Consider the following 1,153,433-nt stretch of genomic DNA (forward strand, 5'->3'; position numbering starts at 1 on the left):
AAAACTCTTCATTGTTAAGTGTTTCTTTTATTTTTTTTCCAAACAGGCATTTATGCACTTATTTAAGCACATGGAGTTTTGCTCATAATAACTCAAGTAGAGTTCAGTGCATAAAACAGATTAAAAGGGATTAATCCAGATCACTGCTTTGATTAGAGACAGCTCAGTACAATCTCATCCAAGATACTTTTTTTTGCCATTTATCATGGCTCTGAAGAATATAGATCAGAATGACAGGTTATGGTGACTGATGCTCAGATATAGGCCTGCTACATTAACATGTGAAATGTCAATGCCATTCTTTAACCTCAGTGTATGACACACTCTAAATACAGCAAATTCCAAATTGAAAATATCAGTAGTGTATAAATCACTTTCATCACTGGCTTAAACAATTTCACCAAATGACATTTTTGTGTTTCTACATGAAATTAATATTATTCTTTCAAGTCATCAATCTCATTCCATAGACCATGTTCATCTTTCAATCATTTTTCAAATTATAACTTTTTTTTCTGATCAAGAATATCCTTTTGGGGGTTTTCATTTTCATTTTGACATGGCTGGCATCTGCTTCAGCATTATGCGTCAATACAAGCTCATAACATTTGAATATTTAATAATTCATGGAAGCACTATTATTAAGAGCAATGCTTTGAAAAATATAAAGCTCTTTTCCTGGTTTCTTTTGTAAATGGTTTAGTCCACTTAAAGGCCACATTAATGAATTCTATATATTACATATTTGGGGAGTATTTAATAATAAAATAACTGTTATATAGATGTGTGACTAGAAAACATGCTAACACATTGTTTTTCCAGGTGTCGCTTTTCCTAACCATGGAATTAAAATTACAAATTTATCTATCTGGGAAATGTTTTAAAATTTTCCAACTTGACTCTTCTGTGACAATGCTTTAAAAGCAAAGGACAGTTGCAGAATTGTTTGAATGCCTATTGGTTAGAAATATAGCCACTATTTCAAATATCTAAAATTTATATGTAGCTATTAAAATATTTTCAGTGTATTAATTGATTTAAATTACATAATTTTGTATTTTTTAAATCACATAATTTCTAAATTATATAATTTAAAATTACATAATTTTTTGAACTGTCTTTATTCATTTCCCATCTTCTATAATATTAATTCAAGTTATTTAGTATTATGGGCTTGGTCTGTTTGCTTGTATTACTCAATCTATAAAATGTGGAGTGCTAGACACTATGTTTAAATATTTTCGCCTTTTTCTTTGGGAATCTTTTATCACTGCACACTTGATTACTATCTGAAAGAAGCAATTTCATAATCTTTCTGAACTGACAAACTGTACTCACTATATGGTGGTTGAATGTGTTTGTAATTTGGAAGCTCTGTAATTGCTAAGATTATCATTATAGGGTGAGCATGACATTAAAAAAACTCATTTCCTTCTGTCTTTAGCATATAATTTTGATATATGGCTATTTTCTGAAAGTCTCTCGTTGACATTTCTCAGACCCAGGAAGTTGCATCTATTAACATATATTACGCTGTATTGTGACCCTTATTTTCACTTTATGAGAAGGAGAGAACACATACATAAAAGAAAAGCTAATTCAGAAGTGGAACCCAGGGCAGAGAAGTAACTAAGCGTCAGATGTGTGTTTGCAGTTCTTGGCAAAGTTATCAAAATTTTCCCCAAAGCATATTGGAAAACATCACTCATGCTACAAATCCCTCTTTCCCTCATTCCCACTTTCTAAACCTCTGAAAACCACAGCTGTTCCTCACTGATAGCTTTTAAAATGTATGCCTTTAATGTTTCCTAACAGGAAGTGGAAATTGGACAAAGTCTGTGTTCACCAACATTTAGGAGTCATCCTGAGAGCCAGGCAGATGATTCTGTGGAAGATTCAGACCTGAAAAGTGAAGAAACATCTTTGCACAAGATGTCACCCAAGAGTGGCCATAGCCACCGTGTTGAAGGTTAGCACAAATATCTTGATATATTTTCTGATATTCAACTCTGCAAAATGAGAGCTTGATAAAGGAGATATAAAAGTGTTTCAAATAAAATTTATCAAGAAAAATGATGAAAACATATATAATAAAAACATAATTTAGGGATAAGCAACACTATATACTTATGCTTCAATATCCATTGAAATGTATTTTTCAAGTCAACATTTTATTTTCAATATTAGGCTTTGAAACTATGAATTTTACCATTATCTGGCTTTTCCTTTTGTGAAAATATAAAAATCATATTTTTTTCTCTGGGTTATAAAAAGGTAAAAATGTATGTAACTGTCAGTGCAAAATAAAACAGTAAATAACAATGTCCCGAGTATCTTTTCCAGATAACTAGATTAAATATGCCTAATGAACTTGGAATAAAAAGAGAGATGACATTGTCACATTGTAGGAGAAAAACACATAAATTTGGTAAATGATTTACAAATGCTATTAAATATTAGTAGCTCATATGTTAGCAATTGAACTACTAATATATTTTTAACAATGATAATCATTTATTTAAAAGTACAGTTGTCATTTATCAGTTATGATGAGACTTGTTCGGGATTTTGTCAGCCTTAAATCTATAATCCACAGTAATCCATACTGTGGGTTTTATACTAGTTATTGAAAGTCATAATTATTTTTGCTTTGAGACTGACAACTGGAATATGTATAGCAAACCGTCACATTTTCAGCTCCCATGAGCAATAGAGACTAGTCTACAGAATGTTCCACTTTATAGTTTGGAGAAAGCTTGACAGTCTTTGCTTGAAAGCCTTTCTCTTTAAAAAATGTTTTTTGTGAGTTACTCTATAAGCATCACCTAGAATGTTATTAGAGATGCAGAATTCTTGGGCACACAATAGTCCTACACGATCTTGAGTGGTCTTCGTGCACATTAAATCTTAAGAAGCTGTATTTTGTGACAGTACAGGCTGATCCTTAGGGTAATTTACATATGGCTCAGCCCATTATGTTTCCATTTAGCTTAAGTATGTAATTTAGAGTGGGCAGTGGGTGTGGGAAGAGGAAAGGGAGGTTTGCTAATGATGGATGGGTATTTAAATGCATACAAATTGGTATCTCCATCTCTATTCATTTTAAGTTCATTTTGGTATACCCAAGTGGTATCCTAATTCAATTAAATATCAACCTTTAAGACTTTTCTCCTAGTATATTTAGCCTGTGATTAAACTTAATCTGCACTAGGTTGAATGCTAGTGAAAGACAAGAAAAATAGATTAGCAAAGGTTCAAAAAGGAAGCTTTGGGGAGTGGGGCAGGTTCTGCTATTGCTAGCCTATGGAGATATTAGCATGGGAGGGAAATCTGAGGCTGACTGGTGATGGAAATTATGAGACCGTGAACTCTGCTCACTCCATCTGCTCACCATTGTGTTCTTCACTTCCCAAGCAAAGGCTTTCAATAATGTCTTGATTTTATAACCTTAGAGATGGCATTATGCAGGGTTTTATTTGTTGTCAAGCATGACAAATGTGCTTTTTAGTATATTTGATTAGTTCTTCAAGGATTTCATATAAGATGTTTGATCCCTCTCCCCCCAATTCTTGCCAGATCCACTCTCCTTCCTACCATACCCAGCTTGTGTCCTTTTTTTTTTTTTTTGATTGCATGAAGTCCAGTCTGTGCTGCCTAAATATTCTTGGGTGTGTGGCCTTCTGCTGGAGTGTAGTTAACTTTCTGGAGGCTACACTCTTAGAAGAATCTCTACGCCCCAGAAGCTATCAGGTGACAATAGCTATCTATCTAGAAGTGTTACTTCAGGCCCAGTTCCTTCGCCTTGCTGGGGTCTGAGGTCATAACAAGTTTTGTGTTAAAATTTCAAATATATTGAAATATCAAGAACTAAACATTAAAACCCAAAGAGTTTAAAATGTAATAAGGGTAAACACTGATAATTTTGATTTTATTTTATTGTTACTGCAAAAGAACCTCAATCTTATATGCTACTTTTTTAAATAAAGAACTTTCTGTCATTACGACTTCCTTTGAATACTTCCCTGGTGTCTATAAATCTGACTCTGATGTCATAGTTATAAATTGTTTTAATATCTAACTCATTTTACTTTGATTAGCATTACTAAGATGGACAAAACCTACACTATTAGAGTCTATAGTCAATGCTTCCCTGATGTAAAGAGTTGTTTTATTCCACGCACATAAACATATTTGCCTGGATAGTATGAAAATGGACACTTTCCAGATTTTGACTGCGTGACTTACTCTAAAGCAGCTGTTTTCAACCTGGGGCTCACAACCTCTTTGTGGATCAAACAACCCTCTTACAGAGGTCACATGTCAGATATCCTGCTTATCAAATATTTACTTTATGAGTCATAACAGTAGAAAAATTACAGTAGAAATAAAATAATTTTATGGGTTGAGGTCACTACAACATGAGGAACTGTATTAAAGAGGCACAGCCTTAGGAAGGCTGAGAATCACTGTTCTAATGTGTTCAGAAACTATTTAAGCATGTAAGTAATTAGGCATAAAGATGCCATGGTTAAATCAGTACTTACTTATTAGTCTTGCATAAACTTTTGTAATTATAATTGCATAATTATATGCATATGTATGTATACTTGCAACACAAAAATGATATTGAATACCTGTAACTTACAGTTTTAAATTTTAGTAAACAATGACATTAATAACTCCATCACAGAATGATCAATACTTGTTGGATTAATTCCAAACATCTACAGATCCTGAGAAGCACAGATCTGTACTTGTTCACTACCCTCAATTTCTATACTTAATGCCCTCCTGGATTCCCAGCATGTATTTCATTTCCTTCACCGTCTATTCAGTTTGTTCCACTTTCCTCACTTATAAAATAAGGTGAAGCCAAGTGTTTGTGTTGGTACATTCTATTAACACTTTCTCTGAGGCAGACTCTATCAGCTAGTTTTTGTAATGGCTCTCAGAAGATTTAACAATAAATTTAAACATATAACTTGAAAAATCTGTAGTTTGATGAGTTTGGGCAATGATATAGATATGGGAGAAAAACAATTAGAATGAATTCTTTCAATTGTATAGAAATAACATGTTTTTCTTTTTATTTGTGAGATTATAATGCAAACATTTTTCTCTTCTTTTCCTCCCTTCAAACTCTCCCACATATGCATACTTTCTTTCAAATTCATGGCCTCTTTGGTTTTTAATTGTTGTTACCTGCAAATATATAATATACTGAGTGTGTGTGTGTGTGTTTAAATCCATACATGTATACAAACTTTTGTAATTATAATTACATAATTATATATATATATATATGTATACTTATAACATAAGTGTGATATTGGATATCTGATATCTTATAGTTCTAAATTTTAGTAAGCATTGTAATTGATAACTCCAGCCCAGAATGACATATATGAATATATATATAATATATACATATTTGTGTGTGTGTATAAAACCTGATCAGTATACATAATATTATTCCTACACATGTTTTTAGAGCTGACCCTTTGGTACTTGATAAGCAATTGTGTGCTCTTCTCTGGGGAAGGTTATTCCTCTGACTCCCAGCATCCCTTAGTTGCCCCTAATTCTTTGTGCAGGGTTAAGTTCTTTTGAGCTTTTGCTCCCATACACTTCGGCATGTCTGTTGGAGTCATTCTTGTCCAGCTCACATTTGGGAAGCCATTTTGGTGAGGCATTATGAGAGTAGCTTCTGATATTACTAGAAGACACAATCTCACAGCAATCTCCCTGGTCCTCTGGTTCTTAAATTCTTTCTATCCCCTCTTCTGTATGTCCCTGAGCCTTCAGTACAGGAATGTAGATGAATTTCTAAAATGGTCTTATTAAATAAAAAAACACGGAGCCAGAAGTTTGGGTTGAAGCCTTAGAGAGATCAGGGAAATACGGAAAGCCACCAGCTAACCTCACCAACTCCGCAGCTTCCAAGGAGAGAGTGACTTCCTGTCTACCCAAGCTTATATGCCTTGCCTTTCTGCCCTCTCACTGGCTCTTAGCCCAGCTACATCATTTCCTCTTCCTTCACAGCTCTCTCACTGTCTGTCTGTCTGAATAGACCTCCCAGTCTCTATGGTTGGTACTGGGATAAAGGCCTGTGTCACCACACTTGGCTCTGTTCCCTAGAATGGCCTTGAACACACAGAGATCCTGCCTGCTAAGGGATTAATGTGTGTGCTGCCTGACTTCTTTGTTTATTTAAAATGGCTGGCCTTTCCCCCCTGATCTCCAGGCAAGCTTTATTTATTAATGCACAAATAAAATATCACCACATTTCAGCACAAATAAAATATCACCACACAGGAATATTTTCTAAATGTGTCTATTCGTTGGAACTCTGCTCCACAATACTACATCTTGATTGCATGTGGCTTTCTATAGTAGTCTCTGTCTGTTGGAAAGAGAAGAAAATTAAACATCCTTAATAAAACTTTCTAAAACCCAAAGTGCTTCACATTTCAAATTTTCAAATGACCAAACATACATTTATTGTTTACTTTTCTGTCTCTAACTAATGAACATAGTCAACAAATAAATAGTACTATGTTGAGTACTATATGATAGATACTATGCCATCTTTTATTGTTGTTTGACAATGTTATTAATTTACATAATGAATTTTCACCCTTTTTAACCTCTAGTCAATCCCTCATGTCCCTCTGTCTCCCGCTGAAACCCTTCTGAAGAAGTCTACCTCCTCCTCCTCCTCTGTCTTCGTTTCATGTATGACCCATTAACTTTAATTAACATTTCTTATCTGAGTGTGGATAGAAAGTTATTCTCTGGAGTAGGGCGAAATTATCCGTGTCTCCAGGGTTGAATAAAATGTCATTTCTCTATCAACTATTATTGACAGCCAATAGTTCCCAGGGATGGGTGGGACTTCATGGACCTTCTCCCATCCATTGAGTGCCACAATTGCTTGATGTTTCCTGGGCAGATGGGAAAAAATATCTCTTATCCCAGTTCAGTCACCAATGAGAGCAAAGCAACAATTCCACCCAAGTGTATCTTAATGAAGCAGTGACATTACTAGGTTTACTTACAGCCAAACATGAATGTATGAATGATTCAAAAAGCGGAATCACTAAAACCCACACCAGTACACATGAAGACTCGCAAAGCTGCATCCCTAGAGCCCCTGATCCAGTTTTCAGGCCTTTCCACCAAAGAGTCTCCTTTCTCCCATCCATGATTTACTGCTTATTTAAACATAAGGTGGGGTCTCATTAGTCTTGTAAATTCAGTGAGCTTTCTGAAACTTGTGAGTTTCATTCCCTTAAGGAAATTTAGTCTTAAAAGCTTCCTTCTTTGATCTAGGCAGTAATATTTTAATTTGGAGGAAATATCTCCACAGAAGATACTATAAGTGGAAGATTCAACAACTAACCTCATGAAAACATTGAAAATGTTTGGTAAGACTATTTTCAAAAGTGTGTATAAAAATGTATACAAAACATAAAGACTTTTCTGCCTAAATTTTGGTCCTATATCTAAGATGTCTAATTATGTACTTGCAAATGTTTTAAAATCTGGGAGAATCTTCCCTATTCCACAACATTGTAGTCTCTAGAATTTCAACAAGGGTACATAACCTTTATTGTGATAATATAAAAATCTGTGTAGACTATCTTTTAGACGCCTTCAACTAGCAAGTGGAACGGTATATAGTGCAAGTCTGAAAACTAAAATTTTATCTGTCTGTATGTAGAACAAAAATGATTCTATAGTTTTACTGGTGGAAGTGGGTAATGGTGGCATGCTCCCTGGGAGACGGAGAAAAATGTATCCCATGGGCCCAGACATTTTAGCCTAGTTTAGAAAATGTCAGAAAATGACCATCCAAGAGACAAATGTTTATCAAACAAAACTTTCTAAATCAAATGATACTCCAAATAACATGGGTAATTAAATAAACCTCATCAAGCTTATATTATCTGGCATTATTTATATGACAATTGCTTTTTACTTTTATTCTTTAAATCATAGTTTTAACTTTAATCTTCTAAATCATCAGTGTGAAATGCTGACAGATAAAATATATATTCAAAGCCACTAACTCGGGGCTTTTGTTACAAGCCTTGGGAATTACCTGCTGCATTTCTTTTTATTCTGCTTCATTACAGCTAAACTAACTCATCTTTATTCTTATAATTGCCATTCATCTCTGAATGATTTTGCAAACTGAATATTTTGTTCTTGTCAATTTTACTCTACTTTTTAAATAATGGGATTCTTCTAGGTATTAATGTTTCTCAGACACTTAAACAAAGGTTTTTATTTCATATCTTGTTTTTCCTTTAAAACCATATGTTTTATAGGAATACTGATTAATAAAAATTTACTAAACAATTATAAGAATAATTTTTTATTTCTTTGTTGGTGGTAACTGCTAGTCAAGTAGCTATGATGCCTTTGAGAAGTAGATCATACTCAGATCCCTTTATGAAACCTATGACCTTCCTAGTGAGAGTGCATGATCAGCATTGTTAGAGGTCAGTGTATTTCCAAGGAACTCAGTGTCCATCTTCCTAAATGAAGTCAGTAAGATGCTAGTTACTCATCTCATTTCCTTTACACGAAAAATGTGCATTTAAAATTGTATGCAGGACTCCTGGAGCTCAGCCTGGTGCTTCTCTCATGATGGGGAAAACTCCAAAGACAACCAAACCAAACTAGTGGGAGCTCATGAATTTTAGACCAACAGCTGTAGAACCTCTATAGAACTAGACTAGGCCCTCTGCATAAGCAAGACAGTTGTGTATCTTTGTCTGCTTAAGGGACCCCCTAGCAGGAGGATCAGGATCCATCCCTGGTACAAGAGCTGGGTTTTTGGAGCCCACCACCTATGGTGGGAAACCTTGTACAGCCTAGATGTAGGGTGAGGGGCTTGGTCCTGCCTCTACTGAATGTACCAGAAGCTCTGCTGACTCCCCATGGGAAGCCTTACCTTGTTAGAGGAGGGAATAGGGAGTGGGTTGAGGCAGGGGGAGGGAAGGCTAGTGGGTGGGAGAAGGGAAGAGAAAGGGATCTGTGATTGGTATATAAAATGAAAAAAAAATTGTATGCAGGTAAGTAGAAAGAGAACTCTTCAGTAACATGGATAAATAAGTAGCAGCAATCCATATATTAAAATGTTGCTTTAAGTATTGCTGATAATAGTCTCTTCTCTATAGTATTTTCTAATTCTAAAGTCAAGAAAAGAGAGCTTTCTCTGAGTTCCATTTGCAATACACCAAAACCCAATGGTTTTATCATAGGAAGAAATACCCATTGTCAGTCTTTGCAGTTCTCTGTAGCACCAATTCTACAGCTTATTGTCTTGATTATGTGACTCTGTGGATCAGAAAGGAAACCACTTCCTAAACACTGAAGGTCAAAACAAAGTTAAATGAAATTGAGTAATAGGATATGTGAAAATTAATAACCACAACTTTATTAAAAAGACTTCAGTTGGAAACATAAATAAATCAGATACTGAGTCATAGAGCAGCTTCGGAGAAAACCACTGGCAGCATTTGTTCAGTACTGACTGATTCCCTCCTCTCAAAAACACCCAGAGCACAGGCTTTGAGACACCACTTCTGAATATAGTGTATTTGATCCAACACCCACCCCGTACTTATTTCAGGATATTTTCCTTAACCCCTCAGCTTTTATTGAAAATCTCAGATAGTTTCCTGTCTTTTAAAATCCACATCATATATATTTTAATAAGAAAAAATATTGTACATGGGTCATGCAAAGTAAAGATTGTTTTTTTCTTTTCAGTAATCACATTCAATTGCTTTGCTTGGCCAATTTTGTTTATTTCCCTCTTTCCTTTTTTTCCTCTTTGGTGGTTCTGGAGATGGAACCCAGGGCCCCGGCATGCCAGACAGCAGTCTATATCCCAAGCCCTCTTAGTGCTTTCTTAAAATGGATACACCTGAAGTTTTTCACTAATTTCCCTATGTACTTTTTAGTCACTATCAGACATAGTCAGTGAGTAAATGCAAATTTCAGAGTGAAATCATGGACCCAGTCAGAGGAGTAGCTGAGAGATAGCTATTCCTAGCAATAGGTAATGAAAGGACTATTCATAAAGTATTCACATGGTAACTACAAGTCAGTACTTTGGAATGCTGGAAAGTGTCCACTGGTTAATAATCAAAACCCAGGAACTCATTCTGAGCATGTGCATGGTCATACTTAATTTTAAAGTATGATGCCATCACAACAGGGAACACCCATAAATATCTCTTGAAACCATTCATGTTTAAAGTTACAAAAAGCTAAATATATTTTCAATATTCTGGTGGAAGAATATAAAAATTAAACATTTATTTCACAAAATGATTTAAGCATGGCATCACTTGTCAACTCCCTGACCGCTCACTAAATCAACATTTTCAGTACCTACATATGCCAGGTACTGTGCTAGGCGTTTGGAAAATGAATGACTAAAATAGAAAATGCATAAAAGTAAACCCCCTTTTACGTAACTTATACTTTAACAGTAGAGCAGACACAATGGATAACAGCAATAAGAAAAAATGATATACCGAAATGATAGTAATAAAAAGAAAGGAAGCTAGGAGCAAGGGGAAGAGGCAGCATTAAAATTAGGACATGATAATCAGCCCCAGTGAAAAATAACATTTCAGCAATGACTTAAATAAAATATTTTGGTTTTGTTCACTTAAAAAAAAAAATGTGACTTCATATGTTGTTGAAAACAAATATACCCAGTGAAATTGGAAGAAAAGTCTGAGCAATCACTTCCCTAAAATCGGATTGAGCTTATTCTTGGGTTCTTTCAGTCACTTGAGATTAGAGCAAACACACAGCTATAGGATCCTTATAGCAACCCCGATCCCCAATGCCAAGTGTGGGAAACTCTTCCTTCCTTGGTTTTCAACTCTGCATCGTGAACTACGGGGTATTGTTTAGTCCTGCCATAGAAAGAAGCCACTGAGCTAGGGCGACAGAGAGCAAAGATTTCAGTCTGAATCATCAAGCTGGCTGAAGATTTGGAAGCCACACTTGGGAACCACAGCAGGGTTGGTTATTCTAGGCATGCTTACATGGGAGTTTCATTGCATAATAGTTTTGAATTTAGAATGTCAGTACAAAGGTGAAACTCAAGATGTCTGCATCTTAAAGTGAATTTATGACTCCATGTGATTACCCAGACTGGCATGGCTCACGTGACTATCAGTGTTCCAAAATAACACAGCAGAAGAGGTAATTGATCTACACAGAGAAGTACAAGGAGAGATATTAATGATGCAAACCTAGCAAGATTAAGTTCAAGAGAAGAAATCATAAAAAAAGAAAGGAAGTCCAGTAATGAAAATTAGGAAACAGCTAAAAAAAGTTACCACTCTGACGTAATGAGTTTTGAAAGGATGCAAAGTATGACATGGAAGGAGGGAAGGATGAAGAATGAAGTAAAAACATGCAAAAACACAAATTAAAGAAGTAATGTAAAAGTAACTAAAAGATAAGGTCTTTCTGCAAAGCTTTAGAGAAGCAGTAGAATCCAGTTGTTACTAAAGAATTGTGATCACCTTCTAGTGGTACACACCTGCAACTCCAGGCCTCGGGAAGTGTAGGCAAGAGGATCAGGAGGTATCCTTCTCCACTTCACAGGAAGATTGAGGCTATGTTAGGATAGAAAAGAAGGGGAAAAACATGAATGAAATGGAAAGAAAAGAAATATTATTAAAGACAAATAAACGAACACCAGCCATAAACTTAGAAACATTTATGGAGTATATACTCTGAACCTGCCTCTTAGTACTGGGATAGTAAATATTTGAAGACAAAGGCTGTATCCGTGAGCCGTTTATCTTTTAAGCAAACTTTCAAATGCATAGAAAACAAGTAGCAGATAATAAACACCATGGAGGGCAACAGGAAGCACACTCCTATGCCTGGACCCAGAGACATTTTAGAATATTAACTGGGGAAGGGTGCACATGTCCTTGAAATGTGAGTGAGAGCCAGTGAAGAAGAGGAAGAAAGGATTTGTGAGGAGAAGAAGAAATAGGAAAAGGAAAAGAATTCTAGATACAGAGTCAGTAAAGTGATGGAGGGACATCAAACATAAGGAATTGGGAGAAATAGGAACCCTTCCATATGTCTCAGACTTAATGGCTCATTTCAATAAATATTCATGTATCCTAACGAGCTGCAGCCAGAGTGGGCACTGGATTCTAAGCTGAAGGTGAAATAATTAAGGCTGAGGTTAATTATACTCTGCTTCTAAGTGAAGAATACTGAACTGAGTGAAATGAGAATTACTCTATCTTGGGATTTTTCTAAGTTGATCATAATGTACGTTGACATATTTTAGTAATTTTTAAGAATTGGAGAGGACTATTTTGGCTATTTTTCATCACGGTTAAAAACGCTCCTGCTGTAGAAACAGCCTTCAATCTGAGGCATTTCAGATATGAAGAGTGGGAAAAAATTGTTACATGTGTTTGCTAATTAAAAATGTTGATTTATAATTTCAATTGCAAAAACTTTGAGGTTTTAAGAAGTCTTTTCCAAAGTTAAGTCAGGTAGTTTATTTTAAATACCTATTTTCTCAGTCAGTATATTAACATTTAGTATTCGATATATACTATTTAAAAAAATCATGAGCACACAAACAATAGGGCATGATCCTTCCTTTTTGTGAAGTTACATTTACAAAGTCATGCACTTGTACATCTATAAATATGGGACAGAGCTAAAATAATGTCCTATGAATAAATTCTGCATGTCATAGCTATGATTCTTCATTTAGAATTTCCAAGATGATGAAACAGTGTATGAGCACTCAGTTAGAAGGGTACACAAAGTCCTAAGCAGAGGCACTTAGAACTTCATGAACAATAGCACAACATCTCAATATTGCTGTGACAGGAAGCCATGTCCACAAACTTAGCATTGTCCTAAAAAAATGAATATTTTGTCAAATGGAATTGGAAACTTGTTCAGTTAGTAGTTTATTTGGCCTAATACTTCACTTCAAACTGTCCTAGTTAGTTTCAGACTGATTACTGGATACATGTTTATTTCACAGAAACATGACAGGACCACCGATTTTTGTAATTATCGAGGAAGAACTTGACACATCACCTTCAAACTCACTCTGTGTCAATGCTTCACAACGCTAAGAATCGTTATTTCAATGTCTTCACTGGACATTCCCAAATAATGCTGTATTTCTCTTTCAGAAGATAATATCACATTATATAGTCCATGGCTTTACATGGTATTCAATATCGAGAAATAATAAATTTTATTACCTCCTCCCAATTTCACATGGAATAATTTATATTAAACTTTAGGAAAGGAATGAAAGGTCATATAACTATACATTTTAATTAATAAATTTGAGTGTTCTGGTGAGTGTAAATAGATACTATGTTTTAAATTGAAAGGCTTTCACTTGATTTTTTTTTTGCTAAAATTTTGGTAATCCTTATCCTCACATAAAGCAGCAAGCTATCTTATATTTATTTATTTTTGATACTTTATGATGATGCTATTCCATAGAGTGATCTATCTGTCCTGGTAAACCACTTCTAAATAGCTGTTTTTCTAACAGGAAGATAGTTAAAACTGTGGGAAATTATGTTTTGAGTATTTGCAGGAATAGATCTTACTTAAAACAGTAAGTTGACATTGTTACTGTATTTTCAGGAAACAAATAGATAAAACCAAACCAAAATTTAGAGAATAGCAATTTTAAAAGTAATCAAGAAACTATAGTTTTCAACAGGCCAGGCTTTCAATCTCAAAATACACCAAACAAATTAAAAGATTCACAGAATTACAAAAATTGTGTAGCAGAATAATCAAAATGTTTTAGATATATGTTTAATAAATATCAGTTCAAGCAATGGAAGCAAGTATATAAATTCCTCAAGGAACATAACAAATCATTCTAATGTTTTGATCCTACAGTGATGGAAACTAACAATGTGTTAGGATACCAACTACCAACTTGAGGTTGTGCCAGAACCATCTGGAAGCCTGTTGTGTTCACTTCATCTGACGATGTAGAGTACTAGGTATTAAATTACATCCAAAACTTTGCATTTCTCTCAAGTCTAAGATGACAGTTTGCTGGCCTTGGCTAGTTTAAGAACTATTATTCAGGGCTATAAGGAAACTCTCAAGTATTTCAATTAGATGATCTCATACAGAGCATATAGTAATTAAATAAGATAGAGAATGCTTACTATAAAATACATTTTCAAAGCTTTAAAAATGTCTCTTTCCTGAAAATAACATGGCTCATACTTTCTGAAATTGTTGTTAAGTACCAAAATATTAATTAATGTTTGTACAGCTAATTCTTTGGAAAATATGGGGCATTTTTTTGAGAAATATTTGGAGACAGAATAAAAGTACAAACCTAGGGAGACAGGAAGAATAGAAGCTGTCTATTTCTCTATTTACGTTAATAGCTAGAATTTTGATTTCAAAGATGAGTGCATGGAACTGATTTAGGATACTAGGCTCCGAGCTCATATAGAATGAGGAGCTGGATCAGTAACAAGTTACAGAGCTGAAAGTGCAATAGGCTATGCATGAATCAGAAGGCAGACTAAATACATGGTTGCCTCCAAGCATTCTGCTGGAATAAACAAAATAATTTCATCTTTAAGTAATTCTTGAAGCAAGGAGTCATGGCTCCCAACCAAATCCTATCCAAATTTGAGGTCTTGGAGATACACCAAAACCATACCTCCACTCCTGAATTTGCAGTTAATCCTGTACACTGATGAAAACAGCAAAATAGTAAATTTCTCTGGAGGAATAAAACTAAAGTCCCATCATATCCCTGAGATTAGTAATTGGAACTTAAAGAAAGCAAAATAACTTCTCTTTGATTGTACACAAAATTTGTTTCATGTGGTTTTAAAGTTAAATCTAAAAACTCAAACCTCCACACTGTAAGAAATAATTGGAAAAAAACGGCAAAATAATGTTGCACATCATAGAGCGTTTACAAGGAACACTAGAAAAAGAAACTCCAAAGTCTTAAGAATAAATTATCATAAATGCATCTAAACTTCTGCTCCATAAATAATATATTAACTAATATTAAAAGACTAGAAAAATAGAAAGAATAAGTTCACAATACTTCCAACTATCAGCATATTAATATGTTCCTATCCGGAATAGAATCAAATATAAAATTGGGCAATGATGAAGAACCAAAGTAAATTAGAAACAGGTAAAAATCACATGAAGTGTGAACATCACTATTAATAATTAAGGCAATAAATATTATCGTAATACTCAGACGTGAGCTTCCTTATTTGAAGAGCAAAGACAATGGAGTGTCTAACAATGTGTGGCTGTGGAATGTATAAAGATAGGTGCTTGTACTAGAACAAAAATAGTGTAGTCTCTTGGGAGATATTAGTTTAATTAACATCCAAAACGTCATTCAATTGCACATCAACTTCTATCTAGTTAGCTAAAAGAAAGACTGCACCTGAGTATAATATTAATAATGCAGGATGTATATTATACCACTGATTTTTATGAAGAAAGGTTAATACAGCCTATATGTCTATCATACCTTAGAGTGACTGGATAACTTGGCTTATCAATTATAATGAAATATTCTATCTATTTAAAAACAATGACCATGTTCAGCTGATATAACACAGAAATTTTCTAAGACGTATTAACTTAGTGTGTTCTTTTAATGTTGTATAGAAAGAATTAATTGTATCTGTTTTACTCAGGTGATTATATGTGTACCTTCATCCCGAATTATTCCTTCTGGATTTTCTCCACTTTATCAAGACAAACCATAAAATACATATCTTTTCCCCAATTATTGAGGTTTTCATTTCCTTACAATATTTCCGGTTCCCAAAAAAAAAAAGAAAAAAGAAAGGGGGGAGTTAAATTAATTTGTGTACTCTCCTCTTGTTAGTCTCTTTTGTTTTTATTAAAAATAGATTTTTCTCATACAATATATCCTGATTATAGTTTCCCTCTCCTCCACTCTTCCCAGTCCTTCCTCACCTCGTCACATCTAAAGATCCACTCCCTTTCTGTCTCTAATCAGAAAAGAATAAGAGATAACAACTAGACATGACAAAATAAAACATAGTAAGATGAAACAAAAATGATTTGTATTTGTTCTTTGAAAGTTTCATATTCAAACATTCTTCTAGACATCACAAATTATATAACATAAAAATGTTTCTAGTAATGTCACAGATTAGGCTATAATTTCTTCTTAGAAGGTAGTAAGATTAATACTATCTCTTAGGCATATTGTGAGGAGTGATTGAAATATTATATAACAATGACTTGTCACACTGTGTAAATCCAAAACTATATTGATTTTAATAGAAATTCAGAATGTAGATTTTGCTTCCTTGAAAGTTTGTTTTTGGAAAATTTCTTCAAGACGCAAGTAACTATGGTGAATTATTTTGTGGTATGTCTCTCAGATGTGCCCATGTACTCTGAGTTTGTGAACTGTAAGTTTTTTGGATGCAAGGCTTTATAATTCACACTCAGTACCTAATAAACTATCAATGCACACTCAGTGCCTACCACATACCCATGTGTGTGACTAGATGGCTTCCCAATTTCAAAAACAACTGACTGGATATGGATTATGCTTTACAGAAAAAAATCTAAATGGTGCATCTGAAAAATATTATCTCAAATACATGCCATATTTTTATGAGCTCTTGAAAAAATAACTTGAAAATGACTGGGGCTTGGAATGGGAAATTAATCTATCAATGTAAAATGATAACTGAAACAGCATGTAAATGCGGCTTTTGTTGGTTAATAAAAATGGATGAGGAAATAGTTACCCCTTAGCTAAAGGCTTAGTGGTCATGAACATGTTTTTCATTTCCCTCTTCCAAACACCCTGGCTTATTTTAGGCTCTCATTGCCTTCTTTTTCCTCCTTATTCTGTGTAAAAATACCCATATTTAGCATTTTCATGGTTTCTTCTTCTTTTTATTTTTAATGATTCTTTGTGGATTTGACATCATGCATTCCAACCCCACTTATCTCCCTGTTCCCTTGTCCCCTTGCATTCGTCCTCTGCCCTTGCCAACACTCCTGTCGCAAACAAAACCAAATTTAAAAGAAAAACCAAAACCAAAACTAAACCAAACACACACACACGCACGCACGCACGCACGCACACACACGCGCACAAGAGAGAGAGAGAGAGAGAGAGAGAGAGAGAGAGAGAGAGAGAGAGAGAGATCTTACTGTGAACACTGTAGAGTGTCCCATTTAGTTACACAGTTTAACCTTTAGTCCCTCATCTTTACTTGAGAAATGTTACCTAGAAACATTTGGTGTACTGTTTTATTGGCAACAAAAGGAATTGGGTTCACTAAGAGCACAGAATTTGGCATTGTCAATAATGATACAGCACACTATATACCATCCGCATGGTGCTCTTGAAAAAGTAGAACTCACAAGGACTGGGATACTTACTTATGCAGTGTTGTTCTACTCCTTACATCTTTTCCACTTTCAAGAATTAAGTCACGTGACCCTTTGTTAGTTTGTTTTGTTTTTCTATTTGCTGTTCTATTTATTCTGTCCTCTATAAATAAATGTTTTACCTGTATTTTTAGCAAAATTCATTATTCTTTATAGGATATAATTTTAATGTTGCTATGTTCACTGGGATGTTCCTCTATCTCAAAGTCAAAATCAAATTTGTACTCATAGTCTTAATCTGCATTGAGCAGAGTGAAGAAGTCTATGCAAACATTATAACATACATTAACATGCATAGCCCTTTGGAAGTCGGTTTTTCTCTCAAAACATCAAATAGATAAACACTACAGAGAAAAGGGAGACACTAAAATAAAAAGCATTTGATATTTAGGACTCTTCGTCATTCCTGCCTCCTGCAAACAGTATTTTCACAGCACTATTACTTTAATACACTTTGAAAGGAAACAACAAAGTTTAATAGAGTAACTGAGGATCATTATTAACATAATTGTAATAGACAAATGCACATGAAGTGTATATACACATGTTACTGTGTAGTCCCATGTACTTACAGAAAAAGAAAAACTGTAATTTTGTCTTTGCCATAGTAACACAGTTCAGCTTAATATCTGCTTGGAATTTTGGTAAAGATAGTCTAGAAGAAGTTTTTAAGTTCAGACAAAACCCCATGATAGGTATTTCTCTTCCCTGAAAATAAAGTTATTACATGAATGTAAAGCTATTCATCAACATGAAATGCTTTAACAAACTGCTCTGCTTATGCTGTAACATAAACAGTGTTTGCTTCTAGAATCTACTTTTGAAAGTAACAAAAGAAGAATTGATAATTGTGACTTCCTTTGTTACAATGGGTAAATACCTTCACAAACTGTAGCTGAAACAGCTAAGTGAAAATGCACTAACGTACTACTGTCTGAAGCGACATAATTTTCTCCATATTTTCTTTTATTTTTCCCTTACAGCTTTCACAGTATGAAGCAGTTCCCAAAGTTGCTTTCCCACAAAAGCAACTTAAGAGAAAGGGGGTTTACTTTGTTCCGGGTTATAGTCCATTCTGCTGGATAGTGGCAGCTACAGGCACTCAAGGGAGCTGCTCCCATGCCACTCCCAGACAAGAAGCAGGAAGTGATGAGTGCATGCTTTCTAGTGTCCAGCTCACTTTCTCTGTTTTATACAGTAGAGGATCATATTCCCAGGATGTGGTATCTTCCACAATTAAGATGGGGCTTCTCACATCAATGAACATAATCAAGATTTCCTTCTACACTGCTGATTCTAGTTCCCATCAAACTGACAATGTTGACCATCACATGCAACATACAGTGCACAGGAAAAAGAGTCTACAAAAGGACTCTTTCATCCAATATCAGAGTACCAGGCTAGATTGGAAAGGGTTCAATGAGTGAGGAAGTCCTCCTCTGGGAGCCTGTACTAGGCAATTATCCTTCAGGATTCAAAGGAGGTACCATGGAGAGCTGCCAGATGCCAGTAGTCAACTCACACTGCAGGGGCCTCTAAGAGACACTTTACAGAAACCAAGAGTCATTCCTCTTCTGGTGTACCTCTGGGGCCCTTTCCTAACTCCATGAAGAAGCTTATCGTTTTGCCTTCTCTCAGAGGAGCAATGTTCTAATATCACAGGCTGAGTCACAGAAGGTGGCTTCAGAGCAGAGAGTGGTGGAAAGACAACCAGTACTTTATTATTTATTACTTTATTGTATACATAATGTAATGTAATATAAAGGCATTGTGTCATTTAGTTGCCGAAATGTAGTATAAGAACACAGTTTATCATATCTCAAATGAAGTCATTTAAAACAATTTTATGTAATTATTTCTAAAAGATAATGTAAAGCTTAATGCTTTCTCCATTACTACAAAGAATAAAGCTGATAGTCTAATCGTTGAAAGCATTGAATTTGGTGTAAGCCTGTTTGGCTCAAGTTTTTGACTGTTAAACTTTGAGTAAATATTTTGGCCCATGTACTTAACATTCTTGTGTCTCTGTTAATTCATTAATCAAGCATAAAAAGCAATGGCAAACCATCTATTAATGCATATATTTCTTCTGCAGTTTAGATTATATTGATGATTTCAATAAGCCTGGAATGAGACTGGCACAATACATAATACTCACTTCTGTATTATTTATTGTCATATGTAATTGTGCTACTTTTCTCATTAAAATATCTTAAATATCTAGAATAAAGAATTAAAAAGCTACAAGAATTTTGGAAAGAAAAATCAGCTACCTACAAATCAAAAAGGTCAAGCAGTACTCAGAATATGTCTGTGTCTTATGAAATACAGAGCAAGGATGACAGATGAGAACATGGAGAGGAGATGATTAATAAATCACCCCATAAACAAGCTAGGCCTTTCTTATTCATGTCAAAAATACAATAGAGAAATAAGACATAAAAAATAACAGTCCACAGTAAGTCCATCTATACTGCACAGTGCACACTGTCGTACCTAGTGACAAATAACCACGCATTCCCTACTTGAAAAGAATGTATTTATTCTGCTTGTTCTGTTGTTCTGATTTTTTTTAAACCATTAGAATCATTCATCAGTAAAAGTTGGGCTTTGGTAATAAGACCTTCTATAGATTCCAAAATCCACAGATGCTCACGTCCTTTGCATAAAATAGAAGAGTGTTAACATGTAACCTATGGATATCATTCCATATATCTTTGATTTTTTTCTCTAAGATTTATTTATTTTTATGTTACATGTGGGGATGTTTTGCGTGCACATATGTATGTGCACTCACACAGATGCCAGAAGAGGTTATTAAATCTCCCGAAACTGGAGTTAGAGACAGTTGTGAACCCCTATGTGGGTGCTGAGAACCAAACTAGGTTCTCTCTCCACAGGAGCCGTCAGTATTCTTAACTGCTGAGCCATCTCTCAAGCCCTCGGGTCCCATATGATTTAATACATTTCAAGGATACTTATAATAGCTGCTAAAATGTTTTATCTAAATAGTTGCTATATTGTATTTCTTGGGAAGACAGTCATGCAAATGCAGCTTCTCTCTAAATGATTCTGAAATGCAGTTGACTGACGCATAGATCCAGTTCTTGAATACAGGTCAACTGCATATCACCTTCTACTGAAATACAGAGAAAAGTTTAAGCATGCATCATCACAGATACTTCTTGCAGAGGAAAACACCAATTTATTGCCTCCTAATTTTTTTCTCTATTTATGTGTATGTTACTAAATCCATAGAATTCTGCACTGTTTAAAAACTGTTGGGACACTGGAGAGATAATTGTTAGTGCTTGCAAGACTAAGGTCAAACCCCAGGACCCCTGGAATGTCAGTGGGAAAAATCCACAGTGGCCAGACTTGTAATCCCAGAACAGGAAACTTGGAAACACACTAGTGGTCAGTAATTAGACATCTAGTCTAATTAGTGAGCCTCAGGTCCCACCGAGTGACTCTCTCTCAAAAATCAAGGGGAAGTGGCATACAAGCTTGACCTCTGGGCTCCACAAAATAATGCACACACTTACATATACAGTTACACATACACACAAAAAAAATAGTAATTTTTCCTATGCTATCCAACTGTTTTTGAATCATAATTTTTACTACATTGATACTTCTACCCACTTTTTGTCAATGTGTAATTTAAATAAAGTGACAGACAAAACTCTAAGCAAAAACACCTACTTTAGACAACTTTGCACCCCTGAGACAACATATGGGAAAAGGAAGTGAAAGGGGGAAATGTATTTTAACTGGCAGTTCTGAGTGAATGCATAGTAAGGTAGTATGTCACCATGGGGTGATGCTGGATCAAAGACTCCTCTTAGGAGTTAGGAGATGGAGAAAGACAGGATAGGAAGGGCAAAGGGAAAAGACAGATGTTACAAAGTCACCCCTCCAGTGACCTATTTCTTTCAGCCTAGCTGAGCCTCCTAAAAGTCCATTCAGCTATGAATTCATCAATAGATTAATCCACTGGCATGGTTAGATTCCCCCATGATCCACTAGGTGCTAAACAAGCCTTTCACTTACAATAAATTCCATCAACGTTGACAGCCATTTCAACCAGGTTTGTTGCCTCAGAACGTTCTCTAGTGCCCACTCCCACTTAATGAAATCTAAGACAGAAGTAACTACAATTTGATTTTAATCATATCTATTGGTTTTTCTTATTCTAGAATTTTATAAAATTAAGTTGTCAATTCTCCTTTCCTTCTGTGTGATTTTACAATGTGAAGTATGCTCATATCAGCCCTCCCTTTCTTTTCTAAATACTGTAATACCACTTTTTTGTGAACACCCAAAATTGATATTTCATTCTCTTGTTTATTGATGATCAAGCTGTTTCTTGTTTGGGGTCATTAATAGCTAAACCATTATAAAATATGTTTTGTAGATTTGGGGGATCTGGATTTTCATGTCTTGTATTGGACATATGCTAAGATACTGGTTAATAGTTGGGAAAACATGAAATCCTTTTCCATCATGGCTTGGCCATTTGCTCTCTTAACAGCAATGGGAGAGAACTTCATTTCTTTTACATCTTCCACATCATCTTCTTCTACATCTTTCACATCATCTTTAATCACTGCTTCTGGTATTTAACCATTTTAGTAGGAATGTCTCATAGTTTATTGTAGACTTAATTACCATTTCCCTGCTAACTAATAATAGTTCCCATGGTTGTGGAGTAGCATTTTTTGTTTGTTTGGGTTTTCAAAATATTTTTTTGTATATTTTGCAAGTATCTGTTTAAGTACTTTTCCATTTTTAATTGGCTACTTCCCTTTTAATATCTTACAAGATTCTGTGATTTTTTTCTCCTTCTTTTCAAGAGATACTAAGTCTTTGTTATCTTGATGAATCATCAATTTTTTTATCTCAAGTCTTTCTTCACCCCCAAATCTTTATCTTTTATTTGAGGTTTAATTATTTATTTCCTTGCTATTTTTCTCTTCCTCAGAAATAGTTACATTTCTTTGATCATGTCTCTGTCCTTTGTACACACCATTATCTAGGTCATCTTTTTCATCTTTGACTTTGTTTCTATGATATGGAATTTAAGATTTTCCCACAGTTCATTGAGTGAAATTAATTTTTACACTCTTCTCTATCATCTCAAGTAGCCTTTCAATTTTCTTACTGGACTTCACATTTTTCCCAATGTAGTTTACTTTTATTTTTTTCTTTGTGTGTGTGTTTTCAATCCATTCTATAATTTTTTTAGTAACATCTAATATGGTTTCAAAGAAGCTATTTTTAAGAATCTTTTTAAAAAATCAGGTTTATGAAAATTATTAGGTATTTAACAGTGTTTTGATTTTTTTTTAAACTAAGTTTACCTCTCTCATAAAAACTAAACTTACTTTTATGAGGTATTCTGTAACGTTTTTGTACCTGTTTAAATTGAACTATATAATTTTTAAATCACAAATAACATTATCTTTATTGAACCATTATCTATTTATGGTGAAACTTTCAATATACCTTTTCTTTCTTTTTCAAAGCCTATTACAGTCATATATAACAAATTGAGTATACAGTCTCATACCACATCTTGCTATTGTTAGTAAACACAGACAGCCGCTCATGTCATGAGTGAGTACATGTCCACCAGCTGCCTACATTCTCCAGCCGTTCTACTCCCAGCCTTTCTATGAGATCAGTTTCTTTATATTTTCCAATTACTTCAGAATAAGCTAATTTTAAGAGCTATACTATCAATTTCCATCATCAAGCAAACCAGCAATGATATGTGAATTTATGTACAATGCATCAAGGATAGCCTTTAAGGCACCAACATGTGTCAGCATAACATTACAGAATAAAAACTCATCACTTCCCCTTGAATCAGTCTGATCAAGAATGAGCCCAAGCTTTACTCTTCTACTTCTCTCCCAAAGTCTTCCTTCTCTCTGTGGTCTGTGGTATCTGACTTGTCTATAATCTTTCTGTTATGTGAATATGATCTGTTCCTATTCCCTGTGTGTCTATGGTTGCCTCTACTGTATCAAACTGTACTTTACATTTTTTGGCTTTACATTTTTTTTTACTTTACATTTATTGACTTAATATTGGTTTACATGTGATCTTTCTTTCAGATGAGTTGGATCAATTTATATCTGTATCTAACTGTCCTTTGTAGTCAGAAGTTTCTTTGTGTCCTGCCCAGCCCCTCGGTGTGGCCGTGGCATTACCGGTCTGTTGGCACATTGTTGCTCCCTCTGTGGTGGAGTCATGTCTCCCTTGGCTCTACCCTTCTTCCTGCAGTCTTCAGTTTGAATATACCACCTAACCTTATTCTGCCCTGCCATAGGCCAATGCAGCTTTATTTGTTATTCAGTGGGGGCCACACATATTCACAGCATACAGAAAGATATCCCCGAGCAGTTCCCCTTTTCTGTCTAACAAAAAAGGAAGGTCTTAATTTTAACATAGGGAAATTATATATAATCTCACCACCTGCAGTTGCTATTGTTAATGCTGCCTCTAACAAAGAGCTTTGTTCTGTATTTATTGACCATCACAGAAAATACCTCATGGGGAAGGAATGGGGAAATAGTTTACAAAATATTTCACATAGTTTTACAAAGGATTAAATTACTTACTCCAACTGATCCCAAAACACTCAGTAGTAAACATATTCTTTCATGCTATATCTATATGCTGTTTTTAACATATGTGCCAGATATTTGTTGTATAAGTTTGTTTTTCAAGCCATTTGCTCTTTTCAGCAAATGTTTACCATAATACACACATGTGCGTGTGCACATGCACGCGCGCCGCGTGCACACACACACACACACACACACACACACACACACACACACACACTGCTCTCTGGATCAGGGTATGGAAGAGTGCATAAAGACTTAAGCTATATGTTAACTTAGGTTATAATGGGTGATTATGGGAAATTCAAGGCAAGTAAGAAGCAAGTTTGGTTTTTAATATTGTTCTCTTAAAGGCAGGTTAAACAAACAGCCTGAGTACACAGCAGGATATCAGTCAAGTCTTAAGTGAGCTTAAGGTATATTATAAACTAGACTGTGAGATCCAGAAAAGCTCCAAGTCTCTTTGAATGCAAGAGATATTTTCATATAATTGCATTCCCATACCTCTTCATCTGTCCCCTCTCTGTCTCTGCCTGCCTCAAGCAATCCAAGATCCTATATGAGTACTTTTTTCTATTTTAATTGGTTGCTAATAAAAACACATCCAGCATGTGTGTTCCTTGTCATCTTTAACCAAGAACCTTCCTCAACATATTATTTCTTTCTCATGAATCAAAATAAAGTATTCTCTAGAGTTCTTTCATACTTCATTGGAAGATTGATATTTAACCCTATTTAAAGGATAGAAATGATCTACACTGAAGTTCTCAGTACAAAAACTGCTTTTATTTTATTGTTTTATATTGAGAGATACATCATTTGAAAATCCCTCAATGTGTACTCACAAATGAGTCAAGAGGATCTACATTTGGCTTATTAGTCAAGTGTTTACCAATGCCTTTGCCCCAGACAGCCCCAGCTCACTCTGTGTGTTGGCATAGTTATTAATAGTGTTGATTTCATTCTCCGAAGTTCCCTAGTCTGCACTGTCAAGTGCATCATCACCCTGCATAAGATTATGAGATATGATTTAAATGAGTCATATACACATAATGACCTTATCATGCTTCCTTAATATCATGACATACTTTTAACGTGATTAAAATTTAATAGGTAAAGGTTATAATTAATCAAATTCAGCCACAATTCATTTTACTAAGACTTTATTCTTGCTCAAGAAATACCCAAGTGGGTCACTGTGACACCTATAGTATTCAAAGCACATTCTTAGTCCTAACTGGTAGGCAAGTATTTTAAATATGCTGAGTAATAAATCATTTATTCAAATTATAAAGATACTAGATGGGTCCCTTTGGTCCAGAAATTACATATATGGTAACTGAAATATAGTTGGCCCCACTTTAAGTCAGTCCCGTCCTATCTCTAGAAGGCCCCAGTAGCTTACCTTAATGCCCTGCACAGAGAGCCTAAATACTGAAGGCATGCACTGAGCCTTCATCTCAGCATCTATTAATAGGGGGAGGATTTTGTCCTTCTCAAAGCTTATTACCGTGGCACATAATAATGTTTGAAACTTTTAAATTACAGGCAGGATAAATAATGTCTCCAAAAATGTGAACCTAGAGAGCCAACAGAGTTAAGTTCAATGCCCATTTTCTGCCAATTATTAATTTTTATCTTTGAGAAGGTTATTTAACTTTCCTAATTATCAGTTTTATAGGAAATAGTGTCAATGTGGTTTTTTTTGAGAGCAAGAGAAAATAAATGTAGATAACACAATCAAATCTATGACATAATCCTTTTATATAGTCTAATGTTATTTTAAGGAAAAATTACAGAAATAAGAATGTACATGGCTTTTCTTGTGAACATTAATGGACTCTTTTTAGAATGGCTTTAGAGTCATAACAAAGCTGAACAGAACATGTGAAATTTTCTGTCCATCTCCCCATGCATAGACCTTCTCATCATCAATGTCCTCAAGCAGAGTAGAACATTTCTTATGATTTTGATGAATCCACACTGACACACTTTGATCACATAAAGTCTATACATTAATATTGATTCACTGGGATTGACAGGTGTATGATATCACATAGCCACTAATATGGTGTCATTGAGAAAGAGCCTCTATTTTAGCCCTCACCCTTAAAAACTTTTATTTTTCCACAATTTTCTTTTTCCCAGAATGTCATAAAATTGAAGACATATATTATGTAGATCTTCATAGTGGACTTAAAATCTATTTTTCCTCAATGTCTTTTTGTAGCACTGAGTAGTATTCTCATTTTTAATTGTACCAAATTTTATTGATCTAATGAAGAACAGGTAAGCTGATTCCCAAGTTTTGGAAAATATCTCTTAAAATTCTATCTATATCCATGTCCAGGTTTTTTTTTAAGTGTATGTGAGGTTTTAACTTCGTGCTGGGCTACATGTAATAATGTGTTAGTTTTTTTTATAAGCAACCACCAAGCATTGTAGATGAATTTCTAAACAATCTTATTAAATAAGAAACACAGAGCCAAATACGGGGGTAATAGCCAAAGAGATCAGAGAAATAGCAAATAGAAATGACTAGCCTAAGCTTACCACCACACCATAGCTTCCCCAGAGAGAGCTTCTTCTTGTATAACCTGCACTTTTATTGTCTTCCTGTTCTGCCTTCTCATTGGCTCTAAGCCCAGCCACACCACTTCCTCGTCACTACCTGTCTATACAGACCTCTAGGCCTCTATGGTTGGTACTGGGATTAAAGGCATGTGTCACCATGCTTGGCTATGTCCTTGACCACACAGAGACTCTGCCTGCCATGTGATCAGACTAAGGGTGTGTGCTACCACCACCTGACTTCTGTTTATAGCTCGCTATGACCTCTGATCTCCAGGCAAACTTTATTTATTAACATACAAATAAAATCACATTTCAGCATAAATAAAATATCACCACAAAGCATCTTCCACATTGGCTCTTCCTTTTGAATTGTTACCGGCAGTGGATGAGGGTTCCCAGTGCATCGGATCTTTGTAGACATTTGTTGTTTTCATGTACTGGATATACCAGTTTTTCTAATAGTTATGTATTCACACTTCACTGTTGTTACCTGCATTTTTCTAATGAAAAATGGTGTGGTGTCTTTCACAAGCTTATCTGCCATCTATAACCACCTCAAGTAATGAATGTGTTAACTAACTTAGCTCGTTTTAAAATTTTAATTAAATTATTTTAATCAATATATATAAATATGAAAATTGTACTACTAGTTACCATGTGATATATATATATATATATATATATATATATATATATATATATATATATATATTACATTATTCAAACCAGGCTAAATATATCTACTTTAATCATTATTTTTTCACATGTTATATTTGTATTTAAATCAGAAATGTTTTCCTTGAAAGCCAATAATAGAAATTTTGAGAGGAGAACATTGTGAATGAAACTTGAAAAATCAAATCAAGAAACTAGTCAGTAAAGTAAAAAAGAGTGTGTTTGAGTAAGAGAGATGATGAAGCCAGACATCAGATATTTGAGCAATTTACCATATTTCAAAAGAGTAACCAAATAAAAAATAAAACAGAATAAAGTCTACCTAATTTATATTTCAGGTCCGATCTCATAACTATTATGATTTTAGATCTACTATCATTTTCTTATGAACATAGTGCATTAACATGAGTTACTGAGAAATAATATACTGGAGTAGTAATATAATAAATGTAATAATTAATTTATTGTCTCACTTAATCTTGGCAACAGCTATACAAAGTTTCTTGAACTTACTCTAGTTTAGTCAACGTTGAGTATATTAGAATGCATAAGGATGTGGAACTTGTCCAGGTAACAGAATAGAACACAGTTTGTGGAAAACTGTGCTGAGACCCTGGGTGACCTGAGCAATGTCCAGTGATAAAAGCGTTTCTGAGTGATAAAAGCATTCTCAATCCCGAACCCCATGCCACAAGTGGGGACTGGGTACTTGAAACGTACTTAGTACAACTGAGGAACTGAATTTTAAAATCTCATTAAATATTAATCATTTAAAATTCAAATTGCTTCATACATCACAGTGACCACATATACTCATCATTAAAACTTCAAATAGATTACACTGGAAAATCTTGTGGATATTCAGGACCATTTCATAAACTTTATTTAGAGCTAATAAACCTCAATATCACTAATTGTACTACTTTAAATGAAAACTAATGTTGTATATGAAAAAGCATGTGCTTTTTCCTTGAACATAATATGTTTAGACATTTACTTGTAAATTAGATGTAATAAACAGTGTATCAGTAAGATGCTTTCTTCAAGTTGGGGGACAAGTTGGCCTTTATTTGGGTTTGTTGTGAAACCAGCCGGGTACACAAAGGATACCACTGTATGGAAGTTATAGAAGAGATGAATGTTGGTGAGCTGGGTAATTTATATTTACTTAGAATGTGTTAGATGCTGGCAGTGTGGAGTTTAAGGGTAACACTAGTTGACTTCTATCCATCTCCAGTTGGGCTAGCAGAGTGTGCTGAGAAAGGATGGTAGCAATGGGTCTTTAACAGAATTCTCTCAGGAGCATGTGAAATGACTCTGCCTTGTACCAGATAATTTAAGGCAAATAATATGTTTGTTTGGTTTTTTTATTCTCTGTGAAAAGCTTCTCATCTCTTTCTTCCTTCCAATGTGCCACCAAAAAAGAAAGAAAGAGATCTTCCTTTACTTCTAAACACTGCAGTATAATTTTGTTTTATGAGTGAACACTTGAAAAAGTTTTACCTATCAAGAGTATGTAAATTGTAAATTAAAAATAAAAATTCTATGTTAATCCCTGGGTTATCCCTCTATAATTCCAGCCTCCTGAGTCTAAGGAAGGAAGATCCCAAATTCTTTGCCAGCCCATTTCACACAGAAAGAGCCAACCTCCCAGACAAAAGAAAATAAAACAAAAATCAAAGTTTATCCTCCAAAGAACCCAAGTCACTGATTACTATCCCAAAAGAATAAATAGGATTTATTTCTACTTGCTTTATTTTCATATCCCTAATTCTTAAATTAGTAAAATGATCTTTAAATGCAGGCAATTGAAGGCTCTAATAGCTGCACTTCTTTCGTAATTTATTTCTTACACTATGTTGAGTTCAGACTTTGCTGCGGTCATGGCTGCAGAAGGGAGTTTGATTGACTGCACATGTGTGAGAGCCATGCATACATTGCCCAGGACATTACTTAGCAGTGCGCCCTTAGAGATTCACTTCCAAAGAGAGTGGTTGACTCAAGCCCCACCTATACAGAGCTCAGTTCCTAAAAATAGGTGCTAAGTTGTATCCTTTGGACACAGGGCTAAAATAAATTCAGCAGCCCCATCTCCTTGCTTCATAGACTTCAGTGGAGCTGGTCTCCACTCTGCTAGTAGCTTTCAGGGGACTGGGAAATGTGCTGTATGTGAAACAGGGAGGGACCTACTAAGAGAAGAGTTGTGAGTCTATAGATCACTGCCACGGAGTTAGGGTGGATTCTAGTACAAAGGTATGTGTAATATAGTCATGTGTGTGTGTGTGTGTGTGTGTGTGTGTGTGTGTGTGTGTGTGTGTGTGTGTGTGTACGTGTGTGTGTGTGTGTGTGTGTGTGTGTGTGTGTGTGTGTGTGTGTATTAAGGTTAAAAAATGTTCGGCTTTCACTGAAGAGCAATGAAGACTAAAAGTCAATTGTCATCATTGTAAAGGAACATGATCAGTTTGGATTGGTTCTTATGATTGTGCTTAGTCTTATTGGATATGAAATTTAGGATCTCATATGTTAATTTCTTTACAATAAATTATTTTCATGTTTAATATTAAAGAATAATAAGCTTAATAGCCAGTCCTGAGTTAAGTTATTCTAAAGTTTACAGCCAGAAGAGAAACTGAAAAAAAATATGGTTTGTCTTTTAAATTAAAAAAAAGTAAGAAATACAAATGATGTCATGAATCTGATGAGGAACAGAAAGAGTCTGAAGTAGTTTCAACTATTTCAGCATGCTCAGAGAAATGTAGAAAAGTTATTCTTTTCCAGGCATAGTTTGATTTTGTAGTTTTTGCTCTAGCTGTGGGCTTATGTCCTCTGGGAGTCTTATTGGAGTAAGGATTAAAGAACCAGGTTCTTACATGTTTTTCAGAATTAAGGAAAGCATTGCCAGTTGGATCTGCCAGCCCTAATTATGGTAACTACAAACTCAAATAGAGGAGAGGGAGATTGTACTTTGAAGGTATCATGCCCTATATACACTTTCAAATGGATTTTTTTCTGTCTTCAATTGCCTGTGAACACCTTAATTTGGTCCTGTTGTGCTGTGTTCAGATGTTAAGAGATTGAAGTGGTTTGGGAGAACATTAGAAGAGAATCTCCTAAGACACGGTGGAAAAGCAAGGACACTTTAAGATTGCATAATGCAGGGTTTAAATTTAGCCAGCTGGTGCTGAACTGAAAGATATTTTATTTTTACCAGAGCTCTATTTGGTCACTGACAAGCTGTAGGTTATTTGAAACATTTTAAAATTTTGTGTTAAAGTGCCTAAGGACAAGTAAAATATTTACCTCCACTGTACTCAGAGTTATGGATTTTTTAAATGAAAGGACACCTGTTGAGAGTTTTAGATGATATCACAAAGGAGTGGAAAAGGTTGGGGCAGAAATTAGAAACTCTGCATTGTATGTTTAAATATCTCTCTGCTTCTTTGCTTGATATTTGAATATTTTACCTTCCTGGCATCAACACATCAGCTAAGAACTAGATCCATTTTTAAATATCACTCAGTGTTTCAGGTGTCTGCAATTTGGCAAGCTGCCAGCTGCTTGGTGGGAGAAAAGCAGTCTGGAGTATAGATGGAATGGGGGTTCTTTCATCCAGCATTGGGCATCTTTTAGGTGCAGCTTCCCTCAAGCTCCTGAAAAAATGAAAGTCGACATTCTGTAACGATCACGGGAGGCTTTGCTTCAGAATATGTCCCCACAAAAATGCCAGCACAGGCCTGCTGCCACCTGTGATTATAGAGAGCAGGAGCATTACCTTTATGCCAGTCTGCTTTTGGAGAGAAAGCCCACCAAGTTCATGGATAATTTACTGTTATTTACAGAAGTGCTGTCCCTGCTGTTTAATCAAGAATTCCAACTCTCACTCTGGATTTGCTACAATTGAAAAACTTAAAAACAGCCATGTTTTTACTTACTTGAAAACTGTTAAGCTTAATGGAATAATTTCAGGTCCGCAGTTGATCTTATCTCCCGGACCTGCTCTCTCTCTCTCTCTCTCCCCGTCTCTCTCTCTCTCTCTCTCTCTCTCTCTCTCTCTCTCTCTCTCTCTCTCTCTCTCTCTCTCTCTCTCTCTCTCTCTCTCTCTCTCACACACACACACACACACACACACACAAAAAGACTCACTAGTATTAAAAGAGACCATTGGTAAGATCCATTCCATACCAAGCAGACATATAATTTATGAGGCAGGGTTGACAAAAAGTGCATGACAAGATAGTTTCAAGATTTTTTTTTTCATTAACAATCTGTGTGAGACTGGACTTTATTCTAATTACCATGTCCCTTTTTATTTGCATTCCACTCAATCTTTTGAAAATATTCATCACCCTTTGAAATTCAATGAAGTTACAATTTACTTTTTCTCATCTCTGAAAGAAACATTGGTTCATTCAATTTATGCTTTTATCCCCTGTAGAGTGGTGGGAAACATCACCCTTTACAGATCCAGAAAAGCCTTTTCTGGAACACTGATCTATTCCATGTAGATACCTGGTCTCTATATATTTTCATTAGGTGCTCTGTTGTTCAATTCCTGACACTGCCTCCAAGACATATATTGTATCCTTTCCCCAAATAAGCAGTTCTCCTATTCCCTGATTCCAACTGGACGTCCTACAGACTCAGCACAATTCTGATGCTAGTGCTTCACCTTAGCAAGGTCCCCAGAAGACATAGACTGGATCACACAAGATTACTGTGCCTCTGGAACCGAAAGTTCAGGCTTCTGGCCTTTTCTCCTAGCAAAGTACTGGCTCATGGGTTGCGACTGACCCTCCTCATGTCTGATAATTAGTGAAAATGGCTCATGGCACTTAGCAGTGTGCTCTGCTTGCTACCACTATCATGCTGTGAAGGTTGTAATTATACTAATATAACATGGAAGAGATGGTCGTGGCAACGCATTGATAAAGGTGAGAGTCCCTTACCCAGGCCACTCCCAAGACTAAGGGATCTCTGGAGCAAACAGGTTCATTGAGGTGGTAACAGTGTTAGTCAGAAAAGGACTAAGCCCTGGGACAACTTCCACAACCACCAGCAGCAAGCATAGACAGACATTGCAGAATGTCTGTGGAAGCTAGAGCAAAGAAAGATTTTAAAGGAAAATCTCAGGGAAAGGAAATTGTGGCTTGTTTCTAAACTCAGCCTACACTGGTGACAGGTGGCAGGGCCAGCTTTGAGACAGGACAGACCACAAGGAGAAGTATCTATTCCAGAAAGGTTGAAGCATTAAGTAGCTCAGATGGATGACTCCTTAAGGGTTATCACCTGGAGTTTGGAGTCAGGCTTTATTATTTATTTATCTATTTATTGTCATTATTAATTATTTATATTACTAATATAAATATTAAATGCATAATGTATTCTATATATTTATATGATAAATATATTACCTATATATGGGGATATAAAATATATTTTATTGGTATATCTCAGAGCTGTTAACTGATTAACTGTCCTTATCTTTACTATTTACATCCTCCATGTGTGTGATTAAACTTAGAACTTTCACAATTTTTCTCCTATTATCACTAACACAGAAACTTACCAAGTCCTTCACTTGAAGTTTCTATGGTAGAACTCAGTTGGAATCCTTTCTCTCCTATGGAGAACTAGGAGGGGGCTGTGGAATATACTAATCTTCTTTTCCCTTGGTCGGGTTTCTGGGCAAGCTGCTGCCATCTGAAGCTAGGTCCCACTTTCCATCCCAGATTCTCAGGCCATCCCATGAACAACACCACCATCAAGGACTCCAAAGGTTTCAATGACAAGAATCAGAAATAAAGAACAAGTATTTGTTTCAAAATATGTGATAAATGTCAGCAAGAAGCCCTTCTCCTTTAAAATCCTTCCTGTAAACTGCAGATTTAAAAACTTGGAATCCTTCTCCTGCAAATTTTATTCCCCAGGGTATTTTTCCATTTGTATCTGTAAAAGCATAAAGGAGCAAAAACAATCAGAACGTGAAGGCAGCGGAGATTTTATTTCCTTAGAATCAGCAAATACAGAAGTTTGTGTTTCTTTGGATACATAAAATGACAGTGAGTTCCCATTTAATGCCATGTGAGATTTGGGGAACCTCAATGATAGTAAGGAAAATAGACTAGAGCAGCGGTTCTCAATCTTTCTAATGCTGAGGCCCTTTGATCCAGTTCCTCATGTTGTGGTGATCCCCAACCACAAAATTATTTCTGCTGTTACTTCATAACTGTTATTTTGCTACTGTTATTGATCGTAATGCAAATAGTTTTGGAGATAGGGTTTTGCCAAGGGGTCATGACCCACTGGTTGAGAACCACTGGTAAGGGGACAAGGGAGCACAGTAAATAAACCAGTAAGTAAATAGTGCAGTTGTACCTCTTAAAATATGGCTAAAAATAATAGAAATTTAAGTTGATAACACAAAGAACCTTGTGGGTGTTTCAACAACTTAAAATACTGATTTACAGAAAGAGAGGCCCTGGAATGAGTGACACATGCAAAGCCTCAAGACACAACCCCTAGAAACCCACTCCCAGGAGCTCAGCTTAACCGCAATGTTACTGCTCTTTCCTGGAGTCTTCGTGGAATAGCTGCCCTGCCTATGTACCCATACTGAGTACATTTGGAAGGATGTACATCTTGATAAGTCCTTTGTTTTGTTTTGTTTCTTTTTTAAAACAGAAGCAGCCTTTTGTTACTTTTCATATTGTGTTCCATGTTTCTCTTGAAATTAAAACAAACTGTCTAAAAGGGAACATGACCACGAAGTCTACAAACACTCAAAAAGCGGCCGTCACCTTCCGCTCCAGTGCACCCTCGTGTTTTTCTTGCTTCTCCTCCAGATGGGAGGCGCTCTCTCACTGGGCTGGTTTGTCTTTGTGAACCTGTCCCTTTCCACTGCTCTTTCGGGCAAGCTGTCAAGTCCATCTCTTCCTTTCACGTTTTTCTGATTGGACGCAGGATATTGCTGCATTGCCCAGATATGTCTGGTTGTTGAAAAGTAAAAAAATTGCCAAAGTGCTTCAGGTATACATATAAGATTAAATAAATACAGTGCAAGAATTAATTTTGGGGACCATTTACTGTTTTTTGTGGGGATTCAATGGCATCTTCTCCCATTGGCATAGGTGTTCCTATGTGGTCATTAATAGATCAAAAATAATCATGTCAAAGTCTAAAGTGTTTGAAGGCATGCTTTAATATTATAACTTCCATCCACAGGTTTGATATGTGTCAGAAGTTCAATAAGGTTGTTCTGAATATTAAAAAAAAATGTTCAGGTAGCAATTGTTATTCTTGTTTTTAATTTATAAGAACTTAATTGTGTTGAAATAATATGAGGTGGACCTCATATCATAAAGTACCTGGGATTTTGATAAGCAGAGTCACATTTAAAGGACTTAATGCATTAACTTCATCAGCATCACTATTTGGTTTTCGCTTGTTTTAAGTCAACACTGACATCATAATAAGAATTCAATGGTTCTAGTGAAGTGGGGGTATTCCCGGAAAGGGAGAGATTATAGTGAGCTCGTTCATATTAGTCAAGGTTCTCTACTGCAGCTGCAGGCTTCTCCTAGCTGCATTGTCTCTGCTTCTGCTGCACACAGAGGCATTCCCCTGCACACTACAGAGGGCGGAAAGCAGAAGGCAAGTGTTTCTCTCCTGGGCAATGTCCAGCAGGAGTCTCCACTGGAACACAGGAGGCAACACAGCAGGAATGCCAACAGCAACAGTCAGCACGCAGACATTTCTCTGCTCTGCACCTCCCCAAGGTGCTTAGAACAGAGGCAGGACCCCGTGAGAGCCATGACTTCTTTAATAGGCAACATCCACTGTGTCCTGCAGGAATGCAAAACACTTATTTTTAGGGGTGGAGTTGTGTGAGAGCATGTCCACTTTCAGCCACTGACTCATTCTGGAGCAGAAATAATTTTAAGAATCACCATCTCTCCACCATACAGAGGCAGACAACAGATATGCTTTGGCTCTAAAATTTCAGAGAAGTGAAATTTGGAAGGCATGTGTCCACATCTAAGATACTCCCTTTATTTCTCAAAAAAAAAAAAAAAAAAAAAAACCCTAATCCATCTCTGGCTATTTTTAACTCAAAACTACTGTTTGTAGCTCCCCAGCCTTCTAAAGATAAGCAATAAATTATCTCTTAAAATTTCATCTTTACCCCTTTTATTTACTTTGTCACCACAGTTTAACCAATCACAGTTTCTTGGCCCTGTCTTTTCTGTTATTTCCTTTTCTCTCAGTTAAGCTGAGTTATCCTTACATGTGCACACAGCATATGTGTTTTTATATTTTGTACACATTCTTTTCCATAAAGTATAGTAGTACCTATGCTTCCATATTTTTCTCTTTTTTTCATGTTCTTGATAAAAAATCATTTGGCTGTTCAAAGAGCTATGGGTAGTCCTCAAATAACAACCAGTATCTATGATATTGTAATAATACATCATGTTACTTTGTGTAAAAATGAGGGAGTCTGACATACATTTGTGTGAATATTTGCATTGATAAAGCTTAAAGTTAAATATTAATAATAGCAACACAATTCCTACAGGATTATTCTAAGGACATATATGGAAAAAGATTCCAGGGTTGGTATATAAAATAGCATTTATGAATACAGTCTTTGCATTTTAAACACTTGAAGTTAGAAAATGTTTGTAAATGATATGCTTCTCACTCTCTCTCTCATACACACACACACACACACACACACACACACACACACACACACACACACAACTGTCTCTTTCAACCTCCCACCATTCATTTCTAAAATGTTTATGAAAGACCTCTGAAATATGTTCCTTGATTCTAGAACTCTAACCACCCTTGAAGTGTGTGAAGTTCATTCACTTGACCAGAGTCACACAAATGCTGTCACCTAGAGCCATATGAAGTCCACATCACATTGCTATAGATACTAGAAATGCTAATGGGTTTACCATAACAGATCAAACATGAACTTTAGCACCAGCTCCTTGGGTTTCCATTCTGGTTCCTACACTGACCAAATGTTGATATTGAGTAAATGGACAACTCTACTCATTACCTAACTTGAAAACTGACCAAGTTTTTCTCATATTACTCTGAGGATAGATATACCCATATTGTAAAGTGACCACATTCATTCCTAGAACAAAGTAATAAGCTTTGAGCTTTCATACCATGATTAGTATTTAATAGTAACATTATTACAACATAGTAATCATTGCCAGTAGGTTCTCAGGGAGCAAGGTTAAGAATATCAACGTTGTAGGTTTCTCTGTATGCTTGACCTTCAAAATAGCAATGCTCCAAAAACCTGTTTAAGAAAGAATTGACTACCTGATTGAATAGATGGTTCTGTTGTTAAAGCAATCCTCTCTTTTCACAGACACACTCTTCAGTTCAAATTAAATTTCTGTGCTTGCTGGAGTTGCAGAAAGCTATTAAGTACCCTCTTTCCATTATAATTATCCCAGCACTTTAAACAAATAACCTCTCTGTTATTCCTTGTGTCAGCATCACATTACTTCAAGAAACTAAACTGCACTAGGGGCTCCAATCTTTCATCTCAAAGAACCACCGTCTTAGTCACTGTTCTATGGCTGCGAAGAGACACCATGATCATAGCAACTCTTATAAAGGAAAGCATTTAACTGGGCCTTGCTTATAGTTTCAGCAGTTTAGTTCATTATTATGGTGGGGAGTATGGTCCCATGCAAGCAGACATGTTGGTGGAGAAGTTTCTGAGAATTCTATATCTGGATCCACAGGCAGAAAGGAGAAACTCTGGGCTTGGCTTAAGCTTTTGAAAATCTAAAATCCCACCCCCAGTGACACACCTCCACCAACAAGGCCACACCTCCTAATCCTTTCAAATAGTGCAACTTCCTGGTGGCCAAGCATTCAAATCTATGAGCCTATGGGGGCCAGTCTCATTCAAACTACCACAACCACCCATAGCCACATTGGATCTTGTCAATATTATGACCTAGTTGTTGCACTCAAAACATCCTCAGACCAAATTTGAGTAACATTACATCTTCCACTCCTCATTCTGAATGGGAACTGATCATGTTCCTCAGGCCACTCTACACATCCCCAGCCTGCAGTACCATTAAACCTCCTGTCACCTTGTGCTCTTCTTTTTCTCTGTGTTAGATCCACTCACAGTAACTGAAAGATGAAAAAAGACTTCTCACTCAGGAAGTAGGAACTAATACAGAGGGCTGGGGTCCAGACTTTGGGTATCTTTGGGAATCTACGGTAGACTAGGCAAAGCAGAGTCCAATCAACCACTTAAGAGAAAGCAAAAGACGATGAGCTCATGAAAAGAAGAAATGCACTGGACATGAGGCAAGAAAATCATGAAGAGCAAAGCAAATCATAAAAGCAGAAATGAGTGGGATGTCAGGTATGGTTGCTCACAGCTGTACTGCTAACAGAAGCTGAGACAAGAAGATGGCCAAATGTTCAAGGCCTGTCTGGGTTACAAAGGGAATTCCAGGCCAGCCTGTGTACAGACCAAGATGTGATAGAGGGTTTCTGGGGGAAATTAGGGAGAGTTAGGACTGGATAGGATCAAGATACAGTGTATACACATAAGAAAATTTCCAAGAATAAAGGCAATGAAAATTAAAGAAACAACCATAAACAAGAAGTAGGAAGACAAGATGTGACAGGACACTCAGATCATGTCAAAATGGCACATGTTTCTTAATGAAGGTCAAGATCAATTTAGAAGTCTTGGAAGTTCTCTACTTCTGATTTTGGGAGTCATTGTGAATGTTCAAAGGAGCCATGCTAGATCTAGTGGCCACCTATTCAGCCTGGGCCTGCTGCCAGTGGTCACAACTGGTTTCTCATTCACAAGTCTCATCTGGTCTCATATTTTAGAATGTCTACCTCACTGAAACCAAATTCAACTACATCCCATCTACATTTCCTGTGTACATTTCCATTCCCAAGCTACAGCTTTGTGTGTGGGGAGACTTAACATTAAATAAGTGCGCACAGGTTTATTACCAATAGGTAACAGAAAATTAACAATAAGTTTACTCATATTTTGCCGAATTGTACTACATTTATCATTATTTCTAGCAATTCCACAACTGGAAAACTTGAGACTTGAAACAAATTTGTGAGGAATAAGAAAATAAATGCCATGTGGTGTTTTTAAAGTGTTGGTAACATAGGACTAAGACATTAGTTAATTTTTATTGCTAAGATAAAGCACCATGACCAAGACAGCTTACAGAATGGTGATGAAGGTGTGACTGTGTTTCAAAGACTTAATTAGCAACATTTTTCTAATAGCATTCTATGGCTATATAATAACAGAAAAAATTCTGGCAAAAAATTAAATTTGGCAGGAAGACCAACATTTCCTGGGTTTTCTTTTCCAGCAAATATTTTTTGCATAATTTTATTTTTCACATGCTCATGTGGTATGTTCATTTCCCCCATACTCATATATAGCAAATTTGGGGTGATAAGCTGTATTTTATTGTGGGAAACTCATGGTTTCCCAAGCTAAGCATTTATTATTACTTTCCTAGAATAGTCAATTTCAAGTTTCATATAACTTCCTGTTTTATTTTAAAACTTCCATTGCAGAATTTGACTCACTTTCTGGAAAAAAAAAATACAGAAAAGAGAAAAGAGAAACAAGGCAAACCAATAAATAATGGGCAATTGATTTCTTAATGTCATTTCAAGGTAAATGCAGGATACTCACTGTATGTGTTATGCAAAATGTTAAATACTTGTGAACCTGGGCTATTTTAATTAGAAACACCACTTTGCTTCTTGGCAATCAGGGAATTTTAGTCCCAGGTAACAGTAAAAATTTAATACCCCATTCTGAAAAACTGTTTGGATAACTTTGCTACTCACTGTTAGGAAAAACATCTGCTTTTGCCTGCTAGAAATAATTTTTACTTGTCCCATGCCCACAGAAAGACATATAAGGAGCACTTCTGGTCACTGGCCAACCATTGGAATTGAAAAATATATGTGCTGCCATTTGAAAATAGATCAAATTGAGATTATTGATGTGAAACCATGGTGGACATGGTTAACCTACAGATCAGTAAGCTATGAAACAGAAAGTGATATTGTGTTGCATAGCAAGTAGTTAAAATCTACAGTGTTTCAAATATTAAAAGTAAGCTTGGAAAAGAAAAGAAAGGATTCCTAACTTTATAGAATAAGTTCTCCTTTAGGGTCAATTCCCTAAAGCAATGGGAGAGCAAACCAAGTTGAAGAGATCCACTGAAGGTTTTTGGTGGAGAAAATCAACTCATATTAGAAAAGAAATACAAAGTTGTAAATATATGAAGACTTTACATGGAATTGTGTGAAGAAGTTCAATATATTATTATCATTACTGCTTCTTACACTGGCACCCCAACCTCTCATATTTTCCCTCCCTCTTTTACTACACTTGAATTTAAATAACATGAATCCAGAAAAACTTTGGCTTGAAAGTGTTAATTATGAAGTAGAGCATTGTTCTTTCAAGGTCTGTGAAGAATTGTGTTGGAATTTTTATGGGGATTGCATTGAATCTGTAGATTGCTTTTGGTAAGATGGCCATTTTTACTATGTTAATCCTAACGACCCATGAGCATGGTAGATCTTTCCATCTTCTGATATCTTCTCCAATTTCTTTCTTCAAAGACTTGAAGTTCTTGTCAAACAGTTCTTTCACTTGGTTGGTTAGAGTTACACCAAGATACTTTATATAATTTTTGGTTATTGTGAAGGGTTTTATTTCCCTGATTTTTTTCTCATCTCATTTTCATTTGTAAATAGAAGTGCTACTGATTTTTTTTTTTTTAGTTAATCTTGTAACCAGCAATATCACTGAAGATGTTTATGAGCTGTAGGAATTCCCTGATAGAATTTTTGGCATTAATTATTCATACTGGCATATCATTTGCAAATATGATACTTTGACTTCTTCCTTTCTGATTTGTATCCCCTTGACTTTTAGTTATCTTATTGCTTCAGCTAGAATTTCAAGTGCTAGATGAATAGATATGGAGAGAGTAGATAGCCTTATCTTGTTCCTAATTTTAGTGGAATTGGTTTGAATTTTTCTCCATTTAATCTGATGTTAAGGATTGACTTATTGAATATTGTTTTTATTATGTTTAGGCATGTCCCTTGTATCCCTGATCTCGCCAAAACTTATCGTGAAAGGGTGTTGGATTTTGTCAAAGGCTTTTTCATCACCTGATGAGATGATCATGTGTTTTGTTTCTTTTGATTTTTTTATACTGTGAATTACATTGACAAATTTTCATATGATGGACCCTCCCTGTGTCTCTGGAGTGAAGCTTACTTGATCATGGTAGATCATCTTTTTTATGTGTTCTGGATTCAATTTGCAAGTACTTTATTGAGTATTTTTTCATAGATGTTTGTAACACAAATTGCAAAATGGTCTTTTAATAAAAACCCAGAGCCAGATATTGGGGTAAATGCTGAAAGATCAGAGAGACAAAGAACAAGCCACAGCTACTTCTTACCTCACAAACTTCACAAATCCTCTGACTGAATGTCTCTGAGTCCTCAGCCAAAAAGGGTCCAGCCAAAAAGGGCTTTAGTTCCAGTCTCCTCAGGCCTTATATACCTTTCTCTGCCCAACCATATCCCTTCCTTCCTAGTGCTGGGATTAATAGTATGTGTGCTTCCCAAATGCTGGTAGCAAAGGCATGAGATCTCAAGTGCTGGGATTAAAGGTGTGTGCCACCATTGTCTGGCTCTGTTTTTCTACTAGACTGACTCAATCTCATGTAGTCCAGGGTGGCTATGAACTCACAGAGATCCAGACAGATCTCTTCCTCCTGAGTGCTAGGATTAAAAGTCTGTGCCACTACTGTCTGGCATCTATGTTTAATCTAGTGGCTTGTTCTGTTCTCTGATCTTCAGGCAAATTTTATTAGAGTATACAATATATCACCACATTTTCCCTTTTTGTCTAAAATAATAAAAGAAGGTTATAACTAATATAAGAAAAACTACATACAATAAGTATAGATAATATATACACTCAAGAATTACATTAACAATGTCCAGTCCATAAACATTTGACAAATTCAGAGAAAATACTCTATCCTACTTTGGTGAGTCCAAAATGTTGTACCTAATTAACTTTCTATCCTAATTTACATTACCAACCCAAAACTGTCTTTTGATGTCTTTCAAACTTATAAATTATACAACCCTTCAGTGAGTTTCTTTTCTGAATTTGTTAACAGGGAAAACTATAACTGTAACTGTCTAATCTTCAACTCCCTCAGAGACCTGAGATGAAAATAATATTAACTGAGTAAGCACGAAGTGCAAACAAGCAATTTCCAAAAATATGTGAGAAATGACACCCACCCAAGGTTCCTCTGCAAGGTTGGGGCATTCATCTTTGGCCTACAGGCCTAGCATAACTGACAGACTTACCTGTGAAGCAGGATTTTCTAAAGGGCCTTCCTACCTTGTCTTGGCAAGGATGGGCAGTCCTTTCTTTTGTGTCCTGCTTGTCCATTTGGACAGCATACTGTCAGCAGTTGAGGCAAGGGCACTTTCTTGCCCAGTGCCTAACTTTTGCCACAAAGAAAATTAACTCCATATGGAGTTTCTTCTATGCCCATCATCTTCTATGAAGTAGATTGGTGCTGCCAGGAGCAGACATATCTCATTATCATAAAGAAAAAAATCTATGTTATTAAAACATTAAATGCCATATTCTGCAGATCTCTGAAGATATTTGAATATGACCTGTCTATCTAAAATATATCTCTATTTGACTTTGAAAACATACCTAACCTGACTACAAGTTCAATTGTAATAAGTGACTATTAGCCTGCATTTCTTTATTAGCCTAAATAGTTTGTAATAATAAGATTCAAGGACTAGCAATTTGTATTACATTATTAAATGAACTGTATAGGTACAATACCTTGAACAAGATTAGAAATATATGTACAGTATATTCTAACAAAATTAATCTCAAATTTGTATCATATATAAAATTTGTATACAATATACAAAAGTCCAATCCAATATAAAATATTTAAAACTAGTAGTTGCCTTCTAAAAGTAGATTCAATAGTCTACCTTTTTATCTTATATCTATATTCCTGTTATTTCTTTTCAGAGTAGATTCAATAATCTGCCTTTTTATCTTATCATATCCATATCTTCCCTTTTTCCTTTTCAGAGTAGATTCAATAATCTATCTGTTTATCCTATCATATCTATATCCTTTGTTCTGAGTAGAGTCAATAATCTACCTTTTACCTATATCCTCTTTTTTTCTTTTCTTTTCTTCTTTTTTAACAAGAACCCTGCATTCAATCTCCTTTGTTTAGCTTTTTTCCTGACCATTATCAATTAAAAACTTTTAACCAACCATCCTAAACAATGACAATTATCCATAACCCATTGAAAAGCCAAAAATCACCCATCCCACCTCTTGGGAATGTAGGCATTGTGTTTTTAAAATTACATGCTGTCTGGGGGCGAAAGCATCTTTAGGGAATCCTGAAAAGAAAAATTTTGGGTTAATTGTCAGTTCATGGGAGAAGTAGCTGTATCATTTGTTGTTCAGTCTCAGGATAATGAGAAAGTTTAGGGCTTGTCTCAAGTACTGGTTAGAGTAGTCTGTGAGGCTGGATCATCTCAGCTAGCCATCCCGAAATTGTCCTGAGCAGTTTGTAGTCCAAAGCTGATCTTTGGGTGTTTGTCAACTTAATAGTGTTATCATGATCCATGTGGAATCATCTTTGTGGGATTGCATCATCTTTTCAAAGATTTCAAAACTCACTATTAGGCGTGGTCATGGTTTACTGCAAAAAATCTCTTTCTTGAGAAATTTTTTTCTGGATGATTTGTGCTTTTTCTTCAGATGTCCCATTTGTCCAGTGTTCTTCAGATTCCTTAGCCTTCATTCTCCTGAAAGACAAAAAAAAAAAAAAAAAAAACCTTCCCCAACCCTACCTTTGGGGAGACTCTTTTTGGCAAGTTATATCTGATCAAGAGAGGTCTCTCTTATTCAAATCTAATCTTTATCAATTTTGATGGTAACCTTAGATTTTCTTCTTCTGTGGAAGCAGAAGCAGATGTTCATGATGTTCACAGATGTTAATGAGTAAAATTTGTTTATAATTCTCTTTCTTTTTTGAGTCTTTGTGTGGTTTGTGTATCAGGGTGATTGTGGCATCGTAAAATGAATATGGCAATGTTCCTTCTGTTTTTATTGTGTGGAATAATTTGTGGAGTATTGGTATAAGCTCTTCTTTGAAAAGTTTGGTAGAATTCTACAGTAAAACAGTCTGGCCCTGAGCTTTTTTGATTGTGAGAATTGTAATGACTGTTTCCTTAGGAGTTATAGGTTTATTTAAATTGCTTATCTATCTTAATTTAACTATGGCAAGTGGTGTCTATCAAGAAATTTGTCCATTTCTATTAGATTTTCCAATTTTGTGAAGTACAGGTTTTTGATGTATGACCTAATGATTCTTTGATTTTCCTTCCCAAATTAGGCACATGACTTTTGACTTGCATTTGTCTGGTCTGCAAGATGTGCTGGGGTATAAGTAGCACGGAAATTGTAAAAGTGGTTAAGCAATGACTGGTCCAGCTTGAGACCGATGCCAGAGAATGTAACCCATCTCTGATACTGCCTGAAGGTCCAGGACTCAGAGGCTGGATAGTCCAGAAGCCTAGGATAGAATTAAACATGACTGGCAAAAAAAATATTTCTAATATTCTGCTATACTCACAGATTGGTGCTTAATCAAAATGTCATCAAAGAGGCTTCATCTAGCAACTGATAGAAACAGATGCAGAGACCCATAGCCAAATATTAGGCAGAGTTTGAAGAATCCTGTTGAGGAAAGGAAGGAAAAATTGTAGGAGCCAGAGGGGTCAAGAACACCACAATAAAATCTACAAGGTCAACTAACCTGGGCTCATAGGGGTCCACAGAAATTGAAAAACAACCAGGGAGCAAGTATGGGACTAATATAGGTCCTCTACATATATGTTATATAGCTTGGTCTTCTTGTGGGACTCCTAATAGTGGGAGCAGTGGCTGTCTTTAACTCTTTGTGCTGGCTTCTAGGACCCTTATCCTCATACAGATTTGTCTCATCCAGACCTCAACTTGATAAGCCATGTTTGCTTGATATCCATGGAAGGGCTGCCCTCCTCTGAATAGAAATTTTAGCTGGAATTTTCTTTGGACCACCAACCAGCTCCCAAATAAAGACGCAGAGATTTATTATTAATTATGAATGCTGGACCTTAGCTTAAGCTTGTCCCACTAGTTATTTTTAGTTTAATTTAATCTGTTTCTATTCATCTATATTTTACCTCAGGGCTTTTTACCTTTTTTTCATTCTATATGTCCTCCTTTCCTGATTCCTCAGTGTCTAGCTGGCTGGCCTCTAGCATCTCTCTTTCTTTCTTACCCTGCTACTCTAAATTCCTTCTCCTACTTACTCTCCCTGCTCAGAAGTTCCACCTATATCCTCCCTTGCTATTGGCCATTCAACTTTTTATTAGACTTATTGGGTGACTTAGGCAGGCAAGGTAAAACAGCAACACATCTTTACATAAGTAAACAAATATAGCACATCTTTATTCAGATAAACAAATGAAACACATATATGCATATTTAAGCAAATATTTCACAACAGAAATGAAGGGGGCAGAGGGAAGTTGGGAGAGACTGGGGGAGAGGAAGGAGGGGAAACAGCAGTCAAGTTTTTAAATAAATAAACAAATAAATAAATAATATTTCAATAACAAACACACTTAGAAAGAGATCGTAGACACTCCTAGTTACAATAGCACAAAAACAAATAAAATATCTTAGAATAACCTAAAAAGGGTGTTAATTAAATACTTCATGCTCATGAATATAGCTATCTTAATAAATATGGGAAAGAGCAGATTTCAATCAGATAATATCTAAAGATGGACTTATACATCCTCCTTGTAAAGACAGGAGTCAAAGAAGCCATGTGTTCAGAGTTCCTCCAGTTACTGACCACTTAAAGGATAAATCTTTGGAGCTGAGGGAGAAGAAACAAAGGTGAATGCCACAGCTTTAAGGATAAATAACTATAAATAAATTAAAGACAGGTGAAAATTACTAACTATGCATGCCATATGAATCTTAAGCATGGAAGACTATCAAATTGCTTACACTCTTTAGACTGTTTCTAATACTGTATCATTAGGAATCTGGCATCATAGATTTCTGCTGAAATTACATACTGAAGTTGGATGCAAAGTGTATTTGGGTCATGTTAAGAGTGACAGGGAGACTTATCTAGTAACTGATTAATTCAAAGTTGATACCTTGGAGTTTTTGTAGCTTCATCTGCTACTGCAATGATAACTGCTGACAAAGGAAATATCAGTTTTCCTCCAGTGGAGTGTCACTGGGTCTATCAACCACACTCTAGGGTAGGCCCCTTGCCAAGGAGTAACTGGCCAACACAAAATGATCTCAATGATATATTTGTGCACTTTTAGTTTTGTTTTACTTTATTTGGGCATGTGTGTGTGTGTGTGTGTGTGTGTGTGTGTGTGTGTGTGTGTGTGTGTGTGTGTATGTGTGTTTATGTGTGTGTATGTATGTATGTGTGTGTTTATGTGTGTGCATGTTGTGTATGTTTGTTATTGGTCTCTTTTACCTATTTGTTTTGTTTTTCATTTTTGTGTTTTTGTGGGGTTTTTGTTCTTGTTCTATTTTGTTTTTTATTCTTTATTCTTTTTCAAGAGAAAGAGAGAAAGAATATAAAGTTGGGTGGGTAGGGAGGTGATTAGGATCTGGAAAGAGTTGAGATGGGAGATAATGTGATCAAAATGTACTGTATAAAAATTTTAATTAGAAATAAAATAAATTATTATAGCTTTAATTTATAAACATCTTCGCTTTAAAATTTTAAAATATATTGGCTTTAGTGTACACATTGTCTTCTCTTTCCCCAGATGGGAACAATAATCAGAATGCAATCTTGACAATACATACAATGGAACAGGATGCCAATTACCTCTTATTTTATTATAACAACCTACAGCTTTTAAGAAAAGTAATATCCCACAAGGGATTCTTTATATTTCTACTTACCATTAATAGTTCTAATATCCTATCCAAGAGGAGGTAATATAATAGGCATACTGTTTGGGATTTGTTCAAGGCTTTGTGCAGATTTTTCCTGAACACATTAGTGCTTTAAAAGAGTAAAATGATTTCCAGAAGAATAAGTTGTTTAACAAGCAATGTTTCATTATTTAAGTGTGTGTGTGTGTGTGTGTGTGTGTGTGTGTGTTGCTTTTCTCCTTGATTGCCTACCTTTACCAAATAGTGTTTAACAGAGAAATTTTATGGAATCAGCATGGTTTTTCTGCTATTATTAAGTGTATCAGTCATTAATTTCAAAAGGAAAAATTATCGAAGTTCACTGCAGTTTGTGGACTTGATGGAGAAAACATTTTAAGTTAAAACTTCCCATCATTAAAAAGTTTGTTCAAATTAAGGGACTGGATTTCTCTAAGACAAAATTGGACTGATTGAAGTACATTTTACTTTTCAAAGGAAATGTGTGATTAGCTGAAGAAAAGCCACCATAGCATGGCTAAGTTAATGAGATTTATAATTTGGTGAGCCGGATCTTCTTTATTATGTTTCAACAGAATAAACTTCAGTTTTTTGTCTTAACAGATAGGTGAAAATTAAGAGAGAGAAAAGAATTGGAAAACTTCTGAAAAGGGAAGAGGTTCTTGGGGATCCAATATGCACTTAGCATAAAAATTGCTCCACTAGACAGTAAATAACTAGTTTGCTAATTTCTGCCTACATTCTGATGACTTTAACTTGTACTTGGCAAGAAGATGTTGTCAAAGCTGCAAATTATTAAAGTCTCATCTCTATTACACTGCCACTGCCTGTTTTTAGTCTCTGGACACATTCCTGGTTAATCATGTCATTTGATTAGACTGGGAACATCCAGATTTGGAAAATATAACTCTGAATTCTGTCACAAAGCTTCCTGAGACAATTAGATCACAAAGGGTCTGAGCTAGTGGATGAATCAATTCCTTGATAGATTTTTATTATCAGAGGGAATGAAAGGTGGGTAGCAGAGCCTCATTAGAGGAAATAGGTCACTGGAAATGTCACTGAGGACTGCGTCTTGCCATTTTCTCCACTTCTGATGCCAATATGAGCTAGTCAGTTCTACCAAGCCTTTCCCACCATGATGGACTGACACTTTGAAACTAAAGCAAAGCAAGCAGTGCCTCTTCATCAGATATTCTCTAATTTGGCCACAGGAACAAAACTGCAATCAGTCCAAATGCTGATAGCACTCTTGACACTGAACAAAACACTTCAAATGATCGGTGGAGTTTCCCCAAGCCTGTGAGAGATAATGCTTAATTGTTTCAGGAAAAGACACATTCTAAGTTGTTATGTGTAGATCATCCTATCTACCAATGATCTGTGTATGCCCAAAATGTCAATTTCGTGTATTTTAGAAATAACAAAGACTCAAGGGGTACAGGTATATATTTTAAACTATTTAAGAGGCATGACATTTTCTTTTAAGCATAAGTAGATCTTACACATGATCTCTTCATGGCCAAAGTATGAATATTGGCTTCCTGATTTTTGTTTTGTTTTGTTTTTCAAGATGGGGTTTCCCTGTGTAGCCTTGGTGCCTGTCCTGGATCTTGCTCTGTACACCAGGATGGCCTCGAACTCACAGAGATCCGCTTGCCTCTGCCTCCCTGAGTGCTGGGACCAAAGGCATGAGCCACCACTGCCCGACTGACTTCCTGATTTTTAAGACTCAATTTCTAGTCTTAAGATATAGAAAGAAAAGAAAATTCTTCTCAGAAGACACAGAAACAAACACAACATATGATTAGGAGAGATGAGACTCAGAACAATTTAGGAGGATCATAATGAAGCAGCAGTATGGGTAATATTTCAGAAACAAAGTAGACAGGAAGTTACATCGAAAGGCAGAAACTCTGTAAGAGGTGGACAGTACAGAATGATAGGAATACTAAAATTTTTCTAGAACAAAGACCTAGGAAGAGCAAGATAAGAATCAATTTAAACAGAAGAAATCCACAAATAGAAAGAATATCTATAGCCAAACTAATAAATGCAGCAACATCTTTTTATTTAGGATATAATTCTTTTTTTACAATTAACATTTTGAAGCACATGATCACTTAGTAGGCAACAACACAAACAATATGATGGATCATATATAAAGGACAGCAGTGTCTTCTATTTCTTTTTTTTTTTTTTTTGGTTTTTCGAGACAGGGTTTCTCTGTGTAGCTTTGCGCCTTTCCTGGAACTCACTTGGTAGCCCAGGCTGGCCTCGAACTCACAGAGATCCGCCTGGCTCTGCCTCCCGAGTGCTGGGATTAAAGGCGTGCGCCACCACCGCCCGGCTGTCTTCTATTTCTTTTTAGTGGGTAGCCACAGGGAAACAGGGACTTAAAGAGTTTATTTATTGTCATCTGGTCTACTCCAGGACAAGGTGCACCAAATTCCCTGTCAGTGGGCCTTTGGAAATTAAAGCACATGAACAATTCTTTAGAGCTATTGAAGTGAACAGGAGAGAACATGTAAAGTCGTTTGGGGGAAAGCATGGCTCATCCTTGAAGTGTATCCTAGGATATCTCTGTGAGCCTTCTATTTTCATATGACCTGTGGTGCTTGTTTGTGCAAACTTGGTTCACCGTCTAGTAACAAAACACCAAAAATCCCACAAACTTTTGAATATCATATATATTTGCAAAGTAACTTTTCTCTTTTATATTCTTTTCTTCAGCAGTATAGTCATGTGTGTAGGATGATTCCTTGCTATAATCCTAACTCTAAATTATCCAATATGTCATGTCTTGTATTCTCCTTGATTTGGGCATCAAGATGTAAAGAAGAATGTGATGTGTTCTTTAAGGTAAAAGAAACATGAAATTTAGATAAATGAGCACCAATCCTACCTTTGCTACATACTAATTTTGCTATTTATAATGTTTCTTATTTCTCACCCTAGATCTCTGTACCTGTACACCTTTTATGAATCTATGAATCCATATGCCTTCATCTAGGGTGTATAATTATACTTGGATGGTTGGAAGACATAAAAAGCATTTAATTTTATCTATGACAGGTACTATGTGGAACTCTTTCATTTTGCAAGATTACATGCAGTCTCCACAGGCAACTGTCTATATCCCATTATATAGGTAAGAAACAGGAGGTTTTAAAACATTTAGTGATTGATTCAAATTCAAACATTATTTGCAAGAGGAAGACTAAAAATCACAAATTATGAGTCCAAAGCAGATTGGTAGTCTCCTTGTATTCTGCCTTTTCAAAGTAGGAGGTGCAACAAAGACTAATGGAGTCAGATTTATAAAATTTTTTCTAGAGTGAGTTACATGCTGGTGCAATATGAGAGGAATGGGAATAAACAGGGTCTAACATAGACTACACAAGGAATAGAATATATATTTTAGAGTTACAAAATACTACCACATACCCAAGGTTTCAGAATCAGGATCTTTCTGACTCAGCACCCCTAACACTGGAATTTATTGTGTTCCATCATTTCTGAATTAGAAGTATAGTTTCTAAATATTAAGATCCGTTATCCAAGTTAAGTGGAGAAATTGGAAGAGAAACTGAGTTTCTTTTAGACTAGTGATATTTTAATTCCTTTATCATATTGGGCTGTATTCATTTTAATCTATTTTATATGAAAATCAATGGGGTTTGGGGTATTGGCAAAGTTGTATGAAGCATATGCCACCAACTTCCTAATGATAAGGCATATAATGATGACTGCACATGAATGTCTTCAGAGAAGCTGGCTTCCTCAACAGGACTGGCCATCTGGGATTTTTTTTATTTAATTCAGAAGCCAGCAATAAAATGACATAATGTGTTTTACTTCTGGTTTTAGAAACAAGGTCAGATGAACACTTCTTAGGATACCATATTTCTTGAGGATTTCCTTAGTATTTTTCTTTCCAAGAAAAACATGACCAAATATAATGACGATAATTTGCCCCTGTAGCACTGACTGGCCAGTGATTGACTGCCCTGCAAGACAGAGTATCAGTTCCCCTCAGTGGTAGGGGAGGGTAGATTTAAGCCAAGGGAAAAGAGAAACATCATTCCACCCTTCATCTGGGAGACTAGAATAAATCACTAGACGATGACAGCCATGACCCCTGCTCTGCATTTTCTCCATCTTGCAGTGAAGTCCATTCCTTTCCGTGTTCTCTTTGTTCTATACCTAACCTTCCATTAGTGTTATCTCTGTAACTACCAAAGCAATGCGACTGAGCAATCTACTGTGATGTTCACTTCTGAACGCAAGCTTATAAGAATGAAAAAGGATCCACTTAGAGCTGCAGAAACTCAATGTGCTGTTTTTCCTTTAATCTGCCTTAGATTAGACTGAAATCAATACCTAGAAAAGATAAATATGTAGGTATTTGGGGAGGAGGAAGGATTCATATCCTTAATTAAAAATTTACTTGGAAATGTAAACATCGTATTTTAGTAAAAGTATCTTTACATAAGAGAATGTGCAGAAAAAAACAAGTGTGTAAGCTGAAACTCAAGTAGGTTCAGCCATTGTGTATTTGGTTGCATTGTTGTATGTATATGTGTATGTGTGTGTACAGTGTATGTATGAGTGCATGTTTGTTGTGTGCACATGTGTATGCTGGTCTACATGCATTTGAGTCCCAGAGGTCAACTTCAGATGGCTTATTACTCTTTGTTTTATTTTGAGAATTGTCTTCCCAGGAACCCAGAGCTCACTGATTTGCTTAGTCAGTTAGCCAGTCAGCTGTAGGGATCCACCTGTCTATCCCTTTATTGTTAGGATTTCAGATGTGTGTGCCCAGGTTTTTAAAAATATTTTAACTTATTCTTGAGACTTTCACACATATACAGTTTTGATCAAATCCATCCCCAACTCCCTTCCCTCAAACTCACACTAGAATAGCTCTATCATTTCTCCCGCTCAACTGTGTGTTCCATTTGCTAAACCTACTGAGTCTGTTAGCACTGCCAGTATATGCATGGGTATATATAGGACCATCCACTGGAACATGGGCAACCTACAAGGACCACATCCTAGCTTCCTTCTCAGCAGCCATTAATTACCAACACCCACTCAGCTGTGGGTGGGGCTTTGGGAGTCCCTCTGTTCTTCTAGAATTTTGGCTGATTGAGTCTTATACAGGTCTTACGCATGCAACCACAGATCACAATGAGTTCATGTGTGTAATGGCCTTGCCAATTCTGGAAATCACTGTTCTAAGCAGTCCTCCAAAACTTTTGACTCTTAAACTATTTTATGTGTGTTTGAGTGATCTAAATTTGGGTCTCCATGCTTACACAGCAGGCACTTTACCACGGCAATGTTTCCCCAGACCTTGATTTTTATCGTGTGTTCATTTCCTCATCAGTAAAATAGGAATAAAATCCCTACCAAATATGGAAGTCAATGTATAATGCAAGGAAAATGATGAGCACATAATAGGCACTCCTTAACTGGCAGGTTATTATGGTGTGAGAGGTTTGATTGGTATAGAAAAGAAAAATGGCCAACAGGAAGCTTACACTGAGAAATATAAACCATCTACAAGCATTTAATGGTTCAACTTATTTGACCATTTCAATGAAACTTAAATCACTTCATTCAATTATTGATTTTTTTAAACAGGCCAATTCTCTAAGCTAAGCAATTAATTAAAAATGTTTAATAGCAATGTGATTAAATTCTCAAATATGCCCAAACTGGCAATATTTTCATTCTAATGATTATCAAATTTCCTTTTAAATTCTGTTCATTCGTAATTGCTTTTTTACCAGAACTCATTCCCATAGTGTGTTAGGATCTTGAAAAGGCATATGGAAAATCTATAGAGCAAGTTATTGTTAGGTTATAAATGAAATGGACATTTCACCCAAATGTGCTCTGTTTCTGTCTGTCTGTCTGTCTGTGGTGTGTGTGTGTGTGTGTGTGTGTGTGTGTGTGTGTGTGTGTGTGTGTGTTCTTATTTGGACAGCTATCTGTATGTGTATAATGAATGATTATGTTGGTTTCTTTCATAGCTAAGGTTTAAATTGCTGTGATAATCACCTTGACCAAAAGCAACTTAGGAAGAAAGAGTTTATTTTATCTCACAGCTTGTAGTTCACCATCCAGGGAAATCGGGGCAGGAATCTGGAGGCAGGAGCTGAGGCAGAGGCCATGAAGGAACATTGCTTATTAGGTTGTTTCCCAAGGCTTTTTCAGCCTGCTTTCTTATATACCCCAGGACCACATTTCCAGAGGTGGCACTACCCATAGTAGACTGAGTCCTCCCATATCAATTACTAATTAAGAAAATGCACAATAGGATTACCCACTGGCCAATCTCAAGAGGGTATTTTCTCAATAGAAGTTCCCCCTTCCTAAATAAATCTAGGCTGTGTCAAGTTGACATAAAACAAGTCAATACAATTTCCTATTGCTTTAGTCACAGATGACCACAAACATTAGAAAAAGCTGTTATACTGCAGTTGTAGGAATTCAGTGTCTCCAAGGAGATTCATTGTGCAGAAATCAAGGCAAAGCTCCTACAAGGAACCTCACAGGAGCATCTTTCTCCTGCTTTTTCTACCTTTCAGAAGCCAGATCCTGCCTGTGTTACTTTCACCTTCAAAGCAGTGCAGAAAATCTCTCTCTCTCTCTCTCTCTCTCTCTCTCTCTCTCTCTCTCTCTCTCTCTCTCTCTCTCTCCCTCCCTCTGCTCCTCCCCCCTTCTCTTCCCTCCCTTCCTTCCTCCCTCCTCTCTTTCTTCCCTCTGTCTCTACTCTGGTAATCTCTTGCATCTCTGTTTCACATCTGAAGTTCTTTGGGATTGCAATTCACCTGTATGCAGAATCCAGAGAAATCTTCCCATTTCAAGATCCTTAGTTCTACAGCAGCTGTACAAATTACTTTGTTTTTGTGTAAGTTAATGTATCATATGTTCTAGGGTCTGGGATATAAGCATCTTTAGGTCAACTCATATTTTGTCCAACTTAGGCTGAATCTTCTCTTCTTCCTCTCCTGGGAAACTTCATTTACAGGCTCCCTTCTGGTATCTGGTAAACAAGACTAGTTGGAGAAGACATGATAAAGAGACAAGAGCCAGTCCTCTGCATTGCAGTGAAAAGACACACCTTTGTGAATGAGTAAAGTTCAGTACAGTTGGAGGCTGGGATGGAATTAGTGGAAGTTACAAGTATACGTGTAACAGCATATTGTCTTGGGGGGAGGTAAGATAACAGGGTGATGAGTTGAAGAGACAGTCTGTCCCCATCCTAGAAGGATGCTACAAGGTAGTTTCTGTGCTACTGTGGCATCCGTTGGCGCTCATCTTATTCCTCTGCCCTCCTTCATTGTGGTTAATAATTGTGATTTATGCAAGTCTGGGTTGGACACTTGCTCTTTCACTTTATTATCTATTTCCTGGTTTTATAATATTCAAATAAGGATAAGAATATAAAATCTCAAATTGACTACATATTTGGCAGGGCAGGAGTACTTTGAATGCTTACAGAGAGAGATATGCAAATATTAAAATTATAGAAAAATGTATTTCTGCTAATGGAATGCTATGTGGTGTTTAATGGTATCATATTCTGCACACAAATCCAAACTTGGTTATAAGTCATCTATTTAGATTTGACAGAGTTTAGCTCAGCACTTTCTCCATTTACTTCTAAATCAATTTCCCAAGTACTAAACAGTTGACTTCTTTATAATACATCCAGAATAAAATAGCAAGGCAACTGCTGTATCACTGAAATGGGAATTGCCTTCTTGATTGTGGTTTCTAAGACTTCCTTGGCCTCACAGACATCCATTGGACCCACCATCACATTCTTGCCTGCTTCTTGCAACAAAATTGAGGACTTTAATACTGATATCAGAAAAACTTCATAGAAAAATAGTTGATATCACTTTTTCCTTCTAAACAACTTTACTTGCTTTTGAATCTTAGAGTCTCTTTTGAGTCGTAATTATAACTGTGTTAGCCATCTGGGAGTATATTAGATGTTTTATTGTATCTGTGATGTGAATCAGTTCACAACAGAAGGACATTGTATTAGTCAGTATTCTGTAAAGGAGCAGAAGTGATAGAATGAAGTTTTATGTATTCAAAGGGATTTATTAGATTGACTTACAGGCTGTGGTTTGGCTAGTCCAACAGTGTCTGTCTCATGGGTGAAAGGCCAAGAATCGAGTAATTATTCAGTCCAAGAGGCTGGATGTCTCAGCTGGTCTTCAGTATATATCAGAATCCCAAAGAAGCAGGCTCTAATCCCAAAGAAGGAATGTCTCAGCAACAGAACAGATGAGTGTGGCGGGAAGAGTGAAGGCAAGCAGACGAAAAGCAAAGTTGTCCTTCTTCTATGTCTTTTTATTTATGCTGCCACCAGAAGGTGGAACACAATAAGGTGGGTCTTCCTACCTCACATGATCTAGCCAAGAAAAATCCCTCAATACGTGCCCAACTAGTTGGGTTTTAGTTGATTCCAGATGTGTTCAAATTGACAATGACTATCAGACATCTTTTTGAATTTTCCTTCAAGTGCTAACTAGAGAAGCTAATAGTTGGCTGGTTTCTGGATACCTCTCCTTCCTGACAGATTCCTGAGAATTGTGACTAAGCCAGGGAACTAGACACAGAGGGCCCAGCTATTCCTCCAGCTCTAAAGCTCACCAGCCGTGTGACGAGGAGAAAGCTTTATAAACCTTCTGTATCTCTGCTTGCTTACCTGAAAAAAAAAGTCCTTCCCTCATAGCATGATCAAGAGTATTAAATAAAATTGTCTGACTTTACACAGGTCTGCTCTTGTTTATCACTTGTAAATCATTTCCAATTCTTCTCCCATATTTCAATGATGTTGGCATTTTGCTGGTTTATCAGTATTCTGTATTGAAGTTGAATACTTGAACCCATTGCTTAGTCTCTATCTCTAGTTTTCTTTCCTCCTGTAAATTTAGTCTAAATTATTTGACCTTGAATTTTTTATGTTCCTCACATCCAATTCCAGTTTTCTTCCCACTATAAACTTTGCATAAATGGTTTTGAGGTATTTATACATCAGAACATTCGATTGAAATCATTGTATAAACTACCCATAGTCTTCTAAAGATTTTCATCACTTGAAAAAATATTTAACACTTCATCCCAACCTGTTCTTCATTTACCACATGTGGTGTCTGCAAAGTCACCACCTAGTTTTTCCCACACAATTTATTGGTGTTGCTGTTTTTTCATCCTTTCTGCATATCTCTCTCTCTTTCTCTCTCTTCTCTCTCTCTCTCTCTCTCTCTCTCTCTCTCTCTCTCTCTCTCTCTCTCTCTCTCTCTCTCTCTCTCACACACACACACACACACACACATAGAACAGCAGGTGTTTCAGATGCTGTCCCCAACAACACTCCCTCAACATCACATATGTGCTACGTGTAAGCTCCCAACTTACCTTGTATAAGCACACTACCATTTGGCACTATAAATATGTTTTCCTCCAAGAAGGTGAGAGATCTGGAGGATAATGAAGACATCCTATGTTCTTTGTACATGTACTAAAGTAAGTCTTATTAATTACATTGTTGAAACCATTTATTTTTAATTTATTCTGGCAAAATGAAAGGAGATAATTATGGGCATCCTTTACTAAATGTCTTTTTTTTCTTTTTGCTGATGTTATCTTGTATTTCTGTACAATGATAATGAGCACATGGAGATTCACAGGTATTAGACGGGTAGTGTCTTTCATCAATAGAATGATCCTCTATCTTCCCCAGTGTAATTTGTTTCCATGAGGATTTTGCCTGCCACGTATATATCTTAGAAAGCTTTTTTTTAATTCATATTTATTTTGTCCAAAATTTTCTTTCTAAATGGCTTTAGGTTCATTTCCCATTTCTTCTGAGTTTATTCTTAATCTCTGCAATATGAAGTTTAATCTGTTATTAATTCAATAACTAACACATTTGGTCATATATATATATATATATATATATACATATATATACATACATACATGTATATATATATATCTTCATGTGGAAGAACTATCTAAGAAACTTTCCTTGTTTTTGACTGGTTGCTGTTGCTACATGGCTAAAATGGATGCTTTTATTCTTTTTCTCATGGTTATCAGTTTAGATTCACACAGACTGTTTGGGTCACACAACTACCTTTTCTTTAGCCAATATCTGATTATGTAGTTCCTCACAATGTTCAATGTACAAAAGGAATAACTAGAAGTGTCTGGATATTGTTATTTCATCACAGAAACTCTTCATTTGTCTGGATAATTATAAATTTCTGATTGCATCTTAAACTTGAAATGTTCACAAATCTTTACCAACAAATTGGTATGGTATTTGATTAAGGTAATTCCTGAGTTACGGTAACTATTTCCATTTACATCAAAATTTCATTTTCAACAATATATTTTCTCTACTGTATCTTACAATGTGAAGTGTGTGGCTTAAATTTTTCTCTGTTCTCTGTGTCTGTCATCTACTTCATGCTGTTGCTAATATGTCGCTCATTTTCAATCTATGACCTCCCCTATTACCTTAGCATTTCTGGTGTTTTTCTCAAATCTTGAAGCTCTCTTGTCTTTTGATTTCACCTTGATCTTTGCTGAGAATTTGGCTTGCCTGGTATCGATTCCATGCAATAATGGGTTTCATTGTGACATTTCAATCTATTATAAAGTTTTGCATAGTCTGTGTTTAGTAGACAAAAGGCCAAAAAATGACATGATTCACATAAATTTAAATTATATATAAATAAGTCAGTTTTAAAGTGTCTAATGTTTAATGTTTGTATTTTAACCCATAGAATCTATTCTTTTATTATGCAGTCATCCTTTGACTAAGACTTTTTTCCAGAGCTAAAGTCTGGAAATATGCCTCCCATATTTCAAAAGCAATGAGAAGTATTTGCGTTTAAAAAACATGCTGACAAGAAATCTGGCTTAATAAATGAGACAGTGACAAAGCACTTGTCGCTGTGAACCCTGCCACACCGGGCATTTTATGTGCGGACATTTTTTATGATCCTGGCAGCATTTTGTAGTAACACACTGACCCTGGATTTATGTATCAGGATGCTGGCCTTTATTTTACATTGCTACTGTATAAAGGCATTAAGACTGAATTTACAACATTTAATATTTTAGGATAATTGTTTGATGAGGCATGTCCATCACCTTTGTTTTGTTTTTTTTTTTTTTTTTTTTTTTTTTTGCTAATATGTAACTTGTATAAACTGTTTAAGTCCAAATTGGAAACTTTCAAAATGGGTACTTCACACTAGTATAGTTCGTACTAAATGTGCAAATGACCCTTCTGAGATGTTTATTGGTGGGAATCGCTGCATATTGCTAAGAACTCTTCTTTTGACAGCAGACTTGTGGAAGCAGAAGAACCCAGGCTGAAATAAACTCATTGACTGTACGTTGTTACAGTTAGTGTCTGGCCACTGAGATTCATTATTGTCTCAGTTCTGAGAAACACAGACTGGTAAATCCACAATCTTCTTTGATTGATTGTGCAGATGTGAATAATTGGACAAGAATTCTCAGAGCAAAAATATCACACCAGTGTACTTTAAAAACTGCTTTAAACATGAGCAATCTATAGAAAGGAAACTGAGAAAAGTATAATGAATTTCTGTGGTGTGGGAAAAATTGTCAGTTGATTGATTTAATTTGTTTGTTTGTTTCTAAAAGTTGTAGAAGAAAAGCATATATGTAACCTCTAGTTACATGATGTTTTGTGAGGTGATAAAATAAGAATGGACATAATAACTAAGTTTTATGTTTTATAGAATGAATTATATTACAAAAATGATCATGTACATCTTTTTCCTAAGACAAATAGAACACTTAATGAAAGGCATTCTTGTCTTTGGTGTCTGAAACTTGTCTTTATGATAGATTGTATTTTTTAATATTTAATTTTCTTTCAAAGTACTTCTCTGTATGTTATTTCTTTTTATGTGGTTTATTATGTTACATAAAGAATTAATGTTTTAATGAATTGGCAATTGCCTCGGTATAAGCAATAAAGGAAATTGTGTACTTAGAGTGTGGTGGATTCTAAGCATAGTGATGCCATGAGCTCAGGAAACAACAGGGGATCCATCCTCCTGTGAATGTAACTTTACTTATCCATACAATGAATTACCTGTAGAGGCACATAGACAGAAAACTTCTAATAACGTCTTTCTGTGATATTAATACTTATGAGGTTTCCTAATGGTATGTCTAAATATTTGGAATTTTCTCTTCTTCATGGGACACTTTTAGTTTATTCTCCTGTCTTATTCACAGAAATCATTTTCATTATTTTCTGCTTTTCCACGGGTATTATTTGACAACAAACATATTTATTTCTTCTTTTATTACTGTCTACTTTGAATAATATTCTAAACTCGTTTGTGCTGTTCTCTAAGCTCAGTGACGCTCACGTGTTTTAGAGCAGGAAATGGTGAGATGCAGTGACTCACCCACACATCTTTTTCCCCACACATCCCTAAGGAAAGAGCTGAAGTCAAGGATGAAATACTATGTCATTTGTGATCAGCACCATGTTAAGAGGACCCGGTGCCTGGCTTAGAGAATAAGGAAAGGATCATTATTTTATTTCCCCATAAAGAAATTAGCAAGTGTTGATTTAAACGATTTGGAAGCACTGTAGTTTCCTGTTGGTTCATTTTGATTTTTTTACTCCATGTCCCTAAGAAAGTATGCAGTTACTTATAAATGATAGAAAGAAAGGTTGGAGAACCCATCAAAAATGCAGTGGTTTCTTACCAGCCCACAAGGCTATGAGGCAATGAGATCTAAAGCTCTGAACACTCAGACCAGTGATTATTTTAATAATAATATTGAACATTTTCCCAGAAGGTGAAATATGATAAGAATTAAATACTGCCTACATAAACAATATCTGTAAATTTTATCAAAAATAAACAGGTTAGGTTAGGTTAGGCTAAGTTTAATCACAAAGGGATGATATTTGTAACTAGTATGCAAAATCATACTTACATTATGAAAAATGTTTAGTGAGTCATATTCCATAAAAAATCTATATGGTTCTTATTCACAATGAAGTGAGACCAGGTCAATTGACCATAACAGAACGTTTCTATGAAGATAGGTTATATACAAGGAAAAATTAGGACATCTATTCTTTAGCATGTGGAAGACTTATGGTGATTGTGGCAATCTTTTTATCAGAAATATCACAGTCTTACATAGTATAAGAATTTGGATGGCAGTTGAATTTCAAGATAGCTGATCTTTGTGAATGTATCAGTGTGGTAGAGTCAATCACAGTGCTTATAGAACCCAACTTCTTGATATTCTACAGTTTGTGTTTTAAAAATATGTTAAATAAAATACTTTCATTAAAACCTACAGAATATATACTTGTACAAGTCACAAATACCTAGACAGGGGGTTAAGATGCAAGTTGTTGTAATTATTGTTGAACCACAGAAGTTGTGTTTATCAACCACTGTGTACCTAAGTGAAGCACACAATAAGGTGTTTTAATATGGAGGCTAAGGGTTGAGGAGAAAGAGGGAAAGAAGGAAGTGGCTTGATATATTATTGCTTGTAGTGTTTAAGGTCTTGGTCTAGTGTAGTTATATTAAACTACCTACACAATAAAATGCACCAGAAGCTACAAGTCCTTTTAGCGAGAAGTATGGGGTGTATGCTTAAGGGGTGAATACACACTTGTACATTCACACACACACACACACACACACACACACACACACACACACACACACACATCTTAGAGTGAATAGTAAACCATCTATCAAAGTGGTAGCATAAAGACACTAGATTAAATAAGAAAACCTAGCTTTGAGACCAGTTCTGGCACATGTGCGCTATCTTATCTACCAGTGGACAGTCACATAACCACAGGAGTCCTCATGCTCCTTTCACTGAAAGTTAATACTGAGGCATATGTTCTCTTATGTCTAAGTATGTGTTTAGACTGGCTTAGATTTGCTAAGATCCTTCTGCTTCTAGCTACCATCATTCTGTAAATTTGCAATCAGTCAATTGCTCTGCTGAATTCTTCTGTGCCTGGTAGATGGTTTAATAGGAAAAACAACAGACAGAGTTGCTTCTAATGATGCTATTGCTCTTTCTTATGGGGCATCTGCCTTGCAAATAAAAGGAAAGGATCTACAGTCTGTAATCTTCAGTTTTAGCTACATGTACCTCCTTCAGAGTTGAGGCATAGGAAAAAATGCAAAGAACAATGCTTTACTTGCTCAATATTCATTCCAGGTATACTAAAACTTGCCCCTTAGGAATTGTGTGATCCTGAGGAGCTTTTGTTGTTGTTGTTTTAACTACTATGTACTTCTTTCTTGCCCATGTAAACCTCAGGAAACAGCGTCTACCAACAAGGTTGTTAGAGAAGCCAATGGGATGTTTATGCAATATTTAGCATAAATGAAGCATATAGTGCTTGAAGAATGTTAATTATTTAGATTATGTCTCTATTAATAAATCATCATTTTTCAACATACTAGCTGCAGAAGGGAGGGATGGGCAATAACGTTTCTATAAGTATATCCTCCTGTGTGGGCAGTTTCTAGCTTTGCCCAGAAGCTTGGAGAAAAGAAATTGACAGAGAAGCCTTGAAAATGTTGTAGTACTTTACAGTCTGGGTTAGGAGACCAAGTGCATTAGAATCCCTCGCTGGCCATAACTGTTTTCTTCTCAAGTTGACACCTATCTGAAAATCTTTCACTTGTTTTCAGTGACCTCCAACCTTACAAAGCCAGGAGAAGCCAGTACTGCTGGGAGTGAGGGCGGCGAGGGCGAGACCGAACTCCTCGAGGCACTCTCCCTGAAGGAGCGGATGGCAAGATACCAGGCAGCTGTTTCCAGGGGTGACGCCCGCAGCTTCTCGGCTAATGTAAGCAACTCTGCAGAACTTTGCATGAGGTGATATGCATGCTGTCTGTACCTACTTCTTCCTTACTTTTGAAAAACAAGAATAGTATTAGGGATTAGGTTATTTCTTACAGAAGAGCAAAAGAATTTAAAAAAAAGTAAATAAATAAAAACGTGAATCTAATTCAGACCTTCTGACTTGAAGCACGGATGTGCTGTTTGATGGTTGAATGAACCTGAACTATTCTCTCCACCCCACCCTGAGCTTCAGTTTCCTGCACTGAGGAATGGGAATAATCATCTACCACATAGGGTCTTGGGGAAGAACCAAGGAGGTAATTTATGTGGAAGCCAGGAGGCACTGCATAAATGTGTTATTATTGTCATCATTACCACTTAACCTATAGCTATTCTCCTCAGGAAGGTTGAGAATTAATTTCAAATTTTAATAATGTGGGCTTATGTGTGCCCTCCTTTGCCTTGTGTATCATTCATTTAAATTCTCTTGCAGTGTAATTCTTTTGCTTTTCTCTGTATGCACTGACTCCATTAGGAGAGGCTTAATCAACATAGAAATGAGAGAGATTATCAATGCAGGCACTTTACTAAACCAATTATGATTATGGGAAACTCTGAGATTCAGAAGGACCACCAATTTTAGAGCCAACCCATAATAAAGTGATGTTCAAAAGAATTTGTTGGATTCTGTATTTTGTGCCCTTCAGCTTAATGAAATATGAGAACATTCTTTTATAATTATAATCCCCAAATTAGCCATGGTGTGTGTGTGTGTGTGTGTGTGTGTGTGTGTGTGTGTGTGTGTGTGTGTGAGAGAGAGAGAGAGAGAGAGAGAGAGAGAGAGAGAGAGAGAGAGAGAGAGAGAGAGAGACTGTGAGTGAGACAGAGAGGTTCCCAAAGGTAGTATTTAAAAATAGCTACTCAACATTTACAAATTATTTAGAGACAAGGCTGACTGTGCCAAACTCATTAACAGGCCCGCAATTGCAGATGACATTTAAGTTTCTACATAGTCATTAAAATACATTTTAGATACTGCACAGATTTGGAATGAGTGTAGAGAAATGACATGAGTAACTAGATCACTTCCAAAACAAACTCTTACCAGTTCAACATGGCTTTCTGCTAGTCTTCATAGTGAGCACCCCCTGCTGGAGCATTTAAGAATGTCATGCCACAGTACTAAATTACTAGGGGAACAGTCAACATCAAAATGTATAGAATCCTAGAAAAAGAAATTCTAAGCTATCTGATAGTGTCTAAGATGAGAAAATGCCTCACTAAATACTTTCTATTTAGTAAACAATGGTTTTACTTAGAAAGACTTAAATCTTTTCCCATAATTGGGTAATATGTCATAAAACAGATTAGTATCATGGTATGATTTATAAATCTAAGGTGCGAAAAAAGCAAATGCTAAAAATAGGCACAAAGCCGATGATTTACAATACAAAAGAATTCTAATGATTGAAAGTAGTCCTATAAAAGATGTTAACTCTATTTAGTCACTGAATGATATTTCTCTAACCTTAACGTTTTGTGATTTATTGACCTCTGCTACATTTATTTTATTCCCCTCCCCACTATGTAGCTGTTAGGAACACCAACATCACTCTAGTGTACTCATACTTGGTGCTGTGTTTACTACTGTTCATTGTGGTGGGTTTCACCACCATGTTTGGTTGTATCTTCAAATTGGCAAAATACAAAATGTTATAAAGAAAAATAATCCCTTGACCTTAAGGGATTCTTAAGAAACAACAAGAAAAATTCTTTTTGTATTGGAAAACTAACTCTTTCTTCTTGAAAAACATTCTCATCAAGGATTTAGTGAAAGGAGGTGTATTTCAACCATTTTTTATTTTTGTTACTATTTTCAAACAATGTGCTTGAACCAGAATCACTTCTTATGGTTCATACACCCAATGCTCTTATAGTGATCAGAAATGAGGTGGAACTGCCCAGCTCTGCCTGCAAGATGTAAGTCAGATCTCACTGTATGCTGTAAGGAGTTCTTCCCCAATGCATGAGTTGTGAAGAATGAGCTGCTATTGGGTCTGATTAACTGTTCATGGACTATGCTGTATTGTATGTGGAGGCTATTGAATGCTTAACTAAAATGGACACAGATAAATTAGATGATTCTGTTCAATAAATAACAGAAACTGAGGCAGAAATTTTCTACATAAAGGAATATAATAATTGTTCTCATTTCTGCCCATGTTATAGGCCAAACTTTTAGTGAAAATTACTTATAAAGGATTGGACAATTACTAAGTTCAATTCTTAGATCCATATGCCAATGTTCTTTTAACTATATTTAATGTTCCATTTTCATACAAGAGTGTGTTTTGACCCTCAAACTTCAATGTGTCTCAAATATTATGATGGAGAAAATATTGCAATGAAGAAGAACATTTATAAGCACACACAAAAAAATCCAATAAATAGAGAAAAACAAAGTAAAAGGAAGGTCTTGTTTGTCAGCGGCATCAAGTGCTTCAGCACTTAGCCCAATGAAGCTACTTGTGACTCTCTACACAGCTGACACAAACATTGCAAGTGGAAAATCTAGAAGTCACAGATTCAACCCAAACCGAGTCCAATATGCTTGAACAGCTAACAGTGATCCACAATTTCCTGTTGTGCTGACTGCCAGCTGGCAATGGTAGCTCAGGATTCACATCTTGCACATGGAACAGCAGCAGTCTGCAGACGGCCCAAGAAGAGAGAGTGAAGTAATGTGTACTGACCAACAAATTACATGCCAGATTCTACAGGGTAGCTTCATTCTCTTTATCTTTTTTAGCACACACCATAAATTTGTAAAAAGACATATTTCCCTGTCCAGTTCATAAAACAGAAGCTTCAGGAACTTTAGGTCAGGTTTTTATCAGAACTAAGATTGAAAAATCACTGTTTGTTCAACTTCTCAAATTACGCGATGTAACTGAAGTTTTCTCTTGTCCTGCCCAGCCCCACGGACCCCACAGCTGCTTATAAAATAATCACTCAGAAGCTTATATTAATTACAACTGCTGGGCCATTTGCTCAGGCCTACCACTGACTAGCTCTTACATTTAAACCCAGCCCATTTCTGTTAATCTGTATGTTGCCATGTATTCCGTGGCTTTACCTGTGTACCATTACATGCTGCTCCCTGGACAGCGAGCTGGCATCTCCTGCCTCAGCCTTCCAGCCTTCCCACAATTCTCCTTATTTGCTTATCCTGCCTATACTTCCTGCCTGGATACTGGCCAATCAGCATTTTACGTATCAACCAATCAGAGCAACACATTCACAGCATACAGAGCTATATCCACAGCACTGCTGTTTCTTTTTAGTCCTAGTAACCCAAAACCATTCTTGGTCATTGATTAGGATTTCCATCTTATATTGGTGACGGGTAATAAATTTGCCTAGGTTTAAGTGTTGAGCATTTAAATTAACTCATTATTATTGACATATCCATCAGATTCCATTAGATCTTATTTCCAAACCCAAACTTCAGGTATGAGGTCATGAAAAGCAGTACACATTAGTTGGAGCACTCAGAGCATGGTACTAAACAAAGCGAGACCACTGGAGTGACCTGTGAGCAGATGTCCCTCCAGATACGACTACAAACTGCAATCCTGCCATTTCACTTGGATAGCCTTTCCTCTACAAGACTAGGTCAAGGCAATCTTAGCACCATTATTATCCTCCTTTGGGGATATGTATCTGACCCAATTTGGCCAACAGCTATGGTGTGTCATAGTGTCACCAACCATAGCAGGGATACTAATGTTCACAAGGCTATGAAAAATCAGCAGCTCTATGCACTTGAGTATGTGTAATGTGTCTGATCCCAGAGTAGATGTCAAAGGAAAGGGATGGCTATAGCTGTTTTTTAATCCACATGGTAGGTAAGAGGCAATCGGTACAGGCAAGCTGAGAACTGATACTTGTTTGAAGAGTATCCAATTTTTGATATTATCACTGAGGCTTAAGAAATTAATTTGCATATGATTTTGCATTGCTTATAGTTATTTAAATAGTAAGGTTCTTGACAATAATTACTTAATTCCTAAAATCTAAAACTTATATTTTACTTGCAATATTATCATTTCAAGGAGGCCACTTATACAAAATATTGGTAGATGGGGTTAGAAGAAATATTGCAGCCTTAATTCACATTTCTGTTTCTTTACCCTCTTTCATTTCAAAATGGATCTCCAACTTTCTCATGACCTTCACATATATCAAATGTCTGTAATTAATTAAGAATTGCATTTATGGTTTTTAATAATTGGAGAGTATATATGGAATACATAAGATATATACAACCATTTATCTTACCATTGAGCAATTCTGAAATGATTGAGAAAGCATGAAGCCAGAGAAAAGTTGTTATGGTAATACAAACACTCCAGTGTTTGATAGGAATTCATATAACTCTGCATGAGTTCAGACTCTAGCACTCCCATATTAGGTCCTGACATAGATGTACTTCTCACAGCCTTTCAAGAAGCCTCACATTTTGGGTAAAGATTCCAGGACCCTGAGTATCCAGAGTGAGTAGGATATGAACCTATCTGTCAGGACTCCTGTGACTCCTGTGGCTTATACGGCCCTGGGCTCCCAGGGCTATTTATGTCATCCCTGGACCAGACATCAGAAGTCCTGCTGTAGCTTGAAATGTCACTGAATCTCCACCGACTCACATGTAGGACTAGAAGCTTCTCAGGCAAAGGGCTGACATGGGGTTGTGTTGCTTGTCACTTGGCATCCCATCCTGGCTTGAGTGTCTGCTTGGCTATGGAAGTTGTTGAATCATCTAAATGAATGCCCTAGGCTCTTTTGCACTTCCCTGTGAGTCCTATAATCTGACAGGGCTCCTTGGTACCCAGCAAGTTGTTTCCCAAGCTATGTACAGAGATCAGTTTTCTCATCTAAAAATATGCCCTTCTAGTCAAACCTCCTATTCATGCTACTTGGTTCTGACATGCCGGTGCTCAAAGCCAAATTGAGATGTGCCAGTTCTAGTGAAGAGTAGCTGTTTCCCTGTCTATTCACTGAGGCTATGATTGAGACAGACAGCTGTGATTCAGATTTAATGCCTTCACTTAATGTCCTACATTTAAGGACATAAGCTGTTTCACATCTCTAAATCTCAGGTTCTTTAGATTAAAATGTAGATAATTGACGTTCATAGCTCGCAAGATACCTAGAGCCAACTGATGGAAATATAATGTGTGTAAAACTCACCTAACACTGTACCTCCAGAAGCTGCTGGTTTTACTGACAGTTTTAAGTCATTTTGCATAAGGTACTTTATTTTGTTCATTCAAAATGATTGAAATAATACTTGATGTTACTAAAAAATATTTGAATTATTATTCTTGATAATGTGTCTGATGCCTGTACAGATGTTTGAGATTTGAATGACGGCTTTACTTTGAGTTATAATTCATTTCATTATTCTCATACCCACAAGGCATCTAGTATATTATTACAGGAACATAGTATTCAATCTAATATAGACATCACGATTTATCTCAAACAGTAATAATAGTCAGTGTTTTGAAGATGCATTTTATAAAAACTCTGGTAAATGGCAAAACAACTGGACAGTTTACCTTACAATCATTTTATTTATTTATTTTTATAATTTTGTGTCAATATCTCCTTTTGTGTTCCATCCACCAATAATTGTCAGTTATAATGCAAAAATAGCCTGAGCATACTGACTATTTAGATGAAACACTGAATTGTCCTCTTAAATCACTGTAGGTCATGGAAGAATCTGAAGTGTGCACCGTGCCTGGTGGTTTAGCCAAGATGAAGAAACAATTTGAAAAGGATGAAGTGACTTCAACCTGTAATGGTTTCTCTGAGTATCAATACCAACACCAGAGCAGATCTGAACAGGTAACGCCACTGTGGGTGATGGGTAACTCATTTAGAGGTGAATTTGCTCTCGCCAATGTAGAAACACTCCTTCTCTGGTGGTAGAGTTATTTTCATTGCCCATTTAAAAAATTGTCATTTAGAAAAATCATTAAAGCATATTGGTGTGTTGATTTATTCAGTTGAAAAAAATTGCCATGTGAGCCCTGTTGGAATGTTCTCCTTCAGCATCTTATGTTTCAGACATAAATGAAAGTTAAATAGTCTAACTTAGTCAGCAAGTAAATAGACATGCTGAGAGCAATGTTTGCATTGAGCTTCTGCTTCTAGGTTGTGATTCATGATAAACTACCTGTTGGTTGTTTGCATAGTTGTGATATGAAGCATTATTCAGCATTTGTTGTGGGGAGTCTTATTTTGTTTTCTTTTAAATCATCAAACATCAAAGAGTAGGACCCAGATGTTACATAAAACCACATAATATGACTTCTGGCATATAAACTTTTCCTATTTCGCTATTTCAGTAACATATATCACCAAATATTTTCATGAGATACAATGGTTTTTAAATGTGAAAACCCATCAGACAGAGTTCAGCACTCAGAAAATTCACAACTTCAGTGGAAACAGCTGTACTTTGAGCTTCTGTTTTCCATAAGAAAAGAATAAACTAGGATATGAAATTTTGCAATAGGAAATAAAGTGGATGTGTCTTATTTAAAAAAAATGTAGAGCGAAATAAATTTTATAAATATGAAACAGTCAGGTGCTGTGTGTGGCAAGTAAGTAAGTACTTAAGGCATCGGGAGCAATGATTAAAAGTCTAATACCTGAACAATAGTTATCTTGTTTTAGCTTTGTCTAGAGGGTGGAAAGGTGTAATACAATTAGCTAAATATACTTACTGCAGTAATTATAATGATGCCTAAGCATGTATAATGTGAACAAGAAAGTAAGACATGGTATAGCTGTGATCTCACATATAATTGTTGGGACATAGGAAACGGAGTAAGACAAGTATAGATGGGATGTTTAACTTAAATTTGTCAAAAATATAGGTATGTTAATAACTTAAGTAACCAATTCCTCACAGAAGTAAGTATATATTTGTAGATACATTACTATTAGGAAAACTGTGTTATAAACTTCAGACCACAAGTTTTGGGATTCACAAATCAGAGTTCAGTTCAATCTCTGATACTCACATTTTGAATGGCATAGGCCTTGGGTATACACATTTTTGCCATTGCATAAGGCCTTCCCACCATGCTTAGAAGGACCTGTGCTTAGTTTAACACTGTACTCTCCATTCTGAAATTTGCAATAGCTTTTAAGCAGTTGACTCCATGTTTTCTTTTCATCTGATTATAAATATGATCTTCAGTATCTACATTATTGTGAAGTTGCACTCACATCTGGAAGCATAAAATAAATCCATGGTACACCCAAATCTCATTCACAAATGAGGAGTTGGTTTAGGCTCCTGTGGTGTATAAGAGCTGATTTGTACAATTCTCTATCATTAAATTTGGGGAAAAGTTTGAAAAAGATGATGGTAAACTAGTAGCTGGAAGATTGGCAAAGCATGGTGTCTTTGCAATAGTCAGAGGCACAGACATTAGAGTAAGAGCAGGGCTCAAGTGTCTACTCCCTTAGTGATCTGTGTGACACTTAGCAAGGTCCTTAACCTCTCTGTGCCTTGAGAATATAATAGAATCTAGCTTCTGGGTTTATTTACAAAAATAAGTTGATGTTCATAAAGATTAAAACAATGCCTAGGGCTTGAAGTGAGGTAGCTCAGTGATGAAGAGTATACACTGCTCTTACATTCACATCATGGATCACAGTCACCTACTTTCCAGCTCCTAGGGATCCATCACCCTCTTTTGGCTTCCACAGACACTGTTCAAACAAGTGAACAAACTTACACACACACACAGAGAATTAAAATTAAAAAGAAAAATTAAAAGATAAGCCAATGCCCATACCATCGTATGAACTAAATAACAGTTTGTTTGTTTGAAGTACCACTTTAATTATGTTTCTTCTTATCATTTGGTCTTGTTTCATCTTAGTTCACTCTATTATCACTCAGATTGACTGACAATCCTTTTCCTGGGGTTCAGACACACACACACATATATCATGCATACATTCACACACACACACACACACACACACACACACACACACACACACACACACAAAGAGAGAGAGAGAGAGAATACACACAGACAGACAAACAAACAAACAAACAAACAAATAAATAAATAGCAGCCTTCAGCACCCTACCTCTGAATGAAAAATTTGCTGTGGAAATAGTCTGATGACTGGCTTAAGTACCTGCACCTGATTTACCTACGTAGAAATTCTCAGCATATGTTTGTCAGTGAAGATTACATCCTGTGGAAACCAAGATAAAGGAAACACAGGACCACTCTGAGTTACTATTGGATTCAGACATGCTTTGTGACTCTGGGACACCGAAGTACATGAAAGCAACAAAAACAACACACTGAATAAATATCCAGCTCGAGAACTGCAGTGGCCTGCCTAAGCTTCGGTTTCGTTATCTATCTTTAGATAGAGTAATGTTATCTGACAATTACCTGAGGACAAACAAATCTAAGCTAATACAATGCACTTTATAATATAAAGCAATCACAGGCAAAATTAAACTAGTAAGCAGCATTTATCAGATGCCTTTTGCACATAGAATCCTGTGAGAAAATGAAATAAGTCACCTCTACGTTTAAAAAAAAACAAAGGCTTTAATTTGAATCTTGATTAGAAATCTGAGATAAATGTCAAATTTGATTCTAAAGGGGGAAGAGACAACTATCTTAGATACCCACTTAGACTTTTTAAACAATCCAAATGCATTCTAAAAATGTGTACTTGTATCAAGAGGGATGAAGGACAACATGCATGCCAATAGATGGGTAGTTAATTCTGTTCTTACATAAGATATTGCAGCTCAGATGACATTTGCAACCCTTTGGCTTATTGAAAGTACTTGAGATCTATCTTCCTGCTCAGTCCTCCTTTGGCCAAATATATTTAATTTGATGGCATGCAGTAACTAATATTAATTTGGAAACCAGTTTAATTAGGGTAAAAAGAAAGAACATTTGTGTTGGATTTCTGACAATATTTAATGTCACTGTTAGTAATGTTTTCATTAGTTGTAATAATTAAGTCTAATCTGCCCCTTTCCTTTCTAATGTATTGAAGTCAGAGTTTTCAAGGTAATTGGCTATTTGGTAACAGTTCGTCTTAGAGACCAGCAATTGGAGTAAACAGGGCTTGAAAACAGACGTATCTGTGAAATTTAAAGTCCCTTATACTTGCTTTATACCTACAGGAAAGAAAACGCTTAGTTATTTTTCCTGTGACAAAACACCAAACAGAAAGACCCTAAGGACGGTGGGGCTCCTTTTGCCTCAAAGTTTCAGGGGATTTAGTCTCTTAAGGTGGAGAAGGCAAGTGGAGTGGCCTGGTCTGTGCCAGCAGATTGCTGCTCCTAACGTTGTGGGAGATCAGGAAGCAGACCATTCAGAACTGGAACCAGAATCTTAATACGAGCAATAAGCTGCCCTCTGATCCCATCAGCAACCTTCGTCTGCCAGCTAGGCAACATACCAAAGATTTCCTACTCCCCCAAAACAGCACCACCTGCAAGGAATGAAGTGTCCAAACCCATGAGTCTCTGTGTTACACTCAACCAAATGAGGGGAACCAAGACTTAGGAACACCCATTGATGCCAGAGTTGTTAAACAAGATGATGTCTAATCTTATATATGGGACTAGTCATGCTATATGGTTCTATTTAACAGTAGCATCACTGATGCCCAGTGAAGTAACCACAGGAAAATCATTAAAGAAAAGAGCCAACCTCAGTTACTGGGAGAAGAGTGATTAGTGGTGGGACAAACACAGATCTTCAGAAGAACAGAGTTGGGGCTGGATGGTAGAGCATGCCTATAATTCCAGCATTTAGGAAATTGGAACAGAAAGATCACAAGTTTGAGGCCAGCCTTGTCTACTAGCCTGGACTGCATAAGGAGATGGTTACTTTAATATATATATATATATATACGTGTGTGTGTGTGTGTGTGTGTGTGTGTGTGTGTGTGTGTGTGTGTGTGTGTGTATGTGTAAACTTTGTAGGGAATCTTGATTGGGTTGCCCCACTGATTAGTACTAGTTTTTAACAGCATTCATGTAGATGTTGCCTTTCATAAAACCAGTTTTGCTTCTAGCAGGCATGATTGGCATCTATCTCTCTCTGGGGATATTGAGCCACTCAGACTACCTCCTGTTTATTATTTTTTCAGGTTTATCCTATCAACCTTCAAAATTGTTTTTCATTTTAGGAGTGAGTCTTCAGCATTCTATACTAGAAAAACTAGTGGATCCTTCACGCTAAAAGGCAAATATCACTTAAAGGGACACTTTTTAAATTTTAATTGTTATGCTTCAGATTTGTTTATTTTATGTGTATCAGTGTTTTGTCGGCATGTATGTATATGTACTTCTTGTGTGCCTAGTGCCTACAGAGCTCAAAAAAGGGCCTCGGATCACCTATAACTGGAGTTACAGATGGTTGTGACTGCTATGTGGGTTTTGGGAACTGTTCAGGCCCTCCGTGGAAGCTGCCAGTGCTCTTAACTCCTGAGCCATCTCTCCAGTCCAAAAGGACATTTTTTATTATTATTATTATTCATTCACTGCAACAGCCTCTGGGAGGAACATCTTAAAAATTCAGTTCTCTCAACCTCAAATGAGGACCTCAAACTACAGTATGGAGCAGCTGCTGGAATGAACTATTAATGGGAAAGGAGCTCCCATTTGTCCCCCTCCCCACCCTGTGTTCCTGCCTGTGTGCCACTCTACAGCTTCTGTCTGGTGTTCTTAGGGTTTTCATCCTCTTGTTCTATTTTTCCTCATTTAGAAGATTCATTCACATATCATTTATATGCCATAATATCCACCCACTCTATGGGTACAGCTCAGTGACCACTTCATACACTTGCAGAGTTATTTAATGTTACTGCAGCCTACTTCTACAATGTGTTCAGCCCTCCAGAAGAACTCTCAGATCCCAAAGCCGTAGTCTACCACACTGTGCCCTCCTCTCAAGCTCAACATTTGCCTTCCATCTTTTTAGGTGAATTGTCTCTTCATTCTCTTTCCTTCATCTTTGTGCTCCACTGAGGAGGTCTGTAATTGTTGAGTCCCAGAAGCTTCTGCCTTTTGGGAGTTGCTTGGTTTCTTCCTGTTTCTTAATTAGTCCTGTGGCTTCAATGAAAAGGAATAGGTGGGAATACACACATTTTGGAAGTGCTCCTTGCAGTGGAGCACCCAGGAAAGGATTTTTCTATGGAACAGCTACCCTGAACCTCAGCAAGAGTTGAAAGTATCTCTGTCCGCCCCTCTACTGCCCTCTCCAATGTGCTGGGTGATGGTATGGACTTTCCACATACATCTGCTGTTGCAAAAATGCAAATGTAAACATTCATACTCTGAAAGACTTCATGGCTTTGGAAGGATCCCTGGGCAATTTTAGGTCCACAGAAAACATTTATGACAGTTTGTGACAGATGATATCTGACATCTGTGTGTTTTCAATTCTATAAAGGTGACCTGCAATCATTTTCAAGCAAACTAAATATATTTTTATCAGCGGGATGTGCACAATGCAGTTACTCATATTTTAAAACTGCCTGTAATTTATGCCACATACATCATTTTTCAAGGTCATGCATTGATACTACCAGATCTGCCCTGGCCCAGATCACTATCTAAACAAAAGGTTATGGCCAAGAGTGTCATGTAGTGTATTTTAATTATATGCACTATTTTAAACAACTATTATAACTGAAAACAATAGCCCTCAAAATAAAGCAGTCTGGAGTAACTCTTAGGTCCCTGGCTCCTGAGTCAGACAACTTGGATTATAATCCCTGAGTTAGCCACCAATCCTAATACCACAAACTGGTTCATTTATAATGATCCAAAAAGTAGAAGCTCACATTTCTGGGGGCTGGTATCTAACATCAAGGTTGTGGAACCCAGTAAGGGTTTTCTAACTGTATCTTAACAGGCAAACAGTAAGAGGAGGGGAGAGAGGTATAGATACAGATAGGAAAGGGATGGGGAGGAGGTGCAGGGAGACCCAGATTAACTGAGCAGTTAATGCATGCTAGGCATTTTACTGAGGATAATCATTCTTTACTTAGAATATGATTTTTAAATCTTTATGCATGTGTAAGGACATGAAGAAGTTTCCTTTACAACTTAACATTCTTGTCAGTTCTTTGCTTAGCTCTAGGTAACAACGGTTTCTTAGGAGCCTCTGAAATAATTAAAAATTAGCTTAAAATGAGCATACCTGTATGTGCTTTGGGCATATGTTGTTCTGGAATCGTCAGAAACACTGCTGAGTGCACATTCTGAAAATTAGAATAGTAAGCAAGTCTTCCTCTGAGGAAAAGTGCTTAGCCTCATCTAAGAAATGAAAAAGATGATGTGTCAAACCTCTCAGAACACAGAGGAGAGGAGAAAGAATAAAGCCCCTTTTGTGCAGGCATTGCATGTCTCCGGGAAGTCTTTGAGAATGGAGTTTGGTTTTTAAGTGGAAGCAATTGAATAGGCTGGCATTGGCTTTTGGAGACCACTTTGTTCATGGTATTGTGGCAAAATGTATGAGAAAAAGATGATTTAGTTAGTGTATGAATCAAACCAGGCAGAAAAGGGAAAGCTAATACTACTTGAAGAAATGAAGAAAGGATGATGGAGAGAAGGTGTTGGTTTGCCATTTCTAATACTGAAACTCCTACAGTGAGTGTTACAGCTTCTCAGCACATTTTACTTGTTGGGTGGAAGGGAAAGAAAGTAATTTGTAACTGGAAGAAAATTAACCTGTGACATACTATGGTTTGTACAGTTGGAACAACCAATAGAAATATTACCACATAAACAGGGTCCATATACCTTTATCTGTAACAGGCTTGCTTGGTTAAAAATGAAAACTAATGATAAGTCGTCCTCTGTTTTGCCCCCACAAATCCAGCCATTTAACCTGTTTATTCACTACAGCTCTTCCTCAATGTCTCTGGCTGAAGTGATAAAAGATTAACTTAGTGCTGACTCAGAATCAGAAGACCAAGCATTTCTAGATGGTGCTCTGTGGCCTCGTCAGTTCCCATCTGTCATACTCACATGACCCGATCTGCAGGAGTTGCTCTATGCAGACTTCAGTTGGCTGACTGATTATTATGTGAACATTCCAGTTGCTAACTATGCCTTAGCCAACCAGGGTTGATCTTCACAGTTCTTCACTCTTCCCTTCAGTTTAGAAAAAAGTGAAAGTGCCAACTTCAATCCCATCTTGGGTTGATAGATACATGTTTAATGGTTGATTGTTTTTTCTCTACTCTTGCACCAAGAACATTTTTACCAGGCTCATGAGTGTCTATATCCATGGTTCTCTCGTTGTACCACATTGCAACTGGTTGTCACAAACTGTTTGTGAACAACAGTCTCTCTGCCCTTTTCCTGCTTCTTGTATCTCTATAGGGCGTGACAGGACCCAGCACTATTTTTAATAGAAATTGAATCCCATAAAGTTATATTCTAAGAAAAACTCCTTTGTTCAATGTGTAAGGTATATTTAGTGAATTTTGTACTTCCTATACCAACTATGTGGAGAAAATCACTAATCAAACTGCAATAGGACTTGTATTTCTCAAGATGGAAGACAGAGTCACCTTTTCTATGACCCTCTACAAATCACTAGTTTTGCCCTTGCCTGTCTTGGGGCATGCTTGAGAATGACCTGCCCCACTACTTCTTGGATTGAGTCCCAGATGCAGTAGTTTCTAGGAGACTGCTGTCTGGGGTTTCTGTAATCCTCTAAGCCTGAAGAAAGCTATCTGTCTAGCCATTCAGACTTCCTGAAAAAGCGCTTCCTAATCCTACACCTAAACCCACTGTATAAGAAATTAGAATCAAGGCATTTTCCCTATTTGTCGAAGTCCATTTCTACTTGGACCTACACAGTGGAATTCCCTGGACACTCTGGGCTGGTTCTGATATATTCCTTTGATAGATCAAGGGTTGGGAAGTATATATCTCTCTGAATCATTCTTTGCCTATCTGTGTATCTGTTTGTTTATTTGTTTGTGAACAACCAAGTCTCATATAGTCCATCCAGGCTGGCCTTGAACTCACTGTGTAGCTGAGACTGTTTTCAACTCTTGATCCTTTTTCCCCCCACTTCCCAAATACTGGAGCTACAGGGCTGTACAGCCTGCCTGGATTTCTCGGAGTCATTCTAGTCTGTAACAACGAATATGGTACATTTCTGAGTCAAAATTCATTATTTCAAAACTGACCCTTCTTTCTCTCTCCTCCCTCTCCATCTCTTTCTTTCCCTTCCTCTCTCTGTCCCTCCTTTTTTCTCTCTTTCTCTCCCTCTCCCTCTCTCTTTTTCTGCAACCTGAGGCTTACTTTCTGTCTACCACTATGACCTCTCCTGGTAGTTGGGCCTTCTTGCTCATGTGGACCTTTCTCTTGAGATGCCAAGGGAAGTTCAAGAACAGAATATGAGGCCATGGAAAGGTAAACAAGGCGGGGCTTTAAAGAAGCTATGGTTAAGTATAAAAACATGTATTAGACAAACAGCCGATTTAAGAGAAGCCCAAAACCCAGTTAATATTTTTCTTAGTAAATAAACTGTATTGAAAATAGTATATTTGTGCATCTAGATGATGCATTAGAATTTTAAAATACATTCAATAATATGATATAATTTAAATGTATGTTAAAATATTAAACTAAACTAGTACAACAAAAATCCAAATGAATGAATAAATTCATTAGTTTATTAAATTGTATTCTACAAATTGATTAGAACTTAGATTTAATGAACTCATTATTTCCTTCTGTAGTGAAAAAAAGTATTTGCCATGTTATATAATCTGTGCACTTAATGTCCCTTGAATGCGAACCTTTGATATTTTTATACCAGTAACAATATTTTGTGAATGACACAGAGCTTTATTTAATTATAAGTGTAAAGCTTTATTAGCTAAATATGTAAAGGTGTCTGTAGACTTTTAGAGCTTCACATGACTAAACCAATATGTAACCTTTCCCTGGGATACAGGGTATGCTCATAAAGTAGGATAAGATAGACTTCTGTGATCTACTCACATCAATCGCATTGCTCTGTAGTCATGCATGATAATTTGCAACCTCTGCCGTCCTCAAATGAAGTTGATGGTAATTGCTAACTGCCTGCTGAGGCATGACTGTAAAGTCTTGGTCACAGTCCCTTCATAATGTGCCTTTCAGTTTTGTGAGGTGGAACCTTTCGGTATATGAGTTATCCTGCTGGAGCATAGGAGGGGCGGTCTCCTCCCTCCTCCTGGGAACACAGCAGCACATTCTGGTACCTCATTATAAAGTGAATCTCATCTCTCCCTGCACTATGGAGAACACTGGCCTGAGTCTTTTATGGAAACTCAATCTTCCTGGTAAAATAGTGCCGTCAGTATGAACATCCATTCAGTGTCAGTTTCTCTTCTGTTTAAAGGGGGCAGGCATGGAATAAATGAACTGATCTCGGTGGCCTCAAGGGGTTTAGAAATGTTAATATATAGAGGATACAGTGGATGAGACAAATAGACTTAAGAAAAGCTGTGTCGCAAAAAAAAAAAAAATCTTGAAACAGTTGCTTTTCTTCCTGAAATTTATTTCATTTATTCTTTCAAGCAGAATTTGTAGGAACAAGTGTTCACCCTAATTATCGGAGTCTTACTGCTATAGCGCCTCTACTTCTTAGTGGTATTGTGGGTCTGCTGTTTCTACAGACCTACTTGTGTTTATAGAAAATGGTTTTGTTTTCATTTACAGAAGACAGGCACCCTTACATTTATATCTGTTACTCTTTTAAAGTTAAATGTGTCAGAATTTCTTTATAAAGGAAGTGTGGAGATATTCTCACAGTGCCAGGACCAGGCAAGCAACACTTGAGTCTCCTCCCTAAAGACAAAAAATCGTAACAGAATGGCCTCTCCACACTTTACTAGGCACTTTCAAAAGTGTTTACAGTTGATAATTATGTGAAATACTTAAGGGAATTGTATGTCTCTTATGAGAGGTAATGGACATTTAGGAAAAGTTAAAATGGTATTTTACTGTTTCTTCTACCAGAAAACTCAGACTAGCTTAGAAATATGGGTTATCCGTTTTTTTATAACTGTACTGATGATAGCTCTCAAGTATATGGATGACATTTCCTAATATGCTCGTTGAATTTGCTGTGTTTTCCGGTTTTATTTTTATTAACAGAATAGCAAGCAATACAATTTTCGGTTCTTGCATTTGTGTATGTTTTAGGAAGCAAGGAAAACATAACAACAAAAGAAAACATTCACATTACAAAATCATTATGTTTGAAGAACTTACTGAAATCTGCAAAATGTGCTTTTCTCACATGGTTGCTTTTATAAAAATAGGTGTTTGTTGTAAGTACTTGAATTCAGAGGATATTATTAGCTGTTTCTGGTATACTTCTCTGACTATAGCTCTCAAAATAAACCCTTCCTCATGGGTCTTTGAAAATGATTGGATTGAGGCAAGCTTGTCTATTCTTTGAATGTTCATTTGGTTATTAATTTGCATAATTACAAAGAAATTATTATGCTGAAAAAGAGCTGGGAGAAAACAGGCCTGAGAAAAGGAAGAGGCACTCAGTGGTTCTGTCCTTAAAACGACGCTGTTGCAGAAATACGTTTGGAAAATTTTTCATTTCTCTAGTTTCTTCATAAATCTCAGCATTTCAGAACAGAAAATATGATTGCATCTTCTAATGGACTCTCCTTGGATTTTTCTTTTATCTTTCCTTCCTGAGTAATCCACCTACAATAAAGACCAAGTTGTTCACCTTGTTTGTAACAATGAGTAAATGGAGACCTTTCATGTCCCTCCTCATTGATAGAACAGGCTATAAAATATACCAGTCACCCAATCATTACCAACAAGAGAAGTTAAGTCCACTTGGCATATCTTGTTCTGGGGTAAATAGCAATGTCCTGTAGAGATATGAGTACATCCTGCTGTAGTGTACTGAAATATATTCCCCTTCCTTGGCGTATGAATTGCAAAACATATTAAAACATTTCAAAACATTTGGAGGAAATATTGCAGGCTTCAATGAGGTCATGATTATAGTTTGACATTCTGTTTATGAATCTTTTAACATAAGAATTGTGCATTATTATTTGAAAACTATATGAACCATCTAAGTCTTAATTTTCTTCTTTAATTATCAACTAAGGTTTTCTTTTACCCTGTAGTCTCTTCTCATTTTTACTCATTTCATAATGAGAAGTTGTAACAACAACTCTGTAGTTTAAGAAGATTGCAAATTCATATTGGCTACTTCATTTATTGCGTTTAAGTGTTAAAATATTAGTGTAGTGGGCTGCAGCTTAATGTGTTCTGTTCATAACATGCCTTTGGATTTTTCTGTTTGATTTCTTCATAAGTATTTTTTAGACAGTGTCATACTGTATAGCTAAGACTGGCCTTGAACACATGATCATCATGCCTTAGCCTTCAGGTATTTGTCATCAACCAGCCACTTTTGTCATTTTTTTAATTGTGTGTTTCATTTCTCCTTTCACTCCCTTTTCTTGTTAAACTGATGTGTAATCAATGCATCTAAAATTAGAATGTTCATGAAGATGGATATTATACAGCATATTGGGCCTTCTACATCAAATGATATGTTCCAACATGCTTTCAGTAGCAACTTGGTCTCCTTCAACCCTTCTACAGCTTGTGACTCCAAAGCTTAGTAACAAGGATTCTATGTGTGCTGTGGATATCACTCTGTATGCTGTGAATGTGTTGCTCTGATTGGTTAATAAATAAAGTGCTGATTGGCCAGGCAGGAAGTATATGCGAGACAAAGAGAGAGGAGAATTCTGGTAACAGGAAGGCTGAGTCAGGAGTCGCCAGCCAGACACATAGGAAGCAAGATGTAAAAGTATTGGTAAGCCACAAGCCATGTGGCAACTGATAGATTAATAGAAATGGGTTAATTTAAGACATAAGAACTAGATAGCAAGAAGCTTGCCACGGCCATACAGTTTATAAGTAAAATAAGTCTCTGTGTGTTTACTTGGGTCTGAGCAGCTGCAGGAGCCAGGTGGACACAAGAAAACTCCAACTACATATGTGAGGTTGAAATTAATTGTGACTTTATAACATCATTTCTCACTTCAACTGATGGTAAACTCCAGGCACAAGGCAGCAGTTCCGTCTGTCACTCGAAGCTTTTTTCTTTTCTCCTTGGGAGTCTCCAGAAGGTACATTCACCCATGCAATTGAGGGCAATCACATTTGCAATGCCCTTTATTTGAAAGAAAACCCAAGTGATCAGCCTAATTCATCTTTAATTATAATTAGTATTTACAATGAAATGCTTTGTTTGCACAGACAACCTAGGGTACTTATATGAAAGCCAAATCTATTTTCTCCTTCATCTTTCTTGTTTGGGTTTTATACAAAGATTAAAAATGTCATTTTACCCAGTGAAAAAGACTGATGGCCATACAGACTCAAAAGGGGAATGCAGTCAGGCAGGTTTGTGTAGGATAAACTCCTAGTGACATGCTTAGCAGGCAAGGTGTGCTATCAAAGTCTACATGCAATTCTTATAAAATTATATGAAATTCATTTCAAATAAATAAGCCTCCCTCAAATCAACTCCCTCAAAGACTTGAGTAGTACTTCCTACTGTGTTATCTGATGTCAAAAGTGAATGTCATGGATTCTCTTTTGTTTTTCACTGGTTTCCATTTGGTTAAGAGTATGTCAGAATTCACTATTAATATTTTTTTAGCAAGAGAAATGAATGATCACATATTTGAGCATCCAAACTTCCTTCAATTTCACTTTTCAATGAAGCAGAACCTATCAGCACGAGGAGACACTGAAAATATCACATATTCACTAGCCTTCTTGATTTCCTGTATCTGTATCTGTGAATTATACTGCACTGGTTAGACCTCCACCTGATGACTGGCATAAGAAGTTAATGATGTAAGATGGAGGATCCATCACCATAAGGTATGACAACTGTATTCTACATTGTTAATGGATACGGATTTATTTCTGCTTTTCTAGAGAATCCTGAGATGCACACCACACCCCTATTGATAAACTCTTTAATAAATTCCTTTCTGTTTATGCCATCAGTCAATTTCACTTGAAAATGAGAGGTATGTGTGATAAAGACAAAATATTTAAAAATTTTAATACTGCTTAAAGTCAAGCTAAGAGTCATACAACAATGAATTTTATTAAAGGAAAAAGTATGGAAATCAGTCTGTAGATACCCACACATTCTTTTTACTGTGAACTGACTGTTCACTATGTAGCAATTTATGAAAAAGAACAATAGACCCACTGACTAGGTGGTTACATGGCCAACCTCTGGCCATGTATTTAGAGATTGTTTCTATGTCTGAGGAATCACAACAGTTTGGAAGGCTCACAATATGTAGAATTTGCCCCTCTCTCTTAAAGAAACCCCTTAAACCCACTACTTCCTCAGTAGGGGGAAAGAAGTGTGCATGGTACTTGATTTTTCTCTTGTTTCTGGACTTTTGATAAACTTCAGCAATAGAAGATCAAGGACACCTAAGGTGTCAGTTGAAACTCAGAGTAAGCTAAGGGAAAACTCCACATGCAACATGGAATTATACATTTGGGTAAGAATATCATAGGCATGATGGAGGCATAAACAAAAATGAAACTATTAGGAAAACATGACATGTCATGTTGAAGAATTGTCACCTTATTCTCAAGCCACCAAGGACCACTGAAATTTTAACAGGGGAGTAAGATGAACAGATATGCTTCCCAGAAAGATTATTATGCCTGCAAATGATTGATATAAGTGATGTTAAGATTAGATAGGATAGGATCAGTTGAAGTATCAAAACAGTTCAAATTCTGCAGATTTTAAGAGTTAAAGAGGTTGGAAGAGAGAGCTCTAGCTGAAGGAGTGTTTACATAGTGTTAGCTAGCTTGTGCTAAGTAAACTAAGGGCTATTGCTGAGCAAGGGGAAGATGCTTCTATCTCGGCTTATATTAATTGATATAGTGAAAACTCTTGCTTCAGGTTATATTTTTCTTGGAATATTTCAACGTTTTTAAATTTTTAATGGATAATTTTACTGCTTTTACAGTTTTGGCCACTTTCCCTTTGCTGTATTATTATTTATAACCCTAGTTTCCCTTTGATTGTAAGGTGTTTTAGTTTATGTGGAACTGAAATATTGCATATGTATATATTTTAACATATTTCTACATAAAACCTCTAGAGAGAATCTTTTATTTATTGTAAGTTGAATGTTTATAGTAGGCTGTTTTTTCCATTTGTCAAATAAATATTGTTATTTATGTAGCTAATATGTTTGATGACCCAGTTGAGAGTACATATTTCATATGCTGCTTTTATGAATCTTCAGCCATTTTAGACTCAGGCATGATGGCTCTATAAATAAAATGCTTAAAGAAGAGGACAGTCAGTGTTTAAGCATCGAAACTTAGCACTGAGTATTCAGAATCCACCCTGAGGAGGACAAACATTCCTTTTCACTTTTAAACTAAGCATCTTTTATTTAAAATTACTATTGATATCATATTTAAAGAGAATCAAAATCCAATTTGATGACAGAGTTAAAATTAATTGGATAACAGACCTTTCCATGATCTTTGCAATAAACTTTCATAATCACAAACACATTTGAATGTATTTAGTATTTTTGTCTAAAGTTGAAACATTTCATATCATAAATATGAATACATATATTTGCATCTACATATATAAATCAAATATATAAATATATATATAAATGATAGGTAGATAGAGAGATAGATAAATAGATAATAAATAGATACATAGACAGATGATAGAAATATGATCACAGAAGCTTACTATCATAGTGTTCTCAATGCTTAGCACAAAATATCTCTAGATATTTTTGCAATCTATTTAGTTGAGCAAAAAATGCACATGTCATCATGTGAGAAAGCAATGTTTTTCAGAAGAAAAAATCAGTATCTCAAATTTTTTAAATATTTTAAATCGTTAGCCCCTTAAGATATAATACGAGAGTTTTGCTGGCAAGTTCTTGCTGTGGGATGTCTTTCTGTATGCCATGAAGATGTTGCTCTGATTGATTGATAAATAAAATGCTAATTGGCCAGTAGCCAGGCAGGAAGTATAGCGTAGGTGGGATAAGGAGAGGAGAATTCTGGAAAGTAGAAAGCTGAGTCAGGAGTTGCTGCCAGCTGCTGCCACCATGAGAAGTGAGATGTAAAGATACCGGTAAGCCACAAGCCACGTGGCAAGGTATAAATTAATAGAAATGGATTAATTTAAGATATAAAAACTAGATAGCAAGAAGCCTGCCTTGGCCATACAGTTTATAAGTAATATAAGTCTGTGTGCTTACTTGGGTCTGAGTGGCTGTGGGCCTGGTGGGACTGGAGAATCTCCAACTACAAAAGGCGCCCAATGTGGAGCATGAACCCATGACCGTGGAATTAACAGTCCCATGCTCTACTGACTGAGTTAGTTGGGCACGAATTATTGTGTAGGTGGGATAAGAAGAGAGGAGAATTCTAGGAAGTGGAAGGCTGAGTCAGGAGTTGCTGCCAGCCACCACGGTCATGAGAAGTAAGATGTAAAGATACAGGTAAGCCATGAGCCACGTGGCAAGGTATAGATTAATAGAAATGAGTTAATTTAAGATATAAGTACTAGATAGCAAGAAGCCTGCCACGGCCATACGGTTTGTAAGTAATTTAAGTATGTGTGTTTACTTGGGTCTGAGTAGCTGCGGGTCCAGTGGGACTGGAGAAATCTCCAGCTACAAGTTTTTATAATTTTAGGAGTGATTATTACTAGAACAAGTAAAATTTTGATTCTGAGTATATTGAGTCACACAAAGAATCAGGACTTAAAATTGTCATAACATTTGTTTTTCTCTAATTTTTATAAATTTAAAATCAAACAAAGCATTTCTCATTATTATAACTGTCACAACCTAGTTTTCACATCACAATAATCTGGTCAATGCATTCTAGTACTGCTTATAAGTGGTGCTTATCAGCCTATAAGATTCATCAACTCTGTGAGTAAAAGCAGTTTACTAAGACGATGAATAAGAACGAATTTTCTCAGCACCACTAATGTATTTTTAAGGGGTAGATGAAATGTTTTTTCTTGGTTTGAAGATTCTTTACCTTTGTTTATTTTTTGTTTGTGCATTTACTGTTTTTTGGTACAGCTTCTTTTCCCTCTAGTGATGCTCTCAATGCCTTTCACCTTACTCCTGCACTATCCAAATTATCCCATAGACATTTTGATCACTGAATCAAGCATCCTTTCTCTGAGTAGGCTTTGTAAACTGATTCACGTGTTGATATTATATACATTAACTTCAGTAGCTTCATTTACTAATTATGCCTGTTAAATAGCAGAGAAGTACAACAGCTTAATAACAAAGATGTGAGCACACTGTTGCGGGAATAAAAACAACAGAGAAGCAAGAATTTCTAACTATATGAAGAAAAGTCATAAATACCATAAAATAGAAAAAAATTGAACTAAGCCTTCAAATAATATATAAATATGAAAAATATTGAACCATTAACGCAACAAGTATATGTCAGTTGCATATTATGATTTTTAGCAGACTTTTTTAAATATTTAAAAAAGAAACATTAAAGGAAAACATTTTATCTTGAATATAGGCAAATCAAGACAAATGCCTGATTCAACCATAGGTTTTTAAACTCAGACCTGAAAAGAAAGAGCTGCTTGCCCTATCAATCTTGAATCCACAGGATAATAGGCATGTTTTTGTATCGTTTATGTCTGTTTGACAGAAATGCAGCTAAGTTAACATGCCATAACCCTTTCTACTTTCATTACAAATGAGATTAGTTGTAGGTAAAATGTCTCAGCTGATGTCTAGCATGAACTATTTTTTCACTTTGAGAGACAGGTAGCCATGATTCTGCTAGTTTTTCTTCATTTGTTTTCCTTCTAGAGATTTCTAAGCTCATACTAATAGTGAGTTAGCATTTTTTAAAAGACTTTTTTTTTTTAATTCTTCTTCTCTGAGAGCCTTAGAATGAATATAAATCGTTGTCCGTGAAAATTAACAATGCCTTTTCCTGCTTGGCGGTGGTGGCGCACGCCTTTAATTCCAGCACTCGGGAGGCAGAGCCAGGCGGATCTCTGTGAGTTCGAGGCCAGCCTGGGCTACCAAGTGAGTTCCAGGAAAGGCGCAAAGCTACACAGAAACCCTGTCTCGAAAAACCAAAAAAAAAAAAAAAAAAAAAAAAAAAATGCCTTTTCCTATAATCACAATGACAGATTGGACAGGCAGAACATGGACATTCTCCTTGCTAGAAAAATTTTCTAAAAGGTTGTGCATAATACACATGGCTAATATATGAGCTGACATCAAATATGTGTGGGCCATGCTTACACCTTAATAATGCTTAAATCTGTCCTTCAGACTTCAGAGTTCAAATATTTATATTTTCTCTTATTCTTCCTTTTAATGGCAACATGAAATGGAAAGGCTGAATTTAAGTATGATTTAGTGATTTGGCAGAAGATTAAAATGTATCCAGTCCAGGGGGAAGTTAATATTGACTCATCATTCTTAGCTATTGGCTAATCTACCTGAGAACAAAACAACATCTTTTTTTTCATTCAGCCTGGTCTCTAGTTGGATTTAATTTCAACAACCAATTTCATGAATCGTTTCATGTGAACTTATGTGTAGTGTTCTGACTTGAATTCTTTATTATATTTTATTTGTGTAATTTGAGTTCTGCTTGTGCATTATAATGCTATCTCCTTTAACCTAATCCTAAACTCTAGACAACAAAAAATTAGAAAGAGAGATCCAAATTTAAAATTCAAATTATATTACTTGCAATATGGAAACCAGAATAAATGATAGAAACACGATCTTGGAATATTTTAAGAAAGATTTTGTGTGAGTTACAGCAACCAGGGGACAGTAAAATTGATGCACTGAAGCTCACATATCAAACTGGTGTAGCAATTACAGTTCTACTTAGCAATGGCACATAAATGCTGAAGTTGAAACCTACAACTATAAATAAAATTGATGTGCACTTGTATTGCTGATGTTGTTCCATCTCCTATAAGAAAATGCACTTGCAGGTGATAAGAACTGGCTTACTGGCTAGTTTTTTTCTTGAATATGTACATGTTCACTATAAATTTTCTTCTCTGGAAAGTGATAAATTTTAAGTCATGTCAAAAATTCATTTATTTCCAGTTTTTATCACAAATATTTTGCCTTTGTCTTTTATACAACAGAGAATTTTGTCACTTTACTCTCAGAATAACAATTGGTGACAGGTACCAAAAGCTATAGTTTCTATGGGTACCAGAATAAAAGCATATTTTAAATGTCATTTTGACAAATACGGGAAAATCATAGGGATATTGGCTTAATAGTACATGCACCATCTAAGATTAGCCACTACGTTGTGTTGGCCAGATACTGCTGTGTCAGATATTCACCTTTCAAATGGAGAAAGAAGCATTAATTTTTGCAGTGCGAACTAATCCAAAACTTTAAAAAAAAATCACTATGTAAGACAAATACAGTGTGCTAGGAAGCCAGCATTGGCATACAGGCTTCCATGGACATGATCACTCTGCACCTCAGCTAAGACTTGGTGCGGGTCTGGTTCTCAGTCCTCTTTGCTGTTTCAGTGTCCAGTTGGCTTTGAGAACATTACAGGAAGCTCTCCCTATTTCTCAAAAGACGGAAAGCTCTGTTGCTAATCGAGAGAGTTACCATTGTGTTTCCTGTGTTTTTCCCACCAGCTGTCTTTGGTGGCTTTTATCACTCTGCCCTGCACAATGCTTCCAACACCATTAGGTAAACCCTAACTATGCAAGGCATCTCATCACATGGAATTCTGATTCTTTGAATTTACAAGAAACAACATGGATCGCCTATTTTCTATACTCCTCCTTGAAGGAATAAATATTTTTTTCTTCCTTCTCATTGTTCCGTCTTTCAGTATCTACAACACACCTGGGAAGTGAGTTTAAATAAAATTAATCTATTAATAGGATTTTGCTATTTTATTCTTTCTTTCTGTTCTGATTCATTCATTATGTGAACTTGTCTTTAATGGAAATTATGTGACAAGCATATACCTAATATCATTTGAAGTACACAGTCCCTTAACTAGGGATGTGAAACTCTTCTCTTTAGAAAAACATATTCACTGATCTGCTTTATTTTAATAAAAAAGTCACATGTTTTAAAGTAGAAAACCCAGATTTTCCATTATATTTTGTGGATTTCTGGGGCAACTTTTTCTTAATTCTCCTACCTGGAAAACTATGATGGAATCAGATTATCCCACATACCTCAAATTAGCAATACCTGTTGCTTAGCTTATCAGATATCTAACCTTGCCTCCAAGTGCCCTTATGGGAATGGGAAGCCACATGTAACACCCTATGTGTATGATGTAATTTACAAAAGGTATAATCAAGAACAAGATGCCATGAAGTAATTTTATATTTTAAGAGATTAGAAATTGACACTTTACAATTATTTAACTCATTGTAAAAATATACCGTAATTCTTCTGTTCACTTAAGAAAAGCAATATACCTATACTCTCTAGATTACTCTTTTTTTTAATGTGCATTAGTGTTTTGCTGAGATTCATGCGCCCTGGAACTGGAGTTAAATACAGACAGTCGTGAGCTGCCATATGGGTGTTGGGAGTTGAACCCGGACCGGAAGAGCAGTCAGAGTTCTTAACATCTGAGTCATCTCTCCAGCCCTAGATTATTATTATTATTAGCAAATAATTTTAAAAATATTAAATATCAAAAATAATATTAATCACTTAGACATAAATATAAATATGAGATTTCAACTTTGCATAATTCCCAATACATGCATTCTTATAAGGCCAGCTGTGCATATCCCCATTTTCTATTTTGTTCCAAGTTCATATTATTTTATTTATGGTATGTCTAAATCTTTAAATCAGTTTCATAAGCTTTTATTTTATTATTTAAATTATTTTCCCTTTTTTTAAAAGCAGATTTTTTTCCTACAATATATCCTGATTATAGTTTCCCCTACCTCTCCTCCTCCCAATTCTACCTACTTCCCTTTCATGTGAATCCATGCCCTTATGTCTCTCATAGAAAAGAACAGGCTTCTAAGAGATAACAAAACATAACAAAATAAAATAAAATAAGATCAAACAAAAACCATCAAATAGAAGTGGCATAAGACAAACCAACAAAAGGAAAAGAACCCAAGAGAAAGGACAAGAATCAGAGACCCACTCATGCACACATTCAGGAGTGCCATATAATACTAAGCAAACTGAAAACTCTAATATAAACTCTTCAGCAGAGTGTAATCACTTTGACAATCAGTCACCTGTGTCAGAACCATGTTCTATGTTAAAGGAAGGGTTAGAATTCCCAAGATTATCTGGAGCTTAAATTCAGTTGGGCTTTCTATGCTAACTTAAATAAAATAAAAAATATTCTCATGCAAATACAGACCCTGTGTGGGTCTGAGTTATGTCCTCCACAAACACCTAACAGTTGTATAGCTTGTGTTCTTGTGGGACGACCAACAATGGGTGGGGGGAGTGTCTCTGACTCTTTTGACTGTGCTTGGGACCCTTTTCCTCCTACTGGGTTGCCTTGTCCAGCTCTGATATGAGGATTTGTGCCCAGTCTTATTGTATCTTGTTAGGCCATGCTCTGTGGATATCTGTGGGAGGGAGGCCTGCTTTTTTATTTTTTGAAGGGAAAAAGAAGGAGATGATCTGAGGAGAAGAGAGGTGGGGAGAGGGACTGGAGGCGTGGAGTGAGGGGAAACTGAGGTCATGATGTAATGTATGAAGCAAGAATAAAAATTTCAAAAATATATCCACATGCATATACTATCATGATGTGGCTCTTTTATGCTGGTTATAATTAAAGGCTTCATTTTAATTAAACTCTGTGGGTCTCATCATAATTGATAATCAATGTAAAAACTATAGTAGGTTGTGGACCTATGAAAACATATATAATAAACAAAAAATCTATTATTTTTCATTAAGAATTTGCATTTTTTGTTTCATCCTCATTCACACACTGGAATAAACTACTTACAGGAAGAAGTAGATAGTACAATGGCTTCTAAAGATATCTACATCTTCACTTTCAGAATATATGAATATGTTAAATTATTTTGCAAATTAGAATTAGGATAGAAGATTAAATAAAGCTACCAGTCACACGGTTTTATGATGAGAAAATAAATCCATGTCCATTTGGGTCAGTCCATCATAGTCACAAAGGTCCTTTGAAGTTGAAGATGACATCAGATAGGTGGTGATGAGAAAGAACCTCAGCTAGATGAAAGAAGAGGCCATGAGCAAAGGAGAGTGACAGCTTCTAGAAGGTTCCAAAGATAAAGGAATGAGATCTCCCATAGGACCTGAAGAAAGGAGTTGATACCTTGTAACACCCGTGAGACCCAGTGAGACATGTTCAGAATTTCTGAACCTCTTAAGTATAAAACCACTAGATTACGCCATTTTAAATAACCATATTTACAGCATCTTGTTTTGACAGCCAAGCATGAGGAGGAAGACTGTGCTGCCACTGCTCCTGCTCCTCCTTTTCCTCCTTTTCCTCCTTTTCCTCCTGCTCCTCCTTTTCCTCCTGCTCCTCCTGCTCCCCCTGCTCCTCCTGCTCCCCCTGCTCCTCCTGCTCATCCTGCTCTCCCTCCTCCTCCTGCCCCCCACTCCCCCTGCTCCTCCTCCTGTTCCTCCTTCTCTTCCTCCTCCCCCTGCTCCTCCTGATCATCTTCCTCTTCCTCCCCTTCTTCCCTTCTCTTTTCAGAAATATCTGTCACAGAAATTAATAAAAGTTCATTTTTTCAGACATTGTAAAATAAATTGTCTGACTGTTTATATGTCTAATTGCTCATTTTCAGGAAGCAATCCACAGCAGTCAAGAAATGAGAAGGAATGATCAAGAAGTTTCTAAAGCATATGGAACTGATGTCTTCAAAACAGAAATGGTAATTGCTTAGGAACACAATAATTTTCAAATGATCTCCAGGACACTGTAGAATTTTTGACTTTGCTGTAAACATATGCTTTTACTATATGTGCTTAGTATAAATATACAGCAGTGAGTCTAACTCTACTTTCCAGTTAGAACTATTTCTAAAAATGAAACAAGCAGCCTAAAAAATGCCTGCAGTTAGGTGCTGTTCACATATGTTCTGTTATAATTTGAGTACACATTAAAACAAACAATAGAAATAGTAGCTAGCATCTCTCAACGCGTACCAAATTCTCAGAAGAAAAACACTGTAAAACGAAGATTATTTTCATTACTCAAATCACTGACTTCTTTAAAACAATTATTCTTTTTAAATTTCCTTTAAAAACAGATATCACATCTTGAAAAGCACACTGAGGAAATAAACCAAGCTTCACAGTTTCATCAATATGTTCAAGAAACAGGTAACGGTCTGAGACTATTGGTCCCACTCTACCTCTGTCCTTCGTGTGTATGTGGGTTTGGAGAACTTTCAAAAGCCAGTCCTCCCCACAAGTAACTTTAGTAGCTGTGACTCATACTCCCAAAGGGGGCAAGATTGCATTTCTACATATAATTAGATTTTGCCTGTGGTAGTACATGTAATATTTTTTAAAATAGCTCATTGCCCATCACACCTATGGTAAATTCAGCCTAAACCCTGAAAGGGTAATAAACTAACCTATACTGAAATTTTTATCCTTGAAATCTAGAAAAAAAATCATTGCTTATAAAACACCCTGAAAATAAAATTACCTATATTATACTAATATTAATAACAAATTTAGGAAATAATATGTTCAATTCTCAACCAATAGATAGGAGGTTAGATTGTATGGAAGTTTCTAGATGCTTGCAGAAGACAAGGTGCAGCTTCTACTTGTACAAGGGGGAAAGGCTTGCTTCTCTGATTAGATGAAAGGAAAGATTTCACCCCTGCTGTGGCCTAAACAGTATTTGAATCTTGCTGTGTAAGAAATGCAGCGTTCTTCTTGCTGGGCTCAGTGACTCCTGTTTGTAATCCTGGCATTTAGGAGGCTCCAACTGGAAGACTGATGCAGGTTCAACTATAGAGCAAGAACTTTTCTCCAAATATCCAAACCAACTAACAAGAAAAGTGGCCTCCATAACACTGTCTTTTGTTCTTTGAGATGCATTATTTTTCCTGAGTGTAGAATTAGAACACAGTTGCAGAAATTCTGAAAATATTTCTGTCCAGAGATAACCACTCCAAATTCTTTTAAGGTTTATTTGTATTTATGTATACTGTGTATGTGTATGTGTGGGAGAGAGAGAGAGAGAGAGAGAGAGAGAGAGAGAGAGAGAGAGAGAGAGAGAGAGAACACCCAGAGGCAATAAGAGGGCATCAGATCCACTACAGTTGGATTTCCAAGCTGTTGTGATGTTGTGATTTGCCCAACATGATCCTGGGAACTTAACTTTGTTCCCCTGCAAGAGGTCTCCCAACCACACCATCTCTCCTGCTCCACCACCAAAAATCTCTTTTCTGCTTCTTCCTTAATATTTCTTGCTTCAGTTCTAAATCACTAGATGAAATAATGTCATGTGCATAAATTTGTCCTTTGAGTCTTATTCACTAATTTACATTATAAGTAGTTTAATGCTGCATAGCAATTTTTTCTCAAATACCATTTTATTCATTGTAAAGTATCCCTGGTATCTATTTATCTTTGTAGTCATTGATACACCTGAAGAAGAAGAGATTCCTAAGGTTTCCACTAAGATTTTAAAAGAGCAATTTGAAAAATCTGCCCAGGAAAAGTTTCTCTACTCTGACAAAGAAACAACTCCATCCAGGTGTATAAAGGTATGATAATTTCTCTATACAGGAATGTATTAAGTGTTAAAATCATACTTAAATTTTCTTAACAAAAAATTTTGAACTAGCATTTATTCTGTTTCAAAAGGAGGGTATTGATCTGTGAGATAGAGTAAGTTCTCCCACCCACTGGAGAATACGAATGAAGAAAGTTATATATACTTTAAAGTCTATAACTAATATCGAATAAAGTAACTAAGTCAATTTTAAATGACAGATGGTTGCCTGTTTTATTTTAAATGACATAGAAAACAAAAAACCCACAAAAGTACTTCAAGACCCTTTCCCCCCATAGATTACTCTACACATCAAGTAAAAAGGGGCAAATTAAGAGTATGTATAAATGTTAAACCAGGCGTAGTGGTATATGCTCTTAATCTCAGAGGTCAAGAGGCAGAGACAGGTAGATCTCTGTGAATTCCAGGCTCACCAGGACTATGAAAAGAGACACTATCTCAAAAAAAAAGGTACGTGTAAATATGTGTAAATGCTCAAATACTGAGTCATTTATGGAAGAAAATTATTATTAAAATAGATTAATATTTATTAACACATACTGAGTATTCTCCCAAGTAGGTTTAAACACAGTGCATACCTGTTTTCCAAGGAAGGCATCACAGCAGAATCCTGGTTGTGGACAGAGGAAAGGTAGGGCCCAGGAAATCTCCACACTACAATCATCATTATAAGCTTTGGTTTTCTTTCCCTTAAAGATTAAAAATGACAGTGAAGAACCCTTAAAGCCATCATCAGCTGTGGGTACCTCTTGTTCTTACACTTCAACCAGTCAGAGGAAGGAAACGTCAACCTCAAGTTACAGTAATCACAGTGTCACTTCAGCATCCCTGGCACAAGTTAATGGCACTCCTTCAGGGAAGGTGGAAGAATTTCCTCCTCCCCCACCTGATGTGCTTCAAACACCAATGGATGTGACAGCATTTTCCCAGTCCCCTGAATTCCCCAACCCTCCTAGAGGACTACCAATCCCCAAAGATTTATATTCTAAACAAAGAAATTTGTATGAATTAAACCGTTTATATAGACATATTCATCCCGAGTTAAGAAAAAACTTAGAGAAAGACTACATCAGTGAGGTTTCTGAAATTGTTTCTAGCCAGATAAACTCAGGAAACTCAGGTTCAGCAGATGTACAACAAGCTCGGTATATTTTTGAAAACACAAATGACAGTTCTCAAAAGGATCTAAACTCAGAAAGAGAAAACCTGGAATGGGATGAAATTCTGAAAGGAGAGGTGCAGTCAATGAGATGGATTTTCGAGAATCAACCATTAGATTCTATCAACAATGGTTCTGCAGATGAAGAGTACTCTCCCAAGACTGTTGCTGACCAAGAACTCATTGCTGGGGGTGATGTGAAGTATACTACTTGGATGTTTGAAACTCAGCCAATAGATGCACTGGGGGTCCCTTCTGCTGGCACTGAAGGAAACACAGGGAAGATTCCTGAGCTAGCTAGAGGAGATGTTTGCACAGCAAGGTGGATGTTCGAAACAAGGCCTTTAGACTCCATGAACAAAATGCACCAAAGCCAAGAAGAAACAGCATCTACTGCTATAAATGACATAACTGGGGGAGACGTCAAGACAGTAAGATACATGTTCGAGACTCAACACCTAGATCAACTCGGACAGCTTCACTCCGTGGATGAGGTTCACTTATTACAACTCAGATCTGAACTCAAAGAAATTAAAGGAAATGTTAAGAGAAGCATAAAGTGCTTTGAAACGCAACCATTGTATGTCATCAGAGATGGTTCAGGCCAAATGCTAGAAATCAAAACCGTACAGAAAGAAGACATCGAAAGGGGGGATGTGAGAACAGCACGTTGGATGTTTGAAACGCAGCCTTTGGACACAATTAACAAAGATATCACAGAAATTAAAGTTGTTCGAGGAATATCCATGGAAGAAAATGTCAAAGGTGGGGTGAGTAAAGCAAAGTGGTTATTCGAGACTCAACCCCTGGAGAAAATCAAAGAAGATTCAGAAGAGGCTGTCCTTCAAAAAGAAGCAATCATAGGTACAGATGTTTCTAAGAAGTGTTGGATGTTTGAAACACAGCCATTAGACAGTCTAAAAGAAGTTCCTGATGCAGATACTGTATCAGCTGAAGAGAGAATAGGAGGTGACGTAAAAACCACCAAACATCTATTTGAAACACTTCCAATAGAGGCTCTAAAAGACAGTCCTGATGTTGGAAAGCTTCAAAAAATCACTGCCTCTGAAGAAGAAAAGGGAGACGTGAAGCACCAGAAGTGGGTCTTTGAAACTCAACCTTTAGAAGACATTAGAGAAGATAAGAAAGAGTATATAAAAACAGTGAGGCTGGAAGCAGTTGATAGAGGTAATGTAAAGAACTATACACATATCTTCGAAGCCAATAATTTAATTAAGGTTGATGCAGCACATCAAATTGAGGTGGAAGGAGTCACCAGAGGCACTGTGGAGTTGAATAAATCTCTCTTTGAGACAATCCCACTGTATGCTATTCAAGACCACCTTGGAAAGTACCACCAAGTGAAGACAGTCCAGCAAGAGGAAATCCTAACAGGAGATGTAAGAAGCTATAGGTGGCTTTTTGAAACAAGGCCCATTGACCAATTTGATGAAAGCCTTTGTAAATTTCAGATAATTAGAGGAATATCTGCTGAAGAAATACAAGCAGGGAGTGTGAAATCTGCTAGATGGTTGTTTGAAACTCAGCCCCTTGATTCAATTAAATATTTTAGCAATGAGGAAGAAACAGAAAGCAAAACTGAACAAACTACAGATATTGTTAAAGGGGATGTCAAAACCTGTAAATGGCTATTTGAGACCCAGCCAATGGAGTCTCTTTATGAAAAGGTTTCCTTGATGACAAACACTGAAGATATCCACAAAGGTGATGTCCGAGGCTGTACCTGGCTTTTTGAAACTCAGCCACTTGATACTATAAAAGATGACTCTGAAGCAACAGTCAAACTTCAAACTGTAAAGCAGGAGGAGATCCAAGGTGGGGATGTTCGGAAAGCATGTTTTCTCTTTGAGACAGAAAATCTGGACAACATACAAGGGAATGAAGGGAAGGAAACCAAGCCTGTGGAGATGGATATACAAGCTGGAGATGTCTCTGGCATGAAGTATAAGTTCGAAAATCAGCCCTTAGATTCAATCAGTTGCAGTTCAGAAGATGTTTTGAATAAGATCAAAACCCTAAAAACCGAAGACATTCAGAACGGTAATGTGTTACATTGTAGGTGGCTATTTGAAAACAAACCCATTGATAGGATAAAAGAAAATCAAGAAGGTGATGGATTGGTTAAGACAGTGACAGACATACAAGGTGGAAATGTGAGAAAGGGCTGCTTCGTTTTTGAGACATTTTCTTTGGATGAGATTAAAGAAGAATCTGATGGCATCAGCACCAGGGAAACAAACACTGAAGAAGTAATAAAAGGTGACGTAAAAAGCTACAAAATGCTCTTTGAAACACAGCCACTCTATGCAATTCGAGATCAAGAAGGGTTTTATCATGAAGTGACAACAGTTAAAAAAGAAGAAGTAATTCATGGAGATGTACGGGGAACAAGGTGGCTCTTTGAAACCAAACCATTAGACTCCATTAACGAATCAGAAGATGTATATGTCATTAAAGCTGTCACCCAGGAAGACATTCAGAAGGGGGATGTGAGTTCTGTCAGGTACAGATTTGAAACTCAGCCACTGGATCAGATTTCAGATGAATCCCATAATATTGTGCACACTGTTGACTATATTCAAGGAGGCAATGTGAAGATGGGTAAACAATTCTTTGAGACTGAAAATGGTGACAAGAAGAATTATATCAGAACAGTAAGTGTCAATGAAATACAAAAGGGCAATGTTAAGACTTCTACTTGGCTCTTTGAAACTCATAGCATAGATGAGCTGGGAGAAGGATCTGGATATGAAAATATCAAGACTGTCACCCAGGAAGAGGTGCAGAAAGGTGACGTTAAGAATGCAGTGTGGCTTTTTGAAAATCAAACATTGGATTCTATCAAGGAAGTAGATGAAAGTGCTGCAAAAATGACCAAAGAAGAAATTCCTCCATCGAATGTCAAAACAACGACATGGCTGTTTGAAACAACACCTATTCATGAATTTAATGAAACCAAAGTAGAGAAGGTAGAAATTATTGGCAAAAGCATCAAAGAAACACTGGAAAGCCTCTACTCTCAAAGAGTTATTGAAGCTCCTGGAATTATCATCGAAGCTGATGAAGTTGGGGATGTCCGAATGGCAAAATACAAGCTCATGAACCAAACAACTCCAGAGATACAGAAGGAAGATGTTATCAGAGCTGATCTCAAAAGCATAATGATGAATTTACTTTCCCAAAGAGACTGTACAAAGAAAGAGATATTTGTCAGCGAAGAGGAGAAGGGAAATGTCAATTTGACTAAAACTCAATTATTAAACAGATCAACTGAATTTCATGCTGAAAAGGAAGAGATAGTGAGAGGGGATGTAAAACAAGCAATAACAAATCTGTTCTCAGAGGAAAGATGTGCAAAGAAAGGAATATTAATTCAAGAAGATGAAAAAGGAGATATTAACATGACTATCTATTGTCTTCTGCACGAAAATGCTGGTGACAAGATTGAGCGTGAAGACATAATAGGAGGTGATGTAAGACGTACCATTCACGACCTGTTATCTTCTACATCAAATGCTAAAATACCTGAAAGGACAAAAATTGATGCCTCAGAGAGGGGAAACGTTCAGTTCTTCACAACATGCATAGAAACTGGAGCTTTGGATTACCTCAAACAACTCCAAACAGGGACAAATGAAACTCTCACAGATAGGAAACAAGAGGGAGGGGAAGAAATAATTGGCGGTGATGTTGAGGGCACAAAACTGTTACTAAAGAAAAGGCAGTCTCTGTTTGAACGTACTGTTAATGAAACTGACATAATCTCAGGAGATGTGCATAATACAATTAAAGTCTTAATGACAGGGCCTCAGAGTTCATCTAATAAGACACAGAAAGAAGAGATTATAAAAGGTGATTTGAAATCAACCCTAAATTCTCTCAACCAGGCCATGAATCAGAAAATAATGGCTGAAACAGAAGAAATTATAAAAGGTGACAGGCTGGACACACTGGAGTCAAGTGACAGACAGAAGGAATCTAAACAATCTGGTAGCATCCCTAGTGATATTGAGCAAGCTATTGAGTGCCTGGAGAAGGCTACAAATACAAGGACTGAAATACTGAAAAAAGAGTTGATACTAGATGATCTTGAAACATCGTTAAGGTCTTTGAAAGAAGCACAATGGGGTTTCAAAGAAGTTGATAAGGCAGGCATAAACAAAGAAGATGCACTGCCTGGGACAGCAGGATTCTCAGAAAGACAAAAAACAGGGATTAATCCAGCAGCTGTCCAGAGAGACAAAAAAAGTCTTCTTCAACCAATGCCAGGACCCTTTGAGCCAGTAACCAGGCAGCAAGCAGGACCAGGCACTCTCAATGAAACTACCCAGAAATCCTACCACCGGTCTTTAATAGAAGAAAGATCTGAGGCTAATCTTCCCAGAGCCCCTAAGGGCACTGTAAAAATTGTCATTGATCGTGAACAAAACAATGATGCTCTTGAGAAAAGCCTTAGGAGGATGTCTAACTCAGAACACAGAGCTATGAAAAGTGTCTTAGACATGGGTGACAGAATTGGCATCTGGACTGAGAGCAAAGAGTATCTGTGTGGTGGCAAGGATATGGGCAAACAGGTAACTGCAACCACGTCAATGAAGGAAAACCTAAAAACCAAGGAATCAGAGGATGTGATAGATTCGAAGGATGATATCTTTAACTTCACCCAGTCTGTGGATAAAACGTTTAGAAAGCAGCAGACTCAAACTTGTGAACTAGGGAATGACCACCAGAAGTCTCAGTTCCAGGATTCCTATAGGAAGAGGCAAAATAATACCAAAAACATGAATATATCATCAGTGGTACAAAGTTATACACCAAATCCCACCCAACATCTTATCAACAAGACAGCTGGAGAAATGCATGGGATGACAAGGGACTTTCAGAAGCAAACCTTCCTAAGCCAGGAAACACGGTATTCTCATAAAGATACAAAGAAAAATGACACGTGCCTTCAACCTTTGCCTGCAGATAAGGATGTACACAATGTAACAGGAGTAAGAGTCTCTGGGAAAAGCCACAAAAAATTTCAGGCAACTGACAAAGAACAGAAAATTGATGTTTGTCTAGAAAGCCAGGACTTTCTAATGAAGACAAATACTTCCAAAGAGTTGAAAATGGCAATGGAGAGGTCCTTTAATCCAATCAACCTTCACCCCGAGTATAATATAAAAGAAAATGAGGACTCCCTTCCACCTCCATCTCCCCCTCCTCCTCCACCTTCCAATGCATCATCTGAAACTGAATTTCCTCTCCCCCCTCCACCACCTTTAATGCTGTTGCCTGAAAAAGATGAGTTTCCTCCCTCATCATCCACAGGGAAGACAAAGACTGAATTTGAAAGCTTCCCAAGTCTCCCTCTTCCTCCACCACCAGTAGATGAGAAATCTGAAAGAGAATGTTTGTCAGCATCCCTACCACCTCCTCCAAAGCCATCACAAGCAGCACATCTTCTTGCCTCCTCTGTCCTAGAAAATCAAAGTGAAGCATTCACACAGCAGTATTCCCAAAGAGAAGCCTCAGGCTCTCAGCAAATTCATTCTCAGGCTAACACCCTAACAGGGAAATCACCACCTCCTACACTCCCCAAACCCAAACTTCCCAAGAGAATTAAAAATAAAATGAGCCAGCAGTCCCCAAATGATGAATTGGGAAGATCTCTGTCAGATATGGAAATTAAAACTACTCTGTCAAAGAATCAGAAAAGATCAATGGTGGCAATGGGCAGTGAGCACACAGAGACACAGCAGGAAGTATCAAGAAAAGGTCTTGATGAAAGAAAACAGCTGTCCATCCACTCTGCAAACTCTCTCTCTCAGACAGCTCCAGAAATCCCAGCACTCAAGGGAAAACAGACAGTGCCCCTTGTTAAATCCCACTCATTTCCATCAGGTTCAGAACAACAAAGTCCAAAGCCTTATGTGAGAAAATTTAAGACGCCTTTAATGATAGCTGAAGAAAAATACAGACGGCAAAAGGAAGAGATTGAAAAACAGAGACAGGAGAATCCTTGCCACAGCATTGTCCAAACAGAAACCTACCACCAAAACATATCAGAGAGAGAGAAAGAATTAGCATCACACAAAGCAGCTGAGGCAGTCCCCATACCCAGAAAGGATTTGGATTTGACTAGGGCACAATCCAACCTGGACTCTAAGAACAGGGCTGTGCTTGCAGGCATGAGTTCTGACAGTCAGCTCTCCACAGCTTCTGCATTGATGGTTGCTACTGAGAGGCTCCAGCATGTTCTAGCAGCTTCAGAAGATAAGTGTACCATTAGAAAGGAAGGCATACAAAGCTCGAAGGACATGCTGCAATCGAAATCAGCTTGTGAAATTAGCCAGAGTCACAATGAAAGTAAGACACAACAAACACTTGAGCAACATATGGAGTACTTGCCCTTTCCCCAAAGCAAACCAATTTTCCCAAGTTTCAAAGTGAAAACTATCAAGCTTCCAACTCTAGATCATACATCGACTGAAACAGATCTCAGTTCTGAAAGTCACATAAAGCAATCTGAAGTTGACATCCAAACCATTGCTAAACCAATGAATCAGGAAATCAAGAAAACCCAAGCAAGGGCACAATGTGATAATAAGCAACCTGTGCCTGAAAAATCTTCTCAATTACCTAAAACAGAGAAAAGGGTGACAGTGCAAATGCCTGAAGACTACTCAGAGAAAAATCAAGAGAGTAAGCTCAAAACAGTTCCCAAGAGACAGAGGGGATTTGGGGAGTTTGACAGAGGGAATATCCTAGGGAGTGAAGAAAGGAATCAGGACTTATCAATGAGCAGGTCAAAAGAAGACAGATTAATAGTTGAAAGAAAACAAGAAGATCTGCAGGACCAGCGAGTACCAAGGTTAGTCCAGCAAAAGATTATAGATGTATGTCTGGACTCACAGACTCAGAATTTTCAGCAAACACAAATACAAGCTTCTGGAAGTACAGTTGAGCATAAAACATTGCCCCAGTCACCTAATGACATGCCAGAGAAAAAATGTCTTAGAGCCAACGGCATGCAACAGAGACATGTCTCTCCTAACACTGAAGATTCGAAACAAGAGATTACACAGAACAAATCTCCATTTTCCTCTGTGAAAGGATCCCAGCACGATGATGGAAAATGTGGCATAAATATATTGGAATTCTTGAGAAAACGTGAAGAACTACAGCAGATTTTGTCTAGAGTAAAACAGTTTGAAGCAGAGTCAAATAAAAGTGGCCTTAAAACATTTCAGACACTGTTAAATATTGTTCCAGTATGGCTGATAAGTGAAGAAAAAAGAGAATATGGAGTTCGTGTTGCCATGGAGAATAATTTAGAAAAAGTCAAAGAAGAAATAGCACATATTAAAACTCAAGCAGAGGATATGCTTGTGCACTGTGAACATATAATTCAAACAGCCATGATGGCCTCGCAAACAGGAAAGCAGAGAGATAAGCCTACCCATCTTAATGAAATGTCATTGAAAGTGTCTAATGTTAATGCCAGCTCTAATAAATGCACTGAACAGAAAGAAAATAAAATTGTAGAAGAAAAACTATCTTCACACCACCAAGTAGCAACGACTCATAATCCTGCTAGCACACATCAGGAGACTAAGGGAGGAGATAATAAGATTGCTCCTCCCTCTTTGAAAACTCGCCCGCCATCACCAACTTTCATTACAATAGAGTCCACTGCCCGACGAGCAGAAGCCTCCACTAAGAGTGAGCTTTCGCAGTCCCCTAAAAAGAACAGTTGTACTGAACCTCCACCCCGAAGACCCACAGAGCAAACATCTAGACTTCACAGAACATGTACCTCCCCATCCCCACCAAGGAGTCGCTCAGAACAACTGGTTAAACTCAAAGACACCACGGCCAGATTAGCCAGAGGTACCGTTCCATGTTCACCAGGGACCCCAGTTCCAATTGTGGAGAAGAGATCTGAAGTTGTCATGTCTCCAGCCACACTCCGCAGGCAAATTAAGATAGAAAGTCATGCCAGGGACTCTCCACCCACCATTACAATACCTGTTAGTGTAAACCATGTCGTTAGTGGTTCCTTCAGAGACTCTGTGGAAGCTCAAGAGGCAATGAGGAAGATAGAGCAAAAGGAGACTTACATTCATAAAGATAAAATGAATTCGATCAACAACACAATGCCAGCGATGGAAAGCTATGACGCAGTTGAGATCATCCGCCAGGTGGGAGGGCCTCGCCTATCAGAACGCACAGAGAGATTTGAAGCCGCCAATCAAACAGTTCAGATGGCTGAACATTTTCTGAATGGCCATGAAAACGAAATAAACAGATGGTTTAGGGAATTTGAGAATGGCCCAGTTTTCGGAGCGAAGACAGAGAGAAGAGCTTATGCAAATGGTGAAATAAACCACAACATGAAACAAGAGAGTCACACATTTCGTAAGGAGGAATTTGGATTAGCATCTTCTGGAAATGCTAATTTTACAGGCTTTTCATACAGACATCCTAGAGAGCGCCAAGAAGAAGCTGCAGCTATGCAGCCCAGGGTTCACTCTGAAGGAAGGTCTCTGAGTGAGCATTTCTTAGGTTTGGATGCATTTAACCATCAGATTGTTGGGTCAAAGGTGGCAACCTCATCCTCACGTAGCTCAGAAGCTGGCAGGTCTGGCTTCGACTTCAAGCATGCCCCACCAACCTATGAAGATGTGATCGCTGGCCATATCCTAGATCTTTCAGATTCACCTACAAATCTCAGAAGAGATTTTCAGAAGACATGGCAAGAGAGCGAGAGGGTTTTTCAGCGCTTGGGATATGAAACTGCAGCTGCACAAGCACCTGAAATGAGCAGGGCCTTCCTGGAGGAATCTGCCTTTATAAGTGGTAAATGAGATTGGAGAGTGTGAAAGAAGATTAACCCATCTGAAAGCATGTGTGCCAAAGCGAAATGATTTGCAGTTAAAACCGTGTATGGCAATAACCCACTAACAATCTAGGACTAACAGCTACCCCCGGAGGCTTGTGATTCTTTGCTGTCCCTGCTTTCGTTACTTTCTTTTTTTTTTTTTTTTTTTTTTTTTTTTTGGTTTTTTCGAGACAGGGTTTCTCTGTGTAGCTTTGCGCCTTTCCTGGAACTCACTTGGTATCCCAGGCTGGCCTCGAACCCACAGAGATCCGCCTGGCTCTGCCTCCCGAGTGCTGGGATTAAAGGCGTGTGCCACCACCGCCCGGCCTCGTTACTTTCTTTATTAACAATAACATTTAATATGATTGATCTGCAGTATGCATGACCGAAACCTGTTCTTCAAACTCAAGGTAAATAGGAGTTTGAAGAAAGCATCAGACATAACAACTATAGTGGTTTTAGTAGTGGTGGAACTCTTTGCTTGCTATAGAACAAACTCATTATTAAAATTTTATAATAAAATTTGCTTCATTCAATAGTTTATGGTGATATCAGATCAAAATCTTTGGCCTGGTATTGACTAATTTTAACTGCATACTTAAGTAGCCTCTACCGTGAATTCAATACACCTTAGTGATAGCCTCAGACAGAAGTCACAGATGCTATATTTTCATCAATGTGTTAAAGGTATATATACAACTTTAGACATTTTATGTATTTAGCTATTGTAATTGAATTGAAGTGATAACATCCCCTGATATCAATGTTTTCTATAACTGATATTCTCATCTTTATGAACATTAACCCTCAAATCACAATTCAGTTGATCTCATTCATAGATGAGGATAAACAATACATATTAAAACTTGATTATGTTCGTATGATGAGAGGTTTAGATCATGAGAACATAGTACATGATATTTTTAACATCAGAATACAGCTTACTCCATTTTATTTTCCACACTTTCTACAATTAATGAGGCTTCATGATAAAAGGATTGGACATAATTAATAGGCATCATTAATATAGTCCATTCTTTTAGACAGATTGAAAGAAATAGCAAACTTAAAAATAAAAGCCACTGAAATTAATAATTATGCCTTTCATATTTATAACATATGTGTCTAGTTTATCAAGTTAATATGGTTTCTTAATGTGCTTGCCTCTGGCATAATTAAGCAAAGCTGTCTAACTAATTTCAAATGCTCAGTTTTTGTTAAGACAGTTCAAAACCATAGAAAACACAAAGAAGCTGGTGTTAAATATAGAAATATGTCCGTACTGGAATCAAAAAAGCAAAGGAGTCCTCTCAATCATGGAGAGGCAGAGTGTAAGCACTAAAGTGATTTTCACATGAAGGACCTTGACATACCTGCTTTCATAGGTGACAAATTTAAAAGCTTAGTTATTCTTTTGAGAATGTTTAATTGATGTTTCTGTGTTCAGTGTAAGCCACTAGGAACCCTGGTTAGTGACGTAACAACTGTTATTTATAAAGACTGCTCTCCACAGGAGAGTAATGGGAAGAAACTGTAGGTGCTGAGTAAGAGAAGCAGTGACAAACAGAAAGAATAGATGTAAGGATCCAAAAGGCTGTAAAATCTGAAGTTGGTTGGGTACAGAGTAAGGGTCCCTCCCTGCACATTTCATGGATGGGAGAATACTATTACAAGGAAGTTAGCAGTATCATGTTATAAGTAAACCTGATATAGATCATGAAGTAAACTTGATATTATTAAGATAATATTTAATCAAATACTATACAATGTCTTGGCTAATAAAAATCTGTGTGCACTTTAGAATGATTTATCCATATGGTTTTAGAAATTAAAATTTTATATAAAACTTTATATTTATGGAAAGCTTAGTTGCTTCAAATGATACATTTGCTTAAGGTTCCCCATGACTGAGTTTACTGTATATATTTAATGGATTAATGTAAGTGAGCATAATACACATTTATGTGTTTATTATATAATAATTCAGCTTCCATAAGGTATCATGGTAGAGGCATTAAATCTTTGTACCAGATCCTCAAATTCCATGCTAGTGTACACTGTCTAGAGAAAGAGACATAAAAACAATTATTGGGGCATTTTCGCTTTTTCTGCATGTCCAGTTACCATATTATTTGTTTTCTGATGCTATTTCAATTGTGATGGAAAATAGAAACATATAAGCCTTTATAAATTTTTATTTTTAGAAACTGCTGGTCCAAGACAAGGAAACCTGCATAATTTGTCAAAAGACAGTTTATCCAATGGAGCGCCTCGTAGCAGACAAGCAGAATTTTCATAAGTCTTGTTTCAGATGCCATCACTGCAGCAGTAAACTGAGGTAAAATGTCATGCTGTGCCACATAGATTGAAGAACCTTGGAGCATATGTATAATATCTAGTCTCTAGAGTTCTCCAGATCCCACAGCTGCCCTCACTGGCCACAGTCACACAGTGGGATGCTGCCCTGATCTATTGCGCATTGTTCAGGTTGACCCTCAACACGTCCCTTTCCCAAGCTGCCTTTCTAGTTGTGAAAATCATGTGGGTAAGAAAGCCTCCCGAGTTACTGTGCAAGTTAGGATTTTAAAGTTAGTGCTGTTGGTTGAATATATTAGCTCTAGACTAGAAGCTGGTAAACTCTTTCCATAAAGGGCAGATAGTGAATATTATTATTTGGCAGTCTGTTCTGTTCCTATCAGGACTCAGGTTTCCTTGGAGTCCAAGAAAAGCTGGCTGGAGAGAACAGGTGGGTGTGGCTGTAAACGAATAAGCTTGGTTATGTTCCAGGGAAACGTTGTATCCCACAGCAGGTGATGGTACAGAGCTTGTCTGTTTGAGCTATAGTATAGAAGTTAGGAAATGGAATTGGGAATACTATTAGTGACAGGTCAGGGAAAAGCTGTTTATTTCTGAAGCAAAGGCAGCATGCTAATCAACACAGTGGCATGAGCTTTCCTTTTCCACGCCTCTCAAAATAGATGCATTTAAATGAACGTGACATTTGGTAAGGCTATAGTTTGAAATGCTGAAATAGAATTTATTTTGCTGAATCTAATGTGCACCTCTCAGACTATCACTTTCCTGATTTTAATTGGCAGTGTCAAATATTCCTCATTGCTACATTATTTTTCCTTGGTTTCCATGACAATATAACATAATGATTCCCCTCTATTTTGGAGGTGCTCCTTCTCAGGCACCTGTGCAAGTAACTTTTCTTCTGACAAACAATGAGAGAGATGTTAGAGCTCTTCAGAAGCTGGCCATTTGAATCTAGTCTTCTCATTGTATCTTTTTTTTCTTCTGGTGAATCACACACCATCCTGTAACTTCCATGTGAGGAATGACTCTGAAATGTGCATGGCTGGGCCAGATTGCACCTTTGCCCATTAAATGCTTACTACCAATGACAGAGAACTCTGTAAGACAGACAATAACAGTTCTTCTCACTGTTGCCTTCATTCTCTGAGTGTAGTTTCTATCCCTCTGTAACAGAAAGTGACATTAACTCTGGCCTCTTCATGAAATTATCTTTCACTCATCCTTTCTATTCATTCCAGCCATCACCCATTTCTTCAATTACAGAATTCATAATTCCCTCTTAAGTTGTGCTCACTTCACCATCCCCATAGCCCAGCTATCCTTCGAGCAAGTATTGTTTCTCACTTGGGCAAATGCCACACCCATTATAGCTAGCAGTGCAGTCTCCCTGTGTGCATATCTCTTACCAGCACCATTATCAACAATCCGTCCTAAGACTATATTCTATAATGTAGTAAAATGATCCTTCTGAAACACAAACTTGGCGTAACTTCTCTGTATAAAATTCAGACTAGCTTCCCCTGTCCATTAAAAAATATTTAACATTAAAACATTAATTAACCTACAGTTCAAATCTAGCCCTTGTTTCTCTGCAATTCTTCAAGCATCCCTAATCCATCCCAGTTACATGTTACTCTCCATGCAGAATTACCTCCTTCTAGTTCCAATAAATATTTTTCTCTCATACTTCTAGCTAGTGCCAGATGCCATCTCTACTCTTCTAGGAGTTTTTATTATCCATCTTCTGGATCTCTATTAGTTTAATGTCCATTTGTCCTTCAGAACACAACTAAGGCTATCCCATCCAGGAAGCTTTTTTTTTTTTTTACTTCCATGGACAGGACAGGCATCCTTCCCAATTATTCCTCAAAGCTTCCCCTGCACTTTCCCCCCACTGTCAACTTGACATAATATAATTATCATTGACATTAATTGTGGTAATGTTTGCTTTCACAACATCTAGTAAAGGCTGACATATAATGAAGAGTCAAAATTACAAAATCAAAGACTGATACTTTTAAGTGAGGAACCAAACATACAAAGAAAGTCAAACAAGCCAAATGCATGACACAATAAACCATTTCAGCATGAACACTTGGTAACCAATAACCAAGATAAAGAAATAGAACTTTGCTAGCCATGTTGGAAGACCCTTTTCACGTATTTTGTTTTTACAAACAACCTCCACTCATTGCCATAACTGAAACTATCCATATTAATGAGCATGTCCTTTCATTTAATTGTTGCTGCCCTTGTATACTTTTATAGTGCTGTATCTTACTTTTATGTTTTGTTGTGTCTTGTAAATTCTTTTTTAATCTGTAAACTTCCCCTGCATTCCCTTCCTGTTTCACCATTTATTTGTTAAGAGCACAGGATATTTGGCCAGCAGAATGTTTCAGTCTCAAGTTGTTGATTGCACACACACCAAGTAGTTCAGCCTTCTCTTTGTCCTAGATACTTCCAAACTGTCAGATAGGACTAGATTTTGGATTAGACCTGCAGGTGTACACTATTTCTGGCCATGTGATCACTTTTTAGGGGAAAGAATGTGGTCCTCATAAACTTACTTATCAGGAATGGTTGATAGGCTTCAATAAATTGCATTGACTGGTGCTCATCTCTCCTTCCCTTGGTGAGAGGAATCTCCTCTCTTTCCATTGTCTGCTGGGTACTTTTTCCATGACCTAAGTAAACATTAGGGACTTTCTCATTGTGTGATAGATGCATGCTCTCTTCACTTTCCCTGTGCAAGTCCTGATTCCATCATTTCTGTAAGGCTTCTTTATTCTAATGACATGTACTACTTCAAGTCAACACTCTCAGTGCCCATTCTACTTTTTCAGTTTTCTTTTTTTCCCAAGCCATTTTGGCGGGGAGAACTAATAAATATTTACATATATTGTACACTATAAATTCAATGATATTTCTAATCAAATTCAAAACTTATCTGCATTGCTGCTTCCCTTCTGTGTCTGTAGGTCTTTTCCTCCATCCTTCAAACATAAAGATGGAGCCAGGTTTGGTGGTACAGACCTGTGTTCCAAGCTACTTTGAGGCTGAGACATTACAATAACCTCAAGATATCTTCGAGGAAACTAATGACACCCTATCTGAAAATAAAATGTGAATGCCGGGCGGTGGTGGCGCACGCCTTTAATCCCAGCACTCGGGAGGCAGAGCCAGGAGGATCTCTGTGAGTTCGAGGCCAGCCTGGGCTACCAAGTGAGTTCTAGGAGAGGCACAAAGCTACACAGAGAAACCCTGTCTCGAAAAACCAAAAAAAAAAAAAAAAAAAAAAAAAAAAAAAATGTGAAAAGTGTGGTTGGGATACCGCTTAATGTCAGAGCATTTGTCTAACATGTGTATGAGTCTAGACACAATAGCAAGTACTATGAATAATTATAACAGATTTAGAATATCTTATATTCATCTTAGTAATAGCCTTGGATTAGAGCTGGGGGTATAGCTGAGGTGATAGAGCATTTGTGAAACACACACAAGGCCCTGGGTTTGAAATGGAGGACTTCATCTAACACGGACAGTAGTGCAAGCCTGTGATCCCAACACTAGGTTCAGAGTCTTCCACAGCTACATAGTGAGTTCATAGCCAGCCTAGGAGACATGAGACCGGCAAACACATGACTGCTCACAACTGCCCTTAAGGCCAATGTCAGTAGAAGTGACACCTTCTTCTGGCCTCCTCTTGCACCAGGCACTCAAGGAGTGAACATACATACAACAGGCAAAATACACAGTTTTTAAAAGTTTAAAGTCAATTAATAATAAATCCACTGATAGTACCAATCCATGAACCAAAATTTTATAAAATTTATATTTGACTTCTCTTACCCACTCTACATTCTGTAAAACAGTTACTGTGTCATCCATGCCAGATCCTTTAGACATCTCATTGCACATTCTTCTCTCTCTGCCCCCTTAACCTTTCTTTACATCCTCCAAGTATCGTGGCATTAGTGCCTAGTGCTGAGCAAAACATCAGTTCTTTCGATATTCTGGTTACTCAAGCTTACTTCCTATGAGACTCATTAGAGCATGATTTCATGGAGACAGTATTCCCTAAATTCTAATACGTTGGTAATATTCAACCTGTGTTCTTCATGCACACCATCATGTCTGACAACCCAAAGAGTTCTTTTTCTTTGTATTTTTTTTTTTTTATTAAAAGTTTGGTGGTTTTGGCAGAACATTTCTTAGAACTGGTCATTCTGGATCTGGACTATAGTATCAGAAGTCATTGAGTTGGCACAGGTTTGGGCCCACCAGTTGAATGGCCTGGACTGCATCTGAGAACACCTATTACATCCCTGGTGATATGCAGGAGTGAAATTCTAAATACTGAAAAGCACAATCGCAGTGGGTATTGGCGATAATTCGCCTAACAGGAACTTCAATTAACAACCACTGCTGTTGGTAGTCAGTGGGTTACTGAGTTTCTGATTCATTAATAAACTATTTCTGCAATTCCCTATGGATTTGTAATAAGTACACAGAACACTAAATATTATTTCTTTTCTTCTGGCAGTTTGGGAAATTATGCATCACTCCATGGACAAATATACTGCAAGCCTCACTTTAAACAACTTTTCAAGTCTAAAGGAAATTATGATGAAGGTTTTGGACATAAACAGCATAAGGATCGATGGAATTGCAAAACTCAAAGCAGCTTAGTTGATTTAATTCCCACTGAAGAACCCACTGTGTGTGAAAACCCTGGAGCAGATACCCTCTTGTTTGGAGACCTTACTACACAGGCAGATGTTTGTAACAGCAAGTGGCAAAACAACGATTTGAGAAAATGGGGGGAGAGGGGAAAATTAAAAATCGTTTGGCCTCCTTGCCAGGAGATGTCTAAGAAAAGCTTTCCCCCTGAGGAAGAACTCAAAGTGAGTAAACCTAAATGGCCACCTCAAGTGACCATCCCTGTTCCCTTGGAATTTAAAAGGGAGTCGCTGACAGAACATGTGAAAAGTTTGGAAAATCAAGGGCAAGAGCAAGAAAGCTTCCCTGTTCTACAACCATGTCAACATGTATGTCAGAAAGAGGACAGCACGGGAGTTGAAGAAATAAAGGTGTATGAGACAAGAAGAGAGGGGAGAGAAGGAAAGAGAAACGGGAAAGATAAGCTGAATGAAGCTGAGGGTGTAAGGAATAAGAGAAAGAGTGGGCTGGAGCTTCCTGACAGTAATGTGTATGTGCAGAGGGATGAAAAGGAAAAGAACGGACGTGCTAATGAACCTGATGGCGCAGACGTTTTACAAGTTACAGACACCGATGCAGAGGAGGGGCCAGAGACCCGCAGAGAGAACTTCAATAACAATAACAACAACAATTCTGTAGCTGTCTCCTTTCTGAAAAGCGGCAGGCAGGAGACATCTGTTTTAGAACGTCCTCATCTCTTAGAGACAGCCAGTGAAGCAAACTACTACACAAGTGAATACCAAGTCAAAAAGTTAAAACATGCGTCTAGGATCTCAGAGTTACTTGGCATATTTGAATCTGAAAAGTCTTCCTCCAAGAATGTCCTAGCCATGGCTCTGGAGAATAAGGCTGCCCGAGTGACTGCAGGCGGTCCTGTGCAGTTCGCTCTGGAGCCAGGCTTCCAGCAGGGCTCATCAGCTAAAGGGGAAAGCCTTGCAGCCTCTCCTGATGGGAACCTCTTACACATTAAAGAAAACCATGAAAACAACAAAAACGTACACCTTTTCTTTTCTAACACTGTGAAAATCTCTCCTTTTTCCAAGAAACACAACATCATCCTTGGGTGTGATCTAATAGAGTCTGTTGATCAGCTTAAAAATATGTCATGCTTGTGTTTAAGGGAACTTGGAAAAAATGTTAAATCCTGGCATGCTGAAACCTTGGAAGCAGCTTGGAGTGAGGGGAAAATGAGTTTTGATGCTCCAAGCCCAGGGTGTGCGGCTAAGCCTGTGTGTCCCAGAGTGCTGTGCCAGACTGGACATCTGACCGTGGAAGAGCAGATCAAGAGGGACAGGTGCTACAGTGACAGTGATGCTGACTGAGACGTCTCTGGCCACTTGAAGTTCGCACTCGAGCCCTGAGAAAAGATGTTCTCAGATAAGACCTTGGGAGCACTGTTCACCTTTTGATTATTGTAAAGATAATCTTTCATAATCTCATCTTTCACAGCACATTATTTCTTGTATCACACTCCCTAATTCTTTTTCACAATTCATTTGAGTCTAGCTTTGATCTGAATGGGATGAAACAGGGTGGCCATGTGTCCTTCTCAAACGGTACATGTGCTACCTTTTTCTATGTTGTATAGTGGGTGAGAGTCTGTACTGATGGTGTTGATGTCCATTCTTACACCTTCTCTATAATTTCAGATGAAATAAAACTGAATCACCTGAGATACAAACTCCTATAAGTCTGTGTTTCTGTACTATATGTTGCCATACCTACTATTAAGTTTTCCAACATTGGAGAAATAGGAGGAGGGGTATAGTTGCTCATGCCTTTAATCCCAGCACTCAGGAAACAGAGGCAGATACAGCTCTGTAGATAAAGTACTTACCATGCAGACATGAGGCCTGGAATTCAGATTTCCAAGCACCTAAAGAACGTTAGAAGCTACACCCATAAATTTTTATCAAGAAGGCTGCCTAAACATAAGGTGATTGAGGATAATACCAATAGACATGCCAATATGGAAATGGGAATGCTTCAGGCCTCCACAGAACACAAGAACTACAGATAACAGTCTTTCTCGGAGAAGAGAACACCAATTGGTTACCCATACAAAATAGCCAGCCCTGGAAACTGTCATATTAACAAACTATGTTTGTATTAATGTATTTAGGAACACACACACACACACACACACACACACACACACACACAAATTTTGGAGGAGCAAATATGTTACCCTTGTCTTCCTACCTCAAAATATAATATTAAAAGGCTAAGTCAAACCTATATTAACAGGAAATTGTTCTATTGGTCTATAATTTAAAGATATAATTATTGAGGTTGTTTTTAATAATTACCTAAACTATCATATTGTACACCTATAAAGATTCAGTGAAATTTTTGAATTTTCCTCCAAAATAATGTGGATTGCATACTCAGAAATCAAGTCAACTGAAAAAATTTAAGAAAATTACCTAAAGAAATTCTACACATTTGTATTTTCTTGCTTACTCTAAGAAATACGTTAGTGTAAAGATGTATGACTACAGATTGTCAGGCTTTTAAAAATCATATTTGATGAGGTTTTTTTTCCTGTTATACAAACACTCTTTTGAAAATTTGGCTTCTAAATTATCTGCTGATTTTGTCTTTCCTCAAATACATCTGATGATTCTGAGAAAAAATAGCACGAATATAAATGAGTGGCTTTGCATAAATTTGGAATGTACATGTATGAAACAGACCTTATCCCATATTCTCCTACATAAACACAAACCGTTGATTTTCTATAAATATGAAACCAAAAGGCAGTCTTGAAAATGTCTCTTTAGAAAATGTAACAAATTCCCTCTTGCAAGTAATTTCTCAGCCGTTATCTGAGACCAACACAGTACTAGTTCCATGAGGCCTCCACAGCAAAGTACCATGGACTAGGGATTACATTCTTTTAAAGAACAATTAAAGTTTATTTTTAAAAAATATTAAGCTTAGGAATGGACCAAAAGAAATACTCTCTAAAAGAAAGACATACTTGACTACATGGGCATGGGCTTCTTAAAATTTTCCAAGACTCAGGATTTTAAATAACAAAATTTTTCTTTCTCATGGTTTGATAAGGTCAAGGTCCAGGTAGAGTCAGGCAGAGATGGCTGTCCTTTAGGCCTTTCTCCTTGGTGTGTTGGTACTTGTCTCCTCATCGTGGTTCCTACATTAACTTCCCTCTGTGTATTCACACCCCAGAAGACTCTCATTCTTCTCATGAAGCATCAAGTCTCCTTGGGTCAGGGACTACCCCTCTGACTCGTGTAGCCTTTATTAAATATTTAAAGTCTTATTTCCAAATATAGTTACTGTGGATATCAGGTTAGGGCTTCAAGAGATCAATTTTATGAGGCTATAATTCAGTTCATAACACACATTTCCATCCAACTTAATAAAATATTGTGAAATTCTGCCAAGTAAATGGTTAAACTATGGGGCAATCACAGCAAATTTTATTTAAATTGAATTATCATACTTTTCATTGTTCTTCATTAATTCTTAATAGCACAGCATTATTTCTAAAATCATTTATGCTAAGATACCACAAAAGTTTCTGTAGAAGAAGAAATAATTTATAAAAACATGAGTCACAATTTACAAGTCCTCTTATGGGACTTTGCCCATTTAATCTTGGTAGTAGAGGAGTTTTTGTGCACTTATATTAAAGTTTAACATTAAAATAGGCTAACATCTACATCACTGAAAGTGTTAAATCTTCTCTTTATTTTTCACATAAATATTGTAATGGCTAAAATTGTATTTTAAGATTAAATTACTGTGATTTAGAGATCTATAAAACAAACTGCCTCAGACCTGTAAGCCTCACTTGCCCAAGGATAGATAACTTCCTGGAATGCTGGGGAGTGTTGTTCATGTAAGATAACAAGCCATATGTTTTCACTTCTGTAAACAAGCATGGTTCTACTAATTTCACAGGATGTACTTGATCACATTCGTGGGGAGGTGTATGTAGGCAGGAATTACATCAGTACGTATGCTTGCCCCTGATTGGACAAGGGGGTCGGTACAGAGCCTTGAGGGTTCTGCCTTTATAAGCCCCTGTCTAACTTGATTTAGGGCCATGCGCTGGGAATCCCAGGTATGAACCTGGTCAATATCCATGGTCCTGGCCAGTATTTAATAAATCTTCCTTCAAATTTGGCTAAAAAATTGTGGTAGTGGTCTTATTCTTGCCCAGAGGGATTAACAATACCAAAGCTTTTTGTTGTTGTTGTTGAAAAACACTCCTAAATTAGAAATGGCATGCTATTATTATTGTTTGCTATGCTGCCTTTCCTGGATGACACACAGAAATTTTCAGTATTTCAAATATGCTTTAACAACCCAAATACCGTTTTATTACTAATGAGATCATCTGTATTATGACAAAACCTTTCAGCTAAATATCAAGCTTAGTAACTAAACAAGAAGATTCAGAGACTCTTTCCATTGTTACAGGGAGTATATTATTTTGTTTTGGCTGTCAAAACAAACTACCACAAACTGAATGACTGAAACAAAATAGATATATTTAGTTCTGAAGGCTTGAAATGTGCAAGATCAAGTTGTCTACAAAAGTGGTCTCTATTAAGGCCACGTTCTTCAAGTCTTTGCTTGGTTTCACTTTGTATATATCTGTGTCTAACTTCGTTACCCATGGTCAGGGTTGAGTAAGGTATTTCCAGGCTCCTGCCTTTTGTCCAAAGAACTGAAAATAAGGGCACATGAAGACTTACAAAAGTACAGAGTTGACTTGATTTGAAGCAGAGAAAAGGCACAAGCCTAAAGAGTAATAACTGTCTAGAGCGGCCTGAGTAGGGATACTCAAGGGTCCTAAGCTACAGCCTCTGGTCTTATTTTTATGGGGTATAAAAGGAGTTGAGGCAATAGTGTGGAATGATATGCTCTTTGGAGCAGATCAAGAATGCTATGCTTCTAATTCAGAGACACCCTTTTTAATAGAAAACCTAAAGAGTAGCAAAAGTGATGTTTTCCTTTCTAGTGTGACCAGGAAAATGAGAGCTGAGGTCAAAAACAAACCATAGCGGGCCTCTAAGGCTACTCATGCCTGTTTACTTACCTACAACTATCGGTTACAATTTAACTATATGACTTATTTTTTTATTTTTGTGTGTGTGTGTGTGTGTGTGTGTGTGTGTGTGTGTGTGTGTGTGAGAGAGAGAGAGAGAGAGAGAGAGAGTCCATTTAGTATTGTTCATAGTTACATGTGTTTAGAGCTGACCACTTGGGACAGAATAACCTACAGGGGGCTTATGTGCCTGGATGAAACTGAATCTCCCTCTGTAAGTAGCTGTTAATCTGATCACCTGAAGCTCTTCATCTAGACATGGGGCTTTGTAAAAGTTCCTTTATCATTTTAACTTGTGTTGCCATGAATTGGTGGGGAAGGAGCCATAAGAGGAGTAGGAAGGGGAGAGGGGCTTGCTGTGGGATGGTCTGTTTGTCAAGTGTGTTGCTGATTGGTCAGTAAATAAATCACTGATTTGGCCAGTGGCTAGGCAGGAAGTATAGGCAGGACAAGGAGGAGAATAAAGCTGGAAAGTGGAAGGCTGAGTCAGAGAGACACTGCCAGCCACCACAATAACAAACAACATGTGAAGATGCCGGTAAGCCACGAGCCACGTGGCAAGGTATAGATTTATAGAAATGGATTAATTTAAGCTGTAAGAACAGTTAACAAGAAGCCTGCCACGGCCATACAATTTGTAACCAATATAAGTCTCTGTGTTTACTTGGTCAGGTCTGAGCGGCTGTGGGACTGGCAGGTGAGAGAGATTTGTCCTGACCGTGGGCCAGGCAGGAAAACTCTAGCTACAGGGGCTGGAAACATTAAAAAAAATATATAGTACTTATGTGTGAAATGCTTTTTTAAAAATAAGTCACACAAAAAAAATCTTAAATGTGAATCTCAGAGTGGCACAATTCTTCTCTGTAACTGTTAGTTTTTAAATATATAACCATTAGCATTATGAAATAGTTTTCTAATAATTTTTGTTTTAGGATTTAAATCACAGAACAATGTAAAACAGAGATATGCTATGACATTAATATTTTTAGCAACATAATTCTCTTATCAGTGTAGATGCCTGATGGACCAAGGGCTACATAGAGGAGACTGTACACAGGCAGATTTGGCGGATGAGGAGCTTCACGTTATTTATTCATGACGTGGCCTCCCAATGAATCTTGGAAAAAAAATGTTCCATCTCCCAGAAAATTGTGCTGAATTGTCTTTTGCAGCTTTCACACAATCAATCCTTGTGACAGATTTGGGGCTCCAGGCAGCACATTCTCTGGATGGGGACAATGGTTTTCTCACAATGCAGTGAAACCAAAGAATGCAAACACACCACCCATTCCCAAACGCGCAGTCACTGTGTGCATCTGGAATCTTCTCCTCCAGACAAGGAATTTTCTACAGACATCTCTAGAGTAATTTCTAAGAGAATATTAATTTCTCAAAGAACCTGAAGTAAAAGAATATGTCTTGGTTGTTTTGCTAGCTTCTCATGACTGGTCTGTGGCCAGCTGTAGAACAGGAAAATTTCCCTTCTGTAAAACAAAGCTTCGAAAAGATAATCACAAACATTAAAGTAAAAGAGACTTCTCCTTACCTCCCTTTCTCTCTCTCTTTCTCTCTTTCCCCCTCTCTCCCTCCCTCTCTCTCAGATCCAAGGATGATTTCCAAACTTTTTTTTTTAAATTACAAACATTGTAATTAGTATGACATCTGTTTTCCAAAATATTGACATGAATATAAGCTGACTTTTCTTTGGGCTGCCAGCTCCCAAGTAACAACCTGGAGACATATTATTAATTATGAAAGCTCTGCCTTAGTTTAGGCTTGTCCCACTATCTCTTATAACTTAAATTAACCCATATTTTTATTAATCTAAATCCTACCACGTGGCTTTTACCTCTCTACCATTCTGTGTGTCCAAATCATTCAGTGTCTACATGGCATCTCTCTCTCTTGGAAGTCCCACCAATACCTCTTGCCTAGCTATTGGCCATTCAGCTCTTTACTAAACCAATCATAGCAGTATATCGTCACACAATGTATAAATATCTTACAACACATGAAGACTGTAAACTATCTACAGATAGTCATATTCAAGTAAGTGAAGCCAAGGAAACATTGGAGATTGCTAATAAATGCTGAGCCACAATCTCCAGGAAGTTAATAAAATATAGTTTATGATAAATATACTCAAAATTAATTTAGCCTCATTGTATCAGTGCATATTGGAGTCTGCTGAATACCATCAAGATTTCCAAGTTTTTGTATTCTGGAAAAGGTACTGGATAGGGGCTTATGAATAGTAGCACAAGAAGATATGGTTTATTTAAAAATATTGTACTTCCAAAGACAGAAAGTGGATCAGAGCTAGGATGAAGGTTCCAAGCTCAATTGGGTCATTTGCATACTGTGAGTTTTCTTGCTCATTTGCATAGTACCTACTACCTACACCTCTCTAGGCTCTAGCTGGTACAAGTAGATCTTAGTGGTTAGGCTCTCAGTATTCCAACTGGTTTCTTTCATATGCTAATCTCATAGGCCTCTTGAATATGTAACTCGCCTGCATCATCAGCACTGATTTAATCCTGTGGCTAATTTAAGTTGCCTACCATCATTCATTACCTACGAATATTTTCTCCTAATTAGTTTGGGAAAATTTTAAACTCACAAATGTTTGTATATAAATGAAGTTGTAGGGGGAAACAATGTTAGAATATCTATAGGTTGACATCATCGTTCAATGTAGCGTTTTTTATAGACAGTAAAAACAAAGGGATATGGATAGAAAGCTTGATGAGCGTTTCAGTGTGGCATCACCCAGCCATTTCACAAACATTTATAGATCCATTGATATGTGTAGGGAAAGTGAATAAGAAAAGAAAATAGTTAAATCATTCTCTCTCCCACATGACTCTCTCAGACAAGAAAGAAGCATTCAAGTAATGAAAAAAAAATTACTGTGTTTCATATGAATCTCAGAAAGTCAGGAAAATATATAACTACAGAGGTGTTTGTTTGTTTGTTTTGTTTTGTTTTTAACTGAAATATGGATAGGGAAAAAGGAAATGGGTAGGGGAAGTGTTTGGGGTTAACAACCTCAATTTGCCTTTCTTTACACAATGTTTTTATTTAGTCTTTGAAAATTCCAAGCAATATATTTTGATCATTTTCCTCCCCCAGCTCCTCTCAGATCCTACCCCCACCTCACTATCCTCCAAACCACATTCACACACATTCTTTAAAAATTGTCTTTTTGGGGGTGGGGAGGGCTAGATCTCACTCTGTAGCTCTGGCTGCCAAGGAAGGAAGTCACTATGTAAAGTAGGCTAGTCTTAAACTCATAGAGATCTGCCTTCCTCTGGCTCCTGAGTGCTGAGATCAAAAGCACAGCCATCATACTTGGAGGTCTGGGCATAACTTAATCATAATTTTGTGACTGTGGCATCCATGGTGCACAGCAAAAATTTCTCTTCAAAACTAAAGTCTCTCCTTACACAAAGGCTGAGGTTATGGCTCACACACACCCTTACCTCTTAATCCCTTACAGTATTGCTTCTGCTAACAAGAACTGTCTATCAAGTATGGGCTTTATGGGAATTAGGATCATTGTAAGGACAATTCAAGAGAACTCAGCTCAGATGCCCCTGTGGGGTTGGCCAAGGCCTGACTTGAGACCCTCTTCAGCTCAACTTCAGTTCAATCTCTTCCTCTCCCTTTATATCAAGAACACAAGTCCAAGAAACTTTCTTTGCATTCATCTCTGGCTTAAAACTTGTCTTTGGAGAGCCAAGCATGGGCCTACTGCTGTCAGATGTGATCTCAGAAAGCCAACATGGGAATGGTATTCTAGAAAACAAGCTTTGTCTGCCTGGCTGACGATGGGCACAAGGTGGCAGTGTTAAAACTCTTAGTCATGCACTCAGCAGTTAGACTGGTTGAATAAATGCTACTTGGTGTCATGCATCAAATGTTTGAGATAATGAAGAAAGTAGCAGTTCCAAAAAATAAAACAAAATGGGGTTGAGTTATTGGCCACTGTTGAACCTTACTAAAGAGAGAAATTAAAAACCCATTGTGATCATCTGATAACTGAAAGTTGAACAAACGCAATTTGATAGTAAGAGCAGTTGAACACTGTGACAAATAAAACCATTTGTTAATATTAGGGAATATTTTTTAATGAGATATACAATAAGGATAGAAATAAATGACTGAAAACCAAAAATCCTGAAATCGGAGTCTTCAGAGCTCTTGTGTTACCAGAACTTTCCTCCAAAACCTCAAATCCTCACAGGCCCAAACTCCCAGGATCTACAACCCAACCAATCAGCCAATTAAAGAGTTAAGTAATAGTGAAAAGTAGAGAGGAGAGATTTAGTCAAATTGATCATCTTGCAAAGAAAAAAAGATAAAGGGGCCAATAACCCAAATCTAGTTCCAGGGTGTTGACTTGAGCTTTAGGTATAAACAAAAGAAGGGATACGCATAATTAAGCAGTCCTGAGAAGGTGTGGTCCCACCTCTCTTTATCCTGTCCTTATTTCTGCTCCAGCCCTAAAAAAATGGCTAGATAATTGTTAAGGGATGCTCTCAAGAATAGTTGCACTTACCTGGGGTTGAGGTGGCTGGATGGGTGGGTGTGTCTGTTCCTGAAGTTTTGCCCTTCAAGAAACTCAAGATGACTCAGCGGAAGGAGTTAAGGACAATACATCATCCCTGCCTCCAGCTCTAGTCCACACATGATGAAGACAGAGATACCAGGTCTTTATCCTGCCTTTTGTTACTTTATAGACTCAGTCTGTTTCAGAAAAAGCCCCCATAGAGTGCCTAGTTCCTTACATATAGGTGACTCTCTTACTATATTTATATTGTCAACCCTTAGCATAAACTGATACATAACGCTGTCACTGCCAAGTCAGGTCTCAGTGCATAAAGAAGAGGTGATATGTGGCTCTAGAGCACTCAGACAGAAACAACACTAGGCTAAGTACTAGAAGGGCCCAGCCTATGGTGGATAGTTCTATCCCTGGGCTAATATAAGAAAGCAGGCTGAGCAAAGCCATGAGAGCAAAGCCATGGGAGCAAGCCAGTAAGCAGCAACCTCTCCCAGTGAACTCTGCATCGGCTCCTGCCTCCAGGTTCCTGCCCTGTTTGAGTTCCTGTCCAGACTTCCTTCAATGGTGAACAGTGATATGGAAGTGTAAGCCAAATAAAACCTTCTCTCCCTAACTGGCTTTTATCTGTGGTGTTTCATCATAGCAATAGAAACCCTAACTAAGACAATACAAGATCAGGGACATACAATTTGTGTGACTACAGTGCCTTGTGGACCCTCTCTGAAATTGAAATTAGTGACATAACTGCAGGCCTCCACACATTTCCCTCCTTGCTGCAGTAGCTAATATCAAACCTGGACCATTGGAATCTGAAATTTAAGACACTCATGGGAGCAAAAAGTGAAAGACACACATAATACACACCCAGAGCTAAGTGGCTCCATGAAAGTTTTATCCTGTGCCAAATACAGAGAGTGCCCTGGTGTCCTGGCTGGCTTTTTCTAAGCAATGTGCTCTGTGAGCTGCCTGCACCTTCTGTACCTAGCACAGCCTGTCATGACAACACAGAGGAACCGTAAAGCTACACTGACCCTTCCCTCAAACCAACATTTTGACTTAATATCTTTCTTATTGAAGACTTAAAGAGATTGAAAGGGGGTAAAAACTGGGTGGTGGTGGTGGTGGTGGTGGTGGTGGTGGTGGTGGTGGTGGTGCACACCTTTAATCCTAGCAATCTGGAGACAGAGGCAGGAGGATCTCTGTGAGTTCAAGGTCAACCTGGTCCACAGAGAGAGTTCCATGACTACATACAGAGAAAAGAAACCCTGTCTTGAAAACCCAGGGGAGTGAGAGAGGGGTAAAAATTGGTAACCACCGATGGTGATAAATGACAAATTTGTATGGTGTCTATAGTCTTCATTAAGTCATTTTTCTTTGAGACCAAGGCAGGTGAGTCAAGTAAAAACATCTTTCTCATTGCCTTTATTTGCTTCCATAGATGTTTGGCTTTTTTTTCTCTCCAAAAAATTAATTAAAAAATTGAATTCCAAAATAATGCATTGTTTCTTGAACTCTATCTAACCTAGAATATTTATTGCTCAATAAAAGCTTCAGTGATTTTATAATTGAGATGATATATAAAACACAATTAACACTAGCAATCTCTAAGAACAAATAATGGAAAAATTATTAAATGTCATGCCCTAGCTCATTAACTGATTTAAAAAAATTAACTCCTGAGTTTAATGCTGTGTATATGTTTAGATATATGAATGTGACTTACATATGTATTTAACAGTTCGTGTCAAAAACATGAAAACATCAATATTAGCAATTTCCAATGCTATTCTGCTTGTTTCCAGCAAACCAACACATTTGTTGTGGACGTCATCAAGTTACTAACTCTGAATACAGATTTCTTATAAATGAATAAGAGCATTCGTTCTGTGTGTTTTCATCAAGAAGATAAAATTTTATCTTCTCAGCTGCAGTATTCAGTTTGTACACTTTATTCCTCTCAATCCAGGAGATTCCTGCATTGATCTGCTGTTCTTGGTTTAGTAATTGTGCTTATGTACCCAGATAAGCATACTGCACTTGTTCAGCATGCCCAACTAATCTCTAATAATTCCACCCATGCCCATGGTGTCAAGTATCTCCTTAATATCAATGGCTCCTGCATATCCATTGCTTCCCTACTCTAAACTCTGGAATCATGTAAATAGTTTATACTTGATAGTCTTTCTTGAATATTTCAATGACATCTTAAACACAGTGTGTCCATATGAAAGCATCACCCTCATCTGACCTCAAAATGGTCCCTCTTCCAATATATCCCAGTCAGACACCAGTGACTGTTAGTTGCTAAAAACACACAGAAACCATACTTTATATCCTTGTGTCTTTTTTTAATTTATTTTAATTTATTTTGCAATACAATTCAGTTCTACATATCAGCCACGGATTCCCTTGTTCTCCCCCCTCCCGTCCCCCTCACCTTCCCCCCAACCCCCCCCCCCATTCCCATCTCCTCCAGGGCAACCAGGTTGACCTCAGTCTGTGGGGAAGGCTTTGTCCTTGTGTCTTTTATATACTTCAAGAAATATTTATACTTTTTTGTGGTTTTATAAATTACTTCACATGTGAGAGACTCCTCCCACTTTTATACTAGCTGAAACTTTGCTAAGGACTGGTTTCAGAGTTCATAATTCAGGTTTTCTCAATTCCTAACAGAATCTTTTAACATATGCCTTCTACATCTACAGCTTGAGTCTCATTAACACTCTTAGAGCAACACAAGGACATCATAAGGCTATGACTGGAATATTCTGTGAGATAGTAACCACAGGCTGTGCTGATATTACATGCAATCAATAGTTCCAAAAGAACTGCAGTTCTAGATGGGATGGCAAATACAGGTATCTCACCTTGGGCTTAGGAGAGCTGGCTTTGCCCCTCCCCTAAGGGGGCAGTCCTAGCATCCCAGCCTGACCAGCTCAGCTATCGCCCAGGCCAACATCCTGGGCCTTGGGTTAGCCCACCCTAGCATCTACCCCATCTAGGACCAGCTGGAGTGCTTGAAGAGAATGGTCCTGTAGGACAATCCTGGCAGGATCTCCATGACTCAGGGCAACAGCAGGATGTCCAAAACCAGTTTCAGTGAGGGTCCAGTGATGATGGTGTGCCAGAGGCCTTGAACCAGACCAATGACTTCCTGCAATGAACATTTGCGGATGGGGCTGATTGGACAAAAGGGTGTACTGTGTGACACACCACAGTTCCCAGTGCCACTAGGCTGAATGAAGAGGTGTTGGAGAGGCAGGAAAGACAGAGGAGCAAGGTGGTGTTTTTGTTTGTTTTGTTTTTAATTAATTTTGGGGGAAGTTTGAGGGGGACACCACAGGGGTGAGGGAGCAGATATTGAGGGACTGTGAGGTGAGTAGGATTGGGGTGTGTCATGTTAAATTCCCAAGGGACAAATAAAGAATTATGTTATATAAAAATAATTAAAACCAAAAAAAAAAACCCAAGAACCTGAATATTCAGATTGTATAACCAAATGCTAGGCTGATGGTTAAGTTTTTGACTCGAAAATTTCAAAAATACACATATTAACAACCTGGTGGTATATGGAGAATTTTAAACAAACCAATCTTTCACACGTTTAAGTTATAGTAATTCATATGATAATACTTCTATTATTTTTATTGGCTAGAGCTACTTATTATATATGACATATTTATGATTATCTAAATAAAAGCTTAAAATCTTTGAGCTCAAGAGGTCTGGGAAGATTTCTAAAAAGTAATGAAAAGGAAAATAAAAAGTTGAGATTAACTTATTTAACTAGAAATTTCAGACATACATGGAGTCAGTTGTAGTTAGATATTAACTGTCTATGTTCATATAAAAATAATATAAATTGGGATGAAAGCATAACAAACAATAAAGTGTTATCCTAGCATGCACAACACCCTGGGTTTGATCCCTAGCACAGATACATTTATAACTACATATACATAGAGATATATATACATAGAGATATGTATGTATATATATATATATATATATGTATATATAGAAACAGTGGCGTATATTTGTCCTGTGCTGTGTTCCACGCTCACAGCAAGGACAAGCATCATGATCCTCGGTTTCCTTTTCTTCAGGAATATCCCATGGGTATGATATAAGGGTTTACTATTCTTACTAGGGATCAGGTCCAATTACTTGATCAAGTTTGATTGCTTGACAGATTAACATTAGTTCTCATTGACATTAGTCCACCAAATATGACTTCTTTATGAAAATGGCTTAACAGTTTATTATATCCACAAATATATGCAGATACTTGTACATAGAAATGTATATAAATATCTCCCAGTATTATCATTATATATATTCACACATATAAATATCTTCCAGTATTATCATTATATATATTCACACATACAAATATCTCCCAGTATTATCATTATATATATTCACACATATAAATATCTCCCTGTGTTGTCATTATAAATATGAAGATAGATACGTAAATGCACACATACTGCATTTTTTAAGATTGTATTTGTGCTTGTGCATGCATATGGAAGTGTTTCTGTGTGTATGTGTGTGTCTGTACTCACACACATTATGCTATAAACATTGTCAAGTGCCCATGCCAGAGTACTCCAAAGGCACATGTGTGATGCAAAATAAGAACAACCAAAAGAAAAAAACGTTCTTTATTGAAAATGTCATCAACTGCTGGGAATGGATGTGAAGGAAATACATCAATTCCTCTGCCTCCCTTAAAGGCAGGCAGAAAGCAGAACTGCTCTTTTTAAATCGATGAAATTAACAAAAGCAATTGAATGTGGCAGAGAGGAGATGTCAGGTAGGAACCAGCACATGTGAGACCTGAAGGCTGTGAATAACTTAGAGAAAGACATCAATGCTTCTGCTGTTAGTGATTACCTCACTCTCCGTGTGGCTGTAAAACACGGCAGCAGTTTGTCCCTGTGCCAGGAAACGTCAGAACTTTAAACATTCAGTCCTAGTTATGTGGAATAGAACAGGAACTATTTGCCCTAAATACTAAGCCTTTTAATTTTAAGAGTTATGAAATATTTAATCCAGAAATATTCCCAGGAAGATGTTTAAATGGCTGCTTTAGAAAGAAGAAAGGGAGAGCACATGCCTATTTTTTAATTCATAAGAAAATTATTAAATCACTGGCTTTTCAAAGAGCCCACTTTCAATTACCCACAGAGAGATCGCCTACAGAAAATGTTACACTCCAGGCTGGCATCTCCATCCGGCCCAGACCACATCGTCCCTTCAGCTTTCACTCCTGTCCTCGGGGAATAAGAACGAACTTCAATATCAGCAAAAGTAAAACATAATGACCACATTTATAGAATAATTCCCACTGATATTTTCATTCCGGCACAGAGGGGAGTCACGAGCCTGCCTGGCTCACCTGGATGTCTGCGGCTGCCATCAGCAGCAGCCTTTTGCAAGACCCATGATCGCGCATCACAGAGTCTTCCCTGACCAGGGCTCACCTCCCACACCAGCCTTCCTAGCTTCTGTCATTACTTCCGGACTCTGTCTACTTTAACACTAGAATATAATGAAGACTCAGTGGATGTTTTGGGGGAAGAAAAAGACAATGAAGGAAGGGGTGCGGGGGGAGGGGAGGAGGACATGCCAGATTCTTAAATGAAGCAAGTGACAACACTTCACAGAGCAATCAGTTCCTTGTCCCCAGTGCAACCCATTGAGAGACTCAGGGACCATTGAGGGGAAGGCAGGACCATTTGATGGGATGCTTACATTTTGTGCAAGTTCAGACTAAAAATATGATAGTTTGATATTATCTATTCAATACTTGGGGTACATGCTAGCATCTTTTGTGGCTTACACGATCAAGTTTTGAAATATTCTTGAGAAAATATTCCAAGCTAAAATATTTTCCCCAGTTCATCCTTTCAGAAATAGGAAGACAACAGGGATATGTGGCTTATCATGGGGACACTGGCCAAAATTAGAGTCCTTAAGCCTAATTGGGGATATCTAAAATGTAGATATACACAGGTAATAGAAAAGCTATCCAGTGAAACAGCATATGTGTGTGTGTTTGTGAGTATGTGTTTATGTGTATACATATGTGTCTATTTGAATATATATATATATATATATATATATACAAACAGACATGTATATGTGTGTTTCTGTGTGTGCCATGTTTTTGTATGTATTTATGTATGTGTGTACATGTGGGTGTATCTGTGTATGTATGTGTTTTTGTGTGTGTTATGTGTGTATGGACGTCTGCCTGAATGCATATATAGATGTGCATACGCATATATGTGTTTGTATATGTGTATTTGTGTGCATTTTGTTTCCACTTAAACAGCACTGGTCAGAAGCAGGTTGAAAACATTTATTTATTGGCAGTATCTCACTGGCTGGCCTAGAACTCTCTGTGTAAACCAGGTTGACCACGGACTCACAAAGATCCCCTGCCACCACCTCCTGAGTGCTAGGATTAAATGTGAGCACTACCTCAACCAGCTCTTCCTTTGCTGCCTTTAAATTAATATTATTACTATTTGTAAGCAAAGCAGCAATAATCATGGATTTGAAAACATGACTATATTGGATATTGAATTCTATGACTATATGCCCAAGAGTGTAACAGTGTCTGAATATGTCCCTTAAACTGGCTGTGTCATAGTTTTGTTTGTAAGTTAGTTCAAATAGAGTGTGTCAAATACATAAATATTGTTTAAAGTTTGTGACTTTAGGATGGACAGTCTCCCTTTAACAGGATCCATAGACACAGTTGAGCAACACTGATCTAAAGGAGCATACAACTTCAGGAATTGCAGTAGAGGGGGTAGAGCCTGGCAGGCAGAACAGAAGGTAGGAGGGAGGGAGAAGGATTAGCAGAGTCCTCAGGGGAACTAGGAGTTGAAAGTAGCTATAGAAAGCTTAGGAAAGTGTCAGAGCCTGCCTACAAGTCTACTGGGTATTTGGGTGGAGGCGAGCGGATTGTAGAGACAATGAAAAAGACAGAAAAGAGTCAAGAGGACTGCCAGTCAATGCCGAACAGCCCTGAGTTTATTTCACAGCCAGCTTATATACAGTCTTGAAGGACAGAGGTAGAACAATGCATAGCCCAGGCATTCAACCACTGTCTATCCTGTCTTGAGTCAAGGAGCAGGGAGTTAAATGTTCTATCTCAATGTACCTCCAGCTGGCATCAGCAACCTGCATCTAGCTAGGTAGCATGTTCCTTCCCATGGGCTAATCAGGACTTTCTCATGGCCCTGGAGCAAGCAAGCCTGAACTCTATTGACTAGAATAGACTTCGGATTCAAACTGGGAGTCAGTTGTGGGTTCCCACAGGAAAGAAACAATCTTCAGTCTCTCAGCACAACAGGAAGGATACAGAACAACTATGGGCCCTAGCCTGAGTGCTCAGGATAGACTAACCTGTTACTGTTCCCAATATTGACATATAGGAGTCTTTCAGAATTCTCTTCAGACTTGGGACATTGTTATTAAACTTTCAAGTGTATGGAAAGTTGGGTAATAATGAGGACAGAGCTTATAAAGTGTTAACCCAGCTATGGCTCCAGCCTCATATTCTGAAGGGATCACAAGTACCTAGATGACATACCAGGGGAAAGGCATTCTAAATCCAAACACGGATGGCTGTAACATTGGCACTGTCTCCTGCTTTGTATTATCTGTGACCTCTCTCCCTTTGCTGGAGCAGATGATGGGAAATTGCACATTTTTGGAGCCAGGCAAAAAGTGCCTGACAAATCCATGTGTCACCTAACACTGCTGCTGCTGTGGCCACTGCACTGGTGCCGCTCTGTCCCTCTGCCCTCTGCAGAGACACGTCTGAGTGTTCTGTCATCTAAGACATTTCAATTTAGTCTTATGATTTCTGTCCATATTTCGAGTGTCCCCTTGTAATATTCCATGCGGTTATTCAAATTGGGTCCCTAGTGAAGCTTAATAAATATAAAAATCTGGCGATATTTTTGCAGGTGTGAACTTTACCTTCAATTCATGTTTCATGTGTGTTGAAAGATGTATACTTTATTCTTGTTAAAAGAACAGAAACATAGTCTTTCCTATCCTGGGTGCACGGAGCAGAATATATTGTTAATACACCGATGACTAGTTTTCTTGTTCAAGAAATAAAATGTAGTAGTATTTATAGAGATGCCTGGCTTTGATGCCTAATAAGGCACAGATGTTTTTGAAAGCCTCTTTGAATTCTAATTGTTGAATTACACTTCAAACATATTAACTAACAAGTTAATCCAGCTCTTATTAGATATAAAATTGCTAGCACCTATTATGCATAGTAAGTTGGAAGAGTTCAGGGAGACAGGAAAACGGCACTGGAAGAGGAGGTACGAGTTTATTTATCCCTATGAAATAAATAACTTAGGAGACACTAAACAGGAACTCAGTTGATACATCCATCCTCTGATGGAGCTGACTTCTTCACTGCTGATTCTTGAAAGGCACCATTGACCTGGCATTAAAAATGAGTCTGTATTTTGAGCACTTTATTACACTGTGTTTAGAACTATATGTGCTTTGCATAAGCTCGTCAAAGTGGTAAAGCAGTGCTCACAGTCTTCATTTGGATTTTACTTTGTTGCATTTTTATTATGGACCAGATGGAAGAAGTGGAAGTTTCTGTTTCCCCATATCAAAAGTTCCAGAAACTGAGTTGCTGTTCAGCCATCTCCTCCTCTGCTGCCCCCTCTGGGTGCTGTTCCTTCAGTTCTGCTTCATTTTCCACGTAGACCTTTTCCTTTCTCGCCCTTTCCCATCATATCGTTCTTAAAGCAAAACAATGATCTCTAGACCTGGCATTTTCTTTTACCTACTGTACGGATCCTCTCTTTCAAAGTAAAGCTGCCTGAAAACATTTTTCTTAGTTGCAGCGATTCTTCCTCATTTTCCCTACACTGTTCCACCATGGTCTTTATGCTAGAATCAGCCCACCCTGGCATGTGCCAACCTTGTTCCTGAACCTACAATCACTTTCAACCTATTTCTTTCTCTTTCTCTCCTTCTCTCCCTCCGACACTCTCTCCCCCTATCCCCTCCCCCCCCCCCCCCCCCCCCCGCACCCTGTTTCTCCCTTTTTTCCAGTAATCCCAGTACTCACAGTACTGGGCCTCATGAATACTAGAAAAGTACTCAGCTGCTGCCAATGTTCTAAACACCTGACTCTGGCCCTTTAATCTTCAGTCACCCTGTTTACCTCATTTGTTCTCTTTGGCCTCCTGACTCTGTAGCTGTATATTCATACCCTCTATTGATCTCCCTAAATCTGACAACCTTATTTGTCTTTCACTTGGAATCTTGAGCTACTTTGATCTTTGACTCTTCCTCTCCTATTGTCTTGGGGTTCATTGTTCATGCTGTTCTCACTGGCCTAGTCCCTGAGTATAGACATTTTCCCAAAGCTGGTCATGAGATAGTAACCCCTAAAGTAAGGGGACCATGTGATCATGCCTGTTTTCTACTCTATTAACACTGTGGATTATTCTCACCTTGTAACCACCTTCTGTCTTCACATTTCTGGCTTCTGTTCTAGTTGCCCAGGCTCCTCCTCCTCTGTCCCTGCCTGGAAGATCAAATTCATGGACTTTTCTCTTTAAAACTTTCACCTCCAATCATGCACTGCTCAAGTGATTCATCCACATCCATGTTCACCTTCTGTGGATAAACCTCACTGGTGTTTCCTGTCCCTCGAGGCAGAACCAACCCCCAAAGAGCTCTGGCTCTTTTTTCTCTGTGTTCATGCTTGACAAAGACCTCCAGCACAGGATGTTAAAGTCTTATCTATAAACATTCCTTTCTTGTGCATGTGTTTATGACTCTGCATATTATAAAGTTGGCATATTAACTAAATGAGTCCTCTCTGTGTCTATCTCTTCTGCCTCCTCTTCTCCCTTTCCTCAACTCTTGTCTGTTATTTTGTCCTTTTTTCCTGGATGACCCTTTTCTTGTTTTGACTATGTTGATATATATCACATCTCTGTCCCGTAAACATCAATAGAAACATCATTTCATTTTGAAAGCATTCTTCCTCCACCCTATACTACCTAGGATGCTTACCTTCTTTATAATGAATTTTCAAGGATATTTAGTTCATAAATGTGTTTTAGCATGTTTATATCTTTTGCTACTAGTATAAAGGTGATTAAGGCTAGAAAGTCCAAGGCATAGACTAAGTGCTTCGGCATAAGAAATGTGTGTGGATGTAGATGAGATGCCTAGGCAGAATGCATAAGTGCTGATGGATTCAAAGTATCAGGATAGTGGACAAGTATATTATATGTTGAGTTTGCAAAGAGAAAAAATTAAGGCAGGTAGCAGCTGATGTAGATAAGCTAATAAACAATGAAACCAAATAAAGCAGAAGCATGAAAATGCATTCTCACCAAGTACCATAATTCATAAACAATAAGTATGGCCTCAAAGCTCTTAAACAGTAGTTTGTTTTAACCCCGCCAAAATAAGAGTGGGATTTTAGATTTTTTTAAAAGAGCTGATATGAAAATTAAAGTAGAATAATCAGATAAATAATAAATTTGCTAAAATGAGGACACCAGAGGCATAATGGGACTGAGGCTAAGAAAAGAGCAATCTGATTTGCATATTAAAAAGAAAGAAGATACTGTTGGTGGTGCTATTTTCCTCTAATGACTAATGTTGATATTTGGAATACTATGAGGCTGTTTTTATTTTGTACTGCTGCTATAGCAAGTTACCAGATACTTAGTGACTAAAGCAGCATAAACTCATAATGTTACATTTCTAAAAATTGGAAACTCTTAAATTAAAGCAAAGCAAAGTGAAAATTATCTTTCTCAGTGGATATAAGAAAGCATTAGTCTCCTTGCTTTTAGCTCCTGGAAGCTCCCAGAACTCTTGACACCTGTGAGTCAACAAAACAACACTTTAGGAACATGAGTCTAGCTCATACTTTTCATACAATTGCATGCATCTCACTTGAACACAGTAATTAATATATCAACAGGTCCTAGAGATGAGACCTGTCTATGCATATGTTTGGAGAGATACCAGTGAGAATTCTCACGTTTTGTAAGGCATTTTCACTCATAATGACACTTTGATCTACTCTTTGAGGGACACAGGTAAAACAGGGCATCCATCCTGTTAGACACACATGTGCTCCTGGGAGCATTGTGAATTACTCACAAGAGCAACGATATTGAAGAACATATTTACAAAACAAAACAATGTTTTGGGTTTTTATGTTATTTTTTCTTTTTTAAATTGATACACACAATCATTAAAATGTATACATATTACAGGGTAATATTTGATGTTTCAGTTTACATATGTATTGCATGATGATTGAGTCTGATTAAATATATCTGTCTCCTCATTCATTACTTCTTTATAATAAGGGCTTTGTGAATGCATTCCTGAATTTTGGAAATATATTGTTACTCTCTTTAGTCATCCACTGTCCTGCAACACACCCCCACTCCATACTCAGATCAGCATGAGAGAGGGCCCACTGACTGACCCTTCTATCCACACAACCCTCTTCTCCTCAACCTTTGGTAGCCATCTTTCTGTTTTCAACTTCCATGTGATTCAGATTCCACATAAGAACAAGATCATGCAATATTTGTCTTTCTGTGTTTGGTTTATTTTGCTTAATATAATGGTCTCCAGTTCTACTTAAACTGTTGCAAATGACTATTTCATTTTTGTGGCAGAATAGAATTCCCTTGTATATACATATCATGTGTTCTTTTCTCATTTGTAATTTAATGGGCACATAGATTATTTCTACTTCTTGGCTAATGTGGATCATGCAACAGTAAATATGGAAGAGTGGATATTTCTTTGACATATTGGCTTCATTTCCTTTGGATGCATACCTTGTATTGAGACTTCTGGATCACATGATAGTTCTACTTTAAAAAAAATTGACAAACTTCCATACTGTTTTTCATAATGTCTGCATAGATTTACCTTTGCACTCACAGTGTATGAAGGACTCCATTTTCTCCACATTCTCCTCAGATTATCTTTTGCCTTTCTGATGATACCCATGCTCACTATGGTGAGGGGATATTTCATTATGATTTTTTGTGTGTTTAATTGGTTTTCTTAGTTCAGGGGTCATGCTATGTAACCCATGCTGGCCTAAAACACATGACTTTGTATCTTTCCAGTGCTAGGATTACAAGCATGCATTAATTTGCCCAGGTTTGCCATAATTTTATTAACATTTGATTGATTATTAATGATGCAGTTATTGGCATTTGCATATTTATGTTTTTAAGGAAAGGTCTCACTGCATTGTTCAGGTTAATCTCAACTCCTAGGATCAAAGGAAAAACTTTTCCTAGTCCCCCAAATAACTGGAATATAAACACCTGCACTAAGATATGTATCTTCTTTTGAGAAATGTGCACTTTTAAATCTCCCATTTTAAAAATCATATTATTTGGGGGTTTTGCTATTGAGATTTTGGAAAATCTCCATATATAGTCAAAATAGTAAGACGTTGTTTGATGTGTAGTTTAAAAAGTTTCTCTTTTTTCTTGTTCCTTTTTTTTTTTTCATTTGATGACTTATTTCCTCACACTGTTGATGATTTCATCTGCTATGATGGATGGATTTCCACTTGTGCATGTTTTTCTCATGATTGGGGATTTGTGTCCAAAGTTTCTTTGACCATTCCCATAAACCAAAGGTTTCCCTATTATCCATTTGTAACTTCACAATCCCAGACATCATATTATGTGTAATTCATTTAGCACTGATCCTTATAAACAGTGAGGGGGGCTTTGAGCTTGACTCATCTACATATGGGTATCCAGATTTTCCAACATCTCTCTCCAGCTCTTGTCATTGGCACACTTCTTGAGAACAGCTGGCTAGGAGGGTACGGCTTTACTTCTAGGATCTCCTCTGTTGATTGATCGACATGTCTGCTTTATGCCAAGATCAAGCTGGCTTGACTACCTTAGCTGTGTGTTGTATTTGGAAAGCAGTGTTCCCGGAGTATAATGCCTCCTCAAAAGTGGCATTGCTTTAGCCCCAGGTTTTGTGCTTTCTTATGAATGCTAACATTGTTTTCTAGTTCTGTGAAGAAGGTCAGTATTATTGGATAAGACAGGCATTGACCCTGTAGACTTGGCATAGTAAGGGCTTTTTAATAATATTTATTCTTTCAATAATTGGATGTATAGCATTCATTTTTTTCTCTTGTATGTCTTCATTTCCTCTCATTAGTGCTTCATGGATTTTTTTTCTAGAGACCTTTACGTCTATGGTTAAATTTGCTCATATATATATATATATATTATAAATGGAATTACTTTCTTCATTTCTATTTCAGATAATTTACTACTGACATGTAACAACACTACTGATTTTTTAATGTCGATTTTATATCCTGCAACTTTACTAAACTCATTTATTAATGTGAATAGGCTTTGGCAGAAGTTGAAGTTTTTCTACATATAAGATAATGTCATTTGAGAATAGTGACAATTTGGCTTCCTCATTTTTAATTTAAATACTCTTTATTTTTCTTCTCTTGACTAATAGCTCAGACTTGACTCCCAGCACTTTGCTGAATTAAAGTGGTGAAAATGGGCATTCTTGACTCCACTTCCTAAAGACAGTTTTTTAGCTTTCCTCCATCAGCAACATATAAGTCATTGGCTTATTGTTAATCGTCTATGATGTTAGGGTTCGTTTCTTTGATACTCATTGCTTCAGTTTCCATCAGTAAGTGATGTAGAACATTATCCAATGTCTTTCTACATCTACTGGGGTCACCATGTGAGTTCTGAACTCAATCTATTGATACTATATTATGCCTATTAATTTGCACATGTTTAGACTTATTTGCACTCTAGATGAATTTAACTTGGTCTTGGTAAAAAGAAAAATTGTAATGTGCTCTTAGATTTAGTTTGCCAGTATTTGCTGAAAAGAATTCCTTTTTTTTTTTTTTTTTTTTTCGGTTTTTCAAGATTGTGTTGTTTTGGTGCCTGTCCTGGATCTCACTCTGTAGACCAGGCTGGCCTCAAACTCACAGAGATCTGCCTTGCTCTCCCCTTCCCCAACCCCGCCCCCCCCCAGTACTGGAATTAAAGGCGTGTGCCACCAGTACATAACCTGCTAAAAAATTTTAACATGTATTTTCATCTAGTGTATTGATCTTTAGCTTTCTTTTTTATTGTTTTGTTTTTTTAACTTGTTTTATATCAATATATTGCCACAATTACAGAACATCTTTGGAAGCATTATTTCTTCTCTATGGTGGTTTGATTAACAATGACCCACATAGCCTCATATTTGATTACTAGATCTGCAGTTGGTGGAACTGTTTCAGAAGGATTAGGAGGTGTGACCTGTGGGGCGTTTACCCAACCACCCCCACAGTTCCCCAGAGTTTTCTTGAGTGCGAGCAGCAGGAAATATTAGATAGAAGGATTTATTGCGGAGAATATCGCGGAGATAAACAGATAGAAAATAAAGGATAGCCTCGAGAGGGCCTGAAACCTATTCCAACGGGCCCTGACTGTCTCTGCCCCAGGGTTTTTATAGAGACGCCAAGGGGTGGAGCAAAAAACCTCCTCCCCCAGCACAGACAAGTGCAGACCATTCCAGACACCTGCACTTAGGCCCGTGATCTAATCATCCTCTATGCAGACCTGCCGGGTAAAGCCACGAGGAACCTGAGAACGGGCTCCCACAGTGACCTTGTTGGAGGATGTCACTGAGGGCTGGTTTTGTGACTTCAAAAGGCCATGCCTTTCCCAGTTAGCTGTCTCTGCCTTATGCTTATAGACCACAGTAGAAGCTCTCAGCTATTGCTCCAGTGCCATCTCTGCCTGCCTTCTGCCATGCTCCTTACCACCATGGTCATGAGTTACCCTTTAAAACTTAAGTCCAAAATAAACTCTTCAAAAGAAAGATTTCCTTGGTCATGGTGTCTTACTTACTACAGCAATAGAAAAGTAATCAAGACATTTTCCTATTTTTGGAAGAATTTAGCCAGAATTGGCATTAGCTACTTTTTAGATGTTTGGTAGGACAGAGCTACAAAGAAATAGAGGTTCAATGTTTTTTTCTGTTTAATAGGAGATTTTTCTTTCTTGCCTGCCACAACTCCCAACTCAATCTCATTGTTTATCATTAGTTTGTTATGTTTACAACTCAATGATCCTTCCTACCACTTTATAACAGCAGAAACAAGGAAAAGGGGGCATATTAATATTAATCTAACATGATACCTTTATGGAATACATTCTTCACTTTGAATGAAAATGAGCAAGTTGAACACATTTACACACATTTTCAACTTTGTATTAAAGTTGGAAGCATAACCTGATATCAGAGGCAGAGGCATAAAAACTGCTATAGACCTTGGGCACTGCTTTCCACTCCCCTCAGTGGTTACCTGGGAGCCCACCCAAAGGCTGGCCAGTTCAAATGGGGGTTGGGTAGAAGAGTAGAACCTTGTATATAAAAAGTAGCTAATACTAAACTACCAGAACAGGGGCCAGAAGGGATTGGCAGAGCCTCTGCTTTCCATCCTTGGAAAGAGAGGACATTTTTACTAAGCTGTGGTTGCTTTCTAGTGTTTACAGAGAACATCTATTCACATAATGATATTCCATAAATTTAGAATTCGAACTCTCCCTATATAGGGAGAGTTATAATTTAAGACTTTAAATGGCTAGAGAAAACTGGTATGGGGGTCAGAAATAGCCTGTTCATGACTTCTACCATCAGAACATTGATTGTATGGAGGGTTACCAATGGAAAAGAATACAACACAATATTGTCTACACTGTTAACTTTTTCATATTCAAAAAGGGATATCATCCACTTTAATACTCACTTCTAATCTTATTTAAGGAAATCCTTCATGGTAGCATTAACAATTATCTCAAACAAATAGAAAGACAAAAGGTAGACGATGTGGTTCCAACCACAAAACGAACATTTCCCACAATTTTATTTCAGAATTATTTTGTTTTCATTCATGTGTCTGTGTGTGTGTATATGCACGTGTGTGTGTGTGTGTGTGTGTGTGTGTGTGTGTGTGTGTGTGTGTGTGTGTGTGTGCTCGCAGGTGGGCAGGAACAAAGAGAGGTTTTCATTATTCTTGAGCTAGAGTTACTGAAGGTTATAAGCTGCCCAGTGTAGGTTCTGTGGGTCCTTTAAAAAAGAAGCAAGTATCCATTTCTCCAGCCACATACAATTTTATAAAAATATACTGGAAAAAAGAAGTTCACATCACCAAAATATTTGGCTTTAGAGATGTGGTGAGAGATCTAGAGCAATAGATTACTCAGTACACTGTGAAGGTGCTCTAATATTCTAACACAAACAAAGCCACACCATTTTTAAACACTGAGAGTTAAATAGAAGCAGTACTAAGAATTGTGTGCACTGTAAGCCAACATGGAGGGGGAAAAAAGAGAGAACACTGAGGATTAAATGAAGTTCTTCTGTGCCAACAGCTTCTGAGCAGGCAAATCGCAGCAGAATGGTAGCAGCTCTGATGCCAACACAAACTTGGATGGCCTTGGCAACAGCTGTTTGCTGTTGTGCCATCATAGGAAGCTGGGGGCCTAATCAGAATCTACCTTCTAGGATGTAGGGGAGGGCGTCAGACAGAGGGAGTTGGTAACATACAATAGGAAGAATTTCCTTCTTGATGTACAAAAATCTGAGGATATGGGCATAAATGAGGGAGGTAAGCATGCTTCTAAGTGTGGGAACTCACTGGAAGTGTGTTGGTCTTGGTAAGGAGTGGCCTTAAAATGTCTGTTTTTGAATGTCATGGGATTGGAAGTCTTTCTAATTTTTGAGAAGAAGGGACTCTGCCAGCCAAGAAAAGTTTCAGGACTTGAAATTTTGATATGAATACCTACATCTACTATTTTTATAATCACTATAACTTTCATAAAAATAATTTAATCTCATCATCAAGAGTTAATAACTGCCACCTACAGAATACATAGTGGATTGGCTTAGTTAGGGTTTCTATTGCTGTGATGAAACACCATGACCAATGCAGCTTGGGGAGGAAAGGGTTTATTTTGCTTACACTTCCACATCATTGTTCACCACTGAAGGAAGCCAGGACAGGAAACCAAATAGGGCATAAACCTAGAGGCAGGAGCTGATACAGAGGCCGTGGAGAGGAGCTGCTTACTGGCTTGCTCTCCATAGTTTTCTCAGTCTGCATTCTTATAGAACCCAGGACCAACAGCCCAGGAATGACCCCATTCAAAAATGGGCTGGGCCATCCCACTTCAATCAGTAATTAAGAAAATGGCCTACAGGCTTCACTATAGCCTGATCTTATGGAGGCATTTTCTTAATTGAGGTTCCTTCCTCTCACATGACTTTAGCTTGTGTCAAATTGACATAAAACTATCCAGCACATGGATATATAATATATGAACACATATTATCAATATATTGTATACATCATATAGAACATAAGTTTTATTTGAGAAGTATATGATTTTAATTTATTTATAGAAAGAAAACCTCCATATATTTTCCTAAACACACATTCATTCTGTCAACCTCACAAAAATTGTCTGTAGCTAGAGTTTTCCTGCCTGTCCCACAGTCAGGACAAATCTCTTTCACCCGCCAGTCCCACAGCCACTCAGATCTAACCAAGTAAACAGAGACTTATATTGGTTACAAACTGTATGGCCGTGGCAGGCTTCTTGCTAACTGTTCTTACAGCTTAAATTAATCCATTTCTATAAATCTATACCTTGCCACATGGCTCGTGGCTTACCGGCATCTTCACATGCTGTTTGTCATCGTGGTGGCTGGCAGTGTCTCTCTGCCTCAGCCTTCTATTTCCCAGCTTTATTCTCCTCCTTGTCCCGCCTATACTTCCTGCCTGGCCACTGGCCAATCAGTGATTTATTTATTGACCAATCAGCAACACACTTGACATACAGACCATCCCACAGCAATTGTCTTCTAGTTTTGTACATAGTTAGCTTCCCTATTTTTGTTATAAATTTGTTTGGATCCCGAGAAATAGGTCTTGTCATGTAACCACTAGTGCTTCATGTGGCAGAGTTCACTACTCTAAGAAATCCACAGAGACCCACCCATTTAGCAATCCCAAATGCAATCCTTGGCATCCATTACTTGGTCACTTTCTCTGTCCTCCTGCTTTTGCTGCAATAATATAAATATAGAATAACACAGCATCCAACCTTTGCAAGGTAGCTTTTTTTTTCAATTAGCTTGCATGGTTTGAATTTAGCCATACGTTTGTACAGTCTAACAGCTTATTCTGTCTATTTTTTTGCTCAGTATAATGTCCCATTTCATACATTAAGGTAGCTTGTATTCAGTATCTCACTGAAGGGCATCTCAGCTCATGTGAGGTTTTTGTGATTAAAAAAATAAATTACTATAAACATGTATGAGGATAAACATTTTGAAGCCTAAAGTTTCAATAAATTGGGCAGACACAGAGAAACATAACTTTTATGCCATTTAATCACTGAAAAAATTAAAGATGGTTGGGTGGTGGGGGTGGTGGGGGTGTGTGTGTATGTGCATGTGTATGTTTACTTTTGGGGTGTGTAGTGTATGCATTTATGGTGCATGCACGAAAATATGTGGCAAACACAATGCACATGCAGACGTCAGAGGAGAACATCAGACCTCTTCAGCTATCTCCCTCCACGTTATCGCCTTCATTCAGGGTCTCTCTTTGAACTGGAAACTTGCCATTTCACCTCGGTTGGCAGGCCAGTCGTTGAGCTCTCTATCTGTCTGTTCCCTGTGGAATTCTGTCTGTATTCCTTGAAGGGGAGAGGGCTCTTTTCTGCTTCATGTAGCCCATCTGTGTTACAGGAATGGTGCCCTAATCTGGGTTACAGGCATGTGCACATTCAGATTTTTACATGGGCTGAGATTTGAACTCAGGTCCTCATGCTTGCAGAACAAGTACTTTATCTCCGCAGAACAAGTACTTTATCTCCGCAGACCCCAGTTCTGTTTTTGTTTTTGATACAGGGTTTCAAATAGCTTAGGCTGGCCTCAAATTCCATATGTGGCTGAGGGTGACCTTGAACTCCTGATGCCTCTGTCTGCATCTCCTGAGTGCTGGGATTACAGGTGACCACACATTTCTGTAGACAAGGATGCTGCTGCTGTTGGCTTCAGGAAGCTCTTTGAGGATTTCTGCTATAGAATGACCTCACGAGAAATCAAGCCTGCTTCTTTCCTCTGCCCCAGACCTGCAGCTGCTGGGAAGTGCTGGCTCAGATAGACTGCAGGACTTGCCTTCAGACTGCAATTAAGTGGGGGCCCTTCGGAGCTGTCATTCACAGCTGTGCTAAGCAGAGGGAGGGGTGTGGTGAAATATGGTTCCTCCCTCACAGTCATCTGGATGTTTAACTAGCTCCCCAGGTGGTTGTCTTGCCTTGCACTGTTTGGGAATCTGGTTCTAAATGGCTCCAGTGTGAAAGCTCAGTTTCTGGACTGGGGATGTAGTTCAGACAGTAGAATGCTTGCCTAGTGTATTAGCTACTTTTCTATTGTTTCGATAAAATGTCATGATCAAAAGCATCCTGGAGAGGAAAGGGTTTATTTCACCTTGCAGTTTGTAGTCCATCATGAATGGAAATCCGGGCAGAAATTCATGGCTGAAACTGGAGGCAATAGCTGACTCAGAGGTCACGGAGGAGTGCTGTTTATTGGTTTGTTCCCCATTGCTTGCTCAGTCTGCTGTCTCATACAAGGAAGAACAGTGGGCTGGACCCTCTTACATCAATCCTAACCAGAAAGTACCTCACAGACTTTCCTTCAGGTCAATCTACAGGGGCATCTTCTCAGTTTAGCTTCCCTTTTCTCAGGTAACCCTAGCTTGTGCAAACTGAAAAAGAAACAAGCAAACAAACAAACCAGCCAAAATACATGTTAATTCATTTTTTTCCCCAGAAACTATTCAAAACAGATATTATTAGACCTGCTTTGCTAGCAAGGAATCTTGGACACAGGTAAAAAACAAAACAAAAGAACTTGCAGGATCTCAGGTCCTATGTAAACTGTACTCTGAGTTTAAACTGATACTGGCCTTTTCCCAGAACCCACATTTGAAATCTTATTTAGTATTACTAAATACTGTTGTTTAGAAAGAAAAACAGTCTAAAATTCCTCTGACACTCAGTGGGTTGATTAATTAAGTAAATAGGTAAATAAATAAGGAAATAATATGGAAGCTATGACTTTGGGATGGAGATGTGATGGGAGATCTTGCCTGAGTTGTAGTAGGGAGTGAGGGGGTGGATTAATACATAATACACACATGCATGAAATTTTCAAATAATAAATTAAATTGTAAAAATCTCTTGATATAACCTATTTGATAGAAATGAAGATATGCATACACTGATGAACATTCCAAGGTTGAGTTCCTAAAGTAATCCAAAATATGATTTTTAGCAAAATGTGCTCAGTTGTCCATTGAAGGTGGTATTCATTTCACTGTTTCGTTTTTCAGTCAGCTCATATCCAGAGAACCTGCAAGGTTACCTATGATCATGTCAATTTACACTCAGCACTCCACTGCAGCTAATATAGATCTAATCCAATGGCTAATACTCATTAGATTTTATGAAGTTAAACACAAATTTGGCTTAGCACATGTTAGTTCTTTGTTTTCTCTTTTGACCCATCTGAATTTGTGCTTCATGTAATTATTCTGTTACTCTCTAGAAATTTATGATCCTCTTGTCTCCAGAAGCTGGAGCCCAACAAAGAGGATCTGTATTCCAGTGCCAATACCAGCTGTTACAAATTATCTTCCAGCTCAAATTTCATCCGTGGCTTTCAGATTTCAGGGGTTCCTCTTGAATTCCCAGAAATAACATTTTTCCCAAGGCTGAAAGACACTAATTAGTTACCTTAAAGAACCTGACTTAGTGTACTATTCAGGGACTCTCAAGTTGCTACAAATCTTGAGGACTTACACAGCATCTAATAGGTAGTCTTGTTATACCATTTCTGGTGCACTTGGGCAGGGGATGTAACTCCGGGGTCCTATTAGTGAGGCCTGAAATGGCATGTGGCTTAGCAGTGGATTTATTCCAAGAGATTTACACTAAAGACTTAAAAACCAAAAGGAAGTAGCTGTTTGGGAGCTGAGCAAGCAGAGGCCGTGTGCATAGACTAGACAACATAGTCTAGCACAAGTAAAATATACTCATATCTATTTTTCTTCTACAAAATAATATTAATTCTAAAATAATGTATTTCTAGAGTAGTTAAACCCTATAGAGATCTTAAAATTCACCATGTTGAGAAGCCAATTCATGCCCCCATATGCATCCATGGTTTTCTACTTTCTTATTGTAAATATTTATAATTAGTGCTTCAGTAGAAAGGTATTTGATGAAAATGTGGATTGCCTTTCCAAGAATGGAACAGTTGAGTCAAGACAAGCACTATACAGGTCTAACTACTGAGTATAATTATGAAAAAAAAGAATGCACTGTGTACACAGAGGGAACCACAGCCCCAAAAATGTAAAAGCCAAAATCATTATTAATATGATTAAAAAGGCATTCTCTGTGTATGTGTGCATACTAACATGTGTGCAAGCACATGTCCCATGGTGCATATGTGGAGGTCATGGAGAGTTTGCTGGAGTCAGTTCTCTCCTTCCATAATGAGAACATGGAGATCAAATTCATGTTATCAGGCTTCTTAGCAGGAGCCTTTGATCACTGAGCTATCTTACCAGCATTGTTATAATTTCTAAAGGTTAAGTGAAATAATGGGTTTTGATTTTTGAAATCCTGCATCACATTGACACGAATTCACATCTCTTGGAGAGAAAAAAAGAAGTCATCCATATATTTTCAGAAAGCTTTATGAGCTTGAAATAAGACAATCTAGAAGATAAACTTAAATTATTCTAATTGTCCTATGCCAGAATCTAAATAAACTGAAATGTGAAAGTGGATTCTTCACTTTGTGATTACACGAATATTAATAAATAAGTAGGATTTTCTACCACTTTAAAAACTATTACTTCCACTTTTTCTTTCTGGTCGCAACTGAAAATCTTTTCCTGCTGCCAGCTAAAGGAAAGGGGGCATGGCTGTGCCCACCAGAATGTACCTAGTGCTTTACATGTTATTAAGCTCATGAACATGCTTTCAACTTCTTGATTTCTTTTAAGAGCCTCAAAAGTTCTTTACCTAGCAAAGGCATAAAATATTTGCTGGGTGGTTTTACTTTAGGGTTTCAATGAGGTGATGTTAAAGGCTCTATCCTCAGTGGATATAAAATGCATCCCACAAAAGCAACAATGGCCTTGCATGCTTCACTTACCAACTAAACAACCTACCTGCCTCCAACTGGCATCACCAGGCCAACACCCACTGTGCTGGGAAGCTTTACAAAGGGTACTGGAGCATTCTTTCTAACATGGCACTATAGACACTTAGAAAAGTGGTTTAGAAGAGGATTATTGGGAGGTGGCAAGAAATGATAATTGGATACTGATAAGATCAAAATTCATCATGTACATAGATGAAAATATCATAACGGAACACACCACGATATACAATTAATGTATGCCAATAAGACATTAAAACATTTTTTAATTAAAACTCAATCCTGATATAAAATATGAGTGTTTCGAAAATATACAATATATTATCTCAGGAAAGTAAATTGTGCTTGTGGACAATAAACAATAGAAAAGGAAATGGCTGAAGAAAAACACTATACTCTTTTCTTCTCTTACAGGTACTAAGTCTCTCGGAGTGGAGGCTTTCAGAGCAGAGAATAATTTCTTAAGAAAAAAGCTTTTCAGACTTGATTTCTAGAAAGTAATTATCAAACTGCATGGTAGCATAAAGTCCTATTGATCTAAATTTCTGTCTCTGTATGAACTTCACAGACTTGCATGACTTGGCATCAGTAAAAGCTAATGATGATTCATGCTATTAGCTTCAGGAGCCCAGGTCCCTAGGAACTCAGTTTTGACCTTTTATTATCACTTTTCTCCTGAGGCAAGTCAGATCATCCTCCAGACACTCTCTAATCACCCTCCAATACCTGGAGAATTCGTTAAAAGCCAGAAAGGGTGATGGGCTTGAATGCTGCAGGAAAGTAAAAATTAGGTCTAAGAAGAGAATGCATCTGATGGTATCTCTACCTAGCCACCCAAGGAAGCCCTAGAAAATAAAATTGTGTGTTAAAACTTAAATTATATAAAACTCAAATGGGCAAAATTGTAGGAATGCATGTTAAATGATACAGTGGGTTAAATCTCTAAGATCATTTACCTTCCTCTTCTCAGCAACCCCATGGGAAGGTTTACAGGTTTGTTTACCCTTGATAAAACATGAATTGGGCTCCCAGCACGGTGCTAGGCACTTAAATTACACTCTGGTATGGCAATATAGAAGTAATTAGCCTTTTAAAATTAGCTTTTCAGTGTCCTATGCTGTAACTACTTCCTGATGCAAGTGTTGATTAGCGAGGTCACAAGGAACAGGTGCACAAATACCTAGAAAACTCCTGTTATCTCCTTCCGACTTCCTCCTCCTCTCCAACACACACACACACACACACACACACACACACACACACACACACACACACACACACTTTTCTTTCCATGTTTCCATTTCAAGTTGGACCAATGTGATGTACAGCTTCTCTTCAGTGATCAAGGCAAATAAATAAATAAATACATTAAAAGAAACTTACTAGAAGAGATTGAATTCTCTTAGTCGATCACGTGACATTTTAAATACATTTTGTTTAGTGTTTGTGCATGCGTGCGTACGTGCGTGCGTGCGTGCGTGCGTGCGTGTGTGTGTGTGTGTGTGTGTGTGTGTGTGTTTGTGTGTTGCCACAGGAATAGAGGTCAGAGGACAACTTGAAAAGGTCAGCTCTCTCTTTCCACCATATGGATTCCCGGGGCTGATGTCAGCTTGTCAGGTTTGGTGGCAGGTGTCAGCCTGCTGAGCCATTTCAGTCCCAAATAACCTATTTTTTAATTACAAAAATTGAAGGCAGAGTCTAATAACGTAAAGGGGTACCTTTGTTATAATTTTAGTAATAGTTTTATTTCCATAAAATTATAAACAAATACTCATTGAAAGACTAATACCACTAATAACAGCACCATTAAAGAGATTTCATATTAGTTCAAATCCATTAAACAGTGTAGAGTCTTGTAAACCTAAAATAACATAACTCATCCCTAATATAAAAGAAACATCTTGCTTGGCTTACTTTTTATTCACTCTTTGTGGGATCATATGGCTTTTCATGCCAAAAACCCTACTATATTCCTCTTTTATCTTTTCGCAATACTATGTTCTTATGTCAATATTCACAGCCCAGATTTTAATAGTCAATTTTCCACTATTTTTTAACAATTATATATCCAAAAACTGTTCAGTAATATTTTTATCATATAAATAGTATCAATTGTTCCGAGTATTTTAACTTTAAATATGAAGCTATTTATGCTTGGAGTTATGGAATTAGTTATATTATTTGGGTGAAATAACACCATTAAAAGTATACTTTTCAAAAAAAATAAAACAAGTATCACCCTTTACAATGTTTAAGCCTTTGAAGTCTCACATTTTAATTGTACTGGATGTGTCACAGGGAAGAAAGTCCATGAAAAATTCTTGCCAGGAAACATCTGCACAAAAAGGATAATGTTACTTGATAACCAATCTATCTTAGCTTTGGCAAAAGAGCCTCTTCAGAACTCAATACAATCACGTGTGGAAATAGGTATTTCCCACCCATGAAGAGCAGCTACTGTGAGAATTAAATTAGTTCACATCTGACAGAGGGTAACGTTCTTATTAAATTCATGTTCTCCATCTTTTTACAACTGTCTTTTATCAGAAACCTACCATGGCTTGTAGCACTAATTAGAAGTTAAGCCTCACACCTGAGAAAAGCAGCTATAGGTCTGATTTTGTTTTCAATCTCTATTTTAAGATAAGGAGTCCGGTGGAAGTTTAATGACTGACCTGAGATCACTCAGACAGAGGGAGCACAAGGTAGAAGTATCCAGATGTCTCTTGCTTGCTTTTCTGCTTTCATCATAACTGACCCCAAAAGATTGCTTGCATTAATTAATATGAAATTTCTTGACCAACTCTTTGACTAGGTGAATCCTAATTGCTTTAAATAAAGAGTAAAGTAACTCCTTCTTTAATAACACTGAGAAAAATCAGACATGTGTAATTAGAAATGAAAAACAAACAAAAACTCCTAAAACAGTTTTCAGTGAAATATAATCAGTTCATTAAATAATCATATACCATTGGTCTTTCTTCCCAACCTATGCTGATACCCATCGAAATGCAGGGGAACCTAGCACCCTTTCAGCTACTTTTAGAATTCCTTCTTTCTTTCTTTCTTCCTTAAAACAAACAAACAAAAACAAAAAACTCTTCATTGATCCTAAATATTTCACAGTTCTCCCCATCCGATGTTAATTTTGAAGATTTTTTTCTCCTCAGAGCTGAATATACGAAGCACTAATTATATGAGATATTAGTGTTTTATATATATGAGGATGTTGATTATTTTTTAAGCCTTTTATTTTTCATGATTGTTCTATTATCTTAATCACTAAGACTATGCCACGTAGAACTCATCATCTTTCAGAAGTAGCAGCTGTAAAATACTAGGTAGCACAGAAAAATAATACAAAATCACATATATGGTAAGATATACAAAGGAGTTATAAAAATTGCATAGCTATTTGTGGACTTTAGCTTTCAAGACACTAAAGGGCCTACCTCTTTCTTTAGCAGAAAAGAGTTTTTTTATTAAAGTTCTTCTTAAACTTACCTTTTAGTTAGATATTCTAAATTGTACCTGCTTTTGTAAAAGATGAATTCTTTAACAAAACAGCACTTATTTCTATTTTTAATTTCATGTGTATCCATGTGGGTTTGTGCATGTGGGAGCAAGTATACTTGAGAAGATCAATTCTTTCCTCCTTCTAACATGAGCGTCTCAAGGGTCAAACTTGGATGGTCAGGATTGGCACCTGCTTTGACCCTCTGAGCCGTCTCACCAGCTTCTCACTGTGTTTTATGAATTTTTTAAAATTCATTTTACATACCAACCACAGATGCCCTTCTCATCCCTCCTCCTGTCACCCCCCCAGCCTTCTCCCCTACCCCACCCCCTATCCCCTACTCTAAAAGGGTATGGGCTCCCATGGAGAGTCAGCAAAGCCTGGTACATTCAGTTGAGGAAGGTCCAAGCCCTTCCCCACTGCATCAAGGCTGAGCATGGCTTCCAGCCATAGGGCTTTTTGACTTTCTAACTTTAGGATTTGTATGTTTTACAAATATCAAGTACTCCTGCCAAAAAAAATTTTCGAATAAATCACACATTTTTTTCCTTCCTTTCCTATACTTCATTCCTATATGGATTTTCTTGAACAGTCCATGAAGATACTGTTTCTTTCTCATTATGCAATAATAATGCATACATGTATAATTAAAAAATTAACATTTTGACATATTTGCACTAGAAAATTAAAACACTCTACAAGGAAGAATTATTATCGTCAAGACCTCCATGTTAAAAAATAAATAAAAGAAATACGGTCTACATTTCATTTTTTAACTGTTTAAAAAAGGGAGTGGTTTACTGTCTGTTAGCACAACCAGTTCTTTAGAAAGAGATACCTGGCTAGATGGATCAAATGGCTGAGGGCAAGGAAGCCATAGAAAACACTGATGGTCTGAGAATATTCTCTATAGTGAAAACCTGGTGATATAATGCAAGGCTACATTTCCTTATAAAGCCCAAAAAGTTTGTGCAGGGTTTGTTTTGGAAATCAAAGAATACACCTTTTTTTTTTTTTTTTTTAAAGAAAGGTAAATGAAGAAACGGATGTTGAATACAATAAAAACTAACGAGCCACTTAACAATTAGTAAATGGAAGAGCGATAGAGAAATAAAAATAAAAGACACACTGAGTTCAAGTCATTTATCAGAAAATGATGTAGCTAAAATTTAAACATTTGATTTTTTTTAAACACTCACAAAAAGCCTTGTGAAGTGGCTCTTACTATCTCCATGGAGAGCAAGGGTCATTTGGGGGGTGTCTCTCTCCTGTTCAAACCGTTGTGTAGATGTTTTGTTTTTGCTTTTCCTTTTCTTTGTTTCTAGAAATTAAGTGTGGAGGCTTTTAAGTAGTCCTCTGGGTCCTTTTGATGGCCATTTTGACATATTTGCACTAGAAAATTAAAACACTCTACAAGGAAGAATTATTAGCGTTTGCAGGAAAGAGTAGAATAGGCTAGGTTTCTTTTTTCGTGCTCTGCCAAACAGTATCCCTTAGTGTTTAGACACATTCGCATACGCACTCTTAAAACCTCTTGGATCAGATTGACTTGATGGTCCCCAAATGAGTGAATAAAACCAATGTGCAAGTGCTAGGTAATTAAGTCGTCTGCTTAAACCGGACTGGCTGTCTCTGTGTGGTTTCTGTTGTTTTCCTTGGGTGGTTGTTTTACCGGGTTGAAGTTTATATGGAGAGCAGAGAAGGAAGGTCCACTCTGCCAGGAACTTTGAAAACGTTTCTCAGTGTGTCTCTTTTCTAGGTTGGGCTTGTCTAGGCTGATTACTACTAGAGGGACCACTTTCCAGCTGCCAAATCAAGAAGGAGGGGGGCGCTGTCTGGTGACTTCGCTTGCTTCCTTCAAGGCAGTGACCACCTCCAGGGATTCAGTCTCCAGAAGCGCTGCTTCTACTTGGGTTCCCAGACCGTTGCACAGTGATGCCAGGACGCTGAACCTCCGTGCCAAGGCTCTGGGGACTGTCACCAGGAGTGTCCGGTCATGCCAAGACGCTCTCCGATGACAGTCAGAAAGCGCCCCTGGCCCAGATTTGTGGGCTGGGCTTCTTCCCTGAATCTTGGTCTCCCGGCCCTGAGCCCCCAACCCTGCGCACCAACCCTGCCTTCCCCCATCCCACACCCCAGCAGCATCCTCTCCCGGAAACAAGCCTGCTGAGCAAAGGCGGAGGCAAACCTTGGGCCTTCCGCTCTGATTGGTCTCCCCCCGCCGCGCGGGGCGAGGCGACGATTGGCTGCCGGGCGTTGTCAGTCGCCGAGGCCGGAGCCGTCGCCGGGGAAGCGCAGCCCGGCTCCGGTGCTCCGGCTGCCGCCGCGGCTGCTCGGCTGGTGCAGCTGAGCGAGCCCGCGCGGGCGCCACCGCCGCCTCCGCCGCTGTCCACCGCGCGCAGCCAGCGCCGCGGGGCTTGCAGGAGGCCGCCGGGAGGGGCGGGCGCGCGAGCGGAGCACGAGGAGGCGGAGGCGGGGGAGAAGTGATGCTGGCGCCGGGGATCCGGGCAGCGGCAGCGGAGAATAAGCATCTTTGGGACCCCGGCTGCAGCGTCCCTGTGGCCCGCGGGCCAGCTGAACGGCCAGAGACCGTGCGTCCCGCGGGTAAGGTGCGGCTCCTTAGCCCGCTTTGTGATCTTAGGGTGCTTACGAGGCGCTTAGCGTCCAGTGCATCCGGACAAGGATGTTTGGGACCTGGACGGCGAGTCATTTTGCCTGGCCAGGCTGATGCTCGTGCCGGTGCAGCTTCAGCTCCTGCCTTCTGGCTTAGGCAGTGACAGACTTTGACAGCGCGTGGATGGCATTGTGTGTGTGAGAGAGTGTGGGTATGTGTGTGTGTGTGTGTGTGTGCGCGCGCACACACACACACGCACGAGGTTTGGGGCACTTTGCAAGGAGAGGAGTAGGTCCCCTTTATGTGGACCGGTGTCCTTCAAGGATCCCGGCTAGGATGGAGTGAACAGGGTGTTTTTAGTTTGGCTGGAGGGAGAACACGGTGCACTGGAAAGTCTCCCCTGGCTCAGAAGAAATTGGGCAAATTGAACTTTATTGCCTTAATGAAAAGGAGCCCTTGGGTCTGGCGCGCCAGGGGAGAAGCGCATTCACCGAGGCTCCCCTGAGTCTCACTTTACGCCAGGGACTTTGGAGCAGAGAGTAATGGTTGGTCCACCTTGCTGAAGAGGAGCAAAACGAAGTTGATGTGGGGCGAGGGTCAGAGGCTAGGCTTGGGGACTGATCACTTTTAGGTGGCAGAAGCCGCGCATGGGAGGCTCAGTACACTTTCCAGGAGCGCAGATTTGGGGTGGAGAGAATTCGATTCCAAAGGTTTGGCGCCTTTGGGCTCAGGTGGACGCGACGGGACCACAGGGCAGAGGTGGAGTGGAGCTAGTGTGCATGTCGGAGGAACGTCCTGGAGGAGTCGCTTCCTCCTGGGCCGCTTGACAGGTGTGCGGTCCCAGCTTGGTACTGGTGTGTCCTGGGACAGATGCTGTGAGAGCTGCTATGCACTTGAAAACTTCAAGCCTGCTGGGATCTGGGCCACCAGACTCGGGAGCACAATAACTAGCAAAGCTAACCAGGTTTTTGTATCCAGCTTCTTTCAGGGCGTATGCTGTTTTTGTTTTTGTTTTTCCCACATGTTCCATATTGTAAAGCCATTGCGAGTTCCATGTACACTGCAACCCTTTTCCGCAGAAGATGAATTTTATGCGCCGCTGCAACTGGGTATTGCTCTCCGGCTGAGTCCCGATCTCTAAAGCTCACTGCAGTGGTTACCCCATCCCTGTTTAGGACGCACAAACTTAAGAGTTAGCGACTGTTTTCTCCGAGATCCGTTGTCTCCACAGGAATCTCTCCTTTTGAAACTTCATTAAATATTTCAGCACTAAGGCACTTTGCGGGGACAGGCTCTGTCTGTGACAGGAGATGGGATTGCAGGGAGCTGTTGGGGTGGGGAGGGCAGCTCCTCTGGCTGGCAGTGTTGCGAAGAACAAAATTGGCTTAACACAGGGAACTGGATCTTGAACTGGCGAAAGCACTTGCCCTGTTTGAAACTGTGTTATCTTTTACATCGGAGGAATCTGTTGTTCAAGCACAGAACAAACCCAACCCAGCAACAACAACAAATACTCAGACTTAAGACCCAGAAACCGCTTTGTTTGGCTTCATTTCTGGTTTGGTAGAACAGTGAAAATGAAAGTAAGGTAGGTACCTCACAGGAATATTATAGGCAGCAAGGAGAGAGCTGTTAAAAAACCCCAGGCCTTCGCCTCTAGGTATCTTTGTAGTTTGCAAAGTAAAGATTCTATTTTCCCTCAGTTTAGTAACTAAGTTATTCTAAAAGAAATGAGCAATTTGCAATGAAGTAGCAGTGACACTTGTTTGTTTTTTTTTTTTTTTTTTTTTTTTTGGTTTGATGGTAGTTGCTTTAGTAGAAATTGCTACTGAATATTTGTTTTTAATACATATGACTTCTGGCTCCAAAGTCTGTTTCTCTGATATATTTAAAATATACATTGTTAGATTTCTCATCAAGATTCACCTATCTTCAGGTGATTTTTTTTTATTATACCAAATTCTAAGTTACTGTAATGTTTGGTACTTTGTGACTATTATTAACATATTAAATGGTTGATTTTAGTTTTGTGGGTCTTTTTATGCAAACCTGTAGACTGGCAAAAAATATGTTTGTATCCACTATGGCTTGGTATGAAAGTATAAGATTAAAATTTGTTACATACTATGAATAAATAACCCCAAATAAACTTAAATTTAAAGGAAATAAGTAATAGCAACCAATATTAAAAAATGGAACTTCTTAGGAGAATTTTGACAATTTGGCTAATAAAGTGCCCCTTGAGTTGCTATCTAGTAACATCTAAGTAGACTGCATTATATAGTAGGGTAAGTTACAAGTCTTAAAATAGAATAATGTACTCACTTTATGGTGGCCTTTTTAAAGGGAAGCTTATACTTTGGAAAAGAATCCTTTTCAGGTCAATACACCTTATGAACAATTAAAATAAATATATTAAAATTTAGAGAAAGGTGTGCATGCCCATGAATTAAGATAAAAGCAGAAGTATGTTTATGTGTAAGCCCAGTGAAGCTAGCCTGTAAGAGTCAGGAGGAAAGGGCAAACTGGTTGTAGGAAGTAATGGGTAGAGTAGCCACTTAGTTTCTACAAGCAGTTCAAGCCTTCAAATTTCCTTCAAGTATGGCTTATTTTTCTGCAGGGTAGCCCATGAGCTTAGACTGCCTTATATTCTACACAGATTTTACTAACTCAAGTAAATGTCAAGTTGTCAAAGCTCCAGGTCACTAAATGCACGTTTTGACCTCTACTAAATTTTAATTTCAATATTTGCTGATTAATTCTTCCAAAAAGGTAATGACTTATATGACAAACAGTGCAATAGGTCCAATTACATTATGAAACAGATCATACATGTCAAGTAATTAAAAATAAGAATGTATTCAAAAAATGTGATAAAGATAATTTATTTTGTATAAATTTATTTTTATCTGTGATGAGATCATTCTTTTTATAAAACTAAGAAGTTTAGGGTAGTTGCAAATCTCAACCAGTAGTAAATCAGAAAGTTATTTTTATCCTGTCTTTGTCACTCTATCCTTTTCTCTCCCCATGCATACACATATATGCCATACACACACACACACACACACACACACACACACACACACACACACAGAGAGAGAAAGAGAGAGAGAGAGAGAGAGAGAGAGAGAGAGAGAGAGAGAGAGAGAGAGCAAGAGCGCTAGGAGGACTTGATTGCTATGCATTTGAAACAAGTTAACAAGTCTATTCTGTATGAGAAATATTCTTCATTTGGCAATATTGTCAACCCTCTTAGTAATCTGTTATTGACTGTGATGCTGGCTTAATAAAGCAAATCTTAGCAAATTGAACTTTGTTCCTAATGCGTGGGTGAATGTTGTTGGGGGTTTTAGAACTTTATCACAGAATAAAGACAGAGACAGCTGCCATTATGTGCTATTCAGATAAATAGATCATAATAAATAAAACAATAAAAACTAGTATACTGTTCTTCTACCGATGTGTATTTTTCTACACCCTTCCTCCATGGCTCCGTTTTTCCATTTAATTATCTGTTCAGCTAATGCACAATAATTTGTATATCCCTCTCAAGTACTTGAGTGAATGTTGAAACTGTCAAGCAGTCACAAAGATAACTCCATGTTTGCTGGTCTTGCAGTTGTGTATGAGGCCCACAAGAACATCCACTGGACGTGAGTGTTAAGGTAAAGGTTGGTGCCCCCAAGACAATCAACCAATGAAAGTATAAGATATCTATCCTTTAAAATGTTTAACATTCTGTCAGGTGTGGTGGCATGCACTTGTTTTCATTTGTTTATTTATCAAGAAATTTTTAATTCATTTTACATACCAACCACAGACCCAGCTTTCATCCCTCCTCCCACTCCCCTCTCAGCCTTCCCACCCCAGTCCTCCCAATTTCCTCCTCCAAAAAGGTGAGGCCTCCCATGAGAAGTCAGCAAGGTCAGGCACATTCAGTTGAGGCAGGTCCAAACCTCTCCCCCCTGCATCAAGGCTATGCAAAGTGTCCCACCATAGGTAATGGGCTCCAAAAAGCCAGCTCATGCACCAGGGATAGATTCTGGTTCCATTGCCAGGGACCTCTTAAACAGACCAAGCTACACAACTGTTTTGTTTATGCAGAGGGCCTAGTCCAGTTCCATGCAGACTCCACAGCTGTTGGTCTAAATTTCAAGAGTTCCCATTAGTTTTGTTTGGTTGTCTCTGTAGATTTCCCCATCGTGATCTTGATACCCCTTGCTCATAGAATCCCTCTTCCCTCTCCAACTGGAATCCTGGAGCTCAGCCTGGTCCTTGGCTGTGGATCTCTGCATCATGGCACACACTTGTAATCCTAGCCTTGTTTTAGTTAGCTGAGGCATGGGGATTGTGAATTTGAAATCATCCTTAGCTACCTAGTGAGACCGTGTCTCAAAAATTGTAAATCAACCCAGAATATTTTTCAGAGGAACTAAGGAATGAAGCATTTGACCTTTAGCAAAATTAATTTAAATCAATAGTTTTTAAAAGGCATTTATGACTATCCAAATTCAACTTATATATAAAATGTCGTCCAAAGGAATTGAGTGAGTCGATGGTGGCTAAGGATGGATTCAAAGGCATAATTTTAATGAAAGAAATTCTACTTCTGCGTTGAAAGTGTCAAATCCATGGCATTTGTAAAGGCCAATCACAAGCCCTGAATTTTGGAGTCAGTATCACCATTAAGATTATGATCAGTAAAAGACTTATGATCCAATTCTCTGGTAGAAATGCCAAAAAAATTGGAAAGCTGCCAAGAAAGTCTGTCTTTAGTTAAAAATCAAGTTGGTTATCCAGACAGTTCAGTTACAAATAAAACTTTTCAAAATTGTGCCCTGACTTTGTTCCGTTTCAACAAGTGTGTGTGTGTGTGTGTGTGTGTGTGATTATGATTTCAATTTAATTTTCTGTGCTTCCTTCCATTTCATTATTTTCCTTAAAGTTTAGCCTATATCTAAAAGGATCATTATCACTTACCCCCTGTGAACAGTGGATCCAGCTTAATTTTTCAGAATCTAGTTTGTAAATAATATATTCATATTAAGGAAAGTGAAGTTTGTGTGCTCAAGAAGCTGTACTGCAGAATAAGTGATTGCCAGCTTGCTCTGCAGCCCTAGTGTGACGGAGAACTAGTATGACATGTGTCGTGCTAACAGTTAGTTCTCAATGGTTTTCCATTATCGAAGAAAACATTCAAAATTTTAGTGATCCAGTCTAGGTTTATGAGATGTAGAAAGCCTTCTGATATTACCACCTGAGTATTTTATTCTCCAGAGGCAAAAATATGTAAGTATCACTCATTTAGTATTTCATCCCTTTGATGCTATTTTTTCCTCCTTTCTTTCTTAACTACAAACTTTAGAAAACTGGTGTTTTAAAAAGGTTAGCAGATGATCATATCTAGCGCACCCAAGCTGATGGCGAAGTTGTTTGATAGGAACTGCGCAGGAATCAAATGTTTTAACCTGGGAAGAACACAGATCCGTAGCCCAAGGGTCCCCTCTGTGTAAGGGTGACTTTTACTTCAGGAAGGTATCTAAAGTCAGTGAAAGTGGAGCTAGGTTTAGAAGCAGTGTTTGAAGCACAGTCTATCACCATATCTGTTTACCCTGAGAGTTAACATTTTGTAAAATATGCAGGAAAGAAGAAATGAAAGCATCTAATCATTTGTACATATAGCATCTCAATATATGACTTAATATTACATTGTATTAATACTATAGTAGAGCCAAAAAAAAGTGATAAATTGTGGTGCATTGAGAGATGTCATGTAAGATTTATTGGGTTGTACATAAGTTTGCAATGACGTCAGTTTTTGTACCTATAGAATATAGATGTATATGATCTCTAATGCTGTATTTATAGACTCATAGAATCTGATCTACATGCTAGAATCTCTAAACTGAAATATCTCCCTTTCTGGGGTCTCTGAAATTCAGTGATTAATAGATGAATTCAGAGACGCTGAGAAATCCCCAAATTGTTGGCCAGCTCTTATTGTTTTTGTTCTTAAATGTTTTAGAATAAGGAAACCATGGCAGATAAAACTTTAACAACTACTTTTCTGTTAGCTTCATAAAATGAGAACAGTGACAGCAGTTCACCACACATGCCACAAAAGGAAATTTCGGAGCACAGGGGGATAACGTGAATGAGTGATGAAGGAATTTGAAAGTATTAATGTCTGCCTTTTAGTTCTCATAAAGAAGAAATAAGAAACTGTGGAATTCCATCATAAGACAGCCTGTGCATAGTAAAATCATTGTCATAAAAAAGTTTCTGGCTGAAGAGATGGTTTATACTATATATAGTAATGCTACATACTGATTGTTGTCATTGACTTATTTTTGATTCTTTCATGACCAGTGGGTCCCTGCCATATATAAATGACATAATGGTTGAGTCAGTTCCCTGTGGAGATAGACTTTCAGGCAAATTTCTTTCTGTCCTATTACTCAGTGAGGACAAATCCCAGAGGCAGTTTCTTTCTTTCTTTTTCTTTTTTTTCCACATCTTCATCAACATTTATTTTCTGAATTTTTATTTTATTTTTTTAATTTTATAATTTGATTTAATTTTATATATCAGCGATGGATTACCCTGTCCTTCCTCCTCCCGCCCCCTTGCCTCCCCCCAGCCCACCCCCTATTCCTGTCTTCTCCAGGGCAAGGACTCCCCTGGGGATTCAGCTCAACCTGGTAGATTCAGTCCAGGCAGGTCTAGTCCCCTCCTGCCAGGCTGAGCAAAGTGTCCCTGCATAGGCCCCAGGTTCCAAACAACCAGCTCATGCACTAAGGACACAGGTCCCAGTCCCACTGCCTGGGTGACTCCCAAACAGTTCAAGCTAATCAACTGTCTCAATTATTCAGAGGGCCTGATCCAGTTGGGGGCTCCTCAGCTATGGTTCATAGTTCATGTTTTTCCATTAGTTTGGCTATTTGTCCCTGTGCTTTTTCCAACCTTGGTCTCAACAATTCTCGCTCATACAATCCCTTCTCTTTCTCGTCAATTGGATTCCTGGAGCTCCACCTGAGGCCTGGCTGTGGATCTCTGCATCCACTTCTATCAGTTTCTTAATATGCAATCAACTGTAAGTTTAGATGCCATTAGACAAGAAGGAACATACTAAATATACACAGATGTGCCACGGACTCATGCATACTATGTAAAGATTACACCGAGGCTGTCTTTATATCAGTAGTAAGCTAGTAAATATACATTCTGGACCATCACTACTCTACTCATGTCTATACAATGATGCATTAATAATTCTTGTATTTCGATATTTGAGAACATACACAGATTAAATATGAATAATACTTGTTCATTTCTCTGAGTTAGCACAGCTATCTAATTACAAAGGGGACAGGTGCTACATTTTAAAACAAACAGCAGCTAACAATGGACTGCATCTCTGAAACTATTTTAGTAACTATTTTGGCCTAATTTCCTAATGATAATCTTTTAGTTTCTAAACTTGCTGACTAAACGACAAAATAGGCCAATCCTGAAATCACTTGGTGAGCTAAAAATAGTCATTTTGCCCCAATATGATGTTGATTTTTCTCTTTGATACACTTCTTCCCTCAGATGACCTCTCCCCTTCTTTCCCCTCCGCTCCCCCCTCCCTTGTCCTCTCCTTCTTCTCCTCTCCTCTCCTTTGCCCTCCCTTCCCCTCCCTCTCTCTCTCCCACATACACAATACATACATATAAATTTATATTCCAACTCTTTATATGTTAAATGTTACAGTTATTCAATACTGTGAAATTTTCTCCTTTATATGTCACATGAAGCCAATCTCAGAGGATATTAAAACTGAAAACTACATTAAATGATATTTGCAATAAACGTAAGTAAATGTGTAGGAGCCTATGTGCACATAGGCTCAAGTGGAATTATGTGGAGACATCAGATTAATTACAGAGAGGCCATCGAGAAATTTACAGAGATTCTGACACTTACCTGAGACTGGAGATGAAGGTAAGCCGCAGAAAACTACTTCTTAGCATGTTGGTTGCTTCAGTCCCAGGCACAACAAAACTATTTTTTAAAAAAAGAAGTAAATCTATCTGGAATATCAAGTGGATTTTATTAGCAAAAATGTATAAATATAAATCACTCTGAGAAGTTAACCTGTCAAATCGTTAAGGATATCAAAATTATAATAATTTCTCTACCCTTTACCAGTGTATTATTAACAAGCAAACATGGAGAAGAGAATGAAGGCTGCAGATAAAAACTTGAAAATAAAGCACACTCTTAAATAATTTCAGATCTCTGTGAAATTAAAAAAGTGTGATTAACATATGATTACAGGAAATAGAGTACTTTTTGAGACAATATGTGACCATATTGCATTCTAAATTAAAGAGCACATGAAGTTAATAGTTAGCATAGAATGGTCTGAAACTAAGCTAAGCTAGAGACTTATTATGCATAAATATATGGAGAAAATATAAGGTTTTAATTTTGTACAAGTTAACATTTCACCTGTAAAAATGCCTTAAGTATAATTATAAATGAATTAAACAAGAAATTTTCTTAGCACAAATTACTAATAGTGATTTAATATCCACCCTTACAGGAGCTTATCTGTGTTTTCTGCGAATAGAGGGCTTTTCACTGTTATAATTCTCAATTCCTATTTATCCCCCTCCAGTGGACTGAAAATTAATTGAAGAATGGGATTCATGTTCGTTATTTATGCAGGAACATTGAATGTAATTAGGCACAATGAGTATCATTATTATACAAAAACTTTAAAATATCACAAAAGCAAGAGTGGACAGAAAATGTTTTCATAATTTGCAACAAACCCTGTAAGCATTTAAGTATTAATAAATTTTTAGTGATAAAAAAAGGTAAATTTTTGATGAGACATTTCTAAAGCTCTTGCTGGAATACCAAAGTTTTTTTTTTTTTTTTTTTTCTTTTTGGTTTTTTCGAGACAGGGTCTCTCTGTGTAGCTTTACGCCTTTCCTGGAACTCACTTGATAGTCCAGGCTGGCCTCGAACTCACAGAGATCCGCCTGGCTCTGCCTCCCGAGTGCTGGGATTAAAGGCGTGCGCCACCACCGCCCGGCGGAATACCAAAGTTTTTAATAATGTTGGTTCATTTATAAAGATTGATCAAAACAGTGAGGACGAGGTAGAGTACAAAGACTCCTGGACTTCCGATAATGCTGTTCATTGGCGTTCATACATTTCTTTAGCTCTGTCCAACAGAAGTCACTCATGACTACCTTAAGGAATCGGAAGCATGGGAAAGGGATGACATTTGTAGCTTACAGAATCAGAAGCAGTGGGGAGAAGCAGGGTGGTTTACGGAGATCCTTTGAGAAACCGATGAGTTCTTTTCCAGGTCCAGTCACCAGTGGAGGAATCATCAAGTCTCTGTTTTCCTTTGCTTCAAGCCAACATTCCTAGACTGGGGAATGAACCTGGATCACTTCAGGTTGCATTCCCATGCTTTGCTCAGAGTGCATCTTGAGTTTTAGCACTTCAAAAGCACATTTTTTTTTTTTTTTGGTTTTTCGAGACAGGGTTTCTCTGTGTAGCTTTGCGCCTTTCCTGGGACTCACTTGGTAGCCCGGGCTGGCCTCGAACTCACAGAGATCCGCCTGGCTCTGCCTCCCGAGTGCTGGGATTAAAGGCGTGCGCCACCACCGCCTGGCCCAAAAGCACATTTTAAGGAAAACCAGAGAACTGTTAATCAACAGAAGGGAAAGTAGAAGATACCAGACAGGTCAAAACTTCAGATATTCGCTGTGTATGTGAAGAGCCTTAAAAACTCCCTTTGTTTCAGTACCAAAACTTTATTAATATATATTACATTTTACTTAACCAGAGATAAACACAATTTCATTGAAGTACTCTTTGAAAAATGTGGACATAGAAATAATCTGTTATCCAGTAAAGAAGGAATGGGTAAATTGTGCTTCATACACTTAAGTCTTAGTTTTAATTTGGATCTGTTGCATTATTTTGAAGGATTAGCAATTACATTAGGCCTTGCTTATGAAATAAAAAGATACAAAATGTATTATGAAGGATGATCTTAAATCCATTATGTATTTATGTAAGCTTAGATAAAATCATAGAATTTATTATTTTGGATAGTGTAATTGTGGATATTGTAGTTTTAAGTATAAGAAATAATTTTGATAGGAATTGGCAGGACATTATAATCGACTGTTTCATACCTATTGATGATAAATAATAACTTCTAAAGAAAATTATATGGTGGCTGGAGTGGAGATATATTGTGTTCCCCAATATATTGTGCATCTTAATAAACTTACCTGGGGTAAGAGAACAGAACAGCCACTAGATATAGAGACCAGAAAATGGTGCCCCCCCCCACCTTTAATCCTAGCATTCTGGAGGCAGAGATCCATCTGGATCTCTGTGAGTTCAAAGCCACATTGCAAACAGCCAGGCATGGTGACACAGGCCTTTAATCCCAGGAAGTAATAGCAGGAAGCAGAAAGGTATATAAGGTATGAAAACCAGGAACTAGGGTCGGTTAAACTTTTAGGCTTTTAGCAGCAGTTCAGCTGAGATTCATTCTGGATGAGGACTCAGAGGCTTCCAGTCTGAGGAAACAGGGATAAGGTGAGGAATTGACAAGGTGAGTTGGCTGTGGCTTATTCTGCTTCTCTGATCTTCCGGCATTCACCCCAATAATTGGCACTGGGTGTATTTTTATTAATCAGACCTCCTAACAATTTGTGCTACAGGCTGGGGATATATGTTAGTAGTAAAGCCCTTGCTTAGAATGTTCACTGTCCTATAGAAAGATGAGAATCATCCTGACCTAAGCAGAGAGTATTTCACTTTTCTTCAGCCCTTTGTGTTCTCTGCAGGTCCGCAGAGGATTGGATGATGCCTACTCTTAGTGAAGAGGTCTTTACTCTGGCTTCCTAATCAAGTTCCTATCCCTTCCACCCTCCAAAATGCCAGGAAATAATACTTGCCTCAGCCGCCTTAGCATCTACAATCCAAGCCAAATGTTGGTGTGTAAATTAAACATGGCACTTCTTCAAAGATTGCCAATGCTTATACAAAAACTATTTTTTAAACTTTTTTTCTAGTTTTTATACTGATGTTTGCCTATTGCATAAATGCTTTGCTTTTTGCTTTTGAAACCCAACATTTGAGCAGACTGACAAAGTTTGCACACAGAGTGCCTCCTTACAACTCTGTGCAACTGCATTTGTGGAAAGCACTATACTGTGTTTATCATGAGATAGTCCCTTCTTGATGAAGAGTTATGTGAATATGTATTTGATCCTTTGGTCAGCATAACCCAGGCCTAGTCTCAGACAAGAGGTCATAGGAGCTAGAAAAGGAGTAGCTGGTTTGAAAGGTGGTTTTGTCTTGATTATGAAGTGTGGGTGCCTGTGTTCATTTTCATACTTGCTCATGTGCCCTCTATTTCAGTTGTTGTTGCTGGATAGGACGGGATCAGAGACTTGGTTTGTGACATCTCCTCCACACATTTCTCTGCTCACATTTGCACTTATCTATCAGCATGCTTTATGTGCATGTAAATTATTGTTAACTGATCTCACTTGGTGATCCCCTGGGATCTGTGAAGTCATCTTGATCACAGGATAGCAGTAGAATATTGAGGTTTTGTCAATTTTCCTAATTTTGGATGTCCTCCTTTCCCATCTTGTAATTAACTGGACTAAATAAATTATATGAACAATGTGATGACTATTCACCTGCTAAATGACAATATTAAAAATAATCATGTCTCATGTTGGCAGGCATAAGTGGATCTGGTGCTTTCAGACAGTTCATTGCAATTAAAACTGGCACAGCCCTTTTGGAAAGCAATTTGGCATTGTATGGGGGAAAACCTATAAAATATTCATATTATCTAATCTATTAATACTCCTTCTGGGATTCTGTCCTAAGGAAATGGCCCCAAGTAGGGAAATGGTCATATATTTGGAGACATTAGTAGATTCAACATGCGTAACAAAAAGAAATAGGTAATCAAATGACCAGTAATGCATTTTTATCCAGAAATCAGAGGCAGATGCACAGCCATGACAAGCAAACACGAGGATTATACTAAGGTGAAATGTACGTAGTAGGGTGTTTCTGGAGGAAGGAATGCAGCACACAATTACATGCAAATACTTTTACAGTATAAAAGCTGGTAAAACATGTATGATGAAGTGAGTTTTAAATGTGTTATAAAATACCCCCCTCTCCCTGTTTTTCTCTGATTTTAGAATGTATTATGGCCTTTTGAATTTAAGGGAAATTTCCTAAAATCTCAGATATATACTTTGCTTCTTTAATATTCTTTCAGTGAATGTTGGCCATTGCTTTGGGGAGTTATCTCTTTTTCTTTACTGCTCGTCAATGATCTGGATGATTTCTATCTCCTCTTTCTGTAACGGAGAGACCATCCCGGTGTTTGTCATGCAACACAGACTGCCCTCAGAAGAAAATTCTTCCTCGTGTCAGCACACGTCTAATCACCACCCTCCCTTTCACCCCTTTCTACACACTGTTCTTGTAAGAGAACAAGTTCAAATGCACTGGCCTCCTGCCCACTTTTCAAATCGACCTTCCAACCTCCTCCCCTCCACATGCACACTAAGCTCTCTCTAGAAGGCACTTTTGACTTCCTCAAGACCAATAGGCATAATGTTCTAGTTTGTGTCTCTTTAAATTAGTGTTCTTAAAAAAACCCAAGTAATTAAAATAAGGACAATTATGGATACTTTTGCAGAAGAGTTCACTCACTTTGGACTAACTCTTAATCCTTTATTGTATAAGTTCCAGTAATTAAATAGGATAATTTAATAAGATGCTAAAATAGCATATACATTAGGTGATATTGCCTGAGGCAGTGAAAATAATTAAAATGTAGTGACAAAATACCCATTTTTCATGAGTTAATTTATTATCTTGACAAAAACAGGAAGGAAGTGTATGAAGTTTGTATCTTCCCCACTAAATGTATGAAGAAAACGCAGTCATGTTTTTTTTAATTGAAGATTATTTTATGTCACAGTCTATCTTGTTATTTCTGCTTGCCAATTATCGTATTTTCTTCAAAGTATTCAGTTCACAGTTAATCTCCGTGAGGCTACAATGAGTGCAAGAGTGCCATGTTGTGTGGGAAGCACTACATTTCACAGTTGTAAGTACTTACCTTTCTCGTCAAATAAGCTAATTCTTAATTTCTGCATCATAAAGATTTTTTTCTAAGACAGATAGGAGGAGGAGGAGGAAGAGGAGGAGGAGGAGAGATCCTTGTGAAGTCATGGTGGAGGATGGTGCGGGGCTGTCCACAGGTCTAGCTGAGCTACCACTCCATTCCATTGTTTTCCAAGACTGCAATAGAGAACACAGATGAGTGGAGCTAAAGCTTCCTTTTCCCTCTACTACAGCTTCCAGGGTACCACTGACAGGCCTTTCTCTTCTCTTTTCCGCCTAAACTCACACATTTCACCCTGCAATTCCAGCTTCCCCACCAACCAGTTGATGGTGAAATAGTTGTGGACTTTTAATGGCTTCCGAAACTATAGAAACATTTTCATTTGTATTTTAGGGTTCAGTCCATTATTATGACTAGGAATAACATAACAAAATTCGAAAATTAAGTAAAATATCACTTTAGTAAATGGAAAAATTATTCTTGTCTCATTAAGCTTTATATTGAGAATAATAAAAGCTGGCAATTTTGGAATTACATTATGTTCTAGATACAGAATTGCTAATCAGTTTACAGCCATTATATTATTTAATACTTAACAAAACATAAGGAAATGGATGGTAACATTATCTCAATTTTTATGGATACTGAAACTGAGGACAGGAGATAAATCATATAACATTTTTAGTATGGAATCATGAATTTAACACCAGAATTTAAACAAAAATGTCTACTCCTTTGTCTTATGTGCTTTCAGATATAGCAATTGGTTTTCATCCCCCCCACCTTTTCTGAAAACTTAGCAATGAAGCAAAATATTAAATACTCATAACTGCATGTTTACGTACATAGACATTAGAAAGATTTCACACTGACAGACTTGGAGAAATTTAATCAGTAATGAGAAACCCCCATAGTCCTCAGATGTTGGAAGAAATTTCTGTCTGCATTACTTATATATTCTATCATGTGCCTTTTGTCATATACAGTACAATTTCGCTACTTCACACTGCAAGTTAAATCGTGATATACAAAATAAATGACTTTTTTTGAGAGAGGGTCTTATGTCCTTAGTATCTGAAATGCTTATTTATTTTTGCACATCTTAAAGTAATTAAACTGTATTTTGTATTAATTTTAATTCTGTAAATGGTTATAATTTGTTTAGTGCTTTCTATATACCAAGTATATATTCGGAATATAGCAATGAATAAAACAAAGCCTCCACATTCTTGGGACCCACATTCTGAAAGAGGTAATGGAGAGAGGGAGGGAGAGAAAACAAAATTAAACAGTATCACACTTCAGGAAGTGTGTGTCCTGGTTATGAAAGGAAGACAATGGATAGGTAAAAGCACTACAGACTGTGGAAAGTGCTTTAAACAGGGAAGGCTGAGAAAAGATATTAGAAGATGTAGTATTTGATCAGAGACCTGGGTTAAATGAGGGTCAGGTCATGTGACTAGGGGAAGAATTTGAAGAGCTTTAGAAGAAATCAACGTGGCATGCTACAAGCACCTTAATTAAGCATACCCAGTGTCACTAGAGTGTGTAAGTGAGGAAAGTAGGGGATGGGAATGGAGTGGTAAAATGAGCCCCCAGTGTGCCCAATGGATGAGGGAGAAAGAATTTAAGTCTTCATTTGACTGGGTTTTGAGTTGCAAGGTGGCTGACCTGGTATAATTCATGATAGGGTAATCCAAAAAGCCCCCGGGAGACCACTTAGAAGCCAGTGCAGAGTCTTGCTGGAAAACAAGATAGTTGAGTCCTGGCCGAGCAGCTTTGGAGTTGTGTCCAACATGGCTAGATATAACTCCCTTTTACTCAACATCATATAGAATGGAAATGGCAGACACAAAGGTTTTACCTGAAACAATTTTATGTGTTTATTATGTGTGTGCATTTTCTTTTTCCTGATGCTACTTATTAGTAATTAAGATCTTGAGCGACATTACTATTTAAAAATGAAATATACTAATTAGCGTTTTCATTTTTTTCTATGCCATAGATTTAACTCCTATCATACTATTGTTCATTTTATATGCCTTCTCTTCCACATTAGGTTATTGTTAGCTGACCTGAAAGTATTCTATAGTTACGTGCATAATTTTATTGTGAGCATAGACTTTTAATCTTTTGTAATCACTACAGAATACATAGTGTAGAAAACTAATATAATTCAGAATTACTTAGAAAATGTAACTACCTCGCTAAGCTAGTCAGTCTCAAACATTATTTGAAGCAAGTCAGGATCAAAGGTTCAGGTAATAAACCTGTCTCTGTCTGTCTGTCTCTCTGTCTAGATCTATCTCTAATGATAAGGGATGCTTCTTCACCCTCAATCATTGTATTCTGTTTATTGTATTTGACTTAAGTCTCAGATATTTTGATCCTTATTTCTCTATTATATAGAAAATGCTCATAAATAGAAGTGTAAAGCAAAAGTTGGAAATGTTAACAGTATTTGACAAGTAAGGTTATGTATATTCTACACATTGTTCTCTTGCAGCTTTACTGGAATTTTAAAATATTTTTAAAATGGAAAGTAAAAATAGACCCAGTAAGACTTAAATTATTGAAATTATCACATATAAAGTATAATACTACTACTGTAAAAATGGTAATTTATTTTTATTGAAATAAAAACAAAACATGAAAATTTATATGAAGGCCACATAGCATATTTGAAAACTAATCATATTGAAATTATGAATGAAAAATGCAATCATTTAGACTAAGACCCATCATGAGTTTAATATCAGATTACACAACAAGAAGAGAAACTTGGTGAGCTGAAAGTGGGGCAGATGAAATGGTGATCATAGCATAAACACAGGAAGAGGAGAGCGGAGGGCTTCATGATTTGGTCAGAGTGTAGAGCAGAAAAAAAGAGCATAAGTGGTATTTGATGGGCGAATGCCTGAAAACTTTCTAGAACCATTGAAAAAGTTCAATGTAATGATCCAAGGAATCATAGGAAGACTTAATAAAAGAAGAAAACAATGGAGAAAGTGGATCACACTTAGGCTCAGAAATAAAAGAGAAAAGAGTACACGTTACCTTCAATAGACATTTTTTCATATTTTCCATTTATTTTTGAGATTATAATTCCATAATTTTCCCTTCTCTTCCTAGCATCCAATCACTCTCATATACTTCTCCTTGCTCTTTTTCAAATTCATGCCTCTTTTTCATTAAACATTGTTATATACATGTATGAGAAAATATTTATAAACACAACCTGCTCACTCTGTATAATGTTGCTTTTATGTAAGTTTTCAGGCAGACCATTTAGTATTGGATAACCAATTGGTGTGCTCTCCCCTTGGGAAAACTGTTTCTCCTTCTTACAACACTTCTTTGTTGCCTGTAGTTCTTTGTATAAGGTTGAGGCCTGGTGGTCTTTTCCCCTCCCACTTTGGCACGTCAACTGCTGTTGTCCTTGTTCAGCTCATGTTTAGGCAGTCATGTTGGGGATACTTTATCAGTATCAATCATGCTAATGAAAGCCATGATACAATGAAATGTATTCAGTACAGCAAATGAAAATGACAACTAAACCATACCTTTCTAGTCAGCGAAAATGTCCTTAAAGCAAACCACAGAATGTAATCAGTTTTAGAAAAAAGAAATACAAAATCCTCCAGAGATTGTTACTAGCAAAACTTAAGGAGAATATTATGTAAGGAGAATATTAACCCAGAGAATTAGGAAGCAGTAAAGAGCAATGAAGGTGTTAAATGTGTAAATAAATCTAAATGAAATTTGGCCTCATACAATAACACTGAAGTTGAGTGAATTGAATGGAGGGATGTAATGTACAGACAAAAAAACTGATAAAATGGAATATTAAATGGAGTGAGATTGACTCTTTATTCCTACAATTATCAGAAGAAGGTCATCAGACTTTGACAAGTTAGGAATGCATGGTGTAAGAGAAGAAAACTATAATCATAATGATATAATTGAAATGCTGATTAAAAATAACACTTAAATGTAAGATTGTGCAGTCAGAGCCAAATATTCTGTTAATGATATAAAATAGAAACTGATAAGCCTCCTTGTTTAGTGACAAAGACTGTCAGACTGTATTTTAAAAATCCAACCGTGTCCTAGTTTTAAAGGATTATGTAAACATTGGGATGTACAGAGTTTCAAAGAAAGAGCATAGGAGATGATATCACTACTTCTGTTTGTTCCCGGCAGGTAGTGACAGATCTCAAGACAGCATGACAATATTTTTTTCTGTAACAAGTAGTAACTGTATGAATGGGTTTCACCATGACACATCCACACACATATGTATTACACATTTATTGTGTCTAACTTTATGTCTCTCTTTTCCTTACTTCCTTCTGTCTTTCTTTCTGCCCATTTTCCAGTCCCCTGTTGTCTCTTCTCTACATTCAGGTCACTTAAAAAAAAAAGAAAATCAGTATTCTGCACACTGAGAGAAAACATATGATAGTTTTTCTGTGTCTTATTTTTCCCAACATCATCCTCCAGTTTCATGGTTTTCCTAAAATGGCAGGACTCCATTCTTTATGGTGGAACAGTAGTCTGTTGTATAGACTTTGTTTTTCAATCCATTCCTTTGTTGATACCTAGGCAGATTCCATTCCTCTTGGCCACTGTGAACAGTGCTGCAGAGAGGTGAGTATGTAGGTGTCTCTCTTGCATTCTGATGACACGTCCTTCAGATTTTGACCTAGTAGTAGAACAGCTGGATCAGATAGATGATCCTTTCTCTTCAGCTTCAGGTTGCTGATTTTATGGAACATTCATGCTGTTTTTCTTAGGAACTATAGTTATTTGCATTACCACCAACACTGTGAATACCTTTTGCTCCAGAATTTATTATTTCCCGAGAGTTCTTTAGATAATAGTCATTCAGTGATGAGATGTAATTTCAGTGTGGTTTTGGTTAGTATTTCCCTGATGTCTAAATTTGATTCATACATTTGTTGGCCATTTGTATTTCTCCACTTGAGAAGTGTATATTCATTTTTTGGTAGCTTTAAAACTGAATTACTTGTTCTTTGTTGTTTATTGTTTTTTTCAGTATGATTTTAACTGAAATAGAATTGCATTACTTTCCTCTTTCCCTTTATTCCCTTCAGCTCCTACCAGGGTCTCCTTAAAACTTCTCCCATGTGCCCTCCCACTCTCAAGTTGATAACCCTTTTTCTTTTATATATATATATATATATATATATATATATATATATATATATATATAAAATCTTTGATTATATAATATACATATATATATATCCATAAACACATATTTTTGTGTGTGAGTGCAAATATATAAATATATAAGCTACTGAGTCCATTTTTGAGCATATATATATATACACACACACACACACACACATATATATATATATATATATATATATATATATATATATATATATATATAGAGAGAGAGAGAGAGAGAGAGAGTTTCAGGGCTGACTACACTGGACAACAATAAGGGGTTTCATCTCTGGGAGAGGCTAATTCTACTTCTTCCACTTGTTTTTAGTTGCTTTTAAGTTTTTTTTGTCTAGGGGTGGAATTCCTCAAAATTGTGTCTTTCGACATCAATATTTACATGAACAGTTCCATTATTCCAGCATTGTTTATCCAGCTCTTTCTAGGAGAGACTGTTTCACGACAGACTTGCTGGCATTCTTGCTTTTACAGTCTTTCATCCCTCTCTTCTGTGATGGTCCCTTAGCCATAGATGCAGGGACAGTGATACTGATGCATCCATTAGATCTTTGTTATTTTTAAAAAGCAGGTTGTACTTATGCATTTAGTAATGTGTGTGTGTGTGAACAACTAATGAAAAAAAGAGACTGTGAATTTGTAAAAGAGTTAAGAGGTGTATATCAGAGAGCTTGGAGGGAGGAATGAAAGGGAGAAATGGAGTTACTACAACAAAACACAACACCAGGGTGTCAACTCTCCTTTAATCATTTGCTGTTTCATGAATGCTCAAATAAAAAATTATGAGTATCAGATCTACATAGATATATTCCACCCTCAATATTATATAAGTAACATGGATTACCAAAAAGTGCTACTATGTTGGCCAAGAATGATATTAGTAAATAATTTTAGACCACCTGACTTTATATAACTGTATCATAATGTGATGCAAAGTCCATTTCTACAATAAATGTTGATAAAAGAAGAAAAAATGGACTGGGGATATCGCTCAATAATAGAGTAATTGCTTAGCATACACAAAGCCTTCAGTTTAATTCCTAGTACCACATACATTCTTTTTTCAAATACCTCATGTATTGATTTCAGTCATTACTGCTATACACATGGGAACTTTTTCTTCATCGATGTAATATATTTTGAGATTGTCATTGGAGTGATCGTATTTATTTATTGGATTATGTCTTGCAATGTGTTTGAGAATTCATGTTTAAATATATTATTATTAAAATTAGATATGTGAGTAAAAAACTAATATATATTTATTTATCATTTTATATATTTATTTTATATGTTACTATAAATTCTGGATCTTAATCTTCTATTAGAGGTACAGGTTTTCGGTTATTCAATGCACTATCTCTTCATTCTGTTGTTTGCTTATTTACATATTCTGGGTATTAATCCCCTGCTAAGTTATTATCTAGACAGTATTTCTCCTATTCAGTGGGCTATCTGTTTACTCTGTCATCTGCTTTCCTGTGCAGAAGCTTTAAAAATTTTTTTTAAATTTATTCTTTGTGTCTTTCACATCATGCCTTCAGATCCCACCCATCTCCCGCCCTACCCCCAAATAAATCAAAATAAAATTTAAGAGAAAAAGAGGGAAAAAAGAAAGAAAAAAACAGAAGAGGAAATTTCCATCATAGAAACTTCAGTGTGACACAGTTGAGTCACACAGGAAACTCCTTTATCCATATATTTTTACATGCAGGCATTTATCAAAAAGAGCCATTGGTTTAATTTGAGACCCCCTGGTCTCTGCTGTACCATCGAAGCAGGGTCCTCACAGGAACTCTTCCTGGACATCCCATTGCTGCCCTGTGTGGTGAAGGTACTGCAGCCCTGGGTCTGAAGGACTGGCCACCCACCCCCATCCCTCCACCCCCACCCCTGCACACCAGCAGACCACAGATAGAGTGAATGTTAGGGTGGGCCAACACATAACCCTGGTTCTGGGACTGAGTAGTTACAGGGTTTGTAGAGGTAACACCATTGGTCAATTTTAATTTTTATTACCTAAGGTTTTGGAGTCATTTACAGAAGCCATTGCCTATGCCAGTATCTTGGTGTGTCTTCCCTAGTAGCTTCAAAGTTTCTGGTTTTATATTAAAGTCTTTGATTTAAATAGCCGTATCTAAAAAGGTAACTGACAATTAGTAACTATGGTCAAGATGTTAAATTACTAACTAAATCAAGATGTTAGTAGAACTCAAGTAAATTTAAATTCCAACAGATAGTTGATATAGAAAAATGAAGTTAGCTTTGTTATCTGTATCCAGTCCAGCTATTCAAGTACAAGGGGGCTTTGTGAACTGTGGTCTTTTGACATTCCTAGTCTGAGAGGTCACATAATGACCACCCAGTTTGGGCTCTGGTTTGTTAAGGCAGTGAGAGAGAACAATTCTCACCTGGCTGCTTGGACACTCTCATATAACCTCGATTTATTGGGTAGTGCCCATCAATGGGAAGAGGCGTCTGCTCTAATTTCTGTCAATCAATTGTCTTCTCCACTCTTGCGTTTCTGACAGATACCCAGCAAGTGATTCTTCCTAACAGAAAATAGTCTTCCTTTTTTAGATGTGTCAAAGCCCAGGTCACTTGTATTCATTTAGATTTTCCTTCTTTAAAAAAAAGTCATTATTGTGTTTGTGCATGTATGATGTGTGTCTCTGTGAGAGAGAACTGGTGTGTGCAGGAAATGGCACACCTGTGAAGGTCGGACCAAATGTAGTGGAGTAGTTTCTTCTGTTCTACCTTTGTGTTGTGTTTCAGGGATCAAACTCCAGTTGGCAGGGTTACACAGCAAGTGCCTTCACTCTCTCAGCAATCTTGCTGGCCCTTTCAGGATTTTTCTTGCTGGCTTTCCTCTTTGACCAAACAAAAGTGCACTTGTCTGTTTCGATTACTCTTCTTAAGTCCTGCAATATGTTGAGCATCTCTTCTTGTTCTGCTTTCGCTAACAGTAAGGTGGCTTTGTGGCTGATCATATCCCATTATGAACTTCACTGCTGGATGATCTGAGGATCTTAATCCTCAAGAATAAAAAAAATGGAGAGGGAGGTGTCACCAGTGTTCGTGTGTGGCATTTTTAACTGAGCTTGTCAGCCGGACATTTAAAATGTGTTATATGTGTATGTGTTGTGTAATATATTATTGTTACATATATGTTATACAATACATGATTATTTGTATGCTATATAATATATGATTGTTTAATGTGTATATATGTATAAAAACACGCATATTATATATATATATATATCTATATATAATATAGGCTGCTTGCTTAACATTGGCATTAATACTAAAATGATGAAAGTATTGAATATAAGTTTGGGTAACTTTGCTTATACATTGAGTCTCTTGGGATGGGAAAGAAAACCATTTAAAGGATGCATGGCCTGCTAACATATTAATCCGGCTTCCTACCCACAGCAGACACAGAGTCACTGTGACTGGCACATGCGGTTTTTACCTTGACTTATATGGATATCATAAGCTAGGTGGTATGTGCCAATGTGTTCTTTAGCAAATACCCCTTTGGTTGCATGTGTTTACCAGCCCCTCTAGGAACATAATTTGTTCCTAGAGTGCCAGTGCTGTGCCATAATATGCCAATCATGGTTATGCCAAATTAACTGCTAGTGAGGGATCACACTATGGATGTATTTGGTTGTTATCAAAAGCCAAAATACTATAGAATGTGAAAGGCCATTTAGCATTCTAAATGATCATTTTTACTAAGAAGTTATGTTTTATCCAAGCTTATATGTGATTAGTATATATTTTTCGATGGAAGCATATTTTTTTCTTTATTATGATCAGGCTCTTCAGTTGGACTGCTGAAATGTTTCAGTACATTTTTATTGTATAAAATAATCATTCCACTTTGTATTTTAAAATATTTCAAGATTTTTGGACCTTTTTCCTTTTCAAAACGACAACCATATAAAAGATACTTTGCATAAATTTTGTGGCTGTATATGCTCATATCCTAATAAAATTCTCTTAAATCTACATAAATAGGTCATTAAATGTTGACTGTTTCTAATTAGAGAGCTGTTACACAACTCCGTTTTCTCTATGATGATTGCCAAGTAGCTGTAGAATAGGAATACTTAATATACTTGCTAAGTTATATTTCCTAAGCATTGTTAGAGTAAATCATACAAATTTGACTAGAATCTTTTCATGATAGTGTGATATGCATCCTTTGATTCTTTAAACGTAACTGATACATTTACTACTTAACTCTTCCCAGATAAAGGGTTTGTTCTTTTAATAACATGGAAGCCGGTGTGTGGTGAACTTCCCTTCTCTCCACATCAACTCATATTTTAAAAACATCTTTAATGTCACAATGATTCCTTAAAATACTAATTGTTATGAATAAACTTCTGAAAGAGTTGTGAATTATGACCGAAAAGAAAGTGAAATTTTATTTTATACATATCTTATATGTAAGATGTTCTCTATCAACAGAAAACATTGCACTTTCTCAATTGTTGAACTCTTCTTGTCAACCAGTGGCCTGTGGTGTGAGATTTGGTTTTCTTTACACAGTTAGAATGAGCAATAGCAGCTGTCCTCAATTCCATCATCTACTGCTTTTAGTTTCTGTTTTCAATGCCTGGCAGAGAGCTTCACAACTCATAAAACTTTCTTTCTCAAATGTGAAGAGAAGTAGCTCCTTACCTTGTCCAGAACAATTTCAAGAAAAAGAAACAAGTTATTAACATCTTGAAAGTTGGACTGATAGAATACTTTATAATTTTTATGTATTTCAAAATATCTCCCCAACCCACCACCTGTGCCATTTAACTGGGTAAGTGAAGCAGAATTAACTCCACCTTTCAAGTTTTATTTCAGAGTGGTTCAAGTTACCTTAAGGCAGCATGTTTATGTCGGGAGGAGATCTTTTCAAAATATAGTGATAGTTTTTATTTCCACACAAGTTGAAAAAAAATGTTCTGCTTAGCTTGATGCAATAAGGTGTATTTTTGAAGCATTTCTAGCCATTATTTCACACTTCAGAGTATATCTCGTATCGATTACCTACTAATAAATTGCAAAGGGTTTTCAACAGATAGCCATATGTAGACAGATTTTTCTTTGGGTCGCCAGCTCACAAAAAACTAAGGTGGACACTTATTATTATATTATGAAAGCTTGAGCCTATACCTAAGGCTTGTCCCATTAGCTCTTATAACTTAAATTAACCCATTTCTATTGATTTACTCTCTGCCTTATGACTTTATTACCTAATCTCTGCTTGCTCTGCATTCCCAGGCGTCTCTGCCCTTCTTCTTCCCAGAGTCCCCTTTGCTTGGAAATACTGCCTAGCTATTGGCTGTCCAGCTTTTTATTAAGCCAGAGGAACACATCTTCACAGTGTACAAAAAGATTATTCCACAACAGTCATATATGTTTATATATAATTTCTCATAAAAGCCACTTTAGGAATTTGGAGGTTCCAAAAGCTCATCGTTCACCTTTAATCAAACTTGGAAATAAACATTTAAATTCCTGCTAAAATTCTAGTAGTTTCTTGCTTTCTGTTAATTCTGTGAATTTAGAGAAGAAGTTGATACAACAACTAGAATTTTGGCTTAAAAAGATGCCACAACAACATCATTTCAACATTTTCCCCTTTGATTGGAAATATCAAGGAATTAACCTGCTTAAAATAGGAAGCTGCACGTCCAACAAGCAAAGCACAAGCTGCACAGGGAGCTGGGGAGTTGATTCTTGAGAAAACTTTCGTAGGGTTTTTACATAGCTAGTGATTTCTGGTTAATGATAGGCAATCGAAAAATAATTACTACATAAAGATTGGTCTTGTTCATTTCATTTAAAGAATGACGTAAAATATCTGGGCACCACACAGGAAGTGTCATGAAGTATGGTGTCTAGTCTTCATTCTATTTTTGCTCTTATCACTCAGCATTGTCCAGGCTGTCATGTGTCGTTATTGTAAGTCTTGTGATTGCATCCCATTTTCCCCTCAGCACCTTGCAAAGCAGGTAAGATGCCTCAGAGGTTGCTGCCTTAGCCAATGAAATGCTCAAGTTCGAAGCATTTCACTTCTTTACTTCCAAAGTGGATTCACCGAAGCATATTCTAATTTTTTACTCTTTTCGTCCAAGTAAGCAATAGCCAGTGTTAGTAACCTGTCTCACCCCCACCCAGCCACATGCTGACTTTAATGGTTTCTTCATCTCCTCTCAGTTCTCCTCATCAGTATTTCACGAAAGCAGCTTTCACATAAAGCTATGTGTACTTTCACCACAGGATCTGATTCTTTCAGACTCCAAAGTGAACTATTCACATTCTTCACAATTCTGAAAATAGAAATATTAATGGGACAAAGTTTGAGTGTTGTTTTGTGTGTATTTTAAAAATTATTTTCAATTTTGTCACACTTGGAATTTGATCAATAGAGACTTTATTTATTTATATATTTTATATATATATATATATATATATATATATTTATTTTGCCCACCAAGAACTGATTGTGGCTTGAAAAGAGCAAATGAAGAAGAAAACAGCTCTAATCATTTTATTGAGAAGCATTATGCTAGGAAGGAAATGTGGATTTGGTTTACTCCTGGAGTTCTTAGTCTAGTTAATAAAATGATTTAAGCATGGACTCAAAAGGAAGCTAATGAGCAATTTTATTAGAGTTTAAAAGAAAATAAGTGAAACAAAACTCTAAAGCAGGCAAGCTGCCAATCTCCTCAGCTGCCTAGAGGAGGGAGATAGAAGTGGGAGGGGTGAGGACTGTACCATGTAAGTTAGGAAATGAGGTCAGAAGTCTTTTGGATATGCAGCCAAATGGCATCAGAGAAAGAATAAAGGAGCTCAGAGTACCTGAAAGAGCATTGGAAGGCTTTGGTCAGCACCTGAAAAGAAATACAGAAGAGAAGAAAAATGAATACTTACATCTTTCTGAGTCTTTAAAGGGATAAATTTCTCCATCTCTTTAGCATGGCCAAGGTGGCTCTGCCTCCTGGAGGCTAGTCCCTGGTGATTGACCTGCAAACTGGAATGTTAAATCTTCACAAAGGCCAGAGATTCCAGTCTCTTTAGCAGAAGGGATTTATTTTCCTTTAATGGGTCTTTACTGCCTACTGTGGCAATGATAGGACACGATACATATGTTGATGTCAGGAGATGAACTGAAGTATGTAGGCTACTCAAGCTTTGACAGAATGGCATATGATGTTATAGAATCCAAATAATAAGGTCAGTAACGTGAAATAGAGGTTAAAAGACAAATGACAAAAGACATATCAAACATTAAAAAGGGATATGTGTAATGGGACTTGGGTGTCCTCAAGTGGCCTTGCTTGGTCTCGAGATATGAAGAAAGAAAATGAGTTTGCTCTGTAACACTGCCTACATAGCACAGTTACATTGTTCCTAGAAGTACTTTCAAGTAGCATGTAAAAGTATGTGTGCTGTGGGATGTTCTGTATGTCAAATGTGTTGCTGATTAGTCAATAATTAAAACACTGATTGGCCATTGGCTAGGCAGGAAGTGTAGGCGGGACAAGGAGGAGAATAAAGCTGGGAAGTGGAAGGCTGAGTCAGAGAGACACTGCCAGCCGCCACGATGAGAAACAGCATGTGAAGATGCCGGTAAGCCACGAGCCATGTGGCAAGGTATAGATTAATGGAGATGGATTAATTTAAGCTGTAAGAACAGTTAGCAAGAAGCCTGCCATGGCCATACAGTTTGTAACCAATATAAGTCTCTGTGTTTACTTGGTCGGGTCTGAGCGACTGTGGGACTGGCAGGTGATAGAGATTTGTCCTGACTATGGGCCAGGCAGGAAAACTCTAGCTACATATGTGAGCTTCCACAGTTCCCCTGCAAGATGGCCTGTGAGCTGCTTGCAAGCATAATAAAGAAGCTTAATTACAGGTTCTCAAAGGAAACTTGTATGCTCTCCTTTAGTAGCTCCATTACAAATTTAATGCATATATATTTTCTATTTAAAATCTAGAGTGTATATATTCTTTTAAAAATTTTACTGGTATATTTTCATTATGCATAATGATGTGTTTCATGAAGACATCTTAATACTAGTATATAATGTACTCTAACCATATTAATCCATCTCCCACCTTCCTTTGTTCTCTCCTCTCCCCTTTCCATTATTCTCACTCATCCTCTCATGCAACCTCCATTCTACTTTCATGTCATACATATTGGATTTTTAACTAAAAGTCTATGGTCCACAAATATGAAAAAGTTTGCAGTATTTCAGATTCTGACTTACGTTGCTTTATATGATTATCTCCAGCTGCATACATTTTCCTGCTGTACATTTGATAGAGGACAATATCTAGAATACATAAAGAACTGAACAGACTAAATACCAATACAACTAACAGTGCTGTCAGTAAGTAGGCTGATGAAATAAACAAACTGTTTTCAAAAGATAAAGTACAAATGTCCAGTGAATGTGAAAAAAATGGTCAACATCTTAGTTATTACAGAACTATAAATTAAGACATTTAAAGTGTTAATCTAATTAATCTCATTAATTAAAAAGCCAGGAGTCAGATATTGAGGTAAAAACCTGAAAGATCAGAGAAGCAGGGGAGCAGCCATAGTGGCTTGCTACCTCTTGGCCCCTTCATCCAAAAAGGCCTTGATCCTCTCTTTGCCCTGCCTTACTATTTCCTGCCTCCATTGTGTCTATAGTCCTCCAAACTTCTATGGTGAGTGTTGGTCAGCTAGTGGCCAGCCCTGTGACTCCATACAAGCTTTATTTTTTGGAACAGGATCAAAGTATCACACAACAAACATTTAGAGTTCGTTTCACCCTAGTCAGAATGGTTCACGAAGGAAATAAATCTGGATTTTTGAGATGCCTTAGTAGATAAAGATGGTACCTACTTAGCCTAAAGACCTGAGGGTTTGATCCCCAGAATCCACATGATGAGAGGTAAGAACCAACTTTCCTATGTTGTCCTCTGACCTTACATATGTGCCCTGGTGTAGTACCTCCTCCCCAAATAAGTAAGTTTTCAAAAATTTGAAAAAACAAATAACAAATATTGTCAATGATGATGGGGAAAGGTAACACTTAACAACTGTTGGTAGAAATTTACTTAGTCCAGCTACAATGGAAAACAGTGTGTTTTCTCAACAAACCAAAAATGGGCTACAATATGACAGTAATACCACCTATGAGTACATACCCAAAGGATTCTAAATCAATATCCTACACTGCTATTCGCAGTAGCCGTGTTATAGATTAGCCTAGAGGTCTAAAGCAAGATGAATGGAAAAAGAACATGTTTCATTATACAGACAACTTAGTTTTATTTTGCTTTAAGAAAGAATGAAATCATGTTATTTGTTTGAAAATGCTAGGAAAGTATAGGGAAAACCACTTCAGGGTGTAAGCATGATGAAGACTTTCTGAATAGGACTCTAATAGCTTAGGAACTAAAACCAAGATGTGACCAGTGGGACTGCAAGAAGTTGAAGAACTTCTGCATAACAAAGAAAACAATCAAGTGAATGAAGGGTCAGCCTACAGAATAGGAGAAAATCTCGCTCACAAGTATACAGTGTAAAATATCAGAAGTCAGATAATTAAAGGGAACTATCATCAGAGAAGTTAGAAAAAGTGTTTCTTAAGGTTTTTAGTGCAAAGATTGCTGTTGATTGTGCATAAAGGGAATGGCAGATTTTTCCCCTAAATAATTTACAGAATTTAAGTGCTGAGATAATTTTTTTTCAGAATTTTTATATGATAAGCTTACACATAGCACATATAATCAATTTTGACATAAAATATCCCTGACATTCATTAATAAGAGACTGTGGTTAGTTACTTTTTACACAATAAAATGCCTGATCAAAGCAACTTGGTCTTTACATTTTTTGGAGATCCAGTCTGTCCTGACTGGGAAGGCATGACAGAGCTCATGACTGCAAAAGTGTGTCCAGGAAATGTCACAGTTGGAAGATCAAGAAGCAGAGGGCAGGGAATGCTGGGAGTCATCTGTTCCCCTCTGATTTTGCCTGGGACTCAAGCCATCCTGGGTAGATCTTTCATCTTTACTGACTTTGAGAAGCTACCACAAAGACACACCTATGTTCACCTAGGTGATTCTAACTACCATCAAGTTGCCAGTGAAGACCGAGCATCACAGGTCTCGTAAAACCGAGCTGTATAAGTATGAAGATGAATAGAGTATTTAAGGCCAGCTTCTGAATTAGCTCAGATGCCTGATTCATTTGTGCCCTTAGTGTTCCCATGCTTGCATTAACAGTACCATTCCCTAACAAGTCTGGCTGCCTAATTGGATTTCTTGTTAGTTACTTTTATCAGATAGATGACTGAGTGTGTTCTTACCTCTGGATTGTTCTTTAGTCTCCTGCCAGAACACTAGTGTTTGGGAAAGGAAACTAAAAGTTAGCTTAGGTTTCAGTACTGACACACACACACACACACACACACACACACTCTCTCTCTCTCTCTCACACACACACACACACACACACACATATATATGTATATATATATATATGTATATATATATATATAAAGTTATATGTTTCCTTTAGTTTATTTTTATTAGTTTTTAATTTTACATGTATGGGTCTTTTGTCTACATGTTTGTATGTGTACCACATGTATGTCTGGTGCTCTCAGATCCTAGAAGAGCGAGTTCGACTCCCTGGAAGTAGAGCTAGGAATGGTTGTGAGCCATCCTGTGGGTGCTGAAAACTGAATCAGAGTCTTCTGGAAGAGCAACCGACATTCTTTCCAATTTTAGCATATGTGCTGCTGGAGCACCAAGCATTCTTAACTACTGAGCCACCTTGCCAGCTCCTATATGTTCCATAAAAAATGAACCCTCAAGGTTTCATAAGTATTTAAAGTAACCTTTGCATCTGAATTATCCTCTTTGGTTCAAGAATGTAAGCCACTCCAATGTCACTCTTTTGCTCTGGAGAAGAAACACACTCTGGCTCCAGCATTCTGGAGTCCCTTTGTTTCCTGGGCTCTAGGCCAGGATCCCTAAGAGTTATGCTTGGTGAACATGACCTATAGCCTCCCTGAGTACAGAGGCTGTGAAAAAAAAATCTCTCTGAAAATAAGCCACAGAAGGAAAGCCAGTTAGAAACAGGACAGTGGGGTCTGAGCAACTCAGAGGATCTGTCCTTCAGTCTGCAGGGTGCCAGTTGCTGTCCAGAATACTTTTTTGTTACCTTTGCTCTCCATAGAGCCCAGACCAGTTCTATTTATAGCTTAGAAGAAGGAGGCTGACTTGAAGACAGGTCAAATAGGCACTGGAAAACCTCAGCATTAGAAGCCATTGGCTTGTTCTATGATGGTTTTAGGACTCTCTGCAAAGAATAATAATGGCCAGGGCAGGCTGAAGGTTGACCTCCTTTTGCTCCTGATGCCAGTGTGGAGTGCATTAGGAACAAAGCCAACACTAAGCTCCATGACCTTGATTTCGTTTCTATAGTAGAAAAATCTGCATGTAACCATCTCTAAACTTTGAAGGGAGTTCTTCTAAACCTTTCCTTTTTCTGCATGCTAGTTGGGCAGAAAAAAAAATGATTGCTATAGTTTCTTTTCAGAAAGCCTGGATTGAATTTTCCCATTGGCTGGTAAGGATAAAGTAACCATGTACAGATTCAGCAAAATCTGAGAATGGATTTCTATCAAATGCCTGTGCAGGGTAGCAAATTATGATCATAAACATTTCAGAAAACAATCGTCATTGTAATCAGAAAACAGGGATACAAAGAAGTCACACATTGAAGTTTTAAATTATTCTAATACAGACCATACAGGAATAACAGCCTCATTTGTTTTTGTCAAGAAAGACAAAAAGAGGTGCCAGGAGAAATAACACAGTGGTAAAAAGTGCATACTCTTCTTGCAGAGAACCAAAGTTTGGTTCCCAGCATGCATGTTGGGAGTCCTGCAAATTCTGTAGCTTTAGCTCCAGGAGATCCAATACCTATGAGGGTATAGCATTCACACACACACACACACACACACACACACACACACACACACACACCTTTAACAGAAAAAAAAGACAAAAAGAACACAATGTTAATATATTCTTAGTTACATCTCAAAGAAGTGTTTAATGTTATATTTTCCTTAAAGAAGCACCCATGTGATATTGGTCATTACTCAGATATGCACAGACAGTGTAATAATTAATGAGGATTAATCAACCAAATGTCATGACATGCCAAGCACAGTGCTGATCCCCTTGTTAGGATTAGTGCATTGGATCCTCCAGACAGTGCAGTGCCTCAACCCTAGTTGGCCAGGTAACTCGAGTCTTTACTTGCCTTGGGTTACATGTCTTACAGTTGAAGGAATCAGGTTTGAAGTCAGTACAAGTAGACTCCTGTGATTAACCATGAGTCTACACTACTCATTTTGTGATGCAAACACAATAGTACCTGTCCTTCCCAGTTGGCTTTGAGATTGCCCTGACATTGTGAATTCACTCAGTACCTCTCTATTTATACAGTTCCAGAGCCTGAGCAATTGTTTGAGACTCCATCTCTGCTGGTCTAGATCAAGGCTTCCATACGCAGCCCAGAACTGGGCATGGTTAGATCTGTTATGTTCCTTATCATTTCAGTCTTCCTCTCTTCTTAAATCTCTCACCCAACATGTACATGCATAAAACCATTTTTGAGGCACATTAATATTGCCTGTGAAAACTATAGCCTGATGTCATTTGACTATAGTTTTAGAAAACAGCACTTAAAAAAAATCAATTGAAAACATTAAAGTAAATAAGTGAGAGTCATGGAGTCACACATTGTAGCTATCTAGGAACACTTTAAGAAGTTTTCTACATCATTGGTGTTCAAATCTTAGATGGTCTTTTAATAAAAAACTCGGAGCCAGATGTCAGGGTGAAAGCTGAAAGATCAGAGAAGGAAAGTAAGCCACAGCCACCGCCTATTACCTCACCAACTCCACAAATCCTCTGACTGAAATCCTCTGAGTCTTCACCTAAATGGATCTCAGCTGAACTGCCTTAGCTTTATTGGGATACACAATATATCACCACACATCATATTTAAATACATTGATACTCAGAAGTGCACCCTTCCTCCTAAAGATTCTATACTTTGAACACTAGCAAGTCATCTTCTTCGGGATTATTAAGTAAGACATAAAGAGAAGAAAACCAAGACAAAAGCACTTAGGTTGTGTAACTCCTTATTATCCATTCTTGCCACCATCTTCGCACTTCTACTTTCCCCTTTCTCTTCTCTAATAATCCCCATTCTGCTGTTACACACACAAATACTTCAGAGAGGACATGGTATATTTTTCTGAATTAAGCTTTCTTTCTATAAACAATGATGGTCTCTAATGTATTTTCTTGCAAATACCATTCTTTATGGATGAATAAAATTCCACTGTATGTATTGATACACAGTTTTCTTTGCCTGGTCATCTATTTGGGGGCATCTAGATTGATTTTATATCTTGGTTACTGTGAGCAGTGCAGCAACAAGCAGATGTGGAGGTGTCTCTGAGAGAGGCCAGGATCCCAGTGGTTATATATCCAACAAGCAGATATGGAGGTGTCTCTGAGAGAGACCAGGATCCCAGTGTATATATATATCAAGAAGTGGTTATTGTTGGACCATGGTGTAGTTCTACTTTTAGTTTCTCAGAAGACTCAATACTGATTTTCATAGTGACTTGATTGATTTATATTTCCACCTGCAGTGTAAAGGGTCCTTTATGAGGGCAATAAGCTCAAGCCACCCATAAAAAGCTAGGTGTATCTGACATAGTATAACAAGCCTATGTTAAATCCCATTAGATTGAGCTATGTGGAAAAAAACCCCTACATTTTACAAGTTCAAAAATATGAACCACTTAATATTTACAAACAGTTAAATAAGAGAGAATACTAGTATTAAGGATCCTCGCAGATTGTATAATATGATTTTTAGAATATAAAAGTTTGAATGGATCAAGAACCCAAGCAATAATTTCCCCCAGTGAGACAGCCACACAACAGTCTCTTCTGTTTACTGTCTTTTGGAAACAGAAACATAGTTTCAGGCAAGTCAGAAACAGGTTATTTTGAGCATTGAAGCACACCAATGCTTGTGAAATTGCCTCACTTTTATGAATAGAAATACTTAGTGTAGGATACAGTCTCCTCTAGTATATTCTGAAGAGTTAACATGTTACATGCTTGATTAGTAGTTGTCTTTCCAAACCTAACTCCAGAAGATGAGCATCATAAATGAGATTCAACTCCCAGAAAGTAGAAAATACAATCCATAATTATTGCCAGGTAATAAAATTCAATGGTATATGTTTTTTAAATTCATAACATTTATGAAAACTTTATAGCACATGTTATTAGTATATAAATAAATTCATACCTAAAATAATGGTATGTAAAATGTACTTCACCAAACAGAAGATATCATGTCTTCTATAATGAGTGACAGAATTCCAGAGCTTACTCTAGTTGTATCTAGGAAAATTACAGTAAGTGACTTGAATGTTGAAAAATATTTTGTAGTTATTTTGCAAGGGAAACAGTGAGGGAGCCTGGTGGTCAGAATGATGGAAGCATGTCTGCTTCCCTGAAGCGTTTGTCAAGAGAGAGTTGCAAGTTTTCTTCTCTTCATACAAGGCCTGTGTCAACTGTGCAGCTGCCACACTGGGAGACTGATGCCCATTCTGAGACCTAATTACTGACATTCTTTTTAACCTGGATTCTTAAACTGATAATTTAAAAGTACTAGTTCATTTATTCATCAGTAAAATGGGGCGTTCCAGACGAAATTTTCAGTAGTAGAAATCGGGCAGCTCCTTAGGCTGAGGTAAGATTGTGTTGTATTTCCTTGCAGTTGAAACCAGAGCCAATCAGTGAAGAATTCATCATTTTGGCAAAACTACTCATTTCCATTTTGTGCCAATTGTCTTATCTTCAAAACAATGCTTTTATTTTCCATTTTCTGGTCATTTTTTTCTTATTGCAAAATGAAGGCAAAGGAAAATGAAACATTATTATGGTTCCTGAAACAATCATTGCTGCATAGGAAAAAAATTTTACATGAGGCATTGGCATGCATCGCGAGAAGGCAGGAAGTTATTCCCTCTGTTCAATTGTTTGAAATATTGCTCCATCAGTGGAGGTTATAGAGGTCAGCATCTAGCAAAGGAAAGAAAATGTAAGTATTTAAGGTATAAAAATGAACATGGAATGTATGTTGGATATGGGAAAATGGACTTTTAGTGATTAAAGTGTTTCCAAAATGAAGATGAGAATGTGTCCTATAGCATCTGATTTAAAAGCCGGTGTATGCTTCATTTATTCAGAAGAGTTCATTGAACTGTTTTGAGTAGGTTGGTATTTGTAGCATGTTTGTTTAGTGTATGTGTGATTAAGTGGAAGAATGGAGGGCTCAGGGTGGGGGTCTTGTTGATTGTTTTGAGACAGGGTCTCACTATATTCCCTTGGGTGGCTTCGAACTTGCTGTGTAAACTAGATTTGCCCTGAACTCATAAAGATCCCTTTGCCTCGGCCTTCTGAGTGCTGGGAATGCCACCGAGCAAGATATTCATATGCTTCAAGGACTGAGGTTTCTTTTCTTTGATTACTTCATTACTTTCGTTATTTGATTATACTCACTGTTTTCTCAGCCTTAATACTGAGCCTTGGACCCTCCTTCCATCCTTTTCTTCCTTCTTTCATAAAATAGGAGTGGTTTTGTGTTTTCCAATCAGCTTCTGTGTAAACTGTTTCTTCCTTCATGCTTTCCCTTGGCTCGTCACTCTGGAATCTGAACATTTCTTTCCTGACTTGCATATTCATGCCTTTCCTTTGCATATGACATCTGTGACCTACTTCTCCAGAGTTCCACATTGAGTCTGGACCGTGACATTGGCTCAGTCGCCGATTTCTTTTGTTAACATGTGGTCAGTGATATTTTCTTGCTGGTGAGAGGTGGAAGAAGCAATGCAGGTTACCTACATATTCTTCAGGGCTTATTGCACAGACACACATGTAACTAGGCCTGAGGAGTGGTCTTTGAGTATAACTTTTTCTACAATATTCTGGCTAGAAATGTCCTAGTATTCTGCTTCAACATGAACATTAATATTGATTCCAAATATAATTAGCCACCAACCTATACATTAACTCTCCTTGTAGCTCCTCTAGACTAGGGCCAGAATTAACATGCTTATAGGTCTTTTACGTTTTATAAGCTTAATATTTGGAATAGACCATAGAATTTGTGTAAAATAAATTCTCGATAGGTAGATGGAAAAATCTTTATCTCTGGGTTTCCTTTCTTGTCCTGACTACTTCAGTTCATGACATTCAGTTCACAGTGCAAGGTATACTACATTATAACAGATAATGGACTGTCAGGTTGATAATGGAGAGTAATTATTTATTCATGGATTTCCTCCATGGCATCAGGAATGTGCCTAGTATTTTCTCTGGCTGCTACCTTGTCTTCATTATCATTGTTAAACTTTCTGTGTATGTCAAGATTAACTAAGAGCATTTTTTATGACTCACACCCAAGGCCTTTATCATTCTATCATCTCAAACTAAGGTAATTAATTTTATGAGGTAAACGTAACATACCAACATGCTATATAGAAATTGCTGAAATGATATCATGAAAAGGTGTAATTATGTCATCATTTGCTGCACTTCAGGTGTAGTTCAGTGTTATTGAAGGAAGACTAACAGGATCGAAAATGACAAGTACCCAGGTTTATAATTTATTGCAGGAGAAATGATAGGACATAACAGCAGCATTCTGTTAATGATTTACCTGACCTCCATACTGGCTACTTACCAGGAAGAGGCAGGAAAGGTCTGGTCCAAAATTCCATTGCCCTCTACAGGCCATTATTAGATACAACTTTTCTTTAGGATCCAGAATTGAAAATAAGCATAAAACATCTTGAATATGTGGTCCTATAACGGAGTTCTTGCCAGGTAACACTGCTGGTTTAGCAGCCTTGTTTTCTACAGGACCAACAGCAAACCCTCTTAGGTCTCATGAAGAGCAAATGAAAACCATTGTTGAAAACCATTTCAGAGCTGGGAAGCTAATGCAAGGCTCTTGGAAATTCCAAGGATTCCTAGCTATGATGCAGTGTTAGTCAGCAAATTGCATGATTTAATGAGGTGTCAGTACTGTTCAGGTACACTTAAATTTCAGTATCACAGCTCAGGCCTGTTGCAGATCCACTGGAAATAACCAGATGTTATGTGTTTCCTGAAATGGGTTGAAGAAAACGTCACTCTAGGTAAGATAGAAAAGTGGATGTGTTTGTTTTCATTTCCCCCCTAAATTCTGTTGCAGTGATAATATGGACAAGTTTTTCAACTCACTAGGGAAAAAAACAGAAGAAGGAACAACAATCTAATTTTAGAAAACAAAAGTCAATGAACAAGAGTGGTAGCCAACATTTCAGTCCTAAGAAAGTAATATCTCAGTGATTATTCAGAATAGTACAAGCTATATAGCTTAAATCATAGACCAAAGGCTTTATTAGGATAACTAGAAGTAAATATAAAAATGGGCTAAAATCAAGAGAATTCATCAATAATCTATTGAAATTTTGGTGTCTCATACTGCCTCTGGTTGGTAAAAACTATATATATGGATATAGGGCCTGCAGTTATGAAGGCCAATGTCATATGAGTATTTGAATCATGCCGAGAGCTGCCTCTCTTAACTTGCATGGCACTTAGTGATGGAGGTATCACTAGAACTATGTTCAAGTTTCTTGTGACCTTTATAGAAACTGCCTCATAGCCTGGATTGGCCCTATGAGGGACCCATAGAAGTAACAGCTCAAGATTTGGACCTAGATAAAATCATGAGACGTGATTCATTGGTAGTTTATAGAAGAAACTAAGGAAAACTCAGATCATGTATATTTTCAAGATTTCATGGATAATGTCAACTTCATTATCACAAAGCGTAGTAAAATTGGTAAGGACAGAGAAAAAAGAATTAATAGAAAATTACCTGCCTTCTGAGAGTTGTATTTGCTGTCCTGGAGAAAACTTCTTTAGATGTAAAGAGCCTTTTCAAAACTTTGCAGCATGAGAGCATTGTGGCTTTTGCTCACTATGTCCATACTTTCTAGGTCAGGCTTGCTATTGGTTTTTATTTTGGTGCTTTTTTTATTACTTATGTTAGTTATCATTAAATAATATATTATAATTAATAGAGGTTAACACATAACAAAAAGCACATGACACTTCAAATAGTTTGGATTATATAATTATTATTTGTAATATATAATAATTATAGTACTTATAATTAGTCTACTAGTGACCCTCAAAAATGACTTACACAGTATCCAAAAAGTTGCTTAATGGTAGCATGGACCATTTGACATTTGACTGCCTTTAAGATTAGTATAGATGGAAACCTAACCATCTGTTATCTCCTCCTAATCTTCTTCTAAGAGGAATAATAAATAGGAAAGTAAAGGGACTTTATTCACTTTTAAGGAGTCCCTGCAAGGTGATTTAACCATGCTTTATAATTCATTATGTTAAAGACAGTTGACGGAGCATGAAGCAGTCATTTCTGAAGTTAGTTTTCAAGGAGGTCATGGGCGATTTTCAAGTTTTCAAATTCTCTGTGAAATCAGCTCTGAACTAAAAGTGTGTGTGTGTGTGTGTGTGTGTGTGTGTGTATGACTTCATAGTAAGGAATATTTTCTTATTACTTAAATGTTTATTGAAAGAAGAATAAGTAGAAATGGGCAATACAAATAATAAAGAGAAGTCTATGATCCTTGAGTGAAATGCAATTTTATCTCCTCTTTAAAAAATAAAATTTTAGCATAATTTCTATGAAAAATTTATAATTTTGTTTATAAAAATCAGTTAAAGTATGCTAATAAGGTGAATACTGGGTTGATTTTATAACTTAAAGTATTTCAATATAATCAAAAGGTTATTTGTGCAAACTAACACTTGAAGCATCTCTTGCAAATTATATTACAGATATGAGATTGGATTTCTTTGATTGTGGCTAAATAATTTTCTTAGAACTATTTTCTCTTTGGTTCCAAATGATTGGATTCTGTAATTTCATTTTTTTAAAGTATTTGCCCTTAGCTCGTGTTCTTGGTTTATTGGATTCACTGGTGCAACTCCACTACACGGTTGTCTTGCTAGGGTACTCACACTTTTTATTTCTGGCTTTATATTTCAGCTTTAGGTATAATCTGTATCTTTCTTTACATAATTAGTTCTCTAGGCCAAGCTCCATTCTCTTTACGTAGCTCCAAATACATCTCATTACCTCTTAATTCTTGGTTTGTTTTCCCTAAACCTTCCCAAAAGGAAAAAAAAAGTGAAATAGCTGATTCTCTTCTAAATAATGAACTGGATATCTATATTTCTAACAACAAATATATATTGACCATCTCTTATTTTAATATAGAAGTTTTATTCATATCAAAAACTACTCCTCAACATATTACCACTTTCTCTAGCTTGACGTGCTATAAATAAGTACTGATAAATATTTCCTATGTAGTCTGTAATCACCATTTTAATAGATAGCATACTAAAATGTGTGTAATTCCTCTTTATCTTCAAAACCCATAGTGTTTAAGTGCTGTAATAATTTTTAAATATCTACTAACTTAACTCCTTCATTTTAGATATGAGAAAATGTGGACTTAGGGAAGTTTAGAATTTTAATAAGAGTTCTCCAGCTGAATAGTAACAGGCAGTGACTAGTTCATTAATTTATTGATGATAAAAATTAGGAAGTAAAAATTTTGACTTAAAGGGAAGCAAGGTGTTTTCAATTCATTCATTCAGGGTTCCCACTTAACTGGGTTGTTTTGTCAGGCAATCCACTCTGCTAGTATCTTGGCAGGAGTTCCAGCAAGAAATCCAGTGGGAATTTAGCTCTACAGATTTATGGCCATGGAGTCCTACATATTGAAGTAGTTTCCTCCATGCCAAACATCTTTTTGGAGGTCCATCCTGGTGGATAAGGTGTGATGAGCCTTTCAGGGTTTATGCTGTAAGGCGTTTCAGTTTCAGGAGATACTTCTTCTCATGGTCATCAACAAAGATGCTGATCCAATTAACTGATGAGCTGGTATTCAGCCTCACATCTACATGACCTTGCTGGTGCAGTGCTGTGAGCTCAGGGTTAGGTCAAAGATACTGTCATAGGACCAGTGCATCTCCATTAGGAAGAGCAGGCTCTTCTTTGCTCACAATTGACTGATGGTTATTTTTTTCTATTCCTTTAACTGGGTATGCAAATTATGTATGATAGTCTCATCTATTGTAGCCTTTTCTTATCACCCTTTAGAGTATAGACACTTATTAGCCATTACCCTGTGTCTTTTTACCTCTAGTTCATTACTACAAAACCTATAATGTTAAATTCAGTGAGAATAGTAACTTGAATGTTCCTTAAATCAGCAGATAATCTACAGAAGTCTTTACACTTTAAACCTTTCCCTTAAGGACTTATATGGAGGAATTTGCCCAGAACTTGGCCCAAGAGGCCCAGCCAAGGTTAACTTCTGACTGTAGACAAACTGCTGGAGTTCCACCTGGAAATCATTCCTTTTTCAGACATGAGTGCATTAATGTGAACAGTAGGACTTCCACAATTCTTCTCAGGCTGTCTCAGTTTTACTCTTTTCTCTGAACCTCCCCTTTCCATGGATACTAGCAGAGTGAGAAGTCAGCACTGGTTAGAGTTCAGAAGGCTTAATGACCGACTCACTTGAAGTCTGACTTAAAAGTACAGTTGTGTGTAAATTTTCCCTTTAACTTTAGTTGAAAAATATGCTCCAATACTTTGGAGTTGAAGTACATTATTTTTTTTTGTGTGTGTGTGTGGCTTCTCATTAGGCAGGTACTTACTGGCAGAGGGTAGGGGAGGGATCTAGATGATACATTGTAAGGATTTCAGTATTTAAGAGTTCTGAAGATAGACTGTCCTTCTATCACTCTTTAGTATTCAAACACCCCCCCACACACACACATTGTCTCTCCCCCTTCACACATTTTCTCAAAATACTTGAATTTTGAAGAAATACCTGACCATCTAGATTTCCTGTGTAGTTTGACTTACTTTCTAGCAATAGAAATTATCACTTGGTGTGTATAAATTTTTTCAGACTGTTGAAATAGATTTATGTATTCACTTGATATTATGCTAAAAATGGGAAAATGACAGAGTGCACTTCCGTTAGTTTTAGATGTACTTTCCTTGAGTAATTTATGCCCCTAGATAATGTGGTGAGTTTCATAGTTGCTGCATTGGATATCTGTTTTTAAGTTCTCAATTGCAGGTACTTATTTATAGCTATGTAAAACTGATATCCCTTTGTATTCGGTGGTTTTGGAATAGTGTACTGAAAGCTGTCACCTATACACAGTGGTTTTATTAAGTTATTAATGTTAAGGGACAATCAGTTTTATTAGTCTCATTGGAGATGATTTTCTGGTTCCTTTGGAACCAATTAGAGGGACCTTCACAAGCATCCCATTTTTCTCCTCCTGCCATGTGGGAAAACTCTGAAACCCAGCAGAGAATGGGTTTCACAGTTCTATTGAGTTCAACTGACTGCTATGGTGTGGGTCAGTGCCTGGCTTGGATATTTCCAAGATTGGTTTGAAAATATTCCATACCCATTTAACTTTGTGCCCTCATTTAGTATGTTCTTTAAACCCATGGAGTGCTGCCTATATACTCTTAGGTGTATGGCCATCCATGGGAGCATGTTAGACCCATCAGGGGCCACATCCTTGAAGAAAACACCTGGCAATCACCAATAGCTCCTTAGCTGGACACTTCCTGTCCCCCTACTCCTTCCATGAGGTTTTATCTGGTTTAAACTTTGCATATCTTGTGCCAGATGTCACCACCATTGTGAGTTCGTAGGTGCAACATTGTGTCAAAAAACAGAGCAGAAGAGAACAGAGCAAAACAAAAAGCCATGGTTTTCGTGTAGTCATCCACCCTCTCTGGCTCTTCCTTTCTTCCCTTCCTCTCTTGTAAAGTTATCCCTGAACTTTTGGAGGAGGGGCCACCTGTGGGCATATCTTGTCAGGCAAGCTATTATTGTAGCTTTGAGGGCTCACAGCTGGATCAGGAGTGCTTTTCTCCTCCAGGAATGTGCACAGCACTATGAAAGCTAGCCCACATGAAGCTTCCAGATATCACCAACTTGCTTTCTGTGTGCTCTGAGGCTCCAGCATGTGATGCTGTCAGAAGTAGGATCTTCCAGTCAAGTTCTGGGGGATAACCAAGGGCAGTGGAGTTCAGAGGCAAGCCTATGAGCACCTGAGAGCTTGAAAGATACAGACGGCTCGGCAGAGCAGTGAAAGACTGTCAAGGACATTGACTCCTCATATGAAAACATAAAGTTAGATGCATACTCACACATTTTTAGATAATCGCTGTGGTTAGGTAGAAATAAAATATGGTTAGGTAGAAATAAAATGCACAAGGTAAGAATTTTTAACTTTTAGAAGAAAACAATAGAGAGGAATTGTTACATTACTTTTTGTGTTTTGTGTGTGTGTGTGTGTGTGTGTGTGTGTGTGTGTGTGTGTGTGTGTGTGTGAGAGAGAGAGAGAGAGAGAGAGAGAGAGAGAGAGAGAGAGAGAAGATGTCACTGTGCATGTGTGAAGGTCAGAATATAACTTGCTGCAATCTGTTCTCTCCTTCAACCATGTGGGTCCTAGAGATTGAACTTAGCTCATCTGGTTTCAGGGCAATCATCTTTGTCTGATGAACCATCTTGCAGTCAAGGAATTATTCCTTAACCAAGACAAAACTGTGTAATCTCTGTGACTGCAATTATAAAATGAATACATTGAAAGTTTATGTGCCCACGTTAAAAGGTCTAGTAAATGTAAAACACAGAATGAAAACTGATAATTGTAGTACGTACAATCCAAAAAAGCATCAATATTTAGCACATGTAAAAAAAATTGATTAAGTAAAATACTGCCAATATAACAAAATAATAGGTCAATGTCATCAAATTGGACAAAATATAATGATTGATTAATGTATTAGTAAGGGACTAGAGTAAAAGAAGCCCCTTAAAATGTCAATTTTGAGAGAATTTGCTCAAATTGTAGATGTGGATAATTTTCCCATTGCAATTCTACTTTCGGTGTACTCTCTAAAAATTCTTACATGTGTGAAAAAAAAAGAAATTCCTATGAGAATACTCTAATGAGGATATTTATAATAGGATTGGTACAATCAGCAAAATAATAGTAACACAGATAATCCATTAAAGTATATAACAAAAACTACATGTATCACTACCATTAAATTTCAAAACAAGCATTCTGAATTTTAAAAATCATTTTGCTCAGGGTATTTCAACATACAATATCATCTGTAAAATGTGTATATACAAACAATATTACTGTGCAGTGAATTACAAATTCAAATCAGTTTTTAGATGAAAGGAACAAATGGGTGTGGCTAAAGATCATTAAGATGGCATAAGAAGTAGGCTGTGCCACCAGGCATTCCCACTGGCCTTGGGCCTCGGCTTCTCTTGTCGGCCTCCACTGGGTCATTCCATATACAGAATAATTCCTGCTCCCCATTGTAGCTGCTTCCACTGGGAATAGGCACTTTCTTCTTTAAGATCCTGCTGCATTCCAGACCATGAACACCAACTCAGGATGGGAAAAAAAGACGTGTGTTTCTCCATTGGAGCCCTGGAATGATGAGTACTAAGTGCAAGCTAATAAATATTCTTATAGCGAGGGATGTGTGTACAGGAGCTTTCACTTTTACTCATACTGCCCGATTTATTGACTTGAGTGAACTTCCAAACTTCTTAAAATAGGGGGAAGGTACAGTGGTGTTTGATAAGTACTTTATGTCTTTGGTTATTCTAAAATAGTTTGGAAGCAAATGAGTTTCTATAGGAAACTGAAAATTCAGAACAATGAAAATGTTCCAGAAAGATGAAATAGTTCATGATAGGTCAAGACTTTTACTAAAAACCAATAGAAAACCAACTTGTAAAGAGTAAGAGGGAACTTCGAGAGATGAGATGAGGATCTGCAATGGTCTCTGGATGAAGTTACCATATCTGCATGCATAATACAAGATGTAAATATGGTAGGCTCAGAAAAGTGGCCACTACTAGCAATTTAGAAGCAGCTAACTTATTGTAGTCCATTGAGCTTAGAAATGGAGATGGAATTTGAAGACTCAAATGCATGTCAAGTTTCCAGCTCTGGCTTGGTTTCTGATGCCACATGAGAGTTAGGCAAAAGCTTTGGGAAAGCAGAACAAGTTTCTTCCCCATGCCTTTCAGTGTCAATAGTGGGTTTGAGAAGCAGAGCTTGAGGATGACTGGTAGAATTGATGACAGTTGACCTGATGATTGTGTCTTCTTTATCCAAGGGACCATAAAAAATTCCGGACATAGTGAAAAACCACTCCTTTCCCCTTGAAATACTGCAGAGAACACACAGTCTGTTTCTGAAAACATTTTTCAAAATATGAAGCTACCCAGATGCAGAAACTGAAAGAAAAAAAAACTAGGTCAAAAGAAGGCTAAAAGAACATTAAATATTTGAAGAACATCAGCACCAAGTAAACAAAAATTCACAAGTGTTTCCACAGAGATTCATAAACATTAACTTTCTAAATAAAAGGCAATAGAGTAGGACACTGAGTCTACCAAAAAGGCCATCCAACTGCATTGAGGTTATCCATGTTGTCTCATACTCACAGTACCAGCTCTAACAGAAGAAAGAGAAAAAAATATGTTGGTAGTCAAAGGGAGCAACTTTTGGAGACTCTACCATTTCATAGTTGAAGTATATAATGCCTACTACTTAAAAATTGGTAAATATGAAAAGAAAAGCTTGGACTTGATACTGAAAAAGGACAACAGACAAGGCAGTTATTGGGCAGCCAGTTTCCATTTGCCAGAAGCTCTAATGTGATTAAGCTGTTCAAGGTAGAGGTGGACACAGGAGGGAAATGAGATGATAGATTCCTGTCTGATACTTACCTATCAAAACAGTGCAATGGAAGCTACAGCTAGAAACTGGCATTAAAAGCTCAGTGACTGGGTTTAACAAGCAACACAATGCAATGTAGACACCAGAATCTGAGATGGGGCATTAAATGAGTCCAAATGGAACTGTTTTGGGAAATGAGATAGGTAGATGAGAAAGACATCTGGAGTGTGGAGAAAATGAATAACATTCAAGCAGGTCAATAATACTGACTTACTCAGCTTAGCCCCAGAGCTTCTGTGGGATGTGAGGGTGTTCTGAACAAACATATGATCCAGAGTCTGATACAGTTAAAATATTTGTTCACCATTTTCATTTAGAAGAGAGGGTGAGTACAGGGAAAGTTAAAAATGGATCTTTCAGCCCTTTCTGTCAGAGAACAATTGAGCTTTATCACCAAAGGTGCGTTCTTTGTTCAGTTCTGTGCTGGTCTCCATTCCACACACTTTGCATGGTCAAGACTCTGTTGATACTTTAGTATAACTCCTAGAAAACTGTGAAGTTTTAAATTCTAAGGTTCTGAGGGCAAAATGAAGTGAATAACATGAAACAAATATTAAGTAACAACAGCAGAACATACTTTGATTGACAAAGTCTGCATAGCGTAGAAAGAACTTGGAATCAGTACTTCCTGACATGAAATAGTTTTATTAGGAGGGAATCACTCTTGTAGAATAGTGTTGCCCATACCCATGTCACATTGCCTCTTCCAGACCTTTTGACAGCTGTGCACAGTCCCAAGTCCACTGTGCACAGCCTGGTTATGTGGTGATGCTGAGGGTACGAATGGCCTTAGGTACACCTTTTATGGACATCATCACAATATGTGAAGCCTGAATTTTATAATTATATTCATTATCTCAAAACTATGTCTGGACTCATGAGAACTTACTGAAAAGAGCAGACAAAAGGTAACAAATGAGGTCCTTTAGTGGTCCAAACCTGGACTACCTCTAGGAAACATTCTGATTTATTCATAGTTATTTGCGAGAACCAGTTTCTTGTCCTCACTGGATTGAAGCACCATGAATATTATACAGTCTGAAAATTCTCTTGTGTGTCATTTTTATATATGAAGGCTGCTGATTTTTTTAAAGTTAATTTTGTATCCAGCTACTTTGCTGAAAGTGTTTATCAGCTGTATGAGTTCACCAGTGGAATTTTTAGGGTCACTGATGCAGACTATTTCATATAATCAGTAAATAAAGATACTTTAATCTTTTCCTTTTCAATTTGTATTCCCTCATCTCCTTCAGCTGTCTTATTGCTCTGACTAAGACTTCAAGTACTATATTGAATAGGTGTGGAAAGAGTAGACAAACTTGTCTTGTTCCAGATTTTAGTGGAATTTCTTGGTGTTTCTCTCGATTTAAGTTGATGTTGGCTATTGATGTGCTGTAAACTGCCTTTATTATGTTTTGGTATATACCTTTTATCCCTAATCTCTCCAGGACTTTTATTATGAAAGTGTGTTGGTTTTTTGTCAAAGGCCTTTTCTGCATATAGTGAGATGATTATGAGTTTTTTTTTCCTTTCAGTTTGTCTATATAGTGGATTACATTTATTGTTTTTGTACATTGAACCATCCCTACATCTCTAAGATGAAGACTACTTGATCATGGAGAATGATGTTTTTGATGTGTTCTTGGATTTGGTTTGCAAGTATTTCAAACCATGTGGGAGTAACCAACCAACATTTGATTTGACTTAAGGTCCACTCCATGAGATATAACCCATACCTGACACTGTTTGGTTGAACAAGAACCAGAGACTTGATATCCCAGAGAACTATGGTCAAAGCAAATACTACTGGTAAAAAAAAAAAAAAAAAAGTAACAATAAAATGACTCATGATGATATTCTGCTATAACCATAGATCAGTGCCTTATTCAACCATCATCAGAGAGGCTTCCTCTTACAGCAAATGGGAACAAATACAAGACCTCCAGCCAGACATTATGCAGAAAGAAAGAGACATTGGAACACACAATTCTAAATGACACATCTCCATCAAATCCCACCCTTTAGAGCTCAGGGAACCCCGTGGAAGAGGAGGCAGAAGGAGTGGGAGAGACAGGACCATGGAAAGCAGAAGAGCAAGGCGGCTGAACAAAGCTCATATGAATTCACAGAGACTGAAGCAGCATGCCCAGGGCCTACGTGGGCCTGCACTAGGTCCTCTGCAAAGATACTGTTGTTTTCATCTTAGTACTTATGGGAAACCTTAATGTGTGAATGAGTGGGTCTTCTTTGATTCTCTTGGGGCTCTTCTACTTTTTGCTTGGCTTGGCTTGTCCAACTTCAGTATGATGGTTTCTGTCTTATTATATTTTATTCTTATGTTATGTTAGTATCACTTGGAAGCCTGTTCTTTTCTAGTGAGAGACAGAAAGGGAGAGGATCATGATGGGAGGGAAAGGAGGAACTGGGAGGATAGAGGGAGGGAAACTGTATTCAGATTACATTCTATGCAAAAAGAACTTATGCTTAATAAACATATATATAAAGAAAATCCTCCTGTGGCCAGAAGTATTATCATATTTTTGTTCTGTCTTTTTTTATATTATTACATGAATCATCACACAGGTGTGAAACAGGGTAACTGAAAAACCAAATTAGTATCTAAGGAAGCAAAAGAGGAGACTTAGGACCTTAGACACTGCCGTAGATTTAGAAAAGTGTTTACTCTGATACAGCTTAAAAATTTGGAAAGATCTTGCTATAAAATGACGACGAGGTGATATATAATGAATGCTAAATAAAGATCGTATATCTGAGTGAATGTGTTTCCCTGTATTTGACATTTCAAATGCTAAAGAATCAGGAAAACAAAGAGACTCAACCCTATGGAGTCATTTTAACATTCCCAGGTGAACATGGTGGTTTGGAGATGTAAGGAGGAGCCCACCCCCTTTGCTTCTTGAGCAGCTCGTATCATGATTATAAGGGTGGAACATTTTTATTCCTGTTAGAATGGTATTTGGCTCTCTTTAAGTTTATATTGCCTTTTCCACCCTTAGCTGCCCATTGAAAACATTCACATTAATTTAGTTTTAGCATATTTTATTAGTAATTAAAACAGGAAAAATAATGATATTTGAATATATGGAACTATTACAGTTTTTATCATTATGGCTGCAAGAGGAATTCTGAGTCTTCTGCTGTCTGTTCTCTCTCTTTCTCCTCTTTTTTTTTTTATTTTGGCTAGATTAGGAGGGAAGCAGATGTAGCTAAAAGGCAATGCATAAAAGGAGATATGTTTTGAGAGATGCTTGCCAAAGTTACATTTCCAAAATTGATTTCTGTTTATGTTGTACTGGCAAATGCCAAATTACATGTACAGTTCTTTCATGTACAGGAGAGGACAGAGAGAAAAGGGTATTGGGTGGCCAGTTGGTGTCTGCATTTATCATTTATTGACTTTTTTTCTTGGTTTTAACAGATGATTAAAAAGGAACGCATGGCAGTTGTAACTAAAGAACATGTAGCTGCATTTAGTGAGGGATGTGGCTATGACTGTAATTGGTATAAGTGCCTTCACTCTGAAAATGGGAAAGAAAAGATGAGCAAGTCTGTGTCACTGTGGATATTGGGAATTATTTAAATTCACTTAGCATGCAACCACACTGATATTTTATTTTGATCGTGTGCTCATAATCAACATCCTTTTTCTTCTTCCTGGTGCTAATCAAACACTCTGAAATCAAATTATGCTCAGGGCCTGGGTAGATGAATACAGTGACAATTGAGTAACTCTCCTTGGGGACGTTAATCTAGAGGCAGAGTGTGTGATAAGTGTGTGAGAAGAACGAGAGGGGGTGGAGGGAGAGAGATTTTCACTGAAACTGTGATAACCGACAGATGGGAATAGGATGCAAGTTTAAGTAAACTTCTAGCCAGCAGCAGTGGCATATATGCCTAGGACCCTAGCCTGTGAGGCAGGAGGATTGCAAGTTCGAGGCCAACCTGGCCTACATAGCAAAACTCTGTCCTGAAAAGGACTTCTGTATCAAAATGCATCCTTCACTGCACCATCCAAGTGTAATTATTGTTTCTTTTCATGTGGAATAAAGATTTCTAGTTGAGGCCTCGTAAGAAATATCACATCAAAGTTAACAAAAAGAGAATTTAAGTTTATGATTTATTGAAATACCGAATAAAATTACACAAAATTTATATTTAGGTGTTAAATGTGGAGAAATTATCTAAAACATCAATATTTGATCTAGAGGACTCTGAAAGTATTAAAGTCTAATTCAAAATTTAACTTCAGTGAAATATTTGTGTCAACTTTAGGAATAAAGAAAGCTTTTATTTTAAAAACATTGTAATACATAGTTCCCGTCAAATGTTAGAATATTACTGGAGACCATTCCTTAAATGCCAAGACTATTTAAACACTCTAAGCTACTTACTAAATTTCTAAATATGCTTTCTTCTTTCATAAGAAAATATATTAGAGGAAAGAATAATTTTAATTATAGACTATTTGAAGCAAAACTGTTGTTTAGGGGAGAGACTTTGGCATTTACTCATAGCTAGGTGTAAGATACTGTGTCCAACAGTCAAACTTTAGGCCCAGCTTGGGGAATCCTGCTGAAGAGAGGGATGGAGGACTGTAGGAACCAGAGCGGTCAAGGACATCACAAGGAAACCCACAGAATCAGCTAACCTGGGCTCATAGGATCTCCCAGAACCTGAACGGACAACCAGGGAGGCTGCATGAGACTGACCTAGCTTTACATATATGTAGCAGTTGTGTGGCTTGGTCTGCTTGCAGGACTCCTAACAGTGGAATCAGGGGGCTGTCCCTAAGGCTTTTTGGCTGGCTTTTGGGAATCTATTTCTCAAACTGAGTTACCTTGCCCGGCTTAAATACAAGGGGAGGTGCTTAGTCTTACCACAACTTGACATGCTATGCTTTGTTGATGTCTATGGGAGGACTGCTCCTTTTTAAACAGAAAAGGAGGAGGAGTGGATTGAGGGGCCAGAGAGGAGGTGGGGGGAGGGAATGAGAGAAGTGGAGGGAGGGGAGACTGTGGTCTGGGTGTAAAATAAATATATAAATTTAATTAGTAATAAAAAAGATACTGTGTCAAAGTTTGTTGGGATCTTCCTGTAGTAGTTTAAATAACATATATTCCTGATAGTGCCTTGTCTTATATGAAAGCAGAGCTGGCCTTAGTGATTTTTGAAGAATACTAGATATCTGAGAATAACAAATTCACGTAATGGCAATATTATATATTTCTCCCACAGTGAATGCCCAACTCTTTCACTGGCATCCATTCTTTCACTAGGTTATATATTATGAAGTTGTCCAAGTTAATGAATAGACTACCTGCTTTCTCATAGGATATTTTGTAAGAACTTACCATATGCCAATTATTAATGTAAATACTAAGGATGAGCTACCCAGATTACTAACATAATTTTGGAGTTAGTTATTAGAGTATCATACAGGAAAAAAAAGGTATATCCTGAAAATGGACTGAACTTCTTCAAAGAATTTCTGAAAGGGAATTATTTAAGTTCTCCATGTTGTTCTGGAGTCTTATGGAGGGGAAGGGTTTTCAATGATAAAATTGGAAGCTTTACAGCAAGAGCATAGCCCATGGGTATTAGGCCGAGTGAAAAATATTGAACAATGACATTAAGGAGACTGAGAAGAATTCATTGTAACTATCAATACATCACAAGTAATATACAGAGGGAGAAGGAAAACAATTCTTGTATCTCATAATTATTTTATTATGAACTCATCCAAATTGAGGAATTAACAAATCAATAAAGTTGGAATGGGAAAATCCTCAGTAGATTTTTCATCTATTAGCATCTATTAGGTCACAATTGGCTTTAGGGAGATGAACTTAAAGAGAAAGGATATTTTGTATGTGTGAAAGACTTAAGCATGACTAATTCCCGAGAAGAGCCTTTTGTGGTACATGGGAGGAGATTTAAATATGTGACTACAGTAGAAGAGACTGATAGATCAACCTTCAGAGCTGTAGCTACTGAAGGACAATAGTCACAGAAATAACTTATTAGTATGTGGTACTTGATATTGGACTTGCAATTGAGCTTGGGCAGGCTGGATATGTGCTCTGGTTTAGCTTCAGTCCCTCAGGAGAGGCCTAAGCTCCTAGTATCATGTAGGATCACACTGTCTGTCTAAATACATATAGAAAGAGGAGCAACCTGAAGTCCAATGGGATAACAAAATTGACTGTTGATCATGTAGCAAAGGGTCAGCTCCAGCTCATTCACACAAACTAATGCATGCCTTTAGGCTTTGTATCCCTATGCATAGATGTATCAAAGTGTGAGGAGTATCAAATTGTAAATAGGCATAGAAAGAGACAGAGGAAGAAACCAGGGTGTGGGAATATAAAAACGTTTGAGTTATTGCTGTATAGTATTTTCTATTTAAGTATTCATTATTCACTATAAATCCTTCCCTATTTTATATGTATACCTTAAACTAAAAGACAACAAAACAGCAAAGCTGATAAAATAGACAGTAAAAAACTATGTAGAAGACTGTGAAAGCAAATAAAGTTCTGCATCGGTGACTTTTTTTTTTTTTTTTTTTTTTTTTTTTTTTTTTTAGTTTTCTAAGAGGTAAGATTCTTTTTTTAAAGAAACTATATTCAAATTTGATGGTAAAAAATATGTCTGTTGGTTCTGGAATTGAGAAGATATTCCTGTTTTTAAAGTCATCCCAAAGATAAGCACTAGTTATGGATATGTTGCCTGTGGTGGGACAAGCATGGGGAAGCTCTTCCACATTCTTCCTCAACCTTTCAAATAAGCATGAAAGTTGTGTTTCATCCCATGTAGAGGAATATGAAAGTGAGACTTAGAGGGTATCACACAGTGATCCAAAGCCACTTGAATACTTAGTGAGAGAACCGAATTAATTATCAAAATCTAATTTACCATCATATGATTATTCAGTTTAATAATATTAAGCAAGATAAATGATGGGTTTGAGTGCTGGATTTATATAAATAAAAATAATTTTCATTTAGAGACATGTAGAATTTTGCTAAGATAAAAAGAAATTAAATAGTCTCATATTTATTAACAAGTATTTGTTACTTGCCTACTATGTGCCAATTACTATAGAATGTGAAGTTAATGATCTTTAATCAAAGATCTTGATCTTGAATCAAAGATAAACATCTCAGAGGAATAAGAGGAACTCTGTTCATAGGGGTATCTCTCATCAGATTTTTTTCTGTAATTTGGGGTCAATTGATAAGAATTGAAAGGTGCCATTCTTCCAAAAACAAGAGTAACCTATATTCCAGGTATACAATTGATTTTTACACCAAGAAAATAATGAAGCATAAGTGACCTGGTTAGTTTTAGCTTTAAAATATCCTAAAAAAAATCTAAGGACAACCATATCTGTATTGATGACCACAGCATTTTTCCAATGGAGATTGGTTCTTGCCATCATAAAAAGGAGGACTAAGGTGAGGAAAAAAGAAAAACTGATCTATTCATGGGTATAACAAGTGCTTGGTTTAAACTCCAGAGGTGTGCCTGCAGAGCTGAAGAAGAACTTAATCACATCATTTCTTCTTTGTGTTTTTCTGGCATTGAGCTTCTCTGTCTCACATTGAATCAGTACAGAGGAGTCAGCTGCAAAATATATTTCCAACAATATTGTCAATTGAACCAAATGCTAAATAGTTAAACTAGTAGTTTGAACTTGAATTTTGAAGTGAATTTTAATGCAGAATTGATGAGAGTTACAAAATAGTGCTTTGAAATGATTCCATTGAGCACAGTGTTAGGTTTATAATTTTGCTTCCCTTAATTTCTTCAAGAACAATTATTGTTCAGCACTTCTCCTTTTCCATTCTTTTGGAGGAAGTAATAGATAAAGTTGGCATAGTGACTTTGCTTGGAAAATAGAGAACAAAAGCAGGTGCTTCTTCTGGCCACTCCACTAGAGGCAATGCTTGTATTCATATTTTATAATGGAGAAGAAATGCATCCACATCATCTAAAACTGTAAGAAGGTATTCAGATGGGAATACACACACACACACACACACACACACACACACACACACACACACACACAAACACACACACACATACATGTCTGATAAAATCTTTGTACTGGAAGAGTTATCTTATCTTCCCGTGTTATCTTATGTAAACAAAATTAAGTGAATACTGTACACATTTTTGATTTTTCAATTCTTGACAGTTTAGTTTAGCACTGAGATAGAATCCTAGCCCTAAACTTCTCACATATATATACTTGTTTGTTGTTTTCCTCATTTAAAAAAAGATTGATAATTCAAAATGATATACATTAATTCCTGTAGACATTTTAGTGAAACACATTGTATAATATGTTGATTTTTCCCCCTATCAGTTTCAGTGGAGAATAGCTCTTCTGTTATTTATGGCTAGGGGAATGTACATAGTATGTTGGCATATTCCTCGGAAATCAACATCACTCTAAATTACTTCTCCTATTCAGAGTATGGATAGGTGCTTCATTTACACATGTATTTGTATTTGTATAGTGTATATTTTCTTACATACATATTTCTACTCTGACCTAAGGCAAGAGCACTTACTGCTCTGTCAGAGGACCAGAGTTTGGATGCCAGCACCCACATTGGAAAGCTCACGACCATCTGTAATTCCAGCACCAAAAGATTACACACCCTCTTTGGGCTTCCTCGGGCATCTTTATCTACAAGTGTGATGTACACACATACACAAATAATCTCATTAAAAATTAAGATGACCTATCATCAAAACAAGTCTTCCTTACAGTTTTATAGAAGGTCTCCTAGATCTAACTAGCAAGAATGTCTAGAATGTTCTACTGTTCTGTTGTGTCCATATAGTAAAAAATGCTAAGATGTTTGAGTAATAAGAATTTGCATAATTGAGCTTTTTGCAATTAAGCAACTTGTTTGTATAATACCAAAGCATGTTGAAGTGTTGCTTCATTATATACAGAGTTAGAAATTTTAAGATTATCATAGCTTGATAAACAACCTCAAGAGTCTGTTTGTATGTATATAAATACAATAATACATGTAATATCAACTGCTTAAAGAATTTCTGAGTGTTTCCAGAGAAAGCCAACTTATGGATATATCTAACCAGACTACTTTTTATGAAAGGGATATAAACATTTTATGTGTAGCTAACAGTTAAGATATTTATTGGGCATCATCACTAATGCTCTGATCTACTTTTCATTATGCTAGACAGAGAATTATAAGACCACAAATAAATATACCTGTTCAGTTTTTCCTTTGAAATTTAATTGCATAATGATGTTATTGACCCATGGTATCTGAATGCAGTCATTAAACTTCAGTGCAATTATTACCAATTAACCTATTAGGTAACATTGACCAAAATGTTCGTTAACTTACAATCATTCCAAGCATATGTATTCTATAAAAATTATAGGAACTTTAGGCACTGAGAAACAAAGAAATTTGTGGCAGAGTCTCATGGATCCAGTGTACAGCCACTTCATATGGGCTGTTACATCTTTCTGAATCACCTCAGTTTCTGTTTGTTTGAACATTGGGGATATCTTGAATAGAGTAGAACTGACTAGTCCTGGTTGTCCCTACTACCTGGTGAGGAAGAAGTGCACTTAGTCACACAAAAACGTCGGGAACCTTTCTCTCTTCTGTCATGGCCTCGGAGAAGTTCACAAGCTCTCACTGCTAGACCTGTCCTTTCTGAAGGTGGATGTGATCAGCGTGTCTCTCTAATTATCTCATTATTATCTTTCCTGGTTTCTGGGAAATGTGTTTGAAGTTCTATGCCAAAAGGTTTCTTTTTATTTTTCATAGAACGGGAAAATTAATTTATGTGTACACACTGTTCCCCACCCAGGCTCTCTGTGATTCAGGATTTACAAGAACTGCTTGACTTCAGAGTAGCTTGACTGTCTTCCATATCTGAGTCAGTATTAGTGGTCCATTTAAACAGTAAAGTGGAATGAAATCCTACAGAATCTATAATTCTGTCTTGTTTTTGTTTTGGTAGCCATGAGCTTTGCACTTTTCTTTATAGATGCCCTTTATTTCTGTGACCCAATGGAAGGATATAGAGTAGTCCATGTATTTTTTTCAACCTGGAAAAGCTGATATCTAGAAAACCCTAATGTGCTCATATCTTTAGAAACCAGTATTGTGTTTATTTTACAGACATTTGATGTTTAGGTTAATAGAAAGACATTACACTAGCTTTAGAGCTGAGTAATCTTGTTATGTCTAGAATTTATTTACAGTGTAGCCATGGACATTTCTTTTCTAATCTTTCATCTCCTATGGACTAGTTATTCTCAAGTTTTAGAACCAAGCATATAATATATATTCAGGAAATGTTAACACCATGCAGTACTTTCATTAGAAATAATCATTTACTCTGTAAAGACCTATGATTTATAGCTCACAAGGGCATGCTTAATGTATATTTATGCAGTTTCTGTGGTTTTCTCTAAAGTTTTACATTGTCTTGTCTATATTATATAAGGTTTGATGTTTCATCAAGTAAATGTTTTTATATTAATATTTAGTTTGCTTTATTTTCATACAGAACTTTAGGGAATAGACAGACATTCATCTGGTCAGTTTGATTGTTAAGAGTCTTAGGGCATAAAGTCTGCTCGAAAAAGTAGGCATTTGATAGAATACAGCATGCAAGCCTATATTAAGATATCTAAACTAAACATTGATTTTTGTTCCTCGTTTTATAAGGATTCATCCCATTCTGCTGCTTCAAATTTAATCTCTAATCAGATTTTCCAATGTAGGATAAACTTTTTGACATTATAGAATATTTTCATTTATTCAGGATGTGAAGTATTGCCATTTATTTCAATATGTTAGCATCTTTATTCTAAAGCGGTCAAATACTGAAGGTTTTCCTCTGTTGCTCCATCTGAAAGTACTGTGCCCCCACCCCCAGAACTGCCTTGTTGTATTTCTGTACAGGTTTAATAATAACTTCCTTTCTACTTTGAAATATAATGGTGGGACCCAAGTCCTATCTTTCCTAATATATTGAAAGCTCTTTTAAAGTGGGGCACATACTTGATTATTGATGTGTCTCTGCAGTAATTGGCTGTACAGTTTTGTACCTAAGAGTAAGACATTCTATAGTGTTTTTCTTGAGAAACTGCTTGTAATTCATATTTTCAGTCCAGAATATGGGTATTGAAATCAAGATCCCATTCTTTCAGTGCATATAATGCAGTCAGTAATGGTAAGTTTTAGAGATACACTCCTCTCTGTGTAACCTGCAACACATTCATAAGCAGCTATTGACAGCTGATGTCTTCTGGAGGTTTTCCTTAACAGTGTGGCCCTTGGTAGGACAACCATGCTTTAGAGGATCACTCCACATTTGTACATATATGGGCAATACAAATTAAACTTGGTGGATTATTAAATAAGGATAGAACATGAAATTGAAAAGGGGAGAGAGATGAGAAATGGATACTGGTGGGGTTAGGGTAGTAGTGGGAGTAAATATGTTCAAAATGCATTGCATGAATGTCTGAAATTCTCAAAGAATTAATAAAAATATTATGTTAAAAATCTTAGTGTATTAATAATGACTAAAGAATGAGAAAAAGGAAGTGAAACACATGTCCAAAACCAAAAATGATATGATCTATGTTTTGGAACATCATGAATATATCCCTGTTTACTAAACTCTGTATAAATAAAGAAACATTCTGGCTGCTAGTCAAAAAAATCTTAAATGGTAAGTGATGAGATGGGTAAGTTCATAATTAGTATTTTAATTCTGCAAAATTCTGCAAAAGCATTTCTGTACCCCCTTCATATAGTAATTTTTGTTGGAGCACACACATAATTACTGGAGTTTATATTTCAAACTTGTTATTTTCCTGTATAGATTATGTTGAAGAGATGAAGTTTGAAATCATGAGATAATTCTAATCAATATATATTATAAATGAGATATAAAAAATAGAAGTACCTTTACAAAATAATTTTTATTAAAGTTCATATAAATACAATGAATAGTAAAATCATTTCTATGCTAGTGACTACAAATTGAGTACTAATTAGCCTTTTCGTAGGAATATCAGAAACATTTTGATTTCCCATATTTAAACCTTAAGCAAAAGTGAAATCTAGAAAAGCATTTAAATGTTTTTAAAGCTGACTAGAATCATAATATTCAGGAATACAATGACTCGTTTATGATGGATTTTTTTGATATATCCCCGATGGTTTGAATCATCATTTATTCCTCGTTTGAAAGTGAAGGTAATAGCACATGGTCTGCCCACTCTGTGAGTTTCAGGATTAGCTAGCTGTGAATAAGTAAGCAAAGTGACTTTCAGACTCTGAATGCTTATGTAATACAAATATCATAACTGGCAATGTTGCCAGTTTCTAGTCTAAGAAAAATAGATCATGTGTCCGAGGGAAGTGTCTTCACAGCCCCATGCGTCTCCTCTGTTCCAGATAAGAACTTTGTCCTTGAGACAAGTTTGCTGAAAGCTTCATAAAGCTCATAGCATTCAAAGACCTGAGCACAGGAGGCATATCCCTGTCCCTTTAGTGCCTGGTACATAAAAGCTTTTCTTGCAAATGCTTACTATGTGTGCAGCAAGATTGGGTGTACCACCCCCTCTGATGTTTTGGATCATGTGGCATATAAGTTAGGGTTAGTGAATTACAACACAAAATGGTTATATGTACCCATGCTAGATCCACTAACCATGGTTGATCTCTGCTTTGTTGAGGATGCATCTTACATTTTTCGACTTGTCTCAAATAGACATTCTACCTTTTAAGTGGACAAGGCCTGTTTTCTGTTATTTGTTATGTTGATTTATGGACCAGCCTCTTACATGATGACTCTCATGTGCCTTTTAATATTGACTGCCCTTATATAACATTCCTGCTGGTTACTCAGAGAACAATGCCAGCTTACATTGATAACATTCTGTTATATCTTCTTCAATGTTGTGCATGGTTTAGTACAGTCTGTGTTACAACTTGCTCATGATATGGCAGGTTTAGACAATATTCGTGTATTTTCTTCTACAGTAAAGATAAAATGTACCTTATGACAACAAAAATAAAACTTTACCATTGTACCTTAACTTTTATTTAGGGCAAAAGTAAAAAAATAAAAAGCAATTCTGGCCGAAAACTCAGGCTTGGATTTGTAAAAATCTTTTAGTGTGGCAAGTTAAATAAGGATACAGTATGGTGAAGGAATGATTAAGAGAAATGTGTTTAGTGTTCAGTGACATGTTTACTTTTCTGAATTTTTAGCATGTAATGAGTACCATGCTGATAAAAAAATATGAAAGGTGAAGGGGATGAAATCTTGAGGAACAGGAAATGTTTGACTTTTTTATTACTATTATTGCTTGCCTTTCAATATTACAAAATGAGGCTTTTTGAATTTTTAAAAAATCTATTGTTTTTTCTTTACTACTTTATTAGTTTGTTAAGATATGTAATTGGCTTGTTTCTCTACTTGGTATAGACTGTCTGTGGAGTTTGTCATTGTATTAATATATTGCATGTGTGTAGATTAGTTCAGGATATCTGGAAACTGCCAAGAACAAGGGAGACTAATTGGATGATAACACCACAGGTGAATATTGAAAAAGTGAATGAGAGAGTATGATGAAAGTGATGAGTTGCTCAGTACTTCCCAGAGGAGAACAGGTCAAAGGAGAGGGATAACTGCCATGTACTAGGGTCAGAACAGAACTATCATTTTCTGAAATGAGTCACAACATTTTCAAGAGTGAACATTGAAGATGTTATGTCCCAAGAATGATCACTTGATGATACTGGAGAATTTTAAAAAGTTCTGTGGGGTCAGATGGTCCAGTGAATAAAGGGACCTGATAACATGTCCGACAACCTCAATCCAATTCTCTAGGACCTACCTTGTGCAATCAGAGAATTTTCTCCAACAAATTATTCTCTGACTTTCATATGAGGTCAGTAGCATGCCCATGACTATACACTTACATGCAAAGTAAATAAATAATAATAATAAAATAAAGTTCTATGGAGAAAGTGTAAGGAAGCAGAAAAGATAAGGATGTGTAGTTGCCCTTTATTGCAAGTACGTCTGACTTTCACTGATGCATTCAATCTTGGCCAAACTCAGGTGGTAAATTTCCTTTGGAGTTTTACTCCAATGATAATATGATAAAAATAATGCCCACACTTCATTTTCTCTCCCAACTAAGGAAGGAAACTATATAAAAGATGACTGAAAAACATTTTATCTCTAGATTTTTTTTTTTTTTAATTTGAGGCTGGTGATTTGAAGTCCTAATGTGGTTGGTATATTTGAGGGTCCAAATATATGGACTCAAGAATTTTTCAGTCGCTTCCACTAAAATTTGAGCCACTTTTGTGTTAAGTGATCTGAGACTTATTGTTTCACAGCTCTTTCAAAAATCATTTTATTTCAAAGGTCCAACTGACGGTCTTGTGATATCTAGTTCTTTGTACATAAGCTTTCTCATGAAGTGTCTTACCAGAGTCAACACAACTCAGCTAACAGAGAAGATGCAAGAATCATAGGAGATAGTATTTTTATTACTGTTTCTTATGTCTTTGCCTAGCCCTAATACATCCAGCAAATAATACATAATAATATAAAATTCATGTTGAATTTTAAAATCAGATTGAAATAGTTTAGTTTATGGAACTCCTATATGTTTTTCCAATTCCTTTCTTCTTCACTGTATTCTATCAGAGTGGATATTCTTGCTAAGTCACTTGGTAATAATTAATACCTGCCTTGTAGATGGTTTGCCTGTTGATTAGCCAACACCACCTGCAGGTTTGGGGAAGGAATTTAATGTTGCCATTTTGAGTCATGGAATGTTAAGCTTTTGTTTATTTCTTGTAATAAAGGAGAGGATATATATGATTCATCTGTTAATGGTAGTGAAGTCTTAAGTGTATTATTTGTAAAATCATATATATATATAACATTTTTAAAGTTTTTTTTTTTTTCTGGAGAGATGATACGATTTTGGCATCCATCACTCCTACAGTAAAAGCATTGATGGTTTTCTACTACCTTACCATCAGTTCCTTTGTCTGATATGCCAAGATATCCAGTCCTAGAATAAATTTCCATCCTATACAATTACTTACCCTGTCTTATCATTAAGCCAATATTTTGATCTCTGTAAAATGGCTAAAACATTGAATTACTACTCTATGTTACTTCCTCCTGTATCAGGGTGGTATATCCAACAGGCCATTGTTTCTTCTTTGATAATACTGACCCTTTTTTTTTTTCTAGTTCCATTTCCAAAGTAGATGCCAAGACCCTGATAACCTACTACCCAGTTTACTGAGAGCCACTAGCTGGACTCTGCCATTATGTCTCCGGTAGTAATTCAAGTTGTTCTTCACTCCTTCAGAATCCTTGAGTTGTTTCCTAGTGACTGCACTTCAGTTACTATCTGCTTGCCCAGGTTTATTTTAACTTGCTTCCCCCTTAAACAAACAAAAAAAAATGCTGCCATTTTATTAACATTACTTTATAGCACATTTCCATTTTGCTAACATACTTCTGTGACTAGGTACCTCCTTTTTTTTTTTTTTTTTTCCGTCTTCCTAAAACAGATGGGTTAATTCTTCCAGTCCTTCATGGCCAACTTCAGGTTTTATCTCCTCCATTACTGCTGTCTTTAAAATAAGCAATGTGAATAATAGACCCTGAATAAAAGAACAAGAGGAAGAAACCATTTGTTATCTAGAAAGTGCTAAGCATAAGTAGAATTTCTTCTTCCTCCTTCAAACACAGTTCAAGATGATAATTATATGCAGTTGAACTTTGTGGGTAACTCTTTCAAGGACTTCTCAAGGTTCAAAAAGCCCAAAAGGAGGTAAAAAATTATAGTTTGTCTAGAGATGAAGAATAGTTCAGCTGACCTTTCCAGATCATTACTGTGGAAACTGGAGTGATGCAAACTGTATTACTTAGGACAGGACTTTGGAGCAGATTGAGTTCTAGGATTTCATGGGGGTTATCCTAACTTTAAATAGAAGGATATGACTAATAACTGTTAAACACGTATCTGTGTCTCATATTTAACAACTTGAAGGGTCATAAGTTTAGCACATTTTCTATAAATAATATTTTGTTTTCAGGGATCCAAGAAACCAAAGAAATAAGGCACCATTATATCTGTACCCCTATAATTCTTGTTCATATCAGTCTTCCATTGTTTATTCCATGAAAAGCATTTAATAAAATTCATACCTGTCATTATATTTTGTATTTCTGTAGTTGAGACCATCTTTCAAATCAAATGACTGATTTTTCTCAACCCTTAAGTTTGAAATGTGTGCAATTATTTTGAACATTTTTAGTGAATACCAATCATGGACATTTTAACTAAAAGTAGAAAAATCAACAGTGAGGTTTTGCTTTTCTTCAAAAATTAAATAGATTGAGATTTGCAATTAGAGTAATCAGGGTCTGAGGGTACCTTTGTTTTCCAAGTGGAGGAAAGAGATGAATCCTTGTTCTAAATTTGCTTCACACAGTACAATTTAAGAGTGCTCTGCAGCAATGCTTATAGCACTGAGTATATCAAGCCCTGTTGCTAGAGTTTTCCTGCCTGGCCCACAGTCAGGACAAATCTCTCTCACCCGCCAGTCCCAAGCCGCTTAAACCCGATCAAATAAACACAGAGACTTATATTGGTTACAAACTGTATGGCCGTGGCAGGCTTTTTGCTAACTGTTCTTACAGCTTAAATTAATCCATTTCTATTAATCTATACCTTGCCACGTGGCTTGTGGCTTACCGGTACTTTACATCTTCCTTATCCTGATGGCGGCTGGCAGTGTCTCCCTGACTCAGCCTTCCACTTCCCAGCTCTATTCTCCTCCTTGTCCCGCCTACACTTCCTGCCTAGCCAATGGCCAATCAGTGATTTATTTATTGACCAATCAGCAACACATTTGACATACAGACCATCTCACAGCAAAGCCCTTTTAGAAAAGGAGGAACTTGCACAGCTAGTAGACTGTGAAGGCCAGGATTGGCCAAATCTTCCATCAAGAGAATTACTACCCTTAACCCTGGTCCTACAGTGATTATTCTCTGTTGTTTTGAGAGTCAAAACCTCACTTATAATACATCATGAACATTAATGTCTGAAATGGTGATATTTTGTACATACCTTGGAACCTACGGTCTCTTTACTTTTAAATTGACTAAACAGTGACAATTAGAAGTTCTTTAATATATGTCTTTGTTCAAAATTTTTATGATAAAACTTTAGAAGAGATTAACATTTTGTGGTTTTTTTTTTTTTTTTTTTTTTTTTTTTTTTGGTTTTTTGAGACAGGGTTTCTCTGTGTAGCTTTGCGCCTTTCCTGGAACTCACTTGGTAGCCCAGGCTGGCCTCGAACTCACAGAGATCTGCCTGGCTCTGCCTCCCGAGTGCTGGGATTAAAGGCGTGCGCCACCACTGCCCGGCCATTTTGTGGTTTTTTTGGTTTTGAGTTTTGCTTGTTTTTGTTGTTGTTATTTTTGTTTTTCTTTTCCAGACAGAGTTTCACTGTGTAGCCCTGGTTGTCCAGGAACTCACTCTATAGACCAGACTGGCCTGGAACTCAGAGATCCACCTTTCTCTGCCTCCTGAGCACTGGGATTAAAGGCATGCGCCACCACTGCCTGGCAACTTTTGATGTCTTAAGGCATCATTATTTTGAAATTGTAGAATAAGGTATGCTGTTTTTTCATGGTGGGTAAACATGTTTCAGTATAATTGAGCTAATTTATATCTCTTGCTTTTATGATTCCAAGTTAAAATTTTGGCTCTGAAGCACGATGAATAAGTTGTAGTCTATGGTAGACACTATGTGTTATATCAGACTTGATATCTAATGAAGAGTTGAAAATGTTCTTATGAAATGAAAATTTTTCATGATTTGAATATAAGTAAAATTTGATAATAAGTAAAATTTCAGACTTCTCTAAAAGCTTTCCTCAAAACTTCTATGGTAATTGATAAAAGTTTGCTTTTAATAAAATTTAGGTTGGCATATATAGTCACTAAATATGCTTGTGTTTTTATATGTATCATATATGTGTTATTAAATTTTATTTATTTATTTATTTTTTTTGAGACAGGGTTTCTCTGTGTAGCTTTGGAGCCTGTTCTGGATCTCATTTTGTAGACCAGGCTGGACTCGAACTCACAAAGATTCGCTTGGCTCTGCCTCCTGAGTGCTGGGATTAAAGGAGTGTGCCACCACTGCCCGGCCAATTTTTAATTTTTATGTCTATTCATTTTATGGTTATTAAAGATATGCATTTAAAGAGCAAGATGTCACTACTTTCCAAATAACAACCGAGTTAGTACTACTAGGGTGGAATTTGATTTCCTAGATGGAGACAAAACAATCATCAAATGTATGATTAATTTAGATGTAAGTAAAGAAATTATTAAAAAACACTAAAAGCAGAAACATTCGTAACCTATATTTTAATAAGAATGCTATTTATAATTTGCACAATTTAGTTTGTTTGCATATGTGTGTATATGCTAGTATGCATATACATTTTCTCGTGCTTTCTAGAATCTTGAAAAGGTGTATAAACTAGAACTTCTGATATGGCACATAAAAATTTATGCTAAACAACAATCAATATGTGTTTAATACTATTTAGATATACTTATTAATTTTTGTCCTGAGATTTATTTTTCTCGAGTTAACTTTTGCTTAATTTATAGACATAGCTATTAAAGTAGTGTGCTTAATTGATTTATGGAGACAAAAAAGCTAAGGTTGAATTTGCCAAGCATAGTGGCACACATGCCTTTAATCCCAGCAATGAGGGCAGAAGCAGACAGGCCTCTGTGAGTTTGAGGCCAGCCTGGTCAACAAAGTGAGGTTCAGGCTGACCAGGGGGCTACGTAGTAAGCCTGTCTCAAAATCATGAAACAAAACAAACAGGTAAAAACCAAAAAAACTGAAAAACATTTTATTGATTTAAAAACTTTTTAGTCTTTTGGAAAATCATTAATTTGTTACCATTACTTGGGAAGAAAAAAAAATCTCTAAGTTAACCTTACTGATACATGAGCCTTAGTTTTTCTTAAAATAGAACATTTGATTTATTGAATTGTTTGGACACTGTTTGTTACTAGGTATTTTGGGTGTTTTTTTTGTGGAGGAATTTTCTTCCTCTTAAGTCTCTGCCACTACAACTTTGTGTCAAAAAGCCAATCAATTCTCTCAGGGTCTGGGACAGTGCTTAAGAAATTGAAAACATTTCTGCTGGCGGGTTCACTATTCATTTCTGACACCGGCTGGTACAATATCGAGCACTTTAATTTATCGCAGTTGCTATTCAGAAAATAAAAGCCATACATTCTCCTACATGAAACCTATTTCAACATTTCTTTTTATCTGTTTGGACACAGTTCATAGCTTTTTAATAAAACATTGAACATTAATCTTTTTAAACCTCGATATAAATGATAGGTAAAACTGTAAACTAATCTGAATTCAAGGCTCATTTTTAACATTTACAGAAATCATGGACTGTCAAACTAATAACATTTAGAAAGTGAGATTAAGTGAAATCCTGTTTTATTCATTCTGGCCATATTTTTACAATTTGGATGTTTTGAAATACAGTAGCTGGTGTCTAAAAGGCCACTTTGAAGGCAGAGTTATCACTTGCCACCTTTTGCATTGGATACAATCTATAGATGTAGAGATCACTTGTGTTAATTTTGGGGACCAGAGTAGGAATGGCTAGAGACTAAGACTGTTGAATTAGCTGAGAGTCCTCAATGCAACCAAAATAATCTCAGAATCTTGGCAGCAGAAGTGTGTGCTGGAAGCACAGACATTTATCTGGAGATGGATGGGAGAAATCTGAGTGATTCTGATGTACTGATGTACGGTGAAATTCGTGGTTGACCTCAGGAACCATTGATTAGAGACATATGGGCAGATTAGGCTAAAATGATTGTAAAACATCAGGCACCATCTTGTTGGATTTGTTTTATCTTGTTGGAAATGGTTATCCACATTTTCCCCCACAGGTATTTTTTTTCATTAATGAATGAAGCTAATATCTAATAAATGTTGTAAAGAATGTTTGTGAACACACTCACAATTTAAATGTTTTACAAAATGTTCAATTTGAAATTGTCAAATTGTGTATTCATTAATTCAATACCTTTTAGTAAACCATTGCAATGTGATGTTTGGACTAACATGGTACACTATATACTATATATGGTATTTAAATTATTAATACAGTTTGCTACAACACAATTTTAGTAAACTGCACGTATACAGATTGCTTGTTTCAGATGATGAATTATACACACACACACATTCTTGTTCAGGTAAGGCAATTTTTTTCTTTCATTTTTCTTTATTAAGAAATTTTCTACTACTCTACATACTATCCACAGATCCCCCCTCCTCCCACCCCCAGCCCTCTTTCCCAAGCCACCCCGCATCCCCACATCCCCCAAATCGAGGTCTCCCATGGGGAGTCAGCAGAGCCCAGCACACTGAGCCTAGGCAGGTCCAAGCCCCTAGGCTGTGCAAGGTGTCACATCATAGGCACCGAGTTCCAGAATCCTGCCCATAGAACACGGACAGATCCCGATCCCCCTGGTAAGGCAATTTTTTTTAAAGATTATATGCAAATATATTTCTCCCTTCCCTTTCCTCCTTCCAAACCCTTTCATATAGTGCTCCCTGGTCTCCTTCAAATTCATGGCCTCTTTTACCAGTAACTATTTTTGCATGCATATATGTATGTATATTTATATAAATGTACATGTATGTATAAGTACACTCATATATATTTCTAGATATAACATGTTCACTCCATATAATGTTACTTGTATATATGTTTTCAAGGCTGACCATTTAAATATTTTTAAAGCAACGGCAGTATTTTTATGAGCCATATTTCATACTCAGACATCTATTAAAATATCTTCCTTGATAATGAAACAAAAAGGCTGAGAACATAACATTGCTACTGTTATTTGTAAATTTTTTTTTAATGAACACTGTGTCTTCACAGTAGATTTTAGAATATGTGAAGCAAAACCTAAATCTATTGTAATAACTTGATGATAGATAAACATCCTAGCATGTGCTAGGCCCTGGATTCTCTATTACTGCAAACAAAATAAAGCACAAAAAATCTGTTGAATTAATATTTAATACACGCCCACAATATAATATACCAGGTATATACTTTGCCTTGGTAAATGTACAGTAAAGGTCTTTGTCACCTATAACTACAGTATGTCTAGGTTAGAATGCAGACTTTCAGGTATAGTTTTAAAATACCTATTGCTGATGTTGCAGGACTTATAAACACACATGTTTTATACAAATCCCGGGTAATTCTCTGCAGGAGATCCATGGACCACATTTTGATACTATCATATTCTCACCTACAATTCCCAACTAACCTGACCTGCGCCATCAGCCTCTCCTTTTGGCTGACAAAGGAAAATTTCAAGCCAAGTCTGAGCACTTAGTACTTCTACCATTACGTGTCTAAGAAAACTACCTGCATGCACTTCCCAAAGCATTTGGCCAAGTGAATATTAACAAAAACATTGTTGGGTTTCCATCATCTGTTCTATAATATTTTGCTAATCGCATGAAGAAATCATTACCTTCTAGGACTAAAAACCAAAAACAAAACAAGAATTGCCACACCTAGGAAGCATATGAAGCAGAGTTAATATTAAATTAGGAAAGAATAAAGCTGTGTTTCTCAAATGAATTAAGAATTAATACTAAAATATTTTCATGAAGAAGCACTTAAAATTCTCTTTCAAAGTTCAAGGAACTTCTATCTATTCTCTCTACATACCTCAGCCTTCCTTGTAAAGATAATAGAAAATAAAGGTTAAAATCCTCCAGATAATGATTCATATTCTCTTTATAGAAAGTTCTCTTTTGTCAAGATCCACTGGGATGTTACAGAGATACATGGGAGGCAATGTATTATAAAAAGTAAACTTACGATGTTTACATAATTTGTATTTTTACATATTTTGATACATGGTTTCTTATATTCTGCTGCATATAGATAAGTAGATAGCAGACAATTAGTTTTCTTGTTGATAATGGTGAAGAGTATTTTCAATGCGTTTTCCAGTCAAAGGTCTAAACATACATCATTGTTGTAATAAAGGGATTTTATGCCCATTTGCTGTTCGCTTACTCGCAAGCACCAAGTCCTGGAGAAAGTCCATTTGGTGTGAGTGATCACAGCAGCAGGGCAACCTGTGGTCCCCAGACCTGCAGCATCAGTGTCATCTTTAAACTTTGAAACACAGTTCCTGAACCTCACTCCAGTTGACCGAGCCAGAAACTAGATGAAAGCGGGCATCAGCCTCCATCGTGATTTTCAGATGATTCTGATATGCAGAACTGCCACTCTGAATAATTGGAGACATCACTGATGACGGGAGAATGTGCCCAGTGTACAGCCAGAAAGCAGGAAGATTATCTAATCATTAGAGTCTAATGAGTCATCTTTCCTTAATGATACAGAGAAAAGTTTTTATTAAGGGAACAGCGAAAGCTAACAATGCACAACTGTGTGAGAACAAGAGACAAACAGAACAGTGCTTGGAGTCAGGTGTTAAATGTCCTGGCACTAACATGAGGCCGATCTGCACAGGGGAGGAAAGAGGAAACTGAAGCAAAACCTCACTGCCTCTGTCAGAGAATCTCACTGTTTAGCATGCATGGTGACTGTTCACCTGTCTCCTTCTTGTCAACGTGCTGACAACCAGCACCAATCGGCAGTTAGTCCTGCTTCCTTGTTTCTTTCCCTGTGCTTTCCATTTGAAAGCCTTCTTTGTCCCAAATCGAAGTTTCAGATCCTAAGAAAATTACCTGTCACTGTAGCAGATATTAAAAAAATACATATTCCACAGTTCAAGGAAATATAATATTTTGCAAACCCTCTGGTGCGCAGGGGGGGACTGTTGTTTTTCTATTTTTGACTTAAAAAAAAAAGTCCTTGGAAGCGTCAAGTCTGACGAAGCTAAGGTGATGCCTAGGAAAATGAAGAGGCTTCAGTGCGTTGAACCTAGGTGCACTTCCCCCTTGCTCTGTGCTTCTTCGTTCCTGTTCTCACCTTCTTTGTAATTTCCTCACTTTTACTTCTTGGCCTCCTCAATGTTATCTTTCATTCTCACTTCATCATAGCCATTGATTCTGCCCCTTTCAAACCTTCCATTTTTAACAAGAGAATTCCTCTGAGACTCAAGCATGGGCTTCTTTTTCATTCATTATTTCATTGACTAACTCCCACCTTCAATTTTTATGTCTCTGGGTTCATTTATTCACTTGTCTGTTCTTTTATGTGCATTGCTTTGTCTCTTCCTGCTGTGATCCACCTTCTTTCTGATTAGTTTTTCTTGGCTGTCTTTGATCTCACTTTTCTGAGAACTTTCTACTTCTTTTTATTTTACCTTTTAGATTCTCTACCAGTCTTTTTCAATAAAGTAGGTAATGCTGTGAGTAAAATGGCTGTTGTGTGTGGGGGTCTCAATGGATAGTTCTCATAGCAAGATGATAAAGTCCCAAAGAAGGCAGCATTCTCCATAACTTATGCCTATGAATCATTTTCACATCCATTACCAGCTACTCCTGTTCAGCTCACTTTCATACTTACATCCTTTTCTTTCATCCAAGACTTCTTTCAGTCTGGACTTTTCCTTGAGCATAATTGTTAATATGAGCTCATCTATGTTTATTTGTTACCTTACCCTCCAGTTTGCAAACCATGTATAATGTTAGACTAGGTGGAAGTGAAAATATAAAGGAAGCTTCTTATAACCCACTGTAATTTTGTGGATATTAAATATCTGACCCAGAGTTGTATACTTAATATATTTATAATATAATAGTCATATATTTAATATGACCTAGAAGCCATATACTTCTAGTCAAATACGTGACCTAGAAGCTCCTCAGCTGAGTAATAATAATTAGTAACCAATTTCCCCTGGACTTTAAAAGTCTAAAATGTAACAGAAGCAAAACTATATGCCTCAAAATCTGCTATTCTGGTGGGCAAGTTCCCATACCTGATTTACGATAATTAGCTGATGATATATACAGTCTCCATAACCATTTAGGGTTTCTTGATATTAGAGACATGTCCAAGTTTTACAGAATAAACTACAATCTAAGAAGGAACCAGAGACTTGAATTTAGCATCTTTGTTCACTGTTTTTCATAGATCAGGAAGTGAAGTCTCAAAACATTCTTGGGATGAGAGGAGTTCAGAAATAATTGTGTTCTTTCTTCCCTTTCAGAATAATTATCTGGTAAAGTTGCTTGGAAACTTGCTCCAAAGGTTAGTCGTAACACTGCTGGGTAGCTTCATTTGTTCTCACTGTGTGAAGAGCTTACTCCACTATGAAGACATTAGAGCTAATGGTTCTCAAATGTATGTTCTGTTGTTGTTGCCACTGCATATATAGTGATATTTTCCTTTTCTTTTTTTTTCTTGTGTGTATTTTTTGGACAGGGTTTCTCTGTGTGACAGCCTTGGCTGTCCTGGAAAACTTCCTTTATAGAACATGCTAGTCTCAAACTCACAGAGATTTGCCTTCCTCTGCCTCCCAAACACTGGGATTAAAGGGGTGAGCCACCACACCCAGCATTATATTTTTCATAACCATTCCTAGTTTGCAAGGTATAAGCAGGAGATAGAAAACAGGTCATTTTCCCAGGGGGATTCTTATTTATATTAGAAATATGAACATATGCTAAATGAGTGTATACAAACAAAATACACAGGGAGATAGAGAGGGAAAGACTTTCCTTTGCTGAATTTTCAAGGAGAAATGATTTGTGCCTTGTGATGCTGTTTTTGAAGACTATTTTTTCTTCTTTATTATCTCTGACTAAGGATATAAAAGTAGATTGACTTAAAAAAAATCTCTAAAACATAAATGTGAAGGCACATGTGCTAACACATTAATGAAAAGAAATCCAGGTGATTATGATTGTCAGCTGACATTCACTAATTACCTCTGTAGCGACTCTGATGGTAAGTACTTAGAGAAGACACTAAGACTGTGAGTGTTCAGCCATAGATGGGACATCTGTCTCAGCATAGCCCTCCAAGGCTTAGGGACTATCATGCAAGAAAAGGTGGAAAGGATGTAAGAATTCAGTGTTGTCTTCTGGACTTTGACCAGTAAGGCAATTCTGAAATAAGTTTCTCTGTTCTTTGTCCATTGTGAAGAGAGTTTTCCTTGGTGAAGGGTGATATCTACACTTATCTGTGAATCTAAGGATAAGTATTTAAAATGCAGTTAGGAATTATACAGGTTTAGGAAAGTGGTGGTTGTAGCTTCTCCTCTAGGATCCATGACTTCACTAGCCCTGGGTAGTTGGCTAGGGTTCTAGTACCAGGCACGATTTCTCTCTTGATAAGCAAGTCTTAAGTCCAGTTAGTGAGCTGCTGGTTACTGCAGAGCCAAGGTATGCATGCAACTACTGCACCCTTGTCCTACCATGCTTGTTCATTGTGGTTCATAGGCATCATAGCTGTGTAACACTGTCAGTTGCTTTCCTCCTTTGAAACCCGCTATGGTGCCGATGGAAAACCACAACCAATCAAAATGCAGAGCTGTGGACTAGTCCCAATGGATCCTTCTACAAAACAACTCCTGTACCGAAAGCTTGGGGAACATTTCAGAAGGGCCAGCCTGGTCTACAGAGTGAGATCCAAGACAGGCACCAAAACTACACAGAGAAACCCTGTCTCGAAAAACCAAAAAACAAAACAAACAAACAAAAAAAATAGACTAGCCATGAACATAAATGTGCAAGTACCTCCGTAGTAAGATATGAATTCCTTGGGTATATGCCTAGGAGTAGTACTGGGTCATGTGATGGACCTATTATTATTATTTGTGGAGACGCTGCTAGACCATTTTCAAGTGTGTCTGCACTAGTTTGCACTCAGCAGTAGTGTCCCTTCTCTCCATTTGCATGCCCACAATTGTTGCCATTTTTCTTCTTGACGATGGTCATTCTGACGGGGTTAGAGAGAAACTGAAAGTAGTTTTAAGCTTTGTTTCCCTGATGGATAAGGATGTTGAACACTTTTTGAAGTGTTCACTAGCGAGTCATAGTCTGAGAACTTTTTGTTTAGCTCAATAGCCCATTATAAAAATCATTTCTCAAAAACATTAATTCTTGGATCATTTCATACAATGTATCTTAAACATATTCACCTGCCACTCCACCTAATTCCCCTCATATCCACTTCCCAACTTCATGTACTTTTTTCTCTTCTTCCTTATTTTTTTCTACTAAGCTATTGAGTCCAGTTTGTGTTGCTGTCAACTCCTGGGTCTAGAGCACGGATGGCCTAGTCACCAGGAGCCACACCCATAAAGAAATCGGTCTCCCCCCCCCCCCCCCCCAAGGAGGTCATTAACTGTGCATAGCTCAACAGATAGGGATAAGGGCTGGTGAAACTTTCCAACTCAGTCACATTTTTAAATTGAGTTGTTTGTTTTCTTGGTGTTTAGTTTAGTTTTGTTTTGTTTTGTTTTTGATTGGGTGTATACTTTAGAAACTAAAATCACTGACAAAGATTTTCTCCCATTCTCTGGGCTCACTCTTCACTTGCTTGGCCATTTCCTTTGTTGTAAGGAGCTTTTTACTTTCGTTTAATCCCATTTGTTCATTGTTGGTTTTGGTTTCTGAGCTGCAGGAGCCCTATTTTGGAAGTTCTTGTTTGTGCCTGTAAGTTGACGTTTACTCCTTACTTCTTGCTCTTACGTTCATTTAGAAACAGATAAGGAAACGGACTTGAGAGTTAAAGGAAAATGTTAATAGTAAATAGATTCAAGTAAATAGAATAATTTTGAATACACTGGAATGTATTCATACACCCTATAGAGTATCAGCAGGCACAGTAGATAAGCAACCAGATCATAAATGATTCGCCTTGGACTAGGATCTAGATATCCTGGTGTCTACTCTATTGTTCAGTGTGTGTGTGTGTGTGTGTGTGTGTGTGTGTGTGTGTGTGTGTGTATACATATATATATATATATATATATATATATATATATATATATATATGTATGAAGGACTAAATGGAGTGAGAGATGGGAGGGCAAGGTAAAGAATAGAATATAGGGAGTGTTATAAACTGAAGACTTTTTGAAAAAGCCATATGGAAACCTACTGCTGTAGAAGCTTTTTAAAATATATACTTATATAAAAAATTTTTAAATGGAGTTGATTTATAATGGGGGAGCACAATCCCCAAACTAGACACCACATGCTAAAAATAAATATCTCAGTTTTTATTTAACCAGGTATGAGCTACTTCTGTTTGAGTTGTTGGGCAGTGGGCTCTTACAGATGCCCCAAACGTTACAGCCAGTGCTCTTGGTTTCCATTCAGACCTTGAAAGTAAAACTCTATTGCTCTAAACATCATACAATTTGAGTCTCAGAACATGGGGAAATCAAGCTAGTACTTACTGACCTGGAAGATTCATCACTGCTGGCTAGCTTTCATCGTGTTGGTAGGTACTGTGCATGCTATGGGAGTTTAAAAGTAATAATTAGTTTGATCTAGTTATGAATCCTACAAGCTCTTATAATGACATAATGATGAACTTGATAAGACATTGCATCTGCTGGTCCAATAATGGCATAAAGGTTATGGGAGTAACCAACCACTTTCTAATTGTATCTAAGGACTGCTCTATGAGATGGGACTCATACATTTCACTACTAACAGGACCAAGAACCCATTGCTAGATATGTCAAGGAGCCTAGGGGAGAAGCTAATACTATTATTCTTCTGTGGGCATAAAATTACTAGTACGTACTGTGATATGCATAGATCACTGTGTCTCTCAACCTTCATCCAAAAACTTTCCTCTTGCAGGAGAAGGCAATTAACAAAGAGACTGTCAACTAGTCAACATGCAGAGATTGGGGAGCGCCCATCTATAAATGGCACAGCTATATCATGTTCCTCCCTGAGAAGGCTCAGGGATCCTTGCTGAAGAAGCAGTAGAAAAATTGTAAAGCTAGAGGTTGGAAATGACTTCAAGGAATTTGTGTTTTCTGGAACCAGCAGGGAGGTTGTATATGTGAATTCACAGTGATTGTGACATGCACAAGACGTAACCAAGCTCAAGCCAGGAAAAATCCCAGCATATGTTGGGATGGGAGACAGAGTCTCATCACAAGCCAAGAAGATACTGATATATTTGTAGCTGTTGGGAGAGTGATAATAGTTTTCTTCAATGGTGTGCCTCCTGGTAGGTTTATTCATATTCCAGGCCAAGTCTGATACCCAACAGTAGTTGAATGAATCAAAATTGAACTACAAGGTTTAAAAATAAATAAATAAAAATGAGAACTTGGATATGCGCAGGTAGAAAAGTGAGGATGTATCTCGGAGAAGTTGGGTGAGAGGGTGTGAATATGATCAAAACATATTATGAAACTCTCAAAGAATTAATGCAATTAAATATGATGACCATTAGTCACAAGGGAAAAATCAATGGTTCAGTTGTTTGCTACATCAAAACAGATTTAGAACAACAGAAATTGTTTATTTTCTCATTCATCTGAAAATTGTAAAAGACTCCAGGGGTAGCTCATTTTTTTATTTCTGTGCAAGATGACAGCTGGTTCTGCTCAGCTGGATTTAAGGAACCAGTTCTAAAGTGCTTCTTGCATGTGTTTGGCAATTTGGTTCTAACTTGTGGCTGAAAAGTCCTCTGGAACTGTCAAAAGAAACTTCCCACACCCTCATCCTGGGATTCTCCATAAGGTTCAGAACACAAGATTTTTTTTGCCTGGTAAAATACAAAGGCAGAGCTGCCAGGCTTGAAGACTTGGTGCTAATGTCAAATCACTATATTCTGTTGCTTCAAAGTGGCCATGGCATAATCCAGACACCAGGATAGGAAAGCACACATGTGAGTAAATAATGGGAATTGTAGGCCTTTGGAAACTAGTGATGTTACAGACACCATGATAACTTTAGAATATTCAGAGTGAGCAGGGAAGAGACATTTTACACAAATTTGAAAGATGTTCAACAAGTCATGCATATAAACATAAATATCAGCTAATATAAATATTATTAAAAACAGAAAGGAATCTATTATATGAAAAACCCTCTAAAATAGAATTTCACCTTTTTTTCCTATTTAGCAACATAATTATAATCTGATTTCAACTGCCTATTTTTGGGAAGGGTATGGTGGCATATATATATATATACATATATATATATATGTATATGTATATATCTATATATATATATATATATATCTCCCTTGTTTAACAATGAGTTTTCTTTGGGCATGCATTCTACTTTCTATGTATTCCCTACTAGACAGAGACCCACAAAAGATTACTCATTCATGCTATTATAATACTTTAGATCAATGCATCAGATTTCACAGATGCCACATTTTTAGGACAATTAGCTTATTAAGACAATAAGCTGTCTTAGAGATAAGATTTATGGGTTCTGTATAAAGCCAGAGGTATTTACAATTTTACCAAGAATTGGAAAACCAGCCACTGTCACCAGTTCTGTGTCTGGGAAAGATGTAAAATTACTTGGATAGGAATTCTTTTTCATCAAATTCACAGACCGAGTCTGAAAAGACTTGATCAAGAATTTGAATTGTTACCTCCAAATTAAATAAAAAAAAAAACCATATTCCTCTCCTCTGAACAAAACTAGACTCCTTCATAGTGTGTTTATCAAATGTTACGTCTCTCTGTCTCATGTCTCATTACACTTTTCTGTCCTTCTTAAATATAAATAAGAATCTCTGGAGTATTTCAAAGCACAGAAAATCAAATATAACAGGACTTCGAAAAGTATGCACTTTTCCCATTTGATCTTCTACCAGTGTTGTTCCCAGGAAAGGGAATTTTCTTTCTGTGAACACCAAACTCTGCCAGTCTGATACAGATGCTCCCTCATGTACCCACTGGACTGAAAACAAGAGGGCCAAATAGCTGTAAAGATGCTTCACCCCTAAGACAAAAGACTGTCTGACAACTTCATCTCACATAATCGAGGGGCCAGAAGATGTGAAGATCCTGGGAACAGTTAAAAGGGAGCTGAGAAATAAGTAATTTAAGAGAAAAATTGTTTTCTGGAGTTATGAGAGCAGAGTACTCAAGTTCATGTAAGTTTTCCCCTTGGATGCCCTAAATTTTATATCATGTGTTTTTCTTTTGTCACTAAACAATATAAGTAAGAGATGTGTACTCTTAAGTCCAGAAGACTTTCTGTTGAGCCATTACTTGTGATGAAATGTACATCCTGAGGGTTATATTAAAATTTGGGAATGCCAATCCACCTACCTCCAGCCTGCTTCAGGGGTAGTGGCAAAGATTAATCTGATCACGTCATGGTTATACAGAGATTATGAAAATAAAGCAAATTTCCCCTCTAGCTCATGATGCCAACAACCTCTCTAGAGTTTATGCATAGATTCCATGCTTTTATTGAATCTGTCTAGATAAGTTTAAAGAGAGGAATCACATCCCTCGAAACATCTGATTAGGAACTGTTAATTAAGACTTCTTATGAGTTACAATTAAGTCTCTAAATTTAGCCGTGTGTGTGTGTGTGTGTGTGTGTGTGTGTGTGTGTGTGTGTGTGTGTGTGCATTCCATGTCTTTGAAGAGTACAGGGTTTGGTCTCTTTTACATATGCCTGATTTTGGACACACTGTGGTCTCTCTGTATTGACAGGAATAATGCAGAATATCATGAAGCTAGGTTGGAGGTTTTACCTTCTACTGTCTCCATATTAAGAGTAGTGGGAGAGAGTGAGGGGTAGAATATACTATGAGTTTTGAGACACAGTCAGGGGAAGTCAAAGCAAACGTTGTTAAGAATGACATTGTTTGCAATATTTAGTTTTAACTTGCCATGCGATCGATAAAGGGATGAGCTTTTTCATGGAAAGGGTATAACACAGAAATGCTTTATTTTAAATGGTAACAGGCAAGATTAAAGTTTGAAATATTACATTAAATAAATGTAGAGATATTTTACATTAACTCTACCAAATCAACTGATCTGTGAAATAGTTGAGTAAAAATATATACTTTCCCCAAAGAAGTGATCACAATGCTCAATTTTGTTTGAACCATTCAGGCATAGATTGGAGTATATTAAGTGGAGGAGCTGAAGCTGGGGTGATTTTGTCATTCTGGAACAAGATTGCTTTTAGTTTCAATACAAAATGTGCTGCAGCCAACATGAAAAGAAATATGCGATATTAAATATAATAGTGGTTATGATCAAATAAAAGCCAAGTCTTAGAGTATCTTAGCAGGATCCCATCAGACTAAAGGCAAGGGGAACTCCAGCATGGTGCAGAGAGATACAATTAACCTTCCTGGAAGTTCTTTTTATTTGTTTTGTCTTGGGAAGGTGCTAAAATTCTTTTATTTTCACAGTTCATTAAAAATAATCATTCAGATTTTGGCATCAAAATAAATAAATAAGCTAGAAGAGAGACAGTCCAATTAGTGAGTCTCAGTTATCCTTTATTTGCGTCTTTGCTTATATTATTTTAGTAATGGAAGCAGTGACGGTTGAAATTAACTGTACTTTAAAGTAACTACAAAACAAGTCACTGCTAGTTTTTTTTTTTTAAGCCAGAGTTTCTATTGCTATATAAATGTTAGCATATTCTCTTTGCTTGTATTATGAGATTTTAACATACTTTACAGTGGATATGCAAGTATTCCCTTACTGCGTGCACACAGAGCATAGGAGTTTTAGTTTGGGGTGCAGTCTCCTAAAAGTCCAAGGAGAGACATTTAGCTCCTGGGCCTGTGCTCACAAAGGTTTACTATGCTGAGCTCTTATCTTGCAGGGACACTAATGAAAGGCGAGGGTTGAGGGAAAGAGAGCTTGGGGGAGCGGGAGATCCCAGCTGGATCAACAACAGAGAGGGAGAACAAGGAATAGGAGACCATGGTAAATAAAGACCACATGAGAATAGGAAGAAGCAAAGTGCTAGAGAGGCCCACAGAAATCCACAAAGATACCCACACAACAGACTGCTGGCAGAGGTCGAGAGACAGCCTGAACTGACCTACTCTGGTGATGGGATGGCCAAACACCCTAATTGTTGTGCTAGAAACCTCATCCAACTACTGAGGGATCTGGATGCAGAGATCCATGACTAGGCCCCGGGTGGATCTCTGGGAGTCCAATTAGCGAGAATGAGGAGGGTTTATATGAGCGAGAATTGTTGAGACCAAGGTTGGATAAAGCACAGGGACAAATAGCCAAATGAATGGAAACACATGAACTATGAACCAATGGCTGAGGGGTCCCCACTGGATCAGGCCCTCTGAATGGATGAGACAGTTGATTGGCTTGATCTGTTTGGGAGGCACCCAGGCAGTGGGACCAGATCTTGTGCTCATTGCATGAGTTGGCTGTTTGAAACCTGGGGCCTATGCAGGATTGTTTGGCTCGGCCTGGGAGGAGGGGACTAGACCTACCTGGACTGAGTCTACCAGGTTGACCTCAGTCTGTGGGGAAGGCTTTGCCCTGGAGGAGATGGGAATGGGGGGGGGGGGTTGGGGGGAAGGTGAGGGGGACGGGAGGGGGGAGAACAAGGGAATCCGTGGCTGATATGTAGAACTGAATTGTATTGCAAAATAAATTAATAAAAAAAAAAAAAAAAAAACAAAAACAAAAAAAAAAAAAAAAAAAAAAAAAAAAAAAACCTCAAGCAACATCTGTAAGATCTGAATGATATGTCAAGATTTCCTTTATTTCTTTCTTTGAACAGATGTTTGTTAAATACCAGCACTATGGTAAAACTAACAATGCTCGGCCCTCTAGGGAGAAAAATGAGGGAAATGCCTGCCCTCTGATGGAGTGGATGCAGATCCGAGCTCCATCTTATTGGCTCTGCAGTAGAAGCATTGGTCTACTGGAAGAAGGAGAGAAGTAAGGGTTGGCCCCTTCTGGTGGAAGACTGGGGAAATAGGCAAGGAGATTAGAAAGCACTGGACAATTAGGCAGTGATATATTGATTATTTATTTTGGCTTCATCTATATAATGTACCCTGGTTTTTAAAATAAAATATCATATTGGTCAATTGTAAGAAGCAATGATAAAGCTGTATCATGAGCCATGAATTACAGAATTTCCATAGATGTAAAATTATCATGAGGAATTGAGGAAATGGTAAAATGTGGCAATTGTTGGGGACTAAAGGAAGAGAAGAGGCAGCGGAAGCAGATATTACATATTTCTTCCGTGAATCAGCGTCAGTGTTCACTGGCATACACAAGAATATGTGTTCTAGGAGGACAAGATGTGCATGTGTGAGTGTGTGTGTGTGTGTGTGTGTGTGTATGTGTGTGTGTGTGTGTGTGTGTGTGTGTGTGTGTGTGTGTGTGTGTGTAGTGTCCACTGCTCATCTCCAGTATCTCATACACAGAAGTTTCAGAATTATTTAATGTAAATTTACAGGATATGATATAAAATTCTTCATAAGTCACACATCCTTTATTGTTTTGAAAGTTTAATAAACATGTGATTATACGAAAGAGCAGATAATACTGTATGGATAATATTTATAAAGAACTTAAAGATATATTTTCCCTGGAATTAAGTATAAGACTAAATAACTAATACCAAGTTTCCATTCCATAGATAATGAAAAAGTCCCAAATGCCTAAAATTTTCTTGTGGAAGCACTTTAGAAACTCTCAAAAGTAGATCACATTATTTGTGGTTTTAAGTAAAGAAATTTTATTTAAAATCTACATAAATAGTTTACTTTTTAGCTAACAAAGAAATAACAGAATTCGTGCCCCATAAGCTGTTGGATTTGGATAAACTTTTTTTTTAATTTCTCAATAAGGCATTTTTTTTATTTTTTATTTCCATTTTTTATTAAGAATTTTTAATTCGGGCTGGAGAGATGGCTCAGAGGTTAAGAGCACTGGCTGCTCTTCCAGAGGACCTGAGTTCAATTCCCAGCAACCACATGGCGGCTCACAATCATCTACAATGAGATCTGATGCTCTTCTTCTGGCCTGCAGGGACACATGCAGGTAGAACACTGTTTGCATAACAAACAAGTAAATCTAAAAAAAAATTAAAAAAAGGAATTTTTAATTCATTTTACATACCAATCACAGATCCCCTTCTCTTCCCTCATCCCACCCCTCTAAACTTCTCCCCACAACACACACCCCATTTCCTCCTCTGAAAAGGTAATTCCTCCCATGGGGAGTCAGCAGAGCCTGGTACATTCAGTAGAGACAGGTTTAAGCTCCTCCCTCTGCATCAAGGCTGTGCAAGGTATCCCACCATAGGTAGTGGGCTGCAAAAAGCCTACTCATTCACCAGGGATGGATTCTGATCCTACTGCCAGGGGTGCCCCTTAAGCATATCAAATTACACAACTGTCTTGCTTATGCAAAAGGCCTAGTCCAGTCCCATGGAGATTCCACGGCTGTTGGTCTAAAGTTCATGAGTTCCCACTAGCTTGGTTTGGTTATCTCTGTAGATTTCTCCATCATGATCTTGATCCTTCTTCTGTCTTCAACTGGACTCCTGGAGCTCAGCCTGGTGTTTGGCATTAGATCCCTGCATCTGCTTCCATTAGTTACTGGATGAAGGCTCTATGATGACAGGGTATTCACCAATCTGATTACTGGGGTAAGCCAGTTCAAGAACCCTCTCCACTATTGCTAGTAGTCTAAGCTGGTGTCATCCTTGTGGATTCCTGAGAACTTCCCTAGCACCCTGTTTGTCCTATCCCCATGATGTCTCCCTCTATCATGGTATCTCTTTCATTGCTCTCCCACTCTGTCCCTGTTCCAGCTTTATCATCCCATTCCCTTATGTTCTCAACCCCCATCCCCTACCCTCCATTGCCCCCCTACCTCCATTTTACTCATGGAGATCTCATCTATTTCCCCTTCCCAGGACAATCCATTAGTCCCTATTAGGGTCCTCCTTGTTAGCTAGTAAACTCTTAAAGGGGCCTCTGCTTTATAAGTTAAAAATTGAAAGAGCATTAAATTGTGAATTACCAAATTGCATGCATTCATAGACAAACAAGCTAACTGATTTTTGTAAGTTGTATAGTTCAATTCCAAATATCTAATAAGAGAAATATTTTAGCTTTGTCAACTATAAGGTTTTAAGTAGGGATAAAAATTTTGGAAATTAGAAACTTTACAAAACCTGGTTGACATCAAATGAGTTCAGCTCTCTGATTTTTAAGATTATAAATATATTTGCAGTGAGATTTTAAAAATTAGCAGTAATGTACTTTAAAATGTAGTTAAAAGAGATTGTTGAATTTCTAAAAGAGGTTAAATCTAAAGTCTAGGATAAGTTATATTTCCATTATAAAGAAAAATTTAATAATAAAATTTCCAATGAAGCCCAGATTGTTTCATTGTTTAATTAAAAAAATAACATGGAATATGTATAAAGTCATTCTTATGAGGTTAGGATAGCAGTTACCACCAAGGCATTATAAGAAAATGGCAAACCCTCCTCACTGACATAGAGAGATGGTCCTTATTACAATATTAGCAACCGAACAGCAGCATACTGATGCTAAATACTTTTAATCCCAGAAATGAGATGTTTTAATATCCAAAAATCACCTGCTATAGTCACTGCATTTACAGAATAAAAAACAGAAGCTGTCAGGTTATTTTAATATGTGTAGAAAAGAATTTGAATAAACTTGACATTTTTTGATGATTAAAAACCATCAGAAAGTTTTAATAGATGGAAATATTTTTAATTTACTTAAGAGAATCTATAAAAAACTGTTAATAATATAATACAAAATGGTGGGATAAACTGTTCTCCTAGTATGGAGCCATAGCAATATGGTACATTTTGATCACGTCCATTCTCTCTTTCGTTGAGAAGGCTAGCCAAAAAATAAAGGGAGAAATAAATACACAAATAACAGGCCTTCATACTGTAAGTGAAGAAGTGATAAACGTATGACTCTCTGTTTAGAAAATGCTGAGGAACATAAAGGACTCATAAATTTTTTTTGCATGTATTTGAAAATATTGCAGTTGAGTAAGTACAAAATAATTATATTAATTGTATATAATAAGATCAAACACAGTGAAATTGTAAGAAATCACTTATAATAACATTGAAACAAAAATAATGAATAAATTTAACAAAATTATGAAAAACTGAGAAACTAAAAACCACGATTTATAAACTATTTCTAAATAGTGCTAAGGAAGGCTTGTCTTCTGTACACAATGAGACATATTGGGCCCCTGGATCATAAGATCTCCCCAACTTATCTTTCAATTAAATGCAATTTCCAGTGAAATTGCAGCTGACTTATGTGGATTTATGAGCCTAAAATTATATGAAAATAAAAATGACCTCACCTAGAAAATCCAAAACAGTATTAAAAAAGAAAAAATTATTATAATACTCAAACTACCTAATTTCAAGACATAGTTGAATCTGTAATAGTAAGATGGAGAGAATGAGGTTTGAATAAAGATTAGCACACATATAAGTGAAATATAATGATAGATGGTTCAGAAATAGACCTATGCACATCAAAGAAATTAGTTTCTTAATCATGTTCTAAGGCAATTCCACTGTAAAAGGACCATATTTGGAACAACTGGATATGTTTTATGGGGGAAATTGAGCCATAGCCCCAGTACACATCATACACAGAAACTAATTACAGATAACTCAAGAGTCTATATTTAAAATCTAAGACTATGGAGCTTCTAGAAGAAAACACAGGAAAATATATTTCAAACTTCTGGGACAGCTAAGAAGTAAAACACACCAAAAAGCAAAATTAATGAGTGGAACTTTACCTAAACTTCAAATGCCTTTTCTCTGAAAAACCAAACGAAAACAAACAAACAAAAACACAACAGTGTTATGAATGAACATAAAAATCATTTTCAGACTAGGAACAAATATTCTGATTCCGTATACCAGGAGGAAAAACAAACCTGAATATACATCAAGCAAGGGATTGACATCTAGATTATGCTGAGAAAGCAAACAGGCAACAAGTTTTCCAATATCCCCCTTTCTACTCTCCAGTGTTTAAAAAAAAAAAAAAGCCTAATTCAACCAGACATTGGTTGGCCACTCCCACAAGTTCTGTGCCACCATTGTACCAGCACATCTGGCAGGCAGGACAGAGTGTAGCTCGAAAGTTCTGTAGCTAGGTTAAGACATTGCCTGGATGGCCAGGAACTGGAGACTGGATAGCCCAGAGACCTTGGATAGAACCAAACATGACTGCCCTGCCCCCAAATCAACAAAATGACTCCTAACGATACTCTTCTGTACTCATAGATCAGTGCCTTGTTCAGTCATCATCAGAGAGGCTTCCTCTGGTAGCAGATGCAGAGACCCACAGCCAGACATGATGCGAAGTCTAAATTGGAGGTCTCCATAGGGTCCCTCCTCTCAGAGCTCCTAGAATCCCACAGAAGAGGGTCAGAAAGATCTTGGGAGTCAGAAGGCACCAGAAAAACATGGTCCACTGAATCAACTAAGCAAGGCTTTCATGGACTCACAGAGACAGAAATGGTAAGCACCCTTGAAGTGATAAGACCCTTCATGGGTCTGCACCAGGTTCTCTGTGTATGTGCTATGGCTGTTAGCTTGGTGTTTTTGTGGGACTCATAACAGTAGGAGAAAGTGTGTCTCTGATTCTTTTACCTGATCTTCAGACTCTTATCCTCCTATTGGGTTGTCTTGTTGGTATGAGGGCATTCACCTTGTTTTATTGTATCTTCTTGTGTGATATTTGGTTGGTTGTTGTTTCTTGGAGGCCTCCTCTTTTCTGAAGGGAAACAGAGGAGTGGATCTGAGGGAGAGGGGACATGAGAGGTGGGCTAGGAAGAGTGGAGGCAGGAGAAACTGTTTGGGATGTATTGCATGAGAGACAAATCTATTTTCAATAAAAATAAATAAAAATAAACTTTTTTGAAACTTCTTTTTAAATGAAACCTAGACCTGAATTTGAGAAAAAATCGTGATATTCATCTTTGAATCTGGTGTATTTGGCTTAACATGATTACCAATTCCATTCATTTCTCTCTCTCTCTCTCTCTCTCTCTCTCTCTCTCTCTCTCTCTCTCTCTCTCTCTCTCTCTCTCTCTCGTGTGTGTGTGTGTGTGTGTGTGTGTGTGTGTGTGTGTGATACACTTGTTGGGGTGGGTGCTTGTGCAGGTGCACGTAAGTTTGTGGAGGTCAGAAGTCAATGTTAAGTTTCTCCAATCTCTCTTAGATTTAATGTTTGAGACAAGGTCTTTCATTGATCCCAAAGCTCATTGAATTGGTTAGTCTGAGTAGCCAATGAGCTTTAGGGATCTGGCTGCTTTGTTCTTCCACACAAAAAATGGTTACATGTACATGCCACTGTGCTTGGCTTTTTACAGTGTTGCTGGGGATCCCAATTCATGTCTTCATGCTTATGTAGCAGGTACTTTACCAGGGAGTCATGTCCCCAGCCCCTCATCCATTTATTTCTGTAACTGGCGTAATTCTATCCTTCTTTATGGCTTAAAAAACATCACCATGTGAATACATCACCCTCCCCCAATTTTCTTTATCCATTCCTCTGTTGGTGGGAATATGGACTGATTCCATAACTTGTCCGTAATAAATACTGGCACAGTTAAGATGGTGTGCAGGTATCATTGTGTGCTGACTCATATTCTTCACATATATTCCCAGCACTGGTATGGCTTGATTATATGGCAGCTATAGTTTTTAAGGACTCTATTCTTCTTCCCATGGTGGCCGTATAAATTTACACACTCTCACAAACAATGTACAGAGGTTCCTTTAACTCATATCCTACACAGCTTTTGTCACTTTTGTTTTCTTAATGATAGCTGTTCTTACTGGGGTGACATAGAATCACAGGTAGGTTTTGATTTTCACTTCCCAGATAGAATCCTGGCAGCATGAGCACCAATCCTTAGCCATGTGCCAAGATGCAGTCTCTGGCCTTCACCAGCGTCTTTGAACTGAGGATCCTAGAGAAATCAGTCTTGTCTGAAGCTTGGTGGTTCTTAACCAAATGTAGCTGGTCCTTACCTGCTATTTAAAGAGAACTTGGGTCAACTCCAACAAACATGTATGTGATTCATCATTGCCAGCTTCATGAAGATGTTCTGGATTGTGTCATAAGAATTTACAGGGAGAGAGAAAGCAGTGTCAGCTGTTAACTGGACAGAGACCATTGTTTAAGGATTATACAAAGCCTTAGTAATGTTAAGTGCCAATGCTAGCAGTATCGATCTCATTCAGTGGCTTATTTACCAACAATTTTGATTAATTATCTTCTTACTGTGATGATATCGATAACAAAATACTTTTAAGTTTGTATCCATTATATTGAGCAGAGTCTGTCTTCTCAGTAGCCACGGCAGCCCATTGCAGCCAGAGGTTGATGCTATTAGCTTGGTTGAAACTGGAGTGTCACAGGTAAATTACTGATCTTAAATTGAGCTCTTCATGTTATAGACGGAGGGTGTCTTGTATCATCTCCCTTTATAAATTTTTCAAGTCTTTAGTTTTGTTATATAATGTCAAGTTATTCCATCACTAAACAACTTTCTTTCACATGGAAATACTTCTTTGGCTCAAAGTTAGTGATCCAATCAGTTTTAGATCTGCGACTCTTCCCTTTTCCCAACCTACTCATTTTAGTTTTGTTTTGTTTCTACCCTTATTTCTATTTCATGAATTTTAAGACTTACTCTGGGCCAGAGAGGAGGCACAGCAGGTAAAAATACTTTCTTTCCCGGCGTTCTGAAGACCTTGTTCAGCGCTTGAAGGCCTCGCTCAGCGCTGGTGGCCAAACACTCCATAGTTGTTTTAGTATAAATTTGCAGTCAAAGTGTGTTTTGACATTTTCTTAAATGAGCTTCTCTCAGATTTCAAGTTTTGTGATTAAAGTTTTATATTTTTTCCTGGCTAAAAGTTTACTGTGCATTTTAAAGCATAGTACAATACTAACTACTAGACTTTCTCCAGTAGATTTCGTATTCTCAAAGTATAAGAACCCTGCACATATGCATTTGCTCATACATACATAAAAACATTAAGATACAGCCAGGGCTAGAAGCAGAATGGGTTTGTGTTGAGAGCACTGGCTCCTTCAGTAACCAGCTATTTGGAGTAGAGCAAACGTTTCCATTTTACTTTTGAAATGATGACAATAAAAGCCGATCCCTTTATGGATGTGACGTGGAGTTCAAGAGCTATAAAGATGACACTGTTAGCTATTAGTGAAATGGTGCTGTCTGTCTATTCTGGTCCTTGAAGATCAGAACCATTCTAGTAAGCATCCTTCCCCCCTGCATGGAGCAGGTGTATGCTAGATAAGCCTTGTTGATTGACACTGCACTTTTCCTTGGAGAGGCTAGCACAGCAGGTGATGAACATTGGGTGCTCTCAGAATGCTCAGGTGAGCCACAGGACTCCTGGGTAGCTTAAGATTTAAACTCCTAAATTTGGAAACCCTTTCCTCATATACTCATTTCCTTGTACACTTTTGGTATTTAGTATTGCATTAAGCAGAAATCATTATCCTGGCAGCTGTCCATTCTACAAACCTCTGCATTTCCTCTGTCTCTCCCCACATGTCACCAGATTCCTCCAAAATGTTTGTCATGTTCATTTTATGCTCTCCTATGTGTACCGAAGTCATCAGAGAAAAATCTACACTTTTATTTAAAAATTTAGAAGACTGATTGACTGATAGGAACTTTGTGAAGAATTGGAATGCTGCAGATCCAGGACCAAGTTATCTTGTCCTATGTTTAATCTTATTAATACCCATTCTTTGTCCAACCCTGTGTCTGCTCTGGCATCATTTTGAGAATTAGTAAGATTTGGGGATGTATTGACTTAATAGCCCACTAGCTTCTACCAATACAAAAGCTAAGATTGTGTTATCAGATAATATCTGAAACCTCTATCAGAGATTTCTGTTTCCCTGCAACCAACTTACCTGATGTTTCTACCAATGTATTTGAGTAAAACCCTATATGGCCTTTATTTATGACTCCTTTTTCATTCTGTAGCAATGAAAACTTAAAGAGATCGTGTCCACATTGGAACATGCTTTTCAAAGTAACCCCATACCAATTCGAAGGGTTGTCTTCCAACATTGGTTGATTGAATAGAACTGCAGAAATGGGGAGGTTGGAATGTTGAAGGTTGAGGGTTATCACCTTATCTGAGGCTAGCTTTAGCCCCTACCCCACCACCAAATAGTATTCCTTGCCTTCCCCCATGTTAGATCCAACATCCTGTGACAGATAGATAAAAACCCTTTTGAAATCTATTAACTTAGCAGACTACCAACTTTCACCAACCCCAAAGCTGAGAATGTCATCCAATAACATCAGAGTCCTATAGGAGAGTGTCCCCATTTACTATAAACACCTCTCTGATGTTTCCACCAATGTATTTGAAATGTAACTTAATTTATGACTTTCTTTGTTTTTGTTACTATAAAAAACTTCATGAAACTGCTTTCATGGAATTTAGAGTAACACAAATCTGTGTACTTGGGCCATGGTCACTCAAATTTGGCTCTAGAGTAAGTTATCATTTATTTGTTTTGAGGCAATAGCTGTAGATTTTTCGATTGTTTGTTTGTTTTATGAGACCTGAATCTTTTTTCCAGAGCTTCGGTTGCTTAGCTAAGATCAACTGCTTGCTCTTGATCTATGCTTGTATCATCAGTTCCTCTGCAAGTCTCTCTGCACTATTGTTACCTTAACCTCTGCTCAGGCTCCTCCTAAGCACCTGGCCTTTCTCTTCCAGGATTCATACTCTCATCCCTGCTCAGGCTTGTTTGATATTTTGTTGTTATGGTAACTATTGTTCACGTATAAAACCTTTATTGCTGCATCCAGAACTGCTCCAAAGATTGACCTGACTGGCATGGCAAGGGAATGATAATGGACAGACCCAGGGACATAGAAAAGCTGGGATAACGTGGGCTGGGCTGTCTGACAAAAAGCCTCAGGATCCTAGACGCTCAGGGTGTTTATTATATAGAGTTGAATAGAGATACAAGAGGCAGGGCTATTGCATAAGGCTGAACTGAGGAGGCTGGTTTAGCTAATCTCAGTAGGAGCAGTCTCTGTTAGCGAGCAGTATTCAGGCCTACACTTTGGCAGTAGTTGAAGAAAGCTACAGTGGGCATCTTCTGTACAGACTGTCAACATCCAACACCAAGACCAGGAAAGAAGTCTTTTGCCATTTCTCTGATCCTAGCCCAGGGAAAGTTTGGCCAGATTCTCATGGTTCTGAGGCATTGGGATTTTTGATATTCCCTTAGGACATCACTTGCTCTCTACACTTCATCTCACCAACTTTTGTAGACGAAAATCTCAGACGTTTCTAACATATTCCAAAATCTCCTGGAGGTCAATGAGTCCTTTTTTTTTTTTTTTTTTTATTTTGTGTTTTGAGCCCTGTCTCCTTCCAGATCATCAACAGTGTCCTTGGTATCATATCAGACACCATAATGGTAGCAACTCCCTGAATGCTGAGAAGCAGTCATCTCACTTAGTCTTTGCCAAACTGAAACCCAATGATGCTACAGAGTAGGAAGTGGAGAATATCGGAGCTTTTCCACACTGCCTCAGTGCCATTCTCCATAAGGAACCAGCACTCTCCCAGCCTGTTTGGCCATGTTGATCTTCCTGCCTTGCTTCCCCTATACCGGTTTACTTCCAATTCTGCCATTTAAGACAACAACCCACTTCTACCCTCCTCACAAAGTTTTTCCTTTAGTAACTGCAAACACCACAATAAAATTATTTATTAACAGTGCTTAGTCTATCATTTATAATTACTTACCTTTCTTCCTTTCTTAAACTGAATGGTCTCTTAGGCATTGTCACCACCTTCCCTTTTGCTTGTCACCAGCGATGTGATCTTACCTCTTATGTATTGGTAAACATGCATTGAGTTTATTGCATCATCTTGATGGTATAACCCAGGTATATGGTGGAATGACTATCGTACCAATGGGAGGAACAGTAACTAGCATCTACTCACAGCTTTTGAACCAGGACACTAAGGGTTAGAACGGTTGTAGAGCTTCCAAAAGCCACATTACTAGGAAATAACAAAATTGATCTGGGAAATAAAAAAAAACCCACAATTTCAGAGATACTGGTGTGTCACACAGCTTTCCAGTGACCAAAATAGTGATACCAAGAAAAGCTTGGACGTCTATTTGAGACAAGGCCTTGATGGCCATAGACTTCCACACTACAGCTCAAACTCAGCAGGATGGCTGCCCCAAGAGCAACTGATGCATGTCCCAATGTTCTACTTACAAACTCAGTAAGTAATAGAACTATTTATAAACTTCAGTTTATGTTTATGGAAAAACACTCCAAGTAAAGCAAATGGTACTGGGATCTTTTGGTCTTTCATTTCCCCCTCTTTCTTTGTCACGTTGTTCGCAGTGGTGAAGTGAAAACAAGTTCACTCCCTGCACTAAGCCTTGATTGGCTTTACTAATTGATGTAGACTGCAATAGAAGGAGAATCACAGTGGGGATTCTGCTTATCATTTCTCCAGCAGGAGTCTAGCACAGCCATTCCTCTGTAGATGCTAAAGAAGTTCATCCAGGTTCCTGAGCTCTCCTGGTACCTGAGCAGGCCATTTTGTGCTCCACCGTACTGTTCATGCCTTCTGAAGAAAGGAAGGGTGAAATGAAATTCTTTTTCCAAACCTACCGTATTAGATCACTGCAGAGACCAATCTTGGATTGACTATCTCATAACTGAAATGCTTTGGACCACAAGAGATTTCCATTGTGGATATTTTGGGGTCTTGGAATGTCTGAATAATAATGAAGTAACTTTGGGATGGGAGCCAAGTCTAAACATGAAATTGATTTGCATGTCACGTACACCATATGTACATAAACTTAAGGTAATTTTGTACAATATGTTTACTTTTCCTGCTTTTTGACTACAGCCTGCCCTATGAGACTAAGTAGGAAATTTTCCATTTGTGTCCTGTGAGTATTTAAATTTCAGATTTTGGACCACTTCTGATTTTCATATAAGGCAGGTTGAAGCAGTATTAATTTTATATTGGAAGATTAAATTGAAGACTGAGGAATGAAAACATTAAAAATAATGCAAATAATGATTCTTAATTGAGAATGAACAGCAGAATAGCTTGAGAACATGTTCGCAAGATGTACACCAACACATCCATCTCCCTTTCCCCCAGATTCTGGCTCTAGATACATGGGTTATTGCCAGGTATTAAAAGTTTTCCAAGTAATTCTGATGTACCAAACTAGATTAAAAATGGGACTGATGGTCTCAAACTGTATAACTCTCCACACACAGTTATTATCTAATATTAAAGTTTGAGACAATATTTTCTGTTGACATGTGAATTTTACTTCCATGAGGCTAGGATATATCATACAGGAGTTGACCTCCAATTGTAAAAGTGCCTACTACTTGAAATCAAACAAGTTGCTGGTCTATTCTTACAGTGATTTTTCAAAAAAGATCATGTTTTTACCTTTTGAAATTATAATGTAATTACATCATTTCCCCCTTCCCTTTCCTCCCTTAGAACCCCCTATCTATCTACCTCCTGCCCCAGTAGACATTCTTTTTTTTAAATTCATGGACTCTTTAGTTGTAAAACCAGATTTTAAAAATAAATCTTCCATTTCCACCCAACTAAAATTAGCTCAATTATAAAATAGATGAATGAAGCGTCAGATTTGATGAAGTGGGCCTGCTTAACTGCTGTCCAGATCCTATAGCCCTCTAGTTACACTTTTATTATCTGAAGGCTCCAAAGGGTGCAGTTTTAAGCACAGACTGACTGTCTAACACTCATTTCCCAGGGTGTGAACCTGAGGTTAAATGGAATGAAGTCCCTGGCCTCAGAAACCACGGTTAGAACAGGAGTTCTCTCTGCGAGAAACATGCACGCACTTTATTGTATTTATTTGCTTTTGCCAAGAGAGGGCATTAAAAGATGCAGTGGGAAGCCACTGTCCCCATTAACATCTGAACAACAATATGCCATTCCTAAACTTGGGTATATAATTACTCACATAAATGGAATAATACATGTAAAATTAAATTAGCTTTATTATCCCATTAACGGAACCATTTGATTTTGTCAGTTGGGAAAAAATCTTATAAAATCAGATGTTGACTTAATTAAGTAGAGTAATATAATGAAGCTTCAATGTGTAAAATCAGATCCGGGTAAGATCCTATAGAGGAGGCAATGTGTTAGCTCACTCGAAAATCTCATAGAGCTTCTCTAATAAACATCAAACTGCAAAACACAGGCTATTAGGCATTTCATTCCTTATATTATTGTATGAACAATCCCCCATGACAAAAGGAATGATAATAGCGTCAGGGGGATGGAGAGATGCCTCAGTGGGCAAAGTGCTTTCTGAGCAAGCAGAAGGAACTAGAAGGTCCCCACAACCCTTTAAAACTAGGTGTGGTGGCACTTGTCCCTAATTCTAGGATGGGAAGCCAGTCTGTCTAGCCGAATGGATGAACTCCAGGTTTGGTGGCAAATTCTGTTTCAAAAAACAAGGTGATTAAGAATACTTACTCACTGCTCTTTCAGAGGATCTGAGTTCAGTTCCCAGCACCCACATTGTAACTCTCAACCATGTGTAGCACATCCAATTCCAGGGAATCTGAAGCCACTTTTCCCATCTTAGCATTCCTGTATGCATGTGATGCACATACATGTAGTCCTGTGTGTGTGTGTGTGTGTGTGTGTGTGTGTGTGTGTGTGTGTGTAGTGACACATTAAATGACTCCTTAAAAAAAGGAGGAGAACAATAAACAGTATTCAGTGTTGACCTCTGGCATGCACAGTCGCACATACACACACAGACACATACACACACACACACACACACACACACACACACACACACACACACACATACACAAATGCAAACCTATAAATAAACTATCTAACTTAATGTCTCCTTTAATAATTACTAGACTTATCTTTAATATTTCCAAAGAAACTTATTATAAAACCTTGCACTTAAGTTGTCGGTAAACTTGCATATTTCATTTTAAATATACCCATTCACTGGCTGAACAAAAGATTATGTTAATTCACCTGCATTTATCCCTTATAATATTGTGGACCTATTTTGTTTGGGAAAGGAGAAAAGTTGTTAATGTAAATCACTACCAACTCTCCCCAGAAAGTATTAAAATGCTTTATTTTTTGCAGTTGACAGAATCCAGATAACACACTTGAAATTTGATTTTATTTCATGACAGCATTGAAGGATATTTGAAAGGAAAATATGTCACTTAATGGGATAGCATTTATTATATCACCAGTGGCATTTCCTAAAGAGCAAAACTTGAATAAAAACATAAAATAAATATTGAATATTTTTAAATAGCAGGTGGCATTGGGCAGAGAAACAGTTTTCCTGTCAGCAGCATTCATTTTTAAAAGGCACATTCTATTTGGAGGAGACCTTTGGAAGGATTATAAAATGAAATCCTGCATTTATTGAAGGATGTAAAATAATGAGATAGATAGCTCTCCCAAAATGAAGCAAGGATGAATATCGCCACATAACACGCTGACAAGGGCGGTGTCTGCTTTACCTGGCAGGAATAAGTTTGCCTTGAAACCTCCTGAACAATTCTGTGCAGTCTGGGAGAAGACTCTAGCCTCAAATCATGAAGTGAGTTAAAAATAGCAAAATGTTTTGTTAAGACAAGCCATCTGTTCTGAAGTATCAGTAGTCGGGAGACCGAGGCTGTCTCCAGGAAAGCTCCTTGGGCTCACAAGTAGAAAGGTGGCTACTCTACAATTGATAGTCTTCTGGGTCTCTTCACGTTTATCATTCCTTCCAGCCTGTTCAAGAATTGGAGGGAATAGTGATAAATACTCCATTCCAAACGAGGTTATGTGCCCAATCTTGAGGGGAGACAAAGACAAACTGATCCTGTAGCTATAATTTTCATTGTGGACTGGGAAACTTAAAAAAAAAGAATAACCTTTCCAGCTCAGGCCTCTCCTTGTGTCAATTAAGTGGAAGGAAGCCCCCCCCCCCCGGGGGGGGGATAACACTCACTTTGGGAGGATGTGTTAAATGCTCAGCAGGTGATTCAGTGTACAGCCAGATTTGAGAACTGCTGTTCTATGTTAAGAGGAGTGGTTCTCTAGATCTAAGGAAAGGCCTCCCCTAGTAAAACCCATGGTAATATTTGGCAAATTGGACTCCAACCAATTTAACTGGAGGCCATGGAGGTCTTGACCCATGAGGTAAAATCCATCCATTTCTGCTGTGCACAGAATAATTTCCTAGAGTGTAAATGATCTTTTTATCTTCTTTTTAAAATTTGGAAGACACATTTCCAAGAACATGTCAGGTTTTTGGCTGGCAGGAAGAAGCCACAATCTGGTGAGAGAGATGGGGGAGAAAGATGGAGAGAGAGAGAGAGAGAGAGAGAGAGAGAGAGAGAGAGAGAGAGAGAGAGAGAGAGAGAGACAGAGAGAGCACCAGTATGTTATATAAGAAGAACATCTTGTAGACTGAGTTCTGGGATTTCGGTGTGCCACGAATATTTTTCATGATGGAGCCAAGCCTTAGCATATTTTCTCCCATAGCTTTAATTGCTGGATGAAAATTTTTGTGTGTTCAGTATTATAGTTCTTCTACTTGCAAGTCAAATAGGAAGTTCGGATGTGTAGACGTTAGTGCTATCATAAAATAGTAAGCAGGAAATAAAAAGAAAAGAAATGTAATTGCAGCATCCACAGGTATGGCCCAGGTTGTTGTCAGTCATGTTGTCTCACTGTGTTCCTTCAGGGTCAGTCTGAGAAGCTGAGAGTTCCTGGAGGAACAACCACAGTGCAATGAAATGTTCTGTAGGAACAACCACAGTGCAAGGAAAGAGCTGAGCTCTCCGGCTTGCTGATGCAGCTCACCTCTAATGAGGCTGACCAGATGCTTGGAAACTTAATAAAGATCAATCCTGTATATTCAGACCTTGAGAATGACCTGGAAATGGGAGGTGCAGGGAAGGGCCAGGGCTGGAAATGAGAAATTTGAGGTGGCAGCACAGGGAAGCACAATTACATGGTGGTTTCAGGAAATAAGCCTATTCACAAAAAAAAATTCTGGTCAGAAACCAGTGTTATAATGAGCGAAGACCACCCACCTTCAGGAAAAGCCAGCAGTCATGTGAGTTATCAAGAGAGATTGAACCTACAATCAGGGAGCCTACATGGGACTGACCTAGGCACTCTGCATATATGTTACAGTTGTGTGGCTTGGTCCTCTTCTGGGACTCCTAACAGTGGGAACAGGGGCTGTCTTTAACTCTTTTTCTGGCTTTTGGGACCCTACTCATCAGACTGGGTTGCATTGCCCACCCTTAGTACATGGGGAGGTGCTTAGTCTTACTGCAACTTGATATGCCGTGTTTTGTTGATATTCATGGGAGACCTACCCTTTCCTAACAGAAACCTAGGAGGAGTGGATTCACAGGTGGGAACAGAGTGGGGCGGGGGAGCGGCGAGAGGCTGGAAGGAAAGGAAGTAGGAGAAAACTTTGGCTGGAACATAAAATAAATAAATAAATAAATTTATTATTATTATTGTTATTGTTAAAAAGAGTGCAATTCAATGAGGAGAGGTTCTGGAAACAGTTCCATTCTGAGAGATATATAAGCTGTATCAAGGAGAAATCATGGCAGAAGCTTGTGGTATGTCCCAGACAATGATAAAGAGGAGGAAATATTTCAGCTAAACATTTCCCATACTCCATTGATAACCTCCAAGGCCCAGTGGAACCAGTAGAAGATGGTACTGATGCCTAACTGCATGATTCCGCTAGGGTTTGTCCCAGTCCTGGGGCTAAACTGGTGTGTTGGTTAGGAAGAATTGATGATTCAATTGTAAGGAACCAGAAAGATACAGAAAAAATGAGTCTGTGAGGCAGTTGCTCTTGGTACAGGTGATCCTGATCTTGCCATTTCCGGAAATTGCCATCTGTGCTCCATCACTGTTCTAAAAAAGGAAAAGAAAAGAAGAGGGAGAAAGAAAGAAAGAAAGAAGAGAAAGAAAGAAAGAAAGAAAGAAAGAAAGAAAGAAAGAAAGAAAGAAAGAAAGAAAGAAAGAATCACCCCCCCTGCCAGAAGAATTCTTTTTCTTCTCTCTACTCTCCCCACTGTTAATGGAGATGAAACATCCACGCTTTTTTGGAGAGCTCTCAGCTCAACTGTACTTATTCGTACCACATTTGGAGCAGTCCCAAGATAAACAACTTACTTTCACTTCTTCCCATAGCTCCCAAGAAATGTTGCTATGTCCTTGTCTCCCCTCTCTCAGCTTATTCCTTTCCAGGTCCAGAATAAAATGCACAAGTCAGATCTTCCACATCCTCCATGACCTTCATAGAAAGTGAGATGTGCCGCTGACTTCTGTGAGGGAAAGTGCTCCATATCTGAAGCAAAATGGAGACATTTAGAAAATTCATAAATGGAGGTGTGCGCTGAGCTTGCTGGGCTCCTAGTCTGTGTGCCCCGCCTGGCCTTGAGGATGTCTTCCTGTGGCTTGGGGAGGAGGTGGAAGGGGCGGAGAGGGGAGGGGAGGCAAACCTTAATGGGTTTCGCTGAGTAGGGGCGAAACTGGGGAGGAGGAATACCTGGGCCTGATCTAGCTAGGGTCCCTTTGCTGAGAGACAGGAGGCTTTGCCTTGCTCGCGATTGCTACCTTGTCCCACAAGGGCTCGTGGTGTGTAACTCCAGCTAACAACTCTACCTACCCTTTGTCAGCCGCCTAACAGAGTGAAGAACACTCGGCGAACATTTTAAAGACGTTGAGGGCGGGGAAGGATACTTTGTGACAAGAAAGGGGAAAGATATAAGAAATTCGCATTTCACAATGCAGTTGATAAAGTTTTACTGGAGTGCCTCTATTACAGATACGCTTTTTATTAATTGATGGGGATGGGGCACGGGGACACGTGCACCGCAGCGTGCCTATGAGGTCAGAGCACAGCTTGAGAAGTCATTCTCTCCTTCCACCGTGGGTTCCAGGAATTGAATTTCGATGTCTGTACTCGCTGAGCACTCTGCATCAGTCTGTCATAAATTAATAAAAGATACAGCCTTTCCTTTTAGCCGCATGTGATGATCCTCACCTTTAATATCCCAGCACTAGAGAGGCACAGGCAGGTGGATCTCTGGGAGTTCAACTCCAATAGGTTAGTCTATATAGTGAGTCGCAGGCCAGCCAGGGCTACCTAGTGTCTCAAAAAACAAACAAGCAAACAAACAAAATCCATAAATGGATTCATTTCTAAGGTTTTTTATTATATTTATCATATTGTTGTTACTTAAAGCAAATTTTAATTGTACATGAATTTTGACCATATTTTTCCCCTCTCCCAAGTCCTTCCAAATCCTCCCCCTCCCTATTCACCCTACTTTAAGTTTTTTCTCAAAAGAGGAACAAAGCCAGACGGTGGCGGCACACGCCTTTAATCCCAGCACTTGGGTGGCAGAGCCAGGTAGATCTCTGTGGGTTTGAGACCAGCCTGGTCTACAGAGCGAGATCCAGGACAGGCACCAAAACAACGCAGAGAAACCATGTCGAGAGAGAGAGAGAGAGAGAGAGAGAGAGAGAGAGAGAGAGAGAGAGAGAGAGAGAGAGAAACAAAAACCCAGTGCAACAACAAAGGCTCCCCAAACCAAGAAAACAAAATAAATCACCACCCAAAAAGGAAAAAAAAAAAAACTGAAAGGAAACAAACAAACAAGTACAATTAAATAAAAACACACAAAATAACTGCAGTCCGTTATTTGTTGGTCAGCTACTCCTGAACACGGGCTTGCCCTGGAGTGGTTGGTATACCCAGGGTCATTCCCTTGGAGAAAGCTATTTTTCTCTCTCCCAGTAGGTATAACAGTCTGGTTGTTAGCCTTTACTGTAGTGGCGACTGCCTGCCTGTCTGCCTTGCTTCCTTCCTTCCTTGCTTCCTTGCTTCCTTCTTTCCTTGCTTCCTTCCTTCCTCCCCCCCTTACTCTCTTCTTTCCTCCTTTCCTTCCTTCCTTCCTTTCGTCTGCCCGGCCTTCCATCTTTCCTTCCTTTAAAAAATATAACAAAATTAAATATAATTAAAAAACCCAAAAACTACCTCATTGAATTTGAACAAGACAAACCAGCAGATGGAAAAGAGCACAAGACAAGACACAAGAATCAGAGACCTACTTGTTTGCACACTCAAGAATCCTATAAAACCACTAGACTGGAAGCCATAATATAAGTGCAGAAGACCTGGTGCAGATCTATGCAAGCCCTGAGCATGCTACTTCAGTCTCTGTGACATTGTGGGTTCACATGAGCTTTGCTCATGTTGGTTAAAGGTACTTTTTTTTTTTTCTTTTTTTTTTTTGGTGTCCTCCATCCTCTCTGACTCGTACACTCTTTTAACCTCCTTTCACTTTGTTTGTTGGTTGGTTGGTTGGTTGGTTGGTTGGTTGGTTGGTTGTGGTGACAGAGTCTCACATATCTCCAGCTGGCATGGAACTCTTTTTGTAGCTGGTATGACTTTGAAGCCCAGATATAACTCTAAAGTACTGAGATTCTGTGTATCACTGTGCACAGTTTCTGCAGTACTACTGATGGAGCCCAGGGCTTCGTACATCTTAGGCAAGGACTGTACCAACCAAGAGCTACATCTTCAACCCACCTACTTATTTTTAATTCAACACATTCTCATGCTTTTCTCTTTTTCTTTTCTTTCTTTCTTTTTTTTCTTCTTCTTCTTCCTCTCTCTCTCTCTCTCTCTTTTAAGACAGAGTCTCACTCTGTAACCCAGGCTGGTCTTAAATACTTGACTCCTTTCTCTCATGCTGGGATTATAGGAATACACTATTATCCCGGGTGTATGAAATATTCTAGATCATCCTCCATGCTTTGCCATTCATACCATGCATACAATCCAATTCTATCTAATATATATATATATATATATTATATAAAATATATATACAACATACAATATAATATATAGTGTATACTATATTATAATTATTGTGTATATTATATACTATACACTATATAATTATAATATAGGCTGTATATGTTAAATATATACAGTAGATATAATAGAATTATGTATATTAAACCTTAACCATCATTCTTAATTTAAATGACTTGAGATAAAGGACCAAGTAACAGTTTTATATATATTCCTATCTACATTAAGAAATTTATGGTAATACAAAATTTCTCACATCTGTCAACTAAAACTGAAGGGAGACAAATGGATTCCTGTTCGATGGATTCTCAAAGATAGCACTCTAAGTACTGTAATCTACTCTTGAGGGCATAGTTATGTGCCCTCATAGTTACGTGTGTTTCTGTATTACAGAAGTTCTGTTTGCTCAGAACACAGTGATGTGCAGACGAATGTGTGAGGTAGATAACAGTGTCCATGTAACAGCTTTGACTGTCCCTGCAGAGTTACTGAGTCCTGATTGGTTTTGAGCTATGTGAACTCCCTGAGGCTTCTTTGTTGTTATTCCTCATTTGTTATTTAGACACTTTTACATAGCAGCTTCCTTGCTTTGATAGACTTAGAACTCCCTGATAATATTATGATTTGGGTCTAGTAAATCTGTGAAGTATACTTACAAAGATCATGGGAATAACTGATGAAAGAGTATTGAATCCTCTTGCACCCACTTCTGACTACCTTAATGATAGTTCTCATTAAAAGAGATGTGATTTTGCTATAGCTCAATCCCAATCAATGTAATGTAAAAAGACTTTTATGGCAAATTTTAGCTTTAAAGTTTTCTAAATTTTTGGGATCAACAATATAGGAACATTCTCCTCCCAATTCTTAGTACACCATTTTTACTGCTGTTGTTATTTGTGTATGAAAATTTTATCAGTATTTCCTACTTCAATGTATTTGTTTGCCTTCCTACCAGAAATGGACTGTACCATCTATAATGAGAGCAGGTGGCTGGCCTGTCTCAACTTTGTGCCTCCAGGGACAACAGTGGATACATTAATTAAATACCCACTGAACCCTAGATTTGTGTGATCTTAATTACAACCCACACTGAACAAGGTGAAGGTGATTGTGATTGGTGATTGTATGCATTTGCGATGTGACTGTGTGGTGGATCTGTTCTCCAGCTCTCCTGGGCTGGGCTGTGTGGTCTCTGTAGAGCCCTGTGTTTTCCACTAGCTCTGCAAGGTGTTCTCTGCAGTGTTTGCATTATCTAGGTGAGATAGAACAACTGTTTTTATCTTCTGTGACTCTTCTGCCCTTTGGTCCCTTTGATTTAACCAAACCAGAAATAAACTCTTCCTTCAAAGGACTCCAATAAAAAAAAAGTAGAAAGTCCCTCTGCTCCAAGGACACTGTGTTGGAAATATTAAAGGACCCAAGAGAAGAGAAGATAAAAGAATACACTAACAACCCATCAAATATGGCAGTCTTCCGGTTTGTGGGACTGTGCTTCTTGAACTGATCACTTGGTTCTTTTCTAAATCTTCCACTGGGGAATATTGTAATAGATTATGTCTAAAACTTCTGCAGAGGATTTTAATAATTAATTAATGTTATAAATAACACAACTTGAATTACTCTAATACTACCCATGATCAACAGACTCATTAGGGGTTTTAGCTTCTGAAATGTCTTAGAATATACTAAATTATGTACTGTATTAGTATTTTATTTATTTTTATTTTTGAAATGTTTGTTTATTTTATTTTTATTTTATGTGTATGTGCTAGTATCTATATATATGCGTGTGCACCATATATGTGCCTGCTGCCCTCAGAGGCCAGAAGAGGGCATCCAATCCTATACAACTGGAGTTACAGGTAGTTATGAACTGTCTAATATGGATGCTGACTGGAATCTGAACCCAGGGTTCTGCAAAAGCAGTGAGTGCTTTTAACCACTCTAGGCCTATTTCAGTTTATATTTAAGAATATATAAGATAGAATTAAATCTCAGTAATAAATATTAAGTAGTTACTCTATGTAAGAAAAAAGTGAAATAACACAAAATAATAAGACAGTATCTCAATGAAATTTAACAATATACATTGTATCTACTGAACACATTATTATTATTATTATTATCAGATTGATTTATTTATTATGTATACAGTGTTCTGCCTGCATGTATGCATGCATACCAGAAGAGGGCGTGAGATCTCATTATGGATGGTTGTGAACCACCATGTGGGTTCTGAGAATTGAACTCAGGACCTCTGGAAGAGCAGCCAGTGCTCTTAACCTCTGAGCCCTCTTTCCAGCCCACAGATTATTATTTTAACTCAGTATATTCAATGGTACCAATAAATACCCTATATTGGTACACACATTGTAACATACCTTACTTGTGAATAAACATTTCTGACAAACCACATTTTAATTTGCTTCTATTATTAAAACTATTTATTAGAGTGGTCAGTGGTTAAGAAAGGTACTCTGAGGCTCTTCTCCTGAGAGGCGCAGCAGTGTAAACAACTTTTCACACAGCAAACTATTTTTACAAGAGGACTCAATACAGGTGAGAGACCATAATGTTGCATTTTCATGTAATAAAGAGAAAACACTCGAGGAAGTAGGCAGGAAGGAAATGGCTGCTGATGTTTCCTCCTGAATTCCAAGCAGCTTTGAGGGTGATGCTGCTGCCTCTTCTGTAGTAAAACCCCAGGCTGAGCAGAGCCCTCCCTGTATTACCTACCTCTGATCCAGTGCATGTACCTGAGCTACTGGACTGCAACACCCAGCTGGAAAAGGGACAGCTGCCGCCTACATCCCTTGTGTATGATGATAGGAAAGCAAAACGCTTCAGTCTAGAAAACAGGGTATGAATTCAAACACAGGAATTTGTTTGGGTTTTCAATGTCATACCTACATTGGTAAAATGCCAATACAAGGCATAAAAACCAAAATCCAAATCTGGCAGACAGGGCCTTGAACCTACCTAGTACCAAACTGAGATCTGTGTGTCAGGCTGAATCTTTGTCTATCTTGGGTGGTATGCCTAGCATATCCTTTTCTCTATACTGTAAAGATAGATACCTGTGGCCATGAGTCTCATGTGACAGGGTATAGCATTAATCTTTTTGTAGAGATAGTTTATAACATCCAACTTCAGCTGTAGTGGTACATTTTCCTCAAGCTATGATCTTCAAATAGAGCTTTCAGACCTACCTCAGCACCAAGAAGAGACTTATAGTCTAGTGGGATGGACTTGTGTTTTGACCTGTATCACTTTGACTGGGACATGGGCTGTGAAGCTAGAGCATGATCCAGATTAGTGACAATGGTAGTGTTCAAGAGGTTACCCTAACAGATATGATTCCTCTTGTACGTAGTGTAAACCAAGACTACATCCACTGGGATAGAAACGAGGCTTGAGCATAGAACTTTGTCTTAGAACTTAGTGTCAGGGTGGTATTTTTGGCACTGGGATGATCCCACAGCCTGGAAATCCAGATTTGTTGGATAACTGGGGCTTCTGGAATAGCCATGGTTTCAGTGATGGACATGTAGCGCCCTTCGATCACTCATTGCCCAGCCAGGATCATGTATGGCTGATTGCTGGGGTTTTAAATCCGCTTTAGCACTGGGCCACCCTCTGTGCTATGGGGAGGAACTGTGAGCCATTCTCTTAACTACCTTTGGTTGCCTGTAAGCCCAAGATGTGACATAGTTCTAGGACATTAGTGACCTCAAATGTGGCATAGTGGTCTCTGGCTGGTACTTCCATGGTTATTCTGTGAAGAGCCTGATAGTGACTGACCAGAAGATGTCTGTGTGAACTTGGGACCAATGAAAAGCCTTGTAGAGACTGACTGGCCATTAAGGTACTCTTCCAGTTTATGCTGAACAACACACCAACTGCGAAACTGAAACGGGGATTAAATTGTCCTCTAAAGGGAAACAATAAGAATACCCCCACAGTACACTTTCATACTATTTAGACATAGGAGGTGCCATCTGGTGCTAAAATGGTGAATTGGTTATAGGTTCAAAAGTATTAATCAGCCCGATTAGAACTGTAAAAAAGCAGAAAACCAACAAAGTAAGGTAATGGAGAAAAATTAAAATCCTACTCCTATAATATACTGATTATCTTGCATACCAACAAGAATCAGGACTTTCGAGAACACCATGACATCACCTAATTACATCATAAAAGTAAGGTGCCAGGAAACAACCAGGTACAAAGCAGTAGGGAAAGATCTCAATGGGATAATTTGAAATGATTGTTTTAAGGAATCGCAATAAGCTTCTAGGAAGAACTGAGAAATGACTCAGTATTCTGAGAGGAAAACTTTGAAGTTGGAAGCTGTATTAAAATTTTAATCAGAAATCCTTGCACTGAAGAACATACTAACTAAAACTAAAAATGTGGTAAGGTCCAATGGCAGGGTGGATAAGATAGAACAGTGAACTTCTGTGCTTGGAGACAGACAGAAAATGTACAGACAAAGGATGAAAAAGAAAAAAAAATGAACAATGATTGTGGGAACAGACAGGTTTTGGGCATTCAAGAAAGACTTAAGAATGACGTGGAGTAGAGAGATCATTCTAAGAGAAAAATCATAGAAAACTTTGTAAACCTACATAATGATAGAAATATCCAGGTACAGAAGATCAAAGGTTACCAGACTGAACTCACGTAAATCTAACCCAAGAGATTAAAATCCAAGCATTATACAGTGAGAGATAAAGAGAGGATTCCAACAGTAACAAGAGAAAAAAAAGCTCAGAAGGGAGCCATGGTTCAATTGACAGCTAACTTCTCTCCTACACCCTCTTCCCAGATTCGTCATAATTCTTATAAAGTAAACTCAGTTATACATGTTCATTTTGAGAGGGTAAATAGTTATAATAAAAATATCTTGCATCCCTCCCTTTTGAAGTTGGCTGTTTTGCTCTTGATGGCACATTTCTATTTCTAACCTCCGAAGGTTGTCTAAACACTGACTTTCAACATAATGTACCAAGTTTTTCAGCTGAAAAAATTTGTCAAGTCTGGATGCTAATCACATGGTGCAAGATTTAAAGAGAGTAAGTAAGCCGAGCCAGGCTTCCTGTTTGGTGATTGTCTTAGTTACTTTTCTGTTGCTGTGACAAAACACCACGACCAAAGTAACTTACAAGAAACACGTTAAATTTGGGGCTCACATTCCAGAGGGTTAGAGTCCATGACCATTGTGGTAGGAGGTGGGGCAGCAGCAGACAGGGATGGCACTGGAGCAGTAGCTGAGAGCTTCCATTATGATCCACAGGTAGAGAGAGGCACAGGTACGATCCAGGCAGAGAGAGCTAACTGGGAATGTCCTGGGCTTTTGAAACCTCAGAGCTTGCCCCGAGTGACACAGATCTTCCCACTGTGCCTCACCTCCTAATGTTTCCCAAACAGTTTCACCAGCTGAGGACCAAATATTGAAAACTAGGAGTCTGTGGAGGTCGTTTTCATTTAAACCACAGTAGTCCTCATACATTTTCTGACTTTGTAATAAGTTACCAAAATTGGCAAGAGGTGAGTCTGCCCTCAATCATTGTGTTTAAGTGTGAAAATTAGATTTTTAAACTTTTTTGACTCTGCAGATCTCATCTAGCCAAGTTTCCACCTCTGCTTTGGGAGCTGAATTTGAGAATTTGATGGTTCACATTCCAAAGACCTCACAATTTTTTTTTCCAGTGAGAATCTTTATTTAAAGCAAACAATCCATTCTTCATATTCATTTGGGTTTTTGCTATGAGATTAGTATTGAGTAAATATCAAAACAAATTACTGCTTTTTGCATTCTTTTAACAGTATGATCTTGATGGACCTCTGAATCTTACAGATTTTCAATGAAGTTGTATAAAACACAAATTTGGGTCTAAGCAACACCCTTAGAGCTAAGCTGTGCTTCTATTAATTTAAACACTTTGAATTTGGAGTCACATTTTTTTTATGAAGTTTTGTAAATTTTCTAAATTACATCTGTCATTACACAAATCAGATTATCTTGAGGTAATCATTGTATCTAGCTCAGAAATAAAACTACTCTATCCAAGTTTTCCATTTTTGTGAAATGTACTTAGCTATATTTAAGAATAATACAGATATCTAAATTTTTTTATAATATTACTCCAATATTTACATGATAGTTTGATGCTGTAGCTTTGATATTATACTAGTAATATTGGAGTTATATGCTATAATCCCTTGAATTAGTTCTTTCAATGGGAGTGATGGAATGTGAAGATATTTTTTTAAAAGAATTATTCATTATTATTAAGGGAGAGGCAGTGCATCTATCTTCCTTCAATTCTGAGGCACACCATACCCAGTATTCTTTTTACTCAGTGAATTGGGAAGGTGTGTGTGGCTGAAGTAAGGACCTAGTAGTTAAAACTGCATACTTCAAGATATTATCCTCTATTATTGAAGCCTATTGGAGTTTGATCTGTTGGATCTGAAATTGTTTAGAAACAGTGATTCCTTTCTTCTTTCATTTTCCCCCCTTTACATTGCCAGGCTCTACTATCATTTTGTTTCGAAGGCAAGCCATTTGTTCTCCAATTTTACAAGTCCATATAGATGGAGGAAATGTTCCTCAGAATGGCATGCACCTGAAGTCTAAGCCACACCTGATTTAGATGACTGTTGGGGAAATTTAGGGCCTGAAAAAGGACTTTGTCTTAGTTTAGGGTTTCCACTGCTGTGGTAAAATACCATGACTAATGGCAACTTGGGGAATAAAGGGTTTATTTCATCTTACAGCTAATAGTTCGTCATCCGGGGAAGTCAGAGCAAGGACTCAAGGCAGGAACCTGGAGGCAGGAACTGACAGAGGCCAAACAGGGCTGCTGCTTATGGCTTGCTTCTCATGACTTGTTCAGCATGGTTTCTTTTAACACTTAGGACCACTAGCCCAGTGATGACACCGACCACAGCGAACTGGATCTGGCCAAATCAATTATCAATCGTGAAAATGTATCACACACTTGGCACAGGCCAACTTGTTGGAGGCGTTTTCTTAACTGAGGTTCTCTCTTTCATAGTGCCTCTAACTTGTGTCAAGCAGTTGGCCTAAAACTAGCCAGAACAGAAACTATTAAAACAAAACAACAAAAACCAGTTTTTACTTTGAATTGATTTTATTATAGACTGAGACTATAGATGATATGGGAATACAGGGAATGATTTTCACATATGTGATGGGTATGAATCTTTGGGAACCAGAATGTAACTGAATAATCCCTCCCAAGAAATGGCCATACCTTACTCCTAAACTTAAGGTTTCTACAAAAGAAACTTCTAGTGATTAGCTTAAGGTTCTTTTGATGGATAGAGTATTGTGGGTTATGTTAATGGGCCTGATGATATCACAGTGGTCCACAGGAGGAGACTCTGGAGGAATCTGGCTGAGAAGAGATAGAGCTGTTGTGACAGAGACCAAAGTCCAGTTTTAGAGATGGAGGAAGGAGGCATGGTCATAAATATAGTAAGAGTAAGGAAGGAATATGGAAAAAGGTGACCCCATTTGAACTTCAGGAAAGAGCCCATGCTTGCTGACACCTTAATTTAGCTCTCTAAAATTAATTGCAGGATTCTGACCTCCAGAACTGCAAGATTATAAATGTGTTGTTTAAACCAATAAAAACATGATAACTTGCACAACACCTAGAAAATAATTCAGTTTGTTGTCATGAATGACTTATAATGATGAAATTTTAATAGAAGACTGATGGTCTCTTCTTGAATAATTAAAACAAATAAAAATATACTGTGTAATAGAGTTGAGAGGCAGAGCTCAAAGGCCAGGATTATCTACCATACACATTTCTGGTTACAACTGGACAAGGTTATTTTAACAATAGTGCAAAACAAACAAACAAACAAACAAACAAAAACACTACATCAAGAATCCTTACGTTAGTTTTTCTGGGTGTTTGATCTTTGATGCCCTCACCCTAATCTTGCCAGAAGATTTCAAGTTGGTTTTACAGAGACGCTCTAGAACAGTGGTTGTCAAGCTGTGAGTCACAACCCCTTTGGGGTCAAATAACCCTTTGGCACGTGTTACCTAAGATTTTCAGTAAACACAGATACTTACATTATAGTTCACAACAGTAGCAAAATTACAGTTATGAAGTAGCAATGAAATAATTTTATGGTTGGCGTTGGGTTACTAGATTACAGGGTCACAGCATGGGAAGGTTGAGAACCACTGCTCTAGAAGGTTAAATGAAGTGCGAGGGCTGCAGTTCCTGGTTTCCCCACTGAGACAAAAGATACACTAATTAATGGCTTTTATGAAAACTTGGATTTACTGCAAATAAAATCAAATAATTCCTCTGAAGTGTTCATTACTAATTTCTATTTAGCATAATTTGATTTGAATTTCTTATGGAAAACAACTGAATAGAAACAGAGTTTATCATTATGAGTTCAAAAGTTTCTTCATCTTAGTCACACTATAAAAGCAACATAGCCTTTGTAAATTTTGTTCTGAGTATATTCCCTGTTGTATAGCACTCTGCTCAGGGGAAAGCCTACTAACGAACATGAGGCTTAGAAGAAATGTAGGGCTTAATTCATCGAGGAGACATTTCTGAAAAGTAAAATTGTCAAGACTGAAACTTTTTTCCTATAGGATTTCTCATATTAAATATCTCTGTGCACACTTGCATGTATGTTTTCTTTTTATTTAAGCATTTTGGATGGAAACCCAATATATAATTATCAATTCGCATGTTTTAAACACAAGCTTAATCTTTCCTAAGTAATGACATATTAATAATAACAAATCACAGGACAAGGACCTCAGAGCCTATGTGACAGGGAAGTGTTCATAGGGTCCAAGGTGTAGTCAGAAAGCATCATTAGGATGCAACAGAGCTTTCCAAAAACATACGTATAGAAGTCATGTGGGTGAGCGTGTGAGTGTAGCTCTGTCTACTTAAACATGAGGGAAACAAGGACAACAACAATATGATATGTCAATGTGGATGAGGGAAAACCGTGACACCTCAATCCTATGCAAAGAACTATAGGCAGCTAAGGAAAACTAAGAGTGGGAGAAGTAGTCTTCTCTCAGGAAGAGTATATCAACTGGGTAACCAGTCCCAAGTGGTCACCCCTACACGTACATCCGAGTAACTTTATACAGACAGAGCAGGCTGTATTTAGGAATGTATATGTGTACATACACAAATACATATACACATGTCATAACAGTTAATGAAGACAGAGGGCATGCAATTTAAAGATAGCACGGAGGGATATTTAGGAGACATTGGAGGAGGAAAGGAAAGGAGGAAATGTTACAATTATATTGTAATCTTAAAACTAAACTAAAAAAGGAGGGAAATCCTATTCACTAAGCTATACATTATTATATTTAATGTTTTATTACATAATAAACAAAGTTTTGTTTTCAGCCTTTAGTAATATAATGAGGTAGCTTTATGACCAGTTAGTAGTTGTGCAATTGAATGGATCAGAGCACAAGGAACGACCCACAGTCTTGGCTGGTCGCCACACTCTTGGTTTAGTTTTCCTGAGAACAAATTCTAGTAATGAGAGACAATATTTGATTTAATTTTGCCTCTCATTTCTTTGCTTTCTCTTCTTTATTGCTTGCTTTATGTTAGTATCTCTGGGTTCTTTTTTATTATCAATATCACTACTGTATTAATCTGTAATTTTAATATGATGCTCAGTTACAAATCTGAGTACTGAACAGGCAGGCATGTGATCCCAGCTACTCAGGAGACTGAAGCAGAAGGATCCCAAGGAAACTGAAGAACAGTCTGGGAATTTCAGTCAGATCCTTTGATAAATAAGCTGGAGATATATACCTTATAGCACAATGGTCGAGGACTTGTCTACCATGAGCAGCACCCTAGTTTTCAACTCCAGTACCACAAAAATACAGAAAATCTTTATGGAGAGTTGACTGGGTGTCATGTGTAAATCTTGCAGTCCTCGACTGTTACTTGGATTCAGAGTCATGGTAACAATAAAGAGGAAAACAATTGCAGCACTTTATGTCATTAGAAAAGATATACTTTATATATGCAATATTTAAATGTAAACCACTCATGAGAGTAATAACCACCAAGGGTATTCACGACAGGAATATCCACTGAGGTCATTGGTCAGTCAGCAAAGCTGATAAAAATATGTTTATTCACTTAATCTCTTAAATTTGTCCTTTCCTCACTTTATTCAGCAAATTACTGGGGGCTTACTCCATGTCAGAAGTAGTACAAGTAGGTACAAAGCAAAAACTTCAGTTTAATGCACCACAATCTGCCTGGTCCTTTGGAAGATTCCATGTTCCTGTCCTGGAATACATTTTCTTCTCAGCCAACCCTGCTTCCTCAGACTGGAAGCCTCTGAGTTCCCATCTGAATGGATCTCAGCTGAACTGCTGTTAAAAGCCCAAAAGCCCAAGGGGATCCAGTTCCTGGTTTTCACACCCTATACACTTCTCTGCCTCCTGCCATCACCTCCTGGGATCAAAGGTGTGTGCCACCATGCCTGGCTGAGTGTTCAGTGTGGCCCTGAAATCACAGAGGTCCAGATGGATCTCTGCCTCCTGAAGGCCATGACTAAAGGCGTGTGCCACCACTGCCCAACCTCCATGCTCAATACAGTGGCTATTGTGTTCTCTGACCCCCAGACAAGCCCACTGGGGTGCACAATATATCAACCACACCTACCCCCATTTTGTTTAAAATAAAAAAGTTGTAACTAATATCGCAGTTGAATGTTAGAAAGCATAGACTCAAACAACTCTCCTCTAGTATTTGAACGTGTCATCCCAGTGTTATCTAGCATTTATTTCTGGTCATCATCAGTCTTACAAAAGGCATTTCTCTTCAGCTGATCTGAATTTTAGTCTCTATGAGATTTTCCATTTTTTCACTGAAGTTGTAGTATTGTGTATGTATTACGTGTAAATACTTGATCTCATCTGTTCTTAAGTCAATAATTTTCATCTTAGGAGTTGATCTCACCAGTGCTGTGTAATATTTTGGCCACATTTTTTGATGTTTCCTGTCCCTTTTCCTTGAAATACTTTTAGTGATATCTGTGACTTTCGGGGAACTCTATTCTTTCTTATATTTCATTCATGTTTTCTGTCTTAATTTAAATTTCATTATAAAGTGTTCAGTTCCCTTTGTTAGTCACTACATCTCTACTTACCTACTCTTGCAATGCTTTGTATTAGGCTTTTCATCTGGGAGAACAGCTGGGAGATTGTCATACTTTACTATATCTTCTTTTTTTTAATTTTATAATTTAATTTAATTCTACATATCAGCCACGGATTCCCTTGTTCTCCCCCCCTCCCTGTCCCCCTTCCCCCCACCCCCCCCACCCCCATTCTCATCTCCTCCAGGGCAAAGACTCCCCTGAGGATTGAGTTCAACCTGGTAGATTCAGTCCAGGCAGGTCCAGTCCCCTCCTCCTATAGCCAAACGAATGGAAACACATGAACTATGAACCAATGGCTGAGGGGTCCCCACTGGATCAGGCCCTCTGGATAAGTGAGACAGTTGATTAGCTTGATCTGTTTAGGAGGCATCCAGGCAGTGGGACCGGGTCCTGTACTCAGTGCATGAGTTGGCTGTTTGAAACCTGGGACTTATACAGGGATACTATATCTTCTTAAAAATTGGGGGACACTCCCTCTCTGAAGATTAGGTACGGTATGTGGCCAGAAGCATTTCTGGCAGATATATTTTATAATCATTACAGCCTAGCTTCTTATTAAAACTATGATTACATTTTTACTTTCTGTGTTTCTGGGGGGGGCATTATGCTATATTTTATGTGCAGAAATCAGAGTAAAACTTAGGGGGCACATTTCTTCATTTTTATTAATCATGTAGGTTTTGGAGATGGAGCGCAAGTCATCCAGTTTGGTGGCACGTGTCTTTACCAGCTGAGATACCTCTCCCACCTCTCACTTCTGTTTTCTTCTGTGTTATAGAGGGGTTTTGTTGTTGTTATATATATATATATATATATATATATATATATATATATATATATATATATATATATTTTTTTTTTTTTTTTTTTTTTTCCTCGTAAGACTTCACAGTTCAGTTTGGTTTGGAAAGGACTGGAAAAAAAACCCATATGACAATCTGGCCACAGTGAGCTGACTAGGATATACAATTTTAATAGCTTAATTAAGTGAGTAACTAACTTAAAAATTTGGCTTCCCATGGAAAATCTATCCCAAAAGACAATTATAGTCAGGAAATAGGAACTGCAACATGAACTCACATAGAGATGAATCACACAGGAAAGTGTCTGACTTAGTCCTACAACTAGAATTTCTGGCCAAATTCATTTTGCTTCAGTTGTCTGTTTTTCTAGCTTTTTTTTTAACTCCCTCTTGCAAAGACATAATTAACATAAATGACTATGGAGATTTCATATAAATAATCACTATTTTTTGCTCTTATTGCCTCCCTAGTCTACTCACTGAAGGATGATTGTATTTTACTGGTACTGGAAAACCTAGACCGAACTATCAATCACTTAAAATTCCCCAATGACTATATAACTAAAATGGCTCAGAGAGTAGTAAATTTTCTAATTTTTATTAAAAAAAAATTCATTCTTTGCCCCTCGTTCCTCAGCAAAATAATCTCACTTTCTCCTCAAGTGGGGCTAGTAGAGAGCAAGGAAAATATAGTTAACTTCTCTGAAATTAGCAGATATTTTAAACCAGGTCTTTCAATGGGAAGGTTGGTGGGTTTGAGGAAGAACCTCCTTTGGAGTTCTCTGACCTCCTTTGCCTTCAGACGGGCATTGACTTAATTAAACAGATTTCTCCTCGATACACCTACTGTAATACATCTCAGCACACTTAAATCTCTCTCTGAGTGAGACCACACATCTTTAGTGAGATAATTTCTACAAGGTTGTACTGCATGTTTAACTGGAAGGTGCACATACATGTCCAGGTATCCAGATGACTCCTTAGGAATCTTTGCCACTTTGATTGATTTAAAAAAACAGCACCCTCTTGATACCACCCACTCAGAAGATAGATTCCTTGCCCTGCCCCTTCAAAAGAAAAAAAAGCTCCCTCTTAAAAGGCAGTCATCATCATGCTGTCTTTCAAAACTGTCCAGAATCAACACTGTACCTTCATAATGAACCCAAACTAGAAAAAAATCACGTTTGAACAACACAGACAAATAGGACCAAGGAAAAATTGAATTACTTTTATGAGGCTCTTTTCAATAAAGAAAATTATTCAGACTTGAATTCTGTGACTTAGAATTTCATTAAAAACAATGGATTAAATGAAGGTGGTGTTGGTGATAAACATTTTGAGGAAGTCATCAATTTGAGCACAAAATCTCAATGAAAGCTAAGTTTTGGACTACTTTTTAAGTCTTGGGACTCTTTTCTTCCTACTGGGTTGCCTCATCCGGCATGGATATGAGGATTTGTGCCTAGTCTTAGGAAATCTTGTTATGCCATGTTTGGTTGATATCCCTGGGAGGCCTGTTCTTTTCAGAAGAGAAATGGAGGAGCAGTGGATCTGGGAGAGAGGGGAGATGGGGAGGAACAGGGAGAAATAGAGGGAGAGGAGAGTGTGGTAGGGATGTATTGTATGAGAGAATAATAAATTAAAAGAGAAATTTAGGTAGCACAGTTTTGAGAAAAAATAAGGATTAAGTTTAATGATGAAAATATTATAAACAATTCCATTAACAGACCTAATGGCAGGAGATGTTAAAATATCTACTGACCAATTTTATCATTAATATGTTTTGATTGCTAGATTAAATTCATAGGAAACTATGCTTTTTGGGTTTGTATGAATTGCAAAAACCATCAACTTAAACACCTCAGAAGTACACCAAAAACGTTGCCTTTTCTGCCTAATGAAATTGATTTTTAAAAGAAGTAAAAAATATCTGTTAATCTGGGCGGTGGTGGTGCACGCATTTAATCCCATCACTTGAGAGGCAGAGGCAGATGGATCTCTAGATTTCTGTGAATTTGAGGCCAGCCTGGTTTACAGAGCTAGTTCCTGTAGCATGAATCTTAAAAGGTCTTATTAATAAAATCAAACCCGGAGCCAGGTATTGGGTTAAAGCTGGAAGATCAGAGAAACAGAACAAGCCACAGCCACTTCACCTTGCCAATTCCTCAGCTGCTCCTGTTTCCTCAGACTGGAAGCCTCTGATTCCTCATTCAAATGAATCTCAGCCAAACTGCTGCTCAAAAGCCTAAAAGCTTAACCAGGCCAAAAGCTTCTAGTTTCTGGTCTTCATGCCTTGTATACCTTTCTGCCATCACTTCCCAGGATTAAAGGCATGAGTCATCATGCCTGGCTGTTTCCAGTGTGGCTTTGAACTCACAGAAATCTCAATGGATTTCTGCCTTCGGAATGCTAGGATTAAAGGTGTGTGTGCCACCATTTTCTGGCCTCTGTATCTAGTGGCTGTTCTGTTCTCTGATCCCAGATAACTTTATTAGGGTGCACAATATTTTGGGGAACACAGTATCACCACAAGTTCCAGGGCAGCTAGGGCTGTTACACATAGAAACTCTGTCTTCAAAAACAAAACCAAAAATCTGTCAAACAAGGAAGAATCTGGAAATGTATATGTGATCCAAAATAAATAACTTCTGGAAATTACTTACATAGACCCATCAATGACCACCAATGTCAATTTTAAGAATTGATTACAGGTTCATATATTAGATCCTTCTAAGTAATTAATGGATCTTAATCAACTCTAGTAAGAAGTGCATGAGGTAGGTAGTATAATTTCTATTGTGCAGAAAAAGAAACATGCTTTAAAGAGTCTGGAGGACTCCAGAAAATCTCTCTGTCAGTCAGTAAGCAACAGAACTTGAATTGACCATTAGTCCAGCTAGTGTTGGAGTTATGCTCCGAATCTTTTCTTTTCTTTTTTCTTTTCTCTTCTTTTCTTTTCGAAACAGGGTTTCTCTGTGTAGTTTTGGTGCCTGTCCTGGATCTCTCTCTGTAGACCAGGCTGGCATCGAACTCAGAGAGATCTGCCTGACTCTGCCTCTGGAGTGCTGGGATTAAAGGCATGTGCCACCACCACCTGGTGTTATGCTCTGAATCTTTAGGCTGCTAGAAATGATCCTTTGAGAATGTGGAAGCCAGCACATTGTTTGATTTGGTCATCAGATTGAGATCAAACTCAAGATTCCTGAAGTTCCATAACTTGTCATGTTCCTAACCCTGAGGTTGAAGGCATTAGGAATGTTTTCAATATGATTCAGAAACAGCAATAAACTTTGAGAAAAGAATACGGTAAGAGTAAGAGGAAGACATTTCTAAACATACATCCATTACATTTGCCAATAAATAATAAGCAAGACTTAGGTGAGTAGGATATTTGAAGAGAAATAAAGTAATTGAGACAGATATTTGAATGTAAAAATGTTGCTGGGTATGAGACCAGAGAGATATATGAAGAGGATTATGATGTGGCCACATCATTCTTTTGGGAAAGGGAGTAGCAATTTATAGAGAATGGGAGTCCTTTGTAGTCTGCACTGATGGAGCTGCACTGGAGTACTGCACTCAGTTGTACCCATGCTAATCTATTCACAAGAGAGAACAGGTTGAATGGAAAGGACCTGAGAACTGGTAAATAAGAATGATCTGATTACAATCTTGGAAAAGTACAGGAAGGGAAAATGATTGCATTGTTTTTTGTTTTTTTTATGCTCAAAGAGAGAAGTCTATTTATGAAAATGCATTATCATATTTGTTTGTTTTTATGTTTGTTTGTATTTTGATTTATATAAGAACAAGGGCCGGTGGATACAAATCAAAAGCTTCAGGGAAATATAAGAAAGTAACTACTGAGAGCTGCCAAAAAAAAAAAAAAAAAACCTTACTGAAGGTTAGAGACTAAATATTCATCTAGAAAAGATTCAGTTAATCAACAAATTGACCTATTTCAATGGCTTTTTTCTTTTCTTTTTTGTTTGTTTTTTGAGACAGGGTTTCTCTGTGTAGCTTTGCGCCTTTCCTGGAACTCACTTGGTAGCCCAGGCTGGCCTCGAACTCACAGAGATCTGCCTCCCGAGTGCTGGGATTAAAGGCATGTGCCACCACAGCCCAGCTTTCTTTATTTTTAATAGTGCTTGTTTTCCTGGTATTTTTGGCTGATATTCTCACCTTGATGAATTATTATGAAATTGTGAGGATGTCAAACAGTCGGTGTAAATATGTTCGCTATAGGTTTCATCCCCTTTTCATTGTGGGAATTTATGCTCGATGGCACAGTCGTTCTCCACTCTGTATGGTTTGCTCAAAGACATCTCAGTTAACAAGAGTGTCTTACCTTCATGTAGACTTCAAAGGATGGGCTGATTTGTACTGTGGTGAAATCATGTGCATCTTGGCATAAAAATGAATGGATGCCTCCTGGCACTGTGTACACACAGTCCTCAGAGTTCATGATAATTGGCATGCTTGTTTAATTGCTGTGCAATTTATTTCTGCTAGATTGTGGCAGCTAAAGGGCAGCTTGCAAGCCATGTGTGTTACTTACACAGGTAAACAATGAAATCATTTTGATTTTGTAAGCTTTCCATATGTTTTTCTCCATTTCCACAGGGGAAACCTTCTGAATGCAAGTCAATATATTAACCACTGAGGGTACATTTTTTTTTTCAGTTTTTTTTGGACAGGATAATTCTACTTCAGGACTGTCTGGGTCATCTGAAACAATATATCTGCTTTTGAGATTTATTGTGGGTTCATACAGTTTACAAATAACTGTTTAATATGATATTACAGCTGCCAATCAAATCAGGAAGATATTTTGTGTCTATATCTATTGAGTAATTATTACAATTTAAAGGATTGTTTTAACAATCTTAATAAATGTATGTTAAGAATGTTAAAGGATATCACATTTCTGAGAGTTGCTAATATTAACTGTTACAATACAGCAATTATGTCCCCAAAGCAAATTTTATTATATCATGTTTTGTTTGTTTGGTTTTGTATTTTGATGAACCCAGGTTCCTGGGAGTCTTACTGGTTCAGAGTGTGTCAGAAGCTGAGATACTATCATTCTTATAAGCAAATGCACATTGAAGGCTGGATGTGATCAAGGTGACAAATCTACCTTTGTTCTGTTAGCCGGTGAAAGGATTTCTTTTTGTATATCATTGGAGTTGTAGACTTATTTATTTTTAGAATATGCATGTTTATCTTTTTTGTCTGAAGTAGAATATAAAGCAGAATGTATAGATTTATTTAATCCCATTTTTTTTCTTAAAACTTATTTTGTTTTTGGCTATGATTTAAATTGAACTTCTCCATAGAGAGTCATTAAATAGACAAATCTGACTATTATCTGAAGATGTGCAAAAGAGCCCTAGAGTATATTATACACTCTAAGGACTCAAAGAGTGGAATTATATTCAACAAATATGACAAAATAAATGAAGCGCGATGACACGAATGATAGCTAGGCTGAATGAAAGACGAGTTTGGAAAGAAATACTGGGCAATGAAGCAGCTGTTTTATAAAGATGAATGATATTTGGGAAAAATGTTATTTTGCTAATTTTTGAGATAATTGAAATATGTTAAGTAATCACTCAAAGTGGGCACCCAATACAATTTCTTGACATTAAGTAGAATGCCATCAACATATTCAAGGAGAAAAATAAGGATGAGAACTAGAAGGAAAGGTCTTGGCAGAGACCTGGGTTAAGAAATGCGTACTTGCCGGGCGGTGGTGGCGCACGCCTTTAATCCCAGCACTCGGGAGGCAGAGCCAGGCGGATCTCTGTGAGTTCGAGGCCAGCCTGGTCTACAAAGTGAGTTCCAGGAAAGGCGCAAAGCTACAGAGAAACCCTGTCTCGAAAAACCAAAAAAAAAAAAAAAAAAAAAAAAGAAATGCGTACTTTTCCTGCTAAGTCAACTGGTACCCAGAATCCTTTTTGTTTCAGTTTGAAAATGGAACCACCTAAAGGAGCGAGTAACTCACTCTGTCCAATACTCTGCAGCACATCACTGCTCAAGGAGCCACACTGAGGGGCTGGTGAGGTGGCATTGTGGTAGAGTACTTGTCCAGCATGAAGGAGGATTTATCATTCATCACTGCAAAACCAATACAAAATAACAAACAAACGAACAACAACAAAACATTAATTGAAACTTAAAACCATCCAAACTAGAATTTCTGGGATTATCCCTAGATTTAAGATAGAATGTAAAGCAGTTATACATTGGCGACACAGTCCATCACTGCTTAATGTGAAACTTAAGGTGATAGCTGAAGCTGTGACACAAACTTCCACAAGATAAACCTATGGAGGTGTGATCATTAATTAGTCTTCTTGGTGTCTCTGAGGTGCATTCCTATTAGTTTAGGAGGGCACCTCATAATTGAGGGCCTTGGAATCTGCTTCAAGTGATAAGTGCAAGGGAACAGGAAGGGTGACTTCCCTGCTTTGGCTGTTTTCTCAAACTCACTGTACATATTTCAGGCACCCGTGTTAGTAATCCTCTGGTCACTGTGACAAAATACCTGAGAAGTCAACTCTAGGATGAAGGATTTGTTTAGCTCACAGCTCTCACATTTGAATCCATCACAGTTATTGTCGTGGTGGACCAGAGCAGCTCATATCAGCAAAGGAGAGTGTTTACCCTCACAGGTGGCTTCCTACCCTCACCTTTTATTCTATCTGATCCCCAGCAAATGAGATGGCTCTATAGCACAGGACTTCCCTGCTAACATATTGTCTTCTAAATGGGCTTCCAGATGCACCCAGAGATAGTTATATGTTATTGTCTCCTTGTTGCTCTCTAATACAACTGTGTTGATCATGAAGATAAACTACCCCCCAGCTTATGCAGAACCAAATTGATTTTTTTTCTTCTACTACAAAACAGTTCAGTAGCTGATGGACAATACCATTTGTCAATTTAATATTGATACATGTGCTTCTGGACTAAGATGAGAAATGTGTGTCTCACTCCGGCTGATCAGAGATATTGAAGGCCATGAATCTAATCTATAGAACCTTCTGGAAAAATCTGTTGTAATTTTTAGAATAGCAGGTTATTTCTCTGTCCTAGGACATCCCTATGATTTTCTTTGTCTAGTTCTTTCTGTGGCACACATTCAGTAAACAATGCTTCTCAGGAGGTTGAAAGGAAACTTAGGCATAAACTTTGGAATGTGATATCTGCACAACCAACAGTCTCTATTTCTTTAAACAAGTTCCTAACACCCTATGTGTCATAGGAAATCATGCTAGTGGTTAAAAATTATTTCAAAGTGCAAAGAAATGGATCAAATGTTATTACATTATGTGTTTCTTTCGGGTAAACTGTCTATTTTGGTTATCGGATAAAATTTAAAACATATAGCTACCATTCTCTGCCTAATGTTATGGCTAATTGCAAGAGGAGGTAAGAATTAGGAGGTAAGGCTGTCCTTAAAAAATTAGAAAGATTCCTGGTGCCTACACTGATTTTTCAGTCAATGTAACTATTGTGCTCACACTGATTTTTCAATCTAAAATATAATTTCAAACTCTTATTGCAGCTGGAATGTCATACTTTTATCTATATTATCTATTATTGCGCTGTATACACAGAATTCCTTGAGTTAGAAATTAGAAAAATAAATTTAGAAATGGAAAATAACATTTTTATTGATGAGTGGAAATTCTAATCATGCAAAGCTGATAGGTATTTGTGTTTATTTTAATTGGTCAGTATTACATATGCTTAATTCCCTTCATTAGGTCTTGGGATATAAACCAGTGGTAGACTGATTGTCGGGCACATATTTACAGAATTAGGTCTAATCCCCAACAGTAAAATGAGAAGAAGAGGAGGGAACCAAGGAGAAGGAGGCAGCGTCGGGATGAGAGATAAAAATATTTTCATTAACATATATTATTATTAAAATTTGGCTCAACAAATTTAATTTTTATAATATCTTGTGGCTTAGGTGAAATTCACATCATTGAAAACCAAGGAAAAGGGAAATGTCAAGCTTAAAAAGCAAAACAACACTTTGCTTTCATTTAAACAATACAACAACATGAAGAGACTTCATTCTTACCCAATTTTGGAGCAGTGAACATCCACAGTTTCTGAGAAACACCTGAGTACCTCTAGCTTCCTCTAAAACTTATGCTGTCACAGCAGCAGGAGATAGTGTAACATCCCATTACAGAGATGTGAACAGGCATCCTCACCTGGCAGTTGACTGACCACTTAACTAACTCTGACTAAAAGACACTTGGTGACAAATATTGTCACTTTGGGTAATTAGTTAAAATTTATAGGGCACCAGTGTCCAATTAGGGTATAATGCTCACTTTGTGGTAGTCACTTTTGTTAAGTATGTGTTGTGTTACTTCTAAACTGTCACATAATTAGCCATTTGCCCCCTTCATTGCTGACAGCTTCTTAAAACATTGACAAAAATTTGAAGGTTTCCTTGACTTCAATGCAAAAGAGTAAAGTGAACTTTCTTTATAAAAAGCTGTTTATATGAAATATAGAATCATTTGGTTCTGTGTAGCCAAGACAGAACTCAAGCCTTCACATGTACTTTGTAAGTTCCATTAAAGTTTCTTCCTAGTACCTATGGATGTGAACTCAGTGTATGCCCCTTGGAAATACACTTGGCCAGTATCAAGCAAGAACTCTTTTTAATGTCACCCATGATTTGGCAGTGGTCTTGTTCATTCAAATGTGCTTTTATCTTTCATAAATATTTTAAAATGAGTACACCCGTCTGATAGTCATTGGAGTGATTGTGATGTATAGTCTTTTCCTGTACACATGTAGCTCAAACTTCTATTTTGATGTAACATGCATTTTTCAAAGTTAATAAATATTAGTGCTTTCCAAGTAGGAAGGAACCCACATTTAGTGCTGATTAGATGTCTTACCTGCTCCTTTAATTGTGTATTAATTTATTGAGATACACATATTTTATCCTTTTTTTGTGCACACTGAAAACTATGTGTCAGAGTAGTTTTATGGTTTTACTTACTCTGTTACATCGCATAAATTGCAAACCATCAGATTCATGGTCACTGGAGATAATGACTTCTCCAGCAAATACTAAATTCTCCAAAAACACATTTTCTTAATGTGGCAGTGTTTCTGTTGCTATAATGAGCCCTGTGCACATTTTATCCAGTAATTGCACGGTATGAATTTTGAAGCACTATCACCTCGATGTATTATAATAGTGGCTCTTGAGGTTAAGCACTATTTACTGGGCTTCAAAGTTCCCTTTTTTCCCCCTGTAGTCTGTAAGTTTTGTAGCTTTTTAAAGTAGCAAACATTGGTCATGGTTTAACAGTCACTTACAGTTGGCCTATTATTTATTTCCATCTTGGTTCTCTAACTTATAACCACTTTAGCCTCTTCTGATTGAAACCAATTTTAAAATCACTTATATTTATTGTTTTCATCAAACCATTGATTCCCAAATTGACACACAGACCACAGTTCTTGTACTTTCCTGGCATTTCTGAAATGCTCAGATCTCCATAAATCAATGAATTAACCTTCTGTCTTCTATTCTATCTCACATTCTCTTCTTCAGTGAACATATAAAAGCAGTAAGTTAAATAGGAAAGAGAGCACTATGCAGTGACTAATAGTGTCCCCAACCCTGGAGAAATCAGACGTAGAAATAAGGCAAGAATTTGGAGAAAGGATTGTGAAAACAGCAAGCTTAATTTTTCCTTTCCTGGTTTAATGCACATTATTAGAAGAGTATCCAGTTGTCTTGCTATCATAGAAAAACCAAGTCTGCCTGTCTTAGGTGTTATTGAAGAGCAAACTTGGATTCCAGTAATCACAAAGTCAACTATAGAATCACATGTGTTCTGTAATGGCTGTTCAACATCCTTTCACAAAAAGTACTCGGGTTGTATGGAAGGCCATAGATAAAGCTGTTTTCTGAATCCCTTCCTCTTCTTCTTCTCTCTTTTTATTTATTTGAATAAAGAGCTATTGGAGGCTGGCTAGGATGCTTCTTATTTTATTTGCAAGTATATCATGTTGTGTTTACCTTTGTTAAGTAGCTGTAGTATCCCAGACACTGTCTTGCCTTGAGATATTGAGGTTGTCTCCATTAGTGTCACATTGTAGGGATGATTAGATGTTGATATTACCCTACTAGGAAACAGGAAAGCTTTAGAAGAGTGGCAGTGCCTTCTGGTTGAGTTAGAAGTTCACACGGAAATGATGATGGCTAATATTTATTATCACAATAACAAAATGTAACTAACACATAAGTGAAAAGTTATATTTTCTTGAACTGGGGTGTCCACAGTGTTATTTAAAATGTTGATAGCATTGCATCATTAAGGGAAGTATGAATATTTAATACCATCCATAAACATAATACACATCCTTTAAATTTCATTGACAAGAATGGTTGGCTTCACACATATTACTAAAAAACTGATAAACATCATTTCCTAGATACTGTCTATCTGTCTAGCATATTAGGGGATGCTAGTAAACACAGATGGCGTATGGGAGACAGCTCCTCTGCCTGTAAGTAGAGTAGATATGTAAGGCAAATATAGATGACATTGCTAATTGGCCAAACACAGTGACAGCAACAGATGCCTGAGAATTCAGAAAATATAAAAGGCTGACCTGAGGTTAAGAACTGGAATGGTCTTCAGGGAAGGATCAGGGTGGAATTACTTTATTCATACTACCATTCATATTTGGATTGATGCGTTTTAATGCACTAAGATGTATCTGATAGCCTCTTCAACTATGAAATGCAGCAAGATAATTGCATTTGCTGTTTTAAGTGGTTGTTGTCTTTATTCACCACCTTTATTGAAAATGTTCCCCTGGGCTGGATTGTGTAACCATCAGTGTGTCTGATAACACCATTTCCCAGCAGGTTCTAAAAGTACTCTATTATATAAAGTTATCAGACTGGACTAAAGCCACTGTTATAATGAGCATGACTGGTTTCAAGCAAAACATATTTTTCCCGTTGGAGTTTGTTTTGAAAATTTAAAAGGCAACCTAATATCAACTTGATGGGCTACCTCTTCTGAGATCAGGTCTAGCAAATTGTTATCTGGCTTCTTCCCATCACTTAGAGCATCAGTCCAAATGAAGCTTTAAAAGGAACTGAATGTTATTGCAACAGTCTCAAGTGCTGGATATATTGCTAATTTAGAAGTGATTCAAATTCACAGGTGACATTGTCCATTCACATGAACAGTCCCTCTGTGCTGCTCATGAGTTCAAATTGCAGGGTAGAGAAGAGCAAATCCTGAGTTTGCCCATAATGTGCCTAAATCATTAGCATTTCACTTAAATTGGTGAATAATGGATAGCAGCTTAGCAGCTAGAAGTTTTGGCAAACTACTGAGTGGTAGTTTAAAAGAAGAAAAAAAAGAAACATGAAGAAATAAGCTAAATTTACTAAATCAACTAAAAGGAATCTGGAGGGTTCTCCATAAGCCCTAAAAATAGCCAGTTCAACACCAGGCTTTTAGAAATGTTACTCCTTTGTGGTTCTTTCCCATGTCTTTTGCAGCTCTGGGATGTTTCAAAAGTAATCAACAAAGAACAAGAAAGACATCTAAGTAACCCCACATCGAGCATGCAAATGAAAAAGCATATTATTCATGATGATTTGCCCAAAACCCCTATGAACCAATGCATTTGCAATGACATTGTCAGATGTACATAGACTCAGTCTCAGATCATGAGAAGTCACTAATGTAAAATTTCTTCTGTCAAGAACAAATGATACATGTATATACATGTGTGGCTTTATAAATGTAGGCGGCTTCTAATATCATTACCAGACATGATTAAGTGATACCATTTCCTAATGTGAAATAATAAAATTATAGATCTTCATTATTTACTGAGTTATACACCAAAAAATGTATTGCAGGTAGGATATTATTCTGAATTTTGTGCAAAGAAAATAGAGATGAGGATACTAATTTTCCCTTGCTGAGCTATCTGAAATTGTAGAGTCCAAATGATTGTAGTTTTTTAACTGAACTCTAAATTTATAAGTAAAATTAAAATGTTTGCTCTTTAGTTGCACTACTCATACTGCAAGGAAGAGGTGTGTATTGACTCCCACTGCACAGGGAAAATGTTCATCACCTACAAAAGTTCTTGAATAAGTGGTTGAGTCTAGGGCTCAGTGGTTTTGGTATACATGAGGAAAATAGAAAACACAAAACAAATACAAATAGTTAACATCATATCACAAATACTTAACTAAAATATTAGGTTCAGTTAAACTTTAGTTATTGCTCATATGTAAGATTTGTCTTCAAAGACTGCATGAAGGCAAATAGAAATATTACAATTACAAAAACTGAGAGTAATCTTTACAAATGGAAGAGGTCAATTGTTAAAGTATTCATATGTTTAAAAGTATTTTTCAACTTTTCAGTTAATTCACAAAGCTTAACCTAAGTATCTCTCCATAGAAGAGTGTTCCTAAATTGCAAATATAATTCTTCAAAACAAGTAACAAAATAGAGTTTATCCACTTCTACCTATCACAGAATTTTATTATTCCTCAAATTCAGGTGCAAAATATATAATACTTGGTGTCAAAAATTTGCAGATGGGTTTTGAGGAGGTAAAGTTTAGTTGATGAGATTGGAGACTCCAAAGTACCTCTCCCTCTGTGGTGAGAGAGCAGTCTACTAGATAGTAAGAAAGCCTTTCTTGGGGGATTGGATCTTGGCCTTTTCAGCCTCTAAAAGTGTGAGAAATCAACAGTTGTTGTACAAGCCAACCCCAATCATCTATGGTTCTTTGATGAGGTGAGTGGAGTGAGACATTGCCCTGGTTTACAGGCTCTAAAAACAGGGACCTATAGACAGTATTCTGTCAGAAATACGTTTGTGGTGGTAACACGTGTTTTATCTTTGAATGTAGTTTGCCTCTTCAATGTATTTCCTGAGTGAGGTAATTCCATGGATATCTTCAATAGTTTGAGTCTCCTGATCCCTGGAAAGATAATTATGAATACCTGACACATGCCTGTAAAACTAAGTTCAATGGCTGTCAGGTGGGCAGGATTTTGTGCTACCCTGGGAGTTAAGACTTGCTCTGGTAGGATCTCCTATCCAGGGATAAGGTAGGCAATCATACATTTCCCCATGATCCTGAGTCTAGTATGGGATCCACAAAAAGAGAGACAGGCTTGGGTCATCCTGAAGTGGATTCCAGTTATAAGTCATAATGTGAATCATCTTTGGGGATGAAGTAATCTTACTGAGGAAATCATACAGGATGGACTACTGCAAAACAGGACCAAGGAGAGAGAGACCTGTCAGCTAGAGAAGACATCACTGTGTTAGAGATTTGCATCTGGGAGACCCTTAGCACCAGGAGTCTGAAAGTCCCTCAGAAACAAGTCAGCATTTGGGCATCAAAATCTGTAGGACACAAATATTAGGTTATTAGTCAAGTGAAGTTTGACTGTTTTCTTCACAATGAATTTTTTTTTTTCCTCATCTCAGTCTGGAGCATTGAAAATCAACATCCTGAGTGAGGGAAAGGGGTAGAGGAAAACAGGACTAAAAATAAAGGAGAAGTTGACAAAGCCTACTGTGTATATGGTGTACTGACCCTAGGTTGAGCCTCAGCTGGTAGAAAAGAGAAAAGAACAACAAGATTTCTTGTTATATTAAATTTGTCTAATCTGTGAAATGTCAGGAAGTGAGCTTAAAAAAATCAAAGGAGAAGAGGAAATATATTGTAGACATTCCTTACAGAGGCCTTGGTGAGAAAAAAAAACTTTCTGTCCACAATCTACTATGAACCATCTATCCAGTCAGACACATACATTAAATTCCCACTTCCCCTGATAATTAGTGTTTTAAAATCTTTTATAAATAAAGGGTTCACCAAATGCATATGAAATATCGTGACATACAGGTAATGTTTCCAATTCAAGTTAACAGACAATTTATCTGTTCAAGGTTTGTTGCAATTGTTCGTTGACGGAATTGGTATTCAAAGAAGGTGATTAAGGGGGCAAGAAACCAGAAGCAGGGCATGGAAGACTTGATTAATGGACACATCTCTTTGAGTGCTCATGAGAGGCCAGTTTCCCATTTTGCATTTTTACATCAGCCATGGAAACCTTTATGTAGAGTAATAGCACCGCCCCCCCCTGCCCCCCATGACATGGGGAAGTCTCTCTAAGTTCTTTTCTCCCTGCGTTAAGAGAGTGCCTGGCATATATAATATACTCAGTACATACTTAAACGCCTGGCCCCAGGAATTCTATGCAGATAAGATGAGATGGTAGCCATTACAACAGGTGTTAAGTCTCACATCAAAGCCAGAAGTGTCCATGTAGTATAATTACGTAGGATGCAATTGCCCTGAAATGTCCAGATGTCATCTTCCTGAAGTAGATTTGGCCTCTTTAATCATTCAACTATAATACATTGAACACCTAGTATATTAAGCTGTTGGCTTTGACAGCCAGGTCCTGTCTGTCTGAGGACCACAGGTGTTATAAGTGAAAGAGTCCTTAAAGGAACCTAAGAGGTGATGAGAAAGAACTTTCAGGGCAGAAAGAGTTTTCCTAAGAGTACAATAGAAGGGATTCAAGGATAACTCTTTCCTACAAATGAGGGAGGATGCTGGAAGACCTAGTTTTTATAGCACCTATAAATGACAGTGACAATAATGTAATTCTAGATCAGTGGATTGGCAACCACATAACACACTGGCATGCACAGATGCTGGGGCTTCACTGATCACTGAGATGCCACCTGCTGATGCCAGAAGGAAGCATAATTAAAATTACATAATCCAAGGAAGAGCTTTTCTCCAACTTGAATCTCTCAGCAGTGTTCTCTGAAGTAATATGCATGTGTGTGTGCGCTTGCCTCTGTGTGTGTGTGTGTGTGTGTGTGTGTGTGTAGCGGTTTCAAAAATGTTGAAGCAAAAGTAGTAGGTGTACCATATTTAGATAGAGACAAGTCTGTATGACCTAGGGCACTATTATTCCCACTCACTTTTCTTTAGCTGACACTGTAACAGCCATCCATTTATAGCCAAGGGGTTGTTGTGAGGGACTGTAAAGTTACAGCAATAATAGAAGCCTTACATATACTGTATCTGATTTCTAGCAGCAGACAGACAATGAAATTGGAAAGTATCAGGTTTAAATTCTCTGCCCGGAGGTGAACACAGGAGGAAAAAGAGAACGCTCTTCCCATCATTTTGAAGTCAACATTGCATTTTAACCAAATGTACATACATATGCCTGCTCTTCTCTCCCAGCTGCTCCTTCTGGTTAATTTGTTTACTTCTACAAGCTACATCTTGTCCGTAGTTTTATCAGCTTCCCCTGCTACTATAAATCTACCCCATTACCTAATATCTAGCTGAAAATAATTTGTTTTGTGACTGGAAACCGTGCCGGCACCCTCTCTGGTTGATGGGTGCTTGGCAAAGCCTGCAACCTTTCTTTATCCACTGCAGACAGAACCCTGCTGTTTGTGTCTTGTGCTCAACACAACCCACCCAGTGTTAACTTTGAGCATTCCTCTGGCAGTTGCTGCTTAACGCTTTCATTTTGAGTACAACTCTTTTTGGGGGTTGTTATTTTGCAGGTGACTCATGTTTTCCTCGTGGTTTCTGAAGAAGTAATGCAGGGACAAGGTGCAAAAAAAAACAAGCAAGAGATTCTGCATTGTGGAATATTAAAAAAAAAAACACACACACACACATGCTACCAAAGGGAGAAAACATCTATTTAAAAGAAGCATTCATCTCAAATAATATGAGGTTTAATGGATTAAGAACACCGTGGTGCTATGCTTGAAAAAAAAATCACTTTTACATACCTCTCCAGATGATATGTAATTCTCCCGTTACATGCTGTGCAGACCACTGCTAGACTTGGATTATCTGAATTAACTCCTCTGGCAAATTAGTATGGGAATAAGAGAATTGCTATGCTGCATAGCCTTTTCCTTGGTATTCAGTGCCAGATTTTCTCAGGTTCTTTCTTATTTTCTTTTTATTCTGCCTTATGCACACAAATGTATATTTGTGCGTGAGTACTGTAGCTCTAATGATTCAGGGCCTTTGAACATGATTTACATGCACTAATTTGGTAATTATGAGCACAGTAGATGTGTGTGCAAAAGCACAGGCATTCAGAAAGGAGTACTCATTGAATTTAAATGAAATCAGAATTCCTATTTAAAAACTAAACTGATTAAACATTATTCTGACATCAAGCATAATGCACCACTCCTTCCTGCTTTGAGACACCTTTACTTAATTCAATCAACACTTTATCAACTTAAATACCTATAACCACAGCCTACAAAACAACAACCTAATTAATTTTTCCTCTTACTTTAGAAAATATTATGTATAGGTATTACACATTTAAAGCCAATAGAAGGAAAGAGTTATGTGACCTGCTTTTGAACATGATCTCTCATCATCCCCAGAAAGATGCATTCAATTCTGTGCTGCCACATTGACACTCTTCTGTAAGAAAGACTCTTCATAGTTTATGACTATCTAAACCCTAGGGGACACCTGTTTCTCACTCTTCAGTCTCTGTTGTGTTCAACTTATATCCTGATGACTAGTATAATACCACTGACAGACAGTTTAACATGTTAGTGATGGATACATGAATTAGTAAATGAAAACAGTAGCCTACTTAACCTGCCAAATGTACATACAGTTGGTGGAAAGGCCATGTTCAAAGTGTATAAGGATGTAAGCATATAAATTTGTGAGACTGAAAATGATGTAGTTTTAATCTAATTATATCCACAGTATGCAAGTCCTAAATCCTTGCATTCCCACATTTTTCTTCATTCATTACACATTATTTCAGATATCTCTAAGCTGAATTCAATCTAAATGCTCAGAATAGTGGAATATATAAACAATTGTGATGTAATATTACAATAATATTGAGGGATAATTATGGCTCGTATTTTCAATACTTTTTAGCAAACCTGAAAAATTCAAAAGAAAAAATCATGAGTTCACTTGCTCAAAGTTAAAAATTAAAACATAGTACTTTGATAAATTACAAAGAAGTACACAATTTCTTTCTTTGGGAAATTAGACAAGTCTACATAGTTACATAAAAGAAGAAAAAGAACATTGTGATTGGAGATGGACATCTATGATGTAAAGGAGACCTGTGCATTACTGATGTCCTATGTTTGATTGCTGGTAACACTCTATAACTTTTATAAAACTTTCAGTGAAGGTTTTCTGTAAATATTTTTTCACACAGTAAGAAGGTCAAACAAATACAATTGTTCAATGCAACTTATGGCAAGACGTTCTTGCCTCCAAAGTAGCAGCCGATCTTTAATAACTTTGTTAAAAATAACTTTATAGTCGGGCGGTGGTGGCGCACGCCTTTAATCCCAGCACTCGGGAGGCAGAGGCAGGCGGATCTCTGTGAGTTCGAGGCCAGCCTGGGCTACCAAGTGAGTCCCAGGAAAGGCGCAAAACTACACAGAGAAACCCTGTCTCGAAAAACCAAAAAAAAAAAAAAAACTTTATAAATATTAAGGATCATTTGTGATGTCAAAATCAGAAAATACTACTGTCAGCAATAAATACAGTCCAACTCTTTATGTCATTTTCTAAAATTCATTGAAAAAATAATTGGCTAGAATTAGGTAAACCTGTGTAATAAAAGCCAAATATGAACACAGTTTGTCAGACAGTACTTCTGTGGCATGTTTGTCCTAAGTTTTTCTATTGGCAATACAGTTATTAGAGAAATGCCACCATTTTTTCACATATGACTCCAGATGACTACTCTTTTTGGCCAGATGGCTGTCTACTAACCTTATAATATGTATCATTTTTCCAAGGCTTTTCCCTCCAAAGTCTTGTTTCAGGAGGCTTACTTGGACAAGGTTGTGGCTTCATAGCTTTACTAATTACTAGGTGAATTATGTTAGGCACAAAATATATCTGAATTTTGTTTTACTGAAAGGGCATAGATGAAGATTTTGCTGAAAATTGAAAGGTGTTAATGTTCTCAAGCCACCATCATCGTGCTGAGATGATTGAACTGTAATTAGATCCTTCCATATCTCTTTACTATGGTTAGTAGTTCACTTATATGTTTGTCAACTTGACATAAAACTAAACATATCTGGGAAGAAGGAACTATCAATAGAGCAATTGCCATCACCAGATTGGCCTCTGAGATTGTCTATGAGGCACCTTCTTGATGAATGATTGATGTGGGAAGGCTCAACACACTGTGAGCAGTGCTTTCTCTATGCAGGCAGTCCTAGGTTATATAAGAAAACAGGCCTAGCAAGTCATCGAGAACAAACCAGGAGAATCAACTAAGCAGAACTCCCTATTCTTTGCTTTAGTTCCTACCTTCTGGTTCTTGCTTGAGTTTCTGTCTTGACTTCCTTAAATGATGGATCATGTCCTGGATGTGTAAGCCAGATGAAACCTTTTCCTTCCCAAGTTGGTTTAGGTCATGTTTTTTAACCACACCAATAAAAAGGAAACAAAGACACTCCTTTCTTAAAGAGTCATAGGATTCTGAACTGGTGTCAAGTGAAACACATATTAGGTTTAGTTGACATGAAAACATAATGGATTGAGAAACTTCATAAACTGAAGTTTCTTAGAAACTGAGCTACTCAGAATTTTAACCAGACATTTTATGGAGGCATTTTAACTTGAACAATTTAGCTTGTTCTTTATTAGTGTGAATTTTCACTTACCTTGTGTAGGTAGTATATTATTATATAGATATAATTGTTAGTGTTTATAAAAGGCACATATAATTGAAGCTACAAAAACATCATCTTCTACTGCAATAGTTTCTCAAGCGTTTATAAATAATTGTGAGAGTTTAAGCCTACACTACACTTTTTGGTTGTTTAGATGTAATCATGTAGCCATTATGTAAAAAGAATTTTTGTTAGCCATTTAGTAAATTAATATTTAATCTTAAAATGATTAAATTAACTCTGAAATGTTATTATTTTTAGCAGTTTCTGGAAACTGCTTATCAATGCAGCATACTTTGGAAATACTGCAGTAGGCAACAGATCTCAAGTTTCACAGGAAATTAGCTATGCACATGAACAAGAGGATGCTGCCACACCACTGATATCTTCCTGTCCTAAAACCCTAAGGAGAGCCACAGTAGCAAAGATATATTATCCCTCAGAAACAGTTAGGAAATAACTGTATGAAAAGTCAATTTTATTTTATCTCTTTCCTGGGAATTTAATCCTCTGCTTAACAAAAATGGTCCAGATATTCGTTATAACATGTAGACCCCCAGCATCACAAGAAGGAGATTGTGGAAAGCATTAGAGGAAGCGACAATCCTTTGCAAGAATAATTTATCTACCCATACATGGGACTAACATTTATATAAGCATGGGAAGTTAATATAAGATAGAAATTAGCTAAGAACCCGATTGAGATAATTGTCATTCTTTTCCCATATGTTATGCCTGTCAGCCAAACAAACAAAAAACAACAGAAACAAATAGGGGGAAATGATGCCTTAGAATCCTGTTTCAAAATTCATTGTATGGAACTAAAATTATATTATCATAATAGTGACAACTATTTAGGTATTATGAGGTATTTTACATCGTTATTAATTGTTCCTCACAACTGTGTTAATATGTATGAATCTTGTAGAACCAGAAATTTGATAGGGCTGTTTTTAATTCTGCCCTCAGGATATTCAAATAACAAGATTCTCTGAAAAGTGTTTAGAAATTATTCCTTCAATGTAGGTATCTAGCTCTAAATCTCAATCTCCCACTCATAGCATATTTGTATGCTTTCCCCTTAGTTTAGTGTTTATTGATTGATTAATTTGTTTTGCATCTAGGGACAGAAATAATCTGGAGTTGTTTTTATAGGTTGGGAACATGAATATTAGTCTACAAATTCAGGCTTGTCAAAAATTATACTCTAAAAGAAATTATTTTCTATGATTCAGTTCTGTTTCTGACCCTGGAAATTTGGGGGCTGCCAAAAGTCCACTCCAGTCACTCTTGGAATATTATCCCTGAATCATTGTTCACCTCCGTAGTAGCCATTATTTTAAGCCACCACAAAATAAAGGCTAAAGAGAAGCATCACTGTCTCTGGCTTCATTACCAGATTGACAGATATCTGTTGCTCTTGAGTTGATTTGGGGTGTCTGGGATTTTCTGAATGGCCAGAGTGATCCAGCCTGCCTAGGCATGGCACAGAGCCTCTTCAGGGTTCAGCTGCCCCTCAGTCCCTCCAGAGGCAGAGTTCATTCCTACTCTCAGGTTCTTCTTAGCCATTCTCTTCTTTCGCTCATCCCATTATGGCCTTTGCCCACAAATATATTCCTTCCTTCTTTTTCCTCCTCCCACAAAAAAATATTTCCATTCACTTAAACTCATGGATCACTACAGCACGAAAGAAATATGTGTAAGCTGTTTCTCTTCCCTGTCTTGCTCCATGCTTTCTCAGACGCTCCCGGAAACAGTCTGCTCCCTGCTAGAATGGAGGAGAGAGGAACCTAAAGGTTGAGAGAGAAAAAAGAATGCCATTAAATGTTCACCACCCATACAAAGATGTGGATAGCAAGTAAAGAAATATGAAAAACTGACCCAAGGTGTGGAAGAATGTGGCACTAGAAGCAAGGTCAGCACGTTTTATGAGATATTCCATGGCTGTTAGAGGAGGTCAGAAAAAAAACAGGTTTTGAAAAAAAAATCAAGACACATCTCTGTGAGTGCTCATGAAAGAAATTCTTCTTTTGTTTTCTTCCCTGGATAGACTGTAGGATGTGAGAGATTTGCTGTCACTCATCATCATCCCACATGTATTTATGTGGAGTAGAAAAGATCCCAGACAGCATTCTTCCTCTGTGTTGAGTACCCCCAAGGTGTGACTTGCCTGTTTGGTGCTGTTGGTTTGTGTCAGCTGTTCCTTAAGTCTCATTCACAGGACAATGAGAGTATGATCCTGAAGAAGAAATTTGAAAAGGTGATTTCATAACAGTACAAAATAATTAGCTACCAGAATACAATTATTTGTATTTAATTAACATGTCTGTTGACCTACATTGCTATCCTGCTCTAGAGGCAATTTTGAGGACATTATACAAACACTATACAACCTAAATAGAAAAGGAAAGGAAGTCAGGAGTAAATCCAAGCTTAATGTGGCACTCAACAGTGTATGGTACAACTTAACTGGGGGCAGGGGAGAACAAGTCTTAGGAACTTGCTAGTGAAGAACGCAGAAGGAAATAGAACTATTTTGATACATAACCATACTGAAATTATATAATGAATGGGAGAAATGTAGATTGAAATGAGAAAACTTTGTTTCATGAGTCTACATAGAAGGTAAATGATTTCAAATAGTGAAAAAAATAAACATTTGCTTAATAAAACTAAACACAGCAGCTGTCTTATGATTGTCCAATGAAGGCACAGTGTGTAGTTGAGGGGATAAAGGTGTATCCAGCTCAGCATTTTTCTCTGTGTCGTATCTGATGAAATTTTCCCTGTGAAGAGCCTCAGTTTCTTCTTTCAGAGAGTAAAATCACAATCTCCACAATCTCATAGGGATATGAGATAGAATTATTTATAGAAAGAGCAATGTCCACCCACAATGAAGTGCCAATTTATGTTAGTTTCCAATGTTACCCTTCTTCTCCTTCAAGGTATTTGTTGAATGTTTCTTTATGTAGTACACTCTTCTAGACACTGAAGATAGTGCAGTCTGCAAACCAAATTGAAATCACTGCTAAAAGAGAGCTTGACTAAATCCAAAGGGCTGTTCCACCTGCAGCAGAGAGGAACAAATACAGAGACCTGCAGCCAGACATTATGAAGAGAGAGAGAGAGAGAGAGAGAGAGAGAGAGAGAGAGAGAGAGAGAGAGAGAGAGAGAGATGTTGGAACATACAGCTTTAAAAGTGATTTCTCTACCAAATCCCTTGCCTCAGAGTCAGAGCTCAGGTAACCCTGTGGAAAAGGGGATGGAAAGAGCATAAGAGCCAGTGGGGATGGACACCAGGAGAACAAGGTCCTCTAACACAACTGAGCAATACTTGTTGAACTCACAGAGTATAAACTCACAGAGACTGAAGCAGCAAGCACAGAGCCTACACCTGTCTGCACCAGGTCTTCTGCATTACACACACACACACACACACACACACACACACACACACACACACACACACACACGTATGGTGTGGGAGAAAATGCAAGGAATAGGATAAGGAGTGCCAAGGATGGATGGTATTAATTTAAATAAGACGTTGAGGAGTTCCTCTTTTGAGTGGTTATAAGCATGAAAATATCTGGAGGAGAGCACTTCAGACAAGAAGCAAAATGTGGTGCTCAGGAGAATTTGGGAAACAACAAACATCAGATTGGCTGAAGCAAGATGATAAGAAGGGTGACAGGTGGTGAGGTCAAAGAGGAGAAGATTTGCCAGGCTTTGATGGACCTTGCCTTCCACTTGTAGCTGCTTGAGTGAGATAGGAGCCACTGGAGAATCTGTAAAGTATAACTTAATCTGACTTATATTTTAATGGGATCATCTGATCTCTCTATTTAGTACTGTCTCTCTATAAAGGACAGCAGGGGAATGAAGAGGAGTCAAGAGGCTTTTACACTTATCTGATTGAGTCTAACAGTAGTTTTCGTCCTGATGGTAGCAAGGGAAACAGTGAGAAATAGTCAACAGCTATATGTATTTTATTTAGTTTTAAATTAATTAATTTTCTTTTATGTCTGTGTGTATGTGCTTGAGTGTTTGTGTGTGCACCATGTGCACACAGGAGCCCACAGAGTTTTAGAAGAGATGTTGGGTTCCCTGGATGGGGTGCAACAGAAAGACTTGAGCCACAATGTGGGTGCTGGGAATTGAACCCATGTCCTCTGGAAGATGAGCAAGTGTTCTTTACAGTGGAGACATTTCTCCAGCCCTTATTTATATTTTTAATGTTAAGAATACAAATGGGTATCAGTGTTAAAGATGAAACAGTGATAACACAAAACTATGGACATAAGCAACTAGAAGTTTCTACTGGCACGGATACTAAAGGGATGACGCCATGGAAAAGCTAGAAGTAGATTCTGAGTGGAGCCAGTTTGAGAGAGAATATGTGACTCATCATGCTCACTGTTGTTTTTTTCTAAAAGCAAATTGAGGATATACCCCAATCCACAATGCCGAGAACAAACACAAATGTGCACCTTATTAACAGTCAATGACAGTAATGAAGCTAAGGATAGTAGGAGAAATGGAGGAACTACTTTTCCTTTAGTAGTCTTCTGTAACCCTTCTTGCTATTCCAATTTTGATGATATCTGGACAACAGAGATTTCTTTGGCACAAAGCTATAGCATCCTTTGTGCTACCACCTAGAGAGAATACACATACATCAGTAGTCAGTTGAGTGGACAGCACAATTAATTATCTGCAGTGAAATGAAAAAAAAGTCTGGATTGAATAATGACATTACCTTTACAGAGAGAGAGGTGAGAGACTAAATGATCAGGAGTAAATATTTTTCTCAGAAAATAATATTGAGGTAAACAAAGACTCTGAAATTCTTTTCCATGAAACATGGTTCTAATAAATTTAGCCTGGTCAAATTTCAAACCAATTTACCAGTCACCATCAAAGAATTTTTTCAACAATAAACTTATGGAATTTTTATTTAAATTTTAATGTAATATCACTTCTTTATTAATTCTTCAGGAATAAATTGCAAAAGGTACATGAGTGAATAATTAGGTAAGTTTACTAACTAGATTATTCCATGCCTTTGAGTACTTGAAGAAAACCTCCCACAATTTAAAGACATTTGCTTTTCACATATTAGTTCTTAAGTTATATTCCTACAATAATTGGATATCTCATTCACTTGTCTATGAGGACTGCTCTTGCTTTGACAAAATAAACATGTATTATTTACATAATTTTGTTTACTATGTTAGAAATGTGTAGAGGGAAAATTGGTTCAAAGCACGGTCAGGTCATTAGATACATATTGAGGAAGGATTGCCAAAGCATGCTACCCGTCTGATCAATAAAATATCACCTGAAATATGATCAGTCTTTCGGAAAAAGAAGATACCTTGGGATGTTATTTGCATGGGGACTGTGCTCCTTTATGGTAAGAAAAATATCAAGTAGTTAAAAAAAAAAATAAGGTGAACTCTACAATACAATTCTAGCTCAAGCCAAAATGCCATAAATCGCTTAAAATGCTTTCTACATGAATCAATGTCAATGACTACACAACTAATCTTTTACTCTTAAGTACATGGCCAGGAGAAGCATTGTCTAATAGGAAGTATACAAAATAATGGAGAAAAAAGAATTCCAAGACAGGTGACACAAACACTAGAAAAGGTCACACGGGCCAACAGGTCCTGTACATTGTGGGTGCTCTGGAGCTGCAAATTCATGGTAGCAAAAATGGAATAGATATAGCAATGAAGACTGCAGCGAGTTGGCTAAATTTAGGGGCTTTCAATATAGATTAAACTAATACACCAGTAACTGTTGATCTATCTAGGAAGCTTATTCTGGTATTGACCAAGAGATTTGATTGATGGACATAAGCCATCATATTAAGAAAATAGCATATTGTAGGAGTCTATTTGATTTGTTTGGCAAGGAATTTCAATCTATATTTCCTTTGTTCTCCTTATAAAGGAAGAAAACCAGAATATAAAGGGAATGACTTGAAAGATGGAGATATTATTAAAATGGAGGTGGCTGAAAGACAAACAAAAGATTGAAGATATTAATAACATGGGCAAGTAAAGCTTAGAAGCTGGGAAAGAATGTTTAATTGTTTCAGAAGTAATTAAAAACAGAAGCTATAGAACAAAAAATACAAGCATTTTAGATCTTAGGATGCAGACAATAATAAATGTTAACTGAGGAGCAAAAATATGTTTTGTGCAGAACAACACAGAATGCCTGAATAAATCAGAACAAATTAAACTAAATGATTCTTAAGCATGCAATAGGAGAACATATTTCAAAGCTAAAGATGTAATTTGTCACATAGCAAGATTTATAACATTAATTTCCAAAGACCAAGACATGGCCACAGTGAAGATATTGAAATTTAAGCAAAAGGAATCCAACAAGCATTCTGGCAGGAAATAGTGAATAAATAACGTGTTTTCTTGCCAAGGAAACAGTGTTTTTAGTTGTCCCTTACACATTTGTTGAAAAAATAAATAGCTAGCCTTTTTTTCCCATTTTGTTCCATTATGAAAAATTTCAAATTTATATGAAAATGGGGGCACTCAAGCATGTAAATCAAAATCCACTCCTCCCCAATCTCAAGATTCAGCAGCTATTGCAACCTATTTTCTCTTGTATCTCCATAGACTCCTCCATCTCTAATCCTATAAATCCATGACACTGCTGCCTATTGATTTTAAACACCTCAATATATGTCTTTATTAAAAACTTTCTTTGTATTTATTCTTTGTGTTTTTCACATCATGAATCTCTATCCCATTCATTTCCTGTCCCTATGTACCACCCTCTGCTCTTGCAGCCACCCCCAAAAAAAAATTTAAGAGGAAAAAGGAAAAGAAAAGGAAAGGAACCATATCTCATCATGGAAGCTGTAGTGTGACATAGTGAGTTATGCAGTAAACCCCTTTATCCATGTCTCTTTATTTGCAAGTTTTCATTGCAAAGAGTCATTGGTCTGGTTCAAGGCCTAACTATGCTGAGCTCTCACTGGAACTCCTCTTGGTTATCCTGCTGTTGCCCTGTGTTGTGGAAATCCTACAGCTTTGGGTCTGCAGGACTAGTCCCTTCACTAACATGTACCAGCAGATCACAGATGGGGTGGATTTTGGGGTGGGCCAACACATAACTCTCATTCTAGCCCTGAGTAGTTGCAGGGTTGGTTAGACTGCCAGCTCTCCCTTGTCCTCACCATCAGGGTGAGCTCTCCTGCATTGCCTTTTCAAATTCACCTTCAATGCCAATTCATGTCCTCAAGGTCATATCACACCTACACCTTCAGGTTCTGCTCTACTGTGTTGCCCGGGCATAGGGTAGAGACCACACTCCTGAGTGCTCAGTGTGGGAGTGAGGGAACATCTCCCATGCTGCCACATGACAGATGACTAATGCAGATAGCTCTCCCATGCTAACAATGTCAGGGTTGACTCACCCACACCTCCACCAACAGGATTGGCTTTATTGTGCTGCCCAGTCAATATGTATTTTTTAAACCCAGGAACTGTCAGAAAATTTAAGTACACATCATTACCATACCTAACACCACACACTTCCATAAAATATTTCAAAAGCCAATGAGAGTTCTTATTTCTATATTAATTTTAGTTTATTCTAAATACAATCCTAAAAACATGGATTTTACATGCTTTGATTCTAAAGCATATATAAGTCTACAGATGTCCTCTCTCATAATATTTTTTCTACAATTTAATTGTTGACACAAAGGGTTATTCTTACAAAATTTTCATGGAAATACTGTAATTTAAAATGTCTACATCGGCTCCACTTGTCACTTATTTGTGCAATTAGAAAATATATTGCCTTAGAATGCTAGCAAACAACAGCATGCATAGAGCCCATGTCTTTAATCCCAGCACTCAGGAGGTAGAGGCAGGTGGATCTCTGAGTTCAAGGTTAGCTTCGTCTAAAGAGCAAGTTCCAGGACAGCTAGAGCTACACAAAGAAATCCTATCTCAAAATGAAGGGAGAGGAAGAGGACGGAAGAAAGCAATATGATCATATTTTCCTCTATAACTCCCCCATATTCTCCTCAGCACACCCCCTCTCAAGGTACACATCTTTTTAAAAAAAATTATATTCAATTATATTAAATTTACATTTAATTTGTGTTGTCTAATTGTGCATGGATTTGTGGTCATCCCCTGGAGTGTGTGGATTCTCCTAGTGGACACATCCTCAAAAAGGAGTGGATTTTCCCTGTGTCAATAACTGTTAACAGCCAATAGCTCGTCAGTAGGTGATGGAGCCTGGGAATCATCTGCCCAATCAGTGCCAGAACTTTGGCTGGCTCAGGCTTGTGCATGTCTTGTGTTAGGAATTCAGTAATTTTGATAAAATGTAGCTACACTTTTAAAAAAAATTACTGTGGGTAGAAATGTTTCTTTACCGTTCTCAACATGGATAATATAAAAAGAAACTGAAAGCAGATTTTCAAGAAAAAGAGACTCTTGCTTTTTGCGTGTTACCTAGTGACAGGGACAAAATTATTGAAAGTTACTTACCTAAGTTTTGAGTACCTGTTACAAAATTCTTGGTTCAATACCTTACATTTTCAATATTTCAATAATTCAAGAAGCCTGAAATTCTTTTTAATCAGTTTGCTATGAAAAAAATTATACAAAGCATATTCCTAAAAGAATATGCTCATGTGAGCTCCTACTGAAGATTATCTCATGTTGACTGTTGGATTTGTTTACATAGTGTGACAATGCACAGTAAGTGGGTCATTAAATGGGCATCTCACAAATGCTACTCACGGATAATGGACTTCCATATTGGTGCCTCTGGATTTCTTCTCCAGAAAAAAATCTTATGATTTTCCCCAAGAAGTACCCTTCTGCAGGCAAAGAGAAAAGGCCTGTAGCTATGGAGGAAGATCCTTTAGTAATTCTTCACCCTTCTAGCAATGTAAATGAATTCATACCTGACAGAATGAATGAATAGACTCAGGTGTGTAAGAAACCTTACATTAAACATGAGAAAAAAATTTTTTTTTTATGTGAAAGAACCTTGGATCACAGTGATGACCTTTATGTAGTTTAGTGAAGTCATGTGAAGACTCTCTAAAGCTTTCATTTACCATTGGTTCTTTTTTTTTTTAATCAGGTTTATATTACAAATGTGATTTTTTATTGTTTCTTTTTTTAAATTTATTTTATTTTATTTTACAATATAATTCAGTTCTACATATCAGCCACGGATTCCCTTGTTCTCCCCCCTCCTGCCCCCCTCCACTTCCCCCCAGTTCACCCCCCCATTCCCACCTCTGGTTGATCTCAGTCCTCGGGGGAGGCTTTACCATTGGTTCTTTAAAGTAGCTAAGATAAAAATACTGGGTTGAAACTGTATGAATATATGGAAAAGCCTGTAATGCATACTGTCATTAGACAATATCAGAGAGAGAGAGCCCACACAATTGCCACAAATGTGGAAGAGTCTTCATCTATATTGGGCACCTATATTGAGAGCAGAAAATTTAAATGGTGTTTAGGGGACTATGCAAATGTTACCAATGAGGGAAGAACTTAATCCAGGAAAATAATGTTTATTCTCAAAAAAGACCACATGGTAAAGAAACTGTTTATTTGTGGTCATCTTAAGAAGATGTTCCTCAATAATTTATTCTGTAAAAATTATGGACAAACTCACTTTCGTCCACTCTGGATTTACAGTAGGAGGCTTTTAGTCATAAACTGTGGACCTAATACATAAGAATATTGTAGACTGAAACATCATGCAGAATAGGAAAGAAATACTTTAAAGATGTATTGGCATAATGAAAACAATTTATACTCGAGGCCCGGTGTAAGGAGATATTATAATAATACCTAGAATCAGAAGGAAAAGAGTTCTTAGATCTGTATCTTATTTATTTATCTAATTTTAGAATACAGTTTTCCCTCCCTCTAATCCTGCCAGTTCCTCCCTACCTCTTTCCACATCTGGAACCATTCCCTGTCTGTTTCTCATTAGAAAAGAACAGGTTTTTAAGAGATTAAAAAAAAATAACAAAATAAAACATAATAAGACATGATGAAAACTGTCATATCAAAGTTGGACAAGCTAAGCCAACAAAAAATAAATAAATAAAAGAGCCCAGTAGTACGCACAACAACCAGAGACCCACTTGTTTACACATTCAGGAGTCTCATAAAAGTACTAACTGAAAGCCATAGTACATACACATAGGACCTGGTGTAGACCCTAGACCTGTGTAGGCCCTGTGCATGCGGCGTCAGTCTGTGTGAGTTCACAAGAGCTTTGCTCAGGTGTTTTAGAGGGCCTTGTTCTCCTGGTCTCTTCCTCACCCTCTGTCTCTTCCACTCTTTCTGCCTCCTCTTCCGCAGAATTCCCTGAGCTCTGAGGGGAGAGAGACATCTCACTTAGGGCTGTGTGTTCCAAAGTGTAGACCTGTATCTTAGAAAGTTCAGCTTCCAGTTCTGTAGTCTGAGTTTATCTAGACAAATAAGAAGACTGGCTATATTGACACTAATTTAGTGAGAACTATTAGGGTTTAATCTCAATTTACAAAGAGACTTGAAATATTGGTTTCAGTGGGTTAAATTTGTGGTTCATCGATTATCATTAATTTTGAGTTTAGTTTCACTGTGATTGAAGATTTATACCTGTATCCATTCTATTTTTTACAATTATTTGAGTTTTAATTAATTTCTAAGTATTTCATTTTTATAAATGTCTCATAAGTACTCAGAAATCAAACTATGAACTCTTCTATATGTGGGTTGCTTTTTCTGTCTTGTTCTCTGTCTTTCTTCACCACTATCTTACATTCATGTGCATACACACAGGCATGTGCACCGATCCACATATAAACCAAGTCAGCACAGTCCATTTTCTAATTCCTGCAGTTAACCTTTAGTCATTTCCGTGACTGGCATAATATAACTTGTAGTCTGCATGGTCAGAATCAGATATCATGTGCCTTCTCTATGCAAAACGCTGGTCTCAAAATAAAATTCAGGTGTTTGCAAAGACCTGCAATAGCTTAAACAGTCTGGCCTTGGATTGCTCTTCTGACGTCACCACTCTGCTCCTTCCTCCAACTGCTCCAGTCTCACTGTGCCTTTGGTCCATCCTCGAAGAGTAGACATGCAACAGGACTTTTCCATGTGTTTTTCCTGCACCCTTGTACAGATAAGTGTATAATGTTCCCCGCTTGGAATTCTCAGGATTCTACTCCTATTTGTGATTACTGGAAGGAGTAAATTGCTATTAAATACATGCAAATACCAATTCTTGTTCTGTTACAGAACAGCCACTAGACAGACATAGAGGCTATGAATTCCCTTTTCTTTTAAAGATTTGTGTGTGTGTGTGTGTGTGTGTGTGTGTATATATATATATATATATATATATATATATATATATATGAGTGTGTGTGTGTGTGTGTGTGTGCGCGTGTGTGTGTGTGTGTGCGTGTGCGTGTGTGTGTGTGTGTGTGTGTGTGTGTGTGTGTGTGTGTGTGTGTATCTGTGTGTTTGTATGTGAGCCCTCTGGGACTGGAATTATCAGGAGGTTGTATGCATCTTGATATGAATGCTAAGAACTAATCTTGGGTCCCCTGCAAGAGCAGTTACCCTCTTAACCTCTGAGCCATCTCTCCAGCTTCCAATTTATTCCTCATTACATCTAGTCACTGTCTGGATCATTGATGATTTATATTTATCATCTTCCACTGGCCATTTAATGTCAGCTGTGTCATATTATCAGTTTTCAGAACAGTGCATGTGCAAAGTGAGTATCTGGTTAGCAGCTAGGACTCATACTCACTCCCTGCTTTCTGTGAATGTCAAGTTCATACCACTCCAAAACGAGATGTAGTGTGGCTTTTAGCAGCCTTCCATTTCACCCTTACCAGTAGTTTCTTGGTTCAGGAGTAGAACTAGTGTTCACTCTGACTGGGTACCATTGTTTGTGTAGCCAAAACACCACTGAAAGACAGAAATTTTCTTTCTGAAATTTGTCTGAAGCTTTAGCTTCAAGCTGGTTTCTGGAAATCAGATCTCCATCATTTATGCTATACAGAGGCACATGTATGTAGCTAGAGTTTTTTTTGCCTGGCCCATAGTCAGGACAAATCTCACTCACCCTCCAATCCCAAAGCCGCTCAGACCCAACCAAGTAAACACAGAGACTTATATTGCTTACAAACTTTATGGCCATACCAGGCTTCTTGTTAACTGTTCTTATATCTTAAATTAATCCATTTCTATAAATCTATACCTTGCCACGTGGCTCGTGGCTTACCGGCATCTTCACATGCTGTTTTCATGGCGGCGGCTGGCAGTGTCTCTCTGACTCAGCCTTCCACTTCCCAGCTTTATTCTCCTCCTTGTCCCACCTATACTTCCTGCCTAGCCACTGGCCAATCAGTGATTTATTTATTGACCAATCAGCAACACACTTGACATACAGAACATCCCACAGCACATGTACAACAGAGGTATGGTTTGTCTAGTTTAAGAAATGGATAAGACTTTGAACATGTCTTGTGAAACTTTGGAAAAAGCCATGTTTTTCTGTCGGGATAATAGGTTTTCACCAAATTTTTTTTTTTTTTTTTTTTTTTTTGGTTTTTCGAGACAGGGTTTCTCTGTGTAGCTTTGCGCCTGTTCTGGAACTCGCTTTGTAGCCCAGGCTGGCCTCGAACTCACAGAGATCCGCCTGGCTCTGCCTCCTGAGTGCTGGGATTAAAGGCGTGTGCCACCACCGCCCGGCTTAAATTTTCTTTGTTAAAAGTCTCTTTGTAGATAGCAAGTGATTGTTCTGAATTTCCAAACCCCTGTGAATTGCATCTCTTTCTTTACCAAGGGCTTCCAGAAATTCTACATATAAACTGTTGGTTTGCACTTTCTCATCTTAGGAGAGCAAGCTTCGCCATAAAAAGTGATGTGTTTGTCCACAGCAAGTATTTTATCTGACTTCTGACCACTCTTTTTAAAGGGCAATGACATATGTATACTAACACATCCTTTTGAAAGGAAATGCCTACTTATCCAATGTTTCCTTTTGAATTGCCCTCAACCTATGATTCCCTTGTAGAAGAACATACTCCTAGAGGCAACAGGCCTGTGTTGTCTATATAGATTTGATAACTTCTGCAATCTGAGGATGAGGAACACTAACTGACTTACTTTTAAAATTTATCTTTTCACTATTCATATATCCAAACTTATCACTTAATAGTCTCAAAATCATGGTAGTATTCATGGACACCAGTAAAAGAAGACACTAAGAACAGAAGGGAGCTGGTCATTTGTGGGGATATTGTGTTCCCAAACCTATTGTGTACCCTAATAAACTTATCTGGGGTCATAGAACAGAACAGCCATTAGAAAGACATAGAGGCCAGAAAATGATGGCACACACACCTTTAATCCTAGCATTCCAAAGGCAGAGATCAGTCTGGATCTCTGTGAGTTCAAAGCTACACTGGAAACAGCCAGGCATAGTGATATACACCTTTAATCCCAGGAAGTGATAGCGGGAAGCAGAAAGGTATATAAGGTGTGAGGACCAGGAACTAGAGCCTGGTTAAACTTTTAGGCTTTTAGCAGCAGTTCAGCTGAGATTCAGAGGCTTACAGTTTGAGGAAACAGGATTGGCTGAGAAATTGGCGAGGTGAGGTTAGCTGTGGCCTGTTCTGTCTCTCTGATCTTTCAGCATTCACCCCGATACCTGGCTCCACATGTGTCTTTATTAATAAGTCCTTTTAGAAATTCGTCTACAGTCATTCAAGAGAGAATGTCTTTGTAAGAAGTTATACTTCTGTGACACATCCCCATATAAAGGAGTGGACTCTACTCCTTAACCTTAGAAATACTGAAGGAGGTTTGCTATATACAGTTTGGAAAATGTGACAATTACATGAGGAATGGCAGCCTTGATTTATGTCCAGCGTGCCTGCTACAAGCATTCCTTGGTAACACAGTCGAAGCCACAGTTAGAATACCTGTCGTTTTCCCAGTATTTCGTCAAATACACCTGTTTTCTGAGCTTAAGCAGAAAGCAATTTCTATTGTCTTATTGACATCTTAGTTTTTCCTGCCTGAAACTTGAAGCTTCCATGGAATTGTGAAAGAGAATCTCAATAAACCTGGCGAGAGCTTCAAACCTGAAGTTGAAGTTGTAGGGTCAGCACAAACAACTTGGAAATACCTGAAACTTTCAATGAAAGACCCCAAGCAAGGAATGTTCTTCAGAAAATTCCCTAGTCAACTTAGGAATAGAAGTCAGCACTCAACCTAGCTGGACTTACTACTTCCTGTTCAGGCAGCTCTCTGCTTCTCCTGACTTCCCTGCCCATCTTACACACTTCAGAAAGCTCCGGCATCTAGAGCTCATACTTGTTCAACCTCTTTCATGACTGAGAAAGATAATGGTTTTTCTTTCTTATCCATCTGTTCTCTTTATTTCCCTTTCAGATTTTTGTAGTGTTTCTTTACAATTTTGTCACTCACGTACAAGAATGTAGAATAATTATCATTATTCCTTTTATGGGGCTTTATGTAATAAAAGCAGGGTACTTCAGAGCTGCTTTGAAAACAGTTTTATCCAGGCAAATAGGCATCTTCCTAAATTCTTGAAGTGTCTCTCCTTTATCTGTGTTTTGGCAGTTATCGGTTCAAGTCCTTATAAAGGCTGAAAATGGTAACATTTTGAAGCTTCATAGTACACAAATATGAATATTGGTTCATTCAGTGTACTTACTTAACTAGGTGTAGGTGTTGGGGTTTGAATTTTCTTTAGCCATTCAGTTTTTAATTAGACTTAGCTGCACCTGTATTTGCTTCCTTTCTTTTTTTCTCACCATTGTTCTTTGCTTATTTCTTTCCCCTTATTAGCTGCGATTTGCTCTCAGCATGGTCTTAGCTTGCTCTTAGAACTATTAAATTGATACTTCACATCTCAGCTTCTTTCTTATAAGTTTCTTTTTATTGTGCTCTGAAAGAGTTTCTGGTGTTTTTTTTTTTTTTTCCTTGCTGTCTTTGATCTATATTTTTCTCTGGATGCATGGCTTTTATTCTACTTAATCCTCTGTGAGCTTTTGAAAATAATTACTATGTATAATTTTTGAAAATTCTAATTAAGCATGATTGCTGATTGCCATTTTAAAAGATAGAGTCTAGGTTGAGCTTACTAGATGCTAGACTTGATTTATTTATGTCTAAGGACATTCAGGGTCAGTTAATCCAGATTCTGATGAGAGATCCTTGGCTCTCACACATTGTACTGAGCATGTTTGGCCAAGACAATTCTTTTTAATGTCATTAAACTAGAGGGCTAGTTAAATGTCAAAGTTCACAGAGAGATCCAGTTGCCTAGGGCTTGATTTTATTTCTGTTCAAACTCAGAACCCACAGGAGAAATATGTGGAAAAAGATTGCTTTCTTTAGAGATCAATTTTTTTTCATCATTATCAGAGGAAAACACTACAGCCAGTAATTTGGGGAGCCAAGCAATTACTTTCGTAGCCATTTTATTAACAGGTCCACCAGTCAGTCAACGTTTGGTTCTTCTCTGAGGTCATGCTCACTGTGGCCTTGGTATCAAAAGATCTTCCAAGAAAGTTCAATCATGGCAGTCCTTTTTTTTTCTACTATAATGACTTCTTAAATTTTACATAATATTCCCCCTACCATTCTTCTAACATACTAATTTTTTTCTGTGATTTATTCTACAAAATTTTATTTTATTAGATCTATTTGCTAAGCATTACCAGTCTGGCTTTACCTTTAAAATTCTTCTCTATATTAAAATTTCAATGGGTATTGAGACAAATGAATATGTTTACATTCCTTCTGTTTTTTAATGACCTTCATTATCATTTTAGACATTAGATTATTAAAAAAAGAAATGCATCCTTTAAAGAAAATGTAATGTGCCCTGTAATATCTACAAAGTAAGCATTTGAAGTCCTCGTGATTCTAACGTCTACTTGTCTGAACAGCTTGACTTCAAATAGTCAATGTAGGGTAGTTTGCTAATGATGACTTCTCTTAATCACATTTATTAATTTAACTAAATATATAAGTGGAATATCTGCCAAAAAATAGCTCATTCAGGGGTAGAGATACTCAAAAAAGATTAGTTGCCTTTGTCTTGACTTCTTGAACATAGATCAAAGTGTTTAGTCAGATGCTTTCAGCCTTCTAAATAATGAAGGGCACCAGGGAGTGAGTGGTGGAGAAGTGTCTTCTCCAACACCATTAGTGACTAACAGCAGTAGCCTTACCTATGTCTTCATTTTGTGGTTCATTAAAGCAAGCAGATTTGAAAGTTGTGATTTAAGATGGGAATTCCAACGGCAAACTGCCTGGCAAAGCATCCTAAGAACAACTGTTCTGAAGTGATAATTTCTTCAAAATCATATCTGCAAAGCTCTATTTCAAATCATTCTCCAATGGTAGTTCTTTCTTCCTCAGATACATGATGAATCAGGAGCCTGAATATTAGTGACTGGGTGTTTTCTATCCCTTACCAAAATTGATGGAATCTTTATGGCCTTGCTATACAAAGAAAATGAATGTAAAGGCACCTGTTATTATTAAAGGAGAAGGAAAGAATATATATGTATATATTGAATATATGTGAAAATATATATTCAATATATATGTTGAAGGAAAGAATATACACACACATATACATATATGTATATGGCGATTTTAAAATCCTTTGTCCTTTGTCCTGGGAGATTTTTTTGTCCAGCTTTGCAATCTACAGAATGTAAACAAACAAACAAACAAAATGAATGAATGATTTATCAGTAGTATTATTTTCAATTTTGATGTGACTTATATAAAGTGAAAGGTATTCAGAATATCTTTTTCATTCAAATTAATCTTCCCTGGATCCCTCATACATTATTCAGGACTCTGTAGTGGACTGAACAATTTTGAATGAATAGAGTATTTTTTACTTCTTTTTAAATAGGGCCTTTGCAAGCTGCATAAATAGCCATACAATTTAAAACATCTATAATATTTTAAATATCTGAAAATTATATTTTTCTAGGCCTTTTTAGCAGCTACATTTATCACCACCCTTGTACCTTAGTCATTAAATTACATCACACTCATTGAGGAGAGAATTAAATTTAAAATGTCTTGTTTTGTGACCAATCCAACACCATGATTGTCAGCTTCTCTTGGGAGCAGTCACAAGGCCTGGTGACAAAAGAGATGTGGCAAGATAGTCACAGTGTAAAGTTAGAGTTGGCTGGCTGCATACCCAAGGGATCATGATTTTCAGCCTGGTTTAGACCAAGAAACATACATTGTAGCATTATTCAAATATGTAGAAATAATTGTACACCTTGAGACACATAAAGCAGAGTGTTTTAGTGGGAATAATGAAATAATATAAGTAGCTTGTTAATATATACATTTTGATGCAGCCAAATGTAGATTCTTGGATCTATCCTGAGAATCTACATGTCTAAAACTCCCTAGACAGAGATGGCACTTCTAATTCAAAGAAGTACCCTTCAAGAAAAAAAGTGCTAGAAGTTTCTGCGTGTCCTTGAAAACCAAACTATCTCAACTTGACCAACTCTCACATAAATAATGCACCATAATCATCGAGATAAGAGGGAAGAGTGTGTAAGGCAACTTGTTGATTTACTATGGAGTCAGCTCTTAGCCCCATGTATCATTAGAGTCACATTTAGACGATTCCTGCTTAGACCTTTCCTCAGGGAATTCTGAAGCAGTTGGTCTGGAGCCATACTAATTGACATCAGTGCTTATTAAAATCCTTTGGTTCTTGTGTTGTCATACTGAGGCACACTGAACTGTACTGAGAATTTATAATGCTGAACATACAGATTGTTGTCATTACCTAATTACCCCATTCTTTTTTCTGAAGACATGTCTATGCAGGGAGCCTGCATAAAGTTATTTGTTTGCCCTAGGAATGTGGAATCGGAAACATGATGCATACATTGCCAATAAAATACAGTTTCAGCCATTTGAGATTCTTCTGTTGAGAATTCTCTGTTAAGCTCTGTAGCCCATTTTTTAATTAGATTGTTCAGTATTTTGAATTCTAGCTTTTTGAGTTCTTTATATATTTTGGAGTTCTGTCCTCTGTCAGATGTGGGGTTGGTGAAAATCTTTTCCCATTCTGTAGGCTGTCATTTTGTCTTATTGACCGTGTCCTTTGCTCTATGAAAGCTTCTCAGTTTCAGGTGGTCCCATTTATTAATTGTCGCTCTCAGTTTCTGTGCTATTGGTGTTATACTTAGGAAGTCTCCTGTGCCAGTGCATTCCAGACTACTTCCTACTTTCTCTTCTATCAAGTTCAGTGTAACTGGATTTATGTTGAGGTCTTTGATCGACTTGGACTTGTGTTTTGTACCTGGCAACAGATATGGATCTATTTGCAGTCTTCTGTATGTTGACATTCAGTTATGCCAGCACGATTTGTTGAAGATGCTTTCTTTTTTCCATGGTACAGTTTTGGCTTCTTTGTTGAAAATCCTATGTTCATAGATGTGTGGATTAATGTCAGGGTCTTCAATTCGATTCCATTGGTCAACGTGTCGGTTTTTATGACAGTACCAAGCTCTACTATAGCTCTACAGTAGAGCTTGAGGTCAGGAATCATGATGCCTCCAGAGCTTGCTTTATTATACAGGATTCTTTTAGCTATCCTAGGACTGGACTAGGCCCTCTGGATATGGAAGATGGTTGTTTGGCTCGAACTGTTTGGGGGCACCCAGGCAGGGGGATAGGGATCTGTCCCTGGTGCATAGGCAGGCTTCTGGGAATCCGGTGCCTGTGGTGTGATGCCTTGCACAGCCTTGGTGCAGTGGGAAGGAACTTGGATCTGCCTAGGCTCAGTGTGCTAGCTTCTGCTGACTCCCCATGGGAGACCTTGATTTGGGGGATGTGGGGATGCAGAGTGGCTTGGGAGAAAGGGCTGGGGGTGGGAGGAGGAAGGAAGGGGGATCTGAGGATGGCATGTGGAATGAGTAGAAAATTTCTTAATAAAGAAAAATGAAAAAAACAAAACAGTTTCTTTTATGGCCTCGTCCACTTGGTCTATCCCTGTATTTCAAGCTCCTATTGTGTATATGGGCAATGCCACCCTTACTACATTCTCTCATGAAATTGTACTTTCAACATCATTTCACGTGAAGATTATAATCCACTTCATTCCTGTTAAATACTTCTTCCAAGCTTCCTTAAATTCTTTGTCTCCTAGATGCAAAGTTGATGTTCCACTACTCCCCTACCTTCACTTCTTAGTTCAGGTTTTAGGGTGTATTTTCTTTATATAAGTCAAGCAATTCTGGTTATGGTTCCTGCTGTTAAACGCTCCCACCCACCCCAGGTTTACTTCTAGGCTTGGGAACATCTTATTGACTTTATATTGCCCAAGCCTTATATTTAATATCAATTAAATGAGTATGTGAATTTAATGTATATATTATACTGTCACATAGTTAATAAAATACTTGGGTGCAAAATTGAGACATCTTTGTAGAAGATATCTTGGTTTAAGATGAGAAAATAATATGATGTGTTTCTGCTATTAAAGTTTAGTGTTTAGTATAACATTGTAAATACACATTCAAACGCACTTTATTGCAAAGTCACTTCAACCTGAAAATAGACAAGTGCTAAGTAAATGTTTACGTTTCTGTTTTCAGTGAGAAGATGGTGGTTCAAGGCTTTTTTTTTTCTTCTGGGTAAACTTTTACTATCATAAGCTCAGTGGCAATTTTACCAACAGATCATTTTGAAAACATGTAAAAAGTAGGAGGCAGGATTCAGGATTCTTTGTCAGGTCTGTCAGACTAATTGAATTTTCCTCTGTCAGAATGATAGGCCTGATACATCACTTAAAGTAGCAGCCGTAATTTACCTTGACTTTAAATGAGTTCTGGCTTCACCTTGTTTGGCATACAAATTACAGACGCTTTACAATCTGTCAGGGTTAGAATTTTATTCTTCCCCATCTGAGAGATTTTCTCCAAGCTAAGATTTGTGTCTCTGTGCACTAAGGAATTTTAATTATAACAGTGTCCATTTCATAGCTACATATTCTCTACACACAACTCCAGGTGAGCCGGCTCTCAGACATACTACGATTAGGAAGGGGTGTGTGTGTGTGTGTGTGTGTGTGTGTGTGTGTGTGTGTGTGTGTTGATATAATCTTTAAAAGAACACCAGTGGACTGGGGACTGATTTGGAAAGGCCAAAATACAGACAGAGAATGGATAACGACCCTTGTCTCCTCCCTTTCTAAATATCCTTCCTCTCCACTAGGAAAGGTAAAATAAACTTCATTCTGTTGGCCCTGAAAAGTAAAATAAATTCCATCATTGCACAAAGGTGAAAATAAACAGAAGAGGAATCTGGGGAACTCTATCATAGGACAAATATTTTTAAAGTACAGGGACAAATGTCTCAGACATCACTAATACAGCAGGAGAGGTGTGGTTCCGATTATCCTTAATGCTAATTTCATCTGCCTATTTAAGTGTCATCCTTGTTCTGGAAAACAGACTACAATCATGAGAGGTGAGTAATGAGAGATATAACAACATTTATAGTAGGATTCTGTCTAAACAAAGCCCATCTGTTCTCATTTCCTACATGGAGCACCTCTGCGATGGGATGACCATCATCGCACAAGACTGGCTTTGTATGAGAAAATGGAACCTCTAAATGTGAGTCTACCATGCCACAGACAATAATTTCACATGCAGGCATTGGATGCCTGCCATTTTAGAGGCTATATTCATACCTCTCTCACTCTGAGGATCCAGATAGATGTGGAGGCATACCCTGGGCCTGCAGATTGTGCATTCTTGAGCCTGATACCAAGCAAAGAGTAACCTGATAGGCCCTCAGTCTCTTCCCTGGAGAACACGCTTCAGTGTACTCGGGTTATATTTCTGCTTACTGGCCAGGTGTGGGAATTTCACAGACCCAAGATTGACTTTTCCAGATTAAACTCATGGATGAGATTCCGCACATGGGTATGCTACCCTTCTTCTGTGCCACAGGGGATTCCTAGATGGAGAAATTTTTGGTAGGACCGCACCATGTTGCTTGCAGGATAATATTTGCTCTTAGGGGAAATAAACAGATGAAAGTTACTTTTTAATGATTTTCATAGATTTTAATACAAGTTTTACTGTATTTGGAAAATGAACCCAATTTTGTCATAAATATGTGACAGAATTTAATTTTGTCTTCAAGGACAGGAATAAAGCAAAAATGTCATTGCTCTATCACCATGAGGCAGAAATCTCCATTCCAAATGCAAAACTATTTGTAAATATTTACTCATCTGTATACACGTAGAAAAATATTAAAGTACATATAGCTAAAGGTATAATACACAATTATATATAGATTAAATATAATTATGTATAGGTTTCTCTGTATAAGTTTTACATAGGTATAGAATTGTAAAGAACAGAAGGCCACATTTCTTTAGAGTTAGGTCTAATGAACACTTATGGTCATATAAGTTTTTCAAAAGATCTATAATACAGGAAAAGTGTTCTTTAAATCAAGAGTAAAATGGACATAAAAAAATTAACATGACATATGTAGTGTGATCTATATGTAATTCTTTAAACAATAAAATTACGTGAACAAAAATGAAAACAAATCAATAATGGAAAAGCAGGCTACTTAAGGGACAATCGTTCTTTATGATTAAGGAATAAAAAGATAATATGACCACATAAAGTTGAAACTGTTCTTCTATCACACAATACAATGACCAATGAATATATCAGTGGAAAATATAAAAACATGAATATTTTAAAGCTAAATTTGATTCTTCAAAACACACAAGATACTAAAAAGATAATGCACAACCTTGGACAATAAGATAGAGAGATAGACAGACAGACAGATAGATGAAAGAGTAAGAGTGTGAGCCTGGAAACAAATGGAGGGAAACTTTATGTAGCAAAAAGCGTTTTCTCAAAGATGTAAGAAGAAAGACAAACTCTAGAAAGACTGGTTTGTCATGAGTAATCCCACCAGGCATTGCAATGGGAAAGATATCTGTGCTGTTCCCAGGCTTGCCATACTTAATGTGTCCATGTTAAGAAATCACATTTTCTGAAATGAACATCATGTCTATTAGGGTCGTGTAGCTTCAGGACCCAGTGTTACAAAAGTTAGAGGGTAAGTTCTTTTAAGAGAGAACTGGCAATACTTAAGTTTTCATTCATTATGAGGACTTCCCCTAGCTAAAATAATATTTCATTGTATGTATATAGTACAGATCACAAGTCCATATATTCATCTGTGAACATGCCTGTGAATTCAATGTTTTCAACTGCTCTGAATAATGCTGCTGTGAACAAAGGCATACCAGTATTTCCTTGAGATATTTTATTTTTAATTCTTGAATATATATCCATGAATGAAATTATTAGGTTCTATGATAATTCTATTTTAATTATTTGAGAAATTTCCATGTTATTTAACACAGTAGTTATCATTTAACATTGCTACTAGAAATTTGCAAGGAATCCAGTGTCTCCACTCTTTCACCAACATATGTGAGCTTGTATTTTTTAAATGGTTGTCTTCCTAATGCTTCTTATTGGCATCTTACAAACTCCTGATTTATGTTTTCTCAGTAACTAGAAATTTTGTGTAATTTTCACAGTGAGTTTACTCAACAGTTTTTTATGTTTGTAGAAATATCAAAATGCTTGCCTGTTACTTAACTAACCAGACTAAGTGATTAGTCTGATTAAGTTATTAATTTTTTGTTCTTGAGGGTTTTTTTTTTTGTTTTTTTTTTTTTAAATTTTTTATTTTTATTTTGCTATACAACTCAGTTCTACATATCAGCCATGGATTCCCTTGTTTTCCCCCTTCCGCCCCTCCTCACCTTCCTCCCAGCCCACCCCCATTCCCACCTCCTCCAGGGCAAAGCCTCCCCCGCAGACTGAGTTCAACCTGGTAGACTCAGTCCAGGTAGGTCCAGTCCCCTCCTCCCAGGCCGAGCCAAGCGACCCTGCATAGGCCCCAGATTTCAAACAGCCAACTCATGCAATGAGCACAGGACTTGGTCCCACTGCCTGGATGCCTCCCAAACAGATCAAGCCAATCAACTGTCTCACCCATTCAGAGGGCCTGATCCAGTTGGGGACCCCTCAGCCATTGGTTCATAGTTCATGTGTTTCCATTCATTTGACTATTTGTCCCTGTGCTTTATCCAACCTTGGTCTCAACACTTCTTGCTCATATAAACCCTCCTCATTCTCGCTAATTGGACTCCCAGAGATCCACCCAGGGCCTATCCATGGATCTCTGCATCCAGATCCCTCAGTAGGTGGATGGGGTTTCTAGCACGACAGTTAGGGTGTTTGGCCACCCCATCACCAGAGTAGGTCAGTTTGGGCTGTATCTTGACCATTGCCAGCAGTCTGTTGTGGGGGTATCTTTGTGGATTTCTGTGGGCCTCTCTAGCACTTTGCTTCTTCCTATTCTCATGTGGTCTTCATTTACCATGGTCTCCTATTCCTTGTTCTCCCTCTCTGTTGTTGATCCAGCTGGGATCTCCCGCTCCCCCAAGCTCTCTTTCTCTCGATCCTCGCCCTTCATTAACCCCACTCATGTCCAGGCTGTTCATGTAGATCTCTTCCATTTCTCTGTCATTGGGCGATCCCCGTGTCTTTCTTGGGGTCCTTTTTTCCAGGTAGCCTCCCTGGTGATGTGAGTAGCAGTCCAGTCATCCTTGTTCCACATCTAGTATCTTCCTATGAGTGAGTACATACCATGTTTGTCTTTCTGAGTCTGGGTTACCTCACTCAGGATGATTTTTTTTTCTAGATCCATCCATTTGTCTGCAAACCTCATGATGTCATTGTTTTTCTCTGCTGAGTAGTATTCCATTGTGTATATGTACCACATTTTGTTTATCCATTCTTCAGTTGAAGGGCATCTAGGTTGTTTCCATGTTCTGGCTATTACAAGCAATGCTGATATGAACATAGCTGAACAAGTGCTCTTGTGGTGTGGTTGAGCATTCCTTGGGTATATGCCCAAGAGTGGTATAGCTGGATCTTGGGGGAGATTGATTCCCAATTTTCTAAGAAAGCGCCATATTGATTTCCAAAGTGGTTGTACAAGCTTGCATTCCCACCAGCAGTGGAGGAGAGTTCCCCTAGCTCCACATCCTCTCCAGTATAAGGTGTCTTCAGTGTTTTTGATCTTAGCCATTCTGACAGGCGTAAGGTGGTATTTCAGAGTTGTTTTGATTTGCATTTCCCTGATCATTAGGGATGCTGAGCAATTCCTTAAATGTCTTTTAGCCATTTGAGTTTCCTCTGTTGAGAATTCTCTGTTTAGTTCTATAGCCCATTTCTTAATTGGACTGTTGGGCATTTTGATGTCTAATTTCTTGAGTTCCTTATATATTCTGGATATCAGTCCTCTGTCAGATGTGGGGTTGGTGTTCTTGAGTTTTAAGAATTATTTTATGTAGTTCCCATGTCAATCTGTTATTGAAGGTATGACTCACAAATATTGCCTGTAATACTGAAATTTTATTTCTTGCACTTTATCGCTTGGTCTGTTTTTGTTTTCTTAGACTCAGTGTTTAATTAGATTATCTTTCCTATCCTTAGGTGTTCTGAACTCCTTTTTCTTTTATTCTTCTCTCATTCAATACACCCCCACCACAGTTTCCTCTCCCTCCACTCCTCTCAGTTTCCTCACACACACCAAGCCTCTCCCCCAGATCTACTCCCTTTTGAAAAGTGCAGACACTTTTCAAAAGAAGGATTACAATAACTTCAAAACAGCCTGGTGTACTTGGGGAGTTCCAGCAGAGCCTGTGTGGAAGACCCTCTGCCAATAAACTCTGTGTGTGTGTGTGTGTGTGTGTGTGTGTGTGTGTGTGTGTGTGTGTGTATTTGGGGAGTAGTAGAGATAAAGTTAGGACTTAGGTAGGAAGGGAGAAAAGGGGGGGTTAATTTCATTGGGTGCAGTTTGTTGATTTTTCTAAATTTGTATGCTATGCCTTTGACATCATTTAAAAGAAATCTCAGTTCCAGTGACTATAGCTATAGTTAACGTGGGTGCTTATGTAGTCCATAGGAAACCCTACATGTGGTCCTGTATTGTTCCAGCACTTGGAGCATAAAGACAAGAAGGTCAGAAGGTGAATGTTGTCTTTGGCTGTATAACAACTTTCAATAGCATCCTGAGATACATAAGACACTGTCTCAGAAACAGACAAGCAAGAAAATCAACTCCACAACTCCACATAAAATAATTATAATCTTTCTCCCAAGGAACTTAGTAGTTTTAGGTCTGTGATCCATGTCTTATTCAGTTCTCTATTGCTTCAATGAGACACCATGGCCATGGCAACTCTTATTGAGAAAAACCATTTAATTTGTGTTTGCTAGCAGTTCCAGAGGTTTAGTCCATTATCCTCATGGCAGCATGTAGGTGACATGGTAGCTGAGAGTTCTGCATTTGGATCTGAAGGCAGCAGGAAAAGAGAGCCACCAGGCCTGGCCTGGGCTTTTGAAACCCCAAAGCCCACCTCCAGTGACACACTTCCTTCAATAATGCCGCACCTACTCCAAGAAAGAGCGCTCGCTGCTCCCTAAGCAAATAGATGAGCCTATGGGCACCCTTATTCAAACCACCACAATTGATTTTAAATTAATTACTGTATATGCTTTTAGAAACCTGTTCAGTGCCATTCTTTTTCAGGTGACATGCAGTTTTCTTTGCATGTTTGTGTCGACAAGTCTTTCCTATCCCATTGAATGGCCTTGATACTTTTTTAAAAATTCTCTTCTTCAGTTACACAAGGATTTGTGCTCTCTGTTTGCTTTTATTAGTCATTGCCTGTATGTTGGTCAGTTTTTGTAAACTTTTTCACAAACAAGACTTACTTGGGAAGAGGGAAGCTCAACTGAAGAATTGCCTCTCTTGACCTGTGGGGCATTTTCTTAATTAATAATTGGTGTGGGGAGATCCACCACCCCTGCGTGTGGGGGTGCTCCTGGCCAGGTAGGTGGCCCTGCGTTGTAAAGGAAAGCAAGCTGAGCAAATCATAGAGAGCAAGCCAGTATTCCTCAGTGATCTTTCCTGCCACCAGGTTCCTACTATATTCCTTCCAAGATGGCACCTAAGCTGTGACATGACATAAACCTTCTCCTTACCCTGTTGTTCTTACTCATCACATCTATCATAACATCAGGCAGCAGTCAAGGCTTGCCTGTCTTTGAGCCTGTACTGAACCCTGCAGAAGTTCATGAATCTTAAACCAGCAGCTCTAAGACCTCTCTTTTTTGTTCTTTTTCAAGGTGGTTTTGATGTATTTTAAGTCCCCTGAGATCAACATGAAGTTATTTCTCAAAATAAGAAAAAAAAATCAGGACTGGGATTTTGTTAGGGATGGATTCTAGTGAATATCATTCACTTTGTGTACTTTTAACATCTCAACCAAATTAAGAAAACAAGATCCATGGACATTGGATTTGTTTCTGTTCATTCTCTAACTGGCAGTTTTCATTTCATAACTCTTATCTCTTCTATTAATTTATAAGCACTTCATTCCTTTGGTGCTGTTTTGAATGGTATTGTTTTCTTCGTGGATTTTTCCTTTCAGTGTGTAGGAGGGAGGCAACTGCATTTCTCGGGTTTTTCTTGGTGACCTTCTATTGTGCGTCTTTCCTCCTGTCATTTGGCTTAGCCTGGTGTTAGCGTGCTTACTGCTATGTTCTTTGTGTTAGTGTTTACCTGGAATTTCCTTTGCATCCTTTCATGCTCTTTGTGGTTTTCATTCCCTTTGATTTTGTGTTCCTTTGTTTTTATATCATTAAATGTTGAAGTTATTTTTCTTGTTTCTTCAACTGTCTTATGTGAGGTTGTGGTAGAAATTGCTCATGGCCCAAATTTTAAAACTAACTTAAATTTATGACCACTTAAAATCACTAACATGTTTCTTAGGCTTTTACAGTGTTGCCCTCACCCCTTTTAATGTTATTGATGACATAAATTCATGTTTTATTTTACGTATGCCCAAACATAAACTAAGAATTTCCAATGTATCAGCCTGTCTATTTCAAATATGGGTAAAACAAATGCAGAATTACACATCAAAGTTACAACAACACTTGGTTTTAGGATAATAATTGAAGTGCATTAATCTCTTAAATATCAGAGAAAACAAAAAGTAGATTTAAAAACACTTTACAATAATCGTAGCTTCTATAATACTCTATGCATATGCTTTTAGTCTCTCTTTGGGTGGTGTATGTGTATGTTTGTGTTCATGTTGTTATGTACATGAATGAGGTGAATACCCATGTATGAATATATGGAAATCAGAGTTCAGTATTGAGTATCTTCCTTGATATATATCCACCTTGTGTTTTTTAAATGCGTTTTTAATTTAAATAGAATTACATTACTTTCCCTCCTCCCATTCCTCCATCTAGCCTCCACCAGCTACCTTTCCTTAAACCTCTGCCAAGCCTCACCCACACTCGAGTTGATGCTTATTTTTCTTTATTATTGTCACATACATATGTATATTTATGTGTATGCATATTTGCAAATTCACCTTGCTGAATCTATGTTTATAGAAAGTGTAAGGTATGTGGTGTAAGTGAACCAAGTGAGGCTGGGCTCCTGTGATCTATTGTGTCCAGTTGTGATTTTTTGGAATGGCCTCTGCTGTAAAGAGAGGCTTCTTTGATGATGGGTGGGAGTTATACTTATCTGTTTGTATAACAAGAAGATTTAGATCTAGTAAAGTGGTGGTAGTTGATTATTTTCTAAGCTTCACTACTTTCCTACCCTGGAGAAGCTGACTAGGATTCCAAGACCAGAAATAATTTCCCTTCAATTGAATGGACCTTAAGCCCAATTAGTCATCTGTTGATTGGCAGGGCCCAGTTCCACCTTATCCTTTGAGATAGTATCTGTCTCCAAACCTGGTGCTCAAGGATTTTGCTGGTCTAGCTAGCCAATGAATTCCAGGAATGGGTCTCTGTGCACTTCCCCAACACTGGGATTACAGATACACACTTCTGCACCCATTGTTTTTCCTGTGGGCTGTAGCAGGAATCTTACTTAGATGGTCTTATTAATAAAAATCAAACCTGAAGCCAGTATTGGGGTCAATGCTGGAAGATCAGAGAAGCAGAACAAGCCACAGTTTCCGCACCTCGACAATTCCTCAGGTGATCCTGTTTGCTCAGACTGGAAGCCTCTGTGTCCTCATCCAGAATGAATCTCAGCTGAACTGCTACTCCAAAACCTAAAAGCTTACCCAGGCCAAAAGCTTCTAGTTCCTGGTTTTCATGCCTTATATACCTTTCTGCTTTCTGACATCACTTCCTGGGATTAAAGGCTCGCTTCCTGGGATTAAAGGCATGAGTCACCATGCTTGGCTGTTTCCAATGTGGCCTTAAACTCACAGAGATCCAGATGAATCTCTGCCTCCCAAGGGATAGGATTAATGGCGTGTGTGCCACCATTTTCTCACCTCTATATCTAGTGGCTGTCCTGTTCTCTGACCCCAAATAAGTTTATTAGGGTACACAATATTCTGGGGAACACAATACCACCACAGTGGGCACCAGTGTTCTCAAATTTGTTCACCAAATAATCTTTCAACTGATCCATGACCCCTTCCCCATGAATATGCTTTTATTGACAGTTTAATTTCTTCATATAGTTTCAAATTGCTGTCTAGTCTCCTTTCATTTTCTGCTTCAGAATTCCCTTGATCATTTGTGTGTGTGTGTGTGTGTGTGTGTGTGTGTTTTAGATCTTATGGAAATGAATTCTCACAGCTCTTGTTTATCTGAGACTGTCATAATTTCTCCCTCATTTATGAAGGAGGGTTTGGCTAGACATAAGATCCCTGTTTGGCATATGTTTTGTGTGTTTGTTTTATTTAGCTCTTTGATGTATCTACTGACTGCCTTCTAATTTCCAAAATTCTGATGAGAAAACTGATGCAGATACTATTAAGGATCTTTTGTGATGAGCTGTTACTCTACGGCCTCTTTCATTACTCTATTTTATACTTTGTATTGAACATTTGGTTAAACATAGCAGTCTGTCCATTTCTCTGAGTTCATCTGACATCATAGATGCCTGTAGTCTTATCTTTTGTCAAATTTGCCAATTTTTTAACCATTGCTACTTAAAGTATTTTACTCGGTCCCTTTCTCTCTCCTCTTCTGTGAGCTCTGCAATACACATGTTGTTCCTATAATGGCCTCCCACAGGGATCTTAGGTTCTCTTCACTTCTTTTTTTCGGTGTGCTTCTCTTTGCATTTATCAAACTTGGCAGAGTCCATTGTCCAGTGTTCACATGTACTGATTCTTTGGATTGCACACTCCTTTGAAATTCCTTCAATAATGTAACTTACAGTTTCCAATTACTTTGTTTATTTTTAAAGTGTTTTCAAGTTGGTAATGCAATTTTGTTTAGTCATAATTTTCTTGAAATTTTCCGTATCTTCTTTTAAACATATGAGCTTTAAGCACATTAAAATCTTCAAGTTACAAGTGTACTATCTGGTGGCCTTCAAGAAGAGTTTCTATTTGTTTACTTAATCTTACTGTTTACATTGTACTTAATCTTATTGTTTCCACTGAATGAGCCCTGCTGTAAGCTCTCTTTGTATCCCTGCAATTGTTTAATTGTTCTGGCTGAAAACTGGGCATTTGAACTCATTAGTATAATTGGAAATCAGTTTTTTCTCTACCATAGGAGTTATTTTTTCCTGAAATTGCTTTTGTTTATTATTTTGGGTTTATTATTTATTTATTTCTGTTTAAAGAACCAGACTGAGTTGTAAACTTAAAGTCTTCTGAGTCCTCTGGAGTCTATACTCTGCACCTAACCTCTGCAGTTGCTGTTAATTTTTTTCTGAATATGCAATGGCTTTTTCATATCCAAGTTAGTAAGGATATGTTCTTATTTTGGTTTGTTTACAGCCTTTGGTTGAAACTGGGAGGTATGATCCTTGTGATTATATTGTTACTTTTCAAAAATGCAACTAGATTTTTAATATATTGAAATGAATGTAGAGAGTAGAACTGAATAGAAAAAAAATGGAGTATAGCATTATGACATTTCATCTCTCATGTATATATTTACATATATGAAGGTATATATTTTACCAGACTGCAATATGAAATGTTTACCACCTCTGTCTTGGAGCAAAGTATCCTATATTACAGAGTTTTCCAGTTTCCATTGAGTAAATTACCTGCCCCTGAATAGATAACCTCAAGATATCAATGTTCCCTATATATAAAGAAATTGTACAATATGTACAATACACACATCATCATGTCCTATTTCAACTATAAATGAAAGAACTTGACAATGCAAATAACTTTAAAGTCATTTATAAAATTGTAAATAATTAAAATATGATATTTTGGTTCTTTAGAACTTTTAAACATAATTGATTAAATTTAAAATTGCATAGCTTAGTGTTTAAAATTGGCTAACACTATCTCATAGTGTTGCTGGGGATTTAACATCATCTATTAGGAACTGGTATGGCCTACACCATAAATTTGGAAGTCACCAGCTTAAGATATTCACCATGCTCCTTACTGTTGATTCAAAGATCATGAGGAAAAGTGGCAAATGTAATAAAGCAATTCATGACCCTTGTCATTTCTCTGGACTGCACAAGATTGTCTATAAAAGAGGAAAATCTGATTTTCAGCCACTCAGTTTTTGCATAATCAAATCATTTTCTCTCTTAAAACCACCAACTATATCTATCTTTGTCTAGTACACAAGGTGCTAGTATCTCAAAACACAATGCATTGAATTGGGTCCCTGAAAGGAACAGAAGCGTTGAAACCTTCCTGATTTTCAAATGTCACATAACATAGTGTCATTAGCTTCAGCTAGGAAGTAGGAAGTAGGAATACTTGTAATTTTAAGGAGGTCGGCCTCTGTTTTTGAATTCACTTCCAGCATACTGAGAATTTAGTCAAATGAATTTTTCTCATATAAATCTATGGTTCGCTATAGTAGATTCTGTAACTTAAAAATTGGAGGTAACATTACCCTTTCAATCTACGTATTATCTTAATGCCTGCATGTAAATGCTGTCAATGAAAGCACTTGAATTGGTGAGTTAAGTTCTAAATGGTAAGTGGGTAAGTGACATATGGATTTATTCTATGATTCTTTTCTTCAGAGAATTTTTTGCATCTTAATTATAAATCAAAGGACAGTTCATTCTGAATGAAACCCAATTTCCCTTTAGTCTCCTGGAATGTAACAGAAGCCTTCCCCTAGAGCACAACTTTACTCCTACTCGTCCTTGCAAAACCTTTCCTAAAGACTTGCCTGGATTTACTTACTTTTCTTACAGTTGTTTTCTCTGTGACAAAATTAAAGTTGAGTTGTTCTCACACCATTATGTTTTCTGAGTTCAATTTTGAGATAATTTAGAACAGAACTCTTAAGTTTTTCTGTAAATCCCATTATGTAGAGAGCCGTGCACGGCCGTGCCTCAAAGATGGCGCCGGCGTCCGGCTTCTGCCTTCCCGATGGCAGGTGCTCCTTATTTGGCTAAGGCTAGGATCTGGCTTGCTTCCGCACACCTGGACCTAATCTGGCTTGCTTGCGTATGTCTGACCCTATCGGCATTGTCCACGTGGCACTACGGGGTTGATTGCCCAGTGGCTATAAAGGGTGTGGGCTGGCTTTCCCCAGGAGGAGATCAGAGTGAGAGTGAGAGTGAGAGTGAGAGTGAGAGTGAGAGTGAGAGTGAGAGTGAGAGTGAGAGTGAGAGTGAGAGTGAGAGAGAGAGTGAGAGAGAGAGAGAGAGAGAGAGAGAGAGAGAGAGAGAGTGAGAGTGAGAGTGAGAGTGAGAGTGAGAGTGAGAGTGAGAGTGAGAAGATGGCTTTCCCCAGGGTCAGAAGATTGTCTCAAGGTTCCTGAATAAACTGCTTGGAGAAGAGCCTGGTGTTGCGTCTTCCTTGCTGGTCGAGGCAACACCATTACTCCTGCCATTATTCATAATGTACAGTGTGCAGTGCCTTTTCAAGTTTTTTCAAAATGCCAAATTCTGTGCATATGCACAATTATTTCACTCTAATAATATTAATAGCATATAAATAGCTTATTTTAATATTTACTAAGCACTATTCCATGTATTTATATGGATTTCCCACATAATTCTCCTGACAAACTTTAAGGAATAGTGTATAAGTACAAGTATAAGATCAAATGTAAGAGAAGATATGAAAGGAAAGTCTGCATAATGCAGACATTAGATTTGAGCATTTTAGAAAGTGACATGCAAGAGATGGTTTACTAAAATGACAGGCAGCATTTGTAAGACCAGCCTTACCCTTACAGACTCTAGTTCATGATTCCTCTAGATGGCCTTAGCAAATGCTCTGTTTCCAGTGTGGCCTTGAACACACAGAGATCCTACCTGCCAAGTGATAGGATTAAAGGTGTGTGTTAATATTGCATGACTTCTGTGTTGTGGCTAGTTTTTTTCTCTGATCTCCAGGCAAACTTTATTTATTAAAGCACAAATAAAATATCACCACATTTCCCCTTTTTTGTCTAATAAAAATTAAAAAAATAAGTTATAACTAATATAAGAAAAGCTATATACAATAAGTTTAATAACTATATATAATATATACAAGCAATAAATACATTAACAATGTCTATTCCATTTGTGTTTGACAAATTCAGTGAAAATATTCCATTATCTATCCTGTTTTGGTGAGTCCAAAATGTACCTAATTCACTTTCTATCCTATCTTGTATTACCAACAAAAAACTATCTTATGATGTCTTTCAAACTTATACATTTTACACCTCTTAATGAGTTTCTTTTTTGAATTTCTTAGCAAGGAAAACTGTAACTACAATTATCTAATCATCAACTCCCTCAGAGACCCTAGAAGGAAATAGTATTATCTAGTAAAACAGGAAGTGCAAACAAATGACCTCCAAAAAAATGTGAGTTATGACAGGAAGAGCCAGCTTCCTGGACAGTCACCCGAGGCTTCTCTGCATGTTGGGGCATCATCTTCAGCCTACAGGCTTAGCATGTCTGACAGACTCATTAGTGAAGTAGGATGTATGCAAGGCCTACAGTTTGACCTCACACTACTATTTCATCTTTAATCTTTAATTTACTTTCCAATGGAAAGTCTTTGTGAAAGTGAAAGTTTCAGAAACATAGTTAGCTTAAATAATTTTTATGAAGAATTTCTAACAAAAAAAAAAAAAAACAGTTGTGCATTTTTCAGTAGAACATTTGGCTATGAAGTGCCCTGGGTTTGATCCCTAATGAAGCAAAGCCAAAAGCATCAAAACCCAACATATCAGGGGTGTGATCATGTATGCAATTTTTATGCTTGCTGTGAGTTGATTTTTTTGTTTTATTTTGTTATGTCTTCTGAATTTGCTGAGAATTGAGTGTGCTGAGCAAGCACCCTACCACTGAACCACATGCCCACATGCCCCATCCTCATATAATATTCTTGTTACATTGTATCAGGTATGTCTTAAAGAGAGTGACTTGAAAATAAAGCAATAGAAAGAAACAAGAGTTCTATATTTAAATTTACTTAGTAATTTTGGTCTAAGACAGTTTCATACCTGTAGAAAATGTATTATGATTACTTCTCTGGCCCCTTTTTTAATCTCTCTCCAACTCCTATCCAAAGCCTTTCTCCCTACATACATGACTGTTACCATGGTACAATTAGTTGAACCAGGGCCATTTGTGTTACCTTTCGATTGGGGATATCCTATGGAGCATGATGTCACCAGTGGGTCCATAACTGAAGGCATTTCCCACTCCCTGAATCTAATGTGAGAGGAGTTCAGTAGTGCTGGCTCAGGCCTCTGATCCCCTCCTAGATCTAGCTCTGACTGTTGATAGACCCATTCTTATGCAGACCCAGCGGCAGAGTCTGCAGCTGCAGGGAGTTAGTGATTGCAATGGTTGCCTTATATCCAGAAGATGACATTTCCCCAGTCCTTTTCTGTATCTCCTGATTCTTAGCTTTCTTCAACTCCTTTGGCATTCCTCCCTGAGTCTTAAAGGGGATAGCAGGAATGCAAAATTATAGAAGTTTGGGATTTTTTCCAATGCTGAACAGTTGACCAACAAACAAGATTTTAGATTTCTATGAAATAATTATTTTACTTTTCAGAAGAAAATGGAACTGATAGCACTTTAAATTAAGGACTCCTTTTGTAAAACATTAAAATTACTGTTTCTTGCATCTGTTTTTATTTGATCAACTGAAATATCCATCATGGTACAATTAAGAAAAAAAAAGCAGAATCCAATATATTGCTAGAAAAAAATGTATATTTTGAATGCTGTCAGTCAGCACCCCTTGCCTGTTTAGTATAGTCAGAATAGCTCAGATGTAAAGTAGAGCAAAGCAATATGATGCAAGGGACTAAGGCCAGATATTTTCAAACTTAAAAATCTGGTTTCTGATTTTTAGCCCAGTGACCTTCATTTATCTACAATTTGTGAACCCCCCACTTTCAAATGAGACAAGGATGTGAATGCAGGATGTTTATGGAAACAAACTAATAGGTATGGGAGGCAGAGCGTAATGAGTAGAAGTGATGGAGTTAAATGTAAATGCAAGAGTCCACTTTTCACTCATGGATTATTCACAGCACATTTGATCACAAGGATATTTTTCAGGTTGATGTTGGCACTGTGGTCCATTCTACTCAATTCTTCATGAGTTGACATAAATAACTCACAAATTTGTGAGTATCCACCTGGCTCTGGAAAGGCCTCTTCTCCTGCTAAATAAATAAATATGCAAATGCATTGCTCTTCTGGATAATGAATCCTACAGAATGTTCCAGAGGTAGCTGCTAACTGCTCTATTTCAATCCTTTCTATGAAACTATTTTTTTCCCTTTTTTCCCCCTCTGTAGCACATAGAGTAAAGCATAAGATAGTCCTGGTGTTACAGACCTGTAATAGCAGCTTCCTGGAAGGCTGTGCAGGAAAATAGCAAGCTCCAGGACTACCTAAGCTACAGAAGGACTAGAAGGAGCCTAAGCAACTTAAAGTGCACTAGGCAATATGTCAAAAGAAAAAGCAAAGTGAACAAAAGGGAAGGTGTTAGGGGGTGATGAGAATGTAGCTCAACGATACAGTGCCTGCACAGAAGGCAAGAAGCTACAGGTTCAATCCCCAGAAACAAAGAGGCAGATGGGAACAAAGAAAAGGAATTAATGACTAATAAAGGGAAGGTTCTAAGAAAGACATAAACCAGCCATTTGAATTTACATGGGTACATTTTAAATATTGCTTTACAATGCTCATAAAATGTCCAAAGGTATTGCCTTACTCTGCTCCTGCAGGAAGAACAAAAGCATCCTAGACTTGGTAGTTTGGTAGTTTATAATGAAAAGAAATTGACGTCTCTTATTTCAGGAGCTGGATAAGTTGATCAGGTTCAGCGTCTACTTTATAAATGCTCCATAGGTGATGCCTTCCTGCTTTATCCTCACATGGCAGAATAGCAGAGACGTAAATGAGTCCCACATAGCTTTTGTTACTAACTCATTACTCCCATTTAGATGGGCACCTCCTTCCTAAGTTAATCACCTTCTAAAGACTCTATCTTATAAAATTACTTGAAAAAAAAAAAAAAGAAAAGAAAAGAAAAATGACCAGACCTTCTAATCCTGTCCCACGGGTCATGAAATTCCAGCCTGTGAATTTATGGTCACATCCAAACTACAGTAAATAGGTATGTTCTTGTGTTTTTTTATAAAGAACCCTTATTCTCAGATAGGAATTATTTATATTTATTTCAAACATGACCCAGTAATTGAGAGAAAACTATAAAATGCAATGGTACCAAGTAATAAACTGTAACTCCATATCTCTAAAGGGAAACTGGCCAATTTAATAAAGATGTGACTGGATTTTTTTCCCTTCCCTTCAATGAGGTTATTTCTTTCCATCTCCAAGGGCATCTTTCATAGTGACCTTTGTGAAAGAAAAGTGCGATGACATTGCCTGCAGAAATCTTCTGCTGCTTTTCATTCAGCCATGAGTCTTGCTTCAGGACAAGAAAATGCATTGCTCCCATTAGACTGGCGTGTGGCATCTTCAGAAGACTCACCTTACTATAGATGCCAGTTCTATTTCTTTCTTTGTATGGATTTTTAAATAGAAATATGATGGCAAGATTTCAAAAAGAAACTGATCAATTTTGTTTTTAAATACGAAGATGAAACCTGTATGCTATTTATGAATATTATAAGCTGGTTGGTCAGAAAGGAGAAAAGAAAAGAAAAATCATTGACTTAGTCTTGGTAAGATGTGTATACCCTGATTGTATAGTTAACTGTTTTTATAGTCTTCATATGTAAAGAATGATGCTACCATTCTGTAGCTCTTGGATGCATATAGACTCATCCACAGTTTTCCTCAGCCCATCTACTGCTGAGCAGGGATAGCGAGCTTTCACATTCTGGAGATGAATGTTGTTGAAAGGAAGTTCATTTTGCCTGCTCAGTAAGGAAAGATCAAGGTGCCTATTCCAGCCAGGGTGTCATTAATACCGGAGTCTTTAACTGACTCAATCTGTAACTATCTTTGTTCTCATGAGAAAATATGAAACAATATTTACAGAACCCCAAGTGATTTATGGGTTAATAGTTAATGTAAGGTCTTGCCTAGGTATTACGTTGATACTTCAACTAGGAGAACAGAAACTAAAGAATATTGATTGTACTTTGAAATTCTTAAAAAAAAAAAACCTGCCGTCACCTTTTAATTATTATTACCTGCTTTCAAAATCCCTACCCATAAACTGTTGGCTTGTAATATTTTTGTTTTGTCCTGTCTGCCACAGTAGTGACATGATGACAGATGATTGGCGGGGGGTTATGTATTCTGTAGAGGATCAGGGCAGAAGGCTGCTGTAAAGATGATGAGGGGATTATCCAGTTGGCTTTTAAATTAAAATGCCATTTTGATATTTTGTTTGTCAAAAATGACTGTTTTACATCTGAAAAAATCAAGTTATCAAGTCAACTCAATATACACTGTATGAAATTAATACCTTATGTGGGTATAGATAAAACCTTGAATACATAAATGAGATTAATATATGTACTAATTCATTAAAAATTATTAATACCCATGCACACACAGGCATACTCATGGAATGTCTTAAGATATGTTTGAGGCATTGAAGTAAACCACAGACCGTGCTTCATGGAACTTATAGTCCCCTAGGTGAAAGTAGACAATAAGCCAAGCAAATTACATACATCATATGTTCACTGATGCCAAGCACTTAGGGAAATTATAAGGTGATGTACAGGGTGGAATGGGGCAGGTAGTGCTGCATTTGGGGCTCTGAGATAGACTCAAGGTCTGTGGACTGTGAAATGGATATTTTTCTGAGGTAATACCAATTTCCTGAGGATTCTGTAGCCTACTGATTTATACTGTTGAAGGACCGTGACTATATTGCACAGAATCTTATGGCTTCAGGCCTGTGACAAACAGTTTTTCAAGGTAAATAAGTTTTGAGAAAGGGCTGTAAAATGTCTTTTAAATCAAATCTAATCAGCATTTGGCAGACACATTATATAAGAAGATAGTTGCTGAGTCTTGTTCCCAGAATGTAAATGGAAAATATGAAAAAAATTACCTAAAATATTCCAAACCAAATTCAGTGCTACAATAAATAATAATAGCCACAGTGATCCAGTTGGGTTTATCCTAGTGTTTCAGGTCCCCAAAGTTACTATTACCTGACAAAATTTAACAAATAAGTGTTCCTTTAAATAAATACAGAAAGCGAGTTTGTTCAATTTTACCATTTTTAAGCATTTAAAAACAACTCTAGCTAGAAAAAAAAATGGATTTTTCTAATCTGACAAAATTTCTGATACTGGGCTTAATTTTGAATGACTTAAAACTAGTCTCAGGTTTCTGGCCTTAATAACAGTGTCAGGTATGGGTTGTATCTCACGGAGTGGGCCTTAAATCTAATCCAAAGGTGCTTGACTACTCCACAACATTTGTGCTGCTACTGTACCAATAGGTATATCTTGAGGGCAGATCACTATCATAGCTGGCTGGGTTTGTAACTGGGTGAGACTGAGGTTTGGTTTTCTACTTTCTGGCAGAACTTTCTGTACTATGTCTGCCAGTCAGTAGTAGTAAAGCTTCTAGTTGAGTACCAGCTTGATTTCTCTATGTTCAGTGGTTTAAGTATGTGGGGTTTTCTGCAGTAAGTCTTACCATCAAGTTGTGGAGGTTAACCATAGCATTGGCAATGGTCTGCAATGTCTGGGTAAGGGTTCAATGGGACCCCTTTGGCCAACTACTCAAAAGATGTAACAGTTTTATGTGATAGCATATGTTGTCTAGTTGGGACATTGTGTACCCAACTGTATGCTAATTACATTTAAATTCTATCCATATATGTATATATTTTATGGAGCCTCTACAATAGTAGGTATCCATATGACTTTTCAAAAGGCCTTTAGTGTTAGTTATCCTTCCCATATTCCCTTCTTTACCCTGCTCTTCCATCTACCCACTCACTTATTCTTCCTATGTGTCACTTTTATTTCTCCATAATACTTTATTTTATTCCTCCTTCCTTGGGGGGTTCTCCCCTACTCCCTGGTCCCTTAAAACTCAAAACCAAAGCAATAACACATCCACAAAAAAATAAAAACACAAAACAAACACAGAAAAAAAGAAAAAGAGGAGAAGCAAACAAAAAATATGGAGCCTTTTTGTGAGGGGATAAGAAAAATGAAAAAATAGTAAGTTGCATGTGTAGGAAAGGAGTAGACCTGGGAGGAGTTGAGGGAAGGGAAGAACTATGACCAAATATAGTGTATGAAAAAAATTAAAATATTTAAAGAATTATTGAAAACTAACTCCGTATGTGATTAAGGAGTAGCAGTGTACACTCTTTTATCAAACACTGTGCTAGAGGACCTAGCCGGCTATAAAAAGGGACAAATGTCAAAGGATTGAAAAAAAAGACAATTTGCTTGTGCATAAGAACTAATTAAAATCTTCAACAGAAAAGGCACTATATTAACAACTGTCCGTAATAAATTTTCTGAAGTCAGCATGAACAGATTAATAAATATGATGCCATGGTAGATTATTTGAAAAGATAGCCAATAGGCATACAAAACACATGCGTAAGAATTTTTGTTGTTGTATTGATTGATTAAGAAATTATGACCTTTTAGACTAGAATTCAGAATGTAACATTATTCAAATGTAGATTCTCACACACAATAAAATTAATTTCGTCATAAATGTGATCCAATAAGATGCTTGTCAAAAGGAAGGTTTGAAATAATACATGCACACACACATACACAAGCACATACACACATAAGCACACAATCATAAACATTCATGCATACAATCATGCACATGCATGCATACCCACATACACCCACAAAACAGACGCACACAATCATACACACAGACATATATAGACACACAGGCACACACACATACATACACTCTTGCACACACATGCACATATGCCTGCATGCATACGCACAGGTGTGTACAAAGAGCAGATAATAAGAATATATCAGAGAGAACACAATCATGAGAAACACAGGCAGCCAGCAAAGGATCAGAGTCCAGGAAGGTCCAGAAAGACTCAAGGACAGTTCTCACTGGACCCAACTCTGGTTAAACCTCTATAGCTTGGGGTGACTTGTCTTTAAGCCACATAGTGTGTGGGTCAGAAAAGCAATGCAGTTTCTGTTAACATTATTTGTCACAATTACAATGTCTGGAAACAATCCAGTTGTCCATCAATGATCACTTAAGATTTTTTAAACTACTGTCTGTGCACACAAAGGGCGTATGTGTATTCTTAATTACAATAAAAATAAAAATGAACAAAATGCTGCTGTGGCAGATATGTAATAAAAATAGACAGACCTTGTTGTATAACATTTAGAAATAAGCTCGTTTTAGCAGTTAGGATTCAGAACAATGGCTGGGACAAAGAGAACAGTGCAGAGGTCTGTGTGACTCCACGCTACTTGAAAGAGCTTGAAATATTCATTCGAGTCTGAGAGAACTGTGGAAGCCAGAGATGTACCACAGCTGACTACTTATGTCTGAAATTGCATATTGTAGTGCATAACATTTTGGAATCTGGAGCCAATCTATAGAAATGTAAAGTCTTCAATGTATTCCTTTTACTTGCAAGCTACAAGTATTGGGTTCTCACATACTTCTGTCTGCTTCAGCCTCTTATTTGTGACGTGGGAATAATATCCACTTAGTGAGGTTTTTAAAATTAGAGGTATATAAAACATTCAGAATATTTCTGATATAGATTTAGTGTCCATTTATCTAACACACAGTATATAGTAAAACAGACAATTTGGTTTATGATTGTTTTATATTAGGATTATGTTAAAATGATTCTTCCATTTGTATTTTTCATACATACTAGTCAGCAGACTACCAAATACTCAAGCGCTACTTGTGTGCCAATGCCATCGTATGGCTTTATAAAATGTTTGTTAAGTCATTAGGATGGTACTGACAATGTTATCTAACAAATATCTCTTATTGTAAACTAAAGGTAAAAGTAGTACCTGTAAGAAGTTGAGGGACTTTGAAGGCATTGGACCATCCTAAGAAACAATCATGATCACCATCCCAGGAAAATAAAACTACATTGAAGTCTCATTTTATTCATATTTTAATATCATCACAAAATTTAATTCATGCACACGTGGGGAGTGGTCATTAAAATGCACAGAAGGTAAGAAAAATCTATTATTATCTTTCAAGTGACCCTTTCATTTGCCAAGAGCCTATGCAAATTTGTCAAGTATTCTTTCCTTATTAATAATAAATCCTATCAGATTATTTGATAGAGTTTGCAATGAAAGACTCTCACACATTCTTTGGCTTCTAGAACACATGTATTCCCAGCTGTCAGTCCAGAGTCAGTGAGCTCCATCTAGCTCTGGTCAGCTGTCTCTGTGGGTTTTCCTGTCATCATCTTGACCCCTTTGCTCATACAATCTCTCCTCCCTCTCTTTGACTGGACTCAGAGGGCTCTGCCCAGTGCTTAACTGTGAATCTCTGAATTTGCTTTCATCAGTTGCTGGATGAAGGTTCTATGATGACAATTGGGGTATTCATCAATCTGATTACAAGGGATGGCCAGTTCAGGTGCTCTTTCCACTGTTGCCTGGAGTTTTAGCTGGGGTCGTCCTTGCATGGGACCAAACTAGGCCCTCTGAATGTGGGTGACAGTTGTGTGCCTTGGGCAGTTTGTGGGGCCAGTGGCAGTGGGACCAGGATTTATCCCTAGTACATGAACTGGCTTTTTGGGGATACCTTGCTCAACCTCAATACAGGGTGGAGGGACTTGGTCCTGCCCCAACTTGATATGCTAGACTTTTTTGACCCCCTCATAGGAGGCCTTACCCTCTCTGAAGAGTGGATGGTGGGTAGGGGGTAGGAAAGTTAGGGGGTGAGCCAAAGGAGGGGAAGGACGGGGAACTGTGGTTGGTATGTAAAATGAAAAAATAATAATAATAAAAGAGGAACACATGTATTCATTTTTGAACACTCATTTTCTCTGTTTTATATATATGACTGTTTTGTCTGCATGTATGTTTGTACAACACATGCATGCCTAGTGCCTGTAAAGGCCAGAAGAGAGCATCGAATCCCCTGGATTTAGAGTTATAGACAATTGTGAGTCACCACGTGGGTGCTGGGAGTTGAACTTGGCTCCTTGGAAGAACAGCCAGTGCTCTTAACTGCTGAGCAATCTTATCCCCATTAATGATTATTTTTTAATTTCCTCTTTTTATTTAAAAAAGCTTTTTTCATATAGTATATTTTGATCGTGTTTTCGCATCCCCATGTATTCCCAGATTCACCCCCCTCCTCTTTCTTTCTCTCCCAAAAGAAAACTAAACAAACAAACAGACACAAAAAAAACCCAAAAAACAAAAAGCACCAAAACAAACATCAATAAAACAGTAGCAAAAAAATAAAAATCCTAAAAGAAAACAGAAGTCTTCAAAAACAAACCATGGAATTCGTTTTGTGTTGACTAACTACCCCCGGTTATGATTATGAATCCTACACAGGTGTAAGGTTGATATACCCAGTGAAACTTCGTTGGGAAAACTGATTTTTCTTTTTATTTATTGTAATAAGCTAAATTAGTTTTGTTGTTTGAGCATTTCAGTCATTCCTTTTCTCTTATCTCCCAGAGTTTACCAAGGAGAATAACAAGAGTTTGTCTTGTTTTGGAGCCTGAGGCATTCCTAACTAATTCATAATTAATGGGATCATAACTGGAGATGACTATATCAGTGAGCAGAGTGACTTTTTCTGGATTATTAAATGTAACAGATTCTAGGAGAGAGACATGGAGCTCAGCATGCATCTACCCAATTGTAACCCCATGTCTCTGTGTAAGATTCCTGCTATAGTTCAAAAGAAACATATTCAATGGTATTTAAAAATCCAGGAAAGACTCTATGATCCTATTAATTATATTTTGCTGTAAAATCATTTTGGAAAACCCTAAAAATCTGTTAACTTGTTTTCTAAGTTTTAGCAATTAAAATTTGGATAGGAATCATCATTTTTGTATGTTCCATTTTCTGTGTCTTTAATTATGTAATAGATTTTAGCCTCAGCTTCCTAACTCGTGTGTGTGTTTGTGTGTGTGTGTGTGTGTGTGTGTGTGTGTGTGTGTGTGTGTGTGCATACATGCACGTGCTTTCACACATGTGTAATTAATATAATTCACTGGACTTGAGTAAAGACTCACAGTTTAAGTAGTATTTTAAAAGGGACTATGGGGGGGCTGGAGAGATGGCTCAGAGGTTAAGAGCACTGACTGCTCTTCTAGAGGTCCTGAGTTCAATTCCCGGCAACCACATGGTGGTTCACAACCATCTGTAATGAGACCTGGTGCCCTCTTCTGGCCTGCAGGCATACATGCAGACAGAACACTGTATACATAATAAATAAATCTTTAAAAAAAAAAAAACAAAAAAAGAGCCGGGCGGTGGTGGCGCACGCCTTTAATCCCAGCACTCGGGAGGCAGAGCCAGGCGGATCTCTGTGAGTTCGAGGCCAGCCTGGGCTACCAAGTGAGTTCCAGGAAAGGCGCAAAGCTACACAGAGAAACCCTGTCTCGAAAAACCAAAAAAAAAAAAAAAAAAAAAGGGACTATGGGGTTGCTTTAATAAGAATAATAAACTTTAAGTTGTTTTTAATGTTGATGTCTAAATTGTAGTTGAAACAGACTGGAGTAACCAAAACCAATTTTGAGATTGGGTCCACTTCGTAGGCTCTTGATCTCACCCTTGACCTACTACACAGAAACATCAGCCATCCAATCTCTCTCGAAGACTTTTCAACATTGCTGTTTCCACCACTCTCGACTTTTTGTGATATGTAGTACTTTCTGGAGGCTTATTGCTTTTCAAAAGAACTTTGAAAAACATGGAGAAAGTGAAAAATTAAAAATAAGACAGGCACCTACTTTTCCATGGAGCTGGGTCAGTTTCATGCAGTTATTGTGGTGGGGGCATTCAGAGGTGTTGTCCTGAGAAGTCTATGTAGGAAGGAGGCTTTGTGGCTTCTGGCAGCTTAGTGTTTTGTTATCCTCATGCAGTTGGGAAGATGAGTGGGCTGATGGAAGACATTCATTACAGTATACTTCTAGCTCCTTGATCCTGTCCAATGAGAAAAAGTGAAAACGAATCTGCTAAAAATAGATAAGCAGCATCCTGGGTAAACAAAACGAGGCAACCCTGTCTTCTTCAGGCTTGTTTCCTGAAAAGGCCGTTGGGAACTGTTATTTCTAAATGAGACTGGCAAGCTAATTAACACATATTAAATATCTGTGCGATTTGAAAATAAAAACTGGCATTTGGCTCGTTTTTACCACATAAATAGAGAGGAAACTCAGTGAAGATCCAGTCTTACACACCAGCCACCCTTTTATGGATGGCATATTTTATCCTTCAAAGTTAACAGAAAGGAAGAAAAATCTATACAACAAACCCAATCCTCTAAATTACTCCCGTTGAAAATGAAAAATAGATTTGGAGTTGAAGATTTAAAAGAACAGATGTAGAAACTGAGATTTTTGGTAGCCTGTCTGAGAATTAATGAGCTTTGGGGAAACCCAGCTGATGGAGAATCGGGGTAGATTACTGTCAAAGCTTTGGGGTCTAACCCCTGCAGTGAACCAGCTTCAAAGTAGTTCATGGAAAAGGACCAGGGCAGGCTTTCAAATTACTTACAGGATTATCCCATATTATCAAAAGCTTCTACTGAATGTGTCAGTCTACCTCACATTAGCATTTTTATTTTTTTTATCAATATATACATGACACATGCATTCCTTCAATGAAATCTTGATAGTGCCTTAAAGTTACAAAACCAATCAGCCCATAAAACTATGCATGACCTTTCTTTTGTGCTCATCAACTGTGTGGATAGTACCCAGTCTGAGGACTCAGAATCTTGGAGCCTTTGGGCAGATTGTAGAATAATCTGGGGAATATTATGAACTACTGTATGAAAAGAATGTGCTAGCAGGCCATGGAAATTCAGGCTTCTTAACTGTGTAGTAAAGAATTCCCTTCTCTGCCACTGGCTCCCCTAATGCTTTTGTAGATCCCTTCATTTTCATGAATGACTATATGCTAACTAGGTAATTTCAGAGTGTTGATCCTAAATATAATTAGTACTTATATGGCTCATCTATTCCCACACATCTGGATGTAGGTTTTCCAGGGATATACAAATTAAGCAGTCCCTATCTATATGTTGTTGCTGATAAGATGCTGTTATGGGACTTCGAGTCAGAATTCATACATAAACATTTTTTTTTTTTTTTTTGGTTACTCAGTTCTGCCACATTGATCTGTATGCTTGCAAAGATTTGAAATAAAAGTGTACGTGGAGTATTTTAACAAGTGTTTGTAACAATCCTTGTGCCGAAGACTGTCACTTCATAACTGGATGGTGGTGGCACACATCTTTAATCCCAGCACTCATGAGGCAGAGGCAGGCGGATCTTGGTGTGTTCAAGGCCAGCCTGGGCTACAGAGAGAGTTCCACGATAGACTCCAAAGCTACACAAGAAACCCTTGAAAAACTAAAAAAAAAAAAACATACTGTAACTTCAGGTTTACTGTGCTTTCTAAGTCATCTCAGGTTCTACCAGTAGCCTCCCAGCCAATGAGCCTAACCTAGTGTTTACCAGAAGTCTGACCTCACCTCCAACGCTATCCCTTGAGTGTCTACCGATTCGATTTCTACCCTTGAGTGACTCCATTAAATGACAAGAAGAAGCTTAAATCTCTGATCATAGTCTTAAAAACTGTGCAAACCCCTGTCCTTTCAATGCACAGTGTTGTGCCCAGGTCTCCTTTCTCTTCTCTAAAGGTTCACTCTTCCCCCCACAGAGCCTTTGCCTCATTCTTCCATCTGCTTGCTGGACTCTTCCTCACTCTTCATTTTCGAAGGGGAGTAGTCTCTATTTGGCAGCATCAAAGGAGCAGAGATAACAAATGTGAAGCAAAACATGGTGAAAAATGGCAAGCACACATGTGATACCGGTATTTTCATTTGTTTGAAACTATCTAGGGCAAATTGTCATGTACTTGTGGGTTCGCCCTAAATGACCTTCTGTTTTTCAGGAAAAAGTTAAGGAATATTACATCATTTTTCCACTTGGAACATTAAAGCTCTGTAAAGGCAAGTTATCTTGGATTTGGTGCTCGAATTATATAACAAATCATCAAGTCTGTAGTGAACACATTTTTATTGAGAAATATGTAGTGGTTTCTGCATGTGCCTTCATATCTATTTGAAGAGGCTTATGATCTACAAGTACAAATTTGTGAGTTGATTATTTCAATCAGTAATTTTTATTGAACAATGGTTGTATATGATATGTCTTTCTGTAAGCTAGAGTGCTAAATTCCCAATATTCGTGTTGATTTTTACTTTAAAAAAATCAAGAAAAATAGTCACCTTGGAAATATCCAGTGAATGCCCTTCATGTCCTTGCATATTACCTTAGCTGGTGGCATGTGCTTGTCACTTCACCGAACTTTGAGGCTGAAGAGTCCCTGATATCACCATGCTCATACTCTAAGGGATACAGATTAGAAAAGAATAAATTTGTATGTTACTATGAGAAGAATATTAACAGCTTGTTATAGTATGGAGTAATCAATTAATGGTGAGAGAGGCATCAGAGACACCTTATTAGGTAGGCTTTCCGATAGTATGTGTGTTTTCAAAAACATGGATGATGCTTATCCCCATAGAATATCTCTACATAGCTGGAGGTGGTCACCTTAGTACCTTTCCCGCCACTTCCTTCTTAGCCACAGTGTGCCTTTAGCTGATCAGTTTATTCTTAGGAATATCAGTGGCACTAAGAAATGGACTGCGACCTGCAGCTGGGAGAGCTTACTAGGGATAATTTAGGATGGAAATTTGAGCGAATAAAATTAAGAAGTTAGATACTTTAAAAATACGGCTCTTCAAATGTATGTGTCACATTTATGGCTTTAGAAGCTTAACTATCCTGAAGTAATGGTGAGTACTATAAATAAATATCCTCAACCCCTTAGTTTATGTCCTGGCATTGACTATACAGGGCACAGAAAGTCGTCTGCACCTTTCCTTGGAAGAGAAAGTGGGAAATCAGAGTAGCAGAGATATAAATTCAGTACATGGACTTAACTAGATTTGTTTCTTAGAAGCTTGATATTGACCATTGCCAAGGGGGATAGGATCTGTCTATGAAATGCAGATGTCAGTACAAGAGACCATGCATTAGCCCACTAGAAGATGGAAATCTTCTAGTCAACCAATGAATTCATAATTCCAATGTCATTTAGACCTGTTCATATCAAATTGGCAGGTTGACCACCTAAGTGACTTCTTATTGACAATATTTATGGACAAAAAAATTGCTGACATGAGAAAAGCTGGATTGAGCCATCTAGAACATTCCTTATACAGTTTGGCAATTCCATTTGTCTTTTCCTTTAGTTCAATTGGTTTCACAATTATGATCTAGCAAAATGGCATTATTATAAACATCTCTAACTCTGTGAGACTAGCTGTATTATATCTCAACTTTATTATCACTATATTCCATACCAGGACTAGAGTTAGAGGGTATCTTGGAGAAATTTAGCTTCTGGACCTATTACTTGCAGTGGCTCATTCTATATTAATCTGACATTTGACATACAGCACCGTCTTTGTGCTTTTGAAAAACAAAAATCCCAATATTCTATAAGATACAGGCCCAGTAAATCATGCTTTTACTCCTTCACTTTCCTCTGATATAAAATCTATGGTCCAAGCTAAGAAAGTTGTCAACAGTACTTAGTCAGCTCTTGAAGTTGCAGTGTAGATTCTCACTGTCACCATTTGATAGACTACTAAAATTTGATGTGACTTTCACCCAGGTTTTAAAATGAAAATTATTCAAAGTGTAGTTTGCTCTTGGAGCTAGTACATCAAGGTGATTCTGAAATGATTCTAAAAAACAATTTAGTTCACATTTCAGTTATAATGACCAGATGATTAAATGTTTTATCACATCATAATAACTACTTAATATACCTGCTGTGCACTGTAAATATTAAATCAGATTTTGTACACTCCTATAAACCAATGAGATTACTGTGTTCTAGAGATCAGATAATAAGGTACCAAAATCTTAGGGTGTCTAATGATGGAAATGTACTGTCTCACCATTCTTGGGATTAAAAGTCCAAGACATATGTAAGGCCAGAAGTGATTCCTTCTAAGGGATGTGAAGGGGAGTCTGAGGGAACCCCTCCCCTGCGCTAGTGTTTTCCTTGCAGCTCTGTGGTGCTCCTTGTCAGCTGTTGTATATCTTAATTGTTCTTTGCGTTGACTCTTGTGTGGTGCTCTTCCCTACTATATGTATGAGTCCACATTGTCTTTTCTCACAAGAATACCAGTAATAGTGGGCTGGAGGCCTAACCATCTCTAGTATGATTACTTCATAACTAATAATATCAATACTAACCTTCTTGGGTCACATTCTGTAGTCTGGGGCAATAAGATTTAAACATGTCGGAGAAAGTAAACTTAAAACCAGAATAACTAGTGATGGTAAGAGGATGTAGAACAAGATCCAACATTTATGCAATTGCCCTGTGCCCTTTTGACAATGTGTAACATCCAGGGACACAGCTCTACACATTGATTTCCATCAGCCTAAACTAAACTCAGGTAACTAAAAATACTGAACATTATTGTGATGATTTATTTAGAGTTCAGAAAATCTCATATTGTGTCCACTAGTTTGCGGCTTTAAATGACATCTCAGTTTGGTAACTTGTAACAAAATATATTTATGAAATTTTTGCTACTGAAAAATCCAAAATGCACCTTAAAAAGTTCTGTAGTTGCTCTGGTTTTTCCTTTTAGGGGGAATTCCTTAATAAAGCACTCTAAGTGGCTATGTACTTCCTCTTTGAAAAATATAATATCCCTTTATAAATAAAATTTAAAACCTCTGTCCTATACATCTCTTACTGAGATTATGGATGCCTTAAATTTTTGAACAAAATTAAGCAATTCATTTCTTCATGTCCAAGCCATCATTAAACACAAAGATATTAAGGAGAGTAAAGAAAAAAGGAAGGCAAGTGTGTTCACTACAAGTAAAAGAAAGGCAAAACCACTTTTGCTTGAATTCCAAATGCCCCTTTTAAAGAAAAACTATAGTTCTGCAAAATAATTCTCTCTGTAGAGGATGAGAAGAACAGACTGGCCAATTGCTTTCAGACTGCTTGATCATATCAGTGTTTTCATTAATTATTCAAGCTTTAAAAGTTATCAAAGATTCCAATTGCCACACTCAAAGTAATGGGTAAGAGCTAAGGCTTTGGCAGGTCTCTTTATGTTTGAAATCCCTCCCACTTAGAAGAATTTGTGCTTTTGAATGTTGGAATGACTTAAATCCTTCTATGTAGGAAAGAGCTTGACAGTTTAACCTTTGGACAAAGGATAAGGAGGATATAAATTGAAAGTGACTTAAAGGACATAGTGGTCATGTGGTGGCACAGCAGCAAGAACATGCTGTCTGTAAATCAGAAACCGTCACCAAACACTAAATCTGCCATGAATTCATCTTGGATTTCCAGACTGTTGAAATGGGAGAAGTAAATTTTGCTGTTTGCTAAAAGTCAAAACTAAACAAACCCAATCAAAGTCAGAATGACAAGTCCAACTAGAAATGCATGAGGAAGTAGCATCTTCAGGATAATGTGGCACATACTCAGAGTCTGCCCTGTATGTCCATCTTGAACCTGGATGTGCATATGTTGCTCCAACTGAGCAGTGACTGATACACAGAACAGCTGCTCCTGTGTCTTTAACAATGCCTGAATTGTAAGTTTAAGAAACCTAAGAGTGAAATGGTAGGATTGGGTGAAAGATGAGGAAGGGCAATACAGTAAGAAGCCATAATAGTGTGAAAGTGAGTTGGAAAGAAACATTTTCCCTAAGTTTGGGATATATTGCTTTAGTTTTATATCAGTCGTAAGTTACCAGACCATTTTATGTGCACATAATGTCACCAGAAGTGCCTGTCTAACAGAATAAGAATGCATTACCAATTCTGCTGTGATGACTGCAGCACAGAAACTATTAGACCCATTTGTCAATGTGGCATGGTGTCTAATAGTTTTAAAGAATGGGCAGTTGTAGCAACTATTTGACATTTTAAAGATACTATTTCTCCTCAAACACATTCCATTGACTCATCAGGCTTGAGTCCATCAGTCTGTCCAACCATGTCATTCCAGGGGACTAACAGAACACAACGAAACACACTTCCAACAACTAACAATGTGTTACCTTTAATAAGTCTCTCTCTTGTTTTGAACAGTGTTTATGTTTTATTATGACTCGGGTGCTGTGCAGGTTAGCACAGAACAAGAAAAGAGGTTATATAGACTATATACAAAACAGATCAGCCGAACTGTGAAAATCTGCTTTTCCATGAGATACCCAGAGGATAGGCATCTTAATTTGCTTTCTGTTGCTGTGATAAAACACCATGAACAAAAGCAACGTCGATAGGAAAGTGTTTATTTGGCAAGGCTTGTTTACAGGTTACAGTCCATCATCAGGGGAAGCCAAGGCAAGAAATCAAGGAAGAAACCTGGAGGCAGGGACGAAGAAGAGTTCCTCGAGGAATGCTGCTGACTGGCTTACTCTCCAAGGCTAGCTCAGCCCGCCTGCTTATACTAGTCAGGATAATCTGCCCAGAGGTGGCACTGTACCCAGGCCTAGGCCTGCAACAATCATTAGTCAAGAAAATGCCCCATAGATTGCCTACAGGCAATTTGATGGAGGCATTTTCTCAGCTGATGTTCCTCTTCTGAGATAACCCTAGTGTATATCAAGCTGACAGAAAAATAATTCTAGCCAGCACAATAAGTAAAGTAATAGTGCTCTCCTAAACATTTTCTTCAAGACTGACACATTCAGCAAGTTTTGTTTTTGTTTTTGTTTTGTTTTAAATGTGCAGTGTAAGAAGTTTATGATAGTATGTTCACACAAAGGGGTTTGCTTTAATAATTATAAAGTTAAGCTGATTTCTGATCTTGTTTTTTCAATCATTCGTATTTCTGAAACACAAGGGTTCTTCACATTTTAGTTAATTATTACTAAGTGAGTAAGGGAATCAAGAACAAATACTGAATATAAAAAAGGAGAACATGAAGGGATTTTCTTTTCTTTCCCCACCTAAGCAATAAAATATTGGTTAGCTTTAACTCAGTGACTGAGTCTGTTCCACCAGTTGTTAAAGAGGAAATGAGACATGTAATCTTATAACTTCCTTCCAGATCTACTTTGCTTTTCTTCTAACCAACCCTTTAGTTTTAGGAAGATAGCACGCCCTTGGGTGTGACTTTGTTCAGCTTTGGAATCAACTCATTTCAAACTGGAGTTTGCAGATCCTCTACTCATAGCTCATCTTTGTTCCCCAGCAGTGGTTGTGGGAAACTCTGCTCCCTCTTGCCTGGGGGAGACACAGAAGCTTGGAGAGCATCTCTGTCCTTCTCTAGACCACTTTGATGATTATTCTACCTATTGTCTAGTTTGACAAAGGTGAACCACAATGTTTTTTGTTTGCTTGTTTGTTTTTCCTCTCAAGTTTCAGAGTAGGTGGAAGCTGTGTCCTCAGTGAAAGTTGTTAAGTGTTTGCAGAAGTTTCTGTTCTCTAAGTCCACAGTCAGTTTTAACTCCAAAGAAGATTTTGAGCACAAGGCCACTCTTATCTACATTCTCTTTGGCTTCTAGTCACCTTTTTCTATTTCTCTTCCTTCTGTTCTTCATGGAAACTGCTACGCACACTTCCTTTTTCCACTTTCTTTGTTGACTAAACAATTCTTCCAGGTGCTCTGAGATTTGGCTCCTTGGGAATGTTTTTATCTGGAGCTAGAGGTCCTTTCAGTTCAAGCCATGGTGGTAAGACTGTTGGTTTGCAAAGGTCAAATTAATTGCTCAAAGCCAAAAATCTGGTTCTTTAGTTTTTCTGAATCAACCTTACCCTGAGGCATAGCAGAATTATTCTTTGCTACTTAAGTATGGTAGAGAACATGAAGTAAAAGAAATTGAAAACAAGAGCCTTGTTTTCACATAGAAATATTCCACTGCATAACAAATATCTACAGTGGAATAAAAGATTAGTGTGTATTTATTGGTTTGTCTGTTTCCATACACTAAAATAAAAACAAAATATTAAATGTGATACTAATATGTATCTGTGCTCTAGCTTAAATAATGTTCCCTGGTTAAAACTAAATGAAGGCAGGAATGTTTTTCCTTTCATAAAGCTGCACACAGTATCAATGAGCTCAATTTTTCAAAATCTTTCAACATAAGCCTGCTGTCTGAATCCAGTCAGGTTAGTCAGAGTATCTCTGAGTCTTGCTTACGTGCCCGATACTGTGAGCAAGCACTAGTGATGAATGAAAAGGAATGATGGATACTTTGCTACTCCACTAACTGCTGAGAATAAATTCTTTTCTGACCTGAGGAATATCATCTCCCAGAAGAGAACCTCCTAAGCAGTTGTTGATCAAACCTGGAAACATCTTCACTTGTTTTCTGGTAAAGGTTTGCCATGTGTTTGATATTTCTTTCTCTGCCACTAAAGCAAGTACTCTGTGGCACACATACCCTACAGAATCTTCTCAACACACACAGCTTTGTGATGCAGATCCACAACCAACTCTTTTAAGTGAATAGTAGGCAGAAAACAGATGTTTTTAACTAACTCTTCCAACCTAATAGCTATTGTCTCAAGAGATAAGTGCATGTTGTTGTTTGTTTTAGAAAGTAGAATGCAGCATAAATCCATCTTCCCTTGTAGTCCTTTTAAAATAAAAATCTCTTTGCCTGACTCTGTTACCAAATTCAAATTAATAATATATGGAAGCCTGAATAGATGAAGGGCATTTACAGCTGTACAGGAGAGCTTACAAAGCTCCATTAGGGCTGGGTTTTCAGAATAATGACGTCTATTCTGAGCCTCCTTCAGTCTTGTATTATGTGATATATGGGAAGGCAGTATGAATTAAAGATGATAGGAATGAACAGAGAGTGGAGGCAAAAGCTTTAATACCAGCATTCTAGGGGCTGAAGTAGGAGAGCCATAGCCAGTTCCATGATAGTCAGGATAAATGTTGAACCCAAGGTAGGTCTGGGCTATTTATAAGGACCCTATCTTAATAATAATAATAATAATAATAATAATAATAATAATATCAATAACAATAATAATTAACAATGATAGTGAAGATTGAGTGGCTTAATTGTTTTAGGACATCATAGTTTAATATTCTAGAGAATTAATTTTCATAAATGCAGACTGTTAATATTCTTCACCAGTGTTTCTCAAACTTGTCCAATGAAGGCAGTCTTTTGTTGCTGGATCCTAATGGCTCCCTTGTGGGAGAGGATGAGAAGGCATGGCATCAACGACACAGACATCAGGAGTCAGTTGAAGGCAAACAGCAAACTCATTTACTCAATAATGGGTAAGACTTTATATACACTCCTCCCAGCACCCAAGCTGTGTCCCAATCTGGTGGCATTGCGTGATCATCCTTCATTGGCCGGGCATGATCACGAACTCTGACAGCAACCAGGAACTCTGACAGTGCCTGTTGTTAGACCCTCAGACAGACTCCAGGTTGACTCATAAGGAAGTATGTTGTGTACATGCCTTGGAAACTGGTTTGAGCCAATTTCCTCAACCCTAGGGGCCTGTCCTACTACTGTCTTTAAGGATTAAAATTTTTTTTCCATTGAATACCAGTGTTAAATCATTTTTCTTACAACATTTTTTGAATATATAAACATAAAGTCAAGTATAAATGCCTTGTGTTCATACCTTTTATTAAATAAAATTATAACTCAATGTGCTGTATTATTGCAAGTCTGCTGTTTAGTAGAGCCTCTCATAATCTCATCCTTGGCATTTCTATCTCTATTCATATGCTTTAGGGTCAAAATGATTATAAATAGAAATGCTAAGTACATGCAATAGTATGTAGTTAAATGACTATGGCAAATTTAAACATATAAAAGTAAAAGGTAAATTTCTTTTTTTTTTTTTTTTTTTTTTTGGTTTTTCGAGACAGGGTTTCTCTGTGTAGCTTTGCGCCTTTCCTGGAACTCGCTTTGGAGACCAGGCTGGCCTCAAACTCACAGAGATCCGCCTGGCTCTGCCTCCCGAGTGCTGGGATTAAAGGCGTGCGCCACCACCGTCCGGCTAAAAGGTAAATTTCAAAGGGGACCAATTCAAGATTGTAGAATATATATTAAAAGATTAAAAATTTACAAAGTTATTAGGAAGTAAATTTAAAACATAATATGAAACTCAAAAGTAATATGCATGTCATAAAGTTAGATTAGAAAAGTTTAAGTGAAACTTTGTATGTATCTGGGAAGGGTGCTGCACACCTGTAGTATCAGGACTGTGGAAGTGAAGGGTGTGGGTTCAAGGTCTCATGCCAGGGTAGGTTGCATGAAAAATAAAAAGTAGTGGGGGAGGGGAAAAGGCTACACACAAATAATGAAAAGTAACTGAACAGATTGTATTTGTGCAAACACATTCATATATATATGTATACCATTCATATTAACTGGATGGCTGAGACAAGTGTCATGAGATCCTTATTCAGGAAAACGTTTGTCTAATGGCACACACCTAAGTAAGGAATCGAGGCTTCAATAGATGTATATGTATATATACATGTATATATACATATATGTATGTATATATGTATATGTTCATATATATGTATATATACATATATGTATGTATATATATGTGTATATATATATATATATATATATATATATATATATATATATATATATATATATATATATATATATATATACTGCCAAATTGATAATGGGGGACATGGGAGAGGCTCAAGGGAGGTCACCTAGGAGAGACTAGAATGAGAAAGAGATATAATTATATTCCAATTAAAGCCATGTCAAAAAAAAATGATCTATGGCCTAAAATCATCAAAGAATAAGGAAGGAAAAGGTCTTAGAATGAGTCTAAAAGTAGATATAATGTCAGGTATCCTACCTGAAGTTGGAGATGTCAGAAAAAAACAACTGCCCTTCCAGAGGAAGGATCTTATGTGTCTTTGGGTAAGTTTGACTTCATTTTTGATTGTGAGCCTAGCCTTTAATGGCTGAGCCATCTCTCCAGCCCAAGTTTTACTTTAATTGCTACATGTTATGTATAATTTACAGAATAGTAAAGGAGTTCTCAATCAGTCCTTCATGGGATGTGATAATAAGGTAGATTAGATTCTGCCTCATTTTTCAATGTAGAAGCCCGGTGTTCTTTTGGTGCATTCCAAAGTCTTTCATAAAGCTTCAATATAGTTAGAATTCCCAGCCCTCTTAAAAGCTATGACCTCTGTATCCCTGTGAAATTGTTCCTGCTTGAAAAAAAAACAAAAACAAAAACCAAAAAAATCCAGCTCTCCCTTCAGAACTGATCTGGAAGTTTATAGAAATACACCCAAGGACCATCTAGTCCTTAAAGAAAGATGTCACCCTCTTAGATATCAATACCATTCATATTAACTAGATGGCTGAGACAAGTGTCATGAGATCCTTATTCAGGAAAACGTTTGTCTAATGGCACACACCTAAGTAAGGAATCGAGGCTTCAATAGATGTATAACCTACCTTTCTTCCTTCCTTATATCCATCCTTTCTTCCTTCCTTTCTTTGTACCTATCCTTCTCTCTCTCTCTCTCTCTCTCTCTCTCTCTCTCTCTCTCTCTCTCTCTCTCTGCCTTTCATCTTTTACAAGTAGAGAGCAGTTATAGCATACCCACTGTGTGTTCCATTTATGGATGAGAAATTTCCACAGCTACCCAGGCAACATTAAGGGAAATATTAGTAAACACAAATCATAACAAAAGCAAGCATGTACTTAATGAAATCTGTAACTAAAATCCAAGCAGTGTAAATACTACTTTATCGTATGTTATTATCTCAAGTCAAGTGCTCAGCTAATGTTAATGAAACATGTCCTAGTTACTCTGACTTCTTTGGAAAATTGAGTGCTCAACCAACATACCTCATCAGCTTATGTATACAGTTGTCATAGCCCATGAAAATGTTTTAGGATTTGTTTTCCTCTCTGTCTTCATTAATTTTAGGGCTATCAGTTATTTTAGAGAAAAGGATGTGCCCCCTAGGACCTTGCAGAAAGAAAATGAATACCACTAAGTCAGAGCTAAATCTAAGATTTCAGAACGTCTCTTACTATCCATATGCCATGAATATCATCTCTAAATCCTAAAGATATGGAAAAATTAAGGCAAATCCTCCATCTCTAGTTGGAATGATTTTTATTTCTGTTTCTAAATGTTTGAGTTCTTTTATGCAGATTTTTAAAAATATTTAATGGGTTCATCACATTTGACCTGCTTAAAATTTGCTCAAAGGACATATAGGAAAGGCATGTGGTATTGGAGATTAGCCCTGAAGACAAAAGGTCATGATGAGACATTTTTGGAACTTAAGGAAAGAAAGCTGTTGCCATGTGAGAACCATAAGAAATCTTATTAAATTTTCTATCATAATTATGTATTTGGTGGATTGAGATTGAGAAGTCTTAAGTGTCTGTGTTTGTGAAATTGCTCACATTTTATAACCTCAACACAATAATTTCTTTATAGTATTTTCAAAAGGCTATATACATGAAAATATCAATATCAAAGTACAACCAGGAAACACGGGTAGCTTGTTGTTAGAAATAATAGAAATTAAAAATAGTAAAGTGTTTAAGTAGTACAAAAAATAGAAATTGAGAGAATAAAACAAACATGAAAATGCTCAAAAACATTCTGTTAATCATTAAATCATTAAGTATTTCTTCTCTTCTAGTCATTAAATATTTCGTTGTACACAAGGTTTTGTTTTGTTTTAAGGTAACATCTCCTCCATCCCACTTTGACCTTGAATGGACTTTTGAAACCAAGGCTTACATTGAATTCTTGATTCTCCTGCCTCCAGTTCCTCTAAGTTCCAGAACTACAATCATGTACTACAATATCTGATTCTTTAAAAATGGTTTCCAAATGATGTATCTTTATTAAATATTAAATATGTGAAACCTATACAAAATATTTCTATCAGCTTGTCACTGACCAGTTTGAGAAAGTCAAATGTCTTTCTACATTTTTAGGCCAGTTTTCCCAGGCTGTGCAATGACTGTTACATTGAAGAGTTGTCTAGAATACCAGGAATTTTTAATTCAAGTGGCCATTTTAATATTTTTAAAGATTTATTTATCTTTATCTGTGTGTTTGTGTGTGCACATATTTGAGCACAGAACTCACATGTGTACTTGCACTGGGGCTCTTGTTTATAAAAACCAGAAGAGGGCAACGTATTTCTTGGAGATGTAGTTACAGGCTTTGCCAGCCACTATGTGGGTGCTGGGAACTGAACTGCAGTCATCTGAAAAAGCAGCAAATGTTCTTAAACCTCTGAGCCATCTCTCCAGCTCTTTCAAGTGGTCATTTCTATCTTGCCAAAATAATGTTGGACAAAACCTGTGTTTTCTGACCAGAGCTTGGGATAACAAATAGAGATCAGAGAGAAGGCAATGTTAAGGGTGTTAGTTGACTTAATATAGAACGTTTATTATCCATGGCAGAATTCTTACAAAATACAATTTTTAAACTAGATTTATTACTTTGCTGTTTCTTCACTCATTCTTTCAAATATTATGTTGTTTTTTTCCTTTAGATATTAAAGTGTAAGACTACTTCCCCCAGGATTAGAGATTTAGTAACTTAATTACATGGTTCATACTTAATTTTGGCGTACTTAATTTCATCTCTTTAATCTTATAATGACACCTCCCTCTTAGCAAGAATTTTAAGTAAATTGGTTAAAAACCCAAAAGGGACTGAGAGGATTTGCAATCCTAGGCAGCCTATGGAAATTTTTCACTTGCTTTAAAAGGGGGGCATTGTCACCAAGGGATTTCATTTCGAAGTGCTGGGGTGGATGGTGGTGAGAGAGCCATGTTTACCTGAGAGGGTCTGATGTCAGATTAGTTTATCTGTCAATGTATTTCCTATGGCCGTCGCTACCTGTCACAGCTTGGATTTGTCAGCAATATGCATGCTTCTGTTTGTTAAGAGTGCATGTCTGTCCCTCACTGGCAGCGACTTTACCAGAAGTGATACACCTGTCTTCCCAGCTGGCCTTTGCTCATGGGAGAGAAGGTCACTTAACACCATTTTATCCTCCTGGACAGCTGTATGTAAACTGCCTGAATGTATAAGAGACCTAAATTATGTTTAAGAAAACAACAACAACAAAAATGCTCTCCAATGGCTGAGCCAGTTTTGTCTTTAAAATAGTTGCTGTCTGGATTTTTTTAAATTTGGGAATGTGCTGGCTTAGTTCAATAGAAAAATGCTGTGGTTTTCATTGGTCTGAGTACTCCATCAGCTTTTACTTGCTTGCTGAATATGAGTGTCTTCACAGGTTATCTTGTGATTTTTAAAGAAAGTGGATTTCTCTAGTTTAGTGTGGACTAAGCTTAGCTAAACATAGATCTTATTTCAGTAATGACCATAATCCTTTTTTTTTCTGGTTTTCATATTTCAATTGTCTATTTACCACAATAAGCTAAGCTTTGTAGGTAGGTTGCTTCTCCTCTGTTACCCACTACTTTTCTTAGAACACACTATCAAGGTCATTGTGGATTATTTCTTTCATACATAACTCTTATGTGGAAAAAAAAATGGAACAATGAAAAATTCAATCCACTGGCCAAGAAAAGAGTAAATATTCCTTCTTACAGGAGCCTTGACTCAATCTTTCTAAAAATTAAGAAATACCTATGAGACTTATTGGATTTTAATCAAGATATACACTAATTACGATAAGATGTGCAGCTTTAAAGGCATAGTTCAATGAGTTTTGCCTAGTAGATGAGTGTGTGATCAGTATCCTGATCAAGATGCAGTTACCAAAAGTTCCCTTATGATGCACCTCTGTGTAGTCATGGTTCTCCATATTATCAGAGCCTATTTTTACCTTTCCTACAAGTTCATAAATATAACCAAAGAGTATATGGTCTTCAAAAAAATGTGCCTGGTTTATTTCATTCAACTTATGGGTTTTTAGGTTTATCAAAATTATAGATGACTAGTTTGATTATTATGGAACAAGAAATTCATTACTCATGTTAAAAATAATGGTACCAGTGATGAAAAGCTATAGTATTACAGACGCCTGATTCTGTAAACTCACATTGGGTTTTTGGGTTTGCCTTTTTGAGTCTCCACTGATTTTCTGCGAGAGTCCCAATTATATGTGTAAATGATTCTTAGTAGACCAACAAAACTCATATCTCACAAACAGATCATTTGATAAGCCAAGGAGATTAGCTGGCATGCTTTTAGATTAGGAAACAGCCTGGGCATCCTAACATCTCCAGGTTTCTGCATAGCTATGATTTGGTGTCCCTTTGCATTCATACAACACTGTGGGTGGTGATGTAAACACAACAGTTTGTAAGATTTTGAGCTACACAACTGGATGTTCCAGCGCAAGTCTTTCTAAGACACATTTTCCATGGCATAAATATTTAAGGCTGTAAAGAGAGGTTTGGCTAGAATGCTTGAGGAATGTCACAAAGCAATGTTGTCTATTTGCAGGCAGCGTAAGAGGCTTTCCAAGAATAGCTTGTGGAAAATGGATTCATCAAATACCATTTGAATAGATGGTGATTGACAGCCATAGCTAGCTTAGTTTTTGCTAGTTCCAAAAAGGGACACATGGAACTTGTGTTGATATGAAGGACTATCTTATAGAGCATGTTGCTGGAGGAACAATGTTTCACTCCCTCAGGTCAACAATATTGCAGGCTTGATGGAGTGCTTAGGATTCCACTAGAGATTTTTAGGTCAGAAAAAAAATAGATTTTTGGCACCAAAATGTGTTAGTCCATCTCATAGATGAATAAAGTGACAAAGCAGTTTTAGGAAAGCCACAGATAAGTACTGTGTATGCCTGACAATCTTCTACTTCTGTAAAAACCCTTGGTATTATTAGCGAAATCCCCTAATAGGAAAATCATTGTTGAAAATAGTTTAAATGAGTATGTACCAAGTAAAGACAACATCCCCTAAAGATGGACTGTTCAGTCATAAATTATGTAAAGAAAGAAAAGACCTTTATAAATGTTTTCCAAATGCAAAATTTGGTATAGCAGCTTGATATAAGATATGTGGGAAACGCATTCAATGGCAAAAAGAAAATCTGAACAACATACAGCCGAGTGTTAACATTCCTTATGTGTTTTTCTTCCTCTTAGATCTACTAAAACAACTTCAAGGGTTGCTGAGTCCAGCAGTGGAGGAAGGGTTGTGTGAAAAAAGTGTCTCTACTCTCAGAAGAATTGGGAAATCTTCATCATAGGTAACAGCTGATTCCAATCTTTGGTTTTGTGTTCTTCAAAAGTGAGTGAAGCAGTGGCATAAAAATGCATGAGGAATATTAAGATGTTTAGAATTTGCTTTCACTGAGTTCGCTTTTCCTGGTGCTTATTGTTCATGTGCAGTGGGTTCCAAAGTCATTACTTAGCAGATACTACCTTCACATTTCAATTAGGATGGCAAGGTGACAATAGCATCATTGCAGAGAACTAATCTGGCCACTTTGGACTTGAGCCACCAGTAGGAGGGACTGTGATGATATTTCCATGTGACACCCAGGAGGCTGCTCACAAGAACAGTCAACCAGCACCACTGAGAAGCTCCAGGGCTGGCAGACACCATTAACCTTAGTGTGCCTGTAAATAATAAGTGGCTGAGTCCTGTTGAGCAGTTGACATTTTCTTGTTAGAACACTTCACAGGTTTTTCTGCTTTTAATGTACTCTTATGATAGGAGTCTTGACTTAAAGAATTTGATTAAACAAAAATACTTTGAGTCTTACTTTTGGGTAAAGTTAGTTTTACCTAAATATTGCTCATATTCCTGATCTTGTCACAAAGAATTCAAGTGTAGTACTTCCTCCTTTATCCATCCTCATCACAGTGCTAAAGCAGTCCTCCTCTAGAGGGAACAGGGGCACAGATTAGTGCTGACGAAATCTGTCATCCCTGGGCTCCATAAAGTTTACAACAGACCAATGTCCTCTAAAGGCGAGGTAGATACTCCACAGTCTGTCATAGTTGTGTTCTTTCCAGATTCACTTCAACATGTAAGTTATTGTAGGTGAGTCTTCAGTCTGTTATCTTTGTAGTCATTAAAAAAAAATGATAAAAGTTTCAGTGCCATGGGACCTAATGCAAACCCTGATTGAATTTACTCGGAACCTAAACACTCTGTTCCACTTTAGTAATACCAACAGTCCACTGGGATGCCCAGTGGTATTATAATGCAAGATGGCAGAAAATGTCCTCATCACAGGTTAGACATTGTTGTTGTTTTATCTTAGCAATACTTTTACCTTATCTTGGTTCTGTCTGCTTTTCCAGATTCTGTGATTTTTCTCTCTTTCTTTCTTTTTTTTTGTATCCTTCTTTACACAGGGTATCTTTTATTTAGGACAGTTTCGTGTTTGCAAAAAAATTCATTTGAAAATACAGAGGATCTCTGTGTACAATCTCTCCCAACACATACAGCTTCCACTGTTATTGACATCCTGTATTTGTGTAATAATTTGTTATAACTGATGACTCAATATAGACACATTCTAAAGGCCATCATTAAACAATGGTTCCCTGCTAGTATGTCTATTCTGTAGGTGTTGAGAACTGTATAATGACAAATTTTCACCACTATTGTGTGTATGCACCACCCTAAATCTTCTGTTCCCCTTATATGTCCCTCCCTTTCTTTGCTAATATTCTGGCAAGTTACAAATTTTTTTTGACTCCATAATTTTGCCTCTTACATATTGCTATGTAATTTGGGTCATACCATATGTAGATGTTTTATATTAACTTCTTGTGTGTGTGTGTGTGTGTGTGTGTGTGTGTGTGTGTGTGTGTGTGTGTGTGACAGAGAGAGAGAGAGAGAGAGAGAGAGAGAGAGAGAGAGAGAGAGAGAGAGAGATTGTAGATGATTTCTTTACATATTATAGTATATTCATTCATCTGTTCAAATTGCTTCTAAGTTTGGGAGTTGTTTAAGAAAATGCTGCCGGGCGGTGGTGGCGCAGCCGGGCGGTGGTGGCGCACGCCTTTAATCCCAGCACTCGGGAGGCAGAGCCAGGCGGATCTCTGTGAGTTCGAGGCCAGCCTGGGCTACCAAGTGAGTTCCAGAAAAGGCGCAACGCTACACAGAGAAACCCTGTCTCGAAAAACCAAAAAAAAAAAAAAAAAAAAAATGCTGAAAACATATGTTTTCAAACTTGTATAGCAACCTGTTTTCAACTCATTCAGATGTGTACCCAAGGATTATGATGACTAAATCGAATATTAACAGAATATGATTTTGTAAGAAATTGCCAAACTTCATTACAATGCAGCTGTCACGTTTTACATTTTTCCCAGTATGTGTGCAAGTTCCTGTTGTTCCTAGTCCTTGCACACGTTCCCAGTTGTCAATGCATTATGTCTCACCATTATAATAGACACTCTGTGCTTTTCCATTGTCTATGTATGAATAGACTTAGTTACACATTAATTTTATTAAAATTTATTAAAACTGGACACTTAGCTGCTGGCATCTTCTTGGGTACTTATTACGGAATACCATTAAGAATTTGAATTTTTTTCTAGACCTTACTAACTATTGTAATGCTATTTTGTGTGACACATGTGTTGGCATCACAGTGTGACCTATTAATCATTGTTGCAGTTGGCAAAGACTCTTTCAAATAATAAATTATTGTAACTAAAATATATACAATACATCCAATCTTTTATGTTGATAACCAAAATATGCATGTTCTGTGGATCTTCATTCAAACAAATCATGTTTGATGCTGCACAAGCTAGGTTTCTGCCATGAGCAGCATTATACACAAGGCCATACCACTCAGAGTCTACCCAGTCCTCTGACCTGGAAGATAAGTAAGATTAAACAGAGTTAGTACTGGGATGGGAGGCATCAAATTAGACACATCTGTGCTTGCTGTAGATAGCCCCAAACTTTCAGTGATTCAATTTATGATTTTTACACTTTTATGATGGTATGAAACTAATTCACATCAGTTTCTACATACTCAGTTATTTCAATTTTGATCTGAACAACCTTCACATGAGAGTGTTGAGAAAACAGGACTTTGAAACACAAACCTTTGAAGTGGTTGTCCCCCACCCACTCACACACATTTTTTTTTTTAATTTCTAGTCAGCAATATAAACTCTCTATAACCTCTGTAGATGTCCAGGTCCCTTCTTGAGTATTCCCTCCAAGTACAATCATGGTTCTAATGCAAAGATGCCTCTGCAGTTTTGTTTTTGTTTTTTAGCTTTTGGGGGCCCACCACCCAGCTCCCAAATAAATACCAGGAAACTTATTCTTACTTATGAATGCATGGCTTTAACTTGGTTTGTTTCTAGACAGCTTTTCTAATTTAAATTATCCTGTTTCTTTTTAACTACATTTTGCCTCTGGACTTTTTACCATTCTTTATTCTATATATCTTTCTTTCCTTCTTACTCTGTGACTGCCTGTGTGGATAAGTGGCTGGCCCCTGGCATCCTCCTCTCCTTCTCCTTTTCTTGCTCCTCACTTTATTCCTTACATTTCTCCTCCTGTTTAGTCTTTCTGCATGCCATCCCCTCCTATCCTTTCTCCTGCCCTGATATTGGCCATTCAGCTCTTTATTAGACCAATCAGGTGTTTTAGGCAGGCAAAGTAACACAGCTTTACAGAGCTAAACAAATGCAACATAAAAGAATGCAACACATCTTTGCATCATTAAGCAAATATTCTACAGCATAAATGAATGTAGCACATCTTAAACTAATACTCCACAAGATGGCCCTCCTCAGAGATGCTGCTAAGAATTTGGGGATGGGAAGAAACATGAGATCTCCAAATCACTGTTTCCCATAGTAAGGTTGGCAAAAAGATAAATGAAGGAAAAGCAGAATACTGGTGGAAAGATAAAACATTGTTATTTATAATTCAGAGAAATCATAGTTTTAAACCTGCATAGAGTCAATCCCAGAGTGGGACGAGTTTGAACCTTTGCATATAGATAGATAAGTTCCTTCCCCCAGAACTTGAAGATGGAGGTAAAAGGCATTTTGGTAATGAGCATATTTCCTGAGTCAATCAGCCATATGTCATTCTTCTGTGGCTTCAGTTCCATTTTTGTTCAAGTATTGTTTGTGCTTTCATTTTTATAGTTCATCTTATCCAGTGACAATAAATCATTTTTACCACACATAGAACCTCCAACTGTGATGTCAACAAACATTCCCTAAGTGCTAGAAATTTATAGCAGCCTGTCAAAGTCCATTGAGATGTGAGTAGATGATTCTTGATTTGATTGGTACCTGGGTTGAAAAGAGCCTTGCGTAGCGTCTTACATTGAAAATTTCTAAGAAGGTAATTTCCAGCTTTAAGGTAGAAAATCAGCCAACAATAAAGGAAAAAGATTAAAGAGAATGAACAGGAAATGTAATTAGCAGGCTAATTAGCTAATTAAATGAGAAACCAGAATTGTACTATTGGCTGTAAAAAGGGAGAGGAGGTGGTAGGTTATATAGAGAGTTTTGACTTAACTAGGGTCCATTTATTGGTCACCTACTAGATGTTGAACTCTGTTCTAGGCTTTTATAAGTTAGTAATGACAATATACTATCTATTCCAACAGGCCTCTGTGGACAAAGATGTTTGTGTCTTCTTTACTGTTCACACTTTGAAATCCTGACTTCAGTCTATGCAGTTGGGAGTTAGAAACTTCAGGAGATAACAAGTGTTCTAAGAGTTTAGCCATTCTTTCTGCCACAGGAGCGTAACTTACCACCCAGAAGAGAGTTCTTGCAGAACCAGAAAAGCTGTCCCTCTGATTTGAACTTTTCATCTCCCAGAGCCTTCAGAAACCAATCTATGCTGTTCGTGAGCCATCCATTTTAGTCAACAAACAAATTAAATAGTGAGTAGGAAATATTTAAAATGAAGGTAGTATGTGAAATTTGAGTATTTAATACAAAAAAATACAAATTTGAACAGAGTTAGGGCAACACAGGGAAGGGAGCAATAGGTTAAAATGTTAAATGTGGCAGTGTTTGCGTTCTCACAAAGAAGCCTGGACAGATATTTAAAGAAAGTGGCGTTTGAGCTAGTAATCACAGGGAGAGGGAATGGGCAAATAAGAACATAGTAGCTCCCACTATTTGGAAGTCTGAAGCAGCAGGATTTCTGTAAGTTCAAAGCCATCTGGGACTATATGGTAGCTATATAGTGAGTTCCAGGCCAGTGTAGACTGAAGAGTGGGACCAATCTCAGAAAACAAACAAGCAAAGGAAGAAAAAATCCTCACATGAGATCCACCAGAGATTATTCTAAGAATATCCATGTTCTAAATTAAAATTCTAGCTCAAGGCAATTTTAGTAAGCCCCACATACTAAAATGGGGACCCTTTTTGCTGCAATCAAGTTCCTCTTATGAAATCTTGCTTTGGGTCAGAGTAATTCTGTCTCTAAAAGACAAAAGAGATAGAATAAGAGAGTTAAGCTGTAGCCCTTGGGCCCTGCCTAGGCTTAAAGTCAGTCAGAGTGGGCCAGGGGCATTGGGGAGTGAGGGAAAAACAGAATCCAGGCTTCCCCTTGAATCTGTGGGAAAGGACTTGGCTAAGAAAAGGAAGCACCACAGTGCCTAATGCAACCTCAAGACAGGAGGAGAAAGTTGGGAAAATTAAAAACAACAACAATGACCCTGGCAAATCTGTAGGTAGAGCTGGGAGCAGAAGTCCTGGGGCCATGAAGGCGCTGACCCTGGGCAGCAAATTTAGTTGGCTGAGAGAACGGGATTTTGAAACCAACTGTGGTTCCAGTGGAGACACAGTAAAAAGTTCAAACTGTAAAGAACTAGTTGTGTCTTAAACAATGAGTGTGCCTGTTTTCACTGTACATTACAGATATTTTAATAACATTTATAAATCTATCTTTGCTAAAACTTTGCTTGCCAGTTTGACAAACTAACAACGTGTGTTATGCTGTAACTAAAGGTGCCTGTACCTAGGCAGTCTCTTGTCCCTGCTCCTCCTTGTCTGCTGTGATTTCAAAGCAAGGCACACAGTATTGGTTCCTCAGTACTTCTGCATTTTCAGAAACTCCACAAACCAGAACTCAGCTTTCTTCAGGTCATCACTAGAGTCTGTGTTTTGTTAATGCACAAAGCTTATTTGCAGGACTGGTGAATGTCCTTCTCTTCTAGAGCCTGAGGAAGCTCGTGATTGTAGTAAGATTGAGTGTGCTGTTGGGTCAGGCTGGGAAAATAACTCAGTAGATAAAGTGCTTGCTGTAAAATCATTAGGACCTGAGTATGGTTCATATATGTGCACCCCAATAAACTTATCTGGGTGTCAGAGAACAGAACAGCCATAATATTAAACATAGAGGTTAGGCAGTTGTAGCACATGCCTTTAATCCTAGCATTCCAGAGGCAGAGATCCGTCTGGATTTCTGTGTGTTAAAGGCCACACTGGAAACAGCTAGGCATGGTGACTCATGCCTTTAATCTCAGGAGTGATGGGAGGAAGCAGAAAGGTATATAAAGTGTGAGGACCAGGAACTAGCCTGGTTAAGCTTTTAGGCTTTTGAGCAGCAGTTCAGCTGAGATCTATGTGGATGAGGACTCAGAAGCTTCCAGTCTGAGGAAACAGGATCAGCTGAGGAATTGGCAAGGTCAGGTGGCTGTAGCTTGTTCTGCTTCTCTGATCTTCCAGCATTCACTCCAATACCTGACTCTGGGTTTGTTCTTATTAATAAGACCCTTTAAGATTCATGCTACACCTGAGTTCAGATCCTCACAACCTACATAAAAAGTTGGGTATAGCTTCATTGTATCTCAAAAAAGAAAAAAAAAAGATGTGAAAATACATCAAATGTCGACCTCTGGCTTTGACATGTGCTCTCATAGACAAACAGTCACAGATCTTACACATACAAACACACATATGCACTCACACGTAGGCACGCATACACATCAGGCTAACAATAATTGATAGTTTCCTCAGTAGCATCCTGTGGTATATTTTTTAAGTGTGTAAGAATTAATATATTGCAGTAAGTAGTGAGTGATTCAATACATTTCTATTGGAATGTTAATTAAAAGGTATATTGAAGTTGGGGATTTATGGTGTCAGTACAAACTGGCTTTGGTTCCTGCTCTCTCTAGATTTTATTTTATTTTTTAAATCTTTCTATGCTGTGTAGCAGGCCTTCCAGGAAACAGCTGCTTTGAGAGAAGTGAAAGATTAGATATATTAAAAATGGGAACATGTCTTAATATAAAAAAGAATGGGCTTATTTTTCTTGGAAACAAATTGAGAAAGTGTGTCAAAGTTAATGTGGCAGATGGCAGGAGGCATTTGGGATTTCAGGATTAGTTGTAAGGGGCATTCTGAAGAAAATCAAATTCACATTCAAGGTGAATGCAATGCCCCTCTCTTTCCTCTTCTTTATCATTCTGCCTCTACTATAATCCACTCTCAAAAAAGGACCTATAATCAGTCTTTTATAACTTCATAACTCCTTAGGATTTCAAAATAGCATGCCATTTCTCTGAAGAGTAATTACAGTTTAAACAGGAGAGGGGGGTGATACCTTCATTTAAAAATAATTATAAAACAGCCCACTGAGTTTATATGTAAGACTTGGGATTTTTTTCCTTGTGGTTGCACTTTGATCTTTATTTTTTGCATCTATTTTACATTAAAAGAACTGTGTAGTCCTCATTATTGCAACATGATGAGATTCTTATTGGCTTTAATTGACCTGCTTTATTCCTTCTCGACTCCACAATTAATTTGCCTCAATTGGTTAGCAAATGAAAAGTTCTAACTGCAAAAGTTGCATGTCGCTCTAATTATTGACCATTTGATTCTTGTGCTTCAAATAGAAACAGCAACAGACATAGATGATGATTTCATATTGCACAGCAAACATCACCAATTTTTCCTTGAAGGCATTGTTCCAGGAATGTTTTTTGTTTTTAAGATATTACTGTTGGTTTTGTGGAAAATGTCAGATAGAATAGGAAGATAGTAATCTAGCACATTTGAATTGGGGGACTCGGGGATTTAGCAACAAAAATAAATCTTTACTTAAGAAAATGGTAAATTGCCGTGAGAGGGATAGAGCTGAATTGCTGAACTTGGCAACATTAGCAGTGGTTGCTTAGAATAAAGGCTTTTAAAAAGCTTTTTTATTTTGATTAGTCACCGTAACTGCATCAAAATCAAAATTCTTAATTTTTATAAGCCTGGAAACATGCATGGAACTTTTCTCCTGCCTTCAACCTCCCAACATACTGGAGACATGCTTTGTAGAAGCAGCATGGCAGAAAATTACACTTATCAAACATCTGAAAGCCTTGCATCAAAGTCTGAAATAAATTACGTTTTCCTTTTCCCAACAAAGAACAACAAAAGGGCAATTTGGGGGGGGGGCTCAGCGAATCAAATGGGTGTGTGGTTGGACTGTGGTCCTCAGATACCATAGTGAAGTTAACCTGATTGTCCCTTTCCCGCTAGTGTCCTGTGTGCAACTCCTGGGGCTGGTCGTGCATGCACATGCTTCTGTGAGGTTTTGCATATGAGAGTCCATGAGATAGAAAGTGTCTTTTGTTGCTTTGGAAACATCATTTTAACCTCTTTGCATCTGAAATTTTCTGAGAAAAGCATCCACTTAATCTCACAATGGCCTCACAGGAACAATTTAATAGTACCACTAAAAGCCTATAAGGGCTCTCAAGGTAGAAGATGCAGTTTGTAAAGGCGTCCCCAGACTGTCAATCTTAATTTAAGGAATTGCAAGCCTCAGGGGTTCATTTACCAAGCTATCAGTTGCAGAGAACAGGAGGCAGGAATACTTCTGAAGAAGTTGTTAAAATGTTAGTTAAATCATGACCAGGAAATACATGTTGACTTTGAAAGTAAGCTGTAGGCTCAGTATAGACTATTTAACGTCAACACCTTAAAGGACAACCATTTAAGGGAATATCCCTGAGGTGTCATTGAAATGACCTTTGGAGCAGCTTCTCTTCTTCTGTATGTTACTTTGAGTTATGGAACTTGTAGGACCAGTGTTGGCAGACTACTGGAAGATTCATTGTGGACATCTGGTTATTCTCATATGTCCCTCATAGAGAACCTGCATCTCAGAGGCTCTGTGCCACTTGAAGCTCTCAGGTAGAGCATCACTTGGGGGTCAGTTGCTCCAGTGGTGCTTGTTATTAAGGCAGGAATGTTTTTCCATTGATATGTGTCTTAGTCAATATTCTGTAAGTGTGAGGAGACACCATGACCAAGAAAACTCTTATAAATGGAAGCATTTAACTGGTGCTTGCTCACAGTTTCAAAGGTTTAGTCCATATCACCATGCCAAGGAGCATGGTGTCAGGCAAGAATGGTGCTGGGAAAGTAGCTGAGAGCTACATCCTGATCCATAAACAGAGAGAGAGAGAGAGAGAGAGAGAGAGAGAGAGAGAGAGAGAGAGAGAGAGAGAGAGAGAGAGAGAGAGACTGGGCCTGATATGGGCTTCTGACACATCAAAGCCCCATCCCCAGTGACACATTTCCTCCAATAAGGCCACAGACCACACACCTCATAATCCTTCTAGTTCTTTTAAGAGTTGCACTCTCTGGTGATTAAGCATTCAGGTATATGACCCTGTGAGTGCCATTCTTACTCAAACAAGGACAGTGTATATTTTAATGAGCCTCAATAATTCTTTAATGCATTGTTAACACATAAATAAGATGAATATGACTGATGATCTTTTTAATGAATGATGTAAGATTCTTGTTCACTTGCTGATCCCAAACAACTCCATAAAAAATGGCAAAACCCTTTAGAATAATGATGGATGGGAGGAAGTTGATCCACATGTGGTAATGGGATCATGGGTTATGGGATGTTTACTGACAATCAACTGTTAGAGTTACAGTTCTTTACCGATAGCAATTCAGTTATACTATGTGAGAAGCAGTACCATTAATTTGAATGTTTTGTATTATATCATTGCATTGCTGTGAAATTCTTTTTTTTTAATTTTTTTTTATTTTTAAATACCAACTACAGTTCCTCTTCCGTCCCCTCCTCCCTCCCTTCATCTCCCCTGCGCCATCTCCACCCCCTTTCCACTCCTCAGAGAATGTAAGGCCTCCCATGGGGAATCAATAAAGTCTAACCCATCAAGTTGAGGCAGGACCAAGTTCCTGCCCCCTGCATCAAGGCTGAATAAGGTATCCCACTATAGGGAATGGACTCCAAAAAGCCACTTCATGCACCTGGGATAAGTCCTGGTCCCACTGCCAGGGGCCCCTCAGAGAGACCAAGGCAATCAGCTGTCACTCACATTCAGAAGGCCTAGATCAGTCCTCTGCAGGTTCACCAGCCATCAATCTAGAGTCCATAATCTCCCATTAGCTCAGATCAGCTGTCTTTGTGGGTTTCCCCATCATGATCTTGTGCCCTTTGCTCATATAATTCCTCCTCTCTCTCTTCAACTGGACTTCGGGTGCTTGGCTCAGGGCCTAGCTGTGGATCTCTGCATCTGCTCCCATCAGTTACTGGATGAAGTCCCTGTGATGACAACTAGGGTAGTCACCACTCTGATTACAGGAGAAGGCCAGTTCAGGCACTTTTGCTAGGAGTCTTAGCTGGGGTCATCTTGTGGATTCCTGGCAATTTTCCTAGTACCAGGTTTCTCCCTAAACCTATAATGGTTCATTCTATCTAGATAGCTCTTTCATTGCTCTCCCTCTCTGTCCCTCTCCCTACTCTACCATCCTGTTTCCTCATGTTCTCATCCCCCATCCCATCCCCTCCCCACCACCCTCTCCCAGTTTTCCCAGGAGAGCTTATCTATTTCCACCTCCCAGGATGATTCATGCTTGTCCTTCTTAGGCCTCTCCTTGTTACTTAGTTTCTCTGGGGTTGTGGATTGTAGTCTGGTTATCCTTGGCTTTACATCTAATATCCACTTATGAGTGAATACATACCATGTTTGTCCTTCTGGGGCTGGGTTACTTCACTCAGGATGATTTTTTTCTAGTTCCATCCATTTGCCTGCAAATTTTGTGATGTCATTGTTTTTTAACAACTGAGTAATACTCCACTGTGTAAACGTACCACATTGTTTTAAGCCAATCTTTGGTTTCGGGACATTCAAATCATTGGTTTCAGCTTGTTTCCAGGTTCTAGCTATTGCAAATAATGCTGCCATGAACATAGTTGAGTAAGTGTCCTTGTGGTATGATTGAACATCCCTTGGGTATATGCCCAAGAGTGGTATAGCTGGGTCTTAAGGTAGATTGATTCCCAGTTTTCTGAGGAACCACCATACAGATTTCCAAAGTGGCTGTATGTTTGCACTCCCACCAGCAGTGGAGGAGTGTTCCCCATAATGAAACATCAGAGTACTTTTAAAGTTGACATGTAAGTGTACAATGGTACAATCAACTCTGGGGACATTTTATTAAAGTGCAAGTATCATATAAATAACTATCCTTTTTAGCTACATAAGATGCTCTGGGGTAGAAATAAGTACAAATGTTTTTGAGTTCCCAAACACTACTCAAAGTGTTTTATTTTTAAAATTCACAATAGATTTTTATTACCTTGTTGGCTCCAAATTTGTTTTTTTTTCTCTCTGCTGTCTAATTTTCAATGCTCAGGTTCCAAGTTTTTCCACTTAAATATGCTTTTTAAAAAGTATTTTCTGGGCTGGAGAGTTGTCACAGCCATTAAGTGCACTGGTAACTCTGGCAATTTCAATTCCCAGCACCTACTTGGTGGGTCAGAAATGTCTGTCATTCCAGTCTCAGGGGATCTGATGCCCTCTTCTGGCCTTTATAGGAACACATGTGGTACACAGACATACATGCAGTCAAAACATGTGTGCACAAACAGAAATAAATAATTTATCAGAGTATTTCCTGGATTTGGTATTAGAGTTCAAACTGAAAAGACAGCAACAATAATTATTTTAAAAAACTAAAATATTAAATTTACAAAAGGCAAAGCGAGGTTTGATATAAAAATTTAAATCTGCCTCTTACTTGCAATGTCCATATAAAACCAAGTTGATCAAATCTGTATTTGAAGATCTTTTGTTTATAAAGACAAATACCAGAAATGTTAATTCCTGTGTCTGTAACAGCAAAAAAAAAAATGCAGTGAGGCTGGGCTACTACTGTAGCTCAAATGTTAAAAGGTCTTATTAATAAAAAGCCTGGAGCCTTATATTGGGGTAAATGTTGAAAGATCAGAAAGACAAACGAACAAGCCACTGCCACATCTTCTTACCTCTAGGACTCCGCAGACTGAAAAGCCTTTAGTTCCTGTCTCTTCACGCCTTATATGCCTTTCTCCACCCTGCCATATCACCTCCTGTTTCAACCTCTCTAGTGCTGAGATTAAAGGCATGTGCGTGCTTCATAAGCAAAGGCATGAGAACTCAAGTGCTGGGATTAAAGGTGTGTGCCACCACTGCTTGGCTGTGTTTCTCTCCTAGACTGAGTCAATCTCATGTAGTCCAGGGTGGCTTTGAACTCACAGAGATCCAGATGGCTCTCTGCCTCCTGAGTGCTAGGGTTAAAGTGTGTGCCACCACTGCCTGGCATCTGTGTTTAATCTAGTGGCTTGTTCTGTCCCATGATCTCCAGGCAAACTTTATTAGGGTACACAATATATCATCACAGGCCACTATTATAGTAATTAAAGGCCTTGGACTTTACCATAAAGTGTGCACTTACTCCTTGGCATTAAGCACTCAGTGCACTGTTGGATTTCAGGCAAGTACATGCGTGAATAACATATGGCATTTAGGGCAAGGCTCTAGAGTGCCATTTCTAATCTAAACCCTTAAAGGAGTGAAGCCTTCTAAATTTTAGACATACTAGTGAAGTAAGCATGCATGGAAGTTCCTATAACTTCTATATCCTAATATTTTTTGTATTTTAATAGAATTTCTCTTTCTGTTCTAATAGAAGCAAGTGATAGAAGAAAACCCAAATGGCTTGTTTATTCATTCAACAAATATTGACTGAAAGTCGCCTGCATGCTGGGCCCTGTATGTGGTGCTGAAGACTAACGATTTTCTTTTCTTTTTATGGTTTGGGCATAAAATGGCCTCACAGATTTGTGTGTTGAAAACTGTGTCCCAGTCTGTGGCTCTATTGAGATGCCACCTCACCAGTGGTTTGAAACAGGATATTAGAAGTGCTCTGGTAGGAGGAAGTATGTCGCTGCACTTGCTTTTAAAGGATATAACTTGTTGCTGGGCCCTCCCTGTCTGTCTTCACACCTGGCTGCCCTAGAGTGAGTGGTTTGGCTTTACCATGTCATTCCACCCTGATAGTTTGACCTTGCCCTAGGCCTCAAGCAATCAAGCCAGATAATCATGAGCAGAAATCTCTGAAAATGTGGCCAAAATGTCTTTCTCCCCTTAGGTTGTTTTCTCACAGAACTGAAAGCTCACACAGACCCTCTCATTAAAGAAATGAAATTGGTCAATTTTTTCCCTCTGGGTATCATTATGAGAAACACTATGAAGAAAAGAAAAAGATGAGATGAGCCAGTGGAATAGGGTGCCTCAACATTAAGGGTGTGGGATTCTCAGGAGAAAGACAGACAGAGCAAATGAAAGAGCCTGAGGAAAACATACAGTGTGTTCTAGGGATATGTTCGTTATGCTGCTTCTTGAAAAGAAATGTAGGGCCTTAGACACAGTTCTACAGGACTTTACTTCTCTGTAACATACAAAGAGATTCTATTAACTGTTAGTGTTAAGGTTGTAGGCTGAGTGTTGTGATGTGTTCTGGTAATCGCAGCACCCAGAGGCTAAGGTAGAAGGCAGAGAATTAGAAGACAAGTTGGGCTGTACAGTATATATATATATATATATATATATATATATATATATATATATATATGTGTGTGTGTGTGTGTGTGTGTGTGTGTGTGTGTGTGTGTGTGTGTGTATGTATATATATATATGTGTGTATGTGTGTATGTATATATATACTGACCAAGTAGAATTAAGCTTATTAATTACTTACAACTGTAATGTGGCAAATCCTCTTCACAACCCTCCTTCCTACGCAAGCACGGGCTTATTTAATGTTTATGAAAAGAGCGACTATGCCAATTGGGTGTTTATGGTGAGTAGTTAGAAAAAGTTCAAGTGTGTATGGTTTAAATTGACACCTGCAGAGAAACTGCCTTGTTTATCCCTTTCACTTGATTAATCTTGTGAGGCTTCACTGATCTTGGTTACTTGAAAAAGGTAACAAAAGTAAGTTGAGTGTTAAATTGGTATTGTGTTAGGCATTTTAAAGTCTCAAATAGCTGATATCTTTCATGGAATTATGTTAACAATAGTAGCTCAGGACTAAACATGCTTTACAGTGATCCCTGTCCACCATTTCAGCAGAGCAGCCACAATTCCCTTCATGCATGCTTCAACTAAACTAGCCCATTACCCTTCCCCTACTGTACATTAAGTTACCTCACACCTAAGCAAAGTACCCTCATCAAAATGATCAGTTGTTTTCTCTTCTGTAAGAGCTTGTTCAGTCTTCATGAGGTCATCACTCTCCAACTCATACCAGGGTTTTATTTCTTCCTGACTTCCAATTTCAAAGACTAGAAAAAATGCTCTTTGCTCCATCTACTGTGAGAATGAAGATCATTCTCAGCAAACAGACTGCTGGCATTCTAGAAAATGTTGCCATCACTCTGGAGGGCCACACAGTTTTTGTGAAGGGCCCCAGAGGAACCATGCCAATTACCTTCAGTCAAATCAAATGTAAAGGTGAGTCTCCTTAGAAGTAAAAAGAAGAGGCTGCAGGTTAACAAACCCAGGGGAAACAGAAAGAAGATGGCTACTATAAGAAATATCAGTAGCCGTGTTCGGAACACACCCTGTGGTGCCACGCTAGGCTTTCATTAGTTCTGAGTATGCACCCTTACCCACCATTGTAGTTATTCAAGAGAATGGGTCTTTGGTTGAAATCTGAAATTTCTTTGATGAAAAATACCTCCTTAGGTTTGATGTGAGGACAGGTGTTATTTGTCCTGTTTCTCAAGCCCAAAAGATGCGTTAATTCTTGAAGAAAATGATATTGAACATGGCTCAAATTTAGCAACTTCAATTCAGCAAGCCACAACAGTTCATAACAAGGCCATCGGAAAGTTTTTGGGTGGACCTATGTGTCTGAAAAAGAAACGGCACTCAAGAGGCTGATGAGTAAGACCTCAGTTACTCAGTTCCAGAAGCAAGATCCTGGATTATAAGTACACTTCATGACACTTTGGGGGAAAATGGAATGGTTCTGTTGTAAAATAATTATGCCGATTCTTCGATGTCATTCCATATTCTTGGATGCCTCTCACATGAGCAAGACTTCCTTTGTTTACCTTCATTGCATTGTACCTAGATTTAAAATATACTCTATATTTTTGTTATGTAGGTAAGTTTCATTTATATGGCACACCCATACATATCCTATGTATTTTTACCCACTTTACACTTTTATTTTCTGCTTAGTCTTTAAATTCTTAAATACTTTTTTTTCATAGTCGGTGCTGAGTGAATGCCTGTTGCTGGGTTGTGAAAGATAACAGAGACTTCAGGATAATTTCCAAGCAACAGAAGTGCTGCATCATCACCAAGAACTTTCAGGATGCCTGTGTTAATATGGAGTGACTATGGTTCCATAGCAGATTAATTGCCTCCAATCATGAAGAAGTTAAAATACTCTCGGAATGTAGAGCTATACTTGAATAACAATGAAGTTTTTCTTTTAATTCAGTGCCAAGTTCAAAGATTGAGTGTCTACTATTGCTCAGTCGCCCTTATTTATTTGGTGGTTATCATTTCTTAAGACTGTGCGGAACACTGAATTGGAGTGGATACAATTCCAGCCTACAGTAGACTTTGTGGAATTAGTTATAAGTAGCCAAAGGTTACATGTTATATATGATAATATATTAGCCATGAAAGTAAGCACTAGCCTTTTTTCAGGATCTCTGAATAAACCGTCTCAAAGGCACCAGCCTTATCTGTTCTCTTTGATTACTTTTCATGGGACAGCAAAGCTTCAGACTATTTGGCACCTAAGATAACCTTTTTTTTTCCTCATAAACCAGATGTAAGGATAAAGAAAAAATAGGACAATGTCTTATCAGAAAGGAATAGAATCTTTCAGTTTTTGTAATGGAGGGTTTAATTAAATTATACTACATATATGAAGTGTAATTCATACAGCTGAAAGAATACATATATATGTCAATATAGAGGTATATTAATGTCATTAATATGTATTATATGAACAAAGCAAGTTCAGATAAGTGTGTGATATGCTACCATCTATAACTTAAAAAGGAGGCTCCAGTATATGTGCAAATGCTATGTTGGGAAGTCTATGGTTAGGCTGGCTGTGTTTGGTAGGGAAGAGAGGATGAAAGCAAATATGTAAGAGGGAAACTTTTCACAGAATTCACTTTCGAGGCACTCTATCTCCTAAACTTTCAACCATGGGACTATAGTAACTTAATAGCTATTTTTAAAAATAAAAGTAGAGGAACCAAGAAAACTAAGTTTATCTAGGTGTGATGAAGTCAATGGAAGTTGTTTTTTTTTTTTTTCTTGTTTGTGTATTTGTTTTGAAAGCAATAATAGACATAGCAAGGCTTTAGAAGCCTATCTGAGAAAACATCGTGAAAGTTTCTCTGGTTGATTTTCTGGACACAAATTTGTCAATACTGGGTTATAGAAGTGTGACTAGAGGATCCCATGGAAATGAAATAACATACAGTTCTCTATGGAAACACAGGAGAGTAAAATGTATAATGCTGATAGAACTGATTATGAGATATTTGGTCTATGCAAAATTTGAACATTGTTGGCGAAGAAAATTGAGCATTGGAAAATTACCTAGAGGTCATCAATAACTCTGTATGGGCCTGCACTGATGTACCCACCTCACAGGAGAACTGTCTTTCCATATGATCATCATACTTAAAGAACTTTGCTTCTTTTTACCATTTATGCCAGTGGTATGTAATATTGTAAAGTGTATAGAAATTTAATATTTTCAAACGATATAAAAGAAGGGATAAACTACACAAAATTAAAAACTGCCTAGATTTAGGTTTAGATGCAGTCTGGTGCTCTGTAAAGTGTATATCTGTCACTCTGAATCCACTAGAAAAATCATAAAGTGAATTTCTGAATTTATTAGGGAAAAGAGTTAGCATTTCAGAAAGGAAACTTGAGCTGATGAAGAACAAATTGAAAGAAGTACACTTTATGAGACCAGAAAATATGTAAACATATGCAATGATATGCACCAAATACATATACTGATTCATTTAGACATACAAATATTATCATTTCTAGGAGTGTACTCCAGTAGGAACTTATCAGGTCTTTATTTCCTCAAGCCAGAAATAAACAATACCAACAAATAGTCACAATTCTAGTAGCACATGGTGTAACAGAATATAGATAAAATAATGATTTTCTTGAGTTTTATATAGCAGATGGGCTGGACAGTAGAGATCATTATCCCACATCATCAAATTATAACAATATATGGATTTTTGTTGCATGGCATATATTGTGAACATCTAATTTCATCTCCTAAACAATACTAGACAGTATAAGACTATGGAAGCTTTATGTGTGCCCACTACTGTGCTGACTGTATTGAAAAGTAAATATAGAATCATTAAACATTGAGAGACATAATCATAATGAGCTGACATTAAAGGAAAGTGGTAAGGAAGCTGATATTACTCGGATAAAATATCACCATACTATAGTTTTATAACAAAAGTAGAAATGTCAATGAACTTGAAGAGATAAAAATTCCAATAACAAATCTTGGTAAATCCAAAAAGACAGTTTAAGCTAAAAATGAATTTTAATATAGCATGATTGGAGAGAGAAAATTATTCAGAAAAACTTTTCAAATTTAATTACATTAAATTATATTACTATTAAATCATGTATTAGTAAGTATCTAACAGCAGCAGGTAGGTTAATGCATTGTAATATTCATTATCTATGTACCCCTGGTTATAGTATTTAATAATTTTAAATAGTATGTGAATTATAATTATTTAGTTTATTTTAAAAATCAGGCAACCATAATTGTCTACCAATGACAAGACTTTAGTAAAAGTCTTTATATGGGTTTTTCTAACAATTTACTTTAGACTGGATGCAGTATCAGTAACAGAAATCAATTTTTTAGCGTTCTGACGACTTGAAGTCTGAAGTCAGGGAGCCAGAAAAATCAGGCCAATTTATAGGCTCCAGATTGCTGACTTATCCTTATATTCTTACCTGATAAAAAGCACGAGAAAGCTCTCCATGATTCCTATTATCAGTCACATGTATGAAGGCACCACACTCATGGACTAATAGCATCCAAAAGCCACCCAACCATAAATGTGTGTGGTTACACTGAAGTCAGGATGGAAATGCTTCGGTTAGGTATGTGGGGCACAACCCCATAGTCCACAATTATAGAATTAAATTTCATTCAAAATGTTTCTTTTTTCAGACATGGTCTTCTTTATTGTTTTCTCATCCTTGGATAATAAAGATGTTCATTACAGAAGAACTACCTTTTTTAGGATCATCATATTCCAAGTTTGGAAATGAATGTCATGCACCAAAATGCATTCTAAAACAGCATTAAATGGTTTATTATGAATACAGTTTACAAATGTTTGAGAGATAGCATATGGTGCTTTGTATTTTCCAAATTTTATATAAAGAAATCACAAAGAAAATGTTTAGTAGAATTTAGTCATTTCATGAACTAAGTACATCAAGATAAATTCATATATTTCAAGTACATCAAAATAAATTCAAAGACAAATTAGTATAAAATGCATCTGTGAAGATTGTCAATGATTTATTTGCATAGGAAATTAATTAGTCTGTCTCATTCTCTCCTAGATAGTTTAAACAAAAAAATGTATTACAGCCTTACTGGTAACCTTTTATTCTCAGAAAAAGAGGACATTTTGGGACTTTTACTATAGTAAGTGAAAGAATGGATATCCATTAACTAACTTGGGGATGGTGGTGGGAGAACAGCATCTTTGGAGGTAAACTGCAACTTAAGATACATCTAATAATGCAGAAAGTTCTTACAAATCAATACACACAAAAATCAACACTTGGAAAGAAATATGAACTATATCATATAATTAATTTTAAACTATCCTTGTAAAACCAACTCTCACCTAAGTGGGAATAAAAAAGATTCTGTTCTGGATTCAAATATGAATGACTATGCCTCAGGAACATGGATTCAGGCTACCCAAAACACAGTGTTCCACTGTAGCAACCAATTTATAAATTTTTTTTTTAATTACAGAACACAAGGAAGTCATGAACCAAGGCATTTTCAAATACAGTGGTGGAAACATCAGGTAGGCGGGTTAGGGGAGAGCAGAGACGTCTCTGCTAGAGGCTTCAGATACTGTCTGACGACATTCTGAGTTTTTGGATTGCTAGAGTCTGTTGGTCTGTTAGGTTTATAAAACCCATAATGTTTCAGATGGTAGTCACAAGGATGTCAATTCAGATGCAGAAGTGGACAATGAATGACTATTAAGATGGCTAAAGGTATCTCAAGGTAATTTGGCTTTAAATCTGTAACTTTGAAACTCCCAGTAATAATGACTTTCTAATCAGTCACTCAGACTTGCACTTTCTTTGATGCAGTTTCCTTATTTCTTGGGACTTCTGTTCACAAATAATGTCAAATGGCTACAATGCACATAATAAAATCTAGGCTTACCTGTAATAAAATTGAAATTAAATGACTGACATATGAAGCAGTTATTTTACACACACACATATAAGATCAAGCACTTTTCTAAAATAAAAAACTGACTTATTAATAAATAACAAATGATTAAAAGTTCTTCCCTATAGGAACTTGCATTTTAGTGGAGGGAGACAAATAATAATTATAAGTAAGGAAAATATATGTTGTATATTTTTAATCATTTCATCATTTCTGTTTCCCTTTCCTCCCTCCAAAGCCTCCCATACATTTGCCTCCTTGCTCTCTTTCAAACTCATGGCCTCTTTGATTAATTGTTGTTTCATATATGTAGGTATATGTATAAACATACATATTCCTATCTAATCTGCTCAGTCTGTATCATGATACTTGTGTGCATGTTTCAGGGCTGACCATTTGAAATTGGGTACGTGGTTTGTATTGTCTTCCCTGGGGAAGACTATTTTTCCCACCCTCAGAATTCTTTAGTTGCCTGTAGTTATTTGTGTAGGGTTGAAGTCTCATGTGCTTTTCTTGTCTGCTTTGGCATGTCTACTGCTGCTGCCCTTGTTCAGCACATGTTTAGGCATCCATGATAGTGAGACTTGGTGAATGTCGCTTCTGACTTTTCTGGAAAACATAATCTTTCTGCCCACTCTTCTGCAAGGATCCCTGAACTCAGGTGCAGAAGTTCTTGTGTATATGTATCTATTGGGATTGGCTCAACAAGTTGGTATTTTGATTTGTTGTGATTATCTAAAATGGTCTCTGTTGCAAAGAGAAGTTCTCTTCATGAAGGGTAAGGACTACACTTATCAGTGGATACAATGACACATATATATAATGTAGTTAGGGATTATGCTGGTTTAGTAAAAGGTTGTTGTAGGTTCTCCTCCAGGATCCATGACTTTGTTAATACTGAGTAGTTGGCTAGGTTTCCAGTACATGCATGATTTTCCTCTTATTCAGCAGGTACTAAACAGTGTCAATTACTATTGTAAACGAAATCAGGGAAGATAGATGGGAAATATTGATGTTATAATTGTACCAACAGTATGGAATCTTTTATTAAGATCCCCAATGGAGACCTTTCTAAGAGAAAAAAAAATAAAGCAACAACATTGAATTTAAGCTCTAGAAATGAGACAGCAGACATGTCATGCAGAAAGCCAGCTTGAAGCATCAGTAAGTGCAGATATTTTGATATGAAAATCTGTCTGGCCAGTGAATAAGACATCCACTGTGGCTTTAGTAGTCTAATTTGAGATGGAAAAGTAGAGGATGAGATTGAAAAAGCTAAGGGGTGAATCAATAATAAGTCACATGTTCTTTACAATTAAGGAAAAAGAACGTGAACTCAGAAACGTAAGATTTGGATTGCTTAGACTAAGGAAGGGTTCCTCTATATAAAAACTTCTTCTACGTAAAATATAGAATGAGTGAAGTCAAGTACAAAATCCACCTGTCACTTAGGAGATTAAGATAGAAACATCAATGGTGGTAGTAGCTTTGCAAGAGCATGTGAGGATATATTGGAAGGTAGATTTAGTAGGATGTCCTGACTCTCAGATGTGGAAAATGAGAAAAAAATATCAGAATATCTATCAAAGCCTACTCAAGACAAATTATTATTCCTGCCCTTTGTAATTTTTTCCAATAAAACATACATCCAAGCACCAGCGAGACATAAGCGAAACAGTATTTCCTTCAAAGCTGTGTGCTGTCTGCACAGCTCTTTGTAACATCCTCTTTTCATGTTTAAGCACAAGCTCTAGTTTTAATTTACACAAACCCATATGAAATATTGCTTGTATAGAAGTCATTTCAGTTATGAAGCATTTTCTCTATCTGATTAAATATATAACCTAAGATGTCTTTCCCGTGAATCCTTTTTCTGTTTTGTTTTGTTTTGTTTGTTTTGTTTTGTTTTTTTAGAGACAGAGTTTCTCTGTGTATCTTTGGTGCCTTTCCTGGAACTCACTCTGTAGCCCAGGCTGGCCTCAAACTCACAGAGATCCACCTGCCTCTGCCTCCCGTGTGCTGGGATTAACAGCGTGCACCACCACTGCCTGGCATAAATCACATATTTTTTAACCTAGGTATTCTAGATAAACTAGGCACATCCCTCTGAAATCATTCTGAAGAAGGACCACCTTCTGCTAGTAAATACCAATTGTTGTACTAGGAATTTCAATGATGTGTTTACACAGAGATCTAACTGTGCTACCTCTTCCCAGAATAATTAAAGGAGTAGATTTTATACCTGTTGCTAATCCTTACTTCCCAAAAGAATCAAATGTGACTTTCAAAAGTTTCTCCTAAAGACATAGAATGATAGAGTATTCATTAACTGCAATAGGGACAACAGTCAGGTGGGCAGTCCCTGCTCAGTGAAAAAGAATAGAAGCCCAGTTTTCATGGTCATATTTGAAGCACAGATTACGTATTCAGGTAGAGACATCAGTTCAGTAATTGCTGTGGGACACTAGAATTCAGGAAGTTATCTGGAACCTTAGTATAAATTTGGGAATCATTAGCATATAAATAATATTTAAAATCATGAGATAGGAAGTGATCACCAGAAGATTGAGAACAGATTGAAAAAAGAAACTTAAAATAGGAATCCTAGAATAAATAAATAGAAAAGGTAAAGTATTAATCATCTGAGTATTAAATATATTTAGGATTTAATTAGAAATTGTATACATCATCCATGAAATAATCACAGAACTGAGTAAGGATGTTTTACTAGTATTTCCTATTCATAATAAGATACTTAAAAGAATCAAATGATAGAAAATAATTGATCTTGTGAACAAAAACATAGAAATAAAGTAAAATAGACTCAATATCATTTAATTTAAAAAAAAACACCCCAAACACATTTTTTTAACATAGATACTTTGTTTTAATTGGGAGAGTTTTCCAAATGTTAGTAAGGGATTATTCATATGTGGCAAGCTTTCAGGGATTAAATATATTGTACATCAAAAATAAGTGAAACAGGAAAAGTATTAGAATAGATCAAGTTTTCATAGAAAGTTTTAAAGTAGTTCAACATTTTAAAAGCATAAAAGAAGTTTGATAATTACATATATGTAATCTTTACTTAAAATTATTTCTGTTATTGTAATAGACATTTATATCTTCATCATTCCTGTTTCATGGGTTAATTTAAACTGAAAACATCTTCAAAACTAACAAGTATTTTATGAGCAACTTTTCAGACATTTAAACTACATTTCAAAGTAGAGATAAATTTTATCTCTACTTTGTAAATGATCTAAAAATGTTTAGAACACAGCAAAAACAGCATCGTGGTTTCTAAAACAATTTTTCATAATATGTTTTCTGATTATCTTTTTGTCTTTTCTTTAATTATGAGATTATAATCTAATTGCATCATTTCTCCTTTTCCTTTTCTCTCTCCAAACCATCCTATGGTTTCTTGCTATTCTATGTTGATCATATTCTCTCCTCCCCAACGTTCTCCAAGATTTTCCTCCTGCACCCAGCTTCCTGTTCTTGTTCTCTCTCTCTCTCTCTCTCTCTCTCTCTCCCTCCTCCTCTCCCTTCCCCTTCTCTCCCCTCCCCTCCCCTCCCCTTCTCCCCCTCCTCTCTTCTCCTGTCGAGGAAAAAACAATAAAAAATTAAAAAAGTCAAACAAAGCCAAAAAAATGAAAAAATCAATAAAACAAAATATACCCAAAGAAAACAAAGAGCAACCATGTACATGGGTGCATGAGTACACACACACACAGACACACACACACACACACACACACACACACACACACACACAGCAAACAAACATGGAGTTCATTTTCTGTTGGCAGCTACTCCCAATAACATGCTATTTTAATTTTGTTTTTTTTTTCTTACAAACAGAGTCTCACTAGATACCCCAACTTTTCTCAGACTCATAGTGATCCTACTGCCTCAGCCATCTGCATATGGGGATCTCAGGCGTGGATTACTTTGTCCAGCTATGTGGTACTTACTTTTGGTCATTCTTTGAAAAGAAACAGGATGCCCCCACCCACAGATCTTAAAATTTTTCTTTAACTGTTCCCTTGTCCCCAGTCAAAATAATTTCACTATAATCCAAATAGCAACACAGTAATAAAGGCCACTACCACTTGCCATAGTTAGCAGAACTAGCTGCAAACAAGTACATTTGGAATTGATATTTAATAACAACATGCATTTAATAACAACATACCATTTAATCTGGCATTGTAATTAAGCAATGTAAAACACATAGAAGGGTAACAATATTGAGTTTAGAATCAAGCAACTGATGTTGGCTCCTAGTATGGAAATATGGCTAAATCACCAAAATGCTCTAATCCACATTTTTTTAAAATCCATAGCATGGGACTAATAATTAGATCTACTTAAGGTTTAGAAGAAAAGAGAAGCAGTAACTTTTCATAACTCTAAAGTGCGGTGGTGTTTCTTATATTGATTATCTTACTATCAGAATCATCATGATGATTTGTTTATTTTATTATAAACCAGAACAAAAAAGTATAAAATACAAATATCAATGTTTTGATAATAAGAAACTGATTTGACTGTTTTACTAGTATCATTTATTTATTCATTTTTATGAGTTGTCAGCTTTATGTGATGCTGCATGCATTCATCAAAATAATACTTGACAACAAAAATAAATAATGTCTTCCTCAAGAACTAACACATAATAGAGGTTGGAATGCTCTGGGAAACTAACACTTTTTTTTAGGTCATGGAAGCAAATAGATTTCAGCTAGATACTTCTAGTAACTGAGTATGCTCTGACTTCAAATGTTATTATTGCATTCAGCAGCTTGAGGCCAATCAAGCATCCTTGAAAAACCAAATACTTTAAGTGGGAGGTGTTTGCTTCAAATTGTCATCATATTTATGTTGGAGTTTACAAAGGAATTCTAATGATAAACCATTGCGTAGTGTTAGTTAACAGCTCTACTGATTAAACATCGACTCATAAGCCATAAAATTACAGCGAAACATAAATCAGAATGCAGGAAGTGCCTCTGTGAACTGATTGCACCTCAAGACTGATGAGATTCCACTTATTGTTTGGATTTTACACTGAGAATAAAGCCACCTCCAATGCCGTTTATCAGTATGGAGTTAGCTGTGCTTTGGCCTCTTATTTACCCCAATTACATTAGTTTCCTAAGGAAATTAAATGCATCATAAAGCATTTCTAATATGCATGCTATTATATCTGAGCTTTTGGAGCCTCCTTCAGGGTCACACTTAACTGGACGATCCAAATACTTTATTATAAAATAACCTTTATGTTATGTGGTTAAATATTATTCCAATCAAACAATAGCTTCTAAAAAACCCCACATTTATACTAAGTCCTAAGAAAAGGCTACCTAGATGTTCAAGATCTGCTATCTAAGTATTCTGATCATACTATCACAAAGTAAAGATGGGAAATGGATTTTTATTTTTTTCTTACCATCCTTTTAGATCATGTGTGTCCATTTACAAAATTTTAAGTTTCATATGTAGTTCCTTCCACTTTCTTACCAGTGATATACTGTTTATAGATAGAGAGTCTAGTATATATGCTGAAACATCATAGAATCATTTGTGTTGTATTCATGGGGACTTTTTCTTTCATTGGGCCTTTGTTCCTTATTGTCTGATGGAAGAACTTCCATTGGATTGCTCTGCCCAACATCTTGTTTCTTTCCATGCCATCCTTGACTTCTGCCAGAGAGAGGTCTCTAAAGCATATATTGGAATTCTGATCTTGCTTTTGCCAAAAACATTTTAGTGATTCCAAATCACATTCTGATATATGTGATCATACCTATCCTCCTAATTATCAACTCTGCCCCAAAGTGCCTATCACATTTGGCACATAGAATGCCTAAAACAGTACCTGACACAGAGTAGAAATTATATAAGGTTTCACTGTTATTTTGTTATTGCTGTTTCAGTCAGTCTTTGTGATACCTCCACCCCTGACATCTGCAGCCTTACAAACACGTGAGAAGGCAGCCATGGTGATATGATCATACCCATTTAGCAATCCTTTGAACATCTCATCACTGAGATTCATGATTATTCTTCATTCAATTTTGTGCCTGGTCATCCTAGGTGAAATATAAATACTTCTGTATATATGAAATTCACTACTCTTAAATATGAACACTATATTAATGTACATAAAGGCAGATATTTGATTTGCTTACTTAAATTCTGCAATTGTAACAGAAGGACGTGCCATTCATTTGGTGCTTGCTACATACTTGAATAATGACTTTTGTGACGTGGAGGTAAGGATGCAAACTCTGCTCTATTACAACAGTAAGGCACTTATAACTTCCTTCTTTGGCATGACATTATTGATGTGATTTCTCAGGCAGCTAGAAGGAAACCCAATGCCCAAGTCTCCCTTTCTCTATAGGGCTAACAGAACAGCAGCAGCAAACCCCAGTTAGCCATCAAAATCAAAAAAGATTTTCTATTTTCTAGTAGAGATTGTGTTGGCTTATAGAAATTACAAGAAAACCTTCTCAACACAAACTAGCTTTCCATCAGGAAAGAGTTAAATAATATAGCAAGTAACTACAGTGAATAGATTTGTCCTACCTGCTAATCCTCACCAGCTGGTAAACTACCCATGCAATTAAGAGCTGGTTTTCTGAAATTTTATATGCACTTTTTATTTCCTGTTTTATAAGTAAGCCTCTTAATTTTTCATCGATTTCCATTTCACTGAGAAGAGCAGTTGTCCAGAAATAACCCATGAGTTGCATTATCTAATTTAATGAAGGTAAACTTGAAGTTCAACAACCAGCAGACAACTAAAAGTGAAACTTCAAATTACCTTTGTAATGGGCTTAAGCTTTTGCCACCTCCTGTGAATCCACCAGCTTATGTTCCTGGACAGAGGTTAGGAATAATTCTAGACACCATTCTGGATTTCATGAGCAAAGCTGATATTTCTGCAGATCAATCTATTGCTCAGCCTCTCACAATTCTAGGCTAAAAATCCTGTCTCAGATCTTCAGAGTTCGACCTCTGCTTGTATAGTCCTCAAGTCAAGAAAAACAAACCTTTTATTATATCAGTAAAAGCGTATTTGATTTCAGTATCTGAATTCTCCTCTCCGTGGCTAGACAGAGGATACAGTGTGCTTGCATCAGTAGACCTTTGATCATAAGTGCCATTCAGGGAAGAGATAAGACCCAAATGTAAAGAAAAGGGTTAAGATTAAGAAGATTAAAAAAAAATCAGACATTAACAAGTTTTCTTTGGGTACATCAGGGCACACCTTGGATATCCTCACAGATAGGGAATTAGAAGCTAATAAACAAACTACAGAACACTAGGCTGTGTTCAGATTTTCATCGGAACAAAGCAGACACCATCTTTTAAAGAGAAAACAAATAATCGCAAAAAGAGTTCCCAAGATGATGTGCTCAGTGACCGCATGCTGAAATTTACTAGGTGATTTGCAAGCCTTTTTCTTTTTTTTTTCTTTCTGTCTGTCTCTCTGTCTTTTCTCACCTGCTTGCCTGCCTCCTTTCTAGTCTTTTCTTTCTTTCTTTAAAAAAATTTCCCTTTTATTGAAAATAGATTCTTTTCTCATACAATATATCCTGATTAGTTTCCCTCCCTGCTCCTCCTCAACCCCACCTCCTCTCCCATTGGATCCACTCCCTTTCTGACTCTCATTAGAAAAGAGCCGGCTTCTAAGGGGTGACAACCAAATCTAACAAAATAAATTATAATAAGATCAAACAAAAGCCACTACATAGAAGCTGAACAAAGCAAACCAACCAAAGGAAAAGAGCCCAAGAGAAGGCACAAGACACCCTCAGGATTACCATAAAAACACTAAACTGAAAACTAATATATATGCAGAGGGCCTGATGCACACCCATTCGGACCCTGAGCTTACTGCTTCACTCTCCTGGAGTTCATATGAGCTTTGCTCAGTTTATTTAGTGGGGCTTGTACTCCTGCTGTCCTCCATCACAGCCTGCTCTTACACTATTTCTGCCTTTTCTTCTGTGGGATTTCCTGAACTCTGAATTATGGACTTTGTTTGTCTGAGAAATCCCACTTAGAGCTCTGTGTTCAAAGTCTCTCCCCCTCCCTCCCTCCCTCTCTGTCTCTGTCCCTCTCTGTCTCTCCTTGTCTTTGTCTCTCTCTCTTTCTCTTCATATTGTATAGCTGTGGGTCTCTGTATTTATTCTCAAGAGGAAACTTCTCTGATTATGGCTGAATAAGGCACTGATCTATGAGTTGATTGACTTGCTCACAGTTTAGTTTTATGTCTCGAAGAGTTACTCTTTAAATCCATTTTTACATTGGTTTCTTGTAAGACTCCAAAATAGTCCTTTAAAGGTCTAATAACTTCTATTTCTTTCACTACTGTAAGCTATTTGCTGTAAAGAATAAAATGAATAAAATTTACATTAAGCTTAAGGAAATAATTTTCCATTTGTTGATTTTTGAATAAGTAAATAGGAGTCAACTAAATTGGCTAGAATAGGATGGTAATGATATTAAAATTGTGAGTTTTATTCCCATATGAAGAAATCATGTTTGAAAGAAAACTATTCAAAGACCATAATTTGGATTCCCAATGAAATTCTTAGGAAATAAGATGCATATCAGTTTTGAAAAATGTGAAGAAAACCAAGCTTCAGTTTTTAACCGAGAGAAGACAAGTATACTTAAAAAAAAATTAAAACATGTAGCTCATCAACAGGCTGATAACTGCCTCATCTTCTATGAAGACCCTCATCATCATGTAAATAGGCACTTAAGAGAGCATGGACCTGGCTTATTCTTTAACTCCACACCACTGGAAGTCTCTTAGAATCCATGGGAACAGGAGCTGCCAAATACAAAGGGTAATTGAGAAATGGCCTCCTGCTAGAACGATTATTAAGAATTATTCTCTAAGTACCGTAAATGTTCTCTCAAACTGAATAATACCAACTTGAAAAGTATTTAGATCTATATAAGCTATGTATAAACAGATAAACAATGAAACTTAATGTAGTTTTAACCTTTTCCCTTTCCAATCTGAACAAATCTATATGGATAACATTATACTTATATTTCATGTCTTCTACATATTAACTAGTCATTAATATATTAAAAGTGAAACTTAAAAAGCACAACTTCATTTTAGAATTATTGAAAATATGATTTGACTATTTGGTTTTTCAAACTTTAAACAAATAATATAGATTTTAAACAAAAACACAGGGTTATTGTGAACAATTTCGAAAATATATAAGAGAACACATTAAATGAAGATGTGAAATATTCATTATCCCTAACATTAAACATAACCAGATATTTTTACTTTCTTTCTGTTTTTTAATAGAAGCCAATTTATTAAAATGAAAACTAGAATGAACATAGCATAGAAAAATTATAGTCTACATGCTTCCCTTCCATAATTGTTTTCTAATAGTTGTTATGCAGAGTGCCACTTTAATAACTGCATAATGTTTTGACTTGTTTCCACTATTAGAAGTAATGCTGCTGTGGATGTTTTGCTACAAATCTGCTCAAATTTTTATCGGTTCTTTAGTTAGGACTGAGCATGTTAAAAGTTTTAAATGAAGACTGTATCACAAAGTGCTAAACTATTTCTCTTTTTAGTGAAACCACCTCAGATTACCCCACCACTAACATCATACAAGAGTTCTTAATTCTCATTTTAAACCTTAAGCACTTCAAGTTTATTCAGTTCCTAGAACTTGTTTGCCACAAGTTTACATCTTTTTATGCAGATTTACATAAAATGCCTATAAGTTTTTCTATAAAAACTATATTTTATATAATATATAAACTATGAAAATTTCTATATTTTATCTCCATAAGACAAAAGTCAGGCAGCATTATTTTCTTTTTTTTTAAATTTTTTATTTTTATTTTGCAATACAATTCAGTTCTACATATCAGCCACGGATTCCCTTGTTTTCCCCGCTCCGGCCCCCCTCACCTTCCCCCCAGCCCACCCCCCATTCCCACCTCCTCCAGGGCAAAGCCTCCCCCGTGGACTGAGATCAACCTGGTAGACTCAGTCCAGGTAGGTCCAGTCCCCTCCTCCCAGGCCAAGCCAAGCAATCCTGTATAGGCCCCAGGTTTCAAACAGCCAACTCATGCAATGAGCACAGGACCCGGTCCCACTGCCTGGATGCCTCCCAAACAGATCAAGCCAATCAACTGTCTCACCCATTCAGAGGGCCTGATCCAGTTGGTGACCCCTCAGCCATTGGTTCATAGTTCATGTGTTTCCATTCGTTTGGCTATTTGTCCCTGTGCTTCATTCAACCTTGGTCTCAACAATTCTCGCTCATATAAACCCTCCTCATTCTCGCTAATTGGACTCCCAGAGATCCACCCGGGGGCTTAGCCATGGATCTCTGCATCCAGATCCCTCAGTAGGTGGATGGGTTTTCTAGCATGACAATTAGGGTGTTTGGCGATCCCATCACCAGAGTAGGTCAGTTCAGGCTGTATCTCGACCATTGCCAGCAGTCTGTTGTGGGGGTATATTTTAAAAGATCTATTTCAGTCATTAAAGATTAATACAATCTAGTAAATTAATGAACACAGACATATACCAAATTAAAGTATTTATTTTTGTGTCATTCAAACTATAAAATTATTCAAATATTGTCTAAACTGTATTAAAAGTTATTATAATAACCATTATAGCAATGAAATCCATAATATGTCCATTATGAGATTTTTAGAAAGGAAATAAAAACCTAACTTCATGATATAAGCTTAATGAAATATTCATTAAATATTGAGTCACTAAATACTCAGATAATAGAAGATTGGGTCTAAGAAACCTGTTGGGATTTTATTGAGATGACAAAATGAATATAGACATTTATGTCCAGAGTTGGTCATTTTAGGACCCACATGTTTCTCGCGACTTTCTTCTTTACTTTTGTTTTTTACATTTACTACTCTTTTTCCATTCAAGTATATCATATTTGACTGAAATACTTAAACAGAAAGATTGTCAGATTTTCCAGAAAGTTCTTGAATTTTCCATTCCCAAATTGTAAGCTAACTATAAAAGTTTTTGTTCTATTAGGCCAAGATTTTGCTTCCTAAAAGATGTATTTAACTAGACAGAAGATATACCCAGAAAGATGTTATATTGAAGCTTTTCTTTTTTATTACATTGCTAAAATCATTTCTAATCAGTAATCTCTGTTTCATTAATATGGAAATAAACTAAAATTTGCTTGATTATTGGAATATTTTATTATTTTGAAGTATGTGTGTGTGTGTGTGTGTGTGTGTGTGTGTGTGTGTGTGGTGGGGTATATGCATGTGAGTACATGTACCTGGGTTGGTCAGCTTCCGCATATCACATTTGGTATTTATTCTTACTTTTGTTTGAATCAATATATTTTATTTACTTTTTTTTTTTTTTTTTTTTTTTTTTGGTTTTTCGAGACAGGGTTTCTCTGTATAGCTTTGCGCCTTTCCTGGAACTCACTTGGTAGCCCAGGCTGGCCTCGAACTCACAGAGATCCACCTGGCTCTGCCTCCCGAGTGCTGGGATTAAAGGCGTGTGCTACCACCGCCCGGCTTCATTTACTTTTTTATTGTGTGTGTGTGTGTGTGTGTGTGTGTGAGAGAGAGAGAGAGAGAGAGAGAGATAGAGAGAGAGACAGAGACAGAGACAGAGAGAGACAGAGAGACAGAGAGAGACAGACACACAGACAGACACAGAGACAGACAGACTGACTGACTAGGGGCACTCATGCATGTGCATAGCAGAAAACAGCTTGCAGGAATTGCTTTCCTCTTCTATCTATGGGTCTCAGGGATCACACTCCGTTTTCTGTGACCCCATACCTGGTAGGGAGCACCTCACTGAGCCCTTGCCAAACACTTAAACCACTACTTAGCAGCTAGTTCAACTGTTCTAAGATGAATCAAACAATACTGTAATGTTATCTCTATGAGGAAAACATCTAATAGTTTCCATTTGTAAAACTGTGTTCCCTTCCATTTATATCCTATAGGAATTACTTCCAGGACATCAAGGATATTAAAACTTAAAGAGGTATGACAACAAACAGACCACTTAGCATCTCTGTGTCTCACTTTGTATGTCATATCATCATTGAAAGATTCTGATGTGAATGGAACAACCTGGCTTATATACATGTTTTGTTAATTCTTGTCTTCAGGTCCATGGAATAGTGGTAGTATGTGTTTTTAAAAAAAGGCAACTGTATTCTATTTTGCTGGAAATAAGAGACTAGATATTAGAACACTCTTTTTGTTGTTGTTTGGTTTTGTTGGTTTTCTAAGCAGGAATTTTACATTTCTCAGAATTCCTAGGGGTCCTTCTGTGTTTTCAGTGCTGTGTTTGACTGTGATCTGCTTTACACCTCTTGTCCTCTTAGGAGCAAAACTGTTCTAAGGGTTGTCTAACATTGTCTAAAATCCCTGCCGGTCAATACCTTCTCTAAACTCCCTGCCATCACTCTTTATGTCTTTTATTTTTATTGCTTTGTTCCTACTATTACAGTGAAACTTCTGTACTCTGTGTTTCTGGTAGCCTCTGACCTTTGGGAGCATGTGTCCTTTATTACTTTTCATCTTACTTAACGTGACTACTGTCTTCCACACATTGGTCACATGATCATCACTGAAGGCATTCTTCATTTGCCCCCCGCTCCCGCTCTTCCTTCTGTGTCTCTAACAGAATCCTCTCAGGTGTTTTATCACTAACACCACCATCACCATGCCTAAAGCTTGAAGCCTACAACCATGTTCTCTTTCGAGCTGATTTCCTTTTTAGTATCTTGAAATACTAACTATACAGTGACAACCTTCAAGTTAATATTTTCATCTCACATCTGATAATCCAGCTGTGTTCTTCACAAATATTCCCTTGTAATCTCCAATAGGACATCTGATGGGATTCTCAAATCCAACATTCAAAACTTGATATCTCCCCAGAAAAGCACCCCCAGAAGTTTTATCACATTGATGGCAAATTTATCTTTCTAATCATTCAGACCAAAGTGCTTAGAATCTTCCCTGTTTCTTTGCTTCTTTATAATGGATCAAGTCTTATTGGTTAAGTCTTGAAATATACTGCAGAACTCAGCCACTTCTCAGTGCTTTTTGCTGTATCTATTCCCAGCACATCTTAATATCACTCCTGTTCAAGCTTCCACCATCTCTTACCTGGGTTCTTTCTGTAGCTTACAGTGTGTCTTCCATGCCTCTCTCCCACATCCAGTCTTCCTTTCATATAGCAACTGAAGCAAAGTGGTTGCAGCATAGTTCTCTGCTATCAGCTTCCTAGCTGAAAAGCTCACTATGTTTTGGATACTATCTGATATCTATCTGATATCATGATTCTAGCCCATGGCACTTTCTTGATTAAGCCTCTGTTTACTTCTCTGTATGAATCTCCATGTGATGATGACACTTTGCTATCACATGAAAATTCATTTGATCTCTGGGACATTGACCTTAGCTTGAACTGTCTTCCTTTAGATATTTGTAGAATTGCTCCCTCATTCTATGGAAGATTTTGCTCAAATGTTTCCTTACTTGCTACTATCAACTGGCACTAACTAAAACGAATCTCACAGGTCCTGATGTTTCTTACCTGAGTGACTTACATTTACTATACTTGTATTCCTTGCCGTTGTGATGATAAAATTTTCCAAAGACAGCAAGTGAAGGGAGAGGGATTTATTTGAGTTCACAGGTTGTGAGTAACTTGAATGAGATGTCTCCCCACCTCCAACAACCCCATTCAGGTATTTGAATACTTGGTCCCCAGTTCATGGCTGTTTGAGAACGCTTAGGAGGTGTAACCTTGGTGGAGGAAGTATATGGAGAGGGGGCAGGTGTAGGCTTTGAGACTGATTTGAGTTCCCTCTCTCTGTTCCCTGCTTTGGTTTGAGATGTGAACTTTTAACCGCTGCTTCAGCCACTGTGTCTTATCTACCTGTTGCCTCACTTACCCACTGTGATGATGATGGACTCATATCCCATCAGAACCATAAACTCCAAGTAAACCCTTTATTCTATGAGTTGCCTTGGCCATGCATTTTGTCGCAGTAATAGAAAAGTTAGTAAAACACAGTTCAAAATACAGTCTGTCTTAGCGGAGAAGTAATGGCACCAGGATCTTGAAGCAGCCCGTCACATTACTCCCACAATCACAAGAGAGCAATGAATGCATGCTGCAGTATGGTGATATTTTATTTGTACTGAAATGTGATTTTATTTGCATGTTAATAAATAAAGTTGCCTGGGGTTAGAGCTAATAGCAAGCCATAGCAGAAGCTGGGCGGTGATAGTGCACGCCTTTAATCCCAGCTCTTGGGAGGCAGAGCTAGGCGGATCTCTGTGTGTTCAAGGATACTGCCAGCATGGGGACACACGCCTTTAATCTCAATACCAACCATAGAAGACCTGGAGGTCTGTACAGACAGGCAGTGACAAGGAGGTCATGTGGTTGGGTTTACAACCAATGAGAAGGCAGAATAGAAAGTCTATAAAAAAGACAAACAGGAAGTAGCTCTCTTGCTGAGGGGAAAGAGCAGCAGCAGTGAAGGGTAAGGCTTTTAGCTCTTAGCTATTGCTCTGACCTCTTGGGCTTTCATCTTTGCATTGGCTCTGTGTTTCTTATTTAATAAGATGGTTACATCTACACTGCAGCTCAGGTCCCTTTCTGGGCTTATGTAGTAGACAGGATACTAGCCATGGAATGACCTCATCCACAATGAGTGTGTCTTCCCATCTCAAATAATGCTACCAAGATAACCCTCCAGAGCCATGTCCACAGACCCATCTGCCAGGAAGTTCTAGATTCTGTCAAATTGGCAATAGTAACAATCACACATCTTTTTTTCTACACTCCACCAACAATAGAATGCAGTTCATGAAAGTATATTCTTTCCATAACAGTTCCCAGCTCTAGATCTTTAACACCTCATGGAGAGTAAGTGACCCTTTTACAAATGTTGTATAATCATGGTGCCATATATAATTGTTACTTGAATAAAGCCTTAAGCTTCTTTTGTACTAAATGGGACAGAATGACTCACGTTCCATGAATTTGGTATTTGTTTCAGCAAGGCCATGAAATAGCTATTAAAAGTGGAAGAATTAAGCACAGAAGAGAATCCAGTAGCATGTTTGAGCCAGCTTTCACTCTTGACTCCTTAGACTCCAGCAGCCATCTGTCTTCATTAAATGTTTGTCTGTCCGTCATTACTCTTTCAGCCTTTCACACCCTTTATGGAAACGTTGCTCCAATATTTAATTTTTCTTGCAATTGAACACATTAAAAAAAAGGTTAAATCAGATTTGGCCACAAGATTTTAAACTCTTTTCTTTTGTCGATTTGAGAAAATAAAGAATTCTGCATACAGACTGTTATCCGCATGCTCACTGTTGGCATGAGCAGTAATCCTAATGAACTATTATAGAATGAATCGCACGTGGACAAGAAAGGAAATTCTTCCAGCCATCTCAAGCATCAGATAGCTTTAACCAGGACAAATTTTTAAAGTCAACTTAATTAATCTAATTTAGTTGTAAGTGTTTCATTCTCCACCAAAACACAGACGCCACAGCTCAGAGAGCAAGTGAGCTGTGCCAGCTCTGAAATTTGATCTCAAGATCCTTAATGTCAGTGCAGTGACAAGCCCATCTCAATGAGAAGTTCTGAACTATTCTTCTTCATTGGGTTACTGGAGATACTCGACATAAATATGGGAATAGGTTGGGAAGGTGTGGCATAGGAGACAGAGAGGACCCCAAACAGAAGTGAAGATGGTGTTTGAAGATGTCGGCGTTTGATCCATTGAAAAAGATCATACTTGTCTTTTTTCTAAGTTACTCCAGAGTAACTCAGGTACTCAAGGTATGAAAATGGACCTTCAGGGGTCTTGGTGTGACTGTGTGGTGACAACATTATTAAAGCTGGTCAAAAAGGCTTACCTCAATAATTTTTGTTTTAAATGGTACAAAGTATAATTCTTATCGCAAAAATAATATATAAATTTCAATAAAACAAGTAAAAACATGAGTTTTAAAAAGTAAGCAAGTTAACATTTTATGACTATCTAGACTGAATATTTACATTTTACACTTCATCCTTGTCTTCTATGCATATTTAACATATTAATGAAAGTATAGTGTCAGCTATACTCTATAATTAATTAATATGACAGTGTATGCCCATTCTTTACAGAAAGCTTTTGAACTCAGGTAACTAATTTTCTGTTAGGAATCATTGAGTCTGTGTTGATAAAGAATACAGGCATATAGCCTATTCTACAATGTGTCTTATGTCAGACACACAATGTCACAGTGCTGGGTCTATTTACAGTTGCTAAAACTAGACCTCAGTATTACCACATTAAGTAGTTATTGCTTAGACTCCTTTACAGCTTCAACAGTTCCTTGGGTACTTTTTCTTACTATATAAACTTTTTCTATTTATATCCATTTTCCTTCTTCCTGGAGCACAGCCTTGAAAAGTTCTCAAAGTGTGGTCTTTTCCTGATAGTCCTCTTCATTTTCATTTCACTTGGAAACTTCTCTCCTTTTCTGGTTGTGTAGCTAGGCGTATGATGTCAAATTCAAAAATTAATGTTTTCTTCTTGGTATTTTGAAGACGATACACCACTGTCTTCTAAGTTCTACTTTTCTCTCATTTCTTGGTCATTCTCCTTTTTATGACTGATACCGATTATCTTCTTTGTCTGAGGTTTTCTTGCCCTGCTTTAAGTTATATATATTCTTTTTTTATACATTATGTTCAAGGTCTCCAGCTCCGAGAGAACATGATGTTCATCATTCTTTTTAGCCTCATCTCTGAGGAATATTTCTTCTTTTGTCCTTTCTCTTACCTTCTGATATTCTGGTTAGAAGTAGGCTGGACTTCCACATTTGACTCTCCACATCTCTTAATTCCCTCTTCATATTTTGCCTTTTATTTTCTCTTTCTTGAATATTAATAATTTCTATAGATGTATCTTTAGTTCAGTTACTGCTTTAAAAAATAGATTGTGTTGATGGGAAAGACACAAAGGAAAATCAGTGAAACTTTGTGAAATTTGTCATTCTATGTCCCAACATGAGGATAATGGACTAAAACTCTGAAACTGTAAATCACCTCAATTACATGTTTTCCTTTATAGGAGTTGTCGTGGTCATGGTGCCTCTTCACAGCAATAGAAACCATAAGTAAGACAGAAATATATATGTAGGTGAGCATTTTAATGCATAAAAGAATGTAACCTATTAAAACATCAAAAAAACATCATATGTTACAAATTTACAAGTAACAAGTGGCATCCAGAAGGTATGAGTACATTTCATGTTATGGGGATTGAAAGGAATGACTCAAAAAGCCCTGATAGGAATGGACAAAACTATGAACCACCAGGAGGACCTTTAATCTTTCTTTCAAGTAACCAAAGAACACAACCATGCAGAGAAAATAGTATGTATACAGCTTTTCATACTGGAGGATGTTAGGTTGCCACTAAATTGGATAATTCTAGGTAAGTTTGTGAAGAATTTATAGAGGTTACCATTCCTACAATTTCAGTAATCAAATGTGGACTGGTAAATAGAAAGGAGAAGGAAATGACTACTTATTAAGCATTTGTGATATTATGCCTAATGATAGGCTTTAGATGTCAGGATGTTGAATATCAGGGAAAATCAAGTTCTGTCACCTGACAGAGATAATGTGATGCTTGGATTAGGTACTGTCAAGATAGCACATTTTACATGGGAAGAGGCAGCATAGTCCCCTGAATTTGTTCAGTCTGAAAAGAAGGCAAAACATCAACAAAAGGTTGATAGAAAACACAGTGATATTAACAGGCATTTGTGGTCATGCCTGGAATTTGCTATGGCACTGCCTAATAGGAATAAAAGACTGGCATTAATTGTGTCTGCAAAGTAATTAGGCTCCAGTGTTTTTTTCTTTCATATAAAAAGCAAGCTCCAGATTCTGACTGTATTATTTCTGTTAAACAACTCTTACTATTTAGGACATGATAATAAGAGCATTTAATAATCAAACTGTAATTTACACACAATTAGTGGTATACAAGGTCAAAAGGTTCACCTTCAAAATTGTCTTACTCAACAAAATATGTTCAGTACAATAAGATACTAAATTCATATTAGAAATCCAATCTCCTAAATGTTAGTTGAGCCAAAGAAAAGAACAAAGGAAATTGAAAGAGGGAATGATTAGGAAAGTGTGGGACAGTAGAAGGAAGTAAAGAGTGTAGTAATAATTTAAAAATCTTTTATATTTATTTTGATTTTCATTGGATATATTCATTGTGCATACTGCATGTTACATGAGGACCATCTCACAAAGGATTTACTTTCCCAACATCCTTCTACCTTTTGTCTCCTCCCACCTTTCATGTTAATACCCTTTGTTTTCCTAGTGAATTTCATTTGTGCTTACATCTCATATGTACATACGTGATTTCATGTATTTATATTAACAGGTGTCATTAAAAAGGCATGATAAGTTTTTATAATGTAGACAGTTAAAATTTTTGTTTGTTCTCAAATAGTAAATGCACTAATAGGAGCACACAGTCCCACCATCCCACTCATCACATCTTCATCCTGAACGTTTCTTGGTGTATCCCACGGCTACCCCCTTGTCTTACTCATTATACCATGGAATCGTAATTAAAGCAACTCTTGCGTTAGAGATTCAAATGTAGTTTTCTGTTGAAAGGAGAGAGAAGAGAAAGGAAAGTGTGTAAAACAAACAGAGAAGATGGGCTTCCTGTTTGGCAGGGGCGGGGCAGCGGCGATAGTCTGGAGGCCTGGGGCAGCCCCAGGGCGCTGACCCTCTGCCTGCAGGGATGGAGGGAAGCACCATGGCAGTATTGGAGAGTCAGCTGAAGAAGATGATGTCCAAGTTCAAATACAGAGATCTAACTGTCCATCAAACTGTCAGTGTCATGGCTATGTACAAAGATCTCAAACCTGTATTGAATTTGTATGTCTTTAATGATGGCAGTTCCAGGGAGCTGGTGAATCTCACTGGAACAATTCCTGTGCGTTACAGAGGTAATACAAATAACTCACAAATTTTTTGGAAGTTGCTTGCATGCACTTTCTGTTTTTATTTTTGTTAGCTAATATTATTTCCTTCTTGGGTCTCTGAGGGAGTTGAAGATTAGTTAGTTATAGTTGAAGGTTAGTTAGTTATAGTTGAAGATTAATTAGGATAGAAAGTGAATTAGATACATTTTGGACTTAACAAAATAGGATAGATAATGAAATTATTTTCTCTGAATTTGTCAAATACAATTGGACTAGACATTGTTTAGACATTTATTACTTGTATATATTGTATATAGTCATTGTACTTTTGTATATAGTTTTTCTTTTGTTAGTTATAACCTTTTTCTTTTTTTTCCTTTTTATTAAAATAGAAAAGGGGAAAAAAAATAAAGCTACTATCTCATAAAAAAAAAAAAAAAAGAGTATAGAATTCTGTAGTGGGTAGCTGTTCCAGCTTTGACCTTGAAGCACTGCCCCTAGAGTGACAGCAGGTAACTGCCTATGACCTGCCCTTGGGGCATGGCTGAGAGGGAGCCCCTTAATACTTGAGGTGCGTACCTGTTTGGCCCTTCTGGATACCTTGTGGTCCTGGAAGCTGGATGGGACACCAAGCCAGAGTTCTCCGCTGAATGGTACCTCATCTCTCCCAGATCCTGTAACCAACCCCTTTTGGCTGTAAGTTACCCCCAAAATAAATCTCTCTTGATTACCAGAAAAAAAAAAAATAATATTCCAGTATGCCTGTGGCTGCTGGACACATACCCATATAATCCCCCTATCTGTTTGTTAAGCCTACTACTAGTTCAATGACTATTAAAACAGGAAAGCGTGTGGATGCAAATGGGAAAATCTACCTACCTTATCTACATGACTGGAAACATCCATGGTCAGAGTTGCTGGAGCTTGTTCAGATCATAATTGTGATATTTGGATCCAGTGTTCTCCAGTGTTCTCCCGTCCCACTATTTCTGCATCCTACTGACCATACACAGCAACCGGGCCACCAAATACCTCCTACATGCCAGGCATGCTGAGTGGAATTTCTGCACATCCATCTAGATACCCTCCCAATCCCAGTGCTTATTCTGACTGTCCTTACCCACCTGCTGGCCCATACCCTGACACAACAAGCTCCCAGTGCCCTTCCCAGCCTCCTGTGACCATTGTTGGTCCCAGCAGAGATGGCACAATCAGTGAGGACACCATTCGAGCATCTCTCATCTCAGCAGTCAGTGACAAACTGTGATGGCGCATGAAGGAGGAAATGGATGGTGCCCAGGCATCGCTCAATGCCTTGAAACGAACAGAGGAAGAGCTGTAAAAGGGCCACCAGAAACTGGAAGAGATAGTTACACGCTTAGAGCAAGAAGTAGCTGAAGTTGATAAACACATAGAACTTTTGAAAAAGAAGGGTGAAGAACTGAGTTCTGCTCTGAAGAAAACAGAAAATCAGTCTGAAAATAATAACATTGATGAAGTTATCATTCCCACAGCCCCACTATATAAACAGATTCTAAATCTGTATGCAGAGGAAATGCAGTTGAAGACACTATCTTTTACCTGGGAGAAGCCTTGAAGCGGGGAGTAATAGACCTGGATGTGTTCTTAAAGCATGTCTGCCTCCTGTTCCGTAAATAGTTCCAACGGAGGGCACTTGTGCAAAAAGCAAGAAAGACTGCGGGTCTTAGTGACCTCCACTGACTTCTCGTCTCAGATGGAGATGGACCTCTTTGTAAAGCATTCTTTTCTTCTTTTCCTTTCTCTCATCAGTAGAACCCAGAATAAGTTATTGCAGTTTATCATTCAAGTGTTAAATATTTTGAATCAATATTATATTTTCTGTTTCCTTTGGGTAAAGACTGGCTTTTATTAATGCACTTTCTATCCTCTGTAAGCTTTCTGTGCGGTGTTGGGACTGACTGAACTAAATAAAATTTGTTGCAAATAAAAGAAAGAAACAGAGAAGATATCTGGTCCATTTTATACAGGATTTATGCTTCAAACAATTACAGGTGAGATAGTCATTCCGTAGAAGAGGAAAACCTGGACCTCTCTACTCAGTGGCTACAGTTGTAGGGACAGGAAGAACCTCCTGCCAGGTGTGGAGGAACAACTGGAAACTGACCCAGGAAAAATGAGGAGGAAATAGAAATTTTATCTGCTTTTCACTTCAAAATCCTGAAAAAAAAATTTTTGAGGAGTAGGTAATAGATCTGTTTACTTCTTGGCTGACTTGAGTTTCTGACAGTGTCCTTGACTGTCAGTGTCCTCGATGTCCCAGATTCCTGACTCAAGTAAGTGCTGTCTGGGATGCTGATTAAGAAGACAACCAAGAATGTTGCACCTACAGTATATGGCTGAAAGGGTAAGAGGAAGGACATTCTAGGAATGGTCAATATAGAAAGGGTTAAAACATAGACAGACAACAGTTAAGTACTCTTCCTTCAGTTCCTCCTTTCAGAGTTCTGTAATGGGACAATGATCTACCCAGTGGCAGAAGCTAACTCCTGTTCTCTCTTACCAAGCTTCTCTCTCCCCCAATCAACAAATTTTCACAACTCTGCCTCAAAACTTTTCTGACTTTTTCTCTCTGGTCATCTGAACTGTTTCTTACTTTATCATTGTGATCTGAAGTAATAAAAAAATCTTTGCCCTCCAAAGTAATTTTCAGCCATCTTATTCTAAATTCTTGGGTGTTGCTCTGAAGTAACCTATAGACCTCTGCAGGTTATCACTATGAATGTTTCCCTGATCACATTTTATTTATTTAGATATACTAAGATGTATACTGAAATTTATACTAAAAAATCCAAAGGAAAGATTTAAAAATTATTTTTTAAGATGTTTCAATTCACTGGATGTACCCTGAAAATCTCCTTCTTGAAGACTGTCTTTTATAATCCAGAAAGTATATGTAATCCTGCAAGGGGGGTGAGTAATCAATAATTCTATCCAGCTGTGATACCTATGCACTATTGCAATGACCAGAATGGCAAGATAGCCCTTAACCAACAGCTGTCTGTTAGAAATTAAAGAGCATTCATTGACTAGGAGCTAAACCATACCTCCTACTGTAAATGTACACAACTACTGGGACTAGTGAGGTCACGTTATCTTAGAACAAAATGCACTACTATCACTTTACTAGACTAACATAATTTCTAACTGCATTCTAGAATGTATCCTTATGCCCACAAATAAGTATAGCTTTCACTCCTCCTCAAAAAACTTCTGTACAGCAAACAGACCATTACAGAAAACCACAACTGGTCCTGATACAGAGAGCAATAGATCACGTGGAGCTCAGCCCCAACGGATACATCTACAAAACAGCTGCTGCATCTAAGGTTCAAAAAACAGGGGAGTAGAGTGAGGCAAAAAATACTTTAAGTGCCAAAAGACTAGAGTGTCTGCTGTGAGATGACAGAGTGGCTACGTCCATGATACCTCAACAACATAGCTACCTAAACAATGATAATATCGTTATGCACGCTTAATGTGGAAAGGAGGAAGTCTCACAGGGTTTCCACTCTAGACAAAGAGCTACAAGCAACTCATGACTTCTAAGAGATGGAGCCTCTCCCAGAGATGAGCCCCTTAACTGGTCATCCTATACAAAGTGGTGAACTCTGAAATAATATACAGATAGCTGCATTCAATAGACTCAGCAGGGTTATTTATATATTTATACGCACACACATATCAAAAAGAGGCCATCATTTTGAGAGATAGTAAGGGGAGCATGGGAGGGGTTTGAGGAAAGGGGCATTTGAGTGGTTACAGGGAGGGGGACCATGAAAGGGGAAGTGACATATTTTAATGAAAATTTTGATAAGAATTCTAAATCAAGTTAGATTTTGCTCAGTAAATAACACCTGTAAAAACACACAAATATATATGTACATAAACACACAAATATATATGTACATACTTAAATTTTGTGTCAGTATAAGTACATGTGTACATGTGTCAGCATACACATGTATTATACATAAATTCTTTGATTCATCTTCATTGAGTCATTGGACAACTAAGATTATTCCCTAAGCTCATCAAAATGAGAAACATTCTGCTTCTCCATCTCTCCCCCAACTCAGCCATCCCAATCCCTCATGTTTACATCCTTCATCCCCTCCTCTGTACTCCGTCTCCTCACCCGCAGTTTACCCAGGAGATCTTAACTATTTCCCCTTCTCAGGGTCCTCCTTGTTACCTGGTTTCTCTAGGGCTGTGAATTGCAGCCTGATTATCCTTTGCTTTACATCTACTAGCCACTTATGAGAGAGTACATACCATGTTTGTCTTTCTGGGTCTGGGTTACCTCACTCAGGATGATTTTTTTCTAGTTCCATCCATTTACCTATTCCCTATGGTGGGATGCCTTTCTCAGCCTTCATGCAGGTGGGAGGAGCTTGGTTCTGCCTCAACTTGATATGCCATACTTTGTTGACTCCCATGGGAGGCCTTACCCTTTCAGAAGAGTGGATGGGGATGGGGGTAGAAAGGAGATGGGAGAGGGAACTGGAGGAGAGGAGGGAGAGGGAACTGTGGTTGGTAGGTAAAATAAATTTTAAAAAATTAATAATAATTAAAAATGAAAAACATTCTGAACATTGACAGTGGGTTAAAATAAAGAAGAGCACATGAAGAGAGTCAGAGGAAGAACTGGACAGGAGAGATTGCTCAGCATTAAGAGCACTGACTACTCTTCCAAAGGAGTCTGAATTCCCAGTATCCACATAAAATCTTGTAACAGTCTGAAACTCCAGTCCCAGTAGATCTGAAGCCCTCCCCTTGCCTCTGTGGGCACTGAATGCATGTGGTGCACAGATATGTGCAGGATGCACAAACAAAACACCCATACTTATAAAATTTAAAAATAATATTTAAATTAGTGAAAATTCTCCTATGAGTGAGTACATACCATGTTTGTCTTTCTGAGTCTGGGTTACCTCACTCAGGATGATTTTTTTCTAGATCCATCCATTTGCCTGCAAACCTCATGATGTCATTGTTTTTCTCTGCTGAGTAGTATTCCATTGTGTATATGTACCACATTTTGTTTATCCATTCTTCAGTTGAAGGGCATCTAGGTTGTTTCCAGGTTCTGGCTATTACAAACAATACTGATATGAACATAGCTGAACAAGTGCTCTTGTGGTATGATTGAGCATTCCTTGGGTATATGCCCAAGAGTGGTATAGCTGGATCTTGGGGGAGATTGATTCCCAAATTTCTAAGAAAGCGCCATATTGATTTCCAAAGTGGTTGTACAAGCTTGCATTCCCACCAGCAGTGGAGGAGAGTTCCCCTAGCTCCACATCCTCTCCAGCATAAGGTGTCTTCAGTGTTTTTGATCTTAGCCATTTTGACAGGCATAAGCGAATGGAAACACATGAACTATGAACCAATGGCTGAGGGGTCCCCAACTGGATCAGGCCCTCTGAATCGGTGAGACAGTTGATTGGCTTGATCTGTTTGGGAGGCATCCAGGCAGTGAGACCGGGCCCTGTGCTCATTGCATGAGTTGGCTGTTTGAAACCTGGGGCCTATGCAGGGTCGCTTGGCTTGGCCTGGGAGGAGGGGATTGGAACTGCCTGGACTGAGTCTACCAGTTTGATCTCGGTCCTCGGGGGAGGCTTTGCCCTGGAGGAGGTGGGAATGGGGGGTGGACTGGGGGGAAGGTGAGGGGGGCGGGAGGGGGGAGAACAAGGGAATCCATGGCTGATATGTAGAACTGAATTGTATTGCAAAATAAATAAATAAATAAATAAATATTAGTGAAAATTTTAAAAAGATGACTGTACCAGGCCTTTTCTTTTGAGCCACCAACCAGCTCACCAGTCATGACATAGAGACTTCTTATTAGTTATGAATGTTCGGCCTTATCTTAGTTTTTATTTTAATTTGTTTATCTACATTTTCCCTCAGGGCTTTTGTTCTTTCTTTCTATATATCTTACTTTCCTGCTGCCTCTATGCCTGTCTGTCTGGCAGCTGCCTGGTTTCTGGCTCTGGGTGTTTTCCTCTCTTTCTCCTAGTTCTGTTCATTCCTCTCTTCTCTCTGGAGCCTAGATTTCTCCTCCTACTTATTATCTCTACCTGCCAGCCCCACCTATCCCTCTCTTGCCTGAATATTGGCTATTCAGCTTTTTATTAGACCAATCAGGTACCCTAGGCAGGCAAGGTGAAAGCGCAATACATCTTTTCATAACTAAACAAATGCAGCATAAACTAATGTAGCACACCTTTACACAGTTAAAGTAATATTCTGCACCATAAATTAATGTAATACATTTTGCCCAGTTAAAATAATATTCCACAACAGACAGTTTCAGTTAATCCTTGAGTAAACCTAAATATACAGAGGACTTTAAGTGAATCATAGGAAATGGTGGATATGCTATAAATTGAAAACAAAATTTAGTAGGAACTTTGAGATACTCTAAAGTTTATGTGTATTTTGAGTACATACACACACACACACACACACACACACACACACACACACACACACACACACACACACACCAAAGCCCTGCATCCAGAGCGCTGACAAGCCAGGCAGTTGGTGTTAGACTGAAACATGTGAAGGAAAGGATAAAACCACTAAAAAGATTTGAAACTAGAGAGATGGATGGTTAGCATTATTTCTTCTGTCCTTCCTCCCCTGGTTCTAGAAATTGAACAATAATCTACTCCTTCACTGAAGCCAAGGCATACCTGTTCTTAATGTACTTTATAAAATGTCATTAATATATTGAGTCCATTTGTACCTCAACATCTATGTGAAAGATGCTTCTTGAGCCACAAATGATTGTCCTGTCACTACTTTAAAAATGCAAAGAAAACAGATCTGATTATGCTTCATTTGTAATAGTCAATGTATCAATGTTAAAAATAAAAACAATCGATATACTGTTTAATTGTTAAAATACTGTGTGAAAGATTACTGATGAATGAATGCATGTGAAGGAAAGCAAGAAAAGCAGGCTAACCTTTCTGAGCTCATGTGTGAGCTGTGGCAGCAACAACTTTGTTTTCCCAATAGTATGAGCATGATTAGAAGCCTCAAAATGTGCTCTGGTGATCATAATCATTTACTTTTCCATAAAAACATTTGAACTAGAGCAGAGCTAGCTCAATCAAAGAAACTAACTCTACAATTCAGTACAAAATAGACAAATAAGACCTTCAATGACAAAGACATCTAAAAATACAAATATTTATCACTTCCCAGAGGGTTAAAATATGAATATATGTGTACCTTTAATATACATATACGTATGTGTACAAAAGTTAGAAAAAAATAAATCATGAATCTGCCCAGAACAATGCATCACTTCACAAGGCAAGGTTGCTTCCTGTTAATATAGGGGTACATATTTTGAACCTCATACTGATATGATATTTGGTCCTAATAAATTCTGGAGAAGACAGAATACTGCTGATTATTCTTTGACATTACAATCTAAACTGTAGGTCACACTTGGAATAGAATTACTGTAAAATCACTTGCACAGCTATACCCGTTGCCCTTCCTATGTCACTCTGTTTATAGCTAACAAAAACTATAGCTTTCATTCAAACTTTACAGCCTTATTTTGAGATTACTAGAAGATAAGATGAAGTAAATATAATTTGGTTTATACAAAATATTAATGAGAACAAGACATAAACAGGTATGATTTTAATTTGAATTAAATTTAATTGAAACAGCTTCCTTGAATGCCGGTAATTATTTTCAGTTTTCTAAGCCTCAGGTAATAAATCTATAATGAATTTCTTTTTCTTTAACAATTAAAATGCATCACTGTTCTCTACAGGAGAAAGAGCATGTTGTATATGATTCTGATTATATTTATTAAGAACACATCCATTAATCAAATTAGCCTGGAATAATTAATAAAATGGTCATTTCTCAGTCTTGTGCTTGAGAAGTGATCATCTTTTTTTCTAAAAAATTAACTGCTGTTCCATTACTCCACCTCTGAGTGACCCAGTTCCCCAGAACTGTGTCAGTAAGAGAATTCTGCCTGGGATTGACGGTACCCATGTTTTCTCAATTCATACAACTCATGAGCCCCCTGAAAAATACATCATTTGTTTGTACTTGAAACATGGTTCTAGCAGCAACCTTGTGCATTGGGAGCTCAGTGGAGACCTGAAGATCTCAGGCCCCAATCCAGAGCTACTGAATCAATACTTTCATTCTCCTGAGGTTGGAAGATGATCCACAGGGCAGTTAATATGTCAAAAATTGTCCTCTGCATGGCTACCAGATACTTGTAAACTCTGTCTGGTAATACTCATGCTTGTTGGTTTTCCTTGTAAGTATTAAAAACTGTGTATCATGCTTCTTCAGTCCAATATATACCCTAAAACAAGCTGGTTACTTTCTGTTAATTCTCAGCTGTGCCAACCAGTGTGAATGAACTTATTTGTTTTTTATTGCTGTTTTTGTTGATCTTATGCCATTGGCTATATCAGGTAGGTAAAAATGTTTTGCCTTTCATGGGCTATTTAAAAAGTACCATTAAGTCTAATTTTATATTTTATCTCACTCCTTGAAATTTAATTCTAGAGAATTAAATTATTTTCTCTATTAAGTCTTGACAAAGAGGAGCTCAGGATACTGGGAATGTTAAGGTGACCTCATTCAAATAAGACTGCCAACCAAATGGCAATATTGATGTCAATATTAACTAACCCAAATGATCACTTTCCAGTCTTGGCTTAGAGAATCATCAAAGCAATCCAAAATAAAATCAGAATTTGTTTTATGAAATTCAGAAATCACATTGAAACAATTATTTTTTTTTCTAGCCAGCTGCTGGTGATTTTTTTAGCTGGAGGTCCCACCTTACCAATTCTTGATACACTCTCTGTGTGCATGGCCCTTTTCCTGGAGGAAGCTCTGGGCTTCTGGTGTCGCCAGGCTCTGTGTCTTGCTCTCTTGCTGTTGCATGCTTCCCCTTAAGACAGAAAACAATTTATTCCCTTTCTGGTTTCACTCCGATTATAGGATCAAGAAGATAAAATGACAAGTTTAGCTTTTCTGACTCCCCGTGATTAAAGATGCTGCTTCTTGCCCAGCACATGTTTCTTTCATTTCTCTTCCCCACAACACCAAGAACTAATTCATTTTAGAGCAGCTCACATATAAATGAAATCAGTTGAAAATTTAAAATCCTTTGAGATAAAACTGAGGCTGAAACATTTTGGCAAGAGGCTTTTCCCTGTCCGATGTTATTCACACTGATATTTAAAGATGTCTCACCGAAGTATTTGCTACCCACACAGCTAGGAAGTAGATGAAGTCTTGAAGCTGTTGAAGTCTTTCTAGAGTAGCCTTGCTAGCTCTTTTCTCACTTAGAAAAACCTGAAACTTTAGAAATTCACTCCAATTCTCTGCTTCATTCTTCTCCATCCAGACAGACATTCCTGGCATTGTCACGCGAATTCCTGTAGACTAGTGACTAAAGATCAAATCAGATTTTTTAAAAACTTATTTTATGTTCGTTGGTGTGAAGGCAGCAGATCCCTTGTTACCTGGAGTTGCAGACAGTTGTGAGCTGCCGTGTGGGTGATGGAATTGAACCTAGGCCCTCTAGAAGAGCAGCTAGTGCTCTTCAGAGCCATCTTTCCAATCCCCCAAATTAGATCTTTATATACAGTGGTTATCAGCCTCCATGTAGGACTCCCTGGTCAGCCCAGATTCCCAAGTGTTGCTACAAAGGCTGCGATTCTTTTACTTGTTATTTCTCATTAATAATTTAGAATTTTCAATTTCATTAACCTCTTTAATAAGACTCATTCCTATAAAAGATAAATCATGTAGAAGAATCAGAGACCCACTCGCTCACACACTCAGGAGTCCCATAAAAATTTAACCCAATAGCTATAATTCATAAGCAGAGGACCTGGTAGGCTCTGTGCTTGCTGCCTCAGTCTCGATGAACTCCTATTGTCTTGCTTACTTGATTCAGAGGGCCATGATCTGCTGGTGGTCCTCCATCCCCTCTGATTCCCACAATCTCTTTCCACCTCCTTTTCCATGGGATACCCTGAGCTCTGAGGGGAGGGGTTTGATGGAGACCTTCCATTTAGACTCTCTCCACATAAAGTCTGGCTGTTGATCTCTGCATCTGTTCACATCTGCTTCTGGAGGAAGCCTATCTGACGGTGACTGAAGAAGGCATTGGTTACAGCAGTGAGTATTAGTATAGCAAAATATTAGGAATCATTTTATTGATTTTTTTAGACCACTCATGTTTGCTTTTACCCTCGGTCTCTGGGCTATCTAGTCAATGGTTCTTTGTTACCAAAGCAATGTCAGTTATGGGTTCCTTCTCATGGAGTGGGCCTTAAGTCAAATCAGGTATTGGTTGACTACTCCAATTTCTGTGCCCTACTTTATTTTTCAAGATTTTTTCATAGATTCTGGGAAGTTCCCACTAAACTAGGTTTTCATACCTTCCCTCCCCCAGTACCTCCTAATTTCAGCTGTCTCTCCCAGGACTGTCTTCCTCCATCCCACCCCCAGCCCACCACAAAATCTATCCTATTTCCCCATCCCAGGGAGATCCACATGTCCCCTTGAGTCCCCTCCTCTTTACCTAATTTCTCTGGGTCTAAAGATTGTAGCGTGGTTGCCATTTCTTAACAGCTAATATCCAGTTATAAGGGAGTACATACTATATTTGTCTTTCTGGATCTGAGTTACCTCACTAAGGATGACTTTTTCTAGTTTCATCCATTTTCCCACAGATTTCATGATGTCATATTTTTTTAACAGATGAATAATACTCCATTGTGTAAATAAACCACATTTTGTTTATCCACATTTTCTTTTGAAGTAGGTTATTTCTAGGTTATTTCCAGTTTCTGGCTATTATGAATGAAACCACAATGAATATGGTTGAGCAAGTTTCCTTGTGGTAGGATGAAGCATCTTTTGGGTATATGCCTAAGAGTAGTATAACTGGGTCTTGAGGTAGATCAAATCCCAATTTTCTAAGGAACCACCGTATTCATTTCTGTAGTGGCTGTAGAAATTTTCAATCCTACCAACCATTGAGGTCTTTTCCTCTTGCTCACCATCATTGCCAGCATGAGCCTTCACATGTGTTACTGATCTTAGCTATTCTGACAGGTGTAAGATGAAATATCAAAGTAATTTGATTTGCATTTCCCTGATGGCAAAGGGTGTTGAACAATTCTTTAAATTTTCCAAGCCATTTCAGATTCCTTTATTGAGAATTCTCTGTTTAAATCTGTATCCTATTTTAAGTTTAGATTTTTTAGCTTTTTTATATCTAGTTTCTTGAATTCTTTATATGTTTTAGATGTTAGTCCTCTGTCAGATGTGGAGCTGGTAAAAATCTTTTCCCATTCTGTAGGCTGCCACTTTGTCCAGTTTATGGTGTCTTTTGCCTTACAGAAGCTTTTCAGTTTCATGAGGTCCCATTTATTAATTGTTCATCTTAGTGCCTGTGTTATTCCTGTTCTGTTCAGGAAGTTATCTCCTGTGCCAATGCATTCAATTCTATTCCCCACTTTTTCTTCTATCACATTCAGGGTTGATGTTGAGGTCTTTGATCCACTGGTAGTTGAGTTTTGTGCAGGATGATAAATAAGAATCTATTTGCATTCTAAATGCAGACATCCAGTTTGACCAACACCAAGTGTTGAAGATGCTGTCTTTTTTTCTACTGTGTATTTATGGCTTCTTTATTAAAAATCCTATGTCCATACATGTTTAGATTTATGTCTGGGTTTTCAATCCAATTCCATTTATTACTGTGTGTGTTTTTTATTACTCTAGCTCACCAATTCTTTTATTAATCAGGATCATTTCAGATATTCTGGGTTTTTTTTCTTGTTCATTTTTTCATATAAACTTGAGAATTGACCTTTCCAGGTCTGTAAAGAATTGTGTTGGAATTTTGATGGAGATTTCACTGAATCTGTAGATTACTTTTGATAGAATGACTTTTTTTACTATATTAATCCTACTGATCCATGAGCATAGGAGATCTTTCCATCTTCTGATACATTCTTTACTTTCTTTCTTCAAAAGCTTGAAGTTTTTTATCAGACAAGTCTTTCGCTTGCTTGGATAGAGTTACTCCAATATATTTTATATTTTTTGAGGTTATTGTGAAAGGTGTTGTTTCCCTGATTTCTTTTTTCAGTTTAATTGTCATTTGTATAAGGGAAGGCTACAGATTTTTTTTTTTAGTTAATCTTGTATCCACTTCACTGAAAGTGTTTTACAGCTGTTGGAGTTCCCTGGTGGAATCTTAAAGGGCCTCTTATGTATACTATCATATCAACTGTAAATAATGATACTTTGACTTCTTCCTTTACAATTTGTATCCCCTTGATCTCCTTCAGTTGTCTTATTGTTCTAGCTACAACTTCAAGTACCATATTTAATAGCTATACAGAGAATGGACAATCTTGTCTTGTTCCTGATTTTAGTGGAATTGCCTTGAGTTTCTTTCCATTTAATTTGATATTAGCTATAGGCTTTCTATAAATTGTCTTTATTATATTTAGGTATGTCTATTGCATCCCTAATCACTACAGGAATTTTATCATGAAGGGGTGTTACATTTTGTCAAAGGACTTTTCTGCACCTCATGAGATCATCTCATTTTTTCCTTGTGTTTATATGGTGGATTACATTTATCGGGTTTTATAAATTGAATCATCCCCACAGCAGGGTTCTCAACCTTCCTATGCTGTGACCCTTTAATACAGTTCTTAGCCGGGCGGTGGTGGCGCACGCCTTTAATCCCAGCACTCGGGAGGCAGAGCCAGGCGAATCTCTGTGAGTTCGAGGCCAGCCTGGGCTACCAAGTGAGTCCCAGGACAGGCGCAAAGCTACACAGAGAAACCCTGTCTCGAAAAAACAAAAAAAAAAAAAAAAAAAACAAAAAAAAACAGTTCTTCAAGTTATGGTGACCCTCAATCATAAGTTTTCATTGCTACTTCGTACCTGTAATTTAGCTGCTGTTATAAATCATAATGTAAACATCTTGGAGATAGAGGGTTGTTAAAGGGGTCATGAACCTGAAGTTGCGAATCATTGTCTGGGATGAAGCCTACTTGATCATGGTGGATGATATTTTAGATGTATTCTTGGATTTAATTTGCAAGTATCTTCATGAGTATTTTTGTATCTTTGTTCATACAGGAAATGGCCTGTGAGTCATTCTCCCTTTTTTGCATTTTATGTGGTTTGGGCATCAGAGTAGTTCTGGCCTCATAAAATGAACTGGGCAATGTTCCTTCTCTTCCTGTTTTTGAGGAATAATTTGAGGAGTATCGGTGTTATATCTTCTTTCAAAGTCTAGTAGAATTCTGGTTAAAAACCATCTAGCTCTGGGCTATTTTTGTTGTTGTTGAAGGTCTTTTAATGACAGCTTCTATTTCACTAGAGGTTATAGTCTTTTTAAATTGCCTATTTGATATTGATTTAACTTTGGTAAGTGGTACCTATAGAGAAAATTATCCATTTCTTTTAGATTTTCCAATTTGGTGGAGTACAGATTTTTAAAGCATATCCTATGATTCTCTGGATTGCCTTGGTGTCTATTGTCATGCTCCCTTTTCATTTCTGATTTTGTTAATTTGGATGCTCTCTCTGTCTTTTAATTAGTTTGGATAAGGTTTTGTCTATCTTGTTAATTTTCTCAAAGAAGCCTCCCTGGTTTTCTGGCATCTCTATTTGCCTTTTTAAATTTCTCACTTGTTATCTTCAGTGAATTATGTAGAACAACAGTTCTTTCTGCCTCAAGAGAAGAGAAAGCACCTATCCTTTTGTAACTTATACTCATTATGTGTTTACATAAATTTTGCCTGGTCGTGTTTACTCTTACAAGATGTTTCAAGTCCTAAAATAAGGCTTAGGCAGTGATTGTGCAATGAGGTATCTCACAAACTGTGTAACTGTTCAGTTGAGTACTAAGTGGAGGTAGAGCTGTGATGGGTTTAAGTGTGTGTTCAAGGCCGGCTTTCTATCATTCTCTACAGAAAGGCTCCTCTCTGGAAGAGAAACTTGAGTAGAATTGCAGCCTGTTCACACACTATGGATTTCTATTTAGAAGCTTTTACTTGTTTTTATGTGCAAAATAAAATAAGATATAAATTGAGGAGAATGCTTTTACAAAGAAAGGGAAGAGTGTTTTGAATAGCACTCATTGAGCTACTTGAATAAAACTTCCCTTATTCTAGTAGAATGGAACAAAGTCTACAGAATAGAATTCTGTTTCCCCCATATGGTTTCTGAAATGCACAAGTGACATAGGATGAGCAGAATCTTATTAGTATTGTAATATTTTGCATATCTGCTTGATATATACTATTACTACTTCTATACATATATTGTCTCATAATGTTATGCTTAGAACAGTATTCCAGAGTAGAATGTGTATGTATAAGCTTAGTGATCTTCATATGAAAAATAGCTATAGATACTCTCATAAATTGTTTTCTAATTAAACATAAATAATTAATTAGAGATAATGACAAATTTCTAAATTGATAAATTTTCAGCTGATCAGTAACAGAAGGATACGCGCATGCACACATACACTATAGGTATATATCAGAGTGAAGGAGCAAGGGAGAGAGAGAGAGAGAGAGAGAGAGAGAGAGAGAGAGAGAGAGAGAGAGAGAGAGAGAAATTGATTTCCTTTGAGACAGGATCTCTTGCCTAGGCTGACCTTGAACTAGCCAAGAACCTTACACTTTTGATCCTCCTGTCTCCACTTCTGGAGTCGTAGGATTACAGTTGTGTAGACTGTGTCTCACTGCTGACTGTGAACCCAGATCTCACACAAGGTAGCAAAGAAATGACCATTGAGATGTGTTTCCAGTCTCCAGACAGTACAGGACAAAGGAATAACTTCTATCCAGTGGATTTTTCATGAGAAGTGATGCCTGATTTTTAAAATAGATCGTGAGCTGTATGCAATAATCACTCAACAGTGCAGTTAACTACTTCTTGAAAATAAAGTGACAGCTCTATGTGGTAGTGCATGTTTGTAATCCCAGCAATCAGTAGATTGAAGTAGAAGGATCAAAAGTTTAAAGTGGGGTTAATGGAGGGCAAGGGATGGGGGTTGAGACCTTAGCGGAGCGGGAGGTTCGAGCTTAAATGAGAACAGAGTGGGAGAGCAAGGAAAGAGATACCATGATAAATGAAGACACCAGGGGAATAAGGAAGAATCAGAGTGCTAGGGAGGCTCCCAGGAATCCACAAGGATGACTCCACCATAGACTACCGGCAATAGTCGAGAGGGTGCCTGAGCTGGCCTACTCTGGTGATCAGGTGGCTGAATACCCTAACTGTCATCATAGAACCCTCCTCCAGTGACTGATGGAAGCAGATGCAGAGATCCGAAGCGGAGCTCCAGGAGTCCAATCAGAGAGAGAGAGGAGGGATTCTATGAGCAAGGGATATCAAGACCATGATTGGAAAAAGTGCAGAGACAACTAGCCAAACTAGTAGAAACACATGAACTGTGGACCAATAGCTGAGGAGCCCCCATGGTACTGGACTAGACCCTCTGGATAGGCAAGACAGTTGTTTAGCTTGAACTGTATAGGGGGCCCCAGCCAGTGGGATTGAGACCTGTTCCTAGTACATGAGTCAGCTTTTTGGAACCTAGTGCCTATAGTGAGACACTTTGAGTAGCCTTGGTGCAAGAAGGAGGGGCCTGGACCTGCCTCAGCTGAATGTACCAGGCTCTGCTGACTCCCCATGGGAGACCTTGCCTTGGAGGAGGTGGGAATAAGTGGTGGCTTGGGGGGGGGGAAGGCTGGGGGGCGGGAGGAGGGAGGACAGGGGATTCTGTGGTTGGTATGTAAAATGAATAGAAAATCTCTTAATAAAAAATTTATTTAAAAAAAGTTCAAAGCTGACATGGTCTATGTCACAAGACACACCTCTAAAATAAATGAATATATAAAAATCAAAGAAGAAGTAAATTCATTTTGAGCAAAGCTTACATAGATGCTTCCAGGCAACAGCAATCAGATTATCAATTTTGTGAATTTCCTTGAAGGAATTAATCCCATGACTTATGGAATAACATCTTTTTTTTTAATTCTGTGTATGACATGTTATACACCATGTTTGAATATGCTCAGTATGATGGAATGGAGTTGATGTATACTAACAGAAAAAAATATCATGTAACTATAAGGGAAATACTTACAAGGTCATATTGGCCAAGTTATGTTACTTCTAGGTTCTCCTGCTAGAACTTTGATCTTCACATAAACTTTAATATGAAGTTTCACTAATGGAACAATTGCTTTGTTAACTTTAAACAACAGTATATAGACCATTGTACCTATTATTCTTCATAAGATCGAAGATAAAATTGAACAAACAAAATGGATTGGGGAGTGGGAGTCAGGAGACTTCGGTGCTTTCTTTATTCATTAGTGAGGACATATGCCTGTTATATTTAGCTACAAACAGTGGGAAACAGGTGTTGGCTGTAAAGAAATATGGATTTATTTTCCCTCACACAATGAGAAGTCTGGAAATATGCAGCCCAAGGCTAGTGCAGTGGCTCAACACTGTCATTGGAAACCCAGGCTCTATCTAGCACTCCCTAGCATTCTGCTTATAGACTGACAGTTTGCCCTCCAACCATCATTGCCTCTTCAAGACAAAGAAAAGCTCCATACATCTTCTCAGGAAGGTAAATGCTTCCCCTCTAGAGACTCATCTGTCAAATCGGCTCAATGTTTGGTGGCCAGAATTAGATCGTATGACTCACCAAATAAAAGGAGAGCAAAAAGCGGAAATGCTGCGATTGTCTTGACCAAACTTGTACTGGCCCAATGTTGTCAAAAAGAAAGCAAAATATGCTTTTGAAATAACTACCTGAGAATATCGATCATAAGGGGAACTGAGATTTGGGGGTGAGGAGGGTTCTCAGAGTTAAGGTAAAGGACGAAGTCTGCTAAGGATTTCTGACATCAGTTGTAATTAGTTTGCTGAAGAACAAATGTGAGGGCACAAGATAACCAGACTGTAGCTTTCCAGACAAAAGGGCAACTATCATTCCAGACTAGTTGTTACAACATCACTTCCCCAGTAAAATCCATTTGCTTCAGCAACTTGCTTAATACAGTAAATGGAAAAAATTTAGGACCAGACAAAGAAAAACACATCTAGAATAAAGACAAGGAAGGGCTCTGATACAGTTTAAAATGATGGTCTCCCCCTGGAGTTCTAGATGGCATTGCTCCTTTATGACACAATGTAGAGCATCCCTAACCAGGGATAGTAGGCTTAGCCTTAGTGCTCAGACCTTTTAGGGACTCAGCCACATTCTGCTCATTTGTTTGTTTTGTTCTCTATCTTCTTGCCGAGGTCCTGGATTGACTTTACAGTACCTCCCAAGGTCAAAGCTGATGAGATCTGTTCCTAAGCCTTATTCCTATATCACATAGGCTGTAGTAACTGAAGCTCTAAGGCAAACAAAGGCATTGCAGGGGTTCAGACATCACATCCACCCCCAGTCTTTGGATTTACCTATGTTTCCTGTAAAGCCAGTTCTTTACTGCACAACACAAATCACAAAGATTTGATGCAGCTCTCCCATAATACATCCAGGTATCCCTCCCCCCTACTTCCCAATTCACATTGTGCAGTGCCTGCTTAATGTTGAAGAATGCCTCTCTCCGCATCCTTCTTGTACTTTTATTACGATGATTTGAACTTTGTGTCCCACTAACTTACCTATGTAGTTCAATCAAGCCACGAGCTTGGAAGAGTAGGAAACCATGTTAATCTTGAAGAAAAAAAAATAACATCTCACCAGCATTTCAGCACTGAGCACTTGACCTCATGAAGGTCAAGATGTAACCTCATCCTTCACTGTCTTTTCTCCACTATGTCATCAGCAATTCAACACCACACCCATGAGCTGGGCACACAGGCTGCTGGGACTAATCTGGCTCAGGCGATGGAGCTGTCTGTCACCGTGCTGGGTCAGTTTCACCCAGCAATGCACATCTATTCTTCTTAGTACCACACAGTTGCTTGGTGGCAATGAAGAAGTGCAACCATGGCTCTTGGAGCCTTCCACCTTAGGAACAATTAAGGCAGTTCGTGCTTTACCAGATAGGTGAATGTTTTATTTTATTTTATTTTTATTTTGCTCAGCCTTTGTGAAAATCTCTTTGTGTTATTATAGAGACATGTTACATTATTTTATTGGTATGCCTACAGAAATTTTACAGATACTGAGACTGAGACTAAACTGTTATCATTTGGTAAAGTCACAGAGGCACTAGTCAGGCCAGAACGTCTGACTTCTTTCCAGGTCTCCCTGCCAAAAGAATTGGATCCCCCAGATCTTGCTGGTGAAATTTTCTCTTGGCAGAAACTTATAGACAACATCAAAGAAGCAATTTCGGTTGACCAGGAATAAATCAACCATCCCCTAGCATGACTTTAGAACTCTAAACCTTTCCCTAGCCCAGTGACCTAGTTGTTTATCAGTCTGGACTTTGAAATGTTAAATTCTTGAACCTTTTCCAGTTCCATTTCATAAACCTACTAGTTTGTTTTTACTCATGGTACAATCATTAAATTTCAGGTTGCTTGAAGAATGTGTCCTCATTTTACAGAGGAGAGCAATCTAGCTAGCTAGCTACAGAACCAGAATGAGAGATGAGAGCTGGTAATCTCATGGGCAGGATTTTAGTTTTCTCTCTTCAGAAAGAAACAAACAAACAAAAAATCAAAAACCCCAGAAACCAAACTCCTCAGATAATTTATGCCCAGTTCCACCTCCAAACAGTATCCATTTTCTATCAGGTATAATAGTGTTTAAAAAACTACTTTTCAGAGGGGTTGACTTCAGTACAATGCAATGACTCTGATCTGATAATGGGATGCAAGCAAAAATATTGCCTACTTATGGGATGGGCTAAAAGTGGCAGTTAGATTCTGCCCATTGGGCAAGATGCAGATACATTGCTGCATAAAGCTACCAGTGGGAACCGTAGCATCAAGATAGGAAGAAGCTGAGCTCTAGGGTCTAAATTTGAGATGTCAATCTAGTCCTAGATTGCCTATCCAGGCATGTGTGAGGAACGTGTTCCTGTGTATGTATGAAAAATGTTTGTATTAAATGTAAATGGAGATTATACTTACTTGGGTTCCCATGAAGTCAGCCACACTATCCATCTAAATACCTAAAAGTAAGATCAACCTAAAAGAACAGAATTTAAGCAATCTCTTTTTACAAAGGTTTTGATCATTATATTTAGTAGTTCCTGTTCATGAATATATTCAATTTGCTTCAGTTCCTGCCTCCTTTTCTGTACTATCCATCATCTACAGTCCATTCCCATTCCTACTGACATTTAATTTTATGTTAATATCTATTGTTTCTGAGTATGCGTTACTTCTCCAAATACTGCCCTGTGTGGCTTACCAGTGGGGATATTCTGAGAAATGGGTTTCATCTGGTGATTTAATCATTGTGGGACTATATAGAATGTATTTATGTAAACTAAGATCACAATAAGGTGGCTGCAATGTCACTGACTGATAAGGAAACACTGTCATATTTGGCTCATAGTTGGTCAAAGCATTGATTTGGAACAAAGGTCCAGCCACTTCTCAGAATTTTTTATAATGTCTAAGTCATTACTGAGAGCATTCAAACCACTCAGCAAGTCCTCAGAGAATTGTATTAAGAGAATTATTGATGTTTTACCTAAAATAAGTTATTAATAGCTTAAAATAGTACAGAGAGTGAGAGTAGAAGAGAGAGATCATGGGATAGAGAGACAGACAGACAAAGAATATCTGTGACTCACAAAAATGTAATATAAATATCTCCATGTTTTTCTAAAGAAAAAGAGTTAGGATGTTCATCACCTATGTTTAAACTATCCAAGGATATTTACCTTGGAAAAGAGAGCTCCATAAATAAATTCAACCTTCAGAACATATACAGACTTGCTATATTTATTTTTTTAATCTTTAAAGATTGTATGTATTAGTATTTTTCACACAGTATATTTTGATCATATTATTTCCTCATTTCAATTTTCTCCCACAACCTCACCACACCCCTACCCACCCAACTTTGTGATCATTTCTCACTCAGAAAAGAATATAAAACAAAACAAAAAACAAAATGAAAATCAAAGCAGACAAACTGAAAAAAGAAAACCAGTAAGACCCAAAGTACCAAAACAAAACAAAATCCCACAAAATACACAGAGTCCCTTTTCTGTTGGCCAACTACTCCTGGTCATGGGGCCTGCCTTGGGGAAAAACCTATTTATATTATTCTGCTAAAGGAACATAAAAATAAAATGACTTCGAATGACCCTGAGATCAGTGCCTTGATGAACATCATTGTAGAAACTTCTTGCAGTAGATAGTAATTAACAAAGAGATCTACAGCTGGATAATGTGTAGAGAATGAGAGACTTCAGAGCACTCAGGCCTAAATGAGATGTCTTTACCTAACCCCTTCCCTCAAGGCTCAGTGATCTATGCAGAAGAGGAGGCAGAAAGATTCTAAGAGCCAAAAGTCTTAGTGAATGACTCCAAGGAAACAATGTCTTCTAGACACAACAGGGTTGATGCACATGAACTCACGAAGACTTTGACAGCACATACAAGCCACACAGGATCAAACCAGAAAAAATCTCAGAACTGAAAAGGGCACAAAGTCCCATCCCTAGCCAAGAAGCTATTTATAATTGATACCCTACTTGGGAAATGTGAAAGTGGCTTTCTTTGATGGAGTATCACTGCTATAATTTTAAAACATGCTCTTTGTTTTTTGTGAATTTTATACATACATTCAATGAAATACAATCATGTCTGCCTCCATTCTCCCCCACCCCCATCAACTTCCAATCTCATGTCTTTTTAAAAATTCTTAGATTTTGTTTTGCATTTCACATTTTTTATTTATTTATTTATTTTATGTATATAAGTGTTCCATCAACTTTTTGCTTGAAGAGAAGATCAGATCCCACTATTAATGGTTGTGAGACACCATGTGGTTGCTTTGAACTCAGGATCTCTGGAAGAATAGACAGTGCTGTTAACTGCTGAGCCACCTCTCCAGCCCGTATTTCACATTTAAAAAAATATATTTATTATGCCAGTACCAAGATGTTTTTATTACTGTAGCTCTATGTTAGAGCTTGAGGTCAGGGATTGTGATGCCTCCAGAGGTTATTTTATTGCACAGGATTCTTTGGGCCATCCTGGGTTTTTTGTTTTTCCGTATGAAGTTGAGTATTATTCTTTCCAGGCCTGTGAAGAATTGTGTTGGTATTTTGATGGGGATTGCATTGAATCTGTAGATTGCTTTTGGTAAGATAGCCATTTTTTCTATGTTAATCCTGCCTATCCATGAGCATGGGAAATCTTTCCATTTTCTGACATCTTAGGGGAGTGGGAGATCCCAGCTGGATCAAGAACAGAGAGGGAGAACAAGGAAAAAGAGACCATGATAAATGAAGACCCCATGGGAAGAGGAAGAAGCAAAGTGCTAGAGAGGTCCCCAGAAATCCACAAAGATACTCCTGCAATAGACTACTGGAAATGATCGAGAGAAAGCCCGAACTGACCTACTCTGGTGATAGGATGGCCAAACACCCCAACTGTCATGCTAGAAATCTCACGTGATGACTGATGGAAGCAGATGCAGAGATCCACGGTCAGGCCCCAGGTGGAGCTCCAGGAATCCAATCAACGAGAAAGAAGAGGGATTATATGAGCAAGAATTGTTGAGACCAAGATTGGAAAAAGCACAGGGACAAATAGCCAAACTAGTGGAAACACATGAACTATGAACCAATAGCTGAGGAGCCCCCCAACTGGATCAGGCCCTCTGGATAAGTGAGACAGTTGATTAGCTTGAACTGTTTGGGAGGCATCCAGGCAGTGGGACCAGGACCTTAGTGCATGAGCTAGCTGTTTGGAACCTGGGGCCTATGCAAGGACACTTGGCTCAGCCTGGGATGAGGGGACTGGACCTGCCTGGACTGAATCTACCAGGTCGAGCTGAATCCCCAAGGGAGTCCTTGCCCTGGAGGAGATGGGAATGGGGGGTTGGCTGGGGGGAGGGCAGAGGAGGGAGGACAGGGGAATCCGTGGCTGATATATATAATTAAATCAAATTATAAAATTTAAAAAAAACAAAAAAAATGTATTTATTAGTTCTTTGAAAATGTTGTTCAGTGAGTTTTGACTACACCCTGGTCTCTTAATGTCATAGACACCACTCTACTCTTTTCTTCTTTGGGTAATATGTCTCAGATGGGTCCCTGACACTTAGTAATTGATCATTGAAAAGCATTAATGTGATAATAGCCCCATTGCATTACCAAATAACAATCACATTTTTCTGATATGTTCCACTCTTGGCCACTTCCCAGGGAACAGTGGCAGGAGTGGCCTAGCTGTTCACAGTCAGCCTGCTTTCCTTCCTAGAGTGACACTGCAAGGTGTCAATCAGCTTTGCTACCTACTGAGGTGTTCTCTACTCATCAAGTGTTGTCCATTTGCTTCCATGAGGGTCACAGCAACAGGACTGGGTATCAGGTAGTAGCACTTTACAGAGTCAAAGAATCTGAGTTTCTATGACGTAAAAACCATAGAAATTTTCCCACATTTTTCTGATGTAATTTTAGCATCAATATTATTACCATTGGAAATTTATGATTTCATTTTCTCTTTTAATGTTTGTTTTAGCATATCCTCAAACAGCAGTGCTTGCAAGGGAGCATAAAACCTTGAAAGTGTTCTTTATTCTTGATACACCAAATCTGTCCCACAACTTGATATTCTCCACAGTGTCTTAATTTTTTAAGTTGTTGGTTTTCAGTTCCCAGTTTCTAATACTCATCTTTGATGATCTCTAATCATATTTCCTTCCATTTTTTACTGTGTTTTGAAACTACTTATTTTATCACCAGCTCGAAAGAAATCATAACAGGTTGTTTTAATCTCAGAAATAAATACCTTTCCCATGTCTTTACACTATTATCCACTGAGTGAGTGGGAGGAAACAGATGGAATATGCAAGTTCATCTCAGACAGTGAAGTAAATTTCATGTACTGTGCACTTCCTAAAAATTAACTATATTTATTGTCCTTCATATGAAAATCCAAAAATTTGCAGAGAAAGCAGTGACATTTGATCCATACTTATTCGATATTGTGATATAAGATGCAACAACTTCTTTCAAACCAATTTTCTCTTAGGAGGATCCTATGACAGTATAAGTAAAAAGGCACAAACTCCATGTAACATTTTCCACTATTAAGTACTATCCCAAGCCAGGAAATGTAGCTGGAGCTTTCTCCTGTCCTGCCTGGGCCCACAGCCACTCAGACCCAAGTAAACACACACACAGGCTTATATTAATTATAACTGCATGGCCATGGCTCAAGCCTTTTGCTAGCTAGCTCTTATATCTTAAATTAGCTCATAACTATTAATCTATGTATCGCCACATGTTCAGTGGCTTTATTTGCATCCCAATACATGTTGCTCCTTGGGCAGCTCACTGGCATCTTTTCCTGCCTTTTTCCTGTCTCTCTCTTTGAATTTCTCACCTGCCTCTAAACTGCCTTGCCATAGGCCAAACAGTTTTATTTATCACCCAATCAGAGCAACACATATTCACAGCATACAGAAAGACATTCCCCCATCAAGCAAACCCAAGTGAAGGAGGTCGACATCATATGACAGTCTCCACATTTTCATAAACTGTTGCTACTTTTCACTTTCCTGCATACCCTGGTTCTCTGGGCATTTGTTGTCCTGTCAGGAATCTTAGGTCCTAGTGACTGATAAATCCTCACAAGAGTAGATCAAAGTTCCCTCCTTCCAATGGTCTCTTGTCTCAAAGAGCCCACAAATGGCTACTGGATCTTTGGTTCAGAAAAAAAGAAGCAAGAGAGGTTGGGCAGGAAGTTGTGTAGGTGGCCACATTGACATATCTGTTGCCCTGTCTGCCATATCTTAGTAGCAAAGCATGTCTAATTATAAGGGAGCCTGGGAAACATGAACTGCCTGTATGCCAAGAGGGTAAGCCATGTGCATGTGACATGCCTTGGCCACAATAAGAGGATAGGGTAGAATAGAGTCTGTAGAAAGAGAACAATGAAGATACATAGGGAAAGACAGAAAGCACTGGTGGACATGTTATCATTGGGAAAGGGGTAGCAAAGTTGCTTCTCTGACACTTAGACAGTGATGTACGTGCCTATAGGCATTTGAGGACCCATGTGTCAGACAGCGGGTTCTAAAGCAAGATTGTTGTCTGGAGTAAAGTGCTTGTGTAGTAAAGACACTGCCCTGCCTGGAAATTAAGAGGGGATGGAAAGCAGCCATTAGTATCTCTGAGCAGCATCCTCTAGTCTGTTCCTGTATCCTGGGTAAGGGAAACACTTCTCACTACACAAAGTCATCTCCTGTCTGAGGAACTGAGATTCACCCAACTGAGCATCTTTTATTTTATTTTTTTTAACTTCAGCCACCCAGAGGAACGTCACATCAGCAATTACCACAGAGGGCCATATGGCACAGCAGGAGTGTGCTAGTTTAGGGGTGACCTGGAAGAGCCTAAAACAGATACCTGGGAAGTGGTGCTGTGCATGCTTGGGTAGGAGAGACTGCTTGAAGGACTATCAGAGAAAGGTTATAAAGCCTATGGTGTGGCTTTGCATTTTAACTTCATTATTTTATTTAAAACACTCTCTTTCCAACATATTACACAGACCATGGAACGTTCGGTCTTCTTCTAGATGTTAAAGACATACTGTTAGAGTGCTCGCTCTTCTTTGAGCCTTGACTTCGCTGCTAGTTACAGTGCAGAATTTGCAGCTGTGCAGAGATTTACTTGCAATGAGAAATACCCAGGACTGGAAAAAAAGGGAAGTGATTTACCTTCATCCCTAACTAGATGCATCAGCCCGGAGAGGCTTTCTCATCTTCGGCTCTGCACTGTGTCAGCCATGCAATGCCCTCACCTTGTTAGTACTAATGACTATCTGAGGACATGGGTATGGTTTCCTGTTCAGTTTGGACATTTCTAGATTCTGGAATATGTAACAATTTCAGTGTTTAGAATAGCGTATTTTCAGGTAAAAATCTAAGGATTTTTACAGCTAGCAATGTACATCCTTCTGTGATTAAGTGCTTTGTTTGTTTGTGTGCTTGTTTGTTTGTTAGTTTTACTCTGTTTTAAGACAAGGTCTCACTGTGTTGAAGCCTGATAACTGAAACTTGCTATATATACCAGGCTGACCTTGATCCACTTACTCCTGCCTCCTGAATCTTGGGATTGGAGGCATGCTCTGCCACTATCCCTGGTTTATATTATTAGATTTATGGAAATACACAAAATACTTTAGGGTAGAAAAATATCTTTTAAACTTGTGTAAACTACTTCATAGTACTAACATAAAGCAGGTAAATAAAAACCTAAATTTAAAGCACAAGTGTTAATATGTGTTCATTTATTTTTAAAATAATGCTTGTCCTATAGCCTATACACTGTGTGTGTGTGTGTGTGTGTGTGTGTGTGTGTGTGTGTGTGTGTGTGTGTGTGTTATAGTTAGTATTAATGTATAGAACAGTCTTTCCTCTCTAGGACCAATACTAAAGTTAACATGCTAATAGAATAGAAACACCTTAGAGACTTAAGTTGCATTTTAGCAGAGACTGTAATGTGTTTCAAGGTTCCTTTATTCTGATGTAGTTCTGACCTTCTCCAAGGATACAATGACTCTTTACTGAAACATTTCCCCCTTTGGGCAGACCAATGGGAATGACTAAGAATACTAAAATCGTGTTGTATTTTTCTAAGCAATGCATTATCGTTATTTTAGTTCTACTGTATATCACATTTGGTTGGTTTTTGAAACATGTTTTCAGTTCCTGGATGTAGCATGAATCTTAAAAGATCTTATTAATAAAAACAAACCTGGAGCCAGGTAATGGGGTCAACACTGGAAGATCAGAGAAGCAGAACAAGCCCCAGCCATCTCACCTTGCCAATTTCTCAGTTGATCCTGTTTCCTCAGACTGGAAGCCTCTGAGTCCTTACCCAGTATGAATCTCAGCTCAATAGCCTAAAAGCTTAACGATCCCTAGTTCCTGATCCTCATGCCTTATATACCTTTTTGCTCCCTGCCATCACTTCCTGGGATTAAAGGTGTGAGTCACCATGCCTGGCTGTTTCCAGTGTGACTTTGAACTCACAGAGATGCAGATGGATCTCTGCCTCTGGAATGCTAGTATTAAAGGCGTGTGCTACCACTGCCTAACCTCTATGTTTAATATTATGGCTGTTCTGTTCTCTGACCCCCAGATAAGTTTATTGTGGTGCACAGTATATCAACCATTTTTTTTTGTTTGTTTGATTTTTTTGTTTTTTGAGACAGGGTTTCTCAGTGTAGCTTTGCGCCTTTCCTGGAACTCACTTGGTAGCACAGGCTGGCCTCGAACTCAAAGGAGATCAGCCTGGCTCTGCCTCCCAAGTGCTGGGATTAAAGGCATGTGCCACCACCGCCTGGCTTCAACCATATTTCTTAAAAGGTCTTATTAATAAAAACAAACCTGGAACCAGGTGCTGGAGTCAACGCTGGAAGATCAGAGAAGCATAACAAGCCACAGCCACCGAACTTTATCATTGCTCATGTGTATTTTCTAACTTCTTACTCCTTAATAACAGACTTTTTCCTCAAGGATTCTGTATTCCAATATGTTGTTGAACACCCTCAGGAAGTTATTTTTTTATCCTTGATTATGTGATGGCATCAAATATTAATTATGTCATCATTATTAAGATATTTAATTCTTATGCAGAAAAGAGTGATTAGTGACCTTAGTTTCATATAATAATGTCAGATTATTCAAAAGCCTTCAAGGATAACCAAATCCCAAACAACCCTTAAATTTTAGCATAAAAGCTGTTCATATCAGAAAACCAAATGAAAGCAGTATCTTGAGTGAGAATGGGGTAGTTTTAAACATTAATGAGAAATAACAAAGTCTATCTGACATTACTAGACTGTCCATGACATAATGAAAATTAGGTTAATAAAATGTCAGGGTTAGCACTAAATTAAGAGATCAAACAGTAGGGGAGCTCTTTGTTTCAGGGATTTTGTTGTTGTTTGTTTGCTTGCTTGTTTGTTTTCACAAGATGAAGTCTAAACCTGGAAGGCTTGGCGACTGCTCAAGCAGAGCCTTTCAGTGGTATCCCCAAATGTGTAGGACCCTGACTGTTGCTCAGTTTCTTTCTGTTGTATACATCTCTGAGCCACCATATAGAATCTCATGGCTGAATTCATGTCCCACCTCCACCTAATGGTGTACCCTAAATACAACCGGGGGTATCCTCTAGGCTTTCCAGACCATTTGTAAGTGATAAACCAAGAGTCCCCAAGGGCTTATGACTTTTGTAGGCATTCATTGTTCTGATTCCCTACAATGATGATTCATTTTTTTTTTTTAGTAATAGAGACCAGATCTTTTACCTCAGGCAAAGTTTAAGCATGTGATTGTAGAACTATATGAATATGAGGCTCTTAATCATCAAGGCATTTTTTTTTTCCGAGACACTTAGGCTGATGTAATTTTCTGAAATTTAGAAAACAAATTTTGCAATCACTTTTCTTCATGATTGAAAAGAAGGTAAAAGGACAGATCAAAAAGGCATAATTGCATAGTACATTAAGTCAACAACTGTACAGGCATAATGTCAAAAACGATGCATCTCAACAGCTACAAGATTTATTCAGATGTGGATTTGCCTCGAGAGGATCCATAAGTATCAGAAGAGTGACAGCATGCCTAGTTCACAGCTTAACCTCTGGTCCATACCCTAGATTCTAACTCTTGCTTGTCCACCTGAAAAGCGTATGACCTTCAGCAAATGGTTTCTCTGCACTTCATAAGAACAGCACTTACACGAGGTTAGGAGATACACCTTTATGATGTATTTAGGTTATATCTATTATAACTAACATGTACAACTTTAGAAATGCACTTTCTGGATAGTTCATTCCTCACTGTACACTCTTACGTAAAATGAAGGATGATTGGTAATGAACATGACATCACCAAGTAGAGAATCATCACACTTAGTGCCAGCTCACACAGGGAGCACTCATGAAGCACTCTTGATGGACCAATGTTAACATGACCATTTACAAGTCAGTGTCACTGAGGATCATTTCAAAACAAGCATACTTTTCTGAATATTGCATCCCAATTTTCTCCTTTTCTCATTCCCTCTATTACAGGGCTAGTAAGAAGAAAATATATATGCATAATGAAAATAAATAAGAGCATAACAGTTTTGACCACACACAATATTCTCATTGTTAATCCACAAAACTTAGCAAACATTCCAAAAAAGTTTATGCTTATTTGTCTGAAGATTACATTAATCTTCTTTCTTTCTTTCTTTCTTTCTTTCTTTCTTTCTTTCTTTCTTTCTTTCTTTCTTTCTTTATTGCTGTGTTGTTAGTCAAGTTAGGGAAATTCATCTTTTGGGTGAGTTCCAAGTGGCTTATTCCACTGTAATTCTAGGTAGACCTGTATGTTCATTCATAATATTTGCTTAGATGTCTTTACATCTAGTCACATAGGAAGCTTGTGTGTCTGTTACATAACATTCATTTAATCATGGGTGTGATCTGGGCAATGAATATAGGGTGAGGAGCATGATGCTCTACTATATGAGTTTTCCAGCATCAAAGAGATGGCATAGGACTAAGATGATGTGGTGAGCAATATAGAAATCCCAATCTCATTGATAGACTTCATTGATAGTACTTCATTGATAGACTTCATTTGATAGTACTTCAGCTTAGTGATATGATTTTGATGCCAATGCACTAAAGACTTGAGCATATGAGCCAATCCCCATCTATTCTTTTAGATAAATCTAGGGGAAGTGTAGAGGATGGAGACATATGGTGACAGACAATAATTAAGCATACGGCATGCTAATTCTATGAGTGGCAATAGACTTTAGGAACACAGTGCATATTATCATTAAAAAAAGTTCACCACATTCTTGCAAAATGTTCTTATCTCTCTGTGTTCAGAAAGCCCCTTTCCCACAACACACATTATGAGTCACAATCTGAGATAGTTCTACAATGACACGGCTGGTGAGGTGGCTCAGTGGAGAAAGGGACTTGGTGCCACACTTACAGACTTGATTCTGTCTCTTGGGGGACACTTGAGGAGAGAGGGAGAGAGAGAGAGAGAGTAGAGAAGAGAGGGAAAGAGAGCTAAAGAAATAAAAATGTCATTATTTTAACATCAAAAAAGAACTGTCAAGTCCCAGGTCATTCTACTATGCCATGTTTTTAGAATGAAGCAAGTTTCCATGTTTTATGGGCATTTTCTGTTTCTCAGCATGTAGCTCTACTTCTTGTGGATGAATTACCACATCTGGAACTATTTCAGCTTTTTGCTTACATTTTGCTTTTATACACTGTTATAAAAGCTGCATTCCAGGAAGAAACATAGGCTTTTATTCAGACATAAAAATAGGCTAATGGCAATGACAGGGATGGCTGTGAAGGGGGAAGAATAGCAAGTGTATTTGCCAAGTATATATTAGGAGCTACAGTCTTCATTAGAAAAGAACTCAAGCATGTCATATTGTGAAATAGCTTATGATAGAAGATACAATGTGCTGCTCTGATGGAGTCCATTTACCATATGGTGTGTTAATACAGCCTGTTTCCTTGGGGAATGCAGGAATGCATTGAGGATGAAAGAGGAATCCTTCAAGAAATATTGAACAATCATCTCAGTCTGAATAGACTTTGATTATAGCAACATGACAATGACTCAACAAAGATATTGAAATAGCAGACTCTGAATGTATGTTGCACTACCCACTGGTCACTCTACCAGCCAAATAGGAACTATTTCAGCAGCATAGAATCTCAATGGATTATTTTATGAACTTAGGAACTATATGGAATGAACAAAAGCTAAATGCTTGTAAATTACTGTTTTTTAAAACAATTATAAATAAAGCTTTCTATTTTAATTTGAAATCAAGAGAACAAATATTAGAAAAATCTTTATAGAAAGAGTCAGCAACAACATCTAGAATATATTTAATATAATAATTTGGGCATAATAGAGCATCCACCCACTCAGAGCTTAGATAAAAAGAATAGCAATTTAATCATGACCACTCAAACAGTACAAATGAGGAGGAAGTGGAAGAAGATAACCAGTCTTGTAAGAACTGAACAAAACACTTTAAATGCTTTACTATATTTACTATAAAGAAGATCTACTTATCTGTCTGTCTGTGGTATATGGTAATAAGGAAGCAATGATTATCAAGTACAGAAGCTGGAGTATTTAAAATGTAATTTAAGGACACCATGAAGAAATTAGAGTAATTTAAGCATGTCTCTAATTCCTATTTTTAAAATGTCACCTTAATTTCAATATTCAAATGATTTATTTCTATCAAGTTATTTAAATTCAGGTTGTTCCACTTCCTCAAACACTACAACTAAGGCAATGGAGGGATATTTACCGAATATTGCAACACCAATACAGTGAGTAAATTGTTTCTCTTTCATCTTCCCTAGTGAATGGAACTCTGAGTTGAGAAATTTATTTACCAACAACTTTGTGTACTGTGGATACGGCTCTGTATGCTGTGAATGTGTTGCACTTATTTGATTGATAAATAAAATGCTGACTGGCCAGTAGCCAGGCAGGAAGTACAGGCAGGACAAGTAGAGAAGAGAATGCTGGGAACAGGAAGGCTGAGTCAGGAGTCGCCAGCCAGACAAGCCACAAGCCACGTGGCAACTTATAGATTAACAGAAATGGGTTAATTTAAGATATAAGAACTAGATAGCAAGTATCCTGAGCCATGGCCATAGAGTTTATAAGTAATAAAAGTCTCTGTGTGTTTACTTGGGTCCTAGCGGTTGTAGGAGCCAGGTGGTCACAGAAAAACTCCAACTACATTTGTGGAGCAGCAAACATTATGGCCATTCTTCTTAGTGCAGGATACCTCTTAGGAATGCCTGTCCTCTTGTGGAAAGCCTGATGGACTCCTTAGCAAGGGCCAGTTTCCTACAGTAGACTATTGATTCCATTTGACACTCATAGTAACACTAGAAGGTAGGTGATGTGATGTCTGTCTTGAAGATAGAATTTAAGGGGTGAAAATGATCAGAGAAAGAAAAAAATGGTGCCCAGTGAGGGATAAGTTCATGAGCTCTATAATTCTAGAAAATGTGAATAAATATTGTAGTTCACTCTACATTGTACAATAAAAACATTTAGCTAGTACCAGAAAACTTTTCTAGGCAACTCTTCTGCATTAATCAGTAGTCCATTTTTGAAAGGAAATTCAGTTTATATCTTCACAGTATATTGTAAAGACTATTTAGGCTTAGACTACACAATCATAGTCACCTTCACTTAAGCATCTGATTTTATATGTGTTTGTGAATTGCAAACACAAGTGCCAATGCCGTTTGTTGCCAGGAATGTCACCTTTTCTGTTAAAAACTTATGGATTTTTTTTAACCTTCCTAGCTAAAGCCGTATCATTGTGATTCAATATAATAAAATATTTGGTCACAGTATATATGCTACTCTTTCTCACTTTGATTTTTTGTTTGTTAAATATTATTTAATATCTAGAGTGTTTGGCTCCATACTGTTCAGTAGAGAAGATAATTCTTGTATCTTAGAATTCAAAATAAACCAGTACTTGGCAGGATACAGAGAAGCCCTTGTTCCTCCTTATCTTAAAAGAGACGAATATAAAAAATGTTGTACTGACCTCCAGCTCTACCTCTTATCAAGGTGACCATGGGCTACAGTTCACACATACCCTCCAGTGTCTGTTTTTACTTAGTACCTGAACAGAAGACATGCACTGGCTTCTTTAACTCACCGAGAATAAATAAACATTATGTATTTTCTGTTCCACATACATAAATTGAATTGGCTTAACACTGTTGGAGAAGATTGTTCATTGAAATTTTATCCTGGAAGGGAAGAGTCACATCTCCGTGATGGCCTAATGTTTCCAGTAGGTTATCATTGATTGAAATCCATTGCCAGCGATGAAATTGCACCTACCTTCCAACTGCTTTCCCTGTTCAAGAAACATGAGAGAAAAACTTGACCATACATTTTATCACATTTTTTCTGTGCACGTTTTTCCTTCTTTTTTTACTGGAGGACTTTCCAAGTCATTCACAAATCTAAGTGCAGTTAAAGGTCATGATTGCCAGCTCTGGTTAAAGTGATAGGCCCTGATTTTTTACAATATGTTATATCTCTGAAATTGCATGGATCTGACCTGTAGTAGTGTGAAAAAGACAAGCTTTGGGTTGTCTGAAAAATGTCCTTTAAAACTCATTTTGAAAGTACATGGCTAGTATAATATAACATGGAGGGGGGAAATGAGAAGAAAAATACAATTTGTACCAGATTCACAGAATTTTGGAAGCAATTTTAAAAGTAATATTCTACATCAGATATAATTGCCTCAACTGGATAACATGGCATATTATGAATATCCTTTCTAAAACCATGCCAGTGGATCTGCCCTCCTGGGGTGGTGTGGAGGCCCATAAAAGTTTCCTAGTGAGATCTGAGCTTACTTTACCCAGCAGGACTGCATTTAGAGGATTGCTTGAACATGTGCTTGGTTACTAGGTGATTGGAAGGGTCTACACTTGACTGCTAGGAGAAGATCTTTTGCTCCATCCTTTGGCATTCCTATAAAAGACCCTTTAGAGGAAACAGAAGGGGCCAGTGAATAATGATCCAGGTCCTCCTGAGGCTATCCTGTGATTCTATCTGTTTCTCTTCCCTCTATCCTTCTAATATCTCTTATCCCTCTCTCCTCAAGAGTACCCTGTCATAAAATGTGGGAGCCGATCTCCCAGCTGGAGCTCCCACAAATAGCACCAGGAACAGGGACTGGAGACTTGGTGAAAGGAGAGAGGGGGCATTGAGGGTGTAAGGGGGCATGCATAATAAGGAAGTAAAAATAAAAATGACAACATTTTATTCTCAGGAGTGAAAGTAGGATGGCTTAATGCTGAAGTTGAAAGGTGGGGCTGCAGCGAATATCTCTCTCTATATATAGGTTTCTTTTCTCTCTCTCTCTCTTAATTTCTATCTATAAAAATTAAGGTAAAAATATAAAGTAGAATATAGGAATATAGTGTAGAAAAAAACTTAGGGTAAGAAGAAAAATATGTAAGGTAGAATATAGGAATATAGTGTAAGAAAAAACTTAGAATAAGAAAAGCAACAAAACAGAGGAGCTGTGTTCTTGGAATTTGAACACAAACTCCTAGGGAAGAATCAGAAAAAAATCTATCAAAGATGAGGAAAATGGGCAGAAAAAGATTTCTGTCAAAGCCTTTGGCCTGTGAACAGCTTAAATTTAAGTTCTGAGTGGCAAAGGAAAGAATTTTCCCTCAGGCATATGTGGGTAAAATAAAACTCTTCATAACATCGTTCCTGTATGAAAACATCCTACCATCATAATTAGTTTCCTTGATCATAAAGCCTAGTTTAGGGAACAGAAGTCTTGGAAAAAATTTAGTAATCTTTCTCTCAAAAACTGAAAGCTTTCTTGGGAAAAACCTAGTAATCTGTCTCTAAAAAACTAGAAGCTCTTCAGGTCTTTCCTTCTCAGATTTTTTTTTCTCTTTCTGTAAGGGCAAAAAATTATCTATTGGGGGAAAAAATCTTTCTAAAAAAGCTCTTTTTTTGAGTACTTTCTTTACTTTTTTACTGACCCAGAAAGACAGGGGAACAAAGGGTTACCAAAACACCTGTTTGAGTGTGTGCAGATGAACAGATGTAGCCCACTCTAGGGACAGTGTCGGGTGAAGTGAAGGAAGTACATCTTTCAATGGCAGCTCAGGGAGAACAGAAACCTCCCATGGCAAAAAAAAAGCTCACTTGATCATGATTTTCAGTAGGAACACAAACCATGTAAACAAAAATGGGAGTGCAGTGGACCAGATAGGCAGCATGGGAAATGTAGTTCATTCATAACAGCATGATGATATAGAGAAAGGCGACTTGGGAAATGTAGTTTGTAAAATACTGCTTTTCCCAAGTGCTGCTAGAAAGCTTAGCTTTTCTTCCTGAAAACTAGAAACAGGTGATGCTTGTCAGAAGGCAATTAAGAGGCTAATGATGCTTCTCAAGTAATTTTGAAACCTTTAAGAAAGCAAGGGAAAAAATTCCATACACTTGGAAATTGCTTTAAGTATGGAAAAAACTTACAGGCAAATAAGAAAAAATAAGAAACTTGGGTTATGCTTGAAATGCAATAGAGTAACATTGGCATTATTGAAATTATCATGATAATCTTAAAAAGCAGCTTTAGAAAATTAAGAAGAGGGAATTTTATCCTCAGTCAAGCTTAGAGCCACTGATGAATTAGGCTCTGACCTCAACTGTCAGGAAAACTTTCAGAATGATATCAAAGTTGACTATAAACTCCAACTTTAGAAATGATTTGCATACTTACTCTTTTGTTAATAGTCCTCTTAAGAAATCTTTTCTAGATATTTGTTAGAGTTTGTAAAGTAGTCCTATAGAGTTTACTTTTGAATGTAAGTTAGTTCTGTTAAGAGATTCTTCTAGATAAGTTTGTAAAATAGTTCTATAGAGTTTCCCTTTGAATATAAGTTTGTAAAAAGTATAAGTAAGTATAGTAATATTCATGTTAGTGTAACTATATATAGTGATATTCATGCTACTTGTAAGTATGGAAAATGTATAAATATTGAATGTAAAAAGTGTAAATATTGAATATAAAAATTGTAAATGTTAAATGTAAAAGGTGTAAATGTTGAATGTAAGTTTGCAAAAAGTGTATAGTGATGTTCATACTAGAATTGTTTTTATTATTCTTTTAACTTCATGTATATTTGAACACTTTTTATGGTAGCCCAACATATAATTTTATGGTCTCATCAGCCCATGGAAAACTTAAGCAACGGTGTCATAATTAGCATAGCTTTTCTATATTCTTCCTGGAAGTTTCAACTCTTTCTCTGTTTTTATTTAGAAAGGAGTAGGCCTCCCACAAAGGGATAAGTCTCCTGTAAACGAGTTAGTTTGTAAAAGTGTCTTTATAATTAGCATGGATTTTTGTTTACTTGACTGGATACTTTGAAGTGTTTTGAAATGACTATTTTCTCCTGGGAATCAAAATATTCTCTGGAAATTTATTTTATTTTATTTTATTTTATTTTATTTTACAATATAATTTAATTCTACATATCAACCACGAATTCCCTTGTTCCCCCCCTTCCGCTCCCCTCCCCTTCCCCCAGCCCATCCCCCATTCCCATCTCCTCCAGGGCAAAGACTCCCCCTAGGATTGAGATCAACCTGATAGACTCAGTCCAGGCAGGTCCAGTCCCCTCCTCCCAGGCTGAGCCAAGTGACCCTGCATAGGCCCCAGGTTTCAAACAGCTAACTCATGCACTGAGCAATTGAACATTTGTTAGGAGAGAGTCTTGAAAAGGGATTGGTGCAGCTAAGATTGCTGTAGTTACCTCAGACTCATTCCAAAATAGATATTCCATCTTTCTTATCCTCTACTCCTTTACTGGGAGGTGTGGCAGCTATGGAGATCTTTGTGGATGTTTGCAAGCCCTTAGTAGGTACCTGGGCCAAAGCTGAATTAGGCTCTGTACCCCCTCTTGCCACAGGCTGGTAGCCAAAGACGGGCAATTTTCTTCTTGATAGCTTCCTGAATATATGTATGTTAAATTAATCAAGAAGAATGACCTGTAACAGGCACAGTCTTTTATCTGAGGGTCTTTGTGGGGGCCCTTTATTATATCAAGAAGGGGGAATTGTGGAGGCCCATAAAGGTTTCCTAATGAGATCTGAGCTTGCTTTACCCAGCAGGGCTGCATTTAGAGCATTGCTGGACCATATGCATAGTTATTAGGTTATTGGAAGGGTCTACACATGACTGAACTAGGGGGAGGTCTTCTGCTCCACTCCTTTGCATTTAGAAGAAGCAGAAGGGGCTGGTGGATAATGATCTAGGCCCCATCAAAGCTACCCTGTGTTTCTATCTAGTTCTCTCTACTCTATCCTTCTATCTAATATGTTTTATCCCTCTCTCCTCAAGAGTACCCTGTCATAAAATGTGGAGCCAGTCTCCCAGCTGAGCTCCCACAAGGTGGGAGGAAAAGTCGATTTACATAAAACAAAACCTAGTTTCTCCTTTTCACAAACACTTCAGCACTTTTTGGGTATTGGAATCACAAGTCACTCAGTCACTTCCACTAAGTGGAGATTCTTGTAGCTCATGTGCTTTCTGAATAAAGGAATCTCTGGGAAATATCTCCCTTTTTAGCATGTCTTCTGTGATTTATAGGTTCACATGCTTCAGAATGCACATCTGAAGAAGCTGCCTTTTAAAAGGGGTGTTGACCTTTCCCCTGCAAAGGTTATAAATGTATCTTTAGTTTTTTAGGCAGAAGAAACTGTACCTTTATTAAGTTGATGCTAGGACAGTGTCTTTGGTTAGAAAAAAATAGTGTCTTTTGATTAGAAAACTGCATTTTAAAACTAAAAAAAAAGCAACATAATTAATCTGCAAAACTACGGATTATAACCCTTGATTATTTTTCAAAATGTGCTCACCTAAATGTAATCCTTTGTTATAAATATAGGAATGGTCTTCTATTATTCACACAATTGTTATTTATTTTACATAATCCAAGGCCATCTCAAGGATGTGTTAAGCTCGCTGAACCAATTTGAACAAAAGAATAATTCTTGAAGTGTTGAATTTTAAGTACTCTGAAATGATAGTGACAGTGATGATTAAATTGAGTTTTTAAAATATCTGCTAATATTGTGATGTTTTGCTTAAGGCTTTATTATGCTTTTATCTTCTGTTTAAATTAATCAATTCACCGTTTTGAAGCAGGTTTAGATTTTTGGCACAGCTGAAAGTTCAGCGACTTCTCCTGTACCTTTCACTCCTGCAGGCACGTCCTCTCTCATTATCAATAACCTCACCAGAGTGGTCACTGGGTTAACCCACCTCAATACATCATAGTCTCCTATAGTCCTCAGAGTGCCCTGGCGTTCCATACCAGAGTTTTGCATTATATAGTTGTTGAGAAATATAAAATGATATAATCTACCATTAAAGTCTCATACAACACAATGTTACTACCCCAAAATATTTTGAGTTACACTTCTTTGTGTCAATCAAATGCTTAAAAACCCCTGGCCCTTTAAAGGCAATTATATATTATCATATAGTCTGAAAAAAATCTCAGAATGGTTTCTCTTAATGATATACATTTTAATTTCTTATAAATCTTTTCATGGCTTGGATCTCATTTTACCTTAGCATTGAATAATAATTTACTACCTATATTTTCAACTCCTGAGACATTCTTGGTTGCCTTTAAGATATGATAATTGTGAGTAATTCTATTATGTTATGAACATCCATGTGCAAGTTGTGTGGACATAAGATTTCAATTTCATATATGAAGATGACAGTGTTAGAATGTAAAAAGGTAGATCTATCCCTCATTCCTGATCAGATGGGAAAATATTGAATCTCTCACCATTCAATATCAGAATAACAGTCAAGTTTTTGATAATCATACCCTACTATCTTAGTTAGGGTTTCTATTTGTATGAAGAAACAACATGGCCATGGCAACTCTTATAAAGAAAAACATTTAATTGGGTGGCTTAAATTTTCAGAGGTTTAGTCCATTATCATCATGTTAGGACATGGCAGCATGTGGAAGACTTGTTGGAGAAGGAGCTGAGAGTGGAAAAGGAGCAACATCTTGATCCTGCAGGAAACAGAAAGTGATCTGAGACACTGGGTGTGGCTTGAGCATATATGAGACCTCAAAGCCTGTCTCTACAGTGACACACTTCCTCCAACAAAGCCACAACTCCTAATAGTGCCAATCCTTATAGGTTTATGGGGGCAAATCACATTCAGACTACCACACCTACTTTATTGGGAGTTTTGTTTGTGTGTTTGCATGCTTGCTTTGTTGTTTTTATGGGTAGTTATTGAATTTTACCATGTATTATTATTGGTGGTGGTGTTTTTTCTCCCTGTGTGTATTTTAGGAGTATGTGGTTATTGGTCCTTTGTTTGTTTGTCTTTACTAGCCTGACAATTTCTTGCATTACACTAATTGATTTGAGAGTTTTAAATAAGTTTACATTCCTAGGATAAATCCCATTTGGTTTCATTACTATTCATTTACCATATCTTTGGCTAGTATGAGAAATAATGGAGTTATTTTCTTATCATAATTCAGCTAGTTTCATACTACAGTGGTACTGACCCTCAATATGAATTAGGAGTTGTCTCTGATTCCTTATCCAGAAAGAGATTGTAAAGTTGAAAATATTTTTTCTTAAATATTTGATAGAAATGCTCAATGAACTCAGCTAGCCATGGTGCTTTCTAATTCTCAAGGGTATTAATTATTGATCTCAATTTTTAAAACAGGTACATGTCTGTTTCTTCTTATGTGAATTTTGGCCAATTGTGTCTTTTAAGAAGTTGGCCCTTTGTATAAAGGTTAGGATGTTTATAGATATAGATCCCCATGGTATTAGATGTTTCAATAAATCTGTGACCCATTTTTCTGGTACAAATATTTTTATGTTATTTGTTTCCAAGATATTGTAGTGGATAAATAAAAAGCATCATAGTTTCAATACAATAGAGGTACTTTGAATACATTCATCATTATATTTAGAACTGTGGTTCTTAGAAGTCATAAAAAATGAGTACAAATATTTATATGCTAGTGTTCAAATCAAATAAATCTGTATTCTGAAAACAAAGAGTTATGTTATATCATATGGTGAGAAGATTAAATGTGGCTGGGATCTTCATGGAGATGCTCAGTATGTATTATCTCATCAGAGTCTTAAGAACATCCTACAGTTAGAAAGAATCTTGGTTCAATCGTTGAACAAATTTAGTTTCCTAGGCATAAATTTTGTCACTTTTCATATGTAATTACATCCCTCACAGTAACCTTCTTTTAAAACTATTTTGAAAACTGTGAAGTTGCATAATTCTCATCCTAGTAAAAGGAAACATTGTATCTTCTATGCATTTGTCCCAAACATCACACCTGAAAGAAATCTACCATGTGGCTGAAGGGGACTTCTACATGGACATGGAACAACCTAACAAGATGTCAGCAGCAAACACAAAGTTCCTTGTATCAGCTTGTCTTGCATCTGCTCTCAATGACTGTCTCTACATTCACATTAAAAGGTCATTCTGTGCAGGTTATTAGGTAGTGGAGGACTCTCCTGTAAGTCACACACGAGCCTCTTCAGTCATGTAACTTGACACATGACAGGACACAAACTGTCAAGAAAGGGCATCTTCTTTCTATTAAATATCACTATGACAGCCAGATGTTTGCTAGGTCTGGAGAGAGCACTGGGAAGACTATGTGTAATCTGTGCTTCTAATGCAAAGGCAATGTGAGAAGTCAGTGCTGGCATTTAATTATAGAGAAGAGAAATCTCTCCTGGAACTTGCCCAGAGCCCCTCAGAGCCATACTGCAGAGCTCAATCCAGAAGCACCTGCCTCTTGTCAGATGTCTGCATTATATGTCAAGGCATGAACTACATTTCAACATACACAAGATTTTTTAACCTAGAATCTTCAGAGACTAGAAGTAACTAACCATTCAAAATCAACCAGAATAATTGTTCCTGTTCTTGTCCTGAAATTTAAAAAGTTTACATATTAACTATTCATTGCCAGCATGGTTTAGCCAAAACACACAATCCCAAAAAATTAATAGCTATTAACCCACTACCTTTAGTGATTTGGACACTTGAAATTATATGATATTATAAAATAGGGAGGAAAATTGAGAAAGAAGAATCCAGAGTCAGAGTAGAAAGCACACAACTTATGGGGGAAGCAACAAAAATATTCCATAATTCCAGTGTAGTAAAACCACCAATGACAAGGAAAAAGTGTCCTTTGTATTAAGGCAATTTTAAAGCAGAATGGAGTAGCAGTCATGACCATTACCTGATTTAGCTTTGAAAAGTCAATAATGAGCATTAGCGTAGTTACTACAAATAGAAGTAAAGGAAAAAACAATAATTAAAATGAAGGTCATTCCACTTACATTACTAATAACTCTAGGAAGTGATGTAATATGTAAATACTTTACATTAAAAAAATTCCAATCTTTATCTCACATAAGCCCTTGCTCTTTAAAGTGATTGGCATTTTCAGCTGTATGAAAAGAATCATTCAGATTTTTCTTTTTCAGATTTGGGAAGTAGAGGAAGCAGATGCTGTCCTTTTCTTAATTTATTAAAAATCCACTGTTCAGGTTTTTAACCTTGCCACAATCTATCGCTAATCACATAAAATGTAATGACTTTCTTTTCAGCCATATATCCCTCACCAGACAAGACCTGAAACTCATGAATATTCAGACAAAGCATATGAATCTGCTCAAATATCTAGTGCAAATCTGCCTAGTAAGGTCACTATCTTTTCTTTACAGTGTTTATTCCTCCAGGTTTAGACCTGGTGTTATTGGTTTAAGCAGGCCTGGTTTTTGACAAATACATTCAATTATTTTTGTTCTAAGGTCACTTTGTAGTTGTCAAAAGGACCTCATAATGACTTCTGATGGGACCCTGTGGCTCAGGCAAAGATGCTGTTCCTTAAGTAACGAGAAAAGAAAAATGCCAGTTGCTCGGTTAATTAGAAATAATAAGAGAAGCTAAATTAAATCCCGCTGTTTCCTCACTCCAATTCAAAGAGACACTGATGAATTGAGGCATCTCAGAGTTTCTTCTCATATTATCCCAAGCCCCTGTCCCCAGGGTGTCTTCCTCCTGTGCCTTACATGCTATGTAGGAAGGTGATCTATGAGTCAGACATGTACTCACTAAGGGAAAGCAGGTGTGAAATAAGATGGCGAGAGTTTTCTCATGTGCACAGAGACAAATTCATCCCAGATGTGATTTCAGCAGAAAATTAAAAGCCCTTTTAACTAAGAAAATGCAACGAGCATATTTACGGAAATATTATTTGAAATTTACTTGATTGTGCCAGGAAACAACTTTCTGTTTCTACTAAGTGAATTGAAACATGAAAATGTATAAACTTTTTAAAATTCTTTAAAAGATTATTAAATTTTGTTTGACACTAGAGATGACAGGCAGCATGATTAATTGCCACTCATAATTGCAGTTTCATTCCAATGGTTATTGCTTGTCAGTATCAATTAATAGCTCAACAAAAACCTCATTCATTCCAGAATATTAAAGAATGATGGCTTGTGGGAATTGTGCTAAACTAGCACTTTCAATTAGATTTTGAGTTTTATAGGTTACTGAATAATAGTTTATGTGTTTATAATAGTAAGTACCAGTGAGTTATTGTTAAATTGTGATTACTATAATTATGCATGTTTATCTAGAGAATTGTAATTGGTATTGTCTTTATGTTTAAAAATAGTCTATTGTATTTAATTGTTCACATAATGTATAGGTTCTGAAGTTCATTATAACAGGGAATCAGATACAAAATAACGTAGTAGAGTAACCTATCTGAAGGGTACAGTATATAGTATTGGCTTATGGTGCTGGGGGCTATGGGAATATTATAAGTAGACAACCTGGAAAGGTTCAGTTTCAAACACAATCCCCTTTGCATTGTCTGAACTCCATGTTCTAGTGTTCTTTTCCTATGGTATAAATAATTTATTATATGAATTTGTAAAAACACCAATATATAAAACAAAATGAAATGTGTATGACTTCTAGGTGAGGAGACTGAAACTCAAACTTTAGTAGGATTCTAGAATCATTGCATTTGTTTCCAGAACTACTTTTTGCTTATATAATATACTTTCTGCCAACCATAAAAAGATGAAAAGATATATGTATTTCAAATTAAATGCCATAAAATCTAAGCTTTGCAGTTAATAACAGTCCATAAGGAGATCAATGTGCAAGGTCATTTTAGCCTTTAAATACTACCTTCAGAAAACTAGTCAAGAATCCATTAATCCAATCCACAATTTAAAATTCAGAATAGAATCTGATTAAAATTATTAATCCTAAATGATCAGAATAAGTTGAAGTTTACTGAATCACAGTCCAATTCTTACTTATTAGTGTTGTGGCAACAGCATTCAACTTACAAGAAGAATAATATGAACATTCTAATCAAGGGAAATGAATGTTGAAAGGTCTGATTATTTGGGAAACTTGAAGATCATCCTGTAGACTCAAGGGATTATGAAGTGGTTGTATAACTGATTTGGAAAAAAGATAAATCCAGTACATCACAAGCTACAAGCTTCCTTTATCTGGTTTGTTGCTTTCATCCACTGCCAAAATTTTCTCTTACTTTGGCACACTGGGCTCAAATTTTACCATGTCTTATTTTATATCGTTGCTTCTTCATAAATGAGTTAAGAACATTTATCAATGTAAATGAAAGAAGTGTAAGATGATAATGTAGAAACAGAAGGATGTCTTTTTTATTAATTAGTTAATTAAATTTTCCCAGACCGATCAGTTTCCCCTCCTCCTCCCCCCTCCCTTCTTCCCTGCCTCCCTCCTCTCTTTCCAGTCCCTGCCCCCCAGCTTCCCCTATCCTACACCATCAACTTCCTCTCCATTCTCTTCAGAAAACAGCAAGGCCTCCCATGTAGATCAGCCGGTCATGGCATATCAAGTTTCAGTAAGACTAGGCAACTCCTTTCCTATTAAGGCTGGAAGAGTCAACCCAGCAGGAGAAAAGAGTTCCAAAAGTAGGCAACAGAGTCAGAGACAGCCCCCACTTCACCCCACCCTATCCCTTCTCCCTCATCCACACAATGGTAACACATGTACAGAGGGCCTACATCAGTCCCATGTAAGTTCTCTGGTTGGTGGTTCAGTCTCCTTGAACCCCCATTAGCCCAGGTCAGTTGACTGTGTTTTCCCATGGTGTCCTTGGCTCCTCTGGCTCCTGTAATCCTGCCTCCCCCTCTTCCACAGGATTTCCCAAGTTTTGCCTAATTTTTGGCTGTGGGTCCCTGCATTGTTTCTATCAGTTGCTGGATGAAGCCTCTCTGATGACAATTGGGCTAGGCAACTATGCTATGTATAGCATAATATTGTTAGGAATCAATTCATTGACTTTTTTCCCCGTCATGTTTGGTTCTATCCTAGGTCTCTGGGCTGTCCATCCTCTTATCCTAGTTAAATTTCTTCCGTAAGTGTTTGAAATTCCATTAAGTATTCTGACTTAAATGATTCTTCATGTATGAATAAGAACTGTTAAAACATGTTTCTCTTAACCTCCACTTTTGTATTTTATTTTATAGTTTATGACAAAGTGCCTTATTAAATGGTCTGTTCTCTGGTCACAACTCTTCTTTAATAAAATGCAAAAAGGCTATCGTATTGCCATGATTGAAGGATTAAGTAATACATGAAAAATATGCAAACAAGTATGTGAACCCTATGGTGGCTAAATCAAAACTTATTACTGATTTTATTGTTTTTGTTTATATAAGAGATTAGATTGTTAAATTATTGTTTCACTGTCTTGGCAGAAGCACGGACAAGGACTTTCACTGACCACAGGTGTCGATTTCCATCCATCATTCATTCCAGCCTATCAGTTGACTTCACAACCATCATGGATGACATTTTTGCATAGCTCTGTGAGACCTAAAATTATGACAGAAATGTCTTCTATATTTTCATAAAAGTCATTTGTAATAATGCTTATCAGTACATGGCTTAGTACAGAGCTTCTAGGCACGCCAGCAGGCTCTCCTTGCCAGAGTGAAGCTGATCCACTAATCGCACACTCTGTGTAAAGTGGTTCAACCAGCTTTGCATCTGTTTAACCAGATTATCACACAGCTTGCATGTCTCTGTCTTGTATGTGAGCATTTCATGGCTGATATTGCGAAATGGCTTTCTGAAATGCATCCTTACAAACTAACAGGGTCTGGCTCCAAACAGCCTCCTACTTAGGCTTACAATATGCAATATGTAAGCTTACTCAATTATCTCATCCACTGGAAAATACCTATTTCTAGAGGGCAAACTAGTGGGAAACATAATCTTACTATCATTCTTACATCCAGAATCTTGATTTTCTATTTTTTAAATTTTATGAACTGTCTTATTTAAAAAAGACATTGCACACCAAAACTGTTTACACATCAAATTTTATACAACTTAGTGATATTAGAAACATACATACAAATATAATTGGAATTCGAAATGGAAGCTGTGAAGCTTCACCTTAAATTTTACACTTTAAGTATTAAATATATTTTAATAAAATATTACATTTTCATTAAATTAAAAATAGTATAATATCCAAATATTTATAAAACAAAATTTACATTTAAAATATGATATATTCCAAATTCTAGCTATCTCTTGGCTTTGTTTTTCCTACCATGCGTTATTATCTCTAAATAATCCTGTGTCTTTAATATACTCTATAAATAAATATCTGTACAGCACATAAAAGAAGTTAGGATCCTCATTCTCAAACATCTCATTTAGCAGATTCTGTTAGGACCTAGAAATCTAATTTTTATTCCAGATGACTTTGCACATTGTCAATAAGGCATTTTATTGAAATACTGTCAGTAAAATGATTGCCTTTCCCAAAACCATTCATTGTAGGTTTTGTAATAAACATGCCTTTTTCCTTCTTACTTTAAGAATTAATATGTCTAAAATTTTACCCCATAAACAATTTCTTGATCATATAAATATTGTATATGGAAAAATAAGCCTCTACAATTAAAACAGTACATTTTGAAACTTTAATTAGACTGCTCTGATTGACTAAACTAGATAATTGCTGATCTCAATTATAAACTGAAAAGACACAATCTATGGAGAATTTTAGGGAAGGCAGGTTTAGTAGGCTTATAGAATATCATCTTTTTATTTCCTGGTTCTTTGAGTGTTTTTTTTTTTTTTCAAATAAAATTCAGGGCAGAGACACTAGCAAAAAGTTTCAGATCCAATCAATGACTTGAATAAGACAGTCCTCTACTAGCTATCAGCAGTATGAGTGATTGGAGGCAGCGTTGCTATTGAGGAGCAGAGCCTATTTGCACTTGATCGTCTGTCCTGGCTCAATTTCCCTTCTCCCTCTCCAAGGTTGTGTGATCACCTTTGCAGCAATGCCACTTGCTCTAAGATTGTCCATAAGCTATGCTTTAGGAATGAAGGGTAAAGGAAATGATGCCACCATCACTACAGTCACACCTCTTGATGCTCTGTCACCTTGCAAGATGTATCTGTCTTTACACCAATCACAGGGTTAAAGGTGGACATGTTTAGAGAGAAGAAATTAATCTTGCTGTTGAATTCTCCCACCTTTCATTCTTCCAGGTTTTCAGTATCGAGCTTAACACATTCTAGATCTATCACATGCCAATATCTCCTCTTGTTCTCTTGTTCCAATACACTGCTCATTATCTTTTAAAACATGGAGCCACATGATTATATAAACAGCTTGTGAAAATTATTTCATGGTGTAACTTAATATGAAATCGTAATAGCCTTAAGAATAACAGTGAAACCTTTTTTATTTGCCTTAGGTTATGTGATATTTCTGTCATGTTCTGTACCCCACCAACAGCACCAAAATATTTAAGAACTGCTTGGTACATATAGTGACTTGTAGGAAGGGAAAACTAGTAAATTAAAAGCACCTAGTTTGATCTCCAATTTTAATAATTATATTGAAGGTTGTCTTCTTTGAACCTAAAGCAATCTATTTATAGAACAGAGATGAGAGTAGAATGATAATGACATAATGATCAGTTAGAACTAAACACCCTTATTTTTATATTGGCAATGAGCAGCTGGATACAGTGGTCAAACAATATGCCTAATTATGGAGAGGCTGATGCCCAGAGGCCTCTAGGCCCTGATTCTGAAGTACATGGTGTCTTCAGCAATAGGGACTTACCTTCAACACCTGGGTTGAAGCTAAGGACAATAGCAATTGCTTAAACTATTTTAGGAGTCTCTTGTACAATCATGACCAACAATTTAAAACATACCTTCTCATACTTGGTGTTAGGACAGTTTTTTAGATGGTCTTTGGCTTTTGGAAAGAGCACTGTCAGCACAGATGGGAAATTTTTATTTAAGCTATATATGTATATTTGTATACCAACCTACCTATGTTATAGATATTTTTAGGTAGATAGTTAATAGTTTGATTCCTTACGATATTTTCAGATGTCCTTACTCTGTGTATGTTTACCCTTTTTCTATATTTATCTCCCTTCTGCTCCCTGATTAGACTTCCCTCTTTTTTCTCCTTGAGCACTACTTTTCATGACCAAAAGGTGCCGTGCAAACTTCTAGAGAAAGACAACCAACATTCCTACACAACTATAACACCTATGAACAACAAAAACTAGCATGGCATGATAACCCCAAAGAGTGCAATAGCAGTACACATGCTTTGGTGGTAACCAACAGCTCTACAATTGGAATTAAGACCACTCCACAACAAAGCATCCATCCCTGGTACTGGAAACCTAGTCTAATACCCAGAGCTATTGAGTCATGAATATTGGTGGATAACATTTAAATGCCATTTTACTAAACCAGTATAATATTTAACTGCATTCTAAATATTTGTCCTTATACCCACAAAGAAGTGCCATCCTCGTTCATCATCAAAGAAACTTTTTCTTTGCAACAAATGAAGACCATCACAGAAAATTACAACCAATCAAAATGCAAAGTTATTGTAGATCCTAGTCCCAACTGATACATCTACACTATTACTCCTGCACCTGAAGCTAAATGATCTTGCAGAAGAGGGGACAGAAAGATGGTAAAAGCCAGAGGAACAGGGAGTTAGCTGTGAGATGCTATCTTCTAGAATTGACAGAAGCTATACCTTTAATGTCTCATTAACATGATTCTCTACACATAAGCTAAACAAGGAGGACATCAATAGTCATGCTAATGTTCACAGGAGAAAGACCAGGAGACCTCGACCCTACATAAAGAATTTCAGGCAACTAAGAGTGGGATAAATAGTCTTCCTTAGGGAAAAGCACACCAATTAGTTATTCAGTACCAAATAGTCAGCCCCGAAAATATGTAAGTAAGTAGCATTATGCAGACTGAGCAGGTTGTACCTTTTTTTAGAAGTGTGTGTGTGTGTGTGTGTGTGTGTGTGTGTGTGTGTGTGTGTGTGTGTAAAACAACAATTAATGAAAAGATAGGTTATACCTTTGAAAGAGAACAAGGAGTGGTATATGGGAATTTGTATGGAAGAAAGGGAAGAAGAAAAGGATATAATTAATTTCATCAAGTAAAGTAATTTTAAAAAGTGAAGGAGCTTTCAGGCTGGAAAGATAGTTCAGTCTGTAAAGTACCCAAGAAATGCAGACCTGAGTTCAAGCCCTAAAACTCACACAAAAAGCAGGGCATACTGGTTTATTCTTATAATCCCAACCACAAGGAGAGGAGGAAACAGGTAGAATCCTGAGGCTTGTTGGCTTCTTAGCCTCACTTAATCAGGGAATGGCAGATCCAGTAAGAGACCACTCTCAGAACACAATGTAGACAACTCCTAAGAAATCACATCTATGGTTAACTAGTTAATCCCTGACACCAAAACACATGTGCATAGTTGTAGACACATGCCCTACACACACACACACACACACACACACACACACACACACACACACACACACACACACCACAAACAAAATGCTTTCAAAGGATTTCAGTTAATCAATATATACTCATTGACTGATCATTTTAACCATCCTGCATGTTAACTTTGATTATATATGTGCTTCTCTTCCTGACTCCCATCTTTCCTTAAGGCTCTATCATGGTTCTGATTTGTCTCTAACATATTGGGTTTTGTTTGTTTGTTTTTGTTTTTGTTTTTGTACAGAATGTGACTTCGGGGATTATAAACATTCAAATTAATTTCCCAAAGGTCACACAATGTTTTGGAAGAGATATCAAGTACCATGCTAAGGTTACTTCATTTAAGAACATTCTTAATTAGTGAAATAAACTGAGCTTCCCCATAGTAATTTACTGAAAAATCTTAAGAGAAGTCAAGCAAGATGTTTCCTGGTGAACACACAGAAACTCTGCCCCTCTAACTCTATTTATTATACACTTAACTAGTCAAATTCTCCTTCAAAAATTATTATATTAAAACCTTGAGTCAATGAAGCAATGAAAATTGCTCTTCCATGGATGATTCTATTCAGATATTTATTACTATCTACCATAAATGATGAGCAACAAGCATGACTATTTTTTCCATTATTAGTGTTTAGCATTACATAAATAAATGAGCATCACTATGGTCTGTTTCTAAAAAATCACACATCAAGTCCTGTGAGAAACCACTCAGCTGTCAACTTTCCTAGATCCTCTGTAAGTAGAACAAACCCAAGACATTTCAATGAAGTAGAAAAATTATTTCAAAGTCACAGCTGTTAAACTGTGAATCAAAATTTCTAACACCCTCCAAAAATAATTCCAAATGCAATGGTGCTAGTAGGCTATCTTAAGGTTGTAGATCACTCAGATCCACATTACAGGCATTAGCATTGCATATCTCGTAAAAAAAACTAAATCTTAAATTGCTCTGAGAAGCATGACTTTAAAAAAAAAAATCTGTCAGGATTTTCCCTATTTGAATCATTACATTCTAACTAAATTTCTTGGTGATTTTTCTGTGTGTGTGTGTGTGTGTGTGTGTGTGTGTGTGTGTGTGTGTGTGTGTGTGTGTATTTATGTGTTTGCACAGGTATTTTCTTTTATTGCTCTTTGGGAAATGTTTTGAGTCAGGGTCTCTCTTGGAACTCCTTGATTCAGCTAGACTGGCTAGTATGCAGGTGCCAGGGATCTTCAGGTTCTGTGGTCCCAGCTCTGGTATTACAGGTGCACACTCACTGTGTGCAGTAATGCTGTTTACCTGGACTCTATGTATTGAAATGAGGTCCTTTACCTATTGAGCATCCATGTGGTCCCTTGAGGCTTTCTAGTAGAAAAAAAAAATCTACCTTTGGAACTCAAGTGCAGATATTATCAGCCTCTGATATATGTATTTTCTCCAGAGAACAGAGCAACTGAAAACAGATACTGTAATAGTGGTTCTCTTAAAAATCCTCGCAGTTGCCTTAATGGATGTGAAGAAACAAGAATAGCCTGGGTGGGAATGCAAGTGTACTCATGGGCTTTGGCATCATCATTTCTCTTATTTAGACCTATTCCTGGGGAAACTCAGATGTTGAAAGTCAGCCGTGCCCCGTATGGGATGTTAACAAGTACTGAGTGTGGTAGGGACATTTGGAGGGCAAATATTCTGCTTTTTCCTTGCAAAATTCTGACATTCAATTCAGAGATGGATGTGTATAATAGAAAACCTAATAATATAGTGGGAAGCATTTCCTTTCAGCCTCGAAAGAGAATGTTACAAAGAGAACAGATGGTGATGTGCTTGCAGTAATAGGCCGAAACACTGAAGAGTCTTTGACAGAGCTTGTCCACAGATAGAATAGCAGTGGCGGGCCTCAAATGTGTTTTTATATTGCTCAGTTGCTCATTGACTTACTCTGCCTACTAATAGATATTCAGAGACTAAATTTGGTTTGCCCTTCTCTGCTAATGCTACATGTCCTATACTGAATTTGTTTAACCATATCACCTCAAATTTGGCTTCTACACACCTTTACAATCCCTTTTTAAGTGAAATTTGATAGAGAAAATATTACCCCTAACAATTATTACTTTCTTTTTTTTTTTTTTTTTTTTTTTGGTTTTTCGAGACAGGGTTTCTCTGTGCAGCTTTGCGCCTTTCCTGGGATTCACTTGGTAGCCCAGGCTGGCCTCGAACTCACAGAGATCCGCCTGGCTCTGCCTCCCGAGTGCTGGGATTAAAGGCGTGCGCCACCACCGCCCGGCAATTATTACTTTCTTGTTCAATTTTTTTTCTAATAACCAGAGAAGCAGGAGAAGGAAATGCTTCTCAGCCCAAACTGGGCATCAGAAGCCATTGTTGAATTTGTAGGGTTTGTGATTTTTGTTGTTGTTTGTTTTGTTTTGGTTGGTTGGCTGGTTTTGTTTTAGACGTGGTTTATTCTGTACTATAGACTGACCTAGAAATTGCTATGTAGCATAGGTTGGCCTCAAACTCACAGCAACCCTCTGTCTCAGCTTGCTGAATGCTGGAATTACCTCCTTGTATTACCGATGCCCTACTTGGTTACCACAAAATCCCTTATCTTAGAGATCTAGATGAATGTATCTTTTCAAAATGTTTTTGGTGGACCCAATATTCAGTTAGGCTTGCTTGCTACTGGGTTAAAGACCTCAAAATATGAAAAGGAGCATGTGTATTGGCATAAACCTTTATTTAATCCTAGCACTGGGGAGTCAAAGGTAAGGGAATCTCTATGAGTTCAAGTCCAGCCTCATCTTCAGAGTGAGTTCCAGGACAATCAGAGCTACATGGTAAGAAACTGTCTCAAAAAAAAAAAAAAAAAAAAAAACCAAGAAGGAAAGAGAGAAAAAGAGAAAGATGGAAAGAAAGAAAAAAGAAGGAAGAAAGGAAAGCAGGGGAGGAAGGAAGAATGAAAGAAAGAAAGAAAGAAAGAAAGAAAGAAAGAAAGAAAGAAAGAAAGAAAGAAAGAAAGAAAGAAAGAAAGAAGAAAGAAAGAAAGAAGAAAGAAAGAAAGAAAGAAAGAAAGAAAGAAAGAAGAAAGAAAGAAAAAGAAAGAAAGGAAAGTATTATGCACACTCCTGTAGCTGGCTAGAACATCAGTGTAGCAGAAACAAGTAGTTTAACTGAGTTATCCTAATTCTTTTTTAAAAAATCATGACTTTTTGCTTCCTTCATCTTTCTCTTACACTCCTGAGGTGCAAGCATCTTATTTTATTTTTTATTTGTTTATCTATTTCATAACCTTCATAAACAGAGGGTTGAAAACCAATTCCTGCATGGAAGGTAGAGGCCAGTTTTGTTATATTGTCTTTGTAGTCCACAGCCTTTACATATATGTTTGGTGGTAAGTGATTGATAAATGATGGGTTTCAATATTTTAATTGAAATTAACCTATTGGAATTTACTGATTAGATTAATGATCTCAAATACCAGTCATTTTAAAATCATCTTTATAAAACATGAGACACAATGTTGAATAAAATAAATATACTGATGAAGTTCCTCAACACTTTATTGCATTTTTGACAAATTAATAATATGAGCAACCCAAAATAGACCTATGCAAAGGTGTTCTTAAAAACATGGCTATAAGCTGGACAGTGGTGGCATATGCCTTTAATCCCAGCACTCAGGAGGCAGAGGCAGGTGGATCTCTGTGAGTTCAAGACCAGCCTGGGCTACAGAGTGAGTTCCAGGAAAGGCACCAAAGCTACACAGAGAAACCATATCTCAAAAAAAAAAAAAAAAAAGAAAAGAAAAAGAAAAAAGAAAAACCATGGCTATGTTTATGCTTAAATTAAGTACAGTTTTAAGGAAAACAGCATTAGAAACATGTTTTACAGGCTGTGGTCATTGCTCTTGATTGTATATACCACAACTTGATGGTTAGATAGACCCTATTGCTGAATACGCCAAGTACATTGGTCATAAGACATGGGAAAATCAAGTTGGTGTGGTGGAGAAGCTATATCCCCTCCTTCGAATTCCTTTCTGTAACTGGGCATTTATCGGTATCATTGTCCTTTATTTACTTGGTCTCAGGAACCAAGCCAATCTCTACTTTTCCCTTATATTATGTGATTTTTTTTCCATTCCTTGGGACTGTGAAAACTGAGTCATCCTAAATCCAGAAAGAAACTGTATCTAACTTCACAATTAGATAAAAGACCCTGTATCCCACTACTTAACCATTCTGTGGGCATGCAGACTATAACTTACTGGGTTGGCATCTTGTTGATTTATTGATATTTTTGTTTTGTAATTTTTATTGCTTATCAGTTCCTTCAGTTTCATTTAAACAGATTAAATTTATCTCAATTCCTGGGATGTGAGTCATGAGAAATTGAATGTTTTCACCCAATATATATGTTTAGAGGATCTGCTTATTGTCCCCAATGAAGAAAGAATGGAGGTCATGGGAGCTTCTTGCTCATGCTGATGCCATGGTGGGATACGAAAGGAAGATTCTTCAATGTCAGAGAATGGGTCTATGAAGATATTGATAGAAGTTTACTATATTCTCTATTATACATCTGATGAGAACCACAATATGGGGAATTATAATGAGCTCAAGTCTCTATTATAAGGTATATTAGCCTCTTCCATTCACCCTATCCTCAGCTCAATGAGAAAGCATTAGTTTCTATTTACTGAACAGTATTTCTTATGATAAAATACTTTTAAATGGCATTCCAATTTAATAGATACTAAAGGTTTCCATTTGTTGGCACTCAGCAGCATTGACTGAACACTAACAATGCAAAAAAACTTGAAAACCTGTCCTGGTTCAAAATATGCTCAAATTTTCCTCAGTTGAGTACAGTGTAAGTGATTAATTTCAATATGATGTTTTATGTGCTGCAGTGAGGCACATACTCTGTTAACAGATATTATGTCTTACAATTGCTGATGTAAGTTACAAATAGTCACTACACTCATTTCTCTTTGATTGACTATTAATTTGGTCAATAATTTATAATATTTTCCTTACATTCCATCTAGGCTTTTGTCTTTATTTTTAAAATATTTTATTAATTCCCTAATACCATAAAGTTCTATAATGTGTTTTGAGCATATTTGTACCCCATAATTCCTCCCCTAGTACTTCCCAGATTCACAACCACCTCTCTGCCTCCCCAACATTGTGTTCTCTTATTTCTTTAATAAGCCATTGAGTCCAAATTGTGGTGCCCATAGGATTCTGGGCATGTGCCTGTCCACTGGAGTGTGTATGACTCTTAAACAACACTGAGCTTCCCTCCCTCAGAAACATTGCACTCTAATGACTTCTCAGGTAGAGAATGAGGGCTGTGGTCCCTTTCCACCTCTTTGCTGGAGGGTTGATTGGCTTATCTTGTTCAGGTGTTGGGCAAACGGCCACAGTCGCTGTGAGTTCGTGAGTGCATCAACAATGTCACATCAAGGAGAGACACTACTTCACTATTGTCCTCTTTGGCCCCTGGACATTAGAATTCTTGAAGTCATTCTTGAACTTTGGTTTGTGGGAGTGTGATACAGATATCCTATTTGTGGCTGAGAAGTCCACTGACACCTAATTTCTATACTTTGAACAGTTGTGAGTTTATACGCTAATCACCATACAATGCTTGAAGAAACTTCTCTGATGAGGTCTGAGTACTGCACTAATCTATAGGCAGAGAGATAATGGCAACTAGATACCATGTCCCCATTTGAAAGTACAATAGTAATAGGTTCATTTCTTGGCCTGTGAGCTCCCTGACAATGGATTTCTGACCAGATTTTCAGTACCAGATATGTGTTTCCTCCTGTGGAGCAGGCCTTAAGTACAATCAGAAAGTACTTGGTCACCCCATAGAATCATACTACTGTTGCACCTATGGATATATCTTTCAAGGTTGGTCAATATTGTAGCACGCAGCGTTCACAGCTGTGTTAGACTATTGGTGACATCTTTTCCCCAAGCAGTCTACATTAACACCCCATAATATTATAAAAACTACACAACAAAAACATGGAAAAATCAATTTGGTGATGTCAAGGAAGCTATACCCTTCTGGCTACCTTTCATGTGGTGACCTGTGGTTTCTGGGATGAATAGAATCACCTATTTCAATTTCATATTGAAATAAGTCCAATTAAACTCATATTCATTAAGTTCTGTTGATCATCAGGAAATACATGCTTATAAAATAGTATGTTTCCATAAGGCTTTTTAAACATCTTTCAAGTAAGTTACACCTCTCCTAGTCCTCTACTCTTCCCTACCTTCCTACTCTCCCCATTTAAAACTCCCTCTCCATTATTCACTATTTCCCAGTCACTGGAAAGCACCCCTGCCTTTGGTGCAATTGAAATAAACAAAACTTTTCTCTTGTACTGTCTATTGCTTTAAAGCATTTCTTAAAAAAATATCTGTATACAACTAGATCTCATAGAGTTCTTATGAACAGTGCATTTTCTGATGCTAGCCATGGCAAACTTCCTGTGCTTTTCATGAAGTTATATCAAGTGAAAATCATGACTAGCAAATAATGACAGTGAACTGTGTTGCACATCCATTAATCCAGAACATTAATTTCAGGAACACAGAGACTTAACAAAAAAAATATGGCAATGTGGCTTGCAAATTCTTTAACGAACTACATTCCAAATATTTCCATAAAAAAGCTACTCTTTTAGATTTTTTAAAGATTTGTTATGCAGTGTTCTGCCTGCATGTATCCATGCAGGCCATAAGAGGGCACCAGATTTAATTACAGACTGTTTTGAACCACCATGTGGTTGCTGGGAATTGAACTCAGGACCTCTGGAAGAACAGCCAGTGCTCTTAACCTCTGAGCCATCTCTCCAGCCCTCCATAGCTACTCTTCTTATTTATGTATTTGTCAGTTGGAATTTACATGGGCCTGAATATTAGTGTTCAAAAAACCTTTATTAGGTCTGCATTCTGTCTGTGTTTTGCTAATAGCATTCAGACTAGATGGGCACTTTCCTCTATACATAGGTGTCTCACTGGTAGCACAGTGTTCTTTACCTGCCACCGGTTATCAGCAGCCTGTAGAGTGACAGTACTGATATAGAAGGATTGCTCTCTGATGAAATGATTTACAATGAAAGAAATAATGAGCCCATGTTTTTGGTCTATCTCCCAGATTATAGAAACTGACTATCTTGACGATCTCATTAGTGATTAAAACACCAGCTATTAATGTCTTAGAGTCAGTTGACCAGTTTAATTATCATGAAATCTGGCTAGAATCCATGTCTTTTATCCAGCATAGGGAGTTCATACCTTCTAAACTTACACTCAAGTAAAAATAAAAAAAAAAAATCAAATGATGCTGAAAAGAGAGTATTGTTGCCCGCCATGGATTTCCATATGTGGCAAAGTGTTCTTTTAGCTCTAGTAATAAGCTTCATGAAACAGGCTTTGGGGTTAGTGCCACAGTGGCATCAGAAATGCATTTACATTATACGTAGACAAGCCAAGAAAACAATGTCTTTACTTTAAAACCACGCTGAAAGCTTTCATTTGCTTCTACACACTAAGTAGAACAGAATGCAGATGGAGGCCAATAATTTTGTCTCTCTAGATTTAAGAGTTTATTTGGATAAACTGTTTGGCTTTGTGATTTTTTTTTTATTTACTTATTTTTTATACTTCCTAAGACATTCTTTGGGTTCTGGCTCAGAACTCATGGTTCACTGTGGGAATACAAAAAATTTTTAAGAGACATTTGTCAAGAAATGGAGATACAACAACCAAACATGCATTTTTCAATATCAAATTAAGCTAATTGCAGATGTCTTAACACAGTCATGGTTCCATGCAAACTGAAGTAGAGTTCAAGGCCATATTCAGAACTGACAAAGAATTCACTTTATTAACTGGTGAAGTAATTTGATTAGGCGCTTCACCATGAAGGCTCTCCAAATGCCCCTGAGGGACAATGCTCATTATCTTAGCTTCCACTAGTGTTCAGAGATTTTCTAATTAAATACAAATATAATAGTTACAGACCCAGAATAATGGCTAGCATTTTTGTGTACACTTTGGAAAACTGTTTGACCAAGTCTACCTACTATAAATAAATACATGTGCTCCAAAAGAGATTTCTCAGAAGTTTACAATCAGTATTTAAAAATTCAAAAACTTCAAATATACATTTATTGTAGTAACTAAAGTTTAGAATCAAACTAGGAATATTTTTAAATAAATATTATGGAAGAATATATAATAATAATAAACACATGATGATTTTCCTAATATAGTGTCATACAAGCTAAGGAGTTATAACAAGTGACAAAAAATGCCCATATTGTTTGTCTGTTTTTGTGGATCTCAGGGAACTCGATTTTATAGTGGTCATGCATGGGGAGGGTCATATCTACACCAGCAGGATGTAAGTTCCTGGCCAGTGTGCCATATTCACTTGTTAAACACCAATGAAGCTATGTACTTTTCTTCTGTGTTTTTATTATATTTCAACTTTTTATAGATTACTTTGCAAGAGTTTTCCAATTTCTCGGAGACATTTTATTTTGAATCAAATCCTTTAATCCTTTCGTATTCCAGTAGGCAGTGAAGAACAAAACTCAGAAGGTCTTTTTGGGGCATTCAGTGCAAAACAAAACAAAACAAAACAAAAAAAACCATGTATTCATGGATGTCCTCAACTACACATTCATATTTGATCAACGCAAAGAACTAGGTATAGCAGTAACATATTAATCAAGACATCACATAATAATCACACCAGGATATTAATAAGTGTTTTCAAGATGAGTAAGGAGCAGAGAGTCCTTTGTATATTATTCTACTTGCATATTTTGAATTTAACACATTATACAAATGAAACTAAAATTTAAAACAGTGACAGCAGTAAAACGGAATCATAAATGGACTCATTTTCCCATCAGGACTCAGAGAAAGACTACTGCACCAACTTTTGATGAGAAAACTTGGTTGTGCATTGACTAAATTGTAGTTAAGCATCTTGTACTCTTACTTTCCTTGTTTTTAAATGTACATTTGGAGAAGTCTCTGTGTGTGAATGTGTATATGTGCATATACATGTGTTTGTGTGTGTGTGCATGCAGTATATGTGTATTTGATGTATGAGAAGGCAAGTAAAAAAATTGAGGTGTCATTTTTCAGATGTTGTTCATCTTGTGTTTTGTGAAGGTCTCTGATAGCTGAAGCTCACCTATTCATTCAGGCTGCCTAGTCAGCAAACCCCAGGAATCCCTCTGTTTTCTTCTCCTCAGAGGTCAGATTATGAACCATGGCCAACTTTTTAACCTGAGTTCTTGGATTTAAGTGTTCACGTTTGCTGTGCAAGCAGTTTCCCATCTCCATGGGCCTCCTACCTTCTTTCAGGTAAATTGAATGGGTAGTTGTATCCCCCAGGACTTATTTTCAACCTTCCTCTCAAAGATACCTTAATTACTACTATTGTGTCCAAACTCCAATTGTTCTATTATTTGTCACTTAATTGATCTACATTATCTTATGTGTGTGTACTGCTACACTAGTTATGTTTCTATCCAGCAGGCTATTATTCTCGAAAGTGGCTTACTGCATGAATGGAAGCTTGCTGTGTCTAGGAAATATTCAACACATTTTGATTTTCAATCTTCTGGGAGGATTCTCCCTTCCTTTATTGAAAAATAGCTTCTTTTCTCATACAATGTATCCTCACTATAGTTTGCTCTCCCTATACTGCCTGAGTTCCCCCCACACACACACACCTCCTCTCCATAAAGATCCACTCCCTTTCTGTCTCTCATTAGTAGAGAATAGGTTTCTAAAACATAAAAACATAACATAACATAATCAAATGCCATAAAGAGAAAACAAAAGTAGTTGCTTCTAAGATGGACAAGGCAAACCAAAGGGAAAGAACCCCCAAAGGAGGCACAAGAATCAAAGACCCAATTGTTCATACACTTAGGAGTCCCATAAAAACACTAAACTGAAGCCATAACATAGACACAAAGGATCTGATGCAGACCCGTGGAGGCCCTGTGCCCGCTGTTTTGTTCTCTGTAAGTTCATATGAACTTTTCTCAGTTGGTTTGCTGGGCCTTGTTAGCCTTGTGTCCCTCATCTCCTCTGGCTCTTACACTCTTTCTCCCTCCTCTTCCACTAGGCTCCCTGAGTTCTGAAGGAAGGGATTTGGGGATTTGATGGAAACATCACATTTAGGGCTGAGTGTTGCCGGGTCTGTCTCTCTGGGTGTAATGTCTGGCTGGGGGTTTCTGTATTTGTTCCCATCTGCTACAGCAGGAAGCTTCTCTGATGATGACTGAATAAAGCATCAGTATAGCAGAATATCATTAGGAATCATTGTCTCTCTACTTTGTGGTTTTGATTCTTCGTTTGTTTCCAGTAGTATTTAGTTTGATCCTAGATCTCTGGGCTGTCTAGTCTCTGGTTCTTGGTCACCCAGGCAGTGTTGGGTACCGGGTCCATCTCCTGGAGTGGGCCGTAAGTCAAAGCAGACATTGCTTGGTGACCTGACACCTAACTTTGTGTCACTATTTTACTACCATCTTGCAATCGTGACAGCACTGTAGAACAAAGGGATCATGTCTGGGTTCATGTTTCCACTTCTCTTTCGGTAGCCTGTAGAGTATCTTTCATTACCAAAGACACAAGAGCGCAGGTGTGAAGGCTCTATGTAGGCGTCAGCTCACCCTCTCCATGTTCAGTTCGTCGTGTGGGAGTTACCATTAGCAATGGGGCCTTGCTGTAAGTTTGTGGAGAGCAACCTATTATCTTAGCAACAGCCTGGGTTGTTTCCAGCTAATTCCTTTGGCCCTCAAATCTATTGGACATAAACCAGTCCCAAAACTGGAAGCTTTGTTTTGTGGCATGAGATGTCCAGTTAGGATTTTGTCTTCTTCATTATTTGGAGACTTCATTAGGATCACCTTCATATATTTTAAGGAAGTTTCCACTGCACTAGGTTGCCATACCACCCCTCAAATGCCCCTTAATCTAGCCGGCTCTCCCCTCATTACCTCCCTCAACCCATATCCCTGCCTCCATCCACCTGATCCTCCTGTTTCTGCCCTCCCCACCCCTAGTCCACCCATGGATTCTATTCTATTTATTTAACAACCTCATTTAATTGTTTATCAAATCATTATTTATCATCACCTTTTAAAACATGGTATTTTCAGATGTCACACATTATCTTATTTTGTATTATACAACACATACAAACTTACTATTATCCTCATTTTAGGGATAACTGATACACAAAAAAAAAAATGAGATCACGTGATTAAGTGTGTGCAGGTCCAGACATGAACTGAGTTTTTTGTTTGTTTTGCTTTATTTTATTTTTTAATGGTCTCTCTCTCTCTCTCTCTCTCTCTCTCTCTCTCTCTCTCTCTCTCTCTCTCTCTCTCTCTCTCTCTGTGTGTGTGTGTGTGTGTGTGTGTGTGTATGTGTGAAGGTTTCTGTAGAGGCCATAAGTGATTATTGGATGGCTTGAAGCTAGAGTTACAGACTGTTGTGAATTGTGTAGTATAGGTTCTAGGAACCAAATTTGGAAGTCTCTCTAGCCCTCGGACCAAAATTCTTGAACCTACCATATATTGGCCCTGCTCCTTTTTTTTTTTTTTAATCCTAGCACAGCAAATCAGGAAATGTGTAATCATTCAAGATGCTTCAAGAATTCCAAGCCTTTTCTTTCAGAGTGATGTGCTTTATTTGATCATGTTCAGTTTTGGTTTTTTTTTTTTAACTTCAGAAATCACAGGTTATAAAGTCTTTTCTGAATGAATACTAAGCTTGAAATTCTTCACAAAACTATTTGTATGGTTTTATCAAAATTTCTGTTTTTACATCCAATGTTCAGCTGTTTACCATGAATTACTTTATTTTCAATGTCTCTGAGTATTCCATTACACTAACAAAAAAAAAATAAATATCTACAAATTGTGTGGGTATAACTGAAGAGAGAGTTTTAATGCATCACATTACTATCTGAGATGGAAACAGAATTCAAGCTTTTAGAGTCCAGAGAAAATTGCTGCTATGCTGTATCATATAGGCTCTGTAGACTAAAGTCAGGGGCACTGTGAACTATTAGGAAGCCTGGCACTGATAGGAAGGGATAAGAATTTATCCACTGATCCTGCTTAAGTCATTGTACTTACTAAAATCTGCTTTATTCTTCTTAGCTGCCATATTTTTAATGCATTCATGAAGCACACTGTGATTCAAAAATAGCCCTCAGAGTGTAATGTCCAGCCACGGCTTCTGGTCAAAACATAAACACACAAGTAGAAAATTATTTAAATCACTTGTGATATCAGGCACCCATAATTACTGATGACAATCGTGTCCTCATCTCTATTTCCTAAACAAATGAAATATTTTATTAGTTGAAGCAGGAGAAAAAATGGATGACATAGATTGCACCTGTGTTTACATAATTGATAAATTATGTCTGTGAAATAATAGCTTGCTCAAATTGGTGCAGTTTTCAGACCTTTTGTACAAATGTTAAATCAATTTCTTGGAATTTTGAATTAATAGTGAACACCATAACAGTATATGACAAAAATTTCTTAACTTTCATAGTAAAGTAAATATTATTTTTCTATATCAATTGCATCTCAATATTTTACTCTAATTTTATTTAATTAGTGAGATAGCAGAATCTTACCATTCTTGTCAACATTTGAGTTTCTCTCTAAAACAACTTTATGCCATTTTGCTTAATTTTATCTATCATGCCATTCATATTTTCATGGTTTGTAATGTTTCTTTAGAAATATTTTAGTCTTTCTCTTTATACATACATATACAACCATTTAATAGATACTTTAGAACTTTTTTCTATTTGTTGTCTTATTGTTTGTGTTTTTGACATATAGACACTTGGAGTAATTGAGGGATCAAGGCTGCTTGTATTCCCTTGAATAGGCTTATTCAAGTGCTGAATGGTATTCTTCAGCACTATGCCTAGGAGAGCCTTCCATGTTGCAAGTTTTAATAAATATGCTTACTACTTCTGTTTTATGATTTTGCTTTTACTTTAAAATTTTAACTTGGTGAAATTAACTTTGTTACTCATTGTAAGGTAGGAAACAAAAATATTTAGTTTGGTAATAATTTTCCGTTTATTCTAGAAATATCTGTTAATTTAGCTGCACTTTGCCAGATAAAATTAATATCCTAACTTTAGCATATTTTTGACATAACCAGGTCTGTTTTTGAAATTTTATTTTTTACATCCATCTGTCTTCCTATACTGACAATAGTTCTACATCAGTAAAATTACATTTTATTTTTTTAAAAATGCTACCATAACATGCTTTATAATTTTATTATAACTACAATAAAAATGGCAGCAGGATTTTTACAAAAACACATAAAGAATTTTCATTATTCTTATTTCATTAATATTGAATGCTATAATGCCCTGGGTAATGAGATGGCTAGCAATTGAACTTGGGCCCATTCCAAATGATTCTACAATGCTTTCAGATTCATGTTTTTATATTAACCCTATCGTTTACGGCACCACCTTTCTCCACCTTTTCTCAGGCTCTGCTGTCTGATTTGTTTACTTGAAAACTCTTTGTATTATATTTACATCTACAAAACACTTCCCATCCTGTTCTGAAGTGACATGAAAGTACACATAAAAGCTTTCAACAGATTCTCAGTGGATTCATGACCATAAAGATTAAGAGCCACAGTTCTAGACAACTTAAATGATTTCATTAGTGGCCAAAGTTAAATGTAATTTTACGAATGTCCTAACACCAATCTACTTACAAATTCCACATTTCAAATGGCTTTGGCATTGTGTGAAGAAATTTATGCAAAAATAAATGTTAATGTTTGTAAATTTGGCACCAAAATAAATATCCAACCACAATGTCAACACAATATTTCCTATTTTCAAAGTATTAGTGAAAAGAAATTCTATTTGAGGAGCTAAAGAGATGACTCAGAAGTTAAGAGCACTAACTGCTCTTCCAGGGAAGTCAGGACTATTCCCGGCACCCACATGGAGGCTCCTAGCTGTCTACAACTCCAGTCCCAGGGAGTACCAAGCATGTACATTGTAAACAGACATGTTTGTAAACAAATTACCCATACACGTAAATTTAAAAAAAAAACCTAAAAAAATAGTTACTATAACCAGCTTTATAATTTTATTATTACTACAGTAAAAATGGTTAGACAGAAAGGGAGTGAATCTGGAGATGAGGGGATGTGGGGAGAAACTGGGAGGAGTAGAGGGAGCAGAAATTCTAATCATGGTATATTGTATGAGAAAAGAATTGATTTTCAATAAATGGAAAAAAGAAAAAGAAAAAAATTCTTTTTAAAAAGTTCCATTTGGAAACAATGAAAATATTAAAAAAAAAAGATAATGATGTAGGGCCCATACTTCATGCCATAATGGGATTGACAATAATTCATTCATTCATTCATTCATTCTTTCATAGTTTTCATAAATTTTTTTGAACTCCCTAATTGTCAGACAGTATAATTAGCCCTAGATGTGTCTGTGAGAAAAACAAACAAAAATCATTTCCCCTTTGTAGCTCAAATCTTAATTGGTCTTAATAAAAAAGACCTGAGCCAGATATTGGGGTAAATGCTGAAAGATCAGAGAAGCAGAGCAGCCAGCCACTAGAAAGATTTCTTACTTCTACTGAATCCTTAGCCTTAAAGGGAGAGGAGTTCCTGTCTCCTCCTGCCTTATATTCCTTTTCTCTGCCCAGCCATATCACTTCCTGTCTCAACCTCTCTAGTGTTGAGATTAAAGGTGTGTGCCACCACTGCCTGACCTCTATGGCTAACTAGTGGCTGGCATTGCCCTCTGATCTTCAAGCAAACTTTATTTGTTTGAGCATACACAAAATATCACCACACCCCTTATAGTCTACATTCTCACAGGAGGACATAAACAATTAAAAAGCTTAAAATGAGAATGAGTTAAATATTACAAAGTGTCGTGGCATATCGGGATGGTGATATGTAAGAAGGTGGATATTTGAGATGGGTTGGCTGGAAGTTTCACTGTGACATAGTATGCAATAAAGAGTTGCTATCCTAAAGCCCTGTGTAGGGAACATGCCACCAAGGAGGTAGTATAGCTGAAGATCAGTGAGGTAAGGAAAGGAAATGGTGGGCAGTGAAGTCAGACAGACAATGAGAGAATCTGATGTTTCCTTGTCTACCTTTTCTCTCTTAGATAAGTATATAGGGAGAGGGCTACCTTAATCTAGGCCCTGCTCTTTCTGGCTCATTGTAGATACTGCATTGGGAATAAAGAGCAGAGACAAGAGTGCATCAGCCAGGATGGAGCCTGCTTCAGTGAGCCAAAGGAGAGAACACAGTATTCTTACTGGAGTGATAGTAAGAGGCACAGCAAGAGTTGATCAGATTAATTTGTTGTGGATAGGTCTAACAATGGGTGAGCTACAGTTTTTCAGCAAAAGAAATGAACTACCAGTAGAAAAATTAGTGACAAGATTCTGGCTCAAGCTAGAAATGTCCTGATGGGGGAAGACTAAGAAAGGTACAGGTTGGAAGGGAAGAATATTAACACCGAGGGTAGATGACAAAGCAATTGAGCATGTATGACTAGTATTCATTTGAGATGAAGATACCAATCCGGAGTCTTTCTGTATCTTTGGAACCATTACATTTATGAAGCCAATGTCATTATTGACTCCCTGCCCTTGCAATTAGTGAGTTTCAAATTCATTCAAACACATGGCACTCGAGGTAAGAGAAACTTTCTTATCCATTGCCTTTCATTATACAAGCATTACAGAAGATGCTCCTGGGAATAGCAGAGAATGGCAGCATACACCTCTCTGCCTCCTTTCTATTGCAGTGTGGGAGTGAGAAAATGCCACTAAGTATGTAATGGAAGACCCAAGGAGTTTAACAGACCTGGTCATTTTCTGCAATCACTGCTCTCAATTGCTTAATCTTCCAATCTCTTTCCATTCAGTGAGTTCTAGGGGCTAGTTATCAAAGCCAGAGATGTTGCACAGTGCTGGCTTGGGAGTGTAGACTCCTTTCTATGAATTTCTGCCTCAAACAAAAAGGCCCTTTGTTCCTAGTCCTCTAGTCCTCTCTTTAACCATCTCCATCTTGGCCTTCTAATCTACCCTGGTTTCTAACTCCATGTAAGTTAGAGCTACAGCTTGTAAGTTGGGTGAAGAGGTTTAGTTAGCATCCACCTAGAGAAGATATTTGCAGCATATAGTACAGGAAAAGAGCTAGTAATTTCCTCAACTAACATAACAGGTATGGCAGAGTAAGAGATATACAAAGCAACAGAAGTAGAAAAAGAAAAAGATGGTCAATGCTGAACTTAGTAAGAAAAATGAAAGTTATCACAATGACATACCATTCACCAATCATGCTGAGAAAAGTGTGAGTAGGGGTAGGAATAGGGAGTGATGGACATAGACATTGAGGGAACATATGAAGTCATATTAAAACACTCAAATCTATAGGTAATAGAGTATTAGCGTAAGTTTTATATAAGAAATGTGAAAACCGCCGGGCGGTGGTGGCGCACACCTTTAATCCCAGCACTCGGGAGGCAGAGCCAGGCGGATCTCTGTGAGTTCGAGGCCAGCCTGGACTACCAAGTGAGTTCCAGGAAAGGCGCAAAGCTACACAGAGAAACCCTGTCTCGAAAAACCAAAAAAAAAAAAAAAAAAAAAAAAAAAGAAATGTGAAAACCGAAACTATCCATAACATGCAATCTATAATTAAGTCTTAGATAACAAAATACTAACTACAAGAGTATTTATACAAGAGCATTCATGTTATTGTAACAGAAAAAAAGAGCAAACCTAAATAACACATGCATAAAGAAAGGTAAGGAGCTTATGTAATGTACATGATGTTCATTTGATATATGCAAGTATGGACTGAAGTATTTATATGCATAATAACAATATGTATGAGAAAAGTAAGTTGCAGAAATATACATATTAAAAATATAATTTATATTAAATACATTCACAGTCATACATAATAATTCTATTTTGTTTGGTATAAAATATAAGGTACAAGTAATTTTTTTTTAAAAATTGAAACATCTAACATAAAACTTGCAGCAACACTTGTAAGTCAGAAAATTAGAATTTGGATAATAGTAAAATAATTCCAGTTTTGTTGATAATTTTTTATGAAGAAAATGAATTCGTATAGGTTTATGAGATCAAAAATCAGAACTGAAATTATTGAGATAAATTAATGTAGTAGAAATGAAGGATCATTTGAAATGAACATCTGATAGCATGAGGTGATAGGATAGATGTCTAGGAAGAGGGAAACTGAAGGGCAGCACCAAGGTCCCAAACCTGAGTGAGAAAAGGCATGGTCCAAGGATAGTGAGCTCAGAGCAAGAAACAATTCAGTAATGAAGGATATCAGAATAATTATTTAAAATAATAGAAAAAAATGTAGGATAGAGGTAATGCAGAAAATACCAGAGATGTAAATTGAGTGTGTACCAGGCAGAGACAAGCTGAAATCACAATAATATATGAACCATCTAGGGCTAAAATTAAAAATAAACAATAGAGAATAAGCTTCAATATTTACAAAGTCTCCATTTATTTCACTTTGAGCAGCCTACACGGTTATAAGATGAAACATGCTGCTATTGTATACCTGGTTCAGAATAATATTCATTTAATCACAGCTGTACAATATAAGAAAACTGAAAGAGCAGAATATAGATCTCTAGTGCTTATTGCAGGTGGAGTTAGTTCTTGCTTGGGGAGGCTACTGTGTGCCCATGTCAAGATCAGTCTTCCGGTCTAGAGAGGTAGCTCATGCTGGGATTGCAGAAGACCTGAGTTCCCAGAACTCACATGGTGGTTCAAAAACATCTGCAACTTCAGTTCCAGGGAATCCAATATCCACTTCTGACCTCTACCCTCACCGTGTACATGTGGAGCACATACATACATGCAGGCAAAATACTTCAACACTATGATAAAATAAGTAAATCTAAAATAAATTTAAAAGATCACAGATTTCGCTACTTCCTTCTTGTGTGGCATTAGACAAATTGAGGTACAAGATGCTCAGTAAATCTCAGATCATTTTCTTTCCCTGGTTAGGGTGCATATTTCCATACAGATGATGCTGTTCTTAAAATAAATGTGCTATATTGCCAACAGTCTACAGCAGTGGTTCTGAACCTGTGGGTGGCCACCCCTTTGGAGGTCGCATATCAGATATCCTGTATATCAGATATTTACATTACAATTCATAACAGTAGCAAAATTACAGTTACGGAGTAGCAGGGAAATAATTTTATGTTTAGGGGTCACCAAAATAATAGGAACTGTATTAAAGGGTCACATCATTAGGAAGATTGAGAACCACTGTTCTATAATATCACCACCATACATCAAAATTGTGGCCATAGACTTACGTGATTTGCTATGTAAATTTTTTTTTTTTTTGGTTTTTTTTGAGACAGGGTTTCACTCTGTAGCTTTGCGCCTTTCCTGGAACTCACTCTGTAGCCCAGGCTGGCCTCGAACTCACAGAGATCCACCTACCTCTACCTCCCAAGTACTGGGATTAAAGGCGTGCGCCACCACCGCCCAGCTTGCTATGTAATATTTTTTAAACAATGTCTAACAAGAAGACTATCTACCACTGTTTTCTGAACTTTCTGATATTGGAGAGACATTCAATCATTTATGGTTTTATAGTCATGCAATACAGATATGTAGAAGTCAGATGATGGAGAAAATTAGAGGCCATTGTTAATCTGTCAGGACACCATTTTTACATTAGTTTGACACAGAGCACAAATTTGCTTTGATGAGGGCAGGTCCTCTAGCATGGGAGGTGTTTTGTTTGACACAAGCAACTCTTTTTATTAAGAGATTTTCTATTCACTTTACATGTCAACTACGGATTCCCCTGTCCTCCCTCCTCCCACCCCCCAGCCTTCCCCCCAACCCACCTCCCATTCCCATCTTCTCTAAGGCAAGGTCTCCCATGGGGAGTCAGCAGAGCCTGGTGAGGCCCCCAGGCAGTGGGACCGGGACCTGTCCCTAGTGCATGAGGAGGCTTTTTGGAACCTAGTGCCTATGGTGAGAAAGTTTGCACAGCTTTGGTGCAGGGAGGAGGGCCTTGGACCTCCTCAACTGAATGACACAAGCAACTCTTAAGAAAGCATGGACATTGAATATACAAAAGACAGAGTAGTAGGTTGGGAGTAAGATCCACTCAGGGAAGTGGAACTGGGCATAAAGTTGGGAAAGCCTGAGAAGCTATGACAGTGATGATATTGAATTCAGTCATTACTAGGGATAAAATAGCTCTATGAGTTACAGGGCAAAAATGTACACTAATAAGTCATTTCAGCTGACTTCTGTAGTCATACCCCATATTATATATTAACGCATTTATGTTTAGAAATTAAAATTTTCAGAATGAAACCAAGTATGGCAGGGATGGTTCTATTAGATCATAAGGATGTAAAGCCCTCAGATTGTACAAAAATATTTAAAACACTGCTTGTTTTTTTCATTGTACACAATTATGTACAGTGGAAACTCATACAAAATATCATCCTTTGGTCTGTTTTACAAGAAAATCATAAACTGGAGAATCTCTGAGTTCCCAACTGTAACAACCACGGAAACCCAAGCAATGCCAGTTTCTTCATTGAGGGTTCTATGGCAGGGACCAGTGAAAAGATTAATTTATTCAGTTTAGAAAAATAATTTGCAACATCAATTCTATCAAGTTAACTAGGACACAATTTAATACTTGTGTGATTTTAAAACATAAGCTTTTGTACTCTGATATATGTACTCTGATAATTACAAATTAAAGTTGTTTTTCTGTTTATACTTCAAAGCCCCAAGTGAGCGAGTGAGAGAGAGAGAGAGAGAGAGAGAGAGAGAGAGAGAGAGAGAGAGAGAGAGAGAGAGAGATATTTAAATGGCTGTTTTGTCTCTTTTTGTGCCAGTATATACATGTAAGGATTATTCTCATTCATTCCAGTGAGATTCGGGCTTTTCAATTCTTCCGACTTTCCTCTTACATTCAATTCTGCTGTTTTGTAAGAGGAAGGAAGCAGCCCTCTGAGTCTTATTGGAAGATATAATTGTGCATGTCTCCCTCGTCTCCTCCTTCAGCAGCTAATGGTTAATTAGTTTGTGCACTTGCAGTTTGGTCTCCTGAGGAGAGAAATTAAATGTCTTCCTTTTGGCCTAGAAGAGCGTGGATGTATTTCTAATGCTTTTTGTTTCACTTAGACCGCAGGGCAATGCCTTGAGCATCAGCCGAGGGGCATGCTATGAGAACAACTTAAGCTCAGAGACAGATTATAAAAGGAAGTACCGGAGGTGCCAGGTGTCTTACTGAACATACCTGCTGACGCGACCACTGCATTGAGTTATAGATGCCTTTTCACACGCTTGTCTATTTGATGCAAAAGGAAGGACAGTAAGTTATACTTTAGAGAATGTTAGTTTGGCTGTCATTTTTAAATTCTAAACATGGTTCTGCCACTTACTAATCCTGCAGTATTTAAAAGTATTCCTGTTTCTCACATTAAAATTAAGGGTAACATTAGTACCACTGAAGGATAGTTGAATTAAAGTGTGTTGCACTTAAGATGGTGTATGTCCTTGTAAATATTCTATCAGCTATAGATTTTTTTGTTATTAAGATCGACATAGTTTCTTTGCCCTTAGATATAAAATGAACAAAGAATATTGTGGAATACTTTAATTTGCGTAAGTATTAAAATTAATGTTAGTATGGCCATAGCAGCGCACAGAAGCAATTGAATAATTGGGAAGGAACGTAAATCACATGTTTTTTACATGATTGTCATGGAGAAGGCTTCAGTGTAATTATTTGTAAAATAAGAATTGCATAAGTTGCAAGAATTATGTGAACTAATAGCATGATTAACAATATCTTTCAAGCTATAAAAATTATGCAAATATAAAATTGACCTTGGAACATAGTTTCAAGTTCACACAATTCCTTCTGTTAAAAATAAGAAAGCAGCATAGGATTCACGACATATCCATTGGCTACCCTTAGTGATCAGTTGAGTAAACTCCCACATTTGAGTACCAGTGTTCCATACGAGCATCTACCATGGCTGCCAATATATTAATAGATCATTTCATAATATTCTAGCTCTCTAACACACCATTGCCATAGCTGTCTTTCATAGCTGTCTTTCAGGGGCACAGTGGGTGAAATCAGGATGAAGCAATGTGGCTAGCAGATGTTTTAGATGGTCTGGGTCTGTCTTAGGGAAATAAGGGAGTTGTAGGACTTCCACATTCTGCCTATCACTTGTCTCCTTTCAGCGAGCTCCAGTTTGCTTAGTCATCACAAAGGCTGCCTGGATCATGCATGAAATCAGGAAAATTGAAGCAAGAGTTTTTTATGTTTTCATTAAGAAGAAATGTAATTCAAATCTAGGTAGCAATTTTGTAGGTATCTATTTAAGGTCACTCTTTTAGCTCCCGGGTCAATCATGTAAGATGAAATCTCTGTGATGCCGTCTCTGAATAAAACAAATAACTTGGCCTCTCCCCCATTAGCAAGACATTCCAAAGCTATTATAAGAAACTGAAATATCATTGGAATTCATGGTATATAAAGAGTAAATATCACTGAGAGATAAAAGTCATTGGTTGGCCTACTGAGAACTCTTGTAAAAATTAAAAGAGTGGAAATTCATTCCTGTATTTAACAGCAGTCTAAGGACAGTGCAGGCATTGGTATTTAAATAGTCTGTATGTGTCTAGAACCTAGCTCAGAGTATAGCAGTCCCATGTATTTGTTAAATTCTTTGGATATAAGCTCACAGATGAAACTATGTATACTCCATTATTGAAGCAAAACTAAAATCCTGACTGGTTAATTAGACAAGGCAAGCCACCCATATGTCCATACTTTTGAATATGATTTTCCCTGTGACATATATCACATTATATATGGAATATATGTTTTAATGTCTCAAGGAATTGTTTAAACCTATCAGCTCATAAAAATCAAGGAACTACAACTTGAGCAGCACAAACACTTAATGTAAGTCAGCTCAGATGTCATGTGTTATTGTTAATGTAGGTTTTTTGTCTCTAAAAAGAAATTGGAAATGGGGAAAAATCCTTCCCTAATCCTGAAAAGAGATATTTAGAAAATATTCATATCACAGACTTCAACATATGGTTGAAACAGAAGAGTAAACTAGTTTTCTCTAGTACATTTACAGGTGTCAGTACTAACGTCTTTGGCTTAAGGCTTTTTTACTAGATACGGATATGTATTACATTTATATTAGGTCTCTTAGCAATGATACCTGAAATAACTTCAATTATTATTTCATTTTTTTGGCTTAAAACATTATACTTAACACTCTTATTAGGTAAATTGATTATAAAAGGGACTTAATTAACATGTGATAGAAAGCAATGTGCACTTTATTGTCTTGATTAGTTTTCAAGAAATACAGTGTGGTATCACAGAAGTATAGACTTCTAGATCTTAAAAAAGTGTTACAAGAGATGAGACTATCTAGCCAACAGAGGCTCCCCAACGTTCATGAAACATCTTGGGTAGTGGCTTGCTCACCATGAGATAATCACAGATTAGGGTCTCTCTGTTCAGACCTCACAGCTTCTGTCTGCACTTATTTAGTATTACAGTTAGCTACAGAATAAGCAGTTCTCTGTGATTCAGAAATGACCATAACTAATATTTTATGAAGGAACAGTACTTCATTTATTTTCCTTTTGGGTTGCCTGACTTAGAATGTGGAGCATAATTCATCGTAATTGAAGATAAAACAACCTAAGAAGTGACACATAATGAGATTCCTCTTTATGAAGATAACAAATCCCAAACCAGATACATCCTACTTCTTGTTTTGGTTCCCGTTATCAGCTTCCTTACAGATTAGACTCCACACGGCATAGGTGTCAAAAAGAGGCAAGTTTTCATTATTCATGCATTGCAGAAAGCAGTGATTTCTGTGGTCTGTTCTACCCACATGTCACAAGAATATCTCCAACTGAAATATTTGTATTGTATGTCACCAAACTCTGTGTCAGCTTGTGGTAAAACACTTCATTTTGTATCTTATACATAATCAACATTAGATAAACATAAATTAAACTCAAATTCCTTTCGCAGTATATTCTCCTTGCTGCCAAAATTGTTTTTGTTAAAACATTGAATAATTTGGATACATTACCAACTGTGCCTGTGTGTTCTTTTCCCATTTCTAACTGGTTATTTTTGTAGGAAAGTTAGTTATCTCCTGTGTATTAAGTATTGCACTATTGATCATTAATTATAATAATGGGGGAGATTAGAAGCAAAAATGAGACATTTATTTTCATTTTTCTGTTCTTTAGTACAAATGTCTCTTTCATGTACAGCATGTCTTTGTAAGTATTTGCTATTACTCATTACCAAACTAGTTTATGTTACTTGATGAACTATTTATTTCTCTCATAAATAGAGAAAGCCAATTCAGAATAACAAAAATTCCTAAGATGGGAAATACTCATCAAATACAATCAAGGGAGAAATAATAGGGAAAATATTCAGCAGAAGCTTAAGAAAAAAATCATGGTGACATCTGCCCAGCATCAGCCTTCACCCTCTATTACCAAGGCCATCACACTTTCCAGAGAGGCCAGCAACCTAGGATTATGTTAATGTTCCAAGGCTTTTGTTACCTTTACCCATATTGAACTCCTAGTGCTTTTGATTTTAAGAAGGTAAATTCGTGTACTATAGGATTAACTAATTCAAAGCACAATCCAGTGGTTTATAATCTGCTCACAGGGTTGTGTCACTATCACTACAATTAATTTTATACAACTTTTACTGTCTTACAAAGGAGCCTATTCCATTTTGTTATCCTTCTTCGATATTGCCTCTTCTTTTCTAAGCAAGTGCTAATCTGTAGACGCACACACGGGCTGGTCATTTCATAAAACAAAATCAGAGAATATGTGTGCTCTTTCATGCTGGCTCCTTAACTTGGTATAGTATTTATAAAGTTCAGCAAATAAAACAAAACTCACTTTTATACCCAACTGATATCCCTTGTTGTCAGATTTGGTTGTTTTGACCTCTGCAGGGGTCAATTACTTCTTCCTTCATGCCTGATTTTTTTGGGTCATAGAGATCACAATATCTCCTCGTTTCAGTTCAGACTATGCATTTCCAATTCCCTAAATATCTCATGTTTTTAAAAATATTTTTATTTATTTTTTGAGAATTTCATACAATATTTTATCATATTATTTTCCCTACCCTAACACCTCCCAGACACTCCCTTATATCTCTTCCCACCCAACTTCATGTTCTTTCTCTCTCTTAAAAAAAAAATCACCCAAAATGGAGTATGATTGTGTTACCAAAAAAAAAAAAAAAAACAAAAAAACAAAAAACAAACAAAAAAAAAAAAACAGAATCATCAATGTCCCCCAGCTATGGACCTTGTGAGCCACAATAGCTACCTGTCTGCAAGATATGTCCACTGGCTCAATAGTGGCTTATATATTATGGAAGTAACCTACCACTGTATAATTGGATTTAAAGGACACTCCATATTTCAATTTTTAAAATCAATTACTCTGTTCATATTTGCTTCAGCAAAACCTTGCTTTAATATCTCAATTGATTGCTTCTATATTACTGGTAAACCAGCTTTCTCCTATTGACATTATAATACACCACCATATTAAGTGTTTTACATGCACTTTCCTAATCTAAATTCAGGCACCACCATATTAAGTGTTTTACATGCACTTTCCTAATCCTAAAACAACCATATAGAATAAATAGCAGTATCACAGGTGAAGGAGCTGAGGTTCAAAGACTTGGGTAACTACTCAGGTAACTCACCCAAAGCAAGTTAAAGACAAAATAGAAACAGAATGAAAAATGCATTAGTTTGCTCCTGTTGCTGTGATAAACACCATGACCAAAACCAGCTTGAGAAGCGAAGAGTCTATTTCCATTTACAGGTTACAGTTCATCTTCAAGCAAAGTCAAGGCAAGAAAGGAAAAAGAGACATAGAGGAACACTGCTTATTGGTTAACGTCCTGGACTCACAGTCAGCTACCTCTATTATACATTCAAGGCTTGCCTGCCCAGGAATGAAACCATCCACAGGGCCCTCCTACATAAGTTAGCAATCAAGAAAATACCTCACAGACATCCCCACGTACCAATTAGGAAAAGGAAGCTCTTTCAATCTAAGTTCCTTCTTCCTTGGTATGTCAAGTTGAAGAACAAGATTAGCTTCTGCAAGTCCACCCCCTTGTCAACTTGATGCACAGTATAACACTTAAACCATAACCTTTCCTAGTCCCCAAGATCTCTTTTGAACATCACGTATGAAATATAATCCAACTTTAAAGGTTCCAGTCTTTTAAAAAAGTTCAGTACTTTAAAAGCCCAAGGTATTTTTTAAAATTCAGCGTCTCTTAATTGTGGTCTCCTGTAAGATAAAAAGTAAGTTACTCTTCGCTTAATTGAAAAGGGAATAATCAGGGCACAGTTACAATCAAGTCAAAGCAAATCCCAAAGTTAAACAATCCCTAAAACATTCTACGTGGGATATTCATGTGAGGAGACATAGAGACTCTACTGGACTACCTGTGTGATATTTTCAGTTAAATATCCATGGAAGTGAAAGATTCTATGGTTTTCTGGGACAATGAATGCTAGTTAGCAGAAACCAAAAAATCAGTTATGATTAATAAAAGACTAGCGTTTTTGAGGCAAAATTTTTGGGAAGTATTTCCCCATGGTTGGAATACAGATACTGTGGTGCGGGGGGACCAAGGCTGAATCTCAAGTTAGCAGCCAGACCTGGTCATGTGTAAGATTCTTCCATATGGTTCTGTTTCTGAGGGTATGAAAGAGTCATAAGGATCAGTTGATAGGGTTGAAGTTCATGACTAGGCCAGGAAAGTTCATTAATGGAAGCAAAGCCTCAGTTGCAGTGGAGACCTCAGCATACTTAGAAATGCCATGACCATGGAATGAATTCATGGACAGTGGCAGGTGTGTTAGGGGAGTTGGCTTGAGCCTATGAGATAAGCTGTGTATGCTGTGGCTCATAGAGCTGGAGAAGTAGAGTCACCCAAGACCTTTGGAAGGGGTGGAGATTGTGAGTGAGTCCTGCACGCTGGCCAGAAAGCTACATAATTTGCTTTATACTGCTAGTTATTATGTTTGGTCTCTATTTCATAATAGCAACAGAAAGCAAACTAGAATAGAAACCAAATGTATCTAGTTCAATAGAGTAAACTCTGCTCATGTGCCAAGCTGTTCCTCAGAAGTAGGTTAACCATTAATAACACATGCTTATTCCCTTCCAAACTGTTATGTTTGCTCAGCTCTTAATTCCAACACAGACATAGGTGAAAGTGAGCATGAAAATATTAATGGTTAACCCTCTAGCACACTTCAGAAAACACCTAACATTGGATAATAAATTGGTAACTTTCAAATTATTTTTAGCATGAATCAAAATGAGAAATGTGTTTTATATCAGAAATCCAAAACACCAATTATAAGTTTCAGTCATGACTAAAAGTTCTGTGCACATTCAGGAATCACATTCTTGAACTACGGTCTTAAAAACATTGGTGAAGAGTGTCTGTCATCAGAACAGACTGTTACTTTTCTTTATAGTTAGTTTCCTACTGATCTGAAAGTTACTTTTTATGAAAACAGCCAGGGACTATGAAAACCATTCCCAATTCCAGAAGGGTGTGAAGGAGCTAAGTAAAAGATGGGAGGCAGATTGGAGCAACAGCAGTGTACTGAGGACTTTAGCTAGCACTTTTCAGAACTAAATGAGCTCCCAGTAAAGGGGGTATGTTGAGACAGAAAGCTACAGTGATACACAGATGGAGAGTTCCAGAAGATTCAAATGATTGTGGGCAATGTATAGAGGGAATAAGGCTGGTATATACATAGGCCTACAGTTCTATTTTTAATCAACTGCAGACTTGGAAATAAAACATAAAAATATTTTAAAGGCATTCAGGAAAGGAAAGGAAAGGAAAGACTCCTATTATAAGGCCACAGTGAGGAAAAGTAGGCCAGTGAATCGTATGGAAGTCCTGATTTTCATACTAGCTTCAGTAAGAAAACATGTCTATCAGCATGCATGGTTAGAGATGTCTATTAACAATTGTTTATTCATCTTAATCTTTCAATTGCTTTTACAAAATTCTGAGCTGGAAGACAAAAATCGCAGTATGTTTATATACATTAGCATCAAGGAGACTGAGGAAGGAAGATCAGGAATTTTAGACCGCCTTGATACATCATGATGCTCTATCAAAACAACAACAACAAAAAACCACTATTAATGTTACCAAGGAAGGCTATTTTGATGATATTGTTATAAACAACAGCTTGTGTAAAGTATTACCAATAAAATAGACAGTACCTCTTGAATATTTCTTAAGCAAGATTTATTCTATTTGTGGTGCACTATATCATAAGAGTAGGTCCACAGCATTACTCACTAACTGGCATAATAAATAAACTAACATTAATTTACATATTCTATTTAGAGACCTTCCTTGGTCTTCATGACAAGAAACAGGAGTTACACACAAGTAGAGTTTTCAGTACATATGGCATCCAGATTTTAATGAAAAGTGTTTGATGAAGCATACCTCCTATTAGGGTAATAAATTCCAGTTATTCATTAGCGTTGAGCAGATAAGCAATTCCCTGTCTTTACTTTGGGATGGTATTTCCTCACTTCTGCTCATCTATTTATACTTTATGTATTTTCAATTTAGATATCTTAAGGATAATACCCCCCTCCTCTCAATAAGGTCAAAAATCCAGCTGTCAAAAGATACACAATGCTAGCTCTTTCTTATTAACTATGTCTTAGATTGTCTCCTAATGGAAGGAGTAACATTAGAAAAACCAGGGAATTTCTTGAGTCTGGTTTCCTCAGAGATAAGAGAAACCCTTACAATCCTGGCATCCATGAAGAGGTTCTTAAGAGAACTATATACAATAACGGACATAGAAGATCCTTGTAAGTTTAACATTACTGCAGTAATATAAAGATGAGGGGATCCTTTTTAGGTAGCCCCTTTTCTTTACACTTGCAATCTTTACAACCTGTCCATCTAAATATCAATATCAGTATAATGACAAGCAATTAGAATTGTGGGAATGGCATCCTTATTCAAGTCTACACAGTAAAGTCATTTCTTAGTATATGTTTGGTATTCTGGCTTTCAGAACCAACTTTCCTTTCCCTTGAAATTAACAAAGACTTCACAGAGAGATTTGATTTTTCTATAATTAAAATTAAGACTGATTTTTATCATGAAGGCATATGTAGCAAATACACCTATAACTAAGTAATAAGGATGTAACATATTTATTCCGCTGTCGTCAACAGAATACAATTCAGCCAAGCATGGTGGCTGAAGCAGGAAGACTGTCTCAAGTTCAAACCCTGTCTGGGCTTCATAAAAAGTTTCAGACCAGGCTAGGCTATAGTATAAGACTCTGCCCTCGCAAAATTCAAATTTCCACAAAACAAAGTTAATACAATGTTGACTAACTCAAAATTTCTATTCTTAATTGAATTATCCCAATCAAACCACAAAATCAGAAATTCTTCTAAAACAAAACCATCCAAAAATGAAATAATTACTATGTCTATGAGAAAAATTCTTGAACCAAAACTTTTAATGCTGCATCTTAAATAATTTTAAGTCATGGTAATCATTTTCTCCATGTTGAAAATGTGTAGTAGTTAGTACACTATTCTTTGGAGAAAAGGAAGCTTCCAAAGGCAGAGAAACTTTAAACGTGCTGGCTCCAAGGGTGCCGTGATAATTGTTTGGCTCCTCCTTTGTTAAATAATCTATTGTACACACTGAACATGACAAAGAATTGCTCCCCCCATCAAAGAGGAAATTTCAAATACTCAAAAGCTTGGCTAAATATCATGAGCAAAGAGGATGATTAGTTATTGAGTATGCAATTATATACTTTGTTACTATCACCTCTGGGAGGAAACTTGCATAGAATCACCTAACCATTTTGTTTTGTAGATTATTGTAATCTTCACTCATTTGCCCTGTGGAAAAATTATATATGCTAAGATCAAAATAATACTATTTCTAGTACACTCTCACATAGCAACAGTGACTCAGATTAGAGATAGAGAGGCCCCCAAAGGATGTCTAAAAGGTGTCTACAAAACATCATGGATTTCAGGGGATAGCCAGTCAAGGCCAAGGATTGAGGAGGAAAATGGTAGCAGAAGAAGGTTAGAATAATATGCCATCTGAAAGATACAGAAAACTTATGACAGTTAGGAAATTGTGGCAAATGATTGTGTTTGGTGCATAGCATACGATGACCACAATGATAGGCAGGAAAAAAAATGGCAGGTAGAAAGAGTGAAATCTGGCAAATTCAGAGGCAGAAAGAGTGAGAAGGTCTTTGAGAGCTACATCCTCCAAACAGGTTGGATATTAGTTGAGAGAGAGTAGACCTAGTCTCTGTCATGGTGTTTGTGTTTGTGCAGTGACTCACCAGTATGAGTGGACAGCTCAGTACAGTGAAGATTACAAAGGACAGATAGCACCTGCCATTCTACATGTCTTCATCTTCTTTCCCCCTTCCTTTTCTTCCCAGTACTTTGGCACCTAGTGAGGTACAGGACATAAGGACCGTAAAGCTTAAAAGGAGAAAAGGGGCCGGGTGGTGGTGGCGCACGCCTTTAATCCCAGCACTTGGGAGGCAGAGCCAGGTGGATCTCTCTGAGTTCGAGGCCAGCCTGGTCTCCAAAGCGAGTTCCAGGAAAGGCGCAAAGCTACAGAGAAACCCTGTCTCGAAAAAAAAACCAAAAAAAAAAAAAAAAAAAAAAAAAAAAAAGGAGAAAAGGGAGCAATATTGTGCTTCCCTTTCCCCTATCCCTAAGGGAAAGAGCAATTGCTCTACTTGTTCAGCATGGCTTTTGTGACCTACTGCTTTTTAGTGAATACCCCAAACTCGGTAGCTTAAGAAAATGAACCTACTGACATGCCTTATGTGTCTATGAATTGGCTGCATATGTGTTATTAAATGGCTCTGCCTTTACATGCCTTGTTGTTAAGGACTTCAGTTCTCTGGAGCTTTGGTTGGCCATGTGTATCCAATATGTTTCCCTCACATGACTAAAGTGGTATTGGCTGTCTCCTGGCCACTAGGATAATGCTGTCAGCCCCAGAGCCCCAGAGCCTTCTGAATCTTCTATAAGTTTTGAATGTGGTGTTTCTCCTGGGGTCATGGCTGGAGTCAAAATTGGAGTATTGCCAGCATGACTGCTGCAGATCTCTTCAGGTCCAGTGACACTGGATGGTGGTGATATTTCTGCCACATTCATTTAATTAAGGCAAGTGTTAGAGGCAAACAAGATTCAAGGTAAGTAGAAGTAGACTCTACTGTTGCTGAGAGAAATAAGAAAAACCGTATTATTTAACGCACCCCAACTGCTTACCACACTGCATTCCCTCTATCCATTGTGCCCTATGTGAACCTCAAACCTGTAGAGATGTATATCATGTCCTCATTTTTTATACTTTAAAGCTTAAAACACAGAGATATTACATTATAGAGATAAAACCAAATTAGATGGAGCTGTGATCCTCTCCATCTGGCTGATAAGCCATAAGAAAAGCATGGGGATGACTATGGTGATATTGTGTTCCCCAATATATTGTGCATCTTAATAAACTTATCTGGGTTCAGAGGACAGAAGAGCTACTAGATATAGAGGCCAGAAAATGGTGGCACACAAGCCTTTAATCCTATCAGTTGGGAAGCAGAGATCCATCCATCAGGATCTCTGTGAGTTCAAAGCCACACTGGAAAACAGCCAGACATGGTGACTCTCACCTTTAATCCCAGGAAGTAATGGCAGAAACCAGCAAGGTATATAAGGCATGAAAACCAGGAACTAGAGCTGGTTAAGCTTTTAGGCTTTTGAGCAGCAGTTCAGCTGAGATCCATTCACATGAGGATATAGAGGCTTCCAGTCTGAGAAACAGGATCAGCTGAGGAATTGGCAAGGTAAGGTGGCTGTGGCTTGTTCTGCTTCTCTGATCTTCCAGCATTCACCCCACTTCCTGGCTCCAAGTTTGACTTTATTAATAAGACCCATTAAGATTCATGCTACAGATGGCAGTCATATTTACATTTATTAGGCATATTCTATGGCTGTGAGTGGGTTCCAGCTACCAAATGTAACTGAGAGGACTTTCCCCAAATGTAACCGGGAGACTTTTCCCCAACCCTAGGATGTTCAGATGATAAAATGGCACAAGTTTTCTGCCCTATGTCTTTGCCTCTTTCAGTATTTCTTTACAGTTGGGTATGTCGAGTTGTCATTGGTGAAGTCACAGGGAGAGGTTAGGGCAGATTATTTGCTCCAAGTTTTTCAATTATGTCAACTTCTGGCCTGATCAAATATTCTTAATTGAAAGAAATCTATAGGGAAGGTGCCTAGCTGAATTGAAAGTTACTATTATTATAACTAAATTAAATCCAAACAAATTATACTAAAAATTTGCATAGACATCTAACTCCTTAAAGTCTGTGAAATATTATTTCCATTAAATCTTTCACTGGAATTTCCTCAAGTACTCTATTACAAATTTTGTTTTCAAAAAGCTATAAAAGCTGTCTAAGAAAGTAGCATTCAATAAAGATAGTTGTTTTTTCTACATAAACAGCTGGTTGAATGGATATCTGTTCTACTTTAGTTTACTTTTCCACCACATAGATCAAGTATATCACTATGTCTTAGGAGAGATATAACAAAATCGGAACTGTTAGAAGTTTTCTAATTCATTCATTAAGAAAGATTAAAAACACTCTTGTGATTTGGTTTATCCTGTAAAATGGATTGGGAGAAACTTCAAGTGTTTGAAGAAATGAATTCTGTTGTAAGGAGAACAAAGGGAACATTGGAAGTGGTAGTTACACAGTTGGTAGAATTCGTTGCAGGCAAATATTTCTAAAAAAAATTGTAAACTGTGTATTTGAGTTTTAAAGGTGTAGAATCTTGTTCCACCATCTCCTGTAAAGTAAATAATACTCTCACATAGTCGAAGGTTTGTAGAGTGGTGTATTGCCCATGAAGGCATGTACACAGAGAAGTTGCCCTACAGTGGATCCAGGAGTTTGAGATTTCATAGAATATGTGGGTATGAATTCTTAGATGACTGGGCACATTGATGGAGTTAATTAGATATTAGATAATTAATTACTGTTGAGTTTTAAACTGATCTCTACAACACTGTAAGGTTACCTTCATATCCCTCTGTTGTTTGTTTCCTTCACTACTAGTAAGCATAGCATGCATGCCCAGGAAGTATACATCTATCTCTGTGTGTATGTTTCTGTGTGTGTGTGTGTGTGTGTGTGTGTGTGTTTCCCAACCCCTCTCTGTATATGTGTCTGTGTAGAGGAGAAACAGTAGCAAAACTGAGACAAAATCAGAATTGGCATTACTCTCATGCACTGTGACATTACTGGTACAATACTAGAATGTATTACTGCCTCAGGCATAAGAACATTTTCAATCCTTTAAAAACAGATTTTGAGAACAAATGTGGAATTTTTTTTCAGTATGGACTTCTACTGTAATTTCATTTGAAAATCACACTTGCTGTGAAATTCTCAAGGCTGAGCAATGAAATAGTGTAATTTTTAGCAAGTGCCAACAATTTCCATGTGAATGGTGCCTTTATTGAACATATTTTAACACTCCTGTGGATTAATAATGTGTTAGCAGAAAAAGGCATGTTGAGCCTGGTGCAATTATCCTTCCATCCCAATTATACTGTGACATTAAATCTTGTGACATTTAATAAGAAAGGCCATTTCACCCATGGCTACCTCTAGTGCAGAGGATTTATGCAGCAGTGTTCCCATAGACAAAATTATGAAAAGAAGGTCTTCCAACATGCTGATATGTCTAACTGCCCATGTAAATTAAATAAGGTGTACCAAAATATATAAATTGTTAATATTATGATTACCTGGTACCTGAGACAAAAGAAAGATGAATTAACCACCCTGGCTTTTATCTGTTGTAAAATAAAACAAATGGAAATGGGTGACTAATGGGATGGAGACTTGCTATGAGAATCAGGACTTTAGCTTTCTGACCATAGGAGGCCTTTACAACTTGGTTCATGATGTATATTTAGCCTATAACATAATACATGGTAACACAAATTTGACATGAATTATAAAATTCCATGGTAGTTTGAAATTGGAATTCTAGCATTTGAGGTTAAACTCCTAATCAATTGAGATAACTTTAAGTATGTGTTCATATACTTAATATCTCAGCAGGTACAGTGCATAGTTCTAGCCAGAGTGACCATCTAATGCTGATTCTGAATTAATTGGCCATTTACTTTGAAGCTCTTTGTTTGGCTTCAAGCATTGGGAAGCAAAGTATACCACACTAAGGGAATATTTATGACAGCAAATATTTAGTCTAGTTTTCAGTTTTTCTACACTTGAAATGATATGAAAAAATAAAATGTGACGGAAAACAAACTATCAAACCATACATCTGAAGGCTGTACTAGTCCCTGAAAGGAAAAGTATTGGCTCAGAACACCCAAAACCATGTTTTCAGCCCAAAAAGGAGATTTATTTGCCCCAGAGGGACAAAGGCTAGGGAATAAGAGACAAAGACAGGAGCTAGAAGATGAGAGAGAAGGGAGGGGGTGAGGGGATATTTGTTCCGGAGGGACAAGGGAATGCCTCTGGATAGAGAGGAGGCACACCAATGGGAATATGGCAGTTTATGAAGGTAAAAGGAGAGACCACACATTAGGATGAGGTGTTTAATTCTAATTGGGTATGTTAATCAGGTGAGCCAAAGGGGGCTTTTTATTGCTGGACTTTAATCTTTTGATTACTGGACCTTAGTAGTAAGTCTCAGGAGGAAGAATTGGCCAAGTAAGGGAATAGACCTGGGTGGCTAGCTTAAGAAATATAATAGAATGGGTATTAGCAAGGCAGAGGGAATCAGGGAGAAAGGAAAGGCTGCCAGAGCCATTTTTGCCAGGCCTGGGCTGTCTGGAGTCCCTTCAGTTCTCAAATGGCCAAGGGGAATTTTTTACTTAAACAATTTGCCTTGGTTACTCTTGGCTTAAAATTTAGAAGAAGAAGAAGAAGAAGAAGAAGAAGAAGAAGAAGAAGAAGAAGAAGAAGAAGAAGAAGAAGAAGAAGAAGAAGAAGAAGAAGAAGAAGAAGGAAGAAGAGGAGGAGGAGGAGGAGGAGGAGGCAGAAGAGAGGGGAGTATTCAAGAGAAATAGCTATATTTAACAAAAATCCAGACTTTTAGTATACTAAAAGATTCATGTCATAACAGTGTGTCATATAAATTGCTTTGGTGCCATGTTGCAGGTCAAAGTCCCTCTCTGACTTGGGGGTGCTAGTAGCTGTTTGGGATTCTAGACTTGTTCATCATTTGGAAAGCGTCTGTCATACTGATGGATGTATTTGTTGCTCATTACCATCCTACATTTTTCCTCCTGAAAATAGAGCCTAGGACTTACTTATCTCTATCAAATCATGGCTACTGTTTGATATAATTCCATAAATATGGTCATAGACTAACCATTGTCCCAACCTGTATATAATTTTCAATATTCGTAGTGTTTAGAGACAGAGACCAGTAACAATCTGTCTCCTTCTGTGTTTCCATGACTTGCTTTTAAAGACTCACCACAGAGAAGTAAAATCCTACCTACTACTATAGACCATTTTCAACAATATGAGCACTTTTACTGTTCTGATCAAGAACAATATGAAGGAAATCACATCTTTTGGGTTCTCTTGGCTACAAATCGAAATAGAAGATCTGCTTTAAACTGATTTAAGCAATAAGGAAGCATAAGACAAGTGGCCCACTGCTTCCACGAGTCAAGATCCTGCATGCCTGTCTTTCTGTATGCTCTACTATAGTGATCATTGTCTTTATCCTGAGGTTGCTTCCTTTGTGATTTAGGACAATGTCCAAATCATGCTCCCTTGTTTGTGTCTAGAGGGAAGCTCAGACCTCAATTTTAGTTATTGTCTTCCAGCAGAGGGAAAAGTTTCCTGGATATCAACAAAACGCCACCACCTCCCTTGCTCTTTGTTATTGTGTTGCATACTAATCTTACACTCATCAAAGGGAAAGAAGATGGACTCCACAAAGGTCCATTGGTATAAATTTAGTTCCACCAATTTAACTTTTGCTTTCTTATGGAAAGGCATTGAGATTTATGTAATTGAGGCTAATATTAAGATAGAAACTGCAAAGTTTAACAGGGTGGGATAAATATAAGAAAACTGAACAGGAAGGGAATGGAGAGATAGGTGTGAAATTAAGGCACTAGAAGGCTAACAGACCATTCATCTGCCAGAGAGAAACACAAACCAAGCAAAAGAGTTAAGAATACAAATGCTAAATCATGGGCAAGTGAGTTGTACTTCATTAAAAAATAAAGTCAGCAACCTCATCAGATCCCGATGGTTGGCTATGTTTCCCGTACCAGACAGGATTTTGCCCTTGCTGAGTGGGTCATAAATCCAATTAGATAACTGTAGGTTATCTCCTAGAAATGAGAGGGAGGCTTCACCCATGATACCTCAACAATATGACTACTAAACATGAACTAAGCAAGGACAGTATCAATACACACTATGGTGGAAAGGAGAAATTTCATTGGGCCTCACTCCTAGACAACGAACTACAGGTAAACAATGGATGCTGATAGTGGAAGAAGCAGTTTCCCCATTGAGGAGCTCCTTAGTTGTTTATCCAGTACCAAGTAGTTATCCCTGAAATCATGTACACACAGCACTGAAATGACTCAGCAGGTTCTATCTATATATTTATGCATAAATGTGTATGTATAAATTAAGGAGGAAGGTCAGAAGCTTGGAAACAGAGAATAGGGGAATGGGAGGAGTTGGAAAAAGGAAAGTGAATGGAGGGAAATTATGTAATTATATTTTTAATTCAAAATATTAATTAAAAACTCACTTACAAAATTCTCAAATAATTAATCAAATGGCAATAAATAATAATAAATCAAACATTTACAGAATATTTTTTAGTAAAGACATCATGAGTAGAAGATGGGAATATAGCGAAAAGAACAAAGAAACAGACTGTGCCCTCTTCTCATTAATTTGACTGAAGCAAAATTCAGACTAAAGAAAGTATCTGACTATTCCTGTATTTGGGTGTATTTCGTCTGTAGGGAACGTGTTAAATATTGGATGGTTTGTTACAGGTTAAGCAGAGAACAAATGACAACATGTTCAAGTTCTCTTCAATCAGCTTTGTTTTGCTGAAATGAGCCTCTTACTGTACATATTGAAAAACATAGTTTGGGGTTTTGTTTTTGTAGAAAAACCTATCACTACATCTCTTTCTGGAGTTATGCTTCTTATTTTGTAATCAAAAGCATGTGTGCACTTACCAATTTCACAGGGGCATTATTGCTGTCCAAATGAACTCAGGACAGACACTGATGTCTCCTTTCTCAGGCAAGGCACTGGAGCTAAGGAGGCCATATGTCATTGTTCACATCTGTAAGATTTTTTCCATTGACCTCAGATGTAGGAAATTAGAACCATACCCCAAAATGAATATCATTCCAAAATGCCTATCTCTTTAAAAAATTCAATCCTGAACCAATCCCAGATCTCAAATATCGCAATAAAGAGAAAATATCTATGTTAGAAACAGCTGTCTATGTCTAGCAATGGGACTAAGGAGGAAAACACAGAGTCTATAGGTCATACTCTGTCTCACAAGTTAACCTATCAGATACTCAATGTCACTGACAACCTTAGGGCAAACATTTTCAAGAATTTTTTTTCCTGGTTTATTTACAAGGAAAAGAAAGGAAGGCCTGCTAGTGAGGACCCAGTGGTGTGGTTAATTTTTGTACTAGGTGAATTTGCTATTTGTTTCCCATTATATTTCCTATGTATCATAATCATAAGCATAGGCACACTTTCTCAAAGCAGGTCTGATTTTAATTAACTCAGCCCTTTATAATAGAACATTTTATGCCTATTAAGTATAGTTCTTACTGGCTTTCTGGAGATTACCTGGGGCTGTTCATCATTTTCTTAGAATTCACTTTCTGGCCACACTGAAGTTTTATGATTGAGTTTCACTTACAAAAGTGTTGAAAAGGCAAAAAAAAAAAAAAATCATTCTTTTCAAGTACCAGGTAAGATAGCTGGTTTCTAGAAATGCGCATGTATGGATTATGGATGGTGTGTATAGACATTGCCTGGGAGATGGAGTTAAGAAATGGCCTGCCTGCAGGGCCCAAGAAGAGAAGTGATGGGCATATTACTGAGTGCCAATCACAAGCTGAGTTAAGGTGCACCACCAGGCCACACGGTTCCCTGCTGTTTGAGTAAGTAGAAGCTTTGGAGTACTGAATGGACAACAGTGTTACAGAACTGCAGTGCACTGCAAGACAAGTTCCACTGTCAAGTCAATGACAGTACCCCCAGGTTTAAAACACATCGCTTCAAATTGAGCATCTAACTGAGCATCTAATTCCCACTCCTTAGAGCCTCCCTGCTGTATTGCTGCAGTGGTGAATTGAGTTAGTGCACCTTAACTATCCCTTTAACTTTAAGGATGACCTTGTCTTATGAAAGATTTTTCCCCCATCTTATTAAGTAGACGCAGAAATATTCAAACACAGATACTCAAAAATCACTTTGGGGCTAAGAAATAAATACATCATATTTTTTCTTTGATGAAAAAGAACATGCAACAGATTGTATAATGTGATAAAGAGAACAAGTGGTCTGTTGATAAATCTCTTTAGCTCATAACATTACTGGGAGACAGCTGATAAAAATGCCTTCATATGTAATCATTAACAGTGGGTCTTTTTAGGATGCTGGCCGTCGTTTGTGGGTAAACAAGAATGAACTTACTTCATTGCACAGTAGCATGCAGATCCATCTTCCACTGTTAAAGGGCAGTTAAGAAAATTGCCAATTTCTTTGAATGATCTAGTTTGTAGCTTTTATCACTAGATGGTTAATGTATGAATAGTGGACCTAAAAAAATCCAATATTTTCTCCCCTGCAGTAATATGTTTGTAGTAAATGTGACATTAACCTTTTAAAAGCTTTTGCCTGAGACCAAGAGTCAAATGGTTTTAGCAGATGTTATTAGGCCTTTTTTATTATTTTCATTTTTTTGTAGTGGTGAAACGTGCTTCTGAATAGAGCTCAACTGCTGTGCTTTTGCATGATAACTCAGCATAAAATTCTATAATGGAAACTAATCAGGTTTCTGAAAATCCTATTATAATTCATACGAAAATATTGGAATCTGTGTTCTATATTTGCTTTGCATAGATTAGGTAGTCAAGATTTCTTTGTGTCCTAAAGTCCTACATTCAGATTCTGGTACCTTTCATTTTTTTTGAAAAATATGTGCTACATTTTATAATTTCTCATATATTTCATAAAACTAATGCTTATGTTTTACAATAGGAAGGTTTTCAATGCTTTCACAGTAAAAAATAACACATTAGTTTTGGTAGCAATGCCCACTCATAACTGTAAAACATGGGGAAAGTATAAACATTTAATAATTAACAATTCCTTACTTCTACTTGCACTTTCTGTAATAACTTCTATTTTTATCTTATGTTGAATGCTATATTTAAATATTTTATCCCACCTGAGATGGGAGAGCAAAGAAAGAGATATCTTAACCAATGGAGCCATTATGGGGTTAGGGAGAAACCTGGTACCAGGAAAATTTCCAGGAATCCACAAGTATGACTCCAGCTAAGTCTCCTAGCAATATTGGAGATGGTGCCTGAACTGGCCTTCTGTGTAATCAGATTGGTAACTACCCTAATTGTCATCATAGAACCTTCATCCAGTAAATGATGCAACCAGATGCAGAGATCCACACCCAAGCATTGGACTGAGCTCCAGGAGTTCTGTTGAAGAGAGGGAAGAGGAATTGTACAAGCCAGGTGGTTCAAGATCATGATGGGGAAACCCACAGAGACAGCTGACCTGAACTTCTGGGAGCTCAGGGACTCTAGACCAACAGCTAGGGAGTCTGCATGAGACGGACCTAGACCCTCTAAATGTGGGTGACAGTTGTGAAGCTTGGGCTATTTATAAGGCCCTTAGCAGTGAAACCAGGATCTGTCCCAGGTACATGAACTGGACTTTTGCAAACTTTTCCATATGATGCAATGCCTTGCTCAGCCTTGATGCAGCAGAAGGAACTTGGTCCTACCTCAGCTTGATATGCCGTGCTTTGTTGACTCCCATGGGTGGCCTTACCCTTTCTGAGGAGTGGATGGGGGGAAGGGTAAGAAGAAGCTAGGGGGAGGGAATGAAAGGAGAGGAGGCAGAGAAAACTGTGGTTGGTATGTAAAATAAATTTTTAAAAAATTAATTAAAAATAAAGAGAGCATCCTGCTCTTACAGAGAACCAGAAATTCTGTTCCCTTACCTACTTTAGGTGGCTTGGAACCACCTGTGTGTCCAACTCCAGGGCAATCTCACACCTTTGGCCTCTGTAGTAGCCTACAGAGTCATATCTATATACTCACAAAGAGAAATAATTAAAAGTAAAAAATAATAAAATATCTTTAAATTTACTCAAAAAGTATGTTTTGCAATCTTTTATATACAAAGGAATTTTTAATGAATTAGTTAAAACTCAACAATTTTCTAGCAAACTAGAACAAAAACTATTTTTTTTCTTGGCATTACAATCTATCAGAACCTCGGAACCAGAGAAATATGAATGCCATTTTTTAAGGTGTAGGATATAACCAAGCTAACTAGCACTATTTTCATTCAATCTGCTTGTGAAGTTCCACAATATAAAATGAAATAAAAGTGTAAGTGTTGCCATTAAGAAGTAAAGTTATAAAATTATTAATCTTGTGCATTACATATATGTCTATTAAGAAAAAAACGAGTAAATTAGTAAATACTATTTTAATTTAAAATTAATTTGTCTATAATTGGTTATTAAAATATTGAGTAGCTATGAAACTTGTTCTTCATAATCAATAGCAAAGAGTTCGGCAGGGGGAGATCCCTATTATTTAAAGTACTCCTTGGATAGATGATAAAAGTAAGAAGATACTTGAAAGAAAAGAAGTAAAGATCTCTCTGAAATGACGAAATATTAAGGTCAAATGTTGGAAAATCAAGGTAGGTAGGAAGTCTATTTAACATTGTTAATTCTCTACAAATCCATTTGTAGATGTAAAGAGATCTTCATGGAGATCTGGGGAAGGAAGAATTCTGAGAAACTAGAGGAGCCAGCAAAGCTGGAAACCTGTGGCTTACTACACAACCTGTCAGGTTGGAAAACAATCTCTTTCAGGCTTTTTTGCTGGTCTTTGCAATTTGGCTGGTTTCTACCTCTTCCAGGCAGCTCATTTAGTCCCATCCTCTTCCAGGATGCTTGGCTTATCTGAGATATATCTAGCTGTCATTACTGCTTATGCATTCTGGAACAGTGAGTAACCTACTGAATCAAGTCAGTTTTAGGAAGTTCCTGAAACTTTCAGGTTGCTTGCTTCCTAAAATTAATGATCTTCGTTAAGGGATATAATGTTTAAGCTCCCTTTAGAATATTCCTTGTCTTAAAGAGCTTTCTTGAAGTAAGAGAGTGAGCCAGAATTTTGATCCCATACATTGGTTCTCTTTCCATTCTGACATATACTGGATGTATTACATTTTTTTGTTGTTATGACCAGACCAGACTATACCATGTCCAAAAGCTAAAGCTACTTTAAGTAAGAAATATTTTATTTTGGTTTATGATTCCAGAGAGATAGCGTCTATCATGGCAAGGGAGATATGACATAGCAGCATCAGCAAGAAGCAGAGAGATCACATTGTGTCCACATAGAGGAAGCAGAGAGAGAAAATAGGGAGTAGGGGGAAGCTATAAACCCTTAAAGCCCACCCCCTGAGACATAGTTTCTCCTGCAACATTCCACTTCTTAAAGGTTCCATACCACCTCCCCCCACCAAAAAAAAAAAAGCACCACCAACAGGGGAAGAATTGTTCAAATAATGGAAAATATGGAGGAAACATCATCCAAATCATAACATTGCTCAATACTGGAGTTATAATCAGTAAAATGTAGATAAGTGGCCAAACATAAAAAGAGGCAAATAAATAAGTTGACAACAAAGGTGATATTAAAGCTCTTAAAAACTGTTAAACAATGATTGTCATCAAAAAGCAGAAGAAAAGGAATTAAAATCTAATTTTTCAAATCAGAACAGATTAAAATGTTAAGCAAATCTCCCAAGAACTTTGATGCAAAGAAACAAGGACTGTTAAGCTGTACTGACATTATGTGAAATTTGTGCAGAGTGCCTTTGTAAACTACATAAAAATATTTTCTTAAATAAATACTTTGATCTAGTAATTATTGCCTTGAGCAAACTATCAAACAAGTGTGTGTGTGTGTGTGTGTGTGTGTGTGTGTGTGTGTGTGTGTGTATGTATGTAGTAAAAGTTAAATACACTTAAAATGGTAATCATTATAATTTATGGGATTTTTTTTCTTGTGTATTTTCTTCATTTTTCAAAATTAGCATATGTTTTTTATACGGTCATGTAGGTAGAGTTTTCTCCAGTACTGCCCGGGCCCACAGCCACTCAGACCCAAAGAAACACACAGAGGCTTATATTAATTAAAACTATATGGCCTAATGGCTCAGGCTTCTTGCTATCTATATCTTACATCTTAAATTAACCCGTTTCTATAAATCTGTACCTTGCCACGTGGCTCATGGCTTACCGGTCCTTTTACATCTTGTTTTCTCTGTGTCTGGCTGGTGATTCCTGACTCAGCCATCCTGTTCCCAGAATTCTCTTCTCTCTTTGTCCTGCCTATACTTCCTGCCTGGCTACTGGCCAATCAGCACTTTACTTATTAACCAGTCAGAGGAACACATTCAGAGCATACAGAACGATATCCATAGCACAATCAGAAAAATTGGAGACCTATTTTCTTGACAGTGTATGTGCTAGTTCAAATTTCCTCTATCCAAGATTATTCTTGTAATTCTTTAAAGCAATTAATAAGTTAGTAATGCTAACAAAATTATAATAATCATTGTTGTCTACAAAATAAAAGTATTTGATTATACCATGTAATTTGACTGTTGGAAGTAGAGACTCCAGATTAGATCTAGAAGTTAAGCATTATAAAATAATGAAGAATTTTTAATTTACTTTTTAAACTTTATATGAATATTTTGCCTGCATGTATGTAAGTGCACCATATGCATGCCTGGTTCATGCAGAGGATGGAAGATGATGTTAGATTCCCCTGAAACAGGAGTCACAGATAGTTATATCCACTATGTGAGTACAAGGAACTGAACCCAGATTCTCTGCAAGAGCAGTATAGGATCTTAATCCATAAGCCATCTGCTCACCCATGATAAGGAGGAATACTTTGTTTTCATATCCCACCCAGAGTGTGTTGACTTTTCTACTTAACACTTAAAAGCTCACGATCAGTGGTAACTGCCCTCAGCTCTAACATTCACCAAACAACCACATTATGTGCATGGAAGGTCATAGAAAAGGTGAGAATACATCATCTCATGAATTTCCAACTTCTCATCCAAAGCAAAATCTTTCTCAAAACCATTCTCTCTTAGCAACTTGTCATTGTCATAGGCTAAATTTAAGCTCATGCTTAAATGGATCATTGGCAAAGAGGCAAGAGATTTCCACTGTTCCTTAGAATGGTTTCTGAGTCACTATGGAGCTGGGATGAGTTCTTCCCTGCACACCCACTAGAGTCAAGGAAGCTCTAACCTGTGCACAGCCAGGGGTCCCTTAGCTGGAGCATGGAAGAAGTTTATTAGGTTGGCCACAAGAGCTATCTGACACAAAAACCAAAGGTTCTTGTTAACACAATGAAACAAAACCACACAACTTTTAATAAAAATCTGTTATCACAACTTTCATGTTAGCTACATTAATTTATCATTTGTTATTTGGTTGGTACAGTATCAGAAATTTAAAATCACCTTGTCATCTACTCCAGACCACAGCGCGATATAACTAAAGAATTAAGTATACCTTCCAGATTTCAAATTCTAATCAAGGCTTCCCAGGTTTTTGTATCTAGCATAATTGAATTTAGAATATTGAATTGTTTATTCTCTAAAATGCACTTTAATTATTATTTTGACATTCAAGTTGTCCTGGATTTTACTAATAGAAACTCTTTCAAGCTTTAAGAAGCCATGTGTATCTCCTTTCCTGCTATGGCCTTTGTATCCAAAATAAATGACATAGGCACTCTGAACTCCAGACACGCTGATCAAATGGAAAATATTTTAGCGTGTACAGCACTTAACACTATCTGAGAATCTCAAATCCTAGCAGCATGACCACATGCTAACAATCCTGGCTCCCTAAACATATTCAAAAATACACACTATTTATTGCTTTTTTGACAAAGATATTTCCGTAGAAATCAGAATGTGATGCATGGCAGTTTTATTGAAACAGGAAAGCTGGTTTCTTCTTCCTTCTTTGTGTGTTGTATGCATTCATGGAATTCTAGAAAAAGACAATGTTGAATACTATAACAACTTGTAGATACCTAGCAACAATTCTCTGGAGTATATGTGAGAAGTTTTTGTTTTGCTTCTATTCTCTTCTAAGTGTGCTTATTCAGAATGAACACTCTCCTGTGGCCTTAAATTAAACCTGGCTCTGGCAATACTTGCAAACATAGCTCTAAACAGAAATGCATTTGGTTTTCCCGGCCCCTCCCTCACTGAATACCCACTTAGCACTTTTACCTTACTTTCTAGTGCATATCACAATTTGCAATTAGATAATTATATGTAATTATGTGTAATCATGTATAATCACCTCACACTACAGGGCACTAGAAACTAAGTGTATGAGGCCAGGGACCAGGTTCCCTAATTCATTCAACACTCAGTGGAGTGCCTATTCATAACAGCTGCTTTCAAAAGAAAACTTGTGTATCCAAAAGGTATTTATAAGGACATAAACGTGCATGGGCATTGTACTGTAGTCTCCCCAGCCCCTAGAATTGTCACAGAAAGGGGAAAATTATCCTGATTGATGAAGAGAACAAATTAAGAAATAATTTGCAGTTTGAACAGTTTCTGTGATTACAAAAAGAGATATTTTCCCATATTTTCTGGCACACTTTGGTGTGCTGCCTCCAACATATAGGAATATCATTGCTTCTCAGAGGGTTACAAGGTGACATTATTGTGTTCTGTGTCGTTGTCATTGTCTACTGTAGCATCTAGGACTGTGTTCCATCACTGAGTTTGCATGCAGTGTTATAAACCTTTTAGATGTGAAATCAAGTAAATTCTTACAGATTCTCTCAGAAAATCGTAACCTCTGCTACCAGCAACGGTGGGGGAGGATATTTACTAGATATGATATATGGCCTGTCCACTCTGATATCTATGTGGCAGAAGTCTGATGCCCTCAGTATTTGTGTCACACTACATTTTGCAAATTGTCACCAGTTCATCCACCTAGGCTGTGCAAAGAATCGATAAATGGTTTGTCTTAAGTGAGCTTTTTCAGGCAATAATTAATTATCTATTCTGAGAAACACGTGTGTATTACAACTACATATAAATAAAATATGCTGCTTTATGTTGTAAAGAGTAATTAATCCTTTAAATCACTCATTCATTCACACCATTGGGTAGTTAATATTACTTCAGAGACTGCAGCTGCCAGGCACGAAGCAAAGGGTGAATACACACTGGTGACCAAAAAGGAATGGTTCTTCGCTGCACAGAACTTGAAATCCACTGATAATGATAGAGACTTTTAGAAAAATAAAATAAATTATTCCTAGCTATTAATCAGTTTTAGTGATAGAAAAAGAGTGTTCTGAGGGATGATACCAGGAGGGCCCTGTTTTCACTTGGGTGCATAGGAAATCATCTCTGAAATAAAGAGGTACATTGAGGGGAAGCTGGTTGATTTGTCTTTGGTTGTTTGTCTTTCTGATGAGGTTTACACAGCAGATATTTTTCTCTTGAAGTTTTAAAGGCTGGGATGTCCAAACTCGATGAGCTGACAGCTTCAGTTATTGATGAGGATTGGAGGAAAACCAGTGTTCTCGCTGCATAAAGGGGAGGAACAAAGTGTGGGGCAGGGAAGAGAAAGAGAAATAATGAGTTCATTTGCTGTTTTTCTTGTCACTGTAGTAAAATACTTAAAGGAGGAGAATTAGTCTCTCACAGGGATGAGCCCTTATTAGTAGTCCAATGCACAGTGCTCACCCTTGAAATCATATACACCACCAAGAAAAATGGACTCAGCATATTGCATTTACATATATTTTTAAGTACACATGTGTTTATAACAATAATCAGATAAAAATAGTCTATCAACTTGAACAAGGGAGGGACATGGGGTTAGAGGCTTATAGGAGTTTATCAGGAAGGGTGTAGAGGGGAGAAAGTGATGCAATTCTATTTCAATTAAAAATGTATTAAGTAGGCCTGAGTTAATGGCCTAGTAGTTTTAATTAAAATAAATAAATAAAAATATTAAAATAATATAGAAATAATAATACTAAAAAGAAACAACTTCAGGTAGAACAGACTTATTTGGAATCATGGTTTGAGAGCACATAGCACATTATGGTTTGTGGGTATGTCAGCAGGAGCAAAAGAATGCATGCATACATCTCTGTGGATCATGAAACAGACAGAGGCTGAACCAAAATAGAAGATATGTTAGAGCTCTTAAGTACCCCCAAGTCCAATTATCTACTTCTTTCTACAAAGCCCAACTTCCTGAAGTCTTCAAAACCTCTCAAAATAATGCCACTGGCTTAAGATTAAATGTTCACACCAAGAGCCTGTGGAACACTTTTCAGACACAAACCATAGCAATAGAGAAGGCGGCTATTCTGGTGTCTCTTCCTAAAATGAGATTTTTGAGCTGATTCACAGAAGACAGAGACTAAAATATTCATTGTGGAGGTAGGGACAGCATGGCATATCCACAAAGCAGATAAAAAGTCCATGTGCCTAATGCATCATATGCAAGAGGCAATGTCTAGAGCAAGACAGACATCTAGACTGGAAAGGTATTATATAGAATCTTGGTGATGTGAGAAGGAGTTAGAATTCTACAATTTATGGAGGAAAATGAGAAATCATTACTGATTTTAACCAAGACCACCATATTCTTCTGTATTTGAAGATTCTATACTTGCTTGCAAAGTATTTATTCCTAACACCCTAATCAACTTTTGTGGTCACATTGATGCATATTTACCCAGCTGATATGGGGCAAGGTGACATTTGTGTTCCTTCTTCAGTGCTCAGGTTTTAGTGTTTCCTGATCAACTCAGTGTCATATTTTCAAATATTTGTGCTTTAATTTTAATTTTGTTTAATGTTCTATTTTAGATAGTCCTCCATTGTAGCATTGGAAGGCTGTCTGATGTTCATGAGTGTAATGAGGAATGATATGCCTTACTAAGAAATTATTTGGCATCAAGCTTTGCCCAGATGTGCATTACAGTCTGTTAGCCATGACCTCACCAGTAGCAAACTAAATATATATCAAATAAGGTACCTCTAAGCAAAGTTATTAGTTGTTTAATCTACTTCACTAATTAGTGGATGAAAACATTGTGGCCAAAGTATCTCAGGTACATATCTGTATTTCCCCTCTCAGTATTGGATAAGTACTTGCTAATTCTTTATATCTTATGGTAGTTTTTCTAAGACATAACTACAGAGAATATTGAGAAATACATACATATATTAAAATCGTCACCTGGGCTGCAATATGGAGTATGGACAAGAGAAAAAGCTAGACAGCCCCCTAAGTCTAACTAGATAATATGAAGATGAAGGCAACCTGTATGATATTTATAGTGGAGATAGATACAGAGAGACAAATTTAAGGGTCTAGGATCAACCAGATATAAAGACTTGGGATAGTTTCTTTGGGTCCTTTTCTGACCTTGCCATTTGCTATTTCACATTCCCAGAGCACCCACAAAGGTTCACTGAATATAACTTTACATTGTGAGAGAATAAGATATGCTTCCAACTTATCTATCACATATACATATGACCATTTAAATCCTTAGAGCATGAGGTTGACACTGACCATTTCATTTAGACTATAGCTGGCTTTACTTTGTTAGTGAAGTTTTAATTCAATTATTCTTCTGACATTTGTTTAATGTCAAGATTAATGGCCCTTAATGACTACTAAAACAGTCTCTGTTAGGCACATCTTCTTCCATGACTTGTAATCTTGTTATTAACCATCCTGTGCTAGCACGGATTTGCCCTGTAATCTAGCAACCATGTACAGAAAATTTCCTCCCCATCATCAAGCTAAAAGATTCTTTCTTCTCCAAAGTGGAAGGTTTAGTACATTAATAAAATAGTTCACATTTGCTACAAATGTGACAGCTATGAAGTACCCATCTTTTCTATTTTTAATCAGTTTAATTAACGCTCCATCCTTTGATCTGAGAGGTTTCCAAAAGGAAAGTAGTAACTGATGAATGTTTTGGTCACTAATCATGAAGATAAAAAAAAATTGAAACTTCAAATTAAATTTAAGAACATTTTAGTTACAAAGATTGAATAGTAAAGACACAAATACGAAACATTTTATATTAGCACATAACTGACTAGAAAAAATACAGACATAAAGAGAAATATAAGTGAACATAGAGCATAGACGGTGGTTTCCTCCTGAAACTGATGTTCCTTTCTGGTTAGCAGCAATTCAGTGTTGTGGAGATGTTTCCTTCATATGCCTATATTCTGAAAAATACACCCTCTCCCTATCCCAGTGGTTTGGAATTTGAACCACCATATCCAACAAGATGTTTCATCTCTTCTACCCAGGATTGACCTGGAAAAGTTATGTGGACCAACGATGGCCAAAGAAGCATGAAGACTAGACTTGTGGGGTAAGTTTTAAGAAAGATACTTGTCCACTGATAAATAGACATGAAAAATCCACATCTCTCAGTGTGGGATAATATGAGCCAGTGTGACTGAGATGTGGACACTACTTAGAGCTACTTCTATGGAAGTATGGGACAAAAGCTGATGCCCCCAAAAGGTGTGTTAAATGACCAAGATACTAATGATTCTGAATCACTGAGTTAACCAAACCCACAGATGAAAAATTATCTGCAAATTATAGTTATTAGTGTTTAAATTATTTTGGTTTGAGCCTCCTATGACTTGCTGGCTAAAGCATCCTGCTCTGAGTCACCGTTTAGGATATGTCTTTTCATATTTTATTAATGCAAAATATGCACATTTATACACTTGATTGATACATCAGAAAAGATGTTGCATCTTACAACTAATAACATCTTTGACTCAGAAAATTTTAGCAAAAGTAAGACTAATTAATTGGCTACAAATCATTGAATTCCATCCATGAACATCTTCTAGCAAGAAAGGTTCATTGGACGTGAGGGATGTGCTATGTTAACTCATAACTTTTTAGGGAAGATAAAGCATGAAGATAAGTAAGTGTCATACACAGAAGTATTTAAACAATGATAGCTACTGTTAACTGCTCTCAGACCACCAGTGAAGCAAAATAGACTTCTTTTCAGGAAGTATACAAGGGGAGGTCATTTGAAATAAGTTTATAAGGACCTACCAGACAAGTTAAATTCATTAGGTTAAGCAAAGAAAGAACTTCTCCAACAAAATCACAGGACCTACAGTGACGTCAGTGTCTTTCAGGGACAGTGAGGACCCAAAAATGGTAAAATAGACCCTTACCACAGTTTCCTTCTCCCAGATTTTCCAAAGTACGTGTGTGTGTGTGTGTGTGTGTGTGTGTGTGTGTGTGTGTGTGTGTGTGTGTGTTTACAGTTAGTTTAGGCATACCCATGTGACACAGTGGACAGAAAGAAGGCAGACAACAACCTCACATGTCTCTCTTTGCTTTCAGCTTTGTTTAAATCAAGCTCTTTTTTTGTTGTTCCACACTGCATACACCAGACTAGCTGTCCCCCAAGCTTCCAGGGATCCTCCTGCCTCAACACCTTCCATATAATAATAGGAACAGTGGGATTACAGACATACTGCTCCATCCTGCTTTATATGTGTTCTTAGGGTTTGAACTTGGGTCTTTATGCTTGCATAGGAAGGGCTTTACACATGAAACCATTTCCTTAGTCCTTCAGTTCTAATCTTTGAGTCTTGAAAGTTATCACCTTTCTGTTGACATTTCCATTGAAATATAACAAAAGCAGGTCCTGATCAATCAAATGTCTTTAATTTGCCCCATAACAATTCTTTCAAGGAACTTAAGACATTGAAAACTGCAGCCAAACACTCATAGTCATAATAACTAAAAGGAAAGTCAAAATAATTCAATCATTTTACATGCCACCTCAGGATAGTTATATAACTTCACCTGGCATTCAAAGCAACCGCTTGGAATAGTCAGGATTGTTCTAATTATGTGGTAAATGATTGCATGTATCCCTTGCGCAAGGTCAACTAGAAATCAGAAACTAGAATTTGCCTCCAGGTCTGTTTCACTCTCAAACCCAAATTTATATCCTGCATAAAATATTGCCTCCCAATTTCATTTGGAGAAATTGAGGCTGATTCCATGTTTGGCCATGCTGAAGTAGGTTTAGAGGTCTTTTCCTCTTTCTTTTGATTTATTCTTTAAGCAACAGTTTATTTGCTTTGGTGTGCTATTTGCATCATACTATATGAAGACTATTCATGAGAAATATCTAATATTTATTATTAGAAAATAACCTATAACCCTGTTTTTTTTTAATTACTGAATAGCTACATAAAGTTTCTTCAACCCCAGTTGATCAGGGAGTCAATTATTTTATATCAACTTAAAGTATTTACTGTTCTCTGGGCCAAATTTCAACCCACAAAGAACAGAGTGCTGAGTCTAATTGGGAATAAATTTCACAGTTGCGTCATGAAGGTTATAGATTTTATTTTATTCTCTACAAGTCACTTGTCACAGAGGTACCCTGGATTTCACAAAGGTTTTTGTAGCTATACAGATTAAAAGTACAAGTAAAATAGAAATGCATGAACCCATCTGTCTTCTCCTTTCAAATAATTTAAAACCCAAGTCATGCACTTCAAAGCTTTTTTGAGTGTAGACCAGTCTGAAACACCAAAGGCCACAAAATGCCATAGAAATGAGAGTGGATGGCTGACCTTTGAGTCAGTCTAGTCTGGCCACACTTACTCTGACCTATATGGTTCAGTCCTTTTTACAACAGCTTTAGAATTCCTTTGCATGGAATGCTTTTAAGTAACTACCCAATGGCCGAAACAGTTCCCCTAACCAACCAGTGCTTACTGCATTGAAAAACATAATGGTACTCACACAGCATGACTATTTAAAAGGTAAAATGAAAACATAAAACAGGTAAACACCTGAGGAAGAATTTGGTATTAAACACTAAATCAAAGCCAACTGCACACTGGTTCATATTTTACATTTAGAAGAAATTCACTAACAACCATTTTCCTTGTTAAGAAGGATCTTTAGATCAGTGTTGTAATTAAAACACATGACATATGTATTCCAAAGTATAGCTCATCAGTTTGTAATTAATTTTCTTCTTTGTAATCTTCAGACACTGACTCTTCTTTCTGACTCCCATTTAAATTCAATAATGCTTGCCCATTGACTTAAAATTATCTTGGTCATATGACAAATGTACACTGAAGAAATTAATGAATATAGATATAGCTGTGGTACTGTTTACTCTTTGCTTGAAAGGAGGTCATGTAAATAAGACACCACACTGGATAGCAAAAAACATTGGGCATCTGTGCCTGAATATGTTTGTGGGTATATGTATGAATATGTGTGTGCCTCTATGTGTGTGTGTGTGTGTGTGTGTGTGTGTGTGTGTGTGTGTGTGTGTCTGTGTGTCTGTGTGTGTGTGTCTGTGTGTGTGTGTCTGTGTCTGTGTCTGTGTGTCTGTGCTTGTTTATATGTTTTCACTACAGGGTTTTAAAAATTGAAACTGTGGAAATATTTGTGGAAAAATCCAAAACAATTTCATTTTGAAGGGAACAATTTTCAGCCCAAGTGAAACTAAAATAAAGGGGTTAGGAAAAAGAAAAAGATAGAATTGGAAAGGAAACAGAAACTTGGTCATGACAAGAATAAAAAATATTTTAGCAAGTACTGTAACATTTTCCTTCTTTTGTTGTTATAATGGCAGTGGATCCTAGTCATATCAAGATATTTTTGAATTAAATAATAAATATATAAATAATAGATTCAAAACAATTGGTCTTGTTCTAAACTAAGCCCTCCATGGATCACTCCTGCTGCTCCCCCATGGACTCTGCTCCTCCTCCTTCATCCCGCAACAAAAACCTTTGCATTCAGCAGTACAAGTGTATTTATTCACCTGCTACATTCTGCTGATATTACAACATGCTTGCTAAGTAGGAGTCAAGGTTTCTCTATCATTCCACAATAAGAACGTTAAGGTAGGATAACATGCTTTGAGCAGTATCTTTAGATTGGGATAAAAATGTTGCCAAATAGGAAATATTTATTAGAAAGTGTTTGAAGAGAATACACAGTTCTTTGAGGTTCCTAATCCTTTCTCTTATTCAGGGACCAAAAAGCAGGGATGTATCGAGAAAAACACAATTGTCCCTGTCTTCCTTCTATGACTGCTAATGACAGCTCAGTGAGGGATGTTAAAACAGCTGAATATACATGGTAAGAATTAACCCTGTGTCTCTTTACAAAATGTATTCTGTGAGATGATAATAGTAAAATTATTTCACAACCAAATACATTTACTTTTAATCACTGTGGAGACTCTTGGAGCCCTTGTTTTGTAACATATTAGGACATGTCTGCATGCTAATGAGGTGGGGTCAGGAAGTAGGAGACACTGTGTTCAAGGTCTCCAGGACCTTAGTGGATCATGGAACACCACCTCTACACTTTTTTCTGCAAGACAAATAAAAAGGCAATTATCATAATACATTGTTGTGGACTCATAATTCAGTCACCACAGTAGCACGTGATTCACGGGCTGTGAATCAATTCGCCTTGTGGACCATATGAGAAATATTATTTCCTGGGTATACTGCAGGAAGGCAATGAGATGGGCAGTACCTAGAACTTAACTTGCAGTTGAAGACAGCAGGCCTTCTCCCACATGATGAGGTGTCTTCTTTTGGGAGAAGTATTTCTTTAGTTAGGGTAAGTTTCTTTGCATGCAGTTCCCTGGGATTCAGTTCCCATCACGCAAAGGAAGTCATTCAAGGTTGACCCATGGACTCTTCTGGGAAGTTAGTGAGTCACTGTGTAATTTCTAGCTGCTGAGCAAATGAGGACATCAAAGTTCAGCCCTGGTCAAAAGCTTAGGACATGGTGTCCTTGTGCCCAACTTCGTGCTGTCAGATTGTAGTGTTTCAAAGCTGGCAGTTTGAGATTCCTTTAACAAATTTATAAAAAAAAATCCCTTAACTGGGGGCTGACTCTCTCTTCTAGTCTCTTATTTATGGCCTTCCCTACACATATACAGTTTTACACATATACTGTGATTTAATTCATAGCCCCACTAGGTGAAAGCTCCAGGAAGATGATGTGTTTATCTATTTCTATGCAGCATTTTATTTCCAGTGCAATAGAGTGTAGGGCACATTGATGCTGGTGACTTAACTGCTGTGTGCTCAGTGAAACTCATGAATCAATAGTGCAAGTCAATTTAACTGTGCTAGTATAAGTTGGCTTATTGTTTTGGCATTTATATTCTGTAGCTTGCCCTTTTTAATGTATATTATTCTAGAAACTTAGGAAACCTGTCTAGATAGTTGCATAGTTTCGATACAATCAGAATTTCTTCTTGCTCCCATGTAGGAAGTCTTCTTCACCATCTCTTATCTCCTACACACAGTGATAATAATTAACATCTGTCATGACATCCTAATATTTTCAAAACAATATATAGATGGAATCATGTGGGCATGTGGTATTTTGAGTCAGGCTTCTTTGTTCTAGCATGGTGTGCCTGAGATGGATCTTTGTTGCTACACACACTGGGAGTTTACTGTTTTCCTCTTGTTCAGTAATACACCACTAGATGGACCATAATTTCTCTGAATTCAAAATGTTAGTTTGTGTTTTTCTTCATTGTTTTTAGTTGTGTGTATGTGTTTGAATGTAAGTACAGTGCCCACAAAGGTCAGATTCTCTGGAGTTGGATTTACATGTGGAATCCATGATGTGGGTGCTGAGACTCAACTCAGGTCATCTGAAAGATCAGTATATCCTCTTAACCACTTGAGACATCTCTCCAGCAAAGGCTGGTTGTCTTTTGAATGAGATTCTAGCCTACCAAGCTAAAACAGAAGACTGAGTACAACGCTTGGAAAATTCTTCAGTAGCCACAGCCAAAGCTAGGCCACCAGGAGCTGAAAGAGACTCTCCTACAGAACCTAGGTCCAGTTCTAATGCCTAAGCAACTGCTTGGCCAAGAGGGGCTGGAGACTACGTGAAGTGACTGGGGAGTGCAGGTCTGATGGTGAAACAGAACAGGCTACCTTCTTTTACTGGGGTCATTATTAAAGGAGTAACATGGTAATCTTCATTTCAGGCATCTCATAGATTCCACATCACTATATGTGCAAAATTGTATCTGTTCTGAGAGAGAGCAAACTACTAAGTGGTATGGAAGAAATTTGTGTATAATGAACAAAGGACATAAATTTAGGGGAAGTCCCTAGCAGTCAATACTGCCATTATTTGGAGACTACCATGAATTAGACATAGGAGAATTGAAAATAACATCACTGAGTTACATTCTATGTCCATGAAATAAGGACTTGGAGCAAGCATAGCTAATAATTCTTTAAAGGCCAGGATATCTAGCCAGATGTGACTTTACAGTATTGAATGTGAGCAGAACTAATCAACCAGAAGAGTGAATTGGTCATCTTGTAAAGTTTAAGTAATATGAGAGTTTGGATGGCAGTACTTCATTGTAAAGGTCCCAGTGAGTGTCAAGGCCAGCACTGTTCTGAAGATGGATGAACTTCATGTACTTGGCCTGAAGTTATTAAACCTTGGAATCATTTAAATAATTTTCCTTGTTTTAATTTCAAGGTCTGCCTACAGGCAGATAACTTACTCACCACACTGATGAGAGTGCCATGGCTCTTATTTCACACCCAGAATTAAAGAATTTATACTTATGTCATACCCATATTATAATTATGAATCTATACAGTTTGTTTCATGCATGAGTTATGTTAACGTAAGTTATCCCTAAGACTGCTTATATGGAGACTCCTTCCCTTCCATCCTCCTGATTTTTTCCTTCTTTCCCTATTTATATCATACAACACTATTTTGTAGTCTTTTTCTCTAAGTTGTTTTTAAATGAACTCATCTATATTTTAATTAAAAATTAAAATAAAGAATATATCAAAGGTAATGTTGCATTATTCACATCACCAAATAAGATACATAAAAATGTATAACTATGAAAATGAAAATTGTAGACCATCCTTTATACATGCTATTAAAGATGTGATGCCTACCTGTGACCTCTTGGTGACATTAGATCATTAAGTGTTTTTCATGTGTAGACATCATGTGCTAAATAATACGTAAGTAGACATACCATATACTTGGTATCTCTGGGACTTTATTTCTCACATTTAAAATCAGATACTTTCCAACATTAACTCTATAGTACTCAACAAGAAATGGTTTAGATGCAAATAAAGTGGAAAAATACAGACAGCCTCAGAGAGTAAACTTATCTCATCTCTGTGCCTCACTAAAATGATGTTGTTAATATCTCTGTATTTTCTTAATAATTGAATGACAATCATTTCATTGTGTCTGCTTTTCATAATTCACACAATATGGGCAATATTGGTGAGTCCTTTATAACATGTGGCAGAAGATAAAGCTAAAGGTAAATGATAACATGAAGAAACTATCAAGTTATGTATCTTCAGAAAAGCAATGTAATTTTTTTAAATATGGAAGGAAACATCATTCTAGATTATGAGAGATTTAAAAATCTTGTGATCCAAATTCAATATGCTGTATTTAATTAAGTAGAAGTTCCAGAACAATCAATTGATAGCAACTAGGTAATATTGGAGATGTTTCAGTAGTCAGTGTATATTAGTCTGTGTTTGAAAATTATTGCTAATTTCATCAGGCATGACAAGGCCTATAGAGGGTCATGTTGGATAGATATATAGGTACTGATGATATACAGCCATTCCAGGACACCTGCAATTTACTTTGAAGTGACTCAGCAAGAGAGAAGGGAAGAAGGGGGAGAGAGGATATGAGAATAGAATAAGCAATTAAGGGAAAAAATTCAGTAATTTTCATTCATACTGTTGCATTGTGAGTGTTTATTATACAAATCTTTATATTTCTTGTGAATTTGAAAATTCTTACATAAAGAGTTTTTAAATGGTGTATCTGCATTGATAAGCAGATATGCCTAAGAGAAAAATAAAACAAAAAGTGCAGGGGTGTACAGAACAATCCCATTGTGTGTATTTCCCTTCCTTCCACTCTAGTTGCCTCTGTAAGGTTGGAATAATAAACAGGAAAGTCTGAGTTCTGGCTTATTTCTTTTTCCAGAGAGTCTAGTAGGAGTAGGGGAGCAAACAAAGGAAATCTTACTTTTCATGATTTTTTTTTAACATGAATTTGTGCGGATTCATATGTAGCTGCAGTTTTATCTCAATGTATATATTAAAGTATTATCCAAAATTCTTTGAGTTAATCGTAATTAGCCTTTTACCCCCAAAATCATTGGTGTTTCTCTGAAGTAGAAGCTACCCCAAAACAGGATAGGACACATATTCTGAAAGAAATAGCTTCATACAAAATGCCATCTGGCCATGATGAATTGCCATAAAGAAAATACAGGTCAATCAGGAAACAAAGCTGAGGACGACAGTGTACTGCACATTCGCCATGTATCAGAGTAGTAAAGGTATCTAGGTAACTTAATTCTATACACTTACACACACACATACACACACACACACTTTCACATGCACATACTCTTGATTCAGTTGTCTCTTTCACTGTTAAAGCTTTACATTTTTCTGTTGAGGTATACATTTCTCTAACTAGGTTGCAGTGTTTTTTGTAGAGAGGATGACTGGGACCTATTTTCCAGCCTTTTTCTCCTTCTCGCTCTTACCTAGCTCTCTTTTCTTGAAGAGATTAAAGAATAAATTGACTGAAACTAGGAAGTAATGGGCAAGCTAAAGGCAACTTGGTCAGTAGCTGAAGAGATTACAACCCTCTGGATGGTGCTAACTCCCCAACCTTTCCCAGGCATGCTGTGGTGGGGGCAGACCAAGGCAGAGAATGTTTGGAGTCAGGGAGGTAGATGCCAAGGTCAGTTCTGAAAGGTGTTCTATGGCAGTTCTCCCACAATGTGCTGAAGTGGTTGATGTCACCAGTCTAATTGTTATTGTTCCTGCAATCCCAGTTTGTTGCTGCTTATTCAGTCATGACTGGCTGTGTCTGCAGGCTGCACACTAACATATTAAGTTGTAGTTTTCTTGCTTCCAATTTTTTGTGTGTAGCAACTGTGTTAGTCTCTAAGACACTAAAGCATTATGAGGTCTCTGCTGTCACTAATGTCCCACTGCCCAGCACCACTGCCATACTGATTGATGCCCAGAGTAGCCTGATGTGTCAGTTTTGGTCCCTTAGGGCTTTGTGTGCCTGTGTACTGTACTCATGTACTCTACAATACTCTATCAAATCCATTCCCACAGTCACTTCCAAACCAATAACAAAAGTAAATTAGGTAACACTAGCAATAGTGAACAAGCCAGAAGTCAGAATCAAGCAAGCTGCGTCCTTTGTGGACTTGTGACAAGTATTTCTCAAGCATCGAACACACTATAGTGCTTCCTAGGATTAATAAAAATTAAGGCAAGTAGAGCATCTATAAATTCCAGACCTTCAGATGTGCTGAGGAGATAGTTTTATGTCTCTACTGATCGATTGGGTTTTATCTAATCAACTTCAAAATTAAGCCTGGAGAGTCATTACTTCACGTTTCATAACAATATATCTGTGATACTGCATTATGCATGTTTCACATTGTTTTGCTAAAATATAACACCATTGGGACAGCAGTCATATATGGAAACACAGTTGAACTAAATAACATTTTGACATTTTATGAATTTAAACTGAGCCACCCTGCTTACACTAAGTTGCCAGGGTCCTTGTCTCCTTGTAGTCAGCCAGCCATCTTCTTCATGTCTCACTGCATCTGCAGTGAGGTTTGTATTCACAACCTTCCAAATCAGAAGGAAGGAAAGAAAAGAAGACAAATACCCATGGGGTTTGCTGCCATCGTGATTATTGTAGCTCAGGATGGAAAAATGGACCCAACATCCAATGACAGCAATGTCAGAATCTAAACAGCCTTTTAGATTAAAATAATAATAATAATAATAATAATAATAAATAAATGAAGCACATAGTTTGCAAGTAACAATGGCTTTATGACATTCTTTGATTTTCTTGTCTATTTTCTTTCCTTCATTAAGGAAAAGATTGGAGTAGTATTTTAAATTGATGAAGAAAAAAATCAATCTTATTTGCAGTTCTTGAGTATTTCTTGGATATCGTTTTGAGAATCTATTATAGATTTGAAAGTCTATTAATACAGTGAAAAGCAAGTAACACCAATGGAGGATTCTAATTGCAGCCTTGCCATCGATTAACTGTGTAAATTTAGACAAATTACTTTTCTGGCCTCTGATTTTCTGGTCAAATAATTCAGTTCCAACATGCTTTGTTTGGTGATACACTTTTTGTCGCCGTTGACCTGTCTATGGAAAAAGAAAGGTGCTACACTAATAGTTCCGCCAATCTAGATGTCTCATTGAGACATAAATGATGAGAGCTAAGCACAAGGCTAAGTGGTTAAAAGCACCGGCTGCCCTTCCAGAGGACAGAGGTCTGATTCCCAGCAACCACATGGCTGTAGCTACAGGAGCAGGAGAATCTGATGCCCTCTTTGGGCTTCTGCAGATACTGCACACATGAAATGTACAGAAATACACACAGACAAAGTACACATATACATAAAAATAAATAAAATTTTAAGAGACATAAACAATTAGAGGTATGAAATATCTATATAAGTTCCAATCTCTCTATATATAATATACATTATATATGTATGTATATATATATATATAAAACTTGTATACATAGTATGTATAGTGTATATGTGTGAGAGAGAGAGAGAGAAAGAGGGGGAGAGGGAGATGGAGAGAGAGAGAAAGAAAGAGAGAGAGAGAAAAGAGAGAGAAGGGTATAATGTTACTCATTGTAAACCTTGTTGGATCTTTGAGATACAGAAATGGATGCTTTAAATTATATGCGTCAGTGTGTATAGTGTCAGGACTAAGAACTGTTATTTTGCAAACTGAATATTTCCATAGCTCAATTAGCACAATACTAGATGTCAGATACCTGATTTGTCTATGATTACAGAATTAATCTACATTTTATTAATGAGCTTATATTCTTATTAAAATTATTTACATGTGAATATCATCTATTCAAAACAAACACACATCAAGAAATGATTCATTCGGGTAACCTTAAAATTATTCATTCATAGTAAATTTCTAATTAATTGAAATTCTATCACTTTTTCCAGTGTTGTTATAATTTAATTTAATCCACAAACTATGTATTAAGCAGTCATTACGGACTTACACTGATAGAAAAACAAGGGACTAATGGACTATAATATCTTAGATCAGCTTACCTCCTACTTACAAGCACACAGATAAAGTAACCCAGCAATACCAGTACATTAAAATCTCTCTGTTGTCTGCTTTGCAAGTTTTTGAAGGACACACAAGCTTTCTCTGGCCCATCTGTGTATAAGTGATGTCTCATTCCCCAGATCCAGACACAAAAGGAGCCTGCCACCACTGTTGATCAAAAGAAATAATTCAACTGACATTCAAATCATTGAAGAATTAGCTGGTCCCTGTATGTGGCTAATACCTCTATTCCACACTCTCTTGATGTCAAACGCCAAAGACCCTACCAGGACAAGTGTGCACTATATGAATTTGGATGAAAGGGACCTTTATTTGAGCTTGTCTGTCACACCAAAGAGGGAAACTATTCATTTTAAGATTAAATGATAGATTAGAGTATTATTTTTCAGAACTGTGACTGCCAAGAGTCTATATAACATGATGTTCCAAATAACATCTCTTAGGATAGGTTCTTTTGAACTAGGCAGTATGCTGTGAGATGAGCCAAATAGTGATAAAATATTTATCTGACTCTGGAAGATTCTCTTTCCCTTAGAATAAGCTGACCTCACTTCCTCCCACTTCAGTGGGTACTGCTCAAAACTGTCACCTCAGCTGCTGCCTCAGAATGGGGGCAGGTGTCTTAACTTCACAGCTATGCTTCATTCTCAAACCACCCCATGCTCCAGGGTCTTTCTTACAATACACAGTTTTCCACACTGCTCGGTATCCATGACTAGCAATAGCAGATCACCTGTGTTTTTCATTTCCGTTCTCACTAAAGGTCTTGAAATACAAGCATTTTATTCTCTAATGGCTTTTATTTTTAGACTATCAATTTCTGTCTAAAGTTCTGATAAACTATATCAAAGCCTTTTGTTGTTTTACTCTTGGTTTTGTTTTCCCCCTAAGAACCCACTGTTTTCCTAGTTATGATGCCATTATGCAAAGTAGAAGTCACAAATTAGGACTTTGGATCTGACATATGTCACAATTTTTTTTACGTTGAACAATATCATCAAAATAATTGGATAGATTTCAATTAATTAACTTAAATGCTAGCATTTAAAGTAGCAGGGATGACCCATAAAATATCTCAAATTCCTGCTTTTCTCCAAGATGCTCCAATCTTCTCATAAAAAAAATGTTTTAACAACAACCTCATTTCCTCATGTCTATCGCATACAGCTAGTCTCTGTAGGGTGTGGGGCTTTGAACCTCATTTTAAACAGATAGAACCAACATACCACAAATGAAAAATTTTAAATATCTTATGTGTGTATTGTATGTGTATGCAGGCTTGTGTATAGGTGTGCATATGTGTGCATGGAGGCCATAGGTTTACTTGGAATGTATTCACTAATTCCACCTAACCTTTAGAGATGGGGTCTCACCCATACCCATAGCTTACCACTTGATTAGACTGGCTAGCCAATGAGTATTGGGCATACCACCGTGTCTCTGCCTTCCATGCACCAGGGTTATAAATGTGTGTGATCACACTCAGCTTTTGCAAGGGTGCCAGGAATCTAATCTTGGATCCTCATGTTTGTGCTGAAACCAATTAACTGACTGAGCCATATCTCCAACCCCCATATATGAGTATTTTTAACAAATTTCAGAGCTAGCATTTCATATAATTCTATATCATGAGCAATGTCTGAGAATGGTTGAAATTTGACATAAATATCCAAACCTTATTTGAAAAGCCTTCTCCAAATGAGCCTTTTTCATTGATTTCTGAATTGGTCCCTATTAAAATTAACTTTGAACTCAGAGTGAGAACTAAAATATAAACTGAAAATACAAATGTGTCCTTAGAGTGTTTATAATTCAATAGGAAAGACAATCACTTGAAAGACTGTTGACAATGACCAGTGCTATTTTAATAACACAAATCATCTAGCAAATCTCTACATTTAGACAGAAGAGCTTTATGTGGGTACACCCCCCACAGCTATAGGTTCTTGCTTTCTCCTTTCCATTCATGATAACGCCATTCTACAGTAGACTACTGAACTAGTTTGGATTAAGCCTTCAGTTTTCTCCACTTTCAATGGACTGAATATGGAGGATATGTTATGAATATTCTCTTCTACAGTTCCTTCTTGTGTAATATTTTGACAACAGTAATACCTACCAAAGTATGAGTCCTGTCAGGATTAAACAGAATAATTCACATATACCTTCAAAATAATGTTTGCCAGATGATGGTGCAAAACATGTTAGCTTTTCCTACTACTGCATTCCTATTCTCTCTCACTGACAGCATGGTTGGTATGAGTAGGCATTTCCTACTTGAAACCTTGTCCTTTGGTTTGCCTTTCCTGGCACCACACTATTGATTGGCAAAGCTTTTCTTTGCTGGCTCCTTCTCTTGTTAGATTTGCAAATGCTGGGGTGTTGCAAGGTTCAGAACTTGGCCTTCTATTTTCTATCTACTTCCTCACTGTGGTAATTGTATTTTGTCCATGACTTTAAAAGCTACCTCTGCTTTCATGACTGTTACATCCCCTTTCTTGACCCCAAACTTGTATACCCAGGCATCTCCAGTTCAAATAAATTCCTGATTTCCTCTATACATTCCTTCCTTCCTCCCATCTTGACACTTTCTTTTGAGGATGCTTTTTCCACAAAACAGCAGTGTGGCTTTCTCTCAGGTGTCACATCATCCATTGCTTCTCTGCTGTTTGACTGACTCTGCTGTTTGTCACGGTCATCACACAGTGCTAGTGTATGAGAAATGCTCTCACTGCGAAGTTGGGGAGACAAAGTTCAACAGTCACCACTTTCCACCAACTCCCTGGTGTCCTAACTTGCTACTGAAATAGTAGAAAAGGAATGGCAGTGGTGGCCGAAGACTTTTCCCCATCAGAAGCTTCAAGCAGGGGTTTTACATCACTCTAAAACTCTAGTGACTCTAAAACTAGATCTTAATTTGTATTCAAGAACCATGGAAAAAAGATTGTGAAAAGAGTGCAAGAGATGCTGGTTTAATCCCCACTGCCAACACCCAGCAAAACAGACGGGGAAAGAAGCCCTGGGTCAAATCCCATTACTGCTAATAAAGCAAACCACCAATGAGCGCATATCAAATGAGGTATACAAGCCCACTTGCTTTGTCCACTATCTTTTGAGAGATTCATATTATGTTTCTGATTGCACTTTCGGACTAGTGACAGTCCAATGGAAGATAGATCTTCTTTCAGTGAGCCTCAGGTTTTTCTGTCTGGCAACCAGCATTTATTGTCTGGTTGAATGTCAGGCTACCAGAGAAACCAAGGAACTGATCTCAACTGGTGTTCCATTGCTTGGAGATCACCCAAGACAGGAGGGGGAAGAAAGCCCAACCCCAAGCCTAGCTTAGTCTTCTAAGATACTGCTTTTTTTTTTTTTTTTTTTTTTTTTTAAGTAGTTCATACCAGCTGTTGCTGTTTGGGTTGCTATTGTCCCCAATCTTTCTTCTCAAGAGTGCAAATTCTGCAGGAAAACTGGATTCTTAGTTTTTGCTTCCATTGTGTTCCCACCATCTACAAAGTTTGCTAAAATTAGACATCTGGTGAGAAGGTAGGAAATGCATGAGTGAATTAGTGCTTTCAACATGTAAAATGCTTCACATCATTTCAGCACACAAGTCTAAAACCATGGTTATGTATAAGATGAAAATGCTCTGAACAAATTAGGCATAGAAGGATTCATGAATTTAATTCTTCATATAAGCAAGCCCTAAAAGAAAAATAAAACTAAACTACATCAGATATTTCTTGGAGTTTTAAAGGGAAATTTATTTAGCTACATTAGCAGTGAGGGATTTAAATGTCTTTTAATCTTAGTTGATTATTCAAATATTTTGAATATCTCATGTTCTAATTTTAACAAGCATTAACTGTACATATTAATTGGGTACACTGTGATATTTTAACACATTCATGCAGTGTGCACCAAATTAAACAATGTGATTAACATTTTCCATTCCCTCCTCTCCTTATCTTTGTCATGTCTTTCCATTTTGGTAAGGTCTGTTTGTGTGTGCCAGGCATATGAATACTGATCTTCCTGTCACAGCTTTCCAATTGCTGGGATTACAGATGTAGGTCACCCAGCCTAACTTCCTGCTCATTCCTTGATGGTTGGAATCTTTGTACTCCTCTCTTCTAGGTCTTCATAAAATATACACTTCTACATAACTGGATTTAGGTATGAAATATTCAACGTCCCTTAATCAATGTCCCCTAAGCTCACTTCTAATAATTACCATTCAATATTCAGGGTGACCTGTTTGTAGCTTCCACATATGTAGAGGAGATGACAGCAGTTTGTATTCTGTGTTAGGCTTATTTCTTTGCATGTTCCCTACAGTTATATGTAGATGAAATTCTAAACAGTCTTAGTAAATAAGAAACACAGAGCCAAATACAGAGGTAATAGCCAAAGAGATCAGAGAGCCACGACTACCTTATCTTACCACATCGCCTCCATTGCTTCCCCAGAGAGAGCTTCTTCCTGTCTGATTTATGTTTCTATTGCCCTTCTGTTCTGCTTTCTCATTGGCTCTAAGCCCAGCCACATGACTTCTTCATCACTGCCTGTCTGTACAGACCTCCAGGTCTCTATGGTTGGTACTGGGATTAAAGGCTCATGTCACCATGCTTGGCTGTGTCCTTGACCGCACAGAGACTCTGCCTATCATGTGATTGGATTAAGGGCATGTGCTACCACCCCAGACTACTGTTTATGGCTCGCTATGTGACCTCTGATCTCCAGGCAAACTTTATTTATTAGCATACAAATAAAATCACAATTCAGCACAATTAAAATGTCACCACAGTTATATTCATGTTGCCACAATTGATAAAATTTCATTTTTCTTTGAGCTAAATAATATTCTTTGAAAATATACATTTTTTTCTTTCTTCATTAGCTGGTGGACACTTACTTTGACCTCATTACCTACATTTTTACTAAGTATGAGAATTCTTTCTTCTCTTAACTTTATTAATATTTCTTATTACTTTTATCACAATAATAGCCATTCTCACTATGGTGAGTTATCTCATTGTAATTTTGGCTTACAATTCCCTGATGGCTAAATACATTGAGAGTATTTTACATGTATTTATTATCGCTTTATGTTCCTCCTATTCAGACATGTCTATTCAGCTCATTTACTTATCCATTTTAATTTGATTACTGTTTTTTGTTTTACTGATTTCTTTAGGTATTAAAAATACTAGTAACTACAGATGAATGATTTGCATATATATGCATTTATTAACAAAATATAGTAAACTACCAAGTATTATTAATTAATATATTTATTAATAATTCAATAAAATATTTACATTCTATTTATTGAATTATTGATATTGTTTGCTATAGTATTTTATCAGTTTTACATTAATTGATTATTACTTATTGATTAACTAGTTGATATTATCTATTATTAATATTATTTGTTAATTTATTGATGTTTTTTATTAATGAATGTTATTTTTAAATGAATGGATAAGATTAATAGATATAATAAATCACATCAACACAATAAGGCATAAAATCGTCTGACCTTCTAAATAGCAACAGAAAAGTTTATAATAGACTCCAACATGTCTTCATTATAAAATCCTTGAACATAATGAGTATAGAATGATATGTCTTATCTTGACATAAAAGGCAACATTTAACAACCTTACAGGCACCACCATACTGAATAGGGGGAACTTGAATGCATTTCTCTAAGGTAAGAGTGCACAAGTACACTAATCTTATTCAATATAATACAGGAGCCTTTATCAAAGCCAATTAAGAAAGAGACAGAAATAAAAGGCTTATAAAAAGAAAAGGCTGAATTATCCCTGTTCTCAGATGATGTTATTTATATGTAGAGAGAAATCTAAAGGCTACAAAAGACTATTAGAACTAATTAAGGAATTGCATAAAATTGCAGGCTGTGAACACAACACACAAACGTCGGCGGCATTTTAACCTATGAGCAGTTGTGTTGGGAAAGAATTATGAAAACAATCCCATTCTCTAGCTATAAAAGTAAAACAATTAAAATACCTAGCAATAATTGTAACCAATGATGTTACCATGAAAATGTCAAAATACTGATGGAAGTTGAAAAGCGCACACACATGAAAGAAATGACACACGTACAAACACATTCATGGACCGGGAGAACAACTGTTGTTAAAATGTACCTATGCCGGTTGGTTTATGTCAACTTAACACAAACCTAGACAGATCTGGGAAGAGGAAACCTTAGTTCATAAAAATGCCTCCATAAGATTGGCCTGTAGGTAAGTCTATGAGGCATTTTCTAGACTTACGATCGACCTGGGAGGGTTCAGCTCATTGACAGGTGGTCCTGTGTTTTATAAGAGTGCAGGCTGAGCAAGCTATGAAGAGCAAACCAGTAAACAACATTTCTCCCATGGCCTCTGCTTCAGTTTCTGGCTCCAGGTTCCTGCCTTGCATTCCTGCCTTGGTTTCCCTCAATTAAATGTCACCCAGAATATCTAAGTCAATAAACCCTTTCCTCCCCAAGTTGCTTTTGTTCATAGTGCTGTTTCACAGCAGTAGAAACCCTACATAAAACAGTACCCAAAGTAAATTATTGATTCCGTGTAATTCCCATAAACATACCATGGACATTTTTCACACAACTAGCAATAAAAGAACAGTCCTAACATCTTTATGGAAGCACGATGACCACTAAGACACAAAGCAATCTGAACTAAACAAAAAGAACTAAGCTGCAGACATCACAATACCTGACTCCAAAACATACTCCAGAAACAAACAAACAAACAAACAAAGTATTATATTGGCTTAACCCTTCACCAGTAGAGAATAATAGTGATCCCAGAAATAAAACTACATCTAGAGCTAGCTGTTTCCCACCAGAAATATCAGAAATATACACTGGTGAAAGCGTATCCTTTTCAATAAGTGGTGTTGGGAAAACTAAAATCTATATTCCGAACAATGCCCCCATGCCTGTATCCCTCACCTTGTATTAACATTAACTCATCATGTATCAATAGCCTAATACATAACCTAGAACTATTTACCAAAAGCAAAGAGTAGAAACACTTTAAGAAACTATAATAAGTGGCGGTTTCTAGACAACTATGCCCTATGTGCAGGAAACAAATATAAATATAGACAAATGGAATTTTATCTCTGTCTGATTTGCCAGCAATCATGATCATGACCAACATGACATTCATTTTGAGATTGGCTCCAAATCCATGACTGTAGCATGAATTTTTAGAGGTCTTATTAATAAAAACAAGCTGGAGCTAGGTATTGGAGTGAACACTGAATGATCAGAGAAACAGAACAAGCCACAGACCTCACCTCAGGAATTCCTCAGCTGATCTTGTTTCCTCAGCCTGAAAGCCTCTGAATCCTCATCTGAATGGATCTCAGCTGAACTGCTGCTAAAAGCTAAAGCTTAAATAGGCCCCTAGTTCCTCCTGGTCCTTACACCTTATACACCTTTGTGCTTCCTGCCATCACTTCCAGGGATTAAAAGTGTGTGTCACCACGCCTGGCTGTTTCCAGTGTGGCTTTGAACTCACAGAGATCCGGATGGAGCTCTGCCTACAGAATGCTATGATTAAAGGTGTGTGTGCCACCATTTTCTGGCCTCTATGTCTATCTAGTGGCTGTTCTGTTCTTTGACCTCAGATAAGTTTATTAGGATGCATAATATATTGAGGAACACAATATTACCACACATGACGCACATGCTTCATCCTCCATCCACCGGCATTGCCGATATTGTAGGTAAAAGGGCACCTCATGGGCTCTTAGACTAGCTGCTCGGGTTAAGTAGAAGAGTCAAGAAAGGAAACCCGAAAGCCAAGCAGTCTGTGGAGACTCTTGATGATCATACTGAAACCTGAATTTCGGATGCTGCTCAATCCTACCCAAGACAGAAAAGGAGAGGGGAAAGAAAAGTCAAGGAGGCTTCATTTCTCCAGACTAAAGCATCCCACAGCCTCTTCCTCGTACCTGTCATGTTGACTGGGAAAGGCAGACACACATACCTACTATTCTTGATAGAATATGCTCTTCCAAAAATTTTCACTTTTATGAGGTTCATTAAAATGTAGCATTTCCTATTTACAAATGTTGGAGGCACAGATGCACTGGCATGATGATTTAGAAAGGTTTGGGGAAATCAGAGCAGGACTCGTCTGTAGGGTGGTTATACTTCTAGCTGTGACCACACTGGCAATCTGTGTGTGGTTCTATCTGTCATGGTGAACTAGACACCCAAGCAATTGTCTTAAATCACCTACATCTCTCTTTTTTGTGTAGACATGGTCGATGTTTGTAATTGAATGTAAGTAGCAAGATAACTTAAAATCAGGAAGTAAATATAAAATAGCACAAAATGATTGGGAGCCTGGTGTTCATGCTTCTTTCTGACGACAGTGTGTAGAATCATTAACAGTAATTATTATTACTGCAATTATTATCCTAAAGCAGTGTTGCTATTTTTGGTGCTGGAAATCATTGCAATCTGCAAGTTTTAAAGTCATACAGTAAGGCAATGTTACATATGCTCAATTTCATTGTTCCAGATGAAAGAGAAGTTCCAAGTGGCAGAACACCAGCAAAAGGTATTATGATATGGCTAGAAACAGGTGGGAGGTGCCGCTCTCTAGAAAATTGAAAATAAGTACTCTCATTGATTTGACTTACATTTTCTTCCCCTAGCTAGCCCAGAAAACCTTGAGCCTGGAGACAGTGAAAGAGATATCTTTCAAGCTTATCTACTGAATTGATCTTCAAAATATTTTACCAGCTTTTATTCTGACTGGTAGATCCCTAGTAAATTTTCTTTTGTACTCCCAAACTACACCCTTCTTTGCCAGAATTTTCTAAGTTGTTTGTTATCCAAGTTTAGTACCTGTTGACCTGAGAGACGTTATACTACACAAAAAAATTGCAAGTAAACATGTATTTATTAGAGAAACTCCAGAAGTTCGTTTTGAAATATTTTCCTATGTTCCCATTCCTTCAGAATACACCACTGTGAGCATTCTTGCACAAGGGCTGTCTTTGATTCATATATATATATATATATATATATATATATATATATATATATATGAATTCTTATACTCCTGTTACTGTAAGCAAAACTCCAAGGTTTACAGGGGACTACTTGCAAAATGAATCCAACCAGCCGCTGGGGCTTAGGAAAAGAATACTTGCTAGGCTGGTCCACTGTGTTCTCAGTACCCTGATTCATTTCTCAGAACTCTTCCAAGACTTTTGCAGCAATATCCAAAAAAAAGTGAATTACAATGAAAGAATAAAATGCTTACCATTCTTAACAATATTTGATTCTTGTCTGAAAACTTATTCTCAGCAAAACAAGATTATGCAGACCAGATGTCATATCTAACTATCAAATTATGAGCTCAAGGATAGAAAGCCATGGGCATTGTGGTGTGTTAAGCACTGCTTATTAAGGAATGGTTCGTCAACATGGCTGACCATCTTCAGTGGCTGCAGATGCGTTGAAAGTCTTCTACCCTTAGTCACTTCCAATAAAAGTTTATAATTAGTGTGTGGGCTGTGGAGAGATGTCTACTTACCATTAGGAGAATGATTGAAAACTAACGAAAGGAAAGTGACATGTGGGTAAACTATTTCCTAAATGGCATTTGCTAGTGACAAGTTTTCAGTTCCTTTTCTGAAATCTCATAATGATAAGCGGGAGGAAAGCTCAGAGGTTTCTTGTTTTTTTTTTTTTTTTCTTTTAACTTTTCCCTTCACAGAACTGCTTCTGAGGCATGGCTAGAAGGAGCATCTTTGTATAAATGGTGAATCAGATTTCCTGACTATAAGCTTGAGAGTCTACTGTGAGCATCCCAGCCATCCTTGTTACAATCTGAGAACCTTTCCAAGAGAACTAGGCTCCCTGAGTGCAGAAACAGTGGGCCTGCTTGTTTTAGACCTCTCATTGCTTGTGGGTAGGACTTGTAATGTCGTTCAAACTTGGAATTTGTTCAGTTATCTTGATTAGAAACAGCTCTTTTCTTTCCTGGGGGGTCAGTTATTTTATTCCTACCATGTGCCCCTCACCCCTTTTCCCCTAGACCACTTATAATCTCTTTGCTTAATGCAACAATGTAGTTGCTGATGCAGCCAAAGCTAACTTGTTCTGGTAGCTGTTGGTTGTGTTCCTTTGTTTCCTGGCCTGCCCTCAGCTACCATCACATGATCCAATTAGACTCTTAGCCACAGTGTCGGAAAATCAGATGCTTGTAGAAACGCACCCAGCAAACTGAAATGAATTGACCTAGTTCTGAAGTCATTCATTCACTGACATGTGTGGGGACCTCCTCGGTCCTGTGAGAATAAAAGGGGGGTAAAATGTCAACAAAAGAAAATAATGCCATCAGGCTAGTCAACGATCATTGGCTCACCAGATGTAATGTTTCTCTGACAATCTGTTTTGAAAGAGAAGGTCATTAACATACTTGTATGCTTAATTTGTAGCAGTTGGGAGATGTGAAAGTGAAAGAATGGGTTCCTTTTCTGTTCTTAAACGAACACATTACCTCATGTACTGCAAGGTCTGTTCTAACCATTTTACATGGGAGAGCTATTACCAGCCATTAAAACTGAGCAGAGTGTGAACAGGCAAGAAGGGAAACCGTGGGATAGCCAATTTCTCTAGAGGAAGCAGTTTAGTCCAATCAGGATCCCTGGCCAGCTTCCCTCCCTGCCTCCTAATAAATATATATTTCTTCATCACTCTTGTCAGAATAGACATGCAAAATGCACTGATGATCCAGGTGCTATTTAAATCATTCACTCAGAGCGTCTGGAAGATCCTGAAGCCCCTGAAGAGAATACTGGAGTGGACAAGCAATGGCTGTCAGATCTCTATTTCCCAGTCTGGATTTGCGCTTATTTCCTGTACTGGATGTCTGACCCAGAGGAACTCTCGCTGTGATATATCCTCCCGGCATCTCATACTCAGAAAGCCCAACTGGGCCCCTTGCTCATGCTCCAAGTCAATTAATTCTCCACCCTGGTGTTGTGAATAGTGCTCACCTTACAAACTGTGGAATCACTGTGAATTTCCAGTTCTGGCTCACCTTTTACAGTTGATCTGACATTACATTTCACATCAACATCGTCTAATCCTTTCTTCTTTAAATTAAAAATACAAATTTATTTATTTGTGTGTGTGTGTGTGTGTGTGTGTGTGTGTGTGGTGTGTGTGTGTGTGTGTGTGTGTGTACGTGTGTGTGTGTGTGTGTGTGTGTGTGTATGTGTGTGTGTGTGTGTGTGTAAGCACTGGTGATGTGGCCCATGTGTGGATATTAGAGAATAACATAGAAGAGTCAGTTCTTCTCTTCCAGTATGTGGGTCCCAAAACCAAACTCAGATTGTTAGGTTTAATGGTTTAATGGCAATCACTTTCACCCTCTGAGCCACAGCACTGATGCGGTTTTGTTTTCCTCCCATGACCATCCTAATTTATATCCATCCTATTCATATTTATATTCATCCTAATTTATATTCATTTTACACTTATTATTCGTGATAATTTTAGTTGAATTATATCAAAACACCCTTCCCTCCCCATTATAAACTCTCACACTTTCAGTTCGTCCTAAATACTATTCAGCAGTTCTTTGAAATTTCCGCTCATATCACGTTGTAACCTTGCTCAGCACTCTCTGCTGTAGTTGTGTCTGCTCTCTAATCTCCGGCATTAAGCACTCTGTTCTTCAGGTCTTAGGTTGCATATCCAAACTCATTGACATTTCCCATGCTACAGGAAACTAGTACACCCAAACAACTTCTGACTCTCTCCCAAGTCTGCTCATCAGTGTCGCTGTTCCTTCTGCCCTTTCGCAATAGTGTACCATCCCATCTAGAACTAACCCATGAGCCTTCCCATCCATCTGTGACTTGTACTAATCTACACATTTCTCCTGCATTTGGATAAAATTATACACGATGTAACACTGAGTTGTCTACTCCATGTACTCTTGTTAAAGATCAGCGGTTTCGTGGTTTCCCTTAATGCATCCTACTTTAGCCATCAAAGACTACACAAGTGCTCTTAACTGTTTTTAAATACCATTTCTACTTACTTGGAGTGTGTTATCAACTCATCCTACATTTTGGAAATTTTGCATTTCCTTAGATTGCCCCAAGATAACGGCTTTACACAATGTTTCTGCTGGGTCTTCTTTAGATGATGGGGTGTCGACACTAAATTTTGATCTACACCTTCCCTTTAGTTGTCTTCTCAGCTCCCCTGAGCACAGACCCCTGGCTGGGACACACTCAGAATATTCCTGCTTGGTTAATCACAGTGTTGTCTGTCTGTCTAGAAGAGACTTCAGGCATACAGTTGGCTAGAACCAAACTGAAAACTGCAGAATAAGTGACAGGAGATTTTCTAGTCTTTCAGTTGCACAAACAGTGTGGTCCCTTGCTATGGATATTGTAGAAACAAGTAGGTCTGCTAGTTCACTCCAGGGGCCAGTAGTCTGTGAGCTAGTCCTGTGAACAAAGCTGCAGCGCAATAGTCTGCACATTGATGGTGACGATCACTTCCTCTCCTTTTTCACTGTAATTGACTGATTTTTTTTTTAAGTGTTGGTCAAAATAACAAAGATAAAGAGCATCTAGTTTTGGAATGTTATAACCTACAAGCTACCAATGCATTACAAAATTTATTGAGGGAAAAGTCAATACAACATAAAATTAAGCATAGTAAACTGTATAATTCAGTTGTATCTTCACACATTTAAAACATGCAATCTTCATTGTTTTCAAGTTCCAAATCTTTATCACTCTCCAGAGAATCTATGTATCAGTACCACTTTTTTCTTTATAGATAAATAATATTTCATTGGATATCAAATCAAATAATATTTGGATATGAAACATTGGAATAATTTTCTCAACTTAATTTCTGTATCTGTCATTGGTCATGTATAGGAGTGCAGTTGGATTTGTCTGTACCACTTATATCCCAAAACTTTGTCCAATTTATTTATTAGCCCCTGTAGTTTTTAATAAATCATATTGTTTGTTATATAGATTAGATTATTTAATTAACAAATAATTTTTTTCTGCCTTTGAAATCTGGAATCTTTTCTTTTTTTCCTTATTCTTTTATTTTATTTTATTTTCCTTGACTTATCGGTCTTGCTAAAACTTATACTACAATGTTTAACAGGAATGATGAACATTTGTGTCTCTGTCTTATTCCCACTCTTCATTTCAGTCTTTTTATCTGAATATGACATTACTTTCAGAGTTTTCAAAAATGGCTTTAGTCAAGTTGCTAATTACTTTTCTGGTAATTAGGCTTTGTTGAGTGTTTTTTTTTTTTTATTGTGAATCAGTGTTGGATTTTCTCATTTTTTTAACATCAGCATCTTTATTCAAAATAATGCTGGCCAGTAGTTTTCCTTTCCTGTGGTGACTTTATCTAGATTTAGCCTCGGGCAATGCTAACTCTTAGGATAAGTAAGAAAGTTTTCCCTTTTTTTCAGAAGAACTTGAAGAGTATATTACTCTTGAATATTCAGTAAAACTCACCCGTGAAAATAACTGATCCAAGCTTTTCATTGCTGGAGGGTTTTGATCATTCATTCAATCTCTTGTTATGTCTGTTCAGATTTTCTATTTCCTTTTAAGCAAATGTGCTAGCATCTGTGTTTCTAAGATATCTCTCCTTTCTAATCACATGTTGTCTTCCCTTCCATCGGTATTTACAAAAATAAAATTTTGCTATAGAATTCATAATATAATTTATCATTTTCTTCTCATGTACCTAGAAGTTGTTTAGCATCTTTGTATGCATATCCAAATGGGGAAGAGCAAAAGAGGCAGAGGGACAGACTAGATACTTTGTAATTACTAACCTCGGTGAAAAAGTTTAAACAGGAAATATTACTCTCACCACAAAAATATATGATCTTACCTGCATCTTCACTATTTTGCCTAAACATCCACTACTTCTTAAATTCAGATTCAACTAAATTATCTTTTACCTTTAGTAAATAGTCAGCACAGATAATTAAACTGCTCCAATCAGAGAGGAAAGGAAATTATACCTCTCCTTGTCTCCCTGTCTCCCTCTCTACCTCCTGCTTCTCCCACCCGCGTGTGTGTGTGTGTGTGTGTGTGTGTGTGTGTGTGTGTGTGTGTGTGTGTGTGTGTGAAGTTGCTTCTCAAGTCCATTCACTCACTCAACACTAATGGAACACTTACTCTATGCCATGCAGGCCTTTTGCTAAGTATTGTGCATGTGGTACTAACTGAAACACATAGCTGGACTCTTTTGTCAGGATCATTGGCTCCCCAATAATGACATAGAGACTTATTATTAATTATGAAAGCTTAGCCCATAGCTTAGGCTTGTTTCTAACTAGCTCTTATGACTTAATCTATTTGTTGATCTACATGTTGTCACATGTCTCATGGCTTTTACATCTTCTGCTGCATGTCCTGCTTCCTCTGCATCTGGCTGGCAACTCCACCTTCTTCCCAGCATTCTCTTTGCCCTGAAAATCCTGCCTAGCTATTGGCTATTTATTTTTTCATTAAGCCAATCACAGTGATGTGTCTTCACACAGTATAAAGGAATATTCCACAACATTTCCCCATTTTTTTCTAAATAAGAAGGAAAAGTTTTAACTCTAACATAAAACTGTAAACAAAAATAATTATCAGGTAAGAATTACATTTACAATGTCCAGTCCATTTGTATTTGGCATATTTGGAGAAAATACTCCACTATTTATTCTATCTTGATGAGTCCAAAGTGCTGTACCTAATTTACCTTCTATCATAATTAAGGAAAATTGCAACTATAACTGCCTAGTCTTCAACTCCATCAAAGAGAGCCTTTTATTTTCTGTGGAAACAAAAGCAGAACCTCTTCTCTAAAGCAACAGATTTTTTGACTTCTATTTTGAAGTTAAGACATTTTAAAATATATTGATTGGTTTAATTTAGCAGTTTCCATAATCAAATGTCCCTCAGCAGCTATTGTTTGTCCATCAGCAATCAAAAAATTTAAAGGCAACACAATAACATACAGGATCCCAACTCCCTGTCTATTTACCACCTCTAAGTGGCTTATTTTTTTATTACTCTCTCTTTAAAGACTTTATTACGTTTAAACTATTTATTTTTAAGACTGTCTGTACACTTTTTTTCTTAAATCTACATACATTGTTAAATACACTGTAACTTGTTTAGAGGTTTTTTTTGTTTTTTTTTTTTTCATCTGGATCTGCTTTACTGTGTATCTGTAACCTTTTCTGTCTGGATGAGCAAAACTTAAACTGCCATACAGCTTAGCTCATGGCATGCTGGTGGCTGACTTGGTATCCTCAGTTCCCTGAGAGCCTAGCCTTACAGCGGAGGTAGCTGTGGGAGCCACATGTACCACCCCAGCTCTGGGAAATTCCTGGGTCCATGCTGCTGTAGGCATTTCTACTTAGTCTCATGCCACCTAGTAGCTTGCTGCCCAATGCTCATAAACCCCATTCAAGTACTTGGTAGCAGAGCCTCTTAAAAGAGCCAGGCCTCTGTATACTGCTAGCAGTGAGCCTACCCAAGAGACTGCAGTCACCAGAAAGCCACATTTTGTTCCTTTGTTGGTTTGTTTGTTTAGAACATTTTTTTTTTTTTTTTTGGTTTTTCGAGACAGGGTTTCTCTGTGCAGCTTTGCGCCTTTCCTGGGACTCACTTGGTAGCCCAGGCTGGCCTCGAACTCACAGAGATCCGCCTGGCTCTGCCTCCCGAGTGCTGGGATTAAAGGCGTGCGCCACCACCGCCCGGCTTGTTTAGAACATTTTTAAAAGCGTTCTCAGGTCTTATATGGAAATTTGTACCCCTACTTGGATACCATTTGTTGGCAGACATTTTTGTTGGGACTGTCGACTCCTCAATAATGACACAAAGACTTACTATAAATTATGGAAAGCTCGGCTAATAGCTCATGCTTGCTTCTATCTACCTCTTATAACTTAAATTAATCCATTTCTATTAGTCTATGTATTGCCACATGACCGTGACTCGTGGTTTTTAGCTCTCCTCCTGCATATCCTGCCTCCTCTGTGTCTGGCTGGCAACTCTGCTGTCTTCTTCCAAGCATTCTGTCTGCACTGAAGATTCTGCCTAGCTATTGGCTATTTAGCATTTTATTAAGCCAATTACAGTGGTATATTTTCACACAGTATACAGGAATATTCCATAATAAAAACAGGCTTGTTTTGTCACAGATTCAGCTCATGATTGCTTTTATCAAAGATTGTTTCATGGGAATCTATTGTTCATCATGTCCAGGGTTCAGCAATAGAGTCTGATAAAACAGTGAGAGGCTCCCATAGAGTGGTAGTTGAAGTGTAATGTAGCCATGACCCTGTGCTTCCCCTGCCCGGGAAACAGTTAATGGTGTTATCCAGGAAGTATCATGAACTGCACAAAAGGGCATGTGTTTGCAACTTGAACACTGACAAAGAAGCAATTCTTCCTGCTAAAGAGGGTAGAATAAATCTTCCCTTTGCCCTAGCACACCAAGAGCGGCTGGTCCAGCAGAGAATGCCGAATGCTCACATCTACAGAAGGCTGCAGGGTCAAACAGAGCAACAAGAGCCATACCAGAGGTTAACCAGGAAGGCACAAAACCAACATTTTGTTGAACATATTGGGGAAAGCAAAATCTTGAAGCCATTGAGAAAAGCTGTGCCCAGAAGAATCTCAACAGCCACTAGCTGATGAGTCCAACAGTAACTAAAAGGGAGTAAGGAGCAGCCAACCTCAGAAGGGACAGTCTGGGACGAGAGCGGCTACCAAGAAGAGGCTGCACTGAGACCAGGCTAGATGTTCTTGTCCCTGTGACATAGAACTGTGGATAATCTGGGACTGAATGCCAGCTCCACTATTATCCTTCTGTGATGTTGTCTGGGTCATTGACCTTCTCAGGAGCTTAGATGTCTTATCTATAAAACAAGCTTACAAGACTGTGAGGAGAGGAAAAAGTAGATGCAAAGTAGGCATTGGTTAAAGAACAGTTCCTTTTTGTCCTGAAGGGGCGTTCATCCACCACAAAGGAATTCTGTAGTTTTCTCAAAGCTTCAGCCTGTGTTCTTCTGTTTTGTGTCAGGAGTCAAAGCCAGATGACTGCCTTGCAGCTAGATTTTAAATGTGTTTATTCTTTTTCAGCGGGGCCCACCTTTTGATGAGTTTCTTACATGCTTCTCCTGTGTTTGCCTGCTCCCTTCCTATCTCTCAGTGCTGGGTGCTCTTTGTGGACAGGCACACTCGTTTGTCTTTGTTCCCACTAATTGTCATACTTTTACATGTGGTGGTCACTTAATAAATACTCCATATGCCTTTCTTTACTTACTTCATATCAAATGTTTACATTTTTATTTTAAAAGGTCATGCATCTCAGAAGAAACCTTGAAGGATTTTATAGACGGACACGTATGTAAATCTATGTCTATAGAAGCAGGGAAGGACCAGGCTGGCAGATGATACCTTCCCTGTTCACAGAAAGGAACACCAACAAATGGGATGTTTGAAGTATTCATGCAAGTTAAATTCTAGAAATATTACACGGATATGAGAAGAGTCCTATGCTCTGCTTCAGATGAAAAGCAGCCATTCAATTTCCAAAGAAAATTGTCTATTTGTTACATAAAAAGTACTTAATGTAAAAATATCTGAGGCAATTAAGACTTAAACAGTAGGCAGTAGTTATAGTCAGTGTAGACCCTCACCACTCACTGTTCCTCATTTCCTGTTCCTTGTTGGTAATTTTAGCCTTCAGGCTCACAAATAATGGTTTTTAAGACCCAGAAAAAATTCCATGAACTCATTTATTGAAAGCCAGCCTTGACCATGATGATGTTACTGCTGATGATTTTTTAGTATGTAGCCTCTCTCCAAGCGCTGCACAATGTGTTGGAGTTGCTGTTGTTAAAGACGGGAAAAGCAGAAAGAACAGTAAGCATTTCCCTGGATCACAGAATTACCGCAGCTACAGAGCAAAGGCCTTTCAGAAGTCAAAAGGCTCACACTCCCATGTTCCCTGCTTTATTCTGCTCCCCACAACCACCTTCACAAGTGCCTTTGCAGGCCTGTCCTGAGGATGACCCCGTTTGGTGAGCAATACCTACATCCAGGGTGAGAGACAGAACCTGAGTCTCCTTGAAGCCACAAGGATTAAAAATCTCCAGACTACTTTACTAGCTAAGTGTTATGTATACCACCACTGCCATCCTCATAGTGAGAGACCACGAGATGACTTTATCTAGATTCTGTTTGCTCAGTTCATGAGCACAAACTGTCCAGTGTCTCACTGTTCAGTTTTTGGGCACGTGATCGCACTGAGCCATAGGTTTGAGGGGTTGGTAAACAAAGTCCTGGGCATTAGTCTTATTAAACAAGAAACGGATGAGACAGTTGGCTGCTAAATAGGTCCTTCTGAAATGGGGCTGGAGTGTCTGTTAACAGTGTTGCCTCTGTGGTCAGGATGGCTAGCTAGTGCCATTCAAGCTTAAAAACTTACTGGTTATAGTGTGATCTTGGGCATCTTAATTTCTGTGTCTCTATTTACCTTCCATGAAAATACAAATAATTACATGAGAGATAAGACTGTGGTCAGGATGAAGTAATACTTATGTCTGTAGACTGTTATATTCAGTAACAATAGTAACAACTTCAAGCCTCATGAAAGGAAAGAAAAAGTCACAGGGTTTCTACCCATTCTGCTCTGTTGGCAGGCTTTGCAGCTGACTGTTAAGGCTGAATTCTGAGACTCTGCCCTGTGAGTCTCTGTCTGTACCTCCTTCTAGCCCCAGATTGAATGAGAAGGGGGGATAAAGTTCCACAAATGTGCATCCAAAGTCCCTTTCTTCTCACCAAATGAACATTTTCTGTTTTTTTTTTCAGCTTTACTTTACACTCTCCTCTTTCAACTGTTGAGTTCTATAACAATACCCTCTTCTATATTCCATCTAGTGTGAGAAACTAACCACTAGATCAGTAATGTCTAATGAGTGCTTCTAATTGCCCAGAGAGCAGAGGGAAGGCACCAGTGGTAAAATTAATCAACAAATTCTATCAGTAAAGAGAAGCAAGGGAATTGAGTACTATTCTTCAAAACAGTATTTTGTCATATAAATTTGGAACTACACTTAAAAAAGGATTTATACTAATATCTTTTCCAAATCTAGTTAATCCTAAGTGGGGGGAAGTACTATATTCAGGAAGATATACAAATCCCATTTGGTGAAAATTATTAACTGTACATGTTTTTACGTGGAGTCTTAACACAAGTTAGAAGATTAAGAGTGATACTCTTTAGCTTTGTAATCTAGAATGTTAACCAAATTCAAGTCAAGCATAGACCAATGCTTATTGGAATTCCACAATACATCCCAGAAATTCAGCAGTTACCTCAAGGGAATATATGCACTGAAGATCTTAGAAGAAAATATCTTAAGAAATAAACCAAGCACTTGGCAAAATATGGCTCACTGTTCTCCACTCCTTAGCCACAGAATCACTGACTGTATTTAATTACAACAATTTAAATCCTAAAAGTTAATGTGACACACACATATAGAAACTCATGGAAATTAAGCACCATTCCTACCAAGAAAACTCATAAAATACAATATGGGCATTGAAAGATTATTTTGAGATAAATAAATGAAAATCTGTTTAGAATTGCTTGTTGATGGTTGATAAATGGTTTTCCCCATTTTTCTCTGTGTGGTACAGATGGAAGTAACATCTTCCAAATCCACTTATCAGCTGTACATATGTGTAAATTAGCCTGTGCAAATTACAGGTTTTCTTGTGTGCCTTATTAACTTCTGCCAAAGCTGTTATTAGAACTGATTTTATACTGTTGGATATTTGTGATAGTTGACAATACATGCAGTGAGATGATCCCTCCAAAAGACTTTTAAAAAATGTTTGATCAAATGTCAACAAACTAATAAGATACCCAGATATATAAATATCTAATCTCACTCACCACAAATATTTTCACATTCATGACTACTAGACTCAATTTAGAAACTGAGTTATGATCCCCCAAAGGATCACATAGCAGATATTCACATTATGATCCAAAACAGTAGCAAAAATTACAGTTATGAAGTAGCAATGAAATAATTTTATGAATGAGCATCACTACAACATGAAAAACTATTAAAAGGTCACAGCATTAGGAAGGTTGAAAATCACTGTACTACAGTATTCCAGGTACTGGGCTAACTATTATAAGTACTTCTCTTCTTGGTGACCCAGGGTATCTCATTGTCAGCTTGGTTATTTGGAGGTCTAGTGGATGAAGATAGTACTACTGTCCCTTTGTCCCCTACAGTGGACATGCATGTTCCTGTAGAATCTTAGGATTTCTACACTGGTAGAATTCAGACAGAAAACTACTTAATATTTGCCTCCTGACCAAATGTTCCCACATTTATATCTTCAAGTCACACCTGACCCAAGTTCTGGTACAGCCTAGTTTTTCTTTGAAGAAATTAGTCACTTTTTGGTCTGGCCCAGAGTTCTCAATATTTTGATCTCATTACATGGATCCGTGAAGATATTAGGGAAAAAATAGAAATAAGCAAAGTAACTGCAAAAATGTAAGTATAAAATTGATTGTTGAAAATTTTCAACCTCACGTTTTTTTCAGTATAGAATTATACTTGATAGACTTGATTTTTTTCTAGCAAACTATTAACTTTTTCAATCCCTTTCTATATGAATTTCAGTTAAAACTCTAAGGAACCTAATTTGAAGCCACTATGCTATTAAGGAAGAAGAATTGCACTTCAGTGTCTTGTGCTTCAAGCATGTAATTGGAAAGAAAAAGGCATCAAAGATGAGAATAATGGCAGGGCAGTCGGGCATCGAGCTGGCACATTTGAAAGCTGTGACTTATCCTGGATTAGCCATCCAAAGCTTATTGTTGGTGCAGCAACGGGAAAACTGATTACAGTGTATAATCTGTACCAAATTTGACCCGTGTTCACTTAATAAATACTCAATCTTGGCACCCCCCCCCAATAGATGTACTGTCAAAATTTTGCAAAGGAACAATGTGGTGGTTTAAATGAGAAATGTGCCCCATCGACTCATGTATTTGAACATTTGATCCCTAGTTAGTGGTGCTGTTGGGGAAGTGATGGAACTTTCGGGAACCAGATGCTTTGCTGAAGCAAGTACATTACTTAGAGGTGGAGTATGAAAGTTCATACTTCTAGCTCATTCTCTCTGCTTCAGTGGTTGGGTAGAGGTAAGCTCTCTCAGCCTCCTGCACCTATGCTTCTCCCACCATTATCGCCTCTCCTTTTGGATCTGTAAGCTCAGATAAAGCCTTCTTTTTGTATGCTGCCTTCAGTCATGCTAGAAACTAAAAAGAACACAACGACCACTTCTGCAGTACATTAAAGGCCAGTGCTTGGAAAATCGTGAGAACATCGGTCTGTTATAAGCAGTGCTACATGTGAAAAGTGCCACTGAGGGAGAAAAAACAGGGAGAGATCACTCAGGAAGAACATGACAAAGGAGAGAAATGGTGTCCCAACTGGATGAAGGATAGTACCATTCCTTGAGATAGGCAAAATTGAGAAATAGTAATGTAACCAATGTGGAACCACAAAAGGCATATTGAGTTTGTGCCTGCCCTTTGAAATATCTGTAGGATATTCAAATGGAGGCATGTGGTGAGTAGTTTAGTTTCGATTTTTTTTTTGCATTTCAAAAGAGATATTTGAGCTGGAGAATAAGATCTGAAGAACTGTCAGCTATTGGTCACTGCATCCTCAAGGCAGGCCTAGATCAAGAGAGGAGGTTGTGCAGTGTGGTAAAAGTAGAGTTATAAAGAAATCTTATGCTTCATTAGTGTCTAAGGGTGGACCTGGTAAGGGAACTCTGTATAACAACCTGAAAGTGGATAACACCAGTGCTGAAAATATATGCTAGCATCTCTATGCAGCATGAAGAAAAAAAGGGTCACCTGAGTAAGTTATTCAAACACTTATTTACATCATTTTAAAGCCATGCACTTTCATATATAGGTTAAATTTAGAGTCATGTGCAAAGGATGATTTAGTAAATTTAGATAAATACCTGATAAATTATTTACCAGAAGTTATAAAGAAGGAATAGGAACCTGTTAAAGGATTATTTTAAACCTTATGAATCACTAATAGAGCATTCATCTATCAATAGCCACAGATTTAACTCAATGTTAAATTATAACATTAAACCATATACTATATTAGTTACTTTTCTCATTACTTCAACAGACATCCCTAAAACAGAGCTGGGGAAATGGCACAGAAGTTAAGAAGTCCTATTTCCTCTGAATGTTGACTCACAACCATCTGTAACTCCAGTGCCAGGGGATCTGATGTCCTCTTCTGACCTCCACAGTCACAAGGCACATCCACATGCAAATATACATGCAAGCAAAATATCCATACATGCAAAAGAAAATGAGACAACTGCCAGAGGCAGCCTAAGGGAGAGGTGGTACATATTGGCTCATATCATGGAGGGTTCAGCTCATCCTGGTTCGGCAGCACAGCAGCAGGGAAGAGTTGCTAAGTCCGTGGCAGCTGGAGCCTCCAGATGCTGGTATTTCTGTCTTAGTCCATGTTAAATAAGTGTCATGGACAGAACCAGAAACACATTATCAGCTTCAGAGCCTGTACCCAGGGACCAACTTTTTATATCATCACTTACAAGACCTATACCCTGTGATCTATTTCTTTTCACTTAAAAAAATAACAGTATCATACTTGTATGTAATGCACTGTGATCATATTTACCTCCACTTAAACTCTGTTGCTAGGTCATATTGTACTCAAAGTCTGATCATTTCTTTGTTACTCTTCTACATTTTTTCAAAGATTTGTTTTATTTTATGTATGTGAGTATCTAGCAATCATGTATGATTATGCACAACATATGTGCTAGTGCCTATGGAGGTCAGAAGAGGGTGTTGGATACTCTGAAACTGGAGTTACAGATGGCTGTAAACTGCCCTTTTGTGCTGGGAATTGAAGCCAAAGCCTCTGCAAGAACAAATGCTGTTAATCAGTGAGCCATCTCTCCAGCCCCTATCTGTCACTCTTATCCTTTTTAGTTTAATTTTTTTTTTTTTTTACTAGACCCAGACCTTCAGACTTACAAGTAGAAGCTCTCCGTGAGTTCAACCTACATTTCTTGGCAATCTGTTCCTGGCAGTTTTCTTTGGCTTCCTTTATCCTCTTGAACAAAAGATTAACATATTCTGAAACCTCCTTCTTTTTTCTTTTTCCTTGATGCATTGTTTTCTTCAGAGAAATGTGTTGACATTTGTGTTGCAGGACATGTGAAGTAACAAGACACTGGATCTTCAGTGCTTTGGTCCTGGGCTTTTTACCTTTTTAGACTAAGGGTTTTTCTGTCAACATATTGGCAGATATCATCCTCTTTAGAAGAGCATGCAGTTTCAGCGAGCTCTTTGGGATCCCAACCACTGAGGCACAGTAGTATCTGTCAGCCTTCTCTCCTTATTTGCAACTAAGTTATAAACACCGATAGGCATCCACACACTGTATCCCCAAACAGACTTGCTCTTTCTCTCTCCAGCTCACCTTGGTCTATAACAAGAATGTCCCTAACTCAACAGCAAGTACACTCTGACATGGGTCAAGACAGCTTGTTTCATGGGAAGACCTTGTTTGTTGTTCTCACCTCAGATTCATATGGCCTAGCCCCCCCCCCCACTCTTCACCCAGAGCATCAGCAACAACTTCTGTGACCGTGTGCTCCTTATAGAAGGCACAAAGTTTGCTTTCATTGCCCTCTGTAATGAATTTATGACAGCTGGTGGCTGAGAAGGATATGCTCAGCTTCATCTGGATGCAGAGAAGCACCCTCAAGGTTCCATGGGGGGGGGGGATAAAAAAGGCTGTCGTGTGTCTTAAAAGCTCTACATAGAGTGCTACCAGCAGCAATACTCTCATACTGTCATACTGAAGAAACTGATGATTTAGGATGGGAATGTTTAATTGTAGCAGTGAAGATTTTAGATCTATAGATTGTCCATGACTGAATAGCCTCATTACAGTAACAAAGGCAAAGGACTGTTTGAGAAATGGGAACAGATTAGGTACAGCTTTAACCAACATTACTTTCCGAGACTTCACTGTGTTAGCTGAAGTCAGTATTTATGCCATGGGAATTGGGAAATGGCATAAACCAGAGGTTTATTTTTTTAGTAAAAAGCCACACATCACTGACCAAGTGTAGGAATAAGTTGACATATTTGAATCTGGGGAGACAGAACATTTTTTTTGGCCTGTTATTAACTATTCACTTCTATGAGGGATGAAGTAAAATTGGTGACAGGGTAGTTTAGGTGATTGGAGCAGGTGAGTAACACCTCCTCATGGCTGCTACAATTGATATTGTGTGGTGCCAAAAAGTCCAGCAGAAGTTTGAAATAGATGGTTCCAGTCATTTTATCTTGCTTTGAAAATATATTATTTTACTGTAAAAGGGAATGGTAAGAAACAACAAACTCTGAGCTGAAGAGATGGCCCAGCAGTTAAAAACACTGCTTGCTCTTCCATTAGGACCCAGGCTAGGGTCCTAGCACCCATATGGTGGCTCACAACCATCTGCATCTTCAGTTCCACAGGCTCCAACACCCTCTTCTGGACTCCACAGGCATTGCAAGAGTGTGATGCATAGACATACATGCAGGCAAAACACCTGTACATTCAAAGTAAAACAAATAAATCTAAATAAACAACCAACAAATTCTATTTCACTTTTTAAACTGTATTTATAAAATTTCAGTATAAAAATATAAAATCATTTATAATTTCCTTTTGTGCTTATTACTACTGTCCAATTATTCAGCCTAGCTATTGGCCATTACGCTTTTTATTAAATCAATCAAGTTCCTTAGGCAGCCAAGGTGAAACAAATGCAACACGTCTTTACATACTTAAACAAATGAAGCACAAACAAATGTAACACACCTTCACATAGTTAAAGTAATATTCTGAAACATAAACAAAAGCAACATATCTTTTCCCTGTTAAAATAAGATTCCACAACTAATCTCCACCAAAATTATCTCCTGCAAAGATCTCCTGCCATGCAGCTGTCCTCCATCACTGGTACAACTTCAAGATGTGCCTACTTGTAACTAAGCAGCATTTCATAAGTATATTGGAAGTCCTGGGCAGGGAAATATGATGTTTCTGCATGTTCTGGACCTAGAGTTTACCTTTGAGTATTTAGAGTGCTCCCTTATTACAGGTTTCTCTAGACAAAGACACAAACCTTGGAAGTTAATACAGGAAGCTGTCTTTATTTGTACATTTACCCTTCCTTGCCTATGTGTTTATCCTGCTTATGGAAATGGGAGGGATGATGAATACTGCAGTGTATATCTGGCCCATGTTTGAAGAGCCCAGAAATAGTAGAATACACCAGAGAAGAACTTTGGTGAAGTTAAGTTCAAGGGAGATCCAGTAGAAGGAACAAACTTGCAGTTCTCTAACGCCGAGGTATCTAGAGAGAAAATTCTATTGTTGTGATTTGCCATTTCAGGTCTCAGGAGCCTGAGCACTTTCCATATCCTAATTGCTTGCATACTATTTCTAGAATAATTCATGAGGGCATGGTGTGAACTTATATCTGTGAAGAATCTATCAAAATATAAACTTAGAGTTGAGGGCACTGGCCTTTCTTTCATTGTGTATGTGAGTCTAAGTCCAGAAAATGTCAGTTATACCCCTCTGAGCTAGTCTGATAAGTAACCAGCCTGCTTACTGTAAGACCCAATGACACCAACATTTTTTTTTTTAATTTACAGTTCACATAGGTTTCACATAACTACACCATGTCCCCTACCAGGCTTACTTATCTTATGAGTGCATTGCATTGTAAGATAAACATTTTAGAAAGGCTAAAAATGTGAAAATATGTGTGGCTGAGAAAAATAAATTAAAAAGGAAACCAGGAAGAATTTTCTAGAGTTCCCCATCACATCTGCAAATCTGATAAATAGCCTCTGAAGAATTACTCCTGATAGCTTGTCATTGCTAATACAATTTATAGCCTTTAGATGTGTGTTTGATCAACTGGAATGAAAAGGAAAAAATGATATATTATAATTTCTATGTTTTCTTCATTGTTCAATGAAACTTAAATTCACACTGCAGGATGGACAGTCACCATCACCACTGGCCCTACAAACGAAGTTAATTTAATAGGTGGGAATATTCTTTTACATCTGGAAAGCAATATTGTCACCCTCTTATCCTTCAATTACAATGTGTGAAATCTTGTTAGAATTTTATTGAAGATGCTTTTATAGCTCTTTGTGTGTCGTTACCTCCCAAAGCAATTTCCAAAATATACTATGGCTAGGGGTGAACTCTATAGAAAGGTCCATTCTCCAACAACATTAGCACATGCCCCAGGAAGACCAATCTGTATAGACTAATTGCTTCACACTGGTGAACGCTCTGTCTGTTGTGATTCTAAACTGTGTCTCTACAGTAAGGCTTCCTAGTCTCACTCCTGCTGACACTTGGGACAAGGTAAGTCTATATTTATGAGACCTGCCTAGTGTAGTAATTTAGCACAATGCTTAGCTCTGGGTACCAGAAACAACTCACTTCAAAAATATGGCCATCAAAAACGTTTTCAAGCTAGGCCTGAGCACATCCCTCAATCCAGCTGCTCATGAGGCAGAATAAAATAATTAAAAAGTTAAGACCTACATAAACTACAAAACAAGTCCTACCCGTCCAGGACAACTTAGTGAGCCAATGTTTCAAAATAAAGGCAAAATCAGGGCTAGTTGTACACCTTAATGACACAGTGCTTGCCTATCATTCATGCACAAGGCTCTAAAATCAATCCCTAGTTATCCCAAATCAACCCTGATTAAGAAAAATTGGGAACAGGCCCTAGGAGAATCCATCTCACCCATGTGATAATGATTATCAGATAAGATGCCAGAGAATAAGACAGATAAAATCCCTAGAGTCAGAATGATAGGAACTTTCAGGTTTTATGCTCCATTTTTACAGCATGAAACTATACTCTGAGTTAAGGTAGTATTGGGTCTGAGTTTAAAGAAAGGAAATATGAACCGGGAGGTGGTGGGCACACCTTTAATCCCAGCACTCGGGAGGCAGAGGCAGGCAGATCTCTGTGAGTTTGAGGTCAGCCTGGTCTACAGAGGGAGTTCCAGGACAGGCTCCAAAGTTACACAGAGAAACCCTGTCTCAAAAAAGCAAACAAAAAATTCCCGTCTGTAAGGGAAAATGTTAAGACTTCACAATGCTGAGTCAGACACAGAAAGGTAAATAAAACAGTTTTTCTCCCACAGAGGCAGGAAAGATTCTGGACACGCAAAAGCACAAAATGAAAGCAGCAGAGTGACAGTGGGTGACTTTTCTTGAGTAGATGTTAGCAAACATTTATCTACTCCAGACAAGGTACTGATAACAAACCCAAGGATCCTGCTCATGTCTAGCTTGAAGAATCAGTGGGTTTACTGGGGGACAAGTACAGATATATAAGCAAGGGATTACTTCCAGGAACATGACTGCCTCAAGGACAGCTTCCTCTCACACACAAAACAAACCCCCTGCATGGGAGCTGATTGGGAAGCTGCAGCCCTAGTGCTGTGTGCAATCAGAAAGTCTCTTCTCCCCCCATCAATTAGTACTACTCATAACAGCTAAAAGAGGGGCCTAGGGAATCTTCTAACATTCAGGAGCTTCCTGAGATTCCCATGTATTCCTTTTTTTGCCTTATGTCTCATTTGCTCTGTGAGACTTGAGGTCACCTTTCTTCCTCCAGAAGAGAATGTTGCAATTTTGAGGAAATAGCTATGCAACACTCCCCTTCTTCCTCCAGATTTTATATATATATATATATATATATATATATATATATATATATATATATATATACACGCATATATGTCACTATATATTTTTAAGTCATATATATATACATGTGTGTGTAAAATTTTAACCCCCATCTCTGTTCCACTGAAACCTGTTTCTTCCTAACAGGTGTTTCCTTCCCTACAGGCCACCCACCCAACCACCATGTTTATGTATTTTGTGTATTTGATTCGATGATTGATTTTAATTAGAACTACTTGCATGAGAATAAGTGGAAGCTTATTTACTGGAACAGGGGCAACTTATCAGTGCTACCTCAATAAAGAAAGCTATTTATTTTAAAAGAGTGGCAGCAATACATGTGGAATAATACAATTCCTAAAACATGTGGACTCTCAGAACTTTGACTTTTGAGAACCACAGAAAGTTCTACTTCTTGCAAACATATTACCTCAGTGCTCTCAGCTGTCAATTGATAAGATTTTCCCATTACCTTCCTTAGTCTAAGATTCACTGGAGGCTGCTTTAATATAGACCAGCGGTTCTCAACCTTCCTAATGCTGTGACCCTTTAATATAGTTCCTCATGTTGTGGTGACCCCACAACCATAAAATTATTTCATTGCTATTTTAGAATTGTAATCTTGCTACTGTTATGAATTGTAATGTAGATATCTGATATGTGGAGTATCTGATATGTGATCCACAGTTTGAGAACCACTAAAAAGAAGTAGCTTCCGAACAATATTTTCAAATATTACAGTGATGAAGAGAGACCTTCTCACTCGAGCAAGTGTTGTTATGTAGTAGATAACAGTCAATGTATTTAACAACAGCTGAGTCTCAGGACAGAAGTAGTGAGTTTGAGTAAATGATTGTTCCTGAAGATCACAAGTGGAGTCTGGCATTAATGACACAAGCCTTTAATCCCAGCACTCGGGAGGCAGAGCCAGGTGGATCTTTGTGAGTTCATGGCCAACCTGGTCTACAGAGCAAGATCCAGGAAAGGTGCAAAACTACACAGAGAAACCCTGTCTCGAAACCCCCCCCCAAAAAAAAAAATCACAAGTGGAATTTTAGCGGCTTGAATAATGAACTGAGACTATTTATTGATTGAATTCTATCCATTAACATGTAATATTTTCTTTGGTATATCATGTAATTTGTGTAGTCTTAAGTGTTCTAAGGTGATATTTTATTAAAATATTTTTGAAATATTGTTATTCTCCTTTGTGCAAATTGCCATTCCCCCTTTGACGGGCATTCTCCTAAGGACATTCAACCATGCTTCGAAAGCTGCCATGTTCACCCTATGAACCATAGAACCAACTGCCCATAGACAAAATTGAAGGTCCCAATTTACAAAAATAATTTTAATAATCATAAGTTTTTAAATAAAAAAGAACAGGGGACAGTAATACACCAATAATAACAGTGAAATAAACATGTATTGCAAAATTCTTTGAGTTTGCACACTCAAGTCTAGCCTTGGAATTTCACAGTCTCTCAGGAAAATGTTCACCTTATTTCTACTTGACTCCAAAACACACTCTGGAGATCTATAACAAGAACAAGCCTCCTATTTTAAGAGAAACAATAATACCATAATTAAATGCTAGACTCCAGGTATGAAATCTGTTCCACTGTGCACTTGTGCAAAAGGCCAAATCCTTGGTGCCTAGCTCTCTCCATCTAAGAAATAGGAGAATGATAACCCCTTAGCCTATGCACATGGTAACCATTGTATTAAGAATTATAAATAAAGTTAATGTAGTATGTAGAGAAATTGATCTTAAAACTCAGAAATGATTGCAAGATATAAAAAGTCCCTAGTTTGTGAATGTGGAGAATAGAAACAGGTTATCTAAATTGAATAAATGTTCAACTATTTTATTTGCAAATTAGTTATTTTCATTGCACTAATTCTTCAGATTTTGTGGAAGGGCTATAAACACTGATATATTCTAATGAGAATGTACTAAGCTAATTGCTTATATGTGTGTTAAGAAGTATATGGTAAAAGTATTTAATAAAACAGCACACTCTCCAGAAAGTAAAGATCGCTAGAGAGTAGAAGACCTGTGTAGGTAGGGAACTTGAATGCTAGGTAGAATGAGGGGCTATAAGAAGGCACTGGAGACCATCATGGGGCTTTGGGCAAAGAGTTCTTTCATACTGGCAGACCTGAGAGAAGGTACCACGACAGAGGGTATGAGGCTGATCAGGAAAAAGATTGGCTAAACAAGTTTCCAACTGTTTTTTATGAGTCATAAATGGTAAAGTAAGTCACTGTCCTTGTTCATTGGGAATATAAAAACAACTGAGAGGCAGAAGATGCACTCTCCTTTCAGAAAAGGTCAAGGCAGCCCTCACCACTAGAATGACTTTGGAAAGAGGACTCCTGGCCAATCAGTTTAAATCCCCCTCATTCTATCCCCTAATGCCCAATAAGCCAGGCGCTGAGAGAACATACTGGAGCAAGCTAGCGCAAGTGCAGTAGACATTGCCCTTAGTGAATAGTTACTAAGTAGATACTTGGAAAATTAACACCAACATTTTTACATTGCCCCCAAATAGTCTAGTGAATATTTTTAAACATGGCATTAACACACAAAACACCCAATGAGTAGTCATAATAGTTACAAAAATTATCCACTTCAGAATTATCTAGTTAGATATGTAGACTTCATATATAAATATTGTTGTCTAAAAAGCTTTTTGAGTGAACTATTTGTAATTATTTCTTAATAATCATAAAATGCCCCCAGTACACTGATAAACAAAGATAAAAATAATGATTGATTTTTACAACATCAGCTATGCAGGATTAATCCTAATAGATAAATTATAAGTTAGATCTTAACTAGTTCTGAGTTCAGCTTCTCTATTTCTTCATTGAAGTCATTGTTTTAATTAAACAGCTGTACTAATTAGCAGTAAGTGGTCTAAGGATTCTATGAGCCACCAATTACCAGGATCTAAAAATTGGGTACCTCTAATAATGGGATTAAGGAGTAGGGAAATTTGCATTCATATTTGAGACTCCAAGACTGAGAATCAAGTAGTTTTGCTTGTTATTCAGACAGTACCTGCCAACAATCTGGACAGAAATACCCAGTAGAGTTACAAAGCAAGAATTTATCTGAGTTTATTAGTGGGAAGCTAATGAGATAAAAGCATGGTCTCTGACTGTCCCTCTGTGTTTCCTAGCTCATCACAGATACACATATCTTTCATTTTCCTGAGAAAGTCATTTTTAGTAAGTGTTCCAATGTATTTCCTTCAGTCCAAAGAATAACACTTATAAATGCATTAGTAACACAAAATGGCCAGTTAGTGGGCATGGGGCCATGTCTGAGCTGAAAAAAAAATTGTTTTGATACAGTCTGCTGAGAAGGTTTTAATAAATAACAAATTTGAATCAGCCAAATAGTCCATCAGGCGTGTATCTGTTCAGTGCTATATAGAGCCAGGCTGACTAAAAGGAGTCTACAATAGCCTACTGTGAACATATGTAAATGACTTCCCAGGAAATGTATTATAGATATGCTCAACATAACAATCAAAATATTAGGCCAAAGAAATGAAGAACTAAAGAGGAGAACTAAGAGTTCTCTCACTTTTATAAATACGTATTTTTACAAAGAATTAGAATATTTAGCTATTTTGAAATCCTGGGGAATGTGACATTAAACTTAAATTTATATTACATATAAAATACTTACCAAGTTATTTTATAAAACCTTGCCTCTGATATAGAAGGCAAGGCTGTTATACATCACTTCCTGAGATTATCTTTGACTGGGTTTCAAGATAAGCAGCTGCCACGGGACCTGATGCTGAAAGTGCATTTTCAGAAATTACAGACACAAAACTGCCTCAAGCATCTTGTCCAGGACTCTGATCTGGACCTGCCAGAGGAAACTTTGTACAACTTGATGGCCTGGCTCTTGTGTAATGCAGGCACAAGGGTCTTCTTGCTTTTGGCATGCTTTGTTATCTTCTGTTTTCTATAGTATGTGAACTAAAATGGTTTCTGCTTGGAAACATTCAAGTCAAATCAAGAAAGAAGCCACTTCTCAGTTACCCCCAGTGTAAAAATCTGAATGGTTTGAGAACAGGGTCATGTTACTTTGACTCACTGTCATCCTCTAAGCCCTATTTTTATGGCAGAGAGTTTATGAGACCTCTTTATTCTCCTCAAAGAAACTTGGGGATAAATCAGCTGCACTGACCATTTCAATGAAGTGAATATAATGCCCTACATGTTATATAAAGAAGTGTGTAAACTGTCTGGAGATGGACTACATTAAAGGCATGATGAAGTCATCAAATACAGCACTATACTGGAGAAGGCCCAGGTAGGGTCTTGTCAGTTGAGCAGGCTCAAATATATAGACTTATTCCAGACACAAATTCCATCAATGGTATCATTATCTGTGATGTTATTTTCAAAAACAGTGAACAACTCCTTTTTTTATATGTGTATGTGTGTAATGTATTACATTTTGTATTATGTAATGTATTATATGTATTACACTTTCCATTTATAAATATATGTATTACATATGTCCCTTTATATATAGATACATGTATAAACATAGGTGTATCTCTGAACAAAATGTCTCCCCTTTCACACAACAGCCCCATTCTTGAGGAATAGAGGATTTGTTGAAGCCATGCCACAAATTTCTATTAAAACATGTTTTTAACTTCTATAATTATAACTAGGCTAGTCACCTTCAGGAGTCAGCATGGAATCATAGTATTTGTATTGCAGTCTCTCTAGGATCCCATCAGCAACCTCTCTATTTTTGTGGCAATTAAACCATCTCCACAGATTCTCACAGCACTCTCCAAGTCATGAAAACTGAAGACATTGTTGAGAACCATACCTGAAACTCAGCATGTCACTTTATCACCCCCGATTCAGCCCTGCTCTGTTCCTAGCATGTCAAAGCACACTCACACCATTCACTACCTATAAGAGTGTGAAGCAAATCTTTGAGCTGTCTGGTTAAGATCCTGGAGAACTACATGGGCTAAGGGCGTTGTCTGCTCTGCATACATCTTCTCTATTCTTACCTTTCATTTTGACAAATCATTACTTACAAATTCAAAATTCAAGATAGTGTAAAATAATTTTTAGGGGAATGGGGGCTAGTTTGCAGGGGAGGGAGGCTTGAGGGCCATGAGGGAGGAAAAGAGGGGATCTGTGGTTGGTGTTCAAAATGAATAAAAATTTTCTTAATAAAAAATTATATCACAAAGGTCTTTTGAAAAAAAAAAACTGTTCTCAAAAATATATGATGGGAAATTGAAAGTCTCAAAGAAGCAGAAAGTCCTCAGAGTGAAGGGCTTATTTTTCTTAAGTGAGTAAAGGCTTTCAGAACCACAGATGCATCCTCTGAGTGGGAAATCTCTATTTTATTTATCATCCCCTCTCATCCAACTTCTATGAATTAATATTCATGAGATGTTTAGAACTCTTTCTGGCATGCTGTATGTTTCCTAAATAATTAAATAAGCACTCAAAGTTATTCTGAAATCGAACCCTAACAATATTTCTTCTTTGATTAAAAGCTTTTGTGGGTTTTTATTTTGAATTTAAGTCTTTTTAAGGAAGGAAAATATAAAGAATAAATAGTGGTTACCAGAGTAAGAATGTGGATGGGGAAGGAAGTTGAAGTGAAGGGACACAAAATAGCAGTTGTATAAATGAACAAGCAGAAAGGTCGCCTGTAAACCCAAGGCCTACATGGGCAATAATAGTGTATTTGCATCCAAGATTTTTGTTTAATGGACAGATTATGCTGTTGTTCCCATGAGTATGTAAGGTGAATCTCAGGTGAATGGAGGTTATGCCAAGTTGACAATTAAGGTCAACTTGGACACACCCATGTAATGGTAGTCCCTTAAACTTATAATGGAGATGAAATTTTATTTTCCCCCTTCTCCGTGTTTACATATGTTTAAATACACATATACTGCTGTGTTGTAATTGTGCTCCAGTATTCAGTATAGTAATATACAGTTCAGATTTGTAGCCTTTGAGCAATAGGCTATGCCACAGCCTAGGCTAGATGACTAGTTTTCCAGGAGGGATCTCAGATCATCACACAGGAAACAAAACAGGCCAATAAGACATCTCTTAGTATGTACCTTCATAATTAACTGTTTGGTTGTGTATGAAAGAATCAAAAACATCTCTGCCTTGGGTGACTCCTGTGCCGTCCTTGCCCAAATCTCTGCTGCACTGCCTGCAGCAATTCTTCAGAACTTTCTACCATGGGGCAGCATTGCTGCTAGCTTTCATGACATGCTTTTGGCATAATTTATAGCAGCCAGACTCTGATTCCAGAGTCTCTCCATCAAGAAGAGTCACACTGCAACATCCAACCATTCCCTGCTGGGAACATTCACTGAGTGTCTCAAGTGTCTATGGCCTCTGTTCCTGTGTTTCCATGTCTACCTTCCCATGACCCTCTTATTACTGCCATCCAAGTAAATGATAAGTGGGTAATATCCTACTCTCTAGGATGTCCTCTTCAACTCTACATAGTCAGTCTCTTCATGTTCCACCACACTCTACTCTGACAGAATCTGTCATAGGTTTCACCATGGCAGCCTGCTTTGACTAAAAGTCTGCAAGTTACCAGGGACATTCTAAACACAGTCATGTTTTAAATATGTCTTCTGCATAGTAATTCTGTGAGACAGGCATTAATAATGCCTTCATTTTATAGGCTCTACTGACCTGGAGGTTGGAGCACCTGAACTTAGATGCACAAACAGATCACTTTTTCAATTTGAAAATTAAATTTCAACACTAGCAAGTTTCATCTATAGTGCAGCCTACTTGAAACACGTTTCCTTTCTTACTTACCTGCCCCTATCCCTGTACCCAACAAACCCAAGAAGTGCTCCTGAAATAGTCAAAATTAGTTCTTCTTCATGAGGTCAACACAGTGAGGGGCTTAAACTCAAAAATTCAAAACATGGCTAATGGCTTTCCTATAATAATTTTTTTATTTCCAGTTCTCACTACCTTCTTATTAATTGATAAAACTAAGAATGCTAGATCACAATACAGCAGCTTGCAGCTCCGGTGATAACAGAAATTGAAAATATTTAAAAGTAAACTCAAGTAATGTGCTTATAATTATTTTGTGAATAAACTTTGCAATACTTATTTGATAGAGATCTATTCATTCAATATATGCATTTATATTTGAGTTAAGTGGGACTTTCCCCCTATAAAATAACATTTAAAAAATGAGACAGATTCTCAAGTATGTAACCCAGGCTCAACTCAAATTTGATATCCTCCTGTCTGAGTGTTGGGACTGCAAGTACATAGTACCACACCAGGCTACTATACAACATCTTAAAATATAAGAGACAAATGTATTTCTACTTTTATTTTCCAAAGAAATAGTTAAACATTACATCTGTATTACATATATTTTTCTAGTCTCTTAAGCTTATTCTTCTCATCCACCAGTTCATGGCATTTATAGTCTCTTCTCTTCAGGCAATCTTCCTGATATATGGATAGCTAAGAATGTGGGCATTGGAATATCTTCAAGTCTGCCTTGTACTAGGCGAATGGCTCTGAATGAAGTCACTCACTACTTCTGAGTACCAGTCTTCTCACCTTTAGAAGTTGACTCTTGCTATTTCACTATCTGTAAAATACATACTGTCCAGCTTTAGTGTATTTTAGGGTCAAAGACTGCTTTCCAAACAGGTATCTCAACTTTCTGATAGACATGGAAGGGATTGTTCATCCCTTGTCACTTGCCCTGTAGCCAATGGCCTATATTTCCTTTTAAGTTTCACCTTTTAAATAGAATGTAATATCTGATGATGCTCTTTCTAATTCATAAACATGAGTTCTTTCTACTTAATAAGTCATATAGATGTCTAAATTACTTCTGTTTTTCACTGTTCTTTGGTGAAACCTGGGAACATGGCATTTTATAAAAGCTAGTTGCTTTCCTTTCTCATTCTGGTAATTCATTCCAAGCATATACTTTTGACATAGAATTAATTCTACATAATTGTTTTTGTGAAAAGAAATTATCAAACAAAAAGTTAAGTCACTGTTTTAGATGCAGAGAACAGGTTAACTGATATGTACTGTAGCTTCTGATGTGGTCAAAAGCTCAGTACATGCCTGTTTCAGTTCCAACAGATCAGAAAGCTGCTGACAAGTAAATAGATGAGAAGCAACATGAGAAGGAATGAATGTGTTTCATCTTACAGCGTATAGTCCATCATCCGGGGAAGTCAGGACAGGGACCTGAAGGCAGGTCTTGATGCAGAGGCCATAGAGGAATGCTGTTTACTGGCTTCTTCCTCATGCCTTGCTCAGTCTTCATTCTTTTTAATCTTTTAAATAAAACCAATTATTTTATATACAGTATATTTTATTCATAGTATTTTCCTTCCCCCCAACTCCTCCCAGATCCTACCTGTATCCCTACCCACCCTACTTCATGTTCTCCCTCTCCTCCCTTTCTTTTTCCCTCTTCCTCTCCCTCCTTTCCTTGGCATGGAGCCTACCCTAGAATGCAGTTGATATACTCAGTGACACTCATTTGAAAAAGGGCTGGTTTTCCCCCTCTCCCAGCAGGTATCAACTACAATAGCTTCTTGGTTCTGGGTGGGACTTGGTTCCCACTTTCCCTTCTCTGTACTGGGATTTTTGTCTGGTTTGCAATTATGCAGGTCTTCTCCATGCTGTCACACTCCCTTGGCTCATATGTGCATCAGTCCTGTTGTGTCTGGTAGATGCTGTTTCATCGGAGTCATCCATCACCTCTGACTCTGAAAATCTTTCTACCTTCTCTCCCACATAGATCCCTGGGCCTTGAGGGGAGAGTTTGATAAAGACAAATAGCATATGGCTGAGTACTCGTGGCAAAAGTCAAAACAAACAAACAAAAAAAGCCAATAACACAAGAACATTGTCCAGTTGTGAGTCTCTCTTAATTACCATCTACTGCAAGAAGTCTCTCTGATGAGAGTTGACCCTGTGGTGACTTTCTTTGTGTCTGTTGTGTAGTTCATCTTAGACGAGTTTGTGTCCTTTCCTTCTCTTGTTTTGTTGAGCCATGGAGCTGTCCGTCTGTTTATCTTTTCCATTCTATCTTATTTGTCTTCTCAAAGAACTGGCTCTTAGACACATTGAGTCTTTGTATTGCTTCTATTTTATTAATTTCTGCTTTTGTTTTTATTATTTTCTTGCCATCTAGTGAATTATGCTTTATTCCTGCTCTCCAAAATATTTGAGTTGCATCATTAAGTACTCTTTCTTTTTTTTCATATAGGCACTTAGAGATGTACATTTTCCCCTTGAAACTAATTTTAATGTGTTCCAGAGGTTTTCATGTGTTGTTTTCATTTTCATTTAGTTCCATGGATTGCTGAGTAGAATGTGGGTTTTTTGTTTGTTTGTTTCTGTTTTTGTTTTGTTTTTCTGGCTTTTTTTTGTTTTTGTTTGGTGTGTGTGTTTGTATCTGGGTGGAATATTCTATAGATAGATATTAGGTCCATTTGAGGTAAGTGATACTTAATTATGAAATTTCTCTGATTACTATTTGTACAGATGACCTATCAAAGGAAGGGGATGTTGAAATCACCTATTATTGGATTGCTGTTAATCTGTATCCTTAATTATAGAGGTATACTTTGTTTTTATTTTTATTTTTTGGGGGGACATTGAATGCACCAGAGTTTAGAGCATATATGTTTAGTATTGTAATATTTTCTTCATTAGCTGGTCTCAAGGTTAAATGTCATACCATTCTTTGTCTCTTCTGATTTGGTTTTGTGTGATGTCTACTTGTCAAATATTTGGACATCGATGCCTCTTGCCTCCTGTTCCCATTTGTATGAAGTATTTCTTCTACTCGTTCACTTTAAGCTGGTACCTGTGTTTAAAGTTAGAATGAGTTTCTTGTAGACAACAGAAAGATAGATGTTAGTTCTTACTAGCCAGCCTGCCTTTTGATTGGAGAATTGAGGCCATTAATAAGTAATTTCTATTTCATCAAGTATAGCTTCATTTTTTCCCCGACAATTTCTTGACTATGTTTAATCCTCTCCAGTTTGAAGTATTGCTTCCAATATTCTCTTTAGACTTGTTTTGGTGGACAAGGTTTTTTATGCTGTTTGTATCATGTAAAGTTTTTTTTTTTCTCTCTGTCCAAAATGGATGGTAGTTTTGCTAGGTTCAGTAATCTAGTTTGGCTGTCGTGGTAGAACTTAGAATGCATTGCTCCAGGATCTTCTTTTTTTTTAAAATTTTAATTTATTTTGCAATACAATTCAGTTCTACATATCAGCCACGGATTCCCTTGTTCTCCCCCTCCCATACCCCTCACCTTCCCCCCAACTCCCCCCCCCATTCCCATCTACTCCAGGGCAAAGCCTTCTCCACAGCCACAGACTGAGGTCAACCTGGTAGACTCAGTCCAGGTAGGTCTAGTCCCCTCCTCCCAGGCCGAGCCAAACAATCCTGCATAGGCCCCAGGTTTCAAACAGCCAACTCATGCAATGAGCACAAGATCTGGTCCCACTGCCTGGATGCCTCCCAAACAGATCAAGCCAATCAACTGTCTCACCCATTCAGAGCCATTGGTTCATAGTTCATGTGTTTCCATTCATTTGGCTATTTGTCCCTGTGCTTTATCCAACCTTGGTCTCAACAATTCTCGCTCATATAAACCCTCCTCATTCTCGTTAATTGAACTCCCAGAGATCCACCCAGGGCCTAGTCATGGATCTCTGCATCCAAATCCCTCAGTAGTTGGATGAGGTTTCTAGCACAACAATTAGGGTGTTTGGCCATCCCATCACCAGAGTAGGTCAGTTCGGGCTGTCTCTCGACCATTGCCGGCAGTCTGTTGTGTGGGTATCTTTGTGGATTTCTGTGGGCCTCTCTAGCACTTTGCTTCTTCCTATTCTCATGTGGTCTTCATTTACCATGGTCTCCTATTCCTTGTTCTCTCTCTCTGTTGTTGATCCAGCTGGGATCTCCCGCTCCCCCAAGCTCTCTTTCCCTCGACCCTCGCCTTTCATTAACCCCACTCATGTCCAGGCTATTCATGTAGATCTCATTCCATTTTTCTGTCATTGGGCAATCCCTGTGTCTTTCTTGGGGTCCTGTTTTCCACGTAGCCTCCCTGGTGATGTGAGTAGCAGACAAGTCATCCTTGTTTCATGTCTAGTATCCTGCTATGAGTGAGTACATACCATGTTTGTCTTTCTGAGTCTGGGTTACCTCACTCAGGATGATTTTTTCTAGATCCATCCATTTGTCTGCAAACCTCATGATGTCATTGTTTTTCTCTGCTGAGTAGTATTCTATTGTGTATATGTACCACATTTTGTTTATCCATTCTTCAGTTGAAGGGCATCTAGGTTGTTTCCATGTTCTGGCTATTACAAACAATGCTGATATGAACATAGCTGAACAACTGCTCTTATGGTGTGGTTGAGCATTCCTTGGGTGTATGCCCAAGAGTGGTATAGCTGGATCTTGGGGGAGATGGATTCCCAATTTTGTAAGAAAGCACCATATTGATTTCCAAAGTGGTTGTACAAGCTTGCATTCCCACCAGCAGTGGAGGAGAGTTCCCCTAGCTCCACATCCTCTCCAGCATAAGGTGTCTTCAGTGTTTTTGATCTTAGCCATTCTGACAGGCGTAAGGTGGTTTCTCAGAGTTGTTTTGATTTGCATTTCCCTGATGATTAGGGATGTTGAGCAATTCCTTAAATGTCTTTCGGCCATTTGAGTTTCCTCTGTTGAGAATTCTCTGTTTAGTTCTATAGCCCATTTCTTAATTGGACTGTTGGGCATTTTGATGTCTAATTTCTTGAGTTCCTTATATATTCTGGATATCAGTCCTCTGTCAGATGTGGGGTTGGTGAAGATCTTTTCCCATTCTGTAGGCTGTTGCTTTGCCTTGTTGACCGTATCCTTTGCTCTACAAAAGCTTCTCAGTTTCAAGAGGTCCCATTGATTGATTGTTTCTCTCAGAGTCTGTGCTACTGGTGTTCTATTTAGGAAGTGATCTCCTATGCCAATGCGTTCAAGACTATTTCCTACTTTCTCTTCTAGCAGGTTCAGAATAGCTGGATTTATGTTGAGGTCCTTGATCCACTTGGACTTAAGTTTTGTGCACAGTGATAGATATGGATCTATTTGCAGCCTTCTACATGTTGATATCCAGTTTTGCCAGCACCATTTGTTGAAGATGCTTTCTTTTTTCCATTGTGCACTTTTGGCTTCTTTCTCAAAAATTATATGTTCATAGGTGTGTGGATTAATGTCAGGGTCTTCAATTCGATTCCATTGGTCCACATGTCGGTTTTTATGCCAGTACCAAGCTGTTTTTATTACTGTAGCTCTATAGTAGAGCTTGAAGTCAGGGATCGTGATGCCTCCAGAAGTTGTGTTATTGTACAGGATTCCTTTGGCTATCCTGGGTTTTTTGTTTTTCCATATGAAGTTGAGTATTATTCTTTCCAGGTCTGTGAAGAATTGTGTTGGTATTTTGATGGGGATTGCATTGAATCTGTAGATTGCTTTTGGTAAGATTGCCATTTTTACTATGTTAGTCCTGCCTATCCATGAGCATGGCAGATCTTTCCATTTTCTGACATCTTCTTCAATTTCTTTTTTCAGGGACTTAAAGTTCTTGTCATATAGGTCCTTTACTTGCTTGGTTAGTGTTACCCCAAGGTATTTTATGTCATTTGTGGCTATAGTAAATGGTGATGTATCTCTGATTTCCTTCTCTGCTTCTTTGTCCATTGTATATAGGAGGGCTACTGATTTTTTTGAGTTGATCTTGTATCCTGCTATGTTGCTGAAGGTGTTTATAAGCTGTATCAGATCCTTGGTGTAATCTTTGGGGTCGCTCAAGTATACTATCATGTCATCTGCAAATAGGGAAAGCTTGACTTCTTCCTTTCCAATTTGTATCCCCTTAATCTCCTTATGTTGTCTTATTGCTCTGGCTAGAACTTCAAGTACTATATTGAATAAGTATGGGGAGAGCGGACAGCCTTGCCTCATTCCTGATTTTAGTGGAATTGCTTTGAGTTTCTTTCCATTTAATTTGATGTTGGCTGTTGGCTTGCTATAAATTGCCTTTATTATGTTTAGGTATGTTCCCTGTATTCCTGATCGCTCCAAGACCTTTATCATGAAGGGGTGTTGGATTTTGTCAAATGCCTTTTCTGCATCTAGTGAGATGATCATGTGGTTTTTTTCTTTGAGTTTGTTTATATGGTGTATTACATTGGCAGACTTTCGTATGTTGAACCACCCTTGCATCCTGGAATGAATCCTACTTGATCATGGTGGATAATTGTTTTGATGTGTTCTTGGAGTCTGTTTGCCAGTATTATTATTGAGTATTTTTGCATCAATGTTCATGAGGGAGATCGGTCTGTAGTTCTCTTTCTTATCCTTGTTTGGTTTAGGAATTAGGGTAATTGTAGCCTCGTAGAAGGAGTTTGGTAATGTTCCTTCTGTTTCTATTGTGTGGAACAATTTAGAGAGTATTGGTATTAACTCTTCTTTGAAGATCTGGTAGAATTCTGCGCTGAAACCATCTGGTCCTGGGCTTTTTTTGGTTGGGAGACTTTTAATGACTGTTTCTATTTCATTAGGGGTTATTGGACTATTTAAATAGTTTATCTGGTCTTGATTTAACTTAGGTATGTGGTACCTATCCAGAAAGTTATCCATTTCTTTTAGGTTTTCCAGTTTTGTCGAATAGAGGTTTTTGAAGTATGACCTGAATATTCTCTGGATTTCCTCAATGTTGTTATGTCCCCCTTTTCATTTCTGATTTTGTTGATTTGAATGCTCTCTCTCTGTCTTTTGGTTAGTTTGGATAAGGGCTTGTCTATCTTGTTGATTTTCTCAAAGAACCAACTCTTTGTTTCATTAATTTTTTGTATTGTTCTCTTTGTTTCTATTTTATTGATTTCAGCTCTCACTTTGATAATTTCCTGGCGTCTATTTTTCCTGGGAGACTGTGCTTCTTCTTGTTCTAGAGCTTTCAGGTATGCTGTTAAGTCTCTAGTGTGAGATTTCTCCAACTTACTTATGTGGGCATTTAGTGCTATGAATTTTCCTCTTAGTACTGCTTTCACAGTGTCCCATAAATTTGGATATGTGGTGTCTTCATTTTCATTGATCTCTAGGAAGTCTTTAATTTCTTTCTTTATTTCTTCCTTAACCCATTGGTGATTCAGTTGGGTATTATTCAGTTTCCATGAGATTGTAGGTTTTCTGTAGTTTTTGTTGTTGTTGAAATCCAACTTTAGACCATGGTGGTCTGATAGAACACAGGAGGTTATTCCAATTGTTCTGTATCTGTTTAGATTTGGTTTGTGGCCAAGTATGTGGTCAATTTTAGAGAAGGTTCCATGGGGTGCTGAGAAGAAGGTATATTCTTTTTTGTTAGGATGGAATGTTCTGTAGATATCGATTAAGTCCATTTGAGTCATGACATCAGTTAAGTCCTTTATTTCTCTGTTAAGTTTCAATTTGGGAGATCTGTCCAGTGGTGAAAGTGGGGTGTTGAGGTCTCCCACTATTAATGTGTGGGGTTTTAGATGTGGTTTAAGCTATAGTAATGTTTCTTTTACATATGTGGGTGCCCTTGTGTTTGGGGCATAAATATTCAGAATTGAGACTTCATCTTGGTGGATCTTTCCTGTGATGAGTATGTAATGCCCTTCTTGATCTCTTTTGATTGATTTTAGTTTGAAGTCTATTTTGCTGGATATCAGGATGGCTACACCCGCTTGTTTCTTAAGACCGTTTGATTGGAAAGTCTTATCCCAGCCTTTTATTTTTAGGTAGTGTCTATCTTTGAATTTGAGATGTGTTTCTTGTGTGCAGAAGAAAGATGGGTCCTGCTTTCGTATCCATTCTGTAAGCCTATGTCTTTTTATAGGTGAATTAAGTCCATTGATATTGAGGGAAATTAATGACCAGTGATTGTTCATTCCTGTTATTTTTTGGTGGTGATGTGTGTGTACTTCTATACGTTGGGGTTTACTGTTGTGGCTTTATCTGTTGCCTGTGTTTTCGAGGGTGTATCTGACTTCCTTAGGTTGGAATTTTCCTTCTAGTGCTTTCTGTAGGGCTGGGTTTGTGGATAAGTATTGTTTAAATCTGGCTTTGTCATGGAATGTCTTGTTCACTCCATCTATGGTGATTGAAAGTTTTGCTGGGTATATTAGTCTAGGCTGACATCCATGGTCTCTTAGTGTCTGCATTACATCTGTCCAGGTTCTTCTGGCTTTCAAAGTCTCCATTGAGAAATCGGGTGTTATTCTGATGGGTTTGCCTTTATATGTCACTTGGCCTTTTTCCTTTGCTGCTCTTAATATTCTTTCTTTATTCTGTACGTTTAGTTGTTTAACTATTATGTGGCGAGGGGACTATTTTTGGGGGTCTAGTCTGTTTGGTGTTCTATAAGCTTCTTGTATCTTCATAGGCATTTCCTTCTTTAAGTTGGGAAAGTTTTCTTCTATGATCTTGTTGAATATATTTTCTGTGCCCTTGAGTTGGTATTCTTCTCCTTCTTCGACCCCTATTATTCTTAGGTTTGGTCTTTTCATGGTGTCCCAAATTTCTTGGACATTTTGGTTCATGACTTTGTTGGATTTAGTGTTTTCTTTGACTGATGAATGTATTTCTTCTACTGTATCTTCAACGCTAGAGATCCTCTCTTCCATCTCTTGCATTCTGTTGATTATACTTGCATCTGAAGTTCCCAATCGTTTTCTCAGATTTTCTATTTCCAGCATTCCCTCTGTTTGTGTCTTCTTCATTTTTTCTATTTCCCTTTTCAGGTCTTGGACTGTTTCCTTCATTTGTTTCATTGATTTTTCTTGATTTTCTCTCAGTACTTTATTGTTTTCTTCCAGGACTTTATTGATTTCTTCTAATTTGTTTGCCCTTTCCTCTAGTTGTTTACAGCGTTCTTCACATTTTTTTGTCTTTTCCTCTACACAAGCCTCTAGCTTCTTCATGATGTCATTCATAAGGCTGTTTTCTTCTGCTTCTTCCAATTTCTGATGTTCAGGTCTAGGTGTTGGAGGAGGGCTAGGGCCTGGTGATGCTGTATTGCTATTCATTTTGTTGTATATGTTTCTGCCTTGACGTCTGCCCATCTCCTTGTGGTTCGTTCTTGGCCTTATCCGCACACTTGGTTCAGACAGACCAGTGTTCCAAAAGGGAAGTCCGGAGCAAGATGGGAGCTGGGGGCCGGCCTCTAAGTCTCAGGAAGAGGCTTGGGGCTCAGGCGGATGGGCGTGGGGGCAGGGCGTGGAGACTGCAGGGTCTGCCAGGGGTCTTGGAGAAGGGGATCCTTCCCAATGGGGCTAGCAGGGAACCTGCCCGGTGGCCAGAACCTGGGGCCAAGTTGGGCAGGTCTTCCCTGGAGTGGCTGGTGCCCAGGGATGGGGTCCGGGGCAAGGAAGGCCACTCACCAGTGTTCCAAAAGGGAAGTCCGGAGCAAGATGGGAGCTGGGGGCCGGCCTCTAAGTCTCAGGCAGAGGCTTGGGGCTCAGGTGGATGGGCGTGGGGGCAGGGCGTGGAGACTGCAGGGTCTGCCAGGGGTCTTAGAGAAGGGGATCCTTCCCGGTGGGGCTAGCAGGGAACCTGCCCGGTGGCCAGAACCTGGGGCCAAGTTGGGCAGGTCTTCCCTGGAGTGGCTGGTGCCCAGGGATGGGGTCCGGGGCCCTCCAGGATCTTCTATCTTTCAAAGTTTCCATTAAGAAAGTAGCTGTCATTCTCTCTCTCTCTCTCTCTCTCTCTCTCTCTCTCTCTCTCTCTCTCTCCATATATATATATATATATATATATATATATATATATATATATATATATATATATATAAAATGTAATCACAGATATATCACACATATATATCCTCTGTTTTTGTTTTTCCTTTTTCTATTGCAGCTTTTAATATTTGTTCTTTGTATTTTGTATTTAGTGCTTTATCTATGGTATTCTGTGGGGAATTTCTTTTCTGGTATTGTATAATTGGGTTTGTATGTGCTTCTTGTATATGCATGGGTGCCTTTCATTGAGGGAAGTTTTATTCTGTGTTCTTATTGAAGATCCGGTTTTTGCCATTGACCTGGGATTCCTTTCCCTCATCCATGCATATACTTGGAGGAGTTGGTCTTTTCATAATGTCTCACATTTCCTGCGTGTTCTCTTCTTTGCTTTAAATGTGTTCACGTTCTTTGCTTCTGTTGTCTACTTCCTCTACTTTATCTTAGGTCCTCATAATTATCTACCACTTAATCCATTCAACATGTAAGGTATTTTCTACTTGTAAAGCTTTTTCTTCCTTGTGAGGAGTTTTCTGTTTGGGTTGTTGAGCTTTTCAATTCCATCTTCATTTTAGCTTGAGTTCTCTTTAGTATTTCTAACTCTTTTCTGAATTCTGTTTTCAAATCCTGAAATGTCTCCATCATTTCATTCATCATTATATTTCTTGACATCACTCAGGCATTTATTGCTAACCTGTTGGAGTTTAATGAAGCATTTGTTCATGTCTTAAATTTTTCAATAAAGTTTGTGGTTACTCTTTTGAATTCTGTCCTGATACTCATCTAGGTAATTCTCATTAGAGAACCTCTTTAGAGGACTAGTAGGTTTGATGGGAAACATGCTAGGCCATTCATGTTTTTGTTTTCTTGTGTGTGTGTTTGCGCGCGCGCCCGTGTGCATGTGTGTGTGTGTGTGTGTGTGTGTGTGTGTGTGTGTGTGTGTGATGTGTTTTTTTTACAATCATTTAAAAATTTATAAGACTGATCGCCTTATCTTGTACTAATAACTGCAAAGTTGTTATAGCCACTGTCAGAGTTTAACTAGAAAGCATAACACATACATAGGACAAATCCAGTAACAGGGTCCAGTTTTAAGCAGAGAGAAGGCTCAAAGGAGGATTGAAGGATGAGGAAGAGAGGACATGCCTCCTACAGTGTGGCAAGCTCACATTTGAGAGAGGGCCATGGGGTAAATATGAACCCATATAAATCGTGTTTTGTTAGAGAAGCAAAGTTTTAGCCATTAACTACAGTTTTCCATCAGTCCCTCAAAGCAGGATTTTGCACTATATAAAGCAAGGAACTTGAATCAAATTAGTTTGTCCCTATCCCTTTTTTTAATGAGCCTCTGAAGTCTGGGGAACCATCTGCATTGTAAATGTATCAGTTACTTTTATGTTGCTGTGATAAAAAATACCATCACAAGATAACTCAAAGAAGAAAGGATTTATTTTGGCTTATAGTTCCAGAGGGATAGCATCCACTATGACAGAGAAACATGGCAGGAAGCAGCAGGAACGTGATACTGAGGGCTCACATCCTTTATTGCACCCATAAAGCAGACAGAGGGAACCGAAAGTGCTTTAAGCCTTTAAACTTCCAAAGCCTGATTCCAGCGACATACTTTCTCCAATAAGATCACACCACTTAAACCTTCCCAAATAGTACAACGAGCTAGGGACCAATTGTCCAAATGCCTGAGATGATGGGAATGTTTTTCATTCAAACTACCACAGTGAGTTATCTCTTACTCTGTCTACCCCAATGAACCCTCAAAAAGATGAGTCCTAGGCAGCCCATGAGACTTTTAAAGGGGTCTCATGGTGTTCCTCTTTGAGATGAATGTTGACAGAGTAGGTGAAGATGAGCTGTGGGTCACACAGGTCCAGATTTCAGGGCAAATTCTAAGCTCTAATGTTTTTGTCATTTGACTCTCAGCAAGTTATGTGATATTTCTGAACCTCTATATATTAAATTTTAAATATGGAAAATTATACCTCATATATTAACCATAAGGGTTTTTAAGGCTTGGCATACAGGCTGGGTATGTAGCTCAGCTGTAGAGTGCTTCCCTAGAATGTGCAAAACCCCTGGGTTCCATCCCAGAACTACTTAGGGGGGAGAACGGGCAGACTTGGCTTCAGTGCTACTGCTTAAACAAACACTATGTACTAATGTTTTTTTTTTTTCACTAACCCAAGCTCATTTGCAGTTACTTTCATTTGACAATAGAAGTTTCTTTCTCCATTGCATCTTGTAATAATTGGTTTGAATAATAAATAATTGGTTTTCATAGAAATGGACTTATTCACTAAATAACCAATAATGGTGTTTGGTGGTTTATATTAAAGTACCCCACCTGGGTAAAACTTTAGTAATCTCAAATGATCAATAAAATAAACAGTAATGAACATCAAAGAAATTGAAGAAAATTAATTTTTTAGTGAAATGAGCAGTTGGTGTGAGAGAGTAGCATGAGCAGTTAAACAAAACAAAATTGACAGAATCTTCAGACACTTGCTGCACTGCCCTGGAACCTGAACCGTAGACCTGGTCCTTGTCCAGGACCCAGGGACCTCAAAGGTAACATAACTTTCATGAGTCTAACTCTCCTCACTTATAAGACAAAGATGAGACAAAAATCATCGACTTGGACTCACTCAATTTTGATGTCTTACAACTGACTTTAAATTGAATTTAGTCTTAGCCATTAAAATCTTAATAGTAATTCCCAAACCAAACCTTAAACCTTCCAATCTTTATTTAAAATTCTATTTAGCAAGTATAGCAGCTGTCCTTATATACATATATATACACATACATATACATATATACATACGCATATATTCATATACATACACATATATATACGTATACATACACATATATACACACACATATATATATATTATATATCAGTCTTCCCCTCTGTTTGTGGAAAAGTTTTACAGAATTGAGTCTGCGAGACCACAGGCAAATCCAGGTCATTTCTCCAAAGTCAAATTGACGGCTGCTGTTAACCACTAAAAACATCTGGAAAGCCATCTGCCACCATTCATGCTAGAGCTCTCAGATTCAGTCTGTTCCCTGCATGACATACAGTGTCCTAAATAGTAGTGTGACCGACAGGAGCACCTTGCCTTTGTGTCTCTCAGTGAAAGGACTCTGCCAGAGGACAACTGATCTCACAGTAGGGCTTTAGGTATGTCCTTGCTCCAAACCAGAAGCATCTGTTAACAGGTTCTCAGGACATTATTTCAAACCAGAGAGTGACATTTCCAATCAGAATAAACATTAATGAATCTATTTGTGTATTATAAGATCACACCTGAAGGGCCCATTACTGTGGCTCTAGTAGACGAATGCAGAGCCTGCAGCTGGGCTGTTGGAGGCTTAGGCAAGGAAGTACAAAATTTCATCACAGTGTGGTGAGAGCAGGTGCTCAGGAATGGGCGCCACACCCAAACGTGATGTGCAGGCTGTCAGAACCACCGCTTCTTTTTAGAACAATGGAAATGTATCCTTAGCTCTACCTTTTTAATTTTTTCTTTGACCTGGCTTGCTATGAACCACTCCCACAAAGTGATCTCATTAAGGTAAAACTGCATTAAGCCAGATCTATCTTCCAAACTAATGACTTTATTTTTCCCTAAAATGTTGTGACAGCTGTTTTTAATGCTCACCTTTCATTTAATTGGAGGCCACGTCCTCTCAGTGTCCCTTGGTGTCGATGAACCCCTTCTCCTCATTTTTCTGCTTTCACTTTAGTTTCTTTCCTCTTTGTGGCTCATTTAGGCAACTACGGAGCAGAGCTTCTGCCACTATTCTTGTCTAGCTGTGAGCAATCCATTGTTCTTTTATAACCTGATATTTTAAGTATGAATTACGGTCCCACAGTAAACTTAAAAAAATAAACAAAATATTGACCCTGTAACTAAAATTGAAAATTGTCAAATAGGCTGTCAACCTAAGTCCTAAATGCTATTTTAATCCTTTGAGTCTTGCTATATTCTATTCCACAACTAAGATTATTGTATCAAAAAACTTCTGTTTGCATTATGGAATGAAAATGTCCCGACTCCCTTCATAGTTAGCAGAGCACTCCTAAAGCACTTGCCCCCTCACCCTATGTTCTTGCCTCAAACTCTATAATAGCCTTGGTTATCAAAGCAAGGGTTCTCTAACTCAGGTACAAGAATAACTCTAGGAGCTTTGTAAAATGTAATTCTCAAGGCTAGGGCTCTAGTTCAGTAGTAAGTATGCATCCAGAAGGCTTGATTCCTACACAATAGTACAGCACATGCATGTCACCACACGTGCTCACACACATTAAGTTCTCACACCAAATCATGCTGATCAGAGGTTCTAGCAAGAACTGATCAGAGGTTCTCAGCAAGGCTGAGGCTCTTTGGTCCTTAGAAACTTCCAGTTCTACCTTTTCACTGTATCCCTCCCTCTCCTCTGGCCAACAATTCCTTTCAGATTGCATCTATATCCCCAGCCTTGGCATCTAGCAATACAGTTAAGACATGAATGGCTCCCTGTAATTATTTTTAAATGAAGAAAGGAAGCACTGCTTAACATCATTGTGTCTGATTTAATAAAACTAGAAACTCGTGACATTTTAACAACTATCTTGAATGAAGGCACCGGTTGTACTAAGACTTAAAAAAAAAAAAAAACGCAACAGGAAGAGCATTCAGCTTTCATTCTGATTAACATTTATTTCCATTTCTCCTGTTGGGAGATAATTCTAATTTACGACTATTATGATTATTGTGAAGATGACTCATAATCATGAGAAATCCAGAAAAACAATTCGCTTGCTTTTCAGAACTGTTAATCCTCAGAAGTGCCGATTCCCCAGGTGCTCTCTGTAGTTAGAGAATGAGAGTGCTTTGCCCTGTTCCTAACAGTATATTGGTATTGTCAGGCATAGTGCTTTCCTTACTGGCTTTTCTTAAAATGACATGAAGGCCATAGGCACCAAAGACCCTCCAAGGAAGGTGTGGGATGATTGCATTGATCATCCTGACCTTTTCGTTTCCATGAAACAGTCTCTCCTGTTCTACCCATTGAGACCTCACAATCCCCTGTTCCAGGATGGAGGATTTGTTATCGAATGAGAGTCCAGCAGATCTCTTATCTCTGTTTTGGCTCTAGTGGCTGGAAACACTAATGCATCCATATTGACTCAGCGCTTTGAACTCTACCCAGTAGATGGATACAGTAACACATTCATATTGACAGTGCTGTTAGCTCTACCCAGCACACTCTCCTCCCTTCCCCAACTCCCTCAGGTTCCTCCTGTAGCTCTCAGCTTTGCTGCATTTCACAGCAAGCTTAATTCTCTCTGGCCTAACTGCCACCTCTCTGTACTCCCCACTGTTAACACAATGTAACAAATGTATGCAGTCCGCCAAGCATGGTGATGCATGCATGTAGCTCCAGAATCTTAGATGCTAAAGCAGCAAGATCACAAGTTTGAGGTCAACATGGGCTACATAAGCAAGTTCTGGGGTTGCCTTTATTACATAGCAAGACTTTGTCTCACAAAAAAACTAAAATAAAGCAAAATTCTACTTCTACATTTACTGTCTCATCTCTCTATTTGACTGTGAGTTCTTGGAAGGAGAGATGCCGTAATCTTTCATGTTCACTTCTAAGGTCTAGAGTACAGCCTGCAACAAAATCGGCATGTGACTAGCATTTGCCAAGTGAGTCAATAGCTTATTTGTATGTATTTAATACAGAAACACTGACTATAACTAAGTGTACATGTTACCAAAATGCTACCTGCCAGTTTTGATGCCTTCAAGCCCTGACACTCTACCCAGTGTTTGGTTCAATTCAACACAGAAATAAATTGTACAGAATGGAAGATGAGGAAGGATAGAAATCTGTGTGATCAATCCTGGCACTCCCCTAACTGAGTAAGTCATCATGTTAGATATGATGACTTTGTAAAGCCATTTTCCTAACCCAAAAGAGATGATTTCTACTCCAACGATTTTACAAACTCAAAAACAAGGTCTTCATATTCAGGCAAAATACCAGCTTTGATGATAAGTAGAAGTATCTGTTTTTATCTCCTAGGCTATAACAGAAATATTATGATAATAACTGTATAAAATAAAAATACAATGCTTGAACCACAAGGCATCATCACTGTATTCAAAGTGAAGCTAAGGCAGAAGAAGAAAATAGATGGCCTGTGCCCAGTGGTCATGGCAGTGGCTTGGTGGTCAGCTCAGCTGGAATTCATTTCAAGTGCTGAAAGGTAAGATCAGAGTGGACACAGTCATCTGCAGTTCATATGTTACTGTGCATCCATTAATCACAGCCATGTGGATCTCAGAACAAAAGGGCAAATTACGTTGAAGGCCATCAAAATCAAAAGATCATCAGGTGTAGTCCCTCAGATTTGGGTATGCATGGCCACTTCTGACTCTAAGCTGTGAAAACAAGCATCATACTCCCCAGTTTCGTTACTTCTTGGTCTAGGCTTACAAGATCTTAGACATGAAGACTATTCAGTGCTAGTTCTTAATCAAACTCAGACTGACATGGAATTCCCCCTGTCAAATAACTTGGCAGTTGGTCCATCTATATTTCTGAATTGCATGTCATAGTTCTAAAAGTAGCCCAGCCATACTCCTAGAGGGCTGCTTAATAGAAGAAGTTCAGAAAAGATCCAAAATTTTACTTCAGAGTTTTCAAGATCTGATGAACAGATGTAATGGCCATGTGTGCTGGATAGTTTTATATCAACTTAAAACAAGCTAAAGTCATCTGGGAGGGAGGAGGCACACAATGAAGACAATGCCTCCACAAAATCAGGCTCTAGGCAAACCTGTAGGGCATTTTCTTAATTAGCGATTGATGTGGGAGGTGCCATTCCTGGGCTCATGGTTCTGAGTTCTATAAGAAAGCAGTCTGAGTAAGCTATGGGAAGCAAGTCAGTGAGCAGCATTCCTCCATTCACTCTGCATCAGCTCCTGCCTCCAGGTTCCTGCCCTGCTTGAGTTCTTGCCCTTACTACATTTGATAATGAACTATTGTATAGAACTGTAAGTACAATAAACCCTTTTTTTCCCCAAATTGCTCTAGTCATGGTGTTTCATCACAGCAATAGTAGCCCTAAGACACTCTGGGACAAGAACATGCTTGATGCATTTATGAACTGGAAATAGGATGGGAAAGGTAGAGAGGAGAGTGATGCACAGAGGTGAAATAGGAGCCATGGACAGAGGCCTTATAGACCAAGGTAAATGGTTTAGATTTTAAGACAGGCATGGCAACACACCTTTGTAATCCCAGCTCCCTGGGAGGCTGAGGTCAGATTATAAACCCAGTTCAAGGCCAGCCTACACAACAAAGCAAGACCTAATATAATAATAGTAACAATAATAATAATAATAATAAGTAGTAGTAGTAGTAGTGATAAAATATTCCTATTTCCTCATACTTGTTGCTAGGATACTACTGAGGAGTTCTAAAGATGGGGTCTCACTGTGTAGCTCAGGCTAGCCTTGAACTGGTGATCTCCTTGGTTTACCTTCTCTAATGCCAGGATTACAGGATTACAGGTGTGTGCAGCTGACCTGGCACCAGCTGATTGCTCCTTAAGCTTCTTTTTCCTGGAGGGCTAAGTGCGTAAGCCAGAAAGACACCTCTCAGAAAATTTTAAATAAACTTGGGACACTTGCTGTCTTGTTTGCTTTCTTTCTTACACTTGTTAAATATTTTATTGCCCAGCTTTGCTTAGATGCAAAGGTCAACTTTAATTTATTTATTATTGCTTTGCTTTTTTGAAGATGGAAGTAAGATCAGGAGTCATTTGCAATAAGCAGTGACTGTCACTCTGTGATCCTGGAACTCAAAGTAAAAGATAATTCAAATTTTCTCTGCCTCGACTTGTTAATTATGATTAGCGTTCTGTTTTGGGAAAGGCTGGAAGTAGGGGGATTAGATGGTGCGTTAGGATTTTTGGACAGCTGATTTCTTAATAAAGTTTTTTTTTTTGCATTTTGTGGGAAATTAAGTTTACTGATAAAACATTTCTTACATGTCATTGCAATATCCCCACACAAATGAGCATCCATGATTATTTACTGGATATTGAAATTTTATATGTACATAGGATTTGATCTCATAATTTGACGTGGGTAAAACCTCAGCCATTTAAACCAAGATTTTTTTAATAAGGATTGAAACATGGTTTTAGAAAATTCAGTAGTGCTTATACATGTATATATGTTTGTACATGCATAGATATTAGAAGAATATGGATAAACTTACTATGCTTTCAAATTCTATAATATTGAAGGTATTATTTTAAAGTTATCAGAAAGTTAAGAGTTATCAAAAACAGTGACATTGCTACTTACTTCAAGGCTTTTGTTTATATTTCCAGTTGGCAATATCTGAGGATGATCCCCTCTTCTACTGCAAAGCCAGTCAAGGTTTTGTAGACAGTATTTAAGTAACATGGGGTGTGAAAAATCTCCATGGTGATCCTATTCCATACGGATTCCAACATACCTACATATACACATACACATACTCATAGGGAACTCCTAACCAAAGCCCCTAGTGTGAAGGGCTCCCAGACAGAGGTAACCCAGCGTGTACTTCAGGATCACCATTATGATCCTGTAGATCCACTGCCCCTGTAACCCCTCCCCCCCATACTGAACATTCCAGAGTTAGTCAGCTAGCTGCCTGCTACCTCTCTGAAAGGTGATACAGAGTCAGGGATGGAGGAAAAGAGGGGAGAGAGGGAGAGAGACAGACAGACACAGAGAGAGAGAGAGAGATACAGAGACAGAGACAGAGACAAAGACAGCGAGACAAACAGAGAGAGAGAGAGGGAGAGAGGGAGAGAGAGAGTCCTAATAAAGAAAAAGGCTTTTATTATCAAGGTGTTTCCGTATCCTAGTGTGTTTGTTGGGTGTTTTTAAAAGGACTCAGTACTAGAGTTTAAGTAGAAAAATAGTGCCCTGTGAGTCAGTGGGACAAATACCTACACAGATGTAAGAAACTCTCTTCAACAAATGTTACCTTAAAAAAAAAAAACTTGATTTGTAGGGATTATGGGTGTTGGGGTGCTTCACTGCTAGTGAGTCTCTTGCAATTTATTCTCCTTGAAAGAATGAACTTGAAACTTATCATATAAATACTACTTTAAACAAAAAAATTACAGAGTATTTCAAATTGCTTAAGTCACATTTCTATTTAATACTGAGCATATTTAAATGAAGATGAGCTAAAAGGTTTGGTAGCTATGGCAACAGGATGTGAAAATATACCATGTCATTCAAGTCTATTAGGAAAAAGAAATTATCATTCCAAAGGTTTTTGTTGTACTTTGAATACTGACTGCAGAAGAGGAAAAAATAGAAGGGAAAAGAGACTTGAAGGGTATGGAATACATTTAATATTTATTAGGAAAACACTGACTTGAAAATAATGTGATCTAAATTCTAAATCAATTTAACTAAAACCAAAATTGATGTTATGATAAAGAATATGAGAAAGAAACAGAAAACAAATTGCTTCCTTACAAAAATGTGTGAAATTTAATTCTTATAAGAGTCTAGAAATAGAGAGGAACATCAGAATGTCTTTATCATTTAAATTGATTACTTAAAGCATGTAATTTGTTATATTGGTCAAGAAACAAAATCCCTAAATTGCAACTTTACACAACCAAGTTAGATGTTTGGGGCTCTGGTCTATTGCTTATGGCACATAGAATCAAAATGGAAACCATCCAAATTATATTCATTAAAATACAGCCTAATACTACGAGATCTATTCTTAACTTTTTTCCATAGCAGCAACCCATATCTAGCTGTATATTTTTTGTTATAAAAATAGAATAACACGATACATATTTGACTGTGGATTTTGAAAGTTTAAGAGCCTCACTTTGATCAGAGATGATCATAGTTTCAGTTCCCAGCCCCATTACCAAAGATATGTTTTGTGATTCATCAAAGTCTAAGTCTCCTATATGAAGTAATCAAACAAACACAAGACATAAAAGCCCCGTTAGTAAACTGTCTATTGAGGCAATGAAGATACCACCCTGGGTCCTCAGTATACCTTGCGGACCTGACAAAATGTTAGAGTTCTTAAGCAAAGGTGGTAAGAGAACCGAGGTAAATGTGCTTCCACAGCAGTTATGTGCAACTGAAGACCAATGAAAGCAACAACATTAACAAAGAAACCAAGAAACAGAAAATACAAAGAAGAACAGAACAAAAATTTTGGAGCTAAAGATCTATAGTAAGGTCGTAAACCAACAATAGCCAAAAGAATGGAGGGGACAGAGAGGGGAATTTGATCAGGTTAAAAGTGGAACAATTGAAATTGCTCAATATGAACATAAAAGAAACTAGATGAAAGAAAGACAGAGAGAGAGAGAGAGAGAGAGAGAGAGAGAGAGAGAGAGAGAGAGACCAAGGAGACCAAGGACTTAGCTCGAGGATCTGTCAGATGAACAGAAATCAGGTAGCACTCTTATCATCAGATTCATGGAAGGAGAGAATAAGGAAAATGAATTTTAAAAAGTATTAGAAAAAAATGCTGGCTGAAATTTCCTCAAGTTGAACAAAAAGCCACAAAGACATAAATTCAAAATGCAGAACAAAATATTAAATGAGGTAAGCCCAAGGAAAGAACCACAAGAGACTCCCTAGTCAAACTTCCCCTCTAGAAACACAAAAGGGTTATTGAAAGCAACAAGAGAAAAATACAGTATTTGGAAAAATAATATGAATGGCATGCACATTTTCATTTAAAACCACAGAGGACCCAACACTTTCTACTCCTTCCCTGAAAGATCCCTCCTCCCCAGTTGGTTTCTTACTAGTTACCTAACCTCCATGGGTATTCTGAATGAAACACACATATCTAAAGACTAAAAGCTAGCATTCAAACAAGAGGAAACATTTACTGTTTATCTTTCTGGGTCTGGGTTACCTCTCAGAGGAGGACCAAGCACATGTTTAATTAACAATCTAAAGCCCTATATTTGAAGATATACATACGTACATACATATGTATGTATGCACATATATATGCACACGCAAATACATGTTCACACACACACATTGAATGAAGAGAATATTAAAACATCCTCATATGAAGAAAAATTAAAATTTCCTTTCATCAGCAGATTTACCCTAAAAGAATTGCTATAGTGTTTTTTCTCAGTAGAAAGATAACAATAGTAAAATTTTGGAGCATCAGCAAGGGAGAAAGTACATGGCAAGAAATAAGTCTAAAATACAATAAACTTCCCTTGCCTTCTTGAATCCCCAGCAAGGTATCCGGCTACTCACTTTGTACTTTTAGACTCTGAAAGATTTGGGGAGGCATTGGAAGAGCTGGAGCAGAGAAGAAAGGTGATTTGGTCTGAAATTTGTGAGGGTCATCCCAGTTCTTCTGGGGACTCAGAAGCAGAGAGGCTGGAGTATAACTCAGAGTGAGAACACAGCACCTAGACCAGGGCATCTGCAGAGAAAATGTGAGGAATGTTTATTTTTTGGATATGCTTTGATGACACTGTCAAGAGGATTCGCTATGGAACTGAGAAGAATTTGGTAAAAAAGGTTTTATGCAGGACAGGAGTTTCAGTTTCAATAACTAGAAACCAAAGGTTCGAATCCAGTGAGACGGAAAAGGACTCTGGTGGAGGAGCAGCAGTGGAGAGAAAAGCATGAGTTTAGTAATAAGTCAATAAGAAATAATAGTCACAAAATGTACATTATCTCATTATCTTCATCTTATGCAGACATTCACAAACATGTATGTGTTTGCATAGGAATGCCACCCTCAAAAATGGGAGGCCTTACCTTCTTGTAGGAGGGGATGGGGGGAGGGTTAGGGGAGAGGAGGGAAGAGGGAGATCTGTGACTGGTATGTAAAGTGAATAAAAAAATTTCTTAATTAAAAAAATAAATAAAGGGAAAAAAGAAGATTATCCCAGATATATTGTTGGATAAAAAGGAATTTGGGGCCTATCATTATCAACAGTCATATTTATACTAGAATGACAAATATTTAATGTTTAATAATAAATATCTAATAGTTACAATTATGGACATAAAAAGAGTTTGTGGTAGAAGAAATAAACCATGAAGGAAAACTGAAAAAAATGGGATGTTTTGAAAACTACAAAACCATTACACATGTTTTGAGATACATGTACACCATCTTTCAATACCAGAGAAAACAGCAATTAAAAAAAAGTCTAGAAATCATATTTAAAATTTGACAAATAATTATTTTAAAATATAGGCATTAAATCCAATTAGAGAGATGTTAATTACTACAAAGGTATATGTGCCACTGCTACAACCTTAGGGTTATCATACTATGCTGTTTTTGTTGTGGTCCTTAGGCATCACAGCCGGATAGGACTGCTGGTTGCTTTTCTCCTTTGGAAGCTTTAATGCCACCTTCTGGTGCCAAGGAAGCTAGTCCTCTTGAAAAGACTTTCAGGTCAATTCCAGCTTAAGGACCTCTGTGCCTTGTTTCTGAAGTGCATGATATTTTAGTGATAGAAAACTGGTACTGAAAACCTGACCAGATACCCAGGGCTAGTGTGGTCATGGATCTTGAAGGAGAACCTAGAATGGCCACTTGCTAAACCAGCATAAGCCCTAACTATATTTTTACTACTTGAGAATATAAGACCCTTAGATAAATGTAGTCCCTAACCCTCATCAAGGAAACTTCTCTTTGCAACAGATGGATACCATTACAGAAAATGACAACCAATCAAAATGCAGAGCTGTGGAGTCCAGTCACAATGGATACAGCTGCAAAACAACTCTTCTCCTAAGGCTCGGGTCATATTGCAGGGCAAGAGGCAAAAAGATTGTATGAGCCAGAGGATCAGGGAGTTTGATGTGAGATTGTGAAGTTTAAAAAAATGTAGGCATTAAAAAATTAAGCAAAAACAACTATAAAATATGAGTAAAAAGCATAACCAAATTTTCAAGGGAAATACTCAAAAATAATTATAATAAAGCATTCAACATTTGAAATGGCCTACAGAATAAAACATTTTTTAAATAATCACTGAATAGTATAAGAAGCTGGCCAGTAATATGCATGTTTCATGAAAGTGAAATCTTACAATCAGTCATTGATGAATTTTGAGTCAATCGTGGGGAAATTTTTCTAGTTCTTATGAAAAAAAGTCTTTTACAATCTAAAAGGGTTAGGTGATGAGTGAGGACACCCTGTAAATCTACTCCCGATTTGTCCCTGTCCCTTCTTAGTATTCAGTAATTCTGACTTATTGGCATCTTTGGAGGTCATTTGTTAACAAGGCTTTGCCATTTGTAGGAACTGCAGGGTTGTTTGAGTGAAAGCTAAATTCGTGTTTCAACAAATATCCTCCCAATTTATCTTACTTTTGCTCCATCACTAACAGATGGCAAGCTTACTTTTCAGAGTCAATGAACTAAAACAGGAATTAATTGCACAGTGGAGAAGCTCTGAACCAATGATCTCCATTGTTCTTTTCCCTCCTATAGATTATTTACATACAGAAGAATGCAGTCCAAGCAGACATACCTTCTCCATATGGAATTTTAATGACTTTCAAACTATGGCTGAATCACAAGATATAAATAACTAAAATTTACATTTTAATCTAAAATAAGAGTAAGGGTATAAATAAAGGGCCAAAGATATAATTCAGTAATAGAAGACTTGCCTGATAATTCCTGCCTGTAATCCCAGCATTTCAGAGGCTGGTGCAGGAAGATTGCATGAGTTTTAGATCATCCAAGACTAAATAGTGAGTTCTGGGCCAGCCTGGGCTACATGCTGATTCTTAGTCTCAAAGAAAACAAAGAGAGAGGAGATATACAGCTGAAAGTGTCAGCATTCTAGTCTTTAGGAGAGTGTAAAATATCATAATATTACATACAGAAATGAAATTTTTATATTCACTGACAATTATCATTTAATTCTAATGTTTTAGGTAGTTATAACTTTTTAAGAACTGAAAGTCTTCCAAGTAGTTGAAAATTGCTTCACTGTTTCCTCTTCTCCTCCTCCTCCTCTCCTTGTTCCCATTCTCCTCCCTCTCATCAACCTTTTCCCCCTTCTGCTTCCTCTGAGATAGCCAGGACTCACCTTTATGTGTACTTAGTGTGACCTTTAACTTCAATATATGTCGAGGTTAAACACTGAGCAGCGTTCATCTTTGCTACATGGAAAGGGACCTCTTTCTGCACTGCTGAACATTCCCAAGACATTCTATAACATTCCCAAGTATTTTCTATACTGCCTTCCACTGATAGTAAGAGGGACACCTTTTTTCATTGTGTAATCACTTTGCTGTCATTATGACAGTGAGCTAAAACATGACTACACTGTCTCCTAAGTCTTTTCTCTCTAATATCAAATATTAATACCAAAAGCCTAAAAATGAATCAATTATAAGAAACATTTTTAAAATGATATGATCACAGCACCATGAATTTTACCACTCAGAATCTTTGAGCTCTAATGGGTCAGATGTTTATCCTACTGCCTGCCATGTACTCAGCATTTGAATTTCATTCACTTGGTAGTAGAAGTTAAATTTATATTTAATAAAGAAATGTAATATATATTTTGCTATACTTCAGAATATTTAATTCTGCTGTGGAATACAAGAAATGGGATGAACATGTCAGGCACTGATACTGAATAATTTACCACTTCATAATGCATGGGGAAAATTCATGGGCTGTGTTAGGTAAAGATAATGAATAAATAAGGAACTTTTGATACAGGCAGAACTTATGTGTCCTTTTTAGATGTATCAGTCAGGGCTCCCCAGAAATGGGCCAATATGACAGATGTGGATACAGATATATGTGTGAAAAGAAAATTGTTAAGGAAGTGGGCTCACAGGATGCTCCAGGCTGAAAAGTTTCATGAAGGTCATTTGTAAGCTGGATAGCCTTGGATGCCAGGACATGGGATGGTACAAATTCAGAAGCCTTAGACTCAGAGCAATAAGTAGTATAATTTCCAGCCTAAGACCCAAAGCTTAAGAATCTGGGAGCTAGAAGAGCAAAGTCCCAGGTTTAGGAAAGAACAATAAAATACTCTTCAGTGGTTTGTTTGTCTCTCTGACAACACCCATCCACACTGAGAGTAGATCTTCTCTGTACTTCATTAACTCACACACCACGAATCTCTGGAGATGCCCACACAGACACACCCCAAATAATACTTCACCCTCTCTCTAGACATCCCTCAACCCTGTCAAGTTGACACCAATATTAACTACCTTATCAAGTCATTCACAACCTGCACAGAGGAAACCATGTAAGCTCTAAGTATCTAGTACTCATAAGCTACATACATGGAAGCTGCTCTGTACTTCATTAACTCACACACCACGAATCTCTGGAGATGCCCACACAGACACACCCCAAATAATACTTCACCCTCTCTCTAGACAAGTACTCGGCGTGTTTTGAGTTGTTCACCCCCTAATGACAGAGATTCTAGCAAATGAAGCTCTTTGTGTCTCACTGGACACGTGCCTCTTTTTAAAAGTGTGTGTTCATCTGCATACCATCCACCTGCAAAGTTGCTTTGTTGATACCTTAGCTTTAGTTCCCATGACCACACCCCCATATGGAGAGAGAAATAGAATATGGAACACTACATAAACCAGAATTCCAGTAGTAGACGTCTGCTTTGCTGGCACTTTCCCTGCCCTGTTTCCCCCCCCTCTTTTTATCATTATGTGCTTAAATTGATTTAATAAACCAAGTGATTTAAAGTATCTTAATTTAGTCTGTGTGCCTTTCCATTCCCTGGCCTTAGGGATAATTTGCTTGATCATGTACATAAGGCATACCTAGCATCATATCCCAGGAGTCATAATTTTCATCGTATCATTGTATATGCAAATATGTATTACTTTATAATAAAAGAATATGCTTGCACATTTTCTGAAATTGTAGGACAGAATTTACTTTTCTTATTTCCCAATGAGTTGGTTTGAGAACTAAAGCACCCTCCCTATTAACTTGCTACAAGCTTTGTAAGTGCCTGATAGTTCAAATTTTATGTCCTTCTTTGTACTTAAACAGATATTTTAACTTCAATGGGTTCAGATTTTTTTTTCTGATTAAAAATAACTTAGGAATAATAGAACTGTTCAAGAGTTTTTAAATTATCCCAAATCATAAAAATCAAATGCCAAGTGTCATCTACTTGATAACATAATGATACATGACTCCAAAGGAAAATAATAATATCTTAATATTTTAATCATTTGGGGGCTCTGCTTTTCTTTTTAACTCAGTGAATTCATCATGGCCTGTGGGTAATCCAGGAGAAAACTAATGAGATGGGCTCTTCTTTCAAGTTTCCTAGCTTTGCAGTTCAGGCCAATTTCCAACCATTTTGATGAGCCAGGAAAAGGAAGGAGGACAGCCAGAACTGAGACTGGCAGCTTGATAAGTCAAATTATAGCCCTTAAGGAAACTGACGACATAAGGGGCAGCTGAACTTGTGATTGAATCTGCTACTGCTCTCAGTGGGAGCATTGAGATGTTGGTCCCAAGTGACATTTCACGACACTAGCATGCCCAGGGTCCTGGGGCAATGCCCTGCAGAGAGTGTGGGTAAGTGCTGACTTAATTTCGGTCACTTTGAGGGGCCTCTTAAAAAGAGAACCAAACTTACAATCGAATAGCAACTTGAAAATCAGTGGGAGATTAAAACTAAAAGAGATAGTAGATGCTGCAACAGATGTTAATGAGCACAGCAGACACTTATAGAGGAAAAAAAAATCCAGGAAGTAAGAACCTGACATAAAAGGCACAGGCACTTTATGTTGCATTGATTTAACCCCCTTAGTGGAAGACTGAAGGGGTGTTCATCCATTTTAGCTATTATAGCTGACGACCTGGGGCTGAGAGCTTTAATCTAGGAAAGGGAGTTATTCAGCTTGAATTGTGAAGACTAATAGTCTAAACAGTGTGGCTCTGGCTGGTGAAATGCCTCCCGAGCTGTACTGCAACGTGGTGGATGGCATTATGGCAGGAAAGTAGGCACCAAGGGCAGATAACATGGTGAGACAGGAAGCCAGAGAGAAAATGAGGTTCCTTGAGAACCTATCTTATTCCCTTCTGAGGGCATGCCTCAGTGACCTAAAGACATCCCACGACCCGCACCCTTAGTACTCCTGCCACTACCATCACCATGCTCGAGACCAAGCTCCCAACACATGACACGTTGAGGCACAGTTAATTCATATCCACACCACACAGAGAGCTTGAGCAAAGTTCAGCGGACAGAGACTCAAGGGAACCTTAGCTTATTCCGCCCTCATGGTGAGTCATGAATAATGACAAATACTGTGTGCTACAGGGTGCACAATGTACAGTTTCTTTTGTGAGTATAATCACAGTTCAGAGGAGAAAATTCCGTATAGCAGCACTTCACTGAATAGGAAAAAAAAAAGGAAAATGTTCTTTTTACAAACTAAAGACACTTAACAAGCTGACAGATTTACTTTGCTAACTGACAATATAAACAATGCTCATATTAAGTCTGACATGCTATCATATCTCTTTATAACACTTGCTGTTGTAGATCGTTCTCTCCTTAAAATGTTCCTCTTCCATCACACTGAATGACTCCGATTCCTCTCCAAACCACTCAGATTTGTGCTTCTTCCGTCCTATCAATTAGCTGTCATTGCATGAGCAACCACCTCGAAGCATGGGACCTTGAAACAATTCTTTACTTTTCACATCTGTCGGGTGGCTACTCTTAGATGCCTGATTCTTCTCCATTATATATTGGCTGGGCTTCCCATGCAGCTGTAGCCACTGAGAGCTCAGCTGAAAGTGACTGTGCTGGACAGCCACATTCATTCGTTCCAACTTTGCAGGACCTGCAATCCCCCATCTTCTCCCACAGTCTTCGCTGGGCCTGCCGGATGCTCAGGTATGGTCTCCCTGCGGTTCCCTCAGTGAATGTAGAGACCACAGCATAAGCAGAGCCACCCGCGTTCTACTCCAAATACAGGTTGACAAGTTCGGGGGTTCATGCATGGTTTCAACACAAGCACTAGCAACTCAGAGGACAGTGCTCAGCCACACAACCCTGAACGTTCTCACAGCTGGAACACTGGTTCTGTGAAGAGGGATCCTCTATCGTCTTTATATTCAGTATTCTGTAGCCAGCTCTCACAGCCAAGTCCCGCCAGTCCCGGAGCCCACTTATAAAATAAACACACAGACTCTTACATTATTTAAACTGCTTGGCCATTAGCTCAGGCCTATCATTGTCTAGCTCTCACTCTTATATTCAGCCTATACTTCCTGCCTGGTTACTGGCCAATCAGTGTTTTATTTATATAGAGCGATATCCACAGCAGTATCCTCTTATGAGTTACCCCAGTACCAATCAAGAAGGGGGGAAATCTTTTGATGAAAGCATGTCTGGGGATTCAAGGGATACCTACGAGTCATGCTGATGGGACACATCCTCTTTTTCAATGTTTTGCAGTCTTCTCTATGTAACAGGTCTATCTATTCCTCTTCAGTTTCCCAGGTAGCTACCATTTCTATTGCTGAAGATGTGGAATTTAACTTTTTCTTCTCCTTCTTAATTATTGTACTTAGAAAACTTCATCCTGCCACTCCTTAATTATCCACCCACGTTTCACAATCTAACCATTCTGCATTGCTTATTAGACTGAGCCATGCTTTCTTATTTGGGCTCTGCCCACTATATTCCCTATCATGGACTACTTTCTCCTTATCTTGTCTGCTTTTAATTAATCTCTTGAGCAACACTTCTAGAATGATCATCTAAGTCAGTTAAAATTTATCCTGTGGGTTCTACCAGCATTTTGACTTGTTTCTTTGGCTCCTAAGTCTTTCCTGTCTGCTTATTTGTGTACTAGAGATTCACCTCAGAACCTGGAATATGCTAAGAGTGTATTCTACTACTTCACTCTCTGAGTATTTATTCTAGAGCATTGCTCTCAGCCTTTAATGTCTTATTCTTTAATTCAATTCACCCTGATGTTAAAATTTCTAATTTGCATGTTAACAATTGCACATATAAATGATTGAATAATCTAACTTTCATTTTCATGTCCTGGCTCTTTCTTACAGATATGCTCCCAAATGATTAGTTACCTGTTTTAAATCGGAGCTTAATACTGAAGAACAGAATTTTTAATCACACAACTCAGGCTACATAATCAATATACATTGGATGCTTGAGCAACCTAATAAACTAGTATACAAATTGTGCTCACCACCCCCACTGCTTTTATTTACTAAACCTCAAATCCATACTATTAAATGTTATGAGAATCTATGTCTTGTTCATTATCACTGATTTACAGAAAAACTGGGATGAACTAATCAAAGGAAATGGATTAGTTTTTTAAAGATTTGGGAAAGGGGAATTGCCAGCTACTCTGCATTTGCTCATAGCAGTGTCACAGTTTATAGAAAAGATAAAACAAAAGCCAGGAGACACACATATGTAGATTTTGCTGTTGATCCATGTTATCAGACCTAGAATATAGATGTTTTTTCTGGGGAAATGAGGTCCTCATCTCGCACCAGGGTCTCTTGGGTACCCATCTTCACCTCTGCAAATAAAACATCTAGAAAATTCTAATCCTAAGAGCTTCATTATATAAACTCAAACAAAGAACTTTTTCACAGTTGGATACCTGTTCATTTGAGGGACAGTATTCCCTGCTTTCCTTTATTCTCCAGCACAATTGTTGGGACTGTGTCTGCCTCTTTGGCTCTGCTGTTTCACTTCATGAATTTTTTTGAGATACAGGGTAGACTCTAATATGAAATCTGAAATGGCAACAGTGTAAGCAAGAGAGAGCTACATTTTTTCTTCAAAAGTGAGCAGAACACAGTAACTCCAGAGTCACTTTCACTACCCCATGGTGGACACCTCTTGTCCTCCTACAGGTCTCAGCACAGCTTTCCGATCAAGACCTAAGCTGGTTATGTCCTAATGCACAGCAGCATGCTCACATTCCAACCATAGCAAGAGCGAAGGTGGTGAGCTGTCTCTTGTTAAGAAGAGTTCAGATCCCTCAGGTCTCATTCACACACTAGAAGGCAGATAGAGGACAGCATCTTGCCATAAGGAATGATGAGGAAAATTGGTCTTGAACTGTCATCCTTGGGACCAACTACAATTTGAGGAAGAAAATGGACATTGGGAATGAAAGTTATTGTCACACATTTCTTTATGTATCTATCATATTTATATTTAAAGATCTATTTTGTATTCACAAGTTAGGTAGAGTAACATTCAAATCCTAGTTCTGACTCTTTAATATCTCAATCTCATTAACAAAGTGTGAATAATACATATAGAACACCAGTACTATACCTGACAAGTAGTAGATGTCAATAAATGATAGTTGTCATAGTGATTATGTTTCATTACTTCTTTCATTAAAAACTTGCTGGATACTTTATTATTCAAGGAATTCTTGTCTTTATGTGCAGTATCAAAAATTTAAAAATAAGCAATTCAATGTCATCAAATGTCTTCCCTTGTTTCCTATGTAATGTTTTTGCATCTCTAGCTAAGAAGAGAAATGTCAATTATTTGTTCTATAAAATTTCTACACTCAGCAGTTCCACAGATGTGATGGCATACTTGAGGTTACCTAAAGAAAAGAGTATCACACACAGTAAAGGTTGGCCAGGTCATCTGTGAAACATCATGCTACACCTGGAAATATAAATAACAGGAATGCTGTGTTTTATAGATATTAACAGTTGTGAAACACTGCCCATCTCTTTTATCAAAAAGCAAATTGTACCTATAAGAATTTTTATTTTCCTAATCTGAGTTTAATATAGCTACTGTGTGGAACCTTGGAGACTTATTTAATCCTTAGGCTTCTGATTTTCTATTTTTAAAAATTAGCTTTTTGAGAATTTCATGTAAGAGCACACTGTATTTACATCATTTTAAACCCTCCCTTTTCCATCTCCAACTCACAAGATCCCTCAAGGATTTCTGACCTGTTCTAGACCTATTACTGTTATCCATGCATGTCTTTCCCCACCACACACACACGTTTATATAGACAAGCTGCAGAGTTCATTTACAGGTGATTGTGTATACATGTGTTTAAGCCTAAGACTGAATGCTTGGGATTGGATGACTTATCGGGAGGCTCTGGCCTGGGGAAGACTGATACTCCTCCCCAAGCAGAAAATGACTGTCCTTAATTCTTCATCTAGGGGTGGAGTCTTGTGAACTTTCCCTTATTCCCATTTATATGTTGACTGATAAAGTCATCATTTGGGTCTTATTTAGACAACCATATTGTTGAGATTTCATGGGTTAACATCTCTGTGATGTCTACAAAACACCATCTTAGAATAGGTATCTTGTCCTCTGCTCCTTAGAATTGTTCTGGCTACTGTTTCACAATGTTCTCCAAGCTGTAGGTATAGGGATGTTTTGGTAGATGTAGCAGCTAGGCCTTTCACCCCAGTCACTCATTGTCTGCATTCTCTATAGTTCTTTTGATGAGCGGCAGAGCTATACTAATCTTTGAGTATCATGATTGATTTTTTTAGAGTACAGTTAGAAGCGATGTTTATTGAAGAAAATGACAGGAGCCTGTTCTCCTCTGAGGTCTATGTACGCACCAGCCTTCAGCAATTGGCTAGTTTTACAGTGCCATGCATGGATTCCCTCTATTGTATGGGCCTTAAGCCCGATTAGACTAAGGTATCATTACCACTATTGCATCATTGGGGATATCTTGCCAATCTGATCATGTGGTGGTCCACAGGTTTTACATCTAGGTGGCACTATTGATTCTTTTTCTTCTGTGACAACTTGCATAGCACCTTCCAATATTATGAGAGGTATTCCTCAGGAAGGAAGCTTCCAGAATCAGTTTGATTCCATCAGCTCCTGGATCCAAAAATTGGTGTGTCTTTAGCAGTGGGGTCTTATCTTTAAGTTCATGGAAGCAAGCAAGTAGAATGTCTATATTGCTTTGAAGTTCTCTTGGAACCTTCTGACCAGCAACTTGAAGGGAAATTTCACTTGTCTGCCACTGGGGTATTTGTTAGATGGTCTCTTGCTCTTGGGGGAGGACTATCACAAGTCTATGGTTCTTCAGGGGGCATTATCACATGATGTGGCATAATTCTATTTTAATATATATTTTATACTCCATTTATATATAAAATATATTTTGTGTAAGCTTATAAAATATGTTTTGCTTTGCCTTTTCCAAAATTGTTGCTGTTATTTATCCCTCCTTCCTCCCTTATTTGTGATACTCTCTCCTTGGCTCCAGTTAAACTTCTCTCATTTTTCCTTTCCCACATCTATAGCATCTGTATGTCTCCTGCTTTTCAATCTACAAAAACTGTGATTCCCAGTACATCATTTTATTGTGCAGATTAAATGAGAAAGAGAACATACATAGCTTTATACAATTGCTTAAATATAACAAGGACTTAATGATGTTGAGCAGCTCTTGTTGATGCTGTTATTTTTCTTCTTCTACTGCTCTCAAGACAAATATTACCTTGATTGAGTGATTCAGTGTCTGTGGTACATTGCAGAATTTTGAAGAATTGCTTTGAGTTAAATAAAATTGAATATATTACAAGAAATGACTATGTTATGGAATTTAATGGTTTTGTAATTATATGCCCATTTTCAAAGTTTAAATATGATCACCGAAGTTGCTTTGATCAGAGGATAGATGGAGATGAATGAACACGAAGTAAGAATGCAAAGGAAAGTAGACTGTACCACACATGCTGTGCAATTTGCAAGAACTACCCTCTTCTATCTGAATCCCAAACTCTACCTTCTAGCTCAGTTTCATTTGTTTGTGTGTTTATTTATTCATCTGTGTGTTACATTGCAACATGATAATTGGACTGGGAAATTCCTGGTCCTTTCTTATAGGTGAACTTTTCTTTCCAACCAGCCAGTTCCCAAATAACTGCACAGATTTATTATTAATTATAAATGATCAGCTGATAGCTTAGGCTTGTTACTAGCTTACTCTTACATTTTAAATTAACCCATATTTCTTATCAACACTGCTCTTCCACATGGCTCAGTCTCCTGCTTCCTCTGCATCTCCTTGCTACCCTGAGACTCCTCCTCTTCTTCTTCACACTCTCTTTTTGTCTGCTAGTCCTGCCTAACCTCCATTTGTCCAGCTATTGGCCAGTCAGCTTCTTCATTAAACCAATCACAGTGACATGTATTCACACAATGTAAGGAATATTACACACTTTCCCATGACATAGCCCACTACTTTTTCATTTGATAAATGTGTTGTCGTCTCTACCAGTGGACTCTTCTGAACAACTTGTTATCATTATATAAGATTCTTCAGTATTTTTCAGTGGATCCTGATTGATCCACGTGTCTTGATAACACAGTTTATTTTTGCTACTAACATCCAGAAGACACTAATAGACAGGGAAAGAGCTAACCAGAAAATCAGTTAATATGAGATTTTGACCTAAGTGTTAATTAGTACAAGATTGTGACCTAAGTGACCTATGAAGTAGGTTCTGGTCCATTGAAGAGAGAAAAGATGATCAGAGGCAAGCCACACATTTTTCTCAGGACAGTAGGGCTAAATGCCTGAAGACATTGATCATGGTGATCCTTGAAAACAAAGAGAATACAAGTTAATTAGGTAGGAAGACACTCAATTTTGCCATTTGAACTGGTCTTTCAGCCAGCAGTGCATCCAAACATAAGCAGTTTTGATTTCCTTGATCTCTTAACATTTTAATTATGTACCATCAAAAACACTTTTTTTTTTGGTTTTTTGAGACAGGGTTTCTCTGTGTAGCTATGGGCCTTTCCTGGGACTCACTTGGTAGCCCAGGCTGGCCTTGAACTCACAGAGATCCACCTGGCTCTGCCTCCCAAGTGCTGGGATAAAAGGCGTGCGCCACCACCGCCCGGCCAAAAACACTTTTATTTGCTAGGTATTGTTATATTTGTACCTTATAACAGTGAGTTTGTTCAGGGCCATGTTTATGCCTTTGTCCTGTTGCTGGCCTAATCTTAGAAAGCTTGACTGTTTTACTGTATAGAGTGTTATGATATTCAAATGAGTAGCCCTGTGCAAAGAAGGAAAATGCTTTGGATGATACTACTCATTATAATATTGAGTTTATCAGCAATTAAAAGTTTTGTGGTTTGAATTTTACTTATGGTTCTGTAAGCCATTCATTCAGGTTCAAACACAGTCCAAGAAATAATGAGTAAAAATAGAAAATGAGTTTTAAAGCACTTATTTTAAGGTCATCTGCTTCCCATTCTTCCATCCATTAGTGCTTAAATGGATTAAGATATAAAAGAAAGATATTTAAAAAGGGATATTAGAGATTATCTCTGTGAGGTCCCTTATATTATACATTGTCACAGCAATTCAAGGTCAAGAAACCTACCCCATTCATGCAGAGGCTGAAATAGAACAATGGAGGCCACTTGAATTCCAGTTCTCTGGTCTTTTCTCTACACCAAATCAGTGTTCCTTAAAAAGTAAAACTGACTAACTGACTTACTGGCTTTTTAATTTTGAACTGCAAAAAGTTACATAAAACACAGTCCTTTGACAAGTTCATTCAAGGGTAAATGCTGCCAAGAAAATCTTACTGAAACAAAAATATTAGAGCATGAATTTTGATAATAAACTAACAAACACTCATTGCTGGCCAATGACTCTGTGGCTTTTGGATGATCAGCATTTGCAGTTTTGACCCTGAAGGTCCAGGCTTGGCTCTAAGGCTGGAATTTGGAGCTTTGCTGAACAGCTGTATCTTAATCCTCTTGCTTTGAATACATAGTATTCAGAGGACATTTTGTGGACTTCCCATTCACAAAGGGAATTCATCTTCATTGTTCAAAAGAGAAATGGAAAGATGTAGAGACATCTCAAGAGTGGTTTCTCTTGAAAAATAAATTCCAGAGTATTTATTCTGTATTTAAAGAATCACCAGGCACCAAAAGCAAACCTGTCCCTTTTTCCCATTATGGGGAAAATCGTATTCCATGGGTTCATTATGACTTTGCAAGGATCTGGGTTTTCTCTCTTTTGAGACAGAGCATTCACTGTCTTTTTATGGAGTTATGATAATAAATGAAAGTCTTGTTTTTACACAATTAAAAATTACTAACAGTCACGATTTATATGGAGTGATGTGTAAACATCATTTATGAAACATCAGCTCACTGATGTTGCAAGGATATACATGATACATAATTTGGAGTTGCTTGGCAATTACACCCAATTCAAAATCTATCCAATAAATGTCAATAAATCAGAATATCATAAATAATATGCACTTAGGTTTTAACTGAAAGAGCAAAGAATCAAAAATAGTGAATACAATTTCCTATAAATACTTCCTCAGATACAGCAATGCAAATTCCTATTCAATCTACTTTTTGAACTTTTATGTATATGGGTGTTTTGCCTGCATGTATGTATGTGTACCACATGTGTGCTTGGCACTTCTGCAGACCAGAAGAAGGTGTCATGGCTAAACACTTAAATATGATTTGAATTTCATGAAAAAAAATGTTTCTAACCACCATAACAGCTTAATTATAACTAAAATATTAGATATCTTGGAACATATTTAAATTATAAATACAAGAGTGTGAAACTGTATATTTTACACAAATTTTAAATCAGAGTTTAATGGAGTTATTACTATATAATTCATCAAGTACAACTGTGTGTATAGCAACCAACTTAGGAAAAGTTAGCTGTCCTGGATCATTTGGGGGTATTTGTTTCCCTAGATTTTTATCTCTATAGAAATAATCTAGAAAATAATTCAAAAATAAAACTGGTTTTCACCAATGATAAGATACTGTCTTTTTAGATATGCCTTTTATTTTGTGGTTCTAGGGATAGACCCCCAGGTCCTCCCATATGCTAGGCAAGTATGGAACCTCTGCCTGAGGCTGAATTTTTGAAATATCACTCTGAGAGCTGGTCTGTGTAGAAAGGAAAGTGTGTTTTTCCCCTGAGATTTAAAGCCTAATTCCTGATGGATGATTTCCTAAAGTTTACTGGTATCATAAACATTTATCTATTCAGAAAAAAGCTAAGGGCATAAATTAACAGGACCCTTCTCTACTATCCTTACTCACATTGTTCCAAAGAGTATTCTTGCTTCTCAATTTTGAGAGGAAAGGAGAAGGAACGCTGGCAGGGCATATGGGGTTGAGCTGAGGAGAGGGGTTCTGAGGGGCCAACGGTACTGTGGCAACAATAGCTTGGTGGCTTACAGGCGAAACAATTCAACCCTGGGATCAAGCTGGCCTGACTCTGAGTCTCAGTGGTTTACCTGGAAGCACAAGAGAGGAGCAAGGTAGTCTAGAGGAACATAAATCTCCAAGGAAGTAAAATTTATAGTCACACACATCATGAGGCCATGATTCAGGAGACTGTCCTTTCCCAGAACTGAGGTCCCAGCATCTACTTTCATTATAATACATTTTTATGTTTACCAAGAGCACCTTTTTGTCTAGCACTACACGTCAGAATTCACAACAAAATGATGAGATAAGCACTATTATTTTCTTCATTTTACAAAGAACAATGACAACAGAAAGCCATGATGAGGAATTGTCTCATAAAAGTCATTATTTCAATGAGCTCTGCCAGGTCTAAGGCTCCAGAATGTCTGGGCTTGAAGAAGGTGCAGGCAGATGATGCTACCTCCCTGGTTCCTGGCCTTGCTGGCAGAGGATAAAGGGTTGGCCATCAGCTATGCTCAGAAGACAGGGAGAGTTGCCCAGAAACAGCCTTGGCACTCAGTGTGGCGAGACAACGAGGTGAAGGTTTCCAACACAGCAACCTATGGCAAAGAGACCAAGGGCCCTGATGGTTACAGTAGCCATCGACATTTACTTTTAAGAAAAAAAATATCCACTTCCTATAAAGATACCTATGCTGGACATGAAGTTTCCTTTCTAAGTGCATTGAAGGAATAATGAGTCCTGGGTTTTATAACATTGAAAAGTTAAGTCTTAACCCCGATTTCCTCCCATAAGGGTTGTCCAGTGAGAGAAAAGTGCTAAGAGAGGATGATTTCTTCATGTCCCTTTGTTTTTACTGAAACAGATGGCCTTGATCAAAAGTTAATTAGTCATGATATAAAGTCATGGGGCTTTTTGATAATAGCAAATAGCATTCATTCATTCTGCCAGGCTATATTTTTCTTTGACTAAAATTCAGATAAGGATTCAAATTTGGCATGAAGCTTCCCAGATAGGCATTTTGAAGACAGATGCTGTTTGACAGGCACCAACATACTCCATCAAATCTCTTGTTAGTCCCTTGTGAGATCTTTAGTTCTTTACTGCTACCTACCCTGCATTTGGACCTCTGAACACATGTGATAATTTTCAACAAACTGGTATGTCAGTTAGCAGCTTGAGTCTTGAAGAGTTTTTAAGAAGGTGGAACTTATTTGAAATAATTTGAAAAACAAACCATATGCATTCACAACATTGGGGCCTACAGTTCTTTGGCTAAATTGCAAAGTCATAGCTTATAAATTATGTCCATTTGATCCAGTTCTGTACTTACTCCCTAGCAACCCAAGAAACTCTCACCTCATTAGAACTCCAGCATGACAGCATAGAATTCTCACTGGGTTACTCCTGAGCAATATTTATCAGCCAGAAGAGAACAGAATGAACCTCATATTGTACAGTCAAGACTGAGTTAGAGTCATCCATGTACCTGACAAGTGTTATATATTGTCCCTGAATTATATGATTTTTCTGAGAATTTTCAGGGAAGCAATATTCTTCCGTCTTTAATTTCCAGGAGAGTAGGATTAAAATAATATGCATCAGTGTTGAAGAGTAAAGAGTGGCATTGCACAATATAGATGGAATAGTCATTGGTTTGTTTTATATCCTATGCATTTTAATAAGCAAATTCCCATTTACAGGAATTAAATGTTCTAGTTATTGATTTCAGAGGTGTAATATATAATATGAAAATAAAATTTGGTAACATTGTGTGGCGCTATGTAATACAATATAGATAGAACCCTGGAAAGTGAATAATAAGGCCATTCCTGTTGAAATACTTCAGAAAATCAAATTCATTCCCTGAAGTGCAATGCAATAAAATTGAAACAATTTTACATGATTTACGGTATTCTAATTCAGACTTTTAAAGTGATTTGATGTCAGAAACAGGGATTCTTTTTCCCATGCTGTCAAATACTCTAATATTCTGTAATGGCATAAGAAAAGCTGCAAAAGAGATATCACAAAGCAGATGTGTTCCTATGCTTGTTGTAGTGCAAGGTGCCTTTTAAACATCCTTTGGATGAAAAACATAGTCATATATAATGTAAGTGAATCTAACTTAAAGCTTAGTCACTTGGGGGTTTTCTCACAAAGTAAAGCAATGTCTTTTATTCTATTTCTGGAAACTATAGAATTTCCTACTATATGCACATTAAATCCCCAGAACATTAAAGGGGAAATTCCTCAGATATATTGAGTTCCCTACATATCAAATACTCTCCTAGATGCTCTGATGTCCCCTCTTTATACCTCAGGACTCAAGGAAATAAACATCGTTTTATTATTCCTAATTGGAAAGAAGCAAAAAATGAGACTCAATAAGGCTTTATTAAGTTGGTAAATACCATGTAATGCAGTAATGAAGACATCAAAATGTGTTTTTTATAAATATCATGTGTGTGTATGTGTGTCTGTGTGTGTGTATACAAGTATGTCAGGGCAAACGTGTAAGTGTCAGAACAACTTGTAGGAACTGGTTCTTTCCTTTCATTCTGTGGGTCCCAGGGATGTAATTCACATCCAGACTGGTAGCTCAGTGGTGTTTTTAATCCACTGAGCCATATTACTGACCTAGTATCCCCCTTTAAAACTCAGTAATCAAAGTCATTGTCCTGACTATTGTGTTAGACACCCACAAAGTAGGCAAGTGGCTCAAGTAGGAAGACTGACTTCCATGACTGGCCATAAATATTGTTTATGACAGTCTGCCTCATGTATGCTAAATGACAAAGGAGGAAGTCTATCCTTGGAAACTTAATTTGTTTGTTTTTTTCATTTTTCTTCATTATGAAATTTTCTACTCACTCTTCATACCAACCACAGATACCCCCTCCTCCCTCCTCCCACCCTCCAGCCCTCCCTCCCTAGCCACCTCACATCCCCACATCTCCATATCCCCCAAATCAAGGTCTCCCATGGGGAATCAGCAGAGCCCGGCACACTGAGCCTAGGCAGGTCTAAGCCCCTCCCCACTGCATCAAGCCTGCGCAAGGAGTCACACCACAGTCACCAGGCAGTGGTCTAGAGGATGCCTGAACTGGTCTACTCTGGTGACCAGTCTAGTGAATACCCTAACCATCATCACAGAGCCTTTGTCAAGTGACTGGTGGAGGCAGATGCAGAGATCCACGGCTAGGTGCCAGGCTGAGCTCCAGAAACTTAGTTTTAATTTTTCTCATTGATAGTTGGTACTGGTAGGGTAGTTTATCTTGAGGTAAAATCAGGAAGATTTGAGCATTGCTAAAAGAACTTTACTATTAGAATAGATAACATCTGCTGCCCAGTTATAGGTCAGTTTTAGGATGACATGAAATAGTGCTATAAAGACCATGAAGCTTTAGTAAGAAGGCATAGTCATTTTTCCTCTAAGAGACATCCTTTACTCTAAAGTGAGCTAATGCTGGAATGATTATATCAGGTTACAGGGATAGGTCATCTTAGAGTATGAATGCATAGAATGAAGGATCAAGAAAACAACTGAGACTTGAGAAATAGAAAAAAATACAAAACTACTAAGCCCTAAAATATTCCTACTGATTCCACAAGGGTACCCTTGTGTCTTTCTTTTCTATTCTGCAATGGGAAATCACAACTAGAAACTAGTAAGTCATGGAGATACAATGTTTCTTTCTATCCTGACAACTGTTACAGCCTATCAAAGTATTCGGAGTATAGTTATTAGTGGTATTTATTTTATTAATTTTAGTTATAAAAATAATTCTGCTTTCTGAATAACACTCCACCATAGGATGATGCTCAAAAAAGGATGAAATGAAGAGAACACAAAACTACTGCTTCCTAGAGATGAAGCATCCTTCCTCCTCCCCTGAACAGATACAACTACAAGCATTTATTTATGTAAATAGAGTCATGGCTCATGCACACACATACTTCTCTAACCTACTTTTCAAAAAAAAGAGAGTGTGCACCATTCATTTAAAGAATTGGCATCTAAGAATCTTGGATGATGAGACTAAGCTGGAATGACTTTAGACAGACACTGCTGAGCTCCAAACAGGACAAGTCCAGAGAAATTGATGTGAAATTAGTGTGTTTTTAAGTAAATGAACATGAAAGGCTTTAAGGGAAAGAGAAAAGATAACAAAATTGATGCATTTAGACTAATTCTTCCATTACAGCCTTGGAATATCAAGTAAGCTATTAAAGATCAGAATTAGTAATATCATTTCTAGTTAACCACAGTAGCTGATTCATTTGCCATTAAAAAGTATGATTAAGAAACGGTTTCTCAAAGATGGAAGTAAAAAGAGAGAGATGTCAAGCCATTAAGTACCATCTTTCCAGGGATAGAAAATGTTGGTTTGTTGTTGTTGTTTTAAAAGACTGGTTTCATTATCATTACCAAAAAAGAAAATGAGACACATACAGATATGGGTGGAAAAGAATGAGGAGCAAGATAGGTACACACACACACACAAACACATACACACACACACACACACACACACACACACACACACACACACAATGGCAGGGGAACGGAGACAGACACAGAAGTGGATGGACTTTCCTACTAGTCATAGCTCTTCAAAGATGAATGATGTCCTACTTTTTATATGCCTGACAGTATTCTACCTTTTCTCTCTAGACTTAACTATGTGAGTTACTTGAGCATCTGACATCTCTATTAGAACACACCCCAAGGCATAGGACACAGGCAGATCTGAACCTGAAACCTGGAGACAAATGCAGCTGTAGTCAGTCAAGATGAGCTGAACCCAGACAACTCATGCTTGTTTGACTTGTGAGCCACTGAGTGTTATGGCGCTTTGTCACACAAAATTAGTATTGAAATAGCTGGCTTACAGGAATGATACAGGCTTTTCTAGCCTCATGGCAAGACCTGAGGCTTGTAAAAATAAAGATACTAAAGTATTTTCCATGACGAAGTCACTGACATAGCCATGTCTTTAGTGAATGAGGTAAACCTCATAAAACTAAATGATTCCCAGTAGAAAGCAAGTGTCCTGTTACACTGCCAATGCCTCTTGGGAATTCTAATGGTTTGAAACTTTGATCCTTGGTATTGAGGCACTTTTCAGAACAGAATGATGGACAAGGAAGTCAGACCAAGATTCCAAACCACTGTCAAAATGTAATATGGTAGCCTCTAAATGTTGGGCTATTTAACTCTCACTTCAAGGAAATGAATTAAACATTACTTTCTTAGTCACAGCAGTCATATTGCAGAGGCTTGGAAACCACATGGGCAGGTAGATGACTCACTGGACTTCATAGACACAGAACTCTTCCACCATTGAAAGAGCCTCCATTGATGGCACTGACTGATGAGAGAGCAGGGGCCCATTCCATTAGTCATCACCTCCTAAAGTCAGGACAGCGAAGGTCTTCTGAAGTTAAAGACTTTTCTTTGAGATGGGGGGAAAAACACCTCAAAAGAGGGGATTATCAACTATGAGATCAACATTCTGAATCTACTTTAATTGATATAAATGATATCAGGAATAGAGAGTTGAACCTTTGTTATTTTATCCATCATTCTGCTTTATCCTTTCACCCAGAAGAGAAAACGATATAGTAGATAAAAAAGGGCCAACAGGCAAAAGAACGTTACTCTTTCTAACTGATGGTCAGGTATGGCTATACTAGCTCATGTAGATGAACAATTAAAATTTCCAAAATTCATAGGAATCTGAATTCTGTTATCCTGAGTCTGAGCAGAACTTATGTGTATATATATATTTAACCTCAGATAAGACTTGTCTTGCAGGGTGCTATTTGCAAAAGAGACCCAGGAACTTTCTTAAATAAATGACATTCTACTTATTATTTCTCTACAATAAAATAACAAAAGAAGACAGATAAGGAGTGGACATTCTTCCCTTGTTTCAACCTAATGGATATTTGATTGTCCCTTGATGAAGAAGGCACAGTGGGAATATCAACAAATTTAGAGAATGGAAGTCCCTAAAACACAGCTGTGCAGAGACAAGAGGGGGAAACAGGATGAGGATAAAAACTGCAAGGACCATGTGGCAAGCACAAAGCTGATGTTTAAGTGCAATTAAAGAATCCTTATCACCTCTGGAATGGTTAATCTTGACTGTCATCTGGATGGGATTTAAAGTCACCTTGACAATAAACCTCTGTGAAGGATTATCTGTATTAGGTTAATTGAGGTTGGGAGGCCTACCCTGTATATTAGGTTAGGGTTCTGGAGTGAATTGAAAGTAGAAAGCTAGTGAAGCACAGGCTTCCTTCTTTGCTTCCTGACTGTGGGCACAATGCAACCAGGTGCCTCTTTTTCTTGTCACCATGATGGACTGTGTCCACTTGAACCATAAGCAAAACAAACTCATTTTTTCTTAAGTTGCTCTTTGTCATGTCAAAGCAATGAGACAAGTAGCTAATGTAGTCTCCAAGGAATAATATTGAAAGACAACATGCAAAGATGGATAATTTTTACATAAATGAGTGTTGCACAGTGCACCTGCTGAAGATGATCTCACTCATCTACCTAGGCATTACCAAAGTCTGCCAGGTTCTATCACAAAGAGGAGTCCATGTTTACTTCCCTGGAACCTGAGATTAGCAGAGTATGGCATAAATGAAATCACATCACATTCATGCATCATTTGACAATAGAGATGCATTTAGAAATGTATTGCTAGGCAAAATTGTGTGGCTGAACAACACACAGCATACTTACACAAAATTAGATCCATAGCCTATTGTTCCTAGGCTGCAAAACTATGCAGCACATTACCATTCTGAATACTGTTGGCATCTGTAGCATCATGGTACTTGTGTATGTCAATATAGAAAAGGTACAGGAAAAATACATTTTAAAAGATACAAGACTAGCATACATTTTTCAGGGGTGTACCATGAGTAGAGGTAGCAGGACTAGATGTTGCTCTAGCTGCATCAATGAGTGATTAGTAATAGGCTATAAGGATCCAAGTCATTACTGCCCATTGCTGTAGATTTGACAAACTCTAGGTAGTTGCATTAATTATGTATATAAAACTTGTGATAAATTCACCTAAGCTTACACTAACTTTTACCTTATAAATGCTTTAGAGTAGTTTTTGTTCCACCTTTTTGCTCTTTTGTAGTAGCATTCAGTTTAAAAAATCCTATGTGTCTTTCTACTTTAAAATATTTTTATTATGTTTTTTAGGTATTTTGGTAGAAACTTGGATACAAATACCCACATTAGCAAAGGTGTGCACAAGGTCAGGATCATCAGCATCACTGTCTCCCACCTTGTGTCTTATCTCACCGGGTCTTCAGGTTCGATAGCATAACGGAGCTGGTGCCCTCGGTCCTTTCTTCTTTCACATCCACCCCAAGACCTTTAAAGAGATGTCTCTGGAAAAAACTGTTCTCCCAAAATTAGTGCATCGAGAGGTCAGCTGACCTCACAACATCCTCCTATAGAGCTCTCACTTTTACATTAGGTAATGAAGGAAGACTCTGAGTCATTCAGACCACCCAGAGGCAACGGTACACTGTGTATCATGGTGGAGTCATACTAGCTTTGTCATACTGCACACCAATGGCTTTCTTTGACTGTGACATGATGATGTGTCTGTCCTTCAATCCAGACCTTAAAAGGTTTCTCTGTGTGGGATATACATCTTCCCCAGTTTGCTTTAGTATCATTATCTTCAGTAATGTAGATTAACAGACTCTGTCAACCATTCTCGTATGTCAGGACTACAGCTGTGGTGGGAAGGAAACTTCTTGACTTGAGACAAATGTCCCACACTGATTTCCCACCTCCATCATCTTTAATTCCTCTTGATTTCTTGTGCAGGTCAATCACTTGACATGGTCTCTTACTGGAAAGATTAGCAGTGGGTATTTTATATTTAAGGTCCGTGATGAAGAAAACAACATGAGATCAAATAAAGTTCAAGAGAAAATGAAGCAATCAGGAGACAGAATGATGAGGAAATGTATGAGGCTATAGTCAGAATGACTCAGCATAGTATTTAATGTACACTTTCTAAGTAGAGGGATCTTATTCTAAAATGATTAAATATCATATATTCATATATAAACCAATGAATCATTTCTGTAGATGATACCATGTGCCATAGGTACCTTTATGCTGTTAGATCACTGACCAATATGAATTTCTTAGTTCCATTTTAATTTTATGCAATCATCATAGGATATGTGATTTGTTATGGGCCAAACCACAAATTCTGCAGCAGAATGTGACTGCAATTCCCAAACTACGTCATAACTAGGTCATGCACTTCTGCCTTGTTATTTCCCTTGGCATCCTGGATCTTTCTATTAACCTGTACTACTGTGAGGAAGTACAAATAGACCATGGAAAGATGTGTGGAAAGGGAGTAAGTTTCTGAGCCTACAAACCAGCTGGGCTCCTAGCTGACCTCTCACCAAGCCCATGTACACACTTCTCAGCCATGGGAACAATCTCTCTTAAAATTAGGTTCCCCATGCCCCTAAAGAAACACCTAAGATGATAGTACATGGAACTAAGACAAAGTACTCTACTCAACCCTGTCAGATTCCAGATAAACAAACTGGACAAAGATTGTTGACATTTAGACCACTAAATTTTGAGGTTGTTAAATATGTAGCAGTAGGTAACAGATCCAAAGAAATTTTGCTTCCATTAGTGGTCAGTTGCTTACAATATTTTACAATTTTATTGTACAAAAGTTTACAAGCCCAGCCTGAGTCACACTGGGCTAAAATCACGATGACTACAACTAATTATAGAACCAATTATATCTGCATTATTGTTGTGAAATAAAATTAAAATTGGTTGATCATCTGTAGATATTCACCAGAACATCTGATCCCCTGAATTATCAGTAAAAATGGTATAAATGTCAGATACAGGGTGGGTTTCTCGTTCTCTGGAGTTGTTTCCAGCATTACTTTGGGGGACAGGCTAGCTCACATTGTACCCAGTCTCTATTTTTGCACTTCTCCATCTTCACAATTGGTTACGTTTATGAATTTTCTCACCATCCCACACACTGTCCCTGCTCTACACTATACCTCACCAAGATGTAGCCTCCTCCTTTTCCTCAATTGTCACATAACAGCTAATCCAGTCAAACCAAATACAATGAAAGAATAGCCCATAGCCATATTTTATGAAATCTGTGAGGAGTCAAAAGGAATGTAGCTAACAAGAGCATCAGGAAGCTGCCCTTAACCACTCCGGGTGATTGATGGTGCTACTAACTCAGGTAAGCCTCCCTCCATGGCTCTAGAGAAAACCTAGAACAAGTGAAGCAGCCCTTGCTTCCTGTACGAGGAGGCAGTGCTGGCCCCAGGTTAGCTGCAGCCCTAGCCTTGCAGACAGGACGTTCATTGCTGTCCCCTGCTTCTCATCCCTCCTCTCCTGACCAGTGTCTGAGAGAGAGAGAGAGAGAGAGAGAGAGAGAGAGAGAGAGAGAGAGACAGACAGACAGACAGACAGACAGACAGAGACAGAGAGAGAGACAGAGAGAGATAGAGAGAGTTTTATCCTCAGACTAGTGTGAAAAATGCCACCATCTTTTGCAATTCTCCCAAGAAGACAGAAAATATTACTATCTTTTATGGGCTAAAGTAGAGTTTCCCCTTCAGGTATATGAACATAGAGAATATTATTTATGTAACGTTGGTATTTGGAGAATCTTGCAAATTCAGGGGCCTGGGGCCTTGGGACAAACTTTTCTCTGAATATTTTTTCTACATATTACCTATTTTTCTCCTGCCCCCTCCCCCTACCCCCCCCCTTTTGGGAAACCATAGTCCAAAAGGTAAAGGTTGCTGCTTTCAACAGGGCAAAGTACCTGGTAATGTGTGCTTAAGAAACGAAAGGAGGGGTATCCATGCCAGGAGCTGGCCTCAGCCCAGAGTAGTGTGTTGTCAGAGACAGGGGGGGTAACAAACCAGGTGTCCTCCAGAGTCTACAGGAGAGCTTCAGCATTTCCAAGGAAAATTAAAAACGAATAACCAGATTACACATTCTGAGCTCTGCGCCCTGTGGACTTCTGCTGATTTCTGGATGAGGTGAGAAAGAGGGAGGAGGGGGGGGTGGCCCAAACAATTGGGGAACAGCCACAGGTGTGGGATTAGCCCTGTGTCTAACAGAGCCTGAGGGCTCTGGGAGTCGTGTTGATTTTGAGTATGCTGAAACTGTGTCAATATTTGTATAGCTAGATATATTCAGTTGTGATAGAAAATTTGAGTTGGGCAGAGGTATGAATAATTTTCAAATTTTAGGAAAAGCCAAGCCTCAAATAGCAGCAAAGGCACAGGGATCTCTGACTTGCTTCACAGAACAGCTGGGGGGCCACACACTATGTGGTGATAAGTGATTTTCACATATCATATCAACTTGGTTATGCCTCACAGCAAGAAACAAGTATGTTTTCTTCATTTCCTAGGATACAAGCCCAGCTGAGGAATCCAGCCGAACTCAGCTGCAGTCCTTGCTCCATAATATGCTAAGATCTAGTTAGCTTACTTGGGAAAGGAGATAAATATATCAGTTGTTTCTCAGATTAAATAAGGTGATATGCAAAACTTATCACAGTATAAGCTGTCACCATAGAACATGTTCAGTAGTGACAAATAAATGCTTATATGTATATCTAGATAGATTAGATGGATGGATGGTTGGGTGGGTGGGTGGATGGATGGATGGATGGATGGATGGATGGATGGATAGGTAGATAGATAGATAGATAGATAGATAGATAGATAGATAGACAGACAGACAGACAGACAGATAGATAGATAGATAGATAGATAGATAGATAGATAGATAGATAGATAGATAGATAGATAGATAGACAGATAGATAGAATATTTTCTAATGAGGAGAGTTGACTCTGCAGGCCAGCTATGGTGGCAAAAAAATAAATAAATTCTTTATTAGAATAGAGGGTAACATGTTAATTGGGGTTTTTATACTTCTAAAGAAAATAATTTACCCCCCAGGTAAAAAGGGTAAACTTGGTGTTCAAACAAGACCAACGTTACTTGCTAGCACTCCAGAAGGACTGTAAATTCTGAACCAGCTTCAGGAATAAAACAGAAAAACAACTCACCTGCATTGAGTTCTTTAATGAGTAGAACTTGCTTACAGTTTATGGTGTAGGTACTCAGAGCCCTGGAATAGACCCACTTGTGTATTAAGACACTGAACTTTCTGATTAGAAAGAGCTCAACAGAGAGTTGAATTCAAAATTCTTTTTTGTAGATGATAAATGTGAGGTATTTTACAAGTGAAGTTCCTGGCAGTGTTCTGTGGCTGCCGGTGAGATAGTAAAGGGGCTGGGGAGGTTTCTGTGAAGTGATGCTCTGTGCTTCTTGCCACAGGCTGTGCTTCTCAGTGTCTTACCTGGGGTCCTTTCTCATGGATAACGAGTCTGACCACCTGGCTGCAGACATATAAATGAAAAACTAACATACGTTCAAAATAATGCAGTGATTACTGTACTGGAGTTGCAAGTACATCTCTGTCTTCTACTTGTTTGAGAAAGTTGAAATGTATTTTTGTTGAGATTTTAAGTCTGTTTAACCTGATCATCCTTGCTTCTTCTCTCTTTCTGTTCTTTAGTACCCTATCAAATCAGCCAGCTAGCCCCTGATAAATGTGCTTTTTGAATCTGCCACTCTGGCCCAAGATTCTATCATCTTTTGACTTGGATTAAGTAAATATCCTCACATCTTGTCTTCTCACTTTAATATTGTCTCTCTCGACAATGATCTCTTTTAATGGACCTGTGCAAAGTATCCCAGTGTTTTACCCCGCTGTATTTGGGAGAGTATCCAGTGATTTGCCCTGAGTACAGTGTCCTGTGTATGGTCCCTGTGTCCCTCAGTAAACCTACCTTTTGCTTATCTTCCACCTTGATCCTGTTCTCCACCATACTTGCCTTTATTCTGTTCCTTGAATGCTTCCAGTTCACTCCCATCCTAGAGCCTTATGCGGTAATTCTATTTGTAATATTTTTCCTACCAATGCCTCTGAAATCTAATGACATCTTCTCAATCATCACTTCATTTACATGTCACCTCCTAAATAAGACTTTCCCAAACCACCCAGTTTATGCAAGGCCCACAACCAAATACTGTTATATCCCTGTCTGAGTTTCATTGTAGCATCTCATACCTCCATGACTTATTTCCTTCGACATATTATAAAAATTCCAGCCCTAATATCAACACACGATACACTAGCAAATGCTGAATAAATATATGTATAAAGAATAAAAGAGTTAATGGCAGTGTAGGTGGCAAAAGTGTTACATAAAGTTCCCCTGAGTTGCTGAAAAGATGCAGAGACTGACAAAAGTATGTGAGAAATACAACTGCTACACCAAATATGATTCTGATTTAAGGGCTAAATTTATGTCACTCAGTATTTTTCCCAAAGCAAAAATTACTATTGTAATTTCTAAATAGTAGGATATTCCTAAGTCTCATAAGGACAAACAGTAAGGAATAACTTTCACCATTTCCTTGGGTGTAAAATGTAAAACTTGTTAGTCTTACTGTGTTCAGTGTGTTTCTGTGTTTATAATTTTCATCCCTCATTCTGTAAGCCTACCAGAAGCATTTTTTCTGAGTACCTGAGCTTTCTCAAATCCTTGTGGGTGTCCCAAGTTCATTGTGGATTCATTTCCAAATCTCAACCCAAACTTTTTAAAAGGTCACATTAGAAAACTAGACAGCAACTAAATAGGTATGGTTCCGAAACCTGAATTTGCCTCCTCCATATAATCCTGATTTTTATTTGTGTGAAAGCCTCTAAGGCTGCAGGGAGGAATAACCACAGTGGCTGCCTGATAGCTTCCAAAGTGCAAGCGCATGTGTGATAAGTGCTGGAAGAAGAGAGGAGACCAAGAATAGCATGGACTCCAGTGAGTGCACCTGCCTGCAAGGAGCATCACACACCCGGAGCTCCCCAGTAGACAGACGGGCATAACTCTGACACAGCCAGCTAGCTAACAGCCTTGGGTAAGCAAAGTCAGCATCACCTCTGAGAAGTCCAATCCCCAGATGCCCCATGCTTGAAGTGCACATTGCTCCTTCAGTCTTACATCCTCGGCCTCCCTTCTCCCCTCATTAGCTCTCTGTGTTGAACTAAATCTCTAGCAAATTGGATCACCCTGTTCTTACTTGGGAGCCCTTGGACACAGGACAAGGCTCTTTTCCTCATCTTCTAAACAACAACATTAGTTCTATCACCCGTGAACTTCTTCAAGCCATGAAGAAGGCTGACTGGGGTGAGGGAAGGGGCTATCTCCAGCCAACCCAGGAAAAAGTGTTGTCTCCTCTCTAACAGCAGAGATTAGGAATAGTGTGTTCAAAGTTAACTTTGCTTTAATAGGTGTATTTACCATCTCTGCATACATACAAAAACACATAATTCCACCATCCTAACAAACTATTGTTTGTTTACATTTTAACCATGTCTCCACATGTGTATACTTTATGTAGTTGGATTTATATTGATATGTAGAATTTCTTTTTTGACCTTTCTAACAAGATTATTGAAAGTATTCTCATCAACCTAGCTTCAAAACCTTTGACTGAAAATTTGTCCTGCCTGCAAGATGTGCTGGGGTAATGTGGCACAGAACTTGTGGGAATGGCCAACCAATTACTGGTCCAACTTGGGGCCCACTTCACTACAAGGAGCCCATGCTTGACACTGCCTTGATAGCCAGGAACAGGAACAATGCCTAACCCAAATGTCATCAGAAGGGCATCATCCTTCAAGGGAGCAGATGCAGAGCCCTACAGCCAAATACAGGGCAGAACAAGGGGAGCCCTGCAGAGGCTGAGGAGGAAGGATTATAAGAGCCAGAGGGGTCGAGGACATCATGATAATGTACCTCACAGAATCAACAAAACAGGCCTCATAGGGGCTGACAGAAGCTGAAGCAACAATCAAGTATGGGTCTGAGGTAGGTCCCCGCTTCTCTCTCTCAAAAATATATAATCATTTTGTAGTTTGATGATTTTGTGGGAGTAGTGGGAGAAGGGCATCTCTCTGACTCTTTTGCTGTGCTTAGGACCCTTTTCCTCCTACTAGGTTGTCTTGGCCAACCTTGATATGAGGGTTTGTGCCTAGTCTTATTGTAACTTATCAAGCTGTGTTTGGTGGATAGCCCTGGGTTCTTGGTTCGTGTTCTCTCTCTCTCTCTCTCTCTCTCTCTCTCTCTCTCTCTCTCTCTCTCTCTCTCTCTCTCTCTCGCTCTCTCTCTCTCAAATGGAGAGGAGTGGATCTGGGGAAGAGGGGAAGTGGGGGAGAGACTGGGAGGAGTAAAGGGAGGGAACACTGTGGTAAGGGCACAATGTATGAGAGAAACCAATAAAAGGAGAAAAAAAAAAGTATTCTACTGTGCTGCAACACTTATGCTCATGATTTACCCATCTTACATTGCAATAAAATGTTCTGTCAGGTTCCTGTATGACAGATTTTGAGAAGAAAATCTTGCTGTATTGTCCAGGCTAGTGTAAAACTTCTAGGCTCTATGGCTTTTTTGGAGTCCACTACCTATGGTGGGACACCTCACACAGCATTGAGGCAGGGGGAGGGGCTTGGACCTGACTCTACTGAATGTACCAGGCTCTGCTGACTCCCCATGGGAGGCCTTACCTTCTTGTAGGAGGGAATGGGGGGGGGGCTGGAGAGGGGTGGGAGGAGGGAAGAGGTGGATATGTGATTGGTATGTAAAATGAATAAAAAAATTCTTAATTGAAAAAAAAACCTCTGGGCTCTAGTAATCTTGCCTCAGTTTCCCTAGGTGCTGGGACTACAGGTGCATGTCAACACTCCAGTTCTGCTAGCATAATTTAGTTACTACCTCCACTAGTGAGTGATATTTAAGTTTCTTTCAATATTAAAATTAATATCTGAAATGAACATTTCTGTATTAAGATTCTCTGTCCCTATTCTGGTTTCTATATTTAAGGTAACTATACAAAATTAGGATTCTATGCCTGAATATTTTTATAATTCTTGGAATTCTTTAACTAATTTATTATTCAAAGACTATAATTAATTCTTTCTCCAGTCACATATAGGATATCACCTCAATTTCACCAGCAAAGTATATCTATCTCCTCTGCACTAGGAAGATTAAAAAGATGCTTTTTCCTCCTGTGTTCATGTTCATGTCTGTGACTATTGGTGAGAGCATCCTAACATGTTAGGGAATGGTCGTGTGTGTCCTTTTTTATGAACTGATACAGTCTTTCCAGCGAGTTTTCCTGTCTTAGGAAAGCCTTTTCAACATAAACTTGGGCAGGTGTAGGTGCATGTGAGGAAATGCAGAGGATATAAATTTGTTTTGGATTGTGAGCAGAACAAAATATCAAAACACAAAGCCCATAGAACAAATCACAAAAGGAACAGGAGCTTCCACAACCAAATGTAAGGACCTTTCTTTGTGAGTGCTGCTCAGGTGTAGATTAATAGTTTTTGGATGGAATTTATCCCAGTTGGTTTATAAAGCAAGCAGCAGTAAATTCCATTTCTCCTCTTCCTCATGTCTCATGCAACAGTTCAATCTGTATTTATTTTCCAGGACATAAAAATAAGTTAGTCTTTCTATACATGTTGAATGAGTTCTTAATAAACACTATCTTCTTGCAGTCAACTGGAATTTAGTGTGAGAGAGAAAAGTAATACCTTTCATGGCCCATTGTTAGGTTCAGGGCTGAGATCTTTATAACCAGAGAGATTAGCCAAAGACTGGCAGGTAGATTCCTTCCCTGTAAATTCTGGGTGACATGGGAGCCTGCAGAAAGGAGAGCTTAAGGAAATGGCACCACAGTGCTGTTCTGTGGATAGTGTATAGTTAGAGAACAAAGCGTATATAATCTGTCTGTTGGCGATGTAGCTTGTCAACCTATTTGCTTGGATGCCCTTGACTTTCCTTTTAGACACCAGATCAGATACCATCACTCAAGGATTTCTAGCAAAGAAGAGAAGGGCAATCAGAGAGGCCCTCCAAGATTCTGTGGCTAGTTTCTAGAGAGAGCAAGTGGGAGAAACAGAGACTCCCACTCATGGCCAGTGTGTCATTTGAGGTAGCATGTTCTGAACTCCATCAATAGTACACCAAGAACTCTAGTTTACATTTGAAGAATGCCACACTAGCAGATAAATATTTGATTAACATTTTCTCTTCAGAAGTATCTAAACTGCAAATTTGGTTTTTATTTGTTTTCTTGGTTTTAAAGTTTGCTGTTAGCTGTTATTATTCTTTTAGTATTTTCTGGTACAAGGTATGCTGTGGAAACACCAGCTGACACATCAGTCTTCTGGATGCCTCACATATCACAGCAAAAATCTGGACAGAGGGGACTGTCCATATTTGTAGTGGATGATTGGACATGGTACCAAACTCAGTAACTGCCAGTATGCAACACTTACTTTAGAATAACAGAAGGCCAGGTGTGGTGGTCATGCCATCAATCCCCATAATCAGGCGGCAGAGACTGATAGAGCTCTGTGAATTCAAAGCCAGCCTGATCGTCATAGCAGATTCCAGGACAATCAGGGCTACATATGGAGAGCCCGCCTCAAAAAAAGAAAGAAAGAAAGAAGGAAGGAAGGAAGGAAGGAAGGAAGGAAGGAAGGAAGGAAGGAAGAAAAAGAAAGAAAGAGAGAGAAAAAATAGCAGAGACATGAAGTTTGCACCACATGCATGAAAATGGATTTCAGTCCAAGAGTTCACCAGAAAGAAGATGGCTAGTAGTTGCAGGGCCACCAAAGACAGACTGTGGGGAAAAACTTAACAGCCCTGTTAATTCACTGCTTCACTCTCCCCCAGTGAGTTACCCAGCTCCACAGGCAACACTGCTGACACAGGATTTTGGATTTTAAAGACAATGCATTGGGCTATGGCATTATTCAAATTTCTTCAAAGAGAAATTTACCATCCTTGTAAAAATTATTGAATATTGGTCATAAAATTTTGAGTGAAAATATTGTGTAGGGTTTTCTGAAGAACAGATTCCTTCCCTTTTTACATGAAAATATCTATACCATATTGTTTATTTGTTTCGTACTGTTAGAGAAGAAACCCAGAACTCCAGCAGGTCAGGCAGGTTCTCTGTCACTAAGGTTCATCATTCTCAGCTCTCGGATACTGTCTTAGAAGTTACCCTAAGAAAGAATCACCCACTTAGAAGATGTACTGAAATCCTCAACGTGAGGCATCCTATAGAATTAATGTTACATAATATATTCATATCTCCTCTCTCTCTCTCTCTCTCTCTCTCTCTCTCTCTCTCTCTCTCTCTCTCTCTCTCTCTCCCTCCCTCCCTCCCTCCCTCCCTCCCTCCCTCCCTCTCTCTCTCTCTCTCTCTCTCTCTCTCTCTCTCTCTCTCTCTCTCTTTCTCTCTCTCTCTTTCCTTCTCTCTGTCTCTCTCTGTGTCTGTGTCTGTCTCTCTCTCTCTCTCTCTGCCAGAAAATGTCATGGGGTTGTTATTCATCATTAAAAGTAAGCTCTGCTACAGACAATTTAGTTTATGGGCCACAGCAAATACATAGTTACAGACAATTTATTTAATGCGTCCAGGAAGTTCTGGAATCTAACTGCAGCTTGTGCTTGTAGTAAGAGGACCTGAGGACAGTAGAGGAGAACTTAGCAGGCTTTATCCAGAGATGGGAGAATTTGTGAGTCATGTTCCCTTTGCTTTTGATCACGTCCTGTTCTGAAAAGCTCTCTGCATTCATAAACAAGGGCAGGAACAGACAATGCTAGTATCACTCAGTATTCTTTCTCTGTCAGAGAAAATCATGTATACTTTTAAGAGAAGCAGAGAGTAGATTCTGGATGTTCAACACGTGGGAACAAGAATCCAATCCCAAAGTGAGAAAAGGAAATGGGTGGAAAGTCTCTCAGCTGAAGCCAAGTTTTTAAAAGAGGAATAATCCAACTCTGGGGAGAAGAAAGCCCAGTAGACCTCAGCAGTCTCACTGTGGCGGACATGTCTGAGACACAGACTGCGTCATCAGGCTCCCAGCACACACTGGCCATTAAACAGTGATGGCTCTCTACCTGGGCAAGACTGCTCCTACAGGAGATAAAACCCAGTCCAGTAGAAAGGTAAAAATGATAAGAGGCAGGGACAGGCATTTCCCTGTTGGAGAAATCATTGGCTCGTCCACTTCGGATATCTTCAGGGGAAGGCTCATTTGCCAGCAATCTTCTCCTAATGATCAATTATGTTTGTGTTCATTTCTATTGTTTTATTTCCAAAAACCTTCCTGTTGGCTGTAGTGCTGTTTCTATTGCTCTTGTTCCCAGAGAAATCCGTTTTGTGTAAAGAGGATAAAGAAGTCAACTAATTAGTTTTCTAAAGTGATAATTGTAGAAGCTGTTCCTGTTGACTTAGAATCTGTGTATAATGATCAGTGCCTTCCATCCGGGCTGTCTCAATGCACCACAATGTAAACATAAATTCCATCTGTAGTTGAGCATTTCCTGCACAGATCCTGTAGAATTAACGAATCTACGGATATGTTACAGACTGACTAATCCTTTCTTCTCTTGATACGATGTCAGAAGACTGTAAGTTATATAAACAACTGACTCCTCTTCTCAAACAAAGCCAAAAGGCTAAAACCGCACCAGGAGAAACTCTTAATATCTTTGACCTGCATTGACGATAGTTTTCAGCATTCCAGATGTACTTAATAAGTAGAGAATATCAGAGAGTCAAAAATCCTCATCCTTCTAATTATCTTTTAATTAACTTTCTGTGTCCTTTAATGAGGATTCCAGTTTTTATAATCATACAGAGTTCATAACTCCTGCAAGTCCTTGGTGCCATGGAACTAGAGTCTCACATAATAATTGGTTACTTAAAATACAGTAGTGTGATGGACAAGCTATAAGCTGATGGGTCTGATTTAGCATGGTCTTTGAAAAGTTTTTGTTCTGCTGCCCTGGACTGAGATCCTTTAGGGAAGAGTCATTTAGAGTTTCACCACACCAAGTGGTAAATGCTGGAATTCCTTAATCCAGTGGTACAGATTTTACTGAAACAGAGGAAGTGTAAAGTTGGATTTATGTCAAAAGTATAACTGTCTCCAGTCTATATCAACTCTTTCTAAGGTAGTCTGAGAAAGAGTGATGAATTTTTTTTATTTAAGGAGATGGAAATATTAAATATCTTAACTTGATAATTGCACACTAAATACATGGATCAAATCATTATATCCCACAAATACGTACAATGAAACAATAATTAATTTTTAAGAGTAAAGGAAAAACAACACAGTGATAAATGAGTCAAAATTATTTTATGGAAAAATCTAAATTCTTTAATGGCAAAAATTCTCCACTTGTTTGAAATACAGCAATTCTCTCTTATTTTATTAAGAAATTTTTTTATTCATTTTACATACCAACCACAGATCCCCCTCTCATCCCTCCTCCTGCTCCTCCCAAGCCTTCCCCCCAGCCCACCCCATCCCCTCTTCTGAAAAGGTAAGGCCTCCCATGAGTAGTCAGCAAAGCCTGGTAAATTCATTTGAGGCAGGTTCAAGTCCCTCTTCCTGCATAAAGGCTGTGCAAAGTGTCCCATCATAGGTAATGGACTCCAAAAAGCTAGCTCATGCACCAGGGATAGATCCTATTCCCACTGTCAGGGGACCCTTAAACAGACCAAGGTACACAACTGTCTCACTTATGCAAAGGGCCTAGTCCAGTCTCATGAAGGATCCACAGGTGTTGGGCTAAATTTCATGAGTTCCCATTAGTTTGGTTCGGTTGTATCTTAAGTTTCTCCATCATGATCTTGATGCCATTACTCATAGAATTCCTCTTCCCTTTCTTCGACTGGACTTCTGGAGCTTGGCCTGGTGCTCGGCTGTGGATCTCTGCATCTGTTTCCATCAAATACTGGATGAAGGCTCTATGATGACAGGGTATTCACCAATCTGATTACCAGGGTTCTCAATAGAGGGGGTCCTGAAGTTCTTTGCAGAGTGTCACTTACCTAATATCAGCATTCATTGTCCTGTGATGATCTGCTCTACCATAGTGAATTATTTTTCAACTTCATAGCAAATACAATTTACAATGTACCCCCAATTAGCTGTAACACAGAAAGAGACAGCCAAAAAAAGAAAAAGAAAAAGACGACAAGACATTTCCAAACTCCATCAGGAAATCCTGCTCGTTCTATGTCTTACTGAGCACAGAAGGTTAGAGCTACCATTTATGGTGACACCCACATCATCTACTTTAATGTGAAAACTAAACTGGAAACTGATCAATTGCTCAGAATTTCAAACAATGTGTCTTTTTTTCATTTAAATAAATTGAGTAATACTGGTGCTCTTAAAACCTGTTATTTAAAACTCTAAATAAAACATTAAATACAAATCAACAATATTTTATTTATCTTAATATTTCATTTGAAAGTATTACCACTCTAAATTGATTTTTATGGATTTATCTTGGAGTTTGTCTCAATTAGACTAGTTTACTGAGATTGGCCGACACTCATAAATATGTTTGTTCTGAAGATGAAGCTTAGCTGTGCTGTTTACTGTTTCCAGTAAATCACACTCCAATGAAATACTGAGAGATATTTTCACACTTTATACATCTAACTGATGAGATTTTAACCAGCAACCTAGAGATAATATTTCACAATGTAATATTTCACACCAGTATCAATAGAGGATCTTCTTTGTATTAGTCTCAATTTTTGTTCACTCAATTCAATAATGTGTGTGTGCAGTATACTTTCTGTGGTCCTTAGGTTACTGTAAAGGCTCAAAAGAAGGTGAATAGTGTGGTGTCCATTGGTATTGATTGCCTGTCAAGACTTACTCAAAGCTCAAATCCAATGTAAGGTGGTGGGATTCAGAACTCTGAAAAGTAGACATTGCTTTCCTGTTTGGTCAGCCCATTCTATACCAAGTAAATAACCTAAAAACCTGGTAAGTAGTCCCTATATCTCCAAGACAATATAATGCCTGTGGAATCAGAAACCTATCTATTGTTAGGTGTTACTGTTATTAACTGTCGGATTACTTCTTCAGAGAGATTTGAATTAATAGTCTCTGTAATAGTACTTTTTTTGAGTCTGAACACTTTATACTCAATTTGAAAACCTCAGGGACTATTTTTAGTATGCAAGCTATGTTTTTATTAATATTTAACACGTTAGAAAATAAATCGGAGAAAGTTAATACCATTAGTTCTAAATAATTTTAAGAATCAATTAACTGATTTATTTTGAAATAAATAGCATCTCTTTAAAAGAAAAGTAATTTACTTCATTGTGCAATACAAATTAGTGGGAAGATAACTCATATTTTTGCAAATATCTTCACTAAATAGAAAACAACTAGACTCTCATACATGCTTTCGAAGTCAGTTGTGATCTCTTATTTTGGTTGAAGTACAAAGAGAAATGCAAACTTTGTGTAGATATATAGCCGTAGAAGTTAGGACACTATGGATTCCTAAATGGTATCAGAGACCCACAGGGGTTCAGCAACCACACTTTGGAAATCAGTGTTTCTTCAAAGACAAAGCCATATTCCACACACTAATGTAGTTGGGAGAGCTCTCTGGTCCTGCCCAGACCCATGGTCCCACAGCTGCTTATAAAATAGTCACTCAGAAGCTTATATTAATTATAACTGATCAGCCATTAGCTCAGGCCTATTACTGACAAGCTCTACACTTAAATTAACCCAAAATTCTTATCTATGTTTAGCCACATGGCTTGGTACCTTTTCTCATTTCTGCCTTGTCATCTTGCTTCCTCTGTATCTGGCTGGAGATTCCCTGACTACTCCTTTCCTCTTCCCAGAATTCTCCTTGCTCGCCCTGCCTATACTTCCTGCCTGGCTACTGGCCAATCAGTGTTTTATTCGGCCAGTGTACAATAGCATTATCCCACAGCACACTTACTGAAGAACATAACAACTGTAGACTTCCATTTTAATTATTCAGAAGTAACAATGAGAATCTTTTGGCCAGAAGAATGTAAAATCTACTCAGGGGAACACTAACTTTTTTAGAATGATTTCTCTCGTTCAATGCTGGTTTGTCTAAGAAAAGTTATTTTGACCCATAACACTGTGGTATAATATTATGTACTGCCCCTTAGACATTCTGGATTTCATAAAATACTGCATTATTTCCTATAGAAGTCTGGACACTTGGAAAATAACTGCCAATCATAGCCACTTGCAAGTTTATTCTTTTATCAGTTCCTAGGCTATGTAACAAGGCAGGTTCTTTATTCCTTCACTGGTTCACAGTTAACATAGCACGTTGTCATTAGTTTTTTTTTTTTTTCTCCTTGACAATGATACAGTGATTTGTGTGTGTGTGTGTGTGTGTGTGTGTGTGTGTGTGTGTGTGTGTGTGTGTGTGGTGTCTGTGTACATCTGTGTGTGTCTGTGTATCTCTGTTTGTGTGTGCCCACAAGCACACACATGGTGGAGGTGGTGGTATTTGGATGAATTCTGATTATATACTTCTGCAATTATTTTTCTTCAAAGATATATTTTCCCTTTTGACAGTCCATGAACTAATAATTTTATACCAAATACACTCCATGTTATTTTCTCCTCAGATTTTTAGCTCAATTCTTTTATTTTTCAAACAGACAGAAGCAAAGAGGGAAAGAATGACTTTCTCAACACTATGCAAAAAAAAAAAAATAGAAAAATTTGGAACCATCTTTATGGACTTAAGACCACTGTGGTTAAGACAATATAATAAACTCCATCAATGAGTATTTAGGAAAATATAACTAAGGCACTCTTCAAAGTCACAACTTTTCCTACTAAGCATCATACTTGACCTAAGCAGATGGAGACCCTGCTGAGAAAACCATGAATAAGTCCTGGATCCCATACCCAAGTCAAACCAAGATGCTGGTAGGTTTTGTTCTCTCTAAAGGAGAACCAATTCAGAGCATTTCTGTCCAAATATGTAATTCCTGGTCCATAACTAGAAATATTAAATAAATAAAAACCTTACCCTGATATTGAAGATCAAATATGTATTAATAGATTTTAGTCCTATAGGGCACCATAAAAATCACCTGGATAATCTTCATTGCCTTCTTTTCAGGAAGGAAGAAATGGATTTCCATGGAGCTGTGGATGGTGTTCATCTCAGGTAATAACTTTTTAACCTTCCAGGCTAGCTTAGTCTGTCCTGCTTTCAAGTACTTAGACAATGCCAATCTTCTTTGTAAGTCTTGCCACAGTTATTTCTCAAATTTTTGCCTATCCTTTGTGCCCAAAGATGTTACATTGTGGTTTAATATCGCCACCCTTTCCTCCAACCTGGTCCTTTGCCTCTCTGAAGTAGCTTTGTCTTTGCCAAGAATCTGCTCCTCTACTTCAATTCTGGATTGACTTCCACTGATCCCGCTTGAGACAGCAATGACCATGATTTATCTGGAGTTAATAATAATAAGCATGACTTAAAGATAACTGGAAAAACATGCCCTATCCCAATATATATCTTCTTTTTTTTTTCTTGGATGTACTATGAGACCACCTCACTCCAATTTGAGAATGTATCATGAAAGAACAGCTATGGCTAAATTTACATAGGGCACTGGTGAAGGGACTGGATATATATACGTACTTTTTCTAATTAACAATTACAATACCTCCATAAGATATATATTATTATCAATGATTTATAGTTGACAGGACAAAAGCTCAAAGACTTCAGTAGCATGTCCAATTTAACACAAATAAGACAGAGTAGAAGCAGTCTCATATTTCAGTCTGTCTCAATCTACTATACCCAGGGCACTCTACCTGGCAGAATGGAGTCTAGAAGAACCTTGGGCATCCTTAAGTTCATTGTAGCTTATATGGAAGCAGTGTTTGGCATTTTCCCCTTAATGTCTTTTATTTAAGCACCTTTTCACTTCTAGGTTGTGTTCATTCGTGCTTAGCCAAGGGTAGAGCAGATACATGTACTTTATAGGCTGATTGATTGAGTGCAACCTCCAACCTTTTTGTCCCTGCCAGGTAACAGGAAATTAAATCACTGAGATTTGCTCCAGGCCAGAAGTTCATTGACTAGGACAAGGTCCCTTTACTTATTGTTTTTTAGCTTAAAGATACCATTAACACCACAATGCCCTATAGCCAGAACAAAGGAATGTTTTCAAGTGATGGATATAAGGTTTGTCCTTAAAGGGTGAGATATATGTATATCCATCAGCTTTTGATTATACTCCTAGATTTTACTTTCTAGTTTGACTTAATCTTCAGTGTTTTCTAATTTCAAATATCTAATACTTAGGGAACCAATACTGAGATGAATACTTCAGTGACCAGTCAGCTGATTAATAACATAGGATAAGCACTTCTTGTTAAGGTCTTTAGTTAAATAATATTGTTTGTCTTACTAGGTAGTGGGGCATAGTTACAGAAATTAAAAAGAAAATAGATCTTAGAGTGGAGCTTATTTTCAACCTATAATACCCTCTGCTCACCACAGGTTTATGTCAAACTATGCAGAAAACTCATTCACCCCATTCTGGCATCTCCCAAATTTCAACCTGCCTCAACATTGATTCAAAGCCCATCTAGGTCTCACCTGAAGTCCCATCTGTCATTGTCTCCATCCTGGGGCAAGATTCCTCTCTTGTCACTTTTCAAGACATAGAGTCTTTTTCTAGGTATCTCTGGATATTTCTGCACCTTCAGCGAAATCAGAGAGCCTCAAAAGCATGACTGGCTTTTAATTTTTTTTTTACTAATTTTACTACAAACTACTGAAAAATTAAGCAAACTAATGAAAGTTAAGCATCTCTAGAGAGTCAGCCTGAAAGGTTCGGTATGTTGGTGGCTAGAAGGAAAGTCATTAACAGCCTATGACTCAGTCATACTAGCCTCTAGCTTTGACAATTCTATATACACCATTCCTGAAGAATTTCCAAATTCTTGGGCCTTTATTACATTTTTTTTTGACTAGTGAGAGACAAACTCTTCTTGACACTCTCTTTTTTTCTGTTTCAAAGTTGCCTCAAAGAATATTTTAAAACAATTACATTGAGCAACAAATGACATTAGAATGTATAATCTTAAATGAAAAGTCAATATATCATTGTGACATTTCAAACAACTAGGGAGCAAAGAAATAAGCATAAATCTTTTTTTCTATACACAACTACATTTTCTCACTCGGGTAAAATCTTATGTCACAACTAATTCATCTGCTTAGTGGCTGATGAGTTGTTTAGCGTTTGATTGGAGGATAGTTCCTTATTTCCAAATCCCTAAAAATTTGGGGTCTACTAGCTAAATGGCCCAATGGGTAAAGTACTTGCTTCAAGTCTGGGGACCTGAGTTCGATTCCTAGAATCCTGTTGGTAGAAGAAGGGAATTTACTCCCTCAGGTGGTTATACTCTGACTTCCCCACATGTACCATGGAGCACACACACACACACACACACACACACACACACACACACACTTAATTAATTATTAAGTATACTTTATTTAATTAAAACAAAACAAATTATTTGTGTATTTGGCTTAAGAGAATATTGTACTTCCTTATACATAACTCTTCTTTTATAATAATGCCATTTTAATATCTGCACACTATTTTCTTGTGCCGTGCATCACTAATGCCTTTTCAGTTGCTGTGGTAAAATTCCATAACCAAGACAGTTTATCGAAGGGAAGATTTATTTGGGTTTATAATCCAGAGGGGTAAGAGTACAATACTACCATGGCAAGTAAGTATGGCAGCGGGCAGATATGGTGACTGATAGCAAGCTGCATGCTCACACCTCAAATCCCAAGCAAGAAGCATAGAAGGAACAGTGAATGGCACATGACTTTGAAACTTGAAGGCCTTCCCCCACTGACAAATTTCCCCAGCAAGGCCATATTTCCTAAGTCTCCCCAAACAGCCACCAACTGAGGACCAGATATTCAAATGCCAGAGCCTATGGGGAGGAGAGTCTCATTCATACCACCACACTACCGAACACTGAAGTGATTTCCAGTACTTGTCTCACTGGAGTTTGCCATCTGGACCGTTCTGTTGAAATAGAGTCAGATATTTTAACATTTGTTCTAACCAGTCTCTTAATGGTCCTTAAAACATTATCTTGTGTGTAGTATCTCAACCCAACACCAAGAGGTCAGCTCAGAAATCATACACATACAAGAAATACTATACATACAGAGCAGGGTGTTTTTTTACATATTTAGTAATATACATATTACATATATAAACAATAAAAAAGAGGGCATGAACTTGAGAAAGATCAAGAAAGCTACATGAGAGGGGTAAGAGGGAGCAAAGGGGAAAATTAAGGAATTATGTCAAAAATAAAAATAATATTATAAAAACATTATTTTGAATGAATATATAAATATCAATGCCATTTTTAAATTCCTGGTTTATGATTTGCTTCCTTCTTGGCACTTATTATAAGTTTTACATTCACAAGCATTGACTGAGCAGCTCATCAATTCATTATCAGTCGTGAGTGCCTTATTTATGTAGCTGATTATTGGATGCATTTCAGTGTGCCAGAATGACCTAAGGAAGAATATTCTACTCAACTGTTTGTGGGGCAAGAGAAATTAGGAAGAAAGCCCCAACCATGAGAGAGGATGAAAGTCTGCCCACACTAAGGGGCATTTGAACATCATTAGGGGACCAGCCTGTTGAATGGGCACTTGGGCCCAGGTTCTAGAAGATTGATGGGGGCTGATGGAAGATAGGCATTGTCTGATTCTTTTCTTTTTTAAATTTTTTTCATTTTACATACCAACCACAATTACCATTACCTCCCCTCCTCCTGTTCCTCCCTACCTTCCCCCTCACCCCACACCCTATCCACTCCTTAGAGAGGGTAAAGCATCCCATAGTAGGTCAACAAGGTCTTGCACATCAAGTTGAAGCAAGCCCAAGCCCCTTCCCACTGCATCAAGGCTGAGCAAGGTATCCCACCATAGGGAGTGGGATCCATAAAGCCAGGTCATGCACCAGGGATTAAATCCAAGTCCCACTGCCAGGAGCACCACAAACAGACTAAGCCACACAACTGTCACCCACATTCAGAGGGCCTGGTTCGGTGCCCTGCAGGTTCCCCAGCTGTCCATCCAGAGTCTACAAGCTCCCACTAGCTCAGATTGGCTGTCTCTGTGGGTTTCCCCATCATGAATGTGATACCCCATGGTCATACAATCCTTCCTCCCTCTCTTTGACTGAACACCAGGTGATTGGCCCCATGTCTAGCTGTGGATCTCTGCATCTTCTCCCATCTGTCACTGGATGAAGGCTCTATGATGACAGTTGGGGTGGTCACCAGTCTGATTGTAGGAGAAGGCCAGCTCAGGCACCCTCTCCACTATTGCTAGGAATTTAAGCTGGGGTCATCTTGTGGATTTCTGGGAGTTTCCCTAGCACCAGGTTTCTCCCTCACCCCATAATGACTCCTTCTATCAAGATATCTCTTTCATTGCTCTCCCTCTCTGTCTCTCCCCTACTTGACCTTCCAGTTCCCTCATGTTCTCATCCTCCATCCCCTCCCCTCTCCACCACCCCCTCACAGTTTACCCAGGAGATCATATCTATTTCCCCCTACCAGGGCGTTTCATACATGTCCCTCTTAGTGTCCGCCTAGCTACCTAGCCTCTCTGGAGCAGTGAATTGTATGTAGTCTGGTTATCCTTTGCTTTACATATAATATCCACTTATGAGTGAGTACATAGCATGTTTGTCTTTCTGGGGCTGGGTTACCTTACTTAGGATGATTTTTTTTCTAGTTCCATCCATTTTCCTGCAAATTTCATGATGTTATTTTTTTTTTTTTTACGGCTGAATAATACTCTATTGTGTAAATGTACCACATTTTCTTTATCCATTCTTAGATTGAGGGGAATCTAGGTTGTTTCTAGGTTCTGGCTATTATGAATAATGCTGCTATGAATGTAGTTGAGAAAGTGTCCTTATGGTATGATTGATCATCCTTTGGATATATGCCCAAGAGTGGTATTGCTGGATCTTGAGGTAGATTGATTCCCAATTTTCTGAGAAACCGCCATACTGCTTTCCAAACTGGCTGTACAAGTTTGCACTCCCACCAGCAGTGGAGGAGTGTTCCCCTTACTCCACATTTGAGATCACTTCTTAAATATAACACCAGTACACAGACACTCAGAGCAATAATTAATAAATGGGACTTCTTGAAACTGAGAAGCTTCTGTAAGGCAAAGGACACAGACAATAAGACAAAACAACAGCCTACAGAATGGGAAAAGATCTCTACCAATCCCACATCTGACAGAGGGTTGATCTCCAAAATATATAAAGAACTCAAGAAACTAGAAGACACCAAAATACCAAACAATCCAATTGAAAAATGGAATACTGATCTAAACAGGGAATTCACAACAGAAGAATTTCAAATGGCTGAAAAACATTTAAGGAATTACTCAACATCCTTAGCCATCAGGGAAATGCAAATCACAATAACTTTGAGATACCATCTTACACCTGTCAGAATGGCTAAGATCAAAAACACTGATGACAGCTTTTGTTGGAGTGCATTGTCTGATTCTTAATTCACTCTCTGATACAGCTAACCAACATACAGAAAGAATCTGGTGTTTTTCCCCCTTCCATCCCTCTGCTGCACAAGGGCAGGTGCAAATTTACTAGGGGATATCAGGGAAGGAAAGTAGGGAGCAGGAAATGGAGCCAACATGTCCTCCCTTACAGGAACTGTTCCTTGACTTGGGAGGAAAGGCACAGTCTAGAAGTGTGTCCAGGATTACACCTCAGCAGAATCTGGGGTAGGACCTACTGCTGAGAAAACTATGTCTAATCTATGCATGTCTTCCCTGTCCTACTATATAAGGCTCCTAGATGAAATCTTACTTTTTTCTTTAGCAAATTGCCCTGTCAAATTTTGTCATTTGCTATATGTGGGTGATGCATGCCTAAAATTTAGGCACTGGGGAGGCTAAGACAAGTTTGAGGCTAGCCTAGACTACATATGGTGATTCAACCTCAAGATAAAGATAGATAGATTAGAAAGATAGATAGATAGATAGATAGATAGATAGATAGATAGATAGATAGATAGATATAGCAAGTGTTTTGTAGAGTTACTTCTCTTCACCACTACATTCTTCCAGCCTTTCTTCTCTATTTGCTGTTATGACATCTTCTCTGCTTCCTTTCTATGCATGTGGACACAGAAGTAAATGATGTGCAGAGGTGGCATATCCCAAACCCCAGGACACAAGGACAAAAATAGCTAAGGAACATTTTGTTGACTCACAAAGCTGCAAATGTGGCATGTTGCAGATATTCCATCTCAAATTATACTCATTTCTGCTTCATAGATAGAATCTGCATTGTGTAATGTGGTGGGTGTGTGTGTGTGTGTGTGTGTGTGTGTGTGTGTGTGTGTGTGTCTGTCTGTCTGTCTGTCTGTCTGTCTGTCTGTCTGTGTGCTGGATAAAGTATCATGGCCCCCTTGCTGACCTGCAGTGCCCAGAAGGGTGTTCCACTGGCATTGTCCCAGAAGGAGCAAAGGAGCAACTGTCTCTTTATACAAGCTCAAAATAGAAGTGCCCTTTTCAATACTGCTTGACATTGTAAAGCTCCTATCTTTTTTTCTGACTGACTGTAACCACGGGGTCACTCATCCACAACACCACTCTGTAGGTGAGTCCTTTGCTCACACCCAGCCAGCTATGCTTTTTAAGGCTGAGTCACATTTCACTTTCTTGTTTGTTTTAAACTAAATTTAGTACTGTGTGTCTCAATTCTTAATGGTATCTCTAACAACTCCCAAATTAGAAAGCTCTTCAAACTTCTCCAGCAATGTGTTGTTCCTTTGCTTTTTCAAATCATCTCACGGTGTTAACATAATAACTAATATTTGTACAGTGCCTTACAGTTTACAAAATACTTTCAAACTTATCATCTCTAAAAAGGAGATTTACTAGGAACTCTCTCCCAATGCCGATATAGGCTTGAAGCCTTGAAGACACCAACTGGCTTAGGATGCAGGTATATGTCAGTGGTCTAGCACTTGCCTGGCACCTACTCAGGCCCTGGGTTCAAATCATAGTATCACTTTCCTCCACAAAGATGTTATGTAGATTGTGTTTGCCAAAGGCTGTACTGATACAGACTTTAGATTAAATCTCATCTCCTGTCTCCAGACACCTCAAAGTTTATCACACAATACTGCTTCCTTTCTTGTCCTTCCTGTCCATTGATGGTAAACATAGTGGTTATTGTTTAACAAGACACAAAACAAACTTCATATTTAAAAAGACATTTGAAAGCAAAATGTATGTTTTTGCATGAAATCAAGACATAAAATCAAAGCCAGGAACTTCTACAGATACTAATGTCTAACATTTATTATTTATAACGCACCACACTCCATACTGATTGCTTTCCAAACTTTCTGATACAGTTAGTGTAATGATGAATCTATGAAAGTAGTATCAACATTATCCTCTTTTCTAAGTGAGAAACTTAGTTGTAAGAGGCCATGTAACTCACTTGAGCTAGAAAGTGGTGTGATGGGGACTTGAACCCAGTACACATGAGTCCATTGAGCATGCCCTTAACTCTTAAGCCATTGAGATAAGAAGGCTAGGTCCATAATCAAATTTCAGTTATAATTCTAGTTGTTCATTTAGTGACAACATTAATGGGAAATATTTTCACTTTCTCTAATTTAGATGTTTTTCTGTAAAATGATAAAAACATGTCCCAAAATTCAGTGCCCAGTCACTAGTTAATAGATGTCTACTAGCGTTCTGCTGACACTGACTGCCCTTCATTTCTTTATTTCTGGGATATGTGATGAGCAAATGCTATGTCTGCCATCTCTATTTTCTGCTCACTTGGTTTATAGAAGCTCCCAAGGCTACCCCACCGTACTTCCTTCTTCCCTGGACTTAAACAATTGTTTCTATATAGATAGTCAGAACTGTTTTTATCTTGACCTTTTTGCTGTTGTTTCAAATGAAGTTGTAACTGCAGCATCATTTTTGGTGGGAGCATAAGCACTGCTGTGGATATTGCTCTGTATAAATAAACACTGATTGACCAGTGGCCAGGCAGGAAGGATGGGGGGACTGCCTGGAGCCACTGCCAGGACAAAGAAGATGTAAAGCACCGGTAAGCCATGAACCACGTGGCAAAGTAAAAATTAATAGAAATGGGCTAAATATAAGAGTAAGAGCTAGACGATAAGCCTGAGCTAATGGCCAAGCAGTTTAAATAATGTAAGAGTCTGTGTGTTTAATTTATAAGTGGGCTAAGGGACTGGCAGGACTTAGAGGGAGCTGGAGAGAAATTCTCCAGCTACAAAGCACTCTATCTTGTCTGGATATTTTTTTTCATTCAAAATGCCTGAAGTTGTGTGATTATTTTCTGAAACTCTTTCAGTGTGCTACTATTACATGTATAAAATAAATTAATTTTCACTACAATCACCTCCTGCCTATACTACATTATTTAAATTGGAGGCTTCCTGAAAAGGACACTTCCTTTTCCTGATCCGTATTTTTTTTCAGCCAATAGACTAGATCATGGACCAATGCCTCCAGCTCAGGGCAGTGGTACTTGATGGTTCTCTACATGTAGTGAGATTTGTTTTCAAACACCTGCCAACCCAAAGGATCCATTGTCTTTCTCCAAGATTTTTAACTTTCTCTTTTTCTCAGCCCTTAAATTTAATTGGACTAACTTTCCCTTTGCTTTTGATCTACAGTGACTTGGTAAAACCCTTCTGTGAAACCTCTCTTTAAAAAGGCAACATTTTATATACAGTATCATGACTTAAACTGCATTTCTTTGTGAATATGGCCAAGAACCAAAACTCTGAGCTCAATGTCAAGCCTGATGCCATTGTTATACAACAAATTTGAAATTCCTTTAATTGAAACAGACGTTTTATGATCTGAGTATTTCTGTAAACTCAATCCATACAACCAATGTAGCCAAAACTAGAAAACATTAACAGACATAAAATTATAAGTTGGACATGTGGATGAGCTTTATTGGTATTGTAAAATATTATGGTAAGACTTTCCATCAAAATTTCCTCATTTTAAGGCACTACATTAAAAATACACTAAGAATTGAGAGTGGTGCCCACAAATTAGGAGTGGAACCTATTTGGATTCATGGTGCTCACTCCAGACAATCACATCTTTAAGCATTTAGCAGATGGCCAGAACTAAGTCTGCAATAGAGACGGAGCCAACACACAGTGTGACAGACCATTGACAGAGATTTAACTTCACCTGGAAATAAGCTTGTGGATGAAAACTGTGTGTCTGAGAGTGATATTTCTATAACATTGGCAGTCTTCATAGCTGAATCCTAAGTGTCTCTCTATAGAACTAAGTCTTGGTTAATTTGGTGGTAAGCTATTACTGAGTAAGGGAGGGATGTAGTTATAGAGGTATGGGAAACTGCTGAATGGATTACTTTGTGTAGGGAAAACAAAATCTTCATGGGAGGAGCGACCTAGATGTGTGGTACTGGTAATTTGTTGACAAGTTAGAATAATCTATCATAAACCTAATTGTGTTATATTGTTCATAATTTTCATTAAATAACTGAGAGAAACACGTTAAGTAAGGAAGGATCCTGGTTTCAGGGATTTCAATGCAGGGTCAACTGACTCTGCTGTTTGTGGGTTATGGTGATGTAGAACATCACACCAGGAGGGCATGTCAGAGCAAATATGTTCATCTCATGGTATCCAGGAAGCAGAGGGAAGGATAGAGGAAGGGGCCAAGATATACCCTTCAAAATCACACACACACACACACACACACACACACACACACACACACACACACACACACACACACACGGAGGGCGGGGGAGGTGAAAAAGAGAGTTATTTCCACTGTCTACCTTCTACAGTTTCTACTCCTCCCAGTAGTCTAGCCCAAGTCTGATGGCATCCATGGATTACACCATTGATTAAGTAAGGCTCTCCTGATCTGATAATCTCTAGAACAGGCTCACAGACATGCTCAGAGGTGTGCTCCATTAATCTCCTAGGCATTCCTGTATCCCATCCAATTTATCATCAAGATTAACTATCAAAATAATGAAATGGAAAGGAAAAGAACAAAGAACGTTCTTTTTGAGGCTTATGAAATCATACTGCAACAGTGAACACCTTTCAGGCTGGTGCAAAGCTCTTTAATTGTGACTGTTTTAATCCTCACATTTTGTGTGATAGACACTGTTTATATTTGAATTTCACACCCGAGGAAAGTGAGGTAAAGAAAATTTTCACAGCTAGTCTGAAAAGAATATGCTGCATCTAACATAGGGGATGTACCTGTGACCCTAAGAGGAAAGCTTGAGGAGAGATGATAGATAGGGAATGCTTGTGGAGAGCTACACTTCAGCATCCCCATCAAACTTTTTAAGAGTTCGCTTCAATGACTTCTAATCTAGGCTGTTACTTTTTTTGTGGCGGAGGAGGGAGTCAGGATAGGAGTTGTCACAGAAGTCTTCCATGTCCCTCCCTCTCACTGTGCATCTGCAGTCATAGATATCACAGCAAAATTAGGCTCCTTGCTCTTCATAGTCAGCAGGAGCACTGCAACTGGAGTCTATGTTGATGTCAATGACCCGTATTACCACATATAGTCATGTGGATGCCCATGGTCCATGCTGCCACATGAAGCCATGTTGATGTCTGGGCTGTGCTGCCTCCAAGGGCCGTGTCTGAGTCCTTAGTCCTACTGTAACTGGGTCTGTGCTGATGTCCATGGCTGGGTCTATGGTTCTACCGCAGCTGGGGGCCATGTCCCTGATCTATGCTGTTGCCAGAAACCTTGTAGACGCCCAGTGTGCTCTTAAAGTCACCTCTTCTACAGTCCTTCTTTAAGTGGTTTCTGATTTTTTTTAAAAGCAACAAAATGAATACAATTTGATTACTCAACAAATATGTCAGACACATCATCTTCATTTCACAGACTAGCTGGGCAGGAACAGATAGGTCTCAGATGGGTTATTGAGTATACAGGGGTGCTAGTAATACTCCTAGGAGAACTCAGTCCATCATTATACCTTTGAATTTACTTGCCATGAGACTCATTCCCCGAAGACATCAATATTTGTCTCAGGTTTCCACAAAAATGAGCTTGTGGGATGCTTCATCACACTTTCAATGGTCTAAAAACTCTTCTGTGGTGAAGACATGATGAGTACTATCTGTATAGTTGGAGGCCCAGAACATGGCAGTGTTACTGAACTAAATTCAGTTGAGTGGAACAGGCATTCTGCCATGCTTTGATTCTGACTAATATTATTTAGCTTCTAAGTTCAAAAAAGTAAAAATTGGTCAGTGTAAATGGAAGGACACAGAGTGAATCACAGAAGAGTTCCAAGGCTGTTCAGTCTCTAAGCAGCATGTCACCCTCCCCCACTACGAAGGCAGGCCATTGAATTGAAGGGTTTCTTGACATCTGACAGTCACATTTATAGTTCTATGAGCTTTCAGTTGGTATAAAGATTCAGAAAAGCCAGTCTAGGGAAAGTTCCAGAAGATACACCATAGTTAGATTTTTAGAGCAAATTAACAAGGAAGTAAACATATGTTGGTCCAGTGACTGTTCATCCTAACCATAATGTAAAGTTCCTTAAAAAACAATGGTCATCTTTGACCTCATTTCCTTCCAGTTTATGAGTTTGTTCCTTGTGGCTGCTACTGTAACATGAGGCTAAAGTGATTTCTTTTCACTTTCCAGTCTATTATTGCTGTAAGGCAAGAACGAATTTTCAGTTGCTGTGAACATGGCCTGAATGTCTGGGAACATTTCCTAGACAACTCAGACAGCAAAATATGAATGAGGAAGAGGTCTACACACCACATGACTCTTTGGCCAAGAAATCAGGAGCATAATCCATTTTACCGGAGACACACAAAGGTAGAAAGAACATCTCAGTAGCTAGGTGGTCATAATTTTAAAGTTCTCAGATGTGGATCAGAAAGAGCAGAGAATAAACTATGAGTAGTTCTCTTTTAAAATATTTTTGTAACAATCCAACAATCTATTTCCCCAAGATCATTCCTGGAATGCATGTCTGTTGAATCAAATGGATGATATAAAGTGGAGGATAAAAGACATGCTCAAAGTCAACTGGTTTTTTTAAAATCACATCTTCTCTGAATCTCTCTTTCCTCTAGTATATATATATATATATACATATGTATATATATATATATATATGCATGTGTGTGTGTGTGAAAAACTACCCATCTTTGTTTGATTTCCAGTATTCTTCAAATACCCCATTCATGACTGTCATTTTTCTGCCTCTCTCTCATTTTTAACACATACAGTATTTTATTTCCCTTTCCACTTTGCTTGGGCTGCCAGCATCTCACTCCATTCAAGTAACTGGATTTGCGCATGGTTTTATATTTTTAAACAATCACTCTAACAATATCCCAACTGTCTCTGGAGGAAGGAATACAATCTTAAATATAAATCAGCCTGAGACAAGTGAAAGCATGCTCAAGTAAGGCATCCAATCCCCCTTCCGATTTCCAAAACCACGCTGAGAAATAGTTGAGACCAGCTACAGAAAATATGGCAAAGGTGAAAAATGACAGTGTGAAAAGCCCCTGGTTATATCAAATTTTGCTTTTTTATTACTTTGGACTTGCCAATAAATCTGAGAGTCATGCCTTTTTAATATGTTTCCTGGGTCTCTACTCACGCTTGCGTTTGGCAAGATGAAATTCCAGTAGACTGTTTAGAGTCCTCTTGTTCCTACAGCAGCTGAACATCTCAATGGGCCAGCCACAGCTCAAGAACAATGAGAGCAGCCAACTCCAATCTATTTCTTTCCTTCCTTCCTAGCTGTCGTAGCAGGGACTGCTGATGTTTGATGTGCAGCAGATATTTGAGAAATATTTCCAAAAGGCTCAAAGCACATTGTGCAAAATAGGAAAGCGCATCTTCCATACATATTGTGTATGTGTGTATGTATGTATATCTATTACACACATATAGAAAGGTATTGATATATACATACAGAGATGTGTGTGTGTGTGTGTGTGTGTGTGTATGTGTAAGGAATGGAAAAGTGGTTAAAGGTATGAAAATAAATAATACACAATGGTCCACTGAATCCCCAGTCTGTTCAAAGTGTCTTAGACATGTCATATTTATTCTTATAACTATCCTTTTTGAAAGATAAAAAAGAGAGTTAGTAAGGTGATAATTCAGTGGGTAAGTGGGTAAGGACACTTGGTGCACAGTTGTGAGAACCTGAGTTCAGTTTGCAACATGCACATAAAAATCCAGGTAAGACTGCATTTGCTTGTACCATCCACACTATGAAGGCAGAGACGAGAGTATTGCTGATGTTTACTGGCCACCATCCTAGCTCCAATTTAAGTGTGAGGCCCTGTCTCAAGAGAATAAGGTGGAGGGTTACAGAGAAGGACACCCAGTGTCCTCTTCTAGCCTTCATATGTGCACACACACATACAGAGAGAGAGAAAGAGAGAAAGAGAGAGAGAGAGAGAGAGAGAGAGAGAGAGAGAGAGAGAGAGAGAGAGAGAGAGAGAGAGAGAGGAGGGACAAGGTGATTAAATGATTTGCTAATGGTCCCCTAGAAAACGCATACAAACACAAAGAAGAATAGGAGAAAGAAGATAGAGAACTAAAAGGTATTAATTCAAAGCCTGTACTCAGCATCTCTTATGTGTTATCACATTTGTACACGTTATTTCCTTTAATTTATTAATTAAGTATCAAAGATTGGCAAAATTAAAATGTGTCTTAGTCAGAAAGCTACTGGACTGAAAACTCAAGAATCTGAACTATAGCCAGCTGACTGAGTACCCTACAGAGCCAACCGTAAATTCACATTTGGGTCTATGTACATGTGTCTCTTGATGCATTCGGAAAGGAAACTCAGCACACACCCACAAAAAAAAAAAAAAAAATGTTAGCACTTCATGTAAGAAACTGACATTTGTGTTTACATATAACAAAATTTCTGGGTCATTCAACACACAAATAACACGCCAATGGGATCCAAGGCCTATGGCTGTGTGAAAAGACAACTTATGATGCCCATCTAGTTCCACAACATCCTGTCTTCCCTGCAACACACATTGGACCCCCCTCTGAATGAATCAGGGCATGTAATAGCAGTAGGTTGGAGACGAAGAGTGTGGCCTGAAAATTGCAAGGCCAGCAATGTAATAAGCTCCATCACTCATGCAGAATTAGACTGCTGTTGAGCTAGATTCATAAATTCAAAAGATTGCAGCAAGTCAGCGGGAGTAAACTTGAGATGTTAGGACTCCACAGAATTCAACCAGTGAACTCACTGTAATGAATTCCTTTCCAGCTGCAATTAATGACGGCTATTTTTTTTTCCTTTTATTGAAACTGCTCCCAGAGAACACAGATAAAACTTTTTTTTTCTAAAAGTTATTTTCCTCTTCAACTCTTTAGATTTTATTGTCTTCACAAAGTCAGTTTTGAAAATGTAAAAGAGAGTGTGGGGTCAAAGGTTCTTACCTTCACTGTGTATGTACCCTGTGCCAGGCATTCTGACAGGTTCTTTACCTGAAGAATGGGCTGGTACTATTTAATATCTATTGAATAGATGAGGAAACCATGGCAAAATAACATCAGTTATATTTACTGAGTCGTATCAGTAAACACGAACTGCCCCGCAAACTCAGATGGTTTGACTGCAAAGTTTGAGCTCTGAAATGGTGTTCAGTGAATTCACAGCTGTTCAAATGAGAACACGCAGAGGGAGTAGAATAGAAGGTCTGTGCCAGCAAGGAAGGGATCTGCACTGTTCCAGCTCTGGGTCTTATTGTTTAAAAAAGATACAGATAAACTGGAATATGCTTAGAAAAAGAACAACCTAAATGGTGGAGGGCTCACAACCTCTTCAGGAGGATCTTGGTGGCTAGCACTACTCAACCTGGAGAAGAAAAGGCTCACTGCTAGGCTGTCTTAATATATTTGAAGAGCTGTGCTGGAGGAAATGAAAGGAGCAGAGAAAGGAGCGTCCTGTAAGAGATTGTCTCCAAGGTTCTTTGACAGGCTATTTCTATGATATATTCCTCAGGACTCCAAGGAAGTGGAGCCATTAGAGGAGACTTGGGAGATGAGCATGAGACTGAATTTTCTGTTCGGGCAATCTGATGGAGGCTGTAGTAACTTAGGTTTAAGTCATCCATGGGGTTTCTGGTGTAGGAAACAAAACAAAACAAAAACCAACACTGGACAGGTGTTTTAGGAAGGAAATTTAAATGCAGAAATATTCACGTTAAACTAAAGGCCTTTCCCAGACCCAAGAGTCAACACATAAATGCTTCATGATTACAACACTGAAATAATATGCTAAGATTTTTTAGGCAGTGAGAACCCATATTTCCTCTTCTCTTCCTGGGAAGCTCTGTGGTAATTTGAATGAGAATTACCCCCAGGGGCTTATGTATTTGGATGCCTGGTTCCCAGTTGGTGGAACTGCTTGGGAATGATTAGGTCCTTCCTAGTGGTTCTCAACCTTCCTAAAGCTGTGAACCTTTAATATAGTTCCTCATGTTGTGGGGGCCCCAAACATAAAATTATTTTGTTGTTACTTCATAACTGTAATTTTGCTACTGTTATGAATCATAATATATTTATGTTTTCCGATAGTCTTAGGTGACCCCTGTGAAAGGGTTGTTCAGCCCGCAAAGGGGTCACAATCCATAGGTTGAGAACCACTTAATTAGGAAGTATGGCCATGTTAGAGGAGGTGTGTTACTGGAGATGGACTCTGAGGCTGTCCTTTCTCTCTGTCTCTCTCTCTGTCTCTCTCTCTGTCTCTCTCTCTGTCTCTCTCTGTCTCTCTCTCTCTCTCTCTCTCTCTCTCTCTCTCTCTCTCTCTCTCTCTCTCTCTCTCTCTCTCTCTGCCTCCTGCCTCTGGATCCAGACATAAGCTCTCAATTACTGCTCCAGTGTCATGCCTGCCTACCTACTACCATGTTCCCTACCATGATGATCATGAACTCTAACCCTCTGGAACTGGGAGCCCCAGTGAATTGTTATCTTTCCTAAGTTGCCTTGCTCATGGGGTCTTACCACAGCAATAGAAAAGTAACTGAGACGACCTTCTAAGGGGAAGAAAGTCGGTGAGAGATGACAGTGTGAGTCCCACATCAGCCTTTCAGTTCTGCGGCTGGGTTCAAAAAATGGTAGACACGGGACTGTGTTACATGCAGGAATTAATGAGATAGCTCATAAGAAAACATTTTTAATAGAAAAATCTGTTGACGTTATAGGGAGGATCACAAGTTTGAGAGGCAACAGTTCCAGTTAATAGAGAATCTTTCTTGGCTAAATGTCATTGTGCAGCTATCTATGCAGTAGGTCGATGAGTAAAGTATCTGAGTTAATTAATTGAAAGATCAAGTTCATTTGTAAAATGCAGTGACATTGGTCTTAATGACAAACACAAAGAGAAGGTATAACCTGTTTAGCAAAGACCCAGGAGGCAGAATCAGTTACAACTTCAGCTTTTATTGAAGTGATCTTCTCCCAGTGAACAGCACACATAGTGTTCAGAGTTCACCACAGTTACATTCCTGTTATGTTTGTTCCTCTTTAGATCTCAAATACTGCTAACATCTTCTGTATGAACCACATGCACATGGAGACACAGGAGTTGTTGAGTATGCTACTCAGACCACAGAACACCTCCATCTGAGATGTCAAATAGCTCCCCACATTTCTTCACCTTTCAAAAGAACTGTGCAGTTTTTACTGGTCGGGTTATGTAATTTCCATTGTGGGATTAACTGTTATCTATATTTGAAAGCAAGAAACAACTGAATATTAAACTTCATGTATCCTTGAAATCTTCTGTTTGCTGACATGCAGTATCTTTTCCAAGTTCCCCCTGATAGTTCAGGATTGAAATGTACAGCTACAAAGACAGCAGCATAAACAGTCATTCCCTTATGAACAGACTTGAAATGTTCTGTCTCCCTACGCTATTGTACTGTACTTTCCAATTTCACAGAGATTAACTTCAGTCTAGATTCCAGCCCCATGCCCTTCCTGCTCAAGATGACATTTATCCTTTTAACTTCCTAAGCCAATAACAACACAGAGTGCACAGAAAAGGGTAAATTATCCATGTTTCTAACTCATACTCTGTGAAATAGGAAGGTGTTTTTAATAGAATTGTTGATCTTAGCTTCCTCCAAGTAACAGTTATTTCTAAATTATAATTCCCAAATGGCTCACAAACTTTTAAAATTAACCCCTAGCATGAAAGATCTCAAACATACCTATTCAATGTGGTAGCTTACTTGGGCCATAGGAGAGGATTGGGGGAGGTGAGGGAAGACAGGAATCAAGAGACATTTGTGCATAGTTCTAAGGTCAAAGACTTTTCTTGGAGGCTGCTATGTGAAGACCTATGATCTAATGCCACTGTTTCCTGCATTTAAAAAAGTATAGGAAATTACTTTAAAAGTATAGGAAATTATACTCATCAACTACCTAATTTCTATGTATTTAGGATTTAGCTTTCTCTTTTGAAGGTTAGACTAATTTATCTTCTCATAGTGCTGTCTCTTCTCTAACATATACTTGTTTTCATTTATCAGCATCCATGTCACTAGACTACAGACTTCCCATAATTCTGAAGATTAGCCCATAGTAGATGGATAAGTACAGATATTTTCCACTTGCAACTGGATTCCAACTAATAACTCCACCATAAGTTGAACCCATCATTACATAAATCTAAAAGGTGTTCAGCACACATGTAACCATGCACCCTCACAGCTTACAATGGAGTCCAGCATAGAGAATCCGTTGTTCACCACCTTGACCTCATGGCTAACTGAAAGCCTCAGCTCTCTTTCTCTGCATTAGGAGAGACTCTTAAACCACGTATTTTTATTCCAGGAAAATATCAAAATTCAAAAATATTGTTTCTGTTAAATGGATATAAATTGTGCCATCATACAGTTGAGGAATTCTAAGTTAAACCCTCGTCAGTTGGACACTATCTGTATTTGTAGAATGAAGGAATCAATAAATAGTGAGGCAGCCTATTTTCCTGAAGTTCACTCTAAAGCAGTTTTACTGGTGGAACTTAAAAAGCTTCACATTGGGTCCTACTCAGATTGGGACAAATGGAAAACACTTAGTATCTCTTGAAAGGGGTCCACTTTTGCCACAGTGAGGCTAGACAGTGCCTACAGCTTCATCAATCTCAGGCAGAAAGTGAAGCATAAGCTATGGAATGTAAGTATGGATTATCAGAGTTCATTGACCTATTTCTCTGCAGGAATATTAGTACCTACTACTCCCAGTCACCAGTGAAGCCACCATTTTATATGATGTGCTTGGACAGATAGTTATATTTGACTTGGATCCAAAATGATACTGAAAAAGAAAACACCACTTTTTCAACTTTCTTGTAATCAAATCAAATGTGACAAGTAAAATGCTATGATTACAGGATGGTAAAGAATAGCTTTGTAAATAGATTATAGGAATGGTCCCATGGATACGTTCCAATAAAAGTCAAGAGTACAAATATCTTTCTCAAATAGTCCTTTGGATACTAGCAAGGGAAAAAATAAAAGTCATCTTTATATAAATGCTTAAACATTAAATATCATTCATATAAATTAGCAAATAATACAATTTCCACAAATAGCTCACAGACATTGGAGCATGGTTTAGTTTTTGCTCATGAGATCATCCTAGTCTGGCTTCCAAGTGGGAACCTCACCCTTGCTACACAGCTAGTACACCTTATTCCCGTGATGTGCAATGTCATGGAATCTCAACTTCCATTACCATCTCATCTGATTAACACGATGATTGCTTCAGTCTCTGGAAGGGTCTCCCTCCTGCCCTTGTCGCTGATGCTTTTGATTCAGAAATCAACCCATGGCAAGGCCCAGGCGAGGCATTGAGAACAGAGTACAAGTATTGAAAAGAAGATTCTCTGCTTTTTTGAGGATGCATCTGGGATCGTGCTTGCTTATCTCTCACTGTCACAGATAAGGACCTCTGTATCCCTTAGTTGTTAGCAGTCAGATTCTTTACCTGGGTGAGATGACACTGAAAGGTGGAGTACAGAGGCAAAAAGGAAAAAGAAAAAGAGAGTGTGGCTGTTTAAATATCCAGTAAGTAGCAGAACCAACCCTCCCCCCTGAATCAATACATCTATTTCATTAGTAGTATCAATGTAAGTCAGGTGTTGGATAACTTGCAGTCATGCACTGCTGTGGGATGTTCTGTATGGCAAATGTGTTACTGATTAGTCAATAAATAAAACACTGATTGGCCATTGGCTAGGCGGGAAGTGTAGGCAGGACAAGGAGGAGAATAAAGCTGGGAAGTGGAAGGCTGAGTGAGAGAGACACTGCCAGCCGCCACGATGACAAACAGCATGTGAAGATGCTGGTAAGCCACGAGCCACGTGGCAAGGTATAGATTAATAGAAATGGATTAATTTAAGCTGTAAGAACAGTTAGCAAGAAGCCTGCCACGGCCATACAGTTTGTAACTAATATAAGTCTCTGTGTTTACTTGGTCGGGTTTGAGCGGCTGTGGGGCTGGCAGGTGAGAGAGATTTGTCCTGTGGGCCAGGCAGGAAAACTCTAGCTACAATGCACATTCAAATAAATTGGATTCATTTCTTCAACAAGCATATACTATGAATCTGTTAAGTGCTAGGCTTGGGATCCAAGCATGGTTAAGACAATCATTTATGCCCTCAAACAAATCCGGTAAGAAAAGCAAAATAGTAAATACCAAGGTGGGTGGTGATGTAGTGAGAATGATCCGGGGGAACATTGCTTACAGAGCTTTGTAAAAAGAATGCAAACTGACTAACATGTTGTGAGGCCCTGCCAATCTCACTGCTAGTGGTAAAGACTTCTCCCACCCCAAATACTCCATTCTACCATGTCTAGACCCCCAACTTTGGCAAATCAATATTAAATACCTTTTTACGAATCAAACTAAAACTCTGTTAGTCAGTTTTCGTCTACTGCAAAACATCTGAAATAATTAACTAAGAAAAGGATCTTTTGGGAGGAGTGTTTGGGCAGTTCTAATCCATGACTGACTGGCAAATTTAAGCTGGGGCTATTTAGAGACAACACGTAATAGCGGATGAATGGCAGGGGTAAAGCACTCACTTCATCACTCAAGAGGCAAAGATAAAGGATGAAAACTCCAGTCTCCATTGAGGTCATGTCCTTAATGACCTAAAGACCATGTCTGGTCTATACTTCCCAAAGGCTCCTGTAGCTGAAGTTTTCTCCAGTCCTGCCTGGCCCACAGTCAGGACAAATCTCTATCACCCGCCAATTCCACAGCCACTTAGACCCAACCGAATAAACACACAGAGACTTATATTGCTTACAAACTGTATGGCCACAGCAGGCTTCTTGTTATCTAGTTCTTATATCTTAAATTAACCCATTTCTATTAGTCTATAAGTTGCCACGTGGCTTGTGGCTTACTGGTACCTTACATCTCTCTTGTCATAGTGGCAGCTGGCAGCCTCTCTCTGACTCAGGCTTCCACTTCACAGAATTCTCCTCTCTCCTTGTCCCGCCTATACTGCCTGACTGGCTACTGGCCAATGAGTGTTTTATTTATTAACCAATCAGAGCAACACATTTAATGTACAGAACATCCCACAGCAGGCTCCATCACCTTTTATTAATACAACCTGGAGACCAAGAATTTGATGCTTAAGGGAGACTCATCCAAAACCATAGCGATATCATTGTGCCTTGAAGCTCATCTGTTGCAGAAATAACCCTTCAAAAGAATGTTTCTTTTTGATCAAATGAGAAGCCAAAAATTTGATTACAATGATGGAGTAGTGCTATGTAGCTATTATAATGTTGGCAACAGACGTATCAAACTGATTACTGTATTAAAGCTACTTAGGAACTTATTGGGACTAGATGAAGGCACATAATAGGATCAGGGAAATGATATGCCACAAAAAAATTAATGGTGTAAAGCAGAGCATTCATTTGTCTTTACTGAGGTGGGGATGATATCTCTCTACCAAGTACATCTAAAAAAGAAGACTAATGAATCTGAATGACTCTAAAATTTTTTACTACAGCAGCTTAATTTGCCAATACTCTTCTGCACATCTGCCTTTCTGCCTTCAGTCTAGGACTTAGTGGAAGCTTGTTTTATTATAGTAATAGAGAGGGTTTTTTTCAGCTTTTACATTTATCCGATTTTTATTCTTTGATAGTTTCATACCCATTTATAATAAAGTTTCGTCCTTACCAGTTCTTGTTCCTCTATCTCAGCTCCTTTCGTCTTCTTTTGAAACTTTCCTTCCCAACCAGTCATCTTCCTACTTCATTTGTGACTCACTGAGTTACATAGGGATGTCTGCATGAGCATGCATGGAGGCTCACTACTCAATGCAGCTGAATTTACCAGCGCATGACCTACACAAGATTCATCCCAGCAATACTTCATCATGGAAGAGGAAAGGGCTCATGAGGCCCCATGCCTTCTTGAGGGACCACTGACAGTTAACGATGGCTAGACAATGGGAGCCACTTCGTACTGTACAACCATGATAAATTACCCACACTATATTAATGGATTATTTTAAACTTTTGTCTTCTCATGAAGTATTTGTACCTGACAATATTTGTTTTAAGGGTATTCTGTATTTATTGTGAAGGGAAAACGTGTTGCCTCACCATTATGGATTAGCTATTTCCAACCAATGAGTGTGGAGTAAATTGTACTATAGGTACAAGATGTATAACATGAGGAACATAGCTAGAGAAGTTTGTCCCCATCTGGGAAATAACGCAATCTGAAGCCTACCAGATGTGAGGTGTTTTCATGGGACACAGTAGGAAAATGAAAGGAGTGAACACTGAAGAAACGAGTTAAGGAAAACCGCAATAAAACATGTACATTCATTACAAGAAGCAAGGCAACACGGTCAACAGTGGGGGTGAGGCGCATGGTGAGGTAAGGCAACCTGTTCTGACTTTGCAGAATGATGACCTGCCGTAGCATAAAGAACTTGCCCCTGAGCTCCAGGCTACTTATGTAGGTTATCTGATAATTTTGAAAATTGTCATCACATCAATTACATAATTCTGTTTTTCAATTGTCTAAGTTAGGGTTAATGATGTTGTGATGAAACACTTTAGCCAAAAGCTTCTTGGGGAGGAAAGGATTATTTTGCTTATTCTTCCTTATTGCAGATCTTCTTCCAAGGCAGTCAGGGCAGAAACACAAACAGGGCATGTACCTGGAGGCGGGAGCTGATGCAGAAGCCATGGAGGAGTGATGCTTATGTACTTGCTCCTCATGGCTTCCTCAAGCTGTTTCCTTACAGCACCCAGGACCACCAGCCCAGGAACGGCCCTACCCACAGTGAGACATTTCACATAAAGCACCATTTATATAGAGACTTTCCTACAGCCTCATCTTCTGAAGGCATTTTCTTAGTTGAGGTTCCTTCCTCTGTCTCTAGTTTGTGCCAAACTGACATGAAACTATCCAGCACATCAATCTTGTATTCTAGAATACATAACTGTACAAAAGTATATTTCAAGCATCTGTATAAGCTATGAATAACATTAACATACTAGAAACGACTGCCCAACTTAAAGAACCATATCAGTTCTTACACAATTATATATGTATTTTGCTTCTTCTCCTCAATTCTGCATCTTCTTGCTCAGATTGGTCACAGGAAGTGTTATTTTAGCATTTCTTTGCTATTTATAAAAATATATCATAGCTATACCCCTGAACAGTGTGTTGCAGGGTTGTTGTTTTGATTTGGGTTTTGGTTTAGCACTTTATACTAACCATGTCATTCTGTGTTGTAATCTTGATTTGATTTTTGTGTGTGTGTGTGTGTGTGTGTGTGTGTGTGTGTGTGTGTGTGTGTGTGTGTGTATTTTTAAAAGACTTGTTCATGTACATTATAGCTATGGTTCACTTATTTCTACTACCTAAGATTCTAGTATGAACATACTATGTTCATCTAAATTCCTGCTGATGAACATTATATTATGTCACATGTTCTGGGGAAATGAAGAATTTCCCAGGCATACCTAGGAAAGGAACTGATGAGAGTTTTGGTTTAAAAGGTTAAAATTTATAAAGTAGTATCATATATTTCTCATATCATCAGCATCTAACTTAGTGTTATCAGGCTTCTTCTATTTTTACCAAACAGGAAAATATTAAGATGTGTATAACTGTAGCATCAATTTGAATGTCTCTGAATACTGATGAAACTTTCTATCTACATATTATTTCTTCCCTTTTAAAATATGTCAGTTTTTGTTACCTTCATATTCTTCAGCTGAAATGCCTTCACGGTTATAGAACTATTTCTCTTTTCTATGTTTTTAATATATTTTAATAACGGTATGTTGTCTCTCCAATTTTTCAAATTTTTAGATTATTTCCAATTATTCTTTCGTTGCATAACTTTTCATGATCATTTGAGTTTGACACACGATACTTCTGTTCTTTGTTATAGTTCAAGAATTTCTTATCTAATAGTCTGTCCTTTTCTCCTGATCCAGTCACAGTTTTGTACATCTTAATAGGAAAACCTTCAATTTGTTGGCATCCTTTAAATCTATTTATTTCACTTAGAATTACCTTTTTTGTACTATATTTTCTTGGGAATAATTCTGTTTTGTTTAGCATTTCAATTTACCTTACACATTTTAGCATGTATGTGCCCATGAAGTCTAATGTTACTCATTAGAAGAATCCTACCTTAGAAGAACACAAGTAACTTGTCATGGCCCCAAACTGTCATTCATATGATGTATTTGTCTTTAATTCCCTGACATATGCGTCTCTTGACATGGCCCTTTACTAACATTCCTATGATGTTGTTTGTCTTTAATTCCCTGAGTTAGACCTGATTACGTGTGTTTATATGAACAGTGCTCATTTTTTTCCTGATAGCTAGTCTCTCCCCCACTGTTTCTTCTTCCATTTGAGACTCTCTGTTAAGATCACATCTGTCTGAAGGCAGAACTTCTGTAGTCCCTAATGATGATGCAGGAGAACCCTGTTGCATTGTGCTCTTTTGTAAAACCCCACAACTTAGATGAGGAGAGGAACCTGGTTTTCCTCAGCACTTTGACATCATCATTAACTGACCAGAAGGAGCCATTGGTGTTTTGAAAAGTTTCCTGTCAATTTTCCATCCCCTAGTTCTCTACATTTTCTATCCAGGTATTTTCAGAATCTTTAAATATTCTGATATCCTGAAATATTGATGGCTATGTCTGGGTTTGGGTTTCTGCACATGTATTCTGTTGCCGTGTATTATGCCTCCCTATCTGTGGATCCATGTTTTTCATCAATTCGAGAACATATTGAACTTTCACATTGCAACTCCTATATTATCTCTAGTATATCTTAATGTTACCGCAACTGTACAAGTATGATCAATACTCTTTTTTTTAATTCTTCCCTTGTATATTACATCCCGACCACAGTTCCCCTCCCATGGTCAATACTGTAATACTTTTCTCTATATCTTCTATCTCCTTCTAATTATTTCTACTTCTGTATATCTATGTCATTTTATTAAGTCTAAGTGTTATTTCTGTCTAATTTGCTGAGTTTGATATATTGATTGGGGGTAGAAATAGATAGTAAGAGAAATTGTGAAACAGGTAGTTATGTCAAAGCTAGAGAACACACCAACTCCTTTCTGGATAACTTACATTCTTTAACATTCCATACAGTTTCTTGGAGGATAGAATAAAACTCATTCTGTACAATAATTTTTCACTTTGACAAAACAACATCTCTTATATTTTCCAAGTATTATGCAAAACCATTTTTATTCTGAAAACTATGAGGTCTTTACTAAATTTCAAAAATCAAAAATTAGTTTAGAAACTGATGCGGTTGTCAATGAAGCTGATGCATTTGCAGCACACTGCATGGATTTATGTGACATGTAATCATCTCACAAGCCCTTTCCAACCTTACCTCACCTCTGCAATGTAGCACGCATGACTGAATCAAAGGCCAGCACCAAGTCCTGTGAGGTGGGAATTTATTGTTCTCAAAAAAACAAAAGACAAAAGAAAGTCCTAAGTTCATCATATGTACAAGAATTGCCCTGCTGTGGAACAAATTAACTTATTAACTTCCTACAAAAAACAATGTGACCACAGAGTCCCTATTCTACTCTTCTTAGCAAGGAAAGATAGCCACCTACTTCAATTAGTAATAATTTGGTTAAAATCCCAGAGGTGGCTGGGCTGTGGTGGCACACACCTTTTATCCCAGCACTCAGGAGGCAGAGCCAGGCGGATCTCTGTGAGTTCCAGGCCAGCCTGGTCTACAGAGCAAAATCCAGGACAGGAACCAAAACTACACAGAGACACCCAGTCTTGAAACCTCCCCCCCCAAAAAAAAAACCCAGAGCTATGTTTGTAAAACTTAATATTCTTAGTGTGTACAAACTTAAGCTACAATTTTACCATTACAGTATTCATTTTTAAATTTCAATTCATCTGCAATACAGCCTTTAGTTTGTTGTGTATTAGTAGACCAAGTAAATGAGTATGTATAATATGATCTCCAAAGAGGTTACTAAACACATGTACTCTCTATATAGCTAGTAATATAATATAGTACCATTAAGATTAAACAAATACTTTGTTCTCTATGCTTCTGATGTTCTCCCTGTCATCTTGCTCCATTCCCCATATCCCACTTTTGTCATGTGTATACAGGAATAACTTGCAACTCTGTGTTCATCTTCTTTCTCTTTTGTATGAGTTCACCATTTGTTAATGTCAACATGTGGGGCTTATGTCTAACTAATGTCTTGTTTGTTCATGCTGATAAGAGGGTAGCATTGTAACAGTGGCAGTTTTTAGTGCTCTTAGAATTCAATACAAAGGTGTTAGAAGGCTTTTTGACCCTTGATGCCATTCCTGAAGACGTAAGGCCTAACCAACAGCAATTTCTTCCTTTGGATCAGGGCATTGCCTCTTACTAAAATGCAAATCCCTCTTGGCTAGAAGACACCTTAGCCTGTGACCCTTCTTAATATCCTGCAAGCCAGCCACATTGAAATATTTTCAAAAGAACTAGCCTTAGAGTGAATTGAGGGATCCAGAGAGATCCAGTGTGAAAGAGATTCAGCACTGAAGGAGGCCACTAACCATTTGGAGAACAGTAGGAAACCACTGATTGCAGAGAAGCAAGAACAATTGAGGACAGGAGGCTGACAAGAAACTCATCTAGTTTCTGTTTTCCCTTGTCTTTACTCCTGAGTGATTTTTTTAATGAACAAAGCAAATCCACATAAATACTCTACAAGTCTAACCCAGAGGACATAGTGTTCTGCACAATTTCATTCTAGGTCTCATTATAAAAGTGTTGCAGAGAGTAGAGGGAACCCATAGAAATTAACTTACAGAGAATCAAAAGCATGGAAGTGTCAGGAGTAGACTACATGTTGCTCATTGTACTTTAGGATTTTAGAGTTCATATGTAATTCTGATCCTGACTATTAAATGTAAGCACAAAACTAGTCAGAAATCATACTTGAAGCTGTCAGTTCAATGTTCATTTTACGAAACTAGAATTGGATATATCCACATACACTCACATTTTCTTTGCTTATATTTTTCCCAAGTTCACTGTCAGTGTTCTGGGAATACAATGAATAAAAATTCAAAAGAGCTGTTTCTGTGTAGATCCTTAAGAAATGTAAGAGGAAAAGAAAACAACAAATGCAATGCCTGTCAAGAGTTTGATGTGGGCTCTCTGGTATTATTATATTGAGTGTTAAATAATATTCAGCCCTTTAGTTGTGAATAACCTTTCAGCCATCATCATAAAGGCTGGTAATTGGGGAAGGCAGGTATACTCATGCCAATGACCTAAGATAAGATGTTAATATTCACTCAGATGAGATACACACACACACACACACACCAGATAGATAGATAGATAGATAGATAGATAGATAGATAGATAGATAGATAGATAGAGAGACAGAGAGACAGAGAGAGAGACAGAGAGAGACAGAGAGACAGAGAGACAGAGAGACAGAGAGAGAGAGAGAATCGACTGGAAATTATCAAGGTTAACAAAGCCTCAATGCCCATATTTGAGTATCCTTTAAGTGTTCTCTGAGATCAGGATCCCTCCTTGTTGTAGTGAACTTGGCCACTGAGTATTGCCAAACTGTCAGAGGGTAGAGAACTGACCTGAGCTGATGTAACAGAAGACATTATTACCTAAGAATCCAGGCTTCATAATCTGAATTCATTTTCTTCTTCTTCTTCTTCTTCTTCTTCTTCTTCTTCTTCTTCTTCTTCTTCTTCTTCTTCTTCTTCTTTTCTTCTTCTTCTCCTCCTCCTCCTCTCCTTCTTCTCCTCTTCCTTCTCCTCCTCCTTCTTCTATCTTGTGTTCTATTAAGTTTCTTCTGATATTCTAAATCACACATCACCATGTAGTGACATCTTTAGATCTTTTAACTTGCATGTCTTTATCTCAAATCTTGAGATTTACTTTTTTTTTTTTTTATTTTTCAAGACAGGATTTTTATGCGTAGTTTGTTGTTGTTGTTGTTGTTGTTGTTGTTGTTGTCCTGGATCTTGCTCTGTAAATCAGGCTGGCCTCAAACTCACAGAGATCCACCTGACTCTGCCTCCCGAGTGCTGGGATTAAAGGTCTGTACCACCACCTCCTGGCAAGATTTACTTTTATGGAGTGTTTTGTGAAAAAAGGAATGAGGTCAGATTTCCTGGGCTAAAGACTAAGACATCAGATATTTAGACTATGATTCATAATAGTTGCTAAATGACAGTTATGAAGGAGCAACAAACTAACTTTATGGTTGGGAATTACCACAGCATGAGGAACTCTGTTAAAGGGTCACAGCATTACGAAGGTTGAGAACCACTGGACAAAGAGAATACTGACAGGCAAACCAACCTTCCCCAGGAAGAACATCATCTCTATCCTTATTCTCCTAACTGCTCAACAATAACTGATAAGAATCATTCTTTTAGTCATTCATGCATGTATTAAGCAATTACAGTATTCTAGGCTCCATGGATACAGAAACTCAGGCAGAAGCAGTTGACACCAGAACCTGAGATCTAAAGTAAATGTTTAAAACACAATACAGATAGAGCTAAATTGTACCCATTTTCATTTGGCAGGCCAAGTGCTAGCATTAGATGACAAGTTCACCATTCAAATCATCATGACCAAGATTTTCATAGAATGCGTATGTTTAATCACAAAAGTCCTTTGGTTAACAACCTTTTCGGAGACAGATGTTTTATAATGATTTAGCATTGAGCACGCATTTCTTGAAGGATGGTTGAGCAAAACATCACTAAGTTCTTTCAGGTAACATTTAGGGAACTTTGGGATTGCCACATCTGTTCTATTGCACGTACACACCCAGCCATCTGTTCCTTTCACTCAAGATGGCAGAATCCTATTCCATGAGCTGGATTTTCACTTCTCAATATAGAACCATGTATCTTACGTCATGGTCCAACTGACTTCCTGATAATAAATCACTGACTTCGGATTTGTAAGACACAACAACCATTGACTTTGTTGTTGACATATGTAAAGCTTTGTCCATTCATTGGACTACATATTTTAATCACCAATAAGTGTCCTAAGACTTCAGATGGTAATGTCCTGAAGGATCATCTTTTAATCCATTATTGCTACAGTTTGAGAAGCCTGGTGTCCAGATTAAATGCAATGTGATTTATGTCGTGGTAAGTAAATCTTCTCTTGAAGTCTGGAAGGTGTTTTAAATGAGTAAATGAAGCTTTTCTAACCACGTTTGGAAGCTGGTGTCATTTTGTCCTAGTTTTGCACTGGAAAGGATTCCTTCGCAATGTGTTGAGAGGCAGCGAGCGTTCACTCTGCGTCTTTGATTATGTTTAATAGCTTCACTGTCAGACGATGAGTCATGATCTTTCACTTCTGCTTAACGGTTTGTATTTACACCTCCTTGCATTTGATAAAAGCAGGGACAGGCTCTGCTCATCGACAGTGATGACTCCTGTATTTTAATCAGTACAGAGGAAAAAATAAAACAGCTCGATAGGGTGTAAAATCCCTTCCTCCCACTGCTTTAAATTGCAGGAGTTATAGACGCACCCATGTAGAAAGACTGTGGCATTAACTGTCAGCCAATCCATCATTTGATTTTCATGAGAAATTTTCCTCTCATTCTAGGAGCCTCGATTTAACAAATGAGGCTGAGAAAAAAAAAATTAAATTTTCTATTGCAAACCTCGCTGACATAAACATTCATGAGCATGTCTTTGTAATAGTTTATCTAAGGGGATGAAATCAAATCAATCTGATTCTTTCCCCAATCCAGTAAAGCTGGATTTGCATAGCAGTGGGGTGTGGACAGAGCACAAGGGCTCTAAGGAAAGCATCCACTAAAAAGTGGAACTGATATTTCTGAATATATATCATACTACAATAACTATTAAAAATTTATATCAAGTTTATCCCTCACTGGGCTGCTTATTTAAAAAAAATCCTCTGGAAATTATAAAGCTTAGTTTTGTGCTTGCTTACTTTGTGAATACTAATATCCTCATCCAAGCAACACTAGTCTGAAAAGATGCTTCCTCTTTTGGGGGTGAAAGTAATTTGGAGTTGGTACCTGACTACCTGGTCCTAACCCGTTCGGCACGAGTCTGTTGAGGATCAAGTAGAGAGATGAAGCAGAGTGTCAGTAGAAGGAGGCAGCCAGGCTTTTTGTGTAAAGGGCCAGATGTAGATATTGTCAGCTTTGGGAGCACTGCTGTTAGAACGTGAATGTGAAACATCCCCTGTAGGCTTGTGTTTGGTCACTTGGTCCCCAGAGAGTGTTGTTGTTGTTGTTGTTTTGGGGAGATTTGTACAGCCTTCAGGAGGAAGGTTTTAACTAAAGGAAGTGGGTACATGGGGGTGGTCTTATGACTGCTTGTCTTGATAAATGTGGCCTCAAACTGACAATCAAAATAAATCCCACCTCTCTTGACTTACTTCTTGTCTGGTATTTGGTTACACAAAGGGGAAAAACAACTAATAGAACCCTGCCACACCTACTCAACTCTGCTGTTATAGCATGAAAACAGGCATAGGCAACATAAATGAATGATCATGGCTATGCTCAAATAAAACTTCATTTATAAAAACAGTGGTAGGATATATCTGGTTTGTGAGCCATAGTTTGCTGATCCCTAAAGATAACATCTCCCTTGGGATATATTTGGGCATACTACTAAAGAAATAGTGACTGTATTTACTGTCTTGCCCTTTCCATACAGAGGAAATGGTAAAGTTTCCTTAGATTTTTGAGTGTACATAAATTTACCATAACACCAACAAGCCCTTGTTTGAGGTTGGCAGTACCCTAAGAACTAAGTTCTGGAGTAAAGAACAGAAGGGTATCAGATAGGTTAATGTCAGAGATGTCAAACCACTGTATTCTACTATGTTTTACGAAGAGTTACTAGAATAGAGTGAAGCATATTAAAGCAGGAGAAGAGAAGGCTGTCTGGCTATGGGAAAGGCAAGGATTAGAACAGGGGATATTGTTTGCAATAATTCCATTGGAAAGAAGAGTTCATTCAAAAAGAAGAGTTCATTGAAGTACTAACCGATGCAGGACTTGTGATGATTGGGCTCTAGCCTCCGAGACAGTTCAGGGAGGAGACTCAACCAGTAGGAATAGTTACTGCTCAGGTGACTCCAGGAAGACTGACAGCAAGCATATGCATGGGAGTGGCGGGGGTTGGGGGGGACACTTGAGGAACCACGGGAAGTGAAAACATGAGGACAAGCAAGGCGAGGTCCAGGAGCCCTACAGGAACACAGGAACTTGTACTGCAGGCAGCTTGCTTAGTCACTCGAGTTCTTCCCAGAACGAGTTCTTCCTAGTCACTGGGCTATTGCAACATTTAATGAAGGTACCTCTAGAGTGTGTGAGCGAGAGTCTGAGGAGCAGGTCAGATAGAAGTCAGCAGATACCACTGCAGAGACGGGAAAGGGAGATAATGACAACCCAAGAGTCAGGAAGGGGCTGAGTGACTTAGAGCTGAAGGCATTGTGCTCATATGACAAAGCAGTGACAACCTAAAATGAACTCTTTCTTTATAAAGTCTCATTTCTATCTCAGTATGAAAATCAGAAACCATGCCTAATACTGCATTGTTCTGTGAATCTTACCTTCTGGAAGTCATATTGCCAGCCCCCTTTGATGCATAGGAAATTTTTCCTGTTCAGAGCGGGAGGTGCACTGAGAACTTAGCTTGGAAGCTGAAGCGTTTTCAAGAGGAAAAGAGGAAGCAAAGGAGGGCACAATAGGTATGGTGCACGGTAGACATTTCAAGCTGACATGAGCTGTTTTAATACAGAATGACTTTAAGTGAGGCGCACAACACTTTTAAACATGTGTGTGTATATATACATATGTCTGGGTTTATATATTCCATATGGTAATACACATATGCACATGCCAAAGGCATTTCTACATTTTATGATAAATAAAAGTAAAAGGGGATGCTTGAGGATGAGTCTACAAAGGCCTACAAATGTAAAGCATATTGCCTTTATAGTCATGAGGAGACCTGTGGGTGTGGCTTTTGTACACCATTTATGTATGTTCAATGTAGACTTTCCAAAAGAGATACTTCTGCAATTTTAAATGAAGTGCAGGCTCTGCCATAAGTGGAGAATAATAGTTCCCTTTGCGTAACACAGGTAGTTGTTTCTCTGGGTAAGATTTGCCTGAGAGGAAAAGTGCACCACGGTTCTAAGAAATGAGCCTATGCCACGTGAAGGGATGCTCAGAAGACAGAGAAAAGAAAGCCTTTGTCTTAGAATTTCACAATACTTAGACACAACAGGACAGAACATCCTGTGCGTCTTTGGCAACTGCATTTGGGGAGCTGTAAATGCAGAGAAACTGAATTTGAACAAATTAAACTGGAGGGAGCCAGAGTGACAATGAATGCACACAGTGCTGAGTTTACTCGACAGCACGAACAATGGCAAATGCAAATGGGTATGTCTGAGACCCATGTTAGGCCATCTGCCTACAGTTCTAAGCAGATTCTGAAAGAAAAAAAAAAGCCACACAAATACCTGTATGAACTTGCTTCTGCATGTACATCACTTGTTATAGAGCCTGGAAAAACAAATGCAACAACACAGCTGAATTTCAAACATAACAGATGTACTCAGCATTTGTTTTGCATAAAGAAAAAATAAAATACAGGAAAACTAGGATAATAGCACAATCCTCCACCCTTGTCCAGATACTTGTCCATAAATACTCAGAATTATGCCCCTAGTAGGCATTTAAATCTGGGCTGGCTATTGGAGATTAATGATGGTAGGCCAGGAAGGCCTCTGAGCAACCTTACTGAACCTCTCACAGTCCATGCAGAGAGGGGAAGTCAGACACAAAACATGCACGTCTCTGCTGAGACAGGATCCCATTCCCCACCGTCTTCATAGTCCTCTTCTCTGTTTGTGGAACTGGGAATTCACTTTCCAAACGCTTTGTCTTGATCTCAGAGAAACCACTGTTTTCATGGTAACGAAGTAGTTCACCAGTGATTCTGAAAGCAGTATTCTCTATGCAGTGTTTCGCCAAAGGGCGTCATCACAGACCAACGTAAGGCCTCTTCTAGAAGAGTTGCTGGCCACTGCTCTGAGGCAGATGCCTCCAGATCACATTGGCTTATCTTCTACACTCAATTGTCACTGTGATAAACTAGACTTTGCAAGCTTTGTGCCTGCCTTATACAATAGGAGATTGGAGATGAAATGAATAGGTGAGAACAAAGGCAATAAAGTATTATTATAGCTGATGAGGGAATGATTTGCTTCAAATGCCAATTGCTTAGAGCAAGGATTTAGTAAAAATCAAATAATAATGGCTACCATATTGGCAATGTATTCTCTTATTGATCTTCTATGTAAAGCAGATTTCAGACAGGAGAAAAGCCTGCCATGCTTAAGACCAGATCCGAGAGCAAGGGTCTGTGATGAATTGTTATCAAGTTTCCAACTGCTTACAGTACATTTTCAGAAGCACCCTGATACTTGGGCTCATAACTTTTTTATGTTACTTGATTTCTGGATTCTATAGGTCAATAAAATTGAAAAGTGAAGGTTTTATGAGCCAGAATAAGGTTATACTGCGGCGAAATTCTCTTCCGTCTGCGTTAGTCTTACCTGGGGAGTTTATTTAAAAGAGAGTCCCAGAACTTCATCCTCCAACAGTTGCCACGCAGAGGTTAAGGAGTCTGTGATTCTGTATTTACACAGCATAGCCCATGTATCAGGAGGCTCACTGATGGGGACTTGAGAAAAATGACAATGGACACATCCTGCTTTTGAGTCTAAGAAAGAGGATAGGAAAGTTAAGAGGCTTAAAATAGCTGAAATCAGAGCTGATATCAAGCCTCTGGTTCAGAGTGCCAAAATCCTTTCAAAGGAGAGGAAAGGGATAAAAAGAAATACATGTATAGCTGGGCCACTAACCTTGCTCCCCACTTCACCTGATTCATGCCAAGTCCACAGCATAGACACGAACCCTAATCCCCTTCATTCTCTGATGCACCTACTGAGTTCAGCACCCTGCTTTTTCAGAATCAAGGGAAATTTTAGCAAGAAGTACTAAGCTCACAAAGACAAGAGCTTCTCAACACCTGAAAACAACAACAAAACTGCCAATCACATAAATATGTCGCCTATACACAACTCCCTTTCAAACATCTAGATGGTGTACTTAGTCGGCATTCATCCAGATGTTGCAGCTTCTCTGCGCAAAGCCTTCCACACATTCAAGCCTTCTGTTTCAATGTGCATTTACATGCTTGAACAGTAGTTGTGTGTAGGGTAATAATAATGCACTTAGAACCATGTAGTCCTCGTTCAAAACAGAGTCAGTTCCAATAGTTGATTTGTAACTCCAATATTCAAACTCAGAGCAAAGATTCCTCTGGAATCATGTTACATATGGTATTCACTGCTCAGGCCAGCCCACAGAAGGCCCCTTAATCATAACATAGCTGACATGGGGGTAAAGACTAAAATAGCCAGCTTAGATCTGAAAGCCCATTGCTTCTCTGAAACTTGGAGAAAGATGTGGGGAGGATTTTTTTTTCTTTTTTCTTTACTGTGTCCAGCATGACAAGGGCAGCATCTTGAGAAAATGATTTGCATTATCCATTCTATTGTTTATTCTTTTGTAATCTCCCTGACCCTCTTCTTCTGTCCCTCCCTTCGAAGCCCTCTGGAGAATTCTGTGTCCCCATGCTGTCCACCCCCATACTCAAAACTCACATTCCTAAATGTAGTGGTCTGAACTAAATATTAAAAAGAGAAATCTGGACAGATTTGACTCTAACTAACATTTTAAGAAATATTTGTCTTTTGGAAGAGACTGATAATCTTTCAAAAGTGAATCTCAACTGTTGCAGTGACAGTTGATGTGACATAACACTACTACATGAACCTAAATATTCATGTTCTTTCAGGGAAAAGGAGATTGCCCATTGCCTAGGCTGAACTTAGGAATCTCCTCTGAGGTTCTCCGCATGCACCCTGCTCCCTTTTATACCAAACCACTTCTATGAGCTCACCTCTAAATTTTTAGATTTTTGCACAGCTCCTAGGTTTCTTTTGTTCTGTTTTGTTTTTGAGGCAGCCAATAGGAAGTCAGTGAGATCACAGATATCATTGCCATGGTCAGGGCCTTGAAAGAGTCAAAAAGGACAAGGATTTCTTTACATGAAGCATTTCCAAGGTGAGTTCTGCTACCACTAACAAATGTATTGGCCCATATAGACAAATACTCGCGTTGTGTGCATGTATGTACCAAGTACTGGTGGTGAGCCATTCTAGTTAAAACAGAAGAGCGTTTCTCAGTGATAGGCTGTGATCAGTACTGTTCCATGTGGTATTCATCTCCAATTCATTTTGGTGCAGCTCGCTAAAGTGGCAGTCTTCAGCTGCACAGAGAAAGGATTTGAAATATGCATTGTTTTGCTGAAGACTGAACTAGTGAGTGACTCACCTATCTTTGGGGGGGTAGAAGAAATCATTTCACATCACTGCTCTTTGTTGATGTATTCAACCAGAGAACCTGTACAGAGAGGAAAAGGCATAATCACTGTAGAATTTAGGAGGCAGTAAAGAAATAAACTGCGTGGATGCCCAAGAAAATCTTGAGCAGAATTCATCCAGAAGGAAGGGCCAATTCACTTCTTTTTTTTTTTTAACTGCAGAAGCTCAAACTCACAGGCTCCTTTCTGTTCTCTTTGTCAGAGTGGAAAATGTCTTTTTCTAATGTCAGAGCAAAGTGGATGAGTGCAATAAATAAAGGGGCTTCTCAGACCCAAATAAGTAGGTTCAAATCCCATCTTTTCACCATCCCTCAGCCGTCTTGCTTAGGACAAAGTCCTTGTTCTCTCAAGCATCCTTCACATCTGTAATACAGACTAACAATAGTTATTACCATCCACTACCTCAGAGGAAGTGGTGAGGAAGAAGACGTGCTAAAGGAGCCTAGCACACTATAAGCATTCACCAAGTGAACCAATTAATAGGTTGAAGGAAATACATCGGTGGCCTGCTCAGTTGAGTGTAATAACTGGCTGAGTGAATAGCAATTCAGTCTACCCACACAGAGAGAATCATTGCATTCTAAGGCAGCTCTTCTGCCACTGTCATCATAGGTCCAGAGTAGCAAGATTCATTGCTTCTCAAAGATTCTAGTCAGTGGTGTCAGGTTTCTTACAGTTTCAGTAGATTAGTCACATGCTGGGAGAAGATGGGTGATTAGTCATCTGGAAGGTTGTGACCGTCTCCATCATAATCTTAGCACAAGACTGATTGCAATCGGAAAAAGAGAAGGGCCCCTTTCTGAGCTAGGCCTTGTATATCCAGAGGTCGGCCTGGTGTTGATTGACTTGATTTCCTATTTGCCTTTTCACCATAGGCTGTAGGTGGCTGTGGACACCCAGCATATGCCTTATAAAGCCAACCTTAAGTCAGACCATAATTCCAGCTCCTCCAGGGAGGAAGACATTCGTGGACTCCAGCTCTACATGTAGGAGCTGTCACAGCTTCTCTCCTCATGCTTTGCTACAACTCACTTGCTGTTTGTCCCTCACTCTACCGAGCTCTGACTTCACTCAGAATATGCAGAGATAGTTTTTTTTTTATTAAATATGATATTAAGAAAAAAGATTAGCTTCTCTTTTAGGACTTCAGGCAATTGCTGAAATATGTGAATTCAAATAGGAGTGGAAATACAATAGATTCTCTATCTGTCTACTTCTCTCTCTCTTTTTCCTTTTTGTCTTCCCAGATTATACTCATTCACTCCTCCCTTTTCTCCTTCCAGCTCTGTCAGATAAAACCATAAGGAGAACACGAAACTATATCCCATGAGTCCCTGTGACCCTGTACTGTGATAGAATGCAGCTTGTATCAGCACACATAATTCTACCTCATAATCACCCACGTGTACCTCAACCTACCATACTAAATCATGTATCAAAAGAACCATAGGATTTTAACCAAACGTTTAGTCCAAACCTCCATCCTTCTGTGACCCAGCTTCTCATATAGAGATATTCTGAGGTGATTTCAGTGATAGGACATAAGTGGGGACATAAAGAAGTGAGGACGTTCAATGTGTATGCTCAGGATCTTGCAACCTGGCTTGTCTTAAAGGACAGTCACACCGAGGACCCTCCAACACTTTTGCAGGCCCAAGTATAACTCAGCATCCTCTGAGATGTTGCTGTCTCTGCTCTAACCACCACTGCTTACTTTCTGCTCCCAAATCCCATCACATCATCATGTCTTCCATTGTCTCATCCTGTGAGATGCTTAGTGTTTTGGTAATGTTTTTCTTGGTATCCATGTTTCTCTATATTTCTCTATGTAGTTTAGTGGACCTGGACCAACAGGTCTTCTTACTTTGGCATAGTGTACTTCCAGAGGTACTTTGTCAAAGAAGCAGGTTTGGGTGTGTCAAATACTCAGCCTCTTAGTGCCTTTCCTCAAGGGAAGAACAGAGATCTCTAAAAATGTTTTCTGGATGGCTACCTAGCTGTGGGGGCTGGGCCTCTGCCTTAGTATTGGCCAGTATATGCCAAACCCTTTTCAAGTCATGAGTTTTCTACTCAGTGCTGAGTGGTCTTATTTACTCAGGTTTCCCATCTGTAAAGTAGTATTTGGTACAGGGCAGAAAGAGGGAAGGACTACATGAAGCCTGGTAATTTATAAAGGGAAGAAGCTTATTTAGGCACGTAGTTCTGGCAACTTGTAAAAACAAAATCAGGATACTACATCTTGTAAGAGTCTTGTGCTTTAGACTGTGGCAGCAATCTGTAGAGAAAGAACAAGCGTATGGGTGAGAGTGGAGACTAACCTGAGTCCTTCAAGGAAAACATCAATTCATTTATAAGGGCTCTTCACCCACAAGAGGAAAATTTTCCATCAGGCTCCCTCTCCCAACAATGCCTAATAATTGAAAGGTTCAAATGCGTAAGTTTGTGAACAATGTACTTGACCTTCACACCTAAGAAATGGATTCCACTATCCCACACCCTGGTGTCTCAATGAACTGGAACAGAGAGACAACAGCCCCTTCCTTAGAAAGTACTGTAATACACAGATTTTTACATAAAGCATTCAGCACCGTGCCTGGAACATGGAGAACGGCCATGTATTTTCCTAGGCAACCTAAGCCCTACCTGTTAAAATGGAAGAGTTCATCAAGTCATGAAGGAACCAAGGAGAAACTGGGTCAGAGAAGCCTCTACTCAGAGCACACTCTTAGGGAGAAGCCAGCACTTGACAGGGTAGAGACTGAAACTTACAGACTCAGTGTTTTTGCACAGTGCCATCTTGAGCTATTGCAGCTCCTCTCTCTATTCTCACAGTAATCTTGAGGCAGTCAATTGTGGGGGAAAAAACTAAGCATGTGAGTGTGCTAAAGGGCAGTGCAGTTCTGTCTGCAGTAAGTGACTGTTTTCCTGCAAAATGCATATCCTGCTGTAATGGGAGAACTCGGAGCGTTTATAGATTTGCATTGATTTTGTGCTCATCTAGGCTTTTTAGGGTGTTGTTATAGTTGAGCAACTGTTTGGAGGGTTTGTTTACTTAAGTTTAACTGCTCTTAGGGAAAGCGCAGCATGAAAAATACATGACTAGGCTCAGACTTATTTAACTCAGTTTTTCTCTTGTCGTTGGGGACTAGAACCAAGGTATTTGTGTAAAAGTCTAAGTAACAACCAAGAAGGTCATTAGACAAGGAGGTTTATGTAAGGAGACAGCTACACTTAGTGTTTCACAAAAAAAAATTAAACAAAAACCTCACAGTCATAAAGATTCGGTTTTGCTATGTGATTTTCTTTTAGAACAATTAGGGGAAACTCATAGTTGTTTAAGCTTCCAATTAAAGTAAAAAGACCTCTTTCATGATAAACCAACAGAATGGAACTGACTTTTGACTAGAGGGCACAATTCATAATATTAACAATTGTGATGGCTGTGGTGCTTATGTGAATTGTGGACAATGTAAGAACCATGGGTGTGGGGAAATGAATTGTTTTGATGAATGAGGGAGCTAGATGTCACAGCAGCAATTGTCCTCTATAATAATCAGGCCAACCTGCTACCTGCAACATGCTGAGCAAGGAGGTGATCAGGGACAGAGCGATGCATTAAAGTGACAAGGAGGATCTGCTACAAGCCAGACTCAGAGCATCACATCACCGTTTTTTGTAACATGGAGTAAAATGCTGAGTTGGGTGAAGTTTCTTTTCTTTTCCTTTATGTATAAACAATTACCTTCTATTGGATCAGTTCAGTGTTGCCCTATAGATTTCTTAAGACGTACTAGCACAGAGAATTGACTATTACAGGAATTTGAGTTCTCCGTTCCTTTCTTAAGCTTCCTAATTAATGTAAATATCATTTTGTAATAAGCACCACCGGAGTGCTTAATAAGTGTAATGGCACAATGTTACAAAGTTCTACAAAATGAAAGAATAAGGGGACAGATATGTTACTCATATTACTGGCATTCGTGTTGTAAAGGGTCTACAATATTTTCACTATCGACACCATTGCATACACCAGAGATGGGATTTTAGATACAACACATTTCAACTGGGAGTATAGATGGCACCTTATACTTCAATACTGTGTATTCTTGCTTGACCTTGGATTCCCTGAGAACCTAAGGCACCTGCATCAGCTGCAGGTTCCAAAGCTCTAGAAAGCTTTGCCAAAGGTGAAGAGAATATAAAATAATGTGGAATAGTGATCCCATAGTGACAGTTTACCTATTATAGAATATTTTTCAATAATAAAAAGAAATGAATTCAGTAGCAGGGGTTTTTTTTCCTTCTAGAGCGAAAGAGAGATATGCAAAGTTTGACACTGGCTAATACAAAGATTGAATTCCCTCAGGACATTGCTGTTGCCATTGTCTGTGCCCCCCCCCCTTTCTGGAGAAATGGCATACATGGCATTCCTAAATGGAAGGAATGAAACTGCAGGCTGAGAAAGAATGCATTTCAGGTCAGGAGATTCACCATGTTGTCCCTATCTCTCATGCATTGATTTCATTTCAAAAATCTATTCTTAGTGGTGTTTAGCAATAAGACAAAATAAGGTATTGTTTTTCATTTTTCCACTGGACATGTAAAGGAAAGAAGAGAAATTGTGTGAAAGAGCTGATAACTGGTAACCCAGGACACTGCACCAGGACTTCATAGATTTGTAAATAAACAGGGCACCATAAGCCCCTGATATTTCATAGACATCCTCCTGGCATTTTGTTCCAACTCATTCCAGAAGAGTGCAACTCACCATATGGGACTAAAGATAAGAAATCAATGCTTCCACCACCTGAAATCTCTCCACAGGATAACAAGTTTCTGAATCCTATAGATAGATTCAACCATGGTGTTTAATCGACACATATTTAAGGCAGGGTCCAATATCATAGACTCTCGTATATGTTACACATGAGGAAATCTGCCTCTTGTTCATTGTTGATTTCCTCCACCACAGGGCCCAGAATGTATCACAGGAAGTAAATGCTAGTTGATCGGACTCAGAAGTTTGAGTAATCCAATGTTTGAAAAAGGAGAGTACCCAAGCGTAATGTCTTCCTTTTCCTCTACTAATTAAAAAAAAAAAGGACCTATTAAGTACCATATTACATATGGAATGATATGTGTGTGCTGAACTTTTTTAATATATTAATGGAACAGACAGTTTAAAAGTGAATGTCCGTCAACTACCACCCATTGATTTTCATCTTGTTCAGTTTACTTGTATGTCACAATGATGAGATTTTAAGAATATATTCATGTAAATCCATTGAAACCGTACCAGTCCATGAATTTCAGGTTTCTGTATCAAGAATACAGCATTTTCAGTGAGCGCTGTTCTTTTCTCTACCCTGGTTCCTTTGCAGTTGAAAGTATCTTTTCTGGGAAAATTGACCATCCTCTTAGCAATGCTGAGAATATAAATCTTGCTTTTCCTAGAAGATAAAAATGAGTCTTCTCCGAGCAAGCCTGCCGCTTAGGTCAGTCAGATGTCCTGGAAGTTCTTAGAGACCTTTAAGGGAAGAAATTTCTCTGTGAGTGGGAGGAAAAGCACTCACTCCCCAACAAACTGAAAAGGTGGAACTTAGGAAAGCACCTACTGATCCCCTACTTAGCCATTGTCTTAGATACTGGTGGGGCTAGAACTTCAGTCTTTGGGTTCTGTTTCCTTTTCCTCTTCGGGGAATCATCTCGCTGTGTTGCCCAGGCTGGTCTACCTCCTGAGTTCTGGTGGTCCCCCAGCTGTAGACTCCTGAATAGCTGGGATGACAGGAAAGGTCACCATGCCTGGCCCTAGATTTCCTTCTGCAGAAAAAAGGAGAATTTCAACTTTTTTCCCCTCTTGAGGAACTGGACAGGAACTTTGGTTAAATATCTCATATAAAGGTTTTCAGCAATTACCCCACTTGGCTTGCTTAAGCTTGAAACAGTGTTGCGTGGGGTGGGGGTGGGGGTGTGGGGAAACTGGGAACAAGAAAATCCCAAAGGCAAAATTCTTCTATAGAAGTAACCTTTTGCCAAAATAAAAAAACTCACTTTAAAAGCACAAAAAGAACTCAGAACTCAGAATGTAATTTTTAAAATTTGTCATAGTTTTTGCTCAGAGGTTGATTAGACCTGAAGCCCATCAACCATGCATGAAATTTGCATGTGTTTGGTAGTAAAAAGTGTTTTAAATCCTTTCATAAGAGAAGCTGCTATGTATTCCATAGTGATCATGTTTGCTTCCTTATCAAGTTGTACTTATGGCTGACAAAGCTCAAAACAATAAAAATTCATCAAGTGAACAGGCTGTATATAGAACAATACTGAGTATTCTGAAGATTTACAAATGAATAACTAAGAAGACTTTATCTTTAATTAAAAATTAAATGTTGAACATTTTTCTGAAAATAAAGCCTTGGGAAATTAATATTTTACTATAATCTTCAGTTGGCTTATGAGTGATCAGAATGGCATGAAGGAACAAATTTGGTTTGGTAAGTTTAATGAGTTTATATCTTGTAAATAAACATTTTAGAATAGACATAGTAGATGTATGTGTTAATCCGAATATAAACTAGATAATATCTGTGGAAACAGCCAAGGAGACCAATTATGTTATGGTTTTCCTTTTCTGTAACCTACTCTACGCCCAACATAGTCATGTTAAGATCTCTGATAAACTACTCAAGTATGAAAGTCCAAACTGATCACTGGATGTATGTCTAGCTCATAAAGTACTAACTAGCCTCAAAAAGAAAAACTAAAACATGTGCTATAAGCATGCCCTGAAGACAAAGGATCATTGTGTTGATGAGTGCCTGCCTGTGCAGGGCCAGTGGTATGAGCTAAATTATAGTCAGGAGGCCTTTTCATGAAACTGTACAAGAAGTTTTGAGAAATGAAATCATTCGATACATAAAAGATAGGCAACTTATGGATTGGGTCTCTGTTTTTGAGTGGGAAAAGGTAGTCTGCAATCACATATATATTTACCTCCACTTTCAACAAACAGTAAGGTTTATTGTAAAAGAACGATTTAGTCTTTTTTTTTCATGTTTAATGGCTCCAAACACCATGGAAAAATGCATTATACATCAAGTGTCTTTTCAAAAATATTTTCCCATCTATTCACTGACTCCAGGTAGTTCCCACTAGAGGAGCCAACATCAGTCCCCATCATCATTTGCTGAAACTGTTCTAGCATGCTTACGATCCTTTCACTTGTAGGGGGTATGTATGCATTCATAGCATTGTTAATAACACAGGGCTGTAGGGTAGCAGCTGTCTACCCAATGGAGGAAGAGTTGTGTACTCCCATATAGGTATACTTAAGTGCAAATCTAGGACTGAAAAAAATGAATGAATTGCTCCCAGAAATAGTCTTACATTCTTTGATTGTTCTATAAAGCCTTAAATTAAGATGACATAAACACAAAGAGCCTTCCTATTTTTTGTTTATGCATCTTGGATGTACTTTTATTAATATGTAAAATTAATACTTTTTGAGAGCTTAACAATTCTATCCCTAGATAAACACATTTTTTGATAAGAAAAAAAATAATTATTTCCTGATTTATTCCAAATGAGCTCCAGGGCCTAAAACATTACACAGACAATAATGAATATAAATAAAAAAAGTTTCCCTTCAGCCCCTGATTTATTAGAACATGAGGGTATGAAAATAACTAAAGGCAGTCTACACTGGCATTCTTGAGCTATGTTATAGCCCCATTGACTGGACCTGAACCCAGGATTCCTGAGTGGTCTTTGCCTTACAATGGCTAGGAAAAACCATTTAAGAGACAGTAGTATGCACCGTTTTTTTTAGGAATTGCTGCCATACTCTGTTTTGAGAAACTCATCACCAGATAATGTCAAGATGGAGCCACGTGAGTCAAACTTCTCATCGACATGAGGAAAAAAGCAAAAAACAAAACAACAACAACAAAAAAAACCCTCTGTGTAAGGATTTACATTATTTGCTTATCTGTCCAGTAAGCATGTGATGTGGTATGCATGTGGAGGTCAGAGGACATCTGTAAACATTAGTCCTCTCCTCACTGTGTGAGTACTGGATATTGAACTTGCATCATTGGCTTGGATCTGTTGCTTCTGGGGATATAATAAGGAAGGATGTCATAGAAGCAGAAGCATGGGACAGAGAGCACTCGTGTGGCAGATAGGAAGAAGATGTCAAGGATGGGATCTGGAAACAAACATAAGAGCTACACCTCATGATTCACTTCCTCAAGGCGGGCTCCATCTTCTCAAAAATGCATCACCTAAAATAGCACCAACGCCTGGGCGCCAAGTGTCACATAATTTCCATGGAGGACACTTCACATTTGTGCCATAACAGAAACCTTTCTCTACCTCAGAAAACACTCCATGGTGTTATTTGGGGATAAGCAGAGAGTCTGGAGTGTTCTGAGGTCACTAACTGGATCTATGTGCTAAGTGGCTTAACTGAACACATAGCCTGGGGTGCCAGCAGGGTATGTGTTTATGAGGGGCTGATGCCAGGCCTTGGCATGCATCATGGTTTCTGGTCACCAGGGAATGATTAGCTGCCTAATTGCATGTGCTGTCATTTGTGTCCGCCTGTGTGAAGGATGTGCAGTCACACTGGAGGGAAACAGAGGCCACATGGAAAGTGCAGCAAGAACCCTCCCACGGCACTTGGAGCTACAGCTAGTGTGAGTCCAAAAGAAAGTGAGAGTTCTTCAGGAAAAACTCTGTCAAAGCTGGCTGAAATAAGTGGCATGCTGCTTATGAGATAACAGAAATAGACAACAGGTCTCAAACTTTTGAGCCGGGGTAATTTATAAAAGGCATGCTTCTAAATAATCAGATTTATAATTAATTTATTGGTTATAACTATTGGTAAGTAAACATGATTTTTTAATTTTGTTTACTCATTTGATCAAATAAAAAAATCTTAAACGTAAGGAGAAAATACATTGCGCTGCAAAGTAGCATCATTTCTTGGTCAAATACTTGATGGGAAATCCTACACAGAGGAAGGATTTGTTTTTGCCTGTGGTTCCAATGGATTTGGAGCATGATGGTTGGCCATACACATAATGGTTTGGGGAGTAGAAGTCTGAGGACAGCGATGAGTTTTATGGATGAGAGGAAGCAGGCATTGAGAACAAAAAATGCTAGGCAAGAGGCAGGGCAGGAAGAAACCTGGAACAAGATACAGCCTCCAAAGATATACTCCCAATGACCTACTTCCCTCAGCTATGTCCCGCCTAATGTTCCCAGAACCTCAAAAATAGCATCACCAGTGGAGACCAAGCCTCTAAGAAATAGTTGTTTGAGGTGACACTTCATATCCAAGCTGTAATAAACCCCTGGTACTACATCATAGAAGACGGTTTTCTTCATCAGGTAAGGTAGAACTAACCAACATGGGCCTTGACTGTATGGTCTGAGACAGAATGTTTATTGACACACCCTCACGTGATCTCTCTCATAATCTGGCAAAGGATCAATCACAAACACTCAAATTTGCTGCTGTCTCTCAGTATAGTATTTAAGAAGTCAATGACACACTTAACCTGTGAAAACATACAGCCTTGACCAGGCAGCCAGCAAGCTTGCAAGATTCTTCTATCCAATGAGGACAGGAATAGGTTAGTGGACATGTTTTTTGTTTGTTAGTTTGTTTTGTGGTTGTTATTGTTTTGTTTTATTTTTTATTCCAGAGTTTTGAAGTGAACTCTTCCTGTTACCTCTGGAAGACAGGGTGCAAGGCCACTGGGCACTCTTCAATTACCCATAGCTGTAAGGATCCTTCTAGCTGTGTGGTTTTATATTCAAAGAGGGAACATATATAGAACCTGTTGTGACAGCTCTAGCAACAGGAAATCAGAGTGGAAACCTGTGTCAAAGAAGAGATTTATGAATGGCAGGATAATCATGTAAAATTCAGTGATCTGAACTCACCAATGACCCCCGAGTCTCCTAGCATCATTTGTATTCATTACTCCTAGGAAATGACACATAACTCAAGGAAAGAAACCTTTCTGGAGAAACTTCAGCCATGTAGAAAAATTCACATACATTTGCTAACTTGCCAGGTTGAGATGAAACCTAGCAATTTATTTGAATTAAGCCTCTACTAGAAATACCTCCAAAATAAACATGCCTGCTATCTGTATCCCCTAGCTCAGACTGACAGAAAATTAACCACGTGGATGGTACCTGTCAAATATTTGAATAAACTTAACACTGTGGCAATGTTTTCGCTCCATGTTCCTAACTAGCCAATAGTTTTCTTTGCTCTGAGCAGTAGAACTGAGTTTATTAGCAACTGCTTGGAGACTTTTATTTCTGTTTTTGCTTTTGTTTTTGGTGGGGGATTTTCTTTAAAAAAATAAAATCATTACCTTTCTGAAGCATGCTAAATAAAAAATCTTCCAACTTATTTTTTATGTTGTTACCTCCTGATGAAAGTCTGCTAACTTCTGTGACATATTGCCTCCTGTTTCAGAGGCTATGGAATGATGATGCAATTACCAATTCCCCTGATAATCAAGGCAATTATTTTGAAAGCAGGAGAATTTATTCTTGAAGATATCAGAACAGAAATTAAAATGTTAGACACTCCAACTGACATCCCCAAAAACAAAGGCTAATCCCAATGTGCCTAGTAGATATTTTGCCTCTGACAAATTCATAAGGTTCATCTTTCCCTAAGCTTTGGCACCAGTAACTCACTCAGACACCTGAATTTCCCTGTTTTTAAAAATGCACTCTTTAAAAAAATAGTATATGACAGACGTTTGGAAATGGTAAAGTTTGACTGAGCATAATAGCAAATGTGTGAAGAGTTTGACAATAACCAAGGTGCCTTTGGACCCTGTTTGCTTCCACTAAAGCCTTTGTCATAACTAAGAGTCTTGTTACTGTGGCTGTATCATCTAGGAAAGCATTGCTTAACAAGAACTTAGTCCTTTCAGAAAGGCAATATGCATTCAAAATGACCTCATTTTCTCACCTAATTCTCTTGAAATTGAATCAACTTTTTAAAATTTTTCTATTTAATCTGTCTTTAAGGGGATAGATGGAATAGGAACAAAATATATTTGGGGCTGTATTACATAGTTGAATTCTCTTGGCAGTGTCTGGTGTTCTGGGTCAGGCGCCCCTGTGGTTCTGGGATCCCAAGCCAGCCTCAGCAGAAATACTTCCCAAAGTCTCTGAGAGCTGAGTCCTTGTTGGCACAACTTTCAGCTGCACAAATACCACCCCATACAGGTGTGGGGTGCTGTGGGAAGTCTCAGCCTTCCCTCTAGAGTGTTTTCCATTCTTCACCAAGGCTAAGCAAGGAAGAGTCAAATCCGAATCCCATAAATCTTGAGGTCTTCTTTGTGATGGCGTTGAGCTTTCATTCCCATCATCATAAAGTTTATGTACAGTAAAAATTACTTTCTGGTATGGGCTTTTATGATGAGCGACAAATGCACAGACCTACATAACGACAGCCACTATTAATCCACAGAGCAGTTCTATCATCATAGGCCTCCATACCATCACGCAGCCCCTTTTAGTCAAAGCCTGAATCCTTGATGAGTAGACAAGCTATTCTCTTTCTCTGTACTTGTGTCATTTCCAGAAGATCATTGCTACAGTGTGAATCCTAGTTGTACTCCTAAGGCCTACTTATTGAAGACTGTTTCCAGCCTGTGATGCTATCGGGTGGTGGCAAAACTTCCCCAAGATGGGGCCCAGTGGAAAGAAAGTGGGTCATTAGGGCCATGCCCTTGGAGGAGATATTGAGACTTCAGTCCTTCCTCTTCTTATGTCTGTCTTCATGGGTCATTTATGAGGTGACTAAACCTCCACCACATCCCACTGACAGAATCAATAGGGCCTCCACAGGCTGAAAGCAGCAGGACAGCATAGCCATAGATGGAAACCTCTGAAAACATACACCACAGTCACTTCCTTCTCTGAAGTGAATTATCTCAGACATTTTTCTAGAGGAACAGAGTCAACTGGAAGGTCTTTGGGCTGAATTTCTTGACTCAAAACTAAGGACTGGTAAAAATATGTAAATGAAATCATATAGTATATACTCTGGCTTCCTTTTGCTCAGCATAATACACATGACATTCATGTGACATTTATACGTGTGCACAGATTAACGATTAGCTCCTCTAACTTTTACACAGAATTCCATTAGGTGGATGTCCCATCGTTTGCTTCAGTGAGGGGTACTGAATTCCAAAATTGGATACCTTTGAAAAATACTCAGTGTTTTGTGTAAACATGGATTTCCATTTCATTTTAATTATTTGTGAGTAAAATTTCTGTGTCTCATGGTAAGCTTTTGTTAAACTTCATAAGAAAATGCCAAGCTGCTTTCACAGACAGGAGACTACACATTTGGCATTTGTACCAGAGATATATGAAATTTCTTGTTCAGTGACTTCCTTCATACTGGACTTGTAGTCATTTTATTTGGTTGGTTGGTTTGGGTTTGAGTTAGCCATTGTACTTACTAGATATTGACATTTTGTTGTGGTTTGCATTTGAATTTCCCTAAGGACCAATGGGATTGCAAATTGTTTCGTGGACCTACTTGCCATTTCTTACCCTTTTTCTTAACACATCTGCTCAAATCTTTTGTCTGTTTTTAAGTGAAGATTTTAATAATTCTTTAGACATTGAGGAAGTAAATAATCTCACTTAAAAGATTTGGACATAGTTTCCAAATACACAACAGGATTTTTCATTCTGTTAACAGTGTCTTGGTGTAAAAAGAAAAAAAAAATCTTAATGAGATCGAAGTTAATCAACTTTTTTTCTTATTGAAAATCTAAGAAGTCTTTACTGAGTCCAAAGCCACAAAGATTTTTCTCTTATGTTTTCCTCTAAATGGCTTAGAGTTTTTCATGCTATCATGTCCTCTTAATGGGGGTCATTAAGTGTCTTGCATATTCTGAGTGTTAGAAAGAAAAAAGAAAAAATTATAGTACCCGAGAAGACCTTTCGATTCTCAGCTTGATTTTTAGTTCCTTGGAGAAAATAGCTTCATCTCACAGTGACATCACTGTGTCCTGTCTTGGCCCTCTCCTTGTCAATGCTAGGTTATTAACTGTTAGTCTTTTTTTTTTTTTTTTTTGATGTACTAGCTTCATATTTCAACATTGTACAGTAAAACAAGGATGAATTTACAGTCAGCTCCCTGTCTTGTTTGGGCATTCATTTTATTCAAGTTCTCTGGAGGTTCTAGATTAAGAACTATGGGTAACTACACATTCTGAGATACCTGTGTGATGATCGTGTGGCTGCATATGGAGACATCTTCATACTGTTTCATATATGCTGGAATTCCATAAAGAGTTATTTTCTCCCCGTCCCTTTTCCCATCCTAATCTTGTGTGTATTGTTTTAATGGACAAGTAGCTACAGTTATAAACAACTAACATCCCCATCATGATGTGAGCTAGTGCCCTCTGTATTTGCTCTTTCAAGATCTTCTTTGGTTTATCTGTGAACTTTTAGCAAAGAGGACTAACATGGCTCATGTAAGCATTTTTAGTGAGTTGTCATCTTAGAATCACCCTCCTCCAATATGTAAATGTAGAGGAGATGAAGAGATCCTATTTAAGACATGGAAGAGGCCAGAAACACCAGGAGGGCAGCGGGTAGCGTGTGTAAGGGGTTTCCTCCTAAGTATTGGAATTTGGCAAGGAAGTCTTCCTCAGAATTGGGCAAACAAAAACCTAACCAATAATTAAATAAAAACCGAGGGAGAATAATCCCACCCATGGTTTCTATACCAAATCATCACCATTATGTTATGTTATAATTGCTTTTTGTAAGTCCTAGAATATTTTCTCCTGAAATAAGGTCTCACCAGTTCAGAGAGCTTACTAATGAACAATGAAAGGCATAAGGAAGAGTGGAAGAGCTTCCAATTGCAGAGAAAAAAAATCAGGAAATCAAACCACCATGTTGCTTCATTGACAAGTTGCAAAATAATCTCCAGAATAAAGTAGCTAGAAGAGGAGCCAATTTGATATCTTGTGGTCCTCTTAAAATTGACTCTTTTGAGAAATGACCTGAAAGGAAACCCATGGTGGTATCTTTTCTGATAACACTGCTGTTCCCTTAAACACTTGATAGATGTTATGCTGTGTTGTTGAGGCTATATGCACATTTTCTAATTTAGTTCTCATAACACCCCTGTAAAATGAGTGTTACTTTCTCTGCCTAGGGGGCCATCCTCCAGCAGCACAGGACTCAGAAGGGTGCCTACTGTGACTTTTTTATCTGAGGGCATTAAGGGAAAAGACACTTACACTTTCTCTTGATGATTTCCTTCTTTATTCTTCTTCTGTATTCTCCATTCTGTATTCTTTTTTTCTATATTCTCTTTTCTTATCTCTATTCAAAAATGTCCCTTCTGTCTCTCTTGATGGTTTCCTTCTCTTTCTACCTCTCTTGATGTTCTCCTCCTAATTCTCTCATCCTTGATGTGTTCCTTCTAACCCACTTTAACTCTATCTTTATTCTTTCCCTTACAGCTCATAAAACCCAGCAAAATCTTTCAGGCAATATACAATTTACAGCGTGGTTACATTCTGTTTTCAAGTGAATGATTACAATTAATACAAGTGAAAAAACACCATGTTTTCCATATCCCTTACATGATTAAACATTTTACATCTTACAGGTGAAAAACCAATTATCCCAAGAACCTACTTACATTCATACTCAAGCAACTTGCTATAGATTAACAGTATGTAAGCAAGCAAGAGATTCTTTTACTGTCAGGCTGTGTTTTGTGGTTACAAAGAAAGGATCAATCATTTTATTGCTTACCTTGAAAGGTAATCTTATAAGTAATCTTAAAGGAATCACAAATCTTAACTTTTATATATGAAAAAGAATCTGTCAGCTCCACTTTAAATCTTTAGGGTACAGAGACCCACTCATCAATAGTTTTTTATATCAGAAGATTGAGAGCAAAAATGTGTATAAGGAATTAATCATCATCTTTGTTCACAAACCAATCCTAGCAAGGAAAGTACATCAGCTAGTAATAATTGGGCTGATTTGTTCCTGTTCCCTGACCTTAAAGAGCTCCTCACTCAACTATGTGCCTTTCTAAAACTTTAGATTGTCTTCTTGGGTTTTTCCTCTCAAAGCTATTTTACAAAAGCATCTAGTCTAATCTTAAGTTATTTTCAAAGCTTTGTTTCAGCTATGATGTACTCCAAAAACTGTGAACACATCTCCCAATATTAAGATTAGAATTTAAACTAGGTTGGCTACTGAGACGCAACTGTTTTTTCTTAATCATTAACCTAAGCCACAGTCTATATGGCTCCTCAATAGAAACTCACATGTTCTAGCTGTATGACATTTCCTTGTTTTATTTTTTATCATCAAAACTATTTAAAATAACATTATTATTATCAATTAGACAGTACAACTTGGGAAGAAATCATCTTCATAATAATCCACAGGTAAAAATACCCAGTAGAACAGGATGTATCCATGAGATAAACAAACTGCATTACAGGCAGTGGGGATCTCCCCACACCCATTCACACCATGCCAGATACCAGAGGAAGATGGCAGGGGCAAACATGTAAAGGCACAGAAGAAGCAAAAGACACTCTGGAGTCTGTGGTCTTGGGCTCTTGTCTATCTGAGGGTCACCCATCAGGGATTTTCCTCCTGGTGGGCTGACACCTTAAACTTCAGTTGCCACCTGCTGCTCCTCTGACATGGCCACCGGCATGTTACTCTCCTTATCTTATGAACATAAGAAGTTCAAGCTTAACTTAAATATCTGTATCAAGGTCACACTACCAAAAATTTTCTAATGTAGAATTTGAACTCAAATTTTAGAGTGGAAAGTCCCTGTTTTGAAGAACTGTCATTTATCATCTTACCCTGAATGCTTGGCAGTTTGTGGAAATGCTCTCTGAACCATGTAACCTACACTTAAAAAATGCAGTCAGCTGGTGATGTTTCCAACTTTTAGATATGCAGCACAAGGCCTTTGATTAGGTGCATATGTATTTCATTTGCAATTACAAGATTAAAGGTCACTCTAGTTTTATGTTTCCTTATTAACCTCCAAAACATTCTAGCAGTCTCAAATACATGACTTACAAAGTATGTTACTCTTCTTGAGCCTTTCTAAATATATACGGTGATACTGATTATACATTATTGATATCTGTCAAAAGGTAATTATCACTTAATGGAGCTGTCCAATGTTTCTTAATTTCCTCAATGTGGAGTTTCCCCAGGCAGAAGAAAATCCTGGTTTAACCCATCATGCAGAGGATCTGGAGTCTGCTATATCACTGTTATGTGAGCTTCTTCAAGAAGGAACAGAATTCTGTTTGTTGTAGCCTAGCACATGACTCTGGGGAGATAACCAGTAAATGTCTGTGATGTAGATAGATGAACTAATGAATAAATGAATGAATTCAGTGGTCTGTCAGGAAATTGTAATACAATACATGATTATGAGGTTGATGAGCTAAATCTTTATTCTTAATTCTTAGAACTTAGTTGTTTTTCTTTAGTTCATAGAGCAATAGTTTACCTACTAGAAATGAAGTATCATTGGTACTGTGTTTTATATTTAAATTTAAGGGGTTGGAGAGCTGTCCTAGTAGTCAAGAGCATGGGTTGCTCTTCCAGAGGACACAGGTTCAGTTTTAAGCACCCCCCTGGTAGCCCATAACCCTACATCTGGCTTCTGTGGGCACCACTCACACATGTGATGCAGAGACAGACATCCCTGTAAGCAAAACACATAAAATAAAATAAAACTTATTTTTAGAAAAATTATATTTGAAGGTAAAATTACAAAGATATACATATATTGAGGAAAACAAGGATATCAAGCATAAATTACCTTAATACACTGAGTCACACTCATAGCTCATGACTACATCATCATGATTGACACTTTCAGATGCTTTCCTATAACCTAGATCACCTACACAAAAGATAATGCTATAAAAGATTCATGAAATCATCTAAGTCAGAAGCAAAAATATGTATTAGTTTTAAGACTTGACATAAATACTAATAATTAAAAGTAAGTTAGCTTAAGAAGAGTCAGGCCTACAAATACGATAGTGTAAAGACCCTTCAATTTTACAAGACCTCCAGCTGACATTGTGGAACTCAATGATTCTGGCCTCCTACAATCTAGCAGATATCTCACTCCATAGAAGCTACTCATACTCATTGGCAACCCAGTGTTTCTCCTAAAGGCAATGGGAGCCACACACAGCATGGTGTGATCGTTTCTCTTTATTTACTTGTCATATGGCTCCAGAGTAAGACTGTCGGGGAGCTCTCATTACCAAGTCATACTTGCCAAGCTGCTAATCCATACAAGACCAGAGATGGTCCATCCCTAAGTCCAGGCATATGGTTAATGTGCTGATGGACAAGTTAAACCGATAGCCTATGATTCTGAGTGCTCACTTCAAAGACCAATAGCTCATACTTCTCCATCCTTATGTATTTGAAAGTGTTGTTCATGCCTAAATGAACAGTTCCTTTTTCGTCATCCAATGTGCACTTGTTTGCTTATTGAGCCGTCATGTGGGTGTTAAGCAGGTGATAATGAAATCACTGAGAAAAAAAATTCTGTCTGGTTCAAGAATCCCACAGAACAATAAACCAACCATGTGAAAAGCATACTCAGTTCTATAATGATTCTCATTTGAATATTTTCTCAGCATTAGAGTCAATATGTATTTCAGAGCAAAGGGCCCTTACATTTCCCATAGACTACCCTGCTATGCATCTATAAGTCATATTAAATTGAGAATATTACTGGAAATATGCAAGATTCAAAACACATTTTGATTGCCATTATCATTCCAGGAGTTTTCTCTTTCTGTGTGCTCTTGAGAAACCACTAACCTTTGGATACTTGCCTTTTAACTCCCTGACTTTATTCTTAAACTTGAACTTAAGCTAATGATCTGGGTTTTCTTAATTGCCTTAATAAACTTTTTAAAAATCAAGCTCACTAACAATCAAAGGAATGCAAATTAGAGGAGCAATGAGATATTATTATTTGCCTACTAGAGCAGGAGTTCTGTTATTTAAATGATAATGTTAAATGGTGATGAGGTTACCTTTTTAGATAATCACTCCCATGTGCAGCTTGAAATAATTTAAGCCTCTTGGAAAGCCTTAAAGTATTTCTAGCTTTTGATCCATTAATCTAATTTTTAGAACTCTGTGAAAAGGAAGGCAAATATAGATGGAGACAGAGATTTTCAAATAATGAAATGTACCATTATTTGAGAGAAAAATAGAAAAATGTTTAGCTACCTAAATGCTCACAATATGAAACTAGTTGATTTGGGGTACATATACATGGTAGCGCATATTTCTTGCAGAGAAAGTTGTGCTAAAAAACTAAGGATTCAGAGGCTGGAAAGATGGCTCAGGAGAAAAGATTTTACTGAACTTGCAGAGGACCTACCTGGCTTTGCCTCCCAGCATCCATACCAGGTGGCTCACAACCGCCTGTAGTTCCAGTTACCCTGGATCTGATGCCTTCTTCTGGCCTCTGTTGCCACCTGCATACGCATGGTACACATAAATACATGAAGATGCACAAAAATAAAAAAAATAAGTAGATCTTTAAAAAATAAGAATGCATAATGCTGTTATCTAAAAGTATAAGCTCTAGAAAATATAATTTTAATTTACGTGGGCTACTTTTATTTTTTTTCTGGTTTTTGTTTGTTTGTTTGTTCCTCTTTCCTTGTATACCTGTCTGTATGAATTTTTGCATGTGTGTGGACATGTAGCAGGTACATAGGTACATGTGCATGTGAAGACCTGAGGTTGATGCTGGTAACGATCTTTCATCAATGATCGCTCTTCTACCTTATTCGTAAGGAAAGACCTCTCCATCAAACCCATAGCTTGCTTAGCCTGTTTGCTCTAGGGATCCTCTGTCCCTGCCCTTCATGGCTGGAATTACAGGCAAGCCGTTATGCTCAAAAGCTTTTACCACTGAGAAATCTCCCCAAGCCCTGTGTTAATTATTTTGAAACAGAGTGTCATGTAGCACAGGATGGCATTAATTTTGCTATGTAATCTAGGATGACCTTGAACTCCTGGTATTCAAGCCTCCATTTTCCAAGTGCCAGCATTACAAGCCTGGGACACATACCATGTTCTAGTGTATATTTGAGAGTACATGCACATGCAGAGAAACTTAGATAGGAATCTCCATACCCAAATAAATGAAGAAGTAAGATTACATATATTAACTATCTCTACACCAGTGACAACATGACCAGATTTTTTTTTTTATCTAAATGAAAGGATAATGGGAAACACACTTTCCTTAGATTCATAATTCTACTCTAGTCATTGTCAAAAGAACCAAATTAGATAGTCAATGGTCTCTACGTTCCATGGGTCTGTCACTCAGAAGAGAACAGAATACAAAAAGAGCATCAGACAATTATTAGTTAACTATGAAAATGGGTTGTCACGAACACATACTGGCATCTAGAATGATTCATCTTCTCTGAATCTGAGACCTTCACTGAGACCTCTCTGACAACCTTGTTCACCAGCAGTTCCTCCAGGTTTCCACGCAGTCTTTCTGTCTTTGAGCACGTATGTAATCCACACGCCTTGACAGGCATAAGTGAATGGGGAATAGAAAGCATGTGTGGCAGTGTTTTGTGGTGGAACTTATACACCATGTTACCCCAAACATCTTTCTGCAATGATTAATAAGGTACAGAGGGTTACAAGGCCCTTTTCCACGTCCCAATTCTACCATGTACCACGATTCTTAAATTGTGGTACTGAGCCTCTTACTTCTTCTCTCAAGTATGAATGACAGAACTGATGCTTCGGGGCTTTGCTGACAGCAAATCAGAGAAGATGAATGAATGGGACTGAGTGTAGTGTTGGCCCAGAACTGACACTTGAAAAGTTTACTTGAAATTGGGTTCAGAGCCTAGACGTGGATGGACCAGAAGTGGACAGGATGAAGACTCCACTTTGACATGTTCTCTGACATAAGTGTCACAAGAAGTTATTTTCATCTGTACCCTGTCTTAGGTTCCTGGTCTATGAAATGGGATACTGTGTAACTATAATTTCTTCTTCTAAATGTCTGAGGGACTAGGCTGGCAGAGATAACTTAAGTAATAAGAGAATTGGGACTGACATTTAGAAAGCATTCTAAGTACCTTTTAGAGCTGTTCACCCTGAGTTTGGGGTTTCTTTTTGGTTTTTTTCTGGATTTTTTTTTTTGGTTTTGGAAGAAAAAAATTCATATAAAACCCCATAAAAGTGTTGCTCTCCCACTTACATGAGTCGTTCCTCCTACTTGTGTGTATACTAACTGGGGCTTGGTTTTATAATATCAGAATAAACAAAGAACATCCAAATCCTAGGCTAGTCATAAATCATACCAAATACATCACTAAGGACTATTAGGAAAATAGAATAAGAGACAAAGTCACTAGTCAACTTTTCTGAGAATCAAGAAGGTATCATAGCTAGGTATGAGGCTCAGCAGTAGAGCACTTGCCTAGCAGGCATCAGGCCCTGGGTTCAATCCCCAGGACTATGAGAGAAAAATAAGACGTTAGAATCAACTCAAAAATAAAAACATACAGTCCCATTACTTAATAGAGTTTGAGAAGAGCAGAATTTCTTGTGGAACTTTTATAATAGCAAAATCATAAAATGAGCATATGACTGTATATATAATCTGGAAATGGAATTGTATGGAACTTATCAATATACAGATTATGAGTAATCAATATAAATAATCACAGTAAACAAAAAAATTGATTGCAAAACCTTTTATTATGAAAGCATTCTTATGAAATAGGACATTACCAGAAAAACCAATCATTTCTCAATTATAAACAATGCACCATGTCTTTATTCTTATGTCTAAAGAGCTTAATGTCACTAATTGCTAAGTATAGTTCTTGGCATCAAGTAGCTAGTTCCAGTGCAGATCCAAGACAGCGGTTCTCAGACAGATCATCTAGGGACTGGTGCCATATCCTTCCATGTAGTGACTGTTCAGGGAGTTGCCACTGAAGTTGCATTGACTTTGAGTGGATGGAAATTTTCCCCTGTAAGGTAATAAAAGCTTCTAAGGTTTTCATCCTTGAATCTGGCTTGGTTGACTACATTCCCTACTTTGATCTTATGTTCTACCCTGTAGGGTTTAGCCTGTGTGTTATTTTCTCCTTTCTCTTCCTCTGCTTCTTTCCATCAATGTCCCCAAGCTGGTTCTCTTCAGTTTCCCTGCAGCTTGCCTTCTCCTAGTGCTCATATACTTTTCACTTTTCTGGCTTGGGACTTTCTGTCATTGGATTAGTTTTGGTCATGCTAATTCAAAGTATTTAAAATTTAAAATTTTTCCCTGCAAGCCAGGCAGTGGTAGTGCACACCTTTAATTCCGGCACTTGGGAGGCAGAGGCAGACAGATTTCTGTGAGTCTGAGGCCAGTCTGGTCTACAGAGCAAGTTCCAGGACAGCCAGGGCTACACACAGAGAAACCTCATCTCAAAATAACAAAAATAAATAAATGAAGTTCTTCCCTGTCAATAAACAGACTGTGTGGAAGCACAGAGCTCAGTATTATGTGTCCTGGATTCAGGGAGGAGGAAGTGTAGAGCCTTCCACTAGCACTTATTAGAAGAGATGTAATATGCATTTGCAGCTATTTTATCCTGGTGTTAGCATTTTGAGAAAACAGGATACATGAGCAACTTATGTCCTTTGAACGAGCTGAGTCTTATGGTGTTTTTTTAGGCCACATTTTCACATGGGGGGTGGGAAGAAAACTGATTTATGCATAGCAGCCTGAGCAAGTGGATGTAGGTGGCAAATGCTTCAGCAGGAGATTCTGCAAAGAGTCATAAAAATATTAAAGCAATGCATTTTTCTTAACTCACCAAGTGCTGTGTGGTTGATGAAAAGGGTCTGAAGAGAGAAAGCTAGGGCCTATCAGGTTGAAGTCCTCACCCCCATCTTCTCTTTATGTCCTGATGAAGATGTGACAGGTTTTCCTATGTCGTCCAGCAGTTCCTACAACTTACAACAGTATCACATGCAAGAACATTGGCCACAGACTTGGAAGAGGGCTAGGTCTGCATGGAAAGGACATAGTAAAGAGCTCAAGAAAGCACCAAGAAAGACTTACCAAACAGCAAGATGTCTTTGCCTCACTAGTTCCTGTTTTTTCATCCACACATTGAATGAATGAAATGTCAGACAAGAGTAAAGTATTTAGACTGTGTGCCCAAGGCTTTCAGAGGCTTTTAAAATAGAACACCTAGCAGAAGAGAGACAGTTCGAGCCACTTAGAATTACTTGCATGTAGATATAATCTGAAGGTAATGAACTGCATGATTGGAGAGAATGACATGCTCATCAAGACACGGGTGAAAATGTTCAGTGTGGTTAAATATTTTTAAGGCCAGTGGATTTCGTAAGTTACCTGCTACAATAGATGACATTTATTCCCATTTTGGAATGGCTCTAGGTTGCATGAAATATATCCACAAGTAATTTCCTGGTTTTCTGATGCAGTTAGCCATGATCAATAACCTTTCTTTCATTGTTTCGTATTTATTGATCACAAACACTTAACTGAGAATGATTGTTGAAATACAAACCGAGACGTGCTTTCTGATGGAGCATTAATTAGAATGTCTAGTAATTTGTAGACCCTGGTCATTACATGTGCCAGAGGTTTCTGCAGCTCAGTGATTAGCAGACAGGGCCAGCTCTGAATGTCTGCTTGTGAAAGCAGCCATCCAAAAGAGCAGTAAGAACTTACGTGTCACACACTGTGTTGTTCTCTGTGTGCTGCTCAAACTGTAACTGTTATTAATGTCAGCATAATCCTTGGACGATAGTGTAGTGACCATCTGTTCAGAGAAGTGTGGAGAACCAGTAAAAGATTGGTCACATTTGTAGTCCCTTTGACTTATCATCACATCTCCTAAGGCATTCAACATATTTTAAAGTATGTTTCAAAATAGCAATTTGAGCATTAGGAAAATTATTTGATTGCTAACTGTCAAGATCTTATTGTACATGTCAAAAACTGCAGATTTAAGAAAACATTATACAAGAGTTTTGGTTTTCTTTTTCTTTGCTGTGTGACTTCCATAATATTCTAGAAAATACCCCCAAGTAGTTAATTAAGAGTTCAAAGAAGTTTGTGTTTATGTTTGAAGGGTACTTGAATGGCATATACTTATAGAGAATAATGTATAGCACATGATGCTTAAAACAGAGCTTCCAAAATGGTGAGATACTGAACTCTGAGCCTGAGAGTGGTCAGATTCTAGGGTCTATCCATTGCTAGGCATGGCCAGCTTAACCACTGAGCACAAACACACTCTCCTATCATTTCCTCTGTGCAAAAGTGCTGCTTTCAGCTGTCCACTTGGGTGATCATGTTGTTTTTGCTAAGTTAGGACCACTAAAGTTGTGTGAAGGTTTTAATGAAGAGGGGGCAGCCACTATGGTAGCATCTAAGCACAGCTGTCCACTGCAGAGCACTTTCACTTAAGAAGTCAGTTACAACAACCATATTCTGACTTCTTTCTTTCTTTCCATCCTTCCTTCTGCCCTTCCTTCCTTCACTTTCTTTTCATCTGGTTTGGGGACTGGACCACCAGGCAGGTGCTATGACTCTGAACTATATTGTCTCCAGATCCCCTTATACTTTTTTTTTAAAATCACAAGACAGATTCTTCCTAACTTGCCCAGACTAGCCTTGAACTCATTTTGTAGCTCAGACAGGCCTTTTGAACTTGTGATTCTCCTGCCTCAGTTTCCCATGTAACTGTGATTATAGGAGAGAGCCATCAACTCAGCCCTGTTGGTGTGTCCCTGTGTTCTGATAAATGATATATGCCCTGTTGATAAAGTTGGGAGCATGGGAGCTCTCTGGATTATTTCTTGACAGAAACTGCCACCTTTCTGAAGCCCAAGACATCCTTCTTTCTAAGTTTTCTGGTATGGACTCTAAGTTGATTTCAGCTCTGTGTTTATTATTTTTTCTGACAGGTAGGCTTAGTCAATATGTAAAGTGTCACTCCACAGTCATTGACACAATACATCAGAGTAATTCACAGAAATTATTATATCCACATATGTGAATCATAGAGTTGAAGAATAACAGAAAACAAGATTGTAGCTAGAGTTTTCATGCCTGGCCCACAGTCAGGGCAAATCTCTCTCACCCGCCAGTCCCAAGCCGCTCAAACCCGATCAAGTAAACACAGAGACTTATATTGGTTACAAACTGTATGGCCGTGGCAGGCTTCTTGTTAACTGTTCTTACAGCTTAAATTAATCCATTTCTATTAATCTATACCTTGCCACGTGGCTTGTGGCTTACCGGTACTTTACATCTTCCTTATCCTGATGGCGGCTGGCAGTGTCTCCTCACTCAGCCTTCCACTTCCCAGCTCTATTCTCCTCCTTGTCCCGCCTATACTTCCCGCCTGGCCACGGGCCAATCAGTGATTTATTCATTGACCAATCAGCAACACATTTGACATACAGACCATCCCACAGTACAAGATTTTTCAAACAACAACAAAAAAAGAGTCTCAAAGTTGAAGATCTCCTATAGGGTATGACTCTTTTTTCCTGTTAATAACATGAGGATTGACTCAAAATTATGAAACAGTCACATGATGGAAGCAGGTATCCTGTGGCTTTTAGCAAAATGTATAAGTTCTATGATAGTGTGGGCTTTGTAGAAGTATGAATTATGACTCTGTGGTTTTGTTAGTTTTGCATTTATTTTTAAATTATGTCTTGGAAGAATTAAAGAGTCATGTACTATTGAAAACATGAGCAGGCTAGAGATGTGGCTCAACGGCCCAGAATGTGGGAGTTGTCCTAGCACAGCAAGAAAATAAAAAAAGAATGTGAAGGCCTCATGTTGATGGATGCTATAAGATAGCTTTGTGATAAACTATGCTGAGTGAAAGAAGCCAAGACACATGAACATACTCAGATAGGTACCACAGAAGCAGAAATGCTTCCAGTGAAAACATTTTTGAAAGAAGAGCAGAATTGAGAACAACAGCTTCATGTGTATAATGTTTCCTTCAAGGCTGATGGAGATATTCTGGAAGTCAATGGTAGTCATGGTTGTATAGACTTGACAGTGTATTGACACACTGAATTGTCCAGTTTAAACACTTAAGTTTATATCATGTGACTTTTCCTTCAAGTTAAGTATTAACAGCTTTTAAAATACATTGGAAATTAGAGAAATATGATATTAGATAGAGCTTAGAGCTCAACTAATCCAATGCATGCTTGACCAAAAAAAATCCTTAAGGACACACAAAAAATTACATAAATAAATAAGCATAAGGCTTACTGCTGATCTGTGATAAATTAATGACTGAAACATATCCCTCCTAAGGATTTTTAGTATTTTTAGGATTCAGGGCTCTGAAATAGTGTGAAATAGAGTGATTTCTGACCATGTTTTAGAAGAAGCAAAGAAAAATACTTTAGTTAATGACTCCTAAGAGGTTCAGTGCCCCCTCTTCCCTACAATCTAAGGAATGTTTTATAAGATCTTTCCCAGAGCCGAAAATTTGTCTCCAATCTCTACTTTAATTTGAAGATTACCCATATGGATTCAGTACTCAATTTACCTGAAAGTTGTGCCTATATACAATGCTTCATGAACCAAACAAGAAAATAATGATGCCAAGAACCTGGTTATCCTAAAGATTTAGCCTCAAACTCCAGCAATCCTTTCTTCCTTTCTGGAAGGAAACAAAGCCTGATTGGCTTAGTTCTGTCTGTACTCTTTGGGCTGTATAAGGTGTAGGCTGCCTCTTCTCCATGGCTGTAATAAAAGAAGCCAGATGTACAAGACCAGAAATGACCATTCCAAGTCAGACCTGAAGGCTAAGACTAGAATGGAGAGTCCGATGCTACCCCAAGGCAAGGACCTGTACCAGGGCATTGACAGAGTTCCTGGTTCTAATCAAGAGGCAGGCATGAGTGCACAGTAGCAGAGCAGGCACATAAGGGTCACCAGGGAACTCTGATGAGGATATGGGGTGTCTCTAGTGACGTCATTTAACATCCCCTCATGGGACTAGGTGGATGTGCATGGATCTCAAGTAGAATAGACATGCAAATTGTGGACATCTCCTAAGTACACATCAAGAACTATCAAACCAGGAAAGGAGGCACATCTCTATCATTCTGACACCTCATAGGCAGAGTCAGGAGGATCAGGAACTCAAAGTCAAGCTAGAATATATAGCAAGTTGAGGTCTTGACCAAAAAAAAAAAAATGAAAGAAAGGAAGGAATGGAGGAAGGGAGGAAGAGAGGGAGGAGGGGGAGACAGAGACAGAGAGAGAGAGAGAGAGAGAGAGAGAGAGAGAGAGAGAGAGAGAGAGAGACAGAGAGAGACAGAGAGACAGAGAGACAGAGACAGAGAGAGAGACAGAGAGACAGAGAGAGAGACAGAGAGAGAGACAGAGACAGAGAGACAGAGAGACAGAGGAAGTGGAAGAAGAAAGGAGAGAAAGGACAAAGAGGGTGGAGAAAGTGAAATGCCAGTATTCATCAGCTAAGATGAGCCCCAACTCATAATTCCTTGGGTCCAGACTTCACATGTTCTATATGAATCCTACTGTAGCTTTTCAAGCAAAATCATCTGAGAGTTTTCAGTTCAACAGTAGCACAAAGGTATTTTCTCCTTCACATGGATACAGTATACTTAGCTTGATCATTCTATAAGTAAAGAAGGTAATGATATGCCCTTCCTTCTGGAGGGAGTTAAAGCATGCATGTTAAGATTTTCAGCAATTCTTTTTCTAACTATAATTTCTAAAGAACAATAGAATTGTTTGTGAACTCCTCTGAACATTCACAACTGTATTTCCTGTCAATGTTCCTTTGAAAGCTGTTTTTAAAGGCATAAAACCATTTTGTCATTAAAATAGAGATAGCGATAAGACTATATTAAAGAAATACACATTTTAGATTAAATACAAGACACGGCTTCTGACCCTGTGTTTATTTGATTACCAGGAAGCTATTGTTCCCAAATATGCGACCACAGAGGGGTGGGGTGGTTAATTCATGGTAGTTTGGCAGAGAGGAAGAAAGCAAGCTGTCTGCCGCAAATTCTCTACTCATGGGGGAATAAGGCAGCCGATTTTAAATTGAACGCTTCTGCCTTCCACAATGCTCCTGATTTCATACCGGCCAAGTAAAGTTTGAAACCAAAGCAGAAGTGATTAGGAAGAATGAAGAGCCCATAAAAAAAGAATGCCTTTTTCAATGAGATTTAATCATGGAACTCAACAGGAGTACACGGAGGGAAAAAACGCCAAATGTTTGTGGCGCACCAGGGGATATTTTTCTACTTATCTTCATGTCAGCTAAAACTGATGATGGTGAGAGGAGATGGTAGAAGCTGAGGGGCCCTGTAATTATTATTTCCTGGAGCCAAGTGAGGTGCAAGATCCATTATAGTCCCTTCCCACCTCTACCTGACGCCTGACTCTGAGTCACTGTGTAATGCTTCCCCCCTCCCTCTCCCCGCAGAGTGGGAGTTATTTTTCTGGAATCTGAAGTAGGAAAAAGTACAGTCATTTCCCACACATTCTTCTACCCTGAAAGCTTGCTAGTTGGGAATTTATTTTCTTGTCCCCGACAGAGCTGATATCTTTAAGAGTAAATAATAAGAAGGTGCCAGTTGAGTACTTACCACAGAGTAGAAAGGGGAAGGAAATGCTGATCCTGATCATGTCTATTCTCTGGAGAGAGAGAGAGAGAGAGAGAGAGAGAGAGAGAGAGAGAGAGAGAGAGAGAGAGAGAGAGAGAGAGAGAGAAGAGCCAGAATAGAGGTCAGAGACCAAATGCAAGGTCTTGTGAAATATAATTCAGTGAAAGTGCTGAGGTCATTAAACTTTCTCTTTCTTGAGGAAACCACCCACCTTATTTGATTTCAAAGCAGTTTTTCCAGGCCAGTAACCTCTGGCAGAAGCCAGGGCTAATGACTACACACAGTAGAAATAAACATGGTCATTTTCAGGGGCAACACGGGCAAGATGGAGGGAGGACCCAACAGAGCTGACAATAAATGAGCAGGAAGCAGATGGTGCTGAGGAATTTGGAGCTTAGGATACCTGGAGAATTCCAAGCCCTCTTACTTCCAAGCCATTGCCTCTTGACTCTGTGTACTTAATGATCCCAACTGTACCAAATCCCAGAATATCAGCCCAAATCCACAAAGGATCAGAGACCCTGTGACCAGTATACTCTGCTGCCTAGGCTGTCTACTGCCGGGAGACAAATTCTTCTGCATTGCAGTCTTCATGACATGCTTGGTTGTCTTTAGACAAGGTCTAATAAAAGAGGTGGCCCATTGCTATTGGAACCATCCCAAGCCATATCACTTTTCTCTGGATAGTATAAACATTCTTAGAGGTTAAAAGAGAGACAAAGAGAGGCAGAGAGGAAGAGAGAGAGAGAGAGAGAGAGAGAGAGAGAGAGAGAGAGAGAGAGAGAGAGAGAGAGAGAGGCCCAGGTGCCCTCTTCATTAACAGTGACACTGCTAATTAGGATGTTATTTTTAGAGAGCATTCTGGCACCGCAAGAGCTCAATAAAGTGATCATGCCCCTTGAGCTAATCATTCCCACCTTGGGGAATTATGGAAAGCAGCAACATTTAAGCCTACTTGAACAAAGATGTTTATAGCCACCCTATTTGTAATCACACACAACTGGAAACAACCCACATGCTCAAACAATTAGAGAGTGATTAAGCAAACTTTAAAACTTCAATATGGGAAAAAAAAAGTCTGTGGCAATAAAAATGATAAACATTTAGACTATGTAAGTACTGTAAAAGCCCAGGTAAACAATGCAACATTACAAAGGAGGTCATATAATGTCTGAGCACAGTATAAAACTATGTCTTTGACTACAGCAATGCCGGTCCCATTCTTAACAATATGGGGCTGTAATCTGGAGGAGGCTATGTATCCCTAATCTTAAGTGTTTAGAACTAGAAGTGTTTTGGATTTCAGTGATTTGGGAGTACTTGCTTACATATAATGATCTTACATAATGAGCTGTATTTGGAAGAGGACCCTGGTCTAAACGTAGAATTCATGTTATATAGATACCTTACTCACACAGACTGAAAATTATTTTATGTATTTCCTGCTTTGACTAGGACCAGCCACAAGAGGTCAAGCATTTATAGAATCCCATTGACAATCCAAAGGGTTTTGATTTTAGCATATTTCAAATTTTGGATATTTGAATTAGAACCATTCTATCAGTATATATAAATATAAAGATTCTATATTCTTACAATTGCTTGTGTTTTTCCATATAAACTCTAAACCTGTTTTAAAATACACACTTAAGGGTATTACAGTGGTATAAAATTGCTGAAACTATGTGAAATTAATACTCTGCATGCTCGTTTATGGTATGCTTTTGACATATACCACAGGATTGATAAGTATTAGTGACCATGGAGAGTGGCCGGTGCTCTAGAAGTAAGTACCAATGTTGCCTTCAGTAACATTTACCACGTGCATCAAGATAAACCAAGGTCAAAAATTCTGCAGCCAAGCAGTCAAAAGTGGAATCAGAGCCTGAGAAACGGATCTGAGAAAGAAGCACAAGGCAGAGGCAGAGGGTTAGTGGAAAAGGAGTGCTAATTAGAGATACAAAGCAGGAAGGGGATGCCAGTCTCAAAGATTGCAATGGAGAACTGACGCAGAAGCAGGTCCCTTAAAGGGCTCTGTGTGCATCCCCTCCAAAGGGCAGCTTTTATTCATCCTCAGTCCTTGTTAGATTTCACAAATACCTCCTGGAAATAATCCACCTTCGGTTTTTCTAGAAAGTTTTATATACCATTCTAATCAGGCCTCAGGGTAGCAAAACCATGTCAATTCTGAGACTCAAAAGAACAGTATCATGTTCAATGGTGGGCACCATGTTACATGGGTCTGTGTTCTTATTAATGATATTTTACTTAGCGATTTATCATTGGAATGAATCACATAGCTGATTGCAACAAAATACATAAAATCCCTGAATGTCATGCTTCACTGGGCATTTAACAATAGTGTACATCTAGAATTATTCATGTAGGGATATTAAGAGTGCAGTAGTCAGTCAAACTCTAGCCTCCCTGCTGCTGTGAGGCTTCCCCTTTGAGAAGCAGCATTCATTTGTCATCTGATTCTTGTTCATGAAGTCAAGTAAGAGAGGTCTGCAGCCCTTTGTGAACGCCGACAATGTTGTGTTCACCATTAGGGCTTTTCCACAACTACATTTCCAGTTCTGTATCAGTAAACTTTTAACTGTTCAAACCAGCAAGAGCCATTGATTCGTGGGTGCTGTGTTGAAATCAATCTCCACTGGTCATTTCCGATCACTCCCAACAGTCAGCCTTTCTGAATGACTGCAGCAGGGAAATCAACACAGATACAAATGACGGGCCTGCTTTCTACCCAAATGTGGAGGAGCTGAAATCACAAACGATCTCTTGAACCCAGATCTTTCCTGTAAGTACAGAGTGGTAGAATGAGGGCAATTTTAGGGACTGGGCTTGAGCTCCAATCTTGAGTAGGCTTTTCACGACAAAGAATATCTGGGTCCTCACCTGTAACATAAGAATAACATCACCTATCATACAACTGCCACAGGGGTCAGACAGAAATGCACAAGAGAAGCTGTAGGTCAGCTTTTATATGACATCATTTGATTCTTTTTAAGAGAATGGGGCTCTGTTAGCATGGGTTCATTGTCTATGCTGGCTGCATGCTATTATCCTTGTTCGGGGCAGACTTAATGATATGACTTCAGGTCACTGCCAGAAAACCTTCCTTCTATTTTTTTTCTTCCTTCTATGTTATAATAAGTACTTTAGTAAGTTAAATGTTAATTTGAAGTAAGGTAAGTGACAGGCACTAATAAATACAACTAAATGCATCCCCATTCCTTTGTCAAGTGTATTAACACATAGGGGCACACAGACTACAATGGTTGTTAGGGAAATATCAGAGTTTTGATATTGGGTTACTTCTTTCTTGATAGTATGAATGTATTTCCTGGCATTTCTTCTTCAAAACCTTTTGTCTATTTTCTCAGCAATCACAGTTCTTATAGATAACCCAGACAAGTATTTAAAGTAAGCAGGGAATGGATTATAGCCATGAGTACAATTAGAAACATCAAGGAGTTTGGGACACTGTGGGCAAAGCCGATTCTCAGGCCCAGAGATTCTGAGCTAAGTAGTTCAACATGGGCCTCAAGCATGGTACATGCGATTCTCTCTCTCTCTCTCTCTCTCTCTCTCTCTCTCTCTCTCTCTCTCTCTCTCTCTCTCTGTGTGTGTGTGTGTGTGTGTGTGTGTGTGTGTGTGTGTGTGTGTGTGTGTGTGTGTTTAATAACTGACATACACTACTCACTGAGGATCACCGCTTTAGATTTTGACTAGAAATAGGGCATCCTTGGTTGGTGAGTGAACTGGACCACACTGCCCTTGTGGGTCACCTGGAGCACATGGAGAAAGCCTGTATCATGTACCAGGAAGAGAGTATACTAACAAGTTCTAAAAACAAACAAGCAACAATAAAGCAGCATCTCTGTTGATAACTAGAGTAACAAACCAGGACACTCAAAATCTTTGTCAGCGGTGGGCAGGTTGAATAGAGAAGATCAGAAAAATGGCCCCAATACTCCTGTTAGAGACTGAGCTCTATCAGGTAGATCAAACTGGAAAAAAAATGTCATCGAATTATATTTCTCTTGAAATAACAAGAGATTCAAAGGACTTTTCCTTACTGTCTTAATTCTCCACCATAGCTTCAAAGCTGGTATATGAGGAACTCAGGTCCCATCACGAACAGGGAGGTGTTCGTCTTTGCATGAGAGCACGTCAGTGTGAGGCAGAGTTAGTGAAGTTACCCATCACCCAGAACAACACAGGGCACATTGCTAAAGGATGCCAAGCTGGAGCCATTTCCAATGGCTCCATTCATTCTCTTAGAGGCCTCCCTTGAGGGCAGCCCAGGAGCTGAGAAGGCCCACTGGAGAAAGCACCGTGTGTGTCAGCAATGAGGACTGTGTAAGAGGATCCTGCAGATGTAGGTGGAATAGTGGCAGAGAGCCAATAAAACTGCCAACCTGCCCTTGAGCCCAAGGTCCGAGAACTAATAATATTGATGCTAGATCACACTTCATCATCCACTCAGGTGAGACCGTGCTCTCTTCCTTGCATCTGTCTGTTCCTTCTCACGAGGCAGAGACAGCACAAAGTGGATGCATGGAAAGGGGAGTATCTGAGGAGTAAGTGGGGGGCAGGAGGTGATGTCAAAGAGACAGCCACCCCTCACCACTGTGTCTGCGGCCTGAGCTGGGATAGAGTGTCTTTAAACTTAGTGAGAAGGTGCAATTTTTATTTAGATGGCGCTTGAATTTTCAATAACATCAAATGAGACTTTCTAATGCTGCAGAGCAGGCAGGGAAATCTATGGAATGTACACAAGATAATGTCCAAGGGAGGAGAAGGCTGACCCTGCAGAACAGATCTGGTGCAAAATGTGAGAAAAGTGAGCTCTACTTTGTGACTGAGCGCCAGTGAGTCCAGCCCATTCCATGTGCCTGTGTCTATTTCCTGGGAAGAGAGACAAAGGCTCCCTTGCCACCTCCAGATTCAAAGGGCTTGGACAATTTGAAATGGCATTTGGCCTCTTCAGAAACAAATCTCTCTAGTTCTGTAAGAACTCTTTCAATTTCTTCCAGGCTGAAGGCTTTTCTGACATTTTGAAGATTGGTGCCAGCCATTGTCTCACATGTCCCATAATTTATTTAACTCTTAGTCAATCTGGTACACCAGGTGACAGGTCACTGTACCAATTCTCTCTGCATGTGTGTGTTTCTGTGTGTGTCTCTCTCTGTGTGTCTCTGTATGTTTGTGTCTGCATGTCTCTGTGTTCATCACTCTGTCTCTGTCTGTCTCTGTTTCTGTCTCTGTTTCTGTCTCTCTCTGACTCTTGTCTGTCTCTGTGTGTGTCTCTGTCTCTCTTACCCTCTCCCTCACCCCGTCCTTCACCCTCACCCTCCCGCTCTCTCCTGTCTTTGTACAGCCTTGGCAGAATTATATGGCTTCATGGTGTAATCTACTCCTGGTGGTGGTCCTGAGCCCATGATAAAAACAAGAATGTAGATAGGTAGGAACACAGGTCCAGGAGGCAGACTATGGAACTTTAATCTGCCTATGCCACTATCTGAATCATAGTATATTTATTGTATTTTCCTAACCTCCCTGGCCTTGGTTTTCAGGTTAAAAAAAAGTCATAATGTCAGTTTAATGGATTTGTTTTAAGGACTAGATTCAGTAGTGCCTTTGACATGTGTCTGGGACCCACAGGCTAAATGATGGTAGATGGATAGAATCCTACCAAATAATGATAGTGAAGTTTACAATAACAGCAATCCATATTAAAAGGAGACTGCCAAAGCAAACTGGTACATTCACTGTTAGGTTGTAAAGGTTATTACACCAACACAAAAGGGCACTTGGTTTCCTTTATACATACTGGGGAAGAGGACTTTGCCAGTAAGTCCCTCCAGTTTTCCCTTCCTCTCTGCTTCTCTGTCTGCCTCTGCCCCCACAGCTCTCAGCTCCATCGTGATCAACAACCTCTTTGCACCCTGTGGTCATTAGCTGTAAAGTATAGACTCAGGACCCTTAAGACCATGTCATCTGGCTTGAATAAATCAGAACGGGGTTGAAGGAGGCAGATGCATTACACGTCCACAGGATCCCTTTGTTTTCTGTACAACACACAAGGACAGACAAGGGGCTCAAAGACAGACAAATGCTTTGAACTTCTCCAGGGAAGAGCAGCAACTAAAGAAACTGGTGAAGCCGAGAGACTCTTCAACTCTATGTTTTATTTGGTACCCCCCTAATCTGAGAAAATTCTACGGGTTATTCATCATCTCACTGGTCCCAGTCACTCTCTGTGGCTGGTCTTGATGAGCTTAGATCAGGTGTGGCTCCCCCTCTTCTTGCAAAGAACACGCCCCGCCCCCTCTGAGAACTCCATTCCCCCCAGAGAGGGTCTCAATAGCCTTGCTAGCTTCCTTTCAGTATGGAGTCCTCTCCAATGCTGCCAACTAGGAAAATCAAGCTGAGTTTTCAATTCTGTGTCTGGCACAGTGTGCCCAGAGTCTCTCACTGTGAATTTGATTCCATGAAGAAAAAGAGAGAGCTCTCCAAACTGAAACTTGTCTGAATCTAACGGATGTCTAGTGGGCTAGTCATCAAATCCCACCCCATTCATCTTCGAATCACAGCCACACCCTACACAAGCACAAACTGCCTCTTGGACATCAGGTTATGTACTTGATAGAACAGGCATTTCTCCCACTTAGAAAAAAAAGCAAAAACAAAACAAACAAACTAACTAAAACACAAATGAATGACACCATTCCTCATCCCTCCACAGAAAAGTATCCAATCTGCACTGGAGGACAGAGCCTGGCCAGCTCCTCCCATCAGCCTCTCCTTCCTTTTCTTGTCTATTGCCATTCCTTGTTGATTAAAATAATGAATTTCACTCCTTCTAATTGATGGTCCCTTGGCAACAAAAGAAAAAAAAAAAAAGCTCAGCTGAAGCTTTGAGATAATGGTCTGTGTTGACCTAATTAAGTTCTTAAGCAAGGTACTTGCACTTTTTCCTAGCTGTACTATTTATTTCCTCCTAGTTGCCCTTTTATGGAGATGTGGCATAAATTCAAGGAGATCCACTTCAAATCCGTTTGCTGGCACTGCTTCAAGAGATGAATACAAATTACTGTTTATCCACCAAACACTTACATTGCATTCCTGCATGCTGGGCAGCATTCTAAGTGTTTTATAAACATCGGTGCTTTTCATGCTCATGACAACTCTGTGGATGGGCATTCTCATCAACTCCACACACACTTACACGTGGGAAAATAAAGCACAGGGGGAGAGGGGTGGTAAGAAACCCAACCAGTGCCACACAACTGGTTGCAACAGGATTCACAACCAGTAGCCCTGCTCTAGAACCCAATACTCACCAATGAATGATCCTATCTGGTTTTGTTATAGAGGCTAGTTTCTCTTTACTGCAATCAAAATAAATCCCTGATCTAGGCAATTTGTCATCATTTTTACATATGGGAAGAAACTGGTATCTAAATGGCTCGGTGGCTTTTCCAAGTAGTAAATAAGCAGATCTGAAATTCAGTGCATTGCTTATAAATCCAAACCCAGCTGCCATAGATACCTTCTGCTCGTCTAGGTCTAAGCAGGGAGGGTCTCAGAAGGATATGCACAAAGGAATTTCTTCCATAGAATCTCATTTCCTTACTTGACTTTGCTATCAATACAGTCATTGGATCGGGCCTTTAACTAATTCAGAGTACATATGCCCAGAGGGTCCTGTAATGAATCCATTTGTAAATTACAGAGAAAGCCATAAATTATTTCCACATAAAGAGAGCATAGATCAAGGCTGCCATATCCCTATGAGCACTGTGGTACACCCTTAACCTAAATCATATTTTCTCCTTGTAAATGGGAAGGAAAATTACATTGTCTTGACCTTTGGATCATTGGATCTTGTATTTATTTTATATATTTCTCAAAAGAATTCACAAGGAAATACAGTCACTTAACCTTCTCCTAGAAAACGGTACAAAGCAGAAATCCTAGGCATGAAATAGACACAGTCACTGCTTCTTTATGGATTGAATTATCGAACAACTCATACTTTGACCATTATTTAGCACAATTTCTGACTTCTAAGAGACCATTTATCAATAACTCCTGAATGATTTTTTTTCAAAACAAGTACAAATAAAAAAAGAACAATTTACTCTAATCTCTTTGATAGGATGCTGATTATTGTCTTATTGATCTCAGCCTGCTATGACAGCATTGTTAGCTCTAGGTGGAGGCCCCAGAGATACAGGGTGCCTTTCTCAGTGTACTGTTTACAGAGATGGGGCCAGAGGGAGTGTGCCCATGTTTAGTATACACTCTACCTAATGCTCGTAAATTAATAGAGTGCCATGACTTGAAAATAAAGCGTGACTCCTGTATTCAAGGAGTTTGTGGGTTGGTGAAGAAATTGAGTTACAACCACTGTCCTGAGATAAGTACTGGCATAGTTACCTACAAGGTACTGAAGTGACATGAAGAGGGGTGATGAGCCAGCTACATGAACCAGCCAGCCTTCTTTCTCTTTTTTATATCCTGAAAGATGAGTAGGAGCCTGTTAAAGAGTGCCTAAAAAGGAAATTTTATGATAGGGAACTTGACAAGATGCAGATCATACAGCACCTTTTATACTAGGAAGATGTTTGAACTCTGTTCACATTTCCCGACAGTACACATATGTTAAGGAATTTGAGAGAAAGAATGACAGGACATTGGTCCTTTACTGGGGGAAAAAAATTGAGTCTGCTAGATGGATAGAGATGAGGGGTTGCGGGGGGGACAGTAAGAAATCATCCTAGGAACCCAACCAAAAGGCATTTAAGAACAAAACCAAGGCGAGGGGCAGCAATTAGGAGATAAATTGTTGGAATTGAGAGAATAGCACCATGGAAAGCCTAGTAGATGACCTTTATTATAGGACTTGCTGTGAAGAAGGTAGTGCGATGCTCTAGACTAGGTCAAATATTAATCACCTTAGTTATTTACAGCATCAAATAACAAGAAATTCACTTAAGACATCGTAAACCAGTAGAGACCTTATCACTTCTGGAAGGCATAGCACAAAAGTCTTGTAAGCACAGGACTGGTCTATTCAGCCACACCTGCCACAGTCCCTGTTTTCTTTCCACTCCTGCCTTTTATCTTTCCACCATCTACACTGCTCACCGACATGGTACACTGTACATAGCCCCAGGGATTCCACCCCAACCTCCAGCAGTTAAAAACAAAAAAAGGAGCTGCACCCAAATGCCTTTAGCAGCTGTCTGTGCATGCAAGTCTCAGTGCTAGGACAGAATCCTATGTCTTGCTCAGCCCTGCCATCTACAGAGAAAAAGAGGGCCTGCAGGGCAGAGCCAGGGTCTCCCTTTCCTAGCTCCTGGTAAGGCTAGAGATGGGAAAAGTCTTCTACTAAAGAAGGGCCCAGATGAATGAGGCTGCATAGGAAATGGCCTGAATTGCTGCAGGGAAAACAAAAATTGAACAATTCTTGGTAAGGCAAGTGGGCCCAAAGAAAAACTGTAAAACCAAGATGGAAAATACACAGAGAGTAAGAGACTGCAGAACACTTAGCCAAAAAAGAGATGTCTCCATCAACTCCCGACCCCTGGCCTAGAGAACTGTGGAAGTGCAGGTGGAAAGACTGTAAGACCCAGAGGGGTTAGGGGATGCCAGTGAATCTAGGCCTTCTAGACACAACAGGGCTGTTGCACATAGGAACTCACAGAGACTGAGGCAGCAGCGTGCACAGGGCCTGTGTAGGTCTGAGCCAGACGTAGTCTTAGAGATGAAGGGACATTGGGACACATGCCCCCATCTATGGTGATATTTTATTTGTACTGAAATGTGATTTTATTTGTATGTTAATAAATGAAGTTGCCTGGGGGTCAGAGCTAATAGCAAGCCATAGCAGAGCTGGGCGCTCATAGCGCATGCCTTTAATCCCAGCACTTGGTAGGCAGAGCTAGGTAGATCTCTGTGGGGTCAAGGATACAGCCAGCATTGGAGACACACACCTTTAATCTCAATACCAACCATAGAAAATCTGGAGGTCTGTACAAACAGGCAGTGATGAGGCAGTCATGTGGTTGGGTTTACAACCAATGAGAAGGCAAAACAGAAAGTCTATATAAAGACAAACACGCAGGAAGTAGGTCTCTCTTGGCTGAAGTGGCTAGCTGCAGCAGACAGGTAAGGCTCTTAGCTCTGATCTCTTGGCTTTCTTCTTTGCATTGGTTCTGTGTTTCTTATTTTAATAAGACGGTTGGTTACATCTACATTTGGCACCCCACTTGGGGCGCCAGATGTAGCCTGAATCTTAAAAGTTCTTATTAATAAAATCAAACCTGAGGCCAGTTATTGGGGTAAACACTGGAAGATCAGAGAGCCAGAACAAGCCACAGCTACCTCACCTCACCGGATCCTCAACTGGTCTTGCTTTCTCAGACTGGAGGCCTCTGAGTCCTCATCCAGAATGGGTCTCAGCTGAATTGTTGCTCAAAAGCCTGAATACTTAACCAGGCCAAATGCTTAATGAGCCAAATGCTTCTAGTTTCTGGTCCTCATGCCTTATATACCTTTCTGCTTTCTACCACCACTCCCTGGGATTAAAGGCTTGCTTTTCTGGGATTAAAGGCGTGATAAGTCACCATGCCTGTCTATATCCTTGAACACATGGATTTCTGCCTCTGGAATGCTAGGATTAAAGGTGTGTGCTACCACTGCCTATCCTCTATGTTTAATATTGTGGCTGCTCTGTCTCTGACCCCAGATAAGTTTATTAGCATGCACAATATTTGGGGGAATACAATACCACACCCATCCCTAACCCAGAAGCTATTTCTAATTGATAAGCACTTGAAATGGAAAAAAAATGATTTTCTTCAAGAGAGTCTCAGTGGGGACACAAACCACTCTCAAGAATAGGGCCCCGTGTCCAGCAGTAGATGGCCAACACAAAATGAACTCAGTGGCATACTTGGAGGTTCTTTGTCTCATAATGTTGTCAGGGCATTTGTTTTTTTTTAACCTTACATGTTCACTGTGTATATATTATGACTTCTGGTTTTGACTTTTTATGGTATTCCTGTGTGTGCAAATGTGTGTGTCTCTGTGTCTGTATGTGTGTCTTGTGTTTTCCTTTGGCTCTTTTTCTTGTTGGGTTGCTTTGTCCTATTCTGGTTTGCTTTCTTTTGTCTTGTTTTATTTTACCATATTTTGTCAGTTGCCTGTTTGTTTTCTAAGGAGGGATGGAAAGGGTGTGGGTCTGGATGGGAGGAGAGATGGAAAGGAACTGGGAGGAGCAGGGGGGAGGAAAACCGAAGTCGGAATATAGTGTATGAAACAAGAAACTATTTTCAATTAAAAGAAATTTCAACATTCAAAGAAAGTTTCTGAAATAATAACAACCAAATAACCCATGTTTTAGAAACTGTGAGGATCAAGCTGGTAGCTTACATAATTTTTATTTATAGCAGTAAGAATTTAGGCTTCAAACTGATGTTGGGCTGACACATCTCACCCCTCACACTTAGCAGATACCTGGATCATAGACACTCACTTCTGTGATTTCAAGCATCAGGATTTCTCTAGCTATAGACTCCATTTCTCTACAATGTACTCACAGGGGAAATGTGAAGATATCAGACCCTGGCCTTTGCTTTTACTCTCAACTTGCCCATGTCCTCAAATGGGATTTTTGAAAAAGGAGTTTGGATGTTCTCCCCTGCCTTTTTTAGTAAAGAGGAATCTCAGCTGGTGTTTTGTGCCCTCACTGACACTGAAAGCCCTGTGCCCAACAAGGAGACCTTAGTGCTCTGAGCCCTTGTCATATCCTGGAGAACTGCTTCTACTCCAAACATTCTTGGTGTTCCTTGAACATAAACATGTTCTCCTGTGTTTAACATTAGTCTGTTTCAATTACTTTTTCAGTTTTATTATTACTAGATAAACTAAATCCTCACAGTGAGCCTGACAAATGCCATGTTTTTAATAAAGAAACACACAACCTAGAACATGTTGCTTTAGTTTGTGAAGTAGATTAGAGTTATTTCTGTTGATTTACAGCTGTATAAAAAAATTACAATAGAAATATCTGCTGTGTTGCTTAACTGCACATTATTTTAAGCAGATCATTTAATAAGCAAATTATATGTAGAAAACTTATTTAGTGGCCACACAGTTTAACTGATATCTTAAACTGTTGACCCTTCCCTGGATGACCCAAAAGACCAGAAGTTCAAGAAGCTTTGTTGTGCCCCTTACTTTCTTTGTCTTTGAAACATACCCACAAAGTAAAGCCCCTTTGATGTTTCAAAAGGTCAAGTTCATTGTCACTGATTTTCTAACATGTTATTTGTTGAACAAATTCTTTTTATTTCATTCTGTAGACGTTTAAGTTGGAATGCACCAATGTAATAAACTATTGACCTTCATCCTGGTCACCCAGTTCCACAAAATCAAACTCATCAAAGACTCACCGACTTCTCACCTTGCTTTAAACTCCCTGCCTCCAAGGAAGTTAGAAGATAAATAATCATACAGGTGCCAAATACCAATATCAAGATAAAAGCAAATGGCTCTCTTTTTTTTTTTCACCTTTAAAATTATAAATGGATTGATGCAAAATAAATTTCAGAGCCTTGAGTACTTGCTTGCTTGCTGGTTGCAAATAATGGGTTCCTAACCAAGAATAAATAAAATGGGTGACTCAGTGTATTGATGAAATTATTAAGGCAACTCCACGTAGTTAAAAGGGAAGTTTATTTTGTGGGGTAACTCACAAGTGAAGGGATAGGTAACAGGGTCTGGGAAAGGTGTAGCACAGTCCAGCGGTGTTCTCTGGAGAACTCTGCTTGATCTACCTCCAGCATCCAGGGTCCAGGAACCAAGAGAGCCGGCGCATCCGGATCTCAGGTCTTCAGGGTCCTCTCTCGGCCCTGCCTTGTAGGTGTGACAGTTACTGAAGCCTCAATGGGGGTTGGAACTTCCAGATCAAAGCTGGAATGACTACCCGCTACATCATTGGGCACCCCCCAGAGCACAGTAAGCTACAACAGGCAGGTCTCCACTGTCAAACTCAGCTTTGCCTGGCGTTTTGAGTATTTACATTAAAATTGTATTGGCAGATAACTATGCGGATAGTTCCAAGAAGATATAAGATTAAGAAAGCTGAATTAAAAGAGAGATGAAATTATAAAGAAAATAAGAAACAACCTGATTTTTCTTCACCCTATAACAGAAACCTAAGGGAAAGCTATTTTAGGAACAGTTGTTCCCTTTTGAAAATTCTAGTTAGGAAATAGTGGTTCTGAAACTCTGTCTTTTACACCTGCTTGCACCTTTCCCCTAGTTTTCCACACCTTTACCAGAATTGCACTTTTATTTGTTTGAATTCACTACAATAATTGATCAGTTTTTATCTACGTTTAAAGAAAATTCCCCTACCCAGCCATGTTCTTCTGTTCTGTGGTGCTCTTCAGTCCCCTTGCTCAAGTCTTACTCAACCCCATGCTAGTCTCTAAGGAAAGCCTTGAAAGCTGGGCTGAGCCCTATTCTCAGAGCAGTGGCTCTTACCTGTCACCAGGAGGGCCCATGTTGGTATGCAGCCTACCTTTCCAGTGAACAGCTAGCCCTCTAGGTTGCTTTAAATCCCAATACACAGAAAGCCAATCAGGAGTACTGAAAAAAAAAGAAAGAAAAGAAAGAAAAAAGAAAGAAAGAAAGAAAGAAAGAAAGAAAGAAAGAAAGAAAGAAAGAAAGAAAGAAAGAAAAGAAAAAAAAGTTTCTCTGAGATTTTCTCCTGACAAACTAAAATTGTCAGGGATACAGAAACTTCTAATGCTTACATGAGAGTAGTTTGAGAGAATACAGAAGGTAATCATGTTTGGTTAATCATATTTTGTGCCATGAATTCATATTATAAGGATCTGATTCCCGTTAAACTGCCTACATTAAACTGTGTTTTAATATCAGTCATTGGCTTTTATGGAGTTGATTCATTAACTGATTGGAATATGCTTCAGCATGTTGGATGTACTCATGATATAATTTATCTCACCCTCTGTGAAAAATAGTTCTAGAATTTAAATGAGAAAAAGTTATCTATAGAAAACAGCAGGCTTTCTTTTTTTTCTTTCAGATTTTAAAAATCGGTATGTAAGTAACTTATCATATTTGTTTTCTTTGCACTGCCTGCCAGGGAGCTCACCTCAAATCTTGGAAAGGCTATCAGCCACCAGTGAAAATAATAATTCTTACAGATGATATATCTGATTCTTTCATATCTTGGGTCTGTTTTCCCATTTATTATTTGCCTTGTGATTATGTTTTATGCTCCTAAAGTCTTGGTGGAAAGAGATGGGGTATGTGTGTGTGTGAAGTTAACAACTAAAAATGGTCTTATTGTGGCATAAGGATTTTCTGAATTTAAAACTTATGAAGGATTTTATAGAGAATTACAATTGAATATTTTATCATTTTCTTCCCTGAAAATAGAGAAAACCAAGAATGAACATGATGGATCATACTAGACATTAAAAAGCAATTAGTAAAAATGAAGGGTTTTTTTTTTTTTCCCAATGAGGTAGGCTGATGAGGGAAATTGTAGAAACATTTTGCAGAGGCCATGAAACAAATGGAGGATAGTTTTACAATTTTGGGTGTCATCTTGATATGTGATCATTATAGCCTGGGTTCTGCTGAGACTGTTGATACAGCTGATTTGCCACTTGAGAGTATGTGCCATGATTGGGTCACTCCTGGTATATAGAACAGTATGCTTCCTGTGTTTGTTAGTTTTCCACTTGCTGTGACAGAATAACTGAAGAAGGCCACTGAGGAAAGAAAGGTCCATTCTGGCTCACAGTTTGAGAGCACAGCCCATCAGGGCAGGAAGGTAAGGCAACAAGAGGTTAAGGAGGATGGTACAAACATCCATAATTAGAATCAGAGAATGCTGATACCTCACTTCCTCCTTTGTATTCTGTCTAGAACACCAGCCCATGGGAGAGTGCTCCCCAAATGCAGGGTGAGTCTTCCTACATTTGTCTTAAACCACTTTGAAAGCCCACACAGACTCACCTAGGGGCTCATCCAAATCCCATCAAGTTAACAATGAAGATTGGTCACGACATAAACCAACCATATAGGAAGGAGTTCAATACATCTTTGGAAATGCCGAACAATTTTTCACTTACTCAGCGGCTACTCTTTGTTAAAATATTTCAGGGAGCTTGGAGATTTCAAGAAATGCACTTTCATCTTATGTTGCTATAGATACCATTTCCTTAATATGGCACTTGTTACAACCTTTGGTTTTGTTTTTTTTTTAAATTCATCTCATCTATGAGCAATACGTTATCAAATTATAAGACACCTACATCCAAGCATTTGTCTGTCTATTGATGAAAAATCAACTCCAAAACACAAGCAATCATTTTTGAGGCCAAGATTAACAGCAGAATTAACATTGGGATTTTTTTTCTTTATTAACTTTTACTAAGAATGACTTTTTCACAAATGTAAACAGAGTTTAGAAATTGTTTCAAGCCTTATTATTAGGCTTGATTTTGAGTTTTGAAGTCACACTTTCTGGAACGCCCTAACTGGCAGGTCATGATTTCATTTCTTTCTGGTGCCTGTACTTATCAAGCTGTGAAGAGACTGTAATCTCATTAAAAATTGAGGTGGAAAGTTTAAAGCAAATGTTAAAGGGCAACCTAATTACTTTATGAAATCTGAAATATATGTTCAAGACCCACACAGAGAGAAGTTCTTAGTTTTAGTCAAAATTCTGACTTTGCCAAAAGTTCTATTCATGCAATATTTTTATACACACACAGACACATGCGCACACGCGCGCATGCACATGCACACACACACACACACACACACACACACACACACACACACACACGCAGGCCCCCTCAAAAAAGCAAGAATTTTACTTGCTTTGACCACTGTGTGTTGCAACTCCTAAAATAGTGCCTAACTTAAACCTCCTCCCAGTACATGTTTATTGAACAAATATTAGAGGTTCAGGATGAGAGAAAATGAGCATTTCCTTATCAACACCATGGATGCTGGTTTCATGATTACCCATCATTTGGTATTAAAGATACAAAGTTGTCATGACAGGAAGTCCCAGAAGAAACTCATGGTCACTGAAGCATTTCCCAGGAGATCAGGACTCAGCAACATTATATGATACTTCCTAAAGTCTGGAACCTCAAGATTGTTTATCCCCATGATAAAATAGCCTATGGAGTGTTTTCTTACCATTAAAGCAAATGTTTTAGGGCAATGCCATCAAAACCTCCTCCCCCACAATGCATTATTATCCCATTCTGTTCACAATCTTCCCAAGTCCTCCTCCACAAGTAAGCAAAATCAAAACAAAATATAAAGAAGTGCAAATATAGTCTTAGCCTGAAAGGAAAATACTAACTACACACAAAAAAGTCATTAGCTGCCCTACCGAACCACAGACTTTGAAACTGTAGAATTATTCCTTGGTGTTGAAAATTCCCTTGGCAGCAGCTTGATGGGATACTCCTGAACTCCATCTTTTCAGCTTCAGGAGAGGGACTCCCATTGAGAATCCACAGACAGACTTTGTAGGATTGGTAGTTGTCTGGGTGAACTGTGACATTGCTTTGTCTCTAGACCTCATGAAGAGCTCAGATGTTCATATTGCATGTTGCAGCCTAGAGATCCAAAGAGCATGATATGTTGAAAGGCAGAGTCAAGAGAAGGCATCTATAGAATAGAGACACTTTCTGGACCTGTACTTAGAAACCAAATACAAAAGGACTCCTGGAAAGGAGTCACGAGCTAAATACTCCTACTGAGAGTTATTTACGTGAGACAAATTCATGAGGAAACAGTGAACAAGCAATCACACACATAAATTGAGAGCTAATGCATTGGCTCCTCAACAAAACCTGCTTTAGGCTCAATTTCAAGAAGTCTGTTGGCTAGTCATACACAGAGATTTGACACTCCATTTCAAAGACCAGATCCTGAGGCTCTGAAAATATGGATCCTTCAGGACAGTGGATAAAAACAAAGCAAGCTGACTCTGTTGGCCCTAAATCAAATAATCTGTCAAATAGAAAATCCACTCAATCGTTTTTTGTCTTGCCTTACAATGAATAAGAAAAATCACTGTAGACACAGGAGATAGAAGAGAAAACATGAGCCTTAATTTTTATTTAATCAAATAATTGAATTTCCACTGACTACACTTAAAATTAAAAAGTCTAGAAAATTAGAAACATGTGTCTTATATTTGTGATGTTTTTATTCACTACTTCACATACACATTACTAAAATTTGGCTAAGTTCCTTAGGAAACACCTAATAGTATATCCACTTTCTATTACACTTCCTCAAAGGATATAAATGTTCTTATTTGCTAGAGTGAGCAGCTTCAATGTCATGCCACAAGACAGCGCAGAATCTAGGATGATTTAACATGGGGACATTCCAGGGGACAAAAAATTATTTTGTTTAGATTCACTTACCACATCAGCAAGGGTTGCATGTAAATTGCAAGAGCTTCTTGGGTCAAAGTGTATTTAAAATCATGTGATTCCTGTGTATTCCTAGCATCAGACACCACTTTCACGGGGGTGGGGTGGGAGGAATAAGCTCCCTTGAAAAACCAACTATAATCTCTTGATATCAGGCAGGGGAGGGTACCATAGCTGTTTCTTTAGTATCCCAGCACAAGTTGAATAGCAAGATGAAAGAATTATTCATTCTCTTTGTCCATAGATAGATATAGCATAGATACAGTAGGGTAAGACCGTGGTCCTGTGGTCCTCATGCACATGGGGATAGTAGTATGATATCTTGTACTACAATCCTCCTGTGAGCCAGGCTTCATGGAAAGCGCATAGGCCAGCCAATGCCCAGCATATGGATTTAGAACCTAGTGAATCCAATTGCAGGCAGTTTCTGAGATGATAAGGTACAACGGTAGTTCTCAGCTTTGGACTCTAAGCCTAGTGTAAAATAAAGCAAAAGAGAAAGAGGCCCTGGAGGTAGGTCCTCACATATCCCAGTGGGGCGGTGGATCTCACTTTATTTGATCATTTCCTTTTTATTATTTTTAGTTATAAAATTAATATTTGAATGCACATTGTTTTAAACAGTGTGAACAGCACAGAGCAGAGGGGAATAAAAAGTAGGCACTTCGCACTGGCTATCACACCCTCCCTTCCCCTCCCCAGAGGTCAAGTCTGTTAATTACTTCCTAAGTGTTTTAGTTTGGGATCACATCTAAATATTTAATGTAATATAACCAAGTGTTTTAACTATTTATATAATGGGATGCAATCATAATTGAAAATCTCATCATATTTATCATATCCACCTTCTATTATATATCCCTGTGACATTATAACTGCTTCATCAGAAATTCTAGAAAGGTCTGGGGAGCACATCTAATCCAGGAAAGATGACTCCTTAATATTTAAAATGCTGTTGTCAATATGTTGTTGAAATGTTTTTATGCTCTTCAGATTGAAAAATAATCATAACAAAACCCTCCAATGAAGCTGACAGTACTTTAAATGAGTTTATATTTTTTAATCATACAGGTATATATACATATTTAAAAAGTTAATAGTGCCTACGTGTATGAGACATAATTGAAGCTACAAATAATGATTGGTGTGAAGATGGATTATGGGAAGACCACACCATGCATTCTCTCGCACCCTCCCCCCAACCTCTGCCACAGCCATCACTACTCACATACACCTTGCCCAGGACATACCAGTAAACAACTTTTGAAACTTCCCATTGAGCACAGAAATCCACTTAAAGTAACTCTACAAAACCATCAGCAATACAATTCTAAATGGGTCATTGTTTGATTTTCAGATATTTATGTGTTTTGGAGAGCAGATAGATTTCCTATTCCAAAATAGCTCGATTATGTTTTGATTGCAGCATCAGATTTTCCAAGGACCTAGCGTCTCAAATGGTGTAATCACTTATACATAAGTTGATAATTGCTTTACAAAAATAAAAACCGTTGCTGTGATAGTGGCATAATGTGGGCCTATGCAGTATTTTCTCTCATCCTTTAGCTTTCACAATATGCTTAGCTCTATTGTTTGGGAAAATATGTTGCTGGATTCTGGATGTTAAGGTATCTGCAGTTTTCCTATATGGAAGAGAGGAAGTGGCATTTGTGTCCATGTTTTCTGGTAGAGCCACTTCTAAGCCAGGGCTATATACCCGCTTACACATCTCTCTGACCTTCAGCAGATGGTTTTGCTCTGCATGCTTGGTTTCATTAGCTTCCTGAGCAAAAGCCTGAGAAATGAAAGAACACTCATTCCATTTATCCAAACTTCTCCCAAGGAACACATTTCTGTTTATAGGGTACACTTTACTGACCCATTCATGCTCTTGCCCTACAACATGTGTCACAGTTCAACCAAATGGTGAGCAGGATGGAAAGGGGCCCAAGGCCCCATGAAAGGGTTGTTTTTCATGTGGATGTAGAATTCACAGGCCTCTTGTCTTCATTAATATGTTTTTCCATGCATTATTACATGAAATGTGTACACATATGTCCTGATATATAACTCCTCAAATTTTCTTCATTTATTCCCCCAAGGAAAGAGAAGAGTCAGCTTCCTGGTCTTTGGAAGTCAGACCAAGAAAATTTTAATCACTTCCTTGGAGTTACTATTGTGCTTCGTTGAATGTATGCAGGTAGAAGTGAGTAACTCGGTATAACCGTTGAATCTAGCACTGATCACTCTAGTCATCTGTGTACTACAAAGCCCATTGTTGTTTATTGCCTGGAGTTTAAGATCTAGCTGCATCGACAAAGCCTCCTAGCTTGCACTTACTGCCCCCACACAACAAAACACACGGACTCAAAGACAGTTTATCAGATAATTTTTAATAGAGTCCCAGAAAACTCTGCACATATTCCCCAAGGTCGTTGATAGTTATCTTGGCAGAAAAATAGTTTATTTACCTCATATCTGTTCAGTTAAAATGTATGGCTTCCTCATGGTAAGAAATCAGGCAAAAATAAGAACACAAGAACAAAACAAGGGGTAAGGACTTGGCACTCATACCCTGATCCAAACCAGAATCGGTTGCCCAGACATCAGAGACTTTCAAGGCAAAAAAGCATAGTAAGGTGATACATATCTGTTGATAGAGAAAGGCATGAGTGGCTGATAAGATCCTTAGCAAATAGGATTCTAGAATGCACAACTTGGAAAATAAAAAAAAAATGCATGAAACATGAAGTAGGTATGAAACTGCATTCAAGTAGCATAATTGTAAGGGGCATGATAAGCTTGCAAATGTTCTCTTTTGAAAGTCTTTCTTTTCTGATGTGTATTGCACTTGTTCATTTGTACATGTGCAATAAGAATGCCTTGCAAAACCCCTAGAATGTCTGCAATTTTAAGAACTAGCTTCTACCATCAAGACAGGAAGGTCCCATAGTTTAAAAGTCTGACAACCAAGCATATATCAGGATTTATCTCATTCTTCAGTGTTTGCTTAGGACAAGGTTAAACTCAAGTTTACAGAATTATTTGTAAATGACTCATTTATCAAGGCTTATATTTTCTGAGTCATTAAAACTTTTGTATTTCCCAAAAGTGCCAAGAATTTTTTGATAAAAATTCATGTCAAAATATATACTTGAATAGTAAGACCTTAAAAGCAGGTTGGATTTTCTTCTTCCTGTTAAATCTCCAGGATCTAGCATGTAAATTACCCATAAAATGAAATGGGAAGACAGTTGTTGAATTACTGAAAAGAGTAGCTCCATTTAAAACCTAAAGAAAAGACCAGATCATTCTTAGGAGTTCGTGCCACATCACTCAAGAGTCCCTCTTAGATGAGCAGAAGCTTCAGCTGTATTCATATTTAACAGTCAGTGAAGTTTTGCTCTTAATCACCAATATCCTCACTACATTATTCGTCATACAAATGTATTTAATTATACACTAAAACACTTACACATGTACACACACACACACACACACACACACACACACACACACAATTAGGGGTTATCTACATGCTTTGATGTTTCCATTAGTCCCTTGTCACCTGAATTACACCTGTCTAGAAGGGATATAAGGAATGTGAAGATGACTTAGTAGGTAAAATGCTTACTGTGCAACCATGAGGACCAGAGTTGAGAACACATGTAAAACATATGTGGGCACGGTGACCTGCCTTTCATCTCAGTCTACAGGGGGCAGAAATGGGAATCCCCAGGGTGATCTGGCTATCAAGACTAGCCAAAATGGCAAGTTCTGGATTTGGTGAGAGATTCTACCTCATTACATAAAGTAGAAAATGATCTGTGAGCATGCTCAACATCAGCCTCCTGCCACCACATGAATGCACACACAAGAACTAGTGTACCGATACACACATGTGCCTACAAACATACAAACAGACATACACTTGCATGCATTCCACATGTACAAAAATGGGTGCAAGTTCTTCTATATTCACAGCTTTGAGAATAATACAACAATATATAAAACACAGCACAATATTGTTCTCTGAAGTAATGAATAATACAGAAAGGAATTGTGATGGTTAATAATGATTGTCAAGGGAACAGGATCTTAGAGAGACAAACATCTTGGCATGTATCTAGGTTAGGTTAATTGAGGTAGGGAATCTCACTATAAATGTTGGTAGCACCACCGTTGCACTTGGGTCCTTGACTTAATAAAAAGGAGAAAGCTCGCTGAGTCCCAGCATTCATCGTCTCTGCTTCCTGACCATGCCTTCAATGTGACCAGCCATCTCCTATCTCTGTCATCATACCTGCCCTGCCATGATGGACTGTATACTCTGAAACTGAAGAAAAAATAAACCTGTCTTTCTTTAAGATGTTTCTGTCAGCTATTTGCTGCAGCCACAAAACACGTAACTAACACAGGAATCGAGCTGATTTTAGGGTCAAAATGTGGCCCAAATCATATGTCATCAGTTCAAGGGAGATGATGACATTGGCCTAGACTGAGCCTGGACCCTAGGTTTGAGACGTGGGTTAAGTTGTGTTTTGCAAGATGGAGTAGTATTATGCAGTGAAAGAGCATTTGTTGGAAATATGTGTTCCTGTTCTCATTGATGCTTGCTACAGAAATGTAGCAGGTGATAGAATAGACGTACTCAATTCTGAATTGGTTCTTTCTAATTCCAGTCTTGTGTGCTAAAATTACCACTGCTTGGGCTGGAGAGGAGGTGGTTCCGTTGGTGAAGTGCTCACCACACAAACACAAGGACCTTATTTGGATCTCTAGATCCTGTATAAAAAGCCAGGTGGGACAGCATGTGCTTGGATTTCTCATTCTGGGGAGACTGAGGCAGGAAGATCCATGGGGCTGGCTAGCCAGCCAGTCCAGGCAAATCAATGACCTCCAGGCTCAGTAAGAGACCCCCACTCAAATAATAAGATGGAGAAATGACTGAGGAAGAGATCCCAAAATCAACTTTTGGCCTCTGCATGCACACAAGCACACATGTGCATTTATACTTGGACAGACATGAAGAGCAAAGCTGAGAGGAATTTCTGTATGGGCTGTCTATCTGTCTGTCTATTAAATCTTGTATCTCCCTTTGCTTTGCACATGCCCTCTCCTATGGGATAGAAGGATGAACACCATTGAAAGGTGGTTTTGAGTAAAGAACTTTGTAGATGTGCAGATTTATTTAGAACTGTGCCCTCGAAAGTTTCTACTGCCTGAGTTATGAGTGAATTCTCTCTCACAGCTTTCTGAGCTTCCTAAATGTTTGGTACCTGTGGATAGCAACCGGTGTAGTTTGCCTTCTTAAACATTAACTTTGAAAATACCTGGAATCATTTCACCCCAGATCTTGTGTGGCTTGGTCAGTAACTGTAACATCTTCTCCCACTTTATGATATGTGGCCTAACCCTGCTCCAAAAATATTCATGATGTTATTAAACAAAGAATGTTATAATTAGTGTCCTTCTACTCCACTGGGATAAGTAGACAGGGTTATTAGTAGAGAGTGGTAATATCATATAACTAAATTGTAGCTCGAGTTCTAATTGGTCTAATTAGACAAGCCTTGTACTTTCCCATTACACAGAGACTAGACAACAAATGATACAGCCACTTCTCTCCACCCAGCCACATCACTTCCTGTTTCCTTCTCCCAAGTGCTGGGATTAGAGGTGTTTGCCACCACTGCCTGGCCTCTAGCGGCTAGCTCCAAACTCTGATCTTCAGGCAAGATTTATTTGTTAAAGCACAAACAAAATATCACCACACTAAATCATTTCAGGTTTTTTTATAATTCTATATATTTTTCAGGATATGGCTTAGTCATCACCAGTACTTAAATTTTGATAACATCACAGAGACTTTGGAGGTCATTCTAACAGGTGGTGCCCATATAGGTTCCAAGTAAGCTTACCTCTTTCAGAAAAGCAGACATAAATATCTCTGGTAGCACAGTAAGGCTAAAATTCTAATATTAGACTAGTAACTTGTACATAACTGAAGCAACACAAGACTTCTTAATATAATATACAATTCCCTCTCTGTCACCCATATAAAACTAAGAACTGATCACAGGGATCTAGGCATAAAGAGCTGAAGAAACATTCTCTCTAATTTAGTATTACTGGCCAACCAGCTTTCCAGGAATTGGGGGCTAGAGGGAGAGCCTGATTCCTAGTATTTACCTATGACCGTGTTACAAATACCCCATCCCCACTAGCACCGAAGCATCTAAACCTGATGCTGTGAAGAGATGGGCATCATGCTGCCCTGTGAAGTCCATGCAAGCAGGCTGGAGCACACACTAGTCTCTGCAGGTACAGCCCAGACCTGCTGTGGTGGTGACTCTAGCCTCACCTCCGCAGCAGGGGCTGTTCCTACGAACAGGCTCTAATGGACTTCCTGCACAGAAATCTTGGCATCTCAGAGTCTGTTTCTCAGAGATACCCACTATGACAAAGAGAAAGCGAAGTTCATTATTGATGAAATTTAGAGCTGGGAAGCCCTCTGTTCCCTCACCTAAATCCACTAACTAATGAGATCAGCTGTTTTCTCCACCTTGTTTCCCACTGAGTCACAGAAACGACCTTGATCAGCTAGTAAATAAGCAACTGAGCAGTACGTTCTGTTTTCTCCATGTACTTCCTTTATCCCACAAACCTTGGTTCGGTATAACCAGAAGCTGAAATTAGAGATCCACAGGCAACATCCTTTGTTATCACCAAGGGAGGGAGGAAGACTGGGGAGGCTAACCCTGATGTCCAAATTATTACTATCTTCTTTACTCTGATATGTCACTAAGATTCTCACTTAGCTCACACTTGTAAGTATTCTCACAGAATAAGTAAATTTCTCACCCATAATTGGCACCGGCAAAATTTCTTCTTGCCAAAGGGAACCAAAAAAAAGGGAAATGCTCATGAAATGTAATAGGATAACAACGGACTAGAAGAACTATCACTCTTAAGTCTGGGAGAAGTGCAAACTGAATTAAAATCCGGGTGACAAATGCTGAGTCTAAACCCTTTCCCTATAAAAACACAGCGCTTGATGTAGTCAGTTTTCAGTGATTTGCCCAGAGAGCAATAGCAATAATGGCAATTACCCCAAAGAATAGACAGTGAACAAATTCATTTCTACTTGACTTTGAAATACTGTTTTGTATTCTAGAACTAACATCTGAATGGAGTTGTGCTTTATATTCTAGAAAGCTGCAGTGCCTCCAGCTTAGTTACTGAAATTGCATGGGAAAAGTCAAACTGAAGAGTGGTTTGTACTTTTCATCTTGTCCTGTAAAGCATGTCTCTGTGTTCTAAATTAATTCTATGAATTAGATGTCATTACCTTTTAGGATAATATTAAGTTTAACCAAAAGCAAAAAAAAATGCATCTATGTATTTTCAGGTTTCTAATTTCCTGATATTGGTGGAAATTAATTATTCTGATTAAAAGGAAACACACACACACACACACACACACACACACACACACACTTTCCTTTCCCTTGTTTAGTGAACTTTAATTTTTTTAATATGTCAAAAAACCCCACATAGCTACTTCAGAATGAGTATCCAAAATATAAATTATGCCTAAATAAGGCTTGAAATTTTTAAACTTGCAAATTTTCCACATTCTTTTTGTGATTGTAAGGTGATTTTTCCTTAGCAAATATTGTGTTAAAAATAATTGAAGAGTGGCTGGCGTAGTCACTTACGGCTTTGACCTTGGACATCACTTCCTCCAGCCTTTGCTGCCCTTCCTTTTCATCACTCAATGTTTTCTATAAAAGGTTCAATGTTTGCACTGCACAGAATTCAGCTTTATGTTATATTTAGCTCTTTCTTTTACACAGATTTTCTTTTATAAAAGCAAGGAAAAACATTTAATATTCTAGAGAAAAATCTTCCAGGTGTCATTTTCCTGAATTGAACACTCAATACTCATTTTAGTTATTAGAAGTCTATAGAAATTATTTTACCAACATCATGCAAATAATCTATTAAAAACTATGGAATTTTCCATTTAAATTTAAAATTTATATAGCTTAAAAATCATCTACACACTTTCTTTTTTTTTTTTTAATTTTTTTTTTTTTTTTTTTTTTTTTTTATTTATTTTTTAATTTATTTTGCAATACAATTCAGTTCTACATATCGGTCACGGATTCCCTTGTTCTCCCCCCTCCCGTCCCCCTCACCTTCCCCCCAACGCCCCCCCCCCCATTCCCATCTCCTCCAGGGCAAAGCCTTCCCCACAGACTGAGGTCAACCTGGTAGACTCAGTCCAGGTAGGTCTAGTCCCCTCCTCCCAGGCCGAGCCAAACAATCCTGCATAGGCCCCAGGTTTCAAACAGCCAACTCATGCAATGAGCACAAGATCTGGTCCCACTGCCTGGATGCCTCCCAAACAGATCAAGCCAATCAACTGTCTCACCCATTCGGAGGGCCTGATCCAGTGGGGACCCCTCAGCCATTGGTTCATAGTTCAGATCCATATCTATCACCGTGCACAAAACTTAAGTCCAAGTGGATCAAGGACCTCAACATAAACCCAGCTACTCTGAACCTGCTAGAAGAGAAAGTAGGAAGTAGTCTTGAACGCATTGGCATTGGAGACTACTTCCTAAATAGAACACCAGTAGCACAGACTCTGAGAGAAACAATCAATCAATGGGACCTTTTGAAACTGAGAAGCTTTTGTAGAGCAAAGGATACGGTCAACAAGGCAAAGCGACAGCCTACAGAATGGGAAAAGATCTTCACCAACCCCACATCTGACAGAGGACTGATATCCAGAATATATAAGGAACTCAAGAAATTAGACATCAAAATGCCCAACAGTCCAATTAAGAAATGGGCTATAGAACTAAACAGAGAATTCTCAACAGAGGAAACTCAAATGGCCGAAAGACATTTAAGGAATTGCTCATCATCCCTAATCATCAGGGAAATGCAAATCAAAACAACTCTGAGATACCACCTTATGCCTGTCAGAATGGCTAAGATCATAAACACTGAAGACACCTTATGCTGGAGAGGATGTGGAGCTAGGGGAACTCTCCTCCACTGCTGGTGGGAATGCAAGCTTGTACAACCACTTTGGAAATCAATATGGCGCTTTCTTAGAAAATTGGGAATCCATCTCCCCCAAGATCCAGCTATACCACTCTTGGGCATATACCCAAGAAATGCTCAACCACACCATAAGAGCACTTGTTCAGCTATGTTCATATCAGCATTGTTTGTAATAGCCAGAACATGGAAACAACCCAGATGCCCTTCAACTGAAGAATGGATAAACAAAATGTGGTACATATACACAATGGAATACTACTCAGCAGAAAAAAACAATGGCATCATGAGGTTTGCAGACAAATGGATGGATCTAGAAAAAATCATCCTGAGTGAGGTAACCCAGACTCAGAAAGACAAACATGGTATGTACTCACTCATAGCAGGATACTAGACATGAAACAAGGATGAATTGTCTGCTACTCACATCACCAGGGAGGCTACCTGGAAAACAGGACCCCAAGAAAGACACAGGGATCGCCCAATGACAGAGAAATGGAATGAGATCTACATGAACAGCCTGGACATGAGTGGGGGTAATGAAAGGCGAGGGTCGAGGGAAAGAGAGCTTGGGGGAGCGGGAGATCCCAGCTGGATCAACAACAGAGAGGGAGAACAAGGAATAGGAGACCATGGTAAATGAAGACCACATGAGAACAGGAAGAAGCAAAGTGCTAGAGAGGCCCACAGAAATCCACAAAGATACCCACACAACAGACTGCCGGCAATGGTCGAGAGACAGCCCGAACTGACCTACTCTGGTGATGGGATGGCCAAACACCCTAATTGTTGTGCTAGAAACCTCATCCAACTACTGAGGGATCTGGATGCAGAGATCCATGACTAGGCCCTGGGTGGATCTCTGGGAGTCCAATTAATGAGAATGAGGAGGGTTTATATGAGCGAGAATTGTTGAGACCAAGGTTGGATAAAGCACAGGGACAAATAGCCAAATGAATGGAAACATCTACACACTTTCATTTGCTCTTCTTTACATGGTACAATCCCATTACAGAATAATACAGTTTTTCATAAGATAAGACATTACCAGTATTACAGTGTCTTAAAATGCTTCCTGTGGGACTTCTCTGCCTTGCCATTTAACTTAATAAGTATTTGATGTTTGACCAAATTCAATCTGCTACTCTTGATGACATGAAGTGTACCTTGAGTTGGACACTGACAAAGCTCTAAAGAGGTTGGGTAATCAATGGGAGGCTGAACAGACCCATGTTCAAACACTGTCTCCTCTAAATACCATGCACAAGGCACTTAGTTCTCAAAGGACAAATAGTGTGAAAACCTAAGAGGACTTTGATGACAGCAATAGATAGCAGTTATGACAATAATGACATTCGAGTATAAGTAAATGTTAGCACTTGCTACAAATACTACTTAGCATTTGTTGTTACCAATATAGTGAGCATGTATGCCTACCTTGTGCAAACAATATTCTATCCTCTGTTCAACTCACTATTGTTTCCCTTGGTTTGCATGTAGGTCCTCGAGAGGTTAAATTATCTTCAAACCCAACCTAAACACATCACACACACACACACACACACACACACACACACACACACACACACACACACAAAGTCACGTAAAGAAAAATCACCCTGTATTTGACTGACTTGAACCAGCATAAGACTTCAGGAGACCCACTAGACGTTGCTTCTACTCCTCCGAGCTGGCTGCTCTGGTTCAAATCCATCCAAACAAATGCCTATGGTTGGAGCCATACTTCAGATGTGGGACAATGTGCACTGTAGCCACTAACTTTCCCTGCAGCTTTGCAACTATGAATGGTGAGATTGGAATACCACCAGTCCTCCGTCAGGAAGTTTTGTACACTGCCAGTTTGAAAACCCAGAATCAGAGCAGTGAAGGGCAGCTCTTTATCGGCCTTCAGCCAATTGTTTGAACAGGTCTGGTCTATTTTGGCCAGTCTTAGAGTGGGCCCAAGTGAAAGTGGAGATCCTAAGTGAAAGGGGTGATAGTCCTACCTAACACCTTAGCTCCACCCTGCTCAAGAAGCTTCCTGTCTCTGGATGTGGTTGACATCACTTGGAAAGAGCAGAGACAGTTGCATTGGAGCATGGGTGACTCTGACCATCATTAAACCTTTGGCTTTACTGTTGGCTGTATGAAGTTTCATCTAATGAATTAAATCCTAACTTGTACAACCCAAGAAATTCCACATAAAGTCCATATTTCTGATTCCCTTCAAAATCTGAAGTTGTGAAATCATTGTACATTTTTCCTTTATGGCATCAATGACAACCATCAGTCACAGCTGACTCTGCAGCAGGTCACAGGGTCACTAGACAGACACATTCCTTGTCACCTCACACCTAGACTGCTTCTCCTTTGTCCGACTCACCTGACCTTACATGCTGCCCTAGAACTGGCTCAAACTCTCTTTTATTCTTAAACTTTTAAATCTTGTATTCAAAGTGTACCCATATCCCATTCTGCTAAATAGAAATCGTTTTAAATTAGGGAATTCTATCTTTGTTCTCTCAAATCCAATTAACTTCTGTTATATATAAAGTTTTCCCTCTTTCTGGTGTCTCCTTAGGATTCTGCAAGTTGGTGGACAGCAGCTTCTGGAATAAGCTTCTCAAATCTCCATCCACCAATGGAGACTGTGATAGATGCTCTCTGCAGCTGGGGTGAAAAGAAAGCAGAGGCGGCAGGCTTGGCCCAGCAGGTAGGAGAAGAGCTTGCTGCTCAGTTGTGTGGAGGTGGCCACAGAGGAAAGTCACCACAATGCTATAAGATCCAAAGTCATCCTCTAATAGCTAATGAGCAATAAGAAGTGTTGACCTTCATTTTATTACCCGCTCTGGATATGTTTGGCCATCACTCAGACAGTGAGGCTGTTGCACTCGAGAATGGTATTTCTGGCCCTCATTAAGCCTTTGGCTTTACTGTGGCCTATATGAAGTTTTATTTATTTAATTGAATTCTAACGTGTATGTAAAATACCCTTTCCATGAAAGACAAGAGAAAAATCATAGCTTAAGTAATTCAGCCTTAAAAGCCATATTTATATAGATGTCTTTGACACTTTGGACTGGTTGTAGTAAATGGCCTCCTTGAAAATGAACTCTTTCAGACCACCGATTTCCTTCAGGTGACCTGAGACAATTTCTATTTAAAATCTATCCCTCCAAGGCCATTGCTAATTGGCTCTTGAATCTTTGCTGAAATAACCTTGCCTCACAAGGCAGTTGTATTTCAGTCACTTCTTATTTCAGTTGAACATAAGAAATTTGTATATAAAAATGAATGATGGCAGGGTTATTAAAATATATAAAATGTAAACAATTGTTAAAATAATTTTTCTGAAAGGAATAAGAAGGAAAACACCCTTGTATGTGATTTGCCCTAAATAGCATAAGATAATAAAAATTGCTTATAAACATTCTGCAATGTGGTTTGGGAAAAGAGCACAGTCCCCTGAAAAGGACACTAGATTCTGCTTGCTTCTTACCCATCACCTTCCTATGACCTGTGACTGATCATGTGTCCTGTCTACACTACAATTTCCTTATCCATGAACTGATCAGCTATCTCCAAGAGCCTTCTAAGTGGCAGCTGGACCATGTGGACAGCTGCCAGTTGCAAGGTGGGAGACAGCACTGACTTCCTTCCCAGCAAGCTGATGCTCCAAAATCAAACTCAGCAACATGCCAGTATACCTCAGTCCTTTCTCTTTGTTCGAAGCAATTTCCAACAGCTATATTGGTTTCTACTACCCTTTCTGACTTCCATGATGCTTTAGTGAGTGGGTTTGACCCTTTTCTTGTTGACGGCATTCCCAGTCAACTTCTGTCTCTGCCCTGTCATCTCAAGGCCAGAGGTAAGATGAGGCTTGGTAAAATGGAGTCAGCATGCACCCCAATGGGCAGCTATCAACTGACATTCATGCTGTTATAGTCATGGGATTCTCCAAATTTAAACCAATGTGTTCGGTATTTAAATACACAAGGCAGGTTGAGTGAGCACAGAGTCCAACTGCCAACACTATCTTTCTTTGTAGGGATCTAAGAGGCCAATGGAAAGCAACTAAAAACAAAACTAAACAAACCAATAAGACAACTACTAACTGTGACAAACACCAGAAAGAAACACTCGTGCTCAGGCTGTGAGTGACTATACCCTGTTGTAGAACGGGAAGCCAGCAGAGGTATGAGAGCCCAGAGAACTGTTGCCATACACCTCACTTTCAGTAGGTATCATAGATGCCATTCTCTGGGGCAGTCTGTCTGCTGATCTGACTCAAGATGTGATTACTCTGTCAGTTGCTGCCTCTGTGGCTCAAAGGGCCCCAGCAACTCACAGTGAACAGCATGATCAACTGTATCAAACTAGCACGGTGAGGGAGCTTTTGTTAATGCTATATAGAACTGATCCTGCCCCACCCATTCCAAGACATATCTGCAAAGAGGACCAGGGATAAATCATAGGGTTTGTTAAAACCAGAAGCCTTAGTCCTGGCTTCCTCCCAGCACTGAATGAAGGCCAATGTGGCTAGATTATAGTAAATTAGGAAAAAGGAGCAATCTTCAGAGATTTTCCTACCCCAAGCTGCCTCAATGCTTGGCTCCTCTGATGTTTATATTCCTGGCAGTGCCTTAAACAGATTAAGTAGCTTGACTGAAAATGCCTTTGATTTGTTTACCCAAATCAAACTCTCATATTTTATCGCATGCCTCTAGATGGTGAGGGTTTTATCAAGAACTTTGCATGTGGGCTATTGATATGATAATGCCATCCTAATGCCTGCTTGGGAGCTAAGGGCTTTCTTCTTTTCAACCCATACTGAGCTGCACTGAAGATGAGGACGGGCAACCCACAATATTTTCCAATGAATAATGAGTAATATTGGGCAGCTTTTGAACTCTTAACTTTTCATATCAACTGCTAATTTTCTGCCAGCAAAATCCAGGAAAAAGGACAAAGTTTTAAAGGACTGTTCATGGAAGCTTTTGTGTTTACATAGCAGGGGATTGTCTTTTGCATTTAAGATCTTGTTTGCAAGCAGAATACTGCCCCCTCCACACTCACACTCAGACCGCCAAAAGCACATTGCGTTGTAGTGGCATGCAGTTCATTCTCTTTGGAAGGAAAGAGTTGGGTAAGCCCTCCAGGGATGCCCCCCTGGGATCAGACAGCCCAGGTACTTCCTAATCCCTGACACTGCTCAGCTAGAGCACCACTGATGTGGTGATGCCCTTTATTGGGCTTCGGAGGGTTTAGAGGAGACACAGTCTGGATCTCAGCCATTCTTGTAGCATTCTGAAAGTCTTAAGGGTTTTTATTTGAATGAGATCTCGATAAAAGAAAGGAAAGGTGAGGAAGAGAATGAAATCGATCTAAGATTAAAAGACAGTTTTGAATACAGCCCCAGCTCTGGGCTGAGAGCTTTCATATGCTTTGTTACCTCTAGACAATGCAAGAAAGAGCTCTTCACCAAGCCACAGAGTGGGAGAGCCCCCAAACACCAGGCTTCTCCGTATGGGCCTTCTATTCGCCCTCTCCCATTGGACTAGATTTTAAAGTCCTACATTCCATCACCACAGTCAAGTACAAGATGGCCAAATCTGGAGTTTCTAAGGTCTTCAAAGGATTCTTCTAAAAGATGAATCCCAGATGACTGTTGGTCTAATACAGACACAGTTCAGCAAGGCTCCTGGACCAAGCTGCCTTGCAGGAAGCACTATGCTGCTAATTGCATGCCTTCCCTTTGTTCAGCCTCATCCTCTATAATTAGCTCAGTCTTGAAAACAGAAGTTGTCTATGACATTAAACCCCTTACACAGCAAATCCTCTAATTATTTCACATCTTCACATTAGGGGCTAAGATACTTGTGGTGAAGGGTTGGATCTGTTGGTTATTTAATTACTTAGAGAAGGAAGGAAGGAAAAGCAAGACAAAAAGAGTATTAAATAATTTCTGTTTGACTCTGACACATACAAAGGCTGACTTCCCTTTTCCCTCCTTCCGCCCTCCCTGTCTTTGGCCCTTCCTGTCTTCAGCCCTTCCTGTCTCCACTACTTCCTGTCCACACCTCTTCCTGTCCTCAGTTCCTCCCTTCCCTCCCTTCCTCCCTGGACTCACCCCTTCCTGTCCTCACTCCATCCTGTCCTCACCCCTTCCTGCTCCACCTCCTCCTGTCATTACACCCTCTTGTCCCCATCCCTTCTTGTCCTCACTCAACGTGCTCTCACCTCTCCATTTCCTCACCCCTCCTAGTCCTAATTCTTTCCTGTCCCCACCCTTCCCTGTCCTCTCTCCCTCCTCCCCTCACTCCTTCCTGTCCCCACTCCTTCCTGCCCGTACTCCTCCCAGTCCTCACCTTTCCCTGCCCTCACTCTTCACTCCTTCCTGTCCTCTCTCCCTCCTGCCCTCACTCCTTCCTGCCCTCACCCCTTCCTGTCCTCATCTCTCTTGTCATCAACCTCTCAGTTCCTTTTGGTTATGACTGTTGCATGTTACTTTTTCCTATCAAGAACTTCCCTGTTTTTCCTTAACCACAGTCCTTTCGGATGTTGCAAGTTACTCAAGAGCTTCCCAGTTCACCTTCCTATGTTCTGTGCACTGATTTCAGGCATTCTTTTGCCTTGATTGATTGGGTGGAGCAAAGACACTCAGAAATTCACTCAACTAGTTTCCCTTTTTATTTTCTTTCTGGACTGACAAATAGCATTTTCTAGCCTTCCTTAGAAGTCTTTAGAGCTGGTCTTTCTAGCAAAGAGAAGCAAGTAGAGATGATGTACTTAATTTGGGGCCAGAGTTTTGAGGAAGCAAACACACTTTCCCAGGCCCTTTTGTTACACACAGTAGAATTGGGGCAGCAGTACTTGGGAGCCCCAGCAAGAGGAAGCTGGACTCCTGAATCACCGAAGGAAAAAGTATCTGGGTAAGCATTACAACCACACTAGGCTGTTACACAAGTAAGAAATAGCCCTCTCATGTTTAGACTCAGGAAATTGAGGCTTCTTGAACAACTGCAGCTTTAGACTTACCTAATACATGATGCACATATCTGTGTGTCATTGTGAGTGGGAGTTCCTCTATTCTTCCCTCCTGAGAGCCCCAGAAGACTAGAAGGGTGGGGGGACCCCTCTCATCTTTAACTGTGAGTTAAACTGAATTGGTGCCTCATTTGGAAGTGGAACAGATGGTCATCAAAATGAAGACTGGAGGATGCTCTACACCATCTCCAGGACTATGAATGCCATTTTTCTCATTTGCAAGCATCTGTCCAGAATTTTGTAAACAATCTCATAGGTGACTGATTTGGACTGCAGAACAAAGGGAAAACCCAGTTAGTTTCCGTATGAAAATGTGTCCTACTTCATTACTCATTCAAATACTCATTATCCCAATCAGCAGGTACATAGTGGGCACATTTTACATGCCAAGCTGGCTTCTAACAGGACTGATCAGTAACAAATCTGGCCTTAGCTCACTCCAAACCCAAAGTCCTGTGGGAGATCCAAGTGTTCAGAATTAAATGATCACAGAACTGAAAGTGCACTCAGCTCATCACTTGGGCTATTCTGTTTCTCCTACAAAATAGCAAGGATGCTGTTGCCTGTCTCTCAGACGTTGTTGTAAATTTAGTTAGATGAGATTTAAATATCGTGATTGTGCAGTCATTAGCACTGTGGTTGATGCTTGAACTTTAACACTCAATACATTGTATCTTTCAGTGTTATATTAATTTAGATAAATATTATGATCTTGTAAGATAAAGGAACCTGATTAGCCTGTTAGAAGGACACCTAAAATCTCCCTTGAAGTTGCCCCTTGGTGTGGTAACTAAGACTTTGGAAGAATGCTCTAGATTTTAAAAACTAAAATAGTAAATTTTAAATAGTATTTGGAAAGGACTTATATGGTAGGAGGGAGGCACTTTGAGAAACTGAAGACATCAGAGTAGCTGTAGCGTAGACAGCAAGGACACTGGTGCAGGAGGAGGTCATATGGAGTCCCGGGAGCCATCCTATGGGCTTGATAAGATCGAAATGTTTTCAGGGTAACCTGGCCCTGAGTGACTTGATTGGCTTGGCAGGTTTGGAAGATCACTGTGACTACAGGTCACCCCAGAGGAGTCAAGAAGGAGCTCCTCATAGCAGAGTACAGGAGGGTGTGATTCCAGAGAGAAGTAAACATAGGAGACCTTTCTGTATTGACACTGGAAGGCCATGCTGGTGGATTAGGAAGAGAGATAAAGGCAGAGTTAAGAGTACTTCTGGTCTTCCAGACACAGAGGGATATTTCATAGATACAGGGAACTCTGAAGAGAACCAGGGTCGTGAATCTGCTTTTGTGCATGTTGCATCCAGTTATCCCTGAGATATGCAAGTGTACATTCAAGCATTCAGCTAGTTATATGAGCTCAGGGCACTGTAGATACTTTTGAGCTAGACTGTGAATCCAAGAGACATTATTGGCATGCAGATGGTTATTAGGTGCAGATGGTTATTAGAAAAAAATTCTTTAGAAAACAAACAAAATTCAGACTGGAAAAGAAGAGGTCCTAGAACTTAGCCTTCAGGAACTTGTAAACCAAGGAGGTTCTCTGAGTCAGTTTTCCAGAGAAACAGAACCAATTGGCAGTATATTGGAGTATATACTTCATGAGTACAGAATCTGATGGAGAAGTCCATATAATCTGGAGACACAGGAGAGAAATACCATCCAAGTCCAAACACACAGCTGGAAGGCCTGGAGGAGCTGTTGTTGCCCCTGAAGCGAGAAGAGAGTGACTGGAAATACTTGCTTTTTGTTTTGTGTGGACCTGCAAATAAATGATTGGCTGAGTCACACCCTTATGATAGGACAATATACATCTATGTAAATTTCTTCCAAAAGCTCCCTTACAGACAAATTTCAGAAAAATTGTTTGACCAAATATCTGAGTACTATGACCCAGGTGAGTGGATTTGGAAAATTCATCACCAAAGATATTTTGATACAGTGGCGGGAGGCCCTGGCAGGCCTGGCCAAGGTGCCCCATGGCCCGTGAGAGACAAAGACATCATGTAGATTTGGTGGTGCCTCATGTCACTCACACGCCAGGCACTGCATCCATGTGAAGTGGGCTTATTATAATAGAAATAGAGAAAGATAGGCAAAGAGGGAGAGAGGAAGAGAGAGACGAGGGGGGGAAGCAGAGGTAAGCACACCTCATGGTGAGGAAGGGTGGAAGGGGAAAGAGAGAGAGAAGGAAGGGTTTTTTTTTTTTCCTTAGAGGTTTTTACATAAAATGAGGTCAGGACACTGGGCAGCCCCAGGGGCGGGTTCAGAATGCTAACAAAAGAGAAGAAAGGAAAACCAGAAACAGTGACTGCCTCCTAGGTGATAGAGTAGGTACCGGTGATATAGCCTATGTCATGGTCACAATGCAGTCGCTGGAGGATAGTCAGCCTGGGGTTCTGTTCTAACTTTGCCGTTCAACCTGTGACCTTAGACATAGTTTTACAACTTAGTATCTTATCTTTAAAGTGGATACAGAATTTCCTACCTCTCAGAGTTCTAGAAGCTAAATTAGTTAAAAAAATCTAAAGGACTCAGAAAAAATGCCTGAAAATAGTCAGTGTTCAAAGACACTTAAAATACATTGAAATGTTATTTTTTTTAAAAGATAGATGTGGACATCACAATTAAGCTCTGTCTAGAGTGGTAAAGAGGAATAGCAAGTACACAGCATGAACAAAGAAGGAAATGTAGTAGAAGCATGGGGCTTCACTTCAGGTGAGGAGCCTGTCAATAAAAGGAGGAGGTGGCTACCTCAGTGCTTTAGGGAATTCCAGGCTGTTCTACCCTCTTCCTCCGTTCAAAGACGACTGTACCATGAATGAGCTATGACATTTGTAAGATAAATCCATCCTTGTGCTTTCCAAATAAACTTCTAAAGAGCTCCTGTTGAGATACAAGGTTTGCCAGGCCTGCTAAAGTAGTTCTGCTATCCTGGCTCCTCAGGAGGCTGTAGCAGGAGGATCATAGGTTCAAGACCAGCCTGGGCAATTTATGAGATCCTATCTCAAAATAAAGAAGAGGACTGAAGTTGTATCTCGGTGGTAGAGCACATGCTTATCAAGAGTTAGCTTCAGTCCCCAGAAATACATAAGAGAAGAATGAAAGAAAAAAGAAAGAGGGGAAAAGGTTGAGAGGGAGAAGGGGGAAAAAAAAGACATAGATATTCCCAGAGAGGCACCAGTAGTAGCCTCTGGTAGAACTGTGTGAATTTCTTTTCTGATAAACCATTAGGTTCCCAATGGAGCAAAGCCCCCTGCACACGAGACTTCACGGAGGCCCAAAGAGGCTTCTAGTGGGTAGAAAATGACTTGGGAGGCAGAGGAGGATAGATGAGAAGGTCAGATGAAGGATGGGACAGGAGGACTAGAAGACTGTAGGCACGCTAAAGGCACGTTACATAGGCTGTCCATGAAGGGCATGAGGCACCCTGCACTCTCACACCATAGGAATCACTTAAAACAGCTTCCTTTCCAAATCCTTCCTTTGCTTGTTCTAAATAAGCATTAATTTTAAGAGTGTTCTCCCTACAGTAAACCAAAGGCATTTGCCCAGAGTCAGTTTTCTTGACAACTCCACACTGTCCTGCAGCCCACAGCTAAATGACTTCCTCTCCCATCATCTTTTTCTTCTCAGTCCTGCAATGAGGATTTAACATTGGGTCTGCCTTGCTCAAGAAAGTTCAGAATGCACCCCACTCTTCCCTCTGGAGAAGCCTCTCCTCTGAGTCTTTCCAGGACTTGGAGAAGGGCTCTGAGTCACTTTCCTTGAATCTGCTTTTAATTTCTCCAAGCACTGGAAAGGTCTCTGTCAAACTACAGGGTCAAGAATTCAACAGCCACTGTGAAGTTGGAGGGCTGTTTGGTTTTTCTTTTAAATTAAATACTTATAAAGACTCTGGGCCATGACAAATCAGAGCAAACTATTCACAGTTATCCTCCGTGCCTCCCTTTCGGTGCTGTACACCAAGACCTTAATGTCCACACCATTTCTCCTGGCTCAGACTGTGGACTGGAGTCACCCATTTCCCTCAAGTTGGATTTTTCTGTCAGGGCAGAAGACTGGTTCTTTCTATACTCGGCTTCCGTAATTCCCAGCCTCATGTTCTCTAGTGACTTTAGGCCTGAACATACACAGTAGAACTGTGCTGGGTCACCTGAACCCCATCTTGTTCTATGTGTTCAATGAGCTCAGTTATGGGAGCTTGTGGCCTGTGCGTCCCCTGTCTTGGTACCAATACCTGGCACAACTTCCTCCATAACTTCAGAGCCCAAGGAGGAGACCAAAGCACGGGCACATGGGCCTCTGATGTTGATGAACAGCTTCCTCTCAGACAGTTCTCCAAGCATCTAAGCCAACACCCAAAGAAGAGAAATAATAAGAGACAATGAGATAGAGTCTGTCCCTGGACTCGGCAAACAGTTCACAGTTCGGGGAGACAAGCAGTATCATCTTCACTAAACCCTGAAAGATCTCTGAGGGCCAAGCATTTCTGAGGAGAGTCCCCATCAGGGGTGGGCTGAGGGCGTTGAGGAGATGATCAGTGGTACTGAATAAAGTCGGGGGGGGGGGGTGCTGGAGGCCAGGGAAGGGGTGAGAGGCATGGACTTATATACAATGCAGGAACATTTGAAGATTAAACAGTTTTCCAGTGTAACCTACAAGATGTCCTTTGCAATAAGAGAGTCAAGCTTCCTGTTCCGGGGCAGAGCAGTTCAGGCTCATGGACACCACTGTGGCAGAGTTTACAGAGGACACATGCACTCTGAGATGCTTCCCCACACTTTCCTGATGGTGTGTTTGTTTAGGGCCTTGGATGGGCTGTAATCAAATTCCTCCCCACTCTGCCTCAACCACTGAGCACACTGGATCGGAAAGTATCCCATTTCACATTTCCTGGGTTTCAGATGTTTGAAAAAGCACCAAGGGCAGCTGTTGAGTCAGGTTCGCCCACATCACGGTGTACTTTCCTGGGAATCAGTGACAGTTATTCTCAGCAGATGTCACTAGTCTCTAGAGGATCCGCACAGAGGATTCTGGAAGCACAGGAGAGATTTCTGCAGACCATAAACCTGTCACTGCCAAAGTCATCATTTCCTCCCTGCTCTCTTAGGTGTTCTAAGGTCTCTAACAACACTTAGAATAAGTATAGGCTTATTTCCCAAGCGGCTCTACAAATATTTATTCAGCTACTAGGAGAGCCTCATGTTCAGCTATGCCCTGTGAACACCATGGTTCGACTTTGACTTCCTGCACCCAGAGCTCAGAGTCTGAAGAGAGACCATGGCTCTGCAGATACTGGCTGAATGAGTCAGCATAGACCTGCAGTCCCTGATCATGGGAACACAAAACTGTCCTTCACGAATTAGTCTACCAACCACTCCACAAATGACTGCTATAATCTTCCCTAATGGCATAAAATATTCCTCATACTCTAATGAAATGTATCTAGTGTTTGATGAACTGCCTTATGAATTAATGAGCAACCACAGCATGGAACATTGTCTGTGGGCTTTTGAAAGAGTCAGAAATCTGATCAGGAGAGGTCACTTGGTTGATGAGACCAACTGTAGTGATGGGTGACCTTTCCCTGTGCTCTCTACATAAGAGCTGAGTTAGTCACAGTTGCACAGTCCTAGCTGAGCAGTTCAACTGTGTCCTTTTCTTTGTCAATTAGGAAAGTGAATCATAAGGCAAGAAGACAAAATGATAATTTTATACAGCTGAACTTGAATCCACTCTCGTTTTTACAATTCTAATCCTAACTAGGGAGATCATTATGCAATGGTTACTGTGTGCTGTGTGCTGTGTGGTGAGGGAGCTTTGCATGTAATGTCATCTCTCACTTGAACTAGAAAGAATTCTGGGTGCTTGGCTTCTTTGAAGCTTCACTTTGCAGATTGGAAAACCGGACTATCAAGGTTTCCAAGAGTAGTGTGTGGCTCACGTGGAATTCAGGTCTTTATACTAATATGCTCAAGTTTCAAAACTGGTGACCATAATAAATTGTGACATCCCTCACAACTGACTGGAATAATTTGTAAATCATAAATAACATAGAATTTTATCAAAAACCATTTCTGCTTCTCTAAAAGGGATCTCACTCCCTTGTTCCAACCCAATTCTCTTATTATTGATTGAAGTCACTTTAGCTCTTAAAAAGCAATAATATAATATTAGTAACTTACTGAATGTCAGTTATGTTTTACTCACTATATCAGACATTTTACAGGCTTTCTTTTGAAACAGGATCTCACTATGTAGCCCTGGCTAGCCTGAAACTTGGTATGTAGACCAGGCTAGCCTCAAACTCACAGAGATCTGCCTGCCTCTGCCTTCTAAGTACTGGTATCAAAGGCAGATATCAACATGCCCAGCTAAAGACATTATTTGTAACATACATAGCTATATAAATATTATATCTGAAGTTGGAGAAGGACAGAAACTAATAAGTGAAGCCCCACTTTAAGTATTAATTTCATTTTGCAGCATCTGCCCTGAGCCCTTGAGTCCCTCCTTTCCTTACCCTTGCAAGTCTTATTCAGTGCTGTTCTTGCCTGGTGGCCTCATCTCTAGCCTTGCCATCACCTGAGACGCAGGCTACGGTTTACAAATAGGCCCAGACAAGATGGTCTAGGGTAGAACAGTCCTCTGAAACAAGTAGGAGAAAGAGAGACAAAGTGTAGGAGGATGAGATTGAAAACACTATCAGAAAGAGAAGCTGGAAGAGGGCCAGTGAAGGATGAGTGAATGATGTGGGCTGTGAGCAAGTAGAGCACACTGTGAGGGGCAGCTCTAACAGGAAAAGGCCAGGAGAGCAGAAGTGTTGGGTCTATGATATAAAAACTTCGGTGAGGAGAAGAAGGAATCTCTAGACTCTAAAGAAGTGCTTCTTAATCTGTGAGTCGTGACCCCTTTGGGGTCACATATTAGATATCCTGTATATTAGATGTTTATGTTACAATTCATGACAGTAGCAGAATTACAGTTATGAAGTAGCAACAAATCAGTTTTATGGTTGGGGGTCACCACCTGAGGAACTGTATTAAAGGGTCGCAACATTAGGAAGGTTGAGAAACCACTGCCCTAGACTCTAGAGGGCACTGAGAGACTTTTAGGCAGAAGGCCCACACAGAAAGGATAAGCAGCCTTTCCTAGCTAAGCTCTGACATTTGTGTGGAATTTCAATGGATAGATAACTAGATCATGTCCCTCTGTCTTTCTCACCTCTCATCATTCCATCTGAAGGTCATGGCCTGGGGACATGCATGCAAATGACTAAGAAAAAGTGAATTCTCCCCAGCCTGAACACTAGAGCAGGTTCCTGAGTGACAAGCTGCACAGGGATCAGGCCTTTTCACAAACCGATGAGCAGGCCTGGGAGAAGGGAAGCGATGGGGCAAGAGTACCATTGTCAAGGGCTGGAGGGAGAAAGACAGTGAGTGGGAACGAGGTAGGGTAAGGATTCAGTCATGTTTAAAAAGAGCAATGTTGGTCAGAGAGGAAAGCCAAGGACCGAGTTTCTTAAGCATTCAGGAAAACACTTCCAAGTTTCCAGCTGAGAAATAAAGATGTTCATGTACTGCGTGTTTGCCTGCAAGTTGGAACTACCCCATCAATCTGGGCACATTGTGCTGCACATCTGAAAATGATGCTACCAGCCCTGATCACTCTGGAAAGGTTTGCATAGATCCAGTGGTGCCTTGTGCTACACCAAGGATTGACTTCCATATGGCCAACATTGAGAGTCTGGGGCAAAAATAAATAAGTTCTTCTTCACCTACGTTTTCATGAAGAGCTGGTTTAATCTCTTTGATTTTTAAATTAACAAGTCAAAAGATCAGTCTATTTGATTAAAAACACATGTGCACAGTTAATTGATTTGCTAACTAGACTTGATTCCCAGGAAGAAGCAGTGTGGCCTGAAGCTAAGACAAGTGGCATGTAAGTCAATCAACCTAGGCTTGGCCCTGGCTTCTGCTACGAGCTGGTTATAATAACATGGTGAACCTCTGAGCAGCCAGTATCTATATTCTGAATCTGCTGGTAATCAAATAAAAGACAAAGACTAGTTTGAACAGGAGAAATTTCTCTTCAAAAGAAAATTCGTCACTGGGGCTGGAGCCATAGCCCAGTAATAAAGAGCACTTTCTGCTCTTATTGAAGACTCAGGATGGGTTCCAAGCACCTACATTAGGAAGCTCACAACCACCCATAACTCCAGCTCCAAGAGATAAGACATCATCATCTGGTTTCTGCCACACCCACATGCATGCAATACACATGAATTAACACAGACACAAACATACATAAACAAAAATTGAATAAATCTTTAAAAAAATGTCATCCTTATTGAGAACTGCACATAACCCAAGACCAGTTATCCACCAGTGCTTTGCAATCCCAGCACTATATTGGATGCACTAACTCATGGGAACCTTCCCATGATTGACGCTTGTTTTCATCATTCTTCCTAACAGTTTTCAGCAGCACCCTTTATTAACAATTTAATCCAGCATGACTGAAGACTGTGCACCTAGCATCCCAGCAGCTAGTGCAAACTCCTGTTGTTATGGGTTGCATCTGTGGTGACATCTGTCTGAAGCCCAAAGAGAGGGTTCAGTATTCATAAGCAAATTGAGTAATTGCAAAGTAATTGCAATATATGTTGTGTAGTCCTTCATCTGCTCTCAAAGTTCCTATCTTTTGGATATACTCAATTTTAAAACCACCTGACTTTCTCCAGAATAAGCAACCATGTTCTTAAAATGTCCCATAAAGGACTCGAGGTAATATCTGTGGCCCAGACATTAAGATTATTACTTCAAGATGGTGGAAGAGAGAGAATAAATAAGATTGTGGGAGGGTATATGAATAGAGGGGGGAAGACCCGAGAGGGAGATTTAGAAATGAATTGTTGTTTTCTTAGTCATCTCATAAAATCATTAAATATCTCTGTTTGGAGAAAACACAGAAGAATGAAAATTAAAAAAAAAAAAACCATGTGATTTGTTACAGGCACAGCCCATGTTTGTGACAACTACTGGGGTCTCCTATTACACTGGATATGTAGTACATACTACCAGACTATGAAAATAGGACACTATGTAAACAGCAAAGTCAGTAGTGTGGGTGGAAGGCTGGCATTGTATCCTGGCTAATCCAAATTGAATTCTGAGTTCCCCACGTAGCCAGCAGGGAACGGATAAAGCTGTTGATGTTCAACCACTTTGATGTTTATGGTAATCTCATGAACCTCCACCGTGTGGGATTAGAAGTCACTAAATATGGCAGCCTTCAGTTTCATTATTTCTTAAAGTGGGATTAGGGGGACGCATCACTAGATGGTTAAGCAGTAGAAAGAGGAGCGGTTACAATTGCTTACTAGTATGTAAAGAAATGGCAGAAGAGGTGTAGAAACTCCTAGCTTCAGTCCCCTGGAGAACAGACTAGGTGACACTATTCCTAACAGTACGAATGGGGACAAAGTAGAGAAAGTGCAGCAGAAGTTTGCTTTTGACCACCACCTGTTAAAAAATACGAACAGCACCAAGTTTCACAAAAAGTGAGAGGATTCATTTAATAAAGCACACACATTTGCACAGCCATTCAAACAGCTATGTGTCCAGTTTCTAAACTCAAGTTCTATAAGGAAGATTCATCCACAATTAACAGCGTGTGGAAAAATAGTGGTCTTGCAGCTGTGTTGATAAGAAATGATTAACTTCAACAGCTAAGTACTTTCTTAACAAACACATTCTCTGTTGCCTTCACAGGGCCTGCTTAGGAATGGAGTGTCAGTGAGACAGGATAGCAGTTCAATTCAAAGAACAGAGCCTAAGCCTGTTCTCCTAAGCCTGATCACAAGAATAAAAGTTATTTCCTTTAGGGAAGTTGTGGCTACAGACAGCAGCAAGATGGAACATGGGAAGAGCCAAAGGCATTAGTCAGCTTGCTAAGTAGAGACAAGAAGCAAGGCCAGTGGAGCAAAAGGGCCCTGCCTGCAGAATTGATACGGAGAAGTTCCATTGGTTCCTGAGTGACTATGCATGACTTCACCTTCCTTCGCTAAATGTGCCTGTTCATCAGAAACGAGTCAACACTTTAGATTATACATTATGCAAATGATGGTAGTGGTAGCATGGCACTGAAGACACTCTCCCTGGCAGAAGTTGTAATCTACTCCTACCGTTCCCTGTGGAAAGTTAAAATAGGTATGGCCCTTTCCCTCACTGATTTCTTTGCCCTTGAAATATAGCTTCCTGTAAGCTCACAGCTCAGAGTCAAGCTATAAGGCAGTCAGCAAGGCCCCCTGAAGGTTTGAAACTGGAATTCACAGGCTAGGCAATGAATGAAAAAGAAAAACATAGAGGCATCAGTGACTCTTGTAAACCAGACTATGAGTACCCCCAGAAAACCCACTTTCTGGAAGGAGACCCAGGAAGATTCCCAAGATGTTTCAGTGACCACAAGTTGAGTAACAGTCACTATCCTGGGGTAGTCTTGTCCTGATTTGTCCAGTGCAAAGTGAGTATGTATGGAGTAAATTCTTCCTTCTCCCATCATAAAAATATGTCTTAATCTGCAGACAAAAGCTGAAAGCTGCTTGTCTCTGCTCACCTAAGTGCTATAAAACATCATGGACCCATCCAAGTCCATTGAAAACCTGCAAGATACACACTGAAATTATGCAAAGAACTAGTCCACAGAAGAAAAGAGACATCTATTAGAAACTTGATTGGGTCCTGGCACTAATTCTCAGAGGCATAATAAAGATTCTCTCTCTGTGAATCCAAGGATCCATTTGCATCTAAACTATTGTTTATCCCTTAGGTAAATGATTGTCTCAATCATCTGTTAACACTGCTTCCAACACTAAATTTTTGGCCTTAAGGGTGGACTCTGTTTTTAGCAAATCAAGCTTAATGTTGGGTCTATTCATCACCAAACATAAAACAGAATTGTCATAGCGTGGATTGTTACTGAAAAGACACTTGCTGGACAAAATAAAGCACATTAGTTTTCATTTCAAAACCTTCTCTAACTTCAGTCAAGTCCAGGCAATGATGTCACTGTGGGTCACATAGGATCTTCATATGTGCTCTGAAAATGGTGTGTGTGTGTGTGTGTGTGTGTGTGTGTGTGTGTGTGTGTGTGTGTGTGTGTATGCGTGTGTGTAGAAACTTCAATATCTGCACCAAATAAGGTAGATGTCATCTAAATAGAGGCTAGATTTTTTTTTTCCTAAAAGGAACCAGTGTCTGAGTAAGGGCCTTCTTCAAGCACCACCTTTATAGGCAGTAGAGGCACAGATGAAGAAAGATCAGTGCGCACTGGTGTGTTGTTCTCAACACACTCAAGGAGATTTCTTTTCCAGAAGGTATCAAGTCTAGGAATAGAACTAGAGACTCAGCTCTAGCTCGGACACTCCAGATGCTTCACTGGGGTCACACATGGTTTCTCCCCATAATGTGGAGTCATGGAGTCCTAAACTAATTATGCTCATAAACATGTCCAAATCCTCTCATGCAAACATGATGTTCTAAGGACAGGGCTGACATTTTCAGACAAGCTAAGAAACCTGCCTCTATGTAACATCTTGTCACCACTTTCACTAAGAATAACAATTTGGGGAAACATGCCTATGATGCTCCGAACCTGCTAGGATTTTTTGAAATGCACCTTTAAAAAGCTTTTCAGGAATAGGCCTCCATACCCAGCTTTGAGACACAATACAATGTGAATGGGCAGGACTTCACCACCTTTACAACAGGAAATGCAGCAACCAGCAAAATGTCATGAGCTCATCAGCACCTGACATTTTATCGGTGTGAACCACATTTGTGTCTGAAGTCCAAGATTTTAGATAATGTCTTTAAGGACAATGAACTTGTTGGGATTAAACCTCCAGTTTGGCAAGTTCCACAAAGACCTTAAGATCCTCTGGAATGTTCTCACATTCTCCAACTAGCAAATCTGACCACAGTGGTATTGCCACATTTGCCTGAGCAGCTTTGGCAAGGCATACAAGTGGGAAAAATAAGTCTAACCATAAGAAATAAGGACAGGAAGATTAATATATATAAGTAATATTCAGTATCCTATTACACTTCCTTTAAAATAATAATTGCCTTTACTTTGGGCTTGTTTTTTCTTAATTGAACACCAGAAGCTATTAACTTGACTTTATCTAGGTTCTTTAAGCAGTTGAATGGAATGTAGTTTGCTAAAAACGTTAGAATATCTAAAAAAGAGTCAAATGGATTAAAATTTATTCATTTGACTATATTATATAAAGACATGTTATTACTCTTGTTACTTTATATGGCAGTATATAATGTAGGGATGGTAGGGACCTATTTTATGGCATGTTTTGCAAAAAAAGTAAAGGCAATGGTCAAAATAAAATTTAAAAAATCTATGTGAGTTCTTGCCAGTTCTTTAGTCTTGATCATGGTTTTTGAAAGCCTGGAGGGAGGCAACAGCCATAGTCTATTGTGACTCTTGCTGGTGTTGCCTGACAAGTACAGTTCCTCTGTGCATGTCATGTGAGCCCAATAAACTTCCCCTGCATTTGTCTACACCGTACAATGCAGCTTCATAACTTTGCATTTCTACACTATATTGGAATGAATCAAAAATGATTACCCCCTATTTATCTCTGTTGTCCTTCAAGGATGGTACCACCTGCATATATTCAGGACAATATGAGTAACAGCATCCATAATGGTTAACAAATTATATTAAAATATTTAGATGCATTTTATCTAAATGCTAAAATTAATATTCTGACTTACTAAGTTATATTGTGTATTGCACACCTGCTTGGTATTTATTTCATTTTCATGAATCTGAAGTAGGTAGCCATGTCCTAATTTAAAACTGAATAAATTATTGCAGAGTAATGATACTGATAAAAACCAGTAGAATTTGGATGCAGGTCATCTGACCACGTGATCTGCAGCTTTAACATTACACAGTGATGCTTCCTGGTATAAGTGCCTTAACAGATGTTTTTCAAAGTTATTGGCATGATCTAAAAATCACAAGGAGAAAAGCACATTTATAGATGCAGATTTTCATAAATATTTGATCTTGACAATAACCTACATATTTCTAGTCCAGTCTATCTTCACTTGAAATTTTATTTCAAGATACTTCACCATTAGGGAAACTAAAGAAAATTCAGATCTTGTCCCCACAATGTAATGTACCTGGAGTAGAATTCCATTCAAAAAAGGTAAATTCAGCCCTTCAGGCTCCATCAGGCCTTGATTCCCTGAGGATTCCTGTGATGAATCTAGAGGTAAGAATCCTCACACTTGGCAGTCAGATCAACTCATTGTTGAGCTGGCTCTTGGCAGAGCCCCATGATCACTGATTTCAGTCTCTAAAGAACTTCCCCATGGTGCTACAGACACGATAGGTGATATAAGCACTCACTCTAGAATAAGCTCTAAAATAATAACAGGGAAGACTTCAAACAAAAGTAGGAAGATTTCAAGCAATAAATAAAATAATTATTTTATGCTACCACCATAAAGACCATGAATGCTGTTCTCATACCAGCACTCCAGGGGTTAATATAGTGCTGTTCTGTGGACTTGGCCCCTATCTTGTAGATTTCAATGGTTTTCAACATTTTTATGACATATGCGTGGCCCTGGCCTAAGTCACAGTCACTGATTGATGATTCAGGTGGGGAATTCATGTCTGTCACTAGTACTATGAGTATGATTTGAGGGACTCTAGGCTGCAGATCATTGTTAGTGCCTTTGTTCTTTGACACCGCAATTGAGACATGTGAAATTTCTAGGACCCCAGGAACACTGTCATCTGTTCTGAAAAGTCACTTCACTGTAGTCTCTGAGAATACTAATAGGGTAAAGTGGGAAAGAGTGGGGAGCCTATTAGAGTACAGATCCAGGCATGGAGGAATGATTGCACAAATGGAATGCAACAGTCACTGAAAATAAATGGCACGAGAGTAGGAAATAGCGTGCAAGTGTTGATGATGCTTGTTAAATGGAGGGGGAAGAAAACACATGAAAGGGTACAGACAACGTGATTCTACACTTACAAATGAAACAACATAAAACACAAATAGAAAAATATCTCCATCTACTTGTCAACACTGCTTATGTCTTCACATTAGGATTACAGTTGACTTTTTTCCTTTTTTTTTTTTGTTTTACTGTTTATCTTCTGTCCTGTGCTGGTAGCATCTTTGTAACACTAAAAGCCTTCTTAAGAGGACCAAAGCTTTAAAATGTACTGTCAGAAAGAGAAAGATGAAGAAAATCAAGAGTAATGATAGTATAGCAAATAGGATTGTGGTTTCTGCATTCAAAGACTGCCTCCAGTCCCCATTAAATTAGACCTCATTTGTAAAGTAAAAAAAAAAAAAAAAAAAAAAAAAATCAAGTGTGACAGTCATTTATCATTGCAAGAAGGAAGTTGTGGGGTATCCTAACTGCTCACTTGCAGACAGAACCCCAAACTATGTCCCTAAAATGTTTCTAGTGACAATAAAATTCTGTAGTTATGTTATAGCTCTATCTGAAATTTTCAAAGGAACATATCATGTCAAAGGATCTGAGCAGTCCTGCAGTGAAAAAAATCTCATGAACTTTTGTCTAACTAGTAGTATTTCTACCCATTAACATCTCACAACCCAAAGCAATATGTCAGGATCTTGAAATTTTTCTTTTAGACCCCCATGAATATGTCAATCCTACTAGGCACTTCTGTGCTGAGCTCTCCTTACCAGGTAGAGATAAATAGTGATTCTGAGGTCTTATGTTAGTTCCATAGGAGTGCTAGGGCTCCACGAAGAAGCAGAGGCAAGGACACTTCTCCATTCATCTTCAGGGACCGACATGGGCTATGAAGTCCATCTCTACAGTTGTGTCAGCTCTGAAAGTTTTCCAGTTATTAAAGGGCTATTTTCACCTTATTCCTATTTTCTCAAAATGTAATTTATCCTCTTGAATCTGGCAGTAAATGGCCCTGTAAAAAAAATTTTCAAGCATATTCTAACCAACTTAACAATAGCTCTGAAGAGTCCTTCCAGGAAGGCAATCTTGGCCATGAAGTTACCTCATCTCCAAACTTTTCAGTGTAGATATTCTTCTCAGTAGGTTGGATGTGACATGAGGGAAAGCACCTTGTGAGGGGACTTCATAGAAAACCCAGCACAGCAGCGACTGCAAATCATGGCTGTGGTGTGGGAACCCAAGGTGAAAAGCTCCATTTGCATCACTTTATCACTCCTTAGAGATGCAATTTATACATGTTACTTCTGTAGCTGGACAAGATGGATGGAATCTCAAATGACTCACCACAATAGCAAGCCAGATCATTCATAAAAATCAGTTCACAAAGACATTCAGAATAGAATAATTCAAGAACTTGACAGATGACAACCTGTGAAAAACTGAAAAATATTCAAGAAAAGTTCAGGTTCTATATTATATGTCCTGAATTTCTCTCGTATATATGGTGTGTGTGTGTGTGTCTGCATGTGTGTGTGCATGCACGCGTACACACACACACACACACACACACACACACACACACACACATTTGCTGCTTCCTACTAGAAATGTTCTCCTTAAGAAACTCAGTGTTTTATCCAGAACCTGTATTTTGAATCTAGAAGCATAATAATGAAGTTATAATAGATAATAGGTTCAGGAATTAATTCAGAGACATAAATTTCCCTGGAAATGGAGAAGATATCAGATACACACAAAAAATAAAATGCCTCACAGGTATTTTCCAATATCACAGAAATATTTTAAGACATATTTTCTCTGCCTTTAATATATCAGCAAAGGATTCTTTGTTGATGCAATTATTGGATGACAGCTTACTGTTTGTGGCTACCTGGAAACCATTTGCTCAATTACTTATTCATCAATTACAATATGTCTTACACTACACTATTATGCTAAAGTACAGTGATAAACATCATTATGAGAGTGATAAAAATGGGAGAAAGTCAGATAAAATCTTTGGCATTATAGAGGTTAGCAGCTTATCAAAGAAGCATAGTTAAGAGCAATTGAGAAAATTAGCCTATTGATTGAGACATCTTCCCAAATGACAAAGTAAACAATCAGCCTGAAGTACAATCAATTGTTAAGTTATGAGGGCGTATTGAAGATGAAAAAGTGATAGAGGAGAAGGAAATAAACAAATACACTCATGAGCAATAAACTTCGTATTCTTAGCATAAATCACACTCTGCTATGACCCTAATAACTCACCACATTTGAAAAAAAATCAAGTAACTTAACCCTTTTGGGTTTTTTTGTGAATGCTCTTATCTTGTCAGTGAATGTCTCATGTAGACAGCCAGTTTTCCCTAGAAAGCTTTGGCTATCATTTTTTACATTTGAGATCCAAGCTATGAATCATCAAGTCATTCTCCATCAAGAATTAATGCTTGACTTCTAGTACCATACAATTTGTACCTCTAATTATCCCTTACTTCATCCCACAGAGGTGATCATCAATATATCTTTTGACTTCTTAAATGCAAAGAATTTGTATTTTAGTTGTTATAGTATGTCAACAAATTTTAAAGGCAGAATCCTTGAAGTAGGGGAGATCATGGCTTGGTCAGTAAGTGTTTGTTTGCTGGACGAGTATGCATGAGGACCTAAGCTTGATGCCAAGACACCACATAAAAAGACAGGTACTCTGGGGAATTGGAGACATGTGAATCATTGGGGCTCACTGGCCAGCTACCTTAGCCTAGTCAGTGAGCCCCAAGGCAATGAGGAGCACACGCACACATACATACATACATACACACACACACACACACACACACACACACACACACACACACAAAAAAAAAAAAATCTCAAGGTGGACAGCACCTGAGGAATACCAAAAGTTTTCCTCTGATCTCCATGTACATATACAAACAAACATATACAAAATATAAGACTGTCAAATGTGCTAAATAATAAAGAAAAGCATAATGGTCCATTTTAAGTCCAAAAGATGTAGAGAGAGTAGTAAGTTGTCAGTACATTTCCACATTCACCAATAGAAGCATGTATGCTGGCGTATATGATTAGACACTAAAATTAGACATCACAAAAAAGAACCAAATGAATTCCCAGCAATTTAAATAGCATACTTATGGTGGCCTATTTTTAAATGAAGACTGTATAGCTTCAAACGAATTTACATTGAGGAGAAAGTTCCCTAAGAGAGACAGTTGTCATCCAGAGCATGATCACCTGAGGGTTGTGGGACATCTAGTCAAAAGTTAACTTGATGCGCATTTTGAAAATTAGACTTTTCAAGTAAAATCCTCGTATCAAAGGGCTCTTCCTTACATGACAGTGTATGCACCATTGTCCAGTATGAAAACAGCAAGGAGTTATCTGTTTTGTGCTGGCTTTTCTCTTTTGAGAAAAACATAAACTTATGTAACAAGAAACTAGTAAATAAGAATTAAACTCTGTGTGCCATTTTAAAGTACACCATGTACTTCACAATTAACCTGAAATTTATTTTCTCTTAATCTCATTTTATGTTAAGAAGCAGAGATAATTCCATGTGGTGTGCGATTCTTAGTTGCTAACAACAAAGCCCACTTTATAAGGCTAAGAAGGAAGGGATATCTTAAAAGATGTTGGCACCCATGAACCTTTGCAAGGGTATGATGTGGTTTTGGCAAATAAGCAACCAGCACATCATAGCCCTGAGCAGTGCAGCCCTCAGTAATGGGAGATTCCTTTGGAGCTAGTTCAGAAGACATCTAATGGCTTCCGCCACTAGCAAACTATCACCACTGCTTCTAGGGAGTCGGATCTCTTTGACACTCTTTCTGCTTTCTAGGAGATCCAACAGCCATAAAGTAGCTGCCCCTGCTGTTGCCTACTCCTGCTTGAGTCTTACCCAGAGACATCTGTCGGGTGGAAACCAGGCTATGTCTCTATTCTAGTTGTAATGGAGCCTAGGAAGTTAAGTTATAAGCTTTAGCTTCTTTTAAATGGGTCCATTTCCAGGGAAAAAAAAGGCTAAAGGGGGATTAGAATGGGAGCCTAATTATCCATGCTACCAAATCTTCTGCAGTTGAAAAGTTTCCTAGCCACAGCCACATGGCTAGTAAATGGTAACACCTTAGATGCCAAGTGACATGGCATTCCTGAGATGAAGGAGTGCCCTTCATGATGGATAGATAGCTCACTTGACCTTTAGAGCTCAGACCTTAGGAGAAGCTACTTTCTCCTCCTATAGAATAACATGCACACCTAACATCATTACTAATCTGGTTACAAAAATACATTAATACTATGATAGGAGCAGCCCGGTGAGTGGAGAGTTCATAAAAGATGTATTCTTCATCCCTCACTTGATTCTCGTTAAAAATGCCAACTGTCAGAGCTGCGTGTGTTGGTGCATGCATGTAGTCCCAACACTAGGGATATAGAAGCAAGGGGACTCAGAGTTCAAGGTCATCTTCATCTGGGCTACATGAGACCCTGTCTTAAAAAAATAAATAAATCTGATTGACCCAAGGCAGGCTAACCTCTGAAAGCAGGAACTCAGAGGCAAGATGCTCTTCCAGAGGATCCAGGTTCAAGTCTCAGCACCTATCCAGTGACTAGCAACCATCTGTAAATCCGGTTCTAAGAATCCAGTGTCCTCTTCTGGCCTCCACAAGCACTGCATAGTTATGATGCATGGACACATATACAGGCAAAACACTCACACATACAAAATAAAATGTTTTTTAAAAGATAAACACTATGTTGTGATGATCCACATATTACAGTTTAATAGCCTGTTCTCAAATCCAGGTTTAATCATCCTGTAATCGTGTGAAGCTAGGACCATACTGTCTACTTCGTAGAAGGAAGTGTTTCTAATAGTTTTATTTGTTTCTGTCTTTGTTTGTTTCAAATGAGGTCTCACTCTTTAGCCCAAGCTACCCCAAAACTCATGACACTCCTTCTGCAGTCTCAAGTGCTTCTCAAGTGCTTTGATTATAGGTCTATTAGCCAGGGTTCTCTATAGAAAAAAAAATGATAGAATAAACAAATATAGGTGCGTATAAATATATATATACACACCTGTATACATATATTTACATGTATATATACACATATAAGTATATATAGGTATACATATATATTTGTTATTGTTGTTAGATTGTCTTATGAGATGTGGTCAGGATAGTCAAACAATAGCTGTCTCACACTAGAGACACAGAGAATCTGATAATTGCTCAGTCCACAAGACTGGATGTCTGAGCAGTCCTCGTCTGGTGCTGAAGGCCTGCATGACTCCTGGAAAGCTGCTGGTCTTCAGCCTATGTGGGGAAGGTGTGGAAGTTGATTGTCACATCAGTGTAGGAACGCCACAGAAACAGAATTACAGATGTGAGACACCACACCACACTCTCACAAGATTACATATGCTATCTGGAAAGGATTTTGTATAGTGCTAGGAGAGTGGTAGGTATTAATTAAACAGAAGCCATCATTTAACTTAAAAAAAATCTAAATATCATAAGGTTGATTTACTAAATCGTAGACATTATTTGCTGTATAATTCTACTCAGCCATGAAAATGGCGATCCTCCTGCCTGAGAGCACAAGGGGAAGAACAGGAAGTGAGATGCTTTTCTCTTTAGTTTTTGATGAATTTACAGTTGTATGGCCCTCTAACGTTTAAAATGAAAGAAATGACAGTTCCCCTTGCAACTGACCTGATTCAAATTGTACTTGAGACCTTTCCTAATTTCTCCTTCGACAAGATCTTCAAACTATCTGATGGACTTTCAAATCGTGTGCTAAGAAATGGAGAGCAAATAACTTACAATTCTTAGAAAAAAATCACTTGTACCATCTGTCCAGTACATGTTGAAAAAAATGACTATTAAAATGAAGTCTTTAAATAAAAAATAGCCTCAGAATTTCACAGAAAGTCATCTCTAATGGGCCAAGAAAAATGTGCTTTAAATGAGACTTTTTACAACATTCAGAGTTTCAGAAACAGCCTGCCATCACAAATGTAAAGAAAAGTGAAACTTTTATCTGTTTAAGTGCAGGAGTTGCACAGAATAATTTTTTAACCTTATGCTGTCAGGAGCAAAACCTACACCATCTACTTGTTCAGCTTGTCTATGATAGACTCTCACCAAGCCGAGAAATCAGATTTAAACCCTTGTGCTGTGGAATATATTTCTAGCAATAACAAAGCTAAAACAAAATGGAAGAAAGCCTTCTCCTTCAACACAAACTTATCTTTGTGTCCTGAGGAAGAGAGCGCTGCTGAGAGTGAGAAAGGACATGCTGTGCACCTGTCTCTGTACCACTTTTCCATGCACACGCCTGGGAGGGTGGCAACAGAGCCTGTTTTTAAGGAAGTGGGAGGCCTATGCTAATGACACAGGGCAGAGTCCAGGCGTGGGGAATTGGGAGAGAAGGAAAGGAAGAGAGTTGGGGCTATTTGTGAACAGTACAGAACAGCAGGGAGGCCAGTCCTGGGAATGTCACACGCACCCTGCCAACAGACTGCAAGAGACAGAGGTTAGGGATAGGGATAAAGCAGGAGAGGCCACTCATTTGGGGGCCTGGTTAGAAACCAGGGAAGGGAGGGTGGCCAGCATGCGAGGTGATGCCAGGCCGCAAGCAGATAGTGGCCATTCACTCACTCTTCTAATAAAGGAGCCCGTGGAAACAGAGACAACGAAAACTCCAAATGTGAGGACATTGCTTCTTTAAGGGCTTTTCAAAGCAAATACACGTGGCAGAATTTCTGACCAGGGAGAAGTAATGATACTTTTAGAACAAGAGATATTTTGAGGGGAAGAAATTTTAAGGGGATTTGATGGCAGACCTCCATCTACAACCTTAATTTCTGTGAACTGTGGGTTCTGTGCTTGAACCAGGAGACTGGATATCTACAAGTCTCTCTGACTATGAAACTTCAGCCTGGGAACATTCTAAAGCCCGGGTATAAGGACAAAGATAATTAACAATCATAGAATACAGAAGAAAGAACTGAGATGAGATAAATAAATGCGAATGAAAAGAAAAGCACCAAGAGAGTTTAAAACTGTCATCTCTGGTTATGGAATCCCAGTTAGAGGAGAAAAAGATAGCCTAAAACACATGCCAGAGTGACTTAAACATAACAGTGATGAGTTCCCACACCAGAAAGAAAAAAAAAGCAATTTTTTTTCTGGGTGTCTAAGGACAGGTGGAATACAAATACTTTGTAGAAAGAAAGTCATAAACAAAAAAATTAAGGGAGAGGAGTATAGAGATATGGAAATTTATGTAGAAGGTAGTATTCGCTGCAGAGGAAGATGAGCAAATGTTTGATGATCTGCTTGCATGGCAGGAAGCTGAGGTCAGGCAGAGGTGAGGACAGTGAAGAAGTGGCCTTGATGACAGGGATAATCTCTAAACAAAAGAAACAAGTTACATCTTGCACAGCAAGTACCTGCTAAGAAAATCAGGCACATAGATCAGAGCTTAGAAGAAAAACAGTATCGCTGAGTAGCTACTCTGTTAAACACTCCTGTCTGCCACATCACTCTGGTTTTCATTTACATGCATTTCTCTAATAATTCATACCGTTTTCTGTACCGAAAGTTGATAGGTCTTTTGGGTAGTCGATTGGATGATGATATACCTTGCAGTATTACATTCCAGATAGGCTCCATCACATCCTTAACAAGCTATGAAGATAAAATTCAAAGATACATTTTAAATCACCTTTCTGAAACCTGAAAACAATCATGGTATAGCTAGCTACTTCAGGATATTTTAGTATATTTATAATATAACTATAACTATACATATGCTATTTAGAAGGCTGAATTTGTGGACTTTTAGTATTCTAAAATTATATATGAAAAATTCTAAAACTTTGACACACAGTACTAATAATGAATAGTCACGATGACATTTCTTCCAGCTAATATCCCCCCTTATTACATAATTGCACCATCTTTTTATAGAAATATTATAAAATGAAATTGAAAGCTTCATATACAAAGAGTCAACTAGTGGGGCCAAGTTTTACTTTTTCACTTTTGAGCAGCAGCCAAGTAAGAAAACTGTTTTTATTCAAGGTACTTGGACTGATAATTCCTCATGAAACACTAATGTGCTTTTGTGCGTGTGCGTGTGCGTGTGTGTGTGTGTGTGTGTGTGTGTGTGTGTGTGTGTGTGTGTGTGTTCATGTGTGAGGGTGCAGGCAAAAGCCAAAGAGTGACATTGGGTAATCTTCCCCCATCACATCCACCTTATTTTTTTTGAAACAGGGTCTCTCACTGAACCTGGAGCTCCAAGTTTAGCCAAACTGCCTGACTGTCAGGCTCCCAGGATCTGCCTGTCTTTGGGGGCCTTCTGCCCCCTCCAATGCTGGCATTACTGACACAGGTTTCAGCCTTCAGCGTTTTTATGGGCGCTGGAAATCTGAACTCAGGTCCTCATGCTGGTACAACCAGCACATTATTCACTGAGGCATCTCCACAACCACAAACATTTAGAAGCAAAGTGTTTCCATCCTTTGCCGTGTTTGCATTCGTAGTGATAATGCTTTGTGTTCCTGTAGCAAAAACCAGCTTATACAAGATTTTCCAATAAGTTATCTCATTTAACCTTACAGTGTACTCACAAAGCATGGCTGTATAGTATTATTCTTCTGTGATAGGTGAAGAAATAGAGGCATAGACTTGCAGACTTAAAACTGATGACCAAAATTCTAGAAGCTAAATCTAGGCCTTTTCCTGCCGTAAGATTAAATTTCTACAGAATTATTTCCACTGGCAGCAGCTATATAAAATTATTTTAAGCAATTATGGCTTCTAATAAATTGTTTCATAAAGAAATATTTCAATTAGGAAACAAATGGGGAGAAAATTAAAACTCACAAATTCTCTTCTGGATGTTATCAGTTGCCATATAGTACTGATCTCATTAGTTTTGAAATAGGACAGGAAGTAATACCATCCTTCTGTGGCAAGCTAAGAAATATCTCCCTAGACAATTATGCATTTTACATATAGTAAGCACACTGACATTTTCTGGCTTGTAAACACATCCATTTATATCAGCTGCAGTCCCTCTCCCAGTAATGAACAAATGAGCACTATTTTGGTATTGCAGAGTTCAGTTGTTAAGTTCTCACAGCTGCTGTTTCTATATAGTTGGATGTCTTCCCTCTCATCTTCCACAGCACTAATAAAAACTACTGGGGGTCTGTTTTCCAGTAGAGAAACCACACACACACAGGCCCATCAAGAGGCCAAGCTTCCAGGTACCCTTGACTCAATAGGTACTCCCCGGCCTGCTTCTAAAAGTATGTCTTCTATAAGGCCACAGTGACACAATATCCATGACTGCAAAGGAAGCCCAGCATTTGTCTAACATAATGAGAAGTTCTCATTTTCATTTTTCCCTGAGAGCATTGTGGTGGTGGTGGAGGTGGGGGGAAGAGAAACACTTCTCCAAATTCCAGAACTAGGGCAATACATTGATTTTGAGAAAGCTATAATCTTTCTTTCTAATTTGAAATGCACATTCTCTGCTACCAGGAAATGGAAAGTGGCTTTCATATTGCAAGAGCCCTGAGCTCACGCAAAGACATCCAGGCCACTCCTCCCCCAGGTTGGCCCCATTCTTCTATAGGCAGGGATTTATAAAGACCTTCGCCATAATGCCAAAGTGTATTAAACTGAAAAGGAGAAAGGTCCAAATCTTTTTTTTTTTTTTTTCCAATCTGGGGAGGAAAATAATTTCAATTGCCAATCCCTAACGAATAATACTTTTTGCTTTAGGCTGTTGCCTTATTGTACACAATCGACTAAGTAAATTCAATCCTGGGGCCTCTCTGAAAAGATGCATAATTAAAATTTTAAAGGGAACAAATTAGCTCTTTGCCTGTCAGCAGCAGAGGAGTCAGAACTCTTACTTCTGCCTGTATCCAGGGATTCTCTCCTGTGAGAGCCTGGTTTCTTTCGTAGCACGGAGACCGGGCAGAAAGAACGAGCTAGAGATAATCAGTCAGCAGGGTGGATAGCATGATGGTTTATGAAATTCTTCCTTCAAGGACTATTATCTAGTGTTAGGAGTGTTTTATTTCTTCCTCTCCTGTGCTTATTCACAGCATAATTACAAAAGGGAGAGGCAAGGAGGGAGCCAGGCATGAATATAACCATATGGCGGATTAACGCAGCCTGCTAGAAGCTCCACCCTGTGGGGCTCGTCTGCCCATTAGTTATGTTACAGACTGAGTTGTATTTCTCCACAGAATCAGAAATCAGAAGAGGCTCTGATTTCACATACGAGAAAAGATCTTTTACCCTAGTCAGTATCGTGATACAGGACACAAACCAGCACCTCAGCCATTTCAAGAGCATTTCCCCAACCAGCTAGTTCCTGCCCCCACTCTTCCTCTAGGTTTTGTTTGTTGTTTTTGTTTGTTTTCCTGCCTTGCCTAGCTTTTAGTGAGCTTTCTTTCTTTCTTTCTTTCTTTCTTTCTTTCTTTCTTTCTTTCTTTCTTTCGAATGCTTCCTTTTTCTCCTACTTTGTGAAGCTCCTTGCGTGGGTCTCTATGTTAAAGTACTTTTCCAATAGCATGCACTCATGGGCATATTCAAAAGTGACTCTGAATAATAGAGAAGCTGATGGTTTGGGATGAGATTGAAGAATTGTTGTAACGATCCAAAAACCAAGCCAGTGTCTTTGGAAGTGTGGCTTTAGGAAATGAGCCACAATCCTGACTTATCTTGGTCAGCAAATCTGAAATCTTTCAAGACTCAGAAGAAAAAAAAAAAAGTTTAGCCGGAGTAAAGGGCGGCTTCAGCCTATGACACCATGGTCATGTGGCCCTACACTGCACTGACCTTTCTTTTTTAATCTAAATATAAACCACATTTTCAGTTCCCTTTCACACCTGAGTGCCATTCTTCCTGGAATGCTAATTACGAATTTTTCACCCTTTGAAATCTTGAAAATTAAATGTACAGGAGGGAAGCTGTGTGGCAAAACATCTCCTCTTGCTGCTCCCCAGGAAAGTAGAAACTACACTAAACTGTGCCCCTCAGGAAGACACATTGACTCTTCGGTCCCCACACTTCAGGATGTAATTTTTATTTGGGGCGGTCTTTATGGTCTTGGTTCAAAGGACCTAAGTTCATTATGGTGGCCCTACTCCGATATGGCTGTGTCCTTGTAGAGGGGAATACAAGGCACAAAGATACATGTACAGAACAAAACCACATCCAGGTGGAAGGAGAAATCAGGCTGATGTCTGCAAGACAAAGAGTGGTGGGGTTTGTGGGTGTGCCAGCCAACTACCAGAATCCAGAGGTCAGCCCCAGAAGAGATTCTCCCTTGTGATTCTCTGAATTTCCTCAGAGTCTGTTGTAATGCCTCACTCTTCATCTCTAATTTTATTAATTTGGACCATCTCTCTCTACCTTTTAGTTAATTTAGCTAAGGGTTTTCTTGTTGAATTTCTCAAAAAAATAATTCTTCATTTCATTGACTCCTTTTTTATTTTGAATTAATTTTTTGTCTGCCTGGTTTGGGTTTTTTGTTGTTGTTGTTTGTTTATTTGTTTTCATTTCATTTGGCCCTGGGTTTATTTCTTGCTATTTACTCCTTTGGGCCATTATTTCTTCTTCTTCTAGAACTTTCAGGTGTGTCAATTAAGTTATTATAAGATCTCTAGGGTTTTGTTATTGTTGTTTTTTATGTAGGTACTTAGTGCTATGAACATGTTTCTTAGACTTGCCTTCACTGTGTGCCCCCTAGGTTTGTGTTTTAAATTTCATTCAGTTCTAAAACGTTTTTAATCTCCTTCTTTATTTCTGTTTTGACCCGTTTTTCATTTGGTAGTAAGTTTCTCAGTTTCTATTAACTTGTATATTTTCTGCTATTTCTGTTGTTGTTGTTGATACCTAGCTTTACCCAGTGGTTTTCAGACAAGATGCCAGGTATCATTTTAATTCTCTTATATCTGTTGTTGTTGATATCCAGCTTTACCCATTGGTTTTCAGACAAGATGCAGAGTATTATTTCAGTTCTCTTATATCTGTTGAGTTTTGCTTTTTGTTCCAGTTATTGGTCAATTTCCAAGAAAGTTTCCTGAGCTACTCAGAAAAAAAGTGTATTCCTTTGTATTTGGGAAGAATATTCAGTTAGATGTCTGCTATGTCCATTGACTTATGGTGTTACTTAACTCCAGCATTGTTTAATCTTGGTTCAGATGATCTGGCTAAAGTGGAGTACTGAAGTCACTTACTATCACTGTTTGAGAGTCGATATTTGTTTTTAGCTGTATTAGTGTTTCTTTTATGAACTTGAGTTCCTCATGTTTGGTGCATAATTATTTAAAATTATAATATTCTCTTGCTTGGTTTTTCCTTTAATGAGTACTTAGTGTCCACCCTTATCTCTTTTGATTAATTTTTGTTTGAAATGTATTTTGTCTGATATTAAAATAGTTACAGCAGCTTGCTTCTTGGATCCATTTACTTGGAATACCATTTCCCATCCTCTTACTTTGAGGTAATGACTGTTCTTGATGATAAGGGGCATGTTTCTTGGATGCAGCAGAAAGATAGATCCTGTTTTCAAATCCAATCTGTTAGTCTGTGTCTTTGTATTAGAGAATTGGTACCATTAATATTGAGAGATACCAGTGAACAGTGTTTATTGATTCCCATTATTTTGTTATGGTGTGGATTCTCCCCCATTTTGAGTTACTATTCTGTGCTTTTTTATTCTGTGTTTTCTGGGCTGTGATTAATCTCTTCAGACTGGTTTTCCTTCTAGTGCATTTTGTAGAGCTGGATTGCTAGACAGACGTTGCTTAAATTTGGTTTCATTGTGGAATGTTTTTATTTCTCTGTAGGTTGTGATTGACAGTTTTGCTGAGTAAAGCAGTCTGTGGTCTCCTGCACTTTGTAGGACATCAGGGTCTCCCAGGGTTTGAGGAACATTTATCCAGGCCCTTCTGACTTCCATAGTTTCCATTGAAAAGTTAGTAGTTTTTAATGAGCTTGCCTTTATAGATAACTTAGTCTTTTTCACTTGCAGCTTTGAATATCCTGGTTTTGTACTTTCAGTGTTTTGATTATTACATGTATTGGGGAATTTCTTTTCTGGTTCTATCTATTTGCTCTTCTGTATGCTTCTTGTACCTTGATAGACACCTTCTACTTTAGGCTGCAGAATTTTTCTTCTATGATTTTGCTAAAAATATTTTCTATTCCTGTGACCCATGTTTCTTCTCATTCCTCTATCCCTGCCATCCACAGGTTTGATCTTTTCATAGTGTCCCAGATTTTCTGGATGTTTTGTGCCTGAATTTTTTTTTTAGATTTAATATTTCCTTTGACTGGAGTATCCATTTCTTCTACTATGTCTTCAGAATCTGAAATTCTTTTTCCCACGTTTTACAGTCTGTTAGTTAAGCTTACCTCTGAGATTTCTGTTTGACATCCTACAGTTTCTTTTCCAGTTTTATTTCAATTTGACTTATCTTTAGTGATTCTATTTCTATTTTCATGTCTTGAAGTGTTTTTATTGTTTCATTCAAATATTTGTGTTCTTCATTAAGGCATTTGTTCATATCCTTATTAGTGTCCTTAAATTTTAATGGGGATTGTATTCAATCTGTAGATTGCCTGTGGATGCTCTATCCTAACACAAGGACACTTGCTCAGCTATGTTCATAACAGCTTTATTTGTAATAGCCAGAGCCTAGAAATAACCTAAATGACTCTCAGCCAAAGAATGGATAAAGAAAATGTGGTACATTTATACAAGGGGCTATTACTCAGCTGTAAAAAAAAAAAATGGCATCAGGAAATTTGAAGGCAAATGGATGGAACTACAAAAAAATCATCCTGATTGAGGTAACCAAGACCCAGAAAGATAAACATGGCATGTACTCATTCATAGGTGTATATTAACTGTAAAGTAAAGGATAACCATGCTACAATCCACAGACCCAGAGAGGCTAGGTAACAAGGAGGGGACTAATGGATCTCCCTGGGAAGGGGAAATAGAAGAGATCTCCTGGGTAGACTGGGGGCAGGTGAGTATGGGAACTTAAGAGATCAGATCAGAGGCTATGTAGAGGGGGAGGGTACTGAGATGACAGAAAGGGGGGCTTTTAGGGATCAGTAGAAACTGAATGCAAAAGAAACTCCCACGAACCTACAAAGATGACCCCAGCTAAGACTCCTAGCAATAGTGGATAAGTAGACTGAACTGGCCATCTCCTGTAATCAGATTGGTAACTACCCCAATTTTTACTAGAGAGCCTTCATCCAGTAACTGATGGAAACAGATACAGAGACCCACAGTCAAATATTAGGCCAAGCTCGGGGAGTCCTGCTGAAGAGAAGGAGGATTATAGAAGCCAGAGGGTTAAGGACATCACAAGAAAACCCACAGAAACAACTAACCTGGCTCATAGGAACACACAGAGTCTGAACCAATAACCTGAGAGCCTGAATGGAACCCACCTAATCCCTCTACAAATGTGTGACAGTTATGTAGCGTGGTCTATTGGTAGAACTCCTAACAATGGGATCAGGGACTGTCTCTAACACTTTGGCTAGTTCTTGGGAACCTATTCCTTCCTCCCACTGGATTGCCTTGCCCAGCCCAAATGCAAGGGGAGGTGCTTAGTCTTATGGCAACTTAATATGCCTTGCTTTGCTGATCCCCATGGGGGAGGCCTTTCTGAACAGAAACAGAGGAGGAGTGGATGGGGGAAGGGGGTCAAAAGTGGGGTAGGGGGAGAATGGGAGGAGAGGAGGGAGAGGAAACTGCTGTGGTCAGGATTAAAATAAATAAATAATAGAAAGGAAGGAAGGGAAGAATAGAGGGAGGGAGCGAGAGAGAGAGAGAGAGAGAGAGAGAGAGAGAAAGAAAGAAAGAAAGAAAGAAAGAAAGAAAGAAAGAAAGAAAGAAAGAAAGAAAGAAAGAAAGAAAGAAAGAAAGAAAGAAAAGAAGCCTGAAAAAAGAACAGAAGAGTCTGGCAGGGAAGGGAAAGGCCACCTCCTGCATCCCAGCACAGTGTGCTGGCCAGAGGTCCCTGGTAGAAGGTGTTTCTGCAGATTAGCAGCTGTCACGAAGAAATAGTGATGGGCTAGCAGGAGGATTGAAAGGATCGATGGGAAAGAGCCAAGAGGGTTCTGCTATTGAGGCTCTTGACAGATTCTTTGGCACCCACCTTCCTTGGTGAGAGACTATTTTCATTGTCCAATATGTCTAATGCTTTCAACACCCAAAAAGATAAACAGAGCTCTCTGGGCATCCTTTAGCCCAGCTAAGGTATCACCCTGCCTGCCCCGTGATGGACATGGACGCCCAAGTATTCAGAGTTCAATAGTGACACTGACCACTTCCTTTTAGGCTTTGCCTTTTGGTCAAAGAAAGAAATTTTAAAGTTTTAAAAACTAAATTATCCAAAATAACAAGACACCATGCCATATCTAAGAGAAACATGTGCTTCTTAAATTGAAAGTTTTGCCCCATTAACTCCCTGAAAGGTGAAGGTGGGTATTTACTGGAGAGCTCTGTGAATGAGCTAATCTGCAATACAGTGAGGCCCCTGGAGGGAACATCTTTCAAATGTTCTAGCTGAATATTCCTATTGGAGGGATTTGTATTTAGCCGATGACAAGTTAATGTGTCTTTAGTGTCTTGAAGTTGTGGTAAAACTGCTAAAAGGCATGATAAATGTTATATGTGCAACTTTCTATTTTAGTGATATATTAACTTGCCCGTTAAACAGGATTCTGAAAAATCTTACCCACCTTGCCAGGAAGCTGTGCTGTGTGGAAGTCAGCACCTTCCCCAACTTCTCAACTTCTCAGCTGGCTTTGTTTCTCCATTTGAGTTTTTTGTTTTTTTTGGTTTTTTTTTTTTTTTTTTGGTTTTTTTCGAGACAGGGTTTCTCTGTGTAGCTTTGCGCCTTTTCCTGGAACTCACTTGGTAGCCCAGGCTGGCCTCGAACTCACAGAGATCCGCCTGCCTCTGCCTCCCGAGTGCTGGGATTAAAGGCGTGCGCCACCACCGCCCGGCCCATTTGAGTTTTTAATGGGTCGCTGGCTCTGAGTTTTTGAGGAAGAAGAGAGGTTCATGAACACCTCTATTGTCTTCTCACAAACCCAGAAGGACAAACCAAAAACACTGAAACAAACTTTTATCTACTTAAAAGAACCAATCGATCTTCATGCTCAGGGTCCCAAGCCATAAACTTCGAAGCTATCAAAATCTTCCTGTCTGCTGAAATTTAGCAAAACCCTTCCCTCAGAAACAAGCGATCAAGCAATGCTTGTGAAGACCTCTGACACATACGGAAGTAAACAGGGTGTTATTTTTGCTCTTATTTTATATTGAAGGTCACATGAGGCAAAGACAATCTGAATTACAGCATAGCATTACGCAAAGAGTAAATGAGAACATGCCTGGCCCATTACCAACCACTTCATCTGGCATCCATGAGGTTAATCTTTGGAGCTCTGAGTATCATGTGACTCAGGTTTCATCTTTAGTCACGGTATTTCCTCACCACTTCCTGACCCAGAGGCATATCTTTGTGTGGCCACCCAGGAAATCTGTTTTGTTTATCCCCTAGCTGTAAGTACACATTACTGTTAGCCACTCTTCAGATTTGATACTGGCTCCCTTTCATATTTCATACTCTTTGGTTTATGTTCCTAATTGAGTAAATGCTAACTTGCATTTAGTATTGATTGAGGTGTGATACTGTGCCTATATTTGTTCTCATGTCCGATGAAAAAGAAGTTTAATAGAAATTGTGATTTATTCAATATGTACATGGGCTTCTGGACTTCAATATAATGCACTGAAAAATGTTTCCAACTCCTTCAAATATTGTTTTTTTTCCTTGCCCCCAACACCACCTTTAAGTGCTAATGTGTTTTTTGCAATGAGCCTGTTCCACTAATCAAAACTCGCCACAGCATTGACTCAGTGCAGTGCATCATACATCTCAATGAACCATGTAGTGGCTTGGACTTTACATGTTTTCTCTCATTTTATGTCTTTTGCATATACTGTTTGCTTTGCCTTGGATACCCAAACTCCTTCCAGATAATTCCTGGTTGTGCTTCACATCCCAGCTTAGCTCACTTGAAATAAAAATACAATGGACTCCAAAGAGTATAGTAGCCTGAGATGTATCAGCATAGACTAGGATGGCTTTTCCATCCACCACAATGCCTAGTATCCCAACAGGCCCTAGGAAGTTGGAGAGTGGCCACTTATCTGGTCTCTTAACAGCTATGATCTTGAACAAACTGTTTAACATATCTGAGTTTCCCTTCTCTTCACCTGTAAAGTGGAGGAAGACATGCCTTTCTTGAAATACTATAAGGAACGGTGCTCTATAATGCAAAATGGAATGGCATAGAATAGAGCACATTGCAGGGCACCTGGTATATGCAGTTCATTTTATTTTATATGTATGTGTGTCTTGCTTACATGTATATCTACACATCCATTGCATGTCCAGTGACTGAGGAGGCCATAAGAGGGAATCAGATCCTAAGGACCTAGTGTTACAGAGAGTTATGAGCTGCCCTGTGGATCCTGGGAATTGAACTGGATCTTCTGGAAGAGCAGCCAGTGCTCTTAATTGCTGAATTATCTCTCTAGCCCCTTGTTATATGCATTTTTAAATGAGAGATAATGAGTCGGGTGTGGTGGTGCATTTCTGTGATGTCAGCACTCAGAAGGCAGAAGAAGAGGGTCACTAGGGTAAGGTCAGCCTAGGCTATTTAACAAGACCTTGTCTCAAAATTCAAAATAATAATAAATTTAGAACCATTGAAAGGACAACTAATAATAATAATGTTGAGATTCATCATGTGCATTAGCTGTCTAGGGGACAGTGTTTATTCTTCTGTGGAGAGTATAAGTATACAAGCTTTCTTCATACTCTCCTTTATCTCTCTTATATTTCTAAACTCTCTATCTACCTGTATTTACACAATCCTTCTGTCCAGGCAAAAATTTGACTGAAAGATGTCATGAAACTAATTCTCACTCCTTTAGGTGCTAGAACTGTAGAAATAAAGAATTCCTTAATATAAAAGAATGGATTGCTATTGAAATCAATGGACAGGATTTGGAGAAGGTAAAGTCCTCCCTTGCAATATTAGAATACACAGATAAGTAAATGGCTTCTCAGCTCAGAATGGTTTATGGATGCCACTTACTATAGGACCACTTCAACTCTCGATAGCCCCACCTCCCACTACACTCATCATTAACTTGCCCTTTATCTTTACTCAACCATTTACAGGCTCTTGTGCACATCATGTTCTTTTCATGTGCTCTTTCTTTTGTCTGTGCAGCCACTATCTTGGTAACTCCTCATTGTGTTTGAAGCTTCCACTTAGCTTGCTTTTTCTGATTCACAGTCTGTATTCATTGTTCTATCACTGCTTGACTCCAGGATAGATAGAGAATGGGGCCCACTCTGTGCCATGTGTGAACAGTGGCCTCTGGAGTTTTTCTATGCCTGATCTACTATACAGTGCCTGTTCCGCAAATACTCTTTTCTCCAGTTCACTCCTGTATATTCCAAAAGCCCCATGTTGGTAATTATTTTAATTGTTTGCTTGAAATCTAGCCTCTTAGCCCAGAACTTCCCAAGACAGTGCTTTGGTTCAAATTCTCTTTTCTCAACACTCTGTAGCTAAAAGATGTTAGAAGTATTTGATTAATTGGTAGATTCATGGTTAGTGAATTCACAAATGAATGAACAAATTTTGATTGAAGACAGCTGTGAAGTGGGGGATAGTAATTTGACTCTGTAGGGACAGGAAAGAGACCGTAGAAAAGGAGATCAAATAACTAAAGAAATCCTCCATTAATTGTTTGATTAATTTACCCTTAAGATGACTGAGCTCTACCTCAGGCTGCTTCAGAGTCCCTTGGCATCTTAGCAATAGTTGGCTCACAATTTAGTAGGGAATTGTACAAGGAATAGGTACAGAAGAATGATACAGGTATGCTTGTAAGAATGGGGTACACAAGATGAGGTCATGGTAAAGAAAAGTTTGGTTTCCAATAGCATCTTGAGACTCATTCACTAGCCGTTGTGATTAAAATGAAGTCAGTATTCATATATCCCAAATTTGAAAAGTCCCTTTATACATTCTCTACTACTAGTTTCTCTCAGTTCCTTTTCTTATCTCTACAGCAGTGGTTCTCAACCTTCCTAATACTTTAATACAGTTCCTCATGTTGTGGTGACCCCAACCATAGAATTATTTTTGTTGCCACTTTATAAGTGTAATTTTGCTACTGTTATGAATTGTGATGTAAATATGTGATACACAGGATATCTGATATGCAACCTCAAAGAGGTTGAGACCTGCCAGTTGAGAATCAGTTGCTCTAAAGTATCAAAACTTCTTTATGCGATTGAAGCCATTCATCTTGACCTTCTTGTTATCACTTTAGGCCTCCTTAAAGTAGAAATGTTCTCCAGGAAGCCATGATTATATATTACAGAGCACTTCCTATTCAGTTAGAACAATAATCAAATGAATTATTGTTGATCTCACAGTTAGCTTTAAGCTTAGGCAAGAGTATGGGTTTTATCTCTGATGTTGCATATCTCTTGTCTTTTTGTTTCAATATGATTATTGAACTTAGAATTATGATTTTTCCACCCATGATCCCAATTAAATTCTTTTAACATGTATATTTAAGCACAAATAATCTAGCTTGCATTCTGTTGTTCTGATAAACACTGTAACCAAAAGCAACTTGGAAAGGAAAGGGTTTATTTTGGCTTACGGATTACAGTCCATTACTGAGAGAAACCAAGGCAGGAGCCTGGAGACAGGAACTGAAGCAGACACCACAGAAGAGCACTATTTACAAGCTTGTTCCACTTCTTTGATTATACAACCCAGAGTCACCTCCTCTGGAGGAACCACCCACGGTACACTGAATCCTCCCACATCAGTTATTAATCAAAACAATGTCTCACAGGCAACCAACAGGCTGATCTGATGGAAGCAATTCTTCCATTGCATTTTTGGCTTTCCAGATAACTTTAATTAATGTCAAGTTGGTAAAAACTAACTAACCCAAGCATGTCATTGTCTCTGAAGGAGACTTTACTAAAATTAGTATTCTGCTTTTCAAGGCTACTGAATTCTGCTCTAACTAGGAAGGAAGAAATATTTTATTTTATTTTATTTTTGTTTTCAATACATCCCAACCACAGTTCCCTTCCCTCCACTCTTCCCAGCCAGTCCCCCCTCCTCCCAACCCCCTCTTCTCCCCCAGATCTACTCCTCTACTTCCCTTCAGAAAAGAGCAGGCTTCCAAGGGATATCCACTGAACACAGTATAACAAGATACAATAAATCTAGGCACAAACCCTCATATCAAAATTTGGCAAAGCAACCCAGTAGGAGGACAGGGGACCCAAGAGCAGATTAAAAATTCAGAGACACATCCCCCCATTCCCACTACTAGGAGTCCTACAAAAAATACCAAGCTAATAACAATAGCACATATGCAGAGGACCTAGCTCAGACCCATGTGGGCTTCTTGATTGCTGCTTCAGTCTCTAAGAACCACTAATGAATTGATGTCTCTGGGCCATGTTCTCCTGGTGTTCTCAACCCCTCTGGCCCCTACATTTCTTCTCCCTCCTCTTCCACAGGGTTCCTTGAGCCCCAAGGGGAGGGAACCAATGGAGATCTCCAATTTGGGCTCTCTCTCCACCTAATGCCTGGCTGTGGGTCTCTGTATAGGCTCTCATCAGGTACCAAGGGAAGCCTGTCTGATGACAGATGGGCTAGGCACCAATCTATGAGTATAGAGAAATATCATTAGGAATTGTTTCAGTAATGTTTTTCTATCACAGGTCTTTGGGCTATCCAGCCTCTGGATTTGGTCATCCAGGCAGTGTTAGACACGGGCTCCCTCTCATGGTTGAGCCTCAAATTAGACAGGTCATTGGTCGGCCACTCCCACATGTTCTGTGCCTCCATTGCCCCAGCACATCTTGCAGGTGGGACAGATTACAGATCAAGGGTTTTGTGGCTGGGTTGGTGTCCCAGTCCCACCATTGGTTCAGAGGAGGGCTGGTTCAAGCTCTGAATCCTCCATTACTAGGAGTCCTTATTAGGGTCACCCTGATAAAATCCTGGGATTTTTCTACTGCACTAGGTTTCCACATTGACTTCCCAAAATGTCCTCCAATTCCAGTCGTCTCTTTTTTTTTTAATTTTATAATTTGATTTAATTTTACATATCAGCCACGGATTCCCCTGTCCTCCCTCCTCCCGCCCCCGTCCCCCCAACCCATCCTCCATTCCCATATCCTCCAGGGCAAGGACTCCCCTGGGGATTCAGCTCAACCTGGTAGATTCAGTCCAGGCAGGTCCAGTCCCCTCCTCCCAGGCTGACCTACTCTGGTGATAGATGGCCAAACACCCTAACTGTCATGCTAGAAATCTCATCCAATGGCTGATGGAAGCAGATGCAGAGATCCATGGCCAGGCCCCAAGTGGAGCTCCAGGAGTCCAATCGGCGAGAAAGAGGAGGGATTGTATGAGCGAGAATTGTTGAGACCAAGATTGGAAAAAGCACAGGGACAAATAGCCAAACTAGTAGAAACACATGAACTGTGAACCAATGGCTGAGGAGCCCCCAACTGGATCAGGCCCTCTGGATAAGTGAGACAGTTGATTAGCTTGATCTGTTTGGGAGGCACCCAGTCGTCTCTTCATACACTCTCTCTGTCTATTTCTTCACATACACCTGATCCTCCTGTTTCCATTTCCATCTATCACCAGCCCACTGGAAAAAATCTATTGTAGTTCCCATTCCCAAGGAGATAAATGTATCTCCCTTTGAGCCTTCCTTGTTACTTAGCCTTTCTGGGTCTGTGGGTTGTAGCATGATCATTTACTTAACAGCTAATGTCCACTTAGAACTGAGTACATACCATGTTTGTCTTTCTGGGTCAGGGTTACCTCACTCACAGTGATTGTTTTCTAGTCCCATCCCTTTGTCTGCAAATTTCATGATGTCATTTTTTAAAAACTGAATAATACTCTATTGTGTAAATGTACCACATCTTCTTTATTCATTCTTCTGTTGAGGGACATCTAGGTTGTTTCCAGTTTCTGTCTATTATGAATAAAGTTGTTATGAGCATAGTTGAGCAAGTGTCCTTGTGGTATGATAGAGCATCCTTTGGCTATATACCCAGGAGTGGTATAGCTGGGTCTTGAGGCAGATCAATTCCCAGTTTTCTGAGGAAACACCATATTGATTTCCATAGTGGTTGGACAAGATTGCACTCTCACCAGTAATGGAGGCGTGTTCCTGTTGCTCCACATCCTCACCAGCATGAGCTGTCACTTGTGTTTTTGATCTCAGCTATTCTGACAGATGTAAGATGGAATCTCAAAGTTGTTCTGATTTGCATTTCCCTGATGACTAAGGATGTTGAGCATTTCTTTAAGTGTTTCTCAGCCATTTGAGATTCTTCTGTTGAGAAATCTGTTTAGATTTGTACCTCGTTTTTTAATTGGATTATTTGTTTTTTGATAGCTAGTTTCTTAAGTTCTTTATGTATTTTGGATATTAGCACGCTATTGTATATAAAGTTGTTAAAAATATTTTCAAATACCAGCACTGGGGAGGCAGAGGCAAGCAGATCTCTGTGAGTTCAAGACCAGCCTGGTCTACAAAGCGAGTTTCAGGACAGTCAGGGCCGTTATATAGAGAAAATTTGTCTCAAAAAAAACGAAAACAAAACAAACAATTTTTTTTTCATTCTATAGGCTGCCAGTTTGTTTTATTGATCACATCCTTTGCCTTACAGAAGCTTTTTAGTTTCATGATGTTCCACATATTAGTTGTTGATCACTGTGCTACCAGTGTTTTGTTCAGGAAGTTGTCTCCTGTGCCAATGTGTTCAAGCTATTCCCCCACTTTCTCTTCTACCAGCTTTAATGTATCTGGTTTTATGCTGAGGTCTTTGATACACTTGGACTTGAGTTTTGTACAGGGTGATAGATATGAATCTATTTGCATTTTTCTACATGCAGACATCCAATTATACCAGTAACATTTGTTGATAATGCTTTCTTTTTCCCTTTGTCTATTTCTGACTTCTTATCAAAAATTAGATGTGTGTGTGGGTTTATGTCTATGTCTTCAATTTGATTCCAAAATAGACCAAAGTGTCTATTTCTATGCCATTACTATGTAGTTTTTGTTACTATATCTCTGTAGTACAGCTTGAAATCAGGGATGATGATACCTCCAGCAGTTCTTTTATTGTTCAGGATTATTTTAGCTCTCTTGGGCTTTTTGTTTTTCCATATGAAGTTGAGTATTTCCCTTTCAAGGTCTATAGAGAACTGTGCTGGAATTTTGATGGAGATTGTTTTGAATTTGTAGATTGCTTTTGGTAGGATGACCATTTATATTATGTTGATCCTACCAATCCATACGCATGGGTGATCTTTCCATCTTCTGATTTGTTCAGTTTCTTTCTTCAAAGACTTGAAATTTTTATCATGCAAGTCTTTTGTTTGCTTGGTTAGATTTGCCCCAGAGTATTTTATATTACTTGTGGCTATTGTGAAGGGTATTTTTTCCTTGATTTCTTTCTCAATCTGATTGTCATTTGTCTACAAGAGGCCTACTAATTTTTCTTTTGAGTTAATCTTGTTTCCAGCCACTTCACTGAAGGTGTGTATCAGCTGTAGGGGTTCCCTGGTAGAAATTTTGGGGTCACTTATGTATACTATCATATCATTTGGGAATAGCAATAAATTGACTTCTTCCTTTCCAATTTATTTCCCCTTGATCTCATTCAGTTGTCTTATTGTTCTAGCTAGAACTTCAAGTACTATATTGAATAGATATAGATAGAGTCGACAATCTTGTCTTGGTCCTGGTTTGAGTGGGAATGCTTTGAGTTTCTCTCGACTTAAGTTGTTGTTGGTTATAGGCTTGTTGTAAATTACCTTTATTATGTTGAGGTATGTTCCTTGTATCCCTACTGTCTCCAAGACTTTTGTAATGAAGGGGTGTTGTATTTTAACACAGGCTTTTTATTTTGTTTTGTTTTTTCTTTTCTGGTGTCTAATGAGATGACAGACAGTTTCATCACAGAATTCTGTTAGACTTTCAAAGAAAAGCTAATGCCAATACTCCTCAAATTATTCCATAAAAAATGAAATGGAAGGAATATCACCCAGTTCACTTTATGAGGCCATAGTAATCCTGATACCCAAACCACACAAAGATTAAACCAACAAAGAGAATTACAGATCAATTTTCTTATGAACATAGATGTAAAAATACTCAATAAAATACTTGCAAACAGAATTGAAGAACACATCAAAAAGATCATCCACATGACCAAGTAGACTTCATCCCAGAGATGTAGGGATTGATCAACATACAAAAAATCAGTCACTGTAATCCACCATATAAACAAACTTAAAGAAAAAGAAATAAATAATTTTCATGAGTGAAATTTGTAATCTGACACATATTTTTGACTGGGAAAATGTTTATAAGCTCTAGAAAACTGTAACAGTTTTAGAAAGGATCAATGTTTCAAAAAACAACTTCATTTGAATACCACTCACATCTTCATTGAATTTGTAGACTTTCAACTCAATTGTCCCTTGCATTGTAGTCATCCAATGTTTGTAGCTACATATCAGTAACTAAAATGAGTGAATGAAAGAATAAGTGAATGAATAAATGAAAAAGTCCAGTGTAATTTTCTCAAGGAAATACATAGAGGCATTGAAAACTGAAAATCCCTTATGGTTTAGAACAACTCTGAAATCAACACAACCAGGACGGTTAGTTGGTAGTTTCCATGAGATGGTTATTTTCATGTAACTATAACCACTGTACTTCAGAGAACAACATATTAAAAAAAAGGTTCGCTGTGGCTTATAGTTTCAGAGGTTTGACTTTTCATTTTTCCTCACTCTGGACTCCCTTTTGTCCATGAGACCACAGTTGAAAGAATTCAGACAAGACATGTGGAGCATACTGAGCATAGTATCGAGGATAGGTAGAACTTGTTGCAGAGCAGAGTAGAACACAGTCTGAAGAGAGATAGTGAATAATGTTCAGAGGGACCATTGTATCAGTCTACATTATAGGAAGGGTTTAAACTATTCTAAGATCTTTAGAACAAGCATCTCTACCTAAGGGACTTTGTGCTAAGCATTCAAGTAGTTGGCAGAACATTTGGATTGACTCTTACTGGAGGGGACAATGATATGTCTTTGTTTTTGTTTTGTTTTGTTTTGTATCAGAAAGCCTCTTGCAATGCAGTATGTACACTGTTTATGATTCCTGGAGACAGACTTAATAGTTATCTGTTAATAACATCCCAGGCAGTTTAGCTAGGCAAATCTCTTCCCATAGTGAATCATAAGAATCAGGTAACATTCTTCTGACCAGTTATTAGAGTCATGAAATTCCAGGGTTTTTTTTTCTTGACTGTTGATTATGAGAGAGGGAGTCTCACTCAGTGTCTTCCAAGCCTACTAATGTTTAACTAGATACCTAACAGTAAGAAAGAAGAGCATGGTGATGGAAGAATGTGGAAGTGGAAGCTGTTCACTTCATAAAAGGAAAGAAGTAGGCAGTGAGGAAGGGATTAGAGATAAGGTGTGTGCTCAAAGGTATGGCTCTTGGGACTTCCTTTCTCCATCTTTCAAATTTTCTACAATCTCCCAAGAGAATGCCACCACCCAAGAGCCAAACTTTCAGTAAATGAGTGTCTTGGGGAGATTTGTTATATCCAGCCATAACAAGGAATAAGAATCTTTTCCAAAGCCTTGGAGAAAGCAGAGCTATGTGGTAAGAGCTGTGTCCAGTGCCGGATCAGGAAGAGGCAGCAATTATTCCTAAGTCTGAGCCAAGGAAGCATGGTACTAGCATTGGTTTGTGGGGAGTGGTCAAGACATTTCCAAATGCAGAATTGGAGAAAGCAAAGCAATGTTAAGAGTTGATTTCTTTCTCAAAATCAAAGCAATTAAAAGCTCAAAGTTGGACAAATAGAAGAGAGATGAACTATATGCGAGCTTCTCTGAAAGATTTGAGAGCCAAAAAGTGACTAAGTACAATGATAGCCTCTTCTGAAGAAGGAATTAATTTTAGAAAATTACTGAACTTAGGTTTACTCCCTAATCCACCTCATGCTCGTGGTCAATGTATTCATGTATTGAATATAAATATGCATAAACAATTTCTGTTCATGGGAGAGAAGAAGCTAGGAGGTTATGTCAGGGATTTTTCAAGGCTTTTGAAAATGAATGACCATGTTTATTTTAGTCATCACTGATAATTCTTACACCTTTATTGTATTTATTCAAGAACATGAACCTGGTTAAGTAAACTTGAACACAACTGTACTTTATTGATTTTGCAGAGTTCCGAGGAAGATTTCTGAGGCATGGAGCTTCCACCAGGTTTGAAAGAAACTAAAGTGAGTGTGACAATGCCATGACGCAACTGAGGTCCATGGGCACCTGCCAACTTTCTCCTCTCTTGCAGAGTTTTCGGATTGCTGAGTAATATGCTGCCTTTGCAAGAGGACAAGAAGCTAGTGCCCAAAAGACGTGTTCTTCAGCATTTGGACTAGACGTGTTCTCAAGACAATGGCTTCGAAGGTCTCCTGTCTATATGTTTTGACCGTTGTGTGCTGGGCCAGTGCTCTCTGGTACTTGAGCATAACACGACCTACTTCTTCCTATACTGGCTCAAAGCCATTCAGTCACCTAACAGTTGCCAGGAAAAACTTCACCTTTGGCAACATAAGAACTCGACCTATAAACCCACATTCTTTTGAATTTCTTATAAATGAACCCAACAAATGTGAGAAAAACATCCCTTTCCTTGTGATCCTCATCAGCACCACACACAAGGAATTTGATGCACGCCAGGCAATCCGGGAGACATGGGGGGATGAGAACAACTTCAAAGGGATCAAGATAGCCACACTTTTCCTCCTGGGCAAAAATGCGGATCCTGTTCTGAACCAGATGGTGGAGCAAGAGAGCCAGATCTTCCACGACATCATAGTGGAGGACTTCATTGACTCCTATCACAACCTGACCCTCAAAACCTTAATGGGGATGAGATGGGTTGCCACTTTCTGTTCAAAAGCCAAGTATGTCATGAAAACAGACAGTGACATTTTTGTGAACATGGACAACCTTATTTATAAACTCCTGAAACCTTCTACCAAGCCAAGAAGAAGGTATTTTACTGGTTATGTCATCAATGGCGGACCGATCCGGGATGTCCGCAGTAAGTGGTATATGCCTAGGGATTTGTACCCTGACAGCAACTACCCACCATTCTGTTCAGGAACTGGCTATATCTTTTCTGCTGATGTGGCAGAACTCATTTACAAGACCTCACTCCATACCAGGCTGCTTCATCTTGAAGATGTATATGTGGGACTGTGTCTTCGAAAGCTCGGCATACATCCTTTCCAGAATAGTGGCTTCAATCACTGGAAGATGGCCTACAGTTTGTGTAGGTACCGTCGGGTCATCACGGTCCATCAGATCTCTCCAGAAGAAATGCACAGAATCTGGAATGATATGTCAAGCAAGAAGCATCTCAGATGTTAGGGTTTTTATTGCTGTAAATAAGTTTCTTTTCTAAGAAATGGAAACTAAGGTGTTGGTATTTAACAGGTGTCACCAAGGAAAAATGACCTGGTAAGGGGTTTTGTAAAGTTGTTGCTTCCTATTCCCAGTTCCTTTCTTGGATCATTAATTTACAAGTCTTGGGCTCAGTCATAGAAACAGCGAGTGAGTTAGAAGGGCCAGAACACATTCTCAGGTCCTAAGACATTGCCATTTGTTTCAAGAAGTGACTCTCAATAACTGCTAGGATTTATGGACTGTGCATCTGAGATAAAAATCTGGGTCAGGAAATGGAAACTCACACTAAGGTCTTCATATCATCTCTGCAAAAATAAATAGTAACTCTTAGGGAAAAAAACAAGTCAGAAAAGATACATAGTCAGGAAAACACACTGGATGTGATTTTTAATGCTGTGTGTTATTGTCACATTAGATTTTTACATATATTGCCATGAAATGTGTACAGAATTTGTGATTCTACCAATAATTGATTTTATCCCTGGTAGGGAGATTGTGATGAAATAGATAAAAATTGAAACTTGAGAATCAGTTATTCCGTATGTATAGAAAACACCTAGACTTATACTTCCAAGGATTAAATCTGGTCAGCAGGTGGGATGTACATAAAATGCTACTTTATGGAAACAAATAAACAATTTTTTTTCTTTTTCAGAACAAATATTACATGGTGCCACCAAGGAGACTGCCCAATGTAGTACTGTCGCCTGCTCCCTTCCATGTAATGCCTCTAAGTGCATTTTACAGGTTTTGGACCAGGCAGGTGTGTCTCCATGTGTAGAAAACAAATTGGTAGGAGGCCCAGAAACAACACATAGCAGTTGGTAAAATGCAACCTTATGTCTCCGTTCTAACTAGCACACGCTTAGCCACAGTGTACAATGCCCCCCCCCCCGCACTTATTTGCAAAGCACGTGAGGAAACCTTTAACAATTACCAGTGTTATTGAAAGATGTGGCCCTGCTACCAACAAATATGTAATACGCTCATGACATCTAAAACATTTATGTACTTTTAGAAGCAAAGCTGTTTTTGAGATGTTCTGGAGGTTCTGTGGCTGAGATCCAAGGGAAGGAAGAATGGGGAAGCCTGAGTTCAGATCCCGTTGATGCCACAAATTTACATGGACCATATGAACAGGCATCTCATTTTTGATGTACTTCTGTAGGCTCACTTGTGAAATGGCTAAAAAGAAAAATCTACCTCACAGGTACTGTGAGAGCAAATCACATTTGCTAATAAGTATTTTGAGATCTTTAGTTTAAAAGGTGCTACGTAATGCCATGTATCATGCATTATGCTAAATGCTAAAATTATTACAGTAATTATAAAGATGGTCATCAGTTGTGGTAACATCCTCTTAATATAACAATTTACCAAAATAAAAATTGACTGCAAACTCTCAGTGTACCTAATTCTTCCAAGACTTCAATGTTTCTTTGGCTGTAAGTTAGTTGATTGTGGAAGTTTCAATTTCTCTGCCATGTCTCTGGTTTTGGTGACGAATTTGTCATTCCAGTGTGTTGCCTTGGTATCCCAGGATGTTGAAAAGCATTTGCTTTGCTTTGGGGAGGAGCTTTGCATATGCTTTGCAAAATACATCTTGACAACTTAAATCACAGGAAACATTTGTCCTGATTCTTAAAAATCTTTAGGACAAGTAGAGCTAATGTACTCCATAGAAGAGGAATAAGCACTCAGCACATCTACCATTCACTAGGGAACTCATTGTTGTCATGCAAAGAAAGCCCCACAGCTAAACGTGTTCCTTTATCTATTTTATTTGCACCTTGACGTTTGGAATACCCCCATAGAAGCTGATAGTGATGGGGATAGGGAGGCAAAAGGAAGAAATGGAGTCCCATAATCACATAATCCCTTGCTTGAAAACACTGGATCTCTCATTAGCTCCAAGTACTAAATGACACAGGACTTCTTATTCTTGAATATGATTTTAATTACTGAGCAGTGTCAAGTGTTCTGGGAAGAAATGAAGCAGGACAAGGTGAGCCACCCTCCCATCATCCAGCCTCAACCTTTGTGAGCTCCAATCATTGGGAAAGCCTCATTGCCTCCCAGTTGCACAGCTGAATGCAGTCTCTGTCTCCTACTATGGCCTTGCATCTACCCCATGCTCAGCCAAGCCACTTTTCATGTCAAAGAATCTCACATTATAATAACCCATGTATGTACATCTATGAATTGTTTTATATGTATGCGTGGAATATGCATAGAGCCCTAATCTTGAAATGGAGCAAAAATCAGAAAATCATGTCTTAAAGGACTATTTCTTAACTTTTTTATGCTACATAATACCCATATGACAAACATGTAAATAGACATCAATGATTACATGTACATATTTTAAAGGAGCTTTTTTCTTCACTTCAGTTGTTCGTACAGCTAGAATCTGCTTGATGTGTAACATTTTCCTCTGCATGGAGCTTGATGCGGCAAGGCCATTTGTCCAGTATTTCAATAGCCTTAAGCATGGTTGCTCTTTGTTTTTTGGATGTTAAAAAAAAAAAAAAAAAAAAAAAAAACTGTTTAGCTTGTCAAGGAAGAGCTCTAATTTTCTACTTTTGTTAGTTCTATGACAGGAAACTGGTCAAATCATTGTCGTGGTTATTTATTAAGCCATCCTCACCATGTCTTTAAGGAAAAAATTAATAATAATGGCAGGATTCTGGGGTTAGGGGTATAACTCAGTGGTAAAGCGTTTGCCTAGCATACAAAGGGCTCTGGGTTCAGTCCTCAGCACTGCAATAATATAGTTAAAATAATGACGGCACTATCGTACCAGAAGTCATTCCTATAATTTGTTTAAAACACCGTCTGACTCCCTGTTATTTCTTCATTATGTACTGGATAACATCAGCATCTATAATCTTAAAGTTTCTTCATTTATTTCTTATAGGGAAAAAATGCTTTCTCTTTGGTGCCTCATTTATGTGGCTTTGTGTCTTCTTATCTTGGAGCAGTTTCAATATACAACAATGTAACAATGTACTTTTAAATAACCAGATTCAAAACATGAAGATCATTTTTGATTTGAATTAAATATGGAAGAACAAAACCCCTTATGTGATAAGATACGGAGGGGAAACAAACTCTTTTCAGAGAAGTCAAGGAAGGAGTTTTTCAATCAAATTTCTTCTAAAAAAAGACAATGGAATATTTATGTACAGTGTCTGGAATCATTTTCTATCTTTCCTAAAATGTGGGTTCAGTGTGGGGGAATTAATTGTATCATTTCTGTAAAGGTGAAGATACTTTTTATAAGCAACAGGCAACTTGTGAATGGAAGAAATGATTTACTAGAAGCGCTTGATGATAATTGACATTTAGGTATATTGTTATATATGAATGATTGTATTTATGTATTTATTTGTTCAAAATTGTACATATGATTTTGCCAAAAGTAACTGTGTGTCAAAGTGCACTCTCTGGGTTTGTAGTACTATTTAGGGTTACATGGGTTGCCAATCGAGCTGCTAATCAGAATACTATTTTTTTGTATCAGTGTTACAACTCGTGACAACTAGATGAAGCTGTCATTTCATCGCTTTCTTTACCTTCCTCTTGAAATGTGAACTGTTGGTTGAAAGCACGATGCTAATGTACAGGCCTGTCTGTCAAGGGGAAGATCATGGTTTCATAAAGCTATTTTTTGTTTTTTTTTTTTAATTCCTGGGGCAAATAAACAAAAGAACTCATCCCATTTTTTCTGCTTCTTTTGAATGGCTCTTTGGGGAGTTGTGAGTGTTGAGACCCCCACCCGCTGTAATCTCCCTAACGATTTCAATGTAGGCAATGGTTTAAACAACTCAGAGCTCATCCCTAAGCACATCAGCGATCAATTTGAAGGCTTTTGGTCCAGTAAATCAGTCAAGGACGCCCCCTGCATACAGGAGACATGTTTCTCACTTGCTTCTCATTGCCTTCTGAGAAGTGGTTTTTGTTTGTTTGTTTGTTTATGTTTTTTATTTTTAATTTTAAAAGTTTAACTTTTTAATATTACAAATTAGTTATTGGAAATTTTCCCAGATGTGTTGTTAAATGCCCTGAGTATTATCTGCTAGTGACTATGGTGAATTAAGCTTCTCATTACCTGTAATTCCATTCATTGTAGAAATACATTTCAGAAGCATCTCCTTTTGAAACACTTGATATTTACATGTCAAAGACATCTTATATTTGTAGTTTATAGTCACTAAGGTATTAGCAAGAAAATCTCACATTTTAATAACATGTTACTATCCTGCATAATTACTGTGCTTAATTATGAAAGTAATTCTGTTATACTTTCTCATGTTTTTTTGCCTCAAAACTATATCATTTATAATTTGTCACATAAAACGTACTTACAGTTGACTGAGCAAAATTTACTCTAAGTATAAGAATACATATTTTACAATAATTCCATCAAGTAGTGTAATAGGTATTTAAAGCCTAGGTTTATGCTTTCTAATTCGTCTGACCTATTAAGTGTGTGTATTGAAAATTCCACTTGCAGAGGAACATTCTGTTGAGAACATGTTTAGCAAACCACAGCAGGTTAAATCTAAGGCAAAGATATCATTTAATGTTCCACCCCTATATCTGCTTTGGAATATCATGTACAACTTTATAAATTTATAAATGGAAAGGTTATTGCAGCATACTGTAGCACAGATTAGTAGATTGCTAACTAACCTGATTGCTAACTGTAAGCAAGAGAGTAGAAGCCAGTTAAGGGTTTTAAAAATATTATTATTAATTTTGATCCAGCTAAATGGGTCTTCACTTTCTAAAGGAGATGTAAATTTGGGTTTAGCCCCTCCTCCCATTATACCTCCAATTTCACAAAGGCAAAAATATAAGCTAAAATATGTGAGTAGACAATAAAAACATAAAATACGCAGTTTTGTATTCCATGTGACTTTTTTAAAGAACCATCATCAAGAGCAATATTCTCAGAAACTTGTACCCTTATCAGAAAAATACTATTCATTTGAAGACATATTAGAAAAGCAAATTTGTTAGCTATAGCATGAACTTGAAGATGTAGCTCAGCAATCTACACTTTAGGTGCCCCAGACACAAGCTAAAGTTGAAGCCACAGGTCTAACGTGGAGACAGTCATGCCACAGTCTGTGAACTACATCCAGTCCACTTTCCATGAGCTAAGAAGGATTTCATAATGAATATGTGGGCTCTTTGACTGAACTCAATCTGTGAAAATGTATTACACCAACAGTAGGAAGTCTCTTCTTTCCAGTAGTAGAAATATTCTGAAAAATGAAAGTCACTGCTGCATTATATTTTAATTTCCATCAATCCAAAAAGCATGCAACTTTAATTTTTGTCTTAAGTACTTTCATATACCTACAGTTTTGGTGTCTTAACCTGCAAATTTTAAAATATTAATTACCCGGCCATTTATCAGAAAGTCTTTCCAGCTTTGATGTAGGGAGATAGAGAAACACTGCAAAAGGTGTTAGACACAAAAATCTTTCCATGTATATATAAGGAATCACATGGAGCAAGCATGCTAGTATTGTCTCCCCATGGAGCCAGAGAAATGACAATGTGGTCATGATTACGAATTATGTTGAAAATCAACAGCTGCATGTATTTTTAAAATAGTTCCTTTCTCTCTCCAGATGATTTTTAAAAATTATAAAGCTCGATTTTAATTATAACAATTACCCACAGTTTAATTAATATATTGCTTAAAGATGTGTGGGTATCAACCCAAAGAGGGTGGGTTTCAAATAGCTTGATTGTCATAATTACAAGCAGTCTGTTTTCTCATTTACTTAATTGATTGTCATAGATTTCCAGATGAATTCACGCCGCTGGAAGGGAATTGAATGCGTTTCCTAAAGAGGGAGAAAAAGAAATAACGGAAAAGGGTCTATTTAGAAAAACGACATGCAACCCATGTCGGCATGAAAATTTCCCTTGATCACATCTTCTTACCTCTTTTCTGGTTAAAATGAGCATTTTTAAATGAAAACGAAATGAATTTTAAAAGTATTATTGATTCAACACATCTGTAATAACAGTGACTCTGTTATGTCAGCTAGTATTGCCTAAAACTCAAGGAACTTTCCCCTTTCACTCTTCTTATGGAATCTATTAGTTGAATATATTATGTCAATGATTTGTTAGGCCTCACCGTAAGAGACCTGCAAATGACTCAGTCCTCACCCGAAGAGAACATGGCCTAACTGGTGGTTTATTCTCTCTGAGATGTACTTCACAGTGTTTACTAAGTAGAGACCACTGGATATGGCAGGCCTGGAGGAGTTGTATGGAGTTGGGGGAGGGGCAATAGGAGCTGGTGATGGAGACTTATTCAAGGATGAACTCAGCAAGTGTAAGGTGATGGGGAGAAACACACTAGAGAATTTCTGCCATTACAATATCTTAAAATGGGTTTAGTCTTAACTGCAGCCCTGTGCAGTGGATGCCGCTATCTGCACTTGACAGATGGGAAAGCAGGCAGCAGAGAATATTATAATTTAAATGGTGAATTCAGGCCTCTAGCTTGAAAGTCCATGTTCATTGCCAAAATGAAAAAAAGATAAAACAGAAAACAACAAAATAAAAATCTGAAGGTAACATTTAAGTAACATGTAAGTGGAAGATTTGGGAATGTTAAATCATTGATTTGATTTCGTACAAGTCTAGTGAGTATGAATAGGATCAAAAATCCATGACCCCACTCACTTAGGTAAGCCCATTTCACTAGGAGATTTAATAGCGCTTCTGGCCCTCAGAGCTCACACATTTCAGTAGAGGGAATGGGCGATCTATAAGTTCAATTATATATTTTCCCTTGTGGAAGCAAAGGGTCCCCTGGAGAGACATCCATCATGAGCTAGCTCGTTAAGAAGACAAGCACTCTGCACTCTGGATCTGTCTTCACATCTGCCTCCTGCCCCAGAGCGCACTCAGATGGGCTCTCCTGTGTCTATTTTTGTATCCCTTCTACTGACTTCTGCAGTGTATGTTAGTTCACATTTCCTTTAGGAAAAGCGACTTTACAGCTACAGCCCTCAACCAAAGAAGCACCTGGGTTAACCTGGACAGCGTGCCACCTGTGACAAGACTTCTCTCCTAGGAGGGTACAGAACACCCGCAGTGTGGGTGTGAAAATAACTGGAGAAGGGAGTGTGGGTTTCTCAGATTGCCCATGCCTAGCCGCTGCCTGGGAATCTTCCTAAAATGCTGAGTGGTGGTTCTGAGGTGCAATCCAACATTCTGACTTTCTTTTATGCTCAGACAATTCTGATATCATTGGTAGATGATTCTGCAAAGCTAGATTCTACAAAGGAATACTACCACTCATTAAGCAGTCATTTGGGCCCTTATCAAAGAATTACATATATATATATGTAATATATATATATATAATATATATATATATATATATATATTATATATATATATTCCCTTTGTAAACCAAGAAACAAAAACCTTGGAAAAATTGAATATTAAGATCTTGAATCTCTAATCCACATGATCCCAGCACTTGGGAGTTAAAAGCAGGAGTCCAAAACCAGCCTCAGCAACATGGTCAGTTTGATATCAGCCTGAGCTGTATGAGATCCTGCCTTAAAGCAAAACAAAACGAATACTGAGAGTTTTAAGTCAGAAACTGATTCTCTCTGTGTGTCTCTGCCTCTCTCTCTCTCTCTCTCTCTCTCTCTCTCTCTCTCTCTCTCTCTCTCTCTCTCTGTGTGTGTGTGTGTGTGTGTGTGTGTGTGTGTGTGTGTGTGTGTGTGTTGGCTGTAGAGCTTTTTCTAAGACCTGTTGAAGTAAGTTGAGGTTCTACAAGGAAGCAATACACTCAAAAAGCAAAAATAGTTGAAAGGAAAACATCACACTATTATTTTGGTGTTTGTTGTGGTTTAAACAGGAAGTAATGAGCAAAGGTCTTATTTATTGAGGTCTTGGTCCCAAGTTAATGGATCTAATCACTCACAGGTAAGTTAACTGATAAATTCATTAATTCACTGATTGATTCATAACTTTATATCCTTTATAGACTGATAATAGAAACCAGGCTGAAGGAATTGGGTACCTGGATGGTATTCTGTATCCATGACTCCTTCTTGTCTACATTTTTGGTTTGTGACCTCCACAAGGTAAGCAGCTTCACTCTGCCACACCTTTCCACCATGGAATTCTGCTTCTTTAAGGCTCAAGAACAAGAGTTGACTTCCCATCCTCTTAAGCCTCTGAAGCTGTTAGCCCCAACAGGTCCTCTCTCCCTTTGAGCTGTTTTCTTAGGTATTGATCACACCAACAGATTAGCTGATTAACGTTATCTCATGCCAAGTAACCAAATACAAGATACCACATTAAAACTAGTTTGAAAACAAAATAGAGACACACGACCTACCAACCAGGTAAAAGTAAGGGCAAATGGCTTTGCCTTCCCAACAGCTACCACTTACCAAGACAAAGATGAGGCACACTAAATAGCACAGAGATTAGATGGAAGATGAGAAACACGTCTAACTGGGCTCCAGGGCTCCAGACCCCAGAGCATGGAGTGACAGGAAGCTGGAAGGAAGAGAGTGGAGAAAGCCGCAAATCCATTGTACATCAACAAATATTAAGCAACTCCACATGTACCACATAAAATGCCAGTTGTTCCCCAGGAATATGACCATTCCAATTAATATACCTCTTGGTGGGACTAATGTCTGGGGTAGAGGACAGACCTGTTTGAACATGAAAAAAAAAATTGAAAGGAAATCTAAGTTAGTCCCTCCCCCCAAATAAATTCAATATTTATCATTGCCTCCATTTGGCAGCTGAGAACTCAAGTAGCCTTGCAATGCTTTTTTAAAAATGATGACTAAAGAGAAATCATTCAAATTCCATGTCCTTTGATTTAAGAGCAATGCTCCCCCTCCACTGTATTATACTGTTGTCAATGCCATTTATAATTTTGAAAATAAAGTAGGGGAAAATCCTGGATTTAAAATTCTAGTACATCCAAGGTCATACGGACAGAACAGTGCTTGGAGTTTACAAACAACCCTTTAGTATAAGAAAAAGAAGGTTTGGAATCAAGACATGGAGACCAGAGAACATGCCGATAGCTGAGAAACAGGGCCAGCATCTACAGCAGAGCCAGAGGAACAGGCTCAGGCCACCCACTGGCATTGCTATGATTAAATGGCCAAACACTGAGGATCTGGCTTTCAAGCAAAGCTCACATCTAGGAAACCTCTGTCACTATGAATTGGGATCCTACTGCAGAGCACTGAACCATGGCTTTAGAATGTAGAAATAACCTAGGTCAGATACAGTTATAAATAAATGTTTTTCAACGAAAGCAAAACACATGGATTGCAATTATTTAATGGGTGTTTTCCATTATAAGCCACTTAATTAAAAAAAAAAAAGGAAGAGAAGATGATGCACTAAAGAGTTGGTGGTTAAGACGATGAGAATTTTCAAAAGCAATGATGAGTACGGAGAAGGCGGCAGGAGAGTAAGAGGAGAAAGCAATGATTCAGGGTGAGATGGAAGAGTTACACCACGTGTCGGGTAACCCTGAGCAATAGTCATCCAATTTACCCTTGTGGAAAGTAGCTACCGTGGAATCCAATCCCTCAGATTCTATTTCAGATAAGAATAGAGATGAGGGAAGTGTCTCCAAAATATGGGGGACCAGCCCCCGCCTTTTCCAGGGTTCCTGTGGGGAGAAGAGGGGCATAGGAATTAGGAGATAGAAAGATAGTGGAGATGAGATAGACAGAAACACAGGAGAGCTCTGGGAGGACCGGGATCAAAATCTACCATCTCTTCAAAACGGTTTTTTTTAATGGGAATGCCAAGGGGCAGGGCAAAAGCCCTCCCCTGAGTAGATCAAAGCATACCGCACATCCAAGTGCAGACCCTTCCAAACACCTGGTAACCATGAACATGGTCAGTCCATCGCCTTATGTAGCCCTACTGGGTGAAGCAAGCTCAGATCTCACTAGGAAACCTCTGTGGGCTCCCACACCAAAACTAGATACCAATCTGTGCCTTTTCTGCAGAGGTATTTGTATCAAATCATATTTTCCTACATGTAAGTTTGACTTTTTGCCTGTGTTTCCTTTGCTTTGCTTCTGAGGTCCACACCAAAACCACTACACCCTTTTGCACTCAACTTCTCTCATGCACTGAAAATTGTATCTCAGAAATTACAAACATAGCATGCCTAACATTATAAATGGAGGAGGTTGTTGGGTACTTTTCATGTTGGAAGGTTGTTACAACCCAAATAAACACATTTTAAAGAATAGCATTAAAGGGAAATAATGAGATTCACACCAGATTCTAAAAAAAAAAAAAAACAAAAAACAACAACAAAAAAAAAAAACCTTATGGTTTTGAAACAGTTTCAACTGAGAAACTTGTCAACTTGTGTTTGACACTTGGCTAAAAATACCCTTGGGCAGAATGTTAATGAAAGTCTCTGGAGGCATCTCCATTCATTCAACTGTTCATTCAAAAATATTTCTTGGAGGCTATTGAGGGACCAGACACAATGTTAACAACAAGCAATACACAATTTAAAAACTTACTGGGCAACATTCTTTTGAAAGCTCAAGTTTATTTGGAATAATATTCAAAATCAAAATATTTCTTCAAATTCCTAATCCATGGATGCCTTCATGCTAACAAGACTTGTGATCTATATTCACCAAACCAGAAGTTTTTATATCATTATCCTTGAGATGAGCATTTTGTTCTCTTAAGAATAAACTTCAGTGTACTAATCTCTATTGATTGGAGAAGAAATATAGTGATGTACTTACCAGTATTATATACATGAATCTCTGAGATGCAAATCCCATTGTGATTGCCCAAACCCACCTAAGAATGTGTTTTAAGCCAGGTGGTGGTGGTGCAGGCCTTTCATAGCAGCCTGATCCATGGAGTGAGTTCCAGGGCAGCCAGGACAACACAGAGAAACACTGTCTCAAAAAAAAAAAAAAATGTGTTCTAATCAATACATTGTGAGGATTGTGTGTGTGTGTGTGTGTGTGTGTGTGTGTGTGTGTGTGTGTGTGTGTGTTTTCAAACAAATGAAAGATTATATGGAGTACTAAATTCTCGGCAGACCTATCCCAATCCTTTACCCTGAGTCAGCAACTGCTGCCGGTCTGCCCTCACAACTATAAATGTGCAAACAAACATAGTTGGAAATCTGACAACACTCTGCAGTTGCCCTACTAGGGCTAAAGCATCTCTCACTCAGTTTGATTGATTATGACATGAATGCTGAATAAAAACTCTTTGGAAGTCGTTTCTCCTACACAAGGTAGCTCCATAATCTAGGATGAACTTCCATATCCACTTCAATTTCCCCAAACTTTCAGACCTAACTCAAATGCTACTTACTCATGCAGTTCTTTATTACCCTTTATCATGATAAAAATGAATAAATAAATAAAATGCACTCAAGAATGGTAATCAGTCATATATTATGAGGGTTGTGAGATTTCAGTACATTCAGTGATGACCCTTAATCTCCCCAGTAAGGTTCACTAGATACAATGGATCTTACTTTTCCTGTTTAAAGAGCTGGTGAGTTTCTTCAGAATAGAATAAACCAGTGTTTACCAACAGTGGACTTTGCAAGCATGATTTATCTTCTCTACAAACCTTTTTTTTGTTTAATTTTTCCCATCTCAGCATGTGGGTGCTTAAGTCCCAATTACGTTGGAAGCCCAAGAATCAGCCTTGACATCTTCTGTCTCGTGCCAAATCTGCATCCTAAGGTCCTCTCATTGTTTAAATAAAATTTGTAGTTTTTGCGATTATAAATATCATTTTAATTCCCTTCCTCTCTCCAAACTCTTTCACATATTCCCTTTCTCTCTTTCAAAGTTTTGGCCTCTTTTTTTTAAATTGCTGTGTGTGTGCATATATATTTATGTATATACTTCTCTCTATATAAATATAACCTGCTCATATTGTGTAATCTTACCTGTATTTATATTTCCAGGGATGACCATTTGTTCTCCCGTTCTCACATTCCCCACTTGTCTGTAGTTATTTGGACTTTCCTCTGATTATGTTATTGTGTCTATTATTATTCTCCTTGATCAGCTTGTGTTTAGGCAGTCATGTTGGTGAGAATAAATAGGTGTAGTTTCTGATAATCCTGAGAGACACAATCTCACAGCACACTATCCAATCCTCTGGCTCTGATGGTCTTTCCACCCATCTTCTCGAATGATCCTGAGCCTTAGGTATGGGAGTTGTATTTTAGATGTGTCTGTTGGGTCTGGGCTCCACAACTATGGCTTTTGATTGGTTGTGGCTTTCTATAATGTTCTCTGTCGGTTGCAAAGAAAAGTTTCTTCGATGAGTGGTGAGGACGATGCTTATATCTGAAGTTTTGGAGCTAGGAGCCTCAGACAAGAGAGGATGTGTTACATTTGCCCTTCTGAGTCTAGATTACCTCACTCAATATGATCTTGTCTAGTCCCATCTATTTACTGGACTAGACCCTGGAGAAGAATAAAAATACAAAATTCTTAATGTGACCTTAATGTCTGGATCTCTGTTTGGGGACTCACCCCATGTCCCCAGGCCCTCCTCACACTGCAGCCACACTGACCTCTCAGTGCCCAGCTGTCTTCTTCCTGAGGACCTAGTCTCTGCTCTACTCAGGTAGTCTTATCTCTCACAGATCCTCTTCCCATGGACTTTGAGAATTTTCTCCCCATGGGGGACTTATTGGAAGTAAGATCTGTCTTCAGAGGAACTGCTCCATCTGAAATCCGTCCCTGTCACTCATTCGTAAAGCACCTTATTAGATTCCTTCGTCAGAATTATCAGTGTTTACAGTTGTCAGTTTCCTTGAGCGTTCGTTTGCTCCCTCTCCTCTTTTCAGATGCAATCTCCATGAAGGCATGCCTGCTCTGTCCACCAGAAGTCCAGCACCTAGCATGGACTTAGACAAGGACAGTGTCCAAGAATCAATTGTGGAGTACCAAATCAAATAAGTTCATGGGCACCTCACGGAAAATGCCAAAATTTCAGATAGTTCTCAAAGAAGGGAATTTTTGCCCCTCGTTCTAAGTTTTGTAAAATTTACTTTGTCCTTTAAAAGTCACAAAAGTCTTAAACCTAATTCAAGAAGCTTCAACATCTAAATGTATGCTTAATCACTAGTGATCCACTTCTAAAAGCAGAGAGCTCACACCCAGGCCCTTTCTGGGAAGACCACTGACTTTCTTTAGCTACTAGAAAATAACTATCACGTTGGACCTTGGCCTTCTATTTTTTTCCATAAGCCTCCTACTAGTGAATATAATCTTTCTAACACTCAGAGGTCTGCTTCTATCATCTCTTAACAGTTACTCTTTAAGTGGGAGGATGAAGGATGAAGGCAATGTGATTACCTGACCCTTGAGGAGCCAACCCCTGCTTCCTCAGTCCTCCCTTAATATCTTGTACTCCAACCTTTTCTCCTTGCGCATCGTTCATATGCTGTCTTTTCTGCTTGAAACCTTCCTTCTCTCTCCCTTTTATGGCCCGACCTGTTCAACTGGTAGTTGATTCTCACACTATCATTCTAAGCTCTGAAACCTGCCTTTTGGAATTCCTCCTCAATGCTTTTCTTTACCTCACAGAAGCTACATGTCTATTGTAGGCATGCAAAGCAGCGTGTTCTCCTTGGCCACTGAACTTGAGTCACTGCCCCGAACCTCTGTATATCTCACCTAGACTGAGCTCCACAAGGGCAAGCATTGCACCGGCCTTCATCCATTCATCTAGTCCAGCACACATGTATGCACCAAATGCTCACTGGTACCTATTATGTGTATTATATGAGCACTGGGGATAAAGCAGCAAATAAGCCAACAACAAAAACCCAACCATTACAATGATGACTTGTTCATAGAATAATTCTATGTCCAGAACATTCCAGAACAATGCCAGACCAAAGGCATGTGATTCATAGTTTATTTATCAATTCAGCAGTGACATACTGAACATTTACTGTGTGCCTAACTCTATAGAATTAGGAAGATTATGGCAAAAAAAAAAGACAAAAAAATGAATCTTTAACATAGGGTCTTAAAATACAGCAAAGACAGATTTCAAGCTAATAACATACAATTAGACTGAAACTTTGGATACCTTACTGCCAATTGTTTATTTGCACCCTGTTTTATTTTACATCTCCATTGGGGTAAAATTCAGCAAAATATAACACCCTGTGTATTTGTAAATAATGCTCATTGAAACATAGTGACCACAGGCCTCCATTTACAAGTTGTCTGTGGATACTTTTTGACTCTTCAAGTCAGAATTGAGCTTTGGAAACAAAGATCATTTATCTACAGAGCTTACATATTAGTTTGTAGTGATTTACCATCAACTTCCACATCAGAGGGTAATGAAATCTATTTATGGGGTTGGTTAGCACTTTTTTAAATGAAATAAGGTGGAACAGAATGGATCAAAAAATTGATGAAATAGACAAACAATAGAGTGGAATGGAGAGGAGGGGAGGAAAAGGGGCTGGAGGGGAGGGGAGGGGAAGGGGGAAGAGGGAAAGGGAGGGAAGTAGAGCTCTAGCTATGGAAACCGGCCAGAGTAGGCAGAAGCTGCTCACACTGCATTTGCAGGCAGGAAGCAGAGAGAAGAGTGCTACTCCTGAGCTCGCTGCCTCCTTATTCAATACAGAACTTCAGCCCAGAGAATAGTGCCGCCCACATTCAGGGTCTGTCATCCTCCCTCAGTTAACACTTTCTCAAAGTGCCTTCCTAGACAGACCTAGCTGTGTATTCCCATGGGTGACTCTAAACCTGTGGGGTTGATAATGAAAACCAACCAGCAGTTAGGACAGGGGTGCAGCTCAGGGAAGAGCGCTTTCCTAGCATGAGCGTGTGCAGCATCCTAAATACTAATTTTGATAGTAAATAGTTTTCACAAGTGTTCTTATTTCTTTTAAGATGGTGCATAGTTTTAGAGTATTCTTCCACTATTACATGAAATAATATTTGACAATTCACTCACATAATAACTGATAAATGAATAATATGAATCAATCAATCAATGGTAAATACTTTTCATTCAATACATACTTGCAATTATTTATTGTATACTGAAACTTTATCATGGTGTTGTCTATATGAAGGTTAGTAAGTCAGTATCCTCTTTCAGGAGGAACTGAGTGTCTGGATAAAGAGTAAATCCTGATTATATAGAACATGATTGTTTGTATATTAGAGGTATATATGGAATCATGTAAAGATGAGAAAGCAAGTTATGCTATAGTGCTTTGTGTAACCATAGTAACATAATCTAAACAAAGTAAGATGAGTCAAAGCTTATCAAGAAGAATACACATACACCAAGGAAGGAGAATAGTAGTGTGGGAGAAAGTAGAAGAAAAAACATACTGCTAGCATTTCATTTGACTGAAACTTAAGGGCTGCTCTAAAAAATGGGAAGCATAATTACTGAAAAGTTTTGAAGCAGAGTATAGGTAGTACTGGGGTATTCAAGTCGGTTTTGGATTCTATTGAAGATTTGGACATAAGTAACAAAGGCGGAGACTAGACCATTGGACGGCAGGACCGAGTGGACAGGTGAAGCAGTCACATGCCAGAGTTCCCCCTCGCTGAGATATTTTGTCAATACAGTCTGCATAGCAGATTACCTCACACTCAGCAGAACACTCTAAGTGTGCTGAGTGGTACATCACTCGTAAAATCAATTAGTCACCTTGGAACAGCAAGACTGACATTAAAGCTACATTCAACTCAGACCTCTAGATCTTTCCTGTATAACCACATCTTCCCTTCCTTTGTTAGTAATGAAGGAATGTTCAGGGAAAGGATGGGGGAGCAGGATAGATGTGTGGGGGAAGGATGGGTGGGTAAAGTGGGGAGAAAGGATGGGGTGGGGGTAGAAGTGGCCGCTCAGGTCAGGTGATCTGCGCTCACCCAGCATTCATTTGTAACTAACCTTCTTCTTAAAATTTTAAAACAACTTACAGGAAGCACACACACACACACACACACACACACACACACACACACACACACACAAGTATGCATCAATCCCACCATTGTAGGGTACTTATTATTTAATGTGTTTTTTTTTCTTTTTAATTGGCATACACTCATTGTACATATGTATGGACTATAGTGTGAAATTTCAATACATATGTACTGTATAGTGATCAGGTCATGGTAATTGACTATCTCTTACCTCAAGTACTTATCATTTCTTTGGTTTGGAAACATTCAAAATCTCTATTAGCTGTTTTGAAATATTTAACTAGATGTTGTGAACCATAGTTATTTCGCTGCTGATGCATTTGTTATTTAGTATGTTTCCTTATAATAACTTTCCAAAGCCTATTGTTGTGCATTAATGATAACATTGGTGATATTTTCCACATTATCTTGAATCCTATTTTATTAAAGGCATACATATTTATGTGTTTTTCACTTATTGCATACATCACATTAATGGACACATTATATCTCTGCTGTGGTACATATAATTTAATCAAAATGTCTCCCACTATCTGATATTTCTGACAAACAATGTGAATAATCATTCCAAGAAGACAAGCAAGAATTCCTGGGTTAAGAAATTGTACGTTGAAATTACATTTTCTTACTTTGAAGATACGAATACTCCCTGCCATGTGACAGCACCAAGTTCACAGAGGAGACTGGAATAGGGAAGCATGGCTTGTGGTTGTACTTGGAGACTAGAGCATTCCTCCGGTGCCTCGGGGGAAGTCACGCTGAGGCTACTCACTATCTTGCCCAGTAGAAGCCTGCCTAAGCAAAGCTTGGCCTTTGGCATCCAGAGGAAGCAATTTCTTCCAGCAGCACAGAAGTCACTAGCATCCAGCCCATCACATTGATTTCAGCTTCCCCCTGAGAGACCTGGGTGAGTCCTTATTTCTCACAAAGGGAAATCAAACGCCTGCATTTGAACGGGAATGTTTATGTGGTCTGGGCGGCTCCCTGCCATGGTTATCTCAGAGTTTATTTTATTCTATTCCCAGGAAAAGAGTCTGTGGAAATCATTAGGCAGAATCTGCTTTGCAGAACCCAGTGTACCCTCTGTACATGAAGGTCTCCTTCAGTTCCTTTTAAAGTAAGCTCATGCTGGGAAGGGCTGCTTTTCTAAGGCTTGGGGAAAGACAGAGAAAATAGCAGACATTTACTTGCAGGTCCAGAAATGATACGAGTATCAAAATACATGGCCATGCCATGTCTTAGATAATTAATAGTACTATACCTGTATCAATTACCAGTGAGCCAAGACGAAGACATATGTTTCTTTGTAGCCTCCCTTCTCTCATTCTGTACTTCACCCTGAGGAGTAGGTGTAAGCCAAGCTTTCTGTGACTCCACAAACAGAGGCCAGAAATAATCTTTTCTTTTGCCTGAATAAGCTGCATCTTCAAAGACTCAGGCTCCACATGGAAGTTTGGGGTGACGTTTGGGTACATAACCAAAAAAGCACTTCTCTGTTGGAAGAACAATGGAAGGGAATAATCTCAGTGCTGAAAGAGCTTTTGAGATGATCTAGCCTTGTGACTCTACAATGCCTCTCACTTGCTGGGCCCCCTGACTACAAAAACCTCACCACTCAAGCTTTCAGAAATCGCGGACAGCCACATCCTGGCCCCAGGGGTTCCGAAACCACAGGACAAGATCATAGGTTACTCTCCTGCTAAGCCAGGTCTGAAAAACCAATAAAAGAATCCAATTATTATATTGCCATAGAAGAATGGACACCAGAGAGGAGAGTATTCAACAAGCTGCTTACAGGGGCAAGAACAAATTGTAGACCTATTACCTTAAAATTATAATACCTGAAACTGTAACTACATGACAAAGCTGTCAAACACAACTCTAGAGTTCTCTAAAATAAATAAGTACTAATACTAGTGAGTAAGCATTCACCTTTGGGGAATACAGCTGTGCTTTCTTCACTGAAAAGGGCTCTGGTGACCAATCACAGAGAAGCAGAGTGCTAGTCACTGTGTCCCCTCTGTTTCCTAAGCCCTTTCTTATCCTCTCAACACAGACTCACATGGACCAAGAACAGAATGGCAAAAGTGTGTTTAGAAAATATTTGTAATGGAGTCTAGGCACCTCCAAATACAGCAGAATTTTGCTAGGCCCTCGTGATAGAATTAATGAACAACAAAAGAAACATTCCCTGCCATAATAAAGTTAATACTGCAATGGGGTGTAGCTAGAGTTTTCCTGCCTGGCCCACAGTCAGGACAAATCTGTCACCCACCAGTCCCACAGCCGCTCAGACCCAACAAAGTAAACACAGAGACTTACATTGCTTACAAACTGTATGACTGTGGCAGGCTTCTTGCTAACTGTTCTTATATCTTAAATTAATCCATCTCTATAAATCTATACCTTGCCACATGGCTTGTGGCTTACCGGCATCTTCACATGCTGTTTGTCAGGGCGGCGGCTGGCAGTGTCTCTCTTCTGCCTTCCTGTTCTCTCAATTCTCCTCTCTGTTAGTCCCGCCTATACTTCCTGCCTGGCCACTGGCCAATCAGTGATTTATTTATTGACCAATCAGCAACACACTTGACATACAGACCATCCCACAGCAATGGAGTTTAAGGAAAACGAAATAGGCAATTTATAATTTAGGGTAGTGAATATTATGATAAGTGAATGGGTTACAAGGACTAACCAAACTTTTAAAGCCTTCAGATAATTACAAAGAAATGGTTTTCACTAGCAGCCATTCCTACTGACTCAGAACACTCAGAGAAAAATCCTAAAAATGCATAGAAAACCATCTATAATTTCAGCAACTCAAAATTTCATCCAGGGCTGTGATGGACTAAAGAGCTTAGAATACCCCTTCTCCTCCCCCACCCCAAAAAACAAAACAATAAGACTGGATAAAATGATCACAGACAACTCTTCTGGAACTCTGGGAACGAACTAAAAGCAAACAACAAATTGAGGAGTGTTTATTCATAAAAAAGCTGATGGAACTGTATTTAACAACAGAGACAGTCACAGCCCTTATTGCCTATGGTGGCTCATGTTCCTCCTCCCTTCCCCCATCTAGGTTCGGGTAGTTCTTTTGCCAAGGTGAGGCTAGTTATGAGGGATGAGCATCATCACTGAAGGATGCTGACTTGTTCTGGAATAGAAAGTGGAAACCTGTGCCCCTCTGCTGTCAGTAACTAAGGAGATGCTGAGGATCAGTAGGTCCAAGGTGGTCAGCAGCTCTGCTCTCTGGAAGGGACGGCACTAGCTGGGAAGAGAGTATGACCTGGACAGCAGAAAACATCAACCAACATTGCACTTAATAGTAAAATATCCTTCGAAGATTGAAAACAGGCAACCACTTCTGTTCAATATTTTACTGGGTGTTTTAGCAAATAGAAGGAGATAAAAAAAAACAAACTAGGACTTTACAGAATGAAGAGGAAGAAATAAAAGTGTTTATGACTAGATACTATGAGCTGGTGGATAGAAAATCCCAAGGAATGTCAATAAGCAAACAAATCCTCCAAACTACCAGACATTATCAGGGAATTTAGTGAGCTTTTGCTTTGTATGATCTCGACACAAAATCATTTGTAATTCTTTACAAAGGTAGTAAAAATTCAACATGAAAACTTAAAATGATTTATTGTTTAAAGTGTCAAAAGCAATGAAATATTTACATTGTTAACAAAAGTAGTTTAAGAGCTGTATATAGAATACTGTAATAAGTTACTGAGTTAATAAAAAAAAGTTTAAATACATGGAGACATCTCGTGTGTGTGGCTAAAATTCAATAGCCAAATCCTCACTATGTTTTGTTTTTCTTAATTGAAAGCTTGACTCTAAAGTTTATGTAGAATTATAAGGAACTTTGAACTGAATATTCAAGACAATTTTAAAACAATGAGTAAACTTGGAGAACTTGTGTCAACCAATTTAAAACTAATGCAAAATAAATCAAAATAATGTGATAATAATGTAAGGACAGAAACTGAGCTTAGGAAATAGAACTGAGAATTCTGGAAGAAACCCTTTAATGTATGGTCCAAGCAATTCTTAACAAATAATTATCAACTGTCAGACAGCATCATAAAAAAGAAATGACTTTAGACTTTTACCTCATGCCATACAGACACACACACACACACACACACACACACACACACACACACACACACACACATCAAAGAACTAAATATAAGAGCTGTAAGTGTAAGGGTATCAAACCTAACATCAGAGAGTTGGCAGATAGGGCAGACACCGCTCCATATTCAGTAAATGTCCCTTGACTGGAGGCACTTAGGAGGGGCACCCCTGAGAACTATGATCCTCTGGGAAGGATTTGGAGGAAGAAAGACAAGGATGCCCAGCTATGAAGAAAGGGATGCATTCCACATCTGGTAGCCCAGTATCAGAACTGTGTCTTCCTCCCAAGTTCCATTTTGTCCTCACTGAGCACACTTGAAGAAAATAAACCCCTCAGTAGAAAAAGGATACACTGTAATGAAAAACAACTTTAAAGATACTTTATCACATAAAGTCTTTGAGCTACATCACTGACAATGCTTTACAAATTTATTTCCAATTTGCACTTATGCTGAGCAGACATTTTGGGCTGTGCAGCAGCAATTCAGGCTGGGAGCTTTAGTCTCTCTGGCTGACTGTCTGTAAATGTGCAAGAGTGAATTGTCACAGGCCATCAGGTGAAGTTTTATCCAGAGGCATCACCCACAAGACAGCCAGCCAAGAGAACCCAAAAGTTATTTTCCTCGCCATTTTTGCTAAGTATACAACACCATGAAAGCAAAAGTCTTAGCAAAGAATTCTCTGCACAGAAAAAAGACTTTGAAGAGAAGCAAAGAAAGCATGAGTTTTAACTCCATTCTTGGATCCCAGTCTTGGCACCTGCTAATTGGCAACCCTTGGGCAAGTCGGGTGAATCCTGTGAAGAGGACACCCTCTTTTCAACACTGTGGGAAGGGTACCTGGTTTATAAAACAGTGCTGTTGAGAAAATCAAAGGAGATAATAGCTTTTATTTTCTTATGTTCTATAAAAAGGAGGGATATTTTTGGTCCACTATTTTATCCCTTGCAATTATCATTGCAGGGGCACAATAGAGGCCCTTAATAACTAGGGGCTGGAGAGAAGAAGGTATGCGTAGACACACCATAGACACTGACGCTTGGGGACATAGCAAGACTTGTTTCTTCCTAATTATTTCTTCCAGGGGGAAAGCAAGTTGTCTCTCCATCTCAGCTTCAGTTCCACTTTGGGGTAACTGTTCTTTAAGATTGCTCCATGACTTCCATTCCTGAAGTTGCTTCAGATATTGTTTGCTTTGTGTTTTTCTGCTTTCTGCATCCAGTGCCTTCTCCTTGATTAGCATATTCCCTTCACTGAGCTTTCTGAAAGAAACAAATTGAAGGGAAACTCGGAGTAGCTTCAGATCTGAAGGCGTTTCTTTCTGTGTTCTCACTGAGAAGCGAGGATGCCACTACAGAAGTCCTGACTGAAGATTCTTCCCTTTGAAAATGAAAAGGCAATTTCTCATTATTTTCCATAAGTTAGTATTAGAATTTGTAGAGGGTTTTTTTTAAAAAAAAAAAAAATGTAAAAAGGAAGACTCAAAAACAGCAAGAGATTCCTACTCAGAAACAACCCTATTAATGTTCCTATATGTGCCCCTGGAGGACACAACACACATAGCCATATTTTAAATATCTTCACACACACACACACACACACACACACACACACACACACACACACACACGTATGTATAGTTTTATATCCTGATTCATATAAGGCTGTACCATGAAATTCTCAAGTCAGTGTATATCATGAAGTTACTTTCAGGCCTTTTTCAACACTAAGATCAGTGATTCTATGATTTGTTAAGGCTAGTTTGTCACATATGGATGGTTTCAGTACAAGTAGCAGACAGTTTAGGAGTTGGATTCACTGATACTAGCATGAAATAGAACTGTGGCAGAGGAAGATAAGGTTAACTACCTGCCAAGTGCTTTTCATTTAAGGATACAGAAGGTTCTCAGAGAGCATAAAAGAATCAAAGACATATTACAGATGTGGTTCAATAAATCACCTGTGTCTAGCCTGCAGTCAGGAAAAGCATGTTAGGTTTGGAGAAAAGGGCACAATTGAGTCTCCAGAGGAGAAAACACATTGTGTCTAGCCTTTAGGATGAAAGTGGACCATGTGTACGCAGAGTGCTTGAGGTTGTGAATCGGGGGCTAGCAACTAAAGCCAGGTTCAAAGGCTTACAATTACAGAGGACAAGTGACACATAAGCAGCTGCCCAATGGAACACAGAAAGACTTTGGAGTAGCTGGAAGTTTTTCTGTGTCCTGCCCGGTCCACAGCTGCTCAGACCCAAGTAAACACACAGAGGCTTATATTAATTAAAACTGCTTGACCGTTAGCTCAGGCTTACTACTGACTAGCTCTTACCCTTAAACTTAGCCCATTTCTGTTCATCTATACATCGCCACATTTTCCATGGCTTTACCTGTGTGCCATTACATGCTGCTCCCTGGACGGTGGGCTGGTGTCTCCTGACTCAGCCTTCCTCTTCCCAGAATTCTCCTTGTCTGCTTATCCTGTCTATACTTCCTGCCTGCCTACTGGCCAGTCGGCGTTTTATTCAAGCAGTGTACAAAATCATTATCCCACAGCACTTTGGTGCGGTAAGAGTTCATAGCCGAAATGGGCTTCTGATAGAAAAGGAAAAGAAACAAAGAGGAGAAAGGTAAGGACAAACAAAGCAAGAGCGGCAGTGGGGAGTAGTGTGCAGAGAGGGCAGCCCCATCTAAGGACACAGTCAGGCCCCACTTCCCCAGCACAGCCGCCTTTACGGGGCTGGCTCTCAGATCGGGGCAGGTTGGTACCCATTCACCCTTCCCGGCGTTCTGACTGTAAGAACAATAGAAGACCACGGTGAGTCATGGAGGTAGGACAGCGTTGGAAATATTTATCAGCAAGTTGACAGTCTGAAAGAAAAACGACTGACAAATCCTACTGGGGAAAATAACAGCCGAAAGCAAATATTTCAACACAGGACAATGGGTCCATTCAGAAAGGAAAGGGAAAGGAAACGGGGGCGGGGGTGGGGGGACAGACGGACAGACACAGATGGGGGAATCTGCCTCCTCCCCATCCAAATTTAACTTATGAGCTGGATAAGCACAGGTTTCTAGAGGGCCCAAGAGAGTTCATGTTGGTCCCAGTCAGCTCTACTTGCTTCAGTATGATGGCAACCCCATTGTATTTGTTTGTCATCCCCAGAACCTACTTGTGTTGTAACAAATTACCTAAAGTGTAGCAGACTAGAGTACAAGTTGGTTACCTTTATGGTTATGTAGATCACAAATCTTACTGGGATCTTATGGGCTGAAAAGAAGATGCCGATAGCTCTGTGTTGGGTCCACCCGAGAGCATAAGTGGCCGCCTCACCTTTTCTGGCATCTAGAGCCCGCACTCCTAGGACATGGCAGCCTTCCTACATCTTCAAAGCCAGCAAGGCTGGTCCAGCCCTTTGCTCATCCTCACATCTCTCTCACCTCTTCTTCTGCCGTCCTCACAAGAAGAGCCTCTGTGCTTTCCTTTGACCCAGTAGCTAATCCAGAATGATCCGCTGACATTAGAATCAACTGGCTAGCTATCTTGATTCTGCCCACTACCTTCCTTACCCTTTGCTGCCTAGAAGAATATATTTGCAAGTTCCAAATATTAGGATGAAAACATCTTGGGAGGTGGCATTATTATGCCCACCACAACCACTAAACAGGGATTCTTAGTAAAAAGAAACACTTTTGAATGCAGATATGAAACTTCCTCCTCCCAGCCGCCATCAGATACACAGCCTAAAAGTATATGATTGATTACTAGGGGTATGAGCTTTAGCAAGACCTACTTGAAGGGACTCTAGACAGCTTGAGTATGCAAACATGTCTCTGGCAGGCTTTACCCTTCTCCCCGTTCCCTCTACCTTGCTAAAAACTGTTAGGTTACTTTCCTAAGGCTAGCCCCCAAGGTCTACTCCCTTACTTGGCCACTTCCTCCTCCTGAGGCTGACTACCAAGGTCCAGCTATCAAAATATTGAAATCCAGCAATCAAAAGCCCCCTTTGGCTTGCCTAATTAACATGCCGAATTAATATTAGGCACCTCATCCTAACACAGGGTTTTCCCCTTTACCTTTATAAAATGCCATTTCCCTATGTGCCATGTCTGTCTTCCTTCTATCCAGAGGAAGTCCTTTATCCCTCTCAATCAGATATCCCTGTCCCCTCTCCCTTCTTCCATTCCCCTTCTCCCTCATCCTCTATCTCCTGACTTTGTCTCTTATTCCCTGCTCTTAGTCCTTTCGGGGCAAATAAATCTCCTTTGTGCTGAGAACTTGGTCTTGTGGTGTCTTGAGCCAACTCTGAAGTTCCCTACACTAATTGTTTTTATTTGTTTTCAATTAACTACCAATACATCATCATAGTGGAAAAATAGAAAAGTATTGATATATTCTTCTGTATCCTATATTGCATATTCAAATAATTAAAAATATATTTGTACATTTATTATCCTTTTATGTTTTAGAGAAGTCTTAGTTTCACAGAAAACTTGAGCAAAGGAACACAAATTTATCATTAATATCTAGCTAACCTCTTCATCAGCATCTGCCATCAGAGAGGTATGTTTCTGACAATCAACAAATACCTACATGGACAATCGTCCAGAGTTTGTAGGTTACATTAGGGTTTACTGTTTGTTCTATACATCCTGTGGCATTTACTAAACTTATATGTTCATGTCTCCACCACTAAATGAGAAAGTGTATTCACTGTTCCACAATCGTCTGCCATCCGCCTTATTTATCTTTCCCTCCCTAAAACCCACTGGCAACCACTGACCTCCATATTTTACCTTTTCCAGAGTAATCCAGCTGGAATCACATGACACAGTCTCTTAGTAACGTGCATTTTATGTTTTTGTGCATTTATTCCATGACCTGAAAAGTAATTTTATTTATTACTGAAAAACAGAGGATTGCTTGAATATACCACAGTTTATTACTGACTTTATCATCCCTCTAGGTTGATAATTTTTTTGTTTGAAAATAATATTTTTATTGGAGATTAATAATTTCTGACTTTAGGAAATTATTAATAAAACCGCTGAAAACAACAGCAAGCAAGTTTTTGCATAAACAGAAGCTCTCAGTTCCTTGAAATAGATAACACTGATGCTCTGAGTTTGGGCCACACCATGGATGCTGGAGTCTAATTGTCATTTTATGTAGAATTGCTCTAATTGCAATTGCACCTTTGCAGCTACTAATTTGCCGCATGTAGATCTTTCTTTCCAGGTGTCATTTTAGGTCTGTGGTCTATTTCTTTAACCTTGTTTGAGCATTTATTTATTTATCTATGTATCTATGTATCTGTGTATCTATCTATCTATCTATCTATCTATCTATCTATCTATCTATCTATTAATTAAGTGTTAAGAGTCCTTTCTAGAGTCTGGGTACTGGTTCTTTTCTCTTTCTGGGTTGTGGGCCTTCTAAACTCTTTCTGTCTGTGTCATGTCTCGGTAGTCTTTTGATAATGTCTTCCACGGAGCAGAAGATTTAGTTCTAAGAAGTGCACTTTGCCAGTTCTCTTGTGGACCATGCCTTTGGTGTTACCACTGAAAAGTCCCTGTTAGAACCAAGTCCCTGCACACTTTCCCTTCTGTTATCCTCCGGGAGTTTTATAGCTTTCTTTTATGCATAAAGTCTATGATCCATTTTATTTCAACTTGGTATTTGTGAAGGGTGTAAAGCTTGTGTTTAGATTCATTATTTTTGCATGTGGATGTCTAGTTATTCAGTGCTATTTGTTGTAAAAAAAATTAGAACATTTGAACCCATATAGTGTCCCCTTTTTTATACTATGCAATTTATTTTTTTATTGCAGCAAAAATAAATAACGAAATTTATCATCTTTTCTAAGTGTACAGTTTGGTAGTGTTAAGCGACCAATTCTCTGAATTTTTCATCATACAGATCTGAAACTACTCATCATACAGCCCCCAGCCTCGGGGAAGCATCATTCTTCTCTTTGTTTCTGTTGATTGAAATATTTCATACAGGTACAATAATACAGTGTTCATCTCTTTATGACAATGTGTTTCATCTAGCAAAATGTTCCCAAGGTTCATCTACATTGTAGTGTGTGTCAGGATTTCATTCCGTTTTAATCTATAGTATGTTATATCACATTTTATTTATTGAACCACTCTCTGATGGACACTGGAGTTGCTGTTACTCCTCCAGTATGAATAGTATGAATAGGATATGAATGTACACGCATAATACAGGAACATCTTTGTTGCATCGATGATATAATTTGGAGTTCTTTTAAGATTATATACAGAGATTCTTGTTTTTTATTTATTCTTTGAGAGTTTTATACCATATATATTTATTATATTCTTTCCAATCCCCTAACTCCTCTCAGATCCTCCTTCCTCCACACCTACTCAGCCTCATATTCTCTCTCTTTTAAAATAAATTTATTTATTTATTTATTTTACACCACCGCCACAGTTCTCCTCCCTCTTTTCCTTGCAGTCCCTCCCCCACCTCTGTTCCCACCCTCAATCCACTCCTCCCCCATTTCTGTTTAGGAAAGGACAGGTCTCCCATGAGTATCAACAAAACATGGCATATCAAGGTGCAATAAGACTAAGCACCTACCCTTGTATTAAGGCTGGGCAAGGCGACACAAGAGGACCAAGCTACACAACTGTAACATATATGCAGAGTGCTTAGGTTGGTACCATGAAGGCTGCCTGATTGTTTAAAAAAAAAAGGAAGCATCTTCAACATATGGGACTGATCTAACTGGATGTTGGCATGTAGAAGAAAGCAAATAGATCTGATATCTATCAACCTGCACAAAACTCAAGTCCAAGTGAATCAAAGACCTCAACATAAATACAGATACACTGAACCTGATAGAAGAGAAAGTGGGAAATAGCCTTGAACTGGCACAGATGACAACTACCTGGACAGAACACTGATGGTGTAGACACTAAGATAAAAAAATTAAAAAATGGGACCTCATGAAACTGAAAAGCTACTGAAAGGCAAAGGACACTGTCAATGGGACAAAATGGCAGCCTACAGAATGGGAAAAGATCTTCACCAACCCCATATCTAACAAGTGGCTGATTTCCAAAATATATAAAGAACTCAAGAATCTAGATATCAAAAAACCAAATAATCCAATTAAAATATGGGGTACAGATCTAAACAGATTTCTCAACAGAAGAATCTCAAATCATCGAGAAACCCTTTAAGAGATGTCCAACATCCTTAGTCATCAGGGAAATGCAAATCAAAACGACTCTGAGATTTCATTTTATACCTGTCAGAAAGGCTAAGATCAATCACACAAGTGACAACTCATACTAGAGAGGATGTGGAACAAGGGGAACACTCCATTGCTGGCAGGAGTGCAAACTTGTACAGCCACTTTGGAAGTCAGTGTGGTGGTTTCTCAGAAAATTTGGAATCAATCTATCTCAAGACCCAGCTATACTGCTCTTGGTCATATACCCAAAGGATGATCAATCATACCACAAAGACATTTGCTTTTTCTCTGTCCTGAACAACAACAATAACAAAAGAAAAAGAAAAAAGAAAAAAAGCCACTACAAATCATGGAGTCCAATTTGTGTTGGCCAACTGCTCTTGAACTTGGGGCTTATTGTAAAATATTGTTAAACTCTATGTATATTTATTTCTTTGAAGAAAACTGATTTGCCCCTCTCCCAGAGGCTGTCCTTTATGAACAGCTCTTTGGATAGGCATGGGACTTTGTGCCTACTTTTTCTTCTTCACATTGCAATTTTGTCTGGCTTGAGCTTGTGCGGTCTTATGCATGCTGTCACATTCTCTTTGAGTTCATATGTGCCTCTGCCTAGTTGCGTCTGGAAAATGCTATTTACTTAACATTGTCTACCACCTCTGGTTCTTGCAATCATGCTGCCCTCCCCCTTTTACACAATTCCTTAAGTCTTGAGAGGAGATGTATGATAAAGACTTCTCATTCAAGACTGAGAACTTCAAATCTCTCACTCTCTACACATTGTTCATTTGTGGGTCTGTATGTTAATTACCATCTACCACAAGAAGAAACCGCTCTGATGAGGCTTTTATTCTATTTTAGCATAATTGCCATAGTACTTTCCTTTAAGTTTTTCTTACTTTTTTTTTAATTGATGGAGCACTATGCAGTTATAGTTAACTGTTGACAAATATCTGTGATACTTCCACTTGGTTCAATTTTAAAGATGAAAAGTATGTATCTACCTAGTCTATTCCTAAGTTGTCTTTTATAGGAGAAGTCGGCAGTCAGGATATTTTTTAACTGGACCTCTCTGAGGAGGTTAAATTGATAGTCCAGTTGACCTAACAAATATAAACATCAGAACTGACTCTGGCTCAGCAGTTCCTTCAACCATGCAAAAAATACAAATATTATATTCAATATTGGGTAAATCTTGATGACTAGCATTGAAAGAATTTACCAGATGGTAAAATAATCATTTTTATAACATGGCTATACAACTAAATGTATATTAAATTATAAATTAAATAAGATCCAATACCAATAATAATTTCAAAGTAGTCTGAATGAAAGTTCAAATTTATAACAAATACTAGAAGGCATTATAAAAATTAGACAAAATTAAGATTTTTATAGCATCATCTATGTTGAAAAGTGTCAATATTCTTTGTTTTTTGACTATTCAAAAAATGTAAATCAAATTACACTTCACATAAAGATTGCAAGTGTCATAATTTTAAATTACATGTATATGTTACAAGTTAGTAGAAAATAATGATATATCTGTTCCCCAAATCCTAAGAAGGAAATAATCAAGAACATTGAGAAATACCAAAAAAGAATGAAAATATTAAGGAAGCGTATAAAAATTCAAATACAAGAGAACACATAAAAACACTGCATAAAAAACAATGCAAAGGAGACTCATGGAGCCAGAGAGAACAGAGTGAGATCAAAGAAACTATCATCTAGACAAATAAAGTCACCCAAACTGGATAATATGCACACAGAGAGGTCAGCATCACCCACACTATCGTATGGAAAGAAAATCACAAAGGTCATATTTGAGAAGAATATTAAGACAAATGTACTTCATTTAAGAGGACTCAGAATTGGGATAATATCTCCAAGTACCTATTAGGAATAGAGGAGATGAGGAAGTCATTTCTAGGTACAGTTTTGGCTACTCAGGTACTAAATGACCCATGAAGAATTACTTGAAATGAGAGTACACATGTGTGGGCAGGGCCAGCATAAGCTAAAGCTGGTAAAATACATTAGCTCTCAAAAGAAATGTGAAAAGAATGTGAGTCAAGGCTCCACTCGACTTCCTCAGATGAGATGGCTTAACCAATCCACTGCCTCAGACAAGCCTGACAAGAAAAATGTAACCTCCAAAGCAAAATATCTGAAATCATGATTGGATTAAGGTCCACCCCAGGAGATGGAACCCAAACCTGACACTGCTAAAGTGGCCAAGACCATGAGACTAGATAGGGCACAGTCCCTAGGGGAAGACTTGATGCTATCATTCTGCTAAAGGAATACAGAAATAAAAGACCTCCTAATGATATATTGCTGGTCCCACAGAATCAACGCCACTCCATCCTCATCAAAGAAGCTTTATTTTGCAGTAGACAGGGATTAACACAGAGACTCACACCCGAAAAATTTGCAGAGAGTGAGAAACTTGGAAAAGTACTCTATGTTAAACTTGATGTCCCCATGAAACCCCTCCCTTCAAGGCTCAGGGATCTATGTGGAAGAGGAGTCAGGAAGTACGATTGTAAGATCTAGAGGTAGCAAATAGCTCCAAGGAAACAGAGTCATCCAGACACAACAGGGGTGATGCACATACGAACTCATAGAGACTTTGACAGCATGCACAAGACCTGTACAGGTTCAAACCAGACAAGATACCATCACTGAGAACCAACCGCCTTATTAAATAAAAAATACAGAACCAATGCAAAGAAGAAAGCCAAGAGATCAGAGCTAAGAGCCTTACCCAGCTAGCCTCTTTAGCCAAGAGATCTCTCCGAAAAAAAACCTACTTCCTGTCTGTTTGTCTTTATATAGACTTTCTGTTCTGCCTTCTCATTGGTTGTAAACCCAACCACATGACCGCCTTGTCACTGCCTATTTGTACAGACCTCCAGATCTTCTATGGTTAGTATTGAGATTAAAGGCATATGTCTCCAATGCTGGCTGTATCCTTGACCACACAGAGATCTACCTAGTTCTACCTACCAAGTGCTGGGATTAAAGGCATGCGCCACAAACGCCCAGCTCTGCTATGGCTTGCTATTAGCTCTGACCCCCAGGCAACTTTATTTATTAACATACAAATAAAATCACATTTCAGTACAAATAAAATATCACCATACTGAGAAGGGAAAGTGGTCACAAGCCCCACCTCTAATCAAGAAGCTGTTTGCAACTAATATCTGCTAGGAAAGGGAAAAATCAGTTTTCCCCAGTGGAGCATCACTGGGTATATCCACTACACTTCAGGGCAGGGCCTATGCCCAGAAGTAGTTGGCCAATAGAAATAAGATTCTGTATCTTTTTGTGGGCTTTTTCATTATTCATTTTGGTTTATTTTGTGTTTTGTTGTTGTTGTCGCTGTTATTGTTGTTTGTTATCTAATTGGCTTGCTTTTATTTTCTTTCTTTTTTAAGAGAGAGAGGTTGGGGAATGGGAAAGAATATGATCAAAATATATTGTGTGAAAAAAATTAAATAATATTTTTTAAAAGGTCACAAGAGACGTAGCCAAACCTTAATAAAAATTGAAATCACTGTAAGTGACATGTTTAGGAAAGGACATGACTTCACCTGTTTTAAGAGGCCAGAACATAATTATATGAAAGGAACTTGGCTAGCAGCATTAGTACAACTAATTTGGAGTCAAGAGAAAGGTTGTAAAACATAAAATAAAAGGTACAATCTTTTTTTGATGATATTATGAAATTGAGAAAAATTCATTTATTAAAACTAGAGATTTAAGGATCATATAGAAGAGGGGACAAGTCCTTGCAATTATAGTAGCCTGGGCAAGAAGCCTTAGAGAGCATCCATACAAACCATTAGAAAATGGAGGGAGATATGATCCACGAGAAGGAATAGAGTAGAAAGCAAACAAACCAGCTTTTACCATCACTAGCAGTAGCTGTTAGTGTCTGAGGCATCCCAATTCTCAATTCAGAGTAAAAACAAGGAGTTATAGGTGAGAATGAGTTCTTATTTGCAAATGAGTACAATGGCATGCATACATAGAAAGTAGAAAAATAAGAGTTTTTTTTTTAAAAGGATAGAATCTATATATTCATGTCCTGTGCAAAAGAAGGAGGAGCTGTTGAGGAGGATGGCGTAAGTCTATAATCCCAGCACTAAAGAGGTAGAGACGGGAGGATGTCCACAAGTTCAAGATCTTGTTTTACCTAGTAAACTCCAGACTATCCATGTCTACACAGAAAGGCCTTCTCTCAAAGAGATTTGGGGAGGAAAAGAAGGTTGGGACACAAGGACTAGGCAGACAGCTCAATGAGCAAAGTGCTTACCTCCCAGGCATTAAGACTGCCGTTTGGTTCCCAGCACACACAATAACAATGGGAGGGCAAGGTGGCCTGGCTTCATCCCAAGGACAAGCTGGCTATCTAGAACTAACAGAATATGGGAAGCTCTGGGTTCCAGGAACCCTGCCTCAATACACAAGGTGATAACTGATCAAGGAAGGTACCTAGTGTAAACTTCTTGCATCCATACATTCGCGTGCGTGCAACGTGTACACACACAGGCATGGATACTCACACACACACACACACACACACACACACACACACACACACACGTGCACTGACACTCATTAGAACATACATACACACATACATGCATACATGCATACACCACACACACATGCAAATCTCCCAAAACAAAAGCAGGTTTGTGAGCCAAATAAGTATCAATGAAGAATTTCCGATGCTGTGGAAGGTGAATTCACAGGTGATGGATGATGTGGACGTTTCCAGCCTCAAGTAAAGGCAGAAAGAGCCTGAAGGTGGGAAGGACTCAGGGAACTCTTGCTAGATAAGTAATATGATGAAGAATGAATGACCAGGAGCAAACAGCAGGCACAGCTGATCTGATCTGACATGTTAGTGATCTCCTCTGGCAGTATAGTGTCCTTTTTCCCCCGTAGAAATATTCTGAGGCCCAGAAACTGGAGTAGTGAGAAATCGGGCAGATTTGCCAACATGCCAGTGGGATTTCCCCAAAGAGGAAGCTTTCAGAATAACTCTGCCAGGGCTCCTCTGTGCAGCCCACTTCATTAGGACTGTTGGATCAGAGCACAGGTATCCATAGTCCCTTCCCTCCTAGCGCAGTACCCTGCAGTTGGGAAGCTATTATCCTCTCCTCGGAAGTCATCAGAACAGGCACCTGGCTCCTTGGAATGGAGGCCAGGAGCACCCCTGCTAGCCTGAACTGCCTCTGTCAATCAGCAAGCCTATCAGAAGCTCTTCCATGCTTGCCCTAGCATGGCTTAGGCTCTCCTCTGACCTAGGAAACTCCTTTCTCCTCTAGGGTCTGTCTGACCAAGTCTCATTAGCCTTCACAGCTTAGCTCACTGTCATTCCCCAAGGCAGCCAGGCCTGACTTCTCTTCACAGTCCTAGCATATCGGTGTGCAAGGTGAACAGAATCTGGTCAACAAAGAAGTATGTTTGATCGCTATTGGATCTTCAATACAGAGGAAAGCATCTTATATTAAATATTGGATATATGAATGAACAAGTGAATGGGTGAATGAATGAATCAGTGGCAATCTCTCAGAGGAATGATACCTTACATCAGTAATTCTCAGCATGGTCCCGCACCCTCCGATAGCAGCATCATTTAAGAACTTGTTAGAAATGCAAATTCTGGCTCCCTACCTGCATCAACTCTAGTATGTGTTCCCAGTGATTTTAGTATTTGCTGAGGTTTAAAAGTCACAGTGCTGTAGTAGATAAGTATTGAGTTGGTTTCTGATTTGGGCTAGGGGCAAATGACGGAGCATCAAGGAAACAGGTGCAAATCGACAGGGACAGCTGGGGACGGTGGTGAAATAGAGCACACACGCAAAGACCCCCATCAAAGGTGACCTGCTGCTCCACACTCTGAAGTTCTCCACACAGGGTCTTTCTGTGTTTTATGAGACTCTGGGCATCTTATTTCAAAGTGACATTTATGAATGGTTAACTTTTAGAGTCTCTGTGCAGCACATTGGCTGGTTTGATGCAACCTGTGTGCTGTGCTACCTTAGAGGGTTCCTACAAGGAATCAAATGGTTTGTAGTGATTGCTGATGGTCCTAGTCAAGATCCAAGCAATAGGAGAAATATGCCTATGTGGTATTTTTTTCCTGGCCCCATTTCTGGTTATGAGACAAAAAAAGAAGGAAATATTTGGCTTTTACCAGCTAAGTCAGCTTTAGCCCAGCTTAGCAGCAGACTTATATAAAAGTCCAATCAATACCGCCCTAGCTTGTAGAATTCTCTAGAGAACTGCATATAGAAATTTCACAGGAAGAAAGACTGTAATATACTTACAACACAATGATAGGTTTTTACTCTGAATATCACTCTAACCCCAAATTATGCAGAGAGAAGCTGGGATGAATAACAAGAAAGATTTAATTGTTTAGTTTCATTTTCAGACAGTTTTTTTATTTACTGTATGGAATTGTTCAAACTTTTATGGCTGTAGGTAGATCATAAAAAAAACAGCATCAAAATAAGCATAGCAACAACAACAATAACCCAAAGCACCCTAAAATAATAATAAAAAACATACTGCAAGTGCTTTCCCCACCCTGGCTCTGCCACTAACACACACAAAATCACCCACACATTTCATACAGAGCTGGCAACCTGACGAGTGAAGAATTCAAAGAAGAGGCGCCCTGCCTGGGCCACAAAGCACAAATCTTCAGAGTCCTTTATGGAGAGTGTTTTAAAGAAAGGGTTTTAATTTCTTGAGAGGTTTTGTAATGATAGCTGTGTCTCCCCATCAACTGGTAAAAGGACAGCAAAAACTCAGAGGAGTTCTAGAAAAAATTCACACATAAAAACACTAATGAGACAGCTAAATTATCCATTGAAGGAACAGAAAAAGCAAAATTGACAGATTTTTATTCAAAGGAATGTCCTTGTCTTTCAAATAAAAAAAAGACTAGTGAGCAAATAAAATGGAAAAAAATAATGCCTGCTTGCCTGGGAGGTTCTGGTGAAGAATTCTTACAGATGAGCAGCTACAGAAACCTGTAGGCTCAATAATGCTGTGTACCATGGTGAGGCTGTGTAAGTTGAGAGTCTATAAACCATGGTAAAGCTGTTTTTCATGATAAAACTATATATCACAGGAGACTCTATACTGTGTGAGATTGTATACCATTGTAAGTCTGTGTACCATAGATGTACCATGGGAGGCTGTAAACTATAATAAGGTAGTATTCCATAGTGAGGCTGTGTCCCATGGTAAGGCTGTGTACCATGATGATGCTGTGTGTGTTGAGAGGCTGTAAACCATGGTAAAGCTGTATTTTATGGTGAGACCAAATATCACAGGGGACTGTCTATTATGGAAGGCTGTGTACCATGGTAAGTCTGGATATCACAGGAGACTATATACTGTGTGAGATTGTATACCATTATAAGTCTGTGTACCATAGTGAGACTGTGGGACCATGTACCATGGGAGGCTGTAAACTATAATAAGCTTGTATTCCCTAGTGAGGTTGTGTCCCATGGTGAGGCTGTGTACCATGATGATGCTGTGTGTTTTGAGAGGCTGTAAAGCATGGTAAATCTGTATTTTATGATGATACCAAATATCACAGGGGACTGTCTACTGCGGAAGGCTGTGTACCATGGTAAGTCTGTGTACCACAGTGAGACTATAAGGCTGTGCACCATTGGAGGCTGTAAACCACAGTAAGGCTGTATTGTATGGTGAGGCTGTGTACCATGGTAAGGCTGTTTACTATGGTGAGGCTGTATACTATCGTGAGACTATATACCATGGGAGGCTGTGTAAAATGGTAAGGCTGTGTACTACCACAGAACTACGTACCACGGTGAGGGTGTGCATCATGGTGAAGCTTTGTAGCATGATGAGGATGTGTATCACAGTAAAGCTGTAGTCCATGGTAAGACTGTGTACCATAGTCAAACTATATACCATGGAATGCTGCATACCACAGTGAGGTTTTGTACCATGATGAGATGTAGAGAGTCGTGCACGGCCGCGCCTCAAAGATGGCGCCAGCGTCCGGCTTCTGCCTTCCCGATGGTGGGTGTTCTCTGGGATAAACAACTTATTTGGCTTGGGCGTGGAATCTGGCTTGCTTGCGTATGTCTGACCCTATCGGCATTGTCCACGTGGCACTACGGGGTTGGTTGCCCAGTGGCTATAAAGGGTGTGGGCTGGCTTTCCCAGAGTGAGAAGATGGCTTTCCCCGGGGTCAGAAGATTGTTCAAGGTTCCTGAATAAACTGCTTGGAGAAGAGCCTGGTGTTGCGTCTTCCTTGCTGGCGGATGCGACAATGAGACTGTACATTGGTGAGGTTATCTGTGTACCATGAAGAAATTGTATAGCATGGGAGGCTGTATTCCATGGTAATGGCTATATACCCTGGTGAGACTATGTTCCATGGTGAGGCTGTGTTCCATTGTAAGGCTGTATGCCATAGTAAGGCTGTATACCATGGTGAGATTGTGTACCATGCTGAGGATATATATAAGGCTGAGATTGCATGCCATGACGAGGCTGAATACCATGGACTTGAAAAGAAGCAGAGAGGAGAGTCTGAGAAAAAGCACACCTTCAATAAATAGTGTGAGTACAATCACTCGGTTCCCCTCAGGTGACACCCTATTCAAGGAAGAACACATACTTCCTAGGTCTCTGCCAGAACACAGAGACATGTGACAAGTATTGCCACATTCTATTTTTTTACCTTTTATATTGAAAAAAAAATTAATATAATATATTCTGATCATGTTTTGTTCTGTTCTTAATAAATGCCAGAATCGTCTTACAAATAATAACACCTCCTATACAATTTTCATTTTTAGGAAAAAAATTATGTTTGACATTATAAAAATGATATGTGTAATTATGAAAACTTCAGAAAACAAAGAAAATCACAGAAAAGAAAATCAAATGCATCCATAACACTTCCATTTGGAAGCAGCTACTGATATTTTATATGTATCATCTTCATGTAGCTACATTACAGAGCCAGAGTGATGTATGGGCTTGGGTTTTGATTTTTGAGACCAAACTAAGCCAATTTTTTCATAACTGGTCAAATCACTTAATACGCTTTCATCCTTTCAAACATCATATCTATCTCTTTAAACTTCTGTTGTCACTTGGCGTTCTGACTTTAATGTTTCTTTTTACGTGTTTTGAGTGTAGCATACTTTGATCAATTCCCTTTATTATTATTCTTGCATGTGAGTATTTGTCAATACCCCTGGCTTTTTTCTCAAGTAAACAATTTGGATTGGAATTGTTAAATCAAACTCCGCTGAAGATCCCAGAGGCATTTCTTTAAGGAAAATAAGTGATTCAAATACATAAGGAATAAAGAAAAGTTTGGCCATCAGCCCATGCACACAAAGAGAAGGCAAAAGCGAGCACGTGGTCCTCAAACAGGTCCCAGGGACGGGTGGAGTTGCCAGTTCCCCTGCTTTTCTTCTGTTTGCACAGGCTGGGTGGCCTGACTCTTGACTCTTCAATTGCTTCTTTCCTCTCTTTTTTAAAAATTTGATTAATTAATTAATTTTACATGTTATCCGCAGTTTCCACTCCTTCCTCTCCTCCTATTTCCTCCCCCCAATCCACTCTTTCTCTGTTTCTTCTGAGAAAGGGCAGACCTCCCATGGGTGTCTACAAAGCATGGCATATCAAATTGCTGTAAGACTAAGCACCTCCCCCTTGTATTAAGGTTAGGCAAGGCAATCCAGTATGAGGAATAGGTTTCCAAGAGCTAGCCAAAGCAAATCTTCAGTAGTGTGTGTGTGTGTGTGTGTGTGTGTGTGTGTGTGTATTTACACATAAAGAGTTAAAATGGAGTTGCACTATAACCAGGTAACAATGTCCCTGCTAAGACACCAGAGGCTAATGAATGAAAAGCTTAGTGTCAGGAACTGGTTACTTATTTTGGAGTTTGTGGCCAGTGAAGTCCCATAGACCCCCCAAACATTACAGGTTATTGCCAATGTACTTGGCTACCCTCTAGACTAGTGGTTCTCAACCTTCTTAATGCTGTGAACCTTTAATACAGTTCCTAACATTGTGGTGACCTAACCATAAAATTATTTGTGGCTATTGTAAAGGGTGATGTATCTCTGATTTCCTTCTCAGCCTCTTTGTCAATTGTATATAGGAGGGCTACTTATTTTTTTGAGTTGAGTATCCTGCTATGTTGCTGAAGGTGTTTATAAGCTGTATCAGTTCCTTGTTGGAATCTTTGGGGTCGCTCAAGTATACTATCATGTCATCTGCAAATAGGGAAAGCTTCACTTCTTCCTTTCCAATTTGTATCCCCTTAATCTCCTTATGTTGTCTTATTGCTCTGGCTAGAACTTCAAGTACTATATTGAATAAGTATGGGGAGAGCGGACAGCCTTGCCTCGTTCCTGATTTTACTGGAATCGCTTTGAGTTTCTCTCCATTTAATGTGATGTTGGCTGTTGGCTTGCTGTAAATTGCCTTTATTATGTTTAGGTATGTTCCCTGTATTCCTGATCGCTCCAAGACCTTTATCATGAAGGGGTGTTGGATTTTGTCAAATGCCTTTTCTGCATCTAGTGAGATGATCATGTGGTTTTTTTCTTTGAGTTTGTTTATATGGTGTATTACATTGATGGACTTTCGTATGTTGAACCATCCTTGCATCCCTGGGATGAAGCCTACTTGATCATGGTGGATAATTGTTTTGATGTGTTCTTGGAGTCTGTTTGCCAGTATTTTATTGAGTATTTTTGCATCAATGTTCATGAGGGAGATCGGTCTGTAGTTCTCTTTCTTTTTTGTATTCTTGTTTGGTTTAGGAATCAAGGTAATTGTAGCCTCATAGAAGGAGTTTGGTAATGTTCCTTCTGTTTCTATTGTGTGGAACAATTTAGAGGGTATTGGTATTAACTCTTCTTTGAAGATCTGGTAGAATTCTGCACTGAAACCATCTGGTCCGGGACTTTTTTTGCGTGGGAGACTTTAAATGACTGTTTCTATTTTCTTAGGGGTTATTGGACTATTTAAATATTTCATCTGGTCTTGATTTAACTTAGGTATGTTGTACCTATCCAGAAAATTATCCATTTCTTTTAGATTTTCCAGTTTTGTGGAGTAGAGGTTTTTGAAGTATGACCTGATGATTCTCTGGATTTCCTCAATGTCTGTTGTTATGTCCCCCTTTTCATTTCTGATTTTTGCTGTGGGATGTTCTGTATGGCAAATGTGTTGCTCTGATTGGTCAATAAATAAAACACTGATTGGCCAGTGGCTAGGCAGGAAGTATAGGTGGGACAAGGAGGAGAATAAAGCTGGGAAGTGGAAGGCTGAGTCAGAGACACTGCCAGCCGCCACGATGACAAACAGCATGTGAAGATGCCGGTAAGCCATGAGCCACATGGCAAGGTATAGATTTATAGAAATGGATTAATTTAAGCTGTAAGAACAGTTAGCAAGAAGCCTGCCATGGCCACACAGTTTGTAACCAATATAAGTCTCTGTGTTTACTTGGTTAGGTCTGAGTGGCTGTGGGACTGGCAGGTGAGAGAGATTTGTCCTGACTGTGGGTCAGGCAGGAAAACTCTAGCTACAGATTTTGTTGATTTGGATGCTCTCTCTCTCTGTCTTTTGGTTAGTTTGGATAAGGGCTTGTCTATCTTGCTGATTTTCTCAAAGAACCAACTCTTTGTTTCATTGGTAGGAGGATACTAGATGTGGAACAAGGATGACTGGACTACTACTCACATCACCAGGGAGGCTACCTGGAAAACAGGACCCCAAGAAAGACACGGGGATTACCCAATAATGGAGAAATGGATGAGATCTACATGAATAGCCTGGACATGAGTGGGGGTAATGAAGGGTGAGGGTCGAGGGAAAGAGAGCTTAGGGGAGTGGGAGATCCCAGCTGGATCAAGAACAGAGAGGGAGAACAAGGAATAGGAGAACATGGTAAATGAAGACCACATGAGAATAGGAAGAAGCAAAGTGCTAGAGAGGCCCACAGAAATCCACAAAGATACCCCCACAATAGACTGCTGGCAATGGTCGAGAGACAGCCCGAACTGACCTACTCTGGTGATGGGATGGCCAAACACCCTAATTGTCGTGCTAGAAACCCCATCCAATGACTGAAGGATCTGGATGCAGAGATCCATGGCTAGGCCCCAGGTGGAGCTCCAGGAGTCCAATTAGCGAGAATGAGGAGGGTTTATATGAGCGAGAATTGTTGAGACCAAGGTTGGATAAAGCACAGGGACAAATAGCCAAACGAATGGAAACACATGAACTATGAACCAATGGCTGAGGGGTCCCCAACTGGATCAGGCCCTCTGAATAGGTGAGACAGTTGATTGGCTTGATCTGTTTGGGAGGCATCCAGGCAGTGGGACCGGGTCCTGTGCTCAGTGCATGAGTTGACTGTTTGAAACCTGGGGCTTATGCAGGGTCCCTTGGCTCAGCCTGGGAGGAGGGGACTGGACCTGCCTGGACTGAGTCTGCCAGGTTGATCTCAGTCCTCGGGGGAGGCTTTGCCTTGGAGGAGGTGGGAATGGGGGGTAAACTGGGGGGAAGGGGAGGGAGGCGGGAGGGGGGAGAACAAGGGAGTCCGTGGCTGATATGTAGAACTAAATTGTATTGTAAAATAAAATAAATAATAAATAAAGAGGTGCAAACACCACCAAAAAATAAATAAATAAATAACACTAATAGTCAACTAAAAAAAATTAAATTACTAGAAAAACCATTTAAATATTAATGTGTTAGTAGTTTCTAATAGCTAATTGGACCAAAAAAATTATTTGTTGCTACTTCATAACTGTAATTTTGTCAGTTATTAATTGTAATATAAATATCTGATATCCAGGATATTTGCTAGGTGGCCCCCCAAATGGGTTTTGACCCACAGGTTGAAAACTGCTGCTCTATAACTTGGTGGTGAGATCCTTTCCTGGATGATTTTTATGTCAAACTGATACAAACTAGAGTCATCTGAGGGGAGGGAACCCCAATTGAGAAAATTCTTCCATAAGATCTGGCTGTTGGCAAGAATGTAGGACATTTTCTCCATTAGTGATTGATGTGAGAAGGCTCAGTTCATTGTGGGTGGGGCTATCCCTGGGCTGGTAATCCTTGGTTCTATAAAAAAGCAGGTTTAATGTCAGGACATGCAAGAATGAATTCCTGTGAAGAGAATTCTGAGGGCTTGTGAGAAAACTTCAAGAAAACAAGAATCTTGTGACCTTAGTTTTTTTTTAAAATATGTACTTGTTCTTGGAATGTGTTTTTGTGCTCCTCTTAGGTGCAGCAGATAGGACTGAGTTTGCTTCTGATTATTCGTTACAACTGGCTATTTTTATTTGTTTATATGCCTCCATGGGAAAAAAAAACATGCTTTTGTTACTTCTGGCTTGCCCTTGTGAGTATATACTTTACTCATGTGACTCCTCTTAACCCTCAGAGTATAAATTGTCAGATACTCTGTATAAAGTTGGCTATTACGTGAGACTTTAGTTGGTCTCATTTATTGACTCCATTCTTTCAGGTCACACCACTTCTAGAGTGGTGACAGCTAAGCAAGCCATGTGGAGCAAGCCAGCAAGCAGCACTCCTTCACGGCCTTTGTATCAGTTCTTGTCTCCTGGTCACTGCCCTGCTTGAGTTTCTGCCTTGATTTTCCTCAGGAACAGACTATGACCCGAGAGTTAAAAGCTGGAATAAATCTTCCCTCCCTAAGTTAATTTTGGTCTTGGCGTTTTATCACAGTAATAAAAACCCTAAGACAGCTAAGAAGACAACCCCTGTTGCTGAAGACACCACACACTTGAGTCATAAAACATGAAAATCAAGATGGTACTGAGCTCACAGCTTCAGCCCTACTGGCCAGGGGAGAAAAGCTGTGAAGTCTGAAAGCTACAACAATGACTGCCTGGCCTAGGAAGGCATGTCCACTGGTGCAAGAGTGGCATGAACATCACAAGAGTACCCAATCACTTTCTGGTTGCATTTAAGACTCACTCTACAAGATGAAACCCATACCTGGCACCATTTTCAGGCCAAGAACCTATGGCTAGACAGATAACGGACAGTAGAGGAGAACCTGCTACTATTATTTGGCTTAATGGACAACTGAAACAACTCCTAATGACTTATTATTCCTTATACTGGTAGGTCAGTGCATGTCTCAGCTCTCATCAGAGAAGTTCCTCATCAGAGAAGTAGATGGTGATTAACACTGAGACTTACAATTGGTCCATGTGAGGAGGATAAGAGACTGCAGAATGCTCAGCCTTAGGTGGAGCATATGTACCACCTCCCTCCTCCCAAGGTTCAGGGAACACTGCAGAACAGGGGTGGGAAGCATATAAGAGCCAGAAGTGAATGACCACAAGGAAGCAGTGTCTTCTGGATACAGCAGGGCAGCTGCACGTAAGAATTTACAGTCATTGTGACGGCATGCTCAAGACCTGTGCAAGCTCAAGCCAGGCCAAATTCCATCACAGAGAGGGAGGTTGCTCCTAAAGTCTACCCCTAGATGAGGAGCTGTTGGCAAGTGTTAGCAGCTGAGAGAGGGAGAGTGGGTTTTCTCTGAGAGCATAGCCCCTGGCAAGTCAACCATTCTCCAATGGAAGGCCATACATCAAGGAATGTTTGGGCAGCACAAAGTGGCCTTGATGGTTTAAAAAAACAAAAAAATAACACCAAGTTGAGAGGAAAAGGTAGGGGTATTGGGTCTGGGAAGAGTTGTGGGAGGGGAGGATATAATCAAAACACATTGTACAAAATTCTCAAAAAACTAATACATTTATTTTAAGAAAGAAAGTAGGAAGCAGGATTTTAATTTTCAAAAGGGTATAGTTCTACACAAAAGCAATAAACAAGACACAGAGTTTATCTAAGGAGATAAAGCAGCAGTGCATTAATAATCCCAGGCAGTCTCAGTAACTATAAAATCACTAAAAGAAGCAAGATGGTTGGGGAAAAATAATTTCAAGTAGGAAGGATTTCTAATTAAAATTCAAAAATTGTGTGTTGTGCCTGAAGGTTGGCAGTTAGAGACCCCTATCCCCAGCACTGTAAAACAAAACCTCCCAAATTAGAAAAAGACTGATAAAATGGACTGTGTGGCAAATGGATTACTAAAAGTAAGCACAGAAGTTAAAAGAAAAACTTTGAAAAGCAGGTGGTAAATTAATTACTTTAGCCGGTAAGAAGCAGAGAATCTTAGTTGAAAAGATACAGCACATATGAGAAACTAGAAGCTGTAAAGACAAACATCCACATGACTCCTGGAACACATGAAAAGATTTTCGAGTCAACTCATGATAAGAGTGGGTAATATGGAGGCAAGTGTTTTAATCTTCTTTCTAGTCCTGGATTCACCTCTTACTGGTTGTTTGACCGTGTACACATGACCCCTCTGTTTTCATATCAATAAATTAAGGGTAGTAATGGAAAAATTGTATCTTTAGGATACTAGTCAAAACTGAATGAGCTATTATTTGTAAGGTGTTCCTGAAGGCTTGGCAACTAAGAAGAGGAGCCACACACTGTTATGGAAGTGGAAGAAATAAATGCAAATTAAAGTTAGATTAATGTGCAATTGCTTAATTTATCAGATGTACAAAATCTGAATCTTTTGACAATCAGGAGACTGGCATTTTCCACATTAGGAAGCATGGAAAACATTTGGTCTATGTGTAAAACAGCCATATGTTTCTTAAAAACTATCAATTTCAACACTAGGTATGGGGTTGTAGTTCAGTGGTAAAGCACTTGCCTAGCATGCACAAGGCCCTAGGTTCAGTTCTCAATCACACACACACACACACACACACACACACACACACACACACACACACACACACAATCAATTTCTTAGGAATTTACAGTACATTTATGACTGTAACTAGATGAGATGAAGAATGAAGGTTTGAAATAGCACGTGATTGAAAACACATAAATATCTACAAACAGGCAATGAGTTAAAATGCTATGTATCTGTATATAGCGCAGCCCTTAAAATGTTTAATTTTAATTTAAATTAAAAGGTTCCTATGCAAAAGCAAGAATTATACATATTGTGAGGTTTTACATGATATTTTGATAAATGTATGCTATTTAAATCAAGTTCAATATGTCTCAAATATGTTTCTAGATGGTGAAACATTCAAATCTTTTTTTCTAGTTTTTACAAACACACAGTGCATTGTTGTCATCCACAGTCACCCCACTGTGAAAGAGCACACCAGAATTTCTAGCATCCCAGTCACAGTTTCCCCCCTCCACTGTTCCCAGCCCACCCCCATCTTCCCCTCACCAGATCCACTCCCCCTTCATTGCCCTTCAGAAAGGATCAGGCCTTCAAGAGATGACAGAAAGAATGGAACAAGATACAATAAGACAAGGTAAAAGTCCTCACACCGAAGCTGGGCAATGTAACCCAATAGGAGGAAAAGAGTCTCAAGAGCAGGCAAAAGAGTCAGAGAAACATTCATTCCTACTGTTAGGAGTCCCTCAAAAACACCAAGCTAACAGCCATAACATATACAGAGAGGGCCTGGTGCAGACCCATGCAGGCCCCATGCTTGCTGCTTCAGCCTCTGTGAGTCCATGTGAGTTCTGTTTGGTTGATTAGTAGCCCATGTTCTCCTGGTATGCCCCATCCCCTCTGACTCATGCAATCTTTCTTCCCACTCTTCTTTGGGGTTCCCTGAGCTCTGAAGAGAGGGATGCTATTGAGACCTCCAATTTGGACTCTCTGCATAATGTTTGGCTGTGAGTCTCTGAACTCTCTCCCATTTGCTGCTGGAGGAAGGCTCTCTGATAGTGACTGGAAAAGGCATCAATCTATAAGTATAGCAGAACATCTTTAGGAATCATTTCATTGAATTTTTTTTTGGCCAGTTGTGTTTGGTTCTATCCCAGGTCTCTGGGCTATCCAGTCTCCAGTTCCTGGCCATCTAGGTACTGTAGGACATGGGCCCCTCTTCTGGTGTGGGCCTCAAGTTAAACCAGATATTGGTTGACCACTCACACAAGTTCTGCACCATCATTGCCCCAGTACATCTTGCAGGCAGGAAAGATTGTAGGTCAAAGATTTTGTGGCCGGGATAGTGGTTAGGTTTCTATTTCTGTAGTCTCAGAGTACTTTTCACACCATAAAGGCTAGAATGTAGGGGTGAAGGCTCCATGCAGTCACCAGCTTGACCTCTCTACATTCAGTGAGCTCTGGGGGAAGTTGTCCTCAGAAATGGGACCATGCTGTTAGTTTTCAGAAACTACCCTCTGTCTCAGCATCAGCCTGGATGTTCAGGGATTGCCAACAATTCAACCCAGTTCCCCCACTGGAAGCCTTTCCTGGCTATAAAAGATGGCCAGCTCAGACTCCGTATCCTCCATCACTAGGAGTCTTCACTAGGATCACCTCATAGACTTCAGGAAATTTCCACTTCACTAGGTTTCCACACTGTCCCCTAAAGCCTCCCAATTCCAGTTGTCTTTCTCTGTACTCTTTCTCTTCCTCCATTCCTTCACTCCAACCCTAATCCCTCACACTCCCATCCCAACCCTCCAGTACACCCACAAAATCTATTCTATTTCCTCTTCCCAGGGAGATCTATGGGTTCTCCCCTAGAGCCCTCCTCTTTACCTAACCTCTCTGGGTCTGTGGACTGTAGCTTGATTATCATTTACTTAACAACCAGTGTCCACTTATAAGTGAATACATACCATGTTTGTCTTTCTGGGTCTGGGTTACCTCACTCAGGATGAGTTTTTTTTTTTCCTAGTTCCATTCATTTTCCTGAAAATTTCATGATGTCATTTTTTTAACAGCTGAGTAATACTTCATTGTGTAAATGTACCATATTTTCTTTATCCATTCTTCAGTTGAGGGATATCTAGGGTTTTTTTTCCAGTTTCCGGCTATTATGAATAAAACTGATATGAACATAGTTGAGCAAGTATCCTTGTGGTATGATTGAGCATTGTGTATATGATTTGCCCAAGACTGATATATCTGGGTTTTTTTTTTTTTTTTTTTTTTGGTTTTTCGAGACAGGGTTTCTCTGTGTAGCTTTGCGCCTTTTCCTGGAACTCACTTGGTAGCCCAGGCTGGCCTCGAACTCACAGAGATCCGCCTGGCTCTGCCTCCCGAGTGCTGGGATTAAAGGCGTGCGCCACCACCGCCTAGCTATATCTGGGTTTTGATATAGATCAATCCCCAATTTTCTGAGAAACTACCATATTGATTTTCAAAGTGGCTGTAGAAGTTTGCACTCCCACCAGCAACAGATGAGTGTTCCCCTTGCTCCACATCCTCTCCAATACAAGCTGTCATTTGTACTTTTGATCTTAGCCATTCTGACAGATGGAATCTCAGAGTCATTTTGATTTGCATTTCCCTGATGGCTAAGGATGTTGAACATTTCTAGTATTTTTAGGGCATTTCAGATTTTCCTGTTGAGAATTCTGTTTAGATCTGGTACCTCATTTTCTAAATTGGATTATTTGATTTGTTGACCTCTAGTTTCTTGAGTTCTTTATGTATTTTGGAAATCAACCCTCTGTCAGATGTGGGGTTGGTGAAGATCTTTTCCCATTCTGCAGGCTGCTATTTTGTCCTATTGACAGTGTCCTTTGCCTTACAGAAGCTTTTCAGTTTCATGAGGTCCCATTAATTAATTTTTGATCTTAGTATCTACACTATCAGTGTTATGTTGTTTCCTATGTCAATGTATTCAAGGCTATTTCTTACTTTCTCTTCTATCAGGTTCAGTGTGTCTGGATTTACATAGAGGTCTTTAATTCACTTGAGTTCTGTGCAGGGTGATAGTTATGGATCTATTTGAACTCTTCTATATGCTGCCATCAAGTTATACCAGTAACGCATCCAAATTTTTCTTCAATATGACAATATTTTCCTCCTATAATTCATCTTCTAATTTGATTCATGTCTTTTTATGTTTTCAAAAATTTAATGTTTTGGTACCACATCATTCAATGAATATTTTTGAGCATTAAGTATTTGACAATCTGTGCTGGGTACTATAGGATGTACAAGGATGAAGTCAGATTATTGGCCTCAAGGTCAAAATAAAAGATAAAATACAAACTTATGAAGATTATTGTTAAATAAGGTAACTTTAAAATGTATAGCACTGTCCAAACTATAACAGCTATTCATGTTTTGTTTCTTTTTTTTAAGTTGTGAAAGAAATATCTTTCATACTAAAATAGAGTCAGGAAATATGAGGCATTATATTGACAGTCTTTGCTAGAGAACTCAGAAGAAGGAGGAGGAGGAGGAGGAGGAGGAGAATATTCTAGAGATACTGCCAGTGAGTGGGCTGTGGAGAAGTACTGGAATGGAGTTTGAGAGATAGAGAACAGTGACACAGACAAAGAACATGTTTGGCCATGAGCAAGAGCCCACCTGCCGTAGAGCACATGGAGCCGGAAAGATAAATTGTGGTCAGATTAGAAAGGCCACTAAATGCCAGGCTAATGAGTTTGGGTTTTGCTCATCAGAAGCTGCCTTGGATTTATGGGGAAGGTAATAGCATGATGGAAGTAGCAGTGTAGATTGATGACATTTTGGCAGCCAGCCATATAGATCAGAGTCAGGAAGAGAGGCCGGAAGGTCAGAGTCTGGCTTCAGCTATGGGCTGAACACGAGCTAATAAGGGCACTGAAAGGGTGCTGGGGAATGAAATAGGGGTGTCAGAAATAGGAAATACATGAAAAAGACATAAAGTAGATAAGATCGTGATGTATGGTGTGATGAACAAGTTCTTCAAAGATGGAATACGCATTTGAAGCCAGGGTAGTCAGACAAGGAACAGCACTGTTGAACAAAAATGGAACAATGCCAAAGCTCACTTGTTTATAGCAAAAATCCACCATCCATTTGAAACATCCCACCCAGCATCAAAAAGGACAATGGATCTGCAGAGTTTAAACCTAAGACTCCTCTGCAGAGGATACATTGGGAGGATGAAGTAAGGGATGAGAGTTTGTATTCAGAGTAGTATTGTTCCTGTTGGACCGTGCTCACATTTATTGAGAGGAGGACAGTTCTAACAAACATATATTCACAGATGGAGGAGAATGGATAGGCATTACATTAGTGCATGTTTTGAGAACCAAAGAGAGGAGAGGGTGATAATAAAAGGTAGAGATGGGAGGTTAACTGTGTGAGATACTGCAAAAAGGATGTCAAGAATGAAAATTTAGTAATGTCAATAGATTCAGCTCTTGAGAGGTCAGCACATGTTCTGCATGAAAGTTCAGGATGCTGCAGGGATGGTCCATGATGCTACCAGAGAAAAGGCAATACAAAAGTCTAGCAAGAGCTAGACTGTGAGATCAGATTGCCCAGGTTTCAATCTTATGTTTCCTGGCTATGTGATCTTTCTGCTTCTCTGTCCCCTATCTTTAAAATTATAGAAGCAATGGCTATTACAATACTTCCCTTACAGTGTGGGTGAAGCTAAGATGATGAACATAAATTATTTAATCCAATATAGATAGGGTCCACAGCAGCATTGAAATGTACTCATTTCTTGTTGTTAGTATTACTATTATTGGAATGGCACTGGGTGGCACTGGGCCCAGGATCTTAGTAGGGAAAAAACAGGAGTAAACCAGCAGGATGGCTGGGGAAATCATCCAGACACAGGTGTGCACCTATCTGGAGGCAACTGGGATAGAGCCAAGGCAGGAGTGGAGGCTGCAGGTGCCAGAAGGAGGGAGAGGTAGAGCGGTGCAGAGCCTCTGAAGAGAAGTGGAGCAGGCTGGGGTCTGAAAGGATCAGGCAACTAATCAGTCCAGGAAAGAAGAGCCAGACACCTCCTGAGATGAAAGAAAGGAGAGCAGTCATATAAAGATGGCATTTTGAGGAGCCCATGGGGAGCACAAACAAGCATATACTTTTGTCCTTTAGGTAAAGTGAGCAATGGGGGCATTGGTCCCAAGTGAGAAATGCTAAACAGGAAAGAGCACTTCTGCAAAGATGTATAAAATCTAGTTTTGAGCTGCCCTCAACCTTTTTTTAAAATTTTTCTTTGTAAAAGCCTACCATTGGTCCAAATAGAAAGCAGAGAACAAAGGAGAGTTCAAAGCAATCAGGCACTGTGGTAGGATTAACCTGGTTCGACCCTGCAGTATTGATAAGGGAACTGACAGTGGAAAGCAGCTGTCCACCTGACAAGTCCATGTTCTCCTGTCAGGAGGCTGACCAAAGAGCCACCCCAAGAGGAGGCCGTACTCCATCAAAGGTCCAAGCAAACCACACAAATACCTTTTCATCTGGTGGTGTGGACAGTGATCCCACAGCCTGGGAAGGTGGATTTTCAATGTCCTTTTAGATCTATGGTTTTAGAGAGTGTTCCATATTTGCTTATAAGAGCAGTCGATACTGGGTGGTCTCCCAGCTTTTAACTCTTTTATGGAACCACAAATTGGAAAGAAAAACTGCTCTCTACATAATAGTAATTAAAAAAATCATTTTAACAAAAGCTATATCTACTGTGAGCAAGCCAACTAAATCTGGCAGGTTGGTCTTTTGTTTCCAAAATGGTGTTGGCTAGTTGGTGGGGAACATGTGATCATTCTCAGCAATGGGCCTCATAGTCAAATGTCACCCATATGTACTTTCATGTGCTTTGTGAGCTTTCTCTGTGCAACAATTGCTCATGGTACAATTGCATCAAATATTAACACAGAAAGTGCATAGGAGTGAGCTCATCCTGCAGGACTACAAGCCTATTTGATCCTGAAAGAATATGAGGGCTCCCAATGCTATAAACAAGCAAAGGGAAGGACCTGATGAAGATAAAGTGCTGTGTGCCATAGCTCGTTATTCCAAGCAGCACTGAGGCTGCCTGCCCATTAGACTTCTGTTTTTACCATCAATACTGCCCTGGAGATGGCTTATTTGTAAAAGGAACGGGGTGTAGGATATGCATTCATTTGTAAAAGATGCCACCACACACATTCTGGAGCTAATACTGTGCTCCTGAACTTTACCTGTGACTAAATACATTTTATTTTCTTACAGCTGAGCTTCAGTAATTGGTTTTTGCAGCCTCAGACACATCCAGCAAGGAAAATATGAGAAGCCTAGCTTTCCTCCCTGCTTTCTGAAATGGCTTTTACTGCAGATGGGAAAAGCCATCTCAGCTCTAAGCTGGCAGTTCCCAAGGTCAAATCTCAGAGAGCTGGCATCTGGGAATTCAAAAGTGAGGAGCAGGTGGCTTTGGAAAAGCAAATGACCCTAAGAGTGGGCAGCCAAGGAGGGGAGAAACAAAGAGGCGTCGAGGGAGGCTGTGGTCAGAGAAGAGGACTGGCCAGAGTCTCCACAGACATTAGCCTCACATCGACAGTTCATGGCAGCTCAGCATGGTTTGTTTTCCCGGTTCTAATGCAATCAAAGATGTCTGGAACTGCTTAGTAAGCCATCAAATCATACAGCACAGTCAATTCCAAACCCAGCTACCACTGGAGGCTGGGGAATCATTCTATTTTGTGAGATTCAGCTGTGAAAAGAAAATGTGGACTAACCCAGTAGACTGGCTTTTTAAATTCATTCAGAAAAAAAAAAAAGCTAAATATGCATCCATTTACTTTGGCCTGGAAAAACTGAATCACACATTTTGACAGTGTGGTTCATAGGTCCCTGTCACCAGGAGTGTCACTGGCTGCGCAATTCCTCTGCTCTCTGTGGATAAACTTGAGACTGAAGCAAACACTAGGATGTATCTGTGGATATGCCGAACCTGCAGGTGTCCCCTTTCTGGGCTAGATTCGTAGTACAATTAAGGACTTCTGTAGTTTCAAATTCTCTCTTCTTTGCCTTTTCAAAGACTCAACATCTATGGCTTTTTCCCTTCTTTGAGGGACTCCTTGTTGTGGACACCTTTAAGACCCAGTCCTTTGCAAACCCCTTCTTCCCAGAAGCTCACTTTATAAACCATTACTAATAGAGAAGGGCCAATGAAGAATGGTTTTCTTGCTGCTTTTTGTATTTTTCACAACCCTCTGGCCCTACCCAAACGCAAGGCCAGGAAGGAGAGGTTGGGAAGAGTGAACTTATTCGCAGGATCCCTTATATAGGATCATAAAGATGGTTAGCACCACTACTGACCTTTGAATGACTCCATTTGGTTATGTGTCCTTCACAAACCATAGCGCTTTCTGCATGGCAAGTTATTATGCATGGTACGGGAGGGAAAACACTTTTTTTTCCATAGGCTCCTGATCTTGAGAAAGAGCAATTACATCTTTTCATGGACTTTTTTAGAGGTTAAAACTGTAGTTGAAATGTCATCAAAGTCCAAAGAAGGGGATTCTTCAGGGAAGGGAAAGAAGTCAGTGAGTTGATGAGGTTTATACAGGTATTTTTCAAATGCCCTGGTAACAAAATGTGAATATGAATCCAGTAAATGAAACTTGCAATCAGTCTGGAAGAAAAACATATCAATGGCCTTGAACAACTGTGTCAAAGTCTCCCTCATTTTTCAAGAGAACTTCAGACTCTAGGAACTTAGCTCCCAGGTAGCTCCCCACAGGAGGAGGAAGACTTTGCTGGCTTCCGGGAAGTAGCAGGTGAGAATGTGAGTGCACTGGTGGTAGGGCTTGTAAGAGAGTCTTTTCTCTGTATGATATGTATTCAGAAGCCCCACACCAACCTAGGACAGGGCATGCACCTCCCTCTTGTTCAGAAGCTTACAAATGAAAGCTGATGATTGGATTCCACACCAACAGAGAAGTACACCCAGCACACTATGATACTCATTACTGTTCCAACTCTCATACAGGAGAGCTTTGAGGATCAAAAGACAGTATAAAGGTTCAGGAGAACTGAATTGATTTTTATTCCCATTCTATTTGCTTGGGCATCAGGTGCTGTGAAAAGATTTAAAAAAATCAGTTCCTCCCTCTCTTGTCCTTTACTTACATTATTAGAGACCGTATTCCAGAACCCAAGCTTGATTCCTTCAAATTATACTTGAAATGGTAAAGTGCTTGGTTAAGACCATAGGCTTTCAAAGACAGATGACCGGATTCAAATCCCAGCTCCTTTGGTTATTGGTACAAAGGATGTCAGCAAGTAATTAACACTTCTGTGCATAATTTTCTTCATCTGTTACATGGGAATTGTATCAGTGCTTTTTTAAGATGGATTTTATAAGTGTTAGATGGTGTAATGTGTGTGATGCCTGGCACATTGTAAACTGCATTTCTATAATAGCTAATGTCATCCTTCCTTTTCTTTTCTAGGCACACTTATCTCTTTCTAATTCCTCACTCAAATGTTTAGGAAGAAAAAGCTACAGCATGTTTCAAGAACTTTGAGGGATATCCTGGTCACTTACAGCATACAGGGCCACTGGAGTAATGAAACTGTTTCCTTCCTAAGACTGGGAGGCAGACTTCCTGCAGGCACCAGTCTTCATACCCTGTCTGCCTGCTGAGTGGTAAGATGTGCTAACATGGGACACATCATCTGTCCCACATACCATTCACCAAGGTGGAAAGGAATATGGATCTCAATGCACTTTAGGAAAGTCTTACAAGAATCCTTTATGATCTCCACGGGCTTGGTCAACAGGTAGGATCTGAAAACAAATGGCAAGGCAGCATATGTGCAAAGCTGGGGTCATGATAATTGGCAGCTATTACCATGTAGGTAGCCAAAATTGACACAGCAACATCATTTTCATCATCATCTGTAGTCGAACTTCTAAACAGTCTTATTAAATAAGAAACACAGAGCCAAATACAGAGGTAATAGCCAAAGAGATCAGAGAAATAGCCACGACTAGCTTTAGCTTAGCATCAGCAGTAGCTTCCCCAGAGAGAGCTTCTTCCTGTCTGACTTGTGTTTTTATTGCCTTTCTGTTCTGCCTTCTCATTGGCTCTAAGCCCAGCCACATCACTTCTTCGTCACTGCCTGTCTATACAGACCTCCAGGTCTCTGTGGTTGGTACTGGGATTAAAGGCTCCTGTCATCTCGCTTGGCTGTGTCCTTGACCACACACAGACTCTGCCTGCCATGTGATCGGATTAAGGGTGTGTGCTACCACCACTTGACTTCTGCTTTTGGCTCACTATGTGACCTCTGATCTCCAGGCAAACTTTATTTATTAACATACAAATAGAATCACATTTCAGTACAAATAAAATATCACCACAATCATCATCATTATCGTCAATATCATCATCATTATTTGTATGTGTTGACATGTGTGCCATCACATTCTGGTGGAGGTTAGAAGGCAACTTTGTAGAGTCAGTTCTCTTCTTCCACATCTAAGTTGGTTCTAGAGATCAAATTCAAGTTGCCAAGCTTGCATGACAAATGTCTCACTCACAGAGCTGTCTCACGGACCCAGAAATACTAGCATTTTAAATTTACTCCATATCTCCTACCCAGATCCATCTAGAGCTGAACTAATTCTCAGAGGATCTAATGGTGGTATCCTTCCACTGTTTGGCTCTCCAACTGATGCCCTCTCCTCTCTTTAGTTAACAGTAACTCTCAAGCTGATTTTCCTGGGCATTGTTCTGATCACTTCACCTTACTGACAGAAAACCTCCGCTGGCTTCCTGGGGGACCAGCTGCTATTATAAATGAATGAATGTGTTGGACTATGATAAAGGTGCACCTTGGATCTGAAAGCCATCACTTCTGTAGGGACATATGCCACTTCCATTAATCTGGCAAACAAAGACCTTCTGGTTCTACAGTTGCCTTCCCATCTTTAGTTAATGCCACACACTGATAGAAGAAATAACTCCATTTCCCCTTTACCATAGGAAAAGCAGGCCACTCAGCCATAAGACTAAGCTTGGTTTAGTCAGAGACCAAATAATCATTATCGCAGTTTTTGTGAGATAGTCTTACTTATTATTCACATGAAGGTCCAAGCTGGTAGGTCAGGGTGTGGGGGATCTGCTTATTTGACTAAATGGAACTCCTAAGTCTTCATTAGATCAAACGAGTCCTAGTCTTCTCCTTATAATCCTCAGTTGTGGCTCTCAGAGCATGATCTAGGGACCCTCAGAGGTATTTGAGACTAAACATCTACAAAGTCAAATATCCTTTATTAAAAGTACTAAGACTTTTTTGGCCATTCTCAGCCTCCTTTTCCAATAAGTGCACAATGGTTTATTCCTGCATCCCTAAGATTATTAAAATAATAATGAACAAGTTTGAACTTAGGAAGTTCACTTTAATGTACTTAGTTATTTATTAATCACTTGTAAAAGAATAGTTTATATTCACTTGACATATATTGTGGGCCAGTTCTAGTAGGAGCAGCTGGGGACACAGAGCAAGAGATGTGTCCCTACTTTCAAGGTGGCTAATGATCCTCAAGCTAAGGTACACTGTTCATGATCAAGACAGTGTGTCCAATTTTTGCAGCTAATGATACAATTCTTTGGACATTCCAAGATTTGCATTGTTCTACTCTCCTTTTGAATTGTTGATCAAGGAAGTCAAAGAGACTTCCAAAATAATACAGGCTATTGCCACCATCGCTCTTGCTTGCCTCTCAGAAACTGAAGGTAAGACCATATTGTTGAAGCCGCTATAGAATTCAGATAAAAGATTTCGAGGAATTGAGCTGGAAATGGCCTGAAGTCTCCTCCCTGAGGACTAGCTCTCATAGTACAGTGAAGTGCCATACAAGCTGTCAAAGGAGAAGAGAAATCCACACTATCTAAGTGTAATGCTTACAAACAACAACTATGAAGGCAAGATATCCTGAAAAAGGCAATAGTGGCATTTATATCCTGGAAGCAACCAGAAGACATCTAATTGGACTTAAGACCTTCTAGATCGGAAAGAATTCATGTGTGGTACTATTACCTATCCCATAACCCATGGCTGATGAGGCTATGGACCCTAGTAGAGAACCTACTACTGCCATTTCATTGAGCCTAATTTCTAACTGAATTCTAAATACTTATCTTGTCTACAGCCATAAAACCCTGAACATGTCCAATCTCGTTTACACACTTATCCTTATTCACACAGGTAGGTATAGCTCTCACTCCTCATCAAATGAGCTTCTTTTTGTGTAGATGGAGACCATTACAGAAAGCCCAAACTGGTCAAACTTCAGAGAACTGACTCAGAGTGCCCAGTCTCAGGTGACATATTTACAATACAACCTCTCTACCCGAGGTTCAGGGAGCATCATAGAAGACAGGCTGGAAAGATTTTAAGAGCCAGAAGACCAGGATGAGAAGCCTGGTGTCTTCTATGTATGACAGGGAAGCTCTGCCCAGGAAATCGCAACAGTATGATTACCTAAACAAGACACTAAAGATTTGACAATTAACATGCCAATGTGTGTGCTGGAACTCTCATAAGGCTTCACTCCTAGAAGAACTGCAGGCCATTTACTGGCAACTGAGGAAGGGAGAATCTGTCTTCTCCAGAGGCAAGCCCCCTTCATAGGCTATGCATCCCAAGAGGTCAGGTAAATACATATGAGAAACATTGAACGATCTCAGCCAGTTGCATTTGTAAATTTATGGAAATACATATGCAGTTGTAATTAATTCAACTGTAAATAAAAAATAAGAGCCCATGAATTGAGGAGTGGAAAGGACATAAGAGGAACTGGATAGGAGAGAAAGGAGGGGCAGAATTATGTAAATACAGTGCTTATGTACAAAATTCTCACAAATGAAAATAAAAGCTGAAAACAAGGAAGCTTCTGCTTCTGTTTTAGACAGTACTATGAACCAAGTTATGACTTCTTTCCAACTAGTAAAAGATAAGTTGGGGTTGTAAGTTTCAGTATGATCAGATTGTGATCTAATTAGATATGATTTATATAGATGTACTTGGCTAAAAATGAGATCATTTGGGCTTTAGGTAGTAATATTGGATGTTCTTATTAAAAGAGTGAATTTGGATATAGACACATATCCAAGAGGAATTTGACACGAAAATTAAAGCAGAAATGCCACATCTACAAGCCACGGAGTGCCAGTTGTTTCCAACAAGCCACAGGACGCTATAAGAAGGTCATGGACTAGACTGTCTCTCACAGGCCTCAGAAGGAACCAACCCTGCTGAGTTTTGATCTTGGAGTTGTAGCTTTCAGAACTATGAGGAAATAAATTTCTGCTCTTTAAGCACTTCCAGCTCGTGGAGCTTTGTGATAGACCTAGGAAAGCATGTCCAGAAGTAAAGAAGAGCAAGAGAGTAGCTGACTCGATGATGAAAATGAGTGTTTGGCAGAGATGTGCTGGTGATTCAGAAGATACCTTCTGAAGTGTTACTTTGATGTGCCAGCTTGCCTGGACTGTTAGGTGCCTAGGAATTGGGCTAAACATTATTAGGGATGGCAACTGAAGAAGTCTTTCCGGAAGACCTTAAGGTTTTAATTAGTAGACTGAATAAAACATTGTCCTCCCCAATGTGAACACCATTGTTCCCCTCCCCCAATGTGAGTGGTCCCATCTAATCAGGCTGAAGAGAAACAGATGAATAACAGAGTGCTCAGCTGCCCAGTGGTCTTCATGCTGGGACATCTGGCTTCGGATACTTGCTTATTGTTATATTTACTCAATGATATTACTTACAAGTTGGTGTGTTTTATCACATTGCAATATTCCCATACATGCCTGTACTATATACTTTGACCATATCACCCTCCCTCCTACCATTTCTTATGCTCTCATTTCCCCTTCTTTCTCTTATAGTCCATCTTTGATTTAGCTCATCTTACTTCATTTTTTCACATATGGGAGAAAACATTTTATAGTTATCTTTCTGGGCCTGGTTAGCTTTGTTTAAACTGTTTCATCCATTTTTCTGTAAATTGTATTATTTCATTTTTCTTTATGGCTAAGTAAAAAATAAATCTCTCTCTCTCTCTCTCTCTCTCTCTCTCTCTCTCTCTCTCTCTCTCTCTCTCTCTCTCTGTGTGTGTGTGTGTGTGTGTGTGTGTGTGTGTGTGTGTGTGTGTGTGTGTGTGCTATATTTTGAAGAGGTGTTTTGCCTGAGTCTTGAGACAATTATCATTGTGACTTCAAATATTCCATCAACTCCTGACTTGCAGGAGTTCAAATACAAACAGGGACTATACCATTGCTTGTCTGGGTCTCTAGCTTGCCAGTCTAGGGTTTTTACTGCTGTTAGCATCTGTCATTCTATAAGCCAATATGATGTTGTCCCCAAATCACAATGACTCTGTTTCTGTGGAGAATGCTGAGTAATATATCTTCTATGTGTTTTCTTTAAAGTTCTGTTTGTAGCATCTACCTGTGTTAAGATCAGCAGGATTTACTGATGTCAAAACCACCTGAGAATGTCCTCACTATCAACTGTACATATTTACACATCAGTGTGATGCTTAGCTTTTTCGTATGTCTGCTAGATTGAGTATAAATGGAGGAATTAGAATTCTATTTTAAGGTTCCATTTACTTGTAATTAATTCCCTGACAGCAATATAATGGCTGACTTGTGCAAATGTAACTGGCACTTTATTGTAAACATGGTATTAAACAAATATAATTTAGCTTCAAAAGGAAAATAAAGCATTCTTTCTACACATCAAAATATACCTGGATAAATCTCTCCTTTTTCTCCCTCCTCCTCTTTCCCTACCTCTCATTTCATTCTGAAATCCATAACACTAAACAAAATATGTTCATTTGGATTAAACCTTAAACATTCAGGCTACCCTGCAAATGTTTACCCTGAGTCAGTGACTAAACTTAAACAAAGTATAAGTGGACCAGTTCTCAGTCCTAAATTTAATAAGTCCAGCCATGGTCTGTCCAACATTCAGGACTCTGGAAAACTCACAGGTAAGATGATGCCTTGATGATTGCATCCCCAAAGCCCTTGCCAATTCCTCAGGTGACTTAGCATTTATAGAAGGCCAGAAGGTCATCAGAGTAGTGTTCCAGGGTTAAGTATAGTAAGGGTGATTCTCTGCTCTCCTGGAAAGTGGAAAAGTGTTAGTTTCCAGATGAATTTATTTGAGTTCTAGCTCAGGCTCTATCACTAACAACTTGTGATGCATCAATAGTGAACCTGGAACAGACATGACTGGGACAGAGTGTGTCAGAGTGATGGTCTCTGTAGAGATGCTCTCCTGTTCATATTGAAGCTTCCAAGTCATTGTCTTCATCATCCAAGAAGTGGGAGGAAATTAAAAGTTTAGCTTCCCTTGGTATTTCTGTCGATCTGTCCTTTAAATCTTTTTATTCAATACATTTTTATAGAGTATCTGTTTAGACACTAGCCATTTTAGCCTTTTGGTGGAATTTGATAATTGACTGGAAAGAATCTGTGTTTTCTCCTTGTTGCAGTTCTGTGTGGGTAATTGAGATTGTAGAAAAGCAATGTGTCCTGGTTTCAGCTACATTCATGTGGGATTTCCGAGACCCCTTGGACAGGTTTATAGAAGAGCAAGTTCTCTATCTGTCTTTTCACCAAATCTGAAAATGTTTATATTTTATGTCCTTTGGAGTTAAGTGGGGAGGTTTTCCCCACTAGGTACTTTGTATTTCCTAAAATATTATGTACTGGTTTCATTTTAGGCATCATGATTCCTGTTATTAGTCCATTTATTTTGAGTACTGTGTTAGTTCTATGTCACTATGTCCAAAATTCCTGGCAGAAACAGCTTAAAGGAAGAATCTATTGGCTCTTTCAAGGGAATTCAGTCTATCTTGATAATGAAGGCAGGTGGAGTTAATGTCATTGCCATAGTGCACAAATGAGCAGAGAGAGAAAGGCCAGAATCAGGGGCCAGCTACAGTTTTCAAAAATTTACACTTAGAGAAGTCTTCAGCACGTTAAACCCCCCTCTTAAAGATTTTGTAATTTCCTCCAAACAGTGCTACCAGCTGGGGAACAGATATTCAAATTGTGAGCCTGAGGGGCCATTATAGATTTAAACCACACAGATTTTACAACAAAAAATATTGTTAGTACACTTCATAAGCACACAGACACACACACACAGAGACACAGAGAGAGACAGAAACAGAGAGAGAGAGAGAGAGAGAGAGAGAGAGAGAGAGAGAGAGAGAGAGAGAGAGAGAATCTATTGTGATATTATTCTATGGTGGGGTCACAAGAACAAGGCAGGAGTAAAGACATGACCTCCTCCAGACTGCAACAAAGACAGCGGGCTGAATGCTTTTACTAGCATCTCATTACTTTGCCCATTCGATAGAGTGTCTTTTATATGCTGAGTTCTCAGAATAATATGTTTAGAAAATATCAGCTTCATTTCAGAGTTGTGGGACTTTATGACTTTAATTTTGTAGCATCATTTTCATGAACACCATCACGACTCGTCTTTTGCATCTTTTGTTACTGCAGGAAAACAGTCCCTGGCAAGCTAAACAGTTTCAAGAGAAACATAGGGAAGAAAGGGCTTCTCAAGAAGTCATCACAGGCATCTAGAGTTTTTATTGGGGCAAGGAAAAAACAAAAACAAAACAGAGACCATGCTCACCCTGCTTTCTCCTACATGCTTGTTGCTTATAGGCTTCTTAATTCAATCCCCGCTTTGCGACACCCAGTGGTAAAGGTACTTACAAGATCTACCTGCTGAGCTGAGCAGATTCTGAAGTTTTAAATTTGTGGCTCTTTTCTAGAAGCTCTTCCAAATTATAGAGCATTAGGGCTCTTATGTCCTGTCCCTATTCAGGCAAAGAGACACATTTATTGCCAATGTTTTCCCAATTTCCACCCAAATTATTCATTTTCACACCCCCAAAAGGCATTTGGCAACAGAGAGATGCAATGTTTGTTCACATTAACCCATTTTAAAAACACTTAAGGAAACAACTTGAAGTTGCCCAATCCCCGTAACAGTGCTACCAACTAATGACAACTCTCCAGGCTCTGGGTTTAGATGGGAAAACATTGGTTTATTTTGTGACAGAAACCAACAGAGCATTGTCTCTTATTTCTTAAGAAAAAAAAAATCGAAGGTCCAATGATAAGGCTGTTTCGCAAAAGAAAAAGAAAATGCAGCTCTGAATATGCTCAAAAACTGTATTTCTTGACAGGAAACTTTGGCACACTTTCCTGATCATGAACAGTGTACCTGAGGATAAAATAAATAATTTTATTAATTTTTTAATTAAAAAGATCTCATCCAACTCTTCCTATATTAGTGGAATATTTACCCCCTAAACATGATACAGGCTTTCATGGGGCAGTGATGGGGAGTGGGGGCAGCATTTCTGATGTAAGATAATGTTTTGCAACACCCCACAGACAGATGACTTGGAGGCACTCTCAGGACTTGTGACATCCTGCTCCTGTGTGAAGGTAGGACAGGAGCCTGAGCTCAGCCACTTGCCGGATCCTTGCCATCCTTTCTCACTTTGAGAAGCAGAGCAGTTGCCCAAATAGCAAAACTTAAGCGTCCTCATCTCCAGAAAAGGGCACCCCACCCCTGCAGGAGCTATTAGGAGGACTCGGTGTAATTTTGCTTGTGTAATGTTTGGTAAGGAGCCCACAGTAACTAAATGAGAGCCAATATTATTTATTGCAGAAGACTTGAAACCCAGAGTGCACCGTAGGGGGTGTTTCGGCATTTCTATCCCAGCATTCCCTCCATCTGGCTCACATAATGCCCAGAGAGTCCATGGATTTTCTCATCAATGCTGACTCAAAAATCTCAAATCATCCTATAAATAACCATTTGGTTTCCGGGCAAATGAGAGGAAAATGACTTTACTTAGCGGCCCTGTGAATGAGAATTGAGATAATCATCATGAACTTTTAAACATGAGCCCCTCAACATACCACTACTTTGCCAACCCTGCAGCCCTTCATCATTATCACAAAGTTCTTTGTTTGGTTCAGTTTTTTTGGGTGTGAGTGGTGTGTGTGTGTGTGTGTGTGTGTGTGTGTGTGTGTGTGTGTGTGTGTATGTGTGTATGTGTGTGTATGTTTGTGTGTGTATGTAAATCTCTGGACAATGAGGCATGATATGTTGCATTTAAAAACATCTCAACCATCAACAATCTAACAGTCATAAAATAGCCATGAAGTGGTGTTTGTGTGGGTTGGAACATTGGTATTATTCACGGTGGCCAAATAAATTATGAAAGTGCCACAATGTTGGGCAGCAAAATCTGGAGAGCTAACCAGCTGGGCCAGCCTGGATGGAGCTGTATGGGAAACATAGACTCATTCTTCCTAGATGAACCAAATCTGATGAACATTTTCAGTCTCCTGGCAAGAGATCCAGCAGGCGCTCCAGGAAATCAAAAGCCCATCGCCACTCCTATTTAGTCCTTTAAATAAGTTCCTGCTAGGCACATTTGGGGACACAGGCTACACCTGGCCAATGGATGTTAGTGGATTAAGGGAGGAAGTCAATCACCTAAACAAGTTTTTCTTGGAGGGATTTTGAGAAGATCACAGAAGCGAAACATTAATATGTAAATGTGATGGTTCCATCCCCATCTCTCCAGCCTGAGCCCTGTCATGCTGCTTTCTGACTCCTCACTTGCTCTGAGCAAGATTTCTATGGTTCCTAAGGTAGTCTATGTTCCAAAGTGCCCTAGCATCCCCTTGACATTCCTGTTCTCATCAGAAAGCTGTTGTCTCCTAGAGCCTGGCAGAATAATGAGCTCAAATGATTGTACAGTAATGTTTAGAAGCTGCCAGTCCTTGCCAACATCGCTATGCTGTTTGTATTTTAAAAGATAACTCCCTTAAATTAAATAAATCCATAATTTGTTAAAAAAAATTTTTTGGTCTACATGAAAATGGGAAATAAGCTCCAAGAAGAAGCTTCAGTGGATAGTTTCTCTTGCTGTTGGTTTTGCTTCCCAGTTCCCCCCGGGGTTTTACCTAAGAAATCCTTCATTTATCCATCTTCCCATATTTACTGAGGGTCCATCATATCCTCCTTACTGTTCCCAGAGCTCAAATACATGAGTAAATAAAACAGAGGTCTCTAAACTCGGAGAGCAGCTGACACAGTGCATACTAATGTAAGAAGGGTTTGTAGGATGTTAGAAGACAATGAGTGTTGCTAAAAGATACAGAAGACACGAGGGACCGTGAATGATAGGGCGGGCGGAAGGGTACCACCTAACCACAGAAATCAGCAAAGCCTTGGGCAGGAAGGGATACCTGTGCAATGACTTGAAGAAGGAAATGGAACTGGCCCTGGAGATCTAAAGAAGTCTGCTTATAAAGAAAGGTTTATAGCAGTACTAGTGTGTTCCGGGACCAGCAAGGCCAGTGGATGGAGTAAAGGGAACAGAGAACACAGAAGGTGGTGGAGCCACTTGTGCTGGTTGGGTTTTTTGTCAACTTGGCACAAGCTAGGGTCATCTGGGAAAAGGAAACCTCAACTGAGAAGATGCCTCCACCAGTTTGCCCTGTAGGCAAGGCTGTGGGGGCATTTTCTCCCTTAATGATTTATGTGGGAGGACCCGCCCACTCTGAGTGGTGCCATTCCTGGGCAGGTGGACCTGAGAGGTATAAGAAAGATGGCTGAATGTGAGTTGGAAAGCAAGGAAGTAAGCAGCATTCCTCCAGAGGCCTCTGCTTCAGTTCCTGCCTTCAGGTTCCTGCCTTGACTTCCCTCAGTAAGGAACTGTAATCGGGATGTATAAACCAAATAAACCCTTGCCTCTCCACGTCGCTTTTGATCACGGTACTTATCACAGAAATTGAAAGGAAATTAAGACACTATTTAAAGCGTGTCTCAGTTACCCACTCAGACTTCTAGCACAATGGGGGTGGGGGAGGCTCTTCACCAGAATATAAAAGTAAGGCAAGGGAGACAGGTGATACAATTTGCACATAAGTTTTAGTCAGGTATCGTGATACACGCCTTTAATTCCAGCACTCAGGAGGCTGAGGCAAAATGATCATGAGTTTCAGCCAGGCTATATAGCAGAACTCTATATTGAAAAAAAAAAAAGTATAGGCAAGGGACTGATTATATTTCCCAAGGTCAGCACCAAGCCACAGCTCCATATTGACAAAAGAAAGGGAGGTTGCAAAAATTACTGAACCATCTTCATGTGTTCTGAGAAAGGTGGATAATGCGTTTAAAGACGGTGTTTGAAGAAGTTATTGTCGTTGAGTGCTTGGGTTTCAGTCCTCGTCTAGATGGACTATGATCAGGCAGTTCCTTTGACCACTCACTCACTGTACATCCATCGACATCTTAGAGCCATCAGTTGCAAACCCAAGGGCAGGGAATGAATACAGACCCTTATCCTCTGCTGTCTTCAACACAGCATGCAGGTGTGGAGAAAGCTTGCCGGCTCAGACACTGTTGGAAAATTAATCACTGCTCTGCAGCTGAGGGCTGCAAGGTGATTTTTGTAAAACTTCAGGTTTAAAAAATCAAATACCTGCTTGTGTACTCATGTGTTCATTCCAGACCAGATGTCTCTGGCATGACATTTTGGGATCATCCTACCTTTAGTATATTCTCTCTTTGATTAAAAGCTTCAGTGACCTCTGGAACCACTCAGAAAATAGATCTGAAAGATCTTTCTCCTTTAATATCAGGAAAGTTATTTTCTGTGCACAGTAGAAGAAACATGAGATAAATAAAGGCTGACTTCCAAGGAAGACTTCTGGGGGGATTAATCACATGATCACTGAAATCCCATGACTCATTGAAAATATACACTAGATTTGAGGAAATTAGCATAAACCAGCTATGGTATTCATTCATTCAATATCATTACATTATTATCACAAACCAAGTCTATTTATATGCTTGTGAACACAAGGTTTTTACGTGTTCATAGTACTTCACAAGTGTCAGCATCAAGTAGTCAGGATTGTCTTAGTTGCTGTGGCCAATGAGGACTGTGAAGGATCAGCCATGAGGAAAGTCCCTCACACAAATGGAGCAGGAACAGAGACATTGATGACACCTCTTCTGTTTTAGGGTTTCTCTTACTGTGAAAGAGACACCATGACCATGCTAATTCTTATAAAGTAAAACATTACAGTTTCAGAGGTTCAGTTTATCATCATGGCGGAATGTGGCAGCCTGCAAGCAGGTGCTGGAGAAGGAGCTGAGAGTTCTATATCATGATCTACAAACAGCAGAAGGAAACTGTTTCACACTGGCCAGACTTGAGCTTATAAGACCTCAAAGCCCACCTCCACAGTGACACACTTCCTCCAACAAGGCCACACCTCCTAACAGTGCCACCCACTATGGGCCAAACATTCACACATGTGAGTCTATGGGGCTATTCCTATTCAAACCACTACACTTTAAAAGATAATAATGAACTGCTTCCTGAAACCAGAAGGGCATTACAAGATAGAGTCCAGTATCATAACATTGTTCCAAACAAGAAGACAAAGGAAATGGGGGACAGAAAGGCTTGAAGTTCAAAGGTCATCTCTTACCATGGTGAGCATTATCCAAGTGCTACTTATAAAAGAACTTTAACTTTTTTTTATGCATGCTAATACTGAAAATTTCAGGTTAAAAAAAATGATGACCCTTAAGGTCCATGTGGTGATAGGCCTGGCGCCTCTTTTCTTTCCACACAGTATCATTCTACTTTGCAGCTCCTGGCTGATCTTTTCAGCAATTTGCTACTTTAAGTCTACTTACCTGTCAATCACTCCTAAATTCCTTTCACACAGTTGATGCTGGTGCTATGCAGTTCTCTCTTAACACGTTTAATAGTTGTTGTGACTTTGAAAAGCTGCCAACCCAGAGGAACAGCTGAGCATGTGACTCCCCAGCCAGACTGTAATGTCCTTCTCCTGACATGACCATTCGCAATTTGTAGAGTCTAGATCCATTGCTGGTCTGACTGCAATCATTAGTTTTCTGCAATATACACCTCCTGATGGATTGTTTTGTTGTTTTGGTTTGCCTTTTATATTATCGGATTTTCCAACACATTGACTGATGAATTGTGTAACATCTCCAAGCTTCATTTGAAACAATTCCTATAAGCTCACACCCTCTTGTCGGGCTGAAAGGCAGCCAAATGACATAATGAATATTGGGACACACAGATTTAACTGGCAGGCAACGTGGCACTGCAGGAAGATACAAATACATTGTGATCCCAGTCCTGCCATGTACGAGCTCTACATCCATGGATACGCTAACTTCTGTGAACTTCCTTCCCACAGTCTGAAAACTGGACACCAACATCACGTAAATATTATAAGCTGAAGTGATAATACATAGTGAGCACCTAAAATGTAAAAGTGTTGTTGTGACTACTACTTCTAGTAATTAATATTGACCACCTTTGATAATTCTGACTTTTTTCAATTTTATAAACTTTATTGTAAAAAAAAAATCTTGCAAATAAGTTATTTTTATTTTGTTATAACTATTCACAAGATGAGATTGCCAGAGAGGCTAGGACTATGCAGTTTTCAAGACATGGGGTTTTTTACATGTATCCAAGAAGACATCAAGGGCACTGTGGCTGCTTTTACAAATGTATCCCCACCAAAACTCACATCCATGCCTAAAAGAAAAAAAGCCCTGGCAAAAAGATGTCTCAGATAATATCCTTGGTCCCAACAGAAACCCTGCACCTGTTCAGTGGCTTTTTGTCTTCTCAAAGGAAAGACTCTTGTCCAGAGACATGGATATTTATTTAGCAGAGTTTCCAAAGACAGACTGGAGTGCGAAGGGTAGCAGCAGGGTAGACTCCGAATTTCGGATCTTGACATTTTATTAGTATTTATGAGGTGGGTGGTATATTCCTGGGGTAAAGTGACCTTTTTCTCACCCAAATAGTGGTAAACCAGATCTCTCTTTTGGGCTATTTGTTGTCATTATCTTCTAGGAAAGGCCACAGAAATAGGAAGGGTGTTAATAACTACATGGGATATGATGGAAGTGTTGGTCTTCTGAAGATGTAGAGACTTCATTAGTGCACGTGTACGAAAATGCCCAGGCACCTTAGCATTGATACAATGGGAACTGTGTGTCTGCAACCTCAAGGATATTTAACTATGATGGGTATCCTGATCATCTAGAGATACAGCTACCAAGACAACAATGTAATTTTCTTGGTTACCTCGTGTCTAACTCCTTTTGAGACTCCTGAAGATCCCATGATTGATCTTATGGCTGTCAGTTGGTATATTTTGTCATCTTTTAAAACTGAGATTACAGTAACTTGCCAGGTAGTGCAAACAGGAACAGGGCTTGGGCTGGCTCCTAGGAGCCCTCCCAGCTTAACTGCATGTCTTTTACCTAACACATGTGTGCACTTATCTAGAAGCCAGAACTGTGTAACGGATTCTGCTTCTCTCCTCCCTACGTACTAGCTCTCTGCAAGTGCCTCCAGGGGAAGAAGCCATCACTGAAGCTGTGGAAAAGGGCTACGACATCCTACCTTCTTCTAAGTTCTGTTAGACTAGTCCTGACTCCTCCTGTATGCACAATACTTTGCTATAATGAAGTATTATAATTAGATGATGGGAATTTCTCTAACCTAATTTACCATCAGTTCAACTGTTACTACTGAACTGATAAGCAGGCTCAGCCAAGCAGCAACGGGTTCATTCCTCCCTCTGCTCAATTAGGCCCCTAGAATGTTCCTGTTAGAGAGAATGTTGATTGACTAATTAAACCTCCTCTGTCTAAGCATGAGTTTACTGAGCCTAAATGATGTGAAGTGAAACTGTCGTATGCACAGACATCAAGGAAGCAGAAACAGAAGGCTTTATGCTCTACACATTAATACTATAGAAAGTAATTATTTTTTAATTAGAATTATCTTAGATTCTAAAGTCCATTTAAGATGAAAAAAAACAAACTGTCATTTTTCATGACTGTCTAGTTCTTTGATGTCAGGGAAATTACTTACCTTGCTGTATTTACAGGACAGATCACAGATTCTGATGAGCAGAGAAATCTGTAATACATATATTTCGATAAAAAGCAAGGGAAACACGACTGCACAGTGGCAGCCATCAGCGATCATTTTCAGGGATCCTCACATGACTCTGAATCCCTTACCCCCAAATGAATTAAGTGTCAGTCTCAGCATATTCTAGATTTTCCTTAGAAAGGCAGCATGGCACAGTGGAAATGCTTTAGAATCCCACTGTCTAGGGTTCAAATCCTGTCACACCAACTGTTTGACTTTGGAGACATGACCTAAGGAAAAAAAAATCTCTACACTCATCAACTGTATACAATAACATCAAGCTCCTAGAGTTGTGAGGTTTAAGCAAAGTCATGTGGGAGTAAGTCTTTGCTTTAACGCTGCTCCACAGCAAATCTTCAATGAAGTGTGTCTTGTATTGAATCAGGAGTTTGTCTAATGTGATAATTAAGAGTTGGGTGTGGAATCAGACATACCTATACCAACTTTCTGCTACACAGTGTAGTATTTACTATATTTTCTTCACAGCTTAGGCTTTCCAACCTTGGTTTTCTCGTCGTAACCTCTGATAGTTGTTTAAGATTAAATTGAATGATGCAAAGTGCTTAGTAGAGAGTCTGACTGCTTCAACTATAGAAAACAAACAAAAACAACAAAACAAAAACAAAACCCTCACAAACAGTCTGCGTTAAAGCAGTAGCTCTCAAACTGTAAGGCACAATCGAAAGAAGCATACAGTGCTGACATGTTATTTACTGTACTGACTTATGCATGCTTTCAAGTGAGCATTGGGTGAAGTCAACTCAGTAATGACTAGAACTGTGCTACATACGATGTTGAATGGAGAAATGGAGAAGGGGTTCTGAATGTGGGCTTTCCCAATAAGATGGACAGGACTGGCATCTTAGGACCCCATTTTGATATTTCTCTACAGTCTTCTATTTGTCATTCAGTTGCTTCCAGTTTTAAAAATCCAGTATTTTAGAGAACAGAAGACAGGCACATGAAAAAAATCTACCTGAATGTACTCCACCTAATTATGACTGGCTGTCAATTTTGGACTATATATCACTTAATCCATCTGTTTGGACTCAGAGCCTTTTTGTTTGTTTGTTTTGAGACAGGTTTTCTCTGTGTAACAGTCCTAGCTGTCCTGGAACTCACTCTGTAGACCAGGCTGACCTTGACCTCACTGAGATCCACCTGTCTCTGCCTCCCGAGTGCTGAGATTACAGGTGTGCAGCACCACTGCCTGGCTGGACCCAGAGCCTTTTAAAAGGCTCTATCCTACTTCTCCTAGATTAGGGCTTCATCAGTTTACTCAACACTCTCCTTGAAGAGCAAGTCTGTTTCTAAAATAATTTTCTTCTGTAATACACATCTTTGTTCCTCAAGCCAGTATTCTATATGAGGAAAAAAGTACCATCCCAATAACTGTCGCTGGCCTTTCATTATTCAGTAATAAATCCAATAACTGCACAAGACTGTAACTTTAAATAACATTCTTTGCCCTTCAATGGACTATGAGTTATGAGCTCAATAAGTTTCTTCAGATAATGATGTTTTTAGAGGCTATAATTCATGAAGGGAGACATTTTTTGGGGGTATGGATTACTTTTATGTTGCTATGAGTCCATTTGCAAAAAGATTTCGAGGGAAGGATTTTGGAACATGGTTTCAATCCATCGTGATGGGGAGGTCACTGCAGCAGTCTTGTGCAGCTGTTCACATCATGGTGGACCAGAAAGCAGAGGTCATGCTGCAACCCAAGGCTAGACAGTATATCCTTTAAACTCCCATCCTTAGGATGTGTTTTTGCTAGTTAGGCCAGATCTCATCTTCCAAAGGTTTCACTACATCCTAAAATAACACCAACAAAGGGGAAACATATTTTCATTACGTGAGTATGGGGTGGGGGGAACATTTCAGATTCAGATTGTAACCTTTGGTGTACCTTTTTTGGTTGTGTGAACCTTGTTCTCATAAGTATTCCTAACTAAAGCAGCATTCATGGGTTTGGGCATAACATTCAGGGGTGTATAACCTAGTTGTTTGGATTGTAGCTGCACTACTCTTAGTTTTTCAGACTAGCTGTAGGTAGGTTTGGTGGACAAGGCAGAAGAAAATAGATAAAAGGACATCATCACTGCTTGGTTACACAATTTCTTTGCAGCAGAATTGCATCTAGGCAATTAATAGGGTATTTTGGAGACAGACACTTTTACCTAACTTTTTTTTTGGCTTGTCCATTCTTATGGGCTGGGTAAGCACTTTTCTGAATGATGTGTTGAATACAAGCTTGATTTGGATACAAGCCAATACTGTGTCTAGAGGGTTGAGCAAGCCAGTCATTTAATCATGATATAAACATATACACCTATAATCAGCTTGCATTTACATAACTTAAACATTAACATTAATTGAATATTATAATCATTATAACCATACTTGATAGAATACATCTCAAGCTGAAAAACCCTAGGAATGACTGCAACAACTTAGAGGAAATCCTCTTCAAATAAAAATCATTACCCTGCAATTTTTAGCTCCTACAAATAGACAACAGAAAATCCTACTTAAATACAATTTGCATGTGACCAGCATTTCTTTTATTTCTTTTTAGTTTGAAAGTGAAATTATATTTAAGGTGTACAGATTTTGATATACATAGTATACTGCTCTCTACAATCATGAAAACCTATACATCTATCTCTTCAAATACTTCACATATTTTTATGCATGGTGAGAACAGTTAGGATATACTACAGTGAATTCCAAGTATATGTATTCAATCTCAGGCAGATCTGGAACTCATGACCCTCCTGCCTTTGCCTTTTAATAGCTCTGGGATTACAGACATGTACTACCCCAACTGTACTGAGTTCTCCATATACATTTATTTTCTTTTTAGATTTATTTCGTGAGTGTTTAGCCTGAAAGTATGTACATGTACCATGTGGGTGCTTTGTGCATGCAGAGGTACAAAAAGGTTGTTGGATCCCCTGGAACCCAAGTTATGGATGGTGAGAGCCATCATGTGAGTGCTAGGCACTGAACCCAGGTCCTCCACAAGAACAATTGTTTTTAACCAATGAGCCATTTTCCTAACTACTTCCTATAAATTTTGGATATTAATTTTTCAGATACATGGTTTGCAAATGCTGTCATCGAATCTATCAGTCCCCCTTTTTATTTGATTATTTCCTTTGCTGTGTAGAAACCTTTTAGTTTGATGTGGGTCAATTTGCTTATTTCTGCGTGTGTGTGTGTGTGTGTGTGTGTGTGTGTGTGTGTGTGTGTGTGTGTGCATGCTCGTTTTTGTGTTTTGGGTATCACATCCAAATAACTAATTATCAAGATCAATGCCAATTCCAGAGATGTCCCATTTTACCCAAGGTATTTTACAATTTCAGGATTTAGATTTTAAATCTTAGCCCACAATAGGTGATATTGTAAATGATGCAGGCAAAGTATCCAGTTGCATCCTTCTGCATATGGAAGTCTGATCTTTCCAGTATCCTTCACCACAGACACAGTCCTTTCTTATGTATCCTTTGGTATTCTTTTTAGTAAGTTGATCACACATGTATATGCTTATTTCCGGGATCTCTACCCTGCTTGGCGGAGAAAGCTGCAGGTCTATTTTATGACAGCACAATAATACTTGGATTATCAAAGCTTTGTCTCCTATCCAAGTACTAATAGGCCCTTGCCTGTTTAGCTTCTTGAGATCAGAGATCAGCTGTGTTCATAGTGGTTTGGTCTTAGGTTCTAGATGATCAAAGCTTCATAAATATTGAAAACAGGAAATATGACCGTTTAGTCTGTTTTTTTAACGAAATTTTGTTATTCATTTTACATACTAATCACAGATCTCCCTCTCATCCCTCCTCCTGCTCCTCACAACCCCCTCCTCCAAAGAGTAAATGCTCCTATTGGGGAGTCAGCAAAGCCTGGCACATTCAGTTGAGGCAGGACCAAGCCCCTTCCCCACCCCCTACATCAAGTCTGAGCAAGGTGTCCCACCATAGGTAAGGGCTCTAAAAAGCCAGCACATGCACCAGGGAAAGATCCAGATCCCACTGCCAGGGGCCCTTCAAACAGATGAAGCTACACAACTGTCTTTCATATGCAGAGGGCTTAGTCCAGTCCCATGCGGGTTCCACAGCTGTTGGTTTAAAGTTTGTGAGTTCTGACAAGCTTGGTTCACTTATCTCTGTAGATGTCCCCACCATGATCTTGACCACCCCTTGCTCATAGAATCAATCCCTCTTCCTTCTCTTTGACTGGACTCCCAGAACTTGGCCTGTTGCTTGGCTGTGAATCTCTGCACCTGCTTCCATCAGTTACTGGATGAGTAGCCTGTTTCTTCTTAAGACTGCTTTAACTATCTGGGTTTTTGCTGTTCTATACCAACTTTATTCTTTTCAATTGATGTGAAAAATAGAACTTTGGAATTTTTATAGGGACCACATTGATTAACTGATTCTGTAGAAGCCTTTGCATTGTTGGTAGTGAGACAGTGTATTGGTTAGGAAGAGTTAGTCCAACTCTGTGTATTTTTCCAATTAAGTAAACTCTTGTGATGAATTTTGTGTTCCAACTTTATCTTTGCTTGTTAAGCAAACTTTATTGTCCATTTATCCTGAGTTCTCATGTGCTTTAAAATCTTTACCCTATTATGTGAATGCATGCAACTGCTATTAGGAAAAACATGAGAATATGGGTATGGATACAGAAATTAAACAACACTTGTTATCATGGTGCAAAGCTCCTCAGTCATTCTAAGAGAATGTGAAAGTCATATGTTGTTCTTTTTTCATTAAAATATTACATAATTTCCTGCTTCCCTCTCCTCCTGTCTACATCCCCGTTTACCCCCTCTAACAATTGTGTAGCATATACATCTAAATGAGTAACAATGTAAGTTTAATCTGTTGAGTCCATTTGTGTTGCCTGCACATGATGCTCACCACTGTAGACTGGACACCCAGTCAGGCTCATCCCTGGGGAAGCTAATTATCCCTCTCTCAGGAGTTGTTAATTGCTTGTTGCTCTCTTCATCATAGAGCCCTGTGAGATTTCCCATCTATGTCAGGATGTCAACTGGTGCTGGCATCGTTCGGGGCTTGTTTAGGTATGCATGCTGTTGAGATTTCATATGAGGAACTTCCCTGCCACACCTAGGAGGCACAATCTCACAGACTTCCTGGCCTCCTGGCTCTGACAGTCTTCCTGTCCTCTTTTCCAAGATGTTCCCTGAGACCTAGTTAATTACAGGAGCTATGTTGTAAGATATATTACTTGGAGCAAAGGACCTCCACACAGTCAGTTCTTCTCTGCATTTTAACTAGTCTTGGCTTTCTGCAGTGGTCACCTTCTGCAGCAGAAAGAAGCTTCTTTGGTGAGAGGTAAGAGCTACACTAAGGGGTATAAGGATAAGTAAGTATTTAGAATGCAGATTGGAATTATGTTGGCTTAGCAAAGTGGTAGTAATAGGTTTCTTCTCTAAGATTCATGACCTCACTAGCCATGTGTTGTTGTGTATGATTTCCCACCTGTTAAGCGGGCCTTGAGTACCCTTAGGGAGTGGTTAGTTTCCTCGGAGAGGTGAGGGCCACTGTTGCACCTTTAGGGGTAGCTTGCCATGCTGGTGCTCGTTGTGGTTCATAGCTGTCACACCTGGGGAGGACCAATGATTGACTTCCTCCCTTAGGTTGCAGAGCAACTCCTGGCACTATAAAGGCAAACCTCCCAAGAGGAGGATTTGAGATTAATTCTAGGTCAAGTCCTCCATATCCAATGTCCAAAGTGTGTGGAGTCTTTAGCAATGGGGACTTACCTTCAACTTCTGGGACTGTTCTTATTCCCAAGTTGTACGGAAAACTGTTAAGAATGTGTTCTTTAGGCCAGGAAACCAGGATCCAGCATGCCCAGCATTGCAAGCATCTCTGTGAAGTGCCCTGTAAGTTACTTAACTACTCTGGACTGTCCTCAGTATTCCTAGCACTAATGTGAATGGGGAAGTAGTTGGAAAGACTTGTTCTCTTTTGTTCCTTGAAGCCCCAATGGTTTCAAAGACTGTCTGTCTAAATGGGGTGTGAATGTTTCAATTAATCAGCAAAACCTGTGCTCTGTGACTGATGGCACAGACATGCCATTCTTCCTGGGGGCTCTTCTCACGAGTCAGCTTGTGAAGGCATCTGAGGACGGTGTTGAATTGCAGTGCAGGGACTCTTGGAGGAGAGGTGGAGGGGGGAGGGAAAGGAGGAGACACCACTGCACTGTGCAATACACTTTTATTTTCCTTTTACCTTTGCAGTTATCTTTGAGTAATTGTGTAAACAACAGAATGGAATGGAATTACATTAAATTGTATGCAAATGGTTCTAGAACACCTTAACAATTATGACAAGGCAATTATAAATAACTTCTTTCCTTAGTAATATATATTTGCTTTTAAAGTACATTAAAGAGCTGCCATATCTAGGGTTAGCTAGGAAAGAGCAATGGTACCATCCTGGGAGCCCACCTCCTCGAAGGTTTAGACTCGAAATTTGAAAATCCTAACGTTCACTAGGTTCATAATACATAGTCAAGCAGAAGGTTCTTGGGTTGGAAATATTTATTCTTGAATGTTTACAGCAATTTTACCTTTTGTCATTGCACAAAACCCTTTCTATTATTTTCACACCATCTGTGTATTCTGCAGAGTTTCAAGTAAAACTCAGATTCTGGTGCTGTCATGTTATCACCTTAAAAATAACAAATCCCGTCACCTCAGGAGAGCCAAATCAGAGACAGGGGTGTAGTTAACAATCTAACAGAATGGCAACATTTTTATAGTACTCTAAATGTTCTGATGAAGCAAAATTTAAGTATGCCGCCTTATGGAGTGCAGGTTTTAGATCTGAGACTATTCCAGAGTAAAGCAGCCTCAGGCACATTCGTAATATGAAAGTTTGCAAGGCACCTCCCTCTCCCAAGAGACAACTGGATTGTGGACTGGATTTTAGGCAAACAAACCAAAAGAGCAAACATCCAAATTCTTAATTCAGTCATTTCAAAAATTAGAAGTTACAAATACTCCAAAGATAGACCTCAAATTTTGGTTTAAATAACCAGAGATCAACTGCAGGAAGCATAGGATGAAAACTGGTTCCCTCATCGCTAAGGTGTGGAAAGCATAAATATATGAAAAATAAAATTCACAGTCAGTTTTAAAACTAGAATTCAAGTTTGGCTAATAAATCTGAATTTTATAAGTATATTAATTTCTAAGTACAACATAAGAGAGGCAGTATCGTCAGATGTACAATTAAAGTATTAAACAGAAATACAATAGAAGGAGAAAAGGCTTCAGGTAGAAGATTCCTTTTGTTAGCAAGAGACAGGACCACCTGAGTGTGTTTCAGACTCCTCTCTTACGGGCTATCCAAATTGAGACTGCTAAGAATATTAAACAGCTTTCTGGAAAGAAGTCGGCAACCGTCGGGCAGCGGCACTCGCCTGTTCTCAGACTGTGGATTGCTGGAGAAGAAAGCAGAACTCAGAGTGCTGTAAGTTTGTAAAAAAAGTATTTTTTTTTTTTATCCCACGTCATCGAAGCCAGCCTCTTCACAATCTTCTTATTTTGTTGGGAACTGGGAGTGAAGGGGAGGGGAGAAGGAGGCAAGGGGGGGGGCTGGAAGAGGAGGGGGCATGATAGATGAGGGTGACAGCGGGGGACATACATCAGCTCACACTCAGTTGAGCAAACCCGATCAGCTTTACTTCATCGGGAATCTCCGCCCCATCGCAGCCGGAAGCCTGAGGAGGAAGAAGAAACTGTCAGTGTCAGATTCAGAACCTGCATGGGTGAGCTCAGATCCCCTCCAGGTCACCGGCTCCTCTTTAAGGAGAGACCCCCAGAACTGCGTCATCAAATGGTGTTAGAAATCTAGTCCTGATGCCTTCAAACAGCGGAGGTGTGGAGAGATGTGCTATCCATTAATATATAACTGTGCCCACCTAGAGTTAAGAATGAAACCCATATTCTATCTGCTTCAGCCTCCTAAGTGGGAATTCTTAGGTGCCTGGGAACATGCCGTTAAAAAGGAAAAGTGAGATTCCAGCCCACTTCTCCCTGCCACTGTTTCCTGGCTGTATGACTAGTGGTTCTGCTCTGCCATGTATTCTTGGTATGATAAGCTACCCCATCACAGACGCAGATCAATGAATGGGACTGACCAGTCATGGACTGGAACCTTCAAATCTGTTAGTGAAAGTAAACATTTTCTCTTCCTAAGCTTGTGACCTGAAGTACGTTTGTTTGGGCAAAATATGACTAACATAGTATTGTAACAGAATTCTTTCCTTCAGCCACATTTTATTCCTATTATTTTAACACATCTTAGTGACCTTAAGTTAGCCCAAATCATAGTGTGTCCAAACTTTGTTTTTCCTATTACATCAAGATCAGAAGATATTGAAAATAAGCCACTGTCTATTGGGGTCATTTCATTAGTCCTACTTTGTTAGTTTCATCCCTGTTCATTTCTTTTATCCATACATGTACATGCATGGATACATACCTGTGTGCACACGTGTACACACACACAGACACCCACACACACACACACACACACACACACACACACACACACACACACACACACAGTGGGAGGAGATCACTGTTTTTAAGTTTCTTCTTCACCTTATAATACATTGATCAGAACTGGAGATTACAGAAATGCTAAGGGGGGGGTTGATGTATGATTAATTATCAACAGGTCACATAAAAATTTCTAGGCTCAATTCATGCTAAATGATTTCAACTATTAATAGCTTCTTGTACCCCTTTGCAAACACCACCATTAACCTGCTAAGCATGGACTGTGTATGTACAGTGTTCAAACAGCAGGTACATGAAATCTGCCTTTGTCAAATGTATCGTTTTTCATTAAGTAAGAACACAGTCAAAATACATTTTACATGTGTGAAGACATTATAATAACTGTCTCTAACCTAACCTAACATTCAGTATAAATTTTGCTGATGTCAAATCAGTGCCTTGAAGGTGGGTAAAACCAGGCAGCATTTATAGCAAAGATTCTATGTTGTGCCTGTCCAACGACACCTCTAACTTTCCTTGACAGTTGAGCAACTCAGGGAAGACCAGTTTTCTGTCTCTGCTTCGCCTCACTTCCAACAAGGAAGGGCAGCCCAGTAGGCATTTCAGGGGACACTTCCTGGTGGCACTCGTCACATCAGCACTGAACCGCTCCCACCCCTTACTTTCTTGTTCCATTACAGCTGTCCCTTCTTCTGCCCTGACACGTTCCCTCTCTTTCCCTCTCTCTCGTGAGGCTCTTCCGCATTTCACTGACTGGCAGCACAAACCATGGGTTTAGTAAGCAGGTGAGTGACAGCAGCTGAGGAGAAACTGCCGCCACAGCTGGTGACAAAACGATCCGAGTGGCTGGTGTCGAAGCCCGTCAAGAGCTTTAAAGCAACTTTAGAGATGGGACGAAAAGAACCACGACATCTGAGGGAATGTGGAGGAATAAAACCCAAACAGCAGCCACAATGGTCAAGCTGACTTGAAACAAAACACAGCCATGAGGGACAGTTTAGTAGCAGGCCCTTAGTTACCGCGGGCACACAGAGGGAGTCTCCCTGAAGTCTTCCCATGCTGTGCCCTGGCCTGGTGGACAGATGTGCTTGTTTCCTGGACAAAGCCCTTCCTTGGTTTCCTCTAAGACTCGGGCACCTTCCATGCAGCCCATTGTCCCTAATCCACGCTGTGCTCAGCTTCTCTCACTCTTTCTCAGTCCACAGAGCACCAAGGAGACCAGGTACACATGGTCAAACACTCAGAGTCAAGGGACCAAGACCCTGCCAAGAAATAGTCTTCAAACCTTTAGGACTCAGAGTCACTATTTACTGTTAAAAGAGATTAAAGACTCCAAAAAATACATTTATGTGGGATACTTTCCTTGCACTGTCTCAGAAATTAAAACTGAGAAAATTAAAAAGTTTGATGTTATTGAAGTACATTGTTTAAAATATTTTAAAGGAATCTTCCACGGCTATGTCTCAGTGGTATCTCACATACTTATCATGCATGAGGCTCTTAATTCAGGTCCCAAAATGTAAAAAAACAAACAAACAAACAAAAAAAACAATTTACATTAAAAACATGTTTATGTAGGTTATATTTATTATATTATCTTATAAATTAAAACACAGTTCTAAAGTACTTCCTTACTGATTCATTAAAACCAAAATGAACTTATTCCATGATAACATGAACATCTTCATGAGAAACAATGGCTTCCCACCACCTCCCAAAAAGAATCAGCCACAACAACAAAACTCCTAGAAGACCGACACAACTTTGTAAACTTCTTTAACATTGTGCTCAGTGATGCCAGCTGGATTCTCACACATACTTCTGCATTTATTCTACTAGTCTACGCTGCTACAGTACCAAACTTTTCCCAGTGGTATTTCTGAAAGGTTAGCTACTGCATGGAAACCCAAACAAGAGGGCCGAATGTTCAGTGCTACATTCCATTAAAATCCATCGGTCCCCTTTGCCCTTTGAGCGAATCTTTACCTGTGGATGATTTTTAAGCACCATCAGTTTTATAGATCTTCTAAAGGTTATTTCATTACACAATATGAATGCCATATAGTGTAAACAAACTGTATTAATTCATATGGCCCACCAGCAATCTCATCCAAAAAGTCCTGAAGTACTGGGGGGCTGCCATAGAATGGTAGATACAAGTTTTCCAAAATTCCATTTCCATTTGAAAATTCCAATTTATTACTGACAACAAATATTGTCAGGTTTTAAAGTGTCAATCTTACTTTTCTCATTAAAAAAAAAAGTCTGCTGAATCTGATAACAATAGTTGTCAGTTTGTCTTAGTAAAAACGGTTTCTTGTGGGTGGGAAGGTATTGGGAGTCTTAGCTGACAAACAGCTATTCATGAGAGGCTTTTTCCAAAGCCTCTCACTGTACTTCCACTGCATACCAAAGAAATGATCCGTCCCCATTTTATTACATAGAATATTAAATGGACGTGTCCTCAAGCTGAAATTTAATAAAATTAGAATTGTTCCCTGCCTTATTAGGAATAGTCTTAAGTAAAACTGACTTGACTTTTTACAGGGATGGGATGTAGCTAGAAGTCTGGACTGAAGTTTCTACCTTGATTTATGGCAACACTGTAAGATTTTGCCTACCATAACTTTTGTACCACGATCAATACAGTGGAAAAGGCAATGCAATGCCATCTTAGTAGTAACTGAAAAACGTTATGACATCCAGAATCCTCTTGAAGGGTCACAGGGAACCTCAGAGGCCCATGACCTCCCTACACTTTGTGTACCCCAGCTTCAAAATGAAGTTGAAAGAACTAATGGGATTCCATAAAATTAATTTTTGCACAGCAAGCAATTACTAGACTGAAGAGACATCACACAGAATGGGAAGAAAGATAAACTTCTAATTAGACAAGGGTTCATACACAGAATATACAAACAACTGCAAAAGCTAAATAACAAAGCCTCAAATCATTCAACGAATAAATGGGTTAATGAACTAACTAGATAGTTTTCAAAAGAAGAAATTCTAAGTCAATACATATTTGAAAAGGTGTTGAGCATCCTTAAGCATTAAGGAAAAGCTAATTAAAACTGCTCCGAGGTTTTATCTTACCACAGCGAGCATGGCCATCATCAAGGAAACAAACACCAGCAAGTGTGGGTAAGAATACAGGGAAAGAACAACCCTTATGCACTGGGACAAAAACTTGTACAGACACTGCAGAAATCAGAAATCAGTACCGGGGTGGGAATGGGTCTTTCAGTTATTTTTCTACTGCTGTGACAAAACACCATGACCAAGAAGCCAACTTATTTAAACAGCATTTAATTGGGCTTATAATTTCAGAGGGTTAGAGTCCATAATAGCAGGACAAAGACATGGTGGCAGGAACAGCTGAGCGCTTACTTCTTGATCAACAATCAAGAGGCAAAGAGAACATACTAGAAACGATGTATGTTTTTAAAGCTCTTAAAGTCCACCCCTATGACATACTTCCACCAACAAGGCTTAATCTTCCTCAAATACTTCCACCAACTGGGGGCCAAGCATTCAAACATATGTGCCTTAGAATTACCATATGATCCAGCTATAATACTCCTGGTAGACACCCAATGACTGTAAGTCAACATACCACAGAGATACGTGCACATCTCAGTTCACTGATACTTTATTCACAATAGCCAGTTTCAGAAAGATACGTTTTCTCTTGCATGCAGTATGTATGTATTATGTGTATATATAATACACACACTCATATATATATATATGTATATATATATACACACACATATATATATTCATAACACACACAATGTAGTGGGAGAGAATGCCAGACAGATAGACACACAAACACTAAACCAAAACAGGGAAAAATGAGAGGTTAAAGAAAAAGGCAGTGAGGGAGGATGATTAATAAAAAACAAACTGTATTGATACATGCGTGTGAGATATTATAATGAAACCTATTACTTTGTATGTTAACTTAAAGAAAGAAGTTAGAACATGTTATCCCAGAATACCAAGCTCTGGCATGTAGGCTACTGTAAGTTAAAGACACTCTTGGTCTCAATTAGGGTTTCTATTGCTGCAATGAAACACCATGGCCAAAAAGCAAGTCGAGGAGGAAAGGGTTTATTTGGTTTACACTCCCACATTATAGTCCAATGTTGAAGGAAGTCAGGACAGGAACTCAAACAGGGCAGGAACCTCGAGGCAGGAGCTGAAGCAGAGGCCGTGGAAGGGTGCTGCTTACTGGCTTGCTCCACATGGCTTGCTCAGCCTGTGTTCTTACTGAACCCAGGACAACCAGCCCATTGTAGCCCCAGAAACAATGGATGGTGGCCTCCCCCATCAATTACTAACGAAGAAAATGTCCTTCAGGCCTGCCTATAGCCTGATCTTATTGAGGCATTTTCTCAATTGAGACTCCCTCCTCTTCAGTGACTGTAGATGGTGTCAAGCTGACATGAACCTAGCCAGTACACTATTAAAGACAACTATGGGAAAATGAGTTCAAAGCCAGCCTGTTCTACATAGATCATTCCAGGCCAGCTAGGGCTATACAGCGAGGCCTTGACTTAAAAAAAAGACAACAGTAGGTACAGAAAATGCACTCTGACCTTCATCAAACAATAGCTAAAACTCATTAACGGAAAGTATTCTCCCTGCACCTGGAAGAAACAACATAGGCAGAAACCGAAGGTAAGAGAAATCTGTACAGACCAATCTTGTTAAGTAAGTCTGCATTCCATCTGAACACTGCAAATGCTTCCACAGAAAGGGTAAGAGTGATTAAAAACCAAATCTAACCAAAATTCTGCTCCTAGATGTGTAAGTTCCAATGCAAAAACACAAGAACCATGATGATCCAAGGCAATGTGACTTTTCTAAGCATTACTATTTCCACAGTAATGGCTTCTGAAGTAAGTGAATGGAATCTGAGACAAAGGATTCAAAAGAATGATTAAACACACACACACACACACACACACACACACACACACACACACATTATTTGACCACACATATAGAATAAACATATATATGCTCATAAAAGAGGAATCAGTCAACTGAATGAAACAAAAAGTCAGTATAGGATGGTTAAATGGAAGTCTGTAAAGAGACAGAAATACTAACAGGTAAAAAACAAGACAAAAACCAGGAACTACTGGAAGTGAAAAGTTCAGTATGTCAGATACAAATCTCAGTGGAGAACTCACCAATGGAATAGACCAATAAGACAGAACACTGGGGTTTGGTGGTGAGGTCGAGGAGCTAGGGTATTTATACAATATCAGGTATAAATCAGTAATAAAGCATGAATAGACCATATAAGATTCACATTCCTACCCACAACTCCACCATTAATTATTCTTGCCCCTTGCCTTGTCACTTTTTTTTAAATACTTTTCTCGCTTTTTGTCCAAGCAAAACAAAAAATCTGCATCTTGTTATGTACCCCACTCTGGTGTTTTTTTTTTTGTTTTTTGTTTTTTTTTTTTTTTTTTTTTTTTTTTTTCTGAGACAGAGTCCCTCTGTGTAGCTTTGGAGCCTGTCCTGGAACTCACTTTGTAGACCAGGCTAGCCTCGAACTCAGAGATCCTCCTGCCTCTGCCTCCCGAGTGCTGGGATTAAAGGCGTGCGCCACCACTGCCCGGTTCCCACTCTGGTCTTAACCTCACAGCTCTTATGACTACCTCTAGGCTCTGGAATTTTAAGCATGTGCTACTATACTCTTGGCCTATCAAATTTCATTCTCAGGATTAACCAAAAAGGAAAATATAAATTTGGCCTCTCATACAAAAGAAAAAAAAATATGCAAATTCTCAGGGACTTTGCACGGCAGTGTATAATACCATGGGGATTACCATTCAAGCCTATAGTCAGATTCCTAAAACTTCCTCCCTAGCACTTCCTTCCAGGCTGCAGGAACTGCCTGGGCCTGTGCAGGAGATGAAGATATGATAGTTCAGCACCAACCTTCTTCCCCAAAGGTAGATGTGTTTGGGAATCAGTGGGAGAGTTTGAAAACATACCAAAGCCCATTTCTTCTCCATGGGTGGTGATTCAACTGGCCTGGGTATAGTTTGGGGATGCTCTAAGCTCCAGGGAGATTATAGAGACATGGTGTCTGAGGGCCATGCTTTACTCCAGTGCTTCCTGGAGTATGAAGCTCCACATTTCCCATGAAGCATTGGTCCTCAAACTTCAACCTCAGAATTTCCAGTTCTCATTTGGAGAGCTAAATCGACGCCTGTGACTCATATCCCATCTGTCCCAGTGCCCTGAAATAATGGGCCTGAAATAATGCCCTGGCATTTCCATTTCCACATGTTCCTAGCCAATTGTGTGGCCTCTGCCTGGCCTACATGTGGACAGCCTTTGCTTTAGACAGAACAAGAATGGGGGTTGGTGCCACATGGAGCTTCTGAACAGGCTGAGTCCCTTAGATCTCACCCTTGTCCTCTTGCAATAAGGGGAAAGCTCAAAACTCTCAGTTTTGCCTTTTTCTGTCTTCACTTTACTTATGTTTCAGGAAATGATATAGTCAAGCGTCCTCCAAGTAGACCTAAGCTGAGAGCCTCTAGAAATAAGCCCCTTAGTTATTAATCATCAAAACGTTTATGAGATCTCTATCTGCGATGTACATAATGTTATTACGTTTCAGCAACTAAAATCTATAATGCTCATGCAAATGGGTGCCAACTGGATGTTAATTATATGCACTCCAATTTATATTTTTTCAAAGGCAAATTAAACTTATCTTATTTCACATTTTCACTAATGCAATTTTTTAAATTCCACATTGAAGGCAGCAAAATTCACCTACACTATGAAACTGTGGGGTGGCTAATTAAAAAAGAAATAACAATGCTAAAGCCATGTGGCTGTGTCAAACTGAAGGTCACAGGATACTGAGGCTGAAATGGCCTCCTGGCTGAAACACTTCCTTAAAAGCAGAGAAACAGCTGATCCCTAGCCCAGGCCACGGCAGTGGGGAAACCATACTTGTCAAAGAAGGTTAAAGGTCTTACTGGTCAAAAGCAAATCCAACTTCCTTAATTCCTTTATATTTATGAGGTGAGGGTCATTTTTATTTATTTAATATATTTATTTATTTTTATGAGACCAGAGTCTTACTACAGCCCTGACTTGCCTTGAACTTGGAGAGGCCTGCCTTCCTGTACCTCCCTCCCGAGTGCTGGGGTAAAAGGCAGGCACCAACCTTGGCATTCATATGACTGGTTTCTTAAGTGATTAGAAACACAAGGTAAGGTGGACCAAGTGGCCATGGCAGTCAAGTGGCAATTGATAAATCCATAGGAAGAACGCTTCCAGCTGTGGCAAAACGGCAGCATCACTCAGTGGCGCCCTCCAAGTTCTAAAAGCCTGGAACAAAGCCTAGTGCAGCAGCCACTAAAGCAGAGAGCCTGGTCAATGACCTGGGCATTGGGATTTTTTTTCTAAAGAGCCCCTACAGGCCCACATGTGAAACAATAGTTCAGCAAGGGAAAGAAACACAGTGGGAAGCCCTCCCTACTTTCCAGGCAACTTCCAGACCCCTGACATTTTCCTTAGGATCTGAATCATGGTAAACAGCTGAGAGATGAAAGGACATTGAGCCACACAGCAGCAGCTTATGAGGAATACCTCTGCCGAAACGCTTTGATCTTTTATTCTTCAAATATAACCAAATTGATGAGTGAAGGCCAATGCATCTGAGTCCTTGAGTTTTATCTGGCTGCCTGTGGTTCAACTTAGCTCTGTGGAGTGTGTCTTAACCTGGCTGACTGCTGATAAAAACAAAGAAACCTCTCAGGCTTGAACAAGAACTGGACAGAGAGTGAAGACTGGTCATTCTTGAGACTGGTTTATTTAACATGTCTAACCACCACAGATGAAACACTATCACTTTCCAGTTCTTGAGAACAGCCCCACTGCTGCCTGTCTAGCTGAGGCAGAGGATTTACTTCCAGGACTCCACTGCCCTATGTGGCATTGCTCAGTCTTTAAGGTACAGAGGAGACCCCATCTCAAGCGAAGCAAATACATCCAGACATACAAAAAAAGAATCTGCAAAGGAATCCATGAAAGCACAGGCTTGGGGGCTGCCTCTGAAAGAAAGCTAGGTATTTTAAGTATGGGTTCTGAGCTAGACCAGAGTTGAATTTGCAGCATCTACTGTGGATCCTGGGCGAGGTGACTCCACCTGGCCTCAGACTTCCAAGAGGGAAAGGGTCCGGCCAGCAGAGGGGAAGTGCAGCAGGTGTACAGCATATAGGGTCAGAGAAGGGTTTTGCATCATGACCAGGGATGAGGGCTTGAGACAGGATGACTGAAGGGGGCCACTCACATCTTGACAGCACTTTGGAAATGCAGAAAGGTTACTCTGGCCCACAAAGCTGGGCACTGAGGGACTGCTGTTGGGAAGAAGGCCTAGGAAGCAGAGCAGTGTCTCAGAATGAGGTGCTAAGCACAGAAGAGAAAATCGAGAGATAATCCAGGAAACCTAAAAGCTAATCAGAGGAAGAGATGGGAGAGTGCTGTTGTCCCCACTGTTCTCAAAAAGAACAACTTTCCCGAGAGGATGTTGTCACTGCTGTTTTATAGGAAGTAAATTCACACATGCTGGGGATGGATCAGCATGAGGGTTTCAAATGGTTGTCTCTGTCAAGACATCCAAAAAGAGGAACCTGTTCTTCAGACAATGCCTCACCCCAAGAAAAGATATTTATAAGGGTTTGAAATGCTGACACAGGGTACCAGTTTCTCAACACATGCTCCCATATAACTAAAACAAGTGCACCAAATTGCTGGTGAATTTCAAACATGGTAGAGGTGAGATAGTAGACGGCCCTAAAGATTAAGTTCTGTGTCTTGTAGTGTTCTGTACTGAATAAAATGTTCTATTATTACCAGATGTATTCTGTGAACACCCCTGTATTTTTGTTTGATCACACATTCTAACATCCTAGCTTTCTGAAATGAGATGAGAAGCAAGACATGGAAAATTCATTAACACCAGGCTTGCATTCACTGTGCTTATTCATGAAGCAGTTGTGGCCACACGAACTTTCCAGTTGATTTTCACAAGGAACAACAAAGAGGCGGTCCATCAGTATTATTTGTGCATGGTCACGTGTTGGTCCTCCGGATCTTAAATTGCTATGGCATTCTGGCTGGCCCTTGATTAAGATGAACTTATATTTTAAAATGAGTCATTTACTCTGCCTTAATACACTGCTTGCTAAAATTTCTTGGGAAAGTATAAGTCTTGATGATCTAGACTTAAGACTCTTGCTTCACAGTCACCCAGAACTGTCACTGTTCCGTCTCCTGCAGCCACCTGTACTTAGATTTAAAATGTGCTACTGTGAGGACATCTATTCTCTGCAAAAATGTGGTGGCATGGCTTCAGTCAGGGGGTGAAATGCTGTATCTTTGCTCACTAGCCTTCAGTGGGCTGTTCTGCCATGTTTCCAATTAGCGGAACCGTTTACACAACGATCAGCCTCTATTCTAAATGTCAAAACTACCCGGCTTTCACTCAGGAAAGTTTTGGTAAGACTGCTGCCTTCAATTCAGTTTAATTTTGTCTGTATGGTCATGGTGCAATGCAGAGAGGCTCTGGAGCAAAATGGTACCCACAGGCTTTGAGGGGCTCAAAGGGCCACTCACAAAGCTATGATGAGCAAAGAACGACCTACACTCACGAAGTAAAAGTTTCCCGTCATGATCAGAAAAACATTCCCAATGTGGCAGAAGCAACTAATGGATACAAAATGTTATTCTCCCCAAGTCTAGCAACAGCAAAATTATATGTATGAAATAATGTGATTGTTCTTCACGGGTATCAGCATGACAAAAACATTACTTCCGTTTCCACCTTCCACTTACCAACTTAAATGTCAATGTTTTTAAAGCTTTGGGGTCATCTACAATCTTCTGTAAATTAGCAGCCACTGTAAAATAAAAACACAGAGAAACAGTGTCCAAGTTATTTCCAATAACTCTGGATTTTCACATCAATGATTTGGAAAATTTGACTAATGATGCTATAAACTGCAAAATCATTTCTTTCACAGGCATTACAAAGTCCATATAAATGACCAAATTACTTTCATACAGATATTTTCTAAAACCATTTCTATCATTTCTGTCAACTCCTATCTATGTGCATCTGGATTAATCACTGTACATCAACCCTGCATTTCCTATAATAAAATTTGAAATTACTTTCTAATGGAAAGTAAAAATGATAGCAGCTCCTGAGTCTCAACTGGTTGGTTTTTCTAGAAACTCATTACTGAGAAAATGATTAGCCAGGAGGGGGCAGTGCAAAAGAGGAGAGGGTTGTTACAAACTTCCCTGGGAAATAACCAGTCAGCATGTTGGAACTCTTGGCCTATAAATTCATTCAATTCTCTGCACCCATTTTTATCATGGAACACAATACGGCAGACAACCTTTACAGCTCAGGCAGGTTGTTATGCTTTCAGGCCACCGTGATCTGTCTCTATATGGTGATATGTCACCTTGAACAATACCTGAGTTGGTGGGCCAGGGTCAATGTACGGAGACTGTCAGTGCAGAGCTCCGCACTGAAGAGCTAGTCCCAGGGTCAACGGATCCATCAGAGGTTGGCCCTGGTCTCTATGCGCTCTGGTATATCTGGGGCTGTAGTACAGAAGGCAGACTTTTCCCAGCTGCCCATCTAACTTGAAGTACTACTTATGAGTGGAATCAGCAAAGAGGATGAAAATGGAAAGCTACTTTTTTACATCCACACTTCAGGTACAAACTATTGAGAGTCAAGTTGGAGCCAGTGGAAAGAGGTTCTTATTAGAACAAAAACCGAGACGACGGGGTAGGGGTGGGGGGTGCTGTTTGTCATTTTTATGTTGTCAGAAAAACTAACTGCTGATTCAGGTTTTTTTTTCCCCCTGAATTTTTTGAGGTTCAAGACTTTGAGAAGACAGAAATACACTATGAGTTTCAAGTAGAGAGTAGAAGGAAATATGTGAAAATTTTGTTTTCCTTTATGGCTGACAGGAATAAACCTAGATATGATGAATTTCTGCAGATTTACTTCATTTAATCTGTTAGTTGTAAAGGAGGGCAAAATGAAAATTACAGGCTTGATGTGGCCTATTTTTCTTTATAAATCACAATTATAAGCATGATTTTATCTGCGCTTATTGCCCTCTCACCTAGCTGCATTCTGAGCAACCTGAAAGGTTTCATTTTTACCCACGCCCACTCCCCCTTCTCATCTCTTTTTCTTTTCTTCTGTTGGCACAGGCGATCGGACACAAGTACACACCTATTGACCATAGCCCAGGCCACTGACGCCCGTGAGGCTGGCCTCCCTGAGCTTTATGAATAGACTCGAGATACTAAAATCATCAGTAATTTGTGTAAGAAATACTGGCTCCCAGAGTGAGGTTTCCAGCTAGGAGACACCACCTACCAAAGAAAGCCAGCATTTACTATGTCAGGACACTCTGACTATATGCAAATTGCAGGAGGGGAAGACGGCGCTTGTGTTCTTAAGACATAAAAACGTTCTAATAGCCCCACTGATTCGGGCTGATTTCACGAGTGGCTGTAAAGTTGTCACATGAATTTTAGTCCTTTCATTGGGCTCTCTTGGCTAATGTGGCTGATTTACTGCTTTGTTCTGGGTCATCTATTTCTAGGTTGCTATCTAATGTTCAGCCAGACACACTGCTCTGTCCTGCATGAATTCATAGCCCTCTGGGGTACAAACATGTGCACAAGGGCCAACTTCTAGGGAAGTGGCCAGCAGCTTGTATACCTACTCAAAAGGAGGCATGGGCTGCAGGCATCTGAAACAATCACCTTAGGACCTAGGCTCCCCAAGTGTGGATCCCATTCCTCTGGGACATTAGAAATTCAAATTCTGTCTTCGGCTCAGAGCAAAAATAGCAAAACTGGCCACTTACCTGATTACTTAACCCAGCTGCTAGGCTTATTTTCAATTTAGTTGATTCTAATTTGTTGTAAAGTGCTATAAAACACCTTCATTTAACTGACATCACAGAAAATTCAGGGTGATGCTAATTTCTCTTCCAGCAGCAATACTCATTAAAAAGATGGGTGCCACTGCTCTCTCCCTTCTCCTGACTGTGCACCTGGATTTCAAAAATAAAAACGCTCCTTACCTGGAACGTGAGTGGAGAAGGAAGTGGTGGGTGGGCTGCCTGTGACTCCAGGCTTCTCGTCCATGTCAGAGAACACTGAAGCTGCTGTGCTACGAGACTCTAGAGTTTCCCAAAGACTTGCTTCCAACGCCCATTTCCTTGGCCAAGAACTGAACTTAAGTCCCTCTAGACTTCCTAAAATAAAACTCAGGTCTTTCTCTTCAATGCAAACCATTCTCTTCTTTGAATTCGCCTCCTAGTTCCTTGCCAGGCCACTGAACTCAGTCCCAAGAACTTCTCCATGCTCGGGGGAAGCAGGGACACGGTGAGACCCAAGGGCTCTACCTCTTAAGCCTCCCTCCCTGTTTTCCCTTGCTTCACATGTTAGGCTTGGTGGTCCGTCAGGACTAAATCTGTATTTCCATTTCTTTTCATAACGTGTAGCATATACAGCAAGCACTGTGACTTATGAAGCTGTAATAACATCATTAATGGCCCACATGGAAACCATGCTCATTACCTCCCTGGATCTAAACAGAGAAGGCAATAAGACTGTCTGGGCAATCTGTCAGTATCCAGGTGGCCAAGTACATACTTCTTTGGCAAATGAAGCCAGGTCTTCTCCAGACAGTTTTCTCTATGAATGCCTTGTGTTCCTCAAATTCTCCATATTTTCATAGTTAAAGAATTAATGGTGATGTAAGGACTATTTATAGCCTGTGATTATATTCTGAGTAATTAGTCAAGAGGTGCACTTCTCTCCCGGGGTAACAGATCATTTGATAACAATCTCATACAATGCTGAAGTTTCTGTGATGGTGAGTTAATTTAACTTGACCTAGTACTAAGCAAAAGCTTGGGGGAAAGAGGGCCAGTGATCACTGAGTCTGAGGGAAGGCCATGAGTAAGACTTAAGATAAGACAAGTGCGATCTTGGGACACCTGACAGGGTGATGACTTCAATCTGATGATTTATTCAATAGACATCCTGCATCCTTGATCTCACACTGAGTCGATGCGGAAAAGTAGAAAGAAGTGCCAAAAGGAAGGGAGATAACTCCAGGTCTAAGGAGAAAAGGGGGTGAATATGGGTGCTACTCTAAAATGAATGTGAAAATAATGGCCAGTTACATTCCAGATCCGGATGAAGCAAGAGATTCATCTCAGTAATTTCCCTACATTTCCAGTTTCTTGACTTCATGGAATGCACTGAAGTACAGTGTGCACAATCTAAACTCCCCATTTAGAATGCCTGGGTTCAAATCCAGTCTCTTGCTTAGGAGATGGGTGACCTCTCTGAAGTGGAGTAAGCTCATTCTGTCTCTGTGTGCTCGAGTGCTTTTGAGTATTCCTTGTGCTCACACATCTGTGCTTTCTGCACTGGGCAGCTGCACCTGTCTTAGCTGGCTTGTCTTCAGTCTTTACTGCTCTTTGTGGGTCTTTCACACCCATTATTTATGTGGGGATCTGGGTCACAAATGAGAATGTGCTGCCTCCTTGGAGAGTGCCATCTCAACAGAGTCTAGACTGTTACTGAACACACAAGAATGAAGGCACAGAGGCTACCATACCCCCATCTTCTGGGGCTACCGTTAGCAGATGACTCTAAACTTAGTCTTTCTCTGGGAGTTCCTTATGCTCAAAGAGCTGGCTTAGCCCCAGCCAGGGCTCTTCCCAAACCTGCATGCCTTCAATGAGAGTAAGAAAGCCCCATGTCTTCAATGCTGAATGACCCTGAGAACTCTCTTGGTTTGAAAGCTCCTTTTGGTGAGGCCTTTTTCTCTGTGGGAGAACAATTTAATTCCTCCACATTCGGATTCCTTAATTCCTTCACAGCTATTGAGCATGAAAACACTCCCCACAAAACCTACCTAGATACAAATCTATGCCTCTCATTCTCTTAGACTCTGTTCATGAGTGGAACACAGAAGGAACCTCCCATTACAGAATTCTGGGACAATACAAAAATGGTAAAAGAAATATTGAAGTAAAATAAGAAACAGCCACATTAAATACTTTTCTTGGGATTTCATTCAATTAAAATCCTGGTGAGAAAATGGGGTGCTTCTATGAGATACTACATGAACTACAAGTATCAGTTCATAGGAGAAGCAAGATGTCATACTTGAGTACCTTATTACTTATACGTAAAAGGATGAAATTCATGGGAAACAGGAACAGAGACATACACCCATAATTCTCCCTAAGGTACAGGTAAATTCCAGTTAGTATAACTTGGGCAGGGTGTGAAAATCCGAAATCACTTGACATAGCAAAACTACCTGTTACTGAATCTGCCCTTTAAAATATAACTGTTTAAGACTGGTATTTTGATCTGAATTTTGTTTAATGTGTTGAAGGTAAAATTTTATGAACTGGCTGACAACAATGGTAATGGAAGTGTCCAATAATCATTATGTTATTATTGCTCACTTTCAGAGCAATGAAATTGTATAATCAATATAGTTGTAACCTCATCTGGATAATGGTAGTGATAGACCAATATACTTACAGTTAAATTCCTCTCCAAAATGAAGATGAAAAAAGTAAAATAAATAAATAAAAATAAAAGCATGGTGTGAGAGAGGATAGCTAAGTCACACTTGCCAAGAATAAAGGGCATTCATCGGAGATAATGACAAGAAGTCACTCAGTTGCTTAGAGAAACAAAGGGGATTTCCTTGGGAGACGCACCTAGTAAAATGGGCTTTGCTTTCTAGAATATGAAGAATTCTATAGGTATCTTAGCCTGGGCTTTTAGCCTTAGAAACCTCTAAATTTTTAGGTGAAACTTTGTGGGCACACTTCTAAAGAGAGGAATGTTGCTTTTTCTAAGTACTCAGCAGGACCATGCCCTTTAAAGTCTTAACCATAGACCCCAAAGGCTTCCTAACATCTGACATCAGTGTAGGAAGCTAAGAGTTGAGGGCGTCTGTGTATGTCACACAGTCAGCCACACTGAAGTGTAGCTGCTGTAACATAAACCACACACATTTCAAGTGGAAAATAGGAGTTTTGAATTTGTGGACACTCATGAAACCACCACCAAAATGGAAAACATGAACACATCTACCACTCTCACTAGTGACCCTGTGCCCTCAGGAATTCTTCCCCCCACATCCCCACAGGCCCCCACGGCTCTCCTCAGGAAAACACTGCTTTGTCTTCTGTCACTGTAGGCTAGTTTTCATTTTCCAGAATTGTATACAAGTGGGATCATTTTATGTGTTCATTCTGTCTGGCTTCTCTTACATCTCATATTTTTGAAATCCATCCATGCTGCAACATGATTAATAGTTTCTTTTTATTTCTAAGTAGTATTCCAGTGCATGAATGTGGTTTGTTTGTTTATGTAATCACCTCTAGAATGATCTGGATTATTTATGAATTTTGTCACCACAAAAACAAAACTTTTATCCATATCCACATAGAAGTTTTGGAACAGATGATTTTTTTTTCCTGTTTGTTGTTTTAGAAGCAGGGATCATTATGCAGTCCAGGTAAGCTTTGAACCTCTGATCTTTCTGCTGCACCTCTCACAGTCTGTGATTACAAATGTTTGCCACATGCCCAGGGAGACCCCTGTCCCCCGCATCTTTCTTTTGGCTTGGATAGGTACCCAACCAGTGGAAAAGCATGCTCACTCGATGTATGCACACTTAGTTTTCTAAAAACTACAACCAGCAATGTATGAGAGTTTCAGTTTCTCAGACATTCACCAGCATTTAGTACAGCGAGTCTTTAATCTGGGCCATTCGAATACATGTATTGTTTTAATTTATGTTTCCTTAACAGACCACATTTCACGTGCATATTTGCTAGACTCTTTCAAGCTAAGTTCTAATGCTGATCTCCTGTTGTCTTTGTTAAGGAACCAATGGCATTTCTTCATAAAAGGGTGCTGCATGTAAGACCTTCCTTTGGCTCCTACAGTGAAGGGTCAAAACGTATCTACACAGCTCGAGCAGATGAGTCCACCCTACAAAGTCTCCCCAAATCTGCCAGCTGCAGAAAGTGCATTTCTCTGACACTGAGGCTTTTCGATGTGTAGGTCATGAGTGTGAGTAGAATTAAACAGAGAAGACAGGGGAATGACTATATGGAGAAAGGTGGAAGGGATACAACAGAGGGATCTATCCAAATTCGATTTCTAGAGGCTCAAAGAAAAGCTTTCTCAGCTCTCTGATGTCAGCTGAAAGTGCTTATTTAATTATGCTAGATGACTGAACTCTGAGGTAGGAGTTTGACACCATGGACGTATTTCCGGGAATGCTAACAGGACGGTGTGTGCATAAGGCATAAAGGGAGATGAGTTGGATGAACTAAAACAAATTATAATGACACAGGTGAAAATGTTACAATAAAACCCTTAGTTTGTCTACTAACAAGTAATAAAATAAACACACATGCGCATGCACCACACACACACACACACACACACACACACACACACACACACACACACACACACTCTAGCCAGGGTTCGAAATGACAATATCACAATCATTGAGAGGGATGACTCCCAGGCAAGTGCTACTCATTCAAACAAGAGAAACCACTGTCTAATCTAGTCTATCCAAAAGACTGAAAAAGAAATCATCTTTTTCAATGTATACAATCACTTGATTAAAAACAAAAGCAAAGAAACAATTTGAAGAGTTGTCTTTACAACCTTGTCAGATCCTACACGCTGCAGGAAGGCACCTATCAAGCACAGATGTGTGACAGAAGTTAGAAGCAGTGTTTAACTTCAGGGAACTTTTATCTGCAGTCTCATGTTACCCTGATGTATTTTACAGGGAGGATTATCCACACACAGCTTGAGCTCCAGCCTTCTGGCTTCTGGGCCAGGAAAAGCTTTGGCTAAGTTAAAATTAATGAAACAGCAAATACACTGATATGAAGAACGCTACCTAAATTACAGGCGAGGCAGCCGACTGAGGCAATGCCATCTGGCATCCAGACAAAGCCCAGGGAAGCTGGAAGGACTCTGGGCTTAGAGTGTGGCCACAGCCTTCCAGACAAAAGATGTCTTACACCTGTGGCCAGCCTCCCACCAGAGTATTCAGCCTTTGTTGAATGTGTGGCCTCAAGAAGGATGCCCACTTTATCTTCATGGTAAGGGTAATTTGTTTCTCAGTTTTGATCTATTCCAAAGTCTTTAAAGGAAGCCCGAGAGACTGGAAAATACAGAGGAAAGCTGAAGTAGCTTTTCTTTTACGTTGGTTTATGTTATGTGTCTGAGTGTTTTGCTTATATGTTAGTCTGTGTATCATTCCCACACCTAGTGCCCACATAGGTGTGACGAGGGCATCAGCTGTCCTGTAACTGGAGTTATGGACAGCTGTGAGGCACCATGTGGGTGCTAGTACCTGAATTCATGTTCTTTGCAAGAGCAGCCAATGCTCTCAACTCCTGAGCCATCACTCCAGTCTCTGAACTGACTTTTATAATAATAATAATTAAATAACACAATCATTTCAAGAGTTAACTGAAATCTCTAATATAAGCTACAGCATAAATAATCTGAAATTTAATCATAATCTAATATTAAAAAAAAAGACTTTAGAAATTTATCTTCTTCACATCTTAGCCTAGTGAAACCCATGGCCAGTTGTCATATCTTTGTTACAGGTCTGTCCACATGAGTTATGGAATGTGCATCAAAATGTATATCAGTCATTACTTCCTTCACTGTGAAAATCTGGCCACAAGAATAACAAAGGAAACATGGGGTGAGGGAGAAAGAGCCAACAGAACTACAGCAGGTGCTTAAGCATGTTAGCTAGCCGGCGGCGCTGAGCCCCAGGCAGGCCAGCACATAGATCACACCGCAAGAAGTGCTTTAGACTTTCCCCCAAATCTCAGTCCTCTCCTGTTCCTAATGTCCTTGAAGCCCCGGTTATAATACAGCATTATATAAATAAATAGACTAGCCACATTGTATGGGATCTCTAACATGGAGGTGAAATAGTCAAGCATTTTTGCATCAACTTCCCCATCATTGCTAGAGTAAGAGATGGAGAGAGGGCCTGTAGACTATGAAAGAGCAAATGGAATACACCATCAACAACCTCACAGGGAGGCTGCTTCTTCAAGCTCCACCTTCAGCTTAACCTTGGTCTTGTACTTTAAACTTTTAAAATAAATCATCTTTAATTGTTACAAGAATATAACCTGGGGTGGGTGTGGTAGTTTACTTTGCACCCCCTACTTGAATTTTATCTAGTAAAGTGTGAGATGTAGTTGAACTGAATAATGACCCTCTTACTCCCATGACTAAATCACATCTGTCTCCAGTGGGCAGACAGACTGGCAGAGGCCTTGCTGAGTAACACAAAGCGGGTCCTGGCAGAGGGCAGCCAACCCACTTAGGGTGGCAGAGAGAAGAACATCTAATGCTAACATCCTTGCCCGAAATCTGCAGCAGCAGGTAGGTGTAGTGGGTTAGACTCACTGCGGGGATTAAAACCCAGGAAACTATTAGATCACCAATTGGTAGGATTGTGTAATTAGAAGTCACCACACAAAATACAGAAATTAACCTTCCTAGTTCTTATACAGAACACAAAGGAAGATTCTTGGCAAAGTACTTTTGGTAGTCATTGTACAGCCTAAGTTGTTGGCTGTTTATTTTCTTAACTAATAACCCTCATTTATTTTGCATTAAATCTTTTTGATAGCAATAATTATATAAAAGTACACATCCAATAATTATACCTCAAAAAGCAAGCACTAAGAATGCTTCCCATAAAAGGTATATCATATAATCTGCACGAGTATCTATGCACATTCTAGGGATTCTAGTTACTCTCACGGGTTCCTCAAAAGCCAGGGGACACAAACTGGTCGAGAAGCATCAGCATCTCTTTCCAGAGACAACAGCCACCTCAGACTGCTGCTCCAGTAAAGTCCCAGAGCAGCTGCTGAAGGTGTGTCCGCATGGCTCTCTCCCAGGGCTGCATTGTTACCTTGGACTTCAACAGTGCCTTAGTTTGGATGATAAATTGGTATGGTCACTTCACTGGCAGAGGAGCCAGACTGAAGATCTTCGCCAGTAGACCCATCTGTCCTGTCCATTATCGGTCAGCACCCAGCTCCTGCCAGGCTCCAGCTGAATTAACAAATGAAAGACTCGCCAGCCAGTGCATGGTGGCCAAGAGGAAAGGCTTCTTCAGGAGGCTGCTGTCTCCCCCATAGAGATGGAGATGAGTGGAACAGGTCAGGGTGGTGTGATACCAGTCTGCAGCTTTGGGCTTTGAGCTCCCCTTTATGTTCCCCACTCCGACCCTGTTATCTGATACTGAGAAAACTCCATCCTCTTAACCAGCAAAGGCGAATGTAGCCCGGGATGAAGAGATCTGCCTGGCTCATTAGTGACACACTAAGAACAGCAGCATATAGCACTCAGAAGGTGTGTGTTAAGTCATTTTGGAATAAAAAAATGAAAATGAACCCAGTGGCGTATTGTACTAGTGTTAATATTTAAACTCTCTCAGGATCTGTAATTAAATTTGAGATAGAAGAGTGAGCTTTATAACAGATGAGCTTCAGTGGAGACAGATGTATTTCATGTTTTGTAGAAGTCAGAGGTGGAGCCTATCTTTGTTCTTTAAATTTGGCCTGCCCTAAAGGACATGCTAGAGAAGCTGCAGGAACCATCCTCCCTCTTCATTTTTGAAAAGTGCTCTCATGCACCAGCTCAGGAGGTGGTACTTACTCTTTGTTAGAAGACTGACCCATGTATCCTGGCAATATGCCCTTGGCCATGGGCCATGTGAGATCTGAGCTAGGTTCCCATGCCTCTTTTTGACTGCTCCTTGTCAAACCTTAAAATTCGCATCTTTCTGGACCTTCATCACTACTGTTTCCAAGTATCTGGAGTCTCAGCAGGACAGGGAGTATTTACTCAAGACCATTATGATTATATCAGGAGAAAGCTACTCTGTAGCAGACCACAGACCACTTGGTGCCTTTGAGTTGGGGGCTGTGACTCTGCAGATGATAAGAAGCTGCATATTGGGAGTTCAAGTTGCTGCCTAGTGGGATGCTTACCCTTTCTGTAAATAGGTATTTACTGTAATATGCGTACTATGATCACTCAACTATTGAACAAATACACATGAAGTGTGTTGTCAGGAGCTGGCGTTCCTGCTGGATATGGGGAAATCTAAGCACAAGCAGCGGAAACACTGTCCTGTGTGCCACATGGACAACTCATAAACAATTGAAGCACAGCTCCCTGAACACAAAGGGAGAAGCACAAAGAAAGGCATTCATCAGCCCAGAGGAAAACTTCTACTTAGAGTCTAGTGAGAGGTAACAATCGGTCTTGAAAGATGGGGGAGAATTTATGAGGAGGATGCAAACATTCCAGGCAGGAGAAGAGTACCAGAAAGATGTGCCAGGTACAGGAAGAGAAAGCCTGACACACTGTAGCTGAGGAATAGGCAGATACAAGTGCCAATATGGATGCAGCCCAAGATCTGCAAGAAGTCTAAATGCTAACAGCAGACCCATGTCCTAGCTTCCAGAGAAACCTGCTGTTTCCATAAGCTTTGGGTTCAGTGAGGGAGTTTGGGTTGCAAGTGACCCCCCCCCCCCCCCCCCCCCCCCCCCCCCCCCCCGGCAAGGCAGGCTAGCTTTGGTGAAGACATCCACTACATCCCTGGGCAATGAACAGAAAAGAACTACTCCTACCATACATAAAGTATTGAAAGAACAAGAAAAAGAATGATGATTACTGAGAGCTGCAAGAGAAACATGCCAGGTTACTAATAAAATAGCAAAGCCATCATAGTAATAGCACAGTGCTCAGAGGAAACTAAAGGCCAGATGGCATGGAATAATATAATTCAAGTGCTGAAAGAAAATAAATGTCACCATAGATTACTATATCCAGCACAATTATCTTTCAGAATCAAAGAAGAAATACTTTCCAGAATGCTTAGAACTGAAAAGGAATCATAACTAGCATGACTGAAGACATTTGTGCCGATTAATTTTGATTGGGACCTTGACTGGAATCAGAGTCACCATGCACTTCCATCTGTCTCTACAAGGAAGTTTCTGGAAAGGTTTAATAGGAGACAGAACACTGATCTCCCACAAAAATGAGTGGCATAGTACCATGGGTCGGTTCCAGAACTGAATGACAAGGAGAAGGGGGAACATTCATTTCTCTTCTTCCCGACTGCCCTTGCAGTGTGACCCACTGCCTCGTATGGTTGCTACCATGACTTGCGTATCATCAGGAACAATACCCCCAAACTGCGAGCCAGAATAAAGTCTTCTTTCCTTAATGCTCTTTGTCGGGTATTCTGTCAGATCAACAAGAACAGTAAGTAATACAATACTTAAGTGAATTCTACTCACAAAAGGCAAAACAAGACACGAGCAATCATAAGAGCTGACATGGAAAGACTAAATCTCACTAGAAGAGTATATAAACAAGTGAGAATTGGGAGAGAATCAAATGTGATTTACACAGAAATACAATGACAGAAATCAGAATATATGACTTAACAATAATCCTATGCAGACTGTTTATTCTTCATTTAAAAGAAATGGGCCAAACTATCTGCTGCAAGAATCTTCAGAGGAAAGAGATACCAGCCCTGGAGTGAAAGCACAGAAGACGGAAATGAAATCCAAAGCTGAGAATAATTAAGCTCATAGCCAATGAAATGAGAAAACAAATCAAAACTGGTAGGTGATAAAGCAAACCAATTCAAACTGATAGTCTATCAAAAAGGATGTAATGACATAGTCAAACATTTGAAGACTAACTTTTCTTTGATTTTTTTAGTTAATATATAAAATAATGGGTTTTGTGCTATATATATATATATATATATATATATATATATATATATGATTGTACTTTGTATTTATCCCTTCATTTCACTATAGTCCCCTGCTGGCCCCTTCTCTCCAGGTAGACTCTGCTTTCATCACACACACACACACACACACACACACACACACACACACACACACACGAGAGAAAGAAAGAGAGAGAGAGAACCTGAATGAGAAAAAATGTAATAGTGTCTTTCTCTCCCTCCCTTACCCAGTCCTTTTACACCACTTTGTCCCCCACTTTCAAGCCATATATATGTTTATATTTGTGTGTGTTTGCTCTGCAAGATTCTGCAATAAGAGGAAACATATTTGACTGAGTTGTGCTAATTTTGCTCAATCCCATCCAGTTTCATTAAAATGACATGATTTCATTCTCTGTGGTTGAACAAAACTCCTCTGGTATATTCATTGCATTTTCTTTATCCATTCATCCGTTGATGGGCATCTAGGCTGGATCTGAATCTACTGTGAACAGCAGAATACCAATTTTACAAATGAACATTATAGGAAATAAGGAGAGAGAAACCCCAAGACAGCAAGATTGGGTGATTTCAATACTCACTTTAACCAATACACAGATCATTAAGGCAAACAACACCCCAATTAAACTACAATGCACATCCAATGGCAGAATATTCTAGCAAACAGTAGAGTACACATCGCTTAAGGAGCACAGGGACCTTTCCTCAAAACAGATGATATTTCAGGCCATATGTAATCTTAACAAAAACAATCCAAATAATTTCCTATTCTTACTACATCATAATTGAACCTAGAAATTAACAGCAAGAGAAACTATAGAAGGCATACAAACACACAAAGACTGAATAAACATTGGAATGTACAATGGGTTCATGGAAGAAATCAGAGAAGAAATTTAAGAATGCAGAGACTCAAATGAAAATGAAAACACAACATACCATCTAACCTATGGTGTGCAGTGAGAACAGTGTGAAGAGGAAATTTTACAGCTATGAAAACCTGCTACCTATGTTCAAAGAGAAGTATCAAATAAATAACCTAAAAAAGCCAAGAATGCACTATACAAAAATTAAGATGGAAAGAATTAATAAAGGTAAGACCTGAAGTAAATGAAATAACGACCAAAAGATCAATACAAAAATCAATGAAACAGAATTGGTCTTTAAAAAAGACTCAAAACAGTAATTTTCTTAGCAGACTTGTTCAAAACAATCAGGATCCAAATAAATAAAATTAGAGAAGAAAAAAATGGATATTAAAACAAACATAAATGAAATTCACAGGCCATAGGTAATATTTTGAATGCATAATTATATATCAATATACTAGATACAAAACAAAATAAGGACCCAACAATAAATAAATATAATTACAGACAAATATCTTTGAAGAAAAAATGTAAAAATCCTCAGTAAAATGCTAGCACATAAAATTCATTTCGTATTAAATGATTATTAAACATGAATAAGGTGATTTCATTCCAAGGATGCCAGGAGGGTACAACTTATGCAAATCAATTAACATAATAAGGCACAACTGTTTAATCAAGGATAAAAATCAGTCAACTTAATAGATGCAGAAATAGCCTGTGATAAAATTCAAAATAGTTTTATGATAAAATCCTTGAAAATTAGGTAGAGATGGAGCATATACTAAAATAAAGTGACAATAAAACTCCAAGTTCTGTTAAAAAAAATAAAGGCTATATCCCAAACAGCCGGCATCTATAGAATAGAGAAAATGAGAAACAATTCCTCTGAAATTAGAAAACAAGAGAATCATGCCCCTTATCACTCTTACTCAGTACAACACTTTTTTTTAGAATACTAATATGAAAATGGAAAGTCAAATCACCCCTGTTTTCAGATGATAGGATTCTCTACCTGGAAAATCCCAGAGTCCACCAAAAGGGTCTTGGAACAGACAGATAAACTCAAGAAGATGCCATGGTACAAAATCAGCATACAAAAGTCAATAGCTTTGCTATTCACCAACCATGACTCACTGAGAATGAAATCAGGAAAACAATACGGTTCCCTCATAGCCTCAAGTCAGCAAACTGCAGACAACAAACCACAAGCAAATAAAGAAACAACAAAACCCCTAGGGATAACCCCAACTAACCAAGGAGGTGAAAAGTTCTACATGAAAATTATAAAACAAGCGCAAGGTGTGCTGGCACATGCCTTCAATCCCAGCACTTGTGTGAAGTCTGGGCAGGCAGATGTCTGTGAACCAGCCTGGTATACATGGTGAGTTCCATGACCACCAGAGCTACAAACTGAGACCCTGTTTCAAAAACCCAAAACCAAACCAAACAAAGCCACTGAAGAACGAAATTGGATCACACAATAGAAGATGAGAGCCCCCTTCCACACACCCATGGATGGAAGGAATTAGTATCAATAAAATGGCTATAATACCAAAAGTCAACTTGAGGTTCAATGCAATTCCCAACTTAAAACAAAAAAGTCTTAAAGTTCTTAAGTAAGCTTGAAAGACCCTGACCAGGTAATGCAATCCTGAGCAAGAAGGGCAATGATGGGCTCTCATCACAAGACCTGATTTCAAAATCTACCACAGTAACAGAAACAGCAGGGTCCTTGGGGTGGGGGGGGGTGTGGACAAACAAGTAAAACACCCAAAACAGACATAGGAGTAGCTATAAGACACAGAAATAAACACATCTACAAAGGTGTCAAAAACTCGTGTTGGCAAAAAGATCCCTTCGACAAATGGTTCCCCGACAAAGCGGAATCGTCAGAGAATACTGGGCCAAAACACGTCAAACCTCTCAGCCTGACCAAAAGTCAACTCAAATGAGACCCAAGACCAAATATCAAACCTTCAATCCCAACATCAACAAAGGAAAACCATAGGGGAAATACTTCAAGCGACCGAGGCAAGCAATGATCTCCCCAATAGAACTCACCTAGAAAATAAAAGCAAAGGTTGATGTGTGGCTTTATATCAAATTGAAGAGCACTTGCACAGCCAGGGAGATAATCAACGCAAGTGCTGAGAGAATGGAGAAAAAGTTTTGACTGCCACTCCTCTCAAAAAGGTCTCATAATATAACACATACATATACAAACAATATGAACAGATCTCAAAAACAGAAATACAAATGGCCAATACATACAGGGGACATGTTCAATACCTTTAGCTCAGCAGAAAAAGAGGAATGAAAAGGACCTGAGATTCCATCTTATCCATATATATATATATATATATATATATATATATATATATATATGGGATATATATATATGTTTTCTTGTTATATATATGTCATACACACCAATGACAATGTTGGCGAATTTCAGGGGTGGAGTGGGATTCTTCCAGATTGCTAGTGGTATGTAAATTAGGAGAGCCACCAGGGAAAACAGCAAGGAAGTTCTTCAAAAACCAGAAAATAGAACTATGATGCGATACAACTCATACCCCTCCTAAGTGTAGAACTAAAAGAAGATGAAGTCAGCATATATGAGACACTTTCTGATTCACTTTTTTTGGGTGTGGATGGGTAGCACTTTACACAATGGCTTGGGTCCATCAACAAATGAATGGATACAGAATATATGTATATACACACAATGGAGTACTATTTAGTCAAACAAGAATGAAGTCATGCCATTCTCAGAAAAATTGATAGAACTTTATGAAGCTCATCATGTTAACTCCAGTAAGTCAGACACAGAACACATCATGTGTTTTCATACATAGAATCTAAAATTTAAAAAAAAAAATCAAGGGAAATTAAAGTGGGCACTGAAGTCCTCGTCTGTGGCCTCTTCCTCACACACAGCTCTGCCTGATATATTCTTTATACACCCCCAAGCACAGGATATTCACTGTAATGAAACTAAGCCTAGGTGGGCTGACTTGATTCGTTAACTGAGAAATCACTGGACATCATTATGTTCATTGCCTTAATTGAACAGATAAGAAATCTTCTCTCAGGGCATTCTCTCCCCTCTCTGATACTGTTCCCTTATCTAGAAGGCAACAGAGAAGAGCTAAGTGGCTACAGATGTAAGCCAGGAGCGCAGCTTGGAAATAGCTTGTGTACCTGGGCCTGGGCTCCATCTATACATAGCTCCAAATCAGGCTTAGCATGTGGGAGGCCCTGGGTGCTATCAACAATGCTGGAGGTTTGGAGGTGGTAGTACTACACAACATAGAAGAAAAGATTTCTTCCTGGGAAAGAACTTCTGAATTGCTTCTTTGTTGCATTAATGTAGCAGAGGAAGAGCAGCTGTAATGTGTCCTTATGATGACAGAGCCATCTGGGGTCAGTGACTCCAACCTTTAATCTCCAAGCTGGGTTGTGTGTGCTTCATTTGTTATCCAGAGAAAGCTTTGTATCTGACATTTGAAATTGTCTGTAGGACGACATTCCAATCTTCCCTCATTACCCCTTTCCACATACACTGGCTGCAACCTGATTACCCAGCAGTGCATCTTAATGAAATCACAAGCCTTCCTTTATTGAACTTTTGGTTAACACACATTAGATAGTGTGTGTGTAGAAGTAATGGTTATCTAAATAGTAATGCAATGCACAGTCTTAAAGAATCCATGTTAGTATAACAGTAAATAACATAACAGTTTTCAGCACCCACCATAAGATATAAGGAATACTACCTTGGTCAGCAAGATAGCTCTGTTGTGGAACATTTAACTATGTAAAGCTGTGTTACGTTTGTTTATGCTGTGGAATATTACTTTAACTGTGTAAAGGTGTGTTACATTTGCTTAATTATGTAAAGATGGGTTGCCTTTGTTTCTCCTTGCCTGCCTAAGGCACCTTATTGGCCTAATAAAAAGCTCAACACCAATAGCTAGGCAGGAGAGGGAGAGGCGGGGCTGGTAGGCAGAGAGAATAAATAGGAGGAAAAATCTAGACTTGAGAAGAACAAGAGGGAAGAGAACCAGGGAGAAAGAGAAGGATACACAAGGGGGCAGAAGCCAGGCAGTGCCAGTCAGACATGGAGACAACAGGAGATTAAGATACACAGAAAGAAATGGGGGGCGGTAAAAAGGCCCAAGGCAAAACATAGCTAAAGAGAGACTAAAATAGGAGCTAAGCTAGGCTGAGCATTCATAATTAGTAAGAGGTCTCTGTGTCATAACTTGCACAGCTCAGGGGTAAAGGCGCTTGGCAAACCTGACAACATGAGTTCAGTCCCTGAAACCCACAAAGTATGGAAGAACCAGCTCTTGCAAGTTGTTCTCTGAGGACATGAGTTTGCATCCTCCAAGAACCTACAGAAAAAGCTGGGTGTGATGGCAGGCATTTGGACCTCAGAGCTGGGAGTAGGGGTGGAGGGACAGGCAGATCCCTGATACACACTGCACAGCAAGCCTAGCTAACTGATGAGCTCTGAGGACAGCAAAATATTCGGTCTCAAAAAAATAAAAGTGTAGGAAAACTGAAAGACACATGTGGTCAAACCAGAACATCCACATATAAACAAACATGCCCTTTGACATGTGAACCCACAGGCGCAGGTGCACATATTAATACTAATAAGTATAACATGCAAACGTGCGCGCGCGCACACACACACACACACACACACACACACACACACACACACACACACACACGAGACAGAGTGATTCAGAAAATAGTCATCATGACTTTTGTCGGGGACCTTTGCCATGATATCAGAATTGCTATAGGGGGTGTCATGAGGGTCAGATACCATAGGTTCCTCACATACACGGGGAACATAATAAAACTGAATTTCAGAGTATCATTCCTGCCATGCTAGACAGAGGACACCATTCTGCAGTCTCAGCCTTAGATACTTGACCTACACAGAGACTTTTCATCACAAGCAACAGGAGAAAAGTGAGGGGAATAAATGTCACACTGATTTGGGGAATAAGAAAAGAACACGAACAAATAAGTCACTTAAGTCAAGGGAGTAGACAGATAAGGGACACCACCAGGTTGCGCCAGGAGGTACAGGCAGTTCAGTCCTGAAGTAAACAGAGCGGTTGATAGTGGCAGTGAGGAGCACAGGAGGAGGAGGGTGTGGTTGAGGAGGCTCATGCCGTGTGCAGTAATGAGGCTGGATATAACGCAGAGTCACAGGCAGTCCAAACACAGAAGAGGAGCCAGGGAGGAGACGCCGGGTTGGGGATGATCATCAATAATGCACTAAGGAATAAAAATCAGAAGAGTGCTTGACAGCAGTGAGAAGGACGAGCGAGCGAGCGAGCGAGCGAGCGAGGCTGTGGGCTCGAGTGCAGTAGGAGAGTACAAGGCATGCTGCTTATTCTGGTGCCATTTAAGGCAGCAAGTTCTCATTAACTCTGGGCCAATTTGGCTTTTCTTTCCTGCTGGGGGAAAAAAAAGAAAAAAAGAAAGAAAAGAAAAGAAAACCAACCAAAAAGCTGTGAGCTACAACTCAGTTGGATCTATGGTTCAAAAGACCAGGAAAAAAATGAAAAATAAAAAATGCAGGTCTCAGCTTATGGAGTTCTATTATAAAGCAGGTACCTCCGTCATCTTGCCCCTTGCTTGGGCTTATCATAACTCTATCACTGAAGGTGTGGGAAGAGGGTGAGCAGATGTAGATTAACCACCCCTGAGAAAAGCACTATGTCTACACTGTGTGGCCATTTCATACATTCTGATAATATTATTCCTCTTCCTAGCAGCCACTTTGACTATGACATATGTACAGAAAAGTTAATTAAAGGAGGCTGTAAACTATTATCAAAATATGCCAATCCTGAGACAGCCGAGAAACTGTTTTGTGTTTGTTTTCTCTTCCTTTGATGCATTCTGTTCATGGCTGCCTGGTCATTTAGTTAAAGCCTGTGTCGCTCAGACGCCAGACAGATCCCGAGAACGTCATAGTAGAGATTAGTTACACTGCTAGCCGGCCCAGCCTCACCCTCAGCTATCCAGGAAATGACGAAACCTCTAAATAACCCCCCAGTGCCATCCTATGCTTCTTCGGTGAGATTTTAATTTTACTGGTTGCTAATGACAACTTGTTGGGGAAATCTGTGAACTTACACCACTTTACTCTATCTTCGAGAAGTTTTGTATAGCAGAATAAAAACTTGTCCGAATAAATAAAACTACTATTAAAGATTAACAATACATACGTGCTGCGGTTTAAAATCTTGCAGCCACCCATCGAAATCTGAACTAGCACTGTCTCCTTTTTACAAGGGAAACTGAAGCCCAGAGAGATGACAGGGCTTGCCCAAAGTCACCCAGCCTGGGAGAGACCACTGCAGGACTTGAATGCATGCAGACTGGTTCCCAGCACTTGCAAAGCCAGCTGTGACCTGGGCTACCTCTTAGAGAGACATTAACCCCCCTAGAGCAAAGTAAGTATACCCTGAGGTGGGCAGTGCATGTAAGAGTCAGGACTTGAGGGGCACTACAAGGGCCCCTAGACATGGGGTCCTCTCCCTGTGTGAAAGAGCCAGAGCGGGTGTGAATTCTGCATTCTTGCATAATAGCTGATGCTGCCAGAACACAGTCAGGAGGAAGATGTGAAGATCTCTTTGGTGATCCAAACAGTGAACTGTGGGAGGGAGGGAAACCTCCATGTTCCCCACCTATGAACATTTCAGACAGAACTGGAACTAATATTCTTCAACATAAAACACCATTCTTTTGATTTCAGAGCCATTTAGCCAAGGGTTTCCAAACCCTCTGATAACTCCTGATTTGACAGCTGGTTCCCTGTAAAATTGAGGGAGACTGAAGCTGCTCTGGGGAGTATTTTCTTGTTGCTACTTCTGTGTCTTTTTCTTGTTTTCAGGGAAAAAAATAGATAATTTTCTTACTCTAGGGAAAAACAAATCTTTAATTCCTTAGGTGAAGCTTTGATCTTATTCATACAAGGGTGGAGATCATCACTAGAACAGATAATTGTGGTGTGGGTGGCATGGTTTAGGTATCAATTTTAGGAATTTATATATAAAATACCTGACAGATGGGTGAGAAGATATACTACTTGGTTGCTTGATTATGGGTTATGTTTTACATGAAGAGCAGCCACAGTAACAAAGAATTAGCCATGACCTACAGCTTTACCCACAAACAGCACCGAAGACATGCTGTCCTGTAGATTGCCTCCATTAACTAGTTATGCCCAGATGGCAGTCTTGCTGCCACACAACACTTCCAATTCATCGTCCCCAAAGAACCAGTTGTACTTGGTTCAAGGATTTAATTTCATTTTTATAGAAGAAGAAACACAAATCCAAGATGTTCAATAAAAGAGAAGTTGATTTTACCACAGGGGAGGTTACTCAAGGGGATGGCTAGAGTGAAGTAGACGACGGAGGCAGTGGGACCATGCTAAAGAACTGGACTCTCAATGCAGATTATTATATACATTCAAAAGAACTTTAGGTTTGTAAATTTTCACACACAGACACACACACACACACACACACACACAGAGAGAGAGAGAGAGAGAGAGAGAGAGAGAGTTAGTTTGTTTTTACCAAAGTAAAACTGAAATATTCACTTTAGCCCAATTAAGGGTTATTTGCATCACACACATTGTAGACAGGGAGTTTTGTTAATTACAAGAAATTCTGAAGTCAAAAGAAAACACATCAATCACCATTAGATTCTCAGTTCAATGGGTCCTAAGCAGAGGAAAAAAATCAGGATCAAGGTTACCTACCCCAGATGTACAAAGAACGTATTAAAACTTTCTGGCAGTAGACTCACATTTCCAGCTGACATGAAAAGAAAATCTCATGTGAAAATTCAAGAGCTAAATGAAAAGATGCAATAAATCAAAAGCTTAAGAATGGATTAGAAGCATGTTCAAAGACCAACTGAACAGCTACCAGAAGCTAAACAGGAAGAAAACTCCCCACCAACAGATATTCCAATAAGGCAGGATTCCTTTAATGACAAAGGATGACAATGACGTAGTTTCACCATCAGCTTAGAAGAATGATGGGGAGACTTCCTTGGCTGGGTACCTGCTCTGCAAGCGTCCCAAGACAAACAAGGGGCCCTGTGCACAGTCAACTGACAGGCTGGCAAGATTATGCACAGGATTTATTTCTGGCTGGGTGGAGGTCACTCAGACGTATATATTTTCCATTACCAAGGAGTTAATCTGCCACAGGTCCACCGTGTGCTGTTCAAATGCACATCTAAGTTCTTACTTTAACACAAGCTGAAATTTGGCACTGTTCTGTGGGAGATATTGGCATTAGTCTTTTAATGAGAAATGGTGAGATAAAAATGATGAATTCATTCTTGCTTGGCTAATACAGTAAAAAACGATTGCACATCTAACTTCTGGCTTCTGAGAAATAATTCTGAAGGTAGAAACTCTGAATGCCTATCCCGCTTAGTCTATAAATCTCAACAGTTCAAATGCAAACCCCAATTTTTGCTGCTAGTAAATGTCAGCAGTTTGATTAAGACCTACAAAATCAAATAACAAAAAGAATTACATATATCTTCATAATATGCACAATTGTGTATTGGAGTCAAATTAGTAATGCATTCATTCATTAATTCATCCACCAAATGCTTATTGAATAAATATTTCATTATTCCCTTGTCCTAAGAAACACTAGTCAACAAAGCAAACAGAACTCCCTGTGCACATGGAGCTTACTTAACTCACTCATGTGTGACCTCTCCCTCTCAACAAAGCCATGGAAATGACAACATTTTCTGTAAATAACACTTTATTAGGCATTGCAAGCTACAGTGTTCACCTGGAGTCCAAAGCAGTGATGGCTTATTAGAAATCTGGGTTGTGATAAAATTCCATGGTCAAACAACTTCTACCATAAGGTCTCTTCAGATCACATAGGTGGATAACGTAGCAAATGGTTGTGACACACGTTTGGCATTCTCTGTCTGGGAATGCCAACCACTCAGGTTATTGCTTGGTCAAGTGTTACTTACTGGCCGGTCAGCATAACCTTCCTAGCCTGAGCAAAACTGTGTGACTTATCGCGTTACGAGAATGGGTTGGACCATGAAAATGTGACATATAATTGTCCAGTTTGGCTGTGAGAGGAGAAGGAGGAGTGAGAGTGTGTGTGTGTGTGTGTGTGTGTGTGTGTGTGTGTGTGTGTGTGTGTGTGCGCGCGCTGAAAAGAAGATGTAGCTGAATTTGCAGGATGCAGGAGTAATGTGAGAGTATGCTGAAAGAGAAAGAGAGAGAGAGAGAGAGAGAGAGAGAGAGAGAGAGAGAGAGAATGTGTGCTGAAAGAGAGATGTTGAGTATGAAGAAAATGTGAGAGTAAGATGAGAGAGTGAGTGAGACAGTGAATGAGTAAAGAGTGAATGAATGATGCAGTAGTGTGTGAAGAAATGTAACAGAGTAGAGAAATATATAACTCAGTGTAAAGAGATGTGAGGGGGGCTGTGTAGAGCTATGTAGGGGAACTGTGTGAAAAAGCTGTTGCTATGTAGAGGAGCGATGTGAAGGAACTGTGTAAAGAGCTGTGGAAGGAGTGTATGAGTGTGTGTTAGAGTGTGTGTTAGAATGTGTGTGGGGTGTGCAGAGGAAGCTGAGGAGAGAGGATGAATAGCTAGGCAGGAGGGCAAGAGAGATTTTCCAAGAGGATTTTTTAAGATGAAATAAAAGAGAAAACTATCATCACAAAGTGTGTTTCCTTATTTACCTGTCAGATAGACAGAAACTTATTTCTAAATACCCTCAGATAAAAAAGTTTCCCAAAGTGCCACTACTCTGAGGTCTTCTATTCACAACTCTGGAGCAGTTCTGCGAGCTAGCCTCCTGGGTTGTGTTACCTAACCATGTACAAGTGACATTCTGCATGTCCAGGAAGAGAATAGGATGGCATCAATTAGTGCTGATGCACGGTACAAGGCTGAAGAAGACTCAGTCACCTCCAGGAGTTCAGAAGAGCACTGCACATTGGTGAGGAGAGGCAGAAGGCTTGCCATGCAGGAGTTATACCCAATTGCATTGAGACCATCTTGCCTTTCTGAAACAAGCCGGGGCTGGGTTCTTCCATCAACTAACTGTCCTACTTTTTAAATGTTGGCCATTAATTCCTAAATCCTGTTCGTCCAGGCCAAGCAAAGTTCATGTGTAGGAGAGACTGGAGCTGTGGGCTACAAAAGTGAAATCTCTGCTTGACAGCAAAAGCCTAGAGAGGCACTGTTCACTGGAATCAGAGCAGAAAAAAAGGATCTGGGATGGGCTATTGACTAAACTGTGGTTTGGAGGCTTTGCGGTAAAAACTCAAAGCTCAACAAATTTCAATTTTGGTATGCCAACAGAGGAAAAGTATTCCACAGGCACAGAGGCACTCAATTAAGACTGCCGAGGTTCATTTCCTTGAGAACTGTGATTAAATTAGGACTTGAGATAGAAAATGTGGGCTGCAGTAATTTTGGAAAAAAAAAAAAACACTTTTTCACAGTCTGGGATTTATTTTTTTAACATATTCAAACAAAAGGAGTCATGGTTTCAAGTCGGGGAAAAGCCTATAATATATAATTAAGGGTGAATTTCTGCATACCAAATAGAGTTAAGGGAATGGAACAAAACAACACAATCAGCAGCTCAGCAGCGAAGTACCGACTGTGTACCAACCATACAAGGGGGCTTGCTGATTAAAAATAAGAACACATAGCATGTGAAACCCAAAGGGAAATACAAACTGGATGTCGCTCTCCTGTCAAGTGGGAGACACTCACCCATGAATACAAGCCCCCACTGAAGGCACACGTTGGTTTGTCCTCCTCCTTCATAGCCTTCCCTTTTAAAAATGGGTTGCAAATAACTTGTCTCAATAGCACGCAGGAAAGATATGGGATGCTACCGTGGCATCACCTAAAAGTGAGCTAATAAATTTTCTGAAGAATCACCTACACCGAGAATGAGTGTTTTATGGAAGACATTTTAGAAGAGCTAAGACTATTCAGTGAGAAGATTACAAGGCCCACAGCAAATATATCTGATGTCCCACAAAGGGGTCATAGGGATGTCAACTCTGCACTATCTAAGAGCTTATTAGCAATGCATGATGGTAAGTCAACACAGACCAGCAATAGAGGAAGACAGGCATATTGGGAGCTTCTAAGAGCCATTCCTTGAAAAAAAAAAATACAAGTTTGCTTGGGATGAGGTGTGGAGTCCTTGAAAGCTGCTGGACATTTCCGTCACCAACTCCTTGGGGGTGGAAGGGAGTTAGCTCATAATATTTCCACTGGCACTTCCTGCCCACTGTAATTGGAAAACCACAATTTTGCTTTAGATTCTCCGACTAGGATGGGATTCCACAAAAGAAATCTTAAACAAGAGGCAGATGTACAGAACGTCACTGGCCTCGGCCTGACAGGCCAGCCCTAAGTCTGGACAATTCCTGTAGCCCAGCTGTCCTTGCAGGCCTGGGTGTGGTGATATTGTGTTCCCCAAAATATTATGCACACTATTAAACTTAACTGGGGTTAGAGAACAGAACAGCCACTAGATACAGAGGCCAGAAAATGGTGGCACACACACCTTTAATCCTAGCATTCCGAAGGCAGAAATCCATCCGGATCTCTGTGAGTTCAAAGCCACACTGGAAACTCACGCCTTTAATCTCAGGGAGTGATGGCAGGAAGCAAAAAGGTATACAATGTGTGAGGACCAGGAACTGGCCTGGGTAAGCTTTTAGCCTTTTGAGCAGCAGTTCAGCTGAGATTCATTCGCATGAGGACACAGAGGCTTCCAGTTTGAGGAAACAGATCAGCTGAGGAATCAATCGGCAAGGTGAGGTTAGCTGTGGCTGGTTCTGTTTCTCTGATCTTTCAGCGCTCACCCCAATACATGGCTCTGGGTTTCTTTTTCATTAATAAGACCTTCTAAGATTCGTGCTACACCTGGGGTTAAAGAGTTTACTCTGAGTACAGAGGGCACTGAGGGCTGGAGAGCTCAACTATTCCAGCCTTGCACACTTGCGTGTGCTAACTGACAGACCTCGGAATCTGCCTCATCCCCAAGCCTGAACTCCTTCCCTGAACACATGGTCTCTTCAGTAGTTTTTCAGGATCTAAATAAAGATGAAGCTATTTTAAAAGTTAACCACAGAAAGCTTACAAGTTGAGCATCCCTAATCTAAAAATCCAAAGTCTGAAATGCTCCAAATTCAAAACACTTTTAAGCACTGACATGATGCCACTAGCAGAAAATACCACACCACGAAACTGGAAGATCTGTTTCAGGCACATGACGATGAAAATATTGTATGAAATTGCCTTCAGGCTACTTCTACAAAGTGACTATGAAACATAAATAAATTTTATGAGTAGATTTGGGTTCCATCTACAAGATATGTCATTATATACAGGGAAATATTTAAAAGTTTGAAAAACTATTTTCAAATCTGAAATACCTCAGATCCAAGCACTTGGGGGTAAGGAAGCCTCAAACAGGCCTAGCACATGGAAGGCCAGGCAGCCACTCAAGACAATGATAGCAACTGCTTTTATGAATAACCAAGCATTTGGTCATGAAGTTCACCAGAACCAATCTGGATTCAGTGAGTTAACAATGTCAGTGTGCAGATCACAGCCCCCATGGCTCTCTCTGTGCCACTGAAGGTGCTACTTATCTCTGCTGCTCACAAGCTTCCAAAGCTCCGTCCTTTGAAAGCACAGTGGGGAGAATAAAGCTGCTTAAAGGGAAGATTGAAACAAAGGAACGACGAGTGAGAGTGGACAACTTTACCAACTTATAAACAATCCAGAAATCACAAGCAAACGTTGCCCACGGCCCACTTCCAGTTCGCCTGGACAAAAGGTAGAAAAAAAACAAGAGCTTATTTTTACTGCAATAAGAAAGTGAGCATTCTGAACATGCAGTCCTTTGAATGCTCACTTTAATCTAGGTAATTATAGTGCTAGTCCCCGAAAGAATATTCACTCAATTCTACTGAAATTAATGGACTTGAAATGGCAGGTTTGCTTTAACTCAATGAACATGAATGTTTTATGCTTTCTGTACTCTATTATAATCATAATAGTTCTAGTGTATGTATGGGGCTACCTCAACCCACACCACAATTTATGTGAGAATAAGGCAATTATTATGAAATGGAAAATATATTTCATTCTCTTTGAGATTATACATGAAGGCCCTTTGGTCACTAATTAATATAAAGACAATGCCTGCAATTAATGCCTGTGTGTTGTCTTTTCTCAAAACTCTAAGTTTCTGCTGATAGAATAACTGGATTGAGAATTCCTAAATGGTATCACTGAAGTTCTTCTGGGTACCCAAACATTAAATTACCAGTGAGTTTTCAAAGCCTTCAAACACAAATGAATCTAGAAATCTGAAACATCATTTCAGCTTTTGTTTTTCCAGTCTTCAAGGACTGTATGGCTGTCCCTGTGGTTCTGACTTGCCTCAGTCATGGAGGGTTGGATGTGCCATACTGATGGAAGTTAGTACAACATAGGTGATATGAAAGTAGAGAGGAGGATCACTAGGGAGAGTAAGGTTTAAGCAGGGATGAGAGTGGGGAATGAGGGAAAAAAAGGAGTGTTACCCCAAATGAAGGATATATGGAAAAAGGACATATGGAAACCTATTACTTTGCAAGCTAACTAAAGACTTAAGTTAAAAAAAAAAACCACATTAGAATAAAGATGTTCTACATGTCTGGCCTAGAAATATCAGCTTTGAGATACCTCTTTATGAGCTGTTGGTAAGAAAAACCCCCCCAAAGCCCCCAAACAATATAGGTCCTTGCCATTCCTCTTGGTTGCCCATCAGAACTACATGAGAAAGCCCTGTTATTGAAGACACCACACACCTTGGCTGCAAGATATAGAAGAATCAAACTGGAACTGAGTTGAAAGCTTCCTCTCTGCTAGTAGCTTTCTTAGTGCTTAGAGGTACTATGCAGGATGCTGCCGGTGTGTGTGTGTGTGTGTGTGTGTGTGTGTGTGTGTGTGTGTGTGTGAGAGAGAGAGAGAGAGAGAGAGAGAGAGAGAGAGAGAGAGAGAGAGAGAGATCAGTCTTACCTACTGTGAACCCTGTGAACCACAGTAACAACTTTCCAGGTAATAATGTTTTGGGATAGAAAACTGCTCTCTTAACTGGATTTGAAGTCTGTGGCACAGGATGGAATTCATGCCTGGTACCGTAAAGGTCTTAAGCCCTAGGGGTATTTTTTTTTAAGCTAAACTGATATGGCACTAACTTGCATTCTAAATATTTATGTTTAAACCCACAGACAAATGGTACTTTTGTCCTTAACTCAGAGTAGCTTGTGTTTGCAGGGAAGGGATTCCACGCAGAGACTCGGGGCTGTCCAAGGTGCTGAAACAGTGATGGTTGAATGCTTAGTCCTGACCAGGACATCTCTAGTTCACCCCTCTGAGGCTCAGAAAACACCAGGCAAGAACTGGAAGGTGGGAAGAAGGGCTGCAAAACTCAACTTCGAGAGCATGAGTGAGTCACTGCAAGGACAACCTCACAGCAAGTGCAATTGCCTGCACTGGGCCTGGACAAGACCAGGGCCTGTCAACCAGTCACCATTGGGGAGGGGTTAATGGACCCTCCCTTCTATGATGAACTATTGGCTACTGATGGGTTCTGGGAGAGACAGTCATTGTCATTAGTGGTATATCAATGGTGAAATCACCAAGTTCCAATTGGTAGCTCCAAACCGAAGGTCATACAGTCTGTTGAAGTAAAAATCAGTGAGTCACAACAAAACAAAGACATGAATATGGGAAAGGGACTTGTGGGGCTGAAGGTGAGATAAAAGGGTGGGTGGCAGTAAACAGAATTCACTATACACATGTATCAAACTGTAAAAACATTAATCAATAAAAACAAATTTCATGGTATAAACATGGTAATTGATGAGAAAAAGGGGGGAATCAAATTTAGGCAATAAAGGGATCTAGCTTAAACTGTATATTGAGAGGTCCTGCACAATGAAATGAGTCGAAAGGAAACTATTATTCGCCTTCTTTTATAAGAGAAGAACAAGAAGACACAAAGTTTCTGTTTTTTAGAGGGTCTCAAAATCCAGCAACTAGATTTAGTTGCAAGTCATTATGGCTGGTGGCTATCTGTAAGGTCCTTCATGATCTAGACCTTTCCCCTCTGCTTACTCAATCTGGCCGTTCTGATCCATTTGCTGAGTCCTTAGTCCATTTTCTGCCCACATGCCCAGCATATACAGACTCAAGCACTCATCTCTCCCAGGAAGGACTTCTTTGTTCCTAAATCCAAGTGTGGCCCCATCCATAACTGTCTTTGTAACTCACTGAGATTCCCTCATATCAGCACCTCATGGGGTCTGCAACCTCACAGGTTAACGTGTACTGGCTTACTGAATGCCTGTGCTCATGTTAGACTTTGGGTGTCACAAAGGCAACGACTGCGGCTGCTTTGTGTGGCAGGTAAACCCAGCACAGAGTGAGTGAAATGCTTTGTTCATTCACTACAGCAGCTTCAGGGTCTGGATGACAGGCTACTTAACCAGTAGCAGGAGTGCCATGGGGCCTTCTGGTGGTAGCACACCTTCTGTGGGCACTGGGGTCCACACTTTACTTGGTGACATTGCTGAGCCATCTCTTCGAGGAGAGAGATGGGAGCCAAAGAAACCATAGCATGCTAACCAGCACTGCAAAGGAAATCTAAGAACCTCTGAGACACCTCCCTTTGGGAATGACCAGTAAGAGCCAATGGTTTTATGTGTGGCTAACCACTATCTGAAGATATATGAACTGCATTGATTATTTCAGAATATGTCTAGAAAACTAAGCTTTCAGTGCTAATACAACATAAAGCCACTGTTCAGAGTTACATGAAATGTAGATATTTGATATAAAAATATATTCTGAAAAAAGTCTAATTTCTCTTATTCATTATATATAATCTAATCTAATCTATCTATCTATCTAATATATACACTTCTCAAACACTAAAGACGTTTAATTTTTCTTTTCAAAGAAATCTTGACATCCCCAGCAAACCTGCTATACCAGGGGCTGAGCCCATTAACCAGAATAATCTATCACATATTTTATGCTTCCTAAAAGTGATACTATCTAAATTATGTCTTCTAACTTGTATTCTTTATTTCCAGAAGTTAGTGTATCACTGTATTAACTATTACCTTATGATTCAGTACAACTGACAAACAGAAGGTTTCAAACGAAAGAATTAGAAAGAAACAAAGAGAAAAGAAGTCCCCCAAACAAACAAAACACTGTAAGGAAGCAACAGTCGCCCACAGCAAAGGAAGGTCAGGTAAGAAATAAGTCATGGATGTACTGCTTTCCAGAGCCTTGACCAACAAACACAATCTGGTAAAAAGTCTCAAGAGCTGGTTATAAAATTAGCACTTCAAGGGTTCTATTACAGAAAAGACATTTTGTGTAAGATATTCTCATTTCCAGGAATGTATGGCTCATGGCTAAGAAATTCACTAAGGGTTGAAGGCATTTTACTGTCAGGAAATTAAGTAGGGAAAAAAATTGTTTTCCAAGTCAGATGAACAGACAGCTCTTTCATTGTTTGCCAGAGTGAGCTCTGGGCAGAAGGATGTAGAGCCATGCCCAGGAATTTGCGGCCATGGATGCTTTCCTGGCTGTGGTTTCCCAATGAATCGTTGTCCTATACCCAATCAGGCACAGAATCCTACAGGGAAACCCACACTGTGAAGAGGATGTCACAGGTTAGCAAATAGCTTCTGCTTTTGATCAACGTGTGCCAATGCTGACTTTCACAATGGGGAGAGCACAGGCCTGATGAGAAGGGCATGTTTAATTTGTCGGAGGGGACCAGAAAAGTCTCTCCTTGTCTTAAAATGCATTCTGGGGCAACAGCATTTTCCACGCTGTTTCCTGGATGCTAAACTTGTGTGGTATAAGGTTAAGAGCTAAGTTTTCTTAGAGTTTGCAAGAAGTTTTTTGTCAAAAAAAAAATATAATCAATCCAAGATGCAGGATCAAAGTTAGATATAATTGGATATGATACCAACACAGTGATATTAACCAATATTGAGACAAAAAAGTGAACCTTATTTTCTTTCTTGGCTCTTAATTCCCTTTGATTGGCTAAGCAATGGCTCTATTTCCTGTTGTATAAGAAATTTCTGTGACATACATTGATACAGTTAGAAAAACAGCAGTGAAATTTCATTTGGTGGTGAATGATACCTGTTAGACTATTAATAAGTACAACTGATCATATGTTTCTATCTAGAATACTGTACTATTTTTGGAATAGTTAGATGTAAGCCCAGAGATTGGTGAAATGGATACACACTACACACACACACACACACACACACACACACACACACACACACCATACACATGCAACTTACAAAGTGAACTATTAACACGACTCATAAGCCTGACACACATGGTGTGCTAAAAAAGGCATACTGCCACAAAGACTAAACAAAGTTTCCTCAGCTAAACAAACTTACTTTAATTAAGTCTATCAGAAAGATGCCCTTGTCATAAGAAAAGATTGACAATTTGGCGCTTATCCAACAGAGAGAAAGCTTGGCTGGACTGAGCATAATCTTTACACATATCTGATCTTAGAACTAAAAGGTAAATTAACATTTTGATTAAAATAGGACATTTTAAGGTATCTGAAAAAGACCGGGACTCTTGGGACTTACACTAACCCACTGGCAAGCTCGCACTTCACTGAAATGACAAATCTTAACTGGAATCTGTCTTTACTGAGGTTTTCTACAGAGGGTACCCAACTTCTAAGTAAACAAAACAACGTGACAATGTTAATTGATAAACAAGGTTTACAGTGCATTTTACTGCTGTACTGATTCATAATCATATAATATAGACAGAGAACATCTTCAGGAAGACAGAATTTATTTTATAGTAGAACTTCCTAGAAATAGCACGTGTGCACATTTTAAAAGGTAGTGTTGAATTACACGATCGCCATCAATCAGAAACTCCTTATAGAGGACAGGTCAGCCATCCCTTATCAAGAGCCAATCATTTTGGAAAAAAAATAATTTTTGTGCATGTGTCTGTGCATGTCCAGAAATCACAGCACCCCTGCCTGTGCTATGACACATTTAATGAGCAAAGGAGGTATTTAGACAGCCAGGAGCGGTTACAATCAACTGGCAGTAGCACTTTGGTAAAATCAGAAACCCCGCCATATTTAACTGTCCATTGTTTACTACTTTTTTTTTTTAAGGAATTACAGAAAGTAAAAAAGATAGCATTCTCAAGAAAGGGATAGTTTCAGATTCCCTGGAATATTAAATTCAACACAATTTTTTTATATTTTAAATTTAACTTTAAAAAAATGTGTATAGGTATTTTGCCAATATATATGTCTATGTACCAGTCCCTAGAGGAAAGCATCAGATTCCCTGGAACTGGACTGTGAGCCACCCTGTAGGTGCTGGGAATGGACCCCAGGTCCTTTGGAAGAACAACCGGTGAGTGCTCTTAGCTGCTGAGCGATCTCTCCAGCTTCTTCAATTTATAACTTTTGATCAAGAACTATTCAACCACATTTATTGACATTATTCAAACCAATTCCAAAGCTGCCTAAAGCCAGAGAGTATGTAAGGAATTGTCTTCTCTTCAAGAAGTTATTCACCACTATTTAAAAAAAATAATAACATGATTGTGCCATACAGGCTATTTTGTTAAGGAAAACTTTTCTTCATTCAATTTCAACATCATTAAACACAGTAGAAATAACCACTGAACTGAATATAAGAAAATGTCTTTGCTCGTTCTATAGGCTTTATCACAGAAGTGCAGTGTGGTGCTGCTCGGTAATTCCAGTCACTCAGAACAGACTTGAACAATGCTGAAGAAGATAGAGAAGAGCTGTGCACATCTCACCGCCTGTTCCCAAGTGATCTACGGTTCCATGACTTGCATACTTTGGAGCCTAAAATGCTTTACTATTACCTAGAAAAAAAGAGGAAACTCCTGCAGGGTCTACTACACCTTGAGCAGCAATATTAGTATATTTTTTTATTTTAAAATTTTTATGTGTTTGACCCGCATGTATGTCTCCATAGCATATGCATGCTTGACGTTCAAGGAGGCCAAAAGAGGGTGTTGATTTCCTCCAACTGGACTTACAGATGTTGTGAGCTTCCATGCGGATGCTGGGAATTGAACCCAGACCCTCTAGAAGAACAAAACATGCCCTCAACTACTAAGATCTCTCTCCAGCTCCACAATGTTAGTTTTATATTTTTAAAAATGTAACTATTCATTACAGTAAAAATTATACCAATGAGGCTTTCACACATGCAGTATCATTCATTCATTCACACACACACACACACACACACACACACACACACACACGGCCACACACACACACACACAATTTTAAAAAGTTGACTGGCATGATTGTAAAGCAGACTTCCAAGGAGATCGGGTAACTAAACAAAGCAGGAAAACAAAGGAGATTAATAATATTGTGAAGATACAGTGATTGAATGAGCCAAGAATGACCTGTATAGGCTACTGCAAATAGAAAGTAAAGAAGCTCAAGTAGGTATAAGATGCACCTGGGATGCTTGTGAAAAATGCTAACTCCCACTCTCTCTGCCCAAGATTCCTGTTGCTGGAACTTGAGTTTGGAATCCAGAAATGTACAGAAGTGTCCCAGATAAGATCGTGATGTAGGGATCTCACTGTCCACGTTCTGCGGAGTACCCAATTCCGAGCATATCCTAGTGGAAAACAGACACCTAAGACATTTTATTTCCTTCCTAAAAGTCATGTGATGGGGAAGAGGGGAAGAGAGAATGGCAAACAACCACACACAAACAAAACCTCAGCCATTCATTATTTTCATCATTTTAAAGGCACTGCAATGATTTCACTGTCCAGTATTATCTATTCATACACTGGTCCAGTGCTATGTTTGCAAAATGGGTTTAAATGTTACTTTAAATATCCATCATATTAAGTCAGCACCTATAAGGGGTAAGGGTAACAGAGCCAATAACTCAGAAGACAGATCTTGTATTAAAGGCACCTCCAGCCTCGCCAAAAAATGAAAAGAGCCCAGATATACAGCATGATGAAAGCCACATGTCACAAAATGGGAACCTACTTCTCTGGGGATCTATACAAGGATAGGCTGTCCTCCAGCTTATGAATGTGAAGGGGCAAGCAGGGGAGCAGGTGCTTGGAGAGGACATGTATAGCGAGTCTCAAAAAGCAAGCATATTTTACATGAGGAGTGTGATTATTCCAGAAATATGAAGAACATGTCTGAAAGCCCAGAGAGAACTTATGAGGACATACATATTTCAAATAAACCGTATCTATGTATTAATAATACATAGTAGAGTATAATAAAAAATCATTAAAATAAACTTCATTGTAGTGCTAACAACCTGGCTTAAAATGTATCAGAGTAAAATTATATAAATCAATGCAGAAATACATCTCCTTTTCTAGAGATAGAAATTCTAACATCTGGTTTCAAATTCCACTTAAAGCAGGCAGACATTGTTGTTACAAAGCCCAGGAAGGGTGACAGCAAACCCAAGCTACAACAGCCAGCAGACACTCTGCTCAGACACTCTCTGGTCCAGCAGCCTCCCGTCCACTCCCCAACACAGGCATTTGGACCTTGGCCTCTGCACTGGGCCTTGTAGGCTGAGGGCGGCAGCTTTGAGAAGCTGTGCATAGGCCTTACAAACATCCTGGCTTATGACCCCTGCCCTATTTCCTTTTCCTACTGGTGAAGTTCCAAAACTCATTAAAGGAAATTACAAAGACCATGCACAAGTCCAGAGCAAAATTTAGAATGAATTTTATTATTCAGAAAAAAACCAAGCTGTTCTGCACAGCCTTCATTCTCCAATGGGCAATTTTTTCTCAAGGGTGAGAGGGGAGTTTTCTCTGAGTGCGCCCCCCCCATCAGTTTTCCTTGGTAATCCTCTTTGAAATAACTGGAATAGGGACTCTCCGTTGTCTATTTACATTTTACAGCCAACCTAGGCAGCCAAGATAAGCAAATTTATACATGCATATCATCTATTTTTTCATCTCACAAGTTTACTTTTTTAACAAACACCCACCCAGAAGGCAGTGCCATCTTATACTTGTCTATTTACACAAGGCCTAAAAGTGTTTCCTGTTTCTTGCCTAAGGTAGTGCTAACTTTGAGCATAACTGAAGTGGCTTATGATTCAGTCTACAAACAGTGCATTTAATTTTGGACTGCCCTCGTTCTGCATGAAAGTCATCATTCTGTGCCATACACCAGCCTTCCTTCAATCCGAACTGTGCTTTGTAAAGCTTTGCACACTCCAGGCAGATTACCCTGCAGGCGAGGTAATGCCGACTTTTGTAATCTATGTTTGCTACGCTACAGTAAAAGCCACAGCACCCACTGCTCTATAACACATACTATTGCTTTTTTCAGCCTTTTCATGATACCACAAGCATTTTCCCCAAGTCAAAAGAAAACGCTGATGGGAAAAAAAACAGATTTTTAAATCTATTAAATGTTAGCTATTTTATATTATATAAGTTGAAACACACATGAGAAGGCTATATTTTGTACAGCCTTCCTCCTATGAGCTTATTTCATTTTGTAAAGGCTACTCAAATTTTGCTATCTCCAAAGCATGAGTCTCTAAATACTAGTATCCTATATTCAATACAATTCTTTTTCTAATGAAAATGCTAGGAGATATCTGGAGAGGTCAGAACAGAATTTTGGACAGAACAGAATTTGGGAGAAGCGATGCCCTTCAGCAGTGGGTCGGGAGCAGTACAGAACACAGACCAAATCAGCCACCTTTAAGAATCTAACGTTTAGCCTGCTGTGGTTATGCACATTTGTAATGTCAGTACTGGGGAGGCTGAGGACAAGGATCAGAAGCTTGAGCCAGCCTGGCTACATAGTGAGATGCTATTTGAGAAGGAAGGAAAAATGGAGGGAGGGAGGGAGGGAGGGAGGGAGGGAGGGAGGGAGGGAGGGAGGGAGGGTATGAGCAGAGTGTCTGCTGACTGTTGTAGCTTGGGTTTGCTGTCACCCTTCCTGGGCTTTGTAACAACAATGTCTGCTTGCTTTAAGTGGAATTTGAAACCAGATGTTAGAATTTCTATCTCTAAAAAGGGAGATGTATTTCTGCATTAATTTATACAATTTCACTCTGAAACATTTTGAGCCAGGATGTTAGCATTTACAATGAAGTTTATTTTAATGCTTTTTTATTATATTCAAGAAGAAGTCCTACAGATAATTTTTATAAGTGGAAAACATAAACTACGGCATGAGGAAAGTCAAAGTAGAAAGTACAAAGTGATGAGGATGGCGGAAAGCTGGGGAGGGGACGCCATTCTGTGCAGGGGTGTCAGGGAAGATGCTGGGGGAAAGCACCAAGAGATGTGGGGTGAACCCACGTGAGCCTTCAGAAGGGGCATTCTGGAAGAGAGGCAAGTGCAGCTTGCTGGCATTACAGGCTGGTGCGCTGATGGGTGGGAGCAGAGCTGAGAGAAGAGAGCTGGTCTGAGAAGTGATTGAGGCATACAGCAAAGAGGTACAGGCCCCTGGCATGTGGGTTGGAAGCCATTACAGAGTTCGATGAAAGCGTTAACGTCATCTGACCAATTTTTTCAATTGGGATGTGATCATACACAAAATTCTTCCTTTTGAAGCTCACAATTCAGTGGTTATGGGTACAGTCTCAAGGCTGCATACCCACTGTTACTTTTAATTCCAAAATATTTATCACATTCAAAACAAACCCTCAAATGCTCCCCATCTCAACGACGCTGGGTATTTCACATACCTGGAATCACGTGACTTTTAGGTGTGATTTAACTTACCTGGCTATCTCTAGCTGACAAGGGGGGCAGGAGCAGAAACTGGGATACCAGTAAAGACCCAGGGGTGATAAACCTAGCTAAAGGATGAGGGGGGCTTAGAATAGGATATCATGGTTTAAATGTGAAATGTTCGCCTTCCCCACAGGCTCATATATTTGAACACCTGATCTGCAGCTGTTGGAGCAGGTCATGGAGCCTTTTGGATATATGACCTAACCTCAGTATGTAGGATGGAGCCAGAGGAGCCTATATTTTCCCCCCAAAGCAGTAGATATCATTTTATATTTTAGTTGTTGATTATTGAACAGATAAAATATATCTACTGACCTACAGCTCACTGAGACCTCTGCTTCCTGGTCTGCCAAGAATGGAAGAGACATGCTCCAGCTGCCATGCACCCTGCCAGGCCTTCCCCGCCATGATGGACTGTATCCTCTGAGTTGTGAGCCAAAATATACCCTCCCTTCATTGAGCTGCTTATGGCGGGTATTTTGTCACAACAGAGAACCAAGCTGAGTACCAACAGTTAGATACTGTACACATCATAATTTGAAAGTGGGGGTAAGGGAGAAAAAAAAGTCAAGAATAACTCCCAGGTGTCGGCATGAGCACCTAGACACAGAGTGATGTAATCCTGAGAGAGAAGGACCACTGAAGGGCAGGTGGGAAGAAACACCAAGGGCTGCATTTTGGAGACTGACCATTAAATTTCAGATACTGACTGCCCTCCAAATGGAAGATGATTTAAAACAAAAATCTGGCTGAGTCTACCTGTGACCGAAAGTTAAACAACAGAAGGTGATTAATGCCATGCCAAAAGAGGAAGTGATTACAGAAGAAATTGTTCTTAGACTCCTGGGATACATCAGCATCTGCAGGTCAGAGAGATGAAGAGGAACCAGTAAAATGCTAAGACATCACCCCCCAGGTTGGAGGAACAAAGAAGGGTGGGTTTCTAAAAACCCAAATAAGAAGCTGATTGTGGAGGACGGCCCTACCTTCTAGGCCCAGTACTTCTGACAGGCCAATTGAGAAGACAGATCATTAACCTCCAACTTAGGAAGGGGGCTGTCACTCTCAGGTCACAGGTCCTGTGACACCACACTGTCCACTCCTGCTGCACCTGCCATCTCACCATCAGGCCTGCCTTCTCCAGATGTGGCTTTGAAAATGACAGTTTGAGTGGAGTGAGAAGGTCAATGTCTGGCTGGACTTTGTTCAGGGGACCACGGTAAGGAAGGAAATGATGGCAGAGACAGGTCTTTCAGCAAAGTTTTCTATAACATGCTGGAGGGAAATAGCTGTATTAAGATGTAAAGAAGAAATTCTTTAAAATGTAAGAAATAAAAGCTCTGAGATGCTCCTGGGTCATATGTAGCAAACAATGGGAGGGATAACAAGGGAGACAGTGGAGAAATTCCGAGACTGGTTAGTGAGGTACAGGAGTAAATATATTTGATCTGTTAAATAACAACTAAAATGTGATATCTGCTGCTTTGGGAAAAAATAAGTTGTTTTTGTTTTTTTGCTATTTTGTTTTCTTACAACACACAGGAATCAGCACTTTCTGAGGCTGAAGATACTGGACCTAACTCTGTCTACAATTCCTGGACAAGGGCAAGCCCTCAGAGTCAAGAAGCCCCGACTGCAGGTTACATCCTCCAGACCTCATTTGATTCTCAGGTTCATCTGTAGAACAGTGTCTAAAACAACCTGCCCCCTTTTACATCTCAGAACTGGTCTGACCATCGGATAAAAAGTACATGAATCATCTGAAAAGCCACAGGTGTGATGCCCAGCAAAGGCATTTGTACTTTTTCCGTATAAGGAAGAGTTAATATATCTGGTTTTTACCAAACATTCTTCATACAGAAATATTCAAGGCCCAACAATGGGAAACAAAGCAAAATAAAATTTATGAGGATAAGTAATTAAGGGATAGGAAAAATACAAACAAGCCTTTTGGTTATGTACTGTACTTAAAACACATTTGAATAAGTTATATATGAATGCAGTCTTCATTTCTTATTTTCTTTCTTTTAAAAACTGAACAACAACAAAATGCTTATATAAAGGGGAGGGAAATACATGAAATACCTTTGAAGAAAATTAAATATGATTCTTAATGCAATTTCACCATAAACATAGGAATTTATGAAGATTCTCTTTTAAATTTCAGAGTGAATTATGCCTTAATGAAAAGTTTTGCTTCTGAACACATTTCCATTTGATATATCAACAAAATGATACTGCATACTAAAAATCAATTTACCTATAACTACATCATGACCGTCAACCAAGCCAGCAGAGAAGAGCTCCTGAGACACACCATCTGCTGTATCTGTCCAAATGTGAGATGAATATGTATTAGAAACCATAACATAAAAATCAACAGCCCAGCACAATATAAAAATATATTTTTCATTTACTAAAATCACCCACATGATTTTAATTCATCAATTCAGATCCTATTAGAAAAAACTCAAAACCACCATGAAGTATATTTTCCCACAAGCAATTTGTATTTTGTCTTTTACTTAACAGATCTTACTAAAAAAATATTTATTTCACTTTGGTGAACCAAAAAATTTCCCCTCTGGCCACCAACTGAATTAATCTTCTGGAATACCCTAGAACACCTGAGTGCTCTCCATGACATTGCTTTTCTTTCTTGCCAAGGTTAATTCTAGCCATCATCAATCCTTTTCAATCATTCGTAGCTACTGAGTTAAGAATTTATAGCAAAGGTTGAATGGGTAGAATCTGATACAACCTTACACTTGGTACAAACAGCCCATGGGCTGGTTGCACTATTAAGATGAGCTATTTAAATGTATGCTATTAAGAAACCCCTTTAACACAACATTGATCATTTGATAGCAACAGATTCATTCTCTTAGAAAATGTGGCTGTGTAAAATAATGTAGTTTCTCAATGATAAGTGACAGGAGTTGGCAATCTCATAAAGATGGGACTGAACAGGCTGTAGCAAGTGAATATAGCTAAAAATTACTTAATTGAGAGGTTATGAATGAGCATGGTAACACTGCTAACTTCTATTGAAAGACTTTTCAAGGAGGAACTGAAAATTGCGATATGCTCAAAAGAACCATTACAGAACCCTGTGTTATATAAAGGAAATGATTTCATCTCCACAGCCTTCTGATATTCTAACAGACACCTAACAGCACTGGCTACAAACAGCACGGGCATTTTAGGGATGATCTGACATGAGTGTTTTCCAAAGTCAGCGGACACCTGAACATACATCTGCTGCATCAAACCAACAGCAAAACAGAACTGCAGGGACAACCCAGCTATGGTGGACTATGTGAATGAGTCCACAGAGTAGGTCTGTGTGCACACATAAACTGCATATGTGCATTATATGCATATTCATACATGCATTTGACCTGCTTTTTCACAATTTGGGGGATTTAGAGTGTTTAGACCTGGTATATGATGCCAAGAATACAATAAACGGTGATGGCGAAGGCAGTGGTACAGCCAAAGGGCATTCCAAACTCATCTTAATTCTTGTGCACTCTTTCTCTCCCTTCCTCCATCTCCAGAAAAGATGAAGACTCTCAAAGTATATGCTAGATGCTTCCGGAGATTGTGTTTCTCTCTCATTTCAGATGACAAGGGATGATACAGAAAGCTCACTAAACCATGGGATCCCACACAAGGCCAGCTCATCTTGGGCCTTCTCCTTCTGATAATGATTAAACACAGAGTTTATAAAGGTCCCTGATGGAATGATCCCACCTTAGGGGACTGAGGAGAGCTCAGTGAATGGCTGTGTTCTGAGGGTGACTCTCTTTCTGAAGCTGCTGGCACTCAGAATCCTCACCCTCCTGGAGATCAACCACAGCTCTAGGACAGGAAACCATTTTAATGAGGGTGCTGAGCAGATGTAGGTGACAAGCTTGCAGTAGGAGGTCATTTATAGCTAGTGACTGGCCAGCAGCAAGAAGATCTGAATCTTACATTTCTGCAAGCAGCTACACTCTCAGAATGCAGCGGAAAGGGAGACATGGCACAAAGCCACACCAAGGGCCAGCACTAAACCAGTGCCAGTGTGACAGCCACTCCCTGGCCATTAAACTGGATAGCATGTCCCATTTTCAGGCCTCTTGGGCACCAGATGATTCATATCAAAGTGGCAAATGGCTAATGCTGGCTGGACAAGATGGGAAATGCCCCTGTCGCTGTGTACGGCACAAAGCAGTCATTTTCTATACAGGTAAGTATGAGACCTGTAATAGTTTAGACCAGAAATATGAAATTATTATTTCAAGTTTACTAGTAATTTATTTTTACTTTAAGCTGATGCTGAAACAGGTTCAATAATCACATGTTAACATCTGGTTTCCAGAATATAAAATAACATCATAAATAAAAGGGTGCGTCCTCAAAAGACAACAGAGAATTTCCGTGTGCAAACCACATTTTATGCCATACACAACTATGCCTGTTTGTAGACAGCACACATGTAGTGCACATGTGGTGTATGGTGAACACATATATCAGACATTGCCTGATGAACAGGTAGCACCAAGAGTTGTACACACAGTGCATCCAGTACTAACAGGCCTGTGCTTGCTGTTCAAGAGAGGATACAATTACCAGCCAAGTCACTGCCATCGTTTCTGCCTGGGCACTAAAATCAGAGACTAGTCATCAATCCTTGGCAAAATGAGGCACCAAAGGCAATGCAAACGGCCTAGTGATGATAGGACCACCTTATCCACACAAATGCTCAAGTTGGAAATTCATTTCTTTGTTAGTTCTTAATTAAAATTGATTTTCATTGCTGTAGTCCACCTTATGTAACCAGATGAAAAGAGGCAACCTTAAAATCAGAATCTGCTCTTCTTATACTTGTAACATCTGTTATATAATTACTAGATCTTATTCACAACATTGCCTGGTCAGTATTTTTTTAATTGATAACTGTGACTGGTGGTGTACAATCTCACAGGCCCATCTGAAATTGCTAGGGATGGGTGCACTTGAAAAGAAAGCCTAGTTAGCAAGCTCATTAGGGTCTAAGAGCATGTATTTTGTAAAAGATATTTCATGTTTTTATCTGATTCAGATATTTGGGAAGTCATCTGATCCTTGCCTTTACAAAGGACTCATGATCAGAACTAGAGGAAATCTTGGCCCACCAACACTTAAGGTCTAGGAGCATAATTTGTTTGACTGGCAGTACTTAAACAACTCCTCATGAAGGCAGTACTTGAACAACTTCCCATACACAGGATGGATCAATGTCTTGAAGTGCCTGTCATTCACTCTGGCTCTTCAAGGCAGTTAGGCCAGCATCTTCTCACAGGTGCTAACAATAGGGAGGCCAGGGCAGGTGACTGCCAGACTAGCTCTCAGGCCAAGTGAATCCTTGTGCTTTGGGCTTTTCAAAGTTTAACAAATGAAGCTGAAATTTATGTAGAACCCTAACACATAGAACAAACACCGAGCTGTGAGCTTATAGATATTACAAATCAGAATGCAGAAGACTACTGCACAACATGGAAAATAGTTACAAACTTAGCATGTGTTGGCATCTGATTTTTTACTTCTTTAGACTATTGAGTTATAAAGTAAATAATGTAAACCATATTTTTTCCTTGGGTTACTTATCTATTAACCAAGGTTTCTTGATGGTCTACATGCCAGGTTCTATGCCTGTTGCAAAAGATAATAAAAAATAAAAACAATACATGGCCCCATTTTCTGACATGTGGATGCTGTATGAACAATCAGTCCATTCATTAAGCAGTTGCAATAACGTACCTTTTATATGCAAATTACAAAGAGGTTATAAGAGAGGTGGAGTTTGTTAGCTTATGGAGTAACACCACACTCACTTTCACTTCCATTAAAAACTTCATTTTCAAGCAGCGTGTATTTTCATGGTTAAGCTAATATATCTAATTTATACGTGTATGTTCACAATGCCACATGTGCCACTGGGATTCATGTAGTGAGCAGTGGTCTAGGATTCTTACAACTAACAAGCTCTTTCTTTCTTCCTTTGTTTACAGACAAAACATTTTTTGAATAGCAAATTATAACTATATGCTTATGATCAATTTCTCAACTGTTACTTCTTCCAAAATAATAATTTCAATTAAAACTTGCCTCTTCCTGGAGTAAATTCAAATCGTATGTCATTCAGTTCCTTTCTGGAGTTTCTGAAACATATAACATAAAGCACATTAAAATCTAACCAGGCAGAGTTTAATCAAGCCAAATTACTCCCAATTCTTGTAAGATGCCAGTAGAGTGGAGACAGTATTTTACAGTTTTAGGTTACCTCCAAATATTTTCTCAAGTAGAAGATACAGTTATGGTAACAATTAAGTGAATAGATATTTTTGATGAAATTTATCTTACGTGAACATGCTGATAACAAAAAATTCTCAAAACAAAATGTTAATTTTATAAAATCCATACTAACTCAGTAAGTGTAAATCTAATTTCAGAATACACATTTTTAGAAGCCTTTAGTCTAAGTGGTGTCTTATACATTTTTCATATTCCCCCTGGACAGTAGTATTTTAGTAACAGAGTTTTAAAGTAAAAAGCATCAAGGAAGACTGACTCCATAATAAGTTCAGGACAGGCATTATATATTAAATCATACAGAACAAAAACAATAAGGTGCATCTGTTGTTAAAAGTCTTTTCTCAATTCAGGCATCTCTGAAAGTTGCAAAATTTCCCAAAGAACAATAAACGTTATATAAGATACAGAAAATTGTAAAATATATACATAAGTATGTATTCAATAAAAATTAAATGACATTCAACAAAAATCTAAGGAACCATTCTCTCATTCATAGGAAGTTCAAGTAATGATAAAGACTGGTGGCCAATAAACTATTAAAAGTGACTATGTATACTAAAATAAAGTTAGTAAGAACACCAGAAGTAACCAGCTTAAAAAGCAAGGACACAATTATTAGATTCAGGGGTTAGAATGTGGAAGACAGAAACAGATGTCCAAATGCACAGTCCTGAACCTGCTCCTGTTCCTGCCATGTATGACTAAGCAGATCTAGCAAATACACAGATTCTCAACTCTGTGTGATATCTTCTGGTCTCTGGGGACACTGTATAAAGCCCGATTGGTGCTGGTGCGTTCTCTGAACCCTTTAGTCTATAATCATCTCTTTACTTTCTGGGCTACCATCTCCTACCACACTAAGTACAAGCAGGCCAGGAAACTGGAAAGGACTTGATATCAACTTAGAGAAAGCCCTCCTCACTGCCTAGAAAAGCTAACACACATCTAATACCAATCCACAAGGAACAAAAGGCAAAATAAGAGGTCAAGAACTCAAATCCAGATGTTAAGAGTCTTGAACCTAGAAATGTGCATCTGTCCTCAGGTTTCAACATCTGGACTTTGCAACTAACCCTCTAAGGGCTGAAGTCTTAAAACCGTGCTTCCAGTAGGATTTTGTGGGAACTGACAACTCTGAAATGTGTGGATCCTCACCCTAAAACAATTACCTTTCCTAATTTTAATTCAAATATTTCATAAATAAGTACTTTCTGATTGAGGGCTTATCTCTACAATAGAGTACTTGCCTAAAAAGTGTGTGTGGCCTTGGTTTTGATCTTTAGTACAAAAATGAAAGTAATTCTCCCTTCCAAAAGAAAAATAAATGCATAAACAGACTGAATTGTTTTATATTTTGGAAAGCCTCCATGGCATTAGTTTCACATGACTGAATATTTATAGTTGATCTGTTGCAATATATCATGTTATATAAGGAAAAATTCCAGTAATCATATATGTAAAAAAGAATGAGTGAAGAAGTAATTAATTTCTTAATATAATAAAATAGTTTTGCCCTCATAAACTCTAGAGGGAGCCTGTGAACTCCCAGGATAACTGAACTATATACATCAAGTGTTGAGGAATATTATTTTAAGGAGTGTTACTTTTGTTCATGTTACATTTGTTTAACTCTGTGAACCTGTGTTACCGTGCCTGTCTAAAACACCTGATGGTCTAATAAAGAACTGAATGGCGGACTGGAGAGATGGCTCAGAGGTTAAGAGCACTGGCTGCTCTTCCAAAGGTCCTGAGTTCAATTCCCAGCAACCACATGGTGGCTCACAACCATCTGTAATGAGATCTGGCGCCCTCTTCTGGCCTGCAGGGATACACGCAGACAGAGCACTGTATACATAATAAATAAATAAAATTGTTTAAAAAAAAAAAGAACTGAATGGCTATAGTGAGGCAGGAGAAAGGATAGGTGGGGCTGGCAGGGAGAAAGAATATATAGAGGGAGAAATCTTGGAGAAAAAGAGATCAAGGAGCCAGAGAAGGAGGAGGACTCCAGGGGTCAGCCACCCAGCTACACAACCAGCAAGCCATGGAGTAAGAGTAAGATTTACAGAAGTAAGAGAATAGGAAATGCCCAGAGGCAAAAGGTAGATGGGATAATTTAAGTTAAGGAAAGCTGGCTAGAAACTAAGCCAAGCTAAGGCCAAACATTCATAATTAAGTATAAGCCTCTGTGTGTGATTTATTTGGGAGATGGGTGGCTGGCCCCCCAAAAGAGTAAAATACCAGCAACAACAATCAAGCAACATTGCCTTCTCTTCTGTATCTTTGGGTTCTGCATCCTCTGAGTCAACCAACCACAGGTCAAAAATGCTCATAGTGAAAAGTGACCCTATACTGAACATGTATTTTTCTGTTCATTTCTGTACATTCTCTAAAAAATGTAACAACCACCTGCATAGCATTTGCAATGTATGAAAAGTATCCCCTAGAAATACAGTGTTATAAAGAGACAGGGGGAAGGTAGACTAGGAGGATTAAATGGGGGGAGGCTGAGAGGTCAGGGTAAAGGAGGGAGTATGGGGAGGAACAAAGGCCTAAAGACACTAAAGGCCTTTTGAAAAGCTGTATGGAAAGCTACTGCTGTAGAAGCTTCTTTAAATACACACACACACACACACACACACACGGAATGTAAATGGATTCACCATATAAAGGGGAGGCAATGCCCTAACTAGATCTCTTAAGTCTACAAGTAAAACTTCCAGTGCTACAAATGAGTTACATCTTGTTGAGTCATTCATTGGCCAAGGGGCCACATGGATCCCCAAACAACACAAGCTATTGCCATGGCTATTGATTATCCATGACAACCTGATGGTAAGGTCTTATAACTGAAGACACAACTGACTTATGTCATTGAACTTGGAGAAATCAGGCTGGTTCCCAACTAGGAGCTTCACTCCAAATGACTAGCATTCATAGTGCTGGAAGGCACTCTGCATGCTATCAAAGCAGAAAGGTAGTCATCAGTATCACCCAGCTACAAACCTTTGATCTGCATCATTAACTTGCCTGGAAAATATACTGGTTCAATAGTGGCACCAATGTTAGCATGGTAACCAACCACCCCTCGGTTGGATGTAAGGCCCACTCCATGAGATACTACCATACTTGACACTACTAAAGTGGCTATGAAAGTGAGACTAGACAGGTGATGGGCCCTAGGGGGAACCCTACTATTATTATTCTGCTAAACAATCATCAATAAAATGACCGCAAATGACATGTTGATCTGTTCATAGATCAGAGCACCATGCAACCCTCATCAGAGAAGCTTCATCTTGCAGTAGATGGTAATTAACACAGAGACCCACAACTGGCGAGTAAAACACTTCAGAGCACTTAGCCTTAAATGGGATGTCATTATCAAACTCCTCCCCTCAGGGCACAGGGATCCTTGACAAAGAGGAGGTGGAAAAACTGTAAGAGCCAGAAGTGGTAGATAACTAACTCCAGGGAAACAATGTCTTCTACATATAACAGGGCTGATAGACTGATGAACACACAGAGACTGTGACAGTGAGCACAAGACCTACACAGTTTCAAGCCAGACAAAATTCCAGAATGGAGGAGGGGAATTAAACACAGAGTTCCACCCTTAATCAAGAAACTATCTGAATCCATACCTGTTGGGAAAGGGAAAAATCAGTTTTTTTTTTTTTTGGTTGTTGTTGTTGTTTATTAATGCAGTGACACTGAATGTATCAACCACAGTCTGGAGCAGGCATCATGCCCAGGAGTAGTTGGTCAAAACCAAACAGACTTCATGTTTTTTTGTGTGTGTGTGAGAGGGAAAGAGAGAGAGAGAAAACAAACATGAGATTGGGCGAGCATGGAGGTGGAGGGATCTGGGAGAAGTTAGGAGTTAAAAAAAGGAAAAGTGTTCCCTAAAGAGTGTAACAACTAGTTATGATAAAAAATATATATGAATAAATGGGATATATATATATATTCATGTTGTATTAGTCATTAAAAAAATCTAGAAATCATTTAAAGTATGTTGGAAGATGTCATATGAAAATATTATATTATGTAAGAGAATTGAGCATCTTCAGATTTTTGTGTTGTTGGTAGATATACACTTCTCCATTTGATTCAACAGTCAGCCACTGAGATATGCAAAAGATATCTACTTGCTTCTTTTATTTTGTGTTCCAATGCCTACTACCCCTCCCCATTTTACATAACTACATTCAGTGTACCCCTTGTTTAGAAGTTTAGTGAGTCACAAAGTGAGGACAAACAATTCTATACTGGAAATGCCTGATATACATAGAACACTCAAGCCATATCATTTTTATGAGAAAGCCACATCCTTCAAGATTTTACATGTTATTAAACAACCCCCCAAACACATGAACAGTCTTGGCTGTGGATGCTATATATAAGCGAAAGGAAAATTAAAACTAAAGTAATCTAGTAGGAAAAAATATCACTAAGAAAGGGAGTACCAATATTATATTTAATAATGAAATGACTCAAGGAGAATAAAATAAAGGCACTTGGTTCAATATTAATTGGTGTCAGGGCTCCTTTCTCATCTAGTTGGTCTTGTTTAAATTAGTTTTTTCTACTCAGGCCATGGAAAAAGAGTGTATGCGTGAGCTGCACCCAGAATATCATTATGAACATCCTAATTTTTTAAATATTAATATCACAAAAGCAATAGCCAGCCCTCATAATCCCCACCGACATCAACTGTGGAGTTTGCCTCTGCAAGTCACTCTTTATGACTCTGAATCTAAGTCTCACCTTTGAAAAGGTCACTGTGATTGATTGTAAGTAGTAGACTTGTCCCATCAAGATGATATATAGTTGGAAAAATGCCTAATTGGATCTAACTACTGAAGGTCGTCCTTTTATAAAGAATTAATCTTTTCAGACTCATACGTGCACCTTTAATTGAAAGTACATTCACTTTAATTGATATGGCGCAGGACAGTCTTGATTTCGGGGAAGCTGAAGACGGGTGGTTTAAGGCCAAAAAGAGTCTGCGCAGCTTTACAGTAGAAACAGTTTGAGGCCCAGGCTGCTGCTGCTGCTGCCTCTCATTAAAAAAAAAAAAAAAAAAAAACCTCCTTAATCCTAAAATAAAAACTATCAAATTGGGTAAAGCAAAACTCCTTACTGCTCACTGTAGGAATACTCTGTCTCACAAAGGCAAATGCCAAAGCATCCCGTAAGAAATTTATTCTTACGAAGGAGAAATGCAATCATATGGTATGACTGCATACCCTGGCACTACTGGATCCCCATATCCAAAGATCTAGTGGGGGCACTAGATCTTTTTTTTGGATATGGGGGCACTACTCCCCATATCCAAAGATCTAGTACACACACACACACACACACACACACACACACACACACACACTTAATCCAGTGGCAGCATACTATGTCCACTAGTCTGTGCTTTAGTTTTAAGTTAATAATGTATCTTGAAATTTCTAAATATTAGTTCATTGTAAGATTTCATATCATTTTCAATATAGTTGCAAATCCAGTGGCAGCATACTAAATCCGTTATGCTGCACCTGTTTTAAGTTAATAATGTGTCTTGAAATTTCTAAATATTAGTTCACATCATTTTCCATATAATGACTATAGTTTCCTGTTCTATGCTATCATTTTTTGAGGCCGTTTCTATCCTGTGAAGAGATTGCTCCCAATCTTTCACCATTACAAACAATGAGTTAATGAATAACCTTATTCTTTTCTCACTCTGCAAATACATAAGCAAAAAAAAAAAAAAGACATTTTTAGTAGTCAACTACTTGGTCAAAGGATCCACACCCAGGTAATCTGAGAGGTACTGCCAAATTCCTCTTCATCTCAGTTGTACCAATTTCCACTCTCACTAGCAGTTTGTAAGCTCTGTTGCAAGAACTTTCAAAGAATAATGCAGAGGGTGTGTAACAGAAGTAGGAGATATGGGGACTGAGCCGGAAGAGAAAAGCAGATTCCTAATAGACAGGAAAACAAGTACTCAACACTTGCTGGTGACAGACCAGCAGGGACTTGGGGTAACTGAGCTGTTCAAACGTTTCAGAGACATAGAAAATTTGACATTATATAAAAAAATCCCATAGTTTCAACTAGTGATGCATAACTTTAAAGTGCTGATGCTAGGCGTGGGGATCAGATGAAGTCCATGAACACTCGCTACTAAGGTTGAGGATGAAATATAGTATCTGTTGATCTTAACACACAAACTGTGGTCAGTAGAGGCACACCAAGTTTCCTGAAATGGTAAGCCTTTGATGTTATTTTTAAGAATCTACAAAAAAAAAAGTCATAAATAATGCACTGACTCACAGGCTGTGAGCACTGGGAAAAAATTAATCATGGGAAAGAAAAATAAGTCCAAAGAAATTTAAGCAAAAAGAAAATACAATCTATAAAATTAGAAGTGGTTTCGAGCTTTCAGGACCTGTCCTTCAACAACTGGGGTGTGATTTTTTGCAAGGGAGGGGTGGCATGGTTTTGCTGGGTTTGTTTTATTTCTGCCCAAACTGAGTTCACAGTCTAGACTGGAATGGGTAAAGCCTTTCTTCCTGTGCTTTCAATTCACCTCCAAGTGACACAGTAAACATTCCAAGGAGACAGCTGTGGAGGCGGCAAGGGATACCCCAGGAAGGAGGTAACTTCCTGGTGGGTGGAGAGCAGCAGGGCAGGGAGACTACAGAGAAATTTCACAGGATACAGCATTCACCTGACCTCTTAATGTAGCATGCCAGAACTATCTGACTGTCACTGTTCCTCAAGTGTCCCCAAAGCCAAAGTGAAGTCTCATGTCAATGCCTCCTAGCCAGCGCTCACAGAAGCCTGGGGCTCACAGACCCTAAGAACCTGATGGTATTAGAAGATATGCAAGTCCAAAGGTCATTCATTGTCAAAGAGCACTGGAGAGAGTCCCTGCCATTGGTGTTTCATCTACCCTGAGAACAGTGATGCTCAGCAGCTCTGAGGTCAGCAGAGCCACCAGAAGACATGGAAGGCTGGAAGAATCAAAGGGACTCAGAAGTTTGCCCTCCCTCTAAGCAGCCGAAAGCAGATATGGCAAAAATGGCTCTATTTTTTTTTCCTTGCTTTTGCCTAGAATTCCAAGGGAAGGAAATGCTATGGTACCCATGGGCTCTACAGACAAGTCCCAGAATGTGTCCCTTCTCAGCGGCAGGAGGAGAACTCTTTCAGTGTTGAGTTTCACTTTTAGTTCATCTTGCTTCCTGTCTTGCATTGGACTGATGTAAAGCTGCCCCCTCAGCCTGAGGAGAGGACACAGACTATAGCTCCTTTGGAGCTAGCCTCCCCTCCTCTCCCCTCCCCTCCCCTCTCCTTTCCTCTTGGAGGTGGCTGGTACAGGAGGGTAAGATAATGTGAGCTATGAAGACAGAAGTCTGGATTCAAACCCACAAACCATTCTGTTGGCCTTCTATGACCTATTTTTCTCAGCTGTGAGAAGGGAGAGATACTGTCTAGCTGCCATGGCTGAACAGGTCCCTCAACAAGCTTCTGTATGGTTGTCCACAGAAGAGCAGTGTTAGGAGACAGGGACCAAGGGGAGTTGTTTTGGTCATTCTTAAAACAAAATTCAAAATGCGTATGCCTTACCCTCCTGTGGTGGTTTGAATAAGAAATGTCCTCACATACTTGGAACACTTGGTCCCCGGGGGGGGGGGGGGGGGGGGGGGGGGGGGAGTGGCCCCCTTTGGGAAAGTTGTGGAAGCTTTAGGAGGTGGAGCATTGGTGGTGGAAGAATGGTACTGTGGGGGAGGGGGAGGGGTCTGATCATTTATAGGCTTCTGTACTTCCAGTTTACTTGCTCTGCTTCGTGTTTGTGGTTGAAAACATGTCTCTGCTTTCTGCTTTCATCACGGCTGACACGCCTCCCTTACCATTCTGGGCTCTTGCTCCAGAACCAGGAGCCCAAACAATTTTTGCCCTCCTTAAGTTGCCTTTGGTCATGATATTTCATCACAGCAACAGAAAAACAACTAGCGAACCTCCCATTCCTACCTAGCCCTTCCTTGCCTGTCTTTCCAGCCTTGGCTCTCCTGCTTTTTCTCTTGCTCACTTGCATATCTCCCGTCTCCCCTCAGTTCCTGAAATCCTGGGCAACACAGCACTTTGGTATAACCAGCACCTGCCCCTTTAAAGACACTTCCGTTGTCCTGCTTAGTCTCCTGTGCCTGACAGTTCCCCTCCTGATCTGGAGACCAGAAAAGGAGATGGAGGTGGCCAGGGGAGGATAAGTCCCCTTCTTCCCTCCTGAATGCCCGAGTTCCACTTCTGTGCTAGATTTTGCACAAGGGCAGTTATGTGGTTATCTCTTTCAGGTGAGTGCCTGGTTTCCTTGGTAGTCCCTGGGGGGATACAAATATTTGCTGAATGAATGAAGAGCACCAGTCCAGGTTTTATAAAGAAGCCCCTAGGCTTGTGAGACAACACCTTCTGTCCTACCCTGTTCCCTAGCTGCCCTCTCTATCTGTCCCAAACACTCCTCTCTTCCTGTTCCCTCAATGGTTCAAACTCCATTCTCTACTATTCCTTCTTATTATTCTCTCCCTGGATGATTAATTTCAGATCTACAGCTCAATCCCAGCCACCTTCCCTGAGCTGTAAATCCATTATCCAATTGCTTACATGGTATCTTTCCACAGAAGAGCCAACAGACACCAAAATCTCAGGACAATCAAAATGCAGAGCATCACTCTTCCTCTCAAACCATTTCCCTGCCTCTGCCCTTAGAGCAACAGCTAAGACACGCAGGTACTATCTCCTTAAGAGTTCCAAGTCATCCATTCCTCCACCACTTCACTACAGCACACTGTCACCAGCCACACATTAGAATAACTGATATAATGGACAAAGAACACTTTGTACTCATGCAGCACACAGATCAGTTCCTATTGTGAGAGCTGAAGGATTATAGATAAAATGCAAAGGTTGTTTTGGGTGTGCTCTTGGCAGACAGGTGTAACCTAGGATGGAAACAGTTATACTTAAAGAAAAATGAAAAATGATAGAAATTTAAGGATAAGCTGAAGTGACCTACAACATAGGCATGGAGCAAGAAGCTGGAGGAGAGCCGCCCCATGCTGTCACCCATGTCACTCTGAAACAACGTCCCTTCCTCTCCAGTGGAATATTGAGTCAGTTCATGGGAGACTTCAGAACCTGGAGACACCCATGCAGAGGCTGACAGAGCACAGTTATTATTTAGTATCTGCTCGCTCTCTCAGCCTCTTCTGCAATAGAATGGAAATGATGCTTCCTTCAAGATTAAAGAGGCTTTGCGGAAATGCCTTGTGAATTCCTGGCACAGATATAAGGAATCATCTATTTAGATGCACACAGACACATGGGGAAAAGTCATGGCTCCAGTCCTTGAAGAGTTCATAGCCATTCCAGAGGATGACATCTGGCATCTGAAACAAGGAAGGAAGCCAGTGAGGTGGAGACCAGTGAGATGGCTGAGCAGGTCAAAGCAATTGTCACCAAGTCTGCTGAACCGAGTTCAATGCCTGGAACCCACAGAGTGGAAAGAGAGAACCAACCAGCAAGTTGCCCTCTGACCTCTGTATGTGCACGGCAGGTATGCCACAAACACACAAAATAAACACAGTATTTATGTCAACCAGTGCTAGAAAACAGTTGTAGGCAAGAAATATCAGACAATTCTGAGGACAGCACATTCCCCACTCCAGACTCTCACTGCAATCCATCTTTCCAACACCTGCCAAATTCATCTTCCTCTCAGGTACAGGTCCAATCACAGAATCATATAATTTTACAACCCAAAGGGGCCCTAGAGGTCACCTAGTCCATTCCCCTCTTTCCTCAGGTGAAGCAACTGAAGCCAAGGAGATGAAGTGGCTTGCCTAAGGTCGCACAGCTGGTTAATCACTCAATACTCCATAAACCCTTATTGCTCACCTACTAGGTGTCAGGCCCTTGCTGGGAGCCGCTAATGCAGAAATGGAGCTCAGACTTCGGAGCCGAGGCTTCTAGACCACTGCTTTCTGTTCTACATGGTTGGTTCTCAAAGTGCAGGCAGAGTTAGCAGAGAGTTGCAATCTCTAACAGAGACTGTTTCCCCAACTGCACCCCACACCCAGTGAAGAAGCAGTGAGACACTATAACAGAAATAAGGTGGAGAACCCTTGCTGTACCTCTCAGTATTATCCTCAAAGATGTGCTAGAGTTCAAAGTCCTCTCATACATATATACCCCCGTGTACCAGGTAGCATATGCTCCAGGAATGTGAGAAGTAACTGAGTATCCTGCTGTCCCTGCCCAGCCTTGCCCTTGCATTAACTTATCACAAAATAGTCTTCAAACAAACAAACAAACTAGTGGGACTTCTAAAAGATTAAAATTAATTTGAGCATTATATCTCTGTATTTTTTTTCCTTACTCTTTGTTCTTAGGGGACCTGCCACCCTGCTCCCCAAAAATATATGGAGACTTATTCTTTCTTATAAATGCCTGGCCTTAGCTTGGCTTGTTTCTACCCAGCTTTTCTTAACTTAAATTATCCTGTCTACCTTTTACCTCTGGGTTTTTACCTTTCTCTATTCTATATACCTTTTTTTCTATTTTACTTCATAGCTGGCCGAGTGGCTGGGTGGCTGGTCCTTGGTGTCCTCTTCTCTTCATTTTCTTGCTCTTCTCTCTTCTCTTCCTTTATTAATTCTGTCTGCCTGCCCACCCCACCTATCCTTTCTCCTGCCTAGCTATTGGCCATTCAGCTCTTTATTAGACCAATCAGGTATTCTAGACAGGCAAAGCAACACAGCTTCACAGAGTTAAACAAATATAACAGAAAAGAATGTAACATATCTTTGCATCATTAAACAAATATTCCACAGCATAAACAATGCACCACATCTTAAACTATATTCCACAACACATCTCCTTTTACCCAGAAATATGACCTTGGCTTAGAAAATATAGGCTGGTAGTATTCAAATATTTTGTGTACACTGATCCATAAAGCATCTCATAAGCTAACATCAAACACATCTGATAACCACATTGGTCTCTTTAATAACAACAAAACAAGAGCATTTCCTGTCTGTCTGTCTGTCTCTCTCTCTCTCTCTCTCTCTCTCTCTCTCTCTCACACACACACACACACACACACACACACACACACACACACACACACACACAACTACATACACCAAATACAAACACCACACACATCCATAAACCACCTACACAACCACTCTATACATATGCTCCCCCATCACACCACACATAGTGTTTTTCAGAGTAGTATCTTGATGTATTCATAGACTATATTCTGAAGTACTAGTTGTCTGCAGGCTTTTCTGCAAGACGCCATCTCAAGTCTCAACTGCTTCCAGGTAGCCGTTCTACAATGTGGAGGATAGCTTTAGATTGACAGTCCATACTGATCCCACAGGCCATAGTTTTGCCAAGGCTAATGACCACATGAGAGCTATGCACATAGAAACTCTAGATAGACCTTACAGTGCTGAGACCTAGCAAACAGTCACCTACACAACTAATCACCTACAAAAAGTAGCTTTCATCCAGAGGTAATCCAAACTAAGTGAGACTGTCTTCTTTACTGCCCCAGTAGTCACCAGGCTAGGAGCACACTCATTTCTTCTCTCCCACCTTTGAACCTCAACTCTGCTCTCTCTACTATATCATGCTTTCTAAAATCACAAAAATTCAATATATAGAAAGATATAAAGAGAAATAAAACAAGCACTTTTTTACCCACCCTCCAGAATTTCCAAGTGGTAACACTCTGCCTTGTTTACTTCATAGCAGAACACATAAAATTTTAATAATGTTTCACCTACGCAGCACAAAATCAAGTTATGTCTCAGCTATGATAAATCACAAAAGAATAGATTATCCTGTAAATACTTCTTCCTGACGAGATTATGAAAGTCTGTTTTCACTGTGGTAAGTAGTCCCTTCAGCATGTGGATATGTGCACTGAACTCATTTCTACCCTGAATCAGAAATGGAAGAGGAATGGTCTCAGGAAAGCCGACTGCTGTTCAGCTGGCAGAGCAGACCCTGGAGTCTGGTGAAAGAGTAAACTTAAGTTTTACTCTAGGAAGAAACAGTGTGCTTAGTAGGTAGGAAGGCCTGCACATGCCCTTCTGGAAATCAGCCGAGGGCAGTAGAGAGCAACTCCCATCAACATCAGTTGTGCCTAAAAGTAAAGGTCACATTAGGTTTAATTCAGACAAATCAGCCATCACTGTTTGGGTTATAAATGTTTCTCATCAATGCATTAGGCTTGCAAGCCAGCATGCTAAGTCCTTCACATTAAAGATGTAAAGGGGCCTCAAAGGCAGAGTTAATGAATGTCCACTTGGAACTGAGACGTCCTATCACAGTCGGGGTAATTATGCAGACTGGCGAGTGGGCTGGGAGGTAGGAGAGCTGATAGAGCAGTGGGGGATTCCAGGAGGAGCATAGCTTTTGTAAAAAGTTTACTTATTTAAGGCATGAACCACCACAAATCCTAGCTAGCACAAGTACCATTTTATTTGTCTATTCTTTAGAAAATCAATTTTGCTCATTTCAAAAGTAAGCAGAATGTATAATGAACACTGAGTTATTAAACATATGAAGATGAAGGCAGGGATCTGTGGTAGAGAGTTTGCCTACAAATGGCATAGGCTCAAAACAATTAATGAATTGACTAATTATTAAACAGAAATTACATGAAGAGAAAAAAGTGATATTACCATCTACCTGAGATGCTGGTTGCCCCAGTTGAGTACTGAAGTCAGTCTTGTCTGGCTTGTTGCTAAGGCAGGCAAAGGGAAACCTGCATGGTACAATTCTTACTTTTCCAACAAAGAAACATGCAGGGTGGATTTCTTTCCCTTGGCGTTAATTTCAAGGAGAAATTTTTTTATGGAATCTCTTTTATAAGGGACACCTAACAATGTCTTCAACTCTATTCTGTAAAAGACAGAAACTTTTTTTCATATAAATGTCTTCAACCATATGGAGCAAAAGATGCACATTTTTCCTTCCACATGCCGCAGGCACAATATTAAATCTTCCTTGAGTGATGGCATTTCTGCTAGAAGCTGAAATAATACAGCCAAGGTACATTGTTTCCTGATGATTTACCTTTACAGAGGAAGCCTGCAGAGTACAGGAAAAAAAGGATAGCCTATTCCAAGCTCTTTTTCTGGGACCCCAGAGCACGTTTACCAAGTGCTGCATGGAGCAATTTCAGAGCTGCAGTCTCTGACCAGTATGTGAAGTGGTCCTGATTTCCTAAGTACTGACACACAGGTGAAACATCCATGGGAAACAGGCAGCATTCTGTTGTGAGCATCTAAGAAAACGTGCAGGTATTTTCCCTGCTGATCTATTTCAATGTAATGCTTTATAAGCAAATGCACTTTCAGTCCAGGTTGGATGACTCTTGAGCAATGACATTATAAACTTTTCTGAACACATAAGGAACATATATTGCAGAATGTCTAAGCTTCCAATGGGCTTCCTGCCTGTCTGGTTGAAAACCTGGAGAATGTCCCCAACTGAATTTTCAAACCTTGTTCACTATGGGCTAAAACTCTATGAAACTGTGAACTGAAATAAATCTTTCCTCACTTGTTTTTTGTTCATTTCTTTGATCAGCATCACACACACACACACACACACACACACACACACACACACACACACACACACACAATCAACACCAGATTTTAAAGCAATAATATATATGATTTTTAAAAACATGTTTGAGAATCTTGAACAGTATCTCTCATATGTGTGAACGTATGACAAGTACTGAACCTAAGAACTAGGGGTAATGTCTTCTTACATGAGGATCACTAAAGAAGATATGTCCAACAGTTTCTGTCATAATGCATCTGTGAGTGAGTGGTCAATATATCCAGGCTGTTAATCTCTAGTATTTTTTTTATTAGCTTAGATTTCCTGGCCTTCTGACTCAAGAAAAATCTAATTAAAGAGGCCAGATAGAATATATAAGCATTCTTACTCCACAGAGCTACATATGCTGGACACTCTGCAGACGGTGCACTATTTGCCTAGTTACAGGAAATTCATAGCTGTGCTTTCAAGAAGGCACTAAAGACCAGTGCCCTGGGACTTGGCAGGGAGAGAGTTTCTACAGCAGAGCCAAGAGGGCTCCTTCACAAGTAGTAAGATGCAAGGCAGAGCTCCTCTCTGTCAGTTTCCGACAAAATGAAATAATCATTGATTCACTGTCAACTTTAATTTAATTCACGAGAAGTATTTGATTAAAGAAGGCAAATGACTGAATGTCCACCAGAAAGATGGAGGGATAGTAAGTCCACCAGGGAAAAGCGATGGGCCGTCTCAATAATGCTCTAAAAGCAGGGTCAGTGGGGCACTTATGTCATGCAGTAAAGGCCCCAGTGTGAACAGCAGGACCTGGCACATGGGTAAATTCTCAGTAAGTATTTTCAAAATTGAGTTGATTAAATTCAATGGGTGTAACACTAACCCTTTCCTGCTGCATGGCATTATATGAAATGCAAATACGCTTGACAACATTCCTAAGAATATACACGGCCAAATGGAAACAACCAAATCAATACCAACAACAAAAATTTCCTGTGCCAAAGGCACTTAAGTTGCCACACAAGTCAGAGTCCCGACAGGGGCAGAGCCGAAAGCCAACATTTGGGATGGTAGGTGCATTCTAAGCAAAATTCAGGATATACCAGTTACAGACTGGTCAGCACTCAGGTGCACACAGTAAGTTAGAAATGCCATTATTTGTGGTTCTAAAACTCATCTGTGCAAAGAGCTACTGGATGGTCAGTCATATACACAGAAGTATGACTAGTGTACAGAAAATAGAGGAGTGCGCCTCTGCAGTAGTGCCTCTTCTCCCTTTCTCCTAACTTCTCTTCAAAATCTTTGGCCTGGTTCTAAGAGAAGTTGGAGGAGAGCAAAAAGTATGTTCTTACAAGGGCTAATAACTGAGTGCTAGGGAATCTGGGTCAGTTTTCCATGTTCAGTATTTTAATTTCTACATCACTGTAGAGATGGTCAGTGCAGCAACCGCTCATAGTATAATATAAGGTCTTATTAGAGAAGGTGTGGACAGGCAAGGACACTCATCCACTCTGCAACAGCTAAATAGTGTCAAGCATGACCAACACAGTGTTTAGCCACCGAGTTCTAAATGGTGGGTCCTAGTCCTGTCAAATCTTGATTTCCTCATCTACCGTGGTTAGCCTTCAATGTCAACATCACTGGCGTCAACATCACTGGCCTAGGAACCACACCTCTGGATAAGTTTGTGGTGATTTTTCCAGAGAGGTTTAACTGAGGAGGGAAGGATCCCCCTGAGTGTGAGCTGGACACCAGCAGGTGTCTCTTTCTGCCTCCTCACGATGGATACAATGAATTCCAATCACCTCACATCCCAGCCACCATACCCTTCCTGCCATTAAGAACCGTGTCCCTCAAACTGTGCACCCAAATAATCAATTCCTTCCTGTGGTGGTTTGATTGAGAATGGCCTCCACAGGCTCATATAGTTGAATATTTGGTTAAAAATTTGGTGGAACTGTTTAGGAAGGATTTGGAGGTGTGGCTTTGTTGGAGGAGGTGTATCTCTGGGTATAGGCTTTGAGTTTTCAAAAGCCCACACCATTCCCAGTCACACCTGCCCCCGACATTCTGCTTATACATGAGATGTGAGCTCCAGTGCCATGATTGCCATGCTTCCCACCATGATGGTCACAGGCTCATCCTCTGAAACTGTAAACCACCCCTAACTAAATGCTTTCTTTTGTAAGTCACCTTGGTCATAGTGCTTTGTCACAGCAGTTTCAAAGTGACTAAAACACTCTCTTAAGTAGTTCTTTTTGGACGTTTTGTCACAGCAATGAGAAAGGTAACTAATATATCATCCTTCACCCAACCCGAGCAAGTATAGATGTCAAACCTCCACTGAGTCCTCCAAGGCTTCTCACTATGAATGCAACATGTCATGGATGGGCAGGCCTGTATCTTCTCAAGGGTCACAAAAGTTTTTAATAAGTGGGACTTGATTCTCTGTAGATGGAAATGACACTAGTCTCCAGCACCACCTTTGAAAGCAGCAGGGGTTGCTCCCTGGGGCTGACCTGAGACTCTGACTATGGTGAGAGTGTAAAATAAACCCATGACAATCAGGTAAGCCTCCTGATAATCTAACTCATGCTTCGTTCTGTAAATGTAACTAATATAGATACTTGGCTTCATCTGCTCAAATCAAAGACTCTAGTTCCATGATCAAAGTTGGAAATGTGTATTTCCTAAATATGGCTCAAGTATGGGCTCCTGCCTGGCAGCTTAGGGGAATCCCCGGGAGAGGCAAGAACAGCACCCAGGTCCATGATGTGACCACTCACTCCTATTGACTTTCTTAATGTGCACCACAAGAGGTGCACATATGTCACTGATGTTGTTCACCCTCCTGAGCCTCTCTGGACTCAGAATTGCCTGGAGGAAGAGTAGTCAGCACTCCGACTGCTCTTTAATTGTGAGTCTCATCATCACTGCTATTATGGGTCTGTCACTCAGAATCACTCTTGGCTATCAGTGACAGCATGGAGTGTATGAAGATGACATTTACATGTTTTGTACTCTCAACCTTAGGAATCTGTTTGGCTCACCAAATGAGCAGCAGGCACCATGCTAATTATATAACTTTTTAGAGCGCTAATAGGATCTCCTGCTGCGCCAAGTGGGAAGAAAAAAAAAACACAATTCTCATTTTTATGTGCACTTTAGCATACTGACCTCCTTTATCCTGTTGATGTGCCCATTAATAAAACATTTTTAAATGACCTGAAAGGCTTTTTATGAACTAGAGTGTGGGCCTGGCTGCCAAGCAGCTGTGTATTTGAAAGAGCTGGAGCTGCTATCAAAGCTGCCTGTGATTAAGTCTGGCCTTGAAACCTCCTACGTCCAGAATGGTCGTTCATGGTTTTGACTGGCTGTACATGAGAAAAGATCTCTGCAGTGGGGGAGCCTCAAAAGACAGAGATCAGGATGCTTGTGATGGTGGGCTTGCTGTGCTTGGTGCACGAAGACAATTCATGGGTTGTAGCACTGCCTCGGTGGCAGAACACTTGCTGTGCATGCAAAAAGCCCTGTGTTCACCCCCAAACCACCAAATATATATTATATGTAATAAATGATGTCTATAATAAAAATAAAATCTGCAATTCAATTTCATTTAACAATCTGAAATAAGATTTTTCTTCCCTATTAGTTCCTTTCAATTTCAGAACGATGATAGTAAGAAAATAATACAACTACTATTTAAACCTGAAATTCACTCATTCGTGTCATCTTTAATCATTAAGAGGTTATACTGCAGGACTCCATTAGAGTCAGAAACAGGTAACCTTGCACTTTTGGAAACAAAGCAGGCACATGACTGAGTATTTCCATGTGTCAGACAAGTCCAGTATATTCAGTGTGTCTTCACTGTGGCTCTAGAAATGAGAAAACAGCAGTGGACCAACAGATCTTCCAGAAATGGTGTAACCCTCTTTGGTGGGAACAAGCCAATCAGTCATATAACCAGACAGGTTTAGGGGCAAAGATGTTAATAGAGGAGGCGGATGTTCTTCAGAGTCACCTGGGTATCTCTTTGCTGGTTGACATTCACCTACTTGAGTGACTCTCAGACATCAACTGTGTCTTCTACAGGAAACCTGGCAGCAAGACTCTAGTCACCACTGGTAGACTGTGTGTGGGGGTGGGGGGTGGGGGGTGGGGGGTGGGGATCCTAGGTAGAAGTCTTCACAGAGAGGCTAGGGAAAGGGGTAATACCATAACACTTCATTCTTAAAGGATAAATTCAGAGTACTCCAGGATAACTTAACTTGCTTCTCTGCTTTATAATAAACATTTTCACTTCAAGAGGAAACTTCAGGCTTGCCTTGTTTAGATAATGTCACATTTGGGGACATGGCATGAATGCTTTTAGAGTAATAACAGAAACATCAATTTGCTCACAAGTATGTGTACAATTTTACGTATACTTTTTAAAGTGAATTTAACTTTTAAAAGAGACCTCTATTTTTAAATATAGAGTGAATTATTTTAGGGGATTGGAAACTCATTAACTACCCAAAGGTCTTTCCCTGGCCTCCTTGATCTGTCCACCTGAGGACTTTAAGATTTGGCTCAGCAAAAAATGCAAGCTACAAAGTTCTATCATTCCTGGCTAGTCTATCAAATTGAATTAGCAAAACAATGCAAAATGACAACAGGGGACATAAAAGGCTGTTAAGAATACATCCTATAGACCCTTCTTCACAGCCATCATGGGTATAAACCAATACCCCTTTTGACAGTATCATTTGGCAATGTGTTTCCAAAAAATTTAATAAGGTTATATTCCTTGACCCTATTCTACACCAATGAATTTGTTATGTGAAATAAATTAGAAAATTGACAGTTTTCTATATAAAGTCAGTATTTAGAGCACTGTTTATGGCAGTATAAATCGGGAACCAAATTAAACTTCCAATGATGAGAAGATAGTCTAATAAATTGCAGCGAAATAACCACAAGATATGATAGTATGCAGCTATTAAAGTTTTGTTTATAGAAACAATTTCTAATGACATTCGAAAATGGCTATGGCATAATGCTAAGTGTAAAAAGCAAAGTACAAAACTGCATACGCAGTATAATTGGAATAATTAAAAAAGATTCCCAGTGTAAAAGGAAAAGGAGAAAACACATTCAAATATTGAGAGCATTTATTCCTGAGAAATGGACCAATGGGTAGCCATTTTCTTCTTTATAGCTTTGTTGTACACTTTGTAAATTTCCTGTAGGGACCATGCATTGCTTTGATAAAGAGGGGCGGTATTCTCTTAAAAAAAAAAAAAAAAAAAAAGATGCATCAAACTGGATTACAAAGACTCATTATCACTTGAGCGATGAAGACTTTTAAAAGACCCAGAGAACTGAGCTGAAGTTTAAAAACATAAAAGCACCTTCCACTCACTGAGAAAATGTTTCTATTTTTGCAAATCTGGATTATCAAGGACTTAACTCATCAGACTAAAACCGTCTGCGTATGTCCATCTTCTCTGCCAACTGCTAAGGGTTCTTTTCTCTTGGCAGCTGATCCAGCACCACTTCGCTGTTGAGTACACACTTTAAACACACTCACTGTTTCAAGAGGTCCCATTGATTGATGTTTCTCTCAGTGTCTGGGCTATTGGTGTTATATTTAGGAAGTGATCTCCTATGCCAATGTGTTCAAGAATACTTTCTACTTTCTCTTCTACCAGGTTCAGAGTAGCTGGATTTATGTTGAGGTCCTTGATCCACTTGGACTTAAGTTTTGTGCACGGTGATAGATATGGATCTATTTGCAGCCTTCTACATGTTGATATCCAGTTATGCCAGCACCATTTGCTGAAGATGCTTTCTTTTTTCCATTGTACACTTTTGGCTTCTTTGTCAAAAATTATATGTTCATAGGTGTGCGGATTAATGTCAGGGTCTTCAATTCGATTCCATTGGTCCACATGTCGGTTTTCATGCCAGTACCAAGCTGTTTTTATTACTGTAGCTCTATAGTAAAGTCAGGGATCGTGATGCCTCCAGAGGTTGTTTTATTGTACAGGATTCTTTTGGCTATCCTGGGTTTTTTGTTTTTCCATATGAAGTTGAGTTGGAGTCCAATTAGCGAGAAAGAGGAGGGTTTATATGAGCGAGAATTGTTGAGACCAAGGTTGGATAAAGCACAGGGACAAATAGCCAAACGAATGGAAACACATGAACTATGAACCAATGGCTGAGGGGCCCCCAACTAGATCAGGCCCTCTGAATGGGTGAGACAATTGATTGGCTTGATCAGTTTGGGAGGCATCCAGGCAGTGGGACCAGGTCCTGTGCTCATTGCATGAGTTGGCTGTTTGAAACCTGGGGCTTATGCAGAGTAACTTGGCTCGGCCTGGGAGGAGGGGACTGGACCTGCCTGGACTGAGTCTACCAGGTTGATCTCAGTCCTCCGGGAAGGCTTTGCCCTGGAGGAGGTGGGAATGGGGGGTGCGCTGGGGGGAAGGGGAGAGGGGCAGGAGTGGGGAGAACAAGGGAATCCGTGGCTGATATGTAGAACTGAATTGTATTGTAAAATAAAATTTAAAAAAAAGAAAACTAAAAAAAACAAAACAAAACACACCCACTTAACTGAACAGGGTAACGACAACTCTCTTTTTAGTACACAGGGCTGTGCACCAATAGAGTGACACAGATCCTATGCTTACTATTCTGTAGACTTTGTGCATAATAGAAGTTGGGTGGATGATCTACGTCTTAACACACCTCCCCCCATCATACTGGACTTTCAAAGCAGCATCTTCCAATTTCCTTTTCATTAAATACATCTAACTAGTACCTTGGTTTTAAAATATTGTAGTGTCATGCCCATTTCAAATAACATGTAGGGAAGTTAAGAAGCTGTGCCCATCTACCTTTTTTTGAAAGGGTAAGTGTGTATTTATGTTTGTGTGTGTTCCTGTATGTGGGTGCACACCTGCATACATGTGGAGACCAGAGGTTGACATAGTTATCTTCCTTGATTCCGCTCCATTTGCTGGTTAGACAGTGTCTCTCATTGAACCTACAGCTAGATAAGTGACTCTCAAACTTCCTAATACCGTCCCTCATGTTCTGATGACCCCAACCATAAAATTATTTTCATTGCTACCTCATAACTGTAATTTTGCTACTGTTATTAGTTGTAATGTGAATATTTGTGTTTTCCGATGGTCTTAGGAGACCCCTGTGAAAGAGTCATCCAGTCCTCCAAAGGGTTGAGAACCACTGAGCTAGATTATTTGGCCAAACTGGCAGGGCAGTGATCTTCAGGCAACTTCCTATATCCACCTCCGAGTGCTGGGATTACGGGCACAGGCTGTCAACCCTGGCTTCTACACGGGCTCTGGGGGAGCCAGAGAAAGGTTCTCCTGCTTGAATAGCAAGCACTTCACCAAATGTATGATGATGTAGGCAGTGGGACCGGGTCCTGTGCTCATTGCATGAGTTGGCTGTTTGAAACCTGGGGCTTATGCAGAGTAACTTGGCTCGGCCTGGGAGGAGGGGACTGGACCTGCCTGGACTGAGTCTACCACTTCTCTCCCACTTCTAATGTATCTTCAACAGCAAGTATTTAGGACCTCCCTGCACTGGGAACTATACTTAGGCTCAGAAGATGCCTATGAACAGTAATTCAGCACTGGGCCTTGACCACAGGGAGATGAAGTCTGATGAGAAGACCTGGAATGTAAAGATGCTAGCTGGCATGTCCAGGATCACCTCAGACTTCAGAGTGTGTTCTTCACCATGCTCAATATTCAAACGCTGGATCTAGGCACACTGTGATGGACACTTGTACAATTAGAACAAAATCATGCAGTCCTTTCTTCCTTGCAACCAAATTATTGGAGATATATTTAGAATGAAGGACAATAAAGCTCCAAAGAATAAACTTAGGTCTGTGGGCAGCAAGCTACTGTTCCATTCTGTATGAGAAGTGATTTCTCAGCTAGAAATCTCATCTATATTGTGTGATTTACAGGTATGACCTACACGGAGTACTAGGGAGAAGTACTTCAGGCTTCTCTTTCTGAAAAACTGCATAACCTATCTCTAAATTCTTTGTGACATGTGCAAAGTGGGATCCCCTTTCTACAGGTGAAGTCATAGTCAGATTCTTCAATTTTCCTAAGAATGGTCACTGTTCTAATTGCTCGTGTGATGTGTAAACATGAGAACATTTCCCAAGCAACACACAGCTCACAGCACCGTTGGTGGTTGTCAGATCTCTTCTTGTATACTAACTGCTACCCTTTCCCTATCAAAGGAATTTCCTTTATTCTAAGCTCAGGGCTCTCTTCTCAAAGCTGATCACAGGTAATAAAATAGACAAGAACCTGCTTTAGGCCCCGAAGAACTAACGTGATGCTATAAATTGATGGAGACAAGCCCTTGGCTTCTAAAGAAGTTCAATCTAAAAAAATTCCATTTAAGAACATTTTTTCACCCCTTGAAAGAAATACCATAGGCCAAGGTCTGTGCTGTTATCCAGAATTCTTCATGGAAAGGACCACGAATTGCACTCATCTTGAATTTGGTTTCAAGCAAAAGCTTGCCTCTGTTCCGTTTTAATCTTGCAAGTTTCTTTTACCAGGAGAGGAAAACCATTGAGATAATCCCAATTTCCCAGCTGCTAATGAGGCAAGGCAGTTTCCTTCACAGTGATTGTAATTGCACAACTTTTCCTGAACCAGTTCTCTTTCTCTTCTCAAGAGACGTTTACATTTGCATGCTAGATTCATCTTGAATATCTCCTACTTTATATTTCTGTATGAGGAGTTACCTCATATCTTCCTTTGAAAATGGCAAGGTAGAAATAAACCGTTCATTTCCCACACATGCAATCAACGTTGGCTCAACTTCAGTTCCTCTGGATATTTCTAGGATATGTCATGTCAATCTCCTTTGTCCAGGCTATTATTCACACACCAGTTTCCAAGAATACAGCAAAACTCCCTACTAAAAAGCACATCTTGCCCAGTTCAAAATAACACAATTTGAAAACATTGTTCTTACACTGTTTACACCTTCATTTGTAGTAACTAGTATATTCTCAAATACATGTGGCGTGAAAGAGCACTGCCATGATCTTATACTGAACTTACGTCTAAGCCTACCAGCATCCTTTAGAGAAGGCTTCCAAACTGGCCCAGGTGGGAGGCTTTCAACCTCTGAAAACACAGTGAAAAGAAGCAAAAACAGCCATGCTGAGTGCTGTGCAGGTCCCCAGAGGAATTCCAGATGGAAAGTCAAGGGGTTCACAAAGACATAACAACATTAAAAGTCAGTACAGAATCCAGGCTAAGACCTCGCAGAGACAAGAAAGCAGGCACTAAGTGAAAATCCAACAGGATTGCTCCTGGGCACCTTCCTACAACAGAGACTGTGGATGGAAGCTTGTGAGGCTTCTGTGTTTAAATGCATGGTTTTTAATGGGGGGGGGAGGGTCATGTCTCTGGTCTTCATATCTCCTGGTCTGAGTCAGTGTCCACCTCCTCTACTAATATAGTATCCACAAATATCTAATTACTTCAAGGAGTGATCAGCAGAAAGCAAAAGCAAAATTGCTTTTGAACATTCAAGGCAGTTTCCATTCTTTTCTTTGACTACGGGATGGGTTTCTATCAGATGGGGCAGGTTCAGGATGACGGGGCTGTAGGGAGCAAGTATCTATGTATGGGAGAATTCGCTCTTCGGAAATCACCTTCATATACAACCTATACTCAGAAACGCACCCTCCTGCTATATACTCACAATGAACAGGAAAGCTGTAGCCCATTTCTGTTTCTAGCCGGGGGGCACAGTTAAGGGAGAGCTTAGGAAGGGGCCTGGGTATTCCTGTATTAAAGAAAAGCTGTACCCATTGTACACCCCAAATGTAAGTGCTAGAGAGTGACTAGTGATTTATTCTAATTTTTCAAGTCTAGTCATCCTTCCATGGCTAAGAATTATTATTTTTTGACTTCCTGTCCTCACTGTCTAAGTCCATCCCCATTCACCTTCCAATTACTAGAAGCCTAGCTAGGAAGACAAAATAAAGTTCAAAGCCTGCTGCTACTCAGAAACCAGCTGTATGCTCTCCTTCAGCATTTAACTTGTTTTGTTTATTTAAAAAATATTTCCAGCCCAGCATTTGACATAGGCTTAAGTAGTAAGACAAACTGTTGGTGGAACAAATGGAATTAATTAATCTGAGTTCTATTTATTAGTCAGTGATAGCAAAACATAAATAAATAAATAAAAAGCCCAAACCATTCACCAATAACTAATGAAAGCAAGTCTAATCAGAAACCGACGACTTCTAATTTTTTAATTGAAAATAAATAAAGTAATCCACAATAACAGAAGCAATTAACTGTGCATATATGGGAAAAAAACCCACAGTCCCCCCACCCCCAAATGTAGCTAAACATATTTTCCTATTTGATTAAATCCTTTTGAAGCTGCTTTAAATCCTAAAACAGAATTGCAATGCCAATGTACATTCTCTCTGCAGAGCCTCCTTGCAGAACTGACCTGGCAGGGATGGGAACAATACTTTAGGATTAACTCAAAAGCACAGCAGAGGCATTTCCCACCACTGGCAGAGACCCAGGCCTCCACTCACATAACCGCAGTCCCTTTTCCAGGCCCTGCCCTGGCTTCTGACCTCATCTACTGTGTGAATAGCACATTCCCTCCCTGAAGATTTCTGTCTTCCTGGACACTCAGCAGCATTATTATGTATACTTTAAGGTAAGAAGATTTTAATTTCTATTTTTTTTATTTTTTCTCATGAGACTGCAGATTATGCAGTAAAGAAATCCAATCCCCCAGAGTGAGGATGTTTTTATATAGAATAGTTCCCGTACTCACAATTGTTATTTTTTTCAAAACAGTAATAGATGTGAGCACTACTATGAGGCTTTAGCAAGCAGAAAGCAACCATTCAAGTCGGAGACAGGACAGTACTTTATAAAAATAATCATCATTCCCCTCTCAGGGGAGACTGTTGGAAAGTCCTTGGTCATCAGTGCAATATGTTAAAATGTTTTTATATGGCTCCTGTCTTCTGGGTTGTGCAGGGATGTATAAATAAAACCGCTGACTTCTGAGGGACCCGGGAAGGTCCTTGTAATACTGTTGAGTACATCAAGGGTGTTGTCAGTTTAACAGCAGAGATAACCTCCCTTTAAGGCAATCTTAGAATTAATGGACCTTTCTGTAGTTTCAACACTAATAATAGAATAGAGAATAGGATAGAAAAATTAGATGTGTGTCCTTCCCTTATCACTCAATATGCAACTGGAAGTCCAAGGCCACTGTGATAAGTCTGGAGTCCCTACACATGGTGATTTACTGAACACCACAAAGCCGTTCTAGCATAAAGGGGGCTACTAAGCGCCTGCTTGGTTGGTCCTTAAGTAATTTTTATCAGATACTGGACTATGACCAAAAGGCTTTTATTAAAAAGAGCAACTGGTGATCGTTCTTGGAGACACAGAGGGAAGCAGAGAAGGTCCAGTGGTTCCGATAAAGAGAAGAAATTCTGGGCTGAGATTATACACTTCATGAAACCTACACACAGCCAGTAAAACCAGTGAGAGTTTATCAGGAAGGTGAGTCAGTGGAGACTTGGCTAGCCCATGTGAAAAGAAATGCAAGCTGTGATCTGTGATCAGAAGACAAGAAGTATGGAAGGAGACTGAGGGGGGGGGCTACATGCCACAGGGCATTAGGCAAACTACCCACTCACATCTCAGTGTCCCACCAGGCAACAATCTGAACAGCTGTCAAAAGAAAGCAACTATTTTGAAGGGCCCTTTCAAGTAACTATAATAATATAAAAGATCATTTATTCCTCTCTAGTAAGTATGCAAAACAAATACACTGAAGAGGGGCCGGGCGGTGGTGGCGCACGCCTTTAATCCCAGCACTCGGGAGGCTGAGGCAGGCGGATCTCTGTGAGTTCGAGGCCAGCCTGGGCTACCAAGTGAGTTCCAGGAAAGACGCAAAGCTACACAGAGAAACCCTGTCTCGAAAAACCAAAAAAAAAAAACCCACAAATACACTGAAGAGGAATTGCCCCAGTAACAGGAATAAGAAAAGCAGTCAGTTCAAAGAACATCCTCAAGGGTTTATAGGATGAGTGAAGGGCATCATTTCATTTTAGAAAATGAACTATCTGTTGAGCCTTCCTCATCTGATAATCTAAATGCCAAAACATACTCCAAAGTCTCAAACTTTCCAATAGTCATGTGACATCACAAGTTGAAAATTCCACACCTGTCATCAATTGATGGGTTAGAGTCAAAACACAGGTGTGGTAAAAATGTTGTATAAAATTACCTGCAGGCTATGCCGCACACATTTAGGAAACCTAAGTGAATTCTGTGTTCAGACCTGGGGTCCGCTCCTTAGATATCTCATGGTATATCTACACACTTACATATAGATTTATATCTGAATACTTCAAAATCTAAAATCATCTGAAATCCAAATTACTTTTTGTCTGAAGCATTTCAGATAAGAGATCTCCAATGTGTACTCATTTGTAACTTAAACTGTGCCCCAAAAAGAAAATATAAATAAAAAATAATTGTATTGTAAGATGTAATGCAGCCAGTCCCCAAACGATACCTTCTGCACACTTCTTCCTTTTGATCTGCAGAGTATCACAACAGATCACATGACACCCATTCCCTAGAGTAGGGTCCCCAAGAAGCCTCCATATTCACCCACTCCATTTTCATACGGATCCTCTCTTCTGAGCTGTGCAGGGATGTATACCTAAAACAGCTGGCTTTCAAGGGAAAGGGAGAGGTCCTTGCTCCAAGCCCTTCAGAGCACACCAGAGACCTCAGCTGACCCCTCCAGGTCACACTGACACTCAATACACTCTGATATTATTCTCAGTTGTACTACCCAAATATCCATTCCTTTGTGTAGTTATTTGGTATTTGCCATATTTATATCCCCACATTATTGAAGTCTAATATGTCTTCTTAAGCCCAAGTTGTATGTCTCATAACACTACCCATGGCAACTCACCCAGAAGGAATGCACAATACATAGGAATGAGTGGCCATATCAGAGAGTCTTTGACTGTTTATCTCAATGCTAAGGAAGAACAGGCATCAGGAATTTACGTTCTAAAGAGTGCTATAATTATTAATGATGAACATTTTTTCCTGGCATTTTAATAGACAAAATGACTGTCAGCCCCTACTATGACCTCTGATTCCCCCAACCATTTTTTGTTGTTGTTGTTGTTTTGTTTTTGTTTTTGTTTTCAAGATAAGTTTTCTCTGTGTAACAGCTCTGGCTTTCCTGAAACTAGCTTTGTAGACCAGGTTGGCCTCGAACTCACAGAAATCTGCCTGCTTCTGCCTCCCGGGTGCTGGGATTAAAGGCATGTACCACCACCGCCTGGCTTTCCCCTCAACTGCTGTTTACATAAAGAAAATATTGGGAAGGACAGCAAAGTGACAAAATTTATCATGAGACATTAGCCCAGGAAGCATGAAGTTCCCATCAGCAACCCAAGTACAGTTTCCCCTAGAGATTCACTCTGTGGCTACAGAGTGATTTGCAAGGAAGGAAAGCTGGCGTTTCACAGAACCCTTATTCCTTGAGCAAATAGGAGAAAACCATCATCGCAGGCAAGGTGCCGAGGAGTGGTGGCTTTAGAGCACGCCTGTGACACACACTTGTGACATGGTGTGGCAAGGGATCAATCTGGAAGGTGGCTCCAATGCAGCCCTCTTGCCCTTACCTGTCTTCTAAGTACCATGGCTCACTTACTCAGCTGAACGGGAGACACTCGGCTATCCTAGAACACCTCAGAGAGCCCCAAGGTCTCTACAGAAGAGCCAACCTTGGCATAACTGTCACAGAGGACAGCAGCACTTAGAGTCCCAGTGTTCAAGATGCTAAAGGGGGAAGGGAGAGCAAACAGAGCTGTTTAGAAGTAGCGGCTAAAAAAAAGTTAAAATTTTCATTTTTACCCCAGAAAGTACAGACTGAAAAAAAGAATAAATGTGAGATTATTAAGTGTCTTTTAGTCTCTGATGTTTACAGTTCACCGTTTTCTTTCTGATCTTCATCCGGGAAAAGGAGAGAGGAGAGAGAGAATACTCTGAGAGACAAAAAGGTTCTTCTTGGCTATTTGGACGTTGCTAAAAATACTGCAAGCAAAGCACACTTCCTTGCCACTGAGCGGTTTGGCTAATGCAGTCAAAAGGCCAGTCTAGCTTGGATCTTGAGTATGATTTACAATGTAATAGTTTCAAATGGTACAGCCCATGCTGTGGTAATAAACATTCATTTTAAGCCTTTTAGGGGACTAATATTTCATCTGAACATTCTCAGAGAAAGACTTTTCTTCCAGGTTCCCCTGGAAGGAGCAAAGTGGTGTGATCAAATCATGAAGGGAGAGTGGCTTGGGGCCTTCTAACACCATCAGCATTCTCCCAGGGCTGACCTCCCATCTGTCTGTCCCTCTGCAAGGAGCTCTGAAACCAGACACGGCTCCCAGCAGAGTCCGACTTCCTGGATCTCCGGCTTCTCCAGGAAAACAATACAGACCAACAAACAGCCAGCACACTGACGTGCTCTCCACACAGGGCCTGAAGAGCTGTCCTCAAGTTCCCGCTGTAGTGTGCTCTGACTTGCTGATGTCTATCACAGAGGAATGGGGTGAGAGACCCATGTGTCAGGGAAAATGGTCCACTCTCTCACCCAGGGCAGGCACCCTCCTGAACTTTTTAGAAAAGAGATATATTTTTGCAAAGAAAACCAAGGCATAAAATATTGAAGAGGGTTCCCACAAGTATTTTGTGGCCAGGTATGCTAGACAACATGTCTGATATACAAATTCCATAATACTCGCATTAAAACTCCTATTTTCTATTTGAAAGTAAAGTTACTTTCCTACTTAACTCACTGGGGACTCACGAGTTAAGCAGATTACCAAGACTTTTATTTAAAAAAAAAAAGTTTGATGTAGCTCTGAGACTGGTGTGACAGTCTGTTTCTATTGTGCTAGCTGCTGAAATCTTGGGAGATAAGGTCTATTACTCTATGTATCCAAACACTGATTTAGAAAAAAATTATCAAAAGACAGATTTTTATTTTGCTATAGTTCCTTAGCAAAGGAACTATCTCCTTCTCTGTCTATATGGCATCACTTTTCAGAAACTTGGATCAAGAGACTTAGACTCCTAAGGTCATGTCCAGGAAATGGGTACATGAAATTTGCTGAAGAACACTGTATCAACTGCTGTGCCATCCAATCACTGGCTCTTGCTTTGTTCTCTCTGCTTGTTTTCCTATGGACTCGGCCTTCTCCAGTTACATCTCTGCTTTACTATCTCTGGACCACCAGCCTCCAGCATCCAGACACGACATCACATGCAGATTCTGGTGTCATATTTTCCCCAACTCTACAATTCATGGGTTATTTCTTAGGTAAAGTGACCAAGTGATTAAACTCAAGGCTTCCTTTATCCCCATGAAATACCCTCAGTAGAATCCCACTGACTAAGTATGGTCAACTCCAGCAATTTCCTAAGGTAACAAGCTATTGTCAAGACAGCTCTCATCACCATTTACAAATGCAACAACCAGCAATATCCTGCTTACAGTGGTCACCAAGTATCTTTTTAACTATCAGGCCTTAGCCCCGACATTATTTGAAGTGTCTGTTGATTCTCAAAGAAAAACCATGCTCAAGACAAGACTCAGGATCTGTGTGACAGTGGGCTGAAAAAGAACCCTCCTTCACATTAATCAATCCCCTCCCAGTTTCCTCTCAGTAACAACTGGAAGGCACTTACCATTTTTCAGTGGCAGGGATGAAGGAAGTGAGAAATAAAAATCTGAGTTTCTAAGATAACTAAAAGCCTGACAACTGTTTTAGCAGATCTCTTCCAAAATATTTTATTATTTTCCACTTGCTACAGAATAAAGTATAACACCATAAAATAAAATACATACACCTGTCAATTTATTTGGGGGACTTTCTCTCTCATTCTTAGCTATGCTAAACAGTCTTTAGATGAGGATCCTCCAGGATCAGATAACACAAATTGGAATTCTTACTCGGATAAAAAACTGGAGTGTGACTCCAATCAAATTAACTTGTAAGCTTTGGTGTTTTGAGATATTTTGTTCATTTGTTTTTCCATGTGTAAGTGAGAATAGCTTTAGTATTTATTCTACACAATTAGAAGTACAGTAAAGAAGGTAGGCATCTGGAATGCTGTCTTACATGTAGTTAGGTAGCAGGGAATTCTAGCCATAATAGTGATCATTTCATCCATGACTGAAAACTTGGGATTCCTTGAATGTACCCTATTTCTCAGCCGGTATCTATGTTCATAATCTTCCTTGAGAAATAATCAGTCACAAAGAGTGTGGCAGTATTTGTAATGAATGAAAGACTTAATACACTCTACAGATACACTAGCAAATAACTGGATGTTAGAGTCTAAAGAAAAGGACTGTGTGGATTTGAACCCCTGCTTTGGAGACACTGTAGAAACCACACTTCCACAAACTGCCTTATATTTTCTTACCCTGAAAGAAGATGAGATAGGTGATGGCAAATTTCCCTACAATTGTTTCTAGTACATCACAGAGACATACAGTGCTAATAATCATACACATATCCATCTTCTTTGTGTATAAGCTGGGTAACCCACAAATGTTTCAAATAATAACCCAAAGTCAGGAAATTTCATTGCCTATCTCCAGGTGAGTCTTAATGTTAGGGATGTTAGGTATCAGCCTCAGAAACAGCCAGCGATGTGGGGCAGATCAGGAAGAAAATACAACAAAACCCACAAAGAAGTTATACACCTTTGACTGATGAGACACAAACTATTTCTCTACCATCAGAATTACAGACAACTAAATATGTCCAAGGCTGAAGCTTAAAACCCCAATGTGTTACCAATACAGCAGATGGGACTTCGTGTGTATGTGATTAGAGAATTTCAGAAGGAAGTTACCTTGGAGAGCTCATTTCCTCAGTGTGGTCAGAAGGGGATGTAACAACAGGTGCAGAGAGGCTTCTGCTGCTAACCAAGGACTGGGGAACACAAGAAGCATCTAGAAGTTGGGGACCATAAGGAAAGAAAATATCCCTGCAGGCCTTCCTGTGCACAGTGAACTTCTGAACTACACATCTGTGCGATAAACAACCTGTGCTGTTTGAGGCCACTAGGCTTGCAGTAATTTGTTATGGCGGTGATGGCAGCTGAATACCAAGACCGCCCAAAGAAGTTCACTGATCAGCAGAGATTTCCCACAACACAACCGTGAATTTCACCAAGAAGGACAAAGTTTTCTAGTGCATTGAGGATTGCAAAATAAAGTAGAAATTATACTCCAAGAAGCCTGCTTCCAATGGGAAAGAAAAGTTAATGCACAGGAAACCCCCAAATGAAATACCCTTGTTACGATTCCAAGACTCAATATTTGAGGAAGAAATCTTAGCCCTCATTATCTCCAGGGATGTGGTAACAGAGAACAGAAATGACTTTTCAAACAGTCTCTAGAATTAATTCAGGTTTGATCAAGAGGACAAGTCCTAAGAGTCAACCGCCCCTGGTAAAACTGGGGAGAATTTTTAGACTATAAAAGAGCAGAAGGTTACCTTAGCAGCAGCTAGAAAGGTAGAATGTAAAACAGGAGAAGGGAGAGAGAGAGACTCTGCAAGAGCAGCAGAGAGGAAAAAAAAGTAAATGTGAAGGCATTCGTTAAAATCTTCAGGCTGTTGTCCGTCAAAGTATCAGGTGATTAACATTGACTTAAATGTCACCATAACTTCTGAAAGTATCTGCTACTTTTCAGATGTGGTTTTGCATGCAAGGACACCAAAAGGCTCATTAGAAAGAAGCAAGAGTTCAAGGAAGATGTGCCAGCCTCGTGACGTGACCCTCCAGTTGAGCATAAGAGACAACTGCCAGTCATGTGGTGGTGGAACTGACCATGGATGTGGGGCAAGGCAGGGCAGCCTCTCCTCCACTCTTAAATGTGCCTGATTCCTGGCACTGACTGGTCATGGAACACGGCACAGTGCTTCCCACACTTCTGAGGTCCCCTGAGAGGGTCCGTGAGAAGACCTAGAAAACAATAAAAGTGCATGGCAGCTTCAGAAGTACATGGCTTCAGTATTCTTTCAATGGGAAAAGAGTGGATGAGGAAAATGACTGTACTAGGTTTCTATTGCTGTGAAGAGACACCATGACCACAGGAACTCTTATAAAGGAAAACATTTAATTGGGGCTAGCTTACAGATTATCATCCATGAGAAGTATGGCAGCACACATGCATGCCTGGTGCTGGAGAAGGAGCTGAGAGTTCTACTTCTGGATTGGCAGGCAACAGGAAGACAGAGAGCACCATAGAGCTTGGCTTGAACTTCTGAAACCTCAAAGCTCACCTCCCAGTGACACACATCCTCCAATAAGGCCACACCTATTCCAACAAGGCCACAAGTCCTAATACTTTGAAATAATGCTACTCTCTATGAGCCTATGGGGGCCATTTTCATTCAAACTACCACAACTAGGGAACATGCTGTCACAGAGAAGTCTGTAGAAAGAAACATATTATGCTGGTACTTTAAAGGTAAACACCAAGACTGGAGACCCTGAAGTACAAGAGGCACTAGATACTGCTGAGGAGCCTAGAGGAGCAATTCAAGCTGCCTGTCCACATTAGACAAAGATGCTCAGGCATGCACACACTTGGTGTGGCTTCTCTGATGTCTGCCCCCACTCCACACATACACACAAAGAGAAACTGTTCTCAGAGTCTACAGCACAGATTCTGTATTTGTTTTAAAAGCAAAATATTTAAAAGAACAAAAGATAGAGATTATACTCAAGTATCAAGCTGATTGGGAATTTTTATAACTAAAATCTATCAAACGTGTTTTGTGTTGTGATGTAAAAAAATAAAGAACTGCCCACATAAACAATCCTGTGAATCATCATGATAATAAAAAGTTGGTGAAATGTCTTTTCTTAAGAATCATAGTTACCCTGTGTGTGGGAGCATGCTACTAAGAGTCTGTCATGTGCTGGGTACACTACATGAAGTTCTAAGAACCCAAAGTTAATCTCCTACCTCTTCCAGCTATCAAGTCCTGCATGTCAGCTCCCACCTCCCAGGGTGCTCCGAGGGACAGGGGGATGTATGGGAGTCAGGATGCATGATGTGAAACCCACAAAGAATCAATGAAAAATGAGCCCCCAAAGCATAATGTCAAGATGAACCCCAATCTCTGTATTCAGCTTCTGGTGAGCAAGTCTTGATTAGGGGCCATCCATTTCTGCGGTTTGTCACTGTAAGCCCTTTAGTTAGATCCTGCTACAGAACTCAGCCATGAAATAATGTCTGCTGCTCTGGGGATGCTGGCATCCTCAGATAACCCATAAGCCCCACCCAGCTCCTCAAGAACCCTCTGTGCTCTACCTCTTACTCTGTACTCCGTTATCTATCTACAAACTTCTCACAATCTAAGAACATTTCACGGAGGGAAACCTTAGTGCAAACGGGACTGCTGTTTCCTCAAGCATCACTCCTGCACAATATAAGCAACATGAAGTATGTAATGTATATACAGTGTGTGCATATGCGAATGTTTATGTGTGTGTGTGTGGACATACACATGCACTTGTGTGTGCATACATGCAGAGGCCAGTTGTCAGCTTTTCATGTTGTTCCTCAGGAGTCTGATTGTTTTGTTTTGGTTTGGTTTGGTTCTGTTTTTTGAGACAAGTTCTCTTACTGGTCCCTAGGGCTTGCCAACTGGACTAGGATGACTGGGCAGGGAACCCCAGGGATCTCACTGTCTTCATTTCCCTAGAGCTCAGATGACGCATGCAATACCACATTAAGGAGTTTATGTGAGTGCTAGATGTAAAACTCAGGTTCTCATGATGATACAGCACACATTCACTTTATCAACTGAATTCTCTCTCCAGCACCCACACGACATATGCCTTTATATGCTGCAGCACCAAAAACCGAGACCTTTTCAAAAAACAAATATTGCCCCCCGCCACTGTGTCAAGAATTGAGCCCAGGGCCTCATGGATGGCATGCAAATGTACTACAGCTCCACAACATGTATCTTTAAGTAATGTAAGTCTTGACACATTCAATCAAAACAATATGAATCATTAAAAAAGGAGTGTACAGATGTAAATTCATCCATATAAAATGAATCCAAGACATATTACAAAACAGACTATCCAACATATGCTGTTTTATAAAAAAATAAAATGCTTATGCAATAGTATTTTAAAAATGTGAATCTTGTAGAAACATGTATTTAGAAGAATATTTCTTTTTATCACTAGATGATAATAGTATGGATGGTTTTCTGAGCCACACTGCCTACCACTTATTCCTTTTGTTGTCATTTCCTTTAACTGTCTAACTTTCTAAGCTGACCATATATGGATTGAAAAGAAGTAATAGTAACTTTTAAAATCTCTATACTTTGTTTATTGTCAATAATATTTAGACTCAACATCTTCTGGCTCATATATATAATATTGGCATCTCACAACTAGTCGATTTTAATCTTCTATTTTGCTCCCTTTACCTTACCAAGTCTTTCCAAATATAAAACTGTTATTCATTCATCATGTTTACTAGCAGGTGAAATTTGTATATACAAAACATGGCACCCTATACTACCTTGCATCGTATATATTTACATATCTCTATCACATCACCAAGACACTGGATTAGCATAAGACTCAGATGCCTGCCCATCTAAGTAAAGTAGCTTCAGGACCACAGGAAATGCACCTAAGAGCTCAGATCTTCCCTTTTCATCTGTTGGTAGCAAGTGCAGATTGAGAGGAAACATTAAATCAGGCAAGTGATGGGATATGCTTTTGAAATTAGCTAACACCACAAACACTCACTGACATTTCAATCATCACCTTTCACATCCCCCAGGAAAATATTTTCAGGTATTTCTGTCACAACATTAATGATGAGTTTATCAGGAAACATTGTTAAAAGAATATTCACAGAGAGTGTTAATGAGAAGACTGAAGGCTTAACAATCCTACTGTATATTCATTTCTAAACACATTCAAGACAGAACTGAATAAAGCAAGGCCGCCACAGGGTTAAGTGGAGAAGCACGAAGACTGATGTGCTCAGGAGAGTGAAGATCAACACCGGTTCTGCTTAAAGCAGTGATTCTCAGCCAGCCCCACAGGGGTCATATATTAGATATCATATCACGTCACATATCCTGCATGCCAGATGTTTACAGTATGATTCATAACAGCAGCAAAATTACAGTTGTGAAGTAGCAACAAAATCATGCTATGGTTGGAGGTCACCACAACATGAGAAACTCTATTAGAGGGTCTCAGCATCAGGGAGGTTGGGAACCACTGGCTTAGAGGCTTTGTCGTGCTGGAAAATTACTACAGGACTTTGAACCTTGCACTCTTACCTATGAAATGTCAGTGCCAGTAGTGATGTTTTAATGTTATATGTGATGATCAAGCAAGACAAAGCACACAGCATGCTTATCATAGTATCTGTTACACAGTGGGCACTTCACCATTTTGTAGGATGCCACTAATGATAAGCAAACATACAACAATTTCTCCAATTCTCAAGGAAAAGAAAATACTTGACCATGAACATCCAAAGAGTTAAGTAAAATGACAAATATATTTCAGATGAGAGAACTGCATTCTAATAATTTGTCACCCACAAAATAATACATTATCACTTTATTGAAAAGCAAAAGTAGTCTTGTCGGAAATAATGAAAGACTGCAAGTCACTTACAGAGGCCAGCAGCCTGACACTGCCCCCTTGATGCCTCCTACCTATTACCCTGCTCAAAATGGAGCTACTGAAAAGCATAAACACTGGTTACTATGGGAACAGGCAAACCAAAGATAACATCCAGACAAAAAGGCTCTCGCCTACTCCCAACCACTCCTAGCTCCCCTTTTGTGTCTTCTATTGCATTTATCGCTCTCTACCTGCATTCGAGTCATTTCTGCAGAATCTGATCTCTCTGCCTAGGAGGAGACCTCTTGGAAGGGAGAAACCTTGTCCTATTCATCTTTGTCTCTTCAACAAAGTCTTGCACAAAGAAGGTAGTGAATAAGTGGTTTGTTGAAGAGGGAAGGGGGGAGGCATGTGGTAAAATGCTTTGCATAACCAAGCTCAATGCCCATAATATTTAACCTCTGGGGGGAAAATTAATCAAGGCTCCCGGCCACTTGACTAGAGAATTATGCAATTAACCCTGTTTCACTAGCTGGAAAACGAACTAATTACTCCTGAACAATGACATGATGAGAACAGAATTCTGGTGTACTCATGCTAACACAGTGACCAACACTTTCTAATAAATTAGCATTCGTTACAAAATCGTAATTTTCTACGTGCCTTCCCTACGGTATGCCTTTTATGGGGAATATTAAAACAGTAAGTAAAAAAAGGTAATGATTTGCTATGCTTTAGAGTTTCTGTTAAGTTATATTCTATTCCAGAGACTGCCTTCCCCTCCAAACAGGAAGCTAGTATATTTACCTGGGGCCTTGGCTGGCCCATCAGGATATGATGACACTGTTACATTAGAACAAGCTGAATTCACTGGAGCAAATTAACGGGACATACTGTGTTAGAGAATCTACATACACCAAATGCTGTGGTTGCAAAACTTAAAATGCAATCTACACAGCTGATCTGACAGGGTATGAGCAGCAGTGAACACAAAGGAATGGACATATCAACACAACTTAAAAACACTGCTTTTTTAAATCAATGACTTGATTCTAAAACCTGAGTGTTTCATGTGAAATATGCCATCTTTGTTTCCTTTATTTGTATTTTATGCATATTGGTATTTTGCCTGAACATACATCTGTGCACACATGTGTATAGTACCCTCAGAGTCCAGAAGAGGGTATCAGATCCCCTAGGACTGGAATTACAGAGAGTTCTGATAAACCATGTTCATGCTGGTTATTGAACCCAGGTCCTCCAGAAGAGCACCTAGTGCTCTTAACTGCTAAACCATATCTCCAGCCCCCATGCCTACTTTTGGAAAGGATTTATACAACTGTATTTGTGTGGCGGTAGAGGTGTGCCTGTGGAAATGAGGACAGGCCATCAGATCCCCTGGAGCTGGAGTTCCAGGTGGTTGTGAGCTGATCAGTATATGCTGGGAACCAAAGTGGGGTTGTCTGCAAGAGCAGCAAGTACTTTGAATCACAAAGCCCATATTTTTATTTAATTAAAAGTACATTAATGGTAAAATACTTATACATTGGTACTTGACTCAATTTAAAAAAATGATATAACCATGTTGTGACAGCATGTGAAACACAAGGTAACATAATTGGAGGCATCCTCTTGAAGTACATCCAAGAACACTTTCTGACCTTGTGCCTTATTCTATGATCCATATTTTATCTTATATTACATATAACCTAACTATACAGAATATGGAGAATGAAATATTGGTCAAGTACATACAGGAAAAATAATGTACCTTTTACCCATGTCCAGCATTTGACACAGAGACCATGGATTTAAACCCATTTTCTCAATCTTATGTCTAATGGAGTAGTTTTTAAAGCTAATTAATATTTTTCAAGGGAAAATTAAGACTTTTGTCTTCTTGGGCTTTTGTCTATGAACACAAATGCATGAATAAAAGAGACATACACTACCAAGACCCACAATGCATTTGTCTTTTCTTACAGAATGCACCATTTTGAAAGTCAAAGATTCCCCAGTTTCCTATCCTTAGAACGGAGATGACCTCTCTAAGAGAAGCTGGAGAAGGCTGAGAGGTACACAGATATTTAATGTGGATCTTTTCTGAAGAAAAGAGAGGAGGCTGATGGGTTAGAAGGAAGACATATTCCTAGCAAGCAAGTCTATAAAATTTTGCACCAAAAAAAGTCATAGTGACCTTATAAAAGGTAGAGCAATCAGCCACTCACGTGATATTAGTTAAGGATTGATGAAAGGCTGGCTTGCACTGAAGTCTTCTCCTCCATAGTTTGTGGAGCACAACACGTCATGCCACATAGCCTCAGGGGACAAGGACAGCAAGTACATTTGCTAATACCAACATACTATGGAGGCCAGTGATTTCAGAGTGCATGCACACATGCACACATATGGAGGTATATACATGTTTTAGGGTTTCTATTGCTGTGAAGAGACACCATAACCATGGCAACACTTACAAAGGAAAACATTTCATTGGAGCTGGCTTACAATTTCAGAGGTTTAGTCTATTATCATCACAGCAGGAAGCATGGGCAGCATGCAGGCAGACATGGTGGTGCTAGAGAGGTAGCTAAGACCTCTACATCTTGATCCACAGGCAGCAGGAGACAACTGTGTACCACACTGGGTGCAACTTGAGCATGAGACCCCCAAGGCCTGACCCTACAGTGACACCCTTCCTCCAACAAGGCCACTCCTACTCCAACAAGGCCACACAGCCTAATAGTGCCACTCCCTATGGGCCAAGCATTCAAACACATGAATCTATGGGGGCCATTCCTAGTCAAACCACCACAATGTGTGTATATGTAGATGAGCACACACACATATTGGAAGCTATGAGACTCGATGAAGTTAGCATGACTTTTTTTTTTTTTATCCACCTTCCTATCAGCCAAGACAGTGCAGGATATAGTTATCTGGGCCAAAAGGTAACACAATGGTTCTAGAAAAGATTTCAAATGCAGAGTAGATGTGAAGAAACTGCATGGCCGGGACCAACACTGTATGGCAGGTTTTGAATCTCAAAGAACTTGTAAGTTCAGAGATTCTAAGAGGAGGCTGGGTCTCTGGGAGAAGCTGATGTGAGAAGGGATCACACAGGTTTTATTTTGTTAACTTGATAATCAAGACAGAATTACTGGAGAAGAACCTCAATTAAGAAAAAGCCTCCAAAGCTGGGTGTGATAGTACACACCTTTAATCCCAGCACTCGGAAAGCAGAGGCAGGAAGATCTCTGTGAGTGAGCTCAAGGCCAATCTGGTTTAAGTTCCAGGACAGTCAGTGGTACACAGTAATACCTTGTCTCAAACAACAACAATGGGGGTGGTGTCTCTACCAGATTGCCATAGGTAAGTCTGTAGAGGTATTTTCTGATTAATGATTGAGGAGGGAGGGCCCAGCTCACTGTGGGTGGTGCCATCCCTTTGCAAATGACCTTTTTCTATATAGGAAAGCAGTCTGAGCAAGCCACGAGAAGCAAACCAGTAAGTAGCACTCCTCCACAGCTTCTGTTTCAGTTCCTGCTTCCATGTTCCTGCCTTGACTTCTCTCAGGGGACTATGGCCCTTGAGTATGTAAGCCAAATAAACCCTTTCCTCTCAAAAGTTGCTTTTGGTCATGGTGTCTTATCATAACAATAGAAACCCTAACTAAGACACACTATCTCTCCTTACCAATCTTCAGATTCTTACCTTGGCATCAACTGTCCCAGCCCTCTGCTCTCCTCTGCCTTCCATTGTCCCCCAGATTCTGCTAGCCATACTTAACAGTTTTAATGTCAAGCATTAGAAGTTCCAAAGTCAGTTCCTGAGCTCAGCCTGCCTCCAGCATAGGCTTAAAAGCCATCTTATATTAAACACAAACTAGGCTCAATCCTGTTAATGATTAAATCTGTTTCTCAAGGACTGGGCTTTCCCCCACCTGTAACCTAAAGGTTCTGTACTGCCTGTTCCAGGTAATGGCAATCATGTCTTTGTTTCAAAAAGTTGGAATAACCATCTTGCAAACCTATCTTTGTTTCAAAAGGTTGCTATGACTACCTGTTGTTATGACTACCTTGGTAAGACCACACTGCAACTATGTCTTTGTTTCAGGAGACAGTTATGACTAACTCGTTATGTTTATGTTCTCCTCCTGTAACCCCACCTATTTTGCCTGCCAAATCCCCCATTTGGAACCCCCCTACCTCTGAACTATAAAAACCTCATCTTCTTCATGTGCAAGGCTGACCCTCTCGAACTTCCCCTTTAGGAGGAGGAAGCCCGTGTATACAAGCAAAAAGGCTTTCTTTAACTAATTTGGCAATGATGATTTGGTGGTCTTTCTCCTTGCACCTTTGAGATTAACAGCATCTAAATGCCTACTTGACATATGAACATTGACATCTAATAGGCTGAATAGGCCTAACATGCCCAAAACAAAACTCTTGATTCTACCCCAAACTGAAACTCCAACTCTCTTGTCCATCTCAGGAAATAAATATTATGACTCCACTAACAATATTTTCAGTTAAGGCCTAGAGTGAACTTCCTCCCAAAATGATCTTACTGCCTCCATGAGTCACTACCCTGGTCCGGTCTACCTCTAGTCACTGCAGTCAAAGATTATGACTCCACTAATAACATTTTCAGTCAGGGCCTAGAGCGAACTTTCTCCCAAAACGATGTTACTGCCTCCATGAGTCACCACCCTGGTCTGAGCAGTCTAGTCACTGCAGTCACCTGATGAGCAGCTCTGTTCGCCATGTGGCAGTGTCTCTGTGTGGTCAGCGGCCCTGCAATGTGTGACTCATGAGTAACCTTTGCCTTGCAAGTCCCTCTGACTCCCATCTGTCCCTGCATCATCTCTACACTCTCTGACCTAGAACCTAGACATATTCTCTAATGAGAACTACCTAGATGAACCCCATAACACAGTATTTAAGGGAATGATCATAAAACTCAAAGAATTTAATAAGTTTAAAGAAGACATGACTACCTTATTAAAGAGGATAGTAAGAAATGCCTGAGTGATGTCCAAGAGAACAGAAATATATGACTGAATCAAATGGCTCAGGCAATTTACGATTTAAGAACCGAATGCAGTAAAGAAAAAAAAAATCAAAGAAAACTCAAGCTGAAATTAAGATAGACTTGAAAAACACAACAGCCCAATTAGAAAACTCAGGGGAAATCCTTGCAAACGGAATGAGTTAAGTAGATGATAGATATCAAGACTTGAAGATAAAGTAGAGGAACTGGAAAAAAATTAAAAAGGTGAAAACTAAACACACACACACACACACAAAAAAAAAAAAAATCCAAGAACTATGGGACACCAGGAAAAGGCCAAATCTTCTAATTATAGGTTCAGATGAATGAGAAGATTTCCAGGTCCATGGCACAGAATAACTCAACAAGATTACAGAAGAAAACTTTCCAAGATTAAATAAACATATAGCTATCTTAGTGTTTCTACTGCTGGAGAGAGACACCGTGGCCACAGAAACTCTTATAAATGAAATAATTTAAGTGGGGCTGGCTTATGTTTCAGAGGCGTAGTCCATTACCATCATGATGGGAAGCATGGCAGCACACATGAGAGTTCTACATCTGGATCAGCAGGCAGCAAGCAGGAAGAGAGAGTGACACTGGGCCTGGCTTGAGCGCCTGAAACCTCACAGCCCTCTCCCAGTGACACACTTCCTCAAACAAAGCCACACCTACTCCAACAAGGCTACACCTCTTAATAGTGTCACTCCCTATAAACCTATGGGGGCAATTTTCATTCAAACTACCACAATACCCATACATATACAAGAATCATACACAGTACCAAATAGATAGGGCCAGAAAATGAAGTCTGCATAGCATATTACTGTAAGAATGCTAAATATATTTTCCATAAGGCAGCTGCAGTGATTGTTTTAAAGTTTAGCTCAAATCACACCACATTTCTGCTCACAGGCTGCCTGATCCTGTAACAGTAAAGACCAAGTCTTTTCCAGAAGCTACACAGGCTACATACCTGGGCTCCCACACTAACTCTGACCTCATGCCCTGCCCATGACTCTGCCCACACTGATTTTCCTGGTACTTCTATAACTGCTCATCAATGCTTCCTGAACAGAACCCTTGCCAACACCACTCACTCTACCTCAAGGCTTGATTCTTAACTAGGATGTCTACAGTCTAATGTGACCTTATTTAAAGAGATCTTCTGGGGATTGCAGAGCTCTAGAATGTTCCTAACAGTTCTTCCCTGACATACGTGGCTGTACTTCATAACCTCCCTTGGTACGAAGAAGACTAATGCACAGGGTGAGAGATTACTAAGAGCCTCAGCATACAGGTGTAAAGAATTCAGTTTAGCTAACAGCCCAAGTGAGCTCAGCAAAGTGCCTTGGGTTCAGTCTTAAAGACAATGGAGAACCCAGGAAAGCTGGTCCTGCACTTCTGACTTACAGGAATGATGGAACAGTAAGTGGGTGTTGTTTCACATCACTGTCTGGGGTAACTTTTTACACAGCAATATAAAACTAATACACTTGTCTTGGTGAGGGATACTGTTGCTGTGATGAAACACCATGACCAAAGCAACTTAGGGTGGAAGGGGTTTATTTAGCTTATGTTTCCAAATTGCTGTTCACTATGGAAGGACACTAGGACAGAACTCAAGCAAGGCAGGATCCTGGAAGCAGAATCTGATGCAGAGGCCATGAAGGGATGCTGCTTACTAGCTTGCTCCCCATGGCTTTATCAGCCTGCTTTCTTATAGAACCCAGGACCACCAGCTCAGGTGCAGCACAATGGGCTGTGCCCTCCAATCACAAATTAAGAAAATGGCCTACATGCATGCCTATAGCCCAATCTTATGGAGGCATTTTCTTGAGGTTCCCTTCTCTTAAATGACTTTAGCTTGCATCAAGGTGACATAAAACTATTCAGTGCCATACCTTCAGTAATATATAATATATATATATATCTCCCAACATCCCCTTCCTTTCTTTTCATTTCATGTAGGTTTTCCATTCAGAAAACTGGATATACAACAGACAGAATTTGAATATTTAAATCTCTACTCTGGTTTAAAGACAAAAACACGGATGGTCTACTTCATTCTTTGGCAATTGCTAAATTGTACATATTCCTCAAAGCTATTGTTTTATAATAGTTTCACTCCTTGGCTAGAAAGTCTGCTCTAAATTAAATGTCACCAAGTACTCCTGTAGAGTTCCTCAGAAGGTATGTGGAAACACACTGCAGACCATACTCAACAGGTGATCACAACAACATCTCCACCGGTGGACTACGCTAATGCTGTGGTTGGAAACCAAACTTGACCTTGACTATACATCCATTTTCCTAGCCACAACTGTGAACATGTCCATTAACCACACATGCTTTATGTGTGTAATTGTCAAGAGAACACACAGTTCCCCTTTGAACACCTTCAGAAATGTGACAGCATTCTGACTGGCCTGGTAAAGTGGGCTGTCTGCAATTAAGTTCAGCCAATTTTCCTTTCTCCTGAGATACTACATCCTTAACACAGAACATCTGCAAAAATAGACCTGTAAGTTTACAAGAGTCTTAAAATAGAAACAGCTTTCAGTCACCAGGCAATGGTCTGTCAGGCGCCATATTTGTATCCATTTCCTAGAAGAATGAAAGTGCTTTCACAATACATCTGTCATTTCTCCCCAGTGGCTGATCAAACCTGCCACTGAAAAATGTTCTGAACAGGCAACTTGTAGTACAAGCATGGTTTATTTCTGTCAGAAACTGACTGCTGGAGTGTGAAAGAAACTCATTAAAAATCTCTTACTGTGATCTTACATTGTTAAAAAGGAAAAAAAAAAGAAAGGAAGAAAAGATGATAAAGAAAAAGGCAAGGGAAAAATGTAATGAAGGGTACATACGACCTACAGCCGTTCTCAAATGATGTTTCTCTTATTAATCATTTTGCAAGCAATGAAAGGAGTGTAATTAGTTCCAGGAATATGGCATACACTGTTGTTTGGGAAAGAACACATAAGTTAACAATTTCATCTTATCCTAATATTATGAAAAGTTAAAGGAGGAGGTCAGAATACTGCACTGCAGGAAAAACAAATGATGCAAAACAGGGAACAACGTTATTTACCTTAATCTTAAGACAAGGTTGACTGCACAAGGACCTTCTCTGTAGTCTTCGTTGGCATTGGGCTGGCCCTTTGAAAACAAAACAACAGACAGTGTTGTAAGCTTTCTTGGGAAGAGGATGAATAAAACCATAGTATCTCTTGATCCTTGTAGCCCTTTCTGGAAACTTCAAAACCAGCGCTTATCCCAGCAGCTCTTCTTTGGTTTCACAACATCTTTTTTAGAGCGTCAGAAAGCCACTTAATTAACATCACTACCATAGGTGCCAATGCGTCACACAGACAGCCTCAGTCATAGGATGGGTTTGGGAGTGGAGGGTATTGCGGCAGCTAGTCCAAATTACAGCCATCCACCTAGAGTGGCACTCTGTTGGTCCAGAGCAAATGGCCACCATCTACTGGACCGTGGGGACGCATGGAGTCTTTAAGGAACCTTACCAGGGCTGGTTGTGACACTTTTAATTCCAGCATTCAGGCCATGGAAACAGGAGAACTGCAAGTTTAAGTACAGCTTAGGCAAGAACCTGTCTCAAAAGAAGCAAGAGCTAGGGATGTGGCTCAGTGATGGAATACTCGCCTACTATGCGTAAGATGTTGGGTTCTATCTCCATACTATACCTGGTGGGGGTGGGATGACTTCGGTACATAAAATGTAAGCATCAGAGGTGAACACAGATTAATCAACATTCATTCTCACTGTACTTCTCACCTATCATCTTGATACAGCTCATCCATCATGGATACCTCTGTGACAGACTATTCCTATGAATATCTGGGCTTGATCAGATCTCCTTGTTGAAAAATAAAAGGAAAAGCAGGAAAAAGCAAAGATTTCAAGCCAAGCTTGGCTCTGCTGGGAACCTGCTATACAACCACAGGCAAGTAATTCTCAGAGCCTGTTGCTCCATTTACAAAATACGTAAGCCACCTGTCTCAAAGGGGTGCTGGGAAAATAAGAGATGTAAAAGGGAGCCATAAATTATAAAACGTTAATCAATACTGTACCCTTTTCCTGTTTACTTCCTTTGCCTGCATACTCGTACTTCCTTCTAATTTGTCTTTTATGGTGAGGCTAACCCCTACAGTTAATTCACCTCAGGGTCTTTCACTGATTTGGATGATAGAGTGTGAAGATCGAAACTGAACCCTGCTTCTGCCTCGGAGCAGCTGCATAGCCTTGCACAAGCCACTTAACCTCTCTGTGTCTTTCTGCAGCTAGAAAAGATAAGGACTAGCTATCCGACCTCCGGGAGGCTTCCTGCAGTCGTGAAACCCCTCTGCACCAACACCCCCTCAACTTACAGCTGCTCCATAAAATAGAGAAGCAGGTTAAGCACAAAGACATATAATCAGAATATCATTAGACAACAAACACACCTGGGCCTATCCCAGGGCTCTGTGTCTATATCCTTCCCTTGATAGCTTCAGCTCCCAACACACTCGCAGCACAGGCCCTCCCGTCATACCCCTGTTATAAGTATGCATTAGACATGCACTGCACAGTCACTTGACTATTATTTTAATAAGAAAAGTTGTAGAGATGAATTGGCCCATAAAATTCAATGATAAAAGAATCACCAAGAGAGGTTATAGAAATCCAATCAGAAGCAAGAAAGGAAAGAATCAATTAACCATGGTATTTGGCAGCTAGAGTTTAATAGACTTAGGAGTCATGTTCTTCCCTTTGCTTTTTGCCCACAGTACCAGTGATTTCAGAGCCACTTGGGTAATCTATTCCTTCTCAAAAGTCTGTTCTTTAGGGTTGAACACCTTGCAAAGGATGGTTGATAGTAATGATGTTCTTTTTCTTCATATCTACTTAAAGGGGTGGTTTCTGTTGTTTTTAAGTCCTTGATTTGGGAGCACTATCCTGAAGTGTCTATTTGTCTAAAACCCTCAAGTTTTGCCTCATGTGTGGCTGTGGGTCTCTGCATCTGCTCCCATCAGTTTCTGGATGAAGCGTCTCTAATGACGATTAGGCTATGCACCAACCTACAAGTATAGCAGAGTATCATTAGGAATCATTTCATTGACTTTTTTGATTTTTTTTTTTTGCCAGTCCAGTTTGGGTCTATCCTAGGTTTCTGGGCTATCCAGCCTCTAGTTCCTGGCCATCAAGGCAGTGTCAAATGTGGGCTCACTCTCCTGGCCTGGGCCTGAAGTTGGACCAGTCATTGGTTGGCCACTCCCAGAAATTCTACGTCACTATTTCCCCAGCACATCTTGCAAGAAGGACAATTGCAGGTAGAAGGTTTTGTGGTTGGCTTTGTCACCTCTGGAAACATTGTCTGGTTACAGAGGATGGCCAGGTCAGGCTCTGGATTCCCCGGTACTAGGAGCCGTCACTAGGGTCACCCTCATAGATTCCGGGGAATTTCCACTGCACTAGGTTTCCACATTGCCTCCCAAATGCCCCCCAATTCCAGTCATCTCTCCAAGTACTCTCTCCATTCCTCACCCCTGTCTGATCCCTCCTGTTCCTCATCCAACCTTAATGAGGGTTTGTGCCTTGTCTTACTGTAACTTGTTATGTTATGCCATGTTCAGTTGACATCCCTGGGAGGCCTGCTCTTTTCTGAAGGGAAATGGAGGAGGAGTGGATCTGGGGAGGAGGAGAGCTTGGGGTGGAGGGACTGGGAGGAGTGGAGAGAGGACAAACTATAGTCAGGATGTAATGTATGAAGAATAAATTAAAAATAAATAAATAAATTTCTTGAGTTTCTCTACAAAGCTGTCTACAAAGCATCTCAAATAGAAATGATTGGCAGAAGAACCCACCTGAGAGTCGTGCACGGAGAGGGACTGTATTTGCTCGGGGATGCCACCAGCGTTTACCGAGATCTGTTAAGAAAACTGACGTTAGGACAAAGGGAAGCTGGAGGGTGATGTCAGGCCTTGAGACATTACATCCTGATAATCAGAAATGATACTTTTTAGAGGATCTTAAGCAGCAACATCTGGCAGAGTATGCTGCTGGCCCCCCTTATACTCCAGAGACCCACTTGTCCTACCATTCTGAATCTCATGGAGAAGGGGGAGGATCTGTGTCTTTAATAAATTCTGGGATGACCCACAGGGTTTATGAGAAACAGCATACTCTAAAATAACAACTTGATCTTGTAGTATCATTTCATCTAACGTTAGGAGGACCTTGACGAAAGCATATGAAGAGTCAGCGAAACTTGCCTTGTACATCACTACCCTGAATAACTTTTCACTGTCGTTTAAACAAGTCAGAGTAAGTGTAGCGAGAAACAACAAGAAAACCGTTTCCCTAAAAGAAATGCAAGAGTACAACTTTTCACTCAAGATTTCTACTCTGGTCCTAAGGTATTTCTGCCTCAAGCTCTACATTGGTGAACTCTACCCTGGAGCATAAACTTGAGAGACAGTCAACACCACCAACAAAACCCACCACACCCAGGGAGAAACAGCAATGAAAACCATGAGTGGGATCTTATTTCTAATGTATTACCAACATTATCTAATGTTTCAGATGTATAAAATCATCTGAAACCTTTGCAGTGAGCATGCTGTAAAATCTAAGAGTATGAAATTCTTGTTCTCTGCACTCAATTCAAAAATAACTTCACTCATACTGAAGTGACGGGGCACAGTGCATTGATTAATGCCTCTGATTTACTCTGAAATGCATGGAAAAGTTAAGGGGGGCAAAGTGGATGACTAGGACATATATGTTGAAAAGCAACTGTAATAAGAGCCAAAACATGGAACTAGGTATGTCACTATCAAGTGTTTTAACATTGCTGTATGTTTGAAAAGTTTTATAACAACATGTTGGTAAAAAATGACTCTTTGAAAAACAATTAACTGCTGGGCAATGGTGGCACATGCCTTTAATCCTAGCACTTGGGAAGCAGAATCAGGCAGATCTCTGTGAATTCAAGGCCAGTCTGGTCTACAGAGTGAGTTCCAGGACAGCAAGGCTGTTATACAAAGAAACCCTGTCTTGGGGGGGGGGGGCGGCAAGAGAAAGGGTAGTAATTGATGCTAATCTATGGCCATTAACCAGCAGAGGACCAGACCTTCTACCAAATACCCCTTTGAAGATTCATGCAGGCTGATCCGCAATCTGCTCCATCCTTCCCTGTTCCCTTGTTCCTGGACCATCATTAGGAGGGCAAGCAAGTGAGTCAGGTGGGCTGGACAGAGGGGCCACATATCTTGCAACTTCCCATGTTGGTATAACCCTGCATGTCGTAAAGAAGTTACTCCCATTGGCACAGGACCAGGACACGGGACTCCTCCAAACATGCAAGGGTGCTCAGTGTAAGAAAATAGCCCCCTATATAAGATATATTCACTCATAATCAAGTTCAGGTCCTACTGTCACCATATAGACTCATCCTATCAAATTAGACCCCAGCCACATACTCCTTACACTGAAACCCTAAAAGAAAGCCGACAGGATTGATAGCAATCGCCCATCAACAATATAGAAAAATGTATCAGAACATGTTGCTAGGTTACTATGAAGTTTTCTAATATTGCTATATGTTGGAAAAGCAATCCAGAAATGTTCCGGATTGCTTTCCTTCTAAACAATTTTGCTACAAGAAGAGTACTTGAGTGGGTATGCATTTTGACAGGAAGGAAGGAGGAAAACAAGAAATGAATGTTGGACACCCCTCTGGAAATAGACCCTGATGGAGACCTCAGACCTGGTAAAAGAGAGGTAAACACTACAGAGCTGAAACAAAACAAAAAAGAAACAAAGAGACACAGTTTACTTCCCACCTTCTGATAGGGCGGAGTCTTGCCTGCTCTTTTTCTGTTTTCAGTAACACTGTAGCAAAATACAGTGTGTTTGGGGATTGCATCCCCATAGAGCAGGAAGAGGACATTACTGGTCAAATTAGTGAAATCCAAGGGAATTCTGAAGCTAGCTGATAATAACGTAGCAGAATCCATTTTTGAGTTCTGATAAATACACCCAGATTATATGAAAAATAACCCAGAGAAAAACTGCATGAGGAGTTTGCCATCTTTGCAGCATTTCTACGAATGGAAAATTGTTCTGAAACAGTAAGCGAATGTTTGGAAGCATAGTGGATTTCTGGTCATAAATCTAACTTTGGTCACAAGTACTCTTGAAGGCAGTCACCTGCACTAACGGGCAGCGGCTGGACACCGAGGCTGCACAGCCTGTGACAGACAGGGCTCAGCATCATCGTACACTCAGGAAGACATCAGCCTTCCTCTGCCTTTTCACAGAGGTCTAGAACAAGTACGCCAAGAGCTGCGGAGCGTCCCTGAAACACCTTCCATCGGAACGGTTTGAAGAGCAAGTGGCAGTTTTAAAAACCACCAAACAACAGAAATGCATTTAATCTTCACATTATGTTTAATCTCTAGTTAAACCTGGTAAAATTAATTCGATCTAAATCCACACTGAAAAGCTGTTCTGATGAGAGTAAGACTGCAGAACCAGCAAAGAGATGCTTTCACAGATATTCTAAACAAGACCCTTCAACATCCTTCCTGTAGCATCTGCTTAGCTCAAAGACAAGTTTTCAGCTGATTGGTGAAATGTTTCCTTGCCTTATTATTTATTTATTTATTAATTCCAGACAGGCAGATACTTCAGGAACTTCGACCCATAACCTTGGATGCCATTCTGTACATCGGATTCAGAGTGACTTCTGTGGTTTTCCTTGTCCTGTGAGAAGCTTTTTAAAAATCAGAGTTGCCCAGACCTAACTGTAAGTGACCAAGTTCAACCCTATGGGCTGAGCTCTAAGTATCAATCACTTCATGTTCTTCATGTTCAGGTTTTGCCTGCTCTGATTTTGGAGGCAGGGCAGTAAGTCTTTTCCTATTGGCTAACTGATACATGGCTTTTAAAAGGATCTGTTTAAATGAAAGCCTTGCTGAACATCTTCCTCAGTTAAAGGAAACCGAAGGGAGCTAGATTTAAAGATAAAAGTCAGCTTCGTTTTTCATATAGAAAATTAAGAGAAGCCAAAGTGACAGAATCATGCAACAAGTACTTACTTCAGAGTCTGACAAAAAGAAATTCCAAACCACTTCTCAAAAGAAGATCGATAATGTATAAAACTGGAAATTTCAGATAAGATTTATGAGCTGGGAAACACTCCCAAAAAAGCCAGTCCTTGCCCAGGCCTTCCTCGACACTCTTCCCAAAGATGAAAAGCTCCCTGGAAAGCAAGCATTCTCTCTGTGCATAAATCCCATGGTGTCTAACACAGTTCCAAGCAGACATGAGGTATGGGTTCAGTTTTTGATCAATTAATTCACTCTAGTTCTAATATTAGTATTGTTGTTAATGAACTTTGGTCTCCATGGACTTCTGTCTCCAAGTAGAACAAGATGATAAATAAGAGAGGGCGATTATCCATTTGCTCCAAATTATTAATTACTAGTGGGTAAGTTTCCCAGAAGATTGTATTTTTTAAAAACTGGGCCAATTTCTCAAAGTGCTGGGCTATGATTTTCACGCTAACTAGTGTTAACTCTGAAAGCCTAAAAGTCCATGTTGGAAATTCTTTCCAAAGTAGAACCTCCAGATGCAGCCCAAGAGCTACCTTTTCCCTCAGTACCCCACTGACAAATACCTACTCAGACCTTCCTGACCTTCCCCAGAAGACGCTGGGATATCTACATGTGCTACCTTAGCCTGCCAAGGATGCCATGCAGCCTCTCATAAGTAAAGTACCCATAAAAATGCCACATCTCACTCTGTCTAAACATGAAAGTACCAATGTTGCTTTTGCTCCAACTACTTATGTCCTGTGTTTTTTTATCCCCATTCTGAGTGCATAAATATTATAGCCTATTCATACCTGTTTTATGTTTTTTCTCCAGTGCCTGGATATTCATGTTACTGACAAGCATGCACAATATATTCAGAATGTAAAGGGGACAATCATATAAATAAAATACTGCCTTAGTTTTCTAGTCAAAGATGAATGAACTGCAACACTTTTTGAGTCAATGACAGTGCTTGAAACAGCTTCACTTGTTCCATATCTAAGCAGAACTCAGGCTTTCAATTAGAGATAGTCTTAGATGCAAATGAAAAACCCTGGACTCTGTGCTTTGCTCTAGTCACAGTGGGAAATGGGCAAGAGAGGGTAGAGTGCTTTATACCCAGCTAAGAGTGTTCTAAAACCCCAAGACAAAGTGTTACCCACTATGTCCCATTTTAGGAGCTCCACCACTATTCCTATAGTGGAGACCAGCATCCTTGAGTAATGTTTATGTTGTACGTTTGAAGGAGAGAAGGCAGGATCTGAAGGAGAGCCAACTTTGGTGGGCTGAGAAAATCACAGCAGGAACCTTTCACCATGATGAGATGAAGAGAGCAGAGTGGTCAGAAAGGCCAGGGGAGAGAGTGGCTTGTGGCTCCGCTATGGGTTTGCTAAAAGTAAAGCTAGCTACTGCTCCTTCAAACTCCATGTAAGATGCACTTCACTTAATCAAAAGGAAACGTCTGCTAATTAAAAAAAGTTAGATGGGTATCACTTGTAGGCCAAGTTTTCCTGCTTTGTAATGAGGTTTATCAAGGTACATATTAATTACTAAGTCTGTGAAACACTAGGGCTATTTAAATATTCTCAAATTTCCTCTATGAGTATTAGCATACTATGGTCATCATTAGGCATTAGGATAATTAATCAGATGGAGGAAGTAAGTAAAATCTGATCTTAGTAAAACGATGACCAATTCTCAGAGAAGTCATTAAGAGCGTTTCTTGCTTACCTAAGTCATCCACCACATTTAAAGGTCAAGAGTCATTCAGCCTGGAGTTTTGACCACTCAATGTCTGATTTTTTTCCCATGAATTAAAATACAAGGCAAATTTTACCTATATGCTTTCAGTATTTCCTAATAGTGTAACACTACAAGTTAAAAATAATTATCTCCCTGTAAGGGCCAAGGATTCCACTGAGTGCTTTCCATGTGATTCTTCCAATCTTCTTGGCTACCACATAAGCACCATGATCATCCCATACCATTGGGGAGAGCAAAGGTTCAGAGAGTAGGTTAATTTGCCACAATCTGGTAGGGCTAAGGTGACTCAGACAGAATTAGAACCAATGAAATCTATATGCCTTCCCTCTCATCTCCATGAGATGTTGAGAACTGTCTTCCAGATGGATCAGACTCTGATGCCACAACGGGGGAATGAAGGAGTGAATAGATAAATACCCCAAACATACATACATAATCGCCATTCCTCACCTCTGGATTTTCTTCTTTTACTCTTCGAGACTGCAAAACAATTATATGTCCATTAGCATACATGACGTACTACACCAGCACAGTGCACAGATTGCCCAGTGGTGGCCAAGGCCATTTACCTTCTCTTGGGAGGCAGCTGCCTTTCCTTCCTCACTCTTCTCATCCATTTCGTCATCACTCCACTCCCAGTCTCCATCTTCAGTTTTATGGAGGTGACCACTTGACCCAGGAACTCGCCGTACCTGAATCAAAACAAGCCACATCTTCACTGGTTGGATGTGCACAGCACTCAATGGGGCTGCAACCTGGGCTGTACAGTGCATGCATGAGACACGGAAAACTAACCTACATGGTTATCAATCCACCGACAACTGGAAGGAAGTTAACACTCCAAAAGACCATACAGTCTGTAGACTCCCACTCTCTTTCACTCTTGAAACACATTACTATCACATACAGAACAAAACATTAAGAATACCATACGCATGAACCACTAAATATGGACCGCATTTATCACTTTTACTTAGAAACTTTATTAGTTACCACACACACATAGTCATGAGCCAAGTTTCAACACTGCCTAAGGAAATGCACCCAGGCACACTTCACTGCTGACTACGTGAAGGAAGAGAAATCTGGGTGCCTGATGAACCACACTAAGCCAGAGTACCAGCAATCTAACACCTACATCCACGGAGCAAACCCCCTTCCATTGCCACCTTGCTCTTTTCCAAATCCTGACATCAACCTTGTATTCCCAGGATTCTGTTCCACCTACTTAAGCAAAACAAAACAGCATGAGACTATCCTTAACACACTTCTTCCACATCTGAAACTTGTGAGATGATGGAATGAAGCATCTTCATCCTCAGCATGGCCATGGTTTAGGTCATAATCCGCTTCCTCCCTCATTGCATTTGGGGGTGCAGAGTGTCAGTGTATGATACAATCCCTGGGGCATGCTGTCCGAGTGTACTATGGTTCGAAAGGAAAAGCTTTCAAAAGGAGAGGACAATGGAGAAAGTGTTGCTGACTACAGCAACTCTAGACATAATTTAGCAAAGCAGGGTAACAGATAAGCATGGTGTGAACACAACCATGAGTAATCCACTCATTCAGAGGAACTTCAAGTGGAAAAGGACCTCAGAGACCATGTGTTCAACCCCTTCATTTTATAAATGAGGAGATGAAGGCCCAGAAAGTGACTCACTAACAAACACCTGTCAGGACAGAAATCACAGGAAGAAAGAAAACCACAGACGCTCATTCTCCCAAAGTCATTGAAATCAAAAAGAAATTGTCCAGAAAAATGCCCCATGAAGACTTTGAAAGTCTATGCTGTGGGGTTGAGGAGATAGTTAGACAGGCAGAGCTCTTGCCTTGTGATCACAAAGACCTAAATTCAACCCCTAGCATTCGCCGGCAAGCCAGTCCAGCCTATTTGGGTAGTTCCAGGCCAGAAGAGATCCTGTCTTAAAAAAAAAGGTGGGCATCACTTAAGAAATGACACCCATAATTACTTTCTAGCTTCCACACATACATGTACACACACACACACACACGCACGCACGCACGCACCTAGGATGTAATGAAGACTATTTTTCTACAACAGAAACCATTTAGCCATATGAAACTCAAAAGGAACCACTGAAAACTTTAAATTTAAGAATTATGCATGTCATATAAATGAGAAGACATAGACAGCACATACTCAAGAGATGACCTGGATTTGAGATTATCATGTATAATCTCTGAATGTAACTCTGACTGCCCCCTCTAAAAGATCTGAGCTCTAACAGAAAAATTCAAAAGAACTAAAAAGTTATTCATAATTGCAATTAACTTTTAAAAGATGTAGTCATTTTCATCACTCCAAAAAAATTCACCTTTGAGATACTCAGTGCACCACCTCCATGCTTCTTAGCATAGATGTTTTCCTCCACTTGGATTTTGAATTGCTGCAAAAATCCTATTATCGTGTTAGTGATTTTAATGGTTCTTATAGATGCTGGCAAAGTACTATAGAAATAAATGCTGAAATGCACTTAAGGATTTTTAGAACAGATTGCTCATTTCCAAACCACCAAGAAATGGGGAAGAGAAGAGGAAATAATTCTCCACTGACATATACAATACAATTAACTTTCTTGGCAACACTAATCATGATGAGGAATATTTGCTAATGACTATATCTAAAAGAAAGAATTTAGAGCAGTAACAATTATAAAATAGATCTTCAACTAAGAAGTGAGAAAACAAAACCATGGACCAAACAAAACAAAATAAAACTCCGCCTTTACAAAGAACCGTAGAAACCAAGGATCATTGATAAATTTAGTATTCTTTAATAACTTACACAAAAAGAACCTTCTTCCTCCTAGAAACTTCAAAGAGTTGTGCTCTGAAACATAGACCGTGCCTTATCCCCTGAAGCTGCCTTCATGAGATCTGTCACTCTCTGTTCTACAGCAGAATCCAACTGCAAAGACTAGAACGCCCATCCCCTCCATGCCTGCTTTATTTCCGAACACTAGCTGCTTCTGTCTTAGTTTTATTTGCTAAAAGGGAAAAAGATAAAAGAAAATGCCTAGGATTATTGCCCCAGATATTGAAAGACATGACAGGATGGGCCTTTAGCCAACTGATTGTTGAACAAACTATAAGTATATGCATTAACTTAATCAGGATGAAGGACTTCCCAAATCTTATAAAGGGAAAATGTAAATTTAACAGTATCAAGAATAAAATCCCAAGTTTTTCTGTACAGTGGTCCCCAGCTCACTCCTGGGAATAAAACTGCAGTAAAATTTGAAACCCAGGTTTCATGCTGTGTTCATGTGACAGTGACAGCTAGTAAAAGGAACAAAAATAAATTGTACAGTTACATCCTTGGAGGGAGTTTATTAAGGACAAAGCAACAACTTTTACATCATAGAGCCAAGGTACCTAAGTTTCACATAGTTTTACAAGTGGCTTTCTGACTTAGGAGCAGGGAAAGACTTTGGGAAGTAAAGATGGGTGGCAGAGGGGGAGGGGGACTTTAATTTTCATCTCCCCTACAATGACCACAATCCATTACAGAAAGGAACCAAAGTTCCAATTTCCCACCGGGGTGGGGGTGGGGCCAAAAAAAAGGACAGACAAAAGAGCAGTGGTGCTTGTTGGTCAGTTCTAGTGGTCACTTGTCAGGTGTCCATGGCAACTCTGGGACACAGAAGCCAGGGGAAGAGGGCATCATGGTAGGACAAGTAGCCACAATGCTCTAATGGTTCCTGTGGCATCTGAGTGGCAGCTGCTGTAAGTATGAGTTCACACATCATGCCTGATCTCAGATCAGGAAGGACAGCAATCTCTAAGAGAGCCACCAGAGAGACTTCTTATATATGGCACTTGATCATAGAAATGGATGTATATGTCTCTAGCACACTACTAAGCAAAAGAAGAATGTGTGTCCAGCTGACATGCCCAGCCACTTGCCAACCACCATCATCAACACTTTTCACTGCCACAAAACTCTCTAGACACTGGGCCTTGGAACCTCCTTGGAATGATTTTCCCCATTACTGTAAAGCCCAAACTCAGCTTCTCTTCCCCTGTAGACATAACATGTGCCTGACTCTGCCCTGTACCAGAGTCATAGGGGACTAGTCCCCTCCATCCACCCAACCTCCTCTGAAAAGCTCCCAGAAAGCAACACAAGGCATATTTCTATTTTTAATCATTCTACTAGCAAGAAAAATTAAAGCCATTTCTAATTAATTGCTGTTTTTAACATACTTGAGGCACTGCCAAGCAAACAAAAAGCCTTCTGAGTTATCAAAATTAACCAACAAAACGAGACTTGGTAGGGTTTTAGCAGTAAACATTTTACTGTCTCCAGGGCTCAAACCCTGTCTGAACACTGTCTCCCAGCATCTCGGTCCAGGATGTGCTGTCTGGCTCCTGGGCACCCCCACTCTGTCCTCTCCTGTCTGCCATCACACAGGACCTGAAGCTGACTCACGATGATGCTTGCACTTCCTCATGTCTCACACTCCCCTATTCTAGGGATGGTCCAGTCTATTTAGCACACCAATGAGAAGACACATTGGGTCAGCCTGTACATCCAACTCTCAGCCATCCTGCAGGCATGACCGAACCCATTCCTTTACCTCAAACTCTCTCAATCCTGTGTTCGCGGTGTGTGAGCTCCATCATTTATCCTCTTCTGCCCATGTCTGCACCCTGTTCTGTCTTTACCATAAACATGGCCGCCCCTCCCCACTATACACTGTCACAAAACAGTGTGACCCTGAGTCCCAAAGCCTTTCCCACAGCTTCCCCTCCCACACTGAAGGAGAGCTTTAGAGCACAGCATGTCTTAGTGTTGATTTCCAAGTACATGGCTGGATATGAACATCTTAGTAATGCCTCAAAATTAAATTTCTGAGCCCTCTCCTCCCAGCCTCATTCTGACACTTCCTCAGTCTTGTCTATGTTAAGACTTGTAGATTTTCCCTCATGGCAACATTCACCATGTCCATCATGGGGGTCAAAGGGCATGATCACCTAAAGCTCCCAACATGATCCCTGCGCCTTACCAGAAGCACCCAAGACCTGAAAGGTGATATTATTAATAAAATTAATTTTTCCTCACAGCCAGGTCTATCAAATAGTGAATTTTGCAACTTTTACCTCCTCAGCTGCAATGTATTGCCACTGTCTCCTTCAACATTGATGTTGCCTTTTCTATTACACAATTACTAATTCATCTGCAGGCCACTGATTTCTCACTCATGTTAGCCTTCATATTGTGTCAAGGAGCATACAATTACTTTGTATGCTCTGACCTATAGGATGAGTTCAGACATTTTAACATTCAAGTCTCTACATATTCTGGTCTAAGATCATATTTTTCGGACTCAGTCTCCACTATCTCCCTCTGTAGTCTGGGTATGTACGAATTGCATACTTTCTTGATTCTGCTACTTTATGCATGTATGGTATGCACCTTGGCCTGACCTGTCTTTCCATGTTCTCCAATGATGTTTAATCTAGGAAGCTTCTCTGGTCCTCCCATGTGTAATTCTGCCTACATGTTTACATCATTCTGCTCTTTATTATTTTTGATGGATTACCAATCAAACTGTATACTGCTTCAGGGAAAAGAACTTGCCTTGGCCTTATTACAAATCACTTTTTTATTTATCCAATCAACCAAGTTTTATTGAATATCTTTCTACCAAGTTCTAGATCAAATAGGAATAAGGGCCTGTATCTCTTCTTAAATCACAGTCCAAAGAGGAGGAGGAGTTAATTGTTTCCATAAATGATAAATGTTATACCCAAGATAGAAACCTGGAAGACCAGGTTATACAAGACAAGACAACAGTCTCTCAAGCGTTAGGAAGTGTGTGGTGTGCACAAAGGAAAGGCAACAGCCTCAGAGGATACATCAACATCACAGTTTCTGCATCTATTGCTCAAGGAACATCACACAGGGGGAGGTGGACATTGTAAGAGCCAGAATACCAGAAGTCTACTGTGCAACGTTCTCTCCTAGAAATGGCTGCATAAACAAGACCACAACATTGGCTATATCAATAGACATGTTAACATGGAAGGGGAAGATTTTTGTGAGGTCCTACCCCAAATAAAGAACTCTAGAGAACTACAGCCAAATAATAACTGTTGGAAGAGAGAGAATTAGATTCTCCTGGGGTGAGCCCCTTATTGATTATCCAATACAAGGTGATCAGCCCTGAAACCATATACACACGAACAAAAACAGATTCAGCAGGCTATATTTATACATTTTTGTATACATATCCATCCAAATATATGAAAAAAAATAATCAAAGAAAAAGGGAGTATCAATTTGAGAGTGAGGAAGGGAATCGAAGGGGTTGGATGGAGGGTACCTGGGAGAGGATGTGGGGAGGAAAGGAAGGGGTAAAGTGATGTAATTCTATTTTACTTAAGGATGTATTATAAAGAATAGTTAAAAATACATTATATCAGCAGGACAAGTTTGGTTTATGAGTTCACAGCCTCGGTTATATAGCCCAGCAGATAATTTGGAGTTCATAGACAATGAACAAAAGAAAATATTTGAGATGGCAGGGGGAAGAGGGGCTTGAGAGTGACAGCAGTCGGAAGCAATCAGTACGCTAACTGGCCCAGTCACCGCAGATACCTAACAATCACCCAAAACTGAGTAACTCCAAAACAGCAGCAACACAGCGCTGTGGAATACTAGTTAAAGATGTGCTACGTTTGTTTATGCTGTGGAACATTTGTTTAATGATGCAAAGATGTGTTGAATTCTTTTATGTTGCATTTGTTTAACTCTGTGAAGCTGTGTTACTTTGCCTATCTAAAAAACCTGATTGGTCTAATAATGAGTGGAATGGCCAATAGGTAGGCAGGAGAAAGGATAGGCGAGGCTGGCATGCAGAGAGAATAAATAAGAAGAGAAATCTAGAAGAAAAAGAGATCAAGGAGCCAGAGAAGAAGGAGGACTCCAGGGGCCAGCCACCCAGCTACACAGCAAGCCATGGAGTAAGAAGTAAAGAAAAGATATACAGAAACAGAGAAAGGTAAAAGCCCAGAGGCAAAAAGTAGATGGGACAATTTAAGAAAAGCTGGCTAGAAATAAGCCAAGCTAAGGTGGGGCATTTGTAAGTAAGAATGAGCCTCCATCTGTGATTTATTTGGGAGCTGGGTGGCGGCTCCCAAAGAGTAAGGAGTGAAGCAACAACAAGGAACGCAGACCTTTCCATCACAGCTGATAACTGCCAAGAGACTCCCGAGTCGAGGCAAGCCCTCTCCAAGTCACAATACGGAGTAACAGGTCTTACCTACTCTTCTTTCAGGAAAGGTGGTTTTTTGTTTGTTTGTTTTCTTTTTCCCCTTTTTTGAAATTTATTTTTTAAAAATTTTTCATTTTACATACCAATACTGCTTTCCTCTCCCTCCCTTTCTCCCCTCCACCCCTCCCCCATTCCACTCCTCAGAGAGGGTAAGACCTTCCTTGGGGAGTCAACAAAGTCTGGCATACTAAGTTGAGGCAGGACTAAGCCCTTCCGCCCTGTGTCAAGGATGAGCAATGCACCCTTGGGAATGTGTCCCAGAAAGCCACGTCATACACCTGGGATAAATCTTGGTCCTACTGCCAGGGAATCCCCAAACAGATCTAGCCACATAACGGTCATCCACATTCAGAGGGTGTTAGTAGAGGGAACCATTAGTGGGCTAAGGAGAAACCTGGTGCTAGGGAAATCCCCAGGAATCCACAAGGATGGCACCAGCTAAGACTCCTAGCAATAATGGAGAGGGTGCCTAAACTTACCTTCCCCTATTAAGCAAATTAGTGACTACCCTAATTGCCATCATAGAACCTACATCTAGTAACTGATGGAAGCAGATGCAGTGATCTACAACCAAACAGTGGGCTGAGCTCCTAGACTCTAGTTGAAGAGAGAGAGGAGGGAATCACAGGAGCAAACGAGGTCAAGATCATGATGGGGAAAACCACAGAGACAGCTGACCCAAGCTGGTGGGAGCTCATAGGAAAGGTTTTTTGTTGGTGGTTATTTTTTCTCTTTTGGGGGGCCTGCCACCCAGCTCTCAAATAAACCACACACAGAGGCATATTTTTACTTATAAACATCCAGCCTTAGCTTGGCTTGGTTTCTTGCCAGCTTTATTTATCTTAACTTATCCAGTCTACCTTTTGCCTCTGGGCTATTCCCATTCTCTTACTTCTGTAAATCTTAGTCTTACTCCATGGCTTGCTGTGTAGCTGGATGATTGGCCCCAAGAGTCCTCCTCTTCCTCTGGCTACTTCTTCCTCCTCCCAGATTTCTCCTTCTACATATTCTCTCTGCCTGCCAGCCCTGCCTATCTCTCTCTCCTGCTTTGCTAGTGGCCACTTCTTTATTAGACAAGCACAGTAACACAGCTTCACAGAATTAAACAAATGCAACAAAAACAAAAGTAACACACCTTAAACAATTATTCTACAATAGTTTTTTAGGAAAGCTTAAAGGGAACGTGTTACAGGAAGCTTGAGGGAAGGAAGACAGTCTGAGGCGATGCCACAGGCAGCTACAGCAAAGAGGGAAATTGAAATGCACATAATGAACTAAGCGCTCCAGCTAAAGAGACTTCCAGGCACAACACCCAGAGTCACACCTGGATTCTGCTCGCTGCAGATGACAAAATGTGAGCAGAGAGAGATGAGCTCAGAAACAAACTGTGAAATCTAAGATGAGTTCTCATTTCCAACTCGTTCAGGCATCAAATGGTTCTCACACCAAGAAATGACTTCAGAGTAAGATCAAGCCCAAGGTGGAACTGTAGGGGCCTTTGTCAAGACTTCAGAAAGAGCCAAGGTGTTGCCTCACAGACACCTTCCAAGAAGCCTACGGCCTTCTAGAGACCTTGTCATGTAGAACCACTACAGTAAGTAACAGGGTTTTTATGACCCATAAAGACATTGTCCCATTGCCATGGCACAAGGAGCCTGGAAACAAAGCAAATTAGGTGCTGGCTTTGTCGAAGGGGATGAAGCCAATACAGTTCACAGAAAACCCACAGTTCTGGTTGGTTTGTTTTTGTTTTCTTGATGTTTTTACAAAATATTACCAGGTTGGACTAAAATAAAGAGTACAGAATGAAAGAGGAGCTTCAGATACCCAACATGCAATGGGGCACTTCAGATACCCAACATGCAGTGGGGCCATTCAGTACCCAAGCATAGAATGGAGCCCTTCAGGTACCCAAACTAGCCAACAGGAAGCCACTGAGAAGCTACTGGGCTCCAAAACACTGAATCTTTTCTATGCACAAAGGACTTAACACAACTGAGAACCCCGAAAGAGGATCTGAATGCCCCATAAAACAGTAAAAGAGGATGTGGCACCAGGAACCTGGGAGATTCCAAAGTTACCATACAGCTATGCGCTTCTTCTTTCCCACTTTTGGACAAGCTTATAGGATGCCTGCCATAGTGGATTTGTAGTGTGTGGGAAGCAAATACATTTCTCTCTAGCTCAGAGGTCTTCACAAGAGAGCTGACGGAGCTAGAGCCATGGAACTGATCCTGAAGAGCCTCCTCTATACTCAGACCAAGTTCGGATGATGAGGCCTTTATTTGAGGCTGAGCCTGAGGTGATAAAGTAAGACTTTTGGAGGGTCTGGGTCTTACAAATATGTGGCTGTATTTTATATGCCCAGAGGAGGTAAACTGTTATGGTCAGAAGACAGATGGAGGGCAGGTTGTTTTACCCCCAAAGAAACCATAATAACTTTTTTTTTTCAGTCCTATGGGTTCTTCTAGAATCACATCATTCCACTATCAAAAGATAGAGTGCAAAACCAGAAGTGTAATCTTAGCTATTCAGGAGGCTGTCAGGAAGATGTCTACTTTAGGCTATGAAGTGAGTTCAAGGGAAGCTTGGGTAATTTAACTGGAGACCAGCACCACTGCCTAAATCTGAGCAGGCTAGTGCACCATGCAGGGCTGACAGAGTAAAGCAGTCCTGAGCAGCAGGACTTTGAAAGCAGGTCAGAAAAGGTGATATTGATGTGGATATGTAACTTATAACTTCATACATACAACTTCATCGTGGTCACTGGAATACTTGTAGTCAAGGTGCTCAAGCATCACCCAAAACCCTGTGTGCTCTGCAGCCTCTGGGCTACCAAGCAGTCTAGATGAGGCCCCATGTAACTGCTGCTGTATGAAGCCAGACAGCAACAAGTCAAGTCTTTCCCTAATCCCTGACCATGGGAAAATAGGAGACCTCTGAAAAGAAGTGTTCTTGTCTAAGGCCCCGACATTTATGGTGATGTGGCACACAGAAATGAATAATCAAGGTGAGAACTGATGAAGTAACTCTTCAATTTCATTTTCCCTCCTGAACACTGTGACTCTTTAAAGATCGGTAAGTTGTGTCTGATAACCCTCACTAGGCCAACAGCAGACCCGACCATACTTGGCTTTCAGGTAGCCTTTTCCAACTGTAGACATGCTGGGCCCATGAAATCCCATTTTAATTCACACGTACAAATTATTTCCATCTGACCATGTTATTGCATGTTGAAACACCGAGAAGAAAAAAATGAACTGCTAGTAATCCGAGATAAGCGGCTACTGCTAAATCTTGGCCCTTATCCTCAGTGATTCCTATTAACACCTTTTAAACCACTGCTCATATTGCTCTGAGGAAACTTGGCACCCCTTTCTCTAGAGCATAAAGGGCAGCAGAGACGAGGACATGAGAGTTTCCTGTAGGTGATCAGGAAAGGTTGGGCAGAAGCAGAGGACGCTGGTAAGTTAATTGTGAGTGGTTCCAAACACTGAAGGGCACCGTGCAAAGCTTCCTCATAATCCTTTAGCATTTTCTGCTGTGAGAATAAAACAAAAAAAAACAAAAAAAACTGATAAATGTTGCTCTTCAGATAGTGACAAAAGAAATTTGTAACTTTGGAAATCCAACATGAAAGGGTGGCAGATTCAAAGAGAACGTAGGAAATTCGTTGGAAGAAGCAGCTCAGAGCAGAAAGGCAATTAGACTTCTTACTCTGTTTTAATCCCATCAATCCTCCAATATGGCATTTCTCCAAGGAAGGGCGACAAAGAACAATGACAGCGCCACCAGCCCTGAAAGCAGCATCCAACGCTGCAGTCATTGTCTTTTCCAACTGAAGCTCACACTGGAATGGGTGCCAAGCTGATATGTAACTTCAGCTAATGTACGACAAATAACACAAATCAAGAAGACACCCTTCTCATAAAACCCAGGGAAAAGGAGAAAATAACGCTTGGCTCTGGAGCAGAGTAGAAGCTGCCTGGATTCTGCAGCAAGTTATAAGGGAACTTAATTGCAGAAGGCGAGGGTGGGGACTGAGGAAGCTGAGCCTGTCGGCTGTAGCTCCCAGAGGGCAGTATAACTAAGGACTGGAACCAGAAGTGTTCCAACAGGAAACCAAGAAGCAAGGTGGGGTGGTCAGTTTCCACTCTCGGGTGTCAACTGGCTAGGCTATGGTCCACAGTCAATCACTCAAAAGCTAATCTAGGTGTGGCGATGAAGGCATTGAGTCCATGGGATTAAAATCCACAATCAAAACAAGGGAAATTATCCTTGAAAAACTGGCTGGGCCTGATCCAATCAGTGAAAAAGCCTTCCACGCTAGGCCAGGACTCCTCTGAAGAAATTGCTTCCTAACAGCCTCTATCATGCCTCAGAGTCTCAGCCTGCCCTGACAGCCATCTCTGTGGAGTCCAGGCTGGCCTCATCAGCCCACAGTTGAACGTGCCCACTCTGTGTAATAAATTTCTTTCTGGGTCTCCTACTGGTTCTGTTTCTCTGACTGAAGCTGCTCGCTCTATCTTGCAGCCTCATTACTGGTCTTTACAAACAAAAGGCACGTTACCCAGCAGAATAATGTCAGCACTCGCATCCTCTGGCTCTCTGTTAGTGGAAAATGGTAACATCCCCAAGTGGAAATTAAAAGGAAATGCACAGAGAAAACAATATGAGAAGTAACTAAGGTAACAGGAAGACTGGAAACTAGATTCTTACAATGAGAAGACACCTACCAAGATGAGGGGCTAGTTACTGCTTCAAACAGCTCCATGTTCAATCTAAGACAACAATCAACCCAGTTATAGTAAACCTTTCATCAAGAAGGGGGGAAAATGAGCTTTGAAGCTGGTAGGTGGTGGTACAAGGCTTTAATCCCACTATTCCTAAGGGGAAGGCAGAGGCAGGCAAATCTCTGAGTTCGAGGCCAAACTGTCCAGGAGGGCCAGGGCTACACAGAGAAACCCTGTCTCAAAAAACTAAAAGCAACAACAACAAAAACCGCTTTTGACTAGTGGCCAAGAACACACTCTGGAGAGAGAGCCCAATGTACTAATTTGGCGAGATGAAATCCAAAACCAGGAAACTAATATATAGAAAATAGTCCTGATACTATATTTTTACCAAGAAACCTGACTCTGAATACATACATTTACACAAACTACAGAGCTTCATATTTTCTATGCAGTCAAAGACAACCTTGAACTCCTGATTCTCTTGCTTATATCTTCAGAGTGGGCTGCCTTGCCCAATTTATGCACTACTAGAGATTGAACCCCAGACCTTGTATATGATAGGCAAACATCCTACTAACTGATCTAAAGCCCAAAGTTCCAAACACATTTTATAATAATGTATGTGCATGAATTCCAAAGTACGTCTTCATAAAAATTACTAAGCACTGCTCTAGGGACGTCTCAGGCTTTAATCCTCGAATATTCCAGATCAGATGATAGTAGTAGTAAAGACTATACACAGTACCCGTCCCTCAGGAAGACCCAAATCGAGCCTTGGCACCCACACAGAGGTCCACAGGCACAGCTACTTCCCATGAGACACAGATGGAAAGCAGTTGCCATCCGTGACTCTTGAAGAAGCACAAGTTTCCCACTGCTTATCGGGATGTAAGGTTCAAGAGGAAGCGTGTTATTCTCTGACTGTAAAATCAACATGGCATCCATAGTATAGAACAGTGTGTAGCCGATTACAAGCATCAAGCTGACCATCATGATATCATTAGTAGAAAAATCTAACAGAGAACAGAGCACCCATCAATGTGCAAAAGAACTTGGGGGTGGCACACACACAAATTTCTAAGTAAGTCTGCATATTTATTTGTAAAGGCATTTGCAGGATGTGGGGAGGTCCTCTGTGTTGGAAGGGCTGCTTCCTTTTCACTACGTACTGGGCTTCAAGCAGCCAAGCAGGTAACATTCCTCTCTCCCTCCTCTGTTCTATACTAACTTGGAAATAGGATGGAACAGTATCTCAAGTCCCAAACACCAGCTTTGCACTTCAGAGGTAATGTCTGAGATTGCGGTCTCAGCGGTAAGTAGACTGTCTGTGTAGACAGATTCTTGCATTTAGTTAACACCTATCTAGTCCTCAGACATGCTGACCAGCACCTTCCTCCCACACACAGCCAGGGCCCTGGTGATGCAAAGCGGGGAAGAGGGGAGAAGAGGGGGCTTCCCTGATTTCTTTACTTCCCTCTCCGGTCACCCATCAGAAACCACTGAGCTGTGCAGAGAAGTCCAAGAATGCTTTGCTAGAGGGCCACCATGTGTGGAGAAGAAACACGCACTAGGCCTTCTTTACCTAGCAGATGTATACACTCAAGTCAAAAAGTAAGGATTTGAAAACTGAAATTACAAGCCTTCTAAAAAAGAAATCATCGCTCCAAACACTACAGTAGTGTGTGTGTAAAACAGAGAGTAAAAGACGGACTTTCCCAGGGAGTGAGGCATAATGTGAACTCAAGTGCCCCCTTCCCAAGCACTGCAAGTGAAATGAATGAGGTACCTAACAGCTTGACCTCGTGACAGTGGGGTCAGAACAAGAACATCAAGTTTTCACTGGCATCTGCTGCTACCCTGTAACAACTCAGGAGTTCTACCATTTTTATCAGCTGGTCTCTACTCAGCAGTTTTAACAATGAAGACCTCACAGGTATTGCAAATGACTTGCTCCTGTGAGTTAAACTATTATCAGAACCATTTACCACATGAGAATAGTAATTTATTTGGTAATAAAAATATCTTTCTGATGTTTTTATTTATCTCAAGGTTTTTTTTATACTAAAGTTTACAAAATAAAAAAGCAATGTAGTTAATGACACAAGTCCGTACGTATTAGTGTTCTGCCTCACAATTTCTCACTGTCAAGGAGCCGGATTGGTGTGCATCCACATTATTCTACAAAATAATGGACTCTGGGTTTGGTTTGCTTTGGTATAGCTTTGTTTAAGCTGGCACTTGTTAAAGAATTACAAAGAAACTGGGAAAATATTCTGGAATGTAAGAAAATTTGGATCTGGGAAGGAACAGGCTCTGGGGGACTGCAATTGCTTGTATTTAGTTTTTTTTTTTTTTAATTTATTTTTTTTGCTTGTTTTTTTTTGCTTGTATTTAGTTTTATCTAAATATATATTTCCTGATTGAACCTTATTTGTCTGCTGCTCAAAGGAAACTCTGCTCAAACTGTGTTTTATAATCAAACTTCTCTACATGTTTCCCCCACATTTTCCTGGAAAGAGGAATGCTGAAGCCCAGTAAGAAACCACCACAGAACTCCCAAAGAGATATAGGGAGCAAGCAAGTTACGTCCCTATTACATCAGTTCCCCAAACCCTAATCGCTCTTCATAGCCATGACCCACAGACCCAACATCACTGACAGATGCTGTGGGGACAGAAAGCCCAGCTCTGTGAAGGACCAACACACACACACCACGATATCACAGGCACAGGAAAGTGTCACAAATGAACAAATACAGTGAATGAATAATCAATCCTAATAAAACACAAGCCACAAGACAGTTCTGAACCAACCTACCTAACACTGAGACTCGAAGGTCCACTATCATCACATCCTTACACAACTACAGTCCTTTGCATTCACCGATCATCTCATTGTCAGGAAATGACTAACAGAAACTAGAGAACAGGGAGCTTGAACAGCCTAATTTATTTTACCTGCTTGAGCAAAGTAGCAATTGATGTCAAGATAACTATGGGCCATCTTCTAAGCACTTGAAGATACTGTGAGGAAGGGCCCAGCTCTAAATACAAGTAACAGCAGAGCTGAAGGTGGAAACAGATGGGCCCATCTGCCTCTGAGCTGATGTAGTAACATCCTGTCATATTGAGGATAACGCAAAGAAGCAAACAAGCCCATATTGCCTCAGCGAGATCACTTCCCTTTGTAACCAACTCATTTAGCCTGCCTGTTGTCTGCGAAGGGCAGAGTGTGTCAGGTGTGAGGTTAGAAAGCACACACCCACTCAGACTGATACCCATTGCTGATGGATATACCATGGCTTCAAAAACGGGAGGGTTGTGTTTCTAGCACAAGTCTGAATTGGTAAGAAAACTCAGTGACTGCACCATGACATCTACCTGCAGAAACATGCCTGATATTTAAATTCTACTCTCTCCGAATCACTATATTGGTCATTCTACCCAAGCTCTCATCCCACGTTCATCCACTTAAGTTACAAAACTGCCAGGAGATGAGGAATCTCTGTGTTTCCATTTCTAACTCGAGGCTTAAGCCTCTGAGCAGGCTCCATGTTCCTGGATGGCACAGTATTACTCTCCCCTAAGTACAGGGCATTTGCTTAGTCAGGCAGGCACCTTCCTTAACTACTAGATCAGAGAAGCACAAATGCTATAACCCAACGGGCTGGAAGAGTGACAGGTGTCATGGAAGTATCACCAACCCGATAGAACCAGGCCTCCTACATCCTGCTCTTTATGGACCAACATTCACTTGGCTTAAACATAAACTTTTGGCTTGAAAAGGAACACTCATAAATGCACAGAAGGCGAAAATAAAATGAACCACACATTTCCACCGACTATCACCCTGGAACTCTGATTTTATCTATAAACGGTAGTTCATCCTGACATACTACTGGTTTACTACTGTGCATTCACCGCCCAAGGTGTTGAGGTTTAAAAGGGCACCTCTCACATCCTCACACTCCCCTACCCTTTCCCATGCCACCTAGTCATCCCCTTCTGCTTTCATGCCAGTGTGTGTAAAACAGAGGTTCCACACGAGGGAAGGGAGGTATTTTGTCTTTCTGAGCCTGGCTTTTTTCTCTTAATATCATGACCTCTATTTTCATCTATTTTCCTGAAAATGACATAAGTCTAGTTCTTCCTTGTGGCTAAATAAAACTCCATTGTGTATACACAGCACATTTTTTCTTTATGCATTCATCTGTCGATGGACATCTAATACTTCAGTACTTTTAGAACAAATCCAAGGCACTACCTCACCTGTAAATATGTTAACACACATCTCTGAGAGGCTTAGAGCATCACACTATGATCCTCCCATCAAGAAAACCATCAATAATTCTCTAGCAGAATGTCCTATCAGTCTATGTTAGAATTTTTTCCCACTGTGTCAAATGTATCTTTTTTCCTTCAGTTTATTTACTTAAACCAGTGTATGCCAACATGGGCAAGTGGTCTATACCTTCAATCTGTAACATATCTTAAGATCCCTCCTAAGAAGTGTGACACTATATCCACTCGAGCAAGATCGGTTTGTATTAGATGCTGTTTTTAACAAAAAGGTCTTCACTGTTTTTCTATTGCTACCACAACATATTTCTTCCACAAAGATCAGATTCCTGTATCTTACATCACCAGGAAAATTAATTCTTGGAAATAAACAAGAGGTAGGATGCAGGCCCCTCTGTAAAAATCCTCCAGACACGACTTTCATTTCTGGGGCAACATCCAACTGTGCTTCAATCCAATACTGAAAAAGTGTTATAAATTCTATTTATCTAAATTTATTTCTTACTAAAAAGAGACTGCTAGAGCAGCAAAATAAATGATAGTAGATTTCCTTGTAAAAGGTTCCAGTGAGCCATAGATTCTAATTCACATATTTTCCTAACAAAGACAGTATCTGACCAGCTATTGATTTTAAAAGAATCTAGCAAATTACAGTTATATATTCTCATGGGGCTAATAAAAATAAAACACAGTGGAGGAGAAAAAAATCACAGTCCCATGGTCCATGGTTGGGCTGGTGAAAGGGAGGGCCAGCACAAAGTGAACCTAGTCTTCCTGGAAGGTCTACTCCTTTCCTAAGGATCTACTCTTTTTATGGTACCTGCCAATCAATAGTGAAACCAAAACACGTGGAAATCAATATTTTAATTCTGGTCTGTACAACGCCAATAAAACCTTCACAGATAATCTGTAGAAAAAGAGGAAAAGTAAGAAGGGAACCAGGTCATTCAGAAAATAGAGAATCCACTCTTGAGCTGAGAACCTGGACATGGCCTACACATCCTCTGTGTTTGGTGCACGGTGGTCCCAGTTACTGAACTTTCTTAAATTCTCACCACAGTGCCCCGAGTTTGCAAGAAACAAAAAGCTCCCACATTCTTCATCCTCCACATCTGGACACTGTTCGAATTCCTGCCCACCCCTGCCACCCTGCAGCTGTCTGTCTTCCCTCCGCTTCAATCACATGATGGCAAGGCTTCTGCATTACCTTCTCAGGTCTATCCACCCGAGACATGTATGCTTGTCTTCTGGAGAAGAAAGACTTCCATCTACCTCACACTGGACAATGGAAGCACCACAATTTCCATGAAGTCTGTATGGACCACACTCTGCAGCATCTCCCCTTTGCTAACACATCAGGCACCACTCCATCTGAACTTTTATCACACTGCCTTCAGCTAATCTTTGGGTACAGTCCTCCTCAACAGGCTGGTTCAAATCCATATTGGCCACACTCCAGAAGCCCTTGATTATCTACGACCTTACTGGGTAAAGACACACCTACCAAGGAAAAGGATGTCTGTAAAATACGTTCACAATAAAACAAGAAAATCAACTTGGGATAAAGGACTAAAGGTCTTAAAGCATAAGAGTTAATTTCCTAAGAAATTAACAGAAGGCAGAAGCTTTAATAATTGCACAGCTCTATATATTTTTAAGTATCAATCATTATCTACTTAATCACTAAACATGAGGTAAAGTATTCAAGTTCATATATTTTATATTTAAAATCATGCACAAGTGTGTTTTTATTTATGCATGTTGGATGTATTAAATCAATGGCTCTCAACCTTCCTAATGTTGTGACCCTTTAATACAGTTCCTTGTGTTGTGGTGACCCCCAACCAAAAAATTATTTTCATTGTTACCTCGTAACTGTAATTTTGATATTGTTATGTACTGTACGGTAAATACCTATGTTTTCCAATGGTTTTAGGTGACCCCTGTGTCATTCAACCCACAAAGGGGTCAATCTCAACCCACAGGTTGAGAATTTCTGTATTAAATGATGATGTTCAATGTTTTTAACACAAAATTGACTCAAATTATGGAAACCTTAGACAATAAAACAAGTATGAAATCAGAATCCTTCTCTAAGGTGACAGCCAAGAATAATAGTCACCAACATAGGGGACCTTTTCAGACAGATCTGACCAAAGGCTCCAACTGGAATCAGGTATCATTGTTAAGTCACTGTTTTAAGCCATTCATCTCAAAGAGATAATTCCTAACACATCCAGTGATGTGTTAGGAATTAAATGAGATTTAATGTCTGAAATATTTAATTCAGTTCTAGAACTCACCATGCACTTTAAAAATGCTGATTTACACTGAATTCTACTCAGGACAAAACAAAATCTGAGTCCTCATCTTCAAAATCTCTCAGAGAATGAATCACGGTGAGATATAAACTTACTTACTTTCTTAGATATATACAGCCTAGTAAGACTACTTTAGGATACTGAAGATCAACATTGTGAATAGGATGATATCAGGTCAGAATTTTTCTCCAATCTCTCCATACAAGAAAGATGTGGCAGTCCAATTATAATGCCATAATGAGGTTTAAAGTATTAATGACATAATGTCTGGGTTAAAGATAAACTTTCATTGGATATTATTTTCATATTCATATTCTGAATTATACTCTTATAAATTATTGAATCGATGAGCATTTAGGGGAAAGCCTTGTAACAGGTATATTGGCTTATTATTCTATGACCCTTTCAGAATTCATGCTACTATGGGTTCTTGCCCTACTATTCTTACTCTCCTAACACAAGTCAGAGGTAAAGTTGACAAGACCCACCAAGCAGTGCACCTTGATCAACACTGTAATCCTCTTCAGGTAATGCAAGACACTCAGAGCTGCATCCTGAGAGGCTGCCCAAGTTCTCTGCATCCCCGATGACTGGCGTTCAGTTACTCAATTCCTATCCATACCACTACCCAGTTGCAGCATCTGAGAATGCACAAGGCTTTCCTCACTACTCCTGCAGATGTTTCAACTTTTCACCAAACCCTGTGAATCTCCACATCTTTTTTACTACACAATCCTCCTGGAGGTTCTACAGATCTGGGACTTCCTCCCTGAATGCCCAGCACGTGGAACACTGGCAAACTTTAGGTGTTTGAGCCAAGATTCAGGTAACTGATTCCACAGTAGTGGAATGAATGAATGTAAACACCAAATGTTTACTAATACCAGTACAGCAAAGAATTCTTTTTGAGAACAGCTGGCTTAGCCAGTCTATGAAGAAACTAAAGGGGGGAATAGAATTTAATATTTATTCAGGACTACGTGGTTTACATTTACAGAATGTTTTAGCACCTGTAAGAACTGTGCAAGTGGGTTGTGCAGATATGATTTGGAAGATGCAATCTTACTACTAAATTTTCTAGGAGCTTCAGATTTCATTAATTATAACCTGTGGGGGCCCGGAGAGGCTCCCCAGTAAGGCCTTACTCAAGGTCAGAAAGTCTGAGCTTGCTTTGTCCAGCAGGGCTGCATAACGGGATGATTTGGCCAGGGGTGTGGTTACCAGGTATTTTGAAGGGTCTACACTTGTTGGTACTTTATACCTCAACCCTGAAAGGGGGAGGTGTTTTGCTCCTCCCCTTGCTGATGTATAAAAGCCCATCATGAATAAACCTGAGGCTGCTGATATTGACCCAGACCTTCCCAAAGCTATCCTGTGTCTCTATCTTTCTCTCCATCTATGTTTGTATTTCTTCCTATTATTTCTCAATTCCTCACTCCCCACTTCAAAGGATCCTTCAATAGGTCAGAGCTGAACCCCAACAATAACCCAGATATCTGAATTCACCACATAAAACAATACAAAGAAATCACTCAATTTACACTATTATAATACTTTGCCAAATATATTAATGATGGGCGATGGTGCTCTGCATGCTGTGAATGTGTTGTTCCTATTGGTTGGTAAATAAAATGCTGATTGGCCAGTAGCCAGGCAGGAAGTATAAGCAGGATAAACAGACAAGGAGAATTCTGGGAAGAGGAAGAGGAAGTCGCCAACCAGACACAGAGGAAGCGAGATGTGAAGGCAGAACTGAGAAAAGGTACCATGCCATGTGGCTGAACATAAATAAGAATTATGGGTTAATTTAAGTGTAAGAGCTAGTCAATAATAAGCCTGAGCTAATGGTCGAGCAATTTTAATTAATATAAGCTTCTGAGTGATTATTTTACAAGTGGCTGCAGGGTCTGTGGGGCTGGGCAAGACCAGAGAAAACTTCAGTTACCTATTAAATTAGAATACTGCCGGGCGGTGGTGGCGCGCGCCTTTAATCCCAGCACTCGGGAGGCAGAGCCAGGCGGATCTCTGTGAGTTCGAGGCCAGCCTGGGCTACCAAGTGAGTTCCAGGAAAGGCGCAAAGCTACACAGAGAAACCCTGTCTCGAAAAACCAAAAAAAAAAAAAAAAAAAAAAAAAAAGAATACTACATATTATAGATACCCAAACATATTTGACATTTTAGATCTATAGTGCATACTTTAATAATCAAAGTAAGTGTCTGTTGAAGGAAAGGAATGGTTGCGAAGGGACCGCCACAAGGTCCCTTTTTTTAAAATCACCTGCTTTTAACATCTGCACTCACTCTGCCTTCATAAACTCACTGTTGTCCCTCTACAACCAAACTTTGAGGCTTTCTCCCTACTTACTCCTTCCCTTTTCTCCTCCTCCTATTATTTAAAAAGTGACTGTTGCACTGTTTTCAAGAATGAACCCTCAGTTGTTTGGGTGGGCCAGCCTCAAGGAGCCCCATCAGTACAGAAACCTTAGGCAACGTGAGCCTGGCTGGGCTTGGCGGTACCCGCAGAAGCATGAGATAACAATAAAATGGCTGGTGCTGAGGTGGCCAACTGAGTGTTGGGATGAGTGACTCCACAGCAATGGGCAGTAGAATGCAGGGAATTAGATATCAGAGCATGTATGATCATCCACAGAATGGAGTCACCAAACCAGGCACAAGGAGTATTGTCAACTTGAAGAGTCAATGAGCTCATTAGTTTTTAAAATGCGATTATCTGGTGGTGATTTCTGTGCACCAAAGATAGACTTCCCAAAAATGAAGGACACTCTAAGAAGCTCAGTTAGCACTGAAAACTAACTTTCAGATAGCTTCCAGCTCATCATATTTTTTGCTAATATAACAGGATGACTCGATTAGAATGCCTTATCAGGAACTAAATTTTATATAATTTAAATTAACAATATGGGTTTGTAGTTGTTGGTAACTTCTGTCTCCATATATACATCCTACATACCCCTTCCTTCTTCTGTTCTTACAGGGCATCAGATTGAACCCAGAACATCACACATGTGAAAGCACTCACTGAAATAGGTTCCCAGCCCCATAATCTATGTTTCTTTATATCAAACTAAAGTAAGCTAATACAATTTAAATTGGATAAAACCTGTCAACATCACTGGATAATAATCTTCATTATTTTCCCATGTGACAGTGAGTTGACCAAAGAAAACTTTTTTAACACTCTAATGAAATATATTAAAAATCTATCACAAGAAACCCAAGTTTTACTTTATGCCCATATAATTTCAAAGGTTATATGAGGTTTCCCGTTGTAAATGTGTGTGTGTGTGTGTGTGTGTGTGTGTATGTGTGTGTGTGTGTGTGTGTGTGTGTGTGTGTGTGTGTGTGTGTGTGTGTGAGAGAGAGAGAGAGAGAGAGAGAGAGAGAGAGTCAGTCCACTGCACTGGACACTGTATTCAAGGGTCTTTCTAGAAGAGAAGTGCAAAGGTGAAGGACTGGAGGATGGGGGGGGCAAGATGGGCTACTCAGTCCATGAAAAGCAGGGACAAGGCCACCAATCAACTTCTCAACCGTTTGTGAAAGCTAGTTGAAAATACTATTTCAAGGTTTATGTTGTAGCTAAAACTAGAAAACTTCAAAAGTCATTTCAAAGCATTACAAAGGTTACATGAGATTTCCCATTGTAAATCAGAGAGAGAGAGAGAGAGAGAGAGAGAGAGAGAGAGACAGAGACAGAGACAGAGACAGAGACAGAGACAGAGACAGAGACAGAGCAAACATTACAAAGTTGAAGGCCAGACAAAACTAAACAGAGTAAGATCCCCAAGGAACATATCAGAAGGGAAAGCCAGTGCCATGCCAGCTCTGCCCAGGCTCCCCTGCAGGGAAGGTAGCTCATTTACACTTCAGGAAGCTGGTCTCTAGCTTAGGTGAAGACAACCATATATGTGATCAGAGGTTAGTTCCTGAGTTTGTCTCTTTGACTTATACTGTTTACTCAGTAGACATCTTATTGTACAGCTCTAAGCATTCTGCCATGCATATGTCTATTTTTACATGTTAGCATCACACAATTTCAAGTGTGTAAGTCAACAACTACCATTAATCACACAACTGCCTAACCAACATCATCATCATCAATTTTGGAACATTTTCAATTACTCCCAAAAGAAACTCATGTGCCTATCAGCAGATAGTCCCTATTACCCACTGGATCTTCCACAAGGCAACTACTCATCTGCTTGCTGCTGCCTCTATGGATTTGCTCACTCCAGATAGTGCATATAAACAGAATCACACAATGTACGGACCTCTCTCCATTCATTAGCTGATGACAGTTGAGTTATTGCCACTTTGATCTGTGATGAATGGTGCTGCTATGAGCATTCATACTCAAGGTTTTAGATGGCCATACTTCTCATTTCTCTTCAATGTGTTAACTTAGCAGTAGGATGTCTGGGCTACATGCTTACCTGTTGAAGAAATGTCAAATAGTTTTCCAAAACGGCCACACCATTTTATTTCCCCATCAGCACCCTATGTGAGGCTTACAGCAATTTCTCCACACCCTGTCAACACTGGCTACTGTCTATCTTTTTCTTAGTGGTTATAAAACAGGATTTCTGTCTGAGTTTGTTTTGTATTTCACTCCCTTGCACTGTCCTCTTTATTCCCCATCGCGACTTTGAGAAAAGAGCCAACGCTCATTCTTCACAAGCCATCTGTGAACTGGAGAAGTGACAGACTTGGGGACAAAGCCATCAGCAGACTATGTACCCTCCAGAAAACAATCTTACACACAGCACAACTACAAGGCCTCTCCTCATCCTAGAATACTATGTAGGCCAGCCCCTTCAGATCCTTTCAGCTGTGACTGTCTCAGATCATAAATTCCTACTGCTTCAAACTCTCTTCCCTAAGTCAATTTTCTCTTTGGCTTCAACATCAAAAGTAGCTGGGCTTCTTCCAAGTAGGAGGCTTTGGGCTCCAACCATAACAAGGATGCGGCCTCATTTCCATCGTGCAAGCTCAGGGCCAAACCTGAGATCCACCTTGAACAACTCTAACGCCTCACACTGTGGTTTAACCAGACAAACCATCCATGTTCAACAGCTTTGGACTCCTGGAGGTGGCAATTACATTTTTCATGTGTGCTACACTGGTAAGCATCCTCATTCTCGGCTTTCCATTTGCTTTGCTTGTGTCTCTTTTACCTTCTTTTGCTCATCACGGAAATTCTGACCAGTGACAGTTTGCATCTTTCTAAGCTATTTCAAGTCTTTTCTGAAATAATGAAGCAGCGAAGAAATAAACACACCGAGATGTTTTCAAGGAAGCATCAAAATAGCCCACAGCTGCAGGCCCTTTCACTAGACACATACTTTCCAAGACAAAGTATTTTCTAAGAATCAGAAAACGTTGCCCTCTCTACCTTGGCAAGAGGGAAAACACTTTTATAACATTCTCAACTGGACTCGTGTTCCAAACTAATGTGTGGAATGGGAAAGATGGGTAATTAGTGTCCAGCAGGACAGAGAAAGGAGCAATGGTGACTCTGTAGTCTCATGAACATGTGCAAAGGTCGTTCCTTCTGGAATATATACCTCATTAACATTTCTGGCCCATTTCCAAATGTGTAAGATTTGCAAACACTTTTTGATGGCTGGGTGGTGTCACTCAATGACATAACAGTTTGAATTTCAGAGCCTGACTTAGTATGACTTTACCATACTAAAGGAGTAAGGCACCAACATGAAAGGATTTACTCATCCAGATAGAAAACTATTACCCACAAATGTGAATCAGGTCATACTGGTTAAAAAAAGAATAACTATGAAATATGCACATAAACAACTATTATAGAAACCTTAAGTGCTGTATAGAAGCATGCCAATTGGCATGGATCAAGCCTAAGCTTTTTATTAAAGGAAAATAAAAGTTCTCAACACTCAGAACAGTATAACAGCATGTGTTAAATTGTATACGTCCATCTGGATTTTCAACCACACATACACACACTTATATACACAGTCATCATAAGACATGCCTAGGACAATGCTTAGCCCTCAGTGCTAGGGTTCTGGGCCAAGTCTACACAACCAGCCACTTTTTCAATTAAGTTTTTCAGAATAAGCACGCATTATTATTTTTTACCAAAACAATAAATTCAGTGCCTTCACTATCCTGGACCCATTGAGAGAAAATTGAAAACGAGGAAGGATATGACAAAAGAAATGCAGTGCCTTCACTATCCTGGACCCATTGAGAGAAAATTGAAAACGAGGAAGGATATGACAAAAGAAATGATGACTACAGTTGGTGTAAGCTTGAGGGTCAGAGTGGGTGGGTGTGTGTCTATGACATCGTAATTCAGGAGACGGCGGGACTGTGGAGCTGGACGCACAAGAGGAGCTACACATGCCATGTGTATGTTTACGCGCCCATGATAAGGGATGCATGGGATCGTGAAGGTGCAGAGTCAGATGAAGGGAAGTAAGCTTTCCAGAAAGAGCTATAGTGCTGACAGCCTCTATCATTCATTCTTTACGGGGCCACTCTCTAGAGCTCCAAGTTAACATATTCACTGAAGAATTCTGGAGATGATGCTCTGAATACAACACATTTCTTTCAAAGGCATTTTGGCCATACCTACCTAAATGACTACTGGGTATGCCCTTTACCATACATCTTCAATCTTAATGTGTGCCTTTCAGAATAACTTAGCACATACAAAATGGCTCATGTATAAAAATAACTACTGAAGCAGTGTTTGTGACTGCAAAAACCTGAGAAAACTCAAGTATGAAACAATAGATGACTGATTGTAAAAATTACAATAGTCTACTACACAGCAATAAAAAGGAGGAGGAAGTTGTATGAAGAATGTGAAAATATACTCAGTAGGGGGAAAACAAGGCAGAAGCTACCTTATGTATGAACTTTTATATATTAATATATTTTACATTATGTTGTTTATGTTTGATCAAACAAACACATGAAGATTAATTTCCAGCAGGCCACCTGTCGGGTTCCTAGGTTGAACTTTCTGTGTTATATACTCCAGGATTTGCCTAAAATTGTGTCTGTATAAGAATGGAAGGGAGCCCCCAGTTGATCCTACACATTCTAATAAAGCTCACAGCTTCCCCACTGTCCTGCAACCTAATATTCAGTAGCAGCAATACGAGAACATCATTCCCTACAGAATGGAATAAGTCAACTATTCAGCAAATGGATATCCAGCTCTGGACTGTGCAGGTAACATGAAGTTAAGACAAAAAAAATTAATAGTCAAGACCCAGTCTGAAAGCAGACTGCCTTGCTTTCCAGTGAGCCCACTTCAGAAAATTCCCGAGAACATGCTAACTAATTGGCATAAACAGACTGCCAAAGGAAGACTGGAGTTACGAGCCAACCTCAAATTAAGTTCAGGGTGATAAGGTACAGCAAGAAACCATGACAATTTAAAGGGAAGTTTTAAAATATGCATTTGCTATCTTAGAGAAGCTCAATACTCTACAAATCCAATTGCATCTTCCAGAAGGACCACACACAATTAATTGAGAGGTTTAAGGGTTAATTACCAAAGGACATGATTCTGCATGAGAAATTGTTCCAATTCTGGAAAAAAATGAAATTGGTTGTATCCTACTGAAAGGCTATATTCATTCTAGAATCTTACACTGAAATTCAAAGTAAGAATATTGTTTCCCTCTAAAGAACAATGAAGCCTTCACCTAAGGCAGTCTTACTCCGTAGTGCCAGGATGCCCACTGTGAGAACAGTAACACACCAAGACTGCAAACCCACACCAATCCAACACACAGAACAGAGAGAGCATATCCCAGATTATGTTACACTTCACCGAAGCATAGCATGTAACCCAGAATCAACAGAGTGTAAGCTAAGATGAAACCTACAGCTAAGGAATCTGCTCTCTCTGTAATAAGTCAATCACCTGAGCTTAGTGGATACCTCCTAACACCTAGCTTTAAATTGAAAAAGAAAACAAAACACCTCAGTGTGTTGTTTTCCACTTATTTAGTATCAATGTAATGCTTACAAAATACTTGGTGCTTTTACAATAATCGCTAGTTAAGCTTGTAGTTCTTATGCTATAAGTCAGAGGGTGACTACAGTTTTTAGCCTCAAGTTGTGTTCTCAAATTCTCTAACTTTTGCATGATTCTGACTTGAATTCCCACATGAAAACTGCACGACACAATGACCCAAGCTTGTGAAAGCCTCCAATCTTGCATTTGAAAGCTCTTCACATCAGGATTTGCTACAGGGAAATGGATTGAAAGGTTTGGGGAATCTGTGGTTTCCTGGAAAGATGGCTAATCTTACTTACCAAGAGCCTACTTGAAGGAGGAAACATCAGTCCTGAAGACGTTACAGTTAGTTATAGTTAGTGCATGGCAAATGCTATTTTTGTTTGCCAGCCTTTGTAAAGCACTAGAGTGTGGAATAAGCTGGAATATGCAAATAAAGGAAGTCTGAACGAACCAACTCACTACTTGACCTTAAATCTATCATTTCTTGACCTCCACATGTGTGCTGTGGCACTCACATGCATGCATACATGCACACACACAAAATGAATGTTTTAAAAGAGTATCCCCAAAATACCATTTCGCACCTATGTATTTGTGTTGAACTTTGTAACACAAAAACTAACTGTGAAATAGCTGGCCTTTCCCATGCCTCACAGGTACACTGAGTCATAAAATGGTCACACTTATGAAAATAACCCCACCTCTTACAGTCTGCTGGAAATTTTGTTCACGATCTCATTTCTTGTTTTTTTACCAAGTAGGAACAGTACTGCTCATAGTACTGTTCATAGTGACTAGGTACTGGACCCACACAGTGAAAGCTATGTGGGTTTTCCCTATACCCTGAGTCGAAGAGTCCCAGAGTCATTTGATTCCCGTGAGTTTGGCTCTTGTTCCAATAATGTGGGTGAATCTGGTTTAGGTACTGTAAATATGTGTGGTCAAAACATTTCCAAGCCAATCAAATTTTAAATGTTCTCACAACTGTCTCATCAACCCCAGTAAAATCCTACCTACTACAGACTACACATTATTTTAAATCACCCATTGCAACCACACCCTTTCTAACATGCTGCCCGGAATCAATGAGCCTCGTTCATAACTGCTACAGTTAAACATGATTACTGCGAAGTTAAGAACACAGTCGCAGTGATGTCTTAACCTGACTTTTGCACAAGCACTTTCTTCTGGAATGTTCTCTCACAATAATCCAGAAATGGAGGAACCTTTTGCTAATGTTCCCAAAGTTAAAAGATTTGGGAGCAATAAAGGTTACTCTTCTCTCCAGAAGGCCCTTCTTCGGTCTTTCAAGGACTTGAAAATTTTCCCAAACACTTAAATCCTTCTCAATACATCAACACACATCACTTCTGCATATTTAGATCCGTACTGTGAGCACCTCATTTCTATTGTCACTTTGCATATCCACTCAGTGTAGGAGACTACTTCTATCCTACCTAAAGGTACACAGGATCACACATCATTCACAAACACTGAGTTTGGGGCACACTTACTCTGTGTTAGAATCTCATTGAGCAATCAGGACTCTCTTGAAGTAGAGCTACTACCACACCATCTTCAGTAGAGGAAGACAAGCATCAAAGATGCTCAGTGACTCAGCCATGGTTGAACCTTGACAGAACAGAGGAACCAAGCCTGGGCTCTGGGAAGCCTGGCTCTCTATGCTACATTTGTGTAGTTAGTATATAATGAACAACATAGATCTCATTCATGTAAATTACAGAGTACAATAATGCCCTAACTTACCCCACACATCACCAAGAACTGTGTTTACTGTCTGTTTGCTTTGTTAAAAACAGTATTGTCAGAAAAGATATCCCTAAATATTATCATTTAGTTTTGACTACTTTTAAGCTTTATAAAAATGGTATCATTCTGATCATACTCACCTGTTATTTACTCATTTCTACTCAATATTACATTTCTTAGACTTATATATGCTGTTTATTTTCACAGCAATATGCTATCCTGATGCTGTGTGGGACATATGTGTTGCTGTTTCTCCTGTTTATCAGGGGTGTTTTCTTTTTCTGGTAATTTTAAGCATTGCTGGTTTGAACTTGTTGGAATTGTCTCCTAGCACAGTGTGCAGATGCAAAGTTCCTGGGCTACAGAATATGGAAGGTGACATATTTCACTCTCAGCAGAAGCGCAAGAGGCCAGCACGCTGAGCGAGCATGCTCTTTTGGGGCCGCTCAGTTTCTGTTCTCTTAAGGAAAAGGTTGTCAGTTCTCATTGTTTTCCTGATTTGCACTTCACTGATGGCTGACTGACAGGGTTGCACAGCCTTTGAAGGGATGCTAAACCAGTCCCATCTCTTCATCTGGAATGTGGTGTGCATCAAATGTTACATATATTTTCCCACTGACTTTAATACATGTGTCATATCATCTAGATACCAATTGCTGTCAATTATTTACCTTAAAATATTAAGTTTAAGTTTTGCCTATTCCATAACTGATGTCCTTTGATAAATACTTGTCTTCAACTTTAACACAGTTAACTTGGACAGTCTATTTTTTGTATTTTATTTAAGAGAAGTTTCTATGATCCAAAGTAATATAACTGCTCTTTCTGAAAGCTCTCTGCATGTGTGTATGCATGCATATGTGTTTGTGTTAATTTCTGTGAGCATCATGTGGAGGCCAGAGGAAAATCATGGGTGCCATTCCTCAGGAGCTGCCCACTTGTTTAGGCCAGGATCTCTCCCTGAGGCCTGGGTTCACTTTCTTGCTAACAAGCACTGGGAATCCACCTGTCCCTGTCTCTACATCCCCAGGGCTGGAATTACAAGTGTATGGCACCTGCCAGTTGGGAATTCAGGATCAAATTCAGGTTCTCCTGTTTGTAGGGTAAGCATTTTACCAACTAAAGTCACTCTCAACACCTCATTCTAAAATCATAATGTTTCGCCTTTCACCTAAATCATTTTAATCATTAGGGAAAGAAGTTAGAGGTATGTAATGGTTTAGAATAAGATGGATTTTTTTATTATGACTGTGCATCTTGTCCCAGAACTATTACTTAACAGAATTCTCCTTCTTTTTCATGCAGACCTATAACACATCTGTCATATCAGGGCCTATTTCTATACATCACTGACTTATCCCCAACATCACAATATCTGACTGAGGCACACTACGTATTCTTGAGTCTTTGTATGTCAAATGAATTTAAAAACAACCTGTTTTTAAAAACAGAATGTCTCACGGAAAACCTGGCCTTGGAACAACTCTGACCCTGTCCATTACTTGGGGATGAATGACTGACTCCTTGCTCTGTTGAGTTATCTTAATCACAAGCCTGGTTTCTCTGTCCATTTGCTAGGTTTTCTTCAATGTCTTCTACTAGGTTTATTCTTCTGCCTATCCAAAAGTCTTTTATATCATTTGTTAAATTTAGTCAATGAAGTTCCACCAATAATAATATCCTATTCTTCTGCCTTTTACTTGTAAAACTATTGAGTTTGCTTTTCTTCTTGACTCAGGTTTAGCAAGTTATGTTGGTCTTACAATTTATCTATCTCACCTAGCTATCTGTCATAGAGTACTCCACAGTATATTACAGGTTTTCAAAATCTCTGCAGAAACTATAATTTATTAGCAACATCTTTGTTGCTGCTGTTTCCAATGCCACTAATTTGGGTTCACACTTTTATCAAGCCCTCCTCTGTAACTTCTGTAGTTAACACTGCTCATTTTCTGTGTCAAATTAGATGCCTTGCTGGTTCATTTTCATTTTACTTCCTCCTACGGTGCTTTAATGCAGGTCTATTAAATATAATTTTTCTCAGTTTAATGTAAAAATGTGTTTCATTCTCACTTTTGAAATTCTCTGAAGCTGTTATTTCTTCATTTCCAGGGTTCTTTCTCTTGGCTGCTACTGAGCCATCTGCTGTTAGCTACTTATTACATACAGGTGATGCTCTGTGCTTCTCCAGATGATCTTTTCTTCTTCCTTTTTTAAATGCATTACTATGTAGCCCAGATGGGCCCCAAACTCAATGGTCCTCCTAACTCAGCCTCCAAGTCTAGCTGGATTTTATAGCTTTTTATTATTATTATTTTATTTTATTTTACAATATAATTTAATTCTACATATCAACCACGGATTCCCTTGTTCTCCCCCCCTCCCGCCCTCCTCCCCTTTCCCCCAGCCCACCCCCATTCCCATCTCCTCCAGGGCAAAGCCTCCCCCAAGGATTGAGATCAACCTGGTAGACTCAGTCCAGGCAGGTCCAGTCCCCTCCTCCCAGGCTGGGCCAAGCGTCCCTGCATAAGCCCCAGGTTTCAAACAGCCAACTCATGCACTGAGCACAGAACCCAGTCCCACTCCCTGGATGCCTCCCAAACAGATCAAGCCAATCAACTGTCTCACCTATTCAGAGGGCCTGATCCAGTTGGGGGCCCCTCAGCTACTGGTTCATAGTTCATGTGTTTCCATTCGTTTGGCTATTTGTCCCTGTGCTTTATCCAACCTTGGTCTCAATTCTTAATCATATAAACCCTCCTCTTTCTCGCCAATTGGACTCCCGGAGCTCCACCTGGGGCCTGGCCATGGATCTCTGCATCCAGTTCCCTCAGTCATTGGATGGGTTTTCTAGCATGACAATTAGGGTGTTTGGCCATCCTATCACCAGAGTAGGTCAGTTCGGGCTGTCTCTCGACCATTGCCAGCAGTCTATTGTGGGGGCATCTTTGTGGATTTCTGTGGGCCTCTCTAGCAATTTGCTTCTTCCTATTCTCATGTGGTCTTCATTTACCATGGTCTCCTATTCCTTGTTCTCCCTCTCTACATGAACAGCCTGAACGTGGGGGGGGGGGGGGTAATGAAGGGCAAGGGCCGAGGGAAAGAGAGCTTGGGGGAGCGGGAGATCCCAGCTGGATCAAGAACAGAGAAGGATTTTATAGCTTTAAAACATTAGAATTCTATAGTTTTGCTTTAAGTTTCAAAGGACAGGTTTCTTTTTGTTTGTCTTTTGTTTTGGTTTGCTTTGCTTTTGAGACAAGGTCTCTGGTAGCACAGGTTGGCCTTGAAGACCAGCCCTGAACTCATGTTTCTCCTGCCTCAACCTCCTAAATACTGGGCTTATAGGCATGTACCACCATACTTTCTATGTGGCTCAGATCACACTATTTTTCTTGCTTCTACAGAATGACAGCTCTGATAAACTCTGGAAAATTAATCAAATTTTGCCTCTCCTGAATTTTCCATGTTTCTCTATGAATACACTGAGATTGGACAATCATTTCTCATTCTGTCTTCTCTCTTTAATTTTTAACTTCCTATACCTGTGTACTGCTGCTCTCTTGATAATTTCTCCATTTCACCAATTCTCTCTTCAGCTATGTTTAATATATCCAGTTACAAAATCTTCTTTCATTTTTCTAAGACATTCCTTGGGTGTAGAGTGTGTGTGTGTGTGTGTGTGTGTGTGTGTGTGTGTGTGTGTGTGTGTTCCTTATTCTAACAGGTATTTCATTTCTGTAAATGAATATTTATTTCTCAACTCTGCTTGGTCACTTGGGTATTTTATAGTGGATTTGCTTTTATGGTTCCATTTTTTAAGTTTCTTTCAACATTTCACATGTGACTCTACACAGAATATAGAATATAAAAAAAGAAATGCTTACAGAACTAAACATGTCTTCACTGAGCAGCAGAACAAAGTGTTCCTTCAAAGATTTAAGTTACCTTCTATGAAAAAGTAAGAGATACTATCCACCTATGGACACATTAGACACTTGTCTTTTATATATCAAACTTATAAATTAATTTTTTCAAACAGTCACAGGTCCCTTTGCATGGCACCCAGAGCATAGAGGTGCACTTTGTTTTCCCAACACATCTCCTTCCTTTCCATCTGCCTTCACCTGCAGTGTGATCAGGAGTGCAACATGAGATATTATCCATGTCTAAAGCAGAACCTGTCTGCTCACAGACTATCCAAACTTCTACAATGGCAAAAGTTGGGTCCTGGTCTGTAACCTCATACTGGATCCTAAAGAAGTGGATACACCACTATCACTATCAATAAAATAACCCAATCATTTTATTGTTCACATGTAGACACTGTGTGAAAAATAACCCTAAAGCAAAATTAATTTCATAAAATGAATAATTTTCTCATAAATTCAAAGAAAAGTTCAAAATACCGATTTGATTTGAACCTTTCTCTCTCTCTCTCTCTCTCTCTCTCTCTCTCTCTCTGTGTGTGTGTGTGTGTGTGTGTGTGTGTGTGTGTGTGTGTGTGTGTGTGTGTTGCTAGAGATTGAACTCAAAGCCTTGAACATGTTAGGCAAATACTCTAGCACTGAGCCACATTGCCCACCTCTCCAATATCTCTCTGAATTCCACTTTGTAATCCACTTGAAGTTTCTAAGGCTCTTGGAAGTGAGTGGGATACTGCAATGTGTACAACACTCCTCCACTCCACTGGGGATAGGTGGGGTCTGCCTACTCTTCCACTAAATACAAACAAGAAAAAGAACATTGCTGGATCTTTACTGGAGTAGGTCTGACAGACATCTGCCCAACCTCCCAGGAAGACAAATTAAGTCTCATCACATTGGCATTCCTTCTTCTGGTCAACATCTATTAAGCTCTGATTTCCTCCCACAGCATGCTAAGCACTGAGGACAGGAAACCAAGCAGGGTGGTCCCTGGTCTTAATGAACTCACAGTTCATTAATTGCCTTTGTCATCTAATTGCAGCTTAACTGATGTTTTTTCAGAAGCACTGAAGTCAAAAGCAGGAATCCAAGTCTTAGCCACTGATTAAAAACCCACTCAAGCTTCACATTGCTTGGTATTTCCTCTTATGATCATTAGTCTTGGTCATCGATCTGACTGGATTTAGACTCACTCTAGAGCTGGTGAAGCACACCACTAGGGGGCAGGGTTATCTGTGACGGGGTTTACTGAGGGAATTAAGTATAAGGAAGGGTAAAGATTCACAGGAATGTATGATAGCACTCCATGTGTTGGATCTCTCTCTCTCTCTCTCTCTCTCTCTCTCTCTCTCTCTCTCTCTCTCTCACACACACACACACACACACACACACACACACACACACACACACACACACACCCTATATTCAAATTTTTGGATGTCCAAGTAAGGTCTTTTTGATGGTTCACAGAATTTGTTCATAAGTGGTCTGGGCTATTGCCTCAATCTTGTCTATTTATTGGCAAGCAGAAAATGATCACGTGCATTTATACAGCATTCTGGGATACATGGATGAAGTGATCCATATCAACCAGCCCCAGCACTGCAACTCTGCCAGGTGACCTGACAGATGAGGGTTCAACACCCTACTTCATCTGTTCCTAGCCTCCTAGACTGCTCTGGGCATGACAGGGCAGTTCCAGCACTAAGGACAAATCCCAAGGTCTCTTCCAGGTCTTCGGGTCCTTTTGGGCTTCATTTCCAGGTGTTTAATCACCGACTAGTCCGCACACACTAAAAACTCTCCCATACAATGAGGCCAAACCACTTCCAAAGCCTCTTTTGGTGGCCCGGTGAAAACTTTCCATGCCACTGCCTCCTGCTCTGCACTTGCTATGACAAAGCCTCTCAACACCTTCTTGGCATTCAGGAGACGGTGAAAGTGAAGGCCTGTGCTACTAACACCAGTGACATCAGAGGCAACTGTAATCACGACTATGAGAAAGCTGCTAATGCCAAAAGAAGCCAGGGTTGCAGGAGATGCCACAGCTCCGATAAAATGCTACCAGGAAGACTGATGTTTAACCCAACAATGAAAATCAGTTGCTCCAGCAACATGCAGAGAGCTCAGGGAAGCCTGAGTGGCAGAGGGACCAGAGAGACACAAACAAGCAGCAGGACATGAGGTGGGCGCTTTAACTACAGCTGGATAAGCATTCAGGAGGGCTGTAAGAGCACACAGCAAGATCTCATGTTTTGGTGTGAGTTTGGCAATGTGGCCCCTGCCAACCCAGGAAGCCGAACAAACTGGGGCTATCCCTCTAATAGGCATCATCACCACCCTGCCTGCATACTTAAGAGTATGGAGTGGTATTAGTCACACTTCGTTTACTGTGACATAAAACTAAGATGTTCAGCTTAGAAGATGAGAAGGATTATTTTGCCTCATGGTTTCAAAAGTTTTTGTCCACGATCTCTTGGTCACATGGCCTTCAGGCCTGTGCCATGACAGCGGGTGATGACAGGGAGCACATCCTGGAGGAAAACTGCTCACCTCATGATGGCCAGGAAGCCAGAAAGAGGAGCAAAGACAGAGACAGGAAGCCATCACTAATATCTTACTACCCACTTCAACAGAATATACCTACCAGACCACCTTGGAAAGAAACCCACTTGGCCTCCATCTCTGAAAGGCACACCTACCAGTTCCTCTGAAGCAATGCCACAAAGACTTGTGTCTCAAAGGCATACCCACCAGGCCTCCTCTGAAAGCCTGCAAAGCCTCTTAAAGGTCCCACACCCACCAGCCCCCGCCCCTCAGGTCTCTGAAAGAATCCCACCCACCATGCCCCACCTCTTAAAGCCCCACACCCTCCAAAGAGTGCCCCTCTGGGGACAGGTCTTTGAAGCACTGGCCTGTGGACATCGCATTCCAGATCCCAACTTTAAGGGCCCGTGTCCCCGCAGATCGCTAGCCGATTGTGCCTCTCCGGTCACAGGGCATGGCTGTGGGTGCTGGCAGTATCAGAGCCACTTTCTGTGAGGAAGGCACAGGCAGAAAGTGGAAAGACAAGCACACACAGGAGAGGGAGTGAAGAGACACGTAGGAGTGCCATGGAAACATCGCAGAAGACGGTAGGGGAGGGGCTGCTCTAGATGTATCTATTACCGAATAGAGATTAAATTCTGTTAGGGGTTAAGACATACCGAATAGGGCATGGTGATAACTTAAAAACTCACCAGCAATGAAGAAATCAGAATTTTATAATTAAATCAGAAACCAATAATAGTGCTTCTAGATGGACGTCAGTGGTTCAGAGTCCTGAAAAACGAGTTTTACCTCAAAAATAAGATCACAGCTGCCGGGTTGGTTACTGCACTCTACACACATAGGAAGAGAGCATGAACAAGCAGGATGAAGTTCACTAACCTTCCACATTAATTTCCTCAGAAAACAAAAGGTAAGCCTTGTCTGATATTTAAATGCTTCCTCATGCTCACGTGCACACCATGCAACCCCTTTGCTAGGAAGCACTCCCAGACCCACAGTGAGACGCAGAAGCAGCAAGAAAAGCTTCTGAGTCCCATGTTACAACACAGGAGCACTTGATACAAACGGTCACATTTCAGCATCGGAATAAAACGGGAGGTTGGGAAGGGAAGCCCAGTGGCTTGTCCCAGGTCAAAGCCAGCCAAAGGACAATGAAGAAGTCATCTCATGATTACAATGACTTAAAACAGCCTAAGCAATGGTTTGGGGGGAGAAGGAAAATAAATTTCCCATCTCTAAAAGACACAAGTGCTCACAAAGTGGTGGTTCTGCACACCTTTAATCCCAGGCATGGGATGCAGAGGCAAGGGGATCTCCATGAGTTCGAGGCCAGCCTGGTCTACAGAGTGAGTTCCAAGACAGTCAGGGTTACACAGAGAACCCCTGTATGGGGCGAGGGGTGGAGAAAGACATGAGAGCTAAAGACCAAAGGTGCTCTGCTGTGGGATGTTCTGTATGGCAAGTGTGTTGCTGATTGGTCAATAAATAAATCACTGATTGGCCAGTGGCCAGGCAGGAAGTGTAGGCGGGACAAGGAGGAGAATAGAGCTGGGAAGTGGAAGGCTGAGTCAGAGAGACACTGCCAGCCGCCACGATGACAAACAGCATGTGAAGATGCCGGTAAGCCACGAGCCATGTGGCAAGGTATAGATTAATGGAAATGGATTAATTTAAGCTGTAAGAACAGTTAGCAAGAAGCCTGCCACGGCCATACAGTTTGTAAGCAATATAAGTCTCTGTGTTTACTTGATCGGGTTTGAGCGGCTTGGGACTGGCAGGTGAGAGAGATTTGTCCTGACTGTGGGCCAGGCAGGGAAACTCTAGCTACAGTGCTCAGAGTCAGGAAGCTAGCATGTGACCAGAGCAGATACCATCAGAGAGTTCTCTGGCTGTGGATGCCATAGTGGCCAACACAAGAGCCAGCCCAGACAGCAGACAGGAGCAGTGTTAACGCTTAGGCCGTGGCATGATGGAAGGGGCCTGGCCAGCACTCTCCAACCTGCAGCTGCTTTCCCTTTTGTTTGTTCTGGACAGAAGAGACCACAGTGGCAGCGTAATGGGAAGAGATACCTCGGAACACTGCACGCTCAGCCAGCGCCCCACGCAGCTTAATTCCTTGTCCGAAAGTGAGCTACGGAAAGAGACGGCCAGTGTCCCTCACTACCCACCTTCCCTGAGCTTTAGGGTGTGGCACACTCGAATCTTTCCTGTACCACCTGCAGCTTCAAGGTTGTAAACTGCCCCAAGTTTTGGAGCTCTCTCTACAAAAGAGCTAGCCAGAGCTCTAGGAGAAAGGTGACATAGACCACATGTGCATCACTGCCTCTGCAGTACCAAATGCTACACGTGAGGTGGTACACACCGTCTGCCTGTCTGTGCGAGCAAGAAGGTGGTATGCAGTGTGTCTGCCTGTGCGCCTAATGTGTGACTTCACAAAGGCAGAGCCCCAGACTCAGGCTTAGATTTAAACAAAATGTCTTACATTTTAAGAATCAATAAGGCCATGGTCACTGATAATTATAGGCCACTTCTTATAAAATAATTTCATTCCTTGGAATAGAGACTACCTATTCCTAACAAATAGATAACATTTTAGCAATAATGCATGTACAATGATGTTCATCCCTCTAACCAACTCATTAATCATCCTTGCAGTGGAATATTATGTAGCCATTAAAATGATGATGAAAATCTCTTGATACAAAAATGTACCTACCATCATCTGAAATGAAAGTGTGATAGTGATAGACCAATAAGCTTGAATCCAAATCTGCTTTTTGGAGAAACGACTCCCTGGGATGCACTTAAAGTCTCCTGTGGATAGAGGGATTGACACTTGCGGGCAGAGGGTGTAGCAGAATATACAGGACTCTGGTTAATGGGCATGGAGAACGGGGGCTGGAAGGTTTAAGAAAGGCCATACAGTTGAGGATTCTGGCTGTTAACCCCAGAAGCCAGTGAGAAGCAACAGTCTGCACGTTACACAAGGGACTCAGGGTAGGGCAGCTGACACCGAGAGCTACGGGGGGGGGGGGGGGGGGGGGGGGGCAGAGCAAGGACTAGCTGGAGTCTGTCTTAAGGGCTTGACCTGTAAGCACGCTTAGGTGGCCGTGGCTTCCTCAGCCACAGCTCCCAGGCTCTTTCCTCTCATCACTGCCTGAAGCTTTTGCAAGGTCTGCACTTTCCCCTAACCCACATGCCCTTTCTAGCCCTGCCGGTCCACTCAGGCCTGCCTGCTAACACACTGGTTAGGAAGCCAAGCAGCTCTCAAGTACGGGCTGAACTGAAGGCACTCAGCATTGCTCAGCTGGGATGCTGCTTAGCAGGCCGCACAGGGCCCCGCTCCTTTGTGTCTGAGTCTGGGAAAGTAAATAGAAGTTCTGAGACACTTTTAAATCAGCATTTGAGTATGTCAGCAGTAATTAAAAAGTATGCTTCAAAAAGAGTCTGTTATCAAAGCAACCTTAACTAGAGCCCTTCCATTTTAATTTGTTTTAAAATGACTGAATTTCAAAGATCTTTTCTAAAAATACAAAATAAGTCTGCCTTTCAAAAAGTTAGTTCTGAATCTCTAATAAGCCTATCACATTTGATTAGCCCTTTTTTCTCTTCCTAAACTTGCCCTGTACCCTGTTCACCTCAGCACCATCTCTGTGACTGAAGGAAAGGACTGGGAAGGGGCATCAAGGCACAGCCTGAGCTTCTTTCCACAACACGGACTCCTTCCTGTCCCCACAATGCCCCAAAGTTCCTTACTACCCGTGACTTCCTCTTTCCCATCTCCAAAGGGTCAAACTCCTTTTAAAGACTTCCAAGATTGAGGTGAAAAAGAGTTTAAAATGATTTCCGCTCAGCGAAGGAGAGGCTAAGGAGGAAGAAATACAAGATTATGGAGCACTCAGATTCACCTCAGCCTAGTTTTGCAGCACCTTCCTAAGTGAACACTTAGTTTAGGTAACGAAGGAACACATCTGTCCCGCCTGTGAGAAGAGGACAGAGAGAATATGCTAGGCAGGGACTCCAGTCAACCCCCAACACGGGCCGCCTTGCTGAGATGATAAAGCTAAACTATCCAATTTTAGGATAAGGACTCCCAGAAAAGTCAGGAGTAATGGAAAATTGTACCCTTGACTCAGCTGCAACCGAATCTTAGCTGTGAACCACACCACAGGAAACCCACAGGAGCTGAAAGGCTAAACCAAGGTTTAACTGCCTCAGGCTCCCACATTTACTCCAGAGGCCACTGCACTGCCGTCTTACTTCCTGAACTTTAGTTCAAAATACCCAGAGACAGTGCTGAGCACTGAGCCCAGGAACTCACAAGGCACTGCTCTTCTACCCATGGGACTCACAGGATGGCACCGTAGCAAAACTGAAGGGCGTGAATGCCATGTGACATCAAGTACAAGCAACAGAATTGGGCTCAACGTGCCACAGCAGTGCAGATGAAACGCTGCCGAGGAACTGGGCTGCAGGAGGTGTGAGAAAGCTTCACCCTGGACCTGCGGGTGCAGTGAGCTGGTCATTGTCTTGTCCCTGTAACAAAACACCTGATATCGAAAATACCTGTGATCCAAAAAGCAGCCCCAGGGGAGAGGAGTTGATTTCTGGATCACAGCTAACGGGGAGCATGGTCCCTCGTGGTGGGGGAGGCATGGCTGTGCAGTTCCATGGTGACAGGGGCACGAGGCAAATGCTTGTTACAGTTCTGCACACTGGGAAGCAACAAGCTAAGCCTAGAACTAGGGTGGGCTATAACCCTCAAAACCCAATTCCCATTAGCCCTTCTCCTCAATTAGACCCTGTCTGCAAGCCTTCCTAAGATAACCCCAGGCTGCCACGGAAATGTCCACACACAAGATGAGCGTGTGAAGAAGCTGCACACTTGAGTGTGTAACACTTGGCTTAGGGGCAGCTTTCTGAACCAAGGGACCAGTAAAGCGCCTTCACGGAAAACACTTGTGAAATCCCCACATTCCACCTACTAGTGCAAACGTAAACTGTAACTCTCTCAGGCCTGCCAATGGCTGAGGTGCGGACGTGGGAAACAGAGCCCAGAGAAGGAAGACCAAGTGAAGCCCTGTGTGGTCCTGCCCTCCCGGTGCTGTGGATCTCATCCGATGAGCAGCAGGAGCTTTGTATCTTACCATGTCACTGACAGGGGGCCTGTGAAGAACAACTTATTTTTACAGTTCTAGTCAAATTTCTCTCTGTTCTTAACAGTTTCCCTACATCCAAGAGAAATGGTATGAGAGGATCTCGAGGAGCTGGGAGACTCTGGACTGTGAGTCAGGCCCAGAGGCTCAGGAGATGTGGGTGGAAGAGGGGAGATGAGCGGGGATAGGGGCACTTCATCCAGCACACACATGCAGCTTATTCCAGAAGAGGCAGCCATGTGCAAAGGCTGTTGGGAAAGGTGAGCAAATCTCCCGAAGGCAAACAGGAAGCACCGAATGCACATGAACATGCAGCCCTCCGAGCACGCGTCTACAGTGCAACAGGGCCGATCCTGCCTTTGGCTTACTAAGCGTTTCCATGATGGAAAGCGACAGCTCTCCACAGTTCAAAAGCAGTGTCTCTTACTTTAGAATTCTTATCATTGTTTCTACATCTCCAAAATGGTGCTCCAAACCCTCTATACCTAACAAATCCCAGTGTCTTTAAAAGGCACCTCAATCTAAAAGGCAAAGACTTTCCTCCAAGTGAGGACCATAAAATCATAGTACGTCCTTCATCCTTTCGACTCCCAGTTCGAACCATGGAGTAGAAAAAAATTTAACAACAAAAGTTTGGTTTTTTGTTTTGGCTTTTTTTCTCACTTCATTCACTGCATTGAACGCCATTCTCTATGACGCTCTTCCCCTGCCTTTTCCTCCACCCTCACGTCTCTCAAATTCACACCCAGCACAAACACAGAGCAAAAGGACACACTCTATACAGCAGGGATTTTTACACAATAGTAAGCGATTCTTGTCCAGTCTGAAATGAACTATTCTGACAGCGCCCCCTAGTGACTAAAGCACTGTTCCGACCAAATAAAGTCTATTCTAAAGGGACTCCAGACTTGAGAATGAATGAAAGCATCTGCAGGCCTATTATACTCTTGGAAGACCTGTCCCAAACACCGTCCCAATCAAACAGGAGCTCTAACCTTGATAATACTGATCTACATCTCTAAAACGGGAGAAACAACGTGTTTCACCATCACCGTCCTCCCTACGAGCACGTGTGCTCCCTCCCCAGCATACACAGCTGCTTCTAAGAGGAGAGCAGGAAACACGTACTGTAAGAGGACTGCACCCTCGGCCTATCTGATACACCCGGGTATCCTGGTTACCTTTTATTTTCAACTTTACACAACCTAGAGTCACCTGAAAAGAGGAAACCTCAACTGACGAATTGCCTTGGTAAGATTCACCTGTGGTCGTATCTGAGCGACACTGTCTTCACTGATAATGGACAGGGAAGGCCCAGCCCACTGTGGGCAGCACCATCCCTACGTAGGTGGACCTGGACTGCGTAAGAAAGCCAAGCCAGCTGAGTGTGAACCAGAGAAGCCAACAAGCGGCGTTCCTTTATGGTTAATGCTCCATCGCCTGCCCTGACTTCCCTCAGTGACGGACTGTTACCTAGAAGTATAAGCTGTTACTTAGACATGTAAGCTGAAATAAATGCTTTCCCCCTAGGTTGCTTTTGGTCATGATGTTTATCACAGCAACAGAAAGCATGTGTGACAACTGGTATAGAGTCTGGTTTACTTCTCCAGAGCTGGCTAGCATTCATTTTGAGTCTCTCCTACCTCTGTTCACCCAGCACCAGGGAGAGTCTTAGAAACCAAAGAACTTTCTGGAAACAGCTTGATACTAAACTGTATTAATTTAATCACTGAATACGAGAAGCCCTCCAATCTGTCTTTCAAAAATGAAGGCTTTTGGTTTAGACATGAATTATGTAAAACATGTGTTAAATTACTTTGGTTTGTTAGTACAGAATGTAACACAAATTCAAGATTTTTAATTTAAAATAAAAGTGAAAAGTACTTAGGCCATCATCCCTTCAATTGCCTGCCCAATAAAATAGCAGCCAACTGTCCAGCTCAGTCACCTTTGATCCTTCTGCAAGTCTGATGCCTTCAAAAGGCCAAAACTTCCCTGTGGTTCTCTAAACCTCATTGCTGCCCTCTACTGGGAAAACATGGAACAAAGCTAAAGTCACCTTACTTCTCTCCAGGTTTCAACATCTTAGTTAACTGAGATCTCAGCAGGGGAGACAGCAACTCTGCAGAAGCTTAAAAACAAGTTTCCTGCTTTTTCAACTAGAGAAGTCTAAACGGTATCTAGCTGTGAGGTTGGCTTTGGAGTCAACTTGTCATGACTGTGGCTGTAGCCAAGGCTCAGTGTTCCAGGGTCTCAATTTTTTAGTCTGAAAACTGGGGCAAATATTTTTTCCATTTTAAACTCTTGTAATCTTTAACAATGGCTTAGCATTCTTACCTACATTAGGTTTTACTTTTCCACACATATTTAAAAGGAGTTATGGTCTTTTTGAACCATTCTTAATAAAGAAGTTAACATACCTCATACTCCCTACTATCCAACAGACATACTCAGACCTTCACTGGTTGTTGTAACAATGCGGTAACTGAGATAAATAGCAACCAACTACCTACCCCAGCCATGCAAGTGCACAGTCAATACTGTGTTTCTCTCTCCTCTCCCTAGGGCTTGTCCACCAGCTCCATGACCTTTTCCACATGACCTGATGCTTTCACTCTCTGCTACCCTTTGAGTTTTATAGTCCTGTGATGTGCGAGCCATATTCCCTGATGACAAGTGAGTTTCACTGTCTGGACTACCCTCTCTCTTTCTGCACCTCAAAGGCCACTCTTGGGAGCAGTGGCAGAAAGAGACTGTGCAGCATCCCTCACCAGGGACAGCCAGCATCAAACAGAAACAATGGCATCATAAGAACCAAATGGTGATGATAAAAGCAACATGAGCGCTTATAAAATAATAAAACATACTTTATGATAACAACCATTTATTGCAAAGTTTGTCCCAACTGCTATGTTATACACTACCCAATCTGTACACACAACACAGGAAGATATTGCCTCTGCCATTTATGAATGAGAAACTAAGCTCATTATTTAATAACTCCCTTAACAAAAAGTGATTTAATAAGTGTTGGTGCTACCAAATTCTCACTCGCCATGTCTCCCCTTCAGATTTCTCAAGCTGTTCTACCAACTGTGGTTCACCCAAACCCACCAGAAAGCTGTCAAACTCTCTACCTTCCTACCACGACACAGTGCCCCCCAGTGGCCACAAATGGCATGAACATTCTTCCACCCTGCACGTGCTGAAACTGGACAACTCGGTCTGAGCATGAGTAAGAGCCCCACCCCCTTACTTAATCCATTTACTTGTTTTCCAGTCCCTCTCCTCTTCCTCAGAAGGTAGCAGAAGCAGCATGGAATCAGAAAGGGGAATGGAGCTCCTGCTTAACTCCTGTTAGACTTTGGGAGGTCCCTTTCACGCTGCTCTCTGCAAGATGAAATAACAGCACCTGCCGTTCCTTCCTTCATGCACAACTGCTTGGAACAAAGAAGGAAACAGACAAAAAAAGTGATGTGAAGGCTCCAAAGGAGCATCGCTGTGCACACTTCAGCTTCTTACTCCCAGGCTCTTGGCTAGCACGTGGCATGCCTCCCGGTAGCTGAGGTCAGCTCTGGCTTTTATGGGGTAGAAAAAAAAACATGAAGATTGCTCGACAGGGAACAGCAGTCAAGTCATAGTTCCAAAGAGTAAAGACTGTAATTCCTTCGCTCTTTTGTGTGCTTCCAGGAGCTCTTTCTCCATCCCACCCAGGGAACCAGTGCTGGACAAGACATTACCCCACCTCAGCGGTGTGCCTACATGCCTGTAGAACCTCCAGTCTTCCACAGCCACAAGTGACTTCTCTACTCATGTAAGAGCCACGTGGACTCAGGATCTGCTTCTGTTGAACATGGGGCCAGATATCCTGTGCTGGCCATCGTTCAGCCCCAGGCAGCACAGAGTCAGTGATGTGTATAAAGCCACAAGGCTGCTCACTCTGGTCACACCTGTGCCCAGTAAAGATGGAGGGAGAACAGCCTAACTTCACCTCTTGCCTAAGTCTGATGCAAATGCATCCCATGCACTACAAATCACAAAGAATTCCTACCTCCAACATACTATGAATGTGCAGCAGACCATAAATGGCTCAGAATATAAATATCACCTTGGAGAAAAGATGTCATGACCCAGGTGAAGAGTATGTTACTCCTATCAAGGAACAGTACTTTTGTTTTCAATGAGAAAGCTGACAGACGCCACCATTAAACCTCAGCAGGATGGGACTGAGACAACACTGTATGATGATGCACCCAGATGATACACATAATATGGTACACCCAGAATAAAGCATCACTTCTGAGACACCTGTCAAAACATGCAGGTGAGTCGAATCATGAAGAAGTACAGCTAAGCCTTTATGGAGGGATGAAAGTGTAAGGGCAATAGAAGAAAAACACTGCTCTAGATGAATGGAAACAGGGCAGCTAAGGAACTACGGATTTGGTCCTATAGGGAAACAGAAAAACTGATAAACTTTGATTAAGACCAGAAGTGCATAATGGTATGTACAGATTAATGCTACATTCTTGCTTTTGAGCACTACACTGTTGAGTCCTAGGAGACTGCCCTCGTTTGGGAGAAACGCAAACAAGCGCAGCTGTGGGCAAAGGGCGCTTTGTGTGTTATGTACTCTGAACTGTCCAGAGGGAAAAGCAGAACGGAAAATATAGGAAGAAAGTCACATGCTCTTCTTCGAAGTCTCCTGCAAGTTTGAAATTATTTCAAAACAGAAGGTGAAAATACATTAGGCAATACAGTATTAAATAAATGTGAACTGTAGCATTTCTACCTACTGATGTCCAAACACACACTGGAATCAAATAGGGCTTATGGTTTTAGGTCCTTAAAATACAGAAACAATCTTATAGACTAATAAAAGAAATTTATAATGCTTGTACTCAATGCTACAACTTCCCTTTCTCCTTAATTGTTTTTTTATTTTGTTTTGTTTTTGAGACAGGGTCACCTGGCCAGGCTCGAACTCAGTGTGTAGACCAGGCTGGCCTCAAATTCAGAGATCTGTCTACCTCTGTTTCTGCCTCCCATGTGCTGGGATTAACAGGCACACCACCACGTCTAGCTTCCTTTCTCCTTCTGATATAGGCCAGCTAACTATATCCATTTTTAACTTTTTAACTGTGATGTTAACACAATGCAAGCAAAAGCCCTCCAGTGTCTTAATTCCCGTGAGAACTCAAGTGACCACAGTAAGAACTGTGAAGTGTACATCCAGCCCTTCTTAGATCTCCACTCACCAGGTGACTTTCATCCATGTCTGTGGCTAAGACCCCTGACCCCTGTCTTGTCTTATGAGGGTTTCAGAAAGCATGTGTATATGAGTCGCAAATGCGGTCCATCAGGGTTCCTATCATGGGCATAAAGCTTAAGCAATAGCCAGTTCTGAGGACCGAATGTCCCTAAAAACGATGTGTAGAGCCTTAAGCATCTGTGTTCAGTTTTAACAGACTCACTGATGCCCTTCTCCACCTTCTGAGCCGAACAGAGTAAGCGATCGACCACCATGCATCCAACAGCAGCTGGAAAACAGGACCTACGACAGCAATGTGAAAGGCAGTGAGAGCATGAGAGCTTTCCTGCTCATGAACAGGATTAAATATGAAGTGGAAAAGAACTTAAATAGCCATGCTTAACTCTGCTCTCGGAGGTCATTGTCAACTTAGTATACAGGGTCCAGGAGTGTCAAGTTCCTCACTAGCTTTCATTATATACCAGGGATCATACAGAATGTTCTTTGACAGACAGAAAAATCAGGGCCAAGGAAAATCAAGATGATCCCTAAACATGCATTAGGAGAAGAAGGCAGAATGGTAAAAATGCTTTGCACAGAAAAACGTGTGCATGTCTGTGCACGTGCACAACAAACAACCGAGGTCAAGTGAGCGGAAAACAGGGTGGAGGTGGAAGGCCATCTGTGACACTCAAGGACATGTGGTCAGTAGAACAGCAAATGTTTCTGGCCACATGTTATGAAGAGCAAATGCGCTGTTGTGGTGGAGTCTAACTCGTGACCTGTCAGTAGCTCTCTAGATGAGAAGTGTGATAGGAGAGTCATCATCTTTAGGAAGCCAAACAGCCAGGACAACATTTCTAGGCCTTTCCCAGATGATTCTTCAAAACTCAACAGTCTCCTTTCACACTGCAGAACACTGAGGCAGAAAGCTATTTTTTTTTGTTTGAAAGACAGATGACAAATTAAGACCTAAAATCAAGAAGCCAGCATCTACGTGCAGTGATACACACCAGTAATCCTAATGCTAGGGAAGCAGAGGCAGGAAGGTCATGAGTTAAAGGCTAGCCTGGGTTACATTGTTGTTGAATATTACTTTAAGATGTGTTACATTTGTTTATGCTGTGGAACATTCATTTTAATAATGCAAAGGTGTGCTGCATTCTTCAATGCTGCTTTGGTTTAACTCTGTGTTACTGTACCTGTCTAAAACACCTGATGGTCTAATAAAGAGCTGAACAGCTGACAGCTGGGCAGAGAGAACGGCTAGGTGGGGCTGGCAGGCAGAGAGAATAAATGGGACCAGAGATCAAGGATCAAGAAGAGGAAGGAGCAAGACAAGAAGGAGTCAGCCACCCAGCCACCCAGCCACCCAGTCAGACACAGAATAAGACAGAAAGAAAAGATACACAGAAATAGAGAAATGTAAAAGCCCGGAGGCAAAATATAGGTGGGATAATTTAAGTTAAGAAAAGCTGGCTAGCAACAACCTAAGCTAAGGTCGGGCATTTATAAGTAAGAACAAGCCTCCGTGTATGATTTATTTGGGAGCTGGGTGGCAGGCCTCCAAAAGAACTAAAGAGCAAAAGAGTAAAACACCCAACAATGCTACATATTAAAACTGTCATAAAGCAAAAACAAAAAATCCAATAATAATAATGATGCAGAAAGATCCAAGACATGACCGAAAACTCACATCTCTCAGGGTTCTAGCTGCTTACTGCCCAAGATAAAGGAAAATGGGGTTTGGGATATACAGCATACTGATATGTAATGAAGTATTTTTAAGGGAAGAAAATGAAGTCATGGAGCCCGAACATAGTCTTCTTTTTCTCACACTAATGGACGTCCACAGAAAAAGCCTGTTATGTTAAGGAGCCAAGCAGGGTTCATTTGCTGGAAGTTGGATTCTAAGGTTAGAAATTCAGTATTAAGAACCTTGGCCTTAACTGGGCAGAAAGTGTTCTTTTATTTCTTTTTTCTTTTCTTTTTTATTTCATTTATCTGTCATCGTGTTTTTGTTTAATTTTGGAAGGCATTCTTGAGCATAGCCAGAAAGTTAATCTTGAAGCAGTGTCTAAGGAAACCTAGAACAAGAGATTTAAGAAAGGATAGAAATCTAATTTATAAATGTTTACTTAAAAACACGGGACTTACATTCTAAACATCTGTCCCACAGATAAGTGTAGTCCTTACCCCTCATCAAGAAAGCTTCTCTTTGCAACAGAGATCATTACAGAAAATCACAACCCATGAAAATGCAGAGCTGTGGAGCCCAGATCCAGGGGATACATTTATAAAACAACTCCCAAACTAAGGCTCAGGAAATGTGGAGGAAAGAGGGGAAGAAGGATTTTAAGAGCCAGAGAACCAAGGAGTTTGCTATGAGACTGTGTCTCTTAGGAACGTCAGAAGCTACACCCATCAAGTCTCACCAACATGACTTTCTAAACATGACCTGAACAAGGACAACGATAAACATGGCAAAGTGGACTGGAGAAAGACCACAGGGCCTCAACCCTACAAAAAGAACTACAGGCAACCAAGGAATGCTGAGAGTGGGGAAAACAGTCCTCCCCCAAGGTCAGCCTTGAAAACATAGACATACAAGTAACATTATGGAGACTGAGCAGATGATATTTAGGAATGTGTGTGTGTGTGTGTGTGTGTGTGTGTGTGTGTGTGTACATGTACATATACATTTGTAACAACAATTAATGAAAAAAGGACATAATTTGAAAGAGAGAAAGGAGGGGTATATGGAGGGTTTGGAAGGAAGAAAGGGAAGGGAGAATTACATTACAATCTCAAAAAATAAAAGGAATTTTTGAAAGGGGGAAAAACAGAGGAGGCTTGACTAGAGAGATGGTTCAATAGTTAAGAGCACTGGCTGCTCTTCCAGAGGACCCAGGTTCAATGCCCAATACCCATATGATGGCTCTCAACCATCTGTAACTTCAGTTCCAGGGGATTCACCACCCTTTCTGGCCTCCACGGGCATCAGGCACCCACAGTGTGCACAGATATACATGCAGGCAAAACACCTATACACATAAAATAACCATTTTATAAAAACTTGAAAACAGAGGAGGAGCCATGCACACTGACTACTGCATGCCTATGATCCAAGAACTTGTGGCTGAGGCAAGAGAATCACGAGTTTGAGGCCAGCCTGGGCTCCTCGGTGAAACCAGAAATGAAGGGTGAAAAAAATGAGTGGAAAAGGAAGGAGCGTGGAAGGGTCCCAATGCTGCAGGACAGCAGAGAGAGGCTCTTGAGATGAAGTAGACATTGTCGGGAGGAGGTAACACACATAACCCAGGGTCCAGAGACCGGGGAACAGTGAAATGTTCAGCAAAGACAGAAAAACAAAGCGCAGAGCAGACAGCCCCTTGCAGATATTTCCTATAGAAGCCAGTGGAGCTCTGAAAGCTTTTCCGGCCCTCTGAATGGCATTTTGGACATGTGATCAAAAGACCCCGGGCTAGACTCCAACAATACCCAAAGGCCCCTTTCTCTGTCTACCCTTAGAAGGTCTCAAGCTTGCCAGGCACTTCCGGAACCCAGCACACTCTCTTTCATCAGATGGAAGCTTTGGCTCCCCTGTGCTGCCCCTTCAGACCTGCAGCTAGGAAGCCACCTGAGATACGGGCTTCTATAAAGTGAATACAATAACGACCCCATCAAAGTAGAAGCAGTTACACTCCAGAACTCTGCCAGGAGAGATCAGATACTTATGGAGGAGGGGGGTACTCACTCATGTCTAAATGAAAAATCGCTTAAAACTGCTCTAAAGCTCCAGCTAAATGAATTTTTGGAAGAACGGTTTTCCCAAAGTCGAAGCCTGGGTGTGATGAGATACAGTATCCAAAGTGCACCTGGCAGCTTCATTTACATCCCACACAATTCTGGCTCCCACCAGCTCTCTCAACACAGTAAACAGGGAGGCAAGCAAGAAAACGGCCCTTTCTAACTCTGCAGGGCATATATTTATAATTACTAATGTATGATACTAACTTTAAAACCATTTGACCAAACCAATGGCTGCAGCTCATTAGCAATCATATATATCATCATGAAATCCATAATAATGATAAATAATCCACAGTAAATGAATACATATATAATTACATGCCACTTTGAGAATCGAAAACCTAGAACTGGAAAAAAAAACTGTAGGTAATCAAAACTTAGTGAACATAAGGTAGACTGGAAAAGGACGCCACGTCTTTTATGAGAAATGAATTACATCCCGTAGACATTCAGCCGACCTTTACAATCAAATGTGGGGTTGAAACACAGTTTGGTCAATAAAGACGGGGGGGGGGGGGGGGGGGGGGGGGGGGGAGAGGGCGCGGGGGGGGGGCGGGGACTGTGTCTGCACTGCCAGCACCGACATAAAAACTCCAGGCACAGTGGGGCACACCTATAACCCTAGGATTGGCTAGCACTGGGGTAAGGGCATGGTGAGTGCCCCCCTGGAGCCCACTGGCCGACCAGCCTAGAAGAGCCAGCTTCGGGTGCCATGAGAGACCTGTCTTAAGAAAACCAGTGGAGAGAAACTGAGGAGAGACCCTTGCCATCGTTCTCCAGCTCCACAAGCCCATGCGCACTCGTGAATACTATTCCATACACACACCACATGTTTTTATCTCATCATTTCAAACTAGGCTTTAAAACTGACTATCCCTCTTTTGGAAAGACCCAAAGGAAATTAATACAGCTATTTCATGTCTCCAGTATTTAAACCTTGCCAGCATTCAGTCTCTAACCTCTTGGAGGGTCAAAAAAAAAAAAAAGCTGCTGCATGCAAAACTGAAACCATGAAGGCTCCGCGCTGTTTCCACACCCAAACACGCAACAGCACCCTGAGGTTAACCAGAAAAAAGGCCCAATGCCCGAGCGGTGAGGATCGGATCATCTCTAAACTGCAAGCCAGAGTGTGTGAGAACCTTCTTCTAGTTTCTTTATGGTTTTCATTTCTAACTGGGGTGATGATCCTTCACGGTGATGGGAATGAATGGAGCTTACCTTCTTGGCTCTCTGGGCTATGTCTGGCGTTCTCGTCAGCAACTTCTCAATCAGGTACTCTCTATTCTGCAAAACAAATAACCCCAAACAGTTTAACACCTAGTCAGATGCCCGAAAACTCACAGCAATTTCAAAACAGCAGATTGACTTGGGAGGTTTTAAGCATGTTACCTTGGCTTTCTGGAAGAATTTGCATTTTAAAAGTTCTGCTGCTGTGGGCCTGAAAGATCAATAATAAATTAGAGTTGAAACAATCACCACATAATAAATATACTGCCTTGATCCTACAGCTTAACCTTAGAGCATTTCTGGAAGACTGACCTTCGGGTGAGCAAAACCAACAACCAAGTTAATCACAAGTTGGCACCAAATAAAGCAGTGTCTGTTTTCTAGATCTTTCTAAATCCCTCCACTGCAAAGCAAATCAGCTCTTGTGAGTTAATATTTGGCCACACCAATTTTCCAGCTTCCATTCTTATACTTCAGCGTGTCAACTTGGAAGGTTAGCAGACCAACCTCTGGGAGGTAAATGCCTACGTTTGTAAGAAGCCATACAACTACAATAGAACCCTGTCAAAGGAACTCAGGAGTCTGCCATGTTCTGTGAATCTCAAGGAGCAGCAATTACCGAAAAGGGCTCACAGAGAGATCGTAGGTGCCAGCTCAGTCTCCATAGTATTGAAATGACTGCTTCAGTGTATATGGACCACTGTTTTTAAAAAAAAAAAATCAAATGGCATGGTGATTAATAAAATGCAAATTCACGTAAAAGCATTTCTGGATATGTCCACTTCCCTGCGGTATCATATAACTTGTAACTTATGCTGTATATCCCATAAACTCAAAGTTAGGTCCAGAAGGCTCAAAAACAGTTTCATCACGCATCTAAATGCTAGCAAGACTGCTCATAAAATTACACATGCAGAAACATTTCAGACTGCAGATTTTGGACAGGGGACACGGAAGTGGCCGAGTCTGTAAATACTCCAGAGTTCAGAAGACTCTGAAATTCAAAATACATCTTAGATCTGGCCTCCTCGAGCACTACCATGAACTCCTCAGTGCAGCCCCACAGAAGCGGCAACCATTAGGCTAGTCCACTCTCAGAGATGCTAAGTTTAACTGACTGGTCCCCAGGCTCCAAAGCTCAGCATCAGAAGGTCTGCTCTCCCCACTACAATTAGCCAGTGTCCTGTTGAGCGATGTCTTGGCAACTGTATAGGTATCCTGATGCTGAAAAGCTTCCCCTGTGGTTTACCATCTTGGACTTGAATATTTCATGGGAGGTAGCCGAACATTGATTTCCTACTTTTAGCATTCTTTCTATGTTCAACTGACAATCGTCCATAAAGAATAGCTTCCTTTGTCAATAATTCCTTAATTAGGAATCCATTTCACATCAGCTTTCTCTAGCTGTATCTATAAAAGAGGGGGGAAAGGGGGGAAAGCTGCCCTAATACCCATCCATGTAAGCTGGAGATGAAGGTTAATGGAAGAGCACTTGCCAAACATCACAAAGGCTAAGTCTTACATTAAGAAAAGGAAAGAAGGGAGGTGGGAGGGAAAGGAAGGAGGGAGGGAGAGGGAGGAGGGGCAGAGGGAGGGGAGGTTGTCAGATAATCTGCTAGCTGATTAGTCCCTCATCTTCCAAGAGGAAACAGCAGGAGAGACCAGGGAAGTGCTCTAGATCAAAACAGACTTAAACTATAAAGCCCAGTGCAGCTCGCTGCCCTTGAGTGGACACCGGGTTTGAAAGAAAGTAGCAAAAATCACAAAAGATATTTAGAAATAGATCTGCAAATTCACGACATAGAAGACACCTGTAAAAACACCACTCATGTTCTGGAGTGTGGGAAAACATCATCCCTATGTGGAAGCACACATGACCTTATTCGGAAGGAACAAGCAGTGTTACTTTCGAATAATTCAGTAAATAAATTGTGCACATACAAAGGATGGGAGATGCTAATAAAGATGGAATGGGTGAGACTGAAGTAAACCTGGAGCCATTGCTCACATTTTCTTATGTTTTTACATTTTTATAACAGCACATTGGAAGGGAGAAGAAAGCATCATGGGACATTATGATCCTCAAAAGCTAGTTAAAGTACAAAGGGAATTATACTGGGGTGAGGGTATGGGTTTAGACATTGTCCTTGTGCCTAAAATGATAGGAAGCTATGGGACTGAGAGGCTTCACCAAGGTGCCCAGGCTCCAAGAGAATTGGAGAACATCAACAAACATATGCGTGTGCCACCTGCCTAAGTCTACAGACCCATAAACTGTATTTCTGTGCAAGGAAGATTTTTATTCTAATTGTTACCACTTCCTTCAAATTGGTGGTGGCGCACGCCTTTAATCCCAGCACTCAGGAGGCAGAGCCAGGTGGATCTCTGTGAGTTCGAGGCCAGCCTGGGCTACAGAGTGAGTTCCAGGAAAGGCTCCAAAGCTACACAGAGAAACCCTGTCTCAAAAACCAAAAAGAAAAAAAAAAGAATATTAGGTACCCTCAAAGAAACCCAAGTCATGCATCCACTACAACAGTTGGTAATTGATAACTGCTTTGAGTAAACAAGGATCTAAATGACAGGAGGGCCATATACCTTGGTATTAATGCACTCAATGCACGAGTTCACATCTTGTTCAAAAACCAAAGAACTTGGAGTTGAAAAAGGACCTAGCCATTTTACATGATGCATCGGTTCCTGTTTTGCTGAATATTCGTCTTGCTCATCAGCCTGTGTTACCTATCCTCAGAGGAGCAGGCTCCTGAAAGCAACTAAATCAAGCTCCATGGTCCGAAATCATCCGAGGCTGTCTCCATCAATCTTACACGCTTTTGCCTTCAACTATGATGGTGCTCTCATGTGTCTCTTCTTGCTCATGACAGAGCATACCCTGTTATTCTTGAAAATGATTCTTCAAAATGTTTCATGACCAACTAGCCCACCTTGCACAATAAGTTAAGAGACGACTTCGATGTCAACATCTTTTGGAACTTTCTCCCAGCATCTATGAGTAGAATTCATCGCTCCCAACTTGGTGCTCGGGAATTGCGCTTTCCCACTCTCCTGTATTTATCTCAATCTGTGATCCCTCTCTGGTAGCTCCACTTTATCGTGTTATGAGCTCTTCTGAGGCAAAGAGCTTTAGATTTCATTTTTATACTTGCTCGCCCAGCACAGAACGGCAAACTCCCATAGCTCTATTTCACACCCCAGCAGGAAGTGAAAGCGGTGCTGGTAGACACTGGAGCTGGGACTGTCACTCCTGTGGCTAAGTTTAGCCAGCACTGAAGCATCTGCTGGACACGGGGAGGAAGAGAGGGAAATGCATTGAAAACGGGGCTCACACTAGCCAGACAAAGAGTGGGGACAGCACCGGTGCTGAGTTGGGGAGCCAAAATGATTTTCCTTTTTCTCAGTGACCCCCTCATTCTCCCTCTGCATGCCAAAGGTCAGATGTTAAGCGAAGGTAGAGAGAAGGCTGTGGAATGCTGGGCTGACCTTGAGAAACAGGACTGGAAAAATTCTTTCCTTTCCAGAGAAAGGTCATTTCTATGACAACCAAAAGATGTAAAGGAGGGGAAAAGCATATTGCAGAGAAAAACCTTTTCTCCCCACTCCACTCCATCCTTATCCTTCACAAACCATAAGGTGAGGGGGGGGAACGGCTTTAAAAGCCCACACTCTTCTTTAGGTTTGTTTTGTTGTGCTGTGTTTTGTTGGGGGTGGTGGTGTTTTTAATAGGCACTCTAATTCAATGTAGTGGACAATTCAACAGCGGGTCACGGGGTCCTTCTGCACTGAAGTCAGCTCAAGTGTTCACAGCTTCGGGGTAAAACCCCACGTGTGCCAAGCTACCACCATGGGAAAGAAGGGGAAAGGGGTCCTAGAGAAATGAGGAAGATGAAGAAAGGATGAGACCAACAGAGGTGCCTGGCGCCCGCCTGAACTTAGCTTTGCATGCCTGGTTATTTATTCACTGTCATTTTATGCAACAGAAACTACCACTATGTACTTACTGTGGAGCCATCAACCCTGCCTGTCTTTTAGCTGAGTTCTACTGGAGCAGGGGATCTTCCTGGCCACCTCCCACATGGCTGCTGACCACCGCCCAGCAATGAAACAGGTAATATAAACAGAAACACTGTTTCACAAGAAATGCTCAAGTGCCACCAGTACCTGAACTTGTCCAGGCTGTGAATGATGACTGAATCTGAAATCCTTAAAAACAATACAGTATTCTGCTAGTACCAACGTTCTCAGAAGAAAATCGCTCAATGGATTCATCTGATATATATGGCTGGACCAAAGTCCACTGAGACTTAAAATGAATCTCAAAGGCTTTGGGATGAGTATTATCCAGTTTAAACAGCTCTAACAGCATGCTTTAATACATTCTAAGAGCTTACTGACCTCAGGCAGAACTGCTTTGCACAGCTCTCCCTCCCTTGGCAAAGTAATATTCCAGTCTAACTCATTGCTGACACACTCATCTATGCAACATCTACCCGCTTGGTGCTCAAAGTGAACGCTTGCTCTTCTTATAGGTTGCCATCATTGGGAAATAGGTAATCTGTAAGATCAAGGCTCATTTTATTAGGAAATAGCAAGACATTCTGCTATGCAAATACAGGCAACTCTGCAGGAGCTAATGCAAAGCACAAACCTCCACGAGGGATGGGGCTCCTACACCTCAAGTCTGTGTCACCAGGAAAGTACAGAGCCTGGCATGAGAGCGCAGGAGTGACTCTGTCCTGGGTATTCTGCTGCTGTGTTTGTCCCTGGCTGCTTAAGTCTCTTAGCAGCAGCACTAGGGCCTGGGCGCCTACAAACTGTGCTGAGATTGCAGGGAGAGGAGTTACATTCAGACAACACATATACACAAAGATGATCCAAGTTTTCCTTCAACTCCTTAACCCACTTGAATCTGGTTTCTGTTCCTGAAATTCTCTTCAGAGGATTGAAATCACCTCCAAACTGCAAACTCCCATGAGTCTCCAGATACAGAGATGAGTGCCCAAGTCCTTCTAAAGTTTTGAATTTGTTGTGTAAGTCTGTGGTGATATTGTGTTCCCCAAAATATTGTGCACCCTAATAAACTTATCTGGGGTCAGAGAACAGAACAGCCACTAGATATAGAGGCCAGAAAATGGTGGCACACATGCCTTTAATCCTAGTATTCCAGAGGCAGAGATCCTTCTGGATCTCTGTGAGTTCAAAGCCACACTGGAAACAGCCAGGCGTGGTGACAAGAACCTTTAATCCCAGTACCAACCATAGAGGCCTGGAGGTCTGTATAGACAGGCAGTGACGAGGAAGTCATGTGGCTGGGCTTAGAGCCAATGAGAAGGCAGGAAGCAGAAAGGTATATAAGGCATGAGAACCAGGAACTAGAGCTGGTTAAGCTTTTAGGCTTTTGAGCAGCAGTTCAGCTAAGGAACTGGCAAGGTAAGGTGGCTGTGGCTGGTTCTGCTTCTCTGATCTTCCAGCGTTCACCCCAATACCTGGCACCAGGTTTGTTTTTATTAATAAGACCTTTTAAGATCCATGCTACATAATTCAACCAAAGTATACAGTGTAACAGTGCTAAAAATTTAAACAGATAGAGCACTAGCATACTGCCATTAGTATGTAAAATCTCAGCAATTCTCCCTGCCAGGGTGGAGGCAAATGATGAATGTCAGTCTCTATTTCCAGAGCTCTGAAGCAGGCCCCAGGCAGGCTGCTGCCTGCCTCAAGTGCCATTTCACTGCATCCTCAGAGCAATTCTTTGATTGCTAGACCCATCATACAGACAAAGAAATTAAGTCACAAGAATGAGGATGAAATAGAGCTAGGAATCCCATCCAGTGTTGAAAAAACAGCAGGAAGAGAATGGAAAGGAGAAAAAAACAGAAATACTGGAAAATCTTAAACAGCATGAACAGAGCAGAAGGGCAGAAGGGACTAAAATCACTCTGGAACAGTCACTGCTCAGAAGTTCGTCATGTGCATAGAGGCTCATCTGTATATTTCATACTGCACGTGTTTTTAATTACATGTTACATAAAAATAAATTCAACAGTATACTTCTCCCCGTCCTCACAATCCCTAATGACTTTTTATATGTTTGTTTTTGCTTTTCCCAAACTCCTCACATACATCTTCAGTGTCCATGTCTTTTCCGAAGAAGAAAGAGCCTCTGGGGAAGTGGGTGCAGCACTGTCAGCCTGCAACTCTTCTAAAAGAGAGCAGTTGCAGTTACAACGACAAGGTTACAGGGAAAGCACTCGGAAGGCCTTCAGCTACTCACACATGCCGACCAGCGCAGAGCGAGAGCGGAGAGGGGAAAGGCTTCATGCACACAGGAATGCATAAGTGTGTGGCTGCCTCAAGGACCTGTCTCTGCATCTCCTCTCTCAGTCACTGTTTCACAGACACACACATAGAGGGAATCTGGTATCAGAACCCACACAGAGACTAAAACCTGGAAAAGTCTTTCAGTTTATTAAGAAACAAAAAGGGTCTGTTAAACACATTGCACATAAATCTAAATTATTTTGACCAACTCACAAACCTGTCACTAATAGCACTAACAACTCCACCCAAAGGAATGGGTTTTTTCTGAGTTGTGTGACATTACTCATAACAGCCACTAGATGGATCTCAACTCGTTCCAGAATCCCAAAGGTTGTCAGTGAAGTCCCAGAACTAACCAGAAACACAAAGAGGGCTCTCACCAGGTGTGGCTGGGAGCTCTACCAGTTCTCTGTAATGACAAAATCTGCCTTGTGGTAACAACACCAGATACAATGGAAGGGGAAGCAGATGCTGAAGAACAAAATTAAAATCTAAGGGCATTCTCACCAAAAGGAAGGTGGAAAAGTAACCCCAGGGAAAGATCAAGGAGCAGAGAGGGGGAGGGGGAGAGACAATCACTATAAATCAAACATAACAACAAGAGAAATGTCAAGCACAGTCTGTAGGTATTGTTTGCAAGACATAATTTAAAGATTTGCAATAGCAAATAGTCACAAAATAAAAACAAAACAAAACAAAAACAAAAACTGTGCCAAGGCCAAAGAAGCATGGCCTAACTCACAGTAATACTAAAAAAAAAAAAAAAAAAAAAAAAAAAAAAAAAAAAAAAAAAGGTTAAAAAGCATAATAAGTTGCATAAAGAATTTACCACTAGAATACAGCAATGCCTTCTAACAACAGGGTTCCATCCCTGAATGGGAGACTTCCGGAAGAAAATGTATTATTTTTCTTTAAGCTAAGTAGAAAACCAGAGCCTTAGGTGAACTATGATATACAGAGGACTTTCCAAGTCTGTTGAGGAAATGGCAGGCACACAGAGCCATGTCTCTTACAAGGAGCAAGGACTGTCTGTGATTTGCATCACTGAAATTCTCCTTTAAGTGATAAAGGACTCTGCGTTCCATTGCCCATGCCAGGGTATTTCAAAGTCTCGGGATGTAAGAGGAAGAAAGAGATTTAAAAGAAGAAGAAAAAAAAGAGTTGTATCAACACAGGGCAGTAACATAAGAACATGGAGGAAACATTAAATTAATTTAAAGCCTGCTTCCGTTTACATGATTAATCTTTCTAGGTAAGCTTTTCCCTGCTGATAGTCTTTTAAAAAGCCCACACAACTTGTTCTGCAACTAAAAGGAAGCTCATGCAAAATTCACTAACTCAGCCTGGTTCAGACTGGAGCTAGCCGGATGTTGGGATCCTGAGAGGTCAGCTCAACCTACAGAGTGCAGGATATTAGCTCAGTGTCCCTCGACGCTATCAATGCCTTCTGATTTCTGCTTTGTTCCTTTTCTTTGGTGAGAGTTGCGTACACCTAGCAAGCAAGATCAATTCTTCCCTCTCCTCCCCCCTTGTCCTACACCAGCTTCTCTCCCCACAGACTGTATCAAACAGCAACCAGGGGCCCGAGCAAGGCATCCTTTTCACATCCAGAAGCATAGCTTGGTCAGGACTCAAACCAGGTCATTAGGTCCCAAAGTGGGTCCAACATACCTTTTGGAAGGATCTTTCTGAAGACACAGTGAAAGTAACTTTCTGAAGGACTTGCCATATTTCTTCATCATTTCTTTATCCTCTACTCCAGTTTCTAAAGTGGGCGGGTCATTTTGCAAAGTCAACATCAGCACCTACAGCCAAAGAAAGGTGGAGACAGTCTCTGCTGAATATAAGTGACAATGGAACGGTCAGCTTTTTCTGTCACAAAAGCACCCAAGTCCTTCCTTGACTGGGTTACCAGCATGCTTGTCCCATAATTAATGGTCCAAAACTTGAGTTACTGAAAGGATCCATTTGTCTTTGCAAATCTGCCCACGCCCTCCTTAACCTTGGATATTCTCATGGACAGAACTTGGGAAATTTGCTCTGTGTGTTAAGAATGGTCTCTCAAAGCCACAGGGAAAGACTTTTCTGGGAAGTAGCTCTCACAGGACCTCAGGGAACACTTGCTACAGTGCAGGCTGGTTGGGAAAGAACCGTGGTTGGGAGAGAAAAGGACATTCAAGTGTGAAGGCCATTCATAAGTACAGAACCCGCTGTACTCAGGGCTCCTGCAACATATTAGCAACCCTAAAAATAAAACCCCACTATCCCATGAGGTAACATGATTTTCTCTTAAAGAGAAAACAATATGAGAAAATTGTGAAAGGGGCTTGGTGAAAATTCAAAGACTAAGATACTGATGATGGTCATGACAGAATTATGAGTTACCTATCAAAAGCCTGTGCTACATGGCAAGGGGCAAAGCAAACTACAGTTTCAAATCAAAAGGAAGTAATTCAACTCCTTCACACTAAGAGAATTATTTCCTGTAAAAGCAAGCAGAGTGAGTACATCGCATACTATTGACCTACAAATTGAATAAGCCTCCTCAATGCATAAATCAGGCCTAATTTATGCCAATTCTATGCATGTCAAGACTCCTTTCAAACACTCTGAGACATGTGAATAGATGAATGATAAAAGTAACTGTTGTTGGTGGAGTACAACAGCCCACAGGAGAATGTGGGCTACTGTGAACTCCTGAAAAAGTCCTGGGGGACTTCAAGCTGGGACTAACAACTGCCTCTCTAGACTCAGGTGGAAAAAGTAAAATGGAGACAGGGAGGCAAAGAAACATAAATAGAAAAAGATAAATATGAAAAAAAAAAAAACAGATAAAAGAAACTTCTCTGAATTATCTAGTATTTTTTCCATAAAATCTCTTCTATGGTTTATACTTGTTTCAAATTTTCCACTAAAAAAAAAAGTCACAGAGATAGAGATGTGCATATATGCATTAAGTGTATCATTGACATCTTAACTGTATCGAACATTTATACAGAAAGAGAGCAGGTGGGGGTGTGGCTCAGCAGCACTGTATGCTCAGAACAGGTGACGTCCTGGGCACAATCGCCAAAGACAATTTAAAAGAAAAATAAGAAATTAACACCACTAAAACATCAGCAGGGACTATTTGTGGCTGGTGAAATCGTGGGGGATTATTCTTCCTTGCTATTCTTATTTGTACTTCCAAGTTTTCTACAGTAAGAAAGTACATTTGGGAGGCAGAGGCTGGAAAACAACCAGGGCATCAAACAGAGCCTCACATTCCCTGAACAAGTGCTCTGTCCCTAAGCTCTCCCCTTGGCCCAGCTTAAACCAGTAAACTAGCGAACCTTTCTGCCCTCAGATTTTAATTCTGTGAGGTTTTCTAAAAATTAAATATGAAAAATAAAACAAGCACAGACTAGAGTTTTGATGAAATGTCTTCATAATTTCCACTGAACATCTGCAGCCTCAGAACAAAATCTGGCTGGGGGAATTAAAAATGCTGTTACCATCTCAGAGGTAGAGCAGATAGAAAAATAACAAAAACCTGAAAATAGTACCCAAAGTATATGTTGCTTCAAAACACTGTGACTCACTCACATCAGATGAGCCACAACACCACACTGTGAGCAGGTTGAAAATGGTATAGACTATCTTTATTTATAAAGAAGAAAAAAAGGGGGGGCATCCTGAAATCCATCTGCAAACATAATAGCCCTCTAATACAGTCTTAGATTTCACTGGGAGACCTGAGATTGTCCTTCTCTTTCAGAGTCAGTAGTCAAAACTACGGAGCTGTTCAACTCTGTACTCAGTCACAAAGCAGGCCACCGCACCACCTCTCTTAATTTGGGGCATGAGAACATGAGTCAGCCTTCAACTTGGCTGCATTCCTCCACTAACTCCCACAAGTCTAAGAGGAAAATAAGCATGTTCAAGAGAACCAGAGAACCCATGCACCCCATCACAGTTCCAAGCTGACGAGTCACCCCAGCAGTCATTACTTTCATTGGAGGGTATTTGTGATAGGGCGCGGCTCCAGTCGCTAGTTCAATGGCAGTTATTCCGAAACTCCACATGTCAGCCTTGAAGTCATAGCCTCTCACCTAAGAGGAAAAAGATCGAGAAAAAACACTCACGATGACGTAGCAGGCTTGTTGCACATCACTACATTCATTATTATGTCAGCTATCCAAAGCTAAACACAGAAAAATTTCCATGTAATTTGCTAAGGGCTCGCTAGCAATCCGGAATTGAAATCTAAGTTGTATGATACATTCTACTGCGATGACTGACTGAAAAGAAATGTTACAGTTACAGTACATTAGACTTGTGTTATGTTAGATTAATTAGACATACACTATGTAGATATATCAATGATATATATTACTGTACTATAATAATCAAGGTAACATTTTTTACCTGTTCCATGACTTCAGGAGCCATCCAACATGGGGTACCAACAAAAGTTTTTCTGACTTTATTCCGTGTAACATCACCCCCTGTTGCTAAGAATGCACTTACTCCAAAATCTGGAAAGAAGAAAAAAAAAATCAACCTTACTTTATGTTCTGTATGGTGTATAAATTCTGATCTCAATCCCATCTCTCCCTGGTGGGCCTTAGGATGGTGACAAATAGCTGCAAACACGTGTGTTCATGAAATAAGCCAGGGTTTTCCTGACCTCTGCCATCTGCTATCATCAATACTGCAGAAATGCTGTTAGAGGTAATGGGCCAGCAAGTTCCCCATGCTTGCTTCCTACTAAAAAGGTACCAAAAGTCACTACTAGTTTTAAAAATACAATACCATTGAAAGCATAAACACATTTCAAAAGCCCTGGATATAAAATATCTTGGCTTCATCTAAGTTTCTTTTTTTTTGCTAATCATTAACAAGAATACAACTGGAAAAAGTAAGAGTAGAATGAGATAGAGTTATTTTTATATTTTTGTTGTGATTTTCTAGTCCATTTAATTCCAAGCTATCCATGTCCAAAAAGTTAAATTTTTTAAAGAAAAAAAAAAGGAATCCATTCCATATCATCGTGTCCTAGACTAAGCAGTATATACTAATACCTGGAGCAAAATCCTAAAAGCAAACCCACACACAAATTACACAAAACGCAAAGCAAGCCTCGTTTTGTCCTTATGCCACGACCACACAAAGGAAAGGCTGAGTCAGCAAAGAGTGGGTTTTTTTCCCAAGGTTTGCTTCCTGGATAACTTTCGTAAGTGTGGATGGAATGGTATGTAGAATTAAAATAATCTCTTGCTTTATTCCATTGATTACTGTGTGTGGACATGAGTGGATGTGTCTTCGTACATTCACGCATGTGCATGCACCTGAGTGTATCAATGTAGGGTATGGTGTACTTGTGGAGGTCGGAGAACAATTTTCAGGAGTTGGTTCTCTCTCCACCATATTGAGGCATTGTCTCTCTTGCTGTTTCTGCAGCACTGCCTACCATAGGCTAGCTGGCTCACAGAGTTGCAGGTTTTTCTCCACCTCCCACTTCACCATGGGCTCACTGGGATTACTGACACACTCTAGCATATCAGGCTCTTATGCATGAGTTCAAGGGATCGAACTCAGATCCTTCAGGCTTGTGTGGCAAGCACTTTTACCCACTGAGCCATCTCACTGGCCAGAAACATGATACTCTTCCTAATACTCATTATCTATTAGAAATTTGGTACGTGAGCTTAGTTTGGTATACTATACATGCGTATAGACAAATATGCAAAACTAATTTCCGTAATGGACAGTGCTGAACAGCTACTGCTTATTACTGCACACATCCTCGTTTATATTTCTGCATGTAGAGTAAAAGTAGTTTATGAATTAAAGAACCAACTGCTCTGGACTAAACTACTTCTCGGTAGCAGCCATGGCAAGTATCCCTGGAGAGTGAAGTGGTAGACAGAAAGGTCAGGGTGCACTGGTGTGTGCTTTTAATCCCAACACTTGGGAGGCAAAGGCCACCCAGGGCCACATAGCAAGTCCCAGGCCAGCCAGGGTTACATAGGAAGACCTTGCCTGCCAAAAAAAAAAGGGGGGTAGCCAACAGATAGCACAATGTAGGATACTACGCGCAGTATGATCATTGCAATACTGCTCTGATATAATTCCCTTTGGCTGGTCCCCTTTGTTGATTGTCAAGATCACGCAGTTACAAAGAACATCTGCCAGCACAAACCGACACCAAAAGCCTATGGGGGTCTGCTTTAGATCTGCAGCACTGCTACGCACAGGTATGATTTAGTAGCCCTGTAACTAGTCCCCTAAGTGGAAATATGCTGACTTTGTTTACAGTTAAAATATATTCAACTCCCAACAGGACATTGATTACAAGTAAAGGAAATGGAAATGGAAAGACGGCATCTTTGGTCCGCATGCTCCTTGTGTGTTAATATCGAACAAAGGTTTTGTTTGAAAATGCCATACAATTTCATTCGCATGTGTGGCTCCTGCTCTGAAATTCTTTGAATGTCTGTACTGCAGGAGCTCACAGAGGAGTCATGTGAACTGTCACGTGCCTACTACCCATGGTTAAAGGATGTGACTATTCTAAGGCTTTTAAAAATATAAATTTCAATTTTATTTGTATTTCCCAAACAGAAGTTGAAAAAAGAAATCAACACTCTATTTTTATTAAAATGATCTTATAATACTATAACATTAAATAAATATATATTATCTATAAATAATGACATGTACAAAGTCCACTTTGAGGAAAAATTAGATTCTTACACTAAAGGCATTTAAAGATGTGAGCCAACTAAACTATAGCTATTACTTTTCAATTCCTGAAAATTCTACCTGCTTACAGGATACATTTGAAAAGCTAGAAAAACAGCTGAGAAAGATACATAGTAGCAATTAAACATTGATAATACATCTTCCATGAATCACATGAGTCACATACTTATTCACAGCGTCGGCTCAGAACATCTACTTTAAAGTCAAAAACAGATGGCTAAATGTCTTTAGAGCTCAGGAAAAAAAAAAATTCCAGGAGCAGAAAACACCAATGCCAACATCCACTCTCCATTACAACTGCAGAATAGTTACATTTTGCTTCTATGTATGGCTAATATGTACACAGAACATTTTATCTGTTCTGAGGAACAGAGCCTTTGACAAAAGAACATAGTGTACTTATACAAACAGGAGCACCGGGTATACTCCGTTCTGTTCAGACAGCATTCATGTGACAGTGAGAACAAGTGTGGGGGCGGGGAGTGGGAAGCTGGGTTTTCCTAGGGGCACCTGCATACAACTGAAGGGCCTGGGACCAGATACTCTTGGGTCAGAAATCATGCACATCTTTCTGGCAACAGAGAGTCAAAAGCTACACATGAATTCAGCCAGTCCACCTTTGTGCCTCTGCAGGACATGGGTAAAGCCTGTTAAAGAGACTTTCCCCTTAGGATGAAGTCAAACCCCTTTAGACTAACACATAAATATCAACCCCTTCCTCTCCGGCACCATTGGTCACTGCTCCCAGATCTAACTAGAACCTCCTGCCTCACCAAAACGTTTCTGCTGATCTCAGTAGCTCCTAGCATTCCCAGAGCTGCCTCCACATGTGATGCTTGTAGTCCACATACAGGGTTCCCTCCACAGCTCTACTGAAGGCAGAAACAGCAAAGGGCAGTCTAGGAGTCCTTAGTGACAGAGGCATCCCTGGCATCTTGATCCTTGGCGATTCCTTGGATCTACATTCATCAAGCCTGCCTATTCTGTCAAGCATCATTTGTGTTACTTGGTCATCATTTGGTCATCATCCTAGATGGATATATAACTAGAAAGCCTTGAAGAGGATCTGCAGCATTGGAGCCATCTGATTTTGAGACTACCATACACTAAGAGACAGACGGTAGATATCACGATATACAAGACTAACTCCTCAACTGTGTGACTCATAACCTTCCTGGACCTCTGTTTTCTTACCAGATTTCTCATTTGGGCCTAGTTTTCTGTTGCTTTCATTTTAGAACTTTATCCTACATCCTCTCTCCCCATATGTAAATTTTCCTTAGGGTGAATGGCAGCTTACTGGTCTCACCTTTTAACAAATAGCGTTCAGTGGGCCATGGGGGAGGGTCAGCATCTGCACGCTTCAGGAGCAGACATGAAGTATGAATGAGAAAGATCTGCTTATGGAGATTAAGATATTACCATCTCAGGAGGAGAAGACCTGAAATAATACACAGCAGCACAGCGTGTCTGTGTGGGAGAACACACGAGCTATAACTGTCACCATAGACAATATCTAAAACGGGCCTTGGACCCGGCCTTGGAAGTGAGGGGAGGGAGGAGTTGGACAGGTAAGCTAATGGGAAGCCAATCCCAGACAATGGCACAGTGTGGGCAAAGCCCAAGCTCAGAGCCAAGAAGGAAAAAGTGTCTGACAGCTTCTAGGGTGGGAAAGTCAAGTATCTACAGGGGTCGTAAGAAAACTGCAAGGAGACCAGGTCCTGAGAATCACAGTTCCCGAGATTAAGGACAGCTGGTACTCAGCCTTGGTGCTAGGAGGGCTGAGTCCCTACAGGGAGTCCTGGCGCTCACTCTCAGCAACCTCCCACCCAGGTCTCCAGCAAGCTTCTGCCTCTCAGCTAGAGGAGACGGAAACAGACCTGCTGGGCTCATTTCCCAGAGAAAACAAACACCAGTGTCTTTAAGGAAACACTTCTTTGTTGTTTTCACTGTTGGCAACAAATGCACATTAAAAAAAAAAAAAGACAGCAAAACAATGGGAAGAGCAAACTCGCCTTTCTGATTTAGTCTGCAAAACTAGTCGGCCAGTGATGCTGTTATAACGTCTAAAATCGACAGTACAGTATGACATTCTACTCGTAATATCATAGCCTGGGGGGTCAGCTGGCCTTCTAATGAAGACCCAGGAGGGATCCTGGGAGCCCGTGGTGATCAGAGGCCACCACAAACATTCCTATTCTCTATATCTAAATTTAGAAAAGTATGAGCCAGGTCAAATGCCAGGGATATATGATCAGGACGATCAGTGACCTGTCCAGAAACCTGATGGATGCTGGAAAACAGCTTTTACTGGTGACAGTAGAGGAGTTCAGCACAGAAAAGCTGTTAAAGCATTTGAGCTTTTCTTCACCTTGAAAGAAAGAAAGAAAGAAAGAAAGAAAGAAAGAAAGGAAGGAAGGAAGGAAGGAAGGAAGGAAAGGAAGGAAGGAAGGAAGGAAGGAAGGAAGAAAGAAAGAAAGAAAGAAAGAAAGAAAGAAAGAAAGAAAGAAAGAAAGAAAGAAAGAAAGAAAGAAAGAAAGAGAGAGAAAGAGAGAGAAAGAAAGAGAGAAAGAAAGAGAGAAAGAAAGAAAAAGATCCCAGTCTGGCCAGATGCAGACTCACTCCCCGGTATTCCTGTGTAGATCTGGCTCACTGATGCCAAATACAAGGCAAGACCTGCCTGTGGATTCTTGGTGTGCCTGCCACAAGAGAATTTCTCATCCACCTACGAGGGATCAAGACCAGGGATTTCCCTAAGCTGACAGGACAGAGTGGGAGAACCATCTAGGGGCTTGCTTGCTAATGAATGGCAGAATTAGACTGAACATCAGTTTCATTAAGAGTCAGGAAGGACTCTGTGACGTCACCAGCCCTTGCCACCACCGAAACTCTCCACAGTGCCTGCGAGACACACACACACACACACACACACACACACACACACACACACACACACACACAAACACACACACACATGTGGGAACCTTTGTATGGAAAACACTGACACTGGGTCAATTCAACACTTGGTTAGAGAAAAACAGAACTAATATTTGATCGTTCAGAGCTTTCTAAAGATTATTCACAATGTATAAGACCAACATCAAAGTTGCAGTATCCTGCAGAGGCTAGCTGAAGGGAGGGCAGTCGTTGAGAGGTCTTAGCTACCGGGAGCCTTTGTTACCAGAGGCAAAGGTTTTGTAAAGCCAAACAGCTGAGTGAGAAGGTTGAAGGGACCAAGCTCAGGGAAGGCAACTTGCAACTGGTCCAATTAGCAATGGGGACCAAGGTGGCTGTCTCAGAGAAGAAATATTGTAAAGTCCCACGCAAAGTGGCTTGGGAAAGGAGAGGGGCTGGGAGCCGGGCAGACCACAGCTGTACCCTAGCAGCGCCATCAAGAGGACCACTCTGTGAAAAGAAACTATGATGATTTAGTGGACACGGGAATTGAAGAGGGAGGAATAAAAAGATTCAAGTCTCGCCAACAAACACAGTGGCTGAGGGTCTAAAATAAAATCACAGTCCTCCTAAAAGAGAGCTAACTAGCCCCCGACAAAATTCAAAATGGAGTATGGCAGGGGTTAATACTTTGCTTTAATTAAAATTTAAAATGAAAAAGTCCTAAGCTTCCCCAGAGTAAAGATCAAGTTGTGATTTATACAATTCAGAAAAAGTAGTTTGAGGTTCTCTAGTCAATATTAAATGTTATATTCATGTCATCAAAACCAATCTCTTTATAATTTAACTTGAATCCTGGTGGGGGGGTTGTTGATTAGTTGGTTGACTGGTTGCTATTTTTTCCCACTTCCCCCAACCCCTTTATGAGAGGCTCTCAAACTGAAATGTACTTCTAAATACCTAGTAATATCTTCAGCCCCACCGGCATCTTGGCTTCCGAGCCCCACGGGTTCCTTAAAATGACAGACGTCCAACAGGCATATAAAGGACACTGTGGCTTTAACTACTACTACGCAAACTGAATGGCAATAGATAGAAAAACCAATACTCAGTTTTCTCAGTTCTGTTCGGCACCAACTGTAGAGTGTGTTTTTTAACAATGTAGCTCATGTTTCTTGGGCTGTTTATACCAGGGTGCGTGTCAGTGTATCCTGAGAGAGATGCTGTCAGTACTAGTGGACCCCGTTCCTACTCAGTACCCAACAGGGTGGAAGCCCTGGGCCTAGACACCATGGACTTGCAGAGTCCTGCTTCAGACACAAATGACTTTCCAGGGACACCAGACGTGAGGAAATACATGAGTGACCTTTGCATGAGCAAAAAAAAAAAAAAAAATGAATACAAGCAACACATGATACTTTGCGGCCCCTTTAACCCCACTTCTTGGAGATGGAAGCAAAGCAGGACCAGGGAGAGCCAGGGCTTCCACAAGTACAGTGTCAGATGTACCTTTTCCAAGCGCAGTCCAGCCTACATACTACACAAAGATTGTTCTTCCTAAAGTATAGCTCTGCCCTTGGAACTGTGATCAACCCCCTCCCTGACCGGCACCCCACATTTGGCACTGAAGAACAAGGAAGCTCCTCCCAGGCCAGAAGTCAGCACGCCTGTGGAGCCACTGGCTTCCTGTATTACTCTTCCCAATGTCAGCCTACCCAACTGTCACAAAATCCAGCCACGAGCCACAGCTTCTGTAACTGACCAAATAACCGTTTTTGTTTTACTTTTGTAAGGCGTGCTTAACCCTGGTTTTTGTCCACCAGTTTATTTTTGCTTATGAATTGAATCACAGCAACTTCTCCCTTTTCCTGGAGTCCTGCCATCACCAAAATGTCATCAAGGCCTCTGGGCACTGAGAGCCACATCTAGGGACAACCCAAAGGCCATGGCCTTCTTCCTGTCAGCTGGAAAACCTGCAACTGAAGAACAGAGATGAGCCTGGGACAGCACTTCCTCGAAGGAGGCAGAAGGGACGCTTTTAGTGTCCAAGTGAGCACCATACCTCTGGGTTCTGGAACCCTGCTCAGAAGGCGACAGCACCACTCACTCGGGGCCAGGAGCAGAATTCAAGGCTAAGGGAATAGAGCCAAGATGTGGCAAGACCTGGGACAGCAGCCACATACACTTACAGGGCTGGTTTCCTTCTAGAAAGGGTACCCCTGTGCTTAGGACAGTTTTCCCTCTACAATGGCAGTGGCTTTTCAGCACATCCCCTAAAAGGAGCTTACCTGACTGGAGAGTTTAGAACATACCAAGTTCTTGGCACCATTCATCCTGTGACACATACTGCTGGGTTACTGCTCCCCTTCCACACCTCTCCTGCTCCACCACAACCTGGACTGTTTGCTGTCCCTCAGGGGACGGATCTTAGTAGATCTAAGTCAACCAGTGATGGGTTCCTCGGCACCAGTGAATGGCCTTAGCCTGTGAGATCTGAGGGGAATACAGTGCAAATTCTTGTGGGAAAGTCTGCACCTAAATAGGCTCCTCGGCTCCCCAAACTCCTCTTCCCTTGCAAGATGCAATGCAGGGAGCAACAGCAACCCAGAAAGACAGGGACACTCCAGCACACAGCAGACATAGAAAGGAAACAGGAAAGAGTCATGACCTTCACGATGCCCCGCAGCAACTGTGAAACAGTGTGCCCAAGATTCCTGGCTATGGGAGATAGTCACATGTCTTCCATACTTAATCTCCCACTAGACGACGACTCTATGGTTTGTACCCAAAGGCTTAACTCTCATAGTCTCCTGTCTTCCTTCAACCCAACCATGTGCATTGGCATACTTCCTGACTGCTGAGAGTTAACCATTACATCAAAGACCAAAGTTGTTGCAATCCCCAAAAGGATTTGGTAAAAATCAGAAAAACAGTTTAGCACCCGTTGCAAATTTTGATTATAAAACAGCTCCAGTATTAGCACGGCTTTTAATGCCAGGGGCATAAATCAAAATGAGTAATTGCAGAAGTGTCTCCAGGGGGATGGAGCACATACTGAAAGCCAAGTCTAACTTTTGGTTGCTATTTGGAGCAATAATTCCACAGCCTTTACAGCACGACACCCTTCTAGGAAATGGAAAAGAGAGCTACCCTCAAAACTCCAGTCTCGATCCTCAGAGTGTAATCCACAGCCCGAAAGGAGCAGTGTCACCTGGGAGCATCTCGGAGATGCAGGGCCTCGGGGCCCTAGGCTGGAGCCACTGAATCAGAATCTGCACTATAGGAAGATGCCGGCTGACTCCATGCACACCGAAGCTGAAATTGCCTAGCCAATCACTATGCCTGGACAACCCCAACACACAGCAACCCCACAGCTTCCTTATTTACCTCTCAGCTCAAGAGAACCACAGTCACGAGACGAGAATGCAGAAAAAGTATATACGTACATAAGGCCACGTATTTTGTGGTGTGGTAATGCAAATATAAATGACATGTGACAGTGGACTGCCTAATTCAGTGATTCTCAACTGTGTCCAGTGTGTCCTGGAGGCCAAGCAGTCATCCCTCTCTACAGAGGATCCAGAATCTTTTTAAGTACATGAAAATAATTTATAATCACACTCTCATTAACTGTCCATCATTAACAGCTACCCAAGGGAGAGGCCGTGGTCCAGGGAGAGAAGCTGCAGTGACTGTATTTTATGCACAGACGTTTACAGCCCTGATCATTTCTTTCCCCGCTCATGAAGGCGCAGCTGAACTAATGGTAAAACTGTCATCTGATCAAAGCAATAACCTTGAGTGCACTCATCTTTTAAGAGAGTCGATAAGCGTGTTAACAACTGATCTACAGCTGGTCATCAAATGTTTGTATACCACCTGCCTTGCTCCAGAGAGAATGGTAGCGTGTAGGGTTTGGGAAAATACCAGAATCTTCTAACAACCTCATTCAGTGCTGCCCTCTGACCTTTGCCTCACACCAGGCTCCAGTCTTTCATTTTGCTTCTCCCTTCTTACAGTCAAAGGGTGCTCACTGATCTGGGTCTGGCTTTACTGGCTGAGGCCCCCATCCCCAGTATGGTGTCTGAAGTATTCACAGGCCAAAAACATGATCCTGTGGAATTTCCTGAGTCTGGGCCCTGGAGGGTCCCTTGTCAGCTGCTCTGGACAAATGCATGTTCCCCATCAATGAATGAGGGAGGAACAGTCCTGACTGTCTTTGAAACATCAGACAATGACAATTTTACAACCTTCTCTGACAGCAAATTAAGGGAAGAAACTAGATGACATCTCTCTTCATTCCCTAAAGGAAGATTTTCACATTTGAAAAATAGAGGAAATGAGAGGCAAGCCTGCAGGTACTCAGGGTATCATCTGGGTTGGTTCTCAACACTGCCATCAACCGGTTCCCCTCTAACATGGCTGGGAAACTGGAGTCCAAGGCCAGTTATGCTGAAGGGCCAGGCAGGAGTCAGTTTTCTCCAGTCCAATGACACACTAATCAACGGTCAACTGTCTATTAGATATGACACTCACTGTGAACAAAGGGAAAAAAGTGTCCCAGAGAACAGAAGGGCTAATATAAGGACACTCTGACAATGGTAAGCACAGCCAGAAACTAGGCTTAATCCATCCTCCATGCCCAAAATCATCCTCTGATTTGCACGCTTTAGAATAGGACCAGGAATGTCTTTAGTGCTTACAGTTAGCGAGGAGCCACTCAGACGCTTTGATACAAGATAGGTCCTTGGAGATCACGTTGTCAACCCTCCAACTGAAGGAACTGATCCATGGAGCAGCTGAACTGCCAGAAAGTAGCGAGTTCAAGTTCCTAGGGGAGGTCGTGGGGGGGGGGGGGCTCGATGGTGAGCACCATAAGGGCAGTCTGAGGAGATCTGAGAGCAGCCTGCTTGTATGACCTTCTGAACGGCTAGACTTCCACACACAAGTCTACAACTGCTCAGCAGTCTTCAGATCCCTCACCTGTGAAGCCTACTCCACTGGGCTGTCAGCACAGCTCGAAGGTAAATATATGAGACAAGTGTCATCCCCAAAGCCGGGGTCACGTTTCTGAAGTCCCCAGGGTCCGCAGCTGGCCATATCCAAAAGGACGGGCGTATGCATCTTAGATCAAATATTAATTCTTCTAAATTTCCAATGCAACATTTATACACCCGCAGGTGATCTTTTTCAGGCAAATCTCTACTGAACTGCTCCATTATCAGAAGTGTCTGTGAAACCACAACAGCTTGTCTGTACACTTGAAAGAGACGGCCCCTAAGGGAAATGTGAAAATAACTCCAGTTGCCACAAGTAGTCAAGAAACAACTGACATCATTTCCGCAAAGTTCTAAGAAGGATTAACTGAGGATAACAAAACCGTCAACGAATCTGCATGATTTCAAATCTGCAATAAGGAAAATTTCACATTTAGAACAATTAACTATTAAGAGCATCCATTAGACTATGTTGCTCAGTGTTTTTTAATCTGCATTTGCTATTTATCAAGATCTCACTCAGTACCACTAGCCAGGTAGTCTAACAGAGCCTGAGGTTCCATGCAAATCTTGTCTCAAAATAATAAGATGGGAAAATACAGAGGAAGACATCCAACATGGACCACTTGCCTCCCTGAGATCACGCACAGGCAAGCACACGCACACAAACCCATGTGCACACACACACGCATAAACCAGAACAAAAAATTAGTAAGACAGAGGACAACTAAGGAAGATACTTGAAGTTGGCCTCTGGTCTCCACCCCCATGTGATTACATAAACGTACGCCTGCCTGTAACATGAACAAACACATACACCACACATGTAAACACATGAATAGATTGTCCTGTGTGTACCTATTTCATTTCCACTATGTGTTTGACGACAATTATACTTCCATCGCTTGCCATTCCCTCAGCTCAGAGGACTGTGTGTAAATGCCTGATTAATGTATGTCAACTAGTCATTTAAGATACACTGAACCCAAGCACCTAATGTTCACTTTTTGCCAGAAGCAGAGCAGAGAGTAACAAATGAACAACTGGAAAATGAACGAAAAAATAATGTACCAATGGACTCAACTTATTCTTTCGGTCTAATACTCCGGCTGTGCCCAGATCTCTACAGTCTTTTGATAATATATGAAACCTAATGGTGATAATAAAAGTCCTAGAAAGAAGGAAGGGAGGGAGGGAGGGAAAGAGGGCAGCAAGGGAGCGAGGGAAGGAGTCCCACCTACTTCCCTGGTGCTCAGCTCTGCCCACCGTGTAGTTCAATGTGCACAGATGAGCAAGGCCCCCAGCAGCAGAGCAGAGCCGTACTTCTTTGCTGGGTTCACCGAGAAAGCTTCCCCGAGTTATCGCCCAAGCAAATGCTAGCAGCTGCTAAGGGTGGAGGCTGCTTACAGTCTCTCCCAGGTGACTCCTCCTGGCACTATACAGGTGGGATAAAAAGACGGGTTTCCAGAATGGATCACGCCCTTGGCTCCTGCTAGAGGTTTCAAGTATTACCTTCTATCAAAATCCCCCAAACCAAGAAATCACAGCAACTGACTGTCCTTATTCGCTTAACCCCAAAAAAGAACTGGTCTGTGAGATTTTTCTCACAATTAATCAAATTTTAATACAGTTTACATAATTATAAACTACCCCTGAATCTGAAAACAAGTATTGTGGTTGACTACAAAGCAACTTACATCCATCCAATATTCTAATTCATCTATGTATCTATTTTCTAGGTATACCAAGGTCCCTTGTGTTCGTTCTCTGCTTCACTTTTCTCTGAGTTCAGTCGCGTTTAGTTGATAGTCACCCACAGCAAAGCATACCCAAGAACATAGGTGAAACATTTTTTTTTTCATTAAGAAACTATCTTCGGTGAGGTGCACCGGCCCATCAACTACAGTCCTTATACTCAGGAGGGGGAAGCAAGATTATGAGTTCAAGGACAGCTGGGCAACACATGAGAGCCTGTCTCTAAATCAAAAACCTACTTTCGGCTGTAGGGGAAAATGCAATGTGTATGTGCCTGGATATCTTGAATACTCACCTCTGCCCTGGGAAGCTGATACTTAGGCTTACTCAGTTGTCATGTCTGCTGTGCCTCCTGCCTGAACCCCGTCACCAACAGCTCACTGACTTGCATGAGACAGGGCATCTAGCACGTCTCCCGATCAGCGCACACTCACCACAACTTCCTGAACCCCTTCCTCCTGTCAGGTACTCTGAGGTGACGTAGGGTTTCTGTCATTGGGAGTTCCCTGGTTTGGAGGGAGGAAGGAAAACAAGGGACCCAATGTCCCTAGAGAACCATGGGCTAGCCAGAGTAAGTTAGGCTGTGAGGAGAGCACGTTCAGACCTCTTAGGGGCTTAACCAAGCGACGATGGATTAGTAGAGGGGAGGATGAGGATGGATGGGTTTCACAGAGAACGGATGCCGGAAACAGAGCTGTAGGATAGATGGTGTCAGCAAAGTGACAGGAGCGCTGAGGGCCCAAACAGGAGCACTTGAGAGGAGACAGGGTCACGGCAGGTCCCTCCTCTACACCTTATCGAGGAGCTCCATTTATCCCATCAGTGGGTTTTAAACTCTGTGCCAGAAAGTGACATAGGCAGACATATACACAATAGAATCTTCCCTCAGGTGAGAATGGGGAATCAATGGGGCAAAGGGGGACAGCCAAGGAATAGGGTAGGAGGTCAGACAGAGTGCACGGAGCCTTGCCCTGTAACCATTTCCTCCTCTTCTTGCAACACTCCAAATAAGTAAAGTACTTCCCCCCCTTTCCCACACACCAGTAACAGTTAGCTGACTCTAAAATGGAATGTTTAAACTGTGTTCTAGTGTTTTATTATCCCAGGTATGTACATGCTACATGGCTATGGGGGCCAGAATAAGCAAGACCAGCTTTCAAGGCGGCTTCCCAGTGAGTGTCAGAGGCCACCCTCTGGGCCATGGTGTCAGTAAATAGGATGCCACCAGCAGCTGCTCATGAAGATGCCGTGGTACCTTTCAGAGTATACCCATACTCATCAAAGGCTGCTTCCAGAGCAGATCAAGTTTCCATGTTGCCTTGCTCAAAGCCTCCCTTCCCTACAACCCAAGAAATACCTCATCAATCTCCAGCCACCCCTATCAAAGTCCAAAGAAGACAGAAGGAACACAAATAACCCAGCAGACCTGGGTTTAAAAAATCTCAGTCCCCTCCACCTGTCTCCCTGAGACTAGCACTAATGTACTGAAAAGAAGCTTCCTTGCAAGTCTCTCTGGAAGTTTTTGTCAGGGAGATTTCTGTGTTCAAAAACACATACAGAAGCTGGCCATGGATTTAAGGATGAAAGAACATAATCTCCCTCCCAGGAAACAGGATATAAGGAAGTCATGCGATCATGCCTTACTGGCTAAGTGGAATGCACGCGGATACATGAAGGCTGGTGTGAGGTAACTTTCCAGTGTCCTTGCTACTTATCTAAGTACCACACTCAATTTCTCTGTTACAAAGAGTCTAGAGATGGGAACTAAGCCTTCACAGACATACCACAGTCGGTGCCCAGAAGACAGCTACAACAAACCGTCCACTAGGTAGCTTAATGGCAGCAGAAATCTGTTTCTCAATGTTCAGAAGGCTGCCAATCTAACCTCAAGACACCAGCAGATTCCATCTGGTTTGGTCCTGCTCTCTGGTAGATCCATGGCACCTGCAGGGTGTGTCTTCACACCATGGGAGAGGTAAGCACCTCTGCCCGGTCTCCTTTTAAAGTCACCTCTCTGTTATCCCCATCACAGGAGCTCAGCCTGTATCGCTTACTACTCCTAGTGGTGCTCAGGTTCCAACACGAGTTCCCAGGGGACAGAGAGACATCCAGACCACCGAGTACACAATTCCAAAACGGCAAGAGCATGTGAATGCATGAGAATGACATCTAACAAATATTAATTTAGCATTATGCATCTAGAAAGGTCTTTGGAAATCATGTTTTAGGGCTGGTAATGGTGGCATACACCTTTAATGCCAGCATGAGAGGCTGAGGCAGCAGGACAGCTGACCTGAGTCACACAGGCTCAGCCAGGGCTTAACAGCAAGACTCCATCTCAGAAACAAAAACACAACAAACCAAAAAAATATATATATCAGATTTTGAAATCAACATTTTTACAGTACAGTAAGAATAACTGGCAACTATTGAGAAGAATTTTACAATAAACCCATCTGTAGCTGACCACCCCAATGCGACCTGTTCACTATTTCTGTTTGCTCAAAAGACTCTCTCATGAATTCTGGACAAACAGGCTTAGTCACTTGCCAGACAAGGTGCTAAGCTTTCGATGACAATATGACAGAGCATCAAATCAGTAAATAAATGCCGTGGGAAGACCATGACTTCCAAATAGCCACGTCTCCTTCTGTCACGTACTGTGGTAAAACCTATTTATCACGTTTACCAAGGTACTCAAACCAGGTTGATTGTGAGGGAGTCACACACAGGCTTCCCGAGTGCAGCGCAGGAGGCAGAAAGCATTTGATTTAATCCCGAGGGGCATCCCATCCCTGGATTTTAATCATGACATCAAAGCTCACTTTTACCAGTCTTCAGAGTGTGGTGTCACTTCTGAGCTTAATTCTCCCCAAATGACACCAAGGACGCCTTCTGTTTCCAAACCTTACCTGCATTTCCACTTGAAGGAGCAAAGAGGAAGATGCCTGGCATGTGTTCCCTGACCCCAAGTGGATTTATGCAGAGGCACAGAAAAGCTGTGACTGCTCAGTTTCGATCTGAAACTGAGATCATTTAAGTCTGTATTTAGTGGGTTCTTCCTGGAAATCCCACCGGTGGGGGACTGACAAGCTCTAGCATCAGAAGGCCAGAATCTGAAGCTGGGCTCCAGCACTCACCTACATTTGGCCCAACTGATTCCCTTTCTCACTCTTTGCTTCTGGCCTATAACATGAACCATGACATCCTTCGCCATGGTCTGGGAGGAGGCTAGTGTGTCCAGAGTACAGTTAGTGCCCAATATCTGGCCCCACACACAGGAAACACACAGTACACATTGGTTACTGATCTTACACCCCAAGTCAGTGGATAATATACCCTGTGCTCTCCAAGGATCTGCACCACGGTAAGCAGAACCAGATGTGGAAGTCTATTAACCGTACTTTTTGGGTATATCATAAAGCCAGGGTGTTTCCATGACCTAGCCCGGCCCCTGATCATCGCTTGGGTAACAAAGAGTTCTGAAAAGGGGGGTTTACCTACATGATACAATGAGTGGCTTCTTTGCATAAAGGGTACATGATACATAATATATTTGAAGAAATAAGTAAGAATGAAGCTCCTCTGTTAACTTTTCTTTCAAGATGCATTCTTAGGATGCATGGGCTCACAAAGGAAAATGGACAAGAGCAGTCTGTGTACAAGCAATCACTGTTGTTCAGACAGAACAGCAGATAGCTACAGAACTCTGCAAACACACACTGTTCTGTGCGTCTCTGCTTTTGTCCCTCTGACCCACCCACCTCCCTCACAGCCACACCAAGGTGATGGCCAAGAACCCACAGCCCATTTCTGAGGTCCCAAGGTCCTGGTTTTTGTTGAGCTAGTGACAAGTGCCTCACAGGGTACAGTGATCTGCTGTGGAATGGGAACAGCAGTGGCAGCACCCTGCACCTGGGCAGCACAGGAAATGCTTTTTAAAACAACAGCCTTACCTTATACCTCAAATTTTTAAAACGACACTTTACATTCTATACAAATGCAGCCCTGCACTCAGTTCAGAAAACGGGGAGGATATCTAGGGTGAATTCTAGAAAGCTGTAGCTCCAAAGGTGTAGGAATTGCTGGTTTAAATGTCTACTGAATCATACTAGGAATTCAGGATAGGACAGTCCAGCTCATGAAGTCACTATGTGCGAAGCATAGCAGGAAATAAGGAAGGACAGTAATACAAAGTCCTCACTGTGTGACAAGCACACCCTAACCACAGCCCTTCACACCCTGACCCAGCTGATCCTCACGCCAAATGCAGGATCTTTCTGCAGGGGTTCCTCATGAACCCAGGGACCCCAGAGCCACAGCATTCCCCTCATGGTAGGGAAAGAGGAACCTTAAGGTCTGGGACAGAAAAAAAAAATGTGCAAGGAACCTCACCTCAGAGGATCCCAAGTGAGAGAAAGAAAAGGACAGTGTGTTCCAGACACCCAGGAAAGAGCTCAGATCATTAATCTGACAAGAATAATGAGATGGGGTGACTGGCAGGGTACCAAGTGGCAGAATAAAGCAGGAGTTGACCTGTCTTTGGATTTCAAAGACAACTGACTGCTATTTTGACCCTCACGTTGAGGGGGACTGTTTCATCCCCAAACAAAGAAAGTTACTTGTACTTCCCTATCAGCGTTAACTAAAGATTAATGACCAGTTTTCTTCCAAATTCTATATGAGATATGAGACAAGCTTACCTTCTTGTAACTCATAAATTCTCGCACAGCAGTATCTCTTGCAAGACAAATCTGAGGTCTACATGACTTCCAGACAGGTCAAGTGTGGTCCTGCTGGTGGCAGTAATGCTAGGAATGGCAGTGACACTAATAACCATAGCAACAGCAGCAGAGCAGCATCTCCTGACAGCTCTAGGGTACCTCCCGCATGCCCGCACTGTTAAAGGCAATATTGCTTAATCCCTTTTAAAGGAAATGACTCTCAATGAGGCTTGACAACTTATCCAACCTCACAGAGCTACTGAGCGATGGCCTGGAAATTTTGAACCAGCTGATAGTCCGCACTCAACAAGGAGACTGCTTGGGGCGGGGCAGTTTCAGGTTTGGGGGCACATTTATTTTGCCTGTCACTTCCTGAGCTGAAGCAGTTTTCCAGATTGACCCCAGGAACACCACTCTTCCTAAGGGCTGACAAAGTGTACATACAGAAGCTGCTAACTCAGATGCCAGAAGAACAAAATTCCACAGAAAGAATAAAAGGCCCCACATCAGAGGGAGAAAGGATAGACAGAGAATGACCAGTGAAAGCCCGACAGGTACTGGAGCTAAGCGAAGCATGCAAGAAGGCTCATTCCCACCACTGCGGACATTTGAAACTTTTTGTAATAAAAATTCTGCTAATGGGGGCTCAGGAGACAGTTTAGTTGGTAGAAATGCCTGCCCAACAAGCATGAGGACCTGAGTTGGATCCTAGAACCCAGGTTAAAAAGGCAAGTGTGCTGGACACACTGCTCATAACCCAGCGTAGAGGAGGCAGGGAAAGGCGGGTTCCTGAGACTTACTGGCCACCCAGCCTAGCATACTTGGTGAATGCCAGGCAAATGAGAATTCTTGTCAAAAAACCAAACCAAAACAAACCAACAAACCAAAGCGGACAGTGCCTGAGGAACTACACCCAAGGAGACACACACACACACACACACACACACACACACACACACACACACACACGTGACTGAAAATTTCAGTTTTCACTTTATTGGCAGAATATTATCGAGTTTCCTAAACCACTGCATTGGCTTTATAAGGTCAGCCACACCTTATACGGTTCAAACTTCAAGAGTTAAAAGGGCAATATGAATAGTCGAGCTCCTGTGTGACTAAACTCCTTGTATCTATGCACAAAGTCAGAGTGATCCTCTCAGTTTTCCCCACTTCCTTCACAAAAGGCAATACTGTCTGTCACCTTGATTTATTCACTTAACCAATACTGAGTTTTTCCTTCTCCTTATGAGTGAATGGGTATTCCATATTATGGATATACTGTGTATACTATACTTAAGACACCAGATTGCATCTCATATTTTGCTTTCACAAACAAATACTCCCATCAGATTATCTGGGCACAGTGGTACATGCCTATAATCCCAGTACTTGGGAGGCAGGGGAAGCCCGATTGTCACAAGTTCAAGCTTAGGCTACACCCTCTTCCAAAAAAAATCTCCAACAAATAAACCAAGGCCTCTAACATTCCAAACATACATGGGGATAGCTGGAGGGCAGATTCCTAGCAGAGCCATAATTGTGCTAATAAATGCTTAGTAACTCCTTCTTAGAAAGTCATGCTGCAGACTCCAGAGATGCACAGCCCCCCACCATGGCTGACCAGAAGCAGTCAACATGGTGTCACTGATTGCGGAGTGGGACAGAGATGTGAGTGAGCGGCTCCTATAAGCTGCCTCCTCGCACCTCGCTTGGTTGCAGAGACAAAGGTAAACCGCACTTGTAGATGTGAGACAGTACCAGATTCCTCTCCACTGTGGATGTAACTCTTCGTACTGCTACCAACAATGGATTGACCTTTGGCTTTGTGGTATAAGTATCTCAATATGGCTTTAAGCTGAATTTCTCTAGTTGTGACACTGAGCATTTTTTTCCTTTATTGCCCGTGAGCTCATTAGACTGTTTTTGTCCACTGTCCATCTTATTGGCTGTTCTAAGCATTTCATACATATATACACGTTTGTGCGTGTGTTCACATATATATGTATGTATGTGAATATGTATGTTTATAATATATACTACAGCCCTACATGCAGGGGTAGGTTCATGTTTAATGGAACAAGAAACTTACATAACTTGAACACTATCAATAGGCAATGTAAATTATGAATGCAAAATTTCTGTACAAATATATCTCTTTACAGTGAAAGGAAATGTGTATCAGGACCAGCAAGATGCTTCCATGAGTAAAGCTGTGTGCCCTGCAAACCTGGCATCCCAAATTGGATCTCCAGAAATCCTGTAAAGGTGGAAGAAGAGAACCAACTCCACCCAGCTGTCCCCCGACTTCCACACATGTATATATAGTGCCGTGAACGCGCGCGCGCACACACACACACACACACACACACACACACACACACAGTTTAAAATTAATTAATTCACTCATTCTTTGGAGTCATAAAGATGCTAGCCCCTATTTTCTAGAATCCTTTCAGACAGTTTTAACAGAAGTGTTTACATGGAAAAAAATCCAGCCATAAAATGGCTCCTTTGTCCCCACAGAACACTGTGTGGTTCTCAGAGTCTACTGAACTCATACACACCTGAGTCAGTCTTTTTATTGTTAGTATTTCACTTTATGTGTCTGAGTATTTTGCTTGCATGTATGTCTATGTGTGCCTGGTGCCCATGGAGGCCAGAAGAGGGCATTAGACCCCATAGCTGGAAGCCACCATGCAGGTGCTAGGAATCAAACAGCAGTCCTCTAGGAGAGCACCTAGCGCTCTTAACCACTGACCCATCTCTCCAGTCCCAAAAGCCTGGGTCTTAAGGTGCAGTGGCTACAGAGGAAAACAGTCTGCACAGCAAGCATCCTCACCCTGTCTCGATGGGGAAAGTGAGGCTAAAAGACACAACAACACGGCCTAAGGAAGACACACAGCGGATGTCTGTCAATCAGGACCCCAAAGCCTCTGGCCTTAAGCAATACACAAAGTTGCTTCCAATGCCTTAAACCAACCATAGTTGACCAAATCTACCTTCTCCAAGATAATCACTTCCATTATCCCTTCTCTAAGGGAAACACATGGGATTTGAAAAACAAAAACTTCCTTTGCATCTTCAAATGTCTTCTCCCCTTTAAAAGAGGAATTAAAAATTGCTCTTTACTTATGAAAATATAGAGGCCAAGGTCCTGCAGCTGCTTGCTCCACTCTCCAGAGTCTCACCTGAGGGTCCACAGAGATGGCCATGGGGCAGCCTTAAGGCTGAGGATGGAGCTCAAGGGTAAAGCATCTGCTTAGTATTCACAAGGCCTCACATTTGACTCCAGCACCCCCAAATTTAAAAGCCTAGCCTCTGTATTAGAGTTTGTTTTCTACTGAGCTCCTCTATTTCTTTTGCAATTCTTTTGAATTCATGTATTTATTTTATCTTATGTGTGTGAATGTTTTGCCCGCATGTATATCTGTACACCACGTGTGTGCACGGAGCCCACAGAGGACAGAAGAAAGCATTGGGATCCCTGGAGCTACAGTTGTAGATGTATTTAAGCCACCATGTGGATGCTGGAAACCAAACCTGTGTCCTCTGCAAGAGCAGCCAGTGCTCTTAACCTCTGAGCCATCTCTAGAGATCCTGGATTCTCTGCTTTCTAATAACTAACTCTTCAAGTTTATCTGGAAACAGACTTTGGTTCAGAATAAAGTGCTATGGTTGATTTTGGTTCAATAATTCGGAATGCTCAATGCCTAGATCTATGCCAACACATACGATTCTTCCGATAACTCAAAATGAAGCCAATTAAGCTGATTCTCCAGCATGAGACAAACTTCAACACCCTTAATAACAGAAGCCATGTCAATTATTTTCACCAAGGATAGTACTAGCGATGGCTGCTAATATTTCGTTACTGCAAGACAAAAGATGAACACTCAGAAATGGCAGGAACAGTCCACTACAGGAAAGGACTATCCAGCCAAAACCAGTGCCACAGAGAGATGGCGATGGCTGAAAGGGTGGCTGGGGCTGACCTGCAAGGACCTGGGCAAAACAAGAGAAAATATGGATGTGGCTACCTTCTATGCCAAGGCTCTCAGGGTACTCTGATAACTCAAAACAAGAAAATGACAGGAGCCAGGCATGGGACATGTTCACCAGTTGCGCTCACTCAAGAGCCTATGGAAATAAAAGGTTTCTTAACTAATGTATATAATGTTTTAAATTTTCAAACTCAATCAAAATCAATTTTCCAAATGACTTTTCTGGCAGGTATATAAATATGTTTATTCAATCTAAAAGGTAGAGAAAGCTATTCAAGTAGAAACTGATAATCAGATCGTTATTAAAAAGTTCTGTGCTCAAATCGCATTATTTAGCAAGAGAACTCGCCATTACTCATCCAGGCTCCAGTCGCAAGCATTCTGTAAGGGCAGGTCTGTTATAGCAGAGCAGCCCAGACACACTCTTAAATGCATGCAACTATTCTGTGGAAACCATCCTCCATTCCTTACAATGTAACAGTCCTGTAAACAGAAGGATGTTCATCTTTAACAGCTTACCTGCTATCTGGACCGAACCATCCTCACCCAGAAGAATATTACCAGCCTTCAAATCCCTGTTAGGAAAAAAAAAGCAGAGAATTATAAAGCATAGATTATATATTACACTGACTCATTCCAGATTTTAACATTCAGCACACAAGCCCACGGCCAACACAATCATTATATTGTGATATTAAAGTCACATCGCAGATTTTAAAAGTTGTAAGTGCATACTGTCATTTTATACTTTGCTCCTGAGGCACAGTTAGGGTTTTAATAACAAATGTTTTTTTGTGAAGCCATTATCTGCATTTAATTAAATCACTACTGAGAGAGACTATCTTATGTTTCAGAGTTAGTGATTAACCCTAAAGGCACAAGACTGTCATATTTATCAAGAACTAAATCCTATCTCAGTATTCCACTTGTACTTCAGAGTTGCCTGTGGCACAATTCCAAACAGTCCCACAGCCCACTTAAAATGAATTTGATCAGTCTCTCCTATGGGGCCATACCAAGGCTAAATGTTAATTATAATATTCTATGTGATATTTCTTCACTATATCAAGCTCTGTGGAGCAATTTTAATATTTAAAGGAAGTGATAATTAAGAAACAAGTATTAAAAAATATGGTACAGATCATTAAATACACAGCTCTCTCACGGCTCCACCTTGAACAGTGTTATTAGTTTTAGGGTAAATGGTTGTCTATTTGTAACGTTCCTAAGAGTCAGAGTAACACTGTTGCTTTCGAAACGTGGGGCACTCCCATCCCGCCCGCTCCTCCACTTCAAAGCTTAGCATTCTATATTACAGAAGAAGTCAGGGCTGCCTCTTCCCTCTCACCACCAGGCCCCAAACTGTTAACATAAAATGTAACAGTCTTGCCGTTCTTAGGCAGAGGGAGATGCCATCCAGTTCAAGCAAGTTCACTTCAACAGTAATTATGTTAACTAATTCCTTAATGAGCCCACACAGCACTTACTACATTTGCTCTTCTTCAATTTAACCACATAAACCCGCCTCAGGGATACCAAGGAAATGCATCCAAGTTGATTCTTTGGAGGTTTGTTTTGTTTTTAAGTGTTAACTTTTGCATAATACAAAAGCCCACCTGTAGGAAATACTTCCTTGAAATTCTCTACAAACTAGAGCTATACATTATGAAGAGCAGACTGTACAGAAATTCTACCTGTGGATCTGGCCGTTTCTGTGCAGATAATCTAAACCTTCCAAAACTTCCTTAAGAATTGTTGCGATTATTGCTTCTTCCAGAACTCCATTCTTGTGCTCTCCTCGATTGACGATGTATTTGATGATATCCAACATGGAACCTGAGTGGACAGACAGAATTTGGGAGGATTAGATTTTTTTTGGGGGGGGTGGTTTTTTCAAGACAGGGTTTTTCTGTGTAGCTTTGTGCCTTTCCTAGAACTCACTCTGTCCCAGGCGGGCCTCGAACTCACAGAGTTCCGTCTGCCTCTGCCTCCCAAGTGCTAGGATTAAAGGCATGTGCCAACACCGCCTGGTGGGAGGATTGTTTTTATAAACATCTCCATTCCTTCTTACATTAAGAACCCTCTACTATTACAACACTAGATAGGACCATCAAAAACAGACTCTGTCTACCCCATCTCATACTCCCAAGGCATAAAAAGAATCAAAGGCCACGCCTAAGGCTAGACACACTGTGTCTATTAATAAGTTGGCAATTTACTGAAGGTGAGAAAAATTCTCATTAAGAGTCAGGAAGGAGAGCTCTGCTGAGATGGTTCAGCACTGAAGACTGACTACTGCTTTTCCAGAGGACTCTGGTTCAGTTCCCACTGCCACCATTATTGGATGGCTCACAACCGCCTTTAGCTCCAACTCCTCCACGGGATCCAATGCCCTCTCTGGCCTCTGCAGGCACCCACATACACACAGCCTATGCTGATAAACATGTACACACAAATCCTAATAATAATAAAGCTGAGAGAAAGAGTGAAGGCACCCAGGAATCAGAGGCCAGTGATAAAGTATGTGATTAGCTGTGTGAGTGCAAGGCTGTGGTGATTAAAACTCATTATCAACCCCACTGTCCTGAGAAACTCCTAAGAGTGAGTAAAGTGCACTTCTGCCGTATCTGTGAGGGCATTTCCAGAGAAGTAACTTAGGGACAAAGACCTACCTGCCCCGGTTACGGGCAGCATCATCAAATAGGCTGGGGTCCCAGATAGACTGAATGTGGAAAAGAGAGAAGCCGCTAACGTGTGTAAGATCTGCTTGCTGGGGGAGTGGCTCTATTGCAGCTGTTGTCCCCACAGACACCAGCCTTTCAGTGTAGACGGGCACCAGTGACTCGGCATGGAGCCTCCAGGTCTCCAGCCTCAGAAGGAGGCTGCATCAACGCCCCCCCCCCCCCCCCCCCCCCCCCCCCCCCCCGTGTCTAAGGCTTCTGGCTTCATGGACTGACCAGCTGCCAGGTCCTCCGCCTCTCCACTGTACAAACAGCCATCGATGGACCATTTAGTCTCCAATCATTTAAGCCAATGCTCCTTTCGTAATTACACATATGTGTTTAAAACATATACCATCCCCCAATATTTCTGTTCTCCTAGAGAATCTTGATTACTACAAAGGGCCAAGGATGGATTCCTAGCACATTTTTTTTTTTTTAATTTCAAAGCGTACTGGGGATGAGGGGTAGTAAGCTATCTCGACAGTAAGGGCACTTGCTACCAAGCCTGACCACGTCATTTTGTTCATCGGGACTCATGTGGTAGAAAGAAAGATGTGATCACTGCAAGGTCTTCTGACCTCCACATGCATGTCTGTGCTAAGGGCAACACACACGCACGCGCGCGCACACACACACACACACACACACACACACACACACACACACACGCGTGCAATAATAATCATAATAATAACAACTAAGATTTAAAAACTGGGTGTGGTCCCCAGGTGCTCAGGAGGCACCTGGAATGGAAGGAGGTCTTGAGTCCAGGAGTTCAGAAACAACTTGGACAACACCGTTTTTAAAGTAATAATAAGATAAATATATCTACCACAAGGTATGAAGACATATTTTTTAAAGAAGTAAACAAGTGAAGTGAAGAACCAAACATTGTTCAGGGGGAGAGGAGAGACGGCAGAGAACCAAGAGGGAAGAGTGGCAGCCCTTCCTATGACCTACGTCAAGGGTGGGAGGCAGGGCAAGCAAGGCGCCGCCACACCCTGCCCAGCATGGCACCTCCACACCCTGCCCAGCATGGCACCTCCACACCCTGCCCAGCATGGCACCTCCACACCACTGCCCATAACCCCAAGATTCCTTTGTGAGACTCTAAGCAACTTTGATTTTCATTTTATGCTTTATGCACAGGCTTTTCTAATAAATAAATAAATCCATAAGTGCTTTGTTACTATATAGAGATTGGTATCCTAGGCACGATGAATTCGTGTTTCAACACATAGTAATTAATATTCTACACCTCTGGGTCATTTTTAAAGCTATAATTACCTGGAGATTCAACATTTCTGAAGAGTTAACAAATGGCTTACCTCAGGACTTGAGTTTGGCTCTAGGCTCTTTATGATTAACTAAGAGGATTGGTACAGTTGTTATTGCACCAAACTAGCTAGCTGCCTGCCCCTCATTAGGGGGTTCAATGTGGTCAAACATTATAGAGGAAAAAATAAATGCAAATTTCCCTCTGCAGACAGGGGAACGCATCTGTCTATGTATCAACTCTTACACTTTCAGGTCATTTAGAAAAAATAATGACTCTAAACATCACTTGCTTCATTCTTAAAAGTATATGACCTACCCAGCAGATACAAATTTCTAGCCTTCTGAAAGAAAATGAACAAGACTCCTTATCTGGCTACATTTCCCTTTCCTGGGTAAGCTTGCTGGAAACCTATTATCTTACCTTTCAAAAGCCCTGTTTGGAGACTAGACTGGACTCTCAAACAGACAATGCATTTTCTATCTGGTCCTCAAAAAAGAAACCGGGGATGTTCTCAAGTTCAGGAAAGTGAAAGGCTAACTGAGGTGAACTCTTTAACTGCAACAGAGCATCTGAGACTTCTAGGGTCCAGGTCACCAGAACTCACCGCTTTCTCACAGGTAGCCGAACCCCTAAGATAAAACTCTCGGCCTCAACTGGTTAAGATCGTCTTATTGACACCGCACCAGAGTTACTGGAAGAAGGGAGCACTGTGGAGGTCAGTGTTAAGTGTGGCTCTATGGTCTTCCTCTGCCTTTCCTTCTTCCTTTTCATTACAAACTAAAGAGCTTACTTAAGAAAACAGGTCTGAGGAGGACTAAGAGAGCAGAGACATGTGTCTAGAAGATCCACCCATGTACACTCAAATCAACTACAGAGACTTGGCATCTCATGTATGGGCCTCTGCTTGATACAAGAGGGTTTCTTTTAAAAAAAAAAAGTAATAATAACAATTAATTAAACTACATTTCTAATTTAGTCTTAGCTGGAATCTGGTCTAAAGATCCAACCACACTAGTTTGGGCTCTCTAGGATACCCTTCATGCTCAGAGCGTCATACAAGGAGCGCCACCAGAGAGAGACAGCACGGAGAGAATGTAGGCCTTCTGAGGAAACCACACAGGCTTTCTAAGCTTCAATGTCCAGGACTGGAAAACAGAGAGAACACCGGGAATGTGGCACAGTTTTTAAAGCAGCGTTTTCCTCTAGTACCAATAGTTGAGTGTGCCTGAGAGTTAGAGACCTGGGCCACACGGCCTAAGTCCCGTGAGCTTCAGGGAAGTTTCTGCAGGATGGGGATGGGGAAAACATGGAGGATGCCGAGATGGAATGAGATAAGTAAGTGAACTGTCTTGAACAGGATCGAGCCACGGAGTAAGTGTCCAAGGATGTTAGTGGTTATCATTTTCATTCCCTCTCTGCTGCTGATATTGAGGGGTTAGGGTTGTTTGTTTGTTTGTTCGTTCGTTTTTTTCAAATAAAATCATGGATGTGAAAAAGCCTTCAAAAGTAAATTATCACTAGCTTGAGAGATCTCTTCCCAAAAGCAACAGAGTGAGAATGATGCCTGAACACTGAACACCAATGAAGTGGCCATCACGTCTCTCCATGTAAACTGTGACAAAGTGTAGCAAGCAGTCACGGGATGTCCGGTTCATTGAGTCAAGCTCGGTGGGTGGTTTTCTCCTCAGGGAGTCCACAGTTTCTGCACTGACCAGTATCAAATGTGAAGAAACAGCAGGCAGAAACTCAGACTGCACCCCACCAGCCACCATGCAGGTGCTCAAGAGTCCATAGCACTCCTCCCTTGTCACAGACTGCAACATGCTAAGGACTTGAGTTGTGTTTAAAGGACTTGACAGAGGAAGGACTGGGCTGAGGTGTAGCTTGGTGCTAGAGGATTTGTCTGACATGCCCTGGGTTTGATCCTTAGCAACACACACACACACACACACACACACACACACACACACGCACACACACACACACACACACGGTGGCTACAGAGAGAATGGGATTGTGTGGGGAAAGGAGAGACATCTAAGGCAGAAGCCAGTCACAGGACAGGGAAGGGCTGGAGGTCTCTGAGAACATATGAAACTTAGGGCAACAGGAATCACCTAACCCAGAAGGTGGGGACACTGGCTACACAGAGGAAGGGACACAGAAACTCTAGGACATTAAACCCAATTATGAAAGACTTTGAATTATTAAGAAATTTGGCCCCTTGCCAGGGGGTGGTGGTGGCACATACCTTTAATCCCAGCACTCAAGAGGCAGAGGCAGGCAGATCTTTGTGAGTTCAAAGCCAACTTGGTCTATAGAGTGAGGACAGCTAGGGCTGTTACACAGAGAAACCCTGTCTTGAAAACCGGAAAAAAAAAAAAAAAAGAAATTTGGTCTTTCAAACCAGGGACTAAAATCCTTCTTCAGTATGATAACTCCCACAAAGCAAGGGAAAACAAAAATAAGCAACAATGAAACTCACTTACCTCCACTTAGTAATTTCATGACCAGCCAAAGTTCATCTTTGACCACAAAGGAAGTGTAATAAGTCACTACGTTGGGGTGGCTGCACTGACTCATGGCCTGAATTTCTTTCTGTAATTAATAAAAGAAGAAGAAAGAACGACATGATACACAACTGTAGCCAGCCTACCCTGCGTCCCTCCCTTTGGTTGGCAGGCTACTGATACAATGGCCCCCAAGAAATTACAGTTCTCCCAGCATTCTCCTCCTCAGAGAAGAAAAGGCCCTCAAAACCTGGGTGAGGAGGAAATTGTCCCCAGAGAGTGATCTGCAGCTTTTCAGAAGACCCTGCAGGACACACGGGAGCTGGATAGAGGAATGCTTGGGTCAGACTGCTCGGGTATGCATTTCTCTTGCCAACCACAGGACAGAGGAGCTTCAGCCCAGTGTGTTACCCAGGTAACCCTCATACTGCCAGTCAAGAGCCCTGCAACACGGAACAAAAGGCTGCTTGCCTGAACAGAAGGCCTCATCAGAGACAGATGAGTCTGGGCAGGCTACAAGGAGAACTGGGTCCCCCTGAACAGTTTCAACTCTAGTGGGTCACATCTCCACCCACATCCAAAAGGAAACGACAAAACTGCCTCTGTTGCTGCAGTGTGCTAAATGAGGAAAGCCTATCGCTTCACAAACTATGCCTCAGTAGATATTCCTCCAGAAAAAAAAAGGGGAAGGGGGATGGGCAAAGTAAAACAAGCTTGGGAAACATCAGATACAATGTCTCACTCTGAAAGAGATACTGGCATTGGAGACAGACTCTATGGCCTACAGTACATTAACCGTCCACTTAGCTAAAATAGCAGAAAACCAATGCTTTGCAGTTCAGTTGGTCAGACTGGGACAGAGAACAAAGTTTATGTGATTATATAAAATGACAAAGCTTTTCAATGAAACACGTGAAAATCTTCAATGAAGCTCATTTTCCTGCAGTGCTCCTACAGTGGGTTTTCTTTTAGTGTTTAAAGTCATGACCATAAATGCGTAGTCCATCAAGTTGAGGTGCCCTTTCATTTCACGGTGCTGTCCAATAGCAAAAGCATGCCCTTGGTCACCAAAGCAGCCTCACACATGCTGCTGCGCACTCATTATGAAAGAAAGGAGCATCTAGGCATTCAACCACATGTACATTCTGTTATGTGCTTCTAGTTAACTTCAGTTAACTCAGCTGCCCAACTAGCACTTTCCAGTTTGGCCTACTAGTGTACATATCCAGTATTATCTAATCCTCAAATTACCAAAAATATTATGCACCTCAAATAACTTGGCCAAAATATAGTAACATGTAACAGGCACATACCTTAATACCTACACATATTTAAAGCTCTTCCTGGAGCAAGATCCTAAGAAACTCATGGACTTCTCTCTATTTTCTTTTTATCCTATGCAGACCTTTTCCCCATCCTCATCCCCCTCAGCCAGTCAGCTCATTTTATATAGGTCTGACAAGATCTTGGACCAAGATCTGAGACCTAAGGTCCCAAGTCATCTGTTTCTGATATCAGGTTCTTTTGCCATGAAATGCTTCTAGAGGAAAAACTGAATACATCCCTGGGCACTCCCTTTTCCAAGTCAACAGTGTGTGATGGGCAATGGGATACCTCTCCAACTTAGCCTGAAGCATGAGGTAGGATCCAACTGATACAACATGGAAACAGAGTATCTTGACTGCAGACAATACTCGGGATTATCACCATACATTCATAATAATGAATGCCTCCATGGCTTCCTATCACCAATCTTTTGGACTATCAACCAAAATGCACAATGCATAACCAATGTTCACAAGTAAGGAAATTGTTTTTGCCTTGAAGAAAATTATCATTTTTAGCCCTCTGCACATAAGTGGCCATGATATCACACCTTACACCAAGAGTATCAGGAGCTCTGACATTGCAATCTCCCTCCCCCCCCCCCGTCTTGTGTGTGTGTGTGTGTGTGTGTGTGTGTGTGTGTGTGTGTGTGTGTCTGCATAGATTACAGAATTCTAAAAACTGGATAGAGCTCATCATAGATCAGGTTCCTACCAACACAACCACACCAGAAGCATAAAGGCAGACCAAACGGGTGGGTAGTGGGGGAAGAGTCCCATCAGTCTGAGCCTCACAGCCTCACATGCTTCTACCATGCAACACCACAGTCATTCACCAATTAGTTTTGGGGTTCATATCTCATACTCTCCATACTCTTGTCTAATCTGGGTTGCCTCATAGTTTCCCCATGTAACAGGGGCCTCATAAGCCTAAGGCATGATGAAAACACAGCCACTGGAGTTATCAGTTGTTTCCTGCACTATCAAAGACACTAAAATGAGAAAGAAATACACTTACAAGAAGAAAGGAGGTCCTCTACAGGCCTATCTGTACCTTCATTTATATATTAGCATTTGGTTTAGCTGCCTTTCTAGCAAGGTATAACACAGTAAAAACTTGAAAACTATATTTGCTGAATCAAATATTCTTTCCAAAATTAGTCCCTCTTTAGAGCTGGTATATATCTATTGAGAGTACAGGTATAATTATCAGCAAGAGAGAGAGGGAGGGAGGGAGAGATGGGCGGGAGGAAGGGAAGAAAGTCTACTTTTCAAAACAGTGGTGAGGCTGCTATTTGAATTTCTTCCTAACCATGTTACCAGTTAAAGTATCCAAGCTTCCCCCAATGCCGCAAGTTCATTCATATAATTAGGAAAGACATTTATTAAAAAGCAGTCATTTGTTCTTTTCTCAAAAGGTAACTAATGCCCAAGGATGGGCAAACTGACATAATGAAAACTTGGTATCCAATTCTTCCTACAGAAAGATCCAGTTCTGATTCCCTTAACTGGGTCACATGGGCAGTGTGGAAATGCCCGGGGTCCACCAGATATTCTGAGGTAAAGCCTAGAGTACCTTCTAGCAGGCTTCCCAGCAATTAGCAGGCTTCCCAGCAATTCATATGCTGGAGCACTAGGAACCCAGCTTTGAGTGGCAAAATTTCAAATTTCAATTGAGCTTGGAGGTCAGCAAAGTGTCACAAGGCAGAAGGTGAAGGAACAAATACAAAGGCTGCTACGAGGGCCAGGGAGGAAGAGAGGCTGCCTAGTAGAGCCCAAACTGAGGGGAGGAGCAGGGATCAGAGATGGAAGTGGGGGAGATGGCAATATTCAAACGGTTAGGCCTCACTAGGACAGGAAAAAAGCAAAAATCATCCACAGGGATGGAGAACAGAGGGCACACTCAGGCAGCACATGTGCCAGAGTCGTAGTTACAGACAAACCCAGTGGCTCCCCAGAGTCAGTGGCAAGGACTTACCTGTGTCATCAAGCGCAAACCAAGCCATGGTATGGGCTCAAATCTGCTGAGGCAGCTTCACTGGAATGCATCAATCACAGGCCAAGTTTCTAAGGAGTAAAGCCAACCTAAGACAGGGCAACCCTGAAGCAGAGGTCACAGCAAGAACTCTCTGCTGGGGCCATTTGGGACGGTGGCAGGAATGGAAACCAGGCCTTTCGTGTGCACACTAGACAAGCACTCTAGCAACTGAGCTACACTGCCAATCTGACACAGGCCCCTTCAATTTGGTGGGAAATATAAAAATGTGCATAAAGTTTACAGAGAATTTAGAGGGGGAAATCTCCCAGTGCCAAACAGAAAAATTAATGTAGTATTGATGAGGGGTTGTGTTGTATTGATATACGATCTTTAGTCTCCCCCTTCTAATTTTTTTCTTCTGTAAATAGTACTATACAAAGAGGAACTACAGCTACAAGAATCTGATCCTCCAAAAACTGTAAGAACTGCACCTTCCGGCATACTGATGCATTCCTGTGATCAGAGGCAGGAGGATCTCAGCTTTGAAGTCAGCCTGCCCCACACTCAGCTCCCTGACTACCCTGGCAGGGTACTCAACCTTTTTTGAGCCTCACTTTCTCCTTCCTGTAAAATGATATTAATACCACTCTCTGCTTAGGAACAGTGTGAGAAAAGCAAAGGGAGGTTTACCCACCCCCTTGCAGGTCTAGCATGTAATAGTATACTAAAAAGTAACCCAGGGTACCTACTGGTCAGTGTCTCATTTCTTTGTCTGCAGGGGAATGTCTCCATATTGGTTACTCACTGCAAGGATTAGCGCCTGGCTCAGCCTTAAAGGCATAGAGTTGACCCTGGAAGCTTGTTCACCTGTTCCTGGAGAAGGTTCATGTGACACAACCATGGGCCCTGATGGCTTAAGGAGTTTCCTGTGATGCAGGACCGGCCGGCCTATGTTTAGCTAAACATAGATGGGGACAATGGGAAGACAGGAGCCAGCTTAACTACTGCCACTAAATCTTTGCCATCTGTATTTCCTAGTTATTAAATGTGTGGTTCATTTATAACCCCGTTATACACTCTCTGAATCTCGATAAGCTGCCTCCAAGTGCTTTAGAAAAAAGTCCAATATATACACACGCGAAGAGTGGGGAAAAAAAGGAAACCAAGAATTTGAAAATAGAAGAATTGGGAAAAATGTAAAGTGTATGACATTTATAAGCCTTATCATCCAAATGGAAGTGACAGCAAAAATAGATCTTTAACATGCATGTGATGTTCTCCAAGTGTTTAAATAATCCCTCAAATGATATGGGGATAACCAAGTTAATAAAAAACACTTCAGAAGGTGAGTCTGCAGTTGGTATTTCCACAGTAACTGATCATCAGGAAGGGTGACTTAACAACTGCTCATAACTAACCATATACCATAAACAGCAGGGTCCAAAATCAGTAAGAAGAAGGGCTGGGGATGCAGCTCAATTGGTAGAGTGCCTGTGTACGAAGCAGGAAGCCTCAGTTCCCATCCCCAGCACCATATAAAACTGAACACGGCAGTACATGTTCCATCTACTGACTGGACACAGAAGGATCACTTTAACACTGCTACATACAGAATTTTAGGCCAGCCTGGGCAAACATGAGACTCTATCTCAAGAACAAACTAATTAATTAATTTCAAATGAGGTAAATAATAATAAGCAAGCATTTTTTAATGTTTGCCAAAAATCAGAAGAAGATTAACAATGCTTTTACAAGGGCAATGTATTTTTCTGGCTGTCTCTTTCAATTATTAAAAAGTCCCATCAATCTTTTAAATTATGAAAATGATACACTATTATGAGGCAAACCCTTGCATCTTTTAACAGAAAGGTATCAACAGAGAAAACTCAATTCAAGGAGTGAGTCAAATATCCTATCTTACAGTGTTAGAAATGAAAAAAAATGGGCTCTGCCATCTACCGCTGTGACTATTTTCCTGTGGTTTGGTACCTGAGTTTATGGAAGTACATTCTAACTGACAGCAAGATTACAAGTGGGAAAGTTCTAGGTAATCTGAAAACAGAAAGAAACAGAAAACTTCAATAACTCTGTGCCTGCTTAAATCCGTGTTGGGAAGCTTTAAAAGTGGAGCCATTGTCACAATGTGAAGTATCAGGGTGGTCAGAGGTTGAAAAATCCCTCAGGAGTAGAGGGGAGTATCTGCTCACTGACCGAACAGGATGTACGTCACAGGGTTGTGGAGACACAAAACTGTTCATAATATGTATAATATGTATAAATCACATACACACACACACACACACACACACACACACACACACACACACACACACACACTAAGCTCTAAGGTTATCACCCTGGAACCAGAATAAGGCTCAGCTATCCACAACTGTCTGTGGTTGGGAATACTCAAAAACATCGGGTAGATGAACAGAAATGGGAAATTTCTTTGGTCACTGGCTTGTCAAACTCCTGGGAACCAAGAAGGCGGCTGCACTGTTACAGGCTTTCCTGTGAGCACCAAATGACCAGGAATGCGAGGTGAAACCTGACTTCTGAGGAGCATCCTGTCCCACGCCTGAGTACAGGGCCCCAGTGGAGTTCCGCCAGGAAGAACCCTCCTGCCCCAGGCAGAGACCCATCCCCAGCCTTATGCACTTTTCCTGCACACTTCACAGTGCTCAGTTTGCAGGTATGGCTTTATTCCCTGTGGAAAACCCTAACGAAAATAGAAAAGAGGTAGCAGGAAAGGGCAAAAGCATTTGCCTCAACCCAAACATTGTGCAGAGCTGGAGAAAGAGGACAGGAGGTACAACACAATGAGACACAGAGTGTGGCTTAGGGTACTTGTCCAGCATGTGTGAGATCCCAGCTTCAGTCCTCAGCATCAGAAAAAGAGACATATGACTAAAGGTGCATTCAATCTGAAATGCCTTCCACACTACTTCCTGTGTATGAGCACACACTAGGTAGATCTGCCCCTCCTGTGCATATGAACACACACTAGGTAGATCTGCCCCTCCTGTGCATATGAACACACACTAGGAAGGTCTGCTCCTCCTGTGCATATGAACACACACTAGGTAGATCTGCCCCTCCTGTGCATATGAACACACACTAGGTAGATCTGCCCCTCCTGTGCATATGAACACACACTAGGTAGATCTGCCCCTCCTGTGCATATGAACACACACTAGGAAGGTCTGCTCCTCCTGTGCATATGAACACACACTAGGTAGATCTGCCACTCCTGTGCATATGAACACACACTAGGTAGGTCTGCACCTCCTGTGCATATGAACACATACTAGGTAGACTTGCTTCCTCCTGTGTATAAATACACACTAGGTAGATCTGCTTCTCCTGTGTATAAACACACACTAGGTAGATCTGTTCCTCTTGTGTATGAACACACACTAGGTAGGTCTGCACCTCCTGTGCATATGAACATACACCTGTGAATATGAACACACACTAGGTAGATCTGCTCCTCCTGTGTATGAACACACACTAGGTAGGTCTGCACCTCCTGTGCATATGAACATACACCTGTGAATATGAACACACACTAGGTAGATCTGTTCCTCCTGTGTATGAACACACACTAGGTTGGTCTCTGCTGCTGACAAACAGAAACCTGAAGAATTCTCTTTTCAGGTGTCCTTTTTTATTCACTTTTTGAAAAATAAGATTTAGCCATCTTGGCAATCTTTTCTAACAACTATATTTAAATACATTTAAATTTAAATTCAATTAGTATTATTTAATTAGTATCTGAAGAAACTATGACGTAACTTTTAAAATGATATTCTAAAACTGAAAACTAATTTTCCAACCTAATTATACATATTTATAAGCTAATAATCGAAGTCCAGAACTACAGAAATGAACTTGCTTTGCTGCATATAAGTAATTATTTTCTGGTTACTTTAAAATGTGTCCACATCTTCAAAACAGCCTCCCCCAAATTCCATTTTGAATCCTGCCTCCAATGGGACAGTACTTGAAAAAATACACAAACACTAAAACATATGAAAATAATTACAAAACTGAACGGCAAGAAAGCCGAAAACTTGAGGTTGAGACCTAAAATGTTCAAATGGTGCTGCATGCAGGGAAGTGGGCTTGCGTTTTTTTACTATGACGTAGCGTAAAAGACGACAATGAACATGTAATCTGTCCCACAACTGAGGAAGGATGAGCTAGAGTATGGATAGACAGTTTAGTATGGATAGACAATTTACTAATTACAAAATCAATACATACAAACGGATTTCAAAACTACTTCCATAGATGTAACAGAGAAAACACACCCATAAACTGCACTGTTGAGAGGCCAACTCACAAAGCAGGAAAAGCTTTCTAAGCGGAAAGATCTTCCCACAATAAAAAACAAACAAGACTTGCAAAGGGATCAGCTTTGCTAATACAGCACAGGCAAGGTTTGTTTTGGTTGGGGGAGGCACTGCTTGTTTGTTTTCTCTAAGCCTCAAACAAAGGGGGGGGAACTTCTGCTCAAAGCGCCTCGGGTAATGTCACTGCAACCAAGAGATGGGAAAACCCGCATCTCATCTTGGTTAGAGATTAATTATTCCTCTGAAATTGCTCATTAAAGCAGGGATCTCTCCAAAGCTTTTGTTTCTTCAAAACACTCTATAATTCAAAGCTAGTTTATGATGCTAAGGAGGGGGAGAGAAGACAAGAGGGGGGAAGGGAGAGGGGAAACAGAAGATGCAGAGAAAGGAGAAACAATAGCCCAGCAGCAGAAAGCAATGTCTTTTCGCTGAGGAGGAAAAAAAGTCTTGATTAATCGATGAATCTTGTCTGAGTCAGAGCAAACCGCCTTTCCAAGGATGATGGAGAAAGAGAAGGGCAAAAGCCCCAACTCTGACAATTGAAGGCAACTTAGAGACTGAAAGGCTGTCACTCCATACCTAGGGAAGAAGAGGGCGCACTGCGTGCCCCAATCTAGGACTGGACAATAGACTTTCATTGGCACAGCACAATAACTACATTCAATGTAAGCGTGACTCGCTAGGAATTTGTATTCTTGTTTAAGTGAATCTTCGAAGGGTATGTTTTTAAAGAACTAAGCTTTAAAAGAACCATAATTTTTGCCATCTAGTGTGATTCTCTTTGAAGGAGATGGAGGCCTGGGGTGAAAGTGAATTCTCCCTACCCCAGGTAGCAGTGCCTAGGGGTAGGTGGGAAGTAGGCAAGTCCGTTGGCTCTGGGACCTTTTTTCCTCACCACACCTCACCACAGTTTCAGCAGCCATCACTTTGTATTGTCACTGTTTCCTTTCAAATGACTTTGTTCTCACCTGTCCTCCATCAAAAGCAAAAACCATTACATGATTTCATAATGTAATCCCTCAATTATTTTTCCCTTTCTTTTTTCTTTTCTTTTCTCTCCTGCTCCCACTGCCTTGCTCTCTTAAAGAGGAAAATGCTTCATCTCCTGGGTGAGGGTCTCTCCTACAATGTACAGCCTAATGATTAAACTGCATATTCAATGGCGTTGCTGTACACGGATGGATGAGAAGATGAAGCTGAGTTGCCCATAACTCAACCAAAGACAGACTGAAAACGTAGGAACTCAAGTAAGAAAAAAAAAAAAAAACGTAAGAGGTGGGTGTATGGTTAAAGCCTAGGGCTCAAGAAGATGCTGGGCAACAAACACATCTATAATCCTAGCACGTAGGAAGCTAAGGCAGGAGAAGTCAAGTGTAAGGCAAATATGGGCTTCATGGTGAGATCCTGTCAAAAAAAAAACCAAAACAAAACAAAACAACATTCTAACAAAACCAAAAAACGAAACAGCCAAATTAGCAGATGAGTCAAAAATGTTCAGCAGCCTGTAGATAAAGTAAAGGGCAGCATTCTGACGGCTGGGACAGAGTCGAATTATAAGGTAAATAAAAATGAATGGTATGTTTATGGAATTTATTGTGTCCTCTGATGAAGGTCTGAAAAGACAAGTGCCTTTAAAAAAAAAGATTTAATTCTCCACTTATATAACGGGTTTTAAGAAAAGTCAAAAGCGCCCTGGGATAGTGTTCCCACCCTTTGAGGCTGACCACAAACTGGGGAAGAAGCTCAAAGCCCTCTCCAACGGGAGCTCAACAGTCCTCAGGACAACGGGTCAGACTCTCTTAACAAGTCTCAAGTTCCCGCTGGAGAGCCGGCAATCTGTCTATCAATCTGCTCAAGTGGCTGGAAACCAATGGAGGGAAAGAAAGACAGCCACCACTCAGCAACCTCACTTCTCCTCTCCCCACATGAAGAGGCCACTTTACTAGCCCAGGGTTTCCCATGGAACAGGGACCTCTAGCTTCTAAAGCAGCTGGTAAGGCTGAAGTGAATGAATTCCTGCTTCACAACTAAAAATATCTTCCAGAGGTGATATGCTACTTCAAATTTCCATTCATAGCAGTATCACTGTGGAATGGGTGAGTAGACCATGGTCAGCAGACCAGCCAGACACCTTACCCACCACAATCATTTCATCCTGACAGGCTATTATCAGTTACAGGTAAGCTCCAAAATGACAAGAAAAATGCAAAAGGATACAGAGAGCACAAGTTTAGAGTCCTAAAATGTCAGCCAATACTTGAATGAAACCATTCACTGTGGAGTGCTCGCCTCTAATTCCTGTTGAATTGCATAAAACAAAGTTTTGCATGAACAACTAGCCTTGAAATTCAATATACACACCTGCAACTTAACTTTCTCATAGACTAAGTGTACTATAGAAATGATGCTTAAGTAAGTATCTAATAAAGAGATAAATGTATTTTTATATCTTCAACCAGCTTAACCTTGAAGAATTATAGCAGAACTCATTTCAACAGATAAGTTTAAATCAGTACCAATGAGCTCATCTGACATTTATATTCTTGGAGAAGCTGGCACAGTGATTAACACTTTTAACAATTTGTCTCCTTCTTCAGCAAAACCTGGAGCCAAGGCCATGACCACAGTCAAAGGGACAGTGAGTCTGTGTGGTCAACTGTCCAAAACTGCTGTGTGGCATTACAGCCGGCTCTGCATGTAGATTCCCCTAACCATGGGACAAGGGCCATGAACCCCGGGAGAGAATTTAGGCTTGGGAACAGACCAGGGAGTAGGCATCAGGGGGTGAAAAATTCCTTGAGGGAGGCAGATGTTCCAAGAACTAGTAAATAGTTGATAATTGTGACTTCTATGACATAATGCTCTCACAAGATAAAGACCCCAGTGGCCATTGTTTCTTCTAAGAACAATGGTTTCCAGTTAACACATGACACCCTCTGTGAGAGGATGCAGTGCCCCAACCTGGAGATAATACACACTCATGGAATTAAAGGATTACTGGGCTACCGGATGTCCAAACACTGCCAAAATGTGAAACCATGGGAATAATGAAAGTGCAAGCCACAGCAGTACTGGAAGTCGAAAGGACATGGTGGCTCTGTTCCACACAAAGCTCCCGTGTCAATCATCTGGACCGCAAGGGCAGGCTATATTAACGACCTTGGGCAGGCTAGACTCCAAATCCTTAATCATTTTTTGTGTGACAAGAAATTAGGAATCGAAGTATATCCTGAAGGACCAGCGCCATTCCCCCCACCATCTCCAGACCAAAGCACCGAAAGAGCAAAGGTTCAACGTTAAGTAAAGACCAAAGCAATGCATTTATTAAATGAGCATCCTTTAAACTGGAAATTTCATCATCACTTTATTTTATTTATTTATTATATGTATTTTATTATACTTAAATAAGTATGCATGTATTCTATACAGCTTGGGCACTACAGTGAGAGAAAAGGGGTCAGAAAAATAAATAGACCACTGCTAACAGATAGACTGATGGAGCCAAGCACAAAGGAATAAAGAGCCCAGTCCTTAACTAGACAGCTAAGTTGACTACAGCCTGTGGTGGTAAGCTTACTGGTCCTAGGAAATGGAAGAAAGAGACTGGAGTAAGGAAGTCTCTGTTGGTCTCCAATCTGGCCCTAACTGGGCCATCGGGCTTGTTTGTCAATTGTGATAAAAAGCTACCAACAGCCCTGGGCAACTAGGAGCTTGAAAGAGCCCAGACCACAGCACGGGTGCAGCCCAAAAGCTGCTTCCCAGACTGCGGTGCAAGGGCACTCCGACTGTACACTCTACATGAATATTCGGCTGGTAATCAAAGGGTGGCTGGGGCTGTGCACAAATGTTAATGCACAGTTCACACTGAAAAACAAAAAACAAAAACAAAACAAAACAAAAATTATGCACCCTCATGCACAGCCACAGAATTTGAAGACTCCCAAGAGACCTTAAAGATCTTCCAGTTCAGCTCTCTCTTAAAATGACCCAAAGCTATTAGGCAATGCAACTGAAGTTAAAAACAAGTTAGTGGCTGAAGCAGGGGCCCCAACTCTCCCCACAGTTTAGTCAATGCTTTTTCCACTCAGGGAAGGTGACCTTGAGGACTGGTAAACGACAAAGGCACAATTGTACTGGTCACTACACCGTCAGAAACAGGTAAGTCCTATGCAGCAGCAACACCCATTAAGCCATGCACAGCTGAAATTTTGAGAGGGAAGAAAAAAAATAAATGAATGATTTTTTAAATTAGCATTTAATTGCAGAAGCCCTTGCTTTAATCTGGGCTTTGGCTGGCAGTCCTTTGCTTCAATCCCAGTGAGATCTATGCATTGTGTAACTTATTAAAAAGGGAAGGCCAAACAGATCTGGAAAAGTACAGCTTTACCCTTGAACTTAATTTATACTATAGTGTACTGTAATTAAGCCTGAAATAAAAGCTATATTCTGAGGAGAGACAAAAAGCTCTTGTTAATGGCATTCCATTCCCAGTGTAGAATAAAACAAAAGGCTTCTTTATGCGGAGCCAACTGTCATTATACTTTGTAGCTTGTATGGTGCTACTGGACTAATATTTGTGCTGGGATTAGCGTCGGGATAACCCATCAGTTAACTCCTCCACTGCAGTTTTATCCTGAAATAAATGGCCAAAAGGGAAAAAAAATGAAAGTGGGAGGCAGAAAGACAACTATATTTATGAGATTAAGTTCTAAAACCCTTCACAGTTTGCTGGGTAACTAATAACCATTTACTAAGCTGTTCATTTAATAATGAGTCAGTTAAGCCCAAAGCAAATGCTCCTTCAACCAACCAATGCTACTGTAGTCGGAGCTACCCAGACAAGCTCCAGCTATTTATTGATTGATTGATTGATTGATTGATTGATTTATATAAGTGCTTCATTTCCAGTGGAGATACAAGGGAACCACATAAGAGTAACAAACTAGTATCGTCAGCCAAATGCAATCTATAGTACATTACAAAAAAAAAAAAAAGAAAAAAACCCGAAAACTTAAAGTTGTATATGATTTTGTGACTTATAAAAGCAGAAATGACCAAAAAAAAAAAATACTTCTGGAGGAATTCATCGCTGTGTCATGAACTCTTAGATAAGGCCCAGAAGAAGGCGGACATCTGAACTCTGGGGTCAGAAATCACATGACCTCAGGTCAGCATGTGGAATGTGCTCCTTTGTATATAGAATGTGTATAAAATGGAGTGTCACACTGAGACCACTGGGGCTGTGCAGCCTGAAAACTGCACATCACAGCTACTTATTCATGAGGCAGAGAACAACTCAGGGTTGTGGTAGATTCCCAAGAAACACTATCCACCAACACTATGCTCTCGTCTCACCCATCTCCACAAGCCCAGGTCTTCTTCCTGCTTGCCCAGGAAGAGCCAGCAGCAGGCATCCCCTCCCCTCATACTCACTAATAGCTCATCCATACTCGTCTGGCATTTTTCCAGGTTGATCCGCTTTATGGCTACACGTTCTTGCCTGGGTTTGCAGAGGGCTGCCTGAACCACGGCCGTCGCTCCACTGCCTGAAACAAAATAAAAAACATCAGCCATCAAATGGCACCAGGTTATCACCGTGTATGCACCTCTTTTTTTAAAATGTCTGTTATTTTAAGGCTCTGACTGAAGGGATTCAACGTATTACCAGTGACATCTTTGAAGAAGCCCTTCAGTCCAAGAGGAGCAAGGTTTCCAGGTGTCTCTCTGAGGACACAACTACACGTCTATATCACGCTCGGCCTCCATGTCTCTGCAACCCAAGCCAGTTGTTCCTGAGCTACTTCAGGACTTCCCCGAGCTCCTGAGGGTTAACATCCTGAACACTCCCAGGGATTCAGCTCTTGCTCTCCAATTAAGAAAAGAGAAATCCGTCCTAGGTTTCTCTTGTTTAAAACGCAGCTCTTAAGGATTTTGTCAAACAAAATAATGCAAATGTGTCATTACAAAAGTTCTTGGCACTCATGGAAATTTCATGTTTTTAAGGTCTCTTGATCATTAGCTAATGCACTCAAACTCCTAAAAGATGGAGGCACATTGTTATCTGTGTTTTATAGGAACAGAATGTAGAGGGGTAACGATTTATGGCACAATACCAAGAGCCTCTAATCAGATTTCTATTCCATCAGGGCAAAAGACCCCAGAGTAAGGCATCTTAATTCCACAGATGAAACCAAAAAATGGCCTCCCAAGCACATAAATTCTCTCCTACTCCTAGACATCCAATAAAAGAACGCAGCCTGAGCCCAGGACTGTCCAAAAGGGGACAGATGTGACTCTCTAACGTTCACTGGAAGTGCTAATTTAGGAAAGGTGGTGTGCGCCCCCGCCCACATCAGCTGGGGACTGCTGACCTAGGTAGTTAGGGACCTGGAGGACCTGCTCAGTGCTCCCACCCGGTTCTCTCCCTTCAAGGCTTCCACACACAGAAGCCCAAGCTATGTGAACCCCATGTGCTGACCACCTCGGCAAGTAGCATTATAGCCCTAAAATTCCCATTAAAGCTTGAATGTTTTTATTATATCAGCCTCATTTTATATGTGAGAAAATGGGAACCTGGCAACATCGTCCAAGGTCACATAGCTACTAAGGAAGTGCCTGGGCTGGGATCTGAGTCAGTGTGCCAGACGCCCACATCTGTGCTGCTTGTCTACTTCCCACAAGCCAGAGCACAGTCCGCCCTTCCTCGCTTGCTTTGGTCTTGCCAGGAAAATATTTCTTCAGTACTCAATGGCTCAACCAAAGAGAACCAACCTAGAGAAAAGCGAGCCTCCCTTCCAGGAACAGGAAGAGTACTACTGTGCCACATGGCCTTCCTCTCCCAAACTCAGGGCCTTGGTGAGCCTCAGTCCCACCAGGCTGGCCTCACAGACCACAGACTTGGGTTAGATACAGAATGTTCCAGATATCAAGTCAAACACTACAAAGAGTCCTGCTGATAGCAAAATGTGTTTTCAGGTCCCCAGAACAAGAGACTGTCATTGAAGGGAGCCACAGAGAAAGTGCTGAGGAGCTGGTTAGCAGTGGCCCTGGGACCCAGCAGAGAAATCGACAAACATTTTAACTAGTGGCTGGCAGTGTGCCATATCACTGACCATCAGTTTCCCTATCCCTCTACTCTTCCCATAATACTCAGTCCCGAGTATTGTCTAATCAGAGTAACTGAAGAACAGAAAGCAAGCTAGCTCCCAGAAAGGACCCAACGGGTGGATATAACATCAGACCTTCCCATCTGCCCTTGACTTACAAAGCCAGACTTCCACTAATACATTTAGGAATGTGGTCACAAATAAGAACTCTCAAAAGCAGAAGAAGTGAGAAGTCTCTGGCTCTATGAGACTCTTACTGCATTAGAATTACAGCCAACTAAAGAGTCATGGCTTTATCTCTACACAGTAACTATGAAGCTCTATGGCAGAAGCCCACTGCGATAGCAAGAAAGGATATAATCATCTACTGAACGCTAGGAGCTTTCACTCTGAATCCAGAAGATACCTTTATCTACGAAAGGCAAGTTAAAAGGAGAGGGGATCCTAAAGACCAAGTCTACCACCTCACAGTGAGGCAGAAGAGAAGGGATTTTTTTTTCCTTCCTGCAATAATTGTAAAACATAGGCTTGGAACTTCAGAACAAGGCATGCCAGTTGTGGTGTGTGTGTGTGTGTGTGTGTGTGTGTGTGTGTGTGTGTGTGTGTGTGTGTGTGTGTGTGTTTGTGTGTGTGTGTGTGTGTGTTTGTTTTGTTCCAAGTTGCCAGCCAAGACACACTGGTCATGAATTCGGTGTGGGTTCTGGAAGGAAGCTTCAGAATGCAGCTTGCCAAGGAGGGGTAAAGAACAGCTTTGTGCAGCTTTGATTCAAAGCATGTTCTACTGTGAGTCGTGATCAAAACCTGAAAGCCTGCTGTACTAGAGTGAAGAGTCCCAGGGGTAAAGGAAATCCATGCTTTGACACGAAAGGAAGAGGTGACTTTCAAATTTTTCAAAGGGCCATTTAGAAATAATAAGGCAGGATTGCTTTAAGGATCTTTATGTACTTTGCTGAACAGATTAAAAGGAAGCCTTAAAATGTAGGCTTAGAAATCCAGGAAATAAACAAGTATTAAGCAATGTGAAGTAAGATGGAAGCAAGAAATGTTCAACAGAGCCTTTGCTTAATGTTGAAATATGATTCCCTAACATTCCATGGTGCATTCCTAATAACTATCATCCTTGGGACCAGGAAGCCTTGAACATTTCTCATTTTATTCCAGACTCCTTTGCAAAGTGAATTAAAACATTCTATAGGATGATGGTCCATATGTCAGACTAAAAAAAAAATGATCTCTTCTGTCTTTTCAGGCAGTTTTAAGTCAATCTGTGTCAATTCATTTCTTTGGTAATGCCAGGCAAAGAACAGCTTCTAAGTTTTAGGTAGAAATCATGACGATCACAGACTGTGACAGTTCCTTCAGCTCATTACCAGGGTACAGGTCTGTCTTTGGTGGGCCTGTAGTCTCATTTCCTCGTTTGGACTGTTGTTTGAACTGAGGTAAGCACCAGGAAACTGCACAGCTGCCCTCACACTTGGAGTTACCAAAAGAAATACTTTCCGGATATGTCATTTAGTGTTGTAACTTTGGATTTCAATAAGTTTGAAAGAAACTAACAGAGACTTCAGTGTTTCTTTTATTAAAGAAAGAAAGAAAGAAAGAAAGAAAGAAGGAAGGAAGGAAGGAAGGAAGGAAGGAAGGAAGGAAGGAAGGAAGGAAAAGAAAAAGATCCTATCAGTATTGCCAGAAATGTCTAAACAGTAAGGTCAAAGTTCTTAATTCTATGACCCATGTAACAAATTCCTCCTTGCATGTAGTGCTGCTACAAAATGTCTCATTCCTAAACAACTTAAGAGAAAATGAGAAACATATAGTATCATGCTTTTCTGTTGTGAAAATTAGAAACAGAGATGCAAATTTTATCTTTAACCACAAGCCAACGTCTTAGTGAGGGTCTCCTGTGACTTAACACAGCCCCCAGCACCTTATTCCTTCCTACTTAACTTAGAAGCGTTTCCCTTATATAAACCAGTGTTCACAGAGCCTAATGAAGTAACAACCCCTTGAAACACCACTCCCTGGCTACCTAACTTGAAAGCATAGACGTAACAGTCACAAGAAAACTTCAGGCACAAAAAGGCAACAAGACGTCATCACTGATATTAATTCATCAGCAAATAGCCAAAGTCCTACCATGTGGCAGGCAATTCACTAGAAGATAAAAGTCCAAAGGTGACTGCTCCTGATGCAAGTGGAATAAAGCCTTCTACACGATCATTTCCTGTGAAGAATAAAGACCAGGCTAGGCAGCTACAGTGGCCTGAGCTTTTGCTACATACTAAAAATACATATGGTTAAAAAAAAAAAAAAAGCCCCAACCCACAATAAACTTAGAAAAGAAGCTTTGTGGGGTAGCATAGAAATCAAAGGTTCATCCATATCATATTGGTATCATAATTGACAAGGAAGAATTCACTTTCTTCTCTTCCCACCCAGAGAAAAGGTACTGGGTCTGCATACAGGAAGATGGACTCACAGAAAACAAGTTGGCCAGCACCTTGAGCTACACGGCCCAGACTCCAAAACTATGGAAGTAAATTTTAGTCTGTGGTTCAGGCCACTTGAACTATGATATTTTGTTATAGCAGCCCCAGAAGACGGACACAAAGCCATTCAGTGTCTATTCTTAGCCACGCTCCCACTGACACCTGTGGTGAATGCCATGCTAATTACAAGTTCTGACCTAATTAAGTCAGTAACCAGAGGCAAGAATCACCTGAAGGGCCTTTGGTAAATCACTGTACTTTGCACATCTTAGGTTAGCAAGAGCTTTAAAAACGAGGTTGGATGACTGTCTTAGTCATTGTGCTATTGCTGTAAAGAGACACATGACTAAGGCAATTCTTATAAAGAAAACATTGAATTGGAGCCTTGCTTACAATTCAAAGCTCACCCTAGTGACACACCTCCTCCAACAAGGGCACACCTACTCCAACAAGGTCACACCTAATCCTTCCCAAACAGTTCCACTAACTGAGAACCAAGCATTCAAACATGAGTCTATGGGGCCATTCTCATTCAAACTACCACAATGAAGATTCTGCTCATCAAAGGTATGGATTCCCTCTGTGACTTTAGACCTAATGTCTAAACTTCAACTTCCTTAATGGACTAATAAAAATCTACTTGCATGGCTCAATAGCATAACGTGTTTCACATTCCTGGAAAACAGCAACCCAGTAAATATAAGGCACTCCTGTTGGGACTCGATGAAGAAGGCCAACTTTACTGATAGACTGTATGTGTATATCACCTAAGGGACTCAGGCCAAAGCTCCTCTGTGTCAGAACCAGTGCTTAGTTAGCATCAGGAAGGTTCTGTTGGTTTGAAGGGAAGAAAAAGAGCTCTACAGTTGGAATCCAAAGGCTAAATACTTCTTCAGGAGAACCTAAAATGCAAAAGATCACTCAAGAGAATTGGGCAGCAGTGATTGATAAATTAATATTCTATAGTAAGACTTGATGTAATCAACTTTAGTATCTATCCTAAGACATAACTTTAAACCATCTCTGACCATTGATTATATAGGTTCACAACCTAAAGCTACATCATATTAACTGTCTATCCTTGGATGGATTATTTAACTTCTCCATGCCTCAGTTTCTTATCTATTAGATGGTGATAAGAATACCCAGCTTAAAGGGGGTTGTCAGGATCTAGCAAATTAATTCATGAGAAACCCTTGGAGTTGTGTCCAGTATACAATAAGCTCTAATTAAATCTTAGCTAGTGTCTGAGTTAGGGTTTCTGTTGCTGTGATAAAATACCATGACCCAAAAGAAAGTTGGGGAGGAAAGGGTTTATTTGGCTTATCTTCTACATTGCTGTTCATCACTGAAGGAAGTTGGGACAGAAACACAAACAGGACAGGATCCTGGAGGCAGGAGCTGATGCAGAAACCATGGAGGGATGCTGCTTACTGGCTTGCTCCTCATGAATGTCTCAGTCTGCTTTCTTATAGAACCCAGGACCACCAGCCCATGGATGGCACCACCCACCATGGGCTGGTCCTTCCCCCATTAATCACTAAAAGAAAAAATGCCTTACAGCTGGATCTTATGGAGGCATTGCTTCACCTGAGGCTCCTTCTTCTCTGATGACTCTAGCTTGTATCAAGCTGGCACACAGTACAGCTAGCATTGCTCTTTAAGGAAGTCTGTCCAGGTCACATGGTATCCCATCAACTTGTCATTTTAATAATGTATAATATTCCATGGCATTGATGTACCCTAATTTATTCAGCTCTTGTGCTAAAAGAACATTCTCCTAAAATAAGCAGTATCTTTCCCTCTAATAACCAGTAACACCTAGAATGTTACACACACACACACACACACACACACACACACACACTTAATCCACAACGAAGTTGGTTTATGTTAAAGTCAGGATACAGTGAATTTCCCAGTAACAACTTCCCCCTAAGTTGTACGGCTGGGTCTGGGCATGGCATTCACCTCTGACATTCACAATGGCCACTGGAAAGAAGTCTATCATCACCCCCTACTTAGATGAGGAACACCAAGCCAAACTTAATAAGGGCTAGGCCTTTCCCAGCACACAGAAAGGCCTCTTAATTATGTTCATCAGCCATATATCCACTCTGCCAGTGAGTACAGTCCAGAGCCATATCAGGTTTTCTTTATAGAAGTGTTGGCATGTGGTGTATCGTACACAAAACAAATGGCCTTGGCTCACATGCTTTCTTCCAGTCCTCTTTCCCCAGCTTACTCTGTTCTATTTATATCCAACCTTACAGCCCACAAAGCCAACCAGTCACAGGAGGGCCAGAAACTGACCAGGGGGGATGTTGGTGAATGGATACACATGAGATTCACAGAGGTACAGCCACTTAGCCTGGAAACCTTGTCTGGACTTGGGAGAAAAGCTGTAAAGCCAGATTTGTGTGAGATCTCCCAAACTGTTAAGGTTGATGGTGCATTTGTTGTTGCTGTTTTCAACATACAAACATTGAGTCAAGCAGAAGCTTCCCTCGGGCCACATTTTGCTTAAAAATAAGACTGGTATTTGGTTTCCCAGCAGTACCCATTCTTACCTGATGGTCCAAATTTTAAAATATCTATTAGGTCATGTGCATAAAGCTGTCATCTGTCTAGATGAAAATTAATCACATAACTGGTTTGATGGTGCTGGGAAATTAAATATTCACATGTAAGAGAGTGAAACTTGATCCTTATCTCGCACCCTGTACAAATACCAACTTCAGATGGATCAAAGACCGTAATGGAATACCTGAAATGCTGAAACTGTTAAGAGAAAAAAGTAGAGAAAACACCTCAAGGTGCAGCTTGGGGCTATCTGGACAGAACTCTATTTGCACAGGAAATAACAGCAACAAACGAGACATCGTGAATTCACGCTTCTGCACGGCAAAGGAAACAACCAAGTGAAGGAGCATCCTGCGAAACAGGTGACGATCTTTGCTAAACTCAGGTGTGACCAGGGATAAGTATCTAGAATACACAACGCACTTAAAAAACTAAGTAACCCAAAACCGAGCAAACCTACCAACATGCCGGCTAATGTTGAAGTATGATGGTGATGGTCCAGTTGGTAAAGTACTTGCTGCACTAGAATGTGGACCCAGTTTGGATCCCCGCACTTATGTAAAGAAAGCCAATCACACGAGCCTATAATCCCAGCCTATAATTCCTAGGAAGGAAGGGACATGGGGATCCCTTGTTCCGGCTGGCTAGCAAATCTAGCTACATCAATAAACTCTAGGTTTGTGAGACGCTCGGTCTCAAAAAGGAAGGTGGGCAGCAACTGAGGAAGACATCTCACGTTCTCTGGCCTTAACACACGAGCACACAACAAATACAATAAAACACAAAAGATGACAGACAACTGGCCAATCAACATGTGAAAGTATGTCCAACCAACCGGTACTGGCTATTGGAGACACGCAAATTACTACTACACTGAGACTCCAGACTCATCCTAGTCAGAAGGGCAGTCAATAAAGAAGACAAAGAGTAAATGCTGGCAAGGCTAATGACAAATGGGAACCCTTAGAGAGCCCTGGTGGGACTGTGAACCAGTTCAGGCACTATGGAAATCAGCATGGAGGTTCCTCACAACACTAAAAATAGATCTATCATATCACCCATCTATACCACTCCTGGGCATTTGCCCAAGAACTCTGAGTCAGCCTATCACAGAGATACTTGCACATCGGTGTTTATTGAAGCACTGTTCACAATAGCTAAACTCACCAAAAACCATCTAGCTAATAGCACAGAAAAAAAAAAGTAACCAAGAAAGCAGGAACTTGGGGCATGAAACCAAACTGGACATAATGTAAAATATGCTCATTTGAGACTTCACGGTAAGTTGTAAATAACAAAATCATATTCTTTGCAACAAAACAGATGGAAATGAAGACTCTGAGATTAAGGGAACTAAGTCAATCTCAGACAAACATGGCATATTATTTATGATTCATGGATCCTGAATTTTATATAGTCACATAAAAATCATATATAAATGACATGAAAGTAAAATAATACATCTCATGTACGAACTCTATGACATGCCATATGTTACATATGTAGAATCACATCTATGTATGACATGAAAGTAGAAGCAAAACTGACTAGGAAAATGAAGAGGACTAATGAATGGGAAGAGGTCGGAAAGGCAAAGGATGCTGCGGTGTATAAGAGGGAACACGCTCTAAATACATTATATACGGATATGAAAATACCCTTATAAACCCCAGTAACATGTACAAATAATACGCATCAATAAAAATTATCACACTGCAAATAGTTCAACATTATATGGTCATGTTTCAGGGAACTGGCCCAAACTGGTTTATTAGACGTTGCCCTCTACTCAGCCTGCTGTTTCTACAAAGAGAACAAACCTCACAGAGCTATGCCTCTGCCACCTGCCTCATTCCCTGTGAACAGGAATATACGGTGACATCTCAAGTCACTCATAAAGAAGGACAATTGGAGAGAGGTATCACATGTCAGATGCTATATGCATTAATGTATAAAAGAAATTGTACGGGTGTTCTGTCTACACGAATGGACAACACCGGGAGGCTATACAGAGTCCGACACAACAAAGCCACATTTTCCAACACAGCCACAGACATGGTGAACTTGTATGTGAGACAGCTAAGCTATATGCCCTTCTGCCTTTGCCAAACTAATGAAAAGGGTTAAGGTGGGGGGCAGGGAGAGATCGAGGCAGGCAGACAGGCAGACAGACAGACAGAGACACAGAGACTGCAAAACATCCTTACATTTCACCTCTGACCTTCCTGAGCAAGCCAGCTTGGCAAGGCATTTAGAGGTCACAGTCCTCAACAAGCAAGGTGGCCCCTGTATGGAACTCATCAGAAAACCACCTAATTAATGCCACGGAAAAACAAAAAGTAGCCCCAGGTTCTGATCTGAAGTGAGATAGCAGGAAACTGGGGTATGGAATCAAGCTAGAAAGAATGTAACCAAGCTTACCTTTGGTTTCAAACTACACTAACCCAACAAGTGAAGAGCAGGATGGGAAAACTATGCTCAAATCTCCTGCAGGAGGTACATGGACTGGGAAGAAAACCCGTAACAGTTTAACAGTCATCAATAATGAACATTATTTTTAGGGACATCTTGGTAAATAATAAGCATGAGTTAAGCATCCAGAATGCTAAATATGTGTTATGATGCTGCTAAACTGCACCCAATTCAATGTGATTAGTAGCAGGTTCTTTTTTTTTTTCTTAAATATACGGAAGACACCGCATGTGCATGCACACGCACGCACACACACACACCTCTGTGAATATGTTTACTTGCCAATTAAAAATGCACTGAACACTCAGTGGTAGTGCATGCCATACATAGCATGTGTGAGGGAGGCTTCAGTGCACCAGCACCAGAACATAGAAATAGTCTGAAGCACTCGAGTAGGTCTAGCCCCTCAAAGATAAAACTGTTTTCTAGAACTTTATTTCCGATGTTGAGACTACCTCTTGCAGTAAAACACACAAGCTCTTCACTAGCAAACAGCACCCGGTTTTGTTATGAAGGAAGAAAGGGGAAACAATATACTCCAGGGACTGACGACGAAGCACTGGAGCTGAAGCCTTCTGGAAGAACCTCAAGCAGAGCCAGTCACTTCCTCCAGGCTCCCAGAGATGCCCCACGCCCTTCATCCTGGCACTTACAGGCTCGTGGTCCTTCAGCCACTGCTTAGGAAACAGAAGGCTCTGGTAAGTATCATCCCGCCCCTGGGGAGGCCATTGGTGGACCAGGGAGGGAGAAGTGTGTTCCATCCTGGGTCCACATAAAGCGGAGGTGTCACCAAGGGGAAGAGCTCCCAATCCCCATGCTAACTCCACCTCTGCACTGCTCCTTGTGCGAACCAGTAGCTGCCAGGATGCAGCAGGGAACTCTGAGCACCAGGCAGGTCTTGGAAGCCGCCCACCCCAAAGCACTTCTCATTTGCAGGACACCTCATTCAGCTCTGGAGTCAGGAGTCACCGCACAGCTTACCCTGAGGAGCCAGGTGCTGTCAGAAGAGGCTGGGAACCTCCCACTTTAAAGAACAGGGGAACCTGGTACGAGGCAGAGGGCCGTGACAACCCTCCATCCCTTTCTCAGGATATACTTTCTCAGGTCCTGAACCATAGGATGCGCACATTCCACAGAGAAACAGTCTACAGAGAAAAGTCTGATTTTTACACTCAGCCAAGGGTCACATTGAAGTCCTCACCCACCTCTGGCAAGACTGAAAACTTTCCTGTTCTGCTCTGAGGGGGCAGTAGCTCCTCCCAGCAAAACCCACTTGTTCTACTGATTAAATCAGCCAAATGGAAGCCAACATTCCACAAAGGAATGTCCATTACCATTCGCACAGATAAACAGATACACCCACTGGCAAAAGCCAAAAGGCACAAGTGTCCCACTTTGAACATGCACAGCATGGCAGTGGCCTCTCTACTTTGTCGCACTGCTCCAACCTTAAGCCATCTGAAAGGGGAAGAGTGTGAATACAAAGAGTTCCTACTTCCATGCATACTGGCTCTGTATTAAAAGGAAGAAACCATCACTCTGGACACTATGCTGGGAATTCGGGGTCTTCAAAGCAGATGATGGATAACGGGGTGTGGAGATCTTTTCTCCCAACTGATTACATTAGAACCTATAGGCTAAGCATGAATTTCGCTGTCAGCCTCTAAGGACAACACTCAACTTTGGAGGCCTTCTTTGAAAGGTCATTGGCGTGCCCACAACCTCCATCCAAGTGTCTAGGATAATCACAGTAAGAGCGACAGTCTGTACACTGTTTAACAAGTATGTGTCAGACCCAAATTTTTACATTACCCTTGAATGTATGACAGCAGTTAGTACTGAGAGCCTTGCAGAGAGGAAGGTAACTACTGTCTTTTGCTTTTATAATTGAGGAATCAGGTCCAGCCGCAGCAGTAACTTGCCCAAGGCAACACTGCTTCAAAGCAGCCTGACTGCAGACACCCTGAGTCCTAACCAAGGAATGGACAGGACGCTGCGAGGAAAGGGCTGACAGCACTACATCCGGAGAATGTGCTGATTTAACACCTCTAAAGAATCACTCCTGATCCCGCTGAGGCTGGGTTCCTGTTCATTTCCTTTTAATGGTCCCACTGTGAATCCCATCGCTGGTGGATGGCTCTGAATACAAGAATTACAACCACACAGTAACTGTTACACAGAAAACTTTCTTTGTGGAGAAAAGATTCATTGTTCAAGATAAAATGTATCCAATGCTCAGGTAACTAAACATCCCTAGCTACTGTATTCATGAAGCAACAAGTAACTAAACAGTTTCCCCAGCTCAAGGACAGAGCTGGGTTTTTTTTTTTTTTTTAGGTTTTTGTTTGTTTGTTTGTTTTTGTTTTTTTAAAGAGAAGTCCATTCATTCGAACACTGCCTTCCTTACCTCAGCATCAGAGTTCAGTCTTCAGGACCGAACTATCTAGTCTCCCTTGCCAGGCGAGTTTCTGCCCAAAGTTCCAACCAAGAGCGGGGAAAGCAGGTAACTAGTCTGAGATGACTGCTGAGCACAGCTATAAGGGATGAAGGTACAAATTACACTGTAGAGGACAACAATGTCTTGACAACCCTGGAGGGCTGAGAGCACATGCTGAGCAGGAATAAAGAGGAGAAACGCCCAGAGGAAGAGCCCAGAACAACAGATATGCCCTGGGTAAAGCACAGCATGCTGGAAATCCCTGTGTCCACTAGTTTCAACCGCGGGTTTCTTCCTAATGGAAGCCAGCTTCAGGTCTCACAATCGCCTATGGGAGCTTGGCGAGGGATCAGAAGGTGGCTTCTTCCTACAGTCTTGCATCAGGGTCCAAAGTGTGAAGAGTCTGCACAAAGTGAGATGGCTATAGGAGTCACCTGGATATCTTTCTGTGAAGGTGTGCAGTTGACCTGGGGAATATGTTGGGTCTGCGCTGTACCTTCCTGTATCGTCCTAAGCAACAGGATGCTGTTGGTCCATGGACCACCAGTTTTATATAAACACAAAGCTTCCAGGCACTCACCTCCTTCCAAGGAAGCAAAGGACCTAGAGACCACTAACCAACTTCCTGGCTTCTGTGGCAAAGCAAGATGGAAAGGTTCTCCTGCTTTTAAGAATGCAGAAGGAAAAAAAATCCACTCTGAGGAACCATATTTAAGGATTTTGTGTATTTAGCTTTATACAGCTGACAATTCAACATCCTATATACATTCAGTACTTGACTTTCAGTTGCATTTGAGAAACTAGCTATAGAGAAAAGAACAAGTCTATTTCCTGTCTCAGTGGACCAAGGGTAATAAAAACTTTAGAATTATTTCCAGCAATTAAATTGGGCTTCTGTGACAGTGTGGATAAAAAAAAATATGCCTCATAGTCTCGGGCACTGGAATACTTGGTGTCCCATGGATAATGCTGCTTGGGAGACTTTGGAGGTGTGGCCTGGCTGGAGGAAGATGGTCATAGAGGGTAGGCCTATGGTTCCAAAGACGTGCGCCATTCCCACTGTAATCTCTCTGCTTCATGCTTGTGGTCCAAGATGTGAATGGTCAGCATCCTGCTCTAATCTGCTTGCTACCATTCAGGCTTCCCATTAATGATGGCCCCCGTCCTTCTGGAACTGTGAACCTAGGCAAGCTTCCCTTCTCGAAGTTGCAATAGAAAAATACCTGTTCTCTGGAAATTTATTTTATTAATCTAGAAAGCATGGGACTTCAAATAGGATGAGTAGCTAAGGCTACACAGAAAATATGGAAGAACAGCCAGATCACTGTATTTGGTTTTGTTCAGTATATATTAAGTCCTCTGTAATACAAACATTAAATAGATTTCATAATAGCAACACTGTCTAAATTCAACACATGCAAATTACCCGATATTATAAGAAAATGTCATTGCAAATATATTTTATTGAAACTATTTTGTGGATATGTGTGGATGTATGCATATACATGTGTGTTTGTGTATGTGTGGTTGTGGGTGTACCGGTGTATATGTGCGTGTGAATCCAGAGAACAGCCTTGTTAATTTAAAGGACAGTGTCTGTAACTGAAACTGGGGCTCACTGATTGGCTGGACAGAGAGCCCTTGGTTCTTCCTCTCTCTGCCTCCCAGCACTGGGATTGTAGCTTTTCTTAAAGTTTTATTTATTTAAGTTTATTAATATGAATGTTTGTCCGTATGCATTTATGTGTACCTTGGTGCCTGGTACCGTGGAGGCCAGAGGAGATGATCAGCACCGGTATTACAGATGTTTATGGATCACCATGTAGGTGCTAGGAACCAAACTCAGGTCTCTGCAACAGCAGCTAGTATTCTTAACTGCTAAGCCATCTCTCCAGCACCCATACTCTCCTTCTTATGTGGGTGCTGGCGATCTGAACTCACATTCTCATCACCAGATGGCAAGTACTTTACAGACTGAACTATATCCTTAGCCCTCCTATACTGAAACTATACTCTCAGAGTGTACATCCAGGTACTCAGATGTGTGGCACACCTCCACACTAGAAGCAGTCTGCTGTGTTCCCCTAAGAGATGTTAGGATGATGTGTTTCAGTGACCAGGTAGTTATTCATTTACTACTATTTTTAGTGGCTATGTTGATTAGATTGATAAGTACTTGTTAAATTGATCTTTTAATAGGTAAACCTCTGTATTTCCTTTGTGTTTCATTTATTCTACTTAGAAAGAAGTATTTAGCTTTTTAAAGATTTTTGTCCTCACTGTCTGCCAGGTTTTCAGTTAACTAATGTTTCTACCTTGAATTTCAGGTGCTTACAAGACTGTTAACTACTCTGTGATTTACCTTGCTACCAAGATAACCCCCAAAGCCTTTTGTGCAAGCTCTTAGTTCTGGATTCTCAACTATGGACTACTAACATAGGGTGTGGACCGAAATCCTAGAAAAACCCAAGACAGAGACTGAGCATCCTAATGTTATAATTAGTCTCACTCTGTCATGTGGCAAAGCCAGCACTTTGGTGCATCTAGTCCCAGGGAAGACGTGAGGGATCAATATAAATGGATGAACAGCTCTGACAAATCCTCCCTCATTAAAGGAGGCAGGAGCAGACACATGATAGAAAGCATGGCACCTACTGACTGTATAATAATCACTATATTACTTTAACCATACACGGAATAACTATATCTTGGAGTTGGAAATAATTTTAATTTATAAAATTTAATTTAATTTAATAAATTTAATTTATAAAAGCAACAGAGGGCCGGGCAGTGGTGGCACACACCTTCAATCCCAGCACTCGGGAGGCAGAGGCAGGCGGATCTCTGTGAATTCAAGGCCAGCCTGGACTATAGAGTGAGTTCCAGGAAAGGCACAAAGCTGAATATGTGCTCATTTATTTAGTCAATAAATTTTATGGGGTGGCCAGTATGTACCATACACTAGTTAAGCTGCTGGAAAGGAAGCACAGAATACATTTTCTGCCCTCTCAGAGTTTACATTTTAATGTGGGAGGCGATAAGGATTTCAAAAACTCACGAACAAGATTAATTTTAGATTGCAGTAAGTGTGATAACAGACACTGACTGCAGTTAACATTAAACTACTTACGATACTCAGTCAAGCTGTCTTGAGCTGCTGACCTCGGGTGAAAAATAATCACCCCACAAAAATCTACAGTATCCCAAAAGGAGAGCACAGCATGAGCATCCTAATGCCTTTGTCTGCAGCAAACAAGAGTTTGGAAAATTCAGGAAACAGAGACACCAGTGGCCAGGCAGGGAGGCAGGGCCCAATCACACACAGCGTCATATAAACAAGGAAGAATGCTTTGGAACATTATAGAAAGGGTTTATATTGTATTGGTTTGTATTTTACAACAACAGTTACTCTGGGGTCCTGTGTGGAGGTAAAGCTGTACATGACACAATCAGATGGAGCATGGTGAATTAAGGAGTTGTGCAGATATGCAAGCCCAAGGTGGTGATGGCAGGAGAAGAGGCAGCCTGGCAGAAGAAAGTGGTTGGACCGGGGGATGTACCTGGACCTAGAGTCACAGCATTTGCTGATGGTGGACTGGAAGATAATTGCAGGAAGAAAGCATTCAGGATTAAAATAAAATATATAATCACTGTTTCTACTGGCTTCCACTGTATTTTAGATATACAAATATCCATTATTCTTTCCATCCTTCCCCAAACTCCACCAAGGCTGGCCCATTCAACAAAAATATGGCTAGTCTGCTCCAGGTGACAATTTTAAAGGACTGGCTACCACACATTGTTTGATCCACCTCCAATATCATAGTCAAAAAAATAAAAGTCCTGCAGGTTGCAGGAAGGAGTCTTCCTGGAAACCAGGCTGCCACTGTCTCCCAAGTACATAGTAAGAAGAGGAGAGCAGAGAAGGAGGCATTTCCACACAGTAAAGAGTTACTTCAGCGAGAACTGCTCCATCCTTCTTACAGGTGGGTGTCCAGACAGGTGCACTGCCTTCCTCTAAAGAAACATTCAGAAAACCGAAAGATGGAATTTAAATACTCTGCTTGTATAGGTATTCTTATATCGAATGCTTTGTGAGGCTTTTAGGAAATATCTAGTAAATGGAAGCTCTTTCTTCCCTTCCTTTATTGAAAAGAAACCATATTAAGCAATGATAGTTACTACATTAAAAAAAAAATCTCATTTACCAAAATGTATCATGACGGCATATTAAATGCCTACACTCATTCACTCACGCACACACACACTCTTACACAGACTAGGCTCACACATATATTCACAATTATGAGTCTGTATTCTGCTGTTGTCATTAGGTCATACTTTCCCCATTTGTAATGTGTGTCTGCAATTACGTACACTGTGGTGCAACATTCCAACATGTTATCAAGCCATAAGCTATCGCCGTTAGCCCTTGAATTCTCCTTTATCTCAGTGTGACATAATGCTGCAAAGGGGATCACCCACCTTGGATGCAAATAAGTTCTCAAACAATGCCGAGTGTGTAAGCTTCAAGGCGTTTGCACAGTTAGTTGCCTCCTTTGGTGATTCACCAAGTCACTTGTAAAACCATTTATCTGTCAATGATTTGCCAACCCAAGTGAGTACAGAGATGGCAGTCGATTTCGTTTAGAGATTATTCACCCGGGAGCCTGCCATAACTCACAAAGCACAGCAGGAAGCCAGGTGAACACACACCAGAAACATGCACTTTCTTTTTTTTACTGGGAGGCTAGAACATGAACCGAGAAGGAATCTCTGTTCTCTAATCCTGTCACTCCATCACAGCCTATATTCACTCGATGGCTAGTGAGATGTCAGCAAGAGTCTACAGGCCTGAATTAGCTCGTGATGTGCAAACAGGTGGTTTATAAACTCAGTACTGTATATAAAACACACAAATAAATGTCACTGGTAGAGAGACGACCTTCAAGGTCGCCTAGCTCCTCGAGGCACACCTGCAAATCACATGCTCAATTAGTCCCTAGTTTCCCAGGGAGCCTCCAGATTCTTCCCGGTGACACTGGATTCCAGTGGATACTGAAGGCGGCAGAGGCCTCTCGCTTCAGGAAACTGCTACATCTCTTGATGTCTTGACAACTTGAGGGGTTCTACCGTTCAGGGCATGTGACATGAACACCTTTGGCGTCTCTCTCAACTTTGAAAGGAGGCCTGCAGCAGGCGGCCTGGGAAGTCATCTCTCCCTTGCTTTTTTCCTCTGCTCCCTTGAACCTGGGAATCCAGCTGTTTCTGGAGAGCATCTGGAGGGGGAAGCACTGGCAACCAACAGGTCAGCTGCTGCCACGGTGGGGACCTGGACTCCATCCTGGAAAAACGAGCCATGTACTGCTGCTTGGCAAACTGTATCTTATTTCAAAGTCACTGGAGGAACTGTGCCATGCTAGGGAGCTCTGTGATGACACCCAGTGCAATGTGAAATGGAAACCCTGTGTTTTAATTTTAAGATGATTCAGATTTTCCCATCTTCTGACAAGACTGACATGGAACAATGAACTCAAAGGACATTCAAAATCTTCAGAGAGCTAGAATCCTGCCATATCAAACATTGCTGGAAATAACTAAACCGTCTGCAGAGCCTTGGGGAGGTCTAGGCTGTAAGGGTGTTTGAATGTCATATTAAATTCCATGATAGTATCTGACCTGGGTTATATTTCCAACCATCTTCAGCAAGAACCACAATACCAAAAAAGACCAACAAAATAACGCTCCATTTTCCACTCCCTCTGCTTCTCTTGTGAATGTTAACATGTTCGGGTAAAAGGTATACACAAGAATGTGGCTGAAGCCAGTGAGAGGTGTCTTATCCAGCCAGTGGAAGGCTCTGGGATTAGTCCCCAGCACTGAAAAATAAGTATATAAATCCTCGAACCAAAAGCTATATATCAAAACAAGTAGGAATGGATGGTGAAGGCTATACTGTATCAGCCATCAGCCCTAGAGATCAGCACACGTTGAGTTTATTAAACATGTATTTCCTGTATCACCCTCTCCATTTACTCCCAACTGTAAAGCTAACATCCTCAAAGGACGCATGAGTTAAAGCGCAGTAAAGAAGTCCATCAGGTTCAAGAGACGCTTCTGCTTCACTGCTGTTTAAACTACACATCTGTCTTCTTGTACCACCTTACATTGAATTTTATGACCTTTCCTTGACTTCATTGTTCTAAAATTCAAAGAGCTCAGGCACCTCACATTATCAGACAGAACATCTCTTATTAAGTCAGGTAGACTAAGAATTACTTGACAGACATCTTAAATGTAAGGGCTGAAAAAATACCAACCCAGAATACTATGGCTTTTCAGTTGACACATTTTATCTAAGAATTCTAGGATTTGTATTCACAGCTTAAAATTCATTAAAGTCAACCAATTTGGGACTTCAAAGAGAGAGTGGGAGGGGGTCCAATAAGATGTTAAAATTTAAAGGCCCTTTTCTATGGTTTACATTTTCCAACTACACTCCCCAGTTGAGTTTTAATTTCTTAACTGAATGATGGAAATTCCTTCCTAGAGTTTTTCTTTAAATGTCTTTGACTCACAGTCCCCATTGCAGAGGCCAAGACACAGCTGGCAGGGAGACGCCATGTCTAACAGAAAGATGTGGGTGGAACACGTCCCATGAAAAGAGACCTCTGAGAACACACACGGGCCCAGAGATCTAGCACAGAGAGGCACTGGTGTGTATTTATAGGCAAGCCTGGGCTGTTTATTTTGTCAGGAAATTACAAACATTCATTTCAGAGTCAGCAGGCTCTGGTCATCAAGGGTCCACTCAGAAAGCCAGTCTCGCAGCCCGTAAGCCACAAATGTAAAAGGAAACTTCTCAAAAATGCTCCAGCCGTGACTATTTTAGATCCTTAGGTCTGCAGGCATAACTCAGAGAAGGATGAGACAAACTGTACACAAACCATTTCCAAGCGTGTGGAGTATAAGCACTTGCACTGCGGCCCTAAAGGAATGTAGTTGGGAGCTGAGAGAAATCCTGCCTAGGACTCACTTCTCACTCCCACACCTTCCCAGACCTCCTGAAAGCAAATGTCACCTCCTTGCAACTTGTCCCTTCCTCACCCCAAATCACAAGGTTGTCAAGCCAGCGACCAGGACCTTTTACTAAAAGCTGGGCTTCCTGCTTTGATTCCCAAAAGGCTTCTTAGGACACAGAGTCAAAATCGTGTTCAATGAAGACCACCCAATGGTAAGAAAGCTCTAGATATTAATAGTCAGGACAGGCAATGGGTTTTTTTTATGCTTGCAACAACAGCTCTGAAAAATTACTCTGTCAATGACTTCAGAGAAACAGAAAACACCTAGCAAGAGACAAGGCTTCCTGAGCAGGTGGAGAAGCCCCACTTCACTGGGGAGCCAGAGAGCTAGGACTTCTGGTCCATCTTCATTAGCTGTGGGCCACCTGCATCAGGACCACCGGGCTTCCTGAGAAAGACCCATTTTCAGACTCAGCAGAACTTCCCAAACACAGTCTCTAGGGATACAAGTGCACAAGAAAAACTGGCCTTGTTCACTGGCTGATGGCTGTATGATTTCGGTGAGGAAGGGACATGTTCTAAGAAGGACAAAACTTGCTCTCAGGAGGTCTTACAAGAGTCAGGGCAAGTTGCATTTTAACAAGCTCCCAGAGGTCTTTCCATGTAACACAGACAGAAATACTGTTGTCACTCAAAGCTATGGCTATCTTCATCAGAATCATATTAAGACACCAAGTCTAGACATGATCGAATGTATGTTATACCCCCAATCACCTACCCTGGGAGTAGCTTAAACCCACAGTGTGCCTGACAAAACCAGGACCAGGTTTACTCGTTCCATAGGTGGCCCCCTCTTTGTTCTCCTAGTGTCCATCCACTTACAGTCAGTCATGATGTCCCCAGGGTCACCTCAATGATGCTTTCACCTACCCTGGTCCTAGGCCAAGTTGGCTAGACTACAAGAATGATGCATACGAACTGGGTTACTAAGCTCTTAAGAGAAGTGATGCATAAAACTTTGGAGAAACATCTAGAGATTTGAAAACAAAAAGTAACAGCTACCCACAGCTGCGCATATTTGTTGTTCTACCTATGTGAGAAGTTCAGGCGGAAGGGTTACTTGGAACAGCCCAGACAGCACTGCAAGCCCCGGCATTAACAGCTGCAGCACACAGCAACAGAAAAGAGAGAAGAGGCTAGAAGACAGATCTGATTAGTTAACTAAGACGAAGCTAGGAGAGTACGGTCATACAGAGAAGATGGTGCGCACACATGTTTGTATGTGCTCCCAAACAGTTCCCTTAATGCATGGATCCATGGTGACAACCCTTCTGAGATGGAACAGCGTGGCACTGGTTCATGTGTTATATGATGCCACTTCTGGGAAGGTTTTCACAAAGGGACCACTATCTGTAGTGTGAGTTTATCAACCCAGCCTAATACCGTACGGGATGGGGAATTCTTTACGGTAGGGCACTGCACTGGGTGTTATAGAATGCGTAATGGTAACTGGTTTCTATCTCTAGAGGTCAGCAGCAGCTTCCTTGCTGACACCTTGTGACAACCAAAAGGGTCTACTGAAATGGACAAACATCCCAGAAAGTAAAAGAGAAACAGGCAGGACAAAACCCCTTTCAACTGAGGGCCAGGGGTCTCAGAGTTAGAGGCTCTCCCAACGAGAGGGAAGAGAAAAAGGAATGGGATGTGATAGGGAATAACCGGACACTCGATCCTCATATTCCTCATACCAAGATTCTAGCTGCTTCAGTCACTGAGAACTGAAATTATTGAGAGGAAATCCAGAAACGTAGATGATCCAGACCTTGAATAATCAGCCTGAGATGGCCAAGAATCCAATGTACTCAGGAAAATAACAAAAAAAAAAAAAGATGCAGGGAAAAAAAAAAGGATTAAAGCTGGTGTTTAACCCTGAGGGGCCCAGCTATATATAAAGTCAAGGCCTCAGCTCCTGGGAGACATTTTGTCCAAAGCCGAGTCCATGAGAAAGAACACGCCAGAGTTGTCAGCAGTCTCAGACAGAAAGAGGCCCCTGTCACTGTGCTGACGTGATACTGAGACTGAACACCCTGGAATGTGAAATGTGGGGAGAGAAGAGTAAAAACCTCGGGCCTGTTCTATACCAGGGGCCTCCCGCCACTTGAAACTTAGCAAAAGGCCGTAAAGTTTGCAGGCCAGATGTGTGTGTTTAATATGCTTGTGAAAGGCAGCAGGTGCTCACAGAGCAGAAGCAGCCCAGAGGGTTCTGAGGCTTTAACAAGCACAGTCCACTTGACCACGGGCGGGCGCAGCACAGGTGACGTGCTGGGAACAGTACACAAAGTAAGGCTGCCACGCCTGGCCTCACCCTGCGAGGCAGGCACCTTGAGGCAACTTTCGAAACAGTCACTGGAGTGGCCCAAGCCGGAGGGACTTCCTGTGTCCACCAAGGTTGCCTGCCCCACTTTGCCTCCTGCCCTCCTCCCTCTACCAATTCTGACCAAACTAAGGGAAAGAAGCTGTCCTTCAAACAAGAGGGCCGGGGAAACGGGCAGCGAGTTCCTTGACACCAGAAACAAGTGAGAGGTTACAGAGAAGAGCTGCAGTTCCTCATGCCCTTGTCCAGGGAACCTGAGTCCACAGAACAGTCGGGCTCCAACTGTCCAACCACAAGCTGAGAGAAACAGCGCGGAGCACCGATCCCACCAAGTCAGACTATGCTCCCTGTTCACCAAGCGGCAAGACGTCTAAAGTGGCTGGACAAGCAGCCTGTGCTTGTGGTCCCAGCTACTTGGGAAGCTGAGATGACAGGAGGATCCCTTGTGTCTAGGAGGTAGGGACATAGTTTTGATTCCCTGGAATCACACACACACAAAAAGAGATATAGATGACAGACATGGATATTCTCAACATGGTTTCAACATGACCATATATTTGGAATTTTTCATAAAAAATGTTGAAAGCAATTTTTGTTGTTTTTGTTTTTTTTGTGGGGTTTGTTTGTTTATTTTGTTTGTTTTTCGAGACAGGGTTTCACTGTCATGGCTGTCCTAGAATTCAGTATGTAGACCAGGCTGGCCTCAAATTCACGAGATCCACCTGCCTGCCTCTGCTTCCTGAGTGCTGGGGTTAAAGGAATATGCCACCATGCCCAGCTCTGAAAGCAAGTTTTGAGTTATACTGCTCTATCCTAGAACGGTACAAGGGGAAAATAAATATATATTAAATAAAAATAACAAGCTATAAGCCAGGCGGCGGTGGCATATGCCTTTACACCCAGCACTCGGGAAGCAGAGCCAGGCGGATCTCTGTGAGTTTGAGGTTAGCCTGGTCTACAGAGCGAGACCCAGGACAGGCTCCAAAACTACACAGAGAAAAACCCTGTCTGGAAAAAAACAAAACAAAAGCTATAAAATATCATGACATCATGAACATAATACAAAACTTATGAGAATATAATAAACAACAAAATATGAATTACTGTTATCTTTTGAAAGTGGAATAACAGGTGAGTTTTGCTTTTCATGCATTTATAAATTTTTAATCTATCTCTTAATGAGCATTTGTTGCTTTGCCATCCAAAAACTATATGCTTAAAAAAAAAATAGAAACGCAGTGCTGAAATCAAATGCAGAGCTCCCCAACACTGCTCCTCACCTCCAGACAGACAGAAATTCAAGTGGTAAAATGCATGCAAAGCCCTCGATTTGGTTCCTAGTTCCATGAGAAAGAAACAACAACAAACTTTCATAAAAGAATTAGTGAGAAAATAGTCAAGACAATGACATCTATTGTAATTAACATTTACTGAGCAATTAAAACACACCAGCTATTGTGCGTAGTGGTTTGCATAAATTACTAAATTTGGCAAAAGTCGCTAATAAGTTACTTAATCCAGCTGGGTTTCTAGATTAGCTTTACTCAACTGGTAAACGGTATACAAATATTTCAAAATCTGAAAGGCTTCTGTTCCCACACGTTTCAGATAAGGAATACACAACCTGTACTAAAAACCCTGAGATAACTCCCGAGCCCCACATTACAGATAAGAACAAAGGCTTGAAGAAAGAATCGCCCTGTGTCTCAAACAACCGCTCAGAGGAATGTGATCCAAGCCGGGCCTGTTCCCAAAGGCCATGCCTTCACAAGCCCAGTGTGAGGAAGAGGAAGGGGAGTGGGGAGAAGAAAGGCACCGGAAGGAGAACCAGGGCAGGAAACCCCCACAGACTCTGGCTCAGCCTCTGACCCAGCAGGTCTCTTCTCTGTACCTGTGCCTCGCTCCGTAGCACAACCATACATATATCGTGATGCCAAGGACAAGCGATGAGCATTCTGGAAAAACGGGACAACGCAGGCCGGCGCTGTGGCTCAGGGAGTAAAAGGACTCGCCGCCGTGCAAGCCGGCTGAGTTGAGTTTGATCCCTGGGACCCACAGGAAGGTGGAAGGAAGGGAGGGACTTCACAGAGTTGTTCTCTGACTTCCACGCATGTGCTGTATCACTTACACCCACGCACACGCACAATACATCGTGTGTGTGTGTGTGTGTGTGTGTGTGTGCGCGTGTGTGTGTGTACTGCTGGGGATGTCCTTCTGTATGTTGTGAACGTGTGTTGCTCTGATTTGGTTGATAAATAAAACGCTGATTGGCCAGTAGCCAGGCAGAAAGTATGGTATAGGCGGGGCAAGCAGACAAGGAGAATTCTGGGAAGAGGAGGCTGAGTCAGGAGTCGCCAGCCAGACACAGAGGAAGCAAGATGTGAACACAGAACTGAGAAAAGGTACCAAGCCACAGGGTTAAACAGAAATAACAATTATGGGTTAGTTTAAAGGTAAGAGCTAGTCAGTGGTAGGCCTGAGCTAATGGCCAAGCAGTTTTAATTAATATAAGCCCCTGTGTGTCTACTTGAGTCCAAGAAGCTGCAGGACTGGCGGGTGAAAGAGATTCGTCCTGACCACGGGCCAGGTGGGACACAGGAAAACTTCAGCTATAATACACACACAAATATTTTTAAAAAGAGACAACAGATCTTTATGTTTAATATGGAGAAGTGTATAAGCAAACTCCACCCAATCCCTTGACATAAAAAAAATTACCATTTGGTCTGCACACCCATCACCTTAGCTCTGTCCAGCCCTACCTGTCATCATTGATACTTAAGGGTCAGCTAACTTACAAGTCTGTATCACCCTCAAGTGATCAAGTGCAAACGCACTTGGGAGACCAACAATGTCAATGTTGTGTGCCCATCACCAGCAGCAGAGCAAACAGAACTTTCTGACTTTGCCGGCAACACTGCAGCACTCATGTTTTTCTAGGGCACTACACAGCCCAAGTTGTGAAGAAAGCTACAGCAGAGACACTGTCATGGAAACCGACTGCTCGAAGCAGGTGCGCTCACTTACAGTCAACTCTAACCATTCCCTTCCCTGTCTATGATTTCTCCCAAACCCTCATCTCTAGCCCCAATCTAAGGGCCAAGAGCCCAGGTCTTATCTAGATACATGGAGAAGACATTATTGGACCTCACCAGCGTCTCCTTCCTGTGTATAGAAGCTCTGGCCTACCAAGTGATAGGCGAGGTCATGTGACTGATTCTGGCTAATGACACATGAGCACACTCCTCTGCACAGTGCTACCCCAATTAGTCCTGTCCAGAGAGTCAGCTGGAAGCCAACAGACCAGAGAGAAGCATCATGAATGGCTGCAGGAAAGACATCTCCCAGGACCACAGACCTGCGTTCCTTTAACTCCTGTGATGGAGGGGCTATTGGCTACCACACTGCAACCAACCTATCCTGGCCAGCACAACAGGCTCAATGGCCATCCCAGGCATGTCACAACCCCATCTAATGTCACCTCCACCTTCTTCCACCTAAATCCAACAAGGCCTACCTACCTGTTATTTTCATTAACCCCTCTGTCTTGGGTTCTTTTTGCATCTCCAGGCCCATGTGAAACAATGCACTGACATGCATAAATAACAAATAACTTGTAATTTATGGTGATAAAAGTCCCGTGCAAAAGTCAGGTGAATTTTAGTAAGTTGGACTTCTAAAGGGATGGAGGAATGTGTTAAAAGACCACCAGAAAAGCATCCTGGGGATGGGGAGAAATTACTTATTCATGAATCTGAATATTGACTTAGATATTCAACTTTGAAGCCTTCCTCTTGCGATGAATAACTAATGAAACTGAGGGGGAGGGGATCTCAATTTCCAGCCATTCTGAAAAAGGAACTCTGACTCCGAAGGCATCAAGGTGGGTGTCATGGGCATGCACAGCTGCTTACTCTCTTGCCAAGGGTCATATTGCCACTACTTAGATAAAATGGAAACTGAAACTCTTTACAAATATCACCAGTGATTTTAAAAATTAAAAGCATAAGCCCACAGGATTATAATGCAAATATCAAAAGTACACCTCAAAGGTCATTTGTAACGTTTTTTTTTTTTGTTTTTTTTTTTTTTTTTTTTTTTTTTTTTTTTTCATTCTAACCCTTCCAGGAAAGGGGCTTGCAGGTACTGTCTCAGGAAACAGCTATGAAAGAAATGATCGCTGTGCTTTCCATGGACCTCTGGCTTAGAGTGCTGCTAATTTCCCTGCCAGCGCCCCAGATCTCACCGGCTACATGCAAGGAGCACAAACTCAGATTTGTTTATGTACCAGTTAAGCAAAATGTCACATTTCAACTCATGGATCTGAAATCTGAACTTCCAAATCTTTAATCTCCCTCTTGTCTTCTGTGGGAATGCAAAGGAAGGAAGAAAACCTGAACAAAAACTACATAAAAGACCCTATGATGTAATGACTACTTGTCTTTCTCTGGAGTAAGACAAAAATCCTCAGAGTGTTGATCGATCGTGATCAGGCACTGTATAGTTGTAAAGGGGAGGAAATGAAGTGTAATTAACCCATTTTCTTTATTCTTGCAATCACACTGAACAAACTTCAATACCTCTACATCAGTTTAAAACTCTTGTACCTTCGATATGTATGGCAAAAAAAAAAAATCAACTATTTAGTAGCCATATAACTCCATTAAAATATTTTTATTTAAATTCATTCAAAAGGCAAAGCCTTGTTATCTATCCTCCCCTGCCTATCTCATCCCAAGGGTGTTACTAAATATGGTAAGATTGCTCAACTTCCCTGCTAGACACAAGTTTACACTCCAGGACCGTGCTTCATTTCAGCCGCCGGAGTCAAAAGGAAACAGCATTAAGTATTTACTGGTCAGCCCACATCCACCACGCACGGAGCACAGCAGTGCACCTGCTCACTGATACCACACCAGTGCACCGCTTGACAAGAGTCACTCCTGTTCTAATTTATGCAAAGTTCACCAACCCCAGGAACAGCAGGGTAAGTCAGAGGGAGGTTCTGCCCTCTGAGTCATCTTTACCCTCCGGCCCAGTGATTTCTGAGTAATCTCTGGGGATAAGATTATTTGTGCCTTAAAGATGTGACTTGATATTGCTTGCCAGTTGAGTCTCATTCTTTTTTTGGGGGGTGAGGGGAGGGAGGTTAATTTTACTTCACTGTGAGTAGCCAACATGTGCCCATTTCATAAAGGTTCTCGAACATCCTGTCTTCTGTCTTCAAGTAGCTCATCAAAGGAAGCCTGTACTCATCACTGTATGGGAACGGAAAATGACCCACGGGGTGTCTGAACGCAAACACCTCTGCCTTCTGCACCATGCAATGCCACAGTCAAGGTGATACCAAGACAAGACCAGAGACAGGAGAACTCCTACCCCCACTGCCTGGCTCTAGCAGTTCCTTCAAATGATTTACTGATAGCTGTTCGTTTGGGCTCCAGAGAAAGAAGCTATCACAGCTGAAACTAATATTGACAAAGTGTCTGAATGGTACCCTTAAAAAGTACATTTTAGCTCAGACTGGACTTCTATTTTTCTCAGAGCTGAAAGAAGGAAGCTCAGGCATGATTTGATGACCACACACTTTCCTTTTACAGGAAGAGAAGCAGCTTGTAGGGCAAGAAGTACCTTTCTAACCATGCTTGGTAAACACTGGGAACTAACCCATTCATTCAGAGCAATGTTTGCCTAAGGAAGTCCCTGAGAAAATCTCCTCCACCCCAAGCACAGATGATAGCACTGACCTCTGACCCAACACTCAGGAGCCCGGCAAGGGACGGGGAAGTAAAGGGCAAAGCGGCAAGGGACTAAATATAAGTAAGCTCTGACGACATGAATATGTAATGAAGCCTGTTCTTCAAAACGGAACAAAAAAATGTGGTAGAGATAACCAATTCCTCAGGCCATCCCCCTATGATTCCCACACACACCATGCCATTACCCCACCCCCAACACCAGTGTGCAGTGCATATGTGCATTTTTCTCTCTCTCTCTCTCTCTCTCTCTCTCTCTCTCTCTCTCTCTCTCTCTCTCCACCCACACACACACACACACACACACACACACACACTGAATAAATATACCAAGAACTTTAAAATATATATGTATAATGCAGTAAAATACAAAAACTAATTTCCCAATAGCTCCATAGATGAGAATCAGCAGAATTGTTTTAAAACTCAAACTGGAAGCAGCAGTCACACTTTCAACCATCCACTGCGGCAGGACAAGGCCACCCAGAGACAGCACCACTCCTCGGAGTTCCGGATACCCCTCGAAGACTCCCTGTGATGACTGCGGATGGATGGCAGATCAGGGGATCTTCTCACCACAGAGGGACCCCAAAGAGAAAACTAGGACTGTGTTGGCCTAAGTGAAAGGCTGGAGGAAGAGTCAGATTCAGAAAATCACCAGAGTAGGGGGAAAGTGGCTTACTCTGAAAACATTTTCAAATAAAAAGAGGAAAAGATAATATTGATCTCTGTAATCCTCCAATCAGCCAGCTCTCCATTCTGATCTAAGTCTCAACTTCCTCACAGGGCCAGTTCTCCTGAGACCCAGCACCACAGAGAAAGTTCTTAGTCTCTGTGAGCCATTTAGATGTGATGGACACAGGTTAAATGTGCAACCAGGCTTTACCTGTATCACTTGTGGTAACCACTGAGATAGAGGGTACCCGCAAAGTCCCCGGAGGGTCAAAAGAACTCATTCCACTGCAAGCATACAGAAAAGGACATGCTTCCACACGGGGTGTGTGTTTGTGCTTCTGTGCGCATGCGTGCAGACCACAGTGCCCGTGCAGAAGTCACAGGACAATATTAGCCTCCTACTGTGTTTGAGACAGGGTATCTTTTTGATGGTTTCAGCTGCATGCTGCATATGCCAAGCTAACTAGCCCATAAGCTCCCAAGGACTCTCCTGTCTCCACTTTCCACCTCTCCACAGAAGCTCTGGGGTTACAGACACGTGCACCATAGCATCTGACTTTTATGTGGGTTCGGGGGATTCAAACTCAGGTCCTCGCCCTTGTACAGCAAGCTCTGTTACCCACGAAGCCATCTCCTCAGCACAAAGACTTGTTTTATTGGTTGTTTGTTTTGTTTCAGAAATAGATTTTGATATTTTCCTCTTCCTCAACTCCTCCCAGATCACCCCCACCTCCTTACCCACTCAACTTCATGTTTGTTCTCTTATTCTCTCATGTATTCTCTTTCCATACACATGCAACAAACAAACAGAGAAAAAAAAACAGATAAATTTCAACAGGGAAATCAATTTAAAAAACACACATATATGCATGTACACACACACACACACACACACACACACACACACACACACACACACCACAAACAAACCAGGGAGTCTGTGTTGGCCCACTACCCCTGGGCTTGGGTCTTGCCCTGGAGTGTGGTTGGTATATCCGGTGACACTCTATTGGAGAAAAATGATGTTCCGTTTCCCAGTACGTAACAGCTGCAAACAGCTTCCCGGTTAGCGATGGGACTTTGTCTTCCCTTACTCTTTTCGATGCGTCTGACTTGAACCTGTGCAGGCTTGTGCATGCTCTCACAGTCTCTGTGAGTTCATCATGGTTGTGTCTAGAAGACACTGTCACCGTGGAGACTTCTCCCCCACCTCTGGCTCCTACAATCTTTCTGAATTCTCTTCTGCAGAGATTCCCTTGAGGGGAGGGCTTTGAAAATGACAAACTGTATGGGGAGCCATTCTCCTTCTAAGGCATCCTACTGTGACTCCTGGGGTTCAAGTGCTCTCTGACCATCACCACCTCCTGGTCGGCTTAAAGCCGGCCTCAATCCCGCCAGTGTAATGTTTGGCATCTGTTATTTTTGTTTTTCTAGGCATTCACAAGAGTAAAGACTCCAGCACAGCCATTCTGGACAAGAATCTGCCTCTGCCAGTAGTGAAATTAAGTTTCTACACGCTCCATGTGTCACTGCTCTTGTGACAGGACAGGCAACTCCTACTGAGGGTGACATACACAGCAATGTTCCCTATGATTCCGTGTGGGGACTGGAGGAAAAGAACAAGAGAACCCATGGCAAGAAGAAAATGTTGGCATAACCACGGGAAAGTAAACAGGTAAATCACTCAGCAAATAGTGCTGAGTGAAAAAGTTTGGGGGGTGGGCCTCACTCTCCGGGAGAATGCTTAACTGGCATGTTCAAGGCCCTGTGTTTGAGAGCTCTGAAAACAAATAAATATATCAAAGCTAGAATACAAAACCATCTGTGCTGGTTAGTTTTATGTCAACTTGCCACAAACTAAAGTCATCTGGGAGAGGAAACGTCCACTGAGAAAATGCCCCCACTAGACTGGCCTATGGGCAAACCTGTATGTTGCAGAATATTTGTATACTGTATAAAGATGTGTTGCTGTGGTTGGTATAATAAAAAGCTGAATGTCCAACAGCTAGCAAGAGGTATAGGTGGGACTTCCCGGCAGGGAGAGAACTCTGGGAAGAAGAAAGGCAGAGTCACCAGCCAGACACGGAGAAGAAACAGGAGGTGCAAGATGGAAGAGAGGTAACACCACGTGCCAGAGCATAGATTAACATCAATGTCTTAGTTTAAGTTATAAGAGCTAGTTGAGACAAGCCCAAGCCATAGGCCAAGCCCTCATAATTAATAAGAAGTCTCCACGTCATTATTTGAGGGGTGGTGATCCAAAGATAGGCCAACAAGAAAGCTTGCTACACCTATGGTGCATTTTCTTAATTGATGATTGAGGTGGGAGCACCTAGGTCACTGTGGGCAGTGCTACTCGTTGGCTGGTGGTCCTGGACACTGTAAGAAAGCAGGCTGGGTAAGCTAAGGAGAGTAAGCCAGTAAGCAGCACCCCTCCATGGCCTCTACTTCAGTTCCTGCCTCCAAGTTCCTGCTTTGAGTTGTCCCCCTGACTTCCCTCAGTGATGGGGCATGACCTGAGAGTTCTAAGCTGAAATAAACCCTTTCCTCCCCAAGTTGCTTGTGGTCATAATGTTTCATCACAGTGAAAGAAACCCTAAGACTCCATCTACATAGATAACTACACAACAGTCCTATGAAATGTTTTAAAAAAAAAAATTTTAAAAAACCACTGAAAAAATAGTCCCCACTGATTTTTAAGAATTTAGTAAATATTGCCGGGCGGTGGTGGTGCACGCCTTTAATCCCAGCACTCGGGAGGCAGAGCCAGGAGGATCTCTGTGAGTTCAAGGCCAGCCTGGACTACCAAGTGAGTTTCAGGAAAGGCGCAAAGCTACACAGAGAAACCCTGTCTCGAAAAACCAAGAAAAAAAAAAAAGAATTTAGTAAATATTCACCACTGTTAGACAAAAAATTAATATTATATTGTAAATTTTCTATTATAAAATTTCATTTCTTATAAATTTTCTATTATAAAATTTCATTTCTGTATTATCCTTTTCCTACAGTACTCATGCCCCATCAAAAATAGATATAAGAGACTCCAACACCATGTTGAAACTGTTTAAAGAGGTTACTTCTAGATAAATAATTTATATATGGTTGCCTCTGCCCTTTGCTTGGACGTATTTCTACAATGAGTATAGATATTACTTTAAAATTTTCTTTGCTCCTTGATATTCCTCAATGTGATTCAGGAAGAGAAGGGAAAAGAAAGGAAAGGAGGAGGAAGAAAGGGAGGATACAAGGTCGGGAGGTTGATCTGAAAACTGTATTATGGCACAGGTGAGAGAATACTCTGCAGCCATGTTTGGTAGTGTAGGAAAACAGCAGAGTGTTGCATGAGGAAGCAGGCGCTGAAACTGCACATGCAGCAAACAAAGAGGCCACTGGGGACGAGGCCACGCAGCATGCACCGGAACCAGTCCACCCACAGCCAACCGCTGGCTGGCCTTTAGAAGCTCTGCCATCTCATGCAAATATAAAGGGAAATCATCGTTCGTCCAGTCCACAAAAAACGGTGACTGTGGAACTGAGGACAGACACAGTTAGGCTGGGTAAGCCCTTGCTTTGCAATCACAGGGACCTGAGTTCAATCCCAAGGCACAATACTGTTTGGTTTGGGTTTGGGTTTTTAAGCCTGGTATGGTGGGTGATACATGAGGATCCTTAGTGCTCACTGACCAGCCAGCCTAGCTTATTTGGTGAGTTCTGGGCTAGAGAGAAGGAGAAATATTATCTAAAGAAATAAAACAAACAAAGGGAGAGCACTGGAGATGGCTCAGAAGTTAAGACTGTTCTGAGTATGTACTGCTCTTGAAGAGGATCCCAGTTAAGTTCCCAACACCCATCTTAGAGAGTTCACAGCTGCCTACCACTCCAGCTCTTGGGGTTCTAACACCCTCTCTGCAGGCACTTGTACTCATATGTGCATACTCTCACACACAATAACCTCACCTTGCACATAACAAGAAAACACACACACAATGCACACACGTGCACATAAGCACACATACACGCACACCAACCACAATTTTTAAACTAAAAATAAATAAAATCTTTTAAAAAGTTAACAATAGATCCATGTAGCAGATAAACTGAGAAACAACCGAGGTACTCCTCTCTGCTCCATATGCATTTGTACAAGCACATGAACACACACACACACACACACACACACACACACACACACACAAAATGAGTACATTTTATCTGTATAAATTATTTTTTAACCAAGTTAACTTTAAAATACATGCATGCAGGCTGGGGAGAAGGAACAGCAGTTCAAACAGTTGCTGTATAAGCAAAAAGATCGAAATTGGAATTCCCAGCCCACAGAAACATTAGATGAGCATCATAGTCCACCTAGAGTCCCATATTATGAAAGACAGACATGGGATCCCCAGAGCAAGCTAGCTAGCAAGACTATTATCAGCCTGCTCTGGCTTTAAGATCCTGTCCCAAAAAGAATCAGGTGGGAGAGGGATCAAGGAAGATTCCAGGTGTTGACCTGAAGGACCCACCTGCATGTGCACACATGTGTACCCACACATGGACCAGGCACATATACATGAATGTGCACCACAATACTATACATTACACACACACACACACACACACACACACATGCCTTTAAGATAAAAACGTGCACACCAAAACTGCCATACTGCCTGATTCTATTCATATGAAATATCTACAACAGGTAAATCCTCAGAAGCAGGAAGCAGACTAGTGACGCCAAGCTCTGGCAGAGGGAGGCATAGAGAGAAACTGTTTGATAGGCATGGGTGGGCAGTGCCACAAATGTTTGGGAAGTAAAGAAGAGTATTGGTTACATAACACATGGATGTACTAACTGCCACACAGATGTTCCATCTAACAAGGATAATTTTATTGTGAATTTTGCTTCGGGCAAAAATACGTGTAAAGCAATGTGTTTTGCAAGAATCTATACAGACTAAAGGACACATACAAACAAAGAGTTGGCTAAAGACGAAAGAAGTGAGCAAGGAAAGTAAGTCACAAAACCAAATGTCTCCTTGTAAGTCTGAGAAGGGCCATGACCAGACCCTATTAACTGTGAGCCATGAACTGCTGGAACTCTCCAGCCTAAAGGACTAAAATACTGCTGCTTAGCTGCCCTGAAAAAGGAAAGAAACATAAATGCCATAAACTCCATTCTTCAGCTTGCCACTTACTCTTTCTACTCACTGCTGTACGTACTTGGCACTCTCTTCATTCACAGTACACAGCATCCTGTATCAGACTGACCTGCAGCCTCGACGAAGGACCAGCATCCACAGTCTCAGCTTCCTTCCCTCTTGATTTTGCACTTGTCTATACACACAATATGCCAGTTCATAAAGATTTCATGACCAAAACATTATGCAATCATCTGCACCAAAATAAAACCCTAGGCTAAAACAGGTTTATTGTTTGCATATATCCCTCATAGCCAAACCTTTCCCACAAATCACTACCAAATAACCAAATCATACACACACACACACACACACACACACACACACACACACACACACACACACTCATGCACACACACATGCCACTTCTATATCCTCTAAACTGAAGTTGATGTAACTTGACTTTTACCAGAAGGGGAAGAAAAGTAGCTGGATAAGAGTTCATTGTTTTGAGGTGGCCCCTCCCTAAGCCCTGTGACCACCTGGCTTGGCTGCCTGGATCAAGTTTAAAGGCCTGGAATTGGCTCAGAGGACCCACACACAGTGCCAGAATTATAAGTCCATGAGGCTGGCCTTGAGATCCTGGCCGCTCCAGCTACCATGTTAAAAACCCTACTTTTCTGTGTCTCTTTTCCAACCCTCAGACACCAACATGTCACCTGCTCAAGTGCAGTGTACCTAACCAAGCTCTCGGGGATTTCATTTTCCTCAAAATAAACTAAAAAGCTGCCCTTTTAAATAATTAGTCATGAATGTCTGTTGCCTTGAGGTGACAGATGAGACAAACCTGACATTTGTGGAGAAAGAGCAGCTGGAAAGAATCACACAAGGGGGTGGAGTTGGGAATTCAGGGAAATACTCCCTTCTAGGCTAAGCAAAGACTTGAATTCAGTTTAGAAACCTAAAACAAGGCTTTTATCATAGTCAGGATAGGGGTCATGACCACATATCTGGGTGCGGACAGAGCAGACAATCCATGTACTTCCCCTGCACCCTAGGGCCACAGAGGAGGCTCCTCTCGGTGCCAATGGCTATTTGGCACCTCTAAGGACTGGGCAGTTCTGAAACACCATTATTATTATTATTATTATTATTATTATTATTATTATTATTATTTTGTTGTTATCATTATTATTATTATTATTTTGCACAGCATCCCACCCACAGGGAATTCCAATAAGCTTGACAAAGAGGACTTTTCAGAGAAGATAAATCAGCAAAGTGGGTGGAAACTTTGTCTGGAGGAGGAACAGGGGAACAGGGCTCTGATATGAATAGGCCCTCCGAGGGCTTCCTCCTTCCTGGAGTCAATCTGATAGACAGAGGAGGAAAGGGATGGTAATCAAATGGGAAGGGAAAGACTGGGTCACTGACAGGGAACCGCGGCAAGGGCTCAGCCACTCGGAGAAGGTGCAGCCTCGACCAACAGAAAACGGGTCTTCTGTCAGCCATCTCAGGGATGGCTTGGGTTTTATTTTTATTTTCCTTATACTTGATATTTGTGGCCAGCTGTTTATTCTGTCTGTTAAAAACTAAACACAAGTCACAAAATATTTTCCTAATTTATAACTTACTGGTCTAATTTATTTTGACAGAAACAGACATGTGCCTGTACACCAAAAGCAGTGCTTGGCTGTCTTAAGATCTTGGAATTCCTACAAGAAATTTCTAGGTCTTGGAATTCAAAAGAATAGGGCAAAATGCCTTCTTTTACAGTGGAGAGTCATCTAATAAAATGGCGAAACACCACCTTCAGAACGGCTGCGACAAGCCACCTGCGAAAGAATCCGTTATTCATTCCTGTGCCTCTACGTTCTAAAAAGGCCTACAGATCCCATCAGGCTTCTTAGGGCCACATCATTCCTGGAACAGCCTAGGACTCTGATCTTCTGAGAAGGTCAAGGTCACCCCTCAGACCCATGTATCCCCAGACTTGGTAAGGACCAGCATGCCGCCCTCACTGTACAGGGAGGTGTAGCCTGGGTCAGCAAACGTTTCCAAAGTCAGCCAAAGCTACAGGTGTCCACCAGCTGCTGGTGACTGCCTCTGAGTGAGACTCTGGGTGTTCGATCCCAAACACACACGGAGAAGAAGGAAGTGAGGGAGGAAGCTAGAGAGGCAGGGAGAGGAGGGAGCTAGACCAGGACACATGTCAGCTGAGCCACCTGGGAACAGGGCAGGTTGGGTAAATTCAGCTCCAGATCTGGGCTTGCAGTGTGACAGGTATGCTTTGTCAGGTAAAGCCACTCCTCACAGACCTGCCAGGCAGCATTTCCACCCAAAATGGTACCTAAAGAATCAAGCTCACAAAGCCCAAGCCAGTGACGATGCGCTTAGTGCAGCCCTTCTTGCCTTCAAAACCATCCCACGCTCCCAAGACTCTGGAGAGTGATAGTGGATCCCTGAGAAGTACTGTATCACCACATGGAATGCCTCCCATCACTGTCTAGCAGTTCCATATTTCTGTGGTGATGGCTAGATTTATGTCAACTTGACACAAGCCAAAGTCATATGAGAGGAGGGAACCTCAATTAAGAAAATGTCTTTATAAGACCAGGATGCAGGCAAGCCTGTAGGGCATCATCTTAATTAGTGATTGATGGAGGAGAGCCAAGTGTATTGTGGGTGGTGCCATCCCTGGTCTGGGGGTCCCAGGTTCTATAAGAGAGCAAGCTGAGCAAGTCTTAGGAAGGAAGCCAGTAAGCAGCACTCCTCCATGGCCTCTGCATCAGCTCCTGCCTCCAAGATCCTGCCCTGTTTGAGTTCCTGTCCCGACTTCCTTCCGTGATGAGCAGTGCTGAGAAAGTGTAAGCTGAACAAACCCTTTCCTCCCCAACATGGTTTTTGCTCACGGTGTTTTCATCACAGCACTAGAGACCCTCACTAAGACACCTATTGATGTTCATTACCATTGAGAGGGGCTACACCATGAGCTAGGAATCCCCAAGTCACAGACAGCCCAGTCTCAAGATGCAGGGGACAGCTTGGTTATTCTGGCTTACTACAAACATCTCTATCCCCTTCCTAAACCACAGAAATACAGATCCAGAAAAATAAAGTCACATGAACTCACATCTCAAAAACTTCTCATTAAGGAGCAGAGCTTATCTTTCCTTGCCTCATTGGCCACAAAATGTCAGTATGAACGTGTTGTGTATGTGTGTCAAAGCCAGTTGGGGAGACCTAACTACATATATCAAGGTAGCATCCATGCTCATATGATTTCGATGGAATAGTTTACTAGCTTCAAACCCTTTAAACTCTCTTCTTAAAAAAAAAAAATATTTAGTTTTATTTTTCTGGGCATTGTTGTATTTGTGTGAGGGTGTCAGATCCCCTGGATCTGGAGTTACAGACAGCGGGGAACTGCCATGTGGGTGGTGGGAATTGAACCCAGAGCCTTTGGAAGAGCAACCAGTGCTCTTAACTGCTGATCCATCTCTCCTGTCCCTTAACTCTCCTCTTTGGTGTAGAGGGACCAAATAAACATCTGCTACTATTACACTGCCATTAAGGGCATGGAAGTCACTGACATGAATCTGCCCACAGGAGTCCTGATGCAGAGGACCACGTATACTGGAAAAGGATGTCACTGTTGGGCCCTGTGTTCTGCCCAACAAAGCTTCCCTTCTGAATCCTTGCAGTCAGTGTTGCTGCTGTCACTTGCATGAGGTCTGGGGGATGGCAAAAGATATTGTCTCATCTATACTCAGGGAATAACAGCCTAGTGTAGATGTCCAAATCAGAAAGAAATCTGTAGAACCACAAAGGCTGAGAAAAATTCCAAAGCAAAATATTGAGAATATCCCTTTCACTGTAACCACCAGACTTTTCCGGGAAAATTGCAGGAAGTCCAACCATTAGAGTGGCAGTGGGTACAGAAGCATCATATGTAACAGGCAAAGGACACAGGGACTTGCTCCTCTGCTACCCCACTTTTCCAGGCAAATGCTCACCCAAGGTGTGGACAGTGTCCACAGAGAGACTCCTGACTGTGGACTAGAAAGGCTCAGAGTTAAAGCAATAGAGTTGCCTGTTTCTCCATAGGCATTCAAGCACACAGGGAAAGAAAGACTACAGGATACACTCCCTACCGGAGTTAAAAACCAAAATATCCCAGAAGGTTTAGAACTGGAGAAAAAGGGAAAGTCTGGATTGGACACAAAGCTCATCAGACAGTCAAAGACAAGTGGCTGTCCATAACATCAAAAACAAACCATCACCACGTGGCCTGAGCCGTATCAAGCTACAGTAGCTGGGATTTATAGAAGCACACTTATTCTCCAAGAACAAAACAAGGACTAGAGAAGGCAAGCTTTATACCTAAGGGGCTGAAACATAGGGCAGCCAGTAACCACCCTTAGAACTCTCATAATCATGAATTTGGGATGAGTATTTGGATTGAATTTTGGAAGATTCATAATTTTGTTTTGTTTTGTTTTGTGAGACAGGGTTTCTCCATGTAGCCCTGGCTGTCCTGGAACTCACTCTGCAGACTAGGCTGGCCTGTAACTCGCAGAGATCCACTTGCCTCTACCTCCCAAGTGCTGAGATTAAAGGCGTGCACCACCACCAGCCAGCTGAAGATTGTAATTTAGAATGGGGGTGGCATGTATGATAGAATCCAGGAAGTTGGCAAAGGAGCAACAAAGGTATGCAAGCAGGAGTCCCCATTTACTTCTAGAAGGCACTGTAGAGGTAGTGTAGAGGAATAATGGAAGATTATTTTAAAAAGGAGACTGCAACCTACTCAAGAAGAGGCTTAAGTGAGATGTAAAGAACAAAAACCAAAAAGCCAAGACCTTCAAAGTACAAATGCCTCAGATCACCAAATAACCAAAAAGGACCTTCTTAGACCAATGACTGCCCTTCTCAGAGTTGCTATTACAAAGATGTTTGAACAGCATAATATCTGGGGTGTTCTTCCCTGCTCCTTTTCCATTCATGTACCTTATTTGGGAGAAAAGTGTCCCAATAGTCTCACAGATGGGGCAACTCCAGGTATGGAGGAAAGTGATACCATGCCACTTTCACGTTGATAGGCAGTGACTACAAAAATATCCAAGCAGAATCTTAAGGCCCTACATGGTATCCACAGTGCTTTAGAGTTCCACGCATGTCTTTTTATATCCAATAGGAAGATGGAGAAAGTATCTTAGGCAGATCTGAAGACATTCCATATAGATAGTCCCACACTTAAATGGTTAGACTTAATGAGTTTTCTACTTTGTTATACTGCCAAAGCGATATCCATACATTAGAAACACATTAGAAATGTTTTAATTTATTTATTTTATTTTATGTGCATGGGTGTTTTGTCTGCATGTATGTCTGTGCAGCATATGCATACAGTGCCTACAGAATCCAGAAGAGAGCATCAGATCCTCTGGAACTGAAGTTATAGATAGATGTGAGCTACCATGTGAGCGCTGGGATTCGAACCAGGGTCCTTTGGAAAAGCAACCAGTACTCTTTACCACTGAGCCATCTCCCTGGCCCCAGTTTTTGAATTTCTATCTCGTCCTTCTCCATAGCAATATGCAGTACTTTCTTGTGATGCTCGACAATATCGGTGAGCCTGGCTCCCAGTAGGCCATGTGGTCATGAGGGTGGAAAGCAACACCACCGTGCACAAGGTAGCTAGACCATGGTGTATGGCAGGCTGGGTGCATTAAATGCATCATGATTGGTGAGATTTTCAACCTGTGATAGGTTAATTAGGACATCATCCTGTCTTGGTCAAGAAGCAATTTTACACGTAACTTTTCACTCTATCAGTCAAAGTCTTGCAGAGAACAGATAAATTAAAGGCTTCAGGGACATGCTCAAAGGTCTCCAGCTCTGTCCCCTTTCTGGAGGAGGGAAAGGCTTTTCCTTTCCTCCTACTAAATCGCTGAGTTGTTTGTAGGTCCCCATCCTTCCGCTGCCCACACCCACGCCAATCAGACAAATGCCCTTAGCTAGAGAAAACGGGCCTCATCTACTGACCTTCTCTCCAAATGCAATGCAGCAAAGCAATTCACTCTCTTCATGCAAAAAAATAGCTCTCCAAGATGCTCGCCTAGCAACCCCTTGCTGTCTACAGGTCCAAGCTTACAAACCACTGCCACGGATTAGCATCTGCATTTAAAAGAACAATGTACCTAAATAATAATGATAAACCACGTAGCTCTTAGTTAGCAAATTTTAATGTGAGGGTACAATATAATCACCCTGAACATGAGGAACACCTCATCATCCTTAGTGAATGTACATAGCATACTACGGCAATATGGGAAAACCGGGCAAGGGAAGGGGGCACGGCATGTGAACAAGGCTCCCCCTTTACTCAGGGATCAAATTTGTCTTTCTTGCTGAGTCAAGAAACTCAACACAACTCCCAAAGCCAAAACTCTCCACAGATAAAAATATGTTTTCTGCCTTTAATCTCAGCACCCAGGAGGCAAAGGCAGGTGGATCTCTGTGAGTTCAAGGATAACCGGGTACACAGATCGGGCTCTAGGACAGCCAAGGCTACACAGAGAAACCCTGTCTCAGAAAACAAAACAACAAAACCAAACAAAGAATGTTTTCCTAAAGACATCTCAAGCAAGATTGATAAAAGCAACAAGAGATTTTAATCTTTTTCATCCAGTGCTAGGAATCGAACCCACGGCCTCACACATGCTAAGTAAATGCTCACTTAGCGCCAGCATTCACTTCAGTTTTCCCATATTAGTGTTCCCCTCACCCTGTATCTAAACAATACGCCTCAGAAGCACCTAACAATTCCATTTACAAAAGAAAACTCTGAAGTTAAATGAAGCCATTTTTTTTTTTTAGAAAAATGAGTGAGGTCTCATACAATCTAAGGAAAAATCAAAAAACAAAACATGTTCTCTCTCATATGTGGAATCTAGCCAATGCTATGTATATGGAAGCAAATGTGTGTTTGGTGGGTTATAGTATAACATGGAGCAAAGGGAACGGGAAAGGATAAACATTGGGGAGGAGGAAGGATTGGATGTGGGGGGACAACGTGAGCTATGACAGAGGATATAAAGCTGATTGTTTTCCTAGTTCTAATTGTGCCGTGGATTGCTCTGTTTGGGTGGTGGCTTAATGCATAAAACACACGAGAATATTGAACGTGTAAAGCCCAAGGGGAACCTATAGCTTCTGCTCCAAAGCACCTATCCTAACTGTGTGGAAGTTCAGAGTTCTATAGACCTGGAGTATAGTTACTTTTGGTATGTGACTTTTTTTATTCATTTTCAAGGTGGTTAATAAGTAAAATTTAACAAAAATTCAAAGTTTTAAAGATAAGTAAATGAGCACATATAGTTCTACTTAATTTTTTTAAGTTTTACTTGAAGTTTAAGCTTTTATAATCTTCAAGTTTAGTTGTCAATGACATTCCCTTGACATAACTTAAGAGAGATACAGGATCATAGACATACAGCCACTACAAAGACAGCCGAGAGTCTTTGAGAAGCCTCTGTGTATAGATGCGTACTATAAAATCAATCCCCGCCTCTTTCCCGCCCCACCCCTTCCAACTCCATCCTCTCCGGATGCCTAAGCATGCACTTTCCCTCATCCTCAAAAGCCCACTAGCTTTGGTTCACTCTGGCTCATGGTGAAATTCTTTTCTGCAGCAGTTAAGAACCTAGTTTTACCTGAGTGGAGGTCCCTCAGGAGGAGGAGAACTCTTCTCTCTACGAGCAGAAATCCTGGATGGTGTCTCTCTGACACTGCTGACAACACTACCATGTGTGGAGATTCAGTCCACAGTAAGATAAGCAAATCATCTTTGAATGATAAAATTTAAAGTAAATCTATGAAGCAGATAAGTAGAATCGGTGGTCAGTGGCTAGCCTAGTACCCATGTAGCCAGCATGTGTGAGGCCCTGGGTTCAATTCCTAGCACTGGGAGAAAAAAATTAAAGGAGAGAAAAATCTACTCAGTACAAGCAAAGAATCAGGTAAAAAGAACTCGATAGGCCTTCCTTCCTAACATTAAGGTAAGAAAGGGCACCAGTGAGGCATGGGGAGCCACCAATATAGTTTCCAACTATCTTAATGAACAGGACAGTAAATGCCAAACAACACTGGGACACTGTTGGTTTCCAGGGCACAGGGTCTCTTGGGATGAAGAAGAAAAATGCAGTACAGCAATAATGGTTAGGAAATGACTTATGGCCCAGGGCAATAGTGCACACCTGTAGTCCCAGCAATGGACAGAGGCAGGAGGGTCTCCAGATAGGTAGGTAGGTAGGTAAACAGTCCGGCAGACAGAAGACAGGGTGGATAGATGGATGGATGGATGGATGGACGAATGATGAATGGATGGATGGATAGATGGATGGATGATGGATGGATGGATAGATGGATAGATGATGCATGGATGAATGGATGAAAGATGGATGGATGGAAGAATGGATGGTGGATAGATGATGGATGGATAGATAGATGATGGATGGATAGATGGAAGAATGGATGATGGATGGATGGATGATGGATGGATGATGGATGGACAGAGGAATAGATGATGCATGGAAGATGGATGGATGGAAGAATGAGTAGATGGATGATGGATGGAGAAATGGATGATGGATGGATGATGGATGGATGATGGATGATGGATGGATGGATGGATGGATGGATGGATGGATGATGGATGGATGGACAGATGATGGACAAATAGGCAGGCAGGCAGATAGACAGACAGATAGATAGATGATACAGACAGAAGTCACAGGGACTTAGGAGAAAGAAACTGAAGTTCAATCTGGTCCTAGCCACTTTTGTTAGACTCTGGGCTTCATTTTCCTCACTGGCTTGGTATGTTTATTAAGTAACATGAGACTAGGGCTGGAGGTAGGGCTCAGAGGAAAGCATTTGTCTCCCAAGTTCAAGGCTCTGGGTTCCACCTACATATACACAGCACTTTTCCCATCAAGTGACTGATGTGTATAGCCAATGACAAATGAAAGGCAAGGTGAGCCATCTCAACTGGACCAAAACAAAACAGTCCAAAAATAAATAAATAAATAAATAAAGGCCAGTATTTCCAAGGAAAGTTCTGGTTCCCACTGGTTCTCTGCTGTAAGTTTGCTCTGTTTCAAAAAAGAAAAGCTTTTGTTTTAACTGAACAATATAATGGAATTCCAAGTGTCACACTAAGGAGATTTAAGAGTACCAACACTGCTTCGCTGCTCCTAATGCAACACACAAGCACACATGCACTTGAACCCAACCTGTAATACAGGGGGTTTTTTTCCTCTTTTTTTTTTTAATGCTATCTGGGTAGGAGATGCAGGTCTGTGTTAATGTTCTGGCCTACCATTTTCTGTAGCACTAGGTTTCATTCTCTAGCACTCCAAAGAATATAAAAAGGAAAAACGACCTTGCATGTTGTTTTTCTAATAAAAGCTAAGAATGGTTGACTTCAAATGCCGATCTAGAAGACAGAGTCAGAAATACTGTAAACCCTTTTGCTTCCTGGGTCTGCTTCCTTTGCACTGGAATTATTTACCTCATTAAATCATAATGAGCTGCTATTGATTTCTGCTCAGGCAGGAAAGTCACCACTGAGAAGGATAATGGGAAATGAAAAATTCCACTACAACTAGAATACCTTTGTTCAAATGCACAAATCCATTAAATTCACATCCTGTGGTCATTTGTTGAGTTTCTCAGAACAATGACAAATTTAGTTACTAAGAACAACACAAAAACACTGTGTCTTTTCATCATTTCTCTTCCTTGTTGAAGGTTTAAACAATGATGGTCTCAGAGTTCAGGGTTTGCTTATAAGATAAAAGCATGATGTTGCTATACACACATATCAAAAGACAGACGCACATGCTCTGCAAGCCTTAGCATTTGTGCAGGAAGCATTGAATTTCAGGAACTTCTATGATCAGAACTGCCAGGCTGAGGAAACAGTCCTACTCAACACTTCAACTTTGTCTTGGTACAAACCTTGCACAGTGGCTAAGATTTTGCAAAGTGGATTAGAAATCCCTTCCTTTAGGACAGTACAGTAGTCATAGGGCATGCTGTCCATGAAAAACAGGAGGGTTCTGGAGATGGGTGTCTGGCTCTAAATGCTACACACCTCTACTAGAGAATGACCTCACCAGTCTGGAACTTCCCTGTCTGTTTTTCTCCTTCAGACTTTCCTAGTTTTTCAAGGTCAGAACCCTAAGAGAACTTCTTCTTCACATCACTGGGGTATAGAAATGCCTAGCTCAAAGAAAAGCAAATAAGCTGATGAAGGATAACCCACATCTCTGCCCATCGGCTGGCCCCCACCCATTCGGGTCTTTCTAAAACAACGCCAACCACTTTCCTAGGCTCTTTCCATGATTTGGGAAACATGATTGCACTTTCTTAAAAATGTAAGGCAGAAGCTTCCAACCCGGCCAGCATCCTAGACTGTCTGCCAGGAGATGACAGGCATATTTATAGAGGGATGTGTCTGCATCTTTGGTTTCCCTTTCTTTTAGGTTTTTAACAGTCTGCTTGCTTGTGCTGACTTTTTAGTTTGGTTTCAGTGTTGGGAACTACATACCCCCTAAAATTTCTTCACCTGAGCAGAGAGTCCCTTCTTTTTTAAAAAAATAATTTATTTAACTTTATTTTATGTGAGTTGGTGTGAGGGTGTCAGATGCCCTGGAACTGGAGTTACAGACAGTTGCAAGCTGCCATGTGGGTGCTGGGAATTGAACCCAGGTCCTCTGGAAGAGCAGCCAGTGCTCTTAAGCGCTGAGCCATCTCTCCAGCCCCAGAGAGTCCCTTCTAGAATGAACTTTATACCCACTTCCAAAACTCTGTGTTCTTCAAAGCTGTCAGCATTTTCATATTACACTACTATTGTGGATATTGCTCTGTATGCTGTGAATGTGTTGCTCTGATTTGGTTGATAAATAAAACGCTGATTGGTTAGTAGCCAGGCAAGAAATATAGTATAGGCGGGATAAGCAGAGAGAAGAATTCTGGGAAGAGGAAGGCTGAGTCAGGAGTTGCTAGCCAGACACAGAGGAAGCAAGATGTAAAGTCAGAACTGAGTAAAGGTACCAAGCCACGTGGCTATACATAAATAAAAATTATGGGTTAATTTAAGTGTAAGAGCTGGTCAATAGTTAGTCTGAGCTAATGGCCGAGCAGTTTTAATTAATGTAAGTTTCTAAGTGATTATTATTTTTTGGTTTTTGTTTTTGTTTTTGTTTTTTTGAGACAAGGTTTCTCTGTGTAGCTTTGTTCCTTTCCTGGATCTCACTCTGTGATTATTTTATAAGCGGCTGTGGGGTCCTTGGTGCCGGGCCAGCACAGGAAAACCTTCAGCTACATACTACCATTTGTTTGTTTGTTAACTTCCCAGTGTCTCCATTGTAGATTCAGGCAAATGACAGGGAAGGGAGATTTCTGCTTTATGCAGCTTATTTATCAACTCAGAATGACAACAGAAAGATGGGAGACATAAAGGAGGGGGTACTTTTTTAAGATTCCTTATCTTCTCATACCATCTTCAGATTTCTTACTACCAATGCAGCAGGCTTAATTATCTTGAGGTCACATAAAAACTAGTCGGAAATGTAGGCAATTCTACTCTCTGTTTTTATTCATGACACATTTAACTAATTTACTGAATTATCATAAGATTCTTTTCTACTTTCTCAAGAGAAATGTATTAAAATACTAGGTAAATATGTAAAAAGATAATAAAAATATAAAGCTTAGAGAGAGTCCTCATCGATTTTAATTATTGTACATTACTGACAGTGAAGTCTCTGGTCAGTGAATTTTCAATTAGCTAATTGATATAAGGGTACAATGACATGGAAAGTATTATAGTAGTGGAGGACTGACTAACAGTATGAGAGAAGGCTGACTAATAGTAAATACACCTGTCTGAGTTGTTATAAGGATTAAAATTAGAGCTACATAAGCTTTTAAATCAAAGAGTTGAAACACACTAACTTCTCTGTTCTACCACTGTTATTATCCTTTTTTTCTGGTTTCTGCTACACAATCAATACTAGACCATCACTGGGACTCCTCTTGGATATACTGTTGTTGTCCTGTGTCATGGAGATCCTGTAGCTTTTGATCCACAGGACATGCCCCTTCACGTGCTCCAGCAGATCATAGATGGGTGAATCTTGGGGTGAGCCAACTCATAACCCTGGTTCTGAGCCTGGGTGGTTGCAGGGTGGGTCAGCCCACTAGTTCTCTCTCATCCCCATCACCAGAGTGAGCTCTGCAGCACTGCTCCTTGCTACATTGGGTGAACGAGCCTGGGCAGTGCTGCAGGGTTCGAGGCCTCCCCTCAGGTGTGGGGGCGAGCCAACCCTGAGGGTCACACCTATGGGAAAGGGTCTGCTCCCTCACCTGCTGCAGGTGGCAGAGCCCAGGGGGCTGGTCATCTTTCCCTCGTCCTCACCACCACATGGCAGACAAGGAACACAGGGCTAGCTATCCCGCTCTCACACCCTCAGGGCAGGCTCAACCTCACCCCTGCCAGCAAGGCCAGCTCTACTGTGCTGCCCAGGTGAGGTGCAGGATCAGCTCTCCTGAGTGCTGTAGCTGGCGAGGGGCAGGGGCAGTTTTCCCTAGTGTTGCAGCCAGTGAGGGGCGGGGACAACTCTCTGCGACCCTATCCTCTCCGGCCTTCTGGGGTAACAGGCACCAAGGACATCAATACAGACTATAGCTACAGCAGGGACACAGACCGAGACATGGGCCTTGGCAGCAGCCCAGGCCAAGTAATCACCATGGCCCTGGGTAGCAAGCAAGCCACCCACCAAAGCCTGCTCCTCAGTGCCTTCTTCATATCTGCCTCTCTCCACAGGACATGAACAACCCTGTCTCTCTCTCTCTCTCTAGTGCCTGACCACCTGGCTTCACAAGGTACGGGGCAGGCTCCTGTGCTTCCTCCTCGCAATCATGATCATTAATCCTTACAACCTCGAAAACTACTATGATGGTCTTGAACTTGAGAAAGCACCATGGAGCCAAGAAACTCAACAGTGACATGGCCATGTGTGATGACTCTGGAAGTCCTCCTGGTTTCAGGTCTAAATACCACAGGATAGCATTTCAAATAATGGCCTGCTTGGCATGGTGGTGTATATATTTAATCCCAGCTCTTGGTGGGGGAGGGAGGCTGGGCCAGAGGCAGAAGATGTGAATTTGAGGCCAATCTGCTCTATATAGTGAGTTCCAAGTCAGCTAGAACTACATAGCAAGACCCTGTCTCAAAATAAATAACTACACAAATGAGGGCCTTACTTCCATAAATTCACTCTTTGCAATGAGTATCTGAAAATCCTAAAAGCAGATGAGAGCGAAGGCAGAGGGGGGCCACAGGAGGCCTGGAAAGGGCCAGAGCTGTGCAATCCAGCCAGGGCTGGGTTCAGATGCAGCCGTGCGGCCTTCAACAGACTGCCAAAGTCTAGCTCACAATTTACAAAATCAGGACAATCCTATCAGCCCTCAAAAGGACCTAGGTGAGTGAGCATCAGACACAGGTATGGTCAAGTCTTGTCAGGGGGCCTCAGGTACTCTCCAAGTATCTGTCAGAATCATCCCTGACTAAAGGATTAGTTTTCCAGAGGTTGAGGGAAAGTGACGAGGAGTTCAAGTTTGAGATGACTGTAAGCTACATAGCAAGACCTTGACTCAAAATAATGATGATGATGATGATGATGATGATGATGATGATGATGATGATATAATGAGCTTGCCAGCTTGAATTTCTCTCAAAAGTCCTGGAGCAGACAATGTCTTCTGGATATTTTCTTGATTATATTACAAAATATGACATTATACAAGAGTCAAGTCACTTAGCCATCATTTTACCTTTGAACTGTGTAATTTTATATACATGAACAGATACATCTTTTACCTCCACATAAACAAAGCAAAGATAATACCCAGTCATATGTTCTACATAATCAAATTCATGCACATTCTGGGCCCTTTAAAGAAGAGAAAGTAGAATGTAATGAAAATTAAATCCAAAATAAAGAAAATGGGATATTCTTTTGAATGAGTAACTCTAACTAAAGTGACAAAGAGAAACCTGCATGTATGCTACCTTTTAACATGGGAGACTGGCCAGTAGAGACCAGTAGACAAAGGACAGAGCCCCAAATCGTCAAGCGTACAGTAAAACAGTAGGAAAGTTCCTTATTTCTTCACAAAATAATAGCTAAAAGAAAGCTCATTTACGAACGGACTCTAAACCAGGCTCCTGGTGACTGTCAACTCCCTGCAAAGCAATCAAATGGGGATTAACATACCTATGAGCTAAGGAAAGGCCTGAAATGGCCCATGTTCTTACCAAAAATGATTTCAAAGTTTTTTCCCTAAATAATATGAAGCACTGCAAAGTCTTTAATTAAAGTAATAATGTTTAATTCTGCTCATGAACTAAAACTGCATTTTTAAAGCAGATTTTAAAAGGCATTTAAACTACCAGGGGAAACATTCTTAAACACCATCAGACCATTTAGAGTCCCTCTCCAAATAGGGTGACGTTGCCTCTATTTTACCCAACAAAAATTCCCACCAAATGATAATCAAAACAATCTTTCCGTAAACAGGAGCTTAAATGCTGCCTCTCAAATCAGATTACATTTCCAGTGACCCTAAACCAAACTAAAACAGCATTTAATGAACTTAGTTCTCACTCAAAGACGGGACAGGGCAGCTGCCCTCTGAGGTTCTAAGGGGCATACACCAAGGTTAAGAACTAGGTTGCTGACTGGCACATTCAAATTGCCAGTATTAGCCATGGTTTCGAAGTGAAGAAGGAGGAGGAATGGGAGGAGGAAAGGGGGAGAAACGAAGGGGATACTTGATAGTGACCCTCAGGAAGAGAAGACGAACTCTTCCAAAGGGCAGTTTTCAAGCTTTCATCCCTGACGCACAGGCCAGATCACCAAACACAGCACAAAATTTGGGAGTATCAGATTCTCTTCCCAGTATCTGTGGAGAAAACACTGCTGAGCTAACTTCTGACACAGAAATGAGTGCTTCCGAGAGGATTGGGTTCTGGGTACATTTTCCAGAACCTTGCTGTCCTTACACAAACAGGATGAGCTATTTCATACTCCCGTAAATCAAGCAGAAAAGGCAAAATGGTACCTCAGGACTTGGGTACTGGCATTTCTGAGTTTCAGTTAGTTCACAACTGAGGTAGAGCATTCATTTCCCAGATTTGTAATCCTTATGGGAATGGGGAGTGGGGGAGGTTAATCCCAAGTATTCAGTGACTTAGAAAATTGAAAAAAAATCAGAAACACACACCCCTTTTTATCCAAAGACAGCCTTAGTTCAGGATGACATCTTGCAGATTACATGAGACATTCTCTGCCCTTGGCCCATCCCTCCTTCCCCCCTCCATTCCTCAGAGCCATTTCAAACAGATGATCTGTTAGTCACCCAGGAAGAATGTTACATAAATTACTAACATGGGGTACCTGCTGTACCTGAGGTCCCTGTCCAGCCAGGAGTTTCTGAAGTCATTATCCAAGCAGAGGGAGAGATGTCTACATTCATAATAGTCAGAGGTCTCACAAAATGATTAGTAAAAATCATCAAACTTAGCTGGGTGGTGGTGGTGCACACCTTTAGTCCTAATTGGGACTTCTGTAAGTTCGAGGCCAGCCTGGTCTACAGAGTGAGTTCCAGGACAGCCAGGGCTATACAGGGAAACCCTGTCTCAAAAAATCAAAATCAAAAACAGACGAGAATCCTCTGACTCTTGTTCTCTGGGCTTAGAACTGGGAAATTATAAGAAAACCCAGCAACTATTAGTGTGCCTGAAGAGGAAAGCAAAGGGAGAAACTGAGTCACCCTAAGGGGCCTCAAATGGGACGAAGCTTGGACTAAGTGGAAACCCTGGACCAGAGGGGAGGATGGTGGAAGACGCAGGCCAACAGGAGCAAGGGCAAGCACACCGTTGCTCCGTTTAGAATTAGTAAGAAACAGGATCCACAAGAGAGAGGATGCCAGAGCTCCTGCAGGCGCGGTCAGGTCCACCTCGCACATCTGCACGCCCTTCCCAGAGCCTCCGGCAGGTGCTCCGCTTTACCTGGACTCCTGAACAGCCGGAGGTGGAGAGTGGCAGCCTTAGCTCGCTATTCTCACACCTGTCCTTATAAAAAAAAATACACTATTACTTGGGTAATTATAATGAGTCCCTATCCCTCACAACCAAAGGAAGAGGTTAGTCAATTCTGCTTTATTCTATAATCCAGATTTCTCACCAACCCAGAAAAGCTTTCCATAAATTTCACCACAGAAATGCCTTCTGTGATACTTCCTTTTCAGTCCACAAAATTACGTAACTTTCATTCACTCTCTAACCTCAGGTGACAATATTCCTCTTTTCACCACCATCCTATCCACCACCTCTCTGTAGAAAAGGATGTGCTGAGTCCCTGTATCATCTGTATCTCCCAAACCTGATGCTATGGACTGACGGATATGGCTGCAAACTGAGTGTGGAAGCATTCACGACCGATCTGGGGGCAGGGCATCTAAGGAAGGAAGCAAGGCTGGGGCTGGGGCTGGGGCTGGGGCTGGGGCTGGGGCTGGAGCTGGAGAGGAGGCTCAGCAGCTAGGAGTAAGGTGGGAGAGAAAGCAGGATGCCTTGCATTCTCACTCCCTTCTAGCCGTAAAAGCCAGTAATGGGCAAATAAGCAGGCAATTATTACCAAAAAAAAAAAAAAAAAAAAAACTGCAGAGAAATTTCACAGCACTATCCAAAGTATAAATCCCAATTCTAGATACACATCCCATGAGACACTGAAAGCCTGGCACCAATCGAGTGAGTTCAGCAATCAAGGAACTGGCTAAATAAATTAAGGTGTGTCTATTAGCACAAAACTCAATCTTGAATAGGAATTCTCCTAAGAAGACATGGATCGATGAAGAATCACCTCGAATGGTCACGGTCAATATTTGCAGTCTGCACGCTTTAGCAAAGATATACAGAGAAGATGTAGAGAAGTAACTGTACAAGCAATATACATGTGGATATAACTCTCTAAAAGTAAAGTTTATAAGTTGTCTAATAGTAAGTATAGTCACTACACTACACAAACAATCAGTACATTTTGGAAGTATGTGTGTGTGTGTCTATACACTCACTAAGAAAAAGAAAGAAACAGTACCCACAAAACTAGCCATAGAGGCTACCTCTGGGCAATGGAAATTGAGGAGTATTTTCATTGATTAGACACTGAGTTATTCCACCACTACAACTTAAATCTTATTTTAAATAACAGAAAAGTTAGCAAAGGCAATAGCTATTTCTATTTTATTCTTTCACTCTAGTACTATGAAATCCTTGAAATTTAAAAGACAAAAATATTAAACAATCACATCATCAAATTCCCAGGGATTCCATGGCCACAAAACCAGCTAGCTAATTCTACAAAACACAGTATCACATATTTAACCAATCTAGAAAAAACAAAAAACAAAACAAAAACAAACAAACAAACAAACAAAAAACACTTTGCCACTTCCAGGTTTAGACAAAAGGTCAGTGTGGAATTCAGAACTTACTGCTCAATTCAGACAAGGATGTCATTTTATTTATTTGTGCAGGGGCTGAGTATGTGTGTTGGGGGAGGGGGCTGCACTTGAGTTCAAACACACAGGAAGTCTTGTGTAAGCTCGGCAAGGGCCCTACCACCGAGCTCTATCTGCAACCTCAAAAGTTACCCTGCTCCTAACTTTTCTGGAAGCCACAGCTGTGAACTATTTAACTTTCACTAATCAAAGTAGCGTGTAGCAGAAAAGGATTCTCCAGTGGTATACAGAGGACAAAGTCCAAGTTTGTAAAAAGTAATTCTGAGAGACATTAAATTATAACATAAACATAAGGTTGCAGCCAATACATCCTGGGACCATGAAAACACTTCTGTATTGGAAACAATAAATTTCCACACTCACTTCAGTAGTAACAAAGTGCACCTGACTGTGAGTGTGCACTGAGTTCTCAAAGAACAAATCACTTTGGCCAATCAGTTATTACTCTAAAACAACTATTTTTTTGTTCTAAACAAATTATATGTGAGAGTTCTAAAACTGGAAAACAGAGCGATTTCTAAAAATATTAATTCACTTTTTCCAGTTTCAGTATCTGATTTGAACCTATCTTGCCAACACCAAAATTCAAGCAGTGTCCTCCAGTCTGAAGTGATACAGTGACTGGTGACTACTCCGCACTTTTGCTCATCTGTGTCACACAAAGTTTCCATAATGATCATCTGTGATGACTAGTATAATGTTTGAGGAGTTAAAAAGAATTGACTTGGAGTTATTTATAGCCTCGGAGGCCCAGGAAACATCCTTTTCTCATGGCTTTCTCCTTCTGTGGGAAAGGGGCAACTGGACCAGCCCAGGAAGGATTCTCCCACAGTTCCAAGCCCATGTCCGGATCTGTTTGTTCTTTGTAGGACAAGTCACTTAGCACTGAAGTCTCTAACTTAATAAAGAAGACACTTTTAGCCCTCTCCCTACATCTAAAAGCACAGGATATTTTAGGAAAAGGTCTTTACCAGGAAAATCTTACAATTTTCTAAGAGGTAAAGCTGTACATCTCCTTTCATTCGACTGAGCCTGCCACTGGCACACAATAAAGTAAGTATAATGGACAAATTCTATTAATAACTGGGTCTAGTTTTCTAATCTTAAGAGCGTGTTTGGAAGTTCTAGCCGGGAGGGGTGAGAGCAGCTGCTTCTGTAACCTTGACAGAAGACAGGTCGTCCTCTCTTCTGGAAGATCTCCCTCTCTGACAGGCCTCAGCTCCAAGAGGAAGAAAAGTAGACGCATGGGGTGGTGAGGAAGGGCACAGGTGCCTAGCAGTCGGATCAGCCAAATTAACCCTGGAACAGATGTCACGGCCAAACTGCCCCCATAGCCTACGTTTCCAGGCTTTTGAACCTAATGGGCTGGCAGTTCCTTCTACAAATCAAGCAATAAAATACTGCTGGATTGACTTCAAAGTAAAGAAACTTCCTTGATTATCTAAGCCACAATTCACCTTTAAATTAGGCAAAGTGGAGATGGTTTGTGATTTTCAAGGCTGTGACAGACATAGCTCACTGACTTCCAGGTGGCAGAAGGAATGACTGCGTGTGCATGGAAACAACCTATAGTTTTAATGTGCTGTTGAATGTTCAGAATGAAACACCGAAAAGTAAAAAAGAGACCAAGTACCCACACACACGTGCATGCACGCATGCACGCGCGCGCACGCACGCACACACACACACACACACACACACACACACACACACACACACACTCACACATGCGCACACGCGGACCACACTAGAATCATCATCTTCAGTTTATTTTAGCAAATTACGTACTCCTAAAGCCACTTTTATAACAAAGATCACCCTGATGGCTAGTTAAATAGCAAATAGTCTTTAAAACCTACAGTCACCAATCCTATAGAACCATGGAGAATATGGTCAGGTAACTGGTGACTATCAGGTCAACGTGAAATGCCAGTTCCCCAAACTCCAAAAGGAAGCCCAGTGAGTTGAACCTAGACGACAGGAGGATTTCTGGGTGACAGATAAGAGCCAGCACTCCTCAGGAATCTGCAAAGCTGGCTACCCTCCACCAGAAGGAGTCATTTCCCCTACCTATGGCCAAAGGGACATATGGCTACCTGTGTGTTGTGGGATATTTGTACACTGTGTGAAAATGTATTGCTCTGGCTGGTATAACGAGGAGCTGAATGGCCAATAGCTAGGCAGGAGGTATAGTTGAGGCTTCTGGGCAGAGAGAGGGAGGAGGAAGAGGTGGAGGAAGAGGAGGAGGAGGAGGAGGAGGAGGAGGAGGAGATAATCAAGGCACAAGGAGATACCAGTGAGACATGGAGGAAGTCGGACATACAGAATTACAGAAAGGTAAAAAGCCACACGAAAAAATGTTGATTAATAAAAGCAGGTTAATTTAAAACTATAAGGCTAGTGGGATGAGTGTAAGCTAAAGCTGAGTTTTCACAAATCATAATAAGCCAGCCTCCGTGTCATTGTGAGCTGGCAGCTCAAAGAAAAACCTGATTACACTTGTGGAGCCAGGCTCCTTCAGTATCACAACTACCTGTTACACATTTCAAAATTCATGCTAGCATCTTGTCCTTCTCACCTCCTCCCCTACCTTAAACTCCCTCCAGCTCATGGGCTTCCCTCCCCACAGCTACTCACTCACATTCATATTCATATTTATATTCATATTCATATTCATATTCATTCCCTCCCTCTCCCTTTCCTGTGCCTCTGCTTCTCTCTCTGCTCTCTAATCCCCACCCCCTGCCACTGTCCCCTCTCTCAGGCTGCTGGCCATGTTCAGTCTACTTCTTCCACTCTCTGCTCTGGACTCCTCCAGACGCCTCGGGCTCTTCTCTCTCTCCTCTCTACAATGAAAACCTTCCCCTCAACCACAGAGCGGCCAGAGTCGTCAGTTTATACGGAGACCTCCACCACAAGTCAGGAATAAAAGTTAAGGCTGACGAGCTTCGTGCTAGAGTTTGTGGCCAGTCTGTTAGCGTGTGTGAAGTCCTGGCCTCCATTCCTAGGATTATAAATAAACAACAAAGAGTAAAATAATAAATAATATAATTCATCACAAAAAGCTATTCAAATAAAAGTAGCTCTGCACAAAACAATTGAGAACTAGCTATAAATCTGTGGGTACCTCTCACCATGTCCACTTGAGTGAAACACTTCTTACACACATTACACCGAGAGTGTGGTGTGAATGATTTTAATAATACATAAAGCTCAGCTTTCATATTTTGGTTTCTCTCTTTCTTCTAAGTAGCTAAAAACAAAACAAAAACAAAACAAAACAAAAACTGAAGGGGAATTTGGTATTTAGATTAAGACAAATATAAACAGTGAAAAATAATGTCTCTGAGATTTATTTATTTTTAGTTTTTACATGGGTTTTTGCTTGCAAGTCTGTATATACAAATATATATATACGCCTGGTGCCAGTGGAGGACAGAAGGGGGCACTGGATCCCCTGGAACTGGAGTTACAGATGGTTGTGAGCTGCCCTGTGGGCGCTGGAAACAAGCCTGGCTCTTCTGCGGGATCGGCCAGTGCTCTTCATCACTGAGCCATCTCTCCAGCCTCATTTTATTTTTAATATGAATGACCAGAGTGCTAGAAAAAAAATGCATCAAACTTTTACCCTCCTGGTGCCTGGAACTTCAATGCCCACTTCTCCCTTAGAATACTTTAAATTGTACACAGTCGCAAAGCTGCATGTACAGTTGCTTCCGGTGGCACTTCAAGAACAGGACGTCAGAGCCTGGGAGGACGGTGCCCATCTGTGACCCCAGCACTCGGGAAGCGGGAGCAGGAGGATGGGGAGGTCGGGGACAGCGTCCACTGTATAGTGAGTCTCAAAGCCACCCTGGCTGGCTACACGAGACCCTGCCTAAAAGAACAGAACAGGAAGCCCTCAGATAAAATCTTGCTTCTTCTATGACAGCAAGCAGCAAGATGTTCCTACTGAAGCTGAGTACCTCCTCATCGCTTGGCCTGCAAGTGTCACTTTCAAAACAGCCCGTGGGTATGGGTATCCACTTCAGCAGAGGTAAATGATCCAGCCCCATCCTGACTGAGGCCCAAAGCACCCCTCTTCTTAAACCCATGCTGATGACCACGATGTGAAGCTTCACAGAACACTCGCCCTGTTCCAGGCTCCACTCTACCCAGGAAAGCAGCCCTATGAGAAATGTTTCCACAACAGCTCTTAGTAAAGGTCAGGCACTGGGGTTGGCAATCCACAAATCTGAAAGGGCATTGCTAGGAAAACAAAATAATGATTAGCAGGGAAAACATCCTCTGGTCCAGCCTCGGTCATTTGAAGAGACACTGTGCATGAGGACGCAGACTACTGCTGATGGACTTCCAATGAAACCTTCATCTCGCTCCAGACTCCTGACACCCAGACACTAATCCCTTCTCCTAACAAGGAAGGTGCCCTCCCCAAGCAAGAGTCAATGAATATGAATTTGTCTTGTGGTGGTGACAGTGGGCGTTTCATTTGCTTTGTGATCTAAAACTTAGGCTAAGTGAACTAACCCTTTAATCACCAAAATGTTTTGTTATCTGTGCATCTCCAGTCCCCCTCCCTCCAAAAGTTTCTACATTAAAAGAAAGGAAACTATGATTCTAATTCCCAATAAGGGCCAAAGATAAACAGAGGTATTATTTTTCTTAAGGGGGGTTAATGTCAGAAATTCTAACTAATTCTAATTTCAGAAATATCTGCCACTACCCACCAAAAAAATAGATGATTAAATAAATAAATAAACAAATAAACTAGTCAGTTCTCTCTTCATAACAAAGAAAATTAACTGAAGTAATTCTGGCTACTATATCCAACCCTGACTCTCAAACATATGCTTGTCTCTAAGTAAATTAATGCTTCCAAAAACAATTTCTTTTGGTAGGAATCTCAGTGTTTACAGAATCATGGGAACATATCCAAAATGAGTTAGTTAAGTGAGACAAGATAAAACGTTATACCTTAGCCAGATATGGTAGCACATGCCTGTAATCCCAGCACTCAGGAGGCAGAGGCTGGTGGATCTCTGTGAGCTCAAGGTCAGCCTGGACAACACAGCTACTTCCATGACAGCCAGGGCTAGAGAGAGAGACCCTGTCTCAAAGCAACCAAACAAACAAACAAAAAAGTTATACCTTAAAAATTAACTCTCTGAGTCAACAGGGGTCTCACCACACACAGAAGCAAAAGGCTCTCCCGGAAATATGAACAGATCTACTTCCAAAAAGTGTCCCAGGAAGCCAAACATGTTGACACTCAGTGGGCTCCTCACGCCTCCCTCCCTTTTGTACTTGTAAATGAGGGTGGAACCTCAACATGTTCTTAGAAACTGTTCTTACACTGCTAGAGACAGCGTAGTGACATTTAACCAGTCTCGAATCAGTTCTGAGAAACTACCATCTGAGATGCTTCGCGGTCATTGTCAACTCGACGGGGCTGAGACTGGACTAGGAGACAAACCTCCAGCTGTGTCTCTGAGGGTGTTTCCGAAAAGGCCTCACAGAGGAGGGAAGACACACAGTCAACAGTCAATATGGGTGGCCCCATCCAGCCTGAGCGAGGAGGGGCAAGTAAAAATGAGTGCCAGTTCGCAGCCCTGCTCCTTGACCAGCCCAGAGGTGAGCAGGCGGTCTCCCACTGCCACGCCTTCCCCACCAGGTTGGACTGTATCCTCAAACCCTGGGCCAGAATTGAGCCTTCCTTTTGCTTCTTGTCAGGTATTTGGTCGTAACAATGAGAAAAGCAGCTAATAACACACCATCCAGCATATGCCTGTCCAAATGTCGGATGGTAATATCATCTGAATCTGTAGTGTCCAATAAAGCAGTCACCAGCCATGACTGGCTACTGAGAATTGGAAATGTGATATATAACTGAAGGACTGTGCTGTGGGTTGAGTCTGAAATGCCCACAAAGGCTCATGTTTTGAACGTTGGGTATTCAACCTGTGGTACAATTTTGAAGTCTATGGAGCCTTAAGGAGGTAAGACCTGGCTAGCAGAAAAAGGTCACCAGAGCAGGCCTTTGAAGGTTAGTTACACCTGCCTCAAACCCGGCCTTGCTCTCTCTACTTCCTGGTCCACAGACACAGGACAAGCCTCTGGAACACACTCTTACTCCATGAGCACGGCCATACCCTCACCGCCACCTTGGGCTTCTGAAACCATGGGTGAAATTTTTCCTCTCTTCAGCTGTTTCTTTGAGATTTGGGTCAGAGTTATGCAAAGGTAACACACAGATCAGATCACTGTGTCTTCCCTCCTTAGCCTGATTTAAGTTAGGTGGAAGTGCCACATGGAGACAGTGGCCGTATCTATCTTCTAGAATGTTGTTGCTACTTAATAGCTACAATATGCCCACCTGGATCAACCTGTAAGCTGAAAGTTGAGCTACTTCAGATACTTGCTGCTCTTGAGCTTTTGTTTTAGACACACAGACAAGGCCACGACACTGACAGGTTACAACCAATGACTCAACATATAATCTACAACAAAACACTAGGTAAAAAAGTGGCAGCTGAAATCCATCCCTACCTAAGACTCATGAGTCTGGGTACCTAAGGGTGGAAAGGACCACAGGCAGTGTGCTTTGACTCTGACTGTTGGGAGTCTTCAGTTAGAAAGCAAAGGTGCTGGGTGAATTTTTCTTCAGCCTCTCCCAAAGTGAATTTCCTTATTCTCCTTACATGTTCATGCCACTTCTCACTTGGGAACTTGTCGAAGTCAACACTGCACCTCTGACCTGCACATCCTTCCCTAGAAGACCCCTCTTCTGCTTTCTCAGGCACCTCTGATTAAGCAAAGGTGGATGGGGGCAATGGGAAGGGAGACAACAGGCAGTCAGGGAAGAAAGGAAGGAGGAAGGGACAGGAAACGAATGGGTAGGTGGCGGTGGGGGGGTGGGGGGAGAGCAGGGGAGGGGAGAAGGGGAGAGAGGTCAATAAGGACCACCCAGAAAACACAACTGCCAAACTAAACCAGGACAGAAAAGAGAGCAAGTGAAGTGCCCTCATTACAAACCTGGTACAAATGGATGCTTCCAGGCCAAAACAAGAGCATTCACTCAGCTAAGACCTTCACCATCAATAGAGCAATTATGAGAAGTCTCAAGCCGTCACAGGTCAGTGGTTTCCAAAGTACTCCCAAGGAAGATCTAGCTATCTGCTTACATGGCAGAGCCATCCACCTCTGCTTCCATCCAGTTCTTCTGGCCAACAGTTCCAACAGCAACTGAAGTGGGAAACCTAAAACCCCATAAATGTCACCACATTTTACATATTTACCTGAGAGTGTAACTACATGAGCACTCCTAATTCTAGGCTTCTGAAAACTGTATTAAATGTCAATTACCTACAAGAACGTGGAGATAAAACGTTGGTTGAGGTCTCTGTGAGCTCCTCCTTAAATGGCATTTCACGTATATAAACACACAATCAGTTTAGAGCATCAATCTCCTACTCCTTCAGTGCCCAGGGCACTTCTTACAGCTGTGCCAGAGTTTATTCTCAAATAACTGTTTGGCAAATGAGAAGAAACTTGAAATACTTCAGCATTTACTCACATTGGATTCCAACGTGTGTGTCTCAATCAATTCTAGAGAGAAAGCCTTGCCAGGCTATTGTCTGAAAGGCCTATTTCTCCTCCTTCTGCTTTCCAGTTAAGCCAAGTCTGAAATGCCTTTTTAATTAATACACTAAATTCTTCTCTAGTACCAGAAATTCCACCACTGAATAGCAGATTTGGAAGAAAAAAAAAACTTGGAATGCTTGCATCTCTTCAAGTATCTTGGAGTTACCTGGTATAATTGAAGCAGAACTGTCCTGAAAGAGAACCTGAAGCCTCATATGATGACTTGGGGGAATTTTACTTAAATGAGAAACAAAAAAGAATCTTTTTCAAAAGATGTACCACAGAAGAGTTATAACATACATTAGATCAGTTTTTACTTAAAAATCAAGCCACGTTCTACAGGCTTGGCATGTACCACTCCCATCCCATCCCATCACTCTCTGTCCATTATAATTTATAGGAGTGCAATGCCTGCCTGCATAAGAAAACTCTGGAATCTCACCGTCCTGCACCCCTGCTCCTGTGTTTCATCCGACTCTGATCTCCAGCATTTCTGATTTCTACACAGGAAGCACCTCCAAAGAGCTTCAAGGTAAGGGCTATATTTAAACACACGAACAGCAAGAGATCACTGTGCATTCAAAAGTGCAAGCAAGTACTGGGGATCCTAAAGGGAGCAGCAGCACAGACATCCTACGACCTCCAAGCAGGAGGTGGAGAACCACAGCAGTCAGCTATCAAACCTTCAGACCACAAGGGCCACTTCCGGGATGCAAGGGGAAGCTTCCACTGTAATCCCCGACACAGGCAGGAGGAAGCACTGAAGAGCTTTGCGGTGCTCTTCAGAGCTGAATTAATATCTACAGAGCCCTTTGAGTTGACTGGCCCAAAGTCAACTGAGTAAGAATCATCAAAGGCAAGATCAAACCCTCAGGATCAAAGAAGACAAACTTAGATGTCAGGCATTGGCATTTGTCCCCCCAATTCAGGCTCACATTCATCACGATGATCAAATATTGAATATGAAGTGTGAAGCATCGAAGAGGAAACTGTCCTCAAGGAAGCTCTGGGTGTCCAGGCTCAGGATGAGCACTTGGGAAACTAGCCTCCTGAGGGCAATTATGTGAAAGACACATCAGAACCAATGGGGGCAGCCAGGAGAGCTAAGGGCAAATCATGTTTCTGGGAAGACACATCATTTAGTCCAGATTCTAAAAGCATTCAAAACAGAGTCTGCATGTATAAAATCAACAGAGTGGCGGTACATGGCTTGTTTCATGAAGCAACATGCACCAACATACATATATCTTAGACATGCACACCTTTTGAGTGTGTTCACTGCACAGGTACACTTTCAACATGCACAGACGGGTACACCATAGACATTCTGATATAGCAGTAATCCTGACAGCAACACTGTAGATGTTCTGATCTAGCAGTATCAATTTCGATAACATAGGATACTAGAGCTGGAGACAAAAATGGAGATTAGTACATTGTTATTACTATAATCTCCAAAAGCACTGATGAGGACTTTAAACCTGGAGGGACCAAAAGAGTCAGAGACTCTCTGATTCAGAGACATATATATGATAATACATATCATATATATCATATGAATATGGTGAACACTTAGGACTTGGTGATTTTTGAGATATGGGAGCCTGGTAAGGGTAGGATAGTAGCATAAGTGGCATGTTTTGCATTTGGGGTTTTTCAGATGGAGAAGGAACACGAGTAGGAATGAAGGAATAAGAAGCCCCAGTGGAACTGGGAGGTGTCTGGAGGTGGACTCTTGCCCGATCGGAGCAAGGCCCTGGGCGTGATCCCAGTACCACAGGAGAAGACAGGCCATCCAAATACTAGTTCAAAGTCAGGGAAGGCCTCTGCATTTCTGGGTCAGCTGTGGAGATGCAGACTGCAAAGTAGTGGCAGGCAGGGGAACAGAGGGCACGACACACAAGAGGCAGAAGTGGAAGCCGAAGGCACGACCGTTCCAGTTTGTAAATTGAAAAATGGGCCCAACTTTGCCTGCAGAGGGAGACCGAGATGGTCCACAGTGCCCATGCCTTCTGTCCACAGATGGACAAAGGCAGTTTTAGAGAACACAGCTCGGGTTCTGAGAGACAGCAGAAGCCAGATTACAGCAGGCGAAGAGGAAGTGGGAGGTCCTCCCGTCAGCTCTGCTGTGAACACAAGGGCAGAGATAAAGGAGGAGGAACAGGAGGAAGGGGCAGGAAAGACAAGAACAGCTGTACACGATGGGCCAGGCTGTCACCCCAGCCCTTGGGAGGCAGGGGCAGAAGTCTTGGGAGTTCAAAGCCATCCTCTTGCTACCACAGTGAGCTCAATACCAGCCTGGACCACTTGAGGCTCTGTTTTAGAAACGCGTAACACCACCCAAAAGGCTGAGAGGAATAGGGGTGTTGATCAGTTGTGGGGGCCCTGCCTTGCATGCATGAGGCCCAAGGTACAACCTATAGCACTACAAAAGAAAAAGACTTCAGTATCTTTAAGCTGAGGGAGGGAGGGAGGGAGGGAGGGAGGGAGGGAGAGAGGGAGGGAGAGAAGAGCAGAGAAAACTTTATCTGGAAATAAAGGGCCCAGTTCTCCTGGTCCCTGGGATGCAGTGAATGCTTCGTTGAAGTCAGCAGCATTGGCTGCCAGCATGGCACCCTCCAAAGGCCGACTGACTCGGAGGTAGAAGGAAAAGTGCAGTAGGAGCAGGTTGCTCTCCGAGCCTTTCCATTATGGGCTGTTCCTCCAGGCAACCTTCCCACAGGATGTTCTCACCACTTGTCAGAAAGCCATCTGGCACCTAAACCCCTGAGCTGTCCAAATCGCCAGGAGCTCTACAGGTCTCCCCAGCTTCCTCCATGAAGTTGCAAGGGTGTGGGGCCGCCTAGGCCCAGGTGAAGCCGGCCCACCTGGGCTTCTGACTTCCCTTGCACGCCACCTTCCAGATGGCTTCCAGAAGAAAAGTCTGGGGGTGACCTCTCTCCTATGCACTCTCCCTTGGCAGAAACCAAGTGGAATAACTCTTGAAGCCACTTCAAAGGCTTGAAAAGCCAGGGCTGTGTTCTGTCCTGATAACTTGAATCAGATTAGCAAGCGAAGTTTATAGAAGCAAGGGCTAAAACTAATTGAGTGTGCCCTGTGCCAAGCACTGTTCTAAGTGTCTGACACTCTCACAAACCTATTTTGTTCAGGCTCCCAGTGTGGAAACTGAGTGCAGACACATCTACGCCATTTGTTGTAGGTCACAACTGCCAGTGATTACCATAGCAGGACAGAAACAAACAGGCCAGGGTTTCTGACTTTAGAGACAGCACGGCTGACATTTATTTTTAAACGCTGTCCAAAATGCAGTCAAGATAAGCTGTAAGAGTCAGGCGGGGGGGGGGGGGGGGGGTGCACCCACTATTGGTCATGAATCAAATACAACAAAAAAGCAAAGACTGCAGTCTCTCTTCCATAAGTTTCTTCTAACCTTGAGATTTTCCCCACGTAACAATCTCCTTGGCAGAGTTAAAAAGAACACTTTCACTGGGAATATCGTCAATGCCACTGAACTGTACTAAAATGGCTAAAGGCTGGAGGTGAGGTTTAGAGACAGTGTCCTTCTAGCAGCCCCCCACACACACACACACACACACACACACACACACACACACACACACACACACACACACACACGCGCGCGCGCGCGCTCCACAGGCTAGCATGGTAAAATGTCTATGTATAACATACCACAATGTGAACATCTTTGTGTATGCTTTTCTCTTTGTATTTTAAAAAGTGAAGCGGTTAAAAATCAAAGCCCTTTCCTCAGTTATCCCAGGCCTCTTTATTATAGGAAATAAGAGAAAGGAAAGAAGGACAGACAGCAGGAAAGACCGAAGAAAGAGAGAGAGGGAAGGAAGGAGGGAGATGGGGGACCCTAACTAACTAGTCAAAGGGAAGGCCAACACTGCTGGCAGGAAGGCCACGAGATCAGGGTATCCTCAGTGCTCCAGCTCCGCCAAGAAATGCCCAGTGTGTCTGCCCACTGTCTCAACCTACCTCTAGGCCCGGCACAAACCTAATGCTAATCCCCAAACCCTGAAACTTTCCAGAAGCTGTGAGGACGTCCCAGGCTGTTTGCAGATCTCAACTCAGGAAGAGCTGATGCTCCTTCAAGTGACCACAGCCTCGTTCCCTGGGTCGTGGCAAAATGTTTGCAGACCTAGACAGATAAACAAAACCTCGGAGAAGAGGAACGAAGTGAGCAGAGGAACCCGCTGTCAAACACTCAACTTACTTTCTGCTGCCTCAGATGGCAGGGAAGTGCTCCTCTTAGAGCACTCTAAATGACCGCCATGGGGAAAAACGTGAGGCCACATGGAGAACCAAATGAAAACTAGAAAGAAAGAAAGAAGGAAAGAAAGAAAGAAAGAAGGAAGGAAGGAAGGAAGAAAGAAGGAAAAAAGAAAAAAGGCTTTTCCTGACCCCCCCCCAATAAATAAATAAATAAATAAATAAAACTTTAAAAAACGAAGACAATCAAGCAGTCTCCAGCCGTGATCTACTTATTGTTTCTCGGTGGAAAATGAGGGGAGGTAAGAGCACTGCTGGAATTGCCTGATTCAAACTGGGAACCCCATGCTGCCAAGACGGCACCGCCGTCAAGGAGAGAAGTTCACTGAGGTTGTCCATTCAGTCACGGATGTCCAAGTCAATGTTTACATAGCTCATCTTTTATTCTTTGTTTAAAGAGTCAAGGAGATCCCATGAATACCAACAACCACCTCAGTTTTCAACTGGCCTCACTGAGGTGCCCTTCATGCCTCTGAAGAAGGAATTCAAGGCTGAGGGCGAGAGGAGCAAAGCCAGAGATCACACACAGACTGGACATTCTCTCCAGAGAACGGCTGTTTGTAGAGAACACAAGAGTGATCCCACACGCCCGGACGCAGGAACTCCATAGTTCCACGTGTCCCGTCCCTGTTTCATTACAAAGCTCCCTCTGACAGATCTGACATTATTTCTAGGTCATGCCTGAACTTCTGAACCAGATTACTCCTAATAGCATTACAGTGTCTCCGTGGCTTTCTACCACCGAACCGCCGTGCAACAAAGACAAAACTTTATTTTTAGAGTTGGAAAATCCTGTGTTTGTTTTTCTACAACAGGAGCACTTACAGAACTGAACCTGGTCTGTTTGGATTTGAGCCTCTCCTAATCCCGAGGCCCTGTCCTGTGTCCAGGAGGAAACAGAAGAAACCGTGCTTGTGCTCTGTGCCACGCTGGAAGTTGAAGAAGCACCCTGCCTTCCCTGGCTCTAGGCTCTGGCGCCTCTGAGCCTCCTGCTGGTTGCGGTTCCCACTGCTGGAGGCACATCACAGGACACCTGCTGTATGGCAGGGAGAGGCACCACTTTCAAACTGGTTTGGTGTTTGCACTGCTAACCTCTTGAATAGAATGTTTAAGGCAATGTGCTTAACCACGAATTCACTCTGAATCACTCAACTGGCATGAAAGGCTAAATGGGAGTGATGGGAGTGGGTTTGTATTTCTTCGTAAACATTAAGCCCTTGAAAAACCCTACTCCAGCAATGTTTCAATAACACGGATTTCCAAACAGCCATCTCTTAGATGGGAAAATATGCGATCCATATAAAGCATAGAAAAGCCCTCTCACAACATAAATGTGTGAAACCAACATGGAATAAGCAGGTGTTTCATCTCTTGAATTCGTCAGGTAAATTCCCCTTTTTCTTTCATCACTGAAATCGAACAACCATAATTAACATGGTTACCACAAGCAGAGAAGGCTTTGCAATTAATCCTACTTTAACTAAAAAGATTATATTCCTTAGTTCACAAAAGAGGCCAACTCAAAATATTGTTGCCAAAGTCTAAGCTTACATTTACCCCCTAATGATTAACAACATAAAGAATACAAATTAGTTATACGGAAACTGTTCTGGGTCCTAAGGAAAACTGTGCAGTAGAAGAGACCAACCAACTCTGAGGTGTAAATAGGGGGATCCGCCGCCGCTGCTTAGGGAAAGCAGCAACACAAATTATTGAGCCCCTGAGAAACTGTTCCTCAGACTTGAAAACCACCTTTCAATCCCAGTCAGATTCTGCCCTGAAGAGCATCTGCCTCCCATCATCTCCCAGCCCTCACTCAGCACACCCTACAGGGTCATTTATCCTTGTCTCCTAGCTCATGAGGGACCATTGTTTATTTAGCCTTGTATTGCTACTAGCCAACAAAATGCAGGGATATGGGGAGGCCTTAAGACCTCGATGAGCAATTAAAATTTATGAGGTTAGGTACTATGGAGTATATAAAATGGGGGCAGAAGGGGCCACCAAACTATGTCCAGGGAGAAGTGCAAAGCTTCTCAGAAGACCCTTTGGCCTTGGAAGCTGAACAAGACTCCCTAGGACAAGAAGATCCCTTGCAGCTAGAAGCCTTACCTCGGTAGTACTGTTCCTGATTCAGTCCTCAGCATCAATACATGTTATGTGTGTCTATGTGTATATCCATGTATGTGTGTATGGTGGGCCTTCAAAGGGAAGAGCCTGCCAAGGTGGCAGGTGGACACCAGAGCCTTTGCATGACAGCCGAGACCCCCATATAATCGCTGGGGGAATGTAAGAACATGGGAGGCAGCAAAGAAGTTCAGAGAGAGGAGGCTTATGTGCTAGGCAAAAATGGTTTTCACTGAGGACTCCGGCCTTTGAAAGCTCCTGGGGTTATTAATCCTGACAGTGTCGTGAAGATTCATCCCTAAAGACTCTTTAGCTAAAAGTTATGACATACACTAAAAGAATTTTGTCTACAAATGTCTATAAAGACTATTTGCAGCTTTTGCATACCAATGTACACCATCACTACACACGTGAGCACACACTCACTTCTGCCTGTGAAACATACTTGTGTATCTACACACATGAGCACACACACGAGCGCGCACACACACACACACACACACGTCTGCCTGTGAAACACATACATATGTATACATACACATGTATATGTATGCCTTTCTGGAAGTCTCATTCACACAGGAGGTAAAGGGGGCTCCTTTGAGTGACCACTGAAATTATATTTATTGTAATTTTTCCAAGAGGAAAAATCGAGAACTCTTTTAAAGTGAAAGAAAAAATTAAGATAACTTGAATCCTTTTTTTCCTCTTACCGTCCTTAAATATCAAAGACTATGGGGCAGCAGCAACATCCCCAGTGCAGAGTTCATATAGTTACATGATGGGGGTCCCAGTCCGCCTGACAGCACTGCTCAGTGACGAAACTTTTAACTGAATGATCTTGTAGGTAAGGTTCTAAGCTAGAGGACAACACAATCCCCTATCCCTTCACGTGCTTGGCTCAAAGAAATGAACACCGGCTTCTTGCCTTTCGACTTTGCCAGGTATTTAAAAATGTAAGATAAGATGATATTAGTGAGCTGCCTAGGAGACACCGAAAGGCTGGGCGCGGATCGTGGATAGCCTTGAGTTTCACCCCAACAGATCCGCCCAGCATAGGGCAGGAGGCCAGCACGCCCGCCCGCTCTCCGGCTCCGGAGCTAGCGGCAGGCGGCGCGCCGGCACGGAGGGAGGCAGGTACCCGGGCGCACCGCGCGCAGAGCCGGGTCGCAGGGCGGGCATGCGGCGACTGTCAGAGAAGGCCAGCATCCTCCCCGGCCTGGGCAGGAGCCTGGGCCTCCGCCGCTACTACGTGGACCGGCTACCAACCGATAGGTCACGGCAGGAGGCGGAGGCGCGACTGCGCCCGCAGGGTCTCCCAGGACGCGTTGCACCCGGCGCGGCGCGGGGGCGAGGAAGCCCAGGGCGGCGCCCCCGCATCCCCACCCCGCCCCGGCAGCCCATCCGCGTGGTCACCGGCCACGGGCTGCGGCCCCCGCGCTTGTGGGGGTGGGGGGGGAGGATGCGGCGTTACCGGGTCCCCAGCTCCGCCGCCCCGGCGATCCCGGAGATAAAAGTTTGCAGCATGCAGCTCGTCTGCAGTGCGAGTCACATCCGCCGCGCCACCTCCTGCAGCAGCCGCGCTCAGGGAAGGAAGGGATAAATTAAAAATTAAAAAATACAATAAAATAACTGTTGGAGCCGGTAGGCCCCGAAGCCGGCCGCTCTGCCTCCGGGCGTGCAGGCAGGCAGGAAAACCGCATCCCGCACCCACTCCCGCCCAGTCTCCGCGCCCGGCCTGGACCGGCCCCGCAGCACCCTCCGCACTGACCGATAACCTCCTGAAGCTCGTAGGCGTCCCTGCAGATGGGCCAGCCGACCGCCTGAGCTGCCGGGGCCGAGGCTGGGGCCGCAGCGGGAGCCGGGGCCGGGGTTGCGGACGCCGCCGGAGCCGGGGCCGGTGCTGATGTCGCGGCCGCCGGGGCCGCCGCCGCCGCTGCCGCTGTCACCGGGGCCGCCTGCTGGGGAAGCTGGACGTGCACGGGCGAGCCGCTCGGCTCCGCCATGATGCTGCGGGAGGAGAGTGAAGGGACGCGCCGGCCGACCGACGACCTTCCACTTGAAACTTCCCTAGCCTCGTCACCCACACCTCTCGGCCGGCGCACGCCCTCCCCGTCCGCCGCCGCCGCCGCCGCCGCCGCCGCCGCCGCCGGAGCCTGCCACGAGGGGAGGGAGCCGGAGGCCGAGCCGGGCGGAGGGAGGAGGCTGCGCGGCGGAGGCGGGGACGGGAGGAGGCGGCGGCCGCCGCGCCCGCCGCGCGCCCCGAACCTCGCGCGCGCGGTGCTCTCGGCGCTGCCGAGGGGAACCGCCGCCCCCTCCCGCCCTGCTCGCTGCCGCCGGGGAAGTTTTCCAGGCGCGTGGAGCCGTGCGTCTTCGGGGGGGGGGTGCTTTCGGGGCTCACCCCGCTCCCTTCCTGCCCTCCGGGCGCCTCCGCCCTGGACGATCGCGCCCTGCAGAAGCAGCCCCCCTGGGACTCGGAGGGCGGGGTCGTTGAACGGCTGCCAGATTCTCGGCCGGCTAACTCTCCCCGGCTCAAGAACCGGGAGTTCTTTTCACAAGTTAGCGAGGGAGACACCTCCGCGGCGGCGTCGTTTTTGTAGGGCGCCGGTTAAAATGTAACCCAACTTGTAACTTTCCGGTGCTTTACCTGGCAGGATCCCTTTCGCACCTTGCCGAAGGTGATGGCAGTGCTGCTCTGAGATGAAACCCGACTCCCTAAGTCCCTGGCTTTCTCTTTTTGTTCAAAGCCACTTGGAGCTCAGAAAGGTGATGTCAGGGGCTGTGAAGTTACAAGAAGTGGAGAGGGGCTAAGGACAGAGCGCTGGCCTAGCGTGCTAAGGTTCCTGGATCTACACCCTACCTCACCCCCAGCACCTTTTATACACCGTGCTCAGTGTATAGTACCTGCCTAATAAACTTCTTAGGTTCGATACCAAGTACAAATAAATACATAAACAGTCACGTTAACCCTTTAAGACCCTGAGGTCAGACAATAAGTTTCTTTGACGGAACCTAAGGAACTTACTGGAGCATAAATTAACTGCAGTGGAAAGTTTTAAATAAATGCTGCCTTTTCAACACTCCCCGTATTACCTCATCTTTAAAATAGCTGTGGCAAAACCAGAGATCTTTCTAATTGCAGGTGTCACATTTGAATGTTCGACTCTGTTCTCTCACAGCGGTGACCACGATTAAATGATTCTTGTCTCAGGCTGGAATGCTCAGTGACTCAATAGCCGTATTGGTTCTGTGGCCGACATTAGGTCGATCGGGTCTCAAGGGGGTTCAAGGTTTGAGGCAGAACAAAGCACGTGTAATATGCCATCAAACTCTTAACACTAGTAAAGATCTCCTTAAACTTTTTAAAAGATACTTCTGAAGAAACGTAGACTTTTGCTAGGAGAAAAACCAGTTGTCTAGTGAAAACAGGGATGCAAACTGATAAGTTTACTTAACCCCTCAGAACACTATGGAACAGTTAGGATAAAGCAGCTCGCACGATGAACTAAGAATGTGTACCTCCTTTTATGCAGATCTGCTATATTTAAAAAGCAAGTATATTCATTCTAATTTCTGTCAAGAAATAGACTGCTCCTTCATAAACAAACTCTAGGCCTCTGATGAACAGGATGGCTCTTTATCCCAAGCCACACCTGCCCTGTTTACCTCTGCATGAGCCGCTCCCATTCTATCCAAAGAACTTTTAAGGACTGCTTTTAGAGGAAAACAAGAGAGACTAAATGAGCATGCCGCCTACTTTGTCGTACAAAGTTATATCTTGATTTTCGATCAGGGAAGCCTTTAAGACGTGGTAGGAAAACGTGATTCTCGGATCCCAGTCAAACACAGATCACGTAGCTTCCCACAAAGAACAAGTGTTCCCTAGTCAGAGACCAGATATCTGTCCCCAGCTGACCATCTTCCAAATGGCGACCAGGGAAGCCATTTGTAAGAATTGCCATGAGCTCAAGGCTGTTAGTGTGTTTAAATTGAAGATTAGGTTTCCACATAAGACCGGGAGCTCCAACATTATGGCTGGGAAAGGGACCTTTACCACAAAAAAAAACAAACAAAAACAAACAAAACCATCTGGCACAAAACATGGCTGAGGTTCACAAACCCTGGCGTAGAATGAGGAAATGTAAAGAGAAAACAATGGACCCTTCTTATCTTCCCTTTCTGTTTTCAAGTCTCAGAATAAATGAATCCTATATGCACTGAAAGAAGATTTCTTTGTATCTTAATGGCATCTTTGACCAGAAACACAATTTAGATTTAGTGATCAATTTCCAGGCAAAATGCTTCTTAAATACCTATATTTCCAAGTGTCAAGTACAAGTACAAGTGCTAGTTTTCTTGGTTATTTATGGAAACATTAACTTACAGATTCAATCTCATGTTTTTATATAATTTTTAAAAAGCCATGCTCTCTTCCTCATATTTAAGCCTGATGACAAAGGCCCCTGACACTTGATGTTCTTTAAGCTTAGTTACCTATGGAAGGAGTGGGTTCTTGGGACACCCTTGCATGTTGTCATTCTGGTAAACCAATAGGAAAGCCACCAGAGGAGACAGACAGCTGGTCTGTGACAGGAACAGTTGTTCTTTGTGGGAAACTAAATGATCTGTGTCTGATTCAAACCTGCGATTGGTCTCAACAGCTCCATATTTTTCTCCTATGTCCCACAAACATTCCTGGCATTCATAATTCCTGTCCATGGATTGAATGTAGAAATATAAATTTATCTGACAAAATACAGGTCATATTTATTTGATCTTTTTTTTTCTTTTTCTTTCCCCTTAAAAGTTCTACTGGGAAGAATGGGATCAGCTTTTGGGGAGATGAGCAGGTATGGCTCTTTATAACGAGATCCTTGTTCGTAGGATTAAGGTCCTCATAAAAGAGACCTGAGAAAAATCAATTATGGTGGCACACACCTGTAATCTCAGCACTTGGGAGGCTGAGGTAGAAGAATAGCTAGTTTGAGGCCAGCCTGGGTTATATCAGGGAGACCTAGTTTCAAAAAGAAAGAAATCCTCAAAATCTATGTGCTTCTGCCCGTGCTTGCCTTTTCCTTCTTCCCAAGTGTGTGTGTGTGTGTGTGTGTGTGTGTGTGTGTGTGTGTGTGTGTGTGTGATGTCTTGGGAATCAAATCTAGGGATGCATGTTTCATACTATCTGCCACTGAGCTATAGTCCTTGCCTCGACTGTAGAAACTAGAAGGAAGTAGCTATAGAAGAGAAATAGAGTTTTTACAAGAAACACAATTTTCTAGCTTCCATAGTTGAACTTTCTAGCATCTACAACAGCTAGAAATAAATTTCTACTCTTATAAGCCACCCAGCCTAAGACATTTTGTTTCAGTAATGTTAATAAGTCAAGGGATTCTGGCTTTTACTTATTACTTATGAGTGACATCCCTGATATGATTATCAAAAATGTCTCCAGACATTGCTAAGTGTCCCATGGCTTATGTAAACTAAGAATGCACATACTACAGTGTTGGTCAATTTGCAAAGACAGTCTATAAATTAAGTCATTTATTCATAAGAGAGGATGGATAATCTCAGGCCCTAGCCTTGACAAAACACACTCAATTCAAATTTTGAATACAACAATTTTTTGAATCTCTGATTTTGGAATTTAAGTAACTGTCTGAGTTTCAGTTTCCTCTTGTGTATGTTCAGCCTGGTAAATAAAACATCTTTGCAATTTGTTGGGATGTAATTTGTATAATGACAGACCCATAGTGGATATTAAAAACAAAAACCCTTTAAATACTTTGGTGGTTTGAAAGAAAATGGCCCCCAAATGAGTGGCTGTATTTGGAGGTATGGCTTTGTTGAAGTAGGTGTAGTCTTGTTGGAGGAAGTGTGTCATTGTGGGGGCAGGCTTTGAGGTCTCATATATGCTCAAGATACTGCCCATTGTCTCAAAACACTTCCTCTTGCCTGCAAATCAAGATGTAGGACTCTCAGCTCCTTCTCCACCACCACATCTGCCCACACCACAATGTTGCACCATGAAAATAATGAACTAAACCTCTGAAACTGTAAGACATCCCAATTAAATGTTTTCCTTCATAAGAGTTGCCATGATCGTGGTGTCTCTTCACAGGAATAGAACACTGAATAAGACAGACACCACCACCATTATTGTCATATATGCCAAGATGGTAATAAAATCTGTAGGGTTGAAATAGGGTTGCATTGATGATTATGACAAAGATAAGTTCCCCAAGGACAAGAATTTTTGTTCCTTTCATATGTTGATGGATGCCTAGGCCAAAAACTACTATCTGGCACACAGCACACTGAGTAGTAAACATGAGGTAAATGAAAGTGACGCTTTCCATCTTTTATCTTATTCTGTTATTTTATTTGCAGTGACGCTTTCCATCTTTTATCTTATTCTGTTATTTTATTTGCAGTAATGTGGATCAAACATACATCCCTGCACATGCTAGGCAAGTGACCTACCACTCTGCAGCTCTGTAACACTTTTAAATTTATAAGCCAAGTATTGTGCAGCCATGGGTAATCACAACTATTCCAGAGGCTGGGGCAAGGGGATGGAGAATGGGAAGCATGCTGTGGCTACACAAAGACCCTGCTTCCAAAAAGAATTTACAAAAACATCTTTTAAGCATCTGAATGAGTCAATGTCAAATTCAGATGAGAATTCTGGAGGTGGAGGGACTGACTGGAAAGCCATGGCCATAATCAAGCTAGAGAAGTGTTGATGTGAGCTAAGCCGCCATTGAAGAGACAAGGTAGATGACATAGGAGGCCAGACTGGGATATATAGGGAGAACTTGAAAGGTCTGATTTGCCCAATACATTAGTTAAAAGACACTACACAACACATTTTACATAATGTTTTGGAAATACATCTGATAATCAGGAGTTCGCTCATCATAAGAGATGGCCACTTTGCCCATGACTAACATATAATTTAGTCTTTTGAGTCCTAGGACTTTCTAAGACCCCAGGTTTCCTTAGCTTCCTGAGGCTTCCTACTTCCTCTGTTCGACTCAAAGGAAATAGCTACAGGACAGACATTGAGCCAGCTTCGTTTTAATTGGACTGGCTTTCCCAGTACGTGCTAATGAAAAGGACCGACCCACTGCTTTATTTTAGCACCACCACTGCACCAAAGCCCAGATTTTCTACGCTTCTTTTCAATATCATTTTACTTATTTGTTTGTTTGATTATTTATGGTGTTAAAGTTTCAATCAGTATGTTGATCTTGTGCTCTGTCACTGAGCTATATTTCTAGACATTTAGTTTATTTTAAACAGAAAATAAAACTCTATAAACATAAACTTAGTATTCTAATGAATTTCTAGGTATAAATGTCTCCTGTAGCTGAAGTTTTCCTGTGCTAGCCCAGTCCCACAGCCACTTACTCAATTCCTGTGTCCTGCCTGGTCTGTTAACTGCTCAGATCCAAATAAACACACAGAGGCTTATATTAATAAAAACTTCTCGGCTATTAGCTCAGGCCTACCACTGACTAGCTCTTACACTTAAACTCAGCCCATTTTTGTTAATCTCTATGTTGCCACATGTTCCATGGCTTTACCTGTGTGCCATTACATGTTGCTCCCTGGACAGCAGGCTGGTGTCTCCTGATTCAGCCTTCCTCTTCCCAGAATTCTCCTTATCTGCTTGTCCTGCCTATGCTTCCTGTCTGGCTGCTGGTCAATCAGTGTTTTATTTATCAACCAATCAGAGCAACACATATTCACAGCATACAGAACATCCCACAGCAGTCCCCCTGACCTTTATGATGAATTTATGAATGTGAATATATGGGATCTGAGCATGTTAGTACACACCTGTAATCCCAGGATTTGTGGAGCTGATGGAAGAGGCAAGCCTGGTCTATACAATGAGACCCTGTCTCTGAGAAGAAAAACAAAAACAAAAATAAAAACAAGAAAACAGGGTATATGAACCTTTTCAACTGTGAAGGCCAAGCCACCTTGCAGTTAACATAGAGGCAGAAGTGTGATGTGCTTCCCACAGTCAACCTGCTGCTGACTGCTACACAAAGTCCAAAGCAGGTATGATTTGATTTTTAGGTTTAACACAGTGTAGTGTTGAGGTGTCAGAGTATTTGGTGCCCAATAATAACTGGAAAGAGGTGCAAACCTATTTTAAGCTGATTTATTACAAAGACGTTGCCCTTTCAATTCATCACATGTGATTTATGAAAACAAATATATGTGAATTATAGCTTCAAGGCGTGTGTTCTCACTTATTTTCCAAATAACTGTTGATATCAGCTTTCTATTGGGTTTTATATTATGCACAAAATTGCTCAGGGGACAATTAATGCCTCCTCATTAATCACAGAAATTTCTGAGCATAATTTAGATGCTAGTACAGCAAGCTCCCCAGAAGCCGTACCAGCTCTACTCATGGGAAGAGTGTTTGTAGTTAACAAGTCTGTTTGCTAAAGCACAAGAATGGGACATACATATTACTTTTATGATGTCATCTATCTAAAGCCTCATCATCCCGTGCAGAATAGCATTGAAATGTAATTGGAGGAGACCTGTGTGCTCACTGCTGTGTCTCTGAAGAACCACAAACATGAGTCCATTCATTAAGTATGAAAGGAATGCTTTCTCAAGCTATGTGGTCCATCCTTCCCATCTTCAGAATCTTCCAAATGCTGAAGACACCTAAGGCCTTTACTTCATCTCTATTCAAAAATAATTTCAACAAAAAAAAGTATTTGCCAACCTTAATTATCAGTTGCCTGTCTTTCCAGCTCTGGCTTCCCTGCAAGGATCTCAGCTCCTCATTGTATAAACTGAGGACATGGCCACTCCACGGTATGGTTGAGGAGAAGGTTTTAATTGTAGATATGAAGGAGAGTACAGCCAGAGGCATCTAGAAGAGTCCAGAGCAGGGAGAGAAAGTAGTAGACTAAACATGGTCAGCAGAGTGAACTAGGGCATGAGGAGAGAGAGAGAGAGAGAGAGAGAGAGAGAGAGAGAGAGAGAGAGAGAGAGAGAGAGAGAGAGAGATGGTCAAAATGGCAGGGTTATATAGAAAGGAGAAGCTTGGGCAAGGAAAGCCCATGATCTGGAGAAGTAGGGGTCAGGGTGAGAAGAGCCAGGATGCCAACAAGAACTCTCTATTGGGTATTCACAATGCTGAGAGAACCTGGCGTTTCTTTTGGACCTGGTAATCACTGGGAGAGGCAGCATGGGTTGCATGTAGGCTAAGGGTTGACCTCACTTATAAGAAGGAGATAAAGTAAAGCACAATTTAATTGAACAATATCCTTTTGATAAGGAATGCTGAGGACCGAGCCTAGGGCGTCATATATTCTAGGTAAGCACTCTACCACTGAGTGTTATCCTCGACCACTCATTCAGTAAATATGTTTTTAAGAACTATGGAAGTATAAGTGTTTTGCTAGCTGCCATGGAAAAATAGAAGACAAAACTGGCTCAGCTTTTAAGGATTAAATGACTGTTGGACGTGTTAGTGCATGTCTTTAACCCCAGAACTCTCTGAGTTTGAGGCCAGCCTGGCCTAATAGTCAGTTCCAGGCTAGCCTGAGCTATGTAGTGAGACCTTGTATCAAAACAAAAACAAAAGAATCAAATGAGACAATAAAATTCATTTTACTCAGTGTCCAGACTTCTGGAACCCTGGTTACTCCTCAAAAGTTACTAAAATATCTAAATATTTAATTAGGAAAAATAATAATCAAAAACATAAGTCACATGTCCATTTGGAAAAATGTGTCAAAGAATAAGTAAGTGCCAGGTAGGTGTATAATATAAAACACAATAGGAAGTGATTTCAAGAGGTAATTTTGGAAAAGAAAAAAGAATGCACACCTAAAATCCTTGCACTTGAGATGCCCCTGAGCTCAAGGCAGGCCTCGATTACATAACCAAACCCTGCATCAAAGAGTAATATTATTAGGCAGTTTGTCATTCAAGTACATAACTGCTTTTACTATTGACTGCCAAAATCTTTTAAAAAATTATATGCATGTGTGTGGGTGCTGATGGGGGCCAAAAGAGGGTGTCCGATGCTCTGGACCTGGAGTGATAGGCGGTTGTGAGCTGCCTCACACAGGTGCTGAAAACCGAACTCGGGTCCTCTGGAAGACACAGAGCACTCTGAACTGCTGAACCATCTCTAAGCCGCGATTTTTTTAAAGAAATAACAACAAAATGTATTCTCATAATGAAGAAGTCAGTATTTCCAAGAGAAATTGCAGAAATGGACAGTAAAAAAAATAGAGGAGAGCTGGGCTCGCTGCTCAGGGGTGCATGAGGGACTAGGCTGCATTTCTAGCACTACAAAAAAAAAATTGAAATTGAAACTGGGGTGGGGGTGACAGCAGGAAAGGCAGCTAGAGACCCATCAAGCAAGAGCTGTGAGCATTGGACGGTAAGAGAACAGAAACGACCCCAGAGAGCAGAAAGAACTCTGGTGGAAGAAGATGGAGAGCCAGCGGCCAGGCCTATATCAAAGGAGCCGTCCAGGTGCACGCGCATATGTCTACACAGTGAGAGCAGAGGGACTATGTCATGCCGAAGATGCTGGCTCAGCACCCTGCACTGCCATGCCAGAAAGCCAGTCCAGTATTGCCAAATCTTCACATCGTTCCAAGAGAAGCCAACAGATGATCCCATGTGAGACTTCCCAGTTTTGAAATACTTGCCCAAGTTTATAAAATACCATACAAAATCTGATACTATATATACATAGTGTTTTTTTTAAAAATTATATTAAGTAAAATGTTTGAGTAAATACATATTTAGTGAAATATGGATTAGCATGGTAAACTCAAAATCTAGTTGTTAGCCCTGGAGAGGAAAAGGATTGGGGAAGAGAGAGGAAAGGCACCCCAAGGACGTCTGTTACATCTGTGATGCTTTATGACTTTAATAAAAATCCATAATAAATATGGCAACACAATTGGATTGTTAGAGTGTGTCGTAGGTTTGTGAGTTTTTATTACATTATTGTCCATGCTGTTCTGTATATTTGAAATATCTTACAATTAAAAAGCAATAACACTTTGCAGGCCAAATGAAACACTGGTATCCACATCATTCTACTCAAGAGCCATTTCCAGCCCTGCAGTAGCATTCTTGCATGGCCATGGGGCTTATGCTGAGGTCAGACCAGTGAGTAATAGTTTGGTTGCTACAAAGCAAGGCCCATGGGATATAAATGGTTTGCAGCCTGTATGGGCATCTCAATCACTTATTCAGCTTGCTAAAAAAGAAAAATGTCCTCATGCTAACTACGCCAAGTTACTTGTTCATAGTTCTAACTCTTCAGGAAAATGAGAAGTTTGAACCCATGAGTTGGATGCCATTCCAGGCAATTTAGCAGATCCCATCTCAATAAACAAAGCAATAAGGGGATGTGCTGGAGGGGTAGCCCAGTGGGTAGAGCACTCACCGTGACTGTATGGGCCCCTGGAGTCTTTGCCAGTACTGGCATGGAATCCTCATATGTGATTGCATGGGTAAAAATTAGATATTGTAAGATTGCAGTGTACAACCTGAGTTTAAAATGTGACAGTCCAAAGAGCACTGCTGTGATATGACATAGGAAAGCCACACTGACCAGCAAAGCAAGGATAGCTCGTCCAGGCAGCAACTTTTGAAGACTCTCTGTTCAAGAATCACTTTCCTGAAATAGACATAGGATTGAAACATACAGCAAAATAACAAATGAGAACAGTGAAATCTTTTTGCACTAAGAGGTTTGAAATAAGAGCTACTTGTAATACTTTGTCTGGGCTTTTTATTTTTAACCTTACAGGTCTTTTGCTTATATAGTATGGTGTCTGGTTTTGTGTTTTTATAGGATTTCTGTGTGTTAAGAATGTATGAATCTCTGTGTATATGCTTTTCTTGTGATTTTACTTTGGCTCATTTTTTATGTTTGTTTTGTTCTATTATAGTTTGGTTTTATATTTTTATTATTATTATTATTATTATTATTATTATTATTATTATTACTATTTTAGTTGAGTGTTTGTTATCTAATGAGAGATAGAGCAAAAAGAGGGTGGATTGGCATAGGTGGGGAGGATCTGGGAGGAGCTGGGGAAGGGGAAACAGTAATCAGAATATACTGTATTTAAAATCTATTTTCAATTAAAAATGCCATATTAAAACTAAAAAGAAAACTTTTTGGGGAGGTTCATATCAAAATCAAGAGGAAGGTATGGATGTGTTTCGTATGTCCTTTTGCCCTGCTTGCAAGGTCTCTCCCCTCCTCCAGAGTGTTACGTTTGTTAGAGCCAACGAACTTGCATGACCTTTGTGTCATCCAAGTTGAAAATCCTCTCACTGAGGATGTAAGTGATTTTTCTCCAGCATTTGTTATAGCAAGAAACAGCTAACATCCACCCTAATGGTTACAGCCTGTCTACCTCTACAGGCAAGAGCAATAGCCTCTCTTTAAGCAATCTCCAATCAAGACAATGGTGATTGTCCTCATTACCTATCCTACCACCTTTCTTTGTTCAAGTCCCAACAAGAATCCGGAAGGTGAGGAACATGGTATGACCTGGAGACAATGCAGAACATACACAAGAATGAGGGAACTGGTATTGGGAACACAATGTTGGACCTGACAGAATTTATTGTTAAGGGATCACTAAGCAGATGTTTCCTCATTTTATTTTATTTTATTTTATTTTATTTTACAATACAATTCAGTTCTACATATCAGCCACGGATTCCCTTGTTCTCCCCCCTCCCGTCCCCCTCCCCTTCCCCCCAGCCCACCCCTCATTCCCACCTCCTCCAGGGCAAAGCCTCCCCCGAGGACTGAGATCAACCTGGTAGACTCAGTCCAGGCAGGTCCAGTCCCCTCCTCCCAGGCCGAGCCAAGCAATCCTGCATAGGCCCCAGGTTTCAAACAGCCAACTCATGCAATGAGCACAGGACCCGGTCCCACTGCCTGGATGCCTCCCAAACAGATCAAGCCAATCAACTGTCTCACCCATTCAGAGGGCCTGATCCAGTTGGGGGCCCCTCAGCCATTGGTTCATAGTTCATGTGTTTCCATTCGTTTGGCTATTTGTCCCTGTGCTTTATCCAACCTTGGTCTCAACAATTCTCGCGCTCATATAAACCCTCCTCTTTCTCGCTAATTGGACTCCCAGAGCTCAACCCGGGGCCTATTGCAGCTCAGGGGTCTGACAAAGGGGCTAATGGTTATTGAGTTGTCTGACAGAAACATTTTTATAAAAATGGTCAGTGTTCTGGGGATGTAGCTTAGTCATAGAGTATGTGTTAGCCATAATTTTAACCTTTAACACACGCATACCTCATAACTCCATCATCACCAAGAACAACAACAAAACCATAAGTGATCTTAGAATATATACCTTTCATTAGGACCTTGAAAAGTGGACTTACAAAGGGAAGTCCAGTTCTGTTGTGATTTGAATGTGAAATGTCCTTAGGGGTTTGAATTCTGAAATCAAATTTGAAGACTTGGACCCCGACTAGTGGTGTTGTTTGGGAAGCTTGTGGAACCTTTAGAAGATGGAGCCTCACTGGAGGAAGTGAGTCACTGGGGGTGAGTCTTGAGACTCTATAGCTAAGTCTTACTGTCCCTTTCTGTATCCTGAGTACAGATGCAAAGTAGTCAGCCAGCTTCTTGCTCCTGACACCATCCGTGCATCCCGTGCCTGCTGCCATGTCTCCTCCATTGTGTGCCTCCTACATCTCTCTGAAATGGCAATCTCTCTGAAATATACTCTTCTCCCTTACACTGCTTTTGTCAGAGAATTTCATCAGGACAATGAGAAAGTAACTAAGAAAAGTTCCTCCCATGGTTACTCTTTGCTGTGGGCTATATCTTACCATGGCAATTACTGTCACTGATTTGGAAAACTGAAATGCAATGGGATCCTGAGGTGACAGAGTCTAGGCTGTGTTACTTAATTATCAACGGTAAGGTGGATGTCATTATCAGATAATGAATAGGAGGCGAAAGAATCAACAATCAGAACATCCTGACCCTTGAAGATGCCTGACTTGGCTAGTTAATTATGGCCTTCTTAAAAGTGGAATTGATATGAAGCCTAATAAATTCCTACTTGATATGTATTACTGATAGCAGAGAAATACAAATTCCTGGACAAAAAATTAATTCAAATGATAAGAATGAAGAAGTGTTGTACTTCAACCAATTTTAAGCCTTTAGCCTGTTTGTAGGTCCAGAACTCACCAAATAAAGAGGAGGCTGACTCTCCTTGATGAAGAACTCAAGTATGTGTTATTGAAATTTATGGTTACTCATTTTCCCATCCTTCCCCTAAAGGGAGCTAGAACCCTTTACCAGGTGCTTCGGAGAAAATGAAATAATCAGATGTCTCATGTGCTGTTTCGATATTAGCTCTGAATGGGCGTTGACTTCAGGGGACCTGAAATGGCCACAGTGTCCTTGCAGTGGGTGAACAATGGAGTGTTAGCGGAGGTGCACCTCGCATTAGGTGAAGTCAGTCCCAGATCCTATCATGTTTCAGAATACGTAATTGGGCTCCATATAGCCAGCAGCTGTCAGAATCCCCATAGTGGTTCCCAAACCTGTGGGGTGAGGACTGCTGTGGTGGGAAAGTCAAATGGAAGCCAGTAAAGCTGCCTCTGCCTAGGAAAATAGGGGTGTATCTCAGCGGTGCAGTGCTAACACTGGGGGAAATGGGTAAAGAAGAGAAGGAAGAAAAGAAAAATATTTGACCATGGGCTGCCAAGTTACCACGTAACCAGAACTGTCTACCATAAGCTAGGTGCTGACACACCCAGCCAAAAGCTGGACCTTGACAGAAGTACTCCATCATCAAAATGAAGATGCACATGTATGCTGAGAGGGTAGCAGGTCTTGAAGGCAAAGGTAAACTGCATGCAAAAAGCATCCCTGAGCCCAGGGTACCTCCTCTTCCTGCTATATGTCTTCTCCTTGCCAATCTGCAACTGCAGCTTCTCAGAGAGTGCACTATGATGAGATGGTAGAGGAAGAGCCTACTTGGGCCTGATCTACAAATGGTTCTGCACACTACCTAGGCACTACCCCAAAGTAGACAGCTACAGCGTTATACCCTCTCTAATGGGACAGTGAGGAAGGAACGTCTTTACAAGAGGAAGAAGTTTGGGCAGGGCACCTGCTCGTGCACATTATTAAGAGGCCAAAGTGGCTAGACATGAAATTGTATGTGGATTTGTGGACATAACGGATGGTATTCCCAGATGGTCACAGACTTGAAAGGAACATGAATAGAAAACTGGTGACTCAGTCACTATTACTAGAAACAAAGTTGTTGCAGTGACAACATTAACAGCAAATATGAGCGCCACATTGTGTCTATCAGCTTTCAGTCCCCAAATTATCTATGATCCAATTCCAGTGGAAGGGATAAAAAAAAAATCTATAGTGGACCATAAAATTACTCAGTTGCAATTTATACAACAGACAGGCTTAGGGAATAGCTTTGTGTATGCAAAGAAGATGTTTACATTTTGTGTTGCATGAGGGTTAGAGTCACATATACCAAATAAAGCCAATTAATGTTATAATCAAGTCATGGCTGAAGTGAAATGAAATCCAAAGTCAGGTACAATGTACTTTCATTTGGTTTTGAATGGTCTCCAAAGTTCATGTGCTAGAGTTTTGGTGCCTATAAAGCCACTATTAAGATGAAGAGTCCAGCCGGGCGGTGGTGGCGCACGCCTTTAATCCCAGCACTCGGGAGGCAGAGGAAGGTGGATCTCTGTGAGTTCGAGGCCAGCCTGGTCTACAGAGCGAGATCCAGGAAAGGCGCAAAGCTACACAGAGAAACCCTGTCTCGAAAAACCAAAAAAAAAAAAAAGAAGAAGAAAAAAAAGATGAAGAGTCCAAGAGAAGCCTGGAGGTCACTGGGAGTTGCCCTTGCCTGTGGGAACAGAAATGACAACTTTTTGCTGGATGGCCAAAGGTGAGGGGCCTTGTTCCTGCAGGTAATCCTAACACAATATTCTTCTGCAAGCAAAACAAGAAAGAGCAAACATATAATGGACTGAAAACTATAAGAAGACCTATTCTGTTTACAAGCCAGTCATCTAAAGAATTTGTTAGAATAAATGAAAAGGGGTGTCTGATGCATGCGATAAGGAGGGTGAGCAGGGGTGGGGGAGAGGGCAGGGGAGTGAGCAGGGATGCAGGGCAGAGGGCAAGAGACTGAGCAGGGGTGGAGCGTAGGCCAAGAGATCAGACAATCACTGAAGGAAGAGGGCAGGAGAGTGCCCAGTAGGGGCTGTGGGGAGAACATGGAGAGTGATGATAGCTACTCTCATTTGTTAAGCGGCTTTCATCCTGCTCTCCTGTTAATCTTTTGGGTCTTGACTCCATGGTACAAACCATGAAAGTTTGAGTTCGAACACTCAGCATTTCTAAAGCAAACAGAAGAATATATGACTTGACCTTGTTCAAGGAGCTATTTGAGAACATATATATTTGAGGACACACAGCTTTTGGAGTAAAGTAATGCAGGCTGACACACCATATTTAGGAAAGACACCAGGGGCCCTCTTCCAAACTCACGCACAGCATCTGTTCCAGGCTTTCTACAGAAGAGTCTACGCAGTTTCTGCAGAGGTGGGCAAGAGGAATTGTCCTGGGCCCCTAAGGCCTGCTGGAATCCAGTGGAGTGAGGCTGGACCTCTGACAGATAGGCCCGGTCTCCTCTTTAGGAGTTGAGGCCTTCAAAAGCATGGTAGATGTGGTAATTAAATCCATCAATTGCTTTGCTTAAGAAAGTCACATGAGGATATGAGAGCAAACCAGCTCCCACTGATGTCCAGGGTTGATTCAGCTGATCTGGCTCGTTAGGCAAATGTCTGCTTTTTAGCTCCTCACTCCATCTTCTTTTCTCCCATAGTTCCATGCTCCCTGGACAAGAACAGCCTTCCCAGACAGAGAACCATCCTTTGGTCAAGGATGTACGAGTAGCTGTGAACCTCCAAACAAGATTGAGGATGTAGCATGCATGATTAAGCATCAGGTTATGGTTTTCTGGGAAGGTTTAAAGTGAGGACTGTGGACTACAGCAGATATAGGAAAGGCAATGATTCTAAGGATACAGAGGGCTGTTGGATCTAACACAAAAACACAGCCTCCCAGATCTACAGGGTCACATGCACACACACACAGGGCAGGGGATGTCAGCATTTGACTGGTGCTTCTGCTCAGTGTGGTAGAGACAACTGCATTTTTTTTAATAGTTGTATATGTGGAAGAAGTAGAAGACAGGAAGAAGCTGGAGAAACACACAGTCTTTCAGAGCTGAAAGAAACTAAAAAATCAAATGAGCAAGAGGCTGACGAAGTTCACCACGGCTGTGAGTATAAATTACAGTCTTACCATGTGGGCAGCCAGAGGACAGTGGAGTTAGGGCTTGGCCTGTCTTCCCACTGTAGGCTCCTGCAGGGTAAAACCTGCTGTGTGACTGACACATTGTTCTTTGCTTAAGGTTTGGTTATTTTCATTTTGCTCCTTACTAGTTTTATTTCCTGCCTTTGAAGGCATTTTTTTTTCTTCCTCTCTGGCTGATGAGTTGTAAGTACAAGCATATCAAAGCCCAGGAACTCGCTCATGCTTTGTGGTATTTCTCTTCATCAGACTGATTCCCTTAAGAGTCAGGTAGGGTGCATTTTAGCTCCAACTGGAGCTTGAAGTTAGGTACACTCTTGGACAGCCAGCAGGAAGGCAGAATGGTCTGATCTTGTGGTCCAGCCCAAAGACCTCCTTCAGGGTAACAAAGGGTGATTCACTGATCTTGCCTTGCTCTGGCCCTTCCCAGCCAGCCTAAGCTGCAGCCATTGCTTCAGGGTCTCTTGCCAAATCCTACAGTACTCTGATTTAAGTATCCTTGGTGCTCTGGTCACTTGCCCTGTTCAGCACCGTCACAGCTTCCTTCCTCACCTGCCAAGCATTCTGCCCACACTCCTGTCCCCTCTTCAGCTAGGCTCTGGGGATTCCCTAGACAGGAAGACACCCTGCGTTTCCGGTGAGAGCTACAGCGCTGTCTTCCAGACATGCCATCGTTGTTTCCAGCTATCCCTCAGGTGCTTGTTAGTTACAGCAATGGTTCTCTTTATGGCCAACTCAAATGGGTTTGAGGACAGTTACCATCAAGTTTATTTTATGGTTATAGTTTAAACTTTAAAGTCTATCAATATGGAAATTAAAACACCAGTTTGAATCACAGTGTTTGGGGTGGGTAAGCACTTGCTGTATTCTGCTTTGCAAAGTCTCAGTGCTGTGTATTAAAGCTTACCAACTGCATCCATTTCTTAAACAGTCTTAACTCATACTTTAGCATAGAAAATGTTTAAAAGAGAGACCGGGAAGAGTGTGTGGCCATTAGATCTGTGTCGTTTTCTAATCATTAACCTGGTTGCTCCTGAGAATGTCACCATGTCACTCTTTAGTAGATTACTTAAAATTCAATGGATTAGGTAGAAAACTTTTTCCTTTGAAGTTTTTATCACTTAAGCATACTTCTGTAAATATTGTATTTTACTTTAAAAATTTATTCATATTTGTGTTTATGAGGTGTGTGTGTGTATGTGTGTGTGTGTGTGTGTGTGTATATATATATATATATATATATATATATATATATATATATATATATGCCCACATGTGTGTGGTTGCCAGTGAAGACCAGAAGAGGATGTCAGATATCTTGGAGATGGAGTTACAAGTATGTACCAGCTGCCTGACATGGAAAGGGGGAATCTAAACTCCAGCCCTCAAGACAGAGCAGCAAACACTCTTGACCACTGCACCATCTTCCCAGCCTCTCCCTGGGTCTCTCCATCTTCTCTCAAGCTGTGTGAACTACTTTTATTATTTTGCCCTGCTTTTTGTAAACCACACAGCATGTACTAAAAATGATTTCACTTTAGAGTGTGTAAAATTAAGGCACAAAACCAAGTGCTTACTGGGAAGCTAAGTCAGATGTAATCCTCGAGTGTGTTCACTTTCTAATGTCCCTCAAGGAAGGAGACATTTAAGGTGTCTTGGTGTGTGCCCCCCCACCCTGTAGATAGGGCATTACTTGGCAGGGGCAGCTGGGGGCATGTCTGAAATGCAGACTGCATTGGGGATTCCACTGACAGATGGTGTTTCTATTACTACAGGCTTCGTGGCTTTGCAGAAGTGAATGGAATGTTCTGCTGTATTTTAACCTTTTACTTACACATTTTCACCAACTTTAGATTGTCTCAGCCCCAACGTAGATAATTCAAATGACTGTAGCTCTTGTCAGGGTTTAATTATCCTGTTAAAGGATCAAATACTTTGTTAAACAATGTCTGGTTCATGGCAAGGGAATTAACACCTCACCATTTCACTTTAGACAGTCTGGGTGAAAGGCAAGGACTTGTACCTTTCTGCTTGAAGGAGTGGGGTGAATCCTTCAGGGTGTGCCACCAAATAGGTACAATGAGTTCACACATACCTTGGAGCTTCTGAGGTGGAATCTAGGACAAGGATTCTCAGCCACTGAGAGAATGCATAGTTATACTTGGAGAAACAGAAGTTCAGTGACCCTGGGTGTGAATCTGGGCCTAAGAGGTGTGGTTACAATTGTCAGGAAATCCAAATGCTGGTTGCACATTGGAACCTGGTTGCTTGTTTGTTGTTTATTTGTTTTTAAGTTCTGATGTCCAAGCCTCAGCCCAAGCCAGTTCACCAGAACCTCTATGGAAGGGCAGGGTCCCAGTGTTGGGTATCAAGAAAGGTATCCCCTAGGCCAATACTTCTCAACCTTCCTAATGCTGCCACCCTCTCATACAGTTCCTCATGTTTTGGTGACCTCCCCCCCTGCAATCAGAAAATTAATTTCATTGCTACTTCATAACTGTAATTTTGCTACTTGTATGAATTGTAATATAAATATCTGTGTTTTCCGATGGTTTTAGGAGACCCTTACAAAAGAATCACTTGACTCTCAAAGGGGTCACAACCTACAGGTTAAGAACCACTGCCCTGTACTGTGGAACTTTGAAATGCACTGCTCTTTGCTTCTCGATCCAGAGGACCAAGGCCAGGTCTTCCCACCTTGCTTTCCCCATACCTGTCTCTACCGTAAATACATCACTGTCTGCCAGGAATCACCTCACGGAGGCACTGGCCTCTTGCATCCTCCCTCCCACCTACTGACCCATCACTCATCAACTCCTTCAGATCGAACTATTTGTAAATGCAAAGACATGCTTAAGTCAGCAAGTTGGAGCCAGACATCTAATCTGAAATCATGCTTCAGACTTACATGGGGAGGGTGATAGAAGGTAGTGGATCTTCCATAGAAACATAATGTTCTCAGCTTAAGATACTACTAATCATGAAAAAAAATCAATGAGTAAATATATAGAAGGCACTTATAGAGCTGCATGCAAACTGAAAACATGCAAAAATATATTTCAACACAATTACATATAGAAATGAGTGATACATGTGGGGAACCTGGCACACAGCAAATGTTCAAGACAAGCTGCCAGGAGGTGCTTTCTTTGTTTTTCTCACCATTTGTCTCATACAGTTGTTTTCCACCACGCAACTATTTTTTCTCCCCACATAACCACCACCAGTACATGGTTCTCATTGCCTATAGCTATATGGAGGGAAGATTTGAGAAGAATGTCTATAGTTCTCTGTACATTTCCTCCTTACCCATGAGCCCAGGTAAATGTCAGGGAAACTAAGTGTAGCAGGCTTTGTTGGACTGCTAGCCCCCAAATCATGACACAGAGACTTATTATTTATGAATGCTCAGCCTTAGGCTTGTTTCTAGCTAGCCTTCCCCCCTCCTCTAAAAAGAAAAACAAACTTAAATGAACCCATTTCTTTTAGTCTATGTGCTGCACTGAGGCTTGTTTACCTCATCTACATTCTGTCCAACCTGCTTCCTCCACGTCTGGGTGGCTGGTCCCCTGCTGGCTGGCCCCTGGCTCACTGGATCCCCTTTTCTCTCTGCCTGCTAGCCCTCCCTATCCCTCCTCTGTCTAGCTATTGATCATTCCACTTTTCATTAGACCAAACAGGTGCCTTCAGCAGGCAAGGTAAAACAGCAGCAGATCTTTACATAGTTCAACAAATGCAACACACCTTTACATAGTTAAACAAATATTCTATTCCACAACAAATAAGAATCAAGGGAGGGGAAGTGGTGGGCTTGGGCTGGTCAGGACGGCAGGACTATGCATGGAGCAATTTTGCAAAGTCAACTCAGAGACTCAGGGTGCCCTTAAAGCTAGGGTAGGTAACTCACCCCCTAGCATCTGAGATGAGGGGGAGCTGGGGGTGGAGGACCACTTGCCTTGTGCACTAGAGAAAATGGCACCCCCACTCCCACATTCTTCTCTGTTGCTATTTGTATTTGAATCTCCAAACTCCTAGCTGTGCAAGAATAGCACATGGGGTTATAGATGGGACCAGGAGGAGTAAGGTCAAGTCAAGGGTGGGTAGGGGTTGGTTGATAGCCAAATCATATTGTCACTGTAACCAAAGTTATGACTTGGGCAAATAGTCAAGCCACTGAAGTTCATTTTATCCGTTGCCAAAGAACACTATGGATGCTTTGATATGAAATAGACAGGTCTGGGGCACATTAGAAAGCTCCAGAGAAGAAATCAGTTAAATGTGGATGTGTTATAGTTTGTATCGTTATAAAAGAAGCAGTGGCTGCTGCTTCTTCATTGTGTGCACCCCGTGTCAAATGTGCTCCCCTAGGAAAGAATCATGTGCCGAGAGCAGTTCTGAAAGCCAGCCCTTAAGTCTGGTCCACACGAATTTCTTTAGTGATGAAGCATAATTACTGACAAGAACCTCTATTTTTGTTTTTGGTGCAGTACACACATCACTCACTTACTAATCACTGCTCCAGGACATTGTTGGCATGATGCTGGAGAGTATTGAAGAAGGCCTTATGAGGTAAATAAAATAACCCCCAGCTAGCAAGCAAAGTAGGGGAAGGGGAGGCCAGGTTGAAGACATACTGGACTCTTCAGAGATGAAGTCTTTCAGGACCCAAATCAGGATGCCTGTAGTCATCTCTGGTCACTTCCCTGCAAATGATTTTTTTTTTCCCAAAACCTGCTTCTTCCTTGCAAATCCTTGTCCCTGGTCACTACCCTGATTGCTCAAAGAGATTAGGCAGCTTGTGTGACCAAGGCTGGAACACTGTCCTGGAGGGCCATTTTCATATTCTGGATTCTGGGGATGGCACAGGGTTCTTGCAGAATACTTTGAGAAAGGAGTCTTGCCCAGTCATCCATGGCCTAAAACTCTTCCAGTAGTTCAGACCACCAAATAGAAAGTTAGCATGTGAGGTCTTGTCCCTACCACAAGGGGTATAGTCTACTTTAGAATTTTTTGCATTTTCAAATGATTCTCACAGGGGAATAATAGCCATTGACAACAGGGACCATATACTTGTGCGTGCTGAATGCCAGGGCCATCCCTACCCTTAACTTCATTTTTGTGACTGTATAAGAATGATATGCCAATTCTCACTAACAGATGAGGAGACTCTCCTCCCTAGAGCTGCAAAAGATCAGCAGCTGCATCCCCCCTCTTCCCCTCTGCCCACATCATCTCCTGTGGATTCCACAGACCAGCCTCTTACTCATTGCTGTATCCCAGCACCCAACTCAAGCAGTCACCCCATACTCAACCACAGGCCATGCCTGCAAAAACCAGGTAGGCTTCTTTGAGAAAATAAACAAGATAGATAAACCCTTATCCAAACTAACTAAGAGATGTAGATAGCCAAATTAACAAAATCAGAAGTGAAAAGGGGGACATAGCAACAGATATGAAGGAAATCCAGAGAATCATAAGGATATACTTTAAAAACCTGTACTCCATCATATGGGAAAATATAAAAGAAATGGATAATTTTCTCAATAGTTTAACCAAAGTTAAAGATCAGATAAACAATTTAAATAGCTCTGTAACTCCTAGTGAAATAGAAGCAGTCATTAAAAGTCTCCAACAAAAAAAAGTCCAGGGCCAGAAGATTTTAGCATAGAATTCTACCAGACTTTCAAAGAAGAGTTAATGCCAATACTCCTCAAATTATTCCACAAAATAGAAAAAGAAGGAACATTGCCCGATTCATTTTATGAGGCCACAGTCACCCTGATACCGAAATCACAAAGACTCAACAAGGAACAAGAATTACAGACCAATTTCCCATATGAACATAGATGCAAAAATATTCAATAAAATACTTACAAATGGAATCCAAGAACACATCCAAAAAATAATCCACCACTATCAAGTAACTTTTATCCCAGAGATGCAAGGATGGATCAATATATGAAATCAGTAAATATAATCCACCATATAAACAAACTGGAAGAAGGAAACTCACATGGTCATTTCATTAGATGCAGAAAAAGCCCTTGACAAAATCCAAAACCCCATCATGATAAAAGTCCTAGAGAGATTAGAGATACAAGGGACATACCTAATCATAATAAAAGCAATTTACAGCAAGCCTATAGCCAACAAACTAAATGGAGAGAAACTCAAGTCAATTCCACTAAAATCAGGAAAAAGACAAAGTTGTCCACTCTCTCCATATCTATCTAGTAAAGTACTTGAAGTTTTAGCTAGATCAATAAGACAACTGAAAGAGATCAACAGCATAAAAAATGGAAAGGAAAAAGTCCTTTTTTAAAGTATTTTTATTTGCAGATGATAAACATAAGTGACCCTAAAAATTTCACCAGGGAACTTTTACAGCTGATAAACACTTTCAGTGAAGTGACTGATATAAGGTTAACTCTAAAAAGAAAATCAGTAGCCCTCCTATATACGATGACAAACAGACTGAGAAAGAAAATATGGAAACAACACTTTTCACAATAGCTTCAAATGATGTAAAATATCTTGGGGTAACTCTAACCAAGCAAGTGAAAGACTCATATGATAAAAACTTCAAGTTTTTGAAGAAAGAGGTTGAAGAAGATATCAGAAGATGGAAAGATCTCTCATGCTCATGGATTGGTAGGATTAACACAGTAAACATGGCCATCTTCCCAAAAGCAATCTACAGACTCAATGCAATTCCATCAAAATCACAACATAATTCTTTACAGACCTTGAACGGACAATCCCCAACTTTATATGGAAAAATAAAAAACTCAGAATAGCTAAAACAATCCTGAATGATAAAAGAATTGCTAGATATCCCACCATTTCCAATTTCAAGTTGTGCTAAAGAGCTATAGTAATAAAAACCACATGGCGTTGTCATAAAAGCAGACACATTGGTCAATAGAATCAGATCAAAGACACAGATGTAAACCCACATACCTATGGACACCTGGGTGGTTTTATTTTTTTTATAAAGAAGCAATAAATACACACAAGAAAAAAAAGATAGCATCTTCCACAAATGCTCCCGGTCAACCTGGATGTCTGCGTGTAGAAGAATGTAAATAGATTCATATTTATTACCCTGTACAAAATTCAAGTGCTGTGGGATGTTCTGTATGGCAAATGTGTTGCTAATTAGTCAATAAATAAAACACTGATTGGCCATTGGCTAGGCAGGAAGTGTAGGCGGGACAAGGAGGAGAATAAAGCTGGGAAGTGGAAGGCTGAGTCAGAGAGACACTGCCAGCCGCCATGATGAGAAACAACATGTGAAGATGCCGGTAAGCCACGAGCCATGTGGCAAGGTATAGATTAATGGAAATGGATTAATTTAAGCTGTAAGAACAGTTAGCAAGAAGCCTGCCACGGCCATACAGTTTGTAACCAATATAAGTCTCTGTGTTTATTTGGTCGGGTCTGAGTGACTGTGGGACTGGCAGGTGAGAGAGATTTGTCCTGACTGTGGACCAGGCAGGAAAATTCCAGCTACATTCAAGTCCTAGTAGATCAAAGACCTCAACATAAAGCCAGATATACTGAACCTGATAGGTGAGAGTATGTAGCACAGGCACTAAGATCAACAATTAATAAATGGGACTTCATGAAGCTGAAAACCTTGTGTAAGGCAAAGGACACTATCAATTGGACAAAGTGGCAGCCTACAGAATGGGAAGATAGTTGTCAACTCCAGATCTGATAGAGGACTAATACTCAAAATACATAAAGACTCAAGAAACTCGATATCAAAAACCCAAAGAATCTTATTCAAAAATGGAGTACAGATCTAAACAGAATTCTCAATAGAGAAATCACAAATGGATAAGAAACACTAAAGAAATGTTCAACATTCTTAGTCACCAGGGATATGCAAATCAAAACTGCTTTGAGATTCTATCTTACACCTGTCAGAATGTCTAAGATCAATAACACAAATGACAGTGCATGCTGGCGAGGATGTGGAGCAAGGTGGACACTCTTCTATTGCTGGTGAAAGTACAAACGTGTACAACCACTATGGACATCAATATGGCAGTTCCTTAGAAAATTGGGAATTGATCTACCTTAAGACCCAGCTATACCACTCTTCAGCATATATACAAAAGATGTTCTATGTTACCACAAGGACACTTGTTCAATCATGTTCACTGCAGCTTTATTCCTAATAGCCAGAAACTGAAAACAACCCAGATGTCCCTTAACAGAAGAATGGATAGAGAAAATGTGGTACATTTACACAATAGAGTGTTACTCAGCTGCTTACAAAAACATGACATCATGAAATTCACAGGCAAATGGAACTAGAAAAATAAATCTTGAGTGAGGTAGCCCAGACCCGGAAAGACAATACGTTATGTACTCACTTATAAGTGGGTATTAGCTGTTAAATAAATGATAACCAGGCTACAATCTGCAGACCCAGGGAGGTTATGTAAAAGGGTCTAGGGGGATGCATGGATCTCCCTGGGGAGGGGAAATAGAACAGATTTAACAGGTGGACTGGGGGTGGGGGTGGGTGAGGATGGGAGCTAGAGGGGTTGAGTATGGGAGGGGAACGAGAAAGAGAGTTCAGGAAGAGACGGCTGGAATTGGGGGTTTGGGAGGGTGGTGTGGGAACCTGGCGCAGGGAAAACTGCCTGGAATCTGTGAAGCTGATCCTAATGAGGACTCCTAGTAGTGGGGATATGGAGTCTCAACTGGTTGTCTCTTGTAGCCACATAAGGCTTCCAGTGGAGGGACTGGGTTATATTCAATTGAGTTGTAGGCCAAGGAGGTCTGATAGAAATCCCCAAAATATCCAGTCTGATGCTTAGACAAAAAGTTGTTCTCCACAAACTGAGAGTGGAGCCCCATTATGGAGGACAACATCCACACAACTTATTGGACTTGGAGAAATCGATCTGGTGCCTACATGGAGCCTTCACCCCTATGTTCTAGTGTCTTTGATGCAGGAAGGTACTCTGTAGGCTACCAAAAGAGAAACATGGACACCAACCCAGCCACAAAACCTTTGGCCTACAATCTGTCCTTCCTGCAAAATATGTTAAGGTAATGGTGGCATAGAACTTATAAGTGTAGCTAATCAATGTCTGATTTGACTTAAGGCCCACTCCACAAGAAGGAACCCATACTCAACACTGCTTGAGTATCCAAGAACCAGAGAGTAGTTAGTCCAAAGACCTAGGTTAAAATCTCTTGTATAATATTAGAGGGACCAGCCTTAATATTATACATCCCAGGGGCTCAGAAGAGAGAACTACTAACGGCAAGGACTATTTTCGGAAATAGAATCTCGGCACACCGAACTCTATAGTCCACTTGCTTTAATTCCTCTGGCATAACATCCTTTAAACACAGCTTCAGTTCTGTTTTTGTCTCCTTTCTTGCCTGATTTCTCTCTATATTTATCTAAGTTCTATCTTAATTCTCTCATCTTAATTCTGCCTCATCTAGGTCCTTTTCAGCTTGTTCTTACCCAGCTAGTACTTCCCCATCTGGCTCTTCCTCATCTTCCATCTCATTCCCCTAGTACTCTCTTCTAGCCCTTCAATCTAGTTCTTCCCCATCTCAGTTTGTTCCTCTCAAGTTCTTACCCGTCTAGTTCTCCCATACTCTTTTCTCTTCTCTGACTCTCCGTGCCCTGGAAGTCCTGGTATATAAAGCCAGGCTTCCAGGGTCAAACGGGGGGGGGGAGGGAAGAGTGATAAGAATCACATTGAGAGGCAATAACCATTAATTATCATTTGCAACCCCAAAGGGAAGTGACCAATGGGTAAATGAATTAACTAAAGGCTAAATTCTGGTAATATCTAAGAAGAGGGATCTTATGTGCTCAACTATAGTCTTAAACGTGATTAGTAGAAAATATTAAGAATCTATAAGTTGCTAGGTCAATGGGAGAAAATAAAACTGTCTTCTTTTTTCCTGTGGCTCCTATCTGTCCAAGCTATCTACTATTTTTCTGCAGGGTTGGGGAAAGTTTACTCAGTCACTAGGCAACCTGTGTACAGCTAGATGCCTCTGGTGATAGTTAAAGGGAGATCTGGAACTAGAGGTAAGGTTTGGGAAAGGAGGAAGTAAAGCTTAATTGGCACATCCGCCAGGCCTTCTCAGACAGGTAGCCCGGATGGTTAAGTCTGTTCTTAGAGAATACAGAGGTATCTCTGATAAGATACTTTCCTCCATCTGGGGATGGACCTGGCCGGATGCTGCCAATGATGATAATTACAGGGAGGCTTGAGCTGGGGTTCTGGCTGAGCATAGCTGTCAGCACAGAAAGTTATCTAAATATTTCTAGAAGTGGTTAGGTAAGGCGTTGAAGGTCTATAAAGTTAGTAAGGATGTAAGAAAGGAGGGTCTGAGTAAATTGTGTAAAGCTATTACTTAACGTCCACCTGACCTAGGCGGTGTCTCCTTTTGGAATTTATCTTAAATCAGGAGACTTGCATATGGACTGTTATTACTGCTAGTCCTTGAAAGTAGCCAAGGAAGATATCTGATTCCAGAAAGCCTTTCCTGAGGATGTTCTCCAAATACCTGGAATGTGTATGTCCAGAGAATGATCAGTTCACACTGTTAGCCCTTCTTAGGGAAAAATCAATTGGGAAAACTATGAAGGCACACATGATTTTCATAACAGAATACAGCTGATGTATAATAAGCCAAATAACACCAAAAACTCCTTGGAATTTGGCTTCCTCTGGAGGAATTCCCTGATCCCTCCAGGTAGTGACTTTGCCATAACCAGCTGAGTTCTTATGATATATTCCTGCGGCCTGCAGCAAAAATCAAATACTACTGGACTAAAAAAAAAAATCAATAGCATGATTCCTAATGACATTCTGCTATACTCATAGATCAGTGCTTTTTCCAGTCATCATCAGAGAGGCTGTCTCCAGCAATAGATGAGAATAGATGCAGAGATCCACAGCCAGACATGTAGAGAAAGAGTCTAAAAGGGAGGTCTTCACCAAATCCCTCCCCTCAGAGCTCAGGGAAGTCCTCAGAAGAGGAGGCAGAAAGATTATAAGAGTTAGAGGGGATGGAGGACACCAGGACACTATGAATCAACTAAGCAAGGCACATTTGAGCTCACAGAGACTGAAGCAGGAAACACTGGGCCTACATGGATCTACATCAGATCCTCTGCATATATATTATAGCTATTAGGTTAGTATTTTAATGGATCTCCTGACTGTGAGAACGAGTGGATCTCTGACTCTTTTGCCTGCTCTTGAGACTCTTTTTCTCCTGTTGAGTTGCCCTGTCCAACTTCAATATGGAAGTTTTTGCTTCATCTTATTATATTTTATTTTGTCACATTTGGTTGTTATCTCTTAGAATCCTGTTCTCTAATTAAAGACAAAAAAAAGAGTGGATCTGGAGGGGAGGGGAAATGGGGAGGATCTGGAGAAGTAGAGGGAAGGGAAACTATATTCAGGATATATTGTATGAAAAAATAATCTATTTTTCAATTTTTTAAAAAGTAGTTTGCAATGTATCTGGAAACATTTAACTCAAGTAGTGAAAAAATAATTTAATCAAAGAATTACAAATGATACAACAGTCATAAACTCCAGTATGGAAAAAAATCAGAAAGTCTTCTAAATTTTTAATATGTTCAAGGTATGGATAAGAACATTTCTGCCATTATATAGTTTATGAAAGAACTGCCAATGAGAAGCAGTATATGCAGGACACCAAAGTCAGGAGAGAAACAAAAGAGAGTCATGAAAGTCAACCAAAGTGCAGAGGGAAGTTTTCACTGGGAAGCCGGTCCAGTGGTAAAAGGCTGGATAATCCCCTCATCATAGACCAGAAGGTAGCATTTAGGAGTGAGGGTGAGCACTCCCAATGCAAGCTCGTCTTTGTCTTCTTTGTTTCCTACTTCACTGGCCTGTTAAAGACGTGGCTTGGTAGAGTACACACCAAGGAGCAATGTAATTATTCTCCATATCACATTTAGGTGAGTTGTGTTGAAGCCAAATAAAATTAAACACACACACACACACACACACACACACACACACACACACACACACACACACACAGGAAAGCCAGGCACTAAGTTAAGTAAGTGACACAATTAATTCAAGGACCGCCAATCATGCAGCTCCTGGCTAGTTCGTGTAATAGGGAATTTTGTTGCTGTCTCCTTCCATAATACTACACTTTCATAAGGTGGAACTCTGATCTTTCAGGGAGAAAAAAAAGCATCATCATCACCATCGAACACTTCCCAGACCCAGGGATACAGTTCCCCTGACACTGCATTCTAGAGGAGAGGAAGACAGAAAACAGAAACACCACAGTATGCAGAGCATTAGCTGGGACATTTGCCTTGAAGGACAGAGAGTTGCTGGGTCAGGCAAGGTTTAGGTCCCAGGGCCCGGGAGAGCCTTTCAAATACAGTGAGAGAATAAGAATGTCAGAGAACAAGCTGTGTGAACTTTGTAGGAGAAAATAGTAAATTCAAAGGCTCTGCGTTAGGAATGTTCTTGCAGGAGACATGCCAGGGAGTGCCTGGAGGGGAGGATGGGAGGGGATAGAGTGTTGCATACCTGTATCACAGAGGGCCTTCAACCAGCTAGACTCGAGACTCTTAAAATGTGATTTTTCTTTAAACTGGGAAGATGTGATGATTGAGCTGGTAACGCATTTGCCAGGCAAGCCTGGACACCCAAGGTTGATCCCTGGACTTGTGCCGGGGTAAAGGTGTGCCTGTGGTGGGACTCACATAAATAAGAGCACATTGTTGAACTGAGCCCTTGAGATGTTCAAGTGTCCCTTTAAGGTTCTCATGTTTGGGAAGTGGTGATGTACACCGGCATGGGGAGTGGCTAACTAAGGATGGATGGATTTGTACCTGTCATGAATGAAAAGGTGTGCTACAGCTGAGACACGAGGGAGTCAAGAGTTCCAGCTCAGGTACGAACCTGGGCTTTCTAAGTAACTCTTTTAAATTGCTGAAGGGTATTCACCTTTTGAATTTTAGTCTGGATATACCATATATAATTTTCTTTCAAATATGTGTTTGGAAATGCCAATCAGAGTCATGTAAGTAATACCCTTTCTCTATCACTCAGGATGTAATAGCATTCAATGTCAGTGTAAGTATATTGGTAATAAAACACAATTCTCACCAGGCAGTGGTGATGCATGACTTTAATCGTGGCAATCAGGAGGCAGAGGCAAGTGAATCTCTGTAAGTTCAAGGCCAGTCTGGTCTATAAAGTCAGCCAGTTCCAGAACAGCCAGGGCTACAAAGAGAAATACTGTCAAAAAAAAAAAAAACCCAAATACAATTCTCTAATTTACTTTAAACAAACAACAACAGGGACTAGAGAGATGGCTCAGCCATTAAGAGCACTGGTTTTTCTTCCAGAGGACCCAGATTTGATTCCCAGCACCCACAAGGCAACTCACAACTGTCTGTAACTCCAACTCCAAGAGATCTGACATTCCCATCTGGCCCCCCCAGGATACCAGGCACACGACAGATATACATACAGGAAAAACACCAACACATACATATAAAAATCAAAGACATACATCTATGTATGTAACACTTACATGCTGTGTAAGTGTGTGCGCCCTACAAACCCAATTGACCAAGGAATTCCTGGAACCCTTTCCTGGCTGCAAGTTTTGTAAGCATCTATACAAAAACGTAATATTGTCAATAATGTAATTGCTTACATATAAATGACTCCAAGTAAATCACAAAAGGGTAACAGTGTTCATATGTTATTGCCTAAGTTGGCTTTTGTTTTTCATGATGATTCCTCCTAACACTGTTGAGTCCTCTTAATGCTGTGAAGGAAATGATAAAAACAAACACTTTTGAGAACACTTTCCCCCAAGCAAACATTAGCCCTGAGCAGGTGTTCTCACCTGGCCAGTGCTGATGCGAGTGGACGTGGAAGATGTTCATAGCTGCGTGGAAACTAGTCTTATATTTGAGGAAAACAGAAGAGTTGACATCAGGGCTCATGGTGGGAGAGGGCATGGGTGAAGATTGATGTCCTGTCTCATGTTTGTTTTTATTCCTTTTTTCACACTCATTGCTTGTTTCCAGTGGAAGGAGAGAGTCCCTTAAGATCTCCCTTTACGAAGCCTAAGATTCAAAGACTTCTTTACCGGGTGAACTTCAGCTCACGTTACACTGACGGGTTTGTAGTATTTAAACATTCTGGATAAAGTAACCCAAGGCAGGCAGACAACAAGGACTCAGTAGAGAAGCCTAATGACTTGAGTTGGAGCTCTAGTTTTCACATACGTTGAAAGAAGAGAACTGACTCCTACAAGTTCTTCTCAGACGTCCATGTGTGCATCACCGCATGCACTTGCCTCCACCTCCCTTCCAAATAATTAAGTATAAGAAATGAAATAAAATGTCCATGAGACATTCCTGAAAATTGGATGACCCTTTTGCTGGTGTGCGTAGGAAAGCAGGTAGATGGAGAGTCAACAGGAGCATACCTTACTGGACCCCGACAGTTCTGACACTTGTTGATGATGAATGGTAAACCCAAACCCTGCTTCTGCCACATCTGCAAAAATCTTCTGAGAAACTAATGACCATCAGGAAATCTCCTGTTTGTCAGAACAAGTTCTAGAATGGGAAGAAATGAACCAATGAATAAACCAGAAGCTGAATTTACTGCAAAGTTCACATCTTAAAAACCAGCTTGGGCCAGGCAGCGGTGGTGCACGCCTTTAATCCCAGCACTTGGGAGGCAGAGCCAGGTGGATCTCTGTAAGTTAGAGGCCCGCCTGGTCTACAGAGCGAGATCCAGGACAGGAATCAAAGACTACACAGAGAAACCCTGTCTCAAAAAACCCAACCAAACCAAAAAAACAGCTTGGGGTAGCTACAAGATACCTATTTATTAAATATGGTGTTTTAAGTTTAAAACACAAATGAATTATATTCTCACTTTTTTATGGCTAAGAAAATTAATTGTTCTAAACTTGTAGTTTGTCCTAAATATAGTTGAATTTCACAAATAATCTGCAAGCATTGCAAAAGTGGATTATCTGGTCTATTTTGCTTTAAATGGTTTTAAATCTTCTTGAATTTTTATTAAATTTCCCAAACATCAATAATATCAATGGAATAAAAACAATTTAATTTTAAGTTACATAAGCCATTTATGGAAAGGAGTCACCAACAAGGGATATTGGGTTTTTCTTATGGGAAGGCAATTGAAATACAGTTTATGGGAAGAAATTATCATTAAATTTATTCTTACTCATTGTCCGTGTTGCGATGTTTTCTTTCTTGTAAATGACTATTGTATTAGTCAGAGTTTTCTAAAGGAACAGAATCAATAGGACAAATACATATATATTAAAAGGATATTCATTAGATTGGCTCCCAGGATGAAGGCCAGGCAGGCCAACAATGGCTGCCTTGTGTTTGGCTGAGAATCCTGTAGTTGTTCAGTCCCAAGACTGGATGTCTCAGCAGTCGCAATCTGGCGCTGGAGTCCTGGCAGATTCCTGGAGAGTTGCTGATTTCCAGTCTACACTGAAATACCACAGACGTGCTGGTTCCAAGAGAAGCAAAGGGCTGCTTCAGCAACAGAATAGGTGAACTTGCCAGCCAGAGTGAGGGCAAGCAGGCAAAACACAGTTTCCTTCTTCCCTGTCTTTTTATCTGGATGCCTCCAGAAGATGTAGCCTAGATTTAGGGTGGTGTAGCTGGAAGTTTTCCAGTGTCCCGCCAGGCCTTGAGGTCCCACAGCTGCTTATAAAGTAATCATTCAGAGGCTTATGTTAATTACTAACTGGATGGCCCATGGCTCAAGCTTCTTGCTAGCTAACTGTTATAACTTAACCCATTTCTATTAATCTAAAAGTTGCCACGTGGCTGTGGTGTTACCAATCGGCTGGCATCTTGCTGCTCCTTGGGAGGCAGCTGGTATCTCCCTCACCCTGCCCTTCTTCTCTCTGTATCTCTACTTGGATTTCCTGCCTGACTGTAAGCTTTCTTGCCATAGGCCAATACAGCTTTATTTACTAACCAGTGGGAACAGCATATATTTACAGCATACAGGAAGACATCCCACAGTATGGTGGGTCTTCCTGTTCTCAATAATCTGATCAAGAAAATTGCTCACAGAGTGCCCATCAGCTTAGATTTTAGTTGGTTCCAGATATAGTCAAGTTGACAAACAAGATTAACCATCATTATGTTCCTTTAAAAAGGTGTTATTATATCCTATGAGAATGTGGTATCTTGGCTGGCCTACATACATCTATGTGAAAACTCTTTTGCATACCTTTTTGTTTCTAATTTATGAAAAGTTGTAAATGTATTTCACTTTCCTTAAATTAAGATGTGAATCTTAAGAGAACTAGTGCAATGGTCTATGTTTCATGGCTTTGTTATAAAGTCTGAGTCTCATAGATGCCATCAGGGTGTTGAGTTTCCGTTTCTTGAACGTAGGTGGTCCTCTATAGTCTCCAAGGGTCTTTGCACCCAGTGTCACTTGAGGCTCACAAAAGTGCCACTGAGGGAAAGAAAAGGCAAGGCAATTGGGAGAGCTACTCAAGTTGCACACTGGGTCAGTGGCATATCCTGGCCCTGAAGCTGGCTTCCCCATTTCCTGGTGCTGTCTTACCATGGTGTGGAACGGGCAGTGGTTGGGATTTAATTAGGTTAACTTTACTTTTTTTCCAAGCTTATCAATCCCTGGAGAATCTATCTGGAGAATCCCAAGTAGCAAACTGTACCCTTGCCAGAGAAGTGCGCTTCATGTGTCAGGGGTAGCTGGGCAGTGAACTTTAGCATTTTTTGCACAATTGAATCATCCTTTTAAAAGACTGGCTGGCTCCCTGTCAAAATAATGTCTTAGTCCTCTGGGAGTAGCCTGGGACTGCCACACTGATGGTCATATGCTGCCCTGATGAAGAACTCTATTGGGAGAATGAATAATTCATATCCCTAAGTTCTTTATAAACAATATTGGTTGCTAGAGGGTTTCAACACTTCAGTTCTGCCTCTGACTATGTGCTGCCTCTTCACTAGGCTGAGGGCTTTATTATCACACTGCAGTATGGGTCACATAACATGTAAGAGGTCTCGTGGGTGCTTTCTCAAGGATTTTCTGTGTAATTATGTCGTTGTTGTGAGTGACTGTTCTGGAAGCCAAGAATCTTTGGGAATCCAGCTGTACCCTCTTACAAAAGGATTATCTAATTAGGTTTGTTGATTGTTTATATCCCTCATGGAGCTATGGGAGGGCAACAAGACCCTCTTCTGAGTAGCCAGCTATTCCCTGCAACCTGCTGCAGGTAACTCTGCCTAAAGTGTGTGCAGCCTTTGGGAAGGGCTAGAGTATGCAGGATGAAGAAAACTAGGGAAGAGGTGCTTTATTTATGTGACGACTTAGAAACCCTCATCCCAGCCAGGTGTGGTTGGGCATGTCTTTAATCCCAACACTCAAAATGCAGAGACAGGTGGATTGCTGAGTCTGAGACCAGCCTGATCTATAGAGTGAATTCCAGGACAAACAGGACTATACAGAGAAACCCCATCTAAACAAATAAACAACAAACAAACAAATAAAGGAGACACTTAACCCTACTGGGTAAAGTCAAGTCTTTCCAGGTATATTCTGTTGTGATGAGGGGCATTCACACTATGTAAGTAAATAACTCCTCACCTATGCTCTGTAAGGAAGTCCAACAAACTCATTGGTTTCCCAGCCTTTGTTTGTCACTGGGACCTTAGATGGGGTAAACATTGTATATGTCTCCTGGGTAGAAATTTTAGCAACAGTCATGCTTATGAATATCATGCTATTAGAGTTCTGATTAACAGATGTTGAACAGAAGTGCCTATTGCAAATCAGCCTAGGTATTAAACCTGAAAATTATGAGGAGGAACACCAGATCAACAATTGTACTTCTTGTCTACATATCTTCCACCTACATATGATCAAGCACATCCTGTGCTGTTGGGGAAACCAACCTTGTTTACTGAAGTAAAACATTTTGGTTGTTATCTTACATTATCAACAGCCCCCAGCATTCCAAGAGGTTATCTGTTCTTGGGTAAGCAAAGCTTATGGGTTAACTTTAGCTCTCACATTCCCAACTTGAATTGTATCCTGAATCAAATCCTTGACTCTGTAGTGGGTACCTGTTAATATTGGGATCTAGTAACCATCAGCTTAGTGGCACCTAAATGGGAATTTATGTATCTAGTTTGGGCTTTAATGATGCAAGGGCCAATAGTAATTAGCAGAGAGAGAAGGGCCAAAGGCTCTGTGATGGCTGACAACAGAGTTACTATAAGAATGGGAACTAGTCATTTTTCATCTTGGGTCCCCTTTTTATGCATTTTTCTAGAGCAGTCAGTTTATCTCTAATGATTCCCAAGTGATTTGCATAGAAATAAAAATTTTCTCTTAAAGTCATATAATACTTCATTGTTTTGTATAGAGCAGGTAGAGTACCCTATCATATTGTAGAACTACTTCAGCTAGGGAATCTACCTGTTGATAGATCTGGGCCTATTTGGTTTTAACAGGTACCTTTCCTGATATACTAATAGGCACTATAAGTAGCCATTTAGTCCCCTATTCCAGGGAGTTTTCTTTTGATCTAACATTCCATCCTGTTGGGGATAAGGGGTAATGTACTCTCTTCTGTAACTACTTCCTGCCATAATTAGGACTTCATTGTCAGGGCCCGGGAAGACTGGAATGCTAGTCAAAGGCCAGGAGGCGATTCAGGCAATAGAGCATTCGATGGAAGCAGATTAGCTGACCCAGCTGAAGAGGCAGGGAGCAATCACACTGGCTGGACTGGTTCACTTCAGCTTTCAGCAAGTCCAGAGCTCACAGCAGTTTGGAGTAGTTTGTAGTCCACAACAGATCCTGCAGGGCATTATCATCCAAATGAAAATCTGCTGAGACAGACAGAGACTAGGGATAGAAGTTAAAGTTAAGAAACTTAAAGGGAAATCTTACATTTGGAGCTTTCAGTCCTGTTATTCTGGTAGCTGGGGGAGGGGAAGATTCCCAAGACCAGAGGAGAAAGAGAGATCGCACCCTCAGGCAGATGGGAAACTTAGGCTGTACTTACCTGGAGTCCATTTGACCTGTAAGAGGTGGATCCAAGTTTTATAACTCCCTCAACTCCCGGAAGCTTATATGATCTTTAGTTAACAACAAGAGATAAAAGTTTTAGACACAGGAGCTGTTTGTAATCTGCACTAAAATATACATTGTAGAAAAAGCAGCTAAAACAACTGGAGTAGACTCATGCCTTTGAGTCATAGCAAAAGATATGGCTTTGTGTTAAAAAATAATGAACATTCTTTCTCTGTCCAGAGAATTGGGCATATATAAATTGGAAAGAGATATGAGATATTTTTAGCCTTATGAGAAGCACCTTCAGATCTATATTTAGAAGACAACCAAAGGAAATTTTAAATATTGAACATGTAACTGATAATAATAGTCAGTGCTTTACCAGCTTATCAGAACTCCATTGATCAATGTTAAAACTCTGAAATTTTGAAATCTCAGTATAACAACAGCATAGAGAGGGAAAGAAATCTAAAACATCTTTCATTACTTTAAATCATTTTTTTTTTTTTTTGGTTTTTCGAGACAGGGTTTCTTTGTGTAGCTTTGCACCTTTCCTGGAACTCACTTTGGAGACCAGGCTGGCCTCGAACTCACAGAGATCCGCCTGGCTCTGCCTCCCAAGTGCTGGGATTAAAGGCGTGCGCCACCACCGCCTGGCTTTTTTTTTTTTTTTTGGCATTTTCTTATATTTTTATAATTTGCATTTATATACCTTAAGACATTTTCTTAGACTCCCAGAGCTTACATCCATTTAAAATATTTTTCTTTCAACCTAATCATTTACCAGAGACATGAATAGTTATTATTGAAAGTAATCATTGCAAAGCAAGTTCTTTTAAATATATCAATAGTAAAGTGTTACATCCAAAACCTGTTTATCCTTTAAATATGAAGCCTGTTAGTAAGGCAAACCTGTCTGTGAGTTTGCCTTTTCTTTTTTTTTTTTTTTTAAATCAGATAAACTAATAGCTCTAGAAAAGGAAGGCCTGGGTTGTTGTTGTTTTATTTTTGGTTTTTTGTTTTTGTTTTTGTTTTTTTCTTTGGTGTGTGTGTGTGTGTGTGTGTGTGTGTGTGTGTGTGTATGCACTTTTTCATGGGAAATGTATTGGCCTACTAAATTGATGAAGCTACCATGAGCCATCAAGACCATCAAGAGATCTAAGATGGATAAATTATAGCAGGAAGTATAACCCAAATGGTCTATTTATCAATTAAGTGACAGAGTCGTATCCATTACCTAGATGGCTACCCTAGGCTCCTGTGGTCTTGATGGCTTTGTTGGGGGCAGTGGTCAGTCTTTGGCTATCATACAGGACAGAATTTAATCTTCAGCTGCCACACAGAACAGCAGCTACCCTCACCTGACACACCCAGGTCTGAGACATTTTCCTGTAGAGGAGGAACCTGGAACTGACCTTACTTTGAAAAGGCAGAGTAGAGCAGTTAATCTAATATTGTCCATGGTTTGTGCAGAGCAATAGCAGAAGGAGAGATGGGGCATTTTTACCAGGTGGTTAAGGTTAACGTTACCACAACTCATGGGGAGTTGTTGTGCCCCATCTCTCTTCTTTGGAAGCCCTAGTGTTCCTGATAGGAACTGGTATCTATATTATGAGAAGCTTTTTACTAAACATTTTAAATGTCATATTCAGCAGATCTCTGAAGAGTCTGAGGACCATAATCTAGTGAGTATATCAGATTTAAACAAACTTTACTTTTTTTAGTTACTTGCTTTAGGCTTAACCTTGAAGACATACAGGAAGCAAAATAAAACTTATTTCTATAATTAAATACTTTTGAACTTAGCATGAATACTAGTATAGTTCTGGGCACATTAAAAAAATTTAAGCATTTATGTGGTGACAGATCATTAGCTTAAATGTCTTAATTATCCTTAATGGTTTATAACAAGTTAGAAGGTTTTATAAGATTAGGATTTGTAGCTTTATCTCTGTTAAGTTTAAGCCTTAAAATATAACAATTTCTGAGTTGAAGCTCTTTTTAGTATCAAAATAAAAGTTAACATCATAAATACAGTCCATAGGGAGATTGTAGGTAGAGTTTTTCATGGTGACTGCTAGTTCCCCAATAAACAACACGGAGACTTATTATTAATTATAAATGCTCAGCCAATAGCTTAGACTTGTTACAAACTAGCTCTTACAACTTAAATTAACCCATGTCTCTACATTCTACCATGTGGCTCATACCTTTCTTTAACACAGCATGTTCATTTACCTTTTCTCTGGCGACTCTGCCCTCCTTCTTCCCAGCGTTCTCTCAGTCTGGCTCACCCGACTAACCTCTTCCTGCCTAGCTATAAGAGAGTTGGCTCTTTATTAAACCAATGAGAGCAAAACATCTTCACAGTATACAAAGGGATTATTCCATAGCAGGAGACTGGCAACTTTATACTTTCCTGGCCCTTTAATAATACACTGTTACTGACTCTCACAGTTTCTTCTATGATTCAGTTTATCAAAATAGCTAACTCAACACAGTTAGTAAAGACAAGGAGGTTAGAAATTCATTCTTAAATCAGGCTCTGATAGCCTGGATAGACCTTAGGTAAGGAGCAACATTCTATAGGCCCTTTGCCAGACTTAGGTCATTGTCTTGCTGCATCATAAGATAGGAATATCCCAGTTTCTGGTGTTTAGTACTCATAGCTGCGGTCCTAATTTTTAGCTTTTTATTTATCATCATCATCATTTTTATTGTTGTTGTTGTTGTTGTTATTTTGTTTATTCGAGACATAGTTTCTCTGTGTAGCCCTGGCTATCCTGGAACTCCATTTGTAGACCAAGCTGGCCTCAAACTCAGAGATCTGCCTACCTCTGCTTCCTGAGTGCTGGGATTAAAGGTGTGCACCACTACATCTGGCTTTTTTTTTTAAGATTACATATTAATAAAGATATCATAATATAAAATATTTTATAAACTTAAAATGTCCCATAGCCTAATAAATGTAAATATTTTAAATGATATTCCTTTAAAAATATCCAGTTTTTTAAATTTAAATTTTCTGTAAAACTCCAAAATTTCCCTTTAAAGAAGTTTAAAATCTCTCAACTGTGGGCTCCTACAATATAAAAAATAAATTACCCTTTTTTAAGTATCCTTCTTTTTTGTTTTTACTTCAAAAGGGAATAAATAGGGCACAACCATAACAAGGCAAAATCAAACTCCAACAGTGCAAACAACTCAATGTTGGACATCTGGAATTCATTTATAATCCTCTGGGCTTCCCCAAGGGACTTAGGTCACCTCTCTGACCCCATTCTTGGCAGCATACACAGTCTATCTTCTAGGCCCCAGCCAGCTCTAATTCACTGTGGCTGGTATTTCTGGTGGTTGTCACACGGCACCAGCATCTCTGAAACTGATGGGGTCCCACATTACAACTGGCCTCCCTTTGGGAACTCTGTCACACAGTGCCAAGTCTTACCTGCCTCCCATGATACCTTCATGCCTTTAAAGCCAATACCACCTGGGTGACTCTCACATTACAAAGTTCAGCCACCAGCATGAGGTGCATACTTGTATATGAATGCATGGAAGTGCAGCACTGTTTTTAAACCCTATCTTTCATAAGCCTTGTTTTTATGACTTTGTTTCTAGGACCAGAATTCTCATACAAAAATCCATCCTAATCCAAAATATCTTAGAGACCTGATGTTGCCTCCTTGCTTGGTGTATACCATGTGGTCACCTTTAGTCAAGATGGTGGTAAAGTCGATGACATCCATCCAGTCCAACCCTCGCAAAGATGACTGCCAGCTACATGGCTGCCTAAAGATGGTGGTGAAGCCGGGCGGTGGTGGCGCATGCCTTTAATCCCAGCACTAGGGAGGCAGAGCCAGGCGGATCGCTGTGAGTTCGAGGCCAGCCTGGGCTACCAAGTGAGTTCCAGGAAAGGCGCAAAGCTACACAGAGAAACCCTGTCTCGAAAAACCAAAAAAAAAAAAAAAAGATGGTGGTGAAGTCACATGACATCCATCCTCTCCAACCTTAGCAAAGATGACTGCCAGCCATGTGGCTGTCCCCATCCTAGTGAGGGACAGAAGCTAAGATGGTAGCAAGCCACATGTTGCTTATATTCCAAGATGGTGTCATGACACATAGTTTCTTTAAGATTGCCTATATAGAGATTTTTAACTATCAACCCCGTGTTATGAGTTTTAAGACAACTTTTCTGTTATAGATATTACAGATTTTTAACCATACTCAATACACTAATAGATCTTAAGGTACAGACAGTTCACATAATAGTTTTACAAAACCTTGAGATGAAGTTTATATCTTAGCAAGTCTTAGGCAATTAAATGAAATTGATTTTTTTTCTATTCTGCTTTGCTTTCTTTCCCCTGTCACAGAATCAGGTGGATTTCCTGGCACAGGACATAGAGGAAATATGCTTGGGTCTAGACAAGGCAGAGCCATAACCCAACCCCAGATCCAGGTTTTCAATAAAGTTTAAGAGCATAGAACAACTTCAACATTATCCACACCCAAAAGACATTTGAATCCTTACTCGCTTAAATACAGTGACCAGTAAGCTCAGAGATAAATTCCGAGCCTTAGCTATCCAAGCAGCCTTGGCAAGTGGCAGAGGTGGATTTGGGCCTGAGTGAGGGGAGTGCACAAAGGGTGCACACTGCTTGGCAAGTTGGCGAGGTGTCCACATTGCCTCAGCCTGGCAGTGTGGGAATGGCGGCAGCTTGAACTTGGTCTAGCTCCCAAGTCCACCTGTGACTGGCACAGAAACACACACAGGAGATGAGGCGAAAACAAAACCGATACATTTAACTGGATCCCAGGCAGAATGCACAAAGACAAGCAAACCACGGGACAAGACACACAGCAAAGCAACAACAGAGACTGTTGGGGGCACAGAGGTCCTTGTACTCACAGAGAAGCACTAAGAGAACCAGAAATGCTAATTACACAGGGGTATTGTGTGTAAAATGATAAAATCCAGTATTTGTATTCCGTCCAGAAAGCTGAGAGTGGAGGTTGTTAACGAGCTGGTAATTTTTTTTTTTTTTTTTTTTTTTTTTTTTTTTTTTTTTTTTTTTGCTATCTGAAGGGATAGACCTCACCCTAATTCCCCAGAATAATTTATCCCAAACTCTTCCCTCCATGGACCATTTGTTGTGGGATATAACGTTAACTATGCAAAGGTGTGTTACATTTGTTGATGCTGCATTTGTTTATTTATGTAAAGATGTGTTGCTTTTGTTTATGCTGCACGTGTTTAATTATGTAAAAGTGTGTTGCTGTTTCACCTTGCCTGCCTAAGGCACCTGATTGGTCTAATAAAGAGTTGGAATGACTAATAGCTAAGCAGTCGAAGGATAGGCGGGGTTGACGGGCAGAGAGGATAAGTAGGAGGAGAGAGAGAGAGAGAGAGAGAGAGAGAGAGAGAGAGAGAGAGAGAGAGAGAGAGAGAGAGAGAAAGAAAGAAAGTGAGAAAGAGAGGAAGAGAGAAAGAGAGAAATAGAGGGAGATGATGCCTGGAGCCTGTCAGCCAGGCAGCCGACAGACAGACAGACACAGAGTAGTACATACAGAATGAAAGAAAGGTAGATAGCCCCAATGCAAAATGTAGATGAAGAGAAACAGGTTAATATAAGTGATCAGAGCTAGTAGGACAAGCATAAGATAAGGCCGAGCATTCATAATTAATAATTAAGTCTCCATGTCATGATCTGGGCGCTAGTTGGTGGTCCAAAAGAAAGATTGTTACAACCACTACCCATTATTAGAGGAGAAGTCCCATGTACTTTATGGCCTGCTGACCTCTCTGTTATCAGTCAGAGACCACATGAGATTCTAGGCCTTTTAGCTATAGAAGCCACCCTCATGGTCACATGTACTATGTAAAAGAGTTTCTATATAGTCACACCTTAAGCTTTATTGTGCACCTGGAATTGGACTGATTGTTGCCTGGAAACCTTTTCCCAAATTGTGCTGTGTTTTAAATATGCTGACAACGAACCACCTGGTATTAGACTCCTCAGAGTCTGATCCAGGTTGGCTGCACTGGGATTTCATTCTTACCTCTTCCAGCGGTTCACTTCCCAGAATGACACCTACAGGGACCCCCTCAAGAGACAAAGACAAATGACAATTGGGGTCATTCAGAGGTTCACCAATTTAACCAAAGAAAACGTCTTAACAAACAGGAGGGTCTTTTTTAGTTGTGTCCTCACCCAACCCAGATGTCAGGGACCCACCAGAGGCTTGCTAAGTGTCTCTGGTTCAGTTAGGCTTGGCCTTGGCTCCTAGGATGCCTGACATCCCGCGCTGGGCCTCTCCAGACCCTCGTCTTGACTCCCAGTGTCCTGGGACATCTTTACGGTTCCTCAGCTCTGCTCTACAGCCTAGGTATTGAAGTCCTGCCAACTGGCTTTCAGGTGCTGGGCCTCTCCAACCTTCTCAGCTCCCTAGTATCACCAGGGCATCCTTACGGTCCCCAGGTAGGTCAGAAAGAGCTGGTGACTCTGGCAGAACTCACAATTAGCCAGAAATAACCAGAGGGCCGTGGGACATCCCCCTTTGCCCTGAATGAGAGAATGTTGGGGTGTTGTCAGACCTCTTCCAGGTCCCCAGATTGGGATCCCACAGAACCAGAACAGAACCAGAAACCAGATGTCACAGAAAAGGTTAAGAGATCTCTGTGACTTACCGGGAGGAGGGCTCAGTGAAAAAAAGAAAGGAAAAATGCATGCTATTTCTCTTTCAAGTAAAGGAGTTCACTCTGGGAGTCTACAGAACCAAAAGCACGCCCTGGAGCCTTTGGATTGATGTTATTGCAAGGTGCACACCCTGGAGCAAAGGGCCTGGCTTCAGAATTTGGGTGGATGATCTGATCTCGCTGGAGAACTCCAAATGTTAAACCTGAAAATTATGAAGAGAAAGACCAAATTCACGATTATCCAATTAAAGAAGCTTTATTTAATACTGTCCAGTATGATTGACACTAGCGAGGTCCATACCTAGGATTTCCACAGAATGGCACTGAATTAGATTAGTCAGGAGCTTATAAAGGTAGGACCCACAAGGCTATGTACTTCCCTGCTTCATCCAATCTGGGGCAAACATACATCCTGATGTACTTCCTGCATATATATATATATATATATATATATATATATATATATATATATCCTGCCTACATGTGATCAAGACATCCTGTTTACTGAAGTGAAAACATGTGGCTTGTTATCTTACATGAACAACAGCCCCCAGCTTTCCAGGAGGTTATCTGGTCTTGGGTAAGTGGACCTTACAGGTTAACTTTAGCCTTCACATGGGGTAAGGAAAAAGAATCAGAAAGGAGCAAGTCACAGTCTTTGCCCTCAAAATATTCTAGCAAAGAGAGAGAAACAGTAATACCAGAGATAAGCATTTTTTATATAATATAATATTAGCACGTAGATGGTAAGAGTCAGTTTCTAGGAAAGTGTCATATTTGTGCTGACACAGCATACGTGGGTGACATTTAAGAGATGGACTGAGAAGATATATGCTTCCCTAGAAAAGGAAGACAATGGAGCCATGACACTGGCACAGGACCCTGGGATAGTCCCAGGAGCCTGAGAACATGGATGGCCACGGGCAAAGGTAATGATGGTATTGTCTCAGCTTTATGGGGTCTGGTGACTTTTCATTGAGGTGGGGATCTTACAATGTTTGCTATTGACTCAGAATGGAAAGTGAATGGAATCTACTAAGTGCCATCGGTGGTGATGACCATATCCAACGCAGACAAGAGATTTATTCATAAATTTTCACTAGATTAACGATTAAGTAGCTGAGAAGAATAGTGGGGGTGAAGGCAGGATCATGCTTTCAAATTCTAGTTACTATCACCTCCAGGTAAAGATTGAATAAGTTGATTAAACCTCCTTAGATTCTTTGCCTGTGAAATAGTGATGAGAGAAGAAGGTGTTGAAAGAGAGAGAGCAGACATAATTACTAACATGGTTCTGTAAACGCAGCTTCAATTCCAGACTAGATAACACTCCCTGAAATAGCTGAGCCTTTTTGGGGGTAGCTACTGGGTGAATTTCAGAATAGGAAGCACTGAAACCCAAAGAGGGCTGGAAAGTTGGGCTTTAGAAAAACAGTGAAGGGCCAGAGTTCAATGAGGTAGCAAAATGGGGTGGAGTAAGAATCACCTGGAAGCAAAATCATAGAGGTTGTGATATTGAATGGGAGATTGCTAACAATGCTTTAGGCAGCATGCAGGTGGCACTGATTCTTCTAAGCCATTCTTCCATGCTTGACATCTTATGCCATCAACTGGTGCAAGACTTCAGGAGTAATGCAGGGTCTCATTATATAGTTCAAGATAACCTCAATCTCAGGCCCCTGAAGACTAAGGTAACAAACATGGACTACCATGCACAGCTCAAAATTATTCTCTTCTTAAACGACACTGTATCTGTTGGTGGTTCCCTTTCCAACTTGGAAGATTATTCTGAAGTGTATGTGCAACAATCCATGAAATTCAAATTGCTTTTAATTGCGAGGGCTTCTACGGAGGTTGTATGGAAAGCAGAAATGAGAATGTATGTGTTTTATTTCTTGGACAAAACTTCTGAGTTGTATGCTGGGATGGGGATGGGGGAGTTAGAAAGAAGTACAAAAGGATGAGAAAGCAAACTATTGCATGACTGTGACATTTGATGATTTAATTTGAAGAAATAAAACTAAGTCGTAGAACATAAATGTTGGTGCTTTTTCTATTGGTGCCCGGGGGTACAGTTCTCTGGATCTCCGTGGGCAGTAATAGCAGTGTGTGGACACTTCCTGTAGCCAGGGAGCTTAAGGAACAGAAGAGTTGCTTTACTTTTGCTAAAACTGCTCCAGACTTTGCATCTTCGTACTTTAATGTGAATCAGGAGTGTTGTGACCAGGTGTCACAGTGAGCAGATCTGCACTGTGGCTGAAAGTATCAGCTAAGAGTGCCTGTTCTGTATAGTTACAGCTTTGATGAGACTGCATTTCCCATTTAATATCCCCATGCCCAGAGGATCTGGCAACTTTCCTGATCTGTTGTTTTGGGAAGATCAGGAGAACCTATACTGTGACTGGAGTTATTTAGAGATGGGGAGATGGAGATGCAAGATGTCCCCCGATCTGGGGCTCCTCCAGTAAATCATAGTTTGACCTCTGAACTCATTGGAAGAAAGCCTTTAGAAACGCACTCATGTGCATGTGATCACTTTGTAGAGTTTAAAAGGAGTCAGAAACAAGACCTAGTTGGAAGGAAGATCTGGTGGATTCCAGTTCTAGCTACTTAATTAACTTTCTATGTGTGGCTGCCTAGGCCAGGCTGTCAACTTTTGAAGGCCTGCAGAGTTTATTTACAAAGGTCACTTGTTGAGATAATTTCTTTACTACAGAGACATAAGCAAACCAAGGGCAAAGCAAAGTAGAGATTTCACCAAATTCACCCTAGGGAACCAGTGAGTTTATTGGACTTAGCTTTCAGAGCATGGATTAGGGGTAACTGGCAGAACCATGGATGATCCCAAAGCATCCACACTGGAAAGTCTTCACTCAGCATGGATAGTGGTTTCCCATAGCAGCATAAATGGGAATCCAATCAATTAACCTTCCCCTATCTATATACTCTAGAACTTTCTGAGACAGGAGACCATATACAATTAGGACAAATATGCATACAAATGTCTGGGAAGAGTGGTTGGAAACTCAGGAGAGGATCCACTGACCCTCCCCTTCTCCTGTGAGAGAATGTAAAGCATCAATAAGACTGTGACAGACAAGGAGGCCCACCAGATCTGACGAAGGTGGTGGCTGATTTGTTGGGAGCACCGATAGTCTACAACAGGCCCCTTCTACCAACCCCACAAACATGTAATAGAAATGCTTTTGGAATTGTTTGCATTTTGGATGATGATCCTTTAACTCTTCCCTGATATCACATATTGTCCTATGTTAACTATATCATTGGCCCCCAGAGCAATACAGATGGAAGTATAGCAATGCATTGCAGTTTGAACCCTGACATTGACTTCTTCTGTCCTCCAGCATCTTTATTTTGCTACATAAATATAATTACATCAGGGATCTGTAATGGATTCTGGGCATCCCCACTTTCATTTATACGACCTCTGAATTTCTTTCAAATTGTCTTTATTGTATCGATCAGATTATAGGTGGGCAGATCAATTCAGTAACCATCAATGATACCATGTACTCATGCTGTGTGCTACTAACACGCTGATGTATGTCTTTCCAAGACGATTATGTTTATTACAGAATGTATTTCCTGCATGTCTTTATCCCCAGAAATGAAACCATTTTGGAATCTTAATGACTTTGCAATTTTTTTTTTGTAACGCCTTGAGGATTTTTAACTGACACTCTGAAATCTGTTGCTTAACAACATCAGCTTACAAAGGCAGCTTAGGACAACTAGTTTAATGATATGTTTATTATTTTTATGGGGTCCATGATTTGACTTGGCAAATGCCTGTCCTCAGTCACAAACAATGACTGGAAGAGAAAGCTGGAGTGATTCAGTCTGTGTTTGCACAACAATCCACAGAGAACACTTTTGTGATTAAATGTGTGTGGGGGGGGGACTTTCTCCCCCATTCCCAGCTGACCGCCAGTTCTCCAGCAAATTCTCCAGCAGACAGACACCAATCATTGGTGCCACACACAATCCCACAAATGTTTTAGAATTTCTGCATAATCAGCCCGCCTGACTGTTTGACCTTGTGGATGAATGCAGCATGGACAATACCACTTATGTTGAAGAAGAGGATTATTACTGTCTTCCTTTTGATGTAGACAGCACATTTTCACAGAGCTTCGGGACCAAGGGGTTTTCTATTCAAGATTCGATACTCTTTTTTTTTTTTTTTCAGCTCATCCTGGAAATATCAAGTTTCCTCAAGTTTCTTTCATCCTCAGAACCACATTGCTTTGTTGAATTTCTCTCAAAAGGTCAGAGTAAATGTCAAATCTCCTGTGTTTCTGTTCATCCCTCAGAATGCTTGACACGGGCTTTATAATAGCTTTGTTTCTGGTCAATTTTTCCTTTACAATGCCTGTTCCATGGCTCTAAAACACCAGAAAAGATGTCCAGCATCTCTCTAAATGAAGAAAAACCAAAAACTAAAATCACATTTTTGCCCCTACCACATCAGAAAAAAAATTAAGAAATTTAATAATCATGGCATGATACAAAAGAAATCTCACAAATTATTTGCAGATGTGTAGGTTATGGATATATCTTGCTATGTTATATAATTACTATAGAAGTAGAACATTGGATTACTTATAATTAACTGCTTGGTGACTTTTTTTAACTACACAAAAATCTTTATATAAAATTTATTCCTTAACATTCCTTAACATTTAGCACAATTCACAACTTACAATTTTTTAAATGTTGGCTTAGTAGCCCATTTTACATATATAGCACTTAGTTCTGCTTATAAAATAGAGACTAGTGTTGGGTATAATAGTTTTTTTTAAGGTCCTTCATCTATCTAAGTCCCTTCAGGAATGATTTTTTTGTTGCTGTTGTTTTGAGTCAATATCTTACTATGTAGCCTACGATAGCCTGGAACTCAACAAGATCCTCTTGCCTCAGCCTCCCCAGAATGAGGGTTACAGATGCACATCAAAGATAATAAATTTTCAACTTCTCCCTTTAAAAAGTCTTTACTTGTGTTCCTGGACTATGGATTGATCATGTGACTTATTTTGGCCAAGGAAATGCTATATTACAGTATTTGTAGCTTTTAAGCCAGGAACCTTTGCAGACTTTACCAGCTCTCTTGTAAACTTGTTGAGTGACTTCATACAAATGTCTAGACCAGGCCGCTTCAAGTCTAGAGCATCATACTATGACATCCCAACCAACAATCAGCCACTTCTGGTCAACTTGGCAGCCCATCACAGAGGGGACAATTAGCCCAGTGGAAAGTAGAAGAACCGCTAAGATTATTCCAGCTCAGAGAATAGACACACAGAATTATGAAATAAACAAAAGGTTATTTTTTTTTTTTTTTTTTTTGGTTTTTCGAGACAGGGTTTCTCTGTGTAGCTTTGCGCCTTTCCTGGAACTCGCTTTGGAGACCAGGCTGGCCTCGAACTCACAGAGATCCGCCTGGCTCTGCCTCCCGAGTGCTGGGATTAAAGGCGTGCGCCACCACCGCCCGGCTATTTTTATAAGTAGTATGTATTATAGAAGATGGTGGTGCTGCTAACTGCTAAACTCTCCTGGAACTTTATTATAAACTTTCCCAATTGCTCAACATTTTGAATTCATTTCTTCTAATAATACGTACTCTATTTTTATATTTAAAATCAACATTTTTAAAGTTATAGAACATTTGAAAGATACTGATATACAAGAAGGAAAAGACATAAAAATATCTGATGTCTTACTATAAAATAACTCCTGGTGCAATTTCAGTGTATATCTTTCCAGTCTATTTTCTACATATAGGCATATTTTTGTATTATTTTATGCATTCTCTCTCTCTCTCTCTCTCTCTTTTTTTGAAACAGCATTTCTCTGTGTAGCCTTGACTGTCCTGGAACTTGCTTAGTAGACCAGGCTGGTCTCAAACTCAGAGATCCACCTGCCTCTGCCTCCCAAAAGCTGGGATTAAAGCCATATGCCACCACCACCCAGTATATTCTTTTTAAAAAAAAAAAGTTTTAGATAATTTCTGCAGATTTTTCATGAAATTCACAACTTACAATTTTTTAAATGTTGGCTTAGTAGCCCATTTTACATATATAGCACTTAGTTTGATTTTTTTAAAAATTTAGGTGTTGTCTTAGGGTTTCTATTGCTGTGATGAAACACAATGACCAAAAAGCAAGTTGGAGAGGAAAGGGTTTATTTGACTTCCATTTCAGCATTGCTGTTCATCACTGAAGGAAGTCAGGACAGGAACTTAAACAGAGCAGGAACCTGGAGGCAGGAGCTGATGCAGAGGCCATGGAGGGGAGCTGCTTATTGGCTTGCTTCCCAGGACATGTTCAACCTGACTTCTTATAGAACCCAGGACCAGCAGCCAAGGGATGGCACCACCCACCATGGGCTGGGCCCTCCCTCATTGATCACTAAATGAGAAAATGCCTTCCAGCTGGATCTCAAAGAGGCATTTCTTCAGCTAAGGCTCCTTCCTCTGATGACTCTAGCTTGTGTCAAGTTGACACACAAAACCACCCAGTACAGGTGTCAATATCTTATTTCATTTTCAATTTTAAAACTTTTTCATACAATATATTTTGGTTGTAATTCTCTCCCATGCAACTCCTCATAGATCCTCCCCTACCCACCTTACTCAATCTACCCACCCACTTTATATTCATTTTCTCTTAAAAAAAAACATTGCAAAACAAAATATAAAAGCACACACCAAAACCAACCAAACAAAAAACAAAACAAAAACAACCAATAAGACTAATAAAAATTGCCAATAAAACCCCATAATGTTTGTTTTGTGTTGGCCAGCTATTCCTGACCATGCAACCTCCCTTGGGCTGTTCATATATCCAGCGTCAACTCCATTATAGAACACTGATTTTCCTTCCGGCAGCAGCTATTAATTGAAAATAACATTTTGGTAGGGATGGAGCTTTGTGCCCATTTCCCCTTCTCCATGCTAGGATTTTTTTCTACTTTTAATTTGTCAGTTCAACGTGTTTATTAATGCTGTCACTGTCTCTGTGAGTTCATATGTGTACCAGCTCTGCTGAGTTTGAAAAATACTGTTTTCTTTAGTCTTCCAATACCTCTGGCTCATTCGTTCATTCTTTCTTTCTTTCCCTTTCTTTCTTTCTTTCTTTCTTTCTTTCTTTCTTTCTTTCTTTTGTTCCTTCTTCTTCTTCTTCTTCTTCTTCTTCTTCTTCTTCTTCTTCTTCTTCTTCCTTCTCCTCCTTCTCTCCTCCTCCTCCTTTTCTCCTCCTCCTCCTCCTCCCTCCCCCTCCTCCTCCTCCTCCTCCTCCTCCTTCTACTACTTTTTTTCTGGATAGATCTCCAAGTCTTGATGGGAGAAGTTTAATTAAGACATCCCATTTATGGATAGTCCTACTTTCTGTATATTGTCCATGTGTGAGTCTTCGTGTTAGTTATAGTCTACTGCAAGAAGAATCTTCATTGATGAAAATTGAGTGATCACTAATATACAGGTATAGCAATATGACATGAGAAGCATTCCTGTGTTCATTTAGCAAATTAATTGTAGTAGATGTACCCCTAGAGCTTATACCCTAGCTAGTCTCAGGTTCTTGGCCTCATTGACAGTGTAGGTATTGGAAGGGTGGGCCTTCAATCCAAAGAAAGGTGGTTGGTGACTCCCATAACGTTTGTGCCACTTCTGCACCAGTGGGCGTGTCTTGCAGGCAGGTTACTGTTTTAGCTCACAGTGCTTGTGACTGGGTAAGACTGATGATCACCTTTTCCCTCCAGGAGCATGGAAAGTACATTGCAACACTATGAACGTTCTTCAGCATGGGTGAAGCTTCTAGGTGATCCAAAGTCCACACAAACTGTATAATTTTGTAGCGCCACCAAAAATCTGTGCACACTCAAGATAGTCTGAGTTTTTTTCCAGATTTTGCAGTTGGGCTCTTTAATGTTACCCACAGTGGGGTAGCTAGTCAGTTTTTAAATTGATATTGGAAATTTTAATATATATATAATTTCAAAAGGTGCTAAGGACTACATAAATAAAAGGTAAATTTCTGACCTAGCCATTGCTTCATCACAATTTCTTTTCTTTTCTTTTTCTTTTTCTTTTTTTTTTGGTTTTTTGAGACAGGGTCTCTCTGTGTAGCTTTGGAGCCTGTCCTGGATCTCACTCTGTAGACCAGGCTGGCCTCAAACTCACAGAGATCTGCCTGCCTCTGCCTCCCAAATGCTGGTATTAAAGGCATGCAACACCACTGCCCAGCTCATCACAATTTCTTGTGTGTGTGCTTCCAGAACTACTGCATGCATATTGAACTATGTAAAATAAAAGTATGAAGTGTGTGTGTGTGTGTGTGTGTGTGTGTGTGTGTGTGTGTGTGTGTGTGTAGAGAGGGTGAGGGAGAAGGGTCTTACTATGCAGCCTTGGCTGATCTGGAGCTTACTATGTAGACAAGACTAGTCTTGAACTCATAGAGATCCACCTGCCTCTGCATCCCAATGCTGGGATTAAAGGCACGAGCCACCATGCCAAAACCTAAGTATGAATTCTTTTAAGAAATTTTCATATAAAATACTACCTAGTTTTTCAATCTAGCTCATTTCAGATATTTTAAAATCTCATTCTATATAGACTAAACCAATTCTTTTCTCTTTTATTAACTTTAAAAAAGCTTTTGACATTGTCAAAAATACTTCAATTGATTTTCTATACATGTGTGTGTATGTGTATAAAGTACATGTGCAAGTCTATCCTTAGAAATAAGGTTGGTGGCTGGGCGGTGGTGGCGCACGCCTTTAATCCCAGCACTCGGGAGGCAGAGACAGGCGGATCTCTGTGAGTTCAAGGCCAGTCTGGGCTACCAAGTGAGTTCCAGGACAGGCGCAAAGCTACACAGAGAAACCCTGTCTCGAAAAACCAAAAAAAAAAAAAAAAAAAAGAAAGAAATAAGGTTGGTGAATGTGGAAGTTTTTTGTGTCACCTGGCCAAGTTATAGTATCTTGTCATTTTGGTCAAGTCTAATTTAGGTGTTGTGGGTAGGACTATTTTTTTGGATGTGGTTAATATTTGCAGTCACTTAAGATTTTAAGTAAAGATTACTCTTGATAATATGATGGGTTCATGTAGTCAGTCAAGTCTCAAGAGTGAAAACTTATATTTTCCTGTAAAGGAGAAATTCTTCCTTAAGATTGCATCTAGCGACTGCCCTAGTTTCTAGACCCCTGATCTGCTCTCTGTACTTTTGACTGCCAGTCCCACAATCATGCATTCTGGTTCCTTAGAATAAAACCTGAATACATATATCCTATTTGATTGCTTCCTCTGGGAGATTCTGACTGGTAACCCTGAGTGAAAGAGGACTGATCTCATAAATTTTAATGATCCTTGCCAAATAGTCCCCTGGGAGGGCTGTAATAATTTATACATCACAAGGCATATTAACAGCATTCTTTTTTTTTTTTTTTTTTTTTTTTTTTTTTTTTTTTTTTTTTTTTTTTAATATACACCTGATTTTTTATTCTTAAAAAAAGCCAAAAATACATATTAAAATGAACACAACATCTTTACCAAATTTACCTGGTCAAACTGGATAGCCTCATGTAGAAGACTCCAAATACATCAATGTTTATCACCCTGTGAAGAACTCAACTCTAAATAGATCAAAGACCTCAGCCAGATACATTGAATATGGTAGAAGAGAAAGTAGGGGATAGCCTTGAACTCACTGGAACAGGAAAAGATTTTCTGAACAGAACACCAATGACACAGACAATAAGAACAACAATTAATAAACAGGACCTCATGGAACAGAAAAGTTTCTGTTTGGCATAACATAGAATCGTTGGAACAAAGTGGCAGCCTACAACACAGGAAAAGTTTAACTACTACACAACAGCATTCTTTTCTTGTACCATTCAACCAACTTAGTGTGATACTAAGCTTTTTTTGCCTATGTAATGAGTCTAAGATTTTTTTTTAATTTTGCATTTCCATTCATGAAATCTATTAATGTTTAAGCCCATTTGTAATATGCTATTTTTTATCAGTAGAAAGTAGTAACATTATTTTCCCACCCAGTGAAACCTGTTATCACATGCCATGAAGTCAGTAAGCTGAGCATTTTGATACTGTAAAAGAATGCCTCTGTCAGGTGCTAAAAACAGATATATAAACACTTTAGATTCCACTTCAGACACTTCTCTGGTAAAGGAACGCTAACAGTTTCATGGGCGTGCATCTAATTATTGTGTGTGTTTTACCCATTAGTCTGAAATACTGCTTTAATCAGAAGTTAATGTATGGGTAATTGTCTGACTCTAAATTTCCCATCATGTTCTCTTGTTTTGCCTTTTCTGTTCTGATTCCTACAGCTGCTGATTTCCCAAAGGACAGGATAATATAGGAAAGCATTTTCTTTTGTTCATAATTTTCATAGATGTCTTCCTCATAGGCAGACATAGGATAATTTTTATTATTGTTGCAGTTACTTTCCGTAATTGACTTATTAACTTCAGTGTTACTGATGCAATCCAGGACTTATGGTAGGCGAGTGCTCTATCACAGAGCCGTGCCTGCAATTTGAGAATAGTTTTTTTCTCTTCACTTTGACATTTAAAAAAAATTAGTTACTTATTTTATTATTTTATGTACATAAGTGTGCATATATATATATATATATACACACACACACACACACACACACACACACACACACACACACATATGCATCACATATGCACCTTGTGCCCACAGAGGTCAGAAGAGGGCTTCCAATACCCTGGAACTGGAGTGGCAGAGAGTTGTGAGCCGTCACGTGGGTGCTGAGAACTGAACCCAGGTCCTCCACAAGAGCACCAGCACTCTCAACTGCTGAGTCAACTCTTCAGTCCTGCTTTGAGATTGTAGTTCAGTGTTGCTAAGTATGCGGAATAAGTTATGGATAGCTGGCTTATTGATAATATCAACTTTTCGCATGAGTCTTTCAAACAAATTTCTTTCCCTAAGAATACAACTGTATCATTTATACATCCATTATACAGTTATCATTTTCACTATTTATAGTGTTTATTTTTGTTTGGGAAATTAATTGTGCTGGCCAGCTCTGAAAAGATAATTCCCCTCGATTGCATCGGTGTATTGTTTGTGATTTCATGATTTTAATAGCTAAGATTTCCGAATCAGATATAATGCCAGTCAGCAATGGGTACATATAAATACTTCTACAGAGTAGTGGGAGAAAGAATTTGTTGTAATACTGACTTTTGTTCCAGTTCCTCCTAATATTTTCTTCTTTTACTTTTTTTTTTTTAACTCAGTGAGGATTTGGCCTTGGACTTGCATGTGAGGCAAACACTCTACCATAGAGTTCCATCCCCAGCTCTAATAAAGGCAAGGACACTCACAGTGGACTCAGGCAAGCAAGGTGGTCTCTGAAATTTCCTGTTTATGTTGCTCAAACCCATCTACCTACAACCATGCTCCCTTTTAGCACTTGAAAATTACCTGTAGAACTTATTAAAGCACAAGATCCCCCTCTTCAGAAGCCTCTCAGTAGGTGTGGCCTCATGGCCCAAATTGGCTTTTCTTACATACTATGAGATGTTGTTGCGGAAGAGAACCCTTCAAACAGCATTGTGCTGACTGGTTAGGTGACTTGGCCAAGGTACAGTTAAAGCCAATCAGAGAAGCCTTGCTATTTGCCATCCAAGGCATCCTGGCCTCATCTTATCTGTTGTTCCATTCAAAAACATTTGCATTTCATCCATTTTTCTCATTCTGGATGTTACAATATCACATATTGTTCTACCTTAATTCTCATTTATATCACACACACGCGCGCACACACACACCTTTTAATATGTGTGCGGGTAATAGTCCCCTTCATCAGCTGCAGTAAAATTCTTGGGATTTCAGCAGTGTACACTTAGCCCAGGAGTCTCTTGCAAAAACATCCCTCCTTCCTTTATAATAATGACATTTTTTTTTTTTTGGTTTTTTCGAGACAGGGTTTCTCTGTGTAGCTTTGCGCCTTTCCTGGAACTCACTTGGTAGTCCAGGCTGGCCTCGAACTCACAGAGATCCGCCTGGCTCTGCCTCCTGAGTGCTGGGATTAAAGGCGTGCGCCACCACCGCCCGGCAATAATGACATATTTAACTGAGTCAATAGTGATCAAGAGAAAACAGAAGATTTCTTAACCACTTGTGTAGCTAAATTTCATCCTTAATGAAGGGCATTAAGAAGGCACCATCACCAGGTGGTGGGGGCAAACACCTTTAATCCCAGCACTCAGGAGGCAGATGCAGGCAGATTTCTGTGAGTTCAAGGCCAGTCTGGTCTACAGAACTAGTTCCAGGACAGCCAGGGCTACCCAGAGAAACCCTATCTTGGAAAAAGAAAAGAAAAGAAGGTACCATCACATGTTAGCTCTCAAGAGCTTGCTTAGGGGACAGCTCTCCAGCACCTTTGTGTCTTTCTCATTGGTTCCTCTTTCTGTGACTTGGAATGGGTTATCACCATCATGAACCACAGAGTTAAGGCCACACACAAATAGAATATAGAGAGTTCAGTACTCTGTTGCAGTGGAACGATTTACCATCTGGCCTGAACACTAGAAGAAAGTCATTAATTTTTGCAAGTGGTTGTTGATTTTAATTTCCTATCATTTGCAGGTGAATCTAATCTTAACCTACTCTTTGAGGCATTAGAAGTGGCATCTAAATAGTTAACTCTTAGCAAATAATCATTTGTTTCAATTCTATGAACTCCATTGTCACTGGTGCTTCCTCCTTGTCTTGCCAATATCTTCATACATCTAATTGGCCAAACCATGTTCTCATAAATTCACTGATCTAGTACATTCTGTTTCAGTTGCCATACAATAAATAATATCTTGGAGCACACATAATTACATAATTATATGCATGTAATTCTCCAGGCAAACACATTTATTTGCCTACCTTTAACCTATTAATAGTATTCTACTATTCAGTACCTAGTGGAAGGTTTTCCTGGGACTTCCTTGTTTGTTATACAGCATCTTTGTATGTTTCCTCCCTTCCATGAAGGAGGTCTGCCTCTACCTTCTTCCTCTTCTTCTGGGTCAGTACCTTTTCTAGTTGTCAACCCCCTACCTTCTTCCTCTTCTTCTGGGTCAGTACCTTTTCTAGTTGTCAACCCCCAACCATCTATATTAGTTATTCGTGTTGTTGCTGTGACTAAATACCCAACAAATGTCACTTAAGAAAGGAAGGGCTTATTTTAGCTCATCGTGCCCAGGGTTAAGTCATGTGTACCAGGAAAGGTCAGGGTGGCAGGACTGTGACAGCTGGCCATAATGTATGCATTGCTAGGAAGTAGAGCAAGAGATGGATGCTGGTGCTCGGCTCTCTTTCTTCCTGTCCCATGGAATATGGCGCCACTCACAATTAGTGTAGGTCTTCTCACATCAATTAACCTAGTCTAGGGAATCCCTTCCAGGCATGCCCAGAGGGAAAATCTAATTTATATAATTCTTCAAAGGCAGGTTTTCTTTTAGTGGCCTGTTTGTTTTATTTTGTATGTGACAATTATTTATTTATTTATCTATCTATTTATTTTTTAAAGATATAGCACTGATCATACATAAATTTTTGAATATTCTATTTCATTATTGATTAGCCTTTGATCAAAAAAATGGATTATATGATCATTTTACTGATGTTTAAGTTCTATTTTGATTTTAATAGTGCTACTTTTGTGTTTTCCTTTTTATGTATAATTCCATTTTGACATCTTTTAATTATCTTAATTAGATCTTTTATCATTAGTCTAAACTTGAAGGTTCGTTTTTGACCCCCATATGAGTCTTTTTCATTTTATAGTAGAACTCAAGCATTATATTTGCTTTAAAATGGATATACTTGGGTTTTCCTTAATTTTAATTTTTTCATGCTTTCTTGGTAATTTTGACAAAGTGGTGTTTTTTTTTGTTTTTTTTTGTTTGTTTGTTTGTTTTTTTTTTTGGTTTTTCAAGACAGGGTTTCTCTGTGTAGCTTTGCGCCTTTCCTGGAACTCACTTTGGAGACCAGACTGGCCTCGAACTCACAGAGATCCGCCTGCCTCTGCCTCCCGAGTGCTGGGATTAAAGGCCTGCGCCACCACTGCCCGGCTAATTTTGACAAAGTGTTTTAATGTTCTGGGTTAGTAGTCTTCCTTTTCTTCACCCCAGTGTTTGAAATGTTTTTGTTAATAATAGTTATAGTGATAGAATAATTTCCTCTTTTAAAGAAAATCCCAGCTTTTAATACCTAGAATTTGTGAATATTACGATGGTAGGCGGGGCCAGTCTCTCTAGATTTTATTAAAAATAAATAGGTTAGTTAATTCTATACTATCTTTTTTTTTTTTTTTTTTTTTTTTGGTTTTTCGAGACAGGGTTTCTCTGTGTAGCTTTGCGCCTTTCCTGGAACTCACTTGGTAGCCCAGGCTGGCCTCGAACTCACAGAGATCCGCCGGCCTCTGCCTCCCGAGTGCTGGGATTAAAGGCGTGCGCCACCACCGCCCGGCGAATTCTATACTATCTTGGTCAGCCCTCCACCTAATCACAGCAGTCCTTATGAGAAAAAGAGGAAGAAAAAACACACACATAGATAAACACACAGAGACACAAACACACACATGCACACACACACACACACACACACACACACACAGAGCAAAAGACAACATAAACAATGATGAAGAAGTGGGCAGGGTGTAGCTACAAGCTGAAGTCGGCCACCAACAGCATCTAGAAGCTAAGGGAGGCTTGAGTGAACTCTCCTCTGCCTGGTGGGAACACAGAACTGTCAAACTCAGAGATCCACCTGCCTCTGCCTTCCTAGTGCTGGGGTTAAAAGCATGCACCACCACCGCCCAGCTAATTTATGTGTATCTTATTTTTTTATTTTCCTATTGCCACTTCCTTTGAAGGAGAGGGCCAATGGGATTTTTCAGTCCTTTAAGTTCCAAGTGTTAATATTAACTTATGTCTTACATGCATGCTTATTACACAGTTATTTTATGCATATTATTTTATTATTTAACCATTAAACATTATAGAAATTAACCTTAGGCTTTATTGATTGTTAATCACTTGCACTTTATTTTCCACATTTTATTTTTTATATTTTACCCTACTATTAGATTGGAATCATTTCAAGAAGACTTTATGATAAACTAGAAAATGTTTGCAGTTGATACTGCACAGTATGTTTCTCTCCCTTTTCGTTGACATTGAGTCCACGTGGACAGTGTAACCCTTGCTTCTTAGCCAAGGGCTAGCCTGTGCTGACTGTAGGCAACAGCCTCCAGTGTTAAACACCCTGGACAGCCTTAGATGCACAGATGAATGTACAACTTCCTCCAGTAAAAGCAAGGCATGTTTACTGAGATTCTGCAAACAATTATGTTGCCACAAAAGCAAGAGTAATCAGTAAAGGTATTCATTCCTTTTGAATATGCCTTCTTATTCAACTAAACTGCTGAGCATTAGCTTTAAAAGAAGAAATATATAAAATGTATAAATATATATATTATATAAATTTATAACATATAAATTTATATAAAATATATAAATATATAAAATAATATATATTTTTATAAGACTAGAAAATAAAGATGCTATTAGCATTTTAACAAAACATAGCATTAAATAACCCTCACAGATAGATCACTTAGCACTGTGTAATTAATTAATTAATTAATTAATTAATTAATTCACTCCTGGATTTGTTCTCTTTCTTCTTTCTTCCCTTCCTCCTCATCTCTCTCTCTCTTCCTTCTTTCTTCCCTTCCTCCCCCTCTCTCTCTTTCTCTCTCTCTCTCTCTCTCTCTCTCTCTCTCTTCCTTTCTTACCTTCTTCATTCATTCACTCATTTTTATTTAGAGAAAGGATCTTTCTCTGTGACACAGGCTGGCATGGACTTCATGATAGTTTTTCTTCAGCTTTCTGAGTGCTGGGATTATAGATGCGTACCCGACACCCAGCTATCCCTGCATTTTGAGCCACCAGTGTGTCTTCATAGCATCATCTGCTTTGGGACCAGAGTCCTGGAAATCTTGCCTCTGTCCCTTGCTCCGTGCTGAAAGGAATCTAAGGTCAGCCGGTTCCCAGGGTTCATCAGTGAGTGGTGCTGTCTTTCTCACCAGGCTCTCAGACTCTACCTTGTCGAACCCTGGATTTCTAGCTTATAACTTTAGAGCAGAATCTTTGGTGCAGTGTCCCAGAAAAAGAAAATGAGCCTGTCGGGACTCAGCTGCTTAGTTGGCTGTCATCACTTTATTTCAAAGACCATACAATTGGAATGGAGAGCAACTTGCTCTGTTGGGGTTACATGTTACTAATTCATAAAAGAATGACAAGTAGTTCCTAGATAAACACGTGTCATGGACAGCAAAAGCACGTATACTTTTCCAGGGCTCACTTTCCCACTCTGGAAAGTGTACCATCTCTAAAACACTTATATTAGACCCAATTCACCAGTATGAATTATCTTGTCATTTGCAGCTCTTTCCATGAAATTCTCAGGGTAGCTTTGAGCTAAGAAATATAGAATATAAAACAACTATAATATTAATAAGTTCTGCTTCTTAAGATGAAAGAATGATTTAAAACATTTTTTCCCAAGATCCCTCTGGGAATTCCCAAAGACAGTGTTTGTTAAAAAAATGACATCATTTAAGAATGTAGCTTATTTGCTTGTTTGTTTCTAAATTTAGAGTCTGATCTTGGGAAGGCCAAAATCAAAACAATAATTTGAGTAACCTTGGTCATTTGACAAAGCTAAGATCATGGGAGCTTGAGAATGGCTAAAGTTATAGCCGACCCCGAAGTCTTTACCCTAACCCTGCTTAGAATAACTTAGAATAGAGTTTGTTTATGTTCAATTAGAAAATGTTTGCAATCGACACTATACAATATTCTTATCTCTCTGTCATCGATGATTCTGAATGGAAAGTGTAACCCTTGTTCCTTAGCCATGTCCTAGCTTTCCTGACTGTTAAGAACAATTTAAAACTTGAAAAACAAACAAACATTGAACATGAATGTTTGTAAAGAGCCTTGAAAATAGCTAAACAAAGGTGGGGAGCTGAAGACAATAAAAGAGGGTGCCACTGTGATGGAGGTGGCACCCTACTTATCAAAAATGACAAGCCTTTAGCCTTATGGCTAGCTTTAATTTTTCTACATACATTTATTTTTGAAATCAACCGGGCGGCGGTGGCACACGCCTTTAATCCCAGCACTCGGGAGGCAGAGGCAGGCGGATCTCTGTGAGTTCGAGGCCAGCCTGGTCTACAAAGTTAGTTCCAGGAAAGGTGCAAAACTACACAGAGAAACCCTGTCTCGAAAAACCAAAAAAAAAAAAAAAAAAAAAAAAAGGAAGAAAAAAAAGAAATCAGATGATGTTCTGGTATGATACTGTAATTCTGTCCAAGTTTGCTCAGTGGCAGGTACCTGGTCCCAGCCGCCTCCAGTATAAAATTGTGTTCCTCTAGGCATGGGTGATTGGAGGAGGATCCAGAATCCTGCTGCTGAAACTCAAAGATCTAGAGGATGGTGTTTCTCTGGTGGAAGGTATCAATAGAACACTTGGGGATGAGCAGCGACATCTTCCTGTGTCGAGAAGTCAGCCCTTGCTGTTAGAGAATAACCGATTACTTAGGGGCTCTCCTTGCTTCAGAATGAATGTGTTCTGGGATGGGGAACAGACGCAGCGGTAAAGCATCGCCCTGGCTGTGTGAAGCCCTGTATTTAATCTCTTGCACTTCAAACAAAGAATAAATGCATTTTGATTTTCAATTATTAAAATGAGACTGAGGTGACACCCTACTTATCAAAAATGGCAAGCCTACAGTCTTGTGACTAGCTTTAATATTTCGGCATGTTTAAGACAGTCACATTTCTATAATCCATATCGTTAGACTACTATTTCTGTTAAAATGCCTTTAATTCTGCAGACGATTTCCTTGAAAAATTCATTGGTAATTTTAAGACCGAATGGTGAGGTGGCTTATGTGATTCCAGTCTCACATATTATGAGATCTAAGAATGCAATCATCATTCATCTGTCAAACAAAAAGGATATGGTAGTTTATAAAGCAAGGTCGTTAACTTCCAAAAGAAGCTTTTATATCAGGGTGTCTGTCAATGGAAATCCTATACATATTTTTCTTGGATCATTAATTCAGATGGAATCTCTGTTGAAATAGTTCTCTTATAATATATCTGCTTGATTTTCTTTAACATCAGGATTCATTAAACATAGGTAATAGGACTTGTATTAGTCAGAATGAATGAATCTTTATATGCAGAAAGGATACTTATTAGAGTGACTTACAGGCTGTGATCCAGCTGATACAAAAATAGCTAGCTATGAATAGAGAGTCCAAGAATCCAGTAGTTTCTAAGTCCACGAGGCTGTGTGTCTCAGCCAGTCTTTAGTATGCAGTGGAATCCTGAAGAAGTAGGCTCTACTGTTAATGAAGGAATGGACATGCTAGCAAGGTGAGGACAAGCAGGCAAAGAGGAAAAGCTTCCTTCTTCCATGTCCTTACATAGACTCCCTGAAAAAGGCATGGCCCAGATTAGAGGTAGGTTTTTCCAGCTCAAAAGATCTGAATTAAAGTTGTGTCTTCCTACCTTAAAGATTTGGATCAGACGTTGTTTCAAATTAAGCAAAAATCCCTCACAGGATTTTGGGATTTTAGTTAATTCCAGATACAATCAAGTTGACAACTGAGAATAGCTATCACATGACTTAATGAAGGTTTATTAACTGAAAATTTTGTTTCTCTATAATTAATGGTACACAAAATTTGCATTGGCTTAAAGATTGTAAGGATATATATGCATTTGTATGAAGCAAGATTGTATTCCTTGTGTTTGGGGGTAGTGGGAAGCTAATTCTCTGAGTCATACATTTCGTACTTTCTTATATCTTCTTGATTATAGTGACCAGGTAAAACCATGAATGGTTAGAAAACACTGCTAAGATGAGGTTACCACACAAATACAGTAGTTCTCAAGCTGTCTCCGAATAAACTCGAGCCAGGAATAGGGACATGTCTCAGAGGTCCCTGCATGGGTTTGGCTCGTCATCTTTCCAAAGGTTTCCTAATGACGTTGTTAGAGTTTTGAGTAAAGCTGAAAGAAGAGAAAAAGAAAACAATTACATTTGTTTGAGAAGGATTTCTAGGGAAGCATGCCCAGTAGAGGCTGATGTTAGATTGACTTTGGTGAAACTGTGTTATGAGCAGAACACTTTCACATCTATTTTATTGCTGTTTGCTTCTCCTATTTGACCTATGGAAAGTTTCGTAGAACTCCCAAGAGACTGTAATTACATAAGGCTTCTCTGCGTCTACTGATACAGTCGCTTCCTGACCCAGATTGTATTCCAGTGATCCATTGTAAGTTGAAACTATCTCAAGTTGAAAGTGCATTGAATAAACCTAAGAGCATACCTCACAGCTTGGCCATGCTCCTGTAAGTGTGTTCAGAGTACTTGCCTTAGTCTACACTTGGGCAAAATCGTCTCACAAAAAGTCCATTGTGTAATTGTATTAGTTGCCTGTCTTCCTGTTATGAGAAAAAAAAAAAAAACCTGACAAAGGCAGCTTAAAGCAAAGGGGTTTATTCTGACTCAGAAATTGAGGGTCAAATCCATTGTGGGAGAGGAGTCATGAAGGCAGGAGCTTGATACAGCTGCTCAGGTTGCATCCGCAGTCCTGCAGCAGGGAGACATGAATGGGGATGCTCAGCTTCCTTTCTGCTTTTGACTCCATTCATGATCCTAACCCACAGAATGAGGCTGCGGCACTTGGTGGGGTTCCCCACTTCAGTTACCCGAATCTAGAAATCCCTCCAGGACAGGGCCAGAGATTTGTCACATGGTGATTCTAAACACTGTCAGGTTGACAGTCAGGATTAACCATCACAATAACAAACAATTAAATATTTCATGAATGTACTGAGTACTGAATGATGGTGGAAAGGAATGTTTATGTGGGAACTCACCATTGACATACACTCAATGCACACGAATGTGCTGTTTCACTTTCACAACATAGGAAAGTGGAGAGTCACAAATTGAGCTATCATAAATTAGAGACTGTCTATAATTTTGATCTGTCAATGTAAATAGCAATCAGAAAAAGATTCTCCTATGAACAGTAATATATATTTGGGGATAAAATAGCAATGCAATGAGACCATGTACACTGTAGTAAGCTGTGAGTATATTCACAGAGGCTGACACAGGGGCAGCTATGCTAGGACATAAATGAGATATGTATTGTCTTGAATATATATATTTAAGATGTACATATAATGTCTCAAAACAATTATCTTGGTTGCAGACATTGCTTCCAAGAAGGGATGCTGTTTTAGGTTAAACACACTTGTTGAGGTCCTTTAAGAACTGAATGTACCAGACTTTGCTGTCCCCCCATGGGAGAACTTACCCTTTTGGAGGAGGGGATGAGGGGTAGGTCAAGGGGGGTTGGGTGGCGGTGGGGGAGTGGAAGGAGGGATGAGAGGGGGATCTGTGGTTGGTATGCAAATGAATAAAAAAATTTTTAAATGAAAAAGTACCATTAGCCAGACAGTGATGGTGCATGACTTTAATCCCAGTATTCCTGAAGCAGAGGCAGGTAGATTTCTGTGAGTCTGAGGCCAGCCTGGTCTACAGAGCAAGTGCCAGGATAGCAAGAGCAACACAGAGAGACTGTCTTGAAAACAAAACAAAACAACACAAAAAGAAGTAGCTTTAATTTAAGATTACAATGATGTTTGCACAGAATGATACTCCTAGGATTCTTTCTGTGTCACATTAGGATAAGGAAGTCAGACATGAGAACTCTTTCTTCATAGTCCCTTGGATTGCTCTATCATCTATCTCTCATCTACCTTCCTACCTTCCTACCTATATATTACCTATTGATCATCTGTATACCTATCATTTTTATACTTAATTTTTAACTGTTACACAAATTGCTAAATGGTCTTTAATAAAAAGCCCAGAGCCACATATTGGTGTAAATGCTGAAAGATCAGAGAGACAAAGGAACAAGCCACAGCCACCACTTACCTCTAGGACTCCTCAGCCTGAAAAGGTTCAGTTCCTGTCTGCTCACATCTTATGTACCTTTCTCTGCCCAGGCATATCACTTCCTTCTTAGTGCTGGGATTAAAGGCTTGTGATTCCCAAGTATTGGAATTAAAGATGAGTGCCACCACTGCCTGGCATCTATGTTTAATCTAGTGGCTTGTTCTATTCTCTGATCTTCAGGCAAATTTTATTAGGGTACACAGTATATCACCACATTTAACTATTGAAACTACATGTTATGATACATCCTATGAAATGTTTCATCGTTATTTAAAAAATGTCATACATATTTATGAATAGATTCAATTTAATTATAAGCTGTGATAAACGTCTATTAGGTTTATTAACTAAACTTCATCAGCAACATTTACTATGTTTTGGAGATGAGAATTATAGTACTAGCAGATTGGAAAATTTTAAATCAAAGATTTGTTACCTGAAACTTTGACGTTAGCCAATTAATTGATGCAATTATTAATAGCATCTCTTCTTCACTTGGAGCAGATTTTTGTAGTAGAATAGTTTAAACCATGGTGTTATAATTAGCTGAAACGGAAGTAAATTCTGTGCACCCTGTTGGTCTCAGTTTTCTGAATGACAGGAAAAATAACATATAAGTATTATCTTTTGGCTTTCTGTTCCACACTTTTATGTGTTTAGTTAACTTGGTCTGCTTGAATGGAACTACATCAGTGGGTTTCACATGTGTGTTGATGTAAGTATTGTGTTTCACATCAAGGAGCCAAGTTCAACACACCAAAATTAAGTTTCGGTGGATTCAACGTCATGTGGGAACTAAATAACAAACAAATGAACAGTCTCTGAGGAAAAGGGGAAGTACAGTTCAAAGATCAGAAAAATAACGTTCAGCCTGATGGTACAGCTTAGTGGTAGTGCGCTTGCATAGCATACAGAGGACCCTGGCTTTCTTCCCTGGCATGGAAAGGAAAGAAACAAAAAGATTCTGTGATAAAATATCACTGAGATTATGTTCACCATGACTTTGACACTCAGGGTGGTAGGGACCATAGTGACAAAAGTATCCTTGGCTGATGTGTGGAGTGCTTTGCGTGTGGAGGAAGATGGCGGTATTCTTAGGCTTTAGTTGTTTCTCAGCAGACCATAAGCCACTTTTTGGTGTTTGTGACCTAACACATGACTTCTTAAACTCAGTGATGTGGTGGCTTTTCTCAATAAGATGATAAAAATAAACTTATTTACTTATTGTTTTTCATAAAATGAGACCATGAAAGACAATTTACAGCTTGTTATGATAGCTTCTTGATGACTAGAATTTGGAATATTAAAAAGTTTCATTTAATTATCTATTATATTTATTTAAAGATCCTGCTGTACTTTCTCATTTTCTTTTCAATCTACTCTGCTTATGGATTCAAGGTATCTTTTAGATAATGCCTCAACCATCCTGAAACAAATAAAAATAAAAGAAAATCAGTTTATTGCTATAATATTTTTCTGGATTATTTGTCCTTCATCATTATTAGGGGTTATCAGTTGTTTTCTTGCTTTTGTTCATTATAAAATGGCTCATCCTTTGTTTCCTATCCCCAAACTGTGAGTTAAAAGAAAATAGAGTTTTATTTTTCATCTCAAAAATTGGGTTTTGATAGTGCTCAGCCTTGTAAGTCCTTGTTTCTTGTGGCACCAGTGGAAGTCACTTAGTGATGTCTAACACCAAAAAAGTCCACTTAGTAGCTAGCACATTGGCAGGAGACAGTAGGAGGGCTGGGCTCAGTTGGAGCAACTATGGGTGTTTTCCATATGTGATGGTTTAGGGGGCACTGGTTGTTACCCAGACCAGGGCCAATACTTCCTGACTTCTGCAATAGCAAAGCCCCATGTCTGACATCTTTTATTTGCTAAAGCAGTCACAGCTCACTTGGATTCAGGTGGAAGAAACACAGACCCATCACTCCACAAGATGGAGTGTTTATAAACTCACTAATGTCTGGAAAAACTACCAAACCTTCTGTAAAAAAAAAAGGTTTTGCCCCAGGACTTCCAATGTCTCCAAGTATTTTTTCTTTTCTCCAGGACATCATACCACTTTATGAAATCCGTTGGCTTTAAATTCACTTATAATGAAGTTTACAGTTTTAGGGCATATATATTCATATTTAATAGAATACTATAGTGAGATTATATCTCCTACTATTTCTTGCCTGAAATAAGGATCTATGTTTATGAAATATAAAGCCTATGTATTAAGCACATTCTTAGGTGGGAAAATCATTCATGTAATAGTGGATTTCATGACCAAATACAGGCTTTCCTTTAAATCCAAAAATAGGGAAATGTAATTCTAATTTGTTAAATATCCTAAGTAAAACTCTGACATAGTCTTAACATCTAGCTGTGCAAGTGAGAGTGTTTGCTTGTTTGTTGGTTGTTTTGCTGTCAACTTGTTACAAACTAAAGTCACCTGGGAAGAGGGAACCTAAACTGAGGAGTTGTCAGATTGGCATCTATCTGGCCATGTCTGTGGGTCTGTGGGGGCATTTTCTTTACTGCTAATTTATGTAAGAGGGACTAGCCAACCACAAATGGTACCACACAGGGGCAGATGGGCCTGAGATGTATAAAAAAAAAAGTAGCTGAACAAGCCATAGAGAGCAAGCCAATTAGCAGCCTTTCTCTGTGGCCTCTGCTTCAGTTCCTGCCTCCAGGTTGCCACCTGGAGTTTCCTGCCTTGGCTCCTCTCAATGATGGACTATGAACCTGTACTCCCAAAAAAACTCCTTCCCTCCCCTAACTTGCTTTTGGTCATAGTGTTTATCACAGCAATAGAAACCAAGTTAGAACCTTCAGTTTTACTTTCATTCAAAATACATTTTTTTCCTACTCAGTACCACTCCTCCCAACATCTCTCTACAAATAACCCAGCAAGCATTGACTGACAGATGGGGCTGGCTGATACTGCCTTCCTCTTTGCTACTAAGATGCTTTACTTACAGTTTTTGACAGTTGAAAATGATGGCTTGCCAGTATTCTCAATGACATGTTGAGTGAGGAATTGTTATCTTCTATGTAATTTTCTAACCACACATTTTCTTAGTTTCCCCCTTTCTTCCCATCCCACATCACTTGTTCTCATTTAGATGAAATTATTGAAAACAATTTGAGATTATCTGTGTTCTCTCTCTCTCTCTCTCTCTCTCTCTCTCTCTCTCTCTCTCTCTTTCTCTCTCTCTCTCTCTCTGAAGCATGTTTATTCTGTGCTTAGCTTTAAATATCTACTTTTTAGAAAAGGAAATAGAAGATGTAACAATTTTACTTGTTTGCCCCCATAACAATTACGCTGTCTTTATATGCTCATCTCTGTCACTAGCAATCCCACACTGTGGGGCTGCATCCCATTATCCTTACAAGATTAGAAGATTCTGGTAATAGAGAACCAGAAAGACCTCTAGAATACTGTGTGTCCCACATTGGGGATCTGCCAATCCCCAAACAAGGCTAATTTCTCTCCATGTAATTTATCATCACTAGTTTCTCTTGGCAATATTTTTATAGTTTTTAGCTATAGATTTTGTGTATTCTTATTAAAATCTAACCTAGCATTGGGGAGATTCAGGGTTCTATTCCCAGAACTTACACACACACACACACACCACAAGCCCAGTATCCTAAGTGTTTCAGCATTTTGATTCCATTGCAAATGGTATTTTTTACATGATGAAGGCAGCTACCTTTCCTTTGATTTTTTTTTATATAGGGGAATTGTTGGATATTTTACCATTAAATATGGTTTTGGCTGAAGAATTTTTATTGATCATTTTTCTTATCATATTTAGATTTCTTTTATTCTTGGTTTGCAAAGAATATGGATTTTATTGTTGTTTAAATTTATCATAAATGGGTGTGTGTAATTTATCAAGTGTCTTGTCTGAATATGTTGAAATAAATATGATTTTATCTTTTATTCTGTTGATATAATTATTTGCTAGTTTTTAAAAATCTCTGAAGACTGGAATAAAATGTTGGCTCAAAACAAAGGCATCGTCTTATAACTACTATAATACAGCTACTTTTCTTAACTCAAGAAGTAATATTGATACAATAATGCTAGTGAGTTTTATAGACCTTATGTAAATTTCCCAAATGTCTTTTATTCTTCCTCCAAGTTTTAACACAAAGTTGCATTTTTGCCTTGACTGTACCGTTTCAGTTTTCTTTATTCCTTTCAATCCTATTGCATTTCTTGACAGTTTAAAAATTTGATTCTCTTTTTAAATGTGTGTGTGTGTGTGTGTGTGTGTGTGTGTGTGTGTGTGTGTGTGTGTGTGTGTGTGTTGGTGCACATGGACATATGCACACAGTGTCTTCCTCAGTCACTCTCCATCTTGATCTTTGAGGCAGGGTCTCTCACGGAGCTTATTCATTCAACGATACCAGCTGGCCAGTGCATCCGGTCTGTTGCTGCCTTCCCAGCTCTGGAATTACTGTTGCTCTTGGATTTTTCCCATCAGTTCTGGGAAAGCAAACTTGGGCAGCAAACTCCTTACCAACTGAACCCTTTTCCCAGCCCATTCTCTGAGGCTTCTGAGGAATACTGTTCAGTTCATTTGGTAAGTGTCCCTCAGCGTGGGCTGCGTTTTTCCTCATTATTTGGTATACATACATTACAGCCTCAGTTCTTACTGCTGACAGACATTCCTTGAGAAAATGGCAGATGCCAGAAGTTGGCAGAGAAATGCCCAGTAAGCTTAGAACATTGCTGTGTTTGCCTCTGTTACACAACAAGCCACTCCAAAGACAGCAGAATTCATTACTCACCAGCTCTCCCTAGTTCACATCTCCAGGCCGAGTTCAAATAAACTCTGCCCTCAGGGTCTCCCCAGGCTGAAACTGAGAATCAGAGGAGCCCTTGTGGTTCTAAGGCTGACATCTCATTTTCTTCCTGGTTGTCAGTAAGAGCTACTTTCACCCTAACAACCCACTGTTGGGCATGCTGTGATCTCTCAGCTTGGTAGCTTGCACCCAATAGAAACTCTACCGAACGTAATGGTGCAGTGTAAACGGAGGTAGAGTTTCTGTCCAGTCTGCCTGATCCCAACTACCTGGCAGTGCTTTCCAAATTCCCACACAGAGGCTTGTATTAATTATAAATGCTTGGCCGATTGCTCAGGCTTATATTAACTAGCTCTTACATTTAAATTAACCCATTTCTGTTAATCTATGTATTACCATGTGGTCTGTGGCTTACTGGTCCTCTGGCATCTTGCTTCTTTGGCGACTCCAGTGAATAGGATGAGAGTATGTGGTTGAGTTCTCATCTTTAAACAGGAGGTCTGGCTATCCCCTTTCAAGTCCTAGGGAACATGGAGGGAAAAGGGACAGACAGAAAGACAGTAAGAGTCATAGGGTAGGAAGGAGTGCTGTGGAAAGCTGTCTTCTGCACACCGAATGGTTTTTGAAGCTGTAGACTCACAGCAGTTGTGGAGACATGCACAAGGCAGTGCAAAGCTGAGACCATCAACACTCAATTGTAGAGGGGAGAGGTCCTCAGGAGGCTCCACCCTCGGAGGAGGAGTTCCAGGCAGTTGACAGTGGCTGGTGGTGGACAGTTGTGTTCTTCTCTAATGCAGACACTGGTTAAGCTGCCTTTGCTCAAGTAAATAACTCCCTACTCACGCTCATGCAGGCAACCCTCCCTAGTTATTGCAGTGGCTATAAACAATGTTGTGTGACTGACTGTGCTCTTGGGGGTCAGAGGACATACTGGGGTGTCCTTCTCCTTTCCATCTTGTTGGATACCAGGACTTTCTCCACTGTGACCAAGTTAACTTCTGGAGATTTCTTTCTCAGTCTCTGCCTCCCATTTTCTGCAGACACACAGAGAAGACAGGGGCATGTGAACTACGACTGGTTTTGTTTAGGGCCTGGAGATCTGCACTCAGGGGTTCAGCAGGGCAAGCACTTTACAACTGAGTCACCTCTCCAGTCCTGACCCTTTAAAACTTATTAAGTGTATTTTAAGCATCAGCATATGGTTTAATAAAATATTCATATACATTTCAAAAACTGCGGAATTTTTTGCTAGGTAGAACATTCAATAAATGTTGATTGAATCAGATTGTCAGTGTACGTATTCCCATAGTGGGTGTTTGTCCACTTGCATCAATTATTTTTAAAAAAAGAAAGTTGCAACCATAAACTGTACTCTAAGTTGTCCTAGCCATTATTTCTGTATTGTCAGATTTCTTTATATGTTGTAGAGCCCTGTTACAAAAATACATACATATGTATATATTGGTATCCTGTTAAATATGAACACACACACACACACACACACACACACACACACACACACGATTGGTATGTCTTTTGGAGAAACTGAATTTTTCCTGTAAACTTAAATTAAAAAAATAATATTTTATTAATTCTTTGATAATCCCACGCAATGTGTTTTGGACACATTCATCCCCCAGCCCCTCCCGGAATCACAATCTCCACTCTCCATCTTTTCCCACCCAACTTTGGGATTTCTCCTTCCTCTTTGTTTTTTTCCCCCTATCAAGTCCAGTTTGTGTTGCCCAGCTAGAACCGGAAGCAGGGCCTGCCCAGACTTGTTGTGGTCAACCTACCAGAGATCTCATCATTAAAGAAAACTGACTCCTTTTCTCAGCATCTGTGCGGGGAAATTCCAATAGCTCCCAAGCTAGTGACAGGATTTTCTGCCCACCTTTCCTTGTCTTGGTTGGTTTTTTTTTTTTTTTGGTCTTGTGCATGCTGTCATAATTTCTGTGGGTTCATGTATACAACTGCCCTGTTGTTTCTGGAAAATACTGTTTCCTTGATGTTCCTGACACTTCTGGTTCTTATATTCTGTCTGCTCCATTTCTGTGAAGATCCTTGAGTCTTGGGGCAGGGGGTGTGATACGTAGATCCCATTTAGGGCTGGACCTCTCCAGTCTGTATTCTCTACACGTTGACCAGTTGGGAGCCTCTGGGTTAATTGCTATCTTCTGTAAGGAGAAGTTTCTTTGATGAGGATTGAGATATTTTGATTTATGAATATAGTAATAAGTCATTAGGAGTTGTTTTAGTACTATGTCCATGATAAAAAAAAAAAAAAAAAACAAATTTAAGGAATTTATGTCCACTAAGACAGCTCTAAAGTAGAAACTGAATATTCACTGGATATGCTATGAGCAATTCAGTCTGTCCTCACAAATAGGTTTAAAATGACAGCCATAAAAATGAAGGGTCAAAATTTCCAAGAGACCCTTTAGACCGACTATCTGCCCTTATTTTCCTAATCAGGTGCCCAACCTAACAGACCTTCCTAGGTCCTCTCCTTCTCCTTTTCCAACTCCAATCCTTCCCTCTACTCCTCTTGTTGGCACCTGAGTTCTCTTTACCCTCCTCTCCCATCTACTTCCTCCCCCTGATGCTTTATCCTTCACCCCCACTTCACTCTCAGCCCATTCTCAAGAAATCCCTCTCCTCACACTTAGAAGAGAGATAGAACATTGCAAAAAGGACACCGGAAAATTTTCATTCTAGGACTGTATACTCCTGCTGTCAGAGACTCCTCCGACCTCTGTTTATCCCCTTTGTAAAATTTCCTTGGTGGGGGGCTGGATTTGTAAATGCTTCCCTTACAAGCTCTGAAGTAATGAATCTTGAAAGGGAATTTAAATCCCTCGTGAAGGATCCCTGTGGAGTCTCGACCAATTAGATTGGTTCCTGTTCTCACAACTTTATACCTAGAGAGAATGATGATGTGGGCCTTCATTGCCATTTAGAATAGGGATGGCCTGGTGTCCTGGCCACAGATGTTAAGTACTCTAGCCAGGACCCTCCATGTAATAATAACCTTGAGGCCCACAAATAACATATGAAAGATTTTGTCTAGTTATATTTTAGTTTTTATTGCTGTGAAGAGATACCATGACCATGGCAATTCTTGTAGAGACAACATTTAATTGAGGTGGTAGCTTACAGTTTCAGAGGTTCTGCCTATTATCATCATGATGGGGAGCATGGCAGTGTGCAGGCAGACATGCCTACATCTTGACCAGAAGGAAGCAGGAAGTTGACTAATTGTCATAATGAGTGAAGCTTGAGAAAAGAGACCTCAAATCCCACCCTCATAGTGACATGCTTCCTTCAATAAGACCACACTACTTAACAGTGCCACTTCCAAAGTACGTCTTTTTTTTAAAATTTATTTATTTATTATGTATACAGAAGAGGGCGCCAGATCTCATTACAGATTGGGAGCCCATGTGGGTGCTGGGAATTGAACTCAGGACCTCTGGAAGAGCAGTCGGTGCTCTTAACCTCTGAGCCATCTCTCCAGTCCCAGTGCCACTTCCTTTGGGGGCCATTTTCTTTCATACCATCACAGACTTGAAAGTTCTTATTCTAAAGAAATCCAAGAGTAAGTCCCCAGATCCCAAAACATAAATAAGCCTTTAATATTCAACAAAGAATGAGGATGGTCAGGCCTCCATCCTTAGATGAGATGAGCCATCAAATGAGAAAATATTCTTGATTGAATACAGATCAAGATCAAAGAATGTTGAAACTGTGTTTTGTGACCAATAGTTGGCCAGAAATCTCTAAAAAGTTACAAAAGATAGAAAAACTCCCTAGAGAATCTCAGAAAATAGATTGTCTTAGCCAGTGTTCTGTTGCTGTAAAGATACACCATGGCCAAGGTAACTCTTATAAAAGTAAGCACTTAATCTGGGGTTGCTTACAGTTTCGGAGGGTTAGTCCATGATCGTCATTGTGGGAAGCATGTAGGCATGGCACTGGATCAGTAGCTGAGAGCTTGACATACCGATCCACAGGTACAGGAAGAGAGAGAGAGGGGAGAGGAGATAGAGAGGAGAGAGGGGGCGTCTGGTGTGGGCTTCTGAAACCTCACAGCACAATCTCAGTGACACACCTCCTCCAACAAGGCCACACTTCCTAACCCTTCCCAAACAGTTCCACTAATGTGACTAAGCATTCAGCTATATGAGCCTATGGGGGCTATTCTTATTCAAACCACATAAATGTAAGAAAGGATAAACAGAAACAGAAACAGAAATCTCAGTCCATGCTCTCTACCTTGGAAAAAGTTATTTCATGATATTTAGCTGTGAAGTCTCTCTGTGTCCTGAAGTGTCCCCAAGTGATGGTGACCGTATTACAAGACAGAGAAACAATGCAGCAATGGGTATGGACCGAATCTTCTGAACCTATTAGCTAAAACAAACCCTTCTTGTGTTGTTGTTGTTGTTGTTTTTATACTCTTTTCAGGGAGGCCCACCACCCAGCTCCCGAATAAATTATACACAGAGAGACTTATTACTTATTATTACTTATGAATGCCAGGCCTTATCTTGGCTTGTTGCTAGCCAGTTTTCTTAACTTTAAATTAGCCTGTCTACCTTTTGCCTCTGGGCTTTTCTCGTTTTCTTACTTCTGTAAATCTTACTCTTACTCGGTGGCTTGCTGTGTAGCTGGGTGGCTGGCCCCTGGAGTCCTCCTCCTTCTCTTGCTCCTTCTCCTTCTCTCAGATTTCTCCTTCTGTTTATTCTCTCTGCCTGCCAACCCTGCCTATCCTTTCTCCTGCCTCACTATTGGCTGTTCAGCTCTTTATTAGACCATCAGGTGTTTTAGACAGGCACAGTAACACAGCTTCACAGAGTTAAACAAATGCAACATAAACAAAAGTAACACATGTTAAAATAATAGTCTACTACATTCCAGCCTTAAGTTGTAGATAGCTGACATTTTGTCATGACAATAAGAAATCTGATACGTATAAAAAAATGGGGATATTTTAAATCAACATACTGTTCTACAAAAAGGAGATATAAATGCACATTGAAATTCCAAAAGTAGGTTAACTCACCTGAAAAATGAAACGTTTTGCCATGAATTTTGCCACATATTCTAAGTCTGTTCTGTATAGAATAATGAACAGAATTTAATTATTTGTCATGCATGTAAGCCCACCTAAATGAACAAAATCACTTCATTTAGGACTTGAGAAACAAGAGGTTACCGCTTACAAATGTTCTATTTATGTTGGAACACCGTGGGCTTGTAATTGCTAATTAAAATGATAACTTGCAGGCTGATGATAAAGCTTAGAGGGTAAAGGCACTTACTTCCAAGCCCGACAACAGCCTTAGTTCAATCCCTGGGACCCACATAATAGAAGAGAACCAACTCCTGCAAACTGTCCTCTAACTACACAGGCTCTGTGGCACATGCTCATACGTATGACAAGAAAATAAATGTGATAAACATTTTAAAAGAGATGACTTCCTGGACTTTAAATATATTCAATTCAAAAAGTGTTTTAAAAGTAACTTCACTCTTTTAATCCTTGATTTAAGTTTTCTTGGCAGGTTGGCAGGTTCCGTGTGCTAATTTCCCGGTTGAGTTTCTTGTCAATTGAGCTGCTTCTAAATGCAGGCTATTTATACAAAAGCTCAGGGCACGCTCTGAGAACACAGCTGCCTCTGCCTTCATAAGACATGCATGAGCTATGTTCAGCAACACCCGCTTGTTACAGCAAGTAACGTCGAATCTATTTCATTTTTCCCAAGTCACATAAAAATTTACTTTAACATATAGATGGTAGATTGGAAAGAAGTCTTATGGAGCACATTTGGGGTGGAGTTCAGTCCCTTTGCGCATCCAAAAATTGTGGGGCTTTCCATGCTAACAAAGGAGAAACCTGCTTTCACTTCTCTATGGGAAATAACGTCACTTCGCAAGGTCTATTGCCTCCTGGCCACTGTTTCTTGAGACCACAAAGTGTTCCATGATTCTAAGCCATGAGTAAGTCACCTCCAGCCATCTTTTGTCACAGATCATCCTAAGCTTCCACTGAAGTCCACATCTGTGGGTGGCTTTAGTTACCCACAGAACCTCCCTGGAGCCCCTCGATATCACTGGGGTGCTCAGATAGCTGAAGTCTTCAGCCAAAGATGCTGGAGCTCATTCAAGTATCACCCACCACAGGCATCGCTGCTGTCCCTTCATTCCAGCTCAGACGTTCCAGGAGGTGGGAATGGTGTGGCCAACCCCTTTCCCCAACTCTCAGAATGTGGAATGCTCATTGCCTACCTTCTGTCAGGAAACAGTGGCTTCCGAGGAACACCCCATTGCCTGTTAATGGGCTGCACTTCTCTGATCAGTGGCTGCATCAAGGATATGGCCCAAGGAAACTTCTGGCACCTATCTCGCTCAAGCAACAAATACACCACTGCTTTGGAAACCAGGGGTAGTATGATAGCAGGAACTGGATCTTCCGTCGCTTCTCTGATCTTCAGAAGTCTACTACTGTTCTCTATGAATAGATACACATTCTCTTAGTAAATTTAGGTGGTGATTTTGGCTGGGACCTACACCGTTGTGTTCTTCAGCAAATCTAAAGAGCAGCAGCACCTTCTGTGGTTATGGAAACATTCAGTGTCTGTGTTGCTTTAATTGGCAGTCCAAAGCCCCCTGTGCCACCGAGCACACAAGATGTGCTTGTAGCTGAGAGACTGAAATGTAATTTTTCGTGATTGGGAAAAAAAAAACAGTTTAGTCAGAGGAGCTAAGAGTTCCTGAACTGGACAGATACATATTTGTCTTAGTGATTATGTATGTACAAGTTTATCAAAACTCATTTCCAGAAGGAATGAATCCTTTTCCCCAACTCTATGCTTAACTTTAAACTTAATCTACCCCCTCCCCCTTCTTTTTTTTTTAAAAAAAAGAAAGCAAAACAAAACAAACACTCCATCTGGAATTTAAAAATAAAACCTTGAGAATATGTGTTTTTGTTCTTTTATCAAAACAAAAGCTTGTTAGAAATGGGAGATCCAGATATTTTTGCAGGGTGAGCCTTACCCATCAGCCTTTCCCTCCTCCAGTGTGTCTTTTCTAGGCTAAACATCTGCAATGATAGCGTAAATAATTCCTCTCCAAATTTAACATATGTTGAACAAGAGTGCAAGATGAGTCCCCACCACACCAGCCCTCCTTAGACTGTCTTTCTGTCAACACATCCTGTCCCACAGAAGAGCTCTATGAATCAAGTTATTTAGGAAATGTGGGTGGGATTTTTTTTTTTTTTGGCCTTTAAAAAATAAGACCTTACTGTGTAAAAATATTGAAAACTAAAATAAAATTTGAACTCATGTTATTTCTTTAGACATTTGTGAAAACTTGAAACTAACTGAAATAGGACTGACTACTGCTGACAGACTTGAGTCCATCCCAAAACTTAAATATATATGAAGCTCAGGTACCTTAGTGAGAGATGATTAGATTTACCACCTCGCCACAGCTCTGCCCACAATCATTTTTAGAAGCATTTTCATATTGGATGATTGTATTTTTTACCACAATGGTTCTGACTCTCACTGACTCCTAATTCACCAAATATTTTTTTTTCTCTAGCGTTTGACCATTTAATTGATCCATATTCAAATAAATACAAAATTTTATTTGGACAGAACAAGAAGAAAAAATTCCAGCATCTTATTTTCACTGAGTAGTATTGTTACTAAAATAGCAAAATTATCCATTGCACTTTGGCTCACAGCTTGGATGCTGTTTTCAGGATATTTTCTTTCCATTCTTTAACAATTTCACATATGTACTCAGACCTACTTCCAATGTTCAAATATTGTGGGGTAGCTAAACAGTGAATCTACAAAGAAAATTGATTCGGTTTCGAATCTGTGATGTACACAAGCACTCTGAATATATATCTCAAAGAAAAAAAACACTAGAGACCCAGAGCAGAAAAACTGTTTGAACTTAAACCAGGAAAATTGGTACGTGCAACCAAATCTACCCACGAAGATGGGTAAAATCAGGATGTGAACTGTTCAAGGTAAATTTGCTGAGATCCTCCAAAGCATAAAAGAATCAATGTTTCCTTCTTTTGTCTGTTAAGTCATTACTTTTGTTAAAAGAAAGTCCTTAGCTATAAATTTTTATTTTTTAAGAAAAAACAAAACAGGAAAAAAGAATTTTACTTTAAAAAATAATCCGTATTTATGAAGTCTAGTTTAGGCAAGTAATCAATAGGTCTTTTAGCCTATGATTGGCTTACTTATATTTCAGCAAAAATTCTTGAAAAGCTCTGGAATAAACTGTTTAAACAGAATTATGACTCAAATTTATTTACAGATTTGCATATTAAAGTATTTTCTACTCGCATGAAAAAAATTACAGCTGATTTTTAAAATGCAGTAGTTTCTCCGTAAATCCTCGGCTATCATAGCCTGAGAGATGCACGGTGACTGTAATGACAGCTTGTCCAGAAATTCAAAACCTCTGCAAGTTACACAGTTCTACTCAAGTACATTGCAAAGTCATCCTTATTTTAAGGATACTGATGAAGGAGAGTCATTCATCAGCTATGGACCAAGGTCACATGAGAGTAGCAATGCCAGGAAATTTATGCTGCCCTTTCAGGAATGTTCTCCTGTGGGTGCAAACATTAAAAATCATCATCTACTGAAAAAAATTGATATTTGTGACACAGCATATCAAGAATGCATTGCTGGTTTGTCTCTGAACCCATGTAGAATTTGATTAAACCACCCCCCCCCCAAAAAAAACATGATATAGCTAGAGACAAGTGCACAAAAACACACAGCTCTGATACAGTGTTTATTTGTATTGTACTTAGCACAGTGGGATCTTCTCTAATAATTCTTGGACACTGTGATGGATAATTTGGAGTCAATGACAGATGTTCTACTGAATGTGTTCCTTATTGACGTGGCTAGTTGTGTTTGGCTTTGTCAACTTGACACAACACCCTAGAGTCATCTGGGATGAGGAACCTCTGTTGAGAAAATGCCTCCATCACACTGTTTGTGGGCAAGTCTATAGGGCATTTTCTTGCTTAATGATTGACATTAGAGAGCCCAGAGTACTGTGTATGAGTGGTGCCGCCCCTGGACAAGTGGTCCTGGCTTGTATAAGAAAGCAGCAGCTGAGCATGCCATGTGGAGCAAGGCAGTAACCAGTGTTCATGGCCTCTGCCTCAATTTCTGCTTCCAGGTTCCTGCCCTGACTTCCTTCGATGATGGACTGTGAAATTTAACTGTAAGCCAAACAAACCCTTTCCTCCCAAATTGTTTTTTTTTTTTTTCTTGTGGTGTTTTATTACAGCAACAGGAACTGTAACTTAGACAGAAATTTGGTACCAGGGTGGTGGGGTACTACTGTAACAGGCTTAACCATGCTGTTTTGGGGAGGGTTGTGGTGTCATTTAAATTTGGGGCTAGAAAAGGTGTTGAGTGATCAAAGTTTAATGAGCTATTGTGGAAGCTTGGAACATAGCTGCTATACTCCTAAATTTAGCTGTGTCCTTCCTCCTTCAGCTGTACTAGAACGTCTTTGGCTATGTGACAAAAAGTTTCTCAGACCCAGTATTTTGATTCATTGTGAGTGTACATGTGTGTTTGTGTTTGCTGGATCTGTCAAAAACATAAGATTTTCACGTTGATGGATGCATTTCCTTCCCTGAAAACCATCTGGAACATGTCAGCTTTTCTTTGCCCATCTGAAAGCCTAGGTCTTTCTCTGGACCACTTACTAGGTTTGTTTCCTGTCTAAAGGATACACTCTATACTTAATTGGTTGGACAGAAATGTCTGACATTTGCTAAATCAAATGCATAACCAAACTTATCATGGTTTGGACTCATTCAGAGTCCATGGACTTGGTCTGGTCATTCGGATTTGTTTAACAGCATTCATATGTTACTCCTTCCGTATTACCAAAGTACGTCAACATTTCTACAAAATGTTTCTATTGTATTTTACCATATAATAAAAAGTACTCTCTAGAGTATGTGGCTTTGTAAGCTTTTGAGTATCACAGATTCTGAATTTAAATTCCCAAATTCCAACATAAAATATTCACAGGACTAGTCAAGGAATTGTCTAAATCGATCACACACACATGGAGAGTAGCAGATTCTTGCTATCACATATCAAGGTTTAGAACTTGATTTCCTTAAACTATGGCACCTTGGCATGCTAAGAACTTTGTACCAAATATTGGAAAGGCCCAAGAAGCAGTGTTTCTTTCTGCCTGCCTGCCTCCTCCAGCTGTTTTTCTCCTACAGAGTAAGAGAATCAAAATGCTTGTTTTCAAGACAGGTCACAGAGACCCGGATACTTCTTCCAGCAGAAAACTCGTGTTCTCTCTTCTTCCTAGGACATCCTTACTTCAGAATGGTCTTGTTCTAAAACAGTTCACACAGGGAGGTCAAGAAGAATCTGAGTAGATTAGGAGTTAGGCTCCTCCTCAGTGCAATGTCAGTAAATGGTACCTTGTCCAATCACATTTCTGTTGTTACAATTCTTTTTTTTTTTTTTTTTTCATTTTGCGAGACAGGGTTCCTCTGTGTAATTTTGGTGCCTGTCCTGGATCTTTCTCTGTAGACTAGGCTGGCCTCGAACTGACAGAGATCCACCTGGATTTGGATCTGTCTCCCAAGTGCTGGGATTAAAGGCATGTGCCACCACCATCTGGCTGTTGTTAGAATTCTTAAACGGTCTTTTTAATAAAAAAAAAAAAAACCTGGAGCCTAATATTGGGGTGAAAATCAAAGAAGCATAGCAAGCCAGAGCCACCACCTCTTACCTCACCAACTCCTCAGCCTGAAAGAACCTCTAGTTCCTGTCTCCTCATGCCTTATATACTTTTCTCTACCCAGCCATCACTTTTTGGGATTAAAGGTGTGTGTGCTTCCTAAGCAAAGGCATGAGATCTCAAGGGCTGGGATTAAAGGTGTGTGATTCCCAAGTGCTGGGATTAAGGGTGTGTGCCACCACTGCCTGGCTTTGTTTCTCTACTAGAATGAATCAATCTCACATAGCTTTAAACTCACAGAGATTCAGACAGATCTCTGCCTCTTGAGTGCTAGGATTAAAGATGTGTGCTACCACTGCCTGGCCTCTGTGTCTACTATAGTGGCTTGTTCTGTCCTCTGATCTTCAGGCAAATTTTATTAGGGTACACATTTCTACATGAATGTCCAGCTTTTATTGTACCTACATGTAAAATAGCAGCTATCCCAGGGACTTGCAGTCCTTATTTCTGAAGTTCCTGAGCCATATAAAACTCTTAATACATTATTGTGCATTCCTCTTGTTATCTAGAAGTGTCTGCTGTCACCCTAAACTCAGCCAACATGGAACACAATGAAATAACAAATGACGATTAATGAATGAACAAAATCCAAATCAACAGATTGGCCAAAGAGAATTCTAAGCAGAACCACTGAATTTCCTCAATTTCAAGCTTAGCCTTACACTATATTCTGGGTCTGTTGCTCCATGGGAGCTCCCTAGAGCAGCATAAACTGAGTCACAGGCAAAGAGAAAAACTCTTCCATTTTCAGAAAGCCAGGAAATGGTTTATATTTGACTCTAACTGAATTTGATCAAAAGTTACTTTGGTCTAGATCTTATTTTACTATTTATTTCTGGAAGGTATATATATACATATATACATATACATATATTATATATATGTATATGTATATATATATATATGTAACAGTCTTTATCCCCAAAGAGCTCTCATCTTAGTAAAAATCAATACATATAATTATGTTTCACAGAGAAAGGTAAAAGCTTGTGAGAGCTGTAAATGTCTCCAAGGTTCCTTAATGAAAGGAAACATTTGGACAGTTGAGTACAAAGGGATAAAGAATGAAGTTGCTTTTAACATCAGCCTACAGTACCAAGCAGAACTTTTGATAGTACAATGGACAGGGTTGGCCACATGATAAAGGGTCAGATATTCTTTTAAGGTCTGTGGGTGACATTTCGTCTCTCTTGTTTATGCTTACTGTCTTTTGCCTCTTCCCTTTCCACCCGTTATAGACAGTGTGAGCAAAAATGTGGGTGTGGGAAGCTACAATCTATTTCTTTTGGTTGAAGGTGATGGATATTTTGGGAGAGAGATGATTGGAAAAGCTGGCTAAGATTTTGTTATGCAGGACTTTGCATTCTAGTATGAGGTCATCAGTAAGAAAAGGAGGCTTCCAACCAAGGAAACAGTACAGGGCATCAATTTAGGAAGCTTGATTTGAGGAGGGAATTCAAGAAGAATGGTGTGGGAGATGGGAGAGGTGGGGGGGAAACAAGCGAGTTAAAATTAGTATCATTTTAAGGAAATTGGAAGATGAAGATAGAAGAGAGGGGTGGGTACCTTCTTGTTAAGGTAGGAAGTATAAATAAGAGGAATAAGAGGCCTGGTGGTACCTTGCCTATAGTCCCAGCACTCTGGATACAGCTCAGAGGATGTCATCACTAGTATTTAATTTTTATTTACATTTTCTTATAGTTTTATCAAAAACAACTTAGGTTTTTACCTTTGTGAACTAATTTTTGCAAGGTCTGTTATCTTGAAAAAACACTAACAATCTCAACCTTTTTTTTTGGTTTGGGGCCTCAGAAAATGATAGTGAGTAGTATGATGCTTTGGCATGCTAAATACTTGGAACTAAAGGAGAATCAAGGTCATTCTTACTCCCTCACTTCCCCACTTCCTTGGAGACAGATACACAGAAGGTCCTTTTGCTCTAATATATTATCTCCAGAATGTAGTTAAAAGCAGGAGGAAAGCCTGACACTCGGCTTCATTTCGTTCCTAGCTGTCTCCTTTACTTTTTCCAAGGACAGAGAGTGACCTTGGGTTACTGGAAGAGCAGATTCCTTCAAGACCTTCCCCTGAAAAGGCAATATATCACCTTGGAGGAGTGATGACCTTGGAGGAGTCCAATTGATCCCTTAAATCATAACAGAAATTTTATTTCTTTGACTACCTTGCATAACAAGAGTTGAGACAATGATTAAAGAAACCAACTCTTGACCAGGTCCACTTAACTATGCACAATTTTTGTTCCCTGCCCTAATTCTTCCTCTATTTAAACTTAAAGCCTATGTCAATATTTTGAAGATGGACTTGGGTTCACCACATCTCTTTATCTATTCCTCTTCCCAATGTGGCCACACTAAATAAATCTCTCTGCTTTTCACCATCATTTCTCCCTTGAGCTGGTGTTTTGAGGATGTGTGGCTGTCCTTTGTCTGTCAGGGTTGATGGAGCTCAGGTTTTTGTTGTAAAAGCTCTAGTAAGGACTTCAAACCATGTCTTGTCCTGTTTTCTCTTAAAGCCTAGGACAGGATTCTCTTTGAAGTTTCCTTCCCCACCTGAAGGCTAGATACTTCTGAAGAGTAATTCGCAGGAAGAGAAACTAGACTGATCTTAGTCTCAGCTTCAGGTGAGCTCTGCCCCCGTCCACTGGCCGCTTTTCTGGCTGTTCAGCTCCCCTGCGAGTCACTTACTGTTTGTGCTGACACTCCCATCTTCTCTCTCTATTATGAAGGTTTTTAAGGCTGGAGTACAAGGCCCTTCTTTGAGTTCATATTCTGTAACCACAATGTGTATTTATGTGAATGTATTTTTAGGCTTTTTTTTTCTCCTGAAGTCTGTCCACTGTCAGCTTGTCTTCAAGACTAAAAGTATTGAGCTTTCAACAGGGTGGGGTGACAGTTTGCTCTCCCTGCATAACTACCAGAGTTTTCCTTTCTAAAGAGACTAGAAGCTGAGCGTTAACCCTGTCCTGTCACTCACAATGAATGCCATGGTATTCCTATGAACCATTCCAAACTTGGCTTGTGATGGCTGTAGTAATGTTTTAAGTTTAAATTACCATGCTTAAGAGATCAAAAAACGATTCTAACCTGTAAGTCCTACTTGCCCAAGGACAGATAACTTCCTGGAATGCTGGGGGCTTTTGTTTATGTGAGATAACAAGCCACATGTTTTTCACTTCAGTAAACATGGTTGGTTGCCCCAACTGCACAGAATGTGCTTAATCACATGTAGGTGGGAGGTTCGTAGGCAGGAAGTACGTCAGGATGTTTCCTCCCCGCTTGTTGGACAAAGGTGGGAAGTACATAGTCTTGTGGGTTCTGTCTTCATAAACACCAGACTAATGTAATTCACGACCATTCTCTGAGAATCCTAGGTATGGATATGGCCTGTGTCCATCATCCTGGCCAGTATTTAATAAAGCTTTCATTAAATTTGACTCAAAATTTTAGTAATGTTCTAATTCTCGCCGGTGGGATCAGACTGTAAGCATTGCAGCTCGGATGGGATGGAAAGGGTATTCTGGCAGCTGGAAGCTAAGAAATACCACAAAGTCATACCGCAAAACAAACCTCACATAAGAGATTTATTGGGAGGGAAAAAAACAGGAGGGTGGCTGCCTCAACTAGAGCAAGAAACAGCAACAAACTGAACAGGATAGAGGGCTTGTATAGAGCTTCTTGGGAAGTGGGTGGAACTTCTCAGGGTGAAGCTTTCCAGGGTGGAGATTGATGGGATTTCATGTCCAGAGATTGGGTTTTTTGCTATGCAGGGTATGGGCAGGTATGTCCAGTGGTTAGGACAGCTAGAGTATTCTGTGGGTGGAACCTGGTAGTTAGAGGTCTTAGGGGCAGGGGCCTGGCTAAGGGGCTTACACAGACAGCTCCCAAAGCAGAATGTTCTCTACCAGTAACAGAAAGAACATGAAGGGAAATGTGGGATAGGGTGGGATAGAGGGTACAAAACCTGTATAAACATAACATGAAAATCATTATACTTAAACAACAATCCAAATCGAAACTAAGAAGTAATATGAATATTTGAGACTTTATTCTAGGAGCTAGACAGTATTGAGTTTTTCAGTTTTATAAAAGATTCTAGATAGGCTATTTTGATCGAATCTGCAAATACAGGAAGGTTGTTCTTAACATTAACCTCTTGGGCAAAGGATTTAGAGCACTTTCTTAGGCAAGAAATTCCCTGCTCCCCACCCCTCCACCCTCAACCACACTGAGTAGCTTTGAATTTCATTTAATGAATTCAGCTTTTTTTCATAATAAAAAGTAGCATAATTTTAAATGTGATTTTTTTCACTTACCTTATATTACTAAATATGATGAACTTTTAAAATCAACATGTTTTCCCTGTCTCTGTATGCAGCTTGTGAATCTGTAGCAACATTATATACACTTTTTCCAAGTACCCAACTCAAAAGGACATATGCCTCTTCAGGGACATAGTAATATTTCTTTCAAAGTTTAAGATGTATAAACTACAGGCAGTAACTGATGGGGGAATTTTTTCCTTACAGCCTAAAGGCAAATTTCTTCAAAATCCTCTAATTCATCAATTCATTCATATTCTCTCCCCTCAGAAATTTATCATAAACTAGTATATTCATTATTCTCTATGGAATACACTTAGGTGCCAAATGCATGAAAATGTACTAAAAATAATTGCTTTTGCAATCCTTAACTATTAGAGGGACAAGTGACAGAAATCATTCATTGTTTTGCTAATTCTATAACAGCATTTCTAATGAGTCCCTACATCAAGTTACAGTTAGGAAAGGATTTCCAGTGAATTAGGCAGCACTTGACTGCGAAGAAGGAGTCTCCCACTACAACACAGCACAGCATTCCCTCTGAAATAAGGAGCTGCTTTAGCATCTGGGAGGAAAATTAAATCCAGCCTTCCCATGGTTCCTTCTCATAGGCTTTGTAGAAGACTTCATTGAACCTGGCCCTCCCTCCTAGCTTTTTGACACAAAGTTCACTGTTTACTCCTTCTTGAGTAATTAGAAGGAAGCCAGTGCATCCTTCAGACTGTCTATCATAGTCTGGTTCCTGTTTTTTTTGTTGTTTTTTTCTTTCTTTTCTTTTCTTTTTTTCATTTTTGATCCCAGGTTCTCACTGGATGAACCCTTACTTCCTCACTCTAATCTTCATCAATTGCTATAGCCTAATCTTATTCATGCCCTAAAATAAGTGTCCATCTGATTCTCACATGACTGTCACAACTCTAAAGATTACTGTCTGTCCTTTGGTTCAAAGCAGCTACGTCAGGCTAGGATTTCTGCCTGTAGCATGTCACAATTCTCATTGATAATTTAGGACTGGACTAACAGTATGGAGCCCTAGCAGGTCTGAAGGGACTGGGGACATATTTTGGGAAGTACCCCAACTGCCCTTTGAACATAGTAGCAATAAGTCAGATCTACCCAATAAATAAAAATAAAAATGACTATTGCTTACTATGTCAACACAGAGGATACAAGCCTATACAGGATGGTCACAGCAAAGAGCCCGCTTGAGTCCCATGCCTCCTCTGTGTCTGGCTGGCAACTCTGCCCTTCCTCTTCCTAGCATCCTCTCTGCCTGGAAGTCCTGCCTAGCTATTGGACATTCAGTTCTTTATTAAACCAACCAGAGTGACACTTCTTCACGGTGTACAAAAAGATTATTCTACAATATTTCCCCTTTTTTGTCTAAATAACAAGGAAAGGTTTAACTCTAACACAGTAAAATGATATATAATAAGAACCATTATCAAGTAAGAATTACATTTACAATGTCCAGTCCATTAGTATTTGGCAAATTTAGAGAAAGTATTCTATTATCTAGCATATCTTGATGAGTCCAAAGTTTTGTGCCTAATTTACTTTCTATCAAGACTAAGGAAAACTGCCACCATAACTACCTAGTCTTCAACTCCATCAAAGACCCCAGAGGGATATAATATTATCCGAGTAAACAGAAAGTGCAGTGAAGCCACTTCCAAACCTATAGTAATGACTGATATTTGGTTTCCTGGACAGTCACCCAAGGTTCCTATGCAACATTGGGGTATCCAATCTTCAGCCTACAGGCTTAGAACATCTGGCTGACTTTTCTACAAAGCAGGAATTTTGAAGGACTATTCTATTTTACCCTGGCAAAGTTCAACAGTCTTTTTCCTTTGTGTCCTGCTTGTTGAGTTAGTACAGCATACTGCCAGCAGTTAAGGCAAGGCAAGGGCAGTTTCTTGCCCAAATAGCTAGCCTTGCCACATTGAAAGCAAACTCCATATGGAGTTTCTTTGATGCCTATTATTCTTTTATGGAGTAAATTGGTGCTGCCAGGAGCAGACATGTTTCATGGTCATGAAAAGCCTCAGGTTATTTAACATCTTAAATGCCATATTCTGTAGATCTTTGAAGTGTTTGAAGACCATCTATCTATCTAAATATCTGTTTAGCCTTGAAAACATACATAAGTTTGATTATTATACACGATTAACTGCCAACCTGCATTTCTTAATTATACAATACATTTTTAAATGAGCTGCATAAGCACAATGCAAGAGCCCAAACAAGAGTAGAAATGTACATTCAGTATGACAAAAATGACTTTAAATTTGTATCACTTTATTAAAATCCATACCAATGTAAAAATATTTAAGACTAGTAGTTGCATTTTTAGTTTAAAAGTAGATTCAGTAATCTACTCTTTTATTCTATCATTTCTATATCCCCTCTTTTTCTTTTCAGAATGAGATCCCTGAATTTTATCCTTTTGTTCAGCTTTTTTCCTGACCATTACCAATAACTACTTGTAACCAGCCTCCCTAAATGATTACAAATATCCATAACCCATTGAAGGTCTAAAAAACAAACAAACAAAAAAAAACCCACCTACCTCATCTCTTGGAAATGTGGATGCCGTGTTCTCTAGTTGCTCTCTGTTATCTGGGGGCACTGGCATCTTTGGGGGACCCTGAGAAAAATTAGGATAATGGTTAAGCCCTGGCTAGAATAGTCTGTGAGGTTGGACCATCTCAGCCAGCAGCTTTGAAGCTGCTTGGGATGCGGAACTCTGAGGAAACTGCAACAGAGGCACTCTGAGAGGCTGAATCATTTGGTCCACAGATTTTCATTGGTGTCTGGTCCCCTGGCTCTGAAAACACATAAACTTTCAAAAGTAACATACATACCTGCATTCACACAAGTATGGACTGTTTGTTGCACACAAGCCAGCCAAAGATGATTTTTGTTTTACATTTGCACAGGTAAAACACACGTCACCTGTCTTGTCTTTTTTCTAGATTTACTTCTTCATATCTGTAGCCAGGATTTTCAAGGAGTCTTCCCCAATCAAACCTGATCTCTTCAAACTTGAATGAATCCACAGCCTTTCAAGAGGCATAACCTCTTACCCAAAGCAACATGTTTTTTTACTTCCATTTTGAAGTTAAGAAATTTTTTAAATATATAGGTTGGTTTAATTTAGCAGTTTCCCTAATTCATTGTCTCTCAGCAGCTATCATTTGCTCATCAGCAATAAAAAAAATTAAGTCAATGTAACACCATACAGAATCCAGACTCCCTGCAAGTTTCCTATCTCTATGTGGATTTTTCTTTTATTATTGTTATTACTTTACTTCTCTCTTTAAAGACTTTATTATTTTTAAACTATTATGTTTTTTTGTGACTGTCTATACCTTTTCTTTTTTTCTTAAGCCTATGCACATTGTCAAACACACTGCAACCTGTTTAGAAGTTTTTCTTTCCATCTGAACCTGCTTACTGCTTATCCGTAACCTTTTCTGTCTGTATGAGCAAATCTTAAACCACTGTTCAGATTAGCTCATGACCACTGGTAGCTCAAGCCCGCAGGCAGTGGCTGGGAGATGTGTTTCTGAACCGTGGCTGCATGGGACCTGCAGTACCAGGAGTCAAATTTGGTTCTGTTTTTGTGTGTTTGGAACCTTTTTTTAAGCCTTCTCCTGTCTTATGTGGAAATACATGCCTAGATGTTGAATGCCATTTAAGTGGATTTTTCTCTGTCCCACCAGCCAGTTCCCAAATAAATGACATGGGGACTTCTGATTAATTATGAAAGCTTGGCCAATAGCTTAGGCTTGTTTCTAACTAGCTCTTATAACTTAAATTAACCCATTTCTATTTATCTATGTCCTGAAACATGGCTCTGGCAGTTATCTCTTCTCTTGCATGCCCTGCTTCCTCTGTGTCTGGCTGGCGACTCTGCCCTTCTTCTCCCCAGCATCCTCTCTGCCTGGAAATTCTGAATACCTATTGGCTGTTCAGTTCTTTATCAAACCAACCAGAGTAACACTTCTTCAAAGTGTACAAAAAGATTATTCCACAACATAGATACATGGATAAACAAAATGTGGCTTGTACATATAATGGGGTATTAGTCTTCCTTAAAAAGAAATGGATTTTGATGGGCACAGTGGTGATAATTCTGGAATATGAGAGGACAAGCCAAGAGGATGTTGAGTTTGAGGTTAGCCTAGGCCCTATAATTATTTTCAAATCAGCTACATCTTGGATGAATCCTGAGGTCATTAGACCAAATGAAATAATCCAGACACAAGAAAACAACTATTGTATGATTCCATTATTTGACATGCCTAGAGAGAGAGACAGTAGGACAGAAGTTGCCATGGAGTTGGATGAAGAGGACTTAGTGTTTAGCCCTATAGGGGCTCAGATTGGGAAGATGGAGATGTCCTGGATAAGAATGTGGTGATAGCTGAAAGATGTAAATGCACCTAAAGTTACCAGGTTTGTAGAACTGTGAATAAACGTTGTAAATTTTATTATGGTTTTGTATGACAAAAATCTGTAAATGACTGAAACATTCCCTCAGGTTGAGATTCCGTTGGTTTAGATGACCTGCCTTAGTTACCTTTCCAACTGCTATGATAAAATACTTTGACAGAAACAAGAAAGGGAGGAAGGGTTTATTTCCATTCAAGGATACAGTCACCATGGTGAGGAAATTACAGTAGCAGGATCTTGAAGCAACTGGTCACAAGGCATCTACAGTCAAGAAACAGAGAGCAATGAATGCTTGTGCTCAGCAAATTTTCTTCTCTTTATACATTCCAGAATCCAAGCCCAGAGAAGAGTGACACACTTTTGGTATGGGTATTTTCACATCAATTAACATAAACAATATAATCCCTCTAGGGCATGTCCAGAGGCTAGATCATCCCTGATGGTTGTGCCTGGAGGTTTGTTTCCCAAGCATTCCAGATCCTGTCAAGTTGACAACACTAACCATCGCATGGGTCCAGGAATCTGTTGTTTAATATTAGGCCTGGGAGATTAAGAGACATACATTGCAGGACAAACACCTCTTTCTCACCTCTAGAGAAAATAACTCCTTTGGAGCAAAGTCTTTTGCTAATGGGAGGATTTTCCAGGTAACCCTATACTGGAAGCATCTCCTAAGCCATACATGACTGTTCAAAACATCTCTCTGACTACAAGATAGCTAAGCCGCAGCCTGTATGCAGGGCTCTGCTCACAATGTAAAGACAGCCATGTGGGAGTTTCCCTTCCTGCAATTTTTGTGCTGTGTTGTGCCGTGTGTGTGTGTGTGTGTGTGTGTGTGTGTGTGTGTGTGTGTGTGTGTGTGTTGTAATAAATGTTAGAGGCAGAAACAGAGCAATGTAAACAGAGATGATGGGGTTTTTTGTGGCTGCAGCAGAATGCCTGAATTTACGGCTTGAACTTTGCACAATTATTGACTGGCTGAGAGCTCTCTACAATGAGTATTAATTAATTAATACAAGACAGAAAGCAGCCAGCAAGAGAGAGAATAGGATATAGATGAGGATAATGGGAGTTAGAGACATGGAAACAAGATAACAAATGTGAACAAGAATCTGAATTAGGATCCAAATGACTTCACTGTGGAGACTGCAGGGTTGCTCCTCCGCAGCCTGAACTAGTGCATCCCATCAATCTACTGCACAGTATACTTACCACTGTGAAGATTTCCAGGAACTGAAAATTACAGGATAAAATATATTTGACTCCTGCCACTCCAAATAGTAATTTAGGGGGAAGGATGGTCCTATGGTTTGAATCTGAAAAGTCCCCACCGGCTCATGTGTTGAATGCTTGAAGCCAAGTTAGTTGTACCATTTTGGGAGGTGGTATAGACTTTAGGAGGTGGGCCCAGCTGGATGAAGGAGGTCACCTCAGAGATTATATCTGGTCCTGAGCCCCTTCATGTCTCCTGTTCTGCCTCCTGTCCTTTGTAAAGCAAGCAGGCTTCTCTTTGACATGCTTCCACAATCGTGACGATTTGCTTCACCATGGGGCCAGAAGCAACATGGTCAGCTGTAATATGCAGAAATCTCTGAAACTGGGCCCAAAAGTCTTTCTCTTTTTTAAAAAGTTATGTCAGGTGCTCTATCACAGGGTTGAGCAAGCAAATATAGACTCTCTTCAGAAAAAGCCGGAAAGGCAAGAATCAAAATGAAGGAAGACAATTGAAATAGAAATTACATGCCAATAAAGGGAGGTGAATTTCAAAATATTTTTGAATGAAATGTAGCATGAGATGATGTAATGTCTAGTTTATGTGTGAAGTTGGGGTAGGCTATGGGACACCCAGATATTTGGTTAAACATTGTTCTAAAGGTTTCTGTGAAGGTGTTTTTAATGACCTTCACATTTGAGTCAGAAGACTTTGGGTTGCGCTTGGGTTTCATCTGTCCTATTAGGTCTTCCTGGTTCTGTAGCAGCCCACTGTCCTGGGGACTCAATCTGAAACACAGCCGCACTTGGGTCTTCAGACAGTCAGTTGGGCCTGCAGACTTTGGACTTGCTATGCTTCATAACCACATGAGGCAATTCCTTACTGAAGCTCTTTGCGTGTACACACAGAAACAGGTTACTGGCTATTTCTCTGGAGAACCCTGACTAAATACAAGTGGTTGGTAGATAATGAGATGGACAAATGTCATTAAAGGAATGATTATGACAGCCTCCAGTGAGTCTAGCCTTCGGTCATTCTGGCAGAGACTGGGCCAGACAAGAAAGAAACTTTCAGACAGGTCTGATCATAAGAGTCTTCAGTTAGGCTGCAGCCACTTAATTATAGGGAAGGCTGTCTAAAAGGTTTATATCGAGTTTTTCAGTTTTTGTCAGTAATGCATCTTGAAAGGTCCATTCACTGCTGAGGATGAGAGAAGGTTTTCAATTCACACTTGTGACTTTTAAGGAAACTGTAAATCATTAATTTCAAAGAATACGTTCATTTTTTGTGCTTTTATAAAACACAGCACTTTTTATAAATTCATGCAACTGCTACCAAGAAAGCATAGCTGAATTGGTGAGGATCTTTCTTGCATTTGAAAGTTCTATCACATACCATTACCTAGATATTTGATTGGGTGGAAGAGGCAAGCACAGATGTTTAAGAGTTTTTAAGCCATAGTGATTGCAGCATTCTAAGATGTCAAGATATATAGTTACTATTAGTGTAAAAATATCATTAAGTACCATTTTATGAAGTTTTAAGAGTCAAAACCATTAAGAAAAAATACTTTCAAAAAGTAGATATCAACTCTTATAAGGTAAATAATCATCTTAAAAGTATACTCGTATCATAATTGTCAGTGATTTATAAAAGAGTTCCTTAGAATTAATTCTGCCATATTTACAGTTTTCATACTGTGTCCCAAATCATGTGGTGACCCTTTAAAAGGTTAACTTGACTTTATGTTTCTTGTAGGCTCCTAGAGTCAGTAAGATTTGTTTGCTTGAAACAACCAAAGATATGTTTATGAGGGCAATTATTTAATAGTCAAACAGGTCTGTATTTGTTTACTGAGGCACGATTGTTTCTGTATGCATAAATTCATAGAGCAAGGGATTGGTGGGGTCCACACGAAAGGGAAGTAAAGAGTACTCATGCTCACAAAATGCTGGTGCTTGCCTAACGCTGTTATTTACAAATGTATTTCTTCGCCTTTTCTCTCTGTTGTCCTTCTGACCCGAGGGCTTGGGAACATCACAGAATCTGCTTTGGGGAAGGACATAGTGATCGTAACAGCACAGTGCCCAGTGACTGCCTGCAGTCTTCCTTCGCCTTCCTCAGTGCCATCTATTTGTTTAAATTCCCTTATTTATCCCACAAACACAAAAACAGTATGTTGAGCATCAGGTGCTGGAGAGACATTGGTGAGAGAAAACAGATGTGTATGTTCTTCGGGAGCAAGTGGTCTATTAAAGGTAAATGTTCCTAATTTAATAATAAATCAATATAAACTTAGAAGTAGGGTCAGTGCCCTTGGGGTAAAATACACAGCTTTATGAAAGGGATATTTGTCCTAGACATAGAGGAAGTGACCATTGAACTGACAAAAGTCACTGGCTGAAGTAATGGATGGTGAGGAGAAAATGGAAAGGGAACGGTGCAGAGAAAGAACAGGTTGCCCTTAAGAACTAGAAGGCTAGTGTGTCCTCAGCACTAGACCAATGGGGTCGGGCTGTCGTTTCTGTTAATCCCACCTTCCAGATGAAGAAAGCAAAGAACAGAAATATGCTAACACAGCCAGGCAACAGCAAAGGCAGACGTTGAACACAGCCATTCTCATTTCCCACTTTCTGCTCCTCCCTAGAGGGCCTGATGCTTTCCTCAAGTCAGATTTTGCACTGTATTCAATGAGCATACAAGTGTAATGTTGGAACACAGTCCAAAAATGGAGTCCTGTCACGAGATTTCTGAGTGCTTGTGAGAAAACTCCAAAAAACCAAGACAAGAGTCCTGTGACCTCAGTTTCCTCAAAAACACAGAATTGTTCTCAGATCATGCTTTCATGCCCCTCCCAGGTGTAGTAATTAGGAGTGAGTTTACTTCAGATTATTCATAACAGTTGGCTATTGTTGTTTATATGACTCTATGAAAAAGCACATTTTGCTGCTTAGAGCTTGTCTGCCATGTGTGGTTTGCTCTTGTGAGTGTACACTTTACTCATGTGACTCCTCTTAACTCTCAGCGTATAAATTGTCTGATGCTTTGAATAAAGTTGGCTATTGCATGAGACTTTAGTCTGCCTCATTTATCGGCTCCATTCTCCCAGGTTCTACTGCCTCTAGACTGGTGAACAGTGCAGCATGGCTCATGAAGAAAAAAATACGTCTAGACAAGAAGCTGATTTGATGATATCAGAGAAAGCAGGGAGGAGGTACAGAAAGACATAAGCTAGGAATTTAAGGTCAGGGAGCTGAACTCCTGCAGACAGTCCAAGGAAGGGGTGCAGCAAACTGAAGCAACACAAGATGGTGAGGGTGGGAGTCTAGTTCCAGGATTCTGGGTTTACCTGTTACTCGGTCTCCTCCTAGCAAAAGATAATCTAGTGTGTCTCCTCCTCTCCTGGTCCTTAGGGGTAGGATCTAGGTTCAGCTAAATAAGGCAGTTTCACTTTTATCCTCTCAACATAGCAGGGTTGAGGGGACTCAGCGCCTCCTCAAATCCCCAGTGGCCCATAGAGAGGTAGTAATCTGAGTGTGTGGCAAAATATAGGGTTTGACAAAGTGAAACCAAACCCTGAGGTTCTTTGCTTCCCAGGCAAGAGTGTTTTGTACCTAAAACCCTTTCCAGAAATTCCTACAGGCCAAGGAAAGACCACAAGGATCAAGATGCAATATTTATGTATATACAGGGTACACTAATGTTAGCGTTTTCAGAAGAAAGGCAAAGCTCAGAGGATTAATGCATTTGGAAATCAATTTAAGTCTTCATTATATGAAAGTGCTCAACAGACAGATGTGGATGTTTCAAGGATGTTGTCCTCTTTGCCACGCTGGATGGTTTCATCTGCCTCTGCTTTTGGCAGCCTTTTGCTACAACCCAAGGTCCTGATGGGTTCAATATCTCTCTTAGGACTTCTGTGTCCCCTCAATGGGACTTAATATAATTCGTGTTCTTATCCCAATTTTAAACCTATAGGCTTTGAAGAATGTGGAGCCCTTTGGCTTGGGTCCACAAGGACTAGGGGTTACTAGTAGTATAACATAGAAGAAACTGAGAAGCAATAAAATGATGACCCACAAGTCTCCGGTGCTCATCCCTGCAGCTACCAGCATGCTAGTTCACAGATGACAGTTTCACCTCTCTCATGATATCCTACTTACATGTACTACTTGGCACTGCAGTAGGTAATATTTACATAATTATAATGTATCTTTGTAGGGGTGGTGGTCTGTGCTTTATCCCTGAAGTAACACCCCTAGCAGTCAGCAGATAACTGCTAGGTACCTGACCCCCAGGGGCATGGCCAAGGGGGGACCCCTTAAGACCTGGAATGCATATGTGCTCTCTCTCTTGGCTACCTCGTGGTCTTGGATGCTGGATGCTGGTACTGCAGACCAAGGCAGAGTTCTCCAGAGAACCTCGTTGGACCGCACCTCACCCCTCCTGGACCCCTAGACCAACTCCCTTTTTCTTGTTGTAAATTAACCCCAAATAAACCCCTTTGGTTATCAGATAAACTCCATGGAATTGCCACTTTATCTGCTGCTTTATATCTTTATTGATATATGGTTTTACCTTTATCAAAATCTCTGACAAAGCACAGAAGATAGAGAAGACTGTGAATTTCATTAAACTGAATAACTCAAAATTGTAATATAAAATAATTTGAAAAGAGACAGATGTGAGATGTTAAATAGCCTACTTACTATAATAGATAAACCAAGAAGTATTTGGCGCAGGTGCTCAGTCCTCACTGAATGTATTAAGTACTAGAAGAACAAAACTAAACACAAAAGCAGTAAGAATAACACAAGTTCTGGGTAGTCAAGGTCAGAATGGATGGTGAGAGGAAAAAATCATGTCCTTAATTCAGAATCCTCTACATGATGTACACTTAGAACTAGTTTGTGAAGACAGCACCTGAATTAGGAAACAGCCACATTGAACTGCAAAATGAAATACAGTGAGAGCATTCCCACCAATCATGAAATGCTTAAGGGATATATGATGCATTCACTAAATTCAATGGCTCTTATATACCAGGCTTTTTCTTTGGGGCCACCAACCAGCTCCCAAATCATGACACAGAGACTCATTATTAATTTTGAATGTTCGACCTTAGCTTAGCTCTTTTCTGGCTAATTTTAACTCAATCTGTTTTTCTTCATCTTTGTTTTGCTTCGGGTTTTTTTTTTTTTTTTTTACATTTTCTTACTTCTTTCTGCTGTCTCTATGGCTGCCCTGGGCATCTTCCTGTTCTCTTCCTCCTTTTTCTCATGTTCTTCCTCATTCTTCTTTTTGAGCCTAGATTTCTCCTCCTATTTTTCCTCTCTGCCCACCATCCCTGCCTATCCTTTCTCTGCCTAGCTATTAACTATTCAGCTCTTTATTAGACTAATCAGGTGCCTTGGGCAGGCAAGGTGAAACAGATGCAACACATCTTTACATAATTAAACGCACATCCTTATATCATTAAACACATGCAGCATAAACAAATGTAACACACCGTTATACAGTTAAGGTAATATTCTGCAGCATAAACAAATATAACACAATCTTTGCCTAGTTAAAATAATATTCCACAATGCTCTTAGATGGGAAAGATCTAGTTCATACACAGTGTTCTCCTTCTCTTTGGGGTTCCATTTGATGTTACCCGCTCTAGTGTATAACTGGAACTGGGGCAATCAGTACAAAGCTTTATTTATATTGTGTTTCCCCACATGAAAACACCTACGAGAAAGTTTAATTCTCTGAGTCACCCAGACTGACAATAACTAACAATAATTTTTTACTTAAACGCTTGATGGCTTCTCTTGGCATAGTGAGTGGCCAGAATCACCATTGTACTTCAGAGCCATTAATTATTGAGTCAGCTCAGGATTATTTGAACACACATATTATGATATTGTGAAAACCAATCCATAACCACGGAACTTACTAAGCCTTATTTATGACAAGATTCTTTCCTATGCATACACATCCATGAGAAAGTTTAATATATAAATTAGACAGCAAGAGATGAACTACTAAGTTACCCAGACTCACAAAAATAACTGACTAGAACAATTACAACATTACGCTATTATAAATTTATTATTATAAATTTATCTGACTATTATATTATAAAGTTATCTGACTATTATCTTTTTAGCTCTCAAATTTTCCTGTTGTATTTCAGTAGACATTTCCCCCCCCCCTTTCCTCATTAAGTGTAGTACTGTCATTTTCTTCTTAAAGGAAACACTTCTTTGGCATCTCTTGGCATACTGGGTTGCCAGCATCATTATCGTATCTTTGGTGACATTGTTGAGTCAACAAAGGAGTAGTTGAACATAAGCAGTATGATACTGTGACAGTCAATTGATAGTGCAGATGGCTACTATATTGCTAATTAATGGGTCGCATCTACAGTAGAGAGATGCTGACAAAGAAGTTTCATGTCCAGATGGGACATAGCAGGACAGCACGTGGTCTCACCACACTACTTACAGTGACAAGATTTAAGATTTAAGAATTGTTTACTTCTAGAATTTTCCTTTTATTATCTTCAGACTTCAGTTAACCTTACCCCTCATGGGCAAGGGAAACTAACTACTGTATATATTTCTGTACATCTAGAAAAATACTTAGGGATATATCTCAATTTGGAAGATAGATCAGGGAAGACTTTTATTTTGTACTTCTCTATTTTCTTCACTTACAAAAATCAGCATTCATGTCTTAAATGTTATCAATATTAATTGGTTATCATCATAACTTTAGGTATGCATTTCCTTTCACTAGCTGTACAGTAGGGGGCAAACCTTGATACTTCCATCTCTCCATATTTCTGCATTGACCATTTGTACAATAGTCTGTACAAATGAGATGTGCAAATGGGTTCTAGCAGTTTGCAAGGATTCTGAGCAAATTGCATCCTTTCTTTTGTCCTTTGCTAGAAATGACAGTCTGAGTGAGTCAGGAAGGGGCTGCTGTGGAGGGTGGAGGAATGATTCTGGCAGTGCTTAACAACAGCCCTCACTTGTACAAGAAGGAAGCCGGCGCCAGCTCTGACAGAACAGCTCCTCTTCCCTACAATTTTCCTTTTGTCCTCACCCCCATCCTTTATCTACCAGACTCCTTAGTATTTATTTTAACCCAACATTATCTCTCCAAAATGCCCAGAAGTTATTGTGATGCTTCAGGATAGGAACAGCCTTCATTCTTATGCTCCCTTCAGTCCACACACTAGTTAATGGTGAGTGCCTGACCCGTTAGCTTCTGAAGACAGACACTCGGGTTTGTAATTTCTCTCCCAGTTCTCAACACAAGATGCCCACCATGTGAAAATTAATAATAGATGCTCAATGGTTCCGTACAACCTGATCTTGGTCCTTTCTATAATGTGACATTATTGTCCCTGTCATAAAAATCACAGATAATTGTGACAAAAACATTTTCAAGAAAATAATACATGTGAAAGATTTGACTTGCCCTGGTTTACTGACCAAAAAATGCTTATCTATTTTAAAGTTCACAGAAAATGTTTA

General features: G+C 39.4%; 3 protein-coding genes, 1 long non-coding RNA gene and 2 pseudogenes across 22 annotated transcripts; 4 read left to right on the forward strand and 2 right to left on the reverse strand.

Moving 5' to 3' along the window:
* Positions 1–5,888: 5,888 nt before the first annotated feature.
* Positions 5,889–100,815, reverse strand: LOC128101989 (uncharacterized). Of its 2 annotated transcripts, XR_008215289.1 has the most exons (6): positions 100,739–100,815; positions 92,029–92,139; positions 88,771–88,979; positions 44,180–44,283; positions 11,582–11,657; positions 5,889–6,403 (listed from the first exon to the last, which is right to left on the reverse strand). It is a non-coding gene; the product is annotated as an uncharacterized LOC128101989 (long non-coding RNA). The 2 variants fall into 2 exon arrangements; XR_008215290.1 differs by lacking the exon at positions 88,771–88,979.
* Xirp2 (xin actin binding repeat containing 2) lies at positions 61,334–103,827 on the forward strand. The gene is made up of 7 exons (XM_052725476.1): positions 61,334–61,468; positions 67,240–67,377; positions 89,481–89,567; positions 89,946–90,018; positions 91,291–91,421; positions 92,147–101,477; positions 103,704–103,827. Exons 1-7 carry the CDS (start codon positions 61,412–61,414, stop codon positions 103,796–103,798), a joined length of 9,912 nt encoding a protein of 3,303 aa, XP_052581436.1. The 5' UTR covers positions 61,334–61,411; the 3' UTR covers positions 103,799–103,827.
* Positions 103,828–146,426: 42,599 nt separating this feature from the next.
* Positions 146,427–715,345, forward strand: B3galt1 (beta-1,3-galactosyltransferase 1). 18 transcript variants are annotated; one of them, XM_052725878.1, is made up of 8 exons: positions 146,460–146,691; positions 333,312–333,415; positions 460,306–460,406; positions 467,985–468,049; positions 471,733–471,840; positions 573,294–573,341; positions 665,414–665,545; positions 710,384–715,345. In XM_052725878.1, exon 8 carries the CDS (start codon positions 710,613–710,615, stop codon positions 711,591–711,593), a length of 981 nt encoding a protein of 326 aa, XP_052581838.1. In that variant the 5' UTR covers positions 146,460–146,691; positions 333,312–333,415; positions 460,306–460,406; positions 467,985–468,049; positions 471,733–471,840; positions 573,294–573,341; positions 665,414–665,545; positions 710,384–710,612; the 3' UTR covers positions 711,594–715,345. The 18 variants fall into 18 exon arrangements, 17 of the variants coding, with proteins under 17 accessions (XP_052581845.1, XP_052581838.1, XP_052581830.1 ...); XR_008215368.1 differs by lacking the exons at positions 467,985–468,049; positions 471,733–471,840 and adding exons at positions 655,857–655,960; positions 666,881–667,027 and having other exon boundaries at positions 146,578–146,691; positions 710,384–710,597; XM_052725885.1 differs by lacking the exons at positions 467,985–468,049; positions 471,733–471,840 and adding an exon at positions 655,857–655,960 and having other exon boundaries at positions 146,427–146,691; positions 710,384–710,597.
* On the forward strand, positions 347,179–349,351 carry LOC128102281 (60S ribosomal protein L9-like; annotated as a pseudogene).
* Positions 364,418–374,805, forward strand: LOC128102282 (tumor susceptibility gene 101 protein-like; annotated as a pseudogene).
* Positions 715,346–784,224: 68,879 nt separating the features above from the next.
* Positions 784,225–1,058,017, reverse strand: Stk39 (serine/threonine kinase 39). Its single transcript, XM_052722942.1, has 19 exons — positions 1,057,630–1,058,017; positions 991,524–991,636; positions 978,412–978,520; positions 973,615–973,756; positions 972,440–972,495; positions 951,206–951,315; positions 950,788–950,889; positions 948,470–948,603; positions 940,625–940,673; positions 940,454–940,519; positions 890,651–890,773; positions 890,532–890,561; positions 885,084–885,146; positions 882,308–882,375; positions 838,532–838,584; positions 834,657–834,725; positions 796,439–796,503; positions 785,676–785,751; positions 784,225–785,472 (listed from the first exon to the last, which is right to left on the reverse strand). The coding sequence occupies exons 1-18, from the start codon at positions 1,057,862–1,057,864 to the stop codon at positions 785,677–785,679; spliced, it is 1,662 nt and encodes a 553-aa protein (XP_052578902.1). The 5' UTR covers positions 1,057,865–1,058,017; the 3' UTR covers positions 784,225–785,472; position 785,676.
* Between the last annotated feature and the right edge of the window lie 95,416 nt (positions 1,058,018–1,153,433).

This window comes from Peromyscus californicus, unplaced genomic scaffold (assembly GCF_007827085.1).
Source record: "Peromyscus californicus insignis strain IS unplaced genomic scaffold, ASM782708v3 Scaffold_7__1_contigs__length_154581171, whole genome shotgun sequence".
Classification (NCBI taxonomy): domain Eukaryota; kingdom Metazoa; phylum Chordata; class Mammalia; order Rodentia; family Cricetidae; genus Peromyscus; species Peromyscus californicus.

Coding starts and splice junctions, on each gene's coding strand:
- Xirp2 (XM_052725476.1), top strand. CDS start 61,412: ATGGCAAGATACCAGGCAGCTGTTTCCAGGGGTGACGCCCGCAGCTTC. Junction 67,378..89,480: donor ACCAGAGCAGATCTGAACAG/GTAACGCCACTG, acceptor GCTCATTTTCAG/GAAGCAATCCACAGCAGTCA. Junction 90,019..91,290: donor TCAATATGTTCAAGAAACAG/GTAACGGTCTGA, acceptor TTATCTTTGTAG/TCATTGATACACCTGAAGAA.
- B3galt1 (XM_052725873.1), top strand. CDS start 710,613: ATGGCTTCGAAGGTCTCCTGTCTATATGTTTTGACCGTTGTGTGCTGG.
- Stk39 (XM_052722942.1), bottom strand. CDS start 1,057,864: ATGGCGGAGCCGAGCGGCTCGCCCGTGCACGTCCAGCTTCCCCAGCAG. Junction 973,757..978,411: donor CATGAAATTACTAAGTGGAG/GTAAGTGAGTTT, acceptor CTGTCCACTCAG/GTTCCATGTTGGATATCATC. Junction 785,752..796,438: donor AAACATTGACATTTAAGTTG/GTAAGTGGAAGG, acceptor CTTCCTCCTCAG/GCTTCCGGCTGCGATGGGGC.